Source organism: Corella eumyota, chromosome 3, assembly GCF_963082875.1.
Source record: "Corella eumyota chromosome 3, kaCorEumy4.1, whole genome shotgun sequence".
Taxonomy (NCBI): Eukaryota; Metazoa; Chordata; class Ascidiacea; order Phlebobranchia; family Corellidae; genus Corella; species Corella eumyota.
In genome coordinates this window covers 18,941,142-19,850,570 of record NC_137492.1, presented here as the reverse complement: position 1 = coordinate 19,850,570, position 909,429 = coordinate 18,941,142, and the positions used below count along the sequence as shown (strand labels likewise).

The window sequence follows — 909,429 nt, the reverse complement described above, 5'->3', positions numbered from 1 at the left end:
CCTATGCACACGAGGTGGAGAGTTCAATCCCCACTGATCTCACGCTGTAGCGCCCTTAAGTAAGACGCTATATACTTCTGCTAAACCAGCACTTAATCAGCAGCATAATCATCGGGCAATTATAATCTATAATATACCAAACTGTTAAAATCAACTCGAGGCTGGGTCGAAGTAACTGATATTACTCTATGTTTAAGTCACGCATTCAACTTTCCGACACCGAGAATAAGGATATATACAAACAAAAATGTTTAGAAAATTTAACTAACGACCCTACATTGTCGAGTGTTAATTTTGAACTGCAAGAGCCAACTCCAGACGAGGTCCAATTCACAAATGTACCTAAATTGTGGGTTGCAAATTTGTCCTTCTTACATGATTTAAGTATTATTTTAGTTTGATCATTTATTTAATGTTAAAAAAGTAAGACACTGTACAATGAAGATTAAAAAAGTAAAAAATCAGGCAATTAGGCAGTAAAAGTATCAACTATTTACAAGTAACAATAATCTACAGTTAGTAAAAACTACAAAGAAGCACAATTATAAAAAAAACTGCAACAAGAAATCACAATTTTGTAAAAAAATAGAAATTAAAAGCACACAATGTAATAGATTAATAGATATATGAAAAGAGATCATGTTTTTTATAAGAGTACCTTCGTTGCTTTGGCAAATAATATATGAGCGAAGTGCTTACAATACAAAATATATTTGGCACCGAGAATTGTAATAAAATGTTCTTCATAACTTAATGAAAAACTTAATCAAAACACCTCGTTAATTAATTAATTAAACACTTGTTTCATTCCTTACTGAAGCGTACGCTAACTCCTCCCCTCCTTGTTCGCCAACTTTTAGATCTGAGGTCATTTTAAGGGGGTGAACAGGGCTTGTGACTGAAATAGGTAAAAATAATTGGGAGGAAAGATCGTTGGCCGTCATGTAGTTATGACTCTTGTTCTCTTCAACAAAGTTATAATTCTTGTTCACACCAAGAAGGTTAACATCCTTGTCTGTTTCGTCAAGGTCAGGATCTTTGTTTGTCTCATTGAGGTCAAGACTCTTGTTTTTCTCGGTGTGGTTAAGAGTTTTGTTGGTTTGTTGCTTTATCCTCGATCGAGGGTATCTTTTGCTGTTTTGTTGTCGTGATAACCTGCGTCGATGATGAGGGGCAGTGTTGCCGTTTCTTTTTGGATGTTTTTGTTTATTTGACGAGATCAGTAGAGGGCGATATTTTTGATCGGTGTCTTTGAAGTTTAAGTCATAATCTAGAGAAATTTTTAAACAACATATTTGAAAATTAAATGCTATCTTTAATAATCACGATAGCACTAAGCCCTATGGCCAAAAAAAGATTTTTTTTATTTATCCTTGATGTGGGAAGGTCGACTTAACAACCTAAACATAGAGTAAAATTTGTTACTTTGACCCAGTCTTAAGTTGACTTTAACAGTTTGGGATGTTTTTTAAGTTGACTTTAACAGTTTGGGATGTGATTAAAATTGCCCGATAATTAATCTGCTGATTAAGTGTTTAAGTTTATACTGTTCATACCACCTTACTTAAGGGCATTACAACATGAAGAGAGTAGTGGGGATTAAACCCAGGACCTTATGTAGTAAAGCGGAGTGTTACCATTACACTCCAATGCCAGTCAAAGATTACAAGCTGTAAAACTGGCTTTTTTCTGGTTTATAAATAAGTAAAACTAAGAGCCATCTAAAGACTTGTCTGGAATGTTAATTATTACTTTAAATATCAGATTTTAAAGTTCCCTAAACTATCAGGACCAACCTTTAAGTACATCGTTGTTGTTCTCAGGTTCCTGGGTCAAGTTGATGTTGACCAACTTCTCCCCCTCTTCGTTACTCGTGATCGGATCCTGTGCGTACTCCCGTAACACCGCCAACTTCTTCTGTTTGTTCTTTTTTGCATCAAGAGCTTTCCGCATCTTCTGATATCTGGAAAATAGAAAAATTTAAGTGAATAAAATTTCAATTTTGCAATTATTTTTTTCATATCATTTTAAGGTGATAGGTTAGCATCGAACTCAAAACCTTTTGGCTAGTAACTCGATACCATAACCAATATACCACACTACCTGGCAAAATTTTACAATTTTAAGAACACAAAATACAGACAAAAAAATGTGAATATATAAAGCAATTTTCTGTTATTTGGCATCATATTTTAAGTCTTCAAAAAAGTTTAGTAACTTATAGTTAAACATACCTGTGATATAGGACACTGTTATCAAGTTTAGGTTGGGTATGTTGTAGCATGGTGGGGAGGGTGTGCATGTTGTTGTGCGTCTCGTTGTCGAAACTATGCTCGGTCATGCTTGAATCATGCTGAGAATAAACAAAAATGTTAAACCAAAAAAAAAATTTTAAATTAATTTTCAAATATGACAAATTTTTTTTCTTACTTGTAGGTTGGTTAATTTAATTGGTTTATCACCACTTCTTGAATGGTTGTAGTACTGTTGCGAACCATAATGATGGTTTTCAAATGAACCAGCGATAAGATGGTCTTTTTCACTATGGTAAAGATTACCACCCTAGATGGCCAAAAAAATGGTAAAATGGTTACATATTTTTTATGGTTAACAAAAATGGTTGAAATATGGTTCTTTAGGAAATTGGTTAATGGATGTAAAAATTTATTCTATTTGCTTTAAATAATTTAATAAACTAACGTGTGAATGTGCAATTCTGTGACTTCCATGATGAGATTTATCCTCACGGTTACAACTCCTGTTTGGTGACATATGTGAGTGACAACTTCTGTTCGGTGATAAATGTGAGTGACAACTTCTGTTCGGTGACACATGTGATTGACAAGTCCTGTTGTGTGTCGAATTGTGGTTACAACTCCTGTTGTGTGAAGTGTTTTGATTGGACGATGGTGCGGTGGTCAGAAGATTTGTTTCAGTCGTTTGTTCCGTCGCTAAAAAAAATATTAATTAAAAAAAAGAATTTTAATTAAAACTTTATTAAACTTTGCACAAACCAACTGTTGTCGAAGTATTTTCTCTTTTAGGCTCCCGTGAAGTCTTCTGGTTGAAAATAATGTTGGAAACACTGCCCTCATTTAATTTGTTGGCGGCAACCCTGGACTTTTTGCACGACATCATTTTCCAGTTTTGCTTGACGTCGTTTCTGGACCAAATATGTTGGTAGAAGAGAAGCACTGAGGTGGAACAAGAGAGAAAGGCGAACACAAAAGAGAATATCTCACTAAGGTTTGCTGGAGTTCCCTGAAATAAAATTATATCATTTAAAAAATTTACTTTTTTGCAGATAAAGCCGTTACAATTAAACTACATGGGATCCCGAGTTTGATCCCAACTGCTCTCATGCTGTTGTGCCCTTGAGTAAGGTGCTATAAACAATATGAACTCCTGTTACTCTATGTTAAGGTCGTGAAATCGATCTTTCCACATAGAGGATAAATCAATTATAAAAGAAACTTTTCAACAATGATTATTAACCTTATTAGTTGTTGAGAAAGTATTTCTGTTGAATTTTGAGGCTGAAATTTCTCTAGCAGCAGTGGCCTAAAAGTTAAAAATAAAAAATAATTTTATTTTTGGGTTAGAGCTAAAAATATTAAATTTAACATAAACATCAGAGCAGGGCTTGTACCTGAATGTATGGAGAAGCCACAGTCATGGCAGCAGCCACCCAGGTTGCGATAAAAAACCCGAGAATCATTGCCACGCCCCGTAATCTCGTTCGGAAACTCTGCTCGTTGTTTATCTGAGGATAAACATTCATTTTTATTTGGCAACACTATTTTTTAACAGTGATACCTTTAAAAAACTAAATTTTTATAATTAAAACTTGATTAAGTACTAAAATTAATTAGGTTAATTAAATTAATTAATTAAATAAAACCATTAGAAAACAAACTTGGTTTAATGGAGGTCTTATATCATCTTTAACTCTGGTTCCTTCATAATTTCCCATGTAATGTAGTGGGGTTTGTTCATCACTGTAATATAATAGGGTTGGTTAGACAGTTGACTTAAAAAATTGCCTTTTAAATTCGTATTATGGATCTTAGAGAACTTTACACATTGGGTTGGCATTTCAATTGTCATAAAATAGTTAAAACTCTTATATTTGCCTTTAATTTAGCCGAGCACCACAAATGGCAGTTTTTTTAACTTGTATATGCAGTTTACAAGACTTTTAAATTAAAAACAAACTGCCATTTGTGGTGCTTCGTTAAATTAAACGCAAATATAAGAGTTTTAACTATATTATGACAATTAAAATGCCAACCCAAGCTTTTAGCTAGTTACTAATGTATTGAAAGTAAACCAGATCAATTTTAGGTTAGTTAGTCTGAAAACTTATGTGCAACTGGAGGGCAATGTACAATGATGTCATAGTAGGCACTTATAAAGCGTTACAAATAATACAATAAACATTATTATCCTGACTCAAACCAAGAATAATTTACACTCACAAATTATTTCTGTTTTGTTTCCCGTTAGCTTTATTGACCTCCAAATTACAATTCAAGGTCGCTAATATTTTAAGTAAAACCAGAACACAAGCGATCGCTATGACAGCTGCAGCCACATAGAAAGCATATAAACTTGTCTCCCACGACAACCAACAACTATTGAGGATAAAGTAAATTATTATTTGTTCTGTGGGGAAACACTGAATTAAGCAGACAGATGCAAGTTTAATTTAATTATGATAAATAAATTTTTGTTTAAATATACTTATTTTGTATTTTTTTATCCTCAATGTGGAAAGGTCAAATGCGCAACTTAAACATAGAGTAACATCAGTTACCCTAAACCAGTCTCGAGTTGCCTGTGCCAGTTTGCGATATTATAGATTATAATTGCTCAATAATTATGCTGCTGATTAAGTGCTGGCTTAGCAGGAGTTTATACCATTTATGCGCCTTACTCAAGGGTGCTACAGCATGAGAGCAGTGGGGATTGATCTTTGGACTTTAAGTAGGAAAATTAAAGGTTTTTACTCGTGAACCAGTGATTAGAACAGATAATAATTAAACAAATTTAAACTTCAACTTACTACTTGTGTCCGTCCCCATTGTAATTCTCTAGTTTTGCTGCTGCAGTTATTCCACAAATTATTAATGGAATTCCACATCCAATTAAGTAGAACCTGAAACAATCAAGCTTAAGTAACCAGGCACACAAATGTTTTTAAACATTATAGTTTCCAATAGTTTAGGTCCCAGGTTTAATTCCAACTGCTGTCATGTTTTAAGTTAGTTCTTTTGCAGAACCAATCCGAAAATTAATTTTTAAACAATTATAATAAATAATATCCCAAACTGCCAAAAGCAACTTAAGGCTAGGTTAAGGTAACTGAAGTTAATCTATGTTTAGGTTGCAATATTGCTGTTCACACATCTATGATAAATAAATATTAAAAATTACTAACCTTAATAAAGGTCTTGGAGGTTTGGGGTCAAGTGATGGAGGTTGTTGTGATGTCATAATGTCCTTACAAATATTCCTTGATGATAACAAAACCCACAACAATACAGATAATGAGGAATAATGGAGCAATATTCCACTCACATAACATAATACCTGAAGAAAAAAACTTTTTAGATTTTTTTACAAATGTAGCAAAAATTACTGGCAAGGTGGTGTAGTGGTTAGAACACTTGGCTTTACTACATAAGGTCTTGGGTTTGATCCCGGCTGCTTCTATGCTGTAGTGCCCTTAAGTAAGGTGCTATAAACAGTATAAAGCTGAGCTAGCACCTAAACAGCAGGTTAATTACCGGGCAATTATAATCTATAATATCCCAAACTGCCACAGGCAACTCAAGACTGGGTTGGAGTAACTGATGTTACTATATGTTTAGGTCGTAAAGTCAACCTTCCCACATAGAAGATAAATAATAAATTATACAAAAAATATTTAAATCTTACTTGGAAATCCACCCTCCAAATTCCCACTGTGAATGCGATGACAGAAATCAAAAGATGAAGGCAAGTATTTAATATCATATGTCTCGTATCTCGTGTTATTAAAATACTAAAAAAAAATTAAAAATTAATCGAAAAAAAGTCTTAATTTAAGTTTTTAACCTTTTGATATTGTTGGTATTGGAAAATAACTTACAAAATAAACATTGTATATACAATTTTTAAAACAATTTTAAGGAAAAATTTAATTATCAACTATGCTAATTTACTTAAATAAAAAACATTAAAAACCTAATTAGGCAAAAACTTCATAATTAATTAAAAGTAAAAAAATTTTTAATTTTATCATAATATCTCATCAAACCTAACATCTAGTAAAATTTCAATTAAAATAAATACCAACTTACTTGTTAAAAGTAATATATGTGAATAGAATAAACACAAGGGTGGATGAGAGCACAGTGGAACCGACATATATGGAGGGATGTAACATCTGGGTGGAACCATTTATTCCATATTGTCCCATTTCTTCCCATGTTATATCCTAAATATTATTTATTTTTGGTTAAAATTTTAATGTCAAAAATAATTAAATTTTTTCCATATTATAATAGAGGAAATAGGTTTAGTTTTTATTGGGAAAGGGTGTGCTGTTGTGACATGTTTAAGCTATCCATAAACACTGGGCTTTAAAGGCAAATAATGTGGCATTAGTGTGACTTAGACTTGAAACCTTTTGGCTCATAATCCAATGCCATAACTCATATGCCACACTACTGGAATTACATTACATTATATTATCCATTCGTGCCAAACAAAATATTTATTTCTTTTCAAGATAATTCACTTTTAATAAAGAATTTGTGATATCCATTTTAAAAATATTGACTGAATAAAAAAAACAATAAATGATATCCCTTTTGATCACAATGTTTCCAAATAATAATAAATTACCTGAAATATTGCAATAGTGGATAGAATCTTGCATTCTACGACGGCAACGTTGATATTTTGTTGTTTGTTTGTTCGGTTGAATCGACAATCATCGTGGGAAATCCCCCAATGCGATCCGTTCCAGATGCCAATAAAGTGTTTTCCATTAAACATCGAAACTTTAAAAAAAAAGATTTTTAAATTTTTAAGCAAAATTTTTTAAATGTTTTTGTAAAAAAATCTTTCTTACCACTTTCTTTAGTTTGAAATACATAAACAACCGGTTGTGATGTCATAACTAACTGGTCCCCATTAAACGAGATTGAGTAAATATCAGAGATCAAAACATGAACCCCTAGTGGTGAGCTCTCTGGTGCTTCTAGTGGATATTGTGACAAACCTAAAGTGGTAGTTTGGGCCGATTGGAACAAATTTCCATTTCTGAAAAAATTATTTTTTTAATCAAATTTAAAAATGACAACTTTTAATTAATTTTCAATTAATTATTATGATTAATTAATTTTAGTTTTTATAAACAGAAAAGCAACTTGCCTGTATACTGTTATCAGTAAATTATATTTTCTTCCATCTTCAATATTCAAGTTTGGGATTCTTATAAAAGGCTGAGGAAGCTAAAAAAAATAATTTTTAAAATTAAGTATAATGGTTAAAATATATAAATGATCTTTATAGGTTCACAAAATATAGAAAATCTTATAAGTTCAGTAATAAAAACTGCCATATGTAGTGCACAGGTGATTTATTACTGGATAAATATTATTTGCCAGTTGCAACCATATAACAACAATTAAAATGCAGATTATAGGACAGGGATTGATCGAAAGCAATAAATATATATTATTAATATGTTAGATAACACTTACCAAGGTTTTTGTTTGTGATTTTATATATTTGTTTTCCTTCTTATTCATCTTGGTTGAAATATTAAAAGTTGTTGATTGGGTTTCAGAACTTAAAGTTTTTCCAATGACAAAAATATTTTCAAATTCCTGGTTAAAATTTAAAATTAGAATTAAAAACGCAATTAAAATAAAAAGCGTAAAATTTTAAGTAGACCTAAAATTTGCCATAATAGTTGATAACAGTTTATGTTTAACAGAAAAATCCTGTTTAAAAATATGTAACCAACAAGGGTTATCTTCAAAATGCATTTTAAAATTACTCCTATTATTAACTTTACCTGTTTCCTGCTAAACTTTTTAATATAAATAGTGATAATATGTCTTTTAGATAGACCAGGTAACAAGTTTATAGTATAGAAGATTCATGACAGCAACAAACAATTTAATTAAACCGGCAGCGTGGTGTAGTGGTAAGAACACTTGCTACACCCCTACTGCTCTGATGCTGTAGCGCCCTTGAGTAAGGCGCTAAAAACGGTATGAACTTCTGCTATGCCAGCACTTAATCAGCAGCATAGTTATCAGGCAATTATAATCAATATAATATCCCAAACTGACACAGGCAACTCGAGACTGGGTCGGAGTAACTGATGTTACTCTATGTTTAGGTCGCGCATTCGACCTTCCCACATCAAGAATAACGATAAATACAAAAAAAAATTCAAAATTTATAATAAAAAAAAATTGTATATAAATTTGATTTATTAAAAATCTAAACCAGCAAATTTTAGAAAAACAAAATTTTTTTAAATTTTCTAAGTTTAATTTAAATACATAATACACTCACCTTATCAAACCCCTCCACTACATTGAACAACAAGTAGAGAGATTGCTTGAGTAAGTTGAGTATTGTGGGGTAAGTTTGGAGGGGTATGGTGGGGAGGTGGGGTCCTGTTGTGCTGATACTGGCAAGTCTGACCACAACTGAACTCATCTGCATCTGAAGATGGAATTTATAAAATTTAAATCGGAATTTTAAATGATCACAGTTTAACCCATGAGGGTTTTTTAAAGTTATTTGAGTTAAGTTGTCCTGGTTATGCTGTCTTTAAGTTAAGTAAATGTGTTTTGAGTAAAAGTGTTTTTAAGTAAAATTGTTCTGAGTAAAAGTGTTTTGAGTTAAAGTTTTGAGATTAAAGTTGTCTCTGAGTTGAGTGATTTTAAATTGAGTTGTCTTAAGTTTAAGAGTTTTTGAGTTGATTGGTCTATCATGAAACCAATTTTATACACAGTTCAGTGCAATTATAATAATGATAAAGTTCTTAGCCAGGCCAAACAAGCAATATCACCAGATCAAATAATAGCCCAATTTAACATATCTAGAGATTGGGTTTAGGTAGCAAAACTTGCCCTAAATTTTACCCTGAGTCTCACAATTACTTAAAATCCCAAAACTTACCGCATCAACTTGAGAAAGGAACCCACTGCACTTCTGCATCAACTCAACGATCATCTCCACCCCTAGTGGTGACTCTACACTCGAGTTTCCAAGTTTTATGCTGGTATCCTGGCACTTTGTAAGAGCATCGGTCGAGGTAATATCTTGAAGTAACGTGGTCTAAAATAAATAAATAAAGTTTTAAATTTTTTAATAAAAAATTTTGGTTGTTAAAATGAATTTATAAACCATTACATAACTTTATATTTGTGTTAAATTGTACAAAATTGTTTTGTTAAGTACATAAATTCCAATCCAACCATGCTTAAATATTGATTCATTCTCAAGAATTTGAAATGCAAATACGAGATTGTTAAACACACAAAAGACTAAGTTTTAATATGTAATTATTTCCCATATTTAATCCACTGTGACAGTAATTATACAGAACTTTAACTTTAACTATTAATTAAACTTTAAATACTTAAGCTTGGCTGTTTTTTAGTTTTTGGAAACTCGGATTTAAATTTATACAAAAAATTAATTTACTAATTATGTAGTAAAATTATATTGCTAGTTACAAATACTTTTAAATTAAAAAAAAAAAAAAAAAAAGAAAAAGTTAAAAAATTTTTTGAACATAATTTAACTTATATTAATTAGCAATTAAAAATAGCTTACCTTAATAATTCGGGCAATTTGGTCGATAAATTGACATCGTGAGTAATTACCCTTCCTCCAACCCTCATGTGAGTCACAAGTCTTGCTCGCTTTATGGCTCATTGAGTTGTCCTTAAAGTAGAACTTTTATAAATTTGCCAAAAAAAAAAAGAATACAAAATTTTATTTTTCATTTATATTGTTAGAATGTAAGTTGTATTTTAAAAACACTTACACAAAAATAAATTTTAAAAAATTAAAAAAATTAAAATCAAAAAAATTCTTGATTAAAAAGTAAAGTTGTTCCTACTTTAGGTTGGTGGCAAGTTAGAAATGTTGTGGCATCAGTGACAGTGGCAGGCCACATAAACAATCCAAGATTGTTGGTTACATTTGTTGCTCTACAGTAGGTGGCGCTCTTTTTAAGGACGATGAGTTGGATTTGTTGGAAGACCTTGGCGTGACTTGAGGTAATCGAGCATCTCCACGTTCCTGGTGGATTAAGTTTTGTTTTAAAAAAATCTGAACTTTTTAGATGAAATTTTATTTAAATTATTAAAGTGTAAAAATGTAATTTTTTCTGGATTACTCAAGGTGGTGGTTTTCACATTTTTTTGGGGGGGAGGCTATGCTGTTGTGACATGTTTAAGCTATTCATAAACGCCAGGATTAAGAATGATTAATGTGGCATTGGTGTGACTCGATTCTGAAACCTTTGGCTTGTAATCCGTTGCCATACCCAATATATCAAACTAACAGACTACTATAATACCAGTAAATACTTCAATGTCAGCCATTTATCCTGTTCACAAACCAAACAAAATAACATTCGTGGTCGCTTATCGAAAGAAGCTGTGTTGGATTAATAAAGATCAAACTTTGTATCCATTGTAGTGAGGTCTAGTGCCTTAATTACTACACTAGTTAGGTTATTACATAAATGAACCCAGTTTTACCGGCAAATTTTTGATTAATTTCTTTAAGTTGAAAGTTGCTTGAAACAATTGTTTTGTTGTAAAATCTTGTCGTGTTTTCCTCAAATATCTCCGTTGAAGCGTTACCAACTGGCTTGCCATTCCGGCTCCAAGTCACCTTCAAATAAAACAAATATTCAAAAAACAGAAAAATATCAAAATTAAAAACTTTAGTTTGCCTATAACTTAAAAAGGAACATACTACATCTTAGACACAATATTAGAAAGCAAAGCACCCTTAAATAGGGTGTTATTAACTTCTGCTGAGCCAATACTTAATCAGCAGCTTAATTATCAGGCAATTTTAATCTATAATATCCAAAACTGCCACAGGCAACTCAAGACTGAGTCGGAGTAACTGATGTTACTCTATTTTTTGGGTTGTGAAGTCGATCTTCCCACATCAAGGATTAAGAAACATGATGAAAAAGTTAAAAAAAAGAAGTTACCCACCTTAGCTTCCTTGATATCAGTTCCCTCACAGTTGAGTGAAATTGAATCTCCCTCAAACACAACTTGTCTGCTTGAGGGTTGCATCTCAAAATATGGAAGCTCAGTCAAAGTATCTGAGGTTAAAATACAAAGAACTTTAAAATTTATTGTAACAAAATATTCAGATTTCAAACTTTTAAACCTTTTCTTTAATAAGTTTACTACAGTTGTTCTTATTTTAATCCTAAACTTAAAATATTTTTAATAAGAAGTGTAACTTACCACATGGCAACTTTTTCGGTCTTAATTGTTTTAATTGTTTTCCCCGGAATGAGGATGGTAACCGGCATGTGCCCAACAATTTAACCTTGACCTTTTGACCTGATGGTGTTGGATTAGACCTTTTGTTCTTGTAAGCTCGGAACCAAGTGATGAAATCAGACATTAAACAATCACAGATGAGGTAGTCAGATAATAAATCTCTTGAAATATTAAAACAAAAATTATTTAACAAATATTTGATGTGAAAAGGATGTTTCAATGGCTTAAACATAGAGTAACATTTGTTACCATGACCTAGTCTCGAGTTAACTTTAGCATTTTGGGATATTAAAGATTATAATTGCCCGATCATTATGCTGCTGACTAAGTGTTGGCTCAGCAGGAGTTTATGCAGTTTATACTGCCTTACTCAAGGGCACTACAGCATGATAGCAGTTAAACCTTATAAAGTGGGGCCAAGTGTTCTGAACTACACCATGTTGCTTGTTAACAAACGAATTACACAAATCTAATAACTCACAGTTTCACCAGAGAGATTAAAGGAGTGAACGCATCACCAGGAATAATGGGAAACAAATTAAAACTCAAATACCTAAAAAAATATTTTATCAATTATTGAGTAAACTTTTTTTTGTATATATCTTTATCCTCGATGTGGGAAAGTCGAATGCGCGACTTAAACATAGAGTAACATGAGTTACTCCGACCCAGTCTCGGGTTGCCTGTGGCAGTTTGGAATATTATAGAGACTATAATTGCCTGATAATCATACTGCTGATTAAGTGCTGGCTGAGCAGGAGTTTATACCGTTTATAGCGCCTTACTCTAGGGCGCTACAGCATGAGATCAGTGAGGGTTGAACCCACGACCCCAAGTGTGGTGTAGCAAGTGTGGAGTAGCAAGTGTTCTTACCACTACACCACGCTGCCAGTAATTTTTTACTGATGCCAACACTTTCATGCTTTGCTTAAACAACTTACAATTCTTGCAAATTGTCCAATCCAAGAAACATGTTTTTGTTTATTCTTCCAAGCTCATTGTAACTTAAATTTCTAAAACAAAAGTTAAACATTTTTCGAATAACAATTTGACGATCAAAACTAGAATTCTTAAACTTTGTAACAGTATTAAAACTTAGCAATTAGTAAATACCATTAGACATATTAAAAAGTAAAACAAACTTACAATTGTGTTAAGTTTTGGAATATTTTGAATGCTGAAGGTGCGATAAAACTTATTTTGTTGTTTGCTAAATTCCTGTAAAAATAAATATTTTTATTCAACTTTGTAATCTATATATTTAAAGTGGATTAAAAAACTGCTGTTTATGGGGTATATTAAATTGCAAACACTTTACCACAATTAAAATATAGACTGGGCTGTAGTTGTACATAATTTACAAATTACTAATTTTTAAGTTTTCAACATATTTTGTAAAAAATTTTATTCAACTTACAAAGTTTTAATATTGGTTTTTAAAATATTCGTTTCAGGAAAAAAATCTGAGGTTATTTCTGTGACATCATTACCAGAAAAATCACTGAAATTAAAAAAATTTAATTTGAACAAAAATTTATTTATTTTTAGAGTATTAATTAACACGTTTTACTTGAAAAAATAAACATAAATTTTTTTTAAAATAAGTTACATAGTTATATAGTTGAATAAAATCCTTTTTAATAAACTTACATTGCTTGAATGTTTTCAGAAAACTTAAGTTGAGTTAGAATGCCGTGTAAGTCAGCTGCTTTGTGACAATAAACTTTTTTACCCGAACCATTCTGTTATAAAACAATTTAAATCAAAATTTTATAAACTAAAAGTTAAAAAAAGGGGGTGGGGTAAAATATTTATTGTTTTAGGTTTTCTGAAAAAACATTAACTGTAGCTATATTACCAGACTAAACTATGAATTTAACAGTTTTTTAATTAACTTAATCTTACTTTTTTTCCAGTTGTTGAACAACCACATTCAGGAAAATCCGAGAATGAACAAGAATTTATCAGGACGAGGAAATTGAACAAAATAATTGAAGCAAATAAATTCATGTTTATGGGTTTAATAACTTCAATTTTCGAGTTAAAAACTTCATGGTTTTAATAAAAATTTACCCACAATGGGTTTTAAAAACAGTTTATCTATTACAAACAAAATCAATTTTAATTTTTTGAAATGTAATTTATCCTCAAAGTGAAAGACAGAAAGATGTCTTCATAGAAAAACTATTAAGAACTTCAATTATTTCGACCTAGTTATAATTTTGAAATATTATCTGCCTGAATTTTGCTTGTTATTTTGTTATTTTTAAATTATTTTTATAAAAACATTTAGTATTTTGGCCCTTTCAGCCTTCATTTAATTATAACAATATCAAGTGAATACAACCTTTAAAAATTTAAACTTTAAATTAATTTCACGCAAATATATATATACAAAAGTACATAAACAAATTGAACATATTGATTGCCTGGAAACCCGCAAGAATTATTTAATTCCTTAAAAAAAACAAATTTTACATAAAGTCTCAAAATACGGCAAAATTAAATTCCGAAAAATTAACATATTTGCAAAAAAATAAATCTTTTTTTAAACCGAAATATTAAGATTTATTGACCACCGAGGCTTATTATATTTCTTAAAATGTAAAAAAAACCTTAGCAATAATTTTTAAAGTTATTATTAACTTTAGCTATTGAATAATTTTATACAAAAAACTATTTTGTATTGTCGATGTAACTTTTTATGTCAACACTAATATTAACAACGAGTGAAAAAGTTGAATGTTTTGTGACAAACTAAACAAGTGTTATATTTTATCCTCTAATATTTCCAAAGCTTAGTAGATTACTAAATATTTAAAGTATGTGAATTGTTAATGTTGTTACAATTTATTCGACTGCCTTGCTTTCCTGGTTGAAGCCTTGTGTCACAGGATGATTTAAATTTACATTTTTTTGTATATATTTTTATCCTCGATGTGGGTCGTTGCATAACCTGAACATAGAGTAACATCAGTTACCCCAACCCAGTTTTGAGTTGCCTGTGGCAGTTTGGAATATTATAGATTATAATTACCTAGTAATTATGCTGCTAATTAAGTACTGGCTCAGCAGGAGTTTATAGCGCCTTACTCAAGGGCGCTACAGGATGAGATCAGTGGGGATTGAACCCACGACCTCATGTGTGGTGTAGCAAGTGTTCTTACCACTACACCACGCTGCCGGTGATATTAGGTTTGTTCTCTAATACTACAAAAAGAAAACAAGAATAAAAAATATATATATAAATTTCGAATACTAACAATCTGAGTAAGGCACTCTAAGCAATATTCAATTTTGTCAAAAACAAATACACAGTTGACTTTAAATTCAGTAAAATCCTAAACTGACAAAATTTAAAAAATTGGGCTAAGGGTAAAGAAAGGTAAACTAAACTTAGTAGGCTATGAGGCTAGTCTTTTTGCCCCTGAACTTAATATACAGTTCTCCTTTTCAACCTTTTAAAACAATAATAAAACAAAAAACTCAATTTCTTAATAACTTAATGTATTTTTATGAAATAAAGGCAAATTATATTTTGAACTTAAGACAAAAACGAATTCCTAAAAAAAATTATTCTGGTTTCCAAGATTCTATTTTAGGTCTGGTGGTAGAGTAGGGAACGTAACACTGGTTGGACCCAGTTTTATTGGGGGAGTGTTTAATTAAAAATTTTCTTTGAATGGGGGGGACTTTTGTAGGGGGGTCATCGGTCATGTAGTGAAGCCATCTGTGCCTGGAACACAATTTTATTTGTTAACATATTATAAACTCAATGGTATTAAGTGACGACCATTGGCTTTATATTAAATTAATTAAAAACAGTTATATTAGCCACAATGTATGATACAATAAATTTATAAATATCTATTGCCACACATAAGTAATATTACAGTATTAAAGTCTGGCATTCCGGTGAAGTGGTCAGAAAACTTGGCTTTACTACATGAGGTCATGGGTTCGATCCCCACTGCTCTTATGCTGTAGCACCCTTAAGTAAGGTGACTTATCCACATAGAGTTTAAATAAATATAAAAAAGTGTTTCATTATACTAGTAAAAATATTACAATTTATATATATACATATTATCTAAATGACCTTACTAAAAACATTTGAATGCTAATAATTTTTTTAAATCAATACAAACAAAAAATGTTATGTATATCAAAAGGTGGCAAACTTATGTGTATATATTGGCTAACAAATTTACCAAATACAGGAAATGAGGTAATTGTTAATCAGTAGAATAATTTAATTATTTTCCCTTGGCTTTACAAATGTTTGCTGATCACATGCATTTACAAGTATTTGGTTTATATTATTATCTCATGCCCCCAATATAGTGTTTAAATTATGGTAACAGCTTAGAGAATTTATTTAAAGTACTTAGACAGAAAAAAATAATATTGAAATATATTTGAGGTAATCAGTCTATTGCAAAATGAAAAAAGTTGAAAGAACCTTGATTTTGTTCCTTTAATTCATATATATAAGTTTGTATCAAAATGTTTTTTTTTTAGTCTGTGTTAAAATTAATTTTAGCTTTGTTGTTTAATTTCTTTAGTTGATTTAAATTTGTAAACAAAAAAATTCGATAAATTGTTAAAAACTAATTTACCATTCCGGAGTTACTTGACTAGCGTTGTAATCCCATTTATTTGCCCAATTTTCCTGATTGTAATCAACCCATCTGTTCCTTGCCACAAAATAACGATTATTCTCGTAATATTTGTTCCCCAATTCATCGGTGCCAATCAAGGTTCCGTACCTAACATCTTCCATTCTGTGATGTCATAAACAATAATAATTAAATATTTGTAAAATAATATTTAAACATCAGAAATATGAGACGGAAAAAAACACCTAATTTAATTACAAATTAACCAATCTGGAAAGTTGGGCAGATTTCGACAAGATCTCGTGCGTGCAAGCCTAAATATTGGCGTGACTGTATTTACTTGTAAAGCCAGGCGTGCAAAACGCCGTGCATTTTTTTCAATGAAAAATATCTTGTGCGTGCACATTGCCCTACTTTTCAGAATGGCAAATTAATGTGTGTTTATCATAAAATAACAAATATTGATATTTTTAATTAAATTAACCTTGACATTTGGACTAAAACTCCACGAATTCTTGGAAAATATCCGCCATCTTTTGCGTAATTTTGTTGAAAGGATTTCATCATTTCGTTGAACGGAACATAAAACTGACGCCGAATTAAACCAATTAATTTACTCATTTTAATAATTAGTTAATTTGTCAACATTCTTAATATATAAAAACCTGTTTAAGTATTAAATTTAGGCTAATAATTTCTTTTTTTTTTTTTCGACAGTGAAGTTGAAAAATAATAATAACTTGAAGGGCAAAGTTGTTACTTATTTGTGTCCACGTTTAAGAATTTATCCTCGATTAAAAAGTTTTGTTTTAATGCCTGTTCACACGACAAGATAACGTTGCGTTAAGTAACTTTACGAGTTCTAGGGATTAACAAATAGAAAATATCTAATAAAAGTATACCGCTTACGAAATCTTGCGTAAATTTCGCTTCGGCTACAAAACTACGAAATCTAACTTACGCAAACTTTCGTACGTGTGAACCAACTTTCGTACGTGTGAACCACTCTATTCATTTTAAATGGTTGCGAAATCTTACACTACGTTACGTTGCGTTGCGTACGCCGCGTGAACGGGCCTTTACGGTTTTCAAAATTTCATTTTTACACTTAAAATAAACATTAGTAAGTTTAAAATTGTTTGTTTTAATATAGACATACAATCAAATTACTATATTAGATCTTTTTATGGTTTTAACTTTACTAATCTTTGGTAAATGTCAAGACTTTTCTCCTTTTGAGATTTTTCTTTTTTATATAATTTTAAAAGTATTTTTAGAGAAGAGAATTTAGCAACAAATAGGCAGTTGTGGTAGACTGTAAAGCAACAAAAAAAATGTTAAATAACAAGAAAAATGTTATTTAAATTTGTGCGTATTTATCAAAGTTTAGTGGAAATTTAGTTGCATAAATAAATTAGGTTTTTGGTATAAAAAGAGGGCGTGATTGACCAAGCAAATTTTGTCCAATCACGTAACCCGAAAATTATATAAATATATATGAGTGGAACGTTACTTAGAAACGATCTATTTGTATATTCGTTATGACGTCAGTGCAATAAACCATGAACTGAGTCAGGGTTTTCCCCGTTTCGTACTAACATACTTAACGTTCAAGTGTTTTAGCGTTGTGTTTTTTGTGTATTTGTTTAGTTTTATTTTAAATTTATTGACGAATTTACCTTCAAAATGGAGCAAAATAATAACAACGACAAATCAATTTTGTGCGTGGGTTTAATATGTCTGGATATTGTTAATATTTGTAACAGCTTTCCAAAGGAAAACTCCGATCAAAGGTTGGTAGTTTCGTATTAATTTGTGTCAACCGGCAGCGTGGTGTAGTGGTAAGAACACTTGCTACACTACGATGAGGTCGTGGGTTCAATCCCCACTGATCTTATGCTGTAGCGCCCTTGAGTAAGGCGCTATGAACGGTATAAACTCCTGCTTAACCAACACTTAATTAGCAGCTTATTATTATTATTCATTAATTATAATCATTAATATCCCAAACTTCAACAGGCAAGGCTGGGTCGGAGTAACTGGTGTTATGTTTAAGTCACGCATTCGATCTTTCCACATCGAGGATAAAGATATATACAAAAAAAAATTATACTAGAATATTAACCTATTTAACTATAGTTATAGTAAAACTATTGAACTAGACTGAAGTAGATTAAAAAACTATGCCAAGTTTTAGTGCTTTTTTGTAACTAACATATACTAAACTATTTAAAACTGCAAAGTTACCAAACACTACGGGTAGTACTAAAATACGGGATGCGGAAAGTTGCGGGAAATACCGAGGCCGTATGTAAACGTTAACAAAAAAACGCTGAATGCGGAAAAAGGCGGACTTTTTATACCCTCCCCTAATCTTCCCTTGTGCTTTATATTCAATTTGCATCATTTCATGACCTTTAAAGTTAATCCCGCATCACCCCTTAGCCCTTTAGATAAAAACAGCAATCATCCCGCAGAAAAGTACAAAAATTCCGTTCTGTCCCGCATTCCGCGAATTTTCGTTAACGTTTACATACGGTCCCGCACTATCCCGCATCCCGTACTTTAGTATTGTCCAACACTTCTTAACTTTATTTATTTGTAGAGTTCTTGCTATGAATTGGCAGAAAGGTGGAAATGCAGTAAACACAAGTTGTGTGTTGGCTATGCTGGGGAATAAAGTCGATTGCTTTAGTTCCTTACCGGATACTGAAGCTGATTACCTAACAACATCGTACGTTAACTTTACAAAGTTAAAATCAAACAATTTTGTATCATTTTAATGTCTTGGGTTTAATTCTCACTAAAGGCAATGAAAATTGTATATTTAATAAAGTCAATACAATAAATATATCATTCTGGACAACTCAGTAGTAAGATTTAATCTTAATTTCACTAAGATTCCTTTACATCACTAAACATTGACTTAATATTCAGATTTGTGATCAATCAAATCAAAGAATATGGGGTTGGTTTGGACAACGTTGTTCTTCAAGATGATGGCACTCTACCCTGCTCTACTGTGATTGTTAACAAGGAGAATGGGTCAAGAACAATCACTCATTTTAGAAGGTAAAATCAAGGAGTTATTTGTTGATAAAAATGGTAGTTTTCTAATAAATAGTGGGATTTTTATTAAGGAATATTTTTTTTTCATTGCCTTATTACATTATGAATCAATTGATGTTGACAATTTACAACATTTGAATTAAAAAATTATAAACTTGCAATTTTTAAGTTAATCAAAAGCACAACATTTTATAATTGTCAATTATACCAACATTACCATGACAATAATAGTACAATTTAAGTAAAACAAAATGATTTATTGTTTTGCTGACCTTTTGAAAATGTAAATTAAATATAATTAACAGGGTAATAAAAACAAAATTGTGTTCCGATAATAAATTTTGCTAATTGCTTGTTTAGACACTTGCCAGAACCCACATTAGAAGATTTTCAAAAAGTTAAGCTCAATAAAGTATCGTGGGTTATTTTTGAGGTAATGTCCTTTATATATAATATTATATGACACTTCCCTTATGGTCTCTGTAAACTGTTACATCCTGTCTTTGTTTAACTATAGCCTAATGTTAAATTTAGTTACATAATAATCCCAACTATATATATATCTATTTTGTTTACGCTGTCGCAAATAACCTAGGTATAATTATGATGTCACAAAACCTAGTTATGATGTCATATACCTATGTTATGTCACAAAACTGTGTTATAATGTAACAAAACCATGTTATGATGTCACAAAGGGTCGGAATCTAGAAAATGTGTTTAAGATGATCGACCATGTTATAAACTACAACAACAAAGTTAAACCGAGCAATCAAATTAAGATTGCGGTCGAGCTGGAAAAAGCAAAAAGAATAAAGTTACATCATCTAGCTGAACATGCAGACTTAGTGAGTTAAATAAGTTATAAGTAAACCTAAACAATGCTAAACGAAATCCTACCTTCATAACTCCATAATATTAAAAATTCTAAGACTAAATAATGTTAAAATTTAGGTGATTTTAAGTGAAGATTATGCTTTAAAACATGGATTAACTTCAGCCAAGGATGCTGTGGAAGCTTATAAGAAAAAGGCAAAACAAGGGTAAGTGTAAAGCTTAAAATAAAAACAACTTCAGAACTTTAAACCCTGCACCTTTGGACCCTAATCCAATGCCATGCTAAGTTAATAAACAATACAAAATATATGAAGGGAGAATATAATAAGGTTTCTTTTTTAATTTTCTTTTTCTTTTCTAGTGCTTATATTGTTTGTGCTTGGGGTAAAGAGGGTGCTGCATCGGGGGTCGTTGGTGTCGATGATGACATCACAATGACCCCCTCGTACCCCCCTGAGAAGGTCGTTGACACCCTTGGAGCAGGGGACACGTTTAACGCGGGGTTAGTCCATGCATTGTCCCGGGGCAGGGACCTTAAATCTTCGGTGAATTTCGGGTGCTATTTGGCTGGGTTTAAAGTGGGGACTTATGGGTATGATGCGATTCGTGACTTGTCCCCCGACGTTAAACTTTGTCAGAATGGGTTTTAACGTTAATACCATTTATCCTGTGTGTTCTCTGTGTAGAAAATCTGTACATATTAGTTTTTGTTAGTGGTACTATATAATCATATAAGCTTAGGTATACTAACTTTGCAGTATTACAACTTCACTTAAAATAGTAAAGTTTCTTCAATTTTAAAGCTACAGTATTGTTCTTTTAACTTTGTGATGCCTTATATTTGCCGCAACATTCGTTCAATTGTTTTTTACTAACTGGATTTTAGAAGCATTTAGGTTCTTGTATTTTACTGATAATTAGAATAATTTTTTTATATTATGCAATTTATTGGTGATATCAACTAACCAAGCAATCTACTGTGTTAATATTAAAAAATAAAATAAAAAATGCTATATATATTAGTTATAAGGTTGAGTGTTGTTACTGTTAGATGTAACTTAGAAATATGAATAAGCATTTTATAATACTAGAAAACTAAAAACTGTTTTTCTAGTTTGACTTTATCATAATATTTAAAACCCAAATATCATAAAACTAAAGATATTTGATAAGAAATTACCTGAAACATAATGATGTAGATGTTAAAATCTTTAATTGTTGTCCACCTTGATCCCTGTGAGGAGAAATCCTCCTCCAGAACTCATCTGGACTTTGGGATGAGTTCGTTCTGGGAGGACCTAAAATGTTAAAAGTTTATCAATTAATTTTTTCGATTAACTAAAAGTTAACTAAATTAAAAGTCAGAATAGTAATTGAGGTTAAATATACAGAATGGATAAAGAATGAAATGCATTGATTTCGCAAACTTTTTTTGTATATATCTTTATCCTTGATGTGGGAAAGTCGAATACCCAACCTAAACATAGAGTAACATCAGTTACTCCAACCCAGTCTCGAGTTGCCTTTGTTAGTTTGGGATATTATAAATTATAATTGCCCGATAATTAAGCTGCTTATTAGGTCAGGAGGTTAAACCGTTCATAGCGTTATACTCAGGGGCACTAAAGCATGAGATCACTGGGGATCGAACCCAGGACCTAATGTAGTGCAGAAAGTGTTCTGGCCACTACATCACACTGCTGGTTGTTTAAATAGATCGTGTTTATGAAAGAAAACCTAAATAGGTTAGAGTTGGGTTTAGGGTTTGATGTATCGGATCGTTTTCATCTTATATCATACCAGAAAAGTTTTTGGAACAATATTTGATTTATATGAATATCAACCTGGTATTCTCTTGTAAAAGTTTCAACAAGTTGGAGGTTTATGGCAGAATTACTGACGGACAATCGGACAAATAATTCCATCAGTGGTTCCCTGTATTCGTTATAAATCGCAAACGGACGAGAATTTCCCAGGGTTTCCAATAAACTTAAAACTATTGGTGTTGGGTGAAATCTAAACAAATTAAAAATTTAAAAATATAATTGGAATTTGTATAATATATTCTCGATTCTTTAAAAATTACTTGCATTACAAAAACAATGTGTAGTGGTAAGAATACTTGGCTTTACTATTCTGGGTTTAAAACTGTTTTTATACTGTTCCCCTAAGTAAGGCGCTATAAATGGCATAAACTTCTGCTAAGCCAGCACTAAATCAGCAGCTTAATTATCAGGCAATTATAATCTATAATATCCCAAACTGGCAAAGGAAACTTGAGACAAGGTCAGAGTAACTGATGCTACTCTATGTTTAGGCTCTAAAGTCAACCTTCCCACATCGAGGATAGATAAAAACAAGAAACTCACCTGCAAGCAACAATAAGAGCATCCATGTTTTTAGTTCCTAATGTTTCCCATGCCTTCTTCTGATGATTAAATCTCTTCAACCTTCTCTCACATCTCACTCTCTGTTTTTCTTCCTCACTTAATTGTTTTCGCTTCAAATTTTTATCCCCATTTTTGATTTTGTCCTCAATTTTATCGTCCAAGTTTAAGTTACCCTCAGTTTTAGTTTCTTTTAGTTCTTTATCCTCATTATTTAATATTTTATTATTTATCAGTTTATCCTCAATCTCAAGTTCCCCAGATTTATTGCCAACTTTTAGTTTATCCTCGCTGGGGTCAACAATATCACCTGCAAAAGTTGAACTGAATGGTTTCCCTGACAACAGGGGTCCAACTTTATGCAGGGGCAGGGAATGTAAACAATCCCAGAATTCGTCTTTAAAGTTGAAATGAGAAACAGCAAACAGGTTAGCTGGGGTTTCCCCTATGTGGAGATTCACTATCAAACCTGAAAATAAGTTTTTGCAAATTGAATTAAACTTAAAAAAATTGAATTAAACTTTTGCAAATTGAATTAAACTTAAAAAAACATAAACAAACTAAAAAACTATGTATTGGCGAGCCAGCATAAACATATAAACTTATGTCTTTACAATTTCCTTGGTAATATTTACAATGCCACCATTTATTTACATTTATTTGTTCTTAATGTGGAAAGTCAAATGCACAACCTAAACAAAGAGTAACATCAGTTATTCCTTCCCAGTCTTGAGTTGTCTTTAGAATATTATAAATCATAACTGCCCGACAATTGAGCTGCTAATCAAGTATTGGCTCAGCAGAAGTTTATACTGTTTATAGTCGTAACTCAATAGCGCTACAACATGGGAGCAGTGAGAATCGAACCCAGAACCTCATGTAGTGAAGACAAGTGCTCTGACCACTACACCATGCTGCCAGTAATTGTCAATTCACAAACCTTTTCCACCCAGTCTCTCCATAATCATCCCCAACAAAACCCCTGAGCAGGTCTCGAGCACAACAACTTTGCTCCCATGTTGGATGTTGGAGAAAGTTAAGATTTGTGAAGCGATGTCGAGTCGAAGTTGGCAGATCTTGGAGGGTTCCCTCTCTTGATATAACTTGCACATTGTACGTCCTGTCGGTCTGTTGTAGTAGAAACAGGATTTTAAACATAAAGTGAGCACATAAATTTTATAGTATAGTTATCATAGTTAAGAATAAAATAATGATATTCATTTATTGTTTAATTGACTTATAATGAGTATTTAATTGAAGTAGAAAGTTAATGCATGATTACATGCTTTTACCCTTAGAAAATAGCGGCATTATATATATATATATAAGAAATTTAAACCTTTACCGGAGGCGTGGTGTAGTGGTAAAAACATTTGCTACACCACACACAAGGTCGTGAATTTAATGCCCACTGCTCTCATGCTGTAGTACCCTTAAGTAAGGCACTATATACAGTATAAACTCCTCCTGAGCCAACACTTAATCAGCAGCATAATTATTGGGGAATTATAGTCCATAATATCCCAAACTGCCACATGCAACTCGAGACTGGGTCGGAGTAACTGATGTGACTCAAAAAAAAACCTCAAGTTTCTAAAATATTAAATTTAAACAATCTATGGATCTATTGGATTACGGTTACAAAAAAAACTCTTGTACTATTGCCTGATAATTTTTTTTAACGTGAATTTTTTATGAAAACAGTGAAAAACAAGTGATCCGAATTTGTTTAAATACCTTAAAATGCGAATAAAAGATGAATATTTCTTCTGTTTTTTCTTAAGATATTTCTTTTGTGAAAACGCAGTTTTATCGGAGAAAGAAGAGGAGTTTTTGACCAAACTTTCAATAATTTCTTCTCCCGTGGCCCCTTTTTCTTTCATCTCTAGAAGATCGTCTCTCTTTAATGTTTGTGATTCACCATGAAGGTCAGTTAGTGACCTTTAAACAAACAAAAATTAGAATTAAAAATACCACTATACTGAAGAACTTAAATGAAAATTTCTAAAAAAAACTTTCCCAAATTTAAAAATCTTAATTGGTTGCAACTTTTGGTAAAATTTATGCTACTTTTAAATATATTTTGAGTTTTGCAGTCAGGAAGTTTTTTTTATTCTTACATATTAGTTTTATATTAAATTGCTTATTGGTATATATTTCAAATATAATGTTAAAGTGTAAAGTTTTATGTTATTTATTTAATTATTATTTGTATATTTTAAATGCTTTGTAGTATATGTGTTAGTAAACTTAAAGTAACATAATATACCACAAACCTGTTGTCTTTAGTTGTATTAATTGAATCGTCTTCAGCAAAATTAAAATCTTCAACTTCACCTGCTTCCACTTTGGTTAGTTGAGTGTTTTTTACTAAAATTTTAAAACCAATTTTAGTAAGATTATATGGTTTATATATTACCATGTTTTCTTTAACAGTTTCTAGCAAAACAATATTAAACCTAAAGAACAATGATAGTTTGAATTATAAATTTAAAATTAATAATTAGGCAGCAATTTTTATCAATTTATAAATTTAAAACAGTTTTAAAAAAGTATTAACCATTTAATATGAACACATTCTATAAGAATTTAACTTGGTATATTTTTAATCAATTATTTTCGTTTTCTTTGTTAAAATTTAGTTGAATTAGAATAGTTTACCTTGAAATAATGTTCCGAATTTACAACCGACCGCTGCTTCGGGATAAAATCTTAATTTCTCAAAAACCACCAACTTTTTAGGAACCAGTTTAATGGCTTTCATAACTTTTTCTTTTTGGAAGATCACAGTCTCGTTTAAACTTATAAACTCCGACATTTTTAAAGTTTAATTGAATAAAATTAAAGAAAACAAAAATACAAACACGTGGTCATAAAAATTGGGTAATTCCCACAATTGCTATATTCATTTTTATATTTTTTTTTATTTTATCCTCAACAAATTTATAGAAAATTTCAACAAAATTCTTTCGAACATTATTCAATTAAAAATTGCAGAATATTTATACAAAAAATATTTAACAAATAATGGTTTCAACATTAAAATAAATTCCAAAAAGTTATTTAAATTTAATTCTTTTAACAATAAAATAGTTAGCTTAAAAATCTAGGCACCTACAATTATCAGTAATACAAAATCTAACAACAATTATATTAGAAACCCACACTAACTGTACAGTTAAAAAAAAGACTAAAATGTTATTGAATATTGAAACAATAAATGTAGTTAAAAAAACAAATTTTGGCTTGAAAACTTACAAGATGTTAATTCTAACTGACAACTTAATTACTTTATTAAAAATAGATACAAGAAAGCAGTAACAACAATACAAAACAATTGAAACATTTAAACATCTTTGAAATAATTAGAGTTGTTTTTATGTAAATAAAAAGATGACAACTTAAATATTGAAATACAGATTACATGAAATTTCAATGCATTGTAGAGCTTTCAAAAGAAAATATAATACAAACTAAATTAACATATTTACATGAAAAAAATTAAAAATTTACCAAATAAATATTCCAATTATCCACTTTTTGTTTTATTTAAATTTTAAACTAATTAAATAATTCCAAAAATCCAAGCTTGTCTCTAAACCTAACTTTAAAAAAATTAAAAAAACTTTAATTTTACGGCAGAGCAGTTCCTTCTTTGTTTTGATAATTTTGAATTCTTCTTTTCCCCAACCTTGAGTAAGTTTGTTGTTTCAAATAAATCTTTAAAACTCCTTTAATTGCAACAAAGGCTATTCCACCCTGTTAGAAAAACACATAGATTTATATAAAAAATAGTAACTGAACTTAAAAATTCACTGATCCTTTTTATCTTTTATTACTACTCATATATTAATAAAATATAATACATTATCTGATTTTAGTCCAAAAATAGAACTAAATACTAAAACAATAATAAAATAGTAAAAATGTGTTTTTTCTTTAAATAATAAAAAAAATTTGGACAAAATTTTGGCAACCCGTTGAATTAACAATCTGGCAACCCTGGAAGATTAAGCTGAGGATAAACTTACCAGAATACTTCTTTGCAGGTTCCCATCCACTGTTCTAAACATTAACTTTCCAACAACGGTAGCTATAGTGGGAAAGAACATCGCACCGCAGAAAACTCGACCAAATTTAATTTCACGAGCAGGTTGTTCTGGTTGGGCGACCGGTAATATTTCGTTCGGCTGGGTTCTAACGAGGATAAATTGAAGGTTTGTGAATAAAATTAAATAGGGCCAATTAGGGTAACTATGCTGAATTATTTTAGGTGAATATTTAAAAGCAAAACATGTGTTAGTTGCAAAAAATCTAGGTCAAAATATTTTTAGAAATTTTTTTTTTTTTTTTTGTATATACTATTATCCCATAGAGTAACATCAGTTACTCCGACCCAGTCTCGAGTTGCCTGTGGCAGTTTGGGATATTATAGATTATAATTGCCCGATAATTATATTGCGGATTAAGTGCTGGCTCAGCAGGAGTTCATACCGTTTATAGCGCCTTACTTAAGGGCGCTACAGCATGAGATCAGTGGGGATTGAACCAATGACCTTATGTGTGGTGTAGCAAGTGTTCTTACCACTACGCCACGCTGCTGGTTTTCTATTAAATGACAGTAATCCAATGTTAATATATTTTATGCCTTACATGGGTAATAAATACTTGAGGATAGCGAGTTTATGAGAATGTTTTCTCCATATTCTAAGTAAATATTCGTCCCACTGAATCAGCTTTCCCAACACTAACACAACAGGAATCGCTGGAAGTCCGATAAGGAGAAACAGGGGATCAGCTTGTTCCATCATATCTAACCCCTCTTTGTGACCCAGAACCTTAAAAATAACAATTTTTCATTTTTTTTGTAAATGATGTTGGTTAAATAAAATTGTTTTTGTTGGTACAAATTGGTCAAGTTATATCTTAATATTTATTTTGCTTTATTTAACTAAAATAAGGTTAACTATACAAATATAAACACAGTAGTTTAGTTGTCGTTATATGGTCACAACTCTTAACTAATATTTGCCCCTGATAATTTACCCATGCACCACAACATATATATATATATATATATATCATCCACTAAGCTTTATTATATATAAAGAATTCTAAAAAAGTAAGCCATCAAAGAGAACTTTTCATGTTTTAGGACGGTATTAAAATCAAGTAAAAAACAATGATAGGCTCAGCACAAAGTTCTAAATTTCAGGAGGTATCAAAGAATATGAAAATAACAATCATCATACCTGCATAACAGTGATAGCTCCATAAGTGACAGCAGTCCAGTAAACTGAGCCCAATAAAATACCAGTTGTTGTGAAGGGTGAACTTTTGTAGAGTAAGCGGTCGAGTGTTTGAAGAACTCTGCAGAACTTTCCTGACAAGTTGATTACAAACAGATTATCAAGTTAGTTGGTATGGCAACTTTAAGGTTATGTAAATACCAAGAACAAAACTTAATAGTTTACAATTTAATTTTTAATAAAACCTTTAAGTTAACTTTAATGTAAATTTGGGATAAAAATACTTTAAAAACAATGTAAGCCCTAAAATATAAAATAAAACCAAAAAAGGTTGATAAAATACAATATTTAAATTGTAACTTATTAGTATTACGTAGAAGTTTTACATACCAAATTATATAGAAGTTCGAAAAAGGTTTCTATAATTAAAATTTCAATAAATTAAGGAGAACCTTATGCCAGCAGTGTGGTGTAGACCTCACCACATGAGGTCCTGGGTTTAATCACCACTGCTGTCATGCTGTAAAGCACTTAATTAAAGCCCTATAACGGTATAAACTCCTGCTAAGCCAATACTGAAACAGAAGTTTAATTATCAGGCAATTATAATCCAAACTGCCAAAGACAACTCGAGACTGGTTTGGGGTAACTTATGTTACTTTATGTTTAGGTCGTGAAGTCAACCTTTTTATGTTGAGAATAAATAAATATATTTAAAAAAATAATTACTCACCGAATGGGGGAAATATAATGACATATTCAGTGTTGCATTGTGGGCATTGAACTTTAGTGTAAGCGTGACCTTTCTGTTTCTCATCTACCCACCGCATTAAACATGAGTGGTGAACCCACTTTGTTGTGCCATGGCAGCGGCACGGTCGGATCCATTCTGCCGTGGTGTCGTCGTCATCTCCACCAAAACAAACCCAACAATTTTTGCTAGAATTTAAAAATTAAAGATTTTTAATAAAAATCTAATTATACATTTTTAGTTGCAATAAAAAAGTAAAACGGTGTGCTCTATCATGCTCATTAACAAAGTGTTTATTTAAACCGTAATTCCAACATTGCTTTTGTACTAAATTTTAAATTTAAAGTCATAATTTAACAATATTCTAAGATTAATAGAAAAACTTGACGTTTTTACAGAAGGACCTGGATTTGATCCCAACTTTTTTACGCTGTAAGTTTTCTTAACCATGCATTTTAACAAAAAGTTTAACAAAACTTTTGTACAAAATTAAAAAGGTTATCTTATGAGTAATAATTACAAAATTGTAAAAAATATTTTACACTAACATAACTTAGTTTAAGTAAGAACACTTGGCCTAACTACAGAAAGACCTCGGTTTGATCCCTACTACGTCCATGTTGTACTGCTCTTTAACAACCCTGTATAAACTTTATTTTATATTGAGTTCAACTTACTGTAAGTCTGGGTTTTCCGGTGCCAAACTAACATTCATTGTTTCCCCGTTTTCATTTTCCACATTTATTTCAATTTGTGGATTTTCATCATAATCATCATTGTATATGTCGTCTTCATCGTCTATGACGTCATCATCTTCGTCGTTTGTGACATCATCATCATCGTCGTTAAAGTTGACCACATATTCTGGAACCCCGTCCTCGGGCGAGACAACTCGATTGGTTTCATGAGTTTCCATTTTTATTAAAAATAATTGTTCTGAAAAGTAAGTTCTAGATTAATTAGTCCTAATTTTAAATGACATTGGCCCTACTGTTGATTAACTTTCTAGATTGCTTTGTCTGTTGTCGATTCTTTAACAAAAGCCAATGTTATAAAACAATCTAACAATGCCTTGTACAAATATTTAACAATAAATGAGTAATAAAATAGTTAGGGTGGTGTAATTTCCACGCTTACAGTCATTTTTTATCTAATCTTAGTCAACAAAATTTAATATTTACGCAATTTACAGAAACTCGCAACTAAAGTTTATTTTAAAAAATTAACGTTTATAAATTTTAGTTCCGCATTCTTTAGTAATTTGTTCGCGTTTTTATCATTATCAAAATACTTTTATTTATCTAATTAAAAGTAATTAAACATTAACTAAAACGTAAACAAAAAAATGCAGTTATTTTAAAAATCGATAATTAGTTCTACGTCACGCTTTGTCACATTTTTGTTATAACTCCCTTGTGTTTCACGAGAAAAAAAGCTCTCTCGTATTTTTCTCTCTCGAATTGACCACGTGACTTTGTTTACATTTTTCTATTTTAAAATGGCGTCAAACGAAACTTCATTTTCTGAAATTAAAAATTTGTATAAAGAAAAATTGGATGAACTGTTGGGGGATCCATTATTATGCGACCTACGATCTGATATAACGCTAGAAGAGGTATGAGTTATGGCTATATTGTATTATAATAAATAAACTTTATTAACTTGTATATTTTCTTAATTTTTAAAAAACATAACAACTTATTGTTTCTCCTATGCAAATAACAGTAAGTAAAATTGATTTTCATTAATTACTAATTGTGTAAATTAATTAAAAAGGTTACAGTTTGAGGAGCCTTATTAGCGTCGCCAGCCAAGTTTATAAAAACAATTTTATTACCTTACCCTAATCTTCTTTTGTACATTCTGGCCTTTCCGCATTCATTTTAGTACTACTCATTTAAACCGACGGACGACGCTAATAGAGCTCCCAGTTTGATATCCAAACAATCCAAAATAAAAAAAAATTATTTTCAGATAAAATCCTTAATTGACCTTGAGCATGGACAAGCAATGACAATCAACATCAACCGAGCTGATGGTGAAATTTATTCGATTGTCGTCAACCAGAATGCAACCGTCCTCGACCTTAAGAAAGCAATAAAACGACATGTGACCTTGAAACAAGAACGAAATAACGGGGTCACCTGTATAAGTTGGAAGAGAATATGGAAAACTTATTGGCTTGTGTTTGATGGAGTTAAACTAAAAGAAAATAATAAAATATTGAAGGATTATGGATTGTGTAATAAATGTAATGTTAATTTTATCAAGCGTCTTAACGACAGATAACTAATTTTATTAATTAATTAAATTAATTAGAAGAAATAAACCAACACTTACTCTGTATAAATGTTTTCCAAAAATCATGAACTATTTAAATTATTGTAAAATATTTAATGTAAAATGTTTAATGTACCTAAATGTATCCAAATATACAAAATACCATGTTTTTCTTCTCTGTGTACTTTCTTTTTATTTTTAATTATTTATCTTTTAATACAACAAAACTGTTTGCAAAAAGTTTGTGTTCCTGACATGTGCATTTAAAAGTTTATTATAAGTTTATTAGTTAACAATTAACTTCACAACCCTTAAGCAAACAAATTAATTGTATCTTAAACATGGAAGCTAAGTTAAATGGTTGGTTGGAAAGAATTAAAAATGAATTAAATGAAGTTGTTGAGTTTTGGGTAAAGCATTCACATGATAAAGAATATGGGTGAGTTGTGAGTTTAAATAATGTGTTTAAAAATAGTAAATTCTAATGGCACTAAAATGTAATACAAAAACAATTACCGCCAGTGTGGTGTAGTGGTAAACACACTTGCTACACCACCATGAGGTCGTGGGTTCAATCCCCACTGATCTCATGCTGTAGCGCCCTTGAGTAAGCTATAAACGGTATAAACTCCTGCTGAGCCAGTACTTAATCAGCAGCATAATTATCAGGCAATTATAATCTCTATAATATCCCAAACTGCCATGGGCAACTCGAGACTGGGTCAGAGTAACTGATATTACTCTATGTTTAGGTCGTGCATTCGACCTTCACACATCGAGGATAAAGATAAATACGGGAAAAAAACAAGGGTTTTTTAAGGATTGTTATAAAGACCTTAAAGTTATATTAAAGGCTAAACTTAATAAAATATATATAAATTTAAATTTATATTGCCCTTTACTAAAAATTTTGAAATATTGAAGTGGATTTTTTACTTGCTTAACTGACAAAGGAGAAGTTTATGATGAAACAAAATATGTTTGGTTGCAAAGTAGGCAAGTTTGGATGTACGCAAGACTTTCTAATGAGGTTGAAAGGTTTAAAATTTTACTTCAACATGCAGTTGAAGGTAAGATAGTGTTCCTAAAATAAATCAGACTGGTCTGCTTATAAAATATAGTTTTGTACTTCAAAATTTAAAATGTTGCATAAAACTAACTAAAAAAAAGTCACCAACAAAAGCTATCAAAAAATCCAAGCAAAAACTGTTTTTGGGTTTTTTCTTAGACATTAGATTGTTTAAGTCTATGCTATTTTACCTAAAAATCCCTGATTAATTAACATTTGTTACCTTAGGTGCAGAGTTTTTAATTAAACACTGTTTAATTGAACAAGAGGGATTTAAAAGATGTCCATTCTCAGTAACTAGAAAAGGAATTCCAATCAAAGTTCAGAGACAAATTTTCACTGAATGTTTTTTTGTAATGGCAATGTCTGAAGTATGGAGGTCAACCCAGCAACTAAAATACAAGGTTCTAGAATGTCATGTACCTAAAAATTTAGAGAACTTGCACTTTTATGTCATGGAATTAAGCCTCTTTGAATGGGCAAAGTGTTATGTTTACTAAATATAATGTGATTTTTGTTGACTATATATGTACTTCGTACACTTATTACGTGCATTGTACATGTTATAATTAGTATACCCACTTTACATGGCCTATTTAAAAGAACCTTTTAGGACCAAATCCTAAATTAAATATGGATTAAAATTTAATCTCTAAGATGGGTAAACTTAAACTTAATTATAAGAGAACAAATTTTAAATTTTCTGTTTTTAACAACCACACGAATCAATAACTGAAAGTTACTTAAACACAGAAGTTGGCAGTTGAAATGATGAATCAAATCAGTGTCTGGTGTATGGACAACGATGACGGATTAAACAAGAAAAAATTTGATGGAAACCCTGCTACGTTGAGCCTCGCCGTGCCGATGATGGCATTATGCTTGAGCGAGCAGATGAAGACCTGTGGGTTACCATGGCAATGGGAGGATAAACTGGAGGAGTGGGCTGTCAATCAAATGATGTTGCATGTAAAAGTAAGTTAAGTTGATTAACTTAAAAATGATCAAATCAATTATATTAAAGTTAATTTAAATTTTTAAGGAAAACAGAGTTTTTGAGAATGTTTCAATGAATGGAGATAAAATAAATGGATCTAGTGGAAGACTACAAGTGCCAGGTTATATATTAACTTAGTTTATTAAAACTTTAAAACAGTGAATAAATCACTAACCATATATTATTGCATAGGTCATGCCATAGAGTGTGGTTGGTTTTTGTTGCAATATTCACAAAGAAAGAAAGATGATTCAGTTGCTCAAACTGCTATCAACATTTTCATGGATGCATCTTTTGAGTAGGAATAATAAAAAAATATTTTAAAATTAAAATATAATAATTTTTTAATATAAGGTAGTTCAAACCTGAAAACAGAGAACTACAATTAGAATTTTTACTTTTTCAACTGTTTAGAAAGTAAATTATAGGGAAATAATTACCATTAAAACCTTTGAATGTTTAATCCTTGAATTTTTGACCTTAAAAATTAATTTTTCAGTCAAGGTTGGGACAAGGTCAACGGTGGATTGTTATACTTCATTGATTCTGAGAACCTACCCACAATGCAACTGGAGTGGGACATGAAACTTTGGTGGCCACACACCGAAGCCATGGTCACATATTTGATGGCATATTGCCACACTTCTGACACAACCCACTTTGACAAGTTTGAAACAGTGACTAACTATGCTTTTGATAAGGTAGTTTGACTAATTTTTTTCTAATTAATAAAGAAATCATTTTTTTAATAACAAATCGACCTCATTGCATAAAATATCTTTTTTGGAGTTTAAACTTATATTAAAAAGGTTTAAGCTTTTAATTTTCTCCACAAATCTATCATAAATTTTTACAAAATCATTCTGTAATACCCCTAATCTCTTATTAAAATAATACCCCTAATCTTATTCTTAAAACCCATAAAAAATCAAGATTTTACCTTCAGTTTAGAGATGGTAATGGGGAATGGTTTGGTTATTTAAACCGAAGAAATGAGGTTGTCATCCAAGCTAAAGGAGGAGTGTGGAAAGGTTGTTTCCACCTTCCTAGGAGCCTCTACATGTGTGAACAACTCATCCAGGGATTATTAAAGAAGAAGGAATCTGTTTAACAAAAACAAGTTAATTGTGTGACTATTTTATATTGCTTGGTAGTTTGTAACTTCATCTAATTTTGGTGTGCAAAAAATAAAAAAAAACAATAAAAAATATTATTTTATGTTATTGAATGTAGAAGAGTAAATGAATACTAAAAACTATTACTGACCACCTAAAAAATAAAATTTAATCTATATTAAATGGAGGTTAGTTGACAGTATATGTAAATATGGTCATTTAATAGCCTACAAAATAAACAAAACTGTCTTTTGTGATAAATTATTGTGAGTGAATATTAGTTTAGATTTACAACCGTATAATGTCAAATAAATTGACAATTGTTTAATAAATAACATAGAGCTTTCTTTTATAATTGACTTATTCTGATGTACTTAAAAGAACCACCCTGTAGTATACTTCTTTATTTGTTAAAGTATAATTTTACTGTACATGAAAAATATAGGAATTTTATGACACCAACTGAATGGAAATTAAAACACAGAAATATTCAAGAACATGCATTTTAATCAACTTAGATGCAGGCCAAAAATAATTGTGCAAATTTAATTAAATTTCGATTTACGTGCTAAAATTAGGATAAAAAAGAGTAAATTATAAGTAATTTTTTTTTTATTTTGGGCCTGCATCTAATGCCAATACCTGATTTTTTTTCACAGTAAAGTTGCTTTTAATTGATTAATTAACTTAAATATGATATTTAATTCCAAAAGCAACCATTTTTTACCTTTAAAATTTTTGTTAAATTTGATCTCAATTAACTAGATTTGAAAACAAAGAATTTTACTAAGAGAGAAATTTTGAAAATAGAAAGTGAAATTTTGTTGAATATTTTTACCTATACTGCCGTGTACAAATAAAATTTAATTATTCTAAGGTTTCTAATAAAAAACAGATCACCACTATATAAAACACTACAAACAATTTGTAATATTTCAACATAAAAAATAGGATTCAGATTAACTTTAACTAATTATTAATATTACAGGAATTTTTTAATAAAATAAAAGTTAATACTCAGGGCTGCCAAATAAATATTTTCTCAGGGTTGCCAAAAAATTGTGAATTTTCACTTGAAAATCTTTTTTCAAGTTTCTTGTCCCAAATATTTCTATAAAAATTGAGGACAAACTGATAAAAAATCATAAAAATGTTAAAAATAGTGGTGCCGAGGAACAAAGGTGGCATTGTTCGTTAACAATGGAAAATTGAGTAAAATAAATTCTCAATTTCCTCAGAAGTAAAATCTTGCAAAAAGTCTCTTTTTAAGTTCATTATGACATCACAGCTGTAGAACAATGGTGTACTATGAGGTCACAAATCCTTTAAGATGTCCAACACAGATGAAAGAGGGAGAGAAAAGCAAATAGAAAAAAAAAACAAATAAACTATCTCAAAATTTAAAATCAAGCGATCTTGCTTAAAAAATTGTCGATTGTGATGTCACAACTCCATTGTTTCCGTCTCGTTCTCGGAGAAATCACTGAGAGTCGATTCCTCGGAGTCACTGGATTCTTCTAGGGAGCCATTCGCTTTGCATTGTTTGTCGTGCTCCTCCAGGGCCTCCTCTGTTGCGTAACGACTCACGTATTCTAAACGGAGAAAATAAGCATTTTTATTGCAGCATTTTGGGATAATTTTACAACATATTTATTGACTTTTTTTACCCAAACTTAGTATAAAATTGTGCAATTTTTAACATTGACATTCTTGCTTTCAAATATTGATAATTTGATTAATGAGTGGCGCTTACACAAACAAGTTTAAAAACATGTATGTCTTGTTGTTATAGGATTACTGGTATGTTACCAAAAACCACTCTACCAAATGACCTATTTATGCACTTTTTATTGACAATAAGACATTTTTATCTACTCCCTTCTACCCCTAACTCTTCTTGGGAAAATGCTCTTTAATTTGGGATAAAATTATATTGCCCAACTTTGGTAAAATGTGATTTCTTAGAATATTGTTTTTTGGACATATGTCTATTGGTAATATGGGCAAATATATATCAGTTTTTATTTTACAAATTTACCTTTAATTTTCTTGACATAATCATCCTGCTTGTGGAGGTATAAAGCTGCTGCATCTCCATTTAGGGGATCCACCGGGTTGGGGTAGGCCAAAAGTTGAGGCAGGAAAGCTTCAAAGATGTTGCTCAGATCTGTGATGTCATAATTAGGTCATTAGTTGTAAAAAGTGTTACTATTGTGCTATAAGATGTCATAATGGAAACAGTAGTGATGTCATAATAATAAATAAATTACAAAATTAATTATTTTTTTAATTGTTTTGGGCAATTTTTATTACATTTCTTAAAAAATTGTTTTTTTTTTCACTTAGTTGAGGGCCAGCTTAACTGTAAACTCGTAAATCTAAAGTTATTGGGAATCAATATTTTTATTCACTTTAACTAAATCTCCACTTTTCCATTAAATTTATTTAATATAAAAGACATAATGTCAATATTCATTAATTCATAACACTAAACAGTTTATATAATGTTTAAAGTTGTATTTTAAATCAAATAAAAACACTAAAAATGATAAAAAAATTTAAGTTAAAAAATGACAATTTTGTCAGAGTAATAAAAACTAGATTGTACTTAATTATCCAATTTAATTAATTAATTAATTAACTTACCATACAGGGATGTCCATGACTGGTTTATAACATCAAGACAAACTGTACCAGATCTACAAATACAAAGTTTTTTTGTTTATTTTTGTAAAAACTTTAAAACATTTTTTTTTTTACAATTAAATAATTTTAGTTTTAATTAGCATTATATACATGTTTTAATTACATCTTAAAAAGGAAATGATTGGGTGTTGATATTTGTTAATAACAATAAAATACTAATTAGTAAAAACAATAAAAATAAAAACTCAAAAACTGAATTTACCCTTCGTCAATATTCGGATGAAATATTCTGTTCACAAAACCTAAATAAATACAAAGTTATTAATCATTATGACATCATAACTACAGCATTGTTGTGTTTATACCATCATAATACAATATCATGTGCCATTAATTTAAGCAACACAAAACTATAATTGTTTTAATTTACTTTTAATAATATAAATTTAAATATAGCTTTAGGATTAGGGTATAAATAAGCACTTTATCCATAAGTGAATTGGATTTTAAAATACAACCATAAAGAACACTATAAATATACATAATTGATATTCAAATTAAGAGCTAAAGCCACTAATATTGTTTATCCGATTAAAAATAAAATATATATTGATTAAAAATGCAAGATTTCATATATATACATGTATAAGTAAGGTTGTGCTGGTGTTTAGTATATGTTTTAAAATCAATAACATAATTTTAAAGATCTGGCGTATTTATGTTTTTAAAAAATGCTAGAGGGCATTAGATGACAACTTACACAGGAAAAAAAGAACTAATAAAACATAATCATAAAAGTTACAAGTTGTGTTTTAATGGGGGCCAAGAAATACTTAATTTATTGTTGTCTTAAAACTGTTTTATTGTAGCTATTTATAGAAATCTGGATGCCGCAAAACATGGCATTTAAAAGTTGGGTTTAGTTTCACAGATCATAATTTTGGCTTTAATATTTAATATTACACAACAGCCCAATGCAGTTTAATGTTAAAAATTAAACGCTATTATCATGTTTTGAATCATAGAAAAAATTGGTATTTACAAAAAAGTATTTTTTGATATTAGCAACTTTATCATAAAATCATTTTCTATAGACCCTATTAAAAACTATATTAAGGAATTATTAATGTTCATTCTGCATGTATAATGACAGAGTTTTAAGTAGTTTTCAAGTTGTTTAATATAACAACATTTTAACACTTTATATCTACTTGTTATAAGTGTCAACTAATATAGTTTTCGAATGACAAATTTTTTCTGTTTAATTTTTAAATAAACACAACATTTTGTTTATAAGTGTAAATATTGTTTTACATAAAAATAAAGCATCATTTAATTAATTAAGAGGTCTAATTAGCTAATAAATCTACTTTTTTAGTCTAAATTTTAAATTTTTATTTTTAATTAAAGTGTTAAAAATCACATGATAATAAACCTACAATAAACATGATGTCATAATAGTGTGATGTCACACAGGGTAATGTCACGTCACAAACTTTATAATATGACTCAAATTGAGACCAAATATCATCATAAAAACAAACAAAACCACATCAGATTTTAACAATTATATAAAAAGCTTTTATTGTTGTAATTTTTTTAAGAATTTATTTTTATATTTAACAAGTTACCAATCTGTTTATTTTATCTAAAAGTTCAAGCTTAAGTAAATCACAAAAACACATAATCACTACAAATATTGTAAATACAAAAATTTTGTACAAATTAAAGTACTTACCAATAGATGGAGATTTAAATGGATATTTTTCAGGTAAATCCACCCTGACTTTCCACACCCCACCCTCATATGGGGCTGTAAAATAAGGTTTTTAATTAAATTAATATTATGCTTTAAAACCTACAAAAAGGGTAAGTAAAAAATGGAAATTTTAAGAAATTTTAGTTTGACATAGTGTAGTATGCTTATCAAATATCCAAAAATCAATTTCAAAAAGTAAAGATCAATAATAACTTTATTTTAAACCACAAAACTTATGTATAATAACTTTACTACATTCATATAAAGGTAGGCTTTAAAATTTATCAGTTACATACTTTGTACTACAGAAGTTTTAAACTACTTATTATATTACAAATAATAGTCATGTTATTAATAAGTTGGCCTTAATGATATTGGACAGTTTCCAAATATGTAAATTAAATATTACTTTAAACAACACAAAAATGACAAAACATGGTGCAACAGCTTTGTTTGCACAAAGGACAATGTATTTAAAATATTAGATTAAAAATTATATTTTTATTATACTAATAAAATCAACATCATAAACTTAATACTAAGACCCTTTATATTTGATTAATAATAGCTAGTTCATGTATTAATTACAATTTGTAATTTCTAATTAAAATGTCATTGGTTTGCTAGCTCAGCACTTTATAATCTAAATAATGAATAACCACAGAAAGAGTTTTTTTGATTTGAAAAACTGGAATAACTAGAATCTAAGATTTTAATCAAATCTTTGTAATAAAAGTATATATATACTGTTTTTAGGACCTTTAAAGAAAAACAAATAGAATAAATAAAACCTTTATACAAATATAGAACAATGGGCAAAAAAAACTGAAAAAGACAAATTTTTTTTTAATTTACATACCATAAGCTTACTCTTACTTTAAAAAAGATAAAAATCCTAGAACAAAACAGGCTTTACTTACTTCCTTTTGGTCCTTCAAACTTGACAATAAACTCATGAAGACCACCTAGAAACGTGATGTCATATTTCTTCTCACTTTGATAAAAACAAAGTTAAGGAAAATGTAAAAACAAAAAAGTGGTAAAAAAAGTTTTGTAAAAATAAAGTGAACTTTTGGAAAATATATATTTACCCCCCCTTTTAAACTAATTTTTTATAAATATTAATAGTTAAAATGGTAGATTCTTTAAAAATCCAGTCAATTATCAGTAAAAGTAATTAAAACCCACTTCTAGGAAAGTAAATAAAATTTTAAAATATAATAAACAATAAGCAACTAAAAGCTATTTATTTATAGAAGCAAATTGTTATAATACAATTCCATTTATGATGTCATAGTTATATTAGAAATTTCATGTAAAGCATAACCCCAAATTACGCCAAGATGATTAATAATTAGCAAAAAATAAACTTATCTAATTACTTCCTTTTGAATGTGTGTTCCCCATATTAAGAGCACACTTAATACACAAACAAGCTGAAATAATAAATACTAAAAGCACTTATTCCAATATTATGTGGTCTTATACAAATAACAATTATTACGATCTTGTTGAAAGGAAAAACAAATTTTAAATTTATTTCTTAATATAGCTGAAAATTACTTAAAGCCTCAACACATTAGGTTACTCAGGTTAAAGTATTCTTACTTTTATCAGTATTTAAAAAACAAACAGGTTTACCTACAAAACTTGTAGCATATTAAACAAACACATTATATGTAGTAACACAATTAAAATGATTCTATAATTGATGCATTTAAAACAATTTACTAAAATTAATCTTTAAAAATTTACACCTTGGTTATAAACTAGCCAAACCCATTTAAAAAAAAACAACAACCGCTAGAAGATACATCTTAAAAATGTAACCCCTTAAATTCAAAATAATAGGTTAAACATTAAAATTAGATAATAGTTTAAAACGTATAAGTTAAAAAAGGATACAGTTTAATGATGTCAGTGTCCATTCTTCGTTTTCCTGGGCTCGGAGACGACATTGTCACAAAGCGACAAAAACCTCACAAAATAAAAACTTTAAATTCTTCGCAGGACCCAAGATGTAACCGTTTAAAAACTTTAAAGATATTGATAAATACACAGCACAGAAATGTGATTATTTATTTATGAAGTCAGATATTTTGGACCTTATGGAAACTTTTATATCACTGTAAAAATTAAGTTTAATAAAATTAAAATTGACATTTAAAGAAGTATTATGACTCGATTAATACATAGTCATGATGAAAAATAAAATTTAGTAATATACGGAGTTTCAATTCCTAATATTTGGTACTTTTGCCAAAATCAGTCAGCCTACAGTCATGTCAGTCTGTCAGTAAGAAACTAAAGGCAAGACTCTAATAAATCTCTATAGCAATCAGTTAAAATATTGGTTTACATTATTTAAACAGATGTAGAAAATAAATCTATCTTTTACAAGTAAAACCTTATTTACCAGAAATTACAATAGCCTAGCTTTATAAACAAATAATTAATATTAAAACTGACCTATTTTTAATTAAATTTACTTTTTTAATTGTAGGAATATTTGAAAAAACAATTTAACAAACAAACTTATATATGACTTACAAAAATATAATTATTTATTTAATTGCTACCGTTTAACTGCCGCAGTTTCTTTGTTTAAGAATTTGTTGTGAATATTAGAAAGTTTTAGTCTATTTTAATCTAATATTCGCTACTTAATATGGCCTAACATCTAATAATATTCGGATATTACACAGCCGTGACGTAATCATGATGTTAAACTGCTAAAAACGCGTCAAAATTAAGTTATGTCACATGAGAAAAAACTAACATGAAAAATTTAGAAGAATAACAAAAACGTTCGAAGACAAACATCTGATCCTTTGACCCCTGACCCCACGAAAACTTTTTCTCTTTTTGCCGTGACGACATCGCTATTCTCTCGTATGTTTCTTTAAACAAAAAGTGAGAGAAAAAACGAAATATTATCAGCGATCTCCTAGCGATTTTTTAGGCTTGGAAGGTCATAAAATTTACCAAAAAGTTTTTTAGTTTTGCGTAATTTAAAAAAATTTATTTTTTAACGAATTTTTAAGTTTTGGCATTTTTTATTCTACCCAACGTTAAAAATTGAAAATTATTATATTATTTAGCAAAAAAAACATTTTTTTGTTAAAGCACGTCAATTAAACTATAAAAATAAAATATTAATTTATGTACCGTTTTTTTAAATTAATGCGCACGTTATTTAAATGCTTTAAAATATAGGCATAAGATATTGCAATTTAGGCTCAGAATAATAAAGGTCGCTAGCTAATACAACCTTAAAAGTATGCCAAGTTTTAAAGCAAGCTAAGCTGGGCAAGTTTTCGATTACTCTAGCAGAGCGCGCAGCTGCTTTCTCTTTAATTATCCTCAATTAGAATCAGCTGAAAAGGCGACGACGTCATGATCACCAGGGCGTGACGAACGAAACAGCTGATCGAATGTAAACAAAACAGCGACACTTAGTGGTGACTGTTACATAAAATATCACTCATTTCAATGTTTAAAAAACAAAAAATGTATTACTTACAAATTAATTACTATACAAGCAAACTATAATTTGAGTATTTCTTTATATAAATGCCCATAACCGCCTTTTTAAAACTACATAAAACATGAAATGAAGCATAAAGTTAAGTAATTATTAACCTAGAATACACTAAACCGATATGATTAATAACCTTAATGCGCTTTTTAATATACACGTTTAATGGTATAAGGAAGTACGTGATAATGACTGCTGTAATTTATCATGAATAGCTTTTTAGTATATTTAAATGTTAATTAGTGTATCTAGACAAAGTTGTGTTTATTCAAGTTGTATTTATTGATTAAATAGTTAGATATTTATAGATTTTTTTATTTTTAGATACAATAAACATGAAGGTATTAATAACAATTTTAGTTGTGGTAATAGCCATTCTACTGGCCCCTAATTTTTTGCCAGAACCTTACACGCCAAATAAAGTATCAGAATTACCAAAACAAATTCAAGACTGGTTTGCTACAGGTAAAATAACAACCATCAACGGAAGGAAAATGTTTTATATTCACGAGAAATGTCAAAATCCAAAAATTAAAGACCCTCAGACGTTTGCCATATTACATGGCTACCCTTCATCCAGTTTTGAATATCATAAGGTAACTAAATTATTAAACTTTAAAACCTTAACACATTGCATCGTTAAAAGGTTAACTAACAAATGACGGCATTTACATAACAATTCTTCATTTAGGTAATATCTTCACTATTGCAATTTGGCAACGTTATTATTCACGATCATATTGGGTTTGGACTATCTGAAAAACCGATCAAAAATTACACTTATTCGATCGTTGAAGCAGCTGATAATACCCTTGCTCTGTGGCGCCATGTTGCGGTTAGGAAAGCTCATGTTTTTGCGCACGATATGGGCGATACTGTACTTACTGAAATCATTTCAAGAAGATACAGACGTTAGTTTAGTTTGATTAATATTACGTATAACATTTAAATAACCTTTTAAAATGAAAAATATTTTTAACTTTATATAAAATTTACAGGTAAATTTCGTCTAAACTGTTTTTTTATAATCTACAGGACTGCTACCCGAGTATTTTGACGACTTTTTTCAAAGCATTACTTTTACAAACGGTGGTATGAAATATTCCTTGATTAACAAAAGATTTGGGCAAATTATTCTAAGTAACCAATTCTTTGGACCTATACTTGCCAACATTGCTTACAAATTCGGGATCTCTGCTGCCACGTTTCGGAGAGAAGTTGGTACTTTATGGCCGCATGGTTGTGATGCAGAGCAAAAGTCCGCGGACATTGGTTTGCTTCTTGATTTACACAACTTTAACGGAGGGATAAAATTAGCTTGTGAGACAATTTATTATTTATGGGATCGAGCGCATTTCGAATTTCGTTGGTTTCAAGCGCTAGAAAATATAGATATCCCGACCCGTTTTATTTGGGGGGAATCAGACCCAGTAGCGCCAGTTTTAATACCGCGGTTTTTCATGGATTGGATGCCAAAAAATCGAACCAAGTTTGAATTTGTGGAAGGCTGTGGACATTTTTGGATGCTGGAAAAACCTAAAGTTTGGGTCGACAAAATGGTCCAGTGTTTAAATTGAAATTATGATTCTTAAAATTCAGATTCAGCGTTTAAAAAGTGCACCAAACAATTTTGGTGCACTTTGTTAATTTTAAAGACAACTAAATTGTAATTATTTTTTATTTTTATGTGTGCTCCTTATTTCTGTAATAACTTAAAATATTAAGTAATTGTAGCTGGCACTATATTTAATAAATGATTGAAAAAAGATTCTCAAAAAAGGTTAAATTTAAATAACTTGAACAATAACCGGCGGCGTGGTGTAATAGTAAGAACACTTGCTACACCACACATGAGGTCGTGAGTTCAATCCCCACTACTGTCATGCTGTAGCGCCCTTTATAAACTCCTGCTGAGCCAGCACTAAATCAGCAGCATTTTTGGGCAATTGGGCAATTATAATCTATAATATCCCAAACTGGCAAAGGCAACTCGAGACTGGGTCGGAGTAACTGATGTTACTCTATGTTTAAGTCGCACATTCGACTTTCCCACATCGAGGATAAAAATATATACAAAAAAAATACAAAATTAAACAAAACCTCCAGTTGCGCGCGGGAAAATATCACAGACAGAATGCGACCTTGTTACGACAATGGTAACGTCACAATTAGGTAAAATGACAACCTGTACAATAAGCGTTTAACTTGTGCAAACAAGATATAAATTGTTGTTTTTCTATAAAGTTAAATATTGTAAAAATTTTGGACAATTTATTGCAATAATACAAAAACATTAAAAAATAATTCTCATAAATTCACCAAATATTTTATCATGAAAAGACAAAAAAATTTAATTTTATATGAAAATAAAACAAAGTTTTTAAAAGTAAAATATGAAACTTAAATTTGCACCTCATGTAAAGAATAAAAAAACAGAACAAAATATAAAAAATCAAGTTGTTAAATGTTTTTAATATTAATTATAGCAAATATATGAAATAATATTTAAGTGTTTTACAACTAAAACACAACCAACCAGCTACATAACTTTATCATAAGTGCATTTATTTGGCCTTAATTTAAAACAAAAGAATATTAAATCTTTAAAATCATTCACTTTTTAGTTTAAAGAGACTCTTAAACTTTAGCAAAAAAATTAGGTTTTTATTTTTTACCGCTAATTTTTTGAGCATTGCAGAGGTAGTTGTTCTTACTTTTACCAACATAACCACCACTGTGACATCACAGCAACCTTACTATGACATCACTGAACAGCACAGATTGAGCTTTTAGGTTGTTTGCGAGGTCTCATTTTAGTAGTTGATGATGAACCAGTATTTATTAATTCAGCTTTTACAACTTTCTGTTTGGTTAAAACAAATAATAATGTTAGACACAGCTTTATATAATGGATATTAGTGGATATTATGGGGCTAAGTATATCTATATATATGTAAGTCCAAAATAAATAAAACTGTTGTTTGCGGTGTGCAGGTAAATTATCTGTCAAATAAGAGTTAAGAATTGCGACCATATTAAGAAAAACTAAAATTATGACCATGAGGTGAGGTCATAAACTAGTTAAAATAATGAAGTTTTTAATTTTGAAATACTTACATGAGCTTCATCAACTTCTGCTCTGGATAATTTTATTTTTAAAATATCAGCCGCTACTTTTTTAAAACAAAGAGCTACCTGGAACAGAAAGCAAATTTAAAAGTTATTTGTTTAGTTTACAAAACCATATATAACATAGAAACTTAACCACATAATTTATAACTTTATATTAAACCCCAAAAACATGGCATTTTAAATTGAAATATGAGAACTCCAATATATTATTTGCTATAGCTTTTATAAAAGGAATAATGCGTAAAACATAATTTTAAATTAGCTTGAACAATTTAAATTCATTAATAATTTAAACAACGTTAATGGGAAAATGTAAAATTCAAGTACCCTTTAATTATAGAGATCAAGAAATATGTAAAAATCAATTAAAAGTAATTATCAGATATTTTAAAGTTAGTTAACTCACAGAATCTCCAGTTTTTGCTGACACAATATGACTCGTCATTGAATTTTGTCCCGCAAAGTTTTCGTGTTTATTTTTGCTCACCATTCTTAAGTGCTCCAAGTCACCTTAACATAAAAGTCAATATTTGAAAGATAATAAACTAATAGAACTAACCAATTTTAACTTTTAAATGCAAAGAAATGGTTTCAAAAATGCCAAAAAATGGTTTGAAATTGATTGTAAAATTCTATTTTCCTGAAAGTAACATAGTATAAGAACAACACAAACCAAAAAAAATTAATTTTCTTTTATTTGTTTTGACTTTTATTTACCTAACAATAAAAAAATCAATATTATCTTTAATAAAATACAAAAAGATCAAACAAAAGAATTTAATTAAAATGTTTGATTTAAACTACCCTACTTACCTTTGTTTCCTACTAAAGCAAAGTGGGGGGTTTTCTGTTGAACCCCCTTTACCGCTTCTACCCAGTCACCAACATCTTCAAAACTTTGAACATTTGTGATGTCATAAACAAATAAAACCCCCTAAAAATTTAATTTACATATTTGACAACATGGTAACAATTGTGATTTAATTTTAGAGAAGCAATATCCATTTAAAATAACAAAAGTCAATTTTTTAACAAAGAAAACATTAAAAAGTTAAGATGCAAACATAAAACTCTCACATTAGCTCCATAAATATATTTATCCAGCATATTTCCACCAAGGGTTTGACCTCCAATGTCAAGGACTTGTATCGTCACATTTTTGTCACCTAAACAAATAGAATATTCAGGAATAAATTAAGTTTGGCAAAACCAAACCAAGTAACCTAGGTTTGATTCCTCCCGGACACTTATTAAAACAATATTAAAAAAAACAGTGGTTTACTACTTTTAAACCCCTTTAATACCTGGCAGTGTTATCCTTTTTAAGAAGAAATCCAATCCAACAGTTTGATCGTATTCCTTTCCAAACTGATCTTGAGTATATCTTGTTACTATAGAGGTCTAAACATTTAAATACTTCTATTATTGAGTGTAATAAAAAAATAAATATTAGAAAATGGATTGTTTTGTATTTTAGGTACAATTAGGAAACATATTTAAACTTAATTAAACAAACAAAAAAAAAACTGGCAGCGTGGTGCAGTAATAAGAACTCTTGCTATGCTACACCACCATGTCATCGTGGGTTCAATCCCCACTGCTCTCATGTTGTAGCGTCCTTGAGTAAGGCGCTATAAACGGTATAAACTTCTGCTGGGCCAGCACTTAATCAGCAACTTAACTACCAAGCATTTAGGTCGTGCATTCGACCTTTCAACGTCAAGGTTAAAGAAAATACAAAAAAAAAACAGAAAAAGCTTTTAAATCTTAAAACTGTCAAAAAAAAGACAATTTTGCACAGTAAATCAACAATTTTAACACCATACCAAACTTTGTATACCTTTCCACAGGCACCATCTCCCACCACGATAATTTTCAATCGAACTTCGGTCGTGTCTTCGTCTTCCGAGTCTGACATTTTCCAAAATTTTTCAAACTTTAAATATCAAGTTTAATTTGTATTTGCTACTAGATGCGATAGCTATTTTGTTATTAAAATCCACAGAATTCTCTCTTAAAGAACTTTCTGTTGATATTCTGTGGTTTAAAGTTTTGTATTTGAACTTTATTTATAGAAATATAAAAACCCGCGTTACCATAAGGACCAACTTAAACCACATTCAAAACAAACTTTAAGAGATCGAAGTTGTGATAGAAATGTGCCCTAAGCCAAACGTAAAAAACGCAATTATTTTAAATAAAACAAAAATAAAATCCAATTTTAGTTTTAAGTTTTTTTATAACATATATAAATTAAATTATTTAAAAAAGTATTTAAATTGCGTTATTTGTATTAAATAAAATTTTAGGTATGAATTTTTTCAGCCGCAGCGTAGTGTAGTGGTAAGAACACTTGCTACACCACTATGGAGTCGTGGGTTCAATCCACACTGCCAGGACAGAGTAACTAATGTTACTCTAAGTTTGAGTCGTGTATTCGACCTTTCCACATCAAGGATAAAGATACATACAAAAAAACGTTTTTTAAATACAAAGTTACTCTAAATACTAAGCTGTTAGTTTTTAATTTTTGAACATTATTTGGCCTATAATTAGCTTGGTATTGCCCGAGGATTTATTTTTTGCATAAACATTACAATATTTGCATAAACACCACTAGCAAATACTTTTAAAATTCTTTAAAGATCGGCATTATATCGCCCACATAAAAAACCTACGCGGAAATTTTATTTTTTGGGCTTTTAAATTTTGTGTAAATGGAAAAATAACTGTGTTTAATCTTTAATATTTGAAATAAAAACATATCTCGGTTCATTTTAAGCCCACATCAAAAATAACATATTCTAAAATTCCCCCATATAAAACACTTAACTTCAGATAAGATTAAATTTAGTTACTACAATTTTCATGGTAATTTATACCAACTTAATCTTTTTGTTTATCGATTTCACGTCTAATTGTTCGTAACGGTGTAAATAAATTATCTGTGATTGATTGAAATTATATAGGTGATGTTTTTATGATTATGTAGGTACAGAAGTTTTAAATTACATTTCAAATATGTGGGTCAAATAAAGTGTTTATTATTTTGTAAAATGTTTGCTGTAGAATATAATTTGTTGATGTCAAAATAGATAAAGACAATTTACTATAAATTGCAAATACCGTTTGAAACAGAATACACGAAAATTATCATAAATATGTATTTGAAACCAAGATTTGGCTTTTGATTAAAAAAATAAATTGAATTTTTGATACGATAAACGACAAATATGAAACTAATTTTCGATTTTAAGCAAATAGACAAGAAGTGGGGGTGGAATTTAAAAGCTAAAATTACTTGATATGCGTGGTCGCCTACTTATTTAGGGTTGTTAACATAATGCGGGCTAACAGGCGATCACATAATCAATGTTTTGACCTGAGGGCACGACACTCTGCAATAACCTTACGCCATAAACTATGGTACCAGGTAAATTAACTTGCAAGTCAACTGCATGATTTTACGACTAAATCGTTACACTCGGGCGTTAAAGAACTAGAGCAACGATTTTCATACAAACAACTTTCAATATTATTTTACACTGGGTTGCCCACGTAGTTTAAGAGCACGCCTACGTAACAAGGAACTTTATTTACGTCATAATAATCACGAAAAACAAGTTTCACGCAAAAATTTTTGAACAAAATTTGCAAAACAAAGTAATTTGTTCATCTCCTATTTTTAAATAATTTGCAATGTTCTTTTTAAAGACCATATAACAAATTTAGATCCAACGTTTTAAAACTAACGGTACTTACTTATTTGTTTTTTCAACTATGTTTTTATCATCTTACAAGTTATTAGTAATAGATAATCATCCTATATACGTGTTATTTATAAATAGTGAAGATATATATTCAATAGAAGGTTTATTAAATTCTTCTCACCAGCAGAATCTTAATCACCCCAATACGTGTTTGTTTATTGTAAAAGTTTTGTTTATTTAAAAATGGAGACAGCAAAAATTATTTAAATTTGCAGATATTTGTGTACCCAATACTTAAACTGTAAGAAATGCTATATTTTAAGATTTTTATTTTTAACCTAAATATATAATTTTTTAATTTTTTTTAATTCTTGTTTTATTGTTTTAGCTAAATAATAATTTATCAAAATAAAACTTTTTTTAATTTATAAAATAAACCTAATATTTTTTCTTAAAATTGTTTTAAAATAATCGGAAAATTTAATTATACCAAATCATTTTCTTTAAACAGCACTTATTAGAAATATCTTTTATTACGTTTTAGGTGCCAAACGGTCAAATTAACCGGATGGTTTATGAGTTAATTCTTTTATTTGCTCGTTTAAAAGCTTGCCTGTAAAAAAGGTAAGTGCAGGTAGCCTATAAATAGTCAAGAACTTAACCTAAAACATCACTTGATTTTAGCATGTGATGCAAGTAAAAAACTGTAAAAAATTCGACGCGTCTTCAAGAACAAAATCAGCGCGAAAGGTGTCTTAATGACGTCACAAACGTCATGTTTATTCCGTAGGTCGTGGCATGTAATGCGATTTTGTTTTAGAAGGGTTGTTTATTGGGCAGGGGCGGTGGTGAGATACGTGTACGGGCATATATAAACCAAGTTAATGGGACCGACTTGACACATAGCAGCATGGTACGAACTGATACATTAGGCCTCAAGGCCGTTAGGTAAGAGAGTCGAATGGTACACTGGGCGTGGCTGGCATCCGCCAGCTCGGTTTCCCAAATTATAAATTAATAGTTAACAGGGCTGGGTAGATTAAATTTAGACAAAACGTGTTAATTATTATTTAATTTTAACTTTTTTTTGCGGTGTAAAAAATATTTTAAAAAGTTGGGTTTTTATAAAATTGTTTTTTGATTTTTTTAATTATTTGTCTTTTTTGTTACAATGTTAAATAAAAGGCGTTAACTGCGGTTTGAAAGCGAGATAATTATAAGCTATTGTAGCTAATTACCGGGCTTTTTTAAGTGGCTTTAAGTCATTTAAAATTTAATTACAAAAGTTAAAAAAGTTTAAATAATTTGTACTATTTCGCTCGCATATAAATTACGATTTCAGAAAAAATTCGGTAAGTAGATTAGTAAGTAGATAGTAAAAGTAATGAAATTGATGTAAATGATAAGAATGTAATGTAATCTCTGACCTGCTTTAAGATGAAGGAATGTAAAGGTCAAGATGTCATTTTTTTAACCGAAAATTGCTCTTAAAAATAGCAGTTAAGGTTGTCATATTATAAAAATAAAAAAGTCACGTTTTTTGAAATAAATTTTGATGCAAGTTTCTGAGTAAAAATATTTTTTTAAACCAATGTTCGTGCAATTTGGGCGTTGGTCATTGTGGTAAACCGGTTAACGCCTTTCGGTGTCTTAATATCCCGGTATTTAAAGCGTTTTAAAATTTAATTTCAAGTCAGTATTTAGAATATTTTTTTGCTTAGAATATTTTTTAAATTTTTGGACGTTAACAACTAACTTTGTCGCAATTATATTTATTTAAATGATTGTTTAAAAAATAGAATGATGTTATTTTATTACCTTAAAAAAATGCACAAAACTATTTGAATTTTTACAAAAAAATTGTAAGTTTAAAAGACAGATATTTTTAGCCTCAAGAAAGCAACGGATTTTCAGAATATTAATATTTACTTCAAGAATTGCGCAATTTACCTAGAATAAACCCAAGTAAATTGAAACAAAAATAATTAAATCCGTTTCCGAGACTGGTAGAGATGTCTTCGTCGTTTAAATTTAAAATTTTGTAAAAAGTGTTGGTACTAACAGTCTGCCCCCAGGTTATATCATCCAAAATATTTGTTATTTCGTAGCAGTTTAGTTATTACAAAACGGTGTAAACTATGAGTGGTTAGATAATAATGAACGCGGATAAAAAATGGTTTAGACAAATAACTTTTTAGGGCAAATTTATAATTTTGAAAGTGATAAAATTGAAGTTTATTTTTCAATATCATTTTTCAATTTTTACAGTTATTCAGTAGACTAAAAACATGAATTTAAAATTGTGCTGGGCATATGCGCTTGCTGCTATAGCTATAGGACTTGTAGCAGCTCAAGATGAAACGACTAGTGCCACAACGGAGGCTGTAACCCCAACTGAACCCCCCACGACCACTGAAACTACCACCCTCGAGTCCACAGCCTTCTTCGGGAATATTGCTCAGATGATTTCACACATTGAACGTAAGTTATGACGTCATTAATACGACTTCCATTACAGCGACTGCATAAAGACTAATTGTACAGGATTTTTAAATGCGCGGCAATTTTAGTAGCGCATTTTTTTGTTACTTGTTTTTACTACATTTTTAAATTACAATTCCACTTTATTCAAAGATAAACCCTAAATATACCCCTTAACACACAAGCTATAATTCAACCTAAATTTGTAAACACAATTTAACTGATACGATCTTAAAAACATATCTTTTTTGACCTTGGTTACGTTACCCAACTATTACTTAACTTTAAAAGCTTCTCACATTTCCACCTTAAGGCGTGTTTTAAAATTCAATTAAATAACTACAAATTTTAGAGTTTTTTTCTTAAAAGTTCTTAAACGTTTAAACTTCTTTATGTATTTGCAATTTTCCAAAATATGTCAAAAAAAAAATGTAACAATGTTTTTTAGTGCTGTTAAATTTTTTTTATATTGTTGACTTAATGTAAAATCTTATTTAATTTTTGTGTTACAGGAGCTGCTTGTCAACCTTATGAAGATAGTAAAATAGAAGACTGTGGGCTTATTAACATGACACAAGCAACCTGTAGAAACGCAACATGCTGTTATTACCAAGATGAGGAGGTAAATTTTAAGCCAACTTCACAAAACATTAGGCTGTTATAATAAGTTCAACTCAGTCTTCATGCACCATAATAATATTGTAAATTAACTTAATTGGTTTACAATGTGTTTAAACAGAAGCACATCCCTTCTAATTTTTATTAGCATAGGCCTTTTATTAACAAATAAATTTATTGGAACCATTTATCTATTTATTTAAATAGCAATATATCAAACAATATTGTCACATGTAGTAAAACTCACTTGACATATGTCTAATTCTATTTACATTCTAATTATCCTCACTTTTTTAAAAATAATTTTAAAAACAAATTTTTTCTCCAGACCGAAGAAGAAACCTGCACAAAGATGAACTCAGTTTCCCAAATCTATGCTCGACTTGAGCCAGTTTGGGATGGCTTTGGATCAAACCGAGGAATCAAGCAAGGTCCTGGAGTTTTCTCTGCTGTTCTGGCTTGCATTGCCTCAGGAAACCAGGACTGTGAAGGTAGGCCGAACATTTTTATGCAGTGACCATAAAAAAACTAATAACCTAAATGGTATTTGAAACAAAGGGTTTAGCTAAAAAATGCCATAAGTTAATTAATTTTTTTACATAGTTTTACACAATTGGTTTTTATAGTTTGTGTTTAAAAATATAGTAATAAAATTTGTAAATGTAAAATATGTTTAAACTCATTTTTGTTGGTTTCAAGATAAATTACAATTTTACGTCAACCTCATTTGTACTAACTTACTTAATCTCATTAACAACTAATCTGAACATTCTTCTTCTAACATTAAACCTATTTATTAAAAACCATTTTCAAAATTGCATTTTTTTTTTATCATTATTCATTTTTTAAACTTAACATCATTTTTATAACTTTATCATTTAAATATTACCAACTTCATTTTACTAATCATTTATTAACCAATCAGCTTTTTTGGGTCTCCAATACTCACCAACTACAACAAATCCAAGTAAGTTTTCTTTTAATGTCATAATTGGTGTTTGCATGTTTTTCTGGGTGAGCTCACAAATCCAAAATCTCAAACTTGAAACCAACAAAAATTCCGACCAAGTTTTGGTTTGGCTAAAACTAAAATATTACCCCACCTGGTGTAGCTCTTGCCGCGCTGATTTCCATTGAACAGTTCAACCTTCTCGTGGAAGCAGCGGTAGCTGGTGACGCAGAGGCCATGAATGTCTTTTTATCTGGCGGAGTACAGCTCATAACCTCCTTAGTCGGAGCAGGGGTGATAAACTTACAAACTCTTGTCACCCTGTCACAAAACCCAGCGTTTGCTGCAGTCCTAGCAGCTCAGGGGGGTATTGAGGGGATTTTTGGGGGCGGTTTAACTGGTATAACCGGTGGTGGAGTGGGTATCAATTTCCAACCCTCAGTTTTTCCAACTGCACCCCCTCCCCCGGTCACAGCAGCATTTGTCGTTCCAACAAACCCTCCACCCCCTATAAGCATTGCCGTAGTTGTCCCAACTGTTGCAGAGCGTGGGTTGTTTGGTAGGTGGTTTGGTGTAAAAACAAAATAGGCTTAAAAACCGTGACTTAAAAGTATTGTGTTTAAGATTTGCAGTGTTTTATTATAATTTTTCTGTGTGTACATATTCCGATATTTATTTTACAAATTTAACTTTTTTAAAAAATAATTACTGGTTAAAAAATTACATTTTCTTCTTACTAAAAATATATACAAACTTTATTTTTTTCTCCAAATTTTCTTTAAATTTCAACTTTCACTTTTAGGACCAATTTGTCGATGGTTCCCTTGGGGAGGATGGAGTAACTGTCAAGGTCTGTGCGGAAGAGGAGTTCAAACTAGACTCCGAAGATGTTCTGGATGTGTTCCCGGAGAAGGAGGTTGTGTAGGATCATGCAATCTTTACAGGTGAGGAATAATTTTTCTTAAAACCAGTTGCTAGCCCAATTTATAGTCAGCATTTAATTGTCATAATATGGTTGCAACTCGCAACTTATATTTGTCCACAATAATTTACCTGTGCATCACAACTGGCAGTTTTATTTATTTTGTAGGCCTGTAAGTTAAACACACCTATTGATATAATAAAGTACATTTAACTTTATTATATATAGATTAAAAAAGATGATTTTATAGCTTAAACTTCATTGTTGGTGATAGTTTTTGTTTATGCAAATTAATAAGGTCACATTTTTTAAATGAAACATGCGCTGTTGTTACTTAAAATAGCTGGTCATAAAATAAATATTTTTACAACTCTAATCTTAAAGAAGATTATCCGCTATGGTATCACGTTTTAAACTTATGATAATGCCAAGTTTGTTTTGTATGTCAACAAACTGCATAAACATGATAAAGATAAAATTTTATAAATATTTGGTTATGAACCTGTTTTGAATATTCTTTAAAACTAACAACAACGTTACCAGTTTTAATAGTAAAATCTTGAAAGTTCAACAATTTACACAATAAAATATGGTGTCTAACTTATCATTTAACACTTAATATGTGATATGAATATATAAGCATCTACATATAATTTAGCTTAGTGTACAATATATATAAATATTTATATGTCCAATTTATAGGCCTGAAGAATAAATAAAATTGCCATTTGTGAAAATTGAGACTATAATATAAAAAGTATAAAAAACACAACTAATGAATAATTTAAAACCCATTTTACACAATTTAGACGATGTGTCAACCCAGTTGGAAACGTTTGTGCTTACTGGGCAGGTTGGGGAGCTTATGGAGCATGTTCTACTTCATGTGGAATCGGATCAAGAACCAGGAGACGAACTTGTATTGCCGGCACAATTGGAGAATTTGGTAAATTTCTTTATTGTTAATAAATGTTTTTTTACTTTTATCATTAATGTAGGAAGTTTGACTTTACAACCCAAACATAGAGAAACATTAGTTACCTCAACCCAGTCTTAAGTTAACTTTGGCAGTTTGGAATATTATTAAATATAATTGGTAATTAGGCTGCTGATTAAACGTTGGCTCAGCAGGAGTTTATACCGTTTTGTGTACCAGACCTTAAGTTGTTTTGTAAACAATCATTTTTGTTGAGTTTTATATTACTATGTTTTCAATATTTTCTTTGTAGGTTGTACTGGTATTAGCCAAGAAGCCATCCGATGTAACACAGACACTTTCGGAGAAGGTGCTTTCCTTGCTTGGTCAACATGGTCGGTTTGTCCAGTTAGCTGTGGAGGAAGTCAACAGACCAGACAACAGGTGGGCATTGTTTGTAATAATGGGAGTGTGAATTGGTTTTGTGACTTTGTTAAAAGCATTTTTTGAAATATAAATATTTTCACAATAATTTGATTTTTTTGTGTAAACTAAAAACTTAAGCACGAAATAAGAGTAAGACAACTAAGAACTAGCTAGTAATTGTAATTTTTGATATTAATCTAATATAACATTTGACCATTATTTTACAGCGCCACACTTGCACCAATGATGTACAAACCGAAGCACGACAATGTGGATTGGCTCAATGTTGCGGAAGACTTCCTTGGTCTGGTTGGACGGTATGCTCCGTCACTTGCAACAATGTAAGTCCATGTTTGGTTTTATCAAGAATTTTACATGAATAAACCTAAAAATTTTGGGTCTTAAAGTTTACTGTCTACACATACTTTAAATGTTCTTGGATTGTTTAAAATATTTATCTGTTTGAACTTTTTTTACCCTTATCTTCAACAAACTGTTTTTAATTAAACAATTGTTTAATATTTAGGGTGTACAAACTCGACAAAGAGCGGATGTTTGCAGTAACATTCCAGTTGAAATTGCAACCCAAGTCTGCAATGTTGGTAAGTACAACTTCTGTAATTATCAAATAACCAGGCTTCTTACATCATAGTGCTAACAATTATGACATCACAGGTGTTGGTAACTGGGGAGCATGGACACCATGGCAGGCATGCAGTCAGTCTTGTGCCGGAGGACTCCAAAGAAGAACGAGAAGCCACTCATGCAGAGCAAATGTTGACGTTGAAACAAGACCTTGTGGAATTGAGGGAGATTTCCAAGCTTGGTGGGTTTTGGTTATTCTGATTTATTAGTTAAGTTAGTGGTCAGAACACTTGGCTTTGCTACATAAGGTTCTGGGTTTAATCCCCACTGATCTCATGCTGTAGTGCCATTAAGTAAGGTCCTATAAACGGTATGAACTCTTGCTGAGCCAGCGCTTAATTAGCAGCTTAATTATCAAGCAATCAAAATATATAATATCCTAAACATCCAAAGTCAATTTAACACTGGGTCAACAAATGATACTCTATGTTTAGGTCATGAAGTTAACCTTCCCACATCAGGAATAAACCAATATAAAAAAATATTTGATATTGTAACAGAAATATTAAATTATTTCACAGAATTTTTGTTCAATAAACCTTAATTTTTCCAGGACTGCATTTGGGGGATGTACCACAACTTGTGCTGGTGGAATAGCTCGCCGAACTCGATCCCACATTTGCTCCAATCAAGTTCAACAACAAACGACCTCATGTGGTGACCCCGGCTCATTTATGCCATGGCAGACATGGTCACAATGTAGTAGTACCTGTAATGGTATCAGAGTACGAAGACAATTCCACACTTGTGGGCAGGCTCCTAATTCTGAACAAGAGGCTTGCAGTGGACCAGGTAAGGAAGAACTAAAATCCCACTTAAGGAAGAAGAACTAAAATCCCCCCAAAAAATTGATAAATATTTAACTTTTTTATATTTTGGCCGTTTTATGCTTTAAAAATTTTAATTTGAAATGTTTTTTTTTTTGCAAACTTTGAACTTTTTTAAACTTTTAGGTGGATTCGGAACTTGGCAAACTTGGGGAGCTTGCTCCACCTCCTGTCCCGGAGGAACCCAGACTCGAGTTCAACGACATCTTTGTACAAACGAATTCCAGGTAATTAATTAACTTTAAGTTGCCTAATTAAATAAAATCATTATTATTTAAATGCTCAGTTAGTTATAAACATTTTTAATAAACAATATTTTATTAAATCAGAAATTAAATATTTTGAAATATATTTTTGTTGAAATTATTACATAAATATGATCCTACTTTTAAGTTGTTCAACAATTTTTATTTCTCACAGAGAGACACCCAAACTTGTGGATTTGGTGGAAATTGGGGAGCTTGGTCAGGATGGTCGGTTTGTAATGCGCCATGCAACACCGGACAAAGGTTCAGAACCAGAATCCATTCATGTCCAAGTAAGTATTTAAATGAAAACAGAACAAATGTTAGTAGGTTCGATAATTGTCATGAAGGCTAAATTTTTACTGCAAAGTTAACTTTGTTAATTAACAGTTTACAAATTAATTTTTAATTTCCATCTTTGGCTGTTTTCAATTAACATATTCAACTTTTATTTATTTAGGCCTAAATTAGAAAATTGTTGACCTTACAGTGTTATCTATTGCAAATTGATTTTGCACATTTTGTAACTACTAATTATTTAATAAAAATCAACTAAGAAACATGATTAAAATATTATTAAAAATTTCTTATAATTTACTTTGTAAATTAATTAGTTGCTGATGATCTGAACCAGGGAATCAGCCAAAACCGCCAACGAGAAGCTACTCTCTGTAACACCCAGATGTGTTGTGTCTACGGCAACTGGAGCTCGTGGGGACCTTGCTCAAGGTCATGTGGGTATGGTAATGAAGTAAGGTCAAGGGTCAATACTTGTCCTAATGTCAACGACCTTAACGAAAGAAGAGTAAGTTTATATTTTTAACATAAAAAACACAAAAGAGTATTTCTTAGATTTTGGAAATTATTTTTAAATTTTCTTTTAAATTTTAAATAAAATTTATTTTATCCTCAATTAAAATTACTTTATTCTCAGTTTTGCTTTATCTCGGCTGGTGAATGGTCAGGTTGGGGTCAATGGGGTCAATGCTCTCAAAGCTGTCCCGGAGGTCAAGCCACAAGGTCACGAATTCACAGTTGCACAAACGAGAGGTCAAGCCAGAGCCAGCTCTGTGGAGTTGATGCGGGATATGATGGATGGACTGCATGGACTCAATGCTCTGCAACTTGTGGAGGAGGAAGACAACTGAGAAGCCGAAACCATATTTGTGGAACCAGACAAGTTGAACGACAATCCAGGTGGGTTAGAAGTTTAATTTAGACAAATAAATTATGGAATTTAAACAAATAATGCCAGCAGCATGGTGCAGTGGTCAGAACACTTCCAACTTTACTAAATGAGGTCCTTGGCTTGATCTCCACTGCTCTCATGCTGTAGTATCCTTAAGTAAGGCACTGTAAATGTTATAAACTTCTGCTGAGCCAAAGCTTATAAAAAATGATTAAAATAAAAACCTTTTTACCACAGAGTTTGCAACACTAACCCCGGTGTGTTCTTGGAGCCGTCCCAGTGGTCAACTTGCTCCCAAACTTGCCCTGGGGGCTTCCAGGCCCGAACCCGACTCCACACCTGTGGGTTACAAGCCAATGCTGAAAGTCGAGCATGTGGGGGCCCAGGAGGGTTCGGACCCTGGCAGAACTGGGGGGGTTGTTCCTCAAGTTGTCTTGGAGTTAGGGTAAGCACTTTTAATTTATTAATTAAAGCAAAATTAATTAGTAAAAAAACTCCATGCCAGTTGTATTCTTGCAAATTATTCCACCTTAAAAATTATCCCATTTTTCAGTCCCGAAGTCAGTTCCACCAATGTGGAATGGCACCCAATGTAGAAACCCAAGCTTGTGGAAATGGAGGATCCTTCGGACCTTGGCAACAATGGACTGCTTGCTCCCAACTTTGTGCTGGAGGTAGGCACTTTTGTTCCTGCCTTGGAAAACACTTTTTTATTATTTTTTTTTAATATTTAAGTTCAAACAAAACATATTAAAATATAGTATACCAAGATACTGATAATAGTAAAATTTATTTTCTTTTTCCTTTTTTTTGTGCAAATTTTTACCAACTTTTTTTCTGACAAAAAGGTCGACGATCCAGAACTAGATTCCACAGCTGCGACGTCCAACCAGAGGTTGAGCAAGTTGCATGTGGTCAAGACCCATCTTACGGACCCTGGTCTCTCTGGGGCGGATGCACAGTCACATGTGGAGGAGGAACCCGCACCAGAAACAGGAGAGGATTCTGTGGATTTGAAAACGATAGCGATGTAAGATTTTGATTTCTTCTAAATAATCATTTTTTATTTTTAAATTTTTTCTACATTAAAAAAATGAATTTTATTCCCACAGATTTTGTCGTGCGGAAACGACATTTGTTGTGAAATATTACCATGGGAACAATGGGGTGGATGCAGTGTCAGTTGTGGAACTGGACAACAACAGAGAGTCCGGAGGTCAACTTGCTCAAATGGGCAAGTTACAGACACCGAACCGAGAAGTTGCAATGCTGGAAGTGAGTTTAAAAAGCTTTTTAACTTTTTGACAAAAATTTAAAAATCTAGTTATAATAGAGCTTTGTGAACAATATTTGTATGCCCAATTTATAAGCCTACAAAAAACTTAAAACTGCAGTTACGGTAAATTATCGCAGGCAAATATTGGTTAAAAGTTGCGACCTTATAGCAACAATAAAAATACCAACTTTGGGTGGGCTATCAACCAATTTGTTGCTATAAAAGTTCAGAAAACTAGTTTATCCCGCAGTTTAAATAATCTTATCATTAAACTTTATCTTTACACTCAAAACTCAACTTAAAAACTTCTTTAAATTTCAAGATGGAGTCACCTCTGATTGGACATTGTGGTCCTCTTGTGATGTCACATGCGGTGGTGGAAGACAAAGCCGATTGCGAACTAATCCTTGCGTCCAACTTGCTCCAGTTATCCAAGCTTGTAACGTAAACCGATGTCCTTTCTGGTCCGCATGGGGTTCATGGTCTTCCTGTTCCTCATCTTGTATTGAAGGTAAGCACTTTTTTATCTTTGAAAAAAGTCTTCACCAAAAATAAAAATTTGGGGAAAAATCACCGACTAACCTGATTATGACATCACACAGGTGTGATTGTCCGCAACAGAGAGTGCATCCTCGGTGTAGTGAACCAGGTCGGAGGTTGCATCGGGGAAAATCGTCAGAGCAGGAACTGTAACACCGGAGGACTAAGAGGAGCTTGGTCGTTGTGGTCATCCTGGTCAACATGCAGTGTAAGTTGTGTTTAAAAATATTTTTTATATTCGCAGAACTTAAATTTAAAGTTTATAAATAACAATGAATTTTTGAAATAATTAATTACTTGATTTTATTTACATATTGTGTTGTTGTAGGCTTCTTGCGGCGGTGGATTTTACTCCAGGACCCGATCTCATTCTTGTGGACTCGCTGATGAAACCGACGTTCAAAGTTGCAACACTTTTATGGGTTAGTTTAAAGTTAAAAAATTCTAAAAAAGGAAAATTTTTATTTTATTAAATTAAAGGTTTTCTAAAAAATTAGTTTAATAAAAACAATAACTTTAATAAACTAATGGTTTAATTATTTTTTTTAAAGATCTTTTCCAAGAAATATTTTTTATTTTTTGAAACCTAAAAGTTTATTGTTACAACCCCCCACTCAACCATTTTATTTTTTGACCAATCAGGAGTCTACACTTCGTGGTCAGCATGGACTCGTTGTTCCGCCACCTGTAACGGGGGCACTCAGTCGCGACAACGACGACAAACGTGTACAAGAGAAGACGACGTCGAGTTGCAAGCATGTAACACCAACGCTGGTACGTGGACGATTTGGACCTCATGGTCGCCTTGCTCGAGGTCATGTGCAGGAGGAACCTACACAAGGGTAAGAATTTAATTTATTAATGAATTTACCCAATGAAATGTGCAAGTTTAAGATTTAATTAATGTTAAAACATTTAATCAGCCAAGTTTTCATGTAAATTGTCACTAGTCTTAATTCATTGAAGAATAAAATCTCTTTATAAAACCAACCTAATGATTATAACTAAACTTTAAATATTTACGTTGCAAACCATTTTAACGAAAACCTTTCCTACCCAGACTCGCCAACATACTTGTGGGCTTCAACCCCAAACCGATGTCGGACTCTGCAACACCTTCGAGGGATCCTACTTTGCTTGGACCAATTGGGGACCTTGTTCGCAATCCTGTGGATCCGGAACCCGAGCTCGAAGTCGATCCCATTCTTGTGGATTGGACGACCAAACTGAGGCTGGGGTACGTTGCTACAGTGGTTTCTAAAACATTTTTTTAGTGTTACAATTTTTAACAACTTTAAACAATTTTTCGATCCTGACTTTGTAAATAACTCATTCATATTACACTTACAAGTTGATTGCCCACCAAACAGTTAGCATTTAAATTGTCAAAGTCTGGTCGCAACTAATATTTGCCCTCAATAATTCGCTCGAGCACCACAAAGCACCACAAATAGCAGTTTGTTCTATATTTTGTAGACCTAAATTAAACATGTTAAAATCTACTATTTTTAAACCTTAAGGTTTGTGGAACCACATTATGCCCATACTGGTCTGGCTGGACTGAATGGAGTGGATGCTCCCAGAGTTGTGGAGGAGGAATACAATCCAGGATGCGGGAGTGCCAAGCTGAAATTCGTGGCTTAGCAGGTTGCGAAGGACAGAACTTCCTATCTCTTGAATGTCCTGAGATCGTCGGGCAATGGAATCAATGGTCGCAGTTCACCCCCTGCTCGCAAACTTGTGCTGGAGGTCAAATGTCAAGGTCAGTTGGACTTTAAGCATTTTAAAGATTTTTTAAAAAACTTCTTCTTGTTCTGAATATTTAAGTTTTAATTTTAAATTCACAGAACTCGAACTCACACTTGCGATCCTGGAATTGATGTGGAGACAGTCGGATGCAACCAGGATCCTGGAGCATGGACTCAGTGGATGCAGTGGAGTGCTTGCCCCGTGTCATGCGGAGGAGGACGTATCGCAAGAAGAAGAAGTCACAGTTGTGGGCTCGAAGATGAATTCCAAGTCTCAGCATGCAACACTGATGACGGTAGGATAACATATTCATTAAAAAAACCAACTAATCACATTTTAATGTGTTAAATAAAACAATTTAATAAAACATAGCGTTTCAAAACAGGATAAATTTAATTTCAATATTAGTTAGTATAAGATTTATGATCAATTTTTATCCAAATTAAAAAATATTATTTAATTCTCACAGGTTCATGGGCTGAGTGGTCAACATGGGGAGGTTGTACGTTGAGTTGTGGAGGAGGAACTAGACAAAGATTCCGACAACAAACATGTACCAGACAACGACAAGGAGACACTGAACCTTGTAACACTGACTTCTGTGCTTTCTGGGATGGATGGACAACCTGGGGACCTTGTAATGCAACCTGTGGCGCTGGAAACTCGGTAAGTAGATCATAACCTAAAAATTTCAATGTTAAAATTATTTTTTTTAGATATTTTAATTTTTAAAATCATGGTGACATTTTTCATAAGGTAAAAACTAACATAACTTATTTTCTAGTCAAAATTTTTTTTGTACAAAAAAATCACTAATTAGTAAAATGAATTAATTACAGATCCGAACTCGTAACTGTGTTGGTGGACTTGCTGGCGAAGGATTGTGTTTTACAAACATTGTGGGATCAGTAGATTTCCAAGTTTGCAATGCAGGTTAGTTTATCCTCAACGTGGGACAATTTAAGTTTATCCCTAATGTGTGACATTTTCAGTGTATCCCTAATGGAGGCAAATTAAGTTTACACTCAATGGGGTCACTTTAGCTTTATCCTCATTGTGGGATAATTTAAGTTTATATATTCTCTTTGTCAATCACAAGTTAAAATTGTTATTAAATTAAAAAGTAAAATTACCCCAAAAATTGATTTATTTGACCCCAATTTAATTTTGTTTCAGGTGATTGTTGCTTCTCCAGCTGGAGTGGTTGGTCAGCTTGTTGTAACGATGATTCAACTTCCCAAAACCTCCAATTCCGTCTCCAGAGACAAGGATGCGGAATTCCCTTGGCAACAATGAGCAGAAACTGCCCATCTGGAATCCAGGTCACCAGAATCCCATGGTAAGTCCTTCCTTAAAATCTGTCGATTCAAAAGTTTAGTTTTAAATAAAGGGTTTCTTAATGCGAGTATAGTTACACTTCAGACTAGCACAGTCTAAATTTTAGCCTTAATATCAAATATTTAATCCCTTTTGTTCCAATTATTCTTGTTATTAAACTTTTTACTAATAATAATATTTTTTATTTAGTTCAAATCAATCAGAGCTGTTTAGATCTGCTTTGAGGCGTCGTCGTCGTTCAACCGAAGTAGAAATCTAGATAACCCTCTAAATACTCTGTTTCCCGCCAATTTGTGTGCTTGTTTTGGTGTTGCTTTCTATATCTTTACCGCCTTTTTTTAACTTGAATTAACCCGCCTCAATAACCCAGATTTTATTTGTTGGTTTTCTTTGTTGTTTGTTTGTCCTTCTTTGTGTTTGTTTTTATTATTGTACAGAAAAATAGAACTAATAATAAAATGACAGTTTTGCATGAAATTTATTGTTTTGAATTAGTTAATAATAGCAAGTAGAGTTAGCGATTATGTTTTAAAAGAAGGTTTAGTTTTTATGCATACCTTAAGCATAACATATAAAGGCTACTCTATAGTAAAGTAGTGTATAAAAGAGTTAGTACACAAAAATTACATGTTTAATCAAATAAAGAAGCCGGCAGCATGGTTTAGTGGTCTGAACACTTTCGACACTACATTGGGTCATGGGTGAGTTTGATCCCCATTGTTCCATGCTGAAGCACACTAGAGTATAACCGGTATGAACTCATGCTAAGCCAGCACTTAATCAGCAGCATAATTATCAGGCAATTACAATTTATATTACTCCAAACTACCGTGGGCAACTCGAGACTGGGTCAGGGTAAGAGTTGTTACTTTATGTTTAAGTCGCACATTTGCCCCTTTCCACATTGAGAAAAAAATATATACAAAAAAAATTTAATACATCTTTAATAAAATAAAACTCGATATCAACCACACAAAACAGTTACCTGACTGACGTTTAATATAAAAAAAAATAACCGTATATCCAAAGCTTCTTGGCGAAGATCAATACACAATATTTTAGGTTATTTAAAAGTAATTTAACCTTGATTAAACAGAATAAAAATTTTGTAAAATTATTTCCATAAAAATTCTAGAATTTTTTAAATCGAAACGTGTGCCAGTGTTGTCAAATTTTTACAAATTTTTTCCTTTTTATCCTCAACGTAGAAATTGCCGATTTTACCCAAATTAGAGTACTATAAGTCGCGACTCAGTTATGTGTTAACTTTGCAAGTTTGGTATATTATTCATTATAATTTTCCAATAATTTATTTATTTTTCAAATGTTTTTGACCGACAGATGCTTGTACAGTTTATGGCGTGTAGCCTAAAGCAGCATAATAGCTAAAAGAGCCAAACAACGTGTTAATTTAGTTAAGCCAAGTTATCTGACCACTACAACACGCTTACAGCAATATTATATCAACATAATTTAAATCGAATAGTTAACAAAAATGGTTTTATCATTGCAAATTATATAATGTGATATCAGTTGACTTATTAATAAAATAAATCATAAAAACAACATTGTTTTTTTATTTCCGATATAATGCCAATACCACACTTATTATTACAAAAATTATAACAATCGATTTCAAATCGCATTTACAAAGGAGAATAACTTATTCTCAAATAGAACAAACAATATATCAATAGGCTAAGGTAGTCAATAGACCGAATGAGTATATTCATGCCCGAACTTTTTCTATGGTAGGGTAAATGAATAAGGTGTAGGCCATTAACAAATAAAAATAAAAAAACTTTTACTTGGTATTAGGTTCACGGTTTAAAAGTCAATAGAAAAGCGCGAAAAACCTTTATGTTAGTATAAAATTTTACGTAAGATAAGCAATACTTTTTATCTTTTTTTTTGCGTCCATAAATATTCCCTTTCTTAGTAAAAAAAATTATGGAATTCAAAAGAAAAGAAAAAATGTTTGCCGCTGAGTTGAAAAAACTTTGTGTAGAAACAAAAGATGGAAAGTGGGAGGAAAACGAACCACAAAAATCAGCAAAAATTCTTCACAAAATGGGGTTGCTTTATAAGGAAAAAAGTACTAATAAATTAAGCTTGATAAGAAGTTGTGCACTTTTAAATTCAGCTATAGTGAGAAAACCTTCAAATGTTAAAACAATTAAGAAAGATCTGGATAATCTTTGCTCACATTTGCTTAAAATATCAAAAGCAAATCAATCTTTGGCAAATTTAAGAACAATATCGGCAATAGTTGCTGAAAAAGTTAACAAACTAAGAGAAAATACTGAAAAAAAGATGTTGCAGTTAGTACGAATTCCTTATAAAATATCGCAAAAAGAATTACAAATTTAAAAAAATTATAAAATACAAACAGTTAGTGCTATACAATATTATATAGCCAGTCAATACACTCGTATCATGCAATTTATAGCTAAAAAGTGTGTTAAAATCATGGGAAAACCCCCATGTAAATATGCAATAGCTGGAGTGGGATCTCTTGTACGAAAAGAAATAACTCCCTACTCTGACTTTGAGCACATCATTTTACTTGAGGAGCAAAAAAACACCGACAAAAAGTTAAACAAAAGCACTTTAAAATATTTTAGATGGTTTTCTGTAATTTTTCATTTTATTATCCTAAATTTGGGCGAAACTATTATTCCATGTGTTGCAATTCCATCCTTAAATGATTTCACAGGTGGAAATAATGGTGACTGGTTTTTTGACAAATGTACTAAACGAGGAATTGCTTTTGATGGAATGATACCTTCTGCTTGTATTTTTCCACTAGGAAGACAAGAAGATACCACAAACAAGCCATGGTCAACAGAACTAATTCAACCTGTCAGTAAAATGATAAAGTATCTTGACTCTGATGTGGATTTAAAGAATGGTTATCACTTAGCTGATGTGTTAAAACAAACATGTTTTATTTATGGAGATAAAGAAATTCATGCACATTACAAATCTTTCGTTTTTGAAAAGTCCCGCCAGTTTAAAGAAAATTTTAATTTAAGTTCAATCGAGGAATTTAAAACTGGGCCTATTGCTATGGCATTTCATCCAGATTTAGCTTTTAATATAAAGAAAATAATTTATAGAAGTATTTCCCTTTATTTAACAAGTTTATGTGATTTTTATAAAGTATTTACTTGTGGTTTCGAAGCTATAAACGAATTGGAACAGAATATATTAATTTATCCTTTGACCGCTTATGCACTAAGATATAATTTAGCTGTTGCTTGTGAAGTTAGACTACAACTTTATTGTAAAAAACGAAGTCAAGTTGATAACATAAATAAAGGAGGTTTTTTTTGGAATTCTTATACTCCTACACAAGAATTAGTTGAAGCTGTCGGATTGCAAAGCCTCATAGGATTTTTTGAAAACCTATTTATTTTAACAAATGAGCTTACTACTGCTTCATTGAAAAATTATTTAAAGGATGTTGAAGTACAACTTCTTTATGCTGACTTTTTAAGTTTGCGAATAATTCTCCTAGGGATTTTTAACAAACATAAACTAATAAGAGAAGAATGGAAGAAAAACGAATACAAACTGGTGAACAAGAATACAAATGATGACCTTAAAAATATTATTTTTTTGTCTGTGGGTAATGCATATTTATGTGAAGGGAACTTTAAAAAGTCACTGAATTTGTTCAATAAAATGAGACCCTTTATTTCTACTGATCACACACACCACAAGATATACGGTTATATTCTACTCTGTTTTGCCATTTAAAACTAAGACAATATGCACAGGCAGAAGCACTTTTTCAAAGTGCAAACAGTATTATTTTTGCTATTCCACTGGATTATTCGTCAAAGTATATACAAATAGCACTTTTTTTGTTAAACCTTGAAACAAAATTAAAATTAAACAAACCTAAGGAAGGCGTGAATGCATTTTTAAAATTTAAAAAACATTGCAAAAAAATAAGATTGATTTAAACAGGTTTCCTACCGAAATGTATCAAATTTATATTATTCTATCTCGTTGCTACCTAAAACTTTCTATGCATAAAAAGGCAATCAAGTTACTTAAACAAACACAAATATACCTAAACAGAGCAACAGTTAAAAATATATCTTTACTATATGAAAAAATGGATTTGATGCAACGTTCATATGGACTTTTAAATAACAAAAAAATGACCTTAAAATGTGCTAAAGAACGTGATGATTTATTTAACGGCCTACCTTTTGAACTAAAATGGAAAGCGGATCGAGCAAAATGCGTTCTTTTAATTATTTTTTGTATGATACTGCTTGTTGTTAATTTTTTTTTAATTTTTTTAATTTTAATTTATTAATTTATCCTGATCATTTTATCTTGTGTTGTTTGAAATTGTTCGAATATCTAAGATTTTAATTTGATTTTGTTAAAAAAAAATATTATTTTTAAATCATTAAAAAACGTATTTTCTGTAACCTATAAATCACAGATGTAAAATTTATTAAAGTACGAAAAAATAGCAAACTGTGTTGTTAATTTAGTAAAGTAAAGTTCCTATATAAGTTAGTAAACTTGAAAATATTCCAAGTTGTACATTCTGCTTTAAAATTGCCAAAACGTACCATTTTGTGGAAATGCCGGACAAATAACTTGCTTAGGTTAACTGTAAATGCCTAAAAATATGCACATAAGCTTATTTAGTTTGTGTTTAGGTTGTCAACGTGTACCGGTTTGTAATAACGTAAAGTTAAATCTTAAAATTAATATTTATACATAATTGAAAAGGTTGTGATATTCAACTTTAGATTTAAGAAAACATTTAACAATAAAAGTCAAGATTAACAAGGTTTTAAAGCGTCTTTTATATTGGCAAAACAAACAACTGCCTTTCATAAAAACGTGCGCGCGTTCCGGCCGACTGATTCTGTTGCCAGGCAACACACAAGCGCGGGTAGTGACGCGATAAAATGTCGGTCTCTTTTTGAAAGTAATACAGGTGGTCGTGTGTTGTGGAAATATTAAAGTATGATAGTGGAAAATAGGATATTTAATACGACACGGTTGGGATTATGAATGGGTAAATATAGGACTGGAATGAATGTTAATTATTGTCTAGTTTGAACGTCGATTAAGGTTCAATTAGTTTACTTGTTTTCATGAAATTGTTTCATGTTTTAAGTCAACAGAACAAGATAATAAAACTTGTACTGAATAGAAAACTTAGATGTTAGTTTGTTTAAAGATAGATTTTAGGTAGAAGAATTTAAACGTAATAAATAATTACATTTTTTGGTATTTTTAGTGTTAATTAATGTCAAAAATTCTAATATTGGGTAATGTTGGTCTTAAAGTATTTGAATAGACTCTTTAAATAGTTTGTTCTTAACAGAACGCGTTTAAAATTAAAAGTTTGAAGTTAAGTCAACATTAGTGGTACTTTAGCGCACTTAGAGCAGGTCGTTGTGATTATTTATGACGTCACAAAAGAAGTAGTGTTAGCGACAATAGCTACCTTAAAAATCATTGAATTCGATAACCTTTTATTAGAAGATATAATTTAGGTAGAATCATGACGTATTGATGACGTAATATTTAACATGGAGTCGTTACATCCCGAAAATAACGATACTTTGTATTTCCATCTTCAAAAGAACCCGGTTCGGTATTATAGGAGAGTCCGGAAGGAACCGGAAGAATTGCCGCAAGCTCTAAGGTTGGTGTTTAATAATTTCAATAATACTTGTGTGGATGTATTTATGTCTTATTTTTAGATAATTTTTTATTTCCTTACCCCATTGCCAATTAGCATTTAATTAGACTATGTAAAATTGATATGTTGTCAATATGTTTCCCTACTTTTTTATGTAGCGGTTACTAAATACCCTAAATATTGTTTTTAGATATTTCAAATATGCCAATCTCAACCCGCGCATAGCTGCTTTTCTGGGTAAACAAGACCCAAAAAATGTCATCAAAAGAGGAAAAACTGGCGGGAAAGAGGGGAAGGATGTTGGTCCTGGCGCCCCCAAGGGTGGTCTAATGCCTGGTGAATATGGCAACGATTTAAGCCACGAAGCACGAAGTCTTTTGCCCGAAATCGGTCAAGGTTTTAACAATATGTTTGGTGACGACCAGTTCGGGCAATCTAGGCTTTCGTTCAACGAACCAGAAGATTCTCAGCGTTATCAGTTTGAAGAAACTACTTTCGCAGCACCTAATATACTTCGCGAACTAACTGACACTCTAGCTAAGTTTAACGAAGCTTTTACAGCTTATTCAAACTCGCGGACACTTTACGATCAGTCAACTGGTGACCCTTTACCTCAAGACGACTTATCGCCTTCTGTGCTGTTACCTGCAGGTGTAACCAACTTACTAAGCCAAGAATGGAAAGAGATCACTTCGGAGGCGATCTATGCGCCACGAGTTTGGCAATCTACAGCCTACCAAGCTGGCTACAAATACGCTGCGACATTAGCTAGCGGAAAACACGAAAGTCCGCATGTTGAGGTGCCTGGCGTATCAATAAACGCGCCAAAAAGTGCGCCGCCTGGCGCTTTAAAAAACGAACTAAAAAGTATCGTCGATTTGCTGGATGATTCGAGGAATAAAACAACCACTAAACGTGAAACTGAAGTTGCTGGGTCTAAAAAATCGAAGACTTTATCGAAAGATGCCGCGCTACTTTCTCTTACAAGTATTGGTAAGATTTTATTTTAAATAAAATTCTAATATAAATAATGTGACATTCAGGTTTGTATTGTTCATCACAATTCTCTTTTAACGCGAACAATATTGATGACGTAATAATCTTCACCCGGTAAAAATGTAAAATTTTTAAAAAACAAAAAAAAGGTTGAGAAAAATTAGGTTTAAAAACTTAGACATGTTACAAATTGCTACCTGTACATTATTACTGGGCATAAGGTTTGGAAGGTTATAATAAAATGCCGACAAAGGTAAGGATAGCTTTTCAGTTTTGCAGTAAAAGATAGCTTAACTAAAGTACAGTAAAAAGGCTTAAAAACACAGCTTGATATTTTAGAACGAGCGTTTAGTTTCTTTACCTGGCAAAAATCCGAAAATAAATGTTCAGGCCAGTCAGGAAAGTCAAGAAAACAAAATTATTTCTGGACTTAGAACATCAACTGGTAAAAGCTACACAAATAAGTTACAAATATGATTTTAGTGTACTATGGCTCTCTTAAAAAACAACTGTAGTATAGAATACAAGGCTTAAAAAAGAGGGTTAAAAGTTAAATATTTAGGCTTATATAAAGGTGGTAAGGAGGGTTTAAATCCGCAAGAAACTGCCGGAAATAGGCCTTCGATAGCCCGCAAAAGTTCTCTTAAAAGTATCGATAACACCGACAAAGGAAAGCTAAAAATATCATCAGTTAGATTGATCGATCCACCAGAGAAACTTAAACCTAAAAAGTCGAGTCAGAAAGTCTTAGAAGTTGTTAAATCAAGGCAAAGTTTAAGAACTTCAAAAACTACTTTAAGCAAAGGACAGAGGGGTAAATTTTTGAAGTTTGGTTAATTTTTCCTATCCAATTTATAATGACGTATTGATGACGTAATGTGTTTTAGGCAACCAAGGATTGGCCGGGAAAAAGGATTGGACACGGGGTTCGCAGATGAGCATTTTGGATATTGGTAAAAATATTTACTTAAAAAAAATTTAAAAAATTGTTTTTTTTGTGTTTATTCCATATAAAATTATGACGTAACAATAAGATACCCTATTTTTATTATGACGTTACAGCAGAGAAGCCGCGACACGGGAACCCAACCCTCAGTTTTAACTTGTCATCCAAGAAAGCGTTCGAGGAGGGTTGGATCGTGAAAGCTCAACCTGATCCCAACTTGGAGAAAACAAATCTCATGGAATGGGCGACAGTGAGACTACAAGCCGCGATCAAACAAAAGTGGGTTGTGACGTCATAGAGAAAAATGTTTTTTTTTTTTTTTTTAATAAAGATTTTAAAGTAACTTGTAAATAAATATTGTTTATGACGTCACACTTACATTTTTGACGTCACAGGGAGGAAGAGCAAGAAGAAGCGAAGAGCAAGGGTTGCATCAAACCAGTTCTGATTCGATCATACGGAGATAGTAGAAGAGATACCTTACTTAAGCTTTACAGGTATTTATAACGTCTTCACTGTGTTTATGACGTCAGTACTGTGTGTATGACGTATTCTTTGTAGCTCTCGACCTTCTGGCCTTGTGAAAATTGTTATACGCTATAAACACTGCCCTATAATAACCTTATTATAAATATAGGAAAGGAACTAGTGATAACGACAGCAAGTTTGCGAGGGTGGTCGCAGGTATGATGCCGCTACGTAAGATGAGTAGCAGCACGGGGAAAATCCCCCAACTTAACAGATTAGACAACGGCGAAAGAGAGAAATTCCTAGTTCAGTTGCCAGACGGCTCCGTCACAATATAGTAAGCATGACGTCATAAAATAAATCAATATTTTGTAGTTTAACAGCTTTATATGTCATAATTTTTATTAATGTTTCAGTTATGCAAAGTCTGGTAAGGTCGCGGTGCTGGCAAGCGCGGTCCCGGGCCAACCCGGACAACTTTACGTCCAATGTTACGACAACAACGTTGAAAGAACTTGCCTGGGGTCGTTTACTCCCTATGGAAAGGTAAGCTGGGGTTAAATAAATATTATTTTAATTGCAGAATAGTAATAAAGCTCATATTTAATAATTGTATATATACCAATTAAAACAATTTTCAAAAATGTAAAATTGTTTTTATTTTATTATAAAGGTAATTAAAATGTAGTCATTTTAATATAAATGCACTAATTTTAAACTTACCGTTACCTGGATTCGAACTTAAACTATCTGTTTAAATATTCACAGTCTTGTTGCTACCATAAGAACGGATCACCTGGGTTGATTTTACTCGAAAAGGGAGGTTTAATGAAAACAGAGGAAGGAAACGTAGCAAGAAAATTCGAATGGCCCGACCTTGATTCCAAACTAAAAGAACATGTCTCTTTCCAGCTTAATAAAGAGATGTTTGTGCGAGTTCACACCAAGGATAATGTGATTTTAACGTTTTCATCGAACAGAGAAACTTTTAAACTGAATGTTGGTGCTGTTCCTGGGGCTGTGGCAGGGTCACCAAAGGCCATGGATAAAATGGTGATTTTTAATCTGTTTAAATATAAATATTAATCCATCATTTAACACCTGAAGAACGCTAACCGGCTGGTATATTGAACCATTGTACAACAATTGCTTTTTAGGTTAATAAATAATAGCAAACTTTAAGTTACTAAGTCCATTTAAATACAACATCTTTAATTTAATTTAGAATGTTCTACAAACCGGTTACAAGTTAGAATCCAGAGCTGCATCGGAATTCCAATCGACCCCAACTCGACCTCATAAGGAAGAAAAAACAAAATCCTCAAAACTAAGAAAACTTATTCCAAAGAATGCTCCAGTGAGTTGTTACGTCATAATTACTGTGGTGACGTCATAACAGGCGTTATAAATTCAAAAATATTTACTAAGTTACTCATAACATTTTGTTTAATTATGACGTCACAATAGACGCGAAAGTTTGAGATAGAAGAATTGAAACACTCGTTGGATCCTCCCGAGAGGTTCGAGTTCGAATCCCAGGCGGACCGCGAACTTCAGAAGATCCAAGATAAAGCGAAATATTTGGTGGAGTCGTGGATGGAGCATTACAGGATTGCACTTGGGGTTGCTTCACCTGCGCTAAAAAAGTTGCTCGAGAAACCTCAGGTTCGAATCCCGCTGACGGCGGTTTTATTTTTGTTTTTTTTTATTTAAAAAATGCTAAGAATAAATTTATTAAATTTTTTTTTCTAACCAGCCGAAACCAAGCATTCGATTAATCCAAAGCGCGAAAGAGCGACCCACGTGTACAGACGATGGTGACGTTATAAAAGCTTTTCAGTCGTTTCGGTCCCCGTCGGCCCCACCCAAACACATGACAATTGGACCACACGTAAGAACCAAAAAAAAAATTTTAAACTTTTTCATTTTTTTAATTTTTAATTTTTTTTTATCGTAGTCAATAATGGTCAAGGATGACTTGTTCCGCAAACCGGGTGGTCACGTGACCAGAGAAGGCGGGAAAAGAACGAGTGAAACCCACGTGCGAATCCTGGATTCCTCGCACGATGGAACCAAACCGAAATCCCCGGGTAAATTGATTAAATTTTGATTTACTTGGATTTTAATTCAATATTGACTTTAAAAATTAATTTCAGTTAAATCGGTTGATTCACACCCGCAACATCCGGGTTCTCATACAAGTTCAGGGTCAAGACAACGACCTTCAACCTTGGGGTCACGACCTTTGCACCGGTCCCAACGAACAAGTAGTAGCGCAAGTGCAGTCGGTCACGGTAGGTCCTGGATGCCAGCTCCGGAATGTTGCCCGGTGTGTACCAGACAGGAGATCCTTCAGATTGCATGTAAGTTCGATTATCAAGCTTTCAAAGATTTAAAAACGTTTTTATTTGATATTTAATGCAGGTCTATTTGTTTAAACAATTCATGCAAACTTTGTAAGGGTTTTAAATACAACTTTCGTTCAACGAATATTTAAATGCGTGCCAGATTTTATTAGCTATTTACTACCTAATCCTCAATGTAAAAATGTCAAATGTGCGACTTAAACATAGAGTAACATTAGTTACTCCGACCCAGTCTCGAGTTGCCTGTGGCAGTTTGGGATATTATTGATTATAATTACCCGATAATTAGGCTTCTGATTAAGTGTTGGATCAGCAGGAGTTTAAATTAAATATAGCGCCTTTACTCAAAGGGCGCTACAGCATAAGAACAGTGGGGATTGAACCCTCGACCTCATTTGTAGTGTAGCAAGTGTTCTTACCACTACACCTAAAATACCACTAACTAAGGTCGTGAATATTGATCAAATGCTTATTCTTTATTGTTTTACAGCAGCAAACATTCCAAAAAGTCACTACAAAGCCTTCACGTGCAAATGCAGCAAACATCGAATCCCGCAAATCCACGACGCCGAGCTCGATTATTTTATCCGTAAGGTGGCGCCACACAACCAGATATTAGTCATCTGCGTCGTCAATTCCTTGTATCCAGATTCGAGTCCTTTCGACGCGATGTTCGACAAACTCTACATTAATAAAAACAAGTAAGTTGTAACGTCATTGTTGATAGTTATGACGTTATAATAATAATGCAAATAAAACGCTTAATATGCACTTTTTTCTCAGAAATCGGTCGAAACATTGTCTGCAAAGCAAACATGATCAATACCGGGTACTCAGATACGATCTCGCTGTAGCGAAAATAGGCACAAACCGACCGATGCCACTTTTACTGGGCCGGCACAACGTTGTACCTGGAATGACTTTGGTAAAATACGTTTATCGTTATAAGTTTATCCTCGATTTAGGCAGGAAAACAGGCTTATACTCAAATAACTTTAACTACCTCTTAGTCAGTTTTTTTTTGCCATTTTAGGACATTGCTAGCCTAATGATTTTGCCCGGTTTTTTAACTGTTTTTAATAATTTTTTGCAACTACTCGCAGATGTATTGCAGTGGACGACTGTTGTTTGCTGACCATATTTTCAACGGATACGGAAACGCGAAAAATGATTTTCAGAAACAAGTTTTCAAATCGAGGCAGGATTTTCTGCTGGGTCACTTTCTACCTGATGATTTTAGGTAAATTTAATTCGTCTAACAACTGATTATTTAAATATGGACATACATAAACTATGATTCAGTACCATTTTTTTACATTTATTAAGGGTGATTGGTTTTATATATATTTTTATCTGGTAAGGGTAGGCTGTTTTGACGTGTTTAAGCTATTTGTAAACTCCAATCTTAAGGTCAAATATTGTGGCTTTGGTGTGGCTTGAACCCGAAACCTTTTGGTTCGTTGTCAAAACCTTAAGTCCGTAAACCACACAACTTGGTATATTTTTATTAACATAGTTTTCATTTTTCGTAGGTTTACCCCAGGTCGGGGTAAAGCAGGTTCTCGAGCTGCATGGGGGGGTGAGATGCGGGGTGCAGGGGTTGGCGGAAAGGGGAATCCCGGAATGTATTTTACCTCCAGCAAATTAATCGATAAAACCACAAATAATATAGAAGCATTTAAGAATATGACGTCACCGATGGTCGATACTACGCAATCGTGCTCTGACGTCACTTCCGAGACGAAGACTGACGTTATCACAATGCCCCAATCAAAGTAAGTTTAAACTTTACAAAAAATAAATATTTTCTGGCAACACTGCTTTAAATTTATTTGGAAACCCTGTTTTCAGGAGTTTTGACACAGCACGTGACTTCGTTCAATACAGTCTCTCGACCCGAGTCTACGTTGTCCCTAGCAGCCATTTAAACACTACTGCGCATGCGCCTTCCAACCACCAATCACTGATCAACGCAACCTTCTCACCAGCAGGCGCCACGGAGCACTCAACAGTGACTCCTAGTGGCGGCTTACCGATGAATAGTTTCGTAAGAATGCAGACAGTCAAATAAAAAAAAATTTGAAAATTATTTTAATTATTTAATTAACTAAAAACAATTTTTTTTCACTGGAAACAAAAAATTATCAAAAAGCGTTTTTTAATCACTGTAATAACTTATATACAAACGTGTAAAGTCTTAGAACAATATGACTTTATGACGTCATAAAAAACTCACTGTTCTCGCTACAATGAGATTATTACGTTTTACTTTTTGCTTCTTTTATTTTTGCAATTAAACACAAATTATAAAAGTTTTTATTTTGTTTAAGTAAAAAAAAAGTGTTTTTAATGACGTCACAACTGATAAACAATGTCCCCATTGTTACTCGTTCTTTGTAATTATTTCGTCGATATCACTCCATACTTCATCAAGGTTGTGACCGAATTGTGGCCGGTGTTCTCTCGAGGAAGGCTCGTGGTCAATTTGAGACGAATCCAACAAGTCACGAGAAATTCGTATGGCGTCTATAAGGTGGGTTTCGGTCACATTTTCTGTTGCACTTTTAACGTTTCCAATTTTTGGGCACACTCCTTCACTAGCACTGGCTGTTGTAACATTCGGGTGACAACTTTTGCTCGGTGGAGACAGAAACTGATTGATGTTTGTTGTTGTCACAATTGGGTTAAAAATGCTGTGCACGCTTGTCACATTTCTGTCACAGTTGTTATTCAATGTTATGACATTGTGGTCAAAACTATCACTCTCTAATTTTACGCTCCATGTTTTGGGTAGTTCCACATTTGGGTTATAATCACTGCTCGATGACGTCACAACTTGGTTATAACTGTTACTCGTTTTATGTTTTGGCATAGTTGTATGAATAGGGGGCAACGAATTTTTCTTTTTAACTTCGACTATTTTGGGTCGAGGCGGGGTTGTGGCACGCTTGCGTCCCCTGCCACCTTTCGTGTGGCTTGAAGCTAAGTCTGCGGCGTCGATGGCATCAATCATATTAAGATCCTCATCCGTTCCGCACCAGAATCTCCTTCTTTCTTTCCACTCTCGTTTTCCTTCGAGACAATCTTTTAGAAACTGGATGTAACGACATGCTAGCTGGAAAAGGTAAAACAATTGGTTTACGTGTTTTTTTGATTTTTAAAATACTTTAAATCAAAATAAAATATGTAATTTTCAAAGACTTCTTAACAATACCTTTTTAAACTTGTTTAATAAGGTAAAATAGGTATAACTTTGAAATTCTTTTTAATTTCTCCTTAGCCAAAGATTTAAAAAAAAGCTTTTTTTTAGCTGATTTTTAAACAATATTAAAAACAGGGTTTACCTGCAAAGTTTGCTTTTTATGAAGTTTTCTTCCTACTGGCAAACAAATTGGAATCACTTTTTGCAGGGCTTTCAAAGAATCATTGAAAACTTTTAAACGTTCACGTTCCCTTATAGCAGCACTGGGTTTTGAATCTAATTCGGAAACACTGATTTCTTGTTTCATTTTTTTTCGTTTTGACGAATTTTCTGATTTTATTTTTCGTCGTTTTTGTCTCGGTTCCGAAAACATTTTTTAATAAATCCAAGTTTAAATTATTTCAAGTTTAAGTTAACAACAATTTTATCCTATTTTTAGGTTTGAAATTAAAACGAAACAAGTTTTATTTTAATTAAAAAACTCTTCAAAAATTTTGTTTAAAGTTTCGCGCGCTCACATCTACGTCACAATCCACATAAACAACCACCGCGTTACTATGACGTAATAATGCAACAATCGAGGAAACGTTTTTGTTTTTATAAAGTTTAGACTAGGATCTGGTCGAAGGATTTTGACTTCCGTGGCTTGGGAATCCAATAAACAGATCCGTGACGTCATTGGGGCAATGATGACGTCACTATTTGAGGTAAAATATTCAATATTTTTAAATAATTTAAGTATTTTTCACATATATATATAATTGATTGTGTTTAACATATTTTTTTTAATAATTCTATATTTTATTAATCTTTATTATAGTTCAAAATTAATTTTTAATTTAAATTCAAATTTGTTTTAAATCAAAAGTGTGAAAACTTTAATGTTTTACTCTGTGGGATCTTAATCTTTTTTCCAAAACTTAATTAATTAGTCGAAGAAATTAATTTAATTAAAAACAAAAAATAAATTTTTCGATAAAAAATGTGAATATAAATTAAAATGAATAAATAATATGATATTGTGACGTCATTTTCTGATTCGATTATATTTGTTCGTACGAGAATCGGATATTATTGCGTCGCCAGGTTCGATTGTTACGTCATAGAAGGGATTAATTGACACCTGACTTCCATTTAAATGCAAATCGGAAACAAAAAATCTTAAATAATTAATAAAAAAAAAAAAAAAAACTTTTTAAATTCGATTATTTGACTCATTGTTTAGAGATCCGAAATATCAATTATACAATGTGACGTCATAATTAAACAGAACTTCAGAAAATAAAAAATTTAGTCTTTACAAATTAATATTTGTTATTTCTTTATAACAAATCAACTTTAAAAAAGGTTATATTTCTTAAAAGAATGTGGTTTGCTAATTTTGTAATCTAATATGTTGATACCGACGCTATGTGACCTAACAGCCTTTCATTGTTTCGTATTTAATTCCATTGTGACGTAATAAAGGAGGTTATTGTTTGTAGAATTGTTGTATGAACAGTTATATAGTGAGTTTGTGTGTTTAGTGGAATTATAATTGTTTAGTTTTTATTTTCTAATGAATTTTAACTAATTGGTAATTAGTTAGTTTAGATATGTGATAAAAGTAAAGTTATAGCTTGGTAGAAAGTGAATAAGTAGTGTAAAATGAATTTATAATAGATTCTAAATTGTTAATTCTCTATTTGTATTTTAAATAAAACTTGATAATAATAAATTTTATCAAAAACTTTGTAAGAAATTCAAAATTTTAAGAAATTAAAAAAACTTTTTTAACATTTTATAAATATTAAAGCTTTTATTTTATTTATTTTAAAGTCAAACTATTTTAAAACCACTTCAAGCATTTAAGTTCTAAATATCGATTGATGACGTCATAACTATTCAAGCGTAACATTTTTGAAAACAAATTTGACAAAAATAAAAAATTTATTTTTAGAGAACTTTTTATTTTGTTATGTGTTGTCACAAATACGTCATAATCAAGGTTGGATTACGTCACAATTAAAACTGGATTACGTCATAGCTCAATGACGAAAGATGGGTAGTTCCCCAAGTAAGCAACCGATTAAAAGATCGAGAAGTGGACTTAGTTTCGTGTCTACGTCATCAGTGGCGTCATTGGCAACAATCGCTACCGAGGCGGGAGAAGATGATGGTAATAATGCTGTTTGTGACGTCATAACCTTAACATTTTTTTAATAACCTAACAAGAAATTAAACACAATTTCTTTTTTGTGACGTCATATTTTTTCTCTAGTTTCGAACGAGGTGACCAACTTTGAATTTGATGACGTCACAATTAAATCGTTTGTTGTCCGATGGACTCCGCCCACCAGGTTCGTGCCCCAGAGCTACCAGGTTCGAATCTTCCCACCGGACAATATCAAATCTAGAACATTGGTAAGAATAAACCTAATGTGACGTCATCATTAGTGAGGATTAAGGATAATGTCTATTTGAAATTTAAAAATTAGTGTTGAATTTTTACTACGATGACGTCATTGTACATAACAGGGCAGAAGTAATGGGAAACCATTTAATCACCGCAAAATCCTTTACAATTTAGTTAAAAGACCACCGTGTTCCCGAGTTTATGTTCACACGGCTTCATTCAGCCACCGTTTACACCGTAGCAGTTATCCCCTTTGATGATAGTGGCCGCAAGGGGGAGTGCGCAACCTCTACAGTAGCTACTTGTAAGTTAAAAACTATTAAACTAAAAAGTTTCTGTTTTTTTTACATTACCTTAAAGTTATGGGTAGTATACTATATTGGGGAACTGTGTGCAGTTGTAACTTGTTTAAGTTATATGTAAACACTGGGCAAAGAACGAATACTGTGGCATTGGCGCGGCTATAACCCAAAACATATGGGCTCGTAACCAAGTAAGCAATATACTACACAATTTTACTTTAAACGCTGGGCTAACAGGCAAAAATGTGGTGTGGCTCAAACCCAAAATTTTGAGGCCCGTAACCCAATATTCGATATGCCACAAAATCTAAATTAACAGGCTGGACAAAGGGACAAAAATGTGGCATTAGTGCGGATCAAACCTAAAACCCAATGACTGGTATGCCACAAAATCTAAACCAAAATATTATATTTTAGTACCCAGACCACCACGTGGTTTGAAGTTCCCCTCTGGCGCTGGTAGTGGTGCATTCGAGGTCACGTGGACAAATTCCAAGGGACGTCGAGATTTTTACGAAGCCGAAATTTTGCGCGTTCCCGACGAGGATTGTGACGTCACAGAACCAATGGTTGCGTCAAATTTAAAGAATACTAACCACGTGTTTAGAAACCTTGTAGCGGGAGTTAAATATGACGTCACAATACGAAGTGTTGCCAATGGAGTTAAAAGCGCAGAGATTACAGACAGCATTGTGACGGGTAAGACGTCACAATAACAAAATTAAAAAAAATTTTAAGCTTTACCCATAAATCTAAAAAAATTAAATTTTCGTCAGAACCTCGTCACGTGTGCGACCTCGTGTTCAGCGATGTGGAACATCACGTGATGACCTTGACATGGAAGAAGCCGCTAGGTGTCGTGGAGACTTACACGATCGAGTTAACCGATTCTGTCAATATAAAAAGTAAGTTAAGTTTTTTTTTTGTTTTTAGACGTTTTTTAAATTACAAACAATGCTGTGATACTTGTTTGTATTTTCTTACAGAGAAGCCGATCATAATCAACAAACTACAAAGGTTAACTTACACATTTAACGGGTTGATAGCAGGGAGGTTGTATCAGTGCACCATTATAAGTGAAGCTAACGAGAAGAAATCAAAATCTCAAGTTTTCAACCAATGCACAGGTAGGAACAATGTTTAATAATATCAACCTTAATCTGTGCCATATTTACTTTAAGTACTCAAACGAACTCTCGTATTTTACGGTATCTATTTTTTTTATCAGGACATTAAGATGTAAATGTTTTTTTTTTACTTGTTTTTCTATTTTAAAAAATGTATATTAAATACTTTTTGTTAGCACCTAGTGGTCTAGTACAAAAGCTTGTTAAATAAGGATAAAGTCATGACGATAATGAAGACTGTATGGTCGTTAGTTTTGTCCCTCGTAGCGTATTATGCGACAAGTAATTCCATTTAGCCCAACACTCGCTACACTGTGTTGGCAAAGAATTTAGTATGAAATAGAACAACATTTACGTTTCCAAAAGAAATAAAAAAAATGTAAATTTAAGGAAAATAAACGCGACATAGTTAGTTTGCAGCATCTATTACGTCACATACACTAAAATAATAATAATACTTACCAAAACATTATGTGAACAAATTCGTCAAAAACGGTCAACAGCAGTTGTATATAACATTAAAAAAAATAGAAAACACTGACATTTGGTCACCACAACATAAGGGCATTTTAAAGAACTAAGCTTATAGTCTACAAAGTTCTAATATGAACAAGTAAACTTACACTTAAATCATGTTTTAATTGCAACAGTTGAACTAGTACAAAGGGTGAGCTGTCTCTACTCACTGCAAGATTAAGCATAAATATTAATATATCACACTACATTTACAAAAATTTTAAAGTCAGTTAGCAGTAAGTGATCACTGCAATCAGTAAGTGATCACTGCAAACAACAGCCAAAAGTCAATTAAACCAGCGCAGTCACATCTCTAAAAACAAGTTACAAAAAATTAAATATACCGTATTACGACAAACAGACTGAGTTATATCATTAAAAAAATAAAACCTGCACTATCCTTTTAAAACAAAACAGTCATTACCTGAACTCCAAATATGTACGAAAGTTTTTCAGAATCTTTAGAATAAATACAATAAATTTAAAAGCCAACTTAACACGACCTAACTTTTAAAAACAAACTTTTTCGAAAAATGTTTTTCGCGGCATGGTTCCAGTGTTTCCCAAAAAAATGCGGCTTTAGAGTTTCCCGCAAAAAATAACAATAAATATTAAAAGCGCTAATTTAACAAAAAAGGTTTTAATTCGACTAACTTATTACACAACTTGTTAATTAAAAATTTCTAAATATTCTAAATTTTTTTCTAGTTAAAACAAGCATTTATTTTCACTTAGTTCCCATGCAAGTAACTGGGATTATAACTCGTGACATTGGTCCTGAAGAAGCTTTGGTCACGTGGTCTCTATCCTCTGGTGACGCAGATGATTATGACCTCTTCTTGACCCCTAAGGAAGGGGTCATAGGCGAAACATCACCTCGAGGGGTAAAAGGTGATCAGTACAAGTTCACAGGTCAGTGATTTTGGCAATTTGACCTTCATTAATATCTGTCAACAAACTAAATATATTTTAAGGATTGAATTAACTTTTAATTACTAATTTATTGTAAACTTTAAACTTCTTAATGTAGGTTTGATTCCTGGCACTACTTACACTGTCGGAATAGTTTCAAACGCCAAAGATAAAAGCAGTAAAAGAGCGGTCTCCAGTTTTACTACAGGTAACAGCACTTTGTCACCTTACGTCACAATTAAATCTTGCCTACGCCACACAGAAACTTTTAAATTATTTATTTTTAAAGTTTAAGAAGCCTTAAAAAGTATAAAATTCAATGAAAAGTTTTGTGACGTCATAGTTAATCCTTGTTTACGTCATGCAGAGCCAGGAATGTGTGGGGAGATTGAGTTTTCTAAAACGGAACGAACTTGCACGATGCAAACTATGACGTGGCCTGCTGCATCTGGAAGGATCGATTCTTACGTCATACACATCAGGTGACGTCACAATGTTATAACGTAATTTGAAATGTAATTCAAGCGTAAAGCTTATTTTATGACGTCATAGGCGAGAAGACAAAGCGTCGGAGGGTTGGACTGTCGAAGACTTATTCAAACCGATCCACACCCTGAAGAACTTAAGTCCGGGGACTTTGTACCGGGTCCATGTGGCCGCTATCCGGGACGGGAGGGAGTCGTCTTCGGTCACCAAAGTTTTCGGGACCGGTAGTTTATTAAAATTTTAATTTATCCTCAGTTGGTAACTTTTTTGCCTTTTCAAAGGTAACATTTGTTTTAATTTTTTATATAAATTTGCATTATTTTAGTTCCTGCCATTATTCCCACATTTTTCTTCCCTGAACCCGGAAGTAATTGGAACCAGGTCACGTGCTCGTGGGAACCGTCACTAGGTGGCGTGGATTCTTATTGTTTGACTGCACAGAGAGAAGGTAATGGTAAATAAAATAACGTCATAAAAATATATTATTATTTATAATTTTTTTATTAATATTTTTAGGGGGATCACTTCTTGAGAAAACAGTTTCATGCGACGAAGCAGAATGTGTTTTCACTGATCTTAAATCGGCGACTTTGTACGAGTTTAGTTGTTGTTCTGTCAGTAATGGAATAAGTGGGACAGCTACATTTGCAAAACATATGACAGGTAAATAAAAGAATGAACAATTTTTATTTTTTTATATCACCAAAACCTTTCGGCTCGTAGTCCGATGCCATGTATACCACACTACCTGACAATGCATATACAATCTTTGTCTTGGTACAAAAAGTATCAGTTTGCCTATTTTATTATATTTATGTAATTAACATTAAAATGGTAATTTGTGGACTTAAGGACCTGGTAAAGTTCGCGACCTTCGAATCGACTCCAAAACACCACGTGAAATAAATCTTGCTTGGTCACCGCCAGAAGGGGGCGCTGAGGAGTACACCGTCCGAATCGAATCTGATGACGTTGGCACTCCGCGACGACCTTTTGAAGCTGTGACGTCACAACAAGAATATTGTTTCACGGGTTTGGAACCAGGGTCGTTTTATAAAATACAAGTAACACCGACGGCATGTAAGGTTGTTGGGAGGCCGGACAACATTGAATCCTATACTCGTGAGTTTTAATCTTTTTAAAGTTTTAATAGTTTTAAACAACTAGACAGTTACGTCCTCGACTTGGTGTAGTGGTAAAAACACTTTGCCTAAATTCATGATCCTGGGTTTGTTTCTTACTGCTTTTAGTTCATAGCGCCCCTGAGTAAGACGTTATAAACAATATGAAATCCTGTTGACATAAAAACCAATCGTCAGTTTAATTATTGGGCAGTTATAATCAATAATACACCAAGCAACCAAAGTCAACACGAGCCTGGGTTAGGGTAACAAATGTTACTCTATGTTTAGGTTTTATTTTTTAGAACATTTTTTAATTTTCATATTGTGTAATTACAGAACCGGGCAACATTCTAAACGTTCATATTTCCGAAGATGATTGTACTATGACCTCTATCAAGGTCACGTGGTGGGGTGTAGAGGGTAATTGTAAGGAAGTTGACGTCACTTTGTCCCGCCTACGTAAGACAGAAGAAGAAGAGGACTCTTTAAAAGTGGTTGTTTTAAAGGAGGAACACATCACTGGGTCGGATGGGGATAAACTAGAATTCGTGTTTAATGATCTGGAACCCGATACGGTTTATGGAATTCGACTTCGAGCTGTTGGTAAAGCAGGCGTGGGGGAGGATGCAGTTGTTACCCAAGCTACTCTGCATTTGCCCGTTGTTGAACCTGAAAAAGTACCTACCCCGGAGCCTGAAAAAGTACCTACCCCGGTGCCTGAAAAAGTACCTACCCCGGAGCCTGAAAAAGTACCTACCCCGGTGCCTGAAAAAGTACCTACCCCGGAGCCTGAAAAAGTACCTACTCCAGAACCTGAAAAAGTACCTACTCCAGAGCCCGAAAAAGTACCTACTCTAGAGCCCGAAAAAGTACCTACTCCAGAACCTGAAAAAGTTCCTACTCCAGAACCTGAAAAAGTACCTACTCCAGAACCTGAAAAAGTACCTACCTTAGAACCTGAAAAAGAACCCACCCCAGAGCCCGAAAAAGTACCTACTCCAGAACCCGAAAAAGTACCTACTCCAGAACCTGAAAAAGTACCTACTCCAGAGCCCGAAAAGGTACCTACTCCAGAACCTGAAAAAGTATCTACTCCAGAACCTGAAAAAGTACCTACTCCAGAACCTGAAAAAGTACCTACCCCAGAACCCGAAAAGGTACCTACTCCAGAACCTGAAAAAGTACCTACTCCAGAGCCCGAAAAGGTACCTACTCCAGAACCTGAAAAAGTACCTACTCCAGAGCCCGAAAAAGTTCCTACTCCAGAACCTGAAAAAGTACCTACTCCGGAACCTGAAAAAATTCCTACTACAGAACCTGAAAAACCACCTACCCCTGAACCACCTGTGATCAATCAAACCATTAAACCAGTACTGGTCTTTTCATCATCACCAGCTCCAGTTAAGCGCGAAGAATTTAAACAGGCAGAGCCCTTAATTCCAATTGAGGACAAACTACCAACAGAAGACACTCAGTCTGAAAAAGTTCTTACTACCACACCCACAATTACACAACAGGAACAAACCAAGGAAAGTGAACCAAACGAAATTCCAACAGAAAATCACAGCAACAATAGCGAAAAAAATGGCAGCAATAAAAGTAGTTCGATGCCGTTATTAGCCGCGCTAATGTAAACATATATTACCGTTTTTTACTTTAAGTTTGTATATTGTTTTTACTAAATTTTTTTCTATTGTTTTTATTTTGTTTTAATAAATACACAAAGCGTGATAATATGAGGATAAAGTCTTAAAACCAATGAAGTGTAGCGGGAATATTCCCTATCGTTTTTGTTTGTCATAATGACTTGTTTTCAACGTTCTAGTAAATTTCCGCGTTTTAGGGAAGTTCTGGCGATAGAAAGCGGAAGTTCAACTTTCGGCGGACGACGCTTGGATTATAGAGCTCCGATTTTTTAAATGTTTTATTTTTTTATTAGATTCCAATTATTTCCAGTTAATTAATTTTTTTGGTTAATTTAATAAATTTTAAAATGGCAGAGGTGGTAATTAGAATTGCAACTAAGGTAAGTTTATTATTATTTTTTAAATTATTAATTTTGTTAGTTAAAGCTAATATTGCCTTAAGTCACTTTCGGTTTATGACCCTTTAAATAATTTACCAACTTTCCCTTGTTCAATTTTTTAGTGCCCTTAAGGTTTTTTATAACAGACAGATAAATGTATATAGCAAAACTCTTACTATTTAATTATTATCTACTAGAAGGTTATTATTTTTTTATTACTGTTATGGTTCTCTCATCTCTTTATCTTTATGATTAAAAATATTTTGGCTGTTTAAAACTATGAGTATTCTTAACCAAAATGTTTTTCAACATAACATTAAATTTAACAAGTATATATTTTTTTAATACTTAGCTGAACACTCTTATGAATAAATGTTGTCAATACTGTAAAACTTATACTGAGCATTGCAAGAGCAAATTTTTGAGACGGGCTTGCGTTTTTTTTTGACACATTGTGTCAAAATTTTGTGTCACGCAAAATGACACATTTTATGTGTCATTTTCTGTGACACAATTTTTGTGTCATTTTCTGTGACACAAAAATAGTGTCATTTTGCGTGAAATTGACACAAAGTTGTGTCATTTTTTTGTTCCACGATAATTGTTACATAGAAAAGCTTTAGATTGTGTGTTATTTACTGCCAAGACTGATGAATAAGGTCTTCTCTTTTGCTTACTCTAGCAGACAAGGTTAGCTATTGAGGTTTTACGTGTTTATAGGTTTAAATTCTAGATTTTTTCGTTGAAATATGAATTTCAATGTTAGATTTTTTAAGTTTTTCTTTATTCTGTATCACGGTATTTATTACTTAATTTTTTACATTTAATAAGTCTTAGATTTTGAATGGTTAATTAATGTGTATAAAACTTCAGAGATTAGTTAAATTCTTTTTTTATTTTGAATTTATTGAAAATCGGAAAACAAAACTCTACATTAAAAAATAAAAAAATTGTAACAATGGCACGACCTTATATCCTCTTGCAGAACCTACAAATAATTTTAAATAAATTTCTGATGTTTAAAAAATTGTATTGCTCAGTTATGAAGTTGTACAAACAACTGGTTAAGTAGTACTATTAAAATTAAAACTGGTTATTTAATAAACAGATTTTAATAATGGTATGTCTTAAAAAGTGACAGTATTTTTGCACTACTTAGCTATATTATGTGAACTGCATCAATAATGCAAAAAAATCTGGGTTTATGTCTTTTGAAAACACTTGTTTTTTATGTAATGGTACTTTTGCAATAATTTACACGACTTAGTTTATAAATGGTTGTTTTACTGCACACCTAAGTTAGCTTAAAAGTATAACTGCGAGGTTTAAAAAACAACTTGAAGTGCTTTTAATTTTATACCAAACTAATTTAACTTACCAGTTCAGCATTATTTACTGAAATATTTCTTACAATTGCTAAACCGTTCACAAAGACATCCCCTAACAACACTTTAAACAGCAAGTTTGTGCTGTGATGGTCTTTGTTATTTCTAATAAATGTTACAACTTTTAATATTAGCAATAAAAGTATAAGGAAAATTTAACAAAAATATAAAAACATAAAATTTTCTTGTTCGCCATAATCTATCACTTCAGTTTTAGATTTTTTATAGCCACTCTTTATTAAATTGACAGAATGTATCATCTTTAAAGAAAAACAAACACACGGTGCATTTTTTATCATTAAGTGTCGCTAAAAACGCATCTGATGTTTCACCAGAGAAAACACTAGCCATTGAATTACTAATTTTTAATAACTTTAAAATATTTATTTTTTGTTATTTATCTTAACTCTGTAAAATGTTTTTTGTTTTCCATGACCACTTTTAAGCATAGGGTCACATATAATAAAAATAATATAGCCTATTATGATGTGTTAATTTTAACTCGCGATATAACCAAAACTTGCCAAAAAAACAACCATGTGACTTTACTTTATTCTGAATTGCATACAAACTTACGCTTTATTAAATAAAAAAGGCGTTACAAAAAATACAAATAGTAAAACTACATAATTCATCCATCACGAATAGCGCTCGGAAGTGCAAAATCTTTTCCAGCTGCGTTAAGTCCGGATAATTTAGCGATAAAACTTAGAATCTGACTAAAAGCGACCCCCTACTAATAAATCAAAAAAGGTTGCTGAAAATATTATAACATAATATGACAAAAATGTTTTTATCAAGCTATCGGAGTAGGTTTTTTTATTTGACGATAACAACCTAATAGGCAGTTTTACAATCAATCCTATAAAAGACCAACAAATGCTCTTTCTTCTGTCATATTAACATTTCATAAAAGTTATTTTAATTTAAAGAGATGGTTCGGTCAAAGAAGTTCTTTTTTAATTATGTTGTAATTTTTACAACTTGTACGAGGATACCATTATTTTAAAAATTGGTCAAGTAGTTTTTGAGATATCGGGGTTTGCAGTTAAAATCATAGAGATAATAATATATACAATTAAAAATATTTAAAAAGTAACAACTGTCTTATAGACTCGTGAGCGTAGGGAATTTCCCTATTTACAATATTTACCTTCAAATTCCGATATCTTAAATATCGGAAGTTTTTTTTTAAATAATAGTATCCTCGTGCAAGTTGGAAAAATTTTAACATAATCAAAAAAGAAACTCTGCGACCGAACCATCTCTTTAACTTTTTTTTTGTATGTTAATAGGAGTATAACAGTAAACATAAATTTGTAGAATACAGCAATTTTGCAAAAATGAAAAAAACGATTTTAATTACATTTAGGTCCAGCAGCAAAGTGGCGCAACAATTTTTTTATAGTTATGTGTGTCGACGCTTACTTTACTGTTTTTAAAGTTTGTGTTAAGACTACAAACATACTTTATAAGTTTTTTGATAAGTTTAAAAACTAATACTAACAATAAAAGTTATTTTTAGTATTTAAGGCTACATCCCTATAAAATAAAACTTCCAAAACGACTCCAATGTTTCACATAGCTCAAATGTTTAACATAAGTCTAATCTAGCACTAAACAAGAATTCTTTAATTTTTTCTATTTAAATTTTAAATAAATTTCAAACTTTATTTTCTATTTAATTTTTTAACTTATTTATTAAATTTTTTTCTAAGAACTCTGTAAGTCTTAAATTGTAAACCTTTTTAAAAATTAAAACTTTATAAAAGACGTCTCTTTTTGCGAAATTAAATTTTAAATGTGGGGAATTTTATTTATCTTTACAAATAAAAAAAAAGGTTTCCTTTTTTAAACACTTTTTTAATTACCTCTTGCTAGCCCCCTCTGTGTAGCGACGTAATTGTGACGCCATGTAAATTAAAGCTGTTTTATATTCAAAAGAAGTTTGACTTTGCAAAATCTGAGTATATACAACTTTAAAGTGTTAAACCCTTATGTTATTAACAAACAAAACACTATTCTAACACTACACAGCACACGTACAACAAAGTTTTTTTTTAAATTTTTGTTTAATATTAATAAAACAAGTTATAATTCAGCTTTAAATTAAATATCATGGTTAGAAAAAAGTAGTTTTCATTAAATTTTATACAACCGGGAAAGCAAAAGAATTAAAGTTAATAAAAACATAAACAATTTTAATACCATAATTTGATAAATAGTTATTGGTCTTGTGGCTTTTAGTTTTCTGAACAATTACACATCGTCGTTGTCAATCACAAAGCAACATCATTTTGTAAAGCTGTGGATCTGAAATAAAATCTTGTTTTTTAGTTATAGTTAATATTATAAACCAATATCTTTATTAAATAAATTTTAAAGATTGTGTCATTTTTGTGGAACAAATTGTGTTTGTGAACAATTGTGTCATTTAAATTTGACACAAAAATTATGTCATTAAAATTGACAAAAAAATTGTGTCATTTGAAATTGACACAAAAATTGTGTCATTTAAAATTGACACAAAATATGTGTCATTTTATATTTTTTGACACAAAAGTTGTGTCATTTCTAGTAACACAATATTGTGACACATTGTGTCAATAAAGCCCGCGACCCCTGTTGAAATTTTTGTAACGGTTTACTCCAGTATTAAAATCCTAACTTATCACTCTCATTTAAATTGACCTGGTTTTATGCCAATTATTTTTGCTATTTATACGATTAAAGCTAACGAGTTTTGCAGTTAGAAATGTCTTTTATCTTTTATGTAGCAAGACTGGGATGAAATTGTTTTAAAGGGCGGTGGGAAACTTATTGTTGTCGATTTCTCAGCCTCTTGGTGCGGTCCTTGCAAATTTATCAGCCCAAAATTTAAGGTAATATTTATCTATCTGGTTTTGTGTCAAAATATAGTAAATCGATTTAGGCAACATTATCAAAAAAAAAATATATGTATGGTTCGAATTTAGGATTGATTTACTATTAATTCGCTTTATTTAAGACTGTATAACTCTGTATTATCTTTATTAAAAGCTGTAAAAATAATAACTATAGTTAAGGGCCCTTTGTATTATCTTTATTAAAAGCTGTAAAAATAATAACTATAGTTGAGGGCCCTTAAAATGGACTTAACCCGTTTTTTTTTTAATAAATTCAAATATTTAAACTGTATTTATTCAATTAGTTTAAAAATTATTTAAATTTTTAGGACATGGCCAAAGAAATGCAAGATAAATTTAGTGGATATGAAGTAGATGTGGACGAAAACGACGTAAGTTTTATTAAAGTTTATTTTTTATGCATTTTTAGTGCTGTATTACAGATAACATGGTATTGTGTTAACGACCTTACTTTAATATCAGAATTACTAAAACAAAACAATTCTTTCGGCATTTTTAATTGATTTTATAATTATTGTAGGAGGTTGCAGGAAGTTGTGGAATCAAATGTATGCCAACATTTCAATTCTACAAGAATGGAGCAAAGGTATATTCACAAAAGTTTGTAGATAATAATTTTAAAAAGGTAAAGTTTAATTTAAACATGAAAATTTTAAAAATTTACCCTTTAATTTTTAGATTGCTGAATTTAGTGGTGCAAATGAGGCCAAGTTGAGGGAACTTATTGGCCAACATGCTTAAAAGCCACCCTTGCCAAACTAATATTACTAACCCCCCATTTTAAACTAACATTTTATAATCGCTGAGTTTTGTACGATGTCATTCTGTGTTGATTTTCATCTTCAAAGTTTTGTAGAATAATAAATTTTAAAAAAGAAATGTTTAAAGATTTTTAATTTGTCATATATATCATGATTTGCCATGCATAATATTTTTAATAAAAGAATGTTTGCACAAATTGAATTCAATTTTGTTTAAATAAAAACGTTGCTTTTAATTCTATGTCCCCAGCGGCCACAAAGTTAGCTTGGCAAAATGAGTCACGTAATTTAATGTGGTTTTTAAAATTATTTTATTAAACCGAATACAAGTATAGTAACAGCCAGAAGGCGAAAAACATCCATTCTTCTTAATAATTGAGAAAAGCTTTTTACTTTATTACATATTTGGTTTGTATACCGAGCAAATATTTGGTTGAAAGTTTAAATATTATGTCCTTCCCTCAGTGTTTATATTTAAGTTTTATAATGAGTCAATCCTAATAAGGGAAGTCGTTAAACTAAGATAAAATTAAAAACACGAAATATTCGTGCGCTGACACTAAGTAACCACAAATTTCTCCCATTGTGTTGCTACAATGATTCATTGTTCAAACACAAAAGATTGTTAAGACATCGTAAAGCATAGTGGTGTTGTGTCCAATACCTTTTCAGAGTTGTTTGTATGAAATGACCTTTCGATTCAAAAAGTTTTTTCTATTATATTAAATTTAAACAAAATTGTTTTTTTGTAATTTTAATCAAACTTTTTTGGGTCATCAATTAAACTCATTGTGATGTCACATCACACAGTTATGACATCATCAGTGATCCGTCATTTCATCCTCACTTGCATAAAGTGGGTTTAATCTCTCGTCGAGGGAACTTCCCAAATTAAAACCACCCCCACCCGGTAAAGGGATCTCATAACCCCCATTCTGACCCCATGGGGAAGCCCCATCATTTAAATTCCCCTCATTAGCATCGTTTAAGGGTGGTAGGTCATATTCCTTGTTTGATTTTATCGAGGCATATTTTTGATCATCGGGTGTAATGATGACCTCATTACCTATGAGGTCATTGCGTGATGTTGAAGGTAGTGTGGGTCGTGACCTCATGGTATCCGTGACAACACTGCTGAGTGAAAACAATCTTAAAGGAAGAGCCGGAGGACTGGAGTTGTTACCGATAGTTTGGTAAATGCTCGAGGGAGGGGTTGTGACATTAAAGTAGCCGTCTTCTCTGTTTAATAAAATATTGGACACCGAGTGGTGGGCCGCTAACGAGGTTTCAGGAGGCTTAACAGATGTAAGATATCTATAAATCTTTGCCCCACAGTGTAGTGGTCAGAACCTATGGCTTTACTACATCAGGTCCTGGGTTCGATACCCACTGCTCTTATGCTGTAGTGTCCTTAAGTAAGGTGCTATAAACGGTAGAAACTCCTGCTGAGCCAGCATTTAATCAGCAGCATAAATTATTGGGCAATTATAATCTATAAAATCCCAAACTGTCATGGGCAACTTGAAACTGGGTCGGCGTGACTGATGATACTTTTATTTAGGTTGCGCATTCGACCCACATCGAGGATAAAGGTATATTCAAAAAATGTAGTTTATGGTTTCTAAATCAAAATTTTTAATTAAATTTATCAAAAATACAGTTAAATAAATCTTACTAGTTTCTTAAATATTTTACATTAATTATGCATTTAATAAATTAAATTTACCCACCAAAACAAATTGCTCCTTTTTATTCATCTTCCAAATACAGTAAGTGATAATAGAAACAAGAAGAATTATGACAAACAAACACAGAACTAAAACTGCTGCTTTGTATCCATTGTCATTGAAATCTGGTATAGTGGATCTTGTAAACTAAATATATTTTTATTGGAAATATCTTAACGGTATTTTAATTGACTTTTTATCAAAAATAACATGACTCAATTTTGATTAAAGTTTTTTTGTGCATTAATGAAAGTGAATAGAAAAATATACAATAATTATTATATTAATACACTTTAAAAAAATGACAAAATAAATTTTTAATAATTAACTAAATGAAAAGCTAATAAAACAATAAATGTTACATAAATCCACTGGAAAAAATGATAAAATTATTTTATAATTTAAAACATTCCATAAATATTAATGTTTACTTAAAGATTTTAAGTACGTTATAACATGGTGACCAAACCCAGAGTTACACACTTGAAATCTTTAAGTACTTCAATGTCAATGGGGCATATCTTTGTTTGGTTTGTTAGATAAGAACTTTCAGGCTTAAATAAATGTGTGGTAAATATTTAGAATTTAAAATCTTTTGTAAGTAATCTTACCTTGGTTTGATTTATTGGGCTTTTTGTCGAGTCCTTACTATATAAAAAGAAAGTTTTGTTAAAAAATTTGCTTTTTTTATAGGTTGTACTTAACCATGGGCTTTTATACATAAGAATGAGGGATTATAACAACAATAGTATACTCACAATGGGCATTCACATGAAACAGTTGACCTAGTTTCACATGACTTGTTTAAAAAACCCTGCTCATTCAAGCATGTTGTTGTCTTGATAATTATTCCGATATTATCTCTAAATATGGTTGAGAAATAAGTTTTTAAATATTTGTTTATTAGGTAATTTTGTATGGGGAAAGAGTTAATATTCACAAAACGATTCGTTCTTATTATAATTAATTGTTTTTTTTGTGGGCCATTTCTTAGAATTTTATTTTATTTTTTAGTTATTCTAATAAAAAAGTTCAGTACAAAATTAATATTTATTAAATTTGACAACACTTACACACAAATACAGTTAGAATATTTGACAACCCTGTCTTTTGTTCCACAATATCTGAACTCATCTTTCCATATAGCAGAAGAGTTAATTGGACAATGGTAAGTGATTGTGGAGTTATATCTTTTTCTAACCCCTGTGTATATATTAACCCATTTTGATTTTTAGTTGGTAAAAATTATATCAAATATTCAATTTATATCTGTATTTATTTATCCTTGATGTGGAAAGGGACAGCGTAGTGTAGTGGTAAGAACACTTGCTACACCACACATTAGGTCGTGGGTTCAATCCCCACTAAGCTTATGCTGTAGCGCCCTTGAGTAAGGTGCTATAAACAGTATGAACTTCTGCTGAGCCAGCACTTAATGAGCAGCAAAATTATCGGGCAATTAAAATCGAGACTGGGTCTGAGTAACTGATAACTGATGTTACTCTATGTTTAAGTCGCGCATTCAACTTTCCCACATCAAGGATAAAGATATATACAAAAAAAGGCCGACTTCACAGCCTAACTTTAAGTAAATTTTGCCACCCTGACACAAGTTTAAGATGCTTTTTGCACTTTTTAATATCAGAAACCAATTTACCCTAACTGACAATTGGTTTTGGGTTTGGCAAGAGTCCATCTGTTTATAGCGCCTTACTGAAGGTCGCTACAGAACGAAAGTAGTTAAAATTAAACCCGTGACCCCATGTCGTATAGCCAAAAACTGTGCTATTACATTAAAAAGAGAATCTGTAAAAACCTTTAGGCTTCATGTTAGCACATTTTGTTCTTGTTGCATATTGTAGATTCTCGATCAACCCACTTCCTTTCAGCACATTTGTAAGTTTCTAAAAATAAAATAACTTCCTAATTTAATAAAGTAAAGCTTTGAAGTCATACTTTTAAACTAGTCAACTTTAACAATAGTCATTGCTTCACTAAATTAGAAGGCCAACATTTTGCTAAACTAAGTAAACTTGAGACTGTTTTTCTAAAACTGCTTAAGAGCTGGCTTAGCAGGAGTTCATGTTAATTATTTTGATACTTAGGGGCACTACAGCATGAGAGCAGTAGGAATTAAACCCAGGACCTCATGTAGTGAAGCCAAATGTTCTAACCACTGTAACACGCTGCAAGTTTAGTATACAATTACAAATTTTGAAATTGTAAAATTTGCTTTTTAAGAATCAAAACAGTTTTAAACCTAAATACCTTTAAAGGGACCTCCCATCCAGTTTGGTTTGAATACAAAAGTTGAAGAAAGTTGTCAATATCTTCTGAGTTTAAAGCCTGTTTTCCAAAGCAATTGTTCACAAAACCATCCAAGTAAAGATTGTCTCTATATATCCCGCTCTCACATATACTTCCATTACATTCGAACTGGCGTGTTAGCTAACAAATTTAACAATTAAACTGTTATTTTTAATATATATATTCCATCTAAAGCGTGGTTTGACCCATTTTGAAAATTATACATGAACTCCTGGCCTTCCACAATAAAAAAATTTTTAAAAACATAATTTTTTGAGTTTAACTTTTAAATATGGAAATTAAGAAATTATTATATATTTTTTAATGCACAAATTGTTGTTCCTAAAAATTGTGCAATGTATGAAAACCATAAGTACCCTTTATTTTTTGAATCAATTATTAAATAAGTAGGCTTAAAGTTGAATTCATAAGCTTACCAAACATTGTGGGCAATCTTCTTTTAAATCACTTTCCCATTCCATTGGTTCATTCCCTTCACTTTTAACATTAAACAACATAATAACCAACAAGAATATAATGCAGGGGTTAGGGGTAGTGGGATAATTTTCCATCATCTTGCTATAGTATATCACTTTAAAATTGCTTCTTGTTTTCTGCTGATAATTCTGCAATTGATACTAAACGGATGATTTATTAGATATGTGACATTAATCGATGTTATAAATTTTTAAATTTTATTATATATTAAAACACAATGACCTTTCTATCAACTCTCCTCTCTCTCTTTCCGGGAATTGACTATGACATCATAAGAGGGAAAATTGTGACATCATAGAAAGGTAAGACAACATTTTAACTAATTGTGAAGTTTATTAATCAACAAGAAGTAGAGGTCGTGTAACTTACAGTATTAAAAACAATTCATAATAAAGTTAAGATTTATTGATATAATATTTACAAAATTCAACTTGAATGTATCTAAACCCCACCTTTAACCATTCTAGGTAGTTACGAAGCAAATATTAAAGATAAAAAAGATTTTGTGTATCATGAAGATATGTTGTGTAAAAAGGCAAGTGTTTTACTGATATAGTTCTAATAAAAATCTAATCTTTATTCTAGTTAAAACTAATATTTTTTGTACATTTTAGTTTTTCTTAGAGATTTTTTACAAAAACAACTTAATGGTCGATGTGATGATTGACAGGCTCTCGTCCAATTGGGATGGAGTAATGCAAAGGGGCGGAGCAAATCTGATAATATCATTGTGAGTTGGTTTGGCGAGTAATCCTCTGTCTCTCAATTTCAAACACACATCCATCGCATTGAAACCTGAAACCATATGATGTCATAAAGAAGATATTTCAAGTGTCACAAACATATGATGTTATACACATTATGACATCACAAACCTTCAGTGTTTCTTATAATAATGGCGTTCAGAAGTCCTCTTCCTCGTACCAGAGAAACAACCTCTTCTGGAAGCTGTGAAAGTGCTTCTCTTGTTTTAAGTCCGAGCTTGTAAGCATTCTCTGTCATTTTCTCTTCTAGAAGGACCTATGATGTCATAATCAATTAATTGTTGTGCTTTATCAAAAAACGAGTTTATTTTTAAATTAATTTTCGAATAATTTTTTAATATTTTTGAGAATTTTTCCTCTTACATTCAAAGCTGCCATGGCAACTCTGCAGCCAGTGGGGTTTCCCCCATAAGTGCTACCATGTTGACCAGGTTTAATGGTGAGGATAACTTCATCGTTACCGAGGACAGCAGAAACTGGATACATACCACCAGATAAAGCTTTGGCTGGGAAGTAAGTTTAACAGAAAAGGTTAGAAATAGAATATTTGTGATTTTTTTAAAGTTTTTTTTTACTTGTTTATATGAAAAATTGCAAAATGTGGTTTTGTTTTTATTTTTAATCTTATTGCATTTGCTAAAACTAGTAGATGAAGTTTACTAAAATCTTATCAGTGGAAAGAAATATCATTATTACCACAATAATGTTGTAGTGCAAAGTACTGTGTACCAATATACTGAACAATAATGCTTTACTAAGATTACAACCTAAGTTGCTTCATTTTACAAGTGGTTCTTTGTATTTTATACTTACCCAATATGAGGAGATCAGGTTTCACGTTTTCGTAATCACAAGCCAACAACTGTCCAGTTCTGCCACATCCTGTCTGAACCTGGGTTTTAACATAAAGAAATTAAATGTTAATACCATGATTTGGAAAAAACCTAAATCCATAAAGCCGAGTGTCTGGCCACTACACCATGTGTCTTAATACTAAAGGTAATGAAAAGAATTTGAATACCAGATGTCATCGGTTGGATTCTCACTACTGACACATTAAAAGGTATTTATTTTTTTATAAATTTTTACAAACCTCGTCTGCAATCCAAAGAACGTTGTATTTTGTGCACAACTCTCTAACTCCTTTTAAGTATCCATCTTGGGGAACCACCACTCCGGCCTCCCCCTGAATGGGTTCCACCATAAACGCAGCAGTGTTTCCATCCTGGAATTCTTTCTGTGACAAATATTTGGAAACACTGTTAGTAGTATTCAGTTAAACATTAGGTATTAGTAATAATCAGATATTTTTTTTGTATATAAATTTATCCTCGATGTGGGAAGGTCGAATGCGTGACCTAAACATAGAGTAACATCAGTTACTCCGACCCAGTCTCGAGTTGCCTTCGACAGTTTGAGATATTATAAAGACTATAATTGCTCGGTGATTATATTGCTGATTAAGTGTTTGCTTAGCAGGAGTTCATACCGTTTATAGCGCCTTACTTAAGGGCACTACAGCATGGGATCAGTGGGGATTAAACCCATGACCTCATGGTGGTGTAGCAAGTGTTATTACCACAACACCATGCTGCATAGTCATACTGGTATTTTTGTAAAGGTAGTTGAATAATTAAAAAGGAAATTGATTTGTTTACTTTGAATTAGGTTATTTATGATAAACATTACTATGACAGGTTAGTTGACAGACTGCAAAAAACAAGGATGTAACAAATTAATATATGCAAATTATTTAAACAAAACTTTATATTTTTTAACCTCTAAAGCTTGTAAATCATCATAAGGAACAACTCCAATTCCGGGTAAGAAGGGTCCAAACCCCGCGTAACAATCCGGGTCTGTTGACGAAGAACAAGCGGCAATACTTCGGCCCCAAAAGTTACCCGCTGCAAATATAACACGAGCCTTGTTCTCTGGGACACCCTTTACGTCATAAGCCCACCTCCGTGCCAACTTGACAGCAGTTTCACAAGCCTCAACCCCTGTTTTAATAATAAAAGAAAATTAATTAAAAAATTTGGTAAAAATCAATTTTAAAACAAAGGTCATTTTTTATTTTTTGCTTGTATTGAATGGATTTATTTCACAAGCTTATTATTGATATTGATACATACCAGTGTTCATGGGAATAACTTTATCAAAACCAAACAATTTTGTGATAAATTCTTCATATTCCCCCAATGCATCATTGTAGAAAGCTCGTGATGTTAAACCCAGAGTAGACGCTTGTTTCTAAATTAAATCGCTTTTATTAAAGCGTTTTACATTTCAAGTGCCCTAATAAAAGTAAAAACTAACAAGTAAATTGGTTTTTATTAAATTGCCTTTAGCAGAATAATAAAAAAATTCAAAAATAGAATATAAAAAGGTGCTTTAGGTGCTGCACTTTTATTGATAAATCCCTATTATATTTTATATTCACCAAACCCAAACTAAAACTTTTTCTTTTTTTACCACCAATGCTTCCAGTATTTTAGGATGACAATGTCCCTGGTTGACCGAGCTGTATGCGCTCAAATAATCAAAATATTGGTTCCCCTCAACATCCCAAACAAAAACCCCTTTACCCCGCTGTAGTGCAACAGGAAGGGGGCTGTAGTTGTGGCCCCCAAAAACATCTTCTTTCTAAATAAAAATTGACAATTAGATTTTTTTGGAGTTGAGTTTTACACAAAAATTGATCTTAAAAAAATTCAAAAGATTACTTTAAAATTTTTTAAATTTACAATGTTTGGATCAAAGAAGAATTTTATAATTTAACAACATATAAAATTAGCATTTTTTAATTTAAAAAACAATGTTTTACTTCAAACACAGCTTGGGACAATGCCCCCATTGTCTTTGGTTCCACTTGAGTGGACATAAATGATCTTCCAACATTATTCCTGCTCGAGGAAAGCAATTTATTTAACGAAAAAAATCTTAAAGAACTCATGATTATAACACCTAAACCCTATTAAATAGCAATAAAAAATAACTTTTTAATTTTCTACATTTAGTTATCCTCGATGTGGAAAGGTTGACTTTTTAACCTAAACATAGAGTAACATTTGTTACCCTAACCCAGTCTCGAGTTGCATGTGGCAGTTTGAAATATTATAGATTATAATTACCCGATATTTATGCTGTTGATTAAGTATTGGCTAATTTAAATCTATCTTCAGAAAGTTTTTTTTAATAAACATTAGATTACCAAACCTAGTCACTAGTTTGCTAGTTAAAAAATTTCAAGCTTTTTTTTAACAGAACGTGCAAAGGGTTTTAACTTCGTAATTTCAAAATATGCAAAGGCATGACTTGCTAGTGTAATGCTACAGACAACATTAAACGTGTAGCGGAGCTTATAACATAAACAAAACATATCCGATATCTTGAAATATTTGTTTGAGCTCATATTGCGCAATCACACATCTTTGACTAACCAATCAAACATCAAAACAAGTTTACGCCCATTTTTTCGTTCACGTGGGCCACATAAACAATAACAAAAAGAGGGGCTATTGAAAAAGTGACGTCATCAGTAAATGCATGATTGGTTTTTTAAATTATTAGTTTTAAGCATTTTCAAGTACAAAGATTTAGCTTTAATTTTTATTATTAAGTAATTAAACACTTCATTTAAATTACTAAAACATTTATTTTTTTCAAAAAAAATTTTCAAGATCTTTAATTTTAAAAATAAATTTGTTTAGTAGAGGATAACCAGGGCAGTTTTATGGTCTCCTACTGCCACAAAGCGTAGACAAATATTAAAAATTTTGTGTCGTAAGTTGGCGCTTTAGAGTTTGTTATCATTTTGATGGCAATGCAACGTGGATATAAAGTTTGTTTAAATATTGAATAAACACGAATAAAAAGGTCTGTTTAGTTAGGTTATGGTTTGTTTGTGTTGCGTATATTGTACAGATCTAATTGAGATTATTTAAAATAAGAAGTCTAGAGTTTTACAGTTGTTATTATACGATAAAATCTGTTATTTTTTTAATAAATTTTAACAATGTAATGTTATAAACTTGTTTGATTTCTGGTATTGTAGACATTTACTCATGTTACTTATTAGGCAGTTAGTATTTTTTTAAATGAGTTATTTTTGTTTTTTAATCTTACATTGCCTTTTTGCAGTAATAACATTAGCTAACTTTATTTTATAGTAATATTTTAATAAACTCTTTCGTATTTGTAACATTAATCTAACAGTGAATTAAAATTATCAGATTATCTAATTTTTTAATATTGTTAGACTGTTGCAGTTTACTCTAAGCCCTTTAAATTGTGTCACACTCGCTAATGTAATTAAAATCGAATGCATATGTTAAGGCTTCAGGACAGGAAGCTGCACATGGAAGTAAATGTTTGTTTAAAATAATAAGTGAGCCAATAAGAACCACCATAAGAAGTTATTTCGTAATTTAGGCAAAAATCAGTGTCAAAAATTGTTATTTTTATAATGTAAAAGTGTTGGTAATGTGTTATGACAAAATTTAACAGTTATTGAAATTTGATATATATATACCATTATGTAACATATTAATACATAATGTAAAGTTTATATTTCTTTACATAATTAATAGAAACACATAAAGGAGCCCCATTTAATTTACACCTCATTGCCACCACTAAACTTGGTTTCAAATCCATAATAAATCTCGTTAGGATTGCTTTCCACTTGGTTCAACCAACTCACAATCCTCCATGCTTGTTCTGGATCCATGTTTGATCCTGTTTATTGTCAGATATATGATCAATTTGAAGTAAAATTTAAGTTTAGTATGTGGTTTCTTGTTGTACATAGGTGCAAATTAGTTTCTTTATTTTTGTATATATCTTTATCCTTGATGTGGGAAAGTCGAATGCGCGACCTAAACATAGAGTAACAACAGTTACTCCGACCCAGTCTTGAGTTGCCGGTGGCAGTTTGGGATATTATAGATTATAATTGCCCGATAATTATGCTGCTGATTAAGTGCTGGCTCTTTATACTGTTTATAGCGCATTACTCTACAGCACACATTTTCTATTCGTAATATTTGGTGTTAATATTATTGTACTTAATGTCTTCAGGCCATTGTTAAGCATCTAATATTAGATTAGTTTGAAAATTGAATATTAATTTACCTGGATTTAAGTTTTTTCTTCTTCTTAAAAGTCTTGGTGAGTTAGGAGGGGCACTGTTTGGTGGAATTTGATCTCTGAAACACAGTTATAGTTTTTTTTGTTAATTTAAAGTTATACATTTGAATTATCATAGTTAAAAGTACAGCTTTTGGTTGTTGAAAGTGCTGTTTTTATGGTGTTAAGTTTAACTACTGTTTGATATTTTAACTTAAAAATAAATACTATTTTTATTTTTTATATAATTTGGTAATTTTTTTTAAATGTTGAAATTCCTACATTTTGTTGTTTTGGTTTGTTTTCTCAAGCAACAAAGCTGATCTCCGTTGTAGATGTTGTCGCTTTAAAACAAAATTAATTCTTTGATGAATATGAAACCTTTCTGTTGGTGTAAAAGTAGGAGATTGTAATTCCTGAGCGTTGTTCTTAACTGGTAGTTTAATTAAAATACATTTTTTCATAGCATTGTCATTAGAACATTGCTGGGTTTGTGATGTCATAGCTTGGTGATTACTTTGTTGTTTGTTGTGCAACGAATTTTGTCGCAGCATAAATCGACGCCGTTTGTTGAGCAACACTTGGTAGTTAAACCTGCGTTGATTGTTATTGTTGATTGTTTGAATCAACACTGGTGTTGTTTGTGGTCGTTGAATTATTCTTGTAAATGGTTGCTGGTGTTCTAGAATCTAAATAGTTTAAAAATTAGGTCAAATAAAAAATGGGTATTAAAGGTAAAAAAATTTGTTTTTATGCTATAAAGAAAAAAAAAAAAGTTTTTATTTTATTTAACCAACCATAGGTGTGGTGGTTGTAGGTCTTGTATCTCTTGCCTTAACATCATTATCAATATTATTATTATTGGACCATGAGCAGTTTTTCTGCCATTGTTTTCTCAATTCTTGTTCTCCGATAGTTAATTTATTGGTTCTCGGAGTTCGGAGTCTTTGTTGCTTAGTTGGAAGATATCGCCTCTCTGCTGCCCCTCCTGGTGGTGGAAATGGAGTGGATAAAACTAAAATAAAATTGAATAAAAAAGTTAATTGGTAAAGTTATAAATTCTGGTCGAATAATTTTAGTGACTGTATTTTAAGTGTTTTAAAATTAATTTTGTAAATTTCGAACCATTTTTTATAACTAAGTTTTACAATAGTCATTTTATCTTTAGGTTTTATAATTAAAGCTTACATAGAAATATACTTACTGCCTTGAGCTAAACTTTTTCTGAAGTCCATAATTTTAGAACATAATCCATAATTATCATAATTTTCATCAAGAAACTATTTTTTTTTGGCTTTAAAACTCGGCTAACTGTCGCTACATTCTTACAACACTGGAAACTCCATAAAACTTTAACTAAGTTTGCAAAAAAGTTAAAGTGAAGTGAAGGAGGCTTCAGTTTCGAAACTTGAAAAACGTTTTTTTATTTAAATGAAAAATACTCGAAAGTTTCAAAGCGTGAGTTGTGTCTCAGTTGAAGTCCTCTTTAGCTTAAGAACTTTAATTTATTTACTTTAATATTTAAAATATTTTAATTAGTATAAATTAAAAACATTTATTGTTTTTAAATTAGAGTATTGGGTTTTATTTCAGCAGGTAAATATTTAAGAACATAAGTTACCTTTTTTGCATTATTTGGTACTTAAAATTGTTCAATAATTAAAACTATAGATTTTTAGTTGCATTTTGTGATATATGTAGCTTCTACTATCTTTTGTTATAAAAATTGTACAGAAAAATTTAAATTAAAATTGATTTTTTTTAGAAATAGGTTTTTAAAATTATTAAAAAATGAAATCTGAATCAAAACATCACATCATTGCTGGTGGATTGTTCCTCAACCTTTGTTGTTCTGTATGCATTGTCTTCCTCAACAAATGGCTTTATTCCATCACAAAATTCCCCAATATCACTTTAACTTGCATCCACTTTATAGCAACATCCATCGGACTTTTTATTTGTCAAATGTTAAACGTTTTTTCGCCGAAAACAATTTCGTTTCGAGACATTTTTCCACTTTCTGTAACTTTTTGTGGATTCGTAGTGTTTACCAACTTGTCGTTACAAAGTAATACGGTAGGCACTTATCAGCTCGCTAAAGTGCTTACTACGCCGGCAATTATTTTTATTCAATCCCAATTTTATGACCAAACCTTTAGCAGTGGAATCAAACTAACTTTGGTAATAAATATTTTTATTTAAAATTTAATCTTTTTTGCCTTATTTTTACTTTTTAAAATGTTTGTTTTTTAGATTCCGATAATAATTGGTGTAATAATGAACTCCTATTATGACATCAGATTTAACATAGAAGGAACAATTTATGCTTTGGTTGGGGTAGGGGTAACTTCAATGTACCAAATTGTAAGTTTAACAAAATTTTAATAAATAATTAGAGCTTTAAAACTGTTTTAATGCCTTGAAGAAGGTGTTATACAGCTACAAGCTTCTGTCAAGCCCCCCCCTCTAAACAATCAGCAGCTTAATTATTGGCCAATTATAATTAATATTTCCCAAACTACCTCAGACTGGGTTGGAGTAACTGATGTTACTCTATGTTTAGGTTTTGCATGAAAAAAATAAAATAAAGTTGAATTTGTGTTACAATTATACTTAAAAAAATTTAATGAAAAACTTTTATTTTTAGTTAGTAGGTTCAAAACAGAAAGAGTTGCAAGCTAACTCAATGCAATTGTTATACTACCAAGCCCCATTGTCAGCATTGTTACTCATGGTTGTTATTCCATTGTTTGAACCCATTGTTGGAACAGGAGGCATTTTTAGTGGACAATGGACTAATGGTAAACACTTTTTCTTAAATAATTTACCCTAAAATAAAAGTTTTATTTTTATATTTCATTAATTTATTGCAGTTAATAATTAAAAGAAAATTTATAACACTAAATTGTGGTTTCGAGTATAAACTATATCACTTACATGTTACATTTTTGTTTCCATAACATTTCATTATTCTGAGTTTATGTCATTATAAGCCTATATCAAATTAATATTTGGAATTCTATGACAATTATGATTTTAAGGATGATAAATTGTCATTTTGTATTTATAACTCCTTGTTTGCAAAAAAACATAAATATAATTAAATTAGTAAAAGAATTCTCTAGTAAGAGCTAGCCTATAGTAAATTTTATTCTATAAACCCTAAAAAAATTATTAAAAATGTATTTTTATCTTATTTTTAGATGTTATTGGTCTTGTGTTCCTATCTGCTTGTGTTGCTTTTCTAATCAATTTAACAATATTCTGGATCATCGGAAACACTTCCCCAGTTACTTACAATATGTTTGGTCATTTTAAGTTCAGTATAACTTTGTTAGGGGGTTTCCTAATATTTGAGGACCCAATCCAATTTAACCAATTTCTTGGCATCATTGTCACCTTAGGAGGTTTGTATTTCTTTGTTTAAATTAACTAAGCCTCAAAGTTGTTAATTATATGTTTCAGTTAAATATATAGCTGATCTAGTGATATTTATCTTGTTTTTTGGTTTTGAATTTGGCATTTAGCATCTTTGTGCAGTACCCCCTTGGGAATCAAACTTAGGACCTCAGATTTTGTGATTTTTAAGCAACCCCATACAATAACAATAAAAGTGGAGTAACATCAGTTACCCAGACCAATTCTTGAGTTGACTGGTATATCATAGAATATATTTGCACAATAAATATGAGCTGCTGATTAAGTGCAGGCCTAGCAAGAGTTCATACCGTTTATAATGCCTTCACTCAAGGGCACTACAGCATGAGGTCAGCAGGGATTAAACCCTCGACCTTATGTGGTAAAGCCAAGTGTTCTGACCACTACACCATGTTGCCTCAGTATCTTTTTAAACGAAAAAAAAATTGATTTGCAGTAAAACTGATAACACAACAACTTTATATTCTCAGGTATAATCACTTATACTCACCTCAAAATGAAAGAAAACAAAACCCCACCCACCAACCCTGGGCTATCCACATTAACTGTAAAACCTTAAACTTTAGTTTAACTTATTACTTGGTGCAATATTATTGGAATTATAGAGGACAAGTGCTAGTTAGAAAATCCATGGCAGTTAGTTGCTTTATTTAGATCATATGTCGAATATATTTAAGGCAATATTTATTTACTTTTATTTAAAGTCACTGTATTAAAGTATTACCAAAATTACTTATGTTAAATTGTGTTAAATGTGTCTTCAAACTAGAATTTAAAAGTGGAACACAATAGGTGCTGCCATCAAATCAAATCATACTACCAAACTTTTAATAAAATCTATATTTCACTATATTATATTCACTCTTGCACATTATTTTGTAAGCTAATTATATTTGCTTTAATTTAGAAACAAAAATCTTAGTAATCAAAATAAATGTAGTGTCGTTATTTTTGTTATAATTCATGCAGTAATTATGTTAATTATTATTTATATCAAATGTACTTTAAACACCATTCCTGTATTAAGGAAATGTATTCTTAGTTAATAAATTATGCTAGTAATATTCTTCTGTATGTTATAAAAAAATGTTTTAAAAATTGAAAATTTCAGCAGACCTGTACCTAAAATATTCCAATATGAAGGTGAAAGATTTAATTTTTTTTAATAATAATTAAAAGCATTTACTTATCATACGTTAGGGTTATTAGTTTAATTTTCTATGCTTTTAATTTGTAGTGCGCTTGAGCATTATATTATCAAACAATTATAATTACTAATATATTGAACTACTATGTTCAATTTGGAACTGGTTTGCGGTAACAAATGTTACTCTATGTTTGGGCTATAAAATCAGCTGTCATACTGAGGATAAATCTCAATAAAAAGTAAGGAACCATTTTCCATTTCACGGAGGTTTATTAAAGTACAGTACACGTGTACACGTAACTCATATTTTAGTCCACATTTATTCGAAACAATTTGAGATATCCACCAAAATATAGAGAATTTTATTAACTAGTGAACAGGAAAATATTTGAACTTAAAAAAAAAAAACAATTTGTACGAACAATTAAAATTTATTTCCAGCAATTTTTCTCGTAATCCCATTTTGAAGCGTACCCAGTGATTGGTCCAGAATGATCCTGAAGCTGTTTCTTGATCATCTTTGCCACCCATTCTGCGTTTAATACAGATGGGTGGTAAGGGGGGTTGATGTGAACATGGATGAACCAATGTAGAAGGAGCACGAAGCTGATCAGCATCAGAACAGTTCCAACTGCACTCTTCCATATATCAGAACCTGGTAAAAGAAATAATGATTTTTCCAGAATTTTTGCAAGATTATTTAATGAATAAGTCTTAATTGGTATTTAAGTGTAGTTTTAACAAGCTTACAATCTTTGAATTGGTTTACCCTGCATCATGTCGGTCATTGTCATCCCAAAATAAGCGTTATAAAGATCCAGATGTTGCTCCGTTGACATCTTACCCCAATCCCCGAGCTCTAACTTCTTTAAGGCTTGAAGCTCATCATTGTATTTTGCTATCCTCGGGAAGGGAGGTATAGGGGTGTAAAGACTCTCAAAGAAAGATGGATTTTCTTCGGGGTCATAAACCCCATCGGGGACATTTTGCCCACCTGAGTACCCCAAGGGAAGGACATATGAAACGGAGGTGCTGTTGGCAACCGGGGCCAAGTAAAAAGGTCGGGTCTTCTGAAGTACAGATCGGGTAGCAACTCGCAGAATGTTGGAGGCCATTTTAAAAGATTTAAACAGAAATACGTAAGGCCTAAATAATTTAAAGAGACCTAAATATTATTATTTAAACTGTTAAGCAATATTATTATTATTTGACCGCGCACTACAGAGGATTTTATTTTAAAGGCTTGTAAATTGGCCATATATGTACTTATTTATAGTTTATTTTGCTTTACTATAATAAATTGCACTTAAACTAAGTTTTAACAGTTTAAGGAAATATTTTAAAACTTGACAATAAATTGCAGACGTGACCTTTTACCGAAGGTGGGGCGAAGTTTTAACCGAATGTGTTCAAAAAGGTCATCCATTTTGTAAATAAAGAAACTTTTTTTTAAATAAACAAAAAAGATTATTAAATGTTTTAGTTATAAATAGAAAATAAATTTAAGTATAAATTATACTAAATAGACCTAAAATTTTTAATAAAAAAATAGATGTTTAATTTCAAAAACGTTTGGCAACCCTGTTTGAGCACATGTTGCATCATTAAATAATTTTATGACGTTGATAAATAATTGCACGACTGTTCGTTGAGTTTTTCTGTTTAAATTTATAAAATATAAAGCCAGGCCTTAAATTTTGTATTAAATTGATTATAAACTTAGCTAATTTAGTGTGGTTTTCTATCTTTAACTGGGGTTAGTGAAGTACATATAAATATTTGGTTCTTGGATTTTTTTTGTGATTTACGATTTTTTTATTGATTTTGCTGTTTTTTTAATCATTTTAATAAAGTATTTTTAATTTTTAAAATATGCAATATCTTTTGAATTTTTTTTGGATTTTTATTTTATTTACAGAAATTTAGACAATTTAAAAAAACTTTGTAAGGATGGTTTTAGATTTGGATTTGTTTCGAACAGATAAGGGCGGAAACCCTGAAAAAATTAGAGACAATCAAGCCAAGCGATATAAAGATGTTAAACTTGTTGATAACCTGGTTGCTGCTGACACAGAATGGAGAAAATGTGAGGATAAATTCAGTTTGTTTTAGTAACACAAACTATAGTAAAGTTGTGCTCGAATTAAATTTTTTTAAATTAGGATTTTGATAATATTTTGTTTTATTTTTTTTAAGGTCGTTTTGTTGCGGACAACTTAAACAAAATGAAGAATCTTTGCAGCAAAGCGATTGGCTTAAAAATGAAAAAAAAAGAGGATGTCGGGACTGATGACTCTCTTCCAGAGGGATTTCCCTCTGTAGAGAACCTTACTGGAGAAATATTAGCTGTGAGTTTTCAAATTTTTGTTTCTAAAATAAAATTTATAATTGTCAGATATTTTAATTTAAAAGGTTAAAAAAACTCCCTTTAGGTTTTAATGTTTTATTTTTTGTAGGAATTAAAAGTTGTTCAGATCAAAAAGTTGAGGTTATTAGTTGACGAGGAAATCGTGAAATGTGATCAGAAGAGAATCGAACTCGAAACCTTGAGGTCAAAAAACCTAAGAGAAATTGGAAATATTTTGCACGACTCAGTTCCTATTAGCAACGATGAAGTAAAAATTTTAACTTATTATTTGTTCTGTATATAACTCTATCTGTTCGTAAACTTTGTATGTATAACAAAGTAGCAGCGGGGATTAAACCAAGGACCCCTTTAATCTTAAAAAATTTAAGTGTATATTAAAATTTACAAGCAATGATGACCGAATCTGTTCTGACCAGTCAAAATGTAAACTGAAAAGTTTATAAAAAAAGTTTGAACCAACTTTGAAACAATAAATCTGAGCTTGTATTCCTTAATAATAAAATATTTTTAAAAAGTAATCAAAAAATCAAAATGTAAATAACAGAATTTCCTGTTTAGGATGCTGATAATCGAATTGAGAGAACGTGGGGAGATAGCACAGTAAGAAAAAGGTACTCTCATGTTGACCTTGTGGTCATGGTTGATGGGTTTGAGGGTGAAAAAGGGGCAGTGGTTGCTGGGAGCAGGGGATATTTCCTTAAAGGTAAGTTTCACAACATATTATACCTCCAATAGTTTTTGCTTTATAGTATATACTTATTTTGTTTTATACTTTTTAAGTTCTTAGTTAATAAAAGTAGAGCAAGCAATGATGTACATTTCCTACCCAATCTGACCAGTTATAATGTAAACTGAAACGTATTTACAATGCGTTGATACAAAAAAATATGAGCTTGTTTATATTTTTTTTTAATAAACAAAAAAATTGATTAAGTATCCAGTTATACCCTATGTTTAGGTTGTTAAGTTGGCCTTTCCATACTAAGGCTAACACATTTTAAAAATTATTATTTACCTTATATTAAATTTATTTTAAGGTCCGCTGGTGTTTCTTGAGCAGGCTTTGATCAACTTTGCTCTCCAAACTCTTGGGTCAAAAGGTTACGTTCCAATTTACACCCCATTCTTTATGAGAAAAGAAGTGATGCAGGAAGTAGCCCAACTTTCTCAATTTGATGACGAGCTTTATAAGGTTAGGGTGACTTTTATTGCCCAAAAACCTTATTTACTAAACCAGCAAATTAGTGTAGAGGTCACAACACTTAGCTTCACTACATGAGATCCATAATTCCTAATGCTCTTATGCTGTAGCATCCTTGAGTACAGTGCTATAAACAATATAAACTCCTACTGAACCAACACTTAATCAGCAGCTTAATTATTGGGCAATTATAATCTTTAATATTCCAAAATGGCAAAGGCAACTTGAGACTGGGTATGGGTAACGAAGGTTACTCTATGTTTAAGTCGTTAAGTCAATCTTTCTACATTAAAGATAAATAAATATAAGAAAAAAATTGTAAAAAGTTGGGCTCAGCAAGAACATTCCTTTTAGGTAATTGGAAAATCAAGTGAGAAAGCTGACGACAAATCAGTTGACGAGAAATATTTGATTGCAACGAGTGAACAACCAATCGCAGCTCTTCATCGTGACGATTGGTTGGAGCCGGAGAGGTTGCCGATCAAATACGCTGGAATCTCGACCTGCTTCCGGCAGGAGGTTGGATCGCACGGAAGAGACACTAGGGGGATATTCAGAGTCCATCAATTTGAAAAAGTAAGAAATTTATAGTTTGTCGTGTGGTATATGGCATCGGATTAAGTCATGGCATTGGATTAAGTCATGGCATCGAATTAAGAGTTTTTGGGTTCAAGCTGCACCAATGCCACACTATTTTCCCTCCAAGCCAAACTGTAGTGTGTTTAACCATCACTTAATCAGCAGCATAATTATCACGTAAATATTATCTATAATATCCCAAACTACCAAAGGCATCTTAAGTCTGGGTTAGGGTAACAAATGTTACTCTATGTTTAGGTTGCCATCAAGGATAAATAAACCTAAAAAAAATTAACAAGCAATGATGAGTGATCCATTCTGACCAGTTAAAATGTAAACTGAAAAGTTAAACATTTCTTTGAAAAACAGTGCAACTGAGCTTGTTTTACCTAAATATTAACTTGGTAAATTTACAATAACAACCACAGTTTTATAAGGTTGACTTTTTTAAAGATTGAACAATTTATTTATTCTTCTCCTGAAACTTCTTGGGAAATATTTGATGGAATGATCGCTGTGGCGGAGTCATTTTATAAGGTAAGCACTTTTAATAATATAAAGGTAAGCACTTTTATAAAACTCTTGCTGAGCCAACACTCAATTAGCAGCATAATTATCGAGCAATTATAATCTATAATATTTCAAACTGCTAAAGGCATATGAGACTGGGTTGAAGTAACAGTTGTTACTCTATGTTTGGGTCATGCATTCGAGTTTCTCACATCGAGGATAAATATATAAAGATAAACATAGCACTTAAAAAATAAATATTTTTGTTTCCCATCATGTAGGACCTAGGAATCTTTTTTTTTTATATTTTTTTTTTTTTTTTTATATTTTTTGTTTCCCATCATGTAGGACCTAGGAATCCCATACAGAATTGTGAATATCGTTTCTGGGGCTCTAAACCATGCAGCTGCTAAGAAATTGGATCTGGAAGGGTGGTTCCCCTCATCTGGTACCCACCGAGAGCTCGTCAGTTGTTCTAATTGTTTGGATTATCAAGCTCGGAGGTTGCGGGTTCGATTCGGACAAACTAAAAAGATGATGGAGAAGGTAGTTGTGATGTCATAAAACTTTTAAAAAAATGTCATTGCAAAAGTTATTGAGCTTGAGACGTCATAGTTTAGAAGATTGTGATGCCATAAGTTTACTTAAGAGATTGAGTTGTCACGTGTTAATGTTGTGACGTCATAAATTTCTACTTAAAGCAAATGCCCGAGCAGAAAAATAACGTCATAAAGGGTTCTGTTTGTTCAATATTTAATTAAAAATAAATATTTAGACGGAGTTTGTCCACATGTTAAACGCGACGATGTGCGCCACCACGCGGGTGATTTGCGCCATTCTAGAAAACTACCAAACCGAGGAAGGAATCCTAATTCCTGATGTACTCAAGTCATTCATGCCGGAGCGTAAGTTGTTTATATTAATTTATCCTCAATGTGGGAAGGTCGACTTCGCAACCTAAACATAGAGTAACATCAGTTACTCTGACCCAGTCTCAAGTTGCCTTTAGCAGTTTGAGATATTATAGAAATTGCCCGATAATTATGCTGCTGTTTAAGTGTTGGCTCGGCAGGAGTTTATACTGTTTATAGAGCCTTACTCATGGGCGCTACAGCATAAGAGCAAGGGGATTAAACCAAGGACCTTATGTAGGAAAGTTAAGTGTTAGAATTATTTTGAAAAGTTAAATATTGTTTAATTAAACTTCTAATTCCAGAATATCGTGAAATAATTAAATTTACGCGACCGGCCCCCATCGACGAAGAAGAAGCAAAAAAACAAAAGAAGAAGAACAAAGGGAAAGGTGACGTCACAACTGATATGAAACAACTTAAACTCGGCAGTTAACCTTCTTTGTCATTTTATCACGTGACATAGAAGCACGTGGTTTGTTGAATAATGACGTCACAAAAATAAACGTCGTCAATTATTTATGTCATGCAAAATATTTAAAAAAATTAAAATTGCCTTTTAGTCGTAACCATAATAGTATACGTCATAGACAATTTATTATGACGTCATATAGTACCCATTGTAAATAAATCATAGATTGTTTATTGCAGTTACTAAATATTGACAAAATTTGTAAAATTTAAAGTTAGGTGTAGAGGGTGATACTTTAATAAATTATTTCTCGTATTTTTGTTTTAATTAAAAAGTAATTAATTAATTAGCACAGACAAAAAAAAAGATTTTTGGAAAATAAATTGTACATTTTTGGATAAACTTCAAAGTTAATAATTTTTGTTTTAAATTTTTTTAAAGTTATTTTTGACATTTAGCTTCTGATAAGAAAATAATTTGTTTAAATTAGGGAGGAGTTTTTAGTTGATATAAAGTTTTAATTTATGAACAAAGATAGCGTAAGGAGTCCTGTTTTAAAAGACTAAATATCATCAATTTTATCTGCTCAAAACATCCGAGAATAAATTCTAATTTAGAGAAAATGTTTACAAGAAAAAACTTCAAAAAATTTCGTTCGGAAATTGAAAATAATATGAAGCAATTATGTTGAAATTATTTAACTTCAAACGACGATTTATAAATCGAAAAATTTGAAATTAAATTTTCATTTCTCGGGTATAATGTTTCGCGGAGGTTTGACTTTGTGTGTCTATTTCGGTTTGGTTCGTCTTGGGTTGCTTTGGAAGCATATGTAAGTACACATAAAGCGCATATTAAAATAGATAATTGTTACGTAATAGTTAGTGCTTGTAGCTTAGTAAAAAAATTATATAAGCATGCCAACAGTTAAATTAATCAAATTGATTTATTTTTACTAAGACTTTGTAATTTTTAGAGGTAAGTTAGGAGTGCTAGCTGTCCATCCTCACTACCCCGAACTACCTACATCATTTTCAGTTGATAGTGACGTCATCATAGGTAAAGGTCACTCGGGGTTAACACAGATTGATGACGAATTGTTGGGTTGGTGTAACGACAGAAACGGTAAAAATTTTTAAATTTATTTTACAAAAAGAATTTTAAGATTCGATACAAAACAATTTTTGATTGATTGATGATTGAATTTAGTCTTAAATCTAGGAGTAAATTATCTTAAAACATAATTTAATGATTAAAACTAAGATCTTGAAGTTAATATCGCACGTGGCTTAAAACCCACAAAACACGTTTTGTTTATTTTTTTAGATAAGTTTACTCCATTGAAACAAATAATTTGTTCGCAAAATGGTCACGTGGCTTTATCTGGATACGTCACAGCGTTACGTCATTGCGAGAATCAGTTCGTAAATGAAAGGTGAACAAACTGACAATATAAAATACTCTAAAAGTAAACCACATATCAAACTTTAATTTTTTACTTTAAGATGGAATTGTTCTCTTAATAAATTCCCTTTACAAAAATCCAACAATTTGAAATACGACGATGACGTCATAACCAACCAATTAAAAGGTAGATTTAATTATTTAAACCTAAAATCAAATTAATTAGTAATATAAAAAAATGTTATGATGTAATCACTTTAGGAACAAAAGAAGAGGCTTTCTATTATGCCGTCACAAGAGCAGGGATCGCACACGCGATTACTCAAACTTGCAGTAGACTCGAGAAATCAGGTTGTGGTTGCAATGACGTCACCAAAAGGTCACTGGGTCAAGAGGTCAAGCGCATCGGGTTAGCGAACGTGGAACTGCGCCACCATACGACCAAAATTCATCACGAAAATTCGGATTTTAATTCAAAATATTCGTTTAAGGTAACCTTAATTAATAATTTTTAATTAATTTTGGAAATTATTAATTAACTTTGTTTAGAATTGGAAATGGGGTGGTTGTAGCGATGACCTTTCTCATGGGGTCAAACTATCCCGGAAGTTAATGGGAAAAGTAATTGTGGGAAATCTCACGCTAGCGGAAAAATGTAATTTGCATAACTCTAACGTTGGGAGAAAGGTAAGACTCAAAAAATAGTGAAATTTGTGCAAATATTTTTCGTTTTTCTTTAAGCTATAATAATTATTCTATAAGTAGCAATACGTGCAAATTAAGCGTGTGTGTTTTATATAATATTCCAGCTGTTTGAGATTATTTAAAATTGCCCTAATTTTGTTATTCAATCAATTATTTTAAAATATGTATTCCGGCTTTTGTAGTATTTCAAAGACATATTTTGTTTGATCTGACGGCTTTGACGTAGTTTAGACAGGGTTTTGAAGCCGCGGGGTTTATTTTTTAGCTTTACTGTTTTTTTTTAAGTTGCAATATTCACAAAAATACAAATTATCGATATTTCCAGTCACGTGACTTGTGACGTGATCGTTTAAATAAGTATGTGTTTTATGTCTCGATTTTTGGAGAAACCATTTTTAGCTATTTAGTACTTTGTAAGCATTGGTTTTGGGTTAACTTGAAAAAAATGTTTATTTTTTAGGTTTTTACCCGACTTGCCACGTTAAAATGTAAATGCCACGGAATGAGTGGCTCATGTGCCACAGTCACGTGTTGGAGGAAGCGTCCTGACATGTCTAGGGTTGCCACAGAATTAAAAAGAATTTATCAGTTTCGTTCAAAGCAGGTTGTTTCTTATGGGGAAACACTAAAGTACCGAAAAAATGGTAAATCTACATTTTAAGCTTTTTTATAGATATTTTACTGCAAATTTTACCCTACCGTCAATCTACTTATGATAAACTATTATTTTTATAATTCAAATAATATTTGATGGTTCTATAAAGGTAAAAAACGGCTACAAAAAATTTCAAAACGCGATTTTGTTTATCTCCGACCAACGCCGATCTTGTGCGGAACAAACCCCGTGAACAAAGTTTCTGGAACCCGGGGTCGAATATGCGGGGATGAAAAGGATTGCAGACGACTTTGCTGTGGGAATAGATATCACACCAAGATCATTCGTGTTGTGAAAAAATGTAAATGTAAATTCCAATGGTGTTGTGAAGTTAATTGTCAAACTTGCCAGGCTATTGAACAAGTTAATGTATGTGACACTTAGTTTTTAGCAATTTTTAAGAGTTTCTTTTAACTGTGATATATTTTAAAGTTCTTTTCTTATTCGTGAAATCCTTAATAAATCAATTTAAAAAACTTGCTTTTTAATGGAGAGAATATAAATTAATGATAGAATAATACACTAGTGGGCGATAAAGATAAAAATAAACAGAAGATTTTTCGCGCCATTTTTCTTACCGAGTTGAAGACAGGTTGGAATATTTTTTTAGGCTGGAATTTTTACAATTTTACGGGCAAAAATAGTAAAAATAATATAAATTATCCGTTTATTAGACAGTCAATTACGCTAATTGTAAAATAGAAGTGTTTTGTTTTATTTTTTTTATAGTTTTTTAGTCGTTTAACAATTTTACTGCCCTGAAATTAGTCAAATCGTGTAGCCTACTTAACTAAAACGTTTTTCAACCCTTCACAATAAAATCTCTTATAAAATTTTGTTGCTAGGTAAAATATATTTATAACTGTTTTATCTGTGTTAAATTTTAAAGTTTAAAACTGAGACAAATAGGATGATTTAAATTATGGAACACTCTGAAAATATTGACCCAAAACAGGTAAGAAACATAGACTAGTCTACCTAATAATGTTTAAAACTAAAAAGCATTTTATTAGCTGATTTAATTAAATTTTAACTTTTACTGAAATATATATTTGATTATTAGGCCTACTATTTAAACTTCTTTTTTAATTTTATTTTACATTTAGATGGGTAGTCGACCAATTATTGGATATATATCTAGAGAAGCAAATTCAAAATTTAACGACGACGCTGATTTAAATTTATCTCAAATATCCTCAATTCATGGATCACAAGGCTCGTGTGCATCTCAAAGTTACTCGATTAACATTAATCTGGACGACAATATTAAGGTAAAAACTATTTTTTATAATTTTTTTTTAAAATTTTGTCAAAAAAAAATTAATGTGACTTACTTGCTTAAGAAAAAGGAAAAACGAGGATATTTGTGCAGCCGACCAACAAATATGTTTGTGACATCACAAACCAAAGTGCAACCAGGTTATCTCGATAATTCACAAGATTCTGCTCTTAACAATTCCATGTCACAGAACATAGTTGTAAGTCAAATTATTGAACATATATATAGGTATATAGAAATGCAGTTATTTGTTATATTTATATGTTATTTAGCAAATTTTTGACAGCACTATTTAATTTTTATTTTGACTTAATAAAGGGGCAAAAGTCTGAAAAAGAAATGTATTTGTTTAGCTGTGTGGTAAAGTTGTATATTTATGAATAAAACTTTGATTTTACTAGTTGTCAAGTCAGCCTAATTCAGCCTACAGAAAAGAAAGTATGCCAAACCATATTGCTGTTTATTTAGATAGTAAGTTGAAAAAATTATAAAGTTAAAAGCAATAACATTTTTAAATTGAGCAACAATTTTAAAAAAAGGTTAAAAAAAATTATTGTTTGCATCAACAATATTGTTACATTTTTTAGAATCTTCCTCTAAAAGAAATCTTTTAAAAGTAAAGAAGGCAAAAGAAAGGCAAGAAAAATCCAACAATAACAATACACCAGTAAGTATCTATGACATATTTTCCTAAATTTTAAACTATTTAAATTTCCTTAACCCTATAACAATAAAATTTGTTTTAACATGTAGAAACCTAAGGAAAAAGAAATAAATGAAAGTGGTTCAGTTGTGGGAAGTTGTAAAGGATCGAAACCAGTTACCATGTTTACTCCAGGAGGTAAGATTTAAACATGATTTTTCAATTAATATAACTTTACAATTGTGATAACTATAAGTTAAGATTTTTATATTGCGATTAATACAATCCTACTGTGACCTTATTAATTAAATGATGATGTCATAAAGGTCGGAGTACTTATGTGAGGGTTATACCGGAGACTCAATATGACGACAAAATTGACTTTGAGGAGGAGCCGACGGAGAACCTACATCTGTCACAACTCCAACTTCAGGAACAACAACAGTTACAACCTCACCTCGAAGAACAGAACGAGTCACAGGCTTTACCCAAAGAACAGCAAAAGTTACAACTCTTACTCAAGGAACAGCAAAAGTCACAACTTTTACTCCAGGAACAGCAAAAGTCACAAGCTTTACTCATTCAACAGCAAAAGTCACAACTCTTACTTAAGGAACAGCAAAAGTCACAACCTTTTGTTCAAAAACAGCAAGTTTCACAACAATTCAAGACAGAACAAATAAAAAAAAATAAAATTAAAGAACAGGACACCAACAATTCCTTTAAGGAAACAACAATTAAAGATAACCAAGTTTTTGATCAAAGAGAAAAGAAAGAAAAACACAACACAAGTACCAAGTAAGTAAGCATACTAACTGATACTGATATAAATATGATTTTATGTAAATGTGGTTTTATTGGTTAATTTTAATAAATTCTGTTACTTGATAATTTTTAGAGCATTCGAGAAAAAAGATCATGGAACAAAAAACTTAACCAACAATTCAAATGCTGTAATTGCTGGCAAACAAATTAAAGCCCAACATAGTAAGGGTAAGAATAGGTTTTAATTTTTGTAATTTTGTATTACTTAAACCTTGAATAGGTTTTTCATATTTAACATTTACAGAAGTCAAGAATAGTATTGCATCTGTGAAAACTCCCTCTGTTGAAAGTAAATCTAAAATGAAGAAGGTTGCAGAGAAGGTTATGAATGAATTTAAGGTAATTGTTATAGGAATTTATTTGTTAAAAAAATACACTATAGATACTAAAAATATAGCCTAACTGATGTTTAATTTTTCATTCATTGTTTCATTCAGGGATTAAAAGAAAACTTAATGAACAGATCTAAAAGATCAAAGGTAAACATACTTCTGTAGTAGTTAAAAATACATAATTACTTTTAATGATGATCTAACTTAGAATACAGAGCATGAATTTAAACAAGCTTTGAAATAAAATTGTTTAGAAAAGATCGCTCTATCAAGATGATGATTTGATTCCCTCTTCACTCAAGAAGAACCCCTCTGATCTTTCTGAGAACAAGGGGGTGGGAGGAGTCATGGATGTAAGTGCTGGGGAGGAGTCTTCAGGCACAAGGAGGAGAAGAAGAAGAAAAAGCAGACAGGGTAAGATTTTAATTTAAAAAAAATTTAAAAAAAAGTTGAGTTTTTGGGAACTAGCTAGGATTAATATTTTGTTTAATAAAAGGTATATTATACCGTTCTTCCTTACTAAGACCATAAGGTTATTGTTTTGTTTGTAATATATTTTCTTTTTTGTGTAGTAAACATGCATCAGATGAGAGGTGATGAGGTGGATTCCCCAAAGGTAGTTTCCCCACAACGAGACTCTCCACCTAGATCCCAACCTGATGTAAATTTGTTTCAACCCCAACTTGATGTTTTAAAGAGAAAACCTAGAAAAAATAATAAAGGAAAAAAAGATAAAAGAGAGATTTCAACCAAGGATTTAAAACAAGAGAAAAAAATCAAAAATTTGAAATCAGATTTTAAAGAAAATTCTGATAAAGATTTTCTGCAAAAAAGTGAACCAAAAATAGAAACGGAAAATATTAAATCGAAAAATAAAAGTTTAAATCGTAAAAAATCAGCTTTAGAAGCAGCTGAAGAAATACTTGGTAGGTTGTTATAAAATTTTTATTAAATTGTAATACATGCCTTTAGTACATAACTATGTATTTCCAAAAGTACTCTTTTTAAAAAAATGTGCCATAATTTAGCAACCTAATAAAAGTATTTTATTTATGTTTGTAGACCACAGCTCCCCTGAGGTTGCAAGAGATTGTGTTTTACAACATAGGGTAAGAAATTAAAACAACCCCTTTATCATATATCATTTTTATAATGTTGTTATGCTCACTAAATCTACATAATTGACCATTTTTTAGCCTTCTCCACTTAATAATACATCAGGCCATACTAGAAATTTTTCTAAACATGAAAAATCTCTGGTTAACTTATTTGATTCAAGTGATGATGCTGAAAGTAAGTTAAAATGTTTTTGTAATAAATGAGAACAAGGTGTGCATGCTTAATTGTTATTAATTAGTAGCCTACCCTTTAGTCGGGATTTTAATTGATGTATTATGGTCGGAATTCTCAACTAATATTTGCTTTTTGTTATAATTTGTAGTCCTATAAATTGAAAAATTATTGTGCATTAGGCCCCATTATACATATATGGTGTCCCTTAAGACTCACATATTCAAAAATAAAATAAGGATTAAACTTGTGTGTTGTTATACTTACTTGTACTTGTCAACAGCTGAAATCAAGCACAAAAAAATTGTTAAAACACCAAAATGGTTGAAAGAAAATAAAACCAACAATTTAAGAACTTCTTTTCCAAGTATTGAGGTAAGCTGTTATTATTGTTTAGTACTTTAACAAAGCATTGTTGTTTACTTTCTGTTTTGTTGTTTCAGATAAGTTTTCCTGATGTTTCAAATGAATGCAGTCTCTCCCCTATTCCTATTGAACGGGTAGGGATTTATAATCAATTTATTTTACAAATTATGTATTACCACCTTTGTGTTGAATTGTTGTAACTTTTAAAATTTGAGTATTCTAAACTATAAATTATTTGTTATTTTGAAATTTTATTTTTTTAGAGCTATATCAATACTTCGAAATCACTCAACAAGTCTACAAAAAGAGAAAATGTGATGGTAAATAATTTTTTTCTTAATGGTCTTGTTTTAATTCATAGAACATAATCATAAATATTTTTTTATTTTAGAATCATTCAACTTCAATAAACAGAAAAAGCATCAACTTAAGCAAGGTTAATATAAAACATCATAAATTTATTTAATTTAATAAACCCCACAGTATAAGAAAAAACAAGAAAAATTGCAACTAAATTAATTTTTTTTATGATTTCCAGAAGAGTGAATATGATGAGTTTAGTGAGGATTCAATGATACAAATCTCTGTTGCTAAGCAACCCAAAATCAACAACTATGTTGCTAAGCAACCAGAGTTAGTTGCTAATCCATTTGAGTACAAAGTCACCACCAAACAACATGCTAAGAAGTCTCGTAAATCTAAAGTAAATTTATTGAAAAATTACTTTTTTTATGTTTTTACTTATCTTGAATGTAAGACTATCTTTACTTCACAAGCCATTAATACTAATATTACTTATTTTTTGCTTATTTATTTAACCTAAATCAGATTACTTATTTATGTTAATCAACTTTGTTGTTTATTTTCTTAGAAATCTTTTGATAAATCTTGTTCTGGAGAAAGCAAAATTTTTAATGATCCTACACCGGTTAGAAAAATAAAAAAGGTTTGAAAATGAATGAATAATGAAAACATATTAAAATTAGTTTACTTGTGCTTTTTTATTTACTTTAAAGTTGACTTACAAAATAATTGAATTATAAATTTTTTTTTAGAAAAAGCGTGAAATAAAATCTCCAATTTCAACTCCGATTAACCAAGTTTTGGTGATTTATTTTAGACATTAATATTTTAAAAATCTTGAGTAACTTTTATACATATCTATTTTTTTTTGTATTTATCTTTATCCTCGATGTGGAAAGGTCAAATACGTGACCTAAACATAGAGTAACATTAGTTACCCCGACCCAGTCTCTAGTTGCCTGTGGCAGTTTGGGTATAATATAGATTATAATTGCCCAATAATTAAGCTGCTGATTAAGTGCTGGCTAAGCAGGAGTTTGTACCGTTTATAGCACCTTACTCAAGGGCGCTACAGCATGAGAGCAGTGGGGATTGAAGCCATGACCTCATGGTGGTGTATCAAGTGTTCTTACCACTACACCACGCTGCCGGTATAACTTACTTTAATCATTTTAATCTGTGGAAAAAATTGCTAATTTAAGTAAATAATATTATTTTTAGAAATCACCCAGCAATACTAATTCATCCACACAAGAAAGTAAATCTTCACATCCAATTACCCCAGTTAAGACTAACAAGGGGGTAAGTAAATGTTTTAGGAACAAAAATTAATGTTTTTTCTCCAAAAAATGTTAAATTTATAAAATTTACTCAACAGTTTATATATGTAACGTTTTTTTTAATTCTTAAGTTGGTTGTGTTTTAATTTTAGATTAAATTGACTAAATAATTTAACATATTTTTAAACAGAAGTCTTTAACTTTTTTAATAACTATACAATTTTGAACTTTGTTGTCATAGAAACAGAGTAGACTTGACACTCGTGCTATCTTAAAATCTTTCCACACAGCTAGTGATAAAATTAACTTGAATGTATCAGTTAATAACATGGAAAAGGTAAATATTGTTAATGGGAAATTAAATGGATTTTTATCATACCTAAAATTTAGTTGTATAAGCCATTATATTAAAAATAAAATTTGTTGATATTTTTATTTTTTTAACATATGTTTAAATAAGGTTTTAAAAATTAAAATTTTTTTTTGTTAGAATTCAACTTCCCCAAATGTTTTAAATCCATTTCTTCAATTCACCAAAAATCAACAATCTAAAAAGGTTCGTCAAAAACCTACCTTATATTTAATTTATATAAACATAAAGTGTTTCAAAGCTAAAATCATTTTTTGTTCATGTAGGAAGCTTCTTTTGTGAAGAATATTAAGAATTCTCAGCAAGAAAAAACAAATAATTTTGTAAAAGAATTTAACTTTCAAAAGGTGGAAACTGATAACTCTATCACTAAACAGCAAGTAAGTTTAATTCAAAGTTAAATTGTATTGGCATACATATTAATACTGAATTAATATTTTTAATTTTTTAGAAATACTTTAAACAGAGAACTACTTCGAATGAAAGGTATAAAAAGTTAACTAATAAATTTAATTCATAAAAATTGTTTTGTTTTTAAAATTAATTTTTTTTTTGTAAGTATAATGTCAAGAGGCAAAAAAGTAATTCACAAATCTGAGAGAAACAAGAGAAGAAGGGAGCGACTTGAGAGGGGTAATAGAGGAAAGAAGGTGAGATCACTCATGCGAAACCTTCAATTAAACTTGGTTGAAAGCCAAAAACTTGCCGAACATTTCAACAACAAAAGGTAAAAATAAATCGTTAAAGAAAGGTTTCTTTTTATATCTTTAAAAGATAATTAATTATATACTAGGGGATTTTTATGGGCAAAAATTAGTCGATAGCCCAGCTCTTAACTAATATTTGCCCGTTATAATTTACCTGCTCACTACAAATGGCAGTTTTATTTATTTTGTTGGCATGTAAATTCAAAATACATATTTGTAGTGTTTACTAAAGCTCCATTATCTATAAATATTTTCTCAGGTCTGAAAATGTCGAGGAATTTAACGAATTATTTAAAATCTGTGAACAACGCCATCTTAAATTTAATCTGAAAATGAACAAGGTCGAACAATTGATGGGGGATCATGTTAGGGAGATCACCTCAACTGTGAAGAAAATTGTTGTTGGAGCAGAGAAAAAGTTTGTTAAAATTTTGATATTTTTATTATTTTTAGTTTGGATTATAAATATTCCAATAACAAAATTGGTATTATTTAAACATATTGTGATGTAAGAATGCCAACTTTACAAGCCAATTTATGAAGTCAATTTCGGTACTCTGAATTACTAGTTATATAAGTTTGTTATATTATTGGCCTTACGGAATTGTTTGCTTATTAAATTTTACTGGTTAACGCAGAAGTAAAAACATCGTCAATGCAATGTAGTAGGCTTAAAAATGCAAGCAGTTAGATTTGAACCCAGGACTTCTCAATAGTGTTTTTGTTGGATAAAAACGAAAGATAAAATATAGCCTATACAAAAAATATAACTTAATTGCCATGAAAAGAAAATGACAAAATCAATTTTATGATTTCAAACATGCCATAAATAATAAAATTCACGTTATTTTTAACTTAAAACAATATTTTAATTTAGTTTTCATCAAACCACGGAGCTGGTTGGCACATTTCACAAAACAAATTATGATATTGATAAATTATGCAACGAGGCCTTACAAGAGGTTAAAGATAGGTTTGGCGATAACTTGGAAAGATTTAAATCTTATTATTCAGATGAAATGTAAGGTTGTAGATAGTTTGGTATATATGGATTATGTTTGGGCCATGTTTTTATAAATTTTAATGCCTTTTATTGAATATTTTGGTCAATCTTTATGCATTAATAGTATTGATATTCTTCTAAAGTTGTTTTTTTAATATACTAAGTTAAATATTAAGTTAAAGTTTACTTTTTGAGTTATTTTTTATTTACAAATTGTTTAATTTTTAATTTTTCCGAAAAGGTAATATTGTAAATAACTTTTTATTGTTTTTATATCTATATCATTAAACATTGTTAAGGATTTTTACAATAAATTTAAAACCTAGGCAATTTGAGCGTTATCAAATTATAAAATGTAATATTGAGAATACTTATTATTGTTCAAAATTGTTATATAAAAACTTGTCCAAAGTTTTTATAATGTTTTTTGTTTTTAGATTATTCATTTTTTAGATTTTAAGAGAGTTTAACATAGTTTTTATTGATGTTTTATGTTTTTTAAATTTTATTCTTAGTTTTTTAATAAAAGTTAAAGTTTTATATTGTTGTGAATTAATACTATATAAGTTTTCCACAAATAAATATTTAATTAATTTTAAACCAAAAAAAGTAACTTTGATCAATATGTTTAAGTATATAAAATTTTGTAATTTCGAGGATAATTTATTGTAAAATGCATATGTTAGCCGTCCTTATTTAAGTCACTACGTTTCAACCCTCCTAAAACAGCTGATTCGTTTTTCTTTTTAAAACGTAAACAGAAGAGCGTGCGCTTTAAATTAAAGAGAATATATGTTTATTTAAAAAACAAATTTAACACCACAATTTCAAATACTGGATATATAAAACCCGTTGTCATATTTATTTCTATATTTTTATATAATTGTTGCCAAAAAATTTAAATTTAGCATTTTTTATCTACTTTAAATTTCGAATTTTTTGTTACTCTTTTTTAAGTAATAACATAATAATCTGACAATATTTTTCAAGGGTATACCTTAAAACTTTTACTTAAAATAAAATGTTGCCAAATCTTGGTTATTTTCGATCAATAAATTGTCCCGAGAAAGAGAAATGTCATCGACCATATTGCCCATTCAGACATCAACAAAAAGGTTGGGGGCACTGTTTTTTTAAATTTGATTTTTTGAACATTTGTTAAAATATTTTTTTTTATTTAAATGTTAAAGCTAAAATATAACACTGTGTAGTGACCAGAACACTTGGCTTAACTACATGAGGTCCTGGGTTCGATCCCTACTGCTCTTAATGCAGTAGCGCATTAAAGTAAGGCACTATAAACGTTATGAACTTTTGCTGAGCCAACACTTAATCAAAAGCATAATTATCAGGCAATTATAATCAAAAATATCCCAAACTACTAAAGGCAACTTGAGACTGGGTCGGGGTAACAAATGTTACTCATATGTTTATGCTGTAAAGTCGACTTTTTAACATTGCAGATAAATAAATATATCAAAAAATAAACTTTTTTATTCAACAGCTACAACATCAACACAAGACCAAATCAACGAGGTCAACGAGGCAATCAACAAACTAAAAAGTGAGATCAACGATTCAACAATTGTTGACAACAATGGCAACAACAATACTGATTATGTTCCTTTTAAACCATATCAAACCTCTGCAGAGCTTTATAAACCATTCAGTGATAAGCAAGGTTAGTTAATAAATAAGTTAGAGGCTGGTAATTAAATTTGAAATTGCTATTTTTTATTATATTTTTATTTTATATTTCTTTTTTCATTTAAATGCAAAAAAATTTTAAATATTTAAATTCAAGGTACAAGTAAAGAAATCGATCATTCAGAAATCTTTCAGAAAACATCCAAGAAATTCAACTTAAAAGGAGCTCAAGGGCCTTCTCATAACATACAAGTTTATAAACCTAAATAGTGAGTTTCAATTAAAAAAAAAGTTTTTTTCCAAGTTTTTTTGTACTTACAATTTATTAACCAATTTAGATTCTTCTTTATACTTATTCTTATTAAAATATATACAAAAGAAATTGCACTTTTTAAAACTATATTTTTACAATATCAAATTATGATCATTTTTAAATTCTCTGAATTTCGATTTTAAATTTATTTATTTTTTAGTGAAAAAGTGAAACCAGTGAAGTACCAGGTTACCAGGAAAACTGCTTCCAGAAATGACCTTGAGTATGACCCCATGTCAAACTATAATGTGAAGGAAATGTTAAATCAGGAAAGTTTGAAAGATGATCAAGGTCAGATTTAATTTTTAATTAACTCAAGAAAATAAAAACTAATCAGTGATTAGTAAAATTTTAGTTGTTTAATTTTAAATTTTTTTTTAGAGTCTCAAGATGATGAAGAACTGCCCTCAAGTGACCTCATAATAATTGATGATGATGCAACAACTGATGATATCACTACTGATGATGTCACAGCTAGTGATGTCACAGCTAGTGATGTCACAACTAGTGATGTCACATCCTGTGAAGAAAAATTTAGTTCAGCAGAAAATTCATCACAAGATGAAACAAATGAAAAAGTTCCAATTTTAAAAATAGAAAAAATTCGAAAAAGTGAAGAAAATAAACAAACTAAAACTAATTTGGGTAAAAAGCGGAAAGAAATTAGTTCTACTGGTTCTCCAAAGTCTAAAAAATTGAAGAAGGACAAACTTGTGACTAAAAAAATTGATAAAAATAGCTATAATTCAAAAACGAAAAAATTAGCTAAAATCACTTCACCGATAAAGCATAAGAAGGATTTGAATCAAAACAACAAAAATAGGGAAAAAAAGAAAACAATTGCTAAAGTTAAAGAGAAAGAAAAGATTGAGAAAAAACCTCAAAAAAGTGAAGAAATCTGTAATTTTGATCAAGAAGCAGAATTAAAATCGTAAGTTTAATTTTTTTTTTTTTTTTTAACTTTTTTAGTTTTAGTTTTTAATAAAGTGTTATAGACAATATAAAAATAAATTTAATGATTTAAGAAACCATATCTTGAAGTTTATGATTTTTTATATATATAAATTTTTTAATAGTAACAACTTTTTGAGGACAAATCATATTTAATTCAGGTTAGAAAAAGAAATGGATGAAGTGTCGACTTATGAGGAATGTTTACAAATATTTCAAGTTGGGGTCGAATCAAATAAAAAACCCGGAGTTAAAGAAATAGTAAAGTTTTATTTTTCAGTCAAATTTTAATCTGGTTTTGCTTAAAATTAAAATTCTAACAAATTTATGTATTAGTTAAACAATTTAATTTTCATAGATAAAGAAACCTAAAAAAATAGAAGCAAAGACGCTTGAACAAGAAGAAGTGGTTCAAATTGTCCAGAAAAATAAAAGAATTGCTCATCAGAATACAGAAGCTCCTGCACAAAGGGTAAAACTAAATTATAATTTAAATAACGATTCAATAGCCTACCCATAGTTGGAATTTTAATTGTCATAATATGGTTATAACTCTTAACTAATATTTGCTTGCAATAATTTACCTGCACACCACAAATGGCAATTTTATTTATTTTGTAGGTTATAAATTAGACATATATATACATATTTATATATCCTCCATTAAGCTTTATTATATGTAAATTTAGCAAATAAAAAATTGAAATAAAATAAATTTAATTTGTTTTAGGCCCCCAGAAAAGCTCGAAAATTTTTGACCCCAGCCCAAGCAATGATGGCAAGAGTTGCTCAAGCTAAAAGAGAAAAGGTTTCATTTTAACTTCACCTATATTAAAACACTTAAAATTACTAATCGAATCCTATATTAAAATTTTGTTATGAAATTTTATTGTAATTAATTTATATTTTTTCCAGCTAAATGGGACTCATTCTTCAAGTTCCTCATTAAATAAAAACTTTTTGGGAAAATCAAATGTGCAAAGAAAACCTTTTCAAGACTTAGCAAGGTAAATATGTTTTTAATTGTAATGGTGTTTTATCTCAAAAAAGAAAGTTAAACAATGGCAGAGCATGTAAGCTGCAGGTTAGATAACCTTGTAATAACAGATTTTTCTTAATAGAATACTTTTACAAAGATAAAATTTGGTCTAATTATTATAATTTCTTTAATTTGTGATAAAACCACATTATTTATAACTAACAACCCTTCAAATATTAAAGCACATCTGCCACCAAACAAACAGCACAGGGAACTGCATTAAAAGGTTTTGGAAGAGTTTCCCACTCTGCCAATAAGGTTCAAGTTAAGGGAGAAACTATAGAGCTGCCCAGAATTCATCCAGATAGACATTCGAAGGTGATTAATAGTTTTTAAATTAAAAAAGGTCATGATCCCCAATGTTCTTATTTTGTAAGGCTTTTAATATCTTATAGATACTAGTTTATATTCCACCCTACGGTCTGTCTTTTAGTTGTCGTAATGTGGATGCAACTTTTAACTAATATTTGCCTACAAAAATTTACCCACACACTACAAACAGCAGTTTTATGTATTTTGTGAGCCTATATATTGGACAAATATATGTAGATATTGCCTTAACTGGTTTATATACTAATTTAGTTAATAGAACCATTGTAGTGAAAGCCATGCTCGGAGTGAGCTGTGAAAATTTTATTTAATTTGTTAAATATTTCTTGAATTTAACAATATTTCATTTTTATTAAAGGTGCCAACCAACATCAGACAAAAGTTTTTGATGCGTTTTATTATGGAATGTTTAAGGATAAATAACAAGGATAAAAGAAAAGCTTACAAAATGGTAAATATTTTAAATAAAACCAAGATTATGTTGTACTATTGAAATGACTTAGTGTTGATGTGGGTCTATACTTATATACTTTAACTTATGACATCACAATTGTGTCTATAACATCACAGGCAGTAGAAGAAGAAAATGTATGCAAAACTCGAAGCAAGACCAAAAATATTTACCTCAGTTTGGCAGCAAGTGCTTTGAAGAGATTAATGTCAACAAAAGTAGGGGAAACACCCACTGGGAAGTCCCCCTCAACACCAACCACACTAACAGCAAATAATCATAAAGGAAGTTACACGATTATTCCTAAGGAAAAGGCCAAAGATCTAACAAGTAATGATATATTGTATTTTATTGAAAACTTTTTTTTTATATTTAGTTTTTTTTACATTTATTTATCCTTGACATAAAAGGCCATAGGTTGCCTTTGGCAGTTTTGGTTATTATAGTTTATAGTTGCCCGATAATTATAAGCTGCTGATCAAGTTTGGGCTCAGCAGAGGTTTATACCATTTTTAGCAACTCACTTAAGGGTGCTACAGCATGACAGCAGTGGGGATCAAACCCAGGACCACATTTAGTAAAGACAAGTGTTCTGACCAATACATATTGCTGCTATTTATAAAAAAACAAACTTGTTGGCTTAATTATATTTACTTGGAAACTTTTTGGTACAAAAATAAGTAAAATTATGTTAAAACTTTGATTTTGTTTAAGATGAAGATTTGTACAATGAGATGGTAAAGTATTTGTTAACTGAAGAAGAGTTGATTGAAAATGGGTTTCCTAGACCCGGGGATTCCCCAGGGGTGTGCATATTTAAAGATGATATCAAAGTTGCAAAACCTTCAATAAAGTAAAAAAAATATTTTATTCTTTTTTTAATATTTTTGTAAATTTAACTTTACGATATACATTTTTATATTTATTACAGTCTTAAGTGATTATTCTGTTAATAAAATGTCATATTCATTTTAATGGTATTATAAAATTTATTTTACATTGATTTTAATTTAACTTTCAGCAAGAAGTGTTGTAGATGTGGAAAAGAATTTGTTTTATTTAAAAATGGGGAATTTGAAGTTGAAGCAGAATGTAAATATCACTGGGGAAGAGCGTATATGACAAAAGTAAGTTAACCTTTTTCTTGTTAGCAGAATTATAATATGAGACACAATTAATTAACCACCCCCCTTTAATTAAGGTTGGATCCGATCGAGAGAAAATATATTCTTGTTGCCAAAACCCAATATGGTCAGAAGGATGTAGTATTGGACCTGTGAGTTATTATTTATTTTAAAAATTGCAAATTAGCTCTTAATACCTATAATATAGTATAATTCAAAACTGCTTTTTTTTTGTATTGTTTTAAATTGTTTCGAGCAAAAATTGAAATTCTGCTAATATATTTATATTCTCTTGTTTTCACACAGACTCATGTTCACTCTGACAACAAACTTGACAACTCGGCTTATTTTAAAACCTTGGAAAAATCACCTACAGGGGAATCCCCAAGAATAGTTTCTTTTGACTGTGAAATGGTAAAACTTTGTTTTTATTTATACACATTTTTAGGCATAATTGACATGGTGTATTTACTGATCTTAAAATTGGTGTTTATAAACTTGTATTAAAGAGATTTTGTTAGCACTTTACTTGAAGGGTATTTCAATTTAGTAGCAGTGGGAATCAAACCCAGGACCTTAGGTGGTGTGGCCATATGTCTTCAAATATTTAAATTATTATGGATGTTTTTATACTAAAGCAAATCATTTTTAACTATAATTTGTGTATACCTTATAACATAATATCCCCAAGTGCTTAATGATCAAAAATATTTTATTTTAACGCCAACTTTTTTCCACAGTGTTATACAGTAAATGGTTTGGAACTAGCGCGAGTGAGTGTTGTTGATGTCAACGAGAAACTTGTTTACGATACTTTTGTTAAACCATCCGGAAGAGTGTTGGATTATAACACAAGGTGATAACTTATTTGTTTTTTTGTGGGTTAAAAATATAATTTTATATTACTTAACATTACAATTTAGCAAAATATTTTTTTTAACACTTTGTATGTTTTTTATTTTTTTCCCATAAAATAATGTTCAAAAAAATTGTGTTAAATTATCTTATCATAAAATGTAAATAATAAATTTGGGATAAACAATAAATATTTAAATATTTTTAGATGGAGTGGAATTACTGAGGAAGACTTGGTTGGCGTGACAACGAACTTACGTGAGGTTCAAACGAGGTTTCTCACCAAATTCTCGAGTGAAACAATTTTCATCGGACACAGTTTAGAAAGTGATTTGGTCGCATTAAGGGTAATTATTTCTAATTTGTTTTATGTACAAGTTTTATTTAAATAATTGTATTTATTACTAGTTAAATGACAACTCATATAAGGGTTTTTTTGTGTGATTTTTTTAGTATTCTTATAATGCTTTTACATTAGTATCTCTATAATACCTTTTGTTAGTATTGTTATAATGCTGATATATCCACCACCACATTGGTAATTATAACTAAGTAGATGTAATAAAGGTCATTTTTTAATATTTTTATGACGATTTTAACCAACAAGGTAACCATGAAATTCCTTCAAAAATTTTTTTTAATTAATTTTTCACCTTTATATATTTCAGTTAATTCACTCCAATGTTGTTGACACATCTGTAGTGTTTCCCCACAAACTAGGTCCTCCATATAAACGTGCTTTAAGAAATTTGATGTCAGATCATTTGGGAATCATTATTCAAAATGCTGGTATGTAAACCTTAATAAAGCAGATTAAATTTATTATTAAAAAATAATTTGGTAACCATTTTGTATTATACAGTAATATTCATACTCTAAAAAAATTAATAACTTTAAACATACTTATTTATGATTTTATTGCATCTAAAATAATTAATAATTTTATTTTAAAGGGGACGAGGGGCATGACAGCACAGAAGATGCCTCGTCGTGCATTAAATTAATGAAATGGAAAGTAAATGGACAAAAATCTTTGTTTTAAGTACAGCATAAGTTACAACTTTTGTTGGTTTGTTTACAAGTCACAAAGTAATCACAGTTTCTATTGTCACCTAAATTTTAATTTTGTATTTTCTTTAATTTCTGTGTTTTAATCAAGTTGAGTTTCTTAAATATTTTTGTTAAATTTAGTAAATTGAATTAAGTTCAAATGTTTATTTATTCATTAAATTCTTATTTTTTTATTAAATATTGTATTATTACCTAAAAATTAGTTGAATTAACTTCTTATTTACGTTACAAAACTAACTGCTATTGTGTTAAAATTAATTTGCTATGTGCCAGTGCATTAGAGTATTACTTTATTAAATTGTGTTCTTTTTTTGAAAGGTATTAATAAAGAATTTAGTTAAAACACAAAACGTGTTATTTTCTAATAATACTAAAATAGTTCTATGCCAAAATTTGCTTATAAAAAAAATATTGTAAAAAATGTAATTTTTAAAATGTTAAGATGGCTTTATAACACAATTTATGATTTCTTTTTGCAAAAAAACTTCGAAAAATGAAACAAAAAAAATTTGTGTAAAACCAGCTAGACTATATATAGCATTTTAAAAGCCAAACATATCTTGAAAAACGGAAATTTCCACGAAGGATAGCAATATAAAACAAATGTGTAAGCATGTGAAACTTCACACAAAGCGTTTTCATTATTTTTTGTACCAAATCCAACTTCTTGTATGCTCGATATATTATTATTAGAAACCCTAACCCTGGTTTCCTAACCCTAATCAAGCCCAAGCCCTAACTCCTGCGATTTCAAGATAGTAAGCCTGTATTAGTGACGTCACGAAATTTCGCGGAAATTTAAAATAGCTTTTAAATCATTAATAAAACATTTTATTGATATAACAACACTTTAATTTAACTTTTAAATACATTTAAGCCTATTTTTTACTATTTACTTTAAATTTTTGTAAATCTTTGAAAATTGAATATTGAGGATAAACAAAAAGGTGTATACAGCTCATTGAACATAGTGAATTTAAATAATTCGTTCACAAAACTATCATGTAAATACAACTGCAATTATTGCCTTATTATCCTTAACATATTGTTTATTGGACTTATTTAACGTTTTAAATATATTTTTTACTTGGATACAGCCTTAAGTTTAATTTAAGTATAGTTTGTCATGAATAAATACTTGTTAATTGGATATTTTTTGACATTATTTTTGTGTATTTAGTCAATTTGAAATTTTTTTTAATGCTACAAAGAAAATAATTTAAAATTTGTCCAATTAACATGAAAAATAACTTGAAACTTTACCAGAAACATAAAAAATAACTTAAAATTGGTCTTATCACATGTAAAATAGTTTAAAATTTGTCGAATAACATGGAAATAACTTAACTTTGTTCCATACTTAACCCAATTTTAAGTTATTTTCTATCTTAATGGACAAATTTTAAGTTATTTTTCATGTTAATGGGACAAATTTCAAGTTATTTTTCAGGTTAAATGGACCAATTTTAAGTTATTTTTTATGTTAATGGACAAATTTTAAGTTATTTTTCGGGTTATTGGACAACTTTTAAATTATTTTCTGTTTTTTTGGACAAATTTTAAAGTACGTTTTAGGTTAACTGGACAAATTTTAAGTTATTTTTCGGGTTATTGGAAAAATTTTAAATTATTTTCTGTTTTTTTGGACAAATTTTAAAGTACGTTTTAGGTTAACTGGACAAATTTTAAGTTATTTTTCGGGTTATTGGAAAAATTTTAAGTTATTTTTCATGTTAACTGGACAAATTTCAAGTTTTTTTTCTATGTGTTCCAAACAAATTTTAGATGGTATTCATGGCAGAATAGTTTTTTTTTTCTGTTTTTTAAATTTTTTCGGTTTTTAATTCGACATTGTAAAAAAAGTTCGAAGTAAAACAGAATTGCAATACACAGAAGACAACGAGTAAAAGCATTTATAAATTACATTGACAAAATGGTTAATAAATTCAATAACTAAAGAATAAAAGTGACAATATATTAAACAGACAAGGATACCAAATAAAATCAAAATTCAAGAATAAAAAATTGAAAATAATTCAAGATATAATATAGTATTATAATCGAAGTAACAAAATACATTACATGAAAAGTACAAAAATATTGCAATAAAAGTCGCATGGTCAGAGGTACAATTATTTTGCGATGAAAATAGTTTCATGTATAAAAATTTGTAAATTCAAAATACAAAATTGTAGAAATATTAATAACACAAAGAACACAAAAAGTTACTGTTTTTTAAAATTTATGTCCATATAAAGTTTAAACTTTACAGTTAATGTCCATGTATGTTTGTACAGTTTACTTTTGATCTGTACATGAAGACATAAAGCCCTTTGCTAAAAGGGCTAGCCAACTTCTTAGGAAAAACAGTTGACTGGACCCTTGAGAAAAACGACTGACTGGCCCCTAGGAAAAATGGCTGGATAGCCCCTCCAGAGAAGTATAATGGCTAACCCCTTGGCGAGAGTGGTATGCAAGTTTTAATCTTTTTTTCTATAAAATAATAAAGATTAGAATATTGCATACAAATATTAAAAGTGTGGTTGTCACTATTTAATCGTGTTATGTGATTTGTTTTATTTAAATTAAAATAAAGTTATTTATTTTTTTACATTTTACATTAAAAAAGTAAAAAAAAAGTTATACAAACTCCTGCTCGTCAACCAGAATCTAAAAATAAAGAACAGAGTTAGTATTTGTTTGTGGTAATCTACCCTGCAAAGGAAAAAAATAGTTAGATTGAAGTTTTCTTTTAACAGGAACTCTAAAAATAAAGAACAAATTAAAATTGGCCAAAAACAAATCGACGAGATCTCCGAAATATTCAACCAGCATCTAAAAATAAAAAAAACAGAATGTTTAAATTTGTTTTTGGTAATCTAACCTGAAAAAAAGCCTGTAAAAAAGGGTTAGTTTGGTTTTAGTTTTTTTAAAGGCCCCTGAAAAAAATTATAATTTGGTTAGTAATGCCCCTGTAGAAAAATAAAATAAACGGTTTAAAAGGCCCCTGTGGAGGTAAATAATAGGTTTAAAGGTAGAAGGAAATAATAGCCTGCAAAAAATGGTTAGTTTGGTTTTAGTTTTTTAAAGGCCCCTGAAAAAAGTTATAATTTGGTTAGTAATGCCCCTGTAGAAAAATAAAATAAACGGTTTAAAAGGCCCCTGTGGAGGTAAATAATAGGTTTAAAGGTAGAAGGAAATAAGAATAGCCTGCAAAAAATGGTTAGTTTGGTTTTAGTTTTTAAAGGTCCCTGATAAAAAATAATTTGGTTAGTAATGCCCCTGTAGAGAAATAAATCGAACGGTTTAAGAGGCCCCTGTGGAGGTAGTAATAGGTTTAAAGGTAGAAGGAAATAAGAATAGCCTGCAAAAAAATAAAAGAGAGAAATTGGAAAATTTTGTGTTTTTTCTGCGTGTTTAATTTAGTGTTTACTGTGTATTTTGGACTCCGTCCACGAAATTTATAATTTTTTTGTTTGAAATTAAATATTGCTTTAGATTGGGCTCCGCCCACAAAATTTATGTTGGGTTCCAACCCACTCACACACTTAGTTTTAGTATATAAATATAACATAGGGCGAATAAAATACAGTGAATTGCATAAAATACACACATAAATAATATAAACCACATATAGGCTTAGTTTCATAAAATCTAATCTTTTATATAAATATATTTATAAACTTTACTTGCGCAAAACATCTAAAAACCCATTAAACAGTCCCATTTAATATAATTATAAACACATATACCTAAACACATTTGGGACTGTGTCAACTATACTGCTTTTAATGCGCAAAATTTTGAGTTGTTTACCAGTCACAAAAATAAAAAGTAGACCGTGATATTAAAAACTTTTAACCCGTGAAAACTTTTAAAGCGCTTAATTATGCAGTACATATAAAAAACAGGCACGTGAAAACCTACAGCCCTACAGACCTGAAGCCTTACAGCCCACCTTTTGTTGAGTGAGGTCCTGAGACTATTTTTGAGTTTCTTCTTTTGCTTAAATACACATAACACACATAGGCCTAGTTTTATAAAACCTATTCTATATTCTCTATATATTACTTGCGCCAAAACATCTAAAAAACCATTAAACAGTCCCGTTTAATATAATTATGATTACACACAAAAACCTAAACACACTTAATTGGGACTGTGTCAACTATACTACTTTTAAAGCGCAAAATTATGAGTTTTTAACCAGTCACAAAATAAAAAGAAATACAGATACGTGATACTACAAACTTTTAACCCGTGAAAATTTTAAAGCGCTATGATTATGCACTACTTATAAAAAAGTAGACACGTGAAAACCTACAACCCTACAGACCTCATCCTAAGGTCCTGAGTTATTCAAGTTTGTAAAATGATCCGATCCGTTCCAAAATTGTCTTTAGGTCCTGAGTTTTTTAAAACTTAACATCCCCTTTGCTAGTTGCAAAGAAGACTTATAATGATTCCATTTATTTTCCATTCCTCCAATTCCTGCCATTATCTTTTTCCTCCAATTATATAATCCAAATATAATCCATTTTTCCTCTACATAGAATATATTGTTTAGAAAAAGGGTAATAGACACTAAACCCTACTTAATGGTAATTTTTTTATACCATTGTGAATTTTATGATGTGTCGATCGGTGCCAAAAATTTTAAGTCATGTCATTTTTCACTTTTTGTGCCAATATTATTAAATTATGTCAATTTTTGTGCCAAATGTTGTTATTATGTGTAAATATTTTATTATTTGTGATAACAATTTTAAATTATGTCAATTTTTAAGTTTTTGTGCCAGATCTTTTAATTTATGCCAAAAGTACAATTATTTTATAGTTTAAATACCTCGTTTAACTACTTTGTGGGAATACCTGCGCATCAACACAGATTTAATAATGTTCATAAGTTTTAAATTAATATATAAAAATTATTGTTACATTTAATAAATTTAAACTAATATTTCTTTTAATTATGAATATTTGTATTCATTTTAAAAATATATTTTTAATTAAAAATATATTCCTATCAATTAAAGTTAACAAACCTGGGATTGTGTTTCGAACTACGCCGCCCAAAACGTTCTTCAAGATCAGGTTCTTCTGCACTAACTTTTCTAAAACAAATAAAATCTTTTAAAATTTATGTATTGGTTCAATAAATTTACAAAAAATCCTTTTTATTTAAATAATAACTGCTTATAATATTCCACACTTAATACTGTTATTGATAAACTTTTAAAAAAACAAACTACAAAGCACCAACAAAAACATGTCTACTCACCTCGAAAGTCCATCCAGAATGAACTAGAATTCCGATTTCAATTTGAATTTGCCACGAAACACTAAGTCACGTGACTCTGCATGTGTGTGTACGTGCACGACGGCGCTTTAGTGAAAAGCGCTTTTCGAAATGTCACTTAAAATATATTTGCTTAAATCTTCTAAACAATTTAATAAAATGTTAATACAACAACACAAACTAATAACCTGTTATAATATCTTAATATTTATTAATTTTTTAATTAATATTTGTAACAATTAGCGCCTTATTATGATAAAACAACCCAGACGTGCGTTAACAATGCGCCCTATGTTGGGTAACTAGAAATTTCTGATTATGATGCAACAACCCGGGACTTTGTGCTAAAGGAATTTCTCGGGGAGACGCACTAATTAAGGCGTTACATTCCCTCGCCTAATTAAAAAAGATTGCAACACTTTGGTTGAATCTAGCTGCATTTTATGACCTTATTTGGTAACAAATTCTCTGTTTAGTTTCAGCGCATCTCAGCTTGATTAAAATTTTGCAACAACCCGGGATCTCGTGGTAAAGGAATTTCTCGGGGAGGCGCACTAATTATGACGTCACATTCCTTGCGCTTCGCTTAATGGAAAATTTTAAGTTTCTATGCTTTATAACAGACCTAGTTCAGTCATAGTAAATTATATTATTACCCTTTCCTAATTATAAAAATTAAAATCCATCGTTTATTAGTGTTTCTACATTTTAATATTTTACAAATGTATAACTCAAAATGAAATATTTTAAGCATTCTTATTTAATTTTACTGTTAAATTTTGCAAAAAATAGCAACATTATTTATTTGATAAATAAAATATGGTTCGAAATCCTTAGATCATTTTTAATATTATTCTTCATTATAAATAAATGTATGCATAAACTTTACATAATTCAGAATAATTCCAAATTAATAAACCAAATATTACGTTTTTAATAACTAGACTAAACAGGAGGTTTTTGGCCTCTATTTTGTTGCAACATGCAATATATAACGTTGTAAAAAGTAATATTAGATTTCAAATATATCTTAAAATTGTAAGATCACAATTTTTAAAAATCATGCCTCAATTATTTTAAGTTACGACACCTATATAAGAAATATTGCTTCAAACTTAAAATACGACGTCACAAAATCTTTAAAATGACGTCACACGGTCATCCCTCCCCCTTTAATGACGTCACAGGGTTACGACGTGACGTAATTTACTCCTTTATAGACGTCACGAAATAACGTCACGTGGTAATCCACTTCCAAAATAACGTCACAAGTTTACGATGTGACGCCATCGACTTCCTAAATGACGTCACGAGCTCCCGGAATGAACTACCCTATGTAGCATCCAGTTAACTTGAACCGTCCAACTCTTCCGTAAAACTCCGGAGATTTCCGAGAGGAAATGATTTCCCGCTTCCTGCTCCGTTTTGTGCAATACCAGCACCTGTGACGAAAGAATGACGTCAAAATTAAAAATAATAAATAATAGTAACATTTATTAGTACAACGTCATAATAGGGTATCATAACGATTCCGCCATCTTGTTGTTTACACTAAGTGTTATCAGACCCCATAATCACGTGTTTACACCATCAAGTCGCGTACTGACACCTTTTCTTTATCACGTGATTTCTTAGTTAACTGTATCAAATGTAATTGTATGTAGTGTTCGTATTAAACCAGCAACTTACGTTCTGTAAATATCTTATATCCCTGACCGAATTAAGTTCAGGTATCCCGGTTGACTTCATCATGTGAAATAAGTTGATGAATAAAGGAGCATGTCGTCGAATTACTAGGTAGGCATGGACACAAGTCTCCTGATAAATTAATATAATATTTATGTTAGTGGTTTTAGAACACAATTTTGACCTATTTCTTATCTTTTAGTTGCGGTTTTTTATTATTTAAAGAAATAGTAGATACGATTTTTAAACTACTGCAATGGACCTCGAGCGCCATCTCGCGGTTGGTTCTCAACGTTACGCAATTAGCAAAAATATCAAAAATTTTGAATTTAACGCCACAAGCTTGTTATTTAAAGGCTAAATCGCGTAATCTCCCAAGAGAACACCGTTTAAAAATTGTATAACTTAATACTGGATACAAAAAAGTATTTAGACTCTGACAAAAAGTCAAATTTTGCTCAATTTCAAACTGGCCTTGGGTTTTATAATGAGCCAACAATCTTATAAAGCTATACAACTTAAAACTCGTATTAGGTAATGTCAAAAATTCAATAATAGTTCAATTAGTTACACAACTTTTAAACCAAAACAACAAACTAATAATCCCACCTTAAACCGTTGGAATAATTCACTATCGTCTTTCCCCATCATATATACGAAATCAGGGGTTAAAACGAATGGAACCCTTTCCCGTTGTATCCCGTAAAAAGATTTCGTGTTCCCCAGGAAGTGCCCGAAGTCGATGTGGAATAAGTTGCCCGATTCGGTCACCATTATATTATCATTGTGACGATCCCCTATACCTGTGACGTCATAATCTTATATTATTACTATAACAATATAAATCAAAATTAGAACACACTTTTACAACAGTAGGATGAAATTTTTTTTTTAATTTTACAAAAAAATTATGACGTCATAATCACAAACCTAATACGTAGGTTGCCACACAATACCCAGCACACGACAACATAAAAGTTTCTGTCGCTTCGTCCATATTTTCTTTCACAGGATTTTTTCTTTCGATCCATTTCTTTAATACGTCATCATTAAACGTTCCACGAATTATTCCACCAAATTCCTTCTGTATCTTAGCAACTGTGTTCGCTTTTGGAACGATTTGGATCATCCCGTTTTGCCATCCTAGTGGACAAAATATTTGTAAGTTAACTTTTTTACCTAAACAGATTTAATTAGTATTTGCATGATTTACCGAAAAAAACTTCATTTTACCGAAATTTTTGTATTATTTTCGGTAAAATCTTTTTAATATAGTTTTCTGTAATATGTTTTTAATATAATATTTTTTTTTATCCGTAATTGCCAGCCCACACTTACGCAATAAATGTTATCAATTTCTATTAAAATGACCTACTAGTCTTTAAGGCGACTTACCGGTGCTCATGCACCCATATGGAAGTAAATGAAGATCCAATCCCTCATCATTCCACAACTTTCCCATCAGTTCCAACATCTGAAGAGTCAACATATCCTGACGTAGATCGTCTCCTTGTTTAAAGATTATTCTGTGAAGACAAAAATAAATCAGATTCGTAACTTGAACTCTTTCATTCAAAAATTACGTAACCTGACAACGTGACGTCACTCACTTGACAACGTGACCTCATTCAACAGACAATGTGATGTTGTGACGTCACTCACCAGACAAGGTGACGTCACTCACATGACAACGTGACCTTACTCGCCAAACAACGTGACGTCACTGAGCAGACAAGGTGACGTCACTCACGTGACAACGTGACCTCATTCAACAGACAATGTGATGTTGTGACGTCACTCACCAGACAACGTGACGTCACTCACATGACAACGTGACCTCACTCGCCAAACAACATGACGTCACTGACCAGACAAGGTGACGTCATTCACCTGACAACGTGACCTCACCTATCTGACAACGTGACCTCACCTACCTGACAACGTGACCTAACTAACCAAATAACGTGACGTCACCCACATACCAACGTGACGTCACTTTCCAGACAACGTAACATTACTCATTAGACAACGTGACGTCACTTACCAGACAACGTAACCAGACAACGTGACGTCACTTACCTGACAACGTTGTCGACTTCCCCTATTGCCAACTTATCATCGTTTTCAAATTCCAACCAGAGCGGTCTCTTCTTTGAATCCATGATCCGGATTCTAGAGAGGATCACCTTCCCGACGTTGATCCGCGGATCAAACGGAGCTTGGAAGCGATCCGGAAGCGGGTTCCGCTTTAGGGATTCTTGGACGACATCCAGAGCTTTTCCGCTTGATTTACCGAACCTCATCGCGATCTGTATGTGACGTCACAATTAAAAATTAATAACTTCTTAATTAAAAAATAATTTAAATCAATGTTATATTTTCAAATAAAACGTAACACTAAAAAATACAATGACGTCACAAAACCGAACAATGACGTCACAACTTACGTGGGAGGAGAGGTTTTTGAGGTTGTTTACAGCGGAAGTTTGTCGAGTTAATTCCTCCAGCATATTACTTCCACATCCTCTTAAATAAGCTTCCAATAACACAGAGTATCTTTGGCTCACCTACACAAGCAAATTGAATTTTAAGGTTAACGTACAAATAAGTACAGAGTATGTAAACGGATGGATATTACACAAATAAAAAAATTTAATATTAAAACGTTTTAAATTTTTTTTTTCAATTTAGTTATGACGTCATAATCATACCTGTGGATTCTCGATTTCACATCTCAAGAACCAGAAGAAAAAATGTCCGACTTTTTTACTTTGGAGAGCTTTGGTTAAAAGGAACCGGGCGAGGGCGCTGTCGTGGTAAGGTTCGAACTGGAGAGCCTGAAATCATTTTTCAATAAATTAAAAGCATTAAAATAGGAAACAGAAGGTTTTGAGTTCAAGTCGCACTAAAGGTACATGCAAAACTTACAAATCTTAGCAGGTATCGCAAAAAACAGATCTCAATCATATTGTTCAATATTTTATCGTAGCTTTTAGTATTTTAAAATTATAGAATTATTAACCTGTGTTAGTTGTAGCAGATAACAAAGAAGTTTGTTGTTACTCAAAAACTTGAGAGTACGAACTGCAAGACTTCGAACTTTTTGGTCAACATACTGAGAGTCTAACAACTCTAATGCAACCTTAAAAGAATTAACAACTTTATTATTCGTCATTACTTTATATAGTATTAATGTTAGCCACCTAAAAAATAATTTAAAGTCTTAGTGTTTTTTTAAAAAGTAAAATGTGTTATTCCAAAACAATCTATAGACATTCAATTTTCATATTTTCTTATATTTAATTTTTAATGTTTTTTTTAATTTTTATGTATATTACAATATATATAATAACAAGCTGTAAGATTGTATTTATTTTAAACTAATTACCTCCACAGAAATGCTCGACCACTTCTCAAGCAAAGCATGCATGCTGACAATACTATCCAAACTTGCAGCCTCAACTGATTGCAAAACTTTAGGAAGAGAATTACCCCGACCCTTGCAATAAGATCTAAATGTAAAATTTTTGTATATATCTTTATCTTCAATGTGGGAAGGTCGAATGCTTGACTTAAACATAGAGTAACATCAGTTACCCCGACCCAGTCTCAAGTTGCCCGTGACTTTTATACCGTTTATAGCACCTTACTCAAAGACGCTACAGCATGAGAGCAGTGGGGTTTAAACCCATGACCTTATGGTGGTGTAGCAAGTGTTCCTACCACTACACCACGCTGCCGACCAAAATGTATATAAATGAAGTATTAGTAGTACAAAAAGCTAACAAATCAATGAAACGCTCAGATAAATTATATTTGGTAAGCATCTCCAAATGGATCTTAGTCAATTTTGGGTAATTTTTAATAATCATCGCGTATAAAAAAAAATCACAAACTCTAGGTTATAATAGGGGTCCTTATAAAACAATCCCATTTGTGGTCCCCTCTATAAATCACCCACCTATATCTTCTAAGTAATCTTTTGTCCTCATCACATAAGATCGTTAGGGAGTCGGACTGAAACAACTCCTCCAATCTCTTCCAAGCAATTGATCCGTGTTGCGGAGTCTCCTCCGGCTCTTGATCCGCAAGTTTCCAACCTCCATTCGGGAAAACAACTGGGTGCAGATAAGAATCCAACTAAAAAATTTTTTTTTTTTATTAATTAAAATTAAAAAATACATATTAATTTATTACCTTTAAAAATAAAAAATTTTATTAACAAATTTTCTTTTAGATTTACCTCAATATAAAGTTCAGCGGTACTGGCGGTTGATTTTCCGACCACATTCGGCGCTGTTGTTCCGGTAAAAGTCTCGAACGAAACGTCATCATTATACGTCATCGGCCAAGTCTTAAAAGTCTGTTTACTTGTGCATAAAACTGATCTATAACCATAAACAATTTACAGTAAATTCATAAAAAAAAATGAAAAATTATAGTTCATTTTTAAACACTGGCCGATTAGTATGACGTCATAGTACATTTGTGACGTATATAAGTTTTTTAAACAGCAAGTTTTCAAGTTTTTAAATTAAAAAAATCAGATAAAATTTTTTTAAGTACCTGTGGTTAAAAATTTGCATATTAGCCCATCTTAAGACCACGTGACTTTCCCCGTTCCGCTCCATGACCCCTGTTTTGACCCGTGGTGGCGTTGTTTTAAATATTCCGATGATGTTGAGATTAATGGAAGCTTCTTTTGGAATATTACGGAGTTGGATGTCAAAATAATGCCAAGTATACCATCTATATAAGGCATAAAGTAACTTAAATAAATTCTATTAAGCCTTTGAGTTACGTTTATGTCCGGTAGTGTGGAGTACTAGCAATGGCATCGGAATACGAGCCAAAAGGTTTTGGGTTCGAGTCGCACCAATGCCATATTTTTTGCCCTTAAACCCGGCGTTAACAGACAGCTCAATTATGTCACGACAATAATACACCCTTTTTCATTAAAAATATAAAACCTATTACCTTAAAGTGATATAGAAAAAAAAATCATATTTTTAATTCGTTAAAAGATGTTATAATACTATTGTAATTTAAAAACCCATTTTTTTCAGTTTTAAGAAAAATTATTCAACACGTGATTACCTGAGGTCGTCGTTTAAAGGCACGGGGTTGGTCGTGACCGGTGAAGCGAGAAGCTGACGACCTCTGTACAATGACATCATGACGTAGATGAGGTCAGGTGACCCTACATCCGGGTTTATTGTTAAGTAGTCGATGCCTGAAATGTCAAATAGAATTATGATGTCATAATAAAACAAAATAAAGTCCAAAAACAATAACGTTACATTTAAACCACGATGATGTCACAATCAAAATATGATGACGTCACAACCCACCTAACACTTTAACCCGAAATTTTCTTTTCATGTCCCAAAGTGAAAAAGCTACAATTTCGGTGTGGTTTTTGTTACCGCCATCTAGTGTCAGTTGTTGGTGGTTCTCGGTCACCCCCGTGCTCTCGTCCACCAAGTGGTCGGGGTCATGAACTGGGAGCGGGTCATCGCCCTCTTGTGACGGAGGAGGGCATACGGCAAGTTGAGGGTCAATTCGCTGCAAAATTTTTTTCATTTTATTTTTTGGAAAAATTGAAATTTTAAGGTGTTTAAATCTAATTTAACACATTAAGAATTATTTGGGACCCTCCCCTAGTGAGGATAAAAGGACCTGGTGGACCTAAAAGGACATTAATCAAAAACTGATTAATCTTCTTTAAAACTAAAGTCTTACCCTTGCAATACACTTCCTTATGTAAACAAAATCCATAATTTCCCTGGTCCCCCAAATATATTCAGTCATCCCACAAACTTTGAGGACAAACTCAGATGGTTTGGATGAAGCTACGATGCCGAAAGCTATTTTACGAGCAGGAGTCAGACTAAAAAAAAGAAATCTCATGTTAAAGTCAAATAAATTAAGTTTTAATTGTCATAAAAATTAAAATGTAATAAATGAAAAAAATCTTAATATCAAAATTCAGTTATTACATTAAATTAAATCTTTATACAATTAAATTGTGAAATAAAATATTATTAAAATTCCTAATGGGCATAAAATACTTAATGTTAAAATTTAAGTTAATTTTAAAACAAGTTTATTATTGTTTATATACAACGAACCCTTCAAAGAACTCGTCGATAATTTGAACAGGGGTATTATCAATACCAACCAACATAGTTGAACTACTCTTACTCGGACCATATATACAGATGCTAATCCTAAATAAAAACACAATTGATATAAACCTACTAAAATTAATTGGTTTGTCGAATAAAAAAATAAGGAAAATTAATGTAAAAATACCAATTAGAGAGAAAATAGACTATGTTAAGGAAAAATAAACCAAAAAGTTTAATTTAAGGTAAAAGTAGACCAATTACAGAAAAAATAGACCTATTTAAACTGTAAATACATTATACAAAGCGGGTATAATATTTTTAATTAAAATAAAAAAAAATTTGAAAATAACCGTCACCGGGATTCGAACCTACCGATCGTCAATCAACACGTTTCTTGCAATATGAGGCGGGAGCGGAGTTCGATCCAAATCCGGCTCCATCGCATAATTATCCACAACCCTCGTCCTCAGCGCTCTTCTTCTTACATTTGTAAACTTCCTCCGAGTTAGATAAACTTCGTCCTCTTCTTGTGTTAACCTCTGTGACCTTGAGTCATATTTTCCCCAAATCACGTTCATTAAAGATCCTAATTTGAGGTTGAAAACCCTTTCTTCATTGCTTTCAACTCTGTAAATGAATTAAGTATTACGAAAAAGGGTTATTTAGAACATTTGATTTTATTACATAAGGTCGTGGGTTCAATCCCCACTGCTCTTATGCCGTAGCGCCCTTGAGTAAGGCGGTATAAACGGTATGAACTCCTGCTGAGCTAGCACTTAATCAGCAGCTTAACTATCGAGCAATTATAATCTATAATATCCCAAACTGCCAAGGAGAACTTAAGACTGGGTCGGGGTAACAAATGTTACTCTATGTTTAAGTCTTAAAGTCAACATTCCCACATCTACGATAAATAAATACAAAAACCAGATAAATACTTGGCCAAATTATAAAATTAATGGATTTAAAACCAATATTATATTTTAATACTTGATTTTTTAACCCTTTTGATACTTTAAAATAATTCTAATTTTAACTTAAAATCCACCTTGCAAACTTGACGTCCAGCTTTCCTTTCAGCTGATCCTTGGTCCATGTGTTGACAACCTGGAGAGTTTGGAAAGTTTGCTGAAGATCACAAATCTCGTAAACTCTTTCATCCTGCTCGTACGTGAGGATAAAGTTCGACTCCAATGACTTTTCGAACTCCGGGTACTTGTCGCGCATTCTATCCTGTGTGGCGTCATAATATGGTACATCAATTTTAAGTACAACACTATTTGTAAGCTGTGTGTGACGTAATTAAGTGACGTCATCAAAATATTAAGCAATGACGTCAAGTATAATATAATAATGGTTTGCAACTGTTACGTAAAAAAGTTGTTGAGAATGTAATAATGACGTCATCATCAGCGTTGTTTGCTGACAATGACGTCATAATTACGTAATGACGCCAAGTTAAATAAAATAATAGTTTGTTAGGTAAAATAGCATTGTGTGTTTACAAGAACGCTATTGTGACGTCATCAAAAATTTTATGTTTACAATGACGTATATGTGACGTCACAAACACCAACTTACCAACAACAAATGTTTGATCTGACCGACGGTGTGGTTCCCAACACAGTTGATCGTTAAAATATTTTGGTTGGGAAGTTTGAAGTCCACCTGGATGGTTCGGATGATCGAGAAAAATCCGACCGGGATTTTGAGACCAGAAGTTTTACGGACAAGTTTTGATTGGTTCCGGTGGGCGTCGATGCCTTCCCCTAGTGGGGATAAAGGGGGATCGGTTGTCTCCATGGGGGCACCAATTGGTCAGTTTGTTATGCAATGGTATAGATGATTATATTATAAAATCTAAAAAACTCACAAAATAACTTTGGTTTGAAAGATATATACAATCTTAGGCTTAATATTTTACGGTATATACATAGCATGGGATTACGAGCCAAAAGGTTGTGGGTTTAAATCCCACCAATGGCACAATATTCGTCTTTGAGCCCAGCGTTTACAGATAGCTTAAACACGTCACAACTGCACACCCTTTTTAAATAAATATAAAATGTACCGCTTTAAGGTAATAGGAAAAAACTATTAAAAAAAAACTCATTACATAAAAATGTATACCTTCTTAATTCTGTGTTATAATAAACTAATACAAAACTAATTATAACCAAGTCCTACTATGTCGGTTTAATAATAACTAAAATAACAAAATCTTAACCTAACTATACAACAAACTGTTAACTACAACATAACATTTTCCTTTAAGAAAATTACATTTTGATAATTTCTGTAGCTTATAAATACCAAAGTTTGTTATATACAGTAACTAAAAACTTGGTTAATTAAGCTTATTTAATTATATTAAATACGCGCGAGCTTAACTTACTAATTGTTGATAATTTTAAACTGAGACTAAATCAAATTTTTGGTTTAACAAAAACTTAAAAAGTTGTTAAAACCGAGCACAAAATATTAATAACAAAACTCTTACTCTCCCTATACCAACCTACCGGATATGACGTCACATAGCGCTTTGTTATTGTTGTTAAGGTTTAACTATGACGTCACACTCTGATGTTTTTCTTAATTTCTGGAAATAAAAATATAAAATAATATTAACAACAAATAATAATAAACAAAAACAATTAATCCATTGTTTAAATTATTATAACAATGGTTTATTACTAAACGATTGTTTAAACAATCGCTTTTTAAATTAAAATTTTTAATGTGTTTTAACCTATTACTAAATATCGCATAAAATATAAATGTACGCGTGCAATATTATTTTATTAAAAAAATTTTAATATAGTTTGCCGGGTGGTGTCGCTAACACCCAACAAACTACTACTTTTGAACCGGTCATGGCGTCGGACTATGAGCCAAAAGGTTTCAGGTTCGAGCCGCACCAATGTCACACTATTCGCCCTTAAGCCCGGTGTTTACAGATAGCTTAAACATGTCATAACAGCACACCCTTCCCCAATACAAAAATAAAAACCATTTAGTTTAAGATGATATGAAAAAAGTTACCCTTTTTGATAAATAAAATTTAATAAAATTTACACTTTATTATTCTAAGATAATAAAACATTACAGGAGTAGATATAAAATTTTATTTTAACAACTTTTTTAATTTTTATTAGATGTTAAATCAAATAAAAATATTATTTCAACCTTCTATAAAAATTAGATCAAAAAATCGTAAAAAAATTAATTAATTTTCGATTTTATTTGTCTGCGAATTCTATTTTTTGCAAAAATTCAATAAAATTTTCCTAAATCTCTTTAATATGACTTTTATGACGACAACAATACATGTTATGACGTCACAATTGCTTTATAATAACAACAACTTGATTGACAGAAATAAATTTCAAAAAAAAATCCATTTTATTTGATAAAAACGAAAAACATGTTTTTATTAAAAATAATATATTTATATTAAGGTTTACAACAAAAATAAAATCTACTTTTAATCGTAATATTTATATAAGATTTATTAAACCACATATTCAAGTATTTGCGATATAAAAAAGAAAAAATTTCAAATCTTTAATTTGCTGATTTTTTATCCAAAAATGAAATCAAAATTTTTACAAATTTTATTCAAAAAATCATGACTTTTATTCGATCAAAAATTTTAATTAATTTTTTCTCACACTGCGGAAAAAAATACAAACAAAGATCACGTGACCTTTGAATATTTTTTCAGTTTCGCTTCGAAAGAAAAGAAAAAAAATCAAAAATTTTAATTTTTTTTGTCATGGGAGAATGGAAAAGATAATTAAAAATTTTTAATTAATATTTCGAACATGTGGTTGTGATGTCATAAGAGCGGTTTAGTTCGTGGAATTCTAGAATTCCCTTTACAAAGCAAATACGATAGAAAAGCTTAGAATATTAGGAAAGCGAAATTTGTTAAATTTCTAAGAAGTTTAATTAAAAAAATTAATTACTTTAATAATTCCTATTTCAACTAAAATTTTTAATTAGGTTTCAGTATTTTTGAGTTTTAAAACTTTAAATAATTTCTTTTTTAATTCGAAAGTTTTAGTAAATTTAGGCTTTTTTAAGTTTTAAAATTAGGCTGATATAAGATTTCGTTTTTCGTCCCCAAATACAGAAAGGTAAGATTTAAATTTTGAAAATAAAAAAAAAAAATTTTCAAATAATAACAATTAAAGACAATTAATCCATTGTTTAATTATTATAACAATGGGTCATTATTAAACAATTTTTTTAACAATTGTATTTTAAATCATAATTTTTAATGTGTTAAAAACCTAATACTAAAAATCGCATAAAGATTTAAATTTTTAAAATAAATTTTTATTTTTAAATTGTCGCGAAAAATAATTAAGTAAAATAGAATATTTTTACAAATCTTTTAATAAAGAACCAGTCACTAAATTGACACTAAATGTAAAAACGTTAGGCAGAAAATGGCGATTTTTATTTATTAATTAATAATAATTTAAAAATAATTAAAAAATCTTTTAAAATTCGATTAAAAATTTTCGTAAAATTTCAAAGTCCTCGAAACCGAAAAAATTGTTTGATTTTTATCAAATTAATGACGAAATAAACGATGTAGTGATGTTACAATCAAGTTTACTCAGCTGAATAATGTTTGATTGACAGCTCGTCAACTTTGCGGCCGCATTTGTAAATATTAAAAATTTATCCTCAAAGATTAGTGCGCGAATCGATGTGAATTTAAAATTCCAACGCTGTTGAGGATTTTGTAAAAATTTATTAAATTTTTGCGATATTTTTGTTAAATTAAATTTTGTTCTGCGTTTCGTTATAAAAATATTTACATAAAAAAGTTTTAAATTTTTCGCTAAAACTTTGCCAAAATATTTTCAAAGAATTTTTTTTAGATTTTATGATCTATTTTATATAAAATGACGTCACCATACAACTGAAATATAACTGATGTTGCGCCAGAATTTAAACTGTAATTAAAACAAAACTTTAAAATTAAAAACGCGATTTTAAAACTGCCATTCATATTAATATTAAAAATTCTAAATCTTTGATCTTAGATTTTAAAATTACCCAACAATTAAAATTTAACTTTGATCATTATTTTAGTAATATGACGTCATATTGAGGAGAATAATTGAATTAAAAGTGGTCCTTATTGTAATTATATGTATTGCAACATTGGTTAAAATTGGTTAAAATTAATTATATATTTAAAAATAGATTGATTTGTCTTAAAAATATAAAATTAAAATTAATTCGGTCTTACGTAATTGTATACGTAAATTTATTGTAAAAATGCCTGTATTTATTTGTAATTATTTTTAATTACTATTTTAAGTAAATTTTTGTAATTAAAATTAATATTTCTTAAAAAGTTTGACCTTTGACCCCGTTTTGTCGTCGATAACTCAAAAGTAAAATTTTCAAAACAAACAAAATCAAATTTTAATAATTTTAAACCCCAACTAAAAGTGGGGTCAAGTGATTTGTTGCCATAGAAACAGGAAAAACGGGGTTTGATTTCACCCCGACTCCCAGCCACCCACAGTGCTTACCCCCTTTTATGGGGTAAATTACTTTTTAGCGCGCGACTTCAAAGATCACCTTTCTAACCCCGATGTTGGTTTTAGAATTAACAATTTTTCGCTTTCGATCTTTGGGGTTTTAAGATAAATTAAATTTTAAGACTCGATGAAAAGAAAAAAATTAATTTATCAAGGTTAAATTGTCCTTTAAAACTGTTAAACATTAAGTTTAAAAAGGCGAATATTATAAAGTTTCAAATATTTTTTAATTGGGTATTTAATTTTAAATAAAAAAAAAAAAAAATTTAATTTTTAAATATTTCATAATTATTCTCATATAGTAATTAAAAAATTGCACAAATTTATTTAAAAATTTTGAATTAACAAATCTTAATTTACGCTAGTTGAAAAAATCCACTAAAAACCTATTTTTAAACACTTTAAAAAAACTTAAAAATAAATCACATTGTTTAATGTCAAGTTTACAAAAGCTAAAGTTGACCCAAAATCCACAAATCTTTAAACTTTCAGTTTCTCAAAACAACTTTTTCACTTTCGAACTAAACCTCCAACATTTTGTTGTTCTAAACCCGGGGATTCCCCGCCAAACAAGCGAAATCGAATTTTTTGTTTATGACCAAATTCGACGAAGCGAAAACCGAGTTAAACATCGACAAACGACCTGATTGTCGGCTTTTCATTTATCTCTGACCCACCTACGTCACAGTTGGTCGCAGACGACACTTTTTTGTGATTTTTTTTGTTTAGTTTTGTTTGAAGTGAGAAAACATGAAACTTTGATGTTTTGGGGGTAAATTAAACATCTGGAGATTGTTTGTGGGTTTAGGAGGGTAAGGGAGGGGTTAAAGGTGGGTAATGGGGTTAATTTTTAAATATCAAATAACTTAAACTTGTTAGAAGAAATAATTTAAAAAAAATCAACTTTAGAGTCCTTCAATATATATTTTACTTTTATTATAAAAATCCTAAATAAACTTAAACAAAAATCAAAAAAATTTTATTTTACAAAAACCAAACTTAAAAACCCATTAGTTAAATAAAATGACCGCCCCTTAAATAGTTAAACCTAATTTGCCCACTTTATGTAGTAGGTCCATCGAAAAGGTGACCAACCAAAATGTCTAAACAGAGAAGGTGGGAAAATTGTTTTGTCACTTTCAGCCAATTAAACACAATTTTAAATCAAACTCTTTGATAGAAAATCAATTGTGATCACATCAGAATTAAAAGCTTTAAAAAGTGTTAAAATTTTTACTATTTTTTTTAACAATTTTTTTTTTTAATTTAATTTATTTCCGAATTTTGAAATTTAACTTAGGTTTTAATATTTTACACGTTATCTTATCACCTTAACCACTAATGCATTTAAATTCGATCTAAATCAAGCATTAAGGACACAAATTCGACAAACACAACGCATTACAGCTGTTATTGTACACTTACAACCTTTATCTAAACAAAAAAACTGAAGTTTTTGTTGAAATTTGATACCAAATTAAAGATAATATTATGAAAACGTGTCAACGATATCAATTTATAGAAATTTATCGCTTTTTTTAAATTGAGAAGCAATAATATTAACTAAGAAACTATGAATCTTACAAATTTCATTAATATTATTGCTTAAAAAATCACAAATTTAAACAATTAAAAAAAACTTTAAAAAAATCCGCAAATTTAATTAATTTTAGGCAAACCAAAACGGAAATCTTTAAATACCCCCCCCCCCTAGTGACGACAAAAACAAGTGATAATCTCGCATTGTGTCATAGAGTAAACACACATTAGTAAATTCCTTAAGAGCGAAACTAGAAGTGTCTACCCAGAGAAAAAACGAAATATAAACGAAATAGCAATTGGTAAAAAATGTTGAAGGGGCCACTCAGAGAAGGAAACGAGTTTTGAGGAAACTTTTTAACATACAGGGCTTAAGCTTACTACTATCAATCATACATAGTTGTAATAGATCGTGTGTTATTCAGGTCTGTAGTGGATTTAACATGTATAAATAGGTTTAATAGGCAGAAACAGAACTAGGAAAAATAATTTGTATTTACCAGAGTTTTTTTCTAGCCAAAAACAAGCAAAACTCAGAAAAAAATTGAAGTTTTAGTTTTAAGTTCTAGAAAGTTTAAACCTGTTTATGAAAGGTAGAAGGTTTCAAGACGATGTTGCAACTATGACATCATAAATATCAGTCAATTGGGAATTCTTTGGCTGCATATAATTTATGTTTAGGACCGATGAAAGGAAAGTTAATTTATAATTCAATTAAAAATGTTAATTACATATTTTCATATATATATACGTAATATACAGGTAGACACTTTAGAAATGACGTTGAAAAAATGTAAAAAAAAACGTTTTTTTTAGCTTGAAATTTTCTCTTTACGATGAAAAATGTTAAAATATGTTTAGCAAGATTTTAGGGCCGTGTTAGGGCATCAGAGAAGTTATTATCGTCTTCTATTTCACTTTATTAAGCCCGCTTTTATATCAGGCCATTATAAGATTTTATTACATCGGAATTTAAAGGAAAATCCTAGCATTAAAATTTATTTAAATATCTTGTTATGAGTGTCGTTCACCTAACTTCGTGTTTCGACAAGTTTTTAACAAATTTGCAACAAATAAAAACCCTTGAAATAAGTCATCTTAAGTTGCCAAGTTTAGTGTTACAGCATAGAGTAAAATTTTGAAAGGGTTAGATTTACCAAAATGTGCATTAAAGTTGGGAGCATTATTTGCAGACAATCTAAAAGATTAAAAAGTTTTCGAGGATAAAGTTACTCAAATAAAACTTGCAGCTGTCAAATAAAAACATCACATCTTAGATTTTGATCGATTTTTCCTCAAAAATTTGCCTTTTTTAAATTATTTAAAATGAAAAAAAATTTCAAATTTTGACCTAAAATTATTTTAGTTTTAAAGACAAAATTATTAAGATTTTAATGTTAAAATCTAGAACAAACCATAAATTAAAATACCAAGTTAACTATGACGTCATATTCGCTGATTGTCTAAATCCGCGATTTTTGTTCCAATGCGGAAGCGAACACGAAAATAGTTTTAAACTTCAAATAATTACAGGTTAAAACGTCATAATTAAAACCATTGTTCCACTAATCCTACGTCATCATAACATTACGTGACCGCTTACTACGTATTAACAACTCGCGCGTTTACTTATTACGTCATAATCGATTTTATTTGTCGCGACTAAAGATGTTGCAATCTTAGTGTGGGCGAACTTAAACGCTGTATGACGTCAAAGTGCGCGCGCCTTATTATTGATGACGTCAGAAAGGCAGTAGACCTAGCTATGACGTCATAAATGATAACACACGGTAGCGATGTGTAATTAGCTTAGCGAGTGTTAGCATAAGTGGATTGATTTATGGTGATTGTGACATCATAGATACCGCCTTTGTTTGAGTTTTTGATTCACAAAAATTCTCGAACATTTACTTAAAGTTAAATTTCGAGAAAGTTTGGATAGAAATTAAATCGTTGTCAGTGATTTATAACATAATTGAAATTTCGAATTTGTTTAAGAAAAGCTTCTGTAGTGGTTCGAAGTAAAGTTGGTTAAATATTGTTGGAATTTGCTTAAAAGGCGGAAATGTTAAAATTTAATTAAACTAATTAATTAAAATTTAATCAAAGATAGTTTAAAATTTTTGGAAAATTTTTAAAGCTAATTATTATAAGAAAACAATAGTTTATAATTTGATAATTAATTAAATCCGATTTCTAGATAAAAAGGTTGTTTTTTACGACACAGATTGTAACATTTTTGTTACAAAATAAAACAACGAAAATAAAAAATATTTAAATTTCGTCGAATTTTTGGAACCGAATTTTTGAACATTTTGCAAAGCAAGAATGACAACAGAGACGACTGAAAAAGGGAGACCAACATTTCGGATTAGAATCTAAACTACTGACAATTTCAAACGAGGCTTGCGAATCAAACAGACCTTAACAAATTCTGATATTTGTTGCTTACAACTATTTAAGTAAACCGAAGTTAATTTTAAGTTAAGAGGTTGATAAAGTTTTGTTAGAAATCTGAAAAATTCGAAATAAATTTGATTTGTGAAAGTAAGTAAGTGTCTTTACGCTAGATATAGGAAAGTTAGGTCAAAGGTAAGTTTGGTAATAGCTAAATTTTTACCAGGGTTTTAAAATAATTTAAGTTAAGAAAGTTTACGATTACTTATTCTTACATAATTTAATTACTTGTTTAAAGTTCTAATTAGCATTAATTAACCAACCAAAGGATTTAAACTGACAAAAAGTAAATACAATTAACTACAAACTTCAAAACCTAATTTTTAACCAAAATAAGTTAATAAATTTTCGATAACTCGAAACATATTTGTATGAAACGCTTCAGTTCCAGTATACAAAGTAGCCAAAAATTTAGTGAACCCAAAATTTCACTTTTATTTGCACAGGTTTATGCGTTAGAGAAAGGGTAAAAACATAAATTTACCCTAAATTTGAGCGGGTTTTTGAACAGTTTTCGACACTTAATATACCCTTATATTGGTATTATAAAATTGTTGTTAATTTAGAAAAAAAAAATCAATTTAAAAAGTGATTAAATTTTGAAATTAAACAAATAATAGTTTTTAGGTTAACGACAGTTTTGCGCAGAAATAAAATCATAAAAGTCTCGCGTTGTTTTCATTTTCGTTTGTTACTAGGGCGACAAAGACAATAACGTGACAATGACCCAGCGTGACGTCATCATCGACACATTGTTTTAAATATTAAAATCGCAAAGATAATAAAAACAAACGTTCCGCATTTCGAGAATATTTTGTTACCAAGCAACGGAATATTTTAGATTTAAATTCTTAACTAGGATCAAACAGAAAATTTGCAGAAAAAAGTTTAAAAATTCAGGGAGGATTTTTTAAAGTTATTTAAGCCTTACAATAATACTAATATACAGGCCTGTAAAATGGTGAATTTAATATTTGAATAAATATTGTGAAACCTTATTAAATGACCGGGTTTGTATACTAACAAAAGTCAAATTAAGGTTGGGAAGTATATTGTAAAATTATTCAAGCAAAAATTTAATAAATATCTGATAATAAAATAAAATTGAATAAAATTTTAAGAACCAAAAATTATTAAAAAAAATCCGTTTTTGGGTTATTTAGAAAAGTTAAGTCTAGAGTAGAAAGTCTGTACAAATCGTGGGTTTACAATAACCCCTAATTTACTTCAATTACTCCTTAATAAGGTCACGTGATAGCAGTGTAGTCTTTTTGCGGTACCAGCAAATTCGTTGTTTGGCGGTTTTAGAAAAAAAACATGAATTTTCAGAAAAATAAAAAAATAAAATTCTAGCTAATCAATTCGCGATAAAAAATATTTTTAAACTTAACAAAACGTATTTAATAATTTATTACAACTTATGCAATTTTACTGCGTTAAAAAAAAAACCCAATAAATAGGGTGTATTTAACTATTTTTAACAGGAGTTCAATTAAATATTAAAATAGAACTTAGGAATATTAAATTTACCCCAAAAAGTTTCAGATTGCAGAATTATTAAATCTAGAATGAGACAGAATAATAACACACCCACGTGCTTTTAATAAAGGTCAGGTGAATCATTTTAATTTAAGTCTGGGAAAAAAATTGGAAAAAAGTTTTTATTTGATCCAGTTCCTTATATAAAACTGAATTTATTCGTTAAGAATTAGTAGCAGCAGAACACGAAGAATATTTTGATTCGTGGCCGGGATTTGAGACGTTTTTTATCGCGGATTTTCACGTAAAAAGTCGGGTTAAAATATTTTATTTAATTTGATTTTTAGGAAAGTTTTTAATTTTTAGGATTTTTTAAAACTTAAGAAAATATGAGAAATCAGAATCAAGGATTTGAAAATAAAGATAATTTGAATCTTCGCCAACCATCTGACGTCACTTATTCAAACTATGACGTCATAAACATCAAAAACCAACTAAAAGCGGACGAAATATTTTTAAACAATTTACTTTTGAGAGTAAAACGAACAATTCTAGAAATTAAATCAAGATTTTCCACAAACAACAATCCCATCCCACCTACGTCACAATCCACAACAACAACTACGTCATCAACTATGACGTTACAACCACAAAACGACGACAGCAACGATTTGCTGGAAGACAAACGGGTTCCCACAACGGTGACGTCATTACAACCCCTGACGTCACAACCAATACGGAATATAAAAAGAAAAGAAGAAAAATCAAAAAATTGGATTTTACCTTCGTCATCCGGGACTCCAACATCCGGGACTATGACATCCAATACTCCGACATCCGGGAGAGTGAAACGTCATGAGCGTGGGAAAATTAATCTTCCAAAATGTTTGATGTTTTTTCTTCTTCTTTCTGAAATGTAAGTTTTAATTTTGTTTAAAGATAATTTAAGTTAAAGTAAAGCTGGAAAAAATTTAAGTAAATTTCGCTTTTTATTTAAAGTGTTTTTTTTCGGATAAAAACGAAACAAAAAAAATGTTTTCGAAAAACTAATTTTCTTCGTTTACAACTTAACTTTTTTATCTTTTTTGTCGGGAATTGAACCCTAGACCTCATATAGTGTAGAAACCTTTAGTCTTAAGTTGAGAATGCCTAATTTTATCAAATTTTTGACATATTTCACAAAATTTATGAAAATTTTGATAATTTAAAGTATATAAAAACAAGTTTTAAATTAAAATTGAAATAGTTTTTAGTTTTTACCTTTCATGAAAATAAGTAACTGTTTTATAAAGTTTAAAATTTTAATTTCCGATTCAAATTTGTAAATTTTTGGTGAAAATTTTATATTTTGAAATCAAGAGGAAATAATTAACAAGATTGTAAATATTTTTATCTAATTCTCGGTTTAACCCAAAACAAAATAATTCAAAATATGAAACCAAACCCTAGAAATAATGTAAAACGGATGGAATTAATTTAAAATGTTTTCTAAACAAATAATTATTCAAAGAATTCAAAGTTTATAAAATATCACAAGTTTAAAATAAATTTATAAAGTTTAGTTATCTATTTTGAATTCAAAGAACGCAATTTTTTCCCAAAAATAATTAAAAATTTGTCTCAAATTGGAGTATCTCTAATACTTACATGACAAGGTTTAAAAATAGAGACATAATAGAAAATAAAATGTTTAACTTTTAAAGGGATATCACCTCGTGAGTCTGAGTTTTTATTTTTAAACTAAAACAACTAAAACAACATAATCTACTTTCGCTTCATTGTTACGTTTCAAATAAGTTATTGTTACGCCACAATTCCCGCGAATAAAAACTCAGTCTTGAACTCAAAAACTTTATTCATAAAAAAATCGAAATTTCTAAACAAAAACTTGAACCCAGACCAAAGGTCAATAGCGCCATCTTCCGTTTGACCTATTTTTATGACGTCACAAAGTTATTATTGTTGCACGAGTTTGCTTATGACGTAACAATAGAACCCGTCGCTTTTTCGTTAAAAACGAAATTAAACCAAAAAAAAGGCAAAAAAATTAATTTTTAAAGTGTTTTTAATTATTTTAAATTAACAAAAATTTTAAGAAAATTTTGTAAATTTTAAATTTATTTTTTACCCTTTAAAATAAAAGCGAAACCAATTTATTTACAGACTTTTAAAATATCTTAAATGGTGCAAATAATTCAGAAACGGAAGCTTTTTGGGAAAAAAACGAAAAAATATTCGAGAATTTTATTTGATCAGATTTTTAGAATAGAGGTGGGGTCGATATGGGTGATTGAACACACGCCCCATAAATTTACCTCCTAAAACCACTTCTGGGTGAAATTGAAAGTTAAAATGAGTTTGGAATGTCTGGAAGCAGTAAAAAAACAAAAAAAAAATTAAAAATTAACTAAAAAAAGATTTTAATCCAAAATAATTAAAATAAAGTAAAAAAAACATTAACTTAAACTAACATTAAATGCAACCAAACAATACTTTATCTATGACGTCAAACAATGGAACATTGTTACACGCGATTTATAAATCTTTGTTATTCCTGACATTCCCTAATTCAACAAAATATCAAATATCATAAAACCCAAACACAGGAGTACAAACATACCCTCCTATCACCATGACAACAGGGGTCTCGCGTTACCGTAGTAACCGCCACGCCCCCGGTATCGAATTGTGGGAACCGGAACAAAATTTGTTTGTTTTAAATTTGTGCAAACTTTTCGAGTATCGGTGCTGGTAACTTTAACGCCACGTCAGGGTGTGTTTCCACTTTAAACTGATAGCCAGGGATCGGGTAACCCTCGTTAACATAACTTTAAAGGGTTGGGGGTAAAAAATTGGGGTTAAAACTGAAGATTTGTTCAAATTTTTGGGGTAAAGTGGTAAATATAGAGCCGTAGTGGGTTAAGTTAGAGTGTGAGTCGCATAAAACTAAAGTTAGGTGAATTTTATTGAGTTTTTAACTTAAGTAATATTTCAATAGGTTATAAATGATTTTAATCAAGTATAAAACAAAATAATAAAAGTTAAGGAGACATCTTGTCAATGTATTAGCATAGTTAATGTAACAAGCTGGTTTAAAGTTACATTGTACCGTTATGTTAAGTTAAAAGAATCAAATAAGTTGCAAAAGTTTTAACTTATTTAAAAAAGTAAAAAATTGTTTTCCAAAAAATAAATTTGCGTCACGCGTATACCTCCAGTACATCTGTCATCACGTGATATGACGTCATAATCAGGAATTAATCGCTCGAATAAGCAATTTTGGGTTAAACAAAATCATGTTGGCAAGTTTACAAAAATATTTAGAATCAATTTTTTAGTTCAGTGAGTTTAGATATCGTAAATTTATTTCTAAAAACGTGAGAATAAAATAAAATAATTTTTAAATTAGGTTAACCCAAAATAAATGGTTAAACATCAAAGAAATTTTTTAAATAAATTTACAAAATTTTTGACACGAATTTTTAAATTTAAATCTTAAAATATTTTGTTAGTTTATCCTTCCCCAATAAACACAAAACAACAAAATTGAAACTAGACAAAAAATCAAAGTTTTCTACATTCTCTGCCACCCAGAATTGAATCAAAACCGAAACAAAACAAATTGTTAAATTAAAAGCGTTCGCGTGAGACAATTGTGACGTCACAAATCGCGTGTTAGGGACACATCACGTGTTTATTTGGAGTTCACACGAAAGGGGTGGAAATTAAAAACAAAATTATTTTTAAATTAAATAAAAAATCTCAAAAAACGGAATCGATGAAAAATAATTTTAATGCTCGTTACTGCCATCTTGCGGTTGAACTTCACTAAACTTTTTTATTAAAACCAGTTAATTTTTATAATTATAATAAATTACAAATCCATGCAAGAAAATAACATGAAAAAAACAATTTTTAAGACAATAAAATTTTAAATAAAAGTTTCTTAAATTTCTGGCATATTTTTTAAATTAAAAGATTTTCAAAAACTTAAAATTTAATTCCGGGCTCAGAATCAGCTTTAACACGGATTTAAAAGCTTACACAACAAAACTTTAACACACACGGTGGCGGTAGTTTTCCCCAAGTTAAAAGAAAGACTTTTGTGACGTCACAGTAACACGTGACGTGTAAATATTTATCTCGTTTTCATTGGCTCGTGGGGTCACGTGACCCGGCATCGTCTTAACACGATTTGGCTTTCAACTTTTAAACGACGAAAAAATCAAAAAAATAAAAAAGTTTTTTCAACTCTCCGCGGGGATTGAGTTAAAATAAAATCACAAAAGTTTGTTGTTATTCCGCGATCTGTCACGCGATTGTTTTAGTGTGATTATGACGTCACGGATGCGCTGTATTCATCCGCATGATCAATCACCTTGATTGTGGCGCGGAGGGATTAACGGGATCTACTTTCTGTCGCGCCTTTATTTAAACTTGAGTCAAAATCTTAAAACTCGCGAAAACTTTTCTAAACTCACGTAAAGTGGGAAAACGATTTAATCCCCGCTCAAACATTGTCATTATGACGTCATATTCATGCAAACGACGACGATTGTGATAAAATAAAATCGAACAAACAGCAAGGTGTGAAAGTTAAAAAATTGTTGATTTAAAGTTTAGAGTGGGTAAAAATGTTTGGAGAGGGGGGGGGGGGGGGGGAGTGTGGATTGAAAAAAACAATTTAGAAAACGGAAATTTTATGTCTAATAATGTAAAAAAAAAATTGGCAAAAAAACTATTTTAATTTTAACAAAAAAGTTACTTAATGTGTTCGTATGAAAAAAATCACACAAAAAAAACAAAGTTTTGAACCCACACAGATGTTACAACTTGTTTCCATTCAACCTCGCCCTTAATTCCAAACAAGTTCAATAATATTTCGTTCTGATTTTCCAAAGAGAAAAAAAAACGTTTTCGGTTTTAGAATTAAAACGGAAATAAAAGCTTTTTCGTTGTCATGGTAATTTGTCAAGATAAAAGAGAATTGTGACCGGATAATAACAAACTTGTGATATTGAAACTAACATGAATCAGATGTCTGGGTTGAAAAATAAATTAATTTGTTTGAAAATTTATAAAACCTTTTTTTAAAAAGATTTTTGGTTCTTTATTTTATTATTTTTTTAGTTTAATATTTGGTAAAAAATGGCCCCCAAAAATGACTAAATGTGAAGTCTGACAGCCTTTAAAAAACACTATATCTCGTTTAAAAATAACTTTAACCCCTAAATAATCCAAACCCCCCAATTTTGCAACTATTTTAAACCCATAATGCACAAAACGTGCGAATGATCACGTGACAATGGGGTAATTGTTACGTAAACATGTCAAAGGTTGTAAAGTTAAACCCAAAAAAATTAAAGCAAGTTTTATCCAAATCTCAATTTTTTTAAATTAAAAAAAAAATGTTAAATTTTCTCGATAGTTTAGAACAACTTTTGTTTTAAAGTTATAACCCCGATATTTTTCTGTCTTACTTGACCTTGACGTGACCCCTAAGTGATAGTTTTTAAACAAATCCATAAACTTTAAAGTTCAAATACAACAAACATTCAATAAAGATAACGATCGGGATTAAACAGCTGTTCTCGGCGGGATTTGCTTCGTTCGGCGCCCGCAAGAAGATTAACATTTAACCCGAGGTCGAATTATTCAATTACCAAAAAACAACAATGTACTACAATGAAAAACATTGTTAATTCAATTTCCGAATGTCTTACAACATACACGCTACGTTGATGACGTCACAAACACCGCGTTGTATCTGTGACGTCACAATCACCTGGACGGCGGTCGCGCTTTTTGGTTTCTTGGTTAATTGTTAAGATTCTAGAGTGAAATTACCTTTATTGTGACGTAAGCACTTCGGCATTGTTACGTAGTTGTTAAAGTCGTCTGCGTTCGCGTTCTAGAACAGCAAAGGTCAAGGTTCAAGATCGCTTCAAATTTTCGACGAAAACTCGAAAATACTTAAGAAAGTTTTTTGGCAACACTCGAGGTCACGTGCTTGAGTGACGTCACAGACCTGGAATTTACAAGTGCATTAAAATATTTTCATTAAAAAAATAAAAAATAAATAAAAAAAATAAAAAAAAAATAATTAAAATAAACCTAATTAAAACTTAATTTTAAATAGAAAACACAAAATTAGGTAAAAATATTTAAAAATAAATTGATTGTCGTGAACACCAGACCTTAACCAGGATAGTAAATATCAAAATATTGGAAAAAAAGTTTTAAGCCAGAGAGAAAGAATTTTTTTTATTTTTTATTCGGGTTATGTTGCTAGTAAGACTAACATCAGGTACATCGTGAATTTAAGGCTCATTTTGCGGCAATTTTGCTGGTAATTTGCCGCTTAATTTGCAACAATAATCGGTCATAAAAAAGTTATTGCAGTTAGATGAGTTAGAATAATAAGACTTAATTGAAATTCGCGTAAAAGTTGAATCAGTTAATTAATTAGCGATTATAATTAGGATTTTTAATCCAAGCAGCCAAAATAGAGAACTAATATTCAAGTAATAGCATCGGATTTTTGTTAAATTAATTTAAAAACAGTTTTTTGAAGTAATTTTGAAAATATTTTCATTAAATCACGGACCGAATGATTTCACTTTCCATTTTATGGGTCCTTTTCACGCATGAATAAGCAGACAAGCCGCATTAAAACCCGTCACTCAAAACAAAAATTGTCTGAAAAAACTTTTTGCTTAGAGATTTAGGAAAAATTTTGTTTTTTCGTGCAAAATATACGAAATCAGTGTTTCCGAATAACTTTAAAGTGGAGATATTTGTGTAGTAAAGTGGCGGTGAGAAAGATAAATGAGAACACTTGAAGTTCAAGTGAAAAATATTTTTGCGGTGGTGTCTTAAACCTCACTTCATCAATAAATCAAAAATTTCTCAATTTTTAACCAAATTTAATAAAAAATCATTTAATTCTCGTATTTCAAACCAGTTCCTTTTTTATTATGACGTCATAATCTCATAAAAGGAATCAATTTTGACAGATTTACGCGGGATTTGTTTTTTGTAAAGAAACAAATCTTGTTTTATGACGTCACAACCATAATAAGGTGTCGCAATTTGTTTTGTTTCCATGACAATCTACTAATATACGATTATGACGTAATTTACAATACTATCAAGTATTATGACGTCATATTTAACATTGTAACGTGGGATTGTTGTTTTAGTGGCGACGGCGAATTTTTTTTAAGTTCAAAATTTGAAATTTTTGAGAGTTTAAAACTCGAAGATTAATCGTTTTTTTTAAACCTTTTTTAACTAATTAGATAGATAATTAATTAGACTAATTAGACAGTCATTATAAGGAATTCTTATGAGACATTTTTGCTAATTTTTGCTACTTTTTAACCGAAGTTAATTTGATTTTTAACAGATTTAGACAAAAGTGAAATATTTAAAATAATTCACAAACCTAAATTTTAACAAATCTGATATTATTGGTCAATCCCCGGGGTTATTAGAGGTCATTAAAGGTCAAAAAACATCGAAAGATCAAAGGGTTTTTACAGCACAGGAAATCAAAGAATAGTGTTACCTTATTTCAAGATTAATTCCGACGACAATTTCTTGAAATATTTTCACGAAATTTGAAAGAATTTAATTTGTGACGTAATAATGAAGTTGTTACAACAATTAGTTGGATTCGTGTTTGTTATTATCCCCTGCGTCACTCTGATTATGACGTCATCAACATTCGTGTAAGTTTTTTAGGCAGAAAAAACATCAAAAATAAAAAAATGTAAATATTACAAATAGTAATTAAGGAACTATTTGTTTTGCTATACGCGGATGAATATTTGATTAATTTTAATATAAAATCCACGTGTTTGATGTATTAGTTTATTTACTTAATTAAAATTAATTAAATATTCATTTACTTATGGTTTAAACCGAATCATTTAACCTTCATAGTAAGGTCAACCCTTTCAAAATAAAACTCGGTATTTCAAGTTTAAATTAAGGCTTAAAAACGTGGCTTTTTAGTGAAAGAGTTTTTGTTTTATACAAATTTGATTTTGTTATGACTGCTTAAAACTTTTCTAATTCAGCCTCCGGGTTAATTATCTCCTAACTCGATATTTAATACACCAAAAATCGAGATTTTAACTTTTAAATTATGACGTCATAGTTCGGCTTTATTAAAAAGTGTCAAAAAATCTTCAACTTTCGGAAATCTTTTTTGGCGAAATTTGAGCGTTTTGAAAACAAGGTCGCGTGTTCGAAACCAATTGTTTGTTGTTGTCGTTTCCGCGTCGTCTACATTGTTACGTCACAGTCGAAATTATTACCAACCAGGAAACAATTTTGGTTTGAAACTTGGTTTCAAAATTTCAATTCTAGAATTTGCAAAAATTGAAATAAATTCAATCAATCAAAACTCGAATATTATTCCAACGAATTCCTCAAGGTCAAGTTTAAATTTTAATCTGACCTCGCCCTTGTTTATGACGTCACAAGTCTACACAAAAGGTCAAAGTTGACTTTTGTTATTTTCTCGAGACACAAAATTTAATATTTTCTTATCTTAAAATAATATTATCACGCGCTCCTACTATTTATGACGTCACAATAGAGTTTTATGTTGTAACAAAAAGGAAAAATTACAGGGTTAGGGGCGGGGTGAATTTAAGATCTTTTTAAGAACCCGGGCATTAAAACGCCCCCGCTAGCTCCCTTATTAACCCAAAATATGACCCCTAATTTGCGTGATGTGTGGTCGTGCGTGCAAGGATCGATTGCGTGCACTCGCCACAATTATGACGTCATCATTACGTCACTTTTGACCGTTTTAAAATCACGAAACGGGTCGCTAATATTTGAAGTGGGTAAAATAAAGTCGCGAAGATTTTAATTAACGAAAGTGATATCTTTATGACGTCATAGTGTGTTTTTGTGACAAACAACAACTATTATTTTTTTAAATTGTTTTTTAAATTTGAGAAAATTAAAAATAAATAAATTTTTTTTTAGCGATTTTTAAAATTAAAGTTTAAGGTTCAAATTTTCTTGTTTCCCGTTGACCTAGTTTGGAAATTTTTATTTTTTTGTTCGTTTTTTTTTAACAGTAAATAAGTCGAGCATATTTCCGAAAACAAAAATGCAAAAAAAATATTTTTTTCTTTCTTTTTTTTGGTTTTATAAATTTTTAAAACATAAAATTAGACAGACAAACCTAATTAGTAAGAGTTTAAATTTTTTAAAACTGTTTTTCCAAAAACAAATTAGCGAACATTAACTTTTAAACCACGGAAGCAGATTCGAACTTTAACACCACGATAGTTGCTTCACCCAGTTTCAATGTTTTATAAATAAAACAAAAATTTTAAAACAAATTTTAACAGAGAAAACAAATTAAGTTTTTATTTATAAAATAAACAGAATGTGATTATGTCTTTATAACAATTGCTACCATAAGAGATTTTAATTTAAAGTCCTTATTAATTTTTTAATGCTTTTAAATAAATATTTTTTACTTCAAAAGTTTAATTTTTTATTTAATTTAACCTTCCTACAGATTAATATAAACTTGCTAACAATTCATCCCAAATTAACAAAATAATAATGTTTAAACCTATTATTTCCTACAGAGCCTTATCATCAGTTGTAGCCCTTGGTCCGAATGCTTTTTGTGCAGCTTTATCAGATCTCACTAGAACGCAAAGAAGACTTTGCCAAAAGAAACCAACTGTTATTTCAGCAGTAAGTTTTGCATATTTAAAGTTCCTACATTTAACCAACTTTTGAGTTAGTATATCTACTGGTATACGCTTAATACACAGATTTATTTAGGCGAATTTTAATATAATAAATTATGATTTAATTGTCCCCTCTACTATGATTTTATTGCCTCATTTAAACTATCGTAACATCGTTTTTCTGCGCACAACAACTGGTAGTTTTTACGTATTTTAAAAACCTAAAATTGGACCATTTTCTTTTATAGGACCATTATTACTAGACCATTCAATTTATTAAACCATTATTATTGGACCATTTTTATTAACCCATTGGATCATACCTAAAAATTAAACCATCACATATTTATTAAATAACTTTCATGCAGGTTAGCAGAGGAGCAGCAATGGCGAGGGATGAATGTAATTATCAGTTTAGGAATAGTCGATGGAATTGTAAACACAAGAAGAAGGGTGGGATGTTCGGGACGAGCTTGAAAATAGGTAAGATTATGACGTCAAATTAGAGGGTAAATTTAAGAGGGGTTAAATTCTAAAAACGATTTTAATTATTCAAAATTATAAGTGCTTTTTTGTGACGTCACATTTTGTGATACCATTAATTGTGACGTAACACTTTTAACAAAGGCGATACAAACTTAAATATTTTAATAATAAACCCTTAATAGACGCAGCTCTTAAAACTTAAAATATAATTGGGGTCACTTGTACTTAACGGCCCTGCCTAATTCTCTCTTGTATTTTACGGTTCTAAGATTTTCCAAAAATCGTTTAATGCTTTCTAACATTTTTTATGAAAATTTACATACCCAATTCTAATTAAAGTAATTTCTCCAAACCCCAAAAAATAAAACCCAATTTTCTACGAAATTATTTATTTATTTAAGTCAGCAACCGACGCGCCACAAACTTTAAATAAATTAAAATTCGAATTAATTTTAAGAAATTATTTATTTTCGGTCTCGGAGCCGACAAAGAAATTCAATTTTATGTGATGTCTATAGTTTTGGTTTTAATAATTATTTCCGCTCCAGTGAACTTGGTTGGAGTTTAAAAATAGTTTTTTAATTATAAAAATGGGGTTAAATTAGGAAGTAAAAATGGGGTTATTTTAGGGGGTGAATATATTAAATTTTAAGGGGTTAAAATTGTAGGTTTAGACAAACCAACTTTAAAAGTTTTTTTTTGTTATTTTTCTAAGTTATTATTTTTTTAGAAACAATTTTTTAAGAATTTCCCATTTTAAACACAAAATAACTTGATATCAGTGACGTCACAATTATTCGATTGTTCCGTAATTTGTTTTTCGCTTATTCGTCCGTCAACGCGAACTGATAAAAATTTAGCCAATCAGCAACTTGTTTGACGTGCAACGATGTCACGTGATTAGAATCGAAGTTTCGCGGTAAAAACGCGATTAAACGCGACAAAAACAAATCCAAGCGCGAAAAGGTTTGACAAATTGTGATAAAATTTTGATCAAAAACAGATTTTTCGTCTAAAAATAACTTAAAACTCGAATTTTGTGGCAAAAAACAGCGATTTCGAAATTTCGAAAATTTTTAACATTTATGACGTCACAAAAATTTCTTGTGACGTCACACAAATTTCCCTACAACAATTAAAAAATTTTAAATAAGGTTTAATCATTTTTTTAAGAAACAAAAAATGTAAAAAAACATAAAATATATTAAAATTAATTTGTAAGATAGTTAAAAGTTTACTACTATGCAAATATTTAAGGTTCATTTGAGCATTTTATTCGACAATGTTCGTTCAAAGTTATATGTTTATTTAATGTTTTATTAAATTCATAAACATGGAAATCATTCCATAATCCACTAGGTTTAAATTTGTAAATATTTCTACAAATTATTATGTTTTTTCCTCGCTTAATAACTTTTATTTGTCAACAAAATTAATTTCGCATGTCCAAAGATGTGAGAAAAGTAAGTTTAACATCAAAACAAGAAAATATTTAACCCAGTTCTTAAACACTCTTGAAATAAAATAAAAATCTTTAAAATTTAAAAGAATCTGTGATTTTTAAATTTTAAAATCCCTTCTTACAAAAAAAATACGAAATAATTGTTTTAAATTATCATTTTACCCCGAAAAATCGAAACAATAAAGTATTGTTGACGTCATAATTAAAAACGCGTGAAATATCACGTGACCAAAATGTCGAGAGGCCACGTGACCTGAACCCACGTGTGGTCTGAAATTTGACCTTGGGTAAATGACCCGAGGTGAGAGGTCAAGAAGGTCACGTGGGTGGGGCAAGGTGATGATGACAGGTGGGTTAATAAGTCACGTGATTGTTTGTACTGACAACACATCAACTGCAGTGACGTCACAATTATGCGTGAACTACGCGCATGACCAACAATGGAATTTAAACACGTGACCACGTTCGACACGCACGATTGGTGAAAATCCATCACGTGACCAAATAAATGTTTATTTTAAGGAAGCAAATTTTAATTAATTAATATTAAGTTTGTGGAGTTAATTAAATTTAAATCTCGAGTTTGGGTCTTGATTTTGCCACACGCCACGCTATGTGTGGCACGCACGCGAATCAGTCACGGTTTCTGCTCGATCAAAACTGCACGCAAGTGTTCCACGCGTCAATGAAGAATTAAATTCGGGGTAATGACAATTCCGTGATTTTTCGACGAAAATTCGAGTTTCGAAAACTCCAAAAATCTCATGTTTTTATTCGGTTTAAATTCATTGTGTTTTGTGAAACTTTATTTCAAGTTTTAAACCTTACAAAAATAGATGTTAAACTAAAGATAAGGTATTACAAATAAGTATTTAACATCTCTATTCAATGATCTTACACAAAATAAACTTAAACTCTCATATCCACGTGAGAACCGGGCTTTAAAATGATCCACAAATTTCCAAACTTTAAAAAAATCGTCAAAAAAAATTTCAAAATAAATTTTTGTCACGGAGTTTCGAATTTTCGATGAAGCGTTTCAACTTTTTGTTTATTTTACGTGTCCCCCATACACGTGGCGGGAGATCAAAGATTCTTTGTTCGACCTTGTTACAATGACAAAACAAATTAGTTTTGTTGGATATTATTCCGCGTCTGTATTGTTAACAATATTACTCCGCCATTTTTAAATAAAGTTATACCCAAATGTTGGCATTATTTTAAATAACAAAAAGTTATTTTATTATTAATTTCACCTAATTAAAATTGCGCACAACTTATTTTACGAATTTGACCATTTTTATTAAAAATAATGCATGTAATTTAAGTGTTTAATTCACTACGATATTGTTAGTTTTATTATCCACATTTTAGATTATTTTTGGACATTTTTAGATTATTTTTTTTTGCATTTTTTTGTTGTTAAAAAAAAAGAATTTTAATAATTTTTTATTTTGTTTTTAGCTTCTAAAGAAACAGCTTTTGATTGCGCGATCGCCGCTGCAGGAATTCTTCATTCTGTCGTAACTGATTGTGCGAATGGAGAAATAAGGTACATTGTTGTGTCATTGTTATACCATTGTTATTTCATTGTTGTTTAATTGCTTTAACATTGTTGCTAACAAGTAATATTGAGATTCGATTGTTTAAACAATGGCGCATTATTTCAATTAAAAAATAATGAGTTTGTACTTCTTAACAATTCAAAATAAGAAGCTACCAATTAATCCAAATATATATTATTGTAAGACAAAGGGCGAATTGTTTAACTGATAATAATTCATTGTTATAATTACAAACACGATTTATTAAACAAACAAATTGACATTTTAATCTGTTTCAACTTGTTCAAGGTTTAAGCTTGGGTTAAATTTCAGACAAAATATTCAAAAACTCAAAATTACAATCGTTTAAAAGCTTAAATAACATATTTTCTGCTTTCATTGTTCCGTTTTACCCTCTCTATGACGTCACAACTATGTTGTGTCATCGGGAACCTAAGATGTTAATGGTCGCTAATGGTATCGGGTTAACCGCTAAACACGATATGGATATTGTGACGTCATAACCGCAAAACATGATTTTATAAAGGATTAAATTTTAAAATATTTTTTCGATTTTTTTGATCTTTAAAATAAATTTTAATCAAAAATAAAAATTTAAATAAATGATAAGATGAGTTTTTATTTTATTTTTTTTTATTTATTTTATTTATTTTTTTTAGTTTTTATTTTTTTCAAATATCGGCAAACTTTGCACAAATATTATTTATTAAAAGCACTTTAAAGCCACAATATTCCTCTCCTGACAAAGATGACAAAAACGTTCTAGAATTAAAGGAACATAAGCCGATTCTTATAAGTTTACAACTTCGCTAAACAAACTAGAACTAATGTAAATCATTGTTCGACTTCTATTTAAATAAACTTCAAAACAAACAATTACGAATTGTTGCAAATATTTATGACATCATAGTTGGATAACAATGTATCTTTATTTTAAACTACAGGAAAAACACCAAACTATCTTTGTCATGTAAATAGCATAAATTAAAATAACTATTTTTAAAAAAGGAGAAAAAAATTTTTGATAAAACCCGACTCTTTCGCTACAACGAAAAAAAAAAACTTTTTCGCTACAACGACTTAACCCAAACTTTTTCGCTACAACGACTAAACCCCAACTTTTTCGCTACAACGACTAAACTCCAATTTTTTCGCTACAACGACTAAACCCCAATATTTTTATTACAGCGGGTGTGAATGCGCAAACATGGGAAACCAACGAAACCATCGAATCAGGCGACGTCAGAACCCCAAACAGAAGGGGGGCGAAGGGGTAAAAAGAGAGGTGGTGAGCAAATGGCAGTGGGGCGGGTGCTCGGTGGATTTGACCTTCGGGTTACAATATACAACAGCGTTCACGACTGCTGAGGGATCGAGGCAGAGTGCTGACGTGTTGATGAATCGGCATAACTACGAAGCAGGAAGGAGGGTGAGTTCATGTTAATGTTGATGTTGAAATATAAATTTTAACAAGTTTATTAAATACTTGGTTAAGTTGAAAAAATTGTCAGCTTGACGGTACTGATAAAATGAGATTTGTACTAGGTTTTTGCTAATGTTAACTCACAAAAAAACCTTAATTGAAGTCCCCTTAAATAACACTAATATTGTTTAAATGCCATTTAAAAATGCTTAACACAAGTTGTATTAATATATCATAGCCCAATTTTTTCAGTAAAAACTGTTTTAATTTTGCCCTAAACCCTTTTGTGTTTCCGCTAAAAATTTATATATGACTATTATTAAATCTTTTTTTAAGTTATTAAAATGGCATAGCCCTAGCTTTAAGTATAACGCTAAAAAATTCCTCCGTTTATCGTGTTGGCTTTTGCATTAAAATCGCAATTTTTATTTCCGCTAGGTGGTGAAAAACAACCTGAAGATGATGTGTAGATGCCACGGTATATCAGGTGCATGTACTTTACACACATGCTGGTATGCTCTGCCTGAATTTCGAGAAGTTGGCGACATCCTGAAGGCCAAGTTTGATCAAGCTGTCCACGTTGCCCCCATGTACATCAAAGAGTCGAGCAGCGACATCCCGCGGGCGATTGTTGTGAGATCGAAAAGACAATCGGGAAAACCAAATAAAGACAGTTTGGTCTACATCGAAAAATCTCCGAATTTCTGCCGCAAAAACAAAACGGTCGGAAGTTTGGGCACTAAGGGGCGCCAGTGCAACGCCACTTCGACCGGAAATGACGGATGCGGAAAACTCTGCTGTGGTCGAGGTCATAAGGTCAAAGAACACGTGATCACTGAGAAATGTAATTGCCGCTTTTTCTGGTGCTGCAATGTCACGTGCGAGGAATGCCAGAAAAACGTTAAAATATACACCTGTAAATGACCTTTGACCCTGAGGTCATGACCTTCGAACTTATCTCAAGGTCAAATGTAATCAGAGGAAACAAAGCCACCACTAGAAGAGAGTAAAGAGCAGACACAGACTTTCGTAAGATGAGAAAAGCGAAAAAAAAACTTTTTTTTAAATCAAATAAAATTCCATTTTAAAAATAATAATTAAAAAATAATTCTTTAATTAATTAATCAAGTTAAACAAGTATTATGTCAAGTTAAACAGTATTCGAAGCCATACTTAAGTATTTAATCATCTTTTCATTGTGTTTCAACATTGGACGACTTTCTTCACTTGAAGAAAACTTTTTTTTTATTTATGTTTTTTGTTTAATTTGTCGAACAATTTTTATAACGAAAAATAAATATATTTGAACAAAAGTTTTTTTAATTCTGTGGCGCGCCACACTTTAAAAAAAAAACATGTTTCGGTTACAACCCTTATTTAGGATTCGTGTAGTCTCGCGTCGCTATTTGCAGCCTTTTTTTGTAGTCTCAAAACCCCGTTATCAGCCTCGATCACTTCGAGGCCAGAGTTTTCAAACATCGGGTTCCGCACGACCGATTTCCGCTCGAGGGCGCCGACGATCTCCTAACAACATAACAATCGATTATGACGTCATAAAACAACACAACATCGCAAGTTAATAACGTTCTAGTTAGTTAGTTAGTATGACGTCAGAATAAAATGTTATGATGTTGGGAACCATCGGAAACTATGACGTAATTACTAAATAAAATGACGTCACGTACCTGGTTTTCTAGATTGTCTTCGCAAAGATTTCGGATCGCAAGGACAGCCCATTGTCGAATAACTGTGACGTTATAAATAAAGTAAAAACAATAAAAAACTTGAAAGTAATTAATAAAATTTAAAGTAAAAAAAAACATTAATTTTAATCAACTTACAAGGATTATTTTCATCAATTTTAGAGTTTTGTAAAATTAATTCAATTCCACCCAACTCACGAACCTAAAATCAAGTTTTTTAACATTTTAAAATATTCGCAATTTTAATCAAAAAATTAAAAAACAACTTTGAGGACAAAAAATATTAAAAAATTCAACATAAATAATTTTATTTAAAAAAAAAGTAAACAAAAATATTTTACAACACCCAAAACTAAAAAAAAAAAATTCCCAACCCCCCTTAACTGTGCATTTAAATTAAGCCCCTAACTAAAATAAACCCATCTAAATTCCCCTAAAAAAAGACTACAATACTACCCCCCTCCCCAAGTGTTTAAAGTCCCCCCCCACAATATGTATCCAAAGTTAACCCCAATATGTATCCAAAGTTACCCCCCAATATGTACCCAAAGTTAACCCCAATATGTATCCAAAGTTACCCCCAATATGTATCCAAAGTTAACCCCAATATGTATCCAAAGTTAACCCCAATATGTATCCAAAGTTAACCCCAATATGTATCCAAAGTTACCCCCCAATATGTACCCAAAATTATCCCAAAAATAATTTACCCCCTCAAAGTCGCCCATCACCCTAACTCGAGCGCAGACAGTGTTCGCCAGCACAATGCTTGGTGATAGTAGCAAACACTTTTATTTTGTTCAACTACAAACACCAAACCTAAGCTGAAAAAGTTTCTACTCGGTCACGTGGTCAAACGTCATTTCATTTCATTACAACGTCATTATATTATGACGTATTTCTAAAAGTTTTAACTTCAAGTTTAATCACTTAAAATATCGCGCAAGTCTATAATTTAGTATTTATGACGTCACTATAACTTAAATCGATCTAACTGTAACGTAACAATGACTATTTAACAAACTAAAAATCACAATTTACCCCAAAATTTTAACCAAAACTTTAACAAACTAAACCCAGACAAAATGACTTTAATATTATAAGATCACGTGACCAACAAACCATGCGGCCCGGATGTTAAAAAGGAAATAATAAAAAAGTGAAAATGATGATGGTAACAGACGGTTCGATAATATCCTATTATGATAAACAATCAAAATTTTAAGTTAATTCACGATTCTATTGTTTAACCAATTTAACTTTATCAAATAAATAAAAACCAACCATTACTTCACAGATAACGCTTATTAAAATTGTTTAAAAATATGGTTTAAATAAATTTAATTAAAATAATTTTTTGCCCAGCTTTTATTTTAACTAAAAAACCATAAAAATTAACTTTAGAAATATTTATTTTAAATCTGAATTTAAATTATAACAAAACAAAAACTTAAGAAACAATTTTTATCAAACATTTATAAACTCGCTAATATTAAAAAATCTAATTGTTACAAAACAAAAAGTTTCACAAAACAAACGCTTTTATACCAAGTCCTATGACGTCACAATCATATAACAAACGATATTGTTTTGCATTAATACAACTGATTTATGGTCAACAATGACTCTATTGTTTTCAATTTTTAATTATTAAAATAATTAGGTTCGTACGTGATCTAATCTGATGACGTCATAATGAAATTTAAAAACTTAAAATCAATTAATTTAAACCAATATAAAAACAGTTTTGTAATTCTTGTTTTTCTGTTCTAAACCTTTTTTTTTACTTTTTAAATTTTTTTGGTTTGATTTAATTTTACAATAACGCAGACAGACCACGTGACCAACCACGACCAATCAACAACAAGCAATTGATTGACGATCAACAATGAATCGATTATGTTGTAATAATGGGGAAGTTAAAACAATTATTTCATTTTAAATGAACGGAAGTTTTATAATTAATTAAAAACAGTGAATTTATAAATATTTAAACGTAAACAAAAAGAAAATAAATTTAATTTATTTAAATTATTTTGCAATATGCAATTGTTAAATTCTAGTCAGCGTTTTTTTATTAGATTTTAATTAACAATTCTTAACTAATTAGCAAAATCGTTTTTGCTTAAAATTTGTTTTTTTAATTAATTTGCTTTTCCGGTAATTTTTGATTTAAAAATTTTATTTTTTTAGTGACGCAAAACCACGTGACCGAGTAGAAACTTTATCAGATTTAAAAGTAGTTACCCCAACATTAAAACCTCATACATAATAAAAGTTAAAAAATTAATATTTTTAATAAGATATTTACATAAACAAACTTTAAATTACTTGATTTTGGATAATTTTGTTCTTGTAGGAAATGTTTCCAATAAATTGAATCAAACTTCGTTTTATGTTGACTACCGGGTGCTCTGAAACGCCAACTCGCCAACTATTTTGTGGTTGATTTTGCGTCGATTCGCGTAAAATACCTAACAGGAAAATTTTCTACTTTTTCGTATTTATACAACTATTTTAATCAAATATGTTTAAAAAATTATATTTTTTATTAACAGTAGGTTCAAAAAATGTTTTAAATCGTTTGACAATGTGGTAAGGTACTTACTTATGACCTCATGAAGTAAATTGTCTTCACTTAATTGTGATTGGTAGACATCAACCAATGAAAATTGGCACAATAAGTTCAAAATTTTAAACAAAGTTAAAGATTTCTGCAAAAAAGGAAAACAAAATTAATTATATACTCCGTTATTACTAATAGTAAGCCATTTTAAAATAACAGTTAAAAAAATAGAAATTTAGTAAGTACATAATTAAATTAACTTTTAAATAAAAATTTGACCTGTTCATTAAATAATAATTTCATTTCTTTGCAATATTTAATAAAATAATCACAAATAAAAATCAAAATTTGATCAAAGGCAATTTCTTGGTTTGATTGACAGCTCTCATTTGATTGACAGCCCTCATTTAATTGACAGCCCTCATTTAATTGACAGCCCTCCCTTAATTGACAGCCCTCGTTTGATTGATAGGTCTTATTTGATTGACAGTTGACATTCTCCACCATATTAGTTAAAACATCCAATACATTGCATCTAATCAAAAAGAATTACTGTCAATACTTAAAAGAAAAAAATTAACTATAGTAATATTATGTAATAATAAATAAATGTTTAAAACCTATTTCTAACTTACTTAAAGTACTAAATTAACAAAATTTTTACTTGCAATTTTCATTTTCTTGTTTAAATATTAAAGGAAAAAATCTGGGAGATTTTAGGAAATGTTCCTTAATGCAAAAGATCCTAAATAAAAATAAATTAAATTTTAAAATAGAAAAAAACAATTGTATTAATAAATACTAAATTAAGAAAATTATTTTATAATGAAAATATAATTTAAAATATTTTAACCAACCCCCAACATTGATCCGTCATTAAATCAAGTTTTCCACAAATAATTTCAATTAAATCAAAATAATTTTCCACAATATTTTCAATATTTTGAGACTTTAAACAATTGTACATTAACATCGTACACAGAGTGGTTATTTTATTGTCATCGAGGATAAACAAAGACCTAAAAATATAACAAAAAAAAATTAGTTTATTAAATTATTTTTTTTGTATATATCTTTATCCTCGATGTAGAAAAGTCGAATGCACGACTTAAACATAGAGTAACATCAGTTACTCTGACCCAGTCTCAAGTTGCCTTTGGCAGTTTAGGATATTATTGATTACAATTGCCTGATAATTATGCTGCTAATTAAGTGTTGGCTCAGCAGAAGTTTATACCGTTTATAGCGCCTTACTCAAGAGCGCTACAGTATGAGATCAGTGAGGATTGAACCCATGACCTCACGGTGGTGTAAAAAGTGTTCTCACCAATACACAATGCTGCCGGTTTATATATAAAGTAATATTGAAAGTTAATTGAGACAAAAAATTAAATAAATTCACTTTAACAAATTGGTTGATATCAAATCCCAAACTTTTTCTTGGTTTAGGGGATTTCCAGAAACAAAATTACAAAGAAATTGAATTCCACAATTAAGAGCTAAAAATAAATTTTAATTTGTAATGAAATATTAAATTAACAAAACAATAAAAAAATTAAAACAGTTTAAAACCAACCCTTAAAAACAAAACTTTATATAAGATAAACAAGATTATATTAATCCTACGCTTTACAACTATTTACTGATAAAAAAAATTAAAAAATGCAATTGAAAATGTAACAGCAAGTAATTTCATTTTAATTTTTATTTCACATAAGGTGTTATAACATTATAGATATAACTAAACCCAATTATATTTAAACAATACCAACCAGTTTTATCCACAGCTTCCTGATTGACCAAATAATTTAAAACATCAACGGATGAGCTTGGAATTTCCAAATTTCTAAAAAAATAATTTAATTGTGTTAGATTACTGTTGGTTTTTAACAAATACTTAAGAAAAATAAATAAATAAATATAATTTTTAAATAAATAAATATAAGAAAAAATAAATAAATAAATATAATTTTTTCCCGTCGCATTGTTGTAATATTAGTTGTATATCGTATTTATTATTTACTTTTATCAATGTGCGAAAAACCAAAATAGAATAAAAATAAAATAAAAAAGTATAGACTTACAAAATAATATTTTGATTTCTTTTGCTGTTAACACAAGAATTTCTAAGTGCTCGAAAACATAAAATTATTTCATATTTTTCAATATTCATAAAATCTTTTAATTTTGATTTAATTTGTTCAAAATCTCCAACAGAAATGTTGTTTCTTAAAATAATTTAAATTTGACCAAAAAGTTTATTTTTAAATTGCAAAAAAAATTAAAATTAAGTTTATAATAAAATCATAAAAGATTAAAAACAGAATCTTTTTGCCAACCACATTAAGGGTCCACGTTTGATATGTAAACAATGATTAATAATGGACAATACTAAAGTACAGGATGCGGGATAGAGCGGGACCGTATGTAAACGTTAACAAAAATTCGCGGAATGCGGGACGGAACGGAATTTTTGTACTTTTCTGCGGGATGATTGCTGTTTTTATCTAAAGGGCTAAGGAGTGGTGTGGGATTGACTTTAAAGATCAAGGGTTGATGCGAAATTGAGTATAAAGCACAAGAGAAAACTTTTCGCATCCCGTATTTTAGTAATACCCTTAATAATCATTTAAAAACAGTTTTATGAAAAAGTAGAAAACCTAAAATCTTCATCCTTAAGAGATTCTGTGACCGATTCCAGAAAGTTCTTTAAATTTGACATTTCAAATAAGCTGCCAGAAATGCTACTTTTAAGTTTTGTTAAATTTTGTTTAGTTTTAAAGCAACAACAAGATATTTATTTATTTGCTTTAGTTTTTTTTTTAATTTTTTTAAATCGCACGTGCTTACTAGTTGGGGATTTCCCTAAAATATTGCATAAAAATCTTATAAAGCTTTGTTTAAATTATCCTCAATAACAAATTTTATTAATATAGTCAATTGAAAAATTATTTCAGAAATTTTTAAATTAAATAAATTTTTAATTTAAAATGAACAAATTATTATTAATATTAATAATAAATTTGACTTTGAATACCTAGCAAACTACAAAGAAATTATAATTAAACATACAACAACAAAAAAGCCAAAGTCAACTAACAGCTAAGAAAGAAAAAACAAATTTACCAAACGCCATCCTTTGTTTAGTCTGTACGGAGTTTTTTTTATTTTGAGAATAAAGATATACACAAAAAGAAATTGATAACGAATAATACGACTATTCAATTCGTCTACGTTCAACTAAAACCTGAACAATACATATACAAAAAGAATTTGATTATTATGTTAAGGCGCTATTGTTAAATAGAGTGGGGCTAGCGTTTGTTATGCCTACTAACTTCTTTTGTAAAAAAAATTTCGGTATAAATATAAGCTTTTTACTAAGTTTTATTTAAGAAAAAGCGAAATTTGAACTAGTTAATATGAACACAAAGTTTAAAAAGTCAGTTTTAAATTTTTAAATCTCATTTGTTAGTTAACCTCAAGTAAAATTATTACTGTGGTATTAAAAGCAATCAAATAAATTTTTCAATAACAGTGATAAGTTAAACGTTTAAATTGTTTTAAAGTTAATCCATAAAAATTTAAAATAAAAACGAAATGGCAGAAGAACCAGGTCGAATCGCTGAACAAGTAATTGAACAAATCGAACAAATCCAACTCGAAGATCAAGCAGAAGCGGAACCAGAACAAAATCCACGTCTTACAGTTATCCAAGAGTTACAAATAAATCAACACATACAAGAACAACAAGTTCCGATTAGTACATTCAATCTTAATCTTATGTTTATGGAGTTCAAGTTGCAAGGACGCGCAGCCGAAATCATGGCCTTTGTAACAACAGGAGCCGTTATTGGGGCAGCTGCAGTAGGAGTCGGTGCATGTGCTTACACTTTATTTACAAGTGAAAACAAGGAAAAGTTCTGTATTGATATGCTTAAAATTGTAGTAGCAGCTGCTGGTGGGGCTGCTTTTGTTAACCGAGTGACGTCAGGATCTCTCTCTGTTCACGTCATAGCTAAAGATCATGATACAATGAATCTTATTTTGGCCGACCATGTTTCGAAAAATATGCTGAACAGATTGAACGAATATGTGGCCAAGTGTTCTGAAGATTTAGGCAAGTTTGATAAAGTTGAGCTTATGGGTGTTGAGGTTATTGAAACGAACGAAACCTACGAAGAAATGAGGTTGGAAGCTGATGAAAGATTAACTAAGATGTTGGCACAGGTAATTTTAACAAAAATATTTAAAAATAATGGATTAACCGGCGATTGTTTTAAAATGTAGTTTCAAAATAAATGGAATTCTTAAACCCATTAAATAGTTTTTATATTTTGAAATCTCAATTCTTTTTCGTTTTTATAAATATATAAATAAGTAGTTAAAACGCAAACAGTTAAACTTTATTTTTTGTTTGCAACAGACGGATGACAAATCAGTTGATGTCGGCAAGTTAAAGCTTGAAAGAACTAATTTTTTTTAACAACAATAAAATTTAGTGAAAAAGTTACTTATTTATATTTTATCGTAAATGACGTGATTTAAATTTATAAGATATTTTAACAAAATTTACTAATAAATTGTTTTATTAAACAGAACAAATTTCTAAAGATTATGAAAAACAACATTATCTGCAAACTACGAAATTTGGAGCTGATGGCATTTTCAAAGTCTTTGAAATTTTGCCCAGTGTTTCGACAAGCGGCTTGGTGTTTAAGGATGATGACGATTCTAGTGGGACTGGAAGCATGGCCAGTGATCAGCGTTTCTAGTGGGACTGGAAGCATGGCCAGTGATCAGCTAAGCGTATCTAAACTTGAAAAAAGAAAAAATTAAAAAATGCTTGTTTGATTTTAGTAACAAACAAAAACTGTTACCTTTCCAATGATTTATACAACTTTATTAATATAAACTTAGATTATTTTTGTAACTTAATTATATTGTGTAAGTCCTATAAATTGATCTTCGAAATTGTAAATTACAAATGCATATTTTTTTTGGCTTTAGCGAAAGATATATTTTTTTACCTTTGCTGGTTATTTGGCATAGAAGCTGTCATACTAAAAGTAAACACAAAAAAGTATACGTTTTAATTAAACGTATTTAAAATGTGTACACATGTTCTCTTTATAGGTGAAAAACATCGTGCAAATATATAAAAAAACACATTATGTATCGCATGCATTGATAAAAACAATTTAAACAAACTTATTTTTTATTATTACCATATCATAAAAGGTGGAGCAAATAAAATAAAACGAAATAGTGACGTAGATGCCTTCTAAGAACGTGTTTTTTAAAAACGTGTTATTGGGACAAGAGTGATTATGACAAGTTATTTCTGCAGCTGATAGCTATTTTTGGACGTTCGATGCTGACACCAATTACATCCCCAAACTATCCAAACCGAATGTTGCAAGGGTAAATTAAGAGTAAACGGTACAATAAATTTTTCTTTAAAATCCTTTTATGGTATACATGCGCTTTATAGTAATTGTATTACCACATTTATCGTGTTGTATATTTTATTTTTTAATTGCTCCATAATGCATATTAAAAAAATTTTCTTGAAAAAAAGTTTAAAAAATCGCTCTTGATTTCTTGTATTTACATTAAGCTTTGGGATTATATAAATGAGCAAAAATGTTTTACATTTATCGTAAAAAAATTTAATTAAATGAATAATGGGTTTGGTGACCATGCTATAATATATTTAAAATCTTTATGTAAACATTATTATTTATGGCATGTTTTTATCATGAAAATTATTTTGTAATTTTTTTCTGTCGTAATAATATATTATGCATTGTATATTTGCTACTGCTTTAATATATTTAATTTTTTTCTAACGATTTTAAGCGTATAAATTTGAGTAAAACAAACCTTGATTTTGAGAACCAGGTACAAATACATATTTTTTCGATTTTAGTTTCATTGTGAGACAGTTATGTTAATAAAATGTAGTGCGCTAAGAAAGGATCTTATTTAATAAAATTAAACAAAAGTGTTGATATAAAATCTATATTTATTAAAAACAAAAAAAAAATTCATTAAAGTAATCATAATTAGAATGACGTCACATTTATGACGTCATTCCTTTCATGCTGTCCTGCAATTTTCTGATGTCAGCATCCAAGTTGGCTAAACCCAAACTAAAATTGTTTTCGTCTTGTGACGTCATAGATAACATCGATGACGAAACAGAACCGTTAGTGACGTAACAAGAAGATTCGGTGGCAGAAGATAGGGTAAGAGGGTAATTTGTGGGGGTTAAATCCCGAGAATTTTGTTGGGGTTTGTTAGGGGGTAAAATTAAATAATTTTCATTTTGTTGGGGTGATAGTTTTATTGGGTTAAATGTAAAAGAATTTGGGTGAAAACCAGGTACTTGGGGGTTAGGGTGGTTTAAAGATGGGTGACCCATAGGGGGCTGAAACTCATTGAACTTTGATCCCAAATTGTTTCGATTCAAATTTGGGTCATCGTGATTTAAAACTTTAAATTTTGGATGGTTAAAGTTTGAGGAAGTCTGGTTAAAACACTCAGAGTTTGAGGGTTTTGGGTTAAGGTGAGGTTTAAAGTTGTTGGATTGGTTGAGTTTAAGTTGAGATGGAGCAGAAAGAAGAGAGCCGAGTTGTTGGAGGACAAAATTTGACATCTTTTCCCCTCCTTGGTTCGGCTGCGATTTCTTGTTTAAATCTTGTAATAATCTGGAAACACTGCTTTGTAGACCTCTGACGAGAACAAAAATAATTTGCTTTAAACAACCTCAAAAAAAATATCAAAAATGTGTAAACACTTTAACCCGGCAGCTAGTGTAGTGGTAAGAACACTTGCTACACCACACATGAGGTCGTGGGTTTAATCCCCATTGCTCTCATGCTGTAGCACCCTTAAGTAAAGCGCTATAAACGGTATGAAAAGTAAAGCGCTATAAACCTGTTTAGCCAGCACTTAAACAGCAGCGTAATTATCGGGCAATTATAATCTATATAATATCCCAAACTGCCACAGGTAACTCGAGACTGGGTCGGGGTAACTGATGTTACTCTATGTTTAAGTCGCACATTCGACTTTCCCACATTCAGGTTAAATATATACACAAACTTAGTAAAATAAAGCCAACATTGTTAAAGGTTAGTATACTATACATGAACTATTTTCTAATTTTTAACTAATTCTAATTTCATTCACGAATTTCTAATTATATATAATAAATATTCAATTAACTTTAATTAAAATAAATATAATTACAAACCTGTTAAGTTGATTAATTCGATTTATTTCTTCATCTTTCGTTTGTAATTCATCAACGAGTTTTAAGTTTTCGTTGTTTGTTTCGTTCAAACTTTGTCTCAAAATTTCAACTTTACTTAGTGCATTACCGACATCTAGTGGTGAAAAATATTATGTTTATCCTCAATAAATTGAAAAAACAAAAGATTTAAAGCAAACCTTGTTTAATTTGTTCAGTTTCATTTGTGAAAAGTTTTCCACTCTTTTTTAATTCCTCATTTTTTGTCGAAATTTCTTTTTGCAATTTTTCGTTTTGTTCCTGAAATAAATCAATTTAAAAATGAATAATTAAGTTAATAAATTATTGCCCTATATATATATATATATATATATATATATATATATATATATATATATATATATATCTTTTTTTTGTATTTATCCTTGATGTGGGAAGATCAAATGAGCAACCTAAACATAGAGTAACAACAGTTACCCCAACCCAGTCTCAAGTTGCCTTTAGCAGTTTAGGATATTATATAGTTTGTAATTGCCCTTTAATTAAGCCGCTGATTAGGTGCTGGCTCAGCAGGAGTTCATATCGTTTATAGCACCTTACTTAAGGGTGCTACAGCATGAGAGCACTGGGAATTAAACCCAGGAACTAACATAGTGTAGAAAGTATTTTAACCACTACACCATGCTGACAGTATTCAGGTGATTTTTTACTTCAACCTACCATTAGTAAACTGTTGGCGTCTGATATTTCTTGTTGAACATTGATTGTTTGTTCGAGAGCTTTCGACAAATCTGAAACTTTCTTTTGCAGACTTGCATTCGTACATTGTAGGGATGCCACTAATATTAAGGGTTTGGTTAATATAAAGTTGTTATGATGACATACAGGTTTTAACTTATACACAATTATGTTATTTAATTTTTTTCTTTTTTTGTATTGGTTTTATTTTATTTTCGATGTGAAAAGGTCGAATGCGCAACCTAAACACAAAGCAACATTTGTTACCCAGACCTAGCCTAGAGTTACCTTTGGCAGGGATATCTTAGAATATAATTGTCTAATAATTATAATGCTGATTAAGTGCTGGCTCAGGAGAAGTTTATACCATTTATAGCACCTTACTCAAGAGTGCTACAGCATGAGTTCAGTGGGGAACTTATCACATTATGTAGTGTAGGAAGTGTTTTGACCACTACAGCATGCTGCTGGTAAATAAAAATAATCACCTTCTAGATTGATGGTATCGTTAATTTTTACTTTACTTTCATTCTTGAACGCTCGAAGTTGTCTAAAAAAAACAAAGATATTGTAAAATCCAACTGAAAAAAATCACCCTTACTTTCTATCTAAATATATTGAATTTAAAGTTTTAATTAACCTTTGTAAAGCTACATTTTCTTTTTGTAGAGTTTCCAGTTTATCCTCGACATTCTGATCTGGTGTTGGTGTTAAAGTTCGCTCCTCGCTCTTGTTTGAAATATTTTGATCCCCAGACTAAATTTAAGTTGGTTTAGAAATAAAATATTAGCGGATAAGTTAATAATAATAACAAGTATAATACCATAGTGATATAACATTGCGATATAATATCAACAAATAAAGAATTAAGAGTAACCTGAAGAGAGGTGGAAAGAATTTTAGGTTGTGAAGTGTTGTACATCTGCAGCAATTCAATTAAACTACATTGAGATGAGGAAATCTATAAAATACAACAGAAGCATTGAAATTACAATTTTTGACATAAAATCATAGAGCAACTAACGACAGAGTCAAATTATATAATTTATACTTTCAGATTAAGTTATGAAGTTGACCAACTCAAAAAATAGTTAAAAACATATATACTAAAAAAACATGACATAATAAATTCAGAGTAAAATTTCAGAACTTACAGAAGGTGGATTGGAATTTGACCTTGCTGGGGGTCGTTCTAGTTCATTAATTTCATCCTCTAATACCCTAGGGGTTTTCCCAGATCTAGGAGTAACTAATTTCTCTTTCTTGATGGGGGTAACAAGGGGGGTGGATGAAGGGATGGCTTTGTCAAATGTTGTGGTTTTCACTAAAAGAAATTTAAATTTAATTAATTAAAATTTTTAATTAAACAAACAAAATACAATTAAGAATTTGTACTTTGGGCAACTCATGCTTTGCAAAAATAACATTTTTTTAAAAATAATTTTTGTTACTAAAATGAGTAATTGCTTTAATAGTATTAGTACATTCCCTATATAAAAAAAGAAAAAACTATTTTAAATACCGGGTTGAACATTTCTACCACTTGGGGCACTCTTGCGTTCAATTTTATTTGGTTTTGATCGTGAAGTTGCTACTTTTTTGGAAATCACTTTCTTCTTAAAACCAATTGGTTTAGTAACTAAAAAAATAATAAAATTAAATTAGCAAAATGTTAAAAAAAGCAAAAAGTAACCAATGTTCATTTTTTACAAATTAAAACTAAGTTTATAGTTTAATTACACACACATTGTTAATTAAAACAATTAATCACCTTTGGTCTCTTGTTCTTGTAGGAAATGTTTCCAATAAATTGAATCAAACTTCGTTTTATGCTGACTACCGGGTGCTCTGGGACGCCAACTTGCGGCTGGATATTTTGTGGTTGATTTTGCGTCGATTCGCGTAAAATGTCTAACAGAAAAATTTTCTTACTTTTTAGTAATTATACAACTATTTTAATTAAATATGTTATAAAAAATTATATTTTTTGTTAACACTATGTTCCATAAATGTTTTAAATCGTTTGATGATATGGATAGGTACTTACTTATGACCTCATGAAGTAAATTGTCTTCACTTAATTGTGATTGGTAGAAATCAACCAATGAAAATTGGCACAATAAGTTTAAAATTTTAAACAAAGTCAAAGATTTCTGTAAAAAAGTAAAACAAAATTGATATGTTTTTACTTACTTATTTTTATTTCTAATTAAATATTCCGTTATTACTAATAATAAGCTATTTTAAATTAACAGTTAAAAAATAAAAATTTAGTAAGTACATAATTAAATTAACTTTTAAATAAAAATTTAACCTGTTCATTAAATAATAATTTCATTTCTTTGCAATATTTAATAAAATAATCACAAATAAAAATCAAAATTTGATCAAAGGCAATATCTTGGTTTGATTGACAGCTCTCATTTGATTGACAGCCCTCATTTGATTAACAGCCCTCCCTTAATTGACAGCCCTCGTTTGATTGATAGGTCTTATTTGATTGACAGTTGACATTCTCCACCATATTAGTTAAAACATCCAATACATTGCATCTAAAAAAAAAAAATTTACCAGCCCAATTATGGTAATATTATGTAATGTTAAATAAATATTAAAAATCTATTTCTAACTTACTTAAAATACTAAATTAACAAAATTTTTACTTGCAATGTTCACTTTCTTGTTTAAATATTAAAGGAAGAAATCTGGGAGATTTTAGGAAATGTTCCTCAATGCAAAAGATCCTAAAAATTAGATTTAATTTAAAAAAAAAAAAAATTGTATTAATAAATACTAAATAAAGATAATTATTTTATAATGAAAATATAATTTAAAATATGTAAAACTAACCCCCAACATTGATCCGTTATTAAGTCAAGTTTTTCACAAATAATTTCAACCAAATCAAAATAATTTTGAGACTTTAAACAATTGTACATTAACATCGTACACAGAGTTGTTATTTTATTGTCATCGAGGATAAACAAAGACCTAAAAATATAACAAAAAAAAATTAGTTCATAAAATTATTTCTTTTTTGTATATTTGTATTCTCAAACGTCAAATGCGCGACTTAAACATAGAGTAACATTAGTTACTCCGACCCAGTCTCAAGTTGACTTTGGCAGTTTGGGATATTATAGATAATAATTGCCCGGTTATATATGCTGCTAATTAAGTGCTGGCTCAGCAGAAGTTTATACCGTTTATAGCGCCTTACTCAAGGGCGCTACAGTATGAAATCAGGGAGGATTGATCCCACAACCTCATATGTGGTGTAGCAAGTGTTCTTACCACCACACCAAGCTGCCGGTTTATATATAAAGTAATTTATAGCAAGAAAAAAATATTCAAATTACTTTAACAATGTAGATGATATTAAATCCCAAACTTTTTCTTGGTTTAGGGGATTTCCAGAAACAAAATTACAAAGAAACTGAATTCCACAATAAAAAGCTAAAAATAAATTTTATAAACTATTAAATTAACATAATCAAAACATAATTAATTTTTTTAACCCCAACAAATAATTAATATTTACCCACTAAAAAAAAATATATTATTGTAATTGAAAATTAACACTGAGTAATTACATTTGTTTTTTCACAAAAGGTGTTATAACATTATAGATATAGCCAAACCCAATCGTATATTAAACTAAATACCAACCAGTTTTATCCACAACTTCCTGGTTCAACAAATAATTTAAAACATCAACGGATAAGCTTGAAATTTCCAAATTTCTAAAAAAATAATTAAATTGTGTTAGTTTACTGTTGGTTTTTAACAAATACTTAAGAAAAATAAATAAATAAATATAAGTTTTTCCCGTCGCATTGTTGTTATATTATTTGTATATCATATTTATTATTTACTGCTATCAATGTGCGAAAAACCAAAATAAAATAAAAAATAAAATAATGACTTACAAAATGATATTTTGATTTCTTTTGCTGTTAACACAAGAATTTCTAAGTGCTCGAAAACATATTATTATTTTATATTTTTCAATATTCATAAAATCTTTTAATTTTGATTTAATTTGTTCAAAATCTTCGACAGAAATTTTGTTCCTTAAAATAATTTTAATATAAGAAAATATTAGTAATGCTTACCACAAATTACTAGAATTATATTTAATATAAATTGTTCTTATTTACAACCACCCTATAACCAGTCTTACTAAGTCTTTAGTTGTTTAACCAAAACCATTTATGCAATTCTTTAATCCGTTAACAGTTTATTAAAATTAAATAAACCTGAAATCTCCGTCCTTCAAAGATTCTGCAGCCGAATCAAGAAATTTCGTTGAAATTGACATTTTAAATAAATCGCTGGTATTAATTTTTGTTACATTTTTATCTTTTAAAGTAACTTAAAACAAATTATTAACGCATGATATAAATTAAAAAGTTATTCAAACTTCGTAAAAGTTATTAAACACGCACGTGCGTACCAATCGGGATTTCCCCTCATTTTTACATAGAGATCTTATAAATCAAATTATAATTTATCCTTCTATTTAAAAAAAAGTTTTTTTTAAAGTTAATTAAAAAACTAAAATAAATTTTGTAAACAACTTTCGCTATTTAATTTAATCGAAAACTTTAGAAATAATAATGCTGAATTTAGTTTTTAAAACAGTAATATTTAAGTGTAGGCCTAACGAGCCGTTTAAATTAAATACAGTAGTGACGTAAAAACACTTGGCGAAATTGTTAAAAGTTTTGTTATAAGCATAAATCGTTTAAACATAAAATAAAATTTGCATCTTTAAAAGTAAAATGGCACAAATAGGATGACTTTGTGCAGCAAACGATTGCGTGAGCCCAGTTAAATAGCCTATTGTTTACTTGTGTGTTTTTGCTAATTAGCTGTTTCCACAAACACGTAAAGGCTCAAACATAGTAAGGTCGAAGTACATTAAGGTACCTAAATAAATTGCTATTTCTAACGGTAATAGAAAAATTAAACTTTAAATTAATTCTTTGCTAATAGTTTCTCTTTTTGAAGTTGTTAAATTAAAACAAAAGGTTTAGAATTTATTGTTGTTTTAAGCTTAGTAAGAAAAAAAAATTAATAAAGTTTAGTAGAAAAAAAAATATATTTTAATAAAAGTTAAGATAATACAATAGCAAATTTAATTAATTTATATAGGAGGTATAGGAAACAGTTTATAATTTAAACAAACATCTGAACAACCAAACAACCAATATGGAAGAAGAGCAAGGTCAAGTTAATCAAACAAGTCCACAAATCGAACAAAACGCAAATCAAGTTACTCAAGAACAAAATATTAATCAACAAGTTGAACAAATTCAACCCGAAGATCAAGCAGAAGCGGAACCAGAACAAAATCCACAACTTACAGTTATCCTCGAGCAAAATATAAACCAACGAACAATAAATCAACACATACAACATATTCACCCCGAAGTACGAGTTGAACCTCAAGGTCCTGAGCGAGGTGAACCAGGGCAAGGTTTACCAGTTCAACCCATCCAAGAACAACAAGTTCCGATCAACAGATTAAATCTTAACCTCATATTTATGGAGTTTAAGTTTGAAGGGCGTGCAGCCGAGAACATGGCTTATATAACAACAGGAGCCGTTATAGGGGTAGCTGCAGCAGGAATCGGTGCATTTGCTTACACTTTGTATAAAAGTGATAACAAGGAAAAGTTCTGCACAGATATGTTCAGTATTGTTCTTAAGGCTGCCAGCGGGGCTGCTTTTATTAACCGAGTGGAACCAGGATGTCTTTCCCTCAACATTACAGTGAAGGATCGAAAAACAATGAACCTTATTTTAACTGACTGTATTTCGCAAAATATGTTAAACAGATTGAACGAGCATGTGGCCGATTTTCCCGAAGATTTTGGCAAGTTTGACGATGTTTATCTTAAAGGTGTTGAGGATATGGAGGCAGAGGAAACCTACGAACAAATGAAGTTGGAAGCTGATGAAAGATTAACTAGGATGTTGGCACAGGTAAAAATGACTGCCTAAAATTTACAAGTGATCGTTTTAAGAAGTTGAATATTTTAAATGATAATAAAACGTAAACATCCGTAAAAAAATAAATAAATTGTGGTATTGCAACAAATTTTTAACGTTTTTAACCCTATTTTTGTGTTTGTTACAGAAAAATGAAAATAAAGTTAATGATGGTAAGTTTAACTTAAAAAATAACTGTGGATTAACGTAAAATTATAAAATTTTGTTAAAAAAGGTTTTCTCATATTAACATTTATTTTAAAAAAGTTTATTAAAAAAAAACAAGATTACCAACAATTTGCGAAAAAGGAAAATCAATCAAGTAATTCAAGTGGAACTGGAAGTATGTTGAGTGGGCAACCAAGTTTTTCTGATAAATCAAGCACATCTGGTCACATAACCCAATCACACCAAAAAGGTAAACAATCTGCAAATAATTGTAACGGCAATTTATTGCAATTACTTAACGTTTTCTTGTTTAGTCGGAGAACGTATTCATCAAGTTGTGGACTTACAGTCTTTAATTCATTTAACAGGTAAAACAACTGTACTAATTTTAATTGTTTTAATTATTAAAATAATAATTGCAAAAAACCCTAAAATCCCCTAGATTTTCATTTAGGTTAATTAGGGTGTTTGTGCTGTTCTTTCCAAGCGCTTTTTTTAAATCTGATAAAGTTAAACGCGACCACTGTTTTTAATAATGGTATTAACGTCGGTAAAGGTTATTTAAAAAATTCGAATCACATTTTGCAATCGTTACACACACAAATAAGTTTTAAATTTCATAAACAAAAATTAATGTTTAATATAACGATTAAATAAAATTTATTTCTATTTATTGAAAATCTATCGCCCAAATTTCTAAAAGGCAAAATTTTTACAGAAAAGTCAGTAAACCACTGGACCAAAGGTGACTACGACAAGTCATTTTTGGAGCTAAAAACCCTGCACGAATTCGGAGCAAACATCAATTACATTCCTAAACTCACCATGCTCTATGTCTCAAGTTTAATGACAGACAGATTTGATACCGCTATGGAAATCATCACCGAAATGACGTCACTGATCCAAAACTATACTTCATGGGACTCAAGTAAGTTAGCCTCTTTCACTGAAACTTTTCGTTATCAAAAAAAGAAATATCTAGAAAGGATTTTGTTTTTTGGTGTATCAGCAAATACTTTAATGCATGAAGGTCGTAGTTCGTACGATACTGGTCAAATTTTAAGTCGATGTTTAAAAGGAATAAGTGTGTGTGTTGATAAACTAAATAAAAGAAAAAACAAAAGAAACATTGTCGAAGGTCACGTGGCTCCACTCATTCAGAGAATAAAAACTTTAGTTATTAACAACAAACATCTTGACGTCATCAACAAAGCTGAGTGTTTACAAGGAATCAGTGATTGGCAAAGTTAATCAGCAATCGACGATGCGTTACAAACACTTGAAACTGGATTAAATTTAATGGAGAGCAAGTACGGGCCCAATGCAAATAAATACCAAGTTTATGGGCATCTTCTATTTAAGGTTGGCGATTACCATAAAAGTAGATCACAATACTCGGAAGCAACAGAAAATTATGATCTAGCAATCCAAGCTTACAAAAAAGCTGAGGATATAACCTATGAATGGAGAGAAAAATGGATTAAAAAATGTAACTTGCAAAGTTACGTGGTAACTGGAGTTTTCCCCACCTTATCTTAAATTTAAAAGAAAGCCAACATCCAACAGCTGCAAATATGGATTATAAATAAACGCAAACATTTAATCACTTGTTTATCAATTTTAATAATTAACACAAATGATTACATGGAGAATTGTTTGCTTAACTTGAAAGATATCGCGTTGGTTCGCACGCTGTTTGACATAGCAATCTTTTATGCAAAATTTTGTTATTTTCTGCAATTAAAGTTTGCTCTGCGCCCTGTTTGTTGTATAAATTAACCTTCAAAAATGTTAAGTGCCATCGCTTTATGTTTACTCTTAAATATTAACTTCGTTTTACCATTACAACGCAAAACCAAATATCTCAAGCAAAATTAACGCTTTATTTTACTGAGTTTTACAGTATTTCTTTACGCTTACTGCATAAAAATTTATAACTAATTTAATATTTTATATACATTTTTATGTGCCGCAAAAACATCTTAATTTTGTGACTAAATAAAATAAACTGCCTTGAACGTTTTCATATTTTTTACCCTTCCTTAACTTGTGACGTTTTAAACTTTTAAATTAAAATTGTTTCAATATCCTATACATTCGCTTTACGTTAATATTTTATGTTAACAAAAAAACTTTTAAAAGTTTATTATAAACTCCCATTGTAAATCGTGTGCACGACCCTAGCTGTTTGTAAGGTAGTTAAGTCGATAAAATGTAGAAGTAAAAAAAAAGCTTTAAACAAAAATTAAACAAAAGGGTTGATATAAAATCTATATTTATTAAAAACAAAAGAAAATTCATTAAAGTAATACGTCATAATAAAAGTAACGTCACATTTATGACGTCATTTCTTTCATGCTGTCCTGCAATTTTCTAATGTCAGCATCCAAGTTGGCTAAACCCAAACTAAAATTGTTTTCGTCTTGTGACGTCATAGATAACATCGACGACGAAACAGAACCGTTAGTGACGTAACAAGAAGATTCGGTGGCAGAAGATAGGGTAGGGGGGTAATTTGTGGGGGTTAAATCCCGAGAATTTTGTTGGGGTTTGTTAGGGGGTAAAATTAAATAATTTTCATTTTGTCGGGGTGATAGTTTTATTGGGTTAAATGTAAAAGAATTTGGGTGAAAACCAGGTACTTGGGGGTCAGGGTGGTTTAAAGATGGGTGACCCATAGGGGGCTGAAACTCATTGAACTTTGAACCCAAATTGTTTTGATTTAAATTTGGATAATCGTGATTTAAAACTTTAAATTTTGGATGGGTAAAGTCTGAGGAATTCTGGTTAAAAAGCTCAGAGTTTGAGGGTTTTGGGTTAAGTTGAGTTTTAAAGTTGTTGGATTGGTTGAGTTTGAGTTGGGATGGGGCGGAAAGAAGGGAACCGAGTTGTTGGAGGACAAAATTCGACATCTTTTCCCCTCCTTGGTTCGGCTGCGATTTCTTGTTTAAATCTTGTAATAATCTGGAAACACTGCTTTGTAGACCTCTGATGAGAACAAAAATAAATTGCTTTAAACAACCTCAAAAAAAATATCAAAAATGTGTAAACACTTAGTAAAATAAAGTCAACATTGTTAAGGGTTAGTTAATTAACTTTAATTAAAAGAAACCTAATTAGAAACCTGTTAAGTTGATTAATTCGATTTATTTCTTCATCTTTCGTTTGTAATTCATCTACGAGTTTTAGGTTTTCGTTGTTTGTTTCGTTCAAACTTTGTCTCAAAATTTCAACTTTACTTAGTGCATTACCGACATCTAGTGGTGAAAAATATTATGTTTATCCTCAATATATTGTAATAACAAAAGATTTAAAGCAAACCTTGTTTAATTTGTTCAGTTTCATTTGTGAAAAGTTTTCCACTCTTTTTTAATTCCTCATTTTTTGTCGAAATTTCTTTTTGCAATTTTTCGTTTTGTTCCTGAAATAAAACAAAACCAAAAATAAATAATTAAGTTAATAAATTAATATCATATAAATATATATTTTTTTTGAATTAATCTTTATTCTTGATATGGAAAGGTAAATGCGCAACTTAAACATAGAGTAACATCAGTTACCCCAACCCAGTCTTAAGTTAACTTTGGTAGTTTGGGATATTATAGATTATAATTGCCCGATAATTATGCTGCTGATAAGTGCTGGCAAAGCAGGAGTTCATACCGTTTATAACACCTTACACAAGGGCTCTACAGCATGAGAGCAGTGGGGATCAAACCCAGGACCAAATGTAGTTTAGGAAGTGTTCTAACCACTACACCATGCTGCCGGTACTTAGGTGATCTTTTGTTTCAACCTACCATTAGTAAACTGTTGGCATCTGATATTTCTTGTTGAACATTGATCGTTTGTTCCAAAGCTTTCGACAAATCTGAAACTTTCTTTTGCAGACTTGCATTCGTACATTGTAGTGATGCCACTAATATAAAGGGTTAGTTAATATAAAGTGGTTATGATGTAAGAGATATTTTAAATTTATACAATATTATGTTATTAAAGTTTTTCTTTTTTTGTATATATATGTTTAAATTATTCTCGGTGTGGAAAGGTTGACTTCACAACCTAAACACAGAGTAATATTTGTTACCCAGACCAAGTCTTGAGTTGCCTGCGGCAGTTGTGGATATTATAGATTATAATTACCTAGTAATTATGCTGCTGATTAAGTGCTGGCTCAGCAGGAATTTATACCGCTTATAGCTCCTTACTTAAGGGCGCTACAGCATGTGAGTAGTGAGGTTTGAACCTATGACCTCATGTAGTGTAGTAAGTGTTTTGACCACTACAGCATGCTGCTGATAAATAAAAATAATCACCTTCTAGATTGATGGTATCGTTAATTTTCACTTTACTTTCATTCTTGAACGCTCGAAGTTGTCTAAAAAGAACAAAGTTATTGTAAAATCCAACTAAAAAAAATCACCTTTACTTTCTATCTAAATATACTGAATTTAAAGTTTTAATTAACCTTTGTAAAGCTACATTTTCTTTTTGTAGAGTTTCCAGTTTATCCTCGATATTCTGATCTGGTGTGGGTGTTAAAGTTCGCTCCTCGCTCTTGTTTGAAATATTTTGATCCCCAGACTAAATTTAAGTTGGTTTAGAAATAAAATGTAAGCGGTTAAGTTTATAATACTAAGTATTTTTTGTATATATCTTTATCCTCGATGTGGGAAAGTCGAATGCGCGACTTAAACTTAAAGTAACATCAGTTACTCCAACCCAGTCTCGAGTTGCCTGTGGCAGTTTGGGATATTATTGATTATAATTGCCTGATAATTATGTTGCTGATTAAGTGATGGCTTAGCAGGAGTTTAACCGTTTATAGCGCCTTACTCAACCATTTATAGCGCCGTAGCAAGTGTTCTTACCACCACACCATTTTACATTGCGATATGATATTTTATCAACAAGTAAATATTTATAAGTAACCTGAAGAGAGGTGGAAAGAATTTTAGGTTGTGAAGTGTTGTACAAATGCAGCAATTCAATCAAACTACATTGAGATGAGGAAATCTATAAAATACAACAGAAACATTGAAATTACAATCTTTGGTATAAGATCATAGAGCAACTAGAGACAGGGTTAGATTATATAATTTATACTTTTAGATTAAGTTATGAAGTTGACCATCCCCCAAAAAAAGAGTTTTGTAGTTAAAAACATATATGCTAAAAAAACATGACATAATAAATTTAGAGTAAAATTTTAGAACTTACAGAAGGTGGATTGGAATTTGACCTTGCTGGGGGTCGTTCTAGTTCATTAATTTCATCCTCTAATACCTTAGGGGTTTTCCCAGATCGAGGGGTCACTAATTTCTCTTTCTTGATGGGGGTAACAAGAGGGGTGGATGAGGGAATTGCTTTGTCAAATGTTGTGGTTTTCACTAAAATAAATTTAAATTTAATTAATTAAAATTTTTAATTAAACAAACAAAATACAATTAAGAATTTGTACTTTGGGTAACTCATGCTTTGCAAAGATAACATTTTTTTAAAAATAATTTTTGTTACTAAAATGAGTAATTGCTTTAATAGTATTAGTACATTCCCTATATAAAAAAAGAAAAAACTATCTTAAATACCAGGTTGAACATTTCTACCACTTGGGGCACTCTTGCGCTCAATCTTATTTGGTTTTGATCGTGAAGTTGCAACTTTTTTGGAAATCACTTTCTTTTTAAAACCTACTGGTTTAGAAACTAAAAAAGAATAAAAAAATTACCAATATGTTAAAATTAGCAAAAAAGGCCAAAGTTTATTTTTACGAATTAAAACCAAGTTTTTAGTTTAATTACACACACATTGTTAATTAAAACAATTAATCACCTTTGGTCTGTAGTTTTGGCTTTTGCATTCTTCTAACAGTGCTAACTGGAACTTTGTAAACTAAAAAAAAAAATTATAAAACAAAATTGTTATTAACAAAATCCACAATTCCTTTGTCAATAATGTATTTTTAACACAATATTAAACTTAATTAAATTAAAGATTTTACCTTCATTAGTATTGTTATTGTTGTTGTTGGGTTGATCTAGAATATTTTGCAACAACATCGTACAACGATCCAATCCGTTTGATATACTTTCAACCTTATAACAACAATTATGTTTAAAACAATAAACTAGCAAGCATAATTCGGTGAAACATCTTAAGTAAAGTTTAAGCAACTAGAAACAAATATAGACATTGTGTTATTTATAGTATAACAAACAATACAACTAAAGGTTAATAACACAACCCATTACTTAAAGCTGTAATTTGTTACAAGAAACAAAAACTAATTTAAAACTGTTACTTAATCTTATAGCCTATAATAGATAGTGTTGTGAATTAATTTACTGTTACTATGACAGTATTAAGTTACAAAATAATAGTATCATATCAATAATAACTTAAAAGAAAAGAACAAACTTACCTCACTATTTGACATTAATAAAGATTTTAAAACTAATTTTTTTAACAGAATTCTTAAAATAAAATCAATCTAAGAAAACAAAAACAAGGCAGTTAAAAAAACGCACGAATATTGCCTCAAAAATCAATAATTTAAAAAGAGGTTTCACCAATTATTAAGCAACAAAAATTTCTTTTTTTAATTGGTTAAAAATAGTTTAATAGGGTGAACTTGAAACGAGGATAAAGTGAAAAAAGGTTGAACAAATTTAACAAAATTATTTATCTATTACCAGCACCATTTAAAAACTAAAATGATTACAAAATTAGAAAAATTTAAGTTTTTTAAAACCTTTCTACTGAAATAAAACACAATTTGCAATAACTTATTAAATTGGAAATAAATCCAAATTGCAAAAAACATTGTTCTTTGACAAAACAAAACTAAATTTCTTTCAAAAATTTAAATAAATAGAATGTTCACTGATTGGCTGATTCACAGGCATCTATCCAATCACTGTACACGTCAATTGGCTCAGATAAATAATTAATCGTTGTTTGATATTCTTCCATGCACACTGTGCACGACACCACACCGGTGTTACAAGCCCTGTTCATTTTAACTTCGCACGATTTCTCGTGATTACAGAAAGGGCATGCAAACTGAGTTTCAAGAGTTTCCGTTAATTTCTTTTTTGGAGGAGCTTTACGCTTGGATCGACGACGTCCCATTTTATTATCCTCAAAATAAACTTAACTTTTGCTTTTTTTTATTTATATATTTTTTCTAAAAAAAGATCGAAAAGTAGTTGTTATTTATTATACACTCGTTCAACGTTTTTCCTATGTTACCATTTCTATAACATTGTACAGATTGCTTAATACAATGGGATTATTACTAAATGGTTTTGAAAACCGGCAGCGTCGTGTAGTGGTAAGAACACTTGCTACACCACACATGAAGTTGTGGGTTCAATCCCCACTGTTCTCATGCTGTAGCACCCTTGAGTAAGGTGCTATAAACGGTATGAACTCCTGCTGAGCCAGCACCTATCAGCAGTTTAATTATCTGGCAATTATAATCTATAATATCCCAAACTTCCACAGGCAACTCGAAACTGGGTCAGAGTAACTGATGTTACTCTATGTTTAAGTTGCGCATTCGACTTTCCCACATCGAGGATAAATTTATAAACAAAAAAAAAAGAAAAAAGTTTGAATCGTCTGTCATTTTTAAGTACTGACTGACTGACAGATGTTTATTTTACAGTTTTGGGAATTAACATATCATTAACGTTCTGTTGAAACAACTCTTTATTGTTAAGCAATAATTTATATTAACTAGCTTGCTTTATTTTACATCCTAACACCTTTAACTTTTCAAAATGTATCGTAAAAAAGATTTCAAAATACGTTGGAAAATCGTTCAATTTTAAACGTGTGTTGTTTACAAAACTAAGCTGTGTTGCCAAATAATTTTATCAAATTTATGTCAATATTTATTTTAACAGTTTCAAGCTATTTATTTGCAATAAAAGCAACAGTACAACCTAAGAAAAATAACAAAAAAATCAAACAAAAAAACATAAAAAACAGCACTATTTTGCTAGCCCTCTTCTATTAGTAATAAAATTAATTTTAATTTCATAGATTACCAATTTAAAAAACACAATAAACTTACAAAAACCTACCTAAAATAAGTTTTAGCTCTTAATTTTAATTAAATTATGTTTTAAAAGTATAAAAAATCAAGTTTAAAACTTTAAAGCATTTGTGGAAGAATTAAGCGCTCGCAAAGCAGCGATCATTTTCCGCTCAATTTCTTTTTTTCTTTATTTCACGCTCTAACAGTTCTTTTAACTCCTCTTCGTCGCCTTTTTCTTTTACACCAAAATCTTTCCCATCCAAATCTTTTTTCTCATACTCCGATAAGAGCCCAAACAATTCCAGTTCTTCGTTGCTTAATCGCGGTGTATCTATAGCGTCATTGTTCGCTATTCTGACGTCACCAAGAAGATCAGTTAAATCGCCCTCGATATCGGGAGAAGTAGAATTTGTTTTGTTTTTTAGCTCAGTGATGACGTCACGTATGACGTTGACCAAATCATCTGACGTCGTGGTTAATGACGCCACAGAACTGTCTAAAAATGACGTAGTTTCTGTCGTAGTCGTGGTTAATTCCGTCACCGTAATTGTTGGTGACGTAACGGACGAGCTTTGTTGAGCTGATGACGTCACAATAGAAGTCGTGGTTTGGACATCGCGGAATAGATCCAAAAAGTTCAAGATTTCGTCTCGATATTTAGATTCCGGGTTTTTAAATTCCTTTAAAACAATTTCGATCGCTTCGGTTACATTCACATCGGTTGAAACGTCAATCACGGGAAAGTATTGGGCCACCGTTTGAATCGATGTCAAACAGAACTCGTTCCATTCTAATTGTTCTTGGAGTGAGAGTTGTGACAGCTCAACCCCAGTTTCACCAACAACTGCCACGTGACTTGGTAACAGTGACGTCATGTTGCTTAGCGACATCGGAGTTTTAAACAATTCTTGAGATTTGATTGGGTGACCGATAAACAATTCTATCTCTTGTGATGTCATAACTGCATCTTTGTTTTTGTCCGCCAAAGTGAAAATAAAACTTGGAGCTATGCCAACGTCTTTGCCCAATATTCTAGAAAAAATAAGCATTGTTACGTCATCAGTATACGTAAACCTATTTTCAAGTTGAATTTGATAAATTTTGCCAAACTTTACCTCTCAGTGACATCATTATATTTCGAAACACATTCTTTGTTAAGTTGAAATGACGTCATAGTTTTGTTTCTGACGTCATTGAGCATCAAACATGTATTCATCCGCCGTTTCAGTTGAGAAAGTGACGTCATATTCAACCAAGCGCGCTCGCTAGAATCATCTAAAAATAAATTAAGATTGAAAAGTTTATGCAGCTAGACAAATGTTATCGTTTAGGTTAAAAAGTCGCCCTTTTCACATAGAGGATAAATAAATAAAAAAGAAAAACATGTATATAGTTACCGAATAGGATTTGACGAACAACATTATAAAACTCTCCCATTGTATCATTTCCCGCCAAATCTGTTTCTATGACGTCACAAATCTGCAATAAAAATATGAATTTAGAGTCAAGGTACTTTTTTTCTTATATTTATTTTAGCTAACCTTATATTGTTCACACAAATCTTTGCTTAATTCTGATTGGTTAAGATTATTCAATGAGGCGTGAACTGCCCTCCAGATGTTTAAAATCAATTTCTGCGAATCTGGTTCTCCTGGAAAAAATGTTTAATTTAATATTTAAAAAAAATTTAAAACACGATATTTATAATTTCAAAACTTACCCATTAATTCAAGCTGTTTCTCCTTGAGGTTATTCGAGCATGAAATAAGTTGTTTGAATGACGTAATCATGTCTGGAATTCTAGAATTAAAATAAGAGCAAACTCCAGCAGCAACATCGACCCAAGAAGATGAAGGAATTCCTAAAACAAAATTAAAAAGTTGAAATAATGTTAATTTATGACGTCATAAAATGATTGACTTAATTTACCTTCTACATGACCTAGCGTTCGACTAATCAGTTGAACAAATTGATCAAAGTTGATCTCTCTGTCGCCACCTCCCGCCTGGTTGATCCAACTTTGTGCCTCGTGCAGCAACTCTTTCATGTCATTTGTGCTTGCTAAAGAAACCAATGACGTCATAAATAATAAAGTGACGTCACAATTAATATTTATGTAGCTTATAGAATAGTGTTGATAAAACTGTAATAATACGTCAAATACAAATAAAACTATAGCAATCATTACGTCACAATACCCATGTTTTCAGTTTCCAGTTTAACGACGACTTCTGATGCACCTATGACGTCATTATTATTGACGTCAAAACTTTTAAAGAGTAGTCTCCAAACAGCAGACGCAGCAGGATAACTTTCAGAAACTAAAAATTAAAAAATTTAAAAAAATTGCAAAAATTAATTGTTAATTATATATCTTATACGTCATTAAAAAACTTATTTTACGTCATAAAGGGAAGAATAAGATAAAGACAAATGTAAACGCTTCGTAGTCTAACCATTAGTGATTTAATACCAATTGTAAACGTTAATAGCTTTCAACATGTACTTATATACAGATAATATTACGGTAATTATGGGATTAGGTTTCTATGTGAAAGTGGGAAAAATTATTATAAACAATAATAAATATTTAAACAAAATATTTGCCTAAAAGTTTAAGTAATAGAATATTGAAATGTTGTTAAATTTAATTTTTGATACATGCCAATTAAGTTTCCAACTGTTTCTTCATAATTTCTTTTACAATTTTTAAAATCTTTAGAAATAGCGACTGAGCTGACGATCTTTACCAATACAAAACTTAAAAATAATCTTTTTAACATTTTTATTAGTTTCTGAATGATGATTAAACTTGTTACATTAACTTTAAATCACTTGCACTTTACATTCGAGTTCTACTGATTTGCACACTTAATTGTGACGTCATTATAAACGCCCCAAGCTATTCTAGAACGCGATTGAAAAAAAAGATTTTACCACAACGGTGAAAAATGCTAAAGTTATTTAAAATAATAAAACAAATAAAATTATTAAAATATTTATTAAAAGTTTACAAATAATAATTTTTAATTTTGTTTGATTAAAAAAAAAATTTAAATTGCTGATAATTAAGCTAATTATAAATTTAAAAAAATCCAATTAAGATTTAAACATAGAATTAACTTTTATTAAAATAATTTCTGTATCTATAAAATACATAAAAAACTTGGGTATCTTTAACTTAAAACTTTGCACAAACATAATTCATTTTTATCTACTTTCAGTAGCAAGTTAAAACACTAAAACCCTTTACTTGTTTTTACTTAGAAACCTACCCAGTAATTATTTTTACTTTGTTCTTTATTCACTTTGAAACCTTTAAAGTTTTTGTTATAAAAAGTTCAAAGAAACAAAAAATTTCTTTTCTTGAATGCAAATTCGATTTTTATTAAACCACGTGGTGATGGAATAATAAGCTTTGTTACGTAACAATGAAGCATTCACTTCTCAACCGAAGATGCTTTTTATTCGCGCGCATGAAGCTATAATGACGTCATAATAATAAAAAAAAAACGAATAAACACTATTAGAAAAAAATATGATATGTGACATACACACCTGCAGAGCGCCCACTGGCGGATGAAAAATAATACGATAAAAGTCAAATTTCGTGCATTTAAATGCACAAAACTAACTATTGTTAGTTCGTTGTGACGTCATACAGGGAACAATTAATGGGTGCAAATGACACAAGAAGGGGGTTGATAACAATTATTTAAAAAAAGAAAGTAATGAAAAATCTATATAATAATATTTACAAATAGAATAACACCTTCTCATTTAAAACAAAATTGTCCATTTAAAAATAAAATTATATCTTGATAATTTACAATTTTCTAGAATTTAAATTTTAGTGTAATTCAAAGTAATATCAAAGTGTAATAATTAAAAGTAAAAATATTTAATTTAACTTTTTTCTAAATACGTAAAAATAATATTTTAATAATTTCTAAAACGCTATCTACTAAAAATCATAATTCTTGTAAGAAAATGAGATCATAAGTAATGAATATGACGTCATAGATGATTGAACAAGACAGTGGTTAGCAAGAAACAGGTTACAGAAATACACCAGCGAGGATAAACTATTTCAGTGTTTCCAAAAATATTTAAAAAAATTTTTAAAAAACTTTTAGTAGTTGTTATCTATGTTAAATGCAATAGAAAAAAAAATACAAAAAAAAATCAGTAACTTTAAATAAGTGAACTTAATTCTTAGGTAAACACAGGTACTATTCAACATTTATTTGAAACTTAATTGTCGTTACAGCAATGAAAAGATTTGTTTTTCAAGCTTGGGAACCCTTAAAAAATTGTCCAAAAATATTTTTTGTTGGCAAGTTGGTTAAAATTTTACTTATTTCGTACTTGGGGATTTCCCCTTGCTTTGTTTTTTCTTGATGTGATGAACCTAAAAAATTTAAATATTTGTTAAAATAAGTTTTAAAAATAATTTATTAAAAAATTTTTTTTTTAAATTTACCGGCAACATGCTTAACATCTTCGAAGCTGACATTTTTTTCTCACTAGAGGGTGCATCAGGGGCGTCCTCAGGGTTAGGGTCAAGTGGGGGTGGGACCCGAGCTAGGGGGGACAAAGGGATGTGACCCGTGGATTTACGACGTGATGAGGAATGCATTCGGGCAAGTTTAAGGGTCAAACACTACAAAAAAATATTTAATTTGCATTTTTTATGTAAATTTATCCTTAATGTGGGAAGGTCGATGGTTGGCTCAGCAGAAGTTCATATTGTTTATAGCGTCTTACTCGAGGGCGCTAAAACACGAAAGCACTGGGTATCGAACCCTAGACCTTATTAGGTGAAGCCCAGCAGCCAAATCATTAAAATTACAACTTCTGCAAAAAATAGTAACAGCTTAAAAAATTGTAAACATGAAAATCATATTGTTAACCTGTAAAGAAATTGGTCTCGAAGCTCCAGAGTTTTTGGACTTTGAGTAAGTTTTTGGGGTGGGAGAGATTTTTTCAGGGTTTCCACTCTGTTTTAAATCACACATACAAGAGGTTATTCACTAATATTAAAAATATGAAAAATTACACAACTTAAACCAGTGTTGCCAAATATTTACCTGAGCAGGAGTTGTGACATCGGTACCAACATCACTGTCATCACCATCCTTGTTCGTAGATGAAGACACTAGAGGGGAGTGTCGCAAATCTATGATGTCATAAAACAATTTATTTCAAGGTCACAGTCACCAATATTTAAAAAAAAATTTAATTTTTTAATTATGACATCACAAACCTCCTGCTCTGCTTCCAGGTCTTCGTAGCAACGAGCTCCTTCTCTTCCGGATGTTGTAATGATGAAGAGGAGAAGAGACAGCAGTCGGAGTGTTGGTCACAGTCGAGTAATTCTTGCTGGAGCTCCTGGTGTGAGGCAATCCTCGCTTCTTCCGACGACGAATCAACTTTCCGACTGATTTGTTTCGTCGTTTTCCGACTTGAATCGATGTGCTCTCGAGCGGAACAGCTTGAACGTGGATCTGTGAGAGCAATAAGATTGTGATGTCATAATTAAAAATCCTATTTTGACTGTTATAACAACCATATTGTGTAAAATATAAAAAAACAGGTAAAAAATAGTTTAAATTGACATTAAAATTTAACTTTTAAGTTTTAAATAAAAAACTAATACCATTTATATTAATTTCTTAGATTTTAAAAATACGTTTCACAACTTTTTATTACCTTGTTAGACTTGTACATAATTTGAAGCACATCTGTGTGAACCAAACCTTGTATAAGTTCATTATTGATATGAGTGATCAAATCACCGATGTTTAAACCTGCCTTGCTTGCTGGACTTCCTTCATCTACATTCTAAAAAAGTAAAGTAACATAATAAGTGATCAAGCCTATATGAAATGCTGCTCTGTGGACAATATAATCCATATTTATGCGTATGCATGTTCAATTTATAGACCTACAAAACAAAAAAACTGCCATTTGTGGTGCACGAGTAAATTACAAATATTAGTTAAGAGTTGCAACTATACAACAACAATTAAAATGCAGCCTGTAGGGTTAGCTATTAACTAGTGTAAACAATTATGAAAAATAATCTAAATCTGGCATTTACATAGGGCTTTATTTTATGATTGTTGTTGTTTTATATTGAGCGAAGTTTAACCAACTTACAGTTACGATATGGTGAACAGTAAAACTCCCAGTGTTGCCAAGAAATACTGGAATCGCTTGAATTTTAAAGCCGAACCCCCGCTGTGTTCGTTGGATCAACATCGGGGGCCGAGGGGACCCAGGAATGGGGGAGAAGGACCTCCCTGGAGATGAGTCTCGTGAGCTGGGGTTACTGAGTATAGAGGATGGGTGAGGTGGGTAAATTGAACGGGGGCTGGCTAAGGGTGAAGGGGGAAGATTGTCGTCGAATGTCGGGATCATTAACTGAGGATAAATTTAAATTTGATAATTTAAAAAAATTTTTAAAGCTTGTAACAAAAAATAATCAACTTTATCCTCACCTGAAGTGATGAAGCACTTGATGATTTAATCAGGTTTCGCTTGAGTGATCGTGACCTCTTAACCTCCCCACTGAGGTTACGAGATCGATGATTTGTTTGTTTTAATCTTCGTTGTAAAACTTCTTCAATACTTGGCTCAGGAATCTAAAATTGAAAAAAAAATTAAAAATAAAAGATTTTAAGAAAAAAAATTTGAATCAAAACTTAGTTGAAAATGCAGCAAATCTACAAAAAAAGCTTCAGAAAAGTTAAAACTATTTTAAAAGTTAAAAAAAAATAACAGATATAAACTCACACTGACGCTGTGCTCCAGCAAGTTAAAACTTCCGCTTGATGGGGATGTGTGGGAGAAATCCGGACTATTCGCTTCACTGCTTATGCTACTGCTTGGACTAAACTGCCGACGACCTTTGTACATGGGGGTTGAGAGGTCATGACCTTTATGAACAGGGGTCACCATGGAAGGGTCAAGCATTCGATCCAAAGGAATTGGATTTGATCTGTTTTAAATAATTTAAATTTTATAAAAAAAACAACTATTTGATTAAAAAAATTTTATTTTTGTTATTTTTTTTGTCCTCGATGTGGGAAGGCTGACATTACGCCCTAAACATAGAGTAACATCAGTTACTCTGACCCAGTCTTGAGTTGCCTTTGACAGTTGAGAATATTATTAATTATAATTGTTCAATAATTATACTGCTGATTAAGTGCTGGCTCAGCAGGAGTTCACGGCTTAAAGCACCTTACTCAAGGGGCTACAGCATGAGAGCAGTGGGGATCGAACCCAGGACTTCATGTAGTAAAGCCAAGAGTTTTAACCACTACACTACACTGCCACAGTATATATCCACCAACCTATTGATCCCGGATGCGAGGGATGATATTTGGTTCAAGGATCCAACAGAAGAGCACGAACTCATCCTCCTGTATCGTTGTCGGGAGCTGTTGTGTGATTGGCTGAACTGTCGGACCAATGGGCTTCCCTCATCTCCTACATAAACAAAAACAAAACATAAATGTTTTCAATTATTTAAGCAAATAAACTTAAAAGTATAAATAAGATTTCCAGATAAAAGAATTAATAATTAAGAGTAATTAGAATAACTCAATCTATTTTTTCATTTATAGGCTCGCAAAATAAATAAAACTGCTGTTTGTGGTGCACGGGTAATTTATTGCAGGCAAACATTAGTTAAGAGTTGTGACCATATTACAACAATTAAAATGCTAACATAGATAAGGCTTTTAACTAACAAATATTACTGTATAACGGTGGTGGTCTTATTTTGACAATTAAATGCAACCGTGGCATTAGATTATCTCTGTTAATGTCAAAAACTAAAAATTGGATTGAAATTACCTGGACTTCTGTAGTTCATTGTCGGTGAGTTGCGGGATGGAGTTGCCTTCAACAAACCAATCGGTGTCCGTTGTGTCATCATCGATTGCTTCGGTTCACTGACTTCATCATTGTCCGAGTATTTACCAATAGGACTGTCGGCCGACATGCTCCGGGACTTCTGAACATTTCGGAAAACTCCGGAATCTGCACAAGAAGAGTTAGAAGCACTGAAAGTTCGACTGACCAGTTTCTGCTTGAACGGTTTTGCAGTGTTTCCGTGAGTGCTTTGTTTTACAAAGGCACTGTTTGGCGTCGAGGTTAGCCACGAGTCACTGCCCTCCTGTGGTGACATCGACGAAAAAGAATGCTGACTTATGTTTGGTTGGTCTCCCGAACGCTGGGTTATGTTTTTATCTATTGATTGCCGAGTCATGTTTCGATCACTTGATGACTCATTATTTTGTTTATCCTCTCCAAGGGTTTCCGCAGAATTATTTTTCGAAATCATCCCGCTCGACATTTCAGGGTTTCCAGAAGTTTTTGAATAATTTGTCTCCCCCGAATCCCATTTTTCAAGGTTACGCTGACTCTCACTCTCCTGGGAGGTTTCACTTACATTGTTCGTCGGGGTTGATTCCTGGCCACTAGTGGTGTCTGTTGATGACCTTCAAATAAAAATACTAATGTAAAGGCTTTTAGATTAGTTTACAAAAAAACAAATAACTAGTTTAGTTAAAATTTTACATTTTTTGATAAATTATTGATAAACTTACATTCTAATTTGAAGTCTTATTTTGGCTTTAGGACTGTTTGAATCTTTTCGTGGTGTAGTTTGTAATGTCTAAATTAAAAAAAGTTAAGATAAAATTTAAATTTAGAAAAACAAAAAATTTAATCTAAAAAACTTTGTTGCAAAAAAATTAAACGTAAACTTGGGTAGTACTTGTGAAAATCTTTTTGTTGACGACGAAAAGTTAGCGAGATCAAAGTTATCCTCGTTTACATCATCATCGTACTCCGAAGAGTCCAACAACCCCCCCTCATGGTTGTATCTATCCGAACGATCTAAAAGTAAATGTAAAAAGTTTCAAAAAAAATGTTTTTTTGCTATGAGTAAAAATATGATTAAAAATATTTTTGTTAAAATAAATCAAAAGTGCTGCTGGTGGGATTCGAACCGAGAAACTTACTGTCAAAATAACTTGTATCTTCATCATCATCCAACTGGGGAATAAACTGGGCTTTCTGTCGCAACAAGTTATTCCAATCCATAGTGTTAAAATAGCTGTGTCCTTTGACCTTCATAAAAAAAGTCAAATTTAAAAATCTTTAAAAAAGTTATTTAAAAACTCAAATTTTTTAATATATTTTGATACTCAAATTTTTTAATATTTTTAATAACTTATATTTTACCTCAAATGATCCATGATTCCCAAGTCTGGTGAGTGGATTACGATCGAGTAAATTTGAAATTAAATCGATCGCTTCTTCCGTCAGTGCTTCCTCTCCTTCAGGCCATTCTATTTCATCTATGATGTCATAATAAAAGATTGTTTATTAATTTAAAAAAAATTTACTTCAAATAATTTTAAATTTTTACCATTAATAGCTTGGGTAAATAGCTCATCAGGGGTTTCCCCAAAGAAGGGAACACACCCGACCAAAAACTCGTAAAGACAAATCCCCGCCGACCACCAATCCACCGGGGGGCCGTAACCTTGATGTAATATCACCTCGGGGGCGATATATTCTGGGGTCCCATGCACCTGTGTGATGTCATAAGTAGATTGTTATGATGTCATAAAAGTTGGTAAAATTAATAATGTCATTAAGTAAATTTATTAGAAAATGCTAATTATTTCAACAACCAAAAAATTTAATTAGTTAAAATTATAAAAAATTAGTTAGTCAAAATAATTAAAAAAAAACTTGGTCAAAAAAATTAAAAAAAATTAATTTGTAAACAAAAATTTAAAAAAAATTGATTACTTAAAAAAATTAAAAATCATCTAGCAAATAAAAAATTGAAAAAAAATTAATTAGTCAAAAAAATTAATTAGTAAAATAATTTAACAAACCTGTTTATCAATAAATAATTGTTTTGTGTGGCTCTCGTACATATTTGTAGTTCTTGACATCAACCCAACTTTACTCAAACCAAAATCAGTTAACTTGATGTGGCCCATCGAGGTTATAAGTAAACTGGAATAGAAAAAATTAAATCTACTTTAAATATAATTATGATAATTAAAAATGATTTCAGTAATCTTTTTAAAAAGGTGCAAATAATTCTGCACATAAATTAAAGTAACTTTGATTCTCCATATTTAATTGTTTATTTTTATTTTTTCCATATCACCTTAAGGTAATAAGTTTTATATTTTTTATTGGGGAAGGGTGTGCTGTTATGACGTGAACGAGCTATCCGTAAACGCTGGGCTCAAGGGCGAATAGTGTGAGTAAATTATCGCGAGCAAATATTAGTTGAGACCATATTACAACCACTAAAATGCATACCATACATAATAAAGCAAATGTTTAGGTGTCTTACTTGTCAGGTTTCAGGTCCCTATGCACCACCCCATAATTATGCAAATACTCCAAAGCCAAAACTGTTTCAGCGAAATACATTTGTGCGACTTCTTCTGGTAGAACTGAGATATTCTGAAACAACAAAACTTTGTTAAAAAATTCACAAAAGCAAATAACAATAACTTTAATTAAAAAAACACTAATTTTTTTACATTATGTTATTAAGATCGTTAAATAACAACAACTTATTCTCTTAAACTTTAATTTTTGTAACAACTAAAATGAACCTTGATCAAGGAAGCCACATCTCCACCCTCCACATACTCCATCACCATACAGAGATGACATCTTGTTTGGAACGAACAGAACATCGTCACAACGAACGGGTTTTCAACAAAGGTTAAAATATCTCGTTCTGCAAACACCTAAGTGAACAATTTCAAGTAATTCAATCAGAATGCTTCAATATTAAGTTAAATATAAGAATTTACTTTAGATACAAAAGGATGGAATACAAAATACATTAGCAAAAAGGTGCCACACAATTGCTTAAAGCATTTACTTTGGTTTAAGCACCATTTTAACTCACTTTTAATACTCTAATCTGCATTAACACAATCAGAAAATAAATAAAAAATAAAAGATCTTATGTCAAATTAAGGTACAAAAATTGTAAGAGAAAAGGGGCTAAAATTTTATTTCAAATAAAAGTGTTGGCTATAAGTATAAAGCACCAATTTTAAAAAAATTGCCTTTTAAAATTGGTGAACAGCATCTATACAAAATAAATTTAAAAATTCAACACAAACTTACCTGGTCTATTTCATTCCTTAATGCCAGATTATGTTTGTTTATTTTCTTCAAAGCAAATCTTTGTTTACTTCCCTTATGTCTAACCAAATATACAGCTCTACAAAAACAAATATATAAGTTTAACATAAGATAAACTGAATAAAAACTGGATAAAAAAGTTCATTAAAAAGCACATTTAAAATTATATTATATACAACACATTTTATATAAGAAAAAGGTTTCAAATTTTTAATCTAATATATAAATGTAGAAAGAAGATATGAAGCAGTATAAGCCTATACAACCACAAAAACCATATCTAGAAATAAAAACAAGGGCCTCACCCATAAGCTCCGTTACTGATCAGTTTAATCGTTTCAAAATCGTCTTCACTAACATTCTGTTGTGGTTTTTCAACAGTTTCGTTGTCATCCGATTCACTGCTCGATTTTGTGTGTTTCACGTTCTTAAAAGTAAATAAAAGTATTAAAGTATTTAGTGGTGTAGATATATTAACTCAATGTAATGGCTAAATGTAGTAAATATTTAAATACAGGTATAAATATCAAAATTTATACAAAAAATGAACTAAGATTAGTTATAATATAAATTAAGTAATACTTTGTACTACCTAAACATTGGGCAACACTTTTTTAAATACAATTTTAACATTTTAAGTAACATGAGTTTAATAAGTTGTATATAATATATAAGCCTGCTACAAGTTGGATTAGTTTTAAAATGCATAAACTCTATGATGAAGTTCATTACATCATTACATTTTAACTTGCAGTAACAAAGCCCTAAGGGAGCTTAATCTGTAAGGAACCTTATAATAAACCTTTATTATACACATGGGGATTTTAATTAATTTTATGCAATTTTGAAATTCCTTACATCACATTGCTTTTTAGAATACTTTAACATATAAGGTATATAGTTGTATTTTTTACAAAAAAACTTTGATTTAAAAAAAATTTTTTCTACTTATATTAAAACTACCATTTTTAAAAATGTAATAAAAATTTAAGTAAACTAGTCGGTAGCTCATTTTAGTGTCAGCATATAAATTGTCAAAATCTGGTTTCAATTCCTGATACTAACCAGCAATAATTTACCCAAGCATCACAAACAGTAGTTTTATTTATTTTGAAAACCTATAAATTGAACGACGTTTACCAAGCTCTATTATACATAGACTAGCTTTGTTAAAACTTTGACCTACCACATTTAGACCAAGTTGTTTTATGATATACTGAGGGATCTGAGTAGATGCAGGATGGTTTGATTCTTTTACTGCACACTCAGCATTCTCAAGCAACTGGTAGAAGTCCTCAGCATTAAATTCCTGTAAAAATATATTAAAAAACAAGATTTTAGCAAGTTTTATTTTTTACGGCAAAGGGTTACAAATAATCAAAATTTTAAGGGTCCTATGGATTATTTTTTTGTATATATCTTTATTCTCCATGTGGAAAAGTCGAATGCGCGACCTAGACATAGAGTAACATCAGTTACTCCAACCCAGTATGAGTTGCCTTTAGCTGTTTGGGATATTATAGATTATAATTACCCAGTAATTATGCTGCTGATTAAGCAGGGGTTTATACCGTTTATAGCGCCTTACTTAAGGGCGCTACAACATGAGAGCAGTGGGGATTGAACCCACGACCTCATATTGGTGTAGCAAGTGTTCTTACCATTACAACAAGCTGTCAGTTTTTTTAATTCCTTCAACAAAATTTATTTTCATCGGTGAAAAATATTGAAATATAATGTTATGTTTCTGATATTCCGTATGCCTATTTAATTTTCAACTTGAACCTTATTTTAAATTTGTAATATAACTTCATGTTTGAACCTACCAAACATTCTAACAAGCGAGCCGGACGAGCCACAATCACCGTGAACCTTTTCACCAACTTTATCACAAAGTTGCATTCCGTGGTTGTTTTACTTTGGGCCTGTGAAAGTAAATTTGTGTCAAAATTATAAAATTCGATCTAATAATTTCTTGGTAAGAATCAAAATAATTTGAAAACACTTAAAAAAGTTACTAACCAAGCAATCAAAGATTTAAAACAAAGATTTAAAACTTATATACTTCCAATTTTAATTATTTTTAAGCTACCTCTAGTACTAAAGATTCTAGATCTTGAGAGAGTTTGTAGAAATAATTTGAAGTGATCAAGTTCTCCGTCGACATCGTAAGACAATTACGGGCCATCTCCACTAGTTGGAGCAATACAAAACTCCAAGTTGCATCCGAAACTTGAGTCTGGATGGCTTGGTTGCAACTCTCAATAAATTGCTGAGGATAAAGTTGTTTTTATTTAAAAATATTAAAATAAATAAGTATTTGGCAACACTTTTTATATAACAATAATATTTGAAATTAAAAAATATTTGGCAACACTTTTTATATAACAATAATATTTGAAATTAAAAAATATTTGGCAACACTTTTTATATAACAATAATATTTGAAATTAAAAAATATTTGGCAACACTTTTTATACAACAATATTATTTGAATTTAAAAAATATTTGGCAACACTTTTTATATAACAACAATATTTGGAATTAAAAAATATTTGGCAACACTAACTTTTAGTTTGTCCTCCATTTGTGCAACAGCTTTAGGAAACCTTTCTTTGTAAACAGAGTTCATTAACAACACCTCAGAGTCATGATATGATGTCATCATTATACTTGGGGATAAACTTCTGGAGCGAGGTCTGAAAGGACTTTTACATCCACCTTCAAATAGCAAAAAAAAGTTTTTTTTCACCAAAATTTGGGAAATTTTTAAATAATTTTTCTTCCTTTTAAAACAATATAAAAAACGACCAAAGTTTTTTTTGCTTTTTTTTAGATTGTACATATTTTTCTTTCTAAATTTTAACCATGTTAAAATTGTCACCTATATTTTCTTCTTGTGCTATGCTCTCACTTGATCCAAACTGGTTGGAAAGTTGATTGAATTTATCAACTTGAAAGTTCAGAAGGTTAAGATGGTCCTGAAATAGAAAATATTCCTTAATTTAAGGCTTCTAAAAATACTCAATACACAAATTTACAAATTGAGATTCAGGTTACTTATAATTCACCAGCAGCATGGTGTAGTGGTAAGAACACCTGCTACACTACATGAGGCTGTGGGTTCTATCCCCACCGCTCTCATGCTTTAGTGCCCTTGAGTAAGGCGCTGTAAACAATACAAACTCCTGCTGAAGTAGCAATTAATCAGCAGTTTAATTATCGGGCAATTATAATCTATAATATCCCAAACTGCCACAGGCAACTCGAGACTGGGTCGGAGTAACTGATGTTACTCTATGTTTAAGTTGGTATTCGACTTTCCCACATCGAGAATAAAGATATATACAAATAAAAAAATTTCGAACAGTAGGAATTAAACATTTAACCTACAGTCTTAAAAGAAAAAAGTAAAGGAGGAAATTGAACTCAGGGCCAAAGGTTTAAAACATTATCATATAACGTGTCTCAATTACTGTAGGCTAATGGGGCTTGGTGGACATTAAGTATATATGTATGTGTATGTTTAATTTATAGGCCTACAAAATAAATAAAAAATGCCATTTGTGGTGTGCAGGTTGTGGTGTGCAGGTAAATTATTATGAGCAAATATTAGTTGAGAGTTGCAATCATATTATAAGAAAATAAAATGCCGACTGTAGCAATATTGACTAGTATCACCTAATTTACTGATATGGTATAAGGTTCAACTGACCTGGGAAGAACAAGCTGATGACGACAGAACACTCGATGGGGTGTTAGTTCCATAACCACTAGAGGGCAGTGAAGCGAGGGATAATCTTCGTCCGTCCATCTGAGCCACTTTGGTGAGAGATTGGGGTTTTCCTCCAAATGAGAAGTGGGATGAGGAATGGTTGCTCGGGGAAAAGTGGGGACTTTCGGAGGGAGAACTCACTGAGGATAAAGTGGACAATTTAAAAAAAAATTAAAATAAAAAAAATTTCAAATAAATTTTTTTTTATTTAAAAAATAAATCAATTTCTTAACATTTAAAATTAGTTTAAAAATTGTTTCTTTACTTTTTATGCGAATTTTAAATTAAATTTTATATCTTTATGTTTAAACCATCTGTAAAAATAAATTAATCAAATATACAAAAGTATTTTAAATCTTTAAAAAATACTCAAGACCAGAATTATTTTATAGATTAAAATGGTTTTGTTTTAGTCAATTCTGAATCAATAATTTCGACAAAAAGTCAATAGTGTCCGTGTTTAAATAACAAAACCAATATTTATTATTTGAAGGACTAATATTAAAAGTAAATTATCATTTGTTCATATCTACACCTGTTTTCTGCAATGTTATCAATACAACATCAACAAATTATCTTAATCTTTATAAATTGACCTTTTTTTGCAGGTTTTTTATATTTTTCTTTACTTACGTTAAAATATTTTTAAATAAATTTGTCAATTTTTAGAAAAATATCCAAAATTTTGGATTTAAAATCATTTAATAAAGCATGCCATTGACAAGTTTAATTTAATTTATTTAATGTCAAATATAATGTATTGATTTTATAAGTCCTTAGTCCTTACAGATAAAATAAATATAAAAAATAAAGTTGATTATGAAAATCTAATTACAAACAGTTAAAAAAATTAATTTTTCTGTAAATACAAATATAGTTAGTAAAAAAAATTATTAAATTCAAAAATATTTGGCAACCCTGACCTGGTAAATTGTTGTTTGGAAATGGAAACCCTGGAGATTGTCTTCCACTGAAGGTTGGGGATGACAACATTATTGTACTTCTTCTATTTGTGTTATAATGAGGTCTGTAATGTTACATGTTAAAACAGTTAAAAAATATGTTAATTTTCTTGTATCCACATATGCTTATGCGTTTTTATATTATTGTTGGGTAAGGGTGTGCTGTTGTGACGTGTTTAAGCTATCTGTTAACACCAGGCTCAAGGGCGAATATATAGGTATTGGTGCGGCTTGAACCTGAAACCTTTTGGCTCATAGTCCGAGGCCATGGCCAGTTCGCCACACTACCAGATATTAATTGAATATTTACAAAAATATATTTTAACAACAATAATAATTTATAACACTTGAAAAGTTTATATTAGAACAACTTTTGTATGACCATACTGTAACAACAGTTATTTATAACATTAAAATAAATACAGATTTTAAAATTTTACCGTAAGTTGATTTATTTTAGTTTAAACTCACGTTGGAGCGATGCTATTTCTTCTACTGATGCTTAAGTCCTTCTGTTAACAAACAAAAATATTGATAAATAAGTAAAAAAATTGCAAAATGTCTCTTAGATTTAATCAAATAAAATTGTGTTTATCAATAAAATATTATGATAAAAAAAAACTTTTCATTTTTCATAAAGATTCAAAATTAAAAAAATGTCAAATTGTTGGGACTTACAAAACTTGAGTTGAGTGACGGATCAGAGTTTCCGAGTCCTTTGTTCCTCATCCTCACCAGGTTGCTTGTCCCCATCGTGTGGCCACTTTCAACTCCTTGAAACGGGGAAAACGAATCATGACGTTGATACCGGTCTAAAAAAGAAAAAAATATGTAAAAAAAGTTATTTTTTCATTTTTTAATAACATAGGCACAGAACCAAAACAATAATGAAATAATCATCTATAAATAATGCATGTTACTCATAACATTATGACATCATATACGCAACAATGAGTATATAACAATAAACTATTGTGATGACTCAATGCATTTTTATCTCAAAAACTAATCACTCCTAAACTTTTTTTTTATGAATCATTTACAAGTTTGTAACATTTTTAATCAAATCTTTACAAGCTTAATCACTTTCATATTTTCATAATTAAAACACAACAAAAATTAACCCAATTAACAATATATAAACATGATAATATTAATATATTAAAATTTAAATAAAATAAGACTTAAATAAGAATAATAAGCAAGGATTTTCGGATTTACATGTGAACTCAATTAACTTTGAAGCTTAAAAGATTAATGATAAAAACGTGAATGGCTTTAAAAAATTCTTGGAAGAATTTTATAAAATTCCTTAATTAATAAATGGTTTAAAACACTTCCCAAACCATACTTTATTTAAACAAAAAAATTAAACATTTTTTTAGAAGATTTTTAAAATTCAATCTGTTTTTTTTTTATAACAGGAAACGTAACAAAACAAATTTAAATATTTAAAGTTGAATATTCCAAGAAGACTAAACAGAAATATGACATCATTTTTATATTTTTAGACACCATTTTGACATGTAGCAGTAATTAAAGATAGACATTATTAATTAATCATTCCTTTTAAGATACCAACATGCCAAGTAATTAATCAAACAAGTTAACATTTTTCAAAAAAAAGTGTTTGAAATTTTTATTTAGCAATATGAGATCACCTTTTAATTTATAAAACTGAAACTATACAAAAATTTCCAGAATACTTTAATCCTACGAATTTACATCATTTTAATGCATCATTGGAATTACTATAGCACAAATATAATGGAAAAATACCCAGAGTTCGTTGAATATTGAGTGTAGTAATCTATGAATGGTTTTAACACAGGATATAGTGAGGTTATTAAGAGTTTAATTCTGTTTCGGAGTTTGTTTAGTTAATGTAGTGGTAGGTAACCATGTTTTGGGTATTTTATATGTGTAATAAAAATTTAACCTCACAGAAACTACATTACATAAAAGCTGCTGGACTGTACATTTATTTTAAAACAGATTGTTAAAAATATGATTTTAAAGGTTTCAAAAATTATATTTATTGATTTTATCAAGTATATGATGAGCTATAGTCTTAGGTTAACATTGCAAGCATGCAGAAGCATAATAAACTTGACTTCAAGCCCCCAAGGCATTGTTACATGTCAGTTAATCACACCATTAAGTTCATGTTTTAATACCTTAGGTTTACATTAGATATTGAACACAAGTTTGCATCAACAAAAATTGATTTTAAATATAAGATCATTTACAACAAATAAGTTTAAAAATATTTAAAATACAAGAAATTATAAAATTCCAAACTTTCCAACAAAAATTAAACCAAATTCAATTTTAAAATTCAACAAAATATACATTGAACCAGTAGCAACTGTGGCTTTCTTTAATAAGGTGCTGGGTTCAATCCCCACTGTTCTCATGCTACAGCACACTATATAAGTAAGGTGCTATAAAAGGTGAACTCCTGCTGAGCCAATCGGGCAACTACACTCTATAATAACCCAAACTGGCAAAATCAACTTAAGACTGGGTTGAAGTAACAAATGTTACTCTATGTATAGATTGTAAAGTCAGCTTTTTACATCAAAGATAAATAAATTAAATAAATGTAACCTAATTTTAAAAATATTGTAACAAAATAAAAAATTTTAATTAAAATATTAATTATTTACTCACTTGGTCCAGGAGAAGCTAAAGATGCGAGACTTCCTCTTCTTACTAGAGCTTGATCTGACATCTGTCGTTGAATTTTGAAACTCCGAGTTAACCTCGAGGATAAATCATTAAATGTTCCGCTTCGTCGCATCTGCGGCATGTCATTTACAGATAGGAAGTTTGACATCTGTGATGTCATAATAATGATGATGAGAATTAAAAATTTAAATTTAAAATTAATATTTTTGGTAGCTTAAATTTAAAAAGATTGAGTTATTTTTAATTAAAATTCAATAATTAATTAATAAAAAAATATTAATAATATTTTTTTATAAAAAATAATTATTTGAGAGATAATAATAATAAAAATATTTTTGCTTTTAATAGAATCAATAAAAAATAAACCACATTTTATATTATATTCATTCATAAAAACCCAACAAAAGATAACCCTTGAACCTTTAACATTTTATGAATATATTTTTATTATTGAAAACCACTTTCACAAATAAGATAATAACCTTAATGGTTGAAATTATCAAATATTTATGACTTTAAACCTAGGTAGGCTTCTCTAAAAATAATTAAAATGCCAATCGCTGACATAATGGTTAATATTCAAGCACTCAAATGAATAAAATAATAAATTATACCAGCCTATACACTTTTGAATTTTAACACCAAAAATATATAGATATTGTTAATTCTGTTCGAAGTTTAGTCAAGATAAATATTAATGTTTTTCTTATTGACTTGACCATGTTAAAACGACAATACATAACCATTAGTAAACACCATCCTGTTTAAAGTGGCTTATTTTTAGAATCAAGAACTTGACATCACCCTTAACAAATTACTTTATTTAAAGTCAACATTAAACACTTTAAACTCAACCTATTCACAAAACCTAATGTGCTTCAAATTTACAATGCAATTGAATTTATAGTTCGTTGTAAATGTTATCATCAAGTATTTATAATTGATGTCATATAAAAACATAAAACAAAAAAATTTAAAAATTATTCATCATTTAAACCAAGTTAAGAAAAGTAAAAGAAATATAGTGAAACTACTTTTTTTGATAAGGATATCCCTGTATGAAAATAGGAAGTTGTAAATCATCACTGCTTAAATGTTGTCAATAAATTTCAATCAATTTAAATGTTTATTCATCAATCAAAAAACAATTTGTCAATAAATTAAAATAGTATTTTATAACATAAACAAATTAAAAAAAACCATAGAAGAAATTTAAAGTTAAAATACTAAACCTTCAAAAAAAGAAAAAGTTACATAAGATTATAATGACATTTTTGTATTGGGCTGTTGGTTAAAATTATTCATTTTTTGACTTTTATCCATACCCAACCACTGGTAATTTACTGCATATTAAACAAAACAGGGTCGTAAATTTAAAACAAAATTAGTCTGGGAGAAAATTAAAACCAACAAAAATTAAATAACCAAATAAGAAAAATGTCGTGCTTTATAAGAAAAATGTCGTGCTTTATTAATAAGAAAAATGTCGTGCTTTACTAAGTATATTTACATGCAAACAATTTAATCTTTAAACAAATATAATAATCCTTGTAACAGAAATCTTAAATAATCATATTTTTTTAAATTAGAAAATTAAACAAAAATAAATCAATTTTAGTTTAATAAACCTAACTTCGTAAAGTAGATAAACCAGTAAGTATATATTAAAAATCAAAACAAAAAATTCTGATTAACATAATTTATCCCCCCAAAAAAATAAACTAACTTACTTTGAAATCAGTTTTTGTTGAGTTTTCAGGAAAATTATTGGATTTTTTTACAGCATAAAGTATGTCAGTTATTTCTTTTTCATCAGAAGTAGATTCCTAAACAAAAAATACAAAAAATAACAGAAATCTAAATTTTATTTTTTGTACACCTACCCTTATTTATTTATTTATTATTTCCAGGTTATTAGTTTAAATGTGTGTGGGATCTAATGTGTAATTGAAATTAAGGTAAAATAAATTAGTAAACAGGCTAGCATTTGACTATAAAATACAATTGTATTTTGTAAAATATACTAATTATGCCATTACATAAAGTGTATGACATTATATAATTTTTGTCATCTTTCTAAACATGATATGTCAGCAACTTCGCAAACAAAATTTTTGTAGTAACACATAATTAAATAAAAAATAAACCTCCCCAAACACAAATTAACCTCCCCAAACAATAAATAAACCTCCCCAAACACAAATTACATCTTTGTTTCAAAATGAATCAATCTATTATCCAATCAATATAATTAAAAATGACAATGGCACACTAATTAGTTGAATTAACAAAACTCACCTGAATTTCTGCAAGGGATAAGGATTGAAATTGATTAAGGGTAAAATTTAAGGGGAATAAAGGTCTTAATTTGCCAACACCACACGATGACAAAAAACTGTATAATTCATCAGAAGAAAGTATACTAGAAATTAAAAAATTAAATATAAGTACCAAAAACAAAATTAAAACAAAAAAAAATTGAACAATTGCAATTCATGAATTTTATTTTTTTTAATTGCAAATAAAATTAAAACAACAACTTAAGTGTTAATTAATTAAACATGGGTGTCGCTATAATGTGATTAAATATAGATTAATTAATGTAGCAGAGGAAACAATTACTTAACACTACTATCGACTACTATTACATAAAACATGCATTTAATAAAAATAAACACTTGAAAATTATAGTTAAAATGTAGGAAGTTCTGTGGAAAAGATCTATTCATAAGATCTTATAAAAAGTTAAAATAATTATTTATTGCTTGAACTTTTAGACTAATATTTAATCTAGGTTGCAGTATTTGCTTAATGCAATATTGTGTTGAATTACACAAACTGAGTTTAAGTAGGGAGTAGTGTAAAACTTTGGGATTAACTACATGAGGTACTAAGATTGATCCCCACTGCTTCCACACTGTCATGACCATAATTTGAACTCTATGTATAGGCCTTAAAGATGGCCTTTTCATATTGAGGATAAATAAATATAATTAATAAACTTTCAAAATCCAAACCTTTGGTGTAATGGACTAATCTCCAATGATTTTCTCCGATTCATGTTGTAACAATGAATCCATTGTCATGCATTCCTCCCTTATATTCCACTTTATATTCCACCCCAGCTTAATTTATTATCAACATTTTTATATAAATATTACAAAATCTAAAGTTTAAAAAATAAAAGTATTTAAGAGTATAAAGTGATATAGGATATAGATAATGGTTAAATATATTAAGTCATATAAAGGTTATGAAAAAATGTAATTGTTTATAATATTTTGTAATTTTAACAATGTTTTAACAAAATTAAATAATTCTGTTAGTATTTCACTGTGAAGTTAGCTGTTTAAATATAAAAACAGTAACAAATTATGCTTCTAAACTAATAAAAAATTTAGTTAGTTTAAACTTATTATCGAATGTGTAAAAAACTGCAAAAAAATATTTTGTATTTGTCTTCGTATGTACTTGCAATTATTTGATCTAAATTCTAGTAGTTGCCGGTTTTACTTTACGTTTAACCCAATATAATAGTATATAAACACAAATAAATGACTTAAAATCTTAACTTTTAAGTTAAAGAGTAATATTATGAACTAAAATCAGATCTAAACAAAAAATTTTGATCTTTCAAAGTCGGCAAATAAACTGAAATGACCAGTGACCAACCAACCGTGCTAAAAAGAAAAAAAAAGTGTTCCCCTAAGATATATCTGTACAGAATTATTTTGTATTTAAGTTTATCCCCGAAATTTTTTTTTTAGATATATCTTTATTCACGATGTGGAAAAACTGACTTTACAACCTAAATATAGAGTAACAACTGTTACCCAAACCCAGTCTTAAGTTGCCTGTGGCAGTTTGAAATATAATAGATTATAATTGCCCAATAATTAAGCTACTGATTAAGTGCTGGCTCAGCAGAAGTTTATACCGTTTATAACGCCTTACTCAAGGCCGCTACAGCAAAAAGAATTGCATAACGTAGCAGTATGAATAATTCCAGATATAACACACGTTTTCTTAAAACTTTATATAATAACCCAATACAATTTACCCAGAATTAAACAAACATATGTTAAGTGACTTAATAAGATTTTTTGTGAAAAATATAATGCCGAAACCTTATATTAATTAGTTTAATTTTTGTTAAATTGCAAGACGTTAGCATCATTATATTTACTGTTCAATTGTATTTTTTTATGTAAGTTTAAAAAGTTAGTAAAATTTGGAAAAATGTCGGCAAACATAAGGTAATAATTAGTTTATTATTATAAATTTTGTAATTGTTTAGCTTAATTTATACTATAGAAAAAAATACAAAAACCAATCAGTAGTTTAATTTTAGAGCAATAATAATCAAAAATAAACCAAACTGTCAAAGTCAACTCGAGACTGGGCCAGAGTAACTGATACTTTATGTTAACGCATATCAGTAAATTAAATATTGATTAGTTTAAAATAAAATTTATTTATTTTTTACAGGAGTGTATTTTCTATTATTCTTGGTATTGGGTTAACTTCTATTGCTCTATATTTGTTTGGAGTAAACCCAATGCTAGGTAAGTTTATTTTAAACATTTTTAGGACAAAATTACATAAAAGTAAACAGTATAAAAAAAGCTTTAAAATAAATGTTTTAAAAAAATTTTAATTCTTTCCAAGAACATGAAGAAATGGCGAAGAAATATGTAAAATACAACCTTGTTAATGAAAGTAAAATTATCAAAGATATAAAAGTTCAAAGTGAAAAATTAAAAATAAGGTAAAAAATTTACAACATTTTGCAACTTAATTAAAATTTTTTAAACTAAATAAATTATAATTTAAAAAAAATATATAATTTTAAGGAAAAAAAGCTTTTTAATCTTAAATTGGAAAGAAAAGTCCTTCAAAAATATTTCAAAAACCGGCCTTATAAAAACTCAAGATGGCAACTGTTACGTCACAAGCGACCGACAAAAATTGAACAATAGTGACGCGATTGTTTTCGATTATCGCATCAAAGATTTTCCCGATCCCAAAACAAGGCAACAACAAAATATTTATTGTTTCTTTTTTGAATTTGTTATTTTAATTTAATTCTCAAAATATTAAACAAGTAAATACAGATTTACCTGAGGTCCTTAGTTCGATCCTCACTGCTCTCAGGCTGTAGCGCTCTTTAGTAAGGTGCTGTAAACTTCTGCTGAACCAACACTTTATTAAAAGCTTAATTATCAGGCAATTATAATCTATAATATCCCAAACTGTTAAAGCCAACTTAAGACTGGGTCAGGGTAATTGATGTTATTTTATGTTTAGGTTGTGCAGTTGACCTTTACACATCGAGAATTAATACCTTTAAAAAAATAAAAAATAATATTTATCTTTTTAGGAGAAAAGATCAACTTTATATTTGGGCTACTAAGGAATCGCCCGGGTCATTAAATTACAGGAATTTCACTTTTGAAAATTATGATAAAAATCATTTTAACTTGACAATGACGCATAGGTTTGTATAGTTAAGTTTTTACTTTAAAAAAAAAAGGTTTGGTTTAATTCCCACTGCATTTAAATAATAGGGCTTTTAAGCACCCAAAAATCCACCTAAAAAATAAATATCAGGCAAAAATAATTAATAATATCCCAAACTGCCAAAAGCAATTCAGGCCTGAATCAAGTAGCAAATGTTACTCTATGTTTAAACCGTAAAATTGACCTTTTTACATTTAAAATTAGTTAATACAAAAAAAGCTGTAATTCTTTTTAGAAGAGATTCCGACATTTATTACCCGGTTAGTTTTCATCTTACGCAAAACCATACAATGGACGTATTGAACGAAAACTTGACTAGTTTGTTAGAAGCAAAACGCAAGGTGGCAGTGTGGGTCGTTAGCAATTGTAAAGATGTAGGAGCCCCTCGAGCCCGATTTGAATACGCTATGGCGCTAATAAAAGTAAGTTTAACAATATATAATTATTCACTAAACAATTAAATTCTTTAAACAGTACATAAAATATTAATTTTTTTTCAAAGGCACACAACCTGTTAAAAAAACAATTTTTATTTCATGGTGTAGACAATTCTTTTTTACTTTTTTTGACATTTTTTTTCCTTGATGTGAAAAGTCGATTCCACGACCTGAACATAAAGTAATCTTAGTCCCTTTGACCCAATTTTGAGGTTGCATCCTGCAATCTTGAATATTATTGATCATAATTGCCCGATAATTACGCTGCTAAATAAATGTTGGCTTAAAAGGAGTTGAAACCGTTTATATCACCTTTTACCTAAGAGTGCTACAGCATGGGACCAGTGGAAAATAATATTACAACATTAGTAGCGTAATATAGTAATTAAGAACTCGAAATTAAAACATAGGAGCATTGGTTTGATCCCTACTACTTCCATGTTAAAGCAGGTTTAAGTAACAAATATTTAAAAATATTTAAAACTGCCAAAGCCAATATAAAGACACATGTTTACAAATGATATAAATGTTAAGGCTGTGAAGTTTGCCTTTCTATAATAAGAATATAATTATAAATGTACAAAAAAACATATATTTTTAGGCTGGTTTACAAGTGGACACATTTGGAAAATGTTTTCATGATGAAACATTTCCCAGATCAAGAAAAGTAGCTGATAAGGCAGAGATCAAAATAAACCAAAAAATAAAAATTAATTTTATGACCAAATATAAATTTTATTTCGCTTTTGAAAACTCGTGGCATTGCCGAGACTATATTACTGAAAAAACCCGATCGAATTCACTATATACGTATGTTTAGTTTATTTTAACTGTTTAAAAATTTGTTAGGTATTTTTCTTATATTATGGTTTCTTTGGAAAAGCTACTTAGAATTATTTTTAAGCTGCCCTTTAAAACTGAATAACAACAATTTATAAATCTAATTTATGTGTATTAACGTAACACTTCGTTAAATACATAACCAAAGTTTTAGTTATAGGCAGCAAGTGATTCAGTTTAGTTATCTCAAAGTTGCATTTATCCTTTTAGAGGGCTCGTCCCCATAATTTGGGGGCCAACAAAGGAAAACGTTCTTGATGTTTTGCCCCCTGATTCCTACATACACACTGAAGACTACAAAACACCTGAAGAATTAGTCAAGTACTTGAAGTATCTTGATGATAACGATAAAGCTTATATGAAGTATTTTAAATGGCGGGAATTGCGTTTTACTTCCCCTATTTCTCTTCTACCTAAACAATTGAATTCTCCTCCTAACAAGGCTCCCCTGTATGGGTTATCACAGTTGTGCAGTATGCTACATAAAGGTGTTAAAGACAAGGTTGTTGAATCGTTGAGTGACTGGTTCTACGGGACAGAATATGAAGGCTGTGTTCATTATCCCGAGCCCAAAACAACGAATAATCGAACTTTTTAATAAAGCTTCTCCTGTCAAACCTTTGAAAGAATACCAATTTAGTTTTAAACTTTACATTTATGTTTTTTTTTATGTAACATTTATTTAATAAACAACAAAGTTTTAACAAAATTAAATATTTCATTTAGTATTCCACTGTGAAGTTAGCTGTTTAAATATAAAAAAAGGTAACAAATTATGCTTCTAAATCATTAAAAAATTTAGTTAGTTTAAACTTATTATCGAATGTGTAAAAAACTGAAAAAATCTTTTGTATTTGTCTTCGTATGTACTTGCAATTATTTGATCTAAATTCTAGTAGTTGCCGGTTTTACTTTACGTTTAACCCAATATAATAGTATATAAACACAAATAAATGACTTAAAATCTTAACTTTTAAGTTAAAGAGTAATATTATGAACTAAAATCAGATCTAAACAAAAAATTTTGATCTTTCAAAGTCGGCAAATAAACTGAAATGACCAGTGACCAACCAACCGTGCTAAAAAGAAAAAAAAAAGTGTTCCCCTAAGATATATCTGTACAGAATTATTTGGTATTTAGGTTTATCCCCGAATTTTTTTTTAGATATATCTTTATTCTCGATGTGGGAAGACCGACTTTACAACCTAAAAATAAAGTAACAACTGTTACCCGACCCAGTCTTGAATTGACTTTGACAGTTTGCGATATTATTAAACATAATTGCCCAATAATTAAGCTGCTAATTAAGATTCGGCTTAGCAGAAGTTTATACCGTTTATAACGCCTTACTCAAGGGCGCTACAGCAAAAAGAATTGCATAACGTAGCAGTATGAATAATTCCAGATATAACATACGTTTTTCTTGAAACTTTACATAATAAACCAATACAATTTACTCAGAATTAAACAAACATATGTCGAGTGACTTAATAAGATTTTCTTGTGACAAATATAATGCCGAAACCTGATATTAATTAGGTTAATTTTTGTTAAATTGCAAGACGTTAGCATCATTATATCCACTGTTCAATTGTATTTATTTATGTTAGTTTAAAAAGATAGTAAATTTAAAAAGATGTCGTCAAACTTAAGGTGATAACTAGTTTATTATTATAAATTTTGTAATTATATTGTTTAGCTTAATTTATACTATCAACTAAGAAAAAATTATAAAAACCAATCAGCAGCTTAATTATCGGGCAATTATAATCAATAATATCCCAAACTGTCAAAGTCAACTCGAGACTGTGCCGGGGTAACTGATACTTTATGTTAACGCATATCAGTAAATTAAATATTGATTAGTTTAAAATAAAATTTATTTATTTATTTTTAACAGAAGTGTATTTTCTATTATTCTTGTTATTGGGTTTACTTCTATTGCTCTATATTTGTTTGGAGTAAACCCAATGCTAGGTAAGTTTATTTTAAACTTTTTCAGGACAAAATTACAAAAAACGTAAACAGTATAAAAAAAGCTTTAAAATATAAATTTAAAAATTTTTTTAATTTCTTTCAAGAACATGTAGAAATGGCGAGAAAATATGTAAAATACAACCCTGTTAATGAACATAAAATTATCAAAGATACAAAAGTTCAAAGTGAAAAATTAAAAATAAGGTAAAAAATTTACAACATTTTGCAACTTAATTAAAATTTTTTAAACTAAATAAATTATAATTTAAAAAAAATATATAATTTTCAGGAAAAAAAGCTTTTTAATCTTAAATTGGAAAGAAAAGTCCTTCAAAAATATTTCAAAAACCGGCCTTATAAAAACTCAAGATGGCAACTGTTACGTCACAAGCGACCGACAAAAATTGAACAATAGTGACGCGATTGTTTTCGATTATCGCATCAAAGATTTCCCCGATCCCAAAACAAGGCAACAACAAAATATTTATTGTTTCTTCTTTGAATTTGTTATTTTAATTTAATTCTCAAAATATTAAACAAGTAAATACAGATTTTCCTGAGGTCCTTAGTTCGATCCTCACTGCTCTCAGGCTGTAGTGCTCTTAAGTAAAGTGCTGTAAACTTCTGCTGAACCAACACTTTATTAAAAGCTTAATTATCAGGCAATTATAATCTATAATATCCCAAACTGTTAAAGCCAACTTAAGACTGGGTCAGGGTAATTGATGTTATTTTATGTTTAGGTTGTGCAGTTGACCTTTACACATCGAGGATTAATACCTTTAAAAAAATAAAAAATAATATTTATCTTTTTAGGAGAAAAGATCAACTTTATATTTGGGCTACTAAGGAATCGCCCGGGTCATTAAATTACAGGAATTTCACTTTTGAAAATTATGATAAAAATCATTTTAACTTGACAATGACGCATAGGTTTGTATAGTTAAGTTTTTACTTTAAAAAAAAAGTTTTGGTTTAATTCCCACTGCATTTAAATAATAGGGCTTTTGAGCACCCAAAAATCCACCTAAAAAAAAAATATCAGGCAAAAATAATTAATAATATCCCAAACTGCCAAAAGCAATTCAGGCCTGAATCAAGTAGCAAATGTTACTCTATGTTTAAACCGTAAAATTGACCTTTTTACATTTAAAATTAGTTAATACAAAAAAAGCTGTAATTCTTTTTAGAAGAGATTCCGACATTTATTACCCGGTTAGTTTTCATCTTACGCAAAACCATACAATGGACGTATTGAACGAAAACTTGACTAGTTTGTTAGAAGCAAAACGCAAGGTGGCAGTGTGGGTCGTTAGCAATTGTAAAGATGTAGGAGCCCCTCGAGCCCGATTTGAATACGCTATGGCGCTAATAAAAGTAAGTTTAACAATATATAATTATTCACTAAACAATTAAATTCTTTAAACAGTACATAAAATATTAATTTTTTTTCAAAGGCACACAACCTGTTAAAAAAACAATTTTTATTTCATGGTGTAGATAATTCTTTTTTACTTTTTTTGACATTTTTTTCCCTTGATGTGAAAAGTCGATTCCACGACCTGAACATAAAGTAATCTCAGTCCCTTTGACCCAATTTTGAGGTTGCATCCTGCAATCTTGAATATTATGGATCATAATTGCCCGATAATTACGTTGCTAAATAAATGTTAGCTTAAAAGGAGTTGAAACCGTTTATATCACCTTTTACCTAAGAGTGCTACAGCATGGGACCAGTGGAAAATAATATTACAACATTAGTAGCGTAATAAAGTAATTAAGAACTCGAAATTAAAACATAGGAGCATTGGTTTGATCCCTCCCGCTTCCATGTTAAAGCAGGTTTAAGTAACAAATATTTAAAAATATCTAAAACTGCCAAAGCCAATATAAAGACACATGTTTACAAATGATATAAATGTTAAGGCTGTGAAGTTTGCCTTTCTATAATAAGAATATAATTATAAATGTACAAAAAAACATATATTTTTAGGCTGGTTTACAAGTGGACACATTTGGAAAATGTTTTCATGATGAAACATTTCCCAGATCAAGAAAAGTAGCTGATAAGGCAGAGATCAAAATAAGCCAAAAAATAAAAATTAATTTTATGACCAAATATAAATTTTATTTCGCTTTTGAAAACTCGTGGCATTGCCGAGACTATATTACTGAAAAAACCCGATCGAATTCACTATATACGTATGTTTAGTTTATTTTAACTGTTTAAAAATTTGTTAGGTATTTTTCTTATATTATGGTTTCTTTGGAAAAGCTACTTAGAATTATTTTTAAGCTGCCCTTTAAAACTGAATAACAACAATTTATAAATCTAATTCATGTGTATTAACGTAACACTTCGTTAAATACATAACCAAAGTTTTAGTTATAGGCAGCAAGTGATTCAGTTTAGTTATCTCAAAGTTGCATTTATCCTTTTAGAGGGCTCGTCCCCATAATTTGGGGGCCAACAAAGGAAAACGTTCTTGATGTTTTGCCCCCTGATTCCTACATACACACTGAAGACTACAAAACACCTGAAGAATTAGTCAAGTACTTGAAGTATCTTGATGATAACGATAAAGCTTATATGAAGTATTTTAAATGGCGGGAATTGCGTTTTACTTCCCCTATTTCTCTTCTACCTAAACAATTGAATTCTCCTCCTAACAAGGCTCCCCTGTATGGGTTATCACAATTGTGTAGTGTGCTACATAAAGGTGTTAAAGACAAGGTTGTTGAATCGTTGAGTGAGTGGTTCTACGGGACAGAATATGAGGGCTGTGTTCATTATCCCGAGCCCAAAACAACGAATAATCGAACTTTTTAATAAAACTTCTTCTGTCAAACCTTTGAAAGAATACCAATTTAGTTTTAAACTTTACTTTTATGTTTTTTTTTATGTAACATTTATTTAATAAACAACAAAGTTTTAACAAAATTAAATATTTCATTTAGTATTCCACTGTGAAGTTAGCTGTTTAAATATAAAAAAAGGTAACAAATTATGCTTCTAAATCATTAAAAAATTTAGTTAGTTTAAACTTATTATCGAATGTGTAAAAAACTGAAAAAATCTTTTGTATTTGTCTTCGTATGTACTTGCAATTATTTGATCTAAATTCTAGTAGTTGCCGGTTTTACTTTACGTTTAACCCAATATAATAGTATATAAACACAAATAAATGACTTAAAATCTTAACTTTTAAGTTAAAGAGTAATATTATGAACTAAAATCAGATCTAAACAAAAAATTTTGATCTTTCAAAGTCGGCAAATAAACTGAAATGACCAGTGACCAACCAACCGTGCTAAAAAGAAAAAAAAAAGTGTTCCCCTAAGATATATCTGTACAGAATTATTTGGTATTTAGGTTTATCCCCGAATTTTTTTTTAGATATATCTTTATTCTCGATGTGGGAAGACCGACTTTACAACCTAAAAATAAAGTAACAACTGTTACCCGACCCAGTCTTGAATTGACTTTGACAGTTTGCGATATTATTAAACATAATTGCCCAATAATTAAGCTGCTAATTAAGATTCGGCTTAGCAGAAGTTTATACCGTTTATAACGCCTTACTCAAGGGCGCTACAGCAAAAAGAATTGCATAACGTAGCAGTATGAATAATTCCAGATATAACATACGTTTTTCTTGAAACTTTACATAATAAACCAATACAATTTACTCAGAATTAAACAAACATATGTCGAGTGACTTAACAAGATTTTTTGTGACAAATATAATGCCGAAACCTAATATTAATTAGTTTAATTTTTGTTAAATTGCAAGACGTTAGCATCATTATATTTACTGTTCAATTGTATTTATTTATGTTAGTTCAAAAAGTTAGTAAAATCTAAAAAAATGTCGACAAACGTGAGGTAATAATTAGTTTATTATTTTAAATTTTGAAATTATATTGTTCAGCTAAATTTATAATATCAACTAAAAAAAAATACAAAAACCAATCAGTAGTTTAATTTTAGAGCAAATATAATCAATAATATCCCAAACTGTCAAAGTCAACTCGAGACTGGGTGTAGTAACAAATGTTATTCTATGTTAACGCATATCAGTAAATTAAATATTGATTAGTTTAAAATAAAATTTATTTATTTATTTTTTACAGAAGTGTATTTTCTATTATTCTTGTTATTGGGTTAACTTCTATTGCTCTATATTTGTTTGGAGTAAACCCAATGCTAGGTAAGTTTATTTTAAACATTTTTAGGACAAAATTACATAAAAGTAAACAGTATAAAAAAAGCTTTAAAATAAATGTTTAAAAAAAATTTTAATTCTTTCCAAGAACATGAAGAAATGGCGAAGAAATATGTAAAATACAACCTTGTTAACCTTGTTAATGAAAGTAAAATTATCAAACATACAAAAGTTCAAAGTGAAAAATTAAAAATAAGGTAAAAAATTTACAACATTTTGCAACTTAATTAAAATTTTTTAAACTAAATAAATTATAATTTAAAAAAAATATATAATTTTAAGGAAAAAAAGCTTTTTAATCTTAAATTGGAAAGAAAAGTCCTTCAAAAATATTTCAAAAACCGGCCTTATAAAAACTCAAGATGGCAACTGTTACGTCACAAGCGACCGACAAAAATTGAACAATAGTGACGCGATTGTTTTCGATTATCGCATCAAAGATTTTCCCGATCCCAAAACAAGGCAACAACAAAATATTTATTGTTTCTTCTTTGAATTTGTTATTTTAATTTAATTCTCAAAATATAAAACAAGTAAATACAGATTTTCCTGAGGTCCTTAGTTCGATCCTCACTGCTCTCAGGCTGTAGCGCTCTTTAGTAAGGTGCTGTAAACTTCTGCTGAACCAACACTTTATTAAAAGCTTAATTATCAGGCAATTATAATCTATAATATCCCAAACTGTTAAAGCCAACTTAAGACTGGGTCAAGGTAATTGATGTTATTTTATGTTTAGGTTGTGCAGTTGACCTTTCCACATCGAGGATAAATACCTGAAAAAAAATAAAAAATAATATTTATCTTTTTAGGAGAAAAGACCAACTTTATATTTGGGCTACAAAAGAATCACCCTGGTCATTAAATTACAGGAATTTCACTTTCGAAAATTATGATAAAAATCATTTTAACTTGACAATGACGCATAGGTTTGTATAGTTAAGTTTTTACTTTAAAAAAAAAAGTTTTGGTTTAATTCCCACTGCATTTAAATAATAGGGCTTTTAAGCACCCAAAAATCCACCTAAAAATTAATATCAGGCAATTATAATTAATAATATTCGAAACTGTCAAAAGCAAATCGGGACTAGATCAAGTAACAAATGTTACTCTATGTTTGGATTGTAAAATTGAGCTTTTCACATCAAAAATTAATAAATCTAAAAAAAGCTCTATTTTTTAGGAGAGATTCCGACATCTATAACCCGGTTAGTTTTCATTATACGCAAAACCATACAATGGGCGTATTGAACGAAAACTTAACTAGTTTGTTAGAAGCAAAACGCAAGGTGGCAGTGTGGGTCGTTAGCAATTGTAAAGATGTAGGAGGCTCTCGAGCACGATTTGAATACGCAATGGCGCTAATAAAAGTAAGTTTACCAGTGTCTAATTATCCACTAAACAATTTAATTTCCTACACAGTACATAAAATATTAATTTTTTTCCAAAGGCACACAACCTGTTAAAAAAACAATTTTTATTTCATGGTGTAGACAATTCTTTTTTGCTTTTTTTACATTTATTTTTCTTTGATGTGGAAAGGTTGACTTCACAACCTAAACATAGAGTAATCTCAGTTCCCCCGACCCAGTCTCAGGTTGCATTATGCAATTTTGGATATTATGGATCATAATTGCCCGATATTTGTTTTGTTAAATAAATGTTGGCTCAGAAGGAGTTGATACCGTTAATACCACCTTACTTAAGTGTGTTACAATATGGGATCAGTGGAAATTAAACCCAGGACCTTATATAGTGAATCCACGTTGTCGACTACGACTACACCACCCTGCCGATGATATTACAACATCAGTGGCGTAATATAGTATTCGAAACACTTGGAATTAAATCATAAGTTCATTGGTTTGATCCCTACTGCTTCCATGTTGTAGCAAGTTTAAGTAAAAAAAAGTTAATAATATTTAAACTGCCAAAATCATCTTAAAGACATATTCCATATTCACAAATGAGAGAAATTTTAAGGCCGTAAAGTTTGCTTTTCTATAATGAGAATATAATTATAATAATACAAAAAACATATATTTTTAGGCTGGTTTACAAGTGGACACATTTGGAAAATGTTTTCATGATAAAACGTTCCCCAGATCAAGAAAAATAGATGATAAGGCAGAGAACAAAATAAACCAAGAAATAAAAACTAAATTTATGACCAAATATAAATTTTATTTCGCTTTTGAAAACTCGTGGCATTGCCGAGACTATATTACTGAAAAAACCCGATCGAATTCACTATATACGTATGTTTAGTTTATTTTAACTGTTAAAGTGTTTGTTTAACTTTCTTATATCGTAGCTTCTTTGGGTAAACTTTACTTATAATTATTTTTAAGCTAAAGTGTAAATAGCCTTCAAAACTGAATAACAAAAGATTCATAAATCTAATTTATGTTTATTTTTATTAACGTAACCGGCAGCGTGGTGTAGTGATAAGAACTCTTGCTACACCACCATGAGGTCGTGGGTTCCATCCCCACTGCTCTTATGCTGTAGCGCGAGTAATGCGCTATAAACGGTACAAACTCCTGCTGAGACAACACTTAATCAGCAGCATAATAACCAGGCAATTATAATCTATAATATCCCAAACTGCCACAGGCAACTAGAGACTGGGTCGAAGTAACTGATGTTACTCTATGTTTAAGTCGCGCATTCGACTTTTCAACATCGAGGATGAAGGTATATACAAAAAAAGTGATAAAGTTTAATTAACTTGTAGTTGCATTTATCTTTTTAGAGGGCTCGTCCCTATCATTTGGGGGCCAACAAAAGAGAACGTATTTGATGTTCTGCCTCCTGATTCCTACATACACACTGAAGACTACAAAACACCTGAAGAATTAGTCAAGTACTTGAAGTATCTTGATGATAACGATGAAGCTTATATGAAGTATTTTAAATGGCGGGAATTGCGTTTTACTTCCCCTATTTCTCTTCTACCTAAACAATTAAATTCGCCTCCTGACAAGGCTCCGCTATATGGGTTATTACAGTTGTGCAGTATGCTACATAAAGGTGTTAAAGACAAGGTTGTTGAATCGTTGAGTGAGTGGTTCTATGGGACAGAATATGAAGGCTGTGTTCATTTTCCTGAACCAAATACAACGAATAATCAAACTTTTAAATAAAACTTTTCTTGCCAAATCTTTGCAAGAATACCAAATTACCTTTCAACTTAATATTTATGTTTTTTTATGGAACATTTATATAATAAACAATGAAAACTGACTATGAAGACATGCAAGAATGGTGGCACAAACATAAATATTTCAGACACAAAATTGTAGATATAAATTTTGGTAAAAAATTAAAAAAAAATTAGACCTAAAAAGTAAATAATTTAAAAAAGCACAAATTCAAAATTTGAAGAATTTATAATGATTTTCACAGTAAAATCAAAAGTAAACTAAAAAAATTCAAGTTACAATAATTTAATTATGATTCAAGCAGTGGTAATAGGACAGTAACAGTTACAGAAAAAAAAAGTTTCAAGTACAAAAACAGATGAAATGCTGAAGCAATAAAATGAAAATGTGAACAACAGTAATCTAGAGTACAAAATGCTAACACAATTGGTCTTATTGTTGGTAAACAAGTTATAAATGCATTCAATATATTTGGTGATAAATGAAAATTATTCTAAAAATTACAGACTGAATTAGCTCTATCACAGACAACACTTAAAAATATATCAATAAAATAAAATGAATTTTATAAAAATGTTTTACAAAAAATTTAAAATAAAATTCACAAAATTTGCAACAACATTTTATAACTGCATTATTTTAGATTTATATTTACTACAATAAATGTTAATTATCTAAACACAATATTTCATAATTTGGAATACCATTTTTCCTAACATTAATCATCTTTTACAACAATCTTTTTGTGAAAACCATTTTTAAGACCTCCATTTTTCAATGCACCATTTTTTATTTGATTATTTTTAATTCCACCATTTTTTAGTTGCTGATTTGTTAAATTCCTCCATTTTCCTTTTTTTACATAAGATTGATACCAAAAATTGGCAAATAAAATAAGAAAGGCAATTCCTGAAACAAAAGTTGAATGTAACCAAAAAATTTACATCTTTACCGGCAACGTGGTGTAGTGCTCAGAACACTTTGTTCACTACATGAGGTCATGGGTTTAATCCTTACTGCTCTCATGCTTTAGCGTCTTTGAGTAAGGCTATAAAAGCTAAGCCAACACTTAATCAGCAGCTAAATAAACGAGCAATTATAATCTCTATAATATCCCAAACTGCCACAGGCAACTTGAGACTGGGTCGGAGTAACTGATATTACTCTATGTTTGGGCACATGCATTCGACCTTCCCACATTGAGGATAAAGATAAAAAAAAGTAAAACTTACCATAACTTGTTATAAGATATTTAAATACAACTGGATATTTGCAATCATGGAATATCATTATGTTCAACATGTGAGAGAACACCACAACAAACTGTGTCTAAAAATATTAAATTATGACTTTTTAAAATTACCCGGCAGTCTGGTATAGTGGTTAGAACACCTGGCTTTACTACATGGGGTCCAGGGTTTGATTCACACTGCTCTAATGTCTATGTGCCTTCGAGTAAGGTGCTATAGATGAACTCCTGTTGAGCCAACTCATATTCAACAGCCTAATTATCGGGCAATTTTAATTTATATAATACCCCAAACTGCTAAGGGTAATTCGATACTGGATCAGGGTAACTGATGTTACTCTATGTTGAGGTCATGAAGTTGACCTTTCCACAATGAGGATAAATAAATGTAAAAAAAATTAAAAAACTACAAAAACGTGTTCATTTACAAATTACTTAAACTTACCATTTGAAACCCGGTCAGATATTTTTTCCACCATAAATAGTGTTGATAGTTTGGACCCATTGAAGCTATGGCATAATAAGAATACATAACCATGTGAACAAAAGAGTTAATCAAGGCATGGAAAGTGCCTAATCCACCTTCAATAGAAATAGAATACATGTATTAAAGAATGGTTTAAAATTAAATGTAGGTTTTTTCACAACAAATCTTTTACAAATTAAAATATTAAAATATATCTAAAAATTCTTTCATAAAAACCAGTAAATGGGGTGCCATATAGGCTGCATTTTAATTATTATGCAACTTGCAACTAATATTTGCTCACGATAATTTACCTACACACCACAAACTGCATTTTTTATGTTAAAGGCCTATAAAAATAAACATACATTTTGATATATATCATCTATAAAGCTTCATAATATATAGAAATACATTAACAAACATCCACAAAACATTATTAAAAAAGTTGGGCAATCAAAATATATAAACCCAACACATGGATGTAGATTAATAATGCAAGAAAAACACAATTATTTTTAATATATATAATGAATGATAATCTAAAGCAAGTACCTGGTGAGAACTTGACCCCCCACCACCAAGTAAAAGCCATCAAACTATGGTGGAATACATGGAGGAATGAAACGTGATCAAACTTCTTCCGTGCTATAAAGAAAAACTAAAAAAAAAGTTGGTAAAAACAATTAATAAAAAAATATATATATAAAAAAAAAACAGTGTTAAAGGTCGTGAAAAAAATAATACAAATGCTACATCAATTTTTGTTTAAAGTAACAAATATTTTAACTATAATAATGTTAATAAAATCTTACAACAACATTTTAAGTTCTACTTTACAATATCTGCTTTTTATTAGCCATACAATAAACTTACAGTGTCCAAAAATTCAATATATTTAGTTGTCCAAAATAGGTAACACACCCTAACCATTCTCAGTGGTTTAGGTTGAGTTGAATAATTACATTGCTGGCAAACAAAGGAATAATCTCTATACCAACCTGAAGCTAGAAACTAAATGTTAAAAATATATTTTTAAATTAAAATTTTTATGGTTTGTGTTTAAACTGTTATATTACAGAGTTTTGTAATTTTTTAAGTGATGTATATAGCACGTTAGTATGGTTGACAATGAATAAAAAAAAAAAATGAATCTTTAGAAAATGTATGTGGTACTTACAATTTAATTTTCAAAAATACTGGAAAATGAATAACATAAAAAAACAGGTTACCATATTTTTTTGTGTGACATAGAAAGTACCAAGTAGCGTAGTGAATGTATACAGGCTGGTACTTTCGACGTCATCACAAACAGGGCTTCCCCTTTCTTTATTTTTAATTAATTTTAATTTTTTTTAAGTTGTATTACTTAAAAAGTAATTGAAATTATTTAAAGTTAAAACCATTTTTGTGTTCAATGACACCAACTTTATTAATTTTTGAGTATAAAAATATCGCTAATATATGACTTTAAGTAATTGTATTAGTTTACATTAAAAAAATTTTATATATAAATTCTAAGCAATTCCTACCTCATAGAATATATAGGTAGAAAATATGACCATAATGATGTTGTAAACAAGAATAATTTTCCTTAAGTTAAAAGCTGGTTTATTCTTCATATATTTAGGTCCAGCATATGTTACAATAAACAAATAAGTCAGTGTTCCCAATAAATTTAGTCCAGGTGAATTCATAAACGGAAACCCTGAAGATCTGGGGTCTAAAATTTTTTGTTTAATTATTAGTTTTCTTTATTTATTTGTCCTTGGTGTAGTAAGATCAACCTTATGACCTTAATGTAACATCAGTTACCCTGACCAGCTGACCCAGTCTTGAGTTGACTTTGCAGATTTAAATATTATAGATTATAATTATATGCTGCTGAATAAGTTTTGGAACCAGCAGCGTCGTGTAGTGGTAAGAACACTTGCTCCACCACCGTGGGGTCGTGGGTTTGATCCCAACTGCCCTCATGCTGTAGCCCCTTGAGTAAGGTGCTATAAATGGTATAAACTCCTGCTGAGCTAACACTTAATCAGCAGCATAATTACCAATTACCGGACAGTTATAATCTACAACATCCCAAACTGCCAAATGAAACTCAAGACTGGGTCGGAATAACAGTTCTTACTCCATGTTAAAGTCGCGCATTCGATCTTCCCACATCGAGGATAAAGATATATACAAAAAAAAATATATATATAAGGAGAGAAAATAATATAACGTAAAAGTAACATTCCCACAAAACGCTTACCAGCCATTTCCATAACTTCATTGTATTTCTGAACAGCATTGCTTATTAAATCTTCCAATAATGTTAATGTAAACATCTAAAAGTTTAATATTCAGGCACTCTTGATTTAAACACGTGCTTAAAAAAATATTTCCTGAAAGCTTAAAATAAACAAACAAACAAGAGGGGTTATGACACAAATGTGATCTTTAAAAAATGTAAAAGCTTATATTTTCCACTTTTACTAATAAAACTTTAATATTTGATATTTTTATATAATTATTGTTAATTAATTAAATATTTTTTGTTTATTTAATAAAAAAGAATTTACTAAATTATCTGAAAAATGTTGAGAATCTTTGTAATTACTGAAGCGTAGACGCGTGTATTTTAAAAATTTTAAATTTAAGATTTTTTTTTTTTATTTACTTCATTTTGTTTTTACAAACAGTTTAAGCGAATGTTTGTTAGTAATTCCTATGTAAAATATTTAAGTTAATTAATTATGATTTTATTTTTTAGTTAAAATACTTATTTTATTATTAAAAAATCGTCTATAAAACTCCTAATGTCTTGTCAGCTTGTCTGCTTGTGTTTATTTACATTTAAATATTACTTGTTATTATCTGATTATAGCGTTAGAAACTGTTAGAAAACTGTTTTTAAATCTGATTTTAAATCAAAAACAAAGTAAAGAATAAAATGCCAGTTTCAAGATTGGGAAAACCAAATATTAATAAATCAAGACAAAAATCAGGAATTCCTGTAAGAAGGTATGTTTCTCTAATATTTTTATACTGCTAGACTGTGATTTACCAAATATTTTACGTGTCAATGTTATAACCGGTTGCCAGAAGCTTCGGCCGTGCAAAATTTACTTTCGACCTTCACAATTTTTAATCTACAGATCTAACTGCGGGAAGGCCACGGCGTAAAGCCCACGTTTGATGTCAACGTAAGACCATATTTTATCGAAATTCAAAATATTTACGCAGCAAATTTCGTCATTGACCCCCCGCGTTTTTTGCAGGCCGAATTTTCCCACGACCGAAGCTTCTGGTCCCCTTATAACCCAATCTCGAAAGTAGGGCAGCGTGCACGCACGAGATTTTTTTTCGGTGAAAAAATGCAAGCTGGAAATTAACGTTTTGAACGCCTGGTTTTTAAAAAAATTTGCACACGTGAAATACTGATGCCTTGTGGTAGCATTTTTATGCCAAATTTAAGAAACACGTGTGCCCACGTAGATTGAAAATTGTAGTCGCGTGCACGCGCGGTCACATCATTTTTTACGCATGCACGCACGAGATCTCATCGAAAACTGGCCTACTTTCCAGACTGGCTGATATATCAGTACATAATTGATCTTATTAACTGATAATAACTCTAGATAAGCATTAATTAAAATTATGTTTCATGGTTTAAAAGTCAACCAACATCACGTTCAAACCAAACAAACAAACCTGATTTTGCCCACAATGTTACAGCCGCAGGAGGTTGTAAAAATAAACTTCCTCAACGAGTTCCAATAAATGGACAAGGTAAGATTTAAATATTTTAAAATATCAATCTTTTTTTGTTTATCTTTATCCTTGATGTGGGAAGGTCGAATGCAGGACACTAAACATAATGTAACATTTGTTACCCGGACCCAATCTTAAGTTGCCTGTGGCAGTTTGGGATATTATAGATTATAATTGCCCGATAGTTATGCTGCTGATTAGGTGCTGGCTTAGCAGAAGTTTATACCGTTTATAGCGCTTTACTTAAGGGCGCTACATCATGAGATCACTGGGGATTGAACCCAGGATCTTATGTAGTTGTTCTAACCACTACACCACACTGCCGGCATTTAAAAACTTTTTTTTACATATTGTTAAAGATTGCCTATTTTTTTTTTTTTTTAGCCACAAGAAAAGCACTTTTGCCATTTCAATCTCCGGCACCAGAGGTAATTAGTTCGAATTTGCCAAATTTATGAATTAATATATTGTGTTATGTTTAAATATCTTCCTTACCTGATCACTTACACTTGAAGCAATTGTAAATATATAAAACAGCGTAACAAAATGACTTTATAACATAGAAGTTATTTATATAAGTATGCCATTCCCAATATCTAAGGTTCTATGGAGTCAATGAAATTATTCCCAGTTGTGTAATTAAAATAACTCAGTTTTTTTTTAATTTACAGAGGGTAGTTATTAGAGGCAAAGTTCCCCCATCACCTGCTGTTAGGGGAAATTACTTTAAAAACAAGGTAGCCCCAAATAAAGTCCCCTTCTCCCCTGCAGTAAGGGTGTTGAAAATTGCAACCCCAACACCATTCAGGATGCCAAGAAAAAGGGGTAAGCAAATTGTTCTGTCAAGCATATATATATATTTTTTTGTATATATCTTTATCCTCGATGAGGGAAAGTCAAATGCACGACTTAAACATAAAGTAATATCAGTTACTCTGACCCAGTCTCGAGTTGCCTGTGGCAGTTTGGGATATTATAGATTATAATTTCCCGATAATTATACTGCTGATTAAGTGCTGGCTCAGCAGAAGTTCATAGCGCCTTATTCAAGGGCGTTACAGCATGAGCTCAGTGGGAATTGAACCCACGACCTCATGTGTGGTGTAGCAAGTGTTCTTACCACTACACCACGCTGCCAGTAAATATGAATCGGACTGTTTATATGTTTTTTACATTTTAATAAATAAATTTGTAAAATCAAATTATTTTTTAATTAAATTTACGTTTGTTTTAGTAGACAATAAAAAGTCGATTCGTTGGGCGGATGAAACCTCACCGATAGTTCAGGTAAGGGTTTTTTATCAAGATATATGTTTAAACATAATACTACAACTATGCCCCTATAGCTTTTTTAAATAAAATATTGTGGAGGTGACTAAATTAAAGTTTTCTACATTTTGTTTCTTTAGGACAAGTTGGCTCGACATTTGTTCGAGGAAAGTCCCCAAACCAAGAACCCACCAACATCGATTTTAAAATCAAAGAAATCTTTTCAACAAAAATCTCCGATTAGAATAAAAAGCTTGTCACAAGATGAGGGTAAGTACAGTAAAATGTTTTTTTCTTAATGAAAATTTATAATATGTTTTTACCTATCTTTAAAAAGTTTTTTTTTCTTTGATGTTTAGAAGAGGAATGTGACATTGAAATAGTGGCACCAACTTTACTCAACACCGAGGTTAGAAGCCCTGTTTTCCCCCCTTTAAAAAAACAACTGGATCAAGAAATAAGTTCTCCTGTCAAGCCAACTTTTGTGTTTGAGGAAAATAAAGAAAACTTGGCTGATACAATTCAACAAATTAAAAAGAAAAGTCCTGCTCGTATATCCAACGCTCTGACTCAGCAAAAAGTAGTTGCGCAAAAACCTGTGACTCAGCAAAATGTTGTGACTCAGCAAAATGCTCTTCCTAAAATGGTAAATGCCGAAGAGGTGTTAAAGTTGATGAATCAGCAGTTGCGAAAAGTAAGACGAAAAAGTGTTCAAAATATTTTTGCTGGGGTTATAACCGAGTTTTCGGCAAATCTTAATTATTGTGATGTCATAAAAGAAGACAATGAAATTGAACCAATTGAAAGTGATGTCCTAAGTAAAAATGATGATGTCATAGAAAAATGTGATGATGTCATTGTCAAAACTGATATTACTGTAAAGAACAACATTTTATCTCCTATTGTAAAGAAAAAAATGTAAGTTTATTAATTTCTTTTACTTTTTAATTTGTTAATGACAATTTTGTTTCTAGAGAACCCAATCTAAAAACCAACATTAACCCACCGCCAAAACCTGATGAAAAATTTCAAGCAAAATTAGATCTTTCGGTAAAGTTTTACTATGTCAATCTAAGATTTTAATCCAAAATGTTGTTAGTTATATAAACATTTTTTTTTATTAAAAGCTCGATTAAAAATTAAACAATTGCATATTTAAAAAATTATTTTTGATTATCATTTTAGGATGAATATTTCGAGGTAAAGTTGAAAGAATTAAGAGAACAAACTAGGTTAGAACTGGAACGGGGGGCAATCTTACAAAATCGAGCGACAATATTACTAAATTCTAATCCAAATAAACAAGCACGAGTTAAACCAAATAAAAACCAAACATATCACAATATATTAAGCCAAGAAAATCAACCTAGTCCCACAATGGTAAAGCAAAGTGTTAGAAATACTTCTAAAATTTTACAACCAGATCAATCCAAAACTGAAATCCCTGAGAATTCAAGTAATATTTTGTCAAAGTCTTGGGACTTGGAATTAAGAAAGGAGTCCAACAACAACATCGAGGTAATTCCCAAGGAAATACTACCCACAACTTCAAACAAGAACAACAACAATCTTGTGCTACCAACTACTTCTCAACAAGCATCGCATAATAATAATAATGAGGAAACACAGTTAAAATGGAGTTTTAATTCTTCCCATCACAAAGGTAACAAAAGGGGTTTGGCTATAGTATGATAACTACTGGTGACAGTGTATTGGTTAACACTTGACTTTGCTCATAAGGTCGTGGGTTTGATTTCCACAGCATTTATGCTGTGACTTCCTAAAGTAATGTGCTATGCGAACTTCAACCGATTGACAGATTAAATATCAGGCAATTTTTCTTTTTGTATATATCTTTATCCTCGTTGTGTAAAAGTCGAATGTGCGACTTAAACATAGAGTAACATCAGTTACTCCAACCCAGTCACATGTTGCCTGTGGCAGTTTGGGATATTATAGATTATAATTGCCCGGTAATTACGCTGCTGATTAAGTGTTGGCTCAGCAGGAGTTCATACCGTTTATAGCACCTTACTTAAGGGCGCTACAACATAATATCAGTGGGGATTGAACGCACGACCTCATGTGTGGTGTAGCAAGTGCTCTTACCACTACATCACGCTGCCGATTCAATTATAATCAATAATACCCCCAACTACCAAAACTAGCTGAAGACTAAAGATAACTCTTGTTGCTCTTATTTTTAGGCCTTTAACTTCTCTTTCCCTCACTAAAAATAAGTAAATTTAAAAAGAATTCATAATTTTTACATAATTTACAACATATTTTTGCAGATCAAACAAGTTTTTCCTCTGAAAAAAGTTTGGTGTTTACAAGTAAATTAGTTTTTCCACAAACAAAAGGTAATTAACAAATGAAATATTTAGTACCTCTACTTGATACAACAAATATAAAATGTAAGAATGTGTAACTTAAAAAGCTGATTAAAATCAAATTTATTTTTAGTTTCCTTAACCAAGAAAAATGTAATAGTTCAACCAAAACCAATAAACAAAATAAAACCCCCTACACAAAGATTTCATATGCCAAAGTAAGAACCAATCAATATTTAACTTTATCATTGTTTTCTTTTAAATAGATGTACAATATAGTATGAAATAAGGTTAAAATAAAGTTTATAAGTAATACAAAAATTTTGGGTTTGGTGACCATGTCATAACATACTTAATATCTTCATGTAAACATTAATTCTTTTGGCATGTTTTAAATCATTAAATTGATTTTGTCATTTTTTCCGTCGCATTGTTGTAATATTTATTGTATATCGTATTTATTATTTACTTTTATTAATGTGCGAAAAACCAAAATAAAAAAAACAATATAGTGTTAAATTTTCTAATGACCCACAAATTTAAAAAAAATAAACAAATTTAAATAAATATCAGGCCCAAGTCTTCAGGGATGCTCAAAAGTCGGATCTCTCAACAATATGCTAAGATATTATTGGATGATGAAGTAGCTTTGCTAACATGCAAGATCAAAAGGTAAACACTTTCTTATTCGGGTTTTAATAAAGTAAATACTTTTTATTTATAATTTGTAATAATATTATTTGTATTATATTATTGTAATTTGCGAAATGTTATTTAATTATTGTGAACATTCAAAAATTAAAGAAGTGAACATTGTTGTTTAATTTTAAATTTAGTTTAAAAGTTTAACGAGACAATCTATTACCTAAAATTGTTGTTTTTATTTACAGACAGTTACTCACCGGTCAAGAAAAATCCAACGACCCAGTTGCTGAGGTTTTAGATAATGGGGATTTAACAGTAAGTTAAACAAGGCACCACATCACACAGAAGGTCGTGGGTTCAATTCCCACTAATCTCATGCTGTAGCGCCCTTGAGTAAGGCGCTATAAACAGTATAAACTCCTGCTGACCTAGCACTTAATCAGCAGCATAATTATCGGGCAATTATAATCTATAATATCCCAAACTGCCACAGGCAACTCGAGACTGGGTCGGAGTAACTGATGTTACTCTATGTTTAAGTCGCTCATTTGACTTTCCCACATCGAGGATAAAGATATATACAAAAAAAGGCAACTTTAAGTTAAAAAATTTGGTAAGTTTTTTGTTTTTTTATTTAATAATTTTGAGTTTTTATTTTTAGCATTTTATTCCCATAATTCCGACCCCTTCCGCCACGCCTCAGCGACCAACCAAGGTCAAAGGGTCAGCATTTTCAAGTATTCCGAAATAAAAAGTTTGATTTTTTGTATCATAATATTTCCAATTTATTTTTTTACGCTTAATAATGTAAGCAAGTGAAATATGTAAATCGTAAATATTTGTAACACCTACATTTTAGCCAATGCTAAAACAACATAAAAAAATACATCGGCTGTTGATAGAAATAAAAGCCAATTAAATTTGGCTTTTAAGTTAATTTAGGTTATGTCAATTGATTATGTTATTATTGATGTATATGTAACATTTGTGATTTTTATTTAGTGTGTATTTTTAGAATTCTGTAATTAAATTACTGCTTTATGTTTAGGTTTACATTTATTAAACCCTACTATTTGTAACATTCACTTGTAAATAATTAGTTATACTTATACAAAACCAAATATATTTTTTGCTTCGTTACCATCTAAAATATTTGTTATTTTTTTTTATACTTATTGATGTTGTATATACCAGTAAAACTGAATAAATATTTTTTCTTGATAAATAAAATAAACAACAGCACTGAAATTAACATGATTTAATTTTTGTTTATTTATAAACACCTAAGAAAATATAGCACAGTAAAAATACTTTAAAATATTAGTTATTAAAACACAGTTCTGTACAATTAGAATAAAAATAGTTACTTTTTATGATTGCAAATGAACGAAAATACTATTTTAAAGGTCTTTGAAGCTTGTATTACATTTTTTTAATAAATTGTATTACATTTTTTTTAAAGTCAATTTATTCTCTTTCTTTTTGCCCTCTCTTTTTCTGGGGTGCTCTCTTCTGTCAGTTCTTGAATAAATTTAAATCTTTTGAGAAATATCTTCCATACTATAAACCAGAGAACGGAAATAAATAAAATCACGACCAAAACACAACCAAATATGATTCCAATTATAAGAAGAACGTCGAGAAACATAATCAAAGTTACGTGTTAAAATATTGCTCATTTAAACACCATTTAAGGATGAAAAAATTTAACATTTAAAGTCAGATACCTATATTTACATAGTATCTATAAATCAAAACAATCTTATGTAAACATTTATGCCTAAAAACATTGTAAACGCGTTTTTTGTGTCTTAGTATTTTGTTCAAGTAAAATGTGATCTGCAAAATGTAAACAAAAAACAGCTGGAGCAGATAGAATGACTAAAAGTGATAATTTTGGCGCTAAAATGTGAGATTTTTTACAAAATATTTTTACAATATAACATTACATTTATATTTAAAAATTAAGAGTTAACGTTACAAAAAAATTAATAGTATATTTTAAATAGTTTAATAGAAATACCTAGGTTTATTTAATGTGAGCAATTTGTTTAGTTTTTGTGATACTAACCTTCTGACCTCCTAACCTTTGACCTAAGTGTTTATTTTGTCATTTGTTTATCTGAAGATTTTTCGATTTTTTAAAGTTTTTCGTTAAAATGTCGACTCAAAATGGAATGGATATTAAAGTACAAGAATATGGAACATTAAAGGTAAGAACGTGTATTTAAATATAAAATAAATAAGCAAAATACCTGCAATAACGTGTTTACTTAATCCTAGTTTTACTGTATTTTATTTCCTTTTTATATTGTGTGTTTACGTTTGTTTTTTATGTTTAAGTTGTGTTGTCCATAAACGAGGCTAAGTGGTAAATTTGTTATCTTTATACCCTTGTACTTCTTAATACCTTTATATTCATAATTTTATAAAAATTGTAAAGTACATGTCATCTAAAATTGTGATAAATCTTAACTTTTAGTGTTGAATATTAAAACTTAATTTTAAGGTTCCGTATGAGATCTTGAACAAGAGATTTAGAAGTGCACAAAAGACGATTGATCGTGAATTTCATGGGCTTGCAAGTGCCTTGAATGAGTTGGAGAAATGCATGGAATCTGGGATTACCACAAATGGAACCGTGGCTCTAATGTTAGATGGCGTGGTGGAAAAACTACAAAGCATGAAACGAAAAGTAAATATTCAAATTTAGTCTTTTTTGTTACTGCTTTTGGTACATTGCATTATTTGTGTAGTATACATTTTAAATTTTGATTAATTTTCTTGTTTCAACATTTTTTGATTTAATTTTTTTAAGGCATTTTGTTATAAATATAAATTATGGATTAAAACTAGGTACCAAAGAGTGTGTTAGTCTAATTCGTAGTTACGGATGCTCCTGTTTTAGATAACTACTTACCAGCAGCGTGGTGTAATGGTATGAACACTTGGTACACCACCATGAGGTCGTGGGTTTAATCCCCACTGGTCTCATGGTGTAGCGCCCCTGAGTAAGGCGCTATAAATGGTATAAACTCCTGCTGAGCCAACACTTAATTAGCAGCATAACTACCGGGCAATCATATTTTCTATAACTCGAGACTGGGTTGGAGTAACTGAGGCAACTAGAGACTGGGTTGGAGTAACTGATGTTACTCTATGTTTAGGTTGCGCATTCGACCTTTCCACATCGAGGATAAAGATATATACAAAAAAATATTATAAATATATAATATATATAATGATTTTACATTTTTGTCCATTTGATATTTAATTAAATACTTTTTCAATTTAGGCTGGTGATGCAATAGCACAAGAAGAATCCAGTGCCAAACTATGTAAGAGAAGAGTTGAACATTTAAAAGTAAGTTTAATTTCTACTTTAATCTAAAGTTAACAGTTTTAATGTCTATTTAGAATGCCCATGGGTTGATAAAAGTTGATATAATTTACATATTGATTACTATGTTAAATATATTGTAACAGTATCATCCATTTGGTATATAACATTACCACTAGTTTACTTGAATTGATGTTAATGTTATTGTAGTAATTCAGGAAATGATGATTCAATTCAGTTGTAATTCAAACATTACCCATAATTTCTATTTATTGTCATTAACATCTGTTACTACAAATAAATTGTAAATTTGTTCATAAAAATGATACTCATTTATTTTTGTTTTTCCTTAATTTTTTAAATTATTTAAAGTCATATATTAGCGATATTTTTATACTCAAAAATTAATAAAGTTGGTGTCACTGAACACAAAAATGATTTTAACTTTAAATAATTTCACCTACATTTTAAGTTATACTACTTATAAAAAAAAATTAAAATTAATTAATTTAAAAAAAAAGGGAAGCCCTGTTTGTGATGACGTAAAAAGTACCAGCTTGCATACATTCACTACGCTACTTGGTACTTTCTACGTCACACAAAAACATATGGTAACTTGTTTTTTTTGGTAATCATTTTCGAGTATTTTCGAAAATTAAATTGTAAGTACCACAGACATTTTTTAAAGATTTTAAAGGCATTTTGTGATTCATTGTCAACCATACTAACATGCTATATACATTATTTAAAAAATTGCAAAACTCTGTAACATAACACTTTAACATATACACTTACGTGAGACCGAATTAAAATTAGATTTTTTTATATTATTATAACAAATCAATCTATTCTTTAACCATTTTTTCTTGTACATTTTACATTTTTAAATAATTAACCGATATTACATGACATATGTTATTTTCTAAATATTATTTACAAATTCGTTGTTAGGAACATGCAAGTCAGGACCCCTCTATCGCCATCCAGTGGAAGAAAACAAGGTTTGATCGCTTGGTCGTTGATCACCTTCTAAGATGTGGTTTTTATGATAGTGCTTTAAAGCTTGCCACCGAATCTGATATCACTGTAAGTTTGGCCTTAAATTTAAACTCATAAATTAAATATGAAATCTATTTTATCAGTATTTTATAGGCACCAGAACCTAAATTACTTGCCCTACTGGCTGCATTTTAATTGTTGTAATACGGTTGCAACTCACAAATAACATTTGCATGTAATAATTCACCCACGCACCACAAATTGCAGTTTTTTCTTGGGGCTTAATATAAAAACTTAAAATTTATTTATTTTCCAGGATCTTGTAAACACAGAAGTCTTCATCACAGCTTGGGAAGTGGAGGAATCACTCGACAATCATCAGAGCTCTCTTTGTCTGGCTTGGTGCCATGACAACAGATCTCGACTTCGAAAACTTAAAAGCAATCTTGAGTTTTGCCTCCATGTGCAACAATTTATTGAACTTGTAAAACAAAATAATAGAATTGAGGCTGTTAGGTTGGTATTGTGTAAAACCCAAGTTTAAAATTACAATTACTGTGTTATAACTTTTAGTTTGACTATCCACTTTATTTTTTTAATGTTTTAACTTTTTTTTTTTAATTTTAAATGTTTTTAGTCATGCTCGTAAATTTTTATCATGTGCAGAAGGAGATCAATTAGAAGAAGTCAAACAAGTAACAAACTAAATTTGGTTTAAAAATTGAAAATTAACTTGGCACTGAGTTTGGTATAACTATGTTAAGAGCAGTTTTAGTTTTCGAATATATGCTTGTTTTTAAAAAGACCTTTTTTTAGGTAATGGGTTTACTTGCCTTTACATCTGACACTCCAATTTCAAGATACCAAAGTTTATTTTCTCCCAGCAGATGGGATCATATTAAAGAACAATTTAGATATGAAAATTACAGGTTACATCAACTTGGTGATACTTCAATATTTAAAGTCACTCTGCAAGCTGGACTAGCTGGCCTAAAAACTCAGTAGGTGACAACTTTGTTTTGTTAAATATTTTGTAAAAATAAACCATGTCGGAGATAGTTTATACAAGCACCACAAAAGGCAGTATAAATTGGACATATATATATATACATATTGTGCACTAGGCTCGGTTATATAGATTTATTACCACTTGAAATCATGGATTCAATCCCCACTGCTTTCATGCTGTAGCGCCCTTAAGTTAGGTGCTATAAACAGTGTGAACTCCTGCTGAGCCAATACTTATTCAGCAGTATAATTATTGGGCAATTATAATCTATAATATTCTAAACTGCTAAAGGCAACTCGAGACTAGGTTGGAGTAGCTGATGTAACTTTTTGTTAAGGTAATGTATTCGACCTTTCCACATCGAGGATAAAGATATATACAAAATAAAAAATTATCACTTGTTTTTTATGTGCAGTCAATGTTACAATGAACAAACCAAGTCAACAGATTGTCCCGTTTGTTCCCCATTATTCAATGAACTTAGTCAACCATTACCTTTTGCCCATTGTGCTCATTCTAGATTGATTTGTGCAATAACTGGTAAACTTATGAATGAGAATAACCAACCAATGATGTTGCCTAATGGTTATGTATATGGAGAAAAGGTTAGTTTTTATTTTTGAATTTAAAAAAAAACAAGTTTCGAGTTGTATTAATTTAACATGGGATAACTATATAATATGGTAAGAACACTTGCTACACTACTATAAGGTTGTGGGTTCGATACCCACTGATCTCATGCTGTAGCACCCTTATGTAAAGCGCTATAAGGGGTATGAACTCCTGCTGAGCCAGCACTTAAGCAGCAGCATTATTATCAGGCAATTATAATATATAATATCCAAACTGCTAAAGTCAACTTGAGACTGGGTCGGATAACTGTTGTTACTCTATGTTTAGGTCGCGCATTATACCATCCCACTTTGAGAATGAAGATATATACAGCCATTTTTTTTGCAATAGTATTATGAAAATTTCTTAAAAATTTTCTATTTTTTAGCAATATATTTACCTAATTTTTTACTACAGGGTCTTGCTTTAATAACACAAAATGGAAAAGTTAAATGTCCTAAAACAAATAAAGAATTTGATGCAAATGAAATAGAAAAAATTTTTGTGATGTAACTTTTTGTTGTTTTTACTTTTCAAAATACTCTTGTAGTAGAATTAATCTAAGGTAAATTATAGTTGTTCAAACTTCTTTATTTTTGCCTAAATGTCAATGTGTAACACCATAGTTAGCCAACATAACTTTAAATCTTATTTTTTAGTATCAAAAATATGTTTGTATAACATTTATTTAACAAACTAATCAAAACACTTTGGTGTTTAGAATTTATTTTTGTATTCTAACTCGAAAACAATTTAAAATCTTAAAATTAATGACGAAATATTGCTAATTTGTCTTTTCATCTATGTATTTGTTTATTGTTAATAAAAAGTGTTTTAGTTGCAAAAATTAATAAAAATAATTTATGTGTCACTAAACGGTTACAACAACGATTCATTAAAAATGTAAACAACACGTGCGTTTTTGATTAAAATTTTGTTATTAAATTATAAAGAATTATTTCAGTTTTATTGTTATGTCTACTCTTAAAATTATCTCGGATAAGTGCAACAAAAATGAAATTAAATACGAAATTATTTCTGCAATTCGGCAATGTTCAAAACGTGGATTAAAAGAAACAACGAAATGGTGAGAAGTTTGTTCCAGCTGAAGTCTTTCGTCAGTTTGTAACATCAAATCATAACCTTACGCTGCACCCTGAACCTTTTATTGATAGGTTTAGAAGTACAGTTTATAATTTAATTCTTTTTCTGATTTGTGAGTTTTAACTAGAGTGCTACAGATCCAAAATAATATTCATTAACATTAGAGTTTATATTAATTAACCAGGTTAGCAGAGCTTTCATTTGCTTTAAATTGTGAACCAGAAAAACCTTCAGAAGAATATATTTCTAAACAGTATGACAACACAATCCACATTGATGAGGAAATAAGGTTTAAAATTGTTTTTCTTAATTCAAATAAAAAATGGGGGTTTAATTTTTTTTTAAATAAAATTATAGTATATGAAAAATATATAGAAGCCCCAATAAGCTGCATTTTAGTGGTTCTTAAATGTTAATTCTTTATGCCTAAAATAAAGCATGGTGTAATAGTAAGAACTTTTGCTACACCACCATGAGGTTGTGGGTTTAATTCCCGATGTTCTCATGCTGTAGCGCCCTTGAGTAAGGTGCTATAAACAGTATGAACTCCTGTTGAGCCAACACTTAATCAGCAGTAAATTATCGGGCAATTTTAATTTATAATATGCAAAACTGCTAAGGCAACTTGAGACTTGGTCGGAGTAACTGATGTTACTCTATGTTTAGGTCGCGTATTTGACCTCCCCACTTCAAGGATAAATTTATATACAAAAAAAGGTGGGGAGGGTAGTGCAATCAATGGTATTTATTAAATTCGTTTGGGACTGTATTGGGCTTCTTTACGGGCTCTAAGGGATTTCATTGGGATTAGTACATCACAAATATATCTTCAGGCACAAATTTAAATTTTAAACCCAAAAACTTTACAGAATTATTCCTAATACACGAGATGATGATTTATACGAGTTATCCAAGTCTTACTTTGATGTTGGTGAATACAAAAGGGCTGCATATGTTGTAAGGGAAGCTAAAGATGGTCCTTCATACTTTCTTCATGTTTACTCCAGGTATTTTGCTGCTATAAGGAAACACCAACTGGGTTCTATTGACAATCATGGTGAGTGTGTATTTTAATTTTTTAGTACATATAAAGTTCTGAGGTAAATGTTTTTGAACTTTGTTTGCCCTTTTTTTTTTTTTTTTTATAATCTCTTTAGAAGTACTTTTAATTTTGGTGACTCAATTTTAAAGTAAGCTAACAGTGCATAAAGTAAGCTAACTGTGAATGTGTTAGTTAAGATAAGGTTTGCACTAATAGTGTTCTCTGGTAAGTTGATTAGATTTTGGGTCTTTTTAATCGGCTAAAGTTTCTTTGTTGTTAAAAATGTTGTTTTTCATGCTAAGAAAAACTGTCATCAGCAATTTTGTTATCATGTCTAACAGATAATAGCTTTATTGTGTATATATACCACACAATACTTCGTATACAAGTTCTGTTTATTAAATCACATAGCAAAAGGTGCCCAAGTTTTTTTTCTTAATATATTTTGATACACTGCAAACCAAACTCATAAAAAATAATTTTTATGTACATTTTATTATCAAATAAAAACCATTAAAAATTAAGAACACTTGCTACACCACCCATGAGATAGTGGGTTTCCCACATCGAGGATAAATTTATATAGCCTACAACAAAAAAAAGCAAAATGTCTAAGAAGTATATAATGCAAATATTACATTATTAAAGCAAACCAACAATCATTTAAATGACAGACCGTTTTCATATCCTCTTGAATAGCCTTCTTTAAAGCTTCTTAGAAAATCGCTGAAATAACCAGTAGATGTATTCTTTGAAAAATCGGCCTCTCCAAATAGAGTTTCATTTGCACTCATATTAATCAAATTTTTTTATATAAAAATAAGTAATGACAAATGAAACCTACAAAAACAAAAAATTTAAATTTTTGTTTCAAGCTTTCAGCACCTTAAATTGAAAACACAAACAAAATTAATTGTACGTACAATCCAATAAAGAAATTAAATATTTACAATTATTTAACTATTTTTTTGAAAAACAAGATTAAATATTAGTGTATAACGTAAACAGATTCTATTTTTTCTTATAGATTTAAAATTTAAAATAAATAACTCATTTCTTGTGAACTAAAACATATCATAAACACAATAATCGCAAATAATGTTGTAATGTTTGTTTAATTACATTTACATTAAAACCGAACCCGCCAAACCTCCTGCCAAAACAGAGCCTGTTTTTACTTTTGCTTTATCTTTTGCTTGCATCCACTTCATTTCATTTACAAACGAAACAACTAAGGACTTCTCAGGAACAATAACATCATAAATTTCCAAAACTCCCCTGCAAACATAAGTACGACAATTGTTTTTTAAAAAATGATACTGTCCCATTGGAATATAATACAAACGGTATACCAAATCCTTTAACTTTTGTTTTTCTGAATCCCTTCCTATAGCCATTATGTTAGTTAAATCACCAAGATAGTTGTAATCACACTGTTCGTAGCAGTTCATACTAGTTTGAGAATCATCGGTGTAATCAAATGCATATCTACAACCATTAACTAAATTTAGCACAATGGTGCAGTGCCCAATCACACCCTTTTTTTGAGCCCATCCAAACGAGAAGTAGTTCGGTCTGTTGATTGCTCCCCAAACTCTTTCCAACATAGAATTATAACCGTCATTATTTGAGGAGAAACCACTTGAAGAGGGGCCTGAACTCCCAAGAATATTACCGGCTATACCTGAAGCACCCGCCATTACCCTGTTGGAAACATTATTCGAACCACCAATTGTATATGGTTCTAACGTCTCATTTACTAATCTTCTTGTTTCTTCATTAGAAATATTACGTTGGTAATGTGAATTTCTATCATTTTGGAATGCCATATTTAAACTAGCTAACAAAAAATTAACCTAACAATTATTTATTGCAAAATATTTTAATTTCACATATCTTACAACAGTTTTAAATTTTAATAATATGTTCCAATGCATCACAACTACTATACAAATTAAATCAAACAAATTTTAACTATACTCAACCAATCCACTCTGCTAAATTTAAAACCTAATTTGCTCTAATACCTTTCTAGGGTTTAGTATCACACACACTTATTACACATTTATTTCCTGACATACAAATAAATACAAATTTAAACTAAACTTAACCCGTTCCGCTGTAATAAACCTAACTAATTTTACCGTAAAGTCTCCAAATGAATAATTTTCTTTACTGTAAAACTTGGAGAGCTAAAAAAAGAGAGGGGATATTATGTGTCATACATGAACGCACTCTTTTTCAAATGGAAAGTTCTAGAAATTATTTTATAGTGTTCTCGATGTAAGTTTCAGTTCCTATTTTAATTTCGGTTCCTTTTACAGTTTGGTTCCGGCTTTTCTTTATTTTTTTAGGTAACGAAAGGTTATTTTTAATTTGTTTTGTTGGTTGTCTCGATTTTCATAACACTTATGTCTGTAGCCATGCGTGACACAAGTTATTGGAAACTTGATATATTTGTAAGGGCAGCAAAATATTACCAACTTTTTAAAAACTTTTCTCATAACAGAGTTTTTGATACACACGAGTAATTTTCTATAACTTATACTACTAAGTTATTTAAGTAATTTAAATGCCCATCTTGTACACAATTTTTTTGGTCAATTTTATTATTTTGATAGTTTAAATTATACCATTGGTCACAGATATGTTTTTTAAACTTGATTTTATTATTATCAACTTATAAATTTTTAAATGACTAAGTATACTAAACTTTACATTGAAATAATATCACAACATATTTTCAATATCACATTTTAATGAATTACAATAAGGTTAAAAGTATTTACAGCAAAACAGAAAAAAACTGAAAGCCAATAAAAAATAAGTGACATACATTTACATTAAAGGGCAACCATAAACTCTAAATTTTAAATTTATTAAAATGCAAAAACAACACAGTAAAAAGTCTTTAAGAACTGGACCAAATTGGAACCAACTTTTTCAAGTTCTTTTTTATACAGCTAAAATAATTTTATTTTTTTGAAATTTAACAAAGGTATATCTTTTTAATAAACCATAATATGTTCTGAAAGCATTATTTTTTTAATGCCGATGCCAGAAAGCTGACTAATACAGTGACTGCTGTAATTCCTCTATCTACCCTTTCATCATCACTTGCTTGTTGCAACTTCATTTTGTCTACAAAATCAACAACTAAGGAATTATTAGCAATGCCATCATCAAAAATTTGCAACACTCCCCTGCAAACATAAGTACGACAGTTGTTTTTGAATAAACGATACTGTCCCATTTTGATATGATACAAACGGTCTACCAAATCCTTCAACCTTTGGGTTTCTAGGTCACTTTCTAAAGCCATTGAATTCGTTAAGTCACCAACATAGTTATATTCATTGTTTATGTAGTAATTAATACTAATCTGAGAATCATCGGTGAAATCAAATGCAAATTTACATATGTCGTTTAACATTAACACAATGGTGCTGTGCCCAATCATACCCATTTTTTGAGCCCATCCAAACGAGAAGTAGTCTGCACTGTTGATTGCTTCATAAACTCCTTTCAACACAGGATCACAACCGTCATTATTTAGAAAAGAACTTGTTGATGAAGAGCCTAAACTGCCAAAAGACCCACCAACATTCCTGCTTGATGAGCCAAAAGACCCACTTAATAGACCTGAAATGCTTGTCATTACGCTGCTGAAAGCATTGTTTGAACCACCAATTGTATATGGTTCTAATGTCTTGTTTAGTAATCTTCTTGTTTCTTCGTTAGAAATATTAGCTTGTTCACTCAAAGATTTATTATCTTGGAATGCCATACTTAACTTAGCTAACAGAAAAATTAACCCAATGATTATTTATTGCAAAATATCTTAATTTCACATGTTATATCTTACAACATTTTTAAATTAAGTTTAAATTAAGCTTAATATTGTGTTCCAATGCATCACAACTACTATACAAATTAAATCAAACAAATTTTAACTATACTCAACCAATCCACTCTGCTAAAAATAAAACTTAATTTTTACTCTAAGGCCTTTACTCCTAGGGTTTATTTTTTTTACTGTCATACTTGTTGAAGTAAATAAAGATTAGAAATGTAGAAAAAAAAGGAAAAAGGTTAAGGTGAAATGTTTATGAAACAAAGATATATAAAGTGTCATGTATAAAAACACCCACCCTAGAGTTTAAATGGAAGTTTAGTTCTTTTTTTATTTAAAGAAAGGTTCTTTATAATTTGTTATGTTTGGTTGTCTCAATTTTCATAAAACTTATGTGTGTAGTGGTCACAAAAAAATAAAGTTTTTCTAAATTTTTTTTATAACACAATTTTAGATATATTTCAATGCCGATGTTGTATACAAGTTTTTTTTAATATATTATTTTGGTAGTTTAACTTATAGTACTGTTCATGCTTTCTTTTTTAAACTTGATTTTATTATTATCAACTTATAAATTTTTAATTGAGTTAGTATACTAACCTCTACATTGAAAATAACATCACAAAATATTTCAATATCACATTTTATTTAATTACAATAAGGTTTAAAGTATTTACAGCTAAACAGAAAAAAAAACTGAAAGCAAGTAAAAAACTAGTGACATACATTAACATTAAAGGGGACACTAAACTTTAAATTTTGAAGTTAATTAAAATGCGAAAACAATCCAGAAAAAAGTCTTAAGAGCTGGATCGAATCGGAACCAACTTTTTCAGTTCTTTTTTTTGATAATTTCAGTTTAGTTCACATTTTTGTTTCAGGTTTTTATTCACTTTTCGATCAAAAGTAGGCAGATATTTTGAAATGTTATTGACTCTACTTGAAACACAGGTGCACATTTGTTTATGGAAAGTCCATGGGTTCTTTTTCTTTTCAGTTACAAAAGAAAAGGTATTTTACAACACGAGTTTTCCATTATTTGTCATGAGAATAATGTTGAGTAATTTAATATAGTTGCCATTGTAAGATAAAATACAGGTTTGAATTAATGTTTGGTTTTGTTGTAGCAATACTTTAGTTCTTCATTGTTTGTCGGATGTTGTCTTTTGGTATTTGGTGACAATGATTACCACATCAATTTGTCAAAAACAATTGACTTTACTAATCATATTTGTCTGTATTTTCTTTATTTTTTTAAGAAACAGATTAAATAAAAGACACAAAATAATCTAAGTATTACATTTTATTTAACAAAAATGGGTTCAGTGACATTTACAATAAAAAAACATAAAAAAACAAAATTAAACAAAATTAAACAAAAAATAATACAATGTTCTTTAAAACATTTTTTGTACAACCATTTTATTTGACTTAATAACATAACATACAAATTAAGTTCAAGACACAAAATAATCACTATAAGTTTAAGATTAAATGTTGAATTTTACAAGATTGGTAAATTTTAATGTGTAAATTTATACATAACATATTATTTGTAATTTACGACTCCGGGCTTAAACTTTTTTTAAATTTTTTTAATTATTGTTTTTTTTAGTATTTTAAACATTTTACTTATTTTTTTAATAAAACATCTGCAATTTTCATAAAACACACAACAATTTAGGTGTATATACAAATAATACAGTTGGCTTTTAAAATAAATATTTTTTAAATGTTACAAAAAGTTGCTAAGTTATAAAAAAAATTGTACTTGTTTCTATTCTAAAAAAAATCATGTTTAAAAACCAGACTAGGTGTAAAAGTGTATAACTACACATAATATGAAAAACTATGAAATCTAAAACAAATTCCTACTTGCATAGGATAGAGCTGCATTGACGGGCTCGTGTAGAAAGGGAGCCATCGCTGTTACAGATGCTGTGAAGATATTGTCATTTTGTAGGAGTTTTTGCATTTGGCTTTCAAATTCTTTAGCCATTTCATAATTAGCATCAAAAACCTTATAAATTACAACAACTGCCTTACAAACATAGTGGTTGCTATTGATATTTGAAGCATTGCGGTTTTCCATTTCAAGATAAAGCAAACTCTTAACCATTTCTTGAAGTTTGTGTTTCATATTCTGGTCTCTTTTGAACAGACCGCGACGTATTTTGAAATTATCTGTAAGGGGTTCCACTTTCTCATAATCTGTAGAACGGAAGAATTGAAGTTTCACCGATGACTCGCTTGTAAAATCAAACGTGAATCGAGGCTTGCCGTTTAATGACAACACTATCGTTGTTGTATGCTCAATCAAATTTTCTTTTTTTGCCCATCCAAATGCGAAACGAGTTGCTTTTTTAATTTCTTTATTAGCAATGTTTAACATTGATTTATTATCATAAATAGCATCGGTAGATTGAGTTAAACCCATTTCACAACTTAAAATTTATAAACTTTATTCAGTTCAGCACAATTACAATGGTGCAATTTATTTTATACATGAACTAAGTCAAAACTAGCTTTTGTAAAGCACCGTTCGGGTGAACAATACAAATATAATATTACTGAACATGATTGTGTAAGTAAGATCTCTAGTTGTTTTTTTCATTATATTAAATTTAGTTTTCAGATGGTCCCAACTGAAACCATTGTTTTAAACTTTTAACAAACAATGGAGGGTGTTTACTTTAACCTTTTTGCTATTTAATCTCTTTTATATGTCGTTCTAGTGTATTAAGAATGGAATAAATTTTAAGAACCGGAACGAATTGAAACCGTTTTTTTTCAATTCTTTTTTGCAATGATTTTAGTTTAGCTTTACTTCAAGATCTCATGATAACTGTGTTTTCAATATAACTTTCTTTTTAAGCCCTTTAAATGTTAGGTGGTTGACCTTTTTTATTTTATGTTTAGCTTGTTTAAATAAACTTTAACTAAAATTAATTTTAGTTTTACAAAAGTCTGTTAAAAGTAAACAAAGATTTTTGTTTAAATTTTTGTTCTTTTAAAATAACTTTTTTTTGCCATTGTAAACACATAGTTAGTTGTATATTTATTTTCTTGCATACTGTAATTAGGAATTGTTTTATACGGGCTACATTTATTGATAACTTAACTCCTGCTTCTGAATTTGCAAATCTGAATTTGCAAGACTTTGGTTTTCATTGTTTTCCTTTATGCATTCATGAACTTAAAAACTTAATTTCTGTTATCGGCATAGAGTTAAAACCTTTAAAAACATTACAATACACACTAAAGAATCAGCTTCAAAATATACAGTTAAATTTATTAATTTGCATTAATAAAAAGCAATGCATGCGAAAAATTCAAATACGTTTAAAAAGTTTAAACTTGTACACTTAAAAAAAGTAAAAGCGCGCTTTATTTATATGTATGTGGTTTAGGTTGCAGTATAATATTATTCCAGAAATATTGTTTTATTTGTGCTTTTGTGTCAAGTTTATAAATTTTAAATTTCTTATAAGGATGATGCAATGAAAAAAATAAAAGACTTGCATATAACTTTTTTTAACGAAATAATTTATTACATTAAAATTTAAAACTTTTAAATTAATTTTAGTTTTATGTATTTTAATAAATGTTACTTACAACAAAACACAAAACTAAAAGACACAAAAACTTAAATACATTTAAAAAAATGCAACAAGAAAGTAACAATTTTTAAGAACATGAGAAAATGGGAATTTTTTTCCAGTCTGTTTCTTGCAATGATTTTAGTTCAGCTTCACATTTTATTTTCAGTTTTTTATTCACTTTTTGATCAGAGGCAGGTAAATATTTCTGAATCTCATTAACTCCACTTAAAACATAACTTCGACAGTTGTTCAAGAATAGTCTATAGCTTCCCATCGGGAATGTAAGCAAATGCAAAAGTATTTTTCCCATTTTTCTCTGTTCGTTGATGTTTCTTACAGACATAGTATTTGTTATTGGCTTAAAATTATCATAGATTTCATAATCAAAACTGCTCATAGTAACATTGGACTCGTTTCCATAGTCAAATGTAAATCTGACAGTTTCATCAATTTTTATAACAATAGCAGTGTGGCCGATGTAATTTCTCTTTTTTGCCCATCCAAAAGTGACATAGTTTGCTTTTTTCAGTTCTTCTTTAGCACATTTGTAAGTCTGAAAAGAGTCCTTAACATTTTTACTTGAAATCATATTTGCATGTTATAAAAGTAGAAATTAATTGAAATTAGATTAACATCTACAAACAAAAATTACAATTCCCAATTTTTTATGTTAAATATTGTCAGTTGTGGTAGACAAATTGTAGATGTTTTTTAATAGTTAAATTCACAGTCCTAACATACTCTGAGTCCTAACATACTCTGAACAAAAATGTTTTTTTTTCTAAATTGTTGTAAAACTTGCTTTTCAATTTTGGCTTAGACTTATATATTTTTATTATGTTCAAGTGTTTGTTGTTCCCCTCTGTATTTATATACTTGTTAAGTAATCATTAACTTGCTATTTACTTAAGCTATTTAACCTGGTATTGACGTGTTTAACCTTTATATTAAAGTGAATTAACGACCTCATTTTATTAGCGTATGGTATGCAATTGTAAAAATATTTGCAGAGCTTTAAAACTTAAATTAAATATTTACGAAATTTATTTTTAATTTTTTTGCAAATTTTTATTTTTACCTTATTTAAGTTTAAAGTTTATTTCACATAATGAGCCCAAAAAAAATAACAAGGATAATTCTATTTTAATTTTAACAAGTAAAAATATCAAAATCTTAATTTTTTTAAGCAATTAAATTTTTTTTGTTTTTTTCAGGAACTGCGGAGAGGTCACTCGGCAAAATTGAAGAACTTCGAGTTTTGAGGAGTGAGTTGAGTCAAAGATACAAGCAAGGAAAGTTGGATTCCTTTCTCTTGTATTTGTACGGAGTTTTGTTAAAGAAAACGTCGCAGATGTCTGCGATTGTTGAACGCAACGAAGCGATCAACATCTTTGTTCTTTCAGTGAAAAAGTTTCCGTTGAACTGGGCATCGTGGAAAGAGTTATCGACATTAGTTGTTGATCAACAAAGTGTATGATTCTTTATTTCTCTTATTTTATTAAAATTTTTATTTTTAATTGTGTAAAATTGTTAATTACTTTCTTTAAAAAATTTAGTGCTTTTAAGTATAACTTTCAATTGAATATTAACATTTTTTTTTAAATTTCTTTATTTAATAATTGAATTATCTAGTTTAACGAGGTTATTTTACACAGTTATCTGCCATGGACCTTCCAAGACATTGGATGAAAGATTTTTTCCTCGCCAAAACTCATGTAGATTTAATTAACGCAGGCGAAGCTTTGTGTATTTATGATTTACTGAAGAAAGCTGGGTTTCAGGACAGCTCCCATGTTAAGACCCAGGAAGCAATGGCTCATCATAACAGAAGAGGTAGTAGTGGTTCTTAAATTTTAAGGCTAAGATTGGGCTTAAGACTAATAATATGTGGTCTAAATTTGGTTATTAGTAGATAATTGTCAATTTAGAATATATATATATTTTTTTTATATATCTTTATCCTCGATGTGCAAAAGTCGAATGCGCGACTTAAACATAGAGTAACATCAGTTACTCCGACCCAGTCTCAAGTTGCCTGTGGCAGTTTGAGATTTTATAGATTATAATTGCCCGATAATTATACTGCTGATTAAGTGCTGGCTCAGCAGGAGTTCATACCGTTTAAAGCGCCTTACTCAAGGGTGCTAAAGCATGAGAGCAGTGGGGATTGAACCCACGACCTCATGTGTGGTGTAGCAAGTGTTCTTACCACTACACCACGCTGCCTGTCGTTAATTATCACCACTAACACACTTCTCTTATTATTAAGTTTTTGAGGAGGCAATCAGCATCTTGGAAGAAGAACGCGAAAAAGATCCGTACAGACTCGATGAAATGGATATTTTGTCTAACATGTATTATGTTAAGGGACAAAAAGCTGAGTTGGCTCATCTTGCTCATCATTGCACAGAGGTGGATAAATTCAGGGTTGAAACTTGCTGTATTGTTGGTGAGTTTAGCTATTACGTGTTAAGATATTTGGTTTGGCGGTTAAATTACCCGGCAGCGTGGTGTAGTACCCAGCAGCGTGGTGTAGTGGTAAGAACACTTGCTACACCACACATGAGATTGTGGGTTTAAACCCCACTGATTTCATGCTGTAGCGCCCCTGAGTAAGGTGCTATAAACGGTATGAACTCCTGCCGAGCCAGCACTTAAATAGCAGCATAATTATCGGGCAATTATAATCTATAATATCCCAGACTTACAAAGTCAACTCCAGACTGGGTCAGAGTAACTGTTGTTACTTCATGTTTAAGTCTACATTCGACTTTCCCACTTTGAGGACAAAGATATATACAAAAAAATTAAAACTATGGCAGTTTGTGATAATAATAATTATAAATTGCTTATTTTGTGCCCTCAATAAAAACGTCTTATTTTTATGCCTTATTCTGCTACAGCAAATGGCTGTGGCAATTTAACTAAGTACTTTATGTGATAAAGCGAAGTGATGTAACCATTATACCTGATTTACTCATTTTACCTATTAAAAAATAACTGTAACTAACGTGAAATGGAGAAAAAATTAGGAAAAATATATTAAAAAAAGATTTTTAATAACTCCCATTTATTTGTTATGTTTTTCTAGGAAATTACTACAGTTTGCGGTCTCAAAATGAGAAAGCAGTTTTATATTTTCAACGAGCTCTCAGGTTAAACCCAAATTACTTGAGCGCTTGGACATTGATGGGACACGAATACACAGAAATGAAAAACACTGCAGCGGCTATACAGGCTTACAGGTTAGAGTTCTGTAAATATGGTAGAGATGCTAATTAGTTTTGGGTTCGTAATTTTAAGGCAATCAAATTACCTTCAATTTTTGTATCAATTAGATTTTAAAGCTGCTTTTTATGATGAAATTTATTCAATTTTTTTGTTCACAGAAATGCTGTTGATTTAAATAGAAGAGATTATAGGGCTTGGTATGGGTTGGGTCAAACTTATGAACTCCTGAAGATGTCTTCTTATGCTTTGTATTATTACAAACAGGTAGTAGAATGAAGCTTGGTTTAAATTATTGTGTAGACAAATTCATAGCCGTTAATTATGTTACTTGCTTAAGGTACTAATTTTTCTGTACTATTTTTGTAGGCTCATCGACTGCGTCCTTTTGATTCTAGAATGTTGATGGCAGTTGGTGAAACATACGAGGTGTTAGAGCGCCCACAAGAGGCCAAAATGTGTTATCGCAAAGCCCTGGCAGTTGGTGATATTGAGGGAATGGGAAACATTAAACTAGCCAAGTAAATTGAATTTAATAAAATTAGATCAATAAAAATCCTAAAAACTTTCAACAACAATTAAGTTTTTAGAACTTTGGAAACTTAAATTTAACTTTAAAATTCTTAGTATATTTTTTAAAAAAGTCCTAATTTTTAATACTTTATCGCCCAAAAACAGCTTATTAAAAATTTGTTTGGGTGTGGTAATTTAAGAACATTGCAAAAGAATTTGTAATACTCTTAACATTATTGTCACTTTACTAATTAAATTCACTTACACAGAATATACCGCAGTGAACAATCAGATGAATGGGCCGCTCATTATTACCAAAGATACGCTCAACAATCAGAGGAGCGAGGGGTTGTTGAAGGGACAACTGTTCACACTGAAGCTTTTGCTTTTCTTGCTAGTTATCATCTTAAAACTAATGTGGATGCTGCTGCTTATTATGCTCATAAATGTTGTGAATATCCTGAGGTAAATAAAACTTTTTTTAGCAGGAGTGTTACCCATTTGTAATGCCTTACTTAAGGGGCTCAAAACATTTATATTAAACATTATCCCAAACTGCTAATGTTTACTCGAGACTGTGTTGGGGTAACAAATGTTTAGGTCGGAAAGTTGACCTTTTCATATAAAGGTTAAACAAGCATGACAAATGTTATTTATTCTAATACAATGTTTATTATTGCTAACAATGAGTTTTCTCAGGTCAGAGAAGAAGCGAAAGCAATTCTGCGACAAATTTCTCAAATTAGAGGAATGGCAGGAGGGGATAATAATCCCACCCCAGGGGTAAACCAAGTAAGGGATGATATCAGTGTAGATGGAATGGAAACCCACTCACCCGCAACTAATGTCGGTCCCATCAAGCTAACCTTTTCACCAGGTCAATCGGATACAAGCAACCTTTAAAAAAAATTTTCTTGGTTTTCATTTTACTACTTTTATGTTAGTGATTTTTTGTTTGAGTTATTTCTGTGTATGTTATTTTCACACAACTGCCTTCACAATATATTAAAAGTTTAAATAAAAGAAATAATTGACTATTTTTTTATAAATAGCCTAAACATAGAGTAACATCAGTTACCCCGACCCAGTCTCGACTTGCCTGCGACAGTTTGTAATCATAGATTATAATTGCCCAATAATAAACTGCTGGTTAGTTTTTTGGCTTATCATAGTTTTATGGCGCATTGCTCAAAAGCGCTACAACATGAGGGCAGCAGGGATCAAACACAGGACCAAGTGATTTTAAATTAGTTTAATAGAAAAATAGGTAAATTTGATTGGTTTGTAATGTTACAACTTACGTTCGTGTAATGTGTAAAAACGAGAGAACGTGATAAAAAAAGAAACACAAAACGAGAAGTGACGTCACGAGTATTCACGTTTTTGCCGCCGTTTTACATTTTCAGCGCGAAATGTATCTTATTATTTATCCTCCTTAACATATGTTTTTGAACTAAATTAGTGAATATATTTTGTACAAGTAATTTTACCTTGCTAGCTAGTTTATAAAAATTAAAACTAGGCAGTTAAGGAATTAAAAAAAATGCTTTCCACGCTCCGTAAAAAAATCCGCTTCCAGGGTTTCGCTAACGCATTCCGCCATTTAGTTAAGGCCCGTCACAAAACGCGTTTACAAAATATATAAATATTTAAAATTTGTTTGCAGTTTTTAGTTAAAAAATTGAATTAAAATGAATAATAGTAACAGACATGGTCCTCCTCCAGGTTCTGGGTTTCGGCCCCCTTTTCAAGGTCGACCCAGGTTCGGTTACCGAGGTCCCCCCGGTGGGTTTATGGGTCCTCCTCAAGGTATGAACAGACCCCCTTTCGGGCCACCCTTTGATGGGAACTTTCCCCAAATGATGGGAATGGATATGGGGCCACCTGGTTCAGGGGTAAGTTGCAATTATTTTGATTAAAAGTGATGTTTAAGTTAATTTTAATTTCGTGTTCTAAAATTAATAAATTTAGTTAACAACAACTGTTTGCAGGGTCCTGGTGGTTTTATGGGGCCACCCCCTGATATGGGAGGTTCTGATGGGTCAATGAGACCCCCTAATATGCCCCAGATAGACCCAAATAAAGAAATATGGGTAGAAACAGTTTCAAATGAGGGAAAAACTTATTTTTATAACGCTAAAACGAGGGAATCAATTTGGAAACGACCGACTGATGAAAATGTTCAAATTATTCATCAGAGTGAAGTAATAAAAATATTATATTTATATTTATTTGTTAAACAAATCAAATAATGTAGCTATTGCATTTAACCTTTTAATTTGTTTTAAATATTCTTAATTATTTTTAAGGCCCATGCACTTTCGAGTTCAAATTTTGGAGGTTTTCCAGAAAGTGAGGAAAAAGAAAATAATGAAAATAATTCTGAAAATAAACCACAAGAAAAAAGTAAATATTCAAATAAATTCTTATTCATTCACATTAGTGAACAAAACAATTAATGTGTTTATTTTTAGACCAAGAAAATGAAAGTGAAAATAATAAAGAAGAAGGTGAAGATAGCAATAAAAGTAAGTAGCTCAAAATAAAACACAAGTTAATTTAATGCCATACTTTTTTAAGTATAATTCTAAGTTAAAATTATGTATATTTTTTGATACAACATCAATTTAAGTTTACGTTTAATAAACATTATTTTATATTAGTTTTAAAACCTTTATTTTTATTACTAAACACTAATGTTTTCATTCTCTAGCAACTGAAAACTTACCTAGCAACAATAATGTTGGAACTCTTTCCAAACCCCCTATTCTTAACTCAGGGGAACCACCCAGATTTGGGGGTAATATGGGAATTAGGGGACCACGGGGTAAGTGTGAATTTGTCAAAAATTCTAGTTTTAAAGTAAAAATTAGGTTTTTTATTTACGAAAGTTTCTGCTTCGTCAAATTTAATTTTTTTAAATGTTAGTTCCACCAGGTGGAATTCCACCTGGAATGGCACATGGGATGATGCCACCAATGGGAAACATGGGAAATCCGATGATGATGAGAATGCCAATGAGGCCAATGATGCCAATGCCAGGTGAGTCCACAGTAAAAATACTTCAGTTGATGTTAAATTTAAGTTTGAAAAATGTGAAAGTGTATATATATTGGAATTTATAAGACTACAAAATAAATAAAAGTGCCATTTGTGGTGTGTGGGTAAATTAATACTGCTAAATATTAGTTGAAAGTTGCAATCATATTCTGACAATTAAAATTTCGACTGTAGGGTAGATATTAGACTAGTTGGTTTAAAACTTTAAAATAAATTTTTTTAGGAATGATGCCAAGAATGGGAATTCCCCCTGGTCATATGATGGGAAATTCCTCTTTTATAGAATGGAAAGAACACAGCACCCCCGATGGTCGGAAGTATTATTATAATGTTCGAACGATGGAAACAAGATGGGAGAAGCCACAAGAGCTGTTGGACTTTGAGAATATGAATAAGCAAGGTTTTAAATTAAAATTTAAAGTAAATGTTTAGTAATTTACAAATAAAATGTTTGGGATGCTTGAAAATAGGGAAACAGAAATTAAATAAAACCAAAAAAGGGAATGGAGGAATCTTAATTATTGGAATGCGGAAAGGGGTTCAAATAAAGGGGTTTAAATAATGGAAATTAGATAAAGGGGTTTATATAAAGGGATTCACACAAAGAGGCTTAAATAAAAGGGTTTAGATGTAGGTGGTATAGTAAAAAAATGGTTAAAATAAAAGGGGTTAAACTCAGCTCACCCTAACCCCTCTCAGAAATAATGTTTAGTTTTCAAATCAATATTGGTCTAAATACAAATAAACAGTCAATGACATTTCCGGAGTTTTTAGATTCCACCTTTTTATTATCGGTTTCCTATTTTTTGTTCAAATTCTTTGTCTTTCAATGTTTTATTAAAACTTTTTTTATGAGTAAGAGCTAAGTTTTTAGAACATGAGTTTTGAATAACAGGTCAGTAAACAGATATTGTCATTTTATTTTATTAGAAACCCAACAACAACAAAACGAAAGAAATCAAAAAGATGAAAATATTGCAAATGTAAGTTTCTAAAAATCCTAAGTTTTAGTTTTTTAAGTTAAAATCACTAAGTTGAATGCTCATTTAGGTTGTTGTAAACATTGTCATTGTGTTTCAGTTTTCATATCAACTGCTCATATTAGCGATGATCATCATTGCATTCAATCATTAAAACTTTTTAAAATCATTTATGTGTACCTGCTTAAAATAAAACTGCCATTTGTGGTCTGTTATACATTAAAATTATAAAATTAAATTTATTATTTAATATGAAAAAAAAGTTAAACCATTAATACATTTATACAAATCAAATTAATTTTTTTCTATTACTTTATTTACAGGAAAAAGATCAAATAATTCCTTCAGAAGTGAGAGGTGAACTGAGTGAGGAAGAAAAAGCAAAATTAAAACAACGACCGATTGCCACTAAAGCGGTTCCTGGCACTCCATGGTATTTAACTTGTTCAAAATGTTTGATAATATATAGAACAGAATGTTATAATTTTTTTGCAAGACTGAAATTTTGAGTTAGAATTTAGTGCTTTTTAAACTGTTAGTCACATAATTATCTATAGATAAAAACTAACTTTTATCATATTACATATTAAGATGATTGGCTTTATTCTTTATTAGAAAGGGTGTTTAAGTCAAATGTATTATCAATCTTAAAAGCAAATAGTGTGACATTTCGCTGGCTTAAACCTTAAGTCTTCAGGGTTATAATGTAATATAATGCAATGCCTAGTTAACTATCGTACTAAACATCGTATAAATGTGCAAATATTCATTTTAAAAATAATATTTCGTAACTTTGTACAGGTGTGTAGTTTGGACTGGTGATGATAAGGTCTTCTTCTTTAATCCCACCACAAAGTTATCGATGTGGGTCCGACCTCCGGAGCTTGCAGATCGATTGGATGTGGATCGCTTCCTGGATGATCCTCCTCACAAAAGGAAGCGGGAGATCGGTAAGTACTACAGGTTGACCGGTGAAAAATAAAACAAAAATGGAATGAAAAAATGTACTTCTTTATACCCTGATGTTTTATGTTTTTAGTCTAATCAGTTTTTAATTTATTGTAGAAATTGGACTAAAACCTGAAACAACAACAAACGAAGAACCTGAAAAAAAGAAAAAAAAAACGTAAGTTTACCAAATTGTACTTGCTGCTACATGTCCTATTAAATTAAATGGTAAAGTAAAATTTGGTGGCTTAACTAATATTTAACCAAATTTTTCATATTTGTAAAAATAAGTTAAAATAAATTACTTAGAAATGAAGAACAAAACTCTCGAAAATTGTTGGAAGTGGAGAAAAAGGCGGAGCGACAAAGATCGCAAGTTCCACTGGAAGTACGACAATTGCAGTTCCGACAAATGCTGCATGAGAGACAGGTGCAAGAAATTGTACTCCACTTGGTAAACAAGTAGGGTAATAAGGGTAAATATTAATATTTTTAACCAGTTGTGAAATTGTTCAGGTTTCTGCTTTTTCCACATGGGAGAAAGAACTGCACAAAATAGTTTTTGATCACCGTTACACTTCACTTAATGCAAAGGAAAGAAAAACAGTACGTAGATTTTAATACATTTTTTTGTGTAGATCTTTATCCTCGATGTGGAAAAGTCGAATGCGCGACTTAAACATAGAGTAACATCAGTTACCCCGACCCAGTCTTAAGTTGCCTGTGGCAGTTTGGGATATTATAGATTATAACTGCCTGATAATTATGCTGCTGGTTAAGTGCTGGCTCAGCAGGAGTTCATATAGTTTATAGCGTTTTACTCAAGGGCGCTACAGCATGAGAGCAGTAGGGATTGAACCCACGACCACATGTGTGGTGTAGCAAGTGTTCTTACCACCACACCAGGCTTCTGGTAACATGCTTGAGTATTACTTAATAAATGTTTATTGCTTGCTTACAAATAAAATCTATTTGTCATTTTTTTTAATACTATTTAGATATTTGATCAATATGTGAAGACACGGGCCGAAGAAGAGAGAAAGGAGAAAAAGGCAATGTTGATCAAATTGAGAGAAGAATTTAAAGTTTTGTTGTCTGAAGCTACTTCGAACAAAAAGTTGGTTTAGTTTTACAAAGTTATTTTGTAATTTACAACACAGTATTTTAATATTTATTTGCGTTTTATTTGTCTTTTGTTTTTTTAGGTTAACTTTTAGTGAATTTGCAGCCAAGTTTAACAAAGATCCAAGATTTCGAGCAATCGATAAAATGAAAGATCGCGAATCGTTGTACCATGAATTTATCCTGGAATCAAAAAAGAAAAAGGAGAACGAAGTTCGAAGCAAGGAGGATAAAGTATGAGGGTTGTTTGTTCCAAAGGGGGGTGGGAAACAAAATTAGGGGGCAAATTTATGGGGCGAAACAATTTGGCAAAATTTATTCTAATTTTCGTTCTGATTATTTTGATACCATATAACATTGGTTAAAATTAAGAATTATATGCTAAGATAGCTTTTAATTAGGTTTGCGCTTCATTTAGGAAAAATTGTAAAACTTAATTTTAAATTTTTGACCTAATGATTCTTAATGTTATCAGAAGTTTCCATGGTTACGAGCTTCTTATTATCCTTCGGCTCGCCAAGTTTCAATTCTGAAAATATTTTGAGGTAGCAAACGTAAACTTTTTCAGATTAAAATCGCCATTAAACTTAAGAAATAGATTTTGCTTGGGCAAGGTAACTCCTCTATGTAAGGTTGCGATTAATAACAATAATAAAGGTTTGCTAATAACGTATTTAAAAAATATAAAAATTGTTAGAAACTTATAAATAAAAACTACCAAAAAAACTTAACTATTTACACATCTTTACAAAGTGAATTTATTAATATCTCATTTTTTGGGAACTATTTGCTTTAGTCCAAAACTTTCTTCAAAAACAGAATAATGTGAAGTCAAATTTACCTCTACAATATTATTAGTTTACCAAGTCATTTACACTAACTCATTACCTACATTTTCACAGATAAAGAAAGATTATTTCGATCTTATGGAGTCGAGCAAAGTTGAAAGTTATTCGCGTTGGTCGCGAGCAAAAGAGAAGATATCGGACGATAAAAGATACGGCGCAGTTCATTCCTCATATCAACGAGAGCAATGGTATAATGAGTACATGGAAGATCACAAGAAAAGGGTAAAAAAATTGTAATTTTTTTAAATGTGAGGTATGGTGGTTAGGATACTCGGTTTTACAACATAAAGTAATTGAAGCATCCTTAATTTAAGAAGCTATAAATGGTACAAACTTCTGCAGAGATTAAACTAAATAAAAATTACCATGCAATTGTAATCAAAAATATCCAAAACTGTCAAAGTCTACTTAAGACTGGGCCGAGGTAACATACATAACTTTATGGTTAAGTTTGTTTTAAATGTTTTTTGTTGTTAGTGTTTAGAATGTTTATGTATATTATTATTTCTTTAATGATTCTTTCTTTAGGAGTCTAGTGATGCATCAGTGGATAGAAAAAAGAGAATGGAGGAAAGTTTAAAGGCTCGAGCAGAGGAAGTTGAAAGAGAGAAAGCTGAGAGAAGTCGGGAGATTGACTCGGAGCGGCAGAAGCATCGATTCGATGAAGCAACCCAACATTTTAAAGCTTTACTCTCCGACATGGTAAGATAGGCTTAAGTAAAGCATAGATATTTAATTTATGCCTTTCTTTGCTTCAAAATCCCGCAGCATTTTAATTTTTCTAATAACCTCACTGATCTCATGCTGTAGCGCTCTTAAGTAAGGTGCTATAAACGGTATAAACTCCTGCTGAGCCAGCACTTAATCAGCAGCATAATTACCGGGCAATTATAGTCTCTATAATATCCCAAACTGCCACAGGCAACTCGAGACTGGGTTGGAGTAACTGATGTTACTCTATGCATTCGACTTTCCCACATCGAGGACAATGATATATACAAAAAAAACCTTTAAATTGTTAATATTTTTACAAAGGTTCGAAATTCTGACCAGTCTTGGTCAGACACTCGGAGACAACTTAAAAAAGATGGCCGATGGGATTTAGCAGATTTGCTTTCTAGAGAAGAAAAAGAAAGGTTAGAAAGAAAATGAGTTGTCTTTTAAACTCTATTTGTCTTTAGAATTTAAAATTCTTTTTTGCTCTGATTTTTAAAAATTTTTCTGACCAATTTTATCTTTGATTTTTTCACATTCCTATTATTCTTCCAGATTTTTTAACAGCCATCTTGATGCATTGAACAAGAAGAAGAGAAGTGGATTTAAGCAACTTCTGGAGGAGACGACTTCTATTACTTTGACAACAAGGTGGAAGAGTGCAAAGAAGTTGATCAAAGAAGACCCAAGATTTACAAAATTTTCATCCAGTGATAGGGTAAGATCATTTAAAAAAAAAATTGTTCAAATATTTCATTTTCTTTGATTTTTTTGACTTTTTTTATAGAAACGTGAGCGTGAATTTGATGACTTCATGAAAGAAAAATTTATCCAAGCAAAATCTGATTTCCGTGATCTCTTGCGGGAATGTAAAATGTTAAATCATAAGTAAGTTAACTTTAAATCATTCGTTTTACTTTTTGTGATAGCTTATATTGGCCACAGAAAACTTTTTGACCACACAAAGAGCTATTTTGTGATAGCTTATATTATCAGAATTATCACTCACAAAATATTTTTTTAGAACAAAATCCGCGATCAAATCAGGATCTCAATCTCTCAAAGATGCAACTGCAGTCTTGGAGAATGATAAAAGATACCTGATTCTAGATTGTGTCCCGGATGAAAGACAGGAGATGGTTAAGAGTTTTATTGATGATCTTTACAGAAAAGGTCCCCCTCCGCCCCCCACTGCATCTGAACCTTCCAGAAGAGGTCTTAAATAGGAGAGGACGATTTAAAGATGTTTTAATTTTGAAACCTTTTAAAAATGCCATGTTTTTTAAAAAAATCGAGGATAAAAAACTTTTATGGTTTTTGAATAAACTAAAATATTCGTAAAATGTTTTATTTAAAAAGGTTTATTAGTAAACCTGATTGCTTTCGTAAAATTGATGTTTTTGATTGTACTTGTTTTTAGTAAACAGTTTTAATTTTAATAAACAACATACTGCAAAAGGGGTAATATTATTACAAAAACTACAGAGATTTTACTATAAAAACCAAAGTTAAATTAACTCAATAGATCTAAGTGTTTTATACTAGAAAAAAATATTTTAACAATATAATATTGTAACTTACTAAAGTAATTAACTCAGTCAAAAATTTGCCTATTGCGTAAAAATTAACTTTAAAAAATTTAATGAATTATTTAATACTTATAAATCCTATTTTTTACGGCTGTTTTTAATTTTTTATTTAAGTTAAAATTTTGTAAAAGAAGGTTTTTGTTTGAGGATAAAGTTATTAAAAATCGTGCGTCTTTACACGATTTCTATGGGTCAAAATTTCTGTTCTTCTGATGACGTTGTTTCAGGTTTATATTAATGTTGGGTTAAAACTTATTTCATGTAATACCCCGGTAAGGAGAATTTACAAATGGTGTGACTATGAGTTAATATATTTTATTGTTCAGTTTGTAATAACTCTCTTAAAGTTAAAAGCATTTGTAAGGTAATGTTTCTAAAATTCTAAAAAAAACGTATTTAAAAACGGTAAAATTCTTGTTTTTTCTCGTGTTTTATGACAAGTTACGTGTTTTACGTGTGTTCGCTTTTTGCCTTAGGCGATAGTTTTAATTCTGTTTTTATATTAGTTAGAAGTTTTATAACGAGCAGGTTAGATTCTAGGTAATTATTTATAATTACTAAACTAGTTTGTTTAAAAATACTTAAACAACAACAAAATATTGAACTATTTTAAATTAAATTTTATTCTGTTTGTTAAGGTCTATAAATAACTTAAGTAATATTGCTGTGAGGTTAAAAATTATGGCAAATAATTTATTAGAATGTCATGGAATCTCAAGTGAAATGATTCTGCTTTTAATTCTGGAGGAGTTTAAACAAATGAGAAATGATTTAAATCAGAATTTCTTGAAGACCAACAACAAGTTAGACGGAATAATAAAATCGATTTTATCTTCATCGGCACAAAACTCAAATAAAATAAATAATTTTAAAAGAACTACTATTTCCACTAATAAAGAAACTAAGTTAAACTCTACTGAAATAAATAAAATAAATGAAACAAATAACTCAGACATTTTGTTAAATAATCATGAACAAAATTCATCAATAATAAATGAAGATATTTCTATAAATAACTATGAAATTTCTAACAATAATGATTTAGAAGTTAATTCTGTTGAACAAAATATTAAAGAAGAAGTTGTTGAAAACGAATCGAAATCCTTATTAGATAATGATAAAGTTTCAACCACAGATCTAATGGATAAAGAAACTCACATGTTAAGTGGGTTATCACTTATTAGACATTCGAAAAAACCAGTTAGAAAAAAGAGAACTTCTCTTTCATATTCAATTATTCCTAATATAAAATGCCAGTGGTGTTCTAAGCAGTTTGCGTGTCGAAACAAGTTGAAGAAACATCGGATCCACGTTCACGGTGAAGAGAGTAACTTTAGTTGCCCAAGTTGCCACAAATATTTTTACACACATTATTATCTTAACCGACATGTTTGTAGAAGAAATTCTACTAAAGTAAGAAAAGGTGGCATCGAAATAATACCTCCTATCCCAACTGAAGAAGGTAAAAGCATGGATTTAAACAACACAGATTCCAAGGTTTTGAATGATGAAAGTAACAAAACTTCACCATACCATTGTAAGGAGTGTTCATCTAATTTTTTAACTATACAAGAACTAAGGCTTCACTGTGTCAATCATCACTGTTCAACGTCGTATGTCGACAAGAAATATGTTTGCCAGATTTGCCACCTAAGTTGCAACAACTCCGCAAACTTAACTTTACATCTAGAAACTCATAAAAAAGTTGTTCAACCTTCTTCATTTAAATGTGGCAACTGTGACAAAACTTTTGTAAAGAAAGCTTGTCTCGATCGCCATATGTTAGTGCACACTAAAGTGAAATTATATCAATGTTCGTTCTGTTTTAAGTCTTTTGGTAGAAAAGATAACTACATGAACCATGTTAGAAAATGTAATAAATAACTTTGAATAGACTTCAATTAAAAAGCCATTTTACCTAATTTTTTCTTTGGGTATGTTAATGCTGCTATCACATTTTAAGTGACTTGACTCTAGTTTTATTAGTCAATTATAAACATGGTCTTAAAGTAAGATCTGTTTGCTAAGAGTAAACAATTATTTTATTTTTCTGATGATTTTGATCACGACTGTTCTATGTGACACGCCTTTATAAAAAAATTATGTCAGAACAGATTTAAAATTGTGTTTTGTGAGGTTTTAAATGTTTTTATTCACTGTGTGTTTGTGTTTTTTGTTTATGTTTTATGCAGTGATTGAAAAACCAATTATCTACTTTTTAAATCATGCAACTTTCTATTAAAAAATAATTCTAAAAACAAAGTAAAGGTAAATTTTGAAACATTAATTTAAAAACGGTTTTTATTTTGATCATGTCTTATAAATTTCTTTTGTTTTTGTTCAGATTTTTAAAGAGTAATTTATTGATTGTTAAAAACTTGAAAATGAATAACTTTGTTCCTCCATTATGGAAGTTGAGAGAACTGACCGACAAAGTGTAAGTTGTGTTTTATAAATAAGATGTCGATTTTTAGAAATCTGGTCAAATACTAATTGAAAGCTCTGATCTGCAACTTTTTTGTGGTAATATGTTTACTGCAAAAAATGGCGACCGGTATTTGCCTGCAATGATTCATCCAGGCACCACAAACAACATTTTTTATTAATTTTATAGGCTTCTAAATTAGGCTTCTGTCATCCACTAAGTTCTAAATAGAAATAAATTTACCTCCTAGATAACCAACTTTAAGTTTGGTTCAAAAACTACAAAATGTAGTCATTACTGACTATTTACCTGTTGATGTTGACCCCAAATAACCCAAAATCACACATTTATTTAAGTTCAAATTTTTTTGTAATTTTTTTTTTTACTAATTAATTTTTTTTAGCACAAATGTTGTGATGAACTACAGCGATGTTGAAGCCAAAGTGAGGGAAGCAACGAACGATGAAGCTTGGGGTCCATCCGGGACTCTGATGCAGGAGCTTGCAAGGGATACTTTCATGTACGAGAACTTCCCTGAGGTAACTGGGATGATGTGGAAAAGAATGCTCCACGAGGGAAGGAAAAACTGGAGAAGGGTTTACAAGGTGAAACTTAACAAATTAAAAATTTCGTAAAATTTGTTTTTTAATTATTTCAGGAATTGTATTTGAATATGTTCATAAAGAATGGCTTGTAAAATATTAAAATTCTTTAATTATTAAATTTTTATACAATAATATCTATCATGATTGTTCATAATCATACTGTGCCTAAAATTGTACAGTAATCAAAATCATCAAGTAAAGGATGTGATTTCAGAAATCTATTTTTTACATGACAGAACTAATTTTGAAACCTTTTATGTTTAGTCGTTGTTGTTGTTAATGTACCTGATCAAGAATGGATCAGAAAGAGTAGTTACAAGTGCACGAGAACATTTATACGATCTTAAATCATTGCAGGATTTTCAATGCATTGGTACGTGTAGTTTATTAACTTAATGTTGTTTTTCCAATGAAATAATGATGTGGTTTTACTGTGCCTTATTCAATGTATTGGACTTCACTTAATGTGTGAAATTAGCTCTAAATAACAAAATTATAAACTGCTACCTATTGATTATTTCAATCTAGCTTAATTTATATCTGTTAAGCTTCATGTACTCTGAATTATTAATATACATTCTACTGACATGACTCATTAAATCAAATTTATCACCAAACCTTTTTTGATTAATTTTTTGTGTCAATGTTGACCTTGCCTTTGTTTTTGTTACCAATATTAGTTTTAAACTAAACTAAATGTAAACCAATTTTATGCATAAACAAATTAAAATCAAATATGTTAAATTAATTTCCTTTGTTTTTTAATATATAAACAGAAACAGATTTTTATCTAAATTGTTGTATTTCAACTATTGCAATAATATATACATATACTTTTTATATATATTTATCCTCGATGTGGAAAGGTTGTATGCGCAACCTAAACATAGAGTAACATCAGTTACTCCGACCCAGTCTCGAGTTGCCTGTGGCAGTTTGGGATATTATAGAGACTGTAATTGCCCGATAATGAAGCTTCTGATTAAGTGTTGTCTCAGCAAAACTTCATACGTTTATAACACCTTTCTCAAGGGCATGAGAACAGTGGGGATCAAACCCAGAACCTCATGTAGTGTAGCAAGCGTATTATTTGAACCATGTTTACATACGATCAACATCAAAACAGTATTACTCATACTGTTATAAATCATTGTTTATATGTATCACTAACATTAACATTTATTTTTCAGATGAGCAGGGTAAAGATCAGGGAATAAACATTCGAAACAGAGTTAAAGAAATAATCTCTCTTATTCAAGATAATGAGAGATTAAGAGAGGAAAGAAAAAAAGCAAAGAGGAACCGAGATAAATATGTTGGGATCGGGTCGGAGGATTCTAAATTTAATTCAGGAAGATATAGTAAGTTGGCAAGTTTAATAAATAAGTAATTCGAGCTTTAGCTAACTAATCAATAGACAGAATTCATTAAAATCTTACAAAGTGTTGTTATCGCTTAAAACTGAATTAAAAGTTTTATTTGGCAGTGTTTTGTTGGTTTCATCATTTGAAAGATTTATGTGTTTTAAAATTAAAGAGTGTTGATGTTAATATAGTCTTAATGCTGTACAAATTAGAGTACAATTTTATATGAAGGTTTGGTAGGTCATTACACTAACCTAAAACCATTAGAATTTATTGGGTGTTTATAAAAACACATTGATTAGGTGGTTATCAAATTTGTTGTTTTAGTCTTATACTAATAAATCTTGGTTTAGTTTTCAATATACAAATAAGGATAAAAAGGTAATTAACTAGGCCTTAATATATTGTTTATTGGATAATTAAAATTTCAATAGATTAAATTTAGATTGTATATTAAATTCAGTTTTTGTATGTTTATAAACTTATAAATTGTCTTTACAAGTGTTACTGCATCAACTGTTTTGGTTTACTTGTCTCATAGTCTATTGTTCTTAAACCATACCACACTAGTTTAACACATGTTGTGCTATTATAAACTCAGATTATAGTAGCTATGTGTTGACTGATTCAGTATTATGTAGTTCTCAGATTTGTATTTTTTCCAACGGTTTATAAAGCAGTGATGTTATTTTTTCGTTTGGTAGTTTAAATTTAGTTAATTTTTAAAGGTTTTGTAAAAACATTGTGAATTTCAAGAAATATTTAATCATTTTTTTGTTTGTTAATGAAGTTTTATTTAAGCAAAATTAAAAGGGATTTTTTGTAAATAAGAATGAAAAATTACTTTTATAAACGAGTTTTGGTCTCGGTAGATTTCTCTCCCCCACCCTCACCTAAAATAGAGGAGAGAAGGTATCACAATCGAGGTAAGATGCCACTGCCACGCATGTTTCTTTGTTTTTGTATCTAGTTTTTTGTTTTAGCCTCAAAATTTTAGCTACTTCTATTAAATTTTAATTTTATTGCAAAATGATGTAAAAATGTGCTTTTTGTTTTTTGTTTTATGCAGTTTAATTTGGTAAATTGATTTTAATTGGTAAAGGTCTAGTTTGATTTTGTTTATTATTTAAAATTAATAACATTATTATTGGCCAAGTATTTATGTAAATTATAGCTTAAAAGGTTTATTATTTAAATTTATTGAAAAAATCTTAAGTGCTAGATTACTATAATGTTAAAATAATTTACAGATGTTATTATGTCATTGTTCATTTGCTAGAACTTAATTAATTATATAATTGGCATGAATTAGTTAGTTGTTAATTATGCTAAAGTGCATGTCATAGATCAAATTATAATTTGTTTGTAGTTGATATTCTGTTTAATTTGTTAAGTTAAAAACAAACACCATATAAATATATATATTTGTAAAACAATAAAAAAATCCTTTTTATGTTCAAGAGGTTTAAATAAGCTTGTTGAAATACAAGTACCTTAGATATTGTGGCATGGTTAATGTTTCGTTCATGCTTACATATTAGTTCAAAGCAATCTTTTTTGGTAAAGTTAAATTATTTGTTGCTTAGCTTTTATGATTTTGCAATTACTGGTATAACCTCTTTCCTAACTCTTAACAAAACAAACTTATGTTACTTTAATACAACTTCCTCCACTATATTATAGGCATAGGCGTAAAGTTAAATTAATTTTTAGGTTGCACAAGATTTGATTTAGATATAATCACTTAGTAACAATTTTAAAAAAACTTAGAACTTTTCAAATGCTAAATATTATCTTTAATTGATCATTATTAAATATTTTAACAATAAAATTATTTTGTAGTGGTTAGAAAATTAAATATAAAGAACTTTATTTAGAAACATATCAAATAACTTCATAAAAATTAGCCTATAAATTTAAAACAAATACTAAACATTTTTTTTAAATTTTACCAGGTGGGAGCAGGGGTAGTGAACGATATGACTCGTGGAAGGATGAGAGTTATGACGACAAACCACGACGACACAACCGGAGTTCATCAAATGTTTCTAATGGCTACAGGTTTGTTTAATCCTTGTGAATTTTATTTCAGTTTCCACTGCAAAAAAGGACTTTTTATGTAATTTAGAATATTTTGACATACAAATATATATCAATTAAATTTTAAATTTATCCTCATATTCTGCCACCTAGTGACGACTCTGCACCATCAGACTCGGAGAGCAAGCGTTACAACAAAACTAGTGATTCAAGTTATCATGACAAGCAGGAAACTGTCACTAAAACTGTTACAAGAACCAAGATTGAAAACAGAGTCAAAACATCTAAAAAGGTAAAGATTTAAATAAAAAAAATTTTTTTTTTTTTTGTATATATCTTTATCCTCAATGTGGGAAAGTCAGCTGCGCCACTAAAACATAGAGTAACATCAGTTACTCCGACCCAGTCTCGAGTTGCCTGTGGCAGTTTAGGATATTATAGATTATAATTGCCTGATAATTATACTGCTGATTAAGTGTTGGCTCAGCAGGAGTTCATACCAATTATAGCGCCTTACTCAAGGGTGCTACAGCATGAGATCAGTGGGGATTGTGTTCCTGTTATCAGTATGACAGCATAGGTATTAAAGTAATTTTGCCAATTTAATTGTTTTCTAACCTGCTGACTTGTTGCTAATTTAAGCAAATTTAACTTATGCAAACTTGTTATGCTTTCGGCTTTACACCAAGCCTTAAGCACCTTTTTTACTTTAAAAATACTTAGTTAAGTAAAAAAGTCATTTTTTATATATACACCTAATATTTTCCTGAATTTGAATAATAATCAGTTAAAATCATGACATCGTAACCACTACAAATTTAATTTATGACATTGCAGTCCAGCCTAATAAATGTATTTAAATTCTAACATTTATAAGCCATGCTATGTTGTTGCAGTTGTTTAGTACATGAAGAATTTGAAATGTTCCACTAAGAAATCCTTCTATAACTTAGTATTTTAATGAACTTATAATTTATTAACAAGCATCACATTGTATATACTTAACCATTAACTCACTTGTATTTAAAGGTTGACTTGGGTGCAGCTGCAAACTACAAAGGAGATGATCAAAATATACCTGCAGTTAAACCTCCTCCCACATCCCCACAGGTTAGTGTTTGTACTGTGCTATCCAGTAGTTTTGACTGTACTTTTAATTTTTCAATTGCAATCATTGTGCCATGGGGCATACCTTTAGATACTTTTATATTTTAGTTCTTCAAAATTCTTGCTGCTATCGAAATTTATGTTTTTTTAAATATATAACCATATAAAAGGGTCTTATCTTTATAATAACATTTTGCTATTTCAAATTTTAAAAACATTTTGCTACTTCAAACTTTATTTTTTGTTACCCATTGTTTCAAAAGAAAATCTAAATTAAATCACTAATTAAACTTTCCTATGCAGCCAAGTGCAGCAGTCCAACAACAACAACAACAAAGTTCGGATCTTTTGAACGATATTTTCAGCTCTCCAACGCCAACCCAAGCTGTACAACCTCCACAAACCAACTCTAATGTAGATCTTATGTTTGGTGGGTTTTATTCTTTATCTGTTTTACTCATAGAATGTAAAAGTGTTGTTTAAAAAGTGTGGTAATCATAATTTTAATAAAACTAGTCAATGGCCTGCTCCACAGGCTTTCTTAATATATGTTTACTATGATTTACCCATGCACCACAAATGGCAGTTTTATTTTAAACTCCTTGTAAATGAATATTGCACACACCTAAATTAGGTTCTGGATGTTTGAAGTATTTTACATTTGTTTAACCTTCATTTAAATTGAATGGGTAAAATTTTTATTAAAATATTTCTATATATTCATACCGCTAGGTGGACCCAGTGAGCCATCCACAAACGAAGGATTTGCCGATTTTACTTCTTTCTCCCAAGCAACTTCCAACAACTCCCAATTCCAACAAACAAGTAACTATTTTGATTTTAACTAAATTAAATTAAATTTAGGAATTTAAACTTAACAACTACAATTTAAAAAAAAAATTCATTACTTAATTTTTTTTAATTGGGATTTTTGTGAAGTTAACTGGTGTAGTGGTAAGAACACTTGCTACACCACACATGAGGTCATGGGTTTAATCCTCACTGATCTCATGCTGTACCGCCCCTGAGTAAGGTGCTATAAACGGTATAAACTTCTGCTGAGCTAGCACTTAATCAGCAGCATAATTACCGGGTAATTATACTTAATAATATTTAAAACTGCCACAGGCAACTTGAGACTGGGTTGGGGTAACTAATGTTACTCTATGTTGAAGTTGCACTTTCGACTTTCCCACATGGAGGATAAAGACATATACAAAAAAATATGACTGTAAAAAAATGGTAATTTAAAAACAACCATATAACCAGATACAACAAACCAACAAGACCAGTTTGCCAGTTTTTCATCATTCCAAACCACTCAACAACCATCCCAAGTTGATCCATTTGCATCTTTATCGACAAATCAAAGCTCAGATAATTCAATGAACAATCAGTCGTGGATGAATGCTCAGCCTGCTGGATATGGCGCCGTGCCACAAAATATTTCTGGCACCAATGTCATGTCACCAATGGGTAATAACCCTGCCTCTCAAAATATAATGGGTGGCACTAATTTAATGTCACCAATGGGTAACAACCCTGCCTCTCAAAATATGGGTGGCACCAATATAATGTCACCAATGGGTAACAACCCTGCCTCTCAAAATGTAATGAGCGGCACTATGCCACAAAATATGATGGGTGGCCAGAATTTGATGTCACCTAATATGGCTAGCACAAATGTCATGTCACCTACTGGCAATATGGGTGGCGCTAATATGATGTCACCAATGGGTGGAAATGTGCCACAAAATATGATGGGTGGCACTAACTTGATGGCACCAATGATGAAACCCAGCACACCTCAGAACATGGTGTCACAAAACAGTGGCATGATGGGAATGAGTGGCACGAAAGCAACCTCACAAACTACAACAGTTAACGGGAGTAAGTACTTTGATTTTTAATTTTAAAAGTGTTTACTGGCTTTAGTTAATGCTCATTTAACAAAAGTCTAACACATTTTTAACTTATCATTTATTATAATGATATTAATAGAATGGAGTTGGTAAAAAGGTTTATATTTTTATTTTATAATTTACAAACACAAGAAATATTTCTAATATCTTCTGTGTATTGGGAATAATGTAATTTTTATAAAAGAGAGTCATACTATATACTTATAGTTATGCTAAGGGTGCTGCTTTTGTTAGAATCTAGTTTTCATTTCAGCTTCTAAATCTAAATCGAATCTCTGGTCTGATGTAAAGGGAGTTAACATTAACCTCGACACTCTGGGTAAAACTACAACCAAACAAACCATTCAACCATCCATGAACCAGTTATTAGGTAGTAATTAACCATTAACAAGCATTTTAGTGACCATTTTTTCTTAGTACCATATAAAAAAATTGATTCATTTTTTTTCGTTAGTAGTATTACTGAAATAATTTTATTTTAATTTATTATTTTATTAAATAATAAAAATTTGATTTTGGTTGCTTTGAAAAGAGGTTGATATTTTTAATTTAAAATCAATTAAGTGTTATATTAATTGCCATTAAAAATATGTTTAAAATTTTATTTTTTCTAAAGGAACAAATCAAATGACCAATCAAATGGGAGCTATGAATATGGGGGGTATTCCCCAACAGGTGAACCCCCAACAAACTATGATGCAACAACAACAACAACAGCAACAACAACAACAACAACAGCAAATGAGAATGATGGGCCAAGGTTAGTTACATCAAAATATTTCAATTTTTCACACTTTTACAAATAGTTTAACAAACTGTTTTTTCTTAGGAATGAACCAAGGATATGGCCAAATGGGAGGAGCACCTATGGGAAACTACCCGATGGGACAGCCCCAGCAAGCCTATGGTTTTATGAAATAAAGAGTTGCAATAGTAAGCGTGAAAACTAGTGTATGGTTAAATCATATTAGGTCCAAAATAACTTCTACTTAGAACTCAATTTTGTATTTATTCGCACTAAAGTTTTACTTGTCAAATATGCTCTCTATTTATCTTGTATAATAACATGTAAGTGGTCTATGTGTTAAGTTATATTGAGGTACATACTAAGGAATATAAAAACATTTTTTGAACAAATGAATATTTAGTTATTTGTACTATTTTATCCCCGATAATATTTAAATGAAATTTTGTAGCAACTTCTTTTGTTATGTGACAAATATATCGGTTACATATTGTATTATTAAGTGCACTTTTCCTGTTTCGCAAAACTTCATAATTTGCTGGTTTATAAAAGGTTGTAAATACGGTGTCATAATACGCTCTTAAAAGTAGAAAATTTAATGATTTAATAAATAAAATTGTAGTTTTATTTAAAACTGTTTTGTATTGTTAATAATATACAAGGTTATTGGATCTTAGTTTATTTATTTGCTTTTAGTTTAATTAGTTTTAATTTAATTCCTATTTAACTGGGTTGTTGTTAACAATTTCTCTCTTGTATTATGATCTACTTTATATTAAAACACAGAATATGCTTGTATGTTTTGAATAGGTTTTAAAATGTATGCTCCCATGTTTTACTATTAAGAATACTTCTGCTTGTTTAGTGTATGTTAGTCTGTTACAAATAAAAAAACAAGCTATTTGATGTGTTTTCAATTTCTTGCAAGATACTGGCAGGGAACTGTTAAGTTAAATTTTTTTATATACGGCCTACCCAATTAAAAATACTTAAAAAGTAAAAAATGTCAAATATAATATGGCTAAATATTGCTTTTTATGTTAAGTTTGTTTTCTGCAAAAAAATTTAAAAAAAAGTACAACAAACGGCTCAGAGAGGACAAAATAGGGTCATTTTCCTATGTCTGCCAGCATATGATCTTACGACGATGACGTCGTGCGTCACGTGACTCGCGAGCGTTGGGACTTTCCCTATTTACAATATTTACCTTCAAATCCCGATATCTCAAAAACTCCTTGACCAATTTTTAAAATAATGGTATCCGAACCATGCCTTTATCTTTTTTACACACAATCGGTTACCTGATGACCCAACAAAATTCTTTTCGATGGCCCCACAACGCCACTGCCCAACAATTCTTTACTCCCTTCGCGATGGCCCCACAGTTTCCCTTTTTTCTACCTCATCCACCATTAGTATCTAGACCATTAAAAAATAATAAATTAAAACTTAATCCTGCGGCTTATTGGCAGTGGGTTTGTTTCTCATGTTATAAAGTGGACGACAGGAGATGTTGTATTTTTATTTAATTGTTTTATTGTTTAAAATATTATGGGTAGTAACTGCACAAGTTGCATTAAAAAACTTTATTAAAACAACACAAACCAACCTACTTATAAATATTTTATTTTCGTAAATGTCAATCTAAAATTAATAAAAGCTTTCAGTAAAGTTTAATCAGGTTAAGATAGATTTATCGATTGTTTAAAACACTCGCGTCCTTTGTTACTTCAATTATGATATAGACCCTGGACTGTTATAAATAAAACGCATTTGTGACGTCACTACTATATTTTTTAAAAACATCCTAGGTACTAAGTGACGTCCCTATAAGGTTTTTTAAAGTAACGCTCTAAACAATAGAATTTTCACTATGACATCACTGTTATAGATTGCTAACAAAACAATTAATTCGTTTGATTCCGCGATAAAAAGGATTGTTCTTGTTCGAGAATTTCAAAGCGAGAAATCGCGGGAATGAGTCGCCCTCCATTATTGCGTAAATATAATTCTGCGCCGAATCGAACGCACTTAACGGGAGTTCCCCTTCTTTGCTGATGACGTCAATGATTTGTTGACGTCGGTGTGCATCGAGGTTGATCTAGAAAGTGTAGTTGTTAAATAACAATGGGTAAACAATGCAAATAAAGTTAACAATGGGTAAACAATGAAAATCAAGTTAACAATAGGTAAACAATGAAAATAAATTAAACAAAAAAAATTTAGACAATGCAAATCTTGTTATAACATTGTCCAACAATGTGACAATGTTATTACATCGTAGGACAATGTAAAATCTTTAGAACAATGCTAACATTGTTATTTAAATGTAAAACAATGAATTTTTTTTTGGTTATAATAACTCATATAAAAAGAAGGGAGAATTTTCAAATATCAAAAAGAATTAATTTTTTTATTAATTAATTTGTTTAATAAAATTAATTTACAGAAATAACGATTTTATTTCCAATTAACATCATGAGAAAATCGTAACAATCAATCATTATGACGTCATATTCACCTGTGAAGCACAATTGATCCGAATAAAATTATCGTGGATATATTTAGCTTGTGTTTTTCTTTCTTTCGGATTTAAAGTTTTATATTTCTCGCATTCGAGCCAGAATTGGAGATTTTCGGAGCTGTATTCTGCTTCTAAGTATTTTTGGAACGAAATACGACGTTCTGTTGATGATTAAAAATTAATAAAAATAAATAATTAAAAATCAAAAAAATATAAAAACTGTTTGGTATAATTTAACTAAAACTTCATTTTTTAAAACAATAATATTCTAAATTTAATTATAACAACCTAGTTTTTTTGATTTTTAAATAAATAAACCCACTTTTGTCATTGAGTGCTTCTAGTAATGTAAAAGGAATTTCTTTATTTATTCTTTTCTGTGACCTTTAAATAAAAATAATAAATTACTAAAAACTCTAATTTTCTTATTTCAAGTTTATCATAAAAAATTTTCTAATTGTTTAAACTTGCATTTTTGTTTGTTAGTATTGTCTGCCTTTTGCGTCACAAAGTATTCGATTATTTAAGCGCGATTTAAATCTTCAAGATTAAACTCGCGTTTATATATCGACCATGACGTCACAGAGAGCATTATTACGAAAAAAGGGAAAGTAAATTTCTCATATTTATTTAGACAAAAAATGAAAAAAAATTGCATTAATTTAAGTAATGACATCACAAAATAAAAGTTAATACGTCATAAACAAAAAACTTAATATTAGAATTAATATTTTTTAATTTTAAATAAAATCAAAGACGTTTTGTGATTTTACAACAATAGGATATTATCTTAAAGCACTTAAGTAGATAATATGCTATTGTGACGTCATATATTAAATCTTTAAATCACAGAAAACGAAAATGTGAAGTTTGTCTTCCGTATATTTTAGTCTAAACGGGACACGATAATGTGGATTGTGACGTCATAAAACACGATGTATCGGGTTTCTGTTGTGCTCTGTGATTGGACAATAAACTGGGAGTTAATTAAACTGTTCGGTTTATGTTTTTATGTGGTTTAGATTAGAAATAGCTGAGGATGGTGTACAGCTATTTATGATAGTTGGACTGGATTGTTATTTTGTATTTTTTGGGGATAAATTAATGTATTTGGACGAATTGTATAAGTTATAAGTAATTTTGCAAAAAACTTAAATAAATATCCTTTTAAAAATTTAAATTAGGTTATATTTTTATTATTAAAAAATTTTTAAAACTCTTTGAATTTTTGTTTTTTAGATTTTATTGTAATTTTTTAAACTCGCGCAAAAACACAAATTTAAACTAAGTGAAGATGTCGGATTCGCCCCAAGATGGGGATAAAGAGGGTAATAACCCTCCCTCGCCCAAACCTGATTCGGGGACACCTCCCCCCACAACAGTCAAGCCAGGTGACCCAAATTTAAATAAATGAAAATTAATTTAAAATTTAATTTGCAATTAAAAATGCAAAAAACATTAAAATTAATAATTTAAAATTGCTATTTTTTTATTTTTTTGGTTATTATATGGAATTATTTTTGCTAACTGTTAGGTGCAAGCTGCAATTCGTATTTATTCAAAAAAAAGTAACTTAATTGTTTATTTAGTTAATGCAAAAACCACTATAGCAGAGTGAGATGACGTCATTAGTATATTTTGTATGTATTTTTTTTTTTGCGGATAAATTTAAGATTAGGAAAATAGAACATCTAAAAATGGAGTTTGTTGTCGCGTTACCCCGGTGATGACGTCATAATTGGGCGTTTGATTTTATTGGACGATAATTTGTTATTGTTGTAAGCAGCTACTCATTGTTATTGGGTTCCATTGTTTTTGTCAGAACAATAATAGTTTGTGACGTCATTGTGGTCATGGTAACCGCAGAATACACGATGTTTGCTAGTCACGTGACTATATTTTAAATGTTAATATTGCGTTATTTTTGCGTTTTTTTAATAAAAATAAATATTTGTATTAAATTTTGGTATTAAATTAACACAAAATGTTACTTTAAGTTAAAAACAATAATTAATAATTAAAATAAATTAAAAATTCGACTAATTTTAAAATGTCATCTAATACTTCTCGTGCGTCACTTTACGTAATGCGATAGCTGGGATCACGTGATCAGTATTGTAGAAAGACATTCCGTTGGTGAATCTGAAAACTAAAAATCGTCTCAAGTCGAGGCTTGCTCTAATTTTCAGTCAACAAAATATCAATTTTCGCTTCTGCCAATCTTTGGCATTTATTCTTAGCCAACCATAAATAATCAATTGGTTCATTTTGCAGCTATTATATAAAAATTGCTTTGTTTCTATATTAAGATTGATATTCTATATTAACATATAATAGAAACCCGAAATGCTGGTTAAAATTTATTATTTTGGTGGCGTCCCTTTGCGGATGACAATTTAAATTAAATAAAAACATAAGTGGGCGCTTTAGAGTATTCAATTTTTCGCGCCATTTTGAAACGCGTGTTATTTTTGATTTAAAACATGTTTTAAACGAATAAATTAATATTTTTTATAGTATTTTATGTGAATTCATAACTTATCGTTGTATTTAACGTAATTTAAACGAATCACCGAATCACCGATTTAATTTGGTATTACAATCGTTTTTGGTAAGTTGGGTTTAATGATATTTTTTAGTTTTTGTTTTAACGCACAATTCTCTTTTTTGTTAAGACTTTAACTTAAATTTTATTATTATATTTTTGCTTTTCAACCTTCCTATTAAAAAAACAACTTTATTATAACTTTTCTACTTTATTACAACTTTCAATATTTGTTTGTCCTCAATCAGGGCTCCAGGACACCCCAGATGGTCATCGTCTGGAGGACACTGCAGGAACTTCGACCCCCAACAGTGTTCGTGGAGCTCCAGTTATGAGGCAACAAAGGAGGCGGGTAAAGGACCAAGTTACAGAGAATATCGGGAGGAAGAGGTTGGCTACTTTTACTCAACAAACTCAAGCTGCAACTACTGTAAGTTTTTGATTTTGAAATTAATATTTAGATCAAAACAGTTTAAATTTTCAGATTAAGAAAAATACCTTTATTTGTTGAATTGAAAATACATTTAACGTTCAAAAAAATATAGATATATTTATTAGTTTACTGTAATGATTGTGAAGAGATTTTTAACATTGTATATATATAACTTACAAAACTGCTGTTTACAGTAAGTTAGGCTGGGTAGGGGGCCTAACTTACCAGGTAGCAAAAACATGTAAATGATTACCTAGAAAAAATAAAGGTATTATTCATAAATAAACTGTTTTATTATTTTATTGCTTATACAAAAAAGGGGGTTTGTAAAAGTACTAATATTATTAGAGTAAATGTTATTTTTAAAACTAGGTTGGTAATAAGAAGAACATGGTGCTATCAGGAGATGCCATGAAAGAAATGGCGCGGCAAGCCAAAGCTACAAGAGAGGAAAGAAGATCGATCTTGGATGGAAGACACAAGTACATCATTGCTAAGGTTTGTAGCATTATACATGCCATGAATTTCTAGTTATGTTAAGTCTGCCTCTTAATTAAATCTAAGTTACACAATCTTTACATTTTATTGGTTACTTGTGATTTTGCAACCATTCAACTTTAAAATCATACCTCTAATAAGTTTTTTTGAAAGCTTCATTAGAATTTTAATCGAAATCTAATTTATTTAGAGCTTTGTAAGTTTTTTAAACTTGGAGATATTTTTTTTATTGTTAAATTCTTTTAACAGGTTGCTGAAGCAATTGGAGTGGAGGAATCTTACGTGGAAGATCAACTTGTCAGCGATGATCACTTTGATCTAATCGATGCTTTCTTTGCACCCAATGGAGCCAAAAAACTCATGTTTTATTACCAGGTAAAGTTAATAATAACTGTTTTTAATTATGTTTCTAAGATATACTTGCAAGGATTTTAAAGCAAGGCAAATAACGGAACCTGTGATTACATTTCACAAAACTGTTTAACATTACAATATTTTTAACGGAATTTTTTATATAAATTCAAATATATAAATTTAATTTTTAGGAAGCAATTCCACGAGAGAGTTCGTATTCTCGAGCTGATCTTGCAAGTGTAATTCCATCAACAGCAAACAAGAAATTGTTTCTTACCAATGGAGATGGAGAAGGTAGATTTTGTTTCAATTCTGTCATTTTTATTTTGTTTTAAAAACTTTTAATTTAATTGGCCAATACATCAAAATTCATTGAATTTTGAATGACCATATAAAAAATATGAACACTTGCAATGCCAAGGGCAGTACAATCTAACAAATATAATTATTATATCCCAGCCTTAACTGGCATTTGTTACTTCTTTGTACGAACGATTATCAAACCGATCACAAATGCAAACATTGCTAACGAGGTCAACTTTGGAATGATTGACGCACAAGATGGAGGATTGTTGAAGGGAATTGAGACCTTGTTGGGGAGAGTTATGGTAAGCAGGTTTTATATTTAGATATTTTTCTTATTATAACAAGATATGGTTAAATTTAATACATTTTTACGGAAATTTATTAACAAACTTGTATGCTCTTAAATTGAATTTTTTTTCTTGTTTTTTAGGTTCCTGCTTTGAGGGCTCAAGAAAACTGGGGAGCTCTTACAGATGAGGATAACAAGAAGGCTCCAGAGGTGAAGATAAACTTTAAAAACTTGAGAACTTTTATGTGTTACATTCCCTGTTTTAAAGTTGTTTTTAGTTATTACTCATGTACTGTTAACCTCTTGTTGTAGGTTGAAGACTTTATTGAAAATGTGGAGAAATTTGTGAATGTTTTATCAACAGCCAGGATCAGTTTGGAAGGTGAATTAATTTTTACCAATATGACCTAAATATACACTCTAAAAAGTGAATTAAAATATTTTAATAAAATTAACGTTAAATATATATAAATGTAAACTGCTACCCCTTGCAAAATCACTAATTATTTTATTAATAATTTAAATTCACTTTTAGGCAAGTTTGAACTTGAAGATGTTGACATCGGTTACAACCTTGACACAATGAGAGGTCCTCAGGACTTCCTCCAAGCCTCCAGAAACTCGGATCTTATCGATAAACTTGAGGGTGTTGTTGGTGTGTGGTGTCGACAGATTGACCAGGTGAGGGGGCTATTTATTGTGTGCTATGTTTTTTATCCTCGATCTCTAGTTCAGTTAAAAATTTAAAAAATGTTTAATGGAATGTTCAGATTATAATTTTAAATCTTGCCACTAGGTGTTAGCAGAGAGTGAGCAAATGAGAAAGGAAGCAGATGACATTGGACCGGCTGCAGAACTTGAACACTGGAGGCAACGTATGTCAAAGTTCAACGCTCTTCTTGATGAAATTAAAACTCCAAGGGTGAGCAAGAAATTAAAAACAAAATTTAATTAAAAAAATTTAGATAAAAAAATAACTTATAAAATCATATTTTAATATCATTTTAGGTTAAGACTGTTGTTGGCATTCTACACACTGCTAAATCACGATCAATCCGTCACTGGGTGGTGCTAGACAGCAGAATAACAGACGCAGCAAATGAAGCGAAGGACAATGTAAAATACCTCTACACCCTGGACAAATATTTCGGACCCTTGAGCAAATGTGACCCCCAAAACATGGTTGAAATTATTCCAAGTTTGATGAACAGTATTAGGATGATCCACAGTATATCTCAGTATTATAACACATCAGAAAGAATGACTTCTCTGTTTGTTAAGGTTTGTTAACCAACAACAAAATATATATATTTTTTTGGTATATATCTTTATCCTCGATGTGGGAAGGTCGAATGCACAAACTAAACATAGAGTAACATTAGTTACTCCGACCCAGTCTCGAGTTGCCTGTGGCAGTTTGGGATATTATAGATTATAATTGGTCGATAATTATGCTGCTAATTAAGTGCTAGCTCAGCAGGAGTTTGTACTGTTTACAGTGCCTTACTCAAGGGTGCTACAGCATGAGCTCAGTGGAGATTGAACCCACGACTACATGGTGGTGTAGCAAGTGTTGTTACCATTACACTACGCTGCCGGTTATTATATAATAATATATATTATAACTAATTAAATAATGTTATAGCTTAGGAAATGATGTAAAAGTGGATTTATATTTTTGTAATACACTTTTTTTATTCATTTTTCTTTAGAATATACTTTATTACCTTTTATTTTAAACAAGAGTGCTATTGACTAGTTAATTTAATACTTTATCATATAACATTATGTTTAATTAGGTCACCAACCAAATGATAACAACTTGCAAATACTACATCAACCAAGGAGCAGTGAGAATCTGGGATCAGGATCGATTAACAGTCCTCAAGAAGATGGAGGACTGTCAACTTCTCAACAGAGAATATCAGAAAGCCTTCCACAGAATAAAGGAAAAACTCAAGGTATACAATTTGGGTAATTTATATAGTTTTTATATTTTTAAGAACTAAATTAACATTTTAATTGTTTAGGATAATCCAAAAGAAAGACAATTTGAATTCAGTGAAAACTACATTTTCGGTAAGTTTGACACATTCTGTCGAAGATTGGATAAATTGTCCGATATATTTCGAACCATGCATGAATTCTCTGGGATTGGACAAGTTAAAATTGAGGGAATTGAATCTATTGGAATCAAGTTAGTATTTAAGTTATAAATATGATAAGGTTGTAAATATGATGACTTCATGACCTAAAACGTCAGTCACTTTAACCCAGTCTCGAGTGGTCCTTTGCAGTTTGGGATATTATTGATTATAATTGCCTGATAATTATGCTGCTAATTAAGTGCTGGCTCAGAAGAAATTCATCTTATTTATAGTGTCCTACGCAAGAGCACTACAGCATGAGAACAGTGGGGAACAAACCAAGGACCTCACATGGTGAAGCCAGCTGTTTTAACCTTTACACCACACTGTCGGTGTTATTTATTAATAGTGTCATCAGGATTTTGGAATTTAAATATATATTTTTAACTGTAATCTTTATATTTAAGATACCAGAACATTGTGGCCAATACTGAAAAGAAGAAATACGACGTTCTCGATCACAGGAAGGCAGAATTTGATTCCGATTACGCCGACTTTTGTCTCCAAATTGAAGCTTTTCAGCAAACCTTACAAGACTTCTTGGACAGCTGGTTTAATAAACCTCTTACTGCTGAATATATGCTTAGTAAGTTTTTTTTTGTAAATATCTTTTTTCTCGATGTGGGAAGGTCGAATGCGCGATCTAAACAAAGAGTTTCATCAGTTACCCTGACTCAGTCTCAAGTTTTTTTTTATAGTTGCCGAATAATTGAGCCACTGATTAGGTGCTGGCTTAGCAGAAGTTCATACCAGTTATAGCGCCTTACTCAAGGGCACTACAGCATGAGAGCAGTGTGGATTAAACCCACAACCTCATGTGGTGTAGCAAGTGTTTTTACACCACGCTGCCAGTTGTTTTTAGCCTTTTGTTTTTTAACCTTAAATTAATCTTAGATTATAAATTTTTTTAGGTTTTTATATATTTTTATAATATTTTTTAATTTTTTAATTTTAAAGTCTTAATGGAGAGATTTGAAAGAATCAAAGGAATCAAATTAGACACATTCGATAAATACATGATCCTGTTATCTCGCTACTCCAAGGACTTGGATGTTGTTAAGAAAGCTTATCAGAAAATGAAGACTGATCCTCCCATCCCGAGGAATTTGCCTCCCATTGCTGGGAAGATTGCATGGGCCAGGCAGATGTACAGGTTGGTGTGCTTTATTTTATTTTTATTTCTGCTGTTTGGCATCTTTTTTTAGCTTAAACTTTTGGTTGATTTTTATTCCTGTAACTCAGTCTTGAGTTGTCTTTACTAGCAGTTTTTAATATTAAAGACCAAGTTATATTGCCTGACTTTTTTAGGGCACTAAAACATAGAAACAGCAGGAATTAAATCCATGTCGTTGTAAAAAATGCAGTGCTTTAGCCAATGTCATAAATATTTAAAATTTAACTTTATTTTTTGCTAATGCTGTTCAATTTTAAGGGCACTTAAACATGAAAGCAGCGGGAATTAAACCCATGAACTCTAGTACTAAAATTTATTCCTAAACCATGTCAAAAAAATCTATAGTTTAACTTTATTTTTTTGCTAATGCTGTTTAATCACTCAGGAAAATCGAGGTCCCAATGAGTCACTTCCGCAAACACTCTGAAGTTCTTAACACAGCAGAAGGAAAAAGAGTCGTCAAAAACTTTAACAAGTTGGCTGCAGTATTACTGGAGTTTGAAGTTCTCTACCATAAAGCTTGGTGAGTGTTAAACAATCAATTTTTGTGGTTAATATGTAGCTTAAACTGTAGGTTTGGTTATAAATAAAATTGTTATATTTTTTTGTTTAAATTAGTAATAAACTAGGCAATATGTAAGAAATTAAATAGACTGACAGCAATAAATCATTTCTTACTTAACTTATTTATCTTTAATCCAGGTGCAAAGCCACTAATTTGGCCAAATCCAGTCTCCAGTCTTCCTTATTGGTTCGTCATCCGGACTCTAAGTTATTCCATGTCAACCTCGATCCCTCCATCTTTGAGATTCTGTGCGAAGCAAAACATTTGAAGAAGATCGGACTTGACATCCCAGATCCAGTTTATAATCTTTGTTTAAAGGAAGGAGAACTGAGGAAGAATCAGGTAAGTTAATAACTACAAATTTTGTTGTCATATGTTTTTAAAAAGATTTAAATTATTTAAAGTTCTAATACTGTATTGCGTTTGTTGTCATACTTTTTATTAAATTTTGTTGTCATAGTTTTTATTAAATTTTGTTGTCATAGTTTTTATTAAATTTTGTTGTTATAGTTTTTATTAAATTTTGTTGTCATAGTTTTTATTAAATTTTGTTGTCATAGTTTTTATTAAATTTTGTTGTTATAGTTTTTATTAAATTTTGTTGTCATACTTTTTAATAAATTTTGTTGTCATAATTTTTAAGATGGTTTTACATGTTTAAAGTTGTTATACTGTATAAAATGTCTTAGTAACTACAAAATTTTGTTGTTTTTAAGATAACTTTTAAAACCTTATAAAATAGTCCAATTTTTTACAGCCATTCCTTAATTGTTAATTTGTTGTCTTAAACTTTAAATTAAATTAGGTAAATTGATATTTTGTCAACACTCAACATTTAAAAAGATTTTATTGAAAAAGTTAAAAACATTTTATTGAAAAACAAATTTTTTTTTAGCGTAAACTTCAAGAAACGATTGACGAATTTGAAGAAGTGAAATCTAGTATACCGACTATTGTTCAACCATGCATGAAACCCATGATAGGTCGAGTAGAGGACACCATTGTTCCAGGATTAACAATGCACACTTGGTCGACCATGAACTTCGATAAATTTATCGAATCTGTTCATGGCTCTTTGGAAGAACTGAAAATATTTAACAAAAAGGTTAAAATTAAAGTTTTTTATTTAAAACTAATCAAAAGCTCACTCTATGGACGGCATATAAATTGTTGTATTATGGTTACAACTCTCAACTTATATTTGCCTGTGTTAATTTACCTGCGCACCATGAACAGCTGTTTTAATTATTTTATAGTCCTATATATTGGACATACATATACATGAATATTGTCCACTTAGCTCCATCGCATATAGATCGTCATTAAACAATTGTATAATTATGACATCACTATTTAGATCTGTGACATCATAGAGTGCAGAGTGGATGCAACCACAGAAGACATGGAGATGACTGCACTGGTAGATCTTCCAGAAGATGAGGCAATTAGTTCGGAGGCCTTTGTGGAGAGGACTGGAAGGATCGTTGAGATTGCAGCAAAGAGTTTGGCTCAGGAAAGCGAGAATGTGGAGACAGCTGTCTATGAGATCATAAAGGTATTTGTTTTAATATTTTATTAAAAGATTTTTATTAAATTTTCAAATTGTTATTTATTTTTTTGATTTTTATAGTTGTTTGAAGACACTTTGACAACTGAAGAAATGTTGGTTTTAGAGAACCAGGGAAAAAGTGAAAATTATCCGAAATGGTTTCATGGAATTATGGGGGCACTTTGTCAACATAATACTGATGCACTGGTACAACAAATCTATTATAACTATGACCTAATACTTAAATTAGCTGGCAGTGTGATGTAGTGGTCATAACGCTTGCTACACTACATAAGGTCCTCGGTTGATTCCCACTGCTCTAATGCTGTAGCGTCTGTAAGTAAGATGCTGTAAACAGTTTGAACTCTTGCTGAGCCAATACTTATTACTAGCTTATAATTATCTGGCAACGATACTTTATTATATTCCAAATTGACTAAGTCAATCTAGGACTGGGTTGGGGTATCTGATGCTACTTTAAAAAAAAGCTTTTATAGTATAGTAAAAGGTTTTAGCCTATAACTTAATGTTATAACAACTAAGACAATCATTTAATATTAAATAATTTAATAAATTTTAGGTAAAATCCACTCGGCTGACGCTTGATACGATTAAGAGAAGATTACAACAATCCTCCAACAAATATCAGAGCAGCGGGAAGATGGGAGACGAGGAGAAGATTCCTCTGTTTAGATCCCACATCATTCTCTCTATTCCTACTGTGATCATGAAACCGTCACTTGATGATATTCAGGTTTGATTCTCGCTAAGGGTAGTTTTTTTATTTATTTTTTAAACTAAAAAAATTTTTGTCAAATTTTAAAGAGAATAAAACGTAAAGTTAAATTTATCAATTTTTAATGAAAGTTTCCTTAAACACAGTTGGTGATTTACACACTTTATAATTCCTATATTGTTTCTTTAGACCCACTTAAACAAGGCAATTGAGATGATTTTAAAAGCAGCCAAGGACATCCCTTTATGGAAGTATGCTGAGATGCAGAAGATGCAGCAGAAATTGGAGGCGGAGGCAGCTAAGAAGATCGGAGAAGATCCAAAGATGACGAAAACTCAGCCCCAGAAACCCCTCTACCTGCAAATCACGTTAGTTATTTAGGTTTTACTTTTATACATTTGTTAATTGATCATTATTCTAATAAGTAATGTAATACTAAATGTTGTTAGCACATTTTTTTTAAATGATTTTCAACTTATGTTTTTATTGTTATTGTTAGTGAACATAAAGATGTTGTAAAAGTTTCTGGACCACTTCACACAACAATTACTTCACTCAAAACTGAAGCTGACTCTGTAAGTCTGGATTTAAAAATATTGTAAATACATTAGGAGCTAATTCTACCACCTTAAATAAACCTAAAACTTTGTCGTAAATATTTTATGTTACTTTACAGTACTATAGTAGAAATCACAGTTAAATAATTTTTTAGGCTTTTATACTGGCAGCGTGGGTAGTGGTCAGAATAGTGACTTTACTACATGAGGTCCTGGGTTCTATCCCCAGTGCTCTCATGCTATAACACTCTGGAGTAAAAAGTATAAACTCCTGCTATGCCAAAACTTAATCAGCAGCTTTATTCCAAACTGCCAAAAGCAACTTAAGACTGGGTCAGGGTAACTAAAATTACTCTCTGTTTTGGCTGTGTAGTTGACCTTTCCACAATGACAACAAATAAATATAAAAAAATATAAATAAATATTTTTATTTGAAGGTTCTTGAGACATTTGCCTCCTTCAGTGAGTTGTGGACCCTAGATCCTCACGATCGGGTCAAGGAATTTGAGGAGGAAAATAAAGTTTTCTCGGAGTATGAAACTCAAATCAGGTTCCTATTCAAGTTTTATTTTGAAATATAATCTCTAGATTTACTCAAACTATACTAGGCTTAAATTAAACCAAATACATTTTTTAGATACTATGCCAGGATGGAGGCAGCTGTTGAGGATATTCCAGCAAGTTACAGAGTAGGAGCAGTTACTTTTGAGACTGATACAATGAGGTTAGCATTGGTTGAGGAATGCAAAGCATGGAAGCGAGCTTTCGGTGGGGCTCTTAACAGGAAAGCTGGATTGGAGATGGATTCAATTTTTGCTTTTACTGATAACTTACAGAAAATATTAAGGTTGTTATTTAACAATTTTTATATAGACTTGTTTTTAATCTTTATTTTGGCTTGTTTATGTAAGGTATTTATACTAAGTTTAGCTGTCATATGTCACAATATGATTGCAACTCTCAACTAATATTTGCCAGTGATAATTAACCAACACACCACAAATGGCATTTTTTATTTATTTTGTAGGCCTATAAATTAGACATACATTTTATATGTAGTTCACTATGCTACATTATATAAAGTTTATTTACTTCAAAGGTATATTAATATATTAAATATCTAGTAGGTAAGTTTACATGTATTTATTTTTTAACTTTTTGACTTGTATTTTAAATTGAAATTTAATTTTTATTCAATTTTTTTTACAACAGTCGGCAGATAAATGACTTGGATGATGTGAGGCAAGCAATGAGTTCGTTGAAAGACATCAGAGAGGCTCAGATCAGGATTGATATGACCATAGGTCCGGTGGAGGAGAGTTATGCTTTGTTAAACAGGTTTGGACTTTAAAGAATTTAGATTTTGATTTGGGAAAACTGGCAAACACATTGATATTGTTACATATTTGCAATTAGTTTTTAAGCTTTTGGCTAGGGATTAAAATTTACTATAATAATATTAAATTTTGATTGACTTTATGCGCTAATCAAGCTAACTTTTCAATGTATTAATTTTTAAGCTTTTGTCTAGGACTGAATATTTACTAAATTACTTTAAATATCTATGACTTTGAAAACTTAGTTTTTACTTATTTTAGATTTGAGTTGTATTATGATGATGGAAACTCAGAGAGAGTTGATGGGTTAGCTTATCAGTGGAGAAACCTCATGTCACAGGTTAATACAAAGTTCATGTATATTTATGTATTTTGATGGTGTATATACACTAGTCAATAGCCCACCCTCTGCTCAAGATTTTAATTGTTGTAATATGGTCGCACCTTTTAACTAATATTTTAAATTGTTAATATTTTTTCACTCACAGGTCAACGAGGTTCAGAACACCTTACTTGAAGTCCAACCAGGTTTTAAGTCAGCTTTGTTGTCAGGGGTTGAGAAGTTCCAACAAGATGTCGCCATCTTTTACAAGGATTATGATACAAAGTAAGACACATGTTTGCACTGTTTTGTTTAAAATTATTTCTTAAAATATAAAAAAAACAACCTATTAGTAATTATTTTGTTGTTAATTAGCCTAAGGTTTAAATACTTTATAAAATAATTTTAAATATTTTTTTTAGGGGCCCCAACATTCAGGGATTGGCTCCCAGGGAAGCAAGCGATCGTCTTCAGATCTTCCAGACAAGATTTGATGAGTTGTGGAGGAAGTTTACGACTTATTCCGGAGGAGAGGAATTATTTGGTCTTTCTGTTACAGGTTTGTTTATTTATTTAAAGATCCAGTCAAGATTTATTTTACAAACTATTCTTGTTGTAATATGGTCATAACTCTCAATTAATATTTGCACTTGATGTTTAACCTACGGACCACAAACAGCAGTTTAATTATTTTGTGCACCTATGAATTGAACATAAATATTAATGTATATATATCTTTCACTAAGCTTTATTATATATAAATAGATTGCTTACTTAATCATTTAATAAAGTCAATTTTAACAAATGTTATGCTTATTAAAAATTAAAAAACTTTTTATTCAGATTTTAAAAGATATTCATTAATTTTTTTTTTAAAGTTTTGTTTGTTTATAGTTAAATACTTTCAGGTAAATTAAACACAAGTTTATATTATTAAATAATATTTAATTGTAATATTTAGAATACACCGACCTACAGAGGATCAAACGTGAACTGACGTTGTTACAGAAGTTGTACAACTTATACAGTTTGGTGATCGAGAATGTTAACAGTTATTACGACATCTTGTGGTCAGAATTGGACATCGATAAAATTAACTCAGAGCTTCTTGAGTTTCAAAACAGGTTATTAAAAAACTTGGTTTACTTTAAAATATTCGCTCCGTCAATTAGGCTTTTACTGCAGATTTTAATACTTAGTTTATTACTTTTTTAAATCCTGATATGTCATTATTTTTTGCATATTTTGTTGAATTAAAGTTTATGTTGGTGTTGGATGAAAACAAAGTTAATATAAGAAGTTGATTTTAAAAATAAAAAATTAAAATTATTTTAGGTGCCGAAAGTTACCGAAGGCATTGAAAGAGTGGCAAGCTTTTCTTGACTTAAAAGCAAAGATTGACAACTTTAGTGAATGTTGTCCTTTGTTGGAGATGATGGCTGATAAGGTAAACACATAGTTTTATGAAGATTTAAAGTAAATCATTAAGACAACCTGAACATGAGTAACATCAGTTACCCCGACCCAGTCTCGAGTTGACTTTGTCAGTTAGGAATATTATAGATTATAATTGCCTGATAATTATGCTGCTGATTAAGTGCTGGCTTAACAGGAGTTTATATCGTTTATAGCGCTTTACTCAAAGTCACTACAGCATGAGAGCAGTGGGGATTAAACCCACGACCTCATGTAATAAAGCCAAGTGTTTAAACTTGTATAAATATTTGTTTTATTTTAAGGCAATGATGAGCAGACACTGGGATAGGATCGAGAAAATAACTTCGTGTTCGTTTGATGTTGAGAATGAAAACTTCCAGCTTCGGAACATCATGGAAGCCCCATTGTTGGAGAACAAAGAGGATATTGAGGTCAGAATTAAATTCAATTAACTGTAAAATTTGTTGTTTTCAGAAACCTGTAGTTTAAATCTACTAAAGCAAAATTTTTGCGATGTTAACCTGTCTAAGTTACTAGTAGATTATGGGATCTGTTTACCAGCACTTAACTTATATAGCCCAAGCTTTCATTTGATAACGACAAGTTATTCCTATTTTCTTATAGTTTGTCCAAAAACTTATTTCTTTATTCAATTAAACTACAATTTAACAGCAAATTCATACTAGTTTTAATATTAGATCTATTTTACAGCACCTATATAAAAAATCTAATGGCCTAGACTTACAAATCATATCTTAATTCTTTGTACTTATTTTAACATGAACTAGTCTATAATATTTTGTAGTCCCCCTTTTAGTAGGTCTAATTAATAATATAATTATTCTGTACAGGACATATGTATTAGTGCGGTGAAGGAACGAGATATTGAAGCCAAGTTGAAGCAAGTTATAGCTGAATGGAGTGTCCAAGTCTTCACGTTCAGTCAGTTTAAGTCGAGGGGGGAACTTCTACTAAAAGGAAGTGATATCAACGATATTGTGGCATTGATGGAGGATAGCTTAATGGTGCTGGGTTCACTTATGAGCAACAGGTATTTACTTAAATAATTTTTAACAGAAATGTATAATTTTTTTGGTTTATAAATTTTCTTTGATTTAGCAGAAACGTAATTTTTACCACTATTTTAAGCATACTTAAGTTAATACTAATTGGTTAAATATCATATATATTATAATTTTTTTTTTATAACATTATTTTAAACTTCATTTTAATTTTAAAGATATAACGCGCCTTTTAAACCAACTATTCAACAGTGGGTTCATAAGCTATCTGGCACCACAGAAATTATTGGCAAGTCTCTAAAACTAAAATAAAATTAAAAAAACATGTGTTATAAAACAAAATATATTAACATAAACTGTGATAGTTACATAGTGGCTTAATGCATGCCTTTATAGTTGTTTAATATTTTGTTTGTTGAATAGAAAATTGGATGATTGTACAAAACTTGTGGGTTTATCTTGAAGCTGTGTTTGTTGGTGGAGATATCGCCAAACAACTTCCACAGGTTCGTATAAATATAAAAAACAGAAAATTTTATTGAGATTATTGTGGTTAAGAACACTTGGTTTTACTACATGAGGTCCTTGGGTTTGATCCCCACTGCTTTTATACTGTAAGCTTCTTTAGCAAGTCGCTTTATAAACAGTATCAATTCAAAGTCAACATTTAATCAGCAACTTATAATTACCGAGCAATTATAATAATATCACAAACTGTTAAAGTCAACTCAAGAGTAGGGAAGAATTACTGTTGTTGCTCTATGTTCAGGTTGTGAAGTGGACCTTCTCACATCGATGATAAAAATATATAAAAAAAATTATCTTTTAGTCGAGTCGAGTTACCTGATACGCTTAATAGATCAGGCTTGGTTGGTTGTACACTAGATAAAGTTTTTTTTTAATAATAGGAAGCGAAAAGGTTTGCAAACATTGATAAATCTTGGATGAAGATCATGCAGCGAGCTCACGAGATCCCCAACGTGGTTCAGTGTTGTATGGGAGACGACACGTTGGCGCAACTTCTTCCTCATTTGCTTGAGCAACTTGAGATGTGCCAGAAGTCCTTGACTGGATATCTAGAGAAGAAGAGGCTCATCTTCCCAAGGTTTGTTTTGTGATTGAATAGGTATTTTAATACATTTTAAATTTTTTTATTCGTGATGTGGGAAGGTTGACTTCACAACCTACACATAGAGCAACATTAGTTACCCTGACCCAGTCTTGGGTTGCCTTTAACAGTTTGGGATATTGTTGAACATAATTGTCTGATAATTAAGCAGCTAGTTATGTATATGCTCAGCAGAAGTTTATACCGTTTATAGCACCTTACTTAAAGCTGCTACAGCATGAAAGCAGTGGGGGTCTAACCCAGGATCTTCTGTAGTGAAACCAATTGTTCTGACCACAACATTATGCTGCCAGTTGTCATATGTATTTATCTTATTTTTTGTTTACTCTTAGTTGGATAAATTTTTTGATTTTTTTTTTAGATTTTTCTTTGTTTCTGATCCAGCTTTGTTGGAGATATTGGGGCAAGCGAGCGACTCTCACACTATCCAGGTTTGTGATGTCATAGTAACTATTATTAAAAGTTCAAAATATTATCTTAAAGATACTGTATCTATAAATATTGAGTTAAGTTTAAAATTATTTTAGTATGTAAATTTAATTTGATTTAAATTCATAAAATTACTATACAATAAATTTATTTTCAACTTGTTCTTAGGCTCACTTGCTTGGTTTGTTTGATAATGTGTACAGAGTTGAATTTCATGAGAAGAATTACGATCATATTTTGAAAGTCATCTCGCAAGAAACTGAAACAGTTGAACTTATTGAACCAATTATTGCTCAAGTTAGTTCTAATAACATATTTGTAACTTTTTTTTAAAAAAATGTAAAAACTTGACTTTTTTCATTGGGGAAGGGTGTGCTGTTGTGACGTGTTTAAGCTATCTGTAAATGGCAGGCTTAAGGGCAAATAGTGCGGCATTGGTGTTACTCGTACCCAAAACCTATTGGCCTGTAGTCTGCTGCCATTACTAGTATACCAAACTGCTGTACTTCTATGTAGGAAAGGGTTACATCTCCTAATCAATATGTATAAGACGTCTCACCTGGTGGTCTTGAAAAGAATAAAACTGCCATTTGTGGTGCTGTAGTAAAATATTTATATATTAGTATATATTGGTTGTGAGTTGTGATCATATTCCGACAACTAAAATGGTGACTGTAGGGCAGTCTTAACTAATATTACTAATGATTTGTAACCAATTTAACCAGGGTAATGTTGAGATCTGGCTTGGGACATTATTAAATGGAATCAGGGGAACGGTTCACTCTGTTGTGAGGAAAGCTGCAAGTGCCATTAACGACCCTGGGTTTGAGATCATTGATTTTGAAAATGTCTTCCCTGCTCAGATTGGGATTTTAGGGATCCAAATGTTGTGGACCCGAGATTCTGAGGATGCTTTGACTATTGCTAAGTCAGATAAGAAGGTGAATTCAAATTTGTTTATTCCTGGTTTTAGTTTTGAGCTATATTTATAAAACTTGACTTCACTATCTTGGTTTCACTACATGAGGTTCAGGGTTCGATCCACACTCCTACCATGCTTTTGCAACCTTAAGTAAGGTGTTATAAACAGTATGAACTCCTGTTAAGCCAACACTTTATCAGCAGCGTAATGATCTAGCAATTATAATCAATAATATCCCAAACTGTCTAATGCAACTTAAGACTGGGTCGAGTAACAAATGTTACTCTATGTTTGGGTCTTGAAGTTGACTTTAACACATTGAGGATAAATAAATGTAAAAAAAAATTTAACAAATTGAGATACTTAGTTATTCCAAAATTGTTTTTTCAGGCAATGCAAAACACCAACCAAAGGTTTATTGATATGCTGAAAACTCTGATTGACCAAACCACGTTGGATCTTACAAGTTATGAGAGAATCAAATATGAAACTTTGATCACAATTCATGTTCATCAGAGAGATATTTTTGATGGTTTGGTAAGTTGAAAAGATATATTTGAGCTGTCTTTAAACACCGGGCTCAAGGGTGAATAGTGTGGCATTGGTGCGACTTGAACCCAAATTTGCAGTCTGTCACCATTACTAGTATACCATACTACCAGAATTTTTAATAAAAGTATTAATATAGCTAGAGGTTGGTGGATATAATGTGTATATATGTAAGCATGTCCAATTTAAAGGCTTACAAAATAAATTAAACTGACAGTTGTGGTTCACAGTTAAATTATTACTAACTTGAGTTTTAATACCTTTATAGAAAAAAAAATTTAAAAGATCAATAAAAATTTTTAGTAGTAAAAAAATAAATTGTTTTAAAATTTTAAATATTTTTTTCTAGGTACAAAGTCATATTAAATCACCAACTGACTTTGAATGGCTGAAACAATCAAGATTTTATTATATTGATGATAGTGATAAATGTCAGATATCCATCACTGATGTTAACTTTGGATATTGTAATGAATATACTGGATGTAATGAACGATTGGTTATCACCCCACTTACAGACAGGTGATTGTTTTAAAATGGTGCTGAAATGGCATTTTACAAAAGTTGTTAAAAATATTAACTTAACATTTAAAATTTTTTATTTATTTTTTTATACATATTTTTATCCTCGATGTAGAAAGGTCAAATGCATGACCTAAACATAGAGTAACATTTGTTACCCCAACCCAGTCTTGAGTTGACTTTGCAAATTTTAGACTTCAATGATTAAAATTGCCCAGTATTTAAGCTGCTGGTTAAGTACTGACTTAGCAGTAGTTTATATCGTTTATAGTGCCTCACTTGAGGGCGCTACAACATAGAACCAGTGGGGATTGATCCCATGACCTCATGCAGTGTAGCAAGTGTTCTGGCTACTACACCACGCTGGCAGTCAACTTGTCTTATTTACAATTTAAAAAAATGATCCATTTTTATATTATCAAGTATAGAGTCCTTTATTTCTGTTCAAGATATAAACACCTTTATCTTGTGCTTATCTATTAAGTACACTGTCTATAATTGGCTGTTAAATTTTTGTATTTAATTCTCCTAATGTTTAGATGCTATATTACACTTGCCCAAGCACTTGGTATGAACTTAGGTGGAGCCCCTGCTGGTCCAGCAGGAACAGGGAAGACTGAGACTGTGAAGGACATGGGAAAATGTTTGGCAAAATATGTGGTTGTGTTTAACTGTTCAGATCAGATGGACTACAGGGGACTGGGGAGAATTTACAAAGGTGGGGGGATAAGTTTTAATGTTTTTTGGTTCAAAATATTTCAACTTTTAAGTTAGGTTACTCAGAACAGTTGTTTCTTTAACTTTTATTTACCCTTATTGTGGGAAGGTCAAATGCATGACCTTCACTTAAAGTAATATCAGTTACTCCGACCCAATCTCGAGTTGCCTTTAGCAGTTTGAAATATAATTGCCCGGTAATTATACTGTTGATTAAGTGCTGGCTCAGCAGGAGTTTATACTGTTTATAGCGCCTTACTTAAGGGCGCTACAGCATAATAGCAGTGGTGATTGAACCCACGACCTAATGTGTGGTGTAGCAAGTGTTCTTACCACTACACCACCCTGTCGGTTTATATCTTATCCAATTCGCAGTGGTTTGTAGTTTATAAAAAAAAAATTACATTTAAAATACAAATTAAACAAATCTAATTTAAATTTACTTTGATTTTTAGGTTTGGCCCAGTCAGGATCTTGGGGTTGTTTTGATGAATTCAACAGAATTGAGCTCCCAGTGTTATCAGTAGCAGCTCAACAAATTGCCATCGTGCTTCAGTGCAAGAAGATGAACAAACCTCAGTTTATATTCAGTGATGGAGATGTTGTGTCCTTGGATCGGGAATTCGGAATCTTTTTAACCATGGTAGGTTGTTTAATAAGCTGATATTTTGATCTAAGTTTTTTTTTGTATATATCTTTATCCTTGATGTGGGAAGGTCGAATGCGCGACCTAAACATAGAGTAACATCAGTTACTCCCGACCCAGTCTCGAGTTGCTTGTGGCAATTTGGGATATTATAATTATAATTGCCCGATAATTATGCTGCTGATTAAGTGCTAGCTCAGCAGGAGTTTATACCATTTCTAGCACCATTTCTAGCTACAGCATAAGAGCAGTGGGAATCGAACACAGAAACTCATGTAGTGTAGAAAGTGTTCTGACCACTACACCATACTGCCAGTTTTATGGTGAAATGGCTTAAAATTTATTTCTTTGATTTTACTTTTTAGAACCCAGGTTATGCTGGCAGACAAGAACTTCCAGAAAACTTGAAGATCAACTTCCGCACAGTGGCGATGATGGTTCCTGATCGTGCGATTATTATCAGAGTTAAACTTGCAGCTTGTGGTTTCCTCGATAATATTTTATTGGCTAAGAAGTTTTTTACTTTGTATAAACTGTGTGAGGAACAACTTTCTAAACAGGTAATTGACTGAGTTTATAGGTGATTAGTTTTAAATGTAGTTGTATAAAATAGTATTTTTTGTATTTAATTGTTCTTAATGTGGGAAGGTCTACTTAACAATGTAAACATAGAGTAATATAGTTACCCTGACCCAGTCATAGTGAGGAGGTATTTAAACCGTTTATAGTGCAAGTGTGCTTTAACATGAGAGCAGTGGGAATCAAACCCAGGACCACCTCTAGTGGAGTCATTAAAATAAATTCAATTTAAAAAAAATCTTTTAGATGTAACACTTCTAATTTTTGTAATTTTTGTAATTTTTTTAGGTTCATTATGATTTTGGACTCAGAAACATCTTATCTGTTCTTAGAACCCTGGGTGCAGTCAAGCGTCAAAACCCTGATGACCCGGAACCAACCATTGTGATGAGAGGGTTGAGGGATATGAACTTGTCCAAATTGGTGGGTTGAAATTTATTTTTAAAATTGCAACTAGCTTTTTCTAAAATGGAATAATTGCCTAAAAAAGGCGAAAATACATAATTACACAAATTAAAATGTTTCTAAAACACCCAAAATATTTTTACTTCACTTTCTATAGTAAAGTGTATACACATGTATATTTAATTTCATTCTTACCAACAGGTTGATGAAGACGAACCGTTATTCTTGTCCCTCATCAATGATTTGTTCCCTGGTATTCAACTTGACAAAGCTGGTTACCCTGAACTAGAGGCAGCTATATCTAAACAAGTAAGTCACTAGCACAAAATAATTTGTATTGATATAATTTTTTCAAATCACACCGAGGATAAATAAATTAACTCATTTAAATACCTAATTATATGATATTAATTCTAGGTTGGAGATGCTGGGTTGATCTACCATCCATCGTGGATCTTAAAGATCATCCAATTATTTGAAACACAGAGAGTGAGGCATGGTATGATGGTGTTAGGACCTAGTGGGGCGGGGAAAACTAAATGTATTTATACATTAATGAAAGCAATGACTGATTGTGGTCAACCTCACAGGTTAGTTTATGTTGTGGTTGTGTTTTTATAAAAAAAAGGCTGAGATGACAGTATATATGTAAATATATGTAGGTGTCCAATTTATAGGATCACAGAATAAATAAAACTGCCATTTGTGGTGCGTGGGTAAATTATTGCAGGAAAATATTAGTTGAAAGTTGTGACCATATTATGACAATTAAAATAACGATTGTTGGAAAGGCTATCGACTAGTTAAATTAATGTAGTGTTTTAATTGTTGGTAAATTGTTATACAATACCTGATGTTTTTGTTTGGTAAAATTAACATGGTATTAACTATTTATTCAATTAAGCCAAGTAGTGTATTTAAATATATTAAAATTAAACGATTATTTTTGCTACAAATTTAGTTGTATTGTTATAAAATAGTTAGTTTTTGCTAAATGACATAATCCATGGTTTCATTCTGAGTAAAATAACTTATTTGTTTATAACACAGGGAAATGAGAATGAATCCAAAAGCGATTACAGCCCCCCAAATGTTTGGAACCCTCGATGTTTCAACAAATGATTGGACTGATGGAATATTCTCAACTTTGTGGAGGAGGTCTCATAAAGCCAAGAAGGTTTAAATTGTTTTAAATATTTTACCAATTTTTTTTTAAAGAGATAATTGTATGTTTTATATTATGCAAATGTTTGAAAGTAATTTTTTTTAATTTTTATTTTAAACTCCTGCGGAGCCAACACTTAATTAGAAGCTTCATTATCAGGCTATTATAATCTATAATATCCCAAACTGGCAAAGGCAACCTAAAACTGGGTCTGGGTAACTATTGTTACTCTATGTTTAGGTCGTGTAGGTGACCTTTCCACATTAGGGATAATTAAATAAAATATATTTAAACACACAATAACCATTAAGGGTGAACATATATGGTTGGTACTTGATGGTCCAGTTGATACTTTATGGATCGAGAACCTGAACTCAGTATTAGATGACAACAAAACTTTAACCCTCGCTAACGGGGATCGAATCCCGATGGCTCCAAACTGTAAGATTATTTTTGAACCTCATAATGTGGATAATGCATCACCAGCTACAGTGTCAAGAAATGGTAAGTTTGTTTTCATATACTTATATATATTTATTTTCAATCTAGAAGATAGACTTTATCCTCAAAGCATAAAGTATTTGTTACCTCGACCAGTCTTAAGTTGCCTTTGACAGTTTGGGATATCGGTATTTAAAATTGATTGATAATTAAACTGCTAATCAGTTTTGGCTGGCCAAAAGCTCATAGAGCCTTACTCAAGGTTGCTTTTGTATAATAGCAATGGGAATCAAACCTAGTACCTCTTGTAGTAAAACTTAATGTTTTAAACACTACTCCATGTTGTTTCCTGTATATGTGTTATTATATGTTTTAAAATATATCTTATAAAAATATTATCCTCATATTTATATGATGTTTTTTTATTTTTAAGGAATGGTTTTTATGTCTTCATCTGCCCTTGATTGGCGACCAATCTGCAAAGGTTGGTTGAAGACTTTACCTCAACAACAAAGTGATGTCTTGTGGGATTTATTTGAAACTGTTTTCCAGGTTTGTTAAAATATAATTAAGCTAAAATTTTAAGGTTTATGTAAAAGATGTAAATTACTTAACAATGGGTGCATTATTAAATACTTTATAAGCTGATATATTTTGTTTATATTATGTATTTATTTTAGGACTTGTTTAATTTTGTGTCCACAAAACTTGTTGGGAAGATGGATGTGCTTGAGTGTATGTATATTAGGCAAGCTAGTGATCTTCTTCAAGGTTTGTATTATTATATCATATATTAAACTTAAAGTTATGCATGTAAAATATGCATGTAAAATTTTGATTTTAAATAGTTATACATTAAACTGAAAAAAAAATAGCATAGTCATGTTAACTAATGTGAAAGGATTTTTTTTCTGCTAACTTTTAAAAACTTGTATTTAATATTATATAATAATATATACCAAGTCTTAATGAGTTTAAATCTTGGTTTAGGTCTTATCCCACATCACGATGATAAAGCTTTATCAAAACAACATCTCCAGAGGATTTTCATCTTTTCAATGATGTGGTCACTTGGTGCATTGTTGGAGTTAGAACATAGGTTAGTGAAATTAACTAAGCTTGTATTGTAATCTTAATTCAACCAGTGTACAGTTGTAGCAGAAATGTGTACAATTTTTTTATGAAGTTGCTGTTTTATTATATTTATTTATCCTCGATGTGGGAAAGTCAACTATATGACCTAAACATAGAGTAACATCAGTTACTCCGACCCAGTCTCAAGATGCCTGTGGCAGTTTGGGATATTATATAGATTATAATTGCCTGATACTTATGCTGCTAATTAAGTGTTAGCTCAGCAGAAGTTTGGGTTGTTTATAGTGCCCTACTCGAGGGTGCTACAGCATGGGAGCAGTGGGAATAAATCTCAGGACCTTCTTTTGTAAAGCTAAGTGTTCTGACCACTAAATGATGCTGCCAGTATATAATTCTGTTTACCCAACAGAGTGAGTTTGGAGGAGTTTTTAAGAGAACATGATTCAAAGTTGGACCTCCCCAGTGTTTCCGGTGAAGAAACAATCTTTGAATATATGGTGGGAGATAAGGGGGAATGGGAACACTGGAGAAACAGGTGAAAATAAAAATTTGTACTAACTGAAAAAATAAAACTTTCAATTTAGTTTTTAAAACCAATGCAAAGTAGATATACCTAATTTATTTTACAGATAAAACATTTTTTTAAATATATTTTTGCCTTTTTTTTTTATTTTAAGTGAAAAATTTAAATTAATTTTGTTGCAGAGTTCCCCAGTATATTTACTCTAAAGATTCCATTCCAGAATATTCTTCAATCTTGGTTCCAAATGTTGACAATATCAGAACTGACTTTCTTCTATCTACTATCATGAAACAAGTAAGTTCAACTTTTTGTACAAAATATTTAAATCTAAATTTTTTAGTCTTTTTTATTTAACTTTTTAACCAGCAGTTTGGTGTAGTGATCTAAGAACTTGCCTTTACTACATGAGGTCCTGGGTTTGATTTTCACTGTTTTCATGCTGTAGCACCCACGAGTAGGGCAGTATAGACAATTTAAACTCTTGCTAAGCCAATACTTAATCAGGAGCTTCTTAATTATCAGACATTTATAGTCGATAACATTCTAAACTACTAAAGTCATCTCGAGACTAGGTCAGGGTAACTAATGTTACTCTATGTTTGGGTCCTGAAGTCAACCTTTCCACATCGAGGATAAAAATATAAACAAAAAAAAATTAAAAATAAATGGGAAAACACATTTTGGAAGGGACACATTTGCTTAAAAGCTTTAAAAAAGTATATTTATTAAAACTCACAGGAGAAGTCAGTATTACTGATTGGTGAACAAGGAACAGCAAAGACAGTGATGATCAAGGGATATACGAGCAAATATGATCCAGATGTTCATCTCACTAAAGCTCTTAACTTCAGTTCAGCTACCTCTCCTAACATGTTTCAGGTGTGTTTCTTAAAGAAATTGTTTTATTGTTATACATTAGTAGTTTGGCCTGTCCTATGGTCTGGATTCTAATTGAAGTAGTAAGGTCGCAACTTTCAACTAATATTTGCCTGCGATAATTTACCCATGCACCACAAATGACAGTTTTATTTATATATAAGATTAAAATGAATTTTTGTGCTGTTTTAAACACTTAACTTAATTCATACAATTTGATTTACAAACCCTCTAAAAAATACTGACCTTAATTGCAATACTTGTTCGCTTAAATATGTATAGCATACATACTTGTAATAAGTTGTGTAAGCATAGAACTATCTTAAGTGTCAATTAAAACAAATTTTTTACTTTTGTAATCTAGCGCACGATTGAGTCTTATGTTGACAAGAGGGTTGGGACAACTTATGGACCTCCTGCAGGGAAGAAAATGACGGTGTTTGTTGATGATATTAACATGCCAACTATTAATGAGTGGGGAGATCAGGTAAGTAACTCATTTGTGTCACTAATTAAAATTTAAAGATAATTTTATGTTAAGGTTACTTTGAAAAAAAAAATTAGAGCCGATAGAATGTGTTTTTTGGTATCGCATAGATTAATTTTTTGTGATTTTTTTATTTACAGATTACAAATGAAATTGTACGCCAACTTCTAGAAAACAAGGGATTTTATAGCTTAGATAAACCTGGTAAAAATATAATAAAATACACAAATGGGTACTCATAATTAACTTTATAATCAATAATATTTCAAACTGCTAAAGTCAACTCTAGACTGGGTCAGGGTAATAAATGTTACTCTATGTATAGGTCGTAAAGTCGACCTTTCCACATCAAGGATAAATAAATATATATCTATTTAAAATAACTTGGCAACTCAAGACTGGGCCGGAGTAACTGATGTTACTCTATGTTTAAGTCGCACATTCGACTTCTCCACATCGAGGATAAAGATATATACAAAAAAAAATTTACGCTTAATTTTACTTTTAAAACATTAAACTTCAAATATTAGTTTTGTATTAAGAAATTACATTTTTATCTTTAGGTGACTTTACTAACATTGCTGACATCCAGTTAGTAGCAGCCATGATTCATCCTGGAGGCGGGAGGAACGACATCCCACAGAGATTAAAGAGGAAGTTCTGCATTTTCAACTGCACTCTTCCTTCCAATAACTCGATCGATAAAATCTTCTCAACGATTGCAACGGGCTACTTCTGTAAAGAAAGAGGCTTTCCTAAAGATGTAAGGACAATTATAATTTTTATTTTAAATTAAATTTGTTTTTTAGTTAGCTAAATTTAATTAATGTCTGTGTAAAGTTTTGTATTGTTTATTGATTAAGTTAAAATTCTTGACGTAAAGTGTACATAAAAAAAATAAGAATTTATATTATTAAATACCATTTATTTTTTCATATCAAGTTAATATTAATATTTTTATAATGAAGCCGATTCTTTGAAAATATTGTTAATTTGTGTTACAAAACCTTCTTGAATTGTTTGTCTATGTTAGTATAGGTTATATACTAAATTTATCAACTTTCTTAAATTATGTGGTTATGTAGGTATGATGAATATTGTTATTTTATTGACCTTATATATATATATATATGTGTTCAGGTAATTGAGATAGTGGCAAAGTTGGTTCCACTCACAAGAACTTTATGGCAACTTACAAAAGTCAAAATGTTACCAACCCCGGCCAAGTTCCATTATATCTTTAACTTGAGGGATTTGTCAAGAATTTGGCAGGTATGAATATATTAAAATCAACCTTTTTTTGAAGGAATATTTTTTCTTTTATCTATATTTTTATCCTCCATGTGGGAAGGTTGACTTCACGACCTAAACATAGAGTAGCATCAGTTACCCCGCTCAAGTTTTAAGTTGCCTTTGGCAGTTCCAGGATATTTTTAGCACCTTAAAGGCACTACAGCATGATATCAGTGGGGATCAAACCCAGGACCTCATGTAGTGTAGAAAATGTTCTGACCACTACACCACGCTGTCGTTATTATATGTCAACTTAATTAACATTTAAAAGTAATAACAGGTTTAACTTTATCTAATCATGGTTAAGCATATTGTTATTGTACATTTACTAACATCTTTATTTTATTTAATTTTTAAAAACACTTATTTAATTTTAGGGGATTTTAACAGTCACAAGTGAGATTTGTAAAAGTTGTGATGTCATATTATCGCTATGGAAACATGAATGTGAAAGGGTGGTGGCTGATAGGTTTACCAATCAACAAGATAAAGATTGGTTCAACGAGAACCTGCACCAAGTAAGTACTTTAACTGAATAAATACTACCTCATAAATGGACCCTATATATACATGTACCTGGTGCTTGTGTTTCATATAAACTGAAAAGTTTATGTTAAAGTAAAAAACTAATTGTACTTTTAACAAAAATCGAAAGTAAAACTTTACCGGCAGTGTGGTGTAGTGGTCGGAACACTTTCTACACTACATGAGGTCCTGGGTTCAATCTCCAGTGATCTTATGCTGTCTATAATATCCCAAACTGGCAAAGGCAACTTAAGACTTGGTCAGGGTAACTGTTGTTAGAACAGACAGTCGATGAATAATAGTTGTAATTCATAAATGACCCAAATAAAATAACATAAAAGTAGCTGTTCCGGTCTACGTTACCACAATATATTCTGTTTTTATTACAGCTTGCTAATACTGATCTTGGTGAAGAACTAACGGCAAAGATACCAGCTGAACCATTTTTTGTTGACTTCCTCAGGGAGGCTCCTGAGCTAACCGGTTCGTATTTTTTACTTTTTATTAAACTATATTTAAAATACAAAAAGTGGGATTTTACACATCAAGATTGTATAAAAATCTTTCACATAATCCATATATGTTGGAGCTAAGTGGTCGGTTATCTAATTTATGGCCTACAAAACAATTAAAACTGCTGTTTGTGGTGTGTAGGTAAATTATTGCAGCAAATATTAGTTAAGAGTTGCAACCATAGTACAACAATTAAAATCCCTACCGTAAGATGGGCTGTTAACTAGTATAACTAATATCTTTAGTAATTTTAAATTATTAACTGAGTTTAACTTATTTTATAAACAGGAGATGAACCAGATGACTTTGAGCCAGATGCTCCTAAGATTTACGAACCTCTGACCTCATTAAATGAGATGGAAGATAAGTTAAAGAACTTTCTGGAGCAATATAATGAGACTGTGAGAGGTGGAAAGATGGACCTTGTGTTTTTCAAGGTTAGTTGTTGTTTATTTAAGGCCGACAGCGTGGTGTAGTGGTCAGAACAACTGGCTTCACTACATGAGGTTGTGGGTTCGATCCCCAGTGACCTATGCTGTAGTGTTCTTGAGTATTAGATTTTTATTTTTGTTTTTATTAAATTTATTTATTTTACCCAACAGGATGCTATGGTTCACTTGATGAGAATATCTCGAATAATAAGAACACCACGAGGGAATGCTCTTCTGGTTGGTGTAGGGGGGTCAGGAAAACAATCTTTGACACGGTTGGCCTCATTTATTGCTGGGTATAAGATATTTCAGATCACTTTAACAAGGTAAGAGCAATTCTTGGGCTTTTTTGTTTAAATTGCTACAGCTATTTATTAAAGTTTTAGTTGTTATTTTTTTGACATACTATAGAATGCAATTTTTTTTAATCTTTTTACCCTTTTATTATTTAATTATTAATTAAATAATTTAACTTTTAGAACTAAAATACTAGGTTTCATAATTTATTTTAAGTTTTTTTATTAAATTATTGAAAATTTCTGTTATACTAAAAGATGTGTTTTTAAATTTAAGTTCTCACCCACTGAATTAATTAAATTTTTAGAACTTACAATGCTACGAACCTGATGGAAGATCTTAAGATATTATACAAGATAGCGGGGAAGGATGGGAACGGGGCAACTTTTGTGTTTACTGATAACGAGATCAAAGATGAAGGTTTTCTGGAGTATATGAACAACGTGCTTGCTTCAGGAGAGGTCGGTTGTTAACAAGTTGATTGCCTGCTCCACAGGCTGTATTTTAACATTTAAAATACGTTTTTTTGAAATATTTGCTTGTGGTACGTTACTTAATACCACAAACTGCATTTTTTTTTTATTTTAAAGGTTGTTAAATTGAGCCACAATGCTTTATTGTGTATATATATTTAAATAAATTTGTATTTATTATTTACAAGAAGCACCAGCGTCATATTTTAATCCCTTAAACGATGTTTACAGATAGCTTAAACATGCTACAACAGCACACTCTACCCACTAAAATATAAAACCAAATTTTGGAACTTTTTAACAGAAATCCTTTAAATTTTTAACTTTAATTGCCCAGTATTTATGAATAGCTCGGACACGTCACAACAGCACACGCTTTCCAATAAAATATAAATTTTATTGTAAAGTTATAAATATTGTTAATTTTTAGAACTTTCTAACATAATTCCTTAAAATTTTTTATCCAGGTTTCAAACTTGTTTGCTCGTGATGAAATTGATGAAATAAACATGGAGCTGATCCCTGAGATGAAACGGGAATACCCTAAACGACCCCCAACTCCAGAAAACTTGTACGATTATTTTCTATCAAGAGCTCGAGCTAATCTTCACGTTGTTCTTTGTTTCTCACCAGTTGGGGAGAAGTTTAGGGGGAGATCTCTTAAATTTCCTGGTAAGAACTGCATGTCTTTTGTCCAATGTTAGTTTAACTTGCAGGGTGGTGTAGTGGTCAGAACACTTCCTACACTACATAAAATCCTGGGTTCCATTCCCAGTGATCTCATGCTGTAACGCCCTTGAGTAAGGTGCTATAAATGCTATGAACTTCTGCTGAGCCAGCACCTAATCAGCAGCTCAATTATCGGGCAAATATAATCTTTTATGTGTTAGGGTTGTGCATTTAACCTTTCCATATCAAGGAATAAGATATACGCAAACAATTTTTTTATTTGTGTACAGGTTTATTTAGTGGTTGTACAATGGATTGGTTTTTAAGATGGCCTCGTGAAGCTTTGATTCAAGTTGCCCAACATTTCTTATCTGAGTTTGAGATCAAATGTTCAATGGAGACTAAAGCAGAAATGGTGCAGGTATAAAAGCATTTTTATACAAAAATTATATATATATATATATTTTTTAATATTTACTTATTCTTGATGGGATGGTCGACTTCATGACTTAAACATAGAGTAACATCAGTTACTCCAACCCAGTATTGAGTTGACTTTGACAGTTTGGTATGTTATAGTTTATAATAGCTTAGATTTTATAGAGGAATTAATGCATGTTTTTACTCGTTTGGCAAATTTATTAAATATTTAAATTTTATCTTATATTAAAGGTAATGGGTTCAGTTCAAGATCTTGTATCGGAGAAATGTGTCGAATATTTTGAGAGATTTAGACGTTCTTGTCATGTGACCCCTAAATCTTATCTCTCATTTATTACTGGATATAAATCCATCTACAAGTTAGTATACAAATTTAAAATTTATTTGGGATGTAAATTTTATTAGTGGCCTTTTTTAATATTAAATCTTTTTTATGTTAATTAAATCTTGGATATGTTTCTACACTAGTCAATAGCCTGCCCTATGATTGGTTTTTTAATTGTCATAATATGGTTGCAACTCTTAACTAATATTTACCTGCACACCACAAACAGCAGTTTTTTTTATTTTGTAGACCTATAAATTAAACATGCATATTTACTTGTATTATGTACTTAGCATTATTATATATAGATTTATCTATTCTAACTTCTTAGTTTTGTATGCTTATGATTTCTGATTAAAAATGTAAAACTGTTGACACTTCATTATTTTATTCTAATTTAGATTAAAGTTTAATGAAATTGGATTATTGGCTGAGAGGATGAAGACAGGGTTGGATAAGTTGGTGGAAGCAGAGAAGTCAGTGAACGCTCTCTCACTTGAACTTGCAGTGAAGGAAAAAGATCTTGCTGTCGCTTCGAAGGAAGCTGATGAGGTAGATTATTAATAGTGACCAGCAGCATGGTGTAGTGGTCAAAACACTTGGCTTTATTACATTAGAGGCCCTGCGTTTGATCCCCATTGTTCTCATGCTATAGCGCACTTGAGTAGGGCGCTATGAATGCTATGAACTTCTGCTGAGCCAGCACTTAATCAGCAGCTTAGTTATCAGGCAATTATAATCTATAATATTCCAAACTGTCAAAGTCAACTCGAGACTGGGTCGGGTAATTTTAGGTATGTTTTGTTAAACTCTATTTATTTTAATTGACTTTTTATTTTCAGGTTTTAAAAATTGTGACGGAAAAAGCTACAGCTGCCGAGAAGGTCAAGACAGAAGTTCAAAAGGTCAAGGACAAAGCACAAGCCATCGTTGATGAAATAAACAAAGACAAAGAAGTTGCTAAATCGAAACTCGCAGCAGCCAAACCAGCTCTGTTGAAAGCTGAAAGAGCTCTACAGGTAACTTTGTTATATTAACTTTATTTTAGAAGTAACATTTATGATGTGACATATGTAGAACACTTTTATGTAAGCATAGCAGATAATCCTTACTATATTAGAATATCAATTTAACAAAGTTTAAAACAGTATTGTAAGTTGTAATGTCTTGTTGTGTAAAGTTAAAAAACATTCTTTACAAAAAATGCATCACAAAACCTAACAGAATATTTACATTTTTTATAGACTATCAAACCAGCTGATATTGCAACTGTACGTAAACTGGGCAAACCCCCTCACCTGATCATGAGAATCATGGACTGCGTGTTAATCCTGATGAGGAGAAGATTAAATCCGATTGAGATGGATCCCGAGAGACCGTGTCCGAAACCATCCTGGAATGAAGCGCAGAGGCTGATGAATCAATCCCAGTTCTTAAACATGTTGCTCACCTTTCCAAAGGTTTTTATTTAAATTCGATTTCTTGTTAATTAAATTTCGATATGTAGTCATTTAATAAGTTTTTTTGGAGGGGATTTCTTTGTTTTATCCTTGATGTAAAAAAGGTCAACTTTAACGACCAAGAGATAGATTAACATCAGTTTTCCCGACCCAGTCCTGAGTTGCCTGTGGCAGTTTGGGATATTATTTAAGCTGCTGATTAAGGATTAGCTTAGCAGGAATTTATACTGTTTATAGATCCTTACTTAAGGGCACTACAGCATGAGATCATTGGGGATTAAACCCAAGACCTCATGTAGTGTAGAAAATGTTCTCTCAACTAAACCCTGCCATCAGATTTACTTTTTTAACTTGAATAAAAATATTTAGGATTCCATAACTGAAGAAATGGTTGAATTATTGGAACCCTATTTGGAGATGGAGGATTATAATTTAGAGACAGCAAAGAAGGTTTGTGGAAATGTTGCTGGACTTTGTTCATGGACTGAAGCAATGTCTTTCTTTTATGGAATCAACAAAGAAGTTTTACCATTAAAGGTAACATTTAATTAGCATTAAATAATAACTACCTCCTTGACCACAATACATTGCTTAAATCTTGGTAATTAACAATAACTAATACATTATTGATTTGGCTTATACCAGTTTATAAAGTAACTATTGGCTTACATAATTTACTAAGATTTAATATTAACTCTACAGCCCAACAAAATTAGAAATTGATTATTAAATTCTTTTTTGTTTATAAACAATAATGCTATTATAACTTATGTGTCAATGTATTAATTGAAGAAAGTTGCTTATAGCTTTCATCCTTTACTAAGGTTTTATTATTTTCCGCTACAGGCCAACCTAGCTGTCCAGGAGGCAAAGTTAGAGCGGGCTATGGTCGATTTAAGGACAGCACAAGCTACGTTGGATGAGAAACAAAAACAACTTGATGAAGTTCAGGTTGGTGTTTTTACTGGTGTTTATACCAATATTGGTTCTAAACAACCATTTACTTAACAAAAATAATTACATTCAAGTGTTATCTATATTAAATAAAGCTTGATGGTCGATTTATATGAATGTCCAATTTATAGGCCTACAAAACAATTAAAACTGCTGATTGTGGTGTGCAGGTAAATTATTGCAAGCAAATATAAGTTGAAAGTTGCGACCATATTACAACAATTAAAATGCCATTCATGGGGCGGGCTATTTACCAGTGTAAACGTTATATATTACCTCTCTATTTTAGGCCCAATATGACAAAGCAATGGGCCATAAGCAAATGTTGGTTGAAGATGCTGAGACTTGTAGAAGGAAGATGACAAATGCAATGGCTCTTATTGAAGGGTTGGGTGGGGAGAAGGTGGGTTGATTTCTCTAACTTAATTTAATTGCTGAATCTTGGACTTTAAGAATTTTTTTTATTAGTGTATACAAAATGTTTTAAGTTTTTGTAAAAGTGTTTGTCATTTAGGTAATAATAATATAATTGTGATTTATTTTAAAGTAATTTTAAAATTTTTTTTTATGTGATTAATGATACATTTAAAATTAGTCGTTGTTAATATATATAATATTTAAGACTTTATTATAAAACGCAAAAAAAAAAAATTTTTTTATTTCAATTTATTTACTTATATATAAATATTTATTCAACAATATATTAATATATAAAACAATATTTAAAATAAAATTTTATTCTAGATTCGTTGGGAAGCAGCAGGGCAGAAGTTTGAAGACCAAATCAGTAAACTAGTCGGCGATGTTTTGCTTGCAACCGGGTTTTTATCTTATTCTGGTCCCTTCAACCAGGACTTCAGAACATTGTTGATTAAACAATGGAAGAAGGAGATGACACAAAATAGTATCCCTTACTCTGACGTAAGAGTTATTAATAATATATGATTTATAAGATCTTGTGTTATATAAATACCTGTATAAGTATATTTAAGTTTTATATATTTACTGTTTTTTGTATATATCTTTATCCTCGATGTGGGAAGGTCAACCTAACGACTTAAACATATAGTAACATAAGATACTAACTTAGTCTTAAGTTGTCTTTGCCAGTTTTGGATATTATAGATTATAATTGCCCGATAAATAATCTGCTGATTAAGTGCTGGTTTAGCAGAAGCTTATACCGTTTATAACAACTTACTTAACTTGGAAGAAGTTGAGTTATGTGAATACTTGTGTTATATGAACTTTGATGAAAACCAGTTTAACAATATAAAAAAAATCTTTATGTTTTTAGGATATTGACTTGATTACAATGCTGGTTGACAACGCAACTGTGGGTGAATGGAACTTAGAAGGGTTACCCAACGACGAACTATCCATCCAGAACGGAATTATTGTTACCAGGGCGACTAGGTACCCCCTGTTGATTGACCCCCAAGGTCAAGGGAAGATCTGGATCAAGAACAGAGAGAAAAACAGCGAATTACAAGTTGGTTTATTTTAAAGTTTTTTCTTAAAAATATATTTTTATTTGGCAATTGCTTGTAAGTGTATTCAAGTACTTTTTTGAGAGCAAATCAATATTAAAAATGTTACATGAATGTTTGTGATTAATAAATAACAAATAAATTGTGCTTAATTGTTATTTAGTAGCTTAATACCTAATTTTTAGATTCATATGAAAGTTTTAAAAATTGATTAAAAAAATTGTTTTTCTACTAATTTAATGTTTTAATTAATCTTTCGATTATTTAGTTGACTTCCTTGAATCACAAATACTTCCGTACCCATCTAGAAGATGCTTTATCTCTGGGAAGATCCCTGATCATTGAGGATGTTAGGGAAGAGTTGGACCCTGCTTTGGATAACGTTTTGGAGCAAAACTTCATCAAATCTGGGTCAACTTTTAAGGTAAATTGTCACAAAGTAACTGAACAAAATTTCTTTATATTTTATTTCTTGATATTTAGTTTTTGTTTTAGTCAGAATTTAAATTTTTTTTTTAAATTAGGACTTTAAAAAATATATATTTTATGTTAAATAGATAATTTAATTAACTTATAACCTGAATACCCATACCACAAACTGTAAAATTTTAAAACTTCTCTGATATAGGTGAAAGTAGGAGACAAAGAAGTTGATGTAATGAAGGGATTTAAACTTTACATCACAACCAAGTTATCCAACCCAGCTTATACACCAGAAATATATGCCAGGACCTCGATAATCGACTTCACTGTAACTATGAAAGGTTTAGAGGATCAGTTGCTTGGAAGAGTTATTCTTACTGAAAAACAGGTTTGTAATAGAAAATGTTTAAATTTTTGTATCTATATATCGGCTATTAGATAAGGTAATATATCTAGTTTATTACCAATCTCACAGGCTTTATTTTACCTATTGTAATATATTTTCAAAATGTTTGCCCATTGGTTAAAATTTTTATTTGTCATAATATGGTCACAACTCTCAAGTAATTTTTGCCCACAATAATTTACCTGCACACCACAAATGGCAGTTTTATTTATTCATAGGCGTATTAAATGAATGTACTATGTGTTATATACATATTATGAATTACACATACTTATAGATAATTATTTATTAAACAATCAAAAGTCTGGTAGTGTGGTTATGCAGTCATGGCATTGAACTACTAACCAAAAGGTTTCTGGTTCAAGCCCACTAGTGCCACACTATTTGCTCTTGAGCTTGGTGTTCACAGATAGTTCGAAACTGTCCCAACTGCAACCTCTTCCCCAATAAACATACAAAAATGTTTAATAATTTGTCACAGTTCTTTTAATTTGTTTTTAATAACAAAGTTTGTGTTAAATTAGTCTTTAATATTTGTTATACTTTGTGACAGGAATTAGAAGCAGAGAGGGTTGATTTAATGACTGAAGTTACAGCAAACAAACGAAAGATGAAGGAACTTGAAGATAATTTACTTTACAGATTAACATCAACTAAGGGGTCACTTGTGGACGATGAATCACTTATTCAAGTTCTACAGGTTCATTTTGTTTAAATATTTATTAATCTTCGATGTAGGAAGGTTGACTTCATGACCTAAACATAGAGTAACATCAGTTACCCTGACCCAGTCTCAAGTTGACTTTGTCAGTTTGAAATATTAAGTATAATTGCCTGATATTTAAGCTGCTGATTAAGTGCTGGCTCAGCAGAAGTTTGTACCGTTTATAGCGCTTTACTCAATGGCGCTACAGCATGAGAGCAGTGGATATTTAACCTAGGACCTCTTGTAGTAAAGCTAAGTGTTCCGACCACTAAACTATGCTGCCAGTATTTTTATTAAAATGCTAATTGATTTAAAAAAAAAACATTTTTACACAAAATAAAATGTTTCAATACTATGCAGACTACTAAAACAACAGCTGAAGAAGTTAGTGAGAAGTTGTCAATCGCTGCAGAGACTGAAATAAAGATCAATCTTGCTCGGGAGGAATATCGTCCTGTGGCCACTAGAGGCTCCATACTCTACTTTCTCATTGTTGAGATGAGTCTTGTTGACGTCATGTACCAGGTTTGTGATGTCATAATACAAGATTTTGTGTCATTATAATGGTATTTTGATAATTGCAATTTTATAATGTAATTTTTTTAATCAAATTATATTGTATATGTTTCTTTGTTTTAATATGTTTTGCTATTTTCTAAATTATAAATACACTTTTGCAAACCTATTTTTAGACTTCTTTGCGTCAGTTTCTCGGTTTGTTCGACCAATCTTTAGAAAAAAGTGGGAAATCCCCTATCCCAGCTAAAAGGATCTTCAACATCATGGATTACCTCACATTTGTGGTCTTTAAGTATACAGCTCGTGGTGTTTATGAGAATCACAAGTTTCTTTACACCTTGTTGCTGGCTTTGAAAATTGATCTGAATAAAGGACATCTTTCACATGAGGAATTTCAGACTTTTATTAAAGGTAATGTTTTGTATGAGAAAAAACGATAAAAAATGACTTAGAATACATTTCTTAATATTGATTTTTTTTGTATATATCTTTATCCTCGATGTAGAAAGGTCAAATGCGCGACCTAAACATAGATTAACATTTGTTACCCCAACCCAGTCTTGATTTATCTTTGCCAGTTTAGGATATTATAGATTATAATTGCCAGATAATTATACTGCTGATTAAGTGCTGGCTCAGCAAGAGTTTATACCATTTATAGTACCTTACTCAACGGCGCTTTAGCATAAGAGCAGTACAAATGCAACCTCATACCTTATATGGTAAAAATATGTGTTTCTGATACATCATGCTACCAATACCTAATTTTCTTTCTGGATTTTTCAATTTTAACTGACAAACCTAAAAAACTTTGCCCTGTAGGTGGAGCATCATTGGATTTGAATGCAGTTGAGGCAAAACCAAAGAAATGGATTCAAGATATGACCTGGTTGAACTTGGTTCAACTTAACAGACTTCCCCAATTCTCACAACTATTGAACCAGATCAGCAGGAATGATAAGGTAGATAATAAAGCGCAAAAATGTTTAAATTAATTGGCAGCGTGGTGTAGAGGTTGTAACACTTGGCTTTACTACATGAAGTCATGGGTTTGATCCCCACTGCTCTTATTCTGTAGCGACCCTGAGTAAGGTGCTATAAACAGTTTAACTCTTGCTAAGCTAACACATAATCAGCAGGTTAATTTTTTGGCATTTAAAATCTATATTATCTTAAAACTGGCAAAATTAACTAAAGACTGGGTTGGGGTTTATGTTTAGGTCGTTGATTAGACCTTTCTATATCGAAGATAAATAAATCTAAATCAAAACTGTTATTAGTCAGACTGTTACTGATTCTAATTTTAAAGTCATAACGTTATAAAATGATTAACTAATAAAAATGTCTTGATCTGAGTTTTGTTTTTAATAAATTTTCTTCTAATTTCAAAATTAATTTTCTCCAGGGTTGGAAGTTGTGGTTTGATGAAGAGGCTCCCGAAGAATCAGTTATTCCGGATGGTTACAGCTCCTCCCTGGACACCTTCAGGAAATTGCTCCTCATCAGATCCTGGTGTCCAGATCGCACCATTGCTCAGGTGAGTTAAACCTAAATATTATAAAATGTAAAAAAAATAAAGCTCACTAAGTCAGTCTTTACACATTGAGGATAATTTATATTAAAAATTAATATTTCTAATTCAAGCTGTTACACTCTGAAATTAACTTTGGTAATCCTACATTATTTTATTTTTATATTGATTTATCCTCGATTTAAGAAGTTTAACATCACGACCTTAACGTAACATTTGTTACCTCAACCCAGTTTCAAGTTAACTTTGCCAGTTTGGGTTATTATAAATTATGATTGCCCAATAATTATACTGCTAATTAAGTGTAGGATCACCAGAAGTTTATATCATTTATAGCGCCTTACCTATTGGTGCTACAGCATGAAAGCAGTGGGAATTGAACCCAAAGCATTATGTAGTAAAATTATGTAATTAAAGAGTTGTAAAAGTGTCAAAAATACAAATATATGAAAATGTTTAGGCTCGTCACTATATTGCAAGCTCACTTGGCCCCAAATATGCTGAGTCAGTGATATTAGACATGGAACAATTGTGGCTCGAATCGGATGTCAGAAGTCCGATGATTTGTCTTCTCAGCATGGGTTCCGATCCAACTGAGAATATTGAGAGGTTGGCAAAGATCAAAGGAATTCGTAAGTTTTATTTTTTTTGTTATTCTGAAATTTAAAAAATTTGCACAGTAAGCCAATACATTAGGATACAGTTGTCTATATCTCACCCTACAGTCGGGGTTTTTAATTGTTGTAATATGGTCACAACTCTCAACTAATATTTTCCTGCAATAATTCACCCAAGCACCACAAATGGCAGTTTTATTTATTTTGTAGGCCTATAAATTGTATATGTGTATAAATATATATTTATTCACTAAGATCTATTTTATATAGATATTAATAATTATATTTGTTTATTTAAAAAATATGGTATCTTTAAGGGTATAAATAGGTCAAAAAAGTTGTTTTGTTAAAGTTTAAATTCTTTTTACTTAACTTGATCATTTTTTTACTATTTCTTTAGCATGTCGAGCAGTATCGATGGGCCAAGGTCAGGAGGTTCATGCACGAAGGTTGTTGACCCAGAGTTTCCAGGATGGAGGCTGGTTGTTGTTACAGAACTGTCATCTTGGTTTAGAATATATGGATGAACTGCTAGAGAACGTAAGTTGTATATTACTTGTTCTTATTAAGCTTTTTATGTTAAAATCTATATACATTTGTATTGACTTCTTTACATTAATTTTGTTTTAATATAACTTTTACTAAGAGGATAGCATAAAAAAAGAGGTTATTTAAGCTAAATTTAAACAGCGTTGTATTAAACACAACTTTACATAATTGTATCTTAATCCTTTGTTATTATTTATAGTTGACCAACACAGAGAGTATTAATGATGGATACAGGACCTGGATTACAACTGAGGTCCACAAGAAGTTCCCAATCAATTTACTTCAATCTAGCATCAAGTACACCAATGAACCTCCACAGGGGGTGAAAGCTGGGTTAAAGAGGACTTATGGATCTCTTACTCAGGTAATTTAATTGTTAAAACTGTGTAAACTACTACTTAAAAGTACAGGTGCTTTTTTAGTGTTTTTTAATACATAAAGTTCTTGGTTCGATCCCCAATGCTCTTATGCTGTAAACTTAATCAGCAGCTTAATTATAGGGAAATTATAATCTATAATATTCCAAACTGCCCTAGGCAACTTGAGATTGGGTCAGGGTTACTGATGTTACTCTATGTTTGGGTCGTGAAGTCGACCTTCCCACATCAAGAATAAAAAATATGTATATATTATATAAAAACTATATAAATTTCAAAAAGGTAGTAGATATTTTTTCAGTAAAAAAAAATTATTTGATAATAAAAATATTTTAAAACTTACCTTAACTGAGATTCAAACCTTAAACCTCCAGGAGTTCCTTGACGTTTCCAACATGCCACAGTGGAAACCAATCCTGTACGGGGTCGCATTCCTGCATACAACTGTACAAGAACGGCGGAAGTTTGGGCCACTAGGTTGGAATATTCCGTACGAGTTCAACCAATCTGATTTCACTGCTAGTGTTCAATTTGTACAAAACCATTTGGATGACATTGATGTCAAGAAGGTAAAGGATTTATATAAATAAATAATCTGTAGTTCTTGATCAAAAAATCCTTATTTTTAAGTAAAGACTTTGTAATAATAAATAGATTAAAATTTGACCTAAAAAGTGCCCAATTTGTTAGAAATACATAACTAAAAAAAGGTGAGAATTTTATAATAATAATTAAATTAAAGTTTTGACCAAAAAACTGACAGTTCTATCATAAAATGTGTGTTAAAAAAAATAAGCAAGCTACCATAATAATACATGACTTGGTTTGGCTAAAAAACTGCCAATAGTATAGAAAATACATAGCTATTAACATAGACAGTTAACCCAATTTAAAATACTTAAATTTAAAATAGTTTTATAGAAGTTTTTAAAATTAATTTTTACTACAATCTACTAAAATATTCCAACCACTAGGGAGTGTCATGGAGCACTGTGAGATATATGTTCGGAGAGATTCAATATGGAGGAAGAGTGACGGATGATTTGGATAAAACATTGTTGAATACTTATTGTAGGACCTGGTTCGGGGAGCATATGTTTACTGAGAAGTTTAACTTTTATACTGGTAAGTTCTAGGTTTGATTTTCACTGCTCTTATGCTGTTGCACCCTTAAGCAAGGCACTATAGACAGTATAAACTCCTGCTGTGCCAATACTTGATCAGAAGCTAAATTATCATGCAATTTTAATTTCTAAAATCAAAAACTGCCAACGACAACTTGAAACTGGGTCAAGGTAACAAATGTTACTTTATGTTTAGGTCGTAAATATATACAAAAAAGTTTTTATATGTATTTGTAGTAAGGAAAAATTTAGGGCTTTAGAAAAAATAATATTAATTTACAAAGCATGTTTGCTTTTGTATTTTATATAGGTATTGTAAAAGTTAAACTAGTCAATAGCACTCTCTACCGATGGCATTTAAATTGTTGTAAAACTGTTACAATTTTTATGCGATGATAATTTTTCCACGCACCACAAATAGGAGTTTTCTTCTTTTTAATGGCCTAGAAATTAAACATACAAATATATATAGTTATATTGTCCACCTAACTTCATTATATATAGACAGGAACTTTTATTACTGTTGTCTATAATGATTTTTTATACAACTTCAGGTTACAACGTACCAAGAGTTAAGTTAATGCAGGAATACCACACCTTCATTGACAACCTACCTTTACTTGATACTCCTGAGGTGTTTGGACTCCATCCTAATGCTGATATCACCTACCAGGTAAGACAAAGATTATATTTATTTTTCTCAAGTAATTTAAATCTGTTTTGCAGCCTGAAAAAAAAGAAAAAGTCTAATATAGAGTAACATCAGTTACCCCGAACCAGTCATAAGTTGACTTTGTTAGTTTTGGATATTATAGATTTTCAAAAGTTTATTATTCCATTTATAACACCTCACTACAATGCTCTACAGTATGAGAGCAGTAGGGATTGAACCCAGGACCTCATGTAGTAAAGTCAAGTGTTCTAACCACTACAGCATGCTGCTGGTTTTTAAATTTTATTTTACCTCCTTAGACCAACATGGCGAACGATTCTCTTGGAACAATCGTGAGCATCCAACCCAAGGAGTCAAGTGGAGGAGCAGGAGAAACAAGAGAGTCGGTGGTCTGGAGGATGGCTGATGAGATGTTGGAGAAGATACCGGATGACTTCTTACCACATGAGGTCACTATTTAATATTTTTAAAAAAATTATTTTTTTTCCAAAAATAAATACTTTTTTACTGTTGGATTTTAAAAAATACTTTAGCTATAAAAATATTTGACCTTGAATTAAATATTTAAAGGTCAAATCCAGGCTTCAAAAAATGGGATCCATTCAGCCGATGAACATCTTCTTGCGTCAGGAAATTGATCGGATGCAGAGAGTTATAAGCCTTGTTCGAGTTATGTTGATCGATCTTAAACTTGCGATTGATGGTACAATCATCATGAGTGATAATTTAAGGGACGCTCTCGATCAAATGTATGATGCTAGGATACCCAAAGCATGGCAGAAGGTAATCAAATTAACAAAAACAATTTTAAATATATGTAGTGGTCGGAACAATTGGCTTCACTGTATGAAGTTCTGGGTTTGATCTCCACTGCTTTCATGCTGTAGTGCCTTTAAGTAAGGCTTTATAAACAATATGAACTCTTGCTGACCAGCACTTAATCAACAGCTTAATTATCGGGCAATTATAATCTATAATATCCCAAACTGCCAAAGTTAACTCTAGACTGGGTCAGGGTAACTGATGTTACTCTATGTTTAGGTTGTGAAGGCATTTCTCCCACATTGAGGATAAATAAATATAAATAAATACAAAATATTTTTAATAATACTAATACATTTAACTTATTATAGATCTCCTGGGAGAGCTCCACACTCGGTTTCTGGTTCACTGAATTTCTAGAACGTCACGAACAATTCTTCACCTGGTTGTTTGAAGGTCGACCCAACCAGTTCTGGATGACTGGTTTCTTTAACCCACAGGTTTGCACATGTTTTTAGTTCAAATAGTTAGTATACTATTTTTAATCATAAATATTTTATTATAATTAAATTTTTTTATAGATTTTTACACTAAAATGATTTGCACATTTAGTTACTACCCTTATTTAATTTTTCAGGGTTTCCTGACGGCGATGCGACAAGAAGTCACCCGAGCTCACTCCAGTAAAGGTTGGGCACTAGATGGGGTAAAACTTCACAATGATGTCACTAAGATGGCAAAGGAGGACATCACCGGACCTCCGCCCCAAGAAATTGGTTTGTTTTTTTTTATTATTTTTGACATTTTTAAGCATTTAAATCTTTATAATACTTTGAAATACTAATTGGCCTTAGTTTTATTTGCTTTACTTAGAATAATTTTTGCTTTGGAAATTTTTATGTATTGTTTTCACCGGCAGTGTAGTGGTTAGAACACTTGGCTTTACTACATGTGGTCCTGGGTTCAATCCCCACTGCTTTCTATGCTGTAGAACTCTTAAGTAAGATGCTATTAGTGGTCTGAACTCCTGCTTAGCCCAAAACCAAACCACAGTTTAATTAACTGACATCTAAAATTAATAATATCCCAAACTACCATAGTTAACTTAAGACTGAGTTGGGGTAACAAATGTTACTCTATGTTTAGGTTTTAAAGTCATCCTTTTTAATACATATTTGCTTATTTTTTATCAGATATCTTATGCAAGGTTTTTTACTATTGTAGGTGGGGTTTATGTGTATGGTTTATACTTGGATGGAGCTGGATGGGACAGACGGCAGATGAAGTTGATTGAACCCTCACCAAAAGTGATTTTCACTTCAATTCCTGTCGTTCATGTTTATGCGATCAACATCAACGCACCACGTGATGATAAGAAGCTGCAGGGACTTAATGTGTATGAGTGTCCAGTTTATAAGAAGCCAAGAAGAACTGGTAAGTGGATTTCAGTTGGTTGAATATAGATTTTCTTTTTATTAATCCTTGATGTGGGAAGGTTAACTTTACAGCCTTAACATAGAGTAACAACAGTTACCCAGACCCAGTCTTGAGTTTCCTTTGGCAGGTTGGGATATTATAAATTAAAATTGCCCTTTAATTAAGCTGCTGATTAAGTGTTGGCTTAGTAGGAGTTTATACCGTTTATAACACCTTACTAAAGGGTGTTACAGCATAAGAGCAGTAGGAATTGAACCCAGGACTTCATGTAGTGAAGCCAAGTGTTCTTATCACTACACTTTGCTGGCCACATATAATGGTAAAAGATGCTTTTTTATTTTTAAAACCTTTTTTTTTAGATTTGACTTTCATCTTCAATCTTCTTTTGAGAACTTCAACTCAACCTGATCACTGGGTATTAAGAGGAGTTGCTATCTTATGTGATACTAAGTAATTAGTTAACTAATTAATTACTACACTTTTCAAGGTATTTTCTGAGCATTATTTTTAAACAAAACAATATTGTAAATAGTTATAGTCAATTTGGTATAATAGTATATTAAAACGTTATAAAATAATTTTAATTTAATATTTAAACTAAACTAAGTTTTTAACTTAACTTTTGTATATATATATATATAGCAACATAAATGCATAATCTAATTGTACATGATTTTTATATAATGTGTGAATTTTGTATTCTTTATAACCAGCCTCATATTTACCTATTGTGTGGGTGTGCTATTTTATTTATGATAAGTGTAAAGTGTGTTTTCAAATGTTTAAGATATATTTTTTTTCTAGTTATTTTTTATTTTTTTAAATGTAGCATTTTTATACAAGTTATACAAAAAAAAGAGTTTTTTACAAAGTATTTATTTTTTTATTTTTTAGAGTTTTTATAAAGTATTTATTTTTTATATATTTTTATTCGTTGCATTTTCCAAATCGTGTTAAATGGCCTTCCACTGTGAGACTAAAAGTAGTTTGTAAATATTTTGTGTGCTTTTTGGTGAAAAAAAGGTTTAAAAATGTTCAAAAAAAGTTGTGTATTATATAATCAATAAAATCAAATAAAAAATTGTAAAATAGGTGGGTTTTTAATTTTATTAAAAGGTGTATGTGAGGCTATTTTTATCATTTAGTTTGTTCAGATTTTGTAGTAGTATTAGTTATAGTTATATATAAATAAAGCACACTTTTTCAGAGAAGTTTTGAGTAATATTGAGGATAAACTGAAAAATGTGGCCATAAAATTGTTTCATGGTAGAGTGACCATAGCTTAATAACATGGTACTTTCCCTGTCTTGATATTCCTCAAGTCGTTTATAAATCCTCGTGTTAGTTGGTATATTTGTGGTTTATATGAGAACGTTGTTATATGAGATAAAGTAGTTAGAATGAGTTCTATTTCAAATTATTTTCGTTCTGGATCCCAAGAAGAAATCAAACCAATATTAGAACATAATGAGGATATAGAAATTGTAAGTAAGCAAGGTCTTAGGTCTTATTATTATTATTTAAAACGACTTTCTTTTTTTTTGTATATATATATTTTTATTCTCAATGTGGAAGGTCGAATGCGTGACTTAAACATAGAGTAACATCAGTTACTCTGATCCAGTCTCGAGTTGCCTGTGGCAGTTTGGGATATTATATAGTCTATAATTGCTCGGTAATTATGCTGATGATTAAGTGCTGGCTCAGCATGAGTTTGTACCATTTATAGTGTTTTACTCAGGAGCGCTACAGCATGAGGGCAGTGGGGATGGAATCACGACCTCATGGTGGTATAGGAAGTGTTCTTACCACTACACTACGCTGCCGGTTCTTTTATTTGTTAAATATTTCTAGTTACGTATTAGCATATTTGCGCAGCCAAATTTTAAAATTATTTTTTATTTAGGTTTTTTTTAACTCTGTTTTTATAAGTTGCAGAATTATTAATTATTTATTACTTTAATTTTTGTATTACTTAACCAACCAAATTTCTTGTTTAATTTTTACAAACCAATGCGTCATACTTAACACTGTCCCCAACCTAACTCTTAACAACTTAAATAATGTCTTAGTATAAGTAAAGCTTTGGACTGCGTTGGTGTAATTTTGTAAACCAAAATTAAATTTTATATTATAGGGGCCTCAAATTGATGAAGATGAAATTTTTGTTGAAGCAAATCAAATTGATGGAAATTATTTCAACGATGGAAAAACTGTCATAGGTGGGTAGAAGATTTTATAGAATTGAATTTAAATTAGATTTTAGTAGACTATAGGTCTATTTGACCGGCAATGTGGTGTAGTGGTAGGAACACTTGCTACACCACACTTGAGATCGAGTGTTCAATCCCAACTGATCTCATGCTGTATCGTCCTTGAGTAAGGCCTATGAACGATACGAACTCCTGCTGAGCCAGTACTTAATCAGCAGCATAATTATCAGGCAATTATAATCTATAATATCCCAAACTGCCACAGGCAACTCGAGACTGGGTCGGAGTAACTGATGTTACTCTATGTTTAAGTCGCGCATTCGACTTTTCTACATCGAGGATAAAAATATATATATATACATAAAAAAAAAACAGTATTTGTACCAAAGTCTATAAAAAAGTAGTAATTTTAATTTAAAATGACTGTGAAGTGATTTCAGTTGACATTATGTTAAATTTTTATGTTTTTAGATTTCGTTTTGGTATATGAAGATATCCATAAAAAGAAAAAGAAAATTGCTCGACATTTATCTGTAGAAGAAACTTATCGACAAAAACAAAAGAAGACTTTGCAGGAACAACATAAAAAGTTTAGGAAAAAGTTTCTGAAACAATTAAAAGAAAAGGGAATCGAAATAGAGATGGTAATTTAATATAAGTTTTTAATATGACAAAAACTATTTTATTGTTTTAAACTTAATTGGACAATTTAAATCAATATTATCTTAAACTTTTAAGTCAACTTAAGACTGGGTCAGAGCAAAAAATGATACTCTATGTTTAGGCCGTGAAGTTGACCCTCCGTCATCAAGGACAAATAAATACAAATTTCATTTTAATATTTTTTGTTCACAACTTTTAAATTAAAAATGTTAAAATTATTTTTAAAAAATGTTACTAAAAATAAACAAAACCTAAAAAACTAATAAACGTGAACATTTTATTATTAAATTTAATTTTAACTTTTTATTTTAGGAGCAAACAGTGGGGCAAGAAAAAACAATTTATTATTACAAGTTAAACTGTAATTGGGAGAATTTAATTTATTATGCTGAAGAACTAAACTTAAGAGCACCATTACAGGTAAATATAAAACCTAATCAATTATATAACTACTTTATTTTTATCATACTTTTTTAATGCACATAAAAGTATAAGCAGTGCAACTTTAACATAAAGTTTTATACAGTTGATGGTAATATTATATATGTCAGTTTTAAATAAATATTTTTAAACGAAAACCTAAAAAAAAAACTTTGGCGTTGAGTAGTTTAGAAAATATAGAATTTCTTGTATCTTTATATACTGTATTAAGTTAATTCAACCTTTTCCTATCTTTGGTTTTTTTAACATATGCCTAATTAGATTGTCAGGAAATGCCGATCTAAGCGGTAAAAAGTCTAATTTCCTGCCAACTGTCAATCAAAATTAGTTTTAGTTTGTCTTTGATTCACCTAAATATGATAAATTTAATACGGAAATTATTCTAAATTGATTTATTTTTAGATGTTAGGTGTTTCTATAATTTATGTAAATTTTTAAATTTTTATTAAATGTTAGATTTAAATTTTTAAACTATAACCTTTATGCAAACTTATTTAAATTTGTTTTGATTTAATTAATACTTGTTTTATTTGTATATACAGCCAACTACATAAAATACCTGTTGACTTAACATATTTTTATTGCTTAATAGGGTTTGATTTAAAGCTATCAGCCTACACATATATTCTTTAATTATCATAACATTGAAATATATTTTATAGCTTCGTCAATATAAGAGCCACCACTGGTCGGGAAAGATTTTAGACAAGCTAAAAATGAAAAATATAATGTCAATTGCAGTTCCTAATCAACCTAAACTCTACTTCACTTGCACTTTTAGAAAGAACAAATTGTCACAGTAAGTACTTAAAATAAAATAACATACTTTATCTAACCTAAATAAAGCTGCAATAAATATTACAAGCTGTTAGTTACACCCTACAAACAGTATCTTAATTGTCGTAATATGGTCGCAACTCTCAACTAATATTTTTCAGCGATAATTTCTCTGTGCACCACAAATGGCAGTTTTATCATTAAAGGCCTATATATTGAACATCCTTAATAGTATGTTAATGTCCAAATACTGGTAATATTATGAATTGTTTTAACTTTAACAAATGTTTAAAGTTTTCTGGGGAGTCACGATCATGCAAATTATTTCTCGACGACCGATCGTCATCGAATAATGTGGGAAATATTGGAACGAACTTTGTATGGAAAAAAGAAGAAAGCTGAGATAGGTAAAAAGTTTTTATCCTTTAAAGAGCTTTCTATTAATATTTTAAGCTTTTTATTTAAAATTTCAGACAACAATTTATATATCGCCCACTAAGCTACATTTTTTAAAGATAGATTAATATGAAACTTTAAGTTGGTTTTTGTTTTCAGGAATTGAAAGGTTGTTGAACGAAAATGTGTTTTCTGCAGCATTTGCACTTCATGATGGACATTATAAAACTAAGAAACCTATAAGCAAATTGGTAAGCACGTAAACCTAATGATTGTTTTACTTTCTGGTGTGTTGGTTATAATTTTTTCTGTTTGAATTCCAAGTTAAAGCTGTCAGGAATCAATTCAGTATACTGTTATTTAATTCAATTTCTTCCTTTTTTTATCACATTTGTAAATAATGAAGCTTAGTGTGCAAAATATATATATAAATGTCCCGTTAAAGGGCCTGCAAGGATTAAATAAAACTGCCATTTGTGGTCCACGTGTAAACGTGTAAATTATCATAGGTTGATGGTTGTGACCATATTACAACAATTTGAAGGCTGCTCTTAGGATGAGGTATCGACTTGTTTTTTTTAATTTTTTTTGGTTTATTTTACAGAATGTTGAAGAATTGAACAGAAGACAAGTCTTGTATGAATATTGGGCAAGATGGGGCCGATGGTACAAATATCAACCCCTGGATCATATTAGGGATTATTTTGGGGAGAAAATTGGGATTTATTTTGCCTGGCTAGGTTGGTGAATATTGTAAACATATTTAATTTCAATATATTTCCTCTGAGTGTTTCATTTTTTGTGTTTATCATTAAATTGATATTAAAAGTTATCCTATAAAAATGGACTGTTTAATTCAATATTTACAGCTAAAAGTATTTATATTTTAAGGTTTTTACATTCTAAGTATTTCATTTTTTGTGTTTTTAATTGATTTATACATTAAATGGGATATTATCGATTTTATGAAAAGTTTATAAAAATATATTTTTAAGGTTTTTACACCGCCTGGCTTCTTCCTGTAGCATTTCTCGGACTTTTCTTGTTTCTTGTTAGTGCAATGAGAATAAACACCAATATACCTGCGTAAGTTAAACTTGTATCATATCCATTAAATAACAAATTCTAATTTTTTTGGTATTTATATTGTAAGTTAATGTTAGTAGTGTTTTTAAGAGGAATATTTTAAAACAAATCTGCTTATTTCTGCTCCTACAATTAATCAGTACCAGTACATTTGAAACCAATAACCATATTTTGTTAGTATTTCATCTAATAATTATAAAAGAAACTTAGTATTAAAAATTAACTTGTATTTAGGTTTTGTGGTTGCCCTACATAGACAACATTGTTTTACAAAATAAAAAGCACCACACAAAGTTATACAATATATATTCACTTCAGAAAAAAAAAATATTAAAATGTTGTTTTTCAGTGTTGAATTGTGCAATAGTGGACATAACTTTACAATGTGTCCAGTTTGTGGGACTTGTGAACCCTGGTTTTTGAGCCAAACTTGTTTGTTGGCTAAGTTATCATTCTTGTTTGATAACACCTCAACAGTTATATTTGCCACTCTCATGTCATTCTGGGGTAAGCTGGAACAGTTTTGTTAATTTTTTAGACTTGTTTTTTTTGCATTTAATTAATATGTATTGAGAAAAGCTCAAAATTTTACTCATTTTCAATCTGAAAATTTCATTATTTCTTTAATTAATAATTCATCAAATTTTTCATTTAATTACAAATATTTGTGCGTTTTACTCTTTGTGGTTATTAAATATTAATGTGGTTAATATAGAAAAATGGAAACAACCTTTTAAATTTCATTAATAATAAATGAAATATGGATATGGTTACGAAAATTTCAGAGCAATTTAAGATGTTTAGTATATTCTTTCTAAAAATCAAAATTTTGTAAATTATTTCACATTCTATATTTTTTGATATATTTTTTAGCTGTCTTCTTTCTTGAGTTCTGGAAGAGAAAGTCCTCTGGGATCGCTCACCACTGGGAGGTGATGGATTTTATAGAAGAGGAGGAAAGACCGCGACCGGAGTTTTCGGCGAGATGTCCGACCATGACCTCTAACCCCATCACAGGTAATTAGTCGATAGCCTTCCCTACAGTCAGAATTTAAATTGTCTTAATATGGTCACAACTTTAAATTAATATTTGCGTGTGATAATTTACCTGCGCACCAGAAATGGCATTTTTTTTTGTTTTGTAGGCCTATAAATTTGACATACATTCCACTAAGCTTTATTATATATAGGCCTAGATTTTGTTATTCACATATTTAGTCAAAAAATATATATTTCTTATAATAATGTTTGTACAAAATAAACATATTTTTTATTATACACAGGAATATTAGAACCCCACTTTCCTTCTGATATGAGGGTGAGAAGGTCGTTAACAGGGGTTGCTATTCTGTGTATCATGGTAAGTTAAAACTACATTTATTTTTATGATGAAAAAAGTTAATCTTTAAAGTTTTGAGTTATAATTAGACACTAATGTTTTTGTTTTGTCCTCCCAGTTTTTTGTCACATTAGTGCATTAGGTTTTTGTTATTTTATGGGAATGTTAAATTGTGCTGTTAAAATGTGTTTGAGCTACTTGTAAACACCAGCCTTAAGGGCGAATAGTGTAACATTGGTGCTCAAACTTGAAGCCTATGGCTTGTAGTCCGATGCCATGACAGCTCTTCCAAACATCTTGCCCAAACTGTTTTTATATACCTACAACAACACTTTTACATCAATCTTATTTTAATCAATTTTTTTTATATTTTTTTCTACAGTTATTTGTTGTTATTATATTTGTGGTATCAGTGATCATCTACAAATGTATAATTACTATTGTGATCCACAAATCTGCAAACAAAGTAATACAAGGGGAGGTAGGTTAGAAAATAATTTGATTTTTTAAACGTATTGCTTTATAAGGCTTATTTTTTTACTTACCTAATAAAGGCATTTTAAATAAATAAAGTTTGACAAAAATTGAAAAATTTAACATTTTTGTACTGTTTCAAATTATCAAGTATTTTATATAGATTGTGTAGGTAAAATATTCGGTTAAATTTAGATTTAAATTTCCTAATGTTAGGATAACAAGTTAACTTAATAGCTATAGGAAAATTTTTTTAACAGTCACTGAAATTTGATTATGATTAATTTATGATTTGCTTCATTTTTGACTTAATATATTTCCTGTTTTACCTATACTGGTAACTATAAAATTTTCTGACAATTTGTTATGCTTTTAACTTAACCTATATTACTTAGCCATATAAAATATCATAATCCAATGTTTTTGTATTTGAAATATTATTCAATAATTTTATTAACAGGCCAGTTTTCTGACCACTCTTACTGCAGCAGTATTTAACTTGATTTTAATTATGTTGATGGCTAATGTTTACACCAAAGTTGCAGAATGGCTGACTAAGTGGGGTAAATATTAAAACATTTTAACCTAATTCTTTTTTTATATTAAACAAATTTTATAATATTTTTTGATGTTGAATATTTTTTGTATTTATTTATCTTCAATGTGGGAAGGCGGACTTTACGACCTAAACATAGAGATACATTTGTTATTTCAACCCGGTCTTAAGTTGTAGAAAGCCGAGTGTTCTAACTACTACACTATGCTGCCAGTTAATTTGGTTTTAAAATTTGTTTACATAATTGTGGTTATATTCTTACTTTTCATTGTTAAGAAATGCATCGAACTCAGACAGAATATGAAAATGCTTTAACTTTAAAAGTTTTTGTTTTCCAATTTGTCAATTTTTATTCCTCAATTTTCTACATTGCCTTCTTCAAGGGAAAGTAAGTACAATCACAAAACATTGGTAATAAATAATAGCACAGTCAACTAAAGGCAGAAGGTCACATTTAAAAAACTTGATTTGGATTTTTTATGTATTTATTTATTCTTGATGTGGGAAGGTCAACTTCATGACCTAAACATAGAGTAACATTTGTTACCCCGACCCTGTCTCAAGTAGCCCTTGTCAGTTTGGATATTATAGATTATAGTGGCCTGATTTTTTTCCTGCTGATTAAGTGTGGATTTAGCATAAGTTCATACCAATTTTAGGGCCTTATCTAAGTATAAAACAGCAATGGGAGCAGTGAAAATTAAATGTAGTTGACCCTACCCAAATTTGTAAATTAAATCTTAATGATTTACATTAAACTTAATTGTTTAGGTTTGTGGGCTACCCAGGTCATTACCTTCACACATTAGGAGTAAGGAATGAAAGTTGTGGGAGTGGAGGATGTTTGATTGAACTTGCTCAACAATTGTTTGTCATAATGGTGGGAAAACAAGCAATCAACAACCTTCAAGAATTAGTGATTCCGTAAATTTTTAAAGATTTTTTTAAATCTATATTTTGCTTGTAAATTTTTTGATCATGTTTTTATTAAATATGTTTTAATGTAGAAAATGTCGTCAAATGTGGCAACGCTACAAAGTAAAAAAGAGTTTTGGGAAAGAAAAAAGGAAAAATTTAGAGAAACCGTGGGAAAAAGATTATCATAAAATGATTCATTATCCAGGCTTGTTTGATGAATATTTAGAAATGGGTTTGATTTCAAAATAGTTGTTGTATTAAAATTGTATTATTAGTCTTTACTATTTATTTATAATTTCACTCTAATTTATAGTTTACATATTATATTAAAATTATATATATCTGTAATTTTTAACGAAGATCTAAATTAACCTTTTTATACTTCTATTATATTTAATATTTTGCTGATATTTAAATTATATGCTTTTTAAGTTTAAGTATAAATGTTCATCTAAATTTTTCTTTTTTAAGTCTTACAGTTTGGGTTCATCACAATATTTGTTGCTGCGTTCCCTCTTGCTCCACTATTTGCTTTACTTAACAACTGGATTGAGATAAGGTTGGATGCTTTAAAGTTGGTTTGTGAGACGAGGAGACCTGTGACCGACCGTGCTCAAAATATCGGGATCTGGTATTCCATTCTGGATGGTTTGGTTCAAGTTGCAGTGATAACTAATGTAGGTGGAAAATAATAAGTTAAAAAAACATGATTTATTTCCATGTAAGATAGCTAACTTAGCAGCGTAATTTACAATAAAATTTGCAAATAATTATTAACAAATATATTAAATAAATATAGACTAAAAGTTTTCCTATTAATTTATCTTATTTTAACTGTATTGTTCTTTTTAAGTTACCAAAAAAATATTTTTTTCTTACTCTTAATTTTTTCATCTTTTAAAAATTAATATAATTATTTTAAATACTTAATTTTTTACAGGGTTTTCTTATAGCTTTTACTTCAGACTTTATACCAAGATTGTTCTACAAATACAGAGTAAGTCACGATGGGACACTGAAAGGTTACACTAACTTCACACTGGCTTATGCCCCAGTACAAACAAGTAAGTCTTGCGTTAGATTCAATGTTTTTTGTCAACCTAGTTTTATACGCTATAGTAACATTGCTAGCATTATTTTTTTTTAAATCTATTTATAAAAGAGCTTAGTGGACAATATTTATGTCCAAAAAAATAATAAATTGCCAATTGTGGTGCGCGGGTAAATTATCACAGACAAATATTAGTTGAGAGTTATGACCATATTATGACAATTAAAATGCCAACCGTAGAGCAGGCTTTTTATTAGTATATTTAACTATAACACTCTATAACTTATTACAGATTTAAATGAATGTAGATATCGAGGTTATAGAGATAGGGAAGGACATTACTCAATGGATTTCTATGAACTTATGGTGTACAAGCTTGCATTTGTGATTGTATTTGAGGTATAGTTGAGATACCAATGTATTTGTACGATTCAAAACATAAACACCACTATGAGGTTGTGGGTTTGTTCCCCACCACTCTCATGCTGTAGCGCCCTTAAGTAAGGCGCTATAAACAGTATAAACTCCTGCTGAGCCAGCACTTAATCAGCAGTATATTTATCGGGCAATTATCTTCTATAATATCCTAAACTATCAAAGGCAACTTAAGACTGGGTCGGAGTAACTGATGTTACTCTATGTTTAGGTCGCGAAGATATATACTAAAAAAAACTTGAACATAGTTTTACATTGCAGCATGTTGTGTTTTTTATTGGGAGAATGATTGACTGGTGTGTACCCGATGTCCCAGAAACTTTGCAGATGAAAATCAAACGAGAACATTACCTTGCTAAACAAGCTCTTGCTGATAACAGGGACACAACTGAGGTAGTTGCTCATGTGCAAGCTATTAATTTATTTTTATTTCATTTTTTTATAAAAGTTTGAATTCAGTTTATTTGGGTCTTTTCAAGGCTGGTTTAACTGCGATATTGTTTTGTCAGAGAAATTAGGCAGATAATAATACAAATACATTTTTCATTTAACATATGGTACTTTATGCTAGCAGTAGCAAAAGATATGCTTAGAGTTTATAATTTTTTTAGTTGATCATGTCATATTTTATTTACCCCTTTTCCTTATTATTTCTTTCTCCTTTTTCTTATTTAAAACGACTATTAAAATCGTGCAACATTTTTTTTTATTATGATTATTCATCGTTAATATTTAAATGATTATTCACAGTTTGATTATACAACAGAAGATGTTGCAATATTCTAGTAAGGTAAGCTTTATACTATTACAATTTACTACCTTTAAAGATTTATTTAACCATCGTATATTGAATACAAACAGGAGGTCATGAAGTTATACAACCGGCAAATGTCACTTGGCAAACCCATTGTCAACAACCAATTATCACAAGGATACAACAACTCCACCCAAACTACACCCAAACCAAGTCTACTAAAGGTTCCTAAAGATGATGAGATGCTGGTAGTTACATTTGGTGACCCTTTATCACCAAAAACACCAGATAGCATGGCATTTGGTTCTTTATCACCAAATACTGATGTCGAAAAACCATCCAAGTTTTCTATTTTTGATCCAAGTTCATCTCATGATCGCCCCACTTCACCTCATGCGTCTTATATTGACCAAATTAACCAAACTTCACCAGAGCAGCCAACCATTAATATGTTTCTTCAACCATCTCCCAAAACCGTGCCTAAAGCTCCCCCCTCACCTTTAAGACAGTTTGTTCCGGAAATAAGTGATCATTCTAATTATTCAAGCCCAGATATAAGGTCCAGGGTTCGAATCCAGGTGGACACATCTGATGATAATATGTCACCTGCTAGAAGGAGGCATTTAGCAAAAAGAAAAACAAGAAAAAAATCTCGCTCTGGTAGAAACTGAAAAATACTTAATAATATTAGAACTTACTAGTAGGCAGTTAAAAGATACCAGCTATGTTTCTTTAATTAAAATTCATAAAATTATTTGGTCTAATTTAAACATTATATTAATGTGTCATGCTCAGATATACTCATTTATTTATTCAGAAATATATTTTGTTAGAAAACATATGTATATAGATTTTAAATATATAAACCACACTGTTATATTAAAGTTTAATGTATTGTATAAGTAAAGAGTTTGTTTCAATAAAGAATTTCTTGTTTATTACCGTATGTTGATGGGATTTTTTAACAAGATTTAATATTTAAAAGGCAGTTATTAATAATATATAAATGTTTTGAATTGTACAAAATAGTCAGTAAAACTAATTTGATATGTAACTTTCATAGTGTGGTGTCGTAATAAAAGGGGGACTTTGGGGGGGGAGTTGTTTTGTAAGGGGGGGTGGCTTGGTTAGTGAAATGTGGCGTCAAAATACCCGAAACTTAATAATTATTTTTTGTTGACTGTCAAGTATTTATTTCTTGTCTTTTTTAAAATTGAATATAAATTTACAATGAGGATAAAATTAGGTATTATTTGTCAGGTTTTGTCACAACTCCTGTCCCCATATGCTTCGTAAATTGACTCAGCACATTCAAAAAAACTAAAAAGTTCCAAGTTTTTGTTTATTTATCAAAAAATCGAATAAGTTCAATATGTTTATGACAAGAGCTGAATACGATCGTGGTGTTAACACCTTTTCACCTGAGGGACGAATTTTCCAGGTCGAATACGCGATTGAAGCAATTAAATTGGGCTCAACTGCGATTGGAATACAAACATCTGATGGAGTGGTATTAGCGGTTGAAAAACGCATTACTTCACCTTTAATTGAAGCTTCAAGTATTGAGAAAATATTTGAAATCGACTCACACGTTGGTAAGCATTTAATTTTAAAGTAAATTTGTTGTTTATAAGTATATAAATGTTTTTTTTAATACCGGCAGTGTGGTGTAGTGGTAAGAACACTTTCTACACCACACATAAGGTCGTGGGTTTAGTCCCCACTGCTCTCATGCTGTAGCGCTGTTGAGTAAGACGCCATAAACGGTACAAACTCCTGCTTAGACTTAATCAGCAGAATAAGTACAGGGAAATTATAATGTATAATATCCAAAACTGCTAAAGGCAACTCGAGACTGGGTGGGGGTAACAGTTGTTACTCTATGTTTAGGTCGCGCATTCGACCTTCCCACATCGAGGGTAAAAATATATACAAAAAAAAAATACCTAAACATCTTAGAATTTGTACAATTTTGGCATGTTATACCATAGTAATATATTGTATTTGGCATTTTTATCATATAAATTTTAAATAGATTGGTATGTAAAAACATGTATATATATAATATATTTTAGTCTTTGATTTTTTCAAACTATTTTAAACCTTTTGATTTAAAGCTTTTTCAAATATATATAAAACCCATGCAGTAATAGATAAGGCATTATTGTTATTGTAACACCAAACAATATAAGCTCATCAGGCATCTTAAACTTGCATATCTTTGCTATGGGTTGTAATAGTATTATGAAATATAATTTTTTTAAAGTTAAAACTAAGATGGAATCAGATTATCAATAATATTAATATAAAGCATTGGGTATTGAGTCACTCTAAAAACTGGGCTTAAGTTAGAGGAAATTATATTATTATCAGCACATTAATGTGTTAGATTAGGTTTTGGGTAACACTACATACTAAGCTTCAGTTAAGATAGATTCTAAATCTTGTCTTGTTTGTTTAAGGGTGTGCAATGAGTGGATTGATAGCTGACTCTAAAACTATGATAGATCGGGCAAGAGTGGAGGCACAGGTAAGACTTTAAAAAAAAATCTTGTGTCATTTGTTTGAAATTGATGTTAATACCCGTGTCAGGTATAAAGTAGAAAATTTTAAATATAAACGTTTGCTTTTATTCAAACCACATATAATAAAAAGAAAAAAAATAACGAGAAAATACTATTATTATTAATACTAAACCAAAGCCTGCATTACGGTTGGGATTTTAATTATTATTGTATGGTCACAACTCCTTACTAATTTTTGCCAGCGATAATTTATTTTGAAGGTCAATAAATTGCAAATATACCTAAAATGTAAGGATTGTCTACTTAGCTTCATTATATATTAATTTATGATACCTACATTTTAAGGAATTTTTAATAAAAAAATTGTATATATATATTTATATAATTTGTATATATATATATAATAACTTTGGCTATTACATTTATCTAATTATTTATATTTTTTAGGAATAAATATGAACTGATTACATGAACTCAATTTTGTGTAACAATATAAATATAATTCTTATAACTACATTCTAAACCTATTTTGTATTGTATGTAACATTAATCAACAAAAATAAACGTAATGTTTGTTTAGAACCACTGGTTTACTTATGATGAGAAGATGAGTGTTGAGAGCATAACAAAAGCTGTTTCAAACTTGGCTCTTCAATTTGGAGAAGAGGATTCAGAACCGGAAGCTATGGTTCGCACCATTTGTTACACTTAAATTAAAAAAGGCCGCTTTGTTATGTTAGAATTTTAAATAGTTATTTTATTAAAAACTAAATTGAAAATCCTTTTTAATAAAATATTGTTTAGTTTGTTAACAAAATCGTTTCATTGCAGAGTCGGCCCTTCGGTGTTGCATTACTATTCGCAGGGTACGGGGAAGGTGGACCCCAGCTATTTCATCTTGACCCCTCTGGCACATTTGTAAGTTGCTTGGCAAAGGCGATTGGGTCTGCTTCTGAGGGAGCTCAAACTTCATTAGAGGAGCAGTATCATAAAGTAAGTATACCAATTTTTGTTTAAATGGTGTGTGGGAAAAAATAAAAAACTGATATCAAAATAATTGAAATGACAAATTTGTCTTACATTATATTGATTGTTGATGGCTTCGTGGGCAACCTTTAACTTATATGCTATAGGCTGTATAGGATATCGGATAAAATTTAAAAAAGTATATTTTTTGAATTTTAAACTATTTTAAAGCAATATCTATTATACATGAGAGTTGTGACGTGAAATTTTTATTTTTTTCAAAGTCACAAAATCGAAATTTATTAGGTTTATTGTACCAGCCATTGTCAAACTAACATTCAAGAGAAAAAATTTTCGAAAAATATTCTGTATAACAAAAGTTACAGCAATTTTTTTTTGGTGTTGTAGGCGACCTTTGACCTTATGCCATATGCCATATAAGGTAATGCATGAAAAAAATTTTCAAAAATATTTTTTTCGTATTTTAAATTTAACTGGTTTGGGGCAACCCCGTTAGCCTAATAAGCGTATTTACGAAAAATCGGTTAAAAATATTAATATACCCGAGAGTTATGACATTAAATATTAATTTTTGCAATTTCACCAAATCGAAATTTATTAGGTTTATTGTAACAGCCATTGTCAAACTAACATTCAAAATAAAACATTTTCAAAAAATATTCTGTATAACAAAAGTTACAGCCATTTTTTGTTGGTGTCATAGGCGACCTTTGACCTTATGCCATATAAAGTAATGCATGAAAAAATTTAAAAAAAAAATTTTTTTCGTATTTTTAATTTAACTGGTTTGGGGCAACCCCGTTAGCCTAATAAGCGTATTTATGAAAAATCGGTTAAAAATATTAATATACCCGAGAGTTATGACGTTAAATATTAATTTTTGCAATTTCACCAAATCGAAATTTATTAGGTTTATTGTACCAGCCATTGTCAAACTAACATTCAAGATAAAACATTTTCGAAAAATATTCTGTATAACAAAAGTTACAGCAATTTTTTGTTGGTGTCGTAGGCAACCTTTGACCTTATGCCATATGCCATATAGGGTAATGCATGAAAAAAAAATTTAAAAATATTTTTTTCCTATTTTAAATTTAACTGGTTTGCGCAACCCCGTTAGCCTAATAAGCGTATTTACGAAAAATCGGTTAAAAATATTAATATACCCGAGAGTTATGACGTTAAATATTAATTTTTGCAATTTCACCAAATCGAAATTTATTAGGTTTATTGTAACAGCCATTGTCAAACTAACATTCAAGATAAACATTTTCGAAAAATATTTTGTATAACAAAAGTTACAGCAATTTTTTGTTGGTGTCGTAGGCGACGTTTGACCTTATGCCATATGCTATATAAGGTAATGCATGAAAAAATTTTTAAAAAATATTTTTTTCCTATTTTAAATTTAACTGGTTTGGGGCAACCCCGTTAGCCTAATAAGCATATTTACGAAAAATCGGCTAAAAATATTAATATTCACGAGAGTTATGACGTTAAATATTAATTTTTGCAATTTCACCAAATCGAAATTTATTAGGTTTATTGTACCAGCCATTGTCAAACTAACATTCAAGATAAAACATTTTCGAAAAATATTCTGTATAACAAAAGTTACAGCAATTTTTTGTTGGTGTCGTAGGCAACCTTTGACCTTATGCCATATGCCATATAGGGTAATGCATGAAAAAAAAATTTAAAAATATTTTTTTCCTATTTTAAATTTAACTGGTTTGCGCAACCCCGTTAGCCTAATAAGCGTATTTACGAAAAATCGGTTAAAAATATTAATATACCTGAGAGTTATGACGTTAAATATTAATTTTTGCAATTTCACCAAATCGAAATTTATTAGGTTTATTGTAACAGCCATTGTCAAACTAACATTCAAGATAAACATTTTCGAAAAATATTTTGTATAACAAAAGTTACAGCAATTTTTTGTTGGTGTCGTAGGCGACCTTTGACCTTATGCCATATGCCATATAAGGTAATGCATGAAAAATTTTTAAAAAATATTTCTTTCGTATTTTAAATTTAACTGGTTTGGGGCAACCCCGTTAGCCTAATAAGCGTATTCACGAAAAATCGGTTAAAAATATTAATATACCCGAGAGTTATGACGTTAAATATTAATTTTTGCAATTTCACCAAATCAAAATTTATTAGGTTTATTTTACCAGCCATTGTCAAACTAACATTCAAGATAAAACATTTTCAAAAAATATTCTGTATAACAAAAGTTACAGCAATTTTTTGTTGGTGTCGTAGGCGACGTTTGACCTTATGCCATATGCCATATAAGGTAATGCATGAAAAAATTTTTAAAAAATATTTATTTCCTATTTTAAATTTAACTGGTTTGGGGCAACCCCGTTAGCCTAATAAGCATATTTACGAAAAATCGGCTAAAAATATTAATATTCACGAGAGTTATGACGTTAAATATTAATTTTTGCAATTTCACCAAATCGAAATTTATTAGGTTTATTGTACCAGCCATTGTCAAACTAACATTCAAGATAAAACATTTTCGAAAAATATTCTGTATAACAAAAGTTACAGCAATTTTTTGTTGGTGTCGTAGGCAACCTTTGACCTTATGCCATATGCCATATAGGGTAATGCATGAAAAAAAAATTTAAAAATATTTTTTTCCTATTTTAAATTTAACTGGTTTGCGCAACCCCGTTAGCCTAATAAGCGTATTTACGAAAAATCGGTTAAAAATATTAATATACCCGAGAGTTATGACGTTAAATATTAATTTTTGCAATTTCACCAAATCGAAATTTATTAGGTTTATTGTAACAGCCATTGTCAAACTAACATTCAAGATAAACATTTTCGAAAAATATTTTGTATAACAAAAGTTACAGCAATTTTTTGTTGGTGTCGTAGGCGACCTTTGACCTTATGCCATATGCCATATAAGGTAATGCATGAAAAATTTTTAAAAAATATTTCTTTCGTATTTTAAATTTAACTGGTTTGGGGCAACCCCGTTAGCCTAATAAGCGTATTCACGAAAAATCGGTTAAAAATATTAATATACCCGAGAGTTATGACGTTAAATATTAATTTTTGCAATTTCACCAAATCAAAATTTATTAGGTTTATTGTACCAGCCATTGTCAAACTAACATTCAAGATAAAACATTTTCAAAAAATATTCTGTATAACAAAAGTTACAGCAATTTTTTGTTGGTGTCGTAGGCGATCTTTGACCTTATGCCATATGCCATATAAGGTAATGCATGAAAAAATTTTTAAAAAATATTTTTTTCCTATTTTAAATTTAACTGGTTTGGGGCAACCCCGTTAGCCTAATAAGCATATTTACGAAAAATCGGCTAAAAATATTAATATTCACGAGAGTTATGACGTTAAATATTAATTTTTGCAATTTCACCAAATCGAAATTTATTAGGTTTATTGTAACAGCCATTGTCAAACTAACATTCAAGATAAAACATTTTCGAAAAATATTCTGTATAACAAAAGTTACAGCAATTTTTTGTTGGTGTCGTAGGCAACCTTTGACCTTATGCCATATGCCATATAGGGTAATGCATGAAAAAAAAATTTAAAAATATTTTTTTCCTATTTTAAATTTAACTGGTTTGCGCAACCCCGTTAGCCTAATAAGCGTATTTACGAAAAATCGGTTAAAAATATTAATATACCCGAGAGTTATGACGTTAAATATTAATTTTTGCAATTTCACCAAATCGAAATTTATTAGGTTTATTGTAACAGCCATTGTCAAACTAACATTCAAGATAAACATTTTCGAAAAATATTTTGTATAACAAAAGTTACAGCAATTTTTTGTTGGTGTCGTAGGCGACCTTTGACCTTATGCCATATGCCATATAAGGTAATGCATGAAAAATTTTTAAAAAATATTTCTTTCGTATTTTAAATTTAACTGGTTTGGGGCAACCCCGTTAGCCTAATAAGCGTATTCACGAAAAATCGGTTAAAAATATTAATATACCCGAGAGTTATGACGTTAAATATTAATTTTTGCAATTTCACCAAATCAAAATTTATTAGGTTTATTGTACCAGCCATTGTCAAACTAACATTCAAGATAAAACATTTTCAAAAAATATTCTGTATAACAAAAGTTACAGCAATTTTTTGTTGGTGTCGTAGGCGACGTTTGACCTTATGCCATATGCCATATAAGGTAATGCATGAAAAAATTTTTAAAAAATATTTTTTTCCTATTTTAAATTTAACTGGTTTGGGGCAACCCCGTTAGCCTAATAAGCATATTTACGAAAAATCGGCTAAAAATATTAATATTCACGAGAGTTATGACGTTAAATATTAATTTTTGCAATTTCACCAAATCGAAATTTATTAGGTTTATTGTACCAGCCATTGTCAAACTAACATTCAAGATAAAACATTTTCGAAAAATATTCTGTATAACAAAAGTTACAGCAATTTTTTGTTGGTGTCGTAGGCAACCTTTGACCTTATGCCATATGCCATATAGGGTAATGCATGAAAAAAAAATTTAAAAATATTTTTTTCCTATTTTAAATTTAACTGGTTTGCGCAACCCCGTTAGCCTAATAAGCGTATTTACGAAAAATCGGTTAAAAATATTAATATACCCGAGAGTTATGACGTTAAATATTAATTTTTGCAATTTCACCAAATCGAAATTTATTAGGTTTATTGTAACAGCCATTGTCAAACTAACATTCAAGATAAACATTTTCGAAAAATATTTTGTATAACAAAAGTTACAGCAATTTTTTGTTGGTGTCGTAGGCGACCTTTGACCTTATGCCATATGCCATATAAGGTAATGCATGAAAAATTTTTAAAAAATATTTCTTTCGTATTTTAAATTTAACTGGTTTGGGGCAACCCCGTTAGCCTAATAAGCGTATTCACGAAAAATCGGTTAAAAATATTAATATACCCGAGAGTTATGACGTTAAATATTAATTTTTGCAATTTCACCAAATCAAAATTTATTAGGTTTATTGTACCAGCCATTGTCAAACTAACATTCAAGATAAAACATTTTCAAAAAATATTCTGTATAACAAAAGTTACAGCAATTTTTTGTTGGTGTCGTAGGCGATCTTTGACCTTATGCCATATGCCATATAAGGTAATGCATGAAAAAATTTTTAAAAAATATTTTTTTCCTATTTTAAATTTAACTGGTTTGGGGCAACCCCGTTAGCCTAATAAGCATATTTACGAAAAATCGGCTAAAAATATTAATATTCACGAGAGTTATGACGTTAAATATTAATTTTTGCAATTTCACCAAATCGAAATTTATTAGGTTTATTGTAACAGCCATTGTCAAACTAACATTCAAGATAAAACATTTTCGAAAAATATTCTGTATAACAAAAGTTACAGCAATTTTTTGTTGGTGTCGTAGGCAACCTTTGACCTTATGCCATATGCCATATAGGGTAATGCATGAAAAAAAAATTTAAAAATATTTTTTTCCTATTTTAAATTTAACTGGTTTGCGCAACCCCGTTAGCCTAATAAGCGTATTTACGAAAAATCGGTTAAAAATATTAATATACCCGAGAGTTATGACGTTAAATATTAATTTTTGCAATTTCACCAAATCGAAATTTATTAGGTTTATTGTAACAGCCATTGTCAAACTAACATTCAAGATAAACATTTTCGAAAAATATTTTGTATAACAAAAGTTACAGCAATTTTTTGTTGGTGTCGTAGGCGATCTTTGACCTTATGCCATATGCCATATAAGGTAATGCATGAAAAATTTTTAAAAAATATTTCTTTCGTATTTTAAATTTAACTGGTTTGGGGCAACCCCGTTAGCCTAATAAGCGTATTCACGAAAAATCGGTTAAAAATATTAATATACCCGAGAGTTATGACGTTAAATATTAATTTTTGCAATTTCACCAAATCAAAATTTATTAGGTTTATTGTACCAGCCATTGTCAAACTAACATTCAAGATAAAACATTTTCAAAAAATATTCTGTATAACAAAAGTTACAGCAATTTTTTGTTGGTGTCGTAGGCGACGTTTGACCTTATGCCATATGCCATATAAGGTAATGCATGAAAAAATTTTTAAAAAATATTTTTTTCCTATTTTAAATTTAACTGGTTTGGGGCAACCCCGTTAGCCTAATAAGCATATTTACGAAAAATCGGCTAAAAATATTAATATTCACGAGAGTTATGACGTTAAATATTAATTTTTGCAATTTCACCAAATCGAAATTTATTAGGTTTATTTTACCAGCCATTGTCAAACTAACATTCAAGATAAAACATTTTCAAAAAATATTCTGTATAACAAAAGTTACAGCAATTTTTTGTTGGTGTCGTAGGCGACGTTTGACCTTATGCCATATGCCATATAAGGTAATGCATGAAAAAATTTTTAAAAAATATTTTTTTCCTATTTTAAATTTAACTGGTTTGGGGCAACCCCGTTAGCCTAATAAGCATATTTACGAAAAATCGGCTAAAAATATTAATATTCACGAGAGTTATGACGTTAAATATTAATTTTTGCAATTTCACCAAATCGAAATTTATTAGGTTTATTGTACCAGCCATTGTCAAACTAACATTCAAGATAAAACATTTTCGAAAAATATTCTGTATAACAAAAGTTACAGCAATTTTTTGTTGGTGTCGTAGGCAACCTTTGACCTTATGCCATATGCCATATAGGGTAATGCATGAAAAAAAAATTTAAAAATATTTTTTTCCTATTTTAAATTTAACTGGTTTGCGCAACCCCGTTAGCCTAATAAGCGTATTTACGAAAAATCGGTTAAAAATATTAATATACCCGAGAGTTATGACGTTAAATATTAATTTTTGCAATTTCACCAAATCGAAATTTATTAGGTTTATTGTAACAGCCATTGTCAAACTAACATTCAAGATAAACATTTTCGAAAAATATTTTGTATAACAAAAGTTACAGCAATTTTTTGTTGGTGTCGTAGGCGACCTTTGACCTTATGCCATATGCCATATAAGGTAATGCATGAAAAATTTTTAAAAAATATTTCTTTCGTATTTTAAATTTAACTGGTTTGGGGCAACCCCGTTAGCCTAATAAGCGTATTCACGAAAAATCGGTTAAAAATATTAATATACCCGAGAGTTATGACGTTAAATATTAATTTTTGCAATTTCACCAAATCAAAATTTATTAGGTTTATTGTACCAGCCATTGTCAAACTAACATTCAAGATAAAACATTTTCAAAAAATATTCTGTATAACAAAAGTTACAGCAATTTTTTGTTGGTGTCGTAGGCGATCTTTGACCTTATGCCATATGCCATATAAGGTAATGCATGAAAAAATTTTTAAAAAATATTTTTTTCCTATTTTAAATTTAACTGGTTTGGGGCAACCCCGTTAGCCTAATAAGCATATTTACGAAAAATCGGCTAAAAATATTAATATTCACGAGAGTTATGACGTTAAATATTAATTTTTGCAATTTCACCAAATCGAAATTTATTAGGTTTATTGTAACAGCCATTGTCAAACTAACATTCAAGATAAAACATTTTCGAAAAATATTCTGTATAACAAAAGTTACAGCAATTTTTTGTTGGTGTCGTAGGCGACCTTTGACCTTATGCCATATGCCATATAGGGTAATGCATAAAAAAAATTTAAAAATATTTTTTTCCTATTTTAAATTTAACTGGTTTGCGCAACCCCGTTAGCCTAATAAGCGTATTTACGAAAAATCGGTTAAAAATATTAATATACCCGAGAGTTATGACGTTAAATATTAATTTTTGCAATTTCACCAAATCGAAATTTATTAGGTTTATTGTAACAGCCATTGTCAAACTAACATTCAAGATAAACATTTTCGAAAAATATTTTGTATAACAAAAGTTACAGCAATTTTTTGTTGGTGTCGTAGGCGACCTTTGACCTTATGCCATATGCCATATAAGGTAATGCATGAAAAATTTTTAAAAAATATTTCTTTCGTATTTTAAATTTAACTGGTTTGGGGCAACCCCGTTAGCCTAATAAGCGTATTCACGAAAAATCGGTTAAAAATATTAATATACCCGAGAGTTATGACGTTAAATATTAATTTTTGCAATTTCACCAAATCAAAATTTATTAGATTTATTGTACCAGCCATTGTCAAACTAACATTCAAGATAAAACATTTTCAAAAAATATTCTGTATAACAAAAGTTACAGCAATTTTTTGTTGGTGTCGTAGGCGACGTTTGACCTTATGCCATATGCCATATAAGGTAATGCATGAAAAAATTTTTAAAAAATATTTTTTTCCTATTTTAAATTTAACTGGTTTGGGGCAACCCCGTTAGCCTAATAAGCATATTTACGAAAAATCGGCTAAAAATATTAATATTCACGAGAGTTATGACGTTAAATATTAATTTTTGCAATTTCACCAAATCGAAATTTATTAGGTTTATTGTACCAGCCATTGTCAAACTAACATTCAAGATAAAACATTTTCGAAAAATATTCTGTATAACAAAAGTTACAGCAATTTTTTGTTGGTGTCGTAGGCAACCTTTGACCTTATGCCATATGCCATATAGGGTAATGCATGAAAAAAAAATTTAAAAATATTTTTTTCCTATTTTAAATTTAACTGGTTTGCGCAACCCCGTTAGCCTAATAAGCGTATTTACGAAAAATCGGTTAAAAATATTAATATACCCGAGAGTTATGACGTTAAATATTAATTTTTGCAATTTCACCAAATCGAAATTTATTAGGTTTATTGTAACAGCCATTGTCAAACTAACATTCAAGATAAACATTTTCGAAAAATATTTTGTATAACAAAAGTTACAGCAATTTTTTGTTGGTGTCGTAGGCGACCTTTGACCTTATGCCATATGCCATATAAGGTAATGCATGAAAAATTTTTAAAAAATATTTCTTTCGTATTTTAAATTTAACTGGTTTGGGGCAACCCCGTTAGCCTAATAAGCGTATTCACGAAAAATCGGTTAAAAATATTAATATACCCGAGAGTTATGACGTTAAATATTAATTTTTGCAATTTCACCAAATCAAAATTTATTAGGTTTATTGTACCAGCCATTGTCAAACTAACATTCAAGATAAAACATTTTCAAAAAATATTCTGTATAACAAAAGTTACAGCAATTTTTTGTTGGTGTCGTAGGCGATCTTTGACCTTATGCCATATGCCATATAAGGTAATGCATGAAAAAATTTTTAAAAAATATTTTTTTCCTATTTTAAATTTAACTGGTTTGGGGCAACCCCGTTAGCCTAATAAGCATATTTACGAAAAATCGGCTAAAAATATTAATATTCACGAGAGTTATGACGTTAAATATTAATTTTTGCAATTTCACCAAATCGAAATTTATTAGGTTTATTGTAACAGCCATTGTCAAACTAACATTCAAGATAAAACATTTTCGAAAAATATTCTGTATAACAAAAGTTACAGCAATTTTTTGTTGGTGTCGTAGGCAACCTTTGACCTTATGCCATATGCCATATAGGGTAATGCATGAAAAAAAAATTTAAAAATATTTTTTTCCTATTTTAAATTTAACTGGTTTGCGCAACCCCGTTAGCCTAATAAGCGTATTTACGAAAAATCGGTTAAAAATATTAATATACCCGAGAGTTATGACGTTAAATATTAATTTTTGCAATTTCACCAAATCGAAATTTATTAGGTTTATTGTAACAGCCATTGTCAAACTAACATTCAAGATAAACATTTTCGAAAAATATTTTGTATAACAAAAGTTACAGCAATTTTTTGTTGGTGTCGTAGGCGATCTTTGACCTTATGCCATATGCCATATAAGGTAATGCATGAAAAATTTTTAAAAAATATTTCTTTCGTATTTTAAATTTAACTGGTTTGGGGCAACCCCGTTAGCCTAATAAGCGTATTCACGAAAAATCGGTTAAAAATATTAATATACCCGAGAGTTATGACGTTAAATATTAATTTTTGCAATTTCACCAAATCAAAATTTATTAGGTTTATTGTACCAGCCATTGTCAAACTAACATTCAAGATAAAACATTTTCAAAAAATATTCTGTATAACAAAAGTTACAGCAATTTTTTGTTGGTGTCGTAGGCGACGTTTGACCTTATGCCATATGCCATATAAGGTAATGCATGAAAAATTTTAAAAAAATATTTTTTTCGTATTTTAAATTTAACTGGTTTGGGGCAACCCCGTTAGCCTAATAAGCGTATTCACGAAAAATCGGTTAAAAATATTAATATACCCGAGAGTTATGACGTTAAATATTAATTTTTGCAATTTCACCAAATCAAAATTTATTAGGTTTATTGTACCAGCCATTGTCAAACTAACATTCAAGATAAAACATTTTCAAAAAATATTCTGTATAACAAAAGTTACAGCAATTTTTTGTTGGTGTCGTAGGCGACGTTTGACCTTATGCCATATGCCATATAAGGTAATGCATGAAAAAATTTTTAAAAAATATTTTTTTCCTATTTTAAATTTAACTGGTTTGGGGCAACCCCGTTAGCCTAATAAGCATATTTACGAAAAATCGGCTAAAAATATTAATATTCACGAGAGTTATGACGTTAAATATTAATTTTTGCAATTTCACCAAATCGAAATTTATTAGGTTTATTTTACCAGCCATTGTCAAACTAACATTCAAGATAAAACATTTTCAAAAAATATTCTGTATAACAAAAGTTACAGCAATTTTTTGTTGGTGTCGTAGGCGACGTTTGACCTTATGCCATATGCCATATAAGGTAATGCATGAAAAAATTTTTAAAAAATATTTTTTTCCTATTTTAAATTTAACTGGTTTGGGGCAACCCCGTTAGCCTAATAAGCATATTTACGAAAAATCGGCTAAAAATATTAATATTCACGAGAGTTATGACGTTAAATATTAATTTTTGCAATTTCACCAAATCGAAATTTATTAGGTTTATTGTACCAGCCATTGTCAAACTAACATTCAAGATAAAACATTTTCGAAAAATATTCTGTATAACAAAAGTTACAGCAATTTTTTGTTGGTGTCGTAGGCAACCTTTGACCTTATGCCATATGCCATATAGGGTAATGCATGAAAAAAAAATTTAAAAATATTTTTTTCCTATTTTAAATTTAACTGGTTTGCGCAACCCCGTTAGCCTAATAAGCGTATTTACGAAAAATCGGTTAAAAATATTAATATACCCGAGAGTTATGACGTTAAATATTAATTTTTGCAATTTCACCAAATCGAAATTTATTAGGTTTATTGTAACAGCCATTGTCAAACTAACATTCAAGATAAACATTTTCGAAAAATATTTTGTATAACAAAAGTTACAGCAATTTTTTGTTGGTGTCGTAGGCGACGTTTGACCTTATGCCATATGCCATATAAGGTAATGCATGAAAAAATTTTTAAAAAATATTTTTTTCCTATTTTAAATTTAACTGGTTTGGGGCAACCCCGTTAGCCTAATAAGCATATTTACGAAAAATCGGCTAAAAATATTAATATTCACGAGAGTTATGACGTTAAATATTAATTTTTGCAATTTCACCAAATCGAAATTTATTAGGTTTATTTTACCAGCCATTGTCAAACTAACATTCAAGATAAAACATTTTCAAAAAATATTCTGTATAACAAAAGTTACAGCAATTTTTTGTTGGTGTCGTAGGCGACGTTTGACCTTATGCCATATGCCATATAAGGTAATGCATGAAAAAATTTTTAAAAAATATTTTTTTCCTATTTTAAATTTAACTGGTTTGGGGCAACCCCGTTAGCCTAATAAGCATATTTACGAAAAATCGGCTAAAAATATTAATATTCACGAGAGTTATGACGTTAAATATTAATTTTTGCAATTTCACCAAATCGAAATTTATTAGGTTTATTGTACCAGCCATTGTCAAACTAACATTCAAGATAAAACATTTTCGAAAAATATTCTGTATAACAAAAGTTACAGCAATTTTTTGTTGGTGTCGTAGGCAACCTTTGACCTTATGCCATATGCCATATAGGGTAATGCATGAAAAAAAAATTTAAAAATATTTTTTTCCTATTTTAAATTTAACTGGTTTGCGCAACCCCGTTAGCCTAATAAGCGTATTTACGAAAAATCGGTTAAAAATATTAATATACCCGAGAGTTATGACGTTAAATATTAATTTTTGCAATTTCACCAAATCGAAATTTATTAGGTTTATTGTAACAGCCATTGTCAAACTAACATTCAAGATAAACATTTTCGAAAAATATTTTGTATAACAAAAGTTACAGCAATTTTTTGTTGGTGTCGTAGGCGACCTTTGACCTTATGCCATATGCCATATAAGGTAATGCATGAAAAATTTTTAAAAAATATTTCTTTCGTATTTTAAATTTAACTGGTTTGGGGCAACCCCGTTAGCCTAATAAGCGTATTCACGAAAAATCGGTTAAAAATATTAATATACCCGAGAGTTATGACGTTAAATATTAATTTTTGCAATTTCACCAAATCAAAATTTATTAGGTTTATTGTACCAGCCATTGTCAAACTAACATTCAAGATAAAACATTTTCAAAAAATATTCTGTATAACAAAAGTTACAGCAATTTTTTGTTGGTGTCGTAGGCGATCTTTGACCTTATGCCATATGCCATATAAGGTAATGCATGAAAAAATTTTTAAAAAATATTTTTTTCCTATTTTAAATTTAACTGGTTTGGGGCAACCCCGTTAGCCTAATAAGCATATTTACGAAAAATCGGCTAAAAATATTAATATTCACGAGAGTTATGACGTTAAATATTAATTTTTGCAATTTCACCAAATCGAAATTTATTAGGTTTATTGTAACAGCCATTGTCAAACTAACATTCAAGATAAAACATTTTCGAAAAATATTCTGTATAACAAAAGTTACAGCAATTTTTTGTTGGTGTCGTAGGCGACCTTTGACCTTATGCCATATGCCATATAGGGTAATGCATAAAAAAAATTTAAAAATATTTTTTTCCTATTTTAAATTTAACTGGTTTGCGCAACCCCGTTAGCCTAATAAGCGTATTTACGAAAAATCGGTTAAAAATATTAATATACCCGAGAGTTATGACGTTAAATATTAATTTTTGCAATTTCACCAAATCGAAATTTATTAGGTTTATTGTAACAGCCATTGTCAAACTAACATTCAAGATAAACATTTTCGAAAAATATTTTGTATAACAAAAGTTACAGCAATTTTTTGTTGGTGTCGTAGGCGACCTTTGACCTTATGCCATATGCCATATAAGGTAATGCATGAAAAATTTTTAAAAAATATTTCTTTCGTATTTTAAATTTAACTGGTTTGGGGCAACCCCGTTAGCCTAATAAGCGTATTCACGAAAAATCGGTTAAAAATATTAATATACCCGAGAGTTATGACGTTAAATATTAATTTTTGCAATTTCACCAAATCAAAATTTATTAGATTTATTGTACCAGCCATTGTCAAACTAACATTCAAGATAAAACATTTTCAAAAAATATTCTGTATAACAAAAGTTACAGCAATTTTTTGTTGGTGTCGTAGGCGACGTTTGACCTTATGCCATATGCCATATAAGGTAATGCATGAAAAAATTTTTAAAAAATATTTTTTTCCTATTTTAAATTTAACTGGTTTGGGGCAACCCCGTTAGCCTAATAAGCATATTTACGAAAAATCGGCTAAAAATATTAATATTCACGAGAGTTATGACGTTAAATATTAATTTTTGCAATTTCACCAAATCGAAATTTATTAGGTTTATTGTACCAGCCATTGTCAAACTAACATTCAAGATAAAACATTTTCGAAAAATATTCTGTATAACAAAAGTTACAGCAATTTTTTGTTGGTGTCGTAGGCAACCTTTGACCTTATGCCATATGCCATATAGGGTAATGCATGAAAAAAAAATTTAAAAATATTTTTTTCCTATTTTAAATTTAACTGGTTTGCGCAACCCCGTTAGCCTAATAAGCGTATTTACGAAAAATCGGTTAAAAATATTAATATACCCGAGAGTTATGACGTTAAATATTAATTTTTGCAATTTCACCAAATCGAAATTTATTAGGTTTATTGTAACAGCCATTGTCAAACTAACATTCAAGATAAACATTTTCGAAAAATATTTTGTATAACAAAAGTTACAGCAATTTTTTGTTGGTGTCGTAGGCGACCTTTGACCTTATGCCATATGCCATATAAGGTAATGCATGAAAAATTTTTAAAAAATATTTCTTTCGTATTTTAAATTTAACTGGTTTGGGGCAACCCCGTTAGCCTAATAAGCGTATTCACGAAAAATCGGTTAAAAATATTAATATACCCGAGAGTTATGACGTTAAATATTAATTTTTGCAATTTCACCAAATCAAAATTTATTAGGTTTATTGTACCAGCCATTGTCAAACTAACATTCAAGATAAAACATTTTCAAAAAATATTCTGTATAACAAAAGTTACAGCAATTTTTTGTTGGTGTCGTAGGCGATCTTTGACCTTATGCCATATGCCATATAAGGTAATGCATGAAAAAATTTTTAAAAAATATTTTTTTCCTATTTTAAATTTAACTGGTTTGGGGCAACCCCGTTAGCCTAATAAGCATATTTACGAAAAATCGGCTAAAAATATTAATATTCACGAGAGTTATGACGTTAAATATTAATTTTTGCAATTTCACCAAATCGAAATTTATTAGGTTTATTGTAACAGCCATTGTCAAACTAACATTCAAGATAAAACATTTTCGAAAAATATTCTGTATAACAAAAGTTACAGCAATTTTTTGTTGGTGTCGTAGGCAACCTTTGACCTTATGCCATATGCCATATAGGGTAATGCATGAAAAAAAAATTTAAAAATATTTTTTTCCTATTTTAAATTTAACTGGTTTGCGCAACCCCGTTAGCCTAATAAGCGTATTTACGAAAAATCGGTTAAAAATATTAATATACCCGAGAGTTATGACGTTAAATATTAATTTTTGCAATTTCACCAAATCGAAATTTATTAGGTTTATTGTAACAGCCATTGTCAAACTAACATTCAAGATAAACATTTTCGAAAAATATTTTGTATAACAAAAGTTACAGCAATTTTTTGTTGGTGTCGTAGGCGATCTTTGACCTTATGCCATATGCCATATAAGGTAATGCATGAAAAATTTTTAAAAAATATTTCTTTCGTATTTTAAATTTAACTGGTTTGGGGCAACCCCGTTAGCCTAATAAGCGTATTCACGAAAAATCGGTTAAAAATATTAATATACCCGAGAGTTATGACGTTAAATATTAATTTTTGCAATTTCACCAAATCAAAATTTATTAGGTTTATTGTACCAGCCATTGTCAAACTAACATTCAAGATAAAACATTTTCAAAAAATATTCTGTATAACAAAAGTTACAGCAATTTTTTGTTGGTGTCGTAGGCGACGTTTGACCTTATGCCATATGCCATATAAGGTAATGCATGAAAAAATTTTAAAAAAATATTTTTTTCCTATTTTAAATTTAACTGGTTTGGGGCAACCCCGTTAGCCTAATAAGCATATTTACGAAAAATCGGCTAAAAATATTAATATTCACGAGAGTTATGACGTTAAATATTAATTTTTGCAATTTCACCAAATCGAAATTTATTAGGTTTATTGTACCAGCCATTGTCAAACTAACATTCAAGATAAAACATTTTCGAAAAATATTCTGTATAACAAAAGTTACAGCAATTTTTTGTTGGTGTCGTAGGCGACCTTTGACCTTATGCCATATGCCATATAAGGTAATGCATGAAAAAATTTTTAAAAAATATTTCTTTCGTATTTTAAATTTAACTGGTTTGGGGCAACCCCGTTAGCCTAATAAGCGTATTTACAACAAATCGGTTAAAAATATTAATATACCCGAGAGTTATGACGTTAAATATTAATTTTTGCAATTTCACCAAATCGAAATTTATTAGGTTTATTGTACCAGCCATTGTCAAACTAACATTCAAGATAAAACATTTTCAAAAAATATTCTGTATAACAAAAGTTACAGCAATTTTTTGTTGGTGTCGTAGGCGACCTTTGACCTTATGCCATATAAGGTAATGCATGAAAAAATTTTTAAAAAATATTTTTTTCGTATTTTAAATTTAACTGGTTTGGGGCAACCCCGTTACCCTAATAAGCGTATTTACGAAAAATCGGCTAAAAATATTAATATTCACGAAAGTTATGAGGTTAAATATTAATTTTTGCAATTTCACCAAATCGAAATTTATTAGGTTTATTGTACCAGCCATTGTCAAACTAACATTCAAGATAAAACATTTTCAAAAAATAACCAGTAGAAAAAAAGTTACAGCATTTTTATATTTTGCGGTGACCTATTCTATAACCTTATTTATGTTTGTATTGCAGTCGATGACAATCAATGAAGCATGCAAATCGGTTCTCGGCATTTTAAAACAAGTTATGGAAGAAAAACTGACGTCAACAAACGTAGAGGTTGCTACAGTAACCAAATCGGATAACTTTCATATGTTCACAAAAGATGAGGTCGAAGCTATTATAAAAGATCTGTAGAATTGGATCACAAAATTTGCTATTTGTACAATCTTGTATTTAAAAACTACATTATTTTGTTATTACCTTGTTACGTTGATTACGCATTAAATACAGGGGACAAATAAAATTAAAAACATTTAATAAGTTTTTTTGTTTATTAAAGTGTAGCACATTATATAATTGCTTAATCTAACGTTCATTCGTTCGGCCACTGGTAATCGTTCGGCCACTGGTCCAGTGGTAAGATTTTAGCTCTGTCACTCTGGATATCTGAGGTTCGAACCACACCTAACTAAAAACTTAATAAAAAAATGTAACCTGCACATTATATACTCGTATAACGAAATATAATTTAACAAAAAAATAAATATGTTTGACTAAATTTCAGTAAAAACCTTATATTTATGATGTTTAGATAACTTAAAACCGAATTTAAAACCGAATTTAAAACCGAACTTAAAACCGAATTTATTTTTATCAAAAAATTTATATGCAATAGCATTGGCCAAAAATATCACGTGACCTAATTAAATCCAGAATAAAAATTTGCTGTAACTTTTGTTTTATTAAAAATTTTTGCGAAATGTTTTATCTTGAATGTTAGTTAGGCCAATGCGCGTCTAATAAAATATAAAATTTTAGGTTTTGAGGTTTCATCAATTTTTAATAAAAGTGTCATAACTTTTATGAATATTAATATTTTCAAAAAATATTTTGTAAACACGTTAATTGGAACTGTGCGGTTCTAACAGAACACGTATTTTTCGATTTAAAATTTTTTATTTTTTAAAAAAAATTTATATGCAATAGCATTGGCCAAAAATATCACGTGACCTAATTAAATCCAGAATAAAAATTTGCTGTAACTTTTGTTTTATTAAAAATTTTTGCGAAATGTTTTATCTTGAATGTTAGTTAGGCCAATGCGCGTCTAATAAAATATAAAATTTTAGGTTTTGAGATTTTATCAATTTTTAATAAAAGTGTTATAACTTTTATGAATATTAATATTTTCAAAAAATATTTTGTAAACACGTTAATTGGAACTGTGCGGTTCTAACAGAACACTTATTTTTCGATTTAAAATTTTTTATTTTTTGAAAAAAATTTATATGCAATAGCATTGGCCAAAAATATCACGTGACCTAATTAAATCCAGAATAAAAATTTGCTGTAACTTTTGTTTTATTAAAAATTTTTGCGAAATGTTTTATCTTGAATGTTAGTTAGGCCAATGCGGGTCTAATAAAATATAAAATTTTAGGTTTTGAGGTTTCATCAATTTTTAATAAAAGTGTCATAACTTTTATGAATATTAATATTTTCAAAAAATATTTTGTAAACACGTTAATTGGACCCGTGCGGTTCTAACAAAACACTTATTTTTTGATTTAAAATTTTTTATTTTTTTCAAAAAATTTATATGCAATAGCATTGGCCAAAAATATCACGTGACCTAATTAAACCCAGAATAAAAATTTGCTGTAACTTTTGTTTTATTGAAAATTTTTGCGAAATGTTTTATCTTGTATGTTAGTTAGGCCAATGCGCGTCTAATAAAATATAAAATTTTAGGTTTTGAGATTTCATCAATTTTTAATAAAAGTGTCATAACTTTTATGAATATTAATATTTTCAAAAAATATTTTGTAAACACGCTAATTGGACCTGTGCGGTTGTAACAGAAGACTTATTTTTCGATTTAAAATTTTTTATTTTTTTAAAAAAATTTGTATGCAATAGCATTGGCCAAAAATATCACGTGACCTAATTAAACCCAGAATAAAAATTTGCTGTAACTTTTGTTTTATTAAAAAAATTTGCGAAATGTTTTATCTTGAATGTTAGTTAGGCCAATGCGCGTCTAATAAAATATAAAATTTTAGGTTTTGAGATTTCATCAATTTTTAATAAAAGTGCCATAACTTTTATGAATATTAATATTTTCAAAAAATATTTTGTAAACACGTTAAATTGACCTGTGCGGTTCTAACAAAACACTTATTTTTTGATTTAAATTTTTTTTATTTTTTTCAAAAAATTTATATGCAATAGCATTGGCCAAAAATATCACGTGACCTAATTAAACCCAGAATAAAAATTTGCTGTAACTTTTGTTTTATTGAAAATTTTTGCGAAATGTTTTATCTTTTATGTTAGTTAGGCCAATGCGCGTCTAATAAAATATAAAATTTTAGGTTTTGAGATTTCATCAATTTTTAATAAAAGTGTCATAACTTTTATGAATATTAATATTTTCAAAAAATATATTGTAAACACGTTAAATTGACCTGTGCGGTTCTAACAAAACACTTATTTTTCGATTTAAAATTTTTTAATTTTTTTCAAAAAATTTATATGCAATAGCATTGGCCAAAGATATCACGTGACCTAATTAAACCCAGAATAAAAATTTGCTGTAACTTTTGTTTTATTGAAAATTTTTGCGAAATGTTTTATCTTGTATGTTAGTTAGGCCAATGCGCGTCTAATAAAATATAAGATTTTAGGTTTTGAGATTTCATCAATTTTTAATAAAAGTGTCATAACTTTTATGAATATTAATATTTTCAAAAAATATTTTGTAAACACGTTAAATTGACCTGTGCGGTTCTAACAAAATACTTATTTTTCGATTTAAAATTTTTTTATTTTTATCAAAAAATTTATATGCAATAGCATTGGCCAAAAATATCACGTGACCTAATTAAACCCAGAATAAAAATTTGCTGTAACTTTTGTTTTATTGAAAATTTTTGCGAAATATTTTATCTTGTATGTTAGTTAGGCCAATGCGCGTTTAATAAAATATAAAATTTTAGGTTTTGAGATTTCATCAATTTTTAATATAAGTGTTATAACTTTTATGAATATTAATATTTTCAAAAAATATTTTGTAAACACGTTAATTGGAACTGTGCGGTTCTAACAGAACACTTATTTTTCGATTTAAAATTTTTTATTTTTTAAAAAAAATTTATATGCAATAGCATTGGCCAAAAATATCACGTGACCTAATTAAATCCAGAATAAAAATTTGCTGTAACTTTTGTTTTATTAAAAATTTTTGCGAAATGTTTTATCTTGAATGTTAGTTAGGCCAATGCGCGTCTAATAAAATATAAAATTTTAGGTTTTGAGGTTTCATCAATTTTTAATAAAAGTGTCATAACTTTTATGAATATTAATATTTTCAAAAAATATTTTGTAAACACGTTAATTGGACCTGTGCGGTTCTAACAAAACACTTATTTTTTGATTTAAAATTTTTTATTTTTTTCAAAAAATTTATATGCAATAGCATTGGCCAAAAATATCACGTGACCTAATTAAACCCAGAATAAAAATTTCCTGTAACTTTTGTTTTATTAAAAATTTTTGCGAAATGTTTTATCTTGAATGTTAGTTAGGCCAATGCGCGTCTAATAAAATATAAAATTTTAGGTTTTGAGATTTCATCAATTTTTAATAAAAGTGTTATAACTTTTATGAATATTAATATTTTCAAAAAATATTTTGTAAACACGTTAATTGGAACTGTGCGGTTGTAACAGAAGACTTATTTTTCGATTTAAAATTTTTTATTTTTTTAAAAAAATTTGTATGCAATAGCATTGGCCAAAAATATCACGTGACCTAATTAAACCCAGAATAAAAATTTGCTGTAACTTTTGTTTTATTAAAAAAATTTGCGAAATGTTTTATCTTGAATGTTAGTTAGGCCAATGCGCGTCTAATAAAATATAAAATTTTAGGTTTTGAGATTTCATCAATTTTTAATAAAAGTGTCATAACTTTTATGAATATTAATATTTTCAAAAAATATTTTGTAAACACGTTAAATTGACCTGTGCGGTTCTAACAAAACACTTATTTTTCGATTTAAATTTTTTTTATTTTTTTCAAAAAATTTATATGCAATAGCATTGGCCAAAAATATCACGTGACCTAATTAAACCCAGAATAAAAATTTGCTGTAACTTTTGTTTTATTGAAAATTTTTGCGAAATGTTTTATCTTTTATGTTAGTTAGGCCAATGCGCGTCTAATAAAATATAAAATTTGAGGTTTTGAGATTTCATCAATTTTTAATAAAAGTGTCATAACTTTTATGAATATTAATATTTTCAAAAAATATTTTGTAAACACGTTAAATTGACCTGTGCGGTTCTAACAAAACATTTATTTTTCGATTTAAAATTTTTTATTTTTTAAAAAAAATTTATATGCAATAGCATTGGCCAAAAATATCACGTGACCTAATTAAATCCAGAATAAAAATTTGCTGTAACTTTTGTTTTATTAAAAAAATTTGCGAAATGTTTTATCTTGAATGTTAGTTAGGCCAATGCGCGTCTAATAAAATATAAAATTTTAGGTTTTGAGATTTCATCAATTTTTAATAAAAGTGTCATAACTTTTATGAATATTAATATTTTCAAAAAATATTTTGTAAACACGTTAATTGGACCTGTGCCAATCTAACAGAACACTTATTTTTCGATTTAAAATTTTTTATTTTTTTCAAAAAATTTGTATGCAATAGCATTGGCCAAAAATATCACGTGACCTAATTAAACCCAGAATAAAAATTTGCTGTAACTTTTGTTTTATTAAAAATTTTTGCGAAATGTTTTATCTTGTATGTTAGTTAGGCCAATGCGCGTCTAATAAAATATAAAATTTTAGGTTTTGAGATTTCATCAATTTTTAATAAAAGTGTCATAACTTTTATGAATATTAATATTTTCAAAAAATATTTTGTAAACACGTTAATTGGAACTGTGCCAATCTAACAGAACACTTATTTATCGATTTAAAATTTTTTTTATTTTTTTCAAAAAATTTGTATGCAATAGCATTGGCCAAAAATATCACGTGACCTAATTAAACCCAGAATAAAAATTTGCTGTAACTTTTGTTTTATTAAAAATTTTTGCGAAATGTTTTATCTTGTATGTTAGTTAGGCCAATGCGCGTCTAATAAAATATAATATTTTAGGTTTTGAGATTTCATCAATTTTTAATAAAAGTGTCATAACTTTTATGAATATTACTATTTTCAAAAAATATTTTGTAAACACGTTAATTGGACCTGTGCGGTTCTAACAGAACACTTATTTTTCGATTTAAAATTTTTTATTTTTTTCAAAAAAATTTATATGCAATAGCATTGGCCAAAAATATCACGTGACCTAATTAAACCCAGAATAAAAATTTGCTGTTACTTTTGTTTTATTGAAAAATTTTTCGAAATGTTTATCTTGAATGTTAGTTAGGCCAATGCGCGTCTAATAAAATATAAAATTTTAGGTTTTGAGATTTCATCAATTTTTAATAAAAGTGTCATAACTTTTATGAATATTAATATTTTCAAAAAATATTTTGTAAACACGTTAATTGGACCTGTGCCAATCTAACAGAACACTTATTTTTCGATTTAAAATTTTTTATTTTTTTCAAAAAATTTATATGCAATAGCATTGGCCAAAAATATCACGTGACCTAATTAAACCAAGAATAAAAATTTGCTGTAATTTTGTTTTATTGAAAATTTTTGCGAAATGTTTTATCTTGAATGTTAGTTAGGCCAATGCGCGTCTAATAAAATATAAAATTTTAGGTTTTGAGATTTCATCAATTTTTAATAAAAGTGTCATAACTTTTATGAATATTAATATTTTCAAAAAATATTTCGTAAACACGTTAATTGGACCCGTGTGGTTCCAGCAGAACACTTATTTTTCGGTTTAAAATTTTTTATTTTTTTCAAAAAATTTATATGCAATAGCATTGGCCAAAAATATCACGTGACCTAATTAAACTCAGAATAAAAATTTGCTGTAACTTTTGTTTTATTAAAAATTTTTGCAAAATGTTTTATCTTGAATGTTAGTTAGGCCAATGCGCGTCTAATAAAATATAAAATTTTAGGTTTTGAGATTTCATCAATTTTTAATAAAAGTGTCATAACTTTTATGAATATTAATATTTTCAAAAAATATTTTGTAAACACGTTAATTGGACCTGTGCGGTTCTAACAAAACACTTATTTTTTGATTTAAAATTTTTTATTTTTTTCAAAAAGTTTATATGCAATAGCATTGGCCAAAAATATCACGTGACCTAATTAAACCCAGAATAAAAATTTGCTGTAACTTTTGTTTTATTAAAAATTTTTGCGAAATGTTTTATCTTGAATGTTAGTTATGCCAATGCGCGTCTAATAAAATATAAAATTTTAGGTTTTGAGATTTCATCAATTTTTAATAAAAGTGTTATAACTTTTATGAATATTAATATTTTCAAAAAATATTTCGTAAACACGTTAATTGGACCCGTGTGGTTCCAGCAGAACACTTATTTTTCGGTTTAAAATTTTTTATTTTTTTTCAAAAAATTTATATGCAATACCATTGGCCAAAAATATCGCGTGACCTAATTAAACCCAGAATAAAAATTTGCTGTAACTTTTGTTTTATTAAAAATTTTTGCAAAATGTTTTATCTTGAATGTTAGTTAGGGCCAATGCGCGTCTAATAAAATATAAAATTTTAGGTTTTGAGATTTCATCAATTTTTAATAAAAGTGTCATAACTTTTATGAATATTAATATTTTCAAAAAATATTTTGTAAACACGTTAATTGGAACTGTGCGGTTCTAACAGAACACTTATTTTTCGATTTAAAATATTTTATTTTTTTCAAAAAATTTATATGCAATAGCATTGGCCAAAAATATCACGTGACCTAATTAAACCCAGAATAAAAATTTGCTGTAAATTTTGTTTTATTAAAAATTTTTGCGAAATGTTTTATCTTGTATGTTAGTTAGGCCAATGCGCGTTTAATAAAATATAAAATTTTAGGTTTTGAGATTTCATCAATTTTTAATAAAAGTGTCATAACTTTTATGAATATTATTATTTTCAAAAAATATTTTGTAAACACGTTAATTGGACCTGTGCGGTTCTAACAAAACACTTATTTTTCGATTTAAAATTTTTTATTTTTTTCAGAAAGTTTATATGCAATAGCATTGGCCAAAAATATCACGTGACCTAATTAAACCCAGAATAAAAATTTGCTGTAACTTTTGTTTTATTGAAAATTTTTGCGAAATGTTTTATCTTGAATGTTAGTTAGGCCAATGTGCGTCTAATAAAATATAAAATTTTAGGTTTTGAGATTTCATCAATTTTTAATAAAAGTGTCATTCATAACTTTCATGAATATTATTATTTTCAAAAAATAATTTGTAAACACGTTAATTGGACCTGTGCGGTTCTAACAGAACACTTATTTCTCGATTTAAAATTTTTTATTTTTTTTTTAAATTTATATGCAATAGCATTGGCCAAAAATATCACGTGACTTTATGTCATATGCCGTATAAGATATTGCATGAAAAAATTTTGAAAAAATATTTTTTTTGTATTTTAAATTTAACTGGTTTGGGGCAACCCCATTAGCCTAATAAGCGTATTTACGAAAAATCGGTTAAAAATATTAATATACCCGAAAGTTATGACGTTAAATATTAATTTTGCAAATCGAAATTTATTACGTTTATTGTATCCGCCATGGTCAAACTAAGATTCAAGATAAAACATTTTTTTTAAATATACTGTAGAACAAAAGTTACAGCCATTTTTTGTTGGCGTCGTATGCGACCTTTAACCTTATGCTATATGCTATATGCAATAAAGGACATAGCATAAAAAAATTAAAAAAAATGTTTTTTTTTAATTTAACTGGTTTGAACCAACCCCATTAGCCTAATAATCGTATTTACGAAAAATCGGTTAAAAATATAAACAAACACGAAAGTTATTACGTTAAATATTAATTTTTGCAAATTCACCAAATCGAAATTTGTTAGGTTTATTTTTGTATTACAATCGATGACCATAAATGAGGCGTGCAAATCGGTTCTTGGCATTTTAAAACAAGTTATGGAAGAAAAACTGACGTCAACAAACGTAGAGGTTGCCACAGTAACCAAATCGGATAACTTTCATATGTTTACAAAAGATGAGGTCGAAGCTATAATAAAAGATCTGTAGAATTGGATCACAAAATTTTCTATTTGTACAATCTTGTATTTAAAAACTACATTATTTTGTTATTACCTTGTTACGTTGATTACGCATTAAATACAGGAGACAAATAAAAATAAAAACATTTAAATTTTTTTTTTGTTTGTTAAAGTGTAACTCGCACATTATATACTCGTATAACCTGTTGTTTTTTCGTAACTTGGTGGTGTGGAGGTAAGACGCTTGGTTGTTGCTCTGTACATCGAAGGTTCGATTCCGAAGTACGACAGAAAAACAAAAATTTTAAAATAAAATCAACGTGCTCATTGAAGCGAAACTAATTGGTCACGTGACTAATTAACGTTAATTAAATAAGAAATAAAAAATAAATATTAAAAAGAAATTACTTTTAAAATAAAATCAACGTGCTCATTGAAGCGAAACTAATTGGTCATGTGACCATTTAACGTGTTTACAAAATATTTTTTGAAAATATTAATATTCATAAAAGTTATGACACTTTTATTAAAAATTGATGAAATCTCAAAACCTAAAATTTTATATTTTATTAGACGCGCATTGGCCTAACTAACATTCAAGATAAAACATTTCGCAAAAATTTTCAATAAAACAAAAGTTACAGCAAATTTTTATTCTGGGTTTAATTAGGTCACGTGATATTTTTGGCCAATGTTATTGCATATAAATTTTTTGAAAAAAATAAAAAATTTTAAATCGAAAAATAATTGTTCTGTTAGAACCGCACAGGTCCAACTAACGTGTTTATAAAATATTTTTTGAAAATATTAATATTCATAAAAGTTATGACACTTTTATTAAAAATTGGCCTCAAATCCTAAAATTTTCTCAAAAGTCTCAAAACCTAAAATTCTCAAAACAAAAAATTTTCTTAAAACCTAAAATTTTATATTTTATTAGACGCGCATTGGCCTAACTAACATTCAAAACTTTAAAGGAAGTATATTTTTAACTCTGGTTCGTTGGTAATAAGCCATTGCACCACGTCAAGGTCAACCAGAAAGCAACAGGTTATTTTACCCAATAAGACTTTTTTGCCCCAAAATGCATGAAATTTTTTTTTTGTCGAATTTTATAATTATTTTTTTTACTGCAAGATGGTGCACGAGAATCGCTTTTTTTCAAATTTTATTTTTTGATAAAAACGTGATTTTTAAGTTGTTAAAAACATGTTTAAAACGTTAGGATATGGCTTATAGTAGACTGTAAGTGCCAATTTTGCAAAAAAATGCAAAAATAATTTTTTTTCATTTTCGGCCAAATTTAGCAAAAACACCAAGGCTATAGTATAATACCCTTGTAGAAAATGCCGAAAATCGCTGTTTTGGGAAGAAAAAATTAAGTCACCAAAATTTGACAAAAACTTGATTTGAAAGACGTTAAACTGACTTATATTAGATTAAAAGGAGTTTTTTGCCCCAAAATGCCTAAAATTATTTTTTTTTCAATTTTATAGTTATTTTTTTACTGCAAGATGATGGTGCACGAGAATTGCATTTTTAAAATTTTCTTTTGGATAAAAACGTGATTTTAAGTTGTTAAAAACAGGTTTAAAACGCTAGGATAGCTTATAGTAGACTGTAAGTGCCCTTTTTGCAAAAAAATGCAAAAATATTTTTTTTTCATTTTCGGCCAAATTTAGCAAAAACACCAAGGTTATATATACCCTTGTAGAAAATGCCGAAAATCGCTGTTTTGGGAAGAAAAAATAAGTCGCCAAAATTTGTTAAAAAAATGATTTTTTGAAAGTTTGGATGACCAACAGTGGATTGAAAGTGCATTTTTTTGCAAGAAAATGTCAAAATTACGTATTTTCGTTAATCGTTTTTTTACCGAAAGATGATGCACGAGAGTCGTTTTTTTTCATTTTTTATTTTTCGATAAAAACATAATTTTTAAATAATTTAGACCCTTCATTAAACATTGAGATACATTGTAATGGACTGCAAGTGCCTTTTTTTACTAAAAAACAAACAAACTTTTTTTTGTTTTTTTGCTAAATTTTGAAAAAAAAACAAGACAGAAAATGCCAAAAATTACTGTTTTTAAAAAAAAAGTTTAATAGATTTTGGTAAAAACGTGTTTTCAATGCGTTTGGGTGACTAACATTGCGTTGAAGTGTTCTTTTTGCAAAAAAATGTTTCAAATTTTATTTTTAAAATTTTTTAATTAATATTTTTACCCAACCGCAAGATGATGCACAAGAGTTGTTTTTTTCCACTTTTTATTTTTTCCAAAAAAAATAGTTTTACTAAATTTCGGTAAAATCTTTATTTTTTAAGATGATCAGTTGACTTCATAAATTTCAATTTGGTAAATTTGCAAAAATTAATATTTTACGTCATAACTTTCGTGTATATTAATTTTTTTAACCGATTTTTCGTAGTGCCCTTTTTTTACTAATAGAATTAAAAAAAGTTAAATTTAAAATCTAACAAAAATGTTTGCCATATTGTTACGACCCCTTGCATTTAATTAAAACAGGTATAGGTTAGTATAATTACGTCACAAATTGAAATTAGGATGATTACGTCACAAATTGAATGATTACGTCACAAAATGATTACGTCATAAATTTAAATTATTTAGTAATTTCTTAGCAGCAAAAATATTTTGATAAAAGAAGATACACCTACCTCTATATTTATTATTTAAAAATTTAGCCATTGTTTAAGTAACAATGTATGTTTATTAACATGGGAAAGTGAACAGCTGATTTATCGTAAGTATATATTTATAAACTATTTTTAATTGTAAGCATAATAAGTGTATAGAAGCATTTCTACAATTATTTAACAAAGCATTAATATACCAGAAAATTTATTTCTTTAAATTTAAATTGATTTTATGCGAAAAAGTGTTAATTTGTTTTATGCTTTAGTGCACAGTTCGTAAGTTAGAAAAATGTTAAAATTTTTGATATTAGCAATTTCAGTTGCTATTGTTCTGGGAACCCCGACAGTTAAAATTAACAATGGTCAACTGTTTGGAACAAACGAAAAAGATGCACAAGTCTTTTACAGGTTTTTGGCCCTTTAAACTTATAATTATCACTATTCTATTTGCGACTTATTTTTAAGAAAATTAACTTAATTTTTAACTAACTGAATTCGTTTAAATGTAATTTATAATAAGTTTTTGGGTAAATCTTTATATAAATAAATTAATAACAATTTAAACCTGAATTTTCAAACAATAATTGTCATACAACATTATTTAAAAATCAGGGCAATGACTACTCCTCAAAATAAAATCTCACTACATGAGGTCCTGGGTTCGATCCCCACTGCTCTCATGCTGTAGTGCCCTTAGTAAGACGATTTGAACAGTGTGAACTCCTGTTGAGCCAAATCTTAACCAGCAGCTTAATTTTTTGGTAATTTTAATCTATAATATTCCAAAACTGTCAGAGTCAACTCGAGATTGGGTCAGAGTAACAAATGTTACTCTATGTTTAGACCATAAAGTCAACCTTTCCACATTGAGAATAAATGCAAACAAAAAAATTTACTCTTACTTTAGCATCCCTTATGCACAGCCTCCAGTCGATGACTTAAGATTCCAAAATCCGGTTCCAATCGGTTACCATGGTGATATGAATGTGGCCAATAACACTGGGGTTGGTTGTATCGGGGTGAGGTTGATGTGCTCCATTGGTCAATGTGCAGAATTTGTAAGTTCTGTTTAAAAGTTATTTTAAAATCAGTGATTAAAGTTTAAAATTAAAAAGGGAAAAATAAAACTAATTAAACTTAACATGTGGCACAGCAGAGATTGTAACTATAATGCAAAAAATAAAGGTTGTAACTTTATAATTGTATTTTTATTAGTAAAAGATCCAAAAAATATTAGTTAAATTTAGTAAAATATCTATTTTAGTAAAAAACAGTTAAATAATTTAATTTAATTAATTTTATCTCAGTATTTGGGTTTAAATATAATAAAATTACTTAAATATCACTTATATAGGAACAAGAAGACTGCTTGTACCTTAATGTTTATGTTCCAAATAATGTTGACCTCTCTGATAGTTTAAACCCCCCAAAAGCTGATCGTAATGTCCTTGTTTGGTTTCATGGTGGGGCCTTTTGGTTTGGGGCAGGGTTAGCACCCTTGTATGATGGGCAAGCTATGGCTGGGACCATTGATGCAATTGTGGTCACTTTAAACTATAGATACAGTAAGTTTAAATTTACTAAGAAACATATAAAATACTTGGCTTTAATACATGCAGTCCTAGTTCGATCACCACTGCTCTTATCCTGCAGTTCCCTCGAGTAAATCGATATAAATGATATATACTTTTGCTGAGCCAGCACTTAATCAGCAGCCTAATTAAAAATTATCAAACAATTATATTCCATAATATACCAAACTGCCAAAGTTAACTCAAGACTGGGTTGGGGTAACAAATTTTACTCTATGTTAAGGTTGTGAAGTCGACCCTTCCACATCAAAGATAAAAATAAATAAAAAACTACGTTAAAGCTTGTAAAGATAAGATAATAATGTAATTTTCAACAACTTGACTTACGACTGTCCAATCGCATAATTAGCAATCTTCTAGTTATAAAACTCACCTTTTACTTGCAGTGCCTTTTGGTTTCCTAGCTATGGGTGAAAACTCAGCCCCAGGTAACATGGGGATCCGGGACCAACGAGTCGCCTTGCAATGGGTACAAGATAACATCAACAAATTCGGGGGAAACCCCCAAGAGGTATAAAAATGACCGTTCTACGACAAGTGCTGTTTAAGAGTTATTACTCTTATTGTTTATCCTCAAAAGAGATCAGTTTTAAGATAAGCCAATTACACAGTGCTCTTATTTTTATTTGTACATAACATTTACAAATTCTTAGTTGCCTTTTTACTTGATTTTTGTTAGGCTGCTAACTAAAACATTACTACTTTTCTATCATATCTCTTATATTTTCATTCACACATGTATTTTTATATTTTAAATTAGCCAGTTCTATTAACTAAATGTTATACATAATATATACATTTCTCTAGTTTATTAAACCTTAAACAAAATATAAAACCAAAGTTTATTATTCCAAACGATTAAATAAAATGATAACAAGCAAATACTAACTTAAAACTGAAGAAAATTTAATTTATTTTAAGGTGACAATTTTTGGGGAAAGTGCTGGAGCCCAATCAGTTGGCCTGCACCTTATGTCCCCACTGAGTGAACCTTTGTTTAAAAAGGGCATCATGGATAGCAACCCAGTTGCATTTACATTCAAAAACTTGGCAGAAGCAAAAGAAATGGGAACGAGACTGGCTAGGAGAGCTGGTTGTGTAACTGGAAGCTTTAACTGTCTTAAGTAAGTTGTGATGTCACAAATTAAAACATTGTGATGTCATAATAATCTTACCTAGAATGACAAGATTGATATTTACCTGAAAATAAATATATAACAACAAAATTACCTTTTATGTGAAACAGGCAAAAAACTTCCGAAGAAATAAAGACGGCATTCTTTCAAGTTATGATGGGTAACATGCTTAGCGGGGACTTTTATGGGTTCATTGAACCTTTTGCCCCAATTATTGATGGGGTTGAGTTCACCCAACAGCAAGCAGATGCATTCAGGGTGAGTATAATCTGTAATAAAGTTTATTTCTGTTTAGTTCATGTAAACAAAAAAATAAATAGTAAAATTTCTAATATAAATTTGCTTCACATTCTGTAAATTCAAAAGTGCTTTAAATATTAAATGCCTAATTACCTTTTCTAAATTATATTTTTATTATAATCTCTCAAGGATGGTCATTGGAGCACAGACAAAAGTTTTATCATCGGAACAAACAGCGAAGAATTATATCTTGTTTCAGCTATGATCCCTGTCCAACTACCATATAATGTAAGAAATAATCAGTAACACTATATATTCACTACATAAAAATGTAACAAAGTAAGGTCAATGATGTATTATTGTAGGAAGTATTTATTAAAATATTCAGTTGCAATAATCTTAATAATGTAAGTTTTTGCTTAAAAATCACAATGTTTTTAGAATTAAATAAAAAAACTAATTATTTTGTAAGTATAGAAGTTTAATAAATATTAATAATCACAGTTGTTTGAAAGCATGTGTGTTAAAATGTGGCCTGGAATCTCAACTGAAGTTATTAACCTTTATGCCCCAGATACAACATTACCTGATTACAGGTTTGATATGTAAAGATAACTGGTGTATTTAGTTACGGAATTTACAATTTTGTATATATACAGTTTTTAAATGTTAGCAAAAAGTGACAAAAATCTTTCAAAAAGAGCTAATTTTCGGATTTATACAAAGTGTTAACGAAAATAGTCTTAAATAAGGGCATTTAACTATCTAAAATAACTGTAATGCAATAAATGCACAACTTAATAACGCTTAGTTACAATTTCCGAACACTTATACATTGAACATAATTTTACATAAAAGCAATTAACACCCTTAAGAATATTCAAAGCTGGCAAAGTAAACTATAGACCGGGTCAGTGTAACTAATGTTACCTTATGTTTGGACCAAAAAATAAACCCCTTATATATAAAAACAATAAACAAACCCTTTACTTACATAGGAATGCTTATGGTGATATGTTAACCCACTATGCTTTCACCTGCTCATCAAGATACTTGGCAAGGCAAGCTGCTAGCACCAAAACCAGTTCTTCAAATGTTTATTACTACACCAACTACCATCCACTAACTGGACCTGACTGCCCAACTTTGTTAGGCCCATTAAAGGTATAAAACTATATCTGTATTAAATTAATAAATCAATTAAATTTGTAGCCAGTATCAAAGCATTATACTACAAAAAATATAGTTTTAGACGAAAGAAATTGATGCATTTAGGCCCTAAATGTTAAACCAATTATCATTAAACTTCGCAAACCAAAGTATAAGAATACTTACCTTTAATAGAATCTTTGTGGTAATGTCTATCACTCAGCTGAGTTATCTTATGTGTGGAGAACTGGTCCCAATGTTGGTCAAACTTACATGCAGGAAGAAATATCGTATGTTAATGCATGGTCATCCTATATAGGTATGATGGTGATTTATAAGGATGGTGTGAACTTGTAAAACACTGTAAAGTTAAAACTGGTAAAAAAAAAGTTAAAAAATGTATAAGAAAAATTATATAAATAGAATGCATTACCTATTTAAAATGTTTCTTACCCATTATTACACCATACCATACCTTAATGACATCACAATACCATTGCAGGTAACTTCGTCCACAGCGGAAATGTAAACAAGGGACTAGCTGATGACGTCGTGCAAAACCTAGGGACTTTCCCAGAATGGCCCCTTTACACCGTCCCAGAAGGTCTTGGGTCACAAGAGTGGGGTAGCATAGGGTTAGATGCCCCCCTTTCTTATACTGAGACCTCCCCATTGGACCAATATTGTAATTTTTGGGATGGTATTGGTTACGATTTTAACATATTTGGTGAACGAATGGTACAGGCTCTTAATGAGGCTTTGGCAGCACTCAAAGAGTAAATATCTTGTTAATGTGATGTCATAATACATTAAACAAAGTGTATATTTGTTGTGCAATAGAAGTTATAAGAATTAAACTGAAATAGATTATCCAGATGGTTCTGTATAAATGTGTTTTTAAAATGGTCATCTAATGGTTACAGATAAACCTATAAAGGTTAAAAACATAGCCTGTTATAAATAGCCCTATGTAATAAACAGACATTACTTAATAAGGTAAATATTTAATTTAAACTTACAAATATATAACACATATAAAGCGCAAACAAAAATTAAATTAATTCATTCTGTTATGGTTAACAGGGCAAATAGATTAATTTACATGTTTAATAATGAGGCATTTAAATTTTAAAATCTAAAACAATTAAAATACATTTATAACGACAATGTACAAAAAAGGAGAAAGGAAAAATCAAAAACTCACGAAACACTGTTAAGTTTTTACTCAATTTGTTTAATTAAATTCTTCAATGCCCTTGTTGATCCAGTAGACTGCCCAAGATAAACCTAAAAATTATAAAAATGTTAAGTGCTATAAACATTTAGTAAAGTGTTCTAAACATTTTTTTTTGTATATATCTTTATCCTCGATGTGGTAAAGTCAAATGCGCGACTTAAACATAGAGTAACATCAGTTACTCTGACCCAGTCTCAAGTTGCCTGTGGCAGTTTGGGATATTATAGATTATATATAATTGCCTGGTAATTTACAGCTGATTAAGTGCTGGCTCAACAGGAGTTTATACCGTTTATAGCGCCTTACTCAAGAGCGCTACAGCATGAGATCAGTGGGGATTGAACCCACGACCTCATGGCAAGTGTTCTCACCACTACACCACGCTGCCAGTGTTGGTTGGGGTAACTGGTGTTACTTTATGTTTAGGTTATATAGTCACCCCTCCCACATCAAGGACAATTGAATACAAAACCAAAATAACTGTCTATTCTACTATTAACAAATAAGTAAATAAATACCTGAACAGCGGCTGACATATTTTTCTTGTTGTCCTCCCCAATTTCGTGCAAACAATCCAGTTTCATGCGATAAAAGTCTTGATACGTTCGAGTGAAGTCGTATTTCAATTTCTCTTTCTTGTCAATTTCAAACAATCGGTTCTTCATTTCTTTCCTGAAAATGAATTTCAAGTATTTCAACAATTTATATTGCAATAACTTTTTTAAATTAATTAACAGTTAAAAGAGTAAAAGGTTATCAATATAATTAGGAATAAACAATGAGCTGATACATTTAAGGCATAAGGATCACTAAAAAAGACCCTAAATTAGATTTCTAGATCCCCAGGAATTTGACATTACATTTATCTGATACAAAATACTTGAAATGATAGGTTAATTATCAGGCATATTAACAGAATCACATTCATAACTGGAAAATGTAACTGGAGGTTTTATTGTTAAATATCTTAAAAACTTTATCACTCCAACCTGAGCCTTTGAACTTGGTTGTAAGAAATTGTCTGATTTTTTCCAATATTGGGTTTCACAATATGAACTCTCGGGATCGGAGGGAGGCGGGTACTGCCCTCTACTGGTGGTCTAGCCGGTGCTGGTGGAATAACTTGGCTGTAAAATATATTAAAACATTATAATGGGTACAAATTTCTAGAAGGTAAAACTTCAAATTTATACAGAAAAAAAACTTCAAATTTATACAGAATTTACCGACAGTTGACAGACATAAATTTTTGATTACACATATGAAATAATACTATATATTATATATTTACACTACTTGAAATGTAAAATTGCAGCATAATTAACAACAAAAATTAACAAAGTTACCTTTCTTCAGTCACCTCCACTGCTCCTTCTGGTTTGTCCATTTCCTCAGTCATATTTTTAATCCAATTTTACCTCAACTATTATAAATTAAAAACTTCACAAACAATATAAATGAAGGTAGCGTTGTATTAATGTCAAACTAATTAAGTTCTCTTTTTACCAAACTACTTTTAAACTTAATATAAAAACCAGAGCACACCTATATCAGACCTAATCTAAAACTCATACCTAATCTAAAACTTAATAAACTAATCTAGTTTTAAACAAGCAATGCATTGGTCCAATGTTTATAAAACAATTTCGGTGTAAAGTGTTACAATACAGTTTCAAAACATCGGAATTTAACCCTCATATTAAGTTACAATGTAGCCTGTATCACAAGAGTTCTATTATGTCATCATAAAGGGTTTACTGTTACATGATAATCTCTTTTTGTTTACAAAACATTTAAAAGTTAATTGTCTTAAAAAGTTAAGAATTTTCGAAAGTTATTTAAAAGAGCACTTTACAATTTGAGGTAACTTAAAAACAAACAAAAGTTGCACTTTAAAAGTTTTCAATTGCTATTCATGCTTTAAAACATATTTTCTTATTGCTATAAACAAATTATATACATCTTTACAACATGCTTCTTAAATTATTAAATCTCAAAGATAAATACTAAATACCGCTACAATTAACTAAAAAAAAATTAGGTAAAAATTAATATAACAAATAAAATATAAAGCACTACGAACCATATATGCATAGAATTACTAAAAACTCTAAATTCTATTTTAATTTTAAACTATAAAATAATACTGATAAAATCTAAAATACAGAAATAATAAATCAATTTTAAATAAGAAATAAAATATTGCACTTTCCTTATGACATCATAAATGATGACATCACTCTTGTTTAGATGAATCCATTTCCTCCCTTCTATTATGTTTAGGGATTGAGAAATACAGGACTGGCAGAGTTGCTAATAAAGATCCAAGGGCAATATAATTGGCAACACTTTGATCTGAAGGCAATACAAAAAAAGTTATAAAGTTGGCCTACTGTAATTGAGCCCTTAATCCCACAAGTCAGGTTCATTTAGTGATTTTACCAAAATCTTAACTGACAGCAAGGTGTATTGGTCAGAACATTTGGCTTCACTACATGAGGTCCTGGGTTCGAACAACACTGCTCTAATGCGGTAGTGCCCTTAAGTTAGGTGCTATAAACAGTATGAACTCCTGCTGATCCAACATTTAACCAGCAGCATAAATTTTAGACAATTATATTTTATGATATCCCAAATTGGCAAAGTCAATTCGAGACTGAGTCGGAGTAATAAGTGTTACTCTATGTTTATTTCGTTGAGACAATCTTCCCACATCGTGAATAAACAAATATACAAATAAACCTATTTTTAATTTCAAATATATCTGAAAAATAAACTTACTTGACATTGAATTAAGAACAACAAAGAATAAAGTTTGATAAAGCAGAGACAACCAAATCAATACAAAAGCACTTGTCCCTTCACTTACTGGAAAAGCTAGATCTGACAATATTTCCATTGCAAATGGTTGACTTGTGAAGTTTAAGGAACCGTAGATGAGCACTGAAATCCATAAACCCACTAAAATACAAAGATAATTAATAAAAAAATGTATCTATATATAAAATTAAGCTTAGTGGACAATAAATATATATGTATGTTAATTGATAGGCCTACAAAATAAATAAAACTGTCCGTGTGTGCGAGGGTAAATTATAAATGGCAAAAATTAGTTGAGAGTTGAGGCCATATTATGTCAAACAAAATGCTGACCATAAGGTAGGCTTTGACTAGTATATATAAATTATAATATAGGCTAAAACTTTACGCTAGAAAATAAAAAAAATACAGTTAGTAAATAAACTTGAATAAAAAAACAAATAGTATACCGTGAGTGAATTGAAATGGTGGTATAGCAATCCAACCCATTGCTATAATAACCACATAGGCGAAGGTCAGATATATAAGGAATTCAAGAATGATAAAAATAGTGAATATCTTCTTTTTTATTCTATCTGCTATCCTGAATTAATATTTTTTGTTAGAAAGTTACATTATTTTGGTGTGTTTAGTAGTTTGTAATTAAATTAACAGGTTGATAAATAATTAAGTTTACCAGATTCTGTGCCAAAGTTTTAAAGTTTGAAATGAAAATACTTACAAAGCTATTATTATACCAACAAAAATGCCAGCAACATTCATCATAGTTCCAATTAAACCCATTTCTTTCTGGAGAACAAAAAATAAGCAACGTTTCATAAAAAACAAGTGAAAGTGTATTAATATTTTGTATATATTTTTATCCTTGATGTGGGAAGGTCATCTTCATGGCCTAAACATAGAGTAACATTTGTTACTTCAACCCAGTCTCGAGTTGCTTCTGGCAGTTTGGGATATTATAGATAATAATTGCCGGATATTTATGCTGCTGATTAAGTGCTGGCTCACAGCATGAGATCATTAGGGATTGAACCTAAGACCTTCTGTATGGTAGAAGAGTGTTCTGACCACTATTGTTGATTATTTATATTAAAGTAGTCATAAATCTGATTATACATTTGTTTACACAATTCTTAAACAAAGTAATGGTTTTGTGATTTTAAGTATAGTAAACAAATCAACCAAAGTAGATCAACATTTAAATAATGCTTTATAAGGTTTTAAACACAAACTAACTTGTGAAACTTGTGGAAAAAGTAAAGGCATAATTCCAGTCCAAGCATAAAAAGGTGAAACAGTAAATATTTCAACAAACATGAATGTCATGCAAGTTCTGTTGTGTAACATTGACTTTAAACCTTTCTAAAAATATGAAAAACACCTCTAATTAGAAATATACACTTTTGCAGCATGTGGTGGTGTGGTGGTCAGAACACCTGTCTTTACTTTATAAGGTCTTGGATTCGATCCCAACTGCTCTTATGCTGTACCGTTTCTGAGTAAGATGCTATAAACAGTATGAACTCCTGCTAAGCAAACTGTAAACAGTAGATTATAATTAGCAGACAATTTTATAAATAATAATATCCTAAACTGCCAAAGTCAACTTTAGACAGGGTTAAAGTAACTGATGTTATTCTATGTTAAGGCCGTGAAGTTGACCTTTCCACATAGAGCATAATTAAATGTAAAAAAAAATATATATACCAGTTACCAAGTACACTACAAAACTTAAAAATTTAAAATCCAACAATGGTATAGAAAACCTATTATTAACCTAATTTAGCAGATTAATTAAGGGTCATCTTATTCTTAGGTTGTATATAATGCCATAACATATCAGGAATTAATCAATATAAAAAAAAACTTACTATTAAGGAGAGTCTGGTAACCACAGAACTGGGACTTGGAGGGGTTGGTGGTTTGTTAGGTAAGAATGTTATGACCATTAACAATAATATAATAGCAAAACCAAACTCTATCAATAAGTAGATTTCAATGTCTTTTCTGCAACACAAATGGTTATTAAATTTTCTATATTAGTAATATTAATAGTATTACACATACTAAGTAACTACTAACATGAAATATGGCTAAAAGTTTAAATTGAAGTTACCTTAAACCCAGATCATAGTTAAAACAAAAACTTTAAAAAAAATAACCCTATATCCCAAAAAAATGTGTTTTTAAAACTACCTGATAAGTTGAACAGAGTTGGTTTCATTAGAGTTTGTTAGATTTGAGGTTGGTACAAGGAAAGGGCCAAGAAGATAACTTGTTACTCCACCTTTAATATATAAAAGTTTAATTAAATTATCGTATGCCAAAAAGAGGAAAAAAAGAGGAAAAAAAGGAAAAATCAATTTGAATAACAAGGCTGCAAAACAATATTTACAACCAGATTAATATTAAATGTAGTGCAATTAAGTAAGGCGCTATAAATGGTATAAACTCCTGCTGAGTCAGTACCTAATCAGCAGTTTAATTATTGAGCAATTATAATCTATAATATCCCAAACTGCCAGAGGCAACTCAAGACTGGGTTGGGGTAACTGAAGTTACTCTTATGCTGACCTAAGTCGACCTTCCCACACCAAGAATAAAGATATATATAAAAAAAATTCCTCATTTAAATACTTGTGATATATTTAATATGCAATAAAATATCTTTATATTTCCTAACAAGTTTAATTACCTAGATTTCCAGAGAGTAGCATGATTGAAGTAGCTAACACTCTCTCCTTATGAGCAAACCAAACATTTGATATTAGTGGGGCAGCTCCACACACCGGTCCACCTGAGAAACCATTTATTAACTGACCTGCCATTATCAATCTACAATAATGAAAGAGTTTGTTAGTAGCAGTATTGTTTATTTTGTAGATATATAGACTTCAGATTGTCATATTATAAAGTGGTACTACTAAGCTTTTATAAATTGTATATATTATATTATTTTTTCAAAATAAATAAACTCACATTTTTTTAGGTTTACCGTTTAGAGGAATACATCTTAACCCAGTTCCAACAAAAACAAAGAAAGAACCTGAAATTATGCAAATATTTAAACTATATATGGTTGGGTGGCTATGGATAACATGCTTTAAAATTATTTGTACAAATCTTAAACTTAAAACGTGTTTTGAACTAAGAAATTGGTCTCAGTTTTGACATGTTTTCTATGCATTACTACACTACATAATCGACTTTTGTTAATGGTGCGTTAAAAATTGGATAAAAAATGTATGCATGTGTGTAAAAGTGCTTACCAATTAACATAGTTATCCTCAACCCCTTATTAGTGGCCAACCACATAAACAATGGAAGAAAAATAACAACTCCAACCGAACCCCATAATATTAACAAATCAAAATCATCTAAAAATATAAAACAATATTAAGGAATTTTATGACAGTACCTATTGTAAAACAATTTATGCAGTTTAAAAAAAACATTTTTTAAATTTTATCGAGTAAAATTAATGTATATGTTTTAAACATCTACACATAATTAAGCTATTGTATATCTATTTATGTATGCCCAATTTATAGGCCTACAGAATAGTAAAACTGCTGTTTGTGGTAAGCAGGTAAATTACCGCAGGCAAATATTAGTTGAAAGTTGTGAAAGTCTGTTTATAGCGCATTACTCGAGGGCACTACAGCATGAGGGCAGTGGGGATTGAACACACGACCTCATGTGTGGTGTAGTAAGTGTTCTTCCCACTACACCACGCTGCCGGTTCCTACACCATGCTGCCGGTTCAAATTCTTTTAACAATAGATAAAAATTAAACAACAACAGACTCACGATCAGTAAACCCATAAGCAATCTTGGCAGATTTATTGATTGGACTCCAACATCCTGCAACTCCAGTTTGAATCCAACACAACATTGAAAATTGGAGCAAAATATACCATCTATACCAATATATTCTTCCAATAGGAGGCTCTGTAATTAAATTGTTTGTTAAACAGTGTTTTTGTAGGACTGAAGTTTTTATTCATGAAGGAACAAAAATAGGTACAGATTTGTTATATTATATTTGGCATAAAAACAAGTAAGATTAATTGTGTTAAATTATATGTCAATAAAATGCTGTTTTCTTGTTGCAAATTTAAATGTAAAATAATAACATTCTGTACCTAATATTTGTAATATATTAAAAAAAGGTTAAGTTAATATAGAAACCTTCTCTATCGTTAATTAATGGAGTTTGTTCGTTACAAATTTCATCATCACTGTTAATTTTCTAAAAAAAGGAGTTATTTATTAAAACATCATACAAAAGAGATAAAGGGATATGGATATATTTTAAACATTTATATTATTGCTCACCACATCTCTCCAACCCTGGTTTTCATTTTCTTCCATCAAGTTATAATCCAAAAATAATTTAATTTTAATTCATTTGCCTAAACTCTAAAATTTAAAATATAAATTAATCCATGTTAAAGCACTGTTATAGGTATACAAAGGTAAACAAATCAAACGCAGTTTTATTTACACAGATTTTATCACAAGTTGTATGTTTGTCTTAGTAAAAGGCAGTTGCAATTAATTCCCTAATCTAATACACAATATTTTACTTTACTATTGGTAATATAAAATCAATGAACATACTTTCTAAATTTTGTTCTTTACACCATTTTTGCATCTCAGAAATTGTTTGAAATTCAATTGATTTAAATTTAGTCTCAAAACAGACTTTTGTTTTAAAATCTGTTAAATTTTTTAAAAGTCTTTCTTTACAAGGCTTCCCATTCGAATCTACATCAACTTTTTGCGTTTTTAATCTTTTAATAAACTCAGTAATATTACCTTTGGCACCACTAAGCAAAATAAATATAAATTTATGAAAATCAATTAAGAATATACATAACGAAAGTTCATTAGACCACAAGCTTAAATATTTTGTGTATTTTTTTCTATCACGAATATGGTTAAGTTGACACAAACATACTTGATTATCAGATTGCTCCACAATCAATTTATCAGCATTTCGTGATAATAAATAAGTCTTTAAATATTCATTTACCCAATAAACCATCTCTACTAACATTTGAGTGTTAATTAGTTGATTATTTTGTAAAAATTCAGTCATTTTATTTAAAAATATTTCGTGATCTTTTCGCGATATATTTGGTTCCAGAATATGCACAGTAGGAACAACAATAGGATACTCTTTGCTTACGTGTATAGAAAATCGAATATTGTTATCATCTTTGTTACGTAAACAAATCGTAAAACTTGGTTCTAATTGTGATGTTGAATTAAGAACAAATTCGTTTTTTTGACAATATATTGACTTTAAAACTTCAATTTCTTCTTGTATAAGATCCATAAAGGATATCTTTTAACAACTCAGGTAATATTAAATGTCTAAATTCCTTGTATAATAGTAGCATAGCGCTTTCAAAAAACCTTTACTAAAAATCCTGTTTAAATAAAGAAACAAATTGTCAACAAAACCACGTGACAAATCTGCAGTGTTTCCAAATATAAACGTCGATGATAAACTAATTTAATAAAAAAAAAGAAATTTTGAAAATCGTTAACCGTTTAGGCACCATTTTATTTATAAATTAAAAAACACAAAAAAGTAAAAAAACACCCAAAAACTTTTAAATAAAACAACAAAATCAAGTAAAAAAAAAACGAATCAAAAAATCGTCACGAAAGTCGTCACAAATATAACGTCATTACTTGTTGCGTGGCAACGAAAGTGGACTGTAACCGGCCTTACAGACAGCCAGATTGATGACGTCAATAAAACTATCGAGAGCGACGAAAGAATCAATGTTAAAAACGAATTCATCACGTGATGCAATCTGTGTAAGTTCTTGCAAGTTAGCGTTCTGGATACCAACTGCGATGACTTGTCCGTATCTTTGTAGTTGTTGGGATGGCTCATATACTGGAGTTTGCGATTTACCTGTAAAGTTAAAGTAATGTAATAATGCTAAGATGAATTTATTTATGTGATACCATAGTTAAATAAACAAAGGTAAACTTTTAAATGTTTAAATATATATTGCTGTCATTTATATATAATAAATCTTAGTGGACCATTATTTATTATATGTTCAACATATAGGCGTAGAAAATATATAAAACTGCTGTTTATTGTGTGTGGGTAAATTATTACTGACAAATGCTAGTTAAGAAATGCAACCATATTATGACAATTAAAATGCCTGTAGTACAGGCTATCGGCTAGTGGTGTTAAAAAAACAGCATTCAGAAGTTTTAAAATATTCAAACAGGTTTGATAACCTACTAAAATTAACAAAATCATATAATTTACTCAACCACTTACCATCAGTAATAACAATTGTTACAGCAGGGACCCCGGGTCTTTTTCCCGCGGAAGCTCGGAACGAATTTCCGGCCGCGAACTCCAACGCTTGCCCGGTGTTGGTTCCAATACCCGAGTATTCGACTCTTCTTATAGCTGTAAAAATAATAATAAGGTTAAATTTGCTTTAAATATATCAACCAAAGTGACCAAGTTTAAATTGTTAACTTTATTTAATAATCGAATATTTAAATTTAATTTTCCTACCTCTCATGACGTCATCGATGTTTGAATAGTTTCCGAGTTGAAATATTTCGTAAACATTTCGATTATATTTGATAAAACCGATCTAAAAAAAGTAAAAAGTGTCAAAAATTTGTCAAAAACATTGTTCTTGTATCTAAGTTAATTAAACCCATTATACTCTATACCTCTTAAGCTATGATTACGTCACACTTTATAAATGCCCCTTTATTACGTCATACCTGAGTATAATCCACCCCGATCATGAAACTTTCGATCATGTTGAGGATAAAGTCTCTCATAAGTTCAAAGTTGGCATCCCCTATACTGGACGAACTATCAACGATATACAAAATATCCATCGCAGGCTCCTCCGGGCACTCCGTGATGTTCTCGCGCCCCTAAAATCATTTATGACGTCATTATTAAACTTACTATTGTAAACAATAGGATTGTAAGGTCATACTTGTAATTAAATAATATACAATGTCTATTAGAATATTAAAACGTAGTAAGAACAAGGCAATCGTTAATGAACCAAGATAACGTCACAAATAAAATGGTGACGCCACAAAACAACGCTGTGACTAAACGCTGACGTCATATATTTAAAATTTACAATTCTCACCTGACACAGCATAATTTGATCTGCCACCGAATTTACAATGGTTCCTAGAGTGTCAAATCCGGTCACAGTGGTGGCAAATTCGGACCTGGTACCGGACGCGATCTCATAAACCTGATCATGGTCAACTCTCCCGATTCCGATGCTAACCACTAAGACGTTATCGTCTTTTAACATCATAGATGGGACTGTGATGTCATCAAACGATATGCCTGAATAAATATCGAAATTGAGCAATGTGTCACTTGAGTTTAGTAATGTGTCACTTGAGTTGAGTAATGTGTCACTTGAGTCTAGTAATGTGTCACTTGAGTTGAGTTATGTGTCACTTGAGTTGAGTAATGTGTCACATGAGTTTAGTAATGTGTCACTTGAGTTGAGTAATGTGTCACTTAAGTTGAGTAGTATGTCATTTCAGTTGAGTAATATGCTACTTAAGTTTAGTAGCGTGTTCTTTGAGTTAAGTAATGTGCTACTTGTATTGAGAAGCGTGGTACTTGAGTTGGGAAATGTATAACTTAAGTTGAGTAATGTGTCCTTTAAGTTGAGTTAAAAAACTTACCATCAGTTACCACAACTGCAATCTTTGGTACTCCCTCTCTTGCGCCCACTGACGGCTCGAACATATTGTTTCTCGTGTAGTTAATAGCCTTGCCAATCAAAGTACCCGATCCATCATAAGGAATTGATTCAATCGCGGATAAGACTTCAGTTTTTGTGGAATATTTATTTAAGTCCCACAAGTGGTCGATTTCACGGTTGTATCGGAGTGCCCCAAACTGTGAAAAACAATTTTGTTGTAATTATTTTAAAATAATATTTGTATAAGTTATTTACATAATTTTTAATACGATTTAGTACACTAGCCAATGCATTATATTTTTAAAGTAACCCTATTTAAAGGCAAATCAAAAACGACTTTTTACTGAAAATAAATACTCACCAAAGCAGCATCTTCTCCCACTCTAAACCTCCTTACAAGTTGAGTTAAGAATCCTCGAACGAACTCAAAGTTTGAAGTCCCAATACTCGATGAGCTATCGACCACAAACACCACATCCACTTTATCACTACATCGTTCTGTAAGGTACAAAAAAAGTCAAACTTTATATGTTATTAAGTTGTATGTAATAAAGGAAAACAGGATAGGTCTGAGGTTATTTAGATTGTGTATAATTATAGTTATGTTAATTGAGCTACAAAAATGAGAATTCCTTAGAAAATGACAAATAAATTGCTTACAAATTACATAAAACTACTGCAAAAACTATTATAAGAACAAAATACATAAAAACTACTGCAAGTACAATTTACTTCGATTTTAAATAGGAAAATAACTTCAAAAATGCAATTTATTTTGCATGCAACTCTCCTTATTAAATAACCCAACTTTTTAACTTAGCAACGAGCTTACCAAGACAAATTGGGGGTTCAGACGACCACAACATTTCTCCAAAATCATTTCCACAAACCAGGGTCGATTTTCCAACGATAAAATGTTCGTGGTTACAAGTAAAAACACATTCAGATTCCTCGTTGTTTGCGTTCGAGCAATTTACATCACCGTTCGATAACCCGATGACGTCATAATCGGGATCACATCCTATAATTCACAATAATTAGCAATTAAAAATTTCAGTTTTAAATAAAATTTTTGAAAAAATTTTAAGAACATGAGGTGACAATATCTTACTAGGACAAGCTTCGAAGTTGCAATTTTGTCCATCGCTAATGACGTCATCACACCCGGGTTCGCCCACAACTCCATCTAAGCAATCACGTGACCTGGTCTGCGTTCCACCGTCACAGCTGACCGAACAAGGGCCCCAAGTGCTCCATTCATCAAATCGCGCGCAAGTCTAAAAAGAAAAAATTATTTAAATTACTGCTTTCTACTATCTTAGCTTATTAAAAACATGACAAATGTAATCCAGTGTTTAATCGACTATTTACCTGTAAGTTACATTCCATAGTTTCTTCAATCAACCCAATACAACCAAGTTGGCCGACTTCACCGTTCAAACATCCCCGAGTTCGGTTCATCATTCCTCCACCGCATGGTGATGAACAAGAGCTCCATTCGTTCCATTCTGCCCACGTGGCACAAAGCTGTGACGTAATAGATTTAGTTTGTGATGTCATAGTTTTAACAATGTATATACTTATTATGTAACGTTACTTACCTGTTCGTTGCAATTTTCCTGCTCTGTGATTGGTCCTTCACATCCTACATCACCAACAACGCCGTCGATGCATTGTCGGGTGTGATTACGTATTCCCCCGCCACAAGTGATGTCACAATCACTCCAAACTCCCCAGTCTGACCAACGCGCACAAGGCTAAAAAACAAATCAAAAATATAATTTTTTAAAATCTTTAACTTTGTAAATTTAGTTTCTAATCTATATATAATGGAGCTTAGTAAACTTACCATAGTGTTACAATCCTCTGTCATGTGATCTTCACCAAAACAGGTTTCATTTGAGTTAGATGGAACATTTTCACAAGTTCTGTTCCTTTTGTAAGTTCCACCACCGCATGTGACGTCACAATTTGACCACAAACCCCATTCACTCCACATGGGACATAACTGGAACAACAGAAGAATAATAGTTAAGCATATTTAAATATTTTAATTTAATTTCAGTTTGTGCAAAATACTAATTTTAATTAATTAATTTTTCCCTACCTGTCTGTTGCAATCTTCTTCTTCGATAATCGGCCCCTCACAACCTTCCTCTCCTTCATCACCGTTCAAACACTTGCGGTCGTGAGTTCGAACCCCGCCTCCGCATGTTTCACTGCATGAAGTCCAATTGCTCCATTCGTTCCATTGTGGACAAGCCTAAGTGAAGAAAAAATATTTTTAACATGAAATGCAAAGTTCACAAGATTTAACTTCAAAATTAAAACAAATATATTTAAAAAGTAAAAATCTGAAGCTCATTATATTCTTAGATTTAAAATCATTAGAATTGCGTCAGTTAATTTATCTAACTATCCTTATGGCAATTTTCTTTAATTAATTTTCCCTCACCTGTCTGTTGCAATCTTCTTCTTCAATAACCGGCCCCTCACATCCTTCTTCTCCTTCAACACCGTTCAAACATTGGCGGTCGTGGGTTCGAACCCCGCCATCGCATGTTTCACTGCATGAAGTCCAAGTGCTCCATTCATTCCATTGTGGACAAGCCTAAGTAAAAAAAAAAGTTTAAATTTTTTTTAACAATTTTAGATTTTTTTCTCGAATGCGTAAAATTTCTATTCGTTAGGTCATTTAAACAACTTAACTATGACGTCACTTACCCCTGCATTGCAAGGAGAAGTTTCAAGGTCATCTCCAGTACAACCTTCATCTCCAGTGTTTCCAATATTACAAGATCGACTACGCGTAAAAGTTCCCTCACCGCACGAAGCGCTACAGGAAGTGAACTCAGACCACTCGGACCAGAACGGACAATCCTGTGACAAAAATTGATGACGTCATTTATAACTAATAATGACGTCATAAGATATAACAGACCATTACGATTTTTTCAAATTTATATTTTAAGTACCTGTTCGTTGCAGTTTTCCTGCTCTGTGATTGGTCCAATACATCCTACGTCACCAACAACACCGTCGATGCACTGTCGCGTGTGAGCACGTATTCCTCCGCCACATGTGACGTCACAATCACTCCAGACTTCCCAACCTGACCAACGTGGACAATTCTAAACAAAAATATTTTTTACAACTTTGTTTTACTTTTTAAATACAAATTTTTTTTTCTATTTTTAATTAATTTTACCTGAGAATTACAATCCTGTAATTGTTCGGATTCTCCCTCGCAGTTTTCGCTTTCGTTTTCACAGACTCTGTTTCGTGATTGGCTTCCTCCTGAACACGTGACACTACAGGTCGACCAATCAGACCAATTCATCCATAAAGGACAAGCCTATAGAATAAAAATTAAAAATTGTACTTTTTGAATAAGTCCTGTAACTTAGTTCATATTTTAAACACGATTTCCTGATTATTACAAACAAAAAAGTGTTTACTCATTTTTTTTTAAATCACTATTTTCGAGAAATATTTTTTTACCTCCAGATTACATTCCTGGGTCTCTATTTTATCTTCAATACAATCTGTTCCATTGTTCTCACAAACCCTGTTTCGTGATTGGCTGCCACCTGCGCACGTGACAGTGCAAGTCGACCAATCAGACCACTCCAACCAAGTAGGACAAGCCTAAAATTAAAAAGTCCATTTTTTAACATTTTCTTAATTTTTATTTGCCATATTTAAATTAAAAATGTTAAAAAAAAATAAACTTAAATTAATAGTTTTACGTTTGTCTACCTGTAAATTGCATTCCTGGGTTTGTTCTGATTCTCCTTCACATTCTGTTCCATTGTTCTCACAAACCCTGTTTCGTGATTGGCTGCCACCTGCACACGTGACACTACAGGTTGACCAATCAGACCACTCCAACCATGTTGAACAAGCCTTAAATATAATAAAATCAAATTTTTAACTTTATTTTAAATAAAAATGTTAATTAACTCAAATTAATAATTTTACGTTTCTTTTACCTGTAAGTTGCATTCTTGGGTTTGTTCTGATTGACCTTGACATTCCGTGCTGTTATTATCACAAATTCTCGATCGTGATTGGTTACCGCCAGAGCACGTGACACTGCACATTGACCAATCAGACCACTGCATCCACGATGCACACGGCTAAATTAAAATAATAAATTAAAAATAAAATCCAAAAATTAAAGCTTTAAAAAGTTGTCGTTAGCGGGATTTGAACTCCAGACCTCAAACCTACCTCTGTGTTACAATCGCTCACTTCTGTATCGTTACCAAGACAACCAGGTTGGCCTACGTCACCATTCTCACACAATCGGATACGGGAGGTGGTTCCCCCGTTACAAGAAGAAGAGCAAACTTCGTACGGAGCCCATTCCGACCAAGAAGCACAAGGCTAGATAAAAAAATTAATTAAGTAGGTTAATCAAAAAGTAATTAATTAGATTGTTAATTATATTAAGCAAACCCAAAAAAACAAAAAAATAGCAGTACTGTGACGTTATAAATACCTGAGTGTTACAGTCTTCGGTTTCCTTCATTTCACCTTCACATCCTTCATCACCGAGCTCACCGTTCATGCACCCACGGTCTCTAGTTCGAACCCCACCGTCGCATGTGTTCGTGCACACACTCCAATCTCTCCATTCATCCAATTGTGGACATTCCTGTTAAATTGATGCTTGGTAAATATGGCTTTGTTATATTTTGTGACGTCATTATCACATTTGTCACGTTTACACTTAACTATTTTAGATAAGTTATATTTAAATATTTTAAAATTAACAAAATTATTAAAATTAAGTAATTTAAAATTTAAAAATAGTGGTTAGAAAGAAATAAAATTTGGTTATTTCCTGGAAGTAAATGGTGGTTAAAATAATGGTTAATTGGTTAAAAGATAATTGGTTAGATAAAAATAAAATAAATGGTTAAAATAATGGTTAAATGGTTAAAATAATTGGTTAGGTGAAGATAAAGTAAATGGTTAAAATAACTAGTTAAATTAAATAGTTAGTTAGTTTAAAAATAAGTAAGTTATAGATAAATAATTGGTTAGTTGGTTAAAATAATGGTTAATTGGATAAAATAATGGTTAGTTTGTTAAAATAATGGTTAATTGGATAAAATAGTTAGTTAGATATAAGTAAAATTAATAGTTAGTTGGTTAAAATATAAAATTTAGATAGTTTAAAATAATCAAGTAACATAAATAAGTTTAGATTTTAGGTTAGTTAAAAAGATAAATAAATATAAGGCATTAACAAAATAAAGCTAACCTGTAAAAATATCGTTATAATAATAAAGTTAAAATTAATAAAAAGTTAGAAAAATAATAAAGTTAACCTGAAACAAACAGGTTAAAATGTTAATGCAATATTTATTATAATTTTAAAGATAACAGGAAAAAAAAGTACCTTAAAAAAACTTGATTGGTTAGAATATATATTACTTAAGATATTATTAATATTAAAAAGTATTAAAAGCTAGTATTAACTTAGGTACTTACCCGAATCCAAGGAACTTACTGATTTTTGTGTTGATTTCTATACTTGTATATCTGTTTAAATATAAATAAAATTAATAAAAACAATTTTGAAATGTTTTATTTTACAGTTTATTTTATATTTCTACTAGTTTAAAATAAAACTGTTTTAAAAAGAAAACTTTTTTTTTTCAAGTTAAAAATCACCGACCTACCTGTATATGAATAAACTTAATCTAAACTAAAATTCACCAAAAGTTTACGACGTTAAAAATTGTGAAAAAAAGTTTTCTTCAGAAATACTTTCTAAAATACGATTTAAAACATAAAAGAAAATTAAATATTGTTTGTTTCAAAACAAAAGATTAATTTATGACGCAATAAAAGCGAACATGGGGTTTAAATAAACGCCCAAGGCACCTGAATTATAAGTCGCCAAAACATGAAAGAAAAAAGTTCACATAAAATAATAAAACTGTCAAAATAAATTGTAAAAAGTCGAACCCATAATTAAAAAGTTGCCAGACTTAGAATATCATTTTATTCTAACATAAACATTTATTTTCTATATATTAACATCATAGTTACTCCTGCACGCAATTATAAAATAGCATTGTAACCTTGGCAACTAACTACTAACAAACTATTGACGTCATTACTAATATAAAATATTTAAAAACGATTTTACAATAGAATAAAGTTAAATATTTTTCTGGGCTAAGTACACAACGTGTTTCTTAAGCTCACGAACGCCAACTAACGGCCAAACAAATACCGATATTAAACAAAAATAACAGTTTTACAATTTTTAAGTTGTACTAGTCATATTAATATTGATTATTACACTTTTTCGAAACCAAAATAAAATAAATCTTCTTAAACTTTTAACTTAACTCATTATGGTATCTGTATTTCAAAAAACAGTTCATTTTAATCCAACTAAACAACTATAACTTACAAATAGTCAGAACTTTCAACAGTTAAAGAAAAAACTTAAAAATGTTGCAACATTTTGAACAAATATTTCAAGTTTCGCCTCAATTTAAAAACGCAGTGCTTTAATTATGACGTAACAAAAAGAACATCTGATTTTGGCAAAATACGCGTTTTTAGCGTTAAATCCAGTTGTTAAAGTTGCTTATTTTATTTAATTAAAAAAACAATTAATTTAGTTTCCAACAACACCAAAATACGATTTTTGTTACGTAATTGGTATTTAAAAATTAAATTGAAAGAAGGTATTTTTTATTTATATATTAGGTGATTTTTATGTAATTTGATCACGTATAAATTTTCACAAATACCTAATTAAAATTTTTAACGAGTTTTTAATTACAATTATTAATAGTTATGTGACCTAAATATGCGAAATAAAATTTAACAATTGCTGCAAAGGATTGAACTTACTGGTAAAATAAATAAATAAGAAATAAAATTTACAAAATAAATTAATTTAAGAAATTTTTACAAAAATAAATAAATAAAAATACAAAAAAGGCAATAAACAAAAACGCGAATAATAAATTATGTCGTCATAATGCTAGTCACCAAAAAGTTGAAGTTTTCAATTTTAGCAGAATTTTTTTAAATTTTTTTTTAATTAGATCGAGATTTATCGTTTTCTTAATTTAATATAAATTCCATCTTTTGATTTTAAAGTAATTTTCATTTGCATAACTGGTTCTGGTGTTTCGTCATCCAAATATAATTCAAATTTCTTTAAGATTTGAGCTAAAACAATTGACATCAAAACCATCGCAAACTTTTGGCCGACACAGTTTCTAAAAAAAAAAATTGTTAGAATAAAAAGACAAGCATACGTCACGAGTTTCCTGTGACGTAACAGAAGGTCATGAATTTTTAGCACATTAGTGTAACACATTCTACAAAAAAAAAAAATTTTCCGTATCATCTTAAGGTGATGGGTTTTATATTTTTTATTGGGGAAGGGTGTGCTGTTATGACGTGTTTTAAGCTATCCGTAAACGCCGGGCTCAAGGGCGAATAGTGTGGCAATGGTGCGGCTCGAACCCGAAACCTTTCGGCTCGTGGTCCGACGTCATGACGCCATGATAGTAGATCGTATCATATAAATATATATATATGTCGAATACTTAAGCATACAAAAAAATAAAACTACCATTTGTGATGAGTGAGCAAATATTAGTTAATAGTTGTGACCATATTATGACATTTAAAATCTTTGCTATAGGGCGGGCTATTGACTAGTTATTATAAATTATAATTACCTGGAACCGGCTGAAAATGGTAGAAACGCGAATGGATTCCTTTTGGAAACATTTTCTTTTGAAAATCGTTCAGGATCAAAAATCTTAAAAAAATTAAAAATTATTAAAAATTAATCTAATTATTAACAAAATAAAAAACTATTAAATACCTTAAAACAATAGTTTAAAGTGCTAAAACAGAATGTCTAAAAAATAAACAAGTATTTACTTCTGGGTTTTTCCACACATGAGGATTTCTATGGAGCGAATAGATCCACAAATTCACCACAGTTTTCGCGGGGACTTCACTCTTCTTTGACCCCATCTTAAGGGATGAGGGTAACTCCCGTCCGATGAGGCAAGCAGGGGGGTAAAGACGAAGATTCTCCTTTAAGAATTGTTTCAAATACTCGAACTTAGAAACATCATTCCTAAAAAACATAATTTAAATTTTATAAATAAATTCTAAATAGTTTTATGACACAATCAGATTAAATCGAAATTTAATGCATTTTCATAATAGTTATTTTTTTATCAAATAACTACAAATAAATTTAATAATATTAAATATATGAAAATAAATTTACAAAAATATACATAATAATTATTTAATAAAACTTTATATTTAATCTTCACGAATCTCTATATCAACTCTATACAAAAATAACACCTATTAAAAACTAATTAAAAAAAAACAAATTTAGAAAAAAATCTAAATATAATTCAAAATCTAAAGTGTAAATATAAATAGATTTTAATATTTTAATAAAAGCCAATTTTAAATTTAGAATCACGTTTATTTATATCGTGAAATTAATGTTAAATTTAATACATAGCGTGTAAACTAACTGAAACCAACTATATACAAAATTAGGTAAAAACGTGTTTATAAATTTACCACAATACTGTGTTTAAAAATTCTGTGAATTTCAAAAGTTGGCGCGAGTTTAAACATAAGGTGATAGATTGTGACGTCATAGGAAATGAATATCGTCATAATAAATATTTTTAATAGTTTCCAAGAAAGGTCATATTAGTTAAACTTTGCTAAAACTAAATTTATTTTGTGTCATTTTTTATAATTAAATGAGTAATAATATTTCGTGCTTTGTCATAACTCGATTTTGAGGTAATTTACCAACAATGAACTAACATTAAATATAGAAGTTATACAAAACACTTTTACTAAGAAATTGCATTTTTAAAAATAAAAACAAACCAGCTAATTAATTATTATTTTTGTAAAATAAAAAAAACTTAAATTATTTTTAAACCTACCATTCGATAATTTCTTTGTCCTCGGTTAGGGAAAGCACCTCTTTTCTACATTTCTCCTGGAATTCTGGATATTTTGCCAAATTGTACAAAGCCCAGGATAAAGCTAAAAAAAACAGTTAAAAAATTAATAAAATTATAAATTCTATATCAATATTAAGCTCATATTATAACAGTTATTTTTCTATTAAATTATTACTTGTATTTTAAATTGTTTTTGGTGTTCAAAAAATGAAAATAAATTAACTTACAACAAGCAGTGGTGTCTTGTCCTGCCCCTACAAAGGTCATGAACTCATCTTGTATTTCTTTGTCACTCAGCCCTCCATTGTCCTGTAATGACGTCATAATATTAATTATTTGTAATAATTTAGATAAAAAATTTTAATTTTAGATTTTTTATTCGAACCTGGGCTTTTAAAAGAGTATCCAAGAAATCTTGTTTTTCGTTGTTATTGTCATCAGATGGTGACGTCATACTGATTGAACTCATTGCCTCTCTGCGTTCCAATATTATCTACGTCACAAAACAACAAATACGTCACAAATTTTCGAATTAAAATTGTTACGTCCTATTAATTAAGACAGCTTTAAATTAAGAATTATTTTAGTTGTGACGTCATAAATAAACCTTGCTTACCTTTTCGACGTGTTCTTTCAACACTTGTGTCGCCTTTTTCATTTTCTTTCCATCGTTTGTTCGGTCATAGATAAAATCACTGAAGTGGAACGGGTTATTTAATCTTTTTTCCAATAAAATTAAACTCAAGTTTAAAGCTTCGATGAAAGGATTATTTCTGGAAAAAATAAAAATTAAGTTTAAAAAATTTTAAATAAAAAAAGGAATTTTAAGAAACAGATCTTGATGAAAAAAATTGTAATTCATGTGTCTGTATTTTTTATTGTTGAAAACAGCAAATAATAAATAATAAATTAATAAAATTAAAATGTTTATAGTTAACGTATGTGTGTGTATCTTAAAATCTTTAAAAAACATAAAACTACCATTTGTAGTGCGCAGGTAAATTAACGCTGGCAAATATTAGTTGAGAGTTGTGCCCATATTATGACAATTAAAATACAATCTGAAGGACGGGTTAACGACTAGTTTAAATCTAATTAATTGAATCCCAAAAATTTAAATGTCAAAATAATTTTAAAAATTGTAATTTACTTTACAAGTTGGCAATTCGTCTTCTCCGAGATCGCAAATCTCAAAATATTATCTAGCGTCATCAGATTCAAACTTTCCGTCACTTCGATTGGTTGATTATTAGTCACGTGACTCCATTTGTCGATCATGACTCGAACACAATCGTTAAACATTTGCGATTGTCTGAAAATAAATATCAATTATGACGTAAATAGAAAGTAATTAAACAATTAAATTATTTTAAAAATAGGTGAATATAAAATATTTAAACACGAAATATATTCTCAAATTTAACTTTTCGTGATTTGCAATCGATTATAATAAAACAAACGAGTTATTGTGACGTCATTTAACAACAACAATGCCAAAAGTTTTTTTTTGATTCATAAAAATTTTAAAAAATTTTTAGAATGAAAACACGTCATAATGTTAAAACAATCGGTATTGTTAAAAATAAACACTTCACCTTTGCACAATATCACGAATTCCGTGCCAACTTTAAATGACAACAAAAATAGAACTCACCTGCGGAGGGCGCCAAAATAAAAACATGACGTCATCAGTCTTCGATTGCGCTTCCATTTCTCACCCTTGCTTACAAAAACTCCGTCGCCGAGAATCGAACTTAAGAAGTTGTACCCAAAATTACTTTTTGGGGCTAAATTAAAGAAAGTGTTAACAAGTGTGACGTAATCAAAATAAAGTATTTTTGAGGATATGTCTATGTTATATGCTTGAACAATTTGTAAGTTTACAAAACAAATAAAACTGTCATTTTTGGTGCGGGTAAATTTCCAATAATGATGCCGATTAAAAATACGCAAGCAAACCTTATATGGGGATAAAGATATTAATGACTTTATTTTATTATTAATGACTATATAAATCCAAATTTGAATATTTTAAAACATTTTTAGGTTATTTTTTCTTTCACAAATTTTTAGGGATTTTTTTTTCCGAAAACATTAAAAGGGAGTTCTATTTCAACGTGTTGTAATGACGTAATAAAGATAAATTTGTGACGTCATTACCTTCACTTTTAATGAGATCTTTAACTGGTTCTGGGTGATAAACGTGCAGTTGTGATGTCATAGGAAGAATCCAGAAGTTAAACATTTCGGGAAATCGGAAAGTTCGTTTCGCCAAGTTCGACATTCCTTCGGTTTGGTTTATCAGAAACTAAAAAAAATTACAATTTAATATTTACCAAAAAAATGAAAATTTTACAAAAATAAATTTATGGAATTTTACCAAAAAAATTTTAGAATGATTTTAATATTTTTGACCGAAAATGGAATTTTATAAGACATAGCTTACACACATGAATAAAATTTTTATATAAATGCACAATAATTTGAAAAAAATTCCAATAAATATTTAGTAGTAGCAATAATACCATATTAAAACTTAATTTATTATTAGTAATAAAGACAATAAATTTCCCCCCCAAAAAAAATTAAAATTTTGTTGACCCAATTTTTGTAAAGTTTGCGCATTTTTTTTAAAGCATCTACATTCTTAACTTAATAACTAAAAATTGCTAAGAACCAATAAATTTTTAATCGAATAATTCAACAATTTCTACAAATATAAACATTAAATTTTACAAACAATTTTACTGAACTATTAACTATAAGAACTTATGTATATACCAAGATTACAAAATACAAAAATGGCGTGATTTTTTATCCAAAAATTTAAAAAAAGGCATTTGACTTTTACCTTAAAAAAGTTTGCACTTTGCATTTAAAAAAATAATTGCCCAAGCACAAAAAGTTTCTAATTAACAACTAATTTAATTAATTAAAAATTTCAACAAACCTCAGGTAGATGTCCCAGCAGCCAATGTTTTGGGTAAGTCCCAGTTATCCCATCTATCTTCCTCGCCCTCACATACTGTTCATATACCTCTATGACGTAATCACGAGTGACGTAGGTAACTATAACGACCGCTACCAAGGCCAACCTCAAACTAGTAATTGATGACGTAATAAAAGTTAAATAATAATCCATTGTCCTTATTTAGATGTTGACAATACGAGAAAATTTTCAAGAATGGAATTATTTCAAAAAAATTCTGGTTTTATCGGAGAGTTGACCAAATTAAAATCACCTTTTGGGAGTTTATAATTAAATAAATAACCTTTTTCGATTATAATTTAAAGTTTCGCTAAATAGTGAACAACGTGACACTACTTTTATGACGTCATTTTCACTATAGAAATCACGGAATTAATTCGCGTGCAGGTTATTTGCAGACTAATATAGTCATGCATTAAAAGTTTACAAATTGTTTATTTTAACCGGCAAGTCGGTTGTTGAATTATTTTTGTAATTTTCCGAAAATTTTTAGGTTTTTTTTTCAAGAAATTTAAATATTTTGAGATCGTGTTTAATTTGCAGACAAAAAACCTGGATCAACTTAAATCGTGGCAACAATTTTAATTGTTTAATAACAATAAAATAATTTTGATTAATTATATTACGTGAACAATAGCAATTTTACTATTTTTTTAATTCAATTGTTCGTAATAAAAATCTTTTTTAAAGTCTTATGACGTCATAATAAAATATCGAATTACGTTCACATATGTTTGTTTCTTAAATTTCGTTCTAGATCTAGAATAAAACAAACTTCTATTTTGTAAAATCGAAACAAAGTAACGAGTTCAGATTAGGTCGCGGTTTTTAATTGTGACGTCACAATGTCGGGTGTGTAATACAAACAATATTCGCGGTTGAATAAAAGTCGCGACGACTTCTTCTTTATTTAAGCAATATTTAAATGTTAACAGGGCGTAAAAAATCAAATAATTTTTCAAATTTTAATAAAATTAGGATTTAAAAATGGAAAACGAATTTACTCAACGCTTATTGGTCGAGAGGTTAACACTTGAACGCGACCAAATACAATCAAGTTATGACGTCATAAAGAAGCAGTGTGAGGAGTACAAACATCGATTGCAAAGGTACCCAAATGATTATTATTAATTGGGTTTAATTTTTAGGAATAAATAAATGTTTAAATTTTTAACACTTACTCATAAAATGTAATTTGGTGGCATTGGTGGGAATTAAACCCGCGATCTTGTAGTTTTTTAAAGAATTTGGCGCTATTTTTCAGTGCAAAAAATGTAGTTTTTTAAAGAATTTGGCGCTATTTTTCAGGTTGGAGGCAGCTGTAAAAGAAAAAAGAGTCAAGATAGTTTTAGGAGATGAGAGGGCGGTCGTAGGCAGGGAAGGGGAGTGCTGTTGTGTTTATGAATGCGGTGGCACGTGGTATAATCCCAACTCAGCAAAAGCCTTGCTCCAAATGTTGGAAACTCAAGAATGGTTACCATGTGACAAACTTATCACTGACATGAAGGTAAATAAATAAAAACTTTTTAAAATTGGTTTTCATAAATTTTAAATTTAATATTAGCGTCGTCCACCAGTTTAAACAAGTAGTGGGAAGATTAGGGTAAAGGAATAAAAATTCCGCCTTTTCCGCATTTTTAAACTTGGCAGACGACGCTAATAGAGCTCAAATATTTTTAATTACTTTGTAAATTAATTAATTACAAACCTTATTATTGATACAGAAAATGTACAAATCTCAAGAAGAGAAATTCAATCGAGGACAAACGATTTTATTTGAGTGGAATCAAGAAATTAGTGCAACTAAAAAACTGAAGCTTCTTAAGAGAGCGCTGCAGGGATGTGAGCTAAGAAGAAAATCCCGCCGACCTTGGGCAGAATATAACTAAATAAAAAACATAAAAATGACACCCAAAATGTAGAATCAATAAAATTAAAATAAGTCATTTACCCAGTCTGTCAGTACGCATTGTATATATTGTAAAATTTTCTGGTAGTCTGGAATGTACTTTACGGTATACTTCACGTTATATTATAATATATTCCTTGTTTAAAAGCTCACATATTATAAAAATCATTAAATACTTAAAGAATAACATCGAGTAGTTGGACATTCTTGCAAAATCTTGCAAAAAATGTAAACAAAAAACGCGCTAAAAGTCCAGTGTTGCCAAATGAAAACAAATGTAATGTTTTAAAAATTTAATTTGTAAATGAATATATATTATCTCACATTGTAAAAGGTAGCATCAATAATTTTATCAGCATTTGTAAAATTAGTTTTACCTAATAATGTAAAGTATTTTAATTAGCTTTTTGTTAATAAATTTTATTTTATATTTTACCTTTAAATACCGTTTGTTTTTTAAGATTTTTTAATTTACAAGCAGATGTAGTTATAGCAAAGCAATTTAAAAATATAAACTTAATAAACATATTTAAAAGATTTATTTAATAAAAACGAACGCGATCGTTACCATTTAAACATATGAACCTTATTACATGAACAAATCAAATACAGAAATAAAACAACCTACTCTGCCCTTTCATATCAGCTTTCATACCTTACAATACAGTTTAGTTGTAGCGCAAGCACTGACTCTATTTAATTAAATCTTAAAGCGTATAGTAAACGTAGTGTGTTTAATAATACTTAAAAATACAAAACCTAGCTTTATTTGTTCAATTCGTTTTTTAAAAGAAGTATTTATTAAATATTGACTAGTAGATTAAACATAAAGCTTAGAGCAAGATTGCTTTAGTTAAACCTGTAGAATTATAATTTATGTGTAGTTAAAATTAGAGTTGGTACTAAGCATTTAGAAACTGCAAAATATTTACAGTACTTTATTAAAATATGAAATAGTCATATAAGACTGAAAAGCTTCTTAAATTTAAATGGAATTTTTGTAAATATTAGGTCTTATGACCCATACCAGATTTGTGCTAAAAATAAACAACAATGAATAAAGAAAACAGAGGACATAATAATGCTAACAACAGAGAATGGAACAACAGGAATTTGACGTCACTGGCTGATATCTTTGAGTCCGGGTAGGGGGATAATTATTAAATCTTAATTAAATACTTTCAAAAATAAGTAAGTTTTATAACTGAACAAAAGTTATTTTTTTGAATTAAAGTAATTTTAATTTTTGAACTTTTTAGGTTTAATCTTAATGAAGTAAATGTTAAACAAGAACAGGTAAATATTAAGTTTTAATCTGTTTTACTTCTATATATTCAACTCCATTTATTTATTTACACAAGGTATCACATTTTATAACTTACGAGGATTAAATAAACAAATAAACATAAATCACACATAACCAATCATTAATACTTTAGGTGCCTAAACACAGTCACAAACTTCTAAAGAAAGATGAATTTGTGCCACCGAGCCATGGTCCAATGACAAAGACAAAAATACCTGGCCGCCCTATCGACTTACAAACAGCGAGGGTAAGTTTAAGTTATTGTGATATTTACTTTAGAATTTTAATCTTGTTTTAAACTATCACTGTCATATATAGCTAAGGGACGTAGATTAAATTGTACATGATAAGGCTTATGAAACGTGTCTGTATATCTGTTTTTGCGACCGTATTACGTCACTTTAAATAAAGCCTGTAGGGGAAATTACCTAGTTTACATAATTTTAACTTTTTAAAAAGAGTTTTTTTTTATCTCTTACCAGTTATAGTTTAATGATATAATTATATTTAAATGTTCTTACTTTATTTAGGCACTGCGAATGATAATCCTAGGATTTGCATCACAATCATTCACAACAGATTGGAAGAAGTTTTTCTTTAATTTTCGAGATGCAAAATCTAAACTTCCTTATGGAATTGATGCCTCATCAGTTATTCTTTTTCTAAATATTTTTAAAATTTTGAATACAAAAGCTTTATAAAAGTAACCTAACATTTACAAGAGGGTTTTACATACATGTTTTAATAAACGAAAAGCCCACTAATAATTTAAAATGTGGCACAAAACAACTAACTCACTTTTGGTTGAAAAATTTGCATTGATTCAAATATTTTTTTATAAGTTTTGTATTTGTACAGCCCGGTCCTCGAGCAGTGGCATTGTGTGTGCAATGTTACGTCATGAAGAGTTTGATGTTTGCCAGTGAAAGAGTGGAGGAAAAAAGTGCTTACTTCGGAAAAAAGTATTATGAAAAAAAAAGTGTTATGCCTTTTTAATTTGTGTATAGATACTATAATTTTTAAACTCAACTTGCACAATTTTATAATTTATTTTTTTAGTTCACCGAGTCCAAATGTAGTCGAGCAGGAGAAGGCTCTTGTTGACGCGGTTGTCGATATTCTATGGAAAGTGACGTCAGCCGGTCACGGACGCCGTAACCAGGGCAACGAGAAACGTCAAACCTTGGTCGCATTAATCGGGGAATCTCCCTGTTTTGATACGCACACCACTTTTGTTGCCGATGGGTTCACAGAAAAAGTAAATTTTAAAAATTGCATTTTTTTTGAAAAAAATCTTGTTTTTTGCTTTACTGTAATATTCAAAATCGAATTAAAACCTTGTTGTTATAATTCTAGGTTTGGATCTATGCACTGAACTCAAAACAAGAGCTAAAGAAATTCATCCGAAGAAATATTCATTACGTAAACTTTAATATTTTAAATAGACTATAAAGATAAACTAATGCACTGTTTTCCAGTATAAACATCAGTAAAACACATATTCCTATGTTTACAATTATTTTAGTTTTCCACAATGGCCTACCCAGGAGGGGTGATGTTACTTTACAGCATCGTTCTATCTCATACGTTTGAGCTTATCAAGAAAGAAATGGGGAAAAAGCAAGACTGTCTACTTACAGAAAACGCTAGAACAACGCAGGTATTTGTTTACTTAAATATAGAACATTTAAATTCATGCTTAAGTTAAACTGTTAATTAATACAAATTTTGTTTTAAAAATTGATTTTCAGTTCACCAACCAAGACAGTTCATTGAACTTGTAACATTTAAATTCTTTACATTTTAGGCTCTAATCAGCCTCATTTTAAGCGGAAACGCGGCTCCGTATTTGCACAACGGAGTGGCCCGAACGGATAATAAAGGGAATCCGTTAAAGCATCCGCTTAACGGATTAAGATCGCGAAGTGAAATCGGATTTCTATTTTTCAACAAGCGAGAAAATGAAAATAAACGCACCCAGGTACATCAAAATATAAACTGAATTTGTATGTATAGCTAATAATAAGGCATTTTACTTATAAAACGACCTTTTAACGCACTGGCTAACACATTGGACAATAAACATGAGATCTTTCGCTTGATTTTTACCGCTTGTAAATCGTATAAAGCAGTCTACAGTAACTCATACCAAGTCAAAAAACACATACGGAAAGACTTGGCCGATGTATCAAATGTTACTAAATGTTTAGGCTGAAGGTCGACCCATACCAAACACAATTATTTACAAAACATATCATTATATTTTAATGTATTTTTAATTGAAAGGTTGGAAGTATGTTTAAAACACCATTACTGCCTATCTGGATGACAAACGTTAACGGAACATACGGGATCTTATTTTGCACATCACGTGACCTTGTAACCGACTGGAAGACTGAGCGATATTTCTGCTTGCATTACTACAACGGGCACTTTACTCAACAGAACGAAACATGCATAACTATAGGTGAGTTAAAAAAAAGTCATTTTTGAGGTTTTTAAAAAAATTTTTGGGTGTTAAATTTTTATATTCTTTTAGATACGCGCACAAGAGTCGAGGGAATCGATCCGGATCGGCAAATCAACATCTGGGATGATGAGGAAGAAAAAGAAAAGAAGCAGCCTTCGTTAGAGCTTCTACTATTTACAAAATGGCCGCAAGCGAACATCGACTGGAACGGGGAAACCCCTTATTATTGAACCAATAAAAATGTAAAATATTTGTAGCAAAAACTTATTTTTTTTAGGTAGCGGGTGATATTTACCCGGTATTGCTTGGCTTAAATGTGCTAATTAAACTTTTAATGCATTTGGAATCGGAACTTTTCCGACCTTAACTTTAGACTTTAACATCTTAATTTATTATATTACATGTTTAGTCTAAACACCATTGAAACAATATTCAAACAGAATTAACGCATTTGTTAACATTGATTGTAAAACAATAAAAATCTGTTAGTATAAACTACGAGACTTTGAATAGCAAGTAAAATTCAACCTATAATTTATTATTAATTCTAATCTTACAAAAACTTTAAAAAAATGTCATAAACTTAACCTAAAACATCACAAATATGAACAAACTGTTAATTTTAAAACCCAAAACATTTAAAGTTTTATGATTTAATAATCTGCGCCCTGAATCCGAATTATGACACTCAGTAAAACTGAATAAACGAGAACTGACATGGCGCGAAAAAATGTCTAAAATTCGAGGTCGTGTTGATGGCCTGGTCGCGTAAAAGCAGATGTCGTTTGCTCTTACAAACCAGTTTGTATATTCTCTGCAAATGTAGCAGACATTTTAACATAACCATCAGCAGAGCAGTAACAAACAGTAAAAGAAACCTAATATTCAAAGCTTTAACACGAAACTAGTAAAAACTTAAAGATATAGTTGTAATACTAACTTGATTAAGTCTATAACTGCTTTCTTAAATTCCATCTACGAAGCTTCAGGCCTAACCTATTGTAATCTACATTCGCAAGTTAATGCAGTAGTAAGAAGACGACAGTTTAACTCTAAATAAACAAAACTCGGTTGGCGAAATTATGTGTGACGCGGCACATGCAGTTTACGCGGAAGTAGCGGAATCGACGGCATACGAGCTTGAAAATAGTCACGTGATGTACCAGTGTATGTATCCTGTAAACCCAAGTAAGAAAACCTTTTTAAGAAAATCAGGTAAAATATCATATATAATATGGGTATTTATTTAACATAACGCTATTTTTGTGCAGCTTGCCTCCCTTTAACTAACGAAGAATCTCCAAGACCAATTTCTTACCATGATATTTCATACCAACATTCGCAAGTAAAATTAATAATAAGTTTCCACCATTTTAGCCTATGTTAAACGTAACACAGTCTTCTTGTCTCTGTCAATGACATTTATAACCCCCCTTGTTTAACAATAATACCAATGTTGTTTATTAATACCGGTATTCTGATAATAATTCGGGGTTTCAATGTTTTAAGAACGACTTTGCATTCCACAAACCGATCAGTAACGAGGTAGTAGCTTATAATTCACCACAAACACCACCGATAGTAATTGATGGCCAGGTTCCTTTTGTGTCGTCATCAGCTAAAGGTGACTTTTTACATTTATCTTTTCCTCTTTCAATGTAAGAAAATATGTAATAAACAGCATAAACTAGTAGGTTAACTCCCTTTAGCCAGCGCCATGTTGGTTTGATAATTAACTAGCCTATCGGCTGGTTTATAGAAGTAAGTTTTACAATGTTTTAAAGCTTTTTTTATATTGTTTGTAAATAACAAGTTTTCCAACAAGAAAATGAATCTCGAAAGAAGGAACGAACCTCATTTACCCAAGCTCAAGTGCGCCAGCTCGAGGCTGACTTTATCGAGAATCATTATCTAACTCGATTAAGAAGATATGAACTAGCATTAAAGTTAAACCTCACAGAAAGACAGGTAACCATAAACCAAACTTGTAATTCATTTTATTGACTAACTTTTATGATAATGTTTTGTTTTTAGATAAAAGTTTGGTTCCAAAATCGGAGAATGAAGCTAAAACGAGAGAGGCCATGAAAAAGGGATTTTTTTTAATAACGCTATAGACTAGAATACTGATCAACTATTGTACACCAGCAACAACAAATATGCCTATATTTAAACTATATGTAACTGTATTTTTTTTAACTTAATCATGTTTTAAATAAATTTTTTACTAAAAATGCTGTTAGCATATGGAATCGAGTTGATATTTTTGACCGGTAACAGGTAACTAATGTTGTCAAATGCTAGAGGTAAACTTTGTTTCCTTAGTAACTTTAACATATGAATGATTTTACCCCTAATAACTTGCTAGGGGGTAAATAAGTGTTGGTATTAATAGGGGGCTTATATGAAAGTAGTTTACCCACCTTCAAATATTGTAGATATCCGAGTGGTTGTGTCAATAAAGTTAAAGAAATTCTTAACTTTTTTAATCCAAAATAACATAAACTTAGATATCTAACTTAATCAAACCAAAAGGATAACCACCAATAAGAAAGAATAATTTAATATTAAGAAGTAGGGCAGCTTGAAGTTTATAACAAAACACATTGCACAAGATACATTTCCAGAAGTTAGGAAAATTTATCCCCAACCCCCCTAAAAAATATGGGTTTGACACTAATTAAAGAGTTTAACCTATGATGTTTCTTATTGATTTATCAGTAATATTTAGGCAACAATAAGCTGGATTCGAGGAAATAAATAGATTTCATATTAAAAAGAAGAACAAAAGCTAAATAACATAAAAAAGAACTATTTAAACAAAACCATTAAATACCCATATGACATTTTTTTTATCCATTAATATAAAATGTTATTGTTTTTAATATAACAAGCTTTTATATATTGCTAATAAAAAAATTTATGGAAATGTATTATAACGACAGATTCATTGTTTTTTTGTAGGTTTCGACTTAAATTTTTTTTAGTCCAAATCAGAAAAGTTCGAACTTGATCTGGAATCCATATCAAAGCTTTCTGGAAATAAAATTAACAATCTAAAAAGATCTTTTAAGGTATAGTGGTTGACACTACGGGTTTACTACATAAGATCCTGGGTTTGATCCCCACTGCTCTTATGCTGTAGCGCTTTTAAGTAAGGCGCTTTAAAGGGTATAAACTTCTGCCAAGCCTATACTTAATCAGCAGCTTAATCATTAGGCAATTAAAATCAATAGTATCGCAAACTGTCAAAGGAAACTTGAGACTGGGTATCGTAACTAATGTTACTTTATGTTTAAGTCGTTAAATCGACCTTCCCATCGAGGATAAACTAAAAAAACAATTTAAAACAACCTACCCATGCTATCATCCGAGTAATCCAAAATATCTCTTCTTCCCTGTAGCTCTCCCAGAGCAGATCGAAGAGACTGGGAGGAAAGGGAAGATGCATCGTCATCATTATCATCTTCCTGGTCATTAAGATCCTCATCATCATTACTCTCGTCTTCCATCTGATCCAAGTGATCTTCTTCTTCCTCATCCTCTCCTAGAAAAAAAAAATTATTTTAAAAAAAATTAAAAAAAAAAATGTTTAATAATTTTAAAAATAATTAAAAAAAAATTTGAATATTGCAAATTTATGAAAAAGTGTCATTCCACCTCTAACTCTTCCTACTTCATACATCCTACACACACTCATGTAAGAAGCATTCTCCCACTGCTGGTCCCCATCTGGACTTTGTCTCTGAAAAATTTAATTTCTATTAATAATAAAAAAAAAATTGACACCAAGCAAAAAAATAAGATTTTGTTGTAGTAGCTACTTTTTTTAAGTAGAAATAAATTTCTGTCATTGTAGTTATTTTTTTAGAAGAAAAAGAATTTATTACTGTCTTATTAAAGGTCACTTTGACATACAAGCGCTGGGAATTAAACCCAGAATCTTTACCTCAACAACTGCTACAAAAAGATCTCTGTTATCGGCAGCAAGATCGTAAATCTGATGTTTAGTGTCAGTTACGCTGATTGAGCTATAATCTCGAGCATCAATTGTCTGAAAAGTTGTCGACGTTTGAGTTTCTTCTTCCATTTCTTCAGCATCCATCACGGACTTTGCTAAAAGTTAATTTTCAACTATTTAAAAATTGCTCGATTTTGAATAAAAAAAAACAGGTTCATTGATGTATACTTACATGCGTACATAATACTTGCATCGTAGTTAAATTTTAATGAACATTGGTCAAGTGAAGGCACAGTGTGTAAGAGATGGTAGTTCCTTAAATCCCACTGTTTTAAATATAAAGTTTAAAATTACATTATATTTATAACAATGTTTAATGAAAAAAAAATTTTATGCCTAGCCTTTAGAGTCTAACCCTGGCTCAAGGTAACCAATGTAACTTTATTTTTAAATTCGAAAATTCGATCCTTTTATATCGAAATTCGATCCTTGTAAATTCGATCCTTTTATATCGAAAAAAAAAATTATAAAATGAAAAAATAAAATTAAAAAATTAAATGTTGGTCACATAAAATAAAAACACTATAGTTTAAATAAAACAGACCAACAAAAAAATTATTTAAAAAAGTTAAAAACATAAAACTTACAATCTCAGTATTTATAATTACTTCCAGTCCTTTTGGATGAAAAATTCCTGATATTTTTGAATTAAATTTATCAAATTTATGAATTGGTTTCGTTGGATTTGCTCTAACATCCCATAAAAGTCCATCAGATAAAATTAGATCATCATCAGGAGAAAAGGTCGCTTTATTTTCAGTATAATGACTCGTCGAATTTTCACCCTTAAAGGTTTGGATTATTTGAGCAGTCCTTGAATCAAAAATCTAAAATAATAATTTAAAAAGTTTTTTGAATTAAAAAAACACTGAAAATTTAACATAACAATATTCAAAAATATTTTAAGAAATAAACTACACAAAAACAGATAAAATGTAAAAAAAACAGATCAAATAAAAAATTCCTTAAAAAAACTTGGAAAAGAACAAATTTCCAAGCTCAAATATAAGATAGCCTCTAATAAATTTATTCAATATACATTTCCCTATATGTTGCTTACTAGATGGTGGTATATTAACCAATCTTTTATTAAGGCTTGTTAATGATAAGTTAGACTTGGAAGTATAAAATGTTTTAAAACTTTACTTACTGTTGCAACTGAGTTTTTGGTTCCAATGACTTTATCCTCATTTGTTTTAGAGAATTCAACATAGTAAGTGTTGTTAAACACACACCTAAAACCAAGGCAATCAATAAAAATATAGCCCTACAAAATATTGCATTAAAGTGTGGTGTAGTGATTAGAACACTTGGCTTAATATCCGAGGTTTGATCCCCACTACTCCCATGCCATAGCACCATTAGGTAAGGCACTATAAAACGTATAAATTCCTGCTGAGCCAATAGTTAATCAGCAGTTTAGTAATTTGGCAATTGTAGTTTATAATATCCGAAACTGTACAAGTCAACTTAAAACTGGGTCAGGTTAACAGATGTAACTTTAAGTTAAGGTCGTAAAGTTGACCTTACCAAATCGAGAATAAATATATGTAAAAAAAATATTTAAAATTTACTCACTTGGTGTCCAGACTTGTCAATGAGAACAAACTACATGTCGTTCTTAGAACACTTTCATCCACTAGGAGTGTTGTTTCGTTATCCTTTGTTAATTGAAGATAAGAAATGCGGGATTCTCCTGCTCCTTCGATGACCCGATCTTGATCTGTATGTAACCCGTGGATTGCAAGGTCACCGTTACAATCCCCCGCAACTAGAAACTGATCGTCATACTAAAATAACAATCATTTTTATTTTCTGTATAACCTGATGATAGGTTTTATATTTTGTTGAGAAAGGATATTGGTAAACCCCAAACTAAAAGGAAAATTGTGTGGGATTGGTGTAGCTCGGATTCGAAACTTTTCGACCAACAGTTCTATTACTCTAGACCTAGTTACTAACATAGCAAGTAAAAAAGGTCAGATACAGAATGTTAAAAGATTAAAAACAAAAAAATGCTATCCCTTAGTTGATATTTATACCTTACTTATTTTAAATTGTGCAACTAATACAGACTCATAAGCTTAAAAGCTATAGAAAATACAAAGGCAAAACACCATAAAAGTACTTAGATATGACATCAAAAGCTCATATAGTTTATTACAGTAAAAATTTGGGATCACGAATGTTGTCCGGTTCTACACAAAACATAATTACAGTACGGCTCTCCTAAATTTCCTTGTCTGGATTACGGTTCGAGAGAATTATCACCTACGGATTACGGATCCTCCCCTATAGTAAACGGCATGTTGTTTTGCCTAGAGCCTGACAACATATGTGACCCAATAGTTATACTTACAGAAAATGAGCAACAAGTATATGGAGAACCATCATCATCTTGTGGCCGAAAAACATGACTTGGTCGATATCTTGAAACAAATTTTAAAGTCAGAACAACATCATATTTAAAATTGAAAAATTTGCACAGAATATAAAATACCTGCTGTAAATAAATTGTCGATCACGTCTTGCCCCCCCTGGACCCCCATATGAAGGTTTAACTTGTCTTTTTATACACCTTGAACCCACGTTTAAGGGGGCTTTTATACAATATCTGGGCTCGGGGCAGTTATGAGGCCTAAAATTTTTTAATATATTTATTAACATTAAAAAAAAATGTTACTTTCATATAAGTTTAACTTATAAAAAAATAATCTAGTTCAATAAACAAACAAAGATAAGATTCTGGCTCAATAAAACGATTTAAGTTCAATTAACAAATAAACTTGAAGAACAAATTTAAAAAATATGAAATTAAAATCAAAGTTAAATTAACTTACCTCATGAGTGAAAACTCAGGAACAGTGACAACTGGATTTTTACAGTGAGCATGTTGATTCTTTAAATACCCCGCCACGATTGTGTTTAAGGTAAGCTGTTGGGGTTTGGGGGATCCCCCTTTACCCCTATCTTGAGGATCGAAGATTCCTGGTTCAACCACGGTTACTTTTCCGTTGGAGGAAAGATGAAAAGAGTCCGATGCGGATTCCAAAGATGTAGAATTTGATCCATCCATTTGAAAGCGAAATTTACCCTTCTAAAAAAAATCGTAATTAAAATTTTTTAAAACATTTTATTTTTTTGTTTTTTAAAAATTACCCTTACCCTTTGTGGGGTTAGAAGGTGGGAAGCATGGGGCTGCAAAGTAGGGGTCTGTCCCATTGCATGGTCACCCCTGCTAAAACTTATCCTCCTAGAGGGTGGTGAAGGGGAAACAAAGACACCATCGCCCGAACCATTCTTCAAAACAAATTATCACAATTGAAACATTTTTTATGCAAAACCAATAAAAAATTAAAGAAAAAATTTATAAATTCCATAATACTTTAAAAGCATAAGTATATTATGTATAATACATTTAATAACAACACCCATATATAACAGGTTTTAATATAACAGAGGTTTGGTTATAAGTTTCCTTTTTTTAAATGAAAACAACACAAGATATGATTCAATAAGTGGCCTGTCATAAAATGGTCGCAACTCTTAACTAATATTTGCCTGCAATAATTTACCAGAGCACCACAAACAGCAGTTTTGTTTTTTTTGTAAGCCCATAATTTGGATAGACATTTACACCGACAAAGTGGTGTAGTGGAAAGAACACTAGCTACACCATCATGAGGTCCTTGGTTCAATCCCCACTGCTTTCATACTGTAGCGCCCTTGAGTAAGGCGCTACAAACGGTATGAACTTCTGCTAAGCCAGCACCTAATCAGCAGCATAATTATCGGGCAATTATAATCAATATAATATCCCAAACTGCTAAAGGCGACTTGAGACTGGGTCGGAGTAACTCATGTTACTCTATATTTAGGTCGCTTAATGAACCTTCCCACATCAAGGATAAAGGTATATACAAAAATATATATATATATCTTCTATTAAATTTCAATATATGTAGATTTGCGACCCAAATTTAGAACTTACATTTTTTTGTTGACTTCTTGGAGTGCTGAACAACAAAGTGTTACAATTTGATGGAGTGTGGAGACACATTTCTCTGGTTAGCATAGCAGCCGTTTCATAAAGACCTGACCTCACTAGGTGGGATTGAATTAATTGAAGTAATTCTCGGTTGTCGTAACGAATAACTGTCTGTGATACGATATGGGCCTAACAAAAATTAAACATTTAATAACACAAATTATTAAAAATTATTTATTATTTGCCAAAATATAACAATTTTCAAAATTATTTGTATTTTTGTTGTATTAATGGTATTTAGCACTTAATTATTTTTCTTAATTTTTTAATTAACTTTAACTTACTTTTCTTATGCTGTCTAAGTCCATGTGTGAAGTACTTGGCTTTCCTGAAACCAGCTCTAAAAGAATTTTTATTTAAAAAAATATAAATTTGTATTTCTTTTATTTTGCGTAAACAAATTAATTCATTTTTGTAAAGTAAAATAAAACCAATTCTTTGTTACTTGATATTGCCCCAAATTAAACAACATATTTATAAACACAATATTAAACAAAGGCCTATTTAAATCCACCAATACAATAAAAATTACTGCTATAAATAAACTTAATCATTAGCCCGCCTTACGATTGGCATTTTAATTGTTGTAATACAATCTCAACTTGTAACTAATATTTGCTTGCAATAATTTACCCAAGCACCACAAATGGCAGTTTTATTTATTTTGTAGACATATAAATTGGATATACATATATTTATATATATATCGTCTACTAAGCTCCGTTATAAACAAATTTTAAAATGAAATTACAATCAAACCTGTTAATTGTTCCATATACTTGCAAAACTTTGCATGAATTCTGTTTCTATCTGGCATAACAGGTTGTCTGGTCAGCCCTTGAGCTTGACCATTGTTGAATAAAGGGAGTTTAGATAAAATTTGTTTGACTGACTCACAACCAGCGAGACCACATAGGGCCTACAAAAAAATTCATTAAATTTTGATTTGTTTTTAAGATAGTCTGATGTAGCAAAAACGATCAATAATATTTTTATGAGGCATTATTAACAAATGTTTAGTGATATAAAAAATTGTTTTGCTATACTTGATACTTTTTTAAAAACGAAATATTTTTAGTATATTTTAAACTCACCCTGCAAGATAATAACCTAACTTCATCTGCATGAGTGGGAGGCTCACTTGTAAGAAGTAACTCAAGCAAGATCTAATAAAATATGTTTTAAATAAAGTTTATATTTTTCTGTTAAAAACTGCTTCCATGGTGAAGTGGTTTAAACACTTGACTAAACTACATGAGATCCTAAGTTCGATTTCCGCTGTTTCAATGTTCAAACGTCCTTGAGTAAAGTGCCAAAATGATATAAAATGCCATTGAGTAATGCACTATAATAGGTATGAACTTCTGATGAGCCAGCACTTCATCAGCAGCATAAATATCAGGCAATTATAATCTATAATATCTCAAACTGCCACAGGCAACTCGAAACTGGGTTGGGGTAACCAATGTTACTCTATGTTCAGGTCATAAAGTTGTGCTTTTCACATCCAGAATAAATGAACACAAAAACAAAAATATATCAAAACACAAAATAATATTTTTACAAATAATTTAAATAAAACTTCAGACCTTGATTCCATTTTCACTTTTGACCAACTCCCACAAATATTCACTCACTTCAGTTGTTGTTTTTTCAACATATTTTCCTTTTATTGCTGCCTTAATTTTTGGTATCTTGTCCAGCACATTTGCCTGATTAAAAAATATCAATATTTACTACACAATGTTAAGTGTGGTGTAGTGGTAAGAACACTTGCTACACCACCATGAGGTCCTAAGTTTAATCCCCACTGATTTTATGCTATAGCGCCCTTGAGTAAGGCGCTATAAACAGTATGAACTCCTGGCGCGCCAACACCGAATTAGCAGCATAATTATAGGGCAATTATAATCTATAATATCCCAAACTGCCACAGGCAACTCAAGACTGGGTCAGAGTAACTGATGTTACTCTATGTTTAAGTCGCGCATTCGACTTTCCCACATCGAGGATAAAGATATATACCAAAAAAACTCAACTATAAGCCTACCTTATAAGCTGGTTTTGATAAACAGTTGATAAGAACAACTAGTGCTAACTTTTGAGCTTCGGGTTCCACTCCAAGATAATCTTCACCCTCAGCAACTCCAATGATTATCCTAAAGTAAAAAATCAAAAAGACTAAGAGGCAGTCAAAAGAAGTCATAATCAAACGCAGCGCTTTGACTATGTCAAGTCAAAGTAACTTTAGACATGGCAGGGTTACTTAGTTTTAATTTTTTTATGTTTAAGTAACTAATGTAACTTTATTTTAAAGAGGATAACAAAGGATAATTTTATAAAATATCCCAAACTACCAAAGTCAACTTCAGACTGGGTTAGGGTAACAAATGTTACTCTATGTTTAGGTTGTGAAATCAGCCTTCTTACATCGAGAATTAAGATATATACAAGAAATATTTTCTTTAACATGCCGATACAAACAGCTGTCTAACCATTTAGTAAGAAACCAAACATGAATAAACTTAGTCTAAGATTAAAACAATAAAAAATACTTATTTTACCCTATCCCAGTTTCTTTTGTAAAATCCAAAGGTAAATCAACATTCTGACACAACTTCATTTGAGCAGTTTGAGAAAGTGTCAGAACAGCCAGACAGTCGAGCGCCATTCGGACAGTGTCAGTTCGACAACTGTAGTTCGACCAATCACTAGCGGACGCTATTAACTAAAGCAGAAGTATGTATAAAAAATATTTTTTACAGAACTGCAGATTACTCTATTTCTGAAACATGTCGCAAATTTTAAACATTATAAATATACTCATTTCTGATTTAAATATTATTGCCCTCTTTACATTGCCTAAGTATTAACCTAGCAATTAGTTTTTATCTTTTCCGAAGTAAACAAGTTATACTAATGAGGCTTTGACATAGTAGCAGTTGGAATTACAGCCATGACTTTACCACCGATGACATTTTCTGATTATTTACCCTGTAATTGACTTTTCAAAACTGGAGTTATTAAACTACCCAAGATCATTACAAAAATGGAAGCAGTGGGGATCAAACCCAGGATCCCAAGTAATGAAGCCAATGTTCTGACCACTTCACTATGCTGCCTGGGTACTTAACATTGCGTAATAAATATTTGTGTTTTAACAACTACACCATACCTCCGGTTTTACCTTAATAAACATCATAATATGTAAAAAATGTTAATATTTGTTGCCCACCCTTAATAAAATTTGAATTCCATCCAATTCCATAAAGAAAATAATTGGATCCCAAGATAAAGGTGAACCAAAAGCCAACAAAAAGTCAATCGCTTCGCTCACATTTTCGCGCTCATAAGCTACAACCTAAACATAAATATTTTGTAGTTACAAAGAAACTAAAGTTAAAAAATTATATAAAAAAAACTTAAAAATAATGTAATGAAGAAATTTTTGTTAGTTGCACAAAAGTAAACTTATACCTACATTGCCTTTATAAAGCTAATAATAATATTAAGAGTTTATTACATTTACCTTTGAATTAGAGTTTGAAACCATCGAATGATCCTTAAGACTTTTTAAATGTTTTGATTTTATAATAAGATGAGTTTCAAAATACCTAAAAATGAAGTTAAGTTTAAGTAAAAATGTTCATTAAAACAACTTAAGTTGGTAATGATATATGTTAACTGTCATTTGAACACTTGGCTATGATCCCATAGTCTTTAGTTTGAGTACAGGTAATGGCATTCTATTATCCTAGAAACTGATCCATTTTAAAAATCCCCCCCCAAAAATGATCCATTTTAAAATTTCCTTAAAATACCATAACCCTTTTGATACCCACAAATGCCCCCTTATTACACCCTTCTAACATTTTACATTAAAATATTATTTAACAAACATTCACTTTTTTAAAGCTGAGCAAGTTGTCCGAGCTGTCTGCCTGCTGTTATTTATTTCATCATCTTTGTTATTATTCTCATTAGGAAGGGGAATTTCGTCGGGGATTTCCTGCGGGAAATCACCACCTTGTCTTATGAATGGAAGTGTACTAAGAAGGTTAAGAAGACAACGAAGCCCTTTCTGTTAAAATATTAGTTTTTAGAAAAATATTTTTATTTAACAGTTAAAAAAACAACAAAATTACAATCCAGACATAGGTGTTTAAGTTGTGTTTTATCCAGATAATAAATAACCTTTTATAATTTTAAGCAAATTGAAAGTAGAATTGTTTACAAATATTACTTTTTGGTCGAATATTTTAAGAATAGCTCGGAACTGGAAGGAAATGGAGAAGAATAAAGCAGCGTGGCATCTTCCAGATTCATGAGAACATTCTAGCAACCACAATGCATAACGAACAAGACTTTGTAAAACCTTACATAAACATAAACAACATTTTAAGTTAAAAAAGGGATTTATATTTTATTTCCTTTTATAAGTAACAGCGGTCTCAATTTAAAGATTTAAATGGTAAATAAGATAATAAAATATAAGTATATATGCTAACTAAAAGGAATATAGTTTAACAATATAGTATAACATGTTAAATTGAAATATTACTTTGTTTTCACAGTTAAAACCTAGTCTAGTGTAATGACAGTTGTTTACACAATTTTACAACCAGTTTTAAAAGCACTGTATCTTCTTTAGTAATAAAGTCAGTGGAAAAAATGTTACCCATGTAAAAGACCTAATAATATCACCTTTAACTATAACAAATATCGGTGTCACTTACTTTGGATGAAAGCTGGCATACATGCTCCATAGCATCCAAGTTATAAGCAAGATAATAAAGACACAACGACACCCCTGTTGCCCCTAGCGATGGTCTTCTCACTGACAACAACTTCTGTAGACCACCAGTGTCTATAAATTCAGTTGCTATCTAAAACATGAATAAATTATTTGAGCAATTAAAAAAGAGTTTTCTATTGATTTAAACAGTGGATTTTGGTTCTAATGGTGAAGTTATAATACATTTTAAAACATTATCTTACTTTGGTATGACATAACATGGAGGTCTTTCTTGGCTTAAACCATAAGTTACAAAGTTAATAATAATATATTTAAGAGGTGTTTTAAGTTTTAAATCTTACCTTATTATGGCACAACATAAAAGCAAAAAATTTGAGTGCAGCAAAAGTAAGCAGACCGTCGTTAGTGTTGCTTTTATCCAAAAAATATCGAATCAAATCCAATACTTTGTGCTCCAAGAATACAGACAACAAGTCTTGATACTCAGCTGCAAAAAAACAGTCAAAATCAAAACAATTCACCATTTAAAATTTACAATTAGTTGCCCTATGGCCGACAATTAGTTGCCCTATACAATTAGTTGCCCTATATATTGTCCACCAAGCTCTGTTATATATAGACATACATAAAATAACTGCCTATTCAATTATAAAAATTTATGATTTAAGCTAATGCTGCTTACCAAGTGGTGTTAAAAACTTGAGGATAAAGCGATTGGACAGATCATCAGAAAGGGGTGGAGCTAAACTAAAACCACAACCAATCACAACGGGCATCATTTCAACCCTAAAAATAAAAAGATTAATAAACATTACAGTGTTTACAAAACCATATAACATCAATTGCTAAAGGTAGAATTGCATATCATTCAGTGGACCAGGTTAGATGATTATATAAGAGCCTATTTAAATGTTTAGGTTTAACTTCACACTAACCTATAACTTATTTGTAAAGTTAGCCTGCTTACATTTACAGAAAACAATATTTTTAAAAAAATAACAACTAAAAAACTGCTTTTGTAAACAGTATGCAAACAGGAATAATAGTAATGATAGTTATAAGCAGATTAACATAGTTAGAGGTACACACTCACCAGCTACTATTACTAACTTCATTGTCTAATTCACTGAAATGTGGTAACATTCCCAGCTCATCATTATCTGAAGTAAAATTTAACTTTTCGTTTAGACTTAATTTGGTTGGTTTTAGTTTGCTCGTTGACGGCTGATTTTCTAGTTTTCTCGCTTTAGTCTTTTTTCCATTTTCTTCCGTGGTTTTTCTTTTTTTACTCAAACTTAAAACTTTTAAGTCTGAGTTTTGAGTTTTTATTGGAGGTATTTCTTTTGCATCTGAGGTTTCATTTTGGTTTGGGTATCGACCTGGTTCAATATTGTTCCACAATCTCTTCAACAAAACTGGAACCTAAAAACAAATTATTTTTTAAATTAAAAATATTTATTTATTTTCGATGTAAGAAACTGACTTTACAGCCTTAAAACATAGAGTAACATCAGTTACCCAGACCCAGTCTTAAGTTGGCTTTGGCACTTTCAGATAATAGGCTATTAATTTGTAATTGTCTGAAAATCAAACTGCTGATTAGTTTTTGACTAATCAAAGTTTGTACTAATTATAGTGTCTTTCTCAAGGGTATTGCAACATAAAACAATAAAAATTCAGCCTAGAACTCGATGTAGTAAAGCCTACTACCTAGAAACGAAACAAGTTACCAATATTAGATGGTTATCCCTGTTGTTTGATGTAACAACTTCTTGATTTTCGACAGCATTAGCTAACAAGCCAACTGCATATGTTCTTAATGGTTCTTTCGCTTTTTCTGCCCAATTGTACAACGTTTGCAACAGTTCACTCTACAAACATATTTACAAAAGTTTAAAGTTAAGCCTAAAAACTGGTCTATGTTTTAGTAACAAAAAATTTCTGTACCATTAAAAATGTAAACCATTTAATGCAATTAACCAAAGATTTAAGCTTTTAAAAGTGATTGATTTCTTATAATTGCATAGACACTTATAATTTTGCTTTGTAACTCACATTTTTTTCTGTTAAAATGTTGATTGCATCAAGCCCTGGCATAACAGCTAACAAGAGTCTGGTTGCTGCCTCAGTAACTGTAAATTTTTGACCTTTTTTGGGTATATTCGACTCACTATGCATAAGGTATTTGTCTATAAGTGTGTCCAAAAAAGAAACATATTCTTCTTGCTTTGTGAATGCTTTTAATAATTCGGCAAATCCACTAGTTGGAGCTGTAGAAGCTAAAAAAAATATTTTATATTGCAAAAATTTACAATTGACAATAGTTTAAAAAAATATATTAGAACATATGGTCTTACTATGAAAGGTTCTAAGTTTGATTCTCATTGCTAACAACTTTAAGCAACCTTGAGTAAAATGTTAATGATACTTGATCCTGCCTTAATCAGTTAAATTGAGGTTTCCCGCATCAGGAATAAATAAATATTTTATTATACAAGCTTGAATACAAAAAACATCTAAATTTTCACCAGGATGTCTGTCATCAAATGGATCTGGATCTTGCTTGAAAAAATCTTCAGTTAGTTTTTCAAATCTTTCAGACAACCTAAAAAATTTAAAATATATATTTTTAATAGAGCTTAGTAAACAATATATTTATGTTTTAAGTAACAGCCTGCAAAAAAAAGACTGCTGTTTGTGGTGTGCGGCTTAATTAATGCAGGCTATCATTAGTTAAGAGTTGCAACCATATTGCAACAACATGGGTTTAATCCCCACTGCTCTCATGCTGTAGCGCCCTGGAGTAAGGCACTATAAACGGTATAAACTCCTGCTGAGCCAGCACTTAATCAGCAACTTAATTATCAGGCAATTATAATCTGTAATATCCCAAACTACCACAGGCAACTCGAGACTGGGTCAGAGTAACTGATGTTAGTCTATGTTTAGGTCGCGCATTCGACCTTCCCACATCAAGGATAAAGATATATACAAAAAAAAATTAAATCATGATCGTGAACAATCTATTGACTTGTTGTTTTAAAAAAATTAGACCAATTAAAACCAACAAAGAAAATTTACTTGATTAAGAAATCCACAACATCATATCCCTCTTTATCTTTCTGAATATTCCATTCCGTCAGAAGTGTTTGTATTTTTGGCAGTTCCACATTGTTAGTTGTCGATGTCGACATAATTTTGATTAATCTGTTTTAGACAAATAAAATAAACGTCTGATGGATTAAAAATATAAATATTTAATGGAAATTTATTAGCGTTGCCGCTGCTGAAATGAATAGTACTAAAATAAATGCGGAAAAGGCGGAATGTACAAGAGAAGATTAAGGTAAGGGTATAAGAACTCCGCAATTCTGCATTTTATCAACTTGGCGGACAATGCTAATAGAGCTCCTAATTAATTATCTGTGTTAAAAGTAGACTTTTCTAGTAAAAACCTAAAACAAGGGTATCTATAAAATGTACTGGATCAAAAATATTAAAGGAATAGATCTATTAAAAAGATTGCATGGAGTAAATCCTAAGTCATTTAGGATCCAAGTAATCCATTTGATATACATTCGATCCTGTATATTTTATAGGAACCGATATGCGGTATTTAAATACTCATTTTATACAACGCAGATTTCCTTTTTACTAAAAACTCAAAATGTAACTAAAATTTAACCGGCAGCGTGGTGTAGTGGTAAGAACACTTGCTACACCACACAAGAGGTCGTGGGTTCAATCCTTACTGATCTCATACCGAAGCGCCCTTGAGTAAGGCGCAATAAACGGTATGAACTCCTGCTGAGCCAGCACTTAATCAGCAGCATAATTACCGGGCAATTATAATCTATAATATCCCAAACTGCCGTAGGCAGACAGGCAACTTGAGACTGGGTCAGAGTAACTGATGTTACTCTATGTTTAGGTCGCGCATTCGACTTTCCCACATCAAGGATAAAGATATATACAAAAAAATAAAGCACATTTCTGTCCTTTAAATATCGTATATACTATACTTTCCTTTCTTATACCCCATAGCGTTACGTTCTTTACGTTCTGACGTTAGTTAATATTTATTTTGCAACGTTTAAAACTGTTCTGCGTTGACAACAAATGTCAGAAATGTTTGTTAATAAGATAGATTAACCATACGCCACCTTTTGTTATTACTTAAACTCTGTTTTCAAGTTAATGTTGAAATTGCACGTGAAAAATCCAGAATAGAAACAAAAATTTTACTTTAACACAAACGGTGGGATATAAATCACACTTTAACATCACCACTTATGACGTCACCTAATAAATTTGTTACAATATTTCAATTATCCTCATTTTTAACATAATTAAATTTTTTTTGCCCTTTTTCATATATAAATCGATACAAAATGATTGCAAAATCACATTAATCTAGTTTATTATTTAATAAATTTAATACTATAGTTTTAAATTTAATACTATATGTTTGGTAAAGATAGCCCTACCTAAATCATATAAGCCCTCACTACAACTAGTTAAAAGCATTCTTATTTTTTTAATGCTTTTTATTAACTCTTAAGACCTTAAGTCTGTTAAAAAAGAGTATACAAATGGTGTTACAAAACTTTTCATTGAATTAAAGTTTACCTTTTATGTAATAAGTGAAAAAGGGAAAAAACAATAAAAGAAATACTATGCTAGTTTAAAGCAATTGTTTACAAAACAAAAAAAAAATCAGATTGTCTTTTTTATTATAGATTAACAAGCTTCTGTATTTATAGAATATCCAAACATTCAGGTGGCAGTTCTAAAAAATAAATTGTTTTTAGTATATTTTGATTACTATCAACAAATAATAAAACCTAATTGACAGCATGGTGTAGTGGTTAAAACACTTGGCTTTACTACATGAGGTCCTAAGTTCAATCCCCACTGGTCACATGCTGTAGCGCCCTTGGGTAAGGTGCTATAGACTGTACAAACTCCTGCTAAGCCAACACTTAATTAGCAGCATAATTATCAAGCAATTATATGCAATAAGATCCCAAAAGTATCAGCTCGAGAATGAGTCAGAGTAACAAATGTTACGCTATGTTTAGGTCGTGAAGTCTACATTCTCACATCAAGAAAAGGTAAATATTTAAAAGCAAGTTAATTTTAAAATAGACTTGAATTTAAAAAAGTAAAAACAATCTTACTTGGGTTTTGTTTCAGAATCGTTTACATGACGAATACAAATTGAATCTCGAATACTTTCATCAGGAGTGGAAGAGGAGCAATATAAAGAGGAGACAGACACAGCCAAAGTGGTTCCATCATCACTGAACGCAAGGGAAGATATTGGACCAGGAAATTTGTGAAATTGGCAAAGTCTTTTTTTGTTGAACCCATCCCACATATTTACAAAACCATCAGCACCACCTTGAAAAATTAAATATTCACTTTAAAGCATTTAAATATTTAGATATTTATTTTTTTGTATATATCTTTATCCTTGATGTGGAAAAGTCGAATGCGCAACTTAAACATAGAGTAACATCAGTTACTCCGACCAAGTCTTGAGTCGCCTGTGACAGTTTGGGATATTATAGATTATAATTGCTCAGCAGAAGTTCATACCGTTTATAGCACCTTATTCAAGGGTGCTACAACATGATATCAGTGGGGATTGAACCCACGACCTCTTGTGTGGTGTAGCAAGTGTTCTTACCACTACACCACGCTGTCGGTTTATAAAAATTAAAGCTTGATTGCAAAATATTTATGTTTATGTCCAATTTATATTCCTACAAAATAAAAAACCTTTCGTTTGTGGTGCGTGGGTAAATTTTCGCTGACAAATATTAGTTGGGGGTTGCGACCATTTAACGACAAATAAAAATGCAGACTTTAGGGCAAACTATTTTATCAGTAAATCAAACATTATAACAAACCAATAAATAAAATAGGGGACATACAATTAAAAATTCCCAATTTTTTTAATTAAAAAATTGTATATTTCATTTACCTGTAGCAAAGGTGTTATATTTATTATGAAAAGCGATGGCATGAACAGGATAAATATGTTCAATTCCATTTTCTTTAATTCGGTGACACTTAAAAGCATATTTGTTCTTTTGTACCGCAGGTTCAGGGTCCAAGTATTCGACTGCTACTCTTCCTTCGATTGAACTCAACACAAATCCCTGAATTTAAAAATTCTTTTAACTTGCTAACTTTTTAAATGAAAAACACATTTCAAAAACGCCACGAGTAGGCAGATACGTTTTAGTTAACAAAGGTTTAGGTTCCAATTGCTTAGCAATTGATTTAGTGTAGAGTATAGACTATTTAAACTTTTTTAAAAAATTTTAATAAAATTTAAATACTGTAATTAAATTGCGCAATATATACGATTATTTTTATGCTACAAACTTATAAAACAAATGACAAAAATTAAATTTATAACAAGTTTAACTAAAAAAACACCTGCTTGTTAGGAAAGCTTCTGATGCATCTTGTTTGATATTTCAAACTTGAATCCCGTTTTTGTTCGGCACAAGCCATGTTTCTTAAATCCCAAACTAGAACATTTTTCCCCGCTGTTCCTACTATAACTCTGTTCCCACATACTGACATTGTTAGAACCTGAAATATTATTATAAATAATGGTTCATTAATTCCATATATTAAACAAAGGTTAAATAAGAAGTAGCACAATTAACAGAATATTACTTTATATTCGAAACTAGTCACTGTTAGAAAAGATAAATAATAAAAAAACATTTAGTTTTTGAATTAAGGTTTAACCATCTAAAAAACAAGGTAAAGGCTATATGAAAAATCACAATTAAAATATAACAGTTTTCATAATAATGCGCCATACACAATTATTAAGAATTTTAAATAAAGTCATCCTAGTCAAAAAGTAATTTCTTTGACATAGAATTTTACCCTAAAATCAAAAACAACGTTGACCTTATTAGGTTGTGTATAAACTCCTAGAGGTCCAGTTGGACTTCTTGGATCCCAAAGTTTAATGGATTGATCCCAGCTTCCTGTGATAATTTGATTAGTTTCTGTACAATATTCAACACATCTGCAACATTTATAAAATACATTTAAATCTAATATTTAATTAACTAAAAAAGCGGAGGTTGAAGTTTTTTAGTTTTTTTTTATGTAAGAATAAATTTATAATCATATCAACACTTAATATAAGTAATTTTAAGAATTAGCACTGAGCAAATGACATTTGACTTCAACATTGGCAAAGTAATAAAAAATTGCTTAAAAAATGCTTTTAAAACTAAGAGTTAGTTATTTTCAATAAAGATCATAGTCTTGGCATCAGATGGAGAAATTATTCAATTTGTAATTCCACTCACTTAATAGCATTGTAATGAGTTCCAATCTCAAAATCCCTTCCTGAATTAAAATCATAACTCACAAGAACTCCATCCAAACCACCACTAAATGCATGGACTGAATCCTAGAAATATATATAAATTTAAACCATTTAATCTAAACCCCTTACATAAGAACCCCTACATCTGAACGTCTTATATTTAAACCCCATATATTTTAATTCCTTACATCTGGACCTCTTACATTTAAATGCCATACTTTTTAACCCTTTAAATTAAAACCCCATACATTTTAACCCTTACATCTGGACTTCTAACATTTAAACACCCTACATTTAAACCCTCTTCATAAAAACCACTTAAATTTAAACCCTTTCTGCCTTTACCTAAATTTCTTACAAGTAATTGACATATTAAATTAAAGCTTTAAGACTTACACAAACAGATAGTATAATATAAATATTGTTAAGATAGTATAAATATTTGTTTTTTACCGAGAAACAGCAATCCAAAACAGGGACTTTATGATCGTATTGAAATCGTTGATTATTTTCGGTAACATCGTACAACCTAACTCCACAATCCCATGACGAAGCCAGCAGGAACTGGGAAGAATTTGGACTAAACTTAACAGCAGATATTGCATCTGTTGGACAATTATTTAATTGAAATTCGGACATTTTGGTTCAGTTTTTAGTAAACACTTCTTAAAAAATTTTCGCGCGTGTTCTGAAATACAAAAACAATACAGCGTAAACAAAAGTTATAACTCAATATGACACGAGCAGACGAGTAATATTTGTCGTGCTAATTTATCCTCAATTTTAAAAAGGTCAACTTTACAACTTATACATAATCTTATTTTTACCGGTATTTCATGTTGTATTTGGTGTTGTTTACCAGTTTTATAGCCTTGTATCTGCTGATTACTCAAAGTTTTTTAAACCAAAGCCTTCCTACCTTTCTTGAATGTTATTGTAATATAATTAAAATACATCTGTACATAGTCGTATAAAAAAAAATTACTTTTTTTATTGTTCATTAGTTTTCTTTACTAGGTTTTTTGTTTAGTGGTTTAAAAAAAGAAATGCCTAAAAATGGTGGTAAAGGATCTAGAAAAAAACATAATTACAATCACTCTAGATTCAACAAAGAGCTAAGTAAATTATCCATCAATGAAGATGATGCACAAGGTTCGGAGATTTTTGATCACGAAAATATGGAAGAAGCTTCTTCTAAATTTGAGTTAAACTTACCATTTCCACTTGCAATGTGGGATCTAAAACACTGTGATCCGAAAAAGTGTAGCGGTAGAAAACTTGCCCGTAAAGGCATTGTAAAGATCTTACGGTTACCCCAACATTTTTCTGGTATCGTATTAAGCCCCATGGCAACCGAATATGTTTCTGGGGGTGACAGACAATTCGTAGAGGAATCGGGCATTAGTGTGATTGATTGTTCGTGGGCACGTTTAGAAGAAACACCGTTTTCAAAAATGAAGGGTCGAGTTCCAAGACTTTTACCTTACTTAGTAGCTGCTAACCCAATTAACTATGGTCGTCCTTGTAAACTATCATGTGCCGAAGCATATGCTGCAACACTTTATATTTGTGGTTTTGTTAGTGAAGCACAGACATTGCTTAAACTATTCAAGTGGGGCCATGGTTTTATATCTCTTAACAAAGACCTTTTAGATCTTTATCAAACTTGTAAAAATTCTGATGAAACCATAGCTGCAGAACAGAAGTGGTTGGCTGATGAAGCTCAAGCAAGACTCGATGAAAACGAACGAGATCCATTTGATATTGATTTAAATATAGAATGTGGAAACCCAAATTATAAACTAAACCCAACACCACCAAGTTCAGATGAGAGCTCTTTAAGTGAAGATTGATCCCCAAAATATGTCATATAATATATTCTGTATAAAACCACAAACAAACTAATAACACAATATTATAAGTAACAAATTTAAAATTGTGTATGCAATATTTAATATACTGTTAAACTGGTAGAATTCCTATTAAACTGTAATACTTTTATTAAGATTTTTTTTTTTAAACCTTGGGTAAATGTAAACAATAAAAATGTTCAAGAGAGCAGAACCTACGATGACTAAGGAAGAGTACGATGCTTATATTGAAAGGCAAAAAAGGAAACCCACTCCTCAAGTGTTTTCTGCAAACCCTGATTGGGAGGATGCTATGTACAGAATGAATAACGAAAAGTTACGACCATTAGAAGAACCCAATGAACGTATTGCAAGGTAGGTTTTAAACTAAGGTTCTGTGTTCGATCCCCACTGCTCTCATGCTGTTACACCCTAAAGTAAGGTGCTATAAACAGTATAAACTCCTGCTAAGCCAGCAGCTCTAGGGTAAAGTTATAAAAACTAGCAATGAAATAATATTACTTGTATAACTAGCAATGAAGTAATACTTTTGAACTAACAGGACCTAACATTATATGCTAAGTCAATTCTAATGCTGTTGTAGGCAAGAAAAAAAATGTGACGTTCAGAAATTTGCCCGATATATGTGCATGAGAAACATGAGCTCCAGACATGCTCAAGCTGAGTGCTGGAGGGAAAGTGAAGATTTAGCAGAGTGTGAAGCAGGTTTAAAAAGGGTAAGCACGAGTTACTGCCAAACTCATTTTCAAGGCAATTGTTGCATGTTGTTTTTTGCAGAAATCATAATTAATATATTATGCAAAGATTGAAACACTATATAACTTAGTTGTTGTTCTCAACAATAATGTAAAAATTAGTTGTGTATGTAGATAAAGAATAACTTAGTTAACAACCTTTAATATATCCAGTTGTTCATCACTTAATGCAACTTTATGCTCTTAAACAAGAGATTAATTTAGTCTTTTTTAAAACAGGTTGCAAGAAATAAATTGTTAAAAAAGGGAAGTGCGATGGTAGGTGATGTCGTTCCCGGACTTTATGGAAACACCGGATGGCGATATTAATAACAATTTCTTTTGTATTTAAATATTTAATAACTTCTTCCCGTAAAATATAAAAACAAGGTATAAATAAATAAGTGCGTGTGTATAAATGAATATGATAAAACACCAAGTAGTAAGGTAAAGAAAAATGCTGATAAAATGTTAAACGATATTATTGCTCATTTGTGAATTTAATTTTTCCTTTGGCTGCTTCAGTAAGCTTAGAACATAGGTATTAATTTTTGCCTTGTTTTTGCTATATACATTAAGCCATATGCCGAATAACACTAGGAAACCACTCCATACATATCTAAAATTTATCAAAAAAATGTTATATATAAGTTTAAAAATCCGAATTTGGCACTAAAACATTTTAACAAATTTCTATTACTTACTGTGTAGTAAATGGTTTGGTAAAAAACAAAAAAGATAGCACTAAGGTGACAGCTTTTCTACCAGTAGATACAGTTACAGCGATAAGAGCACCAAATGTTCGGACCAAATGTAACACAAACATGAGACCGATATAACCGGTAACGGAGAATAAAAAAATAACAAAGATCACTAACGGATTCTAAAAAAATAAGAAAAAAATCAGCTTTAATTTAAAAGATAAGATTTAAATGCAGTTTTAAATGTAAAACGTTGTTAAACTGCCTGAGTAACCTGCCAATTAACTTATCTTTGGTATTACTTAATACTATTATTAAGCTACACTTATAGATGTGCAATTTATTAAACCTACCTTTAACATAAAAACAGAAATATCAAAAACGCTTCCAAATATAAAATTTCCAGCCAATAAATAAAAGAACCCAATTCCATACGAATAAAGTACAAGTTCAGCGTTGTTGCTATGGTATTTCTTTAAAACCAGTTCTTGTACATTGCCTAAGGTTATATTTAAAAAAACATATCAGTTTAACAACTTCCCATGTTTAAAGTTACTTTTTAGCTTACAATAAATTCAAAATGTATAACTTAGTTTACAATTTATCATATTTATAATATCAATTACCTATAGCAGCATCTGCGCAAAGTGCTAAAGATATTAATACCACTCCAGTTGGATCAAAATTTGGGGAAACTTTCTGGTCAGCAAATGTAAAGAAAATTAATCCAACTGTCATCAGAACACAAGCTATTATGTCCAAGACGGTATACCTTTTACCTATGTCAAATTTTCAATTAATTTTAATCACAAAATCTATATAAAACTTATTTGTCATGGTAACTTAAATTTTGGGTTAAATTTAATATTATTTATGACCTAAAAATTAAGTTTTATTAAAAACTAGTGGTAACAAATGTTTTCAGAAAACAGCTTTAATATACCTTGTATAAGTATTCCCCCTATCATAACTGGAATGAGTTTACTTGATTTAAATATAACCTGAGTAGGGTAATTTAAATAACCAAGAGAAGTATTTGAAAGACCCATCGTTCCAATGGTAAGAAAAGCAAGTAGCATGTAAGAAGTTAATGGAACTTTGCTATAAAACAAGTTAAAAAATTAAAAAAGAAAGATAAAAACTTATAAACTAGTCCGTTTTCTTATATCTAAATACTCTTTTCTGAAATATAATTTTAATACAAGAGAAAATTACCTTCTTTCAGCTTTATAAACCGATTGCTCCAGCATTCCAAACATTGAATAAAACCCAAACTGCATTAAAGTGACAAACATACCATGCTTTTTTACTTCATTAATTCGAAATAACCACTCCTTAATAAAACATATGCAGAAGTTTAAATTTTAAATATTCAATCCTTTGCAATAAAACAAATAAAGTTACCTAGTTGTACTGAAAGAAAGAACATTGTAAAACGATTTAAAATTTTTAAATATATTAAGAAAAACTATCAGCAGCATCATTATCGGGCAATTACAATCTATAATATCCCAAACTGCGACAGGCAACTCGAGACAGGGTCGGAGTAACTAATGTTACTCTATGTTTAAGTTGCGCATTCGACTTTCCCACATCGAGGATAAAGATATATACAAAAAAAAATCTATATTGCAAAACGCATTTAAAAACATTTCCTTTTTTCTCAATTTAAAAGCAAACTAACCTGACAATATCCATAAATAATAAAGAGTGAAAAGATGCTGACAACACAAACGGAGAACTGAACACCAGAAGAATGATTGCCTAAATTAAATCCACATATTTCCCCGCTATGATTTTTTCTTAAATTTTCTAGCTCATTTTTTTCATGATTGGGCGCATTAAAAACAATATAGTTATGTTTATCCGATTTAAATCCATTGCTCTTCTTTGACATGTCATTAACCTTAATAAGCGTTTTTTAAACTTGTAGAAATATCACATTTATTGACTTTTGCAGTATTTAAAATACGACGTGACGTAAAGCTCTATACATCATAAACGCGAAAAATTTATTGGGAACGCGGAGTAAATAAACTGCGGAAAAAATAAAAAACGAAACAAATTTTTATTTATCCCTAAAAAAGCAATAGCTATAGATTTGAACAGTTAAGCAAAAAAAAATATATATATAAACTTCTAGAAACCCATTCTTCAAATATTACTAAATACAACTTTAAATTTTGACAATCAGAGATGAATTGTCATTTCTGCAGAGAAGATTTATCAACTCGTAGTCTTTAATTATGCAATCCTTTCCTAAGAATCCTTTAAACTTCTGTAATATGCCATAAGGTTGGCGTTCTGGCATTTCTACTCCACGTTGATATACATAAGCAAAATCAGCTAAAAATATATTTGGTTTTATTTTGCCTGCGTCTCTTAAACCTATTCGTAAAATATCAAGTTTTTAGTATCAAATTAAAGTCTTCAGAACTCGACTTTCTAATGAAGGGCTACTATATTTAACTAAAAAATTAGCAGATACGCGTTTAAACTAATAAAAATGTGGCGTAGGGCTTTATAAAAACATGGTCACAACCTCACGTTGTATAGCCAACAAAAATATACCTAGTTTCAAGGGGTCAAAAATATTTAAATCATAAACAGAAAAATGCCTTTTAAACCAATTAACTAAAAGGCTAGAGAAAAAAATCACATCGAAAATCGTAAAGTTTAATAACCCTACAATTACTTACCTGTTAAATCTTTAGCGCTTGTTGTACAATATATACCATAATGAGTGGCTCTTGGCAGTAAAAGTTTCCTTAAAAAAACGATTAAACCGTTTTCTACGCTATAATCTCCGACAAATTCAACCCCATACCATTTAAACAAAGCAATCTGTCGTTGGTCTCCATCTAATACTGACCCATTATGCCAATTTTTCACAATAATATGAACGTCAGCATGTGATAAAAGGTTTAATTAATTATTCATACCAACAAATAATATAAAAAATATTAAATTTATATTTTATAGTTATATTGAAATAGTATTCACAATTTTTGGATAACTTTTTTCCAGGTTGCCTATCCTTTTTTTAGGATTTTGATATTTCTATACAAACTACTTACTGAAAAATATTTCGTATCTGCCACTTCTAGTTTAAATGGATAAACAATTGAATCAATAAACCCGAAATCTCTCATCGATGTTGTTAACTTAAATAAAATAAATTAGATTTAAATTTATTTTTATTTAAAACTAGTCCGTTAAGTCCGCATATATCTGACATCGATAATTCCACTTACAGCATTACGAAAAATCTTTTCCATATTAACATATTCCTGTGAACCCCACTTTGGTATTTCACTCATGTTTTGGTAAACTTCTATCATATTTTTCTTTAAACACAAAGAAGAGAAACGAGCGAAAAGTTTGTGTTCTTTAGATGGTGGCTCATACTGTCGAATAATAGGGGAGTCTGCAATCTAAAGAGACATGATTGACTTTACCATTTTACCTATTAAACTGTAAAAAATACGTTTATATAATCTAAGGTTTTGACAAGTATTAGCACATTTTACTTACTTGTACAGGCCTTAACGTTGGTTCCTGTAATATAAAGAACCAAACGCCGAAACCTGAAATAACAATAATATTTTGAAATTTATTTACTAACTGAATACACGCACAAACAAAAATTGAGAATGTTGTTTACAATTTAAATTTACCTGCTAAAGCAGTAAAAAGAAATGCTGCAAAGCATATCAAAAGAAGTAGTTGGTGTTCCTTTATTTCTGTAATGTAATAATTTACATAAAATGGTTTAATTTTAAATATGTGTTCTTCACTTTTTGGTTGATGTTTTAAACTTACTTTGATACCAACTTTTTGCTGAGCTGCTTTCTTTCATATGATCAAGAATTGCTTCAAAATTTTTCCTTCCAACTCTTCGTATAAGAAAACTATTCCCATCTTGGTTGGTCAATTCATTTAAAAGTTTTAAGTCTGAGGAATCACCCGGAGTAAACGCTTTTGGTTTAAAATTTCCAAGATCCATTTCTGTATTTAAGGGCTTCAATTTTAATTGCTTAGCCTATGAGTTGGCCCTTAAAAAATGAACCTATATGTTTAAAAAAGTTTAACGTAAACTAACTTTCCATTTCTTTAAGTTTTCTCACGGGTTGATCTTCCATCACTAGAATGTTATTTGGAATATCTGGTACTGGGGCCTCAAACCCCAAGTTTACACTTTTTGAATCGGGAAATAAAGTTTTATGCAGCGGCTGGTTTTTATAAACAACTGGAAGACTAGAAATTCCTAAATATATTTTGATCAAGTTATTAGACTATCGTAAAAATGAGTTAAAGTATATACTTACTTCTTAAAGGATAGGTAATAGCCCTTTCAATTTCATGTTGTGTTTTATTAATTGAATTTTGCTCGTTCATGATATCTTGCAAAAGTTCTAAGTTGGTTGGTGGCATTTCGACATCATTTTCTTGAGCGAAATTTTGTTCAACCTTTTTAATTTTTTTGGAAGCAGCTTTTCTGATGGTTTTGGTTTTATTTGTTTGTTTATCGCGCGATTTTGACGCTTGAACATCTGTAACTGTAACAGTTATATCAGACGGATCTAAGTTTTGATCTTGCTGGTTGCTTTCATCTTGGTTGGAAGGGGTCTCTATTTCTTGATTTACTGCAACCGTTTTTGACTTTTTAAGCTTCATTTCAAGACTGTTAACAATAACCTAAAGGAAGCTTAAGTAATATAATTGATAAAACTAGTTCAATTTTATATTTAAATCTAAACTACAAAACTTTCTTTGCTTTTCGTTAGGCTTACTAGTCAAGTTAAGGTTTACCTATAGCACCATAGAATTTTTTGAGTATTTGTGACGTCATATTATTAAAACAAATGCAACGGGGATAAACTTTTCGTATTTATTTTAACTTTATTTAATATTTTAATTCGTTTTTTTGCTTTAAATTATATTTGGCTAAAAATTTTCCAATAATTACACTACTGGCAGGTGGCGCTACAGTGCTAAATTGCAACTTTTTACGCTTATACTTTTAATTGCAATAAATTTTATTTTGTTAATCACATAACGGAATAAAATTTAAATTGCTAACATCATGTTTAAAAAAGTCACCAGAAGTTCAGGAAGGTCACGATTTCCGTACAAAAAAAATAAGCAACAGAATTTCAAAATAAAATATAAAGTTTAACAATCTTAAAATAATTGTATGTTATATCAAAATAAGAAAGAGAACTTTTGCTTTATTAATTAATATAATTTTAGTTGTATAAGATTTAGTATGCACACTTTACATGTTCTCTTTAATATGTACATGCCCTTCATTACAAATAGGAAATGGATAATATGCAACGCCTTTTTCTCCTTTTTGAAGTTACGCGGTAAATAAAATCAGTCTAGTTGAAATTTTTGAGCATATGCGGTAGAAAGCAGATAGGTGTAGTAGATGCTTTAAGTAAAGAATTAAAAAAACAGTTATACTAAATCATTTAATAGTTGTGCTGTTTATTATACAGGGCTAAATGTTTTGTTAAATTAAGTTAATTATCTTTTTTTAAGAACAGTTAACTATATATTACAATGTCGGAATTACTTCCTAAAAATTTGCTACAACGCTCCGAAGAGAAATCATTCTTTTCGGGCACAGAAATTACGCAAATAAAACTAAACACCACCGAACCAAATACTTATTTTACTGAACGTTTTACGACACCAACCACAATGAATTTGAGCCATACAAACTGGTCAGAAAACAACTTTAATAACATTTCAGAACTCGATTTTTGCAGTAGTCCAGGCACCAGGACAGTCAGTTTAGCAGAAGGAGTAGCCTGTGTTATTTCAATCCTAACCGTTCTTGAAAATCTGGCAATATTAGGTGCGATAACAAAAGGCCCTAGAAGCCTACGCAAACCTCCGTATTGGTTCATAGCCAGCCTAGCAGCAGCTGACCTACTTACTGGTTTTGAGGTCGTACTGGCAATTTTTGTTCCAGTCGGTGCGTCCCCTATTTCAAGAATAGTACTAAAGGTAATTTACATTATCATAAAACTTATTTTAAGTTTAAGGGTGCAATTTTAAAGCATTATTTTTGTGTTTTTTTGTTATAAAAGTTGATGATACACACATACTTAACACATATATGTTTACTAGAAGCCGTTTTACTTTGTCTACGTACCTCATCGTCATATTACCCCATTTATGACCATGCTATTGACTAAATTAAACTAATATTAAGTTAAAGCAGTTACTGCAAAAATATATAAATGTAATTTGATCGTTTTACGTATGGGAAGCCGGCTTTTCCATTCATTCCCTACAGAACCGGTATATAACCAGTAATGAGTTTAACTAAAAATATAATCTTTTATATTAAAGATACTTCGAAAAATGTTTAAATTTAAAACCTTTAAAAAAATTCAAGGTTTTTTAGCAGAAATTGTATTGTACATTTTATTATATTTGTTTTTTTGTAATGGAATTTTAAATTTAGGGTATGGCTGTTGTTACATTTATTGTGTCAATCAACAGTCTTCTTCTGGTTTCATTGGATCGCTATCTACGCATCGCCCACCACAGCGACTATGACCGCATTATGAAGAGACAAGTGGTTATTATTCTTATCGCTTTGTCCTGGCTAATGTCGTTCGGGATTTTCCTTTTCGCGCCATTAATGGGATGGTCATGCGCAGAGCAGCATTGCTGTGCAGTAGACGGTAAGTTAAATGCGTTATAACTTAACTAACCGGTTATAACAGCCATAGAATTACTGTTTGTTTTAAAGACTGAAAATTTTCCAGCAATTTTGGATTTTTTTGTTGTCATATGACGTATGTATAAAGATAAAAAAACGAGAACTGTTAAGAAATATAAAGAAGGCGCGGTAATAGTGGACCAGCTGTTGCCGTGTTCCTGTTTACGTTTTGGTTTGGTTTTGATCCAGGGCCAATTCCGTTTCCGATTTCCTTTTTTTCCACACCTGTTTGTTATTATAAACTTGTCCTTGAGAAATTTGTCGGAAAAACTTCAAAAAAGTCTCATTTTTTTGAAATTTATGACGTCATTTTCAGATTAAACGCAAACTAGCATTTTTAATTTCCGACCGGTTTCTAAATTAAGAAAAGTTTTGAGAATTAGGTTTCGCTTTTAAACTTGCCCTTCCTTTGACTTACCTAGCAATATTGCGCGGTTTTACAAACGTTTTAACGCCCTTTTCTTATGAATTTAATCACTGATAGTGATACTAAATTAATAAATCCAAGATGTTTTATTCAAAGTAAAATGCAATGAATGCAAAAGGATTTAACATAAAATTTAGGCTTGGGTATATGGGCCACATTTTTGTTAAATTTTTGTTTTTATTTTTAAGGGTTGTGTGTTTGCAAACGAAGTGAATTCGGCGACAGCGTTTGCAACTTAGATTGTTCTCAATCGTTTGTCCCATTCTCGAAAACCTATATCTTGTCCGGGGTGATCTACTTCCTAATATCCATCGCCATTATGGTGGGATTTTACTCTCTTCTCTTCAAGGCTGTTAAACAAAAAACTTTTGGAACACAAAAAAGTAATTCCACATCGGGTGGAGACACAAAATTAAAGGTAAGTTATTTTTAAGAATTGTTACATTGTCTTTTGATTGTGATTTATAATGATCCTTTGTTTGCGTACAATGTTAATTGTTTAAGGTTTGAAAGGGATGCGTTTGTTTATTTTCAAATAATAGCTGATTATTAACTACTGTTGATTCTTTTGATTAATGAACTTGCTGGTTTCCGTTTAGGGATTTCGATTTAATTGAATATATATTTGAGTTTGATTTAAATTATGTTTTTAAACTTAATTAAAGGGTCAACAAAAAAAAAATTTGAACAAAATTTGTTTTGTTAATTTTTATAATTTTTTTCCGGAAATCAGGTTATATGACGTAACAAATATTTTTAAATAGCGGGTATTTATTTAAAATTAATTGATTTTGCTTTTCCCACACAGTTTTAAAGTTATTAATTAAAGTTTTACATTTTTATCACTAAAATGTTGGCAAAAGTTTTTGATATTTTGGGCCAGAATGATCATATTAAAACAGTTTTGAGGGGCAATAGGAAATCGTACAAAAATAACAGCAAGGGTTGGGGGATTGGTATCCCTTTATTATCTACAACAGACTCAATTTTTAAGCTTCTTATGGTGCAAAAAATACCTTTTTATTTGAATTATTGTAAACCCTTTTTTTGATTTAAAAAAAGTGGGTTAAAATAAACAAATTTGGGAAAAAATAACCTAAAAGTCAAGAATTTAAAAAACAACGTCTTATAGACATGTCAGGACATTTTTAGGGTTTTTAACAATTAAAAAACAAGAATGGCGTTTGTTGGCAGACTAGCAAAGACAAATACATTTGTTTACTTCACAAAAATTTTGTTATTGTGTTTAAAAAATCAATACCAGAGACAAAATTCTTTCAAAGATTACGAAATCTTCGATTTTAGAATTTTCTCGGCGCCGAAATCAGGACTGCTGTCGTGAGAGGGAAGCAGCTTAAATCCTGTACCGGTCACTTTTAAATAATTACCTGCATTTTATTTCCAAACCTCGCGTGGGAAATGTCCTACTCGCTTTGGGTGTCGCTTAAATCGCATTCGACTAGCCAATTTGTTTACCAATTCGAAACTTGATTTATTGGGAAAGAAATATTTTAAGCTAGGAATGTTACGGTTACAATGCTTTGGAGACAATTCAGCTTTTTGACAAACCAACATAATAACACCTTCTTTTAATTTGTATATTTTAAAAATCTTAACCTTAAAAGCCAGGTTGTTATTGACTCAAGTTATCCAAGGTCTGGACAAACCAACATATAACACATTTTTATTATTTCTATATTTTAATAATTTAAACCCCAGAGAGATGGGTTGTCATTGGGTTAAGTTATCCAGGGTTGATTTGACCGCTTACCAAACTTACAAATGTATTAGGGCGGTGTCTGTTGGTATAGTAAATGGTATTCTATTACAGGCAAATTTCCTTTAGAATTAGGTCGAATGCTTAATCATCGCGGAAAGCGCGGGTAGTTTGTCATCAAACCTACCTTCAATTAAAAGTAGAATCTTATTACAGCCTACATGGTAACGGATAAATTCACCCACATTAACTTAAAAGTGCTTAAGTGTCTTACTTTGTTGTTTTTAAGCTTACACCTTTAGTAATAATTATAAAAGTTACAGTTACTAGTGGTTATTGACCGGATGCATTAATTTACGCGTATTTTATGTAATACAATTATTAGTAACCACACTTTACTAATACATGTTTAAATACATAACTCTTTGTCGGTACATATATGTTAAACAAGCTGTCAGGTGCCTAATAGGTTATAAATTTACGTAACATTACAACTTTATTAAAATCTTTGATGTTTATCAATGGATTTGTGTTTTAACAAGCTTTTAAAACAGTTGTTTTTACAAAAATAAGCGTGTTTACATTTTGTTGACTTAAAATAACAAAGAAAATACTTTTTACAGAAAGAATCACGCCCAGATTTTACGGTAAATTTCACTAATGGTATAAAATATATGTTTGCATGATTTAAAAATGCATGGGTGTTGTTGTCGTTATAACAATATTATATCGTACGATATAATATTGCTGTTACAAGGTTAAATGGTTTATGTTATTAAGTAAATTTAATAAACGTAAACAAGGTGGTGGCATGGCGGGCAGAAATTTTTTTTATTTATATATAGTTATCGAACGGTGGTAGCAAAATTAACGAATATCCAGTATTGAATGTTGTATTTTTAAATGCACGGTTATATCTGTGGTTTTTCTAACGTTTAAAATATCATTTAGGTATTAGGTATACGCACAAATAACTACATTTATGTCATAGTAACTCAATGTAATAATTTAAAGCAAAGTATTACCTTTTTAAACAACTAACTATATAGTATAGTCTACGTAGATGCACAACCAAAATACAATTCTTATTCTCAAAATCAAGCAACAAATTTTTAATATTTTTTGTTTATTTTATTCACAGAAACGGGAAGTCCAGTTAGCAAAAACTTTAGTTATAACACTCGGAGTGTTCGTAGTGTGTTGGTTACCAGTTATGGCCCTGTTTGTAGCTGATTTGGTGATCACTTCACCCACTACACAACTTGCTAAAGGTATAGGCAATACTTAAGTTGGTATTTAAAAATACAGATTGTAAATTTATAAATAAATGCACTGGCCTTTGTAGTACGTGAAACAGGCAATCACACATAAATAATTGCACGTATGCATTTTTGACAAACTGAATTTGAAGCATTTACTATAAGATAAGCAAACTTTTTTTTTTTAAACACATTTTTATCAACAAAAAATCAAATTTTTAAAATTTATATCTTAATAAATCCCTATACCCAATATCCAAGAAATTTAAAAAAATATATAATGTCTAAATCTTCTATATTTGGTAAATATATAATTGTTTTATTTTTTGTCACGTGACCTGAGGGTTTCTGTTGTTTCCAAATCAATAATATGACCTGTTTATTGTCGAATTATCATCGGTCTCGTCTAGGCTAAAGGCGCCGCCCTAATTTGGGTTTTGTGAGTCACAAAAAGTACCACAAGGAAAATTACAAATTGCCCTTTGACCTTATATAATAAAATGTTATATGTAACCTTATCAGATATGTACAATAATTATTTTGTTTTTAGTTTTTGATTACGCTTTGGTCCCTTCTGTTATTAACTCATTTTTAAATCCAATCATTTACTCGATACGGCTTCCACGAATGAGACATACAGTTAAACGAGTTGCATTACCCTGCATATTCGGAGGAGACAAACACAGGTAAGATAAAGTTTTTACTTTAAGAAAGTATTTACCCATTTACCAAAAACCATTTTACCGAATAAACAGATTCCCGAAAACGTTATTTACTCATTTTTTCGGTCATATAATTTTCGGTAAAGTGTTAGTAGTTTTTTTTATGATAAATTTATTTGTTTTTATCTTTAAAGATTATGGTTTTGTCTTTACCGTTTACTTGTAATTTTTTAGATATTTGGGTGCGACTTGGGCAACGACAACATCCTTGGATAAATCTATACGGAGAAAATCGATCAAAAAAAGGGTTGAAAAACTAAAAGGTGGATCGGAGGCAAGCAGCAGCGGCAGCGGAAGATCGGCTAAACATTTCCCGCGTTCAAGAATGGCATCAACGAAGTCACTTAATAGTGAAATATCGTACAGCCATAGTTCAAATCAAGTCGTTGGCTAAATAAAAACTTTTTTAAAAACAGTTGAAAAAACCCAACCAAAAAATTGTAGGGCCATGTATGGATACTAGAGCTTGAATGTTGATTTAATAAGCATATCTGTCTTGCCTTATCACAAAACAATCATGTGTATATACCAATGCAACTGTGCTTTTAACCTATATCATGATATTGCAAAATAATTGATAGAATCAATTTGTATTTGACATGTCTGTGGCTTGAGAACTAGTTATTGTGACCTTGGTGGTCTTTGAAAGCTCGAGGGATTGTCAGTATGTTATAAATTACCACAAGAAAACCACACAACGTAATGCCAAGTTTGTTTTCTTTCAATAGAATAAGAATCTAGTGCAAAAAACACATTTAAAGGGCAAAGTAAAAAAAAAATCTGAGTACAAATTATAATTAAAAATAAATTACCAAATATACAATAAAACTAAGAACTTTAACGTTTTGTAATGTGACAGAACGTATTTTAGAACACTCTTTATTTTTCGGCCTTTGCTTTTTTTATATTCTTTGTCTTGTGATTTGTATAATGTTTATCAATAAATCTCAATTACAAAACCCCATGACTCTTTTATGTTGAAATAACGCATTGTAATAACTATAAAGAATCCGATACAGAACAATTTAACTTGCAATTTTTTAAGAAACATTTGCTATTGTATTACAAAATAGAAAATGTATAAAGTCCAGTTACCTATTGCTGGTTTAATAACAGGCAGTTGGGGTCATTTTTAGTTGTTTTTTTGTTATCAGCAAAAACAATTTAACTTGAAAATTACTTATAAGGGCACACCAACGACATTTTTGTGTATTAATTAATATTGGGACCATGTTTTCCGACACAGAAATCATATAGGGCAATATGTCGGTTATTAATAACAGAAATATAGCCCATTATATGGCAAAATCATATCACAAATTTAACCATAAAAGCAAGAACGGAAAAAGACAATAGTTGTCAGAACTGACATAATATAGATAAAAAGATAAGCAGCTATTATTAGAATGTAAAAAAAATACTTAGGTCGGCCTGGAAAATTTTTAAAAAAATAACAGGATTTTCGCGCGAAAATATTGCACAAAAAAGGTGACCCATTTATTATTTTAATTCTTTTAATAAACATCATTTTAAAATCAAATTCCTGTTACTACATTTCTTATTTGTTTTGTTGTATCTTAAGCAGTCAAAAATTATGTTTACCATTTTTAAGTGACTTGCCAATTAGCTTTTTAATTACCAGCCATAAATTTTCGGTTTGTTGTTTTCCTGAATGAAAATTATTCACCGCATAATTAAAAAGTCGGTTAGGTCATTTTCTTCGGTCAAAATACGTGCCTTTCCTTCAAAACAACGGAAGTTAATATGAACTACGTCACCATAATACAAAACACATCAAACAAAGTGATCTGACACCTTTTGAACACAAATGTTCGAGTCGAAAACTTGGCCAAATGTGATGAAAAAAACACCAATGCTTTGACTCTGCCAAAATCTATAAAAAACTTGTTTTTGAACTAAGTTGAAGTGTAGTAGTGTCAATATGAAAACGTGTTGCGCATATGTAGGAGTCACAATTGGCTTCATACGCACTTTATTTGACAAAACAACGCCTTTTTTAGGTGGCAAATGTTAAGTTGTTTTAAATATATTTTAACTTATAGAATTACGTTATTAGTATATGAGATAATAAGTCATGCTTTTTTCAGGCACGTGATGCTGTAAAGTTTTGTAAGTTTAGGGTAAAATATCTTTGTAATAACTCAATAACTTTATGTCGAAATTTCAATGTCAAATGTTGCAAAAGCGAGCATGAACCTTCGCGACTCCATTGTTTTCCTTTCTTTAGCATTGCACTTTCATTGCAACCAATATGACGTCATAGTAGAGCAACAAACAAATGTGTTACGTGATCAAGTGAAATCGTATCCGGTAGAGTAATTAAAATTCATGTTGCGTCATTAATACACAATAAGTGCCGGAACTCGAGCAAAACAATAACAAACCACGTGACGTCATAATCAAGTTTTGTAATATGGCAAGCAAGCAAAAACCTATGACCGAGTCATAACCTTATAACATTAAAAATGCAAAAAATGAACTCTTTGACCCTTAAACTTTAGAGGACATGTTTTTGTTTCATTTTTTGCAAATTTAAAGAAAAAATTAGCAACTTGGCTGCGAACTGCTGCTCCATATTCCCCACTCTAGCTTTCATTCAAAAATATTTAATTACTTTTAACGTCCGATTTTGCCGACTAATCCTTAATATTTCCGGCAATTTAGTCTGACGTAAAACTGCTTTCTAATGAGACGAAATTTCGCACAAAACTTCTTATAAAAAAAAACAGGTTTTTAAGTTTTTGTTGTTCAACCATTTCCGTTTTTCTGCCCATTCTAAATCCAGCGGAAAAGAGCTTCCGCAATTTTTGTGAAGTTGGCAGAAATTTTAGAGAAATCAAAGAATAAATTAAAGTGGATATGTGTTGTATTTATAAAAATAATGGGTTGAATATATTTCAAAAAATGAATAGGTATAAGGAAAAACAAAACGGCAGTTACTATTTCATTTTTATAGCTTCATTAATATGTTTGAAAACTCATTAAAATTGATATTTGATATAAAAATGATCTTCATTTTCTTGCCCTTTAAAAGGGCACTAAAGCATTAAAGTTCGTCTAAAGAGCGTGCAATTTACTAGAATTATCTAAATACAAATCTAAAACGACAAAAAACAAGCGCTCTTACGCCAACTGACGGTCAACGAATTCCCTTCAATTATTCCTGCATCGGTAAATTTGTGACCGAAAATTGCGAAGTCTCAGCAATTTGTTCTCCAGTATTCAAAGCATTTGGCATTTGTGGATTGATGACGTGATAATGCTGTGACGTCACCACATCGTTGACAGGCATTGTAGCTTGTCTCGGCGCCAAATACATCACCGGGTTTTGAACCTGGAGGGGTACGGTTTGAACGATTTGTATTTGAGGCTGAACATAAGATATCGAGCCAGCTGGTAGGATTTGCACAGGAGCGGGGTTGTACACTTGCGGCGCTAAGTACGTTACCGGTTGGAGCATAGGCCGGGCTATTACACCTTGCTGCTGGAGTTGTTGATTTTGAACGATATTGACGGCAAAACTTGGCTGTGACGTAACAAGATGGCGATTCTGTGGTTGCTGAACTTTTATAGGGCTTACAATTCCCATTGGCTTGTTGCTGTGAAACGAGGTTACTTGTGAGATTGAATTCACAGCCTTATTATCATGAACATTGCTCTGCTGGGTTGGTATTAATGATGAAGAAGGCAAGAGTATTGATTGTCGAGGGATGGCGTTTGGAGAAGCAGTACTAGTCAATAAAATCGACTTTGTAGGTGTTGTCCGAATTGAAATCGCGTTGGAATGAGAGTGTACCTGAGGTTGTAGGTTCGAAACTGCTTGCGCCCCACTAGAATAAACATAGGGAGCGTTCTGTACAATCGGAACAGAGATCGTTTTCTGAATTTCTGATTTATTTAAAGAAATTGTATCAGTATTGGCTGCTGATTGGCTAACAGACAACGCCACCTTATTCTGTACTTGGTTAGGATTCGATTGCTTGGCTAGCATGCCCGGCTGGCGTTTTTGCATTGGCAGAACCAGGCTTATAACTTGGCCAGAAGGTAAGGTGACTCTCTGTGCTACGTTGCTTGAAACAGGAGGTCGGGAAACCGATGGCGGGGTTTGAGTTATTTTTATCGGGGCAAGGGAAACTTGGTTTTGAGTTACTGAAGCTTCTAAAAATCCAGACTGCGATTTTGGCTCTGCAATATTTATAACTTTGTTTGCAGACTCGCTTGTTTCATTAAAAGCTGATGAAGTTGGTGGAATGACAGGTTTTGAGGCCGACGCCCGTTTCAGAATATTAACGACAGATCGTCGTCGACCAGTTAGAGAAATATGCGGCACTTGATTCGCGGTAGCAAGTTTCTTTTTCGGTGAAAACGTTGACTTTAAAGCATCCATACTAGGTGGAGGTTTATAACTGTCATCTACGCGGGAAATTGGTGCAACACGACCGTCAGAAAAGCGGATAGCTTGACCGATCTTACCGTTTTTGTATCGGACCATAACATTCTCTGCTTTAGTGCTGCTTGCTGGGGGTTCCCAGGATGATTTTCCATTATTACTAGTTACATAATCGACTACGTTCCTACGCCGTCTGTTAGATAGTCTTTCAGCTGTTCTAGCCTTCTTAGCTTCCAGTTGAGCTTCCAAACGAGCCTCTCGCTTTCGTTTAAGCTCCTCTTGCCTCGCAGCCTTTCGCTCTAGTCTTGCCACGGCCTCTTGCGCCAACACGCGGTCAACAATTTCCGAGATTTCTGATTGATCGCTTCTTAGAAGAGGTAATAGAGAAGGGTGTTGGGTCACGTTTTTGGCAGAAAAATAAAGAACTTTGCGAAAAACCTAAACCCAAAATACATAAAGTAAATAAATGTTAACAAAATCAGAAAAAAGAACCCTGCTTTTTAATTTAAAAAGACGCAAAAATTGTATATTTTTTTGTCTTTAGTACCCTGTTTTCCTTTTTGCTCTTCTGCCTTGTCCTCCTTTCTCCGACGACCCCCTTCTCCTCATCTTTGGTTCCGTGATCCTGACCCAACATTTTGTGGAGATCAGTGGAGTTGTTTTGGAGGATGGAATAAAGCTCCTCCAGAGCAGCTGGGACCAATTTTATTCGAACTGGAAAAATTTTTAAAAATTTAAAAAAAACTTAAAAATTCAAAAAAAAAAATTTTTTTATTTTTTTTCCAAAATTAATTAGACTTACCCTCATCAAATTCATCATATAAAAACTGCCCAACATGATAAGGAAGCGGTGAATTGTCCTCGGAGGACTCCACAACAAAATCCTCATCTTCTTCATACCTCTTCGGCTTCCTTTTTGTCCTCCTGACCTCTGGCTCACTCTCTTCGCTTTCCTCCTCAGCATAGATAGATGTTGGAGGAGTGGGATGGTAAGTGGAAGATGATGGAGTGGAAGAGGATGTAGCATCCAAGATCGGAATTGAATTCTAAAATATTTTTCAAAAAATGCTTTGTATAAAAACATGTTAAATATTTACTTTAACTTATTGTTACATAAAATAAAATTACACAATTTTTTAAGGTCATTTAGGATAGCGTTTTACAACTTAGTGTAAACAAGGGTAACCACATTGGTGCCCCTTTATTAAAATATGATTAAGTCAAAAATAGTTAATCCTAGAACAGGCTTAATTTAGTTTGGTAAATAGTTTGGTAAAATAAAGGTATTCTTAATAAATGTGTTATAAACAGTTAAAAATCACCTTGCTCAGTTGTTCCCCCTCCCATGGATCCACATTATTATTGATCCTTCTTCCAGTTGTGTTATTGTGGAGGATTTCATCGTGTTCCCTCTTTAGCCGGAGCTTGGCATCGAACCTCGCTTTCTCCAACTTGGTTTCATATTCTGATAACTCACCCACCAACCATTGTAGTTGGTCGTATAAGTTTGCGATGTTAGTTTTAACAACTTTTGACTGTTAGGGATAAAAAATTAAATTTTTTTTTAAGTGTATAGGATCGTGTTAATTTACAATATAAAAAACTTTTTTAGAAACTTTGTAATTCATTTTTGTTTCTATTTTAACATTTTCTGGATTTTGTATGATATTACCAATTGAAATTTTTAGTTGTATTTTTTACCTTGTGTAATTTGACAGCTTCAGATTTTTGGTCCTCAATGACTTTTACAAGTTTCTTTAAAGTCTCAACACTGTCACAGACCGTCTCAAAATCTACATTTCCATATTCTTCATCTGGTTCCTATTATTAAAAAACAAATATTAAAAAACTTGTAAGCTTAAAATCATATATAAAACAACATAGGTCAGATAGGGATAAAAAGTGCGCAGAAAATTAAATTAAAAATCAAGTTTTTAAACTACTAATCATTTGTAAAACTCTTTAAAAAATTAAATTTGCTCAAAAATTTACTTCTGGTTCGACGACTTTTTTTGCTCTTTTTCTTGAAGTACTCCTTGTTGGTTTTTTCTTTGGAGTTTCACTTTTTTCTTGAAAACCTTCGTCCATTTCATTTGATCCAGTAACAACCATTGTTGAATAATTGACGGCCGCTCTTTTTCGCAAACTTCTTCGAACGGGTGAATTCTCTGCCGGCAGAGTACACCTAAAATAATACAAAATATAAGTTTTCCTTAACATATAAATCATAAAAAAAATTAAATTCCTAAGGTGATAGTTCCTATTATTAATTTAAAATCCCTTTTTAAAATTTTTTATTTAAAACTCACTTAGTCTTTGATTTCTTTGGAGTAGTGGAAGGAGAATAATTTTTCACTTCATCTTTGACTCCTGATTTTTTTCTCCTTGTGTTTCTTGAAGATGATGAGGCTACTGACTTCTTAGTTAAAACATCCTCATCTAAACAAGAATCAACTTTGTCTACTGAAATTTGACTGTCATCTAAATCAGATTTATTTTCTTCTAATAAATCAGGTGCAGTAGAAGGTAATACTGGTTCACTTTTGATTTGTTCAACATTTAAAGGTTTAGATAATTCTTTATCTTTAAACTCAGTATTCTCAATATTTTTTGATTCTGTTAAAGATACATCTAACTTAGGCTCATTGGTATTGGTTTCTGTATCATTTTTAATGTTGTTTTCAGTATTGTCACTACACATTTTTTCAGAGTTTTCAACAATATCTAAATCATTAGGTAACATTCCTTCAGTCTCTTTGAAAATTTCTTCTGTTTTGTCAGATTGTTGTTCACTTGTAGATTTTGTTTGCAAATTTGTTGATTCAAAATCATCAACAACTATGTCTTGTTCACTAGAAACACAATTAACTAGATTGTCTAAAGTTTTCTTGGCGTTTAACTCAATTTCTGATTCATCCTTACATGAATTTGAATCATTTTCTTCTTTTAACTTTAGGTCAGCAATTTCAGAATTAAAATTACAGCTTGGACTTGAATTGTCGACTTTTATTTCACTTAGCGGGCTATCCACATACAAATCATCATTCAACAGTTTTCCATTCACTTCCTTTTGTCGGGGTAGGTCAGGTATAGGTACAAGAAACTCTGGTAATTCAGCATGTTGCCGATGGCGATAGACTCTCACATCATTGCCACAAAATTGAGGAAAATAAATGTACATGTTGCCAAAAATATCAACACCAAGCGTCATGGGTCTGGACTGCAAAAAAAGAAAAGCTTTTAGCTAATTTTTTTTTTTGTATATACCTTTATCCTCGATGTGGAAAGGTCAAATGCGCGACCTAAACATAGGGTAACATAATTTACTTCGACCCAGTCTCAAGTTGCCTGTGGCAGTTTGAGATATTATACATTATAATTGTCCGATAATTATGCTGCTGATTAAGTGCTGGCTCAGCATGAGTTCATACCAATTATAGCGCTTTACTCAAGGGCGCTACAGCATGAGAGCAGTGGGGATTGAACCCACAACCTAATAGTGATGTAACAAGTGTTCTTACCACTACACCACGCTGCCAGTTTAATTGTAAACAACAGCCAATTTTAATACACAAACTTAAGTGTTAAATAATGATTATATTATTAAAGCTTCACCTCTTCACAGGGTAGAGCAGCAATATTATTTTGAATGCTTTGAAGAGATGAAGAATAACCACACAGTGCCTGTAACAAAAACATTATATACATTTATTTAAAGTCTTACAAAAAATATTTACACGATTTTAATCATATCCTACTAGAGTGATTTTTTAACAACCCACTAAAAAAATTTTAATTAATGAAAACATTAAGGCCGTATTTAATAATTCTTTGCATTAACTTTTTAAATATTTTTGAAAGCCTTGTTTATCACATTGATTATTTGCAACTTAAACAGTTTGGGACCACTTTATACCAATAAAAATTGTTTACCTTTAAAATAAGAGCTTTCTCAAAATAGGAAAGATCAGTGAAAGATTTCAATTCATTCGAGTTCTCAATAACAAAAGGATTTCTCCATTTCATTTCACGAAAAAACTCAAGATTGATAAAAAGTTTATCGGCAGCTACTTCATAGGATTGTTGTTTTGACGCAGTGTCAAACCATTTTGTGACGCGACTTCTTAGTCTATTCTCCCAAGTTCTACAAGATGCAAATTATAAATAAATCATTTTTAACAAAACTAAACTTTAAAAATTAGGCAATCTATGTATAATTAAGCTTAATATCAAAAATATGTATGAAAACACAGATAAATTTATTTTAACTTACTTAAAACGCATTGGTGGCCGCTGACTTATCATACTTTTCTCGTAGTAAGAACACAAAAAAGAAGTCATTATTTTAGCTAGGTAAAGAGAATCTTGCGGGATTAACAAAGACATTTCAAGATTGTACATGGCAAGGTCAGGAAGACGTAATAACCCTTGGTTGATGTGCAAGAATAAAGCTAAAACATAAAATAATAAACATAAACTTGTGTTTTTTATAAAACTAGGGGCATGGGAAATTTAGTGAAGGCACCAAGCATTACTACATGAGCCCCTGAGTTTAATTACCACTGCTCTCATGTTGCAGACCTGTTAAATAAAATACATAGGCAATCGCCACCCTAGGTTTAGGTTGTTAAATTGACACATATCGAGGATAAATAATCTAAACAAAGAACTCAAACAACTTACCTATTTCAGGAAGATAAGGGCAAGTTTTAACCAGCTTGGTTTCTGCTTTAGATTCTAAAGAATCAATAAAAACAGCTGCAATTTGTTGGTAAAGAGTTTGTTGCTGTCGTTTCTCTCTGTAGCTCGATTGTCTTTCATCTTCAACAACTGCTAGTTCCTCACATCGCACAAAATCATATACCAGACGAGCCTGGGAATCGAACCCGGACTCATAATCTCTACCTCCATAAAACGAATTAGTGCTAATTCTTCCAGACCTGAAGCAAAGAATAAAAATTAAAAATAAAGCTATACAGTTGTTTTAAAATGTCCTCTGCATAATATATAACATAATTTATTTAAAATATCATTTTAAAAAATTGAACTTATTTTTTTGTGTTAATAGTTGAATCTGTTTTTGGCGTGAATAATGTTTAACTTACCTCGAGGTAGCAATTTCATCATCTGGAGTTGCAAATCTTCTGTTCGAAGTTATAGCAAGAGTACAAGATTCTCTAATATCCCTGCACAAATTGATTATTTTAATATTAAACTAATATCGACAAAGTAGAATAATTATGTTGTAATGTTCACCTTGATAGCAAAGCCAGCTTTCCTTCAAAAAACTTTTCAAGACGTTTTGCCTTTTTTGAAATAGGATGATCAGTTGAATTATATCTAAAAAAAAAAAATTTACTGAAGAAAAAAAAAGATTAATTATTTTACTTACTTTACTTACACTTACATACCTGTAGCAGTTTTCAACCATTAAACGAAAATCTTTCGCAAATTCCGCAAAAGTGTTGTAAATATGATCGGCAAACTTTTCTTTGATTTTGTTCAACCACATCGGTTCTTTTACTTTTTCAGGATAGTCCCACAGTTGAAGACCTTTCACATCCACTTTGTCCATGAATGGCCAACAAATTGATCTGCAATTTGATTTAGTTAAAAAATTGTAAACAAAGAAAAACAAGCTTATTTTGTTTATTTTGTCATTTTCTTGTAACTAAAATAATAAATACATGAAAGGTTACAGTAAAACAAATCAGATCTGGTAATTTATAGATAAACAATTGTGACACCAAAAAAAGGTTATATTGTTTATTGTAGAGTAACTAAAATAATAGGTAAATAAAATTGTTAAGACAATCTATTTTAGAGTAGTTAATCTTACTTGTTCTGTTTAATAATTTCTTTTAGGATGCGGTGACCAGATGCAACTTCATGAGGAACATCAACAACATCACTCACAGAGTTGTCAAAACTTTCAACACTCGACACATTATCGGAAAAGTCTTCTTTGTCCTCCGATGAACTTGATTCACTCTCTTCTTCAACCTCAAGATTGTTTTCCTCCATCACAGAAATTTTTAAAATTCTTTGACCAAATTTAAGTTACCAGATTATTAATTAAACTAACATGTATTCAATCATCTAGGCATCTGAATAAGCTAACAAATAAACCACAAAATGAAAAAAATTTTAAATATTGAACTATTTTTTTGAGATAAATGAATTATGAATTTACAGTTTAAAATTTCAACTAAACCCAACCATTTTGAATATAAATAAAGAATAATTTTTTTGAACAATAGAAAATATCAGCACAATTATTGTCTAAATTAAAACGGCAACGTGGAGCAAAATAAAACCACTCCGCACGGAATTCCAACCGCCATCAGGTAAAGCAAAGCACCGGCTCCGACATTCAAATCCGTATCCAAAAACTTTCCGACATCGTATCTGTTTACGAACAACTGGTACGAGATAACAAAGCTGCTGACGAATCCAATTGCAGCAGGTGCCTTCCAATTCATTCCAAATCTAAGTGCAGGTTTAATGGTTTTAATTCCTCCAGTTTCAGCACTTGAAATAAACAATCGCTTAGGAACTACGCTTGTTTGTGATTTTCCACTTCTCGAGTTAAGTAACACACGAGAAGACAAAGAAGATCTTCCGATGTTAGATTTTAATAAAATCCTGCAGGCATTCATTTTGAAATTTGACCCAATTATTTAAAAAAAGAATCCTGTAATTAAAAATACATATTTAAAAAACCTTTAAACTACTAAAACTAGTGATGTTCTGTGATCTGATAGATATAACCTGATCTTAAACCTATTTTATTTTAAAGCTAGGTAAAATTAAGTAATGTTTCTAGTATTTTAAGTTATTTACGCTACGACTTTAGTGAGAATCGGACTCATAACTTAAGCTATTCTATTGATGATGCCCAAATAAAAAAACGACCGTCAGACACGTCATTGATCTAAAAGTTTAACCAGACTGGCAGACAAATGACAAAATAAGAAATAAACTACATTACATTCTTAAGCGGAACCATCTAACCATAGCACCATTATCAGAATAACAAGGACAGTTATGCGACCCGAACCACTTTTAAAAATATCAACCATTATGGAAGTCAACTTTCATTCAACTTATAGCCGACCAAGCATATCGGTCACCGCTTTCACTCCGAACTCCGCGTTTTCCTCATTTGTTATTCTGGAACGATTTTCTGTGTACTCTTTTTATTTTTGATTAGAAACTCTAACCCTGGTTTTCGTAACCCTAATCAAGCTCAAACCCTAACTCATGAGATTTCGAAAACTATCGCGACTTTTGTGACGTCACAACAATTTAAAAAACTTCAAAAACATAAAAAACCTTTTTTTTATCATTTTTGATAAGTTTAATTTTTTATATATACAATACAAGTATGATAGCTTTGTTTAAGAAGTTAATATTTATGTTTATTACAAAATTATAGAACTAAAGTATGTCGAGGATAAACGAAAAATAAAATGTATATGGTTCATTGGAATTTGGTTTACATTTAAAAATATTTAAAATTTCTTAACAAAAAAATTCAAAACATAAATTTTTATTTTTTTCACAATATACTCCAACTATTACCTATAAATTCGTTCTTGAACCATTTTTTAGGTCCCTTTTTTATTGACTTTTGTTTTATCTTATACTTTCTACATAAACGTTTTCTAACCTTTTATTTTTTTGGATTTTTTGAATGCTTTAAAATGACAAAAATTTTTTATGTTAATTGCCTTACCTAAATGCACTTATGATACTTCATAGCTTTCACAAAAGCAACAGTTTAAACTGCTTAAAAATTTGCCTGTAAACTTTTATTAACCCTGGAATTGGTTAATTAAACAATTACTTATTTGCACTTATGCTACCATAGAATTTTGACATTTGTGTAAATATAGCATAATAGATTACAGTTTTATTATATAAGTTCAAGAATTTGGTTTAATTAACTGTTTTTTTATACCCAAGTTCCAAATTTCGATATACTCAGCATGACATTGGGACATAACTATGATATTTTAAATTAGGCATGGTATTTTGGTTTATGACATAGTATATATATTATGCTTAATTAAAAGGAAAAATTAAAACTATGTCGAGATGCTGTAAGTTCAAGTTATTTTCCATGTTATGGGACAAAAGAATTATTTTCTATGTAATGGGACAAAATTTAAGTTACTTTTTTATGTTACGGGACAAAATTTAAGGTATCTTTTATGTTATGGGACAAAATTTAAGTTACTTTTTTATGTTACGGGACAAAATTTAAGTTATTTTTTTATGTTACGGGACAAAATTTAAGTTACTTTTTATGTTATGGGACAAAGTTCAAAGTATTTTTTATGTTATGGGACAAAGTTTAAATTATTTTCCATGTTATGGGACAAAAGAGTTATTTTTTAGGTTATGGGACAAAATTTAAGTTACTTTTTTATGTTACGGGACAAAATTTAAGTTACTTTTTATGTTATGGGACAAAGTTCAAAGTATTTTTTATGTTATGGGACAAAGTTTTAAATTATTTTCCATGTTATGGGACAAAAGAGTTATTTTTTAGGTTATGGGACAAAATTTAAGTTACTTTTTTATGTTATGGGACAAAATTAAAATTACTTTTTATGTTATGGGACAAAGTTCAAAGTAATTTTTATGTTATGGGACAAAGTTTAAATTATTTTCCATGTTATGGGACAAAAGAGTTATTTTTAAGGTTATGGGACAAAATTTAAGTTACTTTTTCATGTTACGGGACAAAATTTAAATTACTTTTTATGTTATGGGACAAAGTTCAAAGTAATTTTTATGTTATGGGACAAAGTTTAAATTATTTTCCATGTTATGGGACAAAAGAGTTATTTTTAAGGTTATGGGACAAAATTTAACTTTTTTATGTTATGGGACAAGTTTCAAGTTATTTTTCATGTTATGGGACAAAATTTAAGTTACTTTTTTATGTTACGGGACAAAATTTAAATTACTTTTTATGTTATGGGACAAAGTTCAAAGTAATTTTTATGTTATGGGACAAAGTTTAAATTATTTTCCATGGTATGGGACAAAAGAGTTATTTTTAAGGTTATGGGACAAAATTTAAGTAACTTTTTTATGTTATGGGACAAGTTTCAAGTTAATTTTCATGTTATGGGACAAAATTTAAGTTAATTTTCATGTTACGGGACAAAGTTTCAAGTTATTTTTTATGTTACAGGACAAAGTTTCGAAGTTATTTTTTATGGTATGGGACAAAATTTAAGTTATTTTTTATGGTATGGGACAAAATTTAAGTTACTTTTTATGTTATGGGACAAAGTTGCCGCAATGTGGAACATTTTGACAAAGTATGACTAAGTTAAATAGGATTAAATTAAAACAATTTTTCTACATGTTTATTAATTGTTGCAAGAAACTACACAAAGAAATTTAGAAATAAAAAATATACGATGTACGATAAAAGACAAAAAAATAAGTTTCTTATTTTATATAAATTTAATTACTTAGTGTAATGAGTAACATAAAAACGATTAATTGTTATAATTATGAAAACGAAAGAAAAAATATTAATGAACATTGAAAAATATTGATAAATATAAATACACATGCCACATACACTAACATTAAGTTGGCAATACAACTAAAACAATTTTTGTTTAAAATAAACAAATATGTTGAATGGTAAAAAAGGCTTAGATATCCCATCCTTGTCGACCAGATCGTTGTTCAATTGTCAACCAGATACTAAAAATAAAGAACAAAGTTAGTATTTGTTTATGGTAATCTACCCTGCAAGAAAACTAAAAAATGTTAGATTGAAGTTTTCTTTTAACAGGAACTCTAAAAATAAAGAACAAATTAAAATTGGCCAAAAACAAATCGACGAGATCTCCGAAATATTCAACCAGCATCTAAAAATAAAAAAAACAGAATGTTTAAATTTGTTTTTGGTAATCTAACCTGAAAAAAAGTCTGTAAAAAAGGGTTAGTTTGGTTTTAGTTTTTAAAGGCCCCTGTAAAAAAATAAAATGAATGGTTTAAGAGGCCCCTGTGGAGGTAAATAATAGGTTTAAAGGTAAAAAGAAAAAAGAATAGCCTGCAAAAAATGGTTAGTTTGGTTTTAGTTTTTAAAGACCCCTGAAAAAAAATATAATTTGGTTAGTAATGCCCCTGTAAATAAAATTCAACAGTTAAAACGCCCCTGTAAAAAAATTCTTATAAGTATGTTTAGGTAAAAAGGCCACTGTCTAACAATACATTTTATTTAAAATGCCCCTGGAAAAAGAATAGGCTTAGTGGTTAAATGGATTTAAAAATCCAGAAAAAGGAACGCTTGCAAAAAATAAAGAAATTAGAAAATTAAGAAACGCCTGCAAAAAATAAAGGGTTTTAAAAGTTAGAGGAAAATAAGAAACGCCTGCAAAAAACAGATGAAAGTGTTAGTATGTTGCTAATTCTTATGTTTTCTGCCTATGTTATTTTGGGAACCTCCAACGAATACATATAATATTTAAGTTTGGGTAACACCCACACATAGAAATATTTAAGTTTGGGAACCTCCCACGAATACATATAATATTTAAATTTGGAACCCATCCACCCACATACTTAAGTATAGCATAAATAGAACATAAGGTGAATAAAATACAGTAAATTGCATAAAATACACACTTAAATATAGATATCCACACATAGGCCTAGTTTCTAAATAAACTTGTTCTATATATTACTTGCGCCAAAACATCTAAAAACCCATTAAACAGTCCCATTTAATATAATTATGAACACACATCAACCTAAACACACTTGGGACTGTGTCAACTATACTACTTCTAATTGCGCAAAATTATGAGTTGTTTACCAGTCATAAAAATAAAAAGTAGACCGTGATATTACAAACTTTTAACCCGTGAAAATCTTTTAAGCGCTTTGATTATGCAGTACATAAAAAAACAGGCACGTGAAAACCTACAACCCTACAGACCTGAAGCTCTATAGCCCACCTTTTGTTGAATGAGGTCCTGAGACTTTTTTTATTGAAGTGAGGCCCGAGACTATTTTTTGGTTTCTTCTTTTGCATAAAATACACATAACACACACATAGGCCTAGTTTTATAAAAACCTATTCTATATTCTCTATATATTACTTGCGCCAAAACATCTAAAAACCCATTAAACAGTCCCGTTTAATATAATTATGATCACACAGAAACCTAAACACACTTGGGACTGTGTCAACTATACAAATTTTAATGCGCAAATTTATGAGTTTTTAACCAGTCATAAATAAAATAAAAAAGCAGACACATGATACTACAAACTTTTAACCCGTGAAAATTTTAAAGCGCTTTGATTATGCAGTACATAGAAAAAAATAGGCACGTGAAAACCTACAACCCTACAGACCTCATCCTAAGGTCCTGAGTTATTCAAGTTTGTAAAATGATCAAATCCGTTCCAAAATTGTCTTCGGGTCCTGAGTTTTTTAAAACTTAACATCCCCTTTGCTAGTTGCAAAGAAGACTTATATTGATTCCGTCCATTTTCCATTCCTCCAATTCCTGCCATTAGCTTTTTCCTCCAATTAAATAATCCAAATATAATCCATTTGTCTTCTACAAAAAATATATTGTTTAGAAAATGATAAAAGACACTAAACCCTACTTAATTATTTGCACATATTTTTAAATGCCAGATATAAGTTTATGATATGTTATCTTGTGCCTTAATGCTTTTAAGATATGACAATTTTTATTATCGTTAATGACAAAGAATTAAGATTTGTCAATTTTTGTGCCAAAAAGTTACATTGATGCCAATTTTTGATATTTTGTGCAGAAATTTTAAAACCTTCCAATTTTTTATATCAATATAGAAGTTACGATATGCCAGTTTTAAATTTTACAAGCCAAACATTAATTTATGCCAAAAGTACTATTATTTTATAGTTTAAATACCTCGTTTAACTACTTTGTAGAGATACCTGCGCATCAACACAGGTTTAATAATGTTCAAATTTATTTAATTATTTTAAAACAACTTTATAATTTGCTTTAATTTCTGAGTTAAAATTAATTATTTTGTTTGGGATACTTAATTACAATTTTGACTTAATAAACAAAAATGTGACAAATCATGTTATAAAGTTCAATAATTATATTCATTAGTATAATTTAACAATAAATCACCTGAAGTAATTCTGGAAATTCATGATCACAAGATGTCCAACCAGAGCAAAGTTCTTTCTTGTTTACTAACTAGAAAAATAAGTTTTTTTGTTAAAAAGGTACTTCACTATTATCTTTAATATTTGATTGTACTTTTTGTTAAAACCATTATTACTGTGCATTAAGTAAAAAAAAAAATTAGAATAAATCTTTATCAAAAAGCAAACAAAAATGACATAAATTTTGTTAAAATATTAGTTAAAACTTATAATTATATATCAGTTGATAACTTATGTACTTGCAAATAACATTTCTATTAATATTAACTACAAACAACTAAAGAGAACACGTCTACTCACCTCGAAAGTCCATCTAGAAAGAACTAGAAATCCGACTTTCAATTCTAATTCGCTAAAAAATTCTACGTCACAGTCACGTGAAGTTACGTAGTACTTGCTCGGCGCCGTTCTACGCTGCAAAGCGTTTTTCAAACTGTCACTCAAAATATATCAGCTTAAATCTTCTAAACAATTCATTAAAACGTTAATATAACAACACAAACTAATAACTTATAGTAATATCTTAATGTTAATTTATTTTTTAATTAATATTTGTAACAATTAACGTCCTAAAAGACAACTAAACAACTAACATGTGCTTTCGCAAAGCGCTTATGATGCAGCAATTAAGACCTCGTGCTAAAGGAATTTCTCGGGAGACGCTTCTCTGAGAGGCGCGCTAATTATGACGTAACATTCCAACGCGCCTCGCTTAATGAAAATTTTAAGTTTGGTAACAGATGTTTATGATGCAACAATTAAACCTTTTTCACATTGGAATACGCCATCTTTTTTTTAACAATTTCAAAATTTTGTTTCTTTTAAAAAACTTACAATACAATAGAATTTATACAACTTTCATTTAATAAAAATATGTAAAACATTTATACTTTTAAGAAGTTTTAATATTTTATAATCAATTTACTTATAAAGTCTTTTTTACATTTTTTAAATTAATATAACAGAATTTTTAGGGCGACAAATACAAAAGTTAAGTGCCAACGAAAAGGCATATTCTTGTAAGACTGACTTTTCCTTGATATTACTTATTTTAAGATACCCAATTTTGTATTCTACGATGGTATATTAAATAAAAATTAAAGAATTCTGAAATTATTGTTATGATAAAAACCAAAAATGCAAAGTTTATTTTTTCGTAGACTCTATAAAGGTTACCATTCAAAATGGTTTTGTCGTAATATGGTCGCAATACACAAAAAAGCCTCGACGTTAAGCCGACCTCACCGAGTGATTAGTTTTGTTTGTTAATGTCGGCATGATTTAAAATAAGTTAAAATTAAAGTTCTTATGCAAATGCCAAATCCACCATTTTCCATGTAAACCGGCAGCGTGGTGTAGTGGTCAGAACACTTGCTACCCTACACCACTCATGAGGTCGTGGTTTAATTTCCACTGCTCTCATGCTATAGCGCACTTAAGTAAGGCGCTATAAACGGTATGAACTCCTGCTGACCCAGCACTTAATCAGCAGCATAACTACCAGCAATTATTATCTATAATATCTCAAACAGCCACAGGCAACTCGAGACTGGGTCGGAGTAACTGATGTTACTCTATGTTTAAGTCGCGCATTCGACCTTCCCACATCGAGGATGAAGAAATATACAAAAAAAAATAATAATGAAAAATGGTAGAAGCGACTTGAATTTCCGATGCGTCAACACATTACTGAACTACTTAGAACTCCGGTATTAAATTGCAAGAGAGGCATATTAAGTGTTCTTAACATCTCTAACATTACAAACCTATTTCCAAATATTTAATACGCTCATTAAAGACTAGTTTTGGGTTAGGTTGAGAAAAAAAAAATGCAATACAAAACGAGAAAAAATTTTAAGGGAACACAACGGTTGTTAACAATTTAAATTAAATCCATTTACAAATTAACAAAACAAAATAAATCTGTTCTAATGTTAAAAAATATTACGCTTATAGAAGCAAAAACATCACAGCATAAATAAAAAACTAACACATTTAAGCTTTAGATGCAATATAAAAATACATGTAGCATACAATATATACTTAAGTACAAACAGCAATAAAGAAACTTACAATACCATCTCATGAAAGAAAATATTTTAATTACCCTTTTAGTAATAAACATAAGTATTTTGTACTGAACATAAAAATTTTATAATAAAAATAAGTATTTAAACGCTTTAAATCAATTTTTATATGCAATATTTAAACAAAACAAAATAAATTCAGAAAAAATGGGTAGTTATTTGTCCTTGACAGTTGAATATTACCTATTGCACAGAAAATTTAAACCTAAAATGGTTAAACTAAAATTCTGATATATAAAACAAAATACATAATAATTGTGTCATGAATTTAACAAATTTCAATGTTGTACTATAAATAAATATTATGTGTAAATTTAACATGTGTAATAGACGTGTTTGCAATATAAAAAAAATTGTGTAAAAAAGAAATTGTAAATGAGAGTTGTTTAACATGTTTGGCACTGCTGAAGAATAAACCAATATCTACATTAAACTTTAAGGAACTAATAAACTAGTGTAAGGTGACTGTTCGACTTAAACACTCACTACGTTCCGAGCCTGACCACCAGTCATCCAAAGAAGTTATAACATTACTTAAATTCTGAAACCTACGTTGGGTCCATAATTTTCTACACAACTGGCACATGCCGGCATTTCTTTCAAATTTATCTCCATTATCTCGATATTTATAATCCTTAGCAGGCTTTAGCCTCCAGTTAAAATATTCAGCGTATGCTGTTGTGTTAGAGTTTAAATATTGAATGTAGTCAACTAGTTCTTTAGTGGATGAAAAATCCTCATAAAAAATATATGATCCAGCAGGGGCGATTTCTATAATATCCTCACGTTTTGGTCCCCATACGATAGGAACAACCCCTGCCTCTAATGCATTAATCCACAGTTTTTCTGTGATATAATCTCGGCAATGCAAAGCATTCTCAAAGGAAAGATAAAATTTAAATTTTTCAGCAAATGAAAGATATTGTTCATCTCTTGGGACAGGCATCCCAAAACAACCGCCTCTTTTATCGATTTTTAATCCAAAACTCTCCATCTCGGACACAATTTGCTTCCTTAAATTAGCTCCATGTGTGGATCCACAATTTCCGGTCATCCACAGAATATAAGGATCACCTTGCTTTTTAGATATAATATTATTAACTCTATCTGGAGAATATTGAGATTTTGTGTCGCCGTTGAACACTCCATTTTCCTTGTTCCACTCAACATAGGGAAAGAAAATGTGGGAATCTCGGCGGTAAGACATCGTCCAGTTGAAATATGAATCCATGCTATTAAACCTCATACCACGTAGAACATTAAGAGCATATGGACTTTCCATTGAAAAAAATATAAACATTTGTGAAGATTTTCTGTAAAATAAGCAACAAAATAAAATAATCTTAATAGTATATCCTTTGAATCATTTTAACAATACGTAATCCAATACATTTAAATCAAATAATTTTAATAGTATATCCTTTAAATTATTTTAACAATACGTAATCCAATACATTCAAATCAAATCATTTTAATAGTATTTCCTTTGAATCATTTTAACAATACGTAATCCAATATGGCATTTACAATTTTTGGAAAAACAGAGCATATTATACAGGGAACGAAATAACGGGTTGCTATTCGCTAAAAGCAAATTTAACAATAACTTTAAGGATATTACAATCCGTAAATTTCACTTCCTCAAGTTATTAGTTGTTGCGCAATATAGTTAAACTTCAGACATTTTTTAAAAAAGGCGTCAAGTGTTATAAAAAAAACAAGAATCATAACTTGGGCCTAATCATTGCTCTAAAAATGCGATCTCATTTTTAGCAAATCGTTTTTTAAATGTTAATCGTGGCACATGGCACAAAATTAAATGGGAATGTACCTAAATATGACTAATCCATAATAATATTCCTTTTACTAATGAGTCTACATATTCAAGACAACTAGTGACAAAAGATTGTTATAAAGATTAACTCCAAATTCACTATTCAAAATTCTTACCTTGTTTTTGGAGAATTGCTTGGAGTAGCTTCTGAGTAATGAATAATCACCGCTTCACTTTCTTCAAAATATTTTGTATCATAAGTATATTCGCAATCCCCACAAAGTTGTTTATCATACAAGTATGTTTTCTTTACTCCAAATGGAGGCCTCCAGAATAAAATCATAATAGTAGAGCTAAACAAAATAAAAATAATTAGATAAACCCAGTTTTACTAGTTGCATAGTGAAGTAATCAGAACACTTTACCACATAAGGTCTTAAGTTTAATTTTTATACTTGCATTTTAAAGCCCTACAAAGTATGAGCTAATATCAGGCGTGCATTTTTTTTAATGAAAAAATGCCATAAAGTCAGCCTTTTCCCATTAAAAGTAAACACATACAAACAATTTAAAATTAATACTAATAAAAATTGTTCTTTTTACTTATCTATTTCTTCTGGTTTAGAGGTAACAATTGGCGTACTTTCAGACGTTTGTAATGGTGGCATTTCAGCTTTTTTTACGTTTATTTGGACAGGATATCGCGTAGTTTGTATATTTCCATCATAAAGCTGTAAAAAATTTGCCAACAAAATAATTATAGCTATGCTGATACAAGCGGCTATTGATTTTATTGGCGTTCCTGAAAGCCATTCCATATTACAATAAATCTTATGCTCTAAATACATAATTAATAAAAATACATCGTTTAATTAAGATAAGTTACACCTTAAATGAATTATTATCTGCCTTAGTTATTAGTTTGTGTTTTTAATTAATCAAATCTCGTTTTACAAAAAGATATAATGACATTATAGATTAAAAGTTGTGACCGATATGCGCCACAATTTTTTACCCTAGCAAGCCTCTTGAAATCCTATATTATTTTTACTAATCAAGCCAGCAATTAGCTTCTAAAATATGTAAAAACATCAATACTATTCGCATAACTTGTTACCACATCACATATTGCTAAAAATTGTTTCTTAGTATTTATTTATCCTCGTTGAAACAAGGTCAAAGTAACTTTTGAAACAAGTAACTTTTTATACCGACCTATACAATTGTAGTACTGTGCAAAAAAACTGAAGCATTGACAATGGTTATACAAGATAATTCCTGATTTCTTTACATATCCACTGCTACATTCGATTTAATTATTAAGTCATATGACAGATTAAAATGAACTTGAAAATGAAAATTTTATTTACAATTTATCAGGAACATTTTTCAATCAAAACAAAAACGTTTTTAAAACAAACATGATAACAAAAATAAGAAGAATTATAAAAAACAAAATTAAGAACATTGTTGAAAATATGAAAGAAAATAAACTTTTTTGCTCATCCCAAATTGTTTTACCCACTAATGTTTAAACATTTTCTCACACATGGATTTTTCCATAAATTTCCATTCATTTTCAACCTCATCCAATTTTTTCAGTTCAATCAAAACATCTTTCGACTTTGGAGAGACTGCATGAGCTCTTAACAGATATCTCCTAAAGTTTAAAACAAGTTATGGTAGCGCGGTGTGGTGGTTAGAAGAACACTATGCATAACAACATGATGTCACGTGTTCGATCTCCATGCTCAAGTAGGTGCTACAAACAATATAAACTTCTGCCAAGCTAAAAAGCAAATAGCAGACTCCCAAAGTCAACTTGAGACTCATGCCAGTTACATTAGGCAAGCACAAACCAATTTTTCATGAAAACACAAATTTAAATAATTAAAAAATATAAGAATTAAGAAATACTGTAACGTATCAGTTTATTAATTTACCTGGACTTATTAAACTCCCCCATATGACGCAGGGACTTTCCACAAACATAAAGAGCTTTCGGGTGTTCTACTTGTCTTTCTAAAACCTTTCGACCAGCAGCTATTGCTTTGCCAAAACTTGCTTTTTTTAAATAACACAACGCCATGTTCATGTAGGCTTTCATACAAACCTCCAAGACTTGATCCTCTTCCTCTTGATTTTGCAATCTTGCTGTTTCAAGAGTGTTGATTGTTTTCATATACCTATAAAACGTAAATGGGAACAAATAATACATAACAACGCATTTAACATGAGGATTTAAGACATATCACATCTTAATTTATTTTATACTTCACATTATATTTAATGATCACCATGACCACCTACATACATATATTATAAATGTCTAATTTAAAGGCCTACAAAATAAATATTAATTCAATTTGTGAGATTTTATCACATGTTAATATTAGTTGAGTGTTAATTATGGTAGTTAAAATGCAGCCCAAGAGCAGGCAATCAACCAGTGATACTACAAAGAGTTTAAAATTACACCGGATTGAAATTAGGTTAAATTTTTAGTTGAACAAAACTTACTGACGAATCGCTTTTCCATAATGATCAGTTCGATAAAATTCATTTCCCTCTGAGTTCACAGATTTTGCAACATTTAATAATCTAAAAGACAAGCTTTATTTATTTAAAGTTCTAAAAAAAACAACCGATCTATTTTACTACTCTCTATTTGTCATATCACATACCGGCAGCATGGTGTAGTGGTAAGAACACTTGCTTCACTACATGAGGTCGTGGGTTCAATCCTCACATACACATGAGGTCATGGATTCAAATACCCTTGAGTAGGGTGCTATAAACACTATATAAACTCCTGTTGAGCCAGCACTTAATCAGCAGATTAATTATTGGGCAATTATAATCTATAATATTCCAAACTGGCACGGGCAACTTAAGGCTGGGTCGGAGTAACTGATGTTACTCTATGTTTAGGTCGGGTATTCAACCTTCCCACATCAAAAATAAAGATAAAAAACCTTTCAAATGGTAAACTCTTTTTTTCTTCTTCTGTCATATCATTATATCCGTCCATAATTGTAAGTTCGTTAAATGACAGCAACTCAACTTCGAACAACACTATAGTATTACCAGGCAACCGGGGTGGACAACCCAACTTTCCATAAGCATATTCAGAAGAAATCAAAAACCTAAAGTCAACAAAACCAGTTAAGAATTGCATTTTTAAATGTATTCAGAACATCTATATTTAATAAAGCAGAGTGGTTTGTAGGCCCACAAAATAAATAAAACTGCCATTTATAGTGTGCAAATTATTGCTGTCAAATATTAGTAGAGCTTATGACAATATTATGACAATTAAAATCCTGACTGTTGAATGGGCTATCGACTAGTAGTTAAATAAATATAAGAATTGGTATCTTAGATTGAGGATTTGCCTACCTTGCAATTTCATCTTTTCGCATCGTAGAAATTCCAATTTCCAAACCAGAAATAACTTCACCATTGCCAAGAGTAATCTGAACATATAAACAATTATTTAAAAAGTATTTAATGTACAGTTAAAAACAAAATCAATAAAGAAATGTTATTAGAAAGCTGCATTTAAAGTTAAAGATTGATGCACTCTAAACTAATTTTATAGACCTGCAAATCTTTATTTCTTAATCTGGTTGAGTCAAATGGTTCATCTAAATCCTCAATATATCTGAAAATATAACACATTAAAACCCAGTGTTTATAAAAAGATAAGTAGATACCAAATTACCAAATTTATGGGAGTAAAAGTTGACATAAATTAGAAAGTTAATACAATAATAAACAGATAAAGCATAAGACAATGTAACAATACTATACAACATAACTCTTTATTAAATATATTTTGCTTTAGAGCAGAAAAAAGTGACTTACAAATAAAACTGATTACCTTATAATAAAATGATCTAATAAAATAAGACTTACCCATTATAATGCACTTTAACTCTAGCCCCAGCTGGTACTATTCCTTGTACTCCCTCCTTTCTAATAAACTTCTTCACTCCACCATCTTCAGTTATATTCTAGTAATAACAAATATAGTTTTTACCAAACATTTTTTTGTATGTCTAGAAGCCTACTGAATTATTTAACAACAAGTATTATTAAAGTTTTGCTAAAAGATTTTTAGAGCTACAAATTTGTATTAACTTACTTAATAATAATAATAAAATAAATTCTATATCTAACTTTTATGGTTTTCTTAATGGTTTAATTTTACAGTTATAAAAAACATAAGAAATGAATAAAATGAATGTATAGAAGTCATACAATCCAAAAATATAATTTTAATCTTGAAATCCAGCACTTACTTTCATTTTTAAGCTCATCCTTTTAAACCAGGATAAACCATCTTTATTTTCCTCCTCATTGTCCTCATTTTCCAGAATATAAGAGAACTTATTCATTCCATCTCAAAAAAAAAATAGTGTAAGTGTTACACAAATACAACATTTATTTAAATTATTAAATTCACAAAAGTGCTATAAAATTTATTGTAAGATGCCTGTTACTATGTAGTATTATTAAAGACAAACTATCCATTTATAAAATTAGGTTTTAAATAAACTAATAAGGTTTTAATTTACCAAAATAAGCTTTGTTGAAGTCTTTATCCAATTCATCTTTTCCTCTATTTTCTAACTGGTCAGTTGAAAACTCTAACTCCACACCTTCAAGTAAATAAAAAGTTGAAAAAATAAGATAAATACATATTTAAAAATAAAACAATCAAGCCTTTATATAATATATATAAAATTTACAATACTTAAATGTTAGAATACCTTTTTTTAGAGAGTCCACTTTAACTCCATCCTTAAGCATCAAAGTTGGTCCAAATAATCCAAATTGTTGGACATAATCATCTTTTTTTGTATCCATTATTAATAATGCTATCAGACTATGATAACTGGGTAATGTAAAACTAAATGAATATTTTGTAATTTTTGATATATGGGGTTGATTTTATGACATTTCAGAGGCAGCGTAACACTAGACTAACTTATCAAAAAACAGAACTTTAACTCAAAGACAACTTAAGTGGGGGACAACTCAACCTAAAGACAACTCATGCCTTCACAAACTAACTTAATAACCCACCATTTCGTTTTTACCAATTGCTTTTCGTCAAACGCTAGTAAGCAAAATGTAAGTTTTGCCAATATTCGTTTTTTAATGTGTTTATAATTATTGGTTGACTACAGTCAAAAGGTACACGTGCTTTATCATTAAGTTAAATTTAGCGAAATTTTCGTATTGTTATCATTTTATTACGATGAAAAGACCACGTGTGTTCTAAAAAAGGGGATCGAACTTTAATTCAAGCGGTTTACAAAATTCCGCATTTTCGTCAACCTATATATCAAAAAAAACATATTGAAATTTTATTTAAAAATAACAAAAAAACAATATTACGATTTAAATTGGTTTACAAAACCATAAAATAAACGATTTAATATTTGATAAAACGTTCCAAGAACACACAAAACGAAATGCATGATCAAAAAAATTAAAATTTAAACAAAATTAACTAGATTTATCTAAAAAAAAATTACTCAAAAATCACAGTGATTAGAAATGTTATTCGCTTACCATTAAAAGGTAGGCTCGTCTACAAAATAAAAAAGTTAATATTAAATAAAGTGCTGGATAGGTTACTAATATGCGTGTACTTAGAAAAAACGAATTATTTTGCTTTATTAAGTAATGTTAGTAAGTACACTCATTTTAAAATAGTAAAAAACTGATGCAAAACACAAAAAGTAATTGAACAAATAGAGTTGATTGCACTATTGTAACATAAAGTTGTTTTAGTAAAACAAAAGTAAAAAAAAAAATGAAAAAATGTTGTTTTAGTAAAATAAAAGTAAAAAAAGGCCTAAAAAAGAACCTAAAATATGAAATAAAATGTTTTTTTTTATTAAAATATAATATTGTATTCTAGTTAAGACTACATTTTTTTAGATAAAATGCTTTAAATCATCTTAAAACTTTAGTTTAATAGAGGATTAGTGGCAGCCTAAAAATATTTTTTTAAATATTTAATGCTTTCTAAATATCATCATTAGATCATCATTAAAAAAATGACTTGCAGTTATTTTTATAGGATTGTGCAGAATTTAGATTTAATTTGCTTAGACGTTCTAGTATTATGATGGTGTTTATCTTTATCTTTAGAATTAACTTTGCTATGTTGGGAAACCGAGTTAGCATTTGTTCTATTATGAGTTGAAGACTTTCTCGTTATATCGCTCGTAGTTCGTTCATTATTGTTATAATAATGCCGCGTTTGTGAATGTAGCGAGTTCACTGGGCTATGACCCGCCCCGCCGTTCTCGCACATCGAACACGTGGGCGATGACGTCATAATCTCTACGTCCATCACGTGATGTGGATCTTGGTGTGACTTAGTGCACAATTGTTCGGTTAAAACCTTGAGTTTGCGAAGTTCTTCGTTAGCGCTTGGTCCGGTGAATCTTTTATGGGCTCGTAGTAACAAAATACGATAAGTCCCAACCATGGCACTTTGTTCGTTTAATTCGTACTCAATACTGCCACCACGCGTCGACAGAGCGTTGAATAAAAGTCTCTTCGGGGTATGCTCAGAATCATTGGCCTTGAAAAAGTTTAAAAAATTAGTTAAAATTAATTTTCAATGTCAGTCTAAGGTAATAAATGAATATATTAGGCTGACTGTTAAGCAAAAGCAAAATAAGATATAGGCACGTTAGATATCACTAACAAATAATTCTATTATTATAAATTTTATATTTTTAAACACCGATATGTAAAGGATTTAACCAAACACGATTTTAACATTCTATATTTAATATTTCAACAGAGCATTTTATAAGAACTATTTAAAGTTTTATAACCCATCACATTTATCTTATCATCAAAAGGTGAGCCAGGTATAAGAAATGTTAATAATTTAGCAGGGAATAAGATAAGGTCATATATCTTAAAGTAATCTCTTTACTGGGCTATTATTTCAAATACTTATAATAAGTGTTTTAAAGTGTATATATGTTTAGTATAAGTGCTCATAGCATTGTTTTATTGTATTAGCCTTAGTTGTTAGATGTGAAATATCAATGTTTAGGTGTATGTTTAAAAATGTATTAATTTAACCAAGTTGCAATTTTAATTCAACATTTAAACTCCGCAAAAAATGCTTTGTAGGTGTATACTCATATATTTTTCACTAAGGAAAACTGACCTTATGAGTTAAGCAATTAGCTATTGTCAGTTTTGGATATTATCTATTATAACTCTTTGATATTTAACTTTCAAGTAAATTTACAAAAGTTCTATCATAAAAATATAAAAATTTTATTCAAAAAGCTGTTAATTTAAATTGAGTATAATACGCAAATTTAGGCAATCCATCGATTTCTTTCAACCAAAGTGAAAAATAAAATTTCACAAGTGTTATAATTCTACTTGAGACACAGTAATCTAATTTAAGCATCGTTGAAATTAAAGGCTTCACAACTTACCCGTGTCGAGTGCCAAGAAAAGGGAGATTGGTTGGAATCGAACTTGAACCTATCGATGTGGTTTTGATTTATTCCAAGTTTTTCTAAGTAGTAAAGAGCGTATGCTTCCTCAGGTTTTGCACATTTGTAATTAAGGCTTGTGGGCTCTAATCTACAAAATAAATATAATGACATAATTAGTATTTTTTGTAGGATTTTAAAAATATAATATAAGCTTAAAATATAGATAGATATATGTATACATTAAATACGATAAACAACATAAATATTAATGATCCACAATAATGTTGATGATGTGCTGAATTCAAAAAATGACAAACAAGCTTGTATTTATTTTAGTTTTAGATAGCTCGTCCTACGATCAGAAGTTTAATTGCCATATTATGGAGACAATCCTTAACTAATACTTTCCTGTGAAAACTTACCCTCGCACCACAAACAACAGTTTTTTTATTTCGTAATTCTTTTTGTTAGACATACATATATATTGTTCACCAAGCTTTTATTATAAATAGATAAATTTCAAAAATACCTAAAAAACCCCATTGGTCGTGGGAATGGAGTTCTAGCCAACCAATCAGAAGTTGAAATGTCCCCAATTGAGAAGCGATCGGAAGGCACAGGTTGAAGAATATTTCGAATAAGTTCTTTACATTCATATGAAACATGAGATGGGATAATAAACTGGCCGGTTAAAATTCTCTTTTTTAATTTTCCTACAGTTTCAGCTCGAAATGGCATGGTGCCTAAATAAAAAATATATTTAAATTAAAATTCATCAACGTCTATTACAGTTGTGTTTTTTTAACGAAACTATTTAAAATAAATAAGTAGCAAATGGTATTTTTTTACTGTGTTTTGACATTAAAAATTATAAATATACTTATATAAATATATGTGTTCATGTTATAGCCGTGCAAAACAAATAAAGCTGCTGTTTGTGTGGTTCAAAGTAAATTATTGGGGACAAATATTAGTTGAAGGTTGCAACCATATTATGACAATTAAAATGACGATCATAGGACAACCTATATTTACTAGTATTATTAAAATACAAATCAAACTTGTAATCAAAAATAAAAAAAGCTAGCTAATACTTTTTAAGATCAATAAAAATCTAAATACCAGTCAGTTTTTACCAATTTCACTTCAAATGATAGCTAACCTGTTACAGTGAAATAAAGAAGGATCCCGAGGGCCCAAACATCTACACTCTCTCCGTAATAAAACGAATCCCGGAACAACTCAGGTGCTGCATATGGAGGTGATCCACAGAAGGTGTTCAAAGCTTGGTTTGAGGAAATTGCCTCCGTGCTAAAACCAAAATCTCCCACCTTTAATTAAGTTCAAAAACATAATGTTAAAGATTTTATTTGGTTTACCCAGATTTCACAACTTTTTCAAGTTGTGTAAAAAATTTGAGCCCAAAAACTTTTATAATTTGAAGAATAATTCACTTTTAAATATTTTATTAACTGTTTTAAACTATAGTCAAAAAATGTAAGTCCATTGTAACCTATGTTCATTATTAGTACATTAAATAGGTCAATATTTAATGAACAAATACCAGAAAAAAGGAACTTCTAAAGAAAGTTATAATAATGTGGATTTAAAAACACTTTTAATAGCTTACCTTTACATGTTTTTTCTCAGAATAGAAAACGTTTTCAGCTTTCAAATCACGATGGACAACATTGTGTTTGTGCTGTAACAAAGATAATAGGGTCACTAACATTTAATCACTTTTCAATATTTACGATGAAAGTAAACTTAGAATAAAGACCATTATTAGCCTATTTAATTTGGCCAAAGTAAATAGCTCTATAAATCATGTGCTTAAAATATGTAACAATTTCCAGATGGGGGGGGCTAAGTACATTTAAAGATGAATGTTTTTCACTCGATGACTACTTATCCACAAATTCTATTAAGTAACTTAAGCTTTTCATTCAGTTTTTTAAAACACAGTAAACTTGTTATAGAAAGTCAAAGCCATGGTGTGGGTAAAGTAATCATATATAAAAATACACATATTTTAAGGGCTACAACTATCATATTAACATGGTTTTGGCATTACTTTAAACATAAAAAAATAACCAAGTTAGGTTAAATGTAGTCTACCATTATAAAAAATGTTTTATTTTTTAAGTCTGCCTACCATGTGTTGTACAGCTGATAAAATTTGTGAGAAAATAATTTTAGCGTCAGACTCTGGCATTTTTCCTTGTGTTGAAAGTTTAGTAAACAGTTCACCTCCACTTGCATATTCCATTACCAAGTGTAGTTTTGTGTCGGTATGTATTACCTATTCAATATATAATAATATATATTAAAAAACTAAAATAACTAATACTTATTAAATATTAATAGCTACAAAACAGTCGATGTATTAGAAAATGTTTAAATATTTAATCAGTATAAAGTCAATAATATTGTAAATTAAATTGACAAAGCAAACACACTATTGAAACATGCTATATTTGGAACCGTGACACCGTAACATTTAGTTCGTAATCTAAATAAAGAAAGAAACAAACTTCGTATAAATGAACAATATTGGGGTGGTGTAGTCTTTCCATGCTGGAAACCTCTCGGGACAATAATCTCTTTGTCTTTTTGTCCATTTTTCTTTTATCCAGTATTTTAATAGCAACCCTCTCTGCAGAGCAAAGTTTAAATACAAAATTTATTATTAGAATCAAAATTACGGGCTTTAGTAATTTGTTTAAGCCATGTTAATAAGTAAAATGAACAAGTGAATGCATTAACATTATATATAAATACCATCTTTTGTGTAATAAGGGTGTAAGAGTGAAAATAAAATGAATAATTAATTTATAGTTTTGTTGCTAATAAATAGAAAAATGGTAATAAAACAACATAAACTTTGGCACAGTTATTTATAGGTGAAGGTCATGTTTTTAAATCATATTTTTTTTATTATAAATAGGCCTACTTATTAAAACACAAAAAATATATTTAAAAATATAAAAAAAAATCAAAAATCAAAATGTGTTACCTAATAGTTAAATTTCTAAGAAAAGGTTCATGTTAAATACAACTGACTTATTAACAACAATGACTATAGCACTTCTCACATGATGCTATGTTGTTTGTTTTAGTCCAACTCAAAAGAAAACTCTTAATGTCATTGTCAACTATGAATAGTGAGCTATTTCAACATACTTGACAACTGTGACCACACTTCGTCTTGTATGAAAGAACATTCAAACAACAATGCTTAAGTTTGTTATCATTTACCTTTAGTTAAAGCGTGGACTCCTGCCTTCACTCTTGAGAAGTTCCCACATCCTAGTTCACCCTTCAAAGTGTACAAACCGATTCGTTTTCCAATGGTAAGTTCCCATTGAATTCTGGAATCACTCTTGATTGCGTTTAAAAGTTTTCCGTAAGGAGATGTTGGTTTAAACCCATTTGCGGTTCCATTACCATTGGTTAAAACATGATGTTCATCAACATTTAGCTCTTAAATTTAATGGTGTCATTTTTAAAAGACATAAAGAAATGTTAAATAAAATTAAAGTATAAGAAAATATTTTCACACACTGTTTTAAAAACAAACTTTAATATGATGTAATTTACCTTCACTGTTATCCAAGGATGCATTTTCACTCTGGGGACTTTCCACTGCTTTCATGCTTAACAGGTTCCAGTACAGGGGTTAATATAACACAAGTATTTTCATATCACAAAGAGATCGCCCTTTTCGAATATTTGTTGAACAATTTACATAGCAACTAACCAATGTCACATTTAATTGGTATAATTTCTGTAATAAAAGTTATAAAATTACTAAAAATATATACTTAAAAAAATAAAAAACAAACTGGCAGCATAGTGTAGTGGTTCAAACTTTTGGCTTTACTACATGAGGTCCTTGGTTTAATCCCCACTGCTTTCATGCCATGGTGCCCCAAATAAACGATATAAACTCCCGGTAAGACAAAAAACAATTAACAGATTAATTAGCAGACAATTATACTTGATAATATCTCAAACTGCCAAAGTCAAAATCAACTCGAAACAGAGTATTTTTATATTTCGAATAAAATAAATATTGCCTATCACTATCACATGTAACATATTGACACCGTAACAGAAAATTTTATGAATAAACCATAAATTTTAATTTAATCAAAATATAATGTAACATAACCAACAAGCAGGAAACAATAGAACATAGAGGAAATTATTGTTTTGTATTGGATTAAAAACTTTCAATATATTGTGTTTTGTTTACACTTATACACATTAATTAAAAGTGAAACTTTTCACATAAATAAATATTGCAACATAATAACAAAACAGTTGCAATTATCTGTTGCAATAATTTCTATTTTATTGCATAATAAGGTTATATATAATTTTTAAATTTTATAAACACCACCTACTCAATAACAATGTCATGTTAAATACAACATACACTAAAAATCTTTTTTTTACGTTTTTGTCAGTTGCTAATGAAATAAATGAAAACTTCCACACTGAGGCTGAAAAAACTACCCTATAATATTAAAAAGCTGTATTTTTTTCAAATTTAAATGTTCTTGATAAACTCATTATAGCTCAACAACTTCCCTTTCACTTTCAAAAAATACAATCACAACAAAACAATCATTGAACATGATATGATGTTGTAGCCATTAAGTCTGGTTGTGATTAATCAAGATTCTACAACTGTGTTTTCCCACACTATATCAAGAAGAGAAAAAAGGTTACGCTTACAAAACAACTCTAATGATTTCTATAAGCAGTGAACATACGTCATTATGAGCTTTGGTTTGCTTACATATCATGTAACTTTTACTGAATTAACCTTAACAAAATACAACAAGTAGGAATACATTCGAAAATGACTTCACAGACACAAAGAAAAGGAAGTCAATACCAGTAATTCAATCTAGAGTGCGTTTAAAAGTAGCTACAAAGAAACAAAAAAGAGATGTTATTGTTGTTTATGGAACACCCATTTGTAACTTCAACCTTACATGAACCTACAAAAACAGAACTTGCCAAAATAATTAGGTAATCTATATCGTTATTATCCCAGACATTAAACGAGTTTCGCCGATTTGTAATCATGTAGAAACATAGAAATGATATCAGTTTACCGTAGACAAAATCACGGTGCATTGTAAAAAACACAAACAATACACCAAACATTAAAAACAGTAGTCCTATAAATAAACCCTAGTATACACCAACTCTCACATAAAAACTGTGCAATTTAAAATTATTTAATATACCAGATAGCTTTTTTTTAACAAGAATTTCAAAAACAATTTTTAAAGCAATAAAATAGAATTATCATTCTAATACATAAAGTAATACATCACGTAAAGTTATGACAAAAATATGACATGACTAATTTAATTCAAATCACATAAACGCAAAATCAAATCACATAAACGTTTGGGTTACTCCAAACTACAAACGTAACTTGAAGGCAACTTTTCTATTATTACAAAACGAAAAAATGCAATATTTAACTAACAGCGGGTATTAACCGATACTTTCAGTTTCTTATTTACTTTTTGCTAAACATTAATATAAATGTTCCAATTTCTATTATTTTAAATTTATAAGTACCTTTATGCTGCTGGTCGTCAGCCAGTTAATGATAGATAATTGATGTGAATTCTTTTTTCTTTTGCAGACTATTTTATCCTCCAAAATGTAACGCTTTCGTGCCACCCCGCGGCTACCTAAAAATAACGTTTTACCTAAAATAGAATATAAGCCTAGGTAGAACGTATGCCAGCTAAAATATCACGAAAACCGGCAAGAAAAATTAATTTTACTTACTTTAATTTGTTAGGCACCTCCAGAATAACTTGGACAAAAGTAGTTTCGCGCCAAAAGTTTTTTTAAAATGACGTCATAGTTAAAATGCATAAAAGTCCTCCATATTTGTTATTATTGCCCTTCATGTTTTTATGATTTCCTGTAGTGTTGTTTTGTCAGCTTAAAATTTAAATGTCCAAAGTCTGAGTCACTTTGAAGGCTTTACAACGAAACTAAAATGCAAATTGCGTAACAGAATATTGTTCATCAGTTAAAAAAACCCTCGAAAAGATAATTTGTTTTCGTAGTGTACAGCCTACAGGCCCAGGCAGGCGAAAATTTGACCTTTCGTAAGGGATTTACGGCAAAACATTAAACGGATTTCGTAAATATTTATAGAAAGATTAGGTATGTCATCTATCAAAATAAGCTATTTACGAAAATTCGTTTACTAAGTCAAAGAATTTGCAGTTAATATACTTTTGGTCCAGATTTACGATAAAATAACTAAGCATCGATAAACTAAAGGCCACCAAAAAAGTCTGTTAAATATCAGGAAAGTAGCCATTTGCTTAGCATTTTTCTATTGTGTTAATGGATTAGTTTGCTGTTTGGGAATTCTTGTTAGTTTAGGCTTGGGTTGCTTTTACACAAAGCGATAGAAAATATTTTACACACTTGTTTTTCTGTTTCATATAATTTGAAAAATCTAGATATTAGGCAGAAATAAGTTTGTAAATTGGAATTTGACAATTTTCAGAAAATTAGTGGATGTAAATATACAATTACAATCCGTTATAATACAGAAAAGCTAATTATTTAACCTACGACAAAGAATTGACTTTAGTTTCCGCTTCAACATTTACCACCCGGTTTACAAAAAACTTTTCTCTGCGCAAATTTTAGCTTAGTTTATTATTAGAGCAATTTTTAAAAACATGGTTAAAAATAAGCAGAAATGGGTGGTGCTATAGGAGTTAATCTCAGATTTTTACCTATTTAGTAAACTAGATTTTAAAATCTAGTACGAATAGCAAACAATTTTAATTCATAAATTTGTAGCCAAAATAAACCAATGGCTGAAGTGTAACTTATTTTGCAACTATATAAAATAAGTTTAAATTTCTTTTTTGTAAAATGTTAGTTACATTTAGTATAGGGCAATGATGAAACTCAAGTGTAAATATATAGCGACTCTAGTTTTAACAACTTTACATATTTCCCTTTTCGGAGGAATTACTGCCGGCTGGGGACCAATTAACTACGTTTTCAAACAAGAATATCTGTTCAGTTCAGGTTGTACAGAAATACTAAACTCAACAACAAAAAACAGCACAAATTCAACTTATCAAAACCCAGAAATATCAAAATTTCACAATAATTTTAGTTTTATTGAACCAAGTAGTGTTCTAAATGTAAGTGAGTCTACTAACTGCGCCTCGCAGCGGAAACAATTCAACTTGGTATTTACAATACGGGTTGTATCAAGAATGCTTATCGGTATCTTATGGGGGCCAATATATGATCATTTTGGAGACTGGGTTTCTGAGGGAATTGGGACATTTTTTATTTTTTTTGGGTGCCTTGCAACATCGCTTACTAAACCAAACTTTTCATGGTTACTGTATATATCGGTGCCCCTGATGGGAATGGGAGGTCGCTTTTTAGTTGATTCTAGTTTTACTGTAGCAAATTTGTTCGGGCAGAGAAGAACTTTTATTTTAATTATAATAACGACCGCATTTGGGACTTCCCCTTGGATTGCAGTTATTATCAAACTGTTGTATGGGGATGGGATTGGTATTAATTATAGTTTTTTAGCACTGGCTATATTGTCCCTCTTGTTTTTATTAAAAACATTTTTTCTTCGCCCTCGAAAACATATTCCGTTTGACGTACCGAAGGGATTTGATTATGGGTTGTGTTCCAAAAAGAAGTCTACTACTGATACTTTGACAACGGAATTGGTACCTCGTAAAGAAAACAGCAAGTCTGCAAACAAGAACGTGGAAGTATCATTTAAAGATTGTGTTATTTCTCTTCCGTTTTTCCTGTATTGGTTCTTTAACGCAGTTGTTATTCTGCGCTATGTTTTCGCATTCGGGACCCTTTATCCATGGCTAATGTCATTAGCTCATGATACTCATATAGTTAGTTACTACCTTAATATATTCGGATTCCTGCCGTTGACAAATTTAGTATTATCACCTTTAGTTGCATTTTTAATCGAAAAAATACTTCAAAAATTTAGAAGAAAACAGCTACCTGAAAGCACAGTGTTTCGCTACTCTGCTATAATAACATTTGCTTTAGTATGTCTTATTAACCTTTTAGCATCAGGAATTATTCTCATACCATATCTACCGATCCAGTGTTTATCTTTTATATTGTTGGATCTTAGTAAAATTTTGTGCGTCGCCTCATCGCCAAATTTTATGATGGCTTATTACCCTCAAAAATATTTTGGAAAACTTTTTAGTGTTGTATGTTTAACAACGGCTCCGTTTATGACCTTGCAATTCTTTATGTATACTGCAGTAGTTAATTTATTTCATAATAGTTTTTTTTATGTCAATGTTACTTTCTTAGTTATGTCTTTTTTAACATTTGTTTGTCCTGTTGTTTTATATTTTAAATAACTTTTATTTACATTTTTTATTATTTAATACTGTTTTTAAAATTTATTTTTTGTATAAAATGTATAACAAAATAGATAAATTCAGAGTAACGATTTTGAATAACTAAAATGGCCAATTTTAATTAAGAATTTTATCTAATTAGGCTGTCGTTTTATTTTTTAAATAGCCTTTGCACTTATGAGAAAATTAAAATCTAAAAATAAACAAAGTTTAGCCTATCCCAGCAATTAAAACATTAGGTCAATGCCCTTGGAGTAATGACTAAATATGGTAAACTATATTTGTATGATATTTTATACAACAAACTGTTGGTTTAGTACCTAATGCAACAGAACAGTAAACATTTATATTGTTACTACGGATGTATTTATTGCTAGAACTCGATTAACATCAAAAGGAGAATTACCTTTTGGCTGTACACAATTGTTTTAGACATTAAGCTAACTGTAATGTTTACCATTACTTTGCTTTATACAAACAAGCATTAGATCATCGACTGAACAGGTTTCCGCATTTGATCTCTGGTCTCGTATAATCTATAAATAAAGATTTTATGTTGTAAAATATATACTATATTAACACTTTTATGTTAAAGTAAATTTGCACAGTCAAGTTTACGGCTTATTCAGAAGGACCAAAACAATAAAAGTACATATTATTAAAGTTTTACCGAATAACACTGACTACTTTGCAGCAGTAGCACTCTTGCCTTTAATTTCAAGAAAACATGTTTCTTTGAGAGCTTTTACTCGCTCAACATTGCGTAACCATCAAAGTTCGGTATACTTTGTTTAGAAAGATATAAAACATGTTGTTTGTGAAGTTGTTTTGTTTGTTAAATGTCGATATTCGCAATTTAGGTTACATTATAGTCTAGAAAATAAATTTTGGGACAAGCCGTCGCTAAACAATATGATAACAACATTGTATGCGTCAGCAAATTTATTACAATACGTCAAGCAACTTGTCTGTCCAAATAGAAAAGTATGTGCCGAGTAAATAAATTTAGCTTAGCTCGTAAAAGCTTTAAAACGTGGCCAGTACTTTTATCATTAGACCACATGAAATCACCATGGTTATCCAAGTTATGAGAATAACATTTGTTACGTCATAACGTCTTGATTTGCCGCTTTTGTTACAGACAACTCAATCACAAACCCTTTCTTGTTTCCGCATCGAAAACTTATATAAGGACCGTTAGGTGGTTCATTTTGTTATAACTACAACGACTACAACTAACTACATTACTATAAGCTTCACTTAATCTGCAAATATGAACATCTATACAGTTTCAGCAGTTTGTTTAATATATTGTAAGTATTAAGATTTAACTAACTATAAATAATTGCTGCTGGTTACGATATATTTTTGATTTTGGTCTGTGTTTTTTTATAATAATTTTTTTTTTCTTGTAGATGTTGCGTTTGTTAACGCTCATGGACGACTTTTAAACCCTCCAGGAAGATCAAGTTTGTGGAGATTTAAAAATGAAGAAGAATATGCATCTAGAGCTGAAGATATTAAAGAAAACTACAACGACAATCAACTTTTTTGTGGCGGTTTTTCGGTAAGAAAAAAAAATTTTAAAACCTCAAATTTGCGAAAAATAGTAAATAAACATTTTATAAAACCAAAAAAATTGGAACTAAATTTCTATAAAGTATCCTAAAATTGATAAAATTAAATTTTACAGACTCAATGGTATGTGAACGGTGGTAACTGTGGGGTCTGCGGGGATTCGTATTCAGATCCCCAACCAAGAGCAAACGAGGCTGGCGGAACTTACGGCACGGGGATTATAACAAAGTAAGTGTTTTACAAAACTTAATTGGGACTGCAATTTATCTGTACTAGTAGATTTCTAACGCTAAGGAAAGAATATTATTTGTTGCAATTTGGCCAAAGCAGATTTTTGGGCGTAGTTATTTTCCCGCGCACTAAAAGGAATTTATGACTATATAAAGTCTTATAAGTTAAACGGAGATCAATATTGTCAACTAACCTCCATTTTAAGTAAATTTTACATCACTTGTAATAATTAAATTATATGTTTTTAGAACGTACGAGCGTGCTGGTAAAGTAGATATCCATATTGACCTCACTGCATTTCACAAGGGTTACTTTGAATTTCGATTGTGCCCAAACAACGACATTACTACAATAGTAAAGCAAGAGTGCTTAGACAAGTAAGCTAGCAATAACATATTTACCTACATTTAAAATAGTATAGTAATACACTAGGCTGAAAGTGCCTGCATTAAAGTAATATGCCTAATGTACGTTAATTTTTACAGGCATTTGTTAACGCTTAATAATGGAGAAACAAGATACTACCCGAACGAGTTAGAAAAACAAGTTTATTTGCAAGCTAACTTACCTAAAGATGTGACTTGCACACAATGTGTTTTACAATGGCGTTACCACACAGGTATATACATGTGCTTTAAATATAGCTCTAACTTGTATTTAGTTTCCAAAGGCAACGTTGTTAAATAGCTAGGCCAAAACGCTAAACCTGGTAACGTTAAAATTCTTTATGTGCTAAACCTGAATTTTAAGTAATTACTTTGACCAAATATAAAAGAATTGGCCCTTTTAACAGGAAATTCTTGGGGTGTTGATGAAAATGGCGTCGGTGCTGTTGGCAACGGGCCACAAGAAGAATTTTATGGGTGCTCCGACATAGCAATTTTCGACAACGGAACAGAACCTTCTACTGTAACCCCAACTCCATCAACATCAACTACTACCGCACCACCAACAACAACAGAAGAAACTGTGACAATATCAAGTACCAGCCCAAAACCATTTTTTTCAACTACTACTGTGTTAGAAACAGTTGAACCTAGCTCTACAGCAGCTACTACTACTTCAACAATTGTTTCAAGTTCAACTACAACAGAAAATTCTGCTGAAGCATTCCCTGCAGAAGGTAAGGGCTTGATTGTTTAACATTTAAACCTCTAATTCTTATTGGGTTTTGTAATAACTTAATTTCTAAATTGCACTTTTTGGAGTAGTCTTTAAAGATTTTAATAGGTTTCAGTATATTTACCTTTAAACCACCATTTTAATACAACAAACATTATAATAATTTATATCTTTATAGGAATAAGTCGTTGCACAGCAGAGCAAATACAACAAGACTTCATCCAACTTTCATGCACAGAATTTGTGCGATGCGTTTACGAAGGTTTAGAGCCTCTTGGTCCAATCAGCTGTCCACCTGGAACCATGGTCAATATGAGCACTGGAACATTAACTTGTGATTTTTCATATAACACACCTCAACCTTGTGGTACAAAAGTGTAAATCACAATCAACATTTTAGGTCGATTTTTAACTGTTTTTATTTCTAGTAACTGCTTACCATAATATTGGCTGTGATCAGTACTAGTGCACTATATACGCACATTATATGGAAAATTTATAATTGGTTACTATATTAACTTAATTGCAAGTAATAATTATATTTTCAAAAATTGAAATCATATTATTATTGCTTCGTAATCTGACTTTTTTATTTAATTGTTTTATGTTTATTTTTTTGCCCATTTTTTACACTTTTGCACTTTATACGAAATAAAATATAATAAAAGCCCAAAAGTTATTGAATTATAAAGTATATTTACCTTTTTACAGTGCATATATTTTTGTTAATTGAAAATCCCCGCTACGATCAAATATAAAAACTTGGTTGGTTTCTTTAATATCCAAATGTTGCATAGAAAGGCCATTTAAAGCTAAAAATAAAAGCCACAGTTTAACACAAATAAACTAACTATAATTTATTCATTTGTATACCTATTTGATCCAAAAAATATTGAAAAGTTTCTTTATTTCGAACAGTTGATGCAATATATGCTATACAACCAGGTTTTAAATTTAAAATCTTTGATATAGTTTCTACAAGCAGAGGGACATACTTAGGGTCAAAAACAACATCTAAAAAAATACAAAATGGTTTAATTTTTATACAAACTTAATTAAAAAAAAACAATTTTTTAACCTGCTGCTAAAAGAATATCAAAATTTGATAAAATGCTTTCTAAATCTTCTCCCCAATTTAAACATTGAATATTATATCGATCTGAAAAATGTAAGAATATGGTAAGATACAAGACTGCTTAATTCTTACAATTTTAAACTTTGTTACATATTTGGTATTTTCACCTTTGTTAATATTATTTATGGCAACATTTTTCTTAACTTGGTTAAGAACGTCCTGATGGGAATCTGTAAAAGTGTAGTGAGCCACTTCAGTTACTTTCAATGAAACTAACCCAGTTAAACCAGACCCACAACCAAGTTCAATAATTCTCTTTCCTTTTAACAATTGGGGGTTACTTATCAACCACTCTGACATTATTAAGCTCCCCTAAAATTGAGGACAAATTAATTTGGTGTAGCAGTTAAAACACTTGATTTTACTACATGACCCCTAGAGTCAAAAACCAATGAACAGATTAATTATCAGGCAGCTACAATTATTATTATTTAAAACTTACTTACCGATGGGCCTTCGTAACAAATATCCCTCTAAAAATGGGCTTTAAAGTTGGCATTACCACATCAAGGATAAATAAACGCCCCAAAAGTAATTTTTAAAATATCCTACCTTCCATGTGACAAGGCCAGTAGTTCCATTAGAAAGTAGATTCGTATTTTCCTCCAATGTTACAAATATATTTTTCTTTGGCTAAAAAAATTACCAAAATATAGTTAACAGTAAACATTTAGATTTAAACTGTGATCTTGTATATTAATGTTACCAGGTAGTAACTTTTAAAAGAGGTTTTCTGAGAAACAGCATTTAGAAACTCCATGTAAATGCTACAAAGCTCTTCACATGGATCTTGGCCAGAAGATTCAACCTTAAATTCACAACAAAATTTAAATTAAAATACTTAAATATCAAGTAAAAAATCTGTTGTATGCTGTTATTAAAATTGGTGTCTTACTTGCCGAATTAATGCTTTTAAAAATGCCTTTTGGTAACTTGCACTTACAGGGTATTGCTTGGTAGTTTGATGCTGAACAGTCTAAAACATTAAGAAAATTAATATTTATGTTATTTTCTTCCTTTTTTGTGAAGTAAGTTAATATTGTGAAGTAAAATGTTTACCAAAATATAACATGATTAGTGCTTAAGTTGTTTTAAGATAAAACTTTTACTAAACCATTATAATTTATATAATACCAACCTCTTTTATGATGTCGTTTTGACATTCTTCCGACCATAATTTGTGTTGTTTGTTATGGTGCAACCCACATCCTATTTTGTTCTTATCATGCATCCAATCAAATGAATAAATTGGGGTTGCTGTCAAAAACTGGCAAGTAATATGTGACACTTTTTGAAGGCACATTTTAAAAATACAAACCTAAGTTAAACATAGATCTATATAACAACAAACAAGTAGTATTTGAAACAAGAATTCAAAATATAAAAAAAGGTTGCAAAGTTATTATATTAAGTGATTAACCACAATGTAGTGAATCAAGTACAGAAATGCAACATTTGTTTTTTCAGATTTTTTGAAATTTTAAATAAGTTTTTAAAACAAGGGTTCATATTGTTCTGCTTTTCTTAAATATTTCACCATCTTTGGAATTGGATTATTTTTATAATTATGTTGCCGAGTCATTCTCATTTTTCTATTTTTGTTGAGCGCTGGAGTTTTCCAAAGTTTATGAACGTGAGTAACATCAGCAAGCTGAAGTTTATTTGCTCCATGTATTTCATTGAATACTACTACATCACCTTAAAACAAGTTTTAAAATTTTACTGTTTTAACACAACCCAGTTATTTTTTATTTTATAAGCTAAGTACATACCAATTCCCGAAGTATTATCCAGCAACATATCATCAACTGGATCCTTTAAACTCCTGTAAGGAATTTCACTTCCATAACAAGTAGATGGCAAGTCATCATTTGTTACAACTATGCAATCAGGAGGAAGGAGGTCAGCAATAAATGGTAACATTTTGTTCATTAATTCTGGATTCTGTATCAAAAAATAAGTTTGGATTTTGAAATAGGCAATGTTTAAATAAAAACAAAGTTGAGACAATATGGCTGCCCAAGTTTTTATAAACTTTTTACAATTCTATAAGCTTTTTTCATAAAAGAGGCATTTTCATTAAATCCTAACTATAAACATTTGGTAATCATCATTATATTAGTGAAATTTATTTACCGGAAGTCGACTTAAGTTGATCCATTTTAATCTTGGAAAAAGTCTTAAATATGAGAATCCTTCAGGAGAAACGTTGGTCCCACTAATATCCAAATATTCTAAAGTGTCCACGATTGGAAATAAACACGACATTCCAGAGTTATCAATCAGTGGGCAATCCGCTAAATTTAAATATCTAAAAAACATAATTCATGATGAAGTTTTACTGCCCTAAGTTTTGTAACAGATGTTATAGAATTTATTGGTGGCATGGTGTATTAGTTAAAACACTTGGAACCACTATAAAAGAACATGCTGTATAACCATGCACGGCACTATAAACAGCATAAACCTACAAAGCAAAATAATTATCAAGCAATTCTAATTTATAACATTCCAAACTGTTAAAGTCAACTCTAGACTGGGTCAAGATAACTGATTTTACTTTAGGTTAGAAGACGACCTTCTCACATTGAGAATAAGGATTTAATAAAAAGAATTATGTCATAACATAAACTTTAAATTTTAGGCACCTGAGATATCCAACATTTTCCAGATGTTGAAGTCCTTCTTGATTTATGATCGTGTGCCGTAAATCAACTGCTTCAACAGTAAAATCTTTCTGCTTTGGTGTTCTATTAAACATTTCAATTTGTTACAATTTCAATAAAGCAGAAACTAATTTCTAAATACATATAATACTTGAAACAATTAATTTTTGTAATCAAATTGTTGTACATTAGATTTCTAATTATTATAGTAACAAATTCAAAATAAAATTGTAGCAAATCTGCACTTAAAGACTTTTAAAACCTGATTCGACGAGGGTCATCGACCCATCTGTCATCTGTGACAAGTTTTATAGCTCCACCTAGTTTAAAAACAACGTCACCCAAAGCCCATTCTGGCCCATGCTCTGTTAAAATTTTGTCACATCTAGCATTCATTTTTTTAGGTCTACAAAAACAAATGCGATTAACAATTTATAGGGCTATAAAATGAATACAACTGCCTTTTGTGGCGCAAGGGCAAATATTAGTTGAGATATGCAACCTTATTATGACAATTGAGAAGCTGACCATAAGACAGGCCATCGACAAGTACATACAAATTTATTAAATATTTCTTTTACCTCACTTCCAATTGTTTCATTGCAGATTCCCATCGATTATTATAATTCTCAATATGGGTAAACAACCTTGCTACCCTAGCTACTTGTGTGTATGTTGCTTCTCTTAACTACATATGAATAAATTAAAATAAAAACTGAAAAATCGATTACTAATTAATTAATAAATTTTAATTAGTTCAAATGCCGGCAGCATGGTGTAGTAGTTATGAGGTCATGGGTTTAATCCCTACCGCTCTCATGGTGTTGTAGTTATGAGGTTGTGAGTTTAATCCCTACTGCTCTCATGCTGTAGCGCTCTTGAGTAAGGCGCTATAAACGATATAAACTTATGCTAAGCCAACACTTAATCAGCAGCTTAATTACCGGGCAATTATAGTCTCTATAATATCCCAAACTGCCACAGGCAACTCGAGACTGGGTCGGAGTAACTGTTGTTACTCTATGTTCAGGTCACGTATTCGACCTTCCTAAATCGAGGATTAAGATATATACAAAACAATTTTACCTTTGAGTCTGGTTTCTTCGGTTTAATTAGTACCTCATGTTTTTTTGCTACAATAACTTCAGGAAAGTCAGGTTTAGTTGGAGTTACAATTGATTTGTTATTATCCTCGACAATTTGCGTAGCTGAAGTATCAGTATTCGTATTTGTTGAGTAAAAATGTATATTTAAACCTTTAGTTGTTGTGGCGAATGGAAGATTTTTCATAAAACTTTTTTGAAATTTGGAAATCTCTTTTAGCTTTATAAAATTTGCAGATAACATTTTCACAGTTCAGTTATCTGGACCTCAAAAACAATTTAAAATGCTACAACTTAATAAAACTAGTAGTATTGCAATTAAAACAGCAAAAACTTAAAGTGTTAAGTACAATTAACGTTTTAAAATGGTAGTAACGTGTATAATTTTTTTGACCGGAAAAAATTCCCCATTTTAATACCGAAAGAAATTTATTTTCCCACAATAACAAGAAACCAGGAAATTGGTTTATACCACCTTGTCGCCCGTTTGCGCATTCTTCACAATATAGTTTAAACTTTTTTGATTTAATTTTTTAAAAGTTGTCTTTTATATTTTTACTATTTAAAAAGGTATATAAAAAATGAATGATTTTTCTAACTTGTGATCATTTACTACATGAGGTCTTTGGTTTGATCCCCACTGCTCTTATGCTGTAGCGCTCATAAGTAAAGTGCTATAATCGATATGAACTTCTGCTAAGCCAGCACTTAATCAGCAGTATAATTATCAGGCAATTATCTTTGATGATATCCAAAACTGCCAAAGGCAACTCAAGACTGGGTCAGGGTTACTGATGTTACTCTATGTTTAGGTCGTAAAGTCGACCTTCCAACATCAAGGATAAATAAAAATTAAAAAAATACTGAGTTAAACTTACTAATATATTTAACTAACCAAACTTTACATAATTATTTATTCATTAACATTAAATGAACACTTTGCAACAAACTATAGCAAACCTACTTTGCCCACGATTATCATTTTACATATTGCAATTCTTAAAAAGCAAGACATTTAAACATAAATAAAAATTAAAGAGCAAAAACTTAGTTACAACTACAAAATAATTATACCCAATGTATTTTATTTTATGTACAATACCCAAGACATAGTTCTTGTTTTTAATCAATAAATTATCTGATGACCATATCATGTACATTGTGATTAAAAAAGGTTTTATTCAGCTTTGGATACCGCTGGATCTAAATCAATTTCCATAACTTCATCTGCAGGTGTATCTGATTGAATATTTAAAGGTTGATTTTGGTTTTGTAACGAGGTGAGATAGGAATCAGAAAAAATTGGCGGAAAAAGCGATTTTTCAGTCGTTTCTGTTTTCATTTTTTCATCATCGAAATGCGGATTAACCTCTGTTTCCAAAACAGGAGAAGCTGCTGAATCGGGTTCTGTACTTTCTATTGAATCCACAGTTTTTTGCTCTTCAGAATGGTCTGGTTTTTCAACATTCTGTAGAATATCATCTTTAGATTCATCAACTATATTATCATGATTTTTAGATTGGTTATCACTTGTCATTTTATCAGTTTGGTGTTCAAGGAAATCTAATCTCTCTTCAATTTTTCTCTCAATTTCTACATTTTCCTCAACAACAGGCAATGGATCATCACCCAAAGCCAACAAATCGGGGGACAATGGTGTTTCAAAATGCAAAGGTGAAGTAGGTGTAAATGTTTCAACTTTATTAGTTATTTCATTATCCTCCTCTACTTTAGCATCTTGGTTTTCTTGACTTGGCACAGTTAAAAGTAGTTCAGTCTTTTCACTGTCTTTATTTATGCTTGAATTTATTACTAATTCTTCATCAGTTGATTTTAGATCTTCGTTAGTTTCCGATTCCGTTTTATTTTCAGCAGTTATCATTTCTTCTTTTATTTCTTTAGAAACTGCATCAGTTGTTGTTAATTCAGATTGTGCTATATCTTCAGGTGCCGAAGTTGTAATACTCTCTGACAATTTAAAATTGCTGTCGGTAATAATGCTTGAAACAATAGGAGTTTGAACTGTGGAAGTAGTTGCTGTTATTTCTGGTTCAGATTTTGGTTCTGTTGTATTTTCAAATTGTTTTTCGGTTGGTGTTTTAGATTCTTCTGGAGATTCGGGTGAGACTTGCTCAGCACTGACACCCGGTGTTTCTTTTGGTCCGCTCTCGTCGATTACCATGTCATCATTGTCACTATCCTCAACATCCTCTTCAACCTCACTCATCGCCGACTCCTCCATCTTCTGAGGCTGTTTCTCTTCTTCCAGAGGAGGATTTCTGACCTCTTTAGATTCTTTATCTTCGACATGCTGCGACTCTGTTGGAATATCAGCCAATGGGTTGGTTTCTTTAGGGGTAGTAGGTGTTGCTAAGGCAGCGGCACTGTTTTGTGAGCAAGTAGCCATGTGTTTGGGCCAGTGAAGTTGCTGACATGGGTAATCACAATAACTTGTGTTCCAACAACAATAGAAGATGGCCTCCTTGCCACAGTTGGCACACCACTGTTTCTTCTTTGTTTCTTCAATCACTTCTTTTTTCTCTTTCTCGTATTTGCTTTTTATATCGTTCACATGTTGGGTTTTATCGTTTTCTAAACTTTGGCGAATTTCTGCGATTGTCAGATCTGAAAATGTGAAACAGGATAACAAAATAAATTAGAATAGTGTCCCTCAATGCTTTAAAATAGGGAAAATTAGACTAAAGGAAATGGTTAAAAAGCAAAACTTGTATTTGAATATACTAGTCAATAGCCTGCCCTAAGGTTGGCATTTTAATTGTCGCAAAATAGTTGCAACTCTCAACTTATTTTTGCTTGCAATAATTTACCCAAGCACCACAAATGAAAGTTTTATACATCCTGTAGGCTTATAAATTGCACATACAAATACATATATCATTCCTTAACCTTTATAATAAAGATATTACCATGATTGTGTTGCAACTCTGCTATTTCTTGTCTGTGCATCCATTTTAATTTCTCCAACTCCAACCTAACTTGAGCTAATTCCTCACTAGCTTGTTTGTTCTCCTGGTTATGATCTTTACCTGATTTCTCATCAAACAAGACCATCATGTCTTCGTACATCTCAACCAACACTTGTTGAACTCCATGCATTACCCTTAGGTAAAGATAATAATTGTTATAATTTTTTATAAATACCGTTTTTTCATTTTTTTAACAACAAGATTCACACAGTTATTAGATATACTATAGTTAAAAACCAGTTCTTTGGTTAAAATTTAATAGCTGTATTATGGTTGCAAATTTTAACCAATATTTGCCCACATTAATTTACGGCATTTTTATTTATTTTGTATGCTTATAAACAGACATACATGTATATATCATCCACCAAGCCCCATTATATACCAATATATAAAAAATCCTTAATAAATATGCCAAGAACACAACTACAAATATAGTACAATAAGGTCTTATATTTTGATAAAAATAATATAAATAATGTTTTTAAACGAAAGTCTTACTTATCGCTATATTTTTGAAGTTTTTGCACTGGAAAGTTGGATGTAGTTGTATGTGGAACCTCGGTACTTTTACCAACATTGTGTTGCTTATCAGACATATCTGCAATTTAATAAAACTTAATTTAATATTCTAATATACATTTAAGAGAAAATATGCAAGCTATAAGAACACATTTGAATAGTAGCATATAAGTAAAATTGTATTGAAACGTAATTAGACAATATAAACTTATTAAACCATTACTAAACCTAATTTAAGCACATTATTTAAATGAAAATCACCCCACAAAAATGAAATATTTACATACAATAAGATGTCAATAAAATTGTATTAAAAAACTTTGTAAAATCATTTTAAATTTTAACGAACCATTTTCAGTTCTCTTTGTAATATTGGATACTGGTTTATGTTTTGGAATTGTAAAGGTTGAAAGTTTTTTGGTCGGTTCAATCATCGAGGATTTCGATTTATCCTGCAACAAAGAGAATAAATTACTGACATTTTACAGACAGACCGCTATGCGCCAAAAACATTATTTTACACACAAAAACACATTTTCTATTCAGCCTCTTCTATCTAAACCCTCTTCTTGTAGAATGTAGTTTATAAAATTTTAATTTTAAGTAATAATGGCGGATCCCATACAAAAGAAGTCTACTGCTAATAGTTTTATAAAATATTGAGTAAAATTGGGTTAGTTTGGATGAATTGTAAATATTTTGGTGAGAAATTACCTCTAAAGATTTGAAGGATTTCTCAGGATGTGTTTTCCTATTCATTACTTTTTGTGACAATAATTTGGCTGCAGATTTCAGATTAGATTTATCTAAAAAAAATTAAACATTATTTTAACATCTCCATAATCAAGTAGTAATTCTATACCAAATTAAAACTGGTTTAAAATATGAGAAATTTACAAGTTTAGTTTAACAAAAAATTATAAAATTTATAAATATTACCTCCTTTTCCATCATCAGTTTTAAGTATTGACTTCTTCCTTACAACCTTATAAAAATAAGAGATTTAGATTATTATGAAATTTGTGTTTAATTAATTTTTTTTCAATTAATTTATATTTAAATTCCTACCTGGCTGCTTGAAAGAATTTTAGTTTTCTGGGAATCCCCTATTTTCTTCAATTTACCCCCATCTAAGTCCCTGTAAAAATGGTTAACTAATTATTAAATAAATTTTTATTTCCAAGATATCTGCCACATCCTTATTATATATTTATATTTGGGTGAAAAGGCCAACCTACACAAAATTTTAAAATTTTGTTTTGTTCTTTGCTTAGCAGAAGTTAGACTCATTTAAATTTAACTGCGCACCACAAATGGCAGTTTTATTTATTTTGTTAACCTATATATTGTACAAACTTTTATATACATATATCGTCCACTAAGCTCCATTATATATAGCTTTAAACTAACTTTATTACCTGTCTGGTTTTAATTTTGGAGGTTCAGTCAGAAGAAGAATATGTTTTTTCTTATCCTTGTTTAAAAGATCAACTTTGCTGATCTTCCCCGCAGGTAAATTACTCGAGGAGGAAGAGTGATCCTCATCTATCTTCCTCTTTATGCCTCCAACCCCCTTTGGATTGCGCATGGGCACATTTGACCCCAATTTCTTAGGGGTTTCCCCATCCCTTTTGGTCAGAATAGATTTGGTTTTGATTGGTCGATTGTCGCTCCCAGAAACAGAAGATTTTTTTTTGATTTTGGCAAAACCTTTTTCAACGAGGTTGCTAGCTGGATTGTCTTTCTGTTTGTCAAATCATTAGTTTGAAATAAATTAATTAAAAAAATCCATTGGACAAATTCAAAAATTTAATATAAAAAAAATATAGTTTAGTTTTTACATAATAAATGTACAGTCACTTAAACACATTATATTTACCTTATTTTTCTGGGATTTTCCGTCTGAAATATCCATGATTAATTCACTCTCCAAATCATCATTTTCCACTAAATTATACAAATTTAAAATTAAGAACAAAAAGAATAACAAAAGTTTAAAAAAATACAGAACCCCTTTTTATATTACAATAAAAGTTAAAATTTGTTCAGTTATTTTAAAAATTGATTAATAAAAAGAAAAGGTTGGTTAATTTACTTTTTGCATTTGCTTCATTCCAAGTTTTGTCTTGAGTTGATGATTTTGCTGCATCTTCATCTTCACTGGAGGAATCTGATTCATCGGTTGTCGATTCATCCGAGTCCTGAAAAATTTTTGAGTAAAAATTAAGTAAAAATTAATAAGTAAAAAATTTTTGAGTAAAAATTGAGTAAAATTGATAAGTTAAATTTGAGTGCAAATAAATGAGTAAAATTTAAGTAAAAATTAACTTAAAATTTCTTTTTCAAACACAAAAAATGCTTTTTTATTTTTCAATTTAAAAATTCAAAATAAAGATTTAACATTTTTTTTTACAAAAAGTATTTTTTATTTACATTTTGAATAGACTCTAGCAGGGAGTTTTTACAAGATTCGATTGTTTTTTCCAGCATTGCCATTGACCCTTTTTTCTTGGGGGCAAACTTTTTCTGCATGGACCGGGGGTGAGCCCCACTTGTTGTCACAACCTTTGACCGTTTTTGGGGGGTGGTTGTTAACCCCTCAATCATATCTGTCAAAATTTTAAATTGTGTAAAAATTTTTTTTTTAAGATTGCGGTAATAAAGTGTGACTTAAAGGAACCTGGGACTATTGAAGAGTTTATAAGGGACTAAGCCAGGGGGTGTTTATGAGCACGAATGGGGGTCAAGTCAAGGACTTCACAAGGTCAGATCAAAGGGCAAATATTAGTGAATGAAAATATCTGAACTACAGCCTCAGTGGAAGATATTATTATTATTTTATTAAATACATTGTAAACATAATTTTTACCTGAATTTCCCAGATTAAGATTTAAAATTTTATCCTCAGATGATTTAGATTGTGAATCAACAACTTCCTCCTTTATCTTAATCTTAAATATAATATAAGTTATCAGGTTGTACTACGAATATATATAAGTGGTTTATAACATTTATTCATATTCACGATAACTTACATTTTTTCCAGGAAAATCCAACGCCTTTTGGTCCCCTAAAATAAAAAGAAAAAAAACTTTTAATTTGGACAAAGGCAAAATAAATTAATATTTAAAATTTTGCTTAAACCTAAAACGCAAATCTTGTCCCTTTTAAGCAAAACAATTTTTAAAAAATCTTTAAGAAAACCTTTAAATTGTTAACCTTTTATATCGGTTGACTTTCTGTAGAGATCCATGTGGGTAAGAGGAGTTCTTGGTGGGGCATAATCAAACTCCCCGTACTTTTTAACAACATTATCAATGTAGTGGTTACACTCTATCATTGCATTATCAAGCCCTCCTAAATATCACAAAAAAAAATTAAATTGAAGAATTCAGTTAAAAAAATTCTATTTATATATATAACAAAGTTTGGTGAAAGCTATATGTCTGGATATCCAATTAACAGGCTTATAAAATAAATAAAACTGCTGTTTGCGGTGCGCAGGTCATTTATTGCTGGTAAAAATTAGATAAGAGTTGTGGCTGCATTACAACAATTAAAATCCAATATGTAAGGCGGCCTATCAACAAATAATAACTAAAAAATGTTTCGTTTAGTATCTTAAAATTATAAATCAAATCAAAAGTATAAAGAAACATATAATATATAACAAATTCTCTTCAAAAAAACAATGTTGTACTAAAACATTAATTATTAACTAGGTTTATTATAAGCACGTAGTCAATATTAAGGAGTCTAAATCATGAAGCAAAACCTCTTTATATACTGTTACAAAATTGACATTGAAACATGAACAATTTTACCTTTGGCTCCAGGTCCTCTTCCCTTCTTCTTGTTCTTTACTGGAAGCGGCATCTCTTTAGACATCAAATAACATCCTGAAAGAGCAATCCATGCTCTGTCATGTTGGCCAAAAAACCTGGCGTCCACCATTCCTTTGTCTATTCTTAAAGCCTGTAAAACAAAATTTTATGAATATTTTTTTGTGTTTGATTGTCCTTGATGTGGGAAGGTTAACTTTATGAACTAAACTTAGAGTAACATCAGTTACCCTGACCCAGTCTTAAGTTGACTTTGACAGTGTGATTTATTATAGAATATAATTGCCCGATAAATCAAAGGTCAAATTTGGCTCAGCAGAGTTAAAGTTAATATTATTTATGGCAATTTTTATTTATTTTGTAGGCCTGCAAATTGGACACACATATATATGTATTGTCCACTAAGCTCCATTATATAAAGTTTAAAAATTGTAGATTGATATCTAGTCCATTTTAATACAGGTCCTATACACTAGAACAGTCTAATAAATACATGCTCCACATATTAGAAATTAGTTTTAATACCTTAGCAGGCCAATGAGGAAAACCTTGCAATTTTGCCCAGACTAAAATGTGAGGTTCCTTGCAAGGTTCGCAAAACCAGTTTTCCCTCTTTCTACACGAGTTTAAATAACATTCAGGACAAACCTCAATCTCACTCATCTGCATTTAAATAAATCGTTATAAAAAAATAAAATTAACAAATTATATTTTAAAACATTTATATACTCCTTGTGGTTTAATATGATGATTAGGTCACGCGATACACAAAAAATTTTCAAAGCAAAATATAAACTTTTTAAATTAAAAATAAGTTTTAAATATATTTTAACACAGTAAACTTTGTTACCCGTACTCTAGCAAGCCACGCATAACTTAAATGTTGTTTTGTTTATACACAAATAGTTGTAACTATGTTTTTGGGTTAACTTATATTTTAATTGAACAAAATTCTGGTTTTATACAATGATAAAATAGAAACAAGTATACCTCATGTTGAGCAATTTTAACCATGGTTTTGGCAATGTGAGTTAGTTTCGTTTGTAGCCCATTATAAATTACACAATTATGTAATATCCATTTCACATCAGCTAGAAATGCCTAAAACAAAAGAAAATATGTTTATAATAATAATAAAAAATAACATTTGGCAGAGCAAAATATGTATATCAAATGTTAGTTATTTATCCTAGTGGATTGTCTTGATTATACAAAGGACCTAAGTTACTTAACTAACAAATACTTAAATTTGTTATGTTACCTCTGTACTCCCATATTTTCTTTTCTTTATGTTTTTCTCCAAAGAATTGAGGTCCATTGGATGAAAAACATATTCCAAGTAATCTGTGAATGTCTTTGTATCAACTGGTTCAAGAAATGGCTCAGACTTAAAAAAGCAGGGTTAAATTTTAACAAAACACAACAAAAAATTATTAAATCACATAAAATAACAAAGTATTACTATAGTGTTTTTTAGGTTAGCCTTATAGATTTATAAAAATATAAAAAAAAAAGAAAAAAACTACAAGATAAAATATTTGTCGATAAAATAAAATAATTCCACTCACCCCAGTTGTTTTCATTCGTTGTAAAGCATATCTGAGATGGAGGGCAAGTTGGTCAATGTTAAGTTGGGACATTGCTCGAGATTGGGTCTCTTTACATTCTACCTCCATCACTTTCTGACATTCAGGGCAATGCCAATCACCTTCTGGTTCCTACAACATAATGAAATTTTTATATTTTTTTGGTTATAAGTAGTCTTTTATAAGACAAGGACATATATAATAGAACTTGGTAGGCAATATATATATAAACATAAGTCCAATTTGTAAGCCTTAAAACATATAAAACTGCCATTTGCAATGCACAGGTAATCGCGGGCAAATTTAGGTAAAGTTGCAACCATATTATGACTAATAAAATGCCAACTGTAAGACTATCTATCGACTAGTATGGGTTGATCAATTCAACATTTTTCTAGCATAGACAAAACTTAACAAAAACATAATCTAGTATAAAATATCAAAAGAAATAATTACCTGGACCAGGTGCATGCATTTAGCATGGAAAACTCTTGGGCATAATTCACAACACAACACTTCTCCTTCCCTATGACAAACCCAGCAATAAAAATCATTCCTCCCATCTTGCTGTAAAAATAGACAAATTATAAAAAAACTTAAGTCAATTTGTAAAACTAATTATTTGTTATGTTTATAAGTATTTTTTAAAGACATTATTAAAATAAAGTTAAGGTTACCATATTTTCATCATTTTTAGGTTTTGGGGGTTTCTTTTTCTTGGCTGATGGACTTTTAGTTCTTGATGATTGAGATGAAGTTCTGGACCGAGGTTGAACACTTGGTGGCTCTCCTTCACATTTAATTGTGGCCACTGGAGTTGATTCACTTACTAACATAGGTTCAGGAGTCGAAGCAATCGACGAAACTTTTCCGGGGGATACCTCCGATAAGCTTCCAAAACTTAAAAGCTCATCGGCATCAGCATTTGAATTGACATCTTCGACTGGGGTTCTTTGCCGTGTTGGTACAACATTACTCTCTGCTGCTGGCGGAGGTGGTTTTAAAATGTCGGTGACATCAGATGGAGCAGGATTTGGAGCTGATTGTAGCATTTGTGATGACAATTCACTTAAAAGGCTTGATGAAGTTACAGGAACACCATTATTGCTTTGGCTCAAGTCTGCTACCTTTGGACTTAATGACTCATAAGATTGTAAAGAAGCAGATGGAAAGGAAACTGTGTCAGTTACTGATGCTTGTGGAGCTATACTGGGACTTACAGGTACTTTCTCCATAGTAACTTGGGTTTCTTCCATTTTGGGTATATATATCTAGTTTAGAAACTATGATAGAATAATTTAGCAATAATCCTTAAAATAAAATATATAAAATAAAGCTCTAGCTGAAACGTATGAAAGTAACAAAGAATTAAAAAAAATTAAACCAAAAATTTAAAGCATAATTAACTTTGACCTTAACAAACATACTGAACTATTATACAAAATAAAACAAACTATCTTTATCACTCTAATCCAGTATCACTTATATGTATACATAGTAAGTAAGTTAACCTTTTAAAATTCACAAAAAAAGTCAAAAACCAACTAGCAACTAGACATTTGTCATTTTGTATGCCAGTGTGCGTTTCTGTAACATTAAAACACTGTATTTAAAAAATAACACCACAAGAACCATATATGTGACTTTAATGTAGTTTGGTACGATCAAATATTTTGTAATTGTGTGTTATTAATATATTTTTGCAAAAAAATAATTTCCTCGTTCCGCTAATTGTAAGAAGCAAGTCGAAAATTAGAAAATGGAAGAAACCAATCAAGCGGACAAGCCTTTCTTTTTTTCGTGGTTGACCACTCTCCATTTTTCTCACTTTAATTTATCCTCGATATTGGACAACTTTATAGATCTCTTTACTTGGTTTCAAGTTAATTTAGCTAGTTTTGAATACTATTACCTGACAATTAAAATCCCGTTTTTTTTCCAACTATAGGATCAATATAATGTACACCGGTTTTTTGTAAATTAAAGTGTTTTCATACCTAATACAAATAAGTTAGTTAACCTTTTTAGAAATAACTTAATAAATTAATTTAATTTGCATTATTTAAAGCTACAATTCCAGTTAACTATTCTTCATATAGCAATTCGCACTTTATTGTGCAAAAACATATTAATCTTATAGTAACATAAATTGAAAAAACCTTTTATTTTACATTGTTTATATTCTAACGAAATATTCATTTAGTGAACAGAAAAGTGTGTGGTAAAGTTAACGTGAATGCCTTAATTTCACGTTTTTTAAAAAGGTATTAACTTTAACAAAATGTTTTATATTGGACGGTTTAGTCAAGTTCTACATACGGTAAAATATTAAGTACTTCTGGCTCATCACCGCCAGATATTTGGTTATCTGTTCGATTTAAATAAATACTATCTGTCCAAGAGTACCAGGTACCATTCGTGCCACGACACCCGGTAACCCCGGACCATTGGTTGTCATCTTTTTGTGGCATCGTTGATTCGTTAGGATCAATACCTATGTTAAAATGTTTGCTTTTAATTGCTTTTTCTTCTTTGTGCACAGTGTCTTTCTCAATTTTAGGAACCTTTAAAGTTTCTTGTACTTCGAGTACATTTGATGATTGTTTTTCGGGCAAGTGGCCTTGCAGTTTGTTAAAACTTTTAATTGCGCTATTTAGTTTATTTTTTTGAACTTCTTTAGAAATTGTTGAATCTATTTTCTTCTCCGATTTCTTTCGCTTTGATTGAGGTTTATTTTGTTTTGTGTCATCATTTAATAGTTGAGCAGATGAAGATGAAGAAGATAAACTCTATAAAAAAATCTTAATGTAATGATGTAACTTACATTTGGCCATTTACAAATTGTTTTTTTTTGATACTATTTTAAAGATAACTCCCTGAACCATTGGTTGAAAATGTAGTTAAAATCTTAAACTGCAAGACCCCTAGTTTGATCCCCACTGCTTGACAACCCCAAGTAGGCTGCAAACAAAACTGTGGCATCCCTAAGTAAGGTCCTAACATTATGTTAAAGTGTCTCTGATTAAGGTTATACTGGTCCCTATATTTTACAATTTATATATAATGAAAATAAATGTATATCTAATTTGAAGCATTGAAAAATAAAAAACAGCCATTTTTGGTGCGCAGGTAAATCACAGGCAAGAATTAGTTTAGAGTTGCAACCATATTACAAAAACTATAATTTCATACAGAAGGCAGGGTATCTACTAGTAGCACTAAATTACATTCTTTATATTTTGCTTACCGTAAATTTTAGCTTTAGTCCATTAGTCATACAAGTAAACGATGATTCTCCAGGACTAGAAGCATTTTTTTCTTTATTTAAAACAGTTTCTTTAGTTTCAGAAATACTGTCGTACTTTCTTTTCGAATTATTAGGAGGAATATTTGGTTTAATCTTTTCTTCCACAGTGAGGTTATTGTTAAATGTTTTTTGTTTTTCATTTTCTTTTAAGTTTTTGGTCGCTTTCTCTGCTGCTGCTACTGATGGTGTGTCCACGACTTTTGGCTTCTAAATTAAAAATTTTTATGTTTTAAATTTTAAAAAGGGTGTATAAAAATAGAAATTTGTTGGCATATTGGCTTTACAAAAATAGATAATGGCTCAACAACCAGAGTTTAACCAAGAAGTCAAATTGGGATTTTTTTGTACATTTATTTTGTACATTTTATCCTCGATGTGGGAAGTTCAACATCGGACTAAGCATAGAGTAAAATTTGTTACCTTGACCCAGTCTTAAGATAACTTTGCCAGTTTTGAATAAAGCTCCACAGTCGGCAGGAGACTGTACTGTTTATAGTCTAACTTTAAAGCGCAAATAGAAGCACAACACATTCACCTTAAACATTTAAATATAAGTTACCTGCATTGTCTTTGAAATCATTATTTGCCATGATTTTATTAGTTTCTTCGCTCGTTTTTGTAGTGTTGGATCTTTAGCAGCTTTGCGCACCAGATTAATGTATTTTCCTAACCTAGTTTCCTGTGATATTCAATAAATTATTATTTATAAAAAATGCCTAATTTAAAAAACAATGAATTAAACAATTAATCTTCAAATGCATTTTAAGATTCTAAAAAATTAGAATATATGTCTACAATAAAAATTAATTAGCAAGTTAATTTAGAACAGTCTTTATAAATAAAGCTACAAATATTAACCTAAAAACTCTTTACACTTATTTTTTTTAAATGTTAAAACACCTACTTCTAGTTCATCCTTGGTGATTGTTGTTTTTTCTAACATGATGATAATTTCTAGGGTCATTGATAAATCTGTTACCTAAAAAGTTATATTAATAAGTGTTAATTGTTAAATATTAAACTGCTGAGCGTTAATTAGAGATAAACCAGTTTAACTTAATTAGATTTGTATAAATTTTAAATGCACAAGTTAAAAATTCTCAAGGAGGACTTTTCTAATAATCTGATTTAGATTGGAGGTATATGTTTCTTTAACAAGTTTAACAATAGATCACATTTAACATTTGGTTCCATTTTCGTAAAAGATTTACTATATAAACAAAACAAACTACATATACACACAATGAAATAAAGTTTAAATTAAACAATTTAGTTAACTTTTTCGCAATCATTTTTTTTTGTTTAAAAATCAATAAAACAGTCAAAATATATTTTAGTTAGTTTACATACTTTTCCTGTTTCCTTGTCAATAACTTTTAGGAGTCTATCTGTTATTTGATAAGCTGTCAACGGCATTTCAAATCTTAAACATTAAAATATAACAATTTAAACACAACATACATGACATTTAATTACCATCTAATCAATATTGAGGTTTTTAAAGACTAACTTTTGAAATTTTGTTTATTAACCAACTTGATTAAAAAATGTTTTACAAATTTTTAAAATGCAAATAATAATTAGAAAAAGGTAAATTTGTGCAGACATCACTAAAGCATATTTAAATTAAACTCTTATTTGTAACAGACAATCAAAACAACTTTTACAGTAAAATTTAAACAGAACTTGTACGCTAGTGTGTTAAAATATTAAATAAGTCTTTAAGGTGTTTAAAAGTTTTAGTGGGTTTTTAAAAGCGGAACTAAGAATATAAAAACAAGGCCTAAAAATGTGTTTTTTTGTAAAAATTGATAAAAGTACTAACTTCATTGTCTGATAGTATCCAAGTATATTTCATCTTGTGATAATATCCATAGATTTAATACAAAAATAAGATAATTACGCAAGAGTTGCTAAACGTCCGTACACAACCGAACTAAACAGAGAAGTGATTTGGTAGACACTTTAACGTAGACTCAAAGTAAAAAAAGTAACTTCTACGCCACAAATTTGTTTTCAGTTTATCCTCACTAAATATTTACCTTTTTATCCTCACTAAAAAAGCTTGTTTTTAAACGGAAAAAATAAGTATTTTAGACAAGAATATAATATTAAAACTACTTAACTATATAATTTTTACTAAATGACACCTAATTATGTTACAAGGCATGTCGTTAGCCCAAATTTAAATACATTTTTATACAAAAAATCCCGCTATTTAAATTTAATATATCTGTAACTGTTGGCATATTAATATATAACAAATATCTTATCTTTGGTCATTTCAAATTAAACGATTTATTTAATTCAGTGAGAACAAATATACAGAGAGGTACGCTAACAAATATGAAATAAATAGTTTGATAAATAATCTTGAAACAATAAAAAAAAAAAGTAAAAAAAGAAAATGAAAAATGAGTTAACTTTCTGCACACCAATAAAAATACAGCGAACTTTAAATTAAGGCTTTTAAACGTTATTATGTATTTGTAAAATATTGTAATTATATAATGTTTGCTAAGTGCTTTTTATGTATTAGTGAATCAGTAGTAACATCGTCGGCAGAATATTTATTAAGTATTATTCGTCTTTTAATGGCTAACATTTCAGCGGAAAAATAAACAGTCATGGCTAACACATGGAGTAAATGCAATACAACGTTATGATTAAAGTTATTTGGCAGTGGACAACCAACGGAATATGCATCATCGTGATCAGCACATCCCATATGGCCTAGTACGTATTGGATAATACCTAAAAAATAGAATAAATCTTTTAAAAAAAATGCACAACGTTTGCGCTTTCGGTTTATTGTTAAATATATAAAGTATTGGTAGTATAGGTATATAAACCATTGCTTTAATTGAGCATTCATTTTACTAATTTTTTTAATTGCAGAGTACATAAAACGCGCTATTATATTTCGCATTGGCTTAGCGATATCGTTTAGTAAGTCATTCTACCATTTTACTGTATGTTTAATAAGACATTTCCTTTAAAATCAACAACGTTTAGAAAGTCAATCCAAAATTATTAAAAATCTAATAACACACAAACCTCTAAACTGTAATAGATATACATTGTCAAACTTAATTTAAATACTTAAATTTTATCGCAAATTTTTAAACATTGTTAATGTTATTAATAGAGGCTTAATAGATTACCATAAAACAAGGCAATTAAAAATATTTATACCACGATATCTAATATTTATTGCATGCATGCAGGTTTTGGTATGAGGTAATGATGTATTACATAATTACAGCGCCCGGGGGTTTAAATATAATGATGTAACTATGTAATCAAATAAATGTTCCGTTAAGGAATTAATGCCAAAGCCAAATTGACTTAACATTTATCAAATTTTTCGCCCTTGAAAGTTCAATGCCTAAAAATACGTTTTTTATAGGCTTCCATTACATTAAAAAGGTTGTTACAAATGTCTTTATAAGTATTTAATAAACCAATTGACCTTGTGCTAATTAATGTAAGCAATGGCTTAAAATATTAATCTATAATCACACTTGATTCTTTTCCGGACGATTTGTCGAAACTAATCAAGTATTTGCCCTCCTCTATATTCTAAACAGTATCAACAAACATTAATGCCAGTTTGTTTACAAATTATATAATTACCTCCGATTATAAAAATTAACGGCGCCAAGGTGTGGAAAATTAAATCGATCCGAACACCGGAGGTCGTCGTGGGATCCTTTTTTTCGTTGTTATTCGGACATTCTAAAAAAAATATTTGAATTTAAACAAGCAGTACAAAAAAATTAATCCTAAATTTTGTTAATAAAATATTTGTTTAAAAATGACGAAGAAACATTAATAAAATTCATGAATGATAAAAAACTGAAACACTTTCTTTAATGCCTATAATTATAATTGCAATTTATTTATAGACACTAACTGAATTAGCACATTTATGTTATACCAAACGTAACAATCCCACGCTATATAATTACGTTGTAAAAATTCCAATACACAAAAAGCAACGCAATAAACAAATACAGTGAATACATTACACATATTATTCTATCATTATCTTGTTTATATTCACCTGATGATTTAGTTAAACAAGTATTCGTGTTTTCTCTCTCGGGGTACATATTGGTTGTTTTTTTACAGCTTTTGCAGGTAACAATAATGGCACAAATTAGCTCAATAGTGGCGCCTAAAACACAACAATATGCATTTAATTAGTTAATTAATTAAGTATGTTTAAAAATATTACACACAGAATATCAAAATTCCTTAAGGATATTTTTATTTTACAATTTGCAAAAACTTTTTTAATGGAAAATTATATTTTTCTTTATTTTTTTTTGTAAGTATTTACACAAATGCTCATGCCACATGTTAAAATGTGATTTATATTTTTTTCAATTAAACGGAAACAAAGTTGTCATTAAATATTTATTACATACAACGTGTGTTGCATAAATTCACATCATTTCCGTCATGATATTATTACCCCTTATTGATTATGACGTCATAATTAATATGCCACGCAACTACAAGCTTAGCTGTTTTTATTGGTTTACGTAATAAAGTAAGGTATTGTGACGTACTTGCGAACATCGACATAAAAGTGACCCTGACCGACCATGGGTCCTCCGGATGTGATATCCGCCACCAACTCTCCGCGAATAATCCCACGCACAATGTGGTTATTATGACGTAGAACGCGATGACCGCGGACCTCGACCAGCGAATAATATCTTCCTGCTCAAGCTGTTGATAAAAAAATTTTAAAATTAAATTTTGAAATGACAAATAACAGGATGTGTAAATTTAAATCAAACGTCATTCAGGGAAGTCCTTTAAAATCTGATTAATTGAACTTTAAACACAGATTCCCTTATTTTAATATTAATGTCAAGACATTTTTTGATAAATGAATGTTCACATAAAGTTAAATAAGCTGACATATTAAACTACATGTAAAATATTATGTGTTATGACCCCAGGCATTTAAGCCAACATGCTGCGATGAAATATTATTAAAAAGCGTACGGACAAAGAAATGGAATGTGCGAATCAAAATAGATTTCTGTGATTTACCAAACTGTAGCCCAGCACAAGTAGAGCGAATATGATCCCAACAGCTAGGCTGGTTCCAAATCTCCACACAATTAACCAGGTCCAATTATCATGCCAGGTTTCGTACGGCTCTACCTGAAAAAACAAAATACATTTGGCCTCGATTACATATTGGTATTGTTGACAGGGCGGATGTAGATAAAAACTATTACGGAAATGCTTCGAACGAAATTCCCATCGTTTAATGGCAAGTACTTGAGGTGAAATGCAGCTTTTAATGGCATTTATATTTGACTTTTAATGGCGTTGAACTAACTAGAAACCTTTTTATAATAGTTTCCTTAAAATGTTTGTATGACTCAGTATAATGGACACCTTAAAAATTGTGCCAAAAACACCTGACATTCCAACGCGCAATTACAAAATACAACCTTTACAAAAGCGTTTATTTGTTTTATCATAAGCCTATAACGTTTATTTCTACTACGGGAAAATAGAATTAGAGTTGCTAGATGAATAAACATCTAATATTTCCGGCAATTTGCTGCGGTTTTTGGCCTGAATTTTTGAAGCGTAAGCCATACATTTTGAAAGGTTGTTGTTACAAGAATTTGTATTCCGTAAATTACTAACTACAGATATATCCTTGTCGTAACTTGTATTACAAGTGTTTTCATGTGTAAAGCTAATAGATAAATATTTCTGTAGCGCCGGCTGTAGAATTAATTTATATAATAAAATGAATGATTTTAAAAAGTTAAATTAAACAGGCATGCCTACCTCTTGCAAAAACTGATGAGTTAATCCACCAATAAGTGCTACGAGTGACATAATAGTCAAGAGCCCGACTACAGAATACGTTGACTTTAACACCACGTCTGGAATATGTCTACTGCGCGAGCTTTTCCAGGCAAGAACGACAGCAAAAATACTACAAGCAACGAAAAGAACGTAGTCTGATGCATAAGTTCCAACGTGGTCGTCTATGCCACGATGATATAACAGAGTTCTATGCGGAAGCATGCTGATTTGCTTGTACTATTTTTACACAAATCGGCTAGTTATCATCTCAGTAAATACAACCGGCTCATGTAGTAAACAGAAACAGCAAATTCCACGAACTAGATAGCAATATAGGTCACCTATTTCAATTCCCTTTTACTTATTTCCTGGCAATTATAAATATTATTGTTAATTAAGTATGCCTGCCTTACGGGGTTTTCAACCAAAACATAATAAACTTTTTGTAAATGAGTTCAAAATTTATTAATATAACATTACACGCCTACTTGAATTTAAAAATAAAACGACACACCTATATAGGCTATTGACTCTACTGTATAGAGAGTGATAGGTTAAATAAGCCTTATTTCGGTTCTTAACCACTACAGTTTTACTATTGAACTAATTATATAAAAATATAGAATTATATAATGGCTATTGATTAAACAATAGGTTAATTTGAAAAACGCTGACTGCTGGTTTTGTATTTCTCTTTATTCAGTTTCCAGTTACTTTTTATTATCAGAACCGACTTTTGCCGCTACCTATATCTTATTACTGTGACTAGAAACGTGGCAGGACTATTATTTGGTTGAAAAACAGTGATTACAGCCAGCTAGAACTACACACCGCAAGGGAGTCGACTTACTAGGCTTCTAAGTTCTAAGTAACATTTTAACGATATCTTAGAATATAAAATTTACTACCTTCATATATTTAAGCATTTACTAAACAGTTTGTAATTACTAAATGCGCGTAGTTAGAAAGTGGGCTCTCGTTCTACTCATAAATAAATCACACTAAAAGTGTTGTTTACACGACAACGAAAAACAAACATTACATAAAAGTGTCTAACCTCCGCGCCGACAAATTTTGAACGGTATTGCGTTTTCATGACTTACTTTACCATGTCCGATTGGTTGTCACTACAGTGCTAAATACAATTTAACTTTTTCTAGAGTCGCTTAGCATGTGCTACATATCAGTCAGCACTGTCTAAAACACCAAGTACTACGATGACATTTTAAGCTGCTAAATACCACTTAAAACTTACAATCACATGGCCTATAATTACCAAGCTAGTGCAATCCATTTAGAAAAATCGAATAAATTTTCAATTTAAAATTTCAGTTGGCCTGCTGAGTGCTTAAAACGTTCTGTGCTTTTTGCGGCCTAGCCACAACTGGTTTTACGTATGCTAGAAACTAGCCTAAAGCGAAATACGCTGAGTTATAAAAGATCCTATGCTAAAATAAACCTAACCTATTTCAAAATTACAAATTAAGAATGTAATTCGTAAAATACACATATATAGCTCAATAGAAAATACAAGCTATTTGCTATTTTTTTTCTCTTAACCTTTTTCTTTTTTCTATTTTTAAACTCAATTTATCCTAGTAAATCATACAATGGAGTTTTTATAAAATCATTTTTCTTAAAATAATTATTTTGTAATAACCACTAAGCACTAACATAACTAAAAGATTAAATATTAACAAAATAATTAATTTTAACACTGGTTTAGTGTAAATAAAAATGCCATTTTAATGAGTGAACTAGTAAATTACATTTGTTAAACGTATGTGATATTTACACTAAATCAACAGTACGTACATCTCTTTATATTATAGTAAGTTGATATTTTTAAAGGGCAGGTTAACTCAACATAAAAATCTTAAATTATCTTCCAAATTTTATAATTTTTTGTGATTAATAAAACTTTGGTAAACATTAACCGAAGCAATTCTGACGTCATTGTGAGATATTGTGATGAAATACTCTGTGTGTCAAGAAATACTCTGTGTGTCAAGGGTGTGTCAAGATAACTTCAAGTGCTACTTATAACTTTACCATACCATGACAAAGCTGAATATTAGCCCGAGACTAATATAGTTAATTAATCACAAGGTCACAGGGGTAGACTTTTACCCCAAAACGATAAATTTAAAAGGGGAAATAAATCAAATCGAACGTGGTACGATCCAGCCCAATTTCGACCAAAGTTTTTAGTTCAGCCTCCTAATTTTAAGGCTAAAGGACTGATTTTGTTCAATTATCTGACTAAATATTTATATTTTTAGAACTGATATTTAAAATTCTTGATACTAGCTAACTAAATCAGTCAAACGTTACCTTTTTAACATTTTAAATCGACCTTTTCAGATGCACAATTGGCAATTTTGGGAAAAAAACTTTAAATTTCTATAAGCTTTATAGTTATAGTAAAATACCTAATAAAAAACAAGTTTTTAGTATCAATTCTTTGAAAATTTACACATATGATTTTATATCTATTAATTTCAAGCGCAAGTTACTATAAATATCAAAACCAACCGATCGTTTTACGAAATATGATATCACGACATTCTAGTACAGCCTTACCAGTTATTTACCAATAACATAAAAAGTCATTAAAGCATATATTGTTACGTCACTATCTTCTATAATGACGCAATTATGTGTTTTAATTTCTATTAGTTTCACTTTATTTAAAGCGCTTTGAATTTTTTCCTTTAGCCTTTAATTAACAATTAAACTAAAAATAGAAAATATAATTGGTTTTTAATTTAATATTTTATAAAGGATAAAACACAGGATCAATTTATATTGAATTTTTATTCTAAATTTCGTTTCTAATATTGAAAATTTAAAGAAAACGACATGCTAAAAGAAGAATTATGTGACGTTGGTGCGGCTTGAACCCGAAACCTTTCGACCCATAACCCAATACCATGACCCATATACCACAAAAAAGACTCATCTAATAATTAGTTTAAAATTTATTGCAAAAATAGTGCTCAATAGCGCCTCAAGTTGTTTTGTTTATACTTTTTTTCAACCTTAAGGTAGCGTAAGATAGAAATTAAACTTATGCTTACAAAATGAAAATTTTTAATAAAAAAAATCAATTTTTATTCGTCATACATTTACAATTTTTATCAAATAATTGATAACCATTTTTTTCCAAAACTGTTTTGTAAAAAATTAAAAAAAAAACAGTTTAAATTTGTTTATGTTTCAGTTTTAGTGTTTATTTATTTAGCCTGTAATCCTTAAAGTATTTATATTATATTTAACGTCGATATATGTTATAAATAAACACTTGCACTTATATATAAGCGAAAAAAAACACGTAACCAAATTGGTGTGCCACGATCTTCGCACAAACACCATTACCACTTCAAGTTTTGCGGTATCTCTATAGGTTCGTTGTTTCCAGGAAAAATCAAGCTAGCTCATTCCTATTGGTAATAACGTGAGTTATAGAACCTGCTGATTATAAAGCTTGATTAGGCCCGAACGAGAATTTCTGCGATTTTTTTTGTGCAATTACGAATAACGCGAATCGTATTAGTCATGAGTGTGATGGGTTACAGCAGAATTAATGGAAAAGAAACAATGGCAGAAGATATAAAGGTATTGTAGTTACATTGTTACGTTAACAATATACGGCACTATTTAATTTTTTAACACGTCTAAAAAACTTTATATTTTATGGCAAAATTTTTTATTTAAAATAAAAAAAATTTTGCACAAAAAAGCACAATAATATTAATAGTTTCATAATCTTAACCAGATTTAAATATTAATAATTGTATCTAGAATCAGGAATATTGGTTAAAACGACGCAAAAACAACGAAGCAGCCCGAAGGTCCCGTGAAAAACGGAGAATAAATGATATAATGTTGGAAAGACGAGTCATGCAACTATCCGAAGAAAACAAAAGATTGAGGACCCAACTGATGACAATTAAAATCAAATACGGAGAAATGGAAAGGCTACCGCTTCGCTCAAGCCCAGGTGTGTAAATGTAATCTATATATACTTAAGCTAAGTGAATGATATATATGCATTCATAGGCATTCAAAAAATATATATATAAATATTAGTTGCCATATTACGACAATTAAGATTCCGACCATAAGGCGGGCGATCAAATAACATATAAAGTGGATCAATCCCAGTGAACCCACATTAAGCATACAAGAATAAACAATGCATTTAGTATAGTTGTAAGAAATGGAAAATAACAATATCCAATAATTATTTCATTTGGGAATTTTATAAACTTTGTAAAAATGGCTATAGACTTCCTTCTATAGCTTTAAAATGATATAAGTTTAAATAACTCGTTTTTTGTAGCTTAAAATTTAAATTAACAATTTTTCTGATTTTAAAGGGTGCTCATTTGAAGACCAGGAGCTCACATCTCCCTCAAAATCTCAATTGTTCACTAACACAATCGGAGACACAAGCGCCACTGTATTAGTCAACAATTCAGGTAACTGTAAACCAAATACAACATAATTTTAAATTAATAAATAAGGCATACAAGGTCGCAACTTTAATCTAAAATTTTTGTAATTTAACAGGTCAAAAATGCGCTAGTTTACTATCGCCAATGTTCTTTAACAAAGAAGCAGATATCCCAGCTCAAAATGAGAATTGGAACGGTAAAGATTTGTATGAAACGCAAGGCTCTCCACAATCTTGTGAAGATACTAATGATACCATAACAACAAATAAAGAATTTTTAAGAAATTATTTAAAAAATCAAGCAAGTGACATAAGACCAACGCAATCTCAGACTAATGTTATGAGAGCCATACAAGATCTGTATAGCCTATGTGGGCATATTATGCGGGAAAATTTGAACGAATATGGCGGTGAAAAGAAGGAAGAAAACGTGTTATCTAGCAATGAAATTAAATCGTTGGATTATTATCAAAAAGAAAAGGTTAGAATTCCATATTTGTTATTTTTTTATCTTTAAAGACTGCTTACTTCACAACCTAAGCTCAAGGTAACTTTTGTTATGTCGTCCAAACCCAAGGCATCGGACTACGACCCGAGAGGTTTTTAGATTGAGCCGCTCCAATGCCACACTATTTATCCATAAGCGTGGCGTTTATAAATAGCTTAAACACGTCACAACTCCACACCCTTTTTAATAAAAAATAGAAAACTTTTTCACCTTAAATATTATTTTGATTTTAGGAAAGATTAAACACGTTAGAAAGACTGATGTCATTCTATAATCGAGTTCCAAGCGAGGTCGAAAAATCAATTTCAAAATCTACGGGACGCGTTTCTCCTTACCCCGAAAAAAGTCCCAAAAACTACCCCACAAACCGACCCTTCTCATTCAGTCAACAAATTAATAAACAAAGTAGTCCAAGATCTGAAATTCCGAACGAAAAAGTTGCCGTTTCCCCAATTTTAAACCCTCAAACTAAAAGTTCAAAATTTCAGCTGCCATACAAATTACGAATCAAGCAGACAATGCCAGGCAACGAATTATCGATTTTGAATAATGGACAAACAAACAAATCGGAAAACGACTTATTTTCCATGAGTTCCAGTCGTAAAGTTCAATTTTTAACCCCAGTTCTGTACCCCAAATGCACTTTTCCGGAGTTCGCCACTCCTCAATATACATTAGAGAAAAACAGACGATATGGCATGTACTTGTAATACCTATTCATTGTCATTTAAATAAAGTGTTTAATAGACGTTTTTTCCGTTAAAAGTTCAGTATTTTGTATTCGTTTTGTTTGTAAATATATTTATATTTCCTTGCCCTTAAAAATTTTGTACAAAAATTCGTGTAATATTTTCAATTTTTGTATTTCATGTTTATTCCAATTAAAAAAAATTTCGAGATAAAAAATCGCCTCCTTTAAAATTTTATCAAAAATGTAATATTGCTCGCCATTGCCTGGAGGCGAAATAGCAATGTCAACAAACAGCATATTACAGAACGAAGGATCCGATTCCTGGAAATCACACAACCGATAATTTCTGTGAGCTCGCTTTCTGGGAAAAGATTACTGAAAGCCGTGAAGTTTATGTAAGAATTGACGTCAATTGTAAGCGACGAAATAACTTGGTAAAATATGCAATCTATTTTAAATATAATTTTTTAAAGCATATTTTAAGAGCAGCTTAATCGTTAAAATAAATGTAAAAAACACCCCCTTTTTGTATCGATGAAAATGGAAATTTTAGGGTATTGCTTGAAAAGGTATCAAAGACTATATTCCCTTGTAAATGTATATATTAACTTAGTAAACTTAAATATGTGTCAAATTCCAAATAAATGTTCTGGAGAAGAAGTATTTATGCATTTTTGTCTTTTTAAAAAAATGTATTTTTGGGAAAACCGTAAAATAAAAAAAATATTCACAACTAGACCGTAATTAATAAATATAATGTGTATGTTATTTTTATATGAAATTTTCAATAATAACCCAACTTTGTCGAATTTTAGTCTAAAAATTTGAAGTTACAAATAAATTCCATAATGTTATTTTAAGCAAAGTTTGAGAAATTCTTATTGCTATGTATTTGCCCGAAGGGGATCAGTTTCCGAGAAAAACAATTTAACCGAAATTACCCATTTCAACGAAACTCGAAACAACCTCATTCTTAGAAAATAAAGACAAATTTTTTTAAAGTTTTTCATGGAAAATTTTTTCTTGTATATTTAATTGTATTACCTTCAAATAACATAAAAATATTTAACGGAATTTTCCGAAATCTCTTTACAAAAATGTTTGTTGCGTAACTAAATATAAAAATTTTTGACCCACATTCTTTCTTTTTTTTTAGTATATATCTTTATCCTCGATGTGGGAAAGTCGAATGCGCGACTTAAACATAGAGTAACATCAGTTACTCCGACCCAGTCTCGAGTTGCTTGTGGTAGTTTGGGATATTATAGATTGTAATTGCACGATAATTAAGCTGCTGATTAAAAGCTGGCTCAGCAGGAGTTCGTCCCGTTTATATCGCCTTACTCAAGGACGCTACAGCATAAGATCAGTGGAGGTTGAGCCCACGACCTCATGTTTGGTGTAGCAAATTTTAAACACTTTGACAAATTAACGCAAAAACTGAACTTTTTTTAGAAAACTATTTTTAATAAAAAAATTTATTTAATTTTAACTCAAACCAATGGTTATAACTTACAGCTGACCAATCTAATTTTTGACTAATTTTTTAAGAAACTTTAAAACTAGTTTTGAAAGATGGCAACCTTTTATATAATAATCATAAACCCAACATTTAAAATAATGCAATACAAAAAAAAACAAAAAGTTTGTGCCACATTTTAACATATTAAACGTTTGTGTATAAACCATACAGTATAGTAAACAATTAATAAATAATTTCGTTAACTTTAATTTTTTAGTAAGTAAGCCAAAACTTAAACAGACCAACCAACAGCAGTATAGTAATTTATAAAATGGCAGCTATGTAATGCAACAAGGTAATAGTTAAGCTTATTTAAAAGTCTTATATACGGTTTATTGTGTTATTTTCTACTAACGAACTAAATTTTTTTCTTTTTTAAATGAGGCAGAGTTGGATTTTACAAAAGCATTGACAAACCTTACTTGAAGAATTTAAAAAAAATGACAAACAATCATATTTAAATTTGGAAACAAAACCAAAATTCTGTTTAAATGTAAATTTTAACCTAAAATATTTTCATGCAAACCCTTCATACACAAACTTTTGTGAACTACAACAATCAGTGTCCAACAAATGGAGCAAATTCTTTAATTTTTCGAGGGCAAAAACAACTTTCCGGGGTTACCTTCCATGGCTTGAAAAACGAGGTAGATAAAGAAGACAACAAGAGCAGTAATAATCACCTGAACAGTTACAGATATTTACCAAGGTTTAATATATATACAATGTCTTTCTATACATGCAATGTGGCAGAGCAATCAATAAAGACCAAAATGCAGTCTTTGAAACAAAAAAGTAATATACAAATACTTTTATAACGACTTTTTTTTATATAATTTACACCAGCGCTCAGTGTAGTGGGTATAAGCACCGGGCTTCACCACAAAAGATTCTGGTTTACCCTTTATTTTATTATATAAAAAGCTAACAGTATTAATTTCTATTCAGCCCAAAAACTAAGTAGCAGGTTAATGACAATATATATTCAACATACCAACATAAAACATGAGGTCGTGGGTTCAATCCCCACTGAGCTCATGCTGTAGCGCCCTTGAGTAAGATGCCATAAACGGTACGAACTCCTGCTGAGTCAGCACTTAATCAGCAGTATAATTATTGGGCAATTATAACATATAATATCCCAAACTGCCACAGGCAACTCGAGACTGGGTCGAAGTAACTGATGTTACTCTATGTTTAAGTCGTGCATTCGACTTTCCGACATCGAGGATAAAGATATATACAAAAAATAAAATTGGGTTTGCGCTGCCTCTTCACATTGGGAATATAAAATATTTTTTACATTAGTTTTCTTACCTGGACCCATACTGGAATCCAATGTCTTTCTGGTTTGGCAACCACTTTTACCACAGTAGGGGTCTCAATTTTCTAAATACAGAAACTTTGAGTAATTAAGTCATTCTCAAACTTGTATTATGGGTGTATTTATAAAACATACTAATTGTGAAAAAAATGGTTAGAATTGGCATAAGATATTTTAATTTAAAATTAACTTTCCTTATTGAAGTGTGGAATTATTGAATTTTTATTAATTTACCTCCTCTGTCTTTGTTATTTCATCTTTATTGAAAGAATCAGTTTCTGTGAATTTAACATTATCTCCAGCATGTTTGTGTAAAGGTCTTCTAGGTCTTATACTTTCGCTGAAAATAAAACAAAATTACTTTGAAGAAAAAAAATTCACAACAAAATTAACAACCGACTCCAAAAATGCAGTACAAGAATGTGAGGTGTTATACATAACAGGCTTTTAAAGCAAAACAACATCAAGCCAAAAGTGCAATTCTAGGTGCCAAAACATTAAAGATAAAGTGATTAAAAGTGAGCCACAATTTAACGTGTTTGTGGAACGTACGAGATCCTCCGACTTAACCCTGGTGAATAGATATCACGAAGAACATTTGAACTACGATCTCTCGTAATCAAAGGAGATTGAACTTTTGGGTCAAAAACAGAGGACTTAACTTCATCGCACGCCGGGTTCTTTAGTTTTTTGCAGTCACTATTTTCTTTTTCTGATTCTCCAACAGAATGTATTATTTGAAAATCATCATTTAAACATTTATTCAAGTTTATAGAATCATCTTTTTTGTTGCTTTTAAATCCAGTTTTAGATTTTTTTTTGTGTAAGTCGGAAAACGATACCTCAACCCAAGAGAGAGCTGGAGAGTTAGGGTTAACATCTTCAGAAGATTTATGAGATTTTTTATTAAAAAGATGTGAAGCAGAAAAAAGTTCATCAGAAGATGAACCGTCTAAATAACTTTGAATTGCTTTTGGCCTAAATGACAAATTAATATTTTGTTTCATGCAATTTAAAACTTAAAGTAAAATTAACTTACGCTGTGGTCTGGGAAGCAAAGAATGTTTCCTTAGTTGTAGTTTTTGATCTTGTTTTGCCACCCTCGCTAAAAAGTAAAATAATATAATGAAAAAAAAAGATTAAAAAATCTATTTCGAGCTTAATTGACAATAAAAATATAAATGTTTGTTTATTTATTAGATAAAAAAAAAACAATGCAACTTGTGGTCAGCAAGCAACATTTTGTTGCAACCTCATTATGAAATGTGATTTAATAGTAACTTAATAACAAATGCCCATGTTAGGTTTTTAACTAGTATCACTATTGAGAAATGTATCTAGTATGCCAGAGTTAAATTAAGTTTCAATATAGATCATAAATATTGGCAACAAAAAAGTTTTAAATCTATATATAAAGAAGCTTACTGAAGAATGTTTATATGTATGTACAAAAAAATTAATAAAACTGCAGTTTGTGATGTGCGGGTGAATTAGTAAGGGCAAATATTAGTTGCGAGTTGCAATCTAAATATAACAATTAAAAATCTGATCGAAAAACTTTATACAAAAATGAAAAGATTACCTTCTGGTGTGGTGAACAACGGGGATGTTTCCGACAAAGTTTGTTGTTCGACGACGAGTTGAACTTCTAGTTTCATGAACTGGAGGAATCTCCACTTCTTCTTCTTCTTCTTCTTCCTCTTCTTCTAGTTTTGATAAACAAAAATGGGTTTGTTTAGTTGCAAAAAACTATAAAGTATTAGTATTCAAAAAAACATATACATTAACTAATAAAATATCAAAAACTTGAATCACATAAAAAACAAAATAAAAATAAGAGTCTACTCTTAAACCAAACTTAACAAAATTTGTTTAAAATAGTGTGAAGATTATTTTATTACCTTCTTTGCTTGCATCACTATAAAATGCTGTTTCATTTTTCTGTGATTCCATCTTCAGTCTATCTTTAAGTTTCTTTAAATACAATTTTCTTGTCGTACCTTAGATATATTTTTTATTAAATTCAAAAATATTTTATATATTGCAATTTAAATAAAATCCTATTACTATTATTAAAAAAAAATATATATTTACGTCCAATTGGTCCAACAGAGACACCCAGTGACTTCAATCTAGCGGCAATTTCATTATTGTTTAAATCGTCCAATGATTCCTCTTCGTCCCTGGATCTGGCAATTTTCTTAAGTACAAAAAAATATTAAATATACCAAGTTAAAAAAAATAAAAAGCCAACAGACTACAAACATGCCACTATTTTTTTGTTTATATAAATTTTTTGTCAGGTTATCCACCTACACTTAACAAAACATAACTACTAAATTACTAATCTTTCTTAAAGACTAGGCAAACTTTTTAAATAGCTACATTTTCTGCATGTTTGTACAAAGGCAGTCTAGTACTTTTCTGATCCAAACGCTTAATATTGACAAAAGCCTTAACTGCAACAAAATAATAGTTCAGAAATATAAAAGTTTATACTGTTTTTTAATATTACACAAAACAAAATACCTTCCCTGTGTTCAGCTAGTTCTAATATTGTCGAAAGGTCACCTGTTAACTAAACATATATATTTATATAAATTTTTTTTATATTATTAACTAATTTTTTTTGTGATCTTCGCTTAATAGTACTAAACTTACAAAGCTAACAAATATATATTCTACAATGTATAATTATTTACTCATGCCTTTAATTTAAACCACAATGAATAAATATTGTTAAAATATATAAACCAAAAGCATAACAATTTACCAAGCTTACTAAACTTAAACTATCTAGCCTATATTACAATAACAACGGTTATTTTATATACAAAAAAAAAAAGTTTTACCGATTGATTTTTGCGACTTGAAGATCTAACTTCGGCAACTTCCTCATCGGATGAAAATTGTTGTTTTTCCATTTTATCGGTGGCTAGGTTATACAGATCAACATAAACTGACTTCAAATGATTTCCTGCTGGCAATTTTACACCTAACAAAAAAGTTTAAAACATTTATATTAATTTTCATATATAGTGTTATTAGATTTAAAATAGTGACATTATTAATTTAAATATAAACCATTTTTTAATATTAGAAAACATATTAGAATTTTTATACACCCTTAAATGCAAACTAATTTTTTTATACCAGTAAATTCTAAATTGTATAATTTCAACAAATGTATATATACATAATTTTATTAAACTTAACTGGTAACACATTTAAATGTTAATTTATTTCAAATTGTTACGAAATGTAAATTTTTTGTCCCGTAACAACTTACCTAAAGAAATAAGTTCGTCTTTCAACTGAGCTTTAGTAAACTTTTGCAGATTTGACATGTCCTTAAACAATCGGTAATCAGAAAATTGCCTGAAAATAATTACTAACAATTAACGATCACAAAGTCTAGAAGAAAAAAATCGATATCAACAACTTGGCACACAAAGATTATTACCCGATTAGCCTTAGAACTACTACAGACCTTCTTAATTAATTTTATAGTGGCAGACCGACTGAAGTAACAGATAAACATTTTAAATTAAAAGCGAATGGTGGCGGGAAAATTGATTAAATAAGAAAGATAAAAGTTACGAAATGTCAATCATTTACTAAAACGGTTTCGCATGGTTCCCAATGTATTGGTACCCGGTACCGATTAAAACTATTTTTATTTAATTAATTTTTATAATACGCAATAGTTAAAAATATATAATTACAAATTAAGTTAATGGTCATGCGTATAATTGTTCATATTTTAAAACTAAAAATTGATAGGTTCCCGTTTTTTCATAGATTACGTTTTTAAATAAACCAAACAAAGCAAACCTTTCTTTTGTTCATGTTTTCTTATGTGGTAAGGGTGATTTTACAAGTTCTACATGGGGTAACAATATTTACATAACTAGGCCTTGAGTTGCCTTTGACAGTTGGGAATATAAATGTCTAATTCTGCCTATTTGTTTTCGTCTGGGGAAAAGATTGTTCCAGTTATATCGTCTTTGAAAATGGTGTATCGAACCCCTAATCCTATGTAGCCAAATGTCTTATTCACTGCACCATTTTAACCGTTTTTATGTTGGTTAAAGTCAAACAGAAGCTAAAGCTATTCTATTTAAATAAATTCAACAACAACGCATGTTTTGTTTCACTTGATTATTTTATTTACGATGAGGTAAATTTACAAATGCTGCTGGTATAATAACAATAACTTCTTTAACCTAGAAAAAACACAAATATACATGGGTTACACAACAATAAATAGGCAAAATATTGCGAACAATTTAAATTAAACAAACTAACCCATTATTTACAGCCTGCAGTGGTTTGCTGGGCAGCAGGGTTACCAGGGCAGTTTGTACATTTGCACGGCGAGCAGGTACATTTACCAGTTTCTGTAATAAACATACAAATTTTATTCTTAAAATCATAATACACAAATTAGGTATATTTTAAAAGTTAATTTACGAAGCCATACCTGCGCATTTGCAATTTGGATCCATTTTTATCTGTGTTTTTTTTCGTATCTTGCTGCAGCTTAATGTCTTAATATCTTTAACTAAAGCCTTATGTGCGAACAATTACCAAAATGATTAAGACAATTTATCACGACAGGAATAACAGGAAACGGGTAATGACGAAACTTTATAATCGTCACATTAGTAAGAAACAAAATCACAAATCATGTTTCTTCTAGTAAGCTATAAAAAATGGGCAGTTTTTCTTACTAATTAATTGGCAAAAATACATTAACCTTTAATTATATAACAACCAAATCCAAGAACGTTTATTCCATTAGCGTTGAACGAAATTTTAACGCTTATGAAACTTATATGATAAAGAGAAATTAGGTGATTTCCATGACTTCTTCTTCTGATAAACATGACATAATATCTTCCTGCACAGAGGATAAATAATCAAAAATAAGTTTGTCCACGTGCTCCCCACTACGACAAACGTTACACTTCATTGCGTTCCAGAAATCGTCATCAGCTTCACGGTTCACTCCCCTTGTCACGTGGGCACGACTAATAACATGGAGTAAACTTTATGAAGTTGGGTTAACAAACTTTTTTTTATATTTATTTATCCTCAATGTGGGAGGAGCGACTTTGCGACCTAAACATAGAGAAACTTAAGTTTTCTAACCCAGTCTCAGGTTGGCATTGACAGTTTGGGATATTATAGATAACAATTGCCTGAAAGTCAATCTGACCATTAGTTTTTTGCTAAGCAGGAGTTTACACCGTTCATAGCGCCTTACTCAAGGGTGCTATAGCATGAAAGCAGTTGGGATTGAACCCCTGACCTCATGTAGTAAAGCCAAGTGTTCAAACCACTACATCAGGCTGCCAGTAAACTTTAATATGTACGACTAAATCAAGTAACTTACACATGGGGGGTTTCTTTTAAGAAAAGTTGACATTTATTTTGATTTTTCAGGAAAGCTATTTCTTCTAAAATATCAACATCTGTAATAAAAGAAATTTTGTTACAATAAACAATAATAAATATACAGAAAAAGTTAATTTAAAAATATATAGTACAATAAATATAACATAGGCAATGTGCCATATACAACAAACAGTCGGTAACTTACTTATAATATACTTGAAAAACAGTGGAAAAGAAAATTTTTGGTTTTGAATGATTTTCTGTAAAACAACTTCAAAGCTTGATCTCCACTTGGGCCACTCATATTGACATAACACCATTAGGTGGCCAAGTGTTTGGTCTGATAAAGTGGTACGCTGTAAACTGTAAGAAAAATATTTAAAATATTAAAAAAATTATATAAACATAGTATGGTGGGCAACGATTTGAACTCCTTTTAAATGAACACCTTTATCTGAGCCCCTTCATTTGAACCCCTTACATCTGAACCCTTCACATTTGAACCCCATAATCTAAACCCTTTATATTTAAACCCCATAAAATTAAACCCCTTTATGTAATCATAGTGTTTGTTATATTAGACATAAGCTTTATATACAGAGTATACCTTTTTATAAAAAAAGTTTAAACCAGAAAAATCTAGGTCAACATGCACGTGAAATAGTTAGGAAAACCACTTTAATATAATTACCTTGATATAAGAAACTTTACCCACATTGGCATCATTTCATCAATTGAAAGTTTGATTGAACTTAAAGTTATTTGTGTTATAGGAGAATGACCACTAGGGTGTAAGCTAAAGTAACATTTTCTCTTGATTGTGATTGGTTGGATTCTGGTCACATAATAAATCAGTTGTTCAACAACATAAAAATGTTGTAATGACTTGAAGACAAAATGGCAACATTCCTAGCAACAATAAATTTAATTTAAATGCAAATAATAGCATAACTTATAGGGATACTTTATAATATTAACATAGCACAAGTTACAAGGCATTACTAAATGAGGTCTTGGTATTAAAACCCACTGCTTAAATAGCCAAGTTTAAAAACATATTGGCAAGTTCATAGTTAGGCGACATTATTAAGTTGATATTAACTATTAAAAAAATGTCAAAGCTACGTTATCTTAAAACTATAAAGTCGACTTAATTATACAAAGAATATTTAAATAAAATTAGCAGATAAAGAATATTAAATTTCACTTACATTGTACATGTTAAGGTTAAAATAAGTTGATGCTAGAAGACAATGGACTCTTGTTATTATTTCTTTTCTTGTTCTGTAAAAAAAAACACAAGTTAACATCAATACATTTTAAATTGTAAACCATAAAAAAATTATTTTATTTAAATATGCCTAAAACTTTACTTGATATCAACAAATTTTGATTCGATTTGTTGTAGTTGAAATAAGGCAGCTTTGTAGTTTGCTTCGTAATTGTAAATATCAACGAGGCAGAGTTGAAACCAAAACCATTTCTCACATTTCCATCGTCGAATTAAATGCTTAAAATCTAAAAAAATGCAAGTTACAAAGGGTCTAAAAAATAACTAAGACTAAAGCAAGGTGTAAGGGTTAGAACACTTGGCTTTTTTTATTAAATTGTTAGTTTGATCCTAACTGCTTTCCTACCATAACACCCTTGAGTAGGGCGCTAAAAACAGCATAAACACCTGCTGAGCCAAAAACCAATCCGTAGTTTAAGTATCGAGCAATTAAAATCAATTTTATGCCAAAGTCAATTTGAGTCTGAATCAGGGTAACTCATGGGACTCTATGTTAGGGCCGCAGAATTAACCTTTTCACAGCATAGATAAATACAAAACAAAAATGGTAAAAATATATATTACCTTTCTCGAAGGTTTCATTATTATGCAAAATATTCCAAGCTTCACGAGCAACATGAAATGTTTCTTTAATTTGCTCGCTTGATTTAATTGTTAAAGAATAATCTAGTTCTTCATTTAAGTTCACAAAATTAATAAAAGAGTCTTCGATCTTCTCTTGATCTAAAAACAAAGGTATAGAAAGTTTAAATAAATACAAGACCAAGAAGAATGAATAATAAAAGAAATTGGTAAAGTTATTTCAATTTGTTAAGTGCCAACATTAAAAAACCAAAGTTATGGCTTAAAACAGGTCGATAAAATAAACGAAAATTGGCAGTTAAAAATCACCTTTATCCTAATTTCTATTGCAATAATTAAAGTTTAACAAGAATGTTAAAAAAATTGTAGGAGTTTATATACATTCAGTGACATTTTCTTAAACTACACCAACTAATTAGTTAGTTAAAAGGATTACCTCTGTATATCGTTGGTGAAATGGCCTGCATGTATTTAGAAGAGGCTTCGAAAAGTAGAATGATTGTGGAATAAAATATTTGTTTTCGATTAACTGCACCGTCAACATCAGTCTTACTTCGTTGAAAAAGTTCTCTCATAAACGACATTCGTTCCACTAAACCAGTTGAACTTAAAAATAAGGGAAGTAAAATTAAATTTTTATATTATTCAGCCAATTTCAGGCAGAGGGAGAAGGCTATTTAGTTAAATGTATTAACCCATTTTTTTTTTAATAAAATGATATTTACCCAGTAGAATTTTCATCAATATTCCAATTGCATTGTTTGGCTATCGAAGATCTTAATTTCTCCATTTCATCCCAACAATTTAAAACATTTTTTTCTAAAAATTAAACACATTTAAACCTTGCAAATATTTTTAAACCGTAGAAGAAAACAAAAGCATATGAGAAATTGTAAACAAAAACCTGCAGCATGGTATAGTGGTCAAATTTACTTCCTACACTACATGAGGTCTTGGGTTCGATCCCCAGTGATGTTATGTTGTAGCACACTTGATTGAGCAAGGTGTTATAAACAGTATGACCTTCTGCTGAGCCAGCACTAAATTAGCAGCTTAATTTTCTAAAAATTAACTGCTAAAGAAAACTCGAAACTGGGTCGAGGTAACTAATGTTACTCTATGTTTAGGCCATTAGTTCGACGTTCTCAAATCGCAAATAAATAAATATAAAAAAATTTTAATATTAACTCAGTGTAAAAACTACCCCACCTGATTGACTGGTGTAGTAAAGTGCATAAAACTCAGTAGACTTTTGTATCCATTTGTAGAAATGTCGATTTGAAACATTGATGTTTCCATTACTACAAATCACAGGAAGAACTTCACACACCAAAATTTTACGACATTTCTTGATCTCAGATTGTTCTGAATCTCGTTTTTCACGATCTACAAGTTTCTCAGTCAAAGAAATCTAGAATTTGTAAAGAAGTATAAATACAAACCATTTACTTTTTAAGATATTATTTCTCTGAACTCAAAAAAAATAATAATTAAAAATAAGAAAAAAAATTATAAAAATAATAACAGTATATTTATATCTAAACTAAAAACAAGGACAGACTGTTTAATTTTAGTATTTTTCCTAATTTTTTAATTAAAAAAAAAATTTCTTTTAGTTTTTTTACCCCAAATTGAGCAACCTTTTCTGGAAACTTGGTCATCAACAAAATCATTAATTTGCAATGTTTTGTGATATCAGGTTCATTATCAGCACAACCAATTATCATTCTCTGTTGGGTGGTAACTGGTAATCCATCAAATATTACTAAAAAAACATAACATACAATTATTATAATGAACATTTTTTATAATTATTCTCTTTGGGAAAAAAATGACTTTATTGTCGATCGATTTTTAACTCAGAAAGAGTTTGTAAGATTAATATTGCTTTAACAAAAGTAACTACAATATGAAAGCAGTGGGGATCGAACACAAGACCTTATGTGGTTTCAACCACAACAACATGTCGCTGATTAAAGATTTAAATGTAGTCTTTATTTATTACATTAAACAGTCCACAAATTTCACAAATAGAATTTATAGTTTGCTTAGATAAAAATTCTACCTTGATGAGTGGTGTTTGAGTTATTTTGTACAGCTTGAACTAATGTTTCAATTTCTTTCCAAAGTGTTGGTTCCGAAGAAAAATCTTTAAAACTAAAAAAACAAAAAGGGTAAATACTTTTTTAGTTACAAAAAATAGTTTAATATACACAGATACAAAACTTAATGCTTACATGTCATTTAATATTTTCGAGCACTCTTCTACATTTCTTCTTTCAAGCTCCAAATTATATTCCTCGAGCTAAAAAAAGCAGAATATAATTTAACATTTTGATCCTTAGCAATTTACCAGACAAATATTGTTTAGACTTAGCGAGAGTAAGTGCCATCACTGGAGATCGAACCCTGGATCTTATGAAATCATGCCATAATTAGTTTTTACACCATTAGTATTTTATAATGTAATCAACGGGCAGCATGGTGTAGTGATAAGAACACTTGCTACACCACCACGAGGTCGTGGGTTCAATCCCCACTGACCTCATGCTATAGCGCACTTGAGTAAGGCGCTATAAACGGTATGAACTTCTGGTAAGTCAGCACTTAATTAGCGACATAATTACTGGGGAATTATAATCTATAATATCCCAAACTGCTGAAGGCAACTCAAGACTGGGTTGAAGTAACAGTTGTTACTCTATGTTTAAGTCTCGCATTCGACTTCTCCACATTAAGGATAAAGATATATACAAAAAAAAAATAAAACTTTCAATGTATTAAACTCTTGAACATATATATACACAAACCTATAATAAAAAAACGTTTACTCACTTGCAATTTTAAGCTGTGTGGAAATATTGTTTTAGCAGCAAGAAGCCAACTGCGAGCGGCGTATACATCGTCATCCAGAAGGTCTTTGGAGCAATCTAAGAACCAATTTTCCTGGTCCATGTTAATTTAATCACATTAACTTATTAAAAACCCTTAATTAATGCGGTGAAACTTATTAAAAATACGCATTAGAAGAATATTAAGAGCAATAGAATGATTTGTATACCCTTTCTCTTTTTCCGACTCTCTTCTATGCAAAAGGCATGTGAGAGATTTATAAGAAAAAGTTTTTCTCACGTAATATTTTTCCTAATGTCGTAAACAACTAACACGTGTGTTAACTTAATCTTAAGTTATTAATTTGTATAAATTAAGTAATATTTGGGTCTAATTAGTACTTGGTTTTCATTGTAAAAGCCAAAGGCTTGTATATAAATAAACTTACATCTGAAATTAGACTTCATAACTAAATCTATTCTGCTATTTATCGTTGTTTTAGTTTTTCGTTTTTTTTTAATTTTATAATAATTATTTTAAAGTAATTATGGGAAAGAATAGAGAACCTAGTGCATCACAGTCTGAACTTCTTGCAATATCTACAGCTGAAATAGTTCGTACACTAATAGAAGCCCATGACAATGGAAAAGACGTTAATCTTAATAAGTTAAAGGGGAAAGTGTCTTCAAAACATGGCTTAAAATCACAACCAAGACTTACTGATATAATCGCTGCAGTACCAAACCGATACAAGAAAGCTTTACTGCCTAAACTAAAAGCAAAACCGGTTCGAACTGCAAGTGGAATAGCGGTTGTAGCTGTGATGTGTAAACCACATCGCTGTCCACATATTAACATGACGGGAAATATCTGTGTCTATTGTCCTGGAGGGCCAGACTCTGATTTTGAATATTCAACGCAGTCCTATACTGGATACGAACCTACATCAATGAGAGCTATTCGGGCAAGATATAATCCCTTCTTGCAAACAAGACACCGTGTGGAGCAGTTAAAACAACTTGGACATTCTGTCGATAAAGTTGAGTTTATAGTCATGGGTGGAACATTTATGTCATTACCAGAGTCTTACAAAGATTACTTTATCAGGAATTTACACGATGCTTTATCTGGGCACACAAGTAATAACGTGGAAGAAGCTGTGAAGTATTCTGAAAGAAGTTCAACAAAATGTATCGGCATAACAATAGAAACGAGGCCTGATTATTGTTTAAAGAAACATTTAAGCGAGATGTTATTATATGGATGCACACGCTTGGAAATTGGTGTTCAAAGTGTGTATGAAGATGTAGCAAGAGATACAAACAGGGGACATACAGTAAGGGCTGTTACAGAATCATTTCAACTCGCAAAAGATTCGGGGTTTAAAGTTGTGGTCCATATGATGCCAAATTTACCGAATGTTTCTCTAGAAAGAGATATTGCTCAATTTGTAGAATTCTTTGAGAATCCAGCCTTTAGAGCGGATGGATTAAAACTTTATCCCACTTTGGTGATAAGAGGAACTGGATTGTACGAATTGTGGAAGACTGGAAGATACAAAAGTTACCCGCCTTTTACTTTGGTTGACCTAGTAGCAAGGATACTTGCATTAGTTCCACCTTGGACGAGAGTTTATAGGTAAAACTAAAATAAATGTCCTGCAGGCCAAAATTAAACTTTAAATAGAGTGTTTAGCAAGTACATAATCCCACACTTAAATTATAATTGTTTCTCTTATGTTTAGAGTACAAAGAGATATTCCGATGCCCCTTGTAACATCAGGAGTTGAACATGGTAACTTGAGGGAACTAGCACTGGCTCGCATGAAAGATCTTGGAACAACTTGTAGAGATGTTCGCACCCGTGAGGCTGGGATCCAAAGCATTCACAACAAAGTTAAACCTTATGAGATAGAGTTAATAAGACGAGATTACACAGCAAATGGTGGATGGGAGACTTTTCTTTCCTACGAAGACCCAGAGCAGGATATTCTAGTCGGTCTTTTGAGACTTCGAAAATGCTCTTCCGATACTTTTCGAGCCGAACTGAAAGATAAAGCGGTTTCAATAGTTCGTGAACTTCATGTTTATGGAAGCGTTGTACCTGTCAGCTCTCGAGATCCTGCAAAATTTCAACACCAAGGTTTTGGGACATTGTTAATGGAGGAAGCAGAAAGAATAGCGTTAGAGGAGCATGGGTCAAGTAAAATAACTGTTATCTCAGGTGTTGGTACAAGGAATTATTACAGAAAGCTTGGGTATGAACTGGATGGTCCTTACATGTCTAAAACTTTATTAGAAACATAAACATAGAAAAGAACTTGTCATTTCGCATAAAAATATTAGCCTGTACTGGATAGCTTTCCTGGGTGTTCTAGAAGTTCTGTATATTAATTACATTTGCTATTTATGATACAGTTACAATATAACTTGTAAAAAAAAAGTTTAACTTACCAATACCAAATACTTTTCCTTATTCTTTCTTGTCCTTTGTAAACTTCATATCAAAGCGCAATATCATTTACAATTCAGTTAACCATCATATACAACTTAAACCTTATAAGAAATCCTAAACAAAAAATCTAACAATAAACAACTATTTTTAAAGTCCTTTACATACAACAAAAAATAAGTGTTTTCAAAATATTGTGAATGTATCGAGTAACAAGCACATAATACTACACAATGCTGTTAATTCTATATTAAATAACAAACAACACATTTAATAAATTGCTTTAGAAATACATTGTTACCAACTTACGTGCATTACATTAACATACATTCAATTTATTGCTAATTTAATGGAAACTAAGTCAGGTTAAAAGAATAAAAACATAACAAATACTTGTGCAACATTAAGTTTTGTAAGAAGTAGTTCAATGAAGAATTAGGTATTGAAGTTTCTACACATTTAGTTCACTTTGGTACCATCACAAGATAGCTTAGTAAGCATTTGAAGACTGTTACATATAATTTTGAAGCCATTTGTGTTTGAATATTTAAACAAAATTTATAAAACGGTTTTAAAAAAATGCTGAAGAAAGTTTTAAATATTGAAGTAACTACTGTATGCTAAAAGCAAGCTTAAGAAAAAACAACCCATTTAAATTAGGTATCACATAATTTAAATTATATTAATGTGTTATAATGTAAAGTAAACAACAAATATATTTAGTCATGTGCAAATTGCTTTACATAAAGAGTGTGCAATTTTTCAAACCGTAACCATAACAAAAAATAAAAAACAAAAGTTAACATGAAGTCATGAAGTCCATTAATATATATCACTTTTACACTTTTAAAATAGGCAGATTTTAGTAATACTGTTACACAATTTAAATAGATTCTTTTAACACCAGATTTTACAGTGCTTGCCAAGTAAATATTATAATACAAAGTCATGATTGAAGAAAGATATTATAGCACTTAAGATCTGCAGCCATGTTTTAAACATAATTAAAAAATAAAAAGAAATTGCACATAAAAGTAAACAGAAAAAATAACAAAAAGTATACAAAGTGAAACATCAAAAAATGTAAAATAGATTTTTTTTTGAAGGGGTACTATTAATTCCACATGACAAAGAGAGGGGATTAAGTGTCCCATAATGAAAGTTAATCATCATCTTCGTTCTCCTCCGTCTCTTTCATTGTGATGTGGTTGCCAAGGGGACCAGTTGTCACTGATGCAGTTGCCTCCTCAACCTGAGGAAGATTTTGTAATTTTTTTAAAAGATTTAACAAGAAAAAAAAAAAATGGCTTTTTGTAAGAAGCAAATTTCCCATATAAAATGTCATTACAAACAATGCACAATAGTTGTTAAAATTGTTGATCATTGCAAATTTGCATTTCTGTTATGCCAAAGTACACTTAAATTAAATCAAAAGACACTTCACAAATTAGGGACTTCAAAAAACTTCAAAGAACACTTTAAATCAAAAATACAACAGATATATTAGTTGCTGACCCCATAAACAGGGAATAAAAGGTAAGGTTAACAATATATATCAAATACTGACAAGGGCAACTAAAAGTTGTCCAAAATTAGTATAATTTTTCGCTGTTAAAGTTAGCTATATAACATCAACAATAAATTTATTTAAATATATATATGAAATAAGTTTTAATATGTTCTACTTACGGTCAGTCTTTTGTGAATACTTTCAAACTCATCACTCCTTATATTTGTGACTCCTTGCAGCTCAAAATCATGGAAAAATTTCTTGAAAAGTTTTATTAAAGTTTTTAGTTGGTGAAGATGGAGTTGAAGTTCTGAGCGCGTGCTTAACCAAGTGGCAAGAATCTTGGTGCTTTTTGTATACCAAACCTATAGAAAAGTTAAGGTAATTACACAAGTTATAACAACTGGCAGCGTGGTGCAGTGGTACGAACACTTTTTTTACACTATATGTTTGCATGGGTTCGATTCCACTGCTCTCATGCTGCAGCACCCTAGAGAAGGCGCTATAAACGGTATAAACTCCTGCTAAGCCAACACTTAATTAGCAGCTCAATTATCAGGCAATTATAATCTGTAATATCCCAAACTGCCAAAATCAACTCGAGACTGGGTCGGGGTAACAGATGTTATTTTATGTTTAGGTCGCGAAGCTGACCTTTCCACATCAAGATAAAAAAAATAAAAAAAAATAAAAAAAAAGCTTTATAACTTTTGTTATCACACCAAATAAATTACAAGTAGTAATGTATTATATTAATAAACCTAAAATATTATTTTTACCTCAAATAAGCTATCCACAAACACTTCATCAGTTATTCTTTCCCTTAAAATATCTTGGTTGCTTCTTACAAAGTAAGTGAAGTTATTTGCAAGCTCCATACCTGGTTTCTGTACAATAAACATTAACATTTATAACTGTTACAAGCATTATTAAATTAGCTTAATTTAACATTTTGGTTTATAATAAAAGTATGGTCTTATATTAGTGGTATTTAAGATATGGTCACATTATAATGGTATTTTATGGTATGGTGATATAAAAATGGTCATATTTTTGGTATTGTCATATAAAAATGGTCATATTTTTGGTATTGTCATATAAAAATGGTCATATTTTGGTATTGTCATATAAAAATGGTCATATTTTTGGTATTGTCATATAAAAATGGTCATATTTTTGGTATTGTCATATAAAAATGGTCATATTTTTGGTATGGTCATATAAAAATGGTTATATTTTTGGTATGGTCATATAAAAATGGTCATATTTTTGGTATATTCACATAAAAATGGTCATATTTTTGGTATGGTGATATAAAAATGGTCATATTTTTTCTATGGTCATATAAAAATGGTCATATGTTTGGTATGGTCATATAAAAATGGTCATATTTTTGGTATGGTCATATAAAAATGGTCATATTTTTGGTATGGTCATATTTTTGGTATGGTCATATAAAAATGGCATTTTATGACATGGTTATCTGATAAAAGTAGAGGTTTATAACAAAAGCATGGTCAGAAATTATTACATTCTTAAAAAAAGGTACTTCCATTCCTTTTTTAATATTAAAATTCTAAACCTAACAAGCTGTTAAAAATATATCAATGCTGTTTGGCCAACTTTTTGAATTAAATTTACTTAGATGCAATTTTATAACAAATTAATAATTTAGAATGTAATAAATGGTTTGAACTTACAGTGAGGTTGAATAATGAAGCGGTAATTGAACCTTCATCATATCTTGATAACTTGGCTAAAACTGATTCCATGACCTTTGAAAACTAAACACAAAAATTTAAATCACATAAAATATTAAACAAGTGCGCTTAATTACATTTGTGCTAACTTCTTGATTTATTGTCAAAAAATAATTCAATTTCTACAGTTAAACTATAATTCGACCACGAAAAAATTGATCGAAAAAAAGTAAAAATTTTAATTCATTTATAACTTTTTAACGTCTGAGATTTTGACAGATTGTTTCATTTCAATTATTCTAACAATTCAATTTTAGCCATTAAATATTTATACAAATAAAAATTCCCAAATAAAATTAAAATTTTTTTTTACTTTGTCGACGATTTGTTTTTCCATTTGTGTAAACGCTGAATCTAAAACTTCTTCCACTTGGACATGATATAAATGTTGGGTCCCTGAAGCATCATGGCCAGAAGCACAAATCTTTACGGACTGCTTTCTACAAAATATTACAAAACTTTAGGTATAAACATCATTCAAGAAAATATTTTAGAGTATCTTATCCTTTTTCTTGTTAATTTTAGTTGAGTCCCCCCTATGGTCGACACATTACAATTGTAATTGTAATGGTCACAACTTTTACCAAATATTTGGTCTGTAATAATTTACCCAGCACCACAAGAGGCAGTTTTGATTTTTTTGTAGGCCAATAAATTGGGCATACATATATATATTATCCACTAAGCTCCATTATGTATAGATTAGTTGATTGCCTACCCTAATAGCAGTATTTCTACACACTGTATGATATCAACACACTTACATAACATAATTTTATAGCTAAGTAATAACTGTACCTGCACTCCAATGAAACATTGATCAATGAACACATCTTCTCATTAACTTGCATATCAACTGTTGCATTACAGGATTGCAACAACTTGTTAAACTGAAGGAGAGTCCTGTAAAGAAATAGACTTTTTTAATATATTACCAATAAACCTATTTTACTGCAAAACCTGCATTAGAAATCATATATTTTCTATTGCTTATTTTGCAGTTGTATAATATAGTAAAAGGCCAACTAAACAGCTATAAGTTGCCTTTGTCAGTTTTGGATATTATAGGCATAATGTTATTGCTTGATTAACATTTAAAGAATGCTAAGTCATGAAAGCAGTGGAAATTAAACCCAGAACCTCATGCTGTGGTGTTTATTGCCCTTTCAAACCTAGTTCCTATTAATACTTAAAATAGAAATACCTGGAGACCACACTTTGTATCATATCTGAGGCCATAAGTTTAAGTCTATGTTCAATATGGCAAGCAAACACATCATCTGGCCAATGTAACTCTCTCACAAATACTTGTAATGCATCTAACTTCCACAACACATCGTTCGCTACATTACTTGAAGATGAACTACAACAAAAGGTAACTTTATTTAAAATTTTTGATTTAAAGTAAAATGTGTTACCAGAGCATTAAAAGGATTTTTTTAATTGTAAAATTTTGCAATTAAACATTAAAAAAATAAACGTAAATGCCGTTTATTGTGCAATTTTTCAAATGTTAACATTTTTTGAAACCTTTTAGTTTTTTAAAAAAATACATTTTTGAGCATTTATATTAATTCATTTTTTAAATCCTACTTTGATGTATCCCATCCATTCTTCCCAAATCCTCGATTGATAGATTGGGCTATCGAGGACTCCATCAGATCAACATATCTGATCACTAGAGGAGCAAACGCATCACGCAAGTGGGAATGGAATTTGCCATTGAACAAATTTGCTAAAAAATTATACAAAAATATATTTTAATCAAAGCTAGATTTAAGTTGTATTTATAGTAGTAAGCATACAGTAAAGAAATTTTTTTTATAGCCTTGATGCCTTTTTGAACACTAGTCGATTTTAATTGTCGTTATATGGTCACAACTTGCAACTAATATTTATCTGCGCATTAAAAAGCAGTTTTTGTATTTTGTGGGCCAATAAAATGGACATAAATATATATGTAATGTTCAACAAACTAAACTATATATAGATAAATAGGTGCCCTTTCTACAGACTGCATTTTAACACAATTTGCCAGTTAGCATTAAGTTAATAGTCCTAATATTCACAATAAAATTTACCTGCACACCACAAACAGCATTTTTTTAGTTTAAAAGCCTATTTGTTAGACATACATTTATGTATAAATATATCATACATTACGTTTTACTTACAGTCATTAATGAAATAGTCATTAAGAAGCTGAAACAAAGGAAAACTGTTCCAAGTATCAGGAGGTTGCTTCTCCAACACACTATCCATATCAACAGCAAACAACGACCAGAATATCTCAGAGTGTTCGTTCATTATATCACTGAACCAAGCAAACGCCTAATTTAAAGTCAAAGTAAAATATGATGTTATAATGAGGAAAATGAAACAGAAATTAGACCCAAAGTTTTCCTATTGTAATAAGGAGATCGGTACTTTAAAAATAAACTAAGTTAAAATGTTAAATAATTTTAAAATTTCAAAAAAAGCGGACAATGTACAAAATATTGGGCTAAAAATTGTAATATATTAAATCTCAAGTGCAAGAAAAAAACTGCAAAACTTTCAAACCACTGCAATTTAAAACTATTTTAAACCTTTTTGCCAAGAAATAGTGTTAACACCAAGTTTAAAAAACATTGTTTTATGTCAAATAAAAGAAAAATGTGTCACAATTCCGAACTATTCAAGAGTTGTTCAGATTTAAATAGGTTAAACATTCATCACTCTCAAAGTGGCAATCAATATCAGTTTTAAAATTAGGGAGAAAAACTTACAAACTAAGAGGATAAAAATGGTAAAATATTGCATTTAAAGTGTAAAAAAAAATGCAAAACTTATAAACTACTGCTATTTAAAACCATTTAGCCTTTGTTAATGGGTAAAAAATTTGGGTAAAAAAAATTTCAAGTTTTTAAAATATTTTTTTAATAAATAAAAACAAATGTGGCACAATTCCAAACTATAAAAAAGTTGTCCAAATTTAAATAGGTTAAACATTTATCACACTTAAAGTGGCAATCAATAAAAATCAATAAAAACAAAACTCAAACATGCTTCACCATTTCTTACCTCTTTCCCCTGAGTGAGCAAAGATAAAAGATTAATTAAAACAAATAAATTGAAAACATTACTAAGACAATAATTACAGTTTTAAAATACAATTTTTTTTGTAAAAAATAAATCGTATTTTTTAAATTAGATACATATATTAGTTTATTTACAAAAAGTTGTAGTTCTTTTTTATAAAAATTTAAATTACATTTTTTATAAAAAAACAAATAAAATGTAATTTAAAATATAAATGAAATATCAACTTATTCTTGTTTCAGAAATATTTAAAAATAATTAAATAAAAATATTTAATCAAATAAAAAATAATTTAAGAATCGCCTTTAGAATAAAAACGCAAAATTAAAAAAAGAATCAAATTTTACCTCAAAATGGTGTTCTTCGTTTTGCTGCAGAACGTCGATGCAGAGTTCGGCCAAATGAATAATAACCTCCAAACGTTTGCTGGCATCTTCGTTTAAACTTTCTAAAAAAACAAAAGAGTTTTTGAAATTATACATCTAAAAAATTAAAGTCAAGTTTTATTTTATTTAAAAATATAGTGTTTAGAAATATTTAATTATTAAATAAGAATTTAAATTAATTAGTTAACCTTACCATTTGTATTTTTATTAAAATCCTTTTGATTTGCTTTAATTAAAAAAAAAAATTTTTAAAGTAAATTAAAATAACTAGACAATTTTTTTTTTAACTTTAAATATTAAGATTGTTTATCATGTATTAAATAAAAAACCAAAAAGAAAAACCAAATTATTTCAATGTGTTATACAATACAACAAATTGTAAAACAGGTAAATATTAAAACTTAATTAAAGAAAAAATATTCAAAAATAAAATTAACAATTTTTTACACACTTTAAGTATATATAACAGGTACTATATCATGTAGGCCATTAAAAAACAAAAAACTGCACAAATTGATGTTATGTCTTAACATCTTATGTCTTATATTGATGTGATTTTTATACAATATCACACATATTAGTACATGTAGTTAAACTTTAAAATCGACAACTTATCGACAACTTACCGTCAACTTTTGCATAGTCAGACACTCTGGTGTAGTTAACAAGTGCTGCCTCCTCCAAACATTTACTGATCACCATCCGGACATCACCGGGAGGAACAGGGGTCACAATATCACGCATCATCACCTGAAACATATTTATTTTGAGGATAAAGCACCAAAAGGTGCAAATTAAAAGAAAAACTTAGAAATTAAAAAATATATAACTTAAAAAAAATCGAGAATTTAAAAATATAACAAATTTGGCATTTAAAATATAAAATTAATCAAATTTTTTCATTAAAACTTAAGACTTAATTAAGTTAGGGGTCAAAGTAACTAACGATAGTTATGGTAATTAAAAAAAAATATGTTAAATAATAAAACTTTATTAAAAAAACTTGATAGATCTTCAATTCAAAATTAAAAAAAGATTTATGAAATATTTAAAAAACTAACAAAATTAATATAAATTATTTAAATCGAATTCCAATTAAAAAAATTAAGAATTCTTATTTCTAACAATTAAAATAATAAAATATTAAACAAAAAAATAAAATAAAATCACAAAAAAGAATTAATTAGTAAGTTAGTTAGAACTGGTAAAATGTGTAACAAATGTTTTCATTAATCTAAGTAAATAGTTTTAGTGATTGTTAGATATTGATTGGTTTGAATTTTGATTACATTTATTGATTTTAAAACTGTTTACAGTCAAGAGTTTAAGCTGAATGGAAACTTATGTGACAAAATTATAATGTTTATTTTTAACTAGTGGAATTAAAACAAAAATAAAAAATTTAAAATTTTAAAAACTGATCTTTTTTTTGTTGTATTTAAAAGTTAAATAAAGGCCTTGTAACCTCTAGCTAAAAAGTTAATTATTCTTGCATAAAATAGAAGAAAAGTATTTATAAATACCCTAAAAAATTTAAAAATTGATTATAAAAATTCAGTTAAAAAAATGACAAAACCTACCCTCTCAAGTAGAGATAAAGTTGCTTTTAAAGCACCTTGTGGTCTCCCAAACGGAAAACAATATCGGAAATGAGTGATTTGGTGACATAAATATGTTTTCATTTGGTTTTGAATTTCGTCAAACCGATTTTTTTCATCCATAGTAATTGTACCTATCCCGTCTGGCCTATAACATAATTTAAATATTAACAAAGTATTTAATTATTATAAATATATATATATATATAAAACGAAGCTTAGTAGACAATGAATATGTATGTATGTTCGATTAAAGTGAATGATGATGGGCAATTATTAGTTAAAAATTGTGACTATATTACGACAATTAAAAAATACATAAATCAAATAGTACGAAAACAATCAATTAAAATTATTTTTACAGTTTGAAATGAGTTTAGGTTTTTATTAGTTTACCTGTTTCCATAAATATGACTTGCACAGAAAGCAAAACTGTAATGAAGTAAAGTTGGGTCAACCATTATTCCATATCTTGATCTCTCAAGTAAATCTAAATATAAATATTTTAAATAAAATTCACAAAACACCAAAAAATCAATTTTTCAAATTATAAAAAAAAATGAACACAATGTATCTTATTCAAAATTAAATTTTACATTCTTTCCTTAAGACTTGTAGTTTACTTAAAACTGTATATCTTTACAAACTTACCAGCAAGATAACATAAATGTCGATGGCATCCTCGTACCCCATATCTTGCACAATATTCATCGAGGACAAATACCTGACCTGGTGAGAACCAACCCTGACATAAAAAAAACTTATTTTAAAACAATGAAAATAATCTGATTTTTATTACTTAAAACTGTTTTTTTCATAGCAATCATTTAAAGTTTTTTGTGTTCAAAGTTTAAATAAAATCTATATATAATGGGGCTTATTGGACAAAGTATATGTATGATCACTTTGTAGCACTACAAAATAAATAAAACTGCCATTTGTGGTGCGCAAATAAATTATTGCAAGCAAATACTAGTCAAGAGTTGCAACCATATTACTACACATAAAATGCCAACTTAGGGTAAACTGACTAGTTATAGTAAAAAAAATGTTTAAAATTAAAAATTATTTTAATGTTTTGATATTGTTTAACTTACAAGACATGAATAACTGTCATTTAGTCGATGGTCTAAAGTTAATCTTTGTAAAAGTTCAAACAAACTAGAATGATCATATTTGCAAGGATCTGCTGAAATAAAATCGTCCATTCCATGTTTCCTGGCTCTATCTGCATCTAAAAGTTGGTCAAAAGAAATTTAAAAAAAAAACAGAAGTAGATCTAACAATATCGCCAAGAAAATAAGGTCCTGGCTGGAAATTTTTTAAATTTAATTTAATAAGTTGAAAATGGTGTACTACATTATTTATTCATAACATATTTATTGGATTAAACTTAAACTTTCTATACAGTAAACACCCAACATACAGAATAAAATATATCAAACCACTCAATTTTAAATCAAATGGTTTAAAAAAATATTGTTAAAATAAATTTTTATGTTTCTAATATATAGTTAAAATCATTTCAAAAATCTCAAAAATCTTTTTAACTATGTCCCTTTAAATGCTTAAAAATTAAATATAATGAATGATATAAAATGCTCAATTTTTTAGTTTAGTTAACGCATATATTAAGAATTAAAAGTTAATTTTGAATTAAGTTGGTATGATCCCTTAACGCTTTAATTAATGAAAAAAAAACCTAAATAATTCAAAAAAATCAATTAAATCAGTTTAAAAAACACAACAATCACATTAAAAAATAATGGATTGTTTACTTAAATGCACAAATACAATAATCAATATTAATTTTCAAACAAAAAAAATCAATAATTGAACTTACAGAATTGTGAGATTGGGGCGTCAAGTTGACCGTGCTTTCCAGCACTTAACTTTTGTACTTGGGTTGGGGGAACTGGTTTGTGGGATTGACCGGTAGCTCTGTACATTGCTTGAACCCATAATATTCTATCCTGCTCATCATCACTTTAAAAAAATTGAAAAAATGAGAAAAAATGGGCAATATATATATCCAATTTTGGGGCCAAAAAAATAAATAAAACTGTCATTTGTAGTTCGGTGGTAAATTATCAAGGGCAAATACTTAATGCAAGTTTATGATTACTGTAAAAATGTCATAAAAATTGCAAAATAAAATTCAAAAAAGAAAAAATGTAAATAAATAAAGAATTAAACTATTTCAAAAACGGAAAAACAATTGATAATAATTATTCTTATTATTTCACAATGCTTGTATTCTACTATGGACTAAATATTTTTTTAACACTTGAGCAGTATAATAATAGGCTTTAGTTAATCCCTAAACACCAATATTTAGACAGACAACTGATTTAAACACAAAACAAAATCAGGATGTTATTCTAAGAGCTAAGCTATAAATAATGTTTTTATATGTTTAAATATTCATAAGATAAACAAACTTATACTGAGATTTAAGTAATTATAGGATAAATACGGCTATAAAAACTGCTCTAAAACTTAAATAAACAACAAAAAAAAACTACTAAATCTAAAATTCGAACGGTTTTTACTAAAATTTAAGTACTACAATAATACATAAAAAAATAATAACATGTTATTTTATAAATAAACCTATAGATAACATTTTTTATATTCGTTTTACAAAATTAAAAAAAATATATAATAACAATTTTTAAAGACATATATAGATAACATATTTTATATTTATTAAAAATTCAAAAAAATATAAAATTAAGAATAAAATTCTAACCTCGCAAACATAACTGAGTCTCCTTCCTTCACTGCATTAAAGAAAGCCCTTCCACCTTCATGGTCCAACTCAGGAACTGTGTAATCCACTGTGAATCCATCCAACTGCATCATCTCATTAGGTTCAGTTTTTCTTTCCTGGTAGCTACACATTGCAAAGTTGTACTGACTTGCCTAAAAATAAATAAAATAAATTTAAAATCTAATGAAGTAAGTAGACAAAGTTATATATGTCTAACTTATAGGCCTCTGAAATCAGTAACTACAGTTTAAGATACGCAGTTAAATTATCACAAGCAAAAATTAGTTGAAAGTTGCAACCATATTATGACAATTAAAATCCTGACCATGGGGCAGACTATATAAAGTTTATACTGATAGCTAACAACACATTAAAATTAAAATGTCCATTAAAACATTAAAATTCAATACCCTTTTTTTATATTTTTAACTTAAAATTTTAAATCAAAACTTACCTGCACTAGTATAAAATATCTCTTTTTCCATTTCTTCCAAACTGAACGACCCTGTGCCCATAAATAACCACAATGTTTCATGTTTAAAGGTCGGTCCATCCTTATAGCAAGCTTGATTCTTATCTAAAAATAAAAAGTGGCATAACTTAACTGGTATAAAAAATGGTAAGACAGCTATTTTCAGCCCCAATAACGCAACATACTTTGTATGTATTGTAGTTATGGGTAAACTATCTATAGAATGTGGTCTTATTATTAAGGTGCTTATTTTCTTGATAAGAACTTACTTGATCTGGAAAGTTTTTAGGTACTTGCATGTGATACCATTCTGCTGATTTTGAACTGTTTGGAGTAGGGCGTACAACAACCTAATAATAGTACATTTATTTTTTAAATTTGTTTAAAAAATATTTTAATTTGCAGTTTGATGTTCATATTATGATATACCATATTTTTTTACTTAAACTTAAAATGGTCATAGCATGATTTAAATCATGAAATTGATTTTGTTAATTGTATGCTTTAAAAAGGCATGGCATTAGCCAGTTTTCATATAATTTCCTTATTCACAACATTATTTCAAAAAACATAAATATTTGGTTACTTTTCCAAGTTCTTTATCATCAATTGACAACATCCCAGTACTTTCAGTAAATAGTTTCACTTTAACCAAAGGCAGAGCATGGGTAGTTGTAAAATCTCCTTGTGTGTCCCAACTAAAACATATTAAACATAATTTAATAAACAAAAACATTTTAAACACAACAAATTTACAAGTTTTCTGTGAAAATACAACTTTATTTTTCTAAACAGTTAGTACTACATTTTAAGTATAGTTTTTTTTTTTATTATTGATATGGAAAGGTTGACTTTACAGCCTAAACATAGAGTAACATTAAACATTAGTTACCCCAACCAACTTCTAATTTACTTTGGCAGTTCGGGATATTAATAATTATAATTGCCTGACAATTAATCTGTTGATAAAGTATTGGCTCAGCAGAAGTTCACACAACTTATAACACCTTACTTAAAAGCCATATAGCATGAAAGCAGTTAGGATTGAACCCAGAACTTTTTGTAGTTAGGCCAAGTGTTCCTACCACTACACCACACTGCTGGTAAATTACTTAGTTTACTTAAAATAGTTAAGTTATAATAGATTGACTTACACAGGTTTAGATGCTTCAGCTTGGTCAGTTTGAAGTTTCTCCCCACCATCAGCTTCCATCGTGCAATAAACTATTTTGTTTGAGGAAAGAGATTTTAAACCCTGGACCTCAACAACCACAACCTAGTAAAAATAGAATTATTTAATGTTTTTATATTTTACTCATTTCTTAAGACAGCTTATTCTTAAAAAGAAATTAATTCTTTTCCTATACATCATTATTTAAGATGTGGAAAGGCTGGCTTCACAGCCTAAACATAGAGTAAGTGTTGTAACCCTGACCAAGACTTGACTTTGGCAGTTTCACACCTTACCTAAGGTGACTACAGTATAAAAGGGCTTGGGATCAAACACAGGACCCCATGTAGTAAAGCCGAGTGTTCTAAGCACTATATAAAAGTATTTTGTACACATGCATAATAGTTTTAAATACACAAACCTCTAGTGTAAATTGCAGAACAACATCCGCTTTAGAAAGAGCAACTTCATCATCGTTAGGTTGATCTGTAGGAACCTGAATCCTTCGGAATCCACGAAGAGGATAAGATCGATCGTTGTTTCCTCGGGATACCGGAAGACTTTCAAGATTGGCCATTAACAAGTTGACCTAAAAAAAAGAAGAAGATAAAGTTAAAAAATTTTAACAGATAAAAATGTGTAATATTGAATAAAATAGAATAAATATAAAATAAAATTTAGCACTAAAAAATTATTTAAAACCACAAACTATAAAAAAACAGTTAAGAAAAATCTTCTTATCTTTCACACAATATTTTACAAAACTCTATAACTTTTTAGCACAAGATTTAAATAAACCAAACTTACTTGTGAGCGTAGTTCATCGATATAAAGTTGTTGTAACTGACTTTCGCCTTCGTTGTTGTGCCGAAAAAACTTTGGGAATCTTTTCTTTGCCTCAATTTTATCAGCAGCATGCATTCTTCCATCTAACTCTCTTCTTATTGCAGCTGCTTGCTCATCTGAACTATCCAACTTTACAGAAATATTTTAACATTATTTTACAAAGTCAAATTGCTTGCCCTATCGACATAGTATTATATCTAAAGTGTAACTGAATTTTTAATTTTAATTTTTTTTTTTTTACATTTTTTTTATGTTTTTTACAAAACATTTTTTAAAAACTGTTTAAACTAGTAAGAGCTATGTCAAGTATATTGTAATGCTTGGTTTAAGTGTTATTATGTTAAAGATAAACCAGTTTCCTACCTGGCAAGCATTATATAAGAGTTGATGTTCAAATTTCTTAATTCCGAGAATATTTTGAAACATCTCGTACAGTTGCTCCTTGCTGAGGATAAGTTCGGATGCTGCAGATGCGGGAAGTCGATGTCCTGGCCTCCTTGGATCTTCCTCCCCTCTGTAAATTGCATCAAACTTGGCCATCCACGACGACAAAACCTGCAAAAAATATCATCTTTTTTAAAGAAATTTTCAAAGATAATTAAACAAAATAAATTATAAATTTCACAATTTTGAATAGCCAAGTGTAGTTTTCAAAAACAATACATAACATAAGATTATTTAATATTAGACTTAAGCTGTTTTTTACCGTTTCTTTACTAAGTCCATCAATTTCAGGTAATCCTTTCACTCGTTTTTCAATATTATTTTTAAAAACTTCACGAAAATCATTGGAAGAGCAACCTCCACTTTGCACCATCCGTGTGACTCTGTCACTTTTTAGAAAAACCTAAAAAATTAAAGAAAATGTCAAGGTTGTTTAGCTCACAACTTTTTTAATAAATTAATATATTTTTGAATATATAAAGATTTTATATCTTGACAATAGTAAGAGCTTTAAACCTCAAAATAACTTGAAACTGCATTGATAAAAGCTTCATCTGCAGCAATCTGTGTCTCTCCTGATAAAAAAGTGTTGAAACGGTCTTTGATGATTTGAAGTTGTTGTTTGTTAACCTTGGAAAATAAAGAAAATTACCCTTAATGCAGAACATATCTGGCATGAATTACTTAAAAATTGACATAAATTTTACTAATTTTGGAAAGTTGTGATCAATTTAGATGTACAAATTGGCAGAAATTATTTTAGAAATTTTCACTAGTGAGAAAATCTTGCAAAGAAAATTTAAGTTCTGCAGTAAAGACAATGAATACTGTAAAATAAAAATCACAACAACAACACATTACATACAAATTAAACATTGATTGATAACAATCCCAACCTTAGTTTGTCTTCTAGCCATATCTGTTGGTTGTTTTGCGTTAAACGGGTAAGAAATGCATCTAAGAACAAAAATGTAGAGTTGAAGGCGAAGTCTTCTCTCTTCTTCTTCCCGTTGCCTCTGTTTTGAGTCCACATCCTCAATACTGATTGAAGCAGAAGGAGAAGGCGAAACACGGACAGATTGACTACTATCCTGTTTATTATAACAACAGTCTTTTTAGTAAAAACCAAAATGTTAAAAAAAAAATTTCAAGTTGGTTTAGCAGAAGTTTATACTATTTATAGTGCCTTACTCAAGGGTACTACAACATAAGAGCAGTGGGGATAGAACACACAGCCTCATGTAGTGTGGCAAGTGTTCTGACTACTAAATCATGCTGCCAGTACATTTTACAAAATTAAAAAAACAATTTCAAAAATTGCAAAAGACTATTTCTGCATTTTTAAAATCCGATTACTAAAGCAAACGTCAAATAAAAACTTTCAAGATTTTAGTTTACCTGGTTAGATGTAACGGAATACGAATCAGTTTTGCTTGGCGATCGAGTCGGGTTTTTTTGTTGTGCGACATTTAAATTCTGTAACTCTTCCTCGACGTTCTCAACATCTGATTCTTCCTCGCTTGAAGACGGACAAATCATTTTAAACTTTGTTATTTGATCACAAATTTAAACAACAAAGTTATTTGCACGCACAAGACTTCGAACGACTTCTTTTGTTATTGTTTTCTTTTTAATTAAGATATGTAAATCAGTGTTTCCAAATATTTTCATCAAGAATTTTCTAAAAAAATGTGACTAGACTTTTTATTGGATTTCTATTAAAAACATTATTTTTTATCAATATCTTAGTTAAATTACAAAAAATACACTTATATCAACGCAAGTAAAATTTATGTTATATATTCACTAAAAAACAACATTTTTAAGTATATTTTACCTTTACTTTCAGTTTATCCTCAATACAAACAAGAAAAACGAATTTTGACTTTCATAATCTAGGCAAATCCCGGTCGTTAGGGTCATTTAGTTATAGGTTGACAAAGTAAATTGTAGTGTAAATTTTAGAAGTTTGACTAAGCATCGAAAAGTGAAGTTTAAACCACTTGGCTCCACTACAAGGGGTTACATGTTCAATACCCACTGCTTCCTTAAAAAAAGTTTGAACTAACTGTAAAAGCTTAAACAAATATCTCTTAAACATTAATTGATCATAAATTATATGATGTTTAAAATAGTTTCTTTTTAGTTATTTTATTTTTATTTAAGGTACCAATAAAACAATTTATAAACTATAATATATATACTACATTGTAAATTTAAACAACTAAATAGAAATATCACATAAACATTTTGAAGAAATATTCCAATAAAAACACATTTAATAAAACTATTTTAGAGGCCTTACACTTTGAAATAATGCAAACAGGTTCGACATTTTAACAAGACATAAATAAAGAGTGCCTTAAAAACAAAGAAACATCTTTTGTATTTAGGTAGTGCGTTACGTTTGAATAAAGCATTTAAATTTGAAGAATTACATTTAGGTAGTGCGTTCATATTAAGGAAAATAAATATTAAACAGTTTAGAATCTTGAAACTAACACGGTCTACATTTGTGCATAAAGGTTAATAGTACAACAATAAAAAATTGGTAAAATTTAGTTTAACAAAAAGTATTGGCTTAGGAAAATATTGAATGCAATATAAATGTAAAAAGAAATAACTTAGTATTGCTTTGTAAGTTTTTAGTGATAAAAAATAGAATAAATTTTACCCTAACAAAAATAGTTCTTTATAAATTTCAATCTGATATAGCAGATTGATTGCAAAATTTGTTGTAACTTTTTTGGGATAAATATAAATTTAACTCTCTTTTAGTGCACTATTTACAGATAAAACATACAATAAACAAACATATAACAATACCCTGGATTTTAGAAAAAACAATATTGTAAGAGATTGCAATTTTTTTAGAAAACATGGCTTTTTACAATGATATAGATGGGTCGTTGAATAACTCACGGTCGAATTCATCAGTAAGGAAATCAAGTGAATCGTTGTTAGGTAATCCTCGTGAACGGAACTCTTGTTCAACCTTCCTCCATTTATCGATATTGGAACAAACACTTTCATACACAGGAGAATATTCAGGAAAAAATGAAGACAACAACCTGAACAGCATATAAGTTATTTTATAGCAAAATAAGAAAAATCTCTATATAATGGAGCTCAGTGGACAATATTTAAGTATTTCCAATCTATAGGGCTTCAAAATAATAAAACCACCATTTGTGGTGCACAGGGTAAATATAGTATAAACCACCTTACAACAAGCAGTTCAATTGTAATTAATTTATTGGTCATCAAATTTAAAAAAATGCCATTTGTGGTGCGCAGAGTGCTTTTTCCCCAAGCCACTCTAAGACAAGCAGTCTGGTAGTACCCTGTCATATAAATAACCAATAGAAAGACCATTTAACCAGTTTTATTACATACTTTTTATGTTGTAGTGTCTTTAAGAAAGGTACTAACAGAAATTAACCCTGACAAGCTCAAAAAAAAAACAGTTGGTAGGATTATAATAAAGCTATATCTGCCCTTTTCACATAGAAGACAATAAAAAGTTAAAACAAAGGTATTAAAACTAATGTAATGGATTTATATTTAAGGTAGTAACAAAATGCTTAGATTATTTAACTTGTTACCTGTACACAGGAAGAGCTATATGTTCCATAAAGTTGATTTGAAGTTGAGGAACACAAGCTCTCTCCCGGTCATTTATTATCGCTGGTCTGTTTCCCATTCGTTTCTCCTAAAAACAAATTAAGTAAAAATTATACCGGTCTATTAACTACATTTATAAAAACAATCTTAATACTATATAGGTAGGCATGGGCTGTTAGATTAAGAATTAAAGATTGATTCATTTAAAATGTACTGCATTTTTATTAAAATTTAGAGGTGTAAAAAGTGTTATAAACTTACCATGTCTCCTTGAGAGAAAAATTCTTTGTAGACCAATTTCTAAACAAATAATAATTATTATTTTACCAGTAAAATTAAAAAAATCAAGCATAGACACAATATATACAGTGTATATGTCAAATGTAATGTTCAATATATGTTAAAAATTACAAGTTTCCATTGATTGTTAAAGCACACACTTAAATTTATAAGTTTTTTCCAATATAATCACTCACTGAGGTATTTTTTGTAGTTTTCCAATCTTTGGTTTGATCAGAAAGGTCACTTGCTGTCATGCACAAAGCCAGAACAAGCTCTCTATGACGTTTTTCTGACCAGTTTAAACCGGTTTGGGCCAGTTTTTCAAGCTCAGGTATTATTTGTAAATGGCTCGCAACATCAGTAGCAAGAATAATTTCTTTTACTAGGTCAAGTGTTCTGCTGTAGTCCTAACAAAAAATAGGAATAAAAGTTTAACTTTAAAATATTTTTGATCATTAAAATTTATTTTAAAAAAAGAATATTTTAATTTACAAATCTATGCATATTAGGTATTAAAAGTATTTGGTTAATTTACCTTTCTACTTAGGTTTTCAAATATATTACAGCCGGGTGTGTTTAAAATACAAACTGCTTGTGCAAAATGGTGTCTCTGTAAAAATTAATAAAATTTTAATTTTAACGGTAAAAAAAAGTAAATTTTATTTGGTTAATTAGATAATTTATTTCAAATAAATAATAGGATCTTTTACCTCTAGAACTGAACCATCGGAACTATAAAGACTTGCCAAAACGCTGTGCTAAAAATAAAATTTATTTTAAGTAAAAAAAACAAAATTTTAACGATTGATTGCCACATCAAAAGAGCATTTTCCATACCGAGCTAACTTGAAAAGCGTTGTTTGTCCCTCTATGATCTAAATCATGGCAAACACAAGCTGTTAGAAATGCCAATACCTCCAAATCACTAAAAAAATTAAAATACAAAAAATATTAAAATTTAGACAGTATTAGCTTACTATAAGAAATACAAAATTTAAATACTCATTGTAAAAATTGCATCCATAAAAAAATAGATTTAAAAAATTAATAAATATAGTACAGCACAATTAGGGGTTAACTCAGGATGATAACTGTGATATATAAATCTCTACTAAATAACCTTTTTAAATGCTAAAGTAATTCCCAAGTTAAATATGAATAATAAATGAGAAGAACTATGATCTTTACTCATAAAATTGATACATTATAAATTTATAAGGCAATCTTTATAACTAATAGGTGGAGTTTTAATCAATAAAAATCATTGCTTCTGATTACCGTTAAATTTAAATACATCTTAACATAATTAACCAATACAAATGACTAATTACTTGACAAAAATTGTCTTAGTTTTGCTTAAAATATATTTTTTAGCCTTTATTATGGTCTACTATACTTCACCGACACATTTAGGTTAATACCTTAATTTTTCGTTTAATTTCCAATGTTTAGCGAGCAGGTAACCGTGGTGCATTACAGAGAAGGCGTGGTCCCAGTTGTGGTAGGGTGGATCCCGGTAACCTTTCCTCACCATCAATAAAAAGTGAACGAGGGATCGAGTATGTATGTGGAACTTTGTAGTAAGTCCCAGGTCAATATACATGCATATGCAGGCCTGTGGAACAAAATAAAGTAGTAGTATTAACAACAAATTGTGTAGTGTAAGTGCATTAAGGTATTTGATTGTTTTATATTAAATTTTATTGTTGTTTAAAGTAATGTTTTTTACCCTATCCCAGTTTTGAGTTAACTTTAGCAGTTTGTGATATTATTAATTATAATTGCCTGATTAATTAAGCTGCTGATTAAGTGTTGGTTAAGCAGAAGGTTATGCTGTTATAGTGCTTTACTTAAGGACGATACAGCACAAAAGCAGTGGGTATCAAACCCAGGACTCCATGTTGTAAAGCCAGCAAGTGTTTAAACCACTCACACAACATGCGAGTTCTTTTTATAATTTTTGTTTTTAATAAATTTTAAACTTTTAGTTTTAACATGGTTTACTATTTATAAATTATTTTAACTTTTACAAACTTTAATTTTCTTTTCGCTATCAAGAAGTCTTGGTGGGTAAATAAATTGATCAAATTGAGGATGGAACATTGAAGGAAAAGGTCTAGTAGGTGGAATATTGGCAACAATATCAGCTTGTTCCACCTAAGAAGAATACAAAAAAAATTGTCAAAATTTTAAGTTTTAATGTAAAATTTTAAGTAATATTATATAGGTTTAAAAATAAATTGCATGATTAAATGTATTTCTACTTTCTATCATTAAAAAATTAATTTTATTAGTTTTTTTTGTGTTTTTTAATTAGTTATAAATTGTTGTAATATGGTCACAACTCCCACCTAATATTTGACCTTAATAATTAATTCTTGTACCACAATCAGCAGTTTTATTTATCTTGTAGGCCTATAAATAGAACATTATATATATATATATATATAACAGTGACTAAACTCCATTATATGTAAATTATTTTGAATGCATAAATATATTATCATTCACAGGTTAAAAGTTCAATCTTAGAAGCCAAATTAAAAAATAATTAAGACTTAATTACATGATGCTTTACAGGTAAAAAGTTTAAATTTAGGGCCAAATTGGTATAAGATTAAGGGAAGCTTACATTCATATGATATGTCATCAGCTCGTTAGCAAGTCGACTTCTGACATCTGATTCCTCCACTTCCTTGTACAACAACGACTAAAAACAAACATTTAATTTTGCAAATCTGACATAAAATTTTCATCATTTTTTTGATTAATTTGGGATAAAACCATATTTTTAAATGTCTATTTTAAATTTTAAACTTTACAACAGTATTTGGATTATGCTAACAATTTTTATTAAAATTGTAACTAATGTTACAGTTTTTAAATATATAAATTAATCCTAAATTTATGACCATTATACAAGTTATGTTAGAATATTATTATTTTATATTTATAACAATTAATAAACATTGTCGTCGTTACTTTGATAGTCCTAAAATTTTTGACTTGGATGTATTTTTATTTTATAATTTTTTGTGTTTTTAAATTTTAAAGTTGCTCACATGAGAAATTGAAATCCCAGAAAAGACTGAAAACTTCTCAGCCAATTCCTCATCATATAAAGTGAAGCAAGGACCTAACATAAAAGAAAAAAGAGTTTAAATCTGTATATAATAAAGAATATGTCTATATAATAAAGAATATGTCTAATTTATAGGCCTACAAACTATATAAAACTGCCATTTGTGGTGCTTAGGTGAATTATTGCGGGCAAATATCAGTTGCTAATTGTGACCATATTACAACAATTAAAATCCCAACAGCAAAGCAGATAATAGACTATTTATTAAAAATCAACAAAATACAAATATTTACCTTATGGGAACACACAGAACAATAAAATAAAATCAATATTAATTGAGACTAACAAATCAATTTTAATTTCTACAATAAGAGATTTTTCATTAAATTAGGCTTGAAATGTAAATACTAATATATTACCTTTGATTTTGTTGCACAACTGAGATACCCCAACAACAACTAAACATATGTTAAATAAAATTACTAATTGGAAAATATTAAACAGATTCGATGAAAATTAAGTCACAAGTTAGACATGAAAAAATACTGGGTATCTAGGGTTTGACTCCCATTGCTTACAAGTTAGATTTCCTTGAGTTAGGCACAATAAACAATAAAACTCCTGCTGAGCCAGCACTTAATCTGCAGCATAATTACCGGGCAATTATAATCAATAATATCCCAAACTGCCAAAGTCAACTCAAGACTGGGTCGGGGTAACTGATGTTACTTTATGTTTTGGTTGTAAATTTAACTTTTCACATCAGAAATCAATTAATAAAAATCAATACATAATTAATAGTAATTGCTTACCTCCATTATGATCTTTAATGGGAAAACATAAAATGTTTCTAAAAATAAAACTTGACTTTAATTTTCCTTAAACACCCAATATTTGGCTTCAAAAATTAACAAAATTATATTGTACCTTGTTTTAAATCCAGTGGTGGCATCAATTCCTCGATAAAATAAAGGATGTGAATAAGCATCAGTTATATTCAGTGTTTTACCTAATCAAATCAAATTATTAAAACGCGATCAGAATAATTCACAAATTTATTAATTTATATTCAAAATAAAGCAAAATTATTAGGACATAATTGACAGATTTAGAGATATTGGCATTTATTTATAACTGAGCTTAGTAAACAATATATATATATATTTTATTTTTGATGATTAAACAAATTTGTAATTTTTAAATTGTATAATTACCTGTAGTAGCAACATGTCCAGCTATGCCTTGAGATAATGGAATTCTTACTTCGTTCATGTTCTAGAATTTATTTTAATTAAGAAGTTATAAAACTTTAGTAATTAGTAATTTATAGAATGAGATATAGGAAGGCATACAACACACATAAACCTTATAGCAAAAAGTTATTTTAATTAAATTGTGTTTTATTTAAATAAATAAACACTTTACTATATTTTTTGACCAATAATCATGCAATATTTTATAGATAATATTCCTGAAGATTAATAGACTTCAAATTTTTTCAATTTTAAAATAAATTTAAGTTATTATTATATTCAATGCAATTTCGCTTTACTAAAAATTGGATTTTTTATGATATTTAATAACATACCTATTCAAGCTGTTTTTAATAATATGTTTAAATAGCTCACCAATGACTTATTTAAACAACTAATTTAATTAAAATGTTCAACAGTCAATAACGTAAAAAAATGCAAAAATAAAAAAACATAAAAAAAAATTAAAAATCACCAAGCAAAATTAAAATAAAATATGTGCATGTGTTAATAGAAACTTAAAATTGTTATCCAGTATTAAGCATGCTATAACTGGTTTTAAAATAAAACTAAGTTAAATAATATATTAGTTGCACCGATAATTATTCTGATACCTGGAAATCATATTGGTTAGGGTCCAGTGACTAAAAAGTTAACAAAAAAATGACAAATTTTTACTAAAGAGTATTTTAAATAAAAGATATCACTAAAAACTACCACCAAAATAATGATAAGAAAAAATGAAAAATTATGAACTAGAATGATTTAATTTTTTGTTGTGAAATGGATGAAAAATTTGGGGGTAAGCAAATTGGATTTTAATTAAAATAAGTTTGCAATGTACTACTTGCCGATATAACTTTCCACTGTACACCCTAACATAAGGAAAATAATTTAAAATATCAACAGTTAAGACAAAAGGTTTAACTTAAAAAAAAACAATTAATAACCCCCCCTCCTAAAAGAACATTTCAAAAGATTCCTATATAAAAAAAAGTTTTTTCGCTAGGTAGACCCTATTATTAAATAAACGATATCACATTCACAGGAAAACTAATGAGTAATGATTAATGTCAAACATATCAAGTTGGAAATTTCCTGTTTATACCGAGGTTATCCTACTCTAAACCTATCACCATCTAGGTTAATCAACTCAATAAATTAGTTAGCAAAACTATAAACGTTGCAAAAGCAAAAACTTAAAATCAAAAAACAAAAAATGTCCCAAAATGACTAAATCTTAAGTAAGATCTAAATTAATAATAAAATAAGCCGTATTTTATACAGTTTTATGCTCCCCCTTTATGTAGTGACTCCATTACTTTTATAAACAGAATATTTTTTTTATGCTCACCTCGTCTACTGTAACAATTCCATCAAAAACTTTAGCAACAAGCTCTTTCGATTGATAATCTACAAGGAACACCGAACATCGCTCTGCATTCGTTAAATTTCTCGCTTCTTGGATAATTTCACCAAGCAACATTCCAACATCATCTACATCAAACTTATTAAAGTTAATTTTTAAATTTTTAACTGTATTTTTATGTTCTGCATTGGCAAAAACCCAGTCTCAAGTTGACTGTGATAGTTAAGGATATTATTGATTATAATTGATTGGGGTTTAGCCTAGCAGAAGTTCATACAATTTAGAGTACCTTACTTAAGGGCATTCTGGCATAGAAGCAGTGGGAATTAAACCTAGAACCTCATGTAGTAAAGTGTTCACACTATTCCATACCACCTACTTTTATTAAGTTTAACTAAAAATAGATTTCAATAACTTGCACCTAAATGCGTGAATAAATTCCTTGCAATTTGTAGCATGGCTTCACATTCATTCTTTGCTTTTCTTTCCTGCTCCAACATCAAAGAAGTTGACAACACGGGCCAGCATCTCAACATGGTATCATTAACTGCTTTAATGTCAGGTAGTGAAAACCTTACAACAAAGACATTTAGTTAAACACAGCAGTTGCAATATATATACACTAGCCAATAGCCCATAGTATTTAAATTATCATAAAATATGGTCACTCTTAACCTACATTTGCCAGCGATAATTTTCCTTTTAGACCACAAACACCAGTTTAATTTATTTTGAAGACATTTAAATTGAACATACAAATAAATATTGTCCACTAAGCTCTTATGTATATAGATATAATAACAGTAATATTGAAAAAAGTATTTTAGATCATCATTAGGTCTTTTAACATATTATTTATATAAAAATATCAAATATTATTTATTATACTTACTTTAAATTATTTTTCTTGTTAAAAAGGCAAACTATTCCAACTGTTTCTCCAGTAATTTTATCCAACACTGGAACATATAAAATAGATTCCACCGTTAACCCAAACAAAGATTCAATTTCAAATTTTTCTTCCTGAACAAAACATGTTATGTTTAAAATTAAGAAGTAGTTGTAGGTAACCGGCAGCGTGGTGTAGTGGTAAGAACACTTGCTTTACCACACATGAGGTCATGGGTTCAATCCCCACTGCCCTCATGCTGTAGCGCCCTTGAGTAAGGCGCTATAAACAGTATGAACTCCTGCTGAGCCAGCACTTAATCAGTAGCACAACTATCGGGCAATTATAATCTGTAATATCCCAAACTGCCACAGGCAACTTGAGACTGGGTCGGAGTAACTGTTGTTACTCTATGTTTAAGTCGCGCATTCGACTTTCCCACATCGAGGATAAAGATATATACAAAAAAAAAAAAAACTTATTAAAATAGTATGTTAGTTAACTTACATTGGTTGGGTTATGAATAAAACAAGAAGTTTTGTTTTCACAAACTTTTCGGAATAAACTTGTGTTTATCTGAAATAAAAAAATAATTTTAAGATCTTGACAAAATGGAAAAAAATGATTTTTAATAGGTAGTTAGAACATACAAAATTTAAAAGTGTAAAACTTTATAATTATAAACTAATTTTTAAAACATTAATCAACTAATACTGTAAGATAATGTTGATGTTTCGATGTTTTTTACTTACAATTAATGCTACAATGTTCATAATTAATTTTAGTTAATTGCTGATATTGAAATCAAATATAGTTAGACATAGATGTGTTTTACATTTAATAATTAAACAATATATATAGTTAGGCATAGATGTGTTTTTACATTTAATAATTAAACAATGCAGAGAATAATGGATCATAAACTTTAGGTTAATGTAAAAAAAGGTTAGAAATAATTGATAATTACTGGGCAGCATATTTCAAAGTTAAGTTTTCGTTTTCCAACAACTTCGCAAACTATTTGTTTTGTTTCTTTAGAGATTAACAAAATACAACAATCTCCACAAAGCACTTTTCCTGACAGCTAAAAAAAAAATCATATCACATCAAAATTATTAAAAAAATTAACAAAAATTTTAAAGAATTTAAAAAAAATTAACAAAAATTTTATATATACTTACATACTGATTAAGGTACATTTGCATAGCAGTTGCATTAGCAGCATTACTCAGTTCCTCTGCAAAAACAAATAAATAATATATACAGATACAATATTAATTATAAAATAAAATTTAAATTAAATTGATAAATACCAGAAAGTAAAAGTGTGGAGGCTTCCCTGTAAAGTTCACTTTGGTTTGTAGGAATTCTTGATAAGCAAGAACTTGCCTGTGACATTTAACATAAAAATCAATACACTTAAATTAGTGAAAATTAGGTTTGACAGACAAATGCATTGTCCTACATAGATATATTGAAATTCAATACCATTAGACTAATGTCACATGTTTTTATTTACTTACATGTTGTATTATGGTTACAACATGAGATTGATTCGCCAGGCTAGCTTTTACTTCACCAGAGATCTAAATAACAATAAGTATCATAAAATTTATGTTAAATGTTCACTTTTGTTATAAAAACTTGAGTGCTCACCACAAATAGGAGTGAATTGTCGGGAACTTGAACTGATCCATCAACATAAATAAGCACTAAAAATAATTTTAAAATTAGTTTAGAAATATTTCTAGATAAACGTAACAAAAATGGTAAACACCTAAATTATATTTTTATACATCAAACTTTAAGAGAATTAATTGGATCCTTTATTTTAATTTTTGGTTTAAAAATTTAAACATATATCTACTTATATTCAAAATTTGAAACCTGCATCATTAAAGTTTGTTTTTGTTTTACAATTTTCCAAATATTGTGTTTTACTGAAGGTTCCTTGTGCAATTTGGAAGTTGATTTTGTCATGAAATCTACGAAAAAGCAAACAAAAATGTTGGATTTCAAAAAACTTGTATAAATACAGTCTTAGTGTCATCTATAAAACACTATTTTTCAGGTTATTCTGAATTTAATCAACCCCTCCTTTTTAGGATAACAGTTTATACCTTTGTCTGTTAACACACACTTCTTCACTTGAGTAAAAGTTGATCCATATTTGTTTATCGTCATATTTTTTGGTTTGAAGGCATTGAATATCACTCTAAAATAAAATTATATATTTACTCCTTCTTTTAGTTTTTTTGAATCTATTTATAACGGAGCTTGGTGGACAACATGTATATATGTCCAATTTATAGACCTACAAAATAATCATTTGTAGTGCTTGTGGAAATTATCTAATACTAGTTGAGAGTTGCAACCATATTATGATAATTAAAATCCTGATACCGACTTTAGGGCAATCTATCATCTCGTCTTGCTAATTACATTTTAAATATAACCAAATGCTATTGAAACTTTAGTATGAGTTACAGCTTACACAGTCAGGATAAAGCAAAGAGAATGCTGTGGCACAAATATTCACAATTTCTTCGATGTTTTTTGACCCACATAATTGAACAAGAACTTCCTAATAAAGAAAAACTTAACATATACAATACAGTTAAAATATTGATCATTTAACAAAAATTAAAAAAAACTAATATCCAATTATAAATAAAATAGGAAATTAAATCTTAAAAAGTAATTGAACATTTAAAGTAAAAAAACAATTTTTTTAAGATAAATTTACAAGTAAATCAAAGTTTTTGGCAGTAAATTCTTTCTTGTTGCTTTGCTGGTTATATTGAAGTTTAATTTGACGTTGAAAAATAAAAGTAAAAAGTTGAAGAAAGAAAATCATTTCAATATTGAAGAAGAAATGGGTTGAGGTAATTGGAACGGACAAGACTGAAAAAAAACAAATTTTTACAATATAATTTACTTCAACAATTGTTATTTATATGTTATATAGTACTTACCATGTATTGACTAATGAACTACCATTAATGTTTTAATGTTGTTTCTTTCAGCAGTAATTAATTTATTAAGTATTTACGACATTTTATCAAATTTGACCTTTTTACATCTGCAAAAAAATTGGATACAAAATTATTGGCATTTTAAGTATTGATGGGTTGCTTATTGAAATACTGAACAAAATTGGAAATATTAACAAAAACAGTAAGAAAATAAAAAGGCTTAAAGAATTACATCAATTTAACTCAAAAGGATTATTCTTAAAGAAATGTTTTACTTTTTTTATTACAAAATACACAACAGTAAGCATAGGCAACTAGTTAAAATGTTGCAATTGATTTACTTCTACTGAATTCTACTAAACAAAAAACCTAAGATACTGTTATAAATTGATAAGTTGATTAATCAAATTTGTTTGGTCGAGATATTACTGAATAAAGGATTTAAAACCACAATCGATTTAGAAGTTGTATAATCCAGTATAAGTATGATTGTTGAAAAGTTATAAAAATTGTTAATTTCCATCATCACTTCCCTCACTGTGCGAAATCTCTTTCTCCTTTCTCTTCTTTTGTTTCTTTTTATCCTGGGAACTCTTTTTCGATTTCTTTTCGAATTCAGCTGCCGGCGACTTGTGTCGTTTTTTTGACTTCTTTTTGTTCTTTTTTGATTTATGTTCGCTCTCGGATATACTTGATTCCGAAGACAATGATCTGTTTCTTTTCTTGAATTTGTGGCTCCGCTCTCTTTCATGCTCTTCTTCTGATTCCGATTCATTCGAGGAGCGACTCCGTTTGCTGGAATGCTTCTTCTTCTTCTTTTTCTTCTTTTCTCTGGCCTCCTTTTCTGCCTTGTCTTTGGCAGATTTAATTGCAGCAACTTCAAGATTTTCCAAATGTTCAGCGAAAATTCGAATTCGATCAGCTTCAACTAACACAGCTTTAAATGCATCTTCATTTTCGAATCTAGATCTACTCTCCTCCCATGTACTATCCAAATCTAAGGGTGGAGCTGCTTGTTTAAGCATGTGACGGAAAGTGCCTTCAATTCGTTTCTGCTTTCGAATTTCATCCTTTATTCTTTCCTTTTCTCGAGATTCAGCTTTTTCAATAAAGCTGTTAAATGCGAGTTTGATATTTCCAGCATCCAGGGTTGCTGCTCTCTTATCACCAGTCACCACTAATGCAAATGCATCAAAAGTTGTCTTTATACCTACATCAAAACCCTGGTCTTTTAAGATATCACGTATTATTTTCTTTTCATCATGAAATCTTGCTTTTAAATCAATAACATAAAACTTAAAAAGATCTAAGGGTGTTGAGCCTGGTTGTCCCAGCATTTTATTAAAAATTGAGCTGCTGCTGATTAGAGGATACAGCTCCATCCACATAGACATAGAATGTAATTTTCCATCATCGTGAAGACTGTCTAGGAATTCGATAAAACGTTCACGGTTTTTCCTAAAAACCCTGCGTTCAAGAACCTTTTTACGCTCCATCTTTTCGTTGTCCTCCTTTTCGTAATCCTTGATCACTTCTTCAAAGCAAATTAGAGCATCCTCCTTGTTCATATTCTGGAGGTCCTCATCCTCAGCAAAAAGAGCGTTATCCATTAACATTTGTTGACATTCGGACCAAGTTGAGCGATAGTTAAGTTTTTCCAAACTAAGTAGAATTTTGCGAAGTTGCTTCATGTTGTGGCGTCGAAGTTCTTTTGATTCTTCCTTCTCCTTCTTAGCTAGAAAAATAATCGCATCATCGTAAATTTCTTTTCGATCTCGGTCATTTACACAACTCCAAATTTCGGTGGTAGCAAAGAGTTTCTCAGCTGCACGAAAACTTGTTGCACTTGTTATCTTCGGCGTAGTTTCCAGAAATTCTTGCAGTTTTTCTTTGTTTACTTTTGTTTTTACTCTTTCCTCTTCCTTTTCTTCTTTACCACGCTGTGTTTTGTACTCATTAAAAGCTTGCTTCTTCTCACTTAATTTTTTTAGAGCAGAATACCTTGGGTCAGAAACAATTAACTTCATTGCCTGTTCCCAAGATGAAGCAGCAGGAACTGCTTTTTCTCTTAAAGCATCTTTAAACACAGCTTTTGCTTCTTCCTTGTTAGTCCATTCTGGTTGTTTCTCTACCTCTTTTTTAACAACTTTTTTTTCTGTTACTTTCTCCTCTACAACTTCCTTTTCTTCATCATTGCTCTTTTCTTCTTCAGAGCTTGATTCCTCCTTCTTCTCTTGTTTAGCCGCCTTTTTCTTGTTCTTTTTCTTAGGCTTTCCTTGTTGAGCCATCATTGCCATTTGTCTTTGCATCATCATTTGTTGCTGCATCATCATCTGCATTGGATCCATCATTGGCATGCCTCCAGGGCCCATTCCCATTGGCCCAGGTCCACCCATAGGTCCAGGTCCTCCCATTGGCCCTCCTCCCATTGGCCCAGGACCTCCCATAGGACCAGGACCTCCCATTGGCCCCATCCCACCCATGGGACCTCCCATTTGATTAGGTCCTTGGCCTCCAGATGATGTTCCTATAGGATTAGCCGGCACGCTTCCAGGAGGAACAAGTGCATTAGGATCATTCTCACTATTTGAAGTGTCAGGAACATTGGATTCTGCATTCTCCAATTTAGCTGCTGCCTCTGCTTCCTTAGCAGCATCTTGTTCAGCTTTCATTTCTTCAATTTTATCCTTAATTTCCTGCAACTCTTTTGGTATTGACCATACACTAGACTTAGTTTCCGAATTGTAATAATAAGATTTGCCAGAATCAGCTTTAAATTCTTTCCATGGTGATTGAGACAATAATATTTCAGCAGAATTCTTCAATTCATCTGGTTTATCCCATTTAGATTGCTTAGATTTTACATTGTAGTAGTAAGTACGTCCATCTGGGGCAACATGCTCGGTCCAATCTGTTTTTGATCCATCAGCTGATGTCAGAGTATTATCCGACTCCATTGAACCCATACCCATATTCGGCATACCTCCTCCCATCCCCATCATTTGTGGGGGCATTCCCATCGGCATCCCCATACCTGGCATCATACCCGGTGGGGGCCCAGGTGGACCCCCTTGACCCATTGGAGGACCATTCATTCCCATTGGCATTCTAGGTGGAGCCCCCCAGCCCATGGGTGGACGCATTCCTTGGTGTCTAGGGCCTCCTGGGTGAAATTGACCCCTCATTCTTGGAAATCTTGGTCCGTCATTTGAGTTCATGTTGGAGTTGAAGCGACCACCACCTCTCATTGCACCTGGCCTAGCACCATGTGGGCCAGACATAGTTAACAAATATTAATTACAAAAGTCTAAATATTCATAAACCTGTTAATAAAGAAATGCTACTTTTACCTCATTTAGCAATATTTAAACACATCCACCAAAAGTTTCAAATCGTATTTTACAAAATAATATGATAACACAAAGCGTAAAATTGATGACTCTTTGACCATACAATAAGTGAATATTTTATGTGTAATCTGTTAATTTTACAGTGCCTAGTAGGGTAACCAGACTGTCTGCCTGATCAACGCTAATAGTCTACCTGTTTATTAACCCCTGTCTTCAGTAAGCAAGTGGCAACCATAATTTTAAGCGACGTTCTGACACTTGATTCTTAACATCGTAGTTGCGCACGACATATATCGCAATTGAAGTTGTAACTGAATTGTAACTCATATACAGAAGTCACTCACAAACATTCAAGTCATGATATTTTACATCAATTTTGTTCCAGTTTAAATAAACATTTTTGTTGTTAGGTAGTTAAGAATAATAAAAAAGTTGTTAATTATTTTAAAATACTTATTTTTTAGATAGACAGATGAAGTATAATTCACTGGTGACATTTTTTTTTTTTGTAAATATCTTTATCCTCGATGTGGGAAAGTCGAATGCGCGACTTAAACATAGAGTAACATCAGTTACTCCGACCCAGTCTCGAGTTGCCTGTGGCAGTTTGGGATATTATATAGATTATAATTGCCCGATAATTATGCTGCTGATTGAGTGCTGGCTCAGCAGGAGTTCACACCGTTTATAGCGCCTTACTCAAGGGCGCTACAGCATGAGAACAGTGGGGATTGAACCCACAACTTCATGTGTGGTGTAGCAAGTGTTCTTACCACTACACCACGCAGCCGGTACTACACCACGCTGCCGGTACTACACCACGCTGCCATTGTGGTTTGGGTTACCAATTCTTTTCTTTTTTGCCCCTTTCACTGTAAGTTAGGGCAACATAAATTGGTATTAATCTCTTTAAAGCTAAACAAAAGTTTATTAAAAACCAATATGGGCAATAACATTTGTCTGTCAATGACATTAGGAATTTAACAGGGTCAAAATCCACATCGTGTCAGTCCTTTAAACAAGTTAAGCCAATGTACATGCATACTATAACATTTATTTGCTGTGCAGTGCCATACCAAACATATATTAAACACCTTATAAATCCAATTAAAGTAATATCATTAACTTAACACATTTTCAGATTTTTTACATTTGTTATATAAAGCCTTGGCTAAAAAAAATTAAGTTCTAGATTATTTTAAAGTTAAAAAATAACACAAATTGCAGGGTTAGTTTTTTACCAACAATATCTATACTAAAATACATGAAGCAAAAGTTGTATAAAGTCTTTAAAAAAATAAAGATCATTCTTTTAATAATCATTAAATTGCAACCATGGAAAAACCATATCGTGACCTTGATAATTTTGTAAAAATATGCCATCGTCCCACAGCTGGATCAAACACTTCTATTGTGTTTTCAGGAATAGCATTCCCATCATCATAATCAATATAACTACACCTAAATACATAAATTTGTTTAACTTTTATGTACATTCGATTACCCAAACAGCCTTATTAAGTGATATTATTTTGGTTATCAATATTTACCCTCCAACAACATAGATTTTTCCTTCTACCACACAGGCACAATGATGTTGTCTGGCATGGAGCAATGGACTTCCCATAACCCATTTGTTCACCCTTGGCCGATAAATCTCAACAGTATCCAACGAGCTGTCACCATTTGAGCCACCTATGATATTTTACATAACCAAAAAAAACATTAAGCATTTTTAAATGTTTAGCAATATTAAAGGACATAGTAACACAATTATAAATTATAGTAAATCTGATTTTTTTTTATAGCAAAAATAACAATAGGTAAAAGATTAACCTATTGCATAAATTTCCCCATTAAGCTCAACAGAAGCAAGTTCAGTTCTCCCACTGGACATTGAACAAGCATCTTGCCAATGACTAGTTCGGCGATCAAACATTTTCATGGATGATATATACTTTCTTGGTGTCCACCCCCCAAAAACATAGAGTTGTTCTATGGTTAAAATGTTTAAAATAATATTTTCAATTACTGTAAATATAAATTAACATTATAAAAAAACATTTATTGTGACAGAATATAACTTAACAATAATATTGTATCCAAGCAATTTTTTTAGGCAGATTTTCAATCAATTTTAAATTTGTTTAACCCATTTTTGTTTAACCCTTAGGTAAACAATATACAATAATTAATAGGGTACTAACTTTCCACACAAGACATTGCATGATCTTGTCTTTTTGTAGTCATGTCTGGGATTCTGTACCATTTATTTAAATTTAAATCATAACATTCACCAGAAGAAAGCCAGCCAGCGTCATGAGCAAGTCCACCAACAACATAAATATTACCTAAACCAATAAAATAAATGTCACAATTACCTAAGAAAATCTTGGCAATAATATTAATGTTAAGGCACTAAATATATTTAAAAGTTTATTCACTTACCATCCATATACGAACTAGCAGCTTTTCGTCGGTGCATCATCATAGAGGTAACTTCTTCCCAGCCTTTATTCATTTTATTTAAATCGAATCTTTCAACAACATTAAGTGATTTGGGTATTCCCGTCACCCCTCCACCCATCACATAAACATGATTTTTGGTTCGACATGCAGTTGAGTACAAACCACATTCACTTGGTTTCTAAAATGTAAAATAAACTTTGTTTAAGGCATTAAATCCAGTTAATACTACTAGTTTACTTGTTAATGTAAATAAATAAACATAATGCTTTTGATCAACACTGATCGCATGTTGTAGCCCCCCTGAGTAAGGCGCTATGAACTCATGCTGAGCCAACACTTAATCAGCACATAAATATCAAGCAATTATATTTCATGATATCGCAACAGCTAAAGGCAACTTAAGTCTGGGTAGGGTAATTGTTGTTATTTAATATGGTTGTAAAGATAATCTTTCCACATCGAGAACATCCAGAAAAATTTATAATAGAAAAAATGCACTCAACCTATAACACCATAATAAAATTATCTACGCAATTACCTTTTGCGCCTCCCATATTTTTGTCTTTAGATGATATTGAACAACATGTTTATTTTCATTACAACCACCAATAATAAAAAGATTTTGATCTGTTGGTATAATAATTTTTATTTAAAGTATCGCTTATTTTTAAAACAATAAAATGTATTAAAAACAAAAAATGTTACGTTTTGGTGGTATTTGGTTTCTATTTGGTGAAATTTGAACTGATGGTGGTAACTGTAGAACATTTGCGTAAGTTTCCCCTAATTAAGTTATGTAATATTTAGTTATATAAGTTAAATATTACTCCAGCTCTAGCTAACAATATAATTAACAAAAATAAAGGTAACAATATAATATAAAACAATATACGCAGAAAAAAAATACATTTAATACAAAATAAAGAAATATGTTTTTTTAAGTATGTTACCTGAAACTGATGGTTGATTATGAGATGGTATTGTACTACAAGATGGTAGCCTAGTTTGATCTATTAAAAATGTAAACATAATTTCAATTTAGTTAAATATTAAAAGATTATAAAAATTCAAATAGTTTTTGTGTCAATACGTTGATAATATTTTCAAAGTAAATGCTATAAAAATCTTTTAATCCTAGCATACGATCTTTAAAATAATAAAGTTTTATTAAATCTAAGAACACATTTATTGTTTCAACTGATCATTTTTTCAACTGATCATCAGAAAAAAAATACATTTAATACAAAATAAAGAAATATGTTTTTTTAAGTATGTTACCTGGAAACGATGGTTGATTATGAAATGGTATTGTACTACAAGATGGTAGCCTAGTTTGATCTATTAATAATGTAAACATAATTTCAATTTAGTTAAATATTATTAGATTATAAAAATTCAAATAGTTTTTGTGTCAATACGTTGATAATATTTTCAAAGTAAATGCTATAAAAATCTTTTAATCCTAGCATATGATCTTTAAATAATAAAGTTCTATTAAATCTAAGATCAAATTTATTTTTTCAACTGATTATTTTTTTAACAAAACGTTAGAAACTTTTATTGTCCTAGCAAAGATGCCACATGTTTGATCTAACAATAGTGTTGTTTGTTTTAATACGTCAATAGATTGAGCTATTAGAATTGTGAACATTTAGGTAATAGATAATCATTAAAATCATTTAGGTAATCATTTAGGTAATCATTAAAAGGTAACCATAAGCTAAAAAAGTTTGTTTATAAGGACAATAAAATCTTAATAGGCCTGCAGGCTTTAAGCTGCCAACTAAAGATAACTAAATATTTATAGTTTAAAACCTGGCCCAATTGGCACGACTTCCAGTGTTGGTAAAGTTATATTTTCCAATATTGGTAAAGGTACAGTTAGTAAATTAAGTGCAGCATTCATTACCAACTTGGTACATTCCAATGATTGGGCAACCAACTCCTATACAATAAAATAATTAAAACTTTTAAAAAATACTTAAATAATTTAATGAGGTCGTGGGTTCAATCCCCACTGCTTTCACACCGTAGCGCCCTTAAGTATGGCGCTATAAACGGTATAAACTCCTGCTGAGCTAGCACTTAATCAGCAGCTTAATTATCGGGCAATTATAATCAATATTATTCCAAAATACCACAAGCAACTCGAGACTGGGTCGAAGTAACTCATGTTACTCCATGTTTGGGTCGCGCATTCGACCTTCCCACATTGAGGATTAATATATATATAAAAAACAAATGGTTAAATTTAGTATAAAACAGTTTTTGATACTAAATGTAAGTACCTCTGTTGCAATAAAGTTTTTTAAGGCCTCCTTAGGAAAATTTTGAAGATCAAGAAGGGAAAAAAGTTGATAAAAATTTTCTCTTCTAACTTCTTTGTCATAGTTTACCCACTTAATAATTGCTTTAAAAAACGTTTCTCCAGAAATATGTACCTTAAAAAGTGCAGAAATTACCTAAATAGTATTTAAACATAATTAACTTATTTATAAGTATACATACCATTTTGTTCGATAACTGAAGAATGTCAATGACATTTTTTAGTTCCAGGTACTTAAATTTATCTAGAACTCTTCCATCAGCCAAATTTTTTAAAATAATACTTTGAGAAATTGCAGTGATTGGAAATAAGTCAAACTTAACAGCACAATTTAATGCATCAAAGCAGTTTTCTTCTGATAGATTTTTTATCAGATATTCACAGCAAAGATTCAAAACAGCTGCAACATTGTAATATTATTAATAAAATTAATGTTTTTGAAGATAAACAAATTAATAAACCTTACTATTTTAAGTTCAGTTCAAGAAAGGTATGAAGGCCTTATTTTAATTTTGAAAAAGCTAGGTTAATCATTAAATCACATTTTTAAAAGTAACATGTGTCAAATTCCTATGCATTTTTTGCTTAGATTTTGTGACTATTCACGTAAAAAATTAATGCTTAGTGCAAGCCTGCGTGGTGTAGTGGTAAGAACACTTGCTACACCACCATGAGGTCGTGGGTTCCATCCTCACTGATCTCATGCTGTAGCGCCCTTGAGTAAGGCGATATAAACTTCTGCTGAGCCAGCACTTAATCAGCAGTATAATTATCGGGCAATTATAATCCATAATATCCCAAACTGCCAAAGGCAACTCAAGACTGGGTCGGAGTAACTAATGTTATTCTATGTTTAAGTCGCGCATTCGACTTTCCCACATCGAGGATAAAGATGTATACAAAAAAAAAAAAGCCTCTTCATTTTTAGTATAAGATATCTTACAGGGTAATTGCATGTAATGGGAAGCTTCAATCAGCAAATAAACATTGTCATCATTCAATGAAACTTTCCCAGTGTAAACATAAGTAAGCAGAATGTTCATTATATCGCCATTAACACCATTGATTTGTGCTTCAGATGAATAGTTTTCTTTCATCTAAAAATTGGAATATTAATTAACAGTAGTTTAATAGTTTTTTTTTTATAAAAACAATCTGCCTATACCTTTACTGTAAACATTTTTCTCCAAAATTCTGAAAAAGCTGAAAGAATGCATTTATGTGCACTAAACTGCTCTGTCCCAGCAACAATTCTAACATCACATGATTCTTTGGTGGTCAATCGATCTCTGTTAAATAATATTAATTTTAACACAAGAGTAGGGGCAAATTGATATGTACTAGTTAATAAAAAATAACAATTATATTTATGTCACATTTAATTATCAAAAACAAAACTTTACTTACATGTTTAACTTGTTTAATAACCAAGTAGCATGGTTGCTTTTGAAATGTTCATTAGAAGCTGATACTCCTACTGTTTCCATTTTTTCTTTAAATTAAATAACATAAAAAAATAATGTATTTAATCAGTTTAAACATACAGCCTTATACTACTTACATAAAAGATATAAAAGATACAACAAATAAACTTGTATCTTTGTTTAGTACCAGCTATTTTTAAACCTTTTCCTAACAGCTCAACCCGTTAAATAAAAAATGTGTTTTTATTTTTGTATTGTACAAAGATCTAATATTAGTTAATCATTTGCCAAAAACAAATAATGTTATACTAATAGGTTTTTCTAATTAGTAATATATTAATCATCCAGCACTTCATTTTAAGCAAAAATATTTTTTTACACACAAAGTTTATATTATTACATAGCAATTTAACATAAGTTATTTTGCATTACATAAAAAACTATTTACAAGTAACATATTTAAAACAAACAACTATATAAAAAAGGCAAAAGTATATAAGACTTTTAAAAAATGAAGAAATATGGGATATTAAAGGTTCAGGTTTAAAAAGCTAAAAACAATCATTTTTTAAACCATATTGAACTGAAAAAAGAAACACCACGACTACTTTATAGTATTATTTAAAATTCAAAAGAATTTAATTATGTTAAAGTAGGTAATTTAAAATGCAATCATAGAAGAGCCATATCGAGGTCTTTTTAATTCTGTGACCAACTGCCATTCTCCAACAGCTGGATCAAACATTTCTATCGAATTTTCAGGAATAGAACCACTATCAGGAACAACACCACAACACCTTTTTAAAATATATAAAAACCATATGTAATGGCCAACTTTATAAGTACATAAATAGTCAGCATAGAATTGTGCAATAATTAACCAACTGTTTAAATTTGGCAATCCTTAATTGTTTAAAATTTTAAACTTTTAAATGTTATTAATATTTTACCCTCCAACAACATAGATTTTTCCATCTACAACACAGGCACAATGGCCTTGTCTTGGACGACGCAATGGACTTCCAGAAACCCATTTGTTCGCCCTTGGCCGATAAATCTCAACAGTATTTAATGTATTATTACCACCATCAAAGCCACCTATAATATTTAAAATTTTCAAATACTGATGTATGCAGTGGACAACTATAGTATCTTGTGAAGCCATTTAAAAATTTTAAAGTCCATCTAACCTATGGCATAAATTTCCCCGTTAAGCTCAACAGAAGCTAAGTTATCTCTTGCACAAGACATTGAACAAGCATTTCGCCAAGAATTAGTTCTTGCATCAAACCTTTCCATAGATGAAAGGTGAGTACTCGGTGTGTATCCACCAATAACATAGAGTTGTTCTTTAATTAAAAAAATTAAAATAAAATTTAAATATAAAATTTTTTTTTTAATTTGAATTTAAAATTTAAATTTTTCGATTTACAAATTGTAATTTTTAATTTTGCAATTAAGGTGTAATTTAAATGAAGACTTTTTTGCAATATTTTGGACTAACTTTGGACACAAGACATCGTATGATCTTGTCTTTTTGTTGACATATCTGGAATTTTGTACCAATCATCCCTATCTGAAACATAAAACTCACCAGAAGAAAGCCAGCCAGAGTCATGAGCAAGTCCTCCAACAACATAGAGTGCATCTAAATATGTGTTTAATAATATTATAATTATTATTACCTAAGAAAACATATTTACGGTTTATTTAACATAAGGTAAAAGATCAACTTAAAAATTTTAACACAAAAAATATTTATTGTTTTGTATTTGATTGCTGTTACTCTACAGACAGAACAATTTTCTCTGTTAATATGTTATAGTATGTATCAAAAAATTCACCATTTAAATAGGAACTAGCCGACTGTCTTCGACCCACCATCATAGGACAAACTTCTGTCCAACCATCACTCAGGTTGTTTAAATCTAATCTTTCAACAACATCCAGTGATTTAGACTCTCCTATATCTTCTCCACCCATCAAATAAACATAATTATTAACTCGACAAGCTGTAGAATTTATACCACATTCATCTGGTTTCTAAAATGTAAAATCATCCGTTAAAATAAGATATTACTTACAGCAACATTTTATACTATTATGAATGTAAAATTAAAATTCACCACATTATATTAACAATAACATCACAACCCAACCTTCACTTAAAAATTTAGCCTACTACACCCCTTTTGAGCCTTCCATCTGTTTGTGCTGACAGTATATTGAACAACATGTCGATCAGCATTAAAGCCACCAATCATAAGAAGATTTTGAAGTTTTGCTAAAAATATTTAAACAAAACAAAATTAACTGCCATACTTTTTTTTCTACAGTTTCCAAGTCATATGAAAGTAATTGTACTTGCTTTCATTTATCAAGTAATACATACAACAATATCCAAAACTATAGACTGTATAAACAGAAAGTATCTTATTTCAAGACATTTACCAAAATTAGAAACAATTAAAAACACATAAATTTTACATTTTTTTGGTGTTTTGTTTCTATTTCGTGATCTTTGGCCATGTGATGAAGTGGACTGTTGAGTTTCTTTGTTTGGTTCCACTACTTGAGCTAGATAAAAATAAAAGTTTCAACATTTCACAGTTATGCTTTTTAGTTATACACATAGTACATTGTAATATGTTTTTTCTAGTATACAAATTACCTGGCTCATATGGTGGACTACAAGACAGTTGTGTTGGTTTTGGTGGAGCAAAACGTTGTTGAATTGCAAATATAGTTTTATCTGAGTTAATTATCAAAAGTATGTATAAGACAATATATTTTGTGACTAAAAAACTTAATTAAAAACTGAAAGGTATTAAAATTCAAAAAAGCTTAATAGAAAATTTTGAAATTAAACACCAAACAATAAATTACTTTAGTTTTAAATAATATTTTTTTAATAACTTAAAAATTAAGAATATTGTTGTTTTAACTAGCATACGCTGCTTAGAAAATGGCGATGTTGGTTCTAACACAGCAGAAGGTTGAGCTATAAGAATTGTAAATAAAAATTAAATTTTTAATTTATATAAATTTTTAATTAATTATTTAAAAGCTGTTACAGGCCTTCGAAGTTAATAAAACAAAATAAAGTAAATAAAACCATAAATGCTTTAAGGTGCTAACAAAAAATGACCAAGTTTTATTAAATTTAAACCTAGCTGAACTGGAACGCTTTTTAACACAGGTGAAGTGGAAGCAGTTGGCAAATTAAAGGCAGCATTCATCACTAACTTTGTACATTCCATTGATTGGGCAACCAGCTCCTATGAATAAAAATAATTAATATTTTAAAACAATATTGTTTCTTGGTGTTTGTACCTCTGTTGCAACAAAGTTTTGCAGAACTGTTTTTGCAAATTTTTGAAGATTAAGAAGAGTAAAAAGTTGGTAAAAATGATCTTTTCTAACTTCCTTGTCATGGTTTACCCATTTGATTATTGCTTTAAACTTTGTTTCTTCAGACATCTGTAACTTGAAAAAAAAAAATAAAAAAAAGTCTTATATACTAAAAACTAATATTAAATGAAATATTTATTACCGTATTGTCAGTCAACCCAAGAATATCTGTGACATTTTTTAAATCAAGAAGTTTGAATTTTTCCAAAACTTTTGTATCTGCCAAATTTTTCAAAATAACACTTTGAGCAAGTGCAGTGATTAAAAAAAGGTCGAACTGAACAGCACAATTTAAAGTATCAAAGCAATTATCCTTTGAAATTTTTTTTTCCAGGTATGTGATGCAATGGTCCAAAACAACTGCAAGATTTTATTATTATTTAATTTTTAAGATCAATTTTTTTTAAGTTTAAAATTTACAGGTAAAATAGAATATTATTATTCAATAAAAAACAAGTTAAAAAAGCATGATAACTTTAAGTGAAATTTTTGATAGGACAGTGAAGTATTTAAAAATTTAGAGAACCAATACCCAGATATAATCTTAGCTAGCTAACTAAAGTAAAATGGGTAAACACATTCTTAAATGCATTTGAGCGGAAAGAATATAAAGCACAAAAGCAAAACCTTTACAGAAATTTATGCTTGAATGCAAAACAATAATTTCAGAAAAATTGTGGTAACAGAAGTATAAATTATGTAGGTTTTGTACACTCTAGTATCACTAAAATTTATATGTTATTCACATACCCAATAAATTTTTCTTTAATTATAACTGGTTATAATAAAACTACTTAAAATTTACATCTTTTAACCAATTCCAAATAAGCTTCTTTTAACCAATTCCAAAATTTTAATAAAATAATGTTTCGTTATGTTTATGTAAATCACACTACTTTTAGTATAAGATAACTTACACGGTAATTGCATGTAATGGGAAGATTCAATCAGCAAGTAAACATTGTCATCATTCAATAAAACTTTCCCAGTGTAAATATAAGTAAGCAAAATATTCATTATATCACCATTAACACCATTGATTTGTGCTTCAGAAGAATAGTTTTCCTTCATCTAATAAATGACAAGCTTATAAATACCCGGGAGCATGGTGTAGTGGTAAGAACAATTGCTACACCACACATGAGGTCGTGGATTCAATCCCTCCCGATCTCAGGCTGTAACGCCCTTGAGTAAAGCGCTATAAACTCCTGCTGAACCAGCAGCTTAATTATCGGGCAATTATAATCTATAATATCGGAGTAACTAATGTTACTCTATGTTTAAGTCGCGCATTCGACTTTCCCACATCGGGGATAAAGATATATACAAAAAAAAAATTTAAACCTTATACTGTATGACAAAAAATGCATCTTAACAACATAATGAAAAATAAATATAAAACTATTTTGCCCATACCTTCACTGTAAACATTTTTCTCCAAAATTCTGAAAAAGCTGAAAGGATGCATTTATGTGCACTAAACTGCTCTGTTCCAGCAACTATTTTAACATCACATGATTCTTTGGTAGTCAATCGATCTCTAGGTTAGAATATAACATTAGGAATAACAGTTTATATAAAAATCAAGTGAGGTTTAAGATGCCATAGAAGTAACTTACATGTTTAACTTGTTTAATAACCAAGTAGCATGGTTGCTTTCAAAATGTTCAGTGGAAGATGATATTCCTACTGTCTCCATTTTATATTCCAATTTAAACAGAAATGATGTTTTCAATAAGTTTAAACATCAATACTAATGCTATTTTATAGATATAAATCAAATTTAAAGTTTTATTTAGAAACTGCACAGATATCTTAGAACACTATTTTTTAAGCTTCTATAATGAAAATATCCTTTTAACTTATTTTAAAACATCTAGCTGCCTTGAATGTAATTTTTTTCTCTAGCTTCCTGAAATTTTTTTTAAACTTCAGTTACAAAAAAGGCAAGTTTTATTTTACACACTGTGTAGATCTTTAGGAGAAATGTATGGCAATGACAAATCAGAAAAAGGGAAAACGCTTGATTACCCACTGAAATTTGGGGGTAGGTTATTATTTAAACTAATATCAACAGCTTCTCTTAGAAATGTGTTTTTATTTATTCAAATTTCTACAAAAATTGAATGTTACCTAATCATTTGCTAAAAACAAATAATGTAAACCCAATAGGTTTCTCTAGTTAAAATATATAAATTGCCAAGCCCTTAATTTCAAGCAAAAAATATTATTTTTCATTACATAAAAAAAACTGTTTACAAACTAAATATCTAAAACTAACAACTGAAGTTAAAACACATTAACAGTGTAAAAAAAATTGATAAAGAATAATAAAAAAGACATCTGGGATAATATAGGTTTAAATTTAAAAAGCTTAAAAAGAAATCATTAACCTCACAGTAATATTTTAAATTTAAAAAAACTTATATGATTATGTTAAGCTTTAAAACGCAACCATACAAGAACCATATCGTCGTCCAGTTAATTTTGTGACCAATTGCCATCTTCCTACAGCTGGATCAAACATTTCTATTGTATTTTCAGGGATAAGATGATGATTGTCATCAACACCACAACACCTTTTTAAAATATATAAAAACCATATGTGATGGCCAACCTTGTAAGTATATAAATAGTCAGCATAAAGTTGTGCAATAATTAACCAACTGTTTAAATTTGGCGACCCCTAATTGTTTAAAATTTTAAACTATTAAATGTTATCAAAATTTTACCCTCCAACAACATAGATTTTTCCATCTACCACACAGGCACAATGGCCTAGTCTTGCATGACGCAATGGATTTCCAGAAACCCATTTGTTCGCCCTTGGCCGATAAATCTCAACAGTATTTAATGTATTATTACCACCATCAAAGCCACCTATAATATTTAAAATTTTCAAATACTGATGTATGCAGTGGACAACTATAGTATCTTGTGAAGTCATTTAAAAATCTTAAAGTCCATCTAACCTATGGCATAAATTTCCCCGTTAAGCTCAACAGAAGCTAAGTTATCTCTTGCACAAGACATTGAACAAGCATTTCGCCAAGAATTAGTTCGATGATCTAACCTTTCCATAGATGAAAGGTGAGTACTCGGTGTGTATCCACCAATAACATAAAGTTGTCCTTAAATTGAAAAGTTTTAAATAAATTTAATTAAAAATGTTTTTTTTATTTTTAATTAAATTATTTTTTTTATTTACAAAATTGCAACTTTTTTTTCTATCGTGTAAATATAATTTAAATGAACATTTTTTGGACTAACCTTGGACACAAGACATCGCATGATCTTGTCTTTTTGTTGACATATCTGGGATTCTATACCAATCATCCCTATCTGAAACATAAAACTCACCAGAAGAAAGCCAGCCAGAGTCATGAGCAAGTCCTCCAACAACATAAAGTGCATCTTAGTATGTAATTAAAAATATTATAATATCTAAGAAAAACATATTTACTGTTTATTTAGCATAATGTTAAAGTACAAATTTTAAAACAAAAAATAATTAAAAATTTGTTAACGTTTTCTAATTTATTACTGTTATTGTACAGACAAAACAAATACTTTTGTTATTATTTTAGAGTATGTATGTGGAAAATTTACCAATTAAATAGGAACTGGCAGTATTACTTCTGCCACTTTTCATAGGACAAACTCTCGTCCAACCATCGCTAAGGTTATTTAAATCTAATCTTTCAACAACATCCAGTGATTTGGATTTTTTCCCTTTTTTCCCTATAACCCTTCCACCCATCAAATAAACATAATTATTAACTCGACAAGCTGTTGAACCCCAACCACATTCACTTGGTTTCTAAAATGTAAAATAATTTTGTTTAAGATAATTAAAGACTGGCAGCGTAGAGTAGTGGTTAGAACCCTTGCTTCACTACACGATGTCCTGGTTTCAATTTTTTTAAGCTGTAGTGCCAAAAACAATATCAATTTTGCTAAGCCAACACTTAATCAGTAGCTTGATTATTGGCCAGATATATTTAATAACATCCCAAACAAGTCGAGACTTGGTCAAGGTAACAAATGTTATTCTATGTTTAGGTGGTTAAGTCGATCTTTCCACATCGAGATACAAGATTTACAAAATAATGCAGTTATCTGCTTCTAGTTACTTATAAAAATAAAAAATTAAACAAGGAAAAAGACGATTTACAAAACCAAACTAAAATTGTTTACACAATTACCTTTTGTGCCTTTCACCGTTTTGAGTTAATATTATATTTAACAACATGATTATTTGCATTCAAGCCACCAATGATAAGAAGATTTTCAGTTTCTATAACAATGTTTAGTAAAACAATAATTCTATTAATGTTAGGTTAAAAATATAAAAGCAAAAACACTTATGTCATGAGCAAACATTATTTATATATTTATCACTTAATACTGACTGCAAATAACTTAAGAAATAAGAAAGTTGTAAAACCTTACAGTTTTTAAAATATTGTATATTTAAATTTAATAATTTTGCAACTCTTGGTTTAGTTAAGATACCTGGCTCTACAGGTATTGAAAACGATGACTGAAAATAAGTTGGTAATGATGGATTAGATTCATACACAGAAGTACGTTGATCTATTAGCATTGTAAATATATTTTAATCAAAGACTAATAGACTATAACATGCAATCTAAAATTTTGGTAAAATGAAAAAAACATAGCTTAGTTAAATTACCTGGCTCTATTGATGTGCTACAAGATGGTGTTGATGGTTTAATTACAACATCTGGTTCATCTAATAAATTTAGACATTTTTAAAGTAAAATTAAGAATATTATTGGTTTAATATGTAATTGAGATGACGCGTTAGTTAAACTAAATAAAATATAGTGGGTAATTCTAAAATTAACACCTGACACTACTGGATGATCTGTAACATTTAACTCAGTTAAAATAGAAGCTGTTAGTAAATTATAGGCAGCATTCATCACTAATAATGTACATTCCATTGATTGGGCAACCAACTCCTATTAAGTAAATTTATTTACATAAATAATAAATTATTTTAAACAACTACACAATTGAATGGGTAATTCTATACTTTAGAACAAAAGGTCTTTGTAAGTGAATATAAGTACCTCTGTTGCAATCAAACTTTGTAAAACATGATTTGAAAATTTTTGAAGATTAAGAAGAGAAAAAAGTTGGTAAAAATGATCTTTTCTAACTTCCTTGTCATAGTTTACCCATTTGATTATTGCTTTAAATTTTGTTTCTTCAGAAATCTGCATCTTAAAAAAGTGAAATATTTAACATGTGGTTAGCATTTTTAAACAAGTACAATCTGCAGTACAAATACCTCCTTTTTTGAAGATTTTAGAATATCTGTGACACTCTTTAGATCAAGAAATGTGAAGTTTTCCAAAATTTTTGTGTCTGTCAAATTTTTTAAAATAATTTTTTGAGAGATTGCAGTAATCGTAATTAAGTCGTACTTAACAGCACAATTTAATGCATTAAAGCAATTTTCCTTTGAAATATTTTTTTCCAGATATGTGCTGCAATGGTCCAAAATAACTGCAAAATTTTATTATTATTTAATTTTTAAAGTTAATTTTTTTTAAGTTTAAGATTTACGGGTAAAAAAGAATATTATTATTCAATAAAAAACAAGTTAAAAAATCATGATAACTTTTAGTGAAATTTTTGATAGGACAGTGAAATATTTAAAAATTTAGAGAACCAATAATAAAGCCCAGATATAACCTTAGCTAGCTAACTAAAGTAAAATGGGTAAACACATTCTTAAATGCATTTAAGCGGAAAGAATATAAAGCACAAAAGCAAAACCTTTACAGAAATTTATGCTTGAATGCAAAACAATAATTCCAAAAAAATTGTGGTAACAAGAGTATAAATTATGTAGGTTTTGTTGTACACTCTAGTATCACTAAAATTTATATGTTATTCACATACCCAATAAATTCTTCTTTAATTATAACTGGTTATAATAAAACTAAAACTACTTAAAATTTAATGTCTTTTAACCAATTCCAAATAAGCTTTATTTTAATAAAATAATGTTTCGTTATGTTTATGTAAATCACACTACTTTTAGTATAAGATAACTTACACGGTAGTTGCATGTAATGGGAAGCTTCAATTAGCAAGTAAACATTGTCATCATTCAATGAAACTTTCCCAGTGTAAACATAAGTAAGCAGAATGTTCATTATATCGCCATTAACACCATTGATTTGTGCTTCAGAAGAATAGTTTTCTTTCATCTAATAAATGACAAGCTTATAAATCCCGGCAGCATGGTGTAGTGGTAAGAACAATTGCTACACCAAACATGAGGTCATGGATTCAATCCCCACTGATCTCATGCTGTAACGCCCTTGAGTAAAGCGATATAAACGGCATAATCTCCTGCTGAGCCAACACTTAATCGACAGCTTAATTATTGGACAATTATAATCTATAATATCCCAAACTGCTGAAGGCAACTCGAGACTGGAGTTGGAGTAACTGAGAAAAAAATTTAAACCTAATACTGTATGACAAAAAATGCGTCTTAACAACATAATGAAAAATAAATATAAAACTATTTTGTTCATACCTTTACTGTAAACATTTTTCTCCAAAATTCTGAAAAAGCTGAAAGAATGCATTTATGTGCACTAAACTGCTTTGTTCCAGCAACTATTTTAACATCACACGATTCTTTGGTAGTCAATCGATCTCTAGGTTAGAATATAACATTAGGAATAACAGTTTATATAAAAATCAAGTGAGGTTTAAGATGCTATAGAAGTAACTTACATGTTTAACTTGTTTAATAACCAAGCAGCATGGTTGCTTTCAAAATGTTCAGTAGAAGATGATATTCCTACTGTCTCCATTTTATATTCCAATTTAAACAGAAATGATGTTTTCAATAAGTTTAAACATGAATACTAATGCTATTTTATAGATATAAATCAAATTAAAAGTTTTATTTAGAAACTGCACAGATATCTTAAAAACACTACTTTTTAAACTTTTATAATAAGAATATCCTTTTAAGTAAAAACCTTTAGCTGCCTAAAATGTAACTTTTTTCTCTAGCTGCCTAGAATGTTTTTCCAGGCTGAAGTTTCCTGAAGTCAAAAAGCAAGTTTTATTTTACACACTGTGTAGATCTTTAGGAGAAATGTATGGCAATGACAAATCAGAAAAAGGGAAAACGCTTGATTACCCACTGAAATTTGGGGGTAGGTTATTATTTAAACTGTCTTTAACAGCTTCTCTTAGAAATGTGTTTTTATTTCAGTAAGTTTATACATAGATCTAATGTAACCTAATCATTTGCTGAAAACAAATAATGTAAACCCAACAGGTTTCTCTAATTAGAAATATATAAATTGCCAAGCACTACTCTTTAAGAAATATTAGTTTTTTTACACACACAAGTTAAAAAATATATAAAAAATAAAACATTAAAATTTAAATATTTACTAAGGTAAAAAAAGGTTTACAATATTATTAAAAAAGTGCAGAAATCTAGGTATTACAGGTTTACATTTAAAAAGCTACAAAAAAAAAAACAATTTTTTAAATCAAATTAAACTGTTAGATTTACTGCGTGATAAATATTACGTTTAGAACACTAAAGCAAAACTTTAGAAAAAATTAATTATGTTTAAGTAAATAAGTTAAAATGCAACAACAGAAGAATCATATCGTGGTCTAGTTAATTTTGTGACTAATTGCCATTCTCCAACAGCAGGATCAAACATTTCTATGGAATTTTGAGCAATACAAATACTTCCTTGATTCTTACACCTATTTTAAAATATATTAAAACTTTTTTTACTGACATAAAATATAATAGCAAAAAGAACTAAGCTTTGATTTTGGTAAGTTTCGGATGGTAAAAATAAATTAAAAATTTGCCCTACTAGCACATTCATAAATAGACAAAAATGAGCAAAACTAACACATTCATAAATAGACAAAAATGAGCAAAAAAAACTGAAGTAATTACAGTCTCCCAAAACTTCATATGCCTCATCTTAATCTATATATAGTACAGTTTAGTAAAGAATATGTATATATTGGCATGTATTTCCATTTATATACCCACAGAACAAGAGCAACTGCTGTTCGTGGTGCACAGGTAAATTATTATATGGGCAAATATCTGATGAATTTAGAGCATTGTTATAAAGCGGACTATCAACAAGTTGTAATAATTTAAATTATTAATATTTTACCCGCCAACAACATAGATTTTTCCATCTACAACACAGGCACAATGTTGTTTTCTTGCATGAAGCAATGAACTTCCAGAAACCCATTTGTTCGCCCTTGGCCGATAAATCTCAACAGTATCTAATGTATTATTACCACTATCGCCACCTAAAATAATAAGCATTTATAAATACTAAGGATAGCATAAAAAAGTATCTTGTACAGCTAACTTAAAGTACCCTAAAAAATCCATCTAATCTAACCTATTGCATAAATTTCCCCATTAAGCTCAACAGAAGCTAAGTCATCTCTTGCACAAGACATTGAAGATGCATTTCGCCAAGAATTAGTTCGATGATCTAACATTTCCATGGACGATAGCCTAGTACTTGGTGTGTATCCACCAATAACATAGAGTTGCCCTATGAATATATTTAAAAAACTAAAACAGCAATATTTTCGTATATAAAAAAAAAAATATTCATATTAAACAAGTTTTCCTAAAATTTACAAACTCTTACCACAAATACTTTATTAAAAACGTAAATTTTACTTTAATGTAAAAAGGCTGACTATACTTCTTCATTTAGTGAGTGTATAAGATAACTTGCCCCACAGTTAAACCTTGGTATACCAGTTTCAAATATTATAAGTAAGCACCTTAACATTCAGCTTTTAACAAGTAGTATATAAATAAATATTTTTAACAATATGTTATACTAACGTCCAATACAACGCATTGCATGATCTTGTCTTCTTATAATTAAGTCTGGAATTTTGTACCAAACGTCTCTTTCTGAATCATAAAATTCACCAGAAGAAAGCCAGCCAGAGTCATGAGCAAGTCCTCCAACAACAAAAATGTCATCTACACAAACAAACTAGTTACAAGAGATAACTAATTGAAAGATGAGAAATTATTTAAAAAACATAAATAAAATAAATGTAAGTTCTTTAAAAAATATTTTATTAAAAAATACACACTTCCTCTTAAACTAAATAATAAAATTAAGAAATTTAAAATTTTGTTATTTTATTTTTTATAACACAGCAAACATAGTTTATTTACATATATTTTAAATTTAGCAAAATAGATATTTTTATTATTTTTTTCCAGTGGCCAATTAATTATTATCCCAATATTAATCTAGAGTTAAACCATAGATTTACCATCAATACACGAACTAGCGGCATGTTTTCTGCCTATCATCATAGAGGTAACTTCTTCCCAGCCTTTATTCATTTCATTTAAATCAAATCTTTCAACAACATCAAGTGCTTTGGATTTTTCCGTCACCCCTCCACCCATCACATAAACATGATTTTTGGTTCGACATGCAGTTGAGTACAAACCACATTTACTTGGTTTCTAAAAACAAATACATTTATGGTATGACAAACAGGGTGGTGTAGTGGTAAGAACACTTGCTACACCACACATTATAATCTATAATATCCCAAACTGCCACAGGCAACTCGAGACTGGGTTGGAGTAACTGATGTTACTTTATGTTTAATCGCGCATTCGACTTTCCCACATTGAGAATAAAACTATATACAAAAAAAACAAGCAGTTTACTTAAACTGGTTACTTTCAACTGAAATAATAAAATATAATTTACTTCATTTTATAAAAAAGGCAACAAATCTAATATAATCTTTAAAAATATTTACTTTTCGTGCTTTCCACTTTTTGGTGTTAATATTAAATTGTGCAACATGATGAGCATCACTGCCAATTATAAGAAGATTTTCAACTGTTGGTATAATAATGTTTAATTACAATCACAAAGTCAAATAAAAAATTAATTAATTTAGGGACAAACATAAAAAAGGACAGTCTGGATCACCATTTTTATTACCTGGTGAATATTGGTTACGTGACTGCAAATAATCGAATATTCGAGATGCTGCAACTTCTACATCCAATACTTCTAAAAACAGTATTTCTTAAAATTTAATTTTTCTACCATGATGTTAATTAAACTAAAGTGAAAGCTTAAGTTAATTAGGTATAGTTATTAATTTTTAAATATATACCAGGTTCTGTTTGGATATCTTTATTATTTGATTCAGGTAAAATGGGAGCTGTTGGTAAATTAAAGGCAGCATTCATTACCAACTTTGTACACTCAAATGACTGGGCAACCAACTCCTAAAAATAAAAATAATTAAAACTTTTACACAGTTAATTAAGAAATACTAAAAAACAAAGCTGAAAGTAAATGTAAGTACCTCTGTTGCAATAAAGTTTTGTAAAATCTCCTTGGAAAAATTTTGAAGATCAAGAAGAGTAAAAAGTTGGTAAAAATTTTCTTTTCTAACTTCTTTGTCAGAGTTTACCCATTTGATTATTGCTTTGAACTTTGTTTCTTCAGAAATCTGTGTTTAAAATGGTACAAAAATTTATTAAATGATAAGTTGTATGTATTAAATATAAACTAATGAACAAATACCATTTTGTGTGATGAATTAATCAAATCTATAACATTTTTCAATTCAAGATTCATGAATTTTTCCAAAATCTCTCCATCAGCCAAACTTTTTATAATAATCTTTTGAGAAATTTTAGTGATTTTAACTAAATCGTATTTTACAGCACAATTTAAAGCATCGAAGCAATTTTCTTCTGATAGATTTTTCTCCAAATATGTGCTGCAATGATCCAAAATAACTGCAACATTTAAATATTATTAATAAAATATTATAGATTATAATTGTCCGGTAATTATCATGCTGATTAAGTGCTGGCTCAGCAGTTTATAACGCTTTACTCAAGGGCGCTGCAGCATGAGATCAGTGGGGAAAGATCCCACAATCTTATGGTGGTGTAGCAAGTGTTCTTACCACTACACCCAGCTGCCGGTGTATATAACTGGTAATGATTAATTAACTTTAGTTTATGTAGCAAATCTTTTTGTATTTTTTTCCTTCAACATTAATAAAATAATATAAAGGACTATTCATGGTAAATAAAGTAAATCACTTGATCTCTTGTATAAGATATCTTACAGGGTAATTGCATGTAATGGGAAGATTCAATCAGCGAGTAAACATTGTCATCATTTAATGAAACTTTCCCAGTGTAAATATAAGTAAGCAGAATGTTCATTATATCGCCATTAACACCATTGATTTGTGCTTCAGAAGAATAGTTTTCTTTCATCTGAATAAAAAAACAATATTGAATACAAAAGTTGACTTCGTCATAACTACTACAATTTTGCCCATACCTTCACTGTAAACATTTTTCTCCAAAATTCTGAAAAAGCTGAAAGGATGCATTTATGTGCACTAAACTGCTTTGTTCCAGCAACTATTTTAACATCACATGATTCCTTGGTAGTCAAACGATCTCTAGCAAGTGACAAATAAATTAATTTAACACATGAGATGAAAAATAAAGCAGATTGATATGTGTTAGTTTAAGATATATTTTATAATTATTATATTAAATGTCTCTATCCCTAACAATTACCAGCAACACGGTGTAGTGGTAAGAACACTTGCTACACCACACATGAGGTCTTGGGTTCAATCCCAACTGCTATTGTGCTCTAGTGCCCTTGAGTTAAGCGCTATAATCGGAATAAACTCATGTTGAGCCTGAGTCAGCACTTACTCAGCAGCAAAACTATCAGGAAAATTTAATCTATAATATCCCAAACTGCGTCAACTTGAGGCTAGGTCAGGGTAACAGTTGTTACTCTATGTTTATGTCGTGCAGTCGACCCTCCCACATTGAGGATAAAGATATATATACAAAAAAAAAAAAAAATTAACAAGACAAAACTTTACTTACGTGTTTAACTTATTTAATAACCAAACAGCATGATTGCTTTCAAAATCTTGATTAAAAGATTTAAATATATTAAAAGATGATATTCCTACTGTCTCCATTTTAAAACTTAAAGAAGTCCAACAAGTATTCACACTAACAACAGACTAACATCTGAATATAAAAATATGCTGGTTAAACAATACGTCTTATATTACAAACAACAAGAGATAGCTATATAAGTTTATAAAATATAAATAAATTAAAAATAGTTAAAAAATCCTTTTAATCTTCTATATTTCAAATAAATTCTAATGCTAGGTTTTGCAGGACCATATTTACTAATAATCTGATAGTAAATCCCCTAAATAGAAGTATCACTTTGCAGAAAATCTTTAAATAAGTGCTACGAAATATATTCATCATTCAATATGGTTAAAATACGTAGTAAAGGCATAATACAAAACAAATATTATTTAAAAAAAGTTAAATAACGGAACAATGCGTATCCATATGTTAGGCTGAGAGACTACAACGCTAATAATAAAGCGAGTCATTACTAAAAATATATTTTAAGGCCTACTTCGATCTTTACAATTGACGTGGGTTGAATCAATTGTATTGTTTGTGTAGAGTTACCGCGTCATAACAATAAAACAATACACAATTTAGGCTTGTGAGTTTATTGTTAACCTTTTATACGTATCCAATCTTCAGTTGCACTAATTAACGTTTCCACATAACAGCTATGAACTGTATACAACGTTATGTGGAAATAATTTGTACCTTAGTACGTTTGTTATATCCCATCAAAAGGATTGGTTTTTAATATTTTTAACGGGTAAAGGTGTGCCATTGGGACGTGTTTAAGCTATCCGTAAACGCCAAACTTAAGGGCGAATAATGCGTTGGTGCGGCTCAAACCTGAAATCTTTTAAAAGCAATTTGTTTTTATGCCATATTTTATGTTTTTCTATCTAAATTATATAGTTGGTGGTTTACGTTCAAAAAATGTAGACAACGGTTATACATTTTATCATGCTTTGTGTATTATACTGATAATATCTTTATAAACTTTTCGAAAAACCACACGAAATGTCTGAGTGTCAAAGAGATATTAAAATTTTATTAATTTTTTCTAGGTGTAAGTTTATATAAACCTGCAGCTACAGCTAAGATCGACGATTATCTTTTTTAATCTTTATTTTTATCACTTTACCAGTAATCATTTAAATTGTAGTTAGCATAAGTTTAATTGCAACTTTTACATTTAATTTATATTTTTTGTTAAATAATTTGATATTATTTAGTTAATTAGGATTAAGATAATTAGTTAATAATTGTAACTTACACCCTTTTTCATGTAAATATGGTTAAATTGAAGTTTTAAAAGTGGTATTTAAATTTTATCCGCATTTGATAATTTCTTGTTAAAAATGATTAAACAAAAATGTTGTGTAAACCTTTTTTATTACCAAAATATTTACACTGAAAAAGCAATTAAAAAATTCGCAGAATCTTAACTGTACAAGGCTCCTTCAGGGCTTATTTAGAGCGCTAGGTCGCATAAATTATAAAGATGATTTAAGGCATATAGACTATATACATCATAAAACTATTAAGGTTAGGACTTTAAAAAAACAAATTTTTTTGTTTATAGGCAATTAAAAAGTCGTAAAATACAGTTTTTATGTTATTTCTTCCGGACAATTAAGTTATTTAAATGTCTATTGCATTTTAGTTTACTCTGTCGATGAGTAGCGATATTAAAACTCGATTTTTTACGGTAATTCGTTAAACGTTTATCACCGGTCGCTTACACTTGATAGTGACTTAAACCAGTAGCCCCCGGCGCTTAAAACCGGATCAGTTTGTAAGCGAGAAAGTTGGCGAAGGCCACCGCAAAAAAAATTGTCGCGGATATCTGACATTAAACTATAAGCGTTTTAATCGAAAAATCTGCTGGTATGAGCATAGGTCTCTAAATTATGACCTATTAATTGACTTACGCAAAGTTTACTGGCTTTTTATTTCGGCTTTGTTAGAACAGATAGATTTAAGCTAGCCCTGGAATTTGGTTGTTTACAGATCCGTCGAATTTTCTTTTAATTCGTCTCAAGTGTTTTTACTTATCCTGACGTAGCATCTAATCACGTTGTCGCCGAAAATATATAAGCTAGGACAAAATTAATTGCTTATAAGTTTAAGATTAGGTATTTCTCAATACAGAGCAAATACGCCTTAGAATTAGATGTAATTGGGATTATATATTTAGTCCAATGCTGATATTACCATACCGCACACAGCGTAGCCTAAGTCAGATTTTACAGAAGAAACTATATTTAAAAAAAGTTAGAATATTACGCCTAATCTAACACCACATTGTACCTATAAATTTATGACAGTAAGGTTACGGAAAGTGTTTTGAAAGTTAAACTAAAAAGATATCATAAAGCAAAGTTAACAAAAACACATCAAAATGGATGAATATTTAAAGAGGGATTATTTATTTATAAACTTTTAAACCGTCAACTTATCGTTTAAATAATTTAGCTTAATCTATTTGTAACCAAAACTTACGCTTTTATTTATCAAAAAATGTAATAAATAAATGAATTACAGAATATGGATATATTTAAATTATTTGGCCAACAACATAAAGCAATTAGATTGACGACTGTAGTTGTTTTAATTAGTTTACTCCAATTAGAAGACTGTTTGGGAAGTGAAAGACAAATTAGAGCTACTACGACAGGTAACATCGCCCATTGTTTATATACAGTTTAACTTAAGTAACTTTAAACATCAACAAAGCTTTATATTAAACACAAAAAACACCATATATTCATTTTTAAATTTTGCTAATATATATATTGTTTTTGGCGTTTAAGACAAGTTAAAAATTAGGTTACTGCGTAGGTAATTGTATGTAATTATTATTTATGTCTTGTTTAAAACTTACGTTGAACGACAAAATATGTAACACTTTGTATACACCTGTACAAAACACCAATTATATGATATTTACACAAGTTTACCAATTTACATGCTAAATTATTAACACACTTTTGTACTTGATTTTGTTAATTAAAACACTGTTATATTTATACTAATGTATCTTCAACAGAGCGACAAGTAATCTCATGTAACAAAGCAACGATACGACTGGAATGCGATCCTAGCACTTCAGTCTACGTTGTCACAGCAGCGTACGGGAGGTCATCAGAGTCAGATTATATTTGCCTTAGCGATAGTGGGGCCAGAAAACAAGTTTGTTCTACACCAGATGTCACTGAGCGTACCAGGGATATTTGTCTGGGATTGCAGTCGTGTATTTTAAGAGTAAACGAAGAAACTCTGGGTACAAGTTACGAACAAGACGGGGAAAGATGTTATGACGGGGATAACTACTTAAACCTTTCCTACAACTGCGTCCCGGGTAAGTTTTACACCCTAAATCTAGATAAACTTTATCAGATATTACAACGAAGACCAATTTACAAAATTTGCATACAAAATGAAGCCAAATTATCGTTTTTTTATTTCATTTAAATGTAATTTTGTAATTTAATTCAATGACAATTTACTAAAATCTTTTTTGTACAGATTGTCCTGCGCCCGTATTAGGAAACGGTGTTATATCGATTGGCAACAACTACGCAGTCAATGACACGATAGAGGTCAGATGCGCAAAAGGTTATCAAGTGACCTCGCAGAGTGAAAACTCGGTGTCTGAATTGCGGTGTCTCGACAGCGGGACGTGGTCGCACAGCGTCGTCCAATGCGAAGGTAAGGATAATTAATTCGTGATACCTGTCATAGCGTCGGATTACGAGCCAAAAGGTTTCGAGTTCGAGCCGCACCAATGTCATAGTATATTTATCTGCAAGCCCGGCGTTTACGAATTGCTTAAAACACGACACAACTGCACACCATTTTTTCAAAATATATAAAACCCAATACTTTTAAGTAATTTAAACTGAAAAACTTCGAATTGGTAAAAATTAAAATTAAGAAAAACAATTTTCTAATATAATCTGTTTTAAGTAAATAGTTAAACTATTTAAAGCCCTCACGTTTTAATCCGAGGTGTGGTCTGTCGCTCAACAAAAATGTAAACTTTTACCTATTTGATAAAATCAATTTCAAATCTTCTCCGAAATTCCCCCACGAGACATTTTCCGAGTCTATAAAAACAATAATTATGTGTAATAAACTGACTCACTTTTTAATGGAAATTTTATCACATTTTTTCCCAATAATAATAAGGGATTTATACAATTTACTTCAAAAAATTTGAATTTTAAACTTCCATTTAAATAATTTTTTACTTTTCGTTTGCGTTACCTTGTAAGGTAAGGTAATAGGTTTTATATTTTATTAGGAAAGGGTGTGCTATTGTGACGTGTTTAAGCTATCTGTAAACGTCAGACTCAAGGGCGAATAATGTGGCATTGGTGCGGCTCAAACCCATAACCTTAAAGGCCTGTATTAACTTAACTATTTTTGTTTAAGATATAAACGAATGCCTCCAAGAAAATCTATGTGATTGGCACGCCAACTGTTTGAACACGAGAGGGAGCTATACTTGTAGTTGTGGCAACGGATTTACAGGCGACGGTTACTCGTGTAACGCTTTTAACGAGGATCGGAGTTGGATAACAGACTCAGCGAGTAAGTTAAGCTTAAGCGTAGTTTAACATATCTATAAATAGTAGTACTGTAAGCTTTAATGTATGCCCACATTTTTCTAATTATAGATGTGGTTAAAATTGACGATGCCCACTAATATGAATTTTAAACCTGTGTTATATAAAAACGCCTACATTTCAAAACAACAACGTTTTAAATTTAAATCCAACCTCCAATTAAACTGGATTGGAGTCTAACTTTAAATCCGATTTATTAAACCTAACGAAAAACACTTCAAGTCACAGTCAAGTGTTTACTGTTGTGTTCTGCAACAAGAAATTGTGTTATTCTGTAAAAAACATGACACACGTTTTGTTGCTTGGTTTACAACATATTTAATTGCACCTGAACCTTGAAACACCGATCCTTAATATCATGTTAAGCTGGTAATTTAATTGAGACAACATATAATTAATTATCCAATACTTGTTCAGATGAGACGTTTAACCTAGTTTCGGACCCGAATTGTGGAGGCAAAATTTACGAAAACAACGGCGTAATCGAGACCCCTAACTACCCAGGGGCTTACCCTACTTCGTCACAATGTCAGTGGGTGATTATCGCCGAGCCAGGTCACGTGATTGAGCTGAAATTTACGTCGTGAGTAAACAAAAAGTCGACATAAAGTTTGTGCAATTTTAGTAACCGTTTAGTTTAGATTAACTGCAAAACCTAAAGCGTTAAAATTTGTTCTTTATATACTGAAAAACTGTCTTCACAAACAAACAGAATAACTATATGCAATAACTGACCAGTAAAATGGTGTTAAAATAAGTTGAAGCACAAACATAAATGCAAATTACTTTACAGGTTTGCTATGGAAGGAAAGGTTATTAACCGAGGTTGTGTAAGAGATAAATTAACAATATTTAACGGTGGGACAGACAACCCAAATAACTGGATCACAACATTATGCGGTGATGAAGACCCAGCCCCTTTACAATCCACCACCAACATGCTAAGACTTGAGTTCTCAGCCGATGCCGATATTTCTTATTCAGGATTCCAAGCGCATTTTAATGCACTCGACCTTAATGCTTGTAAGTTTATGTATATATAAGAATACTATTGGACAGTTTGTGTAATTTAGAGGCCTTTGTTGTAGTAAAAATTACTATTTTTCGGTGCGCGGGAAAGTTTTCCCAAGTTCTATTGAATTTAATAACAAATTCCAAACACATTAAACTTGTCTTATTGTTTTGTTTTAGATTGCATGAACTTTAATCATCAAACTCACGAAGGAGTGGTAATACAAGAAGGTACAACCAACTCCACAGTGCCATCTGGCGACGTAGTTTTATTGGGCTGCGCTGAAGGATATTATAATACTACTGCACACAGTGAACGAAGATGCTCAAATAAACGAACGTGGAACGATATTAGTAACCCATGTATACGTAAGTAACAGTTAATTGCATAAGGTTTAGAAAAAAACGTGTTTTTTCACATCACGTTATGATAATAGTTTTTTTGGGGGAAGCGTGGGCTATTTAAAAAGATATGGCATTAGTGCGACTCAAACCCGAAACCTTTTAGCTAGTAAGCCGACGCCATAACCGGTATAACACACTTACAGACTCAAGTGTCAATAAATATTATATTTATAGCGGTAGCTTGTGGAGATCCTTACTTTGTGCCCAACTCAAACTTGCTCTTAAACGGAACATCGATAGACTATCGATACGGGGCTTTCCCTATCGCCTACTCATGTGCAGATGGGTTCAAGTTTACCCAGAAGAGAAGTGTTCAGTATGTGATCACCTGTGATAAGTTTGGGCAGTGGTCAAATCAAATGGACGAAATATTTCCATCATGTGAAGGTAAAAAAACTGATTTTAAACAGCAGAAAAATTGGTCAAGTTGTTCGCTTGTAGAATTCAAATAACTACTACAGCTTTGTTAACTTTAAATATCCTTTTTATAACAATTACTTGCACATTATCTGCTGTCTTTGATGTACCATAAAAGGCTTATTTTAAATTGTAGACAACAAAGATGTGCTGTTTCTATTTAAAAACTTAAACAACAGTCAGTATTAAATACATCTTACTTCTTATAGCGATCACTTGTATCATATCACCCGACGTATTCGACGTTCCAAGCGGTAGTGCGAGTGTATTTGATAGAAATAATAATCCACTCAGTGCAACAAAGGGAGATGAGGTTGGGTATAGGTCTTATGTGTCGTACAGTTGTATGGAAGGTTATGTCTTGATCGGGGATAAAATGCGAACTTGTACGGGCGAGAGAAAGGGTTGGTCCGGTCGATCGTTTCTCTGCGAAGAAGGTATGTTTTGACCAACAAGAAAGTTCATGTTTTACATGCCAATCAATGTAAGTTTATAGAAATTAAATTTCTCGATTTTAACGTGCTCCTTATTCTTCTAGATAATGGAATTCCTGGTTTAAACAACTTTCAAATTGCACTGATTGCCTCCATTCTTAGCGGCGTAGTTATTATCATTATTGGATCCGCCTTGCTCTATTGCTGTCTTAGAGGAAAAAAACAAAAGCAGTATAAGTTAGAAAAACATCGAAATCATAGAGAACATATACCAAGAAAGAGGAAATATAAATCTCAACCCGTTTCGTTCCGGCCCCGTAAAAGTCACGATTTTACTTATTCTTCGTCCTACATGAGTCCTATACAATACGATGGTTACGATAGACGGGTATCAAGACCCAAAAACAATTACCCTACTTCGGAGTATAGTACAAATCCACGTGATACAGCGTACGTCAAACAGCATCAACTGCCTACCGCGATTCACCCGCAAAATGGGCGAGCATGGTATTCTTCAACTGATGCATCACAACCGCAAGTGATCGCTAGAGAGCCGACCGGTTACGTAAACTCCGCTTATGAAGGACAGTCTGGTTATAACACTAATAATACCAACCCTGGCTCGGAAGGCTCGCTAAGGCCAATAAATTACGAAATTTTTCGCAGTTACTAAGCTATCTTAATGTAATCCGTATATATTTATATCGCATTTAGTTCAATTACTATCTAATCTATTTCTGCATTTTTTAGATAATGCCAGCGAATTTTATGATTATAACTTAAAAATTAACTTAATTTAGTCAGTCCTTTGCCTTAGTCGTTATGACATCCCATTATGCATTAATTGTAATATAGATTTAAAATTTTAGGGCAGTACTGTTACGTTGTCTCTTGTTAATATATTGTTTGCCAAAAAATAAAGTTAAACTGTCAGATAAGTTATAATTGCTTTGCAAGTACAACATTTAGTTTGGTTTTCTTTAAATGGCCTTAAATACCAAGGAAATTGCTTAAAATACTTGTTTATGAGCAAACAAGACTTTGAATTCGACAATTTTACAACCACAGGCAACAATGAAGCTAACAAAAACGCTTTTTCGATATTCTAAACTTAAAATAGGTTTACTTACCCATTAAGACGGTTAAGATGGTTTCTACTATCTTCAAATCATAGTCAAATAGTTAAAGATAATCCAGCATTACTTGTTTTTATTAATATTTTAAACGAAGCTGACAAACAACTAGTTTTTGAAAACTTTCCAATTTAAAATTTTGAACCACGTGACTAAATTTTTCTAAAATGGTAAACTGCCTTTATTATTTGATTTCTATTTTAGAACTCTATTTTTAAATATATTAAACGTTTTTTTTATAAAATGTTTATTAAATCCGCAAACATGCAGTAAACAAGATAAAAAAAAATTGCTTAATTAATTCATTATCGCTAATTTAAAACAAATAGGCTGACGTTTACCTAGGTTCAATCAATTATAAAGTACATTAAAAAACAAGCGGTAAAAAAGAAGCACAGGTGAACTAGTAAAAGCGGCACGATATCGGCTACAAATTAGCTTAAATAGTAAATATAATTGAAAAGCATTGACGTTATAGAACTGTATTTATTCATAGATTAGTGACCATGCTAATTCCGCCTGATCTTAAATCAATCCTGGCTTTTGTGCCAGCTTCTGCAGTGCCAGGCAGTGTGTAGGCAAAAGTTGATTTAGCGGAAGTTCCAGGCTCGCCAGAATCTGAGGCACTTTCCCTGCTCTGGGTGCGCTGTTGTCTATGCGCATTGTCTAATATCACTTTTGGATCGACTACGCTTTTTTTCTTAGCGTTTTCGTTACTTAGACCATATAAAGCGTTAAAAGCGCGGGGATTTGAACCAATAACAGCCGACCAACTAGTGACACTACCGGATACACTATTATTCCCCCCTTCACCTGTCTCTATAGCATCAGGTTGTTGGTATGGCTTTTTGTTTTTATGTGAACATAATTTTAAATCGTTTATTAATTCCTCTGCGTCTGCTTCCTTGGGAGCACGAGAGGATGATTGAGTAATTAACTCAACTTCCATGTCGTTTTCTGAGGCATCATCAGACTCAACATGAGTTTGAGTTTTCTGATTACTCTCAATTTTTTCGGCTACATTTGGATCAATGGACGCCGAACTTAAAGTGTTTACTGAACCTCGAAGACTTCGTGCTTTGTTCTCATTGTATTCGACCCAATTCGAAGTATGACCGTCGCTATGTGGCGTGCCTGAGAATAGTCTCGTAACAGCCTGAGGCTGCTGAGAGTCAGTGTCGTAACCTTGGTCGGTGGAAAGAGGATCGGATCGTCTTCCACTTTTATTAACTTGATGACTGGCAGATCGTCTTGATGAAACACTTCCAGTTGCTGTCCTCTGCATTTGTGGCCTCACTTGGTCAGGATTACGTAATGCATAACCACAGTTGCTATGGGAATGAACTGGTTGGATTTCTGGGCCTTGAAGTTGAATACAATTGTGACAATCTGTGCGACTACTTGGAGGTCGGTAGTCGACTCTTTGTTCGACGTCTTCGTAACAATTACGTCTTTGTAATGGAATCGGTTGATGCTAAATAACAATAAGTAAAAAAATGATAAAATTTTGAATTTTTTTTCAAGTTAAAATTAAAAAAATTAAAGATTTTAATATTTACCTGTGGTAACACAACTTCTTTCGGGTTGTTAAGTGACGTCATAGAGCGTTGCCGGGGAGTCCCCAAAGTCTCGTACAGGTGAGAATGAGGTCGACTTAAACGGGGTTGCGAATGAAAACATGATGACGTAGGAGGGTAAGCCACAGCGACCCCTAATTCGTTGTTATAGCTGGGTATAGCGGGTAGTGGGTCCCTGACTATATCGTGAAGTCTATCATAACATGCTGACCCAATGGTTGGGTGACCGTTGCTACATTGTGGAGTAGATTGTTCGTAATAATGGTTCGACCCGGTCACGTGGTGATGATGTGGACTTGTGACGTCACAGGTATCGCAGACAGGTCCGTTACTGGGGTGAACATAATGGTTGCACCCGTGTGGTACGGAATGGTGGCGACGGGATTGATGAGTTGATGATGAAGGAAGTTTAAGATCTGGAAAAATTCAAGAAAATGTCAAAAATTAAATTAAAAAAAACAGTAAAAGTCAATTAAATAAAAAAAATTGCAAAAACCTTTAACAAGTAATAGATAAAACTTAGAAAAGAACATAAAAAAAAGCTTTCTAAGACTTAATTTAATATATTTTAAGCTGTACAAAACACCAACGCAAAATTAAAATTAATTAAAAAGTTTTTCAGCAAAATCTTAGGTGTTTTAAAATTTAATTCAAACATTGACATTCCAAGATTTAAAGAACTAAACCAAAATTAATTTATCCAAAAGTTTTTTTTCAGCAAAATATCAACAACTCACCAGTGTTGTCGAATTGTTGACTTGCACTTGAGATGGCTGTACATCGAGTCTGCATCGTTCGCTCACATGTTAAACAATACCCATCCGTCATGAGGGGTTGAGATTCGTGTCTTCCAAGTTGGGTTTGGTTTATTTCAGTTCCATTTGGTGCAAAACCTTGAAATAAATTTACAACATAAAAATAAAATGGCACAGCAGAACACTTGGCTTCACTACATAAGGTCTGTGGTTCGATTCCCACAGCTGTTCTTATTCTGTAGCGTCCTTGAGGTAGGTGCTATAAACGGTATCAACTCCTTCTGAGCCAGCACTTAATCAGCAGAATAATTATTGGGCAATCACAATCAATAATATCCCAAACTGCTAAAGGCAACTTAAGGCTGGGTATAGGTAACAGATGTTACCCTATGGTTGGGTCGTTAAGTTGACCTTTCCACATCGAAAATAAATATATTTTTTCTAATATATTTCTAACGCAAAGTTCCCCCAATTTCTTAAATTGATTATCTCAAAACGACAGGTGACCCAAAAACTGTAGTTAAATATCGAAATATGAAACGAAATAAATCGAAGACTCTTTTGTACATTCTGAATAATTTAAACCTAATCCTAATCAGAGAATGTTAAAGTTAATCAGATCAGAGTAAAGGTCGTAACACAACACTGTCCGATCGATAAATAAAACTCCTGACGTAAATGTTCATTTAATTCGGTGAACTTCAATCGTTTTTAATCCTATCCCTTACATTTCTAACTTAGTTTAATTTTTTAATTTAAAAAAAAATTCGAAGTAATTAAATTTTACCGGGTCTGTAATGGAATTCTGCGGTCCCAGCCCGGTCCCGACTGGCTAATGTATCTCGGCCTTGCAAAGTGCATTGCAAGGTCTGGTTGTGACTGGTGTTGTCAAGGTAAAACCGGTTGGGTGATGACGTCATGGGGTCTTCTTTGCCGGAAAGCCGATGGAAGCAATTTCGGTATAATTGTCTTACCTTCAAAAAAAGATAAAGTTAAATTTATTTAATTTATGTGTGTCATATTATATAATGCAAGATGCAGGTTACAGAACTTAAGGACTCGGGTTCAACCCTAGCCTACGCACTAAAGTTTAGAGTTTACAAATAACTTGATATACGTCTAAATAAGCATGCTTAAATTAAAATCAAAAACCATGACCCCTTTGAGACAAATACCATAAAAATAACACCAAACTTTGGATTTGACAAATAATTTAATTTACCCCACCACTCTGTGGCAAAGTTGACGTAAAAATTATTAAATTTTAGTTATTTTTTTTGACTTACCGGTTTAGGAAGAACACAGTAAAACACAAATGTTGAGATAGCATGGAAAGTGCAGAAGACACAGAACAAATAAGCAGTAAATTGAGATTGAATATCATAAATCCACATCACCCCACAACTCCACATCGCACATAGTAGGAACATTAAGGCACAAGTCTTCGCGGTGTTATTTCTAAAAATAAATAAAAAATTTAATTATTAAAAATTCAAAAAAATTGGTTAAAAATATGAGTAAAGTTAAAATTCAAATGCTACATATATAAAGCTATATATCATGAAGGCGTTATATCAAAAGCATTAAATTAAAATAATTTACCTTATTTTCTTGCATTTTGTTGGCTCGGGGAACCTTGTTTTATGTAATCTTTTCAGAACAAACGACAAAGTTACAACACAGAAACATATAAGAAATATACAAGGTCCTATAAACGACCAGATCGCACTTCCATTCGTGTGGGAAAGACAACTAAAAAAATATAAAGAAATTTTTTTATGTAAAAATTTTTATGTAAAAATAGCAATTTTTACATAAAAATTTGTACTTTTTACATCTGTATACAATAAGACAAATAAACCACATTTTTAACTTAAAAAATTAGGGCCCTAACACTCACATATTGGTCTCTATTTGATATCCCTTAAAATTCACTGCTCCACTTATTACAGCTATGATCAGTGGGAATATAAATCCAATGACGTAATAAAGTCGCCATCTGTTGTCACGTGGTACTACGTCAGACAACACTACGTACAAGTGGTAGCTCTCTATCGCCGCCCATGTGAACACGCACAAGAAACCGAAATGAAATAAAACGGAAACGGCAAAACAGGCCTGATAAAAAAACAATTAAAACATTGTAAAAATATAAAACTGAATATTCGGACGAGGAAAATATAAAAGTCTGGTGGTCGTAAAACGGACGAATTTTAACGATGCCATTAAAATAGAGAGAAAGAAGCCGATTTTTTACGATTTGCTTTTTTACGTTGAAAACACAAACATTATCCAATTTGACGAATATTTACTTACCGTCGGTTCTAGAATTGCTGAAACACCAACTAAGAATAAAACCTCTGAGGCAAGAAGACAGAAAGTCAGGTTTTTGTGAATTGTGTTTAAATCCATCGAATTGCTGCAAAAAAAAACAAAAAAAAATTTAAATAAAGCAGCGACCACTTCATTAATATTTAATTAGGTGCTGACGATGCAATTTATTAAGACCCGCCAAAAATTGAATCAAATATTGGCAGTGTGTGACATATTTAAACTAAAATTAATGTCAAATTATAACTAAAATTGCATCAAAATTTTATAAGTAAATAACTCAACAAAATCCTCTGTTAAAATAACATTTATTTTAAACAAAAATAAAAAACAAAAAGTTCTGAAACTTACCTATACACCAGTAAAGTAACAAAAGTTATAACCAGAAATATAACTGATATAATAATCCCACTGAACACTACATCAACGTTGATTGAATATGGTTTTGATATGATCGGTTTCTCCCAGTCTGGAGCAACAGATGTTGATGGAAATTGATGATCCGAGGATAAAACTGCAAAGTTAGTGAGATGGTCGCACTCACAAGTAGCATGGGTTTTATTAGAAGCAGCTAATATGCAACCACCTTGGGCCCAGTTTCCTGACCTGTAAAGTAAAAAACAATTGGTAAATTAGATAGTCAAGACATCAGATTACAGTTTGAAAGGTCTTGGGTTTGAAACCCGCCAATTCCTTATATTAATAGTCCTTAAACTAGTTGTTTTTAAATAACTAACACATGGTTTAAAGGCACAACTACTGAATGAAATTAAATAATTTCATTCAATAGTTGATGAAATTATATAAGAAGCTTTATAATCTAAGGTGATTTTCAAAAATATAAATGGTAAAACTTTTAGTGTGAATTTAATAAAGACATCTACAAAATTAACTCTAAATACAGCCCGATTTTAAACCTTAAATACAGTTATCTACTTTATATAAGTAACCTACCCTCTATTAGCAGTGTTCCAATACACACAAGCATGGTTTTGAAAGTTTCTGGTTGGCATTTCCAATGTAAAAACCACAGGTCTTTTAATAAACAGGGGATGCTTGGGTGATAATTTGATATTGTTGTTCTTATCCGAGATACCGGTTGACACCGTCAGCACTTTTGAGTTTACCGGGAACTGAGAGCCTCCAAACCCCGCGGAATCACTCATCGATTTCCCGAGGCCTTCGAATGTCATGTATACCACAACTAACATCTCATCCATCGACGGACGTAGCGATTCAACCAAAGCAAGATCGTCGATTGTTACAACGTCACCCTCACCATTTTGCCATGTGACCTGCTGTGGAAGTTGTCCGCGAAACGTAGTAAAGTCATCAACAGTTGAATTAGGCAGCCAATCAGAACGTAATCCAGCTGGTGGAAGAATGTTAATAACCGGAACAATTCGGATACCAATAGCAACATATTCCCCCGACCAATTAAGACTGGCATCGTCGTTTGACGGTGAACTAGTTTGAACTCTATCAGCAACGGTCATATCTTTGGCCAAAATAAAAGCTGATTTTTCAACTAGAGACGCAAGTCGGTAGGCAATGTCGGTCTAAAACAAAAAAAAAGTGTTATAAAATGTTTACAATTAAACACACACAATTCATAAATGACGTCATAAAGGATCAAGTTTACGCGATGAATCATTTTTGAGAAAGTTATTTGTCATAACACCCACCTGGACAGTGTTACTTAATTTCGACCAAGCCTCATCAACGACTGGATCCAGTAAAGTGTTTGTAACTTTCAAAACACAATCTGTGATCGACGAGGCATCTCTAGCATTAAACCCAGTTGAATCAAGAATATCTAAAAACATTAAATTTCCTATAATTCTGCATTCATTATTGATTATCATGACATTTTGTAAAGGTTGATTTAATGATATTTTACTTTTTTTTTAAGTGTTATTTAAACAACAAAATGCCTGGTATTTTAAGTAGTTCAGATGTTAATGTTAGAATATATAGGTCTTTCCACTTACATTGTAATATTTCAGTTGTTACATGGATATCCCAACTTGCAAGATTGGATTTATGTTTATTAAGGTTTCGTTCAAATTTCGTACACATTAAATTAGCACTGGTTAACCCTTGTAGAAGCTAAACATAATAATAATAACATGTTAAAAGGGGGCATACCTAAGTGGAAATAAAACTTTAAAACAACAAAACCAAATCATATTTAAAGGTTAATTATAAACAACAAGATTTTAAAACTGTATTAAATATTTTTATTTCTATTAACCTAAAGTAATGTAAAAACAAATTAAAAAATGCATTACATTAAAATGATACTTAAAATTACCAAAACCTATATGGTAATTACGGATCTAACAATATTTTAAAATAGTGTGGATAAATTAATTTTTAAATAAGTAGAAAAATGAACAAAGTTAACACAAACCTCGTTTTGGATTTCCCTGATCCAAACCGAAGAACACAAAGTTAAATCAGGAAGCTTGGTGGTCCATTGTGGATTTAATTGAGTCCCCCCGCAAATCCATATAGCATTACTACCCGTTTGACCTAATAAAAAACATTGCATTTAAAACACTTTGATTTTCATGCTATTTAAGCTTTAGCTATTTTTCAAGAACAAAATTGTGGTTAGCAGCAAATTGAGAGCGATCGTAATAATTGGCTTGATTTAAACAGATGTAAAATTGAGCCTCGTGACTAAATCGCGGGCTTTAGCCAACAATCGATGTTAAGTGGACTGGAAAATTGCTAGTCTAGTTTCTTTAGCTTGTTTTACGTTTACTCATACACCGGTACAATGAACACTTAAATAATATGCCTATAATAAAGCTTGGAATAATCACAGTTATACCCACAATACCAACGTAAAGCGTATAGGAATGTATGGGGTAATTTGAGAGCAAATAAAAAAGAACTACAATTAAGGTTATGTGTTTAATCAAGCGATAATATCCTGCTATAAACTAAACTGTGATTGAACATAGAGCAAATATCACTCTATAATTACACCATAGATAATTTTACAACGAACAAATTTTTTACATCACAATTTTTAGAGCACATTTTAGAGAACTTAAAGTTTTCTACTGCATACATTGCACTCTGTATTAAATAACATTTAAATTACCTGGACATTGAATCATGGCTATTTGTGAGTATGGAGTATCTGGCCAAATAAGTCCATTTTTTTCCTCACCAATACAATAACGGACCTCAGTTGTCGGTATAATTGTCGAGTTGGCTTGGGGTTTGCTTGTAGTAGAAGGCACTAAAAGTAAAAATCCACCTTTTAAAATGTTATGTGGGTAGACTAAGTAAACTTAAGTAACTGGCACCACAGAGTCGACGTTTTAACGAAATATTTTGGCTGGGAGGTAAAGAAATGGTACGCTCGAGTAACAACAATATAGTGGTATCACGACAGAGTATGTTGTTGGTATATAACAACAATTTTAATCCTTTATAACCAAAGTCATATGTAACCACTTAAAATAACAAAGTTAGATTAACATTTAACGGAATAGTTTATTAAAAAACTGGGTAGACATACATTTTAATAAATGTCCAAAATCAAATATTTGACTAATGTTGTTTACAATTTGGATTAATATACTTTCGTATTGCGAAAAAAACGTAAATTTTTGAAGCTTTTAAAATCAAGGTATGCATATTTACGTGTGTTTTACCAAAATTCACAACTTAAAAAATGTAAAAGGCTTTTAATATCACATTTTTTCGAAAAAATTTTTGTTTTTCAGGACCCCTTTAATTTTTTTTCAGTGCGCCTTTAAGTTCCATAAATATTTATGTTTTACCTTTATCTATTGATCCTATTGGTCCACCACCAATGCTGGGCTTCCTTGTTGTTGTAGTTTTTAACGTTGTAGTGGTTGGAATAACTTCAGTTGGAGGTTCAGTTGGTTTTTCAACAATTTTCTGGAATTGGATGCTGAGCAAAATTGCTTCTTTATCCTTCCAAACGTATAATGATTGATCACTGGGGTTGTAGTTAATGGCTGAGGTGGTTTTTGATATTCCAGGTACGTAGATGTTTATCTAAAATAAAAAGTGAAAGTTTTAAAATTTGGTTTACAAAAAAATTGACAAAATCTTTAAAAAAATAATTTAAAAAAAAACAAAAAAATTGGAAATACAATACAAAAATGTAGCAAATGGGTTTATAACTTAATAAAAAAAAACAATGGTAAAGATTCAAATTTAAAGTGGAATAAAAAATGCAATTTTTTAAGTATATTAATGTTGTAATATTTTCATACCTCTTTTTCAGTAGATGAAGTAGTGTTATACATGTAATTGATTTTAAGTGTATCATAATTAACAACATACAGAACCCCACATACAACAAAAGCGTTTAAAGCTGACAACTTATCATAAGAAGTCCTCCAAGTGTTCAGGATTTTAAGAGAATGGTGCTCTAGTCTGCAAATAACAAATATAATGTACTTAAATTATATACAAAAAATCGATACTAATCTGATATTGATTTTTAATTAGTAGGGAGGTACATTTTGTCAATTGCGCTTTAATTCAAGTATCGCTATTCACTTAATAGTAGTGTTATACTGATCGCCAATCGAACGCGGGTTGACGCATCAAATTTTAATGATATTTGCCAATCGAGTATCCACTTTACATTAACGAGCATGTGTTACTCGTAGGTGGGATTAATCGTCGTGTTTAAGCGGTAAATTACGCACCTGCTGAGCACAATGTTTCCATCGTTGGCCTCGGTGGCGTAGATCGCCCATAATCCACTCTCGTCGACTGCCATGTCGATATCTGTGGCTTTAAGGACCCCATAAGGGGAAGTCCCGTGGTAGTTAGCACCCGGAAGATCCGCCTCCGCGTCTACGGTGTTTTTACCCAGGTTATATTTGACAACAGTTCTAGAACGTTCCTAAAAAAGATCGAGTTTTAAGTATTTTGGTGGTTTGGTATTTCTTGGAGTTTTTTAATAAACTAGATTAAACTTAATTGCCAGTGTTTAATAACCACTGTGAAGTGTTATTAGTATGTCAATAAAATCCTAAATTATATGATGTAAATTTTCAATTACGGAAGGTTATAATTTACTTAAAGCAGTCCAACTAATAATTCAAATAATTTAATACATTTGTTAAAGTTGTAACATGTAAAAACATTTTAAAAAATCCTTGTTTTGAAATTATTTATCTAACAGACAAAACAAAGCATTTAAACCTCGCTATTTTTACAAATAAAATTTTTCATAACAACCATACAACCGTATCATTCTGGTCACGATCTACAAATAGAATGGTGTTAAGAATAAACAACCTACTTTATTGTAATACACATTCCCGTCGTACACAATAAATCCCGTCCCGTCAATTCGGTCCCTCATATGATGGAAGGTATTTGCATTATTGTTTATCATCGCTTCAGGATTGGCGAATTCGTAAAGTTGGGGCGTTTCATATTTAGCCCATCCCATATAATATATCCTGTAAAAGTTAAAGTTTTATGTAAGTATAATTAATTTTAGATAAGATTGTACTTAAATGATTTTTGGTATTATTTTAGAAATACTAGTCGTTAGCTGACCCTACAAACTGTATTATAATTATCATAATATGGCCACAGCCAATATATGTCTGTGATAAACGGAAGTTTTTTTATTTTAAATGTCTTTTTAAATGTTTTTTTACTTCATTGTTTGTTGAAATGGGTCTCGAACCCAAGCCGCATCCGCCATCTTGTTTGTTAAGTAATTTTCACTTGATGAAACGCTTTCTAGAGACCCTGGGCAAGCAGTAACTATAATAATAAAACAAAAAATAATTTAAATTCAAAAATAAAAGTTTAGTCTTAATTTTAAAAGCAATATTTTAAGTTGTGTTATATTATTATAAGGATAACGCTAACACTAACGATCAAATATAATTTTTCTAGGAATGTTATGATTACGCCTCCTTAACCGAGTTATTATCAATTTGAAATTAAACAATAACAAAACAGGTTTATAATACTGTGACGAAGCGCTGTAAACTGGCCAATTATGCACTCCCTACTGAGCCTATATGGAACCACATATTTAAAAGCAATGGAATAAATATAATTTGTTGAATTATTAGTGCTGGAATGCCGCGTTAGATAAGAGACGTTCAGCAACACCAGAAAAGCCAATTTGTTTTGATACGCTTAATTTACTGTCGACAAATGTAGTTCGCACATCAAGACTTACTGAATGGAACACATTCCCACATGATGTTCAGGTACTTGCTGGTGCCCGGGCACGGGTCCGAAAACATTCCGGTTCCAACGACAAAGGTACATTCACTCTTTGCATTGCATCTGAAGATAAAAAAGGGTCCACATTTAAAAAAAGGAAAATAAAATACAAATAAAAACACATTTATGTGTGTGTAGCTACCTAGAACCGTTAAATTTTTACCAAAAATTATTAAAAAAAAACGTTTTTTGAACACCAAGTTTTTGCAAAAAATCAATTATTTTTACACATACTTTATTGTGACGTCACTGAAGGCTTCTTTGAGACTACAATGCGTGTTCCTCATCAGAGCCTTGTTATCGACGACACATATTCTATCATCCTGTCGACCATATGTTGCCGTTTGAATTTTGATCAAGTTGTTACCGGGACATCTTATAGTAAGAGGGTTACCATCACAGGCTACCTCGGTATGTGTGCTTAAATCACCGAGAGCTGTCGTAACTAAATGGAAAAATTAGGTACCAGGTTGACTAAGAAATCAATAGTAATTTAAAAAATTAAATAATCTGAATTATAGCCGGATTTATAATTTAAAATTTACATGTTTTTGTAATACATTATTCATAGACACATTGAAGTATTATAAAATTTAAAATAAAACAGTATATTCTGTTTATAGTTGGATTGTATAGATAGCCTGGAATATACATTTAAAATTACACGCAAAATGATGATAAAAATCGACAATCAAAGTGTGAAAAATCGCAGTTATTGACACAAACACACGACGAGTTACGCTCCAATTCTTGATTCGGTTCAGTACGACAGCTGCGATAAAAGTTCTCCGATTTTTGTTCTCAATTATAGCGAGACTAATATAGCAACAAGCTGTGTATTTTGATGATTTATTTTAATAAATAAAACCCTTCAAGCAATTTAGATCATTGGTTGAAGGGTTAATTGGACAAGACTTTAATCCTATTAGATTAACCCTTTAAACTTTCGGCCAAGTTATAAAGTTCAACAAAATATCAATTTTTTTCTTAAAGTAATTTGTTTTACATATTAATATTTCTTAAATTTACATGTTTTTTTTGTTTAACAATTTTCACAAGCTTGGATTTAATGTAAAACTCGCAATCTTAAGAGTGGGATTAGATTTCTATTGTTGAAGTGCTTAAACATAGCAGATAATCCCATCTAGATAACGTTTGAACTTTTGGCGAAATTTCGCCCGATGACGTCATGTAACCCACAGAAAAATTAGTTTTAAAATACATTTTTGAGGTCAATTGACTAAATCGAAAATATATAATTTTAAATGTTTAATATGTAAACCAAAATGTTTATATTTTTTTTGTCTTTTTTATTTTTTCACCAATGACAATTTGTAAATAGAAGATTGGACAAACAGCGCTAGGTAATGACAATATTTTGCAATTAGTTTTTAGAACGACTTTACAGCAAGTAGCCCGCGGGTTTATTTAAAACTTAACTGCTATGTTGGAGCAAATATGTCATTAATTCTGCGGTACAATCTTCAATTTGACAGGGCGATTATTTTAGAGCTATTTCTTAATCTTTTTGAGACTGGTTTTACTTAAATCACAGACATCGGTTGATAACAATCAATAAACAACACAAAAACTCGATAAAACAGTCGCTCAACACAAATTAGGCTTGTGATAAAGATTTGACTCATTTAAAATTCATGACAAAGTTTTAATGAAGTATTGGTGGCAGTTTTTTACGCAACAAATGTAAAACACAAACATTTTAAACCTAAACTGTCAATTTTTTTATTTTTTTTAGCACTTTGATTTTAAAACTGATTTAATGTATGCCAAAAATGTGAAAATTTAATATTTAGTCTACTCAGCCTGCAGACCAAGTTAACACATACCTCCCAAGGGTGAGAGGCTTTTTATTGATATTAATTGAACTTCAAGAAAGTTTTGGCATGGTTGTGTTACCCTATCGCGTTTTATCTTTAGGCAAAGTACACAGATTGACAGTTCATTAAGAGAAAGTGGCACGGCAGTCCTTTTACATTACCAACTCGTAAGGAAATTGTGAGATTGTAAATCTCGAAAAATAATCCAACAGTGACATTATGCGATTAATGGATTTTCTAAACAGCGTTAATGCGATTTAATAAAACAAACATTTAAAGTAAAATTTAAAATACTTTAAAAAAAACTATAAATATCTAAATACCGAAAAAACCTATAATATTTCGACTATAAATTAAACCAAAATTAAGATTGACGACACTTTTATAATTAGGTAAAGAAGGGGCAGACAGGCGTTACCAAAACGTGCATTACCTCGACTTCAAGTTATTGCGGTTTTAAACGTTAAAATTCAAGGCCGACAATTACACGCATGAATGGTGGACAATATGACGTTACAGGGGGAACATTATGACGTAATAGAGTGAACAATATGACGTGACAGTGACTTACAAAAACACAATAAAGCAAAATGGACGACATTGAAATCTTTTCTTCTCGAATACAAAAGATTAATTATATATTAACCGTATCATTTAATTTATTATTGAATTAAATTAATTAATATTTAATTAAAATAACAATGGTAAAATATATATTGATGTTAGTTTTTTAGTTGACTTTTTACTATAAACATTTTGTTTTAAGAAGCTTTTTGTGATATTCACAAAAAATGAACTATAAAGGTAAAGAAGGTTTTAGGACATTATTTTAATGCACAAGGGAAAATAAACAAGGTTGTGAGTCGAATTTTTAATAATAGCTACAACATGTGACAGCTTGTGACAATACACGTCCATTATAAACCTTTTAAGCAGATTTTCGCTACCAAAAACATGCATTTCCTATTGTGGCACACAATAATCTCCATTTTAAAGCTAATGGCCTTACAAAAATATACGTTAATACTGGGAAATATACAAAAACTCTAGTGTGTAAAAGTTGTTAAAATTAAAACATGTATTAATTAAAATTTATGTTGTGTGAATGTATATATACTTTATAAACAATAATAAACGCCATACTTAAAATTAAAGCAGTTATAACGCTCACACTTGACCTTTAAAGATTACGTCAAAAATTAATATTTCTTTAAAATAAATGTTACACCAATTAATCAAATCTTTTTATTTCCATTATATTCGTTATCCACGGTATTTAATTTGAAATCTAATCTAGGAACCAATCTTAAAAATTCTTGATTTTTTGGTAGATAATATTTTTTTTAATATCACGCTAAGCTGATTAATGGCAGCGATACGCAAAGTAAATCGTGGTAGGTGTGTGATGAATTAGTGGCAGATGAAAACAGAAATGGTGACCGATTGGTTATTTTTCACCGATTCGAACTAACCCATGGTTTGTTTATGCCTTTTATTACTCAAATGTTATAATCGCTATATAAGGTCAAAAGAGGTTCGTTAAGCCTTGACAACTGTACACAAATATCAAGTTCAGTGTACGAAAACGAATTAATTTATTCATAACTCGATTAATAATCAAATTACGTCATCAAGTCGTTTTTTTTTCTACAGATGACGGGACATTTATTTAAATTTGGCGGAACTAAAACGGATCAAAACTGACGTTTAATTGCCCGAAGCTAACTTATCAGACACTAGTTATATTAATATCTGCCTCGTTTTTATTTTAACGCAATGTTTGGGTCGTAAAAAATATAAATCATTTTTGGGTGACGTCACTTTAAGGGCCAGCGCAAAATGGCGAAATCTTTTTTATTGTTCTTTGTGTGGGGTAATTATGTGGTAAAGGTTAAAGACGATTTTTATTATGACACATATCAATAAAATTCAACAAACTTGACACACTATACTATTTTTAACTTAAACAAAAACACAAAAATCACGAAATGTAATTTAATATTCCCAATCTATCGCCTGTATCCGTAACAAAATTAATTACAACTTAGAGGACTAATCGGTAAAAAATAAAAGCGAAATGATACAATTGTAATGCAACCAGATATCGTTAGAAGGAACGACTAAAGGTGACTGCTTTTAAACCAAAGTAATTCGCAGTTTAAATTACAACGAGATAATGTTACAGGCATAGGGCGATCAAATGACTGTGGCGACTGACTTTTCACTATTACAGAAACCTGATATCAACCAAAGAACGATTTAAATGTGATAAATAACTTCTGGCTTGTACGATTGCCCTTTTATTGGTGTTATTTGTGCTAGTTTGTTACATATCGGTTTTACGATCAATATAACATACGATAATGGCAAATAATACCTATATACTCTGCCTTGGGGTGAACTATAATGGCCATACCAAACTTTATCATACATACGATCTATATCGCTTGTTACAATTTGTATAATTTAAACCGCAAAAATCAAAAATTAGTTAGGCATGTCACGGAATATTATGTTTTGATACATTGTAACACAGCCTTGGAAATCCGTCAAGACGACATGCCAAAGTGACACAATTAGATCACGAATACTACATTCTATTAATGAAATGTGTTGTGTTGATTTAACAACTTGAGTTTACTTTTGTTATCTCATTTAGCGATATTAAAATCGGAATCGCTTTAACCTATACACAGGCATAATACAATATTCTGTGTTTATCCAACGGCACATTTTTGTTTATACAGTTGTCCATTAAAAATTAAGTGACTACGAACTTACCTAAAAGCAATAATAAGAAAAGGGAGATCATTTTCTTGTTTGTATCCTTGTAGCATTTGTGGTTTTCTATCCGAACTTTAGCTGTTTGAAATTGTTTATGTTTTAAATCCATTAACTACCAAGTTATATACAACAGGCTGCTGGTAGTTTATAATCTTTTAACCTAGTTTATGTACATATATCCTGTGCTTTGTGAGTCTAAAATTAAAATCAAAAGAAAAAAACAACAATTAGTACTTTAGCTATGATTCACTGAGTACTATACACTAATAAAGTATGGCCCTTGTGGATTTTAAGTTATTTACACCTGACGTTCAAAGCATATTTTGTTATATTCCTTAGAGATTATAAAGTTGTCAGCTAGGTCGACTGTATTCTTTAATAGTAAACTTCTTTTAACTGTATCTTTCTTTATATTCGAAACAACAGTCTGCCAAAAAAACTAACCGTCAACTACTAAATAAATGCACATACTGAAGCAGTTTATTACTACCAGTCATTTACGACTGTGAATAAAAGCTAGCAGCGGGTCGTCGTTCGGTCTGTCGCTGACTCTTGCCTGGAGCGAATGGCGAGCGAGAATGAAAGGTACTTCCTACTGCGAGTTGTGTAAAGAAAGCGCACACATTCTGCGGATTAACCTCAAATTTTACGTTTAATAACCACCGATAAAATCGCTACGTCTACAATACAAATACAGTCTGCACGTTGGACTATACGGTGAGACTATTTTCACCTTTTTGCAGCCTTCATATTCCTAAAACTTTTACAAGTACATCGTTTTTATCAATACACAATAGCAACTGCCATTACTGTAATACAATAAACCAAGCTACTACTTTAGAATTATGTAGAACACAAATTACATACCCTGACAGCATGTTTGCTTTTGTATGGCGGTAAAATCAGTACCCTACAATTTTTACAGACAAACTATGGGTTTCAGACAATACGTTTCCTACGGCCAGTAGCTTTACTTTTCTCTTTTCTTGTTTTATGTAAACATAGACTCGTCCAGCGCAGCATACCGCATATGTAATGGCATTAGTCACTGTTTGTATGGCATCCAAGTATACAATAGTAAAAAGATACTAAAAATTGTATATAATAATAACTGCCCGCCTATATTAACAACAACCCACTGACATTATTAAAGTATATAAACCAATATAAGCGCAGGTAATTTTTCTACTCTATTTTTTACTGCAGAAAGGTAAAGGTGGAATGATATGCATGAACGAAGCACAAAGCGGCGGGCCATGAAATATTCATTTTTACATGCTATACAGTCGCACATAAGACTTTCTTTCTGTGCATATGAAAAGAATAAAACAACATGGCAATAAGCGAAAAATAGGTTCATGGGAGACTGCCAATGGTTTAACGTTAAAACCATTTAAATAATTTATAATATTATAAAGCAAAAAAATGCTTCTATATATCAAAATATATCCGAGACCTATTTACGGATGCATTAAAATATATTCTATATATAGACTAAATAATGCATAATGTAATAGATGTTTTAAATCAAATTTGTTAATTTTAGTTATGCAACCGTTTTGTTAATAAATTAAATTTAAAATTTAGTAGAAATTAGATAACTTGATTAGATTAGAGTTTTTAGATATAACGTCATAGGAGAAAAAACCGCACAATACCAAACTGTTTATATAGTTAAAATTACATCGCTCTCTGCGTTTTCCTTTATAAAAAAAAACCTTATCAATCAATTCTGTTTGTTTCCATAATTTACTTTAACTAGGGCGCTTTTTGTGGTGGGTAGAGCAATAACATTACATCACTTGCTTACAGAAATAAGAGCATACCGTTTGGGTGACCGGTTCTCTAATTGAGAGTTATGCTTAAATTAGTAACATATACCCAATCGTTCCAATTCACTAAACAGACCCATACCGTGTGAACATAGATTTCTAATCTCGTTTATTTTAATCAATAAAAAAACAAAAAGTCACCCGCTTTGTGATGGTGGTAAATTTAAATCCATTTTTTGATTTTCAAAGTTTTTAGGTTTTATTCTCGGCGTGACAGAAGGCCGAATAAGAGATTAAGTCTGAACGCACGTATTAGCAAAACACCAGAAATTCGTTTGAAATCCTACTGCATACATCCTGAATATCCAACCGAGCAGCCATGAAGTGCAAACAATGCAATGGCAAGCAAAAAACTCTAAGCTTCGTTTTGTTTTTGAATTCTCGAGTTGCGAAATCGAAAAATCGTAGACCGACTGATGTATTTAGGTCGTGAGGCAGCGTGCCATTGTTTTTGTTCTAGATTACAATCGCATTATCCCAAATTATTCCAGAATAGCTCCTGTCTAATTGCATATTGCGTCCGTTATGTGTTGTATTACGTGGTCTAATGTAGTGGAAAAAAAACAAACTCGGGCGCCGGTTGTGGTAATCAAGCCACACACCTTATCACAACAACCAAATACCTTCTTAATCCGATCAGGCTTATTCTGATTCATTTCGTTTTAATGTGACAAGCTGTCCGCCAAAGATGACGTCACTTACGTCACTTATAACGAGATTATTCATTGTGTAAGGTTATATTGGACAGAAGGTGAAACTAAATTGGGTAATTAAATTAATTTAAAAAAATATTTAATTTTGAATTTATTTTTGTGGATTTTTTTGTTATGTCATAACACTTGGATAATTAGAGCATTGTTGTAGTAGTGTCGTTGACTTTACCGCCGCCCTTACTCTAAAGTTTGACGACTTTTGTAAGTTGAATTTAAAATGTTAAAGGCAGTTATAGAGTAGGCGGAGTGAGGGTCTCTTTACGTTCCTATTAATTTCAAAAACGGGAAGTCTTTCTCTGTTTAGCCATTCTGTCCCCCGATCTCAAGAATAACAAAGTTACTATTTTGTGTTCAAGAGCCTACTTATGCCCAGCACTGAAGGACTGAAGAGCCAGCCGTGTTTTCTAGAGCTTAAATCTTTTTATAATTCTACGTTGTTGCACATCGGTATTTTATATTAGCGCGCAATAATTATTAAGCGTCCCCTGTAATTGAATAAAGGCAATCTTCACGCCCGAATTCGATTTAAACGCGTGAAGAGCTAGGAAAACATAACATGTCGTTCAGATAATAACACTTTAAATTAACACCAGGTTTCCACGAATTGAAATCACATAACATGGATATTAAGGCTTAATTATAACGACGCCCATTTATATTAAAACCAAGTGATACTTAATTATTAATTTTATAAATAAAATTATAAAATATATTTTAAGAATATACCTATAGCCATAACATTTTCTAGGGACATTGGGTAATTAAAAAATATTATATTTAAAAATACTCTAACTATTAATTTTTTATATTTAATCACCCAATTTTAAGGGTATTAGTAAATATATTGCAATAAGTTTTGAAATGATCTATCGTCCTCCATTTCTTTATATTTAAAGCAATCAAGCGTAATGATTAACCAAATTTGTTTACTGTAACGAAGTATTGGCGGGCAAATCTACTTAATTATATTCGGAATCACGGACTACTGCGTTGCTATGTGTCATTTTAACACTTCTGTAAAGGCCTAACCTTAATTGGTACAATAAAGTTAAATTATGAAATAACCATATAATGATATCTTTCTGACATTATACAAAAGGATTTGAGTCTAAACCCACGATTTAAATTCTAATTTTAGTCTTCAAAAAAATTCTTGAATGTACTTCATACAATAGTTCACCTTAATCTACAGCTATCTTTTTCACTAGCTAACAAAACAAGTTAAATCTTGTTTAAATCTTGTGTATATCACACTGTGAAAAACTTGAAATGCTCGGAATATCTAGAACGAAGCCGTTAAAACCACCTTACGTCATATATACCAAAGACGAAAGCTTGGCGCTTAGAACGAGAAAAAAATCTGAGGTAACAAGATACCCAAAACATGTTTTTTGATTCCTGAATACATCAATGCTTGTTACCAGTTGAAATAAAATACGTTAAAACAGCAAAACTCAATTATTTACATGGACTGACTCTTTCATTCGAAGTTTTGAACGAATCTGAGTCTAAAACTATTCCCACAACATTTGGTCATTATTCTAAATAACAAACAACATGTAGAAAATAGCAATAATACTTTAGTTAAGTTCTGATTTAAACTATCTCAGAAAGTTTTGAAACTGAAGAGAAATAAACATTTAAATATATGGTTGCAAATAATCTTACTATAATTATATATTACAATATCTCATCTTCTTAACTTATGCTTTACGTATTACCTATACTTTGTCGTTATATTAATATTCTCTTGCGCTAACGCAAGTTTGTAAAAACTAATCGTAAAGTAAATCCTAAATCAACTTTCGTTTCGGTCGAAATTGTATTGATCCACTTAAAAGAAAAGCCAAATACCGATGTAATTTTAGCTTAATTAACCGAGTAAATGTGTTTTCAAATCGCAGGAACCTATTCTTCAATAATTTATTAAACTACATGCTATGTAAATCGTTACAAAGGTTGTTATTTTAAAAACTAGAATCGTTCAAGTTTACACAGGTTGACATGCTTGAAAACAGAAATATTTACGAAGGATTATATTACATATTTTACATCAGCGTTTATTTAAAATACCTTTAATCATTTACATTATATTTGAATTAAAAACAATTTTAATGCATCGAATTATGGTGATTGGTGATATATACAAGATAAACACTACTAGTATCAAGTTACCAGTAATTTCAAAACATTTCTTTTTTATATACTAAACCGTTAACATTTTTTAAAATTTATTCTCACAAAAAATTATTTTAATTTGAAAAAGTGTAATATAAGATTTATCAAACGATCCGATCCAGTTAAATTAAAGCATTAAACTAATTTCACATTGGATCGTAGTTAAGCGTTTGTTTATGTTCCGCTAAAAGCATTGTTGAACTAAAAAGTAAATTGTGAAACAAGAAAGAATTCTGTCGCTACACAGTTATTCTAGTTTGAACACCAAAACATAGGTTATTTAGTTCCAAACATCAAACAAGTTACGATACACAAAAGCAACTATAAACAACTGGTTTTAGATCGATCTGGGTGCCTTAAGGTTCATTATATGAAGCACAATAACTAAAAATCACCTGAAAATTTCGTATTGAAAAACACACAATCAGAATGTTTAGTATAAACATTTTTCGTCCCAGGTTGATGTATTAACTACGTACAGGTAATTGTGCGGACCTTGTTTAACAACAAATTACATATCTTCAACGCACGAATCTAATGTTACCCATGGGTTCTTTTACATTGCACCATTTTATTATACAATTACTATATATAAATAAATTGGTTGGCCTATATTTTAAATTTAGTTTAAGCTTCGGTTGAAATTTTAGCCTATGATGTAATTTCTTTTTATGAAAGTAAGAATGATCTAACATTTGTGAATCCATAATCAATCATCCTTGAAAACTTTTTTTTAGTGCAATCAACACAATTTTAAATATTTTTAAGTAAGTATTTTATAGATAAATAAAACTATTTTCAGAAAAAATAACCAATTAAACAAAATATCTTTGATTTATTCTAGATTGCACCTCTAGCGCCACCATTTAACCAACTTTTAACAGTAGTTATTAAACTAACTTAATTGTAATCAAACAAAAGTTAAAGTCAATTTGTAAAAAATGCACAAAAGACCATTTTTATAAAACATATTTTAATAAAATAATAGGTTTTTTCAATCAGAATGTTTTATTTAATTTTTTTAAGTCATTTTAAATTTACTATTTAAAAAAAACAATTTTTTACACAATTTAAATAAAGACTAATTTTTTAATTTTTTTGTGATTCAATTTCATATTAGTTAATTAAATTTCTAGATTATCTATTATTTTTGGTGATCAAATCAATATTTTTAAAACTTCAGTTATAACTTCTATTTCGGTGGCATGCGTGTCATTTCAGTTACAACTCCTAACATCTTATTTACCCTTGCTTATAAATAAAATAATATTAACTTCGTGTTAGATTGATATTGGTATTAAACTTTGTGATGGGGATTTCATTGACCAAAAGTATTTACATCGAAGATGAACCCGTTGACAAGGAATACCTTTATGAGAAATACAGAGATGAAGGCAGGCCCGTTAGAGGTACACGATTTATAACTTGTTTTAGTTTTTAAATTCTTTTGCGTTTTTTAATTACATCTGCAGCGTGGTGTGATAGTCAGAACACTTGCTACACTACATGAGATCGTGGGTTTGATCCCCACTGTTCTCATGCTGAAGCGCCCTTAAGTAAGGCACTATAAACAGTATAAACTCTTGCTAAGCCAGGACTTAATCAGCAGCTTAATCATTCTGTCCTTGGGCAATTATAATCTATAATCCCCCGCAACTCCAGAATGGGTCGGAGTAACTGATGATACTTTATGTTTAAGTCGTGAAGTTGACAATCTCACATCGAGGATAAATAATTGCAATAAAAAAACTAATTCACAAAAATAAAATAACATTTGTAAAAATTGTGTTTTAGAAATGGTTGCAACAACTGATGAAATGGATAAAGCGATGATACATCGCAAGAAGAGGGATTATTGTGCTCATTACTTTCTGGATTATTTAAAATGCAAGCGGGAATATTTTCCAAATATGTTTGAATGTCGACCAATTGTTCATAAATATCAACATTGCACCCAAAATGAGTAGGTTAAATTTTTCAAGTTACTCTAGTATAAGTATTACCAAATATGCATCATTGAAAATACTTTTTGGTGCAAAGTCTTAAAAACAGTAATTTTTAGTTGTGCAATTGGCAGTGCAGCACTTGGCTTTACTACATAAAATCCTGGGTTTAATCCCCTCTGCCTTCAGCTGCAGTGCCTATCCAAAAAACTGCAATTTTATGGATATTCTTAATGTTTTAAACTGTATTTTTATATTTCAGTGTAAAGCAGAGGATGAAAGAATATGAAAGAGCAAAGAGATTGATGGCAAGAGAGAAAAGAAATGCTATAAACTCTGAATCTGATTAACTATTTCAATCTATTTCGTTTTTTATTAAAATATTTATAAATTGCTCCGTTTGAAAAGTATGTGTGATATTTTATGTTTAACAGTCATCACAGGCAGCTGCACTTAAGTATTTTTAAACAGATTTATTTGCAAAAAAAACACAAACAACATATTTTACTTTGAAAAGTATAAATAAATAATGATCAACATTTTTAACAATGTACAATTAGGATTTTGTATGCATTGGGCATTCAGTAGGAGCATCTACGTTTAATGTTTGTTCTTTGTGTTGTACTTTCTCAGAATGATAAACTTTGGTTTTGCTTCCGGTTTCAGGATCTTTGCTAAAGTTTGTCCACCTCATTGAAGCAGCTTTCATTCTATCCCAGACAGCACCAGGGGAATCAAATGCAGGTCTTACATCCTATATTAAATAAATGTTTTTTTGTACCTTATGTCCACACAGCAAAATAATAGGACTTACCCAATTTGTAAATAAAAGTGCTAGGTTTAAAAATTGTAAAATCTACTGGGTACCTATAAAATACACTGTCACATATAAACCCAACCATTCAGAATTTGCTTAATGCATTCAACCCATTTTATAACTATTTCATATACATTTAAACCATTTAATCCTGTACATTTTATAGGTACCGAAATCAACTACACTATGCCGCTTAAACTTATTTAAAACACCTTAACATGACCTAGCTTTTTTTTAATATTAAAGTTTAAAAAAAAAATTACAATAGTTTAAAACCAAATTACATTCCTGGGTTTAAATAACATTAAACTAATTGTAAAAGTTATACTTAATTTAACTAGAATAACTTTAAAGAGTAAATGCACAAACAACAAACCAGTAAAGTGAAAAGATGAGTATCAGGATTCACATCCCCTCCATCATAATAATCAATAATATATCGAACTTGTTTTCCACACCTATCTACTATCCAATCATGACGATCAAAAGGAAGGTCATATCTGTAATTTTAATACCATTGAGAAATAATTTTTTATAAGAATATATGTGGGTTATTAATCTTACCCCATCCAACTCCTCATTCTTGCTCGGGGTGAAAAATCTTTTGCTCTGCCTCCAAATTTCAGAAGTTTAGGTCCAGCTGGGCATTCTCTAAATATATTTAATAAAAATAATTTTTATTTCACAAATTTCACATTTCTCTTAACTATTGTAAATTATGCTTACTTGCAATGGAACAATTCCCATTTTAGGACCTCCTGCCAAGCTTGTTCATTGTTAGCATTATGTATTGTGATAATATTTTCCATGTCTTTTGCTTGTGGTTCATCTTCTTTCCATCTCCATCTATATAGAAACATTTCTGTTTACTTTTAGAATATATATATATATAAGCACCTATTTGATAAAGATTTTAACACCATTTTTTTGACTTATTTGTTTAAACTTCATTTAAAAATACAAAAACACTTACAGCTATCTGGCCATTAAAGGATATTTTATAAAATTCATGTTTAATAGCTAGGCATATGTCCCCTTACCTGGTTACTAAGTAACACAAAAACAATAAAAAAAATTAAATTAATTAACATTGTTTACCCTTTTCTTAGCATTGCATTCCAGAACATTTGCTCAGATGGATACACCCATGTTTCCCCCTCTTTAGCATTGCCTTTAGGGATAGTGGAACGAACTCTTGAGGTGTTTAGTGAAAAGGGTTGACCTTCTGATGGCATCTGATTTGGTGGTGGCATCTGTTTTCAACAAAAATTTAAATAAAGACTTTAGAAAAGATTTTTGTATTTTTTAGTAAACAATAATTTTACAATTACTAGTTATTTATATTTTTTAGTAATTTTATAACTTTTTTAAATGACAAATGTGTTAAAAAACAATTACTACTTAATATATATACAGTATTTAAACCCTTACTATAATACTAATTTTTTCAAATTTAACAATACACAAATTCTTAACAACTAGTCTAAACACAAGTAAACTCAACCTACCATATTCATTGGATTAATTTGGTTGTGGTCAACTGGGCATTCGCCAATTTGTTGATTTTCAGCTTGGTGCATTGGACATTCACTTGGATAAGTTTGAGAAGGATTTTGAGCTGGTATTAAACTGTTCGATGCATCTGCAAAATATTTAAATGTATATTGACATAAAACCTGGGCACCACTGCTTAAATGCATGCTTTAAATTATAGAAAAAAGAGTTATATTTTTCAAAAATCGTATTGGCGTTTTATTTCTTTTGGTAAAATAATTTTTTTTTAAAGTTTGTGATAAAGAATAAAAAAATTTAATAACAGTTAATTTTTGGTAAAATCTTTTAACATGTTGATCTTTATCACAGATTCCACCATGAGGTCATGGGAACCACCATAAGGTCATGGGTTCAATACCCACTGGCTCATGTTGTAGCGCCCTTAAGTACTGTAAGTAAAGTGCTATAAACGGTATGAACTCCTGATGAGCCAGCACTTAATCAGCAGCATAATTATCGGGCAATTATAATCTATATAATATTCCAAACTGCTGAAGGCAATTCGAAACTGGGTCGGAGTAACAGTTGTTACTCTATGTTTAAGTCGCACATTCGACCTTCCCACATCGAGGATAAAGATATATACAAAAAAAAAATTGTATATATAATAGTTTTTTTTTTAATAAACTAATCTCTTGGTTAATGTAATTATAATATATAAGCAAATTTTAAAGAGAAATATGTTTTTTTTAATTAACAACACATTAAAAATTTAAAATTAGTGAACAATATTTTAATTTTACAAATTACACTTGTTAAAAATAAAAATAACGCGCATTTTATGTTTAGCTATTTCAAAATTTACCTGGCTTAGAAGTTGAATTGGTGGCATCGGTCGGCTGTGGTGCTTGTGAATTTCCCATTTTTTAAGCAAACAAGAAATAAAAACTTTTAAATTAAATAGTTTTGTTTAATTTAGGAAAATTCAAACTTTGACCTTAATCCACATGCCTGACAAGGTGCGTAACTAATTTGTGTCCTAGACTAATTTGTTTTTGTGCATTATGGCCCAAAAAAACAATTAAATACAAACAAATTTGTTTCATTTTTTATTTACATTTAATCAATAAAAATTAGTCTAAAAATATTATTGTACAACAAACAATTAAATATTTAAACTACGCAGCATAGCCTATAGTTTTTGCTATATATAAGCAAAGCACATTAAAGATTTCAATAAACTAACAAAAACTCAAAAAAAATTATTAAAGCCAAGTTATATTAATTAAAATACATTTTAAGGTTTAACATAGCCTAAAAATATATTTTTCTTTAATATAAAAATTAAAAATTATAAACGTTTTTTTTTAAATAAAACTTAAAAAATAATATACTGTTTTTGATATTTATATCTATAGTAAGTGTCATGATTTACTATTTGGTTAGTCACAATAAAATGTCGTGTCAGTCAGTTTATCTAAATCTTAAAAACTGCTTTATATGCAAAAAAGAAAAAAATTCTTTTTATTCTAGCAGCTGCCGTCTTTGTCTTTTACTCTGCTGCATGATGCATCAGTTTTTAGTGTTACGTAATCTGTTTACCCTGTATAGGAATTATTTTGGATTCCCTATTCTCTATATGTAGACGTTGCTTATTTTTGATTTTATAAAATATTGAAGGTTTGAGAAGGAAGTCTTATAGCATGGCAGTTAGTTTAAAGTCGATAGTAATATTTTTAGTTAAATATTTCATTTTAGTCAACGGAGGTAAGTTATTTAGTTTTTACGTTTTTTAATTTTAAATTATTTAACACGATTTATAATTTATTTATATACAAGTAAAGCTTTTAAAGCAATTTTAAAAATAGTTTTAAAATGTTAAAAAAGAAAGATACATTAAAATTGAAATTATAAAGAAAAATACATTATTGTCTTTAAAAAAAAATTTAATATTTAAAATTCGAAAATTTAAATTAAATGTGAGCCATTAATTCAATGTCATAATAAAATATTATATTGTAATCCTCTACTTATAAAAATCAATTTATATTTCCGATATATATAAAGTCAAAACCATAACAAAATGTAATCCCAAAATCGTTATAAATATTCGAATCAGTTTATAGATAAGATACAATATAATACTATCTTAACCTATCATTAAATGTACATGGATATTGATTTTTATGTCTAATTAATTTCTATTGTTGATTGTGATTGGCATTCTGTCAGCAGCTGATACATAAACATTCACTTAAATCAATATTAGGATTATAATCTCACATATGCACAATTAAAACCCAGCATACCGTTGTCTTTAAGTCATTCTTAACAATTACGTCATTCCCTAGTCCCCAATACACTTAATGCCTTTCTCAAAGGCGCATGAATAATAAATACACTTACAAAATTTGATGAAGTGATAATGGTGTTAATTGATTTTAAAACAAAAAAGCATAGTGATTTAATTACAAAAATTTCCAATTGTAAAGTAATATCTTACTATTAATGGGATCCATCTGTCAACGCTTTAGTTTTAGTTTTATATAAGGTGAATAGAATTAATTTTTTAAATTGTCGTTTATAGGAAGCAGGCATTCAACAGAAATATTACAGAGGCCAAATGACGTCATAGGATCCCAATGTGGAAAGGAAATACGAATGGGCTGCGTGGCAAAATCAAGACAGGGTCACCAAGTAATTCCTAATAAGACAATAATGTTAATTTCAATAAAAAAAACACAATTCAATAAAATTTTAAAATACTAAAAATTTTTTGGCCAGCAGCATTTTTTGTTAAGCAATTATTAATATATTGTATTCTAATTGTATTAGCTATTTTAAAGCAGCTTAATTGCTATACGACTATCTTAATTTCTATTCCCTGTAGGCAGACATTCCCGACATAGAATGGTGGTACAGAGGGAACGATCTAAATACAGCAAAGTCTTCAAAAAGACTTCTAAGAATGGACAGAGATGGACGAGTTAAAGTCCAGGTCGAGGTAATTACAATAACATATGTTCTGTACAGTTTAATTTAAATTATAATCAACAATATCCCAAACTGCCAAGGCAACTCAAGACTGGGTGGGGTAACTGATGTTACTTTATGTTTAGGTCTTAAAGTTGACCTTCTCACATCGAAGATATGTGAATATAAAAAAAACAACCTTTTAAATTAAATTCTTTCAAAAGTAGGCATGCCCAATATTGTATTTAAATTTTGGTTTAAAATTTTACAAGCCCTTGATATAAACATGGTAAAAACTGTATGTTAATTTGCGTTTTATTTCAGGAATTCTACGTGGTACGAAGTACATTAATAATTCAAGATTCGAAGCTTGTTGACGAAGGGATATATCAATGTAGAGCGAGTAACAGTGCTTCAAGATACGATCCAACAGCAAACTTGTACAAACATTGGCGTATTGAGGAAGCACCAGTCAGAAATATCGACTGTCCAAAAGGTAAAGTTTAATTAAACTGCTGTTAAATATAAAATTATTGATCATAACATATCCTAACCATGCTTGGGGATTATATAAAAGGTTTACTAGATATTGGCTGTTTAAAAGATAAAGTCAATTTAAAATTACTTTTCAATAACATATTTATTGAGCATAAAATAGTATAAGTCGGGTTACTGTTCGAAATGTTTAGCGTTCGAATCGCACCAAAGCCATATTTTTAGCAATTAAAAACAACAATTATAAGATAGCTTACACTAAATCGCCGTCCTCCTAAAAAATCCTTAATTTAAAGTAATACTAAAAAAATATTTAAATTTACTTTTATTTTTGTTTAAATTTTCTTTTCAATTTACCCTTTAGACACAAATAATAATTTTAAAACAAGTTCTATATCAACAACTACAACAACCCACGTGATTCCCTCACGTTCCTATAACTCCACCGAGTTTGATGACGTCATTAAAGCAATGGTGACGTCAACAATAGAAACCACAACTAAGGAATCCACGGAGAAAACGGACGAAAAGAAATTAGTTGCTATGACAACAACACCAACTAAAATTAATCCTAAAATTAAAACGAAGAAACCAAAAAGTAAAAAAATGTTTTATTTTTTTAAATAAAAAATAAAATAAAATAAAAAAACAATTCGAATTTAAATTTTTACCATTTTTTGAAATACCAGACCAAAATACTAGAAGGCAGCGTAGTACAACTCCAGTGCAAGGAATTTTATCACCTGGTGGGGGTAGAGGGGCAGGTAAAATAGTTTCCTTAAAATTTATTAAAAAAATTTTTTGATAGATTTTTGTGCCAAAATACAACTTTTAATTTTTTTGCATTTTGTTAAGCTTTATAAAATATATACAACCAAAATAGTAATAATGCTTACTTCTTTATTAGCAGGCAACAACATGCACCACAGCTTGAAAATCCATGTCATTTTAGAAGTCGTATGTGCATTGGTCTTAACCTATCTTACTCGATGATATTGTTCAAAATAAGAATAAAAAATCGATTTCAAACTCGAAATAAAAAACTGCCACGCGCTGATATTACGTGCTTCATTGTCGTGATGTTGCAAGTAATTAATTACTTCTGTGTTGCTATAATGTGTTGCTATAGTTGTATTTAACGAAAATAAATTTATTTTGTGAAAAAAACTAGTTTTTTGTTTGTATAAGTTTTTGTATAGCAACTCGTTACATGTCCTCAGGCAGGTGATGCACGTAAGTTATGTTAACAAAAATCGTGTCTGCGCGTATACATATAGGCAGGCTAATTACAATATTTTAAAGTAAATTTTACATACTACTAGGACCGAACTTTAAACAGCTTTTGCTTGGTATAAAAATAGAGCATCAAACCTATGTTAAAATTGTAAATAGTTAGGGGTTTACATTAAACTAATTTTAAGCATGTGATTTTGGATGTTAATAGATGTTAAGTAAGTATTTAGCTTTGGGTTTAATATTATTGGCCAATATTTTAACATGTTGGTCAGAGATTGATAGTTGCTCTAAACCTTTGGTCGAATCTAATAAAAAACCAAACGACAATGATGTAGAAGAACGTTTGATAAAATATGAACAAGAGATAGAGAAGCTAGAAAATGAGTTAAAGAAAATGAAAGGTAATTTGTTTTACAAAAAGTGACTAATAACCTCTCCGCGTGTTGGCACTAAAGAGTAATCTTAACTTTTTTTTACATTGCAGATGAAGTCGATAAATTGAAGATTGAAAACCAAGGTAAAAAAATTTGCTTATTTACTATTTTTTAAAGTAAGCATATCTCTAATATAACTTAAACTATAAACTAATCCGTTTAACTTACCCCGTATTTAAATAGAATGTACAAAAAAAGTTGTTAAAAAGAGCAAAAAATCAAACAAGGGAAAGATGGGACAACCAGGTAATAGTCGTGTTGTATATTTACCTTTTAAATTTAGTAAATTTTGTTATAAACTCTACAAATGGCATACAATACATTAATGAAATCTTTACCGAAAAATATAAAACCTAAACATATACTAATGCTTACATAACAAGATCGTTTAACATAGGCTGTAGCGGGGTTGTATTTAACGAATATTGTTACTTTCTACTGGATGGTAACGGGAGTCCATCCGCGGCGTTAGTTCGAGATCAGGCTGCAAGAGCTTGTGAGCGTCGTTCGAACGGTCATCTCGCTTACGTGGACAATCGTAAGACTTATGACGTCATATATAAATACGTGCAATCGAACGCACACAATCTGAAGACAAATGAAACTTCTGCGATTTCTGTCTGGCTTGGAAATGTGTTTATGGTAAATAATGTTTTTGCATTTATTTATCCTAGATATGAGTGGGCTAAATATAGAATAACATTTAATAATCCGATCCAATCTGGAGTTGACTTTTACAGTTTAGGATATTGCTTATAATTGACTAATTAACCTTCCGAGTGGCCTAAAATGCTCGATAGGAGAAGGGACGGTTAGTAGCAATAAGATTCGAACCAAGGACCTTTGTATAACATTATTCATAAAATACATCGAAATCCTCGTTTATAAATTATATTAAAATCACAAAGTAAATTAAATACTCTTTCGAAAAGTAATTTTCGTTTGTTGTACAGAAAGGAAAAATAATGACTCGTGAGAAGAAGCCCTCAGGTTTCCACTATTGGAGGGAAAAATGGCCAGCTAAGCATTCATCTTATATGTACATGGCCATGTTTGTAACCAAGTCACATGATACGAACGGTGGACTGTTTAACTTTTACGAAACTAAAAAAATGATCCCGCTTTGCGAGACTTTAATGGTGGATACAATTTTAAGTGATACAAAATAAAATATGTTTTAAAACGGGTTGGATTACAATTTTTTTGTTAATTTTTGAATATATAAAGGTCGATTATAATATGCTCTATACAACATAGGTGCTAAAAATAGTGTTTACGAATTTATCTTATTACCACAACTATTTGTTTTTTAAATCCTAAAACAAATTTATTTATTTGTTTACTAAAGTAAGCTTTCCGCCAGTTTAAAGCCTTTAACATTGTTTAGTGCATGGGAACCAATCAGAATCGGAAATAGAAGTGATGTCACATTCTCTCACTTGTATTAACGAGTTCTCTCGTTTTGGGCTTTTGAGTAATGCAAGAAGTCAGCGCCCGTCATTGCAATACTAGTCGAGTCACTTAGCTTTAGAATGTAGCATTTAAACTGTCAGCAAATGCATACAGCACCCTTAGCAGTAGATCAGGTTTAGGGAACGGAATCCCACCGACAATGCTCGGCCCGTTTCCCCGCCACGCTCGACTCAAATTTCCCTTCTTAGACGGGTTAGATTTTCGCTGAGCCCCGTTCTGCTCAGTTACCGTTGATATCCCTACGAATACCAGATGCCCTTCTATTGTTAAGGCTTTATAAGATAAAATACGGTAGGTTTAGGCTTAGTCTTGTTGACTTTAGATCGTCTATACTTGAGATTGAAAATCCTAAGTCAGATGTTAAAAAAATAAATAATTTAAGATAAATAAAAGCGGGAATTTATTATATTTTTAGTCTACTTGGTCTAACCGTTAATAGCTTATAGAATGGAATAACATACTGGTTTAAATTGAGCTAAATACGCTTAAATTTTCTTCGATTTTTAGAAGCAGAATAAACATTTAAAAATATGAATAATTTAAATAAATTAACGAAGAAATTTGTTCTAATATTTTGGATTTTTTTGTTTGTTTGTCATCAAACAATCGGAAGTTTATTAGAAAACAATTTAAAACAAATCCAAGAAAAACAGAGAACTCAAAAAATAACAACTTTTTACAAGAACGCGTATAACAAAAATGACGTCACTTCTTATGAGATTGATTTTGATGACGTCACAGACGATGGGCAGCTTCAGTTGGACGACGTTTATATTAGTGTGAAAACAAGCGGGAAGTTTCATCGAAAAAGATTACAAGTTTTAATTGACACCTGGTTTAAACATGCAAGAAAACAGGTAAGACCCAAACATAATCAAAATATCAAGATTTTAACATTTTTCACTAAAATAAAATACTTTATAGACAAATATTTAATATTAATAACACTAAAAAGTATATAGTAATACCGGCAGCGTGGCGTAGTATTAAAAACACTTGCTACACCACATCAGGTCATCAAGAATTTAAAAATTTTCACTGAAATAAAACTTTTTAAAGACAAATAATTAATGGCTTACAGACCCTAGAAGTTATAATAAAGGTTAAAAAGGATGCGTTTTTAGAATACGTAAATTAAAATTGCGTATAAGTTCATTAAAAAAGAAATCTATTGTACATATTAACTTAATAATAACGGGAACTTATAATTTAGACTTTTACTCTTAGTACGATATATCATTATCACCGTATATTGTTATCTATTAAAACCATTTCGGAAACCAAATTAAAAAAGATCAAATTATAGATTTAAGTTTGCGTCAAAGATTGTTGAAAAGTTGAGATGTCGTTCCTAGGTATCTATATTTAAATCCATAACTACAGGTTCCAATCCACGAAGACAGTTAAAGGTTTACGCACTGGAATTTGCGAGGGTCGTCTAAACTGGAATTAAAGCGATGAATACGCGACAATAGTCATTATCGATGCGCAAGATTGCCATTTACATTATTGTGTAATAATAGGGGGATCGCGACGCTTCGATTTTTGATTCAACCTTTATCAGTATTTCACACTACTTTGCCACACAATAGCACGAGGCAGGATAAATGAACAAAAATGCACAGATTTAATTTCGGTTACACAATACCCTGAGCGGCAGAGACTGGGTCGTGGTCTGGGTTAAAATCGTCGAATAAATGTAAGTGCGTCAGCGCAGGTTTGCTTACATTTTATCGTGTTTTTTTACACCAAAAATGATTGCGATAAAAGGTGAAATTTGCGCAATAAATACAACCTTACCATATAATAATACACATTTAGGTTTAGATACAAAAATTGATAAAATTATTTTAACGTAAATCATACTGGGAAATTTCTATGACCAAATTATAAATAAAAAACATATTATTTTTAACGAATTTTTGTATATGTTCTGGGTGCGGTTTATTTTAAATTGAATTATTAACTAAATTTACACTTTGTAAATATTATCAACCTGCTTAAACTGGCGCAATTTAGGCAATTTGGCAATTTCTTTTAATAGCAAAAAGTTAAATTATTTATAAATTTTGCCGGCAGCTGTAATTCAGTAAAACTATTAAATATAAGTAGGGTATAGTACTTAAATTAAATTATCATACACACTTATACATTATACGCTCAATTATATAGATTTAAAATTCAATTTTGCCTTAAATTTCAATTTAAATTGGGTAAAGGCGCATTCTAAAAATGAGAGGTTTTTGTAACAATAGACCACTTTAGAATTTGTCGTCGCACCTTACACTGCAAAGGTAGAAAAGCAATAAAATTCTTAACAGAAGTTTGTGTGGTTTAATTGTTAGGTTAACTTGTTGATGTTTTACCGATGCATTTACTGCATTGATCGTTTAAACGTTCCCACGCATCTCAAGGCCGGAAGTTCGTTCAGATGTTATATCAAATAAAACATAAAAACACACTTCCTTTTTCCCCCTTTATTTTAACAATTTAAAAACAATCTATTAATGTTTTTTACATTTATTTATTCTTGGTTAACTTCACGACCTTAACATAGAGTAACACCAGTTACCCCGACCCAGCCACAAGTTTTAGAATATTACAGATTATAATTACTTGATTATTAAGCTGCTGATTAAATGTTGCCTTACCAAGAGTTCATACTGTTTATAGCGCCTTACTCAAGGGCGCTACAGCATGAGAACTGTGGGGATCGAACCTTGGACCTCTTGTAGTAAAGCCAGGTGTTCTGCTGGTCCATGAACATGACATTGTTTGTGTTTTGTGTATTTGACCTTCCTATTAAAGTTCGAGTTGGTAGTTTGAGACCTTTATTTGAATACAAAGTTTTCTATTGAGGAAGTTAACGCAAAATAGATCGGATATTACTTAATTATTACACGTTTACCACCGCGCAACAAGCTTTTTTTCCAACATGAACTTGTTTTTTATTTTGTAAACTTTGGCCATTTTTTATCTAAGTACTTTAAAATGTAAAAAACATAATTTTCCTAAAGGTCGTTTTAATAATACTCCAAACCGTAAAATAATATTTTAAATAGTCTCTGAAAGATTGTCTATTCAATCCGAACAGAATCTAAAAGACATAATCCTCTATACGTTTGATTAAAATCGTAACAGCACACATTATTTATTTATTTATTGTCGAAATTGTGTGGGAATAAAAACAGAAATGCTGCAATCGACTGTCAATCTGTTTCCTTTCATCATTGTTAAAGGCAACTCGTTCGCTAAGGAGGGATCAAATTTGAAACTTTTAACAAAAATCACAAAACTTTATAAGCTATAATGCACATTATTTGATTGCAATCTGAGATTAAAAAGTCTTGGGAACGGAGAGTCAATATGCCAGTTTAGTATAGCTTATTAGAGGGTTACGCTTTTACCTATATAGCCAAGCCCTTGACGTTGTTTCAGGCTAAGTGTTACACACATAAAAAAAACAACATTTTTAAACATTAAATTATTGCACAGTTATACCTAATACAACACAAACATTTTTGTTTATTTGAAACTGTATCAAACGCGACCTTACCACACGGACAAGACCTTAATATCTTGATACAGGTGTAACCAATATTCACTTGACACCTTGACTCGTAATACGATAATCACTACAGCGGCCCAGACCACAGTTTTAAGCCTACGGTATGGGAAAAACGCGGGTGTTTGGTAATCTAACCTTGAACACCAGATGTAGGCAGCTGCAAAGTCGCATAGAATGACCAAGTTCTGACAGGGTATAATTACAAGGACAATCGCTAGTATTGTCTGACATTAAACTTTTAAGTCGACTTGTTATAAAGAAATTTTATGACGAAGTTTCAAAGGCTAAATTTGTAATTGTACACAATGTCTTCAAGTTTTTTTAACCACATAAAAAGTATTTTTCACTTAATTAATTTTATATAAACCTTACAGGACTATTAAACTAACGCATTTTATTTATTTTTAGACTTATTTCTTTACAGACAAGTTTGATATTGAATACGTTATCAAAACAGGTAAGTTAACAAGATACTGTAAAAATCTTAAACTTCATATAACAATAAAAATATTTTTAAAACCTTCCGTTACATCCTTGCTTAAATCGTTGTTTTGTTTAGGGGGTCATCTAATAAACACTGGGTGTCCTGGGGGTCATTCTAGGTAAGATATTTAAAACATCAACAATTTCAACAAAATCAATAAAGTGAAAAAACAACAATTTTAAAATTGTTTAATTTATTTACAGAAACGATCTTAGTTGCAAATTGGGGATGGAATACGACAGTTACATTGACTCAGGAAAAAAGTAAATCATAATAATTGTTTATTTTTGTTTTAAGTTTCAGTTATACTAGTCAATAGCCCGCCCTATGAACTGGATTTTAATTGTTAAAATAAGGTCGCAATTTTCAATAAATATTTGTCCGCAATATTTTACTTGCGCACTTTAAACGACAGTTTTATTTATTTTGAAGACCATAATTTGGATATACTTAAATATCGTCCTCCATGATATATAGAAAGTATTTTTTGTTATAATTAAGAATATTACACATTTCTTAACAAACCACTTCGTCATGCCTCCATTTTAATTATTGTAATTCGATGCAATGGTCATGCACTAATGCCAAGCACGCTAAACTTTAAATTACGTAATCACATTTCTTATATTTTTTGCTTCAAAAAATTAAAAATTTAATCCCTGTTTAGATGGTGGTGCCATTTTGATGATGATAATTACGTCAATATTAAGAGATTGTTGTCACTTTTACGAAAGCACGATTGGAATGATGACGTTTACATTGGAAGACCTAGTTTAGAGCATCCATTCGACGTAAGTGTTTATATGTGTACTCTGTTTTTAATATATCTTTATCCTCGATGTGGGAAGGTCGACTGCACGACCTGATAAACATAGAGTAATATCAGTTACCCCGACCCAGTCCCGAGTTCAAGCTACTGATTAAGTGTTCATGCCGTTTATAGCGCCTTACCCAAGGGGGCTACATCATGAGAGTAGTGGAAATCGAACTTAGGACCTTATGTAGCGTAGCAAGTGTTCTTATCACAACACCACGCTGCTGGTATATTAAAAGTTTTTTTAAAGAAATAGTAAGTTCATTATTTTTGTATAAAAACAAAATTTAATTGCTTTAAATATTGACACAAGTTCATTAATGAACCTTTCACGCGAGGCTAATAAAATACTCCCTTATTTTTGACAACAACTAATTAAACTCCAAAAAATCTTTATATTTTTATTTAATGAGTTTAAAATGTTTTGATTTCTAGATTGGATATGAAAATAAGGACGAGGAATTTTGGTTTGCGACCGGTGGTGCGGGTCTTTGTGTCTCAAAATCTTTAGCAACTAAAATGAAGCCATGGTGCAGGTAAAATATAACTTATTGTGATATTAAATAGAGGCTTAAGGTTACTCTAACTTGAAACTAACTTGGGGTAATACATTTTATCCTATACTAAGGCTGTAAAACCAACTTGTTATATAATGGATAAAAAATTGTTAAAACAAATATATTGCTATTCATTTTTATAAGAAAATAATGTTATATCGTATAACTTAAATATAATTCTTTAAAAACATTAATTTTTAAGGCCTAATTAATTGTTTTAAATTAACATTGTTTATATTCAAACCCTGTACAAATTTATTGTTTTTTTTTTTGTAGTAACGGAATGCTGATTAAGACATCAGAAGCTTTAAAAGCACCGGACGATTGTACTTTAGGTTTCGTCATTTACAACAGACTTGGAGTTAATTTGACGTCATCAACTTTATTACATTCACATTTAGAAACTCTTTCCGACATTCATCCATCGTATTTAAATAAACAGGTTTAAATTAATAACATACATTTTTATATCACATTTTCGTATATTATAAGGTATTTTTTGAGCTATCCTTAAACACCGGGCTCAAGGGTAAATACTGGGGCATTGGCGTGGCTCGAACCCGAAACCTTTCGGCTCGCAGTCCGTGGCCATGACAGTTATACCACACTATATATATTTTTTAATTTAATGCACACATCACCCTCTAACGGACACTAATTTCTTACCGAAATCTATTTTTCTATTTCTAGGTAACGTTAAGCTACAAAGTAGGGAATAAAGATAACAACATAATTAACACAAAAGGAATTGAACCGAGTTTTAGCAAACTCGAAGACCCGACAAGATTTTACACCGTACATTGTCTATTGGATAAATCAGCCCCATATTGTTCGCTTAATAGATAGTTAAGTCTATTACGATTTTACCTATTTACTATACACGGCAATAAGCTGTCAGGTTGCTAGTTAGTAGTATCCAAAGAAAATTCGCCAAGTTGTTGATGTTATACAACAAAATATGAATTAAAACAAATTAGAAATCTCGCTGGATCGAGGTATAAATTAACTTGCATTTATGATGAATGTTTTTTAAAGAGTTCTTAATAGTTATTACCGCAGTAGATAAAGCAATAATCCATTAGTTCTCCTTAATGATTCACATTCAGTTAATGTTCAAGTTTATAAAATGTACAATCTATTCTACGGTTCCTTTTGTTTTCACTGTGCAATTTTTCATCGTAATTTATGTTTTTTTTGTAAACGCGTGTGGTGCATTTAATAAAATAAAAACAACACAAAAAACAAATTATTACTCATCCCATAACCATGGCAATATACGTTCAGACTGATTAATTCCCTTGTTGGTATGTTACATAAGTTGACATGTTACGTAACCTAAAATGTTATATAAGCTGACATATGACGTTGCTGTAAATCACTACCGTGAATAAAATGATTTATTCAAACGATTTTACACAGAGCATGTAGGGTAAAGGTAATATACATGTTTACCAATGTTTTCACAGCGAAGTTTAATTTATTATCTATATTTATTCGAATTAAAATAGTTTTATTTAGTTGAAAAATAGTCCATGTCTACAAATGTTTGCAGTTTTTTCTCTACTATGCCTTAAGTAGTAAAGTTTAAATAAAACAAGACAAAAAATAGGGAAAATTCCTTTAGTTCTTTAATTAGTCTGCAAAGTTTTCAGTTTTTAGCTTTTGTGCAAATAATTTCGGGAATGCAGCGCCTTTATAACCGTTAGTACAACAACAAAAATCTTATTTAGTTTTTGTGTTAAGTTTTAGTTGTAAGTTATAATGTTAACGTTACTTATCGTTTTGTCGTTAGTTTTTGGAGGCTCTGCAAAGGGCAAATACAACAGTTATGAGGAAGCAGAATGGAAACTAGTTGGAAAGCAACCAGAGGTAAAAAGATTTAATTAAAACTACGTAACAAGTTATATTACTGCTTTGTTGATAAAATTATTTTGTTTAGGATAACTCGTATGAAGTACGATACTACCCAGCAGCTAACTGGACAAGTACAACAATGGAAGGTATTAACTCCGATGCAGTTAGCAAATATTCGTTCTGGAGGTTATTCAGCTACATCCAAGGGTCTAATGGGCAAGGTCAGCTAAAATTAGGACACATTATTAGTGTTTAATATATTGTGGTTAGTGTACGCACCTTGCATTTTGTAGGATTATATAAGTTTTTTTGTTGTTGTAGGAGTTAACATCGACATGACAGTTCCTGTCACAATTCGAATGCGAACCCCAAACTGCATTTTCTGCAACTCTTCGTTCACGATGTCGTTTTATGAACCTAAACTTCACCAAGCCGACCCTCCTAAACCAACAAACCCCCAGGTCGTTATTGAACAACGACCTTCAATGACCGTTTACGTTAGGTAAGAAGGTTGACTTTAAACAACTTAAACATATATTATGTGTTTTTTATCCTTGATGTGGGAAGACTGATTTAATAAACAGAGTAATATTTGTTGGATCGACCCAGTCTTGAGTTGAATTTAACAGTTTGGGATATTATTAATGAAATTCGCTCTACAAACATTTTGCCAATTTGTCTTTGGGGCGCAAGACTCGGAAAGCTACATTATGGAAGCAGTGAGAATCGTACCAAGGACCTCTTTATACCGCCATTAATTTTTACGTTTACTATTAAATTTTTAGGCGATTTTCTGGATACGCGTATTCGGACGACTGGCGTCGCGAAGTAGTTGCCTTGTTTGAGGATCTTAAACGGAACAAGGTCTCGACCGACACCCTTGACATGACATCCTATATGGCAGTAGGTTATGACAGCCCATTCCGATTCATTAGAAGAAGAAACGAGGTTTGGATCATATCCAAACAAGACATGTAATGGAAACCTTTAAATTTCACGTTTCTTTTGAATTTGTGTTTTCATGTTTTTGTTTTTGTTTACGCTGGAATATTGAAAAAACAAATCTATACAAATTGTAAAAATGTAAATTTTGTGTTTCGTAATACACAACCTAAGAAATTCAAACATTTTCAAACATTTACCAGAACTGGTACAGAAATGTACCTTTTACAAATGCTGGTAGTGTCATTTTTTGTAAATAAATTCACATTTTGAAAACCATTTTCCTATACTTTAATAAATAATGTGCCTAAATCAATAGATTATTTTAAAAACTGGCATTTATTATTTGAGTGTGATTTAAAACAATGTGGTAGCCCACAAACTTAATAAAAGCTAAGTTTTATACAAAGTTAGGAATCACAAAAATATAAAAATAACTCATTTTGCTAAATTCATGAATGCAAATTGTCATTATCAGTAGCCAAATTAAAGTGCCGTTTTGCTGGCGGGCTTACAAAGTTGTTTAAAAACATGATAGTTGCTATTTTTGATAATTCAACGACGATTTCTTCTCTCCCTCTTCACATAAGCAGTTGGTTTACGAGAAGGAGCTTTTACAAAAGCCCAATCAACTGAAAGTTTTTCCCCATACAGGTCAGCACCATTTACTGCATCTAAAGCCGACTGTGCTTCTTTGAATGTCTCATACTCAACAAGAGCATATCCTTTGATGAACCCTGTCCGTCGATCAAGATTAAGATGCACATTTTTAAGGGATCCATACTCAGTAAATAAATCATAAATATCTTCTTCTTTAGCTTCAGAATGGACTCCTGTGACGAATAGAATCCATCCTTCAACTGATCTCTGCGGTCCAATCCCGTTATCATCTTCCTCCATTCCCTCATACTTGACTTCCATTCTAATATCTCGATCCCCTCCCAATCCTCTTCCCTTTCTCCTCTTTGCTCGATCCTTCAACTTTTCAACTCCTGCATCCCCTTCATCATCAACCTCAAACTCTTCCCCTCCTTCGTGCAAATCCAGAACATCACTCATTTTCAATCTTTTATATAGTTTTAAAATACAAGAATCTTAAAATTTAGTAGATAATATTTGAAGAATTGTAAATTAACTTAAACTACAGAAATAAATCGCGATTTTACTTACGCAAAATGTTAAATGCGGAACTAAAAATTACGCCATACAATTCGACCGTAACTTTATAAACAAGTGCCACACTTTAAAACTTCCCTTTCTGCCAAGCAGTCTTGCATTCTGCCAGCCAATTTGTCACTAAGTTTAGTCAGTTGTTATTTTATACAAATTATTTGTCAGTTGGTTATTTGAATGTTTATTCTATTTTACAACCTTTTTCCTATCTATATACGTTGTCGATGCGTTTTTGTTACAATTATGGTTTAAATAATACTAAAATTAGTTTTAAAATGAATAAAAACCTACGATTTTAAATCCAATTAGTCAATCACTATCTTCGGCTTGTTTTAAATTTAAATGTGGTAACCTGGTTAAATAAGTGCGTGATAATTTTGCGGGAAGTTGATTTACCAGTGTTACCAAAAAATATATATCTTATCAACAAAATTGCTTTTTAAAAATAATTAAACTTTTTTTTAAACATAGTCACTAATTAGCAAATACACATTATTTAAACTAATTTAAATAATATTACGTAACAAAATTTTTATTAATTCGTAACAATAAAACAATAATTTTCAAAAATTAACATTTTTTTTAAAACAAAAAACTTTTTTTTTTTATTCAATAAAATGAATTTAGATGCAACTCCAGTTGTTGGCATTAAAGAAAACATTTTATTAAAAGGTTATACTCCAATTAAAAGAAAGATAATACAAGATATATTACCACTATGGGGGTTTCTTGTAATTCTAGGGGGTAAGTATTAATTTTGTAAGGCCCACCAGTCTATATTATGAACTACGACTTATTATTTATATTTTTATATGTTTTTTTTAGGTATTAGCTACCTTGGAGTCAGAGCATTTCAAACTGGTGATATAGGTCGATACATTTATAATACAGATTCTTGGGGAAACATTTGCGGAAGAAAAGAAAACAACCTCTATACCGGAATTCCTCTTTCCAATAAAAACATGGCCGACGCTTATTTCGGCCTTACAATTACTTTTAAAAACAGTGAACAGCAACAAGAACAGATAAACATTTGCATAAACAGATGTCCAGCAACTAAAATTGATTGCTACTTGCTTTTAAACCAAACTATATATGCATTTAATGACACCTTTAAAAATCAAGTCTGTGACAACAAAACGATTTCACAGCACATTTCGTTTGGAAATCAATGTGTGCATTTATCAAACTTTGTGGTAAGAACATCTATAATAAATAAGCCCATGTTAACATTATTATCCATAAATGTATGTATAGCTTTTCTGTTAAAGGTAAACTCTTCGAATCATCATGGATTTCTAATACGCGGAACAGCCAATGAAGTAGTTCAACTAGTCGTCCAGCCTTTAAAACACTACTGGCGAGATATTATATATCTTAGCCTAGTAACGTTCTTTCTCATTATGGCAGTAGTCTTACTGATACAACTATTTACTCGTTTACTCCTTATTCTGTTGATTATATGTGGCGTACTTACAAGCCTAGTAGCAACAGCATATCTTTGGTACAATTATGTTGTTTCAATTGGAGCTGCAGATGAGAATAAGATCATCTTATCATTCAACAATGCATTGCCCTTTCTTAACGTTACAAATGCGTTAAATTCGATTACTTTTCCAGAATTACGAAACTCATCGAATCTGTTAGTCTTTTCCATTGCTGCCTCCTTAATTTCGGTATTTAAATTAGATTCTATATTATCACATTTAAATTTTTTGCTAACCAAATTATTTTTATTTTAACAGCTTATAGTGATTATAACAATCGCTTTTATGTCTGAAAGCATCTCGTTGACTATACGGTTATTTGACGAGGCTTGCCAAACTGTATACAAAAGACCAGTTTTGTTGATACAGGCTTTAGAAACGATGCTGTTTGTTGTTGTAGTTTTAACATACATTGTTTTAGTATTTGCATTGCTGTTTTCATCAATGGAAGTTCCGTTTAATCGAAATGGATTAATATCCTTTCAATTTGAAGTGACATGGCTTAATATCGGATTGCTTTGTGCTCATGTATTAGGCTGCTTATACCTAATTGAATTTATATTTGCTTGCCAGCAGGTAAGCTTTTTTTTTCTGTATATATTTTGTTCTCGATGTGGGAAGGTCGAATGCGCGACTTAAACTTAAAGTAACATCAGTTACTCCGACCCAGTCTCTCGATTTGCCTTCAACAATTTGGGATATTATAAGGATTATAATTGCCCGATAATTATGCTGTTTATTAAGTGCTGGCTCAGTAGAAGTTTATAGCGCCTTACTCAAGGGTTATACAGCATAAAAGCAGCGGTAATTAAACCCACGACCTCATGTGTTGTAGCAAGTGTTCTTACCACTACACTTCGCAGCCGGTTTCTTGTTAGTATTACTTACTAAATTAAGGCCTTGTGTTGTAATATTTGTATCGTGTATGTATGTTATAAAGGTAACGCTTATTGGTATATTATTAAAAAATCTTTTTACTTAAAAGATTATTTTGGCTGATTCAGTGTCATCATGGTTCTTCAGTGAAAGGTCTTTTGTGTTCTGCCCAACATGTTATTCTACTGGATACCTTATTGCATTCAACCTAGGTTCAGCAGCTTTAGGAGCTATGATTATTCTTACTTTACGCTTGGTTAAAATCATCTTCTGCTCGTTGTACACATGCTTTAAGAGAAAGAAGAGCTCTAGCAATGGTATAGTGGCAAACTGTCTTGCTATTTGCTATCGTTTTCTTATACAGATGAGCTATAGTGCTTATATTTGTGTTGGGATGTTTGGTGACAGTTTTTGCTTTGGTGGAAAAAGAGCTGTCAGCCTTATATCAAAAAATAAAGTTAAAATGTTTTCTCTATACCTGGTAAAACAAGTTTGTTTTTACGTGATTAAACTTGTTATAGTATGCTCAGTTATGTTAACCTCTTTGATATGGTTTACTGCCAGCATTAAATTCAACAGCGCCGCCCTTCAATACGCAGTTCCAATTGCCGTAGTATCAGCAACATCTTTCACAATTTCAACTTTTATTTTTAATACTTACGATGTTGCTATGGATACCATATTTCTTTGTTTTTGTTTCGACAAACTAGCCAACAACGGGACCACTAGACCGTTTTACAGTAGCAAAAAACTGCAAGCATATATGTTGAAGAGAAGACGCCAACATGAACCACCAAAATGCAATTCTTTTACTAGCATCAATTGGGAAATACTTACTGGCGAACCAAATCCAAAATGACAAATTTTTTATAGAAAATAAACAATTCAAACCATATGCAATACTGTATTTGCTTTTAAATGTATATGGTTTCAGTATATCAATAGCCTTAGCTATATAAAACTCCAAGTTAAAGACATATTTTATTAGTAATATAGTCTCTCTACAAATACAAACTGTATAGTCACCTGTATGTTTTTTATTTACCAAAATATTGAACTACTTATGGTTCAACATAAGTTTCACAATCCATTTGAGTGAATGCATTATTGATGTAAGTTCGATCGTTGCAACAAGTCATTTTGTTTTTGAAAATACATTTTCGACCACAACACTCAGCTTCTTGCCAAGGGACAACACCTCCAATCTTTCAGGGGGGAATAAAAATGTTTTATATAGTTGAATTAAAATTTAGATTTTTTTGTATTTATTTATCCTTGGTGGGAAGATCGAATCCACGACCTAAACATTAAGTAACGTTTGTTACTCCAAACCAGTCTTGAGTTGCCTTTAGCAGTTTGAAATATTTTTAATTATAATTGCTTGATAATTTATATCCAATTTGTTTTTTTGGCTTGGGAGGAGTTTGTACTGTTTATAGCAACTTCCTTAAGGGTGATCCAGCATAAAATCAGTAGGAATTGATCCCAGGACCTTACATAGTTTAAAGCTTTTTAATACTATGGACACTATCATAAAAACTAGGAATTTGATGGTATTTATGAGCTGTAAATGTACATAATACATTACCACTCGTTTTACTTACTGGTAGCAGTTGGTTTTCGCAACAAATAAATTGAGTTCGATCAAAAATTGTTCCACTACAACATCCACTTTCCTCAAAATCAGTAGAAAACAAGTCACCATCACAGCAGGCAGACTCCTTTTTGTTGTAAAGGTTGTTTCCGCAGCATGCTGTATCATTTACTCCATAAACAAAATCACTAAGAAGAGGTTCAAAAAACAAGGGATCCTGTAATTAAAAATAGACATTTTATATTTACCCTTAATGTAAAAGAATGACTTCACAACCTAAACATGGAGTAACATTAGTTACCCTGACTTAGTCTTGAGTTGCCATTGATAGTTTAAGATGTTACAAGTTATAATTGCCCGATGATTAAGCATTGGCTGATCAAAAGTTTATACTGTTTTAAGTGCCTTACTTAAGGGCGCTGCAACTTTGGAGCAGCACGGTTTGAACCTAGGACCTTATGTAGTGAACCCAAGTGTTCTGACCACTACATCATGCTGCCGGTTAGCTTGGCAGAATAAGATAAACAAAACATATGGCATAGAAATCGAGTTGCACAAACTTTAATAAAGAACTTTTACATAAAATTACCAGAGCATCACAGCATATTTGCTCAGTTGTGTTGTACATCTCAAAACCACAACACTTGCTTGTGAATCGATTTGTTTTATTGAAGATTGTGTCAATACAGCAAAGTTGAGTCCTGGTGTTATAAACTCCAACTATATCACAACACTGTGCTCTGCTTCTTGGCACACCTTCAAGAATATAATAAGGGGTCAAGCTATTACACTACAACGAAAAGGGGCAGAAAACACATCATTTTAATATGTTTATTTATCCTTGATGTATAAAGATTGACTTTACAGTCTAAACATAGAGTAACATTTGTTTTCCTGACTTAGTCTCAAGTTGCCTTTGAGTTTAAGATAATATAGATTATAATTTCTAAGTAATTGAGCTATTGGAAGGTTTTACCTTGGCAGGAGTTTGTACCATTTATAGTGCGCTAATCAAGGGTGGCACACCATAGAAGCAGTAGGGATCGAACCCCGACACTCATATAGTGATGTCATTGGTTTTAACTACTACACCACACTGCTGACATGATAATTAAACATTATAAATACCACTTGGTCTTGGAAGAATTTCTCCATCACAACACAAATCAGATGAAGAGTCAAAAGGTAAATCAGAGCAACATCCAGTCTGTGTTGAATTATTAGGGTTCGGTCGAATAGTGGCACCACAGCATGAGTGTGTTCGTGCGTCATAACCCTCGTTTACACAACAGGAAGGCCATCTGTAAAATTAACTTTCATATTTATTTATTCTTAATGTGAAGAAATAACTTATGACCAAATATAAAGTAACATTATTAACCTCAAACATTATTTTTGTGCAGTATTAATTACTGCTTAGCTAAGTATAACAATTTGTGGTCAAAAACGGCAATAATTGTATACAAAAATTAAAGAAGCACATAAAGTCAAAACTTAACAGCTATTAAGGAAACTAACTATGCAACTTTTAGTTTAGCGCTTAAAAAAAGATTAAAGGCTTAGTCTGTGTAATAGTTGTTTTAAAGCTGTTAAAAATGTTGCCTTTTTATTAAAAGTTGTTTAAAAATATTAAATGAAACACATGACCAAATTATTTTACTTTACAAATCAAATTCTTACTGATATTTTCCAAAAACTCTCGTTCCACAACAAACAGTTCCCCCTTGAATGTCGTAACCCTCTCCATTGCAGCAAGCTGGGGTTCGAAAGGGGCCAAAGGGTCCATTGTCACAACAAAACTGTACACTAGGGTCATAAGCAATCCCATTACAACAAGCAGTGGCTCTTCCTTTTAAAAAAAAATTTAGGATTTAAATTTTTTTCTGGGTATATATATGAAATTTTATTTTTTTTTGAAATTTTACATCTTCAACCATAAAGTACAGGGAAGAATTAACAAGGGCTGTAAAGTACAAGAGATAATTAGCAAGAAATGTAAAGTATGAGAGGGAATAAATAAGGACCACAATATTTAAAAAAGTGAACAGTTTGTTTGGGGACTGTAAAGTACAAGTGATTCTAGGTTTTTACCTCCTTTGTTATCTGACAATTGTCCATCACAACAAACCATTGTTTTGCTTGGGAAAGGAGTTACCCCACAGCAGGAATCCCCAAAAGTAAGGAAACCGACTTCCCCACTAAAAACAAAATTAAATATTTGCGTTTAAGACTTTTTATGTAACTGTAATGCATGCTTTATAAATAATTGGTGTGTAAAAGTAGTTTCACAACAATATAAAAAAAATCTGGTGGTATAGTGTAGCGGTTAGAACAGTTGGCTACACTACATAAAGTCCTGGGTTTAATCCCTCACTGCTTCCATGCTATAGAGCTTAACTCAAGACTGGGTCAGGATAACAAATGATACTCTATGTTAGACCATATAAATAAACACAAATTAAAAAGGAATTATTTTAAACTTACCCGCAACAAATATGTTCATCTTCAAAGTAAAATTCTACATCAAGTCCACTTCCACAACATTGATCCCCGCCAACATCAGTGGAAAACACCTCTCCATTACAACAGAAGAAACCTTTAATATTATAAAACTTGGTTATTTTTTTAACCCTTACTTTATACATGCATAACACTACCTAATTATAGAAATAAACAATTGACCGGCAGCGTGGTGTAGCGGTTAGAACATTTGCTACACCACACATTAGGTCGTGGGTTCAATCCCCAGTGCTTCCATGCTGTAGCGCCCTGGAGTAAGGCGCTATAAACGGTATAAACTCCTGCTGAACCAGCACTTAATCAGCAGTATAATTATCAGGCAAATGTAATCTATAATATCCCAAACTGCCACAGACAACTCGAGCCTGGGTTGGAGTTTAATTTTTTACCTTTGTCAGCAAAGAAAGCTTGATTAGCACAGCAGGATGTACCCTCAGTAACTATACTATGTATAGAAGTGTCACAACAAATAGACTTGGAAGAATCAAATGGAATCTCTCCACAACATTGGTCAGCATCTTCAATAATCTCTTGAATCACATCCTTTAAAAAAAATGCATTTTTAATATAAATTTTAGTACTACAAAAAACATAAAATGTTGTATTTTCTAGGTTGCAATTTTTTTAAATAGTATTTTATCCTCGATGTGGGGTGGCCCTTTCACAACCCATACATAGAATTACTTTGGCTACACTGACCCAGTCCCAGGTTATCTTTGGCAGTTTTTAATATAACAAGCCAAGTATGTTGCATGATCCTAATCAATAGTTTTTTCTAACTTATTAGAACCACGATTTATATTATCTTACTCTCTAGGATAATACAACATGAAAGAAGAGGGAATCAAACCCAGAACTTTATGAAGTGATGTCTAGTTTATTGAGCCATTATGTTACTCAATGAATATATAAAAAATAAATTAAAAACGCAGTGTAATAAAATAGCAAAAATTTCAGCTACTTACATCACAACAAATGCTGAATCTCGGATCGTATCCTTCCCCATTACAGCAACCAGTTAAATTAGTATTTCCTTGCACATCTAACTTAAAAAGTTTGTCAGTACAACAAACAGATTCGCCGATCGTTCCAATTTCTTGATCCCCACAACAAAACTGATTCGAAATATCACCAACCTGTTAATTCAAATTACAAAAATAATTTTCTGTTGTAATTAAAAAAATTTCTTAAATTTAAATTAATTTCAGATGTAATTAAAGTGAAAACACAGTCTAAACATTAAGTAACTAATTTTTTTGAGCTTAGTCTTGGTTTGATTTTGTCATTTTTTAACATAGTTACTTGTGATATTTAATTACTGCTTGTGCTTTTTTGACAAAACAACACAACAACGAGTACTATTTATTATAAGTCCTACTTAAGCTTAGGCATAGTATAGTAAAAGACCAAACTAAGAGCATTGTATAGCCATGTTAAGTGCCTAGGCATAATACTACTATTTAAATAACAGTGTCAAAACATGTAAAAATATTGTTTTTAAGCAAAATAATCAATGACTCACATCACCATTACAGCAAAACTGAGATTCCTTCAGATAAGGAGTTTTAAAGCCTTCAGGGGACTCACAGCAACTTGCTTTAGTATCTCTTACTTCAAGCACCTGGCCATCATTACACGGACAAGATTGTGTTCTTGGTATAAATGAGGTCCGGTCGCCACAACAACGAAACTCCCAGAATGGCCTCTGAAGTTCTACATCAATGTCCACCTATAAACATATAAAAACAAAGTTTCAGGAGTTTCAGTAAAATACCAATTTCTTTAATTATGGTTCGAAATCTTAGATTTCGAAACATATTGTTATTGTCATTATATTTATTATTATTATTGTTTTTATTCTTATTTGACGAATTTTGAAAGACGATAACTTTTGTTCTCTAAAACTAAAAGTTCAAAATTTTTAGTATGTTTGTTATTATCCCAACGAATCGCAAACCTCCTATTAACGACATTTAATTATCACTAATTACTAATTAATATATTTTATTATTAAAATTTAAGGATTAAATTTGCTGAAATTTTAATATGTGGTTGGTATTATTATTTTGTATGTTGCTATTTAAAATAAAGATTTAACTCTAGCTAAATATCGTTTAATCACTATTTTTGTTTTTTTTATAAAATATTGAATCAGTGTGAGTTTAACGCTTGAATAATTTAATAGTGTTCTGGTCGCCGTCAAAAATCGTCCTTTTCGCTGTCCATTAAAGTAAAAAATATTGGTTGAAAATTTAAGTAAAATGTTAAAATATAAGTAAAAAATGTGTAAAATTTTTGTTTTAATTGTTTTGTTATTATTATATTTTAATACTTGTTTGATTACTAAAAAATTAAGATTGGTATTTTGCTTTTAAATTTAGTTTACTTTTATATTACAATATCAATAAGTGCGTGTTTGCTTGTTAAAATTAGGTTTAAATATAAAAAAGTTCATATTTAAATTTATAATTTAATTAATAAACGTACTAAATAAATTATATTTATAAAAAAGAATCAAACAATTTCGAACCATATTTTATTTATCAAATAAATCTAGTATTTTTTTTTGATATAGTAAAGCCTGTATTATCAGTAATTTTGAATAACCTGGCCCATTATTGAATTTTCAAGTTTATGTATAATTTTTGCTTGCTTATATTGTCAACCCAAATTTGATTACAAAAACTTTGTTATATTTTTTTAATCCTTGTTTAGCATTAAAATTAAAATAGTTTGACAATCTTAGGTATTTCTAATAATAAAAGTCCCAGCTATTATTAATTAAAATAACATGGGTTGTTAACACAACTTACAGCGTGGGCATTACAACATAGTTGATTTTCTCGGTTAAAAAGTTGAGGAGGGTCTGGATGTCCGTAACAACAACTTTCAGAATTCCAAAATATTCTTTCTGCACCACAACAGCCTGGACTACCTCTCCTTTGATCACCAATTGGTCTACGATGTCCTTTTCCATGGCCTGTCCACCATTTGCAGCATTCTTGGTTGCTACAATATTTTTTTTTACATTTATTTATCCTTGATATGGAGTTGACTTTAGGGCTTAAACATAGAGTAACATCAGTTACCCCAACCCAGTTTTGAGTTGTCTTTTTCAATTTAGGAAATTATAAATTATAATTGCCCGATAGTCACTGCTGATTAAGTGTTCGCTTAGTAAGAGTTAATACCGGTCATAACGCCTTACTTAGGGACGCCACAGCATAACAGCAGTGGTAATTGAACCATGAACCTCATGTATTAAAGCTAATTGTTTTGACCACTACACCTTGCTGTCGGATATTATTGACTTGATATTATTTACCTTAGGATGTTATTCTCTATTTTTAAGAGAACACCCCAGTTCCACTACATCACAGATATTTAAATATGCTAGTTATGATAATTTAACATTTACAATACAACGATACATTGAAGATAGTTCCACAAAATTAAAAATGCTATTTTATAAATTACGTTGGGTTGTACGGACTTCCATAAAGTTCTGAACCACAACATTGTAGGTTAGTAGAATTATCAACACCACGACCTCCTGTTAAGAAAACAATAAATTTTATTTTTAAAGGCACTAAACGGAAAGCAATAAGTTTAATAACGAGTTAGCTATCATATGAAATAATTTACCGCAGCAAAATGAAGTACATTCGTCGTACAAAATCGTTGTTTGATCGCCTTCATTATTTATACCTCTGCACTCTGATAAAAAGGGAGCTAAAGAGAAAAAATTAATTATCTAGTATGTTAATTTACCTATTAATTCATTTCAAAACCAAGTTTGTCCTTCAGTTAATTTTTTTTGATGAAAAAATTCAAATGGAAGACGTGGCTGGTCACGTGCTTGCCATGTTGCCATTTGTAAATAGTTTTCAGTGTTTCCATTTAATAAAACTTTATCTTTGCATGTTATTGAATAATTCAGCATTATGCGTAAAAAATCTTGTGAAAAGTATACTAACATCACCGCCGACCTTTTAACTAGATTACCAACTTTTTTATTGCATTTTTTTGCTAAAAATACAGCTTTTTTAAATACTTACCGAGATCACACGATACCATAAGTTCGGTAAATGTTTCATCTTCCTGGCAAGTAACTTTATTTAAAGTATCATTTAATTGAAATCCGTCAAGGCAGTTGTAAGTTAAAACTGTGCCAACTGGATATACAGGACCAGAATCATTTGCAATATATATTCCGTTTGGAAGAAGTGGGGGAGGTAAAGAGCAGCCCTCATCTACATAAATATATCATTTATTTAAATTGAAGACATGTTTAAAATATAACTACATTTACACAAGGATTCTTTTTAATGACATCAAAGCCTTCCGGGCTTATAGTAATTATATACAAAATGCGACTTTACTATAAATTAAATATCGAATTTCGTTGCAAATTTACTCAACTATATAAAGTAATTAAACTTGTTTAATAATGTAATGCTTTCTTACCAAAGTCGAAGTAAAACTGCGCTCTTGTGCCTTGCAATGCACATATTATAAAAATAAAACTAATAGCAAACTTAAGCATTTTAAACTTTAGTAAAATATCTTGCTAAAAAAGGATTTATTAATATATAAATAACAACATTACAGTAAAATAATTTTACATAAAATAGGTTAGACTAAGACTTAAGTAACTGTACTTAGTTCAATTTAGCTAATTTGTTCTGCAATTTGATATTACTCACTTTAATCTTTAAATGCTATCAATGTCTTAAATATAAGTTTTTGTAAAAAAATGATCATCGTGAATCATTTTCCTTGGGGGCAAATTGATTTTTTTGTTGTTTCGGAAAAAACTTGAAGTACCTGTTGGCGATTAAAAGGTTAACAAGAAAAATAAAACACAACCAAATATTTTTGTCTGCAATTGTAATGAATTAAAATTTAAACAGTAACGTTTTTTTCTAGATCCAATATTCAGTAAAATTGCATGTGATGTATTAAATAAAAGATCGACTTAACTGTAATTTTATAAATAAGGCTATGATAAAAAATTTATAAAGCCAGCAAATAGTTAATTAAAGTATACCTTTTTTAATATATACTACGCTGTATTTTAAATAAAATTTATTTTTTTATTTAATTTTTTAGCGCATCGCATTGCAACGTTCGCCTTAGCTTACTTACCTTAATTTTTAGCCTAAATATTGTAAAACAACACCTAAAAATATAAGTTAATTAATTATAAATTTATGATATGTTATTATTACCAAATATGTAAAATATCGTTATAAATTTTTGTCAATATTAAAGTGCCAACTAAAAATGTCTGTAACTTTTGCGGTTATTTGTGGTAATCTAATTAAGTTTGCAAATTGAGTAGTAACTCTATTTACTTCTCCATATTTACTCACATCTCTAAAAACAACAGCAGCTAGCTTCAACTGTTGCAATATGCGAATATTGTGGCGTAGATCATTGTAAACCATAGCAAATTAATCAAGAATAGCTGCATAGTTGTGATATGGGTTCGTGTTTAGGAGCTAATAGATCACAAGATTTGCAAAATTATGGGAATTCACGATATCCAGGTTTGATAAATAACTCTCTGACAGAATCATAAGCAACGTTCGTACTTCTACCCTCTTAATCTGATTAATTTAAATGGTTTTAAAGTTACACTTAACCATATTTAAAAATATTTAATTATTTTTTAATGTTTTAGCAATAGGAAAAAACCAACGTTTATGTAAAGAACATCCAAAATGGAAAAGTGATGTCACATTAACTGAGGGACAATTAAGGAGCAAGCGGGATGAATTTTGGGACACAGCGCCAGCGTTTGAAGGTCATTTTTGTATTTGGTTTAACAAAAAAAAATATATATATAGAATTTGAAAGTCTAATTGTTATTTATGATATATGGTTCGTATACATTATAAGCTTACAAAAAATATAAACTTGTAAACTGTTATTAACGATTGTATACTTACAAATAATCCTTAAATCACACATAATGAAATAAAGTTATTTTCTAATAAAATTTGACAGTGATTAGTGAAAAATCTGTTTAATTTATAGCTATTTATAATTCTATAAATAGCTCATATCAAAGTACACAGTCAGTTGTTTTTATAATATTAAAATTGATTGTAAATACGAGGTTATTATGCGACTATTTGTGTGTATACGTGGGTATTAAATGCAAGATATTTTTAGAATTTTATAAGCCATTTAAAAAGAATTTTTTATAAGCCATTTTAAAAATTTTATTAGCCATTTTTCATAATGACAAAATTAGTGTTTATTTTATTCAGTTTTTTAAAGAAAATATATACCATTCCTTTTATTAAATTTTAAAATTTATTTCTAGGTCAAAAAGAAATTTGGGATGCACTGAAAGCTGCTGCAGCAGCTATGGAAGATGGAGATTTTGTTTTAGCTCAAGCTATTATTGATGGAGCTAACATTGCTTTGCCCCATGGTAACTTTATGTATTATAAATATGATTGAACAATTGTTAGTCATCAGTTGACAATGTATGTTAAAAGGGCAAACATTGTCATTTTATTTTTGTTAGCTTAGTGGTATCAATAACTTGCATGCATGTGTTACTATGAGTTCAAGCTGGATAGGAAATCTAAGCTGCAACATATAAAAAATTAACTAATAATTTTATATTATTAACTTTGTCTTCAAGTAATTCTAATAACCCCAAACTTATATGTAACGTAGCTTGGTGGACGATTGCGTGTCAAATTTATAGGCCTACAAAACAAATAAAACTACCAATTGTGGTGCGCGGGTAAATTATCACAGACAAATATTAGTTAAGGGTTGCGACCATATTACGACAATTAAAATACCAACATTAGGGCAGGCTATTGACTAGTTATAACAATTTAAGGACTATGAAGTTCAAATTTCAATTTAAAATTCATTTTTTTCAGGTACGTTATTAGATTGCTACGATGAGTTAGGTACTCACTACCAACTTCCAGTTTATTGTTTATCATCACCAGTCAACCTTATCAGAGCTTCACAAGATATTTCAAGTAATTGTAACAGTACAACAGAAACTTTACCGACAATACCTGAGAATGACAAGTAGGCAGTTGTTTATATATATGTTTAAATTGTATGGCTTAATAGCAAACCTTGCTATGTACATACATATATGGGAAACCTTATTATATATATAGAAAACCTTACTATTATATGTTTAAATTGTATGCCAAAATATGAAACTCTGTAATAGTATTTGTTTATTTTGTTTGTTAAATGACAATTGTTTTTTGTTAAACTAGATCTGCATTGACCTTAAAAATTCGCTTTTCATCCGAAAAAGAAGTTAAATTAAAAATGTTAAAAAGTGATACAATAGCAATTGCAAAGCAGAGATTGGAACTTCAGGTAATTATAACTGTTCCCAACATTTTGTTATTAACCTTATGTTTATTTTCGAAACAATATCTGTAAGAGTTTTTTTTCAACTTATAAATTTTTCCATTTTACCTACTATCTGCTGAGCCAGCACCTAATCAGCAGTTTAATTATTGAGCAATTATAATCAATAATATCCCAAACTGGCAAAGCCAACTCGAGACTGGGCCGGGGTAACGGATGTTACTCTATGTTTAGGTCACCCGTTTGACCTTCCCACATCGGAGTAAAGATATATACAAAAAAAAACTAAAAATTTTGATTTTTTGATCTTGCTTTCTTGTTTTAGGAAAACCTTCCTGCTGAAAATCAACGCTGGTATTTCTCGGGCAAGTTATTGACCAATAAAATGCGGATAGAACAATATAAATTAGAAAGAGGTTATGTTGTACAATGTATAAGCACCGAGTCCTCATAGTCAACCATAAAACCTTTGTCAATGAAAAACTGATTCGTTTCACTTCGGCAAAAAATGATGTCAACGGATCTGAGTAATAACATGAAAGTAAAAACCACTTTTAGGAAGGTTAAGTCATTTTTCATGGATTTTATTGTAAATGTGACATGCGTAAGCTATAGGTGTAAAAACCTAAACAGCACTGGTTGAAAATTATACTGTTGCCCTTATTTATGGGTCAGTTTAGAGGGTATCTGTCCATGTAAAACATTTAAAAAAATGGACAATTAACAAACAAAACAAAATTTACTAAACATTAGGTTAGAATTTTTCAAAAATTAAGTTTTTTTTACAAGGAAGTCATTGGTAATGTCTTTTATAAAACTGTTTTCGTTAAAAGAAACGTCATTCATTTTAGAAAAAGTGTTTCAATATTATGTGGTACAATAATATATTGTATTTGTTTGTGTATTTTCAATTAATTAATATCACAAAATAGTTTTTCGATATTTTAATTTTTTTTCTCTTATTTTTATATACATCAGCCAGTCTCTATAAACTATTAAGTGTTCTTTTATATTTATAGAAATACCCCGAAACAGTAAAAAGATGACCTAAAATAACTTAATAAAATTTAGTATTAATAAATGGTGTATTAAAAAATGAATGTGTTATAGCTGTTGCAAATTTCATGGATTCGAATATTTTTGTTTGTTAATACCGCTCAATATTACAGTGCAATGTGTTTAAAACCCTTTTTACAAATAAAAGTATTAATGTAAAATATATAAAGTTATTTTTTGTTGTTTAACTTTGTTTGTAGTGTATAGGTCATTAACAAACATGAACTATAGCTGTTCATGTTGTTCTATTATTAAATATTTAAATAATAAGTGTATAACTCTGTTTAACTTAACATCATACTTAAAAGCACATTGTGTTTTGTTAGCAAGTGTTTAAATTTACACATAAAAGTTATTGTGTGTATTTTAAAAAGGGAGTCAGACACTACATGCAATTAAACTTTCTTTGTTTACAGAATATCTGCTACAAAATAGACAATAAAGATACCATTAACAGACAGTGAATGCAAAGTCAACAAAAGTTTAAAGCAAAAGTTGTTGATAATAATTAGCTTTATTTAAAAGAAAAGTCTGTTCTTAATTTCTATATATACAAATTTTTGTTGTTTTAACCATTTGCTTTCTTTTTTTGAAGTGTTTTTTGTTTACATATTAAGTTTATTTTACTTATTTAAACAGCATAGTATTTATTTACTAAATTTCCCCTTTAGTTATCCAGAAAAATTAAATTAGTAATTTATTAGTTTAAGTTAAACTAATAATAGTAAATATTAATATATATTAGCTTTCCCCAAAATCCTAAATTAGTCTAAAATTACCTACTTTCCTTATGTATTTATGCTACAAATTAAATTAAACCTTTTACAATGTTATTAAATTACGTTGAATTTTATTATTAATTTGAAAACATTTTTATGCTAACATTTTAAATCTTTTCTTGTAGGTTTCAACTAACTTATTAAACTCTCGATCTTCTTTAAGATCCTTTGAAATTTTTCTTTTCTGTCCGAGCAATGAAGGAGATTTTTTAGCAACACTCTTATCTTTTTCTCTTCGCTCTTTGAGTTTAAGGTTGGGTGCTCTTTGTTTAGCATTTAGCTTTTTACTGATTCTTATCTGCTCCAACACTTCGCCTTTATTTCTTTTCCGGATTTTCGGACCAGAGTGTTTCGGCATTTTTAGTTTCTTTCCAGATGTGGTCATCCCAGTGCTTCCTTGGTAAGACTTCTTTTCAATATTAGGAACACTTTGTGCTTGGGCTTGTTCTTGCGCTTTTCTTTCCAGGAATTTCTTTTGTCTTTCTCTTCGTTTTGCTTTACGGCTCATCACAGGTTTATCAGCGTTATCTTCAGTAGAAACGGCCATTTTTTGTTGGAGCTCATTTTTGACGAGCTGTCGCTTTTTCCTTTGCTCCTTCTGGGCAACTGCAAGTTTATTCTCCAAAGAAAACTCAACAATCGGTCGTTTTGTTTCGCTAAATATTTTTGGGTTGTTGTTAAGTTCTCTTAAAGCTTTCAGTGCGTGCTGGTGTTCAACAAAATTAACAAACGCAAAACCGAGAGATCTTCCAAGTCCTTCTTCATTTAATTTATTCCGATCTCTCATAATTCTAACTTCGGTGATTTTAGCAACCTTCTTATTCTCCATCACATTAAGAAATATCTCCTATAACAACCAGTAAATTCATATAATGTTTAGTTGTAAATATATTGACTAAGTAATTAACCTAATGACAACTCTTTATTGGACAACTTAACTAAAAGATAATTCAAATCAATTGAAATATTACCTTAATAATGTTTAGCTTACTACAATGAATGAAAAAAAGAAGGCGTTATTAGGTTAAGTTGTCTCTTTTAAGTTGTTAAGTTGTCTCTTCAGGTTAGGTTGTCATTGGGTTAAATAAACATGAAACATGTAAATATATTAAATACAGTTTTAAAATTCACCTTGAGTTTTTGTTCGTTAATTGCCCTCGGAATATTATGGACACAGAGTCTCGTTTTGGAAACAAAAATTTGTGGATTCTTTAATTTTGTTCTTTTAGCTTGCTCAATTTTCTGACGTTTATTTAACTCAATTTCACTTAAACCAATGGCAGATTGAGTACCTAAAAACATAAAAATAATATTATTATATGACACATTTATTAATTTTTTAACAAAGTGTTGTTTAGTATCCGAACCTGGTCGTATTAGTCCTTCGTTAGCTAGATAAAGATTTCTTTTGTCATCCTTTTCATGAGTCTTTTCCTTGGCTTTATTTAATTTCTTTTGATCATCTCTGCTTCCTGCTATGGAGGCCAGAATATCTCTTCCATTTACTTTATAGGACTAAAAAATTTTTTATATTTTTATGATGAGTAAGAAAAATACAAAAATTAAAAATAACTAGAAGTTTTTATACATTGCCTTGTTCTTCGTTTCCAATAGTTTGTACACACTCATCAGCATCAGTTTTATTTATGAATTGAACAAAAGCACATCCCTTTGATAGGCCAGTTGCTTTATTCATAACAATCTAAAAAATAAACAAATTAAAATCAAATTACAAAAATAAAAGGTAAAATTTTACGTTTATATATTCTATATATGGTAGGTTGATTTTACAAAAAGTAGCTAAGTCTCCAATTATTAAACCATTAACCATATTTTTTGCTTTGGCAAAAGTATGTAGCATTAAAGTGCATTACTCGAGGGTGCCACTACAGGAGAGCTGTAAGAATCGAACCCAGGACCTTATGTAATCATGCTCAGGGCTTCAATTGCACAATGACATGTTTAAGAAGTTATTATCATTATTAATACGCAATAGTGTTGTTTAGTTAACCTTGCAATATTTAATTTCTCCAAACTTCATCATTTCATCAGCAAGTTCTTCCTCAACCGCATCAAATGAAATGTTCCGAAGAAAAACAGTTTTCCCCTCATGAACATCAGAAGAATAATTCGGTTGCTTTTTTTGAAGATTCTCTAAAAGTAATTTGACATAAAAGTTTTTAAAAATTGTTTTAAAGTAACAATAACTGGTAAAATTTAACTAATATTTTCTATTTTTGTATATAATATTATTAAATGTTATAAAATTACCCTTTTTGATTTTGACATCTTTATCGTCATCTATTTTGTCTTCTTCTTCTTCTGAATCAGTTTCATCCTCACTGTAAGAATCACTTTCCTTCTCTTCTTTTTGATCTTCTTCCTTATCATCATCGCTAAAGTTTGCAGAATCTTCTTCATCACCTGAAGCGTGATCAGAGTCCTCAGAAGCTTCTTCCTCTTCAATATCTTTTAAAATATACAGAGGGACTTAGTAAATTTTAAATAAGTATGTTCAATTTACACAAAATAAATAAAACTGCCGCTTGTGGTGCTCGGGTAAATTATTATTGGCAAATATCGAGTTGGGAGTTGCAACCATATTAGAACAATTAAAATTCAAACCATAGGGTAGACTAGCAACTAGTTAATATTAATACAACAAACTTTTTTTCACTATATACCTTTTGCTTTGTTCTGTGCTTCAGTTGTGTTTGACATTTGCTTAAACTTTTCTCTCGGTAACGCCCAGTCCACTGCCACCTTTCTCTCATTAATCATCGTCATGTTAATTGCTTGTAAGGCCTTTGTAGCTTCAAGAACGTGAGTAAACTGCACAAACCCATACCCAAACATTTGACCATTTGATTTTGTTGGGATCTTGATATCTGTTATTTTACCAAATCTATAGAAATAAGAATTAAATTTAACTCGCGAGTTGTGTTAACTAATTAACCATTTACTTTGCATGCTCCATTCTTACCAATTTTGTCTACCAAAAAACTGCTTAAAGTTAAATACTTGCTTTAAATTTGGGCTGCAGAAATTGGTTTTGCAAACACACTTTTTAATTTTAAAAACATGTATATATATATAGAAATAAATATATATTTATATAAGGAAAATGCTTTTTTATAAAAAAACTTGTGAAAAAAGATTTTTGTCCTTTTCTTTTACACTTACCTTTCAAAAACCTCGCGCAGGTCCTTCTCCTTACAATTGAAGTTCAAGTTTCGAATAATCAGTCTCGATTTTTTCGAAGACTTCCGATATTCCTTTGAATCTTCGTCTAACACCAAAATGGCTTTGATTAAAGAAACACCGTTTAAAGAAGTCCCGTTCAACCTTGAGATAAGTTTTAAAGCATCTTGTTTGTTATTTAAATGAACATGTCCCTCTTGGGTCTTTAGGTTCACCTCAGCTGTTTTAAATTTGATATATTTCTTTGTCAAAATATTTGTAAGATCTTGTTCGTCACAGTTGTCAGGTAGGCCAGCTATAACTACAACAAAATCTTTCGATTTTTTGGTTTCGGTTACATTATTCTCATTTTTTATTTTATCATCATCATCAACTTTTTTGGAGGGTTCTTTCCGGTTTTGGGGAGCTTTGTTTTTTGATGATTTCGGAGGTTTTTTCCTTGCAATGCTCACTTTCACCTGAACTCCATTTATTATTAAATCTTTGGGGTTGGAATTTAAACAACTTTTTGAATCCTCTGCAGTTTGAAATGTCACAAATCCATAAAACTGTTGTTTAGAATTGCTATCAACGGATAAGGTTTTGGATTTTACAACAAAACTTTCTTTTATTCCACCAAAAACACTGAAAACTTCGTTAAGTTGATCATTGTTACAGGATGCAGGTATGCCTTGGACAAATATGGTCTTGTGACTTAATTGATTATTACTCATTTTTACAACAATTATATCTGTATGAAAGCAAAGATGGGTTGAGAAATTGTGTATTGGTTTAACTTATATTAAATTAATGTAATTTAAAACACAATATTAATATAAGAACACAAATATGACCAGTCTGCCAGTTTAACAAAGTCGTATAGTAAATAATAAAATTATTTTTTTTGCATCCATTATCTGATTATTGTTGACAAATTAAACAGGTAAAAAATCCTAATAATACAGTAATGTGATGGGGATAATTGACAGTAAAGCTTGTTTTAGATAGCTTAAGTGCTAAGTAATTTAAATGGCTTAGTGTTATTAAATACGTAACACTTTAAATGACAAATTCAAGAATTTTAACGCAATAAATTTGAAAAAAAACGATATAACTATGTAATACAATGTGAAAATATAAAGTGTTAGTTTAATAATAATATAAGCTTACACAATTACAAACAATTATGTCAATTTAACTAACTTGAAAATCGCTTTTTAATTTTTTCTATCTTTTACTTGCTGTAATTTTTGATGCACGTGGCATCGGTGTCGTAACTTTAGTATTTATAAAATCGGTGACAAGCCTTGCTCATTAAATAATTTCGCATTTTTATAATGTTTTAGAATAAATTATTTAGTTTTTTAAAAACAAAAAATAATGTTTTTTAAATATTTTATTAGTTATTAAAGGAAATAGATATTGGTTAACGGAATTTGGTTTGTTTCACTTTACTCCGCTATTTTTGCGTAGTAGGCATTCCGTCTACTCCGCTATTTAAAGTTGTTTATAATATTGCTAATCATTGTAAACAGCAAAATAAATGAAAAATATAAACAAATACCAGGGCTTACTATAAGCTTATACAGATCCCCTCCAATATGGAGAAGTTGATTAAATCTGTGAACTCTTTAAAGTATTTTTATGGGGGCCTAAGCGACGAAGAAAAACTGTACGTATTTTATTTAATATATTTTAACAACGTTTATTATAAAAAAATAAATAAATACGCGATTCATTTTACAAAAGCAGTTAGCTAACGATTTATTGTAATTTGAGGATTTGTTTATTTTATTGTTTTACTATTTTTGTAGGCAGAAAGATGCTCTCACATCCAAAGAACGACAGAATAGTTGTATTACTATAACTGAAGTCATAATGACAAATTCTATTAAATCAAATGCAGATTTTTCAGGATTATTTGGTACATGATTGTTTAATAAATTTAATTGTTTTTTTACGTTTTGTTTAAAAAGTATTTCAAAAAAAAAAAAAAAATTTGGAAATGCATATCATATAATGTTAGAATCTTAATAAGGAATTTTTTACATTGAAGCAGTGGGGATCAAACCCAAGGTCTTATGTAGTAAAGCCAAGTGTTCCTACCACTTGACCATAGTACATTTTTAACAAATTGATAATATTTTAATGTCTTACTTAGCTGTATCTATTGAGATCCTACTACTGAGTTGTGATGACAGTAGCGCAGATGTTCGCTTACAAGCTGGGGATTCACTGAATAAATTAATAAAAAGTTTTTTTGACACGCATATAAGTAAAATTCTGGTTGAACTTTATAAAGAAATTAAAAAGGTGATTGTATTTAATTCCTTGGTATTTTATAAAAAAAACAATATGTGATTAATAAATGTATCATTAAGTTATTAAAACTACATAATTTATATAATAATAGAGCTTGATATGTGTATATCCAATTTATAAACCAACAAAATAAAAAAAACTGCCATTTGTGGTGCTCTGGTAAATTATTGCAAGCAACTATTAGTTGAGAGTTGCAACATTTTTCTGACAATTTAAATCATGACAGTAAGGGGGGCTTAACTAGTATCAATATTTTATAAAAAATTATGAGATGCATAGGCATACTGAATTTTGTTTACAAGTTGCTATATTTAATAATATTTGGTTTAACTTTTTATTTTTTTTTTGTAAATTATAATGTCTCTTTTTAGAATGGATCAGCTAGATGTCTTAGAGCTGCTTTATGGAGGTTCAGTAAACTTTGTTCGAATATTCGATCGAGCAAATGTCGTCCTTATATTTTAAATCTTCTGCCTTGTCTGTGCCGAATTTCTCAAAGAAATGAAGAATTAATACAAGATTGTTTGGGGACTTCAATGGAGGTATTTATATTATAAATGGAAAATAGATTTACCTTTTACTACATGAGGGTCCTTCATTCGATCCCCACTGCTCTTATGCTGTATTGTCTTATGCTGTAGCATCCTTGAACAAATGTTACTTTATGTTCAGACGACCTTCCTACATCAAGAATAAACAAATAAAAAAAATTAATATTTTTATGGCTATTTGCTACTTGAAAAAGTACCTTTGATCATTTTTTTAGTACAATTTATTATAAGCAGAATTTAACCTTTTTAAAAATAATAACGATAACGAAAAAATTAATTTTTTTAGAAAATATTTTTTGTTCTTGGTATGTTTGCAAATGAGTCTGAAATTCAAGGCTTAATTGCCTCATTTCTGAAAAACCTTTCCCATTCTTCTCCCACACAAAGAAGAACGGCTGGTATCTGCCTTTTAACTATTTTAAAAAACTCCAAAAAACAACCGGTGTTATTAAGCTCTCTATTAGAATCAATTCTAGGTAAGTTATGTAAAATATTGATATAGAACTTATAAATGTATGTTAAGTAGCATTATTATTTTACGATGTAAAAAAATTGGATTTTCATTGCTATTTTTTAGTGTTTATAAGGCCCACCTATCTTCTAAGATAACATACCCTATCTTTTTAGATAAAGAAACATATTTTAAATTAATTTTTTCTTCAAGATATTTTAAATCAACGAAGTGATGATAGATCCACGATTCTCGGTTGTCTTCAAGCACTCAGAGGTTTATCCACAATGTTGTATATTGAACATGATTCAATTAATGTTGATGTTGATCATTTAACACTTAAAAAACATGAAGACATTCTTTTAAAGGTAATACAAGTTTACCAGAATTAATTTTTATATATATTTTTTTTGATGTGGGTAGGCTAACTTTATAGTCTATTTCTATGTCATTCTGGCCAAGTTTTTTGTTGTCTGTGGGAATCAAACCCAAGCCTTCAGGTAGTGATACTAAGTGCTAATTCATTACCCCTACACTAAATTACAATTTTAAGAGCTGTTCAACTTAAGTTTTTTTAAGTTTTTTAAGTTTTTAGTGGTCTGTGGGAATTAAACCCAAGTCCTCTAGTAGTAAAGCCCTGCGCTTTGTCACTATGCCACTCTTATTTTAATTACAAAGCAAGAGATGTTTAACCAAGATCCTAACATTTTTTTAATTATATTTGGTTTGACTTAATATTGTGAATATTTTTTTAGATTTTTGAGGCCTCCATGTATTTTTTATCAAGTTCAGACCACACAATTGTAACTTCTTCATTAGAGTTGCTTGAACAAATGTTGCAAAGTTTTGGCTCAAAATTTGCATGGACCTTAAGTAAAAACTGTTTTGTTATTATCAATTAGGCCTTAAAATATTTGTACTGATGCGAACTCTAAGTTGTTTTTCACAAAAAATTTTATATTTATTTAACTAAAAAATTTTGCTATATGTACTTCACAATACTGCCTTAATAAATACCCATTTTTTATTAGCTATTCTTGTAAAAAACTTTTTATTTTTTAACAGATCAAACTATCTCATGTCATGAAACTCAATTCCTGGATAATAACACTTTTAATATACAATCAGCAGAATCAATAAAAATACAAACAAGTTTGCTATTAAGTGATCTATGCCATGTTGTATCTCGATATCCTGCTTTAAATCATTTTGAATTAACTGAAAAATTCACTGAAATATCATCGAACAATATTGGTGGAGTAAAGTTGAAACACCAGCCTTTAAAAAATGTGATTAAAGGACATAAACCTGTTGATATAAACTCATCTGATAATATTAATGATCTTTTTATCACTAATCTAATGAGGTTTTTATGTCAAAGGTAAGTAAACCATTTTTTATGTTAATTTTTGTAGTAAGTCAGTTCAATTTTTAGTTTTCAATTTAAAAAAAAAAAAATATTTCATAGTTTCTAAAATTAATTTTTATGTATTTTAGGTTTCTTTTATTGAATTCAACGGAGATATTTCTTGCAGATAAAACAGTAAGTGAGTTGCATAAATTGTAACCTTAATTAGGATATTTTTTGATGTAACTATGCTAGTTATCTTCTAAAAATAAAAAAATTATTAATTTTCAAAAAATGCAACTTAAGACTGGGTCAGGTAACAAAATTTACTCCATGTTTAAACTGTTATTTAAGCTTTCTAACATCATAGATAATATAAAAATGATATTCTTAACAACTTTATATTTACAGGTTAAAATAAGTGTTAAACATTTATCAATGAATTGTGTTTCGCTGTTGGTTAATATTTTTCCTGGACTCCTTTGCATCCCAATATACAGCAATAAGGTAAATTATGCCTTATTTTTTAACGATTACTTTAGTATTATATTATTTAAATGAAAAAAAAAATATAATTTATAAAAAGTAATATGTAATCTGTATATAATGGAGCTTAGTGGACGATATATGTTTGTATGTCCAATTTAGAGGCCTTCAAAATAAATAAAACTTTAAATAACTGTGAGCTAATATTAGTTAAGAGTCATGCCATATCATGACAATTCCAATTTTAACCAGAGGGCGGGCTATCGACTAGTTTTATAAAAAGGAAGTATAAGTTTTCTTTAATTTTGTGTTAAATATTTTTGTTTTTAATTGTAAATTATTATGTTCACAGACAGATCAAGATTGTAGGTTAATGAGTGAAATCCTTCAATATTCTAAACATGAAGATCCTAAACTTAAAGGTGCAGCTCTGATAGTAGCAAGTCGATTCTTAAACAGCGTGCTTGCCAAAAATAGGTAAGTTAGTAAACTTAAATTATTGTGTAATTTATAGTGAATTAAAACTAATTAAATGTTATTTTTATCTTGCCTATAAACTATTAAATTTTGTTATATTATTTTTTAGAAAAAAGTGATTATTTTATTTAGTAATATTAAATATTTTTTTAAGTATTGTAATTTTTGTGTTTTTTTGCATTTTTCTTTATTAAATTTCGTTTTTATTTTGATTTTTTAGGGAAGGTTTAGAAACTTGGTATGAACATGAAAAGAAAATCCATCTCAATTTAGAAAAACAAACTTATCCGAGTGTAACTGAAATAGTTTCTATGATAACAACAGGTTTAAATGATGAAGATTTGGTTACTTCAAAATTAGCTTGCGAAGCTGTTTCAATATGCATCGAAAATTTACTTAATAGCAAGGTATGTTGATGTTTTTGTAAATTAAAAATACTATACTTTTTAAAACAATAATTGGGTAAAAAAATGAAAAAAATAAACACGTTTAGTCGTTTCAAAGATTTGTATAATAAGCTATACACAGTTATGTTTGTGTATTTTTTATCAAGTAAATTATATATGTTGTATAATGAAGATGTATTTTATATTAGTTAACCCACAAACTTAATAAATGTTTTTGTTTTTTTAGTATATTAATTTTGGTCTCAGTGCAATTAAATCAGTTCTTGCTTTGCAATCATCAAACTACTGGCTCATTAAAGTCACTATTTTAGAAATATTGGGGAATTTGAATTACAGACAACTGCAATACTTGGCACTTTCCGATTCTTCAACAAAAAATGTAAGTATTGGGAATTTACTTATTATGATATACAAGTGCAACCCCCCTTTAAGCTAAATTCTTTCGAGCTAAATTTAGAAAACCATAAATATTTGCCTATGGTAGTTCACCCATGCATCATTGACAGTGTTTTTTTGTTTTAATTTTCATTTTTCTTAATGTTGGTAATTTATCTTATGGTAATTGTAGGCAAAAACATTGTCTTGTGATGTCATAAATATTTTATTTGATTGTCTTTCGGATGATGATCATCGAGTTAGAAAATCCTTTGCCGACTTTATTGCAAAATTTGTTGAAAAATCCTCCGTCAAAAACAACCTTACTGAAGATTCCATCACTTCTGAAGCCTTTAAATTAAGTGGGGATCAAGTTGGGTTGAACTTGCTTGAAACGAATGATTTAAATCAGAATTCTTTGTCTGATAATAGCATCCATGCGAAAAGTATGTTAAGAACACATAGAGGATATGAGGTTGGAATGCCTGTGGAATCTGTAAAAGAAAGGTTAGTACGAAGGCTGGTTATGACATAGTAAAGGTCATTGTTATAGTAAACAAATTGGCTTTGTATTTGTTTTTTTCAATTTGATAGCAAAATTTATTGAACCGAGGCCTCCCTTTACATATATCTAGTCAATAGCCTGCAATTTATCAGTGCACCACAAATGACAGTTCATTATTTTGTGGGCTTATAAATTAAAAATACATATAAATATTTTTTTGTATAGTTTGTCTCTTATAATAAGAGAAGTCGTAACCAGACTAAGTCATGCAAGGTCCAAGCAACTTTATCGGGGATGTCTTCTCACCCTTCGTGTCCTAAGTGAAAAGTACCCAGTTGGGGATTACCCTTCAGCGTGGGGCTGTCATTTCGCTGAAACTCAAGAGAAGTAAGAAAAATATTTGAAATATTAAACTTTTAATTTTCCTTTTTTTTTAATTAATAATTAATTGTTGGATTAATTTTTGCTTCTAATTTGACACATTTGATTTTTAATGCTTTTATGTATTAAATGTGATTAAATTAAATATTACGGTTATTTTTTTTGCACAACTACAAATAAAGTTAAAATACAAGCTGCCCTTTGTTTAAGCTGTGAAGTTGGCCTTCTTACATTAAAAATATTTAAGATTGTTTAAAAATGATTAATTTTATTGTTTTTATATATAGTGGTGCTGATTCAAATGGTTTTTCAACAACAAATGAATTAACAAAGAAACCGTATGTTAACTTGGTAAGTTAATATTTGGAATTTTTTAAACTTTCAATTTAAAAGTAAAGCTAGTTTAAATATGTTTCAGTATTAATCTACGGTCTACCTAAAATGAGTTTATTTAATATTTATTTTTTTGGTTTAAGAATGGCCATAGTTTGCAGCAGCAGCTTGGTGTACTGCCAATTATTATAGGATGTCTTCAATTAAGCTGGTTGCCACTGGATACCAATGCCCATTGTGATGCTCTTATACTAGCTGGCAACCTACTGGCAGGTTCTGCTGTAGTAGGTAGGTAATAGTAATACAAATAAATGTATAAAAAAAATGGTCAAATTACTATGATATGATAAATAAAACTGAATTTGTTACCAGAAGAAATGGTGGTTAAAAATTTATTTAAAAAGTGTTGTCTTAACAAAAAAAAGGTTCAAAAAAAAGAATAAAAAATTGTATTTTATTAGATATATATTTACCAGTTTTTAGCAAATGTTTTCTTTTTCAGATTTTAAGAAAAAGGCAATGAATGATGCTCCAGTTGCTGAAATTAAACCCACAAAATCAACAAGTAAAACTTCTTGTTTGCTATAATATATTTTTATGTTAGAATTTTTAGAAATTTTCAATTTGCTTTTTCTTAGATGCCTTTTCTTCGTCATACAATGACCCCATTATTGCATCATATGCTCACCAACTTTTTGGTCACCTCATGAAACTTTTTTCTGTTTCACATCACGTGATTTCTGACACCGTTCCATCATCACCAGGAAACAAGGTTAAAATTATTTAGTCAATTTTTGTTAATTTGTGCTTAAAAATTTTATAAAATTTGCTAGTCAATGGCCTGCCCTAATATCGGCATTTTAATTGTCGTAATATTGTCACAACTTTAAACTGATTTTTGTCTGCGATATTTTACTCATGCACCACAAATGCTAGTTTTATTTATTTTGCAGGTTTATAAATTGGACATACACATAGACATACATATATATTGTCCACTAAGCTCTTTTACACATAGATTATGATTTTAATAATTAATATATTTTTTTCACAGATTGTGTTGCCAACTCTATCTGGAAGTTCTACCATTCCCAATCCAATCAGATCAAAAGAGAAAACGAATAACGAGAAATCTTCACCAGGGCTGCCGAGAAAATTTTTAGCATCAACTATGAATATTAAAACTGGAAGCTCTGGAAAAGAAGTAATTTTATTTTAAATTTAATTTATTGATGTTAAAGTTTCAGTTTGTGCGTACAACATTATATTGAATGCATTTTATATTCTTATATTCAAGGGAACAGAAAAAAAACTAATAAACATATATAATTTATGATTTAGACTACATTTGTTACTTTTTAACATAGATTTTTTTTGTTACACTTTATTCCTTTTTTTCCAGGACACAGAAAAGGAAAATCTTAAAGAGAAAAAGTACATTGGTAGTTTTCATCATCTTCGTATTTATATGAAGTTATACGATCAACTTTTAGGAAGCTACAAAAACTATAATGTAAGTGAAAATATTGAATTATTAGAGGGCAAATATTTAATTCTAAATTGTTTTAAAAGATTAAAATTTATATATAGATGTGGTTATGTGCAGTTTCTAGTAGGCCCCCTAAGTTTTTGTAATTTGTTGACTTTAATTTACCAATTATTTCACATTTACACTTGCAAATCTACTATTCTGGGACATTCAATGTTAATGCAAGTCTGTGCAGCATTTAATCACACTTTTTTTGATCAATTTAGGGTCATTTAGAGTTCGGAAATGAGGACAAGTTTTGTGCTTTTGTGAGATGTTGTTTGGATGTATCCTGTCAACTTCTTGAGATTGCTTCATTCAACGATGTTAGCATCTATACTGAGGAAATTCTAGGATTTCTAAAAACGTTGTTTCTACATGAACCCACATTTACTATTCAGTAAGTTTGTTTTTATTATTTAAAGGCCTGACTTTATGATCCAAACATAAAGTAACATTTGTTACCCAATTCAGTCTCTAGTTTACTTTGAGAGTTAGGATGTGTCAGATCTTATTGTCGGATTATTAACCCGTTGACTAGTTTTGGGCCTTGCGAGAGTTTGTAATAATGTCTTGCTTAAGGGCACTGCTTCTTAAAAGCAGTTGGGATTGAACTTCATTAAGAACCTCATTAAGTAAAGCCAAGTGTGCTACACTATAAATGAAGCTGATTTGTATTTGTAGATCATAAAAATAAAGTTCAAAAAGACAAACTTTAAACATTATTTATTCATAGGTGTGTACAACAACTTTTAAAATCCTTGTTTGGAACGAATCTGATTGGTCAACTTGAATCTCAGGATAAAACCAAAATTAACAAACCTTCAACTTCAGTCGGTGCTGGACAAGATTTTCAACAAACTTTATCACATCAGGTAAACATTTCAAATGTTAAAAATATATAAGCTATACTTTTGTACTTATTTTTGGTACTTTAAATCAAATTATGTTCAAGTTATGAGTTTAATATTGTATTTAAAAGTTAAAAATATATCCATACTGCTTTGGCATGCAAATTTTTGTTATTTAAAGTCAAGTTTAGATTTTATGAATGATTAATTTTGAGATAATAATTTTTTTAATATTTAGAAATTGTGTTAATAAAAATTAATTTCATATTTTAAGTATCTTTTTTGCAGGTGTTTCGTCAACCCATCAACCAGTTTACCATGGCAGTTGCAAACTCTTCATTTCATCATTCCCTTGAACCAACAACTCCTAAGAAAGAGAACTCAGGGTGGTTTGGATCTCTTAAAAGCAAGGTCAACTAATTTTTTCGTTCTCATTAATTTTTTTTATTTAGTTTTATATCATCTTCTATTGTGGTGAAATTATTAATAGCACTTGATAAACTATATTGCATTTAAATAACTAGTTAATAACCAGCATTATGTTAAATGTCTTAATTGTCATTTTATATTCACAATCCTCAACAAATCATTTTTCGCAATTTTAGTTATGCTAAAACGTCAGTTTTATTTATTTTTTTGGCAGTTAATTTCATTTTTGTGCAAACACAAACTTTTCAAATAATCCTTTCATGAATTTACATTTTGCAATATACAATTTCATAAAGTTAAACTTGTTTTGTATAAATTCTATGTGAACACATTTTAAAAGCAATTTTTTGTTTTAGGTTGACAAACAACTGAACCAGGTTAACAAAAATTCTAAGAGCAACAAGTCTTCAATCCAGCATTACATTCGATTATTTGAATCATTGGTCATCAAGTCCTTGAAGAAATATACAACTACAAGTTGTGTGGATTTTCAGGTAAATAAAAAAACATTTTAAATTAAAAAAAAAACATTTTAAAGTCTAAATATAAATTGAATAATATACTAATTGTGGAATTTTATTAATTTAACTTTATTTTTGTAGAAACAAGTTTTAAATTTGCTTGCTCAGTTGGTCCAATTGCGAGTGAATTATTGTATGTTGGATTCCGATCAAGTTTTTATTAATTTTATTTTAAAGCAATTTGAGTCAATAGAAGGTGGTTTGGTAAGTTTAACATTTTGAACATAGGACTTTGGTTAACATTAAACAACCTGACCCAGTCTCAAGTTGATTTTGGCAGTTTGGAATGTTATAAATTATATTTGATATTTATTCTGCCAATTTGTTTTGGACTTAGTAAAAGTTTATACCATTTATAGCTTCTTATTAAAGAGTCGCCACAGCATGGAAACACTGGAAAGCGAACCTAGGACCTTCTATAGTGCAGCCAAAGCTTCTAACCCAAACCATATTGTCAACTATTTTTGACCAACGTATTAAATATATTTTTCTTAGATCCGAGGTTCTGAAACTCTTGTTCCTCATGTTTTTTTCTTTCTTGTTTTGTTATCATATGAGAAGTACCACAGTAAAAGTGTGATTACAATGTCAAAGATAATCCAGTTATGTGATGGACTTATGGCAAGTGGTCAAGGGCTTTGTACCCATGGTAATTTAACTGTTTAAATGGCATTTAAATTATTTACTCAAACAAATTAGTGTTTTATAAATTGTTAGTAAATATATCATTTCTAATACAATTTCATATCTTAAGTTACAAAAAAATAAACAATCAAAAATAACTTGAGTTTTTTTAACTTTTTTTATCATAATAATCTTAAATATTGTTGTCTACTTTTACCTTTATTTTAATAAACTAAAAATGTTTCAGTGATTCCAGCAATGGAGCCAATTATTTACGATTTGTTTGTTGTTCGTGCCACCTTAAAACAAGACAATGAGATAAAAATCCAACAAGAAGTTGTCCAGTCCATGATGCTAAGGTTAATTAAATATCCACAGGTAAAAATAAAAGTTAAAATATATATTTCTGGGCTATTTGAACAAATGGTTGATTTTTTATGTGAGATGTAAATGATTGTCGGGTAATTTGTGCTACCTTGGTCTTTGCAATTTTAAAAATTGTTTATATTTTTTTACTTCAGAGTAAAGTTAAATTTAAGTGACTTTTGTTATTCTGGCTTTTCTTAATTTAAATATACCTGATGTTGTTGTCTGATTACTCCAACCTATAACTCACATCAATATGTCATTTAAAGATGGCTGTAAGGAATCAAACCTAGGATTATGAAGTGATAGACTGTTTCTTAACACTATGCCATGCTAATATTGTTGTTTCATGTTATCAAAACAGTTATGTCTTTAGCAACTACTTAAAATAACAAGTTTTATTTAAATATTAAATACTGGCATATTTTTAAAGGTTTTTGAAATGTTGACCACAATTCTTCAATATTGCCGACAAGAAGCTTCAGAGTCTTGGAAAGTTTTGTCCAAACAAGTTGTGATAACTTTACTTCCACAACTGGATAAAAATAACGTAACTTACGTATATATATTTAACTTTGTATATATTTATTCTTGGCGTAATAAGGTTAATTATGCAGCTGAAACTAAGGCTAGTTTTTGTTACTTAAACCTTCTGCTAATAACTCATAAATACTAAGTATTAACTGAAGAATGTTATATAGTGATATTTAAGTTACTTTTCCATAGTGTAGTATTTTGAGTTGAACACATATCTACTTTGGAAATATTAATAGCTTATATAGAATATATGATTTTTGTTATGTTTTTTTAAGGTCGATATTTCATGCTGTGCAGACATCAAAAAGATTCACATTTTGTTTGAAACACTTTACACTAATTCCCTCCGACCAATCGAATATGTTCTACAGATTTTATTTAATGTTCCCAAAGGCCTGGTAACTATTTTGTTCATGGCCAAACTCTACATATAAATAATTTAATATTTGTACTATTACCCCTGTTTGATATTGTATCTTTTAACTAATATTTGCTTGCGATAATTTACCCACACACCACAAATGGCAGTTTTATTTATTTTGTAAATCTATAAATTGGTCATGCATAGCAAGTTTCATTATTTATAGAATATTTTTTTTTTGTAATCAAAACTCCTTTTAAACCTTTATTTTTTGTTTAGAGTTCTGTTTTTGTAATGCAACGCTGGCTTGTAAAAGTTGTTGTTTTACTTCGAGTAGTTATTTGCCAATTTAACGAACAAATTATTGAAGAAAATGCAACAAAATTCAACTTTTCCGTAAGTTTTCTTTACCCCTAAAAATATATATATTTTTATTTATAAAATGTAGTGGTAATAACAGTCTGAAAATTGTTAAAATCTAGAAATGGAATGGTTTATTTTTCTAAAAACTTGAGTTTTTGTCAAAGTTTATATACGTATTGCACCATATTACAATTTATATATTTAACTAAATAAATTTTTTATATTTTAGTTTTCGAATGTGCTTTGTGGACAACCGTTAAACAACATCTCAGCAATACAACAAATGGCAATGTAATAATATTAACTTTATTATAAATAACTTTATATACCAATAGTATGTTCTTTTAAAATTAAATAACTTTTTTTTTAGATTTTTTCATCATGTTGTTGGAGTTATCGCAAAGCATTTGTCTGATGCTGTTTCCATCACACTGAATTCTTCTAAAACAAAATCTTCAAACTTTTTGTGCTCAGTTTTTAATGAATTATTGCTAAGTTTAACCTATATGTTACGCTCAGGTAATATAAATTATATATAAAATATGTAAAAAAAACTCCAATAGATAACAAAGCAATATCAATTTTTTAAGGCAGCTAGAGACTTGGCCAAATTGCTAAGATTGCTATATGTTAAGTTTATATGAGTTATACTATTAAGAATGGACAGGTTTATAAAATAAGTATGTAATTTTTTTATATTAAACAGGTCAATACAAGAATTTTTCGAAAGAATTATTAAATTTAATGAATTCTGAGACCACATTTAAACGTGGTTTTCCATCTGACATTCTTCTGGAATATTTCATGAATTTGGGTCATAACTTTCCGGTTGTTACCCTGTTTTGGGCTCAGTATTTGACCCATTTGGGGTATTGGGACATTGCATTATGGGAGAAATTGACAAGTAATATTTTTTACTATTTGCTCTTTAAAACTGTATAATTTTAAATTTAAGATCAGAAAATTTTACTTTATCAAGTTTAACGTAATACACTTTAGACAATTTTATATTTTTTCAATTTTAATTTTTTTCTACTTTTTAGGGTTATCAGAAAAAGGCAATGCACTTCCAGTTAACAAAAGCATTATTAAAAGAGGTGCCATCATATTAATGGCTGATAGTGTGGTAAGAAAATCAATTTTACAACATTTTTAAAAGTTTTTCGTAATTTTTACCTCAATATTTTCTTGTTTTAGTTAAACTTTTTTGAACCTAATTTGACACACTCTAAAAGACTCCTCAATAAGTTTGTCATGGTATGTTTTTATTTGGTGAACTGTGGGTGATATCTGGCTTAACAAATCTATTTTACATTAACCCAATCACTAACATTGTTCTCAGATTTTCACATTAGTTAAAATCACTTAGTTCTAGATACCATGTTTTCAAATCAAAAAAAAATATTTATGATTGATTTTTTTATTTTCTTGTAGGCAACAGTATAGCGTATTATAATTAGGATCACCCACAAAAGTTAAATCGCACTAATTGCACAAATCTAACTTCTATTTGCACATGTAGTCTAATATCATAAAATACTAGCCAAGTTTGTTATAATATAACATCTGTAACACTATATACTGTAACCCTTTCAAAACCCAGTTTTTGGCTCCATCAATATAGTTTGATTAGTAAAAAATATAAAGTTTTATTTCATAAGCACCATGGTTTTAATATACACTAAAATCGATTTTAAATATTGCTGCTGAGTTATATATTTTTAAACAAAAATATTTTATTTTTGTGACTGAACTTAGATTTTAAGTTATATTGGTGGCATGCATAGGTTTACTTGATAGGTGATATTGTTTTAAAATATAAAGTTGTTAATAAAAACTAACCAAATTTTATTTAGGATTTATGTTTTTAAGTTACTTTTGTTGATATATTATTTTTGTTTTTGGCAAAAAATGGTTACTTTTGAATTGCTGTAATTATACCAATGCTGTTCCATTATTATATAGTTAAATAAATAAGCCTTTCTTTTAAACAGTAGAAGAATTTTTCAAAGTTTTAATTAATAATTTTGTTTTATTAAAGTGCCAAAATTTTAACCACTTTGAACTGATGGAAGTGTTAATTGATAATTTCTTGTTTGAAATTATTAATTTGAATGAGGAGCCTTCGATTCAGGATTTTATAAGCGTTGTACTTACTTCAAAACTGGCTCAAAAGTTTCTGGATGCAATTTGCAACTATACAAGTCAACTATCTATAAAGGTAACTTAATATATATTTAAGATATTAAGAAATCACACACATTAGGTAATGGATTTGATCCCCACTGCTTTTGTGTTGTAAAGTTACTACAAGAATATTTAAGTATAATATATTCAGTATAAGATGAGACCAAGTAGTAAAATTTAGTGTATAAATTAGGCTGTAAAGTTGGCATTTCTTCTTTGGCAAAATTTAATGAGAAAAGACAAACTAATAAAAAAGTTGCAACTCTAGTCTAGAATAAGATTATATAATTTACCTTACATTTGAGCTGTAAAATTAGCCAACTTTCAAAATATTGAAGTTACAATCAATTCTTTGATTTTTAGTCTTCTCTCTCACGGAAAATTCTGAAATGTCTCAAAGACATCCCAGTTCCTCACACCACATCTTTACTTGACATCTTGATTGGACAAAACTTTTTGTTTTCACAAGAGATTGCCATGTCACTGTTATGTGATAGAAGAGCTTGTAAAGCTGTCGAGTTGTTTTTATCTAAAAACATTGAAACTAAAATGGAAGAAGCGCTTGTTGACAAATTTTTGGTGAGTATAAAGTTTATTATTATTAACATTTTTATTACAGTTAATTGTTGCTTATTGTTTTAAACTTACATAAATTAATATTGTAAATATACATATGCAATGGGTCTTAATGAACATTGTATATTTGTATATCCAATTTAGAAGTTTTTAGAATTACAAAATGCTGTATATAATTATGTCCAATTGAAAGGCCTAAAATAAATAAAACTACAGTTTGCAAAAAAAATTGTGATAGAATTCCGTTTGTATTTTGTTATAGAGTAAATTGGCCCCAGTTCAGGATGATTTTGGTCGTTTATATTGTTTACTAACAAAGTTAAAACAAACAACTTCATTGGAAATTATTAAAGATGGACAAATTGATATGGACACTATTCTTTTTCCAGCAGATAAGGTAATTTTAATGAACTTTTGGACTGTTTATCAGTTTATTTTGTGTTATGTTAATATAGTTTTTTATATAGTACTTAATTTAATGTTTTAACAAATTGATGCTTTAGTTTATTCTACCTTGTAGTTTCATTCAATTTTGGATTAAATCTTTATCTTATAATTAAGCAGTGGGAATTGAACCCATGACCTCGTGTGGTGTAGCAAGTGTTTTTAACCACTACACCACGCTGTCGGCATCTTATGAATAAATATTTATGTTGGTATAAAAACTTTACAAAAAATAAAACTTTTAAATGTGTTAGTTGGTGTTACTTTAACAATATTGTTTTTGTTGTAGGCTTGGTTTAAAAATATTTTGCTTACTCAATTTATCCTCAATGAGGGAACAACAGAAAGTGCAAAAGTTTTAAGAGGTTGTGACTACGATGACATCATAGATTTATTGACCAATCAGGTACCTTTATTCAATTATACTTTGGTAACCTTTTAACTTTATTTCAAAGTTGTGTTTTTTTTTAATTTTTGTTGTTGTCCATCTTAGAAATTCCATCTCTTAAATTTAAGAAACGCAATACAGTTAGGAATATCAGATGTTTTTACCAATAAAGACAATACAAGGTAATCAATTTACGTATTTATATACTGATTTAAATAAACTATTATTCACTAAGTTTGGCACAATAGGTAAAACTTGATCATATTTGTTATTTAGTTCAGTAATGTCAGCAGCTTGTGATGTTATGTTAATTCATCTTCAATCAAAAGTTCAAAAAATTCAGCAAGAAAAATTTGGTAATACTTTTCTCTATATATATAAAAAAATTTTAAATACAAAAATTAAATAGTTTTGTTTTGGCCAGCTATTAGTAAAGTTTTAATTTTAATATTTTAAAATATATTTTACAGAAATGTTATTAAATGATCCAAATTGGTGCAATGAAGTGTTTATATTATGTGATTGTTTAGTATGTTACATGGAGGTGCACTTAAATCTATCTGACCAACATAAAATAAATTCTTCCAACTTTAATCAATTGGTGCTCTATACTATTCACCTTTTCAAGGTACGTTATTCTTATTAAAAAAAGTTTAAAAATTAATCTTTTAATGCTATGTACATTTTTTTTAACATCTGTTTATTCTTTATGTGGGAAGGTTGACTTTACAACCTAAAGACAAAGTAACATCAGTTTCCCCCTCCCAGTCTTAAGTTGACTTTTTCAGTTTGGGATATTAGAATATATTTTTTCAAAATTTAAAGCTGCTGATTAAGTATTGGCTTAGCAAAAGCTTATATCGTTTATAGCGCCTTACTCAAGATCGCTACAGCATGGGAGCAGTGGGGATCGAACCCAGAACCTAATGCAGCGAAGCCAAGCATTCTGACTGCATTATGTTGAAGTAGCTATAATATTAGTTATAAACTGTATGTAATTGAACACCATTTACATTTTTTGCGTTTTATTAACTTTTTCATTTTTTTTCTTTTGTCCAAAGGTTTTAATTTTGAACCAAGAGAAAGCAAGATTTAGTGAATTGATCACTGTGCTGGAATTGTTGCAACAGAGTTTAAAAATCGAAGAAATTAAAATTATTTTTGAAGCAAATGAGGAGGGTTTGATGCTGGTTGTGCAAACTTTATATTTGATCGCACAACAATGTAAGTTATTACCTATATGGTCTCATGTTTCAATTTTGTATTATTATAATTAAAATTAGTTATTATTTAATTTATTTTTTTATATTGTTAAAATGTACCGACAGCGTGGTGTAGTGGTCAGAACACTTGACTTCACTATATGTAGCGCTATTGAATAAGGCACTAAACAGTATGAACTCATGCTGAGTCAACATTTTATCAGCAGCTTAATTATCGGGCAAATATAATCTATAATATCCTTAGCTGCCAAAGTCAACTCTAAGCTGGGTCGGGGTAAATTATGTTACTCTATGTTAAGGTTGTGAAGACGACCTTCCCACATTAAAGAAGAAATAAATTAAATAAAAAATTAAAATATATTTTTTTTTTTATAATTTTTTTTTTTTTTGTAAATTTTTAATTAAAAACATTTTAGTTAAACTTACTCTTTTTTAAGATGTTAAAGATATACCATTACCTGACCCATTTCTGCCACAAGATATCACTACGGAGGAAGGGTTGTCACTGTTAAAAGACCAAAAACATGTTTTAAGTGCTTGTGGCCGGTTGTCACAACTTCTATTTTTAATTTCACAAAATAATTTGATATACAACATTCCAATCTTAATGAAAAATGTGCTTAAAAATATTGTAAGTTAATTAAATCACTAAAAAATTTTAATTTTTTTTTATCGCAGGTTTAAAAATTTTTAATTAAATTGTTTATACTAAAATAATTAATTGATATTAGCCTTAAAAAAAAGTAAGAAATTATTTTTTTATAGGTATGCCCAAATAGTTTATTAAACCTAATTAAAATATTATCAATTTAACTATTTTAGATATTGCATTTATGTGAAATGAAATTGTTTAATTCCTTCGTTCGAGTACCTGGAATTGTGTGGAAGTATGGATGGATGCCAGCAAGAAAGGATATTCATTTATTTCCTGATATTCCTGCGAACTATCTTCAAGAAAAAGAGATTTTTAAAGAATTTATCAAAATTGTTAACTTAATTGGTAAGTTTATAAATTAAGCAACACAAACAACATGGTTTATTTTTTAAACTGGTTTTTACACATAGAAACTTGGCCAATTTTTAAATTTGTATAAGTTTAGGTAAAGTAATAAATTGTATTTTTTGTAAGGTTGGGTTGATCGAACTCAATTTGAGGAAACTTGGGCAACTTTACTCGGGGTATTAGTCTCACAATCTACTTCTACCAAAGAACAACAAAATGTAAGCCCCTATGTTATAATAAAGCATAAAACTAAACTCAACTTAAGGCATAGCACTAGAACTCAACTTGAGGTAGAAACTAAACTCAACTTAGGGCATAAGACTAAAACTTAACTTGGAGCACAAATTTAAAACTCAACTTAAGGCATTAAACTAAATCTTAACTGTAGAAAAGAGAATTTAAGACTGGGTCTAGGCAACAAATGTAACTTTAAGTTAGACTCTGTAAATGGCTTGCTTTTCCACTGCAAAGATAAATAAATAAAAAAAAATTTTAAATTAAAATACTTCTTAGGAGGATTCCATGGAACTATCTTGTTTAGCCATACGAGGTCTAACCTCATTGGTTATCAACTGTTCATTGTGGCCAATTAGTGGACAGCCATCATCTAATCAGTATAAGGTAAGTTTTTGGATCACAAAATCACATTTAAAACACGTTGTTTCATGTAGTTTAAATATTGCTTGTTTTTTGTTAGGTTTTTCATAGAGAAGGTGAATTTAAATATGGAAATACAACAATTGGTCGCAAACTAATCTTAATACAACAGCCAATCATGGAAGAACTTTCTGCTTTAACTAGAAAACAAACTCATCAAGAAACACATCACAAATATAAAGTAAATAAAATATTAATAAACAACCACAGAAACTATAAATATAGAAATAAATAAAAGTTTGATTTAAAACTAGAATATGTTTTTATAATATACTAGTTGAGAGCCAACCCTATGGTCGACAATTTATTTGTCATAATATGGTCACAACTTTTAACTTATATTCATCTGTAATAATTTATCTGTACACCATGAATTCCATTCATTTTATTCTTCATGGCTATAAATTGGACATACATAAATATCGTCTACCAAGCTCCATGACATATGGATGTAGAATATGTTGTTTATCACTTCAAAGAAAAAAAAAATAATATATTAATATATAAAATTCTGATTTAAATATATTTTTACTTTTTTATAAAGGTTGACCTTACTTCAGATAAGTTTAACTTTAGAAACTTGGAACACGATTTCAACTCTCCACTTCAATATGGGCTTGGTCAAGTAAATAATAAAGCTTGATAATATTTATTAATTCACATAGATTTTTAATTTTTTAAATTTGAAAAGAAAACTTAACCATTCAGAATGGTATGCAATAATACAAAAAAATTCAACTTAACATTTTTCTATTCGTAAAATTAAGCTAAAAAAATTGTTTATTAAATGTGTAATTATTAACATACTTATAAGCTAAGTAAGTTGTTAACTGTAATTTTTTTATGTACAGAAATCTATATCCTCTCTTTGCTCTTTAAATGATATCAATTTTCACCAACAAAGTCGAACTTACTCAGAAAATGTCGATTCATCCGATTCCAATATGTATGACAGTGAAGATAACACAGAAAACAATCCACAAAATGGTAAATTTTATTTTGTTGGTTGAAATTTATATCAGATACTACTACAAGATTTAATTGTTTTTATGGTCTTGGTATTAATGTTTTTTAAATTAAACTTGTTAACTTATCTCACAGATCTAAAAACATTGCATTAAATTAAACAGGCAATTTTAAAAACTTTTGTGTAGTCAATAATAAAATACATCCTTTAGTAAATTATTTAACTTTAATAAAGCAAGTTATTTACACTTAATTTAAAGGTGATAGTGATGTTAGTGATATGTTTGAACCAAATCAAGTCCCTCCATTATCGAACAAGCAAGCTAAACAATCACCATCCAAGGTAAGTCTTATATTTTTATTGTTGTCAAAACATTCCAACGATTTTAAACATTGTATAAATATAAATTTCTAATTGATAATATTTTAAAAAGTGTTGTAAATATGTTGGTATTGTCGAAAAAAGGGCTGCATATTTAGTTAATAGATTTTTTTAAATCTTCATATTTTACCTTTTTGTATTAATTTTTAAAATATTTAAAATAACTTTAAATTTAATCTTTAAAATTTGTTTTCAAACATTCAAATTATATTAATATTAAAACAACATTCAGGTTCAGAGTGGAATTGATGTTAATTCTTGCGTCCAATTTCTTCTTGATCTTTACTCCGAGTGGTTCTACTCTGCATCCCCTCAGAAGTCCGATGAAGTTACTTCTCCAATGGCTCGTCCCTTGTTAGTTGAGTGTGCACGCTCGTTGATGTTAATTTCTGATATGTTCACAGAGAAACAACAATTTAAATGGATGTTTGGTTCATTGATTATGTTATATGAGTAAGTGAATAACTAGTCAAGTTATTAGGGTTAAAATGTATGAAAATTTACAAAGGTATTAGTCTATGTTTTAAATACAACTTTTTACTCTAGTCTATTTGTTAATTAAATTTAAATTATAATTTTAAAGTTAAATTTTATCTTAATTTTTAACAAACTTGAAGTTTAGGTAAATTTTCTGCAATATAGTAAATATAATAGCTCAATCAATATGTTTAGAAATGTCAATAAACTTGCAATTTTTTTCTAAGATCACAGCCAGCTGAAGATGATATCTTATTGCAATATATTGTTATAACTTTATGCAAAGCTGGGACTGTATTAAGTCTGGTAAGCTTGTTCTATATTAGATATTGAATTGTAATCTTTTTTGTTTAAAATTATTTATATAGCAGTGTTTGAAAGGAAAAATTAAATCCAATATTTTATAATTTAAATTTAGATTTAAAAAAAGGACCAAAAAATTTTTAGTTAAATTTTTAATTGTTAATTTAGGATGCAGAAATTGTTGAAAAATTATTGCCAGCCTTTGAAGCAGCACTGAACAGTAAACTAATATCTTGCCGAATTATGTCATTATATGGTGCTCTTTACTGCCTCGAGTGTTATCCTAACCCTGAAATAAGGTCGATTTTGGATGTAATGGTCACCCATTTATCCAGCAGCTATGTTTCCCTGTCTACGTAAGTATTTTCTGTTGTTTGTGAGTAAATGTTAAATATTGGTCTGAATAATGTATTTGTTAATATACTTTTACTTTGATAAAAAAACAATCTCTGTAATTCTAAATGTATATTTTATTATCCCATCAACAATGTTTAATTAATGTTATTCTTCTTTAATATATTTTATTTTATAAACGCTTAGAAATAAAGAATATTTTTCATGGATTTTTTTGCCCTTGTTCACGCCTTTTGTGATTTGAAATTACAAAATCAATAAACTGTAAACCATGGTTTTATGATTACCCTAACTTTAATTTTTTGATATTTTTTGTTTAGATGTCCTACTCTTTACAATGAGGATTACATTGTGATTCTTACATCGGTTGTGTTTTATTTAATTGAGAAATGCCAGGATGTTGTCATGCCAGAGTTTACCTCTCTGATAGTTCATGTAAGCTAAACTTACTTTTTAGAACTTTTAACTGCTACATAGGATTTCTAACTGTAGACAGCTGTGCTGTTGTAACAAAAAATCTTCGGTTTAAAAGTTTTGTTGTGTAATTTAATATGACAGTTTACTTCTATATGTAAAAAAGTTTGGTGGACAATAAATAGATGTCCAATTTATGGGCCTTTAAAATAGGACAAACTGTTTATTGTGGTACGCTGGTAAATTATCGCTGGCAAATATAAATTGTGAGTTGTGATCATATTATGACAATTAAAATGCAGACTGTAGGGGGGTATCAACTAATTTTTATAAAGCTTTACAAAATAGTTAAAATTAGGTTGTGTTATTTAATGTGAATCATTACCAAATTAATGTTTTCTTAATTTTTTCAGGCATCAGTATCAATTTTATCATCACAGGAAATCTCCTTCACTCCCCCTCGTGTTTACAACTGCATTGTTCATGGCCTTGAACGATCAATCCTCACCTTTTCTCTTTCTTCAGCTGAGCGGGAAACTATATTGAAATGTGCTACGGAGCAGCTTCAAATTACTAAGAATTTAAAAAGAGTTGTTCTTCTTTGTGGGTTGATGTTGACTTGTATGTATTGTGGTAAGAATAACATGATTTTAAATTTTTTGTGTGTATTTATTTTAAATGTAAGAAGCCTTAACAGGCTTGTTATAAGGTAAATTACATTGCTTTGGCCACCTCTTGAATTTTTGTAATATTTTGTATATTGTTGACCTATTTTTTTGCCTGATAATTAAACTGCCAATTAATTGTTTGGCTTGGCAGGTTTTTTTACTGCTATTATTTTACCAAATAAAGCTATTGCATAAAAGCAGTTAAAATTTAACACAGGACCTTATGTGGTAATGCACAGAGCATAAGACAATATGCCATTAACCTAAAAAACAAATTTCATGAATAATATCGCATATGATTTTGTGTTTAAAAGGTCAAATGAAGCTTACCCCAAGTAAACATGAAAATGTAAATGAAGAAAATAAAACAAATGATGTGATTGAAACCAAACTACTTGCTATGGAAAGAATCTCAGTTCTGTTTGAATTGTAAGTATTTGCATTAAAAAAAACAAGTGGTACTATGTGTTTATTGTTTAATTGCAATCTATATATAATGAAGCTGGTAAATTATCGCAGGCAAATATTAGTTTAGAGTTGCAACCATATTAACAATTTAAATTTTGACCTAGAACAGAACAGGCTATTGACTAGTAATGATTATGTTTGACAGGATTAAGAAAGGGAATCCAGGAATAAGTCGAGTTTTGATTTGGTTTCTTCCAAGTATGTTGGACGACTTCTTTCCTACTCAAGATATTTTAAACAAAGTTATTGCAGAATTTATCACAACCCAACAACCTTACCCTGACCTTATTGCTGAGGTTTTATTCAAGGTAAGATTGGTTTGATAATATTAGTTACCATCACGCCAAACTTTATATTGAACATCTACCTTTTTTTGCTAAATTTAAACTGTATGAGGTTGGTATTATGTCACAAGAAGCAAAGTACTGTCTATAACCATCTGAGGTCCTAGGTTTGATTTTTTTTTTGATAAAACATAAACATTGCAGACTTTGGATCAGCAAACATTTAACAATAAACTTTGAATTTCGATATCGATTTGTTTTATCTTTAAATTGAAGCCAAATTTTTACTTTAGGTGTTTCAAACTTTACATGACCGTGATCAGAGTCAACTGGTGCGTGAATGGGTGATGTTGTCGCTAGGCAATGTGATTCAGAAAAGTCCTCTCTCTACTGCCGTGTGGTGCTTGACTTGTTTGTTTGCTAGTGCCTCAACAAATCAACATATTACTTCATTGTATCCTTTGTTTAAATATAGTATAGAACCACTAAAAATTAGGAAACTTTTTAATGGTTTACAACCTAAACGTAGAGTATCATCAGTAACCTTAACTAGTCTCAAGTATTGGCAGTTTATACCGCCTTATTCAAAAGCGCTACAGTATAAAAGCAGTGGGAATTAAACTCAGGACCTCATGTAGTAAATTCAAGTGTTCTGACCACCACACAACGCTGCCGGTTTTTATATTTGGTAATGATCAGTATAAGTTCATGTGTAAATTTTGAAATATTCTTAATGTTATTAACCTTAATATTTTGACATAATAAAGACTGCCTCTGTTGGTTGGCAGAATAAATCGAATGAATACAACAAGTGATTATTCAATCTTTTGCAAAGTTGCTTTGGATTTTTACACCTGTTTGGTAAGTTGCCTTTTTTAATTTATTTATAAGACTTGGCAATTTTGTGGTTACTTTCGGCATTTTAATTTCCTATGCAGAAGAAATTAAACCCATAATATTAATGTGAAGATGTCAAGTGCCTTAACTATTGAATCCACAGTATTTTATATTTTAAACATTTATTATGTTGTTGTAGTTAACAGAAGAATTAGATCGTAGATCCTTTCAATCAATTTTTTCAACCAGAGCCCAGTTTAAGCCATACCAAATATTGCTTAAATGTATATCAACTCTTCATGGAAATGGTGGCTTGCTACAGTAGATATAAAGATGCAACATTATTGTTTAAACACCCATCCATTACTATAATGCACATTAGAGTATATGCACTAAAAATACTTATGTAAAAATTAGTTAATTTATATAAATTGTATGTATTGGCCATAGTTTATTATTTTAAGATTGTATAAAGTTGTTGAGTTAAAGAATTTATATTTAGTTGATGTAATATATAAGGTTGTGGTTTAGTTATGTGGTAATTGTCCTTGTTTTTTTGTATATCTGTTTTGCTTGTATGACCTTGGTTTAAACACCTTAAAATTTAAGATGTTCTTATTGTTAGAGGTGTATTATAAGGAAATAAATCTGATGCATAATGGTTTACTTAACATAATCTACAACAGGTACCAGAAGAATAATGCAATTAAAAAAATGTCTACAGTTAGAAGTAGGAAACTGTTTAAATTTACATTCAAGGTTCTTATTGTTTTTTTTTTCATATTCAATGTACATATGCAGCGTGAATAGAAAACACAATGTTAAACTGTTTTGACACTTCAGTTAAAGTAAACTACATTTTGTTAAATGTTTAAAAGTTAAAATACATTAGTCTTGGTTAATTGCCATAATTAGATATGAAAAATTTCCACTAGCACGATCATGTCTATGTTGACGTGTCCAATTCTTGAAAAGTTGTATTTACCAATTAAGACACAAGGAAAATTTCTACAAAGCATTACAAGGGTTGAAAAGATTTTTATTATTCGATTTTACAGCTTTAATTTAAAGAAAAGCTGTATTGATTTTCTTTTGTTATTGTTTTGATTTATTTATCCTCACTATTCAAAGAACACATGTAGTTATTATAATGACAACGTGTCCAAGCGTTATTGCCTGCGGCATTCATTAATTAGAGATCTATCTGCGTGATACCGCTTCGCCAACTATCTAAACTTTTAAATAGTACGAAAATTTCACTGCTTGTGTTTTTTTTGGATAGGAATTCTTGTGAAAAACAGTTAGTTGAATTAATATAAGGTCTAGCAAACTTGGCGTACCAACTTCTTGCGAGACGTAGCGAAGATGTTACGATTTTGTTGTTGTTTTTTAATGGTATGCATGATATATGCAGCCCCTACATTAAAAAAAGAACAAGCTTTGCCACTAACTGAGGATGAAGATGTAACTAGGCAAGCAACCGAAGATTTGGTATGTATATTTGGACATTGTAATATATCTTTCTTTAATAATAATTTGTATATTTTTACTAACCTAAAAGGGTTTAACCTAGTCGGCTAGTCTTTTTAAGACTTTTTTGAAAGGTTAGTGAAACTGTTACTTGTATAAAACTAAATTTGTTTTTTTTATTTTAGAACACTGGATTGTATTATGATGCTTATCTTCAAAATGTTGTTAAACTTTTAGAAGGGGACGAATCATTTAGGAAAAAAATGGAAAATACAGATTTTGATGATATTAGAGTAAGCTGTTAAAAAATCATTTCATTTTTACTTATTTACAAGCAAAGTATATGCTTGATTTTGTATTAGAAATATATTTATTAATGTTTTATCGCAGAATGGAAAACTAAGCAATGAAATAAATTTTATGTCGACCGAAATTCGTGAAAAGCTGACGCAACTGAAAAAAGAAGAAATTAATAGATTACGTAAAGTTGTACAAGCTCGTGGAGATTTAGAAAAAGGTATGCAAATTATATCAACATTTTCTTGTAAGTCATTATACTGTTTAAATGCATTTTTGTTATCGTCGTTATCCAAATTGGTTTAACATTTTTAAATCCATATCTAATGGAGCTCGGTGGACTATATATGTATTGCCAATATATAGGACTACAAAATAAATAAAACTGCCGTTTTTGATGTGTGTAAATTATTGTTGGCAAATACCTTAATTGGTTCAATTTAGGTTTAATCCCTTTTTTAAAAAAATCTTACATATATATTGTAAAAGTGTAGCATAGAATATTTATTGATAAATTATTAAAGGTAAGAAAGTGAAAAAGACAGCATACTTGAATCAAATTGCTGACCATCTGGATCATGAAAATCCTCATACATTTGAAGCAACTGATCTCACTAATTTAATTAAAGCTGTAAGTAATTTAATGTCTAGTATAATTTAGACCGCAATTTAAAATTCATATTTAAAATCTAAATGATGGTTTTATTCAAATAAAAATTTTGAAAGACATGATTTAAAATAATTCAAATTGTTTTTTACTGGTTGTTAGGCTACCAAAGATCTTGAAAGTTACGACACAGAGAGACACGAAGAATTTAAGAAACATGAAATGCAAAAGGAGTTGAAGCGGGAGCAGAAAATGCAAATGTTGAACGATCGAGATCGTGAAAGAGCTCAGGAGGAATATCGAAATAAACAAAAAGAATTTGCCGAAAACGTTGATATGCATCACCCGGTAATTTTAAAATATATTCATTTATCCCCAATTTGGATAGGACTTCACGACCTAAACATAGAGTTACATTTCTACTTCAGCCCAGTCTCGAGTTAAATTTCCCAGTTTAGAATAATATTGATTGTAATTGCCCGATAACTAGTCCTTTAATTGCTTTTTGGCTCTGCAGAAGTTCATACCATTTATAGCACTTGCTCGATGGTCCTACAGCATAAAAGCGATGACAATCATACCCAGAACCTTCTGTACTATTCTTAATAAAAAGTACTTAAACAATTTATTGGATTTAAACCTTTGTTTTAATAGGGAAGCAAGGCCCAGCTGGAGGAAGTTTGGAATGAAGAAGATGGTTTAAAAGAACAGGAATTCAACCCCAAAACTTTCTTCAACCTCCATGGTGAGAATATATCGTGTGTTCAACTGCACTGGATCACTCTGTTTTGCATGCATTTTATCACAAAGTTATTGTTTTAAGGTGTATATATATATATATATATATATATTACTTAGGTTTTTATAAAACATTATGGCATTTGAAATTATGTCACATAAAACGTAATACAATTGAGAGTTGTTGTAGCAATAGAAGTAGTAAATCAATTCAATATGACACTTTTGTAGTTTGACAAACAAGTTTTTTAATTTTTTTAAGACTTGAATAGCGATGGATATTTGGATGAATTGGAATTAGAAGCGTTATTTGAAAAAGATGTAAGTATTTTTAAAGTTGTTTTAAAATTGAAATGCCTATCAAACTGCCTATAATGTGTAGTTTATTAAAATGAGTTCTTGGCTCTACTACATAAGGTCCTTGGTTCCATCCCCACCGCTTTTATGCTGTAGAGCCAAGGTGCTATAATCAGTATAAACTCTTGCTGAGCCAGCACTTAATCAGCAGCATAATTATCGGGCAATTATAATCTATAATATCCCAAACTGCTAAAGGCAACACAAGATTAGGTCGGAGTAACTGGTGTTGCTCTATGTTTAGGTTGTGAAGTCAACTTACCCACATTGAGGATAAACAAAAATTCTCTTATTAATGTAAATTTTTTTTGTAGCTGGCCAAAGCTTATACCGAAGGTGGAGATGGATTTGATCAATTTCAGATGGATGAGGAGCGAAGAAGGATGCGGGAGCATGTTGTCAAGGAAGTGGATAAAGATGGAGATAATCTCATCTCTTTACATGAATTTTTAACTTACTCACAAACAACTGAATTTAGTGACCCAGACAAAGATTCTTACAAGGTAACTTGTTTTAACTCTATCAAAAAGAAGACAATTAATATATTTATACTATGAAGCCTAGTAAACGATATAAGTGTAGGTTTGTATGTTACTAGTCCTACAGTCGGGATTTTAATCGGCAATATATGGTTGCAACTCACAATTAATATTTACCTGCGATAATTTACCTGCACACCACAAATGGCAGGTTTTTAAATTTTATAGGGCTATAAATTGAATATATATATATATCATCCACAAAGCTCTATTAAAAATAGATGTTCAGTTTAATGACCTTTAAACTATATAAAACTTTTGCTTGTAAGAGCCGGATAAATTTTCTTGGGCAAATATTAGTTGAGAGTTGTGACCATATTACGACAATTAAAGTGCCGACCATAAGCCGGGCAAATAATACTATTTTTATTTTTTATTTTCAGACAATTAAGGAAGAGTTATATGAGCATTCTGTTTACACACAAGAAGAACTTGCTCGATACCGAAGCACTATTGCAGATCAGGAAGCTGAAATTAAAGCAAAGTTGGAGGTATTGAAAGCTGAGGCCAAGAACTTAGGGGGAATGAGGAAAGAGTATGGAGAAGATAAAAGAGAATCTTCCAGGGTATGTGGACTTTATTGTTAACTAATTTTGACATCATTTATTTGATTTTTTTTGGCCAAAAATATCCAAAAATTTTTTCTCGTTTTTGAAACAAAATTTTGGAAACTTATTTAGGATGGAATCCAAGAAGATGAAACTCTTCGCTTTCAACAGAGAGAAAAGGACATAAAACAACAGGAAGACAAACTTAAAGAGCTACACAAAGATCTCCAGGAACAAAGCAAAGTTGTTCTTGAATTAAAACAAGAAGTTGTCAAGGTAAATTTGAACTAAAATTTTAATCTGTAAATGTTAACTTGTCAGGATTTTTTAATTGGTTTTTAAAATTTTCAATTTTTTAATTAGATTTTGAGATTATTAATTATTTTTATTTAGTTTTTGAAATTTTTATATTTTTTAATCAGCTTTTGGGACTTTCTTTTTTTAACTCTGTTAATGTAAATTTTATTTAAATGATCAATTTTTATATTTTTTAAGTTAATTAATTTTTTAAAATTCAATTTTTATTTTAATCTAGCATGAGTCTAGCGAAAAAGTTGTTGAAGCAATTAAGGAGAAGGTTGATAAACTTCCGGAGGAAGGAAAAGAGAGGGAAGAGGGACTCCAGCAAGCTCACAAGGAGTTTGAGAGTCTTAAAAAAGTCCAAGGATTAACAGATGACAAGCTGGATCAACCTCCGCCTCCTCCAGGACAAAACATTCAAGCTGATCCTATACAACAAACTGGAGGTCAACCCTAATTTAAAATCTTAAAATAAATTAATTTAAAATATTCTTTTTTTTTACATTTCCAACCAGATATTGCATTTTATATTTTTTTATATATTTAATCATTTTTTGAAGCAGTCTAATTAGTGCAATGAGTTGAAGTTTTGAACTTAGTTTTGGGATAGGATAATTACACTGTTGCAACCTTAGTGTTGGGATGGGATAATTACACTGTTGCAATCCAATCTTAAATGTTTTAAAAGAAGATGTTTTCCTATTAAATTTTGTGTGGTTTTGTTCTTTTATATTATTCACTTGCGTAATTGCACTTGCTGTAGAGATTAAATTTATTGTTTTAAAGATAAATCATAGAGGTACCATTATCAGTTTACAATATTAGAACCTTTTAATTAATCATCATTTTTTTGCAATATCATCTTTGAAAGCACTTGCATGTAATTTAATTTCATAAGAAGTAAAATTCACTTGAACATTAGGCATTGTTATTATTAGTAGCTTTAAGTAAGCAGCAGTGGATTGCATAATTTGTACCAGTTAAAAGTTAAATACAAATCAAGGTAAGCACCTTTTATAAAAATATAAACAAATTTTATATGAATTAGTTGGTCATTGTTGCTTTATATTCCTGTTGGTGTTTCAACATCGACAAATAAACTTTGTATTTTTTTTCATAAAACTCCTGAACTTCCAATTGTGGATGAACTACTTTTCCTGGTTTACTTAGTTTCTGCATTGCTTCCTGTAAACCAAAGTTGTAATTGTTTAAATTAAGTTGGGTTTATCAAATATTTTTAACACAAAACGTACCCGCATTGTTTTGTATTTATTTGATGCCATAGCAGCAATTATAGCACCTCCTATTAACACAGATTCATCTTCCTTACCCAGAACAACTGGTTTGCCTAATTAGATTTCAAGACAAAAATAGTTTAATATTTCTTACTTTTATCAAAGGCCTAGTTAGTTGAGTCTTAGTTGATTAACTTACTTACTGTTACACATTTGGTACCTAAATTGGTGCTAGAACTTGAAACAATTAATTGACTAACCTAATATGTTGGCGTGTGTTTGAAGAAACATTGGATTTTTGCTTAAACCCCCACACATAAAAACTGTGTTTATATTGTGTCCATTCTTTTCCATCTCATCAATAATATGCCTTGACCCACACTAAATCATTTCATGAAGTTACTATATAATATACTTAATTAAATATTGCATGCCATTAGCTTTACAGTTTATTATCTTACTGCTAAAGATTGAAGTGTTGCAAGATATAACTTGGCAAGGCCATGTAATGATGTGTCTAAAGTTAGGCCGCAAATTGAACCACATAAAGTTGGATCAGCTACTGGTGATCTGTTTCCATGGAAATCTGGCCACATGTGAAGATGTCTTGTAATAAAATCTACCGGCAGTTTATTGATTTCAGCAAAATTACAAAAGATTTCGTTTAAACTCTGATACACATTCTTCTCACTTAAAGACAACAGAAAATTTTAAAGAAAAAACAACCAGATATTGTCTACAAAACGAAGCTAAGTTATTTGTAACAACAGTTTTTTAACCTTTTTTTGGAGACATCTTGAAGCTCTTGATAGGCTGGATGTGTTTGCACAATATAATCAATCTAAAACAAACAATGTAATACTTTATTCATTTTATAATTTAAGAATTAAAATAAATCTTTTTACCAATTTTCCAGTCGCACTTTGGCCTCCTTCGTTCACCCAAAACTCTGGGACAATTACTGAGTAGTAGGGACCCCACACCCCAGGAACAAAGATGGGTTCTTTACTTATCTATTAAGAATGTTGGGTTGTAATAATTATTTTGAACACCATTTAGAAGCTTATCAACAAAATTTAAACATAGGTTTATGACAAAGTTTTGATTTTTCTACTAAGTAAACTAAGTTTGAAAAGGTTATTAAATTAAAGTTACTTACCGCCATATGACATGATGATGTTCCACATATTAGAGATATTCGTTCCGAAATTGGTTTGTTCTCACACTCCAGACCTAGTCCAGTTACATCGACTCCAATTGTCCCAATGCAACCTTAACAAAACAAACTTCATTTGACATTATTTCTCAAGTTTCTAGAACGCCCCTAGCATAAAAACAATCTAAGTTAACCAATTCAAAATTATTTAATAAGCTAAGATTTGCCATTTAATAAGCCATCATAAAGTTTAAAGTTTTACTGTACTAACCACAATGTGCATCGATAACTGAAGTTCCAACTGCTGTGTTCGGCAAAATATTCATTTTGGATGCAGATTCTTCCGACAATCCTCCCTCTATACTTGTTCCTGGAGGAAGGACTATGTTACCTGTTACCAAAAGTTAACATTTAAGTTTATTGGTGACAAACTCCAATGCCTAAGACACTGGATATACTTACAAGTCTAAAATCAATCAGCAAGCCAATAACATTAAATGCAAACAATTATTATCACTTACCAATTTTCTCAAAGTTATTTAAGGCCAAATCCTCAAGACCAATTGTGTCCCAGAACTCCTTACTCCATTTGGTCTGTGGTGAATAAGTCCACTTACAAGTCAATGAACACAAGGATCTGGATAACTTTCCGGTGGCTTTAAATGTTAAAAAATCAGGAAGGTCCAAGAAATGTGCAGCTTGTTTCCATACTTCTGGTAAATTCTAAAATGCAAATAAATAAAATTGACATTTTAGTGTGCTTATTGTAGATTAAAAAAGGTAATCTAATAATGTTGTCCAATGTCATAGTAAAAAAATTGAATCTTTACAAAAATATCTGTTTTTTTACTTTTAAGAATTTTACTTAATTTACTTGTTTGATCCACATTAGCTTTGGTGGCTGCATTTCCACAGACATTTCACCACCAACATATTTTAAAACTTTATGGTTTTTTTCGTTGATTAGCTCAGTTTGTTTAAAAGCTCGATGGTCCATCCACATAATAATGTTATAACATTTCCTTGATGTGGGGTCATGCTCTGTAAAATATAAACAAAGGAGATATAAAGCCTATTACACTAGACAACTATTGATTTTTTTTAAAGACCAGTTTAGCTTGAGTATGAAGGTGTATATAAGAATAAGACACTTACCTTTGTTCACAGGCAATGGTTGAAAGTGTTTATCTAATACAACAAGAGAGCAGGTTGCATCAAATCCAATTCCTTTTATAGTTTTCTTCTCCACATCTTTGGTAACTTCCTAAAAAACAAACCAAAAATAGGCAAAATTTGTTAGGTTTTTGTGCTTACAACTGCATTTAGTTATTTACCTTTACAAGCCAACAGCAACTCTCCCAAATTTCATCGCCAGATTGTTCATAGAAATTTGTGTCGGGATGATAAATCGAAATTTGTTTTTCAGCTTTTCTCAAAATTGAACCTTTGCTATCTACCAAAGCTGCTCTAGCACTTTGTGTACCGACATCAACTGCAATATAGTTAGCATCCATAGTTAAGTTATTTGTTTTATTAAATGCAGCAGTTTGAAATATTAAAGTGGGGCAAACCACACGCTGCAGAAATTTAAAAGGTAAACAAGAAGTTTATGGGGGAATTCCCGTTGTTAGAACAGCATGATACTCAAAAAATAATCCTGTATATTAATATTAGGAAAATGACTTAATTGTAAAAGAACTTTGTACATGTTAAATTTAACAATTTGTGGGAGAATATTGCTGTTATAATATAATGTTATCTTATTAATTTTAAACCAATAGATAATTGAGAGAGTTACGAAAAAAACTTTTTTTAATCTTGGCCTCTCTCGAAAATTTAAGAAAAAGGCAAAAGTAAAAAGTCGTCTCAAAGAAAAAAATGCTTCAATCATTTAACAAGTTTTTTAGCGTGTAATGTTCGAGGTGACAGGAGTTTGTTCTGCATGTGGTAAAATACACTTTAAATTTGATCTTATTGTCAGTTAGCTTCAAAAAATAGTGATAGAATGTATTTTAATGGGCAGCATACGTGTGTAAACGTTTATTCTATGTGATTTATGGCCTCATTTTTTATAATTTTCGGTTTAATCTATAAAATTGTCGGTTTAATTATAATCGTAAGTCAGAAAGCAGGTAAGTCGAAAAACTTCTGAAATGTATTTTTAATTGTTGAATTTAAATGCTTTATTAACTATCTGACTATAATTAGTAAAGTCATTAGCAAGATTTATTATATTATCAGCTTATAGGTAAAGTTAAATTTGTAAACCTCTTGTGTAAACGCGCGTATTTATATAATCTATTCAGCACTTTAATATAGCAAGGTAAACATTTTGTTGAACTAGTACGGTTAGAAAAATATTATTGAATGTACAAACAACGTGTTTGTTTGTTAAATGGCAAGAATGTGTTTATAAATTATTGTTAATTTTTTTGTTTGGTGTGTTTACAAAAAAATTTAAAAAACATTCTAAAAATCCAACTTAAATATTTAATAAAATTATTTTACCATTTTTAAAAGGTTTCTTAATCTATTCTATTATTTTAGATAATAATATTTTTAAGAAAATTAATAAAAGAAAATAAAAAATGAGGTTACTGATTATCCAATCCATCTTTATTGGATATTTGATGGCATTGGTTTCAAGTAAAAACATCAATAACGAGGATTATTTTAAAGCTTCGGACTCATGCTCGCCTACAAATGAATATTTTCTCAAAACCTTCAACTACTCAGAATTACTCACCCCTCAACGAGGTAAAAAAATTGTTTTTAATCAAGAAAAAAAACTTTTATTAAAACAAATAAAAAGCATCAGTTTGTGGTTTTATAAATATATTTGAAATGTGGTAAAGACAGTGGGTTTTTTTAAAAGAAATAGTATTTGTTGGGTTAATTTTTAAAGTTAAAAAACAATGAAACTAAAAATAAATATATACATTAAATATATATATACACAAATTATTTTTTATATCTTTCACAAACTAAATAATTTATATGCAATTGTTAATATAGGAAACACACTGCTGTCATGCCAAAGTGATTACACATGCTGTACTAGGAAAATGGAGAAAGATCTGCTAACCAAAACTAACCAGGAGTTTGAAACTCAAATAAAAGAGAAATTCTTCGAGGTTGAGGTTTTGTTAGAGCAAAAATATATAACAGCCGATGGTAAGTTCATTTTTTTTTTAATTTTAAACAAATAAAATAAATAATTTTTATATATTGGGTATTATAAAATAAGAATTAATTGTAAAATAGTTCTATTTATAAGTAAAATAGATGTTATATAGTTTAAATAATCACTTATTATTATATCTGTATTACCATTATATTGGTAGTCATTAATTTGGTTTAATAATTTCCTTATTGCATTGTATCTTTTGTATGCTCTCCCTTAAATAATTATTTGAATAAATTTAGCCTGAGGGCATTCTGATAATCTCTCAGAATTTTATCAATTTCAAGCTTTTGTTTTTGCTTTTGTTGATCCTAATTTTGATGAACTGTTTGCTTGTTTATCAGTTATGGGTTGTAGCACATCGTAATTTAAATGTGAAGAGACTATAAAGATAAAATTTACTTTTAAAATATTCCTTTGACATTCAAAAATTTAAATTTTTGTTCTTAAGTTAGCAAAAAATTTATTAAATTTTTAAATTATCACTACTTGTGATTTTTTAAACATAAAATTGTAAGGTTGTGTTGTTTTTTTGTTGTTAAAAAAATACTCCCAATTTTTAAAATGCAAAACAATATAAAAAAAACAGTTTCACTAAAACAGGAAATTTAATTAAACTACTCCCCGCTCCACTTCTAATATTACCCGTTCACTAACTCACACAAAGAAACCTTAATACAATTTCCACCATGAAAGGTTTTAACGTTAATGTATGCGACACCGTTTTCGATCATGCTAAATTGACTTGGAGATGCTTTTTAAGGCAAAGTTAATAAAATTGATGCGGCTTGCGATAATATTTGTTACGTCATGATCGTTATCCGAGATTAAACGTAGACATTTTTTCATGAAATTACGCATTTCAACGATCTCAACCAATTTTCGGTAACAATTTTTGGAATCAATTTTAATAGAAATGACAGAAAAGAGAGCAAAATTGGGTCTTACATAAGAACGTTTAAAGTGCTTTTTGCTTATTGACTTAAACTCTGTTTTCGAAATGGAAACGCTATAACACAAACAAACAAATACCTCGATATTAAACTGGGCTTTGTGGCCGAACTGTTTACATATTCGCCGAGTCCACTAAAACCTAGTTAAGCGGAACACACACGAATTCTAGTGTTTGTCTAACTAAGATATCAGAACCCAGGTAAGATAAAGTAAAACCCGCGCTCGCTTCGTGGCTTTGCCGTGGTCCCGTCTAAAACAACTTTATTTTGTTAGCACGATTTGATTTAACGTTTCTTATATAACGTTTTTATTGGAATGGTATGTTAGCAACTATTGCTATCAACTACACAAAATAATTATCAAAATCCACTTTATTATTTTTATTGTAGTTTTGCGTCTTTAAAAATGGTATTCAATTTATAGTTTGTTCAGTATTTTAATAAGAATTGCCGACCTGATGCGGTAGAACGCGTGGTTATTTATTTTTCTTGTAAACAAGGATTTATAATTGTTCGTTTCAGCTTATCTGTAAACACACCCAGTTCTTATTTCAAAAGGAAAATTAGTCTTAATTTTGAATGCCGTTGGCAACTTTAAAAATTAAGTCTCATAATATAAAAAAATCGTTATTTTACCCTTTATCTCTTTCAAAACAACAATGATTTTGTTAAAATCAATTAAAATTGTAATATAGAAAAATGAAGGATTTTTATTTGTTTTTTACCGTATTGTTTTTTTACCTAAGTGTTAACGAGCGCTGGTTTAAACTACTGATACAGTTGGTTTAAAGTAGTTGAGAATAATAGATGGCATTGTTTTCAACCAAAACCGCTTACTTGCAATAACGTATTTCAAATCCTTTGTTTTGTTGCCGTCGTATTAACTTTAGCAGAGAAAATGGCTCACTTTACCAGCATAAATATATGTGTTGCTATAATAATAGGTTATTATTTTCCTTCGTACATTTTTGCGCGGCGTTAATTGTTAGTTATTAAACCGTGTACCCATTCAAACCTTTGTCTGTAAAGTCTTATGATAAAGACTAATATGGCTTTAAAAAACATTATTGGGTTTAACGTATTAAATATTTTCGTTCAGTTTGTAAATGTATGCTTATCTTTTTTTACTGTTTTATTAGAGGAACCAAATTCATATTTTATTACGTTATTAATATTTAACAACGTTACTTTGTATGCTTATTATTGTATAAAAGTATGGTTCAACCATAAAAAGTAAGTTAATGGCTTTGTGACATTTAAAATTTGATGAAATACGTTTTTGCGTTAACAAAAAATATTTTGTTACGATTGGAATTTTTGCCTTTCCAAACTTTCGCAATGTGTCTATAAAATATTATCGTAAAATTTAATTTAAAGATATTTTATCTTTTGTCTTCCGAAATTAAAGATATCTTTTATTTACTTGGCAAAGCCAGCTTGACCGCGAAACCGCTAATTTTCTCGCCGCGGTAATTATTACGTCACATATTCGCGTTTCCTACCGTTGACAATAAAACAGCGGCGCAAAAAATGTGACTTTGGCAGCTGCGCATTTTATCCGGCCCTGCGTGTTATTAAAATAAAACTGTGTTTTTTTTCAATTGTTATCATTTTTCTGGGCTTCCTTAATTTTTTGTTGATAAAATTCTTAATAAAAGCGTTCTTTGTTTTAGGAATAGTGTGACGTTTCTGTTCGGCAATAATTTTTGTTTTTTTATAAATTCGGGTGTTTTGTTTTAAATTGGTTGTTTAAAGTTAAGTTATTTTGCAATTCTTTGGGTCATAGGGTAGTGTGTGTTTCTCTGTACTGTGCTTTAAAGGTAGGCCCTATTCTTTTCAAAAAATATATTTAAATTATAAAATTAATTTTGTCCTTATTGTATAGCCTATATTTGTATTTACTTTTATTAAAGCGCCAAAAATCTAAATAAAAAAAATTTTTATTAAAATGAATGTAAGAAAATAGATGTTCATTTGTTAATTTTGTAGTTCATTAAAATCACAAATTGTAACCTAAATTTTTTGAATTTCGATATTTTTCCAAGTCGATTTTTAGTGTTTTTTGAATTTAACAACAACGTGCACAAAAGTAATGCAAAAAATTTGAAATTTATCTCTTAAAACCTAAGCATTTTTTGTTTGCCCACTTTTATTTCAAGTTAATATCATGGGATTAAGCCAAGCATGTGAATTGGCTTTTAGTGCGCTGCGTTCAATTTCATAACAATCCTTTTCTATCTGGGTTCGTTGTTTTTGTTTTGTTCTGCCCATGACCCATAACTGAGACGCACCTTCTAAGGATATTGAATTTTATTATTGCGTTCTGAATGACTAAAAAAGGAGAAATTAGGTCCATTCTTTTCAAATAAAACACCAAAAAGCATTAAAATATTTTTAACTTTAGGTTTTTTGATACAATACCAATAATTTTTTTGGACAAAGTTCAAACTAAATAAAAACAACAAAAAATGTTTCAAAAATTATTTTTGTGATATGGTATTATTAAAAATATTTTTGTTTTTAGATTTTTTTGTTGATTTGATCGAAAACTCGAAGACAGCATCTGATGTTTTGTTGTTTAAAACTTACGGGAAACCTTACTCAGATAACTCACAACCTTTCATGGATCTCTTTGTCAATTTAAAGAACTATTATATGTAAGCTCTTAATATTACTAAGACTGTAGGGTTACCAACATAAAGTTAATTTTTTTTATTTGTTATGTATATTATATTTCTTTTATAAATGTAAATATTTTGTCTTAATAAATGTTATATTTTATAGTTTTTTTTGTACTTCAATAATTTCTTTACAAACTTTAAATTTTTTAACATTTTTTAGCAAAATTTGACTTTCAAAACTTTTAAAATAAATTTAAATACAAAATCTTTCTAATGCCAGATTTAAAATAAAAAATTATATATTCTAGGGGCTCAGCAGTTGATATTGAAGATATTTTTGATACTTTTTTCACAACTTTAATGCAGCGAGTATTTAAGATGCTGAACCCAAGTTATTTACTAGGTGACGAATACATGCAATGTATATCGGATAACTTTCTTGTTATCGAACCATTTGAAGATATGCCCCTTAAACTTTCAACACAGGTAAGTGGGGTATTTAAATTTGTTGTTTTAGTGTAAATGATTTACAATACAATTATTAATAAATATATTATAAATAGGAAAATAAATACTTAATTGCGCTAGTTAGTTGTCTACAGAATATAGCATTTATTATTTTATTTAAACCAAATTTTTATCTGATTTTTCAGATTCAACGAGCATTTGTAGCTGCCAGAACTTTTGTAAAAGGTTTAGAAGCTGGAAGGTTATTTTTTGAGAAAATTTCAAAGGTAAAAACATCGGCTAATTATATTTTTTTACAGTTTTTCTTTAAATTAAAGAAAAATTCTAAATATTTTTTCACAATCATTGATTTATGTTGTAGATAAAGTCGGACAATATGTGCCCCGATAGTTTGATGAAAATCCAACATTGCTCCAAGTGTGAAGGTTTTATATCAAGAAAGCCTTGCCACACGTTATGTGAGAATGTGTTGAATGATTGTATAAAGGAATACTCAGAGTTAAACGTTCTATGGAATGAATACGTTGGTAAGTTAACTATAAAAAAATGTAACTTATTAGTGCAGTAGCATATTAAATATTTTGACATTAGTAACCTTTTTTTTTAAATAGTCCAAAAATGTTTTTTTTTCAAAGCTCCGAATCTTTACATTTTTAGTGAATATATTAGGTAAAAAATACAACAATTTGGATAAAGTGATTGTGGAATCAAAAAAAATATAGACATTTATAGCCTAAGTATATTTTTTTTAAATAAAACTAAAAAAACTTAAAAAAAAAAAACTTAAATTTTCGAAACTTTAAAAAAGTTTAAAAATATGCTGGGGATTACAGTCTATTTGTTTTGTTATTAAAAAAATATTTTAACGTTTTGAAATGACACTTCTATTCTACTTTCTCAAGCTTGACCTGTTTGCACAGACCTTACCTGAACAGGAAACCAAATCATAAAATCACTCAAAAATGATTCACGCAAATTTGTAAAAATCTTTAGTCATAAATATTTATATTATCATTTAATAACATGACACCAATATATTTTCACATTTTTGAAGATTTGTTTGTAAGGCTAACTGGTTAATTAAAAAGTTAGACGACTATTTTAGGGTTTAGGGTTTCTATATTTGGTAGCCAATTTTGCAGACAATGAAAAGATCGATTAAGTTCAGTTACTCACTTAACAAAAAAACACTTAACTAGGCTTAAATGTCATTATCTAACATTTCACAAAAGGGTTCGGTGAAATGTGGAAAAAAAAAACTAATAACAAAAATTTTAACGAAATTCGAATTTTAATTTTAGTCACACTTTTCTTTAAAGTGCTTCTAAAATAGATTAAATGTGAGTGACGTTATTACAGTGAACATAATGACAAAATAATGACTAACATGGGCAAATATTTATGAGTTTAAACTGTGTTTTTTGTTTATAAAACCTAGTTTATGTCAACAAACTTTATGTGCCAATTTAATAAATGGTTAACCAAATTTTAGGTTTATTAAAACAACCATTTTGTTTACTAATGTCCTTGACTCAATTTTATTTTAGTTGTTAAAACCTCAAGGCTGTATATCAAAATTAAACTTAACTGTATTATAAGCATGTAAAATTTTATTTTTTTGTTGTATGAATTTAAATTAAATAAAAATTAAAATTAAAACACTAAACTGGTGTTTCTGAAACAAAAATTTGGGCAAAAAAGTAGTTACAATACCTTCTAAGTTTACAATCTTGGGATTTTCTTATTAAATCTTACTATAATATAGTTTAAATCTAATGTTTTTATTTTCAGATTTAATGCAAATTGTGTTGGAGCGACTTGGTGGACCTTTCAACATTGAATCAATGCTCGATCCTATGGATGTAAAGATGTCAGATGCCATCATGGTCCTACAGAACAACAAGGACATGCTTACTAAAACGGTAAAAATAAAAGGTTTATATAACAAGCATTATTTTTTATATTAACACTACATGATGAAGATCATTATAATATTGAGTTTACTGATTTAACATCAAAGTAATTATCAGATTATAGATTTTTGAGTAAGGGCCAACTCGATTAGGTACTTAGCTTTATATAAAGTATTGTACAATATCCAATTTCCCGAGTCAAGTTTAAAAATCATCCACTGAGTCCCTAATTTAATTTTTGAAATACATTAACAAATACTTTAAATTATAAACACCGCAAATGTAAAATTAATTTTTATTTTTTTAATCAAAACTAAACTATTAATTGTTACAAAAAATCATTTTTTTTTTTTTTTTTTTTTTTTCATTAAAAATTAATAATTTATTATTTCAATTTATTTTTTAGGTTTTTGATATCTGTGGACAGCCCAAGAAAGACCCAAATGCCACTTACATAAATATGTTCAACCCAATGAACTTGAACTTCCCCGGGATGGGTCCAGGTCAGGAGAACACGGACGGAACCTTTTCGTTCCACCCTTTTGAGAGTTTTGAGTATTTTGATGATATTAAAGATGAGGAGTTTGTGATTGATGATGACGATGATGATCTTACCCCCTCCTCCCCTTCTTCAAGAAGCACAAGATCAACTAAAAACAAAAACAACAAAAAAGTAAAATTTGAAATTTTATTTAAATTATTTTTATTTGTTTTTGTTTTTTTTTGTACTTTATTCACTGGATTTAATGGATTGCATGGAATACATGGATTCATATAATTCTGTATCTTTCATAGATATCAAAAACGTTCAGTTTTTACTAAACCTAATTCAAGAATTGATTTGCTAAGTTTACTAATGATTTTAAAATCTTTAATAAAGTCGAAGATGCACAGAAGTCGGAAGCACAACAAACGTGAACAAGATCGAGATCCCGACAAAACAAGAGGCCACGAGAAATCTCGAGATTTATCAATTCGTGAAGAAAGATTCAAGCAAGCTTCCCACCAAAACTTAAACGACGAGTAAGTATAAAAAAAGTGTGTAAACTAAGTCTAAGGTGATTAGACAAGGCACTGGGCGTCACTACTGGCCCCCAGGTTTGATTCCCACCGCTTCCATATCAGAGCCCTAAAACTAACGTGTTAATTACCAATAAGTTAGTATCGTCATATCAACAATATTTAAAACTGTTATAAGCTATTTGCAATAGGAATTTAGTTTTATGTGTTCACCCTGTAAAGTTGTTAGAATAACAAATAATAAAGTAAAAACTATTTCAATAACTTAGTTGTTACATATTTTTTTATTTTTTCTTTAGGTTTGAATTTGAACTTGATATTGATGAGAGTAACAGGGAAATGATTTTTGCAACATCAACTCAAACAAGTATTGGAACACTAGTCACTGAAATGAAAGCGGCACTAGAGAGCATGAGAAATTATTGGAGGTTATTTCCTGGGTCAATTTGTGATGAAATTGCTGATAAAGACTTGACTACCTGTTGGAACAAAAAGTAAGCCTGGGATATTTTTAATAAAGTAGCTTACTAATAAAGCTTCAAACTATTTTCTACCTAGACTTCTCTACTTAAGACAATGTTTTTTTTTTGGAATAAGTATTCTAAAAGGGCCAGTAGTATGGTATGGTTGTAGCATTAAGTTAAAACACTATAGGCCTTAACTTTAAGTTTTGGTAATGCTATACTATTGGTTTGGACCCAAGAATGGCTGTACAAACATGTTATAATTACACCTAAAGATTTATTATCTACTATCCCTGTGGTCGATTTTTTGGTTAAAATGCTGTTGCATCTCATTTTTTAACAGTATTGATTTGAATTTAGCTCTGGTTCGGTTTTAACCAAGGACGAGACCTCAGTTGAGTTATTGGGTGAAACTTCACAACCTCATAAACTTGATTCCTTAGTTGTTTTTCTGAGGACCACAATCAGTGAATTAAAAATGGCCACGCATGGCTATGATCCACAATTACCTCATGATCGTAAGTTTAATGCTGGAGTATAATAAAATATGCATTTTAAAGTTTTACACCTAATTGCAAATCATAAGAGAACAATAGCCTATTACTAAATAAAATTTTCAACCTTAGGCCTCTAATATATTTTGCATTGGATGCGCATTAAATTCTTTTTTAATTCTCTACAAAAATTATTCTTTTTTTCTAAAGGAAATTTGCTTTTAAACTTTTTATGTTTTTTCTAGAAGTTGGGATCACAACTTTTGAGGAGTCTTCTGGAGATTATTCTGGGTCCGGAGAGGGATCAGGATTCGGAGAAATTTCTCCAGAAATATTGTAAGTCAAATTTTCAACAATTTAAATCAATTTTTTATTTTTAATTTAACTAGTTGGTAGCATGCCCTATGGCTGACATTTTAATTGTTGTAATATGGTCTCAACCCTAAACTACCATTTACCTGCACACCAAAAACAACAATTTTTTTTTGTAGGCCTATAAATTGGTCATACATGTACATATATTATATATTCAATGTATAGTCCACCAAGTCCTATATATATGAATAGTAATTAAGATAAGGGCATTCACTTACGCCATAGCCAATTCTTATTTTCTTTTTAAATTTTCGGCTAAAATCTTGTAGCAATTTTCTATGATTAAATAAGGTTAAAATTGTGTTTTATTTTACAGTAATAATGGAGACTCTCAACATATTGATTGCCCAACCTGCGGTGGAATAAAATCAACTTCACTATTTCTCTTCATATACATTCCATCACTGCTTCTAACATTATGGAGTTGTGGGCTGTAGATAGTGAAGTTACTATTCGGTAAACTTGTAATAAGAGTGACTTAATACAGAGGTACTCTGCTGTTTAATAGCCACAGCTTTCCTACCTCTGAATATTGAACTAAATGTGGCGATGAGAAAATTATTATTTTGCACATTTCAAGGTTTTAACTTGTACAAACTTTTACATATTTCCGATTACACTCATTTCTGTAACAGACTGTTCTGTAGAAAATTTTGTGTCAATTTTTTTATTTATTTTTACAGTTTTTAGCAAACTTTTGAAACTGACTATTTCAGTATGTAATGGTGCCATTAATATTTTTAATATATTTGTAAAGTCTGTTCTTATTTTTGGATTTCTAATGTTTGAACTAAATTCCTAAAACCTGTTATTTTATATCAAGTCTTCTGCCCAAAAAATTAATAGTTTTAACCATTTTTAACAAGATTTTAATTATTATAAAATATTTATAATAATAATGTTGCAAAAAATGGTACTGAATTATATAACATTTGTATTACTTGGATTTTTTTATTCGTTTGTTCTTTTTTTTTACAAGTTTCGTTAATTCCAATCATGGTTATTTAACATCCCTAGCAGTAGAGATTCAAGAAAAAATTACTTTTTCAACTGTTTAAAGTGCTATGCAAACACCTTACTGCATTATTATTGCACCGTGCCTTCATAATAATACTTGGTGATATCATAGAAGTGATTTTAACCGATCTCAAAGTTAACATTTGCTTTAAATTATGTCTTGATGTGTTTTTTTAATATTAGTAACAATCTTGTTTTTGTACAGCCTTTTTTAAATATGTTTTTTTTTACAGTTTTAATATCTTGAAGCCAAGTTTTTCTATGTTAATATTACTTCTTAACGTTTAATTTGGTAATTTCAAAAGTTATTTTTCTTTAATAGTTGATTGATTTTTAGGTTCATTTTATGTTTTTTCTTTCATGTTTTATTGTAGAACTGACAATAAAAACATAGGTATTGTTGTTTATTAAACAATTTGGTATCATTAGGTTAATACAAAAAGATAAATCAAAAATATTTAAAAGAAATTATCCTAAAAACAAATAAAATCCAACTTTTGAGTACTTTAAAAAAAACTTTAGCAAAAATAGGATCAACCCTATCTTGTATGTTTAAATGGGTAATACTGCAATTTATATTAGCATTAATATTCATACAAACCCTATAACGCCTGAATCTTTAATCTCAGGCAATTGAAAATGCGTTTTTTCGACTTCGCTTCTTCCTCGCTGTAAAGTTTTTTCATCTAAGTATTTTAAATCTTTTAACCAACGAAGTATGCGAATGGTTTTGTCCTGCTGCTGTCTACAAGCATTTTCTCGCCCCGATACCGGGTCAGGTTTCAAATAGACTTCTTTTAAAGGAAGGTGGCTCAATGACATAACATTCGCGTCATTCCGAGTGGCGAGCGCTTCGGCTAAAGTAGTTCCCGCGCTTTTTGAGTTAGTCCGCCCCTTGCGCTTTATAGCAGCTGCGGTGTTAAGCCCTTTGTTTAAATCCACTGACTTTAAAGGTAGGTTCACTACTTCTTTTTGCGGCTGTAGCACTGGCTTTGAATTCACAGGTTTTCTAGAAGTCGAGATAAAATTCTCTTCATTAGAATGTGATGGGGAGCTTGTAGCTCCTCTTATGGTGTGCTGGACTTCATGGAGTGAGACTTGGACGCGTTTGACAATGATTGGTCGCGGTTGAGGTTGTTGGGTTAACTCTGACCCTGACTTTCGTTTTTGTTGAGTTCTGTTGTGCTTAGGTGCTAAATAACAGCACAAAGTTAAAAATAAAGTAAACTTTAATGCTTATAAAAACACAATGTCCAAAAGTCTTTAAACATTAGCGGAGTGCCTAAAGTAATATCCCTTTTCACAACTTAAAGTAACATGTATTTAACATGTCCTTAAAGTAACAGAACCTTTTATCAATTTTGTTCGCCGTTGAACTCTTACAACAGTTCATAATTTAAAACCAGGAACTTACCAGGTAGTACTGAGAGTTGCGGAAGTTGCTGGGTGCCCTTAATAATGACCTCTTTTCCTTTCCCACAGGGTCTAATTTGCGGAAATATATTAAGTTCCTGTCCAACACCGTAATGTGCTGCCATTGAATACGCACGGAGTCGGTTTCTTCCGTGATATCTTGGTGTATAACTAGTTTCTTGCCTGTAAGCTTAAAAACATAACATAACTTTGAATTACCAAGAAAATAAAGTAAAAAGTTGTGCCTATAAAAATGCTTATAGATGTAATAATTATTGCAAGTTTTCCTCATTGCATCACCATTTTGTTTATTAACTGATGCGTAACATATCAAAACAATGGCGGTTGACCTCTACTGCATAAAACAATTTACAGAATTTCTAGCAACATTAAGTTAGTAAAGTTACCTTGCGGCACATGCTGGACTGGTAGATCTGCAAAATCTGGTGTTGCTGAAGTATATGAAAGATGCACTGGCTTCTTGTATCTACTTGTTGGATTTGCAGTTGACGGTATAGCACCAGGACCTGCTTGAGCCTGCATGCGAGGAGTGATCAGAATTTTTGGGCCTGACGGTTGTGTATAGGAAGAATAACCTCTATTCGGAGCCTCGTTATTAGTGGTATGCATTATTTATATTATTTTGTATGGTTATACCAAACCCTTACTGTATGAGAATTTAATAAATTTAACGTAGAACCTTATAACATTAAGGTTATTTTCACCATACCGATTTTCGTAATAACACCCTTTAAAAATCCACTTTTTTTACTTATCCACCAATACCTACTATTATAAATTTTAATATGAATTTAAACATATTGTATTTCGCCTGCTTTAATTTTTAAATTGTGTTCTTTTTAACAATATAATATCATTTAAACTTTTAACTTAACTTCATATGGGCCTTTAACAAAGTATTAGTAAACATGAAACAATTGCCCTAATTTATATTGTCAACGAAACCGATAATAGTTGCTACGGATTTAGTTACATTTTCTCTTAAGGTTTAATTTTCGGCGTAACATCGTAGGAAATAGGATAAGGTTATAGAAACAAAACCTTATTACCACACTGGTTGGGTCAAAACATTTTAAGACATTGTCGGTCTTTACTTAGATACGTGTCAACTTTTGTAAGCCAGGAGGTAAAACTAACAAACGCTTGCATTTTTATTTCAAAATCTCTATTTGCGTTAATAAAACTGTACAAAAATGTTACAATGTTTTTAAACATTGGTTTTGGAATGTTCTGACATCTAAACTTGGGTTCCAGAGTCCTCCTTTCTTGCCAAACAGCAACAAACGCACATGCCAACTATAATAGCTAAGGTTGTTATAAACACTCCGGCCGACACAGCAACGATTGCTTGCCAGCTCCACCCTAGATCGGAATGTAAGTTAGATTTAGAAGTTACTTAGGCAAGTTCCTTTTTAGATATATTTACTAAAGGTAATAGATTTTTGTTTTGGGAAAGGGTTGTGCTGTAGTGACGTGTTAAAGCCATATATAAACGCTGGGCTCAAGGGCGAATATAGTGTGGCGTTGGTGTGGCTCGAACCTTAGACCTTTCGGCTTTTTGTCTGATGCCATTACCACTATACCAAGTTATTTTACATTGCTCTGTAAGTAAAAAATAAAGCTATAAAATCTCGATATATTCACCTGGGTCTTCTTCTATTATCGTCGTAGTTTCTGTATTAGGAATTGTATTGGAAATAAGTGTAGTGGGAGGTTGAGTCGTTGTTGTCGGGGCCGTTGGCAAAGATGGAACCGATACTGTGGAAGTCGTTGTAGATGTTGTAGTTACAGCGGGCACTATAGTTGTGGTCGGTATCGTTGTTGTGGTTGATGGTAGTGGTATAGTAGTAGTTGTTGCTGGTGTTGTTGTAGTTTGTACGCTTGTTGTTGGAGGACCTGCAAGTGTAGTGGGAGGTTGAGTCGTTGTTGTCGGGGCCGTTGGCAAAGATGGAACCGATACTGTGGAAGTCGTTGTAGATGTTGTAGTTACAGCGGGCACTATAGATGTGGTCGGTATCGTTGTTGTGGTTGATGGTAGTGGTATAGTAGTAGTTGTTGCTGGTGTTGTTGTAGTTTGTACGCTTGTTGTTGGAGGACCTGCACAAATTAAATGTAAAGACGGAAGCCTTTAAATAATTAAAACGGTATAAATTTGTTATATTTACTGATGAAGTTTTGGTAAGCATCATTGATCTGTGAAGCGTCTTGTTCTTCATACCAAACCTTCACTTCGTCGATTGAAATATTTAAACTTGCGCTTCCAAGTGCAAGTGGGTATCTCGGGCCAAGAGTAAAAACAGAAATACCAGTTTCAATATTGGGTTCAACAACATACGAATCCACTTCAGTTCCATTTAAATATATCTTAATTTAAAATGGATTGTTGTGAATGGTATTGAACCAAACACCTTAGGTTTATTTTAAATTGAGGAAAAGTTACTGGACATTATTTACACGCAGTGCTGTTGAATTATTCTATAATGCTCTCGCGTAGTATTGTTATAAATGTATACAATTACTTACTCTTTAAACGGTAACTTACCTTTTACCTCAAAAAGCGTTTTGACATTAAGTGATTAGGCAGAATTTTGTTATAAATAAATACATAAAACAGTTACCCGAATATTATTTGATTCGGACCAAGTAAAAGTAACATAGGTCCATGTACCAAGTTCAATTAGATCAGTATTAATAGAAGCCGTATACTTTTCTCCTTTAAAATATGAAAGGCAAGTTTGAATGGCTATAATATTGCGGAAATTCTACGTAAGCAAATGTATAGTTGTTCAATACATACCGTTTGGCGTAAGTACTTCGGCAATTACTTCAGTATCTATAACGTTAGGGTAAACTACAACACCCTTGGTTGGGAAAGGGTACACTCCGGTATGAAATATATGTGTTAATAAACCAGGCCATTCGTACACGTTAACCCAAAAGGCAATGGTAAATCCTGTATAAATATTAAACCGTTAATAATCTTTGTATTTTTGTTAAATAGTAGGCGGTGCCTGTAAGATAATATATTTAAGTATAGAAAATTGGTTTACCGTTATTACACATCGTAACATCAAATAAACAGGTATCTTGTATATCTGCAATAATTCCAAAATCTACTTCCTCGTCAGGAATTTGAAGACAATCCCCGATTACCCCTGGTATTATTCCTACAATTTAAGAAAGTGTTTTTTTATTTTTAAGTTATTTTAAAAATGTAACAACCATAGAAACGTGAACCATAATATTAGTTAAAATTAAATTTTATTTTGATACAAAAATTGCATTTAAAGCAAACTTACTTGCATCTTCTTCCAGGAACCCATCCCATTTTGGTGATTCACCAATATCAGGGTAAATTGTCCCATTTTGGGCAATATTGTCCATTGACCAAAACAATGCGGGTGATGTACACTTGCCTATTAAAACAAAATAATGAATTTATACTTGAAAAAATATTACTGCTCTTTTTTAGTGTATAAATATCTATCTTTAACAAAATATTGCTACCTGAGTATGGTGCAAGAATTGTAAAAACTACAATAAGGTTCAATATTTCTTTTTTCATATTTTTTAAAATTTTTATTTCTGTAAAAAACTTTTAGTTAATAAAGCTATAAAATCTCGATATATTCACCTGGGTCTTCTTCTATTATCGTCGTAGTTTCTGTATTAGGAATTGTATTGGAAATAAGTGTAGTGGGAGGTTGAGTCGTTGTTGTCGGGGCCGTTGGCAAAGATGGAACCGATACTGTGGAAGTCGTTGTAGATGTTGTAGTTACAGCGGGCACTATAGTTGTGGTCGGTATCGTTGTTGTGGTTGATGGTAGTGGTATAGTAGTAGTTGTTGCTGGTGTTGTTGTAGTTTGTACGCTTGTTGTTGGAGGACCTGCAAGTGTAGTGGGAGGTTGAGTCGTTGTTGTCGGGGCCGTTGGCAAAGATGGAACCGATACTGTGGAAGTCGTTGTAGATGTTGTAGTTACAGCGGGCACTATAGTTGTGGTCGGTATCGTTGTTGTGGTTGATGGTAGTGGTATAGTAGTAGTTGTTGCTGGTGTTGTTGTAGTTTGTACGCTTGTTGTTGGAGGACCTGCACAAATTAAATGTAAAGACGGAAGCCTTTAAATAATTAAAACGGTATAAATTTGTTATATTTACTGATGAAGTTTTGGTAAGCATCATTGATCTGTGAAGCGTCTTGTTCTTCATACCAAACCTTCACTTCGTCGATTGAAATATTTAAACTTGCGCTTCCAAGTGCAAGTGGGTATCTCGGGCCAAGAGTAAAAACAGAAATACCAGTTTCAATATTGGGTTCAACAACATACGAATCCACTTCAGTTCCATTTAAATATATCTTAATTTAAAATGGATTGTTGTGAATGGTATTGAACCAAACACCTTAGGTTTATTTTAAATTGAGGAAAAGTTACTGGACATTATTTACACGCAGTGCTGTTGAATTATTCTATAATGCTCTCGCGTAGTATTGTTATAAATGTATACAATTACTTACTCTTTAAACGGTAACTTACCTTTTACCTCAAAAAGCGTTTTGACATTAAGTGATTAGGCAGAATTTTGTTATAAATAAATACATAAAACAGTTACCCGAATATTATTTGATTCGGACCAAGTAAAAGTAACATAGGTCCATGTACCAAGTTCAATTAGATCAGTATTAATAGAAGCCGTATACTTTTCTCCTTTAAAATATGAAAGGCAAGTTTGAATGGCTATAATATTGCGGAAATTCTACGTAAGCAAATGTATAGTTGTTCAATACATACCGTTTGGCGTAAGTACTTCGGCAATTACTTCAGTATCTATAACGTTAGGGTAAACTACAACACCGTTGGTTGGGAAAGGGTACACTCCGGTATGAAATATATGTGTTAATAAACCAGGCCATTCGTACACGTTAACCCAAAAGGCAATGGTAAATCCTGTATAAATATTAAACCGTTAATAATCTTTGTATTTTTGTTAAATAGTAGGCGGTGCCTGTAAGATAATATATTTAAGTATAGAAAATTGGTTTACCGTTATTACACATCGTAACATCAAATAAACAGGTATCTTGTATATCTGCAATAATTCCAAAATCTACTTCCTCGTCAGGAATTTGAAGACAATCCCCGATTACCCCTGGTATTATTCCTACAATTTAAGAAAGTGTTTTTTTATTTTTAAGTTATTTTAAAAATGTAACAACCATAGAAACGTGAACCATAATATTAGTTAAAATTAAATTTTATTTTGATACAAAAATTGCATTTAAAGCAAACTTACTTGCATCTTCTTCCAGGAACCCATCCCATTTTGGTGATTCACCAATATCAGGGTAAATTGTCCCATTTTGGGCAATATTGTCCATTGACCAAAACAATGCGGGTGATGTACACTTGCCTATTAAAACAAAATAATGAATTTATACTTGAAAAAATATTACTGCTCTTTTTTAGTGTATAAATATCTATCTTTAACAAAATATTGCTACCTGAGTATGGTGCAAGAATTGTAAAAACTACAATAAGGTTCAATATTTCTTTTTTCATATTTTTTAAAATTTTTATTTCTGTAAAAAACTTTTAGTTAATAAAGCTATAAAATCTCGATATATTCACCTGGGTCTTCTTCTATTATCGTCGTAGTTTCTGTATTAGGAATTGTATTGGAAATAAGTGTAGTGGGAGGTTGAGTTGTTGTTGTCGGGGCCGTTGGCAAAGATGGAACCGATACTGTGGAAGTCGTTGTAGATGTTGTAGTTACAGCGGGCACTATAGTTGTGGTCGGTATCGTTGTTGTGGTTGATGGTAGTGGTATAGTAGTAGTTGTTGCTGGTGTTGTTGTAGTTTGTACGCTTGTTGTTGGAGGACCTGCAAGTGTAGTGGGAGGTTGAGTCGTTGTTGTCGGGGCCGTTGGCAAAGATGGAACCGATACTGTGGAAGTCGTTGTAGATGTTGTAGTTACAGCGGGCACTATAGTTGTGGTCGGTATCGTTGTTGGGGTTGATGGTAGTGGTATAGTAGTAGTTGTTGCTGGTGTTGTTGTAGTTTGTACGCTTGTTGTTGGAGGACCTGCACAAATTAAATGTAAAGACGGAAGCCTTTAAATAATTAAAACGGTATAAATTTGTTATATTTACTGATGAAGTTTTGGTAAGCATCATTGATCTGTGAAGCGTCTTGTTCTTCATACCAAACCTTCACTTCGTCGATTGAAATATTTAAACTTGCGCTTCCAAGTGCAAGTGGGTATCTCGGGCCAAGAGTAAAAACAGAAATACCAGTTTCAATATTGGGTTCAACAACATACGAATCCACTTCAGTTCCATTTAAATATATCTTAATTTAAAATGGATTGTTGTGAATGGTATTGAACCAAACACCTTAGGTTTATTTTAAATTGAGGAAAAGTTACTGGACATTATTTACACGCAGTGCTGTTGAATTATTCTATAATGCTCTCGCGTAGTATTGTTATAAATGTATACAATTACTTACTCTTTAAACGGTAACTTACCTTTTACCTCAAAAAGCGTTTTGACATTAAGTGATTAGGCAGTATTTTGTTATAAATAAATACATAAAACAGTTACCCGAATATTATTTGATTCGGACCAAGTAAAAGTAACATAGGTCCATGTACCAAGTTCAATTAGATCATTATTAATAGAAGCCGTATACTTTTCTCCTTTAAAATATGAAAGGCAAGTTTGAATGGCTATAATATTGCGGAAATTCTACGTAAGCAAATGTATAGTTGTTCAATACATACCGTTTGGCGTAAGTACTTCGGCAATTACTTCAGTATCTATAACGTTAGGGTAAACTACAACACCCTTGGTTGGGAAAGGGTACACTCCGGTATGAAATATATGTGTTAATAAACCAGGCCATTCGTACACGTTAACCCAAAAGGCAATGGTAAATCCTGTATAAATATTAAACCTTTAATAATCTTTGTATTTTTGTTAAATAGTAGGCGGTGCCTGTAAGATAATATATTTAAGTATAGAAAATTGGTTTACCGTTATTACACATCGTAACATCAAATAAACAGGTATCTTGTATATCTGCAATAATTCCAAAATCTACTTCCTCGTCAGGAATTTGAAGACAATCCCCGATTACCCCTGGTATTATTCCTACAATTTAAGAAAGTGTTTTTTTATTTTTAAGTTATTTTAAAAATGTAACAACCATAGAAACGTGAACCATAATATTAGTTAAAATTAAATTTTATTTTGATACAAAAATTGCATTTAAAGCAAACTTACTTGCATCTTCTTCCAGGAACCCATCCCATTTTGGTGATTCACCAATATCAGGGTAAATTGTCCCATTTTGGGCAATATTGTCCATTGACCAAAACAATGCGGGTGATGTACACTTGCCTATTAAAACAAAATAATGAATTTATACTTGAAAAAATATTACTGCTCTTTTTTAGTGTATAAATATCTATCTTTAACAAAATATTGCTACCTGAGTATGGTGCAAGAATTGTAAAAACTACAATAAGGTTCAATATTTCTTTTTTCATATTTTTTAAAATTTTTATTTCTGTAAAAAACGTTTAGTTAATAAAGCTATAAAATCTCGATATATTCACCTGGGCCTTCTTCTATTATCGTCGTAGTTTCTGTATTAGGAATTGTATTGGAAATAAGTGTAGTGGGAGGTTGAGTCGTTGTTGTCGGGGCCGTTGGCAAAGATGGAACCGATACTGTGGAAGTCGTTGTAGATGTTGTAGTTACAGCGGGCACTATAGTTGTGGTCGGTATCGTTGTTGTGGTTGATGGTAGTGGTATAGTAGTAGTTGTTGCTGGTGTTGTTGTAGTTTGTACGCTTGTTGTTGGAGGACCTGCAAGTGTAGTGGGAGGTTGAGTCGTTGTTGTCGGGGCCGTTGGCAATGATGGAACCGATACTGTGGAAGTCGTTGTAGATGTTGTAGTTACAGCGGGCACTATAGTTGTGGTCGGTATCGTTGTTGTGGTTGATGGTAGTGGTATAGTAGTAGTTGTTGCTGGTGTTGTTGTAGTTTGTACGCTTGTTGTTGGAGGACCTGCACAAATTAAATGTAAAGACGGAAGCCTTTAAATAATTAAAACGGTATAAATTTGTTATATTTACTGATGAAGTTTTGGTAAGCATCATTGATCTGTGAAGCGTCTTGTTCTTCATACCAAACCTTCACTTCGTCGATTGAAATATTTAAACTTGCGCTTCCAAGTGCAAGTGGGTATCTCGGGCCAAGAGTAAAAACAGAAATACCAGTTTCAATATTGGGTTCAACAACATACGAATCCACTTCAGTTCCATTTAAATATATCTTAATTTAAAATGGATTGTTGTGAATGGTATTTAACCAAACACCTTAGGTTTATTTTAAATTGAGGAAAAGTTACTGGACATTATTTACACGCAGTGCTGTTGAATTATTCTATAATGCTCTCGCGTAGTATTGTTATAAATGTATACAATTACTTACTCTTTAAACGGTAACTTACCTTTTACCTCAAAAAGCGTTTTGACATTAAGTGATTAGGCAGAATTTTGTTATAAATAAATACATAAAACAGTTACCCGAATATTATTTGATTCGGACCAAGTAAAAGTAACATAGGTCCATGTACCAAGTTCAATTAGATCAGTATTAATAGAAGCCGTATACTTTTCTCCTTTAAAATATGAAAGGCAAGTTTGAATGGCTATAATATTGCGGAAATTCTACGTAAGCAAATGTATAGTTGTTCAATACATACCGTTTGGCGTAAGTACTTCGGCAATTACTTCAGTATCTATAACGTTAGGGTAAACTACAACACCCTTGGTTGGGAAAGGGTACACTCCGGTATGAAATATATGTGTTAATAAACCAGGCCATTCGTACACGTTCACCCAAAAGGCAATGGTAAATCCTGTATAAATATTAAACCTTTAATAATCTTTGTATTTTTGTTAAATAGTAGGCGGTGCCTGTAAGATAATATATTTAAGTATAGAAAATTGGTTTACCGTTATTACACATCGTAACATCAAATAAACAGGTATCTTGTATATCTGCAATAATTCCAAAATCTACTTCCTCGTCAGGAATTTGAAGACAATCCCCGATTACCCCTGGTATTATTCCTACAATTTAAGAAAGTGTTTTTTTAATTTTAAGTTATTTTAAAAATGTAACAACCATAGAAACGTGAACCATAATATTAGTTAAAATTAAATTTTATTTTGATACAAAAATTGCATTTAAAGCAAACTTACTTGCATCTTCTTCCAGGAACCCATCCCATTTTGGTGATTCACCAATATCAGGGTAAATTGTCCCATTTTGGGCAATATTGTCCATTGACCAAAACAATGCGGGTGATGTACACTTGCCTATTAAAACAAAATAATGAATTTATACTTGAAAAAATATTACTGCTCTTTTTTAGTGTATAAATATCTATCTTTAACAAAATATTGCTACCTGAGTATGGTGCAAGAATTGTAAAAACTACAATAAGGTTCAATATTTCTTTTTTCATATTTTTTAAAATTTTTATTTCTGTAAAAAACTTTTAGTTAATAAAGCTATAAAATCTCGATATATTCACCTGGGTCTTCTTCTATTATCGTCGTAGTTTCTGTATTAGGAATTGTATTGGAAATAAGTGTAGTGGGAGGTTGAGTCGTTGTTGTCGGGGCCGTTGGCAAAGATGGAACCGATACTGTGGAAGTCGTTGTAGATGTTGTAGTTACAGCGGGCACTATAGTTGTGGTCGGTATCGTTGTTGTGGTTGATGGTAGTGGTATAGTAGTAGTTGTTGCTGGTGTTGTTGTAGTTTGTACGCTTGTTGTTGGAGGACCTGCAAGTGTAGTGGGAGGTTGAGTCGTTGTTGTCGGGGCCGTTGGCAAAGATGGAACCGATACTGTGGAAGTCGTTGTAGATGTTGTAGTTACAGCGGGCACTATAGTTGTGGTCGGTATCGTTGTTGTGGTTGATGGTAGTGGTATAGTAGTAGTTGTTGCTGGTGTTGTTGTAGTTTGTACGCTTGTTGTTGGAGGACCTGCACAAATTAAATGTAAAGACGGAAGCCTTTAAATAATTAAAACGGTATAAATTTGTTATATTTACTGATGAAGTTTTGGTAAGCATCATTGATCTGTGAAGCGTCTTGTTCTTCATACCAAACCTTCACTTCGTCGATTGAAATATTTAAACTTGCGCTTCCAAGTGCAAGTGGGTATCTCGGGCCAAGAGTAAAAACAGAAATACCAGTTTCAATATTGGGTTCAACAACATACGAATCCACTTCAGTTCCATTTAAATATATCTTAATTTAAAATGGATTGTTGTGAATGGTATTGAACCAAACACCTTAGGTTTATTTTAAATTGAGGAAAAGTTACTGGACATTATTTACACGCAGTGCTGTTGAATTATTCTATAATGCTCTCGCGTAGTATTGTTATAAATGTATACAATTACTTACTCTTTAAACGGTAACTTACCTTTTACCTCAAAAAGCGTTTTGACATTAAGTGATTAGGCAGAATTTTGTTATAAATAAATACATAAAACAGTTACCCGAATATTATTTGATTCGGACCAAGTAAAAGTAACATAGGTCCATGTACCAAGTTCAATTAGATCAGTATTAATAGAAGCCGTATACTTTTCTCCTTTAAAATATGAAAGGCAAGTTTGAATGGCTATAATATTGCGGAAATTCTACGTAAGCAAATGTATAGTTGTTCAATACATACCGTTTGGCGTAAGTACTTCGGCAATTACTTCAGTATCTATAACGTTAGGGTAAACTACAACACCCTTGGTTGGGAAAGGGTACACTCCGGTATGAAATATATGTGTTAATAAACCAGGCCATTCGTACACGTTAACCCAAAAGGCAATGGTAAATCCTGTATAAATATTAAACCGTTAATAATCTTTGTATTTTTGTTAAATAGTAGGCGGTGCCTGTAAGATAATATATTTAAGTATAGAAAATTGGTTTACCGTTATTACACATCGTAACATCAAATAAACAGGTATCTTGTATATCTGCAATAATTCCAAAATCTACTTCCTCGTCAGGAATTTGAAGACAATCCCCGATTACCCCTGGTATTATTCCTACAATTTAAGAAAGTGTTTTTTTATTTTTAAGTTATTTTAAAAATGTAACAACCATAGAAACGTGAACCATAATATTAGTTAAAATTAAATTTTATTTTGATACAAAAATTGCATTTAAAGCAAACTTACTTGCATCTTCTTCCAGGAACCCATCCCATTTTGGTGATTCACCAATATCAGGGTAAATTGTCCCATTTTGGGCAATATTGTCCATTGACCAAAACAATGCGGGTGATGTACACTTGCCTATTAAAACAAAATAATGAATTTATACTTGAAAAAATATTACTGCTCTTTTTTAGTGTATAAATATCTATCTTTAACAAAATATTGCTACCTGAGTATGGTGCAAGAATTGTAAAAACTACAATAAGGTTCAATATTTCTTTTTTCATATTTTTTAAAATTTTTATTTCTGTAAAAAACTTTTAGTTAATAAAGCTATAAAATCTCGATATATTCACCTGGGTCTTCTTCTATTATCGTCGTAGTTTCTGTATTAGGAATTGTATTGGAAATAAGTGTAGTGGGAGGTTGAGTTGTTGTTGTCGGGGCCGTTGGCAAAGATGGAACCGATACTGTGGAAGTCGTTGTAGATGTTGTAGTTACAGCGGGCACTATAGTTGTGGTCGGTATCGTTGTTGTGGTTGATGGTAGTGGTATAGTAGTAGTTGTTGCTGGTGTTGTTGTAGTTTGTACGCTTGTTGTTGGAGGACCTGCAAGTGTAGTGGGAGGTTGAGTCGTTGTTGTCGGGGCCGTTGGCAAAGATGGAACCGATACTGTGGAAGTCGTTGTAGATGTTGTAGTTACAGCGGGCACTATAGTTGTGGTCGGTATCGTTGTTGTGGTTGATGGTAGTGGTATAGTAGTAGTTGTTGCTGGTGTTGTTGTAGTTTGTACGCTTGTTGTTGGAGGACCTGCACAAATTAAATGTAAAGACGGAAGCCTTTAAATAATTAAAACGGTATAAATTTGTTATATTTACTGATGAAGTTTTGGTAAGCATCATTGATCTGTGAAGCGTCTTGTTCTTCATACCAAACCTTCACTTCGTCGATTGAAATATTTAAACTTGCGCTTCCAAGTGCAAGTGGGTATCTCGGGCCAAGAGTAAAAACAGAAATACCAGTTTCAATATTGGGTTCAACAACATACGAATCCACTTCAGTTCCATTTAAATATATCTTAATTTAAAATGGATTGTTGTGAATGGTATTGAACCAAACACCTTAGGTTTATTTTAAATTGAGGAAAAGTTACTGGACATTATTTACACGCAGTGCTGTTGAATTATTCTATAATGCTCTCGCGTAGTATTGTTATAAATGTATACAATTACTTACTCTTTAAACGGTAACTTACCTTTTACCTCAAAAAGCGTTTTGACATTAAGTGATTAGGCAGAATTTTGTTATAAATAAATACATAAAACAGTTACCCGAATATTATTTGATTCGGACCAAGTAAAAGTAACATAGGTCCATGTACCAAGTTCAATTAGATCATTATTAATAGAAGCCGTATACTTTTCTCCTTTAAAATATGAAAGGCAAGTTTGAATGGCTATAATATTGCGGAAATTCTACGTAAGCAAATGTATAGTTGTTCAATACATACCGTTTGGCGTAAGTACTTCGGCAATTACTTCAGTATCTATAACGTTAGGGTAAACTACAACACCCTTGGTTGGGAAAGGGTACACTCCGGTATGAAATATATGTGTTAATAAACCAGGCCATTCGTACACGTTCACCCAAAAGGCAATGGTAAATCCTGTATAAATATTAAACCTTTAATAATCTTTGTATTTTTGTTAAATAGTAGGCGGTGCCTGTAAGATAATATATTTAAGTATAGAAAATTGGTTTACCGTTATTACACATCGTAACATCAAATAAACAGGTATCTTGTATATCTGCAATAATTCCAAAATCTACTTCCTCGTCAGGAATTTGAAGACAATCCCCGATTACCCCTGGTATTATTCCTACAATTTAAGAAAGTGTTTTTTTATTTTTAAGTTATTTTAAAAATGTAACAACCATAGAAACGTGAACCATAATATTAGTTAAAATTAAATTTTATTTTGATACAAAAATTGCATTTAAAGCAAACTTACTTGCATCTTCTTCCAGGAACCCATCCCATTTTGGTGATTCACCAATATCAGGGTAAATTGTCCCATTTTGGGCAATATTGTCCATTGACCAAAACAATGCGGGTGATGTACACTTGCCTATTAAAACAAAATAATGAATTTATACTTGAAAAAATATTACTGCTCTTTTTTAGTGTATAAATATCTATCTTTAACAAAATATTGCTACCTGAGTATGGTGCAAGAATTGTAAAAACTACAATAAGGTTCAATATTTCTTTTTTCATATTTTTTAAAATTTTTATTTCTGTAAAAAACTTTTAGTTAATAAAGCTATAAAATCTCGATATATTCACCTGGGTCTTCTTCTATTATCGTCGTAGTTTCTGTATTAAGAATTGTATTGGAAATAAGTGTAGTGGGAGGTTGAGTCGTTGTTGTCGGGGCCGTTGGCAAAGATGGAACCGATACTGTGGAAGTCGTTGTAGATGTTGTAGTTACAGCGGGCACTATAGTTGTGGTCGGTATCGTTGTTGTGGTTGATGGTAGTGGTATAGTAGTAGTTGTTGCTGGTGTTGTTGTAGTTTGTACGCTTGTTGTTGGAGGACCTGCAAGTGTAGTGGGAGGTTGAGTCGTTGTTGTCGGGGCCGTTGGCAAAGATGGAACCGATACTGTGGAAGTCGTTGTAGATGTTGTAGTTACAGCGGGCACTATAGTTGTGGTCGGTATCGTTGTTGTGGTTGATGGTAGTGGTATAGTAGTAGTTGTTGTAGTTTGTACGCTTGTTGTTGGAGGACCTGCACAAATTAAATGTAAAGACGGAAGCCTTTAAATAATTAAAACGGTATAAATTTGTTATATTTACTGATGAAGTTTTGGTAAGCATCATTGATCTGTGAAGCGTCTTGTTCTTCATACCAAACCTTCACTTCGTCGATTGAAATATTTAAACTTGCGCTTCCAAGTGCAAGTGGGTATCTCGGGCCAAGAGTAAAAACAGAAATACCAGTTTCAATATTGGGTTCAACAACATACGAATCCACTTCAGTTCCATTTAAATATATCTTAATTTAAAATGGATTGTTGTGAATGGTATTGAACCAAACACCTTAGGTTTATTTTAAATTGAGGAAAAGTTACTGGACATTATTTACACGCAGTGCTGTTGAATTATTCTATAATGCTCTCGCGTAGTATTGTTATAAATGTATACAATTACTTACTCTTTAAACGGTAACTTACCTTTTACCTCAAAAAGCGTTTTGACATTAAGTGATTAGGCAGAATTTTGTTATAAATAAATACATAAAACAGTTACCCGAATATTATTTGATTCGGACCAAGTAAAAGTAACATAGGTCCATGTACCAAGTTCAATTAGATCATTATTAATAGAAGCCGTATACTTTTCTCCTTTAAAATATGAAAGGCAAGTTTGAATGGCTATAATATTGCGGAAATTCTACGTAAGCAAATGTATAGTTGTTCAATACATACCGTTTGGCGTAAGTACTTCGGCAATTACTTCAGTATCTATAACGTTAGGGTAAACTACAACACCCTTGGTTGGGAAAGGGTACACTCCGGTATGAAATATATGTGTTAATAAACCAGGCCATTCGTACACGTTCACCCAAAAGGCAATGGTAAATCCTGTATAAATATTAAACCTTTAATAATCTTTGTATTTTTGTTAAATAGTAGGCGGTGCCTGTAAGATAATATATTTAAGTATAGAAAATTGGTTTACCGTTATTACACATCGTAACATCAAATAAACAGGTATCTTGTATATCTGCAATAATTCCAAAATCTACTTCCTCGTCAGGAATTTGAAGACAATCCCCGATTACCCCTGGTATTATTCCTACAATTTAAGAAAGTGTTTTTTTATTTTTAAGTTATTTTAAAAATGTAACAACCATAGAAACGTGAACCATAATATTAGTTAAAATTAAATTTTATTTTGATACAAAAATTGCATTTAAAGCAAACTTACTTGCATCTTCTTCCAGGAACCCATCCCATTTTGGTGATTCACCAATATCAGGGTAAATTGTCCCATTTTGGGCAATATTGTCCATTGACCAAAACAATGCGGGTGATGTACACTTGCCTATTAAAACAAAATAATGAATTTATACTTGAAAAAATATTACTGCTCTTTTTTAGTGTATAAATATCTATCTTTAACAAAATATTGCTACCTGAGTATGGTGCAAGAATTGTAAAAACTACAATAAGGTTCAATATTTCTTTTTTCATATTTTTTAAAATTTTTATTTCTGTAAAAAACTTTTAGTTAATAAAGCTATAAAATCTCGATATATTCACCTGGGTCTTCTTCTATTATCGTCGTAGTTTCTGTATTAGGAATTGTATTGGAAATAAGTGTAGTGGGAGGTTGAGTCGTTGTTGTCGGGGCCGTTGGCAAAGATGGAACCGATACTGTGGAAGTCGTTGTAGATGTTGTAGTTACAGCGGGCACTATAGTTGTGGTCGGTATCGTTGTTGTGGTTGATGGTAGTGGTATAGTAGTAGTTGTTGCTGGTGTTGTTGTAGTTTGTACGCTTGTTGTTGGAGGACCTGCAAGTGTAGTGGGAGGTTGAGTCGTTGTTGTCGGGGCCGTTGGCAAAGATGGAACCGATACTGTGGAAGTCGTTGTAGATGTTGTAGTTACAGCGGGCACTATAGTTGTGGTCGGTATCGTTGTTGTGGTTGATGGTAGTGGTATAGTAGTAGTTGTTGTAGTTTGTACGCTTGTTGTTGGAGGACCTGCACAAATTAAATGTAAAGACGGAAGCCTTTAAATAATTAAAACGGTATAAATTTGTTATATTTACTGATGAAGTTTTGGTAAGCATCATTGATCTGTGAAGCGTCTTGTTCTTCATACCAAACCTTCACTTCGTCGATTGAAATATTTAAACTTGCGCTTCCAAGTGCAAGTGGGTATCTCGGGCCAAGAGTAAAAACAGAAATACCAGTTTCAATATTGGGTTCAACAACATACGAATCCACTTCAGTTCCATTTAAATATATCTTAATTTAAAATGGATTGTTGTGAATGGTATTGAACCAAACACCTTAGGTTTATTTTAAATTGAGGAAAAGTTACTGGACATTATTTACACGCAGTGCTGTTGAATTATTCTATAATGCTCTCGCGTAGTATTGTTATAAATGTATACAATTACTTACTCTTTAAACGGTAACTTACCTTTTACCTCAAAAAGCGTTTTGACATTAAGTGATTAGGCAGAATTTTGTTATAAATAAATACATAAAACAGTTACCCGAATATTATTTGATTCGGACCAAGTAAAAGTAACATAGGTCCATGTACCAAGTTCAATTAGATCAGTATTAATAGAAGCCGTATACTTTTCTCCTTTAAAATATGAAAGGCAAGTTTGAATGGCTATAATATTGCGGAAATTCTACGTAAGCAAATGTATAGTTGTTCAATACATACCGTTTGGCGTAAGTACTTCGGCAATTACTTCAGTATCTATAACGTTAGGGTAAACTACAACACCCTTGGTTGGGAAAGGGTACACTCCAGTATGAAATATATGTGTTAATAAACCAGGCCATTCGTACACGTTAACCCAAAAGGCAATGGTAAATCCTGTATAAATATTAAACCTTTAATAATCTTTGTATTTTTGTTAAATAGTAGGCGGTGCCTGTAAGATAATATATTTAAGTATAGAAAATTGGTTTACCGTTATTACACATCGTAACATCAAATAAACAGGTATCTTGTATATCTGCAATAATTCCAAAATCTACTTCCTCGTCAGGAATTTGAAGACAATCCCCGATTACCCCTGGTATTATTCCTACAATTTAAGAAATTGTTTTTTTATTTTTAAGTTATTTTAAAAATGTAACAACCATAGAAACGTGAACCATAATATTAGTTAAAATTAAATTTTATTTTGATACAAAAATTGCATTTAAAGCAAACTTACTTGCATCTTCTTCCAGGAACCCATCCCATTTTGGTGATTCACCAATATCAGGGTAAATTGTCCCATTTTGGGCAATATTGTCCATTGACCAAAACAATGCGGGTGATGTACACTTGCCTATTAAAACAAAATAATGAATTTATACTTGAAAAAATATTACTGCTCTTTTTTAGTGTATAAATATCTATCTTTAACAAAATATTGCTACCTGAGTATGGTGCAAGAATTGTAAAAACTACAATAAGGTTCAATATTTCTTTTTTCATATTTTTTAAAATTTTTATTTCTGTAAAAAACTTTTAGTTAATAAAGCTATAAAATCTCGATATATTCACCTGGGTCTTCTTCTATTATCGTCGTAGTTTCTGTATTAGGAATTGTATTGGAAATAAGTGTAGTGGGAGGTTGAGTCGTTGTTGTCGGGGCCGTTGGCAAAGATGGAACCGATACTGTGGAAGTCGTTGTAGATGTTGTAGTTACAGCGGGCACTATAGTTGTGGTCGGTATCGTTGTTGTGGTTGATGGTAGTGGTATAGTAGTAGTTGTTGCTGGTGTTGTTGTAGTTTGTACGCTTGTTGTTGGAGGACCTGCAAGTGTAGTGGGAGGTTGAGTCGTTGTTGTCGGGGCCGTTGGCAAAGATGGAACCGATACTGTGGAAGTCGTTGTAGATGTTGTAGTTACAGCGGGCACTATAGTTGTGGTCGGTATCGTTGTTGTGGTTGATGGTAGTGGTATAGTAGTAGTTGTTGCTGGTGTTGTTGTAGTTTGTACGCTTGTTGTTGGAGGACCTGCAAGTGTAGTGGGAGGTTGAGTCGTTGTTGTCGGGGCCGTTGGCAAAGATGGAACCGATACTGTGGAAGTCGTTGTAGATGTTGTAGTTACAGCAGGCACTATAGTTGTGGTCGGTATCGTTGTTGTGGTTGATGGTAGTGGTATAGTAGTAGTTGTTGCTGGTGTTGTTGTAGTTTGTACGCTTGTTGTTGGAGGACCTGCACAAATTAAATGTAAAGACGGAAGCCTTTAAATAATTAAAACGGTATAATTTTGTTATATTTACTGATAAAGTTTTGGTAAGCATCATTGATCTGTGAAGCGTCTTGTTCTTCATACCAAACCTTCACTTCGTCGATTGAATTATTTAAACTTGCGTTTCCAAGTGCAAGTGGGTATCTCGGGCCAAGAGTAAAAACAGAGTATGGTGCAAGAATTGTAAAAACTACAATAAGGTTCAATATTTCTTTTTTCATATTTTTTAAAATTTTTATTTCTGTAAAAAACTTTTAGTTAATATTTTGACAAGAAATAGATTTATTTTGTCAAAGCATGACCCACCTATAGCCAAACCCGATCATAACAACAACAAAAAGCCATTGTCAATTTAAAGACATAAAAAGGGCCTTTTCTGATTTTAAAATGGGTTCAAATGAATAAAAGTAACCATGAACTTCGCTAAACAAATATTTATCGAAATTCTTGTTGTTTAACGATTTTTCCATTTTTCATTAAAACTTATCAAAATTATTTTGTGGAACAGCTAAAATTTTATAATATTTGTTCTAGTTAATTTAATGATTAAAATAACAAATGCAAAAAAATATTACAAAAATAAATACGAAAATGAGGATAAACTTAAATACCTTAAATCTTCGGATATTATTGTGACATAATAAAAGAAAAAATCAAGAGAGAACGAACGGTTAGAAAGGCCGAGTCCAACCATAGAGATACTAATATATACACTAGAGTAGGTGTTGCTAGGCAGTTGTTCACTGCAAATTGTCGCAAATTACAGCCCGATTTGCCATACTGGCCAGAGTTGCCATTTGCAATTTTTGAACAATTTACTTATTATTTTTATGTTAAAATTTAAAAATTATCTAGCAAAGTTAATACAAAAATTCCAAAAAAATGTATAAAATAGCACTATACAAGTAAAACACTTCGATTCTTACAAATAGTTATTAAACAGGCAACCTCTATGGCACAGGTTTGCAAGACCACTTTAAAATGATAAAAAATCAAGAAAATTCGCTTTTTAATAAAAAGATAACATTTTTTTATTGATCAATGATTTAAATAGATTAAATTAAACGTAAAAAAATGTTTATTTTAGTTTCCTAAAAACAATCTAAAAGTTTAAATTTTGCTTTGGCAACTCTGGCGAGTATGGCAAATCGGTCTTCAATTTGCGACACAAAATGGATGCGAAGCCCACTCTAGTGTATATATTAGTATCTCTATGGGTCCAACTTCAAACCTTTTTCTTATTGCTCTTTTCTCTTAGACATGCGCCAATGATTATGATTTTCAAAACTAATTGCCATTTTGACGTCACAGTTGTCATTCCAAATTCGTTAAAGCGCCTGGGACATCATAAAGTAACTTGACTTTGATAAAGTCGTTGGGTCTTCGAAAAAAAAATTTAGAAAAAAAATTTTGTTATGACGTGTTTTTATAAAGTTAGGAGCGGTTGAAATCGTACTACACTAAAATCCTAACAAATCCATTGTGACGTCAGAGGTGGCCTTTGGCCTAAAAATATCAAATATTTTGCTGTCTGCACTGTGTTTATTTTAACTTTAAATGTATTTTTAATCAAATATTTTATGTGTTTTTCAACAAAATGTTTAATTTATGACTCGGCTAAGCTTTGGCTACAAAAATAATATCCTATATGATATAAAAAGCATTACAAATCTTATTAGTAGTGCGTACGCCCATTTTTATTCAAAACTGAGCGTAATTGTACAATTGCGCAGTTTACAAATAACAAAAGTTGGCAAATGATTGATTTTAAAGTTTGTTATCTTGTATTTACTACATTTACGCAAAATTGTAAGTTTTAATTTCGTATAGAAATAGTTTGTTCAACGTGAGGTAAAAAACAAAGAAATATAAGCTACTCGAAAATATTAAAATTGTCACAACAAATCCTTTGTGACGTTAATAATAATTACAAAGAAATACGCAGAGGACAAAATATTAAAAGTCATGGCAAAAAAGTACCTTATTTAGTCTAAATTTAAAAAATTCCGTTTAAATATTTTGTATTTAATAAAAACTAAAAAAATACAGTGAGAAAATGTCTGGTTGGGGGCCGTAAGAATGCTGATGCATTTGGCAAAATGTTTAGTTTCCACGAATTCCCGGGAATCAAAAATTGTGCGTCAAAAGATTCAGTTTGTGCAAACGATACGATTTTAAAAGAGTGGCAAACATCATCACGTTGTAAAATTCCCTTTTTTCTAAATATTTTTTGTAATATTTTAAACATCTTAGTGTTCTATTATTTTTTTTAATAACTCTAAGATTTCTTTTTAAATAGCCCAAACCCCCTTCGCATAAGTTGTCAGTAGACCATATGCCTATACTTCTAATAATTAGCAAAAAAAGGATAAAGCATTCTTTTAAATAAATCTAATTTAAAAACTAACTTGTGATAAGATCCCTTAATTGCATGACACCATAATTTTGTTCTAAACCAAATAGACTGTTTCTAAAACCCATTGATTAAGGCAAAAACCTTTAAAGCCTAGGTGAGCAGTTTTGCAAGCAAGCACTTCTGTTTTACTGTTCAGATTTCTAATTTACCTACAGCATACTGATTGGAAAACTGAACTTATAGAAACCCAGTTGTTACATGGCACTTGTTTTACATAAAAACTCATAGTTAAATAAATAAAAAACAAAAAAGACGGCTTAGCTTCGCTGTTTAGCAGTAAGGCTAAGTGATACTAAATATTTTTTAAATGTTTCTTAAAAAGCAGGAGCTACTTATAATTTGTATTTATTTTAACTGATTTAAGTATTTTGAACAAGTTCACAGATATTACAAACATCTTACTAGTTCGTATTTTACACCCTGCCTTCACGCAAACTTGATTTAAAAACCTCAAACACGTGTGTACTAACAATATCAGATTTGTTTACCCTTCCCAACTTGGCCTCAAAATACTCGGGATATTACATGTATTCGATAAAAGTTCCATTTTCCAAAAGAGATTCATTAAAACAAACTGAATCATATTCGCTTTCTTCTTGGCAAAACATATTAACGCCGACAAAATAAAAATATTTCTGCACACTCGCTTAAATCAAAAAAAAAATTCTTTCCAAAATGGCATGTTAGGCCACTTCTGACGTCACAAGTAAATTCACAACGGTTCGTGGGATTTTAACAATATTTATTTTTGAGTTACTGTAACTTTTCAAAACCGAAATAAAATTAGGTTATTTTTTGTAAATAAATTACAAAAAAATATAAACCTTTGTCGTAAATGCAAAAATATACTTTTACTAACGTTTGCAAAATGCATGTCCCAGGGGCTTTAAGCCCGTATATTAATTCATTAAATTTTTTATTTTAATTAAAATAAAACATGGTCAAAGCTAAACAAAACATAATAAATACATTTTCAAGACTGTATTATGATAAATCACAATATATATACAATTTTATACTTCAAGCATACGGGAAAGAAATGAATTAAATTTATTTAGACCAAATATTAAGTAAAACCACTTCTAATACAACATAAAATGTCGTAAAAAATAGCGGGAAAACTAAATTATTTTGAAAATAAAACTAAGAACAATTAAAAAACACCCACAACTTCTAATTAAAATTAAAACATGGTGGAGTATCTTTGTAAAAAATGCACCTTTAAAACAAGCAAGAAATCAACTTTTTACTATCACCTGAATAACGTTCACAGCAAGGTTAATTTAAAAAAGTCCATCTACAAATTAAAACCTAAAAAAGAAAGTAAATGTAACATGTACTAAAGAATCATAATATAAACCAATACACAAGCTTTCTGAATATTTACATATCTAGGTGAAACAATTCAATGTGTTCTGCAAAGAAAATGATTGTACCAAGGGTTTTATGTTTATAGACGATTTACGTAATCACCTTAAAATTAAACACAAAATTGAAGGGGAAGAAATAAATCAAACATTTAATACACAAGAAGGTTATAAATTTAAATTAATAATATTGAAAAAACAACTATTTCATTTAAAAATTATTACAATCTTATAATTGTAAAAAAATTTACAGATTTTTTAAATTGGAAAGCTGATGTAGAAAAAAAAAATGCTTCGTACTTTGTACACAAAGACACGACGAAAGCCATCAATGGGTTATTTAGTTTCAAATATAAATGTAATAGGAGTGGTTTTTTCAAAAGTACTTCTGTTGAGGGCGAGCGCCATTTAAAAATCGCAAGGTACTCGGAAAATTGGACAAATGTGTACCGCATCTTTTCTTGCAAAACAACTTGTAGGGGGAAAAGTGCAAGTGATTGGGTCACTGCTGCACTATGGCCACAGCATAAGTTTAGGTCACATTTCAGTTCCTAAAATGGACAAAATTAAATTACAAGGTACATTTATTTTAACAATAATTGGTATGATTTTTATTGCTTTAAAATTTTAAGAAAATAAATGGTTATTTCTAGGAAAATTAGCTATTGGTGTCACCTCAAAAAGAATTTTAAAAGATATTAGATCTACCTGTCAACCGAAAACTAAATATCAGAGAATTCACATGGTCTCACGCCAAGATTTAAACAATTTTCAAAATTCATTAAATCTTAACAACTCTATAAAACATTCCAATGATTGCTTGAGTGTTGAGATTCTGGTAGAAGAAATGAAAAAAAGTCAAAATGAAACAATAGAAAGTTTAAAATTTAGTTATATAACTATTCCAAATAAAACAAAAAGAATTATATAAATTTAAATAATACAATATATTTTATAAGCTACATTGTTTTCTTTAGGTTAAAGTGCTAGTGTATAAGGAACAAGGAGCCAAAGCGTTACATTTTGAAAATGGTGATTTTTGTGTAGCTTTTACTACAACATATATGTTAAACCTTTTAAAAAAATTTGGGCACAATGTCATATGTATGGATTCAACCCATGGCACTAATGCATATGATTTCAAATTGGTAACAATCCTTATTGTTGATGAATTTGGTTGCGGTGCTCCAGTTGCCTGGATGATTTGCAATAGGGAAAGTGCTAATGTTCTTTTACCGTTTTTTATTCAACTAAAAAATACCTTTTTTGATCAATTTAAAATTGTGGTTCCATCCCCTCAATATTTCATGTCTGATAAGGCCCCTCAATTTTATCGTGTTTGGAGTGAAGTTTTTAATTGCACTCCCCAAAAACTTTTGTGTTCATGGCATGTTCACAAAGACTGGACAGGGAAATTAAATCTAATAAATGTAAGCAAAACGTTTTAAATTATAGTATTATTCTTTTATTTATATTTAAATATATTTTATATTATTTAATGAAACCTTTTTGTCCTAAGGATCACATTTTGCGAAAAGAAATTTATAAAAAGCTTTTAACAGTGAGTCAAACTGGAGAATATTTAGAGGCAAAATCTATGCTTATAGAACTAAAAGACAGTCTTTTAGAAACCGAAATTACACATAAATTTGGGCTATATTTTGAAAAAGAGTGGTTTCCCATTTTTGAACAATGGTCTACTTGTTCAAGAAAGGGCTCAAACATCAACACCAATATGTATGTGGAAGCTTTCCATAAAGTATTTAAGTACAATTATTTGGGAGGAAAATGTAGCAAAAGAGTCGATAAGTAAGTTGATCAGTATATAACAATGACATTAAATTAAACAAATTAACCAATAATTACATTATTTAGGTGCATTCAAAGTCTGCTGGACTTTGAAGAAAACTTGGTTTTCAAAAGATTGGAAAGACTGGAAAAAAATAAACATGGGTGGAAACTAAATCAAATTAAAGAAAGGCATGTGAGTGCTAAAAAAATGAAGGGAGATTACAATATTAAAAAAAAAGATGTTTACCTTGTACAGAGCGAACAGTCTGAAAATGAGTATATTATCACGAAAACTAATAAGCAATGTTCACAAAATTGCCATTTAAAATGTGAAGATTGCAATGTGTGCATTCACAATTACACGTGCACATGTTTAGATCATCTAATTAAAGGGACAATTTGCAAACATATTCATTTCATTTGCATAAGAAAACAAAATTTAAAAAAAATAAAAGTTACAGCAGCCACTACTCAAAAAGAACATTCCACAACTCTTAACGAAATTTCTCAAATTATAAATCCAATTAACCAAGCTCGCGATTTGGCCTTAACATTACAAGGAATACTAGCAACAAAACAATTAAGTGACAACCAATCTAAATTGATAATTGAAAAACTTAAATCGTGTATAAGTATAAGCAATTTAACCAATCCAATTAATTTGAAAACTCAGTTTTAATTTTTAAATTTAAAGCTTTAATTTTTAAATTGTGTTCTTTTTAACAATATAATATCATTTAAACTTTTAACTTAACTTCATATGGGCCTTTAACAAAGTATTAGTAAACATGAAACAATTGCCCTAATTTATATTGTCAACGAAACCGATAATAGTTGCTACGGATTTAGTTACATTTTCTCTTAAGGTTTAATTTTCGGCGTAACATCGTAGGAAATAGGATAAGGTTATAGAAACAAAACCTTATTACAACACTGGTTGGGTCAAAACATTTTAAGACATTGTCGGTCTTTACTTAGATACGTGTCAACTTTTGTAAGCCAGGAGGTAAAACTAACAAACGCTTGCATTTTTATTTCAAAATCTCTATTTGCGTTAATAAAACTGTACAAAAATGTTACAATGTTTTTAAACATTGGTTTTGGAATGTTCTGACATCTAAACTTGGGTTCCAGAATCCTTCTTTCTTGCCAAACAGCAACAAACGCACATGCCAACTATAATAGCTAAGGTTGTTATAAACACTCCGGCCGATACAGCAACGATTGCTTGCCAGCTCCACCCTAGATCGGAATGTAAGTTAAATTTAGAAGTTACTTAGACAAGTTCCTTTTTAGATATATTTACTAAAGGTAATAGATTTTTGTTTTGGGAAAGGGTTGTGCTGTAGTGACGTGTTAAAGCCATCCGTAAATGCCTGGCTCAAGGGCGAATATAGTGTGGCGTTGGTGTGGCTCGAACCTTAGACCTTTCGGCTTGTTGTCTGATGCCATTACCACTATACCAAGTTATTTTACATTGCTCTGTAAGTAAAAAATAAAGCTATAAAATCTCGATATATTCACCTGGGTCTTCTTCCATTATCGTCGTAGTTTCTGTATTAGGAATTGTATTGGAAATAAGTGTAGGCGAAGGTTGGGTCGTTGTTGTCGGGGCCGTTGGCAAAGATGGAACCGATACTGTGGAAGTCGTTGTAGATGTTGTAGTTACAGCGGGCACTATAGTTGTTGTTGTGGTTGATGGTAATGGTATAGTAGTGGTCGTTGCTGGTGTTGTTGTTGTAGTTTGTACGCTTGTTGTTGGAGGACCTGCACAAATTAAATGTAAAGACGATTGCCTTTAAATAATTAAAACGGTATAATTTTGTTATATTTACTGATAAAGTTTTGGTAAGCATCATTGATCTGTGAAGCGTCTTGTTCTTCATACCAAACCTTCACTTCGTCGATTGAAATATTTAAACTTGCGCTTCCAAGTGCAAGTGGGTATCTCGGGCCAAGAGTAAAAACAGAAATACCAGTTTCAATATTGGGTTCAACAACATACGTCTCCACTTCAGTTCCATTTAAATATATCTTAATTAAAAATGAATTGTTGTGAATGGCATTAAACCAAACACCTTAGGTTTATTTTAAATTAAGGGAAAGTTACTGGACATTAACAATTTTGTTATATATAAATACATGTAACAGTTACCCGAATATTATTTGATTCAGACCAAGTAAAAGTAACATGGGTCCATGTACCAAGTTCAATTAGAGCAGTATTAATAGAAGCCGTATACTTTTCTCCTTTAAAATATGAAAGGCAAGTTTGAATGGCTATAATATTGCGGAAATTCTACGTAACCAAATGTATAGTTGTTCAATACATACCGTTTGGCGTAAGTACTTCGGCAATTACTTTAGTATTTATAACGTTAGGGTAAATTACAACACCCTTGGTTGGGAAAGGGTACACTCCGGTATGAAATATATGTGTTAATAAACCAGGCCATTCGTACACATTTACCCAAAATGCAATGGTAAATCCTGTATAAATATTAAACCTTTAATAATCTTTGTATTTTTGTTAAATAATGGGCTGTGCCTGTAAGACAATATATTTAAATATAGCAAATTGCTTTACCGTTTTTACACATTGTAACATCAAATAAGCAGGTATCTTGTATATCTGCAATAATTCCAAAATCTACTTCCTCGTCGGGAATTTGAAGACAATCCCCGGCTACCCCTGGTATTATTCCTTCCATTTAAAATTTTTTTTTAATTTTTGAGTGTTTTATTTTCGTAATTTCCAGTTATTTTAAAATGCAAAAATCATACAAAAATAACAATATCGTTTGTTAAATTTTATTTTGTTACACAAATTGCATTTAAAGCAAACTTACTTGCATCTTCTGCTAGGAACCCATCCCATTTTGGTGATTCACCAATGTCAGGGTAAATTGTCCCATTTTGGGCAATATTGTCCATCGACCAAAATAATGCAGGTGATGTACACTTGCCTATTAAAACAAAGTAATAAATTTATCCACGAAAAAATATTACTGCTATTTTTCTAAGTGTATAAATATCTATGTTTAACTAAATATTGCTACCTGAATATGGTGCAAAAATTGTAAAAATTACAATCAGGTTCAATATTTCTTTTTTCATATTTTTTAAAATTTTTATTTCTGTAAAAAACTTTTAGTTAATATTTTAGTTTGCTACTGAACCCGTTTTGTTTTATGTTTAGCTAACTTAGCAAACTGTAATACTTTATATAAATTATATACACTTGACTTATACTAACTTGGAAATTAATTTTGAAAGACGTTATAAATTAGTAACAAAACTTTATTCAACTTGTTCGCAAAGTTTCGGTTGAGTGACAAGAAATAGATTTATTTTGTCAAAGCATGACCCACCTATAGCCAAACCCGATTATAACAACAACAAAAAGCCATTGTCAATTTAAAGACATAAAAAAGGCTTTTTGTGATTTTAAAATGGGTTCAAATGAATAAAAGTAACCATGAACTTCGCTAAACAAATATTTGTCGTAATTCTTGTTGTTAACGATTTTTCAATTTTACATTAAAACTTATCAAAATTAATTTGTGCAACAACTAAATTTTATAATACATGTTCTAGTTAATTTAATGATTAAATTAACAAATGTAAAAAAATATTACAAAAATAAATACGAAAATGAGGATAAACTTAAATACCTAAAATCTTCGGATATTATTGTGACATAATAAAAAAAAAATCAAGAGAGGACACAAAGTTAAAAACGAAGGCAATCAGATTAAAAAATACAATTTTACGTTAATTTTACTTGTACTAGCAGACTAGGCATATATTTAATAAACTTGCAGCTTGTTAAGCTACTAAAATAACTTAATTTATTTGCAAACAGTATATATTGCCTGTTTGCAGTTTTGTTTTTTATTGGTTTGTCTGTTTGAAAATTTAACACAATAAAAATTAGTGTTTCGGCTTGTTAAAAAAACAAATTGTAAAAACAGTTAGCTAGCAAGTGTTATGGATTTGGTAAATTCTATTTATGTTTTAGTAAAAAGCATATATTATATGTCCTTTGGATTCTTTTAAAGTGAAATCAGAAAAGGAAAGTATTTAAATAAGAAACACCATCAACAACTTTTATTTGCTGACTGATAATAAACTTAATATATTCCTAGCTTGATTTTTTTATATTATAAATTCAATTTTGCAAATTTGTTATATATATTATATGTAGTAAGCTGATAATCACATTGTAAGTTTAAAAATTGTAGGCATATATATATATATATGCTATTTTTTTACATTTTTGCATACACTTAATTTTTACAATTGCAAATGTAAACTTTATTTAAGGCTCGGTTTTGTCAAAATTGTTATAATTTATAATTTTCTTGTTAATTAGTTTAAATTTAGGTTTATGTATTTAAAACTTACATAAACCTGGGTTATTTTTGCTGTGCACATGCTAGGTTATATATAGCAGGTAAACCTAGTAGTTGCTCGGTCTTCATGATTTTTATTTTTTTTCTAATAAGGCATTAAATGCACTGCACTGGGTTATAGACATGGCATAACAAAAATTGAGTTATTATGTTTAAAAATTTGCTTAGCAGAAGTGTTTATACAAAGCAATTGTGGTTTTGCATTGCATTTTTTAGTATAGGTTGACTAGTTTCCTACCGAGTAGATTTTTTTAAAGCTTTTATTACTTTTTGTATTTAAATCTAACATGCTTTAAAATTGTGTATATATAAATCTTTTATTAGCATCGGCATATATATATAAAATAATTGATTTTACACTTATTACAGTGAACACATATGCTATATATACTAATAGTAATTTTTTTGGGATAAAAAATATGACTTGATTGTATGTTAACTAAGCATATTAAATGAAACTGTTTTTTTATTATAGATTTTTAAAGTTTTTTAGCTTTAATCTTAATTATAAAATTACCACTAATTCTACTGGGAATAACTTTATTTTTAAACTTAACCTTTCGAATGATAATTTTATAGTGGATTTAAATTTAATTAATTTTTGAATATAATAAGTCATCTTCTAGATTGTTTCTTTGTATCAAAGGTCTTACGGAAGCCTTATTTTATTGTTATATTATATTGTCAACTAAACAAAAATAACGAACAATTAAGGCATTTTGTCTATGATGTTAATTGTTGTTGCCTTTGTACACTAATTTTATAAAGTTGTGGTTGTAGTCATTCTACTTTGTTAAAATTTAAAAATTAAGTTAGCTGTTTAAATAGTGGTTAAAGTTAATGTTTAACTAGCAGCGTCACTATTTTACCAATGATTTTTTTACTATAGTTCACTGTTTAAGTAAGTATAATCAATCAGTATTTATTTTGCTGGCACATGTTTTACACTTTACATTTTATATTATTTAAAATATAAAAATTTAACACAATTAAAGATTGTATTTAGTGTAGATTTAGAATACAATTCATTTAGACATTTTAAATGTTGCACTTTATTGCATTAATTTATCATGATATGCTGATTCGTCTCTATATTGTTGTGGTGGCGTAAAGGCCTAAACGCCCACGTAATATAAAAACTCATTGTTCACAAAAAACACTTATTTATTAAAGTTGTTACAAGTTGTTGTATGTAGTGGGATAAAATAGCTGTTTTTACAAACAAGTTCGCGTTTATTTAGTGTTACGTGTTAGCTTTGGCCTTGAATTGTCCCCAGTCTCTTAGAGTACGTATATATACTATATTTTCTCTGTGAACGTAGTGATTAATTTTAATAATAGAAAACGGAGACGTACAAAACCATGAAATATTTATCGAGTAAAATATAACGATCGACCAGATATTCCACCCCAGTTTGCACTTTATATAATATCTAGTTTATCATATGTTTATAACTATATTTAGTAACTTAAGCCTGAAAAATACCAAAATTGGAATTCAAATCATACATTTTTACTCACTTATAGTTCTTTGTGTTCAATATATTTTGGAACTAATTATTTTAAGCAGTTACGTAATTAGTAGGACAGAATGTTTTCGACAGCCTACTTTGCTTTATTATTTATATGCTACGTTAGTCAGTTTTTGATTACTTTGTAATAATTAGCATTCAGTATTCAGCAACGGTTTTTAATTACTTCATGACTTATTCAGCAGTCTAAAATTGTAGTTCAGTTCAGTACAAATCTTTTTTTAAATTTTTTGGTAAGTGCTTATTTATATATTTATGTCTAGAGTCGAGGTATTTTATAACGGTAAACTAAAATAATACCAAAACAAGAATATCAATTGAATTTTTTATTGTTTTTCAATTTATGTTTTTTTATTAACCATAATAGTTTGTATTGCTTTTTTTGTATGTAGAATCTTTTAATCTTTTTAAGAGAAAAGCTGATTAAATTGTAATGTGATTCATCATAATTTCTTAATAATGTTAAGTCAATTACACGCTTAAAAACTGCATTTGAACTGATTGACAATCTTCTAGCTCATAAATAATTTACTTTTATCAATTTTTGTAAAACAAATTGGAAAAATGTAAACCATGTCGAAAAAAGCCATTTTTAAAAATAATAAAAGCAATCTATTTGCTCTAGCTGGGGTGGTTTAGTGTGCTACTATGTTTAGGTCAAATTGTAATCAATTCAAATTAGTTTATTGGGCCTAGAAGTCGTTTTGAAGAGATAATATTGATATTTTATAATAAAAATCTTTTTTTGTCGATAAACATTGATTGTTTCGACCATCGATATCTATTTTAGTGGGTTTGAAAGACAGATAAATTACTTTTTTATAAATTTAGTTCATGCGTATTTAATTACGCATAAAATAATGTTGAAATTGCGTCAATAATGACATCTAAAATAATTGCGTAACAAATTTTGTGTTAAAAGGTCGCTCGAATTAATCTCTATAACGTTAACTTGATGGAATGCATAATACTCTAATTTCTTTGAATCGGCACCGCTGTCGCGCAGATAGCCTTGAATAGCTCAAAAGTAATTAACCAAATGTATCAGGGCCGCTGTTCCACGCGATGGTGGTATTTGAAGATAATTCCTAGGAGACTGAATATAACAAAAACGTGGACTTGGTTATCGATTGAGGCCCTTTCGTTAAATTATCATCGATTTATGGGCGAACGATGGAAAGTGGTCCAGTTGTATTGCTTGTTAGTATAGTATAACTTGCAGCTTTAAATCATTGTTCATTTAGGAAAGGAACTACTACTCTAATGCCATCTTAGTTTTAATTTTTAATTAACTTTTTGCTTAGATCTTAATTTTAGAATACTACGTATAGTTATGGAGAATTTAAGTTGAATAGAAAAGCTATAACACCTATAAAAAGTAATAGTATTTTAAAGAACTGCTTGGATCGTAACTTACTTCAAATACATGCAAGTGGTCCACAATTACAAAGTTAGGTTTTCTAATAAAAATGTAATTTTTTGAACTTTTTTTTGTTTTCAGAATCTAAAAAGTTTATAACAACAAACACTAGTATTTGGTTTAACTTGCTAGGGTCCGTGGAGCTACAAGGATGGCTCCCAAAGCTAAGGGAGACCAATTAATTAACATGGCAGTAGATGGCGAGGAATACGGGGTCGGATTAAACGATTTAAAGGCTTTAATGGAATGCCGTGGTGCAGAAGGAATTGAAAGATTAGAAACATATGGTGGAACGCTTGGTCTGTGCGCAAAACTAAAAACATCGCCCAAAGATGGTAATTACACCCTATTTTCAGTCATTAAATGTTTATATACTATATGATAGCATTGCCTTATTTACACTTAATATTGTCATTATGATTACAGGGCTCTCCAATAGTCCTGGAGAATTAGAACAGCGTAAAAACGTGTTCGGTCAAAATCTAATTCCACCAAAAAAGCCCAAAACATTTTTGGAACTGGTCTGGGAAGCGTTGCAAGACGTAACTTTAATTATTCTCGAAATAGCTGCAATTATATCTCTCGGTCTATCATTTTACAAAGCGCCAGAAGGCCAAGCTGGTAATCTTGTTTACATTTCTTTTTATAACAATTTTTGTTGTACCCAGCAGACTGTTACATAATTAACAATGTACTGTAAAATAGGCTTTTTAAAAGTACGATTAACACTACTTTTGTAGTCTCAATAATTATGTTGGTCCAATTAATTTTTTGGTATATTTTTAAACTAAATTTTACGTTTCTTAAAAGGCGCAAACTACTTGAACCCTGTTGACTTTGGTCAGGTTGTTTATATTATCTTTATAAGACTTTGTTGTGTATATAGCAGAAGTGCGCTTAACAGAAATAAGGCAAAAACGCAACTAAATATAGGATATTTAATATAATTGTTGGAAAGGGCTTTTATTTTACAAACTCTATCAACCCCATTTTAAATAAAATCAAAATCCCTATCCAAATTAACTAAATATTAAAATACAATTTGGACGATAATATGGAAAGTTTTTATTGATAAATATCCACTTTATTTTAATACTACTTCATTTTAATACTACTTCTTGTTTAGAAAATTGTCTTCCTGCTGAATTTACATCAACGGGAGGAGAGGCAGGTGACGGAGCAGCAGGATGGATCGAAGGAGCTGCGATTCTCGCTTCTGTGTTTGTCGTGGTGATTGTTACAGCTGGTAACGATTACACCAAAGAGAAACAGTTTCGTGGTCTTCAAAATAAAATCGAACAGGAGCAAAAGTTTGCAACGATTCGGGATGGACAAATTATCGAAATTCCTGTCGCTAATATAGTGGTCGGCGATATAGCACAAGTGAAATATGGTAAGTTTTTTTTTAACCTTTGTGTAAATATAATACGGTTGCATTATTGCCAACGTTTTGATGCTTAAATAAATGATATATTGGCGTGTCTGAAAAACCGCAGTTAAGGGTAACGCAATTTCGTAGGCGTAAGAATTCAGAAAGTTAAAAATAGAATGAACATTTTTTAAACGCAAGTCATTTGTCAAACGATGGCTTTAGTAACTGAACCACGCAAATGTAATATCACAATGGTAACGTTTTTTAAAATTAACGTAAAAATTTTAATGCACGTAAATTTGGTTTAAGAATTGCGCAATTAAATATATACGACTTACGTTTATCAGCATTATTCAAGTTATAAATAGACCTCGTTATTTCTTCATTTTCAGCTATTTTTATTAAAACGTTACAATTGTCATGATTATTACAACGCATTTATGAAAATAAAGATTTTGATTGTCAGCTGATCTCCACGCACGTGACTTGATTGTGATTTTATGACGTCATAGAATAACATGTGTTCTTGCGTTATATACCGCGCTAAAAATAAACAAAATATTGCTTAAAACGACCATGTGATACGAATGACAAGAATCATAAAATGTCACATGGTTTTAATCAGCAATTTCTTCTTAAACAGTAACCTAATACTATTACATAACTGTTTTTTACTTTTTTTCTTATTTAAAGTCTTTTAACATTTAACAATTTCAAAAATTCACAAAATTAGCCTTGTTATATGTCAACTTTTTTATGTTTTTAAATTAAATTATATGTCAACTTTTTTATGTTTTTAAATTAAAAATGGTCTATTTATTTTGATCTTTAGGTGATTTATTACCTGCTGATGGAATTTTAATACAAAGCAATGACTTAAAAGTCGATGAGAGCTCGTTGACTGGTGAGTCAGATCATGTGAAAAAGGGGGCCGAATTGGACCCCATCATGTTAGCGGGTACCCACGTTATGGAGGGTAGTGGGAGGATGTTGGTCACCGCTGTCGGGGTCAACTCACAAACTGGAATTATTTTTACATTGCTCGGTGCATCTGAGGATGAAGGTAAGTTTTATAAGCAGAGTTTTATTATAAATCAATCAAATGTGGTCACATGGCTATCAATAAAAAGTAGGCACGTCATTTCCCTGTCTATATTAATACAAATTTATATTTTATTTTTTTCAAAATTTAATAAAAAACAGCTTTAAACTAAATAATTTGTTCAAACTTACACATTTGGTTTGCCTTATTGAGTATAACATATTCTGCTGTTTAAACTAGTTTATTTGTTGTTTATAATTTGAATTATTTTAACTTGTGTAGCTCCGAAAGAAAAACCTAAGTTGGAAAATATTCCTTCGATTAAAATCAATGGCGTTAAATGTGTTGATATTGGTGGTAATTAAATCTCAATGTTGTTGTTGTGTAATGTTAAATGTTGTCAGTTTTGTATTTGTTAAATAGTATGTTGTAATGGTAAGCTGCATACAGGGGATTAAGCAATATCATGAGCTAGTTTTATTATTGATTTATTGGTATTTTTCTATTGGTTATGTTTTTTTTTATTGATATTTGTAATAGTATACAAATATTTGCATAATATCATGCTTAGGAAAGTGTAAAAGGTCTTGATTTTTATTATGTATTATATTTTGTTTATTTGGGTTAAATGTTTAAATATTTAAAGAGAGATCTATTGTACTATTGTAGAGATCTATTGTAGAGATCTATAGATCTATTGTACTATTGCTATATTTATGTTTTATTGTAAAATGTCTTTATAATTTTGTAATTTCAATGTTGTTTGTTGTCCTTTTTGTATTGTTAATCTTGTTATTAAGACCAGTTAATTTAATATATGATTTATAATTCTAAATTTTTTTTTTTATCAGACCATGTCGAAACACCAGATGCAAATCGCCCCAATCCACCAGCCAACAATGACCACGGCTCCCCAGAGAGCATCCCACTCACAGAGAGATTGGAAAGTGTTCCGGAGGGTGGGGAGGAGGTTGACGGAGCTGCAGAAGAGGCGGCGGTTAAGAAAAAGTCATCTAGAAGGAAGGAGCAATCTGTGTTGCAAGCAAAACTTACAAAATTAGCTGTACAAATTGGTTATGCAGGTATGGAAAAGATTTACTTTATTGAAACTTTAATCTTAAAAAACTTTTAAATATAAGACTCTTGTAAGTGTCTAAAATTTTTAAGAAATCTTAAATAAATATTTGGCTAGTTAGTTTTTATCTGGATTTCATAATTTTAGTTTTAAAATCTTTTTTTTCAGGTTTTGGAGTCTCGGTGCTTACTGTTGCTATTTTAATTATTGTCTTCTGTGCTGAACTATTCGGGGTATTTGGATTTACCTGGGAATCAGAATGTACCTCAGTCTACGTTCAATATTTTGTCAAGTTCTTTATCATTGGTGTAACCGTTCTGGTCGTTGCAGTACCAGAAGGCTTACCACTTGCTGTAACTATATCCCTGGCTTTTTCTGTCAAAGTAAGAGAGCATTGAATGTAACATAATTAAACAAGAAATAAGTATATGTTATTAATTTTATCAACATTGCTGTTTTTGTTGTTTCAATTTAGACTTCTGTTAAGCAATTATATGGAACATTGCATAAAAATAAACATGACTTGTATATTATGAATTCTTTAACAATTACTGCACATTTGTTATTTAAATATGTGCTATTTTTATCTTGAAAGTTAAGTTATGTTTTTTTTTACATTTTGCAAAAACTTATTTTAAGATATATTATTTTTATTTAGAAAATGATGAAAGATAATAATTTAGTCAGGCATTTAGATGCTTGTGAAACTATGGGAAATGCAACAGCAATTTGTTCCGATAAAACTGGTTTGTTATATAATTCTAAAAACTTATGAATAAAAAATGTGATTTGATTTTAATGTTTATTTTTAACTTTAATGCATTATAAATAATTAATGATGCAAGAAAGTAAAGATCTCAAAATAAAACTGAGATTTTCTGGAATGAAATTTTTATAATTTTTTCTTAGGAACACTAACTACAAATCGAATGACTGTTGTACAATGTTATCTTGCAAAAAAATATTACAACACTACTCTGCCCAAAGCTGACGCCTTGCCGGCACATTTAACTCAGTGTTTAATTACTGGGATTTCAATCAACAGTGCATACACTTCAAAACTTTTGGTTAGTTGTTTTTTATTTTAAGAGAGTTTCTTATTTTTATTGATTTTTCTTTAATGTGGTAAGGGTGGCTTTACAGTTCTTAGTATATAAACTTTTGTTCCCACAGCACAGCTCATAATGCCCCTGCTAGGTTTTAATATTTTGATATTAATAGAACACATATATATTCACATATAAAGTTTTTTTCTAATTAAAGAATTGTTTTTTTAAAGAAGTAGTTAATATTTTTGCTTTATTTATAATTAATAATATAAATTATTTATAATATACACACCCCCAATTCAAAGAATTAAATTTCAAATTTTAATAATATGAAATTTTTAGCCACCTGAAAAAGTTGGAGGCCAACCCATGCAAGTTGGAAACAAAACTGAATGTGCTTTGCTTGGATTTGTTCGTGATACTGGTCGTAAATACGACAACATTCGAGCTGAAATAACAGAAGAGAAACTATTCAAGGTAATTTAATATCATGAGATAAATAGTGTTTATTTTTCACTATCGTATTCACAAAAATAAAAGTTTACACACATAACTGAAAGGGGTTTTAAATAAAAATTTTAATTCTATGTTATAAAAATTATTTTTTGCCACTTTTAAGTTATGAATACCGGCCTTAATTTAAATGATTTTAATTATTTAAAGGTATATACTTTTAACTCTGTGAGAAAGTCAATGAGCACAGTTATTCAAAACCCAGATGGAAGTTTCCGTCTTTACACTAAAGGAGCTTCTGAAATCATTCTTAAAAAGTAAATCTTGATAAAAATTTTGCAATAAAAAAAAATTAATTTCATTATAACTTGGGTAACAAATTATAGTTTTTTCAACCAATCCTATATTTATATTAAATTCTTTAATAATTTAATTATAGATGCAGTCAGATACTTGATGAAGAAGGCAATCTGGCAAAATTTTCATCAACAGAAAAAAATCAAATTATTAAAAATGTTATCGAAAAAATGGCGGGCGATGGTTTGAGGACAATTGGTCTCGCTTATCGTGACTTTTCTGCAGACAGTCCACCAGATTGGGAGCAGGAAAACACAGTTGTTTCAAACCTCACTTGTATTGGAATAACTGGGATTGAAGATCCAGTAAGACCAGAGGTAAAGATTTTGTTTTTCTAAGAGTTGGCTAATTTTAAAACTTTAAAAATAGCATCAATTTTAGCATAGTGTTGTTGATTTTAGTAATAGATTTTACAATAGAGCCTTACTATAACCAACTATTAATTTTTTAAAGCATATATTATATAACCGAGAATTAATTGTAATATGTTCACAACTTTAAACTAATATTTGCCCATGATAATTTACCAGAGCACCACAAATGGCAGTTTTATTTTCTTGTAGGCATGTAAATTGACCATACATATGTTTACAAAACTCTATTATATTCAGATATCAAGTTCTGTTTTTTCAACATTTACTTTTATTAGGTTCCTGATGCCATTAAAAAGTGCCAGCGTGCCGGCATCACAGTCCGGATGGTGACAGGGGATAACATTAACACTGCTCGCTCTATCGCCACCAAGTGTGGAATTATCTCACCACAAGATGACATCCTTGTGCTGGATGGAAAAGAGTTTAATCGAAGAATAAGAAACTCTAAAGGAGAAGTAAATAAAATCATCTTTGTTTAGAAATTTGTCAAAAATTATTTTAGCATAAGGCTTTGAAAAACCTAAACTTTTTGGTGATAAATTACAGCAAGCACTTTAAATTACAGTAAACACTTTTTTTTAGGTCGAGCAATCTCGCTTAGATGCTGTGTGGCCACAATTGCGAGTATTAGCTAGATCTTCACCCACTGATAAACATACTTTAGTGAAAGGAATTATTGACAGCAAGGCAGGTGCGACTCGACAAGTGGTTGCTGTTACTGGAGATGGAACAAACGATGGTCCAGCTCTTAAGAAAGCTGATGTTGGATTTGCTATGGTAAGTAACACAAATAGTTACAGTATTTTATTACTGACCGATGTATTATTTACATACACTAAAGGCCTAAACTTTAAGCCACAATTAACAAGCAGCTAGCTGATAAAATGAGATAAAGTTACCTTATTTATTCCAAATGAATCATGTTGAAATTTTTAGGGTATTGCTGGTACAGATGTTGCAAAAGAGGCTTCTGATATTATCCTTACCGATGATAACTTTACCTCGATTGTAAAAGCTGTAAAATGGGGAAGAAATGTGTACGACAGCATCGCTAAATTTCTTCAGTTTCAGCTGACTGTCAACGTGGTTGCAGTTGTGGTTGCTTTTGTTGGTGCCTGTGTAATCAAGGTACTTTTATAGAGTTTTAAAAACGTTAAATATATACTTTGAGTATTACTGGCAGTGTGGTGTAGTGGTCAAAACACTTGGCTACACTACATAAAGTCCTGGGTTCGATCCTTACTGCTCTGATAGTGAAGCCCCTTTAAGTAAGATGCTATAAACGGTGTGAACTTCTGCTAAGCCAATACTTAAACAGCAGCTAAATTAGCAGCCAGTTTTAATCTAAAAAATTCCCAAATTAAAAAAAAACTTTTCTTAACCATTGTCATATTAGTGACAATACCATATTTTTCTACACAGGACAGTCCACTTAAAGCTGTGCAAATGTTGTGGGTAAACCTTATCATGGACACCCTAGCTTCACTTGCACTTTCCACTGAACAACCTACCGATGCTTTACTTTTAAGGAAACCTTATGGACGAAACAAAGCTCTTATTTCACGGACAATGATGAAGAATATTCTGGGCCATGCTGTCTATCAAATTACTGTCATATTTACTCTTCTATTTGCAGGTAAAACTTTTGGTGCAACATGAAGCACTTGTACTAATTCTATCTATAACCTAGATGTGGGAAGGCAGAATTCATAGCCTAAACATAGAGTAACATTTGTTGCCTCGACTAAGTTTTGAGTTGACTTTGACAGTTTGGGATATAAAAGATTATTGTTGCCTGGTATTTAAAATGCTGATTAAGAGTTGGCAGGAGTTTATACTGTTTATAGGGCCTCACTAAAGTTGCTGCAGCATAAGAGCAGTGGAGATTGAACTAACGACTTAATGTAGTTAAGCCATTTGTTTTGCAACTAAAAAAAATTAAATGAAAAGTAAATACATTTACGTTTCCTTAGGGGAGAAATTATTTGATATTGACAACGGCCGAGGTCTAACTCTTCACTCTGCCCCAACCCAACACTTTACTATAGTGTTCAACACCTTTGTTCTCATGCAAATTTTCAACGAAATCAACGCCAGAAAAATACACGGAGAACGAGATGTGTTCAGTGGAATATTTACAAACCCGATTTTCTGTGTTATATTAGTTGCAACATTTGTTCTGCAGGTTAGATTCAAGTTGTACATTATTATATCTATGTTAAATATGTTTTATAGTGTAGTTTATATAGTACACCTTTTAATAAACGTATTAGTAGAATATATGTGTCTGTGGCTTTCGAAAGGTCTATATGGATGGCATGGCGACCTAAGTAACTAGAGGTTTTGTGTTTGATTCCCACTGATTCCAAGTTTTTTTAAGGAAAGGCTTTTACAGTTAACTTTGTGTAGCTCAAATTGATATGGCAACTAGTTAAAAATAATTTTTTTTTACGTTTTCTTTTTTTCAGGTTTTAATTGTACAGTTTGGTGGCATGGCCTTTACCACAACTCCCCTAACATTCTCACAGTGGCTTTGGTGTATTTTCCTTGGCATGTTTGAACTCATTTGGGGCCAAGTCGTGTCCACAATTCCCAACAAACAGCTTCCTAAATGCCTCACTGTAAGTTTTTTGACGATTTTTTTTAAATTTAATCATTTTTTTTCATGACTTATATTAGCCTAAGATAATTCACCCGCGCACCACAAACGGTAGTTTAAATATTTTGGAGGTCTACGAATACATAGATAGTTGTTACTAAAAGTTATGTTTTTATTCAAGATTGGAAAGTCTGAGCCTCTTCCGGAAGACGAAGATGTTGCAGGAGAAGCTGAAGATACCGTTCCAGATCTCGCGGATCAGAACCTAAGGAGAGGACAAATTCTCTGGTTCAGAGGACTCAACAGAATCCAACAACAGGTCAGATATATTCATGTGTTCAATTCATTTTCAGTACAATGATAACTTAAAAAATATAAAGTTTAGTATATACTTTTGTCTTTAAAATGATATTTATTTTGAAGTTATTTAGCTTAAAGTTAGAAAATTTATTTAAAACAGGGGTTATAGTTAGTTAGATTAGTATTAGTTATAGTACAGTAAAGTTATTTCAGTTTTAGATTAGTAAAAGTTCAGTTTAATTAGTAAAAAACTGGTGTTCTACAGATTAAATCCAAGCAAGAACAGAGCGTTCATTATCGCTCATTGTTAGACTTAAGTGACAAGAAGTTGTCCCAGGCCCCCGCTTTATTAGCCCGCCATTCTTCCCACACGAACCCCCTTCCTTCCGCGACCGGGTTGGTTCGGCCGAAAGTTTACCCGGCCCACTAACCGGGACACCCCCCCTTTATGTATTTACTGTTTGTTTCTGTTAAGGTAAATTAGATTATTAGTTTTTAAATGCAGTATGTGAAGATAGCAAGTTATAGAAAAAGTATAGTAAATTACTTAGGAATTTGTAGGGTATTTTAAATGTGTGTTGTATATGTATACTACTTTGTGTGTTTATTATATTTTTTAATTGTACTTTTCCATTTTTTTCATTTTTTCGGTCGATTTGATTTTTTTTTTCTCCAACCGCAGATAAGTGTAGTCGAAGCTTTCAAACAACCTTCCCTTCGACGCAAGGCCGCCATGAATTCGCACGGCGACGTAATATAAAAAACAAACTAGCTAGTTTTACATTTGAATGACGAGTGTTTGTTTGCGTGCTTGTGTTTTTTTATCATTTGCATTTCGTAGTCAAAGCGTAGATGCTTGTCTTGATACAGACTGACTTGTGGTGGCCAAACTAAATCGATTTTGACCGCTTCCAATAACAATAATAATATTAACACCCAAAATAAGAGTTGTAGTTTGTTATTTTCAATCAAATTAATTTGTGGCAATAGATAATAATCATACAGAATTAGTGGTTTTGATTGTTTGTTTTTTCGTGTTGGTTTGTCGGACATATTATCATTGTTTTTCCACTTTTTTCTGGTTGTTTTACTTAAATCTCACGATAATTAGCACGAAGACACATTTCTCATTACAAAACTTGCTGAAAAATGCTTTAAAAACACCACGAATCACGATTATCGCATTCCAAATCAGAGTAAATATCAGAACCCCACACAGCACGTGATATTTATTTGTGACGTCACATTCCTCGCTCGTTTTTTCACGATTTCTATTTTTTCGGTCCCCAGCTTTCCTCTACCACCGCCGGTAGATGGCGCGGTGCGGTGACCACTTTGCGTTCTTCTAACCCCGAAACTTCAAATCGAGTTGACGATATTCCTTACATAGGTAAAGTTAGGTGTAAAAAAGTTGGTCGTTTATTTAGGAGTTTGGTTCTGTCTTTTTTGAGAGTTGGTCTTTTATTTAAATGTTTAGTGTGGTCTTTTTTTTAAGAGTTGGTCTTTTATTTAGGAATTTAGTTTGGTCTTTTTTAAAAGTTGGGTTTTATTTTTTTTTAGTTAATCTTTTATTCAAGTATTTTTTGAAAGGTTGGTCTTTTATTTTAGATTTTAGGTTGGTCTTTTTTAAGAGTTGGTCTTTTATTTAAAATTTTGGTTGGTCTTTTTTAAGGGTTGGGTTTTTGTATTTTTTTAGTTGGTCTTTTATTTAAGTATTTTTTGAAAAGTTGGTCTTTTATTTTAGATTTTAGGTTGGTCTTTTTTAAGAGTTGGTCTTTTTAAAGAGTTGGGTTTTTATCTTTTTTTAGATGGTCTTTTATTCAAGTATTTTTTGAAGAGTTGGTCTTTTTGTGTGTTTGTTAATTTTAATGGCAAATATAAACCTGCGTTTTGTGTAACTGATTACGTTTTTGTGTGGTACAGTTTTTGACGTTGCGTGACCAAGCTTATTTGTAATTTAATTAACACGAGGTGCATGTGAGCAATTACAATTCTGTAGAAATAGGCTGATACTTACAAACTGGTTTGCCCGCTTAATTTTTTTACTTTTGTTAATCTTTAGCAGGTAATTTTTCTTGGCCCGATTCCTGTCTTTTGCTGTATTTACAAAAACAATTAAAAAGTGGATTAACTATCGTAGAAAATATTTTTATGTTTGGTCTAAAAATTAAAAAAAAAATTCGCGTTTTTTTAAAGAAAATATTTTTTAACAAAACTTTATTTTTTTTGGACAGATTCGTGTAGTTAACGCCTTCCGTAGTTCACTTTATGAAACCCGTCATTATAAGCGAAGCATGAACTCAATTGCATCCATTCACAACTTCCAAACCCAACTCCAAAACGAAGAAGACGAAGACGAATTTGAAGAACAGCCTTCTCCACAGCTGCATCCGGACCTATCCCAATCCTCCGTCGCTTGAGTGGAGAGACCGGCACCACCTAACGGTCGGATCGCTCCAACGATTTTAACCGCTCGGAAAACCTTAAAACGCTTCCCGGTTGTTGAAAAATTCGTCGTCGTCGTTTTTGGTGCTTGTTTTTTTCTTCTTCAAGATTCGTTCTAGTTAGCAATATCCGTCAACACGTCACTTAGTTTATATTCAATTTTTAGTCGTGCCAGCGAGAGATCCCTTTGTTTTTTCTGACACGATTTCACGCCTGACAATGTACGTAAAACCGTGGTGTTTTTTGTGCTCGTGGCGTCCTCTACTAACCTCTCTAATTTTAGACTAATATGCAAGGGACTTAAAAATTCTTTTTTGTAATTTCGATATTGTTATATTCTGTAAAAAAAGGCAAAAACTGTTTTTTGTCAAAGCCTAAAGATTAGCTTTGTATCCTAATTTTTCACATCTTTATAACATATTAAAAATATTTTATCATTTTATTTTCTAATCTATGTAGTTGGTCCTTTATTTGCATTCATATATTGCTACGCATTTATTCTGAGGGTAGGTTAAACTATATTTTAAAGCATAATACAAGAAAAACAAGATTTTTTTTTAATTTAAAATTTGTCGTACTCGTGTAGGTGTATTTTTTAAATTTTTTACATCTTTGTTGGTGATGTAAAAATTTTTATCTCATATCCATGATTTCTTTATTTTTGAGTACCTGCCCAGGTTGATTTTTTTCCATCTTATTTAACATCAAAATCTACGTAGTGCCCACCTCTTACTATAAAGCATGTTTGTTGTATTGTATAGAAATAGGTAACATCGTTTCAATAAATTTATATCGTTTACTAATTTAATTCTTATATTATAGCACACACAACATATTTTTTTCTATAAGAGCTCCTGATTTTTAAGGGGGTTTGTTTCGTTAGTTTTTAGTAATTTCTTATTATCAGTTTTTTGCTTGTTTCTGCGTTAGCTTTTCTGTTTCTTGTTTCGTTGGACATCGTACAATTTTCTAAAATATAATCCACGCTTATATGTTTTAAGTTTGTCTGTTTTATTTTTAGGATTAGTATATTAATATATGTTAAGGTTGTGCGATCGGCTTTTCCTCATCGAGGATAAAGATATATATAAAATAAAGCAGAATTTTTACCAGTTTAGCCGGTTACCATCAAATCGCTTGTTATTTTTGGACGACAAATTTTTCCGCGCTTTTTATAGCAATAATTAAAAGCCATTTATGACAAAATTAATTAATAATTAGGTTATGCAAGTAATCCTAAACTACGTTTTGTATTATTTTTAAAGGGTTTTAGAAGAAAAATAGTTCTATTTATTATAAATAATAAGTTGGATGTATTTAGAAATAAGCCAAACACTTTACAGCCATAACCTTTACTCGCTTCTTTTACCACGTGCTCTTTGTTATTGTTTATATCGACAGACCGACGCTTATAATAATATAGTTCAGATACATAGTAACTGTTGCAAATAGCTTCCTTTTTGTAAAAAAAGACGAATGCGAAGCCTATTTATTAAGGTTTTTGAATTCTAAAGTAAGACGCTAACAGAAAAACTTTTCGTTGACTTCAAAAATCGACTAGCAGACTAGATTATTAATTCTTAAAAATTGCTATATGACAAAATAAGCTTTTTTTAAGCAACTTACAAATTGATAATAGCAAATTAATTTTAACAGATATCAGTAATAAAGTAAAAAATGGTTTTAACAATTGATCATCCTTCGTGGAAAGGAAGTTTGGATGAAGAGTTTATTCTAACAATAACAGGTGTAAGCGATTTATCTAAAGTCGAAGATCTACAACTATGTGATATTGGACTTCATGATACTGACCTTTATCCTGCTGTGTTTAACAAGATGACGTCACTTGTTGAACTAAATTTAAGTGAAAATAACCTTACCCGAATTCCGTCAGAAATTTCACTCAAAAAGCTGCAGTACTTGGACATTAGTAAGAACTGTGTCGAAAATGTGGAATGGCTGGCTGAGTTTCCAAACTTAATTGACTTGGATATTTTTGAAAACAACTCATTGACCATTGACGACAAATACAAGTTAATGTTTTTGTTGGAGAAACTGCAATTCCTGGATGGGAAGAGAATTCAGGGGAGAGAAAAAATTGGTGAAGAGTTCACGAAGCCTTTGTTGGTGCGTATGGAAAAATTATGGAATTCTCAATTTAAAAATTCAAATGAGGAAAATGTACTAGCAAATTTCACGAAAAGTGCTCAAGAACAAATACATTTTGGCCCAAATTCGCTGAAAGGATACAGGTTATGGAGAATAAGTAGTCTTGCAGAAAAAATCGTCAAAATAAAACAGGAAAATTTGTCACACAATTTATCAGCAAATTTGTCCGAACAGGAAGATTGTATTGTAAACTCTCCTAAGAAAAGGAAATTATCAGAAATGATGGAAAAGTCATCAACATTAATTGAATGTGATTATAAACCTAGCGCTTTTTTACAGTGCCACAGTAAATCAGAGGGCCAAAAGGACTTCACGACACAAGTTTGGTGTTGTGTGTTTGAACCTAATGTTAACGACACAACAAAAACTACAAACAATGCTGCCACATGTGGCGGGGAAATAGTGTGTGTAGTAGATTGCGACACAAACAAAGTTAACTTACGATTTCATCAACCTAATGAGGAATTCTACACAGTGGCATGGACGACTGTGAATATAAACGACAAACCGTCAAATATTCTTGTGGCAGCTGGGTGTTTAGGATTCGTGCATCTTATTCACCCAACTCAAGTAATCTGCTATGGAAGAATCAAAGCACATTCCACTGCTATACAAACCATGAAGTTTGCGCCCAGTTCACCTTCCCACCTGCTTTCTGCTGACAAGAGCGGACACATTTATCTAATTGACATTGGCATGGTAACTCCTCCTGATTATGCTTTTACTTGGAAGAAATTGGCAATTTTCGAAAGCATGGATGCTGCACCTTTAAAGCTTCTTGTTGTTGATTGCAAATATTTGTTGTGTGCAACTGAGTTTGGTTTGTTTTGTTGGAAAGTGGATTTCGAAAACGAATTTAAAATTGTGAATAAGAAAAAGGAAAAGGGTCATAAACAAGTACGTCTTCAATGCGAAATTGAATTCCCTGAATTGACACAAAAAGAACCGATTGTTGATTCATTGGAGCTGCTAACAGATGACATTATTGCCACCAAGTGTGCTCAAGAGGGTGTTATCTTCTTATGGAAGTTTTCAAATGTTTCAGATAGTATAACAAAAATTAAAAAAATTGGGCAAAAAAGTAAAGTTATTGCCCCACTGTTGGCAGAATTAAAATGGTCTATCACAAAGCAGTGTTATATTAATATAGCAACATGTTCAGCACAATCAACATTAATTGCTGGCGATGAAGATGGCAAAGTCTGGGTTTACAACCTTGACAGTTTACTTAAAACCAAAAAAGCAAAACCCTACCAAAAAATGACAAAAACTCACGAGGATTCAATCTACTGCCCCCTGCAGGTGACAATGCCGACCAGTATTATTCCGTTTCCTAAATGTCTTGGCCAAAATGGTTTGGAGTTGGAGGAATTAAAAGATGGTGTCATCTACAACGATCTGGCTTGTAGTAGTAACATGAACTATATTGTGGTTGCTACTAACAACAACATTGTTGCAATTTTTAAAAACAAAAACTAGTGGACTAAAGACTTTAGATTTGTAAATTTTTATATACATTTCACAATTTTAGTTTTTTTTTCACAATTTTTTAGGTTTTTAGCTTTTCATTTCAAAATTTTTTAGGTTTTTAGCAATTGTATTTTGCTTTATTTCTTACCGTTTTTAGTGTTATATAATGCAGCTAGAGGACAACTGTGCTTTTTTATGTTTATTTTGTTTATGTTTTTACAATTGTGGCCAATAGGTTTTAGTTTTTCATGTAGGTTTTATAATGTTTAATAAATTTCTTTCAATTTTTTCAAGACATGTTTGTACAAGTAGTTAGGCATTGTATTGTGCAAGGAGAAATATCAAGTTTTTGAAACTCTGTAGCAAATCTTTCTGCCCAACATAGTAAGGTTAGTAAGTAGCATTTTTATTGAATTATTTAAAGTAATGAGACATTGTAAACTTAATCAGTTTCTGAGTGTAAGAAAATGTTAAATTATTCAGTTGTGGTACTTTAAATTGCGGCCGTTAGATGTCGTAAAAGACCAGGAAATTATTTTTAACACGGGTATTTGATTTAAAATAGAAGACTAAACAATCAGATAAGATTAATTTTTTTAAACAGATAAAAAATGTGTTAATTGTTACATATATTATACTATTTTAATATATTTAATTAAGTAGTTTTGTATTTAAAATGTAAAAGTTTTTTTTATTTGTTAATCAATGGGACTTTACATTTTTTTAAATATTTACACATATTTAAAAATCGTTACCACGTCATGTTGGAATTTCTATTAAAAAATTGATTTGCAATTACTATCGTTAAGTAATATTGATCATATTTAATCGTGGTCTTTTCTCCAATAATAATTCTGTCATGATTACTTTCTAAACATTGAAACAAATGTCACAAGATAATAATATTCGTAAAGGTTCGGCCCCGCGCGTAGGAGTGCTTCGGCCTACCAATCAAACAAAACTACAAAAATGTAATCGACTGACTATGCTGTCTATTAAACGAAATTATTTGTTTTTCGATGGTATGTGTAGCGAATGTAAACGCTACGGCGTCTTTGGTAAGAAAACTCGGCCCCTCAACGCCCAGAGGTTTATTCAACTCGACATCAACTGACTATCTGCCCGCCCCGTGCCCAAACTGATGTAAAAATAACTAAGCGCTGTCAGGTAAGATGATGGTAATTGACGAGCAAATATTATGCGAAGGATCAGACGAACATCGACTGGTAATAGACGATTTACACTTACCATTCGCTCTCTATTATTTGCTTTAGCGATTTCAAATTAGATTAATAAAGAGGGGAAATCACGCTTTTTAAATAATAACCGACGTGTCAGTGTCTTATGGACACAATGACAAGACGCCGTAGCTAATTATAGAATAAGTAACAACGTAATTTATTCCACCTAACTGTACTTTTTTTCGTTTTTTTACATGGTGAAACGGTATTAACCGTTTATTTTTGAATATAATTTGATCTTTGTTTTTTGCAATCAACATAAAAATGCAAAAATGATGTATTATACATACATTATATCATCACCGGTTTTACTAAGAAATCTTCTATTTACAATAATATTCTAACAATTTTTTAACATCGCCTAAGCCTACCCGGAAACTTTATGTTTTGTACATGCAAAAGTATGTTTACCCAGTTGTCGTGCGTTCATATTAACCAAACGATTTCTTGCTGCACTGTTAGCAGCTCTCAGCTTTAGGGCATGTTTAGTTTTCGTGTATTTGTAGCTTATTATAATATTTTCTAACCTTATTAACATTTTGGAAACAAACCAAAAATGCTCTTTCGGTATTGACTCGTTTAATTGTAATTTCAAAAGGGAATCTGTTTGGAAATTATTATGAAAACGTAAATTCGATTTACGTTGACATTTTCCGGGATTTTGACATTAAAATTTTAATCAATATTAGAGAATAACAAAAGGTGTTACGTGCGAATCAAAAATTAGGCTAGAAATTAAAATAGCCCACCTTCTATTGGTATGTATTGTTTATTACACAGACGCAATATGACGGTTGTATTTCGCTTGCCAGCCACGCAAAGGCGACAATCTTTTAAAATGTAATAATAGCACAACTCTATAATAAACGAGGCGAGGCTTTCTATTTAGGAATTTCGCTGTTGTGTTAATCGCATTGTACAGCTTCACGCAATCAAATTATTTGGATTATTTTCGGGGTTTGGGGTAAGATGATGAAATTGTGCTTTGTTTTCATTTTCTGTTGGAGACATTTTTGAAATTTTGCCTAGTTCTTGTTATTTATTGATTTTAAGCAAATTTTTATTCGGCAAACTGTCTATTTATTTATTAACCTTTCTATATATACTTTCTGTTAAATAATCCAACTTTTTGATTTTGATTTTTTTATTAATTTAAAAAAGTGAAAGGAACATATAAATAGGTTAAAAAAAAGGGGAAACTGTATTAAAAAAGATAAAATAGCCGACATTGTAAAGCAATCTTTTCACCTTGGTCTGTTATCGTTTTTATTTACTTTCAAATAAGGACGGATTTTATTTTGAAAAACACACCACATCTTTGACGAAATTAGAAAGAAAAATATTGGGAATTTAAATTTGTTTATCTTTAATTAACGAAGCAAATTCGGCAAAAACTTTGCCTTGTCATAACTTTTGGTCCAAATTAACTTTGTTTTTAAAAGATTTTAAGAGCTGCAATTGCAAAACAACTATAACCAATAAAAACTGAAAAGTGCAAAAATCGCCAGTTCGTAAATCAACCCAAAAATAATAAAATAAAGGCATAAAAAAATAAAAACAAAAATACAGTATCTGACGTAAAAGTTATTGCACATAATTAAGATAAGATTCCCAAACTTGATCCATCTTTGTGGATGCCCTACATCCTTGTTACGTAACAATAAAAACTGGTTTTCCAGATTGGATCATCTTGAAGGTGCGATAGTTCTCTTAGCCCGCGAAGTTTTCACATTTCGATGTCTTTTCTGCCCCTTTTTATGCGTTTTTTTATTCTTAAACCGTCTACGTTTACGATTTTTGCGCGTCTTTGTAGTATATGTAGTACTAGGTATTGTAAAACTGTTCGTTTGATCTAATAACGGGTTAGGGGTAATAGACGTAATTTGGTTATAAAAACTGTTTTTACTAGTTGGAACAAAGTCAATGTCAATTACGCTTTTAACTGTTGATGACGCAATTTTATGTTTTTTATGATGTTTTCTTCCTTTTCTATTTTTCCGTTTCTTCGATTTATTCTTTTTTGGCCTTCGTCGCTTTGTAGATTTAACAGAGGTGCTCTCTGACGTAGGTGGGGCTGTTTTAGGGGCTTCGATTAAATCTTCGTAGTCCAAATGCTCAGTATATTTCTTGTACATACTTTTTCTGATATCCATTTCCCGTTGGTAAGCAGGTGGAAGTGTTTTTGCATCAAATATGTCTTCAAATCCCGGTGTTGGCGGGGAATCGCTTAACATACTTCGAGTCGCATATCGAAGAATTCGCTTTTGCGACAAATATTTTTTAAATTTATTGTTCACCAATTCCTGGTAGCGAGAATCTTGGATACTGGGTACAGTCGGGGTAACCAGGTGACCATTAGTTATAGGACGCTTTAGAAACATTGTGTCGGGTTGTCCTGGCGTCGACTTGGGTCCTCGTTTTGGTTTTCCGTTTTTGTTGATTGAAATCTTCCAGTTGGGGTGAAGGAAATGTGAAAAGGAATCGTAGTAATTTTCTTCCAACTTTTCGGTAAAATGACAGAGTTCTTTATGCTTCAGATATCCTCTCCGTTTCTACAAAAAAAGTATTTTAAAATTAATAAAAAATAGTAGAAATATTTTAGAAAAATGATATTTTAAAAATAAAAAAGATAGATTTTGTTATAAAAGCCCAGACTTTGATTTCAATTATTTGTACAAAATATTGAAATTGTTTTTCTATTGTTGACACATTAGTCACACCTGAATCACACCTTTAAACTATAAAGTTACCTCTGCGCTTATATTACACTCTAGCCAGTCAATCACACCCGAATATTTCAAAGTCACACCAGACGTTTATTAACATAAAAGAAAAGCTTTGTTGTTGATTCACTTATTTAAACTATGACCTAGAATGTAGGTTTTTATTTTGAAACGCCGGGCTGTAATGTTAGTTAGCGACGGGGGTGCAGACTTGGCAAAAACAACTCGTACCGGTCCGCGGATGGAACAAATTTTAGAATGATTTTAAGGAAGTGGGCAAACTAAACTTTAAGAAACATAACGAGCTGTTTCCTTTTTATGTTAGCACCATGCTGACGCGGCATTTTAACCAACTCTGTACTTTGTTTTAGCTAAATAACAAACGTGTGCATTTTGCCCTACTTTTTAAATACCCTTTTACTTTAATATGGCCCTGGTATTTTGTTAACCCTGGATTTACCGGCCCCCTTTTAACGTTCCCACGATATACCCCGATCGAATTGCCCCCCATTCTTGTTCTTATTTTATATGTGGAGTCTACTCAGTAATAATTAGATCTACTGTCGGGCAAAAAGTGCTTCGAGTGGGCCCCGCTTTCAGGCCTAAATCACCGACCATGAAATTGCCTTGTTCGGGTACTTAAACGTAATAAAAATCACTTTATTTTAAGAAAACGACACGAGGCAATAAAATGCATGAGAGGGACCGCGGTCCACCGCTTAATATAGCTCCCAAATTAAATGATGTTGAAATAAAGTTGACATATGTATGCCACCCAAAATTATATAGACCCAATTTTGTTTCCGTTGCGTTTTAATACCAAGCAGCCAGCACACGCTATGCGGTAGTAACATGTGTTTTTTTATGTTAAAAACATCAATTATTTTTAAGTACCGACCCACACACATTCGGGTTTCAATTTACAACAATTACGTCACCAACGACCTGAATACGTCATCAATTTGATTTCGTCGTGATTTTGTTTAAGTTAAAAATGAGACGATTTCGGTTGATTAAAAATTCTGGGAAATATTACGCAAACATTTTCAACTCGCCGACCTTCAAAGGTTTTTAACTGGAGAATGTAAATTGGCCATTATATTGTGCCTGACCTGCACCCGAAACAATTTCGCGATCTTATCTGAAATTACGGCCGCTTTTTTTTCAATGGTAAAAGTTGTTGTTTTTAAGAAAAAAATTCGACAGCAATTTTATAATATTTTTGCCTATACTCTAGAAGAGTGTTGGTAACATTTTTGCGTAAATCAATCAACAAATTATTGTCTTAAGTCGGATTATATTTACCTTAGCAAGTAATTTTCCTTTTTTGCTCATGCAGAGATACCTTTTGCTTTCCTCGCCATAAATAATTATCCCACCTCCGAATGAAACAGAGAAGAAAGCCATCTTCGCTGTAAATAAACAATGTTTTATCATTACATGCCCGCTATTTACAATTAACAGTAAAATCGGCACGATTTAGGCTGCGTTCTGCCCGCGATGTGTATGGAATTAGCGTGTACATGCAGCCGCTTATAACCTAATGCGGTATATAAACACTCTAAAAATACCGTTTCTTTTTAGAGAACAAAAATGATTATACCGTATAAAGTCAACCAGGTTTAATTAAAGGCTTATCTATGCATCTAACCAACGAAAATTTCTAAGCTTGTAAAATGAGATTAATACATGTATTAAGTTAATGCATTGGTAATTCAATCACTTACAATGGCGTAAAGACGGATATACAGTACATTCAAATGAAGCCAACAAGCACCGTATTTAGATTTACAATAAAAACAATTTTAAAGCAATTTACTGAAGAGTGCGCGTGAGGTTGGAAACGTTTTTCCACAGTCGAGTGCCTGTAAATAATCGTGACAAAATAAAGCTATAAAAGCAAACAAACTAGACTCTTAAACTTGCTAGTTAAATTTAAATTGACAAGTCACTTTTGCTGCGGATTAATTTTAACTTCCGGGCCCTGCAAACAACATGTTAGACTTAACATGATTGATTGTTAGTTAGTCAGTACGACAAGTCATATACAAACTAATGCAAAAAAATACGGAAAATTTCATGACGCATTCTGCGATTGTACTTCTAAATCATTGCGCAACTATGCCAACGATAACAGAGAGTGTTTTTGTTTTTGTAAATTATCCAATCTCGGAATGAAAACAACGCTTACCCCATTTGCTTCCTTGTGGTGCGTTAGCATCGATTTTTCTGCCTCGTATTTGCAGCATTTGACTTGTTACTTTGGAATAGATTTCGTTATATCGCTTCGTGTTGCCGGCAAAGTTGCCGTGGTGTTGCATCTGACTTTTAACATGCTCGCTAAGGTTCTTTGTACTCAACTGAAAAATAAAAAATTAAATTTATTTAAAAATAATGATAAATGATCATTGTTTAAGTCAGTCCGTAGCCTACCCTACAATCGAAACTGCAATTGTCGTAATATGTTGGATTCTTAACTAATATTTGGCGGCGATATTTAGTAGTATTATTTATGTTTGGGGCCTTTAAATTTGACATACATTTATCTATATATACATCTATGTATCTCCTACTAAACTTCATTATATACAGATTGGATAAAATATCTTAAAAATGATTTTGGTCACGACTGTAACACAAAACGACGTGGAGTTATATTGTTGTTTTAGGTGAGTGGCCTTTGGTTAACTGGACACTTGTACAATTCAATGCAAAAGGAATACAGGTGTGAAAATATTAGCTATTCGCTATGTCTAGTCACGTTAATAATTACTTGAAAGAGATTCAAGGTTTTTAATACTACGTTCACTGCATTCTCTTGATGAGCATTTTGTAATGTCTTGGAATTGTAACAAGATCGTTCCATTACGAGTTAAGGATTATATGAAGATCGCTCTCCCATGGAGCTCTCAAGTAATTCGACACCAGGGCAAAAACAATTAAACTTACACAGATTGGAAAAATCTGGCTTCGTATTTTAACCCATGTTTGTTATCCTATACTTGCAGGTTAATATTATTATCTTACTTTTTAAACAAATATTTTACTTTTGTGAAGTACCAGTTGCGTAAATACCTGATATCATTTTGTAGACAAACTTGGCTATTTGCATATTATGTTACCCACTTGTTGTGTATATGTTTGTACTAAGAACACGAGTCTTGGTTTTATTTAAAACCAAGCAAAATTGGCAGAAAATTAAGATCAAACATCGAAAATTGTCTGTGATGAATGCATAATTTCGGAAATCCTCCCTTACATTGATAGGATTTAATGAACCCCAAAGATTAAACAACTGTTAAGCATGGATTTTAAGTTAAAGCAAACAAATAGTTGAGCGTCTAGTGCATGATGAACACGATCTGGCTGACTGGGCGAAGATTGTATCAATCTAATGTTTTTAAATCCAATGAACCCAACGTAACGCGGATTAGGCCAAGGAAGAATGCCGGCAAAACAACACAGGTTTAATTTAAGCCGGTTAAGATATATCAACAAGGGATAATTAATAGGGCTAAAAAGTAACCCAAAAATGTGGTTAAAAGATACCTACATAAAACTAAAAAATTATATAATGGTTGTATTCTGTATTCAGGCGATGATTAATAGCTTTTAGACAAAGTTTAAAATGAACGGGAATCTGTCTCGAATTATCAAATTTTGGGAGGATTAAAAAACAACTTTTATCTATTTCAAAAAGTGAGCAAAAAATCTGATTCTTTATCACATTATCAGCATGTAAACATATCATTCAAATAATATTGCGTAATGTTATCGCGTACTTGAGTATAAAGAGTTGTAAAACTCAGGGGGTTAAGCGTTATCTTGAACTGTCCGCACTACGCGCGATCAACGTTAACTTGTCAGCGGATTTGCCTTGAAATGCGAATATTTTGTCTGTGCAGTTAAGATATAATTCAACCACCTGCCTACCATGAGGAGGGAATTAATTCAACATATAGTCATATACAGGAGCAGACTGATTGACGATTGAAATTACGTGACAACGAAATCAAGCAACATCTGCACGGCAGACTTGGACATAATTGGAGATTACAAATATTTGGGCCCAAATTGACGCAAAAAAACTAAAAATATCCAAGTTTTATTGACAAAATTTTTACCTAATATTGGTCCGTTTGTTCGCTAAAAAATCCTTGTTTTGACATTAAGAATTACTTCTTTTGAATGTGTGCCTTTGTTTTAAATTGTAAGTCTGTAGAACACTGTTGCTCTCAGACACATTTTGAAATCATGCAAAGTTAGCCAACGGGCTTTAATTTAATGACGAATCTCGTTTGCAATTATGGCACCGCTCCTCAATTGGGGTAATTTCATTATTTTGTTTTCATAATTTTAACCACTTGATCGCGGTTCAGGCTTTTAACATGACACACCGCACCGACAATGTCGTTTTCCATTTAAGAAAATCGTTTAATAAACTACACAGAAGATGACTGTTGACTATTAAGCGGCCCTGTTTCATCATGATCAATTCTTGTGGGGCAATTTCAAGATGAAATCGCAACAACATGCCAGATATATTTTAGGCACTTTTTTGCGGCGGTTACTATTTTTGTTTCTGATAATCATAACCGAAATGCCTTGATCCGTTCACCACAAACTCGTATCAAACGAAAACGAGCAATTTCGGGCCAACGAATGCTGGATAATTTAAAGTTAAATGGATTTCTTTCCTGTTGTATCTTGTTCTACATCAGTACCACAGCAAACTTCTTAGGACGTTGGTATTATTATTGTCTGTGCAGGAAACGTGACAGAATTGCAAGTCTACGTGATCTTTCATGTTTTTAACGGTTTTTAAGTATGCCAGTTCAGAAGATTTAGGAAATTGTGATACGTTATTAAATACCACTTAAAACGTATAAACAAAATCACAAAATAATACGTCATGATAGAAATATGTGGCCCCCAATTTCCGTATTTTTCTAACATTTATTTGACTTTTAAACACAAACATTTACGCGCAGTTAATTCAAACTTTTCTTTGAAAGCGCAATCTTATCATACTTACATTATTAAGTGTGCGCAAACACTCACGTAAGGTGTTTTACAAAACCATAAAATAACCGTGTTTAACATATATTTAATGACAATTTGAATCTGACAGATGCCACTTTTTATCTCCCATAGAAGACTCGCAGTTGAAAACATATATTTAGGGGGTGATAACGGGTAATCGAATCATCGGTTTTTATGTTGTTTATTTTTGTAAAAAACATAAGTGAATGCCATTGTAAAGCTATGTAATCTTGGGAAATGTATGAGGCAATTTATTTTGCATTTAGTACACACTAAACTCGCAAAGAATTTGCCCTATGAGAACCAATTTGTAATTTAATTACCAATTTGTAATTTAATTTTCAAAAACGGTTTTTATTCGTTTTATTTGAAAGTTTTTAGTTAATAAAGTTGTTCGTTTATAGAAGTTGTGTGTTCAGACAAAACAGAATGTTTAAAATAACATTAAATATTCGTAAACATTAACTTACCGTTGCTGCGACGTGGATAAAATATAAGAAAACCCAAAACGCCAAATATCTAAAATAAAAAAATAAAGTTGTTAAAATTAATAAAAAGTTATTTAAAAAAAAGTTAGGGTTTCAAGATTTGGCGTTAGATTCGTGAAAAACTATTTAGGTATTTTACGGAATCTCTATTTTGGTCGACTATTTATACGCAATTATTTAAAGCATTACCCGCGCCTGGGTAAGAAGGCATAAGAATTTATTTAGAAACGGCGGTGGGTTTTTGTTTACGGGATAAGTTCTATTTTTTATTATATCGTTACACCCCGAAAAATCAGGTTTTTCAATAAAGGATTTTGAGCTTCCGTAGCTCGCTTATGCACAAATACAATGCCACCTTTACAGCCTTAGAGGCCTGCACGCGACACATATATGTAGCCTTTACTTTTGTGTTTTTCATGGCAAAGCTCATATCAATACGCCGGGAAATCCGAGCGGGGTGGGGTTCCATTTATCACCTCAAATCTGTTACTATTTCAAGTCCTTATTTACGTTTTGGATAGCTGTTTTATTTACATTAGCAACTAACACTGTATACAGGACCAGCGCTTGCGTTAATCTATGCGGTTCAGTGAATTTAGAAGTTTTATTTACCAAATATTTCAAATCTGTTTTGACAAACGAGATTTCAAGATTGCAGAAGATATTTAAAAACAAATTAAATATTTAATAAAACATTTTTCATTAAATAAAACTTACGATTTTTTATAAGAAATGTAGTTTCCAAAATGTCTTTTACACAGATTCATGTTTTTCTGTTTGCATTTAATCAAATAAATCCAATTTAATTTTCTTAGCTCGAATTTAGAATCGTCTTTTTTTATTTAAATTCCGTTAAAATTTTAGCCAGTTATTTCTAAACATAAAACCAATTAAAAAATAATAAAATAACCTAAAAAACAGCAAACTTTAAAAAAATATGTATAATTCAAACTACTTTTTTAGACTGAATATTTTTTAAATTTTTCTGTCCTTCATCGCAACTTTTTTGCGGGAATTCGAATGATTTTTTCCCGCAAACGTAGCGAGATTTTGCTCTGTTCTGGACGCGTTTTTTTCGCTGTTCGCCTGGCGATATAAAGACTCAATTCACACGTGTAGATATGGGTGCGATATATATTTAAGCAGAGCGCACTACATTCTCATGTTTGATATACGTAATATGTAAATAATAAAACCAACTGAACGGTGCTCAAAATACTATAAGAATATAAACTCGATAAAAAAACACTGTTTAAAATTTTTTGTTTATCAAATTGATTATTTATTTGCTAAAATTATTATTTTAATAAAATTTTGTTAAATTATTGCCACAAAATAATTTTAAAAACAAAACAATGAATATTTAAACATTGCGCAAGTTACGTATTTCTTTATTTATAAATTGTTATAACTTCACTTGTATGTAGAGTTAATTTTTGTAATAAATCGCATTTTACAATTGGCGACAGAAAATAATTTTATAAAATTAAAACTTAAGTTATTTTTTGCCATTAATGCGCATTTATTTTTATTGTAGTTTAAATATATTAACTTACATAAAAAAATAAAAAAAAACTTTTTATTTTTAGTCGAACTTTTAACAAAAAAGTTAATTGTTCGCTTTTAATTATGGTTGAGTCGGAAAAAGTTATTTTTAAAACGGTAAAAACAGTTTAATTACTGTTAAAAGTTGGCAACTTAGCTGTTAAAATGATCAACCCAACGAAGCCTTACTAATGATATTTAATTTAATTATTTATTTCCGCAAGGGCTTAGGTTTTAATACTAACCACTGACACCAAGCGGTCGATAAATTAAGAAAATTAAAAATATTTAAAGGATATTTATCGTATTCAGTTAGACATTGTATAATATTTTAAGACAATATTTTTCACTATCAATTTTGGGTTATATTATAATATAATAATATCTGTTTGTGTTTTAAATGAAATTATCGAATAAACTGAACTTTTTAAAACATATTCTGAAATAAAAAAAAATATAAATGGCCGACCTTGTTCCAAAGAAGTCGCTCCTACTTGAAACGAACGAAAAAAAATCGCACGAAAGCAAATTTGTGTGAAGCTAACTTCTTAAACGCTCTTACCCTAATTCTTAATTATAAGTCTTCTTGTATTATATTATTTCAATTATTTCAAAGGCTCTTTAAGTCTGTTTTTTTTGTACAACACCGTTTAAAATGTAGTTTACCAATTTGCGTAATGCGAAATCATTAAACTGATATATCTACCCACAAAACCTTTAATGCGTAATTATCTAAGTTAAAAACAGTAATATTGTGTCAAAAACATCTCTATATTGACATTTTTCTATAAATAATTTTTATCCAAAATGCTTTTTTTTTAACCTGATTTGACAAAGTTAATTAATTTAAAAATAACCTTTCTTTACTATAAGCTTAAAAATCCCTGTAAATATCTAGAAGTATTGAAATAAATATAAAAAATCAACAAAAAACTCAACGATTTAAGCATCATACTATTCCTGGAACTGATAACAATTTAATTTTGTCTTTGTTGAAACTCGATCTCTTATTTACCAAATTTTAAACCACTTTGACTTCGACTATTTTAGTTTTTCGATTTAATCTACACTGCCCGTGCAAACGAGATGTTACTTCGGAATAAAAGCTCATTGATGGGCCAGACGTACTTGAAAACTCCAACGAAATACTTGGGATTGCCGACTCGCGTTTTTGAAAACTTTGCTCACATCTTTTTATCGCTTGAACAATACGCGTGGAGGTAAACTAACTAACAAACAATGTTAGAATGTCTCTTACGTAAAATAGCAGGGGTGTCCCAAGTTGGCTGAGTCTTTTGTTTTAGTTGCCCGGATGAAGAAACAATGAAATTACAAATGCCGACGCGGACTGACGTTAGGCAAAAATTAAACAACAACTAATAGTGATTTAAATATAATATACACAACATACAGAATAAAACTTTACCACCACTTTCGAAATTTTAGTTGGACGATATTACTTTACAAAATACTTTTAGTTATAATTCCGAAATTAATAAGGTGATGACGCTGTTGCAACTGTTCTGGTGTAATATTTGTATCCCAACACTGGAATGCTGTAGAGGGCAAAGGTCATTTTTTATTCCCACTAATGACAATGGAAAGGGGTATTGGGACATCTGTCAGACATAATGACAAAACACCTTAATTAAAAGGCAATATACGAGCAAATTCATATAATAGTTAGCGAGGACTAAGTTAATATCTAGGTATTTTAACTTTAAACTTATATTTTGTATTATTTTAAAGGCTAAAAATAACTTGGATGTTGTTTTGTTGGCATTAAAAATAGATTTTGTTCGTGACCTTTTGTTGTACTCGAAAATATTTAACATTCCGCATGTTTGTACAAATCAACAAATCCACGCCCTATACACAATTAAATAAAGGTATCTGTTGTAACCCTACACCGGTAGTAGACAACATTGCTAACACGTTTAGGAGATTACTTCAAAAGAAAGGGCTTCCCCTTTAAGATATTGCGTACGCAGCCTTTATACCAATCAGGTCATACGAATCTACATAATTTATTTTGGTTTTTTAAAGTTTTGTGATATTAATAAGACTATAACGAATAGGCATTGTGCCTCGTTTTTTCCTAGATTTGATTATCAAAACTGTTTTGTCTAAAACCGATACTTTCACATGTTGATTTAAAACTAGTTTTTATTTATTTTTTGGCCAAATTTCGCCACAATCCTCCGACAAAATATCGCGTAAAACTGGGTCACTTAACGAACCTCGAAAAAGATTAGGTTTGCGAAGTAGTAATAGTAACTTAGAAGTGTACATTAACAAAAACGTGAAAGTATTTTCGCGCCCCAGCCCTAATTATCCACTAACATCGACAGCAGTGGGCTTTCCACATTGTTCTAACACAAAGGCTGGATTCAGAAGAGGCAAACGGTATTGTTGGTGAAGTAGTTATTGTAAAATCGCGTCAGAACGATTTTGTTCCGAAGTAAGAACCGTAGATCAATAGGCCAAAGTTTGCGGACTCATTTTTGGGGGTCAATTATTAAAAATGAGCTAATGCAACTTCTTGTATATCAAAAAAACGTTTCTAAGTGACATCCTGACACCCTGTTCTTGTTGAAAAGCTAGGGTGCGCTGTTGAGGATTGGTAATACGCTAGTGAATCAGTTTGTTAAAGACTACGAGCCGAAAAGTTTCAGGTTCGAGCCGCACCATTGCCACACTATTCGCCCTTAAGCCCTGCGTACGGATAGCTCAAACACGTCACATTACCACACTCCTACCCAATAAAAATCACCTAAAGATGATATGGAAAAAAAAATTTAGTAAAGGGTAAATTATTTTATAAATCTATTTTTGTTTTTTGTTTCTTGGAATTAAAACCCAAAGTTAGTGGCAATTCATTAACATTGGCAATACCCACAAGCAAACTCGGCGGCCGATTTCCACGAAATCCTGTCTAGAGCATTTGATGTAAGTTTGCTTAGGAATTAGCGAGCACTTGATAATCACAAAAAGAAAACCGCGACATCAAGCAACGGAACATAACGAGTGCCAATGCCCATCAATTGCACTTACTTAACAATGCTGGGGTGAGGATAGGACTCCGATTGACGTCACGCGATGAGGGAAGTACAATGTATAAAGAGGGCTTTACTTACAATGTAGAAAGGGGACTAAGGGCTCTTATCATTAGCGACAATGATGCCCTTAGTAGGTCGACATTAATAAGCTATTATATTGGTAAAAAGAAAAAATGTAAATTATCTGAAAGGACATAGGGATTATGGCTTAAGGGTTAACACTGATGTTAGGATAAACGTTTGCTAAATACACCATCTGTTTATGTTTCTGCGTCACATGTAAATCGAAGTGGACTTCAAATTTGCTTAAGATTCAAGAATTGCAACACTCTGTTTCCTTGGAGCAATTTATTTCAAATTTTAACAAACTTTTTTATAAAAGAAAAACATTATTCATTTGTCAAATATATTTAATTTAGTTAGCACTTTTGTATAAAGTAATAAATAACTTATATAAATACACCTTTCGATGGCATTTAGCCTATGCCATTTTCACACACTAAACTTTAAAAAAAATACTTTAAACCAAGTTATTTAAAAGTAAAAAAATAAATTATCTATTTGTTTTTATTTTCTCCCTGTGTTTATTTTTAATCATCAAAATAGGGGCATTCTACTGCTGGATGATAAGCAGTTCGTTCGTCCTCCATAGCACATCGAATACAACAATGTTTATAAGAACAACGCGGCCCTTGCCGGCAATATCCTGACTTGTTCCATGATTTACAAAGCATTGTAGAAGTTGTAACGTGCTCACATTGTTGGCTACCATCTCTGTATAAAGATCTTGCCATGTTTAAACCACATGAAGATGATGGCCTGTACTCCTTGGAGGCAACTCTTGACGTGTTCTTTCGACGATACGGTCGTTCCTAAAAAATTAAATATTCTTATGTTTGTTATATTATATACAAAGGTTAACCATTTACATTAAAACTTTTTTATTCAACTCCACTTATACAAATTTAAGCCATTATTTACTTTTTGTTTATCCATATTACGTTCAGGTGATAGGTTTTTTGAATTTCATTGAGAATAGGACGTGTTTTTAAGCTATTTGTAAACGCCGGGCTCAATGGCAAATGGTGTGGCATTAGTTCGACTTAAACCCGAAAACTTTAGGCCTCGATTCCATTAATTAAGTATTTAACTTAAACATACCTCTATATCATCTTGTTGTGGTAGCAGCATATCGTCCACCATCACCACTAAAATCTTTTTAACAGCAGCTTCTTTACGAGACATGCTCCAGTCGCTGTAAAATATTCGCTCAAATTTATCCAAAGCTTCGTCGTAAAAACGGAGCATTTCTTTCCAGGTGAAAGCTGGCATTAATTTATGGATTTCATCAAGGACATCACAACGAAAATTTCGCTCTCGTTTACTCACATTTGGGTTTCTTAAATCTCTGGTAAACTGAACCATAAAATTGTCATAGGAATCAGAAGTGTTTTGCTTATCATCGTATGTATTTTGATCATATATGTTGCCACGGTTGCTTCTTCGTTCATGGTCATAGAACCCCAACCGCGAATCTTCTCTTTCTTTATTCAAAAATCTTCCCCCACTGTTGGATGTTTGACTTTTTCTCCGTCGTTCTCCTTTATATGAATATGGACTCTCGTCCTCACTGTCACTTTGGTAATAATCATCTCTAGCTCTGATATGATCACGTGGTCCCTGGAGCTGATCGCACCGCTGATCAAGGTCGTCAATCCAATTGCGCAGTTCATGACTTTGTGATGAGTATTTGGGAAGTGGTTGGGGGTCAGTTTGTGTTATGGGAAGTCTCTGTATTTGTGGTCGAAACCTAGGCGGTCTTAAGTTGTAATTTTCATGCTGGGAGAATTCGAATGGTGGTCTATTAATTGGTCGTCGAATTGGGTTTGTTTCTAAAGGAGCATTTGCAAAATAACGAGGCCTGGATGGTGGATGTTGTGAATTAAATGGCGGACGCTGCATGTAATTAGGCGGATTCTGTGGATAATTTTGCATTGGGTTAAACATAGATTGGTAATTTTGTGGATAGTGAGAGATATCCGGATAATTCGGTCTGGGACCTGATGTAATTGGCGGATAACGCGGACGCGGTTCATAAAACCCTCTTGGTTGTTGGAGCCTGTGATCGTAGGATGGGTTAAATTGCCTGTTACCGATATATCCTTCTGGGATGTTTGGTCTAAAATTAAACTGCTGCATTGGATTTCCATAAAGACTCATTTCTTGTGGATTTAAAATTGGAGCACGTGGAAAATGCGGATTAATAAGTTGTTGGTTTGGATTTTGTGGATAACTTTGTGTTTCTGGACCTGACGGATAATTGCCTGCTGTGTTTCTTTGTTTCGTTGCTTCAATATATTTTCTTTGGTCTACAGCCTCCCTCTGCTGACCTTGTTGGTTAGTTATCTGTTTAAACTGAACCGACTTTCTTTGTTGATTAGGCCTAAAGGATTGTGATGATTTTTGTCTTACTTTAATTGGCTCTTCCGAATCTGTAGAAGAGTCAGATTCGAATCCAGTGTCGACAGTATCCTTAAGATTATCTTCCTCCGACAAGTCAGGCGACGAAGAAGGTGAATCAGAGTAGTCCTCCGAATCATACCTATCAAGATCATCTTCTTTTGCGTTGGATACAATCTTTGAATTGTGTGTTCTAGTATTCTTGCTGTCCTTGGAGGAAAATATAGCACGTTTTCCCTTACTGAAATACTTAGTTAAATTCGTGATAGATATTGAAAACTCATGTTTGCGTTTCTCGTTAGGGGTTTCTGATTCTGTGCTACTTGGTTCACTTGGGACTGCGTTATCTGATGATTCACTGTTAACTGAACTCTGCTTGGAATATGCGGGAGACGTGGGGTTATTTTTGATAACAACAATTGGCTCTAGACTTTGATTTATTTTGGTCACATTTTGCTTTAGATTTTGATTTAGTTTGGTATTGTTAGGATTATGATTCGGAACAAATATTTCAGAAGGTTTTTGAAAACTTTGATTTTGTAAACAAGTTTCCTTTACTTTGGTCTTTGCATTCTCATTTTTGCTTAACGGCAAATTGGAATCTGTTATTTCAGGTTTTGTTTCTTTAGGTGTTTTAGGGGCAATATTTTCAACTAGCTTGGGTTCTTTTATTGAATTGGTTTCCATACCTACATCACTTTTTTTGGTATTGTTTTCGTTACCTAAGTTTAAATCACCATGCTGTAAATCACTTTTAATATTTCCAAGCTGATAGGCATACACTTTTGCCATGTTTGTAGGGACCACTTGACAGAAATCTGTTGTAATCATATTTTCGTCATCACTTTCAGACATTGAATCGCTTTCATCAAGTTCCCAAACACTTTCAATATCATCTGGGGGCAGGCTCTGAAGGTCGATGTGATTAATGTTGTCGTATTTGACAAGATCGCATGATTCAATGACGTCACTGTCGTCTAGTTCAATCTCACACCCATCTCGAGTGGTTGCGTTGCTAAGATTTTCAATGTCACCAACTTGGCAATAATTTGATGTTAAACCCTCAAAGCTAAAAGGGTCAATGTCTTGTTTAACATTATCTGGTATGTTGTAATCCAACGAATTAGGAGTGAAATCTTTACTGCAAACATTTTCATTTTTTACCGGATATTGCAGTTTATTTTGAACACATGTATTACAATTTTCAAAGTTCATACTATTTAATTGGTTGCTAACTTTCTCAACCGTAGTATCATCGATCGCTTTACCTTTTAAGTTTATATCATTCCTATCTGTCTTTTGTATTAAAGTGTCTTCGTGATTTTGAGAAACTATATATACAAGTTCATTTAATAGATCGGAGCATTCGTTTGATATGTTTAATAAATCGATTGATTTGTTAAAGTCTGTTGTATCTGTATGAACATTTTCTTGAAAGTTATCATCTAATACTTCCAACAAATCAAGCATAAGTTTAACAACCTCATATTCAACAAATTCCCCGATATCGTTTTCTAAATTATTTTCTATTCTCGTAGTATTTTCCTCGTCCATGTTCATGTTGTTATTATTACTCCAGTGTTTATCCAGATAATAGTTTGGAGATACAAAGAATTTTGAACTCTAAAAATAAATATCAAAAATGAATGATTTGTATTTAAGCCAATTTAAAGCGATATTATACACAATTTATTTAAACTCCGTTAAGGATAGTATACTTACATTGTTAATATTTTTTATTTCGTTTAATGAATCTTTGGAAAAGATATCATTAACTAAAAAGTCATTGATATTACTGTTTACATCCATTTCGTAACATTATCTAAAAAAACATTTTGTTTCGTTTAGAAAATAATTTTTATGAGGTGTACTTTGTAAGCTATAGGTATAGAGTTACTAATAACTAGCTCGCTACAAAAAAATACAGATAGTCTTTTTATTAGGAATCAAATTTAAGCGTCAGATTAAATAGTTTATTTTAATATAACCGGTACCTAACCGACCACCTTGCTCAAGGGCGAAACGTCTTCGCTGCTTTTTTATTTTTATACAATTAGATTATCGGAAATTTTGGTATAGGTTGAACAAAAAAATATTTATTTCTGATTAATAAACTCTTTTTCTTAGTATTTTTAACCGATTCAACTGTAGCCTTCGCCACTTCATTTCTAATATAATTTTAAGTATATGCAAATGGTATAAATGTTTAACGAACCTACTATTTATGTTTTGCCCTATAAACATTTAATTTGAACTACATTTTGCAACAAACTAACTGTTATATTATCATTATTAACACGATAGTCTTATCTAATGACTCTCGTACGATTTGTTACTTCAGTATTACGTGATCCAAACAATTTTAACGTAATTACCGCATATTAGCTCACAGTTTCTACGTCAGAATTAGTTTTAATTACACGCCATAAATTATCATCAAATTTTATTTCATTCATTAGTAACATTTATGTTCATTGATTCCGCTGTCGTTGTTTTATAATTTCTTTATTGTAGCCTTCGGCACAAAGTAGTTATATTATTACCTGCGTCACTTGGTATTACTTTTAGAATAAACTGGTTTAACTGGGCTCTCGTAAACGTAATTAGCACAAGTTTTGTTTTGGCTAATCCTTCGTTTAAAACAATTGAAATGTCAAGGTAATGCATAAGGTCAGCAACGGGTTTTAGCAATAAATTACTAAATGTTTTTTTTACTTATTAATCTATTGCCTCCTAAATTTTGAAATTTGTTATAGAACTATTATTTTGTACTCAATAAAATATTAATTTTAATATTTTTGTGTGTGTTAAGTTGGATATTATATTTTGGTTATCTTGTTATGTGCATTTTAGTAAAGTATCTTTGCTTTTTAAATATCTTTATAAGAAACATTATTGTTAGTCATGTGAGGATAACCATTAAATATGGTAATGATTTCATGCCTCAATGCGCTCAATTGTCAATCTAATATTGGGAATTTAATAAAATTATTTTCAACTTTAACAACCAAAACAAATGCTGTTTTTAGTGTATTCTACCGTTTTTGCCTGCAAATCTATTAGTGTATAAATTGCTGCGTAATTTTGTTGTTATTTGAACAAAATAGTTTGTTTTGTAAAGATAGGTAATGTTGAATTTGGGAGTGAGAATGTAAAATATAAACCAACATTAATTTTTTATGTTTAGATGTTTACGTTTTCTATTTCTTTATGCCCTGAACTTGTCCTGCAGTCCTGACTGCCAGACTGTTGTAATATTGAGGTATAATAGCTTGAAAAAAACTTGTGTACTTATTTATATGAAATATTACCACAAAAAACATGTCATTGGAAAGTTTCTTTGAGAACAGACCTCTGAAGAGGTCGAGACTCGGTCCTGCAGATGTTTACCCACAAGTAAGTCTTTATACAATATAACTTTAAAATAATTATTGTTTTTTTTTAAATACTCATACTAACTTATATAAATAATTAGTAATGTTTTTATATATGTGGCTAAATTATATAAAGCAGTCAGCAGTGAGAATCAAACTCAGGACCTTTCAGCCTGAAGTAATGTCAAGTAATATTTCTTTATCTTTTGCATATGTTAAGTAGAATTATTTTCATTTTAGGATCCAAGGCAAAAGGAAGATGAGTTAACATCGGTTAACGTCAAACAGGGGTTTATGAACACTCCTCAGTTTAATGATGAATATATGAGTGCTCATCAATTTCATATCGACTCTGCTCAGGTATGTTCTAAGAAATCTAATTTATTATCAATGTATTGTTATAATCACGTTTGTTGACCTATTTTGCCTTAAATAAGTTAAAGCCTAAATTTTTTTGCTGTTATTTTACTTTTAGAAGTGTATTTTAATTTTTTAATAATTTGTTTTTAGTTAAACCAAAGTTTCAGCAACATTCTTACCCAAAAACAAGTGGTGAACACATTCAATGATGCTGGAAAAAAGAGACCTCAAGTGGTCAAAGAAAACTTCATGATGGTAAATTTTTAAATAAATTTTTTTAATGTTTGTACATAACTGCTGTTGTTTGGTAAAAATTTATTTTTTAAAATATTTAAAAATTTATTTTTTTATAGGTGACAACAATTGTTCCAAAATTGAAAATATTTCTTCAAGATTGGTTTAAAGGATTAGCTGGTAGTAAAAATCTTTCCCACTGCTGCAAAAGGGTTCCAATCTTTTCTCAAAAAGATTATATATTCCAGGTAACATGTGATTTCATATTGCAGATAACAAATTTTTTTACAAAAATCTAACAATCAATATTTAAACAATTGACTTAAAAATGTTGTATTTTATTTTCAACAGACTTTGGCTGAATATGACGTACCTCTTATTCGAGCAGTTTGGTTTATTAAAATGACTTCCGCTTATCCACTTACATTAAGTGATATTAAAACTAAGAAAAGAACAACACCTGATCTTAACTTAGGTATTGTTTTCACTGTTTTTTTTTCCTATTTTTACATAGCTTAATCATCTTATATATATATATATACCATTACATCAAAAATTGAGGGTGGCAAACATACTAATAGTAATTAATATGCCTTAAAAATAAGGAAACTAATGTTTATGTTGCTTTATTTTTTTTCTATTTCTTGACATGCATTAGGCTATGATAGTAGGCAAGCAATTGAATAAATGCAGCCTATATTGAATGTGCCTAAACAAGTATATACTTTTAGATTGGACACAGGCTATTTGCAAATTTTTGAGAGAACAACTAAGCAAGCTAAACCAGGATAACAGTGCGGCACTTAGTAATCGTTGCATGTCTTCTCATATCAGTATTGACGTTGGGACTGTTGGAATCGGACCCATATCTAATAATCAAATGAACACCACTGCTTTTTTGAGTAGGGATGATCTGGAAAAACAACTGAAGTATATCAGCAACCTTGCCCATTATATGTACACTGAAGTAAGTATCTAAATTTTAAGCATTTTTAACAACAAATATAGTTGAATTTTTTTTATATATAAATACCTGACTGTGTAGTGTCTTTGCTACAAGATTGCATGCTTTGTAAAAATATCTAATTTTACATGCATTAGTATCATGAGAATTATCTTAAGGATTAACTAATTGTTTTTATATTTGTTAATAGGGGTTGCTAGATCGGAATGACTTTATAAGTTGGCTTACTGATGAGTTTGAATCAATTAAACTCAATGATGAGATTGCTCTCAGTTATTTTATGCCATTCGTTCTACAATACACAAAAGTAAGTTAGTTTTATTTAAACAAAGTACCATATGAGTCATAATGAACACTAGACAATAGCCTGCCCTAAAGTGGGATATTTATTGTAGGACTGTTAATTGGACATCTCTTAACCACCATTGAATGTTATTTTGTAGGAGGTGGTTTTAAATCAATTAGTTGCTCGCCGATTTTCTTTTGTTGCTGCTCGACATCTTAATCGAATATTTTCCGATAATAATATCTCAAGATCAGGGTCACCACAGGTTCAATCAGGGTAATTAAAAATATTTTCTTGGCTTAGTTGTAAGTATAATATAGAATCATGTAAACTATATTTTCCTATAAATTTAATACCATTTTAGCTGAAAATATTTGCTAATTTTGCTATTTAAAAGTGTATAAATACTTTGGTATTTTAATTTAAATGTTTATTTACTTTGATTTAGATTGATTTTTCTCTAAAGTAGCACCTAATTTTGCCTAATTAGTTATTTATTTTAGACAATAAATGTATAAATAAGGTGTTAATGTTTTATATGTATATAATATTAAATAATTTTAGTCGAAATACTCCTGCTAGTATTGGGAATCAAGGCATTAACAGTGCCTACCCAACCCAAGCTCAGTTAAAACAAAGATGTCCTGAGTACCTTCACTGCATAGCACATGTACTCGGATGTGTCATCCAATGCACTGCTCTCTGTTGCACGGGAGCTCTTGTTTGGTATCCTCCGGTTGATCCCAAGTATGTGGGATCACCGATGGATCTTCTTCCTTGTGCTCCATCTGCTCTTTTGCTTCCAGATGTGCCTGAAAATGATGAGGATGCCAAAAAAGAAGCAGTTATGACAAGGTTTGTACCAATCTATGCAAATTTATAGTAAAATGTTGGTATTTAAAATAATACTGGTAACAGTATATAATGGAGCTTAGTGGATGATATATTTATATGTGTAGGTCTAATTTAAAGACCATTAAAATAATAAAACTGTTGTTTGTAATGCACAGGTATATTATTGTGGACAAATATTAGTAGGGAATTGCAACCGTATTACTACAATTAAAACGTAAAGTCTTCTAAATGTATTGTATTTGGTGTTTTACCCTATCCTTTTAGTATGTTAAAAAATGTTAATATTATGATTGCTGTTTATTTGTTTTTAGAGATTTGCTTAGGGAAAAAGAACAAGAAATCGTGAATCGATCTAGAGCTGCTGAAATGAGATGGTCAACTGATAAATTTCAAGAATCAACTGCAGGTTTGAGCTTTTAATTCTAGTTCTTTGCTATTTCAGCAGTTAAAATCAAACTAAAGACCATAAGTCTTACATTTTCAAACCCATATATTTAACACAAATACTAAATGTTTAATTTTTATGCTTTTAGGTCACACAATTAACTTAGTTCTAAGCTCTTTGGAAGCTTTGGATCGTCAAAACTTTGATAGTCGGGACCCAGTTGAATCGTTATATCAAAAAATATTTAATCAACCACAAGGAAAAGATAACTCAGATTCACAAGTAAAAAATTGTTATTTTTCGATTCTAAAAATTCTAATTATTAAAGAAACTGTCTTTAAATCTTAAAAAAAAATCTTAGGGTTTATAAAGTGAATGTAAGAAACCTAATTTAACGATGATTTTTTAGTTTACTCAATCAGCAGAAGACTCAGTGATTGGTTTGCTATGTGAATGGGCAATTACTTCACAGAGGTTAGGTCAACACAGAGCAGCAGTTGTTGCCAAGTTGTTGGATCTGAGACAGGTAAAAATAACATTGTTAATTACTCTGTGTAAAGTTATTTAAAAAATGCTATAACCACAGTTGTTTTAATATAGTTTTTACTGAATAAATTACTGTTTGTTATTTATGAGCCAAAAACTTATTGATATGTATATATCAAGTAATATTACTGGATTAACAATGTTTAAAAAGGGTAAAAGGGTTATCGAGCAATTATAATCAATATTATCCTAAACTGCCAAAGTCAACTCAGAACTGGGCCACGGAATCAAATGTTACTCTGTGTTTGGACTGTAAAGTTGGCCTTTCTACATCGATGATAAATAATATGAAAAATTTTATTTTAGGCTTACCATGAGCAGGATGAAGTAGGGGAACAAAATACAACGCTTGATAATTCTCTACAACAACAAACATCATATAATAAACAAACCAAATCAATTCCCTACTTTCAAAATTTACTATTCACATTTTTGGACAGACAAGCTCCTATATTAAGTAAAGATAGTTTCTAAATATTAAAATATATACTTTGATTTTATTGTACTTTAATAATAAATTAGGAGGCCTACTATAATATATTTTACAATTACTGATTTATTGTTTAAGAAAATCCTTCAAATGCTGAAGAATTGCAATCGTTTAAGAATCTGATTCTGTTAATTTATGAATTAATTGATCATGGGGTTTTTTCACATGATCGTTATGTTAATACACTGATATCTCGTGGAGAAATTATACCAGGTATATATATCTTAAAAATCTTAATTTTACATTTTTTTTAATTTGTAAATTTTTTTATCAGGACAAATCGATCCCTTGCCAATATTTAAAACTTCTGCAACTGGTAAAAGTGAGAGTCCGGGTAACAATCCAATTGAGTCGAATTCTGGAAACTGGAATGCAGGAAAACAAATGGTTAGTAAAACTTAATTTAAATAATTTGATTTATCTTTAATGTCTGAAGGTTGACTTCACAGCTTAAACATATAAAGACTTTTTTCATCTTAGGACAGTCTTGAGTAAATTTTTAGATCTCATTTAAGTGTGTTTAATTAATAATTAATTAAAGGTTATACAAGTAGCAGGGGGAAAGGAGTCAAATCCTAAACTGCTAAAGGCAACTCGAGACTGGGTTGGGGTAACAGTTGTTACTCTATATTTAGGTTGTGAAGTCGACCTTCCATCGAGGATAAATATTTATATTATTTTTAAACTTTGTTTAGGAAAATCGAGCAGATGATGATGGTTTAAATATTTCTCATGATAATAAATTGGAATCAAATGAACTTGAATTTTTAACAAGTACAGAAAGTGTTTTCAGCCCAGATTCAAGGCATGACAGGTAACTTAACAATATTACCCCTAACTTTGTAATTTTGTACATTCGTGTGTAAAAAGGCTTTATTTTGTAAGGTCCTATGTTTTGTTTATTTTTTTAAACAGTATTAAAAAATACTTAATATGGCCATTCTTTTTTTTTCCAATTTAATCTTTTTCAATCAAGAAATGTTTCTTAAAAGTTTTTTTGTTTTGCAGGCATTTTCTTGATGCAGTAAGAAGTGTTGATCAGTCGGGGAAGGGAAATCAACAAGAACCAACTAACACTAACTCTCATATACAAGGTGCTGTGTGGGGATATGGTCAGCCAAGGCATGTTCAATATGTGATGCATTTTCCTCTTCCCTTTCAAGTCTATTTGGTAAGATGTAGACTCAATTTTTATTAAGTTTTAACTGTTGTAAAGAGTCTTTGTATTAAGTTGGCAAATTTCTGATGTATTGACAACCTCTAATTAGTTACCATGATAAAATTTAGATTTAAATCATAAACATTACTATGCCCTTACTATTGGTAGTAATAATAAACTATATGTAGAATAAGATTTAGACCTAGCTTTTTGTTCAATTTTCGCTGTTGTAAAAAAAAAGATTTTAAAATTTGTCTTAAGATACTAAGGCTAATTTCCAGTATTGTTGGCAACCTTTAAAATGATTTATATATTTTTCTTTAAACAATAATCTAATGCATGTATTTGCCATTACACTAACAATTTTACTAATTAAAAAAACACTATTACATATACACTATTTAAAGATGCAAATAAACTATTTACAAATGGCTACATATAAATTCTACACTTTAATATTTTGACTCTGTTTTTACATTGTAAATGGTCTAATATGTTTTTTAATGTTTTAAATGATATTGCTTTTTTCCAGGAGGATGAAATGAGTCATGAGTGGAATCAACGAATGATGATTTTGTACGGAGCAGGTCGACAGAAAAATGAGGTCAAGAAGGAAATGAAAAAAGTGACGAGACATCTTGTTAAACTTGTCCAAAATAAAATAAGCATTGAAGACAAACCAGGTAAAAATATACCTACAAAATAAATATAATTTAAAAGGCTACCTACACAAAAATTTTTAAAATTTAAAAGGCTAACTATACAGTCTAAACAAAGAGTGCCACTGGTTATCTTGTGTTACAGTCTTCTTTTGCTTTAATATCCCCAGTCCTTACCTTATTCCCCATTTAGTTACCCCAACTCTTGTGTTACCTTAGTTAGCCCAATTATTCCAAGTTACTCAAAACATTAGTTACCCAAATTTCGTAAGTTTTGAATGCAGTTGGTAATAGAATTACACTTAAAATGTTATTCTATAAAGACAGTTGGGATCAAATCTAGGACTTCATGAATTAATTCCTAGTGCATTTAACCATCGTGCTAAACTGCAGGCTATCACTATAGAAGCCTAAAAACTATACAATTGCTAATAGTATTAAAATAGTAATAACCAATAAACACAATACAGATGCAAACATACCATTGACATGGACTCCTGGAAGTAAGAAAGGAAAAAAATCGAATAAATCGAGCCACAACGAGTTGCTAAGTAGATACAGAGCTTTATCTTATTTTGATCAACACATGGTCACATCAAGTGTATCTAAGACTTTGCTCAACTCAATAAATAACTACATATCTGAAAGGTCAGTGTGGTATTAGTATTACTTAAGCATTTTTTTACACTTGTTGATTGCCTTCATTACAGTGGGAATTTTAATTGTTGTAATATGGTCACAACTCTTAACAAATATTTGCCTGTGATAATATACCTATGCACCACAAATGGCAGTTTTTTATTTTGACAGCCTTTTATTCGCTCATACATATTTATATGGAAATATATTGTCCACTAAGCTTCATTGTTTTTAATTTTAATATTTTGACACATCATTACAGAACCACGACTCTGCCTCAGTTGAAAGTTGTTGTCTTGTTATTTGACTTAATGGAGGAAGCTTTAAACATTGGAGGATTGATCCAACTTGCTGTCTCCATATCATCTCATCTCACTCAACTATTCAGCAAAATAAAACAGAGGAAAAGTGAAGTGGATTATACTTGGTATACAACTGAGGTGGCTCATATTGTTGTATCTGTTATGAGGCATTATCAAAGGTAAAAAATATGTTAATAAAAAAATCCCCTTATGATAATCGGTGCTCAAAATATCGGTTAAAAATTCTAAACTAATCTCCAAAAAATTTAAAATATTCTTTAGAAATCCTAAAATAGTTTTTAAAAATTGGCAAAATTAAACATTAACTATTTTAAGGCCTAAATTTTAAATTTTTGTGAAAAATATCTTTTTATTTAAATTTTTAGCTATCTGACTCTTAACAGCGATCTGGCTATTGATGCTTTCAACAGTTTTCTTTCTTTAACTAAACATTCAGGAGTTATTCCTGCAAAATCTACATCACCAGACAGGTATACTAAATAAGATTTTAGCTTAAAGATTAATTATGTTTGAATCTTTAAAAAAAGCTACTTTTAAAATATTTATTTAAGAAGGTTGATTTCACAGTCTTAACATAGAGTAACATAAGTTACCCCAACCCATTCTTAAGTTGCCTGTGGCAGTTTGGGATATTATAGATTATATTTGCCCGATATTTAAACTGCTGATTAAGTATTGGCTCAGTAGGAGTTTATACCGTTTATAGCGCCTTACTTAAGGGCGCTACAGCATGAGATCACTTGGGATCAAACCCAGGACCTCATGTAGTAAAGACAAGTGTTCTGACCACTACACCACCCTGTCAGTCTTTTCCGAAATAACATATTAAAAATTGTTTTCTGATATTTTATAGAAGCATCCTTGTGTTTTTGTGTGATCTTTATTTCAATTTTCCTTATATTCGAGCTCTGCATTCGGAGGCATTTGGAAACCGGATGACAAATGCAAAACAAATTATCAACTCCACTAAGAAGCCAGCTACATCTAATTGCAGGTTAATCTTTTTAAACTTATTTTTAGTTAAAATGTTTGATAGCCCGACCCACAGTCAGCATTTTAGTTGTTGTAATACTGTTGCAACTTTTAACTAATATTTACCGTAATAGTAAACCTGCGCGCCTTAATTGGACTTTTTTATCGTGGGTAACTTGAACATACATATATCCATATCGTTCTTTAAAAAAAGTAGTTTAAAATAAAAAATTTTATTTTGTCATTTTTTCAGATATGATCCTAATTACATGCGTACTTTTATTGAAAACCCAAGTGCTGAGTCAGCATTATCAGTAGCTGAGAGATATAGTAGTCAATTGAATGATCAAAAGTTAAGATATAGTTTTGTTTGTACGGCAATCATAACTGTTTGTACTGGGCTACAAAACTTAGAAAAGTAAGTCTTAATTTTGCTATTTTATAATATTGATAAAAATATTTTGTGATACCTTTAAATTTTTTAAATTTATTTTTAGAGTAAACTCTCTTGCTGCCTTATGTGCTGAAATGAATGCGAGATATAATGAACTAAGTTCTGAATGGCTCGGCGTTTTAAAGTCTTTATGTTGTTCATCTTGTACAACTAATTTCAATGATGTACCTGTTAAAATAGAGGTTAGTTTGTATCATTAATATTTTTATTTTAAATGATATTTTATATTATGTATGATATATATACAGCAAAGTTGTCAAAAATCTTTTTTTTAAGTTCACAATATTTTTTGTATGGGATTCCACTAAAGCAAATATTACTGTTTATTAAAAAAGCTACATTAAACTTTTTTTTTAACTTTAAATACCACTATATTTAATACTTACATACACCATAGGTAACATAGCTTATTTAATAAATTATTCTAAATGAAAAAAAAACAAAACTTTTTAACCTTTAAATATATTTAAAAAAATACATAAAATACCACTTTATTTATTACTTATATACAACATAGGTTAGTGACCCTCAGATTCGAGATCCTCTTGCTTTATTCACTGCAGTGTTGATAGCAAGAGGTTGTTTATCATTAGAGGATGTGATTCAGCATGTTGCCATTCCTTCCTTGCTTGCTGCTTGCAACAATAAATCATCAGCAGGGAACTCTAACCCAGATATAGGTAAAAATTTTAGTCCTTTTGAGCAATTTTCATAATGAGCCTTAGCGGTCTATTATGTATTTAAATTTGTATGTCCAATTAACAAGCTATCAACTAATCTATATAGAATGTAGCTTGGTGGACAATACACGTGTGTATATTCTATTTTTAGGACTACACAATAAATAAAACTTCCATTTGTGGTGCACGAGTAAATTATCGCAAGCAAATATTAGTTGAGAGTTGCAACCATGTTACAAAATTGACTTGTTTTTATAATGAAGCTTAGTTGATGATATATATTTAATAATGGGCTTTTAAAGAAATGTGAATTATAAGAGAGAATTTGCTATGACCGTAAAGTACAAGAGTTTTTAGAATCGTGCTAAAAATTTCTAAAATCATTTTTGTTGAATTTTTTAGGTGCACGACTTACCTGCCATTTGTTATTGCAACTTTTTAAAGCCCCAAACCTAAGTAATGATTCAACTTCAAGTCATAACTTCCGTCTTCCCATATCAGCCGACAGACATCAACTGGCTGCAGCACAACATAATATTGCTGTGGGTGCAGTACTTGTTGTACTGAAAGTGGTGCTAAAATTAGGTAAGAATTATGTGTTTTTGAATGCTTTTAATGGGGCTGTATTTATAAGCTAAGACTTAAAATGTAAAGGATCACAAGGTTAACAATGTATTTAACATTACAGACCAATATAGACTGTATTTATAATTTTTTATTTAAGTGCATTAGCCCCAGTTATAATTTAAACATAAAGGGGCAATTGTAAAATAAGTAACAACTATTTCATGATTTAAAACAAGCAATAGTTATTAAATTTTTACACATAGTCTTATAGTATATCAAAACATAGTCACCAAACCCATATAGTTCTAAATATGATTTTTCCACCTACCAATTTAAATAAAGATTTTAACTATGAATTATTATTGCTTTACGAATTATTATTAAAGCTTAGACTTAAAATGTCCACAAGGACCACAAGGCTAACAAACCCATATGGTTATAAATGTGATTTTTCCACTTACGAATTAAAATAATATTTTAATTACAGGAGATGCTGGCTCCTCATCAAGTAGTAAATCTTGTTCAAACAATAGAGATACCAGCGTAACTAGCTTTTTAGCTCCTATCGGGGACTTTAATGATTTTGACGACATCTCTGATGTTTCACAAATAGTCGGACAACAAAACCAAAAGGTAAAGCAAAATAATTAAATACTAAAATTCTGGACAAAAATTTATGTGTCTTAATATTTTGGTCAACCCTTTTATAATGTTTTTGGTTGACTTCACAACCTAAACATAAAAGTAACATCATTTACTTCGACCCATTCTCAAGTTGCCTTTGACAGTTTTGGATATTATAAAATATAATTGCCTGGTTATTAAGCTGCTGATTAGGTGCTGGCTCAGCATGAGTTTATGCCATTTAAAACACTTTTCTTTAGGGCACTACGGCATAAGAGCAGTGGGAATTGAACCCAGGATCTCTTTTAGTTGTAAAGATTTATTAAATTAATAATTTAACTTTTAATAACAACAACGTTTATGTTTTGTTTGATATTAAAACAATTTAGGCCGAAGATGAAAGTTTAAGTTCGTTTGCAAAACATGCTCTCAGAGTGATCTGTTCACAACAGTGGGTGAGAGAAAGGTGAACAATTTATAAAACCTTTAAAAATATCTTAATAATAAAAAAGCCCTGTTACTTTTTAGTTTAGAATATTTTTACGTTACACTTCGTTGATAGATAATTCATTGGGCCTTAAAAAAATTTAAATATTGCATGCTAAATGTCATGACCAAGTTGAAGTTATAACTTGAGGATAACGAATTGCTTGATCACAGTTTTAAATAAAGCTTGTTAATATTTCTATAAGTTGTTGTAATTTCCAATTTGTTTCTCAACTAGATGTTTAAAAGACCCGGTCATGGATTTACTCATGGAAGAAGTTTTAACAATTGAGCAACGACAAAATCTTATCCAACTTATTTGCTATCCTGAGGAAGATTTACAGGTATTGTAATTTTTTTCCCAATATCACGAAAAAACAATTATACATTTAGATATTAGCCAAAAAATGTATTAAATATACTAAAAACATCACAAAAATGATAAAGCCTTAATAAAATACAAAGAATCGACGATGTTTTTTGCATAAGTGTTTTTTTTAAGTTTTTACAATTTTATAAAAACTTAATTTGCTTATGTTATTTGCAGAGGCTTTCTTCACTTAGTAACGATCCTAGAAATTATGTTGTCAACGTGTTAAGTGGGATGACAAGATGGACGTTAAGACAATGTCTTTTGGAGTTACAAGTCATGATTAAACAATGCCCTCAAGAAAAGAGTCTATCTGAGCATATAGCCAAGTAGGAAACCTTATTAAAATCTTAAAGAATAATATTAAGTATCTAGTATTGAATATGAATAACTTATTAAGATAGCAGCCTGCAAAGCAAAACAACTTCTGCAGAGAATGTTTTAAATTCTTGTTGTTTTAAGTATAGATTGTCTAGGATGCATAAACCCAAGTACTAATTGACAGACTGGCAACTGCGCCTAATACCTTAATACTTAATATTATAAGCAGAATATAAACAATTTGTCATTATTATTACAGAGGCACAATTGAAGTGTTTCAGCAACAACAACAACAAATAGTTGAGAATTCTTGTGACAGAAAATTAAGTTTAACAGGACCTGATCTAGATCGTTGCAATGTTTGGTTGATTGCTCCCTTGGTCAGCAAGTTACCTTCATCAGTAAGTAACAGTTGACTAAGAGTTTTTTTTGCATTTTACCCTTTACATAATACTAGTCCATAGCCCGCCCTACAATTGGAATTAAGATTGTCATATTATGGTCACAACCCTGAACTAATATTTGCCCACAATAATTTACTTGCATGCCACAAATGACATTTTTATTTATTTTGTAGTCCTATAACTTGGACATAAATATTTATATGTATATTGTTCACTGAGGTTCAATATATATAAATTGCATATAATTTAACCCAATATTTGATAAGACTTGTTGGTAAAACCAGCAGCGTGGTGTAGTGGTAAGAACACTTGCTACACCACACATGAGGTCATGGGTTCAATCCCCACTGAGCTCATGCTGTAGTGCCCTTGAGTAAGGTGCTATAAACAGTACGAACTCCTGCTGAGCCAGCACTTAATCAGCAGAATAATTACCAAACAATTATAATCTATATAATATCCCAAACTGCCACAGGCAACTCGAGACTGGGTCGGAGTAACTGATGTTACTCTATGTTTAAGTCGCGCATTCGACTTTCCCACATCGAGGAGAAAGATATATACAAAAAAAAAAAAATACTATCAAAAACTTTATTATTTTTTAAACACAACATTAAAAACTTTATTTATGCAAAAACTTATTTGCAAAAACAAAATTACTTTACTGTATAGACCTATGGTTATATTTACATAAACATTTAAATGTTTCACTTTTTCAAATTGTAAACTTTGTTCTAAGGTCCAAGGTCAAGTCCTTCAAAATGCGAGCCAGATTTTAGAGACTGCTCAAAATTGGACGGCAACCTCCACTCGAAGTGGAGCAAACTCGAGATCAGAGAGACAGGAACATCAGAGTGGGGGTTCTTCTTTATTAAACCATCAACCTTTCCTCACCCTTATCCTTACCTGCCTTAAAGTAAATATTTAGACTTCAATTTTTTATCGAAATTGTTTTTGATCAAGTTTATTAGACAAAGCGAGTATGCAATATATAATTTTTAAATTTAAAAATAATGTTTAATTTATTATCAGTTTTTTTAATTTAACATGGCCATAGTTTTTCTAAAAAAAAAATGGATAATTTTATTGACTCTTACTTTATATGAAGAAGTTCCTTTGACAAAGCTTTTAAAAGTATAAAATATATAATTTTTTGACTTTAAAATAAATGTTTTATTAATTATTAGTTAATTTGATTAAACTTTGTCATAGTTTTACTTAAAAATAAAACTAATAATTTTGTTGGCCCTTACTTTATAATAAAAAGTTATTGTGTTATAGTTCTTTTTTACAAAAGCTTTTTTTGTATTTAAAATTACATTTAAATTTGTTTTTCAGGGACAAGATGAACAACGAGATTCTTTATTAGAATCTTTACAATCCCAGATCCTGATGCTCCTCACAGAGTGGAACACTACCCGGCAGCAGAGAGATTCAGGCAAGGATTTTTCTAGTCCTGGATCCTCTCAAAATGGAGTTCATGACGCTCTTCAACTACGTTTAAGTTTGGTCAGTTTAGTTTATATTAAGATTAAAATACAATAATTTAAAATGCATAATAAATTTATAATATAACTGTAAGTGGAAAATTAAATCCATTTGAATTTGGAAACTGTAAACATGTGCCCTTAAATTTTTAAGAAAAGCTTGTGTTTTAAATCTTCCTAAAAATTTAAAATTTGTATTTGACAATATGTTTCATTTTAATTTAAAATTTGTTTTCATTAGGTTGGAGGTATGTTTGAGACTGTTCAGAACAACAACCAATGGACGAGCGATGTGGTTGTTCTTTTAACAAGACTTATTAACTCAGGAATGGTGGACATTCAGGTAGACTCATGTTTATACAAGGCTATACATTGGGTTAACTTAATAGCTACCACTACAAGGTGTTTGGTCTAACCTATATTGCTTCTATGTAATAATATCTAAGCCAAAACCTAATTTCTTATGTTAAATTAAAGAAAGTTAATTATCAAAAAAACATACCATTCAATTACAAACCAAACTGCTAAGTCTATTTTAAGATTATATCTTGGTTATAGTTATAAGAGCAACCTATCATGTTAAAGCAGTAAGCTTCCATTGAGCATAAACATATAAAAAAAATTGTTGCCCAAAATACAGAAAAAAACTTTTTTTTTAAATTTTTTCTTCCAGGTCAATAGTGAATTGTTTGATATCGTGTTCGACATGATCGCTGTTCTATTGCACAGCACACTAGGGGGCGATATGAGCAATCGAGGGGATGGGAATAAACGTGAATATTTAAATATTGTCAAAAAAATTAAGGTTGGTAAAAAAATGGTATTTAGTTGTTTTTTTAAATTAAATTTTGTAGTAAATAATATGAAAACTTATCTTAAATGCGTGCACAGATTATATAGTTTAATTTTAAGTTTCCTTTTTTTAATTAAAATAGAAAGAAATAGCTGAAAAACAGAGCGAAAGTTTGAAAAGATTACGTCAACTTCTTCCGATCCCTCGGAGTGAAACTTTTGTTATTTGTTGTGAACCCACCGGACCCCTCATGGACATTAAGGGGACCAAATTTCCTGCCCCAATTGATGGAACTAACCAAGGCTTGCAGGTAACAACTGTGTTATATATTGTTTAAAATAAATTTGATGTAAGATCAAGATTATAAAGTTTAATCTTGAAATGGCCTCGGTTCAAGTTATATGGACCGGTAGTGTGGTGTAGTGGTAAGAACACTTTGCTTTAACACATACAGTTCTGGGTTTAATTCCAACTGCCTGTAGTTCTCTATAATATGATGCTTCAAAAGTTTTTTAAAGCTAAAAATCAATTAGCGGATTATTTGTTAGTTGTTTAAAATCCATAGTGTTCCAAACTGCCAAAGGCAACTCAAGACTAAGTTAGGGTTACTAATAATTCTTTAAATCAGTTTGGTAAATTAAAATATTACTTTAAAAATAAATTTATTTTTAACTTTTATTTTTTAAGGTGACTTCTAAGCAGAAGCTTAGCAGTTGGGAGATTATTGAAGGTCTGAAGCACCCAGCTCCACTTTGTTTGGTTTGGTTTGGAAGCAAACGAACGGAACGAAAACCTCTTCATTATGAGTATCAGCATTCCTTATTACTACATCACCAACACGCTTTAAAAAGGTTTACTTAAATATTCCTCAAAAGTCTTTAAGACTATATTTTTTTAATGATAAATTTTAATTAATTAGGTGAATAATGTTACTATATTTTTATTATTATTTGTTTAATTGTAATGGATATTTAAATATTTGGTTTACACATTAAAATAAAAATTATTAAAATTTTTATTAAACTATTTTTTAGTGATTTGGATGAATTTCTTCTTCCACCCGAGTTCCCTCCAGAAGAAGAAGAGGAAGAGATTGTCCAACCTCCGGTGATATCTGAAAGAAAAGTGGGGTCTTCTAAGATCAGCGGGGTTAATATGATGTCGCTTGACCCGATGAAACGACCCGTGGCAAAAGCTCCAAAACAGAAGAAAAAAGTTCGAAAGGTAAAAAAATAAAAAAAATACTTTTTTATGTAAATTTATCTTTGATGTGGGAAACATAGAGTAACAACAGTTACCCTGACCTAGTCTCAAGTTGACTTTGGCAGTTGAGGATACCATATATAATTGCCCGATAATCATGCTGCTGATTAAGTGCTGGCCCAACAGAAGTTTATACCGTTATAGCACCTTACTAAAGGGTACTACTGTATGAGAGGGGGTGGGGATCAAACTTATAACCTCATGTAGTGAGAAGCCTTTAAATATGCTAACAATTAAACTTGTTAACTTAAATTTTAATCCAAACATATATATCACATTTTAAGATTGAGTACAAATATTTATATAAACTACTTATATTACAGCCTCACGAGTCTCCACATCGTCCTAACTTACAACACACCAACCTTTCAAACAACACCATGATTCGACCAATCAACCCCAACCCTCATTTAAACAACTACCCCACCTTCCCCCAACAAAACCAACCAAGTTATCAACAATATCAACCAAGCCAGACATACAACCAACCTCTGCCTATTAGTAAGTTTTTTTTGTTAATGTAGTATTTACATTCTTTATAAAATGGAGCATATGGGACTATGTGTATATATGTTTGAACAATTTAAAGCCCTACATAATAAAAAAAACTCCTATTTGTGGTCCATGGGTAAATTAACATGAGCAAATATCAGAGAGTTGTGACCTTACTATAATAATTGAATGTAAATCAGGGGTCTTGCTATTGACTGACATTTATAATAGAGCTTGGATGTTGATATATATATATAAATGTTTGTACAATTTTAAGGCCTTCAAAATGAAAAAAAACTGCCAGTTGTGATGCGCAAGTAAATTATCATGGGTGCATATTAATTGTGACTATGTTACAATAATTTAAATACAGCCTATCAAGCACACTATCAACTAGTAACTATACCTGTTTAATTATCTATATTTTGTAGGTAAAACTGGAACTAAGAACATTCTAGCAAATCATTTACTGAATAGACATCGATCTGGTCCTCCAGTTCCAATTAATTCTGGTTATGCTCAAAATAATATCGCTAAAACAGGCTTACGACAACGACTAGTGGTAACTTCATATTTTGTTATTTTAACATTTAAGGATAGTTTTATCACTAAAAATTTTTGTCGTTAGTTTTTGTAATAACTGACTTAAAAATCTGCTTTAAACTCGGTGGTTTTAGTTAAGGTAGAGTAAGCCTTTGTCGATTATCATTACAATTGTATATAAAACTTAAATATAAGGCTTTTAAATATAGCAATTTCACAGTATTATAAAACTAAACTTATAACATACATGGGTATATTACAAATTTTATTTTGTTATAAAATGGATTTTTTAATCACTTTGATTTTAATGTTTTTAAATTGTAAAAACTCTTATTTTATTTATTTTTTATTTAAATTAATTATTTTAGCGAGGAATGCCAGGTGGACCCCACAATAGTGGTCTCGATATTTATTCTAACCAGAATCAACCGCGTCAAAACATGGGGATGCAAACTCAACAACATATTTTAAACCAACAACAGAATTATTCAAACTATGGCAACAATACGGGGATGCAGCATGCTGGGGGAATGGTTTCAAGTATGTATTTGATATTTTTAAAAACATTTAATGTAAAAATGCAGAATTTATTTTTATTCTTGGTGTTAGAAAGGTGGATTTTACCCCCTAAATATTAACCAACATTTGTTACCTTGACCTGGTATCGGGTTTCCTTTGGTAGTTTGGGATATTATTAATTACAATTACCAGATAATTATAAGCTGCTGATTAAGTGTTGGATCAGCAGGAGTTTATACCGTTAATAGTGCCTTACTTAAGGGCGCTACAGCATGAGAGCAGTTGGGATCGTTCCCAGAACTTGTTTATAATATCTGTTTATTAACATGCTTTTAGGTAGGTTAAATGACTGAGATTACTAAATCGAAAATACTCTTGTATGTTTTAAATTATTACCCCAATTGAAAATTTAATAAACAAAGAATAATTTCGATAGATTACAGAAATCAACCTTCACAAATGGGTTACCAACAACAAAATACTGGGCAACCGAACCAACGCTATATTAACCAACCGAACCAGTCTCAAAACAGTGTTTATCAGATGAACACCATGCAGCAAAATACTGGTTATTCCAACCAACCATCTGGTTTAAACATGTTACAAGACCAATCACAAATACCGATGAACCACCAAAATAGAAACCAGCTTATGACCAGGTGCTAATTGAGTATTTAAAAAAATTATTATTTTTCTTTTGTATTTATCCTCGATGTGGGAAGGTTGTCTTCACGACCCAAACATAAAATAACATTTGTTACCTCCATCCAGTCTTGAGTTGCCTTTGGTAGTTTGGGATATTATAGATTATATTTCCCCGATAATTATGCTGTTAATTAAGTGTTGGCTCAGCAGGACCTTATACCATTTATAGCGCTACTGCATAAGAGCAGGAGCGGGATCAAACCCAGGACCTCATGTAGTGAAGCCAAGAGTACACACCAGAACACTCGCTGCCGGGTTATATACCATGATGTAGTATATGCATATATATTTAGACCATATTTAATATAAGTTTGTTTATTAGAATGCCAATGAATAGTGGAAACCATCCTATGAATTCTGGACAGGGAATTCAGCAACCTTCTTTACTTAATCAACGATCTGCCCCCATGATGAATCAACATCAACAAATTATAACAAATCAGGTAAGTAAACTATAACTTTAATCTAACACTTAATCATGATATATGAAAACTATTTTATTTAAATATTTGCTCTATATTAGCCCGGTTATAATCCACAAATGCCCACCCAGTCACAACAACAAGGTAATCAGATGATGGGGATGCAACATAACATGATGCAGCAAGGTCCTCCTCCGCAATATTGATTTTCTTAAACTGTTTTCTTATATTTAAATAAAAGAAATAGTGTGTTTATTATAATAATACAAATTATTGTGTAAATATTTTACTTATGCTAAGCAAGTAATAATAGACAACTAAATCAATATAACCACTAACTAGCAGTAGGGGCGAACCCTTTATCACTTGGCTTTACTAGAAAAGGTTGAAGGTTTGAACATGACTGCTTTCATTCTGTGGCGCTCAAATTGCGCTATAAACAGTATGAATCTATGCTGAGCAACAATTATTAATCAATTATAATCTATAATATCCCAAACTGCCAAAGTCAAGGTAACAAATGTTTACTTTATGTTTAGGTCGTAAAGTCGACCTTTTCACATCGAGGATAAATAAATATAAAAAAAGAAGTGTCGGATAAAAAAAATCCGTAGCTCCACAAACCGGATCATAATTTGCTCCGTTCTTATTTGCTGATCCGTATTTTTATACCAGGGGATTTTTTTGTTGAAGCTTCCGTATGAATTTGTAATACGAAATTGACGGATGAATAATTTGAAGGAATATGTTATTTTAGCAAAAAATAAAGAGCCATGTCCTGTAGTTGTTGAAAAGTCAATTAATGAAAGCTTAAAGGAGATGGGATTTAAGGTCTGTATGTTAATTAAATTTAGACTTGTGATTACTTATCAGAATCTGATAGTCCATGGACTTTGTCATTTCCTGTTTTAGATTAATACAATTTATTAATTGAAATAAAAATAATTAAATCATAATATTAAATAAAATTAAGTTAATTACCTATGCCTTTTGTGTACTAAAGCATAAAGCAAGGAGACACAGGCACAATCAGACAATACACAAATTAATTACCAATTTAAAAATGCCTTTTTAATTAATAGTTAATACTAATTTTAGTTATCTTTTTAAATATCATTAGTAAATGATAAATAATATTTATGCTATTATGAATAGTAAGTTATTATTTTTTATGTTTTAAAAAGTTTCATTTGTTTTAATTTATAAAAAAACGATCATTTAATTAACTATAAAAACATAATAATTTTGGTGGAAAAAATAATTTTAATTTTTAAAAACCAATATTCTATTTTAAGATAAATTTTTATTGCAAATTATAATTAAAGTTGGCATAAACTTTATTAATTTAGTTTATCCCAGGACTTATAAGTTAATATTAAATCAATGCTAATCAAGTGTCTTAAATTTTGACCTTGATGTGTGACCTTAATAACTTGATTTTAAGGCAACCTTTTTCTTCAGACTCCTAAGGGAAATCAAAATCTTTTCTTGAATTATTAATAGCGTTACTCTCTTATAAGTGTTTGGTTCATTTAACACTTTTAGTTATAGACACCTGCAAAAAAATTTTCAAAAGTTTTAGTAAAGTTAAGATAAACATAAACCAGGCATATAATATATCAAAAAATCAAGGTTAGGTTGTCTTATATATTCTAACTAATAGCTGTGTAAAGTAATTAGTTAATTAACCTAATTTAATTGTTATTTTTTAGTTAGAATATAAACTTATAGGCTTTTAAATATGGCAACCGTAATTCGTGTTAAACGCAAGCGTCATGGTGTCCCTGCTGAAGCTCTCCTTCTTACATGCAAAAGAGCAAAAAATGATGAAACTTTTCTAAACAACAGTGGCATGGCCGATATTATCCAAATCGAGGAAAAACTTTTTCATTTTGCAGCAACAGTTAACACTAGTTTACCTTTGGACGAAAATATCAAAGACAAAGTAAAAAATGCAATGGTGTTAAGAAAAAAAATGAAAACAATTTATAAAACTGATTTTTCTCGAAAAAGAGTTGCTTGCACAGAGCTACCTACTAATCATTTTCATGGGCAGAAGGCAAAATACAGGCTTGTTGATTCCCAAAATGTTGACACCCCATTAGAAAAAGCACCTCCAGTTTTACTACCCAATAATACAAATAAAGATACTGAATCGACCCATTTAAAGTCAACTTCACAAAAACATCTCTCCTTGTTGGATATGGAAGAAAATAGTTTAAAAACGAATGAAATACCTTCCAAATCTAACGACATTTTAAGCAGTTCTTTAAAGATGTTTAAAGAATTAAATGTCTCCAAGACCAAAAATGAAGAAGATTTCGTTTATGATCTGTACTACTGTCAAAAAACACCTCAGGACTGGAATGTTAAGGATATCTTATACGTTCAGCCTTGCAAGTATGTTATATAAATATATATATGTTTACTTTAGTTTATTTTTTTCTACTTAAGACAATTATGAACTATGGTTTTTACTCTTTAGGGATGTAGAGTTGGTATTTGATGATGATGAAGAATATGATAAGAACAACCCTTATGCTGATGAGGATGAGGACAGTAATGATGAGAATCATTACGGAAATGATTATCCAGATGAAGATAGGTAAATATAAACTTTATAATATTGTTAACGTTTTTTGTAATTGATCCCTACTATATAAAAATAATCTAAATAGGCTAATTAAGACATTTTTTCACAATTTCTTTTATGTGAAAATATGGGAATTTAGTTATTTTGATTTGTTGAGTTTTTTAAGTAAAATTAAATTTATATTTACGCATTTTGTTTAAATATATTCCGAACGAATTTGCATAGTAATAATCAAAAAGTTAAAAGTTCAATTTCTCTATGTACTGTTTGCAAAAACGTTTTTTGGTAAACCTCTTGCTAATTAAACAAGTTTAATTTTAAATATAGAAACAAAATTTAATTACGTTTAGTTATTTATCATTAATTATTTACACTTAACCTTTACGAATGCGCAAGCAATTATCTGTTTATTAAGACCTATACGCAGCTTATAGACAGGCGGGCTTTAAATAATTTAATTAAATCGATTCCGTCAATGCAATTTTCTTCATTATGTTGGCATAAAGCTTATATCGAAATCTTTTTTGACCCCGATTAATTATTTATTTGTCATTTTGTGCGTTTTTCTGCGAAGTAGATTTAAATTCGACCTGCGAATAAAAGGGATTATTTATTTTTAATCTTCCTGGACAAACGAAATCAAATAATTGTCTAATTTAATATTTATTTGGAATGGGATTTAAAATTAAAAATCCAGTACTTTAACTCGGCATGATAGCTCTAGCACACTAAAAGGTTTCAGGTTCGAGTCGCACCAATGCTACACTATTCGCTCTTGAACCCAGCGTTTACGGATATCTTAAACACCTCACAACATCACACCTTTTCATAATTCCATCACCTTACGGTCTTATAAGAAAAAATTACAAAAAAATCGCCACCGCTTTAAAATTAGCCTTTTTATTTCGAATCAATTTTTAAATTAAATTTTTATTTTCCAGTATGGATGAAGATGAGCGGAGATTGCTCTTTGACGAGGAGGAGGATCACTACGACACAGATGACGGAGATGAAGGACGCTACAACCGGGATGACGATGATGATCTTCTCGGGAACCTGTATCCGGTTGGGATGGCTGATTATGACGCAGGACGGGATGATTATTACAACAATGATGCAGATTATAATGCGGATGATTATGGAAATGGAGGAGACATGGAAGGTGGAGGAGAAAAAGACTTTTTATGATTTTGATTATTTGGAAGATAGTTTTAATCGTAAAGTGTTATTATTAACTATTTTTATGCATTTTAAAACTAGAGAAAATGCTTCGACTTACCAATAATCATTCCTATTTGATACTTCTTTTCAGCCAAATTTTGCTTGGTTTTTATTCAAGAAAAATTGTACAAATTATATCTAACGAAACTGCCAAATAATGTACAAATAATAAAGCCATGTTTTGAGTGTTGTTTAAATGAAAATTGCGCAATTAGACCATGTTTTTTTAGATTTGTTCTTAAACAACGTTTATGCTTATCTTTTTTAAAGGCAAATATTTCATATTTGTGACAGTTATCTGTATACAAAAACTACGATAATTTAATTACAATGTTTCGTTAACAAAAATTGACGATAAACTGTTGATATATATATTGATTTTTTTCTTGTTTATTAAGTGATACATTTTATTAATATCAATTACATTTTTGCAAGGTTATTAATAAAATCGGTTGTTCATGCAAGTGTAATTAATAGTAGACATTTTACTTCGCCGTCTGTAGTACACTATGCTACTGCGTCTGTAATAGCCTTTACCTTTAAGATCGTTGAACAGGCATTCTGTAGTGTCTGAAAATTTGAAATTAATTGTATTTATTTTTAGTACACGGTGACAAACGTAAGCGGAGAAGGTTGTTCTTCGAATCCTTTATCAGTTCTCATCCAAGGTTGTGACTGCAATTTATCATCATGCAAATTACAAGACTCTTGTTCATGTTTGTCAAGATTTAAAAGCGGCTTTTACAAGTACGTTAAACATGGAAATTCAATAGTCAAGGTTATACGCCATGTTAGTGATAACAAATCTGATTCTACGTGGGAATGTAACAACAGACTGCCACCTGTGTATGAATGCAACTCCATGTGCAAATGCAGTGAGTCATGTTTAAATAAAGAAGTTCAAAACTTGGTCAGGGTACCGCTACTTGTATTCCAATGTGAAGACGGGCGCGGTTTTGGTGTTAAGTCGATCCAATCTTTGTGTTGTGGTGAATTCGTATGTGAGTACGCTGGTGAGGTCATAGGACGAAAAGAAGCCTTGCGCCGAGTAAATGACGTCAGACCCGCTATGAATTACGTAATAGCGATACGAGAACACAACAGTAAAAATGTAGTTGAAACAATTGTAGATCCTCGAATAAAAGGCAATGTCGGAAGGTTTATAAATCACAGTTGTGACCCTAATTTAACTATGATTCCTGTAAGGGTGGATAATAATTGCCCTCGACTTGCACTTTTTGTGAACAAAGATATAAAAGCTGGCGAGGAAGTTACTTTTCATTACGGAGTTGGAAGTAAAAATACTTGCACCCAAAATTTATCGGCGGTTAAATGCTTATGTGGTAATGCGTCATGTAAAGGTTTTTTACCCTATGATTCCTCTTTATTTAAATAGCCTAAATAAAACAGGTTTTTATGTGTTTTTGGTAACCGAGTTCTCTGCTATTTTGTTTCAGGTTTAATGATATTGATTTTTAGAATTGAAATACAAAGTTTATTAGTCTGAAAAGATTAACAATCTGTTAGCTTTTAACAAGAAGTTTTAGTAGTGTAAAATGCGTTTTTCGTTTATTGGTAACGATTTTCTTGGCGAGGATAAATCTACAAGCGATTAAAATGCGTGGTTACCACGTCTACTTTCCTTCTAATGGGCACAAGTTGACAAAACCATTGTCGGCCATTTAAAAATGAAAAGCTATATTAAAATGTTGCGTAATTAAACATGGTCGTGAAAACACTGAACTGGTTGGTAAAGTATCGTTTAACTTAAAAAAAACTTTGTGTTTAGGTATTAGTCGTGGTATACATTAAGTACCGATTCCCCACTGCTCTCATGCTGTAGTGCCCTTGAGTAAGGCGCTATAAACGGTAGGAACTCCTGCAGAGCCAGCACTTAATCAGCAGTATAATTACTGGACAATTATAGTCTCTATAATATCCCAAACTGCCACTGGCAGACTGGCCACAGGCAACTTAAGACTGGGTCGGAGTAACTGATGTTACTATGTTTAAGTCACGCATTCAACTTTCCCATCGAGGATAAAGATATATACAAAAAAAAAGTATTATTAGTGTTAATGTGCAAAATTAATCAATTTTTCTTTTTACAAAGTCGATAGACTTTTTTGGACATTTTTATGTTTTGATAAATTAATTAGTAGTTTTTTCATTTTATTCAGACAAAATGATTTTAGATACAAAACAACAATTATGTTAAAATAACTGGGTAAAAATACTGGTGCTTCAACGTTTTTTTTTCAAGTGTTCAACTCTACCTACTGTCTGACCGTAATGATCCAAAATTCCTGAATTTTAAATTAATTCAAAATGACATTACTTCTACCCGATTATGATCAAGACAGTTCAGAATCAATGCAATGCAATGAATTTGCCAGAGAAGCCTTTTCAACGATGGAGTCAGTTCGAAGACAGGGGAAAATGTGCGACGTGACGTTAAAAGTAGACAACTCAAAATTTTCAGCCCATCGTATTGTCCTTGCATCGGTGATTCCTTATTTTTACAACATGTTTACTTCAAGCATGGTGGAAGCAAATGAAAATGAAATTGTTATAGGAGGCATTAATGCACAAGCCCTTGAAGCACTTGTTAACTTTGCATATACTGGAAAAATCACTGTTGATATAAAATCAGTCGAGTCGATAATGGCTGGGGCAAATTTCTTACAACTTGGGGTTGTTAAAACATTTTGCAGCAAGTTTTTAACGAAGCGGTTACATCCTAGCAACTGCCTCGGCGTTCAGCATTTTGGTGAGATGTTAATGTGCATGTCTCTTGTGGAGAAATCGAATAGCTACTTAAATCAACATTTTGTTGAGGTTTCAAAATCGGAAGAATTTCTGAACCTGTCATTAGATCGTGTTAAAAAGATATTATCACGAAATGAACTTAACATTGAATCTGAAGAACAAGTATTTTTTGCTGCATCAGCTTGGGTTAAGTTTGATTTTGAAACTCGATCTAAATTTATGCCAGACCTTTTACAACAGGTTCGTTGTCCTTTGCTTAAGCCAGCTTTTTTGGCTGATGTTGTTCAAATGGATAGCACAATTAAGGCATGTTTAGAGTGTAGAGATCTTGTAGATAAAGCTAAAGATTACCATCTAATGCCTGATAGGAGGCTTGAATTTCCTCCAAGCATGATTAGACCCCGATATTGCTCTGAAATACAGGAGATGATTTATGCAGTTGGGGGATTAACCTCAGCAGGAGAGGCTCTAAACACAGTGGAGAAATATTCTCCCATTGTTGGGCGATGGGAACTTGTTTCTTCAATGAGAACTTGTCGTAGTCGTGTTGGCGTGGCTGTTCTTTCTCGGAAACTGTATGCAGTAGGTGGATATGATGGTATGGAACGACTTGATACTGTAGAAGTCTATTCCCCCAACTCTGATGGGTGGTCAGATATTAGACCGATGAACGAAAAGCGAAGTGCTCTTTGCTGTGTTGCACATGATGAGCAGGTATTTGTATGTGGGGGTTATGATGGAGTTGCATCTCTTAGTACCTGTGAGGCATATACTCCCAGAACTTGCCAATGGAAAAAGATTGCTTCCATGAACAAATCTCGAAGTGCTGCTGCTGTCAGTGTATTTGAAGGATTTGTTTATGTTTTAGGCGGCCATGATGGTCTATCCATCTTTAACTCTATAGAAAACTATGATCAGCGACAAAACAAGTGGTGTATGAGTGTCCCTATGCTCTCCAAAAGGTGTCGCCATGGAGTTGCTTCCTTGCAAGGTCGAATGTTTGTGTTTGGTGGATACGATGGCCAGCAGTTCTTAAACTCTGTAGAGGTGTTTGATCGAGTTACCAAACAATGGAGTTTTCTTTCCCCAATGTCGATGCGAAGAAGCCGGGTTGGGGTGACTATTAGTGGAGGTATGATCTATGCTTTAGGAGGATATGATGGATGCTCCAACTTGAGCTCTGTAGAAGTTTATGATCCAGAGAGCAACTGCTGGAAGAAGACAGATCGAATGTGGGCACATGAGGGCGGTGTTGGTGTCGGAGCAATTCCAATTCAATTATAAATTTATCTTGGAACCCCTTACTACTTTACTTTAACCTTTACTAATAATTTTGGTGTGATCATTTGCTTATTCCAATGGCAACAGTATACAGCAGTATAATATTTTTTACAGTTTTTTTTTTGCAATAGAGTTCATTTATTATTTTCCTTTAATACTCACTTAAAAGATTGATTTATTGAGACAAAATAATACTTTTTTTATTTATACCTATTACTATTGTTATAACCTTGACTTGTTAACTAAGTATTGAAATGAAATAAACTTAAAAAAGCGAAGTCTTCGTTAATTTATTTTGTAATTTTTTATTCATTTTGTTTAAATAAATTTTTTGCAGTTTATGATCGAATCTAGAAGGATCAAGAAAGTAATTTTTTAATATTGCTGCGTAACTGCTCTTTACGAGGATAAATAAATAAGAAAAAATTTACTGTGACGCACAGTGACTTTTCATGGTCCCAAATCGGTTACAACTTTCCGTATTTTTTAGAATTTTTTTTATAAGTAGGCAAATCGCACATTTTAAAACGAAGAAAACCGACGACAAAAACAAATAGCGTTGTTTAAATTAAAACAACAGAACAGTATAAAGAGTATCAGTTAATTTTTTTTATCTAAGCATTTTTTGTAAAAACGGTGACGTATTTTGAGTTTTACAACAGCAGGTTTTTCAATATGGCTGCGTTGTCTGCAATATCTGCTTATGATGTGTCAGATGCAGAGTCAGAAGAACATCTAGAAAGTGAAGATGCCCCTGTAGGAATTATTGTTCAAAATCCGAAGACAACAAACCCTTCATCTAATGGTAAACCAAAAGTTAAAGATGATGATGATATTTTTGAGATTGATGAGGTTATTAACGTAGAGGAAGAACCAGAAGAAGATAAAAAAGTTGAATCCGAAAACGAAACTGATGAAGAAGTCGAAGACAAAAATACCGATGAGCGACCTGCCAAGCTAATTTGCAAGAGGTACAGCTGTGATAGTGCAACAGCATTTGCTCTTAAGCTTCGAAGTATATCGGAAGAAGAGGGTTTACAACTTCCCTCTGAACCTGATGGAACTTGTGATCCTGAACTACAAAAAAAGATTGCAAGATTTTACGAGAAAAAAATAAAAGAGGGAGAAAATCTAAATCAACGCATCCAGGAGCGTAAAGATTTTCGAAATCCGAGTATTTACGAAAAGCTTATTCTATTTTTAGGCATAGAAGAACGGGGCACAAACCTTCCAAAGAAAGAATATAATCCCTACTCATGGACAAAGGTTCCATCACATGAAACGTTAGCTAGAATTCAACGTGAGGATGTTGCCAAGAAAGATAAGAAAACCAAAGTAGAATTTGTCACAGGAACTGTTAAAAAACCAAGTGGGGCCACTTCAACTGGCAGTGAGGGCCAAAAAAGAACTAAATGGGATAAACAAACCGATGATAAAGCTGCAACTAAAACAACAATTATATCCGCTGTTGGAAATATAAAAAGGCCAAAACCTTAAAATTTGTTTATAAAATTTCTTCGTACTTTTCCAAAAACATCAACAAAACTCCTTTTGGTTTAAATTTATAGCGTATTAGATTAAATCAAAATGTAAAACTATGTTTTTCCATTGCATTTTTAGTATTAATTAAAATATATATACGCTACTTTCGACAAATAAGGATTTTAAACGTACCTATAAAATTTATTAAAACCTTTATTAATGATACAAAACTTTGTTACAAAAAACCTACCTTTAATAATATGTGACAGAAAGTTAACATTATAAGGATTTAAAAAAATATATATTATCACAGTAAAATATTTTAGTTACTTATGTATATTAACACTAGGAAACAATGAAAAGAGGATTTAAATTTGCTGTCCTTGCTGGTTTATTTGGTTCCTTGGCTTCTACAACTGGAAAACTAATGTCAAGTCCTGAACCAATATTTATTCTAACACCATTTTTACAATTTCTTTCTGATTATCAATTATGGCTGATAACTGGACTTTTTCGAATACTTTTTATTATCGCAACAATTTTATTAAATGGGTTAATGTGGAATTATTTTATGGAATCTGTACAAGTATTATCAACAGTTGAAGCAGTAGTAATAAACACAAGCTCGAACGTTATATTCTCAGCAGTTATCGGTTGTTTGTTTTTTAATGAAATTTTAACCTCATTATGGTGGTTTGGAGCATTCTTAATTGTTATTGGAATGGCTGTAATACAGTCCAAGTCAAAACAGTTATAACAAAACTATTTAAATTCTATTAATATTTTAAAGTTATTACTCAATAATTATTACATTTTTAAAATAAAATGTAGTTTTGATAAACATAAAAACTATCAAGAAAATAAAAGATATAAACCCTTTTCCTTGTGGTTTTGTATTAATTATTACATAATATTAAATTAAATATTAATACAATATTCTCCGTAGCATTTTACAGTAACAAAACCAAGTTATGTAACATTTAGTACAACAAAAATTCAACTATACAAGTAGTACTTCAAAAAATATTTGTATAGGCTTTCTCCTAAACTCCTTTAAGTAAAAATGTGTTACCTTAAACGTTTTCAATGTACCAGTTGCCCTTTTTGATCTTTTACATTTATGTTTAATGTATAAACAGCCTTACAAAAAAAAAAACGATGTCAAACATATACGGTTTCTTTTTGACAACTTACGTGCGTTATGTCCTCGTTCATTATTAGTAGATAGGTGGTTTCCCTAGTGCGTAATTTTTGTATCTTGTAGGTACCGACTCTTACATTACAAATCATTTTATTAAATTTGAAAAGGGATGTTAGACAAATTAGCAGAAGTAACAAAAAATAAGAAAATTCAGGCAATTAAAATCACTTTTTTATACTGCTTACGTAATATTGTTATTTACATAAAAACAAAATGAATGAACAGCAAAAGAGAGTGTTAAACGATTGGACTCCTATGTTAAAAAATTGTTTAGTTCCAAGTAGTTTATGTGACCATATAACTGATTTTATGATTGGAACTGAAGGTAAAGAACTAATTTTTAGTATGTGGTACTACTTTTTATATGACTTTAACTAATATTTTATATTTTTGCAGCACATGATGAAATCTTTAATTCTGCGGGAGCTACATTAGAGACAAGTATTTTTATTGATATTTTGTTAGCAAGTACAACTGAAAATATTTATGATCAATTTGTGTTATCTTTAATGAAATCAGAAGGTTAGCATTCACCCTTTTTTTTGTATATATCTTTATCTTTGATGTGGGAAAGTCGAATGCGCGACTTAAACATAGAGTAACATAAGTTACCCCGACCCAGTCTCGAGTTGCCTGTGGCAGTTTGGGATATCATAGATTATAATTGCCCAGTAATTATGCTGCTGATTAAGTGTTGGCTAAGCAGGAGTTCTTACCATTTAAACCGCCTTACTCAAGGGCACTACAGCATGAGATCAGTGGGGATTAAACCCACGACCTCATGTGTGGTGTAGCCAGTGTTCTTACCACTACACCATGCTGCCGGTCAAATCTTTTTTTTATCTTTTGTACTTTTAACTGTAATTGCAAAAAAATTACCTTAAAATTTATTTTAATGTAGATCAAGTGTGGTTAGCTCCAATTTTTGATGATCGTTTTAGTTTGGATGATAGAGATAATGCCTTAATATATTCAACTCAGATGGCCAAAATTTACATGAACTTCAGAAATTGGCTAAAACAAGGGAAAATTAATATTTCTGTTGGTGTGGTACTTGAAAATTGCATTTTAACTAAGAAGGAAAAGTAAGTTAAATAGTATATTTTTTTAAAGTTTAATAGAAAACTGGTAGGCCAATTTTTTTTTAAACTTATTTGTAGTGAAGAAGTACAGGCACTTCTTGGTACACATGGTCAAGGCCGTGCAGTTCGTTTTATTATTGGAAGGTTAATCAGAAAAGGTCCGGGTGTTCTTGAAGATTTTTACAATGCGTTAAAGGAAGCCAATATTCAATTTGCTGAAACCCTTTTCCCACTTATTGAAGAACTAAGTATTTATAATTATGTCTTAAAATTGATTTTAAAAATAAACTGCTAAGTCCCTAAATAACTGTTTTGTGCAGAAATAAATTTGAAATTACAATAAAATATTATTTTTTATTTATTTTTACTTTCTTATAGAAAAAAATTCTGAAGAGGTAGAGTCACTTTCTACTAAAATGAAAAAAATGTCTCTTGACGATAAAGATGAAATATCAACAAATGTCATCTGTCATTCTGGAGATGCCACCGCCCCAAAACTCCTTCAAGCTGAAGTTGTACCAAATGTAAAATAAATAATTATTTTTATAAAAAAAAAAAATTTTTGAAGGTAATTTTATATTTTTTATTATTTCTAAAAAAACTTTATTATTTTCTTAGCCACCTGATGAGCAAAGTGTACCTAAAAATCCCAAAGCATTTGTTAATGATGAGGACAAATCTGGTGATGATCAATCAAGTGATAATAATGTTTCCAGTACTTCAACATGTAAACCAAAAGTTGACTCTAGTAAGAAAATTATTAAATTTTTAAGAAAGAAAAAAACTATATTTGGATTATAATTAGCAAAACATATTGTTTAATAAATTTGTCAGTAAATTAATCTAAACACTAATGCATTTGTTTATTTTTCTTTACTGTTAATTAATTATTTCATCAGGGCTTAATAATTTTAAAATCCCTGATGCTTTATTTTTCTTACCTGTTCTAATTTCATATTTTAGACGATTCGTCAGAAAATGAAGACTCTAAAAATTGTGATGATTCAGGAGAATCTGACGAGGATGATATAGAGACAGATGAAGAGGAAAATAAAGCAGTTTTCCGCGATTATCAAGAAGAGTTAGCTGAGCAGGCAAAAAAAGGAGAAAATTCGTTAATTGTTGCCCCAACTGGTAATTAAGTATCAAAAAATTAACTTATATATTTTATATGCATTTTTTTATAATATTTTAGAAACTGCATTAATAGTAATCCATATTACAACAAAAAAAATTTTATAGGCACTGGCAAAACATTTGTAGCCCTTTGTGTTTGCCTTGATCATTTACAGAAAAAGGGAAAAGAAGCTAAAATTATTTTCATGGTTCCAAAAGTTCCTCTTATTAAGCAACAACATGACACATTAAGCAGGTAAATAAAGTTGATTTTTTGTAAACATGACTTAATTAGCAATATTTAATAATATTTGTAACTATTTTTGCTAAAAACTTGATAAGAATATCCATCCCTCTTGCCCTTTTTTTAACAAAAATTGAAATTTCTAAAGGTACATCAAAAAATTTAAAGTAAAGAAAATATCTGGTAAAAGTCCTGAGATTCCTGTAAGTAATTTAATTCGAGATTGTCAAATTGCTGTAATAACTCCACAGAAGTTGGTTGATCATCTGGAATCATATGAAAACAGAAAAAAGTAAATTTGATAATTTTTATTCATAGAAATTAATCTATATTTATAATAAGATCAAAAAAATTCCTATTTTTTTTAGAAAAAAGAAAGATTTACTTAAAATTCAGGAGCTGACTTTGCTTATTTTTGATGAGTGTCATCATGTTACTAAGGGGGACCCGTTCAACAAAATAATGAACTGTTACTTTGATGAAAAAGAAAAAAAAATGAAGGAAAAACAGAATAGTGGAAAAGAATTACCACAGGTTTGTTTTAAGTGAAATCGTCATATTTTTTTTATAGACTAGTATTTTTTTTTAAATGATATATTTCCTTTTATATAATTTAAGATTTTGGGATTGACTGCTTCACCTGGGATAGGACCAGCTAAGACTTTTCAAATAGCTGAGGATTCACTGAAAACTTTGCTGGGAAATCTTGACGTTGTGACACCTCCAAAAAGAGTTGTGAGATGTATAGAGAGACTGAGAGAGATGGAGTCTGAAGAATGTTCAGGTAAAATTCTGAAAAAAGTGGTAATACATAGAGTTTATTTTGTTACGAATTTACCAAACAAACCCATTTTAATATATTATGTAACTTCATTTAAAGACTTCTTTTAAACTCTAGATTTATTAAAATTAATTTAGAAACTTACCCAATAAAACGAAGAAAAAAAGATAAGTTTGAAAATGATATTAAAAACATCATGAACGAAATTGAAGCACTTATAAGGAAGGAACTTAGTAAAAATAAAGGTGCTGATTTTATGTTATAATTTATCTTTTTTACCGGCATTGAATCATAAATAACTCAGCTATATGCAGGTGTTTACTTTATTAGCATTGGTTAACATTCTTTGGTTTTGCCATAATAATTTTAATTTAAACATTGTGCAGATATGCAATTTTTTAAAATTGTAAATTGGTTTTTACCACATTATAATATAATTCATTGTATAATTTAAATGTTACTGTATTAAAAAACTGGTGCTTAAAAGTAACGTAGAACTTAAATTGTTGTTGCTTAGATTGCAAGTTGAAATTTAACGACAAAGACCAAGGAAGTCAAGTCTATGAAGCCACTGTTGTTAAGTTCCATAATGATAGTGCTATTATTGATAACAAGGTTTTAGGTGAAAAGCTAATGAAGTACAGCAACCATTTAAGGGTAATTACATTTATCAATTGCAAATATTTTATTAGTTAAAATTATATCTGATTTTAATTTAAACTGTGCTTTTATGATGTAAAGGGGTATAACAACTCCCTTCATTTAAATGATCATGTCAGAAGCATTGATGCAATAAAAGATATTGAAAAAGCTCTTTTCTCTGAGATGAATGAAAAAAACACAGTTGATATTAAACTAAAAAAGCTTTATACAGCACATAGTAAGATTAAAAAATATTTTTATTTTTTTTATAATTTAAACGAATTTACATTTATTTATTTTGGAATTAAATTAATTTTTTTAGTTCATGAACCAGCCCTTAAAAACACAAATCCACTCTTAAGCAAGTTAAGGTCAATTCTAATTGAAGAATTTGGAAAGAAGTTGGAACCTTTAGCAGAAGCATCTAGATGCATAATTTTTGTTAAAACTAGACCTATAGCAGATGGCTTGGTGTCATTTATAACAGCATCCAAAAATCTAGCAAAATATAAACTAAACCCATACTGCTTTACTGGTGCAAATGCAAAAGATGCCAACTATGGTATGTGTCAATTTTTCTTTATTTTTAACCCTTATTTTATAAAAGCTATTTCTATCTTAAGGCAATACTAAGGCTGCCCAGGATCAGAAAATCAAAGCATTCAGGGAGGGTAGATGTAAGATACTTGTGGCCACGTCAGTTGCTGAAGAAGGCCTAGATATACCAGATTGTAATCTGATTATAACATACAACCATTCAACCAATGAAATTGGCTTGGTGCAGCGAAAAGGTATACAGAATTTTATTTATATATTTTACTTTTTATTAGAAAGGTAAATATATGATTTTTAAATTGTAGGTAGGGCAAGAGCAAAGAACAGCAAAACTGTAATGCTTGCATATGATGATAGTGACATCATTAAACGAGAAGATATAAACAAGTTAAGAGTTGAATTAACCAATGAAATTATGGATAAACTTGATTCAAAAGATCCAGTTGAATTAAGAAAAGAAGTAATTAATTGTCATAATTAAACAGTAATAACCTAATCATACTTGGAAAATTATAATACTGACATGTTTAAATTTTCACAATACAAGAATATTAATATACTGATTTTTAGATTGAAATGATTCAAAAAACCAAGTTCAACGAACGTGATTTGGAAAGGGAAGCTTCATCACGAATGGTAGTTGAAAAACCAGAAGCATCTGATATTAAATGGGTCTTTAAGTGTAAAATTTGCAGTGAAAGAGTAACTACTTCAGATAAGTTTCGCCATATCGACAACAATGTAGGATTGCATTTAGTTGTTTTCATTGTAGAAATGTAGTCATAAAACTTGGTAGTTATGTATTAAAACATAAATCTAAAACTTTATCTTTACATTTCAAAGTCACTAAGCAAAAATTTTGCTATTATCGAACTAACCCTTGTGTTTTGATGTTGTTGTAGCTTTATTTTGTTATCGATCCTGAATTCAACACCAAAGCCCTATTTGAAAATGATAAAAAAGAAAAGGTTTTGTTGGCAAAAAATCAACAGTTTATTGGAAAAATTTATTGTGGAGTTGAAACATGCAGGTAAAGAAAAATACTAATTTATATTTTAGGCGTTAAATAATAAATGTTAAATAAACCCTTATAACTAAAACCATCAATTTTAAAAAACTGTGAAGATGCAACATACAAATTAGTTGGTGTGATAACTGAATGACTATTGAGTAACTTTTACTACAACAACACAGTTACCTCTTCTTATTTTTTATTGTAGACATCCATGGGGAGAGAGAACTAAGTACAAGAGTTTTTACATTTCTGTTCTTAAAATTACAAGTTTCAAGCTAGTAAATGAAATTGAAAAGCCCCCCAAGACCCCAAAGCAATGGAAGGATGTACCATTTATTGTTACAAAATACGATTCAGGCGAAGAATTAAAAGAAATGATGCCGCAGTCTTGAACTTCTAGTAATTAACGAAGCTTTAAGGTAACAGATGATGACCTTAGACTGTAAATGGAAAAATTACAGCAAAAAGTAGATTGTTAACTAAATGTATATGTTGTGTTTTTACATTGTGTAATTTTGTTTTTTAATAAATGACATTTTTTTGTTTTAACTTCGTTTATAGGTCCTTTATAGTTATTATAACAACTGTACAATTTGTTTTTATATTAATGTATAAAGAGTGATTTAATTTGTTTTTAAAAGTATCTGTGCAACTTTAATGCTTTTATCTGCTTTTATTTTAGTGCACTAGAACTGTAATTCCTCCTTTTAAATAAATTTCTTTAATTAAAATTCAGAATGATTTATATAAATTTAAATTTATTTTAAACTAACTTTTTGGGTAGTACCAAAATACGGGATGCGGGAAGTTGCGGGGTGCGGGAGATACCGAGGCCGTATGTTAACGTTAATAAAAAAAACACTGAATGCGGAAAAGGACGGACTTTTTATACCCTCCCCTAATCTCCCCTTGTGGTTTATATTCAATTTCGCAACATTTCTTGACCTTTAAAGTCAATCCCACATCACCCCTTAGCCCCTTAGGTAAAAACAGCAATCATCCCGCAGAAAAGTACAAAAATTCCGTTCCGTCCCGCATTCCGCTAATTTTTGTTAGCGTTTACATACGGTCCCGCATTATCCCGCATCCCGTACTTTAGTATTGTCCAACTTTTTGAGACTTTATTTTTGCGCGGATATTGAGAAACCGAAAATGAAAGAACGGAATATGAATTAACAGGTATAATGCTTGCTCTGCCTGTTTAAATAAAATTATATTTTATAAGTCAGTAACTATATCATTCTAATATTTACAAATCAATTTAAATTATATGGCTATGGTATGTAAGTTCGTTGAAAACTGTAAGCTAAAGCCGTGGCTGTTAACGCACTGCCGTTAGTCAGACATTTTTTTTTATTTTGGTTTTTCGCGCATTGATAAAAGTAAATAATAAATACGATATACAATTAATATTACAACAATGCGACGGGAAAAAATGACAAAATCAATTTAATGATTTAAAACATATTGTTTACGTGGGTCGACTGAAAATGAGGGAATGGAAATTGAAGGAACGGAAAATGAAGGAACGGAAAATGAAGGAACCGGAAAATGAAGGAACGGAAAATGAAGGAACCGGAAAATGAAGGAACGGAAAATGAAGGAACCGGAAAATGAAGGAACGGAAATTGAAGGAAAGTGAAAAAAGGAGTAGCGGAATCCTAAAAAAATAAAACGCGGAAATACCGTTGACTGTTTATTTAGGTTTACTGTCATTTATTTGAGAACTGATAAGCGATAATGAGTTAATTTTTATTACCCCAGCATACCCTAACCCTTTTCTATAAAATGCCCGTTTATTTCTAAAATAATATCGACTTAAATACAAATAAATAGTCAACGGTATTTCCGCGTTTTATTTTTTTAGAATTCCGCCTCTCCTTTTTTCACTTTCCTTCAATTTCCGTTCCTTCATTTTCCGGTTCCTTCATTTTCCGTTCCTTCATTTTCCGGTTCCTTCATTTTCCGTTCCTTCATTTTCCGGTTCCTTCATTTTTCGTTCCTTCATTTTCCGGTTCCTTCATTTTCCGTTCCTTCAATTTCCGTTCCTTCATTTTCCATTCCCTCAAATTCCGCGTCCCCGTTTACGTCATCGTCATAATTTGTGGGTGGTTTCCCTAGTGTGTAATATTTGTATCTACTATATTACAAATCATTTTTTTTAAATTAGAAAAGGGATGTTAGACGAATTAGCAGAAGTAACAAAAGAAATCAAAAAATCCAGGCAATTAAAATCACTTTTTTATACCGCTTACGTAATATTGTTATTTACATAAAAACAAAATGGATAAACAGCAACGAAGAATGTTAATTGATTGGACTCCTATGTTGAAAGATTGTTTAGTTCCAAGTAGTTTATGTGACCATATAACTGATTTTATGATTGGAACAGAAGGTAAATACATAATTCTTGTATGTCTAATTTTTTTTCAAGTGTAATGTTGCTGTGATATTGCTATGTAACATGGTACATAAGGTCATAAGTTTAATTATCACTGCTTCCATGCTGAAGCGTTTATTAATAAAGTGCTACAAAAACTCTTTTGACTATTATTGTTATATATATTTGTCAGCACATGATGAAATCTTTAATTCTGAGGGAGCTACATCAAAGGCAACGATTTTTATTGATATTTTGTTGGCAAGTACAACTGAAAATATTTATGATCAATTTGTGTTGGCTCTAATGAAATCAGAAGGTTAGCATTCACCTTTTTTTGTATATATCTTTATCTTCGATGTGGGAAAGTCGATTGCGCGACTTAAACATAGAGTAACATCAGTTACTCCGACCCAGTCTCGAGTTGACTGTGGCAGCTTGGGATATTATAGATTATAATTGCCCAGTAATTATGCTGCTGATTAAGTGCTGGCTAAGCAGGAGTTCATACCGTTTAAAGTGCCTTACTCAAGGGCACTACAGCAGGAGATTAGTGGGGATTAAACCCACGACCATGGTGGTGTAGCAAGTGTTCTTACCACTAAACCACGCTGTCGGTCATATCTTTTTTTTATCTTTTGTACTTTTAACTGTAATTGCAAAAAAATTACCTTGAAATTTATTTTAATGTAGATCAAGTGTGGTTAGCTCCAATCTTCGATGATCGTTTTAGTCGGGATGATAGAGATAAAGCCTTAATATATTCAACTCAGATGGCCAAAATTTACATGAACTTTAGAAATTGGCTAAAACAAGGAAAAATTAATATTTCTGTTGATGTGGTACTTAAAAATTGCATTTTAACTAAGGAGGAAAAGTAAGTAAAATAATATATTTTTTAAATGTAAAAAAAACTGGTAGGGCATTCTTTTTTTAAACTTATTTGTAGTGAAGAAGCAGAACGAACATGTGATCGATATGGTCAAAGCCGGGCAGTTCGTTTTATTGTCGGAAGGTTAATCAGAAAAGGTCCGGGTGTTCTTGAAGATTTTTACAATGCGTTAAAGGAAGCCAATATTCAATTTGCTGAAACTCTATTCCCCCTTATTGAAGAACTAAGTATTTATAATTATGTCTTAAAATTGATTTTAAAAATAAACTGCTAAGAACCTAAATACTTAAACTGTTTTGTGCAGAAATAAATTTGAAATTGCAATAAAATATTAATTTTTTATTTATTTTTACTTTCTTATAGAAAAAGATTCTGAAGGGGTAGAGTCACTTTCTCCTAATATAAAAACAATGTCTCTTGACGATAAAGATGATATTGAATGGATATTTAAGTGTAAAAATTGTAGTGAAAGAGTAACTACTTCAGATAAGGTTCGCCATATCGACAACAAGGTAGCATTGCATTTAGTTGTTTTCATTGTAGAAATGTAGTCATAAAACTTGGTAGTTATGTATTAAAACATAAATCTAAAACTTTATCTTTACATTTCAAAATCACCAAGTAAAAATTTTGCTATTATCGAACTAACCCTTGTGTTTTGATGTTGTTGTAGCTTTATTTTGTTATTGATCCTGAATTTAACACCAAAGCCCTATTTGAAAATGATAAAAAAGAAAAGGTTTTGTTGGCAAAAAATCAACAGTTTATTGGAAAAATTTACTGTGGAGTTAAAACATGCAGGTAAAGAACTCTTAATTTATATTTTTAGGCGTTAAATAATAAATGTTAAAAATACCTTTATAACTAAAACCATCAATTTTAAACAACTAAGATGCAACATACAAATTAGTTGTTGTTCTGTTTTAATAACTGAATGACTATTGGGTAACTTTTACTACAACAACACAGTTACCTCTTCTTATTTTTATTGTAGACATCCATGGGGAGAGAGAACTAAGTACAAGAGTTTTTACATCTCTGTTCTTAAAATTAAAAGTTTTGTGCTAATAAAAGGAACTGAAAAGGCTCCAAAGCAATGGAAGGATGTACCATTTATTGTTACAAAATACGATTCAGGCGAAGAATGACCTTAGACTGTAAATGGAAAAATTATAGCAAAAATTGATTTTTATTCAAATGTTTATGTTGTGCTTATCAGATTATTTAATTTTGTTTTTTAATAACAGCCCTCTTCTTCAACCAATCTGTGTTTATATAACTGTAGTCGGTGTAACTGTATGTGTTGTTTTAGTAATTTGTTTTATAAAAGTATCTGTGCAACTTTAATTCCTTTTATTGAGTTTTTGTAAATCTATTTTTCAATATTTGTATTTTGTGAAATGTAAAATCGTTTTAATTGAAATTGTTGGTGCATTAAAAACAAAAAATGTTTTATGGTGCACTAGAACTGCAATTTATCCTTTTTAATAAATTTCTTTAATTAAAATTCAGGAAGATTTTTTTTTAACTAACTACTTGAGTTTTCATTTTGTGCGGATATTGAGGAACCGAAAATGAAAGAACGGAATATGAATTAACAGGTATAATGCTTGCTCTACCTGTTTAAATAAAATTATATTTTATAAGTCAGTAACTTTATTATTTTAATATTTACTAATCAATTTAAATTATATGGCTATGGTATGTAAGTTCGTTGAAAACTGTAAGCTAAAGCCGTGGCTTTTTACGCACTGCCGCTAGTCAGACATATTGTTACGTCATCGTCATAATTTGTGGGTGGTTTCCCTAGTGTGTAATATTTGTATCATATAAGTACAGACTACTATATTACAAATCATTTTATTAAATTAGAAAAGGGATGTTAGACGAAGTAATAACAAAATGGATGAACAGCAACGAAGAATGTTAATTGATTGGACTCCTATGTTAAAAGATTGTTTAGTTCCAAGTAGTTTATGTGACTATATGAAAGATTTTACGGTTGGAACAGAAGGTAAATACATAATTCTTGTATGTCTAATTTTTTTTCAAGTCTAATGTTGCTGTGATATTGCTATGTAACATGGTACATAAGGTCATAAGTTTAATTATCACTGCTTCCATGCTGAAGCGTTTATTAATAAAGCGCTACAAAAACTCTTTTGACTGTTATTGTTATATATTTTGTCAGCACATGATAAACTCTTTAATTCTGAGGGAGCTACATCAGAGACAAGTATTTTTATTGAAATTTTGTTAGCAAGTAAAACCAAAAATATTTATGATCAATTTGTGTTGGCTTTAATGAAATCAGAAGGTGGGTATTTGTTTTGCAAAAATGTCTTATTAAATTATTTAAGTGTTATTTTAAATTTTAAATGTATAAAGATTGTAATTGTCGTGGTATAAAAGTGATTTTTTTTGTAGATCAAGCGTGGTTAGCACCAATTTTTGATGATCGTTTTGGCCAGGGTGATATAGAGAATGCCTTATTACATTCAACTCAGATGGAAACGATTTACAAACATTTTCAAAAGTGGATGCAACTACAAAAAGTTAATATTTCTGTTGATGTGGTTCTTCAAAATTGCATTTTATCTAAGGATGAAAAGTGAGTTTAAGAGTTTATTTAAAAAAAAAAACTACTATACCAATTTTTGTTTTAAACTTATCAATAGTGAAGAAGCAGAACGAACATGTGATCGATATGGTCAAAGGCGGGCAGTTCGTTTTATTGTTGGAAGGTTAATTAGGAAAGGTCCGAAGGTTCTAAGAGCATTTCATGATGCTTTAAAAAGTGCTAATCTTGAATTTGCAGAAACTCTTTTACCTCTTCTTGAACAATTAGGTATTTATTTTTTTTAATAATTTAAATTGATCTATGTGTATGTACTGTACTTTAACTGTAGTATAATTTAAAATTAGGATTATCGCACAATTGGTGGGTCCTACTAATTACCACACAGGGCCACTTAAGGTCGCATGGGTTCGCACAGGACCACCCAGAACGCGTTGACTGTTTATTCAAGGATACTGTCATTTAATTAAAAAAGGCAAATATTAACACTGGATCGCTTTTTATTACCCCCTAAGCCCTAATTCTCTTCTAGAAAATGCCCTTAGTTGCCTTAAATACAAAAAACAGTTTATACGATTTCCGCATAAACTGCTAAGAGCTTAAATACCTAGACTGCTTTGTGCGGAATTAAATTTGAATTTACAATAAGATATTAATTTTTTTATTCATTCGTAACTTTCTTGTAGAAAAAGATTCTGTAGACTCACTCTCTACTGAAATGAACAAGTTGTCTCTGGACGATAAAGGAAAAATATCAACAAATGAACAAAGTCATTCTGGAGATGCCACCACCCCAAAACCTCTCTTAGATGAAAATGTACCAAAAATTGTTTAAAAAAAATTGTTAACGAAATTTATTTATTTTATTTAAAAAAAATGTTTTAAGGCACCTAAAGAGCGAAGTGTACATGATGATGATAGAACTTTTATGAGTTTTCCAATTGATGAGGAAAAACCTGTTGGTTACAATTCTGATTCACAGGATCAGTCTAGTGATAATAATGTTTCTAGTACTTCAACAAGTAAACCAAAAGATGACACAGGTAAGAAATGTATTGAATTTTAATAAAGCAAAGAAAGAAGACTGTGTTGCAAAATTATAAGTATAAAAAGTAATGTATAACAAAAAAATATATATATACACAAATAAAATTTTAAAATAAATAAAATAAAATTTTAAAATAAATAATGACAAGAACTTTTAATGACAAAGTTAACATGGATATGCATTGTTTTAAGGTAATGCTTAATAGTTTATTCAAACTAATTCAAATATTTTTATTGGTTTAGTGGTGAAGAAAACAGAACAAGGGGATGATCCAATAATTGGTAAGATTTATGCCTAATCTCAAATGATGTTAAATAAAAAAATAATTACTTTGTAATTCTAAATTAGTATAGAAAAAATAATTGTCATCTAGGTATTAAGTTTCTAGACAATTTATTAGATAATGATGCCTCAAAAAAAAAAGAGAAATTGGAGACTCATGAAGAGCCAAATGAATTAGTCTTCCGTGATTATCAGGAAGAGTTAGCTGAGCAGGCAATAAATGGAGAAAATTCGTTAGTTGTTGCCCCAACTGGTAATTTAGTAATAATAATTCGACACTAAACTTTGAAATTTGAAAGGATAATTTAATTGGTTAAATGGTTACAGAGTTTTAAGGCTAATCGACAAAACAGTGATATATATTAATAGCAACTTGTTTGGTACTGATGTTATTGGTTTTAAGATTTTTTAGTGGGTCTTATCACATTGAGGATACATAAATATATAAAAATGTTTTTATAGGAACTGGAAAAACATTTGTAGCCCTTTGTGTTTGCCTTGATCATTTACAGAAAAAGGGAAAAGAAGCTAAAATTATTTTTATGGTTCCAAAAGTTCCTCTTATTGAGCAACAACATAAAGTATTGAGCAAGTAAATAAAGTTTTAATTGTATTCATATTTGTTCATGGTCCAAAGTTAAACATTACTATTTTTATTGTACTTAAAGTGTTTTTTTACCTAACTTTAAAAATTCTTAAGGTATGTTAAAGATTATGCAGTAGAAGTAATATCTGGTGGTAATCCTGAAATTCCTATGGTCGAATTTATACAGGATTGTCAGATTGCTGTAATGACTCCTCAGATATTAGTTAATCATCTTGTTTCACACAAGAACAGAAACAAGTAATAAAAAAATGCATATTTATTATTTGATTGGATTGTTAAACATTAAAATATTTTTTTTTAGCATACACTTATACATTTTACAATTCAGATGATTTTTTTTGTTCTTTTTTTTAGAAAAAAAGATGATTTACTTAAAATTCAAGAGCTGACTTTGCTTATTTTTGATGAGTGTCATCATGTTAGTAAGGGTGACCCGTTCAACAAAATAATGAACTGTTACTTTGATGAGAAAAAGGATATTGAGATAAGCAATGTAAAACTACCACAGGTTTGTAAACATTAGATATTTTCGTTTTAAATTACTATTTTAAAAATGTAAAAATAATGCAAAATATTAAAGGAAGACAATATTATAATCTGGTCACATAAAATGATTGTATAAATTAATGGTTTAAAATGATTTTTGATCACTTGAAAAAGTTAAGTGTATAATTTACTTATTTTAGATTTTGGGATTGACTGCTTCACCTGGGATAGGACCAGCTAATACACATCAAAAAGCGGAGGATTCACTTAAAACTTTGCTTGGAAATCTTGATGTTGTGACACCTCCAAAAAGAGTTGTGAGATGTATAGAAAACCTTGCTAAAAACGAAGTTAAAGAGAATTCTGGTAAGACTAGGAAAACACCTTAATTATTTACCAATATACTTGTTGGATTACAAAATGTTTGACTAAGTAACTTTTTAATTTTAATTTAGAAACTCATGCTATACTGCGCAGAACAAAAGATCAGTTCGAGATTAATATTAAAACTGTCATGGACAAAATTGAGAAGCTTATTAAAGACGAACTTAGTAAAGCCAAAGGTACTTAACCTTTTTTTTTTGTATATATCTTTATTCTCGATGTGGGAAAGTTGAATACGCGATTTACTCCGCCCAGACTGGAGAGCCTGTGGCAGTTTGGGATATTATAAAGACTATAATTGCCCGGTAATTATGCTGCTGATTAAGTGCTGACTCAGCAGGAGTTCATACCGTTTATAGTGCCTTACTCAAGGGTGCTACAGCATGATATCAGTGGGGATTGAACCCACGACCCCATGTGTGGTGTAGCAAGAGTTCTTACCACTTCACCACGCTGCCGGTCACCTTATTTGTACTCTGTATTTCCCTTACCTAAATATAACTTACTTGAGCTTGACTATTGGTTAGGTAGATTGTTATGAGATATTTTGTATGTACTTAGGTTGCAAGTTAACATTTAATGCAAAGACAAGGGGAAGTCAAGTCTACGAGGCAAATGTTGTAAAGTTTTATGATGATAGTGCAAAACTTAGCAACAATGATTTAAAGGAAAAGTTGATGAAGTACAGCATGCATTTAAGAGTAATTACATTCTAATTTGATTAACATTTTTACTCAATTTTGTTACAAGTTGTTTTTATTTATATTTTAAACTGTGTTGTTTTTTATTTTAAGGGGTATAACAACTCTCTCAATTTAAATGATCATGTCAGAAATATTGATGCCAAGAAAGATATCGAACAAACTTTATTTTCTCAAGTGAATGAAAAGAACAAGGTGGATTTTGAACTAAAGGAGCTTTATTCGAAATCTAGTAAGATTACTTTTAACTAAATTAAAATACCTTTAATAAAAGCAATACTGTTAGCACTTTTAGAAGAAATAATATTTTACTCGCCTTTATTTTTATAGTAAATGTACCTGGCCCTAAATACACAAATCCACTTTTGAGCAAGTTACGATCGATTCTAATTGAAGAATTTGAAAAGAAATCAGAAGATTCTACTGAACCATCTAGATGCATGATTTTTGTTAAGACCAGGGCCATAGCAAATGGCTTAGTTTCATTTTTAAAAGACTCCGAAGATCTAGCAAAATATGAGTTAAACCCAACTCGTCTTACTGGCGCAAATACAAAAGATGTTAACTATGGTATGTATTTTTGTTAATTTTTTTCCATTTACTAACGTATTTTACGACATTATTTTTACTGAAGGCAAAACTAAGGCTGACCAGGATCATACAATCAAAGAATTTAAAGATGGTATTTGTAAGTTAATTGTGGCCACATCTGTTGGTGAAGAAGGCCTAGACATACAAGCTTGTAATCTGATGATAACCTACAACTATTCAACTAATGAAATTGGGCAGGTGCAACGAAAAGGTAAAAAAAAATTAAATTTAACCTTTTTTTGTTATGACATGAATGTAATTTTGGCCAATTAAGAAGTGTACAACCAGATTTTCTTGATTTCTAATTTGTTAATTACAGGTAGGGCAAGGGCAAAAGATAGCAAAACTGTCATGCTTGCTTATAAAGATAGTGACATCATCAAACGGGAAAAAGTGAACAAGTTACGAGTTCAATTAACCAATAAAACTATGGACAAACTTGATGAAATTTATAAAGATGATCAATTGAAAAAAACAGACAATTTAAAAAAAGCAGTAACTGAATTTAAATATTTAATTTTAATTAAAAAGTGCTTAATAAAGTTATTAATAATATTAACATTTTTTGCTACTATAACCCAAGAAAACTAATACTACAACTTTTAGATTGAGGAGATTCAAAAGTCTAAATTTGATGAACGTTATTTGGAAAGAGTAGCTTCATCTAGAATGGCAATTGATTTACCATCCGCATCTGAAGATCCATGGACCTTCTTTTGTAAGAACTGCAGTAAGAAAGTGACCACTTCAGATATGTTACGTCATATTAACAATCAGGTAGCACTGCATCTGATTTATACAACCCCTGTTTAGTCTTCAATTTTCATTTGCAGTTTAAAATGTTGTTGACTTGCATTGTTGGCCAAGGGCAACACTATTACAATGAAAGTCTATTTTTGTATTTTGCAGATTCACTTTGTTGTTGAACCAGACTTCAATCAAAAAGCTCATTTTAAAGTTGATGAAAAAAATGCAGGACCCTCCGCAAAGGATCAACGTTTCGTTGGAAAAATTTACTGTGGAGAGGATAAGTGCAGGTACAAAACCTAAATTTTGTAATTAGGCTAAGAAAACTGTCAATTTTAAAAATGGTACTGCAGCAGGATTAGACTACAGTTAGCTGTAGTTTTTTTGTATATATCTTTATCCTTGATGTGGGAAAGTCGAATGGGCGACTTAAACATAGAGTAACAACTGTTACTCCGAACCAGTCTCGAGTTGCCTTTAGCAGTTTGGAATATTATAGATTATAATTGCACGGTAATTATGCTGCTGATTAAGTGCTGGCTCAACAGGAGTTTATACCGTTTATAGCGCCTTACTCAAGGGCGCTACAGCATGAGAGCAGTGGGGATTTAACCCACGACCTTATGGTGGTGTAGCAAGTGTTCTTACCACTACACCAAGCTGCCAGATCTTTTATTTAAAAGAGTTTATTTAAGATTGTTTAATATTAGTATTTAACCCAATAAACAGTGTTGAAATGCCAGGTTTCTTAATTACCTTGTGTAGTTACTGGTGTTTAAGCTTATAAATATTTAAAATAAAATTTATTTTAGAAATGAGTGGGGCACAAGAATAAAATACATGAAATGCTATATTTCTGTCCTCAACATTAAGAGTTTTGTCTTAGAAAAAGGAAAAGTGATTGCAACTGCAAAAAAATGGAAAGATGCGCCGTTTAAAGTTATGAAATCTTTTAAGGTAGATGAGTTAGAAGAAATGATGCCGAGGGGTTTTGCAGTTCCTGAAACTGAAAGCAACTAAGTCTGAAGTTAAAGGTAGTGGATAAATAAGAATCTAGTTGGAGAATTGACTAACAATAACAGAATACTAAAATTTAATTTAAATGTCAATGTTGTGCTGATCAAATTATGTAATTTGTGTTTTTAAGATGTTGTATATATATATTCCATTGTTCAAATTGTGTTTGTTTAGTTTACTTATAATATGTTATTAGTAATAGCTGTACAACCTTTTTTATTTTATTGTAAAAAGTTGATTTTATTTGTTTATTAATTTTTAAAAAGATCTGCGTCACTTAATAAATTTTTTAAATATCTTTTCCAATATTTGTATTTTGTGAAATGTAAAATCGTTTCAATAGTACATGGTGGCCACTTCAGATCCAGAAAAAATGTTTTATGGTACATTAGAACTACAAATTCCTCCGTATAATGTATTTATTTAATTAAAATTCAGAAACATTTATTAAAATTTATTTTAAACTAACTTTTTGAGATTTAATTTTGTGCGGATATTGAGGAACCAAAAATGAAAGAACGGAATATGAATTAACAGGTATAATGTTTGCTCTGCCTGTTTAAGTGAAATTATATTTTATAAGTCAGCAAATATATATTTTTTAATATTTACAAATCAATTTAAATTATATGGCTATGGTATGTAAGTTCGTTGAAAACTGTAAGCTAAAGCCGTGGCTGTTCACGCACTGCCGCTAGTCAGACATATTGTTACGTCATCGTTATAATTGGTGGGTGGTTTCCCTAGTGTGTAATAATTGTATCATGAAATTACCGACTGTAGGATTAAATTCAATTGCACATGACATTGTTCCTTCAAGGAACTTTGTTTAGTTGCTTACGTATCTGAATTACCTAGTTTTTATATTTTTAAAGAGTGTTGGTTTGTTTAAAGCTAGGAAGATAGTTTTAAGACAGTTTTATGCAGAATTTAAATAATAACTACAACATTACCAATTAACTGTTAAATTCATTGCTCATTTAAAAGCACAATGTGGGAAATGATGTGTATATATTGTAGGAAGCAACTTTAATCACCAAAACTTACTTAACCCACATATTGTCATCTTCAAAAATAATTTGGCTTATCAATAACATACTGACATTTAAAGGTCCTAACATCAGTAACTTAGTTTTATATAATATGTTTTTTTATAGGAATAAAATTTAGTCTGACGATTAACAGTATGTGTAGGTAAATTAACAAAGAAATATATTTTAAAAAGATAATTTAAGTTATTGTTTTTTTTAATAAATTCAATTTGTCATAAAAAACATAAGGTTATTTAGTTGAAATTTTTGTTGTAGGTTTTTTTATTTATGTAGATGTTTTTAAACACATAAAAAGATGAATGAAGAAGAGAAAGATATATTGTTATACTGGACACCAGTATTATTGGATTCTTTGAACCCATTAACTCTCAGTAGAAAAATGGATGCATTCTTGCTTACAGGAGGTTAAACACTTCTTTCTTTTACCCTAATTTACCTTTTAAATTTTATCACTTCATTATCATTACAACCAACTATGTGTGTTCTTCGTTTTGCATTTTTTGGAATATTAATCAATATACATGTTGTCCATTTTTAGAAAGTGAAGCATTATTCAGCCCTGCGTTGGGAGGACCGATATCACAGACAGAAAAATTTATTGATTTAATGATAAAAAGTAAAGAAAAAGATATCTATGATCAATTTGTGCGTGCTCTGTTAAATACAGGTTAGCAACTATAAACTATAGTCATACATTTACAATTTAACATTCTATTTATTTAAATGCAGATCACATTTGGTTGGCACCTATTTTTGATAATCGTTTTGCCAAAGATGATCAAGAAAATGCCGTAATACAATCAGATCAGTTAAAATTAATTTACGAAAAATTTCGAGAGTTGATGGGAAAGGAAGAAATTAATTTTAATGTCGAGGACATAACTAACGAAAGTGGTATTTTAAATCCCCAGGAGAGGTAATTTTTAAAAGTTTGCATATTTATAAGTTAGAATAATATTTTGATTTTAACTATATTTTGTACTACTAAATAGGGAACAAGCACTGGCATATAAAAACAACCATGGTCGACTTCGCGCAATTGATTATATCATTGCAATGGTAATTAGAAAAGGTCCTGATGGTCTTACAAACTTTTACAATGCACTAAAAAAAACTGATTTTGGCAAAATCCTTTTACCTCTTATTGAAGAACTAGGTAATAATAACATGTTTTTAAATTACTATTTAATGCTTAAACTGTGGCATAATAAAAATAAGTTAGTTAACCATTGTTATATATTAGTTAATTTTATTTTGTTGAGGTTTTATTTACTAATTTTAAGTTTTTTTATTTATTTTAAACAAGATTCTGCAAAGAAAAGTTGTAGCGAATCAAAAATAAAATCCCTCGGGGATAGCGAAGAGGAACAAATGGACTTTTGTGAAGGACCAGAAACTTCTGTAAAACAACTGCAAGCTGAAAATGTATCTATTCATTTTTTATAATTATTTAAATTTCGCATTTTGTTGTCCATGAATTTACCTATTCATATATATTAACTTTTTTTTCACTTTCTAATAAAGTTTCATTTTTTCGAAAAATTTTTTTTTTTTTAAGCTACCAGATAAACGTGGTATAGATGATGGAAAGGTGAGAGCCTTTGTAAATGATACAATGAATGTGGATGAAAGTAAATCTGTTGCTGATCCAACCCCAGCACCTCATCCTGAAGGTTCCATCAATGTTAATAATGTGTCGAGTACTTTAGAAAGTTCGATGGAAATTGAACAAGGTACAAAAAATTAAAAAAAATTTTTTTGAATATTTTTGTCAAATTTAAAATTGTTATTTAATACATTTAATTCAGTTGGTTAGGGTACTTAAATGAAATCTTTTTGAGGGTCCACCAACTTATAAACAATAGTTTAACTGCATTTCCTTGACGAATATGTTTATTGTTTTAATATTGATTAGCATTGTGTCTTAACTAATTTTTGATTAAATTATGACAATAGTGAACAGCTTTATTTTATTTTAGTATTACCAGGACCAGTAGAGCCAAATGATAATATGAATAATGGTTAGTATCACTAAATAATAAAGTTGATTTAGTTAAATTTAAAATGATTTTAAAAGAAGAATGGACCATATTTAAATTTTTATTTTCCATTAACACTATGTCAATTACACTGTTATTTAAAAACTGGGTTTAATTTTATTAAAAAAATGGTCAAATTTTTTTTGAAAATTAAATTTAAAAAAATGCTATACCTATTATTTACTTTTTTTAAAGCATTTTACGTTTCCAATTAGAAAATGATGATTTAGAAGATCATCAGGAGGAAGAAATGGTAGCCAATGAAGAGGAGAACGAGTTAGAGTTCCGCGATTATCAAGAAGAGTTAGCAGAGCAAGCAAAGAGAGGAGAAAATTCCCTAGTTGTTGCACCAACTGGTAATTAAGTATTAAATATAAAAAACATGCTCAAATTTCATTGTTTTGGAATTATATAAATATTAATGCTTTTAGTAATTGGTTTACATTGGGTTTGTGGGTTAAACATTTATTATTAAATATCATTTGTATATTTGTTAAGAAACACAGGTGAACTAATGTACAATTAAGGTCATATATATTTAAAACAAATCTAGGTAATTTGATACTTAAATGACAATAGTAATTGTACTTAAAGAAGACATAATGTCAGTTTCATTAAGTGTGTTTTTTGTAATTATAAAAAATCATGAGTTGCTGGCTAAATAAACAGATAAGTTTAATACTTTGAACGCCCTTATGACTAAACTGAATTATTATCAATACTTTTATGAATATGTTTTTATAGGCACTGGCAAAACATTTGTAGCGCTTTGTGTTTGCCTTGATCATTTACAGAAAAAGGGAAAAAAAGCTAAAATTATTTTCATGGTTCCAAAAGTTCCTCTTATTAAGCAACAACATGAAGTATTGAGGAAGTAAATAAAGTTTATTCCATTTTAAAATTATTAAAAAATGGTTGCCTACTTTACATAACCACCTATAACCTAATCGGGGACGCGGAATTTGAGGAAATGGAAAATGAAGGAACGGAAATTGAAGGAACGGAAAATGAAGGAACCGGAAATTGAAGGAACGGAAAATGAAGGAACCGGAAAAAGAAGGAATGGAAAATAAAGGAACCGGAAAATGAAGGAATGGAAAATGAAGGAACCAGAAAATGAAGGAACGGAAATTGAAGGAAAGTGGAAAAAGGAGAGGCGGAATTTAAAAAAAATAAAACGCGGAAATTCCGTTGACTGTTTATTTGTATTTAAGTCAATATTATATTAGAAATAAACGGGCATTTTATAGAAGAGGGTTAGGGTATGCTGGGGTAATAAAAATTAACTCATTATTGCGCATCAGTTCTTAAATAAATGACAGTAATCCTAAATGAACAGTCAATGGTATTTCCGCGTTTAGGATTTAAGATTCCGCTCTCTCCTTTTTTGCTTTCCTTCATTTTCCGGTTCCTTTATTTTTCGTTTCCTGCATTTTCCGTTCCTTCATTTTCCGGTTCCTTCATTTTCCGTTCCTTCATTTTCCGGTTCCTTCATTTTCCGTTCCTTCATTTTCCGGTTCCTTCATTTTCCGTTCCTTCATTTTTTGTTCTTTTAATTTCCATTCTCCCATTTTCAGTCGACCCACCTAATCTGCATCTAAGAACTATTTTATTTTTATTTGAGAAAGTTGTTAATGATTTTTTTCACTTTTTTTAAAGATATGTTAATGAGGATTATGCAGTAGAGGTAATATCTGGTGGTGATCCTGAAATTCCTGTGATAAAATATATTAAACAAAGTCAAATTGTTGTGATGACCCCACAAATACTAGTTGATCATCTTGTATCATATGAAAACAGATACAAGTAATTCAAATGCCTGTTGTAATTTAAATAATATTAATATTAATAAATATGTATACTCTGAATATAATGATGCTTCTGAAATGTCCAATTTATATGTGTACAGAATAAATAAAACTGCTGTTTGTGGTGCGCTGGTAAATTATCACAGGCAAGTATTACTAAGAGTTGCAACCATATCACGACAACTAAAGTCCTGACCGTAGGCAGTTAATCAATTAGTTTACTTTTAAATATAAGAAAATAACTGTATATAAATTTTAAAACTAAACAATGCATTTTATTTTGGTCTTTTTGATTTTAGAAAAAAAGATGATTTACTTAGAATTCAGGAGCTGACTTTGCTTATTTTTGATGAGTGTCACCATGTTAGTAAGGGTGACCCGTTTAACAAAATAATGAACTGTTACTTTGATGAGCAAATAAAAAGTCGTGAAAACTTACCACAGGTTTGTATTGAATGACAATATTATTGCAAAAAGTGTGCAGAAATAATTTGTTTTGATTGTTAATACGATTAACAAATTTTTAGATTTTGGGATTGACTGCTTCACCTGGAATAGGACCAGCTAAGACTCATCAAAAAGCTGAGGATTCGCTTAAAACTTTGCTGGGAAATCTTGATGTTGTGACACCTCCAAAAAGAGTTGTGAGATGTATAGAAAGCCTGAGAGAAAAAGAAGTTAAAGAAAATACACGTAAGAAAACTTTATCACTTTTATTATACAAACTCTTATGCAATTTTTATAAAAAAATGTTTTACCTACCAAATATGGATTCTGCATGTTATGTAGAATCATATTTATGTAAATGTATAAAAAAATTGTCAAATAAGCGTTGCACAAAACTTGATTAGAAACTTGTCCAATTCGAAAAAGGGAAGCAGATCAATTTGAGATTAGCATTAAAACTGTCATGGACAAAATTGAAGCTCTTATTAAACTGGAACTTAGTAAAAACAAAGGTGCTTACTTTATGATATAGTTTTATTTAATTAATTACTAATAAGTGTTATAATTCCACAAATTTTAAGATATTGTTTAAATATTTAACTTGTATTTTTATGCTGTTTTTAAAACTACTTTATGTTTAGATTGCAAGTTAATGTTTAATGCCAAGGCTCAAGGAAGTCAAGTTTATGAAGCAACTGTGGTACAGTTTCATAATGATAGTGCTGTTATTGATAACAAGGTCTTGAGTGAAAAACTGATGAAGTACAGCAGACACTTAAGAGTAATTACACTCTATTTTTATTTCGTATTTTCAATTACATGTTTTTTTTATATTTTAACAGTGTTTATTACTATTTAAAGGAGTATAACAACTCTCTTCATTTAAATGATCATGTCAGAGCCACTGATGCAATCAAGTACATTGAACGTACTCTATTTTCTCGATTCAATAAAAATAATGAAGTTGAAATCAAGCTAAAAAAGCTTTACACAACCTACAGTAAGATTAAAATATACTTGTTTTTTGTAACTTATATCATGTTAAGCAAATTTAATATATTGTGGTGCTGTTCTGTCTTTTTAATTAAGTTGACTTTATTTTATTAGTTAAGACAAATACCCCAAGAAACTCAAATCCACTGCTGAACAAATTAAGGGTGATTCTAGTTGAGGAATTTGAAAAGAAATCAGAAGATTCTACTGAAGGATCTAGATGCATAATTTTTGTTAAGACCAGGGCTATAGCAAATGGCTTGGTTTCATTTTTAAAAGACTCCAAAGCTTTAGCAAAATACAAGTTAAACCCAACCCGTCTTACTGGTGCAAATGCAAAAGATGATAACTACGGTATGTACAAGTTTTATACATTTCATTTATTTTAAATCAGTATAATTTGAACCATTTTTACTTAAGGCAAAACTAAGGCGGACCAGGATCAAACGATTAAAGCATTCAGGGAGGGAAGATGTAAGTTAATTGTGGCCACATCTGTTGGTGAAGAAGGTCTAGATATACCAGCTTGTAATCTAATGATAACTTACAACTATTCAACTAATGAAATTGGGCAGGTGCAACGAAAAGGTAGTATTTAAGGCTTCATCAGTTTTTATTAAGTGATATTGCATTGTCTTTGATAAACTTGTTATTCGTGAATTGTAGGAAGGGCCAGAGCAATGAACAGCAAAACTGTAATGCTTGCATATGATGACAGTGATATCATCAAAAGGGAGAAAGTAAACAAGATAAGAGTTGAATTAACAGATGAAATTATGGATAAACTTGACAAAATGTTTGAAAAGAAACCAAATAAACTAAGAAATGAGGTAGTTTTTTTGTGACTTGAAATCTACTGAAATGAGTGCACTCAACTCACATTTTATACTATCACTCGTTTCGCATTTTTTTTAGATTGTAAGAATTCAAAAATCTAGGTTCGACGAACGTGATTTAGAAAGGGCTGCTTTGTCACGAAGTATGAGGGACAAACCAAGTGCATCTGATATGAAATGGATTTTCATGTGTAAAAACTGCAAAGCAGAAGTGACCGATTCGACTATGTTCCGCCATATTACCAACCAGGTATCATTGCATAAGTTACACGTTTTTATTAGTGTATTGGCTAAGTAAATGCAGACGTTTTAGTACCATATAAAGACGCCATAATAGTGTGGTTTAATGAATAAAAAATTTGACAATGATGTAGAAAATCAAGCTTACCTTTTAGTTTTTATTAAAATAACAAACCTATTAAACAAATGTTGGTAGCACATGTTGTAATATTATTTTAAACCAGCAAAGTCAATAGTAAACCTTTTACGTACTTGTCAACTTTTGTTGCAGCATCACTTTGTTGTCGATCCTCAATTTGATAAGAAAGCTCATTTTGTGGTTGATGAAGCCCGTGAGGTATTTATTGCACAAGATCAATTTTTGGTTGGTAAAACTTATTGTGGAGAACCTGGATGCAGGTAGAAAATATTTACTTTCTTAACTGGTACTAACTTTTGTTGCCTTAATTACAAGTTGGGCACCTTTTTGGATATCATTGAGCTTTAGTGTTTTTACTTAATAATCAATAGGCTGATGTATACTTGTGATAGGTGAATATATTCACATTCATGTGAAGAAGTTACATTAATAATAATTTTAGGAAGATTTATAATTTCTTTTTGTTTCAAAAGTTGTTTTATTTTAGATATGATTGGGGAATGAGAATGAAATTCAAAAATTGCTATATTTCTGTTCTCAAAATTAAGAGTTTTGTACTAGAGTATAGAGGGGAAAAAGTTAATCCAAAAAAATGGAAAGATGCCCCATTTGTTGTCACAAAATCTGCTTCAAATAAAGAGTTAAAGAATTTGATGCCAAAAGGTCCTGGAGTCCAGAACACTGATGCTAATTCAGATTCAGAAGATGAGGAACTAGATTTAATGTGGGCTGACTAACTAACAACAAATAATTAATTGCAAGTAAAATTTATACATCAAACTTTTCAAATTATATGATTTAGATTTTAAAGCTATAGTAACTTTTAATTTTGCATTATTTTTACCATGTTTATTAAATGTTGATAATGTTTTTTAGGTAGAATTGTTTTTGGGTTTTACACTAAATAAGTTGATTTAAGTTTTCTTTTAATCAAAAAAAATTGTAAATTTATTAAGTTCAAAATTTGTGAAATTGTTGTTTAAATAAAATTTAATACTCTTTTGTATATTAAGATGTAGTTTTTCCCTTCAAAGTTCAAAATTGTTTAATTTAATTGTGCTTTATTGTAAATGTAGGCTTGGTTTCTTAAAGCTATTATCAATTTATTAGCTTTAACCATTGATTTCCTTTAACAACATCTAAATACCTAACAATTTTGTGCATTGTAAGGTTATTAAGTTTTTTGTACAGTTTGCTTGATGTAATAAAATATTCTTATAACTAGATCTAAATTAATTTTTGTTTATAAAAATCTTAGTTTTGTCTGTCTGCTTTAAACAAAAACGATCAACATGTTAACAATCAAGGTCAAATCATAAGTAATGTCAAAAAACAACAACAAACAATCATGTATGTCATAATTACTTTTTTTCGTATTTGTTTATCCCCGATGTAGCTTAGAGATGTTACTAAAACTCTTTTTTAAGTTTTCTTTTAACAGTTGTGGCAACATAGAAGCAGTGGGTATCAAACCTAGGACCTAATACAGTTAAGCCAATCATACCCAATACATTAGGTCGTTGGCTATTTCATGTATAACTACAGGTCCCAATAACCTATTTTTATTCTTTGTTTTAATTTTGATGGTATTAAATTGTTAAATATTGTATTTACAGATAAATTTAAAGATCATTTTTTTTTTAAATTATTTAAATATTTTTATTTTTGGCGCGTTTTAAACTAAATAATTTGACAACTCTGTTTTTTGTCTTCCGCTCTTTAGCAAAAGTTGCGTAGCGTTAGCTTGTTAAAATTTTATTAAAAATTCTATTGTCAGATTTTAAAATAATTAATTATTTTATAGGTTAAATTCGTATATTTATAAAGGTTTGTTTCTTGACCTTTGCATAAATCTGTTTAAGTTGCCCTAAAAACGATAGAAGACAGAATTTGTACGCAAGTTACGCTGAAAAAGTTACCGCGTGGTTCTTCTGTTGTTCGTAAATTTTTGGAATGTACGCTTGATTTTTAATACATTTTGTGTTTCTTAACTTAATCTGCTTGTATTTCAGGTAAGGTAAGTGTTGTTAATTTGGTAAACTGTTAGAAAGAATACCTATCTGCATATTATGTTTTATAGTATTCAAAGTGGGTAAATTCGTAATGAGAATAACTTCGTTTAGTGAATCTGTTTTTAGTTTTGGCTCCCTAAAGTTTTTTAGTAGTACAGTGTGGCATGAAATCTAATAAAAATGATAGATTTTATTAGATTATTAACTGCAAAGTTGCAGTGTTTAATTATTATTAATGTTGTAAGTGATAAAAAAATTATTTAGAAAATTTAAAATAAGTATTTAGGTAATTTACTTTATGGTATAATATGTTGTTGGAAGTTGTGTGGTTTAAGGTTACAGACTAATAGTAGATTAGCTGTTGAATTATGTTTTTGTTTTAATGTTTTGTGAGTTTTTTATGAGATAATATTAACATTTCGATATGAAACAAAATTTACCCAAACCAGTGTTTTATTTTTTAACCAAATTAATTAAAATTATTAATTTAACAATATTGAACAATAACGAAGACATAAGAATATTTGGGAACAAAACAGCCCCCTGAATTCAATATACATTTGTTGATTAGGATTTAATTTTTTCACATATTATATGTGCATTAATGATTTTTGTAAATTCTAGGCTTTTCCAGGACACAGTTTTAAACCAGATTAAGTAACATTAGTAAAATTTTTATTTCTATTTGTTTTTTTGGTTGTGTTTTATTAAAAATAAAGTAGTACTGCAATTTGCCCGAATTGATTCAGTAAATTCTTTATATCACTTACATTACGACCTTATTTTGCAGTATAAAAAAGAAAAATTATTTAGGATCTGCACAAAAAGAAAAAAAAATTTAACCTCAGGCCACAATAAATTGTAAATGTAGGTTTAAAAATAATTTTTTTTATTCAAATATTTTCATTTTTAAAAACAATATTAAAAAAAAAATGAATCCTTTATAAATTTATGCTATTTGTTGTTAGTTATTCTTATAATTAATTTGCCATAGGAAGGGGTATTTTTAGGGTTACCGAAAGAATTGTATTTAGAAAATCTAAACATTTTTGCTTTGGAAGGGGCATTTCTGAGATTTTTTTGCATAAATTTGTTTCATTTAGAAAGCAAAGATGTCACATACTACTCGAAGCTCAAGAGGTCGAAACTCCGACAATGTTACATGGGACAAAAAGGAAGGAGGGTTTTCCAAGTTTTCACAACATGATGATCGTTCTGATGGGTCATCCAGTAGAGGAAGCTATCGGGGTGGATACAGAGGACGAAATAACAGTTACCGTGGAAATCGGGGTGGGGGTTACAGGGGCAATCGTGGGGGTCGATACAATAACAGAAGAGGAGGGAGGCGAGGGGGAGGTTACCCGCTTAGTGATAGGCTTGGAACCCGGGTTACTGATAAAGATCGCGATGGGGATGTTAACATGGATGGTGAATTGAATGTTAAACAGAGAGCACATCCTTACCAACGCCCTCCTCGCCAACAAGACAGGCGGAAAAAACCACAACCAGTGAAAGATAAATTGTTTCAAATTACCGTAATCGGCGGTGCCAGTCTTCCACCTGATTGGCTACATAAAGAAATTGAACACATTTCCATGATAAAATACAATCCACTGCAATTTCATTTGGAAGGAAACAACTGCAGCTTTTTTATAAGGGACAGCTCAATTGCAGGATCAATCAGGGAATGTAACAAAAAGATTGTCACAGAGGATGGACGGCGATTACCTGTTTTAATGAAACTGTCAAGCACTACAATCCTCACCGATGAGCAGATAAACACCCTAAAAGAGATTCTAAGCGGCCGATTTGACCCAGCCTCTCAGCATTTAAACGCCAGTGATTTATACACCGACCCTGGCTTTAAATCAAATGATATACTCTTCACTGTACATGCTCACTCTCACATGTACATAGTTGCAACTATCATACGAGAATATATCTCAACTCTTGTGTCGTTGGACTTATCCAACAATCGAATACGTAGTCTTGATGGTTTAAGGTATGTGTCCGAATGCACCCTGCATTTAAAAAAGCTTGATCTTAGTCAAAATTTTATTTCTGATATGGAAGAGATAGAAAAACTCAAGGATTGGGATTTAATGGAGTTTACTATCAAGAATAATCCAATTTCCGACAGGGCCAAATCAAAGACTGAATTTGTCAGTAAAATTCGTGAAATTTTTCCAAGTTTGATTCGTTTAGATGGTGAAGATCTTCCTGCACTGGTCAAATTTGATGTAGAAAGTGGTCAACTTCCCCAATCCGTCAAAGATTTTATCCCAGATAGTGGAAAGGAAGCTATCAAGCAATTCATGCAAAGTTATTTTAAATGCTTTGATACATCGCGAGCAGATTTATTAGGGGCTTACCACGAAAACAGTATTCTTACCATTTCTATTCCAAACTCCCCACGAGGCCCTTCCTTATCGAAATATGTCCAGTTTTCTCGTAATCTAAAGCGAACAAAAAATATGAAACTAAAAATATCATCAGTTTCAACAGGTCGTGCTGAAGTGCTTGCCAAGTTGCAAAAGTTACCAAATACCAAGCATTACATGAATATGTTGTCAATTGATGTTCCCTTTCTCACCGAAACTATTGTTAATTTTATCGTCAGAGGAGTTTACAAAGAAGGAGGAAAGGAAGGTCCAATGAGAGCTTATTCTAGAAATTTTTTCTGTAAAGTTTTGGAGAATGGCAATATTGCAATTATAAATGACCAGTATTTTATTAGGAACACAACAGCAGTGGAGCTGCGCGAGTCAAGAAAGTCGCCGCCGATCTTGGCTGCAGATCTCGAAATATCTTCTTCCCCAAGCAATCAACAAGAAATAATTGCAGCTTTTTCCAGAGAAACGGGAATGAACTTGGGTTTTTCAAATCAATGTTTGGCAGAGAATGACTGGGATTATAAAAAAGCAATGCAAACGTTTACAACACTTAATAAGCAAGGAGGAATTCCACCAGAGGCATTTGTTCATTGACAACAAATAGACTATGAAAAGAAGAAAGAAGATCATTAACTGAAGAATAAATTTAAAAAAAAAAACAATCTTTTTTTTTTAAATTAAAGGTATTAAAAGTTTCGTTTTCTTTAAAAAAAACAGCAGGGCATTATAGAAACTGATTAAAATTATATTTCAAAAATTAATTTATTCAAAAAAAGACTTTTTTTAAATTGTAAATAAATTAAAAATATTTAAAAAATTTAAATCATGTAGCATTTTTCAAAAAAAAGTTTCCTCGTTTTGTTTTTAAAAAGATGATGTTTTCAGTATGAAAATGTTTTTACTGTTGAATTTTTTACTTTTATTTATGCTTTTAAATTGAAAACTGCTACAAATGTTTAAATTTTTCCAAAAATTGATATCGGTTTCTGTAATAGCTGTAAAGTTAGGTTATAATTAGTTTACTATATTTGTGTGTTTAATAATTTACTTTCGTTGTGTTTAAACTAAATTTAATAATTGGTTAAGTACAGAAGTTTTACAAACATATAAAAAATGAGTTATCTTACCAAATTCTTGTCTAAAAATATGAAGTTCTTAAAAAATTTGCTGATAAATTAAATTAATAATTGGTAGGGAGGGAAATTATATAAAAAAAAGCCTTTGTGTAAATTTTTAATTATTAAAATTGTTCGACACCACTTGGTTGGTAGTAAAAAATATCACAATATTATTCCAATAGCTTGTATCTACACAATATTTATATTGTTGGAGCTATAAAAAGAATAAAATAGCAGGTACTTAACCAAGGTATACCTTGCTAATTTCATTGGAAAATGTTGTTTAATAAATGACATCTCTCAAAATTAATTTACACTGACAAGGCACCAAATTGGGTTAGATGCTAAAATTTTTAAAATGTTATCAGCAAATTTTTGTTTTTTTTTTAAATAATTGTAAATATTTCATGGGGGTTATATTTAAACCATTTGCTTTAAAAATATGTAAAGATTAATCTTTATGGCAGCAATGACTAAAAAAATTTAAAACTTTTTATAAAAATATTAAAAATGCTGCAAATAAAAAAATAGCTGCCTATTGGTTTAAAAAAATTAAACCACTGCAATGGAAAAGTAAAATTGGTATTGCATTTGGTAAAAACCTGACTGCAAAACATACCATTTGGTCATTGTTATAAAAATTGAGTTTTTTTTGTACTGGTGAAGTTTTTTAGTTTTACAAACTAAAATATATATACAACCTATTTTTTAAAATATTTTTTGAACTGTATTATGGCCTTAATTTGTTATAAACTTTTGATTTTCGTTTTATTTGTTTTTTCATGTTTTTACTGTAACTTCAGTATGGTTTGTAATAAATTTGAAAACTAAATAATCAATTGTTTTAGTAGAGTACTATAGCTTATAAAAACACACCTATATTTGTTTAATTTTATTATTATAAAATATTTCATTGCAACATCTAGAGATAGAAAAGCAGGTGATATTTAACAAAAAGCTTCTAGAAGGGAATTTATTTGTTCTGTTTCATCGTTGGTAACAGATTGAATAAAGTGAGGGGAGATTCGATGTAGTTCAAACTCACAAGATTCAAATGAAACCATCTAAAATAACACATAAAAAGAATTACAATAACAGGTATAATTGTTTTAAATTTTAGTTGGTTTGTATAGCAATAAACTTACCAAGTTTGTCGGGTTGTTTGAGAAGGAATTTACTTGAAAATCTACAATTCTAAATACAAAACATTAGTTTATTCAAAAATAGGACAAAAACTTTTTTATTTACCTATGCCTATATAGAAAATTTAGAGTAATAGTTATTTTATGCTAATCCTAAATTAGGTAATAACTTACTTTTGGTTGAAAGCATCGCTTGCAATTGGACCAGTATCCAATGCCATTATATCCCAAACATGCATCTGATTGGTTGAATCACTGGCAAAAAACACAGATGACCGACAGTTCGACCAATCACATCGTTGAATACTAGTTGCATTGTCTAATGACCATCTCATTACTGGGTTTACTATACAATTTAAGAATATAATTTTAGAGTCTAAATACTCTTTAAAATTGCCAGTGAACTGACATTAATTTTTATTGCCATAAACATAAGTACTTACCGTGCTTAACATGAAACAAAGCAATAAGATCTGTCTTATATGATACCAACATTAAGCTTGAGTTAAACTTGTTGAAAGAAATACTGGAAACTGACCCTGAATTGTTTGCTGTGTACGTCTTCAGTCTTTTTTCCCTTGTTAAGCTTACCACATTGCCCTTAAATTAAGTTCAAATGATATTAAATTATTACAAGAATCCAATCAACTTGTTGTTGGTTTTGTTAAAAATGCAGAACATTGTAAAAAGTTCTTACCGCATCTGTGCCAACATAAAAGACATTGGAGTCAGGACATCTTGCACAAGTGGCTCTACAACCCAGATCAGTTTTTGATGCACTAAAAACAATAACATAAATTTAGATTTGAAACAACACAATTTAAACATTTAATTAGCTTTATAAAAAAACTATAAAACGGTATTAACTTGCAATTAAAGGTTCAATGAAATCTGTTTATTTTTAGTGTTTTGAGTATAAAAAAGTAACCTGTTACCTGTTGGTGTTAAGTTCAATACTTAAACTTTTAACAAGTTTAATGCGACCGTTTGGAGCTAATCCTTTTTCATCATCAATATCTGATAAAATTTCCACTGCAACCTAAAAAAGGGATTATTTTTGGATGTTAATGATTTTTTAAAAGTCTGATCATTAGTTTTTTGTTTTGTTAATTAAAAACTTTTTATTCTCACCCAGATGCAAATTTTTCCATCTTCTTCAAGTGAAAATATTTGACTTGAATTAACAAAAGAACCCACAGAATTTAAACATACAATAGGGCTTGAATGGGCATCAGTGAAATAACCTAAAATAAACAGAGTGTTATACAAAACCAATAAGTTCAAAACCACATTAATTTTTTCTGCTTTAAAGCATTTTTGTTTTTATATATATCATTTTTTTTTTAATTTTTTTTTTTGTACTACTTGGTGTAATAAGGTAAGCATAACTACTTGTGGTATAAGTTGGATTTCTGAGCACAGTTTGAACATTTCTTTCAACCTCCACAGTTTGATGCAAAGCCGAGGACTCATTTAAATCGTAAACCACCAAACTGCCATCATCCTGTCATAACAAAATCTTAAATTTTTTGCAATTTTGTTTTAATCAAACGCAAGACTTACAGTTCCAACAAAGAGAACATAATTATTGCCAGGGGAAAAAGTACAAGCAGTAGGAAGGGCATCACAGACAAGAACTCTAAACAAAAATATCAAACTTTACTACTAAAACATTACCCATCACTTTGTATTTAAGGGCAAGAATTTACTTGTCAGGATGTTCTGTGTTGGTTAGTTTCCAAACTGTAATAATTCCTTTTAGGTCGATCCTCATATTAACTTTATGTGAGGCTGGTCCAAATGAAACGGCCATTATTTCATCTCCAAAGGCCATGTGCAAGATTTTTCGACCTACAAAAGAAAACAAGTGTTTTATCTCAATTCAAATAAAAAAAATGATACAAATGTTTTACTATACCTTGCAGATAAGCCAAGTTTGTGTTAAACTTCACATATGAATCACAGAAAGTTAAAACGCTTTTGTTGCCCGATTTTGAATCCCTCCATATTGTTGATTCAATAAATGATGACTCGACAATATCTGATGCATATTTTAGAAAGTTTGCAAATGATTGTGAATCAGCAGAAATAATCGAGAAAATTGACGAAGCAGAACTCGTATCATTGTCAGTCCGTGTACCTAATCAAGAAAAGAGAATATTTTATAAAATTTATTTTAAAAAATGAGTTATGGTCTTTGACCGGCAATTTAAATTTTTTTTAAAAGGGTTACCTCCGGATGCACTGGCTCCCTCTTGTGGATGTTGTGTCCATTTCTCGATGGTCTCCGGTTGGTCAGTTTCAACTTCAACATCTAATGCATCTTCGTTACATTGTGAAGACACCTTTGAAATTTTAACAAAATAGTTTCAATACCACCTTATAAAAATACAGAGTAAGCTGAGCAGTGTTAAATTAGACAATTATAACCCATGTGTTTTTCTCTATTGCATTACTAAAATGATTGTATTTGAAATTGTTTCTGTCACTGATGCCTAATACTACTTATATTCTTTTCAAACTGAGTTTTAATTCCTAATAACCTGGCGTGAGTTTTTTCCTCCAAAATTCTTGATATAAAAAGTGTATTCGGTCACTGGTGGAAGTTCAAACAAGTCACAAGATGTCACGTTTAGTTGAATCAGGTTGATAAGATCATTCTTACGCTTTCTGTAAAAACAAAAACAACACTTAAATTTTAATTTTACAGATTTTTTAGAGAATTTCTTATGTCAAATTGTAATTTAAAAAATTACAGAATTTGTTTTTGTTTGATCCGATTCAAAGATTTTTTTCCAGAAGATCCAAAACTGATGTTAGTTCTCAATAAATTTGATCTACTGGAATTTGATTCAGAGTCGGAAGGTGGTTGCTTTAAAAACAAAAAATTATAAAATCAAATTATTTTAAAATTTTTAATTTTATGAATAAACAAAATGACTCACAGAATAATTTTTGGTGTCACTTGCTGGAGATATTGTGGCACGAGCTGAGTTGACGCGTTCATTTTCCTCCTTAATTGCTTTAATCAAAACATTCATCTCCGAGGTTTGCTCATTTGAATCACTCTAAAAACATTTCAAATTTGCCAAGTTACTAGACTTTTAAAATCTTTTTTTAATTGGTGGACGATAGATGTATATAAATGTATGTGTATGTATGTCCAATTTGTAGGCCTACAAAATTATTGAAATTGTTGTATGTGATGTGCAGGTAAATTATTGTTTGGAAGTATTAGTTAAGAGTTGCAACTATATTACGACAATTAATGTGGCCTTAGGGTGGGCATCGATTGATCTGTGACTGCCCTTATGTAAAATTTAAATTTCTACCTGCTCATCCTCAAAATCATCTTCATAATTTTCAAACTCTTCATCATCGTAATCATAAGCATTCTAGAAGACAAATTCAAAATATTAATATAAGTTTATATTATCACAACACTGAAATTTCATAGTTTTCCTTACCTCTTCTACTACTTCTTCTTTTTTACGGCTAAAATTAGAAAAATTTTACTAACATTTAATATCTTAAATTTAATATTTATGTTTTTATTTTAACAGGAAATAACATTTACCTTTCTCTACGACCATCAGAATTTTTTCTTTCATGGCCTCTCTATAAATATATTAGAAATTACTTTTATTATTTGTTCACAAATTATAAAAATAGCTTCAAGATACAATACCTTTTCTTCTTTGTCATGGCGACTTCTAAAAAAAAAATTTTGGTATGTTAAATTATGTGGAACACAATCAAAAATATATTTTGTGATTTAAGGCGCTATAAAAAATAATTTTTAACCTTTTTCGATGTTCTTTGTCATCTCTATCGTCATGTTTTCTTTCCTATTAAAAACATATTTTTATGAGAATATTACTTATATAAACATAAATGTGATTTTAAATATTTTTAACTTACTTTTTCGTCGTTCTTAGTGCTCGGATGGCTGTAGAAACAAATTTGATTTAAAACAATAAAATATTTTTTACAAAAAATAAATAACTATATTATGTTTACCTATTACGCTTTGCTTTTTCCCGCCGACGTCTTTCCTAAAAATATTACTTGGCATTATTTTATTATTTTTTAATAATGCAGTTTCATGGATATTTTAATGGAATTTCACATTTAAGTTTTTTTTAATTTAAGGGATTAATAACCATTTTTTAAATACTTTGTCTTTTTGTCTCCTGTATTCTTCCTCATCCAAAATTCTTTCACTTTTGTGTTTTCTTTCTCTTCCATCTTCTTCTTCGGTTCTGTCCCGATGTTCTCTTCGTCTACCACTTTCTTTATTTTCTTCCCTTCGTTTGTGTTCTCTTCTTTCTTTTCGTCCATCACCCTCCCTTCTTTCTCTTCTATCATCCTCCTTTCTTCTTTCTCTTCTTTCTTTTTTTTCATCATCTTCCCTTCTCACCTTTTGTCCTTCATCTTCCCTTCGTTCTCTTTTTTCGTTTCTTTCATTACGCTCTTTTTTATCTCTTCGTTCTTTATTGTCCATTCTTTCTGCCCTATCTTCTCTAGGGTCTCTTCCTTTATATTCAGACTCTTGTTTTCTTCTTTCTCTTTCCTCCCTTCTTTTATGTCTCTCTTCCCTAGTTTCACCATTTCTTCTTTCATGATGACCAGCACTCTCTCTTGTAAATAAAAAGTTTAAATTAATAACAATAATACTAATAATAAATGATTTTATAGCCTATCCCTTTAAAACATATTTGCTACATGAAAATTACCTTTCTTCCCTTTTGCGCCTTTCTCTTCTTTCATCAGGGAAACTCTATATTAATTTAAAGATTGTTTAAAAATTATTTTAAGTAAATAAATGTATTGAATTTAACTAAAAGTAACCAACATCTTCCGCATGATCTTTTGCACTTCTTTCCCTTTTATGTCGATCACTTTTTCTATGGTTGTCTAAACAGATATTTTGTTAAAAAATGCTACAAAAAGCAAGCTAATTTACAGTCACCTAATATTAAAAGTCAGTAAATCTGTGAGATACAATTTATAAAAAAATAACTACAAATCACCTTCAGAAGGTCTTTCTTTTCTAGAAGGTTTTTCAGTTCTGTGAAGTGCTTTGTTAAGTTCTTCTTTGGTCCAAGTGTCATCTTTTTTTCTCCTCCTCTAACAACAAAAAATACCTCATGTAAAAAGATAGAAAATGTCATATAAACAGCAAAATAATAATGTAGTGTGTAACTTAGTTTAAAAAAATATAAACAAGATAAAACGTTTAATAAATGTGATCTGAAAGTTTTAATATACCAATTTTAATAACGTACCTCGCTCATATTCCTTTATTAATATATAAACTGTTGGATTTTTAGTAAAAAATATAAAAAACTTCTTCAATTCGGTGTAAAAATTATAATTTTGGCGCCTTTGCAAATTTTCACTGTTTAGTCAGAAAATTAAATTGTCGTTTTATTGAGAATCGTTCTAGCGAAAACTTAGCGTTTTCTTAAATGTAGCTGTAAACAAACGATTATCAGACATTCGTGCCATTAGTTTAAACAATATTTTAGGCTTTTATTAACGATATATTTTCGGTAAAGTATTTCAAAAAGGCTTAAAATTAATAAAAACGTATATACACTTAGTTTTAATGCTCAAATAAATTAGATTTTGGGTTTTTATTTAGCTGCTTTTTTTGAATTAAAACTACCATGACATCATGTTGGAGTCTACGTGACCTGTAAAATCACGGTGAACTTTAACGACGCTTTGCGGGCACGGATTGTTGACATCAATTACCAGACTAACGACGTCTCGATAACTCATTGAAAATTCTTCCGCATATGAAGAAAACTGGAACAAGAAATATTTTTTCAAAATTTTGCCTTCAAGGAGGCGCGTGTTTAAGTGTAAAGAACCAATTGAATGTCTGGCAGTAGAAGCCAATCTAGCAATGCTGTAAGTATGCTAGAGTATTTATTTTATATTTAGCAAGCATTTATTAGTATTGCATTTTCATTAATTACTTTGTATTAAGATGTTTTAATTTAAAGCTGCAACGAATTTTATATGATAAATGTCAGAATTTTTTTTATTTTATAAATGGTTGGTAATGGTAGGTAGGCAATATTTTTTTTTTTTAAATAATTTTTTTTTAGTTTAAAGCACTGAGCAAATTTGTAAACGGAAAGCAGTGTTTAGTTTGTGTTGATTCTTGTCCTGGTTTCACTCTTCACCCCTGGAGGTAAATTTTTTTTAATATTTATTTTAATCCTAATTTTAATATAACAAAAGAAATTAATTTACCCTTATAATAATTTATTCATCTAAAATAATAAAATTAATTTAAAAATAAATCCAACGAATCGATAAACAATACATTATAATCTTTTTGGTTGTTTTCATTTAAAAATAGAAACAAGTTTGGGTGCTTGCATTTTTAAGTAATTTATTATTACAAAAATAATTTTTTCAAATATTTCAAATATAAAATTTTTTAAGCGATCTTGTTTTATATAAAATTGGGTGCATTTACTATATATCGTTAAAGGCAATTTTAATCAAAAAGCAATTTTGTGATAACTCTAGTTAAACCTGTGATTCAGTTGGTAATGTGTAAAACAAGAAAACTACTCAACTTTTAGTGACAAGTGGTCACTTGAGTGCTTTCAACAAATAAGTTTCATTGCTCTTTGCTGTTCAATTGTCACTTATTCATTTTAATTTGTTTAGAGGAGATTTTTTTGAAATTTGTTTTGTAAAAGTTGTTTTTTTTGTGCATAATGTTTCAAAAATAGTAAACAAAATGTTTTTGTATTGTAGTTAAATTATTCGGGGTATTTAACATATTTTGATAACTTTTGTGGTTAAAAAATTATAATTTTTTATTTTTAATTATGCATTGGTTGGCTATGGTTTCAAAAATTTAATTTTTATGTTTAGTTTTGCAGTCATTAGGCCTAGGGCATGGCTATATTAAAATACCAAATTAATGGGTTAGTTTGTTTAAAAGTGGAATATTTCGCCATGTTAGTTCTGACTTTCTCCAAAGGATTAAAACCTCATATTGTTGGTAGTCACAGCATTAATAGAGAGATTTAATCCCACAAATTGATGTTTTGTATATGTTAGCAGATGAGGACTAATTATGCTATTCTTATGTCTCCAAGCATTTAAGATTTAATGGATTAGCCTATATTTTGTATGTTCTTGCTTGTACATTTTAATGCTGGCTTGTACTATTTAATTTGAAATTTTTGACTTGTGATATCTTGTTGTGGTACTGAATTGTTTACTGTTTTTTTTTAATTCAGTTTATTTTTGTTGATCTCGTTCACGATTCATAAAGAAAAAGGTCGACAAGATTCATTAAGCGATTTAATCTTTTTAGTGTAAATATTAAAACTATTTCCATTTTCTCCTTGACCTTCATGCCGATAAAATCTATTTAAAAACGTGAGTAAAAATCTGTTAAATTCCTGGCCTTTCTAGTAGTTGTAAAACATGGTTTACTGCCTCATTAAAATAGTTTAGACATAAATAAAGATAAAAAAGATTTTATCTCTTGCGTTTAATTTTAATTAGGCATACACATTTTAGGCATTTTTAAAATTTGTGTATTCAAGAAAAAAATTGGTATTTTTTTATAAAAATTGTATTTTATTTTATTTAATTTTTTGTAATACGGAAAACGGTTTTTATTTGAAGTAGTGTTAATATTTATTTATTTAAATTTCGTCTTAATATTTGTTTAAATGTTTGAATTATTCTTGACAAAAGCGCGCTATTATCAAATAGAACTTTAGATTTCAAAGTAAAATTTTTAATTTGTTTTCCTCTGTGTTAAAGGTCCCAGACGTAAAAAATTATGACTTAATTTCACGCCATCGTAATCGATTTGAATCTCCAGACGAACCCTTGATATTTCGAATTATTTATTTTATATTTAACTTCTTTGAACATGATTTTACTTATTTCCTTTATATTTTGTATAAAAACAGATTTAATGGTTGTTTAAATGTATAAACATAAGAATATATATTTCATGTTTTTGCCTTAGTAAATTTACTTTGTTAATCAATAATATCCATGATTCGTTAAACGCCTTTAAAAATGAAAGTGTATTTGGGTATTGATTACAATGAGTAATAGTCCATTAACTGACTAAAATTTAATTCTGAAATCAAGTCTATCAATTTGATTTTTTTTAATGTCTTTTTTTATTGTTTAAAATAACAGAATGTGCCGCTGACATTTGAGTGAATGATAATAATGGTCGCTCTTTAAATTGTTTATATTTCACAAATCAATTCAAGTTTTCACATGTGATTGTCAGATTAAGATCTTTGCGAAAAATATGTCACAAATTCATTGCAATCAAATTAACCGAAGTTTTAATCGTAACAGTTACATTTTAACACAAGTTAAAATAAGAAAAATAGAAATATAGAAAATACTTTTAAAGCAAATGAATAATTAGAATTTTATATACGGTAATAGAAATTATTTTTTAATTATTAAAAAATATTATAAATAGTTTGTCATTTTTGTATTTGTTTTACAGTATTTTGTTCTACAAGTATTTTATGAGCATCGTACAACACAGTAGTTAAAACATTGCGTAACTTGGCAGGCAATAAACTATTTTAAGTGGATTGCCACAGGTGTAGACGAGACCTTAGGGTAAACCATCAGCTGACTAATCTTCGCTAATGCAGAGTTATTATTTTACAATCTTACTTTTTATCGCAAATTTCTTGCATATTTCTGTTTAGTTGTCGACTAATTTGGTAATTGTCGTTTTTATATTAGCTGGATTGAAAGTTTTTTTTTTTATTAAAAAAATGGTAAAAAATACGTGCCCATTAATCCTTAGCGCATTGGTTCAATACAACGTTATGGTGATGGCGCGATTCGAACCTCAGACCTTTCGGACCGCACTTAACTCATGACCAATGTCCCCTCCGGGCAGAAAATAAAGATTTAAGTCAGAAAAAATATGACCTTTTTCGTTTTTTTTGGCCGCTAGGTGTTGTATGTGCCTCGTTCACGCTAGTCCTGTGATTCGGAATAATACAGAATAGCTTACATACAATGTAGAGGCCTAAATTTGCTTTAAAAGTTTAAAGTTTTTACATTAAGTTTTATAGTAAAAGGTTATTTACGCAATTTGTAATTGCGCGTTATAATTGGCCATAGTTGATTATTTTTTGTAGAAAATTTACTTAACTTTCAACACCTTTAATTAATAATATTTTAAGTTTTAAATGCACATCTCAAAAGTTTGTTCTTTGCAAAATTTTCGAGGTTGTTTTGCCTTTTTATAAAAAGATTTTTATAGGTTAAAGGCGCAATTATTTACTAACTATATTAACAAAAACGCCAAAGCCACAACGTCTTCCTAAGTCAATCCGTTAAACAAAACGTGTTTGTTTTAAATTGTACTATAGCTACCAAATTAGCTTTGTTATAAAGGCGTCAGTAACGTAGTCGTAGAAAGTACGAGTTGTCTATTAAATTACCCCGCCAAAACCGTTTTCCTAACTAACACAATTAATTTAATGTTTTCCAAACTTGAACAATTAAATCAGTTGGCGCCAGATTTCGACGGAAGTTGGTATAACTAGAAACCTGTCGACACGCCTTTGTTTCTACTCGGAAACTTAATACTAGACACCTGTTGGTTAGTAAAGCTCGCTTAGTTAGTGAAGTAGTTAACTCAGCGTCTTGTAACTCTACACCTACGAGTTTATTTCAGCTGCTCCGTTACAAAACAAACTAAGCGTCTGGGGGCCAGGTTACAAGCATGTGTTACGATTTGAGTAAATCGGGGTTGTCAATAGTCTGGCTTTTATGATTAACTCGATTTTGCAAATCTCTGTAAATGAATTTTTTTTTTGACTTCGTGGTTAATCTTTGTACGAAAATGTGTTAATTATTTTTTAACTTAATATTTGTTCAAAATTTTAAATTTTTTACACATGGTTTTTATACTTTATTAAGAAATAGTTATTACGCAATTACCCTTCAAAACCATTCCAATAGTATAAAGAATTTGCATTAAATAAATTAAATTTGTGTCTAGTTAATGTATGGTAATGTTTTTAAATACGATTCGTCCTATTTTGTGGGATTAAAATCAGCGCGATTTGTCGCTATAGTGGATTTCACCAAAACACAATAGCTGACTTCAATCCGTTTTATATGCACTCGGTTTGACTGTAATGAAAAAACAGGGAAAAATCAGCTTGTGAAATAAAATGTGTATAAATAAGTTTGGTAGACTTTAAACACAAAGGTGTAGACGTTTCAGTATTAAAAAACATATTTTATTTATCAAAAAAGTAAGGAAAATAGGTCGTTGTTTATAGTTAGATAGAGTACAAGTTAGTTAGATAAAGATACCGAAAAAAGTGACTTGTTTAATATGTTTACATGCAGAATAATAAGCCCATGTTGAGAAAAGATTACAGAAATCTGTAAACATGGTTTAACACTGCTCCATATTGTAATAACAAGCAAGCAGACACCGACATCATCTTACGTTACATTTAATGGGTGAATTAAGGTATTACGAACCGAAATTTAAAGCGATTAAATCCGATTTAAGCAGAGTATTAACATATTTTCAAGCAAAGTTCAATTTTATTTAAATATTTGGAAGGAATTAGCTTTGTTTTTGGATTTGTTAGTATCAGACAAATATTGTAGGAATGTTTTTTTAAACTACCCGTTTTGTTTTTAAATTCTTCGTTTTTTTAGTCATATTTAAATGATTTTTAATACCATGGATTTTATTAAAAGGGAGTTAGTTTTAAACTGGGAAAGTTAATCCATAAATCAAATATAAAATCAAGACGAAATCGTTTTTCTTTGTTCATGGATTTACCCGCTTTTAGAAAATTAAATTTCTTCCAAATTTGGAAATTTTTTTTGTAATTTTTCTTGGCCAAAAAAAAAAGAAATTTGAAATCCATTTTATTTTGTTTTCGTTTAACTTTGACTCAGCGTTTTCTTATTTAAATAAAAATAAGCTACCACCTGTTTGGAATCCGCTTAAAATCACTTAAAATAAAATAATATTAAAGCTAATAAGGGAGAATTGGAAAATTTTCTTAAAAATTGAGGAATTAAAATAACACCTTTATCTGTTTACTGTTAATTAGTTTAAACCTGTAAAAAATCCACCACAGATATAATAATTTTAATCTCTCAGTCGGATAATCCTACATTTACCTGACCAATCATTTAAATATTGTAAAAAAATTCTCAAAACATTAAATTACTAAGATTTATTATTTTATTAAGCTTAATCTGACATGTGGAAATAAGATTTTTTTTCTCCTGTTAAATCTGCAGTTTTAAGTCAACAGAAAAATTTAATTTTTGTTTAAAATTCGATCGTGGGCTCGTGTTATAATCTCATAAATTATTTAGGCAATGATTATTTTCATTTCTCGTTAGTTAAACATGTAAACAAAAATGATTAATAGCCCAACAGTCGTCATAATTTTAATATTTGTTGGTAAATAATTTAAATTAATTTTCAAAAATCGTTAAAAACAAATTTAAGTGGAAAATTATTCATTTTTGTGACGCAGTTTTAGAGCCAACCGTAAGTATATTTATTTAACAACATTACTATTCCATGTTATTGAAGATTTAAACTACGGTGTAATATTGAATGACGTTAAAATACTCAGCGCTAAAATGACTGAATAAACAAAAAGCTTTTAATGTTTATATCTTTAAAGGACCAAGTTTTTTAATAGAATTTTCGACTATTTGTTCAACTCTCGCTTATTTACTATTTAAGAAATGTTATTTAGTTGAATAGAACTTTCATTTTTTTCCGATAATGAAATTGCGACTCGTAGAAAAATATTTGAATTCGTTTTCAACAGTCAACATACTTTTAATGTTTTGTGCATATCAAAGTAGAACAACCCGACAATTCAATTTGCCATGTTTAACCGCCCTTCCCTCAAAATTATACATTAAGGAAGGTAAATACATGTAATTTCTAGATTTAGTTAGTTTTCCTTGTCAGAACTTTAAATGTTATATTTGATTTTATCATGTTAGGGATTTTGAAGTGAAATTTTAGCCCTAATTGCGTTGTTTTTCTGATTGGTCTTAACCACTTCGCGCTAAAATTTAACAAATAAACTATCCAACTTTAACTGTTAAGTTGTATGATTGTAAACCACAGCAGCATTTAACTAAAAGTTTAAAAACATTTTAAATCCGATAAAGAAACGTGTAATTCTGTTACTATTTTCATAGTGCGAATCATTTAAATGTTACTTAAAGATAATATCCAAAAATAAGTCAACTTTAGACAGGGTCAAAGTAAAAAAATTACCACTTTTTAGGCTGTGAAAATCAATTCCACGTTGAGGACAAATATAAAAAAATAATAACAATATGTTGAGGTCATAAGGTCACAACGCGTGTTTGTTTACAAAAATTGGCCTAAGTTTTGTTGACCCGGGTTGCTAGCATCAAAAGACTGGAAATTAGCTAATAACAGCAAATTCGTGCGCCTCGTTCAAACAACTTTACGACAGTGCAAAGTCTTGGCTAATATGTTTGCCCAAACGCGGTTACTTTTACTGAAGTGTAAGCCAAAATGATGTCATGCTTAAATACAGTTCCCCTTTTTTATTTAGCGAGATTTTATAGGGTTTTTGTTATATTTTAATAATAGGTTTTTATGATGTCGAATCTTACTATAAAACCATGTGTATAAAATTTACTTACCATGGTTATGTAATGATTTAGGCTACGAAATTACATTTCTCCATTTCCCATTGCACCATTATCTTTTTTAATATATTATACGGCAATGACACATTTTGAAAAAGATTAACCCCTAATATACATATTCTTAAACCCGATAAATATTTTTTAGAATTGAAGGCATTACTGTTTTTTTTTTGTTTTTTTTTCCAGTATACATTAAACATTTAGAAAGTCGTATTATTATAGTACCCGTCTCTAAGAGAATATGTAATTGCTGTTGTACCTAATTCGAGATCAAACACATTTAATTAATAAGCCTTGTTGTTATAAGTGCTTTGTAATTTTTTTTGATTAACTATATTTACCTTAATAATTAGTGAACGGTGGGCATTTATCAAATAACTTTACCGCGCTTTTATTTAAATCCATTCAATTTCTTAACACTCTGTCGCCTGTCTTTAATAGAATAAACAAATAGTTACTATAGTGATTTTAACATGGCAACATTCCATTTTTGGATGGGTAATATTATGTTTTGTATCTATAGACTCACATTTTTAGGGACTTAATCATTTTCTTAAATCGATGTTGTTGTTATGATTGCGTCATTATAATTTCAATATTAGATTATATGTGTACCTGTTACTCTGGTAACCTTTAAGAGATTATTAGGCAAGTTGAAATCGTAAATACGTAAAAGCAAACAGAGAATTACGTATACTGCGATTTTTGATTTGATCACTTCGCTAGAATGGCTTTTACGAGTCGGGCAACGTATTCTTATTTTACGATGTTCTTTATAACACGATGTCGTATATTCAATGCTGCCTGCAGCGGTAATAACTGGTAGTTTAGTGGAGTTAAAGTTCATTTTTGTTAGCCTTCTAAGTGTGTACGTGCATTATCAAGTCATTGGTCCCTTATCAAGAATAAACAATGCGATAGACAAAAAATAAGCCACATGCTTATCTTTAAAAAAAAAATTTTGACATAAATTTAAGAGTTTAGGTAGAGAAAAAAAAGAGTTTAAAATTTGCAGCAACCAATTTTAGAAACTTTAAATAATTGTCAGAATGAGGTTAAAATGAAGTGTGTGGTGCAGTAATTACAGGTGTTAGCTTAGAAAGGAAATAAATATGACATAATTATTTTATTTTTACTTAAATTATCAATGTCAATATTATCAAAATGTTGTCTGCTTATATTCAACATCTTCTCTGTGCAAATATGACGTTTTCTGACGTCATAACATTTTTCGCGTATGACCGAATTAGTGATTTCAAACTATGTATTACATTGAAATAATTAAACGAACAGCGGTCAATAAACACGTTCCCAACCTCGCTCTAAAAATTATTTCGTTTAATTTGACCTAGTTTGTTGTTGTATTCTAAAAGGGGCGAAAATGATCGTGTAAGTTTCGCGTTTATTCGTGAACACTGGTTGTTATTTTAAGCGGCGATTTGTTGGAATTACACACCGAAATTTCGACTACTAGTAACACAGCTTAAAGATGACGTCCCTAGCTCATGGAAATGATTTTCGCGGATCATTTTTAAGTACACCAACAAAAACTGTTGTCATAACGGGGTATTTTAAAATAACAACCCAAGATCGTTTAATCGCAATTTGATCTTTTTTTGCTTTACCAACTTTACTGTTTGATAACAATATTTAGTAGATGGGAAAGTTTGATTAAAAACTGGTTAGAATAGGCCACGAGCAGCAGACGAATTCACACTTTCGATTTGTTCAAATACAGACTCACTTAACAGCTGGTTGTGGCTAGAAACCTCTCTCGCTGAGTTCCTAGTAAGAAAACGGAAGCAACAACTTTCGTTTTGGTTTGCAACAATAATTTCACATCATTTAAACGACTGTTACGACTTTCGTTCCTTTTGTTTCCACGGTAGCACTCAGTGTCTAAATATTAACCACCGCGCGTGTTTTATTCACGTTCTTGTATCCCGCAAATGGGACACCTATTCAACTCACGAGCTGTCTGTCGTCGAGGCGCTTTTTAACTTTATCGACGCCATTGTACGTGACATCATATACCTCTATTGTTTTGCGTGAGAATTGGGCTTGTTTACTGCTGGTTGTTAGTTCTTGTCGCTAAAATAGGGGCCTGCTGATCAAAAAGCCCCAGTACGTGTTATCAGCAAGACAGGGGCTTGATATACGATGTGGAATATAGGACGGAATGTTAACGCGTCGCCTGTAACACATAATCAAAATGATTACAATCTAAAAAAAAAAACTTGCGACCTTGCTTGTAAAAACCGCAGTGGCATTTCTAATTTCGACTCGTAATCAATAATATTCATTATTTGATTATTGTAAATATGGATGATCTTTTATTCGGTGCGTCAGCGAGTTTTAAATATAGATAAGTTTGTTCTTAAAACACAATCCAGCTGCTTATTAAGCCTTAGGAAAGAAAAATTAGAATTTTTTGCAAATATTTTTAATTTTAGTTTTTAAAATTTTTTTTATTTTTTTGGTGTGGTGTTTTTTGTATATGTTGACAAGTACCGTATTAATTTAAATATGACGTAGCCTAACATAAAACGTCGCCCTTTAAACCCAGACAATTGTTATCGATTCGAGTAACCCGCGTGTCTATTTATGTAAAAGCACTTACACCAATTTTCATAGCGCTTCAATTGACCCAAGTTATCAGATTTTCAAAAGTTGGATAAAAAAAAATCTTGTTTAAAATCAGATTTTATTCTGGGGTTTAACTGTAAGCTGCCGATTTATTCTTTCTTTACAACTTTCGGTTTGTTTTTCTTGCTCGTTTAGCAAACACGTAACAGTCACGTGATGTTAGTGTGTTGGGTTTTATTAAATTTCGAATGATGATTGTTTAGTGATGTTTGTTCTGTTGCAATATAGAGAGCAAAACAAGTTGCAATCTACAGACTTAAGGTTTAATAAGTTAAAGTTATTGGATGATTTACTGCTAATTTTTGTGTTTTAAAATTGTATATTTAAATATAAAAAGCTTCATTTTCAGATTATTGATTCACACTTCGTTGAAAAAGTCGTTTTGTCTATGGTAATTCACTTGCAAAAATGTAATTCACATAAAATATGCTTATATAAATGGTTTTGACAAGTATAATTCAATTCACATCGCTAACTTTCAAGTATTTACATATCCACTGTACGAATTATTAAAATTACATGGGCACATATAACACCAACATTAAACAAATTCCAACAGAATTGGGCGCTGCGTTGGCAATATATTCTTCTAGAGCTTGTCACTTGAAATGATATATCGCGCGTTAAAAATGTAAAAATTTCCAATATTTGGCCATTTCGTCGCGGTTTCCCATGGATAATGGGAAAGATTGGTGGCGCGATTTGCCAAAGCGGGATGCTAAAACTCGGCGAAAGCAAAAAGAAAAAGGCGACGATTTTATAGCGACTTTGCGATTCGAACCGACGATTAGTTTTCATTATTTAGTTATACAAGCGAGCGTCTGTCTGCGATTGGTCTTTTGAATAATAAAGTAAATCAGATTTTGATATAAATTAAGTTGCAAAAGCATAAGATATTAGTTTGATATAGTTTTATATATTGGTATGTTGAGTTTGTATAAGTTTATTATTGTCTAATAACATTAAAATTTTTAAGTTAATTACATTTAGTTTTTTGACGCAATATTGCAAAGATATAAATAGTGGATATTTTAAAGAGATTTTAAGTATAAATATATTAATAATTATTATATTAAAGCAGTATATAATAGATTTTAGTGGATTTATTTACAGTTGAGAGCAATCATTTTTTGCTGTTAATTTTATTAAAGCTCCCCTTGTTAGATCGGGGATTGAAATCGTTTTTGTCGGCTTTCGAAATTTATTTTTCTGGCCTTCGAAATTTTTTCACAACGTTCTAAATTTTAATAATTTTGTTTTCTTTTTAGAAATATATTTGTCATACAAAATCAAATGGTCAAACCAAATATTAAAAACAATATATTAATAAAGCTTTCTTCGGATAAGATTTGAAATACTTTGAAAATATTTTCTACTTCAGAAAATCTTGCATTCACTGCAAGTGTCTTATATCTACTCACGTGACAACTGACAACCAATCGGATTACAGCAACAAGATGGCTTTGGCCGTCAACCACCTATCAGAAGCCAGAACCAACGGTCACGCTCCAACGACGTTTGATTTAGCAAATTCCAATCCACAAAGGCCGAGAAGACGTTTACGCAGGCAACCGCGTCATACTAGCCATTCAGGATCTGATAATGACGTCATAGAGAACGGGTGTGTTCTGGATGAGTACACATGGGTGCCACCGCATTTGACCCCGAGCCAGGTGAGTGAGATTGATTTTAATTTCAGGGGCGTGTGAGCAGAAACTATTTCTCGATATCACGAGATTGCGTTTTAATAGGTGACTTTATGAGTCCCATAAAACTTAATTCGATTTTTATGCTCGTTACAATGTTCCTGTTACGCGGAATTGCACGCAGTCATTTTAATGTATTGAGGGTCGGGCGATTAGAAAGCCGGTTCGAGTTTTTTTTATTGAACAAGTTTTTATCGGGACATCGCGAAGTTGTATCCAACTAACACGGATGCGACCACGTGGATTGTTATCCGTTATTTTCGTTTAACAAATAAATTCCTCGCTGCATTGTTTGCGAGATTTTGCGATTTAGTGAAGCACTTATTTGTGTGGAATGTTTATTTATATAAAAGCTAAAAAAAATATAAATTTTTTTTTCGGTTAAAATTTTTATAAAAATGATCGATTTCAAATTGTCTTTAAAAATTAATTAAAAATTTGATATCACTTGGAAATTTCCCTTTCATTTCCCCAATAAACTCAGCACCAGCTTGCCGACCTAATTTAATTAATACGGAAACGAATTAATTACAAATCGTTACCGCTTTAAAACGTTTTCCTTATTTTTATGGGATTGGAATAATGTAGGATTTAAAAAGCGGCCATCTTTTTTTTGAATTGCAATAAAAAGTTGAAATATTTGTGAACGTCGTTAAATCAGTTCCCGTGATTTAGATTTTGCTAAAATCCCCCCGTTTTTGTTTGTTCTAGGTTCGACTTTATTTCAGCGCCCTTCCTGAGGATAAAGTCCCTATTGTGGACAGCATTGGGGACAAATACCGGGTTCGACAACTTCTGCATCAGCTCCCACCCCACGACGATAAGGTAAAAAAAAATTACAACCTTACTATAAATGTGATAGCAAATAACTTGTTTTTTTCGAGGTTATATATGTAATTTTGTTGTTTAAAAGAATAGTTTGTTGATTGTGTATAAATTCTGTGTATTATCCGACAATAGTTGACGTCTGCGGTTGCTTTAAAAATACTTTATCACTGGTTGTTATGCCCGTAATGTTGGCTCACAGACAAATAAAATACTTTTGCCTATTCATCGTCGAAATTTGGTTTATTTGTGCCTTAGAGACAATTTGTGCATATTGTTCGCCCGACAATGTTGTCCTAATAATGAAAGAGACCTCACGAGCGAAGAATAAATAACCCTTATTATACAGCACGGGGTTTCCTTATACCGTCGCAAAAGTGCAGCATTAGGTAGCGGCCCTCAGAGTTCAAATTTTTGCTCCCCACCACAGCGGTAATAAATCATATTGAGTAAACATCCCAAGCGAATACTTATCGAGAAATTGTCCTACGTGCACGCGCAGTTACAATAACTTAACCAATGGCGAGAACGTGTGCCTTATTTGCCTTAATTTCTATGCCCCGTAGTCTAAGTAACGTCAATTTACATCGTTCTCCGAGGTGGCGAATTTGTTTGTTTAAATATAGGCAACAGGCGCCTGCTTTTTGTTCGTTGTCAAATTGAAATTAGAACAAGTAATTCATCTTCTTTTTGCTGACAATGCAATCATATAATTTCATCCCAGCTGGTAATTAAAAAATCGCAAGGGAGTGGTTATAAAATTGAAATTATTTTGTAAGTTTCTAAAAAAAATATTGCAAAGGAAATTGTTTCTTAATTTAGAAGTACTTGAAACAGAAAAAAATTAAATTTTTTAAATCAAATTAATTATTAAACAAATTTAATTTAATTTTTTTCGTGTTAGGAAGATTTTAATATGCGTTTGTATTCAAATATTAATGAAACTTTTAACTCAAATACTTTGAATACTTGAATTTACGACGACTTTTTATTGTCCAAACTCGATTCGCGACTTCTATAATTTACCGTACTTACGTAACTAACTAAATAGCAAGTGTAAGTTTAGTACGTTTAGCAATTTCGATTTTATGGGTCAATATACATTCAATCTGACATTTGAAACGCCCCGCCGAATCGTACCGTCAGCTCTTGCTTGCGCATTACTATTGACACTTAAAAGTCGTAACTCACAGACTCCACTCTATTTGTCATTGTACGTATATTGTAATTGAACAGGTGGCTCCACACGTATTTTGTCCCTTTAAAGCGGCACTATCTTAGATCGTAACCGCATTTTTTCCTCACCAAGAAAAGGTCAAAATACAACAAATTAAAAATCGGTTGCTTGGCAGAAATTTCCAAGCAATATAAGGACAAAGTTCACAGAATCACGATGACGTCAGTTTAAATTGAGCTCGTAATTCTTAACATTTCAAGCCACATTTTTGACCAATATTTAACAAAAATCTTACAATAATTCTGTTGCAAAAACTTTGTCTTAATCGTCGCTAGGAATGATAAGTCGCTTACCCAAAAAACTATGTATATTTTTACTGTAAACATCAACTGCCGTGTCTTGTACAGCCTGGTTGCGTATTTTTTGTATTTACTGCCAGCAGATTGCTCTTACCAGCTTCATTACCGACGCTGAGCTTAATAAGGTTCTAGGAATAGGATTAATTTTTCTTTTCTTCGCACCTGGATGTTGGAAATTAATGTAGCCTCTAAAAGGCGTTGTCGTACATTTTTACCGGGTTTGAATCTAAACCTAAACCGCAAAGACCCTCAATCCATACATAGTAGTATTGTAACAATAATCACCAATTTTTACATTCAAATGTTTAGGATTTAGGCATTTTTCTGATCTCTTTCCATTAGTCGTACAAGATTTCATTTCCATTTTAGTAAATACGTGACTTAGAAATGCGTTTATTTAAATTATCTGGGTATTTTTGCGGCCTAGTAATATCTTAGAATAGGATTAAAACCTATTAGAGATAATTCTATTGGTTTGTGGATTATTCATCGAAATGATTTTCATCTAATTTTTACAACAACAATTTGCGCAAACATGGAAATACAGAAACAAAAAAAACAACTTAAACAATCAAAAAACATCGAAATTTTTTTATATAAGGATTTTAACCTACATTAGGCTTCAGAGGGAGCTTTTTTAGGATCGAAAAACGGGGATTAAGTCATTTTCTCCTATTCCGAATGTTCTGATCCAATTATTACATTTTAATCGTGTTTACCATGCCGTACATCACGACTTGTAATTCCTGGCTAATGCAGACAGCAAGGCTCTCACTCAATCTCCACTTGTTTTAAATGTAGTTCGTTGTTTACACACAAATCAGCTTTATTAGGCGATATACCCAGCGCATGCTTCTGCATAAGTCCAATGGAGAAAGGATTTTTCCCATAGCTTATAATTCAGATGTTAACATTTTCTAAATACCAGTGGACTGTTAACATATTAATACAACACCTGCCCTTGTTTGGGACATGGGGTTCTTAATTTTACCACACGCGGCCTTAATAAGAGTGACTCAAATTCTCTCCACATGAGTTTATTTTTAGTTGTTGTCTATACTGGGTGGCAACGTGATGGCATGTACACCACATGAGGTAATTAGATTCATCGCCACGACGTCATCGTTAATTTGTTTACATCAAAATCCTTATATTTGGTTCATTTTTGCGACGTGGCCACCTCGTTTCCCGCTGGGGATTGGCGACTTCGGAAACGCTTTGGTCCGAAATCGTTTTTTTTTTTCAACCGCCGCGGAGAAAAAAAAATTTAACGCAGATTTCGTTACAAGGTTATTTTATTGAATATTTATTTTGAGTCGTGTTTATGTTATTTTTTCTACGCTTAATTTAGGTGTTAATATCAGTTACGTTCAGTTACGTTCAGTTATGTATAGTTTTGTTGTTTGATCCACGATTTTGGCCCCGCTGAAATTTTATGCCGCCTTATCGCAAGTCTTATCAGTTTTAATGTTTTTAAAAGTGGAAAAATAATGCGGAAATTGGTCTCGAATTATCCTTTAATTCTCAAATCCTTTTAGGCATCTCCTATCTTGACAAGCGAGTGCTTCATTACACATTAGTTTAAATTTACGATTTTTTTCGAGTTATCTACTGACAGTTAGCTATCATATAACCGAAATGTCTTCGTATTTGTGCTCCGTGTGTGGCATCACAATGGAACCGCCATTTTTAGAACCCTGACACATTTTTTGATTTCATCTCGGTTTAATTAATTCCAGGGCAATAGGTAATTTGATTGGCTGCCCGATAACACGGGAGAATAAATTAAGATGACACCTAACGAACCGGTACGAGTTGACTTATCGGAATTTAAAGAGGACGTAGAATAGATTTTAATCAGACCCATTTATCATGTTGCATTTGCCCCTTGCTTTAATTCAAAAGTATGGTTATAAATACGCAGCATTCTCAAACCGATCGAATATTATTCCTATGATGTCAGTGCTGTATATGAACTAAAACGTGGTAACAAATATTTGGTGACGTTTTTGATTTTATCGCGTCATCGTTAAGTGAAATGTCCTGTTTTGTTTACGTGATTGTTAAATAGTAAGGCGCTGATAGAAATCGTTTTTTTTTTGTTGAATAATGTAGCTTTTTTTTAAATTCGGATTTTCATTCGCAATTCTAAAACGCGGCATTGTCGGAATCTTTAACTAGGATTTAATAAGGCTGAATTTAACAAAGATAAGATCGTGAATTACTCGAAAATTGACGTCAAGTATAAGTATAGCATTGATTCACGGTCAATCAGCTAGTTTTGTAAATAAATTCATATCAAAGAATTTATTTAATATTCCAACAATGAACCTACATAACCCCTTTTCTTTTTGCATATTGGATTTCAATTTTAATATTAAAATGATTGTTATTTGGCCAGGTGTGCTACTGCAACGGTTTAAATGTCGAGGAAAAAGGGGAACTTGCTCTTTTCAGTGAACAAAGGAAAAAGGAATACCTCGGTTGCGGAAAAGTTCGAATTCTACCTCAACAAACACCTGACACAAACTGTGCTGAGGTAATATTATTTACAACAACATTTTAAATTCTATTTTAGTTTTCTTTACCGCAAAAAATGTGACCAATTTTATTTATTTTCTGTTATTTTTAAATTATGTTTTTCGTTTTAATTTGAAATTGCTTACACTTGGGTATTTAATATTGTGGCAGGCTGATTTAATCTTACAGTGCCTAGACATGCCCAGTCTCTCTACTTGTCTGTTGACATTTTCTTATCAGCTTAAATATATATAAACAGCGATTAGTCTTCCGACCGAATGTCAATTGTCTTTTGGTTAATCCGACCAAGTTAAAGTACACTTATACGATGCTTATCGATTTCTTGTTAGCAAACATTACGAAAATTACAGCAAGGCCAACTAGCTTGGCATTGGGGGGATTTTAAACCATGCAAAATTAAACACTTTATGGTTGTTTCAGTTTTAATTTTTTTTTAATGTAATTTTCTTTCTAATAGTGTGATGGGGTTGTTAGTGGAGGTGATATGGTGATTATAGCTTCAAGAGCCGACTCTGGCATGTACTGGCATCCATCTTGTTTCAACTGCACTGTCTGCAACGAACTTTTGGTCGACTTGTTCTACTTTTACCAAAACGGGCAACTGTTCTGCGGGCGACACCACGCGGAAACTTTAAAACCCAGATGTTCAGCGTGTGATGAGGTAAGAGATTTAAGTTTGTTATAGTTCTGACTAGTAATTCAAACACAATCTAATATCATCCTTGACTTATTTTTATTAGATTATCTTTTCCGATGAATGTACCGAAGCTGAAGGTCGACACTGGCACATGGAACACTTTTGTTGTTTTGAATGTGATGAGGAACTAGGTGGGAACAGATATATTATGAGGGATGGGAAACCTAACTGTACAACCTGTTTCGAGTCACTTTATGCTGAGTATTGTGATATGTGTGGTGACTTAATAGGTAAGTTGAAAACGTCACTGATATTTTATATTTTTATACTTAAAGTTAATTCCTATAGAGCCCGAAAAGCAACCATAATGTTTCTAACTGACAAAGGCAACTTAAAACTGGGTCTGGGTAACACATTTTACTCAGTGAAGCTGACCTTTTCTCATTAAGTATAAACTATACAAACTTAACGAAACCTATATATACACTTTAAAGGAATAGAAAAAAAAATTAAATATATTTATTTAATAATAATTTAATTAAAATTTTGATTTTAGGACTTGATGCCGGACAAATGCAGTATGAAGGTCAACACTGGCACGCTACAGATTCATGTTTCTGCTGCATTCGATGTAGGAAGTCTCTCCTCGGTCGACCTTTCTTACCCAAACATGGTCGCATATATTGCTCCAAATCATGCAGTTTGGACGAAGACCCAGCAGAATCAGACTCACAAGTAAGATTTTTATGACATAATCGTGTTTTTTTGTAAAAATCGGTTTTTATAAGTGGACAAGTATTTAAAAAAGCGACTTTTGTACATGTAGCTATGTTGTAGCTCTTTGGATAGCTGTTTTTAAACGCACTTTAGCTATATTATTATGGACTCCAAGTATCTGATACCAGTTGATATTTAACTTAATCATATTTTCCCCACCTTACAGCATAGTTCCTCACAATATGAAACCCCTCAACTTCCAACCTCTCACAACGTCCGCCACTCCATGAACCTAGAGAACATCTCAATCCTTGATAAACAATGGGATGCCTCTAAACGATATCTAAACCAGGGATCACATATTTATATGGATGCCGAAAATGTGTATCCGTCATCCAAAATGATAGTGGGTAACTCAGTCCATACTTGCTACAATAAAGGGGCAGTTAGACCCACACAATCGTACCTTACCTCTAGAGATGAAAATCAGGGAAATCCCTTAGCATCACCTCCTTTAAACAGCGATCGATTAGCGAGGGTTGATGCCCAAAAAGCGAATCTTAATTCGTCAAGCGACATTGCTGTCACCTCTCCTACTAGCACTGTATCATCACGGACTAATATGAAAACTGGCGCTTTTCCGCAAGGTCAGAACACTTATAATAGTACAGACAGTAGTGGTTATAACAGTAGCAGTACCCTGGATGTTATAGAGCATCAGCAGAACTGCGCGCAGAAAAACAATATTGCAAACGGTTGCAAAAAACCTTACAACTCAAAGGGTAACCCGATAGCAATTACCGAAGAAATTGCGCGATTTCAGAAATCCCCCAAAGATAAGGGCCACGTGGTGGCGACAGAGTTCACCCCCTTTCAACTCCCCCAACGAAAATCACCCCCCACAATTATCGGTACCCGCGATTTGTCCCCTGATATTCAAAACACGAACACTTCGTTGTCGAAACTCGATTTCTCTGCCAACAAGGGGGCAATGCCGATCCCAGCCCCCCGCGCTCTTTACCCCCCTTCTCCACCCGCACCCACCCCTTCCAACCCCTGGCAATATCAAAACAATGACGAGGTCTCAAGGTCAAATCCCCCTTTAATACAAGCCAACAATCGCAACGCAGTACAACGAAGTTTTAGTGAGAAAAACTCGAACAAAAAGCGATGTAGAGATCCCATCAGTTTGTTGGACATATCACCTTCTAATTCATTTTCTGATAAAAACGAAAGCCTAGATAACACAGGTAAATACATATCCATAATAATAGTTAAAACATTTTGTTAATTCAAAAATATTTTGAACGATTTTGGTATTTTGTTTTTGTTTTTAGACAATTTATCGGACGCTGAGAAGCCAGGAACTGAATTGAAAAGTATTCTGAAAAAGACGAACTCGATTAAAAGTCAGATTTATCAAAACGGATTCGATTTAAAATCCGGATCACTGGAGCAAATCCATGAAGTTTACAACGGTAAGTTTTTTATTTTATGTAATTTTTAACATAAAATAACTTCTTTTATTAGTTAGTAGTGTAACAGAATCCAATACAGCCTAATTTTATTCGGTTAGGGTAACAAATGTTACTCTATATATGTCTAGCATTGGCCTTTTTATGTTGGTAATAAATGAATAAAATGTTAATTTTTAGAAAATCGTAAAACTTCGAGCCACGAGATAGAAGATGAGGCTGGATTCTGTGAGGCTGACACCGACTTCTCCAACTTTAAACGCGGGGATTTGAAATACCAAAGCGCCCGATTCTGTTCCGATTCCCCGAGCAAATCCCCACCCAACTCAAGGTAAATTCATTTCACTTCCTTCCAAATTTGCATGTTTTAATAAATATAAAAATAATTGGTTTGGTTTTGAGACATAAATCGATTTAATTTGCTGATTTTCACATTTGCATGTTTTTACACTTCACTAGATCTCAACAAAAAGCAAGGTTTAAGGACATTGCACAGTTAGGTCGAACCCACAGTGCCTTAAACATCGACGAAATATCAAACGCTATGTTAAGGCTCGGATCAAAACCAAAAGTTTGCAGCAAGACAGCAGGGTAAATACTTACTAGTAGTGGTCGCTTAATTATTTTAATTTTAAATCACATTTGATTTGCACTGTCGGTTAATTTTAGCACAACAATTAATTTATCGCTGTTTAATTACTACTCTGGTAATATTGTAATACACTAGCCAATAGATCGCCCTGTGGTTGGGATTTTAATTGTTCTAAAATGGTTGCAACTCTTAACTAATATTCGCCTGTGGTAATTTACCCAGGCACCACAAATGGCAGTTTTATTTTTTTTGGAGGCCTATAAATTGGATATACATAACTATATCGCCCAATAAGCTGGTATGAATATAGATTATGTAGTTGTGGCCTTTGTATGTAATTAATCAAATAAGTTTTTTAAATTTTTTTAACAAATACATTTTTTTTATTTAGAGGTTGCAAGAAACAAGTTTGCAACAAAAAACTACGGAGGACACGCTCCACTGATTTCGCGTTCGAGAGATCGGCAGCGACTTCCGGGAAGAAGGGGAAGCAGCAGAAGAGATTTGTTAAAGATGAGGAAGAAGATGACGGTTGGTGCTCCACTTGTACGTCCTCTAGTGACGACAGCGACTACGAAAGATGGGACCACGTGGGGTAAGAAAAATTCAAAAAAAAAATTCGAAAAAAATCGAAAAAAAATTAAAAATTAAAAAAAACAAAAACTTTAAAAATTAAACTTTATTCTAGTATTTAAATATATTTTATTGTTATAGGCGTTCCCCACCTCTCAGTCCCAATGGCTCAAAGGGACGCCGCGTGTCAGTCCCCAACCCCGTTCGAGTCAATGTACGTCATAGACCATCTCATCCCTTTATAGAAAGCTACGACAGCTGCACCAACGCCGGCTTCATGGCGCTCCAAGGAGGTCCGAATCGACCGGGGATGAGATATTATTCGTCCACCTCCAATGCAACCCGACACAGGTAAATAAAGGGCTTGCTTTTATATTTAGGGCCGAACTGACCAATTTATATTAAAAAATATTTATGAGTAATTCTATATATTTTTTTTAAATTTTTTTGCAGAACACGACGTAATAAGAAGCATTGTATTATCCAATGATTACGTCACTATTTTAGTCATTTTTTGTTTTTCTTTGCAATCAAAAGTTCCTTATCAAAAAACGCCACGCGATTAGAAGATCACAGCACTTAAGTAGGCTCTGTTTTCACCCAATTTAAAACCCCAGCGGTCAGAATTAAGTGAAAAATGTCTTCCCTATGTTAAATAGGTGGCACTGTGATAAATAATTTAATCTAGGAGGTGATGTAATTTATTTTCTTTTATTTTTGTACTGCTATTATTTACAACAGTCCTGTTTTACTATCAATGGACTGTCTTTTATATATATTCAATTATCATGACATAAAGGCTGCTCTGTTTGTCATATGTTGCTGAATGGTAGCCTATCGGATATCGCCTTGCGAAAATTTATCGTTTTCCCGCACTTTTGTGTTTTGTTACTGGATTAGACCAACTTTTTTACTCTTTTTTTATCACGTCAACCTTTACTGAGCAATTTTTTCTATCGCCTTGTGTATTTTTTATATCTCTACGTTACAGAATTAGTTTTTTTTCTCTTTTTGATGTACTTGAATAGTTTATTTGCTTTTACTTTGAATAGCTATCACCGACCTTTTGCGACTCCAATCAGAAATTGTTGGAAACTTTTGTACTTCTATAAAAATTATACAGAAAATCAAACGTTGTCTGTTTATTTTACCTAGATCTTATAAAACATAGAGTAACATCATTCACCCCGACCCAGTCTTGAGTTGCTTTTGCCAGTTTGGGTGCCCTATAACTAGGCTGCTGATTAAGTGTTGGCTTAGCAAAAGTTTATATCGTTTACAGCACTTTACTCAAGGGCGCTGCAGCATGAGAGCAGTGGAGATCGAACCATAATGTAAAGATATTTGTTAGAGGGTTATTTCTGTATTTAAACGCAAAGTATGGAATCAAATAAAACATCAGTAGTTGTTTAATGTTTTTAAGATATTTGGTTTAGTTTTGAGCGGTAATAGTTTAAAATTTTTTGTTTGTATATTAAATTTTTTTGCATGTTATGATGCGAATAATTTGGCAGCACTGTGTTTATAAAGTCATCTGCTGGTTTTATTCTTTAGTTTAAGATTGGGAATAGTTGTTATGTTTTAATTATGTATTGCTACATTATCAAACACAGCCATTGATAAATTTAAGTGCTTGGTTTCATATTTCTTTGGATGTTCTTCATTTACAATTTAAAATTACCAGAAAGAGAAGTGTTGAAAACTCGAGAGAGAAAAAATGACGTCAGACGCGTAAGTTTTTTGTTTGTACTCGTCGTTAAACATTGTTAAGTTGTGCCTTTTTCCCTGTGTTAAGGTAAAGTTTTGTTGTTTAGTGTGAATAAGGGTACTGTTACTTTATATGTAAGTTATGTTAAGCACTAATTGTTCTTAGCTAAGGCAACGTCAATGTTTATGGTTGCTAAATCAAAGAATGCTGGTTTTGAATTGAGGCATAACGTGTTCGTAATTAGTTAAATATGGCTATAGTACACGAGCTTAAGCTAACAAAATGCACAAACAGTGCTTACAGAATTTTGCTTACAATTCGCCTGACAGAAATGACAGAATTCTTAACGAAAAAAAAAAATGTTGTGAGCAGACAGTCTATTAGACCATTCTGTTAGGTAACAATTCAGCTTGTTACAATAAACCTATTTTATTAAAAAGAGAATGCTTTAAATTCCGTTTTTAGTATTTATATTGCGCTTTAAAAGCTAAAATTTAAATCGAAATTTAAAAACGCAATTCTTGTAGTTTTCGCGTATTTTAGTCTTAGCGTTTGTTTTTGATTTAACTTGAGCGTTTAGACTGTTTTTAATTTAACTTGATTTTCAATTCTAGTTATGATTTGGCGTACGTCTATTCATTTTAAAAAAAATGTTAGTGAGTTAAAGGAAAAACTGGACAAAAATGTCAACTCGAATTTGCTGTGTTTACGGATGCACCAATGAATATGCTTCAGGAAAACAGCAACAATTTTATCGTTTTCCTAAAGATGAAACCAAACAAAAATGGGATAACTTTGTGAATAAAAAAAGGAAGTGGGAAGGTCCATACCCATCTAGTGTTCTGTGTCATGCCTATTTTGCCGAGAACGAGTTTGAAAATATTTGTGCGTATAGAATGGGCTTCGCAAAAAGGTTAAAACTTAAACAAGGAGCAATACCGACAATTTTTCAACCTCAATCTTCAATTTTAAAACAAGTAAAAGAAAGAACGAAAAAACGCTCCCTTCAAAAGGTAATACTTTAATAGTAAAGTTTTTAATATTATTTTAACCCTTTTTTTAACCCAGAAATTGTATCTTTAGCACTTAACTGTTAAAATCACCTCAAAGAAGAAAAAACTTAAAGGAAAACGAGGACCGGACAAAAAATGCAAAATTTTGGGGGATGATACTGATACCCAAACAGAAACAGAACCCAAGTTCAAATCTATATCAACACAATACAGTTCAAATGATTGTGGTGCAAATAAAACATTTGCTGACAAGGCTTCCCAATGTTATATCGGGCCTTTAAACATTACTAACTCTTTCCAATATAGTATTCACGTTACAGGTAAGAATCCTATTTAAATAAAACACTACGATAGTTAAACAGTTTACTTTATAATAAATTCATTTGATTTATTTAGATATGCACACCACTTTGCTTTAAAGGATGCCAGCGTGTATTAAAAAAAGAATAGGACTCGGTAATGTCGCCTCATAATGCACTATTGCCTATCCATGGTAATGTCGCCTCATAATGCACTATTGCCTATCCACAGCACATGGGACATGCTACGTAGTTTACTCTTGCTTAAGTAACTTGCTGTAGAAAACAGTTTCAGTTTTTTGGTTAATTTATTCAACGTAGGCTGCGATAGCAAGTTTCATGTTTGAAAATATTTTAAATGTTGCTTTTTTTAAAACATTTCTTTGATTTTTGTTGTAATATGACAAAAATAATTTAAGCGACAAAAATAAGTAGCTTTTCCTTTCAACTTGTGAGTTTTAATTCTACTTCAACATCTCTCATCTTACGTATTTTCTTTTTCTGAAATCAAAGTGATGAATTTTAATAGGAATTCAAATTATTTTTTAGAACTACACTTGCATACCTTTCCAATTTTGAATTTTTTCTTGATGCAATAATAAACGGCATACATTGGTATCCATATAAAATTAATGATTGACAAACACCATCCAAATGCTATTGAAAGCGGGGGGAATACATAAGTTCTGTTGTATACTAGCGGCTCATACAAAACCAAACAATAAACAAAAAGAATCTACAAAAAAATGTTAAACAACCAATGAACTACACATTATACTTAACTACATTCTGCATATACTCGTACCATTCCAATAACTGGGGTAAAGAATTTCCAACAATATTTAAACCAAGGAAGTCGTGGTTTAAAGCCAAGCATAGAGCAGATATGGGAGTAATATTTATCAACTCCGTATATCCATGATATAGCTATACATTCAAGCACAATAACAAACATCATGCCCCATCCTGTCGACGTAAAGTTGTCCAGAAGATACAGAACATAGATTCCATTCTAAATAATACCCGTGGATATTTTTAGGCTACACCACATGGTTGAATGTTAAGGTACCTTATAATATATAGTTACCCCTGTTATCGTAGGTAATCCGGCGAAAAACATGCAGACAGAAATAGCCAAACTGAGAAACATCTTTCTGTTTTTCTTGTAAAAAATTTCTGGCCACAAATCTGATATACCTGCTGCTATTGCTTCGATAGTAACAAACTGCAATAGAGAATATATATAAGCTATTCGTTATTTGATGTTATATATTTCCTTACCAATGTGTCAAGGCCGAGTAAGAAAAGCATCAGGAAGAATAAAACACACCACATTTGAGGGAGTGGAAGCATAGCAAGTGCTTGTGGATAAGCAATAAAGGCCAAACCGGGCCCTGATTCAGCTACCAAGTCTACCGTTGTGTTCTGGGTGAAAAAATCAATATTATCATGTGCTATATTTATGAGAAAACTTAAAGGTAACCTACCTGTTGTTTTGCCATAAAACCTAAAACAGAAAACACTGCGAAACCAGCTATAACGCTTGTTAGACTGTTAACTGCAGCAAGAACCCAACAATCTCTATATAAAATTAACAAAATTTAAATCTTTATTTGCTGTTATTTATGGTTATTTGATTTACCTGTAGAAGTTGTGATTTCGTTTGTTGTAGCTACTAAGTGCCACAGTGCATCCAAAGGCCAACGATAGGGAATAAATTATTTGCAATGCGGCATCTTTCCATACCTATCAAACACAAAACAACCTTGTTTTTTTTAACAAGCTACAGCCAAAAAATGCTGGAAAAACATTTTGTTACCTGTGGTCTTAGAAGTTGTGTTAAGTCTGGAGATAAAAAATATTTGATACCATCCCCTGCACCATCTAATGTAACTCCTCTAATTAAGATAACAAGTAACATAACCACTGGCACAGTTGCAGTGACATATGTAACCTGTAATACAAAATATTTAGCCTGTTTATACACTATAGTAACATACACAACATCAGCAAATAACAAGCGTCCATATGTTTCTACCTTGCTTGTCCAATTTACTCCTTTAAATGTGCAAAAGTAGGATACAACCCATGTTAGAATCAAACATATCAGCATCGGCAAATTTAAGTTACCGAACACTTCAATTCCACTTGTAATAGACAGTACATCGTTTCTGTTATAACATAATATTGTTTATTTTAATATAAAGTGTATGTCACATCGGTTATGTTATTTATATTAAAAAAAAATTAGCAAAACTGTATCGACAAGTTGATTGTTAAATCTTACTCCCAAAACTCGACAACGGAAGAAGTAAAACCAAAGTTTGCATTAGAAAAGTTGTAATTTGTCATAGAGTTATTTCGAGGAAATGCAACACATCGATTACTGTTCCATGTATTTCCGCAAGTGGTCCATGGTAAGACCTTAGAGAAACTAGCATATGTGTACCGCAGCGACCATGCAACAACTGTTACATATGGCCCCGTACTAAGTGTCGAGTAAATAAGGGTGTTAAAGCCCAGACCTAAAGGTAAAACAAGGTTTAACAAGGGTTAGTATGTTATTTCAACCACACTTAATTATTCTACGGTTCTACTTTTAACACAATACAAATGTTAAACCTCGCATTACAGGCACTATAGACCAGGCCTTGGTAGGTGCGCGGCTCGTGAGTTGACCAAGTGAGGCTTGAAGTATTAAATGCGGAAGACCAATCACAAACAAAGACAAAAAGTAGGGAATTAAAAATGCACCTACAAAAAAAACTTGTTATATACCTTACCATGTGATCATTTGAATTTTATTATAATTTCACCTCCACCGTTCTTATAACATAAATAAGGAAATCTCCAAACATTTCCAAGTCCTACTGCTGCCCCGACAGTTACAAATAAGAAATCATAATCATTATCCCATTTTTTTCGGCCTTTGTCGACAGAAGTATTTGAAATATTAGAAATATCCATGTCGTTGTTCTTCATAATTTGTGCAAAAATATACCTAGTTCAAAACAAAACCTAAAAATACAACCAGTCAATATATTTATAAGCATTCCTTTATTTAAACTGTAGGTAAACTATAGTTATAGATGCCTAAATATTTTTGATTCCGTTTTAAAACTTCAAAGAGTGCAAAAATATAAAAGCTTGTTAAACTGTTCAGTTGAGTTAAACAAGGTTTCAGATTGCTGGTTAAAACAAAATGTTTAATAACCATTATATTAAAAAATCGTTCCGGAAATCGGACGGAAGTATCTTTGTATATTTTAACGCGATGATATAACATTTATAAACATCTTCTTAGTAAAGTAAATTTAAATACTTACATTTGTTTTTTGTATTAATAAAGCTTCAGTACACTTCTAATATCAATTGCAAGTAAGGCTTAACTAACATCTGCAAATGTAAACGCAATTTTGTAAGAAATGGAAACGTTTTTTTGAATAAATTTTATGTTTTTTTATGTTACTTTTATCATTGCGGGGATAAATATTTTTATTGTCAAAAAAAACTCTTCTCTGAAGTATATGTAAAAGTTCTACAAATCGTTAATTTTTATTAGTCAGCATTTTCTAAGAGTTATTGTGCAAGATTTGGAAATCTAAAAAACAGAAGACTTTTGGTTTTATGCAGTAGTTTTTATCACTACAAGTATAAATAAAATGGCTGATACGCTGGACAGTTTAAATCATGAACTTTTGTATCAAAATATCTTGTTATTCGTTATCGGTGCTTTGCTTTTCTTAGCAACTTATTTTCTCCGGCGATTCGGAATTATTTATCAATGGTTTCACAAAGTTGACGTAGATACTGAAAGACATGGTGGAGAATTAGTTGCTCAAGTGTTAAAATCCCACGGTGTTGACTTTGTTTTTACTCTTGTCGGCGGCCATATTTCTCCAATTCTTGTCGCTTCAGAAAAACTGGGAATCAGAGTAGTTGATACCCGTCATGAAGTGACGACTGTCTTTGCCGCCGATGCTGTTGCTCGTTTATCAGGTAAAATAGGAGTGGCCGCTGTCACTGCCGGCCCCGGCTTAACAAACACTGTGACAGCAGTTAAAAATGCACAAATGGCTGAATCCCCAATTTTATTGATGGGAGGTGCAGCAGCATCACTTTTGAAAGGTCGAGGTGCTCTTCAAGATATTGATCAAATGTCCCTGTTTAAACCATTGTGCAAGTTTACTGCTACTATTACCCGTGTTCGAGATATTATTCCAACCTTACAGCAGGCAATTATGGTTGCTCAATCTGGTACACCAGGACCTGTTTTTGTTGAATTCCCAATTGATTCACTTTACCCTTATCACACGATTAAGAAGGAGGTTTTAGCATCTGGAGGACCACCTAAAACTCTTCGTCATCGAATTGTGAATTGGTATCTTAACAATTATCTTTGTAACTTGTTTGCCGGTGCGTTTGAACCAAGAGATTCCTCTCCACTTCCTGTGCGAATCCCCCGTGCAAGTGACGATCAGGTTCAGAGTTGTGTTGAACTACTTACAAGAGCAAAAAAGCCAGTCTTCGTGTTTGGAAGTCAGTCAATGTTGCCTCCGGTGACAGCTAATGAATTGCGAGCGGCTGTTGAAAAGATCGGAATTCCATGTTTTCTGGGTGGTATGTCAAGGGGGTTGTTAGGAAGAAACTCACCCCTACACATTCGACAAAACAGAAGAGGAGCACTAAAAGAAGCTGATTTGGTAATTCTTGCTGGAAATGTTTGCGACTTCAGACTGGGTTATGGTAAAGTCCTTCCTAAAAAAGCAAAGATTATTACTGTGAATCGAAATAAGGAACAACTGTATAAGAACACCGATATGTTTTGGAAACCAACTGTTGCAATTCAAGCTGATGTAGGAAGCTTAATCGTGGCATTAGCAAACAAACTTAAGGATGGTTACTCTTGTCCATCTGACTGGACTGAAGGCCTGAAGCAAGGTGACATGAAGAAAGAAAAAGCGAATTTAGTGAAAGCTGACCAACCGACTGATGTTCATTTGAATCCGATTAAAGTGCTTCATAAACTTGAAGATTTGCTTGGAGATGACAGCATTCTGGTTGCTGATGGTGGTGACTTTGTTGGTACAGCAGCTTACGTTGTAAGACCACGTGGTCCTTTAAGATGGCTCGATCCAGGTGCTTTTGGAACACTCGGTGTCGGAGGTGGATTTGCTCTTGGAGCTAAACTTGTGTGTCCCGAATCTGATGTATGGATCATATATGGAGATGGATCCTTGGGATATAGTATTGTTGAATATGATACCTTTATTCGCCACAAAATACCAGTAATATCACTAGTTGGAAATGATGCTTGCTGGACCCAGATAGCAAGAGAGCAAGTGCCCATGTTTGGTAGTAACGTTGCTTGTGGTCTTCTATTCACTGACTACCATGTTGTTGCTGATGGTTACGGTGGAAAAGGGTTTTTGTTGGACAAGGAAGAAAATATTGTGGAAACGCTGGAAAAAGCTCAAGAAATTGCAAGAAAAGAAAAAGTTCCGGTTTTGATCAACACCTTGATTGGGAAAACCTCGTTTAGAGATGGTTCCATTTCGGTGTAAATTTATTATTTGTTATGCAAATTCATTACTAATTGTTTATATTGTAATTCTGTGTTTATTGACCAAAGTTTTATGATTTGTGTGTTCCTTGATATATATTTTAAGATCATGAAATTTATTAAATTAAAATCATAAAAGATAAAAATTAGAGGCCTAATTTTTCCATTCTATTCCAAAGCATCATTATGTAGCTTTATAATTTGTCACTGCAGTTTTTGTATCCATTTAAATTGTTGTTTTGCCATGTTGATTATTGAATGTTACACTGTTAATTATATCTGATTGTATTTAACAATAGATGCTAAAATATAGAATTGATGTGCTGCTATTGGGTTTAAAAAAACACAAATGTAAAAGTGATTGCGTTTGTACAGTATTTAAACATTGTGGACAAATTTTAATGTTAATGTCAGCTTATATTGATTTCAGAAATAAAATAATCTATGTAAGCCTTTGTAGTAAATTTTTGTAAGTTGAACTTAATCCAAAAGAAAACCAAATCATTTACCAAATAAGTGTCTTTTTATTTACTTTAAAGTTTTCTAGGTAGTATCTGTACTATATTATTGGTGATTAACAATTAATTTACACTCGACTATAAAAGGTTATATTACATTTAGCCTATAATATATTCTGGGAACCATATATTAACTGCATTAAAAGGTTTTTTCCATTAGATAGTAAATTAAGCTTATCAAATAATTGATATTTGATTCCTTTATTATTAGCATGCAATGATTTTGAGTTTATTGTCATGAACGGCAGCATAAAAATAATAAAGCGCATTATAAGTATAGCAAAATCCAAGCGCACTCTGATTACAGTTAAATTATATAAAGCAGGATATAGTTATAAGTCTGTTTTGTCTATCTCTCTTCTGCAGTGACCTTGTAGTCAATAGGTGTATACACTGTTCCAGTAAACCCATCAACAATACTCGGCAAATCCTTATCCGCTGGGTCAGGTAGGAACTTGAACTTTTGAACCAAAGTGACGAGAAAGATAAAAACTTCCATTCTAGCTAGAAGTTCTCCCATGCAATGTCTCGGTCCAACACTGAAGGGAATAATTTCTTTACAATTCACAAATTCACCTTTGTCGTTGATGTGCCTCTCTGGCATAAACTTTTCCGGTTCTTTCCATAGTTTTGGATTATTGTGGACTGCCCAGAGATTAGACAAAACCTAAATAATTCAAAATGGTAATAAGCAAATGGCATGTCGGTCTAAAAAATTTAAGAATTTTATAAAAATTACAAAAAGTTTAGTTATTAATTGGGCCTTACATTTGTTCCCTTTGGAATTGTAAACCCTTGTAGTTGAGTTTCCTTGCTTGTCATGTGGGGAGCATTTAAAGGTACCAGGGTTCTAAACCTAAATATTTCTTGAATAAAAGCCATTGTGTATGGCATTTTATCTTTCATGGAATAAGACACAGTCCCAGATTCACCTAGAGTATAAAAAAAAGATTTAATTTAATTAAACAGTTGCATTTTGACTTTATCATCAGAATATTATACAAAAAACAAGGTTTAGACTTTAGTTGGTCAATAAACTAATGGAGATAAAAATATTTGTGAAGTAGCTTTAAAAATAGTGTTACATATAAATGACATGTTTTAAATCACGAAATTGATTTTGTCATTGATTTCTTGTCACATCAATGTGATATTTATGCTATACATATCTTCTTATTATTTTTATTAATGACTTAAAAAACATAAATTAAAAAGGAAGAATGTTTTATATATGCTATAAAACAGGCTTTACAATGTTTTAGTTTTTACCAATGATATCATTGATCTCTGCATGTAGTTTCTCCTGCGTTTGTGGGTAATGAAGAAAACATAAAATTTCCCAGCGAGTGGTTGTCGTCGTTGTTTCTGTTCCAGCCACGAATAACTCACGCACAAAGGCCAGCAGCTGTTCATTCTAAAAACAAAAAATCAAAAAATCAAAAAATCAAATTCATGAACATGCCCTAAGTATTAATGTTCACATAAAGATTTAAAGTATGCTATGGCATAGTCACTTAACCCAGTAAATGATAGTTATGTGAAGGTTCAGTTTAGATATTATTACATTCACAATATACCAAAGATAATTCTTCATTAAACAACACACTTTATAACCTGTGCCTCATGGGATTTTACTTTAAAGTGTGTACCTAAATGACATACTGTAAATGATTTATGTGTTCCTTTCTTCATTTCAATCAAATAGGCATCAATAAAATCTTTTGGGTTTTCAATGTCGAATTCCTTAACATGTTCTTCAATTATTAACCGAATGATCTCTAAATTTCAAAATATTTTTGGGTTTTAAAAACAATATTTTGTAATTTATCTTAACTTTAAATATTTAACAAAAAATTTAGATAAATTTAGATAGTTGATTTTGTAAATTAATTTAAGTTTGAGTTACTTATGTTTTCTTTTATGTTGTCAATAACTGTCTTCAGTTGACCTTTGAAGGGGGGAATATATTGTAAAAATGGGGCAAACATTGTTAAAGATACAACCTTAGTTTCAGCACCACTACTAAACCTAAAAATCCAAAATAGTTTAATTCTGTCAATAACTTTTAATCAATTTGTGAGTAAAAAAATTTTTAAATGAATGTTTAATTGCAATTAATTTTTTTTCAGAAATATTATAGAAAAGTTAAGTAAAAAATTAAACTTTATTTCAAATATTTTTTTAACGTACCCTGCTTTTAAAATCTCCAGTAGTTTGTTAAAAATTGGGTCATCATATTCAAATCTTGATCCAAATACAATACTGCAGATATTATTGCTTACCGTTTTAGCTAGTGAATTCTGCATAAAAAATTATCAATAAAATGATAATAACTTGGTTTTAAAATATACTTTTAATTTGAAATTAATTAAGTTTAGTTTTGGTGGTTTAGTATAACACTTTATAGGTATATGCAGTTATTTTTACAGAAAGGTCGAAAGGTTTTCCATTTTGTGCTCTAATATCATCAATAAGATATTTCATTTCATCAACAATTCTCTCCTCCATACTTTTCTTACCAACACCCAATCTAAAAAATAGCAAATATAAAACATCATTGGATATATTCTAAATATTTTGCAAGTAAAACTCATATATAAATCATATATAGTTTTTGAAACTATATTACTATGGACCAAAACCAAAATAATTTGTAAAACATATTCTAATAGACCTTTAAATTTTTTCTTTTAGGTTTATTTTGTAAAATTTTAAGTGTTTACCCTCGAAGAGTTTGAAGACCAAATTTTCTTTGCACTTTATATTTTTCTGTATAATTCAATGAAACTATTCCATTCCCCCTTGAAACAGGCTCAAGTAAAGGTAAAGTTGCTCTATCAGAGAACTCTTCATGATTTTTAACTAAGCCCTGAAGGGTAATTTAAATTAAAACTTTATGATTACTTTTGCTATAAATTTACAATTTTCTTACTTGGGTGATAGAAGAAAAATCATTCAATACAATCCAGTCTTCTCTCCCCATTCTAATGGTAAATACATTGCCATATTTTTTAGCCCATTTGTTGATAAGAATTTCTGGGTGATCATCAAAATATGGGATCACCCCTATCAATGGAAATCCCCTTGGGCCCGGGGGCATGTTACTAGGGCGTTTGTACCAGTAATAAACGAGTAGGAACACTATAGCAACCGTTGTTAGGACAGGAACGGTAAGGCATTGTTCTAACGCGAACATTTTACCAAAATGTGATTTTAATCCTACTTGCTATAAATCGATAAATATGACGTGCGTTAGAGATATATACGCTATCCAATATGTTAAGTAAAACTTAACCTTAAACATTAAGCTTTTACTTAGGTATATATGCATATCTGTAAACTTTATTTGCAATTCTTGACTATAAACCAATGTTATCTACATCGTATGGCATAACTCAACTTAGATTTTGCAACTGCGTTTAGGTTCGGTAAACTTAGACTAACGATAACGGCGAAAACACTTAACCGTAAGTTTAAAACTTTTCAAGCACGTCTACACTTCTTTGCTAAGCGAATATTAGCGTCTTTTTGTAGTAAATTATTTATCAGCGAACTAAAGAAAAAGCGCTGAGTATTTGTATATCTAAGAACACATGCTTGAACTATTGGACTCTTTAAGTTACAAAAGAAAGTTGTCTTACTCTTGTTAAGCTTGACTAAGCGCTACTGAAATATGTTAAGCGTAAAATGCACAACAATTTTTATCCATTATTGCTGATTTTAAAGGCCTGTTCACACGACAAGGTAACGTTGCGTTGCGCTGCGTTGCGTTACGTAACTTTACGAATTCTAGGAATTAACAAATACAAAATAACTACTAAAAGTATACCGCTTACGAAATCCTGCGTAAATTTCGCTTCGCCTACAAAACTTTACGAAATCTTACGTAACTCACGCAAACTTTCGTACGTGTGAACGACTCTGTTCATTTTAAATGGTTGCAAAATCTTACACTACGTTACGTTGCGTTGCGTACGCCGTGTGAACGGGTCTTAAATCATAAAAGTTCACGCTAGTTTTAGTTTGGGCCTATGGCTTTTTTACTTAATACCTCGTGCTTCCGATGCGGTTAGTATTCTTAAATACTCAGACGACTTCCGCCAATATTAGCCTATACTTGGCACGAACGGAACACTTATGCAATTTTCATAACAAAATCGTCTTGTGTGGTTTGTTAGGTTTGATTAAGTTTAAATAACAAGGATTTAAACCAATATTGCCGTAGGCAGTAGCTGCGTGTTAACTTTACAACTTTGCCCTTTTGTTCTATCTTTTTAAACCACTTTTTGCTTGGCTACACCCTTGGGTAGCCCTTTTTCTCCCAAAAAAGTTGCAGCAGGTGATCAACTTTTCTATTTACACACATGTATAAAATTTAACTTATTAGCAAAAATACCATTTAAAACAAGTTTTAAAATAAACATGGACATTATTCATATCAAAATCACTTTTATTTTATTTGCCAGTTTTGACAATTTGATTCCATTTCAAAAGTGTCAATTTAGTTGTCTAGTAGACTGATTACCCAAGCCTGGGCAACAAATATAATCCAATAAATTGATTCTAAAGTTGTCGTTCTTACATAAATACCTATATATTAAAAATATTTGTAAAATATATCTTGTAGTTTGTAATACCATCATAATTAAATGCGTTTTTGTTAGATTTACTTGCAATATGGTTGTAAGTTGACCGGCAGCGTGGTGTAGTGGTAAGAACTCTTGCTACACCACACATGAGGTTGTGGGTTCAATCTCCACTGATCTTATGCTAAAGCGCGCTTGAGTAAGGCGCTATAAACGGTACGAACTCCTGCTGAGCCAGCATTTAATCAGCAGCATAATTACCGGGCAATTATACTCTTTATAATATCTCAAACTGCCACAGGCAACTCGAGACTGGGTCGGAGTAACTTATGTTACTCTATGTTTAAGTCGCGCATTCGACTTTCCCACATCGAGGATAAAGATATACAAAAAAAAAAGTTAAACGTAAGATTAAAAAAAGCAAAAACGTTTGGAATAGCCAAGATAATTTATGATTATTTAAACAAAAGTAACATATTTATTTTTAAATAGAATGTATGTAAAATTATTTTCGTTTTTGAGGTATTTTATTCAAAATAAAATAAATATTTTTTTGGAAACGTTTTTGGTCATCCAAGCAAAACAGAACAACATAAGATGACGTCATTTTCCACGCCGGTTATGTAACTAATTTATGTAAATAACTGTAATTAGTAAATTTATTTTAATTTATTTATTTTTCTGGGTAGAATGGCTTGCTCTTCAGCAAATATCGCAGTAGTGGAATCGTTAGCACTTGATGACATTCACCAAACTGAAGATTGTGAAGGTCAGTTTGTATTTTTATTTTAAAAATTTTGAGATTTTGCAGTATTAACTTTTTGGCATATCTTTGATTTTTAATAACTACACAGCCTAAATAGGGTACAATTTATTACCTCAACTATATGTAGAGTTCAGTTTGTAATATTATTTATCCCATTCCCAGATAATTAATGATAACTATTCAGCCATTTATTGCACTTTTCTTTAAAAAAATGTGCTACCGATAGAGCAATGAACTCATGGTTAAACCCCTTTTTATGTCAGATGTCAGACGAATAAAAAAATTAACATTCGTATCTAACCAACATTTTGAAATTAACTTTTGATTTGCCTTTTCAGTAAATTATACTTAAATAAAGGTTACAATAAAAGCTTTTTGGTGGAAGGGGTGTATTTAGGGGGTTTGGTGTAAAAGTTTAAAACTTGCTTACAATTTAATATTTTTTTGATTTTAGGTTCATTTATTGTTTAGGACTATAAAATTTAATTTGCCTTTATTCTTTTTTTACATTTAATATAATTAAATTTAAATATTCTTTTTAAAATTTATTCATATTTTTAAAAGTAAATATTTGTTTTCTAAAATTTGTATTTTCTTATTGTACGGTTTATTTTTATCAAATCTAAATAACTTCTATTGCAATTAACTAAAATCTATATCCATCTTTTTCAGATTCTAGGCAACAGTTTCTTCAGAATGATGAAATTGAATCTCAAAGTATGTTGAACTCTAAGAGATTGCCTTCTTCTAGTCCAACACTCTCATTTCATGACATTACACTCACCACCAAAGGTCAAAAAACTTAACTTTAATCACGGTTGCAATAGTGTACTGCATTCTAATTGGCACCAAAAGCTTATTTAATTTGCATGATTATTTTTAACATGCTATTAAGCTGCATTTATTTTTTCCTAATTTCTTGGAAATTAAAATAGTTTTGGTAGTATTTAAATTGGACTGTCATATACGACTTTAAGCTGTCTGTAAGTGGTTTGATAGACTTAATTTACATACAGCTGAGATCCCTATCAAGCCAATATTTATTAGGATTTTAATCTTTTAATATTGTGTTGTACATAAAATTATATTAAAATTAAGTTTTTTATAGCCTTTTAAAATATTTGAGGGTTGTTAAATTTTCTATGCAAATAAGTTAACTATCGCTCTTCACAATTAATCTTAAAATATTTTAGGAATTGCTTAGCATGATGTGTTTAAAATAACTTCAACTAATCTTTGTTAAAAAAATATTTTTTTACCTGCATATAATACAGAAGAAAAATCAAACTGCAATCAATTATTTGACTTTTGTCGAAAAGGTTCAAATAATTCTGAGATCAAATTTATATTAAATAATGTCAGGTAAGTAACCATAAAGGTGGAAATTAATGTTGTCTAGCTGTGTTAATAGTAATATGAAAAGGTGCTAACTTCTGCAGTAGTATAACATGAAAATGCTTTATAGTATATGTAAACATTTGGTGATAGTGTTTATAATATTATAAATAATTTAATAAAAATATTCAATGCTTGTAGTATGAATAGTATTGCTTTAAATTTGCTGTATATATTTATAGAGGTGATGTCAGTTTTTCTGATTGGCATATAGATTAATAATAAAGATTAAATGATTAAAAACCCACTGTACTAATGACTCTAAACCTCCTAATTCGTTTTTGGTTACACCCAATTTCCTATCTCTTACTTAAGGTTGCAATATCCAATTCAGGTGTTTATCTATTTGCCCTTTCACGTATTATTAATTTTTTGTATTCTTTGGATTTATATATCTTTATAATATATGAGTACATCTTTTTTTATTTTTTAATCCAATTTTAAAATGTTGTATCTAACTACCGCTAGCGTTTTAATGTGTTTTTAAAACGCGTAAAATCTTTTAAACTACAACAAAAGAGAATTGTGCACCTGGAAAAAACGTGAAACGCTTTAAAAACTTCCGTCAAGTCACGCAAGATTAGATTGATTTAAGTTTTAAGCGATCAAAATTTTTAGACATTGATTGTGGACCCTAAAGTCTAGAAACAAGGTTGGTTTTGTATTAAAGAAGTCCGTTGAAATTTTATTTATTTACTGTAAACGCTCTGTCATCATTTTTTTAAATTTTCTAATCTGAGATTAATTTTATTTATAGATATCGAATGTTGAATTATTTAAATATGATTTCTGTCTAAATTTGACATAAATTTTTAAACAATTTTTTCGCTTAAATTTTTGATTGTTTTTAAAATATCTTTCACATGCTAAAGTTCAGTAGTTTTTTATTTTTAGACATAAACATTTTTGTGAGTTGCTGTCGTTATTTTAGAACTCGTTTTTTGTCGTTGTTTACTATATATACTTGAAATTGTTAACCTTTACAGCCGGCAATTTGGAGTTACATTCAATAAGATAGTAACCGCAGATCCGACATACTTAGATATTTGTGCGCGGTTAAAATAAGAAAAATTACTAGTTTAAGTTCGTTGAACCAGTTTAACTTTATATAGCTTAAAATTTTTAGGGTTTTTTATTTGTATTTTTGTACAAAATGACAAAGCATTTTTTGTTTATTGTTTTTTTTTATAAGAGTCAGCTGTTTTCTTGTTTTTAGTTTTCTGTTTTGGACATTTTTGCAGCTTAGAAAAGATAGTATTAAACATAAGTGGCTTAATATTAAGCTTCTTAATCATAATCTGTACACGCCATAAGCTTAAAGTTAAAATTATGATTTTGATGGAATGTTTATTATAATTATAAGCTTTTCAGCTATCGCTTATTTCTGCGAAAAAAAGTATCAACGTTTTTTTATGTTGTTTGCAAAGTGTATAATATACTTGCTAAGTTTATTTATTTTTGCAAATTCTAAAATAAATTTTAGTCAGTTTTAAAAAAAAAAAGTATTTACGTATTATATATAAATATGTTATTTTATAGTTAGCTTATTTAGTCAATAAGTAATGCTTGTATATGTATTTCTGGTAGTAACTTATGGCATTTTGATACGCTTATTACAGTACCTACTTTCTAATAGTACACAAACTAACTTTATGTGAAAGAGTTTTAAGTGATATGAATAGTAACTTAACCACTTAACGTATTGTATAAGGTAATGTGCGTGTTAAAGGTAGGTAGGTTGCGTGACAGAAGTTATCCAAGTTTATCCCGACTATTTATCTGTTTAAACACAAGGTATTATCTGGCACGCGATTAATACGAAATACGGAATAGGATTTCAACTTTATAAGGTGAAATAGTGAAAAATATGGATGTTGTATTGAGAATTATGATATTTGTGGGTTGTGAAGATTTTTTTAAACACGCGATTTTTAAACTTCGCGTGCCAGAGTGTTATAGAAAAGTACCCTCTTATAGTATATAAAGGATATAAAACTGCATTGGTAACATATAAATACTTGATTGTTAGTATAGTGAGAGGTAAACAGCAGTCAATTGAATTTAGGGTTATTTATTTTATAAAATGCTAAATTTTGAACCCGTTTTCAATTTTTCTCTAAAATATAAAATTGTTTATTTTTTCTTGCGTTATAGTTGGTTGGTGAACAAAAACTTTTAAAATATTTGTTTTTCTCAAATTAAAAATATCTTTTTTGGAGTTGTTTACGGTTTTGAATTACCTGAAAAAATTTGTTTTTGTTAAATGAAGCGTATACCAAACAGTCATGCAAAATAATGAACCCAACTTGGTTCAACATCGGTAACCACAAAATGGGATTTTAAGCTTATTAAAGGTGTTTTATTGCAGATAAATAAGTGGATTTTGTACTAAGTAACAGCAGTAATATTTTTTGGTATTTTATAATAGCCAATTTTTTAAACTTGTAAAATCGTTTTTTATATTTTTTGTGAGATTTTTAGTTAAATATTAAAAAAAAGGTCAAAGTTTAAATTTTTATGTATTTAGTTTCTGATATAATTCGATAAGAAACGGTATCATATTGTAGATAAAATATGATCTTAGATAATTTAATATTTTTGGTCGGGAGTGGTCTTTAAGCTTGTGAAATATTTTTAAATTATCTGGCTATATGTATTGGTGACGTAAAAGTAGATAAATCATAAAAAAGTTAATAAAAGTCATAAAATGCATCATAAATTTTTTTATTGAGCCGTAAAAAGTTTAAGAATTATATAACCTTATTTTTCAGGTAAGCATGCGATTTTTTTGATTTTTGTAAATTTTTTTTTTTTTTTTTACTCTGAACCGACCAAAGGTCACAGGTACCTTGGTAGGGCTATCTTTCGTTGCATCATTAGTTTAAATTAGGTGCCCAATTAAGTCATGCGAGACGCTTAAGTTAATAAAAATTTTGATTATTTAAGAGATTTTTATTAATTAATTTTTGTTTAAAAGATTTTTGTTAAAATACGGCCTTTTAATTGCATTGTAATGACACACTAGCATTATTTTTAACACGTTTTTTATTAAGAGCAGTCAGTACGGTATGAGTAATAACAGATTTTATCGAATATAAATTGTTTTTTAACTGCACGAATATTGCAAATGGCCTAAATTTTGACATAGTTGATGTTTATGTTGCATTATTATGTTTTGCTTTGTCTAGACTGCTGTTAAAATCAGACTTATTTTTTACAGCGTTTATTTTTAAAAAGATGCAGTTTTTAAAACATAAAACGATTATCAAATGCCTACTACAGTTTTAAAGTGACTTGAAAAACTATATCTACGTGTATATGTAATACGTAAATTACATTTTATTTTCTAAATATTCGCATTTTTGTATCTTATGTCTTATAATTGTATCAAAAATTCTAATAATTTTGCACTAAGTTTTAATTTGCACGAAATGCAAAAAAACTTTGTTGAAGTTAGATTTGTGAAGGGGCGTTGTTAAAAATGATCGTATTAGAAACAAACCAGTTTAACGACTTAATTTGATAATGTTTTAAACGTTGTAGAAAAGGTTACTGTGTACAACCAACGCATTCATAATTACTGAATAATATTTAAACGTGATAAACGTTATTTTTACTTCCGTTCGCCATTTAATAAACATAAGTGAAATCAAATTGGAAATACTTCTCTAAATTAATTATTTTTTGCATAGATATTTTAAGTAGTATAGACTATAAAAAGGGTGTAACTACTGGTTTAACGCTGATTTTAAGTTGCCCTATTAGAAAGCAAGGAATACTTTAGTTATGCATCAATTTGATATTAAAAGTTGCAAAAACCTAAAATTTTGAATAACATTTAAAAATTTATTTCAAATGTTTGCCAAAAACCTTTTTTGTCGTTCGTTGAAATTTACCTGGTCATTATTTGAAGTTATATAATGTTTTTCAATGACGTCACTGTGTCATTATAAATTGAATGGTTACGTAACAGGTTGTTGTAATCCTATCCAACAATGTAATATAACCCATGTCATAGTTTTATAAAAACATATTTTAAACTTTAAAAATATTAATTAAAAATATATATTCTAATTTAAAATTAAAAAAGTATAAAATTAAAAGCAATTTTTAATTTTTAATTATTGCTTCTGTTAATTAATTATACCAAATTATATTTTTTATAAATCAAAAATTGCTAAAATTAAATTACATAATATTATTGTTTGAGTTCAAATATAGTTACATAACTTGTATTTTTATTACTGTGTTATTGAACTATAGGTTGATAAATAATTTACTAAAGTTAAATCTTTGTTTAAACAAAAGCATATTTAACTATCGGATCATTGTTACTAAGCCATTTTATCGTTTAAAGTTCAGTAGGTAGTTGTGTAAAAAGGCTACAAGTAACAATTTTAGATTACATTAGAATGTAAGTTATTTTTGTTATAATTTTGTTTTGCAAAATGTTTTTTTTTTTATATGTTCAGGGTATAATTATTAGTAAAAATAATATAATATAAACATTTTAACCAGAAAAAGGGTTAGCTTAGCTATGTTTATTCAAAATCAAAGTGATTTAACTTTTTCAAAAATGTTTGCATTATAAATTTATATTGGGCTAATATTTTTTGTTCAGATTTTAAGTTATGGTCTCAGTTTTAAGCATTTAATGATTTAAAAATGACGTCTTTTAAAACAAATGGAAATACAACTGAGGCAGTTCCAACTGTTGGATTTGCACCAAACAAAAACAAAGTTGCTAATGGCGACGACAAAATTTCAACAATTTCTTTAAATATGGACACACACGAGCGCCGTGGCAACGCTGTTATGTCTTTCCACAATATCAACTACAAAGTTCAAATTAAGAAAGATGTTTGCGGCCTTTGCAGGGGTTCTACTCAAAAACAGATTTTAACTGGAGTCAGGTATATAAAAACACTAAGTTCTTATGAGAATTTTTCCTTATTTTATTGAATTAAACCTGTGTGTGTGTTTTTTTATTTAAAGACTTTTTTTGATTGATTTTCATTTTATTTCTATTTTTTAATTTTTGCAAAAATGTTATGCTTGCTAATTGCATTGGTGAACTAAACATTAATATTTTTCCAGGATTTTTTATCTTTATTATGAAACTATTTAAAAAATAATGCACACTGCATGTTTTTATATTATTATTTGCATGCATAATCATATAAATGCTGTTTATTTATAACATGCTTTTAGTTTTTTAGAGTAGCTGTAATTTATATTTAATCATTTTAAAACTTTTATTTTTTTAAAATTTTTAATTCTACAGTTTTTTATTAAAAATTAAATATTTACAATAAAATGACATTTCCAATAAAAATCTAATATTAAAATTCATCAAAATTTAATAATAAAATTGTTTATGTTTAGTGGGATAATGAAATCTGGTCTAAATGCAATTATGGGACCAACTGGCAGTGGAAAGTCATCGTAAGTTTTAATTATTTTTATAAATTTAAAAAAATTGTAAAAATTGCAAATTTTCTTTCTTAATAAGTAAAAATAAAATGTTGTAAATTTTTTTCAATAAACACATTGTCGATATATTATATCTATTTTGCATTGTTTAACTTTAACTTTTGAACAGTTTTATTTAATGTAAAAATATTTTTGTTTAAATTTTTAGACTTCTTGATATTCTAGCTGGTAGAAAGGACCCTGCAGGGTTAAGTGGTTCAGTGTTAATTGATGGCAACCTCCTTCCTTCAAATTTTAAGAGAATTAGTGGATATGTTGTCCAGGTAATATATTATGTTGATGTAAAAATTTAAAAAAATGGGTTATCATTTTTTGGGTGTAAAAAATAAATATTTGTGGGTAAATGTTTTTTAAATTTTTAAAAAATCTCAAAAATCATCTATGTTGCCCCATTTTTTTAAATAATTGCCCAATTTTAATAATGTTACAACTCAAAAAATTACAACCAAGAAATTAATATTTTTAGCATGATATTATCCTCGGAACTCTGACAGTTCGTGAAAACTTATGGTTCTCAGCCAATCTCAGATTACCCAACACAATATCCAAAGAAATGAAGGAGAAAAGGATTGATGACATTCTGTTTGATCTTGGTCTTACTAAATGTGCAGACACAAAGGTATGTTATTTATTTATTGCTTTATTTATATAGGCTTACTTCTGTCAAACCAAAGTATAATATCCCACATTGCAAAAATCAACTCAAGACGGGGTTAGATTAACAAATGTTATTCTAGATTTAGGCCGTAAAGTTGGCTTTTCCTCATCAAGAATAAACATGTACAAAAAGATTAATTTTTTATGCAAAAAGGATAGTTTTAGCGGTTTATTTTTTGCTTAAATTAAGTTATCACTTCTAATAATTAAATTATTTTACAACAATCAAATCTAGATTGGAAATGAAATGATCCGAGGAGTTTCAGGAGGTGAGAAAAAAAGAGCAACCATCGGGATGGAACTTATAACTGCTCCAACTGTTTTGTTTTTGGATGAACCTACCACTGGTCTTGATGCCTCTACTGCTAATGCTGTAATGGTGTTATTAAAAAGGTAAAATTATTTACAAACTATTTTATTTTTAAATTTTTAATAAACAATATAAATGTTTATTTTTTTCTACATTTTTAAATTTTAAAAGTTACTGTTTGAAAATAATCTAGCCTTGTCAAAAAACATTTTTAAATTATGTGAGCATATTTGTAAGTTAACCAGTTTCATTTCATTGTTAGTTTGGATTGTTTTAAATTTTAAATATTAAACACTAATTTTGACGTTGTTAGGTATAAGCAATATCATTTTTAAAATAAAACTGCAATTTGTTTAGATTGGGCAACAAAGGAAGAACAATTATTCTGTCCATCCATCAGCCACGATACAGTATATTCAGATTGTTTGACACTTTAACTTTGCTGTCTCTTGGAAGAATAACTTACCACGGACCTAACAGCCAGGCTCTGCCTTATTTTGAAACTTTAGGTGAGATTTAAATGTTTGTTAATGACAGGGTTATAAATTTTTTTATATATATTTTTATCCTTGATGTAAAAAGGTCGACTTCACTACCCAAACATAGAGTAACAACCGTTACTCCGACTCTGTCTCATTTGGCATTTTGGGACATTATAGATTTTAATTGCCTGGTAATTAAGCTGCTGATTAAGTGTTGGCTTATCAGGAGTTTAAACCATTTATAGCGCCTTACTCAAGAGCGGTACAGCAGTGGGAATTGAACTCAGGACCTTATTTGTTAAAGCTGTTTTGACCACTTAAACCACGCTGCTTATTTATAAAAAATGTACTTAAACTTTATAGTCTAAATAAATAAAAATTTGTATCTTATAATAGGTTATACATGTGAAGAGCACAACAATCCTTCAGATTTCTTCCTGGATGTAATTAATGGAGATTCAACAGCATTGTCTCCTTCTATTGAAGATAGCCAATGTAAGTTTTATTATGTCAATTAAGATATAAAATTCTTTAAAACATTGGTCCAAGTCCAAAGACAAAAAATTTAATAAATTTATTTATATTTGATATGTTTATTGCAATATTAGTTGTACTAAATATTTAAAAATAACTTTAAAACATCTTACTATTAAAAATAACTTGTGCCGATGATAAATTATTTGCATTATATTTTAATAAAAATTTGCTGTTTTTTTAAGTATTTTATTTTATCAATGTTTTTTAATTAAAGTTCAAGAATGGGATAGAAGTAAGTAGTTTAATGGTGAACATTTATTTTAAATTTTATGTTCAAAATCATTATTGTTTTAAAAATAGAACATTTTTTGTTGTGTGTATAAATATTCATGTGTTCATTTGCATGTTTTTTTTACGAAATGTTATTATAGGAGTGTTATGTTTTAGTTTAAAACTTATTTTTTATATAATTAGTGTTGTCATTTTGTAAAGCAATTATGATTTTGCTAATTTTTGTTGCTAACTCGTGTCTATGCAAAAATTTCAATTTTGTTAAAGTCCGTAATTAAAATATAGTTATATAATATAGTTTACATTAAAAATTTAATTATAAATTTAAGTTTTATTTTGTAAATGAATTTGGCAAAGATGGCTGGCTTACTATTTATTCTATAATAATGAATCAAAATTTTGTAAAAAAAAAACAAATCTAAACTTTTAAAATATAATTACAGTGTTGGAATCTGGTTCAGGGATGATAGAAGAATTAACAGAAGAAAGAAACACCTCGCTAGCTCAACAATTAGCTGACAAATTCATGGCAACTCAGCAGTACAGAGACACCCAAACTGAACTTGGTTCCATAATTAAGCAATATCAAGGTATTAATATCACTGAAAAAAATAAAAAATCTGATTTTTTTATAAAATAGAAAAAACCCTATTCTTGCTGGTCATTTACTACAGTTTTTGAACAAATTCTTATACTTTACAACCCTTTGCCAATTCTTTTTTAAACTTATTGGTTCTAGCTAATTCTTTCTCGTACTTTTTTTTTTTAGTATTTACGTGTATTTGACAGTCTTAAGTAATTCTTTCTCGTTTTTTGCAGTCTTCTTTAATTCTCTTTTGTACTTTTTTTTATATTTTGTATATATTTTTATCCTCGATGTGGGAAAGTCGAATGCGCAACTTAAACATAGAGTAAGATTAGTTACTCCGACTCAGTCTTGAGTTGCCTATGGCGGTTTGGGATATTATAGATGATATAATTGCCCGATAATTATGCTGCTGATTAAGTGCTAGCTCAGCAGGAGTTCATACCGTTTATAGCGCCTTACTCAAGGGCGCTACAGCATGAAATCAGTGGGGATTGAACCCACGACCTTATGTGTGGTGTAGCAAGTGTTCTTACCACTACACCATGCTGCCGGTAAAAAAAAAACTTTTGGTTCTTCACTAGTTCTTTCTTATACTTTACATTTTTTTCTCTGATTTTATTGTCTGTTTTTTTCGAGCACTGTAAAGGACAAGTAATACAATCTTCATATAACTACCCTAAAAACTTCTTGATGTAAAATGCTGATTTTTTTAGGTCGAAGTCACATGAATAACACAGATGATATCAGTACATATGCGACTTCATTTATGTATCAGTTAATGATGTTATCAAACAGATCTTTTAAAAATGTTATCAGAAATCCACTTGCTTCAGTTGGAAATGTAAGTTCACAACCTTTTTTGTTATATCTTTAAATTTTGTTTGATAAAGGATGTATCTTATTAAGATCTTGTTAAGAACAATTAGTTTCTTGTTAGTTTTATATTTAATTTAAATTCAACTGATTTAAACTTTAGTTTGCAATAGGTTTTGTAAACATTTGTGATTTAATATTTTAAAGTTTTTACAATTTTATGAAAATTATCATAGTATCTTATTTTATATAATCTAGTCCAATATATATATTTTGATTTTAGCTTGTTTTAAATCTGATCGTTGGCGTTGTATTTGGATTGTTGTTTTATCAAGTTGATATGAGTCCAACAACTGGAACACAGAATAGGTTAGTACATGTAAATATATTACAGTTGCTAACATTATACCATCAGCATGGTGTAGTGGTCTGAACACTTGGATTTACTATATGAGGTCTTGGGTTTGATTTCAACTGCTCTCATGCTGTAGCACCCTTAAGCAAGGCACTATAGACAGTAAAAACTCCTGCTGAGCCAGCACTTAATCAACAGCATAATTATTGGGCAATTATAATCTATAATATCCCAAACTGGCAAAGTAACTTGAGACCGGGTCGGAGTAACTAATGTTACTCTATGTTTAGGTCGCCTTCCCACATCAAAGATTGATAAATGTAAAAAAATACATAACTAAGTAATCACTTTTATTGTTTTATTTTGGTTAAAATATTTAAAACTGTTAGTGTTTTTGTATTTTTTTAGATTCGGAGTTTTGTTTTTTATTTCAACAAATCTGTTGTTTGGATCAATTAGTGCCATTGAAGTGTTTGTTAAAGAAAGAGACATATTTATGTAAGTATTCATTTTTTTATATTTGGTTTTTATAAAAGTTATACAATTTATTTAAATAACAAATCATATAAAAAAAATTTTCGAAAAAAAAAGAAAATCTTAATTAGGAAAATTATAAAATATAAAAATAATAAAAATCTTTTAGACATGAATATGTTTCTGGTTATTATCGAGTGATATCTTATTTCCTTGCTTCAGTTTTTGCCGATCTTCTTCCATTGAGAACAATTTCCCCGCTTATTTTTTCAGCTGTAACATACTGGATGGTCGGTAAGTTATATTTATTTAAAAACTCTTAAGCAATATTGTTAGCAGTTTAAACAAATAACTAAAACTCATTTTTTGTACCTATCTTGTTTTAACAGAGTTTTATAATTCTAAATATGTTGTTAAAAATAAAATGAATTATAAAAAAAGTTTAGTACTGTATTTTATCTTTTCTTTCAAACAGACTTTATTAAAAAACATTTCTTATTTAATTCAGGATTAAAAGCAGATGCTGGATCCTTTTTCATATTTTGTTTATTTGTGTTGTTGACTGGTTATGCCGCGGTCTCCATTGCTTTGTTTTATTCAGCTACTTTCAACAACTTTGGTGTAGCAAGCATCTTTATTTCACTCACATTCGTGTTTTCCATAGTAAGTAAAAGTTTTTTTTAATGTTGTAAACTCAGATAAACTGGTTTTGTTTGTATAACTGTAAGACTATGTATAAAATTTAGTTTTAACAAATAAATAAACTTAACATATTTTTTTAAAAGGGAAATTTTAAACATTTTTTATTTATTGTGTCTGTTATTTTTCTAGTTGTTTGCTGGTCTTCTTCTAAATATTGAATCAGTTTTACCATGGTTAGCTTGGATTAAATACTTAAGTGTGGCTCAGTATGGATTTTCAGTAAGTTTTTTTTATTTTTTCATAGTTTCTTAGTAATGGTATACATAAGTTAAATACATTAATCTAACTTTTGTTATTGTTTAAATATTTTATATACAAATAAATTCTTTTTTTTAACAAATTATTTCAATGTCATTTAAAATTTTTTAGTTAATTTAGTCTATTATATATAGCATAGAAAGCTCTTTATTAGGAAAATCACCAAAGGTTTAATAAAAATTTGTTTTAATAGGGTTTAAGTGTGAATGAGTTCCGTAACCAACGTTTTGTTGAATGTGGATCAAGAAACAGTTCTACCATGGTTTCATCCCTAATGCTGGATGCCAGTTCAACGGGTCTGAATGTCACAAATAATGGAGATCAAGTTTGGTAAGTTCTTTAACTCATTTTTGTTTGTTGATTAAAACCTTATTTTATTGTTATCTGTGGTGAGCCTGAAGTTGCCTTTGATAGTCTTATTACCCTAGTATTTTTGCTAGAGTTTTTTGATTTTGGTAATAGAAAGTACTTTTCAAGTATGCTAAAATAAAAAACAGTGAGAATTAAACCTAAGGCCTTGTGTAGTAAAGGTTTTTGCCTGATGAACTGGGCAAAACTAATAATATTTTGACCACGTTGATGCCAAATTTAACATGTTCTATGGTAGCTTTTCTATCACTGGTGAAGACTTTCTTGAGTCTCGACTTGGAATCGGGACAAATGGAGTTCTAACTAATTGGGATTTATGGCAAAATGTGGTGGCACTTTCTTGTATAACATTTGGGATGTTTGTACTTACATACATTCAACTTGTCAGGACCAAAAAGTTTACATAATTTTTTTTCTTTTTTTTGCCAATTATTTTTTTCTATTTATTTAACTAATTATTACAAGTTTTTTGCTCTTTATTGTTATGCTATGTTTAATTCTTTTCTTACACATACGCTTGAAAACCATTAAAATCGAATTTTCATTAATTTATTAATCAAATCTGTTGTTAAGTGTTAATTGTAATCGTTCCCTGACAATTTGTGTTTAATTCTATAAATAAACGAAGCTGATGAAGCAAAAATAACCACAATAATAAATGAAGAAATCTAAAATCTTGTTATTTATATGACGAAAAAAGTATTTTATTCCTGTTTGTGTATAAGAAGTGAATAGTTTACTATCCACTTTAAGATAAAAAAGGCTTAAAAAGTGGTTAGTTTACAAATAGTTTACTATTTTTCTGTTTGTGTATAAACAGTAGATAATTTACTTTAATATGTATATAAATTCTGTTAAAAACCAAACTTTAAATGGCCCAGTAATAAAGTAAAGGTAATGTTTTAAATAGTTAATAAAATGTTACAATTTTGCAGTATTAATATCTTGAAAGTTAAAAGGTTAAACAAAATTTTTCAGTTGCTTTTGTCATCTTTACAAAAGGTCGCTTTGAAAAATTAGTAACATGACTTTGATTTCACTGAATTGCGTAATTTATCAAGCAAATGTCGAAGTTTTAAACGTAGGGCATGCGATATGACCGTTTAAGGCCGTTATCAACTGGTGGTATTATGTAATAATATTTTAAGTAGTTTATTTTGTCATCTTTTAACCTAAAATTTCGCAGTACACATTCGTCAATGTTTTTTTATATCAATTTTGTAATTTTGTTTCCTTGAATTTTAAGCAAATCTACCTAGGAAGTAGTAACTTTTAAAGCTGAATCATTGTGACGTCATTATTTGTGCGACCTCACAGCACACGCGCGCGATCTGCATGACTGGTTGTACGAAAATAACCATCTTGCAGGCCGAACTGAACAACATGGCGAAGAAAAAATAGCCAAAGTTTTAGCTATTAACTGCGGTTTGAGACTCTATTTATTTAGTTAAGTTCGGTGCAGACAATAAGACTAGTACAATAACCAAAAGTAATTAGGAATTTTAAGTTTTTAATTAAGTTTACTCTAGATTTAGAAGACAAAATAAAGTTTTTTTAATTTCTTGTCGTTCGTCTATCGTTAAGATCGTGAACTCGTATCTGATTAGTTTATCGTTATTTGTTGCCAAGGCGTATAAACATATTGCCTAAGGCAATACTTAATTATATTATACAGAAAAACAACTAGTTTACCGGTACATTATTATGGCTTTTAGGGATTGGAAGCCACGTGTCTGCAATATTAGAAAAATGTATCTTACATAGAATTTAAGCAAACGGTTAATTTGGTTTAGGTTTTAATTATTTTAAGCGAATCAATTTTGTTTTAACTAATGCTTATAATTGAAATCAGTAAAAATTAAATTTTTTAGAGGTTTATTTTTAAAGCATTTGTCTTCAGTCTTGGTAGTTTTTAAATTAGTTCATAGAAACTATTTGAGTGTATGTAAATTAGGTTCACTAAGGGAATTTCTTAGTATTAGGTTTAAAAAAATAATTTTATCATTTTATATATTTTTAAAAATCTATCACATTGGCAACTAGTCAGCTAGTTTAACTATGATGTCACTATAAAATAACAATAAGGTAGTTTAACATTTTTTTGTGTCAGTTTTTGGAAATTAATTTAATTAACAGAAATTATGTAGACTAAAAAAAAAGATTTAATTTTCAAATTAGACAACAAAAGAAGAAAATATGAAGCTAGAGGTTTAAAAATTTTAAATTGATCTTATTTTTGTTTTTCTTAATAATTTTATATTTTAAGACCAAAATTGTACCTTCTAATCAAATAAATTTTTCTCTTAACTTATTTTTAGGTATTTTTATCACTAAAAATAGGGGAAATAACTTTAGGTATTGTGAATAACTCATTTGAGCAACTTACTAACCAGGAAAATTTTCCAATCTATATTTAGAAAAGATTTCAAGTTAATTTTGGATTGTTATAAAACGACCGAAATTTGTTATTTTCAAGGCTGGTAGAAGACCAAGCTTTAATGTCATTTTCAACGGACTTCAACTCCCTTACAAACTGTAAAACTATTATGGACAATGATTACGAATCATTACCGACCGATTGGCCCCTATTAACCCACATGGTTGGGGGGGCAGCAGCGGGGGTTATGGAACATGCTGCTATGTACCCCATCGACTGCATAAAGGTTCATGATTTAATATTTAAAAATGGATTTATTTTACAAATTGGATTATATTGCCAGCATTGAACTTGGATTATTATGGCTTTACACAAGAGTTCTTTATTTAACTATAAATAACATTTACACATGATATAAATAGTACAAACTAGGCCTATTTCATTTTTTAACACACACTCTTTAAAAACAGTTTTTTTTTGGGTATTTTATATTATCGTATAACATGACATAAATCTTTTTTTTAATTAACTTTTATTTGAAGTTGATCTTTGGAGAAAGGTGATATTGGAAACAACGATTTCTTTGTTTTATTATAAAATGAGAAATTCTTTCAAAATATTAAGTTTTAAAATATGCTCTGTCACTGTTATATAAGAGTATGCCAGCTTTTATTTAAATAGGAAATATAAACAATGATTTCAAAATTAATCTTAATCCCCGTTCCATATTTTTTACTCCTTAATCATTAAAGTAAAAATAGCAAAATAAACAAAGACAGAATTGATCAAAATATTTTAACAAAGACATTTTAGTAAATAATTAATCCAATGCTCTTAAAAGTTTTGGTTTTGCCCAATAACCTTTTATGATGTTATATAATTAGTTATATTGTTAAACCGACATGTTTTGACATTATCATGACATGAATTTGTATTTTTATCCCAGATGTTAAGAATTAAATCTATTTTAGATATTTTATTGACATATTGATTTTAAATTTATATATAAACAAATATTTTTTTATGGTAACATTAACCTACAATTACATTGACTTGAACATAAGGCTGAATATAATATGCGTGCATATTTTTGATAACGATTATATTACTTTGCTAATATATTATAAAAGTTTAATGACCCCTTACCTAATAACTTTTATCTGCCATTTTATGTTTTATTAACATAGTACACATACCTTTTAGACACAAATGCAAAGTATACGTTCGGTCCAATACACTGGCTTATGGAACGCTTTTACTACTATCCGAAAAACTGAAGGTCTATCCCGCTTAATGAGAGGTATGCCTGCTATGCTTATCGGTGCAGGGCCTGCTCATGCGATGTATTTTTCTTGTTATGAGAAAGTAAAATACGAACTTACCTTAAAAATTAACGGCAAGAAATGGAAAAATTCAAGTATTGCAAATGGTAATTACATTTTTGATTATTATATTAGTTATAGCAGACTCATTTAACATTTTCTTTTTATATGTTGTGTTTTTTATTTATTTGAGGGTATCTTGCCTATTTGAAAACATGTTTGCAATGACTCATTTTTGCTGTAATATAAAACAGGGACAAAGGTTGTTGGAAATTACTTTAGCAATATCTTAATAAGCATTTAAAATTTTAAAACACTAATAAACTAATAACTCAGGTTACCTATGTAATATCATCGTTTTAAATATTAAAATTTCGTTTGAGCTAACACAAATAAAATTCGTAAAACAACATTATTGTTTTATTATTTTAGGAGTTGCTGGTGCAACTGCAACTCTATTTCATGATTTGGTTATGAATCCGGCTGATGGTAAGTCTAAATTTAAATATTTTGTATAACTAATAGGGATGTGCCAAATCGTAAAAAGCTCGGCTCGTACGAGCATCTTAATTTTAAAAAAGCTCGGCCGAGCAATACGAGCTTTTGAATAGCGAAAATAAATACCTAAGTGACCTTTCGGTACGTAACGCAAAACGTATGCCCGAAAAAAATACATAAATTTTTGTTGTGGACACGATTTTTTACAAGTTTTTTTTTTAATTATTTGAATTAAATGTTATATCGCTGCAAGCTTACTATAGATAAATAATTTAAGATTATATTGCTTTATTTAAAGAAGCGATTTAAAATCGTTAAAACGTACAGTGAAACGCCGAACAAACTTTACCGGTTTTAAGAAAATTGAAATAGGCTGAACTTAGGTTAGTGTTGTACTTTGTATTAAAATGCGAAAATTTACTTAAGCTTACGTAAATTCACATGAAGAAATGTAAGTATTTCGACATGACCAGGAGTTAACTGGTTACGAAGCGGGCTAGCAATAGCGCCCGCTGTCCTAAAAAGTCTTTCAATAAAAACACTAGTTGGCGGCGTGACAACAATTGAATAACAACGTCATATCTCGCGTGATATAATAAAACCATAGAGATACTAATATGTATATATTAGTATATTTATCGGTGAACCGACGAATTTTTCGCAGTGAGTTATAAAACTATTGCATTTAAAAAGTTATAACACTGGACGGCGTTCGATTTGCATTATAATGTAGCGAGAAGAAAAAAATTAATTTAGTTGATAATGCTCGGATAATTTAACGTGAAAGCTCGGCAAAAACCGAGCCTTTAAAATGCCTAGGCTCGTACACGAGTACGAGCCCGAGCACTCGGCTCGACACATCCCTAATAACTAAGTTAGTATGCATGATAAATTTAAAAATGTAACAACTAAATTGCATGCAAGCATTGTACTAACTGTAGTAGTGTGTTTTTAAGTAATATGGGTTGTTTAGCATAACAATTTGTTTAACTATGAACAAAGAATACACTTAAGCTTTTAAAGATAGTTTTAGATAATTAAACATTTAATAAGGTATTGATGTTATTTAAGTTAGTAGATTAATTTTTAAATTATGATTATCATAATTCGAGTTAAATTAGCATTTGGTAATATGATTGTTGAATAAAAAATAACTGTGTTGGTATTAGAAATATAACACCTGTTTTGGGGCTGATAAAATCAAGATGCTATTCCTAAAAAATTGATTCGCTATAGACATGATATTATGCTTTAATACGTCTTATCTTATTTTATATCAATTTTGGTTTTCTTTGATTTTTTTGGTTAGGATTTAAATTTTATAATATGTTGTTTAAATTTACATAAAACGGCTAGTCAGAAAATTTTGTTTAGAAACAGAAAATAATCCATTTTTTACGATCCTGAAAATTAGGTTTAATTCCAATACAGTTTCCTGTTTTTAATTTCGATTTAAAATCAATTCATTTGTTTGAGTTGGATTTGCAGTAAAAAAGTTTTAAAAAAACTTTGCCAAAATGCTTTGATGTATTGGCTTTCTTTAATTACTAAATCCAATTAATGGTTGTAGTTGTAACATTCATAATAATTTCAAAATCAACGTTATCAAAAAATTTCATTCATTTTCTTGTTGTGCATGGCATGTTGACATTTGCATGTTGATATTTCTACTATGTGTTAAATTGAAGTCAATTCCATTTAAAGAAACTCTCTTTTACTTTTCAGTTATAAAACAAAGGATGCAAATGTATGGATCCACCCACAGCACTTGTAGAAATTGCGTAAAACATATTTATCGAACCGAGGGCATAAAAGCTTTCTATCGTAGTTTTCCGACCCAACTCCAAATGAACGTCCCGTTTCAGTGCATCCATTTTTTAGTGTACGAGCAAACCCAAGAATTTATAAATTCTGAACGTGTCTATAACCCAATTTCTCACATGGCAAGTGGTGCCGTGGCAGGTGGCACTGCCGCATTTTGTACAAACCCATGGGATGTGTGCAGGACTTTATTAAACACACAAGAACATGGCGGTAACGGAACCGTAAAAGGTATTTGGGATGCCGCTAAAATGGTGTATCACACCGACGGTTTAAAAACTTTTTGGCGCGGTGTTACAGCGAGGATGTTGTACCAAATGCCTTCCACTGCAATTTCATGGAGCGTTTACGAATTTATAAAATATTCTTTTAAAGACCAGAGTCGTCATAAAAAGCATAAACAAGAAATTTCTCGTCCTGTGATTTTAGATGCAACATCATGGGTCAGTCCTTCGTGTGAGGCAATTGCACCAAATTCTTTAAGCAAAGAGCTTGGAAAATAAACCTTAAACAGTGCCACAAGTGGTTGTGGAATAAATAACAAATAAGTCGTAGTTCAATAACCTACTGCTGACAGTCCTTAGACAGTTTACAAAAAATAAATCTTTATCAAAAACTGATGACTTCTTGCTTTTCCTAATGGTGCTAGTTCAATTATCTGCATCTAAGGTATTACTAATCATTTATACATCAAAGTCCACTTTACTCTTAAAGTTTACATTTTTATTTCAAGGTCTGTATCATAATATTCTGTATTTCAAACACAAAAACACCTCCTAAAATGAAATCGCTCCATATTATAATACATTTATAATACAAATTTGTTCTGTAAAAGGCACAAATTCTTCTTACAAAATACCATCTGGTTAAAGTTTTAGATGTACTGGTGATTAATGTTAGTGGTGTTGCTTTTAGTTTTGCACAATTTTATAATTTAAAGAAATTCTAACATTCCGATAATACCAAAGATTAGAACACCATTAATAATATACAATGTGCCATAACTTAATGCAAATAACTGATCGTTTTATCATCAGCTATTAAACTAGTTTACATATATTTAAACAGAAATTGAACACCATAAATTATGTTTAAATTTGTTAATTGGATATTATTTGAATTGATGGTTCAACCATTTCCCAAAATAACGATCAATTCAAAATTTGTACTAATTATTCTTTTTGTGGTTTATATGTATATAATAATAAAGCATAATTAATTTATGTATTTAAAACTGTAAGATCAAATTGTATAAAAAATTGTAGTTATTAATTTAGAACAAAATTGGTTGTTTTGTTAATTTCGTTTTTAATTTTTTTTCTTCTTGTTTTGCGAAATTCATAAGTTTCTTGCTACAAATTATACATCATTACATTAAACTTTTCAAGTATATATGAGTTTAAAGTAACTTATTTTTCTAATAATACAGCTGGCATTTACTATTAATAACTCTTAATTTACAATCAGAATTTTCTTCTTAATTGGTCATTTTTCATGACACCAATTTCTTGTTTGTTTATGATATATATATATATATATATAACGACGGTAAAATTGGTATTTTTTGGCATATCGTTATTGCATTTAGGCTAAACTTATTAGCAAATAGGATTTTTGGTTTTCAAATTATTTTTTGATTTGTTCTTTATTGCTTTAACTAATTAAAACAAATTTTTAAATAACTGAATGTGTTGTATAATATAACCACGTGTTTTTTTAAACTCCAATCCTTAATGATAGTTTACTATGGTTTAGTTATTATATTATGTATAGTAACCGCCATACCCACAAGTCTAATTAATTTAAACTCCTGGTCTTAAGCCAATATGAATAGCGGGCTAGAACCGTTTATCTTACCCTTGAATACTTGGGCTAAAGTAAATTTACTTAGTGATAGTGTGGAATAGAATTGTTTGCCTATATTCAGGCTACCACGAAGTTGTTTGAATAGTCAACCAACTAACTCGTGATATGACGAGCCTTGTAACCAGTACTAGCGAAGCCGGAATTGAATAACTTAATTAATGTTTAACATACCGGTTAATATACGTAGGTACTTTTTAAAATACCAAAGTTGAAAGTTAAGTACAACAAACAATGTAATCTCATAACAAAAATACACAACAAAAAGTACCAGTAATAATATATGGGCCATGCAAAATAAACAGGTTTCTAACTATGGCAAGAAGTAACATGACTTATAAAAATAAGTAAACAAAATTGATCATAACAGCCTAATGTTTGCGCTTGTATTTTTGTGTCAAAGTTCGAATATCTCCGTTTTCGCTTTTAGCGGATCGACTTTGGAATTGTTTGTTTAATTTTCCACTATTCGTCACCTGACCGCGTGACGCGTCTGTGTTTCTAGTTAAGAGAAATCGTTTGTAGGGATCAGCAAGTAGCTGAATACCGTTCACGCCGGTTATTCCACCGTCCGGGCGTGGGCGCAAGAGGGCTGAGGACGGGTAAGCGCTGTCAATGTATTCTTTAGTGGATTTTCGTTCCTGCTACAAAAATAAGAAATTAACAGTTAGTTAAATCACATTAACGAATTCTGTGGTAGATTAGGCACGTATTTCCTAATTGCTATATCATTTTTACAGACTGTTTATTACTACCAGGCCTCACTACAACTTCTACTCTATATCACGACCTTTGTTTTACAATAAAATAAAATTTAGTTGACTCTTATATTTTACATAACTTACTTCGGGCAGAGCGACACAATGTCTTCCAAATCCGCTGTACAGACTTGGTCTTTCAAACACGTAGCTGTTGTTGTTGTGGTCGTCTGTACTCGTATGTGAATACTTTTCCCTAAATATTTAAGAATGTTTTTAGGGGGTTCGGAGTTGGTCTTATTTTAAATGTTTTTTTTTATAAAAAAAGCTTCGAATTTTAGCCAAATTCGGGTATATATATATTTAAGGTAAGCTATTTATGTATAAAGTAGATCAGTCTTTGTTTTAGTGATAAAGTTTATTTGTTAAGAAATTTGTATGTCTTGCTTTATACTTAGTATTTTTGCTAGTTTTGTAGAAATTGTGTACTCACCGTTTCAGTGCAATTTCTTGTCTATCAGCTGCGCTTAATCTATCTGTCACTTGTTTTTGTTTTGAGGAGAGCACCACCTCCCATTTTGCGTCGCCCCTTTTCTTGCGCCCGCCATTTTTATCGACGTCTTTCGGCGGTTTCTCATGATCAAGTTTAAAACTCACGCTCTTTGACGGGGAAATTGTCGTCACCCGTTCCCCTGGCAACGATGACACCGCGTGTGGAAGTGGGTTGCCATTGTCATCGTTCTGTGCGTAGTGGGATATCGTAGTGCGATTTGTGTGACCCAAAAAGGGTAAATTTGTGTGGGGGTTGACCCCCTCGACCTCAGACAAACGGGTCGTGGATTTATCTTTGTTCATTTTAATGACTTGGTTTATGGCATGTTTTCTTGCGATTTCCTTAAACACTTTGCTTTCAGTTGGTATAAATTGTTTTGTGCCTCGTTTTTTCGTGCCAGCCATAAGAGAGTCGGTAAGTTTTGCCATTCCTGAGTCTAAAGACATTACCCCAAGTGATCTGCAGGATCTGTTACTTACCCCCGACCCTGTTCTCTTTAATATCGACTTCGGCATTATAGAAGGCGGTTTGGGGAGGAAAACATTGTCGTTATTCGCTGTAGCGGTTTCACCACCTAATAATACTGTGACGTAGTTGTGAGCATGTTTATTCATAAACTGTGAGCTCAACGGTCTCGGCGGTGGGTTAACATCGCCACGTGATGGCGTCCTGTAGCTTACATCTTCACGTTTATCCTCGCTGTATTTGTCACGTGATATAGCAACCGGGTTTCGTTTAACGCCGACTGAATTATGTCTGTGTTTATGTTGTCGAGGGGGCAAAGGTGGAAGGGGTCGATCTTGGATTGTGGTTTTCTTTTTAGGATCACTTCCAGTAAAAGTGTGACTTCTTTCCATGAGGGTGTAGCGTTCTACCGTTATTCCAGGCAGTTTTTCCAGGATTTGCATCATTTCAACTTAACTCCTATTTAAAACAACTTTCATTCATACTTAGCACCTAAACCAAAGAGTAAAAGTAAAAGATAATCTGATTATGCACTAGCAGTTTGCCATATTTTTTGTATATGTCATCCTGTTATTACCATTACCTTGCTATTTTATTATACTAAAACTTTACATAATAACATACGACAATACTTGATAGTTTGTGACTCTAAATTAAATGCACAGTTTACTTTTTAATTTACTAAAAGTTCTTTTTTAAACAAGTGGTCGCGTTTGATTCGCCATATTTTTCACACTAAATTTAAATTAATTTATGTGGTATAAAATGCAAGGTAAGGTCCGACAAATTGCAAAAACTTTTAAAGTGTCCTTTGATCATTTAAATCCACTTGAAAATCAACGAAAAATTGTTTCAAATTAAAGAAAAGTTGATCTGGGAAAACCCAGAATTACCGCAGAAAAATAGAAACAAATTTATAAAAACCACATCGGCATCATTTTTGTGGTATACTTATTTTTTAAACTGTTCACAATAACAAACTTACACCAAATCACCTAATCTTTGCTTTGTCACTGAATAAACACAATTAAAACCAACTATAACCACTCAGCGTTAATTTTGCGAACTTAAACTCATTTCTGAAAAAAAATTGTCTTATCTACTTTATTTGATTAATAATTAATTTAAATCTGTCCACGTATTGTTAATACTATGGTCCCTGTTAACAGCAACGTTAATACTATACTACGTACATTCAAATGTTTTGGGTTTAATAACTAAAACAGACATCAAGTTAAAAATCGAATCGATGACGATTTGTTTATGTGAAAATAAACCTAAACTCGGGAGATTACCAAAAGTAACGGAGTTAAGTTATAGCCAGCACATGCTTAAAAAAATGCGCAAAAACTTGTTTTAAAATTTTGTTTTGATATAGATTTAATGAAAAAAATCTTCATTTTTTGCAATTTTTTACAACGTTTTTATATTTAAAAACTTTGTTGTTTTTACTATTTTTTACGATACCATTAATCAAGCCAGACATTATTTGTTTTATGTATAAACAAGTCATTTTTTTGGTTAAGATTAGAAGCCTACGGCATATTTTAAGTCCGCATTAAAAAAATTTGATTGTATAATCACTGCAAGCCAGTGGTTTTTTCAATACTTACCCGTTTTAAATTTAACCTAATTTTTTAAAAATATTTATAGGAAACCACAGCTTTCTTTAAAACTGTCACGAAATTATAAGCCAATCCACGAATTAAAACCTTGCATTTCAATGGCCTAAAACTTAATCAACAATCTTCATAATTTCCATTGAAATTCACAAATTTTAGTTCAAGACATTATCTCTTTCTACTTGTGTCGACTTGAAAATATCTCGCTTAAAATTCTTGGTTTGTTACTTTTCTTAAGTCTTGGTATGACTGGTACCAGCGCTACTACACAAGCTATATATTGTCCAAGTCAAAGCATGGGAATGCGGGAATTTGAAAAGCCTAAAAGTATACTTGATATCATTTAGCTTAAGCAGGCTTCAACATTCTTGACAAGTTGTTGTCTGCACTCTTGATATGTACGTCACTCATCTACGTCACTTGATCAAATTCAATTGCGATAAGCTTCATGATACTGTTTGTTTAATAATAACCATGTGAGATATTTGTTCAACATTATATCAAGTGCCCTTACACCGTTTATTTAATTTGTAAAGGCCAGAATGAAACGTAATTAGCTTTGTAACATATTTCATTTTATAGAACCAAATTAAATACAGTTTTAGTAACTATGTAAATTACAAGTGCTTGCCTAAACAGACGAAGTAAATACACATCGAAAAACACTTTTTAAAGCGTTCTATATGTAAATGTTATGTAGTGTTTTAATATATGTTTGTTGAAAAATTTATATAACCTCCCGTAATGTTGTAAACTTTTACGTCAATTAACTTTTGATGAATGATATATTATATTAACTTGTTCACTCTATTTACCCTTTTTAAAATCACATTTCTGTTTCAGAAATACAACTACATTTTATGTAACAAAATTAAACTAATATTTATCTAACAGCTAAACTAAATACACACCAATTAAAACCATTTTTTACATGTAAATTGGATTTTTTACGCTGATTTTATGCGATAAAACTTAAATGTTTTTTTAAAGCCTAACAAAAGATTTTTATATCTTATCTGTCAAACACCAGACTTATATACTTCAACATTGTAATGCTCTCTTGAACTTTAAAGCTCTTAAACTTGACTCTTATTGTGCTTTCCTCGACTACCCAATGAAGCTGGCTAACTTGTACTAATATTTAGATATTTAAATAACCTTAAAATTAGACGGAAATTGTATATATACTGTTTAAATCCATCCCCTAATATGCACTATTTGCCAATTTAATACATATACTTTTTTATCTTTATTTAATCTAAGAATTTATCTTTCATTCAGATCGCTTATTATCAAGTTTAAATGACTAGAAAAACTGGTTTCTAAACCATGCAATTTAATTAACTTTTTTTCGCCTACTCAAATACGGTCAATTTTTACAAAACAATTCATCTAAATCAACATTTTGTATTTGTTTGGGCCGTGAGTAAACATGACATTGTTCATTAATCTATCTTATTAAACTTGCTTTATCTATTTTAAAATAAATTCTCTTAAAAACTTCTGTTAAAAATCTGAAATAAAAAAACGCAGGTTTTTTAGAATAAATTTACTGATCCAAAAACTAAAATATATGTCACTAATATAAATAAATTTTAAATCGTTTTTTTTTTCAGTATTTATAGCACTGTATTACCCACATAATCTTGCAGGTTGTAAACAGTAAGTTTTTATCTCAATACCCATCACCGCTGTGATTAATTCCATAACTATGTTAACTCAAAACAAATATAGTTCTTATATTCACACCGTTTCGATCGTCTTTAACAGGCGATGTAAATTAACACAACATCAATACGAGTAAATGTAATATTAAGCCCATATGAATGTTTATGCTATGCTTTAACAGTGTATTGATGTTGTTTTTACTATAAACACTGTCTTTTGTAAAATAATTCTCGTTTTTAATTATTTCTATAGTCTTTGATTCGCTGTTGGCGTACCTATAAATATAAAATACCAATTCGTTTGTATTGGCTTAAATATATTGTAATCTTTTGATATAAACTCTAAGGTAAACTATATGTGGGTATTATTATTGACTTCTTAATTTTCTTTATAGCATGGATGTTACATTTTTAAAATACCTACAGTTTCGGTAACGATTTTTAAGTAGTTGAAAGTTTAAATAATTGTTGACTTCTAGTTTAAATAACAAGGTATAAATTTTTTTTTTCAAATTCATTATTTTTAAAGAATTCTAACTCTTCGCCTACAATAATTTTAATATTCTACATTATTGTGCCTTAAGAATTAATGGTCTGTTTCACTGTTAGAGTAAAAATCAATTATTTTAAATTAGAAAATGTGTAAATCGAAACTGCAAATAATGTGATTGCCTTCGTTGAATCTGTATTTTAAGTGAAAAAACTAATTTGTCCATTTAAAATCAACGAGTTCCAATTAAAGTAATTAACCGAACTTGAAAGGCGATGTCACTCTTCTACTTTGTAGTAGGTGTAGCTGTAACGTAAACTATGTTTTCAAGGTTTAATAGTAGCGTATAAATATAAATATATTACGTAACTTATACTTAAGTAATACACTTATACCTCTTAAGCCAAGGTTTGATTACAAATAAAACTGTTTTTTAACACTTTGTTTAAGTTAAAGGAATTATCATAGGTACCAAACATTTTTTTTATTGGAAATCTAAAATAGAATAATTACAACTTATTTTCTAGATTTTCTAAGGCGCGTTTTATTGTCATTACGTAATGCTATATCGTTGCGATACTTTTATAATTACATCACGAATTTTAACTACGTAAAAGCCGTGATAAAGTCTGAGTAGGGTTGTTTATTCACAACAAATTTGTAAAGATAAACGAATGCTTTTGTTATTGATGATTAGACATCGTCTGGTCATTGAAAAATGACATTTATTTACCATTACGTAAATTTTATTTTGAGAAATCTAGACCTAACCTAACCCAAGCCTTACCAATACATATTCTACATTAAAATTGATATTATTTTTTGCTATACAATTCCATTCTCAATATAACCTGTTTATATTGTCTGTGCTATAACAAATACGATAGGAAATGTAACAAATATCGCTTATATAAACTCTTCTGACACTTGAGACCCAAACGAAATAAACTGTTGGTTTTTATTTGATTTTAAATCACTGTAGTGGTCAAATTGTCGCCGATAAGTTTGTTTAGTAAATATTGGTTCCCATAGATGAATATAATCAATTGTAAAGTTTATTTAATCCCTTCTACCCTCTAAAAGATTGATACATTTTAAATGTAGGCATTTTTTGTTTAGCTTGTATTTTTTTGGCTGTTAAACTTTACTTTTTAGAAAAATAAGGCATTTATAAAAAAGCGTAAAAATAAAAAACCTTTTAAATATATTAAAATATATTTTGACAAAGTAAAAATAAAATAAAAACAACTTTGCTAATATGTATAAAAATAAAAAAGATAAAAAACTGTATAATAAATTTGCCATGTGAACCATTCTTTTTAAATTACTAATTAAGCGAAAGTTGGCGAAGTCGAATACTCGTATGGGGTTGAATTATTCCATCACGAAATGGTCTTGTCCCAGTGGCTTGGTCTACATATTCAGCATATTTGATTTCAAGCATGGTCTTGAATCCGAATTTGTTAGAGGTGAATATGGTTGTAGAATACGAGATAACGCTGTCGAATTTCAACTCTTTCGCTAGCTCTATACTCTTCTGTAGCAACAAGTTGGAGATCCCTTGACCTTGGTAGGCGGTATGTACTGAACGCATGCTGATCACCATCATTTTCTTGTCACAAAATCGTTTCATAACATATTTATCCATCACAGCAAAAAGTCGGTTAAGAATCTGCTCCTTCTGGCTTACAGCGTTGCTATTTTTGGTGTTTTTGTAAACGTAGTTAAGTATTACTCCTATCAGGTTACCAGTTGATGTATCAAAGGCTCCGAATGCCAAGTCTTCACACAAGTTGCTCCAAACTCGCCTTTCGTCGATTTCATAAGATTCTGTACTATTTATTTTCAACATTCTTCTACTAACAACATTTGGAGTATAATGCAGATTGATAAAGGAAACCACACCATCATAGTCGTTCAAGTTTAATCTTTCAACAACGATATTTTCTGCCATTGTAATTTAACGCTTTAAATAAGGTTGCTAATAATGTGCCTAAGTTTTACCACTTTTCTGAATAGGAATCAACAGTTTTCAGGAGTCTCATTTTCCAAAGTGTATTTATAGGCCTATATTTTTGTTTGCAAGGAATGATGATTTTTCCCCGTCCTGACTTTCTTTTACACTTTTATCTCGAAAGATTTTCTAGTACCTGTTAAATTTTATTTGTTTATGTTAAATTGTGAATAAATTACCTTTTAAGATTGTAATTATATCTCATTTCCGATGGCCTGGTTTTGTAAATGCTAATTTTTTATGTCGTAGGCTGTTTTGTTTTAAATTACTATGTAAATTTAGTAAAACAAATTTAAAAAATTAATAATTTTTTTAAATAATAAGTGGCAAAAAAGGGTAACATTAACTGTTTTGTTTATTTTTTTAAATAAAGCCACATTTAATAATAAAACTTCTTTTATTTTATTGATTATGACTGAGGATAAATTTAAAATATTATGTTTTGTTTTATTTGGAAACACTGAGTGTCATGACTACTTACTCAATAAAAATTTATATTTCTTATAAATAAGTTCCAGGCCAAATGTTTGAGTTTTTAATTTGCTAGCTAATTAACTAGGCTTGTTTTGCTAATATTTAAAGGAATTTAATTAACCGGAACGCTATGTACTTGCATGTGCGTGCTATAATATATTTCAAATTAGGAATTTGTTTTTAATGTTACAGTTACATTAAAGTCAGTCATTGGTCGTCAAATTGTATTTTTTTTGTATATTTCTTTATCCTCGATGTGGGAAAGTCGAATGCGCGACTTAAATATAAAGTAACATCAGTTGCCCGATAATTATGCTGCTGATTAAGTGCTAACTCAGCAGGAGTTCATATGTTTATAGCGCCTTACTCAAGGTCAAGGGCGCTACAGCATGAGAGCAGTGGGGATTAAACCCACGACCTCATGTGTGGTGTAGCAAGTGTTCTTACCGCTACACCACGCTGCCGATCAAACTGGTTGTTAATGTCAGTCTGTCAATTAATCTTAGTAAAACCCTAAAAATTAAGTGATAAATAACATTAATTAACTAATTAGGTGCTTTCAAACGATTTATCATAATTAACCCTAATACAAAAAGAAAAACTGTCTAATGCTTTATTGTTTAATTTAAATGATTAGATATATTTTTGAGAAATTACTTTTAAATAAAAATGATCCACTCACCTGAGGATGAGGAGGAAACCGGACCTTCTGTGGATGCTGCAGATCCAGAGGAAAGGATCAAGGCAAGAAGATTAAGGATTCAAAAAAGAATTGAACAACAAAAAAGGTAATTTTTATTCTAAGTTTATGTAAACTTTGTTAGTTTTAAATAGAAGAAGACAAATTGTAAAATAATAATGGAATACAATTTATTTTTTAAGTATTTTAAATGTGATATAGAGTGTTGTGTAACATACTTAATTAATCAATTTTTAAAGTGTTCTGTTATCGAAAGTTTTTTTTTAATATTTACAAAAAAAAATATTTCTTATAGAGAAGCTATGGGTGGAAATGCAGTTGCTAAAAAAGAGACAGTAAGTGACATAGGAAAAGGACGGGAACAGATCGAGGAGAGTAGAAAAAGGTTGAAGAAGCTGGAGAGCGATGGATTTGAACTTGTAACCAATGTTAAAGTTGCTGGTGATGCGAGAGAAATGCAACATCGGGTTCAGGAGGGAGTCCATAAACTAACAAGGTGAAACTTTAGATTTTCATTTTTAAATTTGCCTAATTTTTTTTTTCCGTATTCCCATAAGGAGGTAGGTTTTTGATGTTTTTATTGGGTAAGGGTGTGCTATTGGGATGTGTTTGAGCTATCCGTGAACGCTGAACTCAAGGACAAATATTATGGCATTGGTGAGGCTTTAACCTGAAACCTTTCGGGTTTATAGTCTTACAAAATAAATTTATAGGCCTACAAAATAAAAGAAACTGCGGTTTGTGGTGCGCATGTAAATTATCACTGGCAAATATTAGTTAAGAGTTGTGACCATATTATGACAATAAAATCATGACCAGAGGGCATTTATTGACCAGTTTTAATTAGTTTTTGCCCAAGATTTAAAAATAAATTATTTACAGAGTCGAGAAATTGGAGGCGGAGGCAAAAACTTCTTCAGAGAAATTTGAAGAGATCAGTCGAAGATGGTCAGCTGCAAAGATGAAAGAGATTCCAAGCGACCTCCATGAGATGTTGATCGAGCAAACGAAGGGATGCGACACTGTGATTGACGAGAAGAATAAACTCATCAACCAACTTCAACTCGTAAGTAAAAAAATACAATTTTTTAATTTGAAAAAAAATTGCTTTAAAAAAACAAATTTGTAATTTGCAAAATACTTGTTTTTAGTTACCTAGTATATTTAATAATAGGTGTATATATTAAAAATGATGTTATTCTAGGAGTTGAAGCAAAAAGATGATGAGTATGTCAAGGATTTGAAGAAGCAAGCAGAGGATGTTGATCTTATGATCGAGAGAATGGAAGAACAAGTTAAAAATCTTAACAAATCTTTCAGGGATGAACTTCTTGAAATTGAGGTAAAAAAAAAATATTTAAAAAAAATTAAATTTTAATTTAAAATTTTTCTTTTAATTCTCAGACCTCATTTACTGACGAGAGAGCGGATGTTTTAAAAGCAAATAGGAAGAAGTGGGATTCGATCATGCAGCAGAGAAGGGATCGAGAGGATGATTATCTTAACCTGAGATTCAGGAGAGTTGATGAGCATGGGATGCAGCTTGATTCCCTGAGGACACACGACACGGAAGAGTATAACATGGTGAAGATCAAACTAGAAACTGATGTACAGGTAAAACCAAGTTCTTTAATTTTAACAATTGCTTGAGAGTGTAACGAAAACTTAAGTGTTCCAAACCTAAAAAAATAAATTTTAATGCCAGAATAATAATATTCAAAAGCATTTATTACCATTTTCATTTTTTATATATAAAAATTTATATAATGAAGCTTGGTGGACTATATATATATATGTATGCCAAATATTAATAGGTCTTCCAAATATATAAAACTGGAGATTGTGGTAAGCAGGAAAATTTTTATTCGCGAATATTAGTTGAGAGTTGCAACAAAAATCAAGACTGTAGGCTGTGCTAGTGACTAAAAAATTATATTTATTTAACTTTGTTTTAAGAAAAAAACACATTTTTTAAAACACAAGATAACAAAAACATGTTTTAATAAAAATTTAAAATTTGTTTGTATAAATTTTTGTTTAGATATTGGAGCAACAGTTACAACAAATGAAAGCAACTTATCAACTCAATCAGGAAAAGTTGGAATATAATTTCCAAGTTCTTAAGAAACGTGATGAAGAAAATACAATCACAAAATCTCAACAGAAACGCAAAATAACAAGGTAAACAAATTGGTTTTTTATTCAAATTTTACTCATTTCCACATTGTTAGTTTTATTATTTAATTTTTTTTTGCAAAATTTTTTTTTAGACTTCAAGATTCACTCAACAGTTTTCGCTTGAAATTGAGCAAGCAAGAAAAAAATTACAAAGAGGAAAATCAAAATCTGGCGGATGAATACAAGAGAATCGCTGATCAGTATAAAGAACTACACAAGAAAATGAAGTTAGTTGGGACTATTTCTTTTTTAAATGTTTTTAAAATTTAATTTAATTACAGCAGTGTGATTTGGCGGTCAGTACACTTGGCTTTACTACATGAGATTGTGGGTTCGATCCCCTCTGCTCTCATGCTGTAGTGCTGTTAAGTAAGGTGCTATAACTGTATAACCTCCTGTTAACAAAACACTTAAAAAAAAGCAGTTAATTATTGAGGAATTATAATCTATAATATTCCAAACTGCACAAGGCAACTTAACCATGTTGAAGTAACTAATGTCACTCTATGTTTAGGTCCTGAAGTTGGCCTTTCCACATCAAGGATAAATAAATAAAAAAATTATGAAAAATTTAATTTAATTTAAAAAAAAATATTTTTAGGCACTTTTCAGCGACTGATTGGAAGAAGTTTGAGGACATTTGGAAAATGAACGAGGATGAAGTGCGCTCTCTAGTGGATGATGTGTTAAAAGGAGATAAGACAATCCATCGACAGCAGCTTGGTCTTCCCTGGCATCCTCCGGAAACGTTAGATGAAGAAAAAATTTAAAACTAAAAAAACTTTAAGATAAATTATTTTTTCTATATTTAGAATAATGGGGAAGACTCGGGGTCCTTTGGAGGTCCAATCAAACGACCCACGACCCACTGCAACTTCATTGGCTAAGGAAATATTAGCTTCTAGCGAAACTTCAACTTTAAAGTTGCCTGAAGTTGAAGCAGAAACTGTTGAAGGTGGTGGAAAAATTGTGAGTTTAACATTTTGTTTAGAACAAAATTTAACTTCAAATATCTAGATAAACAAATTTTTTTAATTTTTAAAATACTAAGGCTGTTAATATTGTAGAAAAGCAATAATAAATGATTAAACCATTCTATGAAAATATTATTATAATTTAATAAAACAAAAATTTTTTAGGGCATTTTTAAATAATTATTAAAATTGTTTTACATTCTTTTTAAATATATATAGAAAAAATAGATAATTTTAAATTCTAGAGGAGTAATTCTGTATAAAAGTGAATTTTAAATATTTAGAAATCTTTGTTATCGCTTGGCTCAGTGAAACACCTACTTGAAATCTTATGTGATGAAGCTGGATTCCTGGTGGAGGAAAAATTAAACAAATTACTTCAACCTCTACAAGCTGATGAAAGATCACTTATAAAACTTGATGCTATATTTAAGGTAAATAAACATAAATGTTGTTATCCTATTTAACAAGTCAAATTGTAATAAATTAAAAATTTGAATATTTCCATTAGAATATTTATTATTTGAATTGAATTTTCTTTATCCCTGATTTCTTACTGCATGCAAATTGATTTCAAACCATTAACCTTATGCTGTGCTTTTCGTAAATTTTATAACTTTATTTTTAGGCTCTTAACATAGACACAGAAGAAGATGTGACCAAATTATCGAATTTCTTTTTCCTATATGGAAAAATGGGAGCAAAGAATGAACAAGGTAATTGTAGTTAGCAAAATAATAATAATAGTTTAAAGAAAAATTTAACCAAATACAATGTACAATCTTAAACTTATTTTCTTGTTTTTTCCAAACGAATTTTTTGTTTTTCAAATTTTGAGGATAAATATATAATGAATTATTTTAGGCGTTGATGAAGCTGGAAGTGTCGGAACTGGAGACTCAGAAATCCAACAAATGACATCAGGTATGGTTGTTATGACAATTGAGTTCATTACTAATTTTTTTCTTGAATTAAAAACCCAATTTAAGATTTAATGAGTCTTCTGATTTTAATGCAAATGGTGTTTAATGTAAACTGCTATGTAGACTGCTTTAGTTTAGATATAGTTGACCTTATAATATCACCTTATCTATAGTGTATATACTACTAAATAATAACAGTGCTACAGTTTACCTATAATTACCTGTTAATGTGCTTTCTTCAATATATTAATCTATTGACATTATGTGAATGTTTGGAAGGAGAAGGAAGTAATGTTTCAACTGCAGAAGGTTTTGTTGATCCCAACCTTGTCCTTCAAATCCTCAAGAAATTTGTAAAGGAACACATTAAACCTACCAAGTATGTAAAAACTTACTGATAATATTCATTTGATTATAACGTTTAATTGTTTAGAATACCTATGTTATCACAAAGTATACTTAAAAATTTTTAAAATTACACTTATTACTTGTACCAGTCTACAGTCGGGATTTTAATTGTTGTAATATAGTTGCAATTCCAAACTTAACTTCGCCAGCGATAGATTACCAAAACACCACAAACAGAAGTTTTCTTTATTTTGTAGGCCTATAAATTGTACATTAACATATATATATACAGATCAGCCACTAAGCTGCTTTAAATATAGATATTTATAGCAAAAAATTCATTGCTCTTAGTGTACTTAGTGTACATGACATTTAATTTTTTTATTTTAACTTGGTCCAATTTTGTTTAGAGAGAAACAAAGATTAAGTTTGGTGAACAAACTTGGAGGAGCTGATGGAAGAGACTCTTCTCAGGATGCAGAATACTGGGAGACTTGCTCGGGCGTCATCGATGAACATAAACTAAAGATGTGGGATGCTTTGACTTCATCTCTGACCAAATATCAGTAAGTTTTGAAATATTTAGTAAAATATACGAAAAAATTATATAAAATATATTTTGTAAGGTTCAAGGGTATATATTTTATTTTTATTTTGCCAGTTTGCTAAAAAAAGCAAAATACAATTTTGTTTTATCAAATTACCAAACAAAGAATGGTTTTTAAAGATAGATAATCATTTTGGCCGAATTTTGTTGGCTAAAAAATGATTTTTACATCGCTAAATGTAGTAAAAGGTTCAGAAAAATATTTTTCTAAACAAACGCATTAAAGTAACGCTTCGCTACTTGTTTAGCAACGTGTTAACGGAACGCGAAACCCGCATTAAAGAAACTGACAGCTTACGCCAGCAAAATTCTGAACTAAGAATGCTTCTACACCAGTACATTTCATCAAAGGTTAATATATTAGCATGTTAGTCAGTAGTGTATTAATTAGAGCTTGCAAGATTATTATTGCTGGATGTACGCTGCTAAATTTAGCATTTTAACTAACCAATGTTGTCATACAAGTTATGTAGTAATTATTAACTTGGCTGCCTTATTGCAGTTGATAGAGCAACTAATTCTAGTTACTACTTAACTTTATGTAATTTCTACTAACAAATTGCATGTTGAAAAGAGTTAAAATTGTGTTAAAAAATAACATTTTAAATTTGGTAGCCTAGTGTAGTAAGAAAAACTTTAATAATTAGATATATTTATACAGTTTTATGTAGTTTAAAGACTTATTGTTAAAATCGATTTAGGTGAATCAAGAATTGGAAATCCCTCCTACCAGGATACTTCAATTGGAATACAGTTGAAGAAAAAAACACACATTTACAAAATGAAAACTTTTATGTATTATCATTGTGCTTTAATTAATATATTTTTTAAATAAATAAAAAAACAAAATATGAAATATTTGGAGTATTAAGGATATGGGTAAATGACATTTAGTGCTTTGAATATGCATAAAAATATAATCCAACACACGAATAAAAATGGAAATCAATGCAACAAATCAAAGTTTAATGTTGCAAAAACAGGTGCAATATTAACTTAACAAATAAAGCAAGGTTTATACAAATTGTGTTATTTTATGTTTTATATAAAACATGACTTAAATCCTTATAAATTTAAAGTACCCGTTAACGAAAATTTAGTTTTAACAGCTCAAACAAAATAGTTAGAATAGTTGTTCTACTACAATTTAAAATGTGTAATTAAATAAGGTAACATATGTTATACATACCCTGACATTTTAGGAATTTAAAAGAAAATTGGCAAATTAATAATAAATTTGGACTTAAAAACAAAATAATAATTACTAAAACTGCCTGAATAATTTAGATAGTATCTTAAAATAGGGGGGCCTACTTTTGAAACTTATGCTAATACAGTTTCAGCATTGACTTGATTAAATGGGTTTTTAGGAGGTACAGTTGTCACCATTCTTGACATAGGACCTCGTTTTGCCCATGGTGAAGTGTTAGTTGGGGTTGGTAACCTCCTACATAAAAAAATAAACATCTGTAAATAGTTTGTTGTATAATTTTGTAAAAGTATTCAGTTAGTATTAGTGCCTACATTCCATGGGGAATCTTATTCCACCACTAAGACTATATCAGATTAAAGTTTTCTGGCTTTGTATATTAGGCTTTATTATGTTACCCCTATTTACCTGTGCACATATGCAGTGGAAGGGGGTTGTGGGGCTGGGTACATACTATGAGCTGTGTGAACCCCAGTCCAGTGAACACAACCTTCATATTTGGGTATATTCGGTCGACTAAAAAAAAAAAAAAGTTTGTAAATTTTTGGATTCTTATTTTTTTACTAAACTTGAAGTTATTTTTAAAGCACAACTTACTGAGCTGTATCAGTGTAGCGAGGTTTAGGGGTCCTTAGCTGGGTTAGAGGTCGGTATTCAGCATCAGGGTGATCTTTATCCTCAAAATCATAAGCTCCAATTGACCCACTGTAGATAGAAAAAAATATTTTAGTTCGTATGGGCCAGTAAAATATAAAGTTATAAATTGTTTTAAAGTTAAATATTTTGTAAAATTACGGTAGTTGATAACCTATATTTTAACACATTTTACTGTTTACCATTAAATTGTTTATTATACTAAATTCTAAACAATCTTTTGAATTACATAAAACAAAATTTACATTAAGTGTTACCTATAACATGGTATATGGCCACTTTTTCGGTAATGACTTGTGCTAAAAAAAGATTAAATATTATTTAAGTTTGTTTTATATATATACATTGAATGTATGTCAACTTTTTATCAACAGCATGGGCTTATATGCTAAGTAAATGTAAAAAACAACAGGTATTGTTAATAGTTTATAAATTTTTTCATTTTTTAAGTTTTTTTTATTTAATATTTACTATCTGTATGGTCTCTCTGTGTAATTTTTATCTCTTGCTTGAAACCAGTCCCAAGAGCGACCAAATGACTAAAAAACAAAAAAAATATAAGAGATTTTATTTAAATATTTATCCTTACCAAAATGCATTGAGTATTAATTTTAAATAATGTTTACCTGGCTTATGTCTGGTACTGCTTCATATCGTTTTGCCCATTTAGTAAACCTCTGTGATATTGGGTCTGGCATTTTCTCCAGGGTGCTTGGGCAAGCCTTGATTTTGGGTGGAAGGCGATTGTCCCAACTCACTTCATTAAATCCCCTAAAAAAAGGATAATTTATTGAATAAAAATTAAGCATTTTTTAACCTAAATTAAAAGAAAAGTGCTGCACTATAGTGCAGAACTATAATTCTTTCTGCCAGAAATTTTTGCCACTGAAAATTTCTAAGATAATTTATGCCAATTTGAACATTTAAATTGATCATAACTTTTCAATTTTAGTTAAACTTACGCCAGTTTTAAAACAATTTATGACGGATATTTAAAGCAAAACCCACAAGTTCTGCAGTCAGAGTGTTTTACTTTAACCTTTTTTTAAACCCTTTACTACAAACCACTAATCTTATTTCTAGCTTAGTCAATAATTGCTTTTTAAAACTTAGTTTACGTTTGTGTTGAGCTTGTAAACATATAAGCCCTTGCTGCTTCATCTCTCCAATTTCCTGGTTTAAAAGTAAAAGTTCCAACAAGTAAGTTCTCGTTGTCATTGGAAGGCAGAGGTTCAACTTTACTTGGGCTTGTCCAACCTCCCAGACTTGCTCGTAATGAAACATCAAGAACCTAAATAATAAAATGTGGCTAAAAACATAAAATGTTTAAAATTATAATCTAAATTAGCAACATGGTAGAGTGTTCAGATGCATTTTTGTATCAAGTTGTTTTTAAGACAACACAAGGGTAAGTTTTAATATGTTGCCCCCGGTCTTGAGTTTACTTTGCCAGTTTCAGGTCTATTACATTGAGGCATACCTAGGACTGCTTAAACATAAAAGCAGTAAGAATCTGCATACCATATTGTGCGTGATAGGTTTTTTAATTGCCAACAGAAACATTTATTTTTAGTATTGATGTATTCTTGTTACCTTTCTTGCTTTCCAGGTAGCTTCAATCTCACTCGGTTTTAATTCTTCGTGTTTTGGGGCTTTTGGTGGGGTTTGTGGCCTTCCACTATCTGGAGGTTTGGTTGTTGGCGTCCCAAGTTGAACTTTGTCGCTGTTTTGTACCATACTTGATATTCTAAAATATTAAAAGTTGGGTAGCAATTAATGTAAATTTTGAAATTGGTGGGCTTTAAATCTATTGTGTAGGTTTATAAGTTTTTCTTGGGGTTTATAAGTTTTGTTTTAAAAAACAAGCAAATTAAAAATAAAACAACATAACGATCATCAATAGTAAATATTTATTAGTTTACCTTTTAACCCCAGTACCCAAATCCTGGTCGGCCCCAGTGCTGATAAACCCAGAAGCGGGGTCAATGATTGGATGATTGTCCCTATGGGGGGCAAGGGAATACCCAGAATGTGGTGCTTGAGAGTGAATGTTCCATTTTATAAATGCCGGGCTCTCTTTTAAACGACCCTTAAGCAAAGTTTTTGTTTAATTAATTAATATATATGAACTCGCAACCTAATTACAAATGATTTAAAAATTAAATTTAAAAAATATTTATCGTTGTTTGATTTACTTGAAAACTTGGATAGTCGTAGTTTCCTTCTGGGCCACGAATTAATGGAAACTTTGTGTGTCTTAGAGACCGATTAAACTCGATTTGTTCCGCAAAATTTCCACCTGCATTTGAATCGGTTTTTAAAATTGTTCCCATGCCAGGGTGTGGATGTAACTGAGTTTCCGCCATTGCGTTGATTACCTATGTGATTATATTACAACAATAAAGTATATCTTGCAAGAAATACTCAGTTATCAGACTTCTATAAAGCTTAACAGAAATAGAAATAAGCGCTGTGTTGACAATATGTGGCGCGCGTATCGTTGCTATGGCGACGATGTTTAATGACTAAAGAGGGCGATATATTTTAAACCGAATTAAAATATATTTATTTAATATAGAAAATACAAAAAATAATACATTTTCACACAAAAATAAAAAATAAAATTTATATATACACTCTTTTTTAATTAAATAAATGTATATACACAACGCAGGATATTTCGGCTTTACGAAACATAGCACTATATTTAAATTTATAGGGATGTACATTTAAAGGTTAACTATTTTTAAAAATATCTTATTTATGGCTGTATATTTTGGTAAATTTTATTAATAAAATTTTTAAAAGAAGTACGCTCTTTTGTGTAACGGAATATTTATTACACTAATGATAACTTTGTTATATTAATAAAAAATTCATACATTATTCATTATGTTTTAATTAAAAAAAAAGAATATTTTGAAGTCCAAATCATCTTTTTGATTTTAGATCTTGTGTTAAGTTTAAAGATGAATCAGCTATTATTTTTTATAACATTTTTAACTTTAGTGACGTCATCAAATTGTATACAGAGTTGCAAGAGTGTGATGTCACCTAATGATGAATATAAAAAACCAAAAAACTCCTGGGTTGAAAATGAAAACGCAGACGTCCAGAAAGAAAATTATTTTCCAAGTTATTCTTTGAGGAAAGTTGAAACTTTTATCGTACAACAATGCTCGTTGGAATGCGACACCGAACCAATGTAAGTCTTGTCGGGTTCTATAACTGTTAGAATACTTGGTAAAATTAAGTAAAAAAGTAGTTAAACCTAAATATTAAAACTTATATTTTTACTATAAGATGTTAATACTTTGGTAATTTAATTGATCAACAACTCTACTCTGGACAACTCAATATAAAGACAGTTTATCTCAGGAAAAACAGTTTAAGTTGTCTTTTGATCCAATTGACTGGTCCTTAAGTTTAAAAGTTTATAACTAATTTTACTTAGGTGCAAATCCTATAACTACAACAACATTGACGGGACATGTGAACTGAACACAAACGATCGATTGACTGTTGCGAAATCAGGCTCTACTTATATTCAGCATGAAGGGGATTGGGTCGAAGTAAAGGATGGGTTAATCAATTTACCAGAGTGGGATTATTACAGTCAGGATGCTTTTCTACTGCAGGGCAAGGTAAAATATTTTAGTTATTATAGTTTTAGCCGGCAGCGTGGTGTAGTGGTAAAAACACTTGCTACACCACATGAGGTCTTGGGTTTAATCCCAACTGTTCTCATGGTGTATCGCCCTCAAGTGAGGCGTTGCAATTTTAATCTATAATATCCCAAACTGCCACAGGCAACTCGAGACTGGGTAAGAGTAACAGTTGTTACTCTATAGGTTTAGGTTAAATCTCTATAAATTTACCCTTTTTAAAGTAAAATTTACATAACTTTATTTGAAATAGGCCCTTTTTAATCCGTGCAAAGATGCTGTTTGTGGTAAAAATGAAGTTTGTTCTCCTCTTCCTCCCAAATTTCGAACGGAAGGAAGGGATTTTAGCTGCCAGGTTTTATCGCCTTCTTTATCGGGTAACTTCAGTAGATTTGTTTTTATTTAAGTTTTTAACTTTTATCGGACAAAAATATGCTGTTGTGACGTAATTGATTTATCTTGTAAGATCGGGTAAAAGGACTTATAGTGTGGCAATGGTGCGTCCCAAATTAAATCCGATGTCGTGACCGGTATACTACACTATTTGGACATTAGGCAAAATTTAAGTAGAAGTTTAATGACAGTTGAACTTATACCGACATTGGGTTTTAAATAAAAAACCATCATTAATTGATAACTTTTTTTAATTGCGTTTTGCAGATTTTTACTCAGAATGGTTGGGCTGGTCGTTATGGTCTGGTTGCTCGGTCACGTGCGGTCACGGTTACCGGACCCGAGTGCGTTCGTGTCAAGCCGAGGAAGAATGGAAATGCGACGGAATATCTCAAGATACTTTCTTGTGCAATAACGGAGTCTGTCCGTGTAAGTTCTTTCTATATAAATTGTTGGTAACCACAAAAATCCTATTATTTAGGTCATATTATAGATTAAAATTTTTCTAAAAATAGGCTGCTAATTAAATGTTGGCTTTGCAGGAGTTTATACCGTTTATAACGCTTTACTCAAGGTCGCTACAGCAGGAGAGCAGTAGTCAACCTTCATAACTTTTGTTCTCCAGCTGAAATATATATGATTACTCAACGTTATTAAGGATTAAAAAAACAAATATAATTTAAGGGCTGCATTAACCATAACACTTCATTTTTAAATTAAATTTAGACTGGGCTCATTGGCAAGCGTGGAGTTATTGTAATACACCAGAAAATTGTGGGGCAGGGGTTAAACACAGGGACAGAACTTGCGTTAAATCTGATGAAAGCCAATCCTGTACCGGTGATGTTAATGAGAGTTCCACTTGTTGGCTTCCTTCTTGCGATAGTAAGTGTATTAGTTCTATGTTATTACAAAAATAAATAATAAATTCAATCTTATTTAAATTTTTTGGAAGTTTAAAAAAGCTAGCCTTATTGAAAACCTAGCTTATTTTTAACCGTAGTCCAATAACAAATCCACTATAGTTTGTATCTTTGTTCAGCTCCAATCACTTTAGGGAACGGGACTTTTGGACGAGTTTATATTTACGACGACAGTAATTTTGTTCTACCAACTTGGAAGGGTGTTTGTTATGTAAGTTATAATAACATTTTAATACATTTAAAGTAATTTAAACTTATGTCCATTTTAGTTTTTTTTTTAAACATTTTTTTGGTTTATCGTATGCATTTCATTGACATAGCAAATTTTTTCACTAATTTAATTATAAATTAATTAAAACCTATAGAATTAAGTGAAATATAGTGGCTGTATGACAACTTGTCTTTACTAGGTAAAGTTCTGGGTTCGATTACCACTGCCGCCATGTTAACAATTATTAGGCTGTTAAGTTAGGCCTTTAAAAACTTTATAATTAAAAATATGATTTTTGTTTGAAGGATCCAACATGGAGTTTAAACAAACACATAAATATATATCGAACAGTTTGTGCTTTCAATAATATGTATGTTACTGATGAAGTACCTGAAGATCCAGACACGAGTCCACCTACAGTAGATGTAAGTATTTTGAACTGATTTTTTACACGACACAAAAATAATACGCGACACAAAAATAATACTATAAAAACTATTAAGGCTTTTATTTATATTTTAGCTTTTTTTGAAACCAATTAATTGTGGTGATGTTAACGAATTAATGAAATGTAGTCATGACAATTGGGGAAACCACTCGACATGTGAAACCCAACTGTATGTTACTTGCCAAGGTTAATTTTACTTTTATTTTTCTTTGGTTTGCTTAAAAACTCTCTTTTATTCTAAATGCGGGACTTAACGACCTAAACATAAAGTAACAGCAGTTACACCGACTCAGACTTGGGTTGCTTTTGGCAGTTTGCGAATTCTTAAGCTGCTGTTTAAGTGTTGGTTTAGCGCGGAAGTTTATACCATTATAGGGCCTTCTTTGTTGGCGCTATGAAAGCGGTTGGGATCGAACTCAGGACCTCATGTAGTGAAAGCCAACTGTACTGACTACTACACCACGGTACCGGTAAAATATTTTAAATGCCTTGTTTTTAGATACCTATATAAAGCATTATGATCGGTCTCATACATTGGACAGAACGTGGTCTACTTCAAATTATTTCTGTCGAAAAAAGCATAGCAGATTATGCCAATTAGAGGACATATTTCCTAACAATGATAACATACCAGTTATAACAGGAGTAGTCGATAGCAATCAATGGGTTCCATTAAGGTGGCTTTGTTAATTTGTATTTGTATATTGCTTTTAGTTTTACCGGTACGAGTAAGGGCCAACAAAACGTCATATATTATTACAGCTTAATTTTTAATATTTAATAACCAGATAGCTAACTTTTATTGTTTAATTCACAATATACAATAATGCCAAAGGTAAATTGAGGCTAGTCGGGTTAAGTTTTGTTCTCTATGTAGGCTGTAAGACCTGCTCACATCGAGAATAAAGATTAACAAAAAAAAGAAAATTTTGTATTATTTTAAACCTTTTTTAATTTTTTTAAAGAACCGCTCATTTATGGGTATACATTGGAAATGTTTATAATCAACCTGGCGACACATCGTTTATTGCCGCTACATCTGGACTAGATCCTGATTTAATTTGGAACAAGCATATGTTTTGCTGTAAAGCCGCTTAAATACTTGTACCACGTCGCTTTAAATTAATTGTAAATTTGCTTTATTCTGAACGTTGATAATACGTTGACAGCACAACAAAATCTTGCATTTTTAGAAAAGCATTTACGTACAATATCGATATTAAATTGATCTTATTTCGCCACACTATATTTGGCAAGATTACATATTTAAAAAAGTATTATTAGATGTTTTGGTTAAGTTTATTAAAATTTAAACCTAAAAATGTTTTTTTATTTAAAATCCTCAACTAGGAAAATAAAATTTCCCAAGCATAGCGTCGTACGCGCAAAAAAAGCAAATGTGTATACTTACGTTACTTTTACGTGATGTTGAGGCTGCAGGGAAAAGTTAAACGATAAAAAATAGAAAATGTGGAACGAAAATTACAATATTTCTATAATACCCCAGGATTTACGGAAGGAAGAAACTATCCAGCATTATGCAGATGCACTTGATCATATGGAAGCAGTCTCGGACGACATATTCAATCGGTAGGTTATTTAATTTTACATGTTTGTGTTACAACTTAACCGGCACTCGGCAGCCCAGTTTAGTGATCAGAAAACTTCCTACATTACATGAGGTCTTGGGTTAGATCCCCAGTGATCTCATGCTGAAGCTCCATTGAGTAAGGTACTATAATATATAAATAGTTTGAACTCCTGCTAGGCAGCTAAGCCAGCACCTTAATCAGCAGCTTAAATTTGGGGCAATTATAATTTATAATATCCCAAACTGTCACAGCCAACTCAAGATTGGGTCGGGGTAACTAATGTTACTCTATGATTAGGTCGCACATTTTCGACCTTCACACATCGAGGATAAAGATATATACAAAAACAAATTTTATAAACCGTATAAACTTCTGCCAAGCGTATACTTAATCAGCAATTTAACTATTGAGCAATTATAATCTATAATATCCTAAAAGTCAAACTTTATAGTACTGTTTACAATCCCTAACAACTTAACTTTTTGTCATTATAATCAGGTAATATTTAAATTGAAATTTTTTTTAGAGTTTCAAAGCGAGTAGAAGAGGATCGAAAACATTTAGAGAGTTTAAAAGAAAGAATAAATGTTGCAGAAGCTAAAATAAATGTAGTGAAAGGAAGCAACAAGGCAATCCAAGTGTTCTCGAGTTCCAAATATCCAGCAAATAATGAACTACAAAATTATGTCTCTGTATTTGCTGGTATGTTAATTTGCTAACAATTTAATGGAATTATTTTATTCAAGATTTTGTGTGTGTATTTATTTTTATATTGTTTCATTATGTATGCATTGTTTATTAATTTATTGCAATAGTATTAGCACCTTGGTAAAGCCATTTAAGGCGTGGGTTATTAACCCTGAGGTCATAAATCCCGGTTTGATTTTCACTGTCTACAAGTTATTGTAACTGCCAATTATTTTATTTATATTTAAATTAATCATGATGTCTATCTTCTTACCTTGGGGATAAATAAATATTATTGAATATTTAACAGGTCATTCATATTTTAGTCATCAAATTTATTTTTTAATTATGTAGATATTGACAAATCTATGCAAAATGTTACAAGAAAATATCGAAAAATAAAATCTCAACTGAATGCATTTAGTGAACAAGAAATTAATGAAAAAAAGCAATATTATCAGGTGGTTAAAATACTTATTTTTAAATTGGAAAATGTCAAAAAAATACAAATTTAATTTAACGCATTTTATTAACATAAGACATTTTTTATATTTTAAACTAATTAAATTGTTTTTATTCAAGGTTCCAGTAGTAATTCCTCAATCACTGACAGATAGTCACGAAGGTCTCGGTAGTTTACCAAAAAACTCCAAATATGTCAGCTCATTTTTATTCTTTAATTCATCAGAAAATCCGTAAGTTTGAAATTGGTTTTATTCTTAATAATTAAAAAAACTTAATTTTCCAGATATATACTTTACCAATTTCTAATCATGTTTCAGGGCTATTGTGATAAAAGATGGCACTATAGTATAAAAACTTGTAGATGTAAAACATTAATTTACATATCTAATTTTAAAATTTATACAAAAAGTGTGTTAAATAATATTTTGTTCTTTCTGTAATTCTTTCTTATTTATCAAATTATTTTATATTTTTGTGTTTTTTTACTATACAGAATATTAAAAAAAAATTCTTAAAATAAAGGTACAAAAAATATTCCATTTTTGACCCTCTTGGTGCTAGTGGTAAGACCAAAACTCCTCAGGAAGAAGATGAAAGTGGTCTCGCTGATGCTCCGATGTCGATCAGCAACCGCGAGGAGATGGAGAGACATGATGTGGAGAACTATCTCTACATTCCCGATTTAGGGGATGTACCAGAGATCGATGTTCCGATGGATCTTCCAGATTTACCAGGTATTATTTATCTTTCAAAAAAATATTATTTTTATGATAAACTAGTCGATAGTATGCCCTACTGTTGGGATTTTAATTATCGTGTAATAGTTCGAACTTTCAACTTATATTTGCATGCAATAATTCAATTGAACAGCAGTTTTATTTAATTTGTGGCCTATAAATTGGATATAGGTATATATCGTCTACCAAAGTCCATTATATAAAGATTAAAGACAAATTGACCTTTTAAAATATAACATTTTTGGTTTAATATTATTTCTAAACCTACAATGTTTTATATTTAATGACTTAATTGTAAATTTAACACAAAATAATTATTTTTTTCTTAACCTCATAGGTGTTGCTGATTTAACATTTTCTTCTGACAACATCCAGGGTATCGCTCCTTCTCTTCTAAATGTTCCAAATCTTCCTGATCTTCCTGGTGTTACCCCTGACAACAACCCACCCCCTCCAAGCCTTGACAACAACAGCATAAACCTTGACCCAGGACCCCCTCCACCATCCTCTAATATCCCCCCTCCACCCCCTATAAATAACCCAATCCCTCCTCCTCCTGTAATAAATGCTCTGGCTCCTGCCCCAACATCTACCCCAGCATCTGCTCCTCCTGCTGTACCATCCAACAGTGGTGGAGGAAGATCTGATCTTCTTGCATCGATCAGAGCAACTGGAGGAGTTGGGAAGGTGAAGTTGAAGAGCAGTAAGGAGAGGAAGCTGGAGAAGAAGAAAGCCAAGGAAGAAGTAAGTTTAGTTTGCATGTTTTTTATAAATTTTAATTTTTTGGGTGAATTCATGGAGTAAGGCATAGTAGAAAATTGTGTAAAAACTAACAATGCCACTCATTTAATTCTTGATTTTAAGATTTTGGTTTTATTTAAAAAGATATTAATATCAATTTGTATATACATAGGTATATACATAAACGATAAAGTAATGATTAATAGTTTAGAGTTGTAGTTGTAGTAAAGTTATTTTAACTGAATGGTCTTAAGATTTCGTTGTGGAGGTGATTATGTTTTTGCATGGTTGGTTATGTTTTAATGCTTTTTGTGCGGTTCTTCTTTAAACAAACACTTATGTATCTAATTGCCAACTAATTCATTTACTAACTATACTATGATCAGTTGTAATACTAGATTTACAAACACAATAAAATAAATTGAATAGATCCACAATCAACATATAATTGAAATATTTAGAAAATACCATTCCGTAATTGCATTCTACATTTGCATGTAATCAAAATCATAATATTAATTACATCATTAAAAACAAAAAAACAATGTAATCTCAATTGCTCGCAATAATAATAATACTTCAACTTAAAGCAATAATTCTTTTTAAACAATTCTCTGAACAATTCAGGAATTAAATCTTACAATCTTTCTGCTGCATGCTAACTGCTTCTCTAAACTTAAACAAACATCCTTCAATATAAACTTCTATTTCTTGACTTCTAGGCCCCTGTTGCAGCAAGTGGAGGTGGAGACTTAATGTCTGATCTTTTCAGTAAGCTTGCAATGCGAAGAAAGGGAATTTCTGGGGCTAAAAAGCCCCCTGATGCGCAATCAACCCCCAGTAGTGGAGGTGGGTCAGCTATGGATAAAATCTCTGCCATGATCCCTCCACCCCCTCCAGTGGCTAGTAATCAATCGAATCAAAATGACGATGATGATTGGAATTAGAGATGATTTTTGAAATTTTTTTGAAATGATTTTTTAGTGTTTAATGCTGGTTCTTATACTCTTGCAAGATGATTTTAAAGAATCTTAGTTAAAAAAATCCCAATTACCCTAACTTCGAGTTAAAATAAATATCCAACAAATTAAATATTTACCAAAAATTTAAAAAAAATAATTTAAACTTTACATTGATATATATATATAATTCATTAGCACCACTACATCATTAACAAATAAATATTTAACAAGATCTTGCATAATACAACAAACCTATTAATTTTCATGATAAAACTGGATATTATAATAAAACACTCGTTATAGGGAGCCCCAAACATGTTAAAAATACAAAGTTGTGATTGCAAGTTGATTTGTACTTGATTTATTCTGTGATTGAAATGTGTGTGCAATAACTTGTTTGTTTCAATTTAGTTCAAATATATAAATATTAAACATATAGAATAATGTTCTTGAATATAAGAAGGTTTCCTAATGTAGTGTTATATTGTATTTCCAGTTTGTAGAGTTAGTTTTTGAAATTATTTTGGTATCAGAATTTATATTTTTTGGGGATATCATTCTTTTTTGGAATTTTCTGAGAATAATTTTAAGTTAAATCCGGCGCAATATTAGTAACATTAACTAACTACGTCTCTGTTTTTTTAACGACTAAGTCACTTAAAAGGCACTAATATTTGAAAATAGTGCTCAAATGCCCCATTTAACGATAAAAAAATATAAGCTATTTATGCAGTAAATTTTATAAAGTTTTTGTTAATGTAAATATTTATTTAAAAAGTAATTTTTAATTCATAAATTGTTTTGTGATATTAAAAATTTTACGAAAAAATAATTACGTCTTAAATGTATTACAGCAATTATTTACAAAAGTTTATTTAATTTCGAAAAAATTATAATAATATTTTTCTAGTACCATTCAAACTATTACACAAACTAACTAACTTTAATCTTATTTAAAATTTTTCCCAAACCAGTTAGTTTAAATCCTTTCTATAAATGTTGTTTCAATCGCATGGAATCTAAAGATAGCTTATTCTTTATAAAAACAAATAAAATGTGTAACTTAAGTTAGAATGTGTGTTTGCATGTAATTATGTTAACAATTTGTACAAATTTGAAGGCAGTCAAATATTCTACGAACGCTGTAACATAGCAACTTACTTATGTATACAAAATTATCGTATTAACAAAGTTACGAACTGAAAGGACTTAAAACACCTCAAAAAAAGTTTGTTTATTTTTTGTAGTAATTAGCTGATAAAAGCATTACCGATACTATATATGAAAATAGTCTTAAATAGGGTTATATCTTATAAAAACAAACGTTCTTTTAAATATGATTAGGTTAACTATATGATTATAAATGTAATGCGATTATAGTTAACTGTTTAAGTATACAAACAAATTGTTGTGTACAAATATTTGGATGAAATTATGACCAATTATCGCAATTTTTGTAAACATTTTTTACAGTCGTTTAGCTTTGTTTTAACCGATTTAAAATTGTTTTAAAATAGATTAAAGTAACAGGCTCGAAGATTTATTAAAGATGTATTTTTCCACTTTTATATGATAATATTTTTATGTTGGATTTTCCAAAAAATATTGAAGTTTTTTATTTTAATTTTTAAAATTGATGAAAATTTATTTTGGTTAAAAGTCGTGTTTTTTAAGTTTCGATTATTAGAAAGCGACGCAAACTTAAATAGCCCTAACCATATTCCTCGAAAACTCCTGTTATTTATTAAAAAAGTCGCCTGACAATTCCTGAAAAGTTGTAATCCCCTTGATTCTAATACGATTGACGAGCAGTTACTAATACAACTTAATGTTAACGAATATCTGTGGCATGAGAGTTTTTGAGTTAAGTCAGTCTATCATCAACCTGATTAAAATGTAAATGAACGTCAAGAAGCTGAGATTAAAGCGATTTAGTGGCGGTATTAAGTTAAACCGACAGCCAAAGCAGCACGATATACAACAAGGCTAAATATAGAAGTTGGATGAAAAATAAACAACAATAAACGTTTTGTTCTTATATACAAAATATATACAGAAGCATTTAAGTTAATATATATTCTTACATTCAAAAAACACATAAAATTTAATATTTACATATACATAATTTGAAACTGAAGTTATTTAACATTAAAAATACGGTTTGAATGTAATTTGGTCTAAAATAACAGCCATTAAGTGCAAGTTTCTAATAATAGGATGCTAAAAATAACAAATTTCTCTCAAAACGGTCTTCCGGCTGAATTACCAAGTTTATTTTTGTAAGCTTAGATTGAAATGAATTTTAAATAAATTATTTACTTTCAGGTAATTGTAGAGGTGGAATTTTAAAATAGTTTTTTGGTACAAGTTTTGTATCGAATTTTACCAAATAATTTATATATATATATGAATGATGAAGATAAAATTTTAAATCAAAAAACTATTAACATTTGCGTGGGCTAGAATTATATTATTAAAATAAATCGACTATTTTTATTATTGTTTTTTTTTTTAAATTAAATTCTTAAAATGCCAAAAAATTATATCAAAAAAATTTTTGGCATTTTTTTTTAATAAACTAAAATCAAACGAGCAAAAATAAAGAAGTTTCTAAACACCAATCGTTCATCGTTGACACCTGTGGGCCATATAACATACACAACCTTTCAAATCGACGTCGATTTCACCTCGTTAGCGAAATGATAACAAAACATAAATTATGACAGGCTTCTACTTAAAACTGTATCGGTCTCCTACTCATCTTACCATCGAGTAGGTTTTATTACCGGTTCGTATAATCAACGAGAATTACTGTATTCATTATGTTTTATCATGAAGCAATTGGTGAGGGTTATTACCTTGTCGCAGCCGTTTTAGGGCTACCAGCCCCGTTTCTGACATAACGACGAAGATCTTATCATGGTGCTATTATCATCCGTTCTGTTGTGATAGAAAAACGATTTGAGCCCAAATGGGCCTTGATAATGCCGTCAATTTTGGTCTGATTCGCGTTATTTTGTCCCTTCAATTACGTTTTGAATTGCGCTAACAATTCATGTATCTTTTATGCGCAGCGATTTTGTTACAGATTCCAAAAATAACATTTACTTGGTCAGGGAAACTACCAGACTGGTTTTAAGTTACCGAATTTATTTTGAAAGCAAAACAAACAGTTTCCAATTTAAAAACCTCATTTTCAATTACGATATTTTAATATTCCGCAATTAGGGGTCACCGTACGATCATTAACTTTAACTTAAAAATAATTACGCGAGTTTATTTAACACTTAGTGTCGCTATTTAATATTTATATCTTTCCAAACCCGCTTTTTTGTGTGTATGGTAATATAGAATTACATTACTATCGTATGGTGACATAATAAAGTGTGTGTTCTTGTGATTTTTATCGCGCTTTTGCATTTGCGCGAAATATTTGATGGTATCGCTTGTTTTCGCTTCTTGTAATTACGTTGAAGTGTTGAGATAACATGAACTGGGAAATTGTTCAACTTTATATCTTAGCTGATGTTACAACATTGGTGGGATAGGAAACTAAAATGTACCAAAAAAATTTTAACAAAATTTTGATTTTTTTTCTCGTTATGTAAATTTTTTTTAAATTTTTTAAAATCGACAAGAAAAAATATTTAAAATTTTTACATTAATATTTTTAAATATATTTTTAAATAAAAGGTTTTAATATTGCGAAATTGTAACTAAAATTTGTGTGCAAATGTGGCAAAAATGCTTTTTTTGACCAATTTTTAAATTTATTTATATTACCGCCTTTGAACTAAATTCAAAATGGCGCGTGCTTAAACAATAATTTAATTCACTTTAACACCCTATTCATATTAACACATTGAATAAAATGCATCAGAACAATACAAGCCAATAACAAAGGGGGTCTCGTAGTTCAAATTGCATTTCGGGGCTTGAAAGTCAAATATTTCAATGATTTACAGTCACCTAATGTTCGCGTGGACTGCAAATTAGTAGTTAGGAAATTGTGGTGTTTAGTCGGAGCGAATGAATGAGTTTTACGAGCGCGGTAATTAAAAGACAAGCAATAGAAAGTCTAAAGAGAGAACGACTGGCCTGTTATCGATTGCAAATAGGTGCTAATTGCGTCTTTCAAACGCGCATCTAAAACACGTGGAAAGTTGTCTTCAAAATATGACGTGGTATTATATTTTATTACTTGCAATCTGATTGGCTAATAAACATCCAATTCACAAGCCAATATACAAAATAGAATTCATGTCAAATTAATTCCAATAAAAATAAGAGAAAATAAATTTAATCCAATTTGAAGTTTTTGTCGCGTAGTTTATAAATAGTATAATTAGATAAAATTTTCCTTTTTCGCCAAATCGTTATATTAATATACATTTGTAACCTAATATAATTGCTTGGTGGTTATATATATGGCGTTGTCGTAATTTTTTTAGCCTACTCGCTATTTCGGTGTTAACTTTATTTTGGAAATATTCTTTATGTAAATTAGGAATATTTAAAAAAAAAAATTATATATTTTAAAATATTATCTATTTTCTATTAAAAGAATAAATTCCTTCCTTTATTTTCAGTTATTTGTTTTTGCGTCCATTTCACACCTTTCATGTATGCTCTGAGATTAAAGCTATTGTTCTATTGGACCCACGTGACTTGACATTTACCGCTAAACATGTAGGCTTAATGGTTACCACGACAACGGAGGCAAATTTTGGTTAAGCCAGTTCTTAATCCGCCTTCGAATAAAGACTTCTGTCTATCTGTTCTTATGTAAATGCATTTAAGCTATATAGACGTAAGTCCATCTCGCCAAATGCGAAGTATTCGAAGCGTGTATTTATCGAATTATTTAGGTTTTAATTTCGAGTTTCAGGAGTCTTAAATTGTCTCCCACTACTAGATTAACGCTGCAGGAATTTAAAGTGTTCTATTTTTGTTGGTTGTCTAATTGATTCTCGATTTAGAAAAGGACAATTTCTAGCTAATGATAAATAACATCCAAACCAATTAAATTGACGACTTGTTTTTTTCGCAAAGTGGGTTCATTGGCTTGGCTTTTTAACCAACTATATTGCCACACAAGATGCGAATAAAAGTCAACTTGTAAAATGATGTAATCGTTAAATGAAAGCAATTATCTCTTAATAAAGTGTGAGAATGTAACGGTTAAACTTAAACCCAATTGATAGCGATTAATTTTTTCTATTTTCAATGATCTGATGCCTTAATTATATGCTGGCTAGTCTAATATTATCCTAATATCAATTCCCAGAAAATTATAAAGTCCAAAAACCAAAGGTTCCTATAATACGTTGTTCTCCGATTTAATAATTACGCAGCTATGTCAAATTATTTAAAAAACAAGTCCAGGACTTAACTTATTTGTTGTCGTATATTCTTACATGTATTTGGTAAACATATTGTGATAGTTGGTGATGTTTCTTACCTTAATGAGCTGATGATTAGATTTAGGTTGATGAATGTTAAGATTAATACACGATAAGATACATACATTCGTTTCCGAACCCGAAAATGTTAAAGTTATTTTATCCTCTGACGTAATTTATTTTTTATTTTCAAGAATAAAAAAAAAAAATTTAAAAATGAATATAAATTTAATAGTTGTTTATTTTATGTATTATAAAATAACAATGTTTTAATTACGTAATTTTTAATTACAAATGATAATAAAATAGTTGACTGAGATCAATTTCTAACGAATTTATCGTTATTTATTTTTATTACGGTTTCCCAATTTAATCCTGGTTTGATATAGTCACTCTAATCTTATATCCCAACAACGCTAATATCTCAATAAATTTTACTGCATCGTCGTATGCATTGTAACACTACCTGCTAATTAATTCTCTTCTGAAAAGTTTAAGAGAGAAGTATTCGTCATTACATCTCTTTGATAATAAACCCTTCGCGTTTTCAGCACTTTTTCTCACCAAATTTAATTGAAGACAGTTATATTTAAGTACTCAGGTAGAAATAGTCATTTGTAATAAGGCCCTGCTAGGGACAAGAGTAAAACGTGTTAAGAAAAAAGATAAAAATATATTTCAAAATAAGCAGGTTACGTTAGAATTATTTATAGACCAGAAAAAAAATTATAGAAATATTTTTTATTAAAAACATAAAAAATTAGAGTTTTGCTGTTTAAAAAAAAAATTAAACAAAAAAAATATGAATAGAGTTTAACACAATTTAGGTTACTAATTCTGTTGAAAAAAAATGTAATTTTTAGTCAGAAATACGATATATAAAATATATTAAAAGACCGCGTATATAGAAAAGTACAGGTGCATCTTGTAGAGGGCATTTAGGGGTTAACAAATTCGCAAGAAATTAAATTAATTGTTCGCTTCGTAAGACAATAGACTGAGATTGGAAAGTGAATCGTAAACAAGGGATTACAAATTTGGTTACCAATGCCACGAACAATGACGATTGTGCAAACAATTGCATTGTTAGAATAACAATCGACTTCACAGCTCCTTGATCGAGGATTAAGTTGTAAGTCTGCGCACGAGTTGTTTAAAGAAATGATTAAAATGTTATGTTTACAAAACAACAACACTGTCGCATATAATCAACGCGGATTACTGAAAATAACGCAACGTTTAGATATTTAATAAAAATACTAGAATCTGTTTAAATATAACTTGTTAATTTTTTAGAATTTTTATATTTTTTAAAATTTTCGAACGCCATTTTTGAGCCTTAAAATCGAAATAAGTTCAACTTTTGTCGCCGACCAATCAGCGATGATTCTAAACCAACAGCAGCCAATCAGAGTGATGAACCTTGGAAAACCGAAACTGGGCTTCGACATCGAGTCGCTGGTGTCGCGAGACAACGAAAGTTCGCGGCGAATCAGTCGCGATTCGAGCGGTCAAGTTTCGAGCAAGTTAATGGATAAAATCTACAAGTCGGGGCATTACAACGAAGATAGATATCACCCCTACCACAACCCCACGAAACGGGGGGAACTCCCTTTCAACAGCACTACCCATGATATTGATCGACGTTCTAAGCGCTCCCACAACCAAGAAGGAAATGACGTCGACAGACACTCACATACGTCATCAGTTTCACCCCCCGCTCATCTTACGTCATCAAGACTCACCCCTGAATCTGGTAGCCCCTCGAGCATCGTAGCTGGTCAAAAATTACCCCACAACAACCCGGCACCATTTTCCGGTCTCGGGGTCCTTCCGGGTGCGAATATTCCGCCATATTTAACCGGAAATTCCTTTTTTAAAGCAGCAGCAATGGCGGCCGGAGTTTTACCCTTTCCGTTTCCCGCATTCGGGGCTCCCCCTGTACCCACACTGCCTCCTATTGTTAAACCACTAGCGAGCTCCCCGCCAATATCACCTTCTGTGGGGTCACCAGTATCTGTTTCAGTACCCCAATCTGCTGTCGCTTCTCAAGCTCTTTCTACGTCACCTAACGAATCAAAGACCCATAGCAACGCTGGCTCCCGGACCCACAGTCCCGAATTAACGCCCCCGTTGCCCCCGAGTCCCGATAACAACATGATGGAAAGAATTTCAAGACAAGCTTTCTTACAAGCCGCGGCATCGACGGGTTTTCCGGTACTTCCTGGCGCACATTTCCCGCCACACCCGAGCCTGCCCCGGTTCCCACCCAACCCCAGTTCAGTGCCCTCACCCTACGACGCAGCAATAAGAGCGGGGTTCGCTCCCCCGCCCACAAATGCGCCTCCGTTTGGACCCTGGGGTTTAAGGAACGCAGCCAACGCAACAAACAGACAATTTCCACCTCATTTTTCAGGTAAATTTTTAATATTTTTTTTAAATTTATTTAACTAAAAAAATACAATTATAATATACATACATAGATGGGGTCATTTTATGGCATGTGGGTTATTTTAGAAAGCAATTTAGGTTTATTTATTCTTGAAATTAGATTTCAATGTTTTCTTACGTCCGCCATTTTTAAATTTTTTTTCCGACGTTTACTTTAAATAAGAACAGCTCCTTTTTTAGGATGTGAATTAAATTTTGTTCTTAGTGGGAATAAAAGTTAAATGCGCTATTAAAAATATGCAATTATAATTTGAGACGTTTTAGATTGCCAAAACCAACTAAAAACATCGCTAATAATACCTCGCGCTGATTGGCCAGTGTTGATACCAGTAATTATCATAGCGACAATGTCAGTGATTTAACAATTACCATTGTTCTAATACAATAATGAATACATTTCTTAAATAGTGGGAAAGTAGTCTGATAGTTAATAAGAGAAAGTGAATTAGAATGGTGAAACTTTTCTTACAACTGAACTTGCCAGCGTAGAACCCCTTTTCGTGAACTGTAATTAGCGCAAAGTCGTCTAATTAATTTTCTGACTGTCTTAATAAGAATTTTAAGTACAGCCCACGTAGAGATTAATATTGAAAACAAATCGCAGATTGTTTTGTAGCGAATTACGTCACGCCAAAGCATACGTACGCATATAAATCGGGTTTTAGGTTGTTTTTAAACTGCATGTTTTGCTGGGATTTAAAAGCTTAATGAGATTTACTGCATCCGCGAAAAACAATTCCTTGAACTTTGTGGTCACCGTTTAAGCATTGAGTATTGCGAAAATACGCACGTTCTTATATTGATGAATACTTATCGCGGCCTAAAGCGCGCTGTAGAACGTCGAGGCGTCCTACGCAGGCTATTAATAGAATCTGATACGATACAAGGTTAGCAAGTCTCGATAATCTAAAAACATGAAATTAATAGGCATAGAAATTACCGTTTTAACCGTGACTATTTAGAGGTTTAGCCAAACAGGTATTTAGCGGTGTAATTGTCGCCTTGACAGGTGACTCAGTTGGCTAATCGCTCGACTATACTAACTTCAAATGTACACCAAGTCGGTTTCTCATTAGGTTGATTTGACCGCCACGCCGAAGATTTTAGATCGATCTAAATAACAAGGCCGACTTGGTCGCACTAATATCCGGCGAAAACGGGAGAATTAGTGCGAACCGGTGATTCACGGTGACGTAGTGGTTAATAAACACAAAAAGCTTCTGAACGATATTACATAGATGCAAATATAATAACAATAAACTAATCCATTTGCGGGTGCATCGACAATTTCTCATATCGTTGAACTTTGAAGTTTAGATGTATATATTTAAATTTCTCCTAGAGTATTACAGGGTAATTTACTTTGCATTAATATTTTTTATAAACAACATATTAATGTCCAAACTAAAAAGGCCTTTTTATTATCAAAATATTGATAAAAATATCGCGTTAATTAGATTGTAATTACTATACAAAAATACACCAATACTACTTAACCTAATAATTAAATTTATTTTTAACACTTTGAAATTTATTTGTATTTAAAATAATTCTTTTTTTAGATCCTTTAATGCGAGCACGATTTGGATTTTTGATGTCTAATCCATTCCAACGAAAACCAAAACGAATTCGCACCGCGTTTACACCAGGACAACTACTCCGACTTGAACACGAATTTGATAAAAATCATTACGTAGTTGGAGCTGAGAGAAAGCAATTAGCGAGCAATTTAAAACTTACCGAGACCCAGGTAATTATTGTTTACTTTTTAAGGATATTTTTATATTTTAAGAAACTCAAAAATTCAATTTTATTTAAGTTTTTTTGTTTTTTATTTTAGGTAAAAGTCTGGTTTCAAAATCGTCGAACAAAATACAAACGTCAACGAATCGAAGAAAAAGGCTCCTCCGGGAAGTCCGACCTTGCGCATGCGCACAACAGCGCCGACGAGATGATGTCAGAAGAAGAGGAGGAAGATGAGATCCTGGATGAGGATATGGGTCACGAGCTTTATCCTCATTCCTACGTGGCAGGTGCCACCGAGGTTATAATCCCTCCTCCTTCGAGCATTAAACAAGAAAGAATCGAAATGAGACAGTCGGTGTGAAGGGGATTTTTATTTCTACTGCGCATGTGCGGACGAGCACGTGTTTTTCATGTTCCTTAGCCTGTGGGGTACAGGGATAAGCGGACGAAGGTGGATAGATGTGGTCGCGCAAATCCGTTTAACTCTCGCTTCGATGTCGTACTATTTATGTTACTCCCTGATTTCTCCTTACTTTGGAAGTTTAATTCTTTGAAGTTGGTGGGAGGAAAATATTCATTTGAGGAGAGGATTAGTCGATTTATCACGTGACCAATTTGTTCCAAATCTAAAATCTCCACAAAAGTTTACGTTAAGACAATTCTCAAAACTCTAGAAATACCCGGAATACAATCCACAGAAGAAATGTTTAAAAGTTTATATAAGGCCACAAATATAATAACATTAAACCCAGGTCATTCTACATAGAAAAAATGTCGATTATCTTGTATTTTAAATTATGATTGATGATTATTTATAACGTACTAGGTTTATTTATTAGAAAAAATGTCGAAAACTGATTTTTTTCTTGCCATTTAGTTTTGGCTTTGTAAGCCTTCATATTTTTCAGTGCTTGTTGTAAGTTGTGTTAATTTATTGTTAAACAAAAAGTTGTGTTTTGTTTTCATTTCAACATGTCGTTCATTTTTCTAAATAAATTTAAGTAAAATTACACCTCGTTTGATCAATAATAATGATGATAAATCGACTTTTAAAGGCTAACTGCTATCTTTTTTGTTATGAAAAATTGATGCTAGAATAACACACACGGTACGGCGGTTAAACTTAACCGCCCTATGGTAAAAGCCGTATTTTAATTAAACGCTCCCAGGGAGATTAGATAAGGCAATATGTTTTAAAGCTTAGCTTTGAACATTACGGATCATATTACACCTATTTTATGTCACTTTTTCGATGCTGAATTATGCATGACACCAATGCGTCAATTATCCCAGCACTTTGTCGGATTTTTTACCAGTGAACCCTCGGTCTTTGCCAAAATTGTTTTTTAACGTAATTAAAAATTGTGCCAAAATTTATACAAAACTTTTTAAATTGTTTGGCTTATTTTAAAGATCAATTTCGTAAGCATGTAAAGCTGTAGTTTTTTTTCCTAAGGAAACTGTATTTTGGTATTAATTGGTATACTTAATTTAAAACAACAATTTCTTGTTTGTGGCGATTTTAACGTAAGGACAAAGGAATTTTGTTTTCGCGAAATTTACAACAAAATCAGCCACAAATTTGTTAAAAGCAGGATGCAATATCACCACCACGACAGTAATTAGCTCCGAGTTTTCTTAATCAAGCAACACATGCAGTCGCATAATTATCAGCTTAACTTTTCGCACCTTTCATTTAATATTGTACTTAATCACACTGTTGTAACCGATTTGTGTTAATCGGTTACAACTTTAACCTGCCATCAAAGTGACAGAAAAGAGTGACGATTGTAACCGCAGACGAGGTATGTCGAATTATAACTTGTTTCTTCCGGATTAGGTCGTTTTTCTTCGACTTTTTAGGCTTGAAATTCGCGACTGGCGAACATTTAAAATGTGTTGGACAAAGGTGTCCACAATTAATGAGTAAATTCTGGGTATCTTTTGTCGTTGAATCGAATACAACTAAGTTAGAACTTGTGTTAAGTTAAATTTGACGTTTCAGATCGAAATTCGACATATCAAAGAAATTTGAAATTGAAATCAAATTTTAAATTCATCCGGCGTCTATGCTTTATTAATCCGAATTAAGAGCTGTAATCTTCTCTATTAATATGATTCTTTACCGCATTACTTCATTGAAGTGCAAAAATAATATCGTCATTTTAAAATTATT

The 909,429-nt window shown here is 30.4% G+C and overlaps 127 protein-coding genes across 160 annotated transcripts; 64 read left to right on the top strand and 63 right to left on the bottom strand.

The window, feature by feature from the left end:
- Positions 1 to 397: 397 nt before the first annotated feature.
- On the bottom strand, positions 398 to 13,647 carry LOC145744776 (adhesion G protein-coupled receptor A3-like). Its single transcript, XM_082562718.1, has 31 exons — positions 13,464 to 13,647; positions 13,209 to 13,300; positions 12,976 to 13,059; positions 12,705 to 12,776; positions 12,500 to 12,571; positions 12,040 to 12,111; positions 11,520 to 11,719; positions 11,259 to 11,371; positions 10,788 to 10,923; positions 10,142 to 10,323; positions 9,853 to 9,963; positions 9,193 to 9,351; positions 8,581 to 8,733; positions 7,755 to 7,880; positions 7,423 to 7,502; positions 7,121 to 7,311; positions 6,892 to 7,049; positions 6,345 to 6,481; positions 5,941 to 6,046; positions 5,441 to 5,592; positions 5,066 to 5,158; positions 4,479 to 4,634; positions 3,917 to 3,998; positions 3,650 to 3,763; positions 3,496 to 3,561; positions 3,015 to 3,261; positions 2,701 to 2,951; positions 2,431 to 2,562; positions 2,235 to 2,353; positions 1,797 to 1,963; positions 398 to 1,270 (listed from the first exon to the last, which is right to left on the bottom strand). The coding sequence occupies exons 1-31, from the start codon at positions 13,566 to 13,568 to the stop codon at positions 792 to 794; spliced, it is 4,407 nt and encodes a 1,468-aa protein (XP_082418844.1). The 5' UTR covers positions 13,569 to 13,647; the 3' UTR covers positions 398 to 791.
- A 1,407-nt stretch (positions 13,648 to 15,054) lies between these two features.
- Positions 15,055 to 16,891, bottom strand: LOC145745445 (NADH dehydrogenase [ubiquinone] 1 alpha subcomplex subunit 12-like). The gene is made up of 3 exons (XM_082563525.1): positions 16,662 to 16,891; positions 16,178 to 16,342; positions 15,055 to 15,294 (listed from the first exon to the last, which is right to left on the bottom strand). Exons 1-3 carry the CDS (start codon positions 16,796 to 16,798, stop codon positions 15,132 to 15,134), a joined length of 465 nt encoding a protein of 154 aa, XP_082419651.1. The 5' UTR covers positions 16,799 to 16,891; the 3' UTR covers positions 15,055 to 15,131.
- An 886-nt stretch (positions 16,892 to 17,777) lies between these two features.
- On the top strand, positions 17,778 to 21,096 carry LOC145744714 (ketohexokinase-like). Of its 2 annotated transcripts, none has more exons than XM_082562636.1 (7): positions 17,778 to 17,970; positions 18,783 to 18,911; positions 19,115 to 19,249; positions 19,607 to 19,679; positions 19,945 to 20,094; positions 20,201 to 20,289; positions 20,445 to 21,096. In XM_082562636.1, exons 1-7 carry the CDS (start codon positions 17,864 to 17,866, stop codon positions 20,731 to 20,733), a joined length of 972 nt encoding a protein of 323 aa, XP_082418762.1. In that variant the 5' UTR covers positions 17,778 to 17,863; the 3' UTR covers positions 20,734 to 21,096. The 2 variants fall into 2 exon arrangements, with proteins under 2 accessions (XP_082418762.1, XP_082418763.1); XM_082562637.1 differs by having other exon boundaries at positions 17,830 to 17,970; positions 18,197 to 18,911.
- Positions 19,689 to 25,316, bottom strand: LOC145744712 (tRNA (adenine(58)-N(1))-methyltransferase non-catalytic subunit TRM6-like). The gene is made up of 8 exons (XM_082562635.1): positions 25,132 to 25,316; positions 24,747 to 24,840; positions 24,208 to 24,411; positions 23,411 to 23,598; positions 22,453 to 22,939; positions 21,928 to 22,099; positions 21,264 to 21,381; positions 19,689 to 20,774 (listed from the first exon to the last, which is right to left on the bottom strand). The coding sequence occupies exons 1-7, from the start codon at positions 25,286 to 25,288 to the stop codon at positions 21,295 to 21,297; spliced, it is 1,389 nt and encodes a 462-aa protein (XP_082418761.1). The 5' UTR covers positions 25,289 to 25,316; the 3' UTR covers positions 19,689 to 20,774; positions 21,264 to 21,294.
- Positions 25,317 to 25,485: 169 nt separating this feature from the next.
- On the bottom strand, positions 25,486 to 30,480 carry LOC145744657 (E3 ubiquitin-protein ligase MARCHF5-like). The gene is made up of 7 exons (XM_082562563.1): positions 30,463 to 30,480; positions 29,148 to 29,406; positions 28,453 to 28,658; positions 27,723 to 27,853; positions 27,124 to 27,308; positions 26,502 to 26,667; positions 25,486 to 26,229 (listed from the first exon to the last, which is right to left on the bottom strand). Exons 2-7 carry the CDS (start codon positions 29,384 to 29,386, stop codon positions 26,104 to 26,106), a joined length of 1,053 nt encoding a protein of 350 aa, XP_082418689.1. The 5' UTR covers positions 29,387 to 29,406; positions 30,463 to 30,480; the 3' UTR covers positions 25,486 to 26,103.
- On the top strand, positions 29,969 to 30,869 carry LOC145746038 (U11/U12 small nuclear ribonucleoprotein 25 kDa protein-like). Its single transcript, XM_082564217.1, has 2 exons — positions 29,969 to 30,085; positions 30,445 to 30,869. Exons 1-2 carry the CDS (start codon positions 29,969 to 29,971, stop codon positions 30,757 to 30,759), a joined length of 432 nt encoding a protein of 143 aa, XP_082420343.1. The 3' UTR covers positions 30,760 to 30,869.
- A 222-nt stretch (positions 30,870 to 31,091) lies between these two features.
- On the top strand, positions 31,092 to 33,927 carry LOC145746037 (N-acylglucosamine 2-epimerase-like). Its single transcript, XM_082564216.1, has 8 exons — positions 31,092 to 31,189; positions 31,675 to 31,820; positions 32,048 to 32,223; positions 32,573 to 32,794; positions 32,862 to 32,937; positions 33,009 to 33,114; positions 33,316 to 33,517; positions 33,763 to 33,927. The coding sequence occupies exons 1-8, from the start codon at positions 31,092 to 31,094 to the stop codon at positions 33,925 to 33,927; spliced, it is 1,191 nt and encodes a 396-aa protein (XP_082420342.1).
- Positions 33,928 to 34,320: 393 nt separating this feature from the next.
- LOC145744548 (ubiquitin-conjugating enzyme E2 H-like) lies at positions 34,321 to 40,499 on the bottom strand. The gene is made up of 7 exons (XM_082562422.1): positions 40,242 to 40,499; positions 39,257 to 39,330; positions 38,316 to 38,390; positions 36,840 to 36,879; positions 36,578 to 36,630; positions 35,970 to 36,098; positions 34,321 to 35,523 (listed from the first exon to the last, which is right to left on the bottom strand). Exons 1-7 carry the CDS (start codon positions 40,292 to 40,294, stop codon positions 35,375 to 35,377), a joined length of 573 nt encoding a protein of 190 aa, XP_082418548.1. The 5' UTR covers positions 40,295 to 40,499; the 3' UTR covers positions 34,321 to 35,374.
- A 1,710-nt stretch (positions 40,500 to 42,209) lies between these two features.
- On the top strand, positions 42,210 to 44,278 carry LOC145744593 (putative hydrolase LipZ). Its single transcript, XM_082562481.1, has 3 exons — positions 42,210 to 42,470; positions 42,566 to 42,785; positions 42,910 to 44,278. Exons 1-3 carry the CDS (start codon positions 42,210 to 42,212, stop codon positions 43,449 to 43,451), a joined length of 1,023 nt encoding a protein of 340 aa, XP_082418607.1. The 3' UTR covers positions 43,452 to 44,278.
- Positions 43,945 to 47,114, bottom strand: LOC145744594 (ras-related protein Rab-28-like). The gene is made up of 7 exons (XM_082562482.1): positions 46,847 to 47,114; positions 46,311 to 46,407; positions 46,084 to 46,172; positions 45,820 to 45,940; positions 45,413 to 45,516; positions 44,992 to 45,069; positions 43,945 to 44,737 (listed from the first exon to the last, which is right to left on the bottom strand). The coding sequence occupies exons 1-7, from the start codon at positions 46,922 to 46,924 to the stop codon at positions 44,639 to 44,641; spliced, it is 666 nt and encodes a 221-aa protein (XP_082418608.1). The 5' UTR covers positions 46,925 to 47,114; the 3' UTR covers positions 43,945 to 44,638.
- Positions 47,115 to 51,004: 3,890 nt separating this feature from the next.
- LOC145746036 (uncharacterized) lies at positions 51,005 to 63,214 on the top strand. The gene is made up of 30 exons (XM_082564215.1): positions 51,005 to 51,197; positions 51,710 to 51,819; positions 52,144 to 52,306; positions 52,928 to 53,323; positions 53,567 to 53,708; positions 54,496 to 54,632; positions 54,916 to 55,046; positions 55,256 to 55,369; positions 55,555 to 55,630; positions 55,704 to 55,854; positions 56,227 to 56,465; positions 56,627 to 56,727; positions 56,921 to 57,038; positions 57,360 to 57,550; positions 57,680 to 57,942; positions 58,172 to 58,379; positions 58,488 to 58,608; positions 58,783 to 58,964; positions 59,047 to 59,209; positions 59,533 to 59,721; positions 59,813 to 59,958; positions 60,079 to 60,172; positions 60,393 to 60,592; positions 60,811 to 60,987; positions 61,271 to 61,512; positions 61,598 to 61,794; positions 61,969 to 62,165; positions 62,339 to 62,432; positions 62,676 to 62,838; positions 63,027 to 63,214. The coding sequence occupies exons 1-30, from the start codon at positions 51,005 to 51,007 to the stop codon at positions 63,094 to 63,096; spliced, it is 4,968 nt and encodes a 1,655-aa protein (XP_082420341.1). The 3' UTR covers positions 63,097 to 63,214.
- A 4,802-nt stretch (positions 63,215 to 68,016) lies between these two features.
- Positions 68,017 to 75,592, top strand: LOC145745012 (uncharacterized protein C3orf20-like). Of its 3 annotated transcripts, none has more exons than XM_082562997.1 (18): positions 68,017 to 68,526; positions 68,714 to 69,516; positions 70,407 to 70,472; positions 70,585 to 70,744; positions 70,861 to 70,962; positions 71,103 to 71,270; positions 71,350 to 71,479; positions 71,702 to 71,986; positions 72,159 to 72,290; positions 72,401 to 72,598; positions 72,690 to 72,824; positions 72,891 to 73,023; positions 73,090 to 73,296; positions 73,790 to 74,000; positions 74,083 to 74,224; positions 74,403 to 74,539; positions 74,832 to 75,074; positions 75,151 to 75,592. In XM_082562997.1, exons 1-18 carry the CDS (start codon positions 68,411 to 68,413, stop codon positions 75,368 to 75,370), a joined length of 3,588 nt encoding a protein of 1,195 aa, XP_082419123.1. In that variant the 5' UTR covers positions 68,017 to 68,410; the 3' UTR covers positions 75,371 to 75,592. The 3 variants fall into 3 exon arrangements, with proteins under 3 accessions (XP_082419123.1, XP_082419124.1, XP_082419121.1); XM_082562998.1 differs by having other exon boundaries at positions 70,582 to 70,744; positions 73,793 to 74,000; XM_082562995.1 differs by having other exon boundaries at positions 70,582 to 70,744.
- Positions 75,593 to 78,450: 2,858 nt separating this feature from the next.
- On the top strand, positions 78,451 to 85,071 carry LOC145744843 (receptor-type tyrosine-protein phosphatase beta-like). 2 transcript variants are annotated; one of them, XM_082562798.1, is made up of 14 exons: positions 78,451 to 78,659; positions 78,762 to 78,904; positions 79,071 to 79,200; positions 79,616 to 79,897; positions 79,975 to 80,103; positions 80,185 to 80,325; positions 81,577 to 81,753; positions 81,872 to 81,961; positions 82,121 to 82,235; positions 82,306 to 82,463; positions 82,565 to 82,687; positions 82,756 to 82,902; positions 83,092 to 83,361; positions 83,700 to 85,071. In XM_082562798.1, exons 1-14 carry the CDS (start codon positions 78,542 to 78,544, stop codon positions 84,995 to 84,997), a joined length of 3,321 nt encoding a protein of 1,106 aa, XP_082418924.1. In that variant the 5' UTR covers positions 78,451 to 78,541; the 3' UTR covers positions 84,998 to 85,071. The 2 variants fall into 2 exon arrangements, with proteins under 2 accessions (XP_082418924.1, XP_082418923.1); XM_082562797.1 differs by having other exon boundaries at positions 81,550 to 81,753.
- Positions 85,072 to 85,230: 159 nt separating this feature from the next.
- LOC145746140 (thioredoxin-like) lies at positions 85,231 to 90,638 on the top strand. Its single transcript, XM_082564335.1, has 5 exons — positions 85,231 to 85,389; positions 89,552 to 89,656; positions 89,989 to 90,051; positions 90,201 to 90,266; positions 90,359 to 90,638. Exons 1-5 carry the CDS (start codon positions 85,357 to 85,359, stop codon positions 90,419 to 90,421), a joined length of 330 nt encoding a protein of 109 aa, XP_082420461.1. The 5' UTR covers positions 85,231 to 85,356; the 3' UTR covers positions 90,422 to 90,638.
- On the bottom strand, positions 90,173 to 95,125 carry LOC145746138 (uncharacterized). Its single transcript, XM_082564333.1, has 8 exons — positions 94,913 to 95,125; positions 94,437 to 94,616; positions 93,985 to 94,072; positions 93,242 to 93,371; positions 92,927 to 93,031; positions 92,780 to 92,816; positions 92,172 to 92,315; positions 90,173 to 91,736 (listed from the first exon to the last, which is right to left on the bottom strand). Exons 1-8 carry the CDS (start codon positions 95,048 to 95,050, stop codon positions 91,263 to 91,265), a joined length of 1,296 nt encoding a protein of 431 aa, XP_082420459.1. The 5' UTR covers positions 95,051 to 95,125; the 3' UTR covers positions 90,173 to 91,262.
- Positions 95,126 to 95,313: 188 nt separating this feature from the next.
- On the bottom strand, positions 95,314 to 98,707 carry LOC145746137 (ornithine aminotransferase, mitochondrial-like). Its single transcript, XM_082564331.1, has 9 exons — positions 98,565 to 98,707; positions 98,213 to 98,383; positions 97,873 to 97,990; positions 97,517 to 97,740; positions 96,831 to 96,974; positions 96,551 to 96,629; positions 96,101 to 96,243; positions 95,849 to 95,993; positions 95,314 to 95,768 (listed from the first exon to the last, which is right to left on the bottom strand). The coding sequence occupies exons 1-9, from the start codon at positions 98,691 to 98,693 to the stop codon at positions 95,605 to 95,607; spliced, it is 1,317 nt and encodes a 438-aa protein (XP_082420457.1). The 5' UTR covers positions 98,694 to 98,707; the 3' UTR covers positions 95,314 to 95,604.
- A 1,390-nt stretch (positions 98,708 to 100,097) lies between these two features.
- LOC145745800 (uncharacterized) lies at positions 100,098 to 102,212 on the bottom strand. Its single transcript, XM_082563962.1, has 5 exons — positions 102,072 to 102,212; positions 101,665 to 101,882; positions 101,150 to 101,556; positions 100,874 to 100,947; positions 100,098 to 100,477 (listed from the first exon to the last, which is right to left on the bottom strand). Exons 1-5 carry the CDS (start codon positions 102,100 to 102,102, stop codon positions 100,356 to 100,358), a joined length of 852 nt encoding a protein of 283 aa, XP_082420088.1. The 5' UTR covers positions 102,103 to 102,212; the 3' UTR covers positions 100,098 to 100,355.
- Positions 102,213 to 102,636: 424 nt separating this feature from the next.
- Positions 102,637 to 105,367, top strand: LOC145746139 (solute carrier family 35 member E3-like). Its single transcript, XM_082564334.1, has 5 exons — positions 102,637 to 103,048; positions 103,121 to 103,231; positions 103,515 to 103,668; positions 104,071 to 104,274; positions 104,776 to 105,367. Exons 1-5 carry the CDS (start codon positions 102,659 to 102,661, stop codon positions 104,862 to 104,864), a joined length of 948 nt encoding a protein of 315 aa, XP_082420460.1. The 5' UTR covers positions 102,637 to 102,658; the 3' UTR covers positions 104,865 to 105,367.
- Positions 105,368 to 105,718: 351 nt separating this feature from the next.
- On the bottom strand, positions 105,719 to 106,631 carry LOC145745578 (cytochrome c oxidase subunit 4 isoform 1, mitochondrial-like). Its single transcript, XM_082563692.1, has 2 exons — positions 106,222 to 106,631; positions 105,719 to 106,107 (listed from the first exon to the last, which is right to left on the bottom strand). The coding sequence occupies exons 1-2, from the start codon at positions 106,565 to 106,567 to the stop codon at positions 105,884 to 105,886; spliced, it is 570 nt and encodes a 189-aa protein (XP_082419818.1). The 5' UTR covers positions 106,568 to 106,631; the 3' UTR covers positions 105,719 to 105,883.
- A 743-nt stretch (positions 106,632 to 107,374) lies between these two features.
- LOC145746487 (serine--tRNA ligase, cytoplasmic-like) lies at positions 107,375 to 111,781 on the top strand. Its single transcript, XM_082564780.1, has 10 exons — positions 107,375 to 107,538; positions 107,649 to 107,800; positions 107,909 to 108,067; positions 108,379 to 108,523; positions 108,858 to 109,012; positions 109,376 to 109,597; positions 110,054 to 110,137; positions 110,459 to 110,656; positions 110,886 to 111,015; positions 111,327 to 111,781. The coding sequence occupies exons 1-10, from the start codon at positions 107,403 to 107,405 to the stop codon at positions 111,455 to 111,457; spliced, it is 1,512 nt and encodes a 503-aa protein (XP_082420906.1). The 5' UTR covers positions 107,375 to 107,402; the 3' UTR covers positions 111,458 to 111,781.
- A 1,017-nt stretch (positions 111,782 to 112,798) lies between these two features.
- Positions 112,799 to 114,581, top strand: LOC145746035 (protein Wnt-16-like). The gene is made up of 5 exons (XM_082564214.1): positions 112,799 to 112,857; positions 113,064 to 113,328; positions 113,387 to 113,524; positions 114,003 to 114,186; positions 114,307 to 114,581. The coding sequence occupies exons 1-5, from the start codon at positions 112,799 to 112,801 to the stop codon at positions 114,579 to 114,581; spliced, it is 921 nt and encodes a 306-aa protein (XP_082420340.1).
- A 9,001-nt stretch (positions 114,582 to 123,582) lies between these two features.
- LOC145745260 (uncharacterized) lies at positions 123,583 to 130,640 on the top strand. The gene is made up of 20 exons (XM_082563276.1): positions 123,583 to 123,710; positions 124,100 to 124,276; positions 124,400 to 124,511; positions 124,716 to 124,846; positions 124,937 to 125,486; positions 125,668 to 125,767; positions 125,865 to 125,978; positions 126,237 to 126,314; positions 126,422 to 126,513; positions 126,728 to 126,863; positions 127,234 to 127,326; positions 127,446 to 127,656; positions 128,041 to 128,179; positions 128,348 to 128,453; positions 128,528 to 128,602; positions 128,757 to 128,864; positions 129,191 to 129,306; positions 129,514 to 129,652; positions 129,974 to 130,094; positions 130,259 to 130,640. The coding sequence occupies exons 1-20, from the start codon at positions 123,617 to 123,619 to the stop codon at positions 130,345 to 130,347; spliced, it is 2,781 nt and encodes a 926-aa protein (XP_082419402.1). The 5' UTR covers positions 123,583 to 123,616; the 3' UTR covers positions 130,348 to 130,640.
- A 5,864-nt stretch (positions 130,641 to 136,504) lies between these two features.
- LOC145744610 (phosphatidylinositol 4,5-bisphosphate 3-kinase catalytic subunit gamma isoform-like) lies at positions 136,505 to 155,431 on the bottom strand. The gene is made up of 21 exons (XM_082562503.1): positions 155,318 to 155,431; positions 145,074 to 146,091; positions 144,541 to 144,725; positions 143,865 to 144,119; positions 143,493 to 143,591; positions 143,104 to 143,251; positions 142,713 to 142,926; positions 142,459 to 142,594; positions 141,928 to 142,110; positions 141,605 to 141,749; positions 141,323 to 141,501; positions 140,750 to 140,873; positions 140,384 to 140,503; positions 140,073 to 140,198; positions 139,809 to 139,928; positions 139,441 to 139,670; positions 138,757 to 138,887; positions 138,292 to 138,504; positions 137,971 to 138,164; positions 137,365 to 137,493; positions 136,505 to 137,117 (listed from the first exon to the last, which is right to left on the bottom strand). The coding sequence occupies exons 2-21, from the start codon at positions 145,293 to 145,295 to the stop codon at positions 136,983 to 136,985; spliced, it is 3,288 nt and encodes a 1,095-aa protein (XP_082418629.1). The 5' UTR covers positions 145,296 to 146,091; positions 155,318 to 155,431; the 3' UTR covers positions 136,505 to 136,982.
- On the top strand, positions 154,887 to 170,595 carry LOC145744611 (protein Wnt-7a-like). Its single transcript, XM_082562504.1, has 6 exons — positions 154,887 to 155,450; positions 164,158 to 164,269; positions 164,634 to 164,748; positions 167,678 to 167,765; positions 168,967 to 169,207; positions 169,640 to 170,595. Exons 1-6 carry the CDS (start codon positions 154,924 to 154,926, stop codon positions 170,123 to 170,125), a joined length of 1,569 nt encoding a protein of 522 aa, XP_082418630.1. The 5' UTR covers positions 154,887 to 154,923; the 3' UTR covers positions 170,126 to 170,595.
- On the bottom strand, positions 170,579 to 176,283 carry LOC145746034 (ataxin-10-like). Its single transcript, XM_082564212.1, has 12 exons — positions 176,131 to 176,283; positions 175,555 to 175,698; positions 175,243 to 175,316; positions 174,873 to 174,969; positions 174,328 to 174,489; positions 174,135 to 174,215; positions 173,750 to 174,005; positions 173,513 to 173,618; positions 173,236 to 173,378; positions 171,043 to 171,106; positions 170,887 to 170,948; positions 170,579 to 170,725 (listed from the first exon to the last, which is right to left on the bottom strand). The coding sequence occupies exons 1-12, from the start codon at positions 176,190 to 176,192 to the stop codon at positions 170,579 to 170,581; spliced, it is 1,398 nt and encodes a 465-aa protein (XP_082420338.1). The 5' UTR covers positions 176,193 to 176,283.
- A 732-nt stretch (positions 176,284 to 177,015) lies between these two features.
- LOC145745681 (uncharacterized) lies at positions 177,016 to 179,163 on the top strand. The gene is made up of 3 exons (XM_082563821.1): positions 177,016 to 177,700; positions 177,897 to 177,921; positions 178,070 to 179,163. Exons 1-3 carry the CDS (start codon positions 177,071 to 177,073, stop codon positions 178,243 to 178,245), a joined length of 831 nt encoding a protein of 276 aa, XP_082419947.1. The 5' UTR covers positions 177,016 to 177,070; the 3' UTR covers positions 178,246 to 179,163.
- Positions 179,164 to 179,555: 392 nt separating this feature from the next.
- Positions 179,556 to 183,525, bottom strand: LOC145746033 (uncharacterized). The gene is made up of 11 exons (XM_082564211.1): positions 183,521 to 183,525; positions 183,238 to 183,377; positions 182,989 to 183,105; positions 182,621 to 182,790; positions 182,344 to 182,427; positions 182,107 to 182,222; positions 181,955 to 182,016; positions 181,449 to 181,567; positions 180,929 to 181,028; positions 180,732 to 180,864; positions 179,556 to 180,207 (listed from the first exon to the last, which is right to left on the bottom strand). Exons 1-11 carry the CDS (start codon positions 183,523 to 183,525, stop codon positions 179,556 to 179,558), a joined length of 1,698 nt encoding a protein of 565 aa, XP_082420337.1.
- Positions 183,526 to 183,894: 369 nt separating this feature from the next.
- On the bottom strand, positions 183,895 to 185,530 carry LOC145746074 (ataxin-10-like). Its single transcript, XM_082564258.1, has 6 exons — positions 185,396 to 185,530; positions 185,136 to 185,209; positions 184,826 to 184,922; positions 184,317 to 184,457; positions 184,130 to 184,210; positions 183,895 to 184,018 (listed from the first exon to the last, which is right to left on the bottom strand). Exons 1-6 carry the CDS (start codon positions 185,482 to 185,484, stop codon positions 183,913 to 183,915), a joined length of 588 nt encoding a protein of 195 aa, XP_082420384.1. The 5' UTR covers positions 185,485 to 185,530; the 3' UTR covers positions 183,895 to 183,912.
- A 4,372-nt stretch (positions 185,531 to 189,902) lies between these two features.
- Positions 189,903 to 194,117, bottom strand: LOC145745020 (uncharacterized). The gene is made up of 12 exons (XM_082563005.1): positions 194,053 to 194,117; positions 193,633 to 193,726; positions 193,464 to 193,523; positions 193,220 to 193,336; positions 192,852 to 193,021; positions 192,564 to 192,647; positions 192,100 to 192,215; positions 191,948 to 192,009; positions 191,432 to 191,550; positions 190,953 to 191,052; positions 190,756 to 190,888; positions 189,903 to 190,619 (listed from the first exon to the last, which is right to left on the bottom strand). The coding sequence occupies exons 1-12, from the start codon at positions 194,065 to 194,067 to the stop codon at positions 189,968 to 189,970; spliced, it is 1,722 nt and encodes a 573-aa protein (XP_082419131.1). The 5' UTR covers positions 194,068 to 194,117; the 3' UTR covers positions 189,903 to 189,967.
- Positions 194,118 to 194,120: 3 nt separating this feature from the next.
- LOC145745021 (transcription elongation factor 1 homolog) lies at positions 194,121 to 194,812 on the bottom strand. Its single transcript, XM_082563006.1, has one exon. It carries the CDS (start codon positions 194,760 to 194,762, stop codon positions 194,511 to 194,513), a length of 252 nt encoding a protein of 83 aa, XP_082419132.1. The 5' UTR covers positions 194,763 to 194,812; the 3' UTR covers positions 194,121 to 194,510.
- Positions 194,813 to 195,519: 707 nt separating this feature from the next.
- On the bottom strand, positions 195,520 to 198,522 carry LOC145745465 (uncharacterized). The gene is made up of 8 exons (XM_082563552.1): positions 198,341 to 198,522; positions 197,874 to 197,996; positions 197,605 to 197,736; positions 197,396 to 197,536; positions 197,217 to 197,326; positions 197,073 to 197,154; positions 196,791 to 196,950; positions 195,520 to 196,707 (listed from the first exon to the last, which is right to left on the bottom strand). Exons 1-8 carry the CDS (start codon positions 198,456 to 198,458, stop codon positions 195,846 to 195,848), a joined length of 1,728 nt encoding a protein of 575 aa, XP_082419678.1. The 5' UTR covers positions 198,459 to 198,522; the 3' UTR covers positions 195,520 to 195,845.
- Positions 198,523 to 199,182: 660 nt separating this feature from the next.
- LOC145746055 (microtubule-associated serine/threonine-protein kinase 3-like) lies at positions 199,183 to 217,476 on the bottom strand. Its single transcript, XM_082564236.1, has 34 exons — positions 217,332 to 217,476; positions 216,613 to 216,736; positions 216,045 to 216,140; positions 214,297 to 214,462; positions 212,302 to 212,435; positions 212,095 to 212,135; positions 211,585 to 211,688; positions 210,602 to 210,801; positions 209,771 to 209,867; positions 209,456 to 209,607; positions 208,979 to 209,158; positions 208,713 to 208,811; positions 208,073 to 208,195; positions 207,192 to 207,313; positions 206,869 to 206,965; positions 206,343 to 206,480; positions 206,075 to 206,187; positions 205,602 to 205,725; positions 205,124 to 205,289; positions 204,937 to 205,052; positions 204,714 to 204,822; positions 204,467 to 204,588; positions 204,297 to 204,364; positions 203,542 to 204,188; positions 203,037 to 203,172; positions 202,474 to 202,678; positions 202,179 to 202,322; positions 201,838 to 202,101; positions 201,388 to 201,519; positions 200,942 to 201,182; positions 200,766 to 200,854; positions 200,589 to 200,675; positions 200,159 to 200,338; positions 199,183 to 200,086 (listed from the first exon to the last, which is right to left on the bottom strand). Exons 1-34 carry the CDS (start codon positions 217,373 to 217,375, stop codon positions 200,033 to 200,035), a joined length of 4,914 nt encoding a protein of 1,637 aa, XP_082420362.1. The 5' UTR covers positions 217,376 to 217,476; the 3' UTR covers positions 199,183 to 200,032.
- Positions 217,477 to 218,553: 1,077 nt separating this feature from the next.
- LOC145746032 (4-galactosyl-N-acetylglucosaminide 3-alpha-L-fucosyltransferase 9-like) lies at positions 218,554 to 221,709 on the top strand. Its single transcript, XM_082564210.1, has 8 exons — positions 218,554 to 218,570; positions 218,803 to 218,879; positions 218,983 to 219,082; positions 219,695 to 219,811; positions 220,070 to 220,256; positions 220,873 to 220,938; positions 221,005 to 221,081; positions 221,322 to 221,709. The coding sequence occupies exons 1-8, from the start codon at positions 218,554 to 218,556 to the stop codon at positions 221,707 to 221,709; spliced, it is 1,029 nt and encodes a 342-aa protein (XP_082420336.1).
- A 1,039-nt stretch (positions 221,710 to 222,748) lies between these two features.
- On the top strand, positions 222,749 to 225,919 carry LOC145746030 (4-galactosyl-N-acetylglucosaminide 3-alpha-L-fucosyltransferase 9-like). Its single transcript, XM_082564209.1, has 8 exons — positions 222,749 to 222,765; positions 223,013 to 223,089; positions 223,194 to 223,293; positions 223,379 to 223,558; positions 223,906 to 224,022; positions 224,280 to 224,466; positions 225,083 to 225,291; positions 225,532 to 225,919. Exons 1-8 carry the CDS (start codon positions 222,749 to 222,751, stop codon positions 225,917 to 225,919), a joined length of 1,275 nt encoding a protein of 424 aa, XP_082420335.1.
- A 1,039-nt stretch (positions 225,920 to 226,958) lies between these two features.
- On the top strand, positions 226,959 to 230,458 carry LOC145746029 (4-galactosyl-N-acetylglucosaminide 3-alpha-L-fucosyltransferase FUT6-like). Its single transcript, XM_082564208.1, has 7 exons — positions 226,959 to 226,975; positions 227,224 to 227,300; positions 227,404 to 227,512; positions 228,125 to 228,241; positions 228,496 to 228,682; positions 229,362 to 229,570; positions 230,068 to 230,458. The coding sequence occupies exons 1-7, from the start codon at positions 226,959 to 226,961 to the stop codon at positions 230,456 to 230,458; spliced, it is 1,107 nt and encodes a 368-aa protein (XP_082420334.1).
- Positions 230,459 to 230,657: 199 nt separating this feature from the next.
- On the bottom strand, positions 230,658 to 234,581 carry LOC145745393 (very long chain fatty acid elongase 7-like). Its single transcript, XM_082563455.1, has 7 exons — positions 234,449 to 234,581; positions 233,724 to 233,914; positions 233,068 to 233,205; positions 232,747 to 232,852; positions 232,171 to 232,307; positions 231,709 to 231,805; positions 230,658 to 231,385 (listed from the first exon to the last, which is right to left on the bottom strand). Exons 1-7 carry the CDS (start codon positions 234,522 to 234,524, stop codon positions 231,195 to 231,197), a joined length of 936 nt encoding a protein of 311 aa, XP_082419581.1. The 5' UTR covers positions 234,525 to 234,581; the 3' UTR covers positions 230,658 to 231,194.
- A 482-nt stretch (positions 234,582 to 235,063) lies between these two features.
- Positions 235,064 to 241,084, top strand: LOC145745725 (uncharacterized). The gene is made up of 14 exons (XM_082563875.1): positions 235,064 to 235,200; positions 235,856 to 235,968; positions 236,335 to 236,378; positions 236,622 to 236,775; positions 237,185 to 237,237; positions 237,360 to 237,489; positions 237,579 to 238,137; positions 238,194 to 238,269; positions 238,405 to 238,882; positions 239,514 to 239,582; positions 239,686 to 239,770; positions 240,126 to 240,224; positions 240,443 to 240,512; positions 240,859 to 241,084. Exons 1-14 carry the CDS (start codon positions 235,130 to 235,132, stop codon positions 240,946 to 240,948), a joined length of 2,091 nt encoding a protein of 696 aa, XP_082420001.1. The 5' UTR covers positions 235,064 to 235,129; the 3' UTR covers positions 240,949 to 241,084.
- A 1,201-nt stretch (positions 241,085 to 242,285) lies between these two features.
- On the top strand, positions 242,286 to 246,904 carry LOC145744614 (E3 ubiquitin-protein transferase MAEA-like). The gene is made up of 9 exons (XM_082562507.1): positions 242,286 to 242,410; positions 242,707 to 242,892; positions 243,493 to 243,561; positions 244,489 to 244,623; positions 244,853 to 245,052; positions 245,174 to 245,231; positions 245,353 to 245,537; positions 245,961 to 246,150; positions 246,575 to 246,904. The coding sequence occupies exons 1-9, from the start codon at positions 242,357 to 242,359 to the stop codon at positions 246,668 to 246,670; spliced, it is 1,173 nt and encodes a 390-aa protein (XP_082418633.1). The 5' UTR covers positions 242,286 to 242,356; the 3' UTR covers positions 246,671 to 246,904.
- Positions 246,905 to 247,070: 166 nt separating this feature from the next.
- Positions 247,071 to 260,487, top strand: LOC145745008 (cell division cycle protein 23 homolog). The gene is made up of 11 exons (XM_082562992.1): positions 247,071 to 247,244; positions 247,446 to 247,550; positions 248,131 to 248,318; positions 256,973 to 257,229; positions 257,414 to 257,591; positions 258,028 to 258,207; positions 258,850 to 259,003; positions 259,148 to 259,253; positions 259,356 to 259,507; positions 259,769 to 259,964; positions 260,199 to 260,487. Exons 1-11 carry the CDS (start codon positions 247,132 to 247,134, stop codon positions 260,400 to 260,402), a joined length of 1,833 nt encoding a protein of 610 aa, XP_082419118.1. The 5' UTR covers positions 247,071 to 247,131; the 3' UTR covers positions 260,403 to 260,487.
- On the bottom strand, positions 251,051 to 252,311 carry LOC145745010 (uncharacterized). Its single transcript, XM_082562993.1, has 2 exons — positions 251,766 to 252,311; positions 251,051 to 251,615 (listed from the first exon to the last, which is right to left on the bottom strand). Exons 1-2 carry the CDS (start codon positions 252,088 to 252,090, stop codon positions 251,341 to 251,343), a joined length of 600 nt encoding a protein of 199 aa, XP_082419119.1. The 5' UTR covers positions 252,091 to 252,311; the 3' UTR covers positions 251,051 to 251,340.
- Positions 252,796 to 254,779, bottom strand: LOC145745011 (uncharacterized). The gene has a single exon (XM_082562994.1). The coding sequence runs from the start codon at positions 254,591 to 254,593 to the stop codon at positions 254,015 to 254,017; it is 579 nt and encodes a 192-aa protein (XP_082419120.1). The 5' UTR covers positions 254,594 to 254,779; the 3' UTR covers positions 252,796 to 254,014.
- A 646-nt stretch (positions 260,488 to 261,133) lies between the features above and the next one.
- Positions 261,134 to 268,623, top strand: LOC145746254 (transcription elongation regulator 1-like). 2 transcript variants are annotated; one of them, XM_082564494.1, is made up of 21 exons: positions 261,134 to 261,394; positions 261,491 to 261,703; positions 261,809 to 261,905; positions 261,974 to 262,027; positions 262,213 to 262,326; positions 262,428 to 262,541; positions 262,783 to 262,959; positions 263,490 to 263,542; positions 263,863 to 263,972; positions 264,341 to 264,489; positions 264,605 to 264,665; positions 264,797 to 264,917; positions 265,004 to 265,093; positions 265,486 to 265,604; positions 265,693 to 265,843; positions 266,512 to 266,679; positions 266,986 to 267,159; positions 267,493 to 267,593; positions 267,727 to 267,889; positions 267,959 to 268,059; positions 268,196 to 268,623. In XM_082564494.1, exons 1-21 carry the CDS (start codon positions 261,191 to 261,193, stop codon positions 268,395 to 268,397), a joined length of 2,736 nt encoding a protein of 911 aa, XP_082420620.1. In that variant the 5' UTR covers positions 261,134 to 261,190; the 3' UTR covers positions 268,398 to 268,623. The 2 variants fall into 2 exon arrangements, with proteins under 2 accessions (XP_082420620.1, XP_082420619.1); XM_082564493.1 differs by having other exon boundaries at positions 264,797 to 264,941.
- A 2,462-nt stretch (positions 268,624 to 271,085) lies between these two features.
- On the top strand, positions 271,086 to 279,842 carry LOC145745646 (uncharacterized). Of its 3 annotated transcripts, XM_082563780.1 has the most exons (14): positions 271,086 to 271,197; positions 271,589 to 271,790; positions 272,055 to 272,163; positions 272,981 to 273,151; positions 274,027 to 274,080; positions 275,110 to 275,215; positions 275,348 to 275,486; positions 276,224 to 276,304; positions 276,605 to 276,731; positions 277,034 to 277,126; positions 277,571 to 278,191; positions 278,477 to 278,593; positions 278,840 to 278,983; positions 279,053 to 279,841. In XM_082563780.1, exons 1-14 carry the CDS (start codon positions 271,145 to 271,147, stop codon positions 279,142 to 279,144), a joined length of 2,109 nt encoding a protein of 702 aa, XP_082419906.1. In that variant the 5' UTR covers positions 271,086 to 271,144; the 3' UTR covers positions 279,145 to 279,841. The 3 variants fall into 3 exon arrangements, with proteins under 3 accessions (XP_082419906.1, XP_082419908.1, XP_082419907.1); XM_082563782.1 differs by lacking the exon at positions 278,477 to 278,593 and having other exon boundaries at positions 279,053 to 279,842; XM_082563781.1 differs by lacking the exon at positions 274,027 to 274,080 and having other exon boundaries at positions 279,053 to 279,840.
- An 832-nt stretch (positions 279,843 to 280,674) lies between these two features.
- Positions 280,675 to 282,084, bottom strand: LOC145746028 (regulator of G-protein signaling 4-like). Its single transcript, XM_082564207.1, has 4 exons — positions 282,065 to 282,084; positions 281,815 to 281,876; positions 281,490 to 281,653; positions 280,675 to 281,069 (listed from the first exon to the last, which is right to left on the bottom strand). The coding sequence occupies exons 1-4, from the start codon at positions 282,082 to 282,084 to the stop codon at positions 280,854 to 280,856; spliced, it is 462 nt and encodes a 153-aa protein (XP_082420333.1). The 3' UTR covers positions 280,675 to 280,853.
- Positions 282,085 to 282,738: 654 nt separating this feature from the next.
- On the top strand, positions 282,739 to 326,320 carry LOC145744477 (dynein axonemal heavy chain 5-like). The gene is made up of 94 exons (XM_082562314.1): positions 282,739 to 282,883; positions 284,286 to 284,467; positions 284,843 to 284,968; positions 285,218 to 285,343; positions 285,514 to 285,616; positions 285,782 to 285,930; positions 286,059 to 286,127; positions 286,230 to 286,299; positions 286,453 to 286,598; positions 286,714 to 286,839; positions 286,926 to 287,198; positions 287,717 to 287,878; positions 287,948 to 288,114; positions 288,472 to 288,650; positions 289,022 to 289,217; positions 289,624 to 289,761; positions 289,941 to 290,145; positions 290,699 to 290,908; positions 291,161 to 291,358; positions 291,434 to 291,559; positions 291,933 to 292,106; positions 292,278 to 292,456; positions 292,588 to 292,663; positions 293,083 to 293,195; positions 293,283 to 293,492; positions 293,858 to 293,983; positions 294,244 to 294,322; positions 294,471 to 294,589; positions 294,727 to 294,863; positions 295,266 to 295,428; positions 295,640 to 295,751; positions 296,044 to 296,172; positions 296,593 to 296,792; positions 296,982 to 297,052; positions 297,187 to 297,269; positions 297,672 to 297,868; positions 298,254 to 298,323; positions 298,490 to 298,618; positions 299,047 to 299,262; positions 299,634 to 299,780; positions 300,142 to 300,314; positions 300,854 to 301,032; positions 301,487 to 301,674; positions 302,043 to 302,237; positions 302,545 to 302,679; positions 302,863 to 302,970; positions 303,079 to 303,251; positions 303,712 to 303,838; positions 304,138 to 304,330; positions 304,701 to 304,819; positions 304,948 to 305,038; positions 305,258 to 305,366; positions 305,772 to 305,897; positions 306,068 to 306,179; positions 306,624 to 306,764; positions 307,126 to 307,248; positions 307,389 to 307,452; positions 307,812 to 308,011; positions 308,389 to 308,520; positions 308,919 to 309,059; positions 309,456 to 309,549; positions 309,868 to 310,016; positions 310,182 to 310,336; positions 310,615 to 310,768; positions 311,248 to 311,452; positions 311,740 to 311,870; positions 312,122 to 312,249; positions 312,617 to 312,767; positions 313,058 to 313,234; positions 313,460 to 313,675; positions 314,045 to 314,212; positions 314,522 to 314,626; positions 314,919 to 315,032; positions 315,374 to 315,550; positions 315,927 to 316,121; positions 316,388 to 316,543; positions 316,748 to 316,930; positions 317,502 to 317,648; positions 318,015 to 318,179; positions 318,347 to 318,584; positions 318,996 to 319,135; positions 319,579 to 319,710; positions 320,165 to 320,336; positions 320,722 to 320,861; positions 321,070 to 321,234; positions 321,622 to 321,816; positions 322,222 to 322,372; positions 322,926 to 323,044; positions 323,344 to 323,493; positions 323,615 to 323,827; positions 324,178 to 324,306; positions 324,444 to 324,582; positions 325,031 to 325,240; positions 325,603 to 326,320. Exons 1-94 carry the CDS (start codon positions 282,787 to 282,789, stop codon positions 325,695 to 325,697), a joined length of 13,965 nt encoding a protein of 4,654 aa, XP_082418440.1. The 5' UTR covers positions 282,739 to 282,786; the 3' UTR covers positions 325,698 to 326,320.
- A 276-nt stretch (positions 326,321 to 326,596) lies between these two features.
- On the top strand, positions 326,597 to 337,177 carry LOC145746056 (anoctamin-7-like). Of its 2 annotated transcripts, XM_082564238.1 has the most exons (23): positions 326,597 to 326,727; positions 327,381 to 327,465; positions 327,928 to 328,100; positions 328,432 to 328,539; positions 329,223 to 329,359; positions 329,632 to 329,744; positions 329,893 to 329,984; positions 330,338 to 330,473; positions 330,729 to 330,819; positions 331,169 to 331,326; positions 331,693 to 331,836; positions 332,103 to 332,179; positions 332,541 to 332,639; positions 333,093 to 333,195; positions 333,465 to 333,576; positions 333,960 to 334,112; positions 334,196 to 334,338; positions 334,578 to 334,783; positions 335,047 to 335,170; positions 335,450 to 335,556; positions 335,854 to 335,985; positions 336,343 to 336,382; positions 336,454 to 336,590. In XM_082564238.1, exons 1-22 carry the CDS (start codon positions 326,644 to 326,646, stop codon positions 336,376 to 336,378), a joined length of 2,613 nt encoding a protein of 870 aa, XP_082420364.1. In that variant the 5' UTR covers positions 326,597 to 326,643; the 3' UTR covers positions 336,379 to 336,382; positions 336,454 to 336,590. The 2 variants fall into 2 exon arrangements, with proteins under 2 accessions (XP_082420364.1, XP_082420363.1); XM_082564237.1 differs by lacking the exon at positions 336,343 to 336,382 and having other exon boundaries at positions 336,454 to 337,177.
- Positions 337,178 to 337,645: 468 nt separating this feature from the next.
- LOC145744834 (proteasome subunit alpha type-5-like) lies at positions 337,646 to 356,618 on the top strand. Its single transcript, XM_082562787.1, has 5 exons — positions 337,646 to 337,941; positions 338,809 to 338,876; positions 339,452 to 339,559; positions 339,703 to 339,864; positions 356,334 to 356,618. The coding sequence occupies exons 1-5, from the start codon at positions 337,719 to 337,721 to the stop codon at positions 356,496 to 356,498; spliced, it is 726 nt and encodes a 241-aa protein (XP_082418913.1). The 5' UTR covers positions 337,646 to 337,718; the 3' UTR covers positions 356,499 to 356,618.
- Positions 356,619 to 367,462: 10,844 nt separating this feature from the next.
- LOC145746027 (crystal protein-like) lies at positions 367,463 to 372,070 on the top strand. The gene is made up of 11 exons (XM_082564206.1): positions 367,463 to 367,581; positions 368,081 to 368,231; positions 368,528 to 368,738; positions 369,152 to 369,276; positions 369,687 to 369,889; positions 370,012 to 370,159; positions 370,331 to 370,429; positions 370,646 to 370,737; positions 371,140 to 371,305; positions 371,486 to 371,609; positions 371,793 to 372,070. The coding sequence occupies exons 1-11, from the start codon at positions 367,463 to 367,465 to the stop codon at positions 372,068 to 372,070; spliced, it is 1,716 nt and encodes a 571-aa protein (XP_082420332.1).
- LOC145744698 (uncharacterized) lies at positions 369,732 to 374,056 on the bottom strand. 2 transcript variants are annotated; one of them, XM_082562618.1, is made up of 8 exons: positions 373,874 to 374,056; positions 373,517 to 373,654; positions 373,046 to 373,199; positions 371,477 to 372,577; positions 371,136 to 371,319; positions 370,295 to 370,417; positions 369,996 to 370,170; positions 369,732 to 369,940 (listed from the first exon to the last, which is right to left on the bottom strand). In XM_082562618.1, the coding sequence occupies exons 1-4, from the start codon at positions 373,924 to 373,926 to the stop codon at positions 372,512 to 372,514; spliced, it is 411 nt and encodes a 136-aa protein (XP_082418744.1). In that variant the 5' UTR covers positions 373,927 to 374,056; the 3' UTR covers positions 369,732 to 369,940; positions 369,996 to 370,170; positions 370,295 to 370,417; positions 371,136 to 371,319; positions 371,477 to 372,511. The 2 variants fall into 2 exon arrangements, with proteins under 2 accessions (XP_082418744.1, XP_082418743.1); XM_082562617.1 differs by having other exon boundaries at positions 369,732 to 370,170.
- Positions 374,057 to 374,743: 687 nt separating this feature from the next.
- Positions 374,744 to 380,090, bottom strand: LOC145744697 (solute carrier family 49 member 4-like). 3 transcript variants are annotated; one of them, XM_082562613.1, is made up of 14 exons: positions 379,971 to 380,090; positions 379,686 to 379,769; positions 379,539 to 379,599; positions 379,158 to 379,298; positions 378,617 to 378,724; positions 378,327 to 378,393; positions 378,043 to 378,182; positions 377,544 to 377,634; positions 377,219 to 377,354; positions 376,584 to 376,709; positions 376,069 to 376,136; positions 375,797 to 375,930; positions 375,309 to 375,488; positions 374,744 to 374,882 (listed from the first exon to the last, which is right to left on the bottom strand). In XM_082562613.1, exons 2-14 carry the CDS (start codon positions 379,719 to 379,721, stop codon positions 374,764 to 374,766), a joined length of 1,407 nt encoding a protein of 468 aa, XP_082418739.1. In that variant the 5' UTR covers positions 379,722 to 379,769; positions 379,971 to 380,090; the 3' UTR covers positions 374,744 to 374,763. The 3 variants fall into 3 exon arrangements, with proteins under 3 accessions (XP_082418739.1, XP_082418740.1, XP_082418741.1); XM_082562614.1 differs by lacking the exon at positions 376,584 to 376,709; XM_082562615.1 differs by lacking the exons at positions 379,539 to 379,599; positions 379,686 to 379,769; positions 379,971 to 380,090 and having other exon boundaries at positions 379,154 to 379,213.
- LOC145746026 (RWD domain-containing protein 3-like) lies at positions 379,933 to 380,691 on the bottom strand. Its single transcript, XM_082564205.1, has one exon. It carries the CDS (start codon positions 380,689 to 380,691, stop codon positions 379,933 to 379,935), a length of 759 nt encoding a protein of 252 aa, XP_082420331.1.
- Positions 380,692 to 381,049: 358 nt separating this feature from the next.
- Positions 381,050 to 395,242, bottom strand: LOC145746025 (uncharacterized). The gene is made up of 33 exons (XM_082564204.1): positions 395,051 to 395,242; positions 394,261 to 394,408; positions 393,755 to 393,887; positions 393,251 to 393,412; positions 392,717 to 392,873; positions 392,486 to 392,593; positions 392,328 to 392,409; positions 392,080 to 392,182; positions 391,031 to 391,232; positions 390,823 to 390,905; positions 390,252 to 390,354; positions 387,600 to 387,755; positions 387,329 to 387,484; positions 387,088 to 387,234; positions 386,855 to 387,001; positions 386,597 to 386,743; positions 386,304 to 386,450; positions 386,071 to 386,226; positions 385,820 to 385,975; positions 385,551 to 385,706; positions 385,203 to 385,358; positions 384,945 to 385,103; positions 384,697 to 384,852; positions 384,467 to 384,622; positions 384,207 to 384,372; positions 383,928 to 384,116; positions 383,457 to 383,593; positions 383,076 to 383,292; positions 382,508 to 382,725; positions 382,131 to 382,289; positions 381,913 to 381,994; positions 381,667 to 381,801; positions 381,050 to 381,282 (listed from the first exon to the last, which is right to left on the bottom strand). Exons 1-33 carry the CDS (start codon positions 395,240 to 395,242, stop codon positions 381,050 to 381,052), a joined length of 5,004 nt encoding a protein of 1,667 aa, XP_082420330.1.
- Positions 395,243 to 396,014: 772 nt separating this feature from the next.
- Positions 396,015 to 397,441, top strand: LOC145745818 (uncharacterized). Its single transcript, XM_082563979.1, has 3 exons — positions 396,015 to 396,198; positions 396,398 to 396,596; positions 396,814 to 397,441. The coding sequence occupies exons 1-3, from the start codon at positions 396,077 to 396,079 to the stop codon at positions 396,976 to 396,978; spliced, it is 486 nt and encodes a 161-aa protein (XP_082420105.1). The 5' UTR covers positions 396,015 to 396,076; the 3' UTR covers positions 396,979 to 397,441.
- A 438-nt stretch (positions 397,442 to 397,879) lies between these two features.
- On the top strand, positions 397,880 to 401,216 carry LOC145745524 (inactive ubiquitin carboxyl-terminal hydrolase MINDY-4B-like). Its single transcript, XM_082563624.1, has 11 exons — positions 397,880 to 398,143; positions 398,258 to 398,294; positions 398,438 to 398,551; positions 398,835 to 398,954; positions 399,163 to 399,266; positions 399,364 to 399,562; positions 399,661 to 399,726; positions 399,830 to 399,964; positions 400,112 to 400,285; positions 400,591 to 400,771; positions 400,844 to 401,216. Exons 1-11 carry the CDS (start codon positions 398,052 to 398,054, stop codon positions 401,002 to 401,004), a joined length of 1,383 nt encoding a protein of 460 aa, XP_082419750.1. The 5' UTR covers positions 397,880 to 398,051; the 3' UTR covers positions 401,005 to 401,216.
- A 2,111-nt stretch (positions 401,217 to 403,327) lies between these two features.
- On the bottom strand, positions 403,328 to 417,046 carry LOC145744627 (DDB1- and CUL4-associated factor 1-like). Of its 2 annotated transcripts, none has more exons than XM_082562523.1 (31): positions 416,681 to 417,046; positions 416,128 to 416,204; positions 415,655 to 415,878; positions 415,330 to 415,470; positions 414,693 to 415,021; positions 414,282 to 414,385; positions 413,941 to 414,086; positions 413,580 to 413,729; positions 413,087 to 413,218; positions 412,749 to 412,924; positions 412,373 to 412,457; positions 412,079 to 412,204; positions 411,408 to 411,571; positions 410,894 to 411,002; positions 410,433 to 410,555; positions 409,938 to 410,009; positions 409,603 to 409,762; positions 409,128 to 409,183; positions 408,787 to 408,972; positions 407,961 to 408,095; positions 407,636 to 407,892; positions 407,296 to 407,433; positions 407,155 to 407,224; positions 406,374 to 406,585; positions 405,946 to 406,030; positions 405,383 to 405,622; positions 404,968 to 405,061; positions 404,724 to 404,890; positions 404,435 to 404,519; positions 404,133 to 404,321; positions 403,328 to 403,810 (listed from the first exon to the last, which is right to left on the bottom strand). In XM_082562523.1, exons 1-31 carry the CDS (start codon positions 416,791 to 416,793, stop codon positions 403,758 to 403,760), a joined length of 4,398 nt encoding a protein of 1,465 aa, XP_082418649.1. In that variant the 5' UTR covers positions 416,794 to 417,046; the 3' UTR covers positions 403,328 to 403,757. The 2 variants fall into 2 exon arrangements, with proteins under 2 accessions (XP_082418649.1, XP_082418650.1); XM_082562524.1 differs by having other exon boundaries at positions 407,636 to 407,889.
- A 1,156-nt stretch (positions 417,047 to 418,202) lies between these two features.
- Positions 418,203 to 421,653, bottom strand: LOC145744766 (mitotic checkpoint protein BUB3-like). Its single transcript, XM_082562708.1, has 7 exons — positions 421,422 to 421,653; positions 420,949 to 421,052; positions 420,539 to 420,659; positions 420,050 to 420,208; positions 419,589 to 419,766; positions 418,780 to 419,002; positions 418,203 to 418,388 (listed from the first exon to the last, which is right to left on the bottom strand). The coding sequence occupies exons 1-7, from the start codon at positions 421,605 to 421,607 to the stop codon at positions 418,376 to 418,378; spliced, it is 984 nt and encodes a 327-aa protein (XP_082418834.1). The 5' UTR covers positions 421,608 to 421,653; the 3' UTR covers positions 418,203 to 418,375.
- A 326-nt stretch (positions 421,654 to 421,979) lies between these two features.
- LOC145746479 (18S rRNA aminocarboxypropyltransferase-like) lies at positions 421,980 to 422,975 on the top strand. The gene has a single exon (XM_082564772.1). The coding sequence runs from the start codon at positions 422,015 to 422,017 to the stop codon at positions 422,819 to 422,821; it is 807 nt and encodes a 268-aa protein (XP_082420898.1). The 5' UTR covers positions 421,980 to 422,014; the 3' UTR covers positions 422,822 to 422,975.
- Positions 422,898 to 424,157, top strand: LOC145746480 (uncharacterized). Its single transcript, XM_082564773.1, has 3 exons — positions 422,898 to 423,193; positions 423,423 to 423,555; positions 423,814 to 424,157. The coding sequence occupies exons 1-3, from the start codon at positions 423,015 to 423,017 to the stop codon at positions 423,901 to 423,903; spliced, it is 402 nt and encodes a 133-aa protein (XP_082420899.1). The 5' UTR covers positions 422,898 to 423,014; the 3' UTR covers positions 423,904 to 424,157.
- Positions 423,736 to 426,263, bottom strand: LOC145746478 (adenosine 3'-phospho 5'-phosphosulfate transporter 2-like). The gene is made up of 7 exons (XM_082564771.1): positions 425,959 to 426,263; positions 425,490 to 425,608; positions 425,218 to 425,375; positions 424,901 to 425,053; positions 424,628 to 424,773; positions 424,278 to 424,456; positions 423,736 to 424,192 (listed from the first exon to the last, which is right to left on the bottom strand). Exons 1-7 carry the CDS (start codon positions 426,169 to 426,171, stop codon positions 424,045 to 424,047), a joined length of 1,116 nt encoding a protein of 371 aa, XP_082420897.1. The 5' UTR covers positions 426,172 to 426,263; the 3' UTR covers positions 423,736 to 424,044.
- A 3,446-nt stretch (positions 426,264 to 429,709) lies between these two features.
- LOC145745420 (cannabinoid receptor 2-like) lies at positions 429,710 to 436,091 on the top strand. 2 transcript variants are annotated; one of them, XM_082563493.1, is made up of 7 exons: positions 429,710 to 430,292; positions 430,756 to 430,978; positions 431,632 to 431,861; positions 433,784 to 433,807; positions 434,302 to 434,431; positions 434,970 to 435,105; positions 435,316 to 436,091. In XM_082563493.1, exons 1-7 carry the CDS (start codon positions 429,843 to 429,845, stop codon positions 435,533 to 435,535), a joined length of 1,413 nt encoding a protein of 470 aa, XP_082419619.1. In that variant the 5' UTR covers positions 429,710 to 429,842; the 3' UTR covers positions 435,536 to 436,091. The 2 variants fall into 2 exon arrangements, with proteins under 2 accessions (XP_082419619.1, XP_082419620.1); XM_082563494.1 differs by lacking the exon at positions 433,784 to 433,807.
- Positions 436,092 to 438,016: 1,925 nt separating this feature from the next.
- Positions 438,017 to 445,632, bottom strand: LOC145744554 (uncharacterized). Its single transcript, XM_082562428.1, has 15 exons — positions 445,392 to 445,632; positions 444,964 to 445,146; positions 444,809 to 444,892; positions 444,658 to 444,738; positions 444,236 to 444,492; positions 443,826 to 444,003; positions 443,486 to 443,696; positions 443,168 to 443,236; positions 441,862 to 442,772; positions 441,545 to 441,737; positions 441,254 to 441,373; positions 440,875 to 441,087; positions 440,355 to 440,598; positions 440,100 to 440,266; positions 438,017 to 439,990 (listed from the first exon to the last, which is right to left on the bottom strand). The coding sequence occupies exons 1-15, from the start codon at positions 445,574 to 445,576 to the stop codon at positions 438,320 to 438,322; spliced, it is 4,767 nt and encodes a 1,588-aa protein (XP_082418554.1). The 5' UTR covers positions 445,577 to 445,632; the 3' UTR covers positions 438,017 to 438,319.
- Positions 445,633 to 445,668: 36 nt separating this feature from the next.
- LOC145744555 (uncharacterized) lies at positions 445,669 to 446,242 on the bottom strand. The gene has a single exon (XM_082562430.1). The coding sequence runs from the start codon at positions 446,209 to 446,211 to the stop codon at positions 445,840 to 445,842; it is 372 nt and encodes a 123-aa protein (XP_082418556.1). The 5' UTR covers positions 446,212 to 446,242; the 3' UTR covers positions 445,669 to 445,839.
- Positions 446,243 to 453,938: 7,696 nt separating this feature from the next.
- Positions 453,939 to 456,564, bottom strand: LOC145745195 (4-galactosyl-N-acetylglucosaminide 3-alpha-L-fucosyltransferase FUT5-like). Its single transcript, XM_082563201.1, has 3 exons — positions 456,234 to 456,564; positions 455,807 to 455,983; positions 453,939 to 455,169 (listed from the first exon to the last, which is right to left on the bottom strand). The coding sequence occupies exons 1-3, from the start codon at positions 456,476 to 456,478 to the stop codon at positions 454,308 to 454,310; spliced, it is 1,284 nt and encodes a 427-aa protein (XP_082419327.1). The 5' UTR covers positions 456,479 to 456,564; the 3' UTR covers positions 453,939 to 454,307.
- Positions 456,565 to 457,154: 590 nt separating this feature from the next.
- Positions 457,155 to 460,502, bottom strand: LOC145746024 (inactive peptidyl-prolyl cis-trans isomerase FKBP6-like). The gene is made up of 10 exons (XM_082564203.1): positions 460,406 to 460,502; positions 460,211 to 460,294; positions 459,935 to 460,035; positions 459,549 to 459,646; positions 459,234 to 459,294; positions 459,030 to 459,106; positions 458,606 to 458,776; positions 458,151 to 458,231; positions 457,574 to 457,816; positions 457,155 to 457,290 (listed from the first exon to the last, which is right to left on the bottom strand). The coding sequence occupies exons 1-10, from the start codon at positions 460,500 to 460,502 to the stop codon at positions 457,155 to 457,157; spliced, it is 1,149 nt and encodes a 382-aa protein (XP_082420329.1).
- A 556-nt stretch (positions 460,503 to 461,058) lies between these two features.
- On the bottom strand, positions 461,059 to 468,777 carry LOC145744484 (serine/threonine-protein kinase NIM1-like). The gene is made up of 10 exons (XM_082562323.1): positions 468,731 to 468,777; positions 466,724 to 466,910; positions 466,382 to 466,606; positions 465,658 to 465,779; positions 465,279 to 465,425; positions 464,754 to 464,825; positions 464,286 to 464,454; positions 463,653 to 463,866; positions 463,121 to 463,271; positions 461,059 to 462,237 (listed from the first exon to the last, which is right to left on the bottom strand). Exons 2-10 carry the CDS (start codon positions 466,776 to 466,778, stop codon positions 461,722 to 461,724), a joined length of 1,671 nt encoding a protein of 556 aa, XP_082418449.1. The 5' UTR covers positions 466,779 to 466,910; positions 468,731 to 468,777; the 3' UTR covers positions 461,059 to 461,721.
- Positions 468,778 to 470,084: 1,307 nt separating this feature from the next.
- On the top strand, positions 470,085 to 474,357 carry LOC145746023 (uncharacterized; the record flags this gene model as incomplete). The annotated part of the gene is made up of 6 exons (XM_082564201.1): positions 470,085 to 470,781; positions 472,997 to 473,131; positions 473,258 to 473,370; positions 473,622 to 473,750; positions 473,859 to 473,992; positions 474,167 to 474,357. Coding segments are annotated over exons 1-6 (1,395 nt in total), but the record flags the coding sequence as incomplete, so codon positions are not given.
- A 337-nt stretch (positions 474,358 to 474,694) lies between these two features.
- On the bottom strand, positions 474,695 to 476,934 carry LOC145745746 (protein-lysine N-methyltransferase EEF2KMT-like). The gene is made up of 9 exons (XM_082563902.1): positions 476,769 to 476,934; positions 476,526 to 476,606; positions 476,337 to 476,438; positions 476,183 to 476,263; positions 475,738 to 475,942; positions 475,574 to 475,654; positions 475,369 to 475,509; positions 475,197 to 475,307; positions 474,695 to 474,856 (listed from the first exon to the last, which is right to left on the bottom strand). Exons 1-8 carry the CDS (start codon positions 476,931 to 476,933, stop codon positions 475,201 to 475,203), a joined length of 963 nt encoding a protein of 320 aa, XP_082420028.1. The 5' UTR covers position 476,934; the 3' UTR covers positions 474,695 to 474,856; positions 475,197 to 475,200.
- A 188-nt stretch (positions 476,935 to 477,122) lies between these two features.
- LOC145746022 (uncharacterized) lies at positions 477,123 to 489,674 on the bottom strand. Its single transcript, XM_082564200.1, is given in 28 exon segments — positions 477,123 to 477,328; positions 477,403 to 477,574; positions 477,767 to 477,941; positions 478,279 to 478,380; positions 478,559 to 478,702; positions 478,878 to 478,984; positions 479,383 to 479,619; positions 480,586 to 482,024; positions 482,327 to 482,520; positions 482,888 to 482,987; positions 483,258 to 483,360; positions 483,623 to 483,714; positions 483,848 to 483,893; positions 483,977 to 484,046; positions 484,327 to 484,652; positions 484,788 to 484,855; positions 484,920 to 485,109; positions 485,342 to 485,517; positions 485,778 to 485,859; positions 485,944 to 485,978; positions 486,128 to 486,265; positions 486,733 to 486,883; positions 487,276 to 487,413; positions 487,741 to 487,851; positions 488,012 to 488,137; positions 488,319 to 488,468; positions 488,793 to 488,903; positions 489,014 to 489,674. Coding segments are annotated over 28 exon segments (5,568 nt in total). The 5' UTR covers positions 489,593 to 489,674.
- A 796-nt stretch (positions 489,675 to 490,470) lies between these two features.
- LOC145745658 (uncharacterized) lies at positions 490,471 to 493,587 on the bottom strand. Its single transcript, XM_082563794.1, has 6 exons — positions 493,469 to 493,587; positions 492,994 to 493,066; positions 492,548 to 492,622; positions 492,203 to 492,322; positions 491,584 to 491,850; positions 490,471 to 491,125 (listed from the first exon to the last, which is right to left on the bottom strand). Exons 1-6 carry the CDS (start codon positions 493,471 to 493,473, stop codon positions 490,637 to 490,639), a joined length of 1,029 nt encoding a protein of 342 aa, XP_082419920.1. The 5' UTR covers positions 493,474 to 493,587; the 3' UTR covers positions 490,471 to 490,636.
- A 343-nt stretch (positions 493,588 to 493,930) lies between these two features.
- On the bottom strand, positions 493,931 to 497,920 carry LOC145745557 (uncharacterized). The gene is made up of 6 exons (XM_082563671.1): positions 497,473 to 497,920; positions 496,714 to 496,827; positions 496,221 to 496,383; positions 495,710 to 495,823; positions 495,280 to 495,381; positions 493,931 to 494,397 (listed from the first exon to the last, which is right to left on the bottom strand). The coding sequence occupies exons 1-6, from the start codon at positions 497,713 to 497,715 to the stop codon at positions 494,147 to 494,149; spliced, it is 987 nt and encodes a 328-aa protein (XP_082419797.1). The 5' UTR covers positions 497,716 to 497,920; the 3' UTR covers positions 493,931 to 494,146.
- A 6,821-nt stretch (positions 497,921 to 504,741) lies between these two features.
- LOC145745726 (lamina-associated polypeptide 2, isoforms beta/gamma-like) lies at positions 504,742 to 509,413 on the bottom strand. 2 transcript variants are annotated; one of them, XM_082563877.1, is made up of 9 exons: positions 509,287 to 509,413; positions 508,850 to 508,992; positions 508,092 to 508,197; positions 507,899 to 507,997; positions 507,580 to 507,700; positions 507,037 to 507,102; positions 506,232 to 506,337; positions 505,991 to 506,062; positions 504,742 to 505,356 (listed from the first exon to the last, which is right to left on the bottom strand). In XM_082563877.1, the coding sequence occupies exons 1-9, from the start codon at positions 509,342 to 509,344 to the stop codon at positions 505,261 to 505,263; spliced, it is 867 nt and encodes a 288-aa protein (XP_082420003.1). In that variant the 5' UTR covers positions 509,345 to 509,413; the 3' UTR covers positions 504,742 to 505,260. The 2 variants fall into 2 exon arrangements, with proteins under 2 accessions (XP_082420003.1, XP_082420002.1); XM_082563876.1 differs by having other exon boundaries at positions 504,743 to 505,356; positions 507,580 to 507,703.
- A 759-nt stretch (positions 509,414 to 510,172) lies between these two features.
- Positions 510,173 to 516,762, bottom strand: LOC145744685 (integrator complex subunit 10-like). Of its 2 annotated transcripts, XR_014281233.1 has the most exons (16): positions 516,106 to 516,762; positions 515,508 to 515,575; positions 515,336 to 515,427; positions 514,896 to 515,035; positions 514,480 to 514,681; positions 513,996 to 514,089; positions 513,707 to 513,876; positions 513,253 to 513,411; positions 512,771 to 512,915; positions 512,609 to 512,681; positions 512,089 to 512,306; positions 511,603 to 511,760; positions 511,396 to 511,474; positions 510,481 to 511,030; positions 510,306 to 510,397; positions 510,173 to 510,223 (listed from the first exon to the last, which is right to left on the bottom strand). XR_014281233.1 is itself a non-coding variant. In XM_082562599.1 (14 exons), exons 1-14 carry the CDS (start codon positions 516,223 to 516,225, stop codon positions 510,850 to 510,852), a joined length of 1,899 nt encoding a protein of 632 aa, XP_082418725.1. In that variant the 5' UTR covers positions 516,226 to 516,762; the 3' UTR covers positions 510,253 to 510,849. The 2 variants fall into 2 exon arrangements, 1 of the variants encoding a protein (XP_082418725.1); XM_082562599.1 differs by lacking the exon at positions 510,173 to 510,223 and having other exon boundaries at positions 510,253 to 511,030.
- LOC145744686 (elongator complex protein 3) lies at positions 516,522 to 518,934 on the top strand. Its single transcript, XM_082562600.1, has 2 exons — positions 516,522 to 517,740; positions 517,847 to 518,934. The coding sequence occupies exons 1-2, from the start codon at positions 516,650 to 516,652 to the stop codon at positions 518,406 to 518,408; spliced, it is 1,653 nt and encodes a 550-aa protein (XP_082418726.1). The 5' UTR covers positions 516,522 to 516,649; the 3' UTR covers positions 518,409 to 518,934.
- Positions 518,707 to 534,205, bottom strand: LOC145744684 (calcium-dependent secretion activator 1-like). Its single transcript, XM_082562598.1, has 28 exons — positions 533,993 to 534,205; positions 533,491 to 533,685; positions 533,111 to 533,224; positions 532,857 to 532,997; positions 532,514 to 532,705; positions 532,112 to 532,279; positions 531,726 to 531,893; positions 531,288 to 531,409; positions 530,720 to 530,831; positions 530,403 to 530,483; positions 530,116 to 530,238; positions 529,641 to 529,813; positions 528,732 to 528,874; positions 527,986 to 528,122; positions 527,540 to 527,633; positions 527,285 to 527,378; positions 526,871 to 527,036; positions 525,917 to 526,040; positions 525,252 to 525,352; positions 523,998 to 524,154; positions 523,417 to 523,558; positions 523,028 to 523,186; positions 522,622 to 522,726; positions 522,137 to 522,263; positions 521,764 to 521,847; positions 520,843 to 520,950; positions 520,243 to 520,428; positions 518,707 to 519,805 (listed from the first exon to the last, which is right to left on the bottom strand). Exons 1-28 carry the CDS (start codon positions 534,131 to 534,133, stop codon positions 519,716 to 519,718), a joined length of 3,747 nt encoding a protein of 1,248 aa, XP_082418724.1. The 5' UTR covers positions 534,134 to 534,205; the 3' UTR covers positions 518,707 to 519,715.
- A 543-nt stretch (positions 534,206 to 534,748) lies between these two features.
- Positions 534,749 to 546,177, bottom strand: LOC145745734 (cGMP-dependent 3',5'-cyclic phosphodiesterase-like). 2 transcript variants are annotated; one of them, XM_082563886.1, is made up of 30 exons: positions 546,069 to 546,177; positions 545,840 to 545,997; positions 545,588 to 545,677; positions 545,214 to 545,308; positions 544,981 to 545,078; positions 544,750 to 544,805; positions 544,617 to 544,679; positions 544,407 to 544,482; positions 544,275 to 544,330; positions 544,061 to 544,177; positions 543,601 to 543,669; positions 543,097 to 543,227; positions 542,626 to 542,777; positions 542,190 to 542,332; positions 541,450 to 541,479; positions 540,797 to 540,857; positions 540,510 to 540,591; positions 540,395 to 540,432; positions 540,002 to 540,040; positions 539,563 to 539,636; positions 539,133 to 539,210; positions 538,535 to 538,657; positions 537,922 to 538,115; positions 537,338 to 537,425; positions 537,211 to 537,258; positions 537,036 to 537,110; positions 536,695 to 536,907; positions 536,480 to 536,518; positions 536,200 to 536,306; positions 534,749 to 535,665 (listed from the first exon to the last, which is right to left on the bottom strand). In XM_082563886.1, exons 2-30 carry the CDS (start codon positions 545,948 to 545,950, stop codon positions 535,482 to 535,484), a joined length of 2,730 nt encoding a protein of 909 aa, XP_082420012.1. In that variant the 5' UTR covers positions 545,951 to 545,997; positions 546,069 to 546,177; the 3' UTR covers positions 534,749 to 535,481. The 2 variants fall into 2 exon arrangements, with proteins under 2 accessions (XP_082420012.1, XP_082420013.1); XM_082563887.1 differs by lacking the exon at positions 541,450 to 541,479.
- A 387-nt stretch (positions 546,178 to 546,564) lies between these two features.
- On the bottom strand, positions 546,565 to 549,384 carry LOC145745733 (pre-mRNA-processing factor 40 homolog A-like). Its single transcript, XM_082563885.1, has one exon. It carries the CDS (start codon positions 549,347 to 549,349, stop codon positions 546,581 to 546,583), a length of 2,769 nt encoding a protein of 922 aa, XP_082420011.1. The 5' UTR covers positions 549,350 to 549,384; the 3' UTR covers positions 546,565 to 546,580.
- A 6,603-nt stretch (positions 549,385 to 555,987) lies between these two features.
- Positions 555,988 to 560,809, bottom strand: LOC145745293 (kelch-like protein 25). Of its 4 annotated transcripts, none has more exons than XM_082563326.1 (15): positions 560,668 to 560,809; positions 560,465 to 560,588; positions 559,966 to 560,119; positions 559,191 to 559,408; positions 558,971 to 559,123; positions 558,807 to 558,915; positions 558,591 to 558,638; positions 558,309 to 558,389; positions 558,125 to 558,214; positions 557,820 to 557,921; positions 557,482 to 557,673; positions 557,142 to 557,285; positions 556,828 to 556,986; positions 556,588 to 556,735; positions 555,988 to 556,434 (listed from the first exon to the last, which is right to left on the bottom strand). In XM_082563326.1, the coding sequence occupies exons 1-15, from the start codon at positions 560,745 to 560,747 to the stop codon at positions 556,299 to 556,301; spliced, it is 1,938 nt and encodes a 645-aa protein (XP_082419452.1). In that variant the 5' UTR covers positions 560,748 to 560,809; the 3' UTR covers positions 555,988 to 556,298. The 4 variants fall into 4 exon arrangements, with proteins under 4 accessions (XP_082419452.1, XP_082419454.1, XP_082419453.1 ...); XM_082563328.1 differs by having other exon boundaries at positions 557,232 to 557,285; XM_082563327.1 differs by having other exon boundaries at positions 558,971 to 559,117.
- Positions 560,810 to 562,734: 1,925 nt separating this feature from the next.
- LOC145745547 (kelch-like protein 3) lies at positions 562,735 to 565,976 on the bottom strand. Of its 2 annotated transcripts, none has more exons than XM_082563657.1 (10): positions 565,835 to 565,976; positions 565,632 to 565,755; positions 565,143 to 565,296; positions 564,369 to 564,586; positions 564,148 to 564,300; positions 563,922 to 564,036; positions 563,745 to 563,804; positions 563,564 to 563,644; positions 563,254 to 563,345; positions 562,735 to 562,868 (listed from the first exon to the last, which is right to left on the bottom strand). In XM_082563657.1, the coding sequence occupies exons 1-9, from the start codon at positions 565,912 to 565,914 to the stop codon at positions 563,266 to 563,268; spliced, it is 1,065 nt and encodes a 354-aa protein (XP_082419783.1). In that variant the 5' UTR covers positions 565,915 to 565,976; the 3' UTR covers positions 562,735 to 562,868; positions 563,254 to 563,265. The 2 variants fall into 2 exon arrangements, with proteins under 2 accessions (XP_082419783.1, XP_082419784.1); XM_082563658.1 differs by having other exon boundaries at positions 564,148 to 564,294.
- A 357-nt stretch (positions 565,977 to 566,333) lies between these two features.
- On the bottom strand, positions 566,334 to 571,192 carry LOC145745691 (kelch-like protein 38). Of its 2 annotated transcripts, none has more exons than XM_082563833.1 (13): positions 571,047 to 571,192; positions 570,478 to 570,601; positions 570,257 to 570,410; positions 569,701 to 569,918; positions 569,480 to 569,626; positions 569,285 to 569,399; positions 569,107 to 569,178; positions 568,919 to 569,001; positions 568,415 to 568,613; positions 567,969 to 568,112; positions 567,508 to 567,666; positions 567,268 to 567,412; positions 566,334 to 566,836 (listed from the first exon to the last, which is right to left on the bottom strand). In XM_082563833.1, the coding sequence occupies exons 1-13, from the start codon at positions 571,142 to 571,144 to the stop codon at positions 566,707 to 566,709; spliced, it is 1,788 nt and encodes a 595-aa protein (XP_082419959.1). In that variant the 5' UTR covers positions 571,145 to 571,192; the 3' UTR covers positions 566,334 to 566,706. The 2 variants fall into 2 exon arrangements, with proteins under 2 accessions (XP_082419959.1, XP_082419960.1); XM_082563834.1 differs by having other exon boundaries at positions 569,107 to 569,175.
- A 2,455-nt stretch (positions 571,193 to 573,647) lies between these two features.
- LOC145746021 (uncharacterized) lies at positions 573,648 to 578,914 on the top strand. Its single transcript, XM_082564199.1, has 10 exons — positions 573,648 to 573,777; positions 574,150 to 574,461; positions 574,629 to 574,811; positions 575,538 to 575,696; positions 576,149 to 576,314; positions 576,525 to 576,754; positions 576,923 to 577,111; positions 577,322 to 577,534; positions 577,774 to 578,001; positions 578,103 to 578,914. Exons 1-10 carry the CDS (start codon positions 573,648 to 573,650, stop codon positions 578,669 to 578,671), a joined length of 2,379 nt encoding a protein of 792 aa, XP_082420325.1. The 3' UTR covers positions 578,672 to 578,914.
- A 461-nt stretch (positions 578,915 to 579,375) lies between these two features.
- On the bottom strand, positions 579,376 to 594,864 carry LOC145745504 (adhesion G protein-coupled receptor L3-like). The gene is made up of 22 exons (XM_082563601.1): positions 594,672 to 594,864; positions 590,287 to 590,497; positions 590,006 to 590,115; positions 589,470 to 589,578; positions 589,103 to 589,265; positions 588,501 to 588,700; positions 588,060 to 588,222; positions 587,598 to 587,838; positions 586,910 to 587,050; positions 586,208 to 586,329; positions 585,786 to 585,903; positions 585,480 to 585,610; positions 584,749 to 585,353; positions 584,146 to 584,400; positions 583,780 to 583,882; positions 583,364 to 583,581; positions 583,066 to 583,215; positions 582,750 to 582,921; positions 582,251 to 582,437; positions 581,446 to 581,601; positions 580,691 to 581,124; positions 579,376 to 580,605 (listed from the first exon to the last, which is right to left on the bottom strand). Exons 1-22 carry the CDS (start codon positions 594,781 to 594,783, stop codon positions 579,622 to 579,624), a joined length of 5,085 nt encoding a protein of 1,694 aa, XP_082419727.1. The 5' UTR covers positions 594,784 to 594,864; the 3' UTR covers positions 579,376 to 579,621.
- Positions 594,865 to 600,650: 5,786 nt separating this feature from the next.
- LOC145744647 (NADH dehydrogenase [ubiquinone] 1 beta subcomplex subunit 7-like) lies at positions 600,651 to 601,836 on the top strand. Its single transcript, XM_082562547.1, has 3 exons — positions 600,651 to 600,806; positions 601,192 to 601,360; positions 601,603 to 601,836. The coding sequence occupies exons 1-3, from the start codon at positions 600,707 to 600,709 to the stop codon at positions 601,688 to 601,690; spliced, it is 357 nt and encodes a 118-aa protein (XP_082418673.1). The 5' UTR covers positions 600,651 to 600,706; the 3' UTR covers positions 601,691 to 601,836.
- LOC145744646 (holocytochrome c-type synthase-like) lies at positions 601,609 to 604,665 on the bottom strand. Its single transcript, XM_082562546.1, has 7 exons — positions 604,517 to 604,665; positions 603,666 to 603,799; positions 603,256 to 603,410; positions 602,884 to 603,003; positions 602,722 to 602,808; positions 602,534 to 602,657; positions 601,609 to 602,094 (listed from the first exon to the last, which is right to left on the bottom strand). The coding sequence occupies exons 1-7, from the start codon at positions 604,572 to 604,574 to the stop codon at positions 601,897 to 601,899; spliced, it is 876 nt and encodes a 291-aa protein (XP_082418672.1). The 5' UTR covers positions 604,575 to 604,665; the 3' UTR covers positions 601,609 to 601,896.
- A 603-nt stretch (positions 604,666 to 605,268) lies between these two features.
- Positions 605,269 to 608,279, top strand: LOC145745660 (uncharacterized). Of its 2 annotated transcripts, none has more exons than XM_082563796.1 (7): positions 605,269 to 605,418; positions 606,239 to 606,348; positions 606,542 to 606,655; positions 606,949 to 607,120; positions 607,484 to 607,717; positions 607,809 to 607,883; positions 608,030 to 608,279. In XM_082563796.1, exons 1-7 carry the CDS (start codon positions 605,355 to 605,357, stop codon positions 608,110 to 608,112), a joined length of 852 nt encoding a protein of 283 aa, XP_082419922.1. In that variant the 5' UTR covers positions 605,269 to 605,354; the 3' UTR covers positions 608,113 to 608,279. The 2 variants fall into 2 exon arrangements, with proteins under 2 accessions (XP_082419922.1, XP_082419921.1); XM_082563795.1 differs by having other exon boundaries at positions 608,027 to 608,279.
- Positions 608,280 to 608,563: 284 nt separating this feature from the next.
- Positions 608,564 to 609,958, top strand: LOC145746019 (uncharacterized). Its single transcript, XM_082564198.1, has 5 exons — positions 608,564 to 608,756; positions 608,840 to 608,872; positions 608,973 to 609,035; positions 609,187 to 609,431; positions 609,743 to 609,958. The coding sequence occupies exons 1-5, from the start codon at positions 608,564 to 608,566 to the stop codon at positions 609,956 to 609,958; spliced, it is 750 nt and encodes a 249-aa protein (XP_082420324.1).
- An 819-nt stretch (positions 609,959 to 610,777) lies between these two features.
- LOC145744853 (beta-1,3-N-acetylglucosaminyltransferase lunatic fringe-like) lies at positions 610,778 to 616,846 on the top strand. The gene is made up of 8 exons (XM_082562811.1): positions 610,778 to 611,119; positions 614,239 to 614,287; positions 614,390 to 614,432; positions 614,518 to 614,577; positions 614,982 to 615,105; positions 615,564 to 615,664; positions 615,962 to 616,127; positions 616,376 to 616,846. The coding sequence occupies exons 1-8, from the start codon at positions 610,793 to 610,795 to the stop codon at positions 616,529 to 616,531; spliced, it is 1,026 nt and encodes a 341-aa protein (XP_082418937.1). The 5' UTR covers positions 610,778 to 610,792; the 3' UTR covers positions 616,532 to 616,846.
- A 257-nt stretch (positions 616,847 to 617,103) lies between these two features.
- On the top strand, positions 617,104 to 618,797 carry LOC145744497 (heme-binding protein 2-like). 2 transcript variants are annotated; one of them, XM_082562341.1, is made up of 5 exons: positions 617,104 to 617,386; positions 617,478 to 617,554; positions 617,625 to 617,760; positions 617,861 to 618,041; positions 618,325 to 618,797. In XM_082562341.1, the coding sequence occupies exons 1-5, from the start codon at positions 617,368 to 617,370 to the stop codon at positions 618,515 to 618,517; spliced, it is 606 nt and encodes a 201-aa protein (XP_082418467.1). In that variant the 5' UTR covers positions 617,104 to 617,367; the 3' UTR covers positions 618,518 to 618,797. The 2 variants fall into 2 exon arrangements, with proteins under 2 accessions (XP_082418467.1, XP_082418466.1); XM_082562340.1 differs by lacking the exon at positions 617,104 to 617,386 and having other exon boundaries at positions 617,396 to 617,554.
- On the bottom strand, positions 618,793 to 619,576 carry LOC145744498 (RNA-binding protein 8A-like). The gene has a single exon (XM_082562342.1). It carries the CDS (start codon positions 619,538 to 619,540, stop codon positions 619,037 to 619,039), a length of 504 nt encoding a protein of 167 aa, XP_082418468.1. The 5' UTR covers positions 619,541 to 619,576; the 3' UTR covers positions 618,793 to 619,036.
- A 695-nt stretch (positions 619,577 to 620,271) lies between these two features.
- LOC145746018 (choline transporter-like protein 1) lies at positions 620,272 to 622,876 on the top strand. The gene is made up of 5 exons (XM_082564197.1): positions 620,272 to 620,398; positions 620,480 to 620,850; positions 621,036 to 621,158; positions 621,400 to 621,717; positions 622,127 to 622,876. Exons 1-5 carry the CDS (start codon positions 620,272 to 620,274, stop codon positions 622,874 to 622,876), a joined length of 1,689 nt encoding a protein of 562 aa, XP_082420323.1.
- Positions 622,877 to 622,920: 44 nt separating this feature from the next.
- Positions 622,921 to 630,696, bottom strand: LOC145745649 (uncharacterized). Its single transcript, XM_082563785.1, has 15 exons — positions 630,599 to 630,696; positions 630,190 to 630,384; positions 629,777 to 629,863; positions 629,609 to 629,684; positions 628,945 to 629,140; positions 627,654 to 627,860; positions 627,097 to 627,267; positions 626,521 to 626,674; positions 626,096 to 626,207; positions 625,703 to 625,809; positions 625,292 to 625,460; positions 624,740 to 624,912; positions 624,201 to 624,367; positions 623,622 to 623,828; positions 622,921 to 623,222 (listed from the first exon to the last, which is right to left on the bottom strand). Exons 1-15 carry the CDS (start codon positions 630,675 to 630,677, stop codon positions 623,079 to 623,081), a joined length of 2,244 nt encoding a protein of 747 aa, XP_082419911.1. The 5' UTR covers positions 630,678 to 630,696; the 3' UTR covers positions 622,921 to 623,078.
- Positions 630,697 to 631,503: 807 nt separating this feature from the next.
- LOC145746436 (ubiquitin domain-containing protein 1-like) lies at positions 631,504 to 634,696 on the top strand. The gene is made up of 6 exons (XM_082564719.1): positions 631,504 to 631,683; positions 631,818 to 631,940; positions 632,466 to 632,576; positions 633,043 to 633,199; positions 633,400 to 633,505; positions 633,825 to 634,696. The coding sequence occupies exons 1-6, from the start codon at positions 631,617 to 631,619 to the stop codon at positions 633,951 to 633,953; spliced, it is 693 nt and encodes a 230-aa protein (XP_082420845.1). The 5' UTR covers positions 631,504 to 631,616; the 3' UTR covers positions 633,954 to 634,696.
- A 616-nt stretch (positions 634,697 to 635,312) lies between these two features.
- Positions 635,313 to 639,254, bottom strand: LOC145746435 (RNA-binding protein 28-like). The gene is made up of 8 exons (XM_082564718.1): positions 638,518 to 639,254; positions 638,019 to 638,239; positions 637,606 to 637,803; positions 637,346 to 637,488; positions 636,923 to 637,036; positions 636,702 to 636,849; positions 636,466 to 636,626; positions 635,313 to 636,181 (listed from the first exon to the last, which is right to left on the bottom strand). The coding sequence occupies exons 1-8, from the start codon at positions 639,246 to 639,248 to the stop codon at positions 635,429 to 635,431; spliced, it is 2,469 nt and encodes an 822-aa protein (XP_082420844.1). The 5' UTR covers positions 639,249 to 639,254; the 3' UTR covers positions 635,313 to 635,428.
- An 823-nt stretch (positions 639,255 to 640,077) lies between these two features.
- On the top strand, positions 640,078 to 664,021 carry LOC145746340 (huntingtin-like). Its single transcript, XM_082564602.1, has 62 exons — positions 640,078 to 640,186; positions 640,329 to 640,438; positions 640,676 to 640,827; positions 641,208 to 641,378; positions 641,674 to 641,863; positions 642,052 to 642,206; positions 642,594 to 642,711; positions 642,904 to 643,219; positions 643,336 to 643,381; positions 643,598 to 643,693; positions 644,025 to 644,149; positions 644,370 to 644,556; positions 644,783 to 644,935; positions 645,125 to 645,438; positions 645,662 to 645,823; positions 646,105 to 646,168; positions 646,294 to 646,438; positions 646,653 to 646,715; positions 646,789 to 646,922; positions 647,205 to 647,354; positions 647,553 to 647,663; positions 647,906 to 648,078; positions 648,415 to 648,553; positions 648,818 to 648,940; positions 649,315 to 649,452; positions 649,561 to 649,683; positions 649,975 to 650,128; positions 650,351 to 650,481; positions 650,903 to 651,019; positions 651,282 to 651,404; positions 651,647 to 651,763; positions 651,960 to 652,021; positions 652,101 to 652,249; positions 652,437 to 652,634; positions 652,774 to 652,856; positions 652,928 to 652,987; positions 653,772 to 653,951; positions 654,281 to 654,496; positions 654,756 to 654,890; positions 655,227 to 655,343; positions 655,431 to 655,507; positions 655,602 to 655,681; positions 655,796 to 655,953; positions 656,387 to 656,549; positions 656,986 to 657,179; positions 657,371 to 657,548; positions 657,678 to 657,769; positions 658,065 to 658,172; positions 658,249 to 658,389; positions 658,753 to 658,833; positions 659,060 to 659,195; positions 659,435 to 659,517; positions 659,789 to 660,009; positions 660,261 to 660,339; positions 660,505 to 660,692; positions 661,011 to 661,125; positions 661,518 to 661,737; positions 662,087 to 662,201; positions 662,386 to 662,548; positions 662,818 to 662,978; positions 663,292 to 663,385; positions 663,561 to 664,021. Exons 1-62 carry the CDS (start codon positions 640,116 to 640,118, stop codon positions 663,684 to 663,686), a joined length of 8,544 nt encoding a protein of 2,847 aa, XP_082420728.1. The 5' UTR covers positions 640,078 to 640,115; the 3' UTR covers positions 663,687 to 664,021.
- A 547-nt stretch (positions 664,022 to 664,568) lies between these two features.
- Positions 664,569 to 669,138, top strand: LOC145746297 (nucleobindin-2-like). Its single transcript, XM_082564550.1, has 11 exons — positions 664,569 to 664,852; positions 665,017 to 665,124; positions 665,222 to 665,348; positions 665,653 to 665,759; positions 665,898 to 666,083; positions 666,390 to 666,480; positions 666,736 to 666,794; positions 667,145 to 667,333; positions 667,753 to 667,935; positions 668,050 to 668,193; positions 668,453 to 669,138. Exons 1-11 carry the CDS (start codon positions 664,727 to 664,729, stop codon positions 668,672 to 668,674), a joined length of 1,542 nt encoding a protein of 513 aa, XP_082420676.1. The 5' UTR covers positions 664,569 to 664,726; the 3' UTR covers positions 668,675 to 669,138.
- Positions 669,103 to 672,155, bottom strand: LOC145746296 (FGGY carbohydrate kinase domain-containing protein-like). Its single transcript, XM_082564549.1, has 12 exons — positions 671,943 to 672,155; positions 671,764 to 671,872; positions 671,483 to 671,649; positions 671,130 to 671,331; positions 670,880 to 670,999; positions 670,612 to 670,724; positions 670,358 to 670,465; positions 670,232 to 670,293; positions 669,914 to 670,142; positions 669,713 to 669,833; positions 669,471 to 669,565; positions 669,103 to 669,402 (listed from the first exon to the last, which is right to left on the bottom strand). The coding sequence occupies exons 1-12, from the start codon at positions 672,120 to 672,122 to the stop codon at positions 669,262 to 669,264; spliced, it is 1,647 nt and encodes a 548-aa protein (XP_082420675.1). The 5' UTR covers positions 672,123 to 672,155; the 3' UTR covers positions 669,103 to 669,261.
- A 1,005-nt stretch (positions 672,156 to 673,160) lies between these two features.
- On the top strand, positions 673,161 to 683,526 carry LOC145744807 (glypican-6-like). The gene is made up of 13 exons (XM_082562757.1): positions 673,161 to 673,365; positions 673,624 to 673,782; positions 677,270 to 677,402; positions 677,675 to 677,852; positions 678,020 to 678,100; positions 678,196 to 678,361; positions 679,626 to 679,756; positions 680,154 to 680,420; positions 680,628 to 680,770; positions 681,067 to 681,261; positions 681,592 to 681,749; positions 681,971 to 682,061; positions 682,417 to 683,526. The coding sequence occupies exons 1-13, from the start codon at positions 673,197 to 673,199 to the stop codon at positions 682,535 to 682,537; spliced, it is 1,992 nt and encodes a 663-aa protein (XP_082418883.1). The 5' UTR covers positions 673,161 to 673,196; the 3' UTR covers positions 682,538 to 683,526.
- On the bottom strand, positions 683,472 to 685,313 carry LOC145744808 (uncharacterized). The gene is made up of 3 exons (XM_082562758.1): positions 684,938 to 685,313; positions 684,532 to 684,720; positions 683,472 to 684,310 (listed from the first exon to the last, which is right to left on the bottom strand). Exons 1-3 carry the CDS (start codon positions 685,158 to 685,160, stop codon positions 683,709 to 683,711), a joined length of 1,014 nt encoding a protein of 337 aa, XP_082418884.1. The 5' UTR covers positions 685,161 to 685,313; the 3' UTR covers positions 683,472 to 683,708.
- Positions 685,314 to 686,172: 859 nt separating this feature from the next.
- LOC145746017 (uncharacterized) lies at positions 686,173 to 700,643 on the bottom strand. Its single transcript, XM_082564196.1, has 44 exons — positions 700,601 to 700,643; positions 700,114 to 700,554; positions 699,779 to 699,895; positions 699,530 to 699,646; positions 699,277 to 699,432; positions 699,098 to 699,192; positions 698,645 to 698,843; positions 698,136 to 698,576; positions 697,801 to 697,917; positions 697,552 to 697,668; positions 697,299 to 697,454; positions 697,120 to 697,214; positions 696,720 to 696,865; positions 696,146 to 696,627; positions 695,811 to 695,927; positions 695,562 to 695,678; positions 695,309 to 695,464; positions 695,130 to 695,224; positions 694,677 to 694,875; positions 694,156 to 694,608; positions 693,821 to 693,937; positions 693,572 to 693,688; positions 693,319 to 693,474; positions 693,140 to 693,234; positions 692,740 to 692,885; positions 692,166 to 692,647; positions 691,831 to 691,947; positions 691,582 to 691,698; positions 691,329 to 691,484; positions 691,150 to 691,244; positions 690,750 to 690,895; positions 690,176 to 690,657; positions 689,841 to 689,957; positions 689,592 to 689,708; positions 689,339 to 689,494; positions 689,160 to 689,254; positions 688,707 to 688,905; positions 688,186 to 688,638; positions 687,851 to 687,967; positions 687,602 to 687,718; positions 687,349 to 687,504; positions 687,170 to 687,264; positions 686,770 to 686,915; positions 686,173 to 686,677 (listed from the first exon to the last, which is right to left on the bottom strand). The coding sequence occupies exons 1-44, from the start codon at positions 700,641 to 700,643 to the stop codon at positions 686,173 to 686,175; spliced, it is 8,358 nt and encodes a 2,785-aa protein (XP_082420322.1).
- Positions 700,644 to 706,388: 5,745 nt separating this feature from the next.
- On the top strand, positions 706,389 to 709,035 carry LOC145746016 (uncharacterized). Its single transcript, XM_082564195.1, has 6 exons — positions 706,389 to 706,475; positions 706,594 to 706,732; positions 707,219 to 707,403; positions 707,543 to 707,995; positions 708,085 to 708,374; positions 708,441 to 709,035. Exons 1-6 carry the CDS (start codon positions 706,389 to 706,391, stop codon positions 709,033 to 709,035), a joined length of 1,749 nt encoding a protein of 582 aa, XP_082420321.1.
- Positions 708,157 to 711,542, bottom strand: LOC145745619 (uncharacterized). Its single transcript, XM_082563747.1, has 8 exons — positions 711,416 to 711,542; positions 711,206 to 711,322; positions 710,944 to 711,060; positions 710,691 to 710,846; positions 710,512 to 710,606; positions 710,192 to 710,390; positions 709,881 to 710,123; positions 708,157 to 709,598 (listed from the first exon to the last, which is right to left on the bottom strand). Exons 1-8 carry the CDS (start codon positions 711,471 to 711,473, stop codon positions 709,474 to 709,476), a joined length of 1,110 nt encoding a protein of 369 aa, XP_082419873.1. The 5' UTR covers positions 711,474 to 711,542; the 3' UTR covers positions 708,157 to 709,473.
- A 4,266-nt stretch (positions 711,543 to 715,808) lies between these two features.
- LOC145745065 (plasma membrane calcium-transporting ATPase 1-like) lies at positions 715,809 to 727,783 on the top strand. 2 transcript variants are annotated; one of them, XM_082563055.1, is made up of 20 exons: positions 715,809 to 716,058; positions 716,150 to 716,344; positions 716,850 to 717,116; positions 717,928 to 718,158; positions 718,989 to 719,219; positions 719,381 to 719,595; positions 719,871 to 719,958; positions 720,122 to 720,279; positions 720,604 to 720,738; positions 720,925 to 721,031; positions 721,154 to 721,388; positions 721,721 to 721,900; positions 722,028 to 722,222; positions 722,382 to 722,573; positions 722,868 to 723,081; positions 723,419 to 723,630; positions 723,914 to 724,066; positions 724,226 to 724,363; positions 725,027 to 725,095; positions 725,635 to 726,551. In XM_082563055.1, exons 1-20 carry the CDS (start codon positions 715,875 to 715,877, stop codon positions 725,836 to 725,838), a joined length of 3,603 nt encoding a protein of 1,200 aa, XP_082419181.1. In that variant the 5' UTR covers positions 715,809 to 715,874; the 3' UTR covers positions 725,839 to 726,551. The 2 variants fall into 2 exon arrangements, with proteins under 2 accessions (XP_082419181.1, XP_082419182.1); XM_082563056.1 differs by lacking the exons at positions 725,027 to 725,095; positions 725,635 to 726,551 and adding an exon at positions 726,579 to 727,783.
- Positions 727,784 to 728,459: 676 nt separating this feature from the next.
- Positions 728,460 to 730,572, top strand: LOC145745555 (leucine-rich repeat and WD repeat-containing protein 1-like). Its single transcript, XM_082563669.1, has one exon. The coding sequence runs from the start codon at positions 728,467 to 728,469 to the stop codon at positions 730,435 to 730,437; it is 1,971 nt and encodes a 656-aa protein (XP_082419795.1). The 5' UTR covers positions 728,460 to 728,466; the 3' UTR covers positions 730,438 to 730,572.
- Positions 730,573 to 732,820: 2,248 nt separating this feature from the next.
- On the bottom strand, positions 732,821 to 740,791 carry LOC145745283 (uncharacterized). Its single transcript, XM_082563314.1, has 5 exons — positions 740,641 to 740,791; positions 739,906 to 739,954; positions 736,584 to 736,752; positions 735,698 to 735,804; positions 732,821 to 734,221 (listed from the first exon to the last, which is right to left on the bottom strand). The coding sequence occupies exons 1-5, from the start codon at positions 740,688 to 740,690 to the stop codon at positions 733,355 to 733,357; spliced, it is 1,242 nt and encodes a 413-aa protein (XP_082419440.1). The 5' UTR covers positions 740,691 to 740,791; the 3' UTR covers positions 732,821 to 733,354.
- A 4,236-nt stretch (positions 740,792 to 745,027) lies between these two features.
- On the bottom strand, positions 745,028 to 748,796 carry LOC145746015 (uncharacterized). Its single transcript, XM_082564194.1, has 3 exons — positions 748,710 to 748,796; positions 745,689 to 748,610; positions 745,028 to 745,399 (listed from the first exon to the last, which is right to left on the bottom strand). Exons 1-3 carry the CDS (start codon positions 748,794 to 748,796, stop codon positions 745,118 to 745,120), a joined length of 3,291 nt encoding a protein of 1,096 aa, XP_082420320.1. The 3' UTR covers positions 745,028 to 745,117.
- Positions 748,797 to 750,186: 1,390 nt separating this feature from the next.
- On the top strand, positions 750,187 to 769,188 carry LOC145745544 (mediator of RNA polymerase II transcription subunit 12-like protein). Of its 4 annotated transcripts, XM_082563650.1 has the most exons (45): positions 750,187 to 750,383; positions 750,602 to 750,721; positions 750,872 to 750,976; positions 751,075 to 751,203; positions 751,307 to 751,430; positions 751,687 to 751,922; positions 752,110 to 752,226; positions 752,363 to 752,481; positions 752,770 to 753,060; positions 753,372 to 753,466; positions 753,594 to 753,727; positions 753,855 to 753,971; positions 754,298 to 754,448; positions 754,560 to 754,694; positions 754,756 to 754,868; positions 755,177 to 755,295; positions 755,490 to 755,652; positions 756,173 to 756,323; positions 756,770 to 756,947; positions 757,201 to 757,419; positions 757,627 to 757,731; positions 758,115 to 758,255; positions 758,487 to 758,651; positions 758,731 to 758,869; positions 759,205 to 759,367; positions 759,770 to 759,952; positions 760,422 to 760,567; positions 760,948 to 761,024; positions 761,283 to 761,388; positions 761,592 to 761,743; positions 761,995 to 762,136; positions 762,879 to 763,055; positions 763,478 to 763,648; positions 763,868 to 763,969; positions 764,300 to 764,431; positions 764,562 to 764,729; positions 765,107 to 765,270; positions 765,454 to 765,643; positions 766,006 to 766,183; positions 766,606 to 766,736; positions 767,086 to 767,257; positions 767,673 to 767,895; positions 768,264 to 768,384; positions 768,465 to 768,549; positions 768,903 to 769,182. In XM_082563650.1, the coding sequence occupies exons 1-45, from the start codon at positions 750,309 to 750,311 to the stop codon at positions 768,962 to 768,964; spliced, it is 6,486 nt and encodes a 2,161-aa protein (XP_082419776.1). In that variant the 5' UTR covers positions 750,187 to 750,308; the 3' UTR covers positions 768,965 to 769,182. The 4 variants fall into 4 exon arrangements, with proteins under 4 accessions (XP_082419776.1, XP_082419778.1, XP_082419780.1 ...); XM_082563652.1 differs by lacking the exon at positions 768,465 to 768,549 and having other exon boundaries at positions 769,039 to 769,188; XM_082563654.1 differs by lacking the exon at positions 768,465 to 768,549.
- Positions 769,189 to 769,210: 22 nt separating this feature from the next.
- Positions 769,211 to 772,281, top strand: LOC145745546 (putative RNA polymerase II nuclear localization protein SLC7A6OS). The gene is made up of 3 exons (XM_082563656.1): positions 769,211 to 770,763; positions 770,849 to 770,968; positions 771,898 to 772,281. The coding sequence occupies exons 1-3, from the start codon at positions 770,105 to 770,107 to the stop codon at positions 772,142 to 772,144; spliced, it is 1,026 nt and encodes a 341-aa protein (XP_082419782.1). The 5' UTR covers positions 769,211 to 770,104; the 3' UTR covers positions 772,145 to 772,281.
- Positions 772,282 to 772,373: 92 nt separating this feature from the next.
- LOC145746014 (histone-lysine N-methyltransferase SETMAR-like) lies at positions 772,374 to 773,573 on the top strand. The gene is made up of 2 exons (XM_082564193.1): positions 772,374 to 772,397; positions 772,782 to 773,573. Exons 1-2 carry the CDS (start codon positions 772,374 to 772,376, stop codon positions 773,571 to 773,573), a joined length of 816 nt encoding a protein of 271 aa, XP_082420319.1.
- A 763-nt stretch (positions 773,574 to 774,336) lies between these two features.
- LOC145745545 (kelch-like protein 18) lies at positions 774,337 to 776,497 on the top strand. The gene has a single exon (XM_082563655.1). The coding sequence runs from the start codon at positions 774,506 to 774,508 to the stop codon at positions 776,228 to 776,230; it is 1,725 nt and encodes a 574-aa protein (XP_082419781.1). The 5' UTR covers positions 774,337 to 774,505; the 3' UTR covers positions 776,231 to 776,497.
- Positions 776,498 to 776,734: 237 nt separating this feature from the next.
- On the top strand, positions 776,735 to 778,056 carry LOC145745133 (uncharacterized). The gene has a single exon (XM_082563128.1). The coding sequence runs from the start codon at positions 776,903 to 776,905 to the stop codon at positions 777,722 to 777,724; it is 822 nt and encodes a 273-aa protein (XP_082419254.1). The 5' UTR covers positions 776,735 to 776,902; the 3' UTR covers positions 777,725 to 778,056.
- Positions 778,057 to 778,984: 928 nt separating this feature from the next.
- LOC145745263 (ATP-dependent RNA helicase DHX58-like) lies at positions 778,985 to 785,057 on the top strand. Of its 2 annotated transcripts, none has more exons than XM_082563280.1 (20): positions 778,985 to 779,235; positions 779,307 to 779,351; positions 779,812 to 779,995; positions 780,071 to 780,240; positions 780,371 to 780,516; positions 780,611 to 780,740; positions 780,956 to 781,126; positions 781,235 to 781,364; positions 781,501 to 781,644; positions 781,721 to 781,886; positions 781,971 to 782,136; positions 782,271 to 782,378; positions 782,651 to 782,790; positions 782,875 to 783,013; positions 783,098 to 783,337; positions 783,399 to 783,566; positions 783,636 to 783,790; positions 783,901 to 784,071; positions 784,233 to 784,360; positions 784,551 to 785,057. In XM_082563280.1, exons 1-20 carry the CDS (start codon positions 779,124 to 779,126, stop codon positions 784,735 to 784,737), a joined length of 3,000 nt encoding a protein of 999 aa, XP_082419406.1. In that variant the 5' UTR covers positions 778,985 to 779,123; the 3' UTR covers positions 784,738 to 785,057. The 2 variants fall into 2 exon arrangements, with proteins under 2 accessions (XP_082419406.1, XP_082419405.1); XM_082563279.1 differs by having other exon boundaries at positions 779,307 to 779,432.
- Positions 785,058 to 785,438: 381 nt separating this feature from the next.
- Positions 785,439 to 789,117, top strand: LOC145745694 (uncharacterized). 2 transcript variants are annotated; one of them, XM_082563838.1, is made up of 8 exons: positions 785,439 to 785,524; positions 786,516 to 786,740; positions 786,919 to 787,044; positions 787,419 to 787,602; positions 787,675 to 787,844; positions 787,981 to 788,129; positions 788,291 to 788,418; positions 788,612 to 789,117. In XM_082563838.1, the coding sequence occupies exons 2-8, from the start codon at positions 786,629 to 786,631 to the stop codon at positions 788,763 to 788,765; spliced, it is 1,023 nt and encodes a 340-aa protein (XP_082419964.1). In that variant the 5' UTR covers positions 785,439 to 785,524; positions 786,516 to 786,628; the 3' UTR covers positions 788,766 to 789,117. The 2 variants fall into 2 exon arrangements, with proteins under 2 accessions (XP_082419964.1, XP_082419966.1); XM_082563840.1 differs by lacking the exon at positions 785,439 to 785,524 and having other exon boundaries at positions 786,476 to 786,740.
- A 325-nt stretch (positions 789,118 to 789,442) lies between these two features.
- Positions 789,443 to 796,417, top strand: LOC145745214 (ATP-dependent RNA helicase DHX58-like). The gene is made up of 21 exons (XM_082563219.1): positions 789,443 to 789,631; positions 789,809 to 789,934; positions 790,045 to 790,228; positions 790,296 to 790,465; positions 790,882 to 791,012; positions 791,082 to 791,238; positions 791,486 to 791,524; positions 791,644 to 791,778; positions 791,988 to 792,117; positions 792,226 to 792,369; positions 792,487 to 792,640; positions 792,819 to 792,984; positions 793,074 to 793,181; positions 793,564 to 793,703; positions 793,797 to 793,935; positions 794,034 to 794,273; positions 794,338 to 794,505; positions 794,614 to 794,789; positions 794,901 to 795,071; positions 795,204 to 795,331; positions 795,854 to 796,417. The coding sequence occupies exons 1-21, from the start codon at positions 789,520 to 789,522 to the stop codon at positions 796,059 to 796,061; spliced, it is 3,126 nt and encodes a 1,041-aa protein (XP_082419345.1). The 5' UTR covers positions 789,443 to 789,519; the 3' UTR covers positions 796,062 to 796,417.
- Positions 796,418 to 797,371: 954 nt separating this feature from the next.
- LOC145745251 (ATP-dependent RNA helicase DHX58-like) lies at positions 797,372 to 804,730 on the top strand. Its single transcript, XM_082563266.1, has 21 exons — positions 797,372 to 797,514; positions 797,649 to 797,777; positions 797,840 to 798,026; positions 798,103 to 798,266; positions 798,417 to 798,535; positions 798,669 to 798,843; positions 799,090 to 799,131; positions 799,365 to 799,505; positions 799,894 to 800,023; positions 800,809 to 800,955; positions 801,257 to 801,401; positions 801,485 to 801,650; positions 801,809 to 801,916; positions 802,046 to 802,185; positions 802,266 to 802,404; positions 802,512 to 802,751; positions 802,818 to 802,985; positions 803,064 to 803,227; positions 803,313 to 803,483; positions 803,745 to 803,872; positions 804,100 to 804,730. Exons 1-21 carry the CDS (start codon positions 797,406 to 797,408, stop codon positions 804,347 to 804,349), a joined length of 3,162 nt encoding a protein of 1,053 aa, XP_082419392.1. The 5' UTR covers positions 797,372 to 797,405; the 3' UTR covers positions 804,350 to 804,730.
- A 2,171-nt stretch (positions 804,731 to 806,901) lies between these two features.
- On the top strand, positions 806,902 to 809,955 carry LOC145746013 (nuclear RNA export factor 1-like; the record flags this gene model as incomplete). The annotated part of the gene is made up of 1 exon (XM_082564192.1): positions 806,902 to 809,955. A coding segment is annotated over one exon (1,710 nt), but the record flags the coding sequence as incomplete, so codon positions are not given.
- Positions 809,956 to 810,053: 98 nt separating this feature from the next.
- On the bottom strand, positions 810,054 to 815,699 carry LOC145744944 (cytoplasmic dynein 2 intermediate chain 1-like). Its single transcript, XM_082562918.1, has 27 exons — positions 815,566 to 815,699; positions 815,311 to 815,407; positions 815,133 to 815,194; positions 815,014 to 815,057; positions 814,455 to 814,917; positions 814,298 to 814,332; positions 814,199 to 814,226; positions 814,082 to 814,125; positions 813,966 to 813,990; positions 813,855 to 813,895; positions 813,745 to 813,772; positions 813,610 to 813,672; positions 813,223 to 813,345; positions 813,034 to 813,149; positions 812,821 to 812,947; positions 812,511 to 812,622; positions 812,196 to 812,417; positions 811,987 to 812,128; positions 811,841 to 811,916; positions 811,670 to 811,781; positions 811,409 to 811,521; positions 811,213 to 811,316; positions 810,975 to 811,056; positions 810,721 to 810,877; positions 810,452 to 810,623; positions 810,281 to 810,329; positions 810,054 to 810,199 (listed from the first exon to the last, which is right to left on the bottom strand). Exons 1-27 carry the CDS (start codon positions 815,572 to 815,574, stop codon positions 810,083 to 810,085), a joined length of 2,763 nt encoding a protein of 920 aa, XP_082419044.1. The 5' UTR covers positions 815,575 to 815,699; the 3' UTR covers positions 810,054 to 810,082.
- A 353-nt stretch (positions 815,700 to 816,052) lies between these two features.
- On the top strand, positions 816,053 to 837,376 carry LOC145746513 (uncharacterized). Its single transcript, XM_082564808.1, has 15 exons — positions 816,053 to 816,196; positions 816,397 to 816,482; positions 827,034 to 827,325; positions 828,070 to 828,183; positions 832,121 to 832,258; positions 832,718 to 832,921; positions 833,001 to 833,187; positions 833,454 to 833,632; positions 833,841 to 834,864; positions 834,952 to 835,092; positions 835,270 to 835,420; positions 835,549 to 835,680; positions 836,073 to 836,276; positions 836,396 to 836,605; positions 836,708 to 837,376. Exons 1-15 carry the CDS (start codon positions 816,164 to 816,166, stop codon positions 836,742 to 836,744), a joined length of 3,132 nt encoding a protein of 1,043 aa, XP_082420934.1. The 5' UTR covers positions 816,053 to 816,163; the 3' UTR covers positions 836,745 to 837,376.
- A 508-nt stretch (positions 837,377 to 837,884) lies between these two features.
- LOC145744955 (uncharacterized) lies at positions 837,885 to 839,892 on the top strand. 2 transcript variants are annotated; one of them, XR_014281244.1, is made up of 5 exons: positions 837,885 to 837,985; positions 838,577 to 838,975; positions 839,046 to 839,295; positions 839,372 to 839,542; positions 839,824 to 839,892. XR_014281244.1 is itself a non-coding variant. In XM_082562931.1 (4 exons), exons 2-4 carry the CDS (start codon positions 838,646 to 838,648, stop codon positions 839,392 to 839,394), a joined length of 603 nt encoding a protein of 200 aa, XP_082419057.1. In that variant the 5' UTR covers positions 837,885 to 837,985; positions 838,577 to 838,645; the 3' UTR covers positions 839,395 to 839,892. The 2 variants fall into 2 exon arrangements, 1 of the variants encoding a protein (XP_082419057.1); XM_082562931.1 differs by having other exon boundaries at positions 839,372 to 839,892.
- LOC145746012 (sodium- and chloride-dependent GABA transporter 2-like) lies at positions 839,719 to 842,256 on the bottom strand. The gene is made up of 12 exons (XM_082564190.1): positions 842,091 to 842,256; positions 841,897 to 842,028; positions 841,562 to 841,799; positions 841,313 to 841,445; positions 841,094 to 841,228; positions 840,917 to 841,020; positions 840,762 to 840,855; positions 840,556 to 840,699; positions 840,362 to 840,499; positions 840,080 to 840,286; positions 839,840 to 840,010; positions 839,719 to 839,775 (listed from the first exon to the last, which is right to left on the bottom strand). The coding sequence occupies exons 1-12, from the start codon at positions 842,254 to 842,256 to the stop codon at positions 839,719 to 839,721; spliced, it is 1,719 nt and encodes a 572-aa protein (XP_082420316.1).
- Positions 842,257 to 842,845: 589 nt separating this feature from the next.
- LOC145744841 (2-hydroxyacyl-CoA lyase 2-like) lies at positions 842,846 to 845,264 on the top strand. The gene has a single exon (XM_082562796.1). The coding sequence runs from the start codon at positions 842,937 to 842,939 to the stop codon at positions 844,836 to 844,838; it is 1,902 nt and encodes a 633-aa protein (XP_082418922.1). The 5' UTR covers positions 842,846 to 842,936; the 3' UTR covers positions 844,839 to 845,264.
- A 133-nt stretch (positions 845,265 to 845,397) lies between these two features.
- LOC145745226 (cytochrome P450 2J4-like) lies at positions 845,398 to 848,582 on the bottom strand. The gene is made up of 9 exons (XM_082563234.1): positions 848,288 to 848,582; positions 848,079 to 848,224; positions 847,783 to 847,885; positions 847,546 to 847,655; positions 847,262 to 847,383; positions 847,018 to 847,133; positions 846,625 to 846,769; positions 846,124 to 846,287; positions 845,398 to 846,022 (listed from the first exon to the last, which is right to left on the bottom strand). Exons 1-9 carry the CDS (start codon positions 848,549 to 848,551, stop codon positions 845,705 to 845,707), a joined length of 1,488 nt encoding a protein of 495 aa, XP_082419360.1. The 5' UTR covers positions 848,552 to 848,582; the 3' UTR covers positions 845,398 to 845,704.
- A 1,986-nt stretch (positions 848,583 to 850,568) lies between these two features.
- LOC145746135 (broad substrate specificity ATP-binding cassette transporter ABCG2-like) lies at positions 850,569 to 864,039 on the top strand. Of its 4 annotated transcripts, XM_082564327.1 has the most exons (19): positions 850,569 to 850,710; positions 851,380 to 851,499; positions 851,982 to 852,069; positions 857,488 to 857,547; positions 857,744 to 857,858; positions 858,062 to 858,214; positions 858,488 to 858,645; positions 858,920 to 859,071; positions 859,441 to 859,539; positions 859,796 to 859,813; positions 860,256 to 860,402; positions 861,115 to 861,242; positions 861,498 to 861,583; positions 861,978 to 862,067; positions 862,213 to 862,337; positions 862,552 to 862,706; positions 862,875 to 862,964; positions 863,197 to 863,333; positions 863,611 to 864,039. In XM_082564327.1, exons 1-19 carry the CDS (start codon positions 850,632 to 850,634, stop codon positions 863,777 to 863,779), a joined length of 2,169 nt encoding a protein of 722 aa, XP_082420453.1. In that variant the 5' UTR covers positions 850,569 to 850,631; the 3' UTR covers positions 863,780 to 864,039. The 4 variants fall into 4 exon arrangements, with proteins under 4 accessions (XP_082420453.1, XP_082420454.1, XP_082420456.1 ...); XM_082564328.1 differs by lacking the exon at positions 859,796 to 859,813; XM_082564330.1 differs by lacking the exons at positions 850,569 to 850,710; positions 851,982 to 852,069 and having other exon boundaries at positions 851,400 to 851,499.
- A 1,729-nt stretch (positions 864,040 to 865,768) lies between these two features.
- LOC145745334 (mitoferrin-1-like) lies at positions 865,769 to 870,906 on the top strand. Its single transcript, XM_082563383.1, has 4 exons — positions 865,769 to 866,035; positions 866,953 to 867,178; positions 867,504 to 867,560; positions 869,295 to 870,906. Exons 1-4 carry the CDS (start codon positions 865,871 to 865,873, stop codon positions 869,891 to 869,893), a joined length of 1,047 nt encoding a protein of 348 aa, XP_082419509.1. The 5' UTR covers positions 865,769 to 865,870; the 3' UTR covers positions 869,894 to 870,906.
- Positions 870,907 to 870,961: 55 nt separating this feature from the next.
- On the bottom strand, positions 870,962 to 873,447 carry LOC145745333 (uncharacterized). The gene is made up of 3 exons (XM_082563382.1): positions 872,445 to 873,447; positions 872,099 to 872,207; positions 870,962 to 871,897 (listed from the first exon to the last, which is right to left on the bottom strand). Exons 1-3 carry the CDS (start codon positions 873,413 to 873,415, stop codon positions 871,625 to 871,627), a joined length of 1,353 nt encoding a protein of 450 aa, XP_082419508.1. The 5' UTR covers positions 873,416 to 873,447; the 3' UTR covers positions 870,962 to 871,624.
- A 4,628-nt stretch (positions 873,448 to 878,075) lies between these two features.
- Positions 878,076 to 878,702, bottom strand: LOC145746011 (uncharacterized). Its single transcript, XM_082564189.1, has one exon. It carries the CDS (start codon positions 878,700 to 878,702, stop codon positions 878,076 to 878,078), a length of 627 nt encoding a protein of 208 aa, XP_082420315.1.
- A 1,181-nt stretch (positions 878,703 to 879,883) lies between these two features.
- On the top strand, positions 879,884 to 885,815 carry LOC145744504 (dynein regulatory complex protein 1-like). Its single transcript, XM_082562353.1, has 16 exons — positions 879,884 to 880,024; positions 880,232 to 880,432; positions 880,819 to 881,002; positions 881,141 to 881,278; positions 881,341 to 881,550; positions 881,978 to 882,117; positions 882,207 to 882,341; positions 882,716 to 882,862; positions 882,927 to 883,083; positions 883,373 to 883,522; positions 883,717 to 883,804; positions 883,953 to 884,012; positions 884,291 to 884,390; positions 884,770 to 884,925; positions 885,215 to 885,317; positions 885,668 to 885,815. The coding sequence occupies exons 1-16, from the start codon at positions 879,906 to 879,908 to the stop codon at positions 885,722 to 885,724; spliced, it is 2,145 nt and encodes a 714-aa protein (XP_082418479.1). The 5' UTR covers positions 879,884 to 879,905; the 3' UTR covers positions 885,725 to 885,815.
- Positions 885,746 to 889,281, bottom strand: LOC145744505 (protein SPMIP7-like). Its single transcript, XM_082562354.1, has 10 exons — positions 889,026 to 889,281; positions 888,753 to 888,919; positions 888,424 to 888,577; positions 887,949 to 888,121; positions 887,457 to 887,601; positions 887,302 to 887,369; positions 887,088 to 887,129; positions 886,774 to 886,881; positions 886,585 to 886,692; positions 885,746 to 886,413 (listed from the first exon to the last, which is right to left on the bottom strand). Exons 1-10 carry the CDS (start codon positions 889,194 to 889,196, stop codon positions 886,290 to 886,292), a joined length of 1,260 nt encoding a protein of 419 aa, XP_082418480.1. The 5' UTR covers positions 889,197 to 889,281; the 3' UTR covers positions 885,746 to 886,289.
- Positions 889,282 to 893,910: 4,629 nt separating this feature from the next.
- Positions 893,911 to 898,488, top strand: LOC145745254 (WASH complex subunit 1-like). The gene is made up of 7 exons (XM_082563269.1): positions 893,911 to 894,060; positions 894,589 to 894,764; positions 895,104 to 895,210; positions 895,332 to 895,444; positions 895,737 to 895,948; positions 896,289 to 896,695; positions 897,415 to 898,488. The coding sequence occupies exons 1-7, from the start codon at positions 893,939 to 893,941 to the stop codon at positions 897,637 to 897,639; spliced, it is 1,362 nt and encodes a 453-aa protein (XP_082419395.1). The 5' UTR covers positions 893,911 to 893,938; the 3' UTR covers positions 897,640 to 898,488.
- Positions 898,489 to 909,429: the final 10,941 nt, after the last annotated feature.

What these genes read in the sequence shown, in the direction of transcription:
- LOC145745725 (XM_082563875.1), top strand. Translation starts at nt 235,130, where the DNA reads ATGCCAGTTTCAAGATTGGGAAAACCAAATATTAATAAATCAAGACAA. An exon ending in CAAAGATTTCATATGCCAAA is followed by an intron (nt 239,771 to 240,125) that starts GTAAGAACCAAT and finishes AATAAATATCAG; the next exon opens with GCCCAAGTCTTCAGGGATGC. An exon ending in CTAACATGCAAGATCAAAAG is followed by an intron (nt 240,225 to 240,442) that starts GTAAACACTTTC and finishes TTTTATTTACAG; the next exon opens with ACAGTTACTCACCGGTCAAG.
- LOC145746024 (XM_082564203.1), bottom strand. Translation starts at nt 460,502, where the DNA reads ATGGATACAAAAAAAGATGATTATGTCCAACAATTTGGATTATTTGGA. An exon ending in AGTGGACTCTCTAAAAAAAG is followed by an intron (nt 460,295 to 460,405) that starts GTATTCTAACAT and finishes ATTTACTTGAAG; the next exon opens with GTGTGGAGTTAGAGTTTTCA. An exon ending in TAAGAAATAAAGATTTGCAG is followed by an intron (nt 459,107 to 459,233) that starts GTCTATAAAATT and finishes TTATATGTTCAG; the next exon opens with ATTACTCTTGGCAATGGTGA.
- LOC145746297 (XM_082564550.1), top strand. Translation starts at nt 664,727, where the DNA reads ATGTTACGATTTTGTTGTTGTTTTTTAATGGTATGCATGATATATGCA. An exon ending in TCGTGGAGATTTAGAAAAAG is followed by an intron (nt 665,349 to 665,652) that starts GTATGCAAATTA and finishes AAATTATTAAAG; the next exon opens with GTAAGAAAGTGAAAAAGACA. An exon ending in TCACTAATTTAATTAAAGCT is followed by an intron (nt 665,760 to 665,897) that starts GTAAGTAATTTA and finishes ACTGGTTGTTAG; the next exon opens with GCTACCAAAGATCTTGAAAG.
- LOC145744614 (XM_082562507.1), top strand. Translation starts at nt 242,357, where the DNA reads ATGTCGACTCAAAATGGAATGGATATTAAAGTACAAGAATATGGAACA. An exon ending in CCACCGAATCTGATATCACT is followed by an intron (nt 244,624 to 244,852) that starts GTAAGTTTGGCC and finishes TTTATTTTCCAG; the next exon opens with GATCTTGTAAACACAGAAGT. An exon ending in GTTATGTATATGGAGAAAAG is followed by an intron (nt 246,151 to 246,574) that starts GTTAGTTTTTAT and finishes TTTTTACTACAG; the next exon opens with GGTCTTGCTTTAATAACACA.
- LOC145745658 (XM_082563794.1), bottom strand. An exon ending in TCACCAAGGATGAACTAGAA is followed by an intron (nt 492,323 to 492,547) that starts GTAGGTGTTTTA and finishes TGAATATCACAG; the next exon opens with GAAACTAGGTTAGGAAAATA. An exon ending in TGATTTCAAAGACAATGCAG is followed by an intron (nt 491,851 to 492,202) that starts GTAACTTATATT and finishes TTTTTAATTTAG; the next exon opens with AAGCCAAAAGTCGTGGACAC.
- LOC145745524 (XM_082563624.1), top strand. Translation starts at nt 398,052, where the DNA reads ATGAATAAAGAAAACAGAGGACATAATAATGCTAACAACAGAGAATGG. An exon ending in AAAACGCTAGAACAACGCAG is followed by an intron (nt 399,965 to 400,111) that starts GTATTTGTTTAC and finishes TTTACATTTTAG; the next exon opens with GCTCTAATCAGCCTCATTTT. An exon ending in ATGAAAATAAACGCACCCAG is followed by an intron (nt 400,286 to 400,590) that starts GTACATCAAAAT and finishes TTTAATTGAAAG; the next exon opens with GTTGGAAGTATGTTTAAAAC.
- LOC145746254 (XM_082564493.1), top strand. Translation starts at nt 261,191, where the DNA reads ATGAATAATAGTAACAGACATGGTCCTCCTCCAGGTTCTGGGTTTCGG. An exon ending in GGGAATTAGGGGACCACGGG is followed by an intron (nt 262,327 to 262,427) that starts GTAAGTGTGAAT and finishes TTTAAATGTTAG; the next exon opens with TTCCACCAGGTGGAATTCCA. An exon ending in AATTTTCATCCAGTGATAGG is followed by an intron (nt 267,890 to 267,958) that starts GTAAGATCATTT and finishes CTTTTTTTATAG; the next exon opens with AAACGTGAGCGTGAATTTGA.
- LOC145746038 (XM_082564217.1), top strand. Translation starts at nt 29,969, where the DNA reads ATGGCGTCAAACGAAACTTCATTTTCTGAAATTAAAAATTTGTATAAA. An exon ending in CTGATATAACGCTAGAAGAG is followed by an intron (nt 30,086 to 30,444) that starts GTATGAGTTATG and finishes AATTATTTTCAG; the next exon opens with ATAAAATCCTTAATTGACCT.
- LOC145745214 (XM_082563219.1), top strand. Translation starts at nt 789,520, where the DNA reads ATGGATGAACAGCAACGAAGAATGTTAATTGATTGGACTCCTATGTTA. An exon ending in CAACATAAAGTATTGAGCAA is followed by an intron (nt 792,118 to 792,225) that starts GTAAATAAAGTT and finishes AAAATTCTTAAG; the next exon opens with GTATGTTAAAGATTATGCAG. An exon ending in TACAAAAGATGTTAACTATG is followed by an intron (nt 794,274 to 794,337) that starts GTATGTATTTTT and finishes TTTTTACTGAAG; the next exon opens with GCAAAACTAAGGCTGACCAG.
- LOC145745619 (XM_082563747.1), bottom strand. Translation starts at nt 711,473, where the DNA reads ATGAAAAAAGAAATATTGAACCTGATTGTAATTTTTACAATTTTTGCA. An exon ending in TGTTACAATGTGTAAAAACG is followed by an intron (nt 710,847 to 710,943) that starts GTAAAGCAATTT and finishes ATATTTATACAG; the next exon opens with GATTTACCATTGCATTTTGG. An exon ending in CTGAATCAAATAATATTCGG is followed by an intron (nt 710,391 to 710,511) that starts GTAACTGTTACA and finishes TTTTTAATTAAG; the next exon opens with ATATATTTAAATGGAACTGA.
- LOC145745445 (XM_082563525.1), bottom strand. Translation starts at nt 16,798, where the DNA reads ATGAGTAAATTAATTGGTTTAATTCGGCGTCAGTTTTATGTTCCGTTC. An exon ending in GTTTTAGTCCAAATGTCAAG is followed by an intron (nt 16,343 to 16,661) that starts GTTAATTTAATT and finishes ATGACATCACAG; the next exon opens with AATGGAAGATGTTAGGTACG. An exon ending in AGTCAAGTAACTCCGGAATG is followed by an intron (nt 15,295 to 16,177) that starts GTAAATTAGTTT and finishes ATTGTGTTCCAG; the next exon opens with GCACAGATGGCTTCACTACA.
- LOC145745726 (XM_082563876.1), bottom strand. Translation starts at nt 509,344, where the DNA reads ATGTCAAATCTGCAAAAGTTTACTAAAGCTCAGTTGAAAGACGAACTT. An exon ending in AGACGAACTTATTTCTTTAG is followed by an intron (nt 508,993 to 509,286) that starts GTAAGTTGTTAC and finishes CTTTTTTGTTAG; the next exon opens with GTGTAAAATTGCCAGCAGGA. An exon ending in TAGTGATGCAAGCAAAGAAG is followed by an intron (nt 507,704 to 507,898) that starts GTAATAAAATAA and finishes TATCAAAACTAG; the next exon opens with AAGAAGAGGAAGAAGAAGAA.
- LOC145746035 (XM_082564214.1), top strand. Translation starts at nt 112,799, where the DNA reads ATGGTCACGTGGCTTTATCTGGATACGTCACAGCGTTACGTCATTGCG. An exon ending in GTCATTGCGAGAATCAGTTC is followed by an intron (nt 112,858 to 113,063) that starts GTAAATGAAAGG and finishes CAAATTAATTAG; the next exon opens with TAATATAAAAAAATGTTATG. An exon ending in ATTCAAAATATTCGTTTAAG is followed by an intron (nt 113,329 to 113,386) that starts GTAACCTTAATT and finishes AACTTTGTTTAG; the next exon opens with AATTGGAAATGGGGTGGTTG.
- LOC145746478 (XM_082564771.1), bottom strand. Translation starts at nt 426,171, where the DNA reads ATGTCAAAGAAGAGCAATGGATTTAAATCGGATAAACATAACTATATT. An exon ending in TTGCGCAGATGCTGCTATAG is followed by an intron (nt 424,774 to 424,900) that starts GTAATTGATATT and finishes ATATAACCTTAG; the next exon opens with GCAATGTACAAGAACTGGTT. An exon ending in TTTCTGTTTTTATGTTAAAG is followed by an intron (nt 424,457 to 424,627) that starts GTAGGTTTAATA and finishes TTATTTTTTTAG; the next exon opens with AATCCGTTAGTGATCTTTGT.
- LOC145744808 (XM_082562758.1), bottom strand. Translation starts at nt 685,160, where the DNA reads ATGCATACCACTAATAACGAGGCTCCGAATAGAGGTTATTCTTCCTAT. An exon ending in AGTCCAGCATGTGCCGCAAG is followed by an intron (nt 684,721 to 684,937) that starts GTAACTTTACTA and finishes TATGTTTTTAAG; the next exon opens with CTTACAGGCAAGAAACTAGT. An exon ending in GCAACTCTCAGTACTACCTG is followed by an intron (nt 684,311 to 684,531) that starts GTAAGTTCCTGG and finishes GCTGTTATTTAG; the next exon opens with CACCTAAGCACAACAGAACT.
- LOC145744834 (XM_082562787.1), top strand. Translation starts at nt 337,719, where the DNA reads ATGTTTATGACAAGAGCTGAATACGATCGTGGTGTTAACACCTTTTCA. An exon ending in ATTCAGAACCGGAAGCTATG is followed by an intron (nt 339,560 to 339,702) that starts GTTCGCACCATT and finishes GTTTCATTGCAG; the next exon opens with AGTCGGCCCTTCGGTGTTGC. An exon ending in TAGAGGAGCAGTATCATAAA is followed by an intron (nt 339,865 to 356,333) that starts GTAAGTATACCA and finishes TTTGTATTGCAG; the next exon opens with TCGATGACAATCAATGAAGC.
- LOC145746055 (XM_082564236.1), bottom strand. Translation starts at nt 217,375, where the DNA reads ATGAATCGGAGAAAATCATTGGAGATTAGTCCATTACACCAAAG. An exon ending in CAACAAAAACTGATTTCAAA is followed by an intron (nt 214,463 to 216,044) that starts GTAAGTTAGTTT and finishes ATGACATCACAG; the next exon opens with ATGTCAAACTTCCTATCTGT. An exon ending in CAACAAAAAGATTTTCACAA is followed by an intron (nt 204,365 to 204,466) that starts GTACTACCCAAG and finishes TTTTTAATTTAG; the next exon opens with ACATTACAAACTACACCACG.
- LOC145745254 (XM_082563269.1), top strand. Translation starts at nt 893,939, where the DNA reads ATGTGGAACGAAAATTACAATATTTCTATAATACCCCAGGATTTACGG. An exon ending in TTATGTCTCTGTATTTGCTG is followed by an intron (nt 894,765 to 895,103) that starts GTATGTTAATTT and finishes TTAATTATGTAG; the next exon opens with ATATTGACAAATCTATGCAA. An exon ending in AAAAAAAGCAATATTATCAG is followed by an intron (nt 895,211 to 895,331) that starts GTGGTTAAAATA and finishes TTTTTATTCAAG; the next exon opens with GTTCCAGTAGTAATTCCTCA.
- LOC145746016 (XM_082564195.1), top strand. Translation starts at nt 706,389, where the DNA reads ATGGTGGAGTATCTTTGTAAAAAATGCACCTTTAAAACAAGCAAGAAA. An exon ending in TGAATAACGTTCACAGCAAG is followed by an intron (nt 706,476 to 706,593) that starts GTTAATTTAAAA and finishes TTACATATCTAG; the next exon opens with GTGAAACAATTCAATGTGTT. An exon ending in TGTAGCAAAAGAGTCGATAA is followed by an intron (nt 708,375 to 708,440) that starts GTAAGTTGATCA and finishes TACATTATTTAG; the next exon opens with GTGCATTCAAAGTCTGCTGG.
- LOC145745818 (XM_082563979.1), top strand. Translation starts at nt 396,077, where the DNA reads ATGGAAAACGAATTTACTCAACGCTTATTGGTCGAGAGGTTAACACTT. An exon ending in TACAAACATCGATTGCAAAG is followed by an intron (nt 396,199 to 396,397) that starts GTACCCAAATGA and finishes GCTATTTTTCAG; the next exon opens with GTTGGAGGCAGCTGTAAAAG. An exon ending in AACTTATCACTGACATGAAG is followed by an intron (nt 396,597 to 396,813) that starts GTAAATAAATAA and finishes TTATTGATACAG; the next exon opens with AAAATGTACAAATCTCAAGA.
- LOC145745660 (XM_082563795.1), top strand. Translation starts at nt 605,355, where the DNA reads ATGGCAGTTAGTTTAAAGTCGATAGTAATATTTTTAGTTAAATATTTC. An exon ending in GAGTTAAAGTCCAGGTCGAG is followed by an intron (nt 606,656 to 606,948) that starts GTAATTACAATA and finishes GTTTTATTTCAG; the next exon opens with GAATTCTACGTGGTACGAAG. An exon ending in TGGTGGGGGTAGAGGGGCAG is followed by an intron (nt 607,884 to 608,026) that starts GTAAAATAGTTT and finishes CTTCTTTATTAG; the next exon opens with CAGGCAACAACATGCACCAC.
- LOC145744505 (XM_082562354.1), bottom strand. Translation starts at nt 889,196, where the DNA reads ATGGCGGAAACTCAGTTACATCCACACCCTGGCATGGGAACAATTTTA. An exon ending in CAGTACCAGACATAAGCCAG is followed by an intron (nt 887,370 to 887,456) that starts GTAAACATTATT and finishes TTTGTTTTTTAG; the next exon opens with TCATTTGGTCGCTCTTGGGA. An exon ending in GGCCATATACCATGTTATAG is followed by an intron (nt 886,882 to 887,087) that starts GTAACACTTAAT and finishes TTCTATCTACAG; the next exon opens with TGGGTCAATTGGAGCTTATG.
- LOC145746487 (XM_082564780.1), top strand. Translation starts at nt 107,403, where the DNA reads ATGGTTTTAGATTTGGATTTGTTTCGAACAGATAAGGGCGGAAACCCT. An exon ending in TTCCTATTAGCAACGATGAA is followed by an intron (nt 108,068 to 108,378) that starts GTAAAAATTTTA and finishes TTTCCTGTTTAG; the next exon opens with GATGCTGATAATCGAATTGA. An exon ending in CAGGGGATATTTCCTTAAAG is followed by an intron (nt 108,524 to 108,857) that starts GTAAGTTTCACA and finishes ATTTATTTTAAG; the next exon opens with GTCCGCTGGTGTTTCTTGAG.
- LOC145745334 (XM_082563383.1), top strand. Translation starts at nt 865,871, where the DNA reads ATGTCATTTTCAACGGACTTCAACTCCCTTACAAACTGTAAAACTATT. An exon ending in AAATTCAAGTATTGCAAATG is followed by an intron (nt 867,179 to 867,503) that starts GTAATTACATTT and finishes TTATTATTTTAG; the next exon opens with GAGTTGCTGGTGCAACTGCA. An exon ending in GGTTATGAATCCGGCTGATG is followed by an intron (nt 867,561 to 869,294) that starts GTAAGTCTAAAT and finishes TTTACTTTTCAG; the next exon opens with TTATAAAACAAAGGATGCAA.
- LOC145744776 (XM_082562718.1), bottom strand. Translation starts at nt 13,568, where the DNA reads ATGAATTTATTTGCTTCAATTATTTTGTTCAATTTCCTCGTCCTGATA. An exon ending in TTCCAAAACTTAACACAATT is followed by an intron (nt 12,572 to 12,704) that starts GTAAGTTTGTTT and finishes CTTTTGTTTTAG; the next exon opens with AAATTTAAGTTACAATGAGC. An exon ending in TTGGACAATTTGCAAGAATT is followed by an intron (nt 12,112 to 12,499) that starts GTAAGTTGTTTA and finishes ATATTTTTTTAG; the next exon opens with GTATTTGAGTTTTAATTTGT.
- LOC145745649 (XM_082563785.1), bottom strand. Translation starts at nt 630,677, where the DNA reads ATGCTTAAGTTTGCTATTAGTTTTATTTTTATAATATGTGCATTGCAA. An exon ending in ATGTACTTCATTTTGCTGCG is followed by an intron (nt 629,685 to 629,776) that starts GTAAATTATTTC and finishes TTTTCTTAACAG; the next exon opens with GAGGTCGTGGTGTTGATAAT. An exon ending in TATGTTGTAATGCCCACGCT is followed by an intron (nt 627,861 to 628,944) that starts GTAAGTTGTGTT and finishes ATATGTTTATAG; the next exon opens with GTGGACATTGATGTAGAACT.
- LOC145745504 (XM_082563601.1), bottom strand. Translation starts at nt 594,783, where the DNA reads ATGGATTTAAAACATAAACAATTTCAAACAGCTAAAGTTCGGATAGAA. An exon ending in AATAGGATCAATAGATAAAG is followed by an intron (nt 587,051 to 587,597) that starts GTAAAACATAAA and finishes TTTTACTTTTAG; the next exon opens with TGCCTTCTACTACAAGCAAA. An exon ending in TCAGGGAAATCCAAAACGAG is followed by an intron (nt 585,904 to 586,207) that starts GTTTGTGTTAAC and finishes TATTATGTTTAG; the next exon opens with CTTCTACAAGGGTTAACCAG.
- LOC145746037 (XM_082564216.1), top strand. Translation starts at nt 31,092, where the DNA reads ATGGAAGCTAAGTTAAATGGTTGGTTGGAAAGAATTAAAAATGAATTA. An exon ending in TGGAAGACTACAAGTGCCAG is followed by an intron (nt 32,938 to 33,008) that starts GTTATATATTAA and finishes ATTATTGCATAG; the next exon opens with GTCATGCCATAGAGTGTGGT. An exon ending in TTCATGGATGCATCTTTTGA is followed by an intron (nt 33,115 to 33,315) that starts GTAGGAATAATA and finishes TTAATTTTTCAG; the next exon opens with TCAAGGTTGGGACAAGGTCA.
- LOC145745011 (XM_082562994.1), bottom strand. Translation starts at nt 254,593, where the DNA reads ATGGGTTTAACTCAATCTACCGATGCTATTTATGATAATAAATCAATG.
- LOC145745260 (XM_082563276.1), top strand. Translation starts at nt 123,617, where the DNA reads ATGTTGCCAAATCTTGGTTATTTTCGATCAATAAATTGTCCCGAGAAA. An exon ending in CCTTTTCAAGACTTAGCAAG is followed by an intron (nt 126,514 to 126,727) that starts GTAAATATGTTT and finishes CAAATATTAAAG; the next exon opens with CACATCTGCCACCAAACAAA. An exon ending in AAAGAAAAGCTTACAAAATG is followed by an intron (nt 127,327 to 127,445) that starts GTAAATATTTTA and finishes ATAACATCACAG; the next exon opens with GCAGTAGAAGAAGAAAATGT.
- LOC145746479 (XM_082564772.1), top strand. Translation starts at nt 422,015, where the DNA reads ATGCCTAAAAATGGTGGTAAAGGATCTAGAAAAAAACATAATTACAAT.
- LOC145746012 (XM_082564190.1), bottom strand. Translation starts at nt 842,256, where the DNA reads ATGAAGAACAACGACATGGATATTTCTAATATTTCAAATACTTCTGTC. An exon ending in ATGTTATAAGAACGGTGGAG is followed by an intron (nt 842,029 to 842,090) that starts GTGAAATTATAA and finishes TTTTTTTTGTAG; the next exon opens with GTGCATTTTTAATTCCCTAC. An exon ending in AAAAATTCAAAATTGGAAAG is followed by an intron (nt 839,776 to 839,839) that starts GTATGCAAGTGT and finishes CTTTGATTTCAG; the next exon opens with AAAAAGAAAATACGTAAGAT.
- LOC145746011 (XM_082564189.1), bottom strand. Translation starts at nt 878,702, where the DNA reads ATGGCAGAAAATATCGTTGTTGAAAGATTAAACTTGAACGACTATGAT.
- LOC145744593 (XM_082562481.1), top strand. Translation starts at nt 42,210, where the DNA reads ATGAAGGTATTAATAACAATTTTAGTTGTGGTAATAGCCATTCTACTG. An exon ending in CCAGTTTTGAATATCATAAG is followed by an intron (nt 42,471 to 42,565) that starts GTAACTAAATTA and finishes TTCTTCATTTAG; the next exon opens with GTAATATCTTCACTATTGCA. An exon ending in CATTTCAAGAAGATACAGAC is followed by an intron (nt 42,786 to 42,909) that starts GTTAGTTTAGTT and finishes TATAATCTACAG; the next exon opens with GACTGCTACCCGAGTATTTT.
- LOC145744843 (XM_082562797.1), top strand. Translation starts at nt 78,542, where the DNA reads ATGGGTAGTTCCCCAAGTAAGCAACCGATTAAAAGATCGAGAAGTGGA. An exon ending in CGAGGCGGGAGAAGATGATG is followed by an intron (nt 78,660 to 78,761) that starts GTAATAATGCTG and finishes TTTTTTCTCTAG; the next exon opens with TTTCGAACGAGGTGACCAAC. An exon ending in CACCAAAGTTTTCGGGACCG is followed by an intron (nt 82,464 to 82,564) that starts GTAGTTTATTAA and finishes GCATTATTTTAG; the next exon opens with TTCCTGCCATTATTCCCACA.
- LOC145744554 (XM_082562428.1), bottom strand. Translation starts at nt 445,576, where the DNA reads ATGGAGGAAAACAATCTTGAGGTTGAAGAAGAGAGTGAATCAAGTTCA. An exon ending in ATGGTTGAAAACTGCTACAG is followed by an intron (nt 444,893 to 444,963) that starts GTATGTAAGTGT and finishes TTTTTTTTTTAG; the next exon opens with ATATAATTCAACTGATCATC. An exon ending in GATGAAATTGCTACCTCGAG is followed by an intron (nt 444,493 to 444,657) that starts GTAAGTTAAACA and finishes TCTTTGCTTCAG; the next exon opens with GTCTGGAAGAATTAGCACTA.
- LOC145744477 (XM_082562314.1), top strand. Translation starts at nt 282,787, where the DNA reads ATGTCGGATTCGCCCCAAGATGGGGATAAAGAGGGTAATAACCCTCCC. An exon ending in TACCAATGGAGATGGAGAAG is followed by an intron (nt 285,617 to 285,781) that starts GTAGATTTTGTT and finishes ATTATATCCCAG; the next exon opens with CCTTAACTGGCATTTGTTAC. An exon ending in CTTCGAAGGAAGCTGATGAG is followed by an intron (nt 312,768 to 313,057) that starts GTAGATTATTAA and finishes TTTTATTTTCAG; the next exon opens with GTTTTAAAAATTGTGACGGA.
- LOC145746340 (XM_082564602.1), top strand. Translation starts at nt 640,116, where the DNA reads ATGGAGAAGTTGATTAAATCTGTGAACTCTTTAAAGTATTTTTATGGG. An exon ending in GAAGCTACAAAAACTATAAT is followed by an intron (nt 647,664 to 647,905) that starts GTAAGTGAAAAT and finishes TGATCAATTTAG; the next exon opens with GGTCATTTAGAGTTCGGAAA. An exon ending in GTTGACTTGTATGTATTGTG is followed by an intron (nt 661,738 to 662,086) that starts GTAAGAATAACA and finishes TGTGTTTAAAAG; the next exon opens with GTCAAATGAAGCTTACCCCA.
- LOC145746014 (XM_082564193.1), top strand. Translation starts at nt 772,374, where the DNA reads ATGAAAATTGCGCAATTAGACCAT. An exon ending in AAATTGCGCAATTAGACCAT is followed by an intron (nt 772,398 to 772,781) that starts GTTTTTTTAGAT and finishes ATTTATTTTTAG; the next exon opens with TACACGGTGACAAACGTAAG.
- LOC145744555 (XM_082562430.1), bottom strand. Translation starts at nt 446,211, where the DNA reads ATGAATGCCTGCAGGATTTTATTAAAATCTAACATCGGAAGATCTTCT.
- LOC145744853 (XM_082562811.1), top strand. Translation starts at nt 610,793, where the DNA reads ATGAATAATTTAAATAAATTAACGAAGAAATTTGTTCTAATATTTTGG. An exon ending in TTAAACATGCAAGAAAACAG is followed by an intron (nt 611,120 to 614,238) that starts GTAAGACCCAAA and finishes ATTTATTTTTAG; the next exon opens with ACTTATTTCTTTACAGACAA. An exon ending in GTTTAGAGCATCCATTCGAC is followed by an intron (nt 615,106 to 615,563) that starts GTAAGTGTTTAT and finishes TTTGATTTCTAG; the next exon opens with ATTGGATATGAAAATAAGGA.
- LOC145744684 (XM_082562598.1), bottom strand. Translation starts at nt 534,133, where the DNA reads ATGATTTGTCCGTCTTCAAGCGAGGAAGAATCAGATGTTGAGAACGTC. An exon ending in AGTCATATTTATGGAAACAG is followed by an intron (nt 527,037 to 527,284) that starts GTAAACTAATAA and finishes ATTATGTTATAG; the next exon opens with GCCAGACGGGATAGGTACAA. An exon ending in AATGGATGGGATACATCAAA is followed by an intron (nt 523,187 to 523,416) that starts GTAGGATTTAAA and finishes CTTTTGTTGTAG; the next exon opens with TTCATCTTCAAGTAATGTAG.
- LOC145746513 (XM_082564808.1), top strand. Translation starts at nt 816,164, where the DNA reads ATGTCTGGCAGTAGAAGCCAATCTAGCAATGCT. An exon ending in TTCACTCTTCACCCCTGGAG is followed by an intron (nt 816,483 to 827,033) that starts GTAAATTTTTTT and finishes TTTCTACTTCAG; the next exon opens with AAAATCTTGCATTCACTGCA. An exon ending in CAGCAGAATCAGACTCACAA is followed by an intron (nt 833,633 to 833,840) that starts GTAAGATTTTTA and finishes CCCACCTTACAG; the next exon opens with CATAGTTCCTCACAATATGA.
- LOC145745546 (XM_082563656.1), top strand. Translation starts at nt 770,105, where the DNA reads ATGGCAACCGTAATTCGTGTTAAACGCAAGCGTCATGGTGTCCCTGCT. An exon ending in TTATACGTTCAGCCTTGCAA is followed by an intron (nt 770,764 to 770,848) that starts GTATGTTATATA and finishes TTTACTCTTTAG; the next exon opens with GGATGTAGAGTTGGTATTTG. An exon ending in GATTATCCAGATGAAGATAG is followed by an intron (nt 770,969 to 771,897) that starts GTAAATATAAAC and finishes TTTATTTTCCAG; the next exon opens with TATGGATGAAGATGAGCGGA.
- LOC145744697 (XM_082562613.1), bottom strand. Translation starts at nt 379,721, where the DNA reads ATGGAAGAAAATGAAAACCAGGGTTGGAGAGATGTG. An exon ending in TTTTTCCACAAGTTTCACAA is followed by an intron (nt 376,137 to 376,583) that starts GTTAGTTTGTGT and finishes TTTGTTCTCCAG; the next exon opens with AAAGAAATGGGTTTAATTGG. An exon ending in TGTTCTTAATTCAATGTCAA is followed by an intron (nt 374,883 to 375,308) that starts GTAAGTTTATTT and finishes TATTGCCTTCAG; the next exon opens with ATCAAAGTGTTGCCAATTAT.
- LOC145746029 (XM_082564208.1), top strand. An exon ending in AGTGAAAAATTAAAAATAAG is followed by an intron (nt 227,513 to 228,124) that starts GTAAAAAATTTA and finishes TTATCTTTTTAG; the next exon opens with GAGAAAAGACCAACTTTATA. An exon ending in CGATCGAATTCACTATATAC is followed by an intron (nt 229,571 to 230,067) that starts GTATGTTTAGTT and finishes TTATCTTTTTAG; the next exon opens with AGGGCTCGTCCCTATCATTT.
- LOC145745800 (XM_082563962.1), bottom strand. Translation starts at nt 102,102, where the DNA reads ATGGACTTCAGAAAAAGTTTAGCTCAAGGCA. An exon ending in AAAAAGTTTAGCTCAAGGCA is followed by an intron (nt 101,883 to 102,071) that starts GTAAGTATATTT and finishes ATTTTATTTTAG; the next exon opens with TTTTATCCACTCCATTTCCA. An exon ending in AAGAAAAAACTTAAATCCAG is followed by an intron (nt 100,478 to 100,873) that starts GTAAATTAATAT and finishes GACAATAAACAG; the next exon opens with GATCAAACATGGATCCAGAA.
- LOC145746017 (XM_082564196.1), bottom strand. Translation starts at nt 700,643, where the DNA reads ATGCTTACCAAAACTTCATCAGTAAATATAACAAATTTATACC. An exon ending in TGTTACGATGTGTAATAACG is followed by an intron (nt 699,433 to 699,529) that starts GTAAACCAATTT and finishes ATATTTATACAG; the next exon opens with GATTTACCATTGCCTTTTGG. An exon ending in GTTCCTGGAAGAAGATGCAA is followed by an intron (nt 689,709 to 689,840) that starts GTAAGTTTGCTT and finishes CTTAAATTGTAG; the next exon opens with GAATAATACCAGGGGTAATC.
- LOC145744841 (XM_082562796.1), top strand. Translation starts at nt 842,937, where the DNA reads ATGGCTGATACGCTGGACAGTTTAAATCATGAACTTTTGTATCAAAAT.
- LOC145746074 (XM_082564258.1), bottom strand. Translation starts at nt 185,484, where the DNA reads ATGAATATTGAAAAATATAAAATAATAATATGTTTTCGAGCACTTAGA. An exon ending in ATATCATCTACATTGTTAAA is followed by an intron (nt 184,458 to 184,825) that starts GTAATTTGAATA and finishes TTATATTTTTAG; the next exon opens with GTCTTTGTTTATCCTCGATG. An exon ending in CAAGAAAGTGAACATTGCAA is followed by an intron (nt 184,019 to 184,129) that starts GTAAAAATTTTG and finishes TTTTTTTTTTAG; the next exon opens with ATGCAATGTATTGGATGTTT.
- LOC145745681 (XM_082563821.1), top strand. Translation starts at nt 177,071, where the DNA reads ATGGCAGAAGAACCAGGTCGAATCGCTGAACAAGTAATTGAACAAATC. An exon ending in TAACTAAGATGTTGGCACAG is followed by an intron (nt 177,701 to 177,896) that starts GTAATTTTAACA and finishes TGTTTGCAACAG; the next exon opens with ACGGATGACAAATCAGTTGA. An exon ending in TGACAAATCAGTTGATGTCG is followed by an intron (nt 177,922 to 178,069) that starts GCAAGTTAAAGC and finishes TTTATTAAACAG; the next exon opens with AACAAATTTCTAAAGATTAT.
- LOC145746137 (XM_082564331.1), bottom strand. Translation starts at nt 98,693, where the DNA reads ATGAGTTCTTTAAGATTTTTTTCGTTAAATAAATTGCTTTCCTCGAGC. An exon ending in ATGATTTACAAGCTTTAGAG is followed by an intron (nt 96,975 to 97,516) that starts GTTAAAAAATAT and finishes TATTTGTCACAG; the next exon opens with AAAGAATTCCAGGATGGAAA. An exon ending in TATTATAAGAAACACTGAAG is followed by an intron (nt 95,769 to 95,848) that starts GTTTGTGATGTC and finishes ATATGGTTTCAG; the next exon opens with GTTTCAATGCGATGGATGTG.
- LOC145746032 (XM_082564210.1), top strand. An exon ending in AACTTGACAATGACGCATAG is followed by an intron (nt 219,812 to 220,069) that starts GTTTGTATAGTT and finishes AATTCTTTTTAG; the next exon opens with AAGAGATTCCGACATTTATT. An exon ending in CGATCGAATTCACTATATAC is followed by an intron (nt 221,082 to 221,321) that starts GTATGTTTAGTT and finishes TTATCCTTTTAG; the next exon opens with AGGGCTCGTCCCCATAATTT.
- LOC145745133 (XM_082563128.1), top strand. Translation starts at nt 776,903, where the DNA reads ATGGCTGCGTTGTCTGCAATATCTGCTTATGATGTGTCAGATGCAGAG.
- LOC145746034 (XM_082564212.1), bottom strand. Translation starts at nt 176,192, where the DNA reads ATGTCAAATTTAAAGAACTTTCTGGAATCGGTCACAGAATCTCTTAAG. An exon ending in CTTAAGGATGAAGATTTTAG is followed by an intron (nt 175,699 to 176,130) that starts GTTTTCTACTTT and finishes AATTATTTTAAG; the next exon opens with AAACAACATTTCTGTTGGAG. An exon ending in ATATCAACCAATTTGTTAAA is followed by an intron (nt 174,490 to 174,872) that starts GTGAATTTATTT and finishes TTATATTTTTAG; the next exon opens with GTCTTTGTTTATCCTCGATG.
- LOC145744712 (XM_082562635.1), bottom strand. Translation starts at nt 25,288, where the DNA reads ATGTCGGAGTTTATAAGTTTAAACGAGACTGTGATCTTCCAAAAAGAA. An exon ending in ATTCGGAACATTATTTCAAG is followed by an intron (nt 24,841 to 25,131) that starts GTAAACTATTCT and finishes TTAAAATTTTAG; the next exon opens with TAAAAAACACTCAACTAACC. An exon ending in AATACAACTAAAGACAACAG is followed by an intron (nt 24,412 to 24,746) that starts GTTTGTGGTATA and finishes GTTTGTTTAAAG; the next exon opens with GTCACTAACTGACCTTCATG.
- LOC145744484 (XM_082562323.1), bottom strand. Translation starts at nt 466,778, where the DNA reads ATGAAAGCAGTGGAAAGTCCCCAGAGTGAAAATGCATCCTTGGATAAC. An exon ending in CGACCAATGGGGTTTTTTAG is followed by an intron (nt 463,272 to 463,652) that starts GTATTTTTGAAA and finishes TTTATTTTGTAG; the next exon opens with ATTAGAGCCCACAAGCCTTA. An exon ending in TTTCTTGGCACTCGACACGG is followed by an intron (nt 462,238 to 463,120) that starts GTAAGTTGTGAA and finishes AACTTTTTCAAG; the next exon opens with GCCAATGATTCTGAGCATAC.
- LOC145745733 (XM_082563885.1), bottom strand. Translation starts at nt 549,349, where the DNA reads ATGTCTGGCCCACATGGTGCTAGGCCAGGTGCAATGAGAGGTGGTGGT.
- LOC145746436 (XM_082564719.1), top strand. Translation starts at nt 631,617, where the DNA reads ATGGGTTCGTGTTTAGGAGCTAATAGATCACAAGATTTGCAAAATTAT. An exon ending in TGGGAATTCACGATATCCAG is followed by an intron (nt 631,684 to 631,817) that starts GTTTGATAAATA and finishes TTAATGTTTTAG; the next exon opens with CAATAGGAAAAAACCAACGT. An exon ending in ACAATACCTGAGAATGACAA is followed by an intron (nt 633,200 to 633,399) that starts GTAGGCAGTTGT and finishes TTGTTAAACTAG; the next exon opens with ATCTGCATTGACCTTAAAAA.
- LOC145745251 (XM_082563266.1), top strand. Translation starts at nt 797,406, where the DNA reads ATGAATGAAGAAGAGAAAGATATATTGTTATACTGGACACCAGTATTA. An exon ending in ATTTTAAATCCCCAGGAGAG is followed by an intron (nt 798,027 to 798,102) that starts GTAATTTTTAAA and finishes ACTACTAAATAG; the next exon opens with GGAACAAGCACTGGCATATA. An exon ending in TCCGCCATATTACCAACCAG is followed by an intron (nt 803,484 to 803,744) that starts GTATCATTGCAT and finishes CTTTTGTTGCAG; the next exon opens with CATCACTTTGTTGTCGATCC.
- LOC145746480 (XM_082564773.1), top strand. Translation starts at nt 423,015, where the DNA reads ATGTTCAAGAGAGCAGAACCTACGATGACTAAGGAAGAGTACGATGCT. An exon ending in CCCAATGAACGTATTGCAAG is followed by an intron (nt 423,194 to 423,422) that starts GTAGGTTTTAAA and finishes ATGCTGTTGTAG; the next exon opens with GCAAGAAAAAAAATGTGACG. An exon ending in GTGAAGCAGGTTTAAAAAGG is followed by an intron (nt 423,556 to 423,813) that starts GTAAGCACGAGT and finishes TTTTTAAAACAG; the next exon opens with GTTGCAAGAAATAAATTGTT.
- LOC145744610 (XM_082562503.1), bottom strand. Translation starts at nt 145,295, where the DNA reads ATGGAGACAACCGATCCCCCTTTATCCCCACTAGGGGAAGGCATCGAC. An exon ending in GAAGTCGACAACGTTGTCAG is followed by an intron (nt 138,888 to 139,440) that starts GTAAGTGACGTC and finishes TTGTCTTCACAG; the next exon opens with AATAATCTTTAAACAAGGAG. An exon ending in ATATGGGTGCATGAGCACCG is followed by an intron (nt 138,505 to 138,756) that starts GTAAGTCGCCTT and finishes TTTGTCCACTAG; the next exon opens with GATGGCAAAACGGGATGATC.
- LOC145746138 (XM_082564333.1), bottom strand. Translation starts at nt 95,050, where the DNA reads ATGATGGAAAATTATCCCACTACCCCTAACCCCTGCATTATATTCTTG. An exon ending in TGCTAACATGAAGCCTAAAG is followed by an intron (nt 93,372 to 93,984) that starts GTTTTTACAGAT and finishes ATATATACACAG; the next exon opens with GGGTTAGAAAAAGATATAAC. An exon ending in AAAAGGAGCAATTTGTTTTG is followed by an intron (nt 91,737 to 92,171) that starts GTGGGTAAATTT and finishes ACATCTGTTAAG; the next exon opens with CCTCCTGAAACCTCGTTAGC.
- LOC145746027 (XM_082564206.1), top strand. Translation starts at nt 367,463, where the DNA reads ATGTTAAAATTTTTGATATTAGCAATTTCAGTTGCTATTGTTCTGGGA. An exon ending in GGAAGCTTTAACTGTCTTAA is followed by an intron (nt 369,890 to 370,011) that starts GTAAGTTGTGAT and finishes TATGTGAAACAG; the next exon opens with GCAAAAAACTTCCGAAGAAA. An exon ending in AGCAAGCAGATGCATTCAGG is followed by an intron (nt 370,160 to 370,330) that starts GTGAGTATAATC and finishes TAATCTCTCAAG; the next exon opens with GATGGTCATTGGAGCACAGA.
- LOC145745578 (XM_082563692.1), bottom strand. Translation starts at nt 106,567, where the DNA reads ATGGCCTCCAACATTCTGCGAGTTGCTACCCGATCTGTACTTCAGAAG. An exon ending in AATGACCGACATGATGCAGG is followed by an intron (nt 106,108 to 106,221) that starts GTAAACCAATTC and finishes TTCTTTTACCAG; the next exon opens with GTTCTGATATATGGAAGAGT.
- LOC145745555 (XM_082563669.1), top strand. Translation starts at nt 728,467, where the DNA reads ATGGTTTTAACAATTGATCATCCTTCGTGGAAAGGAAGTTTGGATGAA.
- LOC145745547 (XM_082563657.1), bottom strand. Translation starts at nt 565,914, where the DNA reads ATGGAGACAGTAGGAATATCATCTTCTACTGAACATTTTGAAAGCAAC. An exon ending in GAAAAATGTTTACAGTAAAG is followed by an intron (nt 565,297 to 565,631) that starts GTATGAACAAAA and finishes GTCATTTATTAG; the next exon opens with ATGAAAGAAAACTATTCTTC. An exon ending in TAAAATCTTCAAAAAAGGAG is followed by an intron (nt 564,301 to 564,368) that starts GTATTTGTACTG and finishes CACTTTTTTAAG; the next exon opens with ATGCAGATTTCTGAAGAAAC.
- LOC145745465 (XM_082563552.1), bottom strand. Translation starts at nt 198,458, where the DNA reads ATGTTAAAAAGATTATTTTTAAGTTTTGTATTGGTAAAGATCGTCAGC. An exon ending in ACTGGAAACTGAAAACATGG is followed by an intron (nt 197,737 to 197,873) that starts GTATTGTGACGT and finishes TGGTTTCTTTAG; the next exon opens with CAAGCACAAATGACATGAAA. An exon ending in TGTTCGTCAAATCCTATTCG is followed by an intron (nt 196,951 to 197,072) that starts GTAACTATATAC and finishes ATTTATTTTTAG; the next exon opens with ATGATTCTAGCGAGCGCGCT.
- LOC145745226 (XM_082563234.1), bottom strand. Translation starts at nt 848,551, where the DNA reads ATGTTCGCGTTAGAACAATGCCTTACCGTTCCTGTCCTAACAACGGTT. An exon ending in GAAAACCTTTCGACCTTTCT is followed by an intron (nt 847,656 to 847,782) that starts GTAAAAATAACT and finishes TTTTTTATGCAG; the next exon opens with AATTCACTAGCTAAAACGGT. An exon ending in CAATTCCAAAGGGAACAAAT is followed by an intron (nt 846,023 to 846,123) that starts GTAAGGCCCAAT and finishes TGAATTATTTAG; the next exon opens with GTTTTGTCTAATCTCTGGGC.
- LOC145746018 (XM_082564197.1), top strand. Translation starts at nt 620,272, where the DNA reads ATGAATTTAGATGCAACTCCAGTTGTTGGCATTAAAGAAAACATTTTA. An exon ending in TGCATTTATCAAACTTTGTG is followed by an intron (nt 620,851 to 621,035) that starts GTAAGAACATCT and finishes TATATATCTTAG; the next exon opens with CCTAGTAACGTTCTTTCTCA. An exon ending in TTATATTTGCTTGCCAGCAG is followed by an intron (nt 621,718 to 622,126) that starts GTAAGCTTTTTT and finishes TTTACTTAAAAG; the next exon opens with ATTATTTTGGCTGATTCAGT.
- LOC145745263 (XM_082563279.1), top strand. Translation starts at nt 779,124, where the DNA reads ATGAATGAACAGCAAAAGAGAGTGTTAAACGATTGGACTCCTATGTTA. An exon ending in CCCACTTATTGAAGAACTAA is followed by an intron (nt 780,241 to 780,370) that starts GTATTTATAATT and finishes ACTTTCTTATAG; the next exon opens with AAAAAAATTCTGAAGAGGTA. An exon ending in TGTGGAGTTGAAACATGCAG is followed by an intron (nt 784,361 to 784,550) that starts GTAAAGAAAAAT and finishes TTTTTATTGTAG; the next exon opens with ACATCCATGGGGAGAGAGAA.
- LOC145744627 (XM_082562523.1), bottom strand. Translation starts at nt 416,793, where the DNA reads ATGTCGACATCGACAACTAACAATGTGGAACTGCCAAAAATACAAACA. An exon ending in TTTCAAACTCTAATTCAAAG is followed by an intron (nt 412,205 to 412,372) that starts GTAAATGTAATA and finishes ATTTATGTTTAG; the next exon opens with GTTGTAGCTTATGAGCGCGA. An exon ending in CCAAAAACTCAGTTGCAACA is followed by an intron (nt 405,623 to 405,945) that starts GTAAGTAAAGTT and finishes TTATTATTTTAG; the next exon opens with ATTTTTGATTCAAGGACTGC.
- LOC145744944 (XM_082562918.1), bottom strand. An exon ending in AAATCCAACTTATACCACAA is followed by an intron (nt 811,522 to 811,669) that starts GTAGTTATGCTT and finishes TGTTTATTTTAG; the next exon opens with GTTATTTCACTGATGCCCAT. An exon ending in TTTGTTTCATGTTAAGCACG is followed by an intron (nt 810,624 to 810,720) that starts GTAAGTACTTAT and finishes TAAATTGTATAG; the next exon opens with TAAACCCAGTAATGAGATGG.
- LOC145746139 (XM_082564334.1), top strand. Translation starts at nt 102,659, where the DNA reads ATGAAATCTGAATCAAAACATCACATCATTGCTGGTGGATTGTTCCTC. An exon ending in GTGGAATCAAACTAACTTTG is followed by an intron (nt 103,049 to 103,120) that starts GTAATAAATATT and finishes TTTGTTTTTTAG; the next exon opens with ATTCCGATAATAATTGGTGT. An exon ending in TAGTGGACAATGGACTAATG is followed by an intron (nt 103,669 to 104,070) that starts GTAAACACTTTT and finishes TCTTATTTTTAG; the next exon opens with ATGTTATTGGTCTTGTGTTC.
- LOC145745545 (XM_082563655.1), top strand. Translation starts at nt 774,506, where the DNA reads ATGACATTACTTCTACCCGATTATGATCAAGACAGTTCAGAATCAATG.
- LOC145744646 (XM_082562546.1), bottom strand. Translation starts at nt 604,574, where the DNA reads ATGGGAAATTCACAAGCACCACAGCCGACCGATGCCACCAATTCAACT. An exon ending in CAATTCAACTTCTAAGCCAG is followed by an intron (nt 603,800 to 604,516) that starts GTAAATTTTGAA and finishes AATATTTTGCAG; the next exon opens with ATGCATCGAACAGTTTAATA. An exon ending in CTCATCTTTTCACTTTACTG is followed by an intron (nt 602,095 to 602,533) that starts GTTTGTTGTTTG and finishes TATTTAATATAG; the next exon opens with GATGTAAGACCTGCATTTGA.
- LOC145745008 (XM_082562992.1), top strand. Translation starts at nt 247,132, where the DNA reads ATGTCTACTCTTAAAATTATCTCGGATAAGTGCAACAAAAATGAAATT. An exon ending in GGCTCATCATAACAGAAGAG is followed by an intron (nt 257,592 to 258,027) that starts GTAGTAGTGGTT and finishes CTTATTATTAAG; the next exon opens with TTTTTGAGGAGGCAATCAGC. An exon ending in CTTTGTATTATTACAAACAG is followed by an intron (nt 259,254 to 259,355) that starts GTAGTAGAATGA and finishes CTATTTTTGTAG; the next exon opens with GCTCATCGACTGCGTCCTTT.
- LOC145744766 (XM_082562708.1), bottom strand. Translation starts at nt 421,607, where the DNA reads ATGTCCGAATTTCAATTAAATAATTGTCCAACAGATGCAATATCTGCT. An exon ending in ACTCATTACAATGCTATTAA is followed by an intron (nt 420,660 to 420,948) that starts GTGAGTGGAATT and finishes TAAATGTTGCAG; the next exon opens with ATGTGTTGAATATTGTACAG. An exon ending in TTTATACACAACCTAATAAG is followed by an intron (nt 420,209 to 420,538) that starts GTCAACGTTGTT and finishes ATAATATTTCAG; the next exon opens with GTTCTAACAATGTCAGTATG.
- LOC145744647 (XM_082562547.1), top strand. Translation starts at nt 600,707, where the DNA reads ATGGGGATTTCATTGACCAAAAGTATTTACATCGAAGATGAACCCGTT. An exon ending in TGAAGGCAGGCCCGTTAGAG is followed by an intron (nt 600,807 to 601,191) that starts GTACACGATTTA and finishes ATTGTGTTTTAG; the next exon opens with AAATGGTTGCAACAACTGAT. An exon ending in CAACATTGCACCCAAAATGA is followed by an intron (nt 601,361 to 601,602) that starts GTAGGTTAAATT and finishes TTTATATTTCAG; the next exon opens with TGTAAAGCAGAGGATGAAAG.
- LOC145744807 (XM_082562757.1), top strand. Translation starts at nt 673,197, where the DNA reads ATGAGGTTACTGATTATCCAATCCATCTTTATTGGATATTTGATGGCA. An exon ending in TTTTTGAGAAAATTTCAAAG is followed by an intron (nt 678,101 to 678,195) that starts GTAAAAACATCG and finishes TTTATGTTGTAG; the next exon opens with ATAAAGTCGGACAATATGTG. An exon ending in GAAATTTCTCCAGAAATATT is followed by an intron (nt 682,062 to 682,416) that starts GTAAGTCAAATT and finishes TTTATTTTACAG; the next exon opens with TAATAATGGAGACTCTCAAC.
- LOC145746036 (XM_082564215.1), top strand. Translation starts at nt 51,005, where the DNA reads ATGAATTTAAAATTGTGCTGGGCATATGCGCTTGCTGCTATAGCTATA. An exon ending in TGCAGAGCGTGGGTTGTTTG is followed by an intron (nt 53,324 to 53,566) that starts GTAGGTGGTTTG and finishes TTTCACTTTTAG; the next exon opens with GACCAATTTGTCGATGGTTC. An exon ending in CAGGTCACCAGAATCCCATG is followed by an intron (nt 62,839 to 63,026) that starts GTAAGTCCTTCC and finishes TTTTTTATTTAG; the next exon opens with TTCAAATCAATCAGAGCTGT.
- LOC145745734 (XM_082563886.1), bottom strand. Translation starts at nt 545,950, where the DNA reads ATGATTTTCTTTCTTCAACTTTTTACTTTTATTTTTCAACGTCAAATT. An exon ending in CTTTGCTTTATCCTGACTGT is followed by an intron (nt 545,309 to 545,587) that starts GTAAGCTGTAAC and finishes ATTTTATTTTAG; the next exon opens with AGTGATATTCAATGCCTTCA. An exon ending in CCGATGGTTCAGTTCTAGAG is followed by an intron (nt 537,111 to 537,210) that starts GTAAAAGATCCT and finishes TAATTTTTACAG; the next exon opens with AGACACCATTTTGCACAAGC.
- LOC145746435 (XM_082564718.1), bottom strand. Translation starts at nt 639,248, where the DNA reads ATGAGTAATAATCAATTAAGTCACAAGACCATATTTGTCCAAGGCATA. An exon ending in AGATGTCAAAATCAAAAAGG is followed by an intron (nt 637,489 to 637,605) that starts GTAATTTTATAA and finishes AATTACTTTTAG; the next exon opens with AGAATCTTCAAAAAAAGCAA. An exon ending in GAAACGAAGAACAAGGCAAT is followed by an intron (nt 636,850 to 636,922) that starts GTATAAAAACTT and finishes AAAATTTTTTAG; the next exon opens with TCCTATAAAGTAAATGGAAG.
- LOC145744504 (XM_082562353.1), top strand. Translation starts at nt 879,906, where the DNA reads ATGATCCACTCACCTGAGGATGAGGAGGAAACCGGACCTTCTGTGGAT. An exon ending in CCCTGGCATCCTCCGGAAAC is followed by an intron (nt 882,863 to 882,926) that starts GTTAGATGAAGA and finishes TTCTATATTTAG; the next exon opens with AATAATGGGGAAGACTCGGG. An exon ending in TCATCTCTGACCAAATATCA is followed by an intron (nt 884,926 to 885,214) that starts GTAAGTTTTGAA and finishes CTACTTGTTTAG; the next exon opens with CAACGTGTTAACGGAACGCG.
- LOC145744548 (XM_082562422.1), bottom strand. Translation starts at nt 40,294, where the DNA reads ATGTCGTCTCCGAGCCCAGGAAAACGAAGAATGGACACTGACATCATT. An exon ending in GACACTGACATCATTAAACT is followed by an intron (nt 39,331 to 40,241) that starts GTATCCTTTTTT and finishes TTTTTATCAAAG; the next exon opens with TGAGAAGAAATATGACATCA. An exon ending in TTATGTCAAGAAAATTAAAG is followed by an intron (nt 35,524 to 35,969) that starts GTAAATTTGTAA and finishes TTCTCCGTTTAG; the next exon opens with AATACGTGAGTCGTTACGCA.
- LOC145745010 (XM_082562993.1), bottom strand. Translation starts at nt 252,090, where the DNA reads ATGGCATTCCAAGATAATAAATCTTTGAGTGAACAAGCTAATATTTCT. An exon ending in TGGATGGGCTCAAAAAATGG is followed by an intron (nt 251,616 to 251,765) that starts GTATGATTGGGC and finishes CAATGGCTTTAG; the next exon opens with AAAGTGACCTAGAAACCCAA.
- LOC145744686 (XM_082562600.1), top strand. Translation starts at nt 516,650, where the DNA reads ATGGGAAAGAATAGAGAACCTAGTGCATCACAGTCTGAACTTCTTGCA. An exon ending in CCTTGGACGAGAGTTTATAG is followed by an intron (nt 517,741 to 517,846) that starts GTAAAACTAAAA and finishes TCTTATGTTTAG; the next exon opens with AGTACAAAGAGATATTCCGA.
- LOC145744498 (XM_082562342.1), bottom strand. Translation starts at nt 619,540, where the DNA reads ATGAGTGATGTTCTGGATTTGCACGAAGGAGGGGAAGAGTTTGAGGTT.
- LOC145745646 (XM_082563780.1), top strand. Translation starts at nt 271,145, where the DNA reads ATGAATAACTTTGTTCCTCCATTATGGAAGTTGAGAGAACTGACCGAC. An exon ending in AGAGAACTGACCGACAAAGT is followed by an intron (nt 271,198 to 271,588) that starts GTAAGTTGTGTT and finishes AATTTTTTTTAG; the next exon opens with CACAAATGTTGTGATGAACT. An exon ending in GAGTCAAAACATCTAAAAAG is followed by an intron (nt 275,487 to 276,223) that starts GTAAAGATTTAA and finishes TTGTATTTAAAG; the next exon opens with GTTGACTTGGGTGCAGCTGC.
- LOC145745420 (XM_082563493.1), top strand. Translation starts at nt 429,843, where the DNA reads ATGTCGGAATTACTTCCTAAAAATTTGCTACAACGCTCCGAAGAGAAA. An exon ending in GTGGAGACACAAAATTAAAG is followed by an intron (nt 431,862 to 433,783) that starts GTAAGTTATTTT and finishes TACTTTTTACAG; the next exon opens with AAAGAATCACGCCCAGATTT. An exon ending in AATCACGCCCAGATTTTACG is followed by an intron (nt 433,808 to 434,301) that starts GTAAATTTCACT and finishes TTTTATTCACAG; the next exon opens with AAACGGGAAGTCCAGTTAGC.
- LOC145745283 (XM_082563314.1), bottom strand. Translation starts at nt 740,690, where the DNA reads ATGAATCTGTGTAAAAGACATTTTGGAAACTACATTTCTTATAAAAAA. An exon ending in TACATTTCTTATAAAAAATC is followed by an intron (nt 739,955 to 740,640) that starts GTAAGTTTTATT and finishes TTTTTATTTTAG; the next exon opens with ATATTTGGCGTTTTGGGTTT. An exon ending in AAGGAAAATTACTTGCTAAG is followed by an intron (nt 734,222 to 735,697) that starts GTAAATATAATC and finishes CTTTTTTTGTAG; the next exon opens with AAACGGAGAGGATATCTGAA.
- LOC145744714 (XM_082562636.1), top strand. Translation starts at nt 17,864, where the DNA reads ATGGAGCAAAATAATAACAACGACAAATCAATTTTGTGCGTGGGTTTA. An exon ending in ACAATCACTCATTTTAGAAG is followed by an intron (nt 19,250 to 19,606) that starts GTAAAATCAAGG and finishes TTGCTTGTTTAG; the next exon opens with ACACTTGCCAGAACCCACAT. An exon ending in TATCGTGGGTTATTTTTGAG is followed by an intron (nt 19,680 to 19,944) that starts GTAATGTCCTTT and finishes GATGTCACAAAG; the next exon opens with GGTCGGAATCTAGAAAATGT.
- LOC145745065 (XM_082563055.1), top strand. Translation starts at nt 715,875, where the DNA reads ATGGCTCCCAAAGCTAAGGGAGACCAATTAATTAACATGGCAGTAGAT. An exon ending in CCCTGGCTTTTTCTGTCAAA is followed by an intron (nt 719,596 to 719,870) that starts GTAAGAGAGCAT and finishes ATTTTTATTTAG; the next exon opens with AAAATGATGAAAGATAATAA. An exon ending in TCTGAAATCATTCTTAAAAA is followed by an intron (nt 721,032 to 721,153) that starts GTAAATCTTGAT and finishes ATTTAATTATAG; the next exon opens with ATGCAGTCAGATACTTGATG.
- LOC145745393 (XM_082563455.1), bottom strand. Translation starts at nt 234,524, where the DNA reads ATGTTTACATTAACATTATTGGAAGATTTAATAAGCAATGCTGTTCAG. An exon ending in CTACCTATATATTCTATGAG is followed by an intron (nt 233,206 to 233,723) that starts GTAGGAATTGCT and finishes TTTAACATTTAG; the next exon opens with TTTCTAGCTTCAGGTTGGTA. An exon ending in GGGGGTCAAGTTCTCACCAG is followed by an intron (nt 232,308 to 232,746) that starts GTACTTGCTTTA and finishes TTTCTATTGAAG; the next exon opens with GTGGATTAGGCACTTTCCAT.
- LOC145746030 (XM_082564209.1), top strand. An exon ending in TTCCCCGATCCCAAAACAAG is followed by an intron (nt 223,559 to 223,905) that starts GCAACAACAAAA and finishes TTATCTTTTTAG; the next exon opens with GAGAAAAGATCAACTTTATA. An exon ending in ACGCTATGGCGCTAATAAAA is followed by an intron (nt 224,467 to 225,082) that starts GTAAGTTTAACA and finishes ATATATTTTTAG; the next exon opens with GCTGGTTTACAAGTGGACAC.
- LOC145746015 (XM_082564194.1), bottom strand. Translation starts at nt 748,796, where the DNA reads ATGGATGTAAACAGTAATATCAATGACTTTTTAGTTAATGATATCTTT. An exon ending in AAATAAAAAATATTAACAAT is followed by an intron (nt 748,611 to 748,709) that starts GTAAGTATACTA and finishes ATTTATTTTTAG; the next exon opens with AGTTCAAAATTCTTTGTATC. An exon ending in CACAACAAGATGATATAGAG is followed by an intron (nt 745,400 to 745,688) that starts GTATGTTTAAGT and finishes TTAATTTTTTAG; the next exon opens with GAACGACCGTATCGTCGAAA.
- LOC145746140 (XM_082564335.1), top strand. Translation starts at nt 85,357, where the DNA reads ATGGCAGAGGTGGTAATTAGAATTGCAACTAAG. An exon ending in TAATTAGAATTGCAACTAAG is followed by an intron (nt 85,390 to 89,551) that starts GTAAGTTTATTA and finishes TCTTTTATGTAG; the next exon opens with CAAGACTGGGATGAAATTGT. An exon ending in TTATCAGCCCAAAATTTAAG is followed by an intron (nt 89,657 to 89,988) that starts GTAATATTTATC and finishes TTAAATTTTTAG; the next exon opens with GACATGGCCAAAGAAATGCA.
- LOC145745694 (XM_082563838.1), top strand. Translation starts at nt 786,629, where the DNA reads ATGGATAAACAGCAACGAAGAATGTTAATTGATTGGACTCCTATGTTG. An exon ending in CCCCCTTATTGAAGAACTAA is followed by an intron (nt 787,845 to 787,980) that starts GTATTTATAATT and finishes ACTTTCTTATAG; the next exon opens with AAAAAGATTCTGAAGGGGTA. An exon ending in TGTGGAGTTAAAACATGCAG is followed by an intron (nt 788,419 to 788,611) that starts GTAAAGAACTCT and finishes TTTTTATTGTAG; the next exon opens with ACATCCATGGGGAGAGAGAA.
- LOC145746025 (XM_082564204.1), bottom strand. Translation starts at nt 395,242, where the DNA reads ATGGATTATTATTTAACTTTTATTACGTCATCAATTACTAGTTTGAGG. An exon ending in TGCTGGGACATCTACCTGAG is followed by an intron (nt 394,409 to 395,050) that starts GTTTGTTGAAAT and finishes AATTTTTTTTAG; the next exon opens with TTTCTGATAAACCAAACCGA. An exon ending in TGCTGTGTCAGGTGAGAATT is followed by an intron (nt 382,290 to 382,507) that starts GTAAATTTTAAA and finishes AAATGATTTTAG; the next exon opens with GGGCGCGAGAACATCACGGA.
- LOC145746026 (XM_082564205.1), bottom strand. Translation starts at nt 380,691, where the DNA reads ATGGATCTTATACAAGAAGAAATTGAAGTTTTAAAGTCAATATATTGT.
- LOC145745333 (XM_082563382.1), bottom strand. Translation starts at nt 873,415, where the DNA reads ATGATGCAAATCCTGGAAAAACTGCCTGGAATAACGGTAGAACGCTAC. An exon ending in CAAGAAATTGCACTGAAACG is followed by an intron (nt 872,208 to 872,444) that starts GTGAGTACACAA and finishes TTAAATATTTAG; the next exon opens with GGAAAAGTATTCACATACGA. An exon ending in ATTGTGTCGCTCTGCCCGAA is followed by an intron (nt 871,898 to 872,098) that starts GTAAGTTATGTA and finishes TTATTTTTGTAG; the next exon opens with CAGGAACGAAAATCCACTAA.
- LOC145746033 (XM_082564211.1), bottom strand. An exon ending in GAAAATGTAGCTTTACAAAG is followed by an intron (nt 182,017 to 182,106) that starts GTTAATTAAAAC and finishes TGTTTTTTTTAG; the next exon opens with ACAACTTCGAGCGTTCAAGA. An exon ending in ACGCCAACAGTTTACTAATG is followed by an intron (nt 181,029 to 181,448) that starts GTAGGTTGAAGT and finishes GATTTATTTCAG; the next exon opens with GAACAAAACGAAAAATTGCA.
- LOC145745293 (XM_082563326.1), bottom strand. Translation starts at nt 560,747, where the DNA reads ATGGAGACAGTAGGAATATCATCTTCCACTGAACATTTTGAAAGCAAC. An exon ending in TTATTAAACAAGTTAAACAT is followed by an intron (nt 560,589 to 560,667) that starts GTAAGTTACTTC and finishes ATTCTAACCTAG; the next exon opens with AGATCGATTGACTACCAAAG. An exon ending in GGCTAGTTCCTATTTAAATG is followed by an intron (nt 557,286 to 557,481) that starts GTGAATTTTTTG and finishes ACACATATTTAG; the next exon opens with ATGCACTCTATGTTGTTGGA.
- LOC145744685 (XM_082562599.1), bottom strand. Translation starts at nt 516,225, where the DNA reads ATGGACCAGGAAAATTGGTTCTTAGATTGCTCCAAAGACCTTCTGGAT. An exon ending in AAAAGGTTGCTCAATTTGGG is followed by an intron (nt 514,682 to 514,895) that starts GTAAAAAAACTA and finishes TACAAATTCTAG; the next exon opens with ATTTCTTTGACTGAGAAACT. An exon ending in ATTGATGAAAATTCTACTGG is followed by an intron (nt 513,877 to 513,995) that starts GTAAATATCATT and finishes CTTATTTTTAAG; the next exon opens with TTCAACTGGTTTAGTGGAAC.
- LOC145744698 (XM_082562617.1), bottom strand. Translation starts at nt 373,926, where the DNA reads ATGACTGAGGAAATGGACAAACCAGAAGGAGCAGTGGAGGTGACTGAA. An exon ending in GTGGAGGTGACTGAAGAAAG is followed by an intron (nt 373,655 to 373,873) that starts GTAACTTTGTTA and finishes TATATTTTACAG; the next exon opens with CCAAGTTATTCCACCAGCAC. An exon ending in ATATGTCAGCCGCTGTTCAG is followed by an intron (nt 372,578 to 373,045) that starts GTATTTATTTAC and finishes TATAATTTTTAG; the next exon opens with GTTTATCTTGGGCAGTCTAC.
- LOC145745746 (XM_082563902.1), bottom strand. Translation starts at nt 476,933, where the DNA reads ATGTGCCTTCAAAAAGTGTCACATATTACTTGCCAGTTTTTGACAGCA. An exon ending in TAAAAGCATTAATTCGGCAA is followed by an intron (nt 476,439 to 476,525) that starts GTAAGACACCAA and finishes TGTGAATTTAAG; the next exon opens with GTTGAATCTTCTGGCCAAGA. An exon ending in CATAAATAATATTAACAAAG is followed by an intron (nt 475,655 to 475,737) that starts GTGAAAATACCA and finishes TACATTTTTCAG; the next exon opens with ATCGATATAATATTCAATGT.
- LOC145744497 (XM_082562340.1), top strand. Translation starts at nt 617,447, where the DNA reads ATGTTAACGTTACTTATCGTTTTGTCGTTAGTTTTTGGAGGCTCTGCA. An exon ending in CCAAGGGTCTAATGGGCAAG is followed by an intron (nt 617,761 to 617,860) that starts GTCAGCTAAAAT and finishes TTGTTGTTGTAG; the next exon opens with GAGTTAACATCGACATGACA. An exon ending in TCAATGACCGTTTACGTTAG is followed by an intron (nt 618,042 to 618,324) that starts GTAAGAAGGTTG and finishes TTAAATTTTTAG; the next exon opens with GCGATTTTCTGGATACGCGT.
- LOC145745012 (XM_082562995.1), top strand. Translation starts at nt 68,411, where the DNA reads ATGGAGTCGTTACATCCCGAAAATAACGATACTTTGTATTTCCATCTT. An exon ending in AGTTGCTCGAGAAACCTCAG is followed by an intron (nt 72,599 to 72,689) that starts GTTCGAATCCCG and finishes TTTTCTAACCAG; the next exon opens with CCGAAACCAAGCATTCGATT. An exon ending in GGAGATCCTTCAGATTGCAT is followed by an intron (nt 73,297 to 73,789) that starts GTAAGTTCGATT and finishes ATTGTTTTACAG; the next exon opens with CAGCAAACATTCCAAAAAGT.
- LOC145745557 (XM_082563671.1), bottom strand. Translation starts at nt 497,715, where the DNA reads ATGCTTCCGCATAGAACTCTGTTATATCATCGTGGCATAGACGACCAC. An exon ending in TTGTTTAACTAAATCATCAG is followed by an intron (nt 495,382 to 495,709) that starts GTGAATATAAAC and finishes TATTTTTTTTAG; the next exon opens with AATGTCCGAATAACAACGAA. An exon ending in GTTAATTTTTATAATCGGAG is followed by an intron (nt 494,398 to 495,279) that starts GTAATTATATAA and finishes TCTATTTTTTAG; the next exon opens with GTATTATCCAATACGTACTA.
- LOC145745691 (XM_082563833.1), bottom strand. Translation starts at nt 571,144, where the DNA reads ATGGAGACAGTAGGAATATCATCTTTTAATATATTTAAATCTTTTAAT. An exon ending in AGATATCCAAACAGAACCTG is followed by an intron (nt 569,179 to 569,284) that starts GTATATATTTAA and finishes TACTGTTTTTAG; the next exon opens with AAGTATTGGATGTAGAAGTT. An exon ending in ACGTAACCAATATTCACCAG is followed by an intron (nt 569,002 to 569,106) that starts GTAATAAAAATG and finishes TTATACCAACAG; the next exon opens with TTGAAAATCTTCTTATAATT.
- LOC145745021 (XM_082563006.1), bottom strand. Translation starts at nt 194,762, where the DNA reads ATGGGACGTCGTCGATCCAAGCGTAAAGCTCCTCCAAAAAAGAAATTA.
- LOC145746056 (XM_082564237.1), top strand. Translation starts at nt 326,644, where the DNA reads ATGAGTTCTATTTCAAATTATTTTCGTTCTGGATCCCAAGAAGAAATC. An exon ending in ATAATGAGGATATAGAAATT is followed by an intron (nt 326,728 to 327,380) that starts GTAAGTAAGCAA and finishes TTTATATTATAG; the next exon opens with GGGCCTCAAATTGATGAAGA. An exon ending in GACCTCTAACCCCATCACAG is followed by an intron (nt 331,837 to 332,102) that starts GTAATTAGTCGA and finishes TATTATACACAG; the next exon opens with GAATATTAGAACCCCACTTT.
- LOC145746021 (XM_082564199.1), top strand. Translation starts at nt 573,648, where the DNA reads ATGGATATATTTAAATTATTTGGCCAACAACATAAAGCAATTAGATTG. An exon ending in ATTGAGCTGAAATTTACGTC is followed by an intron (nt 576,315 to 576,524) that starts GTGAGTAAACAA and finishes ATTACTTTACAG; the next exon opens with GTTTGCTATGGAAGGAAAGG. An exon ending in TGCACTCGACCTTAATGCTT is followed by an intron (nt 576,755 to 576,922) that starts GTAAGTTTATGT and finishes GTTTTGTTTTAG; the next exon opens with ATTGCATGAACTTTAATCAT.
- LOC145746019 (XM_082564198.1), top strand. Translation starts at nt 608,564, where the DNA reads ATGTTAAGTAAGTATTTAGCTTTGGGTTTAATATTATTGGCCAATATT. An exon ending in TGAGTTAAAGAAAATGAAAG is followed by an intron (nt 608,757 to 608,839) that starts GTAATTTGTTTT and finishes TTTACATTGCAG; the next exon opens with ATGAAGTCGATAAATTGAAG. An exon ending in GGCTTGGAAATGTGTTTATG is followed by an intron (nt 609,432 to 609,742) that starts GTAAATAATGTT and finishes TTTGTTGTACAG; the next exon opens with AAAGGAAAAATAATGACTCG.
- LOC145744594 (XM_082562482.1), bottom strand. Translation starts at nt 46,924, where the DNA reads ATGTCAGACTCGGAAGACGAAGACACGACCGAAGTTCGATTGAAAATT. An exon ending in AATATATTTATGGAGCTAAT is followed by an intron (nt 45,941 to 46,083) that starts GTGAGAGTTTTA and finishes TTAAATTTTTAG; the next exon opens with GGGGTTTTATTTGTTTATGA. An exon ending in CAGAAGTTGATGAAGCTCAT is followed by an intron (nt 44,738 to 44,991) that starts GTAAGTATTTCA and finishes TTAACCAAACAG; the next exon opens with AAAGTTGTAAAAGCTGAATT.
- LOC145745020 (XM_082563005.1), bottom strand. An exon ending in TTCTTTCCACCTCTCTTCAG is followed by an intron (nt 192,216 to 192,563) that starts GTTACTTATAAA and finishes ACTTAAATTTAG; the next exon opens with TCTGGGGATCAAAATATTTC. An exon ending in CGAATTAATCAACTTAACAG is followed by an intron (nt 190,620 to 190,755) that starts GTTTCTAATTAG and finishes TGTTCTCATCAG; the next exon opens with AGGTCTACAAAGCAGTGTTT.
- LOC145745544 (XM_082563650.1), top strand. Translation starts at nt 750,309, where the DNA reads ATGTCATTGGAAAGTTTCTTTGAGAACAGACCTCTGAAGAGGTCGAGA. An exon ending in TCACCACAGGTTCAATCAGG is followed by an intron (nt 752,482 to 752,769) that starts GTAATTAAAAAT and finishes AAATAATTTTAG; the next exon opens with TCGAAATACTCCTGCTAGTA. An exon ending in TTCCCTTTCAAGTCTATTTG is followed by an intron (nt 755,653 to 756,172) that starts GTAAGATGTAGA and finishes GCTTTTTTCCAG; the next exon opens with GAGGATGAAATGAGTCATGA.
- LOC145746135 (XM_082564327.1), top strand. Translation starts at nt 850,632, where the DNA reads ATGGCTTGCTCTTCAGCAAATATCGCAGTAGTGGAATCGTTAGCACTT. An exon ending in GCCTTATTTTGAAACTTTAG is followed by an intron (nt 859,072 to 859,440) that starts GTGAGATTTAAA and finishes ATCTTATAATAG; the next exon opens with GTTATACATGTGAAGAGCAC. An exon ending in CATAATTAAGCAATATCAAG is followed by an intron (nt 860,403 to 861,114) that starts GTATTAATATCA and finishes TGATTTTTTTAG; the next exon opens with GTCGAAGTCACATGAATAAC.
- LOC145746028 (XM_082564207.1), bottom strand. Translation starts at nt 282,084, where the DNA reads ATGCTCTCTGTGACGTCATG. An exon ending in ATGCTCTCTGTGACGTCATG is followed by an intron (nt 281,877 to 282,064) that starts GTCGATATATAA and finishes TTTTATTTAAAG; the next exon opens with GTCACAGAAAAGAATAAATA. An exon ending in GGATCAATTGTGCTTCACAG is followed by an intron (nt 281,070 to 281,489) that starts GTGAATATGACG and finishes TACACTTTCTAG; the next exon opens with ATCAACCTCGATGCACACCG.
- LOC145746296 (XM_082564549.1), bottom strand. Translation starts at nt 672,122, where the DNA reads ATGGATGCTAACTATATTGCAGTTGATGTCGGTACACAAAGTGCTAGA. An exon ending in GTTGCTGTTGGCTTGTAAAG is followed by an intron (nt 671,873 to 671,942) that starts GTAAATAACTAA and finishes TTTGTTTTTTAG; the next exon opens with GAAGTTACCAAAGATGTGGA. An exon ending in ACCATTGCCTGTGAACAAAG is followed by an intron (nt 671,650 to 671,763) that starts GTAAGTGTCTTA and finishes TATATTTTACAG; the next exon opens with AGCATGACCCCACATCAAGG.
- LOC145744611 (XM_082562504.1), top strand. Translation starts at nt 154,924, where the DNA reads ATGAGAAATCAGAATCAAGGATTTGAAAATAAAGATAATTTGAATCTT. An exon ending in TTTCTTCTTCTTTCTGAAAT is followed by an intron (nt 155,451 to 164,157) that starts GTAAGTTTTAAT and finishes TATTTCCTACAG; the next exon opens with AGCCTTATCATCAGTTGTAG. An exon ending in ACTACGAAGCAGGAAGGAGG is followed by an intron (nt 169,208 to 169,639) that starts GTGAGTTCATGT and finishes TATTTCCGCTAG; the next exon opens with GTGGTGAAAAACAACCTGAA.
- LOC145745195 (XM_082563201.1), bottom strand. Translation starts at nt 456,478, where the DNA reads ATGTATTTAGAGCATAAGATTTATTGTAATATGGAATGGCTTTCAGGA. An exon ending in AAACCAGAAGAAATAGATAA is followed by an intron (nt 455,984 to 456,233) that starts GTAAAAAGAACA and finishes TATTTTGTTTAG; the next exon opens with CTCTACTATTATGATTTTAT. An exon ending in AGCAATTCTCCAAAAACAAG is followed by an intron (nt 455,170 to 455,806) that starts GTAAGAATTTTG and finishes CTTATTTTACAG; the next exon opens with AAAATCTTCACAAATGTTTA.
- LOC145744955 (XM_082562931.1), top strand. Translation starts at nt 838,646, where the DNA reads ATGTCAACTCGAATTTGCTGTGTTTACGGATGCACCAATGAATATGCT. An exon ending in AAAAACGCTCCCTTCAAAAG is followed by an intron (nt 838,976 to 839,045) that starts GTAATACTTTAA and finishes TTGTATCTTTAG; the next exon opens with CACTTAACTGTTAAAATCAC. An exon ending in ATATAGTATTCACGTTACAG is followed by an intron (nt 839,296 to 839,371) that starts GTAAGAATCCTA and finishes TGATTTATTTAG; the next exon opens with ATATGCACACCACTTTGCTT.
- LOC145744657 (XM_082562563.1), bottom strand. Translation starts at nt 29,386, where the DNA reads ATGGAAACTCATGAAACCAATCGAGTTGTCTCGCCCGAGGACGGGGTT. An exon ending in CATTATATTTCCCCCATTCG is followed by an intron (nt 27,854 to 28,452) that starts GTGAGTAATTAT and finishes TCAACTTGTCAG; the next exon opens with GAAAGTTCTGCAGAGTTCTT. An exon ending in ACCTGCAAAGAAGTATTCTG is followed by an intron (nt 26,230 to 26,501) that starts GTAAGTTTATCC and finishes TTTTTCTAACAG; the next exon opens with GGTGGAATAGCCTTTGTTGC.